General features: G+C 42.1%; 14 protein-coding genes, 2 long non-coding RNA genes and 4 other non-coding genes across 31 annotated transcripts; 10 read left to right on the top strand and 10 right to left on the bottom strand.

Moving 5' to 3' along the window:
• Nucleotides 1-13040: 13040 nt before the first annotated feature.
• Nucleotides 13041-14227, bottom strand: LOC119654618 (leucine-rich repeat-containing protein 57). Its single transcript, XM_038060091.1, has 2 exons — nucleotides 14080-14227; nucleotides 13041-14007 (listed from the first exon to the last, which is right to left on the bottom strand). The coding sequence occupies exon 2, from the start codon at nucleotides 13987-13989 to the stop codon at nucleotides 13273-13275; it is 717 nt and encodes a 238-aa protein (XP_037916019.1). The 5' UTR covers nucleotides 13990-14007; nucleotides 14080-14227; the 3' UTR covers nucleotides 13041-13272.
• Nucleotides 14228-14315: 88 nt separating this feature from the next.
• On the top strand, nucleotides 14316-22084 carry LOC119654617 (AP-3 complex subunit mu-2). The gene is made up of 6 exons (XM_038060090.1): nucleotides 14316-14566; nucleotides 14626-14713; nucleotides 14776-15101; nucleotides 15161-15320; nucleotides 21230-21682; nucleotides 21758-22084. The coding sequence occupies exons 1-6, from the start codon at nucleotides 14532-14534 to the stop codon at nucleotides 21941-21943; spliced, it is 1248 nt and encodes a 415-aa protein (XP_037916018.1). The 5' UTR covers nucleotides 14316-14531; the 3' UTR covers nucleotides 21944-22084.
• Nucleotides 22085-181033: 158949 nt separating this feature from the next.
• On the bottom strand, nucleotides 181034-187698 carry LOC119655897 (innexin inx2). The gene is made up of 2 exons (XM_038062048.1): nucleotides 186784-187698; nucleotides 181034-186696 (listed from the first exon to the last, which is right to left on the bottom strand). Exon 2 carries the CDS (start codon nucleotides 186682-186684, stop codon nucleotides 185605-185607), a length of 1080 nt encoding a protein of 359 aa, XP_037917976.1. The 5' UTR covers nucleotides 186685-186696; nucleotides 186784-187698; the 3' UTR covers nucleotides 181034-185604.
• Nucleotides 187699-217932: 30234 nt separating this feature from the next.
• Nucleotides 217933-218005, top strand: Trnav-aac. The gene has a single exon. It is a non-coding gene; the product is annotated as a tRNA-Val (tRNA).
• Nucleotides 218006-253013: 35008 nt separating this feature from the next.
• LOC119656150 lies at nucleotides 253014-253830 on the bottom strand. The gene is made up of 3 exons (XR_005250007.1): nucleotides 253512-253830; nucleotides 253261-253422; nucleotides 253014-253203 (listed from the first exon to the last, which is right to left on the bottom strand). It is a non-coding gene; the product is annotated as an uncharacterized LOC119656150 (long non-coding RNA).
• A 19176-nt stretch (nucleotides 253831-273006) lies between these two features.
• LOC119655642 (innexin inx7) lies at nucleotides 273007-290639 on the top strand. The gene is made up of 6 exons (XM_038061619.1): nucleotides 273007-273262; nucleotides 279321-279506; nucleotides 279607-279703; nucleotides 279819-279999; nucleotides 289570-290098; nucleotides 290213-290639. Exons 2-6 carry the CDS (start codon nucleotides 279367-279369, stop codon nucleotides 290535-290537), a joined length of 1272 nt encoding a protein of 423 aa, XP_037917547.1. The 5' UTR covers nucleotides 273007-273262; nucleotides 279321-279366; the 3' UTR covers nucleotides 290538-290639.
• A 67403-nt stretch (nucleotides 290640-358042) lies between these two features.
• On the top strand, nucleotides 358043-430004 carry LOC119654194 (innexin inx1). The gene is made up of 6 exons (XM_038059390.1): nucleotides 358043-358699; nucleotides 388796-389199; nucleotides 416039-416146; nucleotides 423191-423346; nucleotides 428322-428674; nucleotides 428729-430004. Exons 2-6 carry the CDS (start codon nucleotides 388951-388953, stop codon nucleotides 428949-428951), a joined length of 1089 nt encoding a protein of 362 aa, XP_037915318.1. The 5' UTR covers nucleotides 358043-358699; nucleotides 388796-388950; the 3' UTR covers nucleotides 428952-430004.
• LOC119654195 (serine/arginine-rich splicing factor 7-like) lies at nucleotides 398187-399229 on the bottom strand. The gene has a single exon (XM_038059392.1). The coding sequence runs from the start codon at nucleotides 399119-399121 to the stop codon at nucleotides 398444-398446; it is 678 nt and encodes a 225-aa protein (XP_037915320.1). The 5' UTR covers nucleotides 399122-399229; the 3' UTR covers nucleotides 398187-398443.
• A 10246-nt stretch (nucleotides 430005-440250) lies between the features above and the next one.
• LOC119653489 (malate dehydrogenase-like) lies at nucleotides 440251-440943 on the top strand. Its single transcript, XM_038058117.1, has one exon. The coding sequence runs from the start codon at nucleotides 440251-440253 to the stop codon at nucleotides 440941-440943; it is 693 nt and encodes a 230-aa protein (XP_037914045.1).
• An 8447-nt stretch (nucleotides 440944-449390) lies between these two features.
• Nucleotides 449391-948261, bottom strand: LOC119655183 (cytospin-A-like). Of its 7 annotated transcripts, XM_038060941.1 has the most exons (20): nucleotides 947789-948261; nucleotides 781685-781696; nucleotides 738560-738583; nucleotides 681148-681203; nucleotides 672790-673097; nucleotides 657334-657676; nucleotides 518562-519015; nucleotides 509947-510132; nucleotides 500747-500923; nucleotides 500468-500569; nucleotides 498972-499826; nucleotides 498757-498900; nucleotides 490023-490188; nucleotides 488798-489823; nucleotides 488429-488580; nucleotides 488160-488327; nucleotides 479985-480099; nucleotides 468695-468943; nucleotides 457022-457296; nucleotides 449391-450952 (listed from the first exon to the last, which is right to left on the bottom strand). In XM_038060941.1, exons 1-20 carry the CDS (start codon nucleotides 947804-947806, stop codon nucleotides 450863-450865), a joined length of 4920 nt encoding a protein of 1639 aa, XP_037916869.1. In that variant the 5' UTR covers nucleotides 947807-948261; the 3' UTR covers nucleotides 449391-450862. The 7 variants fall into 7 exon arrangements, with proteins under 7 accessions (XP_037916869.1, XP_037916868.1, XP_037916870.1 ...); XM_038060940.1 differs by lacking the exons at nucleotides 738560-738583; nucleotides 781685-781696; nucleotides 947789-948261 and adding an exon at nucleotides 701539-701898; XM_038060942.1 differs by lacking the exons at nucleotides 468695-468943; nucleotides 738560-738583; nucleotides 781685-781696; nucleotides 947789-948261 and adding an exon at nucleotides 701539-701898.
• On the bottom strand, nucleotides 680914-680985 carry Trnac-gca. The gene has a single exon. It is a non-coding gene; the product is annotated as a tRNA-Cys (tRNA).
• Nucleotides 771736-771808, top strand: Trnav-aac. Its single transcript has one exon. It is a non-coding gene; the product is annotated as a tRNA-Val (tRNA).
• Nucleotides 905926-907377, bottom strand: LOC119655184 (odorant receptor 7a-like). 3 transcript variants are annotated; one of them, XM_038060949.1, is made up of 4 exons: nucleotides 907274-907377; nucleotides 906607-906760; nucleotides 906180-906540; nucleotides 905926-906102 (listed from the first exon to the last, which is right to left on the bottom strand). In XM_038060949.1, exons 1-4 carry the CDS (start codon nucleotides 907341-907343, stop codon nucleotides 906052-906054), a joined length of 636 nt encoding a protein of 211 aa, XP_037916877.1. In that variant the 5' UTR covers nucleotides 907344-907377; the 3' UTR covers nucleotides 905926-906051. The 3 variants fall into 3 exon arrangements, with proteins under 3 accessions (XP_037916877.1, XP_037916875.1, XP_037916876.1); XM_038060947.1 differs by having other exon boundaries at nucleotides 906607-907377; XM_038060948.1 differs by having other exon boundaries at nucleotides 906006-906114; nucleotides 906607-907377.
• On the bottom strand, nucleotides 908535-908606 carry Trnam-cau. The gene has a single exon. It is a non-coding gene; the product is annotated as a tRNA-Met (tRNA).
• Nucleotides 948262-987170: 38909 nt separating the features above from the next.
• Nucleotides 987171-1024349, top strand: LOC119655575. 2 transcript variants are annotated; one of them, XM_038061507.1, is made up of 6 exons: nucleotides 987171-987367; nucleotides 1017163-1017632; nucleotides 1017720-1017805; nucleotides 1022721-1022804; nucleotides 1023170-1023420; nucleotides 1023659-1024349. In XM_038061507.1, exons 2-6 carry the CDS (start codon nucleotides 1017164-1017166, stop codon nucleotides 1023783-1023785), a joined length of 1017 nt encoding a protein of 338 aa, XP_037917435.1. In that variant the 5' UTR covers nucleotides 987171-987367; nucleotide 1017163; the 3' UTR covers nucleotides 1023786-1024349. The 2 variants fall into 2 exon arrangements, with proteins under 2 accessions (XP_037917435.1, XP_037917436.1); XM_038061508.1 differs by lacking the exon at nucleotides 1022721-1022804 and having other exon boundaries at nucleotides 1023659-1024344.
• A 3816-nt stretch (nucleotides 1024350-1028165) lies between these two features.
• Nucleotides 1028166-1030109, bottom strand: LOC119655547 (cell division control protein 6 homolog). Its single transcript, XM_038061466.1, has one exon. It carries the CDS (start codon nucleotides 1029864-1029866, stop codon nucleotides 1028262-1028264), a length of 1605 nt encoding a protein of 534 aa, XP_037917394.1. The 5' UTR covers nucleotides 1029867-1030109; the 3' UTR covers nucleotides 1028166-1028261.
• A 133-nt stretch (nucleotides 1030110-1030242) lies between these two features.
• Nucleotides 1030243-1036263, top strand: LOC119655549. The gene is made up of 2 exons (XM_038061468.1): nucleotides 1030243-1030531; nucleotides 1035930-1036263. The coding sequence occupies exons 1-2, from the start codon at nucleotides 1030317-1030319 to the stop codon at nucleotides 1036105-1036107; spliced, it is 393 nt and encodes a 130-aa protein (XP_037917396.1). The 5' UTR covers nucleotides 1030243-1030316; the 3' UTR covers nucleotides 1036108-1036263.
• On the bottom strand, nucleotides 1036191-1037168 carry LOC119655548 (protein twisted gastrulation-like). The gene has a single exon (XM_038061467.1). The coding sequence runs from the start codon at nucleotides 1036999-1037001 to the stop codon at nucleotides 1036279-1036281; it is 723 nt and encodes a 240-aa protein (XP_037917395.1). The 5' UTR covers nucleotides 1037002-1037168; the 3' UTR covers nucleotides 1036191-1036278.
• Nucleotides 1037169-1053836: 16668 nt separating this feature from the next.
• Nucleotides 1053837-1096162, top strand: LOC119655368 (band 7 protein AGAP004871-like). Of its 3 annotated transcripts, none has more exons than XM_038061230.1 (5): nucleotides 1053837-1054386; nucleotides 1095130-1095280; nucleotides 1095334-1095699; nucleotides 1095777-1095942; nucleotides 1096005-1096162. In XM_038061230.1, exons 1-5 carry the CDS (start codon nucleotides 1054281-1054283, stop codon nucleotides 1096113-1096115), a joined length of 900 nt encoding a protein of 299 aa, XP_037917158.1. In that variant the 5' UTR covers nucleotides 1053837-1054280; the 3' UTR covers nucleotides 1096116-1096162. The 3 variants fall into 3 exon arrangements, with proteins under 3 accessions (XP_037917158.1, XP_037917160.1, XP_037917159.1); XM_038061232.1 differs by lacking the exon at nucleotides 1053837-1054386 and adding an exon at nucleotides 1085401-1085678; XM_038061231.1 differs by lacking the exon at nucleotides 1053837-1054386 and adding an exon at nucleotides 1086245-1086576.
• A 54326-nt stretch (nucleotides 1096163-1150488) lies between these two features.
• Nucleotides 1150489-1151263, top strand: LOC119655086. The gene is made up of 2 exons (XR_005249874.1): nucleotides 1150489-1150885; nucleotides 1151059-1151263. It is a non-coding gene; the product is annotated as an uncharacterized LOC119655086 (long non-coding RNA).
• The last annotated feature ends 2170 nt before the right edge of the window (nucleotides 1151264-1153433 follow it).

Below are 1153433 nucleotides of genomic sequence, written 5' to 3'. Positions count from 1 at the left end.
TATTGTCACATAATACTATATAATGCTAGTTTCTAATAGGACAAATAATAATAATAATCGTTGGCGCAACAATCCATGTTGGATCAGGGCCTTGAAGTGTGTTAGAGCACTTCATTCAAGACCGTAACGGTGCACTAGGAGGCAATGTGGTCAGCATTGCGCTCGCCCGAGACTATTACCCTGATTTGACTCAGGTACTCATTCACAGCTGAGTCGACTGGTAACCGACGTCAAATCACGATACAAATTCCACTGCCACCAGTGAGATTTGAACCGCGACCTTGCATACGACAGCCTTGCGCTCTAACCACTCAGCTATCCGGACACAAATAGGACAAACCTCCACCCAAATATGTTTATATAAGAAATATACAAAACCTTTCATACCTGAAGCGTCTAGCTTCCGGTTTCTCGACTTGTTTGTCCTTCATGGGCAGGACCGCAGTTCCTTTATAGTGAAGAGTGGACATTCCTCAGTACTCCTTCTCTCATCGAGAGCTCTTATTGCAATTTCAACTGTCCATCTATACACAGGGGCTTTTAAATTTGGCAAACTCGATTTCCCGATGCTCCACTCACAGTTGCACTCCTCAACTCTTCTCTTTTGGAACCGTTAGCAACCGTGAACATGAGCCACATCTTCTTTCTTCAGAGCACGGTCTTTTCAAAGGACACGATATTTTTCGGGTTGACTATACTTGTAACACGAATTGCTTCTGCCCTACCCTTCTAAGTGCCCATAGGTTCAGCATTTAAAGTAGCGGAATGGAACTACTTTTTGTCGTATCCTGCAAATGATGCCCGCGATCTTACTTTCCCGCTATCAAGAATTTGGCCCGCTCCCTTCTCAAAAACGGTAATAATGGCCAGTTTTTGTCCTCTGAAGTTGCCAAATGTAACTCCCAGTTTGAATTAATTCACATCTCGGTTATCCCTTTTTATTGCTTCAACCACCTTCGTGTTCGCGAGACAAATCAAATCCCTTATTTCGAGGGTGCACACGAGTTCTAGGCTGGAAACTAGTGCCTTCATGTGTAGGAATTCCACAGGGGTCTGTTTTTGGGTCTTCCGCTAAGGAACTTGATGTATGTTGGCGTTTAACAGCTCCCAGTAGCTAAGCAAGCTGTTGTCGTGTTATGAAGTTGGAGTGATCATAACATCCAACCAATCCGACGAAGTAGAAATCTATGCGAACGAGACCATATGGAAGATCGAGTCTTGACTTAAGGACTTCGGGCTGGAGCTTGCCGAACACAAGACGGAATAGGTGCTCTTTACAAAGTGGCGGAAACAGAAAACTGTTGAAAGTTGCATCGGAGCGCATGTTGTTAGCTCTCAGCCATCGTTGAAATACCTGGGAGTAACATTCGACTCCAAGCTGAGCTTAAAACCCCACTTAAAGCTTACTGGGCAAAAAGCGGCGACCATCAGCAAGGGTGGCAAGGGTGCTCCCAAATATAGGCGGCCCGAAATATAGCCGACGATTATTTTATCGTGAGTCGTCAGGTCTGCCCTTTAATACGCGCCACCAGTGTGGGTGTTGGCGATAAAAACCGCAGAAAATAGCAGGCAGCTTCAAGTTGCTCAGGAAGCGAGCTTAAACAAGCAAAGTGAGCGTATGAGGTCATTGGCTGCATGGTAAACAGCATGGGACCAGGTGCAGAATAGCCGGTGGACACACAGGCTTATCCCGAACATAAATATCTGTCTCAATATAGATAGGACTTTTTCAAAAGGGATATTTATGGTAACGCCATCTTGATGTTGCTATAGGCGTTAGAAAGGTACATCTTTTTCTGCTTTTCAGTAGAAATTTCATGACATTTGGTTCACTGGCTGGATTCTGCTTCCCTGTTCCTATAACAACAGTCACGGTCTTAGGAGTTGGTGGCATCAAAACGGCGTACCAAAGCGCTAATTGGGCTTCTCGGAGCGGCCACTGATACCTACCTACCTACCTGGTTCACTGGAGGCAAAGTTATTGCGCCTAAAGTGAGAGTATGTTTGCGTTGTCGGTACAAAAATGTGCATTGAGCGAAGAGCCAATATTAAGTTTTGTTTTAAACTCGGTAAAACGTTTACCAAAACAAGTTCATGGTAATGATTGTCTATTCCGTGAAAAAGTTCATGAGTGGTATACGCGTTTTAAAAACGGTCGCGAAGACAACGATGACGACCCTCCTTTTGGTCAGGCGAAATTCGTGATTATGCCAGAGAACATCGAAAAAATGCGTTTTATGGAAAGGGAATAAGGAATGTCCAAAGATTCGATTCATCGCATTGTGACCCCCACGTACTCGAGGAGGGTGATCAGACCCAAGTCTGCAAGGGCTCTGAGAGCATATGCTCCAGGAGAAATCCTGGAGGATGTGTTCTCGGCCCGGTTATTTGCGGTTGGCCCCCTAGTGGGAGTTTCATGGTGGTTGTGGTTATGCCTACATCGCGGGCAGAGCTCCTCGGAGCTCAAGCGTGGAGTTGCGCTGTACAACTCGGGTGCTGTACCCCTTAGTTGCGGCAGAGGTGTTAAATAGGCCTCGCATCCACTGGTATGAATGCTGAGCCTGCACTCAGTATAAACCGGGACCGCTGTGCTTGCTTGGCGGGGGTTTGGTTGTGGTCCCAAAATCAATCCATGTCCGAAGAGGACCGTGGGATTATGCCTACACGGCAGGTACTTACGTCAAACCCCCAGGACTTTCATCGCATTGTGACTGGAAAATTGGGCTATCGGAAGGTTTGTTCTCACTTTGTGCCGCACAAACTCACTCAGTTAACCCGTTGGGGAGTTCCGTCCCCACGTACTCGAGGAGGGCGATCAGACCCGAGTCTGCAAGGAACTCATCTGAAGTGGCTCTGCCACGAAGCCTCACCGGAGGTTATCTGGTACCATGGGAACCGGGATGGCCCTCTGAGAGCATATGCTCCAGGGGAAATCCTGGAGGATGTGCTCTCGGCCCGGTTATTTGCGGTTGGCCCCCTAGTGGGAGTTTCATGGTGGTTGTGGTTATGCCTACATCGCGGGCAGAGCTCCTCGGAGTTCAAGCGTGGAGTTGCGCTGTACAACTCGGGTGCCGTACCCCTTAGTCGCGGCAGAGGTGTTAGATAGGCCTCGCATCCACTGGTATGAATGCTGAGCCTGCACTTAGTATAAACCAGCACCGCTGTGCTTGCATGGCGGGGCTCTGATTGTAGTCCCAAAATCAATCCGTGTCCGAAGAGGACCGTGGGATTAAGCCTTCACGGCAGGTTTTCACGTTAAACGCCCAGGACTTTCGCACAAACTCACTGACGACATCCGACATTGTAACGATATCGTTAAAGAGTCGAAAAAGGACGAAAACTTCTTTTACAACATTGTTACTGGTGACGAAACGTGATGTTTCCGATACGATCTGGAAACAAAGCCACAAAACGAGCCAGCAACAAAAAAATCGCGTTTTCAGAAGTCAAAAGTGAAAACAATGCTCATTTGTTTTTACGATTGAAAGGATATTGTTCATCGTGAGCTTGTTCCACCGGGCCATTATCTTGGTGTCTTGAGGCGGTTGTTGCATCGTATTCGTGGCATTCGGTCAGAATATCGTAAGGAAGGGAGTTGGCGTTTGTTGCACGATAATGCGCCGTCTCATTGATCGACGCTCATCACCAATTTTTTGAGCAAAAATCGCATTTTATCGGCCAATCATTCCTCGTATTCGCCTGATTTGACATCGGTCTTATATCTATCCCGAGAGCTTCATTTTCCGATGAAAGGCGTGCGTTATGCTGACATTCCGCCCATTCATAAGGCGTGTACCGACATCCTCCGAGCAATGCAGGTCAACGAAGTTGTTAAGTCGCGCAAATCAGTGTATCGGAGCGGAAGGAGACTATTTTGAATGCCGAAAAAACCATTTGTTTTCAAAAAAGAACTGGGGGGGGGGGGCTGACTGACGGTTTCGTCCAGGGTAGAGGCAACTCTTCAGACGCTGCCTCACCTCTGCCCTGGAAGCAGCGTGACCGAAAGTAACGACAGATGGAAATCGCTCCACTTAAATAAATTCGCAAACACGTAATGGGTATGAAATATCTTTAAGTGAAATCCGTTGTAAGTCCACACCTAAACCAGGACGAAACCGCCAGTCAGCTTTTTCATTCTTTGTTGAAAACTTGGGTTTAACTCAAAAACGAGGAGTCCGTGGACTACAAAAGAGGAAGTAAGTTGCTCCCCAAGTGGTCCGGTCCGTCACCAAGTGGGTGCGGACTCAGGACTCCCAGCATCCTCAACAAAAACCATTTGTTGTTCTTATTTTGGAAAATTCCTTTTACTTTGAGGCAGACTGTGTATATGGACTATGTGGAACCATGGCGAGACGAGTTGCGATCTGACTCAATTCTTAACCGGACACGGTGGGTACAGAAAATACCTCTATAGGTTTGGTCTCAACGAATCAGCCGATTGTCCTACGTGTGAAGATGCAACCCAAGCTGCAGAACACGTTTTCTTCGCCTGCCCAAGAATTAAAAGCTCAAGGAGAAACCTTGAAGCAGAACTAAATAGAAGTTCGACAGTGGAAAATATAGTAAGGTACGTGGTGCAATCAAATACAGCATGGGACGCGATAGTTGCAATAGTGGAACGGATCCACCAGCAGCTAAAAGAAGCAAAAGCGCAGCGGAGGCATAGAAGGGAAGCTACCGCAATTAACGCCACGTAAAGCGGTAGCAGCTCATTTAGAGTGAACAGCTAAAAACTGAAGAGCCCCTCGAAGCAACACCAGAACGGTGGTCCCACGGGGAGATTGTGGAGAAATTATGGGAGGTTTTAGTCGGTAAGAGTCCAGCATGCGTGTCCTAGATTCCTGATGCGTATCCATGATGGATTTCCCGCAGTCAAAAAAAAAAAAGATAGACAGACAGTAAACAGATTTTAATATGGTTTTGTTTTACTCAAAAACTTAAAGAAACATATACGGAGTCGAGTATGGGAACTAATCTGCGTAATTTCGCTAGACTATGGAGAATGCTAATAACAACTTGCACTTTACTCTCAGATATAGAAAGCGAAACGCGAAAGATAAGTAGCGCCTCATTCACATTCGTAAGTCATCTTATGAAAAAGGACTTGCATCTTTTAAGAATTCCTTATTCCTAATATTATATCATATCTAAGTTGCGACCTACTAAACAAATACAGAATTGACTTGTCACTTCATCACTTGCGTAAATTATAAGGTGCAGGACATATTCAAAATTCAATGAGCCGTACCACCACGGATCTCGTTCCGACTTGAGCCTGGCGCCTGGTCTTCATCGTCCCTGTAGGTAAAGGTCTTCCGCAACTCGTATCCTGGGTATTAGTATCTCCGCCTACAACTCTTAAGCGAAATCAGATGTGGTCAAATGTTGAATGGAAAAGATTCGGATACATCATAGTATCTGGAACATGTACTTTTGTAGTTCATCAAATTTCAGATGCTGACTATGAAGAATGTGTGTGTACAAGGTGGGCGTGTTAATGGCTATCTATTGCTTCTTAAATGTTTCCACTTGTTAACAGTTTTTCACCTCATATTTTATGGAGTGGTTTATTCAATGACATTTTCTGAAGGGATAATTGGGATATGACACGGAACTTCCTACGTATCTCAGTAGAGAAATCATAAACTTTCTAATTTTTGAGTTATGATACATCAACAACATGAAGGGCTTTGCTCCTTTCTCTTAAATTTTGAGAGGAGAAAATATTCTGTGCGTAATGGTTTTGATTATTAAGTCGGAAATTGGAACGTATCTGGTACAAAATTGTACTTCCTAATTAATGAAAAGCCGTTTATGTATGCATTCGTTAGTCCTAGGATACTTTATACATGTTCCTACCAAACCAAGATTTTCCAAGAAAAATTGTTTTCCTTTTCAAAATCGATCACGTTTTTAAATATACTCAAATTATTTCGAAGAATGCTACTTCATATTTTTGTTTATATTCTGACACCAATAAAGTCAGAAAATATCTCATCCTAAAAAAGATATCAAATTAATATTGAACCACGAAAGATGAAAATTTGACAATTTGACGCAATGGCATTATTTCTTCGATACCAATCACCGAGTAGGAGTCACAAAAAAAAAACAAAATTCGTAGAAAATTAGACAATCTAAAAATAATCTGAAATGAAAGATATTTTATTACGACACAACGGCCAATAAAATTTTATTGTGAACAATCAAAACAAACTTAATAAGATTATACATTGAATATTTCAAAAATATATTCTTATCCTTCCTCTAATTTCTGAATAGATTCGATTTAATTTTTGATAAAAATTTCATATTTTGGGTTATTTTGTCATTTTAAATGTTACCTGTCGTGTTCAATTAGATTCGGAAAGAGGAAGAATATATTGGATTAAAATCGTAAATGAATTCGGTAAAACACATGTTTTATGAGATTTTTATTAGATGATTTTTTATTTTGATTCAAGAATAGATACATCAAGACTGCACCTGCAAGATTGAATAAAATGTGTGGGGGTAAAAAAATTGAGAAAATTGGCAAAAAATTGGGGTTTTTGTTTGAAAATTTTGTATGCCAATATCTTCGATACTACGTCAAATTCGAGGCCAGGAATATGTGTGGCGGGGGGGAGATAGGTTGGTCCTTTGAGCGCTTCGATCTCTCACGTATTATTCTACAAAATTCACGTGTCTATACCGATACATCGATCCGCATCTGAACTTGAAAATGGTCACACAAACAAGGGGGATTCGTGCAAGCCTAACGGGATAAACCAATACGCGAGCTAAAACAAGTCGGAAAACCGGTAGCTTGACGCTTCAAGTATAAAAGATTTTGTGTTTTCCTAAGTGAGGAGCATAACGCAGTTCTTCATTGGCTGATGGCATTGACTCGAGATATTTAAATCGCTCAGTTCTGTCAGTGGTAGTGACCTGCCCAGAACTGAGCGATTTAAATATCTCGGGTTAATACTATCAGCCAATGGAGAATTGCGTAATGAAATTGCTTCATGCGTTAACGCGTGGTGTTCTTTGTGATCGACGTATTAGCGAATATCTTAAATGTAAAATTTACCACAATGTCGTCCGGCCTGTCACTCTCTATGGTTCTGAGTGTTGGCCGACCATAAAAGACAATGAACCGCGTCTTGCGGTAATGGACACGTAGATGTTGCGTTGGACTAGTGGCGTGACACGTTTTCATCACATCCGAAATGAGAATATCCACGATCGGTATGTGCTTCAACCGGTCGGGGAAAAACTGCAAGGGAGGCATGGTATGGTCACTTAATTCGCGCTAACGAGAATTCATTTGCCAAGATTGGTCTAAACATCGAAGTCGATGGTAAGCGACCAAAAGGCCGGCTGAAACAACGGTGGGTACCCTAGATGGGGTTGGAAAGCCTCGCAATTACACCCAGATCAGCCATTTGATAAAATAAAATGGCGAAATCGATCACGACGAGTCGACCCCGCTTGTGAGAAACGACGAGTGCCTGACAGTTCCGTGTCACATAGTTAAAAATTCTATTGGCCTCCCTTTTTTAGAAAGCGATTTAAATAAATCATTTGATGGAAAGCACTGTATTGATAATAGTCAACTTCATACGCTTCACACTTCAATTTAATATTATTAGCAAATGTCAAGAATCTTAACCTACAACAGATACAAAAAAGGGCTGCGTAGAACTAGATTCTTCATGAATGGAATTTTAATAGTTCACTCGAATGTCAATTATTCTCTATGTTGGTGCGAAAGAAGTCCTAGGATGAATTTAAGGGTTTTTCTAAGTCAACTTCTAAAATTTGGTAATATACTATTAGTAAGTTCATTTGAGCAGGTATCGGAATGGGACATATTTTGAGGCCTAGATTTCACCTAAGCGCACCACCCTGATTTTTTTCAGATTTTTGGGTTGGGTAATTTCCGAAAATGAGTTCTGTGTCACTTTGAGTGTGTACATTTTGACTCTTTACTCGCGCACTTTGTAATTCACGTCAAAACTAATATCAGATTCTACTAATTGAGACCTTTTATCTGATACCCCACATGACTATATTCCATGAAAAAAAAATTTTACATCCCCCCTTTACATAGATGTGTCCGGATGGATCAAGTGGTTAGAGAGCTAGGCTGTCGTACGTAAGGTCGCGGTTCAAATCTCACTGGTGGCAGTGGAATTTGTTTCGTGATTTGAAGTCGGGCACCAGTCGACTCAGCTGTGAATGAGTACCTGAGTCAAATCGCGGTAATAATCTCGGGCGGCCGCAATGCCGACCACATTGCCTCCCATAGTGTACTGTGGTGTACCGTTACGGTTTTGAATGAAGTGCTCTAACACACTTCAAGACCCTGATCTAATATGGATTGTCGCGCCAACGATTATTATTATTATTACTTTACATATATGGGGATCCCCTTTAAATTGCACGTAAATTTATGTCACTCACTGTATACGTGGGATTTCATAGTTTCTATATGTCCACCAAATTTAGTTCGGATCGGTTTAACTGTTTTGGAGAAAAGTGCGTGTGACATACAAACAGACAGACAGTGAATCGATTTTTTACACAAAACTTTAAAAATGATGCGTGGATGAACCCTGCAGTCCATCTACATCTTAGCTCATTTAGCCAAGAGAGTTGCCACTCGGTAAGTTTGCGTTGACTTTCTTCACGACAACCATCTGTCTTAAATGTTCGCCCGTACGTCTATTGATAGCTCTGCGTTTCTTAGCAAGAAGGGTCACGGGTGTGATCCCGCGATCACCACCATGTCCGGTTCTGAGACAGTGCGATTAGCAGACGCCACTCGCAAAGCTCCTCTTTTCTGCACTTGAGCAAGACACTTACGATGCACCTGCTTATCAAGAGCATCAGCCCATTCTCCCGCCGTAGAACAGGGCGGACTGCATTGCTCCCATAAGAAGACGTTTTGTGGTAGATATAGGGTCCCCAACATTTGTCATTAGCCTATTTAAGGCCGAAACTCCAACCGCAGCCTTGTTTACTGCTACTTTGATTTGCTTCAAGAAGCTCGTGTCGAGCATTAAACCACTGTTGATTCTATAATCAACTAGCCGATCGATATGGGATGCAGGGTCGGGATTCTCTTTTGGGTCAAGATGACTACTTCAGTTTTTTTCCAGTCCAAGGCTGAAACCATGATCAGTCATCCATTCGCTTACCAGTCGCAGCAATCTACCAAGTCTACTTGGGTCTGTTCAATAGTGCATCTGCCAACAAGTGCCCCCAAACGCGAATCTTCTGGCATGACTATCGTAGGAAGCGTTCCAGAGGTTCGGCCCTAGGATGGATCCCTGTGTTACTCTCGACGTTATCTCCAATCTCCTTTGCCCCTCCATCGTCTCATAGAGCAGAGTCTTTCAGATAATCTCTCAACATCCGCAAGAGATAGCTAGGCACGTAGAATTTTTTAATGTGCCTAGCATATCTGTCCATTTTACGGAATTGAAAGCATTACTGACCTCAAGCGTTATGAGAAGCACAATCCGTCGAGATCGGCGGCTGTATGCCTCGGCCCGATCATCAGCGTCCACGACCTCCACAGCAGCATCAACTGTGGATCTCCCTACTCTGAATCCGAACTGCATTGAAAATAAGCTCCCGCCAGCACGGATCGCTTTCCCGGCCGTGTCAAGCATACACAGCGATTAGGGTGCAGATCGCAGCTCAGGGTTTAATTTTCTTTTGTTGATTAGCGCGAGCCTTACCACCTTCCAGCTATAAGGAAATATGCCCTCCTTCAAGCAAGCCTTCTTGTATTTCGTGATGAGAATTGCTTTTTCGAACTGTTACATTGTGAAAGGAATAGTTCTGGAATAGGAATCTCAGTCGGTAGGCGCTGAGATTCCTGGAGAATAATGCCTGTACAATGCGGTACTTAGTATGCAGTGTTTCCGCAGACCCTGATTTTCCCAGTGAAAAGTTTATAGCCTAGTCCCCACAGGTGCTCATTTACCTAGTTGAGTTGGTTTTGCCAGCCGCGAGCTTTCCTTTATTTATCGCACTGGGGGGTCTCCTCTTTGTTGATGTTCACTCTGCTATTATGGCGCATGTCTCTTCGTGAGCGAATAAACGTTGTGCCAAAACCGCCGAGCTTATGGCACCCTTATCATAGGCTGGCAATTTCTGCGGTCCATCAGTACATAGAAAGCTAGTCACGGCTGGGGCCTTTTGGGGGAAGTGAAGCTTCATAGGCTGTCGTTATCAGGTCATCACCGAATTTTCGACAGTGCCAGCTTCAACGCTACCACCTCCATAAGATTCCGTTTCCCTCTGGATTCTGTCTGAGGTAAGCCCCATTCAACGGCCGTAGGATTAAAGTTATCACCCACTAGCATCCGCTCCTCGGTGCCCGAAACGTCGTCGGCCAGAGCATGAAGCTTGCGCCAAAAGTCCTTCATCGTGTCATTCGGCGTTAGGTAAACGCTAAAAAACGTTAGTTCTAAATATCGAATCCAGACAAACCCATCCTCTCGGTTTGGGCAAGTACAAGAAGTCGATCGCCGTCACGATCCCAGATGGCTGCGGTACCCGAGAAGTGGAAATACCATGAAGCCAGGTCCCTGTTCCGGTATTGCTCACTGACTACCATTGCTTCAGTTTTTACTTCAGCAGCGAACTGCGTTAGCAACTCATGAACGATTGCAGTCCGGTGGATATTAATTTTTAGGATTGTTGTCTTCCGGTCAGGTCCCTTGCAAGTTGCTGACGTGTGTCCATAGTCCAGACACCTGTAGGGCTGGTGGGGGTTATATGCATTCGTTCCCTGTAAACTACCCATCTAATTTGGATTTTACCGCTGTTAAGAAGTTTCCTCCCATATTGCTCGGGGACTTCCAGCGCAGCGATTTTTTGGTCTCAAGCATTCACAGAAGTGATATCTATCCGGGCATTGGTTACCTGTGAATATTCACGCTTTTTGGCCTTCTCTGTTTCGACGTTTGCTGTGAGGCAATCAACATCTCGGCTTTCTAGAGAACGCAAAGGCTCTGGACTAAAAACCAGACCCCCCCCCCCCCCAGTAGCCTCTTGACCGCTTCACAGAACATACTCTTGCTAGTCGTCTTCGGGCCTAGTTCGACGAGGACTCCGCTACCCTTCGTTTTCCGTTTGGAAGACACTTCTGCTCTATTGTCTTCGAATATCGCTGAGGACTTCCGCAAATGTCTTACCTTCCGTAGAGCTTATGAGCAAAGCCGACGGTCTAGTCCTTTTTCGTTTCCTAGTCTTTTCTGTTACTGATTTTCCATTTTCTAACATCCTTGTTTTTGGAAAGACGGGTCTCTGGCGGCGTAGCGTGTTCTTTCCTTTTGCCCTTCTTTGCCTTTTTTTGGGTCCTGGAAACTACTTCCAGGCGCGTCTTCTTCTTCCCCAGTTCGCTTTGCATTAGACTATCTGCGATCCGTTTGACGCTTAGTGTTCTTAGCGGAAAGTGTGGCTTTTTTGCCTTTCATGCGTTTTCCGCTGCTGTTCATGTTCGTTTGTAGAAGGAGATGCGGTCCAGTAGTTTCTCTAGTTCCATCAGTCCCTTTTTGACTCTTTTGCTGACGTCCTTTTGGAGGAACGTTTCCGACCACCTACGCTTCACCTCTATCGCCCAATTCCTGATGAGCTTTTTCTCTTCGGCTCTAGCTAGGACGGTCGACTTCACTTGCGTTCGATTCATGTCCGAAGCCACCTGGTCAGGTCTAGCGTATTGGAGTTGCCGTCCCCGCACCATCAGCCGTGTCACTTTGCAAGGCTTTATTTGGTCGTCCCGGGATCACATTAGGCGTTTCATCTCTCGTTGTCTCTTTTATTGGCCGTTGCGCTAAGCGATGCATTTTCATGCTGCGCAGTCAGCGCTTCCTCCTTCCTCGATATTTCGTAAATTTTTTGTGGTTTTTGTATCTTTGATCTCAATAGGAGTTTTACCAGCGTGACGTGTGCAAGGGAGCGGGCCGCAATAGTCAGGAACGGGTGGACCCTTGGAGGCAACGCCCCATCCCGCGAAGGCCTGACCTACGCTTAGCTGATCCCGGAACTCACGGACGGATGAGAGCTCGCTTGGAGCAACGCGGTCTAGTAGCACCGGTTAAATGCACACTACCCGATCAGGATTCCGAAGGGACTGGCCCCTGATACACGTCACAACTACAACCTTGGCTACGCTCACAGGATCTCATCGACGACGACAGAGAGCTGTCGATGGCTCCGAGGACTCGCAATGTTTCCCGACGTGTATCAGTCATTCACAGTTCGCTCTTCACCGAGAGCCTCTTTCAAGGGTACTACCTAGAAAGCAGATATACTAGTAAATAGAGGATCAGAACTAATTACTCGGCCCCCTCGGGAACATCACTTCCCTGTTAAAGATCGCTGACGACCCCTGAGACGCTTTAGCTGACGTAGTTGTTCACCGATATTTCATGAATTTGGTCGAAAATTACCTCTCGGAGAGAACATTTTGGCATGAGATGGATGATGACCCAAGAGAATGCATTCTCACAGTTGGGGTAGCACAGCGCTTGGTATTGGGTCCACTGTTGTGAAATGTCACGTATAATCCGTTTAAGAAGAGGCTACGGATGGCCTGGTTATAGTTGTTGCAGCAATACATCGGGAAGATGTGGGGGTCTATGCGATAGAAACAGTGAGAACTGTGAGGTTCTAGCTAAAACGAAGTGAGTTGATCTTGGCGCTTCATTAGTGAGTAACCTGCAGGACCACAATGTCTTTGCTCTTTCCCCATTTACCTCGTGAGATGCTGCGGTGGGCAGCAGTCATGCACACTGAAGCTATCCATTCCCCGGTCCATTGATAAGTTCCGAAAAGAACATTTTCGGTCGGAGTCGGTGTACCACGGCAATCTTATGTGTTCTGACCTAGCCTTTACACATCCACCTAAGGAGATAATGTGCAGTTTTGCCCATCTTCAGACTATTTGAACTTTGCCAATGTTTTTCATACCAATCGTAACGGTTGATAACTCCACTAGGTCTGCTGGGCCGAATTTTCCGAAGCATCAAAACTACTCAGTTCACTTTGATATTAATGCAAATTTATTAATCTTTTGGTGCGTTTTCTCGTAAAACAAATTACGAACTGAATACATAGAAATTTATTTAAATTACACAAGATCCATTGAAAGAATACGAACAACAAATCCTCGGCTATAAGCGCGATAATAAACAAAACACAGAAAGTAGCAATAATAGTCCTTAAACTAGTTCTCGTCCGCCCCAGCCTCCTAAGCAGTCTTGCTCGCAGTTAGAACATTTTCTTCCGCACTGCCGTGAAGCGCTCCATGTACACGTCGTACCCGTCCAAGTCGTTGAACTGCTTCGAGTTGAACAGGTTGCCGTCGACCAGCAAATTGCATATTTTCGATTCCTTGAGAATTCTAGGTGTAAACGCGCTGGCCTGTAGGCAATTCTCCTCCAGCCGCAGCGTCTTCAGCTTGGGACACTCAGCTATCTCCTCCGACAGCGACGATATCTGATTCTGGTTCAAATTCAGTTCGGTGACCTGCAAGTCCCCGACCTCGGACGGTACATTTGTGATTTTATTCCGCGATAAGTCCAGCACGTCCATGTGCTTCAGCCCGCACAGCATCGTGGGGAACTCGGCGAGTTGATTGTTCGACAGATTCACCTGCTTTAGGTTTTTTAAGTTCGCCAGCTCCCTGGGGATCTTGACGATTAAATTATTCATGGCGAGGATGACCTCCAACTTGACTAGGTCGCCCAGCACTGGCGGGAGTTCGACTAATCGATTTCCGCTCACATTCAGATGTTTTAGGAGCGTGAGCCGCCCGATTTCGTTGGGGAGTGTGACGAAGCGGTTCTCTGATATGTCGAGGGTTTTAAGCACGTTGGGAAAGGTCTTCAGTTGAGGCGGGAAGTCCTGCAGTCGCTGCAGCGAGATTTTCAGGACCCCAGTCTTCTGTGCCGTCTCGAAGTGTTGCTTCACCGCTTTGTTGCCCATCCCTGGACGAGGAGGATTCTTGAGAATGGGAAACATTGTTTCGTACTTTTAGTTGGCTCGAGGGGACAAAGGAAATTCCCAGAAACTTACTCTGAATTTGAAATGTGTACAAGGTTCCTATGAAGTAAAAATCACAGCTGATTATTGACTTTGTTTTGGTTTGGTGTGTCACTTGAGGGAAATGTCAAATGAGTTGTCAGTCTCTTCGGAATAGTATTGCCATATGCTGCTGAAGTTTCTTCTCGATGTTTTGAATGTTTCATGGATTAAAACCATTGCGGCCAAACCTTTTTCATTATTTGCTCTCATGAATGTAAGTATGGTAAACGGAAAATATCCTCGGATTAACGTGAATGAATAAATTCAAACTGGTTTCTTGCATTGCCAAAATATCGTAACTTTCTTTAAGTCCGCTTATACACCACAAACTTCCACCAGCTGTTCTTCTGTCAATACCAAGAAACGTCAAATCTGAAATCGTAAACATTCCACGACATACTTGCTCATAGTTTTGTGAAAGTTTTTCAATATTTTCGCGAAAAATGATACACAGTTTGTTTATAATTAATTCTAGTGGGTGAGTTTCAATAACTGCTTCGTCACATGCTCCAACTAATACAAAGTCCTCATTTTCAGCGACGTATTTCTAGAGAAACACTGGCGATCGGTGGTTTCTCGCTCTGTTTGTGATTACTTTCTGGACGCTCAACGAACTTCCCCAAATGTAAATTTCCTGGAACTTCCTCCATTTGTTCTGAATTTATTTAATTCTGTTGTTTGCACTAGGATGTCCCGCCAGTTATTGCCACGCCGCACTACTACCTTGTCACTATCCAACGCAGCGGCATCTCACTCGTTGCCGCCTGCAAACAGGAATTTCCTCCGCTTTTTGTGATTGAGTTCCTTCATCGCGTCGTGGACACCTTCGAGGACTATTTCTCCGAATGCACAGAGTCCATAATCAAAGAGAATTATGTCGTTGTTTATGAACTACTCGATGAAATGCTTGACAATGGCTTCCCGCTTGCGACTGAGAGTAACATTCTCAAGGAACTGATTAAGCCGCCGAATATTCTGAGGACCATAGCTAATACAGTCACTGGAAAATCGAAGTAAGATCTTAAGGAATATGTTCCAGGATCAGTTTTGTAATTATTTCCTCGTTCTGCAGTGTTAGCGGCATTCTGCCTTCTGGACAGTTGTCGGCTATTCCGTGGCGGCGAACGGGGGTGAAATACACGAACAATGAGGCGTATTTCGATGTCGTGGAGGAGGTGGACGCGATTATTGATAAGGCCGGAGCTACAGTATTTGCCGAAATTCAAGGCTACGTAAGTAACATTTTGTAGTATGTGTGGCCATTCATCCAAAATCGCTACTTGGAGAGGCTTTTGAGGCTTCACCTTCCTTCCCGTCATATCCTAGGGAATGCTTCATTTATAATTTACTTGGCCGGGATCGAACATGTTACCATGAGTAACGAATAGCCAAAATAAGATGCGTGGCCATTGTTTCTGTGATGGTTAGTTTGGTTAAATGTTAGCTGCCCCGTCGGGGCCCAGGATTCGAATTTCGGCTGCATAATGGATGAGTGTTTTGTGTTCGTTCTTGCACTTGCCACAGGAGACAAGAGGAAGCGGTTTCCAAGGCTGCGATTACCAAGGAGAAAACAAATGTTAGTGTCTGTTGCGAATGGGCAATGGCATATGCACGCAGCGGGGCCAGCCACGTGCTCTTGACATTCAAACCGAGGCGCTTCGGACAGAGAAGCGAATGTGGGCTACTCGGCCTTGGTCGACTAGCGGACGACGAAATGTACGCTTCCTTCCGTTGCCGTCTGCCTCCTGGAAAAAACTTTCAGCTTGTCTAAAGAGACAGTCTTGGATTTGCCACCGACGTCCAAACTGAACGCGTGCTCCCCAACCTCGAGGACCTTATAAGGATCCTCGTATGGTGACTGCAGAGGCTTTCTGGTGGCATCAGGCGTGTGGACCGCTAGATGTGGGTGACGAAGTGCCGAAGAAGGTTTCTATTTGGCAATGGCCTCCCGTAGCAGGCGCAACAACCCGTTATCTCCAAGCCCGTGTCTCTTACCGTGGGTCAGGTTGCCGGGAAGTCGTAGGTTCGTAGATCAACAGGGCTGGTACCAAATCCTTCACGGACAGCTGTACGGAGTCCAAGCGCAACGAAAGGCAAGACCCGCTAGCAGGATGGCTCGTCGTGCGCCATAATGGTTGCCTTAAACGTCCAACGTGCAATGTCGAAGTGTATGGTGTGGAAGCGCTTTATCGACTTCCTAGCATGCCTAGTGACTTTACACTTTTGGCATGCGATGTACGCTCTGGCCCAAGAATCCACGTCCTTGTTCATGGACGGCCACAAATATTTGCTGATTTGTTGTCCGAATGCCAGGGTACGCAAGACCGTGTGCAGAGCGAAACACTTCTTTATGGGAAAATGCTGGAATATATGGCCTAGGCATTAGATAGAGGAAGGTGAATCGAAGAAGAACTCTTTAAATTTGGAGTGCGTCATCCTCCTGGCCACATCGATTGCCGAAAAATCGACTGCGGTTGGGATGCTCATCTCGGAGATGCGATACAAAGCGTCAGTCACAAAGTTGTCTTTACCGGGCACATGTTGAATGTCTGATATAAACCGGCTGATCTTTGTCGGGCTTCTGGCTTAAGACGCTAGCTATAATGGAGTCAACCCCTAAGGCAAAAGTTAGAGGCGCATGGTCCGCAAACACGGTGTATGGCGTGCCTGCAAAGGAAAAGCGGAAGTACGTGATGCTCAGATACGCGGCTAGTAATTTACGATCGTAGACGCTGTTATTCCGTTCAACGGAATTCAATTATTTTGAGAAGAAACCCAGCGGTAGTTAGCTTAGGTTCACATTCTGGTGAAGAGCAGCGCCCACTGGGATCTCTGAGGGGTGCATCCTGCTGAGGGAATCTCAGTCAGCTGTGTACCATCTCTTGCTTGGTGGTTTCAAACGTTTGGGCTTGCTTTAGAAATTTGCATTTTTTAACGTCAAGAATCGGGCCAGGAGGCATTGAGAAATACACTCGAGATATGCCAACTGTTCGGACTTGGTGGAAAATGATCAGAATATTATTCGAATAGACGAAACAGAAGTCCAAGTTTTGTACTGCAGAGTGGATGAATCTCTGGAAGGTTTGCGCCGGATTGCACAGGCCGAAAGTCATCTGTGTAAATTCGAAGAGTCCGAAAGGTGTGCCCTGTGAGTTGTGGCTTAAGAATACACTCAAAGTCTTCTCTGCTTGATGTAAGAGGCGACTAAAAAGGATAGAAACTTTTGGGCTAGCAACCTGCAAATTCTTTGCGGTTTCTTACCAGGACAGAGGCAAATCGTCAGACGCTGCCTCACCTCTGCCCTGGGAGCAGCGTGACCGAAGCGGCTCGCAAATGTTGAATGTTCTTTTAATGAAGTGCTCTAACACACTTCAAGGCCCTGATCCAATATGGGTTGTTGCGCCAATGATTATTATTATTATTTCCGAGTTATCACAATCTCGGCAGATGCCGGATTTTACCTAATACTAGCACTAAGTGCCAAACATTTGGGCTCGGACGATGCTACCTGCTTAAAAACTAGAGGGGCGCTGGTGGTGGTGGCCGGTGGTAGGTCAGTAGGAGAATCCGTCGAGTACTCCCCGCAACATCGAGCACGTATGCAGAATGGTGTACTTCTGCATGGTTTGAACCAGACTGTGCGAAAGTCGCAGAACATCAAGGGAAGCCGTAAGGGATTTAGGTACAATACCTGTAGCTGACAATATTATGAGAACTACAACCACCCGCTCGAGACGCCCAATTGATTTCCCGAGCCAATGGCTCATAGTTTACCTTCTTCTCCACGTATTTCCGATCAATGTTGCAATTATGGGGGATAGCAACATCAATAATATAAACGAAGCGACCCGTCTTGTGAACTAACAGTACGTCAGGCTTGTTGTGTAGAGTATGGCGATCAGTCAGAACTTGCCAGTTCCAATACATGCTGTAAGCAGAACTATCAAGTACTGCTTGCGGCTCATATCGGCAAACCGTTCCCGTGATCAGCTCATGCTTGTATGCAAGGTTTTGATGGATAACCTTACATACAGCATTATGCCTGGTGATGTATTGCACCGGTGCCATAACAGTACAGCCAGAAATGAGATGGTCCAACACATTCTGTACTGGTCGTTCTCCACCCGTTCTTTCATGATGAGCTTTTTATAAGCTCGGGTGGCGACCACGCCGTCCTGAATGGCATACATGAACCCCTCCATCTCAGCAAAAAGCTCCCCAGCACACAGCCATCTGTTCGACAAATGCAAATCGACAAATGGACAATTTACGTGTTTACCGTGCATTGCCTTCGACTTTCATGCATCGATCCGCTCTTGGTCCGACTTCACTCCACTGAGAGGATTGAAAGATCGATCCTTCAAGTTAAGTGGAGCCAGTCCACAGTCTGCCTTACAGACAGCCGCATGCAAGGGACTCGCCTGCTCTTTGTTGTAAAAATAAGCGCGAAGCTAGTTGACTTGGCGATGATGTTGTGCCGCCACGTCAACCACGCCCCTACCTCCGATGTCACGAGGCAGGTTCATCCGCTCCACGGCAGAGTTTGGATGATGCATTCGGAATTTGGACATAGTTGTCCGTATCCGCCGCTGGACGTTTTCCAGATCGGTCTTCGTCCACGGCAATATTCCGAATGCATAAGCCAGTGAAGGGATAGCGAATACTTTCAACGCGCTTATTTTATTCTTCCCCGAGAGATGCGATTTCAGCACCAGCTTTACACGTCGCAGGAATTCGGACAGCAGAGTATCCTTCAGATCACCAACTCGAGCATGGGTTCCTTGCAGAATTCCTAGGTACTTGTAGAAGTCTGTCTCGGTCATAGCTTCGATGTGGAGGTCACCAATGCTATGTCCGGCATGCGGCTCGTGATGACCTTTGCGGATGGCTTGGATTCGATACTTGTCTAATCGAAACTCCATCCGAATATCACGGCTGTACATGTCTATTCTTCGCAACAGACTTCTAAGATGGTTGTCAGTACCAGCATACAGCTTGATGTCATCTAAGTACATCAAGTGTGTCAGTTCGTACTTAGCACGTAGGCCATACTTTATTGCAAAACCATGCCCTCTAGGATCATTCAGTAGCCATGAAAGGGGGTTCAGTGCAGATGCCCCTTCGTATTCGAATGGGCTTTGAAGTATTATCACCCTCAGATGTACGCACTGATAAGGTGGTATGCTACCCTTCCATGACTGTCGCCAAAAACTTTATTAGTTTCGGATCAATGCGATACAGATGTAGGATTTCGATTAGCCAGGTATGCGGAACGCTATCAAAAGCCTTGGCATAACCGATATAGCAATTTTGGCCTCTAGTTGCTTATCCTACAACTACCAAGTCGATAATGAGTTGCTCTTTGCAACCCCTTGATCCAACTCGGCAGCCTTTCTGCTCCTTGGACAGAATGTTGTTGGTCTCGAAGTGCGTATTGATCGTTCCACCAATAATGGACGTGATGAATTTGTAGAGGGTTGGTAAGCAAGTAATCGTTCTTGTGTCTGCCGGGTCCTGCGCCGTGTCCTTCTTAGGGATGAGGTAGGCAATCCCCGCAGTGAGGAAGGGTGGAAATTCCTCAGGCCGACTCATGACCTCATTTATACTACGTGCCAACCGACTGTGTACGCTGGTAAATTTCTTATATCAGAAATTCTGCATCCGATCCAGACCTGGGCCCCTCCACTTCTTCAAGCTGTTTATGGCTCGTCGAACTTCCTCTTCGGTGACATCCCCAAAATTCATGCCAAGCGTATTGGCATGGCGGGTGCCCTCGGCGGTGATCCACTCAGCATGCTGGGCGGATAACCCCAAAGTCCGCTCCAAAACTCTTTCGCTTCCGTCACCGAGAACTGTATTGTCTGGGCGCTCTGTTGGGATTCGTTGAGAGATCTGAAAAAGCTCCGCTGGTTCCTCGCGTATGTTACATTCTGGACACGTCTGGAATAATTTTCGACATACCGTCGTAACCCACTGCATATGACAGAAAGTTTCTGCTTTAGTGTGTCCAGAATTTCAACTACGGGAGTTTCACTGGGGATGGCATAGTTCCGGTAAACTCTCTGCATTTTATTTCTCATCCGTCTGCTGGCATTGCCAGTGCTGATCTGAATCAGTCTAGCAATGTCCTGCCGACGTTCTAGACGACTTATTCTTTGTGGATCTCTTTGGTCACTCAAACTAATAACACGAAAGCGAATCTTTTGACCATGCAATCTGGTAGCAGCAACTGCACCACAATACACAAGTGATTGTAGTTGCAGCAGCGACATATCAGCACACAGCCGAGATACAATCTCACCATTGATTTGAGATAGAATTCCCAGAGTTGCTGGAGATGTATAGAGCCTGGGAGTACCTGGTCTATGCAAAAGATCCATATCCGAGAATTCTATACACGCTCTTTGGAATTCGTCCCGAACCTCAGCTAGACGGCGACTACTGAAACTGTTCGTATTAAGAGCGGATGATTGAGAGGTTCATTTCTTCAGTCGATCTCATCCGCTGCCTACGCGAACCTGCTGAAATGGTCGCCACAGATTGTGGCGAAACAGCTACAGCAGGCGGAGCTGTGCTTCTGGTCGTCGTGGCGCCTAGACGTCGAACCGCCATGCTGTCCATTACGGGAGCCCGACCCAGTCACCCAGTCAGACGACTACCGCCGGTTATCCGTACCGGACCTCAAATTTCTCCTTCTTCTCATTGGATGGATTTGCATTTTATACCTAAGGGCCAGGTGTTGGGATAGCTTCCTCAGTGAGTAATCTGCAAGACTGCAAAGTTCCTGCACTTTCCTCACCTACCCCCTGAGGCGCTGCGGTGGCGTACAGACATTCAGACTGAAGCTATCCATTCCTCCTCCTTTCACAACCGGGCTTGGGACCGGCTACGGTTACGGTTATTATTATTATTATAGGTGGAGCGAGAATCTAAACTCTGCGCACTATTCCAAAAAGATGTACGATGTTAATGTAGTCAATGTAGGAGCATCCGAAGCGGAGACAGCCGGATGCATTCTAGGATTATTTTAGCTATTATCTTTGCGACGGCAGGAGCACGTAGATTACTAATAGAAGCCACATGACCGAATTTACTGTAACTTGTAACAGCATTCGATTATAATATTCCCATTTCTTTCCAGATCGACTGCTGCATCAAACTCTCCGGCATGCCAGACTTAACACTATCTTTCATGAATCCCCGCCTATTTGATGATGTATCCTTCCACCCTTGTGTCCGATTCAAACGCTGGGAATCGGAGCGAATCCTCTCCTTCATCCCTCCCGATGGCAATTTCCGCCTGATGTCCTACCACATCGGCACTCAGAGCGTGGTCGCCATACCAATCTACGTTCGCCACAATCTCTCATTCAAATCAGGCGAGCAAGGACGTCTCGACATCACAGTTGGACCTCGAACCACCCTCGGCCGAACCGTTGAGAACGTGAAACTAGAGATTTGTATGCCCAAGTGTGTCCTTAACTGCATCCTGATGCAGAACCAGGGCAAGTACACATTCGACCCGGTCACCAAAATTCTCCACTGGGATGTGGGACGCATTGATATTTCGAAATTGCCGAATATCCGGGGCACGGTAAGAAGTCGAAAGTTTCATTGCGGCTTTCTCTACACGTTATTCATCTCCTGTACTTTCTGTATTTTCCAATAGGTGTCAGTAGCGGCGGGTAGCAACACCATGGAAGCGAACCCCTCCATCAACGTGCAATTCAGCATTTCGCAGCTGGCTGTGTCCGGGCTGAAAGTGAACCGGTTGGACATGTATGGTGAGAAATTCAAACCATTTAAAGGGGTAAAGTATGTTACCAAGGCGGGAAAGTTCCAGATACGAATGTGAGACGACGAAAGATATTTAAAATCTACCACTTTCTGCTAGTTATAAGACGACATATACATTTCTATCGCTCTGCGTTGCATACTTAAGAATTTACATATGAAATATTATTTACAATATCGAATAAAAGTTGAACGTATGCCAGCTCTCAAATTTTTATCGCGCTCGCTTTCGAGCCTGTAATTTGACTATGTACTACTATTTAACAGGTTTTCAGTTGAAACAAGTTTATGGCTTGTTAACTTGTCCCGCGAATACTTGATCTTTTGCAGTTTCGCAGGCAAAGTACCGGCTCACGAGAACCAAGTGAGTGCGGACAGTTGAATTTTTTTGGGGCCAAGGTGACTGAGATCGTGATGCAGTCAGGTTTTTTTGAGCAGCAGTAAAAAGATAATGCACTAAAAGTGTTAAGAAAATGGAGTCTTGTTCAAGTGTGTATAGGAGGCATGCCTATGGGGATCTATTGCTTGGAGTTCTCGTAGTGGTGCCAACGAGATGAGGTTGAATGTTTTCTATAAAAAGATCGGGTTGATAAGATAAGAAAAATTTGACAAACTTTTGAGGAGATGTTATGCATGTTCTCTCTTATCTATCTATCTATAGAAACTGTATATCAGTTCTTTGGAGGAGTCAGGCCGGTGCACAAGGGGATGGTTTTGGCGGTTTAAACCCGAACCCCTTCTATCCATAGCAGATTGCTGCGCACCTACCCAGGGGAATACACATTATTTGATATTTGTTTTCAGGGCGAACGCCCCATTACCTTGAAGAACGCATTATCTTACTCCGTTTAAAAAAACCTCCTTTCCTCCAAGAATAGTATTATTATTATTCTGTTAAGGGCGAGTCGCACCGCGTCCTTGAAGAACTATTGTGCCCCTTTCACTGGTTATAGTGTACCTATTGATCATAGTATCTCAAGCAGGCCTATAACCGTTAGGAACTTTAGTATGTTACCTACTTCCAAATTTTTCAGCTTTGCATCTGGTATTAAGTGTTCTCCCAGATGCCTCGACCTGCTTTGCACAAGTGCCGGACACTGTCCCAGGACGTGTATAGAGGTTTCGTCATACTCCTCACAAAACCTGCAGGCAGTGTTCGTAGATATTCCCAGCTTCCCTAGGTGATAGTTCAGCCGAGAATGACCAAGGAGAATTCCCACTATGATTCGGAGGTTCCTTTTGGTGAGGTTTAAGCAATCCTTTGTCCGTGTGGGTTCGTATCCCCCAATAAGCACCCTGGACTCCTCCATTCCTTGTAGTAGCCCGCCCAGTATAGTTCCCTCAACCGTACCTCTTCATTTCTTAGATTCATAGCCATGAGACCGTTTCCGATTCCACAGAAGGGTTCTGGCCCTTGTAAAGGCGTCCCTGCTCCCTTCTTGACTAGTTCGTCCGCTGCCTCGTTGCCTTCCAGCCCAGCATGGCCTGGAATCCAAAGTATCCAGACCTTGTTGGACGAGCCGAGTGTATTCAGTCTCTCAAGGCATTTCCATACCAGTTTAGAGTTAACCTGGTTGGACCTAAGTGCCTTAATCGCTGCTCGGCTATCGGTGAGAATAACTATATTCTGCCCCCTATAGTTCCTTTGCAGATTAAAGGAGGCACATTTGTCTATGGCGTATATTTTCGCGTGGAATATGCTAGTGTACCTGCCCATTGGCAGTACATTATCCTTGGACCAATGACATCGACACCCGCTCCCTCTGCTGTGAGGGATCCGTCAGTGTACCAAGTAATCAGTTGCTGGTTTAAGCCGTATGTCGCAGCCACGCTCTCCCAGTTTGCCTTGTTACTTGTCCAAGAATAGTAAATTACCTTTCCATTATTAGTTGAGTGCTACTTCCCTCAATCCATGCATATTTGGCTATAAAAGAGTTTACTCACTCAACCAACTTTTGGCAGTTCATCGTGACTCTCTCAAATTCCACTAAAACTCCTGTTCGCGAAGTAAATGTAAATTCCCTACAAACAAAATACATTAAGGTGCTATAAAGTATCACCTCTTTGACGACATAGTCATCCTACGCGGACATGGATCCACTTTTTTCCGCCTCGAGTGATTTATTCCAACCATACCAAAAGCATATATAATTGACATGTCATCAATTAAATAGCAAAAGTATGACAAAAAGACCGGTTTCCACCTGAATTTGGGCGGATCATATTAAATATTTTGTCGGCTTAATAAAATTCATATGGAAATGTTTTATTCATGAGCAACTTTCTTGAGTTGTGTGAATGGTTCTGGATGCGATGGGCTAGTATAGTCACGTCTTGCTAGTTGTTGAGGTGTCTGCTGCCATAAATTCCATTTCTTTTTTGGGTGAACAATCTGGTTTTTCGGAGATAATGGCTATGAGATCAACCTGAAAATGCAATGGCACGTTGCTATCAAGTGTTGGTACAGGTTTTACACAATTTTTTTAAGCGATGCGAACGTGGTGAGTTTTAAAAAAAAATCATGAATTCATCATGGCAGGATGATGGCGTTAGAATTAAAAGCAGCCGTTTTTAGTGAGGATCATTCTTTCTATTTTGGGAAAAGAAGAATATGGTGATGCAAGTAGTAACGAAAACTAGTTTGCGATTATCGCTAAAGCTACCGCCAAGCTAGACCATACCAATTTTACCTAAATCCATAATAGATGTTTTGATTGGTTGGAAGGCAGAAATCTTAAAAAGAGGCTGGTGCACTCGGTTGCAATAGATTATGGGACTCACGCCCATTAAAACTACCCCCACCCTTCCATGCATTTCCCCGCAGGATCCCCGTGAAATATTAGGTTGGGGGAAAAAGAAATGTCGGATTTGTGATCGACATTTGACGCTTTATTTAACATACTTAGAATTACCCGATTTATCCCCTCCTTATTTGCAAAAAACTCAGACAGGCAGTTTTCACAAGCCACAACTTAGTAGCACCAAGAGCGTTTTGCATGGACCGGAAGAGATGGTAATCACTTGGTGCCAGGTCCGGATTATACCGTGGGTGCAATAGGACATCCCATCCGAGCTCCAGTAGCTTCTGGTGGGTCATCAAAAATGTGTGAGGTCGAGGGTTGTCCTGATGGAACACCACACCATTCCTATCGATCAATTCTGGTCGCTTCTGGTCAATCGCCTGCTTCAAACGGTCGAGTTGCTCACAGTAGAGGACCGAATTGAGGGTCTGGCCATAGTGGATGACTCCCTTCCAATCCCACCAAACACACACCAAAACCTTGCTGGCCGTTAATCCGGGTTTGGCGATGGTTTGGGCCGGCTTGCCGATCTTCTTAGTTACCATCCGCTTCAAAAATGGGTCGAATTCGTTCCGTTTCAGCAGTTTATCGCAGCGTTGATTCGGTTCAAGAGATTTTTGTGCGTCAACTCGTGTGGCAGCCAAATATTCAGCTTTTTTCGGAATCTAATCTTCTGCAAATGGTTCCAAACGGTTTTATGGTCCTTACCCAGTTCCTGGCCAATCGAGCGAATGCTCACATGCCGGCGACATCCACTACACCAGAACTAAATCGATCGAACCAACGCTGTGCTGTGCGAATCGTTGCAGTATTGGACCCATAAACTTCACAATTTTTTTCGGCCGCCTTCGTTGCATTTTTGCCTCTCAGGTAGTAAAAACGTAAAATATGACGAATTTCTTGCTTGGTGGACTCCATCTTTGACGCGCTATAACTTGAGACTGAAACGTACGATCACAACACTGTCAAAGAGACACTTGTAGCACAGATTGTCGTCTTCAAATCGCCGTATAGTATGACCCGATGTGATAAGTACGACACAAAATATGTTTAAGTATCGCCATCTATTGACAAAATACAACATTTCTTTTTCCCCAACCCAATATTAGTTTGCGAGAAGGGCTCTAGCTTACACCACCACATATAGGTCACACGTCCGATGCGCTTTTCGGGTTCGTTCTATTTCCTTGAGCTTCTTTTGGATTGTGTCTATTGCGGCGTTTACTACAATCCAATCTCTATAATGTTGTGGGGTGCAATGCCTGCATTGAGAGCACCTTTCAGTCTTCTCCTTCCATGAGCCTCGGAAAATCAAACATAATCTGCTACGGATTCTCAGGTGTAGAGACGCATTCGGGACAGTCGAGGAACTAGTATAATTCAAAGCAATTCAAATGCTAAAACCACCGTGTCATGTAAGGAAATGTGTAAGGCCATAATTCAGTTCTCCGTGCTTTCGCTCGACCCATCTCTTAAAACACGGGATCAGGGTACCACTTACAATACTTCTATCTTCTATATAGCAACTTTCGGAAGTTCGCTCGTCGGGAAAATTCGCCCTTCTTTCTGGTAGAAAGGGGCCTCATTCGCTACAAAATCCAAGAGAATTATTCCCGTGAGGACATACACTGCCTCTCCTGATGCTGTCCCATACGCACCTGTACATCATTAGTGCAATTATTCAGTATGTCGAAGTCATCTTCATTCGTTTCACAATATTTCCCAATGCTACGCTACGCTACCATCGTTGCGATAAGACAGGGGCGACTATAATTTAACCCTCCGATGCTAGGCATCATCCTTACTAGAGGCTAGCTAGCCTTTGCTGCCGTCTCTCGTGTATAGTCCAAGTGCCCATTGAAACTCAACTTGGCATTGATTCTGGATATCTATTGATGGATTTTGAAATGACCTCGACACCTGCAATTGATAATGAGAGCCGGTGAACTGTCGTAGCTTTTAGTATATCACCCTCTCCAGTATTTTCCCCGTAGTATCTTTAACACAAGGCAATATGAAGAGGGGCACGTTGGGGAGTTTTTCAGGCTACAATAGCAGAACCAACTTCTGCCTCTTCCACTGGGCAGGAAACACTCCTTCCACCATGTCCGGTTTAAATGTACTTTATAATCTGCTTGGACCTGATATTAACAGCCAACTTGAAGGTTTTATTTGGGATCTCGTTCAATCCCGAAGCTGTGTTATCCTCTGTATGTCCACAGACTTTTAATAGTTTCCCCTTGGTAACCCCGAGGATCGAGAAAACTGGGAACCGTTCACCGAGGTTTACTTTCTTCCTCTTTCGGTATTATTTTCACCAAGAAACGCGGGTAAGTTTTCGAGGTGATTTTCACCTGCGTATTTTATTCAATCAAACGTCTGTCATCATTATCATCATCAACGGCGCAACAACCGGTATCCAGGTCCATCAATTCTATCTCCCTAAAAGTTGCCTGGCGTCCTGGCCTACGCCATCGTTCCATCTCAGGCAGGGTCTGCTTCATCTTCTTTTTCTATCATAGATATCGCCCTTACAAACTCGCCAGGCTGGATTATCCTCATCTATACGGATCAAGTGACCCGCGCATCGCAATCTATTGAGCCGGATTTTATCTACAACCTGAGGGTCACAGTATCGCTCATAGATTTCGTCGTTATGTAGGCTACGGAATCGTCCATCCTCATGTAGGGGGCTGAAAATTCTTCAGAGGATTTTTCTCTCGAATGCGATCAAGAGTTCGCAATTCTTCTTGCTAAGAACCCAAGTCTTCGAGGAATACATGAGGACTGGCAAGATCATTGTCTTGTACAGTAATAGCTTTGACCCTATGGTGAGACGTTTCGAGCGGAACAGTTTTTGTAAGCTGAAATAGGCTCTGTTGGCTGACAACAACCGTGCGCGGATTTCATCATCGTAGCTGCTATCGGCTGTGATTTTCGACCCTAGATAGGAGAAATCATCAACGGTCTCAAAGGTGTAGTTCTCCGATCTTTATTCTTCCCGTTGGACCAGTGCCGTTTGATGTTATTCGTTGGTTGATTTTCGATGTTGACGTTGCCGCTATATATTTTGTCTTGCCTACATTAATGTGCAGCGCAAGATCTCGCGCCGCCACGTTAAAGAGGGCGTATGATAGGGCATTCCCATGTCGTATACCGTTGCAGTTTCATCATGACTATGCTATCATATGCGGCCTTAAGGTCGATGAAAAGATGGTGCAACTGATGTCCATATTCTAACAGTTTTTCCATTGCTTGCCGCAGAAAGAAAATCTGATCTGTTGCTGAATTGCCTGGAATGAAGCCTCTTTGCTATGGGCCAATGATGTTCTGAGCGTACGGGAATATCCGACTTAGCAAGATGGCGGAGAATATCTTATAGGTGGTACTGAGCAACGTGATACCTCTATAATTGCTGCACTGCGTGGTATCTCCTTTTTTATGTATTGGGCAGATAATGTCTCATTGCCAGTCGTCAGGCATTGATTCGCTGTCCCACAATTTGAATATAAGTTGATGGACCGCTTGGTGAAATTGATCGCCTCCATATTTAACCAAATCGGCTGTAATTCCATCGGCTCCTGGCGACCCATCATTTTTAAGCTGATGAATTGCATCGGTGGTGACAATATTTGTCTTCAGTTGGCGGGACCTCCAACTCGCCGATCTTCTGGCTGTTGAGCAGTTCATCAAAGTACTTAACTCATCGCTCCAATATGCTCATTCTGTCGGAAATCAGATTTCCCTCTTTGTCTCGGCAGGATGAGCATTGAGGTGTATAAGGTTTCATCCTGCTGACTTGCTGGTAAAACTTGCGCACCTGATGCGATTGCTCCCTGTACTTTTCGAGTTCACAGACCTGTTAGTTCTCCCAGGCTTCCTTTTCCAGTCGGTAAAGTCATTTCTCCGCTCGCCGAAGTTCGAAATAACTCTCCGCACATGCTCGCGTCTTTTGAGAATGTAACATTAATCTGTATGCAGCATTCTTCCGTTCCGTTGCTAGCTTTCATTCATCGTCGGACCAGTCGTTCCGACTCTTTGTGGCTGGGGCCAAGTAAGTTTGTGGCCGTATTTATGATAATGTTCTTCAGGTGATTGTGAAGATAATTTGTTGATGCTTCATCTTCAGGACCTCTGTTGACTGCAGTCTGGGTTGTAGATGCCTTCAGTGTTAAATCTCACCTGATTGTCAGAGGGGATTCTGGGTGATATTGTTATTCGAGCTCGGAGCACCATGCCCACGAGATAGTGATCCGAGTCTATATTGCCCCCCCCTATATGTTCCGACATTCATCAAGGCTGAAAGGTGGCGGCGTTCGATCAGAACGTGGTCAATTTGGTTGAAAGTGGTTCTGTCTGGAGAAGCCCACGTTTGTTTGTGGACCGCTTTCCACGCAAACCAGGTACTTCCAACAACCATTCCGTTTGATATTGCTAATTGAATAATCCACTGTCCGTTATCACCTGTATTTTTATGTAAGCTGTAGAAGTCTCCTCTGTAGGGGCGTGAACGTTAGTGAGGCTTGTATTTTTAAATTTGCCTCACAAATGCAGAGTGCATAGTCTTTCGCTTATATTTTCAAAGCCGAGAACAGCAGGTTTCATCTTTTGGCTGACTAAGAAATCTACTCAGAGCACATGGTTTACTGGATGGCCGCTATAATATATGGTGTAGTGGCTCTTCTCTAGGAAACCGGTCCTTGTCCATCGCATCTCTTGTAACGCTGTTACATCAGCCCTATATTGGGACAGGGTATCGGTTAGTTGCTCAGCAGCATTCGGTCTGTACAGGGAGCGCACCTTCCATGAGAAAATGCGTTCGTTAATCTGTTGTTGTTGCCAGGCTCGTCGTTGTAAGATCCATCCTGTCCGAGGCTCCTTTCGTGGCTTCGTCACATTGGTTTTCCGTGTAGAGTTGTCAGCCCTACCCAACCACCAACCTGGAGGACCAGTTGGTACAGTTTGTCCCGTTTTTAGGCGCGGGAGACTCGCCTTCATCCGTCTCCGTCTGCAGTTTTTCATAAAGAAAGAACTTCCAGCGATCACCACGTGGAGGTGGAGATAGGGTTTGGTAGTAGAGCTGTTGGTGTTGGTTCAGCAGGCGTTTTATGCTTTATGTTTTATGCTCCATCGTGGGTACCAATCTACGTTTCACCCTGGGACCTATACTACCCTTTGACCGGCGATGTGTTTATTTACTTGTACCACGCTTCAATCCTGAATGCTTCTTTAATATATGGTCGAATTTTGTCCGATGATACATCGTGTTGCTGCAAGGAAGCTGTTTCAAAATGATAGTGCCAGGAATTTGTAAGAATTGTTTTAAATTAAAGTCGCTGACTTAAACTATTGCCATTTCTTTGTCATAGAAAATTTCCTACTGTTTCGGCGATGGCTTTTTTGGTTTTCGAACGAATTTCGAAGACCAGACTCTATTGGTTTGTGTAACCTTTGATCATAGATCTGAAAAAACTTCCCATTGTGCCTGTCGTTTATCTTTCTGACATCTGAAGAAGCTTATGTCGAACAAAAGGGTGTGATTTGATTAATGTTTTTGGTTTCACCTAGAGCCGGATTACTTGGTTTGGTTTTGTCAGCTGTGACCTGTTATATTAAGGGCTCAAGCTTAGGCTTTGCAAGCTTCTAATACCAGTTCAAGGTGGTTCTTATGTTTCTCTAAGTCGAGTCTATGAACTCATGAAAGGCCTGGCCTGCCCTTGCGAGGTTAAAGGTGTAATAATGGCTGCTTTCTCGTGGTCCTTGGGGGCTACAGGTATCCATATGTATAGAAGCTTCAAGTCCAACGTGAAGAAAATTTTGCATCCGTAATGCAACGTCATAACGTTCAGTCGCCTGTAATCCCCACATATTTTTTAGATCCCACTTTTTTATATCGCATCGAAGTTGTATTTGCGTATGGGCTTCACAGAACCTTTGTGGTAATAAGTGACGAGCTCGGTCATAGTACAGTGGTCATTTTTGTGAGGATGTACATTATGTTGTTAGATCCATTTTCACGGGACCTTACAAAGAAACATAGGAAGAGCAAGGGGAACCGTTACCGTGACGTTCTCGTTCTTGTCTTCCTCTGTGCCTGCTTAAGTTTTGCGTGTTGCGAAATTCGAGAGAGAGTTATATGAAGATTTGGCGTTGATCTACGGACGCATCACTTCCATTGTCCTGTCCGCTTGCTTCGCGAGAGCTGCCACGTCTCCGGTCGTGTTCATTGCGAAAATGCTGTGATTTGTTCCAGCATTTATTCCAGGAGCAGGAGCTAGGTTGCCTGTTCAGTGAATTAGCCTTTCACGGTAATACGAATGTGCGATTCTTCATCACATATTGACTGATCTTGGCAAAGTTGCCAAAGAGACGATTCTTCGAATGCCGTGATTAGGTGTGTGTGCATGTGGTTCAGATGGGGGAGAGACAAAACCTCTGAGCACTCAGACCTTAGTGGGCCATTGTGCTCGATTCCCCTGTCTAACGGAATATCCCGAATTCGTTTATGTATCGTAGGATTTCCGTTAGTGGATGTGTGCTACCTTTTGCAGTCGCAGCACATCAGCACCAAAAATCTGATGCGTCCATACGCGGGGCACTCACATAGAAAATGTTGTGGATTCCGCTTCCTCATTACAGGATGGACACGTATCATCTTGGATAATTCCTATTCTGAACATATGTCCAGCTAGTGCCAGTCAGAATGCCCACAATACTTCTGCAAGTCTTCCTGCTTTTTGACAGGATAAATTTGTTCCCTATGAGACCATCGCACCTCAAAATCGGCCGTTGATTATCGTCCTGCGAATTAAGCCACCGATAAAACAGTGTGAGGAACGCACTGGCCCGCAGCGCATTAAATGGTAACGAATTCATGAGAAGAAAGAAGAAATGATCTCACTTACACGACTACCAACCATTACGAATGTGGAAGCATCGTGGAACCAAATGAAAGACACGATCCACAAAGGGACCTCTGCAACCTTCGCGGTCAACAACCCAGGTAAGCGGTACATCAGCCGAGATACTTGGCTTTGGAATGACGATGTTGAAATGAAGGTCCGTGAAAAGAAACGCCTCTACCACAAAACGATAAAACGATAAAACGTTGGCCAATTGGTAAATTTATAAGAATGCCAACCGGGAACCAAAGAAAGCGATCGCTGCCACCCGAGCGTCCCATTACAAAAATTTTTATCGAACACTACTGTTGCGTTAATGACAAGAAGCGTACTTTGCTTACCAACCGTCTAGCCACAACGGATAGGTAGCGAGAATACTTCGAGCAGATTTCAACTGAAGAATTAGCTCATCCTCCACTTCCACAATCATTGGGGACATTTTGGACCAGTTCCACCTCTCAGCACAACTGGTGCTCAGAGGTGGCGTTGACGGGGCGGCAAACCTGTCGGCCAAACCAAAACCAAGTGGACGAGGAGAATCTCCATAGGGGTTGCACCGAGAGACGCTGTACTCACTTTGACTTGCCGGCCGTGATGCAGTAGCCGAATGCTCTAAAGGCCTAATTAGGGTGATCAGAGCCGAGTCTGCACGGGGACTCATCTGAAGTGGCAAATTGGTCACGAAACCTTATCAGGAGTATACTGGTACCATGGGAACCGGGATAGCCGGTTGGGCCCCTAGTGGGAGTTTCATGGGGGTTGTGGTTATGCTCAAGCGGGAAGAGACCTTCGGGCCTCGGCGTAGTGTTGCGTTTCAACACGGGTGCCGTACTCCTTAGTTCGGTAGAGATTTAGGTAATTTTTGCATCCACCAATATGAATGCTAAGCCGTGCACTTGTTGCTTGTCTCAGCGGAGCTCTGATTGTGGACACAAAAGCAATCCGTGTCTTAAGAAGGCCGTGTGATTTAGTCGTCTAGACAGGTGCTCAAGTTAAACCCTCAAGGACTTAACTGTCAGCACAACTGAAGTTAAGGAGGCAATAAAACGAATGAATTCGGGGAAAGCAACAGGACCTAACGATATTGCATCTAACCTCTGGAAAGCGAAGAGCTGGGACCTACCACTTTAGCTCAGTTGATTCTTTATTCGGGTTATTCAGGAAGGTAGAACACCATCTGATTGGCAATAAAGTACCACAGTTCCAATATGGAAAAAAAGGTAGTCTAGCAGAATGTTCAAATTACCGTCCAATCTGGTTACTTCCCCATACCATAAAGATTTTTGAACGCGTTCTTGACAATCACATTCTCGAAATCGTTGAAATAACCGTGAATCAAGCCGGATTTTTCAAAAACTGTGGAACTACTGACGCAATACACGCTGCGCGGATACTCATGGAGAAATACCGTGAGAAGCATCGCCCTCTTTACATTGTAGTTGTGGACCTAGAAAAAGCGTTTGACCGTGTGCCAGACGAACTCATCTGGTATGCTTTTCGACAACACTTAATGCCAGAAGAACTCGCGCGGTTCAACTTCTCTACCACGATCCGAAAAGTAAAGTTCGAAGTATGGCGGGTGTATCAAAACCGCTTCTTGTCTCTGTTGGTGTTCATCAAGAAAGCGCCCTCTCACTGCTCCTCCTTGTTCTTGTAATGGACACCGTCACACGGGGCATCCAGCGCCATATACACTGCTTTATGCAGACGATGTTTTCCTAGCATCTGATAGGAAAAATGATCTCGAGCAACTTATCCAAAAATGGAATAATCGCTCCATGCAACACGGTCTCAGATTGAATCTAAACAAAACTGAATTGATCCCCATGAAACAGGCACAATCACTGTCAGCGGCAGTGATCTGGTCAGAACTAAGCGCTTTGAATACCTTGGGTCAACACTATCAGCCAATGGAGAAATGCATTATGAAATTACTTCACGCATTAACGCAACCTGGATGAAGTGGCGTTCCACAACTAGTGTTCTTTGTGATCGACGAATTAACGAATGTTTCAAATCTAAAATTTCCCGGAATGTCGTCCGTCCTGTCGCCCTCTATGGTTCTGAGTGTTGCCCAACTATAAAAGACAATGAACGGCGTCTTGTGGTAATGGAGACGAAGATGTTGCGTTGGACTAGTGGTGTGACACGTTTTGATCCCAGCCGAAATGAGGATATCCGCGATCGATATGGGGTTGCACCGATTGTCTTCGATGGTACGATCGCGTAATTCGTCCCTTAAAAAATATTGTGCAATATTTGTGTATTATTCTGTTTTCTTCTGGGCAGGGTGAGTAGTGTTCGTTGATAAGGTTGTCATAGGGTCAATATAAGGCCTGGGCGCAAAAAGTTTATTGATGAGGGGAAGTAGGTTATCCATATTTTTCAAGATTTTAATTTAATTTAAAAAATTTTTCATTCAAGACTTTTCTATCTCATCATTGAAGTTTATCCGGACGGTTTTCAACCCGGAACACAAACAATGCTATCAATTATCGGCCTCGTTTACCCATAAATTCTAGACCCTTTAATCTCGAAAAAGAAATGACAAAGTAACAACAACGAAACTCATTCCGTTTTTGTTTGATCAATACAAACATTAGAACAAATTCATGGTTCTGGTGGTCGGAATTGAAGACTAATTTCAAAATAACGAATGATATCTCTGGATTAAGGGGACATGGGCCCAAAATCTAATCATGGTTTAAATTCCTTGCTGCATTTCTAAAATAGAATTGTGTCAATAGAAACATTTATCCGAGTTCCTGACTCCTCCAACCATGTGGAGATATCAACAAAAGTGGTTTCAGTATCTGAGGCATTTTGAATTTGACGTCCCCTTCCAAGTGAGCTCCAGTTGTCTTTTCCAGCTGGCACCATCTTGGCTTTTCAACAGTGCTTAGAATTGCGGCATTTTTGAGGGTGTCTCCATGCTGTCGTCAATGCATAACACAAATGCTTTTCAAGATTAAATCTCCTAGTTCCCCTTAGTCAAGAATTTCTCTTCAGAATAACTGATGAAATGCTTGCTTAAGAAAATATTTGTTCAGTGCAGCGTGTCGCTTGTTGGCTCTGATGATTGAAGGTTTCATCAACGCATGGATCATATTAATGTGGTCGGTATCACTGTAAATGTAACTTTTCTAGCTTGCTGCGATCATAAAGATGATATGGCTGGATCCAGAATGGTCTGCTTCGAGTTAAAGTTGTGATCCATTTCAAAGGCGCTCTTAAAGAAGTTTTATTTGGATAGTCTGAGAATAGAGTTAGAGTTATCAGCACATCGGTCACTATCATCGATTAAAATGTCCATAGGATAGTAAGAGCTAATAACCACAGCATCAGCTAAAGCGAAAGAGGTGGACTCGCTTGACACCCTTGCGGACGTCTCAACACCCCTTACGTGATGATATAACTCCATGACGACTTGATCTTCGTCTTCGCACTTCCAGGGGCTTCAATTTCACCTGACTGCGGTTTCTCCGCTATCCGGTCATTAATACAATGTGGCGTGTCGTCTATTAACAAATTTATGAGCATTCCGCTGATATATGTTATCAACGGTTGGATGATTTCCATTCATTAGATGCATACCATATGTGGCTACCGGTGGAGCTTATCTTATTTGCTTGTTGCGACTGGAGTTCTACGAGTAGTCGCGGGACCTCAGGTCGCCACTTGATCTTGAAATTGAAAATATCAAAACAATTATTATTATTCTATTTTTATGTTGCGCGTGAGTGAGAGAAGAGACTGGGGCGGATGACCATGCTACACGGTAGATCGTTGATTTCCGGAATAAATTACACTTATGTAGCTTCTGTGGAGTGACGACAATCTGGCTAGGTTTTCAGTGAGGCAAAAAAACGTACTGATAGATGCTGCGAATGAGACGCTAGAATTAGCCTCTTGCGGCGTTTCAACTTTCATTGAAGTGGAAACTGATGTTTGTTGTAATTTACTCCGGTGATATCTGAGGTGAGCCCAGGCATAGTAAAGCTTCTTCAGTCTATCCATGTCATCATTACTAGGTCTTCATTGTGCTGCTCTAATTAATGCAAGTTAGCGTTTCTTTCATTATACTATCTATATAACATATAATACCTAAAGAATCAAAGAAGTAATGAACGGGAACCAGACGAACCTTCGACTGGCTTTCTATGTTTTCATCACTGAAATACGATGTGCGTACTGCTTTACTTTTTATGAGGTACTTTTTATGTAAAGCAAAACGTTATTTCTAAAATGGGTTTGTCCGTCTGCCTGTCTTTTTTCCGGAGGCGGAAATCTTGGAAAGACCCTGGCTCATATGTTACCACTCAAAATACGCCTCCGCCCCCAAATTCCCAAATTTCCCTTGTGATCATCATCATCAACGGTGCAACAATCGGTATCCGGTCTTAATAAGGAACTCCAGACATCCCGGTTTTGCGCCGAGGTCCACCAATTCGATATCCCTAAAAGCTGTCTGGCGTCCTGACCTACGCCATCGCTCCATCTTAGGCAGGGTCTGCCTCGTCTTCTTTTTCTACCATAGATATTGCCCTTATAGACTTTCCGGGTGGGATCATCCTCATCCATACGGATTAAGTAACCCGCCCATCGTAACCTATTGAGCCGGATTTTATAAACAACCGGACAGTCATGGTATCGCTGATAGATTTCGTCGTTATGTAGGCTACGGAATCGTCCATACTCATGTAGGGGGCCAAAAATTCTTCGAAGGATTCTTCTCTCGAACGCGGCCAGAAGTTCGGAATTCTTCTTGCTAAGAATTCAAGTCTCCCAGAAATACATGAGGACTAGCAAGATCATTGTCTTGTACAGTAAGAGCTTTGACCCTATGGTGGGACGTTTCGAGCGAAACAGTTTTTGTAAGCTGAAATAGGCTCTGTTGGCTGCCGACAACCGTGAGCAGATTTCCTCATCGTAGCTGTTATCGGTTGTGATTTTCGACCCTAGATAGGAGAAATTATCAACGGTCTCAAAGTTGTATTTTCCTATCCTTATTCTTCCTGTTTGACCAGTGCGGTTTGATGTTGTTGGTTGGTTGGTTTTCGATGCTGACGTTGCCACCATATGTTTTGTCTTGCTTCATTGATGTGCAGCCCAAGATCTCGCGCCGCCTGCTCGGCAGTTTGTACGTCTCGGGTCGTTCTTTCCATGATGTCGATATCGTCAGCATAGGCCAGTATGGCCCCTTGTTGTAGACCGTTGTTGATATCGAATGGTGTTGAGAGTGATCCTGCTGCTTTTATCTGGTCTCGCACATTGGTCAGGGTTAGCCTAGTCAGTCTTATTAATTTCGTCGGGATACCGAATTCTCTTATCGCCGTGTACAGTTTTACCCTGGCTATGCTGTCATAGGCAGCTTTAAAGTCGATGAAAAGATGGTGCAACTAATGTCCATATTTCAACAGTTATTCCATCGCTTGCCGTAGAGAAAATCTGATCTGTTGCTGATTTGCCTGGAGTGAAGCTTCTTTGGTATGGGCCAATGATGTGGGCGTATGGGGCTATCCGGCATAGCAAGATAGCGGAGAATATCTTATAGATGGTACTCAGCAACGTGATACCTCTATAATTGCTGCACTGTGTGATATCCCCCTTTTTATGTATGAGACAGATAATGCCTCTTTGCCAGTTGTCAGGCATTGATTCGCTGTCCCATACTTTGAGCATCAGTTGATGAACCACTTGGTGTTACTGGTCGCCTCCATATTTAACCAATTCGGCTGTAATTCCATCGATTCCTGGCGACTTATGATTTTTAAGCCGATGAATTGCACGGACTGTTTCTCCTAAACTTGGTGACGGCAGTATTTATCCGTCGTTTTCAGTTGGCGCGACCTCCAACTCGCCGATGTTCTGGTTGTTCAGTAGTTCGTCAAAGTACTCAACCCATCGTTCTAATATGCCATTCTGTGGGAAATCAGTTTTCCCTCTTTGTCTCGGCAGGATGAGCATCGATGTGTATAAGGCTTCATCCTGCTGACTTGTTGGTAAAACTTCCGCGCCTGGTGCGGTTGCTCTCTGTACTTTTCTAGTTCACAGACTTGTTGGTTCTCCCAGGCTTCTCTTTTCCGTCTGTGAAGTCGCTTCTCCGCTCAACGGAGTTCGTGATAAGTCTCTGCGCATGCCCGCGTTCTTTGAGAATGCAACATTACTCGGTATGCCGCATTCTGCCGTTCCGTTGCTAGCTTACATTCATCGTCAAACCAGCTGTTCCGACTCTTTTTCCGGCTGGGGTCAAGTATGTTTGTGGCCGTATTTATGATAACGTTCTTCAGGTGATTATGAAGATCATTTGTTGAAGCTTCATCTACAAGATCTCTATTGACTGCGGTTATTGCGGCATCCATTTCGCTCTTATAGGTATCGTACAGGGCTGTGTTGTGGATGGCTTCAGTTTTAACTGTCTCCTGATTGTCAGAGGGGATTCTGGGTGGTGTAGTAATTCGAGCTCGGAGCACCATGCCAACGAGATAGTGATCCGAGTCTATATTGGCCCCCCTATATGTTCTGACATTCATCAAGGCTGAGGGGTGGCGGAGTTGGATCAACACGTGGTCAATTTGGTTGAAAGTGGTCCCGGCTGGAGAGGCCCATGTATGTTTGTGGACCGCTTCCACAACAACCATTTCGTGTGACACTACTAATTGAATGATCCGGAGTCTGTTATGATTTGTATTTTTTCGTGTAAATTATGGGAGCCAACATATCGCCTGAATACGGGCTCCATCCCTACTTGGTTGTTAAAATCCCCAAGTATGAATTTGATATCATATCTGGGACAGGTTTCGGGGGTCCGTTCTACTTCCTCTTAGAAGGTATCCTTCTCCGACTCTGTAGTCTCCTGTGTAGGGGCGTGAACCTTAATGAGACTTATATTTCTAAACTAGCCTCGCAAGCGCAGAGTGCATAACCGTTCGCTTATGTTTTCAAAGCCGAAAACAACAGGTTTAATTTTTTGGCTGACTAAGAAACCTACTCCGAGCACATGGTTTACTGGATTGCCACTATAATATATGGTGTAGCGGCTCTTCTCCAGGAAACCGGTCACTGTCCAACGTATCTCATGTAAGGCTGTTACATCAGCCCTATATCGGGACAGGGTATCGGCTAGCTGCTCAGCAGCTTCGTCTCTGTACAGGGAGAGAAAATGCGCAAATCGTTATTCCTTTGTCGTTGCCGGGTTCGTCGTTGTGTTATCCGTCCAGTCCGAGGCTCCTGTTGTGGCTTTGTAATAAGTTGTTTTCCGTATAGGGTTGTCAGCCCTACCCAACCCCCAACCTGGAGGACCAGTTGGTACAGTTTGTCCAGTTTTTTTTTGGCGCCGGAGACTCGCCTTCATGCTTCTCCGTCTGCAGCTTTTCATTAAGAAAGAGCTCCCAGCGGTCACCACGTGGAGGTGGAGATAGGGTTTGGTAGTAGAACTGTTGGTGTTTGTTCAGCTGGCGTTTCCCAGGTTTTATGCTCCATCATGGGTACCAATCGACGTTTCGTCCTGGCATCTATACAACCCTTTGGCAGTATTAGTAGTCGAATATTCTTTACTGCAACCTTCAACCCTGACCGCCCCAAGATTTCCCCTCTCTTGGATTGGGGCTTAGGTCTGATTACCGCTGCTTGCCGCGGCTTCGATCCGGAAGACTTATGTCCGTCGCGAGCTTTCTTAAACGTCTCCTCTGGTTTCAGGCAGCCTTGCTTGTCCCTGCTTTTTGAGCGGGGACATTTGTTGGTTGTGTCCCTCGAAGTAAACCAATGTTGATCTTGATTTCACTGCTTCACTTTCTAACTTCTCCCTTCTTGGGTCGTTCACCTGGCTCTCAGCGTTATGCAGATGTGCCTCCGTCGATGACACTGCTTGCCGCCAGGAACACAGTAGTAGTTTAATGCTCAGCAGATAGCACTAGCTCGACAGCTCTGTCAACGAGTGCCAGGGTGCGAGGATCAGGAGCCCCAACCTCAAAAACGCTGTCAGTGCAAGCCGCCCCAGGAAAAAATTTCTAAATTGCAAAATTTTGTATTAGTTATGAATTTCTTTTAATAATAATTATAGAACCGCCGCAAGAGACGGCGACGATATTTTTTTTTAAATTCGCCGTTGGCGTTCTCGTGGTCGAGTTTTTATTTTTGGTCTGCGCTTCAAGCGTCCACTCGGGCGTGCATCGGTGGATTTTGCTGAAGTGTGTTTTTCTTTTGTCTTTCGTACGGGCATTTGGGGGTGCGGTCTGCTGTCGTCAAATTAGGGTCTGTTAAAATTAGGAACAGCGGCGTCTTCGACTCATCTCGCATCGTTTAACTTAGCTATTGTCATGTCTCTGGACAACAATGACGCGGCAGGCCCATCGGACCCTCAAGTGACCGCCCTCGTTGTGCGCGTCCGCTCCGGCGTACATCGGTGGATTTTGCTGAAGTGTGTTTTTCTTTTGTCTTTCGTACGGGCATTTGGTGATGCGGTCTGCCATCGTCAAATTAGGGTCTGTTCAAATTCGGTACAGCCGCGTCTTCGACTCATCTCGCATCGTTTAACTTAACTATTGTCATGTCTCTGGACAACAATGACGCGGCAGGCCCATCGGACCCTCAAGTGACCGCCCTCGTTGTGCGCGTCCATTCCAGATGTGTGGAATCACAGCGGACGCGACCAAATTCAACCACGCCATTGTAGGCCCTGATGAGGTGGCAGACATCGTCAAAACGGCCTCCTACAATGTACTAAAAATGGAGCTAATTAAGCGCCTGTTGGTAAGTGAGTCAGCTAAGCTGAATCACTTGCTGGCATGCTGACGTTGCTGACGTTGGAGGATCGGATTCCTGGCCAATTGCTTCGCGAATTGAGTTAATTGGGTGGGAGCAAGATTGACGACGACCTGATGAAGTCGCTCTGGCTGTGACGGCTTCCGGAGACCATCCAGGCGGTCCTCGCGTGCGTCTCCGGTTTTTTGGAGGCGCTGGCCGCTGCGGCTGATAAGGTGCATGAGGTGCACGCGTGTCCCACGATAGCGGCCGTTCAGCAGCCTTCAGAAGAAATAGGCGAGCTGAAGCGCGAGATGACCGCTCTTGTGGCCATCATGGCGGAAATGAGGGCGACGCTCGACGCTCAGCGTTCGGGCAGCTGGTCGCGAGCTCGCTCGTGGTATACCGTCCGAAAAGGGCGCCAGGACAGCCTACTGACCCAAGCATTTGTTGGTACCATCGTATATTCGGCGAAAAGGCTACCAGATGTACGCTCCCATGTAAATTCGTGTCTACTACAAAAAACTAAGTCCGCCTAATGATTTATGACGCTCTCAGCAGGGGCAGTTATCTTGTAGATACTGATGCGGAGGTTTCGGTTCTTCCCGTACCCCGCGACCACCGGCTATTCCCTCAACTTTTAAAACTTACAGCGGCAAATTCCTCGCGCATTAACACCTACGGTTACAGGTAAGTGGACGTGAGTCTTGGCTTGCGTAGGACGTTCCCGTGGCGATTCATCCTGGCGGATGTTAGCCAATCTTAATTCGTCAGGCAGAATCTCATCACACCCCAACAACAATCTTTCCGTACTTTTGGAGGACATTAGTGACTCGTGTTCAGGCACTTCTCCAAAGTTCAGCCAGATTACTACCGAATGTAATCTCTTTAAACCAGTGAAGCACAATGCACAGCACCATATTAACACCACTGGTTCCCCTATCTTCTCTACCTACTCTATCATCCCAGAAGCTGGCTATTGCACGGAAAGAATTCGAGCAAGTTATCCAACAGGGTATCTGCACACCTTCTGACAGCTGTTGGTCTTCTCCACTCCATGTGGTCCCTAAGCCAAACGGTGAATGGTGCCCCTGTGGAGCTTATAGAAGGCTAAACGCACAGACTGTTCCTGACTGATATCTCGTTCCACTCACCTACGACTTTGTGCATCATCTCGCAAACTGCCGCATCTTTTCGTCCTTAGATTTAACCAAGCCCCAATCAGCCCGACCCAGACAAGGTGCAAGCTTCCCGCATCCGAAAACTGTCAAGAATTTGCGGAGGTTCTTCGGCATGCTAACCTTCTTTTGTCGTTTCCTGCCCAATGCCGCCCAACACCAGTCCGTTTTGAACGCGTACGTGTCTGGCCCCAGAAAAAAAGACACGAGAGATTGTGTGGTCTAAAGAGGCTGTTCACACGTTTGACAAATCCCGGCAACAACTGGCTGATGCTACACTCTTGGCGTTTCCTCGACAAGATGCATCCCTAGTCGTTTTTGTTGATGCCTCTGACATCGCAGTAGGTGCTGCTCTTCACCAAAAGGTGAATCAAGTCCGGCAGCCGTTGAGCTTCTTCTCTAAACAGTTGAACCTCGCTCAACGGAACTACAGCGTCTGCGATCGAGAACTGCTCGCCGCGTACATAAGCATTAAATACTTCCGTTTCTCCTTAGAAGGCAGGCCGTTCACAGTGTTCACAGACCATGAGCCTCTTACCTACGATTTAAAACAAAAGCCCCACAAAGCGTACCCTCGTCAGCTTTGACACCTGAGCTTTATAAGCCAGTTCACGTCCGGCATACAGCACGTATCCGGCAAGGACAACATAGTTGCTGACGCTTTGTCACGTGTCTCCGAGGTAAACATCCCCGCCTCACTCGACTTCTCGGCTATCGCCAAGGCGCAGGAGGATGACGCAGTGCTTCGGAGCCTCAAATCTAACCCCAAATACAAATTTCGGGAGTTTCCCATCTTCGGCTCGAACCTCTCTCTCTGCTGCGAATACTCGGAAAAGGGACCTCGGCCATACATTCCGGCCACCTTTTGCAAGGAAGTGTTCCACGCGGTTCACGACTTAGCGCATCCAGGACGACAAATCGGCTAGTCACCGAGGACCACTTCTGGCCCTCCATAAGTAAGGACGTCAACTCCTGGGCCAGAGAGTGCATCGCATGCCAGAAGTGTAAGGTCACCAGGCGCACGCACGCACTACCAAGCGATTCCACACAATACACCTCGACATCGTAGGCCCTTTGCGAGAGTCGCACAGTTTCAAGTATTGCCTCACCATCATCGACAGATTTACGCGGTGGCCTGCGGCAATACCTCTGAAAGACATTACGGCGCAATCTTGTGCCGAAGCCCTCTGTTGAGAGTGGATCCCTCGCTTCGGTGTTTCTGCAGTGATTACCACTGCCCAGGGAATACAGTTTGAGTTCACCCTTTTTTCGGAGTTAGGCAAACTGCTGGGATTCAAACGCCAGCGGACTACGGCATACCACCCGCAATCCAATGGGATGCGTTGGTATCGGGCGCTGAAATTCGCCATTATGGCCCGCGATAATCCGTCCTAGACTCAAGTCTTGCCTCTGGTCCTACTTAGCCTTCGAACAACCCGCCGAGAGGAATTTGCTGCCAGCCCCGCGGAGCTGGTATACGGGGAGAACCCAAGGCTCCCAACTGACCCGGTCTTCGACAAGAGATCGGGTCTCACAGACTCTGGATTACTGCGTATGCTGAGAGACAACCTCCACCGCCTTAAACCCACACCTCCCACTCGACACACATCCGCACCTATCTGCGCTCCCAGGGAACTGGACGGATGCTGTCCGGAAGCCGCTGCAGGTTGTATATCAAAGCGTATCATGTTCTCGAGCGGGGAGAACATTTATTCCAGTTCGAGATCGGAGGACACAGAAGGGCTATCTCCTTGTCCAGGTTGAAGCCCGTTTGCGCCCCAAATCAACGTCGTGTTCGCTTCGCCGAATGATGGGAAACGCAGTTCCGGGTTCGGTCGCTGGAACCCCTAGGTTCCATCTGGGGGCGGAGTGATGTGGCGCAGCAGGGTTAGCAATATTCGAAATTTATTTTGAATGTTGTCAATTCGACAGACAGATGCCACCACCGGTGCTGTCCGTGGCGTAGTAGGCCTTGCCAACTGATTTGTATTGTAAAAATATTTGAATAGAGATAAAGTTGCGAATCGTCGACCGAGTCGGTCGCTTTAATTATAAACAGCTTACTGTTTACTTACGTTAGATTGCGGATAAGTCTAACTTAATTTTTTTTATATGGATTTCAAAAAATTAGAGCTGAAAGCTGAAAACTGCAAATGTTTGATTCGATTGGTTACTCCTGCAATGTGAAATAAAGCGTCAACATTCGAAATTTGCGAACTGCTGACAGTCAATTTGAAAATCATAGGAATCTGGCATTAACGACCACAAAAAGGTCAGGCTTGGGGGGGTTTGCATAACACCCTGGGTTGGGGGAGGTGCTTTTTGAATCCTCGGTGTAGATCAGCAGCGTTTTGTTAATAGTAGGGTCACCTCATACAGGGTGTGGCTGTCATCAACCTCTGAGAGAGAGAGAGATAGGTTGGATCCTAAAAGGCAGTATTCCGCATCAGTCTGTCCCCCAGATTACTGAGACTGGGTAAAATGACGAAGGCATAGCTTCAAGGGTGCTGATACAGTCGCGACCTGCCACAACATGATTTTGGGACGATTTAATTTCCTCATTTGTCATTCTGCGTGACCTAGGCAGGTTTCTTTTTTCAAATACAATTTAATGTTCCTCTACCGATAGATTTGGTTCTTAGCGTCAGGACCGCTTCCTATATCGCTGGCGTTTTAATTGCATCGACTGGTCATTCTTAGCGATTTGATTCCTGAGGAGCTCTTCCTTGGTCGAGATCGTTTAATAAATATACTGCCCACTGTGGAGTAATTAGCTGTTGGTAGTCTCTTCTGGAAGTTGGACGCCAGATTATCCCCTAAACGAAATTATTCTTTGATGGATAATAACCAACTTTACTCTTAGTCATCTTTAGCCTGGTTGCTAAATGCTCTGTGATGCTCACTGAGCTTATCAGCACTTCACTTCAAATAGGTAAGATATCAGCTAAACAGGGGCTCAATTTAAAGTGAGTGTTGGTCTATCTATCTGAATGACAAGTTAAAGGAATAAGCAAGGATCAGTAATCAATCAATTCAACTAAGTGAAGTAATACCTCTTATCAACACTTTCGACTCACCCTGTCCAGAATGCATTATTACCTATACTCCATGAAAAAGGAAGGACAAAACTACTTTGAAGATTTATTTCTTTTCAGATTATCCAACTCCACATACGCTGAAAACTTGTATTCTTCATCATCTCGTTTCAAGATCCAACATACGCGAGATTAATGATCTTTGGGACATCATGTCGTCGTGGTGATTTACCATCTCCAGATCTTGTATTGTGTAAAGTGGAGAAAAAGTAACGCAAACTAAAATCCACTTCAGCCGACCGATAGGTAACGAGGTTTCAAGAACCCAAACGCTCGGCAAAGGTAGAATGGAGTCAGGTACGTGTATGAAATTAATGATCTTACCTTACAGTAGCGGCATTTTTAAATACTTAACAAATTTGTAATAAATTGAGGGTGGAATGGCTGTTGTCGAGCGAGGGAAGGTTCATTTTGGACTAATTGAATAAATGGGTAGAGATAAATAGTTCGGATGACTCACTGATGAGGACACTAAAGGTGGGATAGACAAGCCAATGAGTAACGTTCCGAGAAATAAATGGTTTATGAGGTGATAGGATGGTGGTAGAACAGTTGTTCAGAGGCATTAACTGGAATGAATTAGCATTGAACGAACTAGTTCTGGCCATTCAAAATATGCAAATGCAATCTAGCTCCCCGAAATAAAGATTCATTTTTATGAACATAAATGCAAAAACCATATTTTACCATAATTAAGAATCGCTTAATGTTTTCTGGGTAGACACCACAATACGCCGGAAAGATGATCGCCTAATCAATTTGTGATTTATAACCAAGGCGTATAAAAAGCCTGCGCCACCCAGACGGAGAATGACTCCATCTTAGCCGAGGAGTTATATTCGAAATTTTAGAAAATTCCATAAAAGTTTTTATAACTTCTTAGAGAACTCGATGAATGTACCATCATCGGATACCCTTTTTAATGACAAGGCGTCCCGTGGCGCTTTTCGGCGGTTCTCATGAGTCTACGGAATTCAGTCTAAAAAATTTAAATGATGTGGTATTGGGAGAAGTTTAAGGTGAACTTGGAAGATATTTATTATATATACGCTACCATCTTACTATCTTAACACTAGAGGAGTAAAAGAAGGTACCACGTTATCAGTAAATAAGGGGCTTAATTTTCGAATGTAAAAAGCGGATCTAACACTCGCTTCGCTTCGTATCCGCGGCAAGTCTCTTTTTACCTTACGATTTTAACACAACATTTGTGACCAGCACCAGACAGGAGGTACTAGATATAACTCCAGGAAATACCCTAATGACCGGAATGGTCAGGAATTGGAGGCTGTCGGATGAACCCTCTATGTCTGATCACAGGATAATCAGATTCCACATTGAGGGTAACTCCGAAATAGAAAGAATAATAAGGAATCCCAGGAGAACGCATTGGGAATCCTACGCAACGCACTTGAGCAACAGCATTGCCCACCTTCAAGGGGGCGGTGACATCAGGAACGAACTGGAACTAGAAACAGTGGTGGATAACCTCAACACAGTCGTCATTGACGCATATGAGGCCAGCTGTCCGGCTAAGACAGTTATCAAGTGATGTACCATGGTGGAACAAGAACCTGGCCAGAATGAGAACAGAGACACGAAAACTTTTCAACCGGGGACTGGCAGAGGTACAAAAATGCACTGACTGCGTATAGCAACGCGATCAGGGAAGCGAAAGGGAATAGCTTCAGGGAATTCTGTGAAGGAATCGAACAGATCACAGAAGCAACCAGGCCGTACGAAGCTGTAGTCAAAGACGGGGGAATATCCTCTGTCTGTTTGAAAAAGGAAGATGGGACATTTACCGAGAATGAGGAAGACAGGGTATACCTGCTTTTGAGAACTCATTTCCCGGGGTCCTATCCCACTGTGGCAGGCAACAATGTTCTGCCTGTCACCCTAACAACGAATAAAAGGGGAAGGAAGGATAGCTTGAAACTAGCAAAGCAGGTATGCTCAGAAGCTAGGTTAAGATGGGCAGTGAGAGCCTTTAAACTACTGAAATAACCATTTCCCCAGCACTAATCCAGGGAGGCCTAGAAATCATCTTAGAGTCTCTTCTGAGGGTGGTAAGGGGGAGCATAACCCTGGGATATATACCAAGGGCATGGAGATAGGCAAAAGTGGTCTTTATTCCGAAAGCGGGAAAAATATCCTTTTTATCCTAAATCTTTCAGACCAATTTCCCTAACATCGGTCGTACTCAAAACGGTGGAGAAGGTCATAGAGAACTATATTAGAACTAATGTTCTAAAGCGTAATCCCCTACATCACTGTTAACACGCTTACCTGGCAGGACGGTCAATTGAAAGTGCTCTGTATCAGCTGACGGATGTACTACAAGATGCCATAGAAATAAAAGAAATAGCACTATATGAGTTTTTGGATATCGGAGGAGCATTCGACAACACATCGCACACAGAGATACAAGATGCCTTGAGCCGCAAAGGAGTGGGAAACACCCTGGCATGCCAGGGCCTGCTAGAAAGCAGGCAAATAGAAGTACCGATAGGTGCAAATTCTATCGTCATGAACATCACTCAAGGCTCTCCACAGGGTGGGGACTATCGCCGCTGATGTGGAGTATGGTAGTGGATGAACTCCTAGACGTGTTAACAAATACTGCAATACAAGTCCAGGGTTATGCGGACGCCATTGTTTGACTCTGTAGGGGCAAATATGAAGATACCCTATGTGATACTCGTAGAATCCAAGCTGGATTAAGGGTTACTAGTGCCTGGTGTAGGAAGGTGGGACTGCGGATCAACCCAGCCAAAACCACCATAGTATCATTCACTAGGAGGTGTAAGCTTGATCACCTGAGAGCCATAACATTACATGATATGGAGCTGAAACGAGAAAAGAGGTCAAATATTTGGGAATTACGCTGGACAAAAAATTACTCTGGAAGACACATGTCGAAAACACTTGTCGGAAAGCCACGAAGGCTCTGATGATTTCCAGATCCATAGCAGGAAAAAAATGGGGTTGCAGGCCAAAGATACTACTTTGGATATATACTGCAATAGTAAGGCCAATGATTACTTATGGAGCGGTAATCTGGGCAGAAAGAACGGAACTCAGCACACAAGCCAGAGAATTACATAAGCTCCAAAGGCTAGCTTGCGTATGTATCAGTGGGGCAATGAGGACATGCCCAACGGCATCCCTGGAGGTCCTTCTGGGGTTAACCCCTCTCCATCTGCACACACAGATGCAGGCAAGGAGGGCAATATTCAGGATGACCGGTAGTATGAGTGAGGCGGGGAGCTGCCTAAATCGAAGGAAGATTGATATTCTTTCTACGTGCTATCCCGAATTAATGATACCAAGTGATAACATGACAACGAGGTGTCACTTCGATAAGAAGTTTGAAACACGTTGGAGTAACAAGGCAAACTGGGAGAGCGTGGCTGCGACATACGGCTTAAACCAGGAACTGATTACTTGGTACACTGAAGGATCCCTCACAGCAGAGGGAGCGGGTGCCGGTATCATTGGTCCAAGGAAAATGTACTTTGAGCCAATGGGCAGGTACACTAGCATGTTCCAGGCGGAAATATACGCCATAGACAAATATGCCTCCTTTAATCTGCAAAGAAACTACAGGGGTCAGAACATAGCTATTCTCACCGATAGCCAAGCAGCGATCAAGGCACTTAGGCCCAAGCAGGTAACTCTAAACTGTGGTGGGAATGCCTTGAGAGACTGAATACACTCGGCTTGTCCAACAAGGTCTGGATATGTTGGGTTCCAGGCCATGCTGGGTTGGAAGGCAACGAGGCAGCGGGAGAACTAGCCAAGAAGGGAGCAGGGACGCCTTTTCACGGGTCAAAAACCTTCTGTGGAATCGGACAAGGTTTCATGGCTATAAATCTAAGAAATGAAGAGGAACGGTTGAGGGAACTGTCCTGGGTGGGCCTACCAGAGATGGAGCAGTCCAGGGTGCTTATTGGGGGATACGAACCCATACACTCGAAGGATTGCTTAAACCTCACCAAAAAGAATCTCCAAATCATAGTGGAAATTCTCACTGGTCATTGTCGGCTGAACTATCACCTAGAGAAGCTAGGGATATCTACGGACACTACCTGCAGGTGTTGTGAGGAGTATGACGAAACCTCTATACCCGTCCTGGGACAGTGTCCGGCACTTGTGCAAAGTAGGTCGAGGCATCTGGGAGAACACTTAATACCAGATGCGAAGCTAAAAGATCTGGAAGTAGGGAACATACTAAAGTTCCTAACGGTTATAGGCCTGCTTGAGATACTATGATCAATAGGTACACTATAACCAGTAAAAGGGGGACAATAGTTCTTTAAAGACGCGGTGCGACTTTCCCTTAACAGAATAATAATAATAATACGATTTTAAATTTTCTTCCAAAGTACAAGATACGTCATAACTGACTTACTAAGTTCCATCTGCAGAAATGTATGAATATATTCTTTAAATTCACATCTAGCCCCATACGCACCTGTATGTTCAAAAGTAGTCAAAAATGGCCATTTATGCATTCCACGTACTATCCAACGGTCCACTACACATGCCTACATATTTCAACAGGCATATTTGGTCATAAATTATCTACAAATGTGATATTAGTTGAAGCTTTGACCAACAAAAAGACAGACAGAATGCAAATGAGCCCGTTTAGATAGACAGGGATCAGTGAATCAGGTCTTTTCTGAATAAAATTGTAAATCCACAAAAAAAGGGGAAACCGCAAAATTTGCAATAATTCTTGAACGATAATTTTGCAATAATAGCACGGGGTTTTCCAAAGTACCCTTCAAAAAGTTAACTGTGATTTGATGGTTAAATATTTTGGGTTCCTCACGAAAGAGGTTCGTGACTCATTAATTGTTGTACCTTGACCAATAGTTGTAGTTAGGTGATCGCATTAACAATATGCCATGAGCAGGTGTGCCTTAGGAGTCGTACAATTTAAGATAAATTTGATGCTAGTTATATATGTAGATATATCTACTATGTATAAGAAAAAACTTACAGATTGCTGTTAAGAACTTTCGGCAAGATATGGTAAAAGAAACACTGGCGCTTGTATTTGTTTAATAAAGAACCGTGGATAGTCCCATTTAAATTATTTTCATGGTCGTCTCAAAGATTACGGCTAGTGCCTACACATAAGAATATAATATATGCCCAAGTGCCTTTGCATCTTACCATTGACTTAAACTTTAGCTACGCTATAGAGAACAAAAGCTTTAGTTGATTAGCCCATTGATATCAATGTGGGTTGAAAATAAACACTTTGATCTCAACAAGATCGGGAAATTTAACAGTTCTGAACAAGATAGGAGAACTATAAATGTTTTTGATATTCCTCTGGGAAAACGTTGATATGGAGGGGGAAAAGTTATGGAGTGTCAAATTGGGGGTATTTTGATGTTATTATGATGAATTTTGAATTTTCAACCTCACTCCGGAACGGCGAGATCGCTCTTTCCAACCTTGTTGAAATTTTGGGTTAGTCATCCATCCTCCTATTGTCAAAACATCTGAAGCACCAGTGAATCCGCGAAGCTTAGTAAGATTCCGTCCAAGGAGCGTAAGAGCCCATCCTTTTTTAAAAAGTCGGAAGGCTCCTGGACGGAATCTTCTAGGGAAACCCTGGAGCTGCTGGTTCAAACGCACTTTTCCGCCAGCGAGGAGGACTGTGAGTCAGAACCTTGCTTACAAATCTCCAGTTCCAGATGGCATAATGCCAGTCATTCTACAGATGCAGCAGGAAAGGGTTGTGCCGCGCCTTGTTGAGATTTACCGGAGCTGCATCTCTTTAGGACACGTAGCGCAGTCCTGGAGGCGCGCAAGAGTGGTTTTCATACCGAAAGCGGGCAGGCGCGGTCATGAGTCCTGGAGGACTTTCGACTAATCAGCCTGACCTCTTTCGTGCTGAAGACTCTAGAGCGCGTCCTGGACATTCACTTAAGGACGATTATGGAGAGAACGTCTTTCTCTAAATCCTAGAATCTACAGAAACCGCCCTCCACGAGGTAATTGGCACGGTTGTGCGGTCGCTGCAGTACAAGCATTATACCCTTTCTGCCTTCTTGGATATAGAGGGAGCTTTTGACAACGTCAGTACCAACGCCATCTAGGAAGCCTTGACCGGTATTGGACTGCAGGGGTATCTCACGCATTGGATTATATCCATGCTGAGTACCAGGATAATCTAGTCGGATCTGGGAGGCAACCACTTGACCAGAGCAGAGGCACGCCCCAGGGTGGTCCCATCTCACCGGTGCTCTGGTTAATAGTAATGGACAGAATTTTACGTACATTGGACAGCAGCGGGGTGAAGATGGTGGCGTATGCCGACGACTTGGTGATATTAGTATCAGGGATGTTTCTGTCGATTATGAGCGATATCATGGAAGGAGCATTGCGAAAGGTGTGCCTGTGGGCCGCAAGATGCGGATTCAGCACAAACCTAACCAAAAACGCGACTGATGCTATTCACCACCAAGACAAGGATACCTGAATTCCATCTACCACGGCTGAATGAACAAAGATTGGTTCTTTCTTCTAATGTAAAGTATCTGGATCTATCCTGGATCCGAAGCTAAATTGGAGGTTGAACATAGAACTGAGGGTTAAGAAGGTCTGTATAGCCTTCTATGCCTGTAAGAAAACCTTTGCAAAGAAATGGGGTCTCCGGCCGAGGATGGTTCTTTGGATGTACACCGCTGTGGTGCGTCCGATCCTAATGTATGGCTTTATTGTATGGTGGCAGGCTTTGAAGAAAAAATACAATAGAACGAAGCTTAATAGGATTCAAAAAACCGCGTGTGCGGGTGCTACTGGGGCTCTGCAGTCCTGCCCGGCAGATGCTCTAAATGTACTCCTGCATCTCCTCCGCCTAGACCTCCACATTAAATATGTTGTAGCGTGCAGTGCCGTCAGACTGCGTGAGTCCGGATGCTGGGCAGCGAAGTCTTACGGCCACAGCAACATCCTAGATGAAATACCTCAACAAATCTGGGCATCCCCCACGGACTATGTCACACACAAGCTGAACTTCACGAGAAACTTTGCTGTGGACCTTCCAACCAGGGCAAAGTGGAAAACCGGCGGCATGTTGCAAGACTATGACACAGTATTCTTTACGGACGGATCAAAGATGACCTATGCGGTCGGTGCGGGGGTTTTCTCGAATACACACGGTGTATCCAAGTCGTATGATCTCCCAGATTTCGCCAGTGTATTACAGGCGGAAGTACTGGCGACATTGGAAGTCCCACGCTTGAGGCTGAAGCGTGATTCGAGCCTCAAGCGTAACTTAGCCATTCTGACCGACAGCCAAGCGGGCATCAAGGCCTTTTACTCAATGACGACATCTTCCCGGCTGGTGGGGCAGTGCAGAGACGCGCTTTACCGTCTGGGCGGCACGCCCAAGATTACTCTCCTCTGGGTTGCCGAGCATAGGAACATAGAGGGGAATGAGCGGGCTGACAGATTGGCAGGCAAGGCTCTACTCTTGGCAGTCTCTCGACGAATAGAGTCGGTGTTCTACTGGCGGCTGTCGAGGGCCGAGTCTACTCGCACTTCCTAGCAGCCGCGGGCCTGATATGACGAAGGCTTACAAGCTGTGTCAAGTCAAGGAGAATTTAGCCCGCTTATAACATATCCCGATCACGAGAGCTCAGAGAGATTTCTAGCTGCAGGGTGGGAGAGCTGCTTTCCTTCGTGAATGCTACGGGCTGACTCTGAAGATCCGAGCTGGCTGGACTCTGCCTCCCTGCTTCCATAACAACAGTCACGGTCTTAGGAGTTTGTGGCATCAAAACGGCACACCAAAGCGCTAATTGGGCTCCTCGGAGCGGCCACTGATACCTACCTACCTACCCTACCTCAATCTTCTTCAATGTCCTGATTAATCATCTTCTATGTAACGCTGTGTTTGTCCATGTGTTGCATCGGGTCTATGATGGTGTAAGCAAAAATGAAATGGGCGTTTCTAATGCAGAACCACACAGTCTGTATCGATTGCTTTCTGTTTGTTCCTCCATATCTTAAAGTAAGGCTGCCTTTGCCTTCCGCTTATCCATCCGCTTCTCGTCCGGCTTATTCAGGGGAGTGAATGAAAGAGCTTCGTTTATCCCCTTCTGCAAAAATAAGCACATGAAAAACCCATTCTTAACTATGTCTTACCGAAAAGTTTGTTGATTCGCTGTCCCATACCTTGAGCACAAGTTGATGAACTACTTGGTGTAACTGGTCGCCTCCATATTTAACCAATTCGGCTGTAATTCCATCGGCTCCTGGCAACTTATGATATTTAAGCCGATGAATTGCACGGACTGTTTCTCCTATACTTGATGGTGGCAGTATTTGTCTGTCGTCTTCAGTTGGCGGGACCTCCAACATGCCGATATTCTGGTTGTTCAGTAGTTCATCAAATTACTCAACCCATCGCTCCAATATGTCCATTCTGTCGGAAATCAGATTTGCCTCTTTTTCTCGGCAGGATGAACATCGAGGTCTATAAGCTTCATCCTGTTGACATGTTGGTAAAATTTGCGCGCCTGGTGCGGTAAAAGGGATAGGAATTTATGGGCCAGTAACCTACAAATTTTGAAATTTTATTGATACCGAATCGTCAACAACGTCTCAGATAAACACTGTCCTCACGGCAACGAACTTTGGCTATCGAAGACGGACTATGATCTCTTTTGATCGTTGCAAGAGATGATGGGCGGACATGCTTGAACTCAGATACCGAGTGAAATCTCGAGAAGTTCAGCGTAGTATGCACTGTGACTAGAAAGAATTTGCTACTGCTTTGGTCAGACAAGTAGAATATGCCGCAAAAAGCATGAGCTCGCAAATCCCTGGATGCTCGACATTCGAAGGACCTTAATGGTCGACTTTTCATAAAGAACACGTCACCATGGTTCCTTTTATATGAAGTGGCTGGTCATTGCACTCTCGCTATCTGGATTAATGGGCTGAGCGGCGAAAGGGTTGATCAATTTGTCGACGGCGGCATCGCACCATGTTGCTCGATATATTAATAGTGCTAGATGCGCTTTCGCTGTTTTGTATAAAATCCGGAAATACAATTATCTCAACGTCAAACTCAAGTACAGACAGTGTTAGTGTCCCTTTTGTGTTACTATATAGGAGCAGCACATGGAAAGTGAACTCCACTGTTACACAGAAGCTCCAAGCCTTCATCAGCAGTTGTCTGTGTCGTATCGCCTGACACAATCTCCAACGAAGAACTTGGTCGTCGCACAGGTCTGACACTCGTACGGACGGAGTTCGGAAGACGAAAGTGGTAGTGGATAGGTCACACATTACCATAAGCAGGAGCGAAAATTGGAGTTCACTCTTCCAAGATGGCCGACGGATCGGTCGTCCCAAGGGAATTTGAAGAAATGCATGCGTCTCAGGAAATCGCGGGGGAACAGGATTTTCTCTGCAGCCCTGCGTACAATTTCTAACATTTTATTGATTGACATTTCTTTCTGAAGTGCACAAATCTATTGTTGGCGCAATAACCTAGTCAATAAATCCTTAGGTGATGTTCTCTTATATTGCTATGCGCATTAATGCAAATGTGAGCACCAGACCAATAAATGGACAGCATGTTTGTATTTATTGTTATCACAGAATTTGCAGTAGCTCCAGTGCGAATAGAGCTATGGAAATCGCTATTGTCAGTATCATCCCCTCCGTGGTGCCACCATTTATTTACATGATAATATTCACGGCCGTCCGACCTACATTTTATTCATATTATATTTTACTAATCTGGTGAGTTTTTCTAATCTCCTCCATTGACCTTTGCAGTGAACTAGATTTACTCATGTGTACAAGCTATTCATGTAGGCCCGAGTTAATGTTGCGAATATGCTTTATGTAACGCCTGGGCTGTCTGCAAATTGGTAATGGTTAAAAATGACATTTCCTTTTCAGAATAGTTCGGTGTCGTTAAAATATTCTATTCATAAATGAAATTTTCTGCTTTAGCTGAGAGATGCAATGCATAAATTCATGTCTATTGTATGGTCATGAGCTCTATCTGTTGCATTGCAAGCGAACTTTGATTTAAATGGACATTTGCTGCAAATTTCATGATCCAGGGACTTTGTCGCCTAGAAGGGGTTATTTTACAATGTTTGGCGCATTTTGTATGCAACTGAGGTAAGAAGGTGATAAATAATCAAGTTTCTAAACTAGTATACACGCAAGACGTTTGCTCCTATTATCTTCTATCTACGCTCAAAAAAGCTTCTCAGCACTGGGATTAAAATTGTCAATATGTAGTATGTTTTTGCATTCATTCACATAGCAAATTCTTACTTAAAGCCAGTACCATATTGGTTGTTTTAATACTTTAATAAATCACATTATTTTGAAGGTGTTGTGTTACACAAAATTTTATTAAAATCGGTTGACTGTTTGTCCGTTCAACACACTTTTCTCAAAAATTGTTACTCCTATATGAAACTTGGTGAGAACGTGGGATTTGTGACCCTCACGTATGCAGTAAGTTACATCGTTCTACGTTGACTTTAAATGCAAAAGGGGAGTTTAGTTGTGCGGGGGCTGGAAATTGATCGTTTCTTTCAAGGAGACATTCTCCGAAATTATTCAATCCAAAAATCTAAACAAGTTGGGAAACCGGAAGCTTGACGCTCCTGGTATAATAGGTTTTGTGTTTCTCTATGTGAGGAGCATTATGCTGTTCTCCATTGGCTGATAGTATTGACTCGAGATATTTAAATCGCTCAGTTCTGTCAATAGCAGTAACCTGCCCAGAGCAGAGCGATTTAAATAACCCGGGTCAATGCTATCAGCCAATGGAGAACTGCGTAATGAAATTGCTTCACGCATTAACGCAACCTGGAAGAAGTGGCATTCCACAACTGGTGTTCTTTGTGATCGACGTATCAGCGAACGTCTTAAATCTAAAATTTACCGCAATGTTGACCGTCTACCGCTCTCTATGCTTTTGAGTGTTGGCCGACTATAAAAGACAATGAACGGCGACGTGACACGTTTTGATCACATCCGAAATGAGGATATCCGTGATCGATATGGGGTTGAACCGATCGTTGATGGTATGGTCACGTAATTCGCGCTAACGCGAATTCACTTGCCAATATTGGTCTGAACATCGAAGTCAATGGTAAGCGCCCAAAAGGCCGGTCGAAACAATTGTGGCTTGATGCGCTGGGTGGGGATTTAAAAGCCTCGCGATTACATCCAGATCAGGCATTTGATAAAATAAAGCGGCGGAACCGATCACGACGAACGGACCCCACTTGCAAACGGGACAAAGGCCGAAAAAAAAGGAGAAGATGAGTGAGGAGCGATGAGTGCATGACAGCTCCGTGTCATATAGCTGAAAATTCCATTGCCCTCTACTTTTTACAAAGCGATGTAAATATATCATTTGATGGAAAGCCCTGTATTGATAATAGTCAACCTCATACACATCAAACTCTGAGTTTAATATTATTAACAAATGCGAAGAATTTAACCTACAACAGATACAAAAAAGGGCTGGGGAGAAGTAGAACGGAGTTTTAATATTTCATCCGAATGTCAATTCATCATCATCATCAACGGCGCAACAACCGGTATCCGGTCTAGGCCTGCCTTAATAAGGAACTCCAGACATCCCGGTTTTGCGCCGAGGTCCACCAATTCGATATGCCTAAAAGCTGTCTGGCGTCCTGACCTACGCCATCGCTCCATCTTAGGCAGGGTCTGCCTCGTCTACTTTTTCTACCATAGATATTGCCCTTATAGACTTTCCGGGTGAGATCATCCTCATCCATACGGATTAGGTGACCTGCCCACCGTAACCTATTGAGCCGGATTTTATCCACAATCGGACGGTCATGGTATCGCTCATAGATTTCGTCATTGTGTAGGCTACGGAATCATCCATCCTTATGTAGGGGGCCAAAAATTCTTCGGAGGATTCTTCTCTCGAACGCGGCCAAGAGTTCGCAATTTTTCTTGCTAAGAACCCAAGTTTCCGAGGAATACATGAGGACTGACAAGATCATAGTCTTGTACAGTAAGAGCTTTGACCCTATGGTGAGACGTTTCGAGCGGAACAGTCTTTGTAAGCTAAAATAGGTTCTGTTGGCTGCCAACAACCGTGCGCGGATGTCATCATCGTAGCTGTTATCGGTTGTGATTTTCGACCCTAGCTAGGAGAAATTGTCAACGGTCTCAAAGTTGTATTCTCCTATCCTTATTCTTCTTCGCGTTTGACCAGTGCGGTTTGATGTTGTTGGTTGATTCGTCTTCGGTGCTGACATTGCCACCATATATTTTGTCTTGCCTTCATTGAGCCCAAGATCTCGCGCCGCCTGCTCGATGTGGATGAAGGCAGTTTGTACGTCTCGGGTGGTTCTTCCCATGATGTCGATATCGTCAGCATAGGCCAGTAGTTGCGTGGACTTGAAGAGGATTGTGCCTCTTGCATTTACCTCAGCATCACGGATCACTTTCTCGAGGGCCAGGTTAAAGAGGACGCATGATAGCGCATCCCTTGTCGTAGACCGTTGTTGATGTCGAATAATCTTGAGAGTGATCCTGCTCCTTTTATCTGGCCTCGCACATTGGTCAGGGTCAGCCTAGTCAGTCTTATTAATTTCGTCGGGATACCGAATTGTCTCATGGCCGTGTACAGTTTTACCCTGGCTATGCTATCATAGGCGGCTTTAAAGTCGATGAACAGATGGTGCAACTGTTGCCCATATTCCAACAGTTTTTCCATCGCTTGCTGCGGAGAGAAAATCTGATCTGTTGCTGATTTGCCTGGAGTGAAGCCAATGATGTTCTGAGCGTATGGGGCTAGCAAGATAGCGGAGAATATCTTATAGATGGTACTCAGCAACGTGATACCTCTATAATTGCTGCACTGTGTGATATCTACCTTTTTATGTATGAGACAGATAATGCCTCGTTGCCAATCGTCAGGCATTGATTCGCTGTCCCATACTTTGAGCACAAGTAGATGAACCACTTGGTGTAACTGGTCGCCTCCATATTTAACCAATTCGGCTGTAATTCCATCGGCTCCAGGCGACTTATGATTTTTTAGCCGATGAATTGTACGGACTGTTTCTCCTAAACTTGGTGGTGGCAGTATTTGTCCGTCGTCTTCAATTGGCGGAACCTCCAACTCGCCGATGTTGTGGTTGTTCAGTAGCTCATCAAAGTACTCAACCCATCGCTCCAATATGCCCATTCTGTCGGAAATCAGAGTTCCCTCTTTGTCTTGGCAAGATGAGCATCGAGGTGTATAAGGCTTCATCCTGTTGACTTGTTAGTAAAACTTCCGCGCCTGATGCGGTTGCTCCCTGTACTTTTCTAGTTCACAGACTTGTTGGTTCTCCCAGGCTTCCTTTTTCCGTCTGTGAAGTCGCTTCTCCGCTCGACGGAGTTCGTGATAAGTGTCTGCGCGTACCCGCGTTCTTTGAGAATGCAACATTACTCGGTATGCGGCATTCTTCCGTGGCGTTGCTAGCTTACATTCATCGTCAAACCAGCCGTTGCGGCTGGGGCCAAGTATGTTTGTGGCCGTATTCATGATAACGTTCTTCAGGTGATTGTGAAGATCATTTGTTGATGCTTCATCTCTAGGTCCTCTGTTGATTGCGGTTATTGCAGCATCCATTTCCCTCTTATAGGTGTCGCGGGGGGTTGTGTTGTGGATGGCTTCAGTGTTCACTCTCATCTGATTGTCAGAGGGGATTCTAGGTGGTATTGTTATTCGAGCTCGGAACACCATGCCAACGAGATAGTGATCCGAGTCTATATTGGCCTCCCTATACGTTCTGACATTCATCAAGGCTGAGAGGTGGCGACGTTCGATCAACACGTGGTCAATTTGATTAAAAGTGGTTCCGTCTGGAGAGGCCCACGTATGTTTGTGGACCGCTTTCCGCGCAAACCAGGTACTTCCAACAACCATTTCGTGTGACCCTGTTAATTGAATAATCCGCAGTCCGTTATCATTTGTTTTTTCGTGTAAGCTATGGGAGCCAACGTATCGCCTGAATACTGGCTCCTTCCCTACTTAGCTGTTAAAATATCCCCAAGTATGATTTTAATATCATATCTGGGACAGGCTTCGAGGGTTCGTTCTACTGCCTCGTAGACGGTATCTTTCTCCGAGTCTCCAGTCTCCTCTGTAGGGGCGTGAACGTTAATGAGGCTTATATTTCTAAACTTGCCTCGTAAGCACAGAGTGAATATCCGTTCGCTTATGTTTTCAAAACCGATAACAGCGGGTTTCATTTTTTGGCTGACTAAGAAACCTACTCCGAGCACATGATTTACTGGATGACCGCTATAATATATGGTGTAGTGGCTCTTCGCCAGGAAACCGGTCCCTGTCCATCGCATCTCCTGTAACGCTTTTACATCAGCCCTATATTGGGACAGGGTATCGGCTAGCTGCTCATCAGCTTTATCTCTGTACAGGGAGCGCACGTTCCATGAGAAAATGCGCAAATCGTTAATTCGTTTTAAAGTCCATCCTGTCCGAGGCTCCTTTCGTGGCTCCGTTACATCGGTTTTCCATGTAGGGTTGTCAGCCCTACCCAACCCCCAACCTGGAGGACCAGTTGGTACAGTTTGTCCCGTTTTTAGGCGCAGGAGGCTCGCCTTCATCCTTCTCCGTCTGCAGCTTTTCGTTACGAAAGAGCTCCCAGCGGTCACCACGTGGAGGTGGAGATAGGGTTTGGTGTTGGTTCAGCAGGCATTTCCCAGGTTTTATGCTCCATCGTGGGTACCAATCCACGTTTCGACCTGGGACCTATACTACCCTTTGACCACCGAATGTCAATTATTCTCGTTAATTACGTCAGCATCTTATTTCTTTGGCTTAGGACGCGGTAAATTCGCACGAAATTGATAAGTTTTAACTGCTATAACTTTGACACTAATAGTCAGATTTTCATGAAACTTAGCATGCATGCTCGGTGTCTTCTAAGTCGGTGCAAAAATTTAGTACTCCTAAGATGAACTTAAGTGGAGTTTTTCAGTCAATTTCTAAAAGGTAGCAATATACTATTAGTGAGTTTATTTGAGCAGATATCGGAATGGGACATATTTTGAGACCTAGATTTCATCTAAACGCACCACCCTGATTTTTTTCGGATTTTTAGGTTGGGTAGTTTCCGAAAATGAGTCCTATCTTACCTTAAATGTGTACATTTTGATTCCTCACTCGCGCACTTTGCAATTCACGATAAAACTAATATCAGTTGCGGAAAGTACTAATCGATACCTTTAATTTGATACCCCACATGACTATATCCGGTGAAACATTTTTTTGAATCCCCTGCAATCTCTCCCCCCGCATGTGTTGGGAGCCCCCTTTAAACTCCACCTAAATTTATACCACTCCTTGTACGCGTGGGATTTCAGAGTCCCCATCTGTCCACTAAATTTAGTTTGGATAGGTTCAGCCGTTTTGGAGAATAGTGCGTGTGACAATCAAACAGACAGACAAACAGTGGATCGATTTTAATAAGGTTTTATTTTACACAAAACCTTAAAAAAGGTGAATATCTAGAATTAGGAGCAGAATGAACTTTTGGTTTTTAGAGGGTCCAAACATTTATAAGGTAAAGTTAGGGAGAAGGTAAACCTTATTAAAATTGATTCAATGTCTGTCTGTTTATCTGTCACACCCGATTTATTCGGAAACGGCTGAATCAATTGTAATTGGTGAGAAGGTGTCGTCTGTGGATCCCTTTACATGTATCAAACGACGCCATTTTGTGTTAAGTTTGAAGAGGGGTTTACCATACATGCGAAAGGGGCGTGTAATTTTTTTTTCATCGAATATGGTATGGCTCGATTAATACTTTTCGAAACTGATCTTATTTTTGATACTAGGTGAAATATAGGAAAGTCAGGGCTAAAAACGGAAGCAGGTCTCGTTCTCAAAACCTATCCAGCCGAAAAATCTGAAAAACTTTACAATGGTGCATCTATATGAAATCTAGGCCTCATACATACCATTCCGAAATCTGCTCAAATATAGTTAATAATAGTATATTACTATATTTTAGAAATTTACCTGATAGCCCCCTTTAATTTCGTCGTAGAAGTACAAGATTGGGCATTTCTATAAGGGATAATATAAGGCGTAACTTTGGGGTTTGAATTAAATCTAACTACTATTAGCGGAGTTATAAAAGGTCAAATTTTCGATTTCCCGAACTTTTCTGCGTGCCGCATTGCGCATCGGACTTGTTGTATATTGCGTCATATAAGTCCGTGTAATGAACTTCATTTGACAGTTCTCTCACTGCGGACGCACGCAGTCACTCCGCTGTTGTGTTTGGGGCTTAATGCGGCGGTGTCTTAGGTGTAACTTGATCCGGCTCCAACTTCTGAAACGTCCATCTCGAATGAGTACTAGCACGCTATTGATTCCAGGAAGTATCAGGACCTACGTTTGCGGTGCCTTTCCACAACTGCGGATTCTGGGGCTGTTCAATGACAGACGAGATGCTGGAAGTTTCTGCGGATGACATTCGGGATTTTTAGTGATTCCGCATTTGCTTCACGATAAGGAGGATATGCTTCCATTCTTGACCTGCTGCTTGCTGCTTTAGTTGGCGACGACTTTTGATGCTGAGGATACAGGGAATTCTGAATCCGCATCCACTTGATGACGGAGACTACTTGGGACGCGACTTACTTCCTCTCTTGGGTTAAACACAACAGTTTATCAAAAAAGTTGGTTGACGGCGAAATTGACGAAGTAAGTTGCTTTCGTCATCAAGTGGATGCGGACTAAGGACTCCTTGCATTCTCAACAAAAAATTCACTTTGGCCTAGTTTAGGTCTGAACATACAATGGATTTCGCTTCAATATAATTTGTACTCATGTTGTGTTTGTGATTATATGTAAATGGAGAGATTATCATTTGACGCTACTTTCGGTTACGCTGCTCCCAGGGCAGAGGTGAGGCAGCATCTGATGAGGTGAGGCAACGTCTGATGACTTGTCTCTGCCCTGGACAAAACCGTCAGCCAACTTTTTTGATAAAGTTGGGTGTTTAACTTTGTTTTCATTTTGCTTTCTTTTTCCTGCTAATCGCAAAATAGGTTATGATACCATTTCACACATATCTTACAACTATTAACAAAGTTATGTCAAAGGATCAACTTTGCAAAAAACTTTCATATCCAGCTTTCTAGTTTGTCGTTCTATCCTTGCGTTTGTCAACCATAGTTCATGAATCCGGCTATTTCGGCTTTTGCTTCTTTTGGAATAATTGTAGTTTCTTTTCTCTTATTTAAAGTCAGTAATGACGATATTCTAAGTTCAGTTTCTTTTCTCATTTCCAGACACTGTGATGTTTCATGGTGGGGACAATTGGCACAACATTCCCTGGAGTAGCTTTGCTACACTCAGCGTCCGTTAGTGGGAGATAAGAATCTAATCAACCCCATCGCTTCGGAAACACAGGTGAGTGTAATTGGAATACTTGTTTTTGGGATGTTTTTTTTTTGTGGATGGGATTTATATGACTATTTTGATCTAACTTCCTTTGACCAGGACGTCCACCCGTCTGTCGTTCAAATGCATTCTCTATAAGCCTCATTGGTGATGATGGCGATGGCGATGATTTGTGTGTTGTTGTTATTGTTGAACTGCTGATGATTTACAAAATTACTGAAGGCCTGCCTGGTGCTGATCAGAAAATCTTTTGGCACTGCAGGTTGTTGAACGGGAGCTTGACCGATTTTTAGGATGTCCTTTTTGGAGGCGGGCATTGTCACAACGGGTTCCCTTCGATATCGTCGGCTATCGCATAAACAGGTATGAGTCTATCGAAGGATACTGTGATATGATGGTATATCCGGCGACTTCAACTTGAAACAGTTTGTTTGTTCTTCTGATAACCCATATGGGCCCGGATCTTGAAGTGGTTTTTCGGACCGTCGATACAGATGAAGATATGGCTTGCCGTTGCTAGTTTCTTGAATGTGAAAACCTTTTGAAAAGACCTCGGTTTAAACTGCACTCCCTGGTCTGCGTTGATTCGAAATCCTATAATAAATCTGGAGGAATGTTCTGGCAACTGTGATGGCTTCTTGAACGTATCTGTATGATGGTGGTGGTAATGTCCCGTCTGTCGTAGTTACTATAATATCTTATGTCGAGGTATTGTTGATTGCGAAGAATTATTGGAACTGCGGGCCCAATTCGACTAGTCGGTTCTTACAGAAGGCCGAACACATCTTTGTGTTACCAATTTAATTAACGATGGCGTCTGTCTCCGCCTACGATAGGTGGTGAACGCTGCTGTTTCCCGAATGAATGAGGGATGTAAGGTTGGATTGTACCAGTATAACCACATCACGCGATACCTTGGTTCGAATTGGTTCAGTCGAAGCGATATGTTTCCTGTTGCAGTATTTTAAGTTTTTTCTTAGGAACTGGAATGGTGAAAACTTTGCGATATCAGTCATTACGTCCAACCCTAGCCGACCCCGCTTGTGAATGGGACAAAGGCTGAAGAAAAAGAAGAATCATTGGGTCCGACCCCCAACCCATGGTAATGCGTCCGCGAACACATTGTCAGACCATGATACGTTCTGGATATCGGTGGCAAATTGCCCGATGCAATCTAGGTAATGAAATGGATGTGACTACTATTTCTTTTTATGGAAGAGACTATTAGCGACTTGTGATCCATAGAGATGGTGAATCCTCTTACGTCAACTACGTGACGAATATGTTTTATCATTGGCTACATAGTCAATAATTCCGGATCGTACGCTCCTTATTTACGTTCCGGCGGATTAAGGGTCCTTCAGAAAAAACTCAGTAGCTCCCAATTATACTTGATCCATTGTTGAACAACTGCTTCAATCGCGAAGTCAGATGCATGACTCTAAGCAAGTGCAGAATTTCGGCTACCCAGCCTGTTTCATTGCTATTTTGGAGACTTCAACATCTTGAATTGTTTGGTGGATTTCATTTGATTTTGTCGGAGAGGATCTCGTTGAGCTGTGGTGTCTGTGCGGCTCTGGGCATTAACCTCCTGTACAAATTTAACATATTCAAGAATCCTCTGAGACTCTCTTGCTGACCAGAAATGTATTTGTTTGGATTTGCTGTTCCAACCTTTGGAACAAAGTGTAACTGAAAATGAAGCGAATAATATGTCACAGCACAGCAGAAGTAAAAGACTCGTTGTTTTCACGATATTTAGCGGCACTAATCGTCCGAGTTCTACAGCAACTGGTAGTTCCGGGGTTGTGACTATATGATGCTTATTTTGGTGACATGCCATTTTTCGGCCTCTATCCGGGTTAATTAATTTCAAAAACTCTAGCAGGATGTTATGATACAGAGTTCCTCTAGCAATTGTCCAATAGTCAGTGTCTTCTCTCCTTGGTAGGTAAGCTGAGTTGTTGAATCTGGAAGACAACCGTGTTGAAGATCTTAGTCTGCTAAGAAATGTATTTTGAGTGTGGCCTTAGAAACCTCCACTATTATATATAAATCTACAAAGGAAATTCCATCAAAGTTCAAGGTTGAGTGTACCATATATGGTGATTGGTGTTCCATCCGTTGTCGAAAGTTCCAATGGTATATTTTGAAATGACCTTGGCCTTTAGGGAGCGGATAAACGCAGACTTTAGCACCTGTGTTAACGTCGCGTTCTCCCAAGCCCAGCTACAAAGTTTCTTGCATTTGATGGCTTTGTAAATTAACCTCTAGTGTTACTAACATATAACCTGTGGACGTAGCTTTCGGAACTGAACTGTGTACGCTATCGTTCACGGAGTGAATTTCCTATTTGACGCATATCTCCAGTTTGAAGGCAAGGATATTATTTTGTCTGCTGTCGCTTCCGCGATGCAGCTAAGTGTGCAGCAGTTTTTAGTGGCTGGCTATTAAGTGTTGCGATAATCGGTTTCAGAGTAGATAGTAGGCGTCTTACTTATAGATTTGGCATCAGCGGCTTTGGAATTGCGGTACTGTCGAAACTTTACAGCCGGTGGAGAAACTGCGGTATTTCCTCCTGATTAGCATACCACTGCTTTATCAATTGTTCGCATAAGCGGTTACTTGAGCTATTTGTTCCTGACTCTGTAAAGATGTCGCGGACTTCGATGACATACCCTCATTCCAGCACTGCGATGATTTCTATATATTGCTGCGTAATTGTTGGTGGTCAAAGGATAGTATAGGTCCCGGGGCGAAACGTGGATTGGTACCCACGATGGAGCATAACACCTGGGAAATGCCTGCTGAACCAACACCAACAGCTCTATTACCAAACCCTATCTCCACCTCCACGTGGTGACCGCTGGGAGCTCTTTCTTGACGAAAAGCTGCAGACGGAGAAGGATGAAGGCGAGTCTCCCGCACCTAAAAACGGGACAAATTGTACCAACTGGTCCTCCAGGTTGGGGGTTGGGTAGGGCTGACAACCCTACACGGAAAACAACATGTTACGAAGCCACAACAGGAGCCTCGGATAGGACGGATTTTAAAACGACGGACCCGGCAACGACAAAGGAACAACGATTTGCGCATTTTCTCATGGAACGTGCGCTCCCTGTACAGAGATGAAGCTGATAAGCAGCTAACCGATACCCTGTCCCAATATATGTAACAGCGTTGCAAGAGATGCGATGGACAGGGACCGGTTTCCTGGAGAAGAGCCACTACACCATATATTATAGCGGTCATCCAGTAAACCATGTGCTCGGAGTAGGTTTCTTAGTCAGCCAAAAAATGAAACCTGCTGTTATCGGCTTTGAAAGCATAAGCGAACGGCTATGCACTCTGCGCTTGCGAGGCAAGTTTAGAAATATAAGCCTCATAAACGTTCACGCCCCAACAGAGGAGACTGCAGAGTCGGAGAAGGATAGCTTCTACGAGGCAGTAGAAAGAACCCTCGAAGCCTGTCCCAGATATGATATCAAAATCATACTTGGGGATTTTAACCGCCAAGTAGGGAAGGAGCCCGTATTCAGGCGATACGTTGGCTCCCATAGCTTACACGAAAAAACAAATGATAACGGACTGCGGACTATTCAATTAGCAGGTTCACACGAGATGGTTGTTGGAAGTACCTGGTTTGCGCGGAAAGCGGTCCACAAACATACGTGGGCCTCTCCAGACGGGACCACTTTCAACCAAATTGACCACGTGTTGATCGAACGCCGCCACCTCTCAGCCTTGATGAATGTCAGAACATATAGGGAGGCCAATATAGACTTGGATCACTATCTCGTTGGCATGGTGCTCCGAGCTCGAATAACAATACCACCTAGAATCCCCTCTGACAATCAGGTGAGAGTGAACACTGAAGCCATCCACAACACAACCCTCCGCGACACCTATAAGAGGGAAATGGATGCCGCAATAACCGCAGTCAACAGAGGACCTGGAGAGGAAGCATCAACTAATGATCTTCACAACCACCTGAAGAACGTTATCATGGATACGGCCACAAACATACTTGGCCCCAGCCGCAACGGCTGGTTTGACGATGAATGTAAGCTAGCAACGGAACGGAAGAATGCCGCATACCGAGTAATGTTGCATTCTCAAAGAACGCGGGCACGCGCAGAGACTTACCACGAACTCCGTCGAGCGGAGAAGCGACTTCACAGACAGAAAAAGGAAGCCTGGGAGAACCAACAAGTCTGTGAACTAGAAAAGTACAGGGAGCAACCGCACCAGGCGCGGAAGTTTTACCAACAAGTCAGCAGGATGAAGCCTTATACACCTCGATGCTCATCCTGCCGAGACAAAGAGGGAAATCTGATTTCCGACAGAATGGGCATATTAGAGCGATGGGTTGAGTACTTTGATGAGCTACTGAACAACCAGAACATCGGCGAGTTGGAGGTCCCGCCAACTGAAGACGATGGACAAATACTGCCACCACCAAGTTTAGGAGAAACAGTCCGTGCAATTCATCGGCTAAAAAATCATAAGTCGCCAGGAGCCGATGGAATTACAGCCGAATTGGTTAAATATGGAGGCGACCAGTTACACCAAGGGGCTCATCAACTTGTGCTCAAGGTATGGGACAGCGAATCAATGCCTGACGATTGGCAACGAGGCATAATCTGTCTCATACATAAAAAGGGAGATATCACACAGTGCAGCAATTATAGAGGTATCACGTTGCTGAGTACCATCTATAAGATATTCACCACTATCTTGCTAGGCCGGATAGCCCCATACGCCCAGAACATCATTGGCCCATACCAAAGAGGCTTCACTCCAGGCAAATCAGCAACAGATCAGATTTTCTCTCTGCGGCAGGCGATGGAAAAACTGTTGGAATATGGACAACAGTTGCACCATCTGTTCATCGACTTCAAAGCCGCCTATGATAGCATAGCCAGGGTAAAACTGTACACGGCCATGAGACAATTCGGTATCCCGACGAAATTAATAAGACTGACTAGGCTGACCCTGACCAATGTGCGAGGCCAGATAAAAGCAGCAGGATCACTCTCAAGACCATTCGACATGAACAACGGTCTACGACAAGGGGATGCGCTATCATGCGTCCTCTTTAACCTGGCCCTCGAGAAAGTGATCCGTGATGCTGAGGTGAACAACGGTCTACGACAAGGGGATGCGCTATCATGCGTCCTCTTTAACCTGGCCCTCGAGAAAGTGATCCGTGATGCTGAGGTGAATGCAAGAGGTACGACCCTGGCCTATGCTGACGATATCGACATCATGGGAAGAACCACCCGAGACGTACAAACTGCCTTCATCCAGATCGAGCAGGCGGCGCGAGATCTTGGGCTGCACATCAATGAAGACAAGACAAAATATATGGTGGCAACGTCAGCACCGAAGACGAATCAACCAACAACATCAAACCGCACTGGTCAAACACAAACACGAACAAGAATAAGGATAGGAGAATACAACTTTGAGACCGTTGAGAATTTCTCCTATCTAGGGTCGAAAATCACAACCGATAACAACTACGATGATGAAATCCGCGCACGGTTGTTGTCAGCCAACAGAGCCTATTTCAGCTTACAAAGACTGTTCCGCTCGAAACGTCTCACCATAGGGTCAAAGCTCTTACTGTACAAGACTATGATCTTGCCAGTCCTCATGTATTCCTCGGAAACTTGGGTTCTTAGCAAGAAAAATTGCGAACTCTTGGCCGCGTTCGAGAGAAGAACCCTCCAAAGAATTTTTGGCCCCCTACATGAGGACGGACGATTCCGTAGCCTACACAATGACGAAATCTATGAGCGATACCATGACCGTCTGGTTGTGGATAAAATCCGGCTCAATAGGTTACGGTGGGCGGGTCACTTAATCCGTATGGATGAAGATGATCCCACCCGGAAAGTCTATAAGGGCAATATCTATGGTAGGAAAAGAAGACGAGGCAGACCCTGCCTAAGATGGAGCGATGGCGTGGGCCAGGACGCCAGACAGCTTTTAGGGATATCGAATTGGTGGACCTCGGCGCAAAACCGGTATGTCTGGAGTTCCTTATTAAGGCAGGCCTAGACCGGATACCGGTTGTTGCGCCGTTGATGATGATGATGATGATGAATTGTTTTTTAGGATATGTGTTGTATAGCGATCACCTGCCTTTTAGTTTGAAATTTAGTCTGTTATTCTGAGGACACCTTCAACTTGCGCCGCAAATTTACACCGTCTTGCTGGAAGTGTCTAATTTAGATGACATTTACTCTCAAGTCCACTTGCTCCGGATCGAATTTTACCTTCCGGAGAATATCGGCGTATGTCATATCGCCTTTTATGGAAATCATTATCAATGTGGGCTGTAGTTTTCTACCACGTGTCGCTCGTGTTTTGCAGTAGTCCTCATCCATGCCTCCGTGGTTTCTTTTTGGGGGTTTCACCTCTTTACATTCATTGAAGTTGATGTCCTTGCTTTCACTATTTTAGCTATTCTCCTCATCCTTTTTGCGCTTTGTAAGGGTCGGAACGAATTGACTGCTTTCTCTTCAGTTTTCCCTCTGAGTGTGCAGCCTTGCTTCGACTTTTTGCATTTGTTTTTTTTTTTCGCCGAATTTTTTGTTTGTCCCTGACATTATCGTATAAAATCTGAATAAGTTTCACCATGCTTTTATTGTATTTATCTGTTATGAGTGAATGAAAAACACATGTAAAGCTTCCATTTTCATTCTTTTGACATAATCATTCGAAATTTGTTCGAACCGGTAAATTCGCGCTTCATTACGGTGATCGACATAAACTTAACAAATGACGCTTTACCTGTTTAACACTGTAATTTTCGACTGAATATTCTACGCTATATCTAGATACAATTGATGCCAAAAAAAATCGATTCCTCGGATCCCACATACAGGATGACCCCTTTAACTGACGAAATTACCTTAGTAATTTAAAGTTCTTAGCCAGAAGCTTTCTGGTATGATGAAAGGCATTATGCTTACATTTGTCGCCAATTTGCTGATGCCAGTTTTGGAGCCATTAGAACAAAACTTCCTTGCACACGATAGTTATTACGACTACCAATCTCTGATTCCCACGATTCCGTCAAGGCCACCGTCACCGCTAAAGTTATGATAGTTACTAGATCGAAATGACATTTTTTAACGTTTAACACGTACAGCGCCGTATGTATCAATCTGATACATATTTGGTTTACATGGGAGGCTAATACTTATTCAACATTATCTGTAAATTCCTCAACAGTATAGAGAAATAGAAAAGCACTCCTGGCCTGGGAGGGTGACCTACTCAAAAAAGGCTGGCCCTAAAGGGTAGACCTGTTTTTTGGCTTGGCGCTTTAGTTGTTAAACTCACTTTTACCACTTTAGTTTACATTACGAATATATTATTCCAATTTTCCCAATTCACCACAAACACTGGTCAAATGCTAGATAAAACCGCCTTAACTATAAAAAAAAGTCACATTCTGTGAAGCACCCAAGGGGCTTCTGGGAGAAAAAGCTTTGGTTTCCAGCGTCGAACCCACGTGTTCTTTGGAAATCCGAGACCTTGACTGTCTCAAAGAAAAGAACGAAGTAGAAGAGGCCATCAAGCGCGAATATCCGTAGGTAACCAATGTCCGGATTGGTATCACCTCTGCGAACTCCCGAGGCCAAAAACTCGCTGTGGTGGAATTTGCCGAGCAATCCGCGAGGAAGCTTCCAAACAGCGGGAAAATAAGAATTGGTTGGGTAGTGTGTAGGATACGAATCCGGGCCGCCCCAATCAAATGTTACAGATGTTTGCATTATGGGCACACATCTGCAAACTGTCGGGGACCTGACAGAAGGGCAACATGCCGTAAATGCGATTAGGCAGGCCATAGAGCGAACACCTGCAATGAAAAGGAAAGCTGCGTCCTATGCAGGGGTGTGGCGCGACTGATGAGAACGTTCCGCACACTGCGGGATCGGGCCGGTGTCCAGTTTTCAGAGCAGAACTGGAAAGAGCTAGGACACGGTCAACATGATTCGCACCCTACAAATCAATATGCACCGGAGTGCAACCGCTCGCGAGTTGCTCGCGCAATTAGCTGTGCAGACCAAAGCTGATTTAGTACTCATCAGTGAGCAGTACCAAAACAAGGGTTAAATTTCATGGCACCCTGATATATCAGGTACCGCTGCCATCTGGGTTCGGGACGGCGTCTTCCTTTAGGTTCTTGCCCAAGGCCGAGGGGACGACTTTGTCTGGATTCGGTGTTCAGGGATAACATTTTTTAGTGTCTATCTTACGCCGAATGAGACGATGCCGGACTTTCGTCGGAGGCTTGATGCTTTGGAGGACGCTTTCTTAAGCACGGATGGGCGGATCCTCGTCGGGGGTGACTTCAATGCTAGGGCACTTGAATGGGGCATGCCTCACACAGATTCCAGAGGGAAACAAATTTTGGAAATGGCGGTGAGAACAGGACTGGCTGTGAGGGAAGCATTCCAGACGTAACCCTCGCGTCGGAATCACTGGTGTCGCTGGTGGACGGGTGGCGAATTCTGGAAGACTTCTCGGCAAGTGATCACCAATACATTGCTTTCGGAATGGTGGACACAAACTCTCGGTGTGCGCCATCTCGGCGACCTTTCTGTGCATGGAACGTCGCGAGGGTGAACACCGGGAAGTTTGTCAAAAACTCTTTTAACAGATGGGTCCACGCTGGAGGGTATTTCTGGGGCCGGTGGCGCCGCAGCTGACACTCTCGTAAATTCAGTTATGAACCTGATAACGACGGTCTGCGGAGCCCTAATGAACAGGAGGGCATCGAGGCGTGGCGAACCTTCCATGTAGATCTCCAGAAGGAATGTCAGGCTCCGTCGCTTAACACAACGTCTAGGCGACCGGGAGGAGGCCTGTACCATAATGACAGATTACAATTCAGCCAAAAGGAGACTCCGCAGCGCAATAAACAAGAGCAAAGCTCGCTGCTGGCAAGATCTGGTCGATGAGGTGAATCCGTGGGGACTCGGTTACAAACTGGTAACCCGAAAAATCGAGGCTCCGCGGAAACCCTGTTCACTTAAGGCCGAGCAGATGGACCGCATTGTAAGGGCACTCTTCCCTGCGTACCCCGTATGGGATGATAGCGTCGGCGCGGAGAGGATTGTCCACTTTTCACTATAAAAGATTTGGAACAGGCAGTCCTCTCTATGAAAAGCAAGAAGGCGCCAGGACTCGATGGTATGCCAGCAGAGGTACACAAATTCGTATTCCAACACCGGCGAGACCTACTGCTCGGCGCATTCAACGCTTGCCTGAAAGAGGGCTTTTTCCTTGTTCGTTGGAAGGGGGCGAGACTTGCGCTGATCCATAAAGGGAAAGGCGACCCCGAATTGCCGTCTGCATACCGCCCGCTATGTATGCTTGACACTGTTGGGAAAGTGCTCGAAAAGCTCATCAGAAGTAAACTCGATGAAGCGATACTCGCTGCCGGAGATTTATCCCCCAGCAGTTTGGTTTTAGAGCAGGTAGATCCACAATTGATGCTGTCATGCAAGTCGTGGACACTGTTCGACGAGCTGACGCACGTAGCCGCCGAACTAGACGGGTGGTGCTCCTCGTAACACTTGACGTCAGAAACACCTTTAATTCCGTAAGATGTAAAGACATTCTAGGCACACTAGGCAATACTTTCGACGTGCCGAACTATCTCTTACGGATATTGAGGGACTATCTGAGGAACCGTTCCCTGCTCTATGAAACACTAGAAGAGGTCACGACGGGAGTAGCACAGGGATCCATCCTCTGGAACGCTATCTATGACAGTCTACTTAAACTCGACATGCCAGAAGAGTCGCGGCTGGTCGGCTATGCAGATGATGTCGCAGCGCTTGTTGCCGGACGCACTGTCGAAACGGCGCAAAGCAGAGCATATTGATGCGACGGGTAACCGGGTGGATGACTACTCATGGTTTCAACCTTGCATTGGAAAAAACCGAAGTAGTCATCCTGACTAAAAAGATAATTCCGATCCTGCGTCTCATATCGTTCGGCGAGTCGATGATCGAGTCAAAATCAGCGGTAAAGTACCTCGGGTTGACTCTTGACTCAAAAATGAGCTTTTCTGAGCAAATCAAAGCAGCAGCGAACAAGCCTACAGCTGGAGTTTCGGCGTTAAGTAGGCTAATGGCAAACATTGGGAGTCCTACGTCTAGCAGGCGACGTCTCCTGATGAGTTCAACCCAATGTGTTCTGCTCTACGGCGCAGAGGTATGGGCTGACGCTCTTAACATGGAGATATATTGTAAACGTCTCGCGCAAGTACAGAGACGGGGAGTTTTGCGGGTGACGTCTGCGTACCGCACTATCTCTGAACCGGCCGATGCGTGGCTGAATCGGAAGCATGGTGAGACTGACTATTTCCTTACCCAATTTTTAAGTGGGCATGGAAGTTTTCAGACGTACCTGCACAAGATTGGAAACGCGTGATCTCCGGATTGTGTGTTTTGCAATGGAGTTGTAAACGACGCCCACCACACTTTTTTTTCTTGTGGAAGGTGGGATGGGGTTCGTCAGCAGCTCTATTTAAACACAGAGGATCTCTCTTCAGACAACATTGTCGAAGAGATGCTGAGGAGTGCTGACAGGTGGAGCCGTGTTGCCCATTACGTTCGGGCTCTTCTCGTTGCTAAGAAGATAAGGCTCGACCGGTGGAGGAGCCGGATGACAGGGGGTTCCTTGAATTGAGAGTTCCCTTCCTCCTGTATCCTTCCGTTGGTGAAAGGAACTCCCTGATTTGAAGGCTCCGCGAGGCGGGGGAGTTCGGGGACTAGCCCGAAGTAATGTGACAACGGTTCCAGGCTAGCTTTCTGATGATGGGGAGGTGTTTAGTTGGTAGTCCGACGACACTTATCATAATCATATATCAAATGAACAAAATGGTGCGGATGCCAAGAAGTCACCGACACAAGTGGTAAAGGATTGGGTGGGGTGGTGGGAGGTCAGTTAGGAAATGCATGCTTAACTTAACGGGGAAAAAAAGTTGTTCATGCCTTCCTATAATCTCTGGACCCCAAAATACTCGCAACATCTGTTCAGATGAAGTTGCGAATAATATTTTACTATATTTTGTAAATTTATTGGGAATTCCTCTTAAGTTCACTCTACAATCGTGACGATACTGGTAAGTTCGGCGTAAGTCCTACTATTAGTAACAAAATTATAATTAGTCGAAGCTGACAGGTTCGGGTTCGCTTTCCCGGGCGATAGGGATCTGCTTTTGTTGCTTGAGATACGGGCAGTGAATGAGAAAAACACCCTCACATAAGAAGGCACTTCAGTAAATTTCTGGGGTTGTAATTATTACCACTTCGATTTGGAGCTTTGTTTAAACGGGTTTTAGAAACGTTATAGTCACTTCACGTCCTTGGAATAGCTAAAAAGAGAACACAAGTGAATCCGAACAATATCAGATAAAGATAAAACTATCTGAAATCTTCTGTTGTTTCCGGATTTAATACATACATTATTGTTCTTGAAACAACTTCTTCTCTCTGCAGCGTTTGTTCAATTTTTCTATTCTTTGCCGTTTTCACCCCGAAAAAATCATAGGCGTATCATTATTCAATTACCACGGCACAAACTCATCTTGAATCACTCATACGTTGTGCACTGCCAACACATGCACCAACAATTCATCTAACACAAAATTCGCTGAGGTCAAAAGCATCTCGAGTATTTAAAATAAATCTTCTCTGGAGGAGCACCTCCTATTTCAAATCAATTTATAATCATCACATCTGTAAACTCACTCCGCTCCGACATTCTGAATGCGAATTGAATAAAAGCAAAAGGTTAGGAGGCCATTAATTTAATCATAACTACGTGTTTGACACACATGTTGCTTTCCTTTGAATGGTGCCGCTCCAAACAAGTGTTAATAAATCGTACAAAAGATAGGCAAACGTAAATAAACCCCTCATTTCGATGAGTGGATAAATCCTTCTGGTTCTAGGTGAGTACTCAAATGAGCGATGAAATAGAGAAGGATGCCTATGGACCGGAGCTCATAGACGAAAACATTCCAAAAATACATGCTCGTGAGATGGAATTCTAATCTTTTTTGCTACTGCATGGCAGGTTAATGTGCCGAATCTTCGAGTTTGCTTCCAAGGTTTATGGCGAGCAAAGATGCCGTGGAAGCATCTTCTTCTCACAGATCGCCTCAACTTCTAATATGTAAAATCATCTACCGCCTCGTTGGCATGCATCACTGAATTTCAAGGTTAGTGAAAACATATTTCTGTGTTTGTTGCTGAGAATCTCATGAAACCACACCTGAGTTGCGTTCTATGAAGAATTTTGAGGAAGAACCTAAAACGGAAGACATTGAGGTTTATTACGGGCTGAAAACATCTTTTCAACATGGAATCAATCAAGAAACTAGACGAACTGATATTGTTCTTACGTCTTTTTTGAGATGACACACCATCGTGGAATGTCCAAGAAGGTATCCGCGATGATTACTAAACCTTTAACGTTCAGACACAGTCATTCGAGTTTTATAAAGAATTAACTTGTTTCATCGAATAATCATCACTTAATTTTACCTGACCGGATCGGGTAGGTTTCACGCTTGAACCTTCATCACACAAATCATTACCAACATATCACATTGCTGCCAGGTTTAGCATTTAGGCTCGGATCTTTGTCTAAAATCTGATCTGATCTGAAGTACGCACCCGGAATATATATAACAGGCATATGCTGGCGTTAGTCAATGGGGTATGAAAACCTGCTAAAATTACACATAGGATACACGAGGAGAGCCAGGAAAAAACAGTCGCTGCTGTCTGCTCTATTGGGCTACCTAATTACGCAAAGATTTGTTGCCGGCCATGGTGTAGGTACGCACACCATTTGAAGAAAATTCCAAGGAGTTTAGTGTGAAAAAAGGTACCGGTTAACTTTTTACAGCCAAGCCAAGTTACTCATATGGCCGAGAATGGAGTGAATGTGGTGGAGTGGAAACCAATGGTGGTCAGCGTTTTTATATACAGTCGACCTATTCAAGCCTAACAGGGTATAAAATCTTTAAGAAGAAGTCGGAGGAGAAGAAGAATAACTCGATTATGAGCGTTAAGAATAAGAAAGGTAAAATCTTAACCGGTGGCACTAACAAAGGTAACTCCAGCAGCAATGGTACATTCTTAAAAAAGTTGAGTGGTAGAGTTGCCGTTTTTGATTTTTAGGGCAAGTATGAGCTGGGGATATTTCCCATAAGGTAATAATGCCAGTGGAGATCCTATGCTCTAAAGATATCTTCCCAGCGGTAGTGCAATTTGCGAGTTAGCCTCTTAATTGCTGTGAATAACTCTGGTGGTCCAAGCTAGATTCGAATATTTCATGACAAATTGGGTTTTTTTAATATTTGCCATTATGACTTGGCCCCAACCGCAGAGCACTCAATCAGAATTTATCAACAACGATGGAACAGATATAATCGGTAGAATTATTTTATTGTCCACTCACAAGAAAAGGTGGTATTGCTCCTCCGAGGAGTCCGATTAGCGTTACGATGCGCCATTTTGATGTCACAAACTTCTAAGATCATGACTGCGAGACCAGACTTTGTCCACCAAGAGATTGCTAAGAGCAGAGTCCCGCCTGGACAGTCTGTCGGCCCTCTCAATCTCCTCTATGTTCCTAAGACCGGGAATCCAGATCAGGGTAATCTTGAGTGTGCCGCACATGCTTTTCAGTGCGTTTCTGCACTGCCTCACTAGCCTAGAAGATGTCGCCACTGATTCATTCCTTCAGAATGGCTATGTTACGTTTGGCTCTTGACGCTGGCGAGCGACCAGTCTCCTGGGGATCTCGTCTTATGGGATCACTTTGAGTTTTACGCCCTCGCAGCGGCCACTGATCTTAGCGACACAATAAGCCAAAGAATCTCTGGAGAATTGGTCCTCATATGGTGTTACGTGGAACCCATGGGGATAAATCCCCGGTTTCCCTTTACTGTCTAGGATTTGCTCAGTGACCATCTCCGATTGCCTGGCTACTGGTTCTCACTTCCTGCGCTAGTTTGTCGGTAGCGGAATTACCATCCATCAGCATTACACATAAGTGACTCCTGGTCATGTTGCGGTAGGGTTTCTCAGATCGTGCCTCGTCCGCGACCTGTTGCTGCTTATCTGTTTGCAGGGGTTGCTTAGCGTCTGAGTCCTTGCACCCTCAGCTCCACTTATGTGGCTGTTCGACCTCGTATTAAGATCAATTGCGTTGGAAGACGCTGGACTTCGCCTTCTACTCGTTTCCCAGGCGTTATAATATTCTTCGATAATCGCTTTGTATTCAGCGAGGTGCTGCTTATTCCGCTCGTCGATAGTACCGGCCTCTTTATTTTTCCCAATTTTGCTGAGAATATATCTAAACTTCTGATGCTGGGTCCTGAGCAGGACTCCAGTGGGTCTCCGCTTCTGTACTGGTTTCCGATGACCGACATTCTTTACAACCTTTGCTTTTGAGGGGATCTCGACGGTTTCGGGTTAGGAGTACTACGGCTGGTAGTCGCTACACCGAGTTTGACGACAGCGGGTTCCAAGCTGGAAACCCATATAGTCCGTCTACCGCCTCGCGAAGATTGTTTCCTGTGCGCCGCGAGGTAACCCGTTGGGGAGTTCCGTCCCCACGAACTCGAGGAGGGCGATCAGACCCGAGTCTGCAAGGGACTCATCTGTAGTGGCTCTGTCACGAAGCCTCACCGGAGGTCATCTGGTACCATGGGAACCGGGATGGCTCTCTGAGAGCATATGCTCCAGGAGAATTCCCGGAGGATGTGTTCTTGGTCCGGTTATTTGCGGTTGGCCCCCTAGTGGGAGTTTCATGGTGGTTGTGGTGATGCCTACATCGCGGGCAAAGCTCCTCGGAGCTCAAGCGTGGAGTTGCGCTGTTCAACTCGGGTGCCGTACCCCTTAGTTGCGGCAGAGGTGTTAGATAGGCCACGCATCCACTGGTATGGATGCTGAGCCTGTACTCAGTATAAACCAAGTCCGCTGTGCTTGCATGGCGGGGCTCTGATTGTGGTCCCAAAATCAATCCGTGTCCGAAGAGGCCCGTGGGATTATGCCTACACGGCAGGTACTGTACTGTGAGGGAAAGTATGCAACATTAACCTTAAGCATAATCGTTTCAATATTACAAACAAACATCTATTGAAAAATATTATTATGTCCTATCTGCCTGTCTCTTTTTTAAAGATGAAAATTTTCAAAGAATATTGGCTCAAACAAAACCAATGATCACCTCTTGACTAGTCCTCAATGCGCCATATTGAATATATTCTTTATACGACAATTGAATTTTTGATAAAGTTATCCTATGGGATCTAAAATAGCGCAATGCTGATCATATTGTCGCCTACCGTGTACTGTAGTGTATCGTTACGGTCTTGAATGAAGTGCTCTAACTTACTTCGAGGCCAATCCAATATGGATTGTTGCGCCAAAGATTATTATTATTATCCTCCATTCCTCGCCTTAAGGTTTACGAATTTTAGACACCAACACTAGATTCTGCGCTTTCATAATGTAGGAAATATTCCGTCTAACATTCACTCTCCGGACAACTCAGCGGACATATCCGATCCAGATTTTACCACATATTTTAGGGCTTTATTGGACATGCCTTTCAGGATCCAAGCCTTATTGTTCCCTATTTTGCTGCAAACTTCCAACAGTTGGTCTTTGATTACTTAGAGTGCTATTAGTGCATCAGGCGTGTCCGGATGAAATCAGCATTCTTTGTTTGCTGAGTGAGAGGGATGGATTCTGAATCTTTTCAACATAATTCTGTAGGCACTTCCTCGTGAGTTTATGTTGGCTTCTGAGTAAAATTGTTCAATCATAAAGCGGATAACTAATTTGTCGTTTCGTCAGCGGGTATCATCCCCGTGAAAGTTACGAGAAGCTAGAATGTAAATAATAAAAAAACTATGACATGAATGCGCACCAACCGTAAAATTAGTTGATCCGAGAAGGATCCACGCCTTGAAGTTACTGTCCTTTGGTATTCGTCCCCTTGTGTCGTGGACTAGGCTTTGAAGCCTCTCATCGAATGCTGATAATGTACATCTAGGCCTAGAGCTCTGTTTCCCTCAATTTTCCTGCAAGTCTTCACGAATCCCTTCCAGTTATTCCAGATGAATTAATTAATATTATCGCTTGAACAACTTGAAGTTTCCGAGCTCTTGATTGGAAATTACAGCCATTCCCCTGCCTCACGCTGCTCCCAGGGCAGAGGTGGGGCAGCCTCTGATCAGTTGAGTCTGTCCTGGATGAAACCTTCAGGAAGTTTTTTTAAAAAATTTGTGTGTTTACCCCAAAAAGAGGGGTAAGTAAGGGAAGTAAGGTTTTTCTCAAGTGGTCCCGTCCGTCATCAAGTGGATGCCGACTCAGGACTCCCTGCATCCTTACCAGAAAAGTTTCTCTTGCTTGCTTATCCGTCCTAAAACACGCGTTTTGAGAGTTTACGTTTTTAATACATGCGTGTGCTATCATCACTCAAGTGTTCAGCTTTCATAGAAGGACATTTTTTTGTCTCTATATGTGAATCTTGCAAATCCCAACCGTTTAGGTATTGCTTCGTGGGGTAGGTTTGCAGTTAGGTCCTTCTTTCTCGCCCTTTCAGCCCTGCTTCTGCTTGCCTGCTTTACATTCTCGGGGCTCATTTTTGTTTTCAATCCTTCATTCTGGTTTCTTCTTTCGTTCGCGACTTTCGGGCAGTGAATGTCTGTTGTCGATCATTTTCCCCACTGTATACAACATGCGGGGTGGATGATACAATCGTCTCGTCTTGTTTTTTCCCATTTGGCAGGAAACATTTTCTCTTTACGGATAGGTCGGGACTAATCTTTATGTCACCTTCAAACTATTGTAGGGAATGACAGCTGCAGTACCTAATTGGTAATTCGAAGTATCGCGCTCTGTGAGTTGGATCAATATTTGCCTTTTTGGTGGCTACCTCTCGATCTTCGTTACCGCGTTTCTCTTTGTGTATTTGATTAAGTCTTCATGCTAGAAAGTATTCAGCACGTAACGTTGTGGTTTCATTAATGTCTACCGGAGGGGAGTTTTCTTTTAGCCACAGTGGCTTTGCATGCCTCCGTGCCCCACTATATAATCTGGTTGATCTTTTCCTAATCTATGGTCGTACCATTCAGGAAAATATCTTCACTTCGAGCACTTCGTAAAACGTTCCCCCTCTCAAAAGCTCGATTCCCTCTTGACATATGATGGCTATGATGAAGATAGGCCTCTTCTAACATTCCTCTTGGATAACGTGGCATTTATGCACATCAGGTCCGCTATAGGCTCCATGCATCCTCATCGGAAAGTATATTTCGTCGCGAAATTCGTGGGTATTAGGTCTAGCTCCATGAATGCTTCGAGCGAAAAACGTCGCCTGAAATTCATTGACCAGTGATCTCACTCATGAGCCCATGCGCTGAAATCGCCTTCTATGAATTTTGGTTTTAAATGAATTCCTTTCGTTTTCGGTGTTTTATTACTTCTCGAAAGGCTGCGTATTCACAACATCAAAGTGCTTTTTGGCGTGTTGGGTCTCTGGTCAAAATTTGATGATAGCGGTCTGTTTCCCACCGTATGGTCTTCGTAGCGTTTTACGGCTGATTGCTGAGGTTGGATAGGGTCGAGCTCTCCAGGTTTTCGCGAATTTCCTCCTTTCAGTTGATATTGCCCATGAGCTTGCAGTCTATAGCGATCTCCTAATTGCGATAAAGGGCCTTCGAGGTACATCGCTGTATCTTACGACGTCTCTTCACTAGGGCAAGCACTTCCGGTCGCAATGGCTGCTGCTCGTATCTACAGAAGATAGAATTTCTTCCAAACTGTTCCATGCTTGCGACGTTTGACGTTGCAGTGGCTAAAATTCCCTCTACAGATGAGAAACGGTGTCGGTGTCGGTGTTATAGTAGCCACTTGGCCCTTAATCTTCCTCAAGTTGCTTCTCCTTTATTCATCCTTTATTATTCTCAGTACTCAACGTGCGGATACCTTTTTCATGTTGGTTTGTTGGTAATAAGCGAAATGTCTGAAGGTTACTGCTCCGCCAGTTGGGACCAGAGGTTAAATTTTTTGTATTGCCTCCTGTTTGGAACATCATTCATCTAGGGTGATCCTCGCGAAGTTCATTTTCTGTGAATGTCCTACGAAATGTAAATTCCTGGCACCAACGGAGAACCGTGGTGTAAGGAGTGCAAAATCGTCAAATGTTTCCACCAAGTCGGCGTAACTTTTTTAAGTTTTTCAAGCGGAAATACTTGTTGGTAGGTCTTACTTCACTTTTCTCTGCTTTCTTGCTCTCTCTCCGAACGCTAATATTTTATGTTTATCAGAGTAGGTAGTGGAGTGACAGGGATAATTTGATTCGGTAATATTGCGAGGCTATTCAAAGTCTTATTCTTTACCGTCGTTAGCTTGTATAGTGAAGGTATCTCCTTTGGTGATTCTGGTTACCGACAGTAAAATGTTTAGTGCTCTTGGACACGGGCCAGTTCCTCAATAATATGCCAATGGTATCTTAGTATGTATTTATCATGCATTGGTGGTTTCAGGTTGGCTCCGTTTCGAATTTGCCGCAACCAGCATTATGTGAAGCGATATCGAGCTAAACTGTCGGAAAACTTTGCTCTTCTGTAAATAAACATCACTTTCTTGGACGACCAGACATTTGAAATTTCTCCTTTCCGTTCATCAGACTATTCCCTCATGAGTCATGTCTAGTATCTCTTGTCTAGTGCTGGTCACGAATGCTGGAGAGTTTCCTACATTATACATTTCTACCTTTTTGGAAAGAATAAATTCAAGAAGGTACTCTTCAATTATTGTCGGTGCTTTTCCTGACTTTATGATGGGCGGTGGCATCGCAACCAAGGAGAAGTGGCAGTGCCTTCTTCTCGCAGTACTTCACCAGTCTAGCGACTAGCTCCGCTGGGATCCAGTGCCGTCTCCTGGGAAGTAGCTCGATGCCACGACCGCCTCTCGAGTTCTCTCTCCGGCTTCCACTAAAACATGGTCTCCGTTCGGGAATCCGGAGAACATATATATTTTAAATTATGTAATTATTATATATATTATATAATAATTATGTAAAAAGTGATGTAAGCTCTTAGCTTTTCGCAAGAGAAGTTCCAAATTACCTGCGAACTATCTTCTTGCAGACGACGAATTTGCCCCCGGTACACCCCGGGTTCTTGGGCCGGTACTATTCCAATGTTGTCTTTGGAGATTGCCTTTGCAATCATTGCAGATGCAGCTCTTGCTTGGTGGAGGTTTACCTGGACAATCTTAGTGCTGGCCATTGGATCCGTTAGTGTTCTTTTCCAGTGTCAGAGAATCACCCTCCTCCGCCAACATGGCGCTTTCGTGCATGTCGCTGTCTACTCTCTGCTCTTGAAAATCCATGCCTAGAGCGGGCACTTCTCCTTGTCACTGGGAAGTAGGTCTACTTCCCTGATTTACATTGGCCTTTCAGCTTCTGTGGCCTCCGAAATTCCTTCAGGGACGTTAGCAGGTTTTCCACCCGATGTCTTCTCTGAAGTATCTTTCCTTCGAACGAAATTTATCTGATATGGTAGTTTTGACGTTTGATTGTTTCCAGAGATCGGTCACTTAGCCCGATCGTGAGGAGTCTGCCTTTGCTCCCCACCTTGTTTACGAAAGCGACGACGACCAGGTTTGACTTTGGCTCGCCTATATAATTCAGCATTTTTACCGACTTTTTTGGTCTTCCAGTTGTAGGATAGGCCGGTGCAGTATCTCAGAATTCAGCGTTAGAATGCCTCACGTTTTGCCGTGGCATTATTGGAGCATGTGTTCCAAGTAGGTGCTTCATAGCAGATAACCGGTCTTATTAGATCCTCATAAAGGCTTAGTTTCGCTTTCGTGCTAAAACCTACTTTTTTGTAAAGAAGAGAGTAGAGCTACTAACTGCGCCACTTGCCTTGCTGATAGTGAGATCAAGGTGTGGGTTGAAGTTTAGGAGTCCATGAATTTTAACTCCTAAGTATTTGATCGTGGAAAATCTGCTCACTTTAATGTTTCCGATTCTCATTTTTAAGCGTTTAGCTTTTCTATGGATGCCTTTAGAACTTAGGTATCTGGATTTTCTCCTGAAATTGCGGATTTGCGTTTTTCCTTCTTTAATCTTAATTCCTCAACTCAGGCAGTACCTGCAGAGATCTGTCACGTAGTTCTCAACCGTTCTAGCCGCCCTGTTGGGGTGGAGGTCGAGACAAACATAAGCGTATCAACCAACTGAATCAGGTTTGCGCCGGCATCAGGGATCAGAACATTGTCCGTGAAGAAATTATATAGGGTTGGTCCTGAAATGGATCCTTGCGGTATTGGATTTATCAATATGGTTATTGAAGAAGAAGAAAGAAGAAAAATAAATTTTGGATAAGCTCTGGGTAGGTTTTTCATCACAAGATTTAGAATTTCATCAGGCCCGGCTGACCTTTTATCGTTAAGGTTTTTGGTTAAGTCAACGAGTTGAGATAAACTCAGAAAATATTGCGAATCCGTTGGTTTGACATAAGGAATCATGGTGGAGAAATTTGAAATTTTATTAGAATGCTTTTATTATTGAATCCACAATCGACGTTATAGCCGGGTTGCTTTGAGGCGGAGGGGTGTTGAACTGATTCTTGAAAGATCCGCAAGGACTTGTGCTTTTCTAATGTTGCTGCAGATGGATTGTCGGTTGTATTGGAATTCATCGACTTTTATGAGCTTTGTGTTTTTGCGTGCAGCCTTACTGATGAAATCAGTAACTAAGATAACAGCTTCGTTGATTACTCTGTCTGAAAAATTACTGTTAGTTGCGATTTTATTCAAGTTCAGCCTTGGTACTCTGTCTGAATTGAATTTATCCCAATCGATATGGGCGAATGATCTTGTGGTGGTCGTTACCCCCTTTTGTAGTTGGGAGGACCAGAAAAGTTTAAGTTGAACTTCAAAATAGTCAGACATACCTGGTAGAGTTTTGCAAGATATCACTTGAAAGTCCGGAGTAGTTCCTTCAGATAGCAGGAAGTAGTCAATTGTGGATTGACTACTGGGTTTTGTCGCTGAATTTGGCATGACCATGTCAACGTAGGCTGGTGAGGAAATGTCTTGGATCCATTTGAGTAGGGTTTTCCCATTTAAATTTACTGCCGTATCGCCCCAGAATGTGTGCCTCGAGTTGAAATTCCCACCGAAAATGAGTAACTTAGATTTTAGCTGGAGATTGCCCAAAAGTTTTAGGTCGTGACCCAGTTCGAGAATTGCATTTGAGGTAGACGGAAACTACCAAAGTCCGCCTACTATCAGTGGTTTCTTACTAGTGCCGTCGCCGCGGAAGAGGTGGGCAGTTTCTCGATGACGACTTCCTCAAAAAGATAGTCTTCCTTGACTAAAAGGGCAGCCCCAGTGTTGATGTCATTCTGGATAATGTTTTATCCGTTGAATTGGACATTGTGCATGCTCTTGAGAGGTATTTTTGAAACGCAGTAGTGCTTTCAGAGTATCAATTAACACTTGGGCAGTGGCACGTTGGGCGTGTGAAATCAGGGACGCTGAGTCTGAAGCAGCCAATTGACGCTGGTCATTGGTTTGGGCCAGTGCAAGGATTTCGAAAATTGGTTCTGGATTTGCGCATTCGGGAAGGGTTGTGGTGCAGTTCTAGTAAAATAGTCCCTAGCAGCTTGTGCGTATGATATGCTTGGTTGGGCAAAGCTTTGTTACATCTGTGTCACTGGCTGCTTGGCTCGCAGCCTCATTCGTTTTCTTCGATTTGCCAGCTTCCATTCTGGCAACCATTTCTTTGTGTGGCGAGTGTCCGGATAGCTAAGTGGTTAGAGTACAAGGCTGTTGTATGAAAGGTCGCGGCTCAAATCTCACTGGTGACAGTGGGATTTGTATCGTGATTTGACGTTAGGTACCAGTCGACTCAGCTGTGAGTGAGTATCTGAGTCAAATTACCACATTGCCTCCTACAGGGTACTGTAATCTTATACTGTACCGTTACGGTCTTGAATGAAGTGCTCTAAGACACTTCAAGGCCCTCATCCAATATGGATTGTTGCGCCAACGATTATTATTTCTTTGTATGTCGCACATCCGCGGTAGTTCGCGGGATGTCCGTTTTCACCGCAGTTACAATAGCCAGGTATTTCTGTTTTGAGTTTTGGCCAATTATTACGCAAATAGCCCTTAGTGCCCTTTACGCACCTGTGCACGATTGAACAGTTTGGAGCAATATGCCCATAGTTTTGGTAATAGAAATATTCGGCTTGTTCCATTGGGTTAATCTTCTCTAGTGTTACTTTCTGGTGAAAAATATACTACTTCACCTAGAACACCTCATTGAGTTCTTGAGTGGGCTCGAACGTGGCGATAAATAATCCTGATTTTGATTTCAACGGGAATGTTGGGTTTTCACTATGCATACAAACAACAACAACAAAATTTGGTACTGTTCGGAGCTGCAATTGGGGGTATTCTGATTAAGGCTCATCTTCTGGGTCGATTTTTCGGTGGAGACCGCGGATAATAAGGGACTGTGCTCCGCCTCCCCGACGGAGGAGTTGTTGTGGCATTGAACCCATTCACATTGATAATGCCGAATATCCTAAAATGATCCTTGATAGAATCAGCGAAGATTAGTGTCTTTTCGCCCTTGATATTTTTGAGGGACGCCTTCAATCCCTTCACTTTCAGGGAAATCGCGTACATTCAGCCTACGCCCAGCATCTTTTCTTTTTTTTTAGTACCGGTTTGGATAGGAGGTTTGGAATTTGAAGTTACCCGCGGGGTACTTAAAATTTTAACACAAACCTGTGTCCTGCTTTTTCTTTATCTGCGCCGATCGAAATTGAATTCGTTGTTGGCGTTGTCGGTGTTGTTATCGATGATGGCTTCAACAGGTATAGTGTCCATTATCATATTTCTCTCGCTGTCATTGTTCAAAGCCACTTCTGAGGCTATTGGTATTGCTTCTCACTGACTTCCCAGTTTATGTCTGCTTGGTTGGCTTCTAGCTGAGCGCTTGATTTGTTCCCTCTCTTCGTTTAGGGCTTGTAGCTCCTGCTGACCCTGCATCTGTTGCGCCATTCTTTGATCCTCAGTAGGTTCCTCTTTAGATCCTCAAACATCTAACGTCGAACCCGGACTGCTTTATACTTGCAGTTACCGTAACAATTTATTTTAGGTCAAAATCACCCACATTGGGCGCTATCTCTTTAAAGTGGGTTACTTAGCTAATATGGATTTTTATTTTGCCTCCTTTTGATACCAAATTTTAAACAATTATAGGTTAGTTTATTCGGTTAGTATTTTTTATTTTTTCTACGAAGGAATTGTTCATGCGAGTAAATTGCAAAAAATACCAGATTTTATGATAGTATCTATCACATCAAATTACTTTCAAATAGGTGCACTTTCCTTGGAAAGGATGGACTGGAATATAAAAAGTGCCACCTCCAGGGACCTCCCATGGTTCCATCTCATGGATTTCAGCATTAAAAAACAAAAGGTACCTTGCATTCTACTGAACTCCTGCAAATATCACAGCCTGCAGCAAATCTTTCGCAATGAATTATTAAATCTAAAATAAATAAAACTTCTAAGCGAAAACCGTTGCTATGCAAATTTAAATATGATCAACGTTGAATGTGGTGTGGTGGTGGTGTTGATGGCGTTCATTGGCGCTGGTCATCACGATCGCCGTAGAGAAGTTGAAGACAAGTTCGACTGCATTCCACTGGTTCAATCGTGCAAGAATCGAACTAACAATCGCCTCCAACTGCCGGACCAAGGCGTACTCCAGAATGAGTTTCACATACACGGGGTGAACAGAGAAGCTTAAGGTGAACCTTGCAGCGCTTGGTGAAGAAATGTTCCAAGTATTGAAGATATAAATACACATCAATAGGATGGAGGTTCGATCTTAAATTTGGTTGATATCAGGGCGGAGCTACTGTTTGTCGTTTCTGAAATGAAGTTCTCTCAGAGCAGTTTTCATAGGTGGACCCATAATACGGTTTAGTAAGACATGTTTGTATAATATCCTGACATAATTGAGGAGCAACATAAACAACTCCTATTATATGCGTTTGAGCCCACATTTATAACGTTGATGTCCTAGACCTCCTAAGTATTGGGTCTCAAAACAGGAATGCCTTCAAAACCATCATCGCACTGGTCCCAATAATATAATCAAGTCTAGTAGCTACCCTTTCTCGATTCTACCTCTGCCATTAACATAAAAACGGAAATTAATTGAGACATTATCCCAAGATTTAAAATATTCTAGGCTCGTCACAGTGATCGCTATTAAAAAGAAGTTCGACTACTCAGCAGCATTTTTCCTCTTCCATTTTCCACTGTGCCCTCCAGTTTGCTCTTGGGTGACAAACCTTTTCTTCCAAGTCAACCAAGAAGAATTCCTTCAACCACATTACTCCCTACACAATCCCGTAAAGAACTCAAGGAGTCACTGACCCCGTTTTCTTCAAATTCACTCCCATCTCCGTGTGAAGATGACGAAGAATCTCTGTGTACCTATTGGAATTCCGAATGGCAGTAGTGAGAGTGGATAGGGTCCAGGTTGATGCTGCAACATCGCATGATGCAGAGGGAAAAAACTGGTAAGAAATCTACTTGTATAATATATAATATGATTATGCTCAGTGAAGATTTTCGAGCTTTTCTTTGGCGTCTCGCTGAGGTTTTTTCTCGGTCGTCACCGTCTTTTAAATCATATGGTATGTGGTAGGTCCCTATAGCGTTGCTGGTTAGTGGTATGGTCAAATCAAACTGAATCCAGCTTAAATATGTGCGCGTGCATATATTGGAAGCGATGGAGAGAGGTTTTTTTGTGCTCCGACATTTGAGTGGAAGAAACCGGTCCTATGCTGCTTGAACGTGGTGAATTTTTCTTTAAACCTTTCGAGATAATGAGATAGATGAAGACTATGTCTACGTGTCTACGGTGAAGATAAAGTGGAGAAAATACAGTGCAGACGAAATGCTTTGTTTGGAGGTGGAACAGGGAGAAAGACTCTATCACCATTCATGAGTGGGGAAGTCGAACTTGTTTTTATTGATTTATTTTGAGTTGCATGGAACAAACCTCAGCATTCCATCTAGCAAATGGCCACACCTCTTGATTTCAATAGGATATGAACATTGATCGGTCATGATTTGGGTTACCTGTCAAAGGAAAGTTTAGGAAATTTTTGAAAGTCTCAAAACTGATTCTTGACCTCATTTTGATTCAACTTCCATATGTTCTTAACGAAATTTAAATTCACCAGAATATTAATTGATTTGGAAAAGATAAGGGCCATCGGAAAAGAAGGATCTACCTATGGTCTCTATGATTGTTTTAAGACTCAGTGTGTCAGTGGTATTCCTTTTCGAATCAAACTACTCAAGTGGGGCGGTAGTTGAGTGCATTTGCTGGTTCGTCCCCCTATGATACCAGATATCAAGGTAATTACGCTTTGCAATGTGAAGCATAGCACCGTCAAGCAATTATGCTTCTTGCCATCTTTATCCTGCACTCTTCCGTGGTTATGCTGTCAGGCTTGATTGGAAATTGAGTACAGAAATAAGAAAATTAAAGCAAGGTGGTGGTTGGACCCTCCTAATTGTGTTTGGACGAGCCGCTGACAACGCTGTTTCGGAGAAACAGTACTGCCTAATAACCAAAGGAACAGCTTCGGGACTTAAGGATCAAGCGTTAATGGAGTATGTATCGAAAACTTGACTATTGTTTCAATGAATGTGCTAAGCTTAGAGAGGGGGAACTTTTATAATAACATCAGCATCTCATTACTGTAAGAAATGAAGTGGCTCAGCAAAGAAATGAACAAATACAGATTAGTTTTTATTAACGAAAATTCATAAGGAAGTACCGGCTTTAGCGATTAGTACAAGAATCAAATAATTGTGAATTGACCTCTAACCCGTTGATGAATACAAATGTGCAATGCGCAGTGCGCAAAAATTGGGTGGGTGATTAGCTACTCAAGACAAACAGAGGGTAAAATAGACTCTCTTAAAGACAATTACCACGATCGGCTAGATAATCTAATTGACAGCCTGTCCTTCAACGGTATTGAGTTCGTACGTGAGAAGAGTAGGTAAATAGGTATCAGCAGCCGCCTCGAGAAGCTGTGGTGCGCCGTTTTGATGCCACAAACTCCTAAGACTGACTGTTGTTATGAGAGCAAGGAGGCAGAGTCCAGCTGGTTCAGATCTTCACAGCCCGCTCGAAGCATTCACGAATAAAAGCAGCTTTCTTACCCTGCAGCTAGAAATCTCTCTGAGGTCCCTAAAGAATGGTTTATCCAGTGTCCGTAGCCTGACTCTAAGTAAAGCCGCGCAATCCCTCCCTCGCTTCTCCGCAACTTTGGCAATGCGAATTGTAGGGTATGCCGAGCCTGGTGGCATGTCTACCTCCCCCCTTTGCAGACTGCCGTAATCTAGTATGCATTTGCACGTGTCTGCCACAGGAGCTCTCGTGATCGGGTTTTGTTACAAGCTGGTCAAATCCTCCTTGACTTGGTACAGGTAGTGAGCCTTCGCTATCTGAGGTCCGCGGCTGATAAGTAGTGCGAATTGATTCTACAATTGACAGTCGTCAGCGGGACACCGACTGTACCCGCCGAAGGACTGCCAAGAGCAGAGCTCGGCCTGGCCAATCCGTCAGCCCGCTCATTCCCTTCTATGTTCCTATGAACGTGAGCTCAGAAGTGGAAGGCGTTCTGATTGTTCAGCGCGTTTCTGCACTGCCCGCTGATTGGATCATGCCCTAGCCACTACCAGGCTTCTAATATCACCAGGACTTCCGCTTGGAATACACTGGCGAAACCTGGGAGATCATACCACTTGGATACAATGTGAGTAATCGAGAAAACCCCCGCACCGACTCTATAGACATTCTTTGATCCTTCGGTGGAGAATACTGTGTCATAGCCTTGCAACACGCTGCCGATCTTCCACTCTCCTGATTGGAAAGTTTCTGCAAAATTTCTCATGAAACTCAGTTTCCGTGTGGCATAGTCCGTGGGGAATGCCCAGATTTCCCGAGGTACGTCGTCTAGGATGTTACTATGGCCGTAGAGATTCACTGTGCAGCATCCGAAGTCACATAGTCTGACGGCACTGCACTCTACAACGTATTTAATATGGAGGTGTAGGGGGAGACGATGCAGGAGTAGACTGAGAGCATCTACCGGCCAGGACTGCAGAGCCCTGGAAGCACTTGCGTACGCGGTTTTTTCAATTCTATCAAACTTCTTTCTATTGCACTTTTTGCTTAAAGCCTGCTACCATACAATAGAGCCGTACGTTAGGATGGGATGCGCCACAGATCTATACAAACAAAGAAACATCCTCGGCCGGAGACCCCATTTCTTCATGGGTGGTTCTCTTTCAGTCATAAGAGTCTATTAAGGTCTTTTTAGCTCTCAGTTATATGTTCAATCTCCAATTTAGCTTTGGATCCATGGTTACACCCATATAGTTTACATTGAAGGAAGGAATCAATCTTTGCTCATTCAGCCGCATGAGATGTAATTCGGGTACTCTTGTCTTGGTGGTGAATAGCATCAGCTCCGTTTTAGTTGGATTTATGCCAAGTCCACACATATACACATCTTTCTCAATGCTCCTTCCATGATCTCATTAATAATGGAGGGAAACGTCCATGATACTAATCTCACTAAGTCGTCGGCATACGCCCAATATTCGTAGAATTTCGTCTATCACTTTTAGCCACAGCACTGGAGAGATGGCGTCAACCTGAGGCGTGCCTCTGTTCACAGCTTTGGTCAAGTAGCTGCTTCCCAGATCCGACTGGAATATCCTGGTTCCATGGATAGTATGGATAATGCGTAAGATTCCATTGCAGTATTGGTCAAGGCTTCCTCTATGGTGTTGGTAGCAACAAGCATTCAACAAGCTCCCTCTATATTCACTAGAGTATATGAGTATGCTTGTACTACAGTGACCGCTCAACTGTGCCAATTATCTCATGGAGAGCGGTTTCTGTGGATTTGCCTTTGAGGTAGGCACGCTAGAACTTAGAGGAAGGTATTCTCTCCATAATCGTCCTTAAGTGGATGCCCAGTACGCGCTCTAGAGCCTTCAACACGACAATGGTAGTGCTAATTGGTCGAAAATTCTTCGCGGACTCCTTGCCGCGCCTGCCCGCTTTCGGTATGAAAACCACTCGTGTGCATCTCCGAGACTGTGGTTTATCTACCGTGCCAATCTTACCAATTTGCGCACAGAGATTTTGTTCTTGATAACTTGATCAAACTACCTCCTGGGGCCTTTGGAGACCTCTGCGGAGAAATCTAAACTGAAAACTATCCGACAATAATCTAAGAACGATCTCTGGTCAGGCACTGTCCGGTTCTCCATCCTAAGAGTCCCATTGTTGGTTAATAAAGTGATATCAAGAACCTTCTCTTAACCGTCACAGTTTTCCGACTTGGGAAAATGGACGGTTGGTGAACTGCCTCTGTTACACACCAATAGATTTTCATTAACAATAAAATCAAAGAATGACTCACCTTTTTCGTTGATTTCCGAGCTCTTCCAAAGCGTAAGCCTTGCATTGGCGTTGCAGCCTATTAACAGGTTGACCTTCATTGTTGCAATGGTGGCTGCCAAAAGTTATAGTTCTTCTGGTGGAGCTGATCGGTCGTGAGTATCGTTACACGTTCTCTGCATTCGTCTGCTCCAGTTTGACCACGACTAGGTCGCTGAAACTCAAGTCCGGACACAGAAAAGCGTGCAGACTATTCCTCACTAGGATACATGTTCTAGATTTGTCCTGATCAGCGTGCAATAAATTATAATATTTGCTTTGGAGCCCTTTGATGGTTCGGTCGCCACCGATCCAGGGCTCCTATACTAGTGCGACGTTCATGTCTTCCACTAGGAGGAATAGCTCGTTGGCGGTGCGGATTGAATCCAGGTCGTAGTTCGGTTTTGCGGATCGGAACACTTTCACCTTTGCCTTCCTGACTCCGAACCGCAATTTATAGTATACCTTTTCTAGTGCCCCAGGCACTCTCTGTTTATACGGAGCAAGTTGGCTGTTCGTTTGACGTTTCTCCTCCTTGATAACTACCCAGTCGCCCATAGTAGTTCTGGGGTTTTGAAGGCGCAAGGATTGGGTGAGCTTGTCTCTATCCATGCAGATCTTCGGCAACTAGTTGCGAGCTACCGGTCTCCTGGGAATCTCGTTGTAGAAAATAAATTTGAGTTTTACGCCTTCCCAAAACTGAGAAAGTCCCTAGAGAATTGGTCCTCGCTAGTTATAACGTGGAATCAAACCAGGGGATGGATCCCATGTGTTGGCCTTTGACGTTAAGGAGATGCTCAATCATCATCTTCGACAGCCTGGCCTCAACGCTGGTCCATAGCTCTGGCGCTAGTGTGCCGTTAGCAGAATCGACATCTGCCAGCGCCACACGTAATTGACTCCTGGCCACGTCGCTGAAGGGTTTAACAGTTCGTGGCCGTTCGGCTGGATATTGTTGCTTACGCTTAGCGTCCGAGCTCTTGCCCACTCTGCTCCGCTTGTGTTTTGTTCGACTTCGTCCTGAGATCGATTGCGTTTGAGAGCGGTGGGTTTCGCCTGCCAGGCGTTTGCTATTATATTCTTCAACAATCGCCTGGAATTTAACTAGGTCTCTTCCGGCCTTTTTGGCTTTTGAGTAGTACTCCAATGGACCATCGCTTCTTAGCCCATTTCCGGTGACGGACGTTTTTGTTGGTCTTTGCTTTGCTCCCGTCGTCGACGGTTTCGGGTTAGGAGTACTATGTCTGGTAGTCGCTACACCCAGCTTGATGACTGTGGATTCCAACCTGAAAACCATTAGTCCCTCTGCCGCCTCGCTGCAGAAGGTTCCTGCGGTTGGTTTCAGTACAGCGGTGCTACGGCTGCCACGAATTGTATTGCTCTCGGCGACTACTGCCTCCTAGCTGGATGCTCGCAGCTCGTCCTCCAATGATGCGTCTGGTATCACCACCTCTTATACTATCGTCGGTCTTTTATATATTTGAGTGCATGTCTTGGTCCAACGAGTAGTCCGGGAAGAATGTCCATCCTGCCTAGCCCGGCCACCAGGGTAAGGGTCTTATTTGAAGCTGAAGGCGCCCAAGGTATTCTGAGTTCGCATACTAAAGATCAAGCTCCCCATTGGCCAGGCAGCCGTCGATGTATGCTGCTCCACCTTGGCTTGGGATCCTATTAGCTCTTTCTCCAGGGCAGGGAGGACTATCCCTGACTGGTGCTTTGGCTCTTCCCCGCCGGGTCTACTTGCCCCTAACGCATGATCAGCAGGCAAACAGATCCTCGTCCTTGAGCCTGAGGTGTTGGCAAATAGGTGGACTGTCGTGTTCACTGGAATTACCATCCAAATCTGCGTTCGTATTGTCGCTGATTCCTTTACATATTTCCTGCAGTAGTTCTTTGGTTACTGAAGTATCATGCACTCGTTAAATTGGATTATCGTTTGTCCCTTTTTTGTGGTGAGAAAGGCAGTAATGTCACTTAGAAGATGCAGGATTATTAAGAGTTGATTTACCTATTGGCGAACAGATTTGTATATATGTACATATTCCCTATTGGTATTAGCAAAAACGGAAGGAAATGAAAGTGCGCACCTGAACTGCGGAAATCTTCAGCTACAAATATCTAAAGATGTATATCGTTCCAATTTGAGCTTAAATGCCTTTAAAATATTTGTGTTTATACAAATTTTCCTGTTTGCCCAACAAAACGAACACACAACAATAAAATCAATTTCAATAAGGCCAATAAGGTAAGTGGTCGGCAAAAAGTGAAAGGCTCTCTAACCAAATACAATTTTTAAATAATGGCACCAGCCATTTAACACCTTCCCGAAAAGAAAAAGCATAAACTCTATTTTAGCAACGAAATGCTCTATGAAAATTTCGTAAATATATGCTAAATGTTTTCATCAATAACGGATGATGGCTCATTGAATGCAGGTCATACTGATAATTTTTGGCATCGGGCCATTTTTCAGATCAATAACGGTCGTAATGTTACAACTTTTCCCTGTCCAATTAGACCGATTTATTGGCCTTTGAAGTGCAAACGTAATTCTCCAAAATTTTCCAAAGTAGTTCGAATTTACCATTTCCTCGAATTTACCTATTAGCATTGAATTTTTATGGCTGTTGTCACGGGGCCGAAAACCTGTAACAAGCGCCTCGTCTTCTATCTTGTTGAGCCCCTTTCACAGCAGAAACTAGACCCTTTGCGTGTGCTTTCCTCTGAATACAAAATGCCTCCAATTTGCACTCAACATTTCAAAAGAGCTCGTGCACAGATAAACGTTTCAGATATTGTTAATATGTGTATTTTGTTTGTTCTTTTTCTTTCTTCCATCTTTCTTTTGTGAGGATCATCATTTCGTGACTGAAGACTTTTGATATAATGTACAAGATATGCATTGAGTGTATGCGTAGGTATGTGGAGTGTTGGATGAAGACAGGAGAAGAAATTCGTTTCACACGTTTATTTTAACAGCTCGTCATTTAGATGCGAACGAAGCATGATTTGGCATATTGGATGTGAGAACCACCTTAATTATATATGCCAAGTCATCCTGTGGGGATGGTGTTACCAATTTTAGATTATGGTGATCATTTGTTTGATATTCAACAGACTAAAGTTCTATTAATATTATTAACCAGTTGCGTGTCCAGCACCTAACGTATCACACACAAAAGAATTCCTTCATATATTTGCGATGAGAGGATTCATACTATCCAGCGACAGGCGTTCCGTATCCAGCACGCTGAGTGCCCAGTACGGCGCAGTCGAAACTCTTTATACTATCCAGCGGATAGCGTGTCAGACACAAAAGAATTCTTCCATTGGCTTCTACCGATGGCATGCTCCGTGCTGGATACGGGACGCCTCCTGCTCGATAGTATGAATGGAGCTTAAATCGTGTGAACCATTTTAGACTTTCCTAAAAGATGTTTCTTATTTCGTTTATAAATTTCGGACAATAACATAGAAGAATATGTGATTGTCCTTCGATTCGAATTCTATTGTGGCCTGATTAAGTGAAATATCCCAACTAAACCTGGGGTGGTGTGTGTCGGATGGGAGAGGGGACTCTTAGCATTCAGACTGTATGTGTGTGTATGTGGTGGGGGAGAAGCTGCAGCTTCTGAGCACTCAGGTCGTGTTAGCCCATTGTACTCGCCACCCCTGTCTAACGGAACATTCTGGATTCGTTAACGTATCGCAGGATTTCCGTTAGTGGATGTGATGCTTCCCGTCGCAACTGGAGAACATCGGCACCAAAATTTGATGCCTGATGCGTCCATAGGCAAAGTCCTCCTGCTTTTCGACAGGATAATCTTTGCGGTACGCATGTTCGGTTCTGGTAGGAAAAGTTTGGTATGTCGAGCAGCATTATGGGTCATTATGGGAAGCTTGTTCCCAGTTTTTGAAGATAGACTTAGCCAATGCTACTGATACTCCAATTGGTGTTTTCGGTCCCGGCATAGGGGAGATTGACCCCTCTTTCGCTAAAGCATCCGAGATTTCATTCCCCTCTACACCACAGTGACCAGGTACCTATGGTAGTTCCACCGTATTGAATCTAGAGATAGAGTTCAAACAGTTTCTGCATTCCTGAGATATTTTCGAGGTGATCAAAAGACTACTCAACTTCCTCAACGCCTGCCCTTCGACTGCTCGTCAGTCACCCAGTTTACTGCCCTTAGGATTGCATAAACTTCGGCTTGAAAAACCGTTGTATATTGTCCCAAAGGAAAAGCCCATTTTTTGTTTTTATTCGAGAGGTAGACTCCGGCTCCCGAACCCTGTTCTGTTTTTGAGCCATCGGTGTATATCCCGTGTATATCTCGCCACGCATTTCCCTGCGACTGCCCAGTTCTCTCTACGCTTTAGGGTAACTTCATATCTTCTACCAAACAGATGGGAGACGAGAATCGGAAGGCATTGTAAGTACTGGATTCAGTACTCCCAGTAACTTTTCCAATGCTCTGTGCCCCCACATCCATTGTTTCCCCGTAGATCTAATCGAATTAGTCTATGAGCTGCTCTCATTGCAGTGCTTTGAATAAATATATCGAGGGGCTGCAAATTTGCATTTAGAGCTGCGCCGAATGTCGTGCTCATGGCACCAGTGATACCCAGACACACAGTTCTTTGCAGGACGGCTAGTTTACGGTGAAAACCTTTTTGTCTCATCTTAACCCACCACACTAGGGATGCATAAACGAAGATCGGTCTCATGATAGCAACGTACATCCACATTAACACATGAGGCCTGATTCCCCACGTCGAGGCAAAGGTCCGTCTGCACTGTCCATAAGCTGTGAGAACTCGTTTCATCTTTACCTCTACATGTTTGTTCCAAAGAAGTTTTTTATTTAGAGTGGCTCCCATATATTTCACTTCTTCGGAAAGTTGAAGGGTTGTCCCCCTCATCTCAGGGAGACAAAGTCCATCCAGTTTTCTCTTTTTGTGAATAAAACCAAGGTGGTTTTATTTGGATTAACTGAAAGGCCATGTTTGAGGCACCAACTGTCTATCAAATCAATGGCACATTGTATATTTCCACACACCATTTCAAGATCCCGGTCAACAGCAAGCACAGACACGTCAGCAGCATAAGCTTGAGCGTGTATTGAAATTGCAGTTCGCATAGTAGTGAGTCGATCATAATGCTCCACAGAAGCGGCGAAAGCACACCTCCTTGGGGGCACCTCAGCGCACAGCAATCTCTGCGTTAGCATAGCATGTATCCACTTAATTGAAGTGTCCCACAGGATCATCAATTAGGTATACATTTTTCCCATGAGTTTGCCGGAATTCATTCCTTTTTTGACATTCAGTGGCAACTCGCCAAAGCAGTCTGCAGAATTCACTGCGTTTTTTGTCACCATACTTCTTATTATATTCACCATAAACTGGGCGCGCCAAAATCTATTGTATGTGGCTCTGTCTGTTACCTTCTCAATTGGATCCATCGGACAAATCCGGGGATATGACGCTAGAGTTCCTGGGGGCTTATTGGCTTTGGGAAGCAACATCAACTTTTACTTTTTTTACTGGGCGAAGAATATTCGTTTTTTTAGGCACGCGTCGAAGATGTTAGCGGAAAGGTTGGAGCTATCTTCACTGCCAGCTTCAAAGCTGTATCAGGGTTGCTACCCAAACCTGGGGCCTTATTGTTACTGATCCCCTGAACATATTTCGCGCAGCTCCACACCGATAACTGGAAGTATGATTTTGGTAGTGAGGAAACAGTGGTAACAATTTCTGCCAGAATGCGCGGAAAGGCACCTGGGCTGATCTTTAAAACCTTTTCATTACCGTCCAGTGAGCCACACCCTAAGGCTTTATATCTGCATTTAAGCGCAGCTGTTTCAAACAGTTCCTTCTGTTTTCGCGAATCTTGATAAGAGTATAAGCGGATTTTTATTGCGCAAACGCCTGGATGAGAATTATTAATTAAAGCTGAATCACGATGATAGCCCCCTCCACAGGAGAGCTCCTTATCTAGGATTTGGAATTCGTCTGAGAATTGATCCTCGTACATAATTGGATAGTGTCACTGGATCATTCCTGGATTCCACGCTCGAAGGGCTCGTCGGGTCAATTACTGCATACCACGGTCAGTTTGGTATCGTCTACTTTGACCTGTTTCCTTTCGCAATAAGTTGCGCTTGATCGATTGCTGGCGTATCAATATGTGTCTATTGGCTTAGTCAACAATAATACTTGAAGCAACTACTCCATTTATCAATAATTTTAACCTCCAAATCCTTACCAAAAATGAAACTGCCATATGACACCTATTCGATAATCAAATTCGGAAGGTGAGCCAGGTGCAGATATATTATGCCTGCTATCCACTGTTTCAATCTTATCGAACACACTTTCCCTTTTGAAAACTGTCAAGTTCCTTTACGGTTGTTCCGGATATACTCACTTGCGTATTATGACTGAGAGACCTCTAATGAATCTTCTGCAATAGTTCTCTTGCCATTCCCTTTTCTGTTTCTTCGCTTCTTGTTTTTATTATCATTTTTGGTTGCGGGCTTGGGCCCTACAAATAAGCTTCGAAAAGAACAATCTTAATTGACAGAAACAAATAAGCTTCGAAAAGAACAATCTTAATTGACAGAAACGGCATACCAGGGTAAAAGGCTGCAATCTGTAGCTAGCAGCCATTTTTTGTTGGCTAGCGAAGCGTGTTACCGCGGGGTAGATTCACTATTTGGCGAAGATCGTACTAATCCGCTAATCTAATGATCAAGTCTGCTGTCTCCAAGGCAGTTCAACGGAAGTTTGACGTCTATCTAAGAATAAACTATTCAAATATTTCCTTTTAAAGCATAAGTGGTATTTTGTTTATTTAATTAATTTGTTAATTTTGATTTGCGGTGTCCAGGCATCGAGGTCCACCAGTTCTATATTCCTAAAAGCTGTATGGCGTCCTGGCCTATGCCATCGTTCCATCTGAAGCAGGGTCTGCCATGTTTTCTTTTTCTACAATAGATATTGCCCTCACGGACTTTCCGAGCTGGATCATCCTCATCCATACGGCTTAAATGACCACTGCAACCTATTGAGCTGGATTTTATCTACAACTAGACGGTCATGGTATCACTCATCAATTTCGTTGTTTATAGGCTATGAAATCGTCCATCCTCTTGTAGGGGTCCACAAAATCTCCGGAGGATTCTTCTCTCGAACACGGCTAAGAGTTCGCAATTTTTCTTGCTAAGAACCCAGGTCTCCGAAGAATAGATGAGGACTGGCAAGATTAATAAAGAAATCCTCAATTTGACCCTCTGCTGAGACGTTTCGAGCGGAATAGTTTTTGTAAGGTGCAATACGCTCTGTTGGTTGCTAACCGTGTGCAGCCAAAAATCTCGTGCTTCCTGCTCGATTTGGATGGAAGTAGATTGCGCATTTCGGCAATATCGTCAACTTAGCCCAGTGGTTGGGTGGACTTGAAGAGGATGGTGCCACTCGCATTTGCATCAGTATCGCGGATCACTTCTTCCAGAGTTAGATTAAACAAGTCGGGAAACCGGAAGCTAGACGCTTCAGGTATGAAAGGTTTTGTGTATTTCTTTTATAAAGAGATTTGGGTGTGCATTTGTGCCATTAGCATGTGGCACGTAAAATATGCATATATTATGTGAAAATACCCACTTTCAAGTGATATTGACATTCATAGTCTTGAATTTGCAGAGGAGCGCAGATTTGACCTAGTATAACTTTGTTAGTAATGGTGCGATTTTCACCAAATTTGGCAGGATCATGATCTATCCTGTTGCCTACATTGCTGCAAAATTTTGTGATTCTAGGGTGAACTTAAGAGGGGCTTTCGTCAATTTTATAGTAATATACTATTATTAACTTTATTTGAACAGGTATCGATATGGAGGGTATTTCGGAGCCTAGGCACCATATAGTGGCAGCCCCCTGATTTTTTCTAGATTTTTCGGTCGTGTAGTTCCTGAGAATGGGTTCGTTAAAAAAATGACCACTTTCAACCCCCCGCACTCCCCACCTTTTCAGCAAAAGTCAAAACTAATACCAGCTTCAAAAAGTACTAACCGAGACCTTTAATTTGATATCCCACATGACTATATTTGATGGAAAAAAAATTTACACCCCCCTTTTGCATGTATGGGGACCCCCCCCTTAAATTCGTCGTAAGAGGATGTAACTCACTATATGCGTGAGCGTTCACAGTTCCCACCTTTCTACCAAATTTGGTGTCAATCGCTATAACCGTCTCCGAGAAAAATGCATGTGACGGACAGACAGACAGACAGACGGACAGACAGACAGACAGACAGACAGACAGACGGACAGACAGACAGACAGTAAACCGATTTTAATAAGGTTTTGTTTTACAAACAAAACCTTAAAAAGAGGTGTAATAAAGCATTCCCTTATTTTAGACGCTTTTAGACGGTGAATGCTCTCGGGAGTCATCCTGCTTTTTTTATCTGGCCTCGCACATTGCTCAGGGTCAGCTTAGTCAGCCTTATCAATTTTGGTCAGAATTCTTCCACGGCTGTGTACAGTTTCACTAGGTCTGTGCTATCATAGGCAGCCTTGTTGCCATATTCCAACAGTTTTTCCTTTGGTTGGCGCGGAGAGAAAGTCTGTTGCTTTTCCATGGGCCGATGATGTTTTGGGGCTGTGATTGTTCTCTGTACTTTTCGAGTTCTAAGACTTATTGTTTCTCCCTTTCCTATTTGTCAAGTCGCTTCTCCTCTCGATGAAGTTCTTGACAAGTCTTTGCGACTTGCCCGCGCTCTTTGAGAGTGCATATTGCCGTTGCAATCTTCCGTTCTGTTGCTAACTTACATTCATTGTTGAACCAGTCTTTCCGACTTTTTTTTGCGATTGAGCCCAAACATGCTTGTAGCCGTTCCAATGATAACGTCCTTCTGCTAGTTGTTAAGATGATTTGTTAACAGTTCACCCCCAGGACTTTAGATAGCTGCGGTTATTGTAGCATCCATTTCCCCCTCATAGGTCTTTTGGGGGGACTCTGTTATGAATGGGTTCAGTGGTCACGTTTTCCTGATTGCCAGAGGGGATTCTAAGTGGATTTGTTACTCGAGCTTTCAGCACTATGGCAACGAGATAACGATCCTGGACTATATTGTCCCCCCCATCAAAGCTGAGAGGTGACAACGTTCAATTAACACGTGGTTAATTTGAAAATTGGAAAAGTGTCCCAACTGCAGAAGCCCTTATATGTTTGTGGACCACTTTCCACGCAAACCAGGTACTTCTAACAACCATTTCGTGCGACACTGCCAGCATAATACACAGTCCATTGTCATGTGAATACAGGCTCCGTCCCTATTTCGGTGTTAAAATCTCCAAGCACGATTTTGATATCACACTCGGGACATGGTTCGAGGGTACGCTCTACTGCCTCGTAGGAGGTATCCTTCTTGGACTTTGGAGTCTCCTCTGTAGGAGCGTCGTGAACGTTAATGAGGCTTATATTTCGAAATTTACCTCGAAAGTGTAGAGTGCATAGCTGTTCGCTTAAGTTTTCAAAACCGATAACAGCAGGTTTAATTTTTTGGCTAGCCTAATTCGAGCATATGGTTTACCGGATGGCCACTATAATATGTGGTGTAGTGCTCTTCTCCAGGAAACCGTTTCCTGTCCAAAGCATCTCTTGTAACGCTGTTACATCAGCTCTATATTGGGACGGGGTATCGGATAGCTGCCTAGCAGCTTTTTTTCAGCACAGGGAGCGCAAGTTCAACGAGAAAGAGAGTCTTTGTAAAATCCGTCCAATCTGAGGCTCCTTCCGTTGCTCTGTTTTCCGTGTAAGGTTGTCAACCCTACCCATCGCTGAAGAACCATTTGTCCTGTTTCAGGCGTGCGAGACTCACCTTCATACTTCTAGGCTACAGTTTTTCATTAAAAATGCATTCCCAGGGATCACCACGTGGAGGTGAAGACAGAGTTTGGTAGTAAAGCTGTTGGTTCTGGTGCAACAGGTGTTTTCCAGGTTTTATGTTCCATCGTTGGTAGCAATCCACGTTCCGTCCTGGGGCCTACACGGCCCTATGACCGCCTTTACTACAGGCCTTACAATAGGCAGTCAATATTTGTCTGTAATTTCGGTACGTCCTCGGACTACCAACTAAACAGCTCCCCATCGTCAGAGAGCTAGCCTGGAACCGTTTGTCACATTACTTCAAGCTAGTCCCAGAACTTTCCCGCCTTGTGGAGCCTTCAAATCAGGGAATTCCTTTCACCAACGGGAGGAGACAGGAGGAAGGGAACTGCCAGTTCAAGCAATCCCCTGCCATCCGGCTCCTCCACCGGTCGAGCTCTATCTTCTTGGGCTGCTGACGAACCCCATCCCACCTTCCACCAGAGAAAAAGTGCGATGGGCGTCGTCCACAACTGCATTGCAAAACACACAATCCGGAGATCGCGCCTTTCCAATCATGTGCAGATAAGACTGAAAACCACCATGCCCACTTAAAAATTGGTAAGAAAATAGTCAGTCTCATCATGCTTCCTATTCAGTTACCGCCTATGTTGCCTATGAGACGAGCAGTCCATCTGCCTCTAGTTTCATTTTGCCAAAAGAGCTGCCAATCGTCTAAGGTGCGTTGCTGTTCTTCGCGAATAACAACCTTCCTTGGCTCGTCTGCCTTGCGCTTGTACATGGCTTGACACTCATTAGCAAGAAGGGCAACGGGGATCATTCCCGCGATCACCATCACGGCCGGTTCAGAGATAGTGCGGTATGCAGACGCCACCCGCAAAGCTCCCCGCTTTTGTACTTGTGTGAGACGTTTACGATATACGTCCTTGCCAAGAACATCAGCCCATACCTCTGCGCCCTAGAACAGGACAGACTGCCTTGAACTCATCAGGAGACGTCGCCTGCTAGACATAGGACCCCCAATGTTTGCCATCAGCCTACTTAACGCTGAAACTCCAGCTGCAGCTTTGTTCGCTGTTGCTTTGATTTGCTCAAAAAAGATCATCTTTGAGTCAAGAGTGAGCCCGAGGTACTTTACCGCTGGTTTTGACTCGATCATCGACTCACCGAACGATATGGGACGCACGGTCGGAATTCTCTTTTTAGTGAGGATGACCACTTCGGTTTTTTCCAGTGCAACGTTGAAACCATGAGTAGTCATCCATCCGCTTACCCGTCGCATCAATATGCCGAGTCTGTTTTGCCCTGGTCAACAGTGCGTCCAGCAACAAGCGCCGCGACATCATCTGCATAGCCGACCAGGGGCGACTCTTTTGGCATGTCGAGTTTCAGTAGACTATCATAGGTAGCGTTCCATCCGGCCCTAGGATGGATCCCTGTGCTACCCCCGACGTAACCTCCATCCTCCTCTGATTCTCTAGTGTTTCATAGAGCAAGGAGCGGTTCCTTAGATAGTCCTTCAATATCCGTAAGAGATAGTTCGGCTCGTTGAAAGTATTGTCTAGTGTGCCTAGAATGTCTTTCCATCTTACGAAATTAAATGCGTTTCTGACGCCAAACGTTACGAGGAACATCATTAGTCGCTCGTCGAACGGCATGCAGGACTTGTATGACCGCATCAACTGTGGATTTCCCTGCTCTAAAACCAAACTGACGGGGAGATAAATCTCCGGTAGCGCGTATCGCTTCAGGGAGTCTACTTCTGATGAGATTTTTGAGCACTTTTCCGGCAGAGTCAAGCATACATAGTGGGCGGTATGAAGACGGCAACTCGGGGTCGCCTTTCTCTTTGTGGATCAGTGCAACCCTCGCCAACTTCCAACGAGCAGAGAAAGTGCCCTCTTTCAGGCAAGCGTTAAATGCGCTGTGCAGTAGGTCTGGTCGGTGTTGGAATACCAGTTTATATACCTCTGCTGGAATACCATCGAGTCCTGGCGCCTTCCTGCTTTTCATAGAGAGGACTGCCTGTTCCAACACTTTTAGAGAGCAAAGTGGACACTCCCCGCGCCGACGTCATAATCCCATACGGGGTGCGCAGGGAATAGTACCCTTACAATGCGGTCCATCTGCTCGGCCTTAAGTGAACAGGGTTTCCGCAGAACCCCGTGTTTTCGGGTTACCAGTTTGTAACCGAGTCCCCGTGGGTCCCCATTCACCTCGCCGACGAGATCCTGCCAGCAGCGAGCTTTGCTCTTGTTTATTGTGCTGCGGATTCTCCTTTTGGCTGATTTGTACTCCCTCACTATGGTACATGCCTCTTCCTGGTTGCTTAGACGTTGTGTTAAGCGACGGAGCCTGTGACACTCCTTCCAGAGCTCTGCGATCTACCCTGTCCACCAATACATAGAAAGTTTGTCACATCTCGATTCTCTGCTGGGCACAGAGGCACCGCAGGCCGTCGTTATCAGGTTCATAACTGAATTTACGATAGTGTCGGCTGCAGCGGCTCCGCCCCCAGGAGTACTCTCCAGCGTAGCCCCACATGTTTCAAGAGTTTCGACAAACCTCCCGGTGTTCATTTTCGCCACGTTCCATGCACAGAAAGATCGCCAGGGTGGCGGCCACCGAGAGTTTGTGTCTACCACTTCGAAGACAATGAATCGCTTGTCGAGAAGTCTTCCAGAACTCGCCACCCGTCCACCAGTGATTCCGACGCGAAGGTTACATCTGGAATGCTTCCCTCGTAGCCCCGGCGTCGGAACGCTGGGGTGGATCCGGTGTTCAGAACTACCAATCTTGTTCTCGCCGCCATTTCCAGAATTCGTTTCCCTCTGGAGTCTGTGTGAGGCATGCCCTATTCAAGTGCCCTAGCATTGAAGTCACCCCCGACCAGGACCAGGAACGTTATTCCTTAACATCGATTCCAGACAAAGCCGTCCCTTTGGCCTTGGGGCCACCTAAGGAGGGTGTCGTCCCGAACACAGATGGCAGCGATACCTGATATGTCAGGGTCCATGAAACTGGGTCCTTATTTGGGTACTGCTTACTGATGAGTACTAAATCAGCTTTGTTCTCCGTAGGGAACTGCGCTAGCAACCCGGGAACGGTTGCACTCCGGTGCATATTGATTTGTAGGGTGCGAACCGTGTTGCGCATCCTAGCTCTTTCCAATTTTGCTCTGAAGACTGGACACCGCCCCGAGCCCGCAGTGTGCGCAACATTCTCATCAGTCACGTCTCGGTCCTTGCATAAGACGCAGCTTTCCTTTTCATTGCAGGTGTTCGTTTTATGGCTTGCCTGACCGCATTTATGGTATGTAGCCCTTCCGTCAGGTCCCCGGCAGGTTGCAGTCGTGTGCCCATAATCCAAACATCAGTAACATTTGGTTGGAGCGGCCTGGATTCGTATCCTACACACTATTGTTTCTTGACTTAACAGAGGTGAAGATGGAAGCAGTTGTGATCACGATTCAAAGGGAAAAGAAGGATCATTCCGTAATTGTGGAAGTTTAGTTCAAACTGTTCAAAGAGAGCTAGAAAAGCTCAAATAGATGGAATCATAAAGTCCGTCCGTCCTGTGGGATCGAAGGAGTTTTTATGGGGTGCGCATGGGACGCACGGGTTCTAGACCGGGTGCATTTCATAAGAGCTCGTGCCGGACGTGCCTTTCAGGGATATTTATACCTCCCTACCCCCCAAAATATAGCAGCAATAACTGTGACAATTTGAACTAACCAAGAAGTCGGCTTATATTGTATGTGGAGCTTATTAGCCATTACCTGTTATCAAAGTACTGACATCAATATATTGACTATATTTTGGCACTTAATTTTCATAGGAAAACTTCCAAATTTTCATTTCTATTCGCTCTCTTAAACTAACCGCTCAATTTCCCAATTTCACCCCGTCCTGCACTACTTTCTGATTTCACCTCCATAATACATCTTCTCCTAAGTCGTTCATCAAAGGTCTCCGATCTTTTCTTCAACCATTTACCACAACGAGATCCCTCCTTCATGCTGTTCGTGACAAGAAACCAAGCGACCAAAAGACGACAAAGATTACTTTCCAGGTTGTTGCCACAAAGAACTCAGGGAGTCATAAATTCAGAAGTGGTACGACTAAAAAATCTGCATCCTAACCTTCTTTCCACCGAAGGCATAAAACGGTCATATTAAGGGCTGCTTGGTTAAACACAAAAGACTTGCCGCACACCCTCGCTTCCTTCCTAAAACCCAGACGGAGTTTCCGAGAAGATGAAGCAATGAAGTGAAGAGGTTTTAGTGCATATTGAGGTGGACATAAATCGAGGGGACATGTTAAGCGGTGCATATCTAGCGTAACTCTAATAAGGTGACTTCAGGCTGAAATTTCGCAGTACATAGGGGTACCTTTGTATCGAGGTGCACTTATGAAGCATTACATTATGTAGTGCAATACATAATTCAAGCCTAGCCAATATCTTCGGAGGAGAGGATGGGAATCGGCTCTTCTTGGCACAGCCGGGAAACCTGTTCTGCTTCGGTTGTGCTTATTGTATGGACTGCGGATTTCTGTACGTGGACTTCTTCGCAAAGTCTGAGGATAATGGAGTTAAATAAAAAGTTCTTTTTTATGATTTCTGCAATCTTCGGTAGTGAGTAATGCTCCTCGATGCTGGAATCTATTACAGAGATGGAGTTAAAATTTCAAGGCGGAAGGATTTTGGGCTAAATCCGTACCTTACTTAGCTCTCAGCTTTAAAGCAGGTTGAGCGTTATTTATCCACTTCATTAGTTTAAATTTAAAAACAATCACAATTTCCCATATTACGTTTTAATGATAAGGAAAATTGACTCGTGGACAATAAATTATTAGGTGCCCTCAATTTATTTATGTTACAATTTTCACTTGAGAAGCAAACTGATAATGAGGAAACCAATTAATTAGCTTTATTGCTGTAGTTTCCTATTGTCTTCATTTTATCAAGTGCACAAATAGATAAGTAGGAGACCATAAATCACCTGAACGATATAAAAGTATCATTGCTTCATTATTTTAGCACTTGCGACGTGATTGTTCGAGTTGGAGAAAACGTTCTGGGTGATAATTAAAAGGAAGAATGCAATTGAGTTAGATACTCGTAGGTGCTTGATACCATGTTCGTTGTCGCGGTTTAATGATATTGACATTTTCATTGATATCTCTGAAGATGTTTCCCCTCAAAGGTACTTTCTTTGAAGTTTTTACAGATAACACTTCTCAAGGCTTCCACGCTCTCTCTGAAAACAGAGTATGCAATTGTTCACCCAAGTCCTTGAAAAATCTTCTCCTGAAATCCAACTCTGCGCCGCATATTTTAACGTGTAACACAGTAAGCTTACTTACCAGTTGAAGTCTTACGGTAAGAAAAGGTGAAGATCATCGTATAGTTAGTAAATTGAGAATGCCTTCTGCGTTTACCAAGATCATGACGAAGATCGAGCTCTGCTGGATGCTTTCCAATATGCTCGCTGATTTCTTTTTGCTTCCTTTCTCCATGATCGTCGCCTGCACCATTCGTTGCCTTTCTTTTTCCAAAGAAGTTTCGCTCCATTTGTTTGGTATTGGGAGTTCGAAGGCATCTTCATGTACGGGGTTAACATATCTATGTGTATTTAAATTCAAGTCTTGGAATACTGTCTAGGTTGACTATAGAGAAAACTTCAAAATTTGGATGAAGCAATCGATTCACTTTAGAAAGGATTTGGTATAAAAAATGTATGAGATATGTACTGTATCTATTTGGAAAACTTTGCTGATATGAAAAGATATTTACATTACAAAATGATTCACAATGTAGTAATAAAACAACAATTTAATTGAAAAGAGGTAGAATTTATGAAAATGGGTGACAATTTCGAAGATGAGAATGTCAAGTTTTTGGCCAAGAAGAATCTATTGATTATATAAGAGATGGGGCCGGAACCATTAATCACATTTTGTTGTGGCTGCATCCTTATATTTTTTTATGGGTGGAGTTGGAAATCTTAAAAGGACGTTGCTGCGTCAGATTCCAGCTGGGTGTGGAATTCTCACCCAGTAAAACCACCCCAATTCTCCGCTCGTATCCCCGCGGAGCAACCGTGAAGTATGTCTTCGAGAGGAGGGCTCTAGTTTACACCAGCACAACTAAGTCCAGGACCCGCCTCGCTTTCCGGACTCGATCCAGTTCCTGCAGCTTTTATTGTATCGCAATTACTGCCGCGTTTATCGCGCTCCAAGTTCAGCATTTCCTCTACGAAATTGTGGGGTCCGATAACTGCGTTTAGGGCATTGTTTAACCTTCCTTTTTCATTCGCGAATCTCAAATAATGGAACATAATATGCTCCGGGCCCTCGGGTGTAGCGGCGCATTCGGGGCAGTCTGGGGACTCATCTAGTTCAAAGCAGTGTAAGTACTTCCTTACCCGTAAGAAATTGCGTTAGGTGATAATTCAACTCTCCATGCTTCCACTCGACCCAGCTCTCAATGCTGCCATCTACTGCCCAGCTCCTTTCTAGTGGCTTTCCAAAAGCCCGCAATCGCCTCGGCTGAATACACCGGATACTGTCGTATAGGCACTGCGCACCCTCAGCGCGATTGGCCGGTATGCCGAACTCACCTTCTCCTGGTTCACTGTTTTATTTAGTGCGTACGCCTAGAAAGGAGCCGTGTATAGCAGCATGGATTTGACTAGTCTGCGATAAATAGCCGGCGACTAGATTTTGACTTTCCAATATTAGGCATCATCCTTGCTAGAGGTGAGCTAGCGTTTGCTGCCTTTTCATGTATATAATCCAGATGCCTCTTGAAGCTCAACTTGGCATTGATCATTACCCCCAGGTAGCTAATGATCGATTTTGAAATGACCTCGTAATTACCAACCCGGATTTTGGCTGTATTGTTTTTCGCGCTATTGGTAATAAGAACTGCCTCTGTCTTATCTTCCGCCAGATCCAGTTTCACCATTTGGAGCCACGCTTTGGTGACTTTAATGGTTTCACTTCCATACATTTCTTCTTCCTCGGAGTGTTCCACAACTACTACCACCGTCAGGTCGTCTGCAAAACCAATCAACATTGCTTGCTTTTATACGCGAAGACCGAGCATTCCGTCATACATAATGTTCCACAGCAGGGGCCCCAGGACGAAGCCTTCGGGAACACCTGCTGTCACAACATATTCTTTCGGCCCGTCGTCCGCTTCGTCCAAAGAAGTCTCCGACAGATAATTCTCGATTATCGAGCTATGTAACCAGGAAAAAACAGTTTAAACAAGGGTGCCCTTAATCCAATCCAGTTGGCCAAGTTAAAGGCATTCCTGACATCTAGGGTTATCACAACGCAGCACTTATCAGCTACCAATGTCTTCCAAGACATGTGCATTATAGTTGCTATTGCATCGACAGTGGACTGTACCCTGCGAAACCCAAACTGCCGCTCCGATAGACCACCAACTACTTCGACGAACGGAAGCAGCCTTTTGTATATCATCCTCTTCAATATCTTCCCCATAGTGTCTAAAAGACAGATAGGGTGACATGAAGCGGGTGAACCAGGTGGTTTTTGGGGCTTCGTTAGAAGGATCACCCTCTGCTTTTTCCACTGAACGGGAAACACTCCTTCCGCCATGCACGATTCAAATCTGGTTATGAATCATGCGGGTTTGATTTTAGCAGCCAAATTCAGGGCTTTGTTCGGAATCCCATCCAAACTCGGCTCCGAGTTCGGATGGGATTTGGATTTATTATCCCCAATTCGTCCACAAATGCCTGATAGTTCTTCCTCGGTCACTCCGAGGATTGTGAATTCGTCCTGTTGCACCGTTTGTTGAGGTTGACTTTTTTTCTGTCGGAGGAAAGGATTGCGATTATTTTGAACAAGAGTCGCGGGTATGTCACTTGGGTTGATTTTTGTTCAGGAATCTTTTTCCACTTTGGTTGCTCCCTCGACCGTTGCCTCCTCCGTTTCTAATATCGAAAAAGATGGCTTAGTGGTAACTGTGGGCGTAGTGTTCACTCGCCCGCCAGACCATCATTCTCGCCAACGAGGTACTGAGGTAGGTCAAATCGACGATTAAGCCTGGCCATCTGCCTCGAAAAATGGGCATGCACCAGCATTTGCTAGTAAAATGTCCAGCTCCGCGAAGGTTTCGAACAGGATTTTTTCTCCTGGTATTCATCACACGCCTTCCCCAGTCTAAGATTCACGCGTTGAAATCGCCCGCAATGATTTTGGGAATGTGGTCTCTAGAGTTTAACACAAAGCCGTCTAGGATCTCCTCATATTGCGTTAATTTTGCGTTGTTGCGTTGAATTTTGCCCTAACAAAACCGGCTCCCGGGAGCCATTGTTTCTTCAAATGGCTTGCCGTCCGCATGCAAAAATCGTCGCGTTTCCTGGTAAGTCTTTCATCCACATAGTACTACCGTAACTTCAGTAAGGTTCACATAATATCGGCACGTCCACATTCGACTCTCGAATGCTTTGCGACAGCAAGTCTCGAGCTGCCTTGCAGTGGTTGAGGTTAATTTGTATCAACCTCATTTAGCCCTACAATTCAGCTTTCTCCTGTATGCCGGCCATCTGCCACCACCTGTAACGTGCTGGTCGTTCACTCCCTTTTTTACTTTGCATAAAATGCATCGGGGGTTTCCAGTGCAGTCTTTGATAAGATGGCCCTTATTCCACACTTCCTGCACCTTTTTGACCAATCGTGCTCACTAGTACATCCTGCTGGAAAGTGATCGAAATCGAGACATCTGAAGCATCTCTTGAGAGATACTTGCTCCCTAAGTCGTCATACGATCCAGCCCACTTTTACCTTGCCCACGCTAATCAGTTTAATCCCTGATTCCATCGGCAAGCTAATCATAGCGGTCTGTGTATCTCCATGCGCCTTTTTCATTCTCTTTATCGCGCGTTCTTCTATTCCGCTAAGGTTGAATTGTTCCTTTGTAACTTTGTCTAGGTTCTTACACTCGATTACTATTTGTTGCTTTCGAGCTTTTACTTCAGCTTGATCACCAAATTATCCACCGTCTTCTCACTGGATTTGTTTAGCTCCAGCATCAGATCCGCCTTTTGCCCACACCTAATACGATCCACATAGCCGCCCAGGTCTGCCAATTCCAAATCGGCTTTGACTTCCCGAAGGATATCGGCTTAAGACATATCTTCTTTCTTGGAAATATTGATTATTTCCGGTCGAACCTCACCTTTGCCCATTGTTCGGTTTTACGGGCTGAAGACTCTTCCCCTTTCGTTAAACTTGGGGCCCTAGTCGAAGAACTTCCTTCGGCCCAGCTTTCTTCAATGAAGAGGCCTATTTTCTTGGCCATTTGCTGTGCACCAAGTGGTTGACTTTTTTCGTTCCTACTTTGTTTGCCCACAATTTCACCGACCTTATGTTGAGGAAGCGTCACCTGCGCCTCCCGCATAACGTTGCTATATGACATTCGGGCATTTTTTCTCTGCACCGTCCTAATATAGGACAACTTATTGCCACTTATCAGAGCCCTGATATTTTGGTAGATATTCTGCCTCTCCTTGATGAACTCACAGAGTTCATTTATGCATTCCTCCAGTGAAGCAAACTCTGTTGCAGTTTGCTGCCTTCCACGCTCCTCTTTTACAGCATCAGTAATTCAGCCAATGGGGGGAGGGGACGATCCAAGTTCCTCTCTGAGTCCCGCGATGAGTCTCGACTACCTAAGGGCAATGCTCCCCTTAGTGGTGACCTCCCAAATTTTGAGCTTTTGCGAAAAGGATTCGGTAGCATTAGATGCCAAAGTAGCTAAGTTTGCCATTACTGAGGCACTGCCGTCGCTGGATATCGACGGCCGGAAGCCCGCTTGCCCACTACCAAAAACTGCTGGTTCTGGGTTTCCGAAACCCTGCATCGTAAAAAAACTTCCTTTCTCGTCCTCCATATTTGGTTTGATTTCTGGTTGTCCTCCCCATAGCCAATTTTTATCCACGGGTGGGCGTTTGCTTCCCACCTACTCGGCCTGCGCATAAGCATGCCCATGCATGCACACCTCCTAATGCGTGCATGTGCATGCCCCCTTTTCCGCACGAAGGGACGCGTCTGATGGGAGATTTGGCGACAACCTGTGTATCCTAATGGCTGACATTCAAATATTGGTAAATATATAATAAATCTTCCTCTCCTATGTGGTCCAAACCCTGATAATTGAGCATGGTCTCTCTCTTTTATATCGTGCTCATCGTTTCGCGGCCGTCATCTTTCCTGCACCAGGTAGTGCTGAACAGCCTTGTGAAAAGAACTTTTCAGCTGTACATTTTCTTGATGCCACTGAGTGCCTGTCAATAGTGCTCGACTTTAAACAATCGTTCTCATCTCTCCTCTTGCATGTCAGTGTCATTCTTCTGAATAGTAGGTCAAAACATAACTGTTTTGGCTTTTCTAGTCCACCAAGCACCAAACTGACACCATGAGCCCGTTTCTTCATCGTTTTGCGTTAGCATTTACGAATCATCTAATCGTAATAATTATCAGCAAGTTTGCGGATACAGTATGTGACCGACTGAATGCAAATTAGCAGATAATCCGCAACTGGTAGTTTTGCAAAGGATTCACGGTGAATGCAAGCAAAGCTAGACCAGTTATGATCACTAGGAACGTCAGGTAGGGCAGTTACTCCTCTCAAGAAAGAGAATCGAGGAACAATATTAGCAATTCTGAAGATTGCCCTGATGATGTAGGACTGCGATAGATAAGGTGTGGGTACTTTCACGTCAATTAGTTCGCTGAATGTGCAAATCTACGCTTTTGGCTATCTCTTCTGATAGAGCAAGCATCCCCTCTCCCCTAACACTGTTAGCAATAGGTTATACTGATAAATACTTTCCCTGGTGTATCCGATTCGAAGGATCAACCTGTTTGGGAGGCCTCTGCTGTCGTAGTCCGAAGATTTAATCCGGCCTGATGTGTCCCTTTTGCTGGTTATAGTGTACCTATTATTCATAATATCTCAAGCAAGCCTATAACCGTTAGAAATTTTAGTATATTCTCTGCTTCCAGACCTTTCAACTTTCCATTTGGTATTAAGTGTCCTCCCAGATGCCTCGACCTACTTTGCACAAGTGCCTGACACTGTTCCAGAAGGTCTATAGGGGTTTCATCACACTCCGCACAGAACCTGCAGGCAGTGTCCGTAGATATCCTTAGCTTCCCTAGTGAGAAATCCCACTATAATTCGGGGGTTATTTTTGGTGAGGTTTAAGCAATCTTTTGTGCGCATGGGTTCGTATCCTCAAGTAACCACCCTAGACTGCTCCATTCCAAGTAGGCCCGCCCAGTATAGTTTCCTCAACCGTTCCTCTTCATTTTTTAATGCCATAGCCATGGAACCGCTTCCGATTTCACAGAAGGGTTCTGGCCTTGTGTAAAGGAGTCCCTGCTCCCTTCTTGGCTAGTTCGTCCGCTGCCTCGTTGCTTTCCATCCCAACATGGCCTGGAACCCGGAGTATCCAGACCGTTTTACACAAGCCGTGCGTATTCAGTCTCTCAAGGCATTCCCATATCAGTTTAGGGTTCACCTGGTTGGACCTAAATGCCTTAATCACTGCTTGGCTGTCGGTGAGAATAACAATGTTCTGCCCCTGTAGTTCCTTTCGACATTAAAAGAGGCACAACTGTCTATGACGTATATTTCCGCCTGGAATATGCTAGTGTACCTACCCATTGGCACCAAGTACATACAATGACACCGGCACCCGCTCCCTCTGCTGTGAGGGATCCGTCAGTGTATAAAGTAATCAGTTGCTGGTTTAAGCCGCTCTTCCAATTTGCCTTGCTACTCCAACGTGTTTCAAACTTCTTATCTAAGCGAAACGTCGTTGTCATGTTATCATATCAATCTTCCTTCGGTTTAGGCAGCTCCTCACTGGTACTCCCGGCTATCTTGAATATTGCCCTCCTTGCCTACATCTGTTAGTGCAGATGGAGAGGGGTTAATCCCAGAAGAACCTCCAGGGATGCCGTTGGGCATGGCCTCATTGCCCCACTGGTACACACGCAAGCCAATTTTTGGAGTTTGCATAACTCCCTGGCCTTTGTGCTGAGTTCAGTTCTTTCTGCCCAGATTATCGCCCCATAGGTAATCAGTGGCCTCACTATTGCAGTCTATATCCATAGTAGTATCTTCGGGCTGTAACCCCATTTTTTACTGCTATGGACCTATGGGTCATCAAAGCCCTCGTGGCTTTCGGACAAGTGTTTTCGACACGTGTCTTCCAGAGTGATTTTTGGTCTAGCATAATCCCCAAATATTTGACCTCTGTTTCTCGTTTCAACTCCATGTCATGTAACCTTATGTCTCTCAGGTGATCAAGCTTACGTCTTCTAGTGGATGATACTATGGTGGTTTTGGCTGGATTGATCCGCAGTTCCACCTTCCTACAGTCGGGACTCACATAGGGTATCTTCATATTTGCCTCTACAGATTAAAACAATGTCGTCCGCGTAACCCTGGGCCTGGAGTTGGCGATAGTACCCCGCCCTGTGGACAACTTTGAGTAGCATTCATGACAATAGAATTGGCACCTGTCGATACTTTTGCCTACTCTCTAGCATTTTGCCCATCCAGAAAGCTAGGGTGTTTCCCACTTCCTGGCAGCTCAGAGTCGAATGCTCCTTCGATATCCAAAAACGCATACAGTGCTATTTCTTTTATTTATATGGCATCTTGTAATACATCCGTCAGCTGATGCAGAGCAGTTTCAGTTGACCGTCCTGCCCGGTAAGCGTATTGACACTGATGTAAGGGATTACGCATTCGAACGTTAGTTCTACTATAGCTGTCTATGACCTTCTTCTCCACCGTTTTGAGTATGAACGATGTTAGGCAAATTGGTGTGAAAGATTTAGGGTGAAAGGGATCGTTTTTAACCGCTTTCGAAGTAAAGACCACTTTTGCCCGTCTCCATGCCCTTGATATATATCACAGTGCTATGCTACCCCTTGCCACCCTCAGAAGAGACTCTAAGATGCTTCCTAGGCGTCTCTGGATTAGTGCTGGGAAAATGCTATCTACTCCGGGTGATTTCATTGGTTTAAAAGTTCCCACTGCCCACCTTACCTTAGCTTCCAAGAATACCTCTTTCTCAAGTTTCCAGTTCTCTTTTCTTCCTCTTTTATTCGTTGTTGAGATGTCAGGCTTGCTGGGGTAGGACCCCAGGAATTAAGTTCTGAGAAGTAGATATAGGATATTCTCCCTTGGCTACAGCCTTGTAAAGCCTGGTTGCTTCTGTAGTTTATTCGATCCCTTCACAGAATTCGCTGAAGCTGTTCCGTTTGGCTTCTTTGATCGTGCGGTCAGCGCATTTTTGTACCTCTGCCAATCCCCGGTTTGTTTTGCTCGGTTGAAGAGTTTTCATACTTCTGTTCTTATTCTGGTTAAGTTCCTATTCCATCAGGGTGTAGTCCTTGATGATGCGTCAATGACGACTGTGTTGAAGCTTTTCACTACTGTTCCACTGTTTCTAGTTCCAATTCGTTTCTGATGTCGCCGCCCCCTTTACGGTGAGCCATGTTATTGCTCAGGTGTGTTGCACAGGAATCCTAATCTGTTCTCGTGGAATTTATTATTATTCTTTTTATTTCGGAGTTATCCTCAATGCCGAATCTTGATTATCATGTGATCAAACACAAATTGCTCATTAGGATATTTCCTAGAGTTATGTCTAGTATCTCTTGTCTACTGCTGGTTACAAATGATGATATATATTTCTAACTTATTTGCTAAGCATAAATTCAGGAAGGTACTCACTTCTTCGATTGATGTCGTTGCTTCCCCAGACTTCATGATGGGTGTTGGAATCGCAGCCGAGAAGAAGTGGTAACACCCTCTTCTCACAGTACTTCAGTTTAGGGACTGGTTCCGGTATGACTCGGTCGTCGTCTTCTGGGAAGTAGCCCGATACCACGACTGCCTCTCGAGTGTTCCCACCGGCTTGCAGTGAGCCACAAGGTCCTGGTCGGGAACTCTGAAAGACATATATAATTTAAATTACGTTTAAGAATTATGCATGATCTTGGTTTTTCGCAAGAGGAGTCCCAAATTATCTGCATGATTCCTCCTTGCAGACCACGAATCTGCCCCCGGTGCACCCAGGGCTGCTAAGCCAACATTATCTCAATGTTTTCCTTGGAACGTGCCCTCGCAATTACCGCAGATGCAGCTTTCGTATAGTGGGGGTTTATCTGGGCCATCTTAGTGCTGGCCATTGGCTCCGTTATTGTTTGGAACTCTTCTCTACTGTCGGAGTATCGCCCTTCTCCTTCCTTTTTTGTTCGTCGCTGTCCACCGTAAGCTCTAGAAGATTTGGCTCTAGGTAGTCCAGCTGCTATTCACTGGGCAGCAGGTCTACTTCCCTGGTTGGTCCAGTCCTTTCCGCCTCTATGGCTTCCGAGATCTTTTCGGGGACTTCGGTGTGTTTTCCATCCGGTGTCGGCTCCGAGGTGTTTTTCCTCAGCGGTTGATTGGGATTGGGATCAGTCATCTATCCCGATAGTGAGAAGTCTACCCTTGCCCTCCACCTTGCTTCTGAAGATTCTCCATAATCGCGTGTGGAGATCCTGATTTTGAACGATTAGGAGGTCCTTGAGATCTTCCGTCTCTATTGTTGCGGCTTTCAGGAAAAATACTGTCATCATATGTGCTCCATGTTGACAATTCGGCTCCTTCCTAGCCAAGCAATTTAGGAACTACGGTCCTAAGCCACTCTGCAGTGTCCTCCGTCGCGCAGTCCACCAGTATGTGACCGGTAAACACAAGTTTCGCAGTCCATCCCCTGCATATCTGCCTGGCGAAAAGGTCTTCGATAGTTTCCTGCTCCCCACGAGTGAGTATTTGCTCGGGAAACATTTTTGGCAGTATGGCCAGTCGAATGCCCTTGACCGCACTAGCATAGATAAAGGCGGGCTTCCTAGTTCCTGCCTTCACCCCTGACCTACCTGGGTTTTCTCCCCTCTTGGGTTCAAGTTTCGATTTTTTAGGAGCATACTCTTCATGCGGGCCAATTTCCGCTGTTGCCCGCTTTCTTGGCTTCGATAAAGATGGCCGGTCTGTCCTGAGCTTTCTTAAGGGTCTCTTCTGATTTCAGGCCTTCCTTCAGATAACGCAGGTACCATTTAGAACCTGTGCCAGGTTGAGCCTGTGTCGGCCTGACACACCGAGTTTTCGGGGATATAGTCATGTTAGTTGAGATGCGTCTAGCTATCCTAGCCGATAACTGACAAAAACAGTGACGACTTGATGCGTTGGTAGACAGTTCAAGACCCTCTGGACTCTACCCGAACGAAGTTCACGACCGTTCACGACCCCTCTAGTGAACGGGACAGAAAAGAAATGCAGTAAGCTTGGTAACCAAAGTGAGTGATAAAAGGGTTCTATCATGACATTTGCATCATAAAGCAAATTGGAGATCGAAAAGGTGTCAGTGAGGGTTGGGGGAAATAAAGCAAACTGAATCTATTTTACAATAAATTGTCCGTGTGAGATAACATTCAACTAAATGAATTCAATGCGAACAGAATGAGCCTCAATCTCTCCTACATATCAACATTCGAACACGTTGAACTCAAGAAGCACCACCATTGCCATCAATTCACCAAGTATTGGAACGGTGACAGACCCAGTGGTTTATCAGAGATTTCTTGTTTGAATATCGAATGCGGTTTCAACATTGTTGATTTCTGAATTGAGTTGACAGTTTCGAACAATTACTCCGGTAGACCCGTGTACACGTACATACAAAACTTACTGGAATATTGTAAGCTATTCCATTTAGAGATGAATTGAACAAAGAACGTTCGAAGACGAATAGGGTTTTATTTTGCGGTCTGAGCGAGCTGCTTGCTGCTGCTAAAGCTTGCATGTGGGCAAACTTGAAATTTCTTCTTTTGTAAGATGCCGATCATAAAGAAGAATCAAACGGGCAACGATCTTTGTGGTCTCGCGATGGATATTCTGATGTAAATATTTAACAATAGATGGATCTTCTTGGGAAGAATGATTCTATGAATTGATGTGATAAGGAGGTGGAAACATCAATCTCCTGGCTTCCGCCTTCATCTATTGAGGATGAACATAAAACAGTTCCAATTTTTAGAAACATTTCCTACTTTAACTCGTATTCAATCTTTATTACTATCTTTTCTCCTACTATAAAACTTTAGATATTTTTTCTTGCCGCATTCCTGGACTCCAACTTCATATTTACATTCAGACTAAACAAACACAAGATAAACAACAATCCTTCTAGACGATATGTTATAAATGTAAACGAACAAAAAAATTTGAATAATTCGTAGACATCTTTCTTTTTCGTGATTTATCTTTGTAACAAAGGTAGAAATGGCGGTGAGTAGCTCTGTAAGTATTATCTTACGCGGAACAGATAACACTTTATGACCCCTTTAACACGTTTACGATGTCTTTATTTATATAACTTTTTATCAAGGTATTCCAGAGAAGAGTATTCACTCTTAATGCAGCGTTGGGAGAATGTATTAAGGAGTCGATGATTTTGTTTTGAAAAGATATCTTTTCGGGGCCAAGGCTTCATTATGAATTTATAACGAATTTGTAGGAATAGAAGTTCACTAAGGTTTAAGGAGATATGTGGGAATGACCAGATAAGCAGATTGTGGGCGTACAGCGATAGCATATGGTGAGTATGCTACAATACTCGTCGGGTGCTACTGCCCCCATGTCACAAATATCTTCAAACCCGCATAGGTGGTAACAATTATTGAATCTCTTTCCTTTAACAATTAACTCTGAATGGATGTATCTTACAAATAAAAATATGTTCATATATACATTCGGGTTAGGATTACTTTAATACTCTGTTCGATATTACTGTCTGTGATGATCCAGAGCTGAAATCGAGATCACACAAAATGGCGCCCAACGTGGGGCCCTTAATTAGTTGTTTCGCGAAAGTGATACCATTGCCTAGTCCGACCCAAAAATTTCTGTTCATTTCAAAAACAATCGTTAAAATTTCAATTTGATCTAATTCTAATTAATCGAATTGTAGTCACTGCATGCAGTGCTAATTGGTATTGTTTCGCTTTTTTGTGACCTTACCAAGAAGATATGTCTACAATTAGGTTACGCCATCAAAACTGTGCATATATCTCGAAGCCAATACCCACATCCTAGTCCTAGCCCAATTTTCATTAGAAGTCGGGGTAATTATTCGACCATGACCATTCAGAATGAATTTCAATTCGATTAGAATACATTAGTCTAAAAAGTGCCCAAATGGCCATGCACGTAGAATAAGAGCCACCAAATTATACAATAGCAACTACAGAATAGACGACAGCAATGTAGTCTTGGAGCTGAATTCCCTCTATGAGATTCCGGAGGGCACCATCAAGAAGAAATAAATATACACACAAAAGTAATGTTTACATAATAGCCGGTTTTTATTTGCTGTTTCTACATGATGGTGTCTAGTCGTTTACGTTGGACAAAGTGTTAAATAAACAATGGAAATATCACAGACAGTCCAGTATCTGAAATTGAAGGGAGACGAGAAAATCTATGAAAAGATTATAATTTGAAATTTAAATGACGGCTCGTGTTATTGCTTGATTAAAATATGAACCTCAGAATAAGTAAATGTTTATATAAAAGGGGCTATTCAAAGATATGCATCCAGTCTGGATTGACTTATGCTAGACTCTCTTGATTTCTCTGGCACCTGGAATTTATTCATATAAGGGAATCATCAAAAAGGAATGATAATGATGTGTATGCGAAAGTACAAATAAAGTAACAAAATGCAGGGATCTTTTTTAACTGAAGCAACTTCTTAACTCCTGGCGTGTTTTCCGCGGAAATACCGAAAAAGATTACGTCGTGGGATTGACTAGCCTTACCTACTGTGCCTCTCTTATCTCTTCTGTCTCCCTCAGGCTACGTTGAATTGGCTTTATTATAGCTGCCTTCCATTAATCTCAAAATCAAATGAAATGGGAATCATCGCAATCCCGGGCTTAGACGCCGCGAAACTCCAAATCGAACGCAGCTCATGTGGTGAACTGCACTCCAGTTCTGCTGGCACCGTCTTTCCCAATGTCTTCTGTAGGTTTTCTTCCGCGTCCTCCATACTATACTTCTATGAGAGATTGCGTGCCTTCTCTGTCTCCAGAGTTTTATGGTGGGGATTAGTCTGTGGGACCATCGGCTCCTTTTTGGCCGTTCCCACTGTCATGATGAAAGGAAAAATCAAGTTCATCAGCCAGAATGTCGATTGGTATAGTTCCGGCTATTGCCTACCCCGCATCGTCTAAGCCGGTTCTGCAACCACTGCGTAAAAGTACGCCGACCCTCCCACACAAACGTTTTCGGTATTGCATCTGGAAAAACCTACATTTTTCAGCAATTGATGGCTTTAATGAATACAATCGCATCCGCGAGAGGTAATGCCTTCAACGCTCGTTGCACCAAAAAGTGTCCCGATGTGAATGCTTCGATGTCTTCGGATTATTAGATAATGGAACAAGAGGTCTTGAATTCAAGCAAGCCTCAATTTGGCAGAGCACCGTCGTAAATTTACACACACACTTAAGGTGCCGCTTTGCCGATTTTACTGCAGCTTCCCACAACCCTCCAAAATGTGGGGTTGCTACCGGAATGAACCGCCAAGTGATACCATCTTTCACGGAAGGAGCTGCAACCTTTTTTGTTGCCGAAGTTATAGCCTGCTGCATCTCCCCATCCATCTGATTCTTGGCTTCCACAAAGTTCCACTGTATATTTCCGAGCATAATCCTTTTCTTGCCGTAAATCGTTTGAATGCTGCCAGAAATGCTTCGGTTGACAAATCACTGACCAATTCGAGATGCACGGCCTTCGTTACCATGCAAATAAATACGCAGACGTATCCTTTCAATGTAGTCGTGGATCGCTTCTTTGACATTCTTGTTTTGAATGGGCCTGCTTAATCCATCCCACAATGTAAAAACAATTAACTTGGGGTTATTCCGACAGCAGCAAGATCGCCCATTAATTCCTGCCCGTGGTCTTTGGCGTATCTCACACAAGCAAGGCAAAGTTGCAATTCATTCCCTATAACTCGCTGGTCATTGATGATCCAATAGCGCATTTGTAAGTAACTGCGGACTGTCTGGATGCTCCCATGTAACGTGTTTTTTTGCGCTTCCCGTATTATCAGACAAGTAACGTGGTGTGCTCTCGGTAAGACAATCGGATGCTTATGATCCTCTGATATAACCGCATTTCGTAGCTTCCCTCTAACCCTCAAGAGACTCTGATGATCAGCAAACGGATACAGCTTCTGTAGACTTTTCTGTAGCGTATTTTTTTTGACTACGTCTTCGATGTCCTGGCCAAATTCAGCCTTCTGCACTAATCGAAGAATCTGCAGTCTAGTTCATTCATGCTCTCTTGAAGAAATAGTTCCTTTTCCTTTCGTTACAAACCCTAGAGCATATGCCGTCACCCTTACCAGCTTTCAAAATTACGAAAAGTGTTCTAGTATGTCGCACTTCTGAACCACTCTGGAAAAACACATCAAGTCTTGGGCCACCCCTTCGCCTGTGAGGCACCGAGGAGCGTTGCACCAAAGTGGGTGCACTGCGAGCTCCTTTATATACCCCCAAGACCAGGATTTATGGCTAATTATCCGAATCTTGGTTACCCGATTATCGACATAATTTTCTAGGCTCGTTGTATCCTTTTTTAGCCATGCTAAGACTGTCGTCGAGTCACACCAGCATTGTACTTTTGATATTTCCAATTGCATCGTCGTGGACAACATTTTCATCAATTCGGCTAATAGAAGAGGGCCGTTCAGCTCCAATCGTGGCAGAGTTATCTTTGCTTTCAGCGACTTCACTCAAGTCTTAGCACACAACAAGGTAACATTTACATCCCCACATATGTCCACTGTCTTAAGATAGACGACAGCATTGGTCCTTTAAGTACTGAACCAACATCGATTGTTCGGCTTCCAAGCGCCTCCATTGGTTCAGACGCTCCTCCGCTGGGGTGTCATCCCACTCAATTCCGGATTCCCATATTTTTTGCATTAAGATCTTCGTGCTGACGGTCATTGGAGCTGACCACTGCAATGGCTCGTATATTTCTGCAATATTCCACAGAAGTTGCCGTTTCGTCAATTTTTGGGATGGATCATATGCCACGGTCTTCGACTGGAAGTTGTCGGCCACTGGGTTCCAAAGAAGCCCCAGAGTGGCGATCGGTGCGTCTTGTACCATCTCTGGTAGTCCAACATTTTTGTATTCTATCGGAATCTCACTTAATAACACGGGATCATTAGTCGCCCATTTATGTAAGGTAAAACCGCCAGCTTTTAATAACTCCAACATTTCATGCACCAGATCAAGCGCTTTATCTTTCGTGTCTGCTCCGCTGAAGAGATTATCCACGTAAAAATCTGTTCGCAATCTTTCCGCTGCAATGGGGAACCTCTGTCCCTCATCCTTTGCTAATTGTAGTGATGTTCTATGTTATCGTCGTAACCAACTATCGTGGCTTCCCTAGTAACTCGAACGTTAAGGATATTATTTTGCATGATGTTCCACAATGTGGTTCCAAAAGAAATACATGTGAAGCATCCACAAGGACAATGTACTCTCTGGGTTCATCATTTGTGCTGCACCAAAGCTGTCAATAGTAGCCAGGAAGTAATCAAAATTTCCTTCTCAGGTTCCAATTGGCCGAATTGTGTCCATTTTGTACGTCAAGTGTAATCACTGCATAAGAATGCTTCCGGATATTGTGTTTTTAACCAAGCCAATAACCAGTTTGATGGTATCTGGCCGGGTGAATCTTTCAGTGAGTAATCTGTAATAGATTACAATCTCTAGTAATTTTCTCATGACGCCCGTGCCTTCGTGGACAAATAAACCCTTCGGACCTCAGAAAGAGGTCGGAGTATGTTGTTTGCTTGAAGCAGTACCTGTTGTTCTGCTGCTTACTGTTCTGTGGACTGCTCGTCTGGCTCGATAACACGCGTCCAAAGATCAGGCAATTTACTATTCCACCAGCAGTTAGGTGTTCTACTCTACTTCGAACCAATGGGTGATGCGTATTTCAAGAGGAAATCTGCGCCATAGATAGGTGTGCCTATTTTAACCTCCAAAGGAACAATGTATAGGCGGCAAAATGTTGCTATCCTAACCGACTATCAAGGCACCTAGGTCCAACTAGATGAACTCTAGATTGATATAGGAACGCCTTCATAAATTGAACAAGTTTGGCTTGTACAATAAAGTCTAGATACCTTGGGTTTCGTGCCATATTGGGTAAGAACGCAATGAGGCAAAGGTTGAACAGGTCAGGAACGGAGCAGAAATTTCGCTAAATGGATGAGAATCCTTTCGCGGTTGGGGGAAATAGTTACCAGGAATGGAACACTCCAGGATGCTTATGAGGAAAATGCCAAACGAAGGTACTCGCAAGATTGTTTGAATCTTATTAACAAGAACCGTAGGATCGTAGTGCGAATACTCAGCGGTCACTACAGGCTTACCTACACCGTCTGCAGATTTGGTGGGGAGAGTGATGAAACCTTCATTCCGGGACAATGTCAATGATTAGCGCATGCGTGTAGGCATAAGCTTTTATAAGCAGAGGTAGTGACTATGTCATCCTGAATGGAATATATATATCTCTTAGGCAGAACATAGTGGTTCCTAGCACACAGCCCCCTGTTCGAAAAATGGAGGTCGGTTGGCACAGACAATTCAGGCATTTATCGTGTATTGTCTTCGCCTTTTGTTCATCGATCCGTTCCTGGTCTGACTTTACTCCAAGGGTTGAAAGATCAATTTAAATTAAGTGGAGTCAACCGTTATCTGCCTTACAACAACCGCAAGCAAGGAATTTACTTGCCCCTTCTAGTAAGCGCTTCTCCACATTACAGGTTGTTTGAAGAGCTTCTCTGGCCAGCATCTCCCTTAATATTGAAGGAGATGTTATAATTGCTGTGTTTTTCCTGATTGAATCTAGTTCTCGATCCTGAAAAAATCTCTTGTGATCCTGTCCTCGTGGTTGGCACCGTACCACCATTGTTTTCCTTGTAGGTATGGGTTATGGATGTTCTAGGAAGCGATGTACTGGGTTTAGTCACCTCTTTTTATCTGATTTATCCTTTACCGAGACACTGCAGCCAAGGGTTATTGACAACCGGGAGGATGTTTCTCCACACTCAAAAGTCGAAGCTACTTTTAGTCTGAGCTTCGGGATCGGAAGTGTACAACTTCTTTCTTCCCTCATATTGCTTTATTATCCTGAACGATCCTCCCATGGCCATTTTTATTCACAGGTGCGATTTTTCCTTCCACCTACCTGACATGTACGTATTCATACGCATCCCCCAAGCATTTCACGATGGACGTGCTTGATGGGTGATTCTCTTCACAGGTCTGCTCGCCCGTCTTTCGATCTATATATCTGTCACAAACACTTTTCTCAGAGACAATAATATTTACGGACACAAAATTTGATGGGAAGTTTGGAACTGCATGCAGCGAGTGACACCGTTCTACGTTTAGCTTATATTCAAAAGGGAGTGTAATTCTTTTTACCGAAGATACCCATGTAGCTTTTCGAGTGGAACTTTTCAAAAAAGAGGTTGGGAAGAGATCATTTTCACAAACTACCCATTACAGCATAGAGCATCATAGAGCAAATCCTATTATTATTACCAAAGATAGAAGATATGTCAAAGTTGCCTGTTTTGCATAAACTGTACCCAAACTTATCATATCTATTATTTTCTATCCGTTCTGACCATGGCCACGACTTTTTAACGCTGTATGGATTGTGGATAGCTAAACTTCGTGATGCTTCCGTTCTGTGATATTTCATCCTTTTTAACATTAACGCACAAACAATGGCATAAGGCATAATAATTCATTAGTTTAGTTTTGTGGGGAGCTGCGGTTCCTAACATTTAGGCCTTTTGTTGGACCCATTGTATTTTCCCATAAAATCGTTTATTCAATGACATCTTCCAGAAGCAAAAAGTGCACAAATTCTTCGTTGAGGAAACCTTTCCGAGGTATCCGTGCCTGAGGTCTGAGGATACCGGGCAGTTGCGTTTGAAGTTCGGGGCTGTCTCCTCTTGTTCGTTACATTAGCTTCATATAACCGCGACCACGACCCCTTGGGGGTTGCTTAAGGGGCAATGTCCCGTTCAAGTGATTATCAGGGGTTTCTTATCCTCTTTATTAAAGAATATCATATATGCCACTCTAGAGGCCTAGAATTTCTCCATACAGATTTTCAACTGTCGACAGGAGTTCAAATTTTTCCCTTTCAGTCTAAACTGAACAGAGTTTGGACTAATACCAAATGCAGGCTCTGGTTCCACAATTGCGAACCAAACTTTTTGCAAGCCAGTCTATCAGCCTCTTCATTATCAGTGATGTTCTAGTGCCGTGGCCCCCAATTTAGAAATGTTTCGTTTAATCTGCCAAGTTGCATTAGCAACTGGTGGCCGCTCGACAGCAGCTGGTTCGATATATTGTTACTATTTAAGGCTGGTAACGCTGCGGGGCTGCCGGAGCAGAATCAAATGGCGCGACCCTGCAAATCTGGTTGCTTTTCCACGCACCGATAATATCAAGCCTTCGAAGAAAAGTAGAGGGCGACGTGGATTTAGGATAAGCAAGTTTCCGGTCGTCCTTAATTGGGCCGCCCCGACCCCATGCTGCAGCAAATGCTTCAACTTGCCTAAGAAAGATTTTTAAAGAAAATCCATGACTATCAAGAACATCAGTAGTAAGGGCTGAAGGCGTGGAAAGATGTCCTATAAGAAAAACATTGATTTGCTTGGCGTAGGGGGGAATTAACATTTGGAACAGAGATATAATATGAATTAGGGCTGATTCTAATTATGAAAAGTCCGACGATCATCAAATGCGAAGGAAAAGCAAATCAGGGAAGCAAAATTCGATAAGCCTATATAACAGATCATTAAAAATATGGTTAGAGGTAGAGGGTTCTGCATAATAGTACGACGGCCCAAAAATGCAAAAGCCGAAAGCAAAGGAACCTCACTCAAGAAATCTGGATAGTTGAGGAGAATAATTTAGCGAAGAAAATGTATCAAAGAAGAGCAACGGTTGGGAGGATTAACCTTGAGCCAAAGAAAAACTTGATCTATAAAAAGACTCACATTCAGAGTAGACCAAATTCGATCCGCTTTAAAACGGGTGATTTTATGTTAAAATCGAAGAAGGAGATTATTGAAATTATGACGAAGCAAGGTATTCCTGAGTCCTTAGAAAAACAACTCAGGCCTATCTGGAAGAATTGGCAATTGAGGCTTGATGAAAGCCTATGGGCAGAAGTAAAATTCCGCTGTTAGGTAAAGCTAGGCTGAGTGGTTTGCGACTTTGAGGGCCGATGATTATTGACGTTGTGTCAGATACCTTGAATTTGATCACGCGATAGTGGGTATGTTTTTGCATTTATAAATCCTCAAAGTATGAAAAAGAATCAGGGTAGGAGAAGAAGGTTATCGGTTATCTCCGGGTCGCACGTAACAGCATATGCCTAATTATTAGGAAGCTTCGAATTTAAGCGAAAATTCTGCTATGAGTTTTTCAGCGGAAGGGATCGAAGCTGGGTATTACTGTTTGAAAAGGAGTGGATAGGATATTACCCTGTATGCAACCTCCTCATACAATCGACTGAATTGGACAAGCACACTTGCTCCTTCTTGCTTATCGGGCATCATTGTCCAGGAAAATGTGCTCTGTTGGACACTCTTCATTTTGAACGCACTTTTTGCCATGACTAAATTTTAATATGCATTGTTTGTTGATCAATGTTGGTATAGTACTTTTACTGTCAATATCGCATCGACGTATGTCAGGTCCATTATAAACCTCAGGCAACTTCCCCAAAAAGTAAGTTTGTAAAAAGTTAGACAGAATACTTTTCCTGACATTCGTTGTTCGGTTGTCCTATACGAAAGCCCACACTTTGAAATTGACGGCTGTGGTTTGTGAGGTATATCCGCTAGCTCCATCAGTAGAGTTTTCAGCATCTCTTCATTACTACGCTGTGAGGTGCATGACATCTCGAGTTGTCCTTGCGGAACCGAGAATAAACATTCATATATAGCATTTCCACCTCTAGTTAACGACATTCAAATGAAATTAACAATTTTCTAAATCGAATTAACGACTTTTCACACCTAATGCACGTTTTTTCAAATGAAATGAACTTTTTTCCAAATCAAATTAGCGATTTTCTAAACACAATTAATATTTTTGCAAATTAAATTTACAAGATTAAATTATTTCAAAATCTCAGAGAGAAATATGCGTCAAAGGGACTATATTCTGTGTGTAAAACAGTTTCCCTTTTAGATTACTTAATAATTCGATCCTGTAAATTTGATTTGAAAAAAAAAAGGTAATTTAGCTTGGAAAATCGTTAATTTATTCTGGAGAAATGTTAATTTTATTTGGCAAATCGTGAATTTGATTTGAAAAGACATGAATTTGGTGTGAAAAGCCATTAATTTGAGTTGCAAAATTGCTAATTTAATTTGGAATGTCGTTAACTTGAGGTGGGGAACCTATAAATTACTTCTCGCCATTTGTTCTTCGGAAAGTCCTTGTGAATTGTTTAGATAGGAGAAGACGGCGATGGTAAAAATTAATCCTCGCTTTTTATGCCTGTATTGAATGAAGCTAATTCCGTACTTATGAGTTTAAGTTCAACCATATAATTAGCATGGGTTCCTTCATTTATCAATATGTAACTTAGGCAAAGAATGAAAATTCTTTGTCATCGGTGTGTGACTGAAATATGAACTGATATGAGATATGTGGATTTTCAACTTGACAGACTTTAACGAAAGTGTCACACTAGCTACAGCCATTTAATAACATACTTATTTTCACCGTATCGGCCTCCAATTTTTATTGATTCCGTACTAGTTGATGGGCCGTAATTTATTTAAATCTCTACTCAAATCATTGAATGCATTTATAAAAAATAAGCTATTTGGTGCTTAGAGCACTAAGCAGCTGAAATTCATGCAACTTAAACCAAGCCATGAAAAAATAATTACGAACTGAGCACAACTAAGTGCCTTTTTTCTTCCCTTTTATTGAATTTAACATTATTTGTGGCTTAAAACAAACATTTAATTACCGAAACATGAATTACGATCGAGAGTAGCGCCTACACCAAAACTCTTAATGCATCTTAGATTCCAGCACTTGAAAGATGTTGTACTGTCACATAAATATGAAATTAAGACTAAGCACTTGATACTTGAGTTTTTCCTACTTGAAAATATGGTAGCCAAGATGTTTCTGGAATGATTAACGTCGCTTAAGTAATTTCGTTATTGCTTTGATGTCTCAGGCACTGAAGTAATGGGAAAATCAACTGAAGGCCTGGATATCTACACATTCAATTTTCCTGTTTCCAGAAAAGTGATGAAGATACTATACTAACACACATGTACATGAGTAGCTATTGGACTAGTTCGATTTCATTGGTAACCAGGGTTTTTATAGACCATTTGAAATATTTGATGAAAAATCAGTTATTTGTAGATGTCAACGGGCATGAATTTTAGAACTACGCTAATGGCTTTGGTCTTATCTGCAAAAAGATCTCTGTCTTTGGAGTCTCCTGAAGCGAACGAATCTCTGTATCCTTGCATTGGATGTGCCACGCAGAATCTCGCAGTTGTGTATCATTGTTTTTGGAAGGCAACGAGCCAGCGGACGAACTAGTCAAGAAGGGAGCAGGGACGCCTTTACACGGGCCAGAACCTTTCTGTGAAATCGGAAACGGTTTCATGGCTATGAATCTAAGAGATGAAGAGGAACGGTTGAGGGAACTATACTGGGCGGGCTACTACCAGGAATGGAGCAGTCCAGGGTGCTTATTAGGGGATGCTTGAGATGCTTGAGATACTATGATGAATAGGTACACTATAACCAGTAAAAGGGGCACAATAGTTCTTCAAGGATACGGTGCGACTTTCCCTTAACAGAATAATAATAATCTTTGTTTTTTTTTGTTAAGTTTTTTTATTTTCCATAGTGTCTTACTTTCGAAAACATTATTAATTACATTCTAGCTTAAATATTTAGCTTAGCTAACTTAACTCTTTATTTCAATGGGTGCTATTACAATTGTTTGGCCTACCCGACCTTCTGTGTAATTATTACTTTACTTGTATTACTTTCAATACATTGATCTTGATCATTTTTGAGCTATACTGAATTATTTCAAAACTGCGCTTGCAATAAAAGCGCCAGAAGGCATTACTTACTTACTTAAAATAATTAAAACTAACTGAAGTCTAAACTTCATTTAACTTAATCTAACAATAAATACTTAACCTACTATTTACAATAGCACATTACATTACTTGTGCTTAGCTTCGGTGTACCCCTACCAGGCAGTGAGAATCATAGAGGGAAAGGGTGGCGGGTTTAACATAAGAGATTCGTTCACTATTTGGCAGGATCTTAGGAATTTGGCCAATGCGAAGCTGCTACCCTGTTGGTAGATGGTGGATGATTCTCCGTTCTTTCGAAGAACCGTTCCACCAAGTTGAGAACGAATTCTCGAAGAGGTTCTACTTTGGCGCGCCGATAAACTTCGGCGTTTCTTCCAACCTTCTTTGTCTTTCAGTTATAGGAAACACCAGTGCAGTGCCTTAAAACCCGGCGTTCAAATGCCTCACATTTGGACATGGTTCGGGTGGAGCAAGTGATTCACGTTGGCGCTCCATAGCAGATAATGGGTCTGATCAGGGTCAGAGTCAGTTTGGCCTTGGTGCTGAGTCCTACCTTCTTTCGAAGAGGAAAGTAGATCCTACTGAGTGCACCGCGTGTCTTACCGATAGCGAGCTCAAGATGTGGCTTGAACTTAAGGAGTTCGTGAAGTTTAACTCCTAAGTACTTTATGACCTGGGAATTGCTCACTATAATGTTTCCGATCTTCATTTCTAAGCGTTTAGCTTTTCTGTGGATCCCTCTAGAACCTAGATATCTAGATTTCCTCCGAAAGGTGCAGAATTGCGTTTTGGCCTCATTAATTTTAATGCCCCATTGCAGGTAATATTTGCAGAGGTCTTTCACATTCAATTTCAATTCTCGACCGCTTTGGCTGCCCTGCTGGGGTGGAGGCTCGAATAGAAGATGAGGGTATCATCGGCATATTGAACAAGGTCTGTGCCGGCCTTGGGAGTTGGGACGTCAGCCGTGAAGATATTGTAAAATGTGAGTCCAGAAATGGATCCTTGCGGTTCTTCCCATGTTACCGACAAGAGATTGGAGAATTCATTTCCCACGCTGACGTAGAAATACCCATCTTCGAAGAACTTTAGTGCAATTCTAATCATCGGAACTGGGAACCGAAGATCTATTAGTTTGTAGATTAGTCCGTTTACCCATACGGGGTCGAAGGCCTTTTCTATGTCTGATGCACATACTACGGTCGGTTTATTATTGACGTTAAGTCTTGCTACGACAGTGTCGTGAAGGTAGCTAAGTGCATGTTGAGTTCCCTGCTTGCTACGGAACCGAACTGATGATTGGGTATAATCTCTTTGAGATTGCAATATTGGACCAGCCCGATTGTCCACGCTCTCTCAAAGAGTTTGCCTAGATTGGACAATAATGATACCGGTCTAAAGTTGTTAGACTCACTAGAGCTGCCTTTTTTTCGGATCGCAATTATTTTAGCTACTTTCCAGGTGGTAGGAAAGTAGCCACTATTAAGTTATTAAATACTGCCAGCAAAAATTTTATCGAGACTCGGGGAAGTTGCCTAAAGACGTAATTAGGAATTTCATCAGGTCCGGCTGATTTTTTATCGTTTAGGTTTGAGGTCAAGGCGGTGAGTTGTGATAAACTCAGGAAATTTTGCTAATCCGTTGGTTTTACCGAGGAGTTCGTTTGGGAGAATGTCACTAGCTTGTTTGAATGCCTAGAGACGAAGTCGGCGATAGTTGTTTCAACCATCGACACTATTGCCGGATCTCTTTGAGGCGGATGGGTATTGAGCTCAGACTCCAATGATTCCGCAAGGACTTGCGCCTTTCTGGCGTCTCCGAAGATTGATTCCTTGTTCCTGGTAAGAACGAAATTACGGGACTTATTTTTCCCCGCTAGCCTATTTATATGTTGAAACATATCTGGCCCGGGCTTAATATCTGCCAGATTACGGATTAATTCTTTATTGCGGAATTGCGCCACCATTTGCCGGATAATTGTACTCAGGCAATTAATCCGGGAAAGCAATGCTTTGTATTCAGCATTGCCTTTATTTCCAAATTTATGGAAATTGCGCCAAATCTGTCTGACCTACATGCTGTACATGATGTCATGCGGGATTATGTTGTATACAAACTCATCGACTTTGATCAGCCTGGTCGATTTCTTTGTCCGACAGATTGCGATCTGTAGCGAGTTTTTTCAAGTTCAACATTGGTGGACTAGCGGGTCTTGTCGGGGAATCCGGCGAGACCACTTCAAGGTTGGCTGGCGTAAAAGGGTTGTGGATCCAGTCGTACAGGGTTTTCCCATTTACATTTCCTGCCTTATCGCCCCAGGAGTTGTACCGTGAGTTAAAGTCGCCACCGAAGATAAGATATTTTGCTTTTAACTGGAGATCGCCCAAGACCCTTAAGTCATGGCCCAGTTGCTCAATCCGGGAATTGCATTTGATATAAACGGAAACTACCAAATCCGCCTGTTATCGTTAGTTTTCACTATTGCCGCTGCAGCGGAACAGACTAGTAACTCATCGACTTCCTCAAAATGGTAGTTTTTAAGGTTTTGTGTGAAACAAAACCTTATTAGAATGGTGACGGTGTCTGTCTGTCCGTCTGTCCGTCTGTCTGTCTGTCTGTCTGTCTGTCTGTCTGTCTGTCTGTCTGTCTGTCTGTCTGTCACACCCGATTTATTCGGAAACGGCTAGACCGATTGTCACGAAAATTGGTGAGAGTATGTAATCTGGTGATCCCTTTACATGCAGTAAGTGGCGCCATCTTGCGTTAAGTTTAAGGGGGGCTCTCCGTACATGTGAATGGAGGGTGCAAATTTTTTTTTCACAGAATGTAGCCAAGTAGGGTATCAAATGAAAGGTCTCAATTAGTACTTTTCGAATCTGGTTCAATATTTGATATTAGATGAAACATAGGGGAGTAAGGGTTGAAAATATGACCCACAAAAAGTGTAACAGGTCTCGTTCTCAGAATCTATCCAACCGAAAAATCTGGAAAAAATCACAGTGGTGCACCTCTACGAAATCTAGGCCTCAAAATATATCCGGTTCCGATATCTGCACAAATAAAGTTAATAATAGTATATTTCCATATTTTAGAAATTTACCCGGCACCCCCCCTTATGTTCATCCCAGAAATACAAAATTTGGCATGAGTGTAACGAAGAATATAATGCACAGTTTGGTCAAGTTTGAAGAAAATCCAACTATTATTAACAAAGTTATTGGGGGTGAAACTTTACAATTTTTTGTGAATTTCGTGCACTCTACAACCCGCATGACGTCATCATCACATATCAATTCGTCAATACCACAACGAAATGAATTCTTCTGAATTGGGTCGCAGACAATTATTTTGTTTTAGTTTTTTAGTTATTTGTCAACCAGACATGTGTATATGTAGGTATATAATATATGCGTGCTAATGAACTTTGCGGCTAGTGCCTAATTCAGATAGATATAAGACGTAAATCGGAAATATGGGTACGATAAATTTAGATACGTGCATATATGTGTACAGCAGGTAATAGGCAGTTTGTTTGTTTAGGGTGAGCGTGATATCTATGGCTCTAATATGTACGTATGTCTCGTAGTTTGGAAAAATATGAAGGATTATGTTGGATTTGTAGCTATATACGGACAGGGAAATGTGCGTCTCTTACATAAGATGAACACAAAACCTTTATACCCGAAGCGCGAGCTTCCGGTATTCCGACTTGTTTTTTACTAGAAAGGCAGCGCCCGTGTTGCTGTTATGCCGAATAGTGCTGTATCTGGTGAAATTGACATTATGTCTATGGTTTAGATGAGTCTCCAAAACGCAAAATATGTCTGCTTTCAGAGTGTCAATCAACGCTTCAGGAGTGGCACGTTGGGCGTGTGATACCAGGGACGCGGAGTTAAATGTGACTATGTTTAACTCCATAGATTCATAATTAATTGGATGGCGGCAAACTGCCGCTGTTCGTTTGTCTGGGCGGAAGCAAGACTTTCGACCAGATTCTTGAAGGCCAGTTTGTTTGTATCTTTACTTTACAATTGGTTTGGATTTCTACCGACTTGATCTCTCCCTTTCCCCTGAAAGCTACTGCAGATAATTACATCGCAGGGTGAAGTTGATAATAATCAATTATTTCTCCTTCTATAAGTTCTGCAAGCTCCCTTATGAATTTAGATTATATTTAGACCTCCTCGAAACCTATCACTTCCACGCCAACTTGGTGAACTGACAATTGTAAAGTTATCAGGGAACCCGAATTCCTGAAAGCATGGGCACTATACACCACAGAGCATCTAGCACCGAGTTTTCTGATACCCCCGCTGTCACGATGTATTCTCTGGATCTACTCCGCGTGCATTAAAGAGAATTTTTTCCCGAAGGATAATTCCGGATCTGCCTTGTCAAGCATCTAGATACACCTACTTCAGTCAACGCAATTTGTTATGAAATGATGGAGTTGAATGCTTTCTTCACACATAGTGCTAACATATATGTATAGCAGCTCTAGGGGCAACTGATTATGACCATTTGGTAGTTCCACCACTATGTTTGTGGCTTCTATCATCAAGTGGGAACCCCTAAGCCTATACTGTTATTCGTACTAGATGTTGCTGTCTTAAATAACAAACAAAATCTTTCCAAAATCTTGTGTTCGGCAAGTAGATACAGTCATATGATGCTGTTTCTTCAGATGGCTTAATCGGTTCGGGTGACATTATGAACTTGTGATTTTTCGGCTGGTCATGGAATATACTTCGTTTTCAGCACATCTCGAAAGTGCAAGCTTCAAGGTGCTGTTGAAAACCCAGCAAAACCTGAAGTTTCCGCGGTGTTTGGAGGTATGGCACGCTCGTTGTAATGCGCGGTTGTTTGCTATCCGCAGTATATGTGATGAGAGAAGAAGTAGGCTGAGGCATATGAGTAGAGTAGTGGTAAATACTTTTCGCACTTAAGAATTGAATTGTTAAGTTAAATTGTTCCATTATATCCTGCTACTATAATACTTTCATCAAACGCCCATAACAATTTTCACCCTCTTTAGTCTCTTACAGACGTATCAACTTCAGAATTATGAGATTAACTAGTTTTGTTCTAACGCGGTTGAGTCCTACTTTTCGAAAAATATCACCCTGCACACGCTTGCCATTCTCGTTTGAAGTAGATGAACTTTGGACATCTTTCTTTTTCTTTAGAGTTGCCTTTCTCTACGCTCTCCATATTCTCTCTCACTGAATTTTCTTAACAGGCAGTGGAACATTTTGTTTTTTGTGACTGAGTACAGTTCCTCTTTTGCTTATTATGTTTTTCTTATGAGGTCAATGTGACTCATATTCCCTGTTTTCATTCTAGGCCAAATTATGCGCCAGGCAGACATCAGTTCCGTATGCATTGTTGGAGGTTCTTTCACCTCCTCCTCCTATCATTGCAACATCAAGTGAGATGAAAGTTGTTTGCACCTGGTTACTTCGTCTTGTATCTTCCGAAATTAAGCGTCGGAATAATGTTTCAAGTTCTGGGGTCGTAAAAGGCGATTAGAAGGAATAGAGATTTGTGGGCTAGAAACCTGGACATTTCGATTCTTCTTCTTACTGTTGAAACGTTATCGACGGCTCGAAAGGCCTTCTCAATTATGAACTTCAGTTATCGTATACAGATACGCTCGCTTTCTCCAATTTGAGCGAGAGTTCTAGTGTTACAAGCTGGACCTTCTGGAGTCAAGGGAGGTAAGGTGGAGAAATTTGGAGAGTACTCCTCCCTTTCTGCAACACTGTTTAACTAACTTTGGAAAGGTTGTCGGAAGCAAGCATGAATTCAGTCCAGAATGCGGAACGTCTCAATAGTCAGTGCTGCTCCCAAACGGTGGCTTCTGATCCAAATGAGAAGGAGGCGTTCTGTGTCAGTGAATAGTTCCTAAATGTAATATTGCGGTCGGTGATCTATATGGCAAAGTGGGCATCTCATTCGAGACAGAACCTGCCCCATGGTCGGTTGGATTTTAACTGATCGATATAATATGAACAATCAGATTCCGCACATAATCATAAATTTAGTATTGTCTTCTGGACGTGCGTAGCACGAGAGATGTTGACATTTTCCTCGACCGAGATCGTCGCCTGATGATGGCTTGTCCTTGCTTGTTTATTGCAACTGCTGCTTCCCGTACGGTGGGAGAGCTTTGACTTCCATGTTCAACAATTACCGCTTACGTGATCTGGCTAATGTTTGAGAGCGGCGCCCAAAGCGTCAGAAGATCTGGTTGACTGTGGAGTGTAGGATGCAATTCGATGAAACGCCGCACGCTTTAGCTTAGATATAGGGACAGATCTCGTGAAGTGCGTCGTAGTCACTATTGCACTGTTCAGGGGAACAGAATCTGAAGCAAATGGTAAAGATTTCAGAATCTTCTGGGTCCTTCGAAGTTTGCTGACATTTCCGCCTAGATCTTTTAGGTCGGGGTCAGCTTTGACCTTTTTCAGTATTTCCGCATAGGGCAAACTTCCATTTCTGGAGATCACAATTACTTCTGGGTGAATTCGTACTTTTGCCTTTTTCTTCACTTTTTTATTAACTACCTTGGCCCATCCACCGTTTTCATTCCCCTTGGACTTTGCCGATTCAATTGTCGGAGCTCGCACTTGGAGGACCTGCTTTCTCTTTTCAGTGCTTTTAGTTCCGTTTTTCGGAACTATTTGTATAACCTTTTTCCTCTTAGGCGCCTGCAGATTTCCTAGAGGATCCACATCTTTTTTCCGCACTCTCTTGTTTGTTGGCAGGTTGATTGAAATTCGATGAGGTGTCACTTGGGTCGCCTGTGACACCGTTGGGCAATTGATTTCGACTTGCCCTTGGAATTTCGTTCCTCGTGCTGCTATTTGTTGTAGTGCACTCTAATAGCTCTCACCATATTTTTTATGGCTTGGTGCACGTTGTGCTTATCCTTGTTGAACTCAGACAGCTCAACTGTTTTTGCACCAAGGTTTGTGAAGGGTAATTCCTCTGGATCAGGGCTCTGCTCTCCATGAGTCCTATTCGGATTACTACTTTTAAATAAATAGTCCTTCACATTTGGCCTTCTCTCCGTTTTATCTTTTTTGATATTTGGCATTGGCAGAAATCTCACAGTTGACGAACTTGTTTTGAATAGGTCCTTTTCCTGATCCTGGAGTACTTCCTGCTGTTGCTCCTCTTGAATATGTGCCGCCGGTGCTGTTGTTGTTTTTGTCGTCCAGCGATTTGCTTTCAATTCATAATCCTTCGATTTTGTTGCTGGTGTTCTTGGTAGAGTGATACTTCGCGTGGACACTTCCTTTTCCAAATCTATCTATCTGTAGCATTATATGCCACGGTGGCTAAGTTGTCCACTAACGAGGCACTGCGGTCGAGGGAATATCGACGATCGAGAGCCCACTTCCTCACTCACAAAAGTCGCCAGTATTGGCATTCCGTGCCTCTGCACTGTAAGTTTCCTCCTTTTCGCGTCTTTCGTGGTGGTTTTATGTTCTGGGTATCCTTCCCATAGCCATTTTGGTCCGCGCACCAGAGATGAGCAAACACTAGCCCATGCATAGTCAGAAAACAAAGGTGCAGTCATCAAGGCTCCGAAATAGCCTGCATACCAAAGTCTTCTAAAATATAGTTAATAATAGAATGTCAATAGATTTTTAAAATTTACTCCGAATTCCTCTTGAGGGCATTCTAGACTATTGAAATTTTGCACTAACATAGGCTCTAATATGGAGCAGTTTGGTGGAAATTGTGCTATTATTAACAAACTTACAGTAGGTCAAAGTTGTCTCTTTTGCGTCAAATTTTCACTCTCTAAGAAATCAAATGTCAGTACCACAGCGAATTGAATATCGTGTACGTTCAACGGATATACACTACGAACTATGTATAAATGAAACCATCGTCTACTCGAATATTATTACATGGAATATCAACAAAACCTCTCATACGTGACACACCGAGCTTCCGGTTTCCGAGAGGTATACATCGTACATTCAATACTGACAATCTTATTTATGAAAGAGATCGAAAAAAATATGATGGAGCTATCTTTCCCGGGACGGCGCTTAATAAATGAGTTCAAATTCCGGAGCGCCACACAATCGTTTCAGGAAAAAATCTTCGGCAGGTTATAGAATTATTTGTGGAAACTGTTCAATCAAATAACTCGGTCATGTCATAATTAAGTGAGTTTAAGTGCAAAACACCCATCGGATGATTTCTTACGATCACGGAAAAAATTTGCGGTTTCTAGACATACAGTCTCTCAAAGAGCATTCGACTTAGCCTACAATCTTCCGTATTGAACTTTGGTAAATTTAATGATGAGAATTGTAAATAATAGCAGGGCGGTAAACAGTATCGCTAATAATGACCGCGGTCGTTAGAATTATCTTGAAGAAAATTACGATCTCGCATGCAACCATCAGAACGTTTAATTTCAAATTTGATGCTTGTGAAATCACAGATCCTAGAGTAATTTCTGAGCACATAAAAAGGTCATAATCGATAGTTATGAATCTTGTGGCCATAGCACCAGAAAGAAACACTATCTGAATTACTTGGCATTTACACAATTGCGGAAAGGCGAAGATATACACACTTGTATTAGATATACCCATATATGAGCCTGATATAAAACTGCAGAGCTTCAGCAAAGGTTGGGTATCACTACAGAAGATACACACTCTATTGAAGCTCAGCTATGATTGACTTTTTTCTGAAATCTAAGATTGTCGAATGATGATCACAGATGATCATCTTAAATGAATTTAGCAGAGTCATCATCATTTGAAACATCCCTTCATATTTTGCCAGCTGGAGATTGAATTAAAATAGATTTCTGATTCTGAATGTAACGTGGGAAAGGTTTGTGCAGACATCAATCGAGCGGCTAAGTTTCGTAAAATATTTAGATTCAAACTGATTAGATCGTGGGTAATTGAAATCCCTGGCGTTCTTATATGTTCTTTCAACAGTATTACCATGTGATTTGGTACAAAATGAAACTTAGATACATAATCCGCCGATTAATTGGATACCGATCAGTGCAAAGTGTACCATCCAGCAAAGTATCTCATTAAAAAAATTGTTATTTGTTGCTCACAACTATCAATACCAATTATACTATGAACTGAATAACTACAAAGATTTATCGGTATTCAATGCAAATTTGAGGTGCACAATAACAACAATTGATTGCCTACTTAATCTGAACCGATTGTGTCCTGGACATAAGGGTGCACGTATGGCTTTTAGGTAACAGATTGGAAGTTAGAACTCACACAGATGGATCTACATATGGAACAGACCGTTGATGATGAGTATGATGTAAACACCGAGGTTTATTAGTTCTTCTAATAGAATGCGACATTGTGATATTATCGCACCAGTGCATTTTTCCAAATGCATAACAGTATACGCTTATGCCCATTTGCCCACTCGCAATATGTGGGCAATTGCATCTGTGCAAGTGCAGAATGCATCCGTTTCAATTGATGAAAAACTGCAAGTTTATCTTCACCGGAATGCTCATTGTTGCCTGTACCTGTTGTTCTGATATGAGCGGTAATAATGTCGACCTTGATTTGTATCGATAACTTTGAGTACAAAGTCGTGTTTTCAACTCTGGTTAGAACATTAATGTGCAATGAGGCAGAGGAAAATTTTTTCAATTGAATATGCTGCAGATAGTTATGAAGTGTATGAATGGAAAAATATAACCATTTGAGGAAGTATTGGAGAGATAAAATTGTGTAAGGGTCATAATTCCGAAAAAGTCATCAACCCCAAAGTCTTTATAAGGATTTAAAGTATAAACCCTCTCAAATTTGGCTAAGAGAGGAAACGAGTTCATGAGATTGGCTTTATTTATCTTTCACGCTTTGCTCTTATAACCCAAAGCTATTACATTGTCATAAACCTCTTCGTAGGCATAGCGTGTCAACAAATGTGCTTTCTCAGAACCTTGCGTTTTTCTTTTATAGTTCTGCACCATTTAGGTTTAGTAACCCATTCACCGGACTGAGATAGTTTTTTTTTGGGAGTAGGTTAGGTGAATGTGTTTACGCACAGAGTGTTGGACTCTCGCAACATTACTTTGCCGGACTACCAACTAAACACCTCCTTTGTCATCAGAGAACTAGCCTGGAACCGTTTGACACATTACTTCCGGCTAGCCCTCCCGCTCTCCCGGCTTTGGGAGTCTTCAAGTCAGGGAATTCCTTTCACCTTTCTTCAGGAAACGCCTTACCATCCGATCTCTCCGCCGGTCGAGTTCAATCTTCTTCGCAATAAGAAGAGTCCGAACATAATGCGCAATGCGATTCCAGCTGCTAACGCTCTTCAGCATCTCTCTGACAATTTTTTTTCTGGAGAGAGCTCCCCTGTGTCTGCATAAAGCTACAGACGAAAGCTGTCCCACCTCCCGTACAGAACACACAATCAGGAGATCGCGTCTTCCAAATCCTGTGCAGAGAAGACTGAAAACCTCCATGGCCGCAGGACCGACTGCGCTGCTCCCATAAGGAGACGCCATCTAGGAGATATAGGGCCCTCGACATTCGCCACTCGCAACTCAAGGCCAGCTGCAGCCCTGTCCGCTGCTGCTTTGATTTACTCGAAGAAACTCATCATCGAGTCGAGCATTAAACGAAAGTATTTAACCGCTGGTTTTGACTCTATAGTCAACTCGTCATGGGACGCAGGGTCAGGATTCTCCTTCTGGTCAAGATGACTACTTCGGTTTTTTCCAGTGCAAGGCGTCGCATCAATATGCCAAGTCTGATTTGCACCTGTTCAACACTGCGTCCGGCAACAAGTGCCGCAACATCGTCTGCATAACCGACCAGGCGCGACTCTCGAGTCTCAGCAGACTATCATAAGAAGCGTTCCAGAGGTCTGGCCCTAGAATGGATCCCTGTGCTACTCCCGACCTGATTTCCATCCTCTTTCGGCCCTCTAGCGTCTCATAGAGCAGGGAGCTAATCCTTCAATATCCACAAGAGATAGCTTGGCACGTGAAATGAGTTTTCTAATGTGCCTAGCATATCTGAACATCTTACGGAATTGAAGGCATTTCCGACATTAAGCGTTGCGAGGAGCACTATCTATCGAGATTGGCGGCTGTGTGCCTCCGCTCAATGAACCTCATGTACCACCTCCATAATAGCACCCCCTGTTCTGAACCGGAACTGCTTTGGGGATAAGTCCCCGGCAACGCGGATCGCTTCAGCGAGCCTACTCCTGATGAGCTTCTCGAGCACTTTCCCGGCCGTGTCAAACATACACAGCGGTCGGTATGCAGATGGGAGCTCCAGGTCTCCTTTACCCTTGCTGATCAGCGCGAGCCTGGCCACCTTCCAGCGGCAAGAAAAAATGTTCTCCGTCAAGCAAGCGTTGAACGCCTCAAGCAGCAATTCTGGCCGTTGGCGGAACACCAGTTTGTAAACTTCCGCGGGATGCCATTAAGATCTGGCGCCATCTTGTTTTTCATAGTGAGAACCGCTTCTTCGAGTTCTCTCATTGTGAAAAGGGGGCAATCCTCGACGCTTTCCACGCTATTGACATCAACTCGTACAGAATGTCTGGGGTACAATGCCCGCAAAATGTGGTCCATCTGGTTGGTACTTTGTATGCAGGGCTTCCGCAGAGCCCCGATTTTCCGGGTGATAAGCCAAGTCCTCACGGGTCCTAATCCACCTCGTTGATAAGGTTCTGCCAGCCGCGAGCTTTGCTTTTATTTATAACGCTGCGAAGTCCCCTTTTTGCTGATCTATACTGTGTCTTTATGGCACATGCCTCCTCGTTGGTGTGCAAACGTGCCAAACGGCGCAGCTTATGCCACTCCCTTCGTAGGTCGACAATTTCTGCCGTCCAGTAATATATAGAAGGCTTGTTGCGCCTGGGGCCCCTCCCAGGCATGGAAGCCTCACAAGTCGTCGTTATCATGTTCATCACTGAATTGACGACGGTGTCAGCTGCAACACTACTACCCCCCGGAGCGCCTTCCAGCGCGGCCATGTCTGCTCCAAGAGCTTCGACGAACTTCCCGATGTTCATCCTCGCGACATTCGACAGACAGGAGCGTCAGCGCGATGAACTGGTGATCACTTGCCGAGAAGTCTTTTAGGACTCGCCACCCGTCCACCGATGATGCCAGAGATTCCGACGCAAAAGTGATGTCAGGAATGCTTCCTTCACAGCCTGGGCGCCGAAACGTTGACGTGGATCCGGTATTTAAAACTACGAGCCCGGTTCTCGCCGCCATTTCTAGAATCCGTTTTCCTCTGAAGTCTGACTGAGACATGCCCCATTCAAGGGCCTGGCATTAACATCACCGCCTACCAGGATTCGCCCCTTCGTGCTCGAAACGGCGCCTTCCAGAGCATCAAGTCGGGGCCGAAAGTCCGGCATCGGCGTTAGGTAAACGTTAAAAAACGTTATCCCTAAACACCGAATCCAGACAAACCCGTTCCTTCGCCTTCGGCAAGAACGTCGAACGTCGTCCTGAACCTAGATGGCAGCGGTGCCCGATAAATCGAGATGCCATGAGGACGGGTCCTTGCTTTGGTATTGCTCGCTAATTAACATTTATTTTCACAGCGACGGAGACTTCCACCACGGCGAGCTTTTGCCCTTACGGAGGTGATACCTACCCGGGCATTGTTTACCTCTAGACATTCACGCTTTATTGCCCTCTCCACTTCGACTTTTTCTGTGAGGCAGTCAAGATTCCGGATTTCTAGAGAGCACATGAGTTCTAGTCTGTAAAAAAGAGCCTTCTCCTTCAATAACCCCTTGACCGCTTCGCAGAACGTACGATTGTTTGTCGTTTTTGAGCCCAGTTCGACGAGAACTCCGCCACTCCTCGTTTTCCGTATGGAAGACACCTCTGCTCCGTTATCTTCGGGTTTCATCCTGTAGCGGATTTCACTAAGGACTTCGGCAAATGACTTGCCTTCCGTTGGCTTAATGAGCAGACTCGACGGTCAAGTCCTTCTTCGTTTCCTCGTCTGGGCTTTTGGTTGGCAATCTCCTTGGCTTTTGACAGACGTATTTCTGGCGGTGTAGTCAATTGTTTCCTTTTTGCCTTTTTCGCCTTCTTTTTTTGGGCCCTGCAAACTACTTTGATAAAGTCTCCTTCAGGCGTCGTCCTCTTTCCGCTTTTTCCCCAGTTCGCCTTGCAGTGGGCTATCTGCAGTCCGTTTGACGCAAGCAGCATTTTCAGCGGGGAGTGCGGCTGTTTCTGCTCCCCAATCGTCTTCCGCTGCTCTCCACGTTCACCTATAGAAGGAGATGCGGCCCAATAGTTCCTCCAATTCCATCAACCTGTTTTAGACGCCTTTGCCGACGTTCCTCTGGAGGAACGTTGCCAACGCATACGCTTTACCACTGCTGTGCATTTTCTGATGAGCCTTTTCACTTCGGCTCTAGCTAGGATGGTCGATTGCACTTCCATTCGGTTTGTGTCCGGATTCATCTGCTCAGGACTAGCGATTCTGACTCAGCTTTCTTTCGGAACAGGGGCACTACAAGGTATTGGAGTTGCCATCTCCGCCCGTTTAGTCGCCCCACATGATAGGGGAGTATGTCAGCCCTCGCTGTCTCTTTCGCTGATCGCGGTGAATGACGCATTTTTGTGCTGCGCCCAAACGCACTCAGCTCTTCCTCCTTCCCTGTTATTTCGTCGATTTTTTTTTATTAATTTATGTATATTCTCCATGGAAAACTAACCAGCGCATCGTGTGCAAGGAAGCGAGCCGCAATAGTCAGGAACGGGTGTACCTTCGGGGACACAGCCTGACATACACTTAGTTGATCCTGGAATTGACGGACGAATCGGCGCTCGCTCGGGGCAACGCGGTCTATCAACACCGGTTTAATACACATTACCCGAGCAGCGTCCCGAAGGGGCTGGCTCCTGATACACGTTACTACTACCACCTTGGCATCTCGGGGACGTCACACTCCGTATCGTAAGCGACCCGTTAAAGGTCTTTCTTTTATGTTCTGACAGAAAAGTTTGGTGTGCCTAGCAGCATTAGGGCTTCGTCACCTTTCATTATGGGAAGCTTGTTCCCAGTTTTTGATAGCAGCACCAGCCAATGCTATTGACACCCCAATTGCTGGTTGCAGTCCGGGCATGGCAGAAGTTGAAGCCTATTTTGCTGAGGCATCCGAGATTTCATTTCCCTCTACACCAGAATGACCAGGTACCCAGAGTAATTCTACCATATTGAATCTAGAAACGAATTTTTAAGTGATCAAAGTACTACCCAACGCCCTCAATGCAGCTTGACTATCGCTACAGATTACAATGCCCTACAGCCGCTCGTCAATCATCCAGGTCGCCGTCCTTAAGATCGCATAAACTTCAACCTTAAAAGACCTTTATGTGTTGTCCCAAAGGAAAAACCCACTTCTCTTTTTTATTTGAAAGGTAGACTTCGGCTTCAGAATCCGAGAATCGGAAGGCATTGCGAAAACTATATTCAGTTCTCCCAATGACTCTCCCAGTGCTCTGTGTCCCCACGTCCATTGTTTCCCCATAGATCTACTCGAATTAGTCTACGAGTTGCTCTATTGCAGTCCTCTGAATAAACAAATCCAATGGCTGTAAATTGAGCAATATGTGGCGGAATGTTTGGACGGGGTACTTCTCGAGGATCTGACGCTCAACCAATCTCTCCAGACATTTCAGCAAAAATGATGTTAAGCTGATTTGCTTGAAGTTCTTTGGATTTGAATGGTCATCTTTCCCAGTCTTTGGCACGAAGACTACTTTCTCCTTCTGCCAAGAGAAAGGTACCTAGCCAAAGCAAGACATTTTCGAAAAAAACATTTCTCGGAATTTGCTCTAAATGCTCTAAACTCTGCAAGCACGATTTAGAAGTTGTCTGGTTGATTTCCTGAGTCTTTGCAGTTCTCGGTTCCACCATGGAATCGTTTTACCACGTTGACCTCGCTTCTTCAAAGCCCTCTAAAAGTGGGCGATTCAGAGTTTCCTATTGATTTTCTACCGCCGAAGGAGTCCTTATTCGCCTAGGGACCTCAACCACCAAGAAGTTCATTAAGCTTTGTCCAATCAGTTTTCCTAGGATTCCGTCTTTGTATTACAGGCTGTTCGCTTGCAATAGTCAGACTAAATTCTAAGTAACGGTGATCTGAGAATGAGATTTCATCTAGCACTCGCCAGTTTCTAATCAACTCTAACAACTTTGAAGCGCAGATTGTTAGGTCAATTACATCGCTTTTTCTTGGTTCCACGAATGGAGGGGCGCACCCTTCGTGCGCGGTCATGAAGCCAGCTGAAGTGATAAAATCAAACAGTTTCTCTCTTCTAGGATTGCATTTGCCACGTTTCTCCTCTTACCATTAAGCTGATATTGTAAGTTGACCGCAACAAGGTCCTGGGAACAAAATTGTCTCAGCATGGTTGTGTCTAACAATTTTGACATCAGAACGCAGGCCCTTGGTCTCAAGAATCTTTCATCGAAGAAGATCCTAGTCTCCATGACTGATCCAATACCACAGATTATGTTAAAACGAACCCATGGCTCTTGAACCATAAATTTATAAGGATTGTGCAGCTTCGCCAACTTTGTCGCAGGTGATAGGAAGAAGCTTTGGCACGCTGCAGGTTATGTTTGTAGCCATAAGTGCAGTCTAATATGAAAATCGCCGTTAACTGAACAGTCTGCTGCGTGCAGTGTGAATCTCATCGGGGTTACCAGCTTGTCCTCACCTTCCGCCGAAAGTTCCGCTTTCTTGCGTGCAATTTCCCTGGATATCGCCACACTTGGTGGTGTAGCAACGTCCATGTCCTCATTGCCAAGAAATTTCACCTCCTTTCGCAGTGCCTTCCATTGTCGTCGGCTAGAAGCCCTCCCAGGTTCACGGTGTCCGGGCTGTATGGATCTGTTTTCACACATCGGTGTTAGACCAGTTGCGTCCACATTACCAGCTTTCCTTTCTTCCATTTTTCCGAGCACAGGCGGAGGACAATGTTCTGACAGGCAAGCCTATAGTCTCTGTAGGCTACTCTAATATATGGCATAATGGTTTTTTCCCAGTAAATCGATCTCTGTCCAGCACATTTCCTACAACAGTGTGACTTCAGGCTCATATTGGAACAGGATATAGGTTATCTCCTGGGCAGTTTTCGCTCTGCATAGGATGAACAGCTTCCATAACAAAATGTGCAAATTCCTTTGTTTTTTTTTCGTTGCCGGGTTTGTCATTATGTAGTGAATCTAATTTGAAGTTCCTTATGTGGCTTCGCATTAATCCTATCCGAACCCCAACTTGGAGGACCAGTTGGTACAATTTGTCCCGCGGGAGAATCCCTTGCATTAATCTCCGACTGCAACTTTCCGTTAAGATTAGCGATGACCACGTGAAAGTGGAGAGAGTGTTTGGTAACAAAGATGTTAGTGTTGGCTTACCAGGCATTTTCCAGGTTTTGTACTCCACCGTGAGAAGTTCGTCCTGGAACCTATACTATCCTTTGACCTATATAAACGACATTGCAAATACGTTATCAACTAAAGTCTCTGTAGTACCCACCTCGGTGTCAGTGAGATCTGCTTTTGCATCGAAATCCACTTTCCTGTGACTTTCTTTTCTTGTTGAATATTACATGTCATCACTTATGCTTTGCGAATGTGTTTTCTAAGGTGTATAGCAAAATGAAGGCATCGGCAGTGTGAATGCAATCTATATTTTTGCAAAATTGCATGAACTTAAGGGGGGTTTTGCAGCCAATTACTAAAAATTATAGTAATATACTATTATTAACTTTGTTTGTACAGATATCAGTATGGAAGGTATTTCGGAGCTCAGGCACCATATAGTGGCAGCCTCCTGATGTTTTTCAGATTTTTCAGTTGGGTAGTTTTTGAGAATGGCCCTTTTAAAGGAATGATCACTTTCAACTCCCCCCTCCCCTATCCCCCACGTTTCCAACAAATCTCAAAGGTAACACCGGTTTTGAAAAGTACTAACCGAGACCTTTAATTTGATACCCCACATGACTATATTTGATGAAAAAAAATTTAGTTAGAAGTTTACACAAAACCTTAAAAACGAAGTGTTGATGTCGCAAGCACGGTCGAGATCCATGACCACAGGTTTAACGTTTCAAATAACAATTGTGATAGTAGTCTGGCGCCATGTTAGAGGATTACTATTAGGTTGTTGCAAATGAAATGTCGGATTTTTCAATGAAGTGAAGTTAGTTATGATTTTAATGTTTAAAACTGCCGCAAGGTGACTCTGGTGGTATGGGATAATTGAGTATAAATAGTCGTTCGTTCGGTCAAGGAGTCATTTCAGTTTCAATCGTCATTGAAGTTCCAAGTAAAACTCAAAGAAAAAAGCATGGAAGGGAGTCAAAAACGTCTACTTTTTCTATATGAATTTAAACTTGGTCACAACGCAGCGGAGGCAACCAGAAACATTTGCAGAGCATTTGGAGCTGACGCAGCAAACGAACGAACGACACAGCATGATAACGCCCGACCTCATGTTTCCAGAATGACGGTCCAAAAATTAAATGAATTACGATATGAGACTCTTCCTCATCCACCATATTCACCTGACCTCTCGCCAACCGACTACCACTTTTTTAAGCATTTGGATCACTTTTTGGCGGGGAAACAATTCAGCAATGAAGTAGCTGTCAAAAGTGCCTTTGAAGAATTTCTTAACTCTAGAAACCCAGACTTTTAGGAAACTGGAATAAATGCCCTTGTATCTCGTTGGGAGAAGTGCATTGAAGCTGCTGGTTCTTATTTTGACTAATAAAATTAATTTTCATAAAAGTTATAGTTTTTTAAAATTTTACTCAAATATCCGACATTTCATTTGGAACAACCTAATAAATGCAGAATAAGCCTTCTGAAATTTATAATAAGTGAAAACAAATACGCTCTAGGTATCACGCTAAATATTCATGGTTTGCCATTTGCGATGAAATTAAAACTATCAATTTGATAAGTGTCGATTAAATGGTTAAGTTTAGTAGTAAATTGAAGTAATTTTTGAAGTTCCTATCAGAATGAAGGTTACATTGTATTCAAACGACAGAGTCAATTTCCTGGAAAATTTAAACCTAAGCAATTTAGGAACCAGGGAAAAATTCGTTAATCAAGGTCGTGGAATGTTTTCTAATCTGATCATGCAAAATAGTAGATAAGACACAAAAAACTATTGCCAGTGGAATTAGTCCTATAATTATAACAATGAAATATAAAGAGATAATAATTATTAATACTGACTGATGTCTACATCTAAAAACGCTTGATTAGTAGATTAACGTGATTTGCTTGACATTAATATCAATATTCAACCCAATAGCGGTTATCTTGATGAATCAAGGAAAGATCGCGTGCGTGCGTAGATAAGGATAATTGGCGAAGTCATCAATAGTTTTGTTTCATTATGGGGAGATGTGAGAGAAAAAAACAACTAAATTTGTGAGTGACATGTGTAAAGAGATAATCTTAGACATTCAATCAAATGGCGAATGCCAAATTTAAATTTCAATTAATTTTCCACCGAATTAGTAGGGGAACGTACAATTTTCAATTAAAAAGCCGAATAATTTACGACCTTTCGACGCCATTAATTAACAACGAAAATAATATCAATTCAAACTATTTTATATTCATTTGGTGAAACGAATAAAAATCCCAAATTACCTTTCGTTGATAAACTTCCAAATTATCCTCCAATTTTTTCAGTTTAAACTTTCGAGAAAGAGAGCCAAAAAATTGTAATCCTATTGAAGATGATAAAGTCGTTATTGAGGATAAAAAAAGATATAACAATCTTTAACCACGATTCGTGTAGTCACTTTTGTTTAACTCTGTTTTAGCACGGTCATAAATTTTAAATACATTCAGTGACTTATGGACAGTAAAAAATGTTATTTATGTATGTCAACGTTTAAATACGTACTTTTCAAAAAGTTTTTGTTTAGTTTTCAAATTATGTAGCAGTAAGGAAGTTGAAAAATATCTTTATATTACCACTTTTGAGGTAAGTGGATGCCGACAATAGCGCATGTCAACTGGTCTTCGTAGAAATTATCAATCATTTTTAAATATTATATTTCTTCGATAAATGATCAAAGCGGAGGAACTTTTGGAACCACAAAAACCATGCGAAACTATAGAATTTTATAAAAATAAAACAAAGTTATCTAATGCATCACCAACAACGTATCTACTCGAAGCCAGAGTCATTATGTACGTACTGAAATAAGTTTTGTAGTTTCCTTCGATATTAGAGTTTGGTATCTAAATGAGCATCAAACAAGGCGGAAAAAATTGTACACCGAAAGCCTTAGATTCTTCCATTATAATCTATCACAACTAGCCTAAACAATGACGAAATCTATGAGCGATACCATGACCGTCCAATTGTGGATAAAATCCGGCTCAATAGGTTACGGTGGGCGGGTTACTTAATCCGTATGGATGAGGATGATCCCACTCGGAAAGTCTATAAGGGCAATATCTATGGTAGAAAAAGAAGACGAGGCAGACTCTGCCTAAGATGGAGCGATGGCGTAGGCCAGGACGCCAGACAGCTTTTAAGGATATCGAATTGGTGGACCTCGGCGCAAAACCGGTATGTCTAGAGTTCCTTATTAAGGCAGGTCTAGACCGGATACCGGTTGTTGCGCCGTTGATGATGATGAATTTATCACAACAATGGTTAGGTAAATCTAGTGTGACCTTCTATTCCTCTTTAGCAGTAGGAGCTTCCTGCCCAATTAGTGTTGTTCCCTTTTGATGCCAAAAGCTCCTGAGGCACTGACTGTTGTCATGGGGATAAGAATCCAGTCAGTGTAGGGAAGCAGAACCCAGTCAACTCAATCGCCATAAAAATGCCTGAGCATTTGCACCGATCCCACAGACCACTTTTGAACTGTCGGCGAAGATTACTGTGTCCTTACTTTGCAACACGTCGTCGGTCTCCACTCTGCTGTTTAGAAAGCCCAGAACAAAGTTTTCATCGAAGGTTGGCTTGTGTCGATACTACAGCGTATTTAATTTGGAAGCGTAGGAATACATTGAGAGCATCTACTGGGCAGGACTGCTCAGCGCTGGCCATCACATATGTGTTTGTGTGTATAAGGTAGAGCAGTTGGAGCATATCAGCACCAAAAATCTGATGTTTGATGCGTCCATACGCGGGACAATAACTTAGAAAATGTTCTGTGGATCCCACTACCTCATTATAGGATGGATACGTATCATCTTGAAGAATCCCTATTTTGAACATATGTCCAGGTAGCGAATTATGGTCAGTCAGAATGTCTACAATACTTCTGAAATCCTTCCTGCTTTTTGACAGGATAAACTTTACCCTATGTTTTTTTGGTTCTGACAGGAAAAGTTAGGGGTGTTTAACAACATTAAGGTTCTGCCACCTGTCATTATGGGAAGCTTGTTCAAAGTTTTTGATAGCAATGCTACTGACAGCCCAATTGTTGGTTCCAATTCAGGTACGGGGGAAATTTAACCCTTTTTTCCTAAAGCATTCCGTGTTGAATCTACAGAGTTCAATCGAATTTCACATTCATGAATGGTTTTTGAAGTGATAGAAGGGTAGCTCAGCGCTCTCAATGCAGCTTAACTATCGCTACAAAATTGCGTCCTTTATCCTTGGAAGCAAAGAGTGCAGAGCAGACTTACAGGACTTTCAACGCTGGTAAGTGTGTTGGTTTTCATTTAGTGTGTGCGACCCTAGAACCTTCTCACGAATGTCACGCTGAACCAGTCCCTCCAGACATTTCAGCGAAAATGAGAGCTGATTTGTCTCAAGTTCTTTGGATTTGAATGGTCATCTTTCCCAGGCTTAGGTATGAAGACTACCCTAGCCCTCTGAATAGTACTTCAATATATCCGAGGAGCTCTACCCATTGTGACATGACAAACCACCATAAAATAAAAATACGGACTGCCCTTCACATAAAAACAAAATTATCTTTGTCATCGAAGGGAGCTCCACGTTTGACGGCACCCTATGAGACAACTCCGGCAACTCCAACAATTTTCATAGAGTTGCTTCTCCATGGAAAGGAAGGAATGGAGAGCAATCTTGCAGGGCTCTTTGAGATAGTTATGTAGCCCAAAGCAAGATTCGCTAAAAAAGTTATTTCCTACAAGTCCCAATTGGCAAGTGGCTGCTCTGCGGAACCTAATTAGCGCTAAGATCCGTCTTTTTGATGCCACAAATTTCTAAGGGCATGAGTATTGTGGGAAGAGCAAGGGAGTAGACTTCAGAAACTTCAGTTCTTAAGAGTCAGCTCGAAGCACCATGCAACTACAGATATTTAGCTAGAGCTGGACAATCGTCAAGAAAGTGCCTGAGGGTTTCTCCCTTCTTTCGCAGCTTGGGCAATGCAACTTGTAGGGTATATCGAGTTTGCTGGCATGGTCTCCTATAAGTGAGACCCAATCGTCGTATACGGAGCGTGTGTGGTAAGCTGTCGTGCGTTCAGATAACTTAGCGCGTGTTAAGGGGGTCATCCCATGTGTCGGATCCGCGAAATCGATTTCTTTTTTTTTGGCATCAATTATATCTAGATATAGTGTAGAATATATGGGCAAAGTTATTTTTTGATATTCGAAGTCGTTCGGAAATTATAGTGTTAAACACGTGATAAGTCTTATGCTAGATTTATGTCGATCGTCGTAATAAAGCTCGTATTTATCGGTCCGAATGACTTTGCTAAAAGGACAAGAATTGAAGCCAAGGCCGTACATGTGTTTTTTCAAGAAGCCTAAGGTTTAAGGACTAGGTATAGCAGATTCATGGTCAGTTAAGATTTTATGGCTAACAATCGCATTCTACTTTTTAAATGCGTTTTTATCGAAACTGCATGTTAAAAATCGGCTGCCACCATAGCGCAAAATCTATCCAACGAAATTCTTTGAAATTTTCACGACTTATTCAGAACATATTTCTATGGTCCACAAACTAGGATAATTGCGATTCATTCAGTAGTTTTTTTTTATTAATTGAAGAAGCCTTGAAAAAACTCCAAAATTCAAAAAAAAAAGTTTAACAAGGCACCAAAAATTTAGTTTTAAATATTTTTTAATAATTCTAGTTTGCGGACTGTAGTTAAGTCTCTACGTTAAAATGCCGTTTCCTTTTTTTCTTTAAGATGATCGCAACTCCCTCTAGCGTGGCAGCAGAAAAGCACCTTTTTTTGGAGATGGGTGTGTAAATTACTCTGCATTTCAATAACGAACTGTGTGAGCGGGCTGGAAAAAATACTATGCACGCTCAAGATATTAGTAAATTTATGGTAAAAAATTCGTATTTGTATCTTGATCCAGTTCTTCACAAAAAATTTCCAAAAAGAGCCAAAAAAACCGCCTTCATACGGGATGACCCCCTTAAGTAGTGCGAGTAGATTCTACCCTTGATGGTCGTCATCGGGACGTCGCCAAGAATAGAGCCTCGCCTGGCCAGACCATCAGTCCGCTCATTCCTCTCTAAGTTTTTATCACCGGGATCTCAGAGGAAAGTGACTTTGTGCGTGCTTCTAGATTATTCGGTGTGTCCCTGGACTGCCTCATTAGCCTATAAAATGGCGTGAGTACGAAGCTTTAGTAGCCGCCTAGCTATGGGCCAAGATGAGTGTGTCACTCTTGGGGTTCAGATCATGTAATAGCCCCCGATAGGCTTCTAGTGTCGACAGTCGGAAGGCCTTGAATACATTGGCAAATCCTGGGAGACCGTACGACCCGGATGCACTGTTTGTATCTGAGAAAACGTCCGGTCCCACAGATTATCTTTGATTCGTCGGTGAAGAATATTGTGTTGTATAATACATTGTTGGTTCCCCATTTTGCTCTGGTTGGATTGCTTACAGGAAAGTTCCTCGCAAAGCTCGGTTTGCATGTGGTATATTCCGTTGAACCTGATTCTGCATATGTTACAAAATTCTTATTTTTCACGTAAGATAAGATCATAATAATTATTTCTCACTTTGCCAATAACTTTCTATAGTAAAATTCCCGCAACTATGAAATGAATTAACGTGGTTACTTTTACCAATAAATCAGGACACAGGCTCTCGGCCTTGTAGATCTTTCATCGTAGGAGACTCTAATCCTTTTAACCAACCCAATTCCACAGATTTTGTTACGTCTTGCTGCCAGCTGAAAGAACGAGAATTTGGCATGCTTCATGTTACTTTGATCAAGAATTTTTTACATACCTAAGAATTGCCGCATTTTGTGGTGCTGCAGTGCCCATATTCTGATCCATACAGGGATTCTTCTGTTCACGCACAGTATTCTTCTTTTTAGATTTAGCCTCTTCTTTGGTTCGCGTTAGAATAAATTTGAAGGCATGAACTGGCATCGAGCCAGTTGTATTCATCTCACTAGCTTCCTTTTCTTTCTCTTTTAAAAGTTTAGGTGAAGATTCTAACGGGTAGCATTTGACGTGTAGTTCACTCATCATAGCAAGTTCTCAGACGCGGGTTGTGCCAATGTCAATGCCCTTTCCTTCGCGTACAAATTCATTGTGGAGAAGTGCATTAATGGTGTAGTTTGTTTTATTTGCTATCCAAATAAAAATAATGATTGACTTCCAATTTCTGAAGGAAAAATATGGTGATTGTCCCTGAACCCCTTTAGACTCTTTTTATCTTTTAATTCTACATTGCCGGAGATAAATAACGTTCTATTCACCGAGTATGCGGATGATGTTCCCTGCTTTCCTTCAAGTTCCGAGTTCTAATAAATAATAACTGGTATTGCCCACTGAAGTCATTTTAAAGTAGTCTGATTTGTGCACCACAAATGGAGGAGTTCATGGCGGAAACCTTAATTATTAAACCTCAGCCTGGTCCAGACGCTACCACTTTTTTGGCACCCCTGCAGGTGGATAAATTGCGGCTCTCATATATTGCCATCCTTACAGAACATTCCCACGGCAACGATCAGAATCATTTATATTCCTATGAAGTAGAGAACAGCTTAATTGAGATTTTTCTTTTGGTGATTTGATCACCTCCTAATACATCGGCCCTAGTCCCTGTCAAAAGCAGTGCGGATCATTTGAAAGAATTTTCTACTGCGCTTCTCGCGCGTATTACTGCTGACTGAAAAGTGTACTCCATCCAAAGTGAGCATCACCGAGATGGCCAACTTGTCTCTATTTCCCATCGTCCAATTTCTCTGGACATTGTCACATCTGATGGTGTGTGTCCTCATTTTTTGTTTGCAAAACAAAACCTTAGTAAAATCGATTCAATGTCTGTCTGTCTGTCCGTCTGTCTGTCTGTCTGTCTGTCTGTCACACGCACCTTTCTCTGAAACGGCTATATTGATTGACACGAAATTTGGTGAGAAGGTGGGAACTATGAACGCCGCAGTCAGTAATTGGCCCGCTACTCTTCCTGTTTTTTATCAATGACCTCGCCTCCATCCTCATCTGTCCGTATTTGATTTACGCAGACGACCTTAAATTGTTTGCCTCTGTTTCGTCTCCGTTGGACTGTGCTCTCTTACAGTCCTGCTGTGTAGTCTGGTTCCCCTTCCGCATCCGTGACTGCCGCGCTCTTGAAGTTGTACAACGCAAATTCACCCAACATTGATTATCCGTCACGACACCGCACCCTCAATCTCCCCTCCCTACAGCAACGCCGTATCTGCCTTGATATGTGTACTCTTTTCAAACTCTGCAATTGCATGATGGACTGCTCCGCCAACTCGGATATTACTTTCCGTATCGCCTCGTCTTATAACACACGTAGTGTGGACATTTTTGATGTACCCTTCGCGGAGCTCCAGATTTAATTCCACTCTCCGATCCCGAGGTCCTACAATGCCCTATAGGTTGGGTCCTTTGACTCTATTTCCCTCTCAAGCTTTAAGAGTAAAATAAGCCATTCACTTGCTCCTACCTCTGAAGACAATATGTGATAAGGAATTTGTTTTCTGTGGGGGGGAGGGGGGAGTCCCCATATTTGTAAAAGGGTGGTGTAAAATTTTTTTTCACTGAATATAGTCATTTGGGGTATCAAATGAAAGGTATCGATTAGTACGAAGCCGGTCTCAGTTTTGAGATTTATTATAAAGGCGGGTAGTGGGAGGGGTGGAAAGTGATGATTTCTTTAACGAACCGATTCTCAGAAACTACCCAACCGAAAAGGTGCTGCTGAAGCTGCCTCTATATGGTGCCCAGGCCCCAAAATACTCTCCATATCGATATCCATTCAAATTAAGTTAATCATCATCATCATCAACGGCGCAACAATCGGTATCCGGTCTAGGCCTGCCTTAATAAGGAACTCCAGACATCCCGGTTTTGCGCCGAGGTCCACCAATTCGATATCCCTAAAAGCTGTCTGGCGTCCTGACCCACGCCATCGCTCCATCTTAGGCAGGGTCTGCCTCGTCTTCTTTTTCTACCATAGATATTGCCCTTATAGACTTTCCGGGCGGGATTATCCTCATCCATACGGATTAAGTGACCCGCCCACCGTAACCTATTGAGCCGGATTTTATCCACAACCGGACGGTCATGGTATCGCTCATAGATTTCGTCATTGTGTAGGCTACGGAATCGTCCATCCTCATGTAGGGGGCCAAAAATTCTTCGGAGGATTCTTCTCTCGAACGCGGCCAAGAGTTCGCAATTTTTCTTGCTAAGAACCCAAGTTTCCGAGGAATACATGAGGACTGGCAAGATCATAGTCTTGTACAGTAAGAGCTTTGACCCTATGGTGAGACGTTTCGAGCGGAACAGTCTTTGTAGACTGAAATAGGCTCTGTTGGCTGACAACAACCGTGCGCGGATTTCATCATCGTAGTTGTTATCGATTGTGATTTTTGACCCTAGATAGGAGAAATTGTCAACGGTCTCAAAGTTGTATTCTCCTATCCTTATTCTTGTTCGTGTTTGTGTTTGACCAGTGCGGTTTGATGTTGTTGGTTGATTCGTCTTTGGTGCTGACGTTGCCACCATATATTTTGTCTTGCCTTCATTGATGTGCAGCCCAAGATCTCGCGCCGCCTGCTCGATCTGGATGAAGGCAGTTTGTACATCTCGGGTCGTTCTTCCCATGATGTCGATATCGTCAGCATAGGCCAGTAGTTGGGTGGACTTGAAGAGGATCGTACCTCTTGCATTTACCTCAGCATCACGGATCACTTTCTCGAGGGCCAGGTTAAAGAGGACGCATGATAGCGCATCCCCTTGTCGTAGACCGTTGTTGATGTCGAATGGTCTAGAGAGTGATCCTGCTGCTTTTATCTGGCCTCGCACATTGGTCAGGGTCAGCCTAGTCAGTCTTATTAATTTCGTCGGGATACCGAATTCTCTCATGGCCGTGTACAGTTTTACCCTGGCTATGCTATCATAGGCGGCTTTAAAGTCGATGAATAGATGGTGCAACTGTTGTCCATATTCCAACAGTTTTTCCATCGCTTGCCGCAGAGAGAAAATCTGATCTGTTGCTGATTTGCCTGGAGTGAAGCCTCTTTGGTATGGGCCAATGATGTTCTGGGCGTATGGGGCTATCCGGCCTAGTAAGATAGTGGAGGAGACGGCAGAATATAGTCCACAGGAAGACTCGGCAGAATGAAACTTCAGCACCTAAGCACTGAAGTTTACTTCTGGCGAGCCTTCCGCTTGTGTTTTCTGGGTGATTTTCGTAAAAGTGCCGCAAAAGGGCCGATCGTATGCAAAAATCCAGTTGTACTCTCCTTTCTGGTTGCACTGTAAGCACTATGTGCAGGCTTTTCATTGAAATGGGGGGGGGGGGGGGGGGGATAACTCAAATTTTTCCGTGGGGTAACATGAATATGGTATGATTCGAACTTTGTGACATGGAGAGTTAATCTCCTTTGATTGCATATTTTTGCTTTGACAACAGTAGGAGAAGGTAGTGCCCAAGGGGATCAACTAACTTTATTTGATGTGGTTTTGCGACACCTTTTTGCCATTTCTTCCGAATTCATTTTTTACCACTTATTTTAGTTTGTATTCCAGGTACTGACAGTAGCTCAGTTCTCTCTAATAAGTCCGTAAAATTTACAGGGAATACTGGTATTAAACAGAGTAAACGTAAATTTGTTAAAAAATTCAAATCTACTGGCTCAATCGAAAAACGTCAGTTGTGCTTCTACCCTAACAGACAATTCAGTATTTCCCCGAATTTTAATTAAATTATCGGAAAACTGGTCATATTGTTCCGGTCTGTTATTCCACCAGAAGCGAATCCATAATTATAATACCTCTTCGTCTAAATTATCAGTTAATTGTCACTTTTGACTGTCGTCACTTTATAAACATTTACTTTTCATATTTACCTGGCAATTAATTTTGCTGACTGAGCTATAATAATATTTCAGTTAGTCATACTTGCGGCACAATAATAACACGCTACACACCTACATTTTAATTATGTCAGTGAAATCAAATAAACTAAAAGTTTTATCAATCTTGTGCTACTATTTAATGTGCAATCAAATCAATTAGGCGCTTGTAATTTTAATGAATGAAAATGATAGACGAGTTCAGGATGTTGGGGGAAATATTTTTTGCTATGAAATAAGTAAATGGCGCCTAAATTTAACCACGACCTATTTACTTTCCAGATAAATCTTAAGCACGCTAAAATCAATCTTCACGTTTCTTAGTTCATGGAGAAAGCGTTTCTAGGGTCTGTCTAAAGCCACCTGTCACCTGACTCCAAGCAACCTCATTTGGTCGATGGTTCGCACTTAGTACCTTCACGCCTTGAACCTGGTCACGTTCGATCCCCTGACGTTTTTCATTGATTTAACTAATTCAGAGCTAGCATGTGGTTAATTACTATCTGAATAACTGCTCAACTGCTGATGATTTCCATTCCACGCATGCCTATCTACAAATGTCCTAAAATAATGATTAAGTTGTCGATTTTCATTAGCAACTTGTCTATTAAAAGGTTAAACAAACCTAATAGGCCACTCTGTTTGCTGTAACACGCAAACGTGAAATTCTATAGTTCCAGAACCTCGCCTGACTCAATTGCCTGCAAATTTGCAGAATTTCGTTTTAATAATCTAAAAATATATTCAGGTTCATTAAAAAAAAGATACATAATATGTATCCAGTGGTGATGGATTTTAACATGTATTTTCTGGGAAGCAGGTTCCATTATTTTCGCAATAATAAGAAATTCGTGCTGTCGTGATTTGGATCTTCTCTGAAACATTTTGGGAAATCCGCAAAAAAATATTTGGTTATTTCAAAAATCGGTGACGCGAAAACCCGCATATTTATTAGTAACAATGTCTGAACGGGCCCGTACTATTTATCGCTGAATCATTGGATTTCCTCGCAGACTTTCACTTAGTCAGTTTTTGAGCTCCATTGTTCGCGTGACGCTCAGCAAAGGTTAATTTCGCTTATGATTGCGAATATTGCAATGGCCAGTGTTATATGTCAATGGCTGGAGTATCTTTATGTGATCTGAGATTCGTACGTGGCTTCGGTCAGAGATTGATTGCAAGTAATTTCTATTTTGCAGTCAGCCTCTGATTGGTTATCTTATGTTGGAAAGGTTTCCATTTTGAGGTCATCGGATCAATGGGTACATAGAAAGAAGTATGGTGTGTCCGCCTCCTCTGTCCTCTTGTATTCTATAATAGGTTGCTGCTATAATAAATGTGCTGAGTTAACTGATAGTTGCAAACTTGTAATAACGATCTTCAAACTTCAGTCGCTTTAGATCACCAATTAGGGAAAGCTGGAGAAAGCATGTGTAATTAACATTTTACACTGAATTGCAATCTACAACAGATTACTCAAAATTAGTAAAAAATTAACACTAATGGAAGGCGAATGTTTTTTTATCTTCAAAATGCTAACCTTTCTAACAAAGAAGTGTAAGATTTTTTTTTTGTAATGGTATTTTATCCTGTTCTATGTAAAACACTGAGTGCCAGCCTATAAGATTTGGTTGATCTTACTTTTTTTTCTACCCACTAAAACCACCTCCTCACTTTTAGGACAAATGCCCGGCATACCGGATGTCGGTTCACCTCGTTGCCCAGTGCTCCCATCCAGACAGGGGCTGGGTATATCAGGATAGATTCTACCGGCCCTGCGATAAGCAACTGGCAACTATATATATTAGTCATCATTCTTGCTCGAGGTGAACTAGCCTTCGCAGCCTTTTCTCACGCATAGTCCAAGCACCCCGTGAACCTCAACCTGTCATCGATCATTACCGCCTGGTATCTGATGATCGATTTTGAAACAATCTCGTGATTACCAACCTGAATTTACAGTATTGCATTTCCTGCGATTGGTAATAAGGAACGCCTTCACCTTTTCATCCGCCAGGCACGGTTTAACCATTTGTAATCGCACTTTGATGGCATGAATGGTTTCACATCAATAAAGTTCCACCAACTTGAAGTCGTTTGCAAAACTAATAAACTTTGCCTTCTCTGGTAAGTGGAAGCCACGCACTATATTATATATTATGCACCATGGCAGGGACTTTACTATGAAGCCTTGATGAACACTTTCTTTCATAATGTGTTCTTTCAGCCCGCCATCCATATCGTACCAAAGAAGTCTCACGGAGAGGCAACTCTTAATTATCCTAGCTAAGTGGCTAGATACACTCTGAATTAGGAGTATTTTTGATGGCTAACAACACCCCCACTCAGCACTTTCTGACGGTTGCTATCGAATCGACCGTAGAACTGGCTCGCGGAAGAAATACGGCGGCTCCGACATACTACTTGTAATTCCTCCATGGGCACCCCGGTGATCGAGACGATGTTCGGTTGTAGAATCGCACGCGTCAGTCATCTACTAATATAACTGGCTAATCCTTTTTCAGAACCACTCCCTTCGTGTCGTGACGTCGGCGATATTAGAAGGAGATATCGCCGTTGAAAACAAAACCTTATTAAAATCGGTTCACTGTCTCTTTGTCTGTCTGTCACATGTATTTTTCTCAGACATGTTTATACATATTGGCACGAAATTTGGTGAGAAGGTGGGAACTGTGACATTGCTGAAGGTTGAACTTGATAAAGGGGCCCATTGACGTAAAAGATGGGTGCACTTTTTTTTCACGTTATATGGCCATGTGCATCAAATGAAAGATCTCGATTAGTACTTTCTGAAGCAGATATTAGTTTTGACATTGATTGCAAAATGGAAGAGTGCGGGCGTCCGAAAGGAATCAATCCCTTCAAATAGTCGTTCTCAGAAACTACCCACCCAAAAAATGTGAGGAAAATTGTATTGGTCTATGTGTATGGTACCTAGGTCTCAAAATAGTCTCCATTCCGATACCTGCTCAAATCAAGTTACTAACAGTATATTATTATATTTGGGAAATTTAGATCCCTCCTATTAAAACCTATCCACTTAATAGGGAGCATCATACTGGAAAGTTTGGTGGAAATCCCACTATTATTACCAAAGTTATAGTAGGGCAAAGTTGGTGCTTTCGGGTCAAATTACTACTCCCCACGAGATGAAACGCTAGCACCACATCGAATTGAATGTCGGGTATATTCAACGCATAGACACTACGAATTATATATAAGTGGAACTATCGTGTAGCCAAATATTCTTACATAAAAAATCAACAAAACGTTTCATACTTGAAGCGCTGAGCTTCCAGTTTCCGATTGGGGTAGTGTTCACTCACATATCAGACCATCTCTGTCGCTAACGAAGTACCGAAGTAAATCAAATCGACGATCCAGCCTAACCCTCTGCCTTGAAGTTGAGCACACATCCTGCCGTGGTTAGTACAATGTGCAATTCCACAAAGATTTCAAGTAAGATTTAGCCCCTGGGGGTTGTCATTCGGCAATGATTTTAGAACTATGGTACCTCCGCGCCGCACCATCTTATTTGACGTGCATTAGTGATATTCCTAATGGTAGTTCAATGGGGAATCTAACCAAGTGCACACCTCAACATCTAATACCTATCAAGAATGATACCTTTTTCTGCATAGTTGATAGTTTCGGTTACTTCGGTTACTTTTTCAAAATATGAAATATCTCGTGATTCTCCGGCCAATGGTATTGGGTTCTGGTCCATTTAGCGGAATTTATGCTCCCTTGTCCGCTCCCAAGTCATTGATTCGGAGTATATTTTTCTGGGTACAGTGACTGCTGCGCCCGTACATTCTGCTATGAGGAACCCGACAGTGGTATACCGTAGGTCACCGCCACGCCCTTCCAGTCTGTTCTATTACTCGCTTGTCTTTCAAATTGCTTATCAAAATGAAACTTTATTGGCATGCTATTCGTTGGCATCAGTAATTTGATATACCGCGTATGTACTACTCGTATATATCTTTCTTCGATTTAGGCAACTTTTCGCCTCGCTGATACCCCGGGGCGTTCTGAAGATCGCCTCCTTTGCCTACATCTGTATATAGATAAAAACGAAAGGGAGCCAATTGCATAAGAACCTCCAGGGATACCCTTGGACATGTCCTCTTTGCCCCAATGCTGTTGTGCTGAGTTTGATTTGATCTACCCAAATCACTGTTCCCCTATATATTCAGAATAGTATTTTCGAAAGGCTTCCCCATTTCTTTGCTACTATGAATTTGCAAATCATCAAAGCCCTTGCAGAATTCCGAAATGCCTTCCCAAAATACGGTTTCCAGTGTATTGTCTAGTGTAATTCTCAAATATTTAACCTTAGTTTCTAGTTTAACTTCCATGCAATGTAGTTTAGTGGCTCTCAAGTGATTGATGTACTGTTCGGCTTTCTTGCATGATACTTCGATGTCATTTTTAGACAAATTTGTCCGTATCTCGCTGAAAAATTCCTTGGAGTAGGTGGTACCTATCCTATATGGTTTGCTTGTACTTTTTCTTGTTCGTATAGGGTTGTGTCCTTGTCCCTCATCAGCGATACCGCAACAAAAAACGGATTTATTTCCCGGATGATGGATAAAATGATAAAGAAAAGACAAACAAGATTATCGAGAAACAACTGCAAAAAGTAAAAGCAAAGCATATAGGATAGGTATCACCTACCCCAAGAAATTTTTGAACGAGATACGGACGAATTTGTCTAAAAATTACATCGAGGTAGTTGGCACCGGCAGGGAACATACGCTCAAGTCCCGGTTACCTGCAGAGAAAGACCAAAACGTACATCGGCCAGACAAAATGACTGGTTCATGCCCGAATCAGAGAGCACCTAAAGGAGGCAGAATTCGCCAAACGCTAGAATAGGCAACACAATATCATCCGTAGCGAAACACATAATAGAAGAAGGGCATGTAATGGACGAAATGAACACTGAAAGAGGTCAAGCAGGCAAAGCTTGATCCTTCTTAGATAGATCCATGTTCCGTTCATAGATCCTTCATAGATAGAGAAACGTAGTAAACCGTCTCTGCTCAACATTCATCTTTTTTACTCGCTTTCGGAATAAAGACAACCTCATTCCCGTGGTATATATTCCAAGACCCTGTTGCCCCTTACCACCCTTAAAAGAGGTACTAAAATGTTTTCCAGACCCCTCCATCCACTTCGAGGTTATTTCAGGTGTTTAAAGGTATCCACTTCGCTAACTCGAACTTCTGAGCATACCTCTTTTGCAATTTCCCTCCTTCGTTTTGTTACAGTTTTCAGGCAGAAACTCTGTCTGTTTGTGTGTCACACGCATTTTTCGCGAAAACGGTTATAGCGATTGACACCAAACTTTGGTGTGAGTGAGTTACACAATTCTACGCCGAATTTAAGGGGAGGGAGGATCCCATACATGCACAAGGGGGTGTCTTTTTCTCACCAAATATAATCATGTGGGGTATCAAATGAAATGTCTCGGTTAGAACTTTCCGAGGCCGGTCTTAGTTTTGATATTGGTTGAAAAGGTGGTGGGTGCGGAGAGTCGAAATTGATCATTTTTTTCACGAACTCATTCTCAGAAACTACCCAACCCAAAAATTTGAAAAAATCAAGATGCTGCCACAATATGGTGCCTAGGCGCCGGAATATTCTCCATATCGATATCTTTTCAAATAAAGTTAACAATATATTACTGTAATTTCTAGTAATTGGCTGGAAAACTCCCCTTAAGTTCATCAGCAATGTAAGCTATAACATAGACCATGATCTTACCAAGTTTGGTGAAAATCGCACTATTACTAACAAAGTTATAATAGGTCAAAGTTGTTGCTTCTGTGCAAATTCAAGACTTTGAATGTCAGCATCACGCGAGGGTGAACATTCTCACATAATATATGCATATATAACGTGCTAGGTACTAATAGGACAAATGTCAACTCAAATGTTTTTATAAAAGAAATACACAAAACTTTTTTTGCCTGGAGCGTTCAGCTTCCAGTTTCCCGAGTAGTGTATTATTAACTTTGGTACTCATTTAGGTCCATCGGACCATAGCCTGTCCAAACTACCAAACATAGCATCCCAGATTAGGAAGATATTTATTATTGCGGACTAGATCAGCAAGATATTGTTGTTTATATTAGGGACGCCTCATACAGGGTGTGTTTGCATTTGTTTGAACACAGTATTTGTGTTGAGTATAATGCTCTCCTATATAGAAAGGACGTGCAACTCCCTGCTAAATTCCCTCATCTCTATCCCTCGTCTCTTTATAGAGCACGCAGACCGCGTTTTCTCGCAACCTTTTGCAAAATGGTTCCTCCATTATGAATTCTGCACAAGTTTGACTCATCTTGGTTGCTTTTATAGACGCTAGTCTTCTCAGGCCGCAGGAAAACTGATTGTTTTCTGCCATAGGCCTTTCTTATGTCTTTTATAGTAGAGGGTTTATCCAGGTTCTCTATGAGAGTTGATTTGTTCAAATCTTTACACTTCACTATTGCCTGCGTTTCTGCTGTTCTGCAATCGCTTTGATTTTTGAGAAACAGGTCACGCTTCTGTGTACCTTCCTTTTTCTCTGGTCACCTTAGCCTCTTTATCTTCTAGCTGCGGAGAACCTTTAGCATAGTAAATGGAATTTTTCTTAGAAAGCACTATTGGGTCTGGCTGGCCTTTCTTTTTGCTAGTTTTCAGCTTTCGTTTATTATCAATTTTCCTTCAGGTTTTCTCTGGTCGTACTCCTCCGAACTACTCCCCTCTTGATCTCTTGGCAACGTTTTGTTCTCTCTTTCAGTATTATCTCGATATTTTTAAGGTTGTTTCGTGTTTTTTTGTGTCGTTGATTCTTGATAGTGTCAGATTTCGTTTCAATGGAGTGTTCTTTTTTTGGTAGTACCGCGGTGTGGTTACTAGTTTGGTGGTTTCTTTGGTAATTCCTGTGGTCCAGTGTGGTCAGTTAAATCACCTACATTGTCATTCAACACTTGAATCCCGATTAGCGAGTTTATAAAATATCCCTCATTTCTCTTAACTGCTTATCCGTTTCTGGATGTGCTGGTGCGTATCTGCTGTCGCAAAAGACGGTTACCATGACTTTGAGAGCAGACTGAGTTTGTTCAAACTTTTTTGGCTTCGGTGAAGTTCAGTGACCCAATTTCATTTTCTGAATTGTGGTGGGAGAAATCTCAGGAATCTGAAGCGCAGAGTCGCAAACCAGGATCCTCCGATCTTCAAGGAATATGCTGCCGTTTTCTTTAACACTCCTGTCTAAAACTGATGATACTTTCATCGGTAATTCTCTACATCATTTACGGACATGCTGAACATCTGCGTACTTGATGATGAATGTTACTAGTGAAACCTCTTCCGAGTTTAAAAGGTGTATCACAACGCTGATTTTGGCGGTAGCGACAGTGAGGAGCTCCATTTTGTGTAATTGGTACAATTGCTAGGATGGGACTGGCTAGTAAAGCGTTGCGAAAGTAATGCGGTAGAGATTTCGGTTAACATATCTCGCTTTCAATTTGATGGGAATCCTGCCTTTATTCTCTAAGGTATAAGAGGTCAAAATTGTAATTTTTGTGTAAATTAACTGCACACTAAGACAAAAGGCGCGCTGACATCTTCCTGGAAGGGTGGCGATCTTTAATCCCTAAACTCAATTCGATCCGCTTTCGTGGTTCGAACATACTTCTGACTGGAAGATGGACATCTTGAAAGGCACACCGGAGAATGTTTGTGGGCATTGGGTCTTATAAAAAGTGGTTTTTCCTCTGACGTAAGTTGTTTACCACGTCCCGAAACCGCTGGCTGACTCGAAAGCATGGAAGCGCATCGATGAGCGTTAGGAACTGAAGGCTCTTGGAGCGAACGTTCTGTACTTGAGTTCCAGTACCATGGTAAATCTCGTGACAAAAAGATATTTGATAGCGTGGTCAGGGAGGCAGAAGCTGCCGTAAGTAACAATGATTTCAGTACTGTAGACTCTATTAAGACAGAACTACCACCTGTAAGTCGTTCGATTGTTTGGTGAAAGGCGTTAATGGGAGTCATCTCATCAATGATGATATGCAGTTGAGGAGGCGGAAAGAGCACTTCATACACAAAGGACACCGGTCTAGAATATGACAATTAAAGGGATGCTCGCTGCCGTTAAAATCAGGATCAATTTCGAGAAAACTTTCGCAGGGTGAACAGAGAGGGTAAAAGTAATTCCCTTCGCAGGAGAGACATTCTGAATGAAGTAATAGCTGAGAATGACATGTAGCGAGACAAAATGTGACTTGCTGTATTGAGGAAAAATTTATGAAGGGTTTTGAATTCAAAGCGGAGTTCGACAGGGCTGTGTATTACCGTCGATATAGTCCTTTTAGTTTTCGGTGACGTCCTTCATGCTGCCTTGATGACAGACGTGGGAGGATGAACTGGCGATTTTTCAAACACCTCGGCTATGTGGATGTCATCTGGCTGCGCTTTCCCCGAGCCATGTACCTTGAACAAATGACCCCGGATTTGGAGAAATGGCAAACAGAATCGGACTGAAGATAATTATCAACAAAACCAAGGTTTTCTGTCTTATCTGACAGTTCATCGCATTCTTCTTATCTGCATTAACGTTTTACCTAAATGACGTCATTCCCGCTGATGGGTGGACCGAACTTGAGGCCATTTAACGCATGAATAGCGGCTTCGGTGCTTTGTCTAAAATCTGAAAATGTAGGCATCTCAACACCAAGATCAAGTTGTTCCGTACCAACGTTCTCTCTGTAGTTTTATATGCGAGCATGGGACCTGGAGCAATAACGAATGAAGAATTTCGTCGACGTACGGAGCATATACCGAAGGATATAGGATATAGTATCGCTCGTAATAAAGATATTGTCAATTTGCTATTGAGATTGGGGTCCAGCTACACAGAGATTGATGCTTTTCCAGACGGTCTTGAAATTTCTATGAAGGAACCAAAGACTACTAAAGCTTCATTTTTGTTGTCCTTTGGAAGGAAATAGTTCCAATCCGGGGTTTATTTGCAGGGTACTGCTGCTTGAGTTGCTTTGCCGTGGACATGCTTTGCAAGATATGTCTGGCATCCTAAGGTGAAGTCTCTGTCCAGCGAAGAATTTGCATGCTTTCCGACGGCGGAAAATGATATAAAAAAATGCACCAGATAATAATGCAATGAACCGCATACGTGTCTTGAGTAGTTCGGACTATGGTTTCTCCACTTGCTGAATCACACGTAATCTATACTAAAATTAGGTCGCTGGAGAAAGTATGCCCATTTAAGATTTAACACTGAATCAAAGTTGTGATTCTGAAAAATATCGACACGAGATGGCATTATACTTTGCACCACGTTTGCACATCACATGATGATAACAAGCCCCAAAAGTCATCTACAAAAACCATTATAGTAGTCTCCTTTAGGAAGGCGAGAATGAGAACGCCTTTGAATACCACGTTTCACAGGATAGAACACCACATTGGAAACTCCGATTCTAAAGTCCTAAAAGCATAGTATAGTTTGCGATCACATATGCGTTACCAAGTTTTCGGTGGCCTAATCATTCATGGTAGCAAAGCATTAAGATTTGAGTATCGCTTCGTCATTCATCATTCATTCATATCAGTTGTGGTGAAACTCCATCTTGGTTAAAATGAAAATGCTATCATTGCTTGAAGGTCGTCTAGCAGACTTTCCATCGGTTCGTTGCAGGCCACTAAAGATGACGCTTGTCAACATATCCATGGCAAAGTCCTTTGATTTCGGCTGTTTTTACAAATAATATTCTCATGGGTTTGCTGGGTATGTCTGCAGAGGCCGTCGTTTATAACTCAGCGTTGATCATTGTTTTCACTTTACACATATCTTTGGTTCCTCTCTGTTTAGATCTTTCTGTACAGTTTCGAATGACCATGGCGCTATCAGTAGTTCAGATAAATCTATTTTAGCATAATCTTTCATTGTGTTACTGACGCATGTACTAGCGTAAGTTGCGCAATTGGTGCTGATTCTTGTGAATGATAATTTTTGGAGACTTGATTTTAATCACTTTGTTCGCATCAAAGTTCAGGTCCTGTCTTCGGTGTACTAATTATGTTGATACAAGTTACACATCCCCTCCATTAAAAGTTTAAACTCGTGCACAATCATATTACTATCTTCTTATTTTGTTAAAGTTCTAAAGTGGACTGAGGGAAGTCCGGGTAGATTCAGTGGAACCATTCCTTTTGCCTAATCAAACATTCGAAAATGTTCACCTATGTTTACCTCTATAAGCAATCTTTTATGGTGAATTCAATTCGTATGTAAATAGTTCAAGAAGATAGAGGAATGCGTATCTATACCACTAGCCAGGTTTTGGGTAGAGTCCGCTTCTAGACTGAATCCTGGCACTAGTATTTAATGCTGTATCTTTCTACATATTATATTAGAATGGTTAGCATTAATTATATTTGCGACTTTATTACACAAAGCCAATTTATTGGCGATAATAAATGATGCACGATTACACGTGTAACAAACTTATTAACTGGGAGAAATACAGTTGGAAAATAGGCTTATCAATTTGAATCTCTGACCTGCAAAAGATTCTGTACTGAAAATACAAAGTCGCGTTCACTTTCCCAGTAAAGCTACTTTGAATTGTTAGCTGTTGCCTTATAGTATCTTATTATACTCCTCTGATTGAATTTCTCAACTCTGCTCCCATTAAAATTAATTGATAGCGCTTGACTCGTCATTCCGAGAGGGAAAACAACAATAAATTAAGTTACATCATAGATAACGCCATTATCTCTGGGACCATGTTTTCTTAGTTAAACTTGAAAAATGAACAATTGAAATGTCATCATCTTTTTATCAGTTATGTCGACTAAGATTGCGTGAAAATGCTGGAATTTTTCAAATGCACTCTGGACATGGCAACGATTTCTATTGGAAATAATATCTGAATCGGATGATTTATTCAGGCCACAAAGTTTAGACTAAAGATAGAGCTAATCCTTGAATTAAACAAGTCGAGTGTTGGTATTACCGCTATCATAATGTCCGTTTAACTAGACAAAAGAGGCTTCTGTATATCAAGATAAGTATGGCGGCGGGTATGGCGGTGCATCCCATGACTTTGAATAATGAAAATGTAATTAAAATCCTATTATGTTCCGTGGTTAGTAAGAGGTTTGATTTATTAGTGATTTTCCGTGGTTTCCTTGTGGCTTGTGGGAAAAACCTACACGATAATACGCAGTGCTGATAAAAATGACATAGAAATGTGTAAATTACACTGGCCAGCAATTTCTTCATTCATTTTCAATGTTTCTATTTTTTGAAGTTCCACCGGCTAAGACGATCTCCTTGCGGAATTCTGCCGTGTAGTCCCTGAATTTTCTGCAGGGTTCTTACTTACACTCTTATGAATGAGTGCTGGGAATCTTATATTCCCCCTAGTGGTTTGAAGAAGTGGTTGCTCGTTATGATAGCGAAGAAGGGTACCTGTCTTGAGTTCGACAATTGGAAGGATATTTATCGACTTCAAGGAACAGCTTGACAACTTAATCAACAAAGAGCAGACTTGTTTTTGCTCTGGGTCCTCCCATTCGGATCATTGTCGAATAGTGTGAGGATCACCATTCAGTTAAGGGAATCAATGGACTATGTCATTTTTCCCTAAACATCCCGACTACATCGATGATATCTTCTGTCATGTACATTGATCAAATGGCTCCAAATTTTAAAAAAGGAAGCAAACAGAATCGCACTTAGCAGAGCATCGAGGAGGGCGACTAGTTTATGTAACTAGGTAATATGATTTCTGCCGCCGACGGCGCCGAAACTGATGTCGTCCGATACGTTAATTGCACTAAATCCCCTTACGCGGTATATCCAAAATTCATAATTGCAATTACCCGTATGTCAACGCCAACATCAAGTTGGGAGTGTTTCTATATGGGACTGGATCACAAATTGAGAAAGGGCGATAAATCTATTCCGACCTACACCATGCAATGGATATAGGTATCCCAGAAAGGCGGAGTGGATCAATCTAGAACTACGTGGCGAAAAACAGTTGAGAAGAAGTGCAAGCGTCTCGGAAAATTATGGAGTGAGTTGAAACACATTGCCGAGAGCTGATAACTATGGGGCATCGGTGTGTTTGACGCGCTACCACCCACATGTTGGTTTATTGCAACCATATATTTAGATACAATATCTAATCATCGTTGATTTCATCGTTCATCGTTGATTGTGTGTGTATGCAATGGGAGAGCCAAAGGCTCTGAGCACTCAGACCGTAGTGGCTCATTGTTTGACGGAGCACTGACATAGAAAATGCTCTGCGGATTCTACTTCTTCATTACAGGATGGATATGTATCATTGTATAGAATCCTTATTCTGAACATATGCTCATCTGGCCTCAATGGTTCTGAAAGTCTTCCTGCTTTTCAACAAGATAAACTTTGCAGTATGTTTGTTAGTTTTTGACAGCATGTCTAACAGCATTAAGGCTCTACTATCTGTCAAGCTGAGAAGCTTGTTCCCAACTTTTGGTAGCAGCATGCAATGCTACTGATACTTCAATTATTTGCCCCGGTCGCAACATGGGGGAATTGAAACCCCTTTTTTCCTAACGAATCCAATATATCACTTCCCTCTATATTACAATGGCTAGGTACCCAGAGTAGTTCCACCGTATTGAATTTAGAAATAGAGGTCAACCAGTTTGTACATTATTGAAGGATTTTTGAGTTGATCCAAAGATTGCTCAACAGATCCAGCTTGACTATTGCTAAAGATTGCGAAGTAATCTTCCCCCCAGGATCGCATAAACTTCAGCATGAAAAAGTATATATATATTTTCATTTTTACCTTTATATTTTTGTAAAAAAGAAGCTTTTTAGCTGAAATAACTCCGAGATATTTCACTTCTTCATCATCATCAACGGCGTAACAACCGGTATCCGGTCTAAGCCTGCCTTAATAAGAAATTTCAGACATCCCGGCTTTGAGCCGAGGTCCACCAATTCGATATCCCTAAAAGGTGTCTGGCGTTCTGACCTACGCCATCGCTCCATCTCAGGCAAGGTCTGCCTCGTCTTCTTTTTCTACCAAAGATATAGATCATAGACTTTCCAGGCTGGATCATTCTCATCCATACGGATTAAGTGACCTGCCCACCATAACTTATTGAGGCGGATTTTATCCACAACCTGATGGTCATAGTATCGCTCATAGATTTCGTCGTTATGTAGACTACGGAATCGTCCATCCTTATGTAGGGGGCCAAAAGTAGGATTTTTCTCTCGAACGCGGCCAATAGTTCTCAATTTTTCTTACCAAGAACCCAGTCGCCGAGGAATACATGAAGACTGGCAAGATCATTGTCTTGTACAGTAAGAGCTTTAACCCTGTGGTGAGACGTTTCGAACGGAAATTGGCTCTATTGGCTGACAAAAACCGTGCGCAGATTTCATCGTTGTAGCTGTTATCGGTTGTGATTTTCGACCCTAGATAGGAGAATTATCAACGGTCTCAAAGTTGTAGTCTCTTATTTTTATTCTTCCCGTTTGACAGTCCGGTTTGATGTTGTTTGTTGGTTGGTTATTTGCGTTGATGTTGCCACCATATATTTTGCCTTGCCTTCATTGATGTGCAGCCCAAAATCTCGCGCTGTCTGCTCGATCTGGATGAAGGCAGTTTGTAAGTCTCGGGTGGTTCTTCCCATGATGTCGATATTGTCAGCATAGGCCAGTAGTTGGGTAGACGTAAAGAGGATCGTACTCCTCGCGTTTACCTCAGCATCACGGATCACTTTCTCGAGGGCCAGGTTAAAGAGGACGCATGATAGGGCATCCCCTTGTCGTAGACCGTTGTTGATGTCGAATGGTCTTCAGAGTTTATGTTTATGTTATCATAGGCGGCTATGAAGTCGTTGAAAAGATGGTGCAACTGATGGCTATATTCTAACAATTTTAATCTGTTGCTGATTTGCCTGGAGTGAAGAGTCTTTAGTATGGGCCAATGATGTTCTGGGCATATGGGGTTACCCTGCCTAGGAAGATAGCGGAGAATTTCTTGTAGATGGTACTCAACAACCTGATATCTCTATAATTGATGCACTGCGTGATGTCCTCCTTTTTATGTATGGGACAGATAATGTTTCGTTGTTGATCGTCAGCCGTTGATTTGCTGCCTTACACCAGCAGTTAGTCGCCTTCATATTTAACCAATTCGGCTGGAATTCCGCCGATGGATTGCAGTGATTGTTTCTTCCACACTTGATGCTGGCAGTATTTATCTATCGTCTTCAGTGGCAGTATTTATCTATCGTACTCAACCCGTCGCTCCAATATGCCCATTCTGTCGGAAATCAGATTTTCCTCTTTGTCTCGGCAGGGTGAACATCGAGGTGTATAAGGCTTCATCCTGCTGACTTGTTACTTTTTTAGTTCACAGACTTGTTGGTTCTCCCAGGCTTCCTTTTTCCGTCTGTGGAGTCGTTTTTCCACTCGACGGAGTTCGTGATAAGTCTCTGCGCGTACCGGCGTCCTCCGAGAGCGCAACATTACTTGGTATGCGGCATTCTTCCGTTCCGCTGCTAGCTTACATCCATCATCAAACCAGCCGTTCTGACTCCTTTTGCGGCTGGGGCCAAGTATATTTGTGGCCGTATCCATGATAACGTTCTTCAGGTGATTGTTCAGATCATTTGTTGATGCTTCATCTCCAGGTCCTCTGTTGACTCCGGTTATTGCGGTATCCATTTCCCTCTTATAAGTGTCGCGGAAGGCTGTATTATGGATGGCTTCAGTGTTAACTTTCACCTGATTGTCAAAGGGGATTGTAGACCGTGTGAATGAGTTAAGGAGTTGTTTGGAATAGTACCCCCATCTCTCCTGTGTTTCACTTTCGTCCCCCATGATTGCCCCATGTTTGCTTCAACGAAAGGTGGGTTTGGATTGATACCCACGCCTCGGGCTCTCCACTACTTTGTAAGCTTGCAATGTTGTCCTCTGTTTTTTTTTTCAATTTTTCATGAAAATATTTTCATTTCTTTTGCTTTAATATTTTATTAGCTGCTTGTCGGAGATTTTAGTAATTTTCTCTCGTAGTCCTTGTGTTTCGCTCTATATGTTGTTTATAAACCTCGTTTTTCTTGTCATGGGCTTTCTGGTATTCATCGTCTAACCAATCGTTCCTTCGGCGCCGGGATTCATATCCAACCATTTCTTCCGTTCTTTTTCTTTATAACGGGGGTTAGGTCATACCATGTATCATGACTGTACAGGCTTCCTTTTGAAATTCTGGAGAATCGGGCTTGATCGTTTCTGAGAATCGAGAGAGATCGAAGTTGCATCTTGCTTCTAGATTTAATCTTACATCGAGGACGCTAGATGACTATCTTTTGGGGATGAGAACATGGTCCATTGTGCTTGTTTAGGAAACGTGTCGACATTATAATTGAATTCCTACTATTTGTAAAGTCAAAAAGGCGTTGGCCCTTGTCATTAGATATATCATGGGGGTGGTTCCTGAATGTGGCTCCTTGCTCCCAATCCTGGCGTTGAAATCACCGGGCAGTATCTTGACGTCATTCGGAGGCAATGGATCGTAAAGTTTTTCCAAGCTGTCTTAAAATTCCTCATTGACTTCGACGTCTTTTTTTTTGAGTTGAGGCTTGTATGTTGATAATCTATATATTAAAAAAAATTTGCTTTGGCACGAAGGATACAAAATCTTTGTAGCTTCGAAGACAATGACATTTGCTTTAAAGTCTCTACCCACGAGGAAAGCGACTCCAAATTCATGTTTCCCTGACAGCTTCCCACTTGTGGAGATTATATGTCATCTCATGTCGATTAGTGGCAACTATTCTAATTTCTTTCTTGGATTGCTGGAATTAACATTCCAGGATCCAAGAGCGTAGTTATTCATTCGTTTGTACAATTGCTTCCGTGATATCAATCAGGCCCGAGGGTGTTCATCCTGTCTCTGTACGTGATGTTTAGTTTGTGGGTTCATGACTGGTTGTGAGCCTATCGCTCCGAACCCCCAACCCCGAGAACCAAGTCAATTGATTTGGGTCCCCTACTTTTTTCTCACTTCCCCGATCTCGTACGTTCCCTTAAACCCTTCCCTCCTTTCCCAAGGCTTGAGACCAAGTTACTATTCATATAGCAGCGCATTTTTGCAGAAGCTATATTTTGCTGGAGAGCAACAAGCCTGTAACTTTCTCTTAAAGATTTGATTTTTATGTTGAAGTTTTTTAATTTGGGAGCTAAGTTCCACATAAGTCTGTTGAGCGTTTCTTGAAGTTCATCATTTTCCGTTTTCTGAAGCGCTATTGCGATAGTTTAGCTCCCTTTGTCGTTAATGGGATGCTTTCTGAAATTCGAATTCTTATTGTGATCAACAATGTTAACTCTGAGACTCCCACAAAAGATCGGTCAAACGCAATAAAAGGTCCTTCCCAGAATCCGTGGGACAGACCCATCGAGGGGGTGGATTTTCCTGTACAACTTGTATGCTATCGGGAATAGTTATTTTCTTGTTTTGTTCCGCTTGTCTCTCTACAAGAGTGCCCGTTAGGTAGTCATTCATGCTTGCCGATTAAAAGGGGTTGAGGATGTTTACTTTGTGCAACTGAATTTATTCGCTCCGTTGAGTTTAGATACTTTAGATATTTCATAGTGCAAAATACTCGAGCCTAAAAGCATAATAACTCTACAGTCACGTAGCCTCTCCACTTTAGTGGCCTAGATAAGCCCATCTCCTTCCAGAAGTGCTAGCGCCGAGGTTAGCAACTGTGTCGACTGCTTATATTCTAGCTACATTTAAATCATAATCGACGAGTGCATTTCTTAATGCAATTATAGCTGATAAGAGCATTGCATGCTGCGAGTGCATTCCAAGGTTTTCATTCTAGAAAGATTGTAACAAGGACGCTCTAGATTCCATAATTAGCAGTCATTGCTGGGATCTCTTCGAGAATTAATTATTTCTTCTATAATTTTTGACTCATGAAGGTTTAAAGTCTGACTAAGCCATCCACCAAGATCTATGTTTCTTTGAAGGATCAAGAAATCTTTCTTCAACCTAGCTCAAACCCTTCCTCACTATTTTACCGTTTATCCATGAAACAAAAATGTCTGCAATCTAACAAAATATTCGGTGGAAATGCTATCATAATATTACCTCCAGCACGCTCTGTTTACTTACAAATCTCTTCCTTCTCATTATCAAATTTAGTTGTATAATCTCGAAACCGTAGGGCATAATCACGACAATAGCGAGTTTCCCAGCCATTAAATTGCTGGCTTAGTGGTTACTCGTTCTTTTATCATGCTTTTGGCGGAAGTAATTTTTGACAAAATTTACTTCTTTGTGCCAGTGGACTCCGCCAGTACACACAATATTTATTTGAATGGTTCCCAGTAATGACGAGTTCACTTGAATGACTTGGTAACAGTACATTGCTCATAACACAACATTACCACGCTGCCTTCCTGTGCTGTACTTTCTTTGATATGGTTCACGATGAAAAAGTTGTATCTTTCAGACAACTTACTCAAAAACAGATAAGAAGAAATGTTCAACTTGACCGCATAGATCAGTTGAAAAAAAAGTCCGTTACGGCAAGAAAGTAGATAAAGTGATGCAGTTGGGTCATGAATCATTTTCTTAATGTTGTTCATGCAAGAATCAGTAGAAATACTTCACAGAATAAATATTTCGATGATTCAAAAGCCAGAACTTTATCCGGTATTGGGAACGCACTGTAAGATTTGAGTGACCGTAGTCGACTTGGAAGTCTCTAATTTTGGAATTCCAATTCGATAAAATGAAACATGATTAACGCAAATTTGGATATTTGAATCGATAGAGATATGCGTAAACTGTAGACCATTATTCATTGAATCACACTCTGAATCACGGTTTAAGAATACACTCAAAGTACTTCCTACTTGTGGAAAAAGGCTACTAAAAGGAGTAGAATTTTGTGGGCCAGCTACTTGATTATATAGAAATTTTCCTCCTACAGAGGCCTCGGATAGGGACTGACCTCACGCCGAAGATTCTGGGATGTGTACGCTCCTCAGTAACAGTATCGAGGCCCTCAGAATATTCTCTTCCTACCTGTATATAAGCTAGACATTTTGGGGCTAAGCGAAATGAGATGGTGGAGCTCTGGAGAGTATTCCTCTCCCTCTTGCAGCGCTCCTGTACTCTGGAATGCCAAGTAGGAGGGAATCTGGTGTAGAACTGTTACTGACGCCTATCGCAAACTGCGCTCTCTTGATGTGGGAGCCGATTTCTGACAGACTGTTGACTGCGAGATTACGGTCCAGGTTAAGCAGCATCTCGATTTTACACTGCTGTGCATCAACGGAGCAGTTACACGCAGTTCAGAAGCGGTTTCTTGAAGGTTACATTGACTGACTGGCAATGAATGTCTAGTGAAACCCAACATATCGTTATCGGCAGTGGACTTCAGTGTTGTCTTTGAATGTGCGTAACAAAAGAGGTGTTGAAATCAGTCTCGATGGTTTGTCGCTCCTATCTATTCACAGGGAAACAAACCGTCGTCCCTCATCCCAATTCAATTGGACCGAAATGGCAAAAATTTCTTGTTGTGCAAGCAAAACCAACTTGGAACAACCACCAACAAAAGTATCTTTGTCTCTGGTGCGGATAAAGTGGCCGATCTCGATCCAAAAAGACGTTAAAAGGTATGACCTAACTGTGGAAATGTCGAAGCGGATAGATAAACATTAGGGGCTGTTTGTTGTTGGCTACGAGCGGGGTCAAGTGCGACGCACTGGAACTCCTTAGTCGTGAAAAAGTACGAGAAGTTCAACGTAATGTATAGGTAAGTAAGTAATTCCACCATTGCGCTAATATGGAAAGCATAAGCTGCCGCAAATAGCAACGTTTTCGCCACCGTTTCATCATCATATATTGGGCCACAAAAGCTGGACGCTTCGGGTATAGGAATTTTGTATTCTTCTTTCTTCGGACGGTTTTCTTTTTGCACAAAGCTAAAAATTCAAAATATTCCTAATATTTTTCCAAACTTTTGGATATACATATGTACATATTGAAGTCATAAATATCTTGCCTATCTTAAACAAACATTCGAACAACAAACGGCAGATGTGTTAAACCCGCCATTCACGTTCAGTTCGTCCGGTCGGTTACCCCGGAAGAGTCTACAATGCACCCGGACGTCAGTTGAACTAAATGCACCATCCATTTATCGGCATGTGGTAGCATTTATCAAAAATGTTCACCAGCGATAAAGATACTCATACAATTCTCGCTCACAACCTAAACAAACATGTTTGGCCGGTTGACCAAATCATTTTTCATTCGATAATCGGTGGTCTGAACCGTCAGAACTGACCGATCAACTTCATCCCATTCACTTTTTGGCCACGGGTCCAATGCGAACTCTTCAGGCATAACTGATAGGCCGGAGTGAACGTGGATGACGGGTTTTATGGGCGTGAACATGCAGGCATCCGGAGATATGCGTTATGGGCATGCTTGTGCAAAGATTGGGTAGGGGGGAGGGGAGATGGCTTCGATTTTGTGAGTGGTCAGCAGGCTTCCAGTCGTCGATATCAACGACCGCAGTGCCTCACTGGGAAACTTAGCGCGTGGATGGACAAGAACTAGCTCTATCGACGGACGCTTTCAGAAGAAATTCGATTCTGCGCAGATTCACGGAACCACCCAAACAAAGTAACATGCAACAGCCAACACTTATTAACAACAACTTTTTGCTTTCTGAATTCATCAAGAAGCCTCAGTATATTCACCAAAATATAAGGGCGATGATAAGTGAGCCAGGCGACGCAAGTGACCTTAGTTCAAAGCATAAGAGATGAGTAACCAGGGAAGAGGTTACAAGAACGGTTGAACGAATCAACAGGCTACGAAACCCCAAAGAGAAAAAAGGACTCAACTCTCAAAACAGTAGAGCACATAAGATGGACGGCTGAAGCTACCGGCGCAACTCACGTAGCCGTGGTTCCGGGAAAAGGGAGCACGGAGAAGGTGGTATCCTCAAAAATAAAAAATCCAAGGAAGATAAGACCGCAAATTATCATCACCTCCAATCGTGATGAAGGGTCATACGCTGACATTTTTAGGAGAGTGAAGGCAGACCTCGAACTCACCAATTTCAGAGAAAATGTTGGAAGATGCTGACGTTGGAGCTCAAGGAATCCAAGTTTTGTAACTGCGGACGAATTCTTGAGTTCAATTGTAAAGTCGTTAGGACATAAGGATATAGATGGCATCGCCACGAAGGGCGAGTTCGCGAGGCCATGGAAAAGCAATTCAAGGTTGTCGGACTACAAAAAGCAGCGGTGGAAAATACTAAGGAAGGTGGAACACAAATTGCCGCCATTAGCCTACCTCTAAAGGCGGCACTTAAACTGTTAGTAACAGAGAGAGTAAGAATAGGCTGTGTTATGTGTAATTAGGGAGTAGGTGGCACTGAGGCGATGTTTTCGATGCTTTGGTTTCGGTCACATTGCGAAGGCATGCATAAACCCAAATGCCAAGTCGAAGCAATACAGGAAATACGGAAAAGAAGGCCACATCTGTAAGGACTAGGGAGCTAATCAAAACTGCTTATTGCGCGAAAGAAAGGAGGATGCGAACGATCAGCATATTGAAGACAGGAGCAGTTGTCCGGAATACAGGAGGAATCGACAACAATTATTGTCAGGTGATGCAGGATTTACTCTCGCAAATCATTCACGAGGAAACAACGATGGGGCTATAATTAACGAGGTATTTCGAAATTACGTTTGTGACATTTGGGTGTAAGACGAAACTGGTCAAGCAGCGCTATGGGCTTGTTCTCTGCCTTCCAGAAAAGAATGGATTATGCGGAGGATGAATTCGTCAAACCAAAAGTGAAGGGAAGTCATATATATAGCTTTTATGCTTCATCCAGCGCTACGCTACGAGCAGATGCTGATCGTTTTGGTTCTGGAAGCAAGAAGACGCTGGACAAAACTCAAACCGAGAGCATGATCTCCCGAATGGGGGAGATGATTAACGAATGTGAGATGACTTATTCCCCCTGAAGCATTCGTGGAGCTAGACGTGGTAATTGCGAGTGTCGGGAACTCACACACTTTGAGTGGATCTAACATAGGTAAGCGCCGCTTTAACCAGTAGAGTCAAAAACGCATTGAATTCCGTCAACTAGAACCGAATGAAAAGGGCGTTTGTTAATATAGTTGTCCTTGGATATTTAGCGAATCTGATCGAAAATTATCTCTTGGGGGGACTCTCTGGTGCGAAATAGATAAAGCCCCAAAGAATACATCGGCGCAGCAGGGGTACCATAGGGCTTGGTACTGGGCGCTCCGGAATGTCGTGTATAATAGGTGCTTGCTCTTCTCGTCTCAGAAGTGGTTCCTATTGTCAGCCTTGCGAATGATCTGGCTGTTCTAGCAAAGCGGAAGCGGTTCGTAAAAGAAGAAGGAAGAATACTGTGAAAATGTAAATCGTTAGGCATACGGCGTTTCAAAGCCAACTATCAAATACCTGAGGTTGATGATTGACCCCAAACTGAGCTCTAGAAAATATCTGGCATGAGTCCGCGAAGGGTCGCGGGACCCCAAGGCTCATGGTATGGCTTGACCGAAGCATGGGGAGATCAATTTCCACATTAGCCAGTTCCCCCTGGAAGGTATTTCGGAGCCTATAGTGGCAGCCCCTTGTTTCTTTTTCAGAATTTTCGGTTGGGTAGTTTCTGAGAATGGGTCTGTTAAAGAAGTCATCACTTTCGCCCCTCCCACTACCCGCCTCTCCAACAAATGTGAAAACTAACACCATCATCGAAAAGTACTAATCAAGCCCTTCTGCATGTAGCCCCCCCCCCTTCCTTAAATTTGGCGTAAAAGGATGTAACTCACTGGATTCGTGAGCGTTCAGAGTGTTCATCTTTCCACCAATGGTGTCAATCGCTGCAACTGTCTCCGAGAAAAATGCGTATGACGGACAGACAGACAGACAGCAAACTGACCGCAGAAGAACTACCTTTTATGCGGCTTGGGACTAAAATAGTTGAGCTGTCCAAATTCATCAAGGACCTCCCAGCCCCAACAGTGTCACAGGCGATTCAATTGACACTAAAGCATAAGGTGATTCACCTTCGGTCAAGGAAGAGAGTATGAGAGAAAAGGAGGAAGCTTTGGGGAATCAACAGGCACCAAAAAGGAAAAAGCTGTCCTGACTAGTCAAACAAACGGAACTAAAAGTTCGGAAGGGCCCAGAGTAGGAATGTCGACTAGTGAAGCGAAACCGAAGGAAAATAAGAACGGTGGTTGGACTAAGGTCATGAACAAAAAAGGAAATAGAAAACCAAAGATGCTAATTCGCCCGGAGGCAATTGTAATCTCTAGCATAGTAAATCTAATGTATGCGGAGAAAAAGGTGAAATCTGACCCCGACCTAGAAGACCTAGGCGGAAATGTCAACAAAATCCGTAGGACCCAGAAAGGGGATCTAATGATTGAGCTGGACAAATCCTGCGTGGGAAAAACTGACGGCTTTCGTAACCAAGTTATAAATTCACTTAGGGAGAATGTCGCGGTTCGTTCCCAAAAAGATGAGATAGATAGATATAGTGCAAGGATCTCGATGACGTAACATCCAGAGGAGAGATCTGCACTGCCTTGAAGCAACAATTCAAGTTAGACGAATTCAGCGAAGAATCTATCGTGAGCCTAAGAAAAGCTTGTGACGGTATTCAAACGGCCACAATGCGACTGCCAGTGGAGTCAGCGCAGAATTTGTTGACCGTGGAAAAGGTTCGGATTGGATGGCTTATTTGCCGACTAAGGGAACAGATCTCAAATGCCTAATGTTTAGACACTTTGCGAAGACATACACTAGGCATGCAACGAAGGCGATGTAAATACTTATCGGAAAGGGGGATCTGGTTCAATTTTAGATCTGACTTTTGTCAACCCTGCGCTGGCACGTAATATGTTCTGACCACCAGGCAATCACCTTTGAACTAAGGGCATAGTCACAAGACAAGAGACCCGCATCCCAGAAGCCGAAATCCAAAAGAACTCCAGGATGGTCTGCAAAAGCAACGGATGAGCAAACATTCATGGAGGTGTGGTTAGACCTGCCTAGCAAAGCAGGCGCTTCCACCGATAGCATCTCTAAATCATGTGACGCGTCGATGCCTAGGAGGTGCTCATTCCTCACTAGAAGATCCAATTATTGGTGGAATAGTGACCTTACCAGCCTTCGATTGATTTGTCACAAAGCCAGGCAAACGGCTCAAAGGGCAATAGGTAAGATCGATCAAAGGAGCATGCCTATTGAGAAGCTCGCAAGAACCTCAAGCTCGCCATTCAGCGTAACGTTTTAAGGAGCTCTGTTCGGAAGGGGACATAAATCGGTGGGGTAGTGCCTATAAAATCGTGACAGGACGATTCAGAGGACAATCATCTCCGCAAATCACGTGCCCTGTTGAAAATAATCCTGGGGTTATTTCCCTGTCGGCTGTCGTACGGAAGGTCGCGGTTCGAATCTCACTGGTGGCAGCGGGATTTGTATCGTGATTTGAGGTCGGGTACTAGTCGACTCAGCTGTGAATGAGTACCTGAGTCAAATCAGGGTAATAATCTCTGGCGAGCGCAATGCTGACTACATTGCCTCCTATGGGCTACTCTATTCCTGTAGTGTACCGTTACGGTCTTGAATGAAGTGCTCTAACACACTTCAAGGCCCTGATCCAATACGGATTGTTGCGCCAACGATTATTATATAAGAGGGGGGTAGTGACATTTTCCAGCGGCCCTTGAATGTGACGCCGATTCCACCAGTCACCAGGTATGAGCTGCTGGAGATGTGCAGTCGTATAGGCAACAGCAAAACCCCAGGTCTGGACGGCATACCGAATAAGGTCCTCAAACCTACCGTCAAATGTAGACCGGATATGTTCGCTGAGCTGTTCGAAACGTTTCTGAGGGTATCTTTCCTGCACCATGGAAGCGGCAGAAGCTGGTGCTGCTGACTAAGACTGGCAAATCTCCAAGAGAACCGTCCTCCTATAGACCCATATGTCCTCTAGACACTATGGGAAAAATGTTTGAGCGGGTAATTTATACTAAATTACTCCCAGTCGTCGAGAGCCAAGGGGGCCTTTCAGATAGGCAGTGTGGGTTCCGTAAAGCCAGATCAACCATTAATGCCATCAAAATGATTACTGGCTTGGCTGAAAATGTAATTCACGGCTACTTGCAAGAGGGAGGCTCTGGTATAATACCGATAATGGACCCAACCATCCGGTTCCGGAGAAGGCCACGGTGGTGGGTTACGCCGACGATATAGTACTAGTTGTGGTCGCAAAGCATCTCGAGGATGCTAAGTTGCACTCAAGCGAAGCAATCAATGTTGTTAAGGCTTGGTTAGAGAGTGCTGGACTGGCACTCGCGGAGGAAAAAACGGAAGCAGTCCTCATCACTAAGCGCCGCAAGAGAAATTACGCGTGGATTAGAATCGGGAATCGTATCATCACTTCCAAGCCGAACGTCAAATACTTGGCGGTGATGATAGACGGAAAACTCAATTATAAGCAGCACATAGAGCATGCGTGCAAAAAAAACTTCCACCACTAATATGGCTCTGGCAAGGATAATGCCGAACGTAGGAGGACCGCGGCATACTTGCAGGTTGTTTGTAGCCAGGGTGGTGAGTTCTATCTTGTTGTATGCAGTTCCAGTTTGATGAAAAGTGCTGCATGGAATCGGGGGTGGTTTTAGTGGGTAAAAATCCCACACTCTGGCGTGCCCAGGCCAGACAGTAAACCGATTTTAATAAGGTTCTGTTTTACACAATTATATAACAGTGATAAACAGAGACCTTCACGGATTTATTGGGGACAGATTCACAGATTTGTCTAGTAATAGCCTGACGTTGATGGCTTCTATAAATCAAACCCGAGTTTTCTAAAAATAACACTATATTAGTGCTGCTGTTTTCAATTGTAATTTGGGCCTTTAGCTGGATACGAGATCCTTAACAGAAACGCTGTAAACCGGCTATATTTTGATGTGTAATCTACGTGAGTCAGTGCCGTGAAGTGGCTGTGAGATGCTTGTGACAGAAAGGTGCACAAAAAAGTCCTTTTCCTGCAAATGCCAATGTCACCTCTATGCTAACTCGATCTACTTGATTCGGGCCAGGTTCACATAATTTGGGTTAGGTATCTCGCAAGCATCAGAGCAGGGGAAATTTAAAGCAGAGTCAGATGTCTCTTATGGTTCTGTTGTGGTTCTAAAGTACTGAAAGCATGACACACGCAATTGCGTAAATGACCGATGAGGGATTAAAGCGTTAAAAAGATCAGCCAAACTAATAGACATAAATTACTTTCAAGAAACGAGGGTGATGTTAATTTCCTCCCTAAGTATCACTTTATATTCCAATTCCCAGCCGATAAATTTCTGAACGGTTTCTATTCTCACTTTCCACAAATTAATTTCGGATTTTCCCTTTTACTCAAGAAGAGGCATATTTGCAGAATAAATAATGTTAGTAAAGTTAGAAAGGAAAATTTCGACTTTTAATTTTATTACGTTATTAAACGCTCACTACACATTTTATTAAATTAATTTCCAAGCCAGAAAATAAGTTCCAGCCAAAACAAACCTGAAAAAAAATAGATTGAAATAAGGAACACTTTAGTTTTTCGTTCTTAATTACTTCTTTATTTTTCAATATATAAAATAATTCTCTTAATTGCTTTTTTGTATTCAGTTGTTTCATTTTTTATATTTTTTCTCCATCTTCATTCATTACTACATAAATATCATCAACGTCATCATTATCATTACTATCTATCAATAATATTATTTATCATCATGCCTTATCATATAATTCATATAAAAATAAGTAGAAATAATAATTTTAATTCCGAAAAGAAAAAAATTATAAAATTATTATTTTAAAATAAAAATGATGATCATTTATGCATAAATTCAAAATTTCTACAAAAAGAAAATTTGCGTGAAAGTGTAGAATTGGGTTTGTCTTTTGAATTTGCATGTATTGTTGTTGTGTTTTTTTTTTTGAATAGTTTTAATGCATATCATATACTTTGAATTTTGAAATTAAAAAAAAAAATTATCTAAATTCAATTTAAATATTCCGATTGAAGACTTTTTAGCTCTGAAAATCATCACTACGTATAAATTAATAAAAGGAAAAATAAAGTAGAATACTTTTTCCAAGTTTTATCTTCTTCATAAAAAATTCACTTCTCTAATATATGGCAGGCAATTATCATATCATAATATATATATATATTTAGTGCTATTTCCTATAAAATTTATGCATTAAAAGAAAATTTAATCTACTGAATTGAATTTCTAGACAAAAAAATAATCATGCTGTGCATCTTCTCAACATAATGGTTTACTACTGCAAAAAAAATGTTAATATTGTATTGATATTAATCTCAAAGCGGAAAATTATAACTGATAAAAACAGAAAACTATATATAAAATCTACCAGTAAAGTGGAACTGAACTTTTACCTATAAAATTATTAAATGGAATACGGAAAGTTTATTAATTGACGATATGTTTTGCTTCATTCTGTTGTTTCTTCTATTTATCATAAACTGTAATATATATATGCTAGGCTGTTCGTCTTTCGTTTTTTTTTTTATTATTTTGTCTTAGAACTGAGAAAAATATTGCTTATTGGACATACTACACTGTTTAGCTGCAACTATACCAACTGGAAGGGGTTAAAATCTCAAATCTGGCATACTTTGTGAGTTGATTCTTATTCATTTAGCAAAATTAGATTCGGATACAAATTGAAAAGACAGGTAATACGAATTTAAAAGGAATGGCTACTATTCAAATATATAATTTATATATATATTCTATAAAAAGAACACGTATTAGTGCTATACAACTTGTAGTCTCTTCTGTTTTTGATTGTTTCCTCGTTAGATCTTTTTTAAAGTGGAACAATAAGTTGAAAACAACTTATGATTCCTTTTGAAAAGTATCGCACAATAAAAAGATATAAAAATTCAATAAATATATATTATAAAATATATTCATCATGCTAAACAACGGAGAATGTTATTGTGTTTTTTCGTGTGTAATATGTGTGGTTTTTTATTGACACTGATAGTGCGCGAACTTTATAAAAATCTTGATAAAATCTTCTTAAGGAAAAAAGGCATAGTATTCGTTTTAACAGTAATAAGTCATTAAATTGTTTTAGATCCTGTTCCCTTCTAATTATATATACTTTTTTAAATGATATCCTTATTCGAATTTATGTGGAATTGTGTACGTGTTAGGTTAATTTTGCAGTGTAAATTCTAACTTTGTACAGTAATTGGCGAATTTTTTATAATTTTATTCCGTAATATAACATGTATGAGATTGAATAATTCGTTTCTAAATATTAAAGATCCGAAAGATAAAACATTTTATCAAAAAGTTTTGTTTTTATATTTTTAATTTGAGCAATTGTTCGAAATATTTATATAAATGCATTTTATTTAGTTTTAAATCTACAATAGGCATGTTTTGAAACATCATTTTTTACAATTTATAGTTGCATGTGTTTGTTGTGTGCGTATGCGATTTAATGACTCATTATGGTTGTAAGGAAAATTTATAAGTCTTAGAAGTTTTCACATTGTCTTTTATTGTCTTTTTACGCTTTAAATGCATTTTAAGGTTCTTGTTTTCATTATTTTGTGTATATTTGTAAAAAAAGGTTTTTAAAAATTGTATAGAAAAAAATAATTGCACTTCTTTCAAGTATAAAAATTCGTTACGTCATTTAATTGGAGTAGTTTCTGATAGTTCTTGAACCTAAGTAGAAAGAGAATTTTGGATGGGTCAATGAAAATATAGTCCTTCAAAACGTGAGTCCTCCAGGCATGAAATAAATGCAATTAGAAAACTAAAAACATTTAAAAAAATCCAGGAAAATATCTAAGCCCAGATTTAGCCAGGTATTACTCAAACGATCGGTTCAATAGAAAAAGATCGTTTCCTTGACTTTGTTCAATCTTTATATTGTTTTGTTCCCTTGCAAGGCAGTCAGTCAAGAATTCGGAAAATACAGGTAGCGCAAAGATGGGTATTCCCTTATGGGACCGGTTTATTTTTTTTTCGTTGCAATGGCGATGAGGGCTTGAAAAATGAATGAGAAAAGGCAGATGTAACTGTGTGTCGAATAACACACCCTTTGTCTGGCCGTGGAATTTCAGGGTCATAGATCTAAAATGGTTTGTCTGGTGAGGGTTCGGACATTCGAATGGCTCAGGAAAGAGAAGGGGACCAAGGCTCGTGAATGAGGGTTGAACAGAGAACGGCTCGGGAAGTGTTGGTGGCAAAGGGTATGTGTGAGGATCATTCTCGTTTTACAGAGGGGTCTCGTGTATTTGACTTGAATTTAGGTATTTCTAGATGAACATATCCAAATACTGAGAAAACATTTAACTGTTTAGTTTTGGACCCTGGAATCTGACAACTGTTGTTGTTTTTACAATCGAGCACTTGCTAACTTTTTATTTGATAAAACCACTAAATGCCTTCGTGTAATGGCAAACTTTTGAAATATGGCTTTCTCGAAACCATAAATTGGGCTATTACTATCAGTCATACTGATTATACGCCTAATTTTTCTTTTATTGTATTTTGAATTCATTCTCGTCAAATTGTGCAAAGTTCATTTATGAATTCATTGACGAGATATCGTAACAATTACACCATAAATCAAAAAATTTCAAATAATTTGAATTGAAAATGATCACAAAAGGTGGAGTGGCCAATTTTACGATATCCACTTGCAAACTTGCAGATTAAAGTGCGAGCCTCAGACGGAGCTGAATTGACGTTAAATCGCTCAGATATGCTAGGCAGGGATCCTACCAGAACGCGAAGGCCGAAAAAACACCGATGGCTTGGTCCGTTGGGTGACGATTTAAGAACCTCTCAATTCCAACCGAACCAAGCCTAGGGGAAGTTGGATTCCCGGGGTTCGAGGTTCTCTTGGGGATCAAGAAGCGTGAACTTTAACAAAATTAAATCAATTTTTAAAATAGGAGGGGGGGGGGATGATACGATTTTCACCCCGAGCATCGCATTTTCTTCCTACGACTCTACTTATCCCACCTAAGTTTTAAGAATTTCCAGAACGGATATAGAAGGTTCTCATGCGTATGTAAGTGCTAATGTCTAATTTTGAAGCCACTGAAAATTCCCTCTTTCTTAATGGGAACAAAAGTATTCCCTCCAATCTCCCGAAGAAATAATGCAAAACTTGTTGACATCGTCAGGTCGCCAAAAGATGTCTTTGTTGTGCACGGTTTAGGCTTTTTTTCGTTGTCTTACAAATGAAAGTAAACATATTTTTTTTTTCTTTTTAATTTGAAATTTTCCGCCGGTTCCTTCGTTTTGGCGTCACCTATATTTGATGGTATTCCCTAGTCCCCCGCCCTCTCCTATACCGATAAATACGAATATAATTCGAACCCTTCATTCGATTCCTGCAGCGATGAATGAGTACAGAAGGAAAATTCCTCGATTCTATTTCAACATTCGAAACCAGACAAGGGGCGAATGTGATGGTAAATCGTCCCTCAGGATATATCATTCGAAAAGGGCTTCCACGATACACCAAGTCTTTTGAAACTACCCCTATGAGCTCTCATTCAGAGTCACACTCAACAAAGCAGAAGAACCACTTATACATCTGCAAACATTATTTCTGGAAAGCTGGACGAAGCACATGAAAGAAATTCGAACCCCCATCGCTTTCCCTTAGCTGTCTATGTATGGCTACCCCGATTTCCTGGAATGTTCATGAATACTATACGAAAATTCGTTAACGCTAACAAGGCGAGTTGTAGTAGTGCAATTATCATCGTTATCATACCTTATCGATATGAAGGAAAAACAAGTTGACATTTTAAAGTTATCATCATCACTTTTAAGTCTATCAGATACACTTTGTTCTACCGCAAAAAGTGGTTTCTTTCTCTTTACTTTCATTTGTATCTAAAATCTAAAAGAAAAATCGCGCAGAAAGAAGAAGGAAAAGAAGATATGCATTATGAGAGGAATTAGACAGTTTTCTTCTCTTCGTTCTTTCTTAATTTTCTTTTTGTTTTATCACTATTACGCTTAATAGGATACCTACTACGTTTATATCGACATCATAAAAAAAACTCATAAAAAAAATTTAAAAAAAAAAGTTATTATCCTCCTAAAATCAGACCATATCTTTTCCTTCCAACTTTGCAACTAGATCTTTAATGACTTCCTTATAGATTAGCGGATCGATATTCTTAGCCAATTGGTATAATACAAACCAATCACCGATTTTGCATCGATTCGCGATATTTTCCACATCTTCTTGTTGTGAGATTCGGGAGCGAGCACGCAACAGCCACATACGAAGTTTAGGCCACATGAAAATAGCAAATCTATATCCAAGCGATAATCCAGACAGGATACTAAGGATGATGAACCAGAACCATAAAAACACATAGATTTTCTCGTTGACGATATTCAACGGCAGCACGCAGAGACCATCGAACTTCTGAATCGAACCAGATGGACCGTATTTACGGAATGTACATTTGGTGACCTTAGGAAACACCCGCGCCATCGGATCGATCCGTTCATCCGGTTCCATCTCGGTGAATTTCAATACGTCACTGCCGTACGTTGAGAATTCGCCGTCCAGGAAGAAATCCATGAAGTAGATTTGTCCCACGACGTTGATGAAATTCAGCACTTCGCAGATGAAGAATCGATAGGCGTAGAAATCATGTCGGTTGATATTTTCCGTAAAATAGTCGACAAGTATCTTTTTACGATCATTTTTGCATCCTTCATTCATGATCGGGCAATTCAGATCCAAAACGAGCATCTTAATCCTTCCGCCCTCCCAGGACTTCCAGAGGTAGCGTGGAACATAAAATAAGATGGCTTGGAAGAAAAGCACGAAACAGACCCACTGGTAGTATTTGTGGTATTTGACCTCATCTGTGCCCTCCACGTGACTACCAACCCCCGGCTGGACAACGTCACGTCCGGTTGTACCTGTCAGCCGATCGGGCACGGTGAATGTTGAGTAGATCCAGCAGTAAGTATCCATAACTCCCAGTGGGATTTCGTCGACAATGCAATCGATAGGGTCACCGATGTATTGCCGTGATGTGACCAGCAGCGAGAAGACAACCAGTATGATAACGGTTGCCTTGTAGTGCATCCGAAAGATATTGTTGTCGATACATACTTGATCGATCTTCAGGAGCCCCTTAACGGAGCCGAATACATCAAACATGTTGTCTGCTTTCTACACGTATCCAAGAACGAAACAACAAAAAACCAAAAAATTCTCAATTAGAACTCTATCACACGATATCCTTTTGTCTGGTACTACCTATACAACTCTGTTGTATCCTTAGAAACTTCTTCAATTACTTCGATCTCAAACCCAACTTGAACTCTTCACAGCACACTTTTCAACGGATCACTGGTTTAGATAATTCAACTAGTAACAGACGGGTTACTGGGATTGTTGTTGTTCCGGGGGTGCCGTATCTATATCGGACTTTCGGACGCACTTGGTCAAATTTTCATAGAATTTTGGTCAATCATTTCACGCCAATGACCTCAAAGAAATCCATAAACGCGATCCCGAATTGTGGTCGCCACGGAACGATCTTGTACGGGAGCGGATCTTAGAATTGGTTGGTCTCGCTAGAGCGCGGTACTAGAGAGACCTACGCGATTGCAACCGAGCCGATGCAATGTGTCGCACAGGTTTGTTGTAAATGAAGCTTGCCGTGAAATTTGTTATCGCGAACATAGAGAATATCTAGCATTTGCATCTACCGTGGTCCGCTATCTGCACAATCTCGCATCTAACACACTAACTACCCAGTCGTGACTATACTATCTTTTGTATTGTAACGAGTACTAGTGATAAATTTTCGTTTTTTGGAGTATTTCTATTATCAACTGCAATTTAGATTAGTACACTCCATGGGACAGAGCGCGAAGGCGACGCTGGTAGTATCTTGATTTTTTCGGGCTATTGTATGATGGGGTTTTGTTTTGTATGAGAATAGATAGCGCACTAATTCATCACAAATATTCACTCCAGCTCATAACTCCACTACTTCACTCCACGCACGCTCACATCACTTACCGGAGCGTTCGGTTCGGAAACAAATTCGTGACTACTTAATAGACGAATACACTAAGCAATTACCCCCATTGAGTATAGAGTATAAACGAGCGTAGCGTGGCTTCTTTTACAATATCCATACACAGTAGAAGAACATGAAGAGCAAGGCCTCAGAAATAACTCTGTACAAGCGGAGCCTCATCGGGCTCGAACGACCACAGATAAAACGAATAACTTCTCCGCATTCGAGCATGGAACGCTTGGAAATTTGATGATTTGATTCGAATGGAGGTGGTAACACAGACACATAGGAGAATTCAAATCTGCCACTGAAGTGGGTTGAGTATCTTCCGTGTCCATACAGCGTATCCGTATACGAAAAGTAAGAGCAGTAGCCGCACGACTACATTAACGCACATTTAAAACCTGTCCAGCGACTTTTCTTCTCAGGGCTTGCACAGTTCAGTAGCATCATTTTCAACCTCTATCCGCTTCGGATTTCCCCTTCAAAACGGGTTTCTGTAACTCCTCTGGTAAAGCAGTAGCACTTGGCTCATCTGGGTGTATGTGTGCACAGCCTGGTATAAGGTTCCCTCCTTGTGGTTCGGAAAAATTGTTCAATTTGATTTTTTTTTCCATTATGTATCCAAGGATAAATTTTTAAGGAATTTTCTAACCCCGGAGATATGACAGAATGTCGAATGTCCTTCTCGCCTTTGCTATTCTTTCAGAATTTACTTTTTAACCATCTTTCACGAATTAGAACTAAAAACCACCTGTTGACAAATTTTCTCAGATATGCATATGACGAACTTCTTCCTGCGTTTATAATCTACCGATACGCACTTATACCCTTATCCTTTAGGAGGACCCGAAAGTTGTATTGCAAAAATTTTATAGTATTTTCTTTCACATTTTTCTGTGATTTGACAGAAACTAAAGAACGCAATCAATCCAAACACCAAAATTTTGATTTGAAAGGTTCTGTAAGGCTTCTCCATAATAAATGTCTAAAAAAACTGCATCGCTGCACATATCCCGTCAGGTCCAATTAAATATGGTGTTTTGATTCTACGCCATTGACCCCTCGGAGGACTTGCATCAAAGCGTTCCTGCTTACATATCTGAAGATTTCGTAGCTAAATGGTGTCTTAGATTGGTGGTCTTAGATTTTTAAAAGTCCTTCCTTCCAAGTCTTCTCTCCTGTTTTTCAAATCTCGATATTGACATTTTTTGTTTGTTAATTAAAGGATGAGTTGCAGCAAACTTTCCGTTATACATTTCTCGTTTATCACTTGCTTAAAATATATTATTTTAAGAGAATTCCTAAAATGATGCGACGGGGACCTAGTTTCATAGTTGGAGATATCCTTTCGAAAATGACTTCCAGGTTATTGCCTTGGAAGCTGACCTACGAACTCTCATTGTGAACGAAACTGCATATAGAAGAAAAACGAGAAATTATGATGCTGGGTTTATAAGTTGATTCTTAAAATAAAGAAAGGAAGACTTAATTAATTCAATTCGAGAGGACTTCCTACTTGGATATCTAAATTATATGAAAAGGCTTCATTACAGTTTTTTTAATTCGTTTAGCAGTTATTGAGTACATCAGCGTTTAGAATTTAATTTGTAGGTGACTCCATTTTACTCTCTTTCGACTGTGAAAGATGTTTGTTTAGAAAATTACTACTAAGAAGTTTTCATCGGGTACCTCACACCTTGTCCTTGCATTCGGTTATTAGAAGAATAAAATTTTCGAATACTTTTTTTTGGTAATCCCAAATAAAATTACAAGTTATCTGCCCCACGTTGGGCGCTAAAGACAAATTCCAAATCATGCCCCACATTGGGCGCTGTTTTTGACAATCTTTTCATGACGTTAGGGATTAGGTTATTCATTGTTAAAATTGGCAGAAAGTTGAAATTTCTGGCGGTTACCTCTATGCTTAGTCTACTTACATATTACGAAACAGGACCAAAGTCTGTGGTGTTTAAAAACATGGCGAATGGGCCTTAGGCAAAAGTTTTCCAGCGCGGATACAAACAAGTCGCAATACCGGAAGCTGAGCGTTTCAGGAATAAAGGTTTTGTGTTCATCTTATATGAGAAGCTTCTACGCACATTTTGCCATCTGTATATAGTTAAAAATCCGACATATTCCTTCATATTTTTCCAAACTATAAGATATACGGACATATTACAGGCATAGACATAATTCTCACCATAGACAAACAAACTGGCTATTACCGAATACTGTACACATCCATGCATATATAAATTGATCGTACTTATATTTCCGGTTTACTTCATTGCACAAAAGTATACATATACACATATATAGTATGTGTATTGAATACCGATGGTTTAATGTACTAATATATCTATCTGGATTAACTACCCACAAACTTCATTAACTCGTATATGTAACTACATACACACATTTTTTTTTTTTTTTGTGCGTACACGGAGGTGGAAAATCTTAGAAAGACACGTCCGCCGCAGCTCCGCCGCCCGAACGGCGGAACTACAGCGGGCGCGTGTGGGATTCACACCCACTAAAAACCACCCCCGGTCTCTCCAGCCCCAGCCCCGCGGGACCACCATTGAGGTATTACTTCACGGGGTAGGTTTGCTCTTAGGCACTCATCCTTCTCCTATTTGCAGCTTTCCTCCTTCTTTGTTCTTTCAGCAACTCCTCTTGCATTTGGATGATTGCGGGACCAACCGCAAGCCACTTCTCCTCGGACTCCAGCATCTCAGTAACCAAGCTCTCCGGGGTCCCGCTCCTGCCCAGCACCTGGTTTAAGCTCCTTCTCTCCGTCGCAAATCGTGGGCAGTGAAACATCACATGCTCTGGATCCTCCGATATGCCATCGCATCTGGGACAGTTCGGAAAATCATCCAACCCAAAGCGGTGCAGATACTGCCTGTAGCAACCACCGTGTCCCGTGAGGAACTGGGTAATGTGGTAGTTGGTCTCCCCATGTTTTCACTCAAGCCACATCCTAATGTTGGGAATGAGCCTGTGCGTCCACCGACCTTTCGCAGACTCGCCCCATCTGCGTTGCCAGAGATCAAGCGACTCTGACTTTGCCGCATTTCTACGCTGGGCATGCCCCTCCATATGTCTTGCATTGTACAGGACACTCATTTCTTTGGCCAGAATGTCAACCGGGATCATGCCTGCCACCACCAATACTGCCTCATCTGATGTGGTTCTAAAAGCACTGCAAACCCTCAAAGCCATCCGCCGGTAAACCGAGTTCACCTGCTTCCGTCTCTGAGAGTTTGCAAGCGCCTCTGCCCACACAGGCGACGAGTAGAGCAGGATGGAGCGCACCACTCCGGCTAGCGCCAACCTCCGGCAATGTTTCGGCCCACCAATATTTGGCAACATTTTTGCAAGTGCCGTGGTGGCACTGGCTGCCTTTTGGTATGCATACTCTAGGTGTTCCCTAAAACTCAACCTGGTGTCAATTATTACCCCCAGGTATTTGATAGCCGGCTTTGATACAACCGTATGTCCACCGACCTCCACCTTTACAGTGTTATTTTTCCTGCGTTTCGTTATTAAGACCGCTTCCGTTTTCGCGTCCGCCAAGGTCAGCCCGGCCTTTTCTAGCCAGGACTTTACCGCTGTCACTGTTTCTGTTGCGTAAACTTCCACATCTTCTGGGTGTTTTGCTGCAACAACCACAGCTGGGTCATCAGCAAAGTCGACAATCGTAGTCCCCTCTGGGACGGGAAGAGCAAGCACCCCATTATACATGATATTCCACAACAGGGGACCAAGTAGCGATCCCTGTGGTACCCCGGCTGTGACAATGTACTCTTTGCGGCCCTCATCCGTCCCGTACCAGAGAGTCCTCTCTGAGAGGTAGTTTTCCACCAAATTCGCTAAGTATCCGGGGACACCTATGTCAGCCAACGCCCCTTTAATTCTATTCCAGTTGGCCGAGTTGAATGCGTTTTTGACATCCAACGCCACCACGGCACAGCAGCCGCCAGAAATCAGTGCACCTTTTGCCAGGCTTACCACCATGCCAATTGCGTCCACCGTAGAGTGGGCGCGTCGGAAACCAAACTGGTGTTCCGACAAACCATTGCTGGCTTCGACGATGGGCAGGAGTCTGTTGTAGATGACTCTCTCCATCATCTTCCCCATTGTATCCAACAGGCAGATAGGACGATACGATGCTGGGTTTCCAGGTGGTTTGCCAGGCTTCGGAAGCAACACCAACTTTTGCTTTTTCCACTGGGCAGGGAATATTCCTTCTTTTAGGCACGCCTCGAAGGTGTTGGCGAAAAGGTCGGGCCTAGTCTTCACTGCCAGTTTCAAAGCTCGGTTGGGGATGCCATCCAAACCTGGGGCCTTGTTGTCACCGAACCTACCACATATTTCTCGCAGCTCCTCCACAGTTACAGGCGGTATTACGCCGTCATTTAGCTGGACAAAAATGTGCCTTCGCCTATTTTCGTGGTGAGGGAACAGAGTGGTAACAATCTGTTTCAGGAGGCGCGGATAGGTCACCTGGGGTGATTTCCGCAGCGTTTTCATCACCACTCTGTAAGCCTCGCCCCAAGGGTTTATGTCGGCATGGTCGCACAGCTGTTTGAAGTAGTTCTTTTTGCTCCTCCGAATGGCTTCCTTTAGGCGGCCACACAATTGCTTGTGTGCCTCCTCTCGACCGTCGCCACCGGGTTTTCGCCTGAGCCTCTGGCAAAGCCTCCTTGCCCGAACGCATGCGGCTCGTAAACTTGCGATTTCGTTGTTCCACCAATAGTTGGGTTGCCTACTGGGGAGCAATCGCCTTCTGAGCATAGTAGCATCGCATGCTTCCGCCACCCATCGAGTGATCTGGGTGGCTTTCTCTCCAGCCGTACCATTCAGGGATATGTCGGATTTGAGCACCGCGGAAAACGTGTCCCCCTCGAAAGCTTTCACTGTCCAGCCAAGCATACCACCCGGCATTCTGCGAAAACTCTTTTTCGAGCTCGATCCGCCCTTGATCTCTATGCAGATTGCCTGGTGGTCGCTGTGAGTATAGTCCTCACTGACATGCCAAACGATTCTACTGGCTAAACTGGCGCTCACGTATGTCAGGTCCACTATAGACTCCAGGCCCCTTCCCCGGAAAGTGTACGAAGACCCAATATTCACCAGTACCACGTCCAGCTCCGCGAATGCTTCGAGGAGAATATGTCCCCTGACATTAGTTATCCGGCTGCCCCATTCAAGAGCCCACGCATTGAAATCGCCTCCTATTATGATCGGCCAACGTCCTCTTGCATCCAAAACAAGAGCAGCAAGCATCCGCTCATACTCGACGAGTGTATCGCTGGGTGGAGCATAGCAGCTGTAGATGTGGATGCCCTTCACCTTCGCTCTGATGAAGCCCTCCTCCGGGTGCTCCATTATTTCCTGGAAAGCTTGTTCTCCACAAGTCCACAGCGCTGCTTGGCCCGTTTGGTTTTTGACCCAAACGCTACCACCGCGGTTTCGGTATGGTTCACTTAGTATGGCCACATCGATGTTTTTCTCGCGGATGGTTTGCTTCGCACTGGTTGAGGTTGATTTGTATCAACCTCATCTGCGATTTGTGGTAAGGGCTCTCCTGTATTCCGGGCACCTGCTGCTGCCCGCAATGTGCCGATGGTCCACACCCTCCTTTCCTTTGCACAGTAGACAATTTGGGTCAGCTCCGCATTCCTTGCTGATATGGCCTTCCACTCCGCATCTCCTGCATTGCTTTGACCTGTCATTTGGGTTAGTGCATGACTTCGCAATGTGACCAAAGCCGAGGCATCTAAAGCACCGTTTTAACGCCACCTGTTCCCTAAGGCGACACATAACCGAGCCTATTCTCACTCTCCCTGCTGCTAACAGTTTGAGTGCGTTCTCCACTGGTAGGCTGATGATGGCGGTTTGTGTTCCCCCATAGGCAAGATCGAACTGTTTCTCTAAGGCTTCGCGAACCTCCTCCTTGGTCGTGATTTCATCTATAGCTTTGCAGATTATAGTGATCTCCGGCCTGCTAGCTCTTATATCGGCTTCCTGCCCTAAAGTCTTCCCTATTTGGCTTAAGAATTTGTCCGCGGTTACATCCTTGGATTTCTTAAGTTCCAACATAAGATCTCTCCCAAATTGGTGAGTTCGGCGTATGACCCTTCGCCTCGTTTGGAAATGAAAATCACCTCCGGTCTAATCTTCCTCCGATAATTTCTTTTCCGCGGTTCTACCTTCCTCCAAGCTTCCGCATCCGCCTTTGAAGGTTCGATCCCTTTTCTCGAGGTAGCCACTGCAGTATTTCCACTGGTAGCTTTAGACGAACTTTTCATGAACTCCGTCTTTTTGGGGTTGAGTCCTTTTTTCTTTTCGGGGTTTGCTGGCTTGTTGAGTCATTCAGCTTCTCGCGCATCCTCTTCCCCGGTTTCTCACCTTTTGTGTTTTGAACCGGCGTTACTTGAGTTGCCTGGTTCACTTTTCCAATCGGCGACTTCCCTACTCGTTCATCCTGAGCCTTGCCGTACGTCAAACTGATGCCTTATATTTTGGTGAATGTTCCTGCGCTCCTTTATAAACTCACACAGCTCCATGATCTTTTTACCGAGGGCAGTAAAGGCAGCTCCAGACTGATCATTGCCCAAAACATCGCTCACTGGAGCCAGTTCAAGTTCCTCCCGTACGCTTGTAACATTAGATGCCACAGTAGCCAAGGTTCCCACTATTGAGGCACTGCGGTCGTTGGATATCGACGGCCGAGAGCCCGCTTGGTCACTCCCAAAAACCGCCGGTACTGGGTTTCCGAAGCCCTGCACCGTAACTTCATTCTTCTTCTGCTCCTCCATGTTTGGTTTTATTTCTGGGTATCCTTCCCATAGCCAATTTTTATCCACGGGTAGGCGTTTACTTCCCACCTACCCGGCCTGCTCATAAACATGCCCATACACATCTCCGGATGCGTGCATGTACATGGCCATGACACATTCGCCGAGTATTCCCTTATCCGCACGAAGGGACTCGCCTGATGGGAGATTTGGCAACTCCGCACACATACACATACACACATATGTCTGTCTGGAGTAATTAATATTAATATACAAATGACCGAAAAACTTAAAAGAAAATGTTTCTTTGTGATGAATTGTATTGACGAATTGATCTGGGATGATGACGTCATACACTTTGTAGAATGCATGAAATTCACAACAAATGGCAAAGTTTCACCCTCTATAACTTTGTTACTAATGGTTGGATTTTCTTCAAACTTGACCATGTCCATGTCGTCCTTTATACAAATGCATTTTGTAGTTCTAGCATGAACTTAAGGAGTGTTTCCGGCTAAATTTCTAAAATATGCTAATGTACTATTATTAGCTTTATTCATGCAGATATCGGAACGGGATATAATTCGAGGTCTAGATTTCGTTTAGATGCACCACTGTGATTTTTTCAGATTTTTCCGTTGGATAGGTTCTGAGGACGAGACCTGTTATACTTTTTGTGGGTCATATTTTAAGCCCTCACTCCCCTATGTCTCACCCCAGTTTCGAATAGTACTAACCAAACTCTTTCATTTGATACCCCACATGACTACATTCGGTGAAAAAAAATTGCACCCTCCATTCACAAGTATGGGGAGTCCCCTTAAACTTGATACAAAATGGCGCCACTTGCTACATGTAAAGGGAAAATTAGACCACATACTCTCACAAATTTTCGTGACAATCGGTCTAGCCGTTTCCCAATAAATCGGGTGTGACTGACAGACAGATAGACAGACAGACATCGAATCGATTCTAATAAGGTTTTGTTTCACACAAAGCCTTAAAAACAAAAATGAAACAAATGAACACGAACGAAAACTGAATTCAAAAGATATATTATGAGGTTGGGTTAGATGAGCTTTTGTGCGCTATTCTTGCTCCTAAATCCTTTCCAATTAGGACACGCTCAAGCTTGTATTTTTCGACATTCTTCTCAATAAGTTTGCACCTCTTCTAACAAGATCGACCTTTAAAGTTAAATTAAAGCTACCGGCTTTGGTACCAACTTCTAAATACAAACTAAATACTCCCTGCTCTATATTAACTGTTTCAGATATAATTGCTGTAAATTTGGGAAGTAAGTGATTCGTTCGCCAAACATGCTGGGAAGGTGCAATCCCACCCTTCAATAATGCCCCAGACCATGGCATGGTAGAGGAGTTGATCGTGCCACCCATGTCCAGAATGAAGTTAAACGGAAGCAAATAGTGGAACTAATCAGATCCGTCGGCGAATTAAGGGACATAGTGAAATCCTTAGAATCTCAGCTTCGGACGGGGATACCTAATATGGCTGCTCCTAAACAATCCATATCCCAGCTATGGGCACCAGCTCGAATAGCGACTGACACCGTAAATATGGATTTGGTGGAGGAAAACTAACAATGATATTTGTCCTGACGAAGATCTCTTCAATTTCCTTATTCTGCATTCCCTTCCAAGAAACAAATCTACCTCTTCTAATTTGTCTGAACCACCAGCGGGTCATCATTTCTATAATAAAAGTTCTCACACGGATGGGCCTTAAAACATAATTAAAGAATGCTAAGGCGGGTAGGATCCTTATTTTTGCTGCATCCATTGAGCTACCTTCTTTGGAGGCTTCCACAGAAAAGTTGACTTTAAGGACATTCTCTCGGATCTTACTATGAAGCGCCCTTAATTGAAAGGCAAAGGATGACAAGACTCTCCAAAAGGGGAGTCCTTTACTCCCAATGAAGTCCCAATCGGGGTTGTTCATTGCCATTTTCGAGTTCCCTCAGGAGCTCAACGAGGTCCTCAACGTGAAGTTTCGAACTCAGCAAAGATCATTCTTCACGGAATCAAGAGCATTTATAATGTTCACTATTTGACCTCTCACAACTTCGATCGTACACTTGTGAGCGTCAAATGAACAAAAAGCCATTCTTTTCGCGAATGCTCAGGACCCACTGCAAAAAAACACCAATCTGCCGCCAGCTTTACCAAATCACGGGCAGACTTCGAAAAGTCTTCCTGAGACTGGAAAAGCAACATCCTTGCGAAGCACTTCTCCCAAGCCATTCCACACTCCATATGTGTAACCAAAGCTTCGTAGCCGAAGTTAATACATCAATCGTTTCTTTTAAATCCACATCATCATATTCCCTAGTAAGCAATCAACACAGTCTACTCTAACATCCACTTATCGCACCCAGGCTCACTGGCTCTTTCTCACCAATTAACTTCATCAAACCCAAAACAGTCTCAATGTCATTTGAGCAGAGTAAAACAAAAAGTCGACTGATGTACTTCTAAATGCGCTGAATCTAAGCTAAGTACTTCCCTCTTTGCTCCATACTAACTTTTTTCTAGATACAATTGCTTTAAATTTGAAAGTAAGTAATTCGTTTCGCGGCTCGAAGCGCACAGTAACGTTTGTCCCGATGAAAATCTTTTCAACTTCATTATTCAAAAAAGATTAGTATTCAAATTGAAATGCCTTTCAGGAAGCAAACCTGCCTCTTCCGATTCAACCCAACCACCAGCTATTGATCGTCACTTTTAAAAATTCTCATACGAAATAGTCTTAAAATGTAACTAAAGAATGTTAAGATGGGCAGCATCCCAATTTTTGCTGAATCCATTGAGCACCATGCTTCTTCAGTAATGAAGGCTTCCACAGGACTATTTTCCTTCCTTAAGAACCTTCTTTCGGATTTTACCATGGAGCATCCCCAATTGAAATTATACTCGAACGCTAATTTCGTGGCAAAGAAGAGTACAGTTTTCCACGGTGAGAATCCTGGGCTCCCTATGAAGTCCCAGTCGGGGTTGCTCATTGTAGCTTTTCAGTTCTGTCTCAACTAGATCTTCAATGTGAAGTGCAAAATCAGTCTTGACAGAGTCAAGAGCATTAATAATGTGCACTATTTTAAATCTCAGAATTGTTCGATTGTACATGTGCGATCATTAAATGTCCAGGACGCACCGCAAAAGCACCAATTTGTTGTTACTACATTTAACTGGGAGATGGCCCAATTTCTGTCAAACATTGTTTTTCGAAGTCATGTCCAAGGCGACCATGTCATGGCCAACCCGCAATTGTGGACGTTGGTCCCACCACACCACTCTGTCCCGGTTAGAACCGAGGGGTTTTGGCGAGAGAATCTGCGGCAGATTATTCGACCGTGATCAACTAGCTGACGTCAAAACGCAAGTGGCGGTCACCCTTCTTTCCAGTGCTGTCCGCTTTCTGAAAAAAAGGCTATCTAAGAAGATTATCTTGGGCTTGCTACCGACACCCAAACTAAATGCGTGCTCTCCACACTCGAGGACTTTATGGCGACTCTTGTATGGGGCTTACAGTGATCTCCGAGTGGCATCTGTCCTCACCAGGAAGTGAGTGCAGATTTTAAACTCCCTAGGGGGCAGCTTCAATTTGGGAGCGGCCACGCAAGCGGCCATAGCAAGCGTAACAATCCGGTGGCTCCAAGCCCGTATCTCATATCGAGGAGCAGGTCGCCGGAGTCTTAGGTTCTCCCCGTACACCAGGTCAGTTGAGCTGGCAGCAAACTCTTCGCAGATGGATGTACGGAGGTCAAACAGACTGAAAGACAAGAGCTGAGACCAGGACGGCTCGCCGCACAATTAAATTGAATTTCGCACATTTTAGTTTGTATAAATCTCTCACTTAAAGTTTCTCTAAAAACTGAACGTTATCCTCTCTCGTCTTCTTTACAATGGCTTCGAAAAGCAATTTTCACTATAAGAAGGGAAGCTGGCGAAGCGAAAATAATTGAAATGTCGCGACCGAAGCTAGGGTTTTTTGCGCTCAAACGCCACTAAATTTCTTCCTAGATTTGCGATCAGATCTGTTTCTGTTCGCTACTATCATATAACGCTTATCAAAATTTGAATCCGCTTTCAGCCCAAAATCAGGGTCAGTTTGCTGATATCAAACTTAAGGCTATTAGAGCACTTCATTCAAGACCGTAACGGTACACTACAGGATTTCAGTATCCTGTAAAAGGCAATGTGGTCAGCATTGCGCTCACCCGAGATTATTACCCCGATTTGACTCAGGTACTCATTCATTGCTGAATCGGCTATTATCCGACGTCAAATCAGGATACAAATCTCACTGCCACCAGTAAGATTTGAACCATGACCTTACGACAGGTAATAGCTAAACCCGCTGGTAACAGGCGGATTTTGATCTACTTCAAATGTAGTTCCCTAACTGAGCAGCTGGGCCAACTGGTAGTTTTGGGAAAAATCTAGTACCTTATGTTCGGTGTTGACTTCAACTCAAGGCACACATTCTATGGCGATACGATATGTAATCAGATTGGGAGACTCCATTTAAATGGATCCCCGACTTTTACGCGTCAACCGACCTGAAAGTGGTTTTGCTGGCATTCGAATACTCGATTTTGTAACATTGCACTGGCATGTCTTACAATTAGAGGGCAAAAAATAGGGGCGAAATGCCAAAGTACACCAACGAGTATATCTCAAATCTTTTTGAGAACCCGTTCTCAATCTTGTTGAGAGATTTTTCGAAGGGACTAGAAACCATATAAATTCCAAGAAAGTCGGGTTGGCCAGGCAATTGTAACAGTCACCTAATGAAATAAACTCCGAATCTCGCTACCGACTACCCTTTGGCAGTCGAGGAAGGAAAAACTGATTAAAAACCCAAATTTCTTTAGAGGAAATGAAATTGGTGGAAGGACAGTAGATGTGACAGTATAAAGATGGAGGGAACAGCTTTTTGAAAAATCGAGAAGAAACCAACCAAATCGACCAAAATTCCATGGGAAAATTTCATTATTTTTTAGATCCCTTGCCGTGGTTGTTGCTGCTATGCTCGTTTATCTATGCTCGTTTGCCATTGTGTTAGTTAGTTCAGAAATCTAGGTAAGTTTCTTCACACTTTTTTGACACCTGCTGAACCACCAAAAATTGCAACACGAGAAAAAATGAAAATAGAAAATGTGGTCGAAACCCAACTGTGAATCGTACGTACGTTGATAGCGCCTAAAACCCAACTTCAATTAGCCGCGGAATTCTTTTAGGCAATGCGAGGAAATGCATTTAGGCAGAGATAGACTTGATCCCTAGTTGTTTCGAGAACATGAACCTGCAATTGTTTGACACATTTTAAATTGTGTTAGGTCCATTAAGTTCAAGTGCACTCAAGCCGGTTTCAGGGAGCCTGGGTTACTTTCCCCAGTCAATTAATTGGAGATCGTCCCGTTGTAAAATCATTGTGGCTTAGCGGTAAGTCTCGCGCAACCCAAAACAAAGTTAGCTAGTCTTGACTCGATGAGTTTCTCGATCAGCAATCCGGCTACGTACAAAATATTGAGGAGGCCGTACGCAGAAGGCAACTCGGAATTTCCTCCTATACTTGTCGTGAACACGATTGGTAGCAAGCCCGGTTAGTCCCTAAATACACACTTCAATATTTCGCTGGTGGACCGTCTGATCCTAAGGCTCCTTCAGTCAATTACAAGACTACTTATTCGTCAATTTCCGGTACAATGAAAGACAATTCGTAGTATGCCTTTCCTCATCGATAGGATGGTCAGGAAATAGTTCTTGCACAAGTTGCTGCACGTTTACCGTTTCTACTATACCAAATGATCTTTGAGCTCCAATTTTTTTTAAAACCAAATTATATTCGAAGCCGCATGAGTGACTGACTATCTCCTGCCAGTAGTATGCTTTTTGCTTACTAGTTGAGTGAGCTCCCTCTTTACAGCCATGTATTCCACATATCTAAGGGTTATTTTGTCTTGATCTTTCGCGTGCTGAACAACTTGTCGAAGCCTGAGGCAATTAGTTCCATAACGAGATCTCCAATTGAACACTTTGGCTCGCTATGTTTGATTTATGCCTTTCTAGAAGCCTTCGGCTCCACACAGGACGATAGAGGAATATACTGGGGACCTGTGGCAGTGTAACATTCTAGTATTCTCAACCTGCTCTGGCGCAGTAAGGACCCTACAGTAAAGATCAGCAACGGAAATAGTGCTCCCGATATTTCAAACAATGAGGGTCGTCTCGGCTCCCATCTATAGGACTTGCATTTTTGCAGAGTCTGTTTGAGCCATACCGAACTCGAGAGCCCTGGCCTTGAAATTTCCTAGAAATAGGACTCATTCTTCGATGTTTTGGATCTCATCCCCCAAGGTGCTGACAGCAAGCAGCCGGAAGGTCATTCTATGTGAGGTAAATATTGGAAAATATTATTCCCGCTTAACGAACCCAGTGGAAATCACTTCTTTGACTCTGATTCCGCACTTGAAAGTTTACGGTCTCGAAAAATACCAGGAATATCAGGATGTTTAGCGGTTGGTAATAATGTCCGTCGTCATATTAACAGCATTAGTGCGGAACAACCTAAACTTGATATCGGTGTTAAGCAAACTGCATTTCCGGATTTAACATAACACAGACAAGCTGCTGGACTTTGTCTACTCCTTCGTCAGAACCTGTCCTGCGGTATCGCAGGAATTTCTGTGCAATTTTTGCACTCATTTTCAACCCTCTCAACACCGTTCTCTATCATGTGGTACCCAGTTTGGTCACATTTCTCCTGCCTTACAGTTTATGGCAGTCTCTCATTCTGTTTTCAGGTCTTTGCAGGATGTGCTCAATCCAATCCTGATTTGTTGCTCGTATTGGCCAGAAAATTTTGCCTCTTGAAGCATAGTGTTTTTGAAAAAGCAAAACGTTGACTGACGGTTTCGTCCAGGGCAGAGGCAACTCATCAGACGCTGCCTCATCTCTGCCCTGGGAGCAGCGTGACCGAAAGTAACGATAGATGGTAATTGCTCTACTTAAATATAATCGCAAACACATAGTGGGCACGAATTATATTTAAATGAAATCCGTCATCAGTCTAGACCTAAACCAGCCCGAAGTAAATAATATTTTTTGTTGAGGATGCTGGGAGTCCTGAGTCCGCACCCACTTAATGTAGGTTCGGTCCGTCACTAAGTGGGCGTGGACTCAGAACTCCCAGCATCCTCAACAAAAAAATAATGTTTTTGTTTATGATGGTCTTCTTAGACTGACAAGCAGCAGATATACGTATATATATATACTATGTATTCGTCAGGGAGTTGCGGTTGCGATCGAGATGATTGAGCTTCTTGAACTAAACCCCGGATTGGAAATACGATTGTCATAGAGGTTTTTTTTCGGTTTTGTGCTCTCCCAGTGAGACTGTGTGGATACTCCACAAAGGAGTGGGCAATGAGATATGCCATGCATTCTTTGTGAGCCGCTTTTCGCTATCATAGATTAGGATATCTTTCGAAAAAGTTGGGGTTGCATCTATCTTGGCAGAATTGTATGAGAGACGTATTCAATGATATAGTCATGGTGCCTGTGCTAATGAAAACTCTCTACCTAAAATTGGCCTTAAAATTTAAATCTATGAAAATAGTGAAGGCTTGATACGTTAGTTGGTGATTTAAGAACTTCTCGACTCCGCCCGAATCAAGCCTATAACGAAGAAAACTCGCGAGTTCTATCAAAATAAATAAAATCCTTGTACCAAACTGGAAAAAGGCTAAAGAGGAGAACCGCCCAGAATTATGTTCATGTCAATCAAATGGTTGAGTTGCAACTTGTCGATTTTCAGAGTTGAACTCCAATGTCTTGCTTGCTTGCTTTTTCCGACTAAGTAAAACCGCAGCAGAATTTTGGCAAAATTGGATATCCCTGACTGCTTAGCTCGGCTAATGAAGAATGATCTTTCGGAGAGACTCTTATGTTACATGGCAAATGAAGGATCGAGGTCCTCAGTCTTCTCGCTTTTAAAGAGGTACCGGAGATCGGTTTTGCAGATGACTTAGCAGCATGCCTGAAATATGGATCTATATACATTTGACACGAATTGTTGCAAGTTATCAATTTGGTATGACTTGCGGTTTCGTCCAGAGCAGAGGCAACTCATCAGACGCTGCATCACCTCCTCCGTGGACCACAGCCGTAAAAGCATATTGCTTTCCAACTGGTCCGGTGCGCCATTAAGTGGATTGCGGACTTAGGAATCACTCGATCCTTAAAGAAAATTTTATCAATTTGGGTCTGCTGAAGAATGCAGACGGTAAGGGTCATTCAATCGTATGGGGTTGGTGGCAACGGCGCAGCTTCAATAAATATTCAATATTCAAAAGCAACGATAAGGCAACTGAAGAAAAGGCTACTTCATCTATATATTGATTTCATGTATTGAGAAATAAATCGAGTGGAAGCAGGGAGAAGCCAAATACTCATTTTTTAAGGAACACGGAAAACATTTTATATCATTCTGTATTGCTTGAACTTTTCACTATCCCAAATGTATAACTACACCAGAGGACACCCGCGCAATGCAAGAGGAAGTGATGGAAAGGATGTGGCCCCCCTCTGTAGGACAACTCTACCAATAAGCTCACTAATGGTACGGAAACAGTCCCTTTCGGGTCGCCTGAACTTTTTAAAGAATAGCGACCATTTCTGGTTATTAGCGGGGCTAGGAAGCGGGGAGTTTTTCTTCCTCATGCATGTCCTTTTTACTTCCTTCCCCAAAAAGTGGGGTAGGCAAATCAAATTTCAGACTGATGGTATCAAAATGCCAAAACTTTTTAAGGGAGAGTGGCTGCTGCGATTTGTCAAAGGAGTTTGAAAGAGAGAAAGTCTTCAACTTTTTTCTTCATACCCTCCCTTCCCCCTGCGTAGGTAGCTGCATTTTGAGGCGCCATGACTATTTAAAGGAGGAGGCGGTGATGTGCCGTTTGTCTTTCTTCTACATATCCCCCCGTTATTCACTCCCTCATGGGGTAGGATTGACCATGACGATGTAAAAAATTCCTACTTTGAAGGGTCCTACTTTTTCAAGGAGGGGCGGGTTAATTATCACGAGATTTCATTTCGGTTGAAAAGTGGGGATCTCCATTTTCCCCTCCATGAACTTTTCACTCTCTCTTTGCCACCAACCTACATTAAAGAACAAAAGAGTCATTGACAAGTAAACTGTAGCAATCGTCGACTATAATCTATCTATCATAAACTATCTCAAGAAAAGCTCAAACGTTTCGGAATATATATAACAAATATCATGGAGCAGGTGGCTATTCTTCCCTGGTGGAAGATTATCTTTTTCGCAATCGTGGACGAACTATGAAGGCAATATTTTAGCGAGTCGTTCTAGCTAAGTTCATGAACAATAGACAAATTGACGAATAGAAATCTCGCGCCAGGAATATACATATGTATATAGCGCAGGGATCCCCTTAATAAAAGCTGTCGTTACAGTTGTCAATTCCTCTAACGAATGGTGTACCTATTTTCAGGTGATGAAGATAGTAGCAGACTGAAAACGTTTTTTTTTTAATGTAACCCTGACAAGGTGCAAATCTTTGTCCGTAAACTGAACTCAGATTCTCAAATGAACCGAAATGATGTTCGAAAAATACTCTAGTTACCTAAGGGACCATATATAGCTGATTCAAGACCTCACAAAATTGCTGTATTTTTTCAATTGCATCCGTTAAAGCTATCCAAGCAGAAAATAATGAAGTGTCGCTAATAAGCTCTATCCACTTGGACAGTGGCCTGCGGTCCAGGATCGGAAATCTAATATTTGGAAGGTTTTTACTATTGACCGCCGACATTTTTTTTAGCTCACATTAAACCAGCAGGACCTTTACTTTAAAAGACCTTCCTGCTTTCAAAGAGTGTTGCCAAATTTCACATACTTAGAAGGGTTACTACCTCAATAATTTCCTGCTTTTTCTGAGGATCATCCCGTTTTAACGAAGAGCTGTTATCATTCGTTCATTCTCCCTTCCTTGAATGATTCCGAAAATTTGTTGAATTTGAAAATTAATCTGGTCTCATATAAATATAGCTAAAGTGCGACCACATGTCAATTCAACTGATAACCCAGTCAACACCGCCAATCAAACTTTTCCACTGTGGCTAGCGCATGCACCACAAAAGCCAGAAATCTCTTCAACGCCATGAAACACATCCATCATAGCATGCGGCTTAGTTTTATGTTTCCGACCTTGTCGCAAAAGATCAAATTTCAACAAGACGTCCCGGGGGTTTCTCAGCATAAAAAAAGAACATGCATCTGAAATTTTAGCGCACCTCGATCTATTTTAAGATGACAACCTCTTCCATAGCAATTTTTATTTTTCTTCTCCTTCAATAAATTTGGATTGGGGGCGCTGCTCCCGGTAGACATGTTGATATTGTCCGCCACCCTTGTTGGCCTCACACAAAACTCGGCAGATTCAAGTGATTGATATCGTCGTTAATCATTGAAGTTTATAATAACTTGTTGATTCGTTAGTAAACAAATTGGACGTGATTCCAAGATTGAAATCCACACCAGGGGAAAGCTTATCAAGAAAACAAACGTAATCGTCACGCTGGAGAACAAGATAAGGAGTTGTGTATGGTAAAGTGCGTGGTAAGCGTATTCTGGATTCGTGCTCAATGAATAAGGGTTTGAAATTTGCCGATCATTGGCAAGTGACGATGGGCTATTTCTGGAAAAAAGTTAAACTTATCTGATATGAATTTTGGGAATGACTAGAAAATTTTTTGCGGAAATGACCACAAAATTTTCCGGATATGATGATTGCATGAATTTGGAGGTATAGTCGCTATCAGCTGCACATATGTATGCATGATAATTAAGCAGCTACAGCAGAATTTCATCATAATATTGAAGATGGGATGATCTTTTCTGGACTGTCATATTACCAATTGAGTTTCCTCAGAAAGTAGTTATAAGCCCTTAGGAGAACAGGACTCTCGATATTGAATCAATTGGATCCATCAATTCTCAGAAATTTTGCAGATACCTCAGCTCTAAATCTGCTTCTAACTTAATGTAATCCCAACCAGGGAGCTGCGCTCTTATGGAAAAAAAAGTATGGCACTGTCAAATAATTGGAAAAAGACTTGCCTTTTCTTCTCGCTAGTAATATTATATTTATTCACCATCCAAATACCAATATTTTGGGAATCAATTTTTCCCTTCGCCAGTGCTACAAGTGGTTCCCGACATATCGTATTTGCAAGGCTAATAAATATAGCGAACGAAAGTCTTCTAATTACATTACATTTAGACTGTCAAACAGTTTAGCAAGTCAAAGCTAGTCGTTTTAGATGAGAAAGGATTTGTTGATTTCTATATAAGAAACTTTAGAAGCACAATATGCATCTTTCTAGAAATTCTGTACCGTAAAAAACATTTCAACTACAGCCGTCATAATTCGTTGCTGGACGAAACTACTTGCAACTATATTTTTTGTTTATTTTGGATGGAAGGTATCCTTTTTCTAACGCAAAATATAAAGTCGGAAATAGTCTTCTCCCATGCGGCCTCTGGACGTCTCAAATTCTTAAACGAGGCTAGTGCAGTACCGCCCATAGGCCGGACAATTTTGGCCTCGAATAGAATTCACACTAATATCATGCTTGGCTCACGCTGCTCCCAAGACAGAGGCGAAGCCGCTCTCTCTCAATTGCTAACCACCTTCATCAACGCTTAACTTTGATAGTCCAAACATCTGCATCAAGTTTAGCGTTAATTGATGAATGGATGGATGCATTTCAAAATCAAGTTCAAATTCGTTTTTTTTTCCTTCAGTCTTTATCGCGTTTAACCCGGTGTCGGCTCGTCGTGATCGGTTTCGCCATTTAGCTTTATCGAATGCCTGATCTGGGTGCAATCTCGAGGCTTTTAAATCCCCATCCAGCGTATCAAACCACCTTTGTTTCGGCCGGCTTTTTGGTCACTTGTGTACTATCGATTTCGATAGTCAGCCCAATTTTGGTAAACGAATTCTCGTTATACAAATTATGTGACCATACCATCAAAAACGCTCCTCTCGCAGTTTTTCCACGATCGATGCAAACACATATTGATCGCGGATATTCTTATTTCGGATGTGTCCAAAACGTATTACGCCACCAGTCCAACGCAACATCTTCTCCTTTACCACAAGACGCCGTTCATTGTCTTTTATAGTCGGCCAACACAGGACGGACGACATTACGGTAAATTTTAGATTTGAGACATCCAAGCGTGAAGCAATTTCAGTTCGCAGTTCTCCATTGGCTGATAGCATTGACACGAGATATTTAACGTTCAGTTCTGGGCAGGTCACTGCCGCTGACATTGATTGTGCTCGTTTCACAGGAATCGGTCGTCAAAAACTCAGTTTTATTCAGATTCAATCTGAGATGATTTTTGATATTGGATGCTAGGGAAACATCATCTGCATAGCACGTTGGATGTCTCGTGTGACGGTGTCCACAACAAGAACCAAGAGGAGTGGAGAGAGGGCGCTACTTTGGCGATACATCGACCGCACTTCGGGCTTTACTTTTCGGATCGTGGTAGAACAATTGAACCCAGGGCACGAGTTCTTCTGGCACTAAGTGTTGGAGTAGAGCATAAAGATAAGATAGCAGAACCCACCTATTTTTACTGAGGGAAGGTACGCATGGTGGGGCGAGGGTAAACCTCAACGAGTGGCATTCTCATTTGACATTTCTGCAGCTGTTCCTGAGAAATAGCCTCTGCCCTAGTATCTTATCGGCTATTTAAATTGGTAGAAATAAGGATTAGGAATAAATTCATCATAATGCATTGCAATTAACGCACGTCCTTTTAAGTACTATGACATGGATTAATATATCTAATGTGATGAAAATCACTTTGGGAAAATTATGTGTGACGTCAATGTAAATTGTAGTAACGACAGGACACCCAAGCTGTATAACAGTTGGGAAAATATTTAGTTAGGATAAGGATCATAACTAGTGACGAGTCTACGTAAAGCGAAGAACGTAATAATTAGTGACAGTGGTGGAAGCGTAAGCTAAGATGATTAAATTCGAGGATTTGAAAATGGAGCAGCTGAAAAGGGAGCTTTTAGCGTTGCAGCTCCCTACGACGGGAACTAAAGCAGAACTGTAGAAGACACTTCGTGAAGTTTTTGAGTCGCGAGTTATTCATATTGCAAACTTTATCGAGTATGCAGCAACAGATAGCAGAAACTACCAAGCGATTGGGAGATTCCCCTGAAGAATCTCTAGAAAGAAAAGGGGGAACTGTAGTGTGTCAAGATGAAAAGCCTTTGTATCAGGAAGTGAGTATACAGAAGGAAGTGATACAGCGTGAGAACACCAAAGTTGAAAAACGGCAGAAGGAAGTTGACAAGTTGCAGTCCAGTCAGGATATTCAAAAATCACAAGAAGGGGTCAGTCAGGAGGTGACTAAAGAGGAGGAGCGAAACTGCCGAGAAGCAGTAGACCATTGTGAGGTCAGAAGTGAAGGTGTAAAATGGCAGAAGGAGGCCATGCGAGAAGGTACGAAATGGGAGGAAGAAATTTATAAGCAGTGAGCGTACCTGACAAGACAGTGAAAAGCCGGAGGAGACTATTCGAGAAGTGATACGTCGGCAGACGGAAAGTGTGAAGTGCGGCAAGGAATCTAGCAACAGTTTATAACTCACTTAGTGGCTTGAAGACAAAGGTTCGCCGAGTTGTAAAATTGATGAGCGTAACATTTATGTGCATTTTTAGCACAGCGAATGCCATGATTGGAGTTGAGGAAGATATGTAACACGAAATTATAAGAAGCGTCGCAGAAAGTGGAAGTGTGAAAGAGTTGTGGGATAATTACGACGAAAGCGAACTGATAAATTGAAGAAAATTGAGAAGCAAGGATGATACACGAGTGAGTATCGCAGAGTAATCCAGTAGTTTTTATTGTTTAAGTGCTACTGCAGAGAAAGAGCTGACTTTCGAGAAAGTATCCAAAGAAAGAAGAAAGAACCAAAGAGGAATGTTTTAACGGTCGGAATAGAATAGTAACTTAATATTCATTATCATCGAGTTTAATTTGACATTTCTTAAGTTGTTAGTCGGATTTGTCGTTTTTTCTGATTCCCGGTTGCTTTATATTTGGTAGACTGATGCGTTATTCTTACTATGAGGAGAAGAAGACAGCAAAGTGTTCCGCCACGTTTGGAAACTTCCTGCTTCGGACCACGATGAGAGCGCCATTCCCCCCAGAGGTAACCGTGCTAGTGTTTCTCCACCTTAAGACTACCTCGTGCATCAGTCCTAGATGGACGAGAGCCTAGTTTCTTCGGAAGTGGCAGTCCTCACTCTCCCTTACCCCATTATCCACGGCAGGTCCACATCTTCAATTAACTGTTTATAAACGATGATGCGCTCGATCTTAGAAAATCATTTTCATCTCCTAAGAACGTGTTCGCATATTGTTCAGTAGTAATGGACCTACGCCATCGCTCAACCTCAGGCAGGGTCTGCCTCGTCTTCTTTTTATACGATAGATATTGCCCTTATAGACTTTCCGGGCACCTGTTGAGCCGGATTTTATCTACAATCAGACGGTCATGGTATCGCTCATAGATTTCGTCGTTATGTATGATCTATTGCTGATTCGCCTGGAGTGAAGCCTCTCTGGTATGGACCAATAATGTTCTAAGCGTATGAAGCTATCCGGCCTAGCAAGATAGCGGAGAATGTCTTATAGATGGTACTCATCAGTGTGGTACCCCTGTAATTGCTGCACTACATGATTTCTCCCTTAATATAATAATGATAATGCGTCGTTGCCAGTCATCAGGCATTGATTCGCTGTCCCACACCTTGAGTTTTGCTGAGTATTAAAAAAATACAATGTGTATATACATATGTTGAAACAATCTCCTACCCCAAGGAGGGTTTTATTTGATATTATTGTTTTGGATACGTTCTACATTCTCAAATAGTTCGATGCATTCCATGTAGCAAAAGTTCTTTTTTTAATACGTAACATTTATTCTCCCTTCTTGATGGTAACAGCGAAAGTGCTGACCAGTTGCCCTAGAGAAGTAGGATGGGGTCCAGAATGTAAGGTACGGAAAGTATGATCCGTTTCTTAGGAACTAATCAGTGCGTTGACTTGTGTTCTACCTGCCCATTCGTTGCTGGACGGTAGGGCGTTATCATCGTTTCTTTATAGTAAACTTCTGTTTACGTCAATTCAATGCAGCTTTCCTAACTTTCCCGAGAGTTGAATGAATGTTAATGGAGGCGAAGTTATTATACATCTGGTCATTCCGCGTCAATTCCCTAATTTGACTATGTACCTTCTTTGTTGAGGAATAAATTTGCGTTTCTGGTGATTGAATACAATGCCTAATCATTTCCTGATAATTCCAAGGTCTTTGATAAGAAAATATTTGAACAGATCTTACTTTATAGTCACGACTCGATTATCATTTTTGACATATTTATGATGTCTTCAATTTAGATAGTGATGAACGCTCTTTGTTTCCCATTGTATTAGGTTGTTGCACATGAAATGGCCGAATTGGTACTACAATTTGAAACCACTGTATAGCTTAAAAAAATTTATTTAATTAATCAAAATAGGTGCCAGTCGATTCAAAACACTTCTTCCAGCGAGATACAAGAGCATGTATGCCAGTTTCATAGAAGTCCAATTTTTGGGTGTTGATAAACTCGCCGAAGGCAATTTTGATGGCTTCTTCATTTCTAAATTGTTTTTTCCCCAAAAAATGATCCAAATTTAAAAAAAAGTCAAGCGACGACGGCTTTACGGTTTCTTACCAGGGCAGAGGCAAATCGTCAGACGCTGCCTCACCTCTGCCCTGGGAGCAGCGTGAAGTTTGGGTGCAAGCCCTAGCGAGGGGTCCGTGGACCAGAAAAGAGGGAGTAAGTTGCTCTCCAATTGGTCCGGTCCTGCATTAAGTTGATGCGGACTTAGGACCCCCTTCATTCTCAAAACGAATGATCCAAATGCTTAAAAAGGGTAGTCGGTTGGCGAAAGGTCCTGTGAATATGGTGATGAAGTAGAGAGTCATAGTGCAATTCGTTCAACTTTTAAACCGTTGTTTTGGATACATGAGGTCGTGCATTGTCCTGAAGGACTATCACATCATCTCTGCTGACTAATCTCGGCCGAATACTCAATTTTTGGTGCATTTCCTCGAGTCGGGCACAGTATTTCTGTGCATTAATCGTTTTTCCAGGTGCCAAAAAAATAGTGACTAACTCCAGCTGTAGACCACCAAACAGTCACCATTACCTTCTTCGGATGGAGGTTCGTTTGCGGCATATCGTTCGGTGGTTCATCAGCACCTAGCCATTGTGCTGATCGGCGACGATTGTCGTATAATATCCATCACATGTCTCTATTCTGGGCCAAAAAGATCGCTTCTGTTGCGAAAGAGTAAAAAACTGCAAATTTCCATTCGAAGCGCCATGTTTTGTTCCGTGAGGGCATGCGGAACCCATTTATCGAGCTTTTTTACCTTTCCAAGTTGTTGCAAGTGCGGGGAAACTGTCGAATAGTATACACCCAATTTCTCTGCAATGTTTCTCGCAGACTGACGTGTGTCGGATTCGGCTAGCAAATGCAGCTCGTCGTTGTCAATCGATGGTCCTGGATGTCCACGTGGCTTACTTTGAAGGTTTACGTCGCCTGACCGGAATTTTTCGAATCACCGCCGTGTGGTTCGTTCGCTTACCGTATCAGCTCTAAATGCGCTGTTGATGTTCCGGGTCGACTTCGCTGCTTTATGACCGAGTTTGAACTCACACAGAAAAGGTATGCGTTCTTGGCTCTTTTCCATTCTTTTTCCTTTTTCTTTTTTATTCACTGTTATCACCACAATGGTCAAAACTGAAATGACTCCTTGATTAAATATTAATTATTTATACTTCGTTATCCGACACCAACAGCGCCAACTGGTGGTGGTTTGATACAGCAAAATCGCAACTAACTTGATTGCCAAATCGGCCAGTTCATGTGCAACAACCTAATATATAGGCTAGTATCTACATCTATTGGGACTTTGCCATTCCTAACCAACTTTCTGCTCAGTTGATTCTACACATTTCCCCGGACTGTAACCATGTAAAGGCGTTCAAAATGAAAAGACTGTATCGTATCCTTTAAGTTAACTTAGCATTTTTCGCAGATTCTTTACAGCTTTATTTGCTTAATTTGATTAATCAGAGATTAGGAAGTTCCTGTTAAAGTTTATCCTGCTCGATCAAGACATTTTTATGAAATAATGTAAAATCCATGCTGTTCTTTCGCTATAGGCTTATGTATCGCTGGATTTCCGTTAGTGGACGTGATGCTACCCTCTGCAATCTGACGTCTAATGCGTCCATTAGCGGGACACACGCATAGAAAATGTTACGTTGATTTCGCTTCATCATTACAGGAAAGGCACGCATCACGTTGGAGAATTCCTATTCTGAACATATACCCAGCTAGTGAATTATAGCCAGTCAGAATCCTCATAAAACATCTGCTTCTGCTTTTCGACAGAATAAACTTTGCGGTATGTTTGTTTGGTATTGAAAAGAAAAGTTTGGTGAAAACGCAGCATTAAACCTCAGCTAGCTGTCATTATGGCAAACTTGTTTCCAGCTTTTGATAGCAGCATCAGTCAATGCTACTGACACTCCAATTGCTGTTTCCAGTCCGGCCATGGGAGAAATTGAACCCTCTTTTACTAAAGCATCCGAGATTTCCTTCTACACCACAGTGACTGGGTGCCCACGGTACTTCTACCGCATTGAATCTAGAATCAGAGTTCAATCGAATTTAGAGTGTTTGCAGTTCTCGGTTCCACCATGGAACCGCTTTACCACGTTGGCCTCTGGAAATAGGGCAAGTCTCTTCAAATCACTCTAAAAAGGAGTCCATAGTCTCCTAAGGAACTCCACTCTGTTGCCAAGAAGTTCATCGTTTTTCTAGGATCCCGTCATTGTATTACAGGCTGCAATGGTCATGCTAAATTCTAAGTGATGGTGATCTGAGAGCGATCTAGCACTCGCCAGTCTCAAATAACCCCACCAACTTTGAAATGCAGATTGTTAGATCAATTACTTCACTTCTTCTTGGTCCCAGGAACGTATTATAACGAACCCGTGGCTCTTGTACCAGAATATATAAGGATAGTCCTGTAACTTTGCCAGCCTTGATGCCAATAGATAGGAGGTGATTAACTTTATGTTTGTAGACGTAAGTGTAGTCTAATATGAAAATCGCTGCTAAATGAAAAATTTGCTGTATTCAGTGTCGATCTCAATTACACCAGTTGCGTCCGTATCAGCAGCTTCCCTTTCTTCCACTTTTCTGGTAGAGGCAGAGGAGAAACTTCTGACAAGCAAGCCCTTCTCCTTTGCGGGCGAAGTTTCGTTCTGCCGAGTCTTCTTCTCCCGTTTTTTGGAAGAGTTAGGCAACAGTGTCACCGATAGACCGACCGTAGTCAGGTTTCTAGATCCTCTCTTTAAGGGAGTTGCTGTATTATCCTTTTTGGTTAACCGCGCCGTATACACCAGATGCAGGTTTTCGACTGAGGTAGAGAGTCTGTTTTCCACAGTTTTCTCCGTAGCGGAACATGAATTAGGTGATGCCTCCAAAATTCGGACCGTGGCCACGACTTGATTCCTCAAAGTCGCGGGTGGATTCGAAGCCTGTGACTTCTTACCAGTTAGGGAGTTACAATTCTTTGTTTCCACACCACAGGCTCCTCCACCACGGCAAGGTGGTGTCCGAGGGAGCGTGGTCCTGGTGTACTTCTTTAACAGATAGGGGCGGGGGTCGAAATTGCCTTCATTGGTGGTATTATTGCTGTCCTTTTCCGAATCTTAATCTGTCTGTGTATCTTTCCGTTTATTTGTCTGGCTGTTTTTTTTTTGTGTTTTTCTTTTTTAAGTTCATCCTAGAATCATGGGTCATGATTTAGAAAATCATTCTGGAAAGTTTGTTAAAAATCCCACTATTACTAACAATGTTACAGTAGGTTAAATGTGTGTCCTATGCGTGAAATTTCAGAACCCTATAAAAGAAAATATCTGTATCACTTTCAAGTGAATAGTAGGTCATACTCGATCAATATACCATCAGCCATGTAACAATAGAACCATAGTGCGCCCAAATATTTTTACATAAAAAATCCGCAAAATGAGTTTTTGTTTTTATTATTGAACTTGCACTGTTTTGTTTGGCAGAAGTTGATTCAGAGGTTTGGGTGGTGAGCAAAACCTCGCTCCATTTTCTAAACAGCCAAAAATAAATATCGAACAATAAGCAGAATTAATTAGTCTTTTTTTATGGATGGAGGTGGACATCTTAAAAGGACGCTGCTGTGGCAGGTTGCAACAGTGTGTGGGTTTCTTACCCACTAAAACCAGCCCTACTTCTCCGCCTATATACTCGCGGGACCACCGTGAAGTATTACTTCGCAAGGAAGGCTCTAGTTTACCACCAGCATAACTAAGTCACGCATCCGTCGCGCTTTCCGGGCTGGTTCATGTTCCTGCAGCTTTTCCTATGTCGCAGTTACTGTTGCGTTTATCGTACTCCAATTTGCCGTGGACATCAGCATCTCTTCCACGAAATTATTGGGTTCAATAACTGCGTTGAGGGCGCCATTTAACCTCCCTCTTTCATTCGTAAATCTCGGACAATGGAACATTGTTATGTTATGTCCATCCGGGCTCTCGAGTGTAGCGGCGCATTCGGGACAGTCTGGGGACTGATCCAATCCGAAGCGATGCAAGTAGTTTCTATATCCACCGTGACTCGTAAGGAATCAATATAGGGGATCAGGGGGTCCAGCGGCCTTTTTCGGATTTATCCTACCGCTGCTGCCATCTCCTGTACAGCTCCTTCCTAGTGGCCTTTTGGAAGCTCGCAGTCACTTTGACCGCATTCGTCCTCCTTCTCCGATAGAAGATCCAAAGGAGTCACCCCCGCGATGACACACACTGCCTCACCAAATATCGTTCTATATGCACTGCACACCCTCAGCGCGATTGGCCGGTATTCGGAACTTACCCTTCCAGGGTTCACTGTGTTATACAGTGCGCACGTCCATACATGACCCACGTAATAGGATGGATTTCACCGCCCCTGCCATAAGCAGCCGGCGACTAGATTTTGGCCCTCCAATATTAGGTATCATCCTTGCTAGAGATGAGCTTGCCTTTTCGCGCGCATAGTCCAGGTGCCGCTCGAAGCTCAATTTGGCATTGATCATTAGCCCCAGTTATCTAATGATTGATTTTGAAACGACTTCATGATTTTGACAGTGTTGTTTTTCCTGCGATTGATAATAAACAGCGCTTCCATCTTACCTTCCGCCGGGTCCAATTTCACCATTTATGTGTGAATGGTTTCGCATGCGTACAGTTCAGTGTTTTGCGACTACTACCACTGCCAGGTCGTCTGTAAAACCAATCAATGTTGCCTCTTTGGCACGCGAAGGCTAAGCACTCCGTCATACATTATGTTCTACAGCAGGGGCCCCAGTACAGAACCTTGGGGACATCTGCTGTCATAGCATATTCCTTCGGTCCGTCGTCCGTCTCGTACCAAAGACGTCTCTCCGAGAGGTAACTCTCGATTATCCGAGCTAAGTAACCATGGACACCTAGTTTAGCCAGAGTGCCCCATTGGCCGAGTTAAAGGTATTCCTGACATCAAACGTTCCGGGCCAGGTCTACGACCGTTGCAATGGCATCGACTTTTGACCCCGGTTTGAGAAACCTATGCTGTAGCTCGGATAGACCACCAACTAGCTCGACGAACGGAAGCAGCACGTCACCCTTTCCAACATGATGTTTGTTACTCGACTTCCCCTAGTCTAAGGCCCACGCGTTGAAATCGCCGGCAATGATTTTGGGGCTGTGGTGGACCTAGCAACCAACACCAAGCTGTCTAATATCTCCTCATATTGCGCTAGCGTTGCACTTGGAGGAGCATAACAGCTTTAGATATGAAGATAGTTCATTTTTGCCTTACAAAGTCGGCTCCTGGGAATGCCATTGTTTCTTGGATGGCTTGCCGTCATCATGCCCATATCGCCGCGTTTCCAGATGAGTCTTTCATCCATGTAGCACCAACGTAATTTCGGTAAGGTTCACATATTACCGCTACGTCCGTATCTTCTGAGAGATGTTTGCTCCCTAAAACGGCACACGACCCAACCTATTCTTAGCTTGTCCGCAGTAAGCAGTTTAATCCCTGATTCCACCCGCAAGCTAATAATAGCGGTTTGTGCACCTCCATATGCTTTTTTCATCCTTTTGATGGCACTTTCTTCTATTTCGCTAAGTTTGAATTGTTCCCTTAGCGCGGCACAGATATCCTCTCGTGATGTGCTTCGAGGTCTTTGCACTCGATTACTATCTGTTGCTTTCGAGCTTTCAGGTCCGCTTGCTCACCTAGCACCTTTTCCATCTCACCGCGAGAAGTATCCATTGTCTTCTCGCTAGAATTGTTTAGCTCCAGCATCAGATTTCCCTTTTGCGTACGCCTAATATGACTCACACTACCGCCTAAGTCTGTCAATTCCGGATCGGCTTTGACTTTCCGAAGGATATCGGCGTAGGGCATATCTCTTTTCTTGGAAATGATTATTACTAGAGACGCGCTTAATGGTAGATTTGGCAGCTCCACACAGAAGAATTAGTTAGTCTCGTTTTGGTGATAGTGATTTTATATTGCAGGATTTAATACCTGCCTTGACTTTTGCAAACTGGGTCACGTGAAGGCCCCTTATTTGGTTTTCAAAGTAACACATCTTCATTATTCATGTCGTTACAAAACTGAGATAGCAAACCATGAAGCAGAGCATTGAACCTTACTTCCAAACCCCCAATTTATAGCTAAAACATAATTTAAGCTTTTATTGGCCCATAAACCCAAAGCAGTCATTCAAATTATTTATTGTTCCACCCAAAACCAAATTTGCTATAATCCCAAAATAGGAAATGATTATTAGAACCAGAATTACCTGTTCATCCATCAATTTATCTTGTCTTATTAATTAAAATCATGACTTTTTCGATTCCACACCTCAGATAAGATGTATAACATCCGTAAAAACTGGGCAATAACTCTTCTAGATAATCAGGTGATGCACCGACAACTCACATATTTATATCATTAAACAGACAATATAGCTGCGAAATTCAGGATGACACCATATCTAGTACACAGAAGTAGATAAATCAGTGTAATAGATCAAACAATAGGATTTACCAGGGACGAAAAAAAAATTATAATCCCCATAAAAATTCCATTTGGCATAGCAAGCGCATATTATTTTTAGATTTTTTTCTTTACCACAGATTTCCTGTGATTTTTATCACGTTTACACCAAACTCTGGGCTGAGTTTCATAAGAGTGATAACAGCAAATATCATAATTTCAATGGTTTATCCACAAGTGAGGTTTATTAAGTCATGGCTAACGATAAGCGGAGAAGTTTTATGTGAATCAGATGTAGACCCTGCGTCAAAAATTTATATTTACGAGTATCTGTTTTTGCATGTACACACATTTATGACCCCATTGAAGTGACAAATTGTAGGTTTATGAATGCAGCCCAATATTAATTATTATACTAGGAAAATCTGAATCATGAATGATTGGGAATTTAGATGTAAGTTAAGTTTCTGGATAACTTTACCGCAGATACTGGGCGTTGGTCACATTTTCATAAATAATTTTATCATTGCATATCTGACTAGTGTTTATGCATCCAGGTGACTAGAATTGGCATTATCGAGAGGGAAAGAAGTTTCCTGAGCTGAGAAGTCTAATGTAATTTCTTCCAGCTTTTAGTAGATAACAAAAAATCAAATTATGCACCAACTTTATGAGCGTATCTATTAAATGATTTTTTGATTGATACAGTCTACAGATTTGTCAATATTAATTTTCTATACAAAGTTGGAGATCATATAGAGCAAATATTGGTCTAAACTCAAATTTATTTACAATAGATAACCAATATTCAAAAATATTTAACATTTCAATGCCACCACTTGCAATTGATGAAGATTATCTACTCAATGTGGGGTTCAATAGGGGAAAATATTCCTTCTCTCCGATCTGGCGTTTTGAATTCACATCTAATGCGTTTTAACTAAGTCAATAGATAATAAGAAACTTGAAAAACTCGCCGCATGAATTTATTTCCCGGCAAAGATCGAATTGAATTTAAATTAAGATGCCGAGAGCGGTTCAGCGGCATAGGTGCATTGGCTTTAAATTACTCTGAATGGCTACCAAAATTCAGACGCCAATCACCATAATGACATGAGCAGGCAGACCAGTTGAACAAGGGGAAACTTCACCTTTTCGCATTATAAATAAGTATTAGATTGACGAATCTTAAGCAGAGTGGAAAGACTAGTTGAGTTTATGGAAACTTTGGATTTCTTTATGGGAGTTGTACTATGTTCAAAAATATTCATTTATGGCGGTTAAAAAACGGTAAAGGAGTACCATCCAGTTTTCGTGGTGTAGTGGTTATCACATCCGCCTAACACGCGGAAGGTCCCCGGTTCGATCCCGGGCGAAAACATTATTTTGGAGTCATGAATGATATCTCTCTCAATTCGCTTAATAAGAAAGAAATCTCCAAAAACTGGAATACAAAATATTTTTTTGCTTTCAAGAGTGGTAACATAGGTATGGAAAAATCGGTGAAGTTAATCAAAATTTGCCTTGCAAATCAGTCTTTATCAAATTTAGGTTTAGGATTTAGAGTGCTTGACAAGTATTAAACTTAAGCTTAGTTAGAAATGGGACAGATTTGCCTGTACCTTCCGGTAGAAGCGAAATGAAGAAGAAAACATCGTGACAGAATATCGCCTCAACGGATTTGGCTTTACCCTGCATATACTTCTTAAGTTTGAATTAGATGCATCATCATGAAAGTCCTGGGGGTTTAACGTGAGTACTTGCCGTATAGGCATAACCCCACGGTCCTCTTCGGACACAGATTGATTTTGTGACCACAATCAGAGCCCCGCCATGCAAGCATAGCAGTCCTGGTTTATACTGAGTGCAGGCTCAGCATTCATACCAGCGGATGCGAGGCCTATCTAACACCTCTGCCGCAACTAAGGGGTACGGCACCCGAGTTGTACAGTGCAACTCCACGCTTGAGCTCCAAGGAGCTCTGCCCGCGATGTAGGCATAACCACAACCACCATGAAACTCCCACTAGGGGGCCAACCGCAAATAACCGGGCCGAGAACATATCCTCTAGGAGTTCTATCGGAGCATATGCTCTCAGAGGGCCGTCCCGGTTCCCATGATATCAGATAACCACCGGTGAGGCTTCGTGGCCGAAGCTACTTCAGATGAGTCCCTTGTAGACTCGGGTTTGATCGCCCTCCTCGAGTACGTGGGGACGGAGCTCCCCAAAGGGTTAACTGGAATCAGCCCGAAGCGGAGAACCGCAACGGAATCTTTCACCAGATAACTACCGCTCTGCGTACACCACAACACAACCAAGACTGGTGGCTAACCACCGCGGCCACTGGGCCATTCGCCCATCACACTGCAGGTGAAGTAGCGTCGAAGATGCATCATCAGCAGTATTGCACACAATTTCACCTGAATTGTATATTGTTGCTTACTAAAGCCGCCGAAAACTAAAAAAAACTCCGAAACTGGGGGCTGGTGCTTTAGTTTAGTTTGGTTTAGTATAGTGGGGGAACAGCAGCTTCAAGCACTCATCCCTTTATTAGGCCCATTATACTATCCCCGGAGATCACCTATTCAAAGGCCTGCCGCCTACGGCGTTGGCAGGCTCTAGCGAATCTGAGAACATTTTCTAGAGACAGAGAACGCGCAGACTATATTGAAGAAAATCCACTTCTTAAGGGACAACAAAAATGCCGCCCTAGCGGCCTCGGGTTCGTTCACAAAGATATCCGCCTGCCGGCAGAAGTTTAAATTTCTTGATTTGTCTGGGTGAATTCTTGCAATTTCCCACTTTAAAGTGCACTTGTCAGTAGATGGTCGGATGCCAAAAGCTGATTTTGGCTCGACCATTATGGGTCCCGAACCTTGGTGAGTCAGTCTGACAGCGATGTTTAAGTGCCTTGGCACTCATAACAGAAAAATTTCTTTCAGTAGGCCAAGTTTCAGCAGCACCTGATGGCAACTCCACACCAACTGGCTTGATATGTCGTTGCTGTTTAGTGCTGATTGTCAGAACAAATTGAATTGGGCGTCCCCTCCATTTTTGTCGAAAATCTTATTATGCTGCCAATGGAATGATATATATCTCCGCCTGGAATATGCTCGTTATTTTTCCGAGAAGTCGAGCCAGTTCCATAATCGATCCGTCTTCCACGACCGACCCAAAGATGAAAATTATTAAGTCTGTAATCCCAAAAGATTCTTGGCCATTTATCAATCATTCTTCTCTTTTGGTGATTACGACGAAGTATGTTTCTTCAAAGACGAATCTGGAAACCATATGATCGGCGAAAATTGGCAAGGAATTTCCAGAAGGACGCATGACCTTATGGTTAACCGCTTTTTCATGCGCAAATAGTATCAAGTCTATATGCGTCGTTAGCAGCTTTCTGTTTCACCTCCAAATGAATGGGGGTAGATTTAGGATAGCTTCGAGTGCCGCGGTCGGCGTACTACTCATTGCTTCAGTAAAACTTAGGCAACCGAACCTTTGAATCTGCGTCAACAGCTTGCTGCTGTTATCAAAGTTCAGTCTCGGCCACCAGACGATGCAAGCATGCATCAGAATGGGTTTTATTATTAATGCATACCTTTTTGGTGAAAGTCCCAGGTTTTAACTATCGCATCACGAGAGCAATTAGCTGGACTTTGCTATTGTTCCTGGATATGATGTTTCCACGTTAACTTGGAGTCGAAATATCGAAATACTTGACTGTTTGTATCAGCTGGATTTCCGCCCCCGCTAAGGTCGGTAGCGTGTAGCCTGGCCTGACGTTCCGTTATGAAGGCACCAATCCACAGTTGGTGCAAACATGCAGCGTTACATTCAAGTGGTCACATACTGTGTGCGCAAACTTTCTGAAAATTATTATAGCTAGATCGTCCGCAAATGCTTGTGTGAAGATCTTTGTGTTCTCAAGGAACCATAGCAAGGTATCCATAACTAGGAGCAATCACGGAGGAGCACGGTATATATTCTGACTATGTAGACCCACGGCATTCTTTCCCCCCATTACTAGATCAGGAATATTCATTCGGGCCTGCAGACTTCAATCTATGAAACGCTCTAAATGTCTATTTCACTTGTTCCGAAATGAAATTTTGGATGCTGCCTGGGAAGTGCACTTCGAGTAAATGGTTTGCTATTTCTTCATCGCTTTCTGTGTACCTTCCGCTCTGTAAACGTAAAAACCCCAGCTGCTGGCTACGTTCTATGACAAGCATCCGCTTTAACTTTAAGGGCGCCTCAAGGTAGTTAGTTTCTTCACAAAAGCGTCTCCATGATGATTCTTTAGCCGACCTTATGCTCCTCTTTATAGCTTTTCCAGTTTATTTGTACCTATTCCAGCCAGCAGCTAAATCAGACTTTAGAGCTCGGTTGAGGGGCACCCTTATCGTTCTTCTCTATTTCGCCAAATCCGAGTTCCGCCATGATGTTTAACTGTTCTTTAACAGCTGGTGCTTCAAGCATGAATAGTTCTATGAACTTTTTGTTGAAAAATATTTTAATGCACGTTGATTTTCAGGGCTCTAGAGAAAATATCCAGGCCTGAAGAAAGTGTCTATTTCGAACCACGACTAAGTTATAATCCCCTAGGATTATCCCCTTTTTCTCTTCCTCTCGTTGGACCTGCTTTACCAGAAAGTACTTTGGACGTGAAAATTTTGATATTGTAATCCATTTGCATTCTTAAAGTAAAAGGTCTGGACTGTTTTCCAAACAAAGTGTGCAGCAGATGATAAAACAAAATTATCCAAGTGTGATTAACATTAAGATAAGTTTCACGGACTTATTAACTTTAGAAAACATTAGTTGATGTCCAGTCGCGTTCTGGAAGAAAAGAGAATAATGGATGGAGTAATGGAGGAAGTATAGCTAGATATCACTGGCGGATTGCCATAAGCTCGTAGATCCGCGACTACTGTGAGAAGGATAAGCGGGGCAAAATCCAGCCGGTTCAGTGTGTAGTGTATGCTGAGTCTGCCGGCATGGGCAACTATAGGCCTTGCACAAACTGCCACAATCCTGTACATATTTGGCACGCCTTCGCTTTCGTGATCCGGTTTTGCTACAGGGGGATCAGATCTTTCTTGATTTAGCGTATGTGGTAAGATTTGACCAACTGAAGTCAGCGGCTGTTAAGTAGTACGGGAAGATTCCACCATCTACAGGCGCTATTAGGAGAGTGACTTTGAACATGCTCCTCGACTACTAAGCGCGTCCATGCACTGTCTCGCCAGACTGGGGGATGCTGTACTGAGTCAAAAGCTTTGAAGATGTGCTAATTTTCAGCCATCTACAGGCCTGCATAATCGCCAGTAACCTCACCTGGAATACACTAGTGAATTCTAGAAGACCGTGTGACTCCGACTCCGTGGACCACCTTCGATCCATCGCGTCGGCAAAGAATATTGTGTTATAACCTTGCCACACATCGCTGATCTTCCACACTGCTCTGGTAGGAAACCCCGCAGTAAAATTTATTTTGAAGCTCGACTTGCGTGTGGTGCAGTCCGTTAGAAATACCAAGGATTCCCGAGGTACTTCGTCCAAAGCGTTACTGTGGCCGTAGAGTTTCGCTATTCAACATCCGGACCCACAAGTCTGACAGCACTTGAGGTTCGAAAACATCCTATCTGATAAGATTGACGAAGATAAAAGAAGTCATTCTGGAAAATTTTACAATAGGATTCAATAGATTATGTCCTTTTTACAAAGAGCGCAAAAATACTCGAGCCATGAAGAGAAAACGCGAGGCTGGTGTAAAAATTGTACTAAAAATACGGGTAGAAAATTATGCGACTCTTCGCTATCTCCTTATTCTATTCAAATTTCTATTATAGTCCTCTGCAAGTCACTTCCTTATCCTTAGGCATGACAGTTCCATTTGTTTGTAACTTGCAGTATTTAGTGCATGAATTGATCTGCTAGAACTTTTCTAATAATAGAAGCTTTTCATTAATTTTTCCAGTATCGTAGTTTACATTATGGGCTATATTTGTGCAGAATTCTATACCTCCGGGATTCATCTCAGTTTACAGTCAATTGACAGAATAAAATAAAGTACCCATTTTCGGCAGAGGGGCAGGCGGATATTTTTATATCGATATATCATATGGAGACATCGTCGACTCCCAGTGGCTTAGATTAGGCTCTGGAATGCGTATATGCTCCTCGACAACGTTTCTAGAATGCCTGCTTTTTTTAACTCAAGCGAGAATCCTAGCGATACATGCAGATCATCCTGGGCTTAAACGAGCTAAGACGATGGAACTCTGAAGAGGTAATATGTTTTTGTACTCTCGAAAGCCAGCTAGTAGCAGACGCGAATATCGTATCAGATTATTGCTGATGGCTACCGCAAGGGGCGCTTTCTTGATCTAGGAGCCGAATTCTGGCAGGATTCCGACTCCAAGATTCCGGTTCAAGTTAAGGAGCATCACAATTGCACAATGCTATGCAGCATTAGTTCCGATATAGTGGAGAAGGGTGCTTTTCACAAGTAATTACACGCAGTTCAGAGAAAGCTTCCTAAAGGTGACATTGTGATTGTGGTGGGTGATCTGAGTGCCAAGTTGAACTATAACAAGTCCTCGCTCAGACATATGATGGGGAAGCATAGTCTTGGCGACCATAACGATAATGCAGCTTCCACTGCCTCGTCTTTGGGGGTACATTATTCGATAACAGAGCTTGCAATAAGATTAGTTGGGTTTCAATTGATGGACACCATACGAGCAGACTGCTTTTCCACTTTGCGATGAGCACTATATTTAGTAGTTGTCCACTGGATGTGAAAGGATGATCCAGCCAGGAAAGTCTATAAGGGCAATATCTATGGTAGAAAAAGAAGACGAGGCAGATCCTGCCTGAGATGGAACTATGGCGTAGGTCAAGACGCCAGATAGCTTTTAGGGATATCGAATTGGTGGACTTCGGTGCAAAACCGGGATGCCTGGAGTTTCTTAATAAAGGTTATTGCACCGTTGATGATGATGATGATGATAAGGTCGATCCTCACCGTAAATTAGTAATTCACGAAGGTCTCACATGGATACAGGCGGAAGAAGGGGCCGGTGGTTTCCGTTGTTGTGAACCCTTCACATTGCTACAACCTGGAGCAACAGTGTATTTCTAAGAAGCTCATTTCCATCCATAAGAAAAGGGTGAAGATGATCAAGTACAGACATTGGAAGCTGATGAAGTAAAACTTGGTGGAGGCAAATAATTCAAAAGTTATTATATATTTAGTTTATGATCAGAACTTAGTGGATCGGCCTGGGGACAAAACTTGATCAAAACAACTAAATAAGTCAAGTCATTCATGTTGCTGTGTAAAAACTTCTTATGAGATTTCGTCAACTCTAAAAAATTTCCGTCATATTTTTTTTATAAATAAAGTTTTTGGCCAATTTCACAATAAATTATGCAAAAACTCTTCAAATTCAAGACTGGGCGCATTAAGAAAGAAACATGTGTTTGTCTGCATAAATTTTCTACATTTACATCCACCTGAATGTAAGCGCTGTCCTCAACTGTACAACTTCTTGGAGCAACCACTATAAAAGACAGACAAAAAACGGCTGGTAGTAACCAGTGTAGTAAGAGTTTCCAAACCAAAGAATTTCAAGCTCTCAAGAGGAACGTATAAAACTGGTTAACTTCTTGTTGCTACCACTTCTGGCTTTATATCATCTCAAAGAACAAGGAACGACGAAGGAAAAATCTGAAACCTGTCTTGAGTGCCTCCTGTGTTACGATCAAATGAGAAATTGTTGGTGTTACTGTGCTGCTGGTGTTGGTGAAGTTACCGACTCGATGTCATTAATTTTGTTTTAGATTGTGATGTTAGGTCTTTGGTCTACGCGGGTTTTGGCGTTAGCTGCAGAAGAACGGAGTATTATGCATTGAGAGTAGCAAAAATGGTATCGTTGTTAAGGGGGTTGGCTGACTCTTGAGTGAAAAATTAGCATAGGCGCTTAAAAGATCGTAATGTCAAGATGCGAAGTTAATCAAGCTCTTAGCCAACTCACCAACATCAGCAGTTTAAGCAGTTAAAGGCGGAGGGTGGTATATTTTCTAATTCCTGGCAACCCCTGCTGATACCAGATTATATATAGTAAAAGCTCATTGGCTTTTTAATTTTTAGCAAATCAGCAATGGAGGCTGGGATACATAAAGCCGATTAACAATGATTTATGTACATACGTTCAAAGGAATCAAGTTTCAGAAGCAGGTGAAAACTGGTTCATAAAGCTACCTAAAGGAAACTGCAACGATTGTCTACTTCTCATTGTAAATGAAGAGGTCACATTGACAGGTGTATCATAATTATCATAAAAGACCTACAGAACCAGATTGACCAGTAATCTGGTCAGTGTACGATAAATGCAATCTAATCAGCGGCACCCGTTTTATAATTTTGAACAATTATTAATGTCGAAATTCTGCAGAAACTATACATGACTAAACCATGAAAGGAAGCTGCGTCACATCTGAAAAAATGATGGAGGAGGAAAAAAGTTAGTGTCCAAAATACTCAATAACTGGAATGCCTTCCACTTGTTACAAGAAGCATTGGAAACTGCTTCGAATAACTAATTCAGCATAAGTCGGGCCTCAAGAAAGGAATCTCTTGCAGCACTTAGTGGAATACCTTTAGGCAAAGCAGGAACGAAACATTCGAAAGTTCTATTCCAAGGTCTGTATTTGCAAATACAGGAATGATGTAAAGTTGACGTAAAGAAATGATACAAGCTCATCTCAGAGAAATTTATTCAAATCAAAGTTACCAAATGGCAAGTTTCACCTTAATCATAAAAACAGTCAGATTGTAGTAAAACCAAAATGAAAACGTTCAGCCAAGAAAGGCTGCATACTTGTGAGCGGAGAAACCCCCGTGCTTCCTTCCCCAGATTCCCGAGCCTGGCTAGCGGAAAGGCGTACTAGCGAGTGTTGACGTGTTCAGTTGAACTGCATTAGTTGCGGGTGGGCCTTCATGATCAGCTTCGCCGTATGTTTTTTTAAATTTTGGGATAGCTCTGTTCTCTTAGTTAATCTTAGTCAACTCGGCTCGCATGTTCTCTCAACACGTTTAAGACTGAATGTTTCTTCTTCTTCTATGGCGCGACTGGCCAAATCGGCCCTGGGCCTCCAGGGTAGATTTCCTCCTGCCATCTCGATTTTTCGATCCTCCAGTTGAAAAATTTCAGCAGCTTTTTACTAGCCTCATCTACTGAGTCCTCCTATCGTAAGCGTTGTTTTCCCACTGGGGGGCGTCCTTCGGGTATGCTAGCAGCTTTCTACTAGCCTCGTTCATTGAGCCCTCTTACCGTTTGCGTGACTTTCGTACTGGGGGGCGTCTTTCAGGTGTGCCTTTGAATACCCTGTTAGGTATTTCTTGCCCTGTGTAATACGTCAGCTGGAATACCATCGAATCCCTGGGCCTTGTTTAGTTTTTGGTCGCACATGGCTGCTTTCAACTCTTTAATAGAAAGAGGTTCAACCGGTGTATTGTTTATAACTTCCGGGTTCGTCAAAGCTGTACTTCTCGCTGGCACTTCCACTAGGGTGAACAGCTTCTTAAAATATTCCATATATCTTTTCATGGTAGCTTCGGAGTTACCTAGGATTGGTCATCCTTACAGAAACTTGTCTGTGGCTTATAGCCTTGTACGTTCAACTTGCTATCCCCCTATGCTCGTCATAAGTCTTTTGTTTTCTCCTTGTAGGTTGTTCTATCTATTTTGTTGTTTTTGTTGATTGCGTGACGGCATTCCTCATCGAACCAATCATTACGGGTGCGTTTGGTTTGCCGTTTTCTGCGGATGTTTTTATTTCGTCTTTTAACTTTGACCACGTTTCTTCGACGGCTAATTCGGCTAGCGATGTACTATTGAAGTAGTTGGATAGCTCTGTAGTGTATGCAGCCGTTATTCCCATGTTTCTAAATTTGTCACTGTCGAATTACTTAGACCTGCTCTCCTTCGCTTGATATGTTTTGCGAATGTCGTGATTGGGAAGCAGGTAGACCTTACCGTCTAGTTTTTATTGCTAACGAAATCAATAAAACGCTTGCTGTTTTCATTCGTGTTTTTATAGAGGCTGTGCCTTGGTTTCCAGCCTAACTTTGAATAGGTCATTTGCAAGACTTGAATACTTAGGAAGGTTTGAAATTGCTGTTGCTGCTGACTTGACCTGGATGACCATTGCTTACGTCGACAACGAGTTTAATTGACAATATTACTTCATAGGGGGAACACTAAAATTCAACTCCACTTCGATATTCCCCCATCATTTTACATTATTTTGTAGAATATGTGAGACTCTCTTTCATGGATTACTTTCTTCTCCAATATACACCATTTTCCTGCTTTTCTCCTTCCTCAGTTTAGTGTGGACGCAGCCGTTGGCCACACTCGCCACATTTTATAATTTGAATACTTCTCAGCTAATTCATCTGATAACATTTCTGTGATTAGTAGTCCCCGGGACGATGACACAACGTGTGCTTTGAGTCATTCTGAGTGTCACAAAAAGGGCTTTTGTTCCAATTAAACGATGGAAACTACACCGCAATGGTCTGATCTTTGGAATCATCTGGTATGTACACCTACGCTTCTGTGATTTTTCAATGCCGTGGTTTACCTTCCTGCAAGCCTTTCATCCCACTTACTGGAGTTGAATCTTATCTTCTCGACGATGTCTTTTCCGTTACCAAAAAGATGCTGGCAATCCTGAGTGCATTTCAAGGGTATTTGGTTGCCAGTGACCTCCTTTAAGCTAGCTTGCCTACTATTTGCATCTAGCAGGTGCGGCATATAACCATATCACGGTGATCTTTTGGGTTGTTTTGTTTCTCTCCTGGTCTAAAGATCGCTCGTTCGTCAAGCTTTCCCTAGATGGACCTAGCCAAGTGCGGTTGTTAGCTCGCGAACATGAGTCGAAGACAATTTTCTCTATGAAGCAATTCTTGGTCTACTCGTTTTTATTTTTTATATCTTAAATTTAACTTTCCGTTCGGTACGCTTTCGAAGGAAACATTATTTTTCAACAACCTTTTCTTCATTGATACATTCGCTCGCTGAATTATTATATATTATTCAATTTTCTTTTTATTTCCAGATTTTTCGACTAATTGGCTTCTCCTGCATTTGATGGTGAGTACATTTTGAGCTCTCGCTACCCTATGTTTGAATCACATTAAAGGTAAAGATCATTTCGGAGAGTACTGATTGATACTCATCATAAGGTCAACCCAAAGCAGACACAATATTGTATCTAGGTTTCGTCTCTCGTTCACAAAGGGGTCGGTTAATCGTGATCGGTTGCGCCAATTCACTCTGATTTGGTTGCAGTCACGAGACTTTAAAATCACTATCCAGCGTATCAAGCCACCGTTGTTTCAGCCGGCCTTTTGGTTGTTTCAAATCGAAGTCGATATTTACACCAGTGTTGGCAAATGAATTCTCGTTAACGTAAATTACGTAACCATGCCATCGAAGATGCCTCTCTCGCAATTTTTTCACGATCGGTCAACGCCGTATCGGTCGGGGATATTTTCATTTTGGATGTAATCAAGGTTTGTTACGGCACTAGTCCAGCACAACATCTTCGTCTCCATTACTGCGAGACGCAGTTCATTGTCTTTTATAGTCAGCCAACAATCAGAACAATAGAGTACATCATCATGCATGATGTTCCACAGTAATGGACCCACTGTGGAGTGACATCGTTCTTCTTGAATTTATCATCGATGTTATAACATCGCCCGTTCTTACAAATCGTTTTTATAATATTAGCAAAGTAGGAGGAGACATTAACTGTCACCAGAGAGCTCTGGCTGAGATAGCAGGGTCACTATCACACAAAATTTGCTGGTCCTACCCTTTTCGTGAGGTTTTTAACGCCCCCTGGGACAATCCATTATAGATTATCCACTCCATCATTTTCGCTATAATGTCTAGAAGACATAATGACCTATAGGACAATTGTTGACTTAGAGGTTTAGGCAGCAGTAGCTGCTTCCATGGTGCAGGAAATATCCCCTCAAACATGTGCGGCTTGAACAGTTTAGCGAACTTGCCCCTCTCTTGCTAGGAGAATAACCTTTGGATAATTTTCAACAGAAAAGTAGGGGGGGGGGGGGGTGGTCTGCGAGGATAAATAACTTCTGTACTGTCCCCTCACGTTTTGGTTTTTGACGTCCGGTTTGGCTGGTAGCCACTGTACGCAGTACGCCAGCACAGAGTTGAAAAAAGGCTGATCTAAAATCTCTCTGCTCCCCACGCATTAAGGGGTTAAGCCGCAAGGTTCACGTCAGGAACAAAATTGTCTAGTAAGTTTTCAAAATCAAGCCATGCAAGGTTTGGTGCAGCATAGCATGTAGCATAACATACACCGCTTATTTTTCTCCCACACAAAGCCACTCATGGCATATTGTGTGACTTGGCGACCACACGTCTATACCGCCGCTCCACTAGTCTAATCTATGACGCATACATCCCTGTCAGGGGTTCTGTAGAGTTCACTATTCATGCCAATTTCTATTTTGGATTCGAAAGTAATCTCCACAATCATATTCTGAACGACTCTGAAATGACTGAAATTTGTTGAAATAAACATTTTCTCATTGTAATTAAAACCTTCCTAAACTCCAGGTATTTGCCACTTCGTGCAACAAATCGGTTATCTCTTCCCTTCTTCCGTTCGTATAAAATTTCTCTCTCTTTTTACTCCTTGGCAGTATGTTCTTCCTCTGCGCACCATCCACATCGATTCGACCGATTAATGCCGCTGGTGCATGCCTTCTCGATGTGTTCAACCATTTGAAGCCCCTGCTTAATGAGGTCTGTCTCTTAGACGGCAGAGAATCCATCGAATTCGAGCTTTTCCTACAGCAACAACTCCTGCTGTCCCTCTACTATCGTACCGTCATAGTTTTATTTTCAGACTCAAGATAAATTTTTCTCCAAATTTCTCCAAGTGAAATTGTTCTTTCAAGGCAGTGCAGATTTCTTCTTTGAATGTCACTTCATCGAGATCCTTGCACTGTATGTAGGTCTTTATCGCAACATTCAATTTTTCCCTTTCTCGATTTTTTCAGCTCAAGGATGAAATCCTCTTTCTAGGTCCTTCCGTCTAGGTCTTTTAGGTCGGGATCAACTTTAGTACTCTAGCGCATGACAGGCTGCATTTCCTAGAGATGGTAATCGTCTTCATTTTTCTTCACTAGCCGACCTTGTCACTTTGGACACGTGGGTCTCCTCTTCCGAACTTTTGGTTCCATTTGTTGGAACGATCAAATTGCTATTTTTCCTTTTAAAGGTTTGCCCTCTTTGCCCCGTGCCTTTTTCTTTGAGCTTAGGTCAATGACCGTGCTTTCTGGTGTCATTTGAGTTGCCTGTGATACTGTTGGGACTGCAGCTTCCGGCTTTTACTTAGGACCTCTTTCTTCTTTTTCCGGCTTATTATAATCCAAATAGCCCTTACCATGCTTTTACTGGCCTGATGCAGGCTGTGCTTGTCCTTGATATGGAGCAATAGGGACGACTGGCTCCCGACTTTGTTACCTATCTAAGTTAGTGACTTGATATGATATCTATGCTATCTTCCAACGCAACAATGCTAACCAAAAGATAGTTCCCGAATGCGCAAAGGCACACTTAATAATGATTTATGAAGGGGAGACCAGAGTTCTTTTAATTCGATTAAAGTATTCAGATATGTGCAATTATTGTGCTTTGTTTATCTGGATTTGATTGAGGGATTTTGAATTTTTTACTATAAGGACCAAATTTATTTTTGCTATGGTGACTTTAGCTATATTTTTGATTGAGACTTAATATAAATATTGCATACCCCATATTAGGCGCCTAAAAATTCAAGTTTTAAAAAATGCTGAAACGGACTAACTTCAAAAACTCTCATATGTCAATCAATATCCATATATATATGGTTCCCATTCACCCCTTGGTGGGGTATAGCGCGCCAACTACACCTATGCGCCGTCGTTCGTAGTTACCTTAAATACCTTTCAGCTCTTCCAGCAGCCTCCTGAGACGCTTGCACTAGTTCTTTACGGTTCAGCGCCAAGTGCTCTTGGGGCGACCCACCCGCCGGCCATTTAGGGAGAGTGGATTCCACTACATGGCGTAACCAGCATTGCAATTGTCGCCCCTCCTTAATGTGTGCCACTTTTCTTCCGATCACATCGCGTACGAGTGCCAGGCTTGTGCGTCGCCAAATCCTTCTTTTGAAACAGTGTCAGGCCAGTACACTCCGATGATCCCACGCACTATTGACAAAAGTTTGGAACTTTTGAGTAACAGTGGAGTTCATTTTCCGTGAGCTACTCCCGTATAGCAACACAGAAAGAACACTAGCACAGAGCAGTCTCAATTGGATGTTCATGTTGAGAAAACCTCATTTCCTTTTTTCAGATAGGGCAGCGCAACCGAATCTAGCGTTATTAATACGTCGGGCAACATCCGGCTCGTTACGACTGTCGGCAGAATCATGCTTCCTAGATATACAAATTGATCGACGCCTTCGATGCTCTCCCCATTAATGCAGGGTGAGTCCAATGAACCGTCACGCTTGATTTTGTTGGTGTTTATCGTCAGTCCAAATATATTTGCCTCTCTTTCCAAATCCAGACCCACTTGGCCAAGGTCCATATGCTGATGAAAAACCAAACAGATGTCATCAGTGTAGTCGAGGTGTTTGAGGAAAGATGTCATCGTCCATTGTATTCTTTTTCGTCCTCCAGACAAAATGGGTCCTCCTCCTTGGAACCTTGACGGTCATCCTCTTCTTCCACTCTCTGGGAAAGGTTTCGGATTCCCAAGATTCCCGTACGAGTGAACGCAGCAAATCTGCAGGAATTGCAGGTGCAGCGATAAAAAACAAACAAACAAACAAAAACAGTCCTAATCCGGATATTACGGTGACTAGTCATTTCATCGACAAAAGAAGGAACCTCACCTGATGTGATACGATTAAGAACCATGGTGAAGTGTATTTTCCACCTCTTCATCACCGTGGATGAGACTTCGACCTTAACAAGACTATCAAAAGATTTGCGACCAAGCAAGCTCTTTCGTGATGTGGCATACATTTATGTAATCATTGCAATCTGCGGTATCTTCCGCTTCGCTGACCAGTAGGAAATTCTCTTTTGTCACAGCGCGCACTACGCTGAACTTCTCTGGGTTCGGCTCAGTATTAGAGTCCAAGCACGTCACGCGCGCCATAGCGGTCAGTAGAGCCTTCGACTCCTTCCTTTCAGCGACCCGCTCCCACAATTGCGCAGTAAGACGCCCCTTCGGAACGAAGCCGACAACCTGGGTAGCACCTGAGAAAAGGGCAAATTCTTTTCTTACGCACATGTAGAAGTGGCTGATGTGAATGTACGACGTCGTTCAACTGAGTTTTCGAACAATGTGCTACCAATGACGACGCAGTGAAAGTTGCAGAAATCCACGAAACTACCATCCGGTCGCCCAGACCGTGCTTCCTCACCACATGTCCGAGCAAGGTTTATTCAGATCCCACTTTGGCATTCAGATCATCCATCACGATACAATCTCATCTTTAGCTCGTAGATAGCATCCTTCAACGCTGTATCGGAGGTTGGTGCGTAGTATTGTGATGCTCCTTAACCTGGACCGGATTCTTGCAGTAAAGTCTTTTAGAAACCGCTCCCAAGTGAAGCTTGCTTACCTTGCGGTAGTCGTCAAAAAGAACCACCGACACGGGTTCGTGTATGGTTTGGAAGAGTGCAAAGCACATTGCCTAAAGAGGGAGAGGAGTATTCTTCAGAGTCCCACCATCTTACTTTCTTTAAGCCCAGAATGTCGAGCTTATATCTTTGGAATTTTCCCTCAAGTTAGAGAAAACGGGTATTCTGAGTACCATCATTGCCGTTGTCAAGAATTGTATGCACATTTCAGAAACCCATTCATGGTCGTTTTCTATAACGATACGTCTTCGGTGTAAGGTCAATCTCTGCCCGTGATGTGGCTGATGTTTCAAAGTTTTCAGGATGCTAGGCCACAAATTTCTATCCCTTTTATTCGCCTCTTACGACAAGCGGGAAAGACTTTGGGTATACTCTTTAGCCCTAACTCACAGGGCAAACGGGTAGCCGCTTGTAAATCTATTTTTGGTTTGTGGTGTCGCTTGGACCTCACGGAATAACGCCCTTAATCTCTACTTGAAAGGCGGTCTTTCTATATAAAACTGCTTGTGTCAACTTTCTCGAAAATTTTTGACTGTGCTGTTCTAATTTTAATCCCTTCGTGTGCCTCTTATTCTATTCGTCGGAACCTGTGTAGGAAATGCAAAGAAACAACATGTAGACCACACTTCTATCTCAAGAATCCTTATTAGCATGAACAAGCAGTTACTGGCTTCCAAGATGTCTACAGCTACTGCTTTACTTTCGTTGCCGCTCCGATAGTCTCCGATTGTTGTATATCGAGGTAAAAGTGAAAGTAATGCCACAATTTATGGTGGTCCACCCCCCGCCCTTCTCCCCCACGGTTCTGCAACGCAATCCGTCTCACAACGCGACCTTCTATTTCGTGTTTTCTTATCCTCTATCTGTTCCTTAATTAACAAACGGAAATGGTTAGTATTAATACCGGAGAATATCCTAAAATTTGTAGAAACGTTAGTACTTTTTGTCTAAAATTTGAGTGGTTTTGCAAGGAATAAAGGAAATAGCAATTAAGCAAAATGTTGAGATATTGGCTTTTTTGTTTTATATAGAATAAAGACTACTAGGAATTTTGGTAACACCACCAGGTTACTGGTGTCTCACATTTTTATAGTTTTATGATCTAGTTTTATGCATCTGTATAAGCATTTGGTGCCAGGAAACCTGTACGAATCTAAGGTAGAGGTCATAAAATCTAACAACTGCTAACTGCATTCAGCCAACCCCACCATAAAATGCAATAAAACCTCTCATTAGTCGCCACGTTTTAACAATTAAGTCAAAGTCTTTTACTCATCAATTTCTTTGTTCCTAATGACCCTACCGACTTGAAAACTTGAATCAGCTGCGGAAACCTGAACTATCTGCAGCTCAGTAGTTGCCAGACAAATTGTCCAATTAGTAAAATGAACAGAGGTGCCCACGTAGGTCATTATCACCTCGTTGTTTCGCTGCAAACGAGGCTAAATGAATCACCGGTGGGACACCACACCTAGACCAAATTATGCAAACGTGATTGGGAGCAAATAGTCCGTGCAATTTAAATGCCACAGAATGATATGGAGTCAGGTTTCCAAAGCCACGCAAATGACGTTAATAATGTAGAATTTCACACCTATCGTGTCGAATAGTGAAGCTTGGCATGTTTCGAAGTCTATCTACATATCACAGGTTGAATTACAGTCTAAATGTTATAGCTCGATTTGATCATTCTTTTTTCCTGGTTGTGGCAGAAACTTAAGCCTTGACAAGCTACTTTCCAGGAAAATACTTGAAATTGGCATTAGAAATGTGCCAAAAGCAGTGTGACTTTCACTATCTCATACAACAGGAGAAATCCAGGCTTACTTAATATCTTCACTCGACCTCCTCAGCACCACACAAATTCGCGACATGTATGAATTGTAAAAAACATCCATAGAGAGACCGCTCAAGTAGCGAGGAAAATACAAATCTTTTACAACATTCCCCACCTGCTTGGAGTCACATTTGCCAGACTTCTTATGAAAACCTCGCACTACTGATATCGAACCTTTCATTGGCATATTTCATAGTTTTATTTATCTTTTCATGCCCATGTGTTCCTCTGAAATGCAAAAAATCTTGCATGATCTCTAATTTCAGATTTTAATATTGAATTGATACATGGCGCACTTGCGCTAACATTCGAGTGCTACAGGTTGGTAGTATGTAACTAATGGGGTTTCTATGATTAAAGAAATAAGCAACAGAAAAATAGTATAATCGCGGAGTCTCTGGCTGATTGAATAGGTAAGATATTTTCTACAGATATAAAATAATAAATCCAGATGCTAATACTATTAAGAACTTTATAGATGTCTGGTAATATTTTTTTTATCGTATTAAGACTAACATGCATTTAAAGAGCTTTACCTGAGTGAGAAATGGCCCTTTCGTCGAAACCTAACCTTTTTTTTTGTGGGAGTAGGGTAGGTGAATGCGTTTACGCACAGAGTGTTGGACTCCCGCAACAGCACGCTGGCGGACTACCAACTAAACACCTCCCTGTCAACAGAGGACTAGCCTGGAACCGTTTGACACATTACTTCGGGCTAGCCCACTCGCTCTCCCGGCTTTGGGAGCCTTCAAGTCAGGGAATTCCTTTCACCAACGGGAGGGGAGGGGAGGAAGGGAGTTGTTGTTAGTTCAGGAAACCCCTTATCGTCCGATCGCAAAGCTCCTCGTCTCTGCACTTGAGCGAGGCGTTTACGATGCACTTCCTTGTCAAGGGCATCAGTCCATACCTCCGCACTATAGAGAAGAACCAACTGTGTTGCTCCCTAAAGGAGACGTCTCCTAGTTGATATAGGGCCCCCGACATTCGCCATTAGCCGACCCAAGGCCGCGATTCCAGCTACAGCCCTGTCCGCTGATGCTTTAATTTGCTCGAAAAAGCTCATCTTCGAGTCGAGCGTTAAACCAAGGTATTGAACCGCTGGTTTTGACTCTATAGCCAGCTAGCCCATCGATATGAGACGCAGGATCGGGATTCACCTTCGGGTTTTTCTAGCGCAAGGCTGAAATCGTGAAATCCCTTTACCCGTCGTATCGTCTGCTTTGCGCCTGTTCAACAGTGCATCCGGCAACAAGTGCCACAACGTCGTCTGCATAACCGATCAAGCGCGAATTTTCGGGCATATCTAGTCTCAGCAGACTATCATAAGAAGCGTTCCAGAGGCCTGGCCCTAGGATGGATCCCTGTGCTACTCCCGTCTTTCAGATAATCCCTCAATATCCGCAAGAGATAGTTTGGCACGTGAAAGAAGTTTTCTAGTGTGCCTCGCATATCTGTCCATCTTATGGAATTGAAGGCATTTCTGACATCAAGCGTTATGAGGAGCACTATCCGTCGAGATCGGGGGCTGTGTGCCTCGGCTCGATGAATCGCATCTACCACCTCCATAATAGCATCCACTGTAGATCTTCCAGTTCTGAACTCGAATTGCCTTGCGGATAAGTCCCCGGCAGCTCGGATCGCTTCAGCGAATCTACTCGTGATGAGCTTCTCGAGCACTTTTTCGGGCGTGTCAAGAATACACAGCAGTCGGTATACAAACGGGAGCTGCGGGTCTCCTTTACCCTTACTGATCAACGCGAGTCTGACCACTTTCAAGCGACAAGGAAAAATGCCCTCCTTCTTTGGTCTTCATTCCGAAAGCGGGTAAAAGGATCTTTTTCACCTTAAATCTTTCAGACCAATTTCCCTAACATCGTTCGTACTCAAAACGGTGGAAAAGGTCATAGACAACTATATTAGAACTAACGTTCTAAAGCGTAATCCCCTACATCAGAGTCAACACACTTACCGAGCAGGACGGTCAACTGAAACTTCTCTGTATCAGCTGACCGAGATACTACGGGATGCCATAGAAACAAAAGAAATTGCACTGTGCACGTTTTTGGATATCGAAGGAGCATTCGACAATACATGGCACACAGAGATACAAGATTCCTTGATCCGCAAGGGAATTGGAAACATCCTGGCATTCTGGATGGGCAAAATGCTAGAAAGCAGCAAATAGAAGTACTGACAGGTACAAATTCTATTGTCATGAACACTGCTCAAGGCTATCCACAGGGTGGGGGACTGTCGCCACTTATGTGGAGTATGGTAGTGGACGAACTCCTGGACGTGCTAACAAAAACTGGAATACAAGTCCAGGGTTACGCGGATGACGTTGTTTTAATCTGTAGGGGCAAATATGAAGATACCCTACGTGATAGAATCCAAACTGGACTAAGGTTTACTAATGCCGGAGGAGGGTGGGACTGCGGATCAACCTAGCCAAAACCACCATAGCACCATTCACTAGGAGACGTAAGCTTGATCACCTGAGAGCTATAACCTTACATGATATGGAGGTGAAACGAAAAACAGAGGTCAAATATTTGGGAATTACGCTAGACCAAAAATTACTCTGGAAGACACTTGTCGGAAGGGGCGCGAGGGCTCTGATGACTTGTAGATCCATAGCAGGGAAAAATGGAGTTGCAGCCCGAAGATACTATTTTGGATATATACTGCAATAGTAAGGCCAATGATTATCTATGGGGCGGTAATCTGGGCGGAAAGAACCAAAGTCAGTACACAAGCCAGGGAATTACATAAGCTCCAAAGGCTGGCTTGCGTGTGTATCAGTGGGCCAATGAGGACATGCCCAACGGCATCCTTGGAGGTCCTTCTGGGATTAACCCCTCTCCATTTGCACATACAGATGCAGGCAAGGAGGGCAATATTCAGGAAGGCCGATAGTATCAGTGAAGCGGGGAGCTGCCTAAACCGAAGGAAGATTGATATTCTTTCTAGTTGGTATCCCGAATTACTGATACCAAGGGATAACATGACTACGAGGTTTCACTTCGATAAGTAGTTTTAAACACGTTGGAGTAAAAAGGCAAACTGGGAGAGCGTGGCTGCGACGTACGGCTTAAACCAACAACTGATTACTTGGTACACTGGCGTATCCCTCACAGCAGAGGGAGCGACTGTCGGGGTCATTGGTCCAAGGAAAATGAACTTGGAGCCAACGGGTAAACACACGAACATATTCCAGGCGGAAATATACGCCATTGACAAATGTGCCTCCTTTGATCTGCAAAGGAACTACAGGGGGCAGAAGATAGCTACTCTCACCGATAGCTAAGCAGCGATCAAGGCACTTAGGTCCAACCAGGTAAACTCTAAGCTGGTGTGGGAATGCCTTTAGAGACTGAATACACTCGGTTCGTCCAACAAGGTCTGGATACTTTCCATTCCAGGCCATGCCGGGTTGGAGGGCAACGAGGCAGCGGACGAACTAGCCAAGAAGGGAGCAGGGACGCCTTTACACGGGCCAGAACCCTTCTGTGGAATCGGAAACGGTTTCATGGCTATGACTCTAAAAAATGAAGAGGAAAGGTTGAGGCAACTATACTGGGCGGGCCTACCATGGATGGAGCAGTCCAGGGTGCTTATTGGGGGATACGAATCCATGCGCACAAAGGATTGCTTGAAACTCACCAAAAAGAACCTCCGAATCATAGTGGGAATTCTCCCTGGTCATTCTCGGCTGAACTATCACCTAGGGAAGCTAAGGATATCTACGGACACTGCCTCCAGGTTTTGTGCGGAGTATGACGAAACCTCTATATACGTCCTGGGACAGTGTCCGGCACTTGTGCAAAGTAGGTCGAGACATCTGGGAGAGCACTTAATACCAGATGCAAAGCTGAAAGATCTGCAAGTAGGGAACATACTAAAGTTCCTGACGGCTATAGGCCTGCTTGAGATACTATGATCAATAGGTACACCATAACCAGTAAAAGGGGCACAATAGTTCTTTAAGGACGCGGTGCGACTTTTCCTTAACAGAATAATAATAATAGCCTAACCCTTGATTATTTTTTAAATACAGGTTGACTTTGTGACTGTAACACACCATGATTAGTGCTGAGTTTATACTGAATTAGTATATGCGAAATAAAAATTATACTAAACATTTCAAAAGTTGGAGTTCCAACCACCATGAGCTTTCCTCTCATGATAGCATGCCGATCCTCGTCCGTTAAATATCGGCTGAAATTCCACTCTTTATGGATCAAATGTCTTGTTCCCGTAACATGCGAATAACGAATAATCCTCTTAGCAAAAGGGTAACAATTTTGATCATTAAAGAACTTAAACAGAGTTAAACTGCCGAAATTGACGGTCTGCTCCCCATTCCAGCTTCTACAATTTTTTAAGAACTACTACTTGTACCTAGTTCAAATTCGTAGTAATACTAGTCGTCTTTCCCAACGAGTAGATTATGATAATTAGCCTACTCCACACTCTCGCAAATTAAAGAACGCCTTTATGTGAACATTGAAAGCCTTCAAAGCCGCAAAGCCGAACTATATTCGGTAAAACCAATCCTCTCGATCCTTTAACCTTGCCAAATCGTCGTCAAACATTCCTGTGAGGGGCAGTTAAAAACACTAGAAGCTCGACTCCATTTCAATATCACTCCCGTCATAATACATTGCTTTACAGAGGGGGAGAGAGCGCCATAAACTTCACTACACTTTCTCAGTGCGCAAACTTCTTCGCTTTTCTGCCTCCTTCAGTTTATTGCAAATGCACCTAATCAACCTATTGTTGACATTTCAAAATTCCTCCCACTCTACAGTCTTAATGCACCATCCCACTGTGAGGGTAGCTCTACTGTTAGAATAATTTCAACTGATTGTTGTGTATTTTGGTATGCTGTCATTTACGAAAATGACAGAGAAAATGGCTAGGACGTCAGGAGTTTTCACAAAACCCCGATTTCAGATTTCGCCCATTATTCGTTGCCTAAGTCAAAAGATCTTGACAGATATTGTAACATTTTCATCATATGAAAAGCATTTCCTGGATGAACCTCAGACATATGTAAATAAGAAAGGAAAAAATACAGTCAGCTAATTTTCTAACTTGATAATATCATAGGCATGTAAGGAGCTTACCCTAGTCTCTTAATCTTAGTCTCTGGTTTCATGTACACATAACATGCTTACTACTTGTAAGTTGCCTACTATATGTTGCTCCAAATCTACCGTCAGCTATTCGCCCTCTTCCTCATGATGCTTGATACCTCGCTTCCAAATTCCCCTGCTAGGTTAGAAGAGATACCAGACTCAGATAAAAGTGAAGTACAACCTCAGGACGACCAAGGCTGAAGCTCTAATTTTGAAAATGACACCAGACCAAAATTGTTCTCCCAAGAGAGATATATCATTTGGCGAGACATCTGAATCTTCACAAAGATGCTGCTATATTACTTAGATAAGTTTATTATCACCTGGAGTGTCTTTTTGTTGGCTCAGACATCGCTAGTGTTTGCCGCTTTCTCCCAGGCATAGTTCAGGTGTGCCTTGAACTTGATTTTTACGTCAGTTATCATCCCCAGATATTTGATAACACCGAAGTGATTCTCTGGCCACTAACATGAATAGTAACCGTATTTCTCTTCTTGCGGTTGGTAATCAAGACCGTCTCCGTCCTTTGTTTGGCAGGGTCAAGCTGAATCATCTCCAGCCTTGCTTTTATGTCACCAATGGTTTCGTTAGCGTAAACTTCCACGCCTTCTCTTCGCGACGAGAGCCGCGGCTAAATCATTTGCGAAATTGGATATGGTGGCTTTCTTTGGCATGGGAAGGACAAGGATCCCATTATACATCACGTTCCACACAGGAGAGGCCGCAACACTGACCCCTGTAATACTCCTGCTGTGATGGTACACTTCATCCGTGTCGTACGTATCATCCGTATCTACGAAAGGTAACTTTCGAGAACCTTAGTCAAGGAATAGGAATAGGAATACCCCTTTTAGCCAGTGAGCTTTTCATCCACTTCCAGCTAGCTACATTGAACGCATTTTTGACGTTCAACATCACCACGACATCGCCTTCTAGCCAACTTCAAAACAACGTCGACGGCGTCGATCGTTGAGTGCGCTTGTCGAAATCCAAATTCTCGCTCCGATAGTCCGTCCTTATATTGTATGATTGGGATTACCTCCCAGAGGTAATATACTTTTGGCTCGACTCATACAAAAGTATACCTAACTTTCAAAAAGGTTTGGTAGTGAATAGCGCCAAAAAGATCACTTTTTGCAAAACGTCTTGAGGATGTTAGACTGTACTTATATGCATGCCAACTCATCATCATCAACGGCGCAACAACCGGTATCCGGTCTAGGCCTGCCTTAATAAAGAACTCCAGACATCCCGGTTTTGCGCCGAGGTCCACCAATTCGATATCCCTAAAAGCTGTCTGGCGTCCTGACCTACGCCATCGCTCCATCTAAGGTAGGGTCTGTCTCGTCTTCTTTTTCTACTATAGATATTGTTCTTATAAACTTTCCGGGCTGGATCATTCTCATCCATACGGATTAAGTGGCCTGCCCACCGCAACCTATTGAGCCGGATTTTATCCACAACCTGACGGTTATGGTATCGCTGATTGATTTCGTCGTTATGTAGGCTACGGAATCGTCCATCCTCATGTAGGGGGCCAAAAATTCCTCAGAGGATTCTTCTCTCGAACGCGGCCAAGAGTTCGCAATTTTTCTTGCTAAGAGCGCAAGCCTCCGAGGAATACATGAGGACTGGCAAGATCATTGTCTCGTACAGTAAGAGCTTTGACCCTATGGTGAGACGTTTCGATATACAACCCAAGATTTCGCGCCGCCTGCTCGATCTGGTGAAGGCAGTTTGTACATCTCGGGTCGTTCTTCCTATGATGTCAATATCGCAAACGTAGGTCAGTAGATGGGTGGACTTAAAAAGTACACCTCGTATTTACCTCAGCATCACGGAGCACTTTCGCCAGGGCCAGGATAAAGAGGACACATGATAGGGCATCCCCTAGTCGTAGACCGTTGTTGATGTCGAACGGTCTTGAAAGTGACCCTGCTGCTTTTATCTGGCTTCGCATAATGGTCAGGGTCAGCCTAGTCAGTCTTGTCAATTTCGTCGAGATACCGAATTTTCTCATGACCGTGTACATTTTTACCCTGGCTATGCGATCATAGGCGGCATTAAAGTCGATGAATAGATGGTGCCACTGATGGCCATATTCCAACAGTTTTTCCATTGCTTGCCGCAGTGAAAAAATCTGATCTGTTCCTGATTTGCCTGGAGTGATGCTTCTTTCATATGGGCCAATAATGTTCTGAGCAGATGGGGTTATCCGGCCTAGCAAGATAGAGGAGGATATTTTATAGATGGTACTCAGCAACGTGATACCTCTATAATTGCTGCTCTGTGTGATATATCCCTTTTTATGTATGAGACAGATAATGCCTCGTTGCCAGTCGTCAGAAATTGATTCGCTGTCCCATTATTTTATTATTCTGTTATGGGAAGGTCGCACCGCGTCCTTAAAGAACTATTGTGGCCCTTTCACTGGTTATAGTGTACCTATTGATCATAGTATTTCAAGCAAGCCTATAACCGTATATTCCCTACTCTCGGATTTTTCAACTTTGCATCTGGTATTAAGTGTTCTCCCAGATCACTCGACCAACTTTGCACAAGTGCCGGACACTGTCCCAGGACGTGTATAGAGGTTTCGTCACACTCCTCACAAAACCTTCAGGCAGTGTCCGTAGATATCCCTAGCTTCCGTAGGTGATAGTTCAGCCGACAGTGACCACTGAGAATTCCCACTATGATTCGGAGGTTTTTTTTGTTGAGGTTTAAGCAATCCTTTGTGCGCATACCTTGAGCACAAGTTGATGAACCACTTGGTGCAATTGGTCGCCTCCATATTTAACTAATTCCGCTGTAATTCCATCGGCTCCTGGCGACTTATGATTTTTTAGCCGATGAATTGCACGGACTCTTTCTCCTATACTTGGTGGTGGCAGTATTTGTCCGTCGTCTTCAGTTGGCGCAACCTCCAACCGGCCGATGTTCTGATTGTTCAGTAGCTCATCAAAGTACTCAACCCATCGCTCTAATATGCTCATTCTGTCGGAAATCAGATTTCCCTCTTTATCTCGGCAGGATGAACATCGAGGTGTGTAAGACTTCATCCTGCTGACTTGTTGGTAAAACTTCCGCGCCTGGTGCGGCTGCTCCCTGTACTTTTGTAGTACACAGATTTGTTGGTTCTCCCAGGCTTCCTTTTTCCGTCTGTGAAGTCGCTTCTCCGCTCACCGGAGTTCGTGATAAGTCTCTGCGTGTGCTCGCATCCTTTGAGAATGCAACATTACTCGGTATGCGGCATTCTTCTGTTCCGTTGCTAGCTTACATTCATCGTCAAACCAGCCGTTCCGACTTCTTTTACGGCTCGGGCCAAGTATCTTTGTGGCCGTATCAATCATAACTTTCTTTAGGTGGTTGTGAAGATCTGTTAGCTGCGGTTATTGCGGCATGCATTTCCCTCTTATGGGTGTTGCGGAGGGCTGCGTTGTGGAAGGCTTTAGTATTCACTCTCACCTGATTGTCAGAGGGGAATTTACGTGGTGTCGTAATTCGAGCTCAGAGCACCATGCCAACGAGATACTGATCCGAGTCTATATTGGCCCCGCTATATGTTCTGACATTCATCAAGGCTGAGAGGTGGCGGCGTTCGATCAAGACGTGGTCAATTTGGTTGCAAGTGGTTCCGTGTGGAGAGGCCCACGTATGTGTGTGAACCGCTTTCCGTGCACACCAGGTACTTCCAACAATCATTTCGTGCGATACTGCTAATTGAATAATCCTCAGCCCGCTATTATTGGTATGTCTAGGTAAGCTATGGGAGCCGACGTATAGCCTGCATACGGGCTTCTTTCCTACTTGACTGTTGAAATCTCCAAGTGTGATTTTGATATGATACTTGAGACAGGCTTCGAGGGTCCGCTCAATTGCCTCGTAGAAGGTGTCCTTTTCCGCTTCTGCAGTCTCCTCTGTAGGGGCGTGGACGTTTATGAGGCTTATATTTCGTAATCATCTTTGTTGTTATCATCTTTGTTGCCGTTTTGGAAATAAAGGGATTTTTAAAGTGACCTTATAATTATGAAACGGACCTTTGAAGGGCTTGCTTGCATCATTTTCACCCCGGGTCCGGGTTTTTTCTTTACGCCGCAATGGGTCGGTCTTTTTTTTCTGAGTAAGATTCAGAGGATCTCCCACTTAAGAAAGGGGTTATTGCATGTAGGTTGGAATGCAACGTAAATCCATCCTTTTATCATGAAAAACTGAGTTGAATTGCGTATGTAGACAATCCATCTTGATGAAGGCGATTAAGAAATCAGAGAATTCAAGAAATTTAAAATTATGTTCTTTCTGGTATAATTGCCAAAGAGACAGTGAATATCTCTAGAACTCTTCAAACTAGTCCCATTATTTATTAGATTATTTCTAGCTGAGCTCAATGCATTACATCTGCAAATGTCTGCGATGTGAAGAGCAATCTGAATACACTTCATCATAGCCGCTGCGAGGATCATTGACAAAAATGTGTTTCATAGATTAACCAAATCGGAGGTCTCGCAGCATGGCCCCGTTTCAATTACTGGAAATCACGTCTTCCAACTCAGAACTGGCTTGAGGGAACCACCGACTACCATTCTAATGTCGAGTGTAGGCTGATGGTCTGGGCGAAGGGTCATTCATTCTGTCAAGATTCCTTCTTTTATTTCATCAGCCGCGGTGGTCTCCATGGTCTGGTAATCTCCGAGACGGTACTGAAAGTGGATGGGATATGTTTTATTTGGAAGCGTGTAAGGGCGTTAATGAATTCTCAAACACATTCAGGGAGACTTTGAATATCTTTCAAAATAGGAATGAGTTGCAGGCGGAAGTGGAAATTCGTTTCGTGTAGCCACTAATTGAATTCTCAATTAACTTCAAAACAAAAAAAATGTTGAGTCTGGTGGATGTCTTATGACCATTCCCACTACTCACGACTATTGAAATTTATGCACGCTGAATTGACGTCAGTAGTTTCCCAATGATACAAGAGCGGTTTAAGTAATGGTTTCTTAGTGTTAACATATCCCTTATTTGAACGACGTTTGCAGCTTGTTTAAAATCCATATGTCTTACTTTTTCCTCCATTTAGATTTATCTAGAAGATATTGTTTGAAATATACACATTATCTTATGAAATCTTTCAAGGGAAAGAGTGTGTACACCATTGCTAGTATGAAATGCTTTAAGCATTTCAAAAGAATCACAAGATATTACTCAGAAGCAATTTGTTGAAGCAATCATAGCATGTCAAATAAAAAAATTTAAACACTTGAGTATATAAACTGAATTTCAATATAATTTTTTTTCGACCCAATATCGACTAATGAATTCAGTTATCAGTAGATATCACGCTTCCCATGTAGGAAGTCAGTGCAGGTATCCAAAATATTTTGGCAGAACAATGAGCTATTATTAAGCAGTTGTATTCTAAACACCGATTATTTCCCCGTCAAATAAGTCTTTGTGTTTAATTATAAACTTGTTAGTTAGAAGTCACCCATATTGTCTTTTTGTCTTTTGCTGTGGACAATTCTGGGAAAGGTGATCAATTATAGGTTTTTCTTGGGCAAATTATAATATGGCGCAAATATCAACTTTTTAATGAGAGTGTAATTTGTTATTGTATGAGCTGGAAATACTAATTTTCTTATTGAATCCGCACAGTAAAATCGCATAACGTAAAGAATGGAACATGAAAAAATGGTCATAATAAAGTAATTCGTTTCCTGAATTTTGGAAGCATCCATCGATATTCACACGATAAACGAATCAAGCTCTTCATTTATTGTGACTTTTCATTTCTGGAAATCCTGGCTGCTTAGAACTTTCTGCTATTTGACTGTTTTTCTTGATTTTCAGGATGAATTTTTAACCCTATCCCCGGGGAGTCGGAGAGGAATTTATAGAGAGCGGGGAAGAAGTCCCTTCTCTTACAACTAGATGAAAACTTGTAGCGATGGACTCCCCCAACACCTCAAAAAGTAATGGCCCGTCAAAGCGGAGTTTTGTTAATACCATCATGGTAAAGTTAGCATTTTAATCCCTACTCCGTTGAGGAGAGGGGGTAGACACTGAATGCAATAACAAGGGGCAGGTCCTCCTTCTCCGCTCCCCACTGACTTCTTGCCCTACTCTACTTAATGAAATAGTAACGGATCCTTTCCTACAGAATGTGAGTACCACTAACCGTCCCACTGTCGAGATAGACACCGCCGAAGTTCCCATGGTAAGTGAAAAGGAGGTCCTCGAAGCTGCGGATAAAATTGTTGGAAATAAAGCACTTGGCTTGGATAACATCCCCAATAAAGCTCTCAAGGCAGCCGTCAAAATAGTTCCAAATATGTTTGCCGAGGCGTTCACCACATGCCTTAAGGAAGTAGCATTTCCAACACAATGGAAGAAGCAAAAATTAATACTGGTCCCCAAACCGAACAAACCTTTGGGTGAAGCTTTGTTCTACAGGCCGATATGCCTTCTAAATAATACTGGCAAACTATTCGAACGAGTAATCTATAACAGATTAATTCGGATTCCCGAAAAGGAAGGCGGTCTCTCCGAAAATCAGTTCGGTTTTTGAAAGAGGAGGTCTACAACGGATGCACTTGGCTTAGTAGCTAACGCAACTAAGACCGCACTTGACGAGGGCAAACGTTGTGCAGTGATTACACTTGATGTGAAGAATGCCTTCAATTCCGCTAGATGGAGCAAGATGCTTGAGTCCCTAATTAACTTAGGCGTGGCGAAGTACCTGGTGCGTATTGTTGCCGACTTCCTAATCGATAGGATTCTGTGCTGCGAATCAGATGAAGGAATGAAATTCTACCAAACGACATGCGGAGTTCCACAAGGGTCTGTCCTAGGGCGGCTCTTGTGGATTATTATGTATAACAGGGTACTGACCCTAGACCTTCCTACTGATGTGGCCTCCATTGGTTTCGCGGGCGATATTGGTGTGACGGTTGTTGCACGCCTTCTCGAGGAAGCCGTGCTCTATGCAAATGAAGCAGTCTATGAGATTAAATGCTGGTCTACAGCAGAGCATAAGACGGAAGTAGTACTTATTACCAAGCGGAGAAAGTGCACTTCCATGAAGATCAAAGTTGGAATGCAAACAATTCATTCCAACCCTGCACTTAAGTACTTAGGTGTAATGATTGAAAAGAGGCTAAATTTAAGATTGTATGTGGAGGGTGCAGCAACCAAGGCATATAACATCGGAGCGCTGGTTGCGAGAATGGTACCAAATATAGGTGGAATAAGGCCGAGCCGTCAACTCCTTATTTCGAAGATGGTCACTTCGATCCTACTGTATGCAGCCCCAGTATGGGCAGATGCACTGAAAAATATAGCAAATAAGAGAAAGATTGGAGCTGCGTATCGCATAAGTGTACTCCGAACAATATCCAGAGAAGCAGCTTGCTTGATAGCAGGAATGGTCGCGAATTTCAGCGGAGAATCTCCTGCCCGTCGGCGACAGTTCGCACGAACTGCAACTGTCGCGGAATGGCAAGAGAAGTTGGACGAGTCAGACAAATTCACAAAATCATAGGGGATATCTGGAGATGGATCGAGCGACCCCACGGTGAAGTAGCTTTCGACCTAACTCAATTCTTGGGCGGACACGGAAGCTATCGAGCATATCTGTATCGATTTGGGCGTGATGATTCGCCATATTGCCCAAAGTGCCCAAATATTGCAGAGGACGCAGAACACGTCTTTTTTCATTGCCCCAGATTCGAAGCCCATGGTGAAAGCAAAGGGGATATGGACTGAAGTCGAAGCCGATTGCAGCCATCGGAAAAAAGCTTAGGCAGGAAGAAGTCATCCGAAAGAATGAACGCGAGAGAAAGACGAATATTAACATGAGCGCAGAATAAATTCTGATCCAGCCCCGTGGCGTAATACCAAATGGGAGTCCTGCGGGGAGAGTGATAGGAGAAGGAGGTGGTTTTAGTGGATAAGTCCCACATAACCGTGTGGCAGGAGCCTGCGGTAACTTTTGACGTTTTCCACCTTCCATCGGCAAAAAAAAGATCCTCCTTCTCTAACGCCATTAAAAATTTGCGATGGCTATCCCTCTTCAAAAAGTTTTGGCGCCCCAAAGTTGGGCTATTTCCATATCAAAACGGTAGAGTTTAATGTCGAACCCCGTCCCCGCAGGTGGAAGAAGTGTATAAGGAAAAACCCAGCCTGTAAATATTTTTATTTTTTATTTTTAAATTAGGTACTAGCACTGAAGAATGAGGCACGTTGTCTCCGAAACGATCGTATGCGGGGGGGGGGGAAATAAAAATATTTACAGGATAAGGAAAAAAACCTAGTTCTCATTTTTCAACTTATATACCAACTGTAAAAAAAAAAAACATGGACACTAATTTCAACTATCGTTTTTGGCTAAGCGTGCCGTAGACACCGAGTGTAGGTTTTTCACTGAAGTGAAGAGCTTGTCTTCCACAGATTGTTCCGTGGGGGAACATGAATTAGGTGAGGTCTCCAAAGTTCGTGCCTCGGTCAGGCCCTGATTTGTCAAAATCGCGGGTGGATTCGAAGTCCATTATTTCCATCTTCATGGGTTTTTGGACACCCTTATGTAGTAGGAAATTACCACGAGGTCCCCCACCAGGACAAGGTGGTGTCCGAGAGGAGCAATGTCTGCGTTGTCAGCAAGAATAAACTCGAAGTAAGACAGAGAAATCAATATCCGCAATTCATCTAACTCTCTGAAACAAATTTTCAAAATGATCGGTATGTCTAGTATATCGCACACCCGAGACACAGGATTTGTCATTGTCTAATCTGGATAATCCACTTATTTGCCTGAAAATCGACGAAAGCTAATAACGAGCAAACCGTACTATGAACTATTTTCAGACCACTCGCCCGCTATGCAATGAAGGTAGGACACCACCAATCAAATCAACCAACTGGTTGAGTTTCTGAAAGTATATAGGCGCTTGTAATAATTATTAACTTTAATATTATATTTTATTAATCTCCGTGACGATCACTCATCACCTAAAGTTTTTTCTCTTTAGACATCGGAAAAACCAATTTATCCGATGTCACGACCAATGCAATTTTTAAAACCACTGGCTGCTGCAAATTAACACTTCTTTGAAAACCAGCAAAGTAGACAAAGCCCGGTTAAAATTGACCGTGAATGCACAGCTTTCTACTCCACGCCTAGTCGATCGCTCCATGAAGTCCCCAGAGATCAATAAAAAGAGGAGTTACAAAGCTCCTTACGAGCTTTATCGCCTGCTACATATACTGACTTTTCCCTGTGGAATGCAACAAGAAGGTTAAAGAGACCAGACGGCGGCTGGGCAAGAAGTGATGTCGACATAGTAGCGGCATTTGCAAAAGAAAACGTATACTTCCCGAAAACCAAAAAAAAACTGCAGGGCATGACCTCATCACGGGTAAAATGTTAAAGGAATTTGCAGGGATCGCAATCACCCACTTGCCTCGCATATTCAACGCAATTCTACGTCTCGTCTATTACGTCAAGACTTGGGACGTTTTTGAAGCTGGAATGGTCCCCTTCACGTCACCTGAATACAACATCCAAGCTAGAGTTCATCAGGGCATGTATACTCGCTTCAATATATATACTCTCATTGTAAGGATAACGCGACCTGCTACTTTTTCGCGGATCAAGCTGTTCAAGTACCATGGAGAAATCGACACGCAAACGGTCATTGGTAGTCACTCCTCCAGAATTGTCCTTTATTTGCTAACTAACATGTTGACTTTCCCTCTAATCTTTCGCGACTTTTCCACGAATGAGGTGAAAGTTTGCCGTCATAGTTAATGTAAGTCAACTCCAGCAGGTCTTTTGTTGCTTGACGCGCATAGGTTTGTTACAATTGGCGCCCAATGTGGGGCCGAAGCCGGAATTAAGATTAAATGTATCATACCCTTTGGATTAGGTTTCCGGGCGGAAAATTTTAAAATTACTTTATGACAAAGAAAAGCAAACAAAACAAAGTGTCCAAAGTGTACCATATTCGATAGTTATCTTTCCTTGTGCCGCATCGCCTATATTTATATTTCTGATTCCAAACCATTCATCATCATCATCAACGGCGCAACAACCGGTATCCGGTCTAGGCCTGCCTTAATAAGGAACTCCAGACAACCCGGTTTTGCGCCGAGCTCCACCAACTGAATATCCCTAAAAGCTGTTTGGCGTCCTGGCCTACGCTATCACTCCATCTCAGGCAGGATCTGCCTCGTCTTTTTTTTCTACCAAAGATATTGCCCTTATAGACTTTCCAGGCTGGATCATCTTCATCCATACGGATTAAGTGACCTGCCCACCGCAACCTGTTGAGTCGGATTTTATCCACAACCAGATGGTCGTGGTATCGCTCATTGATTTCGTCGTTATGTAGGCTACGGAATCGTCCATCTTCATGTAGAGGACCAACAATTCTTCGGAAATTCTTCTCTTGAACGCGGCCAAAAGTTCGCAATTTTCCTTGCTAAGAAACCAGGTTTCCTAGGAATACATAAGGACTGGCAAGATCATAATCTTGTACAGTAAGAGCTTTCACTCAATGTTGAGAAACAGTTTTTGTAAGCTGAAATGCTCTCTTGGCTGCGCGGATTTCATCATCACAGTTGTTATCGGTTGTGATTTTCGACTCTAGATAGAAGAAATTTTGAACGGTCTCAAAGTCGTAGTCTCCTATCTTTATTGTTTTCGTTGACCAATGCGATTCGATGTTATTCGTTATTTGGTTTTTGGCGCTGATGTTCCTATATGTACTTCGTGTTGCCTTCATTTATGTGCAGCCCGAGATCTCGCGGCGCCTGCTCGATCTGGATGAAGGTAGATTGTACATCTCGGGTTGTTCTTTCCATGATGTCGATATCGTCAGCGTAGGCCAGTAGTTGCGTGGACTTGAAGAGGATGTTGCCTCTCGCATTTACGTCTGCATCGCGAATCACTTTCTCCAGGGCCAAATTAAAGAGGACGCATGATAAGGCATCCCCTTGTCTTAGACCGTTCTTGATGTTGAAGGGTCCCGGGATTGATCCTGCTGCTTTTATTTGGTCTCGCACTTTGGCCAGAGTCAGCCTAGTCAGTCTTATCAAGTTTGTCGGGATATCGAATTCTCTCTTGGCCGTGTACAGTTTTACCTTGGCTATGCTGTCATAGGCGGCTTCAAATTCGATGGAAAGATGGTGCAACTGATGTCTATATTCCAACAGTTTTTCCATCGTTTGCCGCAGAGAGAAATTCTGATATGTTGCTGATTTGTCTGGAGTGAAGCCTCTTTAGTATGGGCCAGTTATGTTCTGGGCGTATGGGGCTATCCGGCCTAGCAAGACAGTGTAGAATATCTTATAGATGGTACTCAGCAACGTGATACTTCTATATAATTGCTGCATTGTGTGATATCTCCCTTTTTAAGGTTTTGTTTGTAAAACAAAACCTTATTAAAATCGGTTTACTGTCTGTCTGTCTGTCCGTCTGTCTGTCTGTCTGTCTGTCTGTCCGTCACACGCATTTTTCTCGGAAACGGCTATAGCGATTGACACCAAATTTGGTAGAAAGGTGGGAACTGTGAACGCTCACGCATATAGGAAGTTACATCCTCTTACGACGAATTTAAGGGGGGTCCCCATACATGCAAAAGGGGGGTGTACATTTTTTTTTATCAAATATAGTCATGTGGGGTATCAAATTAAAGGTCTCGATTAGTACTTTTCGAAGCCGGTATTAGTTTTGACTTTTGTTGAAAAGGTGGGGAGTGCGGGGGGTTGAAAGTGGTCATTTTTTTAACGAACCCATTCTCAGGAACTACCCAACCGAAGAATCTGGAAAAAATCAGGGGGCTGCCACTATATAGTGCCTAGGCTCCGAAATACCCTCCATATCGATACCTGTTCAAATAAAGTTAATAATAGTATATTACTATACTTTTTAGTAATTGACAGGAAAACCCCCCTTAAGTCCACCCTAGAATCACAATGCAGCAATGTAGGCTACAGTATAAATCATGATCCTGCCAAATTTGGTGAAAATCGCACTATTACTAACAAAGTTATACTAGGTCAAATCTGCGCTCCTCTGCAAATTCAAGACTATGAATGTCAATATCACTTGAAAGTGGCTATTTTCACATAATATATGCATATTTTACGTGCTACATGCTAATGGGACAAATGCAGACCCAAATCTCTTTATAAAAGAAATACACAAAACCTTTCATACCTGAAGCGTCTAGCTTCCGGTTTCTCGACTTGTTATGTATTGGGCAGATAATGCCTCATTGCTAGTCGTCAGGCATTGATTCGTTGCCTTACACCGTGAGCATCAGTTGATGAACCACTTGGTGTAGTTGGTCGCCTCCATATTTAACCAATTCGGCTGTAATTCCATCGGCCCTGGCGACTTATGGTTTTTTAGCCGATGAATTGCATGGACTGTTTCTTCTATGCTTGGTGGTGGCAGCATTTCTCCGTCGTCTTCAGTTGGCGGGACCTCCAACTCGCCGATATTTTGTTTGTTGAGCAGTTCATCAAAATACTCAACCCATCGCTCCAATATGCCCATTCTGTCGAAAATTAAATTTCTCTCTTTGTCTGCGCAGGATGAGCATCGAGGTGCATAAGGCTTCATCCTGCTGACTTGTTGGTAAATCTTCCGCATCTGATGCGGTTGCTCCCTGTACTTTTCGAGTTCACAAATCGGTTGGTTCTCCCAGGCTTCCCTTTTTTGTTTGTGAAGTCGCTTCTCCGCTCGCCGGAGTTCGTGATAAGTCTCTGCGCGTGCCCGCGATCTTTGAGAATGCAGCATTCTTCCGTTCCGTTGCCAGCTTACATTCATCGTCGAACCAGCCGTTCCAAGTTTTCTTGTGGATGGGACCAAGTATGGTTTTGGCCGGATCCACGACAACGTTCTTCAGGTGATTGTGAAGATTATTTGTTTGCTCCATATCCAGGACATATGTTGGCCGCGGTTATTGCGGGATCCATTTTCCCTGATAGGTGTTACGTAGGGCTGTGTTGTGAATGGCTTAAGTATTCACTCTCACCTGATTGTCAGAGGGGATTCTGGGTGGTGTTGTAGTTCGAGCCCGGAGGACTATGCCAACGAGATAGTGATCCGAGTCTATATTGCCCGCCTATATGTTCTGACATTCATCAAGGCTTAGTGATGACGGTGTTCAATCAACGCGTGGTCAAATTGGTTGAAAGTGGTCCCGTCTGGAGACGTTTGTAGACCGCTGTCCGCGCAAACCAGGTGTTTCCAACAACTATTTCGTGCGATACTGTGAACTTAATAATACGAAGTCCGCTATCATTACTATCCCTGTGTTAGCTATAGAAGCCAACCTATCGCCTGAATACGGGCTCCGTATTTCCAAACCATATAATCTAAGGTATTCAAGACTCAACAAATAAATAAATGTAAACATCTATAATAGTGACATTTTTCAATTAAAATATTCACGCTCTAAGCGGGTTGGAGTCAAGGATCGAGGTTTCAGTTGAGGCTACAGTAAAAGCGTTTAGTCTTTTGCACTTAGAAAGCATTTCTGGTGTAAAGGACTAACAGCGACAGTAAATGATAAATGAATTTTTATTTCTCCTTGGTTATGAATAAGTTTATTCTAAAATATCTTAGTGAATAAGAGTAATGTGTTCTGTATTGCATTTAGTAGTTTATTTCGATAAATTTGTTGCGGTTAGCAACAAACTCATCACAAAACATTTGTATCTTTTCCGGAATAGATCATTTACTGAGGAAATCATTCACGATTTCTTCGAAATCTTTCTTATTTGAATCACTTGCGTACATCGGACTCGAATTCTACTTCCTTCTTCAAATTGATTGCTTCAACTAAAACATGACTTAAATGAGTCATTTTATTTTCTTTGTATTATAATTCAAATTTACGTGACTCAGACAAGATGCGTTGATTAATAAACCGAGCTCAGACAGGTTGCATGGGGGTAAGCCTCACTGTATCATGAGAGCCTCTAGGCTTTATGTCATTCAACTTAAGCTTGAGCTGCAGATGCCTTAACTTAGCCACCGGTCTTGTGAATAAACTTTGGACTGCAAAAAGTCTTAGATTAAAAACAATCTATTATCTGTGCGTATCGCATCATTGTTTGAGGCTTTTGTAAACCATTATACATACGTACGCCATAAAAACAAGTTACTCTGGAATTACTAGAGCACGTGGTTGTTTGTTTCTGAATCTGGGTTGACTCGGTTTTATTAGTCAAAACGCTACTAAAGAATGGGAATCCAATCGCTCCACGACTTGAAGAATCAACTCAAGTGGTGTGAAGGTCTTATCAATCACTTGGCCTGAGACAGTGGAACACTTTCAATTTTGGCACTTGGCTAGAATCAAGAATGCGGTCCAGTTTCAGCCGGTAACAATTAGCCAAGTTCAAAATTTTGATTGTTCCCAATATGTGGTGTGTGGAGCTTTGTCACGGTGATACCGATCCGCGCTGCCGCACTGTATCTTTTGTGATATGATGACGACATACGAGTAATTCCGCCGCATACCTAGAATCTCTACAAACACAATACTTTTGATACGACGGAACAATATGATACCGCAAAACGACTGTATTACGACAAGATATTGAGAAGCATTTTGTAATAAACGACATGACTCTGTTGATTTATTGTCTGATATGGCCTGAGTGCATTAGCTGATTGCTCAAGGAATGGAGAATTGATATTGAGATGATTGTTCAAAGTGACCACAATAGAATCTTATCTGGGAATTTTATCACAGTTTCTTGTTCGATTTTGATATAGTGCGTTTGTATTACTTAGTCAATGTCGGCATGGGGAACACAATATCCGTTACGATCACAAAGCCGGCTTTCCATATCCCTAGGGTAAACACTAGCAACCAATCTTCCAATTTAGAAGATTCCAATACATCCTTTGGAGAACGCCTACCTCATGTACCTAAAAGGCAATTGTTAAGACTAAATCGCAGGGAATTTAATCGGTGCTCGGCCGGAAGTTTAGTTTAATAGCAGAACCCTAGGTAAACTGTTGGACATGAACTTTTCAGAAGTGTCATGAAGGTACCCCAAAAGGCAAGAAAGCGGGCTGAAGGGGGTTTCATCCGAGTTTTGAAAAAAGACGATAAATATATTAATAACCGTTGTACCACCCGGCGTAAGTACCACATGTGCATTTAGCGTAAAATGTTTCTTTCACTTTAATGTGAAAATGAGTTAATGAACACATTACTGTTTCGTGTTTTTGAAATTGTATATATATAGTATACGGTTGCCATTAACCTTTGTCGCGGTATACCGCGCCAACCAAACTTACTCACCATCACTCACGGTTACCTGAAATGCGCTTACCTCCCCCCATGACTTCTCGAGACATCCACACTTCTTCTCTACAGTTCTGCGCCAAGTACCCTTGGGGCGCCGCACTCATCGACCAGCTTGGGAGAGTGGATTTCACTGCATGGCATAGTCAGCAATGCAATGTTGCCCTCGTTAATGTGTGACCTATATGCTGCCATTTCCGCTTTCCGATCACATCGCTTATGGGTACCAAATCTGTGCACCGACCAAGTTCTTCGTTTGTAATATTGTCCGGCTACCGTACTTCGATGATACCCCCCAAACAAGTGTTCTTAAAGGCTTAGAATGCAGAACAGTCTCTACTTAGTCTTAGTGTTGAAATAACTAAATTTCCAGATTCTAGGTAAGGCAACAAGCAGCATCCAGTTCGGTGCCACCACCGGCAGAAACCCTCTTCCTATATAAATTGATCAACGCTTTCGATGCTCTACCCGTTAATTCAGACAGGAAGAATCAGACAGAAAACCTTGGTTTTTGTTGGTGTTTGTTCAACTTAACGTTCACCAAATCCAGAACCATTTGATCACAGTCCATGGTCCATGTCATCAGTGTAGCTGTCTTGTTTGAAGAAAATTGTCATAGTCGTTCAATTGACTATGACAACTTTCCTCCACATCCTCCACACAGGGCAGGATGAAAAACGAAAAATATCGGTGGCATGATGCATCCCTGACGGATTCCGCTTTGAACCTTGACCTCGGTGTAGTAAATGTAGTAAGGATTGCAATATACCAAGCTCCTATGATCTGATTTGGAAATAGAAGATTGGCTTCCTGGGGCAATCGAAGAGACTTAAGATATTTCCAAAACAAGTTCGTCAATATCGTCGTCAAATCTTTGTGATTCAAGCAAAGCAATTAATGTAATCAAAAATAACATAAATTCCACGTAAATCTTCCGCCTTTTCTAATTTTGAACTTGATGATATTTATCGCCACGTTAGCGTAGAAAGCAACTTCTAGCATCCTTATTGCATGAAAGATGCTGCAATGAGAAGAGTCATAATATCGCGAATTAATTCAATATATCAACCTCAACAGTGCTGTTCTAGATGTAAATCATCGAAAGGAAAAATTAATCCACCTTTGCAAAACAGATTTTAAGCGCGTTGATTAACAACTAGAACGCTAAGCCGGTTATAAAATGTAGCCAAATGGACTCCCGAATTTGAAATCTGTCGAACCGATAACCTCACTGAAGAATTCAATTCCGCCGTAGATCAAAAGAATACTCCCGCAGACAATTTTCAACAAAAATATGGTTGCTATTCACCTCTGATGAAGTATAGCGCATCAACCACACCTAGGTACTATCATAAACGGTCCACTGAAATGCGCTTCAACTCCTTCCATGACTTCCCAAGATGCCTGTACTCCTCCTTTACTGTTCTGCGTCAAGTGCTCTTGGGCCGACCTACTCGTCGGCCAACGTTGTAGGTAAGGTTCCAATTCATGGCGTGGTCAGCAAGGGAATTGTCGCCCCTCCTTAATATGTAACCTATCTACTGCCACCTCTGCCACGGTTAATTGACCTGTGCGCGGACCAAATTTTTTATTTGAAATAGTATCAGGCCAGCGTACTTTGATAATATTTCATAGACAAATGCTGACGAAGACTTGGAGCTTTTGAGTAGCAGTGAGCGCCACTTTTCATGGGCTACTTTCATACAGTAACACAGAAAGAACATTAGCACATAACTCTCTCAACTCGACCTTGGTGTTGAGATAACTGCATTTCCTGATTTTAGACAAGGCCGGGAAAGCGGATTGAGCACAGTTAATACGTCACGCAACCGGCGTCACCGTCGACAGACATGATGCTTCCTAGATATGTAAATTGATCGACACCTTTGATGCTCTATCCATCAACGTAAATAGGGAGAGTACGGTGATCCGTTAGACTGAGAACCTAGGTTTTATTTGTGTTTATCTTCAGTCCTCTTATTCCAAAACCAGAGCCATTTTACCAAGATCCGGGACCCAGTAAGAAAGCAAACATATGTTGCCAGTGTAGCTGAATTGTTCAAGAAAAGATGTCGTGGTGTATATAACTCGTCCACATCCTCCAGACAACGCGGCACAAAGAACGTCATGGATGACAAGAAGAAATAAAATCGGTGACAAGGTGCAACTCTAGTGGACTCCGCTTTGGACTTCAAATCCCTCTGACATGAGTTACAAGATATGTGGGCCATCATATGTCGATATTATCTACTAGCATCTCCGGAATCCCCTCTTTCCTACTCTTGCGTAGAGCTCGCCGGATACACTCCCTGTTCACTGAGTCAAAAGCTCGGATTCCTGGAGTGAAAGTAGTAGATCTGTAGAAACTGCATGTGCAGCAGTGAATAACTCGCTTCACTGGTTAAAAGTCGTGGTGAGATACCATCTTACTTCGTTTAGTCCCAGAATGTCCAGCTTATATCATTGGAATTCGTGCTTGATTTGGAGAAAACGTGCATTCTGGGAACCCTCGACTCCAATAGAACACTTGGATGATCCCAATTGTCAATTTTCTGAAATGATGTATAATTAATTCAGTCCGCGGAACTGCCAATTTTCAGATTCATTACCATATGCTTCAATGGACCGGTATTTTAGCTGACGCTACAGCTATTCTGGGGGCAATTGCCTTCTTCACAAAAAGATATTTCGGCAATTGGCGCCCAATGTGGGACTTACAATTAATATTTCATTTATTATCTCGGCGGACTTTGAAGCTAAACGCGGAATCCGCCAAAGTTGTCTGGAGAAAATTTTGACATTTGAATGGTTTCTCATCAAGTAATTACTCTGAATTATGTTAAAGGAAAGATATTCAAAATACGGATCGATGCACTTTTCACATTAATGGACGAAGCCTAGTTTCAACGAAGCCGACGAGGACATTAAACTAGATGTCCATCTAAATATTAAAGTTCATAAATTCGCTGATCGTTACTGTTACAAAACGCCTCCATGATATCATCATCTTATGTCTGCGTCTTGTCATTGTCATTGAGATTCTCTGACGGAAGTGGAAAAGGAAACGGCGACAACCTCATTGTAGGCTATATTATCCAATGAATTCACTATTTCAGGATAGACGGTGGGGTCACCCTACATGGCGCAGACCAGTGGAAGAAGATTGTCAGCTTGCCGAAAAGTGGAGGGAGTCAAATTATTGACAGAAACCACGGTTCGGTTCAGAACTGTGGTAGACGGTTGTAAGCTTCTCAGAAATTCGGGAGGGGGAGGGGCAGAAACCCTGCGCGATGGGGGTTAAACATAATTGACGTGTTAAGCCACATACAGGATGTTATGGCAACCATATATATATAGTTAAAAAAGCCCACGGACCCTCTTCCCGCCCAACCGGACCGAGGGGCGACCATCCTAAGGATGGGCTGAAGGCAACATCCAAAGGCCCGCATCGCAGCGATGATGCGTTTTAACACAAAGTGTGTGCGACCATGCGAAAATGTATTACTACATCCCGATTGTCACAAACACTTCAGCCAATGACGCGGAGGTTCTACACTACAGAGACATGGATCTTATATCGAAGACAGTGCGGATCAAGACTGAAACCCATTAGGTCAGATTGTTACCGAACAGGACTCTTCGGACTATAGCACAGGTTGCAAGGATAACCGCTTTTTGCATCTCCATGTATAGTCCAGCCCTAAGATTGAGCGTTTTCAGCGCTTTATGTAAGTTCTGGACTAATCCCGCCGCTGAAATTACTACTGGGACTACTTCGGTCTTTTGTAGTCTCCAGGTCTGCTTCATATCGTCTGCCAAGGGGCCGTAGTTCCGGATTTTTTCGTGCTGTTTTTCAACAGTGTTCCGGTCCAACGGTACGGCTACATCGATTATAAAGCACGCTCGTTCTTCCTTCAGAAGCAGAATTAGATCGGGTCTGTTATGATTAACGCTGTGGTCGGTGGCAATAGTGTGATCCCACAGTAGTTTGGCCCGATCATTTTCCAAGATTCTCTGCGAAGTATACTTATAGTAAGGGTGGTAGGTTGCCACTAACTTATACTTCAACGCAAGGTTTTGATGGAGAACCTTGCAGACGGAGTTACGACGATTGGTGTACTCGGTACCGCTCAACATCCTGCACGCAGATGTTATGTGCTGGATGGTCTTCTCTTCACAGTTGCATAACCTACAACTGGAGTTGGTGATTGAGGAGTCGTGAAGAATGTACCGTTTATAATTTTTTGTTGGGAGCGAAGCATCCTGAATTGAAGTTAGGAATGCTTCGGTCTCATAGAACAGTACACCATTTGTCAACCATTTTTTGGAGGCTTCGATGTCAATGCTTGACAACAACAAATGGGTGAATGGGTTTCTCTTTCCACATGTCGATCTTCTGTTGGACTGAAGTAACATTCGACATGGGATCCCATTCTCTGCTTCTCAAGTTCAAAGGAGACAATTTATTATCTGCCATGACGGTAGCCTGATGTATTTGGCTAGAGGATTGTTTCTCATAGAAAAACTCACGAAGAGAATGCACTTGATTGTAGTGCAACGTTTTTAAATCAAGTACCCCCCTTCCTCCCTGATGACGTGGGATAGTGATCCTCAATTTTTCGGCAGCTCTATTGTGCATGTTATTGTTTGCAAGAACTACCCTTACCCGTCTATTGACAGATTCTAAATCGGTATTACTCCACTGTATCACACCGAAAGTGTATAGAAGGACGGGAATGGCGAAGGTATTGATTGCCATGATCTTATTTTTCCCGTACAGCTCAGTTTTAAGGACAAGATCCAGACGCCGTTCAAATTCCCCCAGCAACTTAGATTTAATTATTGCCACAGCAGGTGTTGTTGCTTGCAATATGCCGAGGTATTTGTAGACGTCGTCCGAATCCATGCCCTCAATTCGGATGTTATTTTGGCTGTATCCTTCGTTGTCGGTGTGTTTTCCCCGAACAATCGTTTTTATGCGACATTTTTCCAAACCCAACTGCATGCTAATATCCCTGCTGAACTGGATGATGATGTTCAGCAAGGAGCGAAGTTGGTTCTCGTCTTTGGCATACAGTTTGATGTCGTCAATGTACATTAAATGGCTTAATGTACATTTCGACAATATGCCATGCTTGACTTGGAACCCGTATTTGCTTTCATGCAAAAGATGGGATAACGGATTCAAAGCCAAAAAAAACCACAGTGGGCTTAGAGAGTCGCCTTGGAAAATGCCACGCCTGATTGGTATCTCTCCTGATGTTTGTGAGGATACCGATAGCTTCGTGCTCCAATTTTTCATTATTGTCCTCAGAAGAAGAACGACATTCGGGTTGATTTTAGACAAGCGTAACACTTGTAGTAACCACGAATGTGATATGGAGTCAAAGGCTGATTTATAATCGATGTAGGCTGTCGAGATATTTCGTTTCTGATGGACAGCCTGCTTTACAGCTACCGTATCGATTATAAGCTGTTCTTTGCAGCCTCGGGAGCCTTTTGCGCATCCTTTTTGCTCCTCAGCTATCAATTTATGAACATCAAGATGTTTTGAGATGTTCGCGCACAGAACTGAAGTGAAAACCTTGTAGATGGTAGGAAGACAAGTAATTGGTCGACATTTTGAAGGGCAGGAGACACCCTGTTCCTTGGGGATGAGGAAAGTTATCCCCTTGGTGAAAAATGGTGGAACTAAATCAGGATCGGCAATCATCTGATTAAATTGATTTGCCAATATCCTGTGAGTGCTCTTGAACCGCTTCAGCCAGAAGTTGTGAATCTTGTCAACTCCTGGCGCCTTCCAGTTACCTAGCTTGTCAAGGGCTGCTTCAACGTCGACTTCAGTTACATCAAGCATGGTAATTTCGGGGAGGGCCTCGCATGAACGCATAAGGTGTGGGAGCCACGCTGCTTCTAAATTGCAACGGCTGGATTTGCTCCAAACACTTCTCCAGAAGTCTTCTGCCAGATCCAGATCGAGGTTGCTTTCCCGACTTGAGTTGGTGAGATTTTTGTAGAATCCCCGTTGGTTCTGGAAGAACAAAGTGTTGTCTGTCCTTCGCTGAAAGCTTTTTTGATACCTACGGATGCGATTGGAGCATACCGCAAGTTTCTGCTTCAGCACCTCGAGGATTTCTTCGATTGGCATATCATTGGACAGATGGTAGTTTCCAATGATGTTCGCAACGCATCTGTGCACTCTTGGTGATGGATTTCCAAGGAGTGCTTGCGTGACACGACCAATCTCCTTTCTCAATTTTTCGACTCTTTTGTTGAGTCGAAACACCCAGAACGGTAAAGTCCTTCTGCGCATACCTCTGTTATTCGCTCTAAGATGTTGATTATGGAGACTAATAACCGTGGCAGCTGCAACGTAGATCAGGCTGTGAACCTCTGTAGCAGTAATCTCGCTAGTCAAACGATCAGCCAAAATTCTGTCAACGGCAGCAATGATGTTAGTAGTTGCCGAAGTAAACTTCAGTTTTGGGATCTTTGGCCTAGCGTCTGGGAGAATCTCAGCATATTCTGTGAATGCAACCTGGAATGCGGTCAAAGCCTCATTCCAGTGACATTCCCAGTTACTAAGCTTCTCCTGACTACTGGATTCATGGAGTGCCTTACAGGTGGAGTACTTGGGTTACTCCTTTGACTAGTCCGGTAATTTGATGACTCCAGCCCGAGCTCAAGTGAAACCTCTTGGAAGATTTGTTGCCTAGTTGGTAAGGCAACTCGGTTGTTATTCACTATCACCCGGTACTGGTTGACGACGTTCTGTTCCGGAACATGACTTAGCTCCGGAAATCGGGTTATGAACGCGTCATGTAGTCGATGTCTGTCCCCTGATGGATTCCGTTCCAAATCCGTGACACGGTAATAGGCGCGGACGATAAATTCGTTAAGTTGGTTCGTCCAAACCATACGACGCCTAGGTCTCCCGTCCCTGGTGGTTGACGGTATAACCGCCAAAACATCCAAGGGCGAAGAGCCGCTCTGATGTTGGTGAACGACCCTTAACCGTGTTGGGTACTGTCTTCGTGTCCCTGGTGTCCCATTTAAAGAATTTAAACAAAAGTCCCCAATTTTATTCCCACGAGTAATGGGGACCCAGTCAGCCCTGCAACAGAGCCTCAATGTTGCAATGCCCCATGGTTACCTCCAAAGGTAGGGAAGGTATTTGGAGGGGAGCCGCTGAAATACAGTGTAACGTCACTGCAATTCATCCGATAGGCGCGTCGATCCCTGCACCCCGGATTACGGATTTGTTAAGGAGGTTTACTCCCCCTGAACGGGAAGAATCGGTAAGGGAGGACGAACACAAAGGGAAACGTTCTGCTTGTCCGCGGCTACTTATTTACAAAATTAACTTGCGATATTCGTAGCTGACCCGGTGGGTCATGTCATTATCCGCAACCCATGACACGCGCCTGGTCGCATGCAGCTCTGCGTTTGCAACTCAGGTGAGGATAAACCTGGTACGCCAGGTATATATATATATATGTATTTTTTCAAAATAATCTTGGTATGTTGTACTCGGAAAATCTCCATTAGAGAATGGGTAAACTAGAAAACATCATTTGAAACAAAAGGATTTCTCTCAGAAGGTGGATAATCCTCCAAATCTCAGAGAGAATTTTTTTAATTACACACTTCGATTTGTGCTTGTTGCAATCGGTTGGGTTGCCTAAGTCTAAAGATAACAGAAATCTTAGAAAGAGCAGCACCCACTGGTGTAACTGTCAAGCCAGTACTTGGGGCAGATCGGTGTTTCGGCCTTTTCATGGGTGGCAGCTTTAGAATTTTATATGCGCCAAAATTCTCTTCTCTGGCATCTAAATCATTAACCAGCGTACAAGTCCTTCTGCTCACTTGTATCATTCACGGAACTATTCATATTTTCAGGACTGAAAGATAATTTCCTGTTACTGATCCCCGGACTCTTCATCTGGTTATAATCAACAAATAGCTCAGAATAATTATTTCACGGCAAGCGGTAGGCAGTAATGTCCCTCAATCACACTTACAATGGATGACATGAGGAACACCACATAGAGTGTAAAAAGAATATGGAATTCTTTTTCTCTGAATTACATTCTATAGGTTATCCAGTGAAAATCCCTGAAAAATGGATGAAGCAGAAATGGTATATAGGAGGATTGGTAGTGGAAATCAAATAACCCTTAACTTATAAAATTTTCGTGATTTTTCGCCATGAGTTCAATAATTATGTCCTCAAGAGACCGTCAAGAAGATGATAAACATTCAATATAACCTGCAAGGTGGACCTTGATGACTGTAATTATTTATATTGATTGACGATAAACTCGATTGGCCTTTACTAGACTAATCATCATCTCCCCAGCAAAGAAGAAAGCGGAATTTTAGTTTGATATGGTAGTAGCGGTTGCAAATATTCTATTGAAGTTAATTTCGTCCCGTTCTACATTTTCAAAGATCATTAATCAAATAATTTTATCAATTTACTAATGGTCATCTATGACAGACTGATTTTATAGTCAAGAGAGTAAGGTGGACCCCATGTTTCTGTACCGATGTACCACGGATCTCAAGTATGTAAGGGAACTCTTCTCTGGCGAAAAGCCACAATCTAATAATGTCTGAATTTTAGAATGTACTAGTTTGTAAGGTTGCCTCTTTATGTTTTGCAAAAAGCCTGGTAAATCAACAGCAGGTCAGATTTGCTCTGCGTTAAAAGATGGGAATACTGCTGGAGTGTGGCCATTAGTTGCACTATCTTTTCATCGACATCAAGGTTGCCAATGACAGCATAGGCAGAGTAGAAATGTACATGTTCATGAGAGAATTCCCAATCAAATTGATAAGACTGACTGGGCCAGATAAAACAAGCAGCATCACACTCCGGGCGATTTACTATCAATAACGGTTTAAGATAAGGGGGTGCCCTATCACGCATCCTCTTTAATTTGGTCCTAGAAAAAATGATCCGCCATGGCGAGGTAAATCCGAAAGGCACCATCCTTTTCGAGTCCACCTAACTGCTGACCGATGCTAACAATATTGACATTATCATCATCATCAACGGCGCAGCAACCGGTGTCCCTTCTAGGCCTGCCTTAGTAAGGAACTCCAGACATCCCAGTTTTGGGCCCAGGTCCACCAATTCGATATCACTAAAAGCCGTCTGGGCGTCACTCCATCTTAGGCAGAGTCTGCCTCGTCTTCCTTTTCCACCAAAGATATTGCCCTTATATACTTGCCGGCCTGGATCATCCTCATCCATACGAATTAGGTGATCCACCCACCACAGCTTACTGAGCTGGATTTTACCCACAACTAGATGCTCGTGGTATCGCTCATAGATTTCGTCGTTATGTAGGCTACGAAATCGTATATCCTCCATCCTCTAAATTCTTCGAAGGATTTTTCTTTCAAATACGGCCCAAAGTTCGCAACTTTTCGTGTCCAGATCTCCGGGGAATACATATGAGCTGGCAAGATCATAGTATTATACAGTAAGAGCTTTGGCTCTATGGGGAGACGTTTCGAGCGAAACAATAAAACAGTTTTTGTAAGCTGAAATAGGTTCTGTTGGCTGCCAACATCCGTGGGCAGATTTCATCGTCATAGCTGTTATCGATTATGATTTTCGAATCAAGGTGGGAGAAGCCCCCAATTATTTCGGCCGGACTTACCCTCCTTCTCTGTTAGAGGCAGTGTGCCTTCTTCGCTAAAAGATCCAAGGGAATCATCTTCACGATGACACACACTGCCTCACCTGATAACGTCCCTCAGCACGATTCACCGGTATGTCGAACTTACCCTTCCCTGGTTCACTGTGTTATCCAGTGTGCACCGCCAGATAGGAGCCGCGTATAGCAGGATGGATTTTACCACCCCTCCGATAAGCCCTCGGTGACTAGATTTTGGTCCTCCAATATTAGGTATTATTCTTGCCAGAGATGGTGATGATGATCATTACCCTTAGGTATCTAATGATCGATTTTGAAACAATCTCGTGTTTACCAACCCAGATTTTAACAGTGTGGTTTTCTTGCGATTGGCAATAAGAACCGCCTCCGTCTTATCTTCCGCCACGTCCAATTTCACCATTTGTGGCCATGCTTTGATGGTGTGAATAGTTTCACAGGCACACAGTTCCACGTCCTCCAGGTGTTTCGCAACTACGAACACTTCCAAATCGTCTGAAAAACTAATCAATGTTACCTCCATTGGCACACGAAGGCCGTGCACTCCGCCATACATTATGCTCCACAGCGGAGGTCCCAGTACAGAACCCTGGGGAACACCTGCTGTCACAACATATCACTTGGGCCGTCGTTGAGACCGTTGCAATAGTATCAACCGTGGATTGTGCTTTGCAAAACCCATACTGCTGCTCCGATAGACCACCAACTAGCTCGACGAGCCTGTTGTATATCACCCTCTCCAACATCTTCACCATATTGGCTAGGGCGGTATGAAGAGGGTGTGACAGGTAGTTTCTGGGGCTTTGGTAGCAGACCCAACCTGTGCCTCTTCCACTGAGCGGGAAACATTCCTTCAACCATGCATGATTCAAATGCTCTTATGAACCATGCCTTGTTCAGAATCCCGGAGCCTTATTGTCCCTAATTCGTCCACAGATCTCCCATAGTTCCTCCTTGGTAACCTCTGCGATTAAGAAGACGTCCTGTTGAACCATTGGGTGAGGTCCACTTTCTTCTTGTTGTGGGAAAAGGATTGCAATTTTTTTCCACAAGAGTCGGAGGCACGTCATTTGGGGTGATTTTTGTCCACACCATCTTCTGCATTACGACCTTGTAAGCAGCGCCCCATGGGTTCATATTTGCTTCATGGCACAACTGCTTGTAGCAATTCTTTCCCGTATAGTCTTCTTAAGGCTACTTCGAAGATCGCGGTATTCCTTCTCCGACTGCCGATGTTCTGGCTTCCCTCAGTAATTTGGTTTTCTACTGTGATGGTTACTGTGACATTATGTGAGCAACAAATCGAGATATACAATCTACTTCCATCCAGATCGATCAGGCGGCCCGGAATATTGGGCTAGACGTTAATGAAGGCAAGACGAAGTACATAGTGGCAATGTCGTACCAAAAAGCAAAGAAGTAATAGCGTCAAATGACATTGATCAAAACAATAATGATAGGAGGCTACTTTGAGACCTTTGATAATCTCTCCTATCTAGGGTTGAAAATCACAACCTATAAAAGCTACGACAACGCAATTTCAACTCACAAAAACTGTCTCATTCGAAACGTCCCTTATGGTGGGACGTCAAACCTCTTACTAGATAAGTAAATGATCTTCCTAGTCCTCACATATTCCTCAGGAGTTTGAATTCTTAGCAAGAAAAATTACGAACTTTTGGTGGCGTTCGGGGCGTACCAATTCTTTCAAGAGAATAGACGACTCCGAAATTTATGAGCGATAGTACGACCGTCTGGCTGTGAATAAAATTTGGCTGAATAGGTTGTGGTGGGCAAGTTACTTAATCCGTATGAGAGTTAACCAGCCCGAGAAATCTATAAGGGCAATATCTACAATAGAAAAGAAAGGCGCGGAAGACTAAATGGATCGATAGCGTAGATCTGAATGCAAGACAGCTTTTTAGGATATCGAATTGGTGGACCTGAGCAGGGTTAGACCGGATACAAGCTATTGCGATGATGATGAAAAAGCCTGGATACTGGATTAAACCTTTTATAGATCGTCATCCCACCAGACTCCTGCTGATGCTCTTCTTAGTCCCAATAGAGTCCGATGAAACGTCTGTCTTCAAAATATACGCCAATTGTTGGACGCAAAATCAACGAAAGGTCCCTTCTTACGCCACTAATGCTTGACTTGCCTGTTTCTCGGTTTATTAAATTTTTCTGTTCAGCTGGATCGGAATTATCTAATTTTCAAATTTAGGCAATAATGCTGCGGAAAGGTTGATTAACAATCTATTCCTATGAATTCGTTTACTTTTCATGCAACAAAGCTTTCATTTCTCAACGAGGGAATGACTTACTGTAATTCATTAAAGTGGTTCATTTTCTACACATATAAAAGCCACCAAAGCCCTAAGAGAAACTAAGTATACTCGGTTAGTCCCTAGATAGTATCAATTGAAAATGTTACTTAGACCCACGTAAGGGCTTCAAAAGTTGTCCATATTGCCAGGCTCTTAAGAGAGGATGCGATTGACAGACGGGCGGTTTCGGTTACGCCATACTTGTAATGGCTGTCATTCAAAGAGTAGAGTTTGTCGTCTTTTATCGTTTTTAAAAATCTTTTCAATCGTCTATATTGTCATCAGATCCTGTGCAGAGTAAGTAGTTCTTTAGACTGACAATTAAATCTACAGGTTTTTTTTTTTTGTGCGTACACGGAGGTGGAAAATCTTAGAAAAACACGTCCGCCGCAGCTCCGCCGCCCGAACGGCGGAACTACAGCGGGCGCGTGTGGGATTCACACCCACTAAAAACCACCCCCGGTTTCTCCAGCCCCAGCCCCGCGGGACCACCATTCAAGTATTACTTCGCGGGGTAGGTTTGCTCTTAGGCACTCATCCTTCTCCTATTTGCAGCTTTCCTCCTTCTTTGTTCCTTCAGCAACTCCTCCTGCATTTGGATGATTGCGGAGCCAACCACAAGCCACTTCTCCTCGGACTCCAGCATTTCAGTAACCAAGCTCTCCGGGGTCCTGCTCCTGCCCAGCACCTGGTTTAAGCTCCTTCTCTCCATCGCAAATCGTGGGCAGTGAAACATCACATGCTCTGGATCCTCCGGTATGCCGCATCTGGGACAGTTCGGAGAATCATCCAATCCAAAGCGGTGCAGATACTGCCTGTAGCAACCATCGTGCCCCGTGAGGAACTGGGTAATGTGGTAGTTGGTCTCCCCATGTTTTCGCTCAAGCCACACCCTAATGTTGGGAATGAGCCTGTGCGTCCACCGACCTTTCGCAGACTCGTCCCATCTGCGTTGCCAGAGATCAAGCGACTCTGACCTTGCCGCATTTCTACGCTGTGCGTGCCCCCCATATGTCTTGCATTGTACAGGACACTCATTTCTTTGGCCAGAATGTCAACCGGGATCATGCCTGCCACCACCAATACTGCCTCATCTGATGTGGTTCTAAAAGCACTGCAAACCCTCAAAGCCATCCGCCGGTAAACCGAGTTCACCTGCTTCCGTCTCTGAGAGTTTGCAAGCGCCTCTGCCCACACAGGCGACGAGTAGAGCAGGATGGAGCGCACCACTCCGGCTAGCACCAACCTCCGGCAATGTTTCGGCCCACCAATATTTGGCAACATTTTTGCAAGTGCCGTGGTGGCACTGGCTACCTTTTGGCATGCATACTCTAGATGTTCCCTAAAACTCAATTTGGTGTCAATTATTACCCCCAGGTATTTGATAGCCGGCTTTGATACGACCGTATGTCCACCGACCTCCACTTTTACAGTGTTATTTTTCCTGCGTTTCGTTATTAAGACCGCTTCCGTTTTCGCGTCCGCCAAGGTCAGCCCGACCTTTTCTAGCAAGGACTTTACCGCTCTCACTGTTTCTGTTGCGTAAACCTCCACATCTTCTGGGTGTTTTGCTGCAACAACCACAGCTAGGTCATCAGCAGAGCCGACAATCGTAGTCCCCTCTGGGACGGGAAGAGCAAGCACCCCATTATACATGATATTCCACAACAGGGGACCAAGTACCGATCCCTGTGGTACCCCGGCTGTGACAACGTACTCTTTGGGGCCCTCATCCGTCCCGTGCCAGAGAGTCCTCTCTGAGAGGTAGTTTTCCACCAAATTCGCTAAGTATCCGGGGACACCTATGTCAGCCAACGCCCGTTTAATTCTATTCCAGTTGGCCGAGTTGAATGCGTTTTTGACATCCAACGCCACCACGGCACAGCAGCCGCCAGAAATCAGTGCACCTTTTGCCAGGTTTACCACCATGCCAATTGCGTCCACCGTAGAGTGGGTGCGTCGGAAACCAAACTGGCGTTCCGACAAACCATTGCTGGCTTCGACGATGGGCAGGAGTCTGTTGTAGATGACTCTCTCCATCATCTTCCCCATTGTATCCAACAGGCAGATAGGACGATAAGACGCTGGGTTTTCAGGTGGCTTGCCAGGCTTCGGAAGCAACACCAACTTTTGCTTTTTCCACTGGGCAGGGAATATTCCTTCTTTTAGGCACGCCTCGAAGGTGTTGGCGAAAAGTTTGGGCCTAGTCTTCACTGCCAGTTTCAAAGCTCGGTTGGGGATGCCATCCAAACCTGGGGCCTTGTTGTCACCGAACCTACCACATATTTCCCGCAGCTCCTCCACAGTTACAGGCGGTATTATGCCGTCATTTATAATAATAATCGTTGGCGCAACAATCCATATTGGATCAGGGCCTTGAAGTGTGTTAGAGCACTTCATTCAAGACCGTAACGGTACACTAGAAGGCAATGTGGTCAGCATTGCGCTCGCCCGAGATTATTACCCTGATTTGACTCAGGTACTCATTCACAGCTGAGTCGACTGGTGTCCGACGTCAAATCACGATGCAAATTCCACTGCCACCAGTGAGATTTGAACCGCGGCCTTCCGTATGACAGCCTAGTGCTCTAACCACTGAGCTATCCGGACACATGCCGTCATTTAGCTGGACAAAAATATGCCTTCCACTATTTTCGTTGTTGAGGGAACAGAGTGGTAACAATCTGTTTCAGGAGGCGCGGACAGGTCACCTGGGGTGATTTCCGCAGCCTTTTCATCACCACTCTGTAAGCCTCGCCCCCAAGGGTTTATGTCGGCATGGTCGCTCAGCTGTTTGAAGCAGTTCTTTTTGCTCCTCCGAATGGCTTCCTTTAGGCGGCCACGCAATTGCTTGTGTGCCTCCTCTCGACCGTCGCCACCGGGTTTTCCCCTGAGCCTCTGGCAAAGCCTCCTTGCCCGAAAACATGCGGCTCGCAAACTTGCGATTTCGTTGTTCCACCAGTAGTTGGGTTGCCTACTGGGGAGCAATCGCCTTCTGGGCATAGTAGCATCGCATGCTTCCGTCACCCATCGAGTGATCTGGGTGGCTTTCTCTCCAGCCGTACCATTCAGGGATATGTCGGATTTGAGCACCGCGGAAAACGTGTCCCCCTCGAAAGCTTTCACTGTCCAGCCAAGCATACCACTCGGCATTCTGCGAAAACTCTTTTTCGAGCTCGATCCGCCCTTGATCTCTATGCAGATTGCCTGGTGGTCGCTGTGAGTATAGTCCTCACTGACATGCCAAGCGATTCTACTGGCTAAAGTGGCACTCACGTATGTCAGGTCCACTATAGACCCCAGGCCCCTTCCCCGGAAAGTGTTCGAAGACCCAACATTCGCCAGTACCACGTCCAGCTCCGCGAATGCTTCGAGGAGAACACGTCCCCTCACATTAGTTATCCGGCTGCCCCATTCAAGAGCCCACGCATTGAAATCGCCTCCTATTATGATCGGCCAACGTCCTCTTGCATCCAAAACAAGAGCAGCAAGCATCCGCTCATACTCGACGAGTGTAGCGCTGGGTGGATCATAGCAGCTGTAGATGTGGATGCCCTTCACCTTCGCTCTGATGAAGCTCTCCTCCGGGTGCTCCATTATTTTCTCGAAGGCTTGTTCTCCACAAGTCCACAGCGCTGCTTGGCCCGTTTGGTCTTTGACCCAAACGCTACCACCGCGGTTTCGGTATGGTTCGCTTAGTATGGCCACATCGATGTTTTTCTCACGGATGGTTTGCACGAGTAGATCCTGCGCCGCCTCGCAGTGGTTGAGGTTGATTTGTATCAACATCATCTGCGATTTGTGCTAAGGGCTCTCCTGTATTCCGGGCACCTGCTGCTGCCCGCAATGTGCCGATGGTCCACACCCTCCTTTCCTTTGCACAGTAGACAATTTGGGTCAGCTCCGCAATCCTTGCTGATATGGTCTTCCACTCCGTGTCTCCTGCATTGTTTTGACCTGTCATTTCGGTTAGTGCATGACTTCGCAATGTGACCAAAGCCAAGGCATCAAAGCACCGTTTTTACGCCCCCTGTTCCCTAAGGCGACCCATAACTCAGCCTATTCTCACTCTCCCTGCTGCTAATAGTTTGAGTGCGTTCTCCACTGGTAGGCTGATGATGGCGGTTTGTGTTCCCCCATAGGCAAGATCGAACTGTTTCTCCAAGGCTTCGCGAACCTCCTCCTTCGTCGTGATTTCATCTATATCTTTGCAGATTATAGTGATTTCCGGCCTGCTAGCTCTTATGTCGGCTTCCTGCCCTAAAGTCTTCCCGATTTGGCTTAAGAATTTGTCCGCGGTTACATCCTTGGATTTCTTAAGTTCCAACATAAGATCTCCCTTCTGCAATCGTCTAATGCGGCTGACGTTGTCTCCCAAATTGGTGAGTTCGGGGTCTGCCTTCACTTTCCAAAATCTACAGGTTTAGATAAGTTTAAATTCGCATACTGTGGTAACTAACCATATTATTTTGCAAATATTGTCAACCGGCAGGGTACCTTATTGGGTTAGAGGCATTCCCAGTGCGACCAACTCTATATGCAGTATCTCGAATTAAAATCATTGTTTCGTCTTTTGCTTTCTTCAATTGGGTTACGCCAAGGATAAAGACCCGCGCAGACGCTGTCCTGTGAGTAGTGTAACTCTAAGAGGCAAGCTCTTGATTGTCCCTTTTTCACCCTCCCAATCTAGGTCGTATTCGCTATTGGTGCGGCCCGAGATTACATAGATACAGATTCAACATCTCTGCTCCCTGAATTTCATAAATGTGTTCATCCATCAACCAAATCACTGATACTCGACCGACATTTTTAGGTCAGAATCTTGAATGACACAAACCGTCAATACCTAGTCGATGTAGTAAGTCTTAATTTGATGTTGATGGGGCTTTCGATAACATATCGCATGCAGAAGTACGGAATGCCTAATCCGCAAGATAGTTGGGAATGGTCTGGCCTTCTGGATGACTAGGACGTTAGAAAGCAAGCAAGTAGAAGTACCAACAGTTACCAATTCTAAACCCTGGTTAAGTTTGTTTACAGAGTGAGGTACTACAATCACTACTGTAGGATATAGTAGTTGACGGAGTCCTAGGAGAACTAACAAATATTGGAATACAGGTTCAGGGTTAAGCTGACGATATTGTATTAACCTGTAGGGGTAGATATAAGGACATTCTACGTGATATAATCCAGACTAAGAACTACTAGTATCTAGTGTACTAGGAAGCGGAAGCTTGATCACTTGAGACTATACAGCATGGAGATTAAATGAGAAACCGAGGTCAAATACTTGGGAATTACATTAGACCAAAAACGACTCTATAAGACACATGTTGCGAACATATGTTGAAAAGGAAAATATTACGCTGGATATACATATACTGCAATAATAAGGCCAATGGTTATCTATAGGCCAGTAATTTAGACAGATAGAACCGAACTCGGCACAAAAGCTAAGCAGTTACAAAAACCTTAATGGTCTGTGTGTTTATTACTGGGGTAATGAGGACATGTCTAAAGATATCTTTCATTTCTTTTGAGATTGACTCCTCTAGTTTCTGATGATTGTATTATTTTTAAATAATAAAAACAGGTAGTATTCGTTTAGGGAGCTACCTATAGAATTTCCGGGGATATCAACGGGGCGGAGAGCTAGCTAAAGCTAGCTAAATCGAAAGAAGATTGGACTTCTTTCTAGGTGGTACCGAAAAACTACTAACTAGCATGACAATGAGATTGCAAAATTCTTTTAATGATTTCTTAATCCTCAACTCCCTCCCTCATGAGTCCTTCCTTTAGTGGGTTCATTGGATTATTGGACCGCTTTTGGTTACTCCTAAGTTTGCACACCAGCGTTTCTCAATTTTTTTAAATTACTCGTGCACCTATCCTTTGTAATCAGACCGGAGGTGTCATTTGGCGGAAGCAGTATGAGGTTTGACAGCTGTTTCACGTAGCTAAACAAAACTGCAGATAAAAAGCGGTATGAGAAGAAAAGTCAATTATCAAATGCAAAAATCTGGAACCAACACTTGTCACCGAACATATTTTCATTAGCGCAGATTTGATTGCACTTGTTACTTCCCTAGTTGCACTCTGTATGACTAACTCTAGATTGCGGAAACCCCATCAAACATGTTTCTGGAACTCTGACTTTTAATCAAATGCTCTTATCAATAAAACAACAAGTGTAATGCGAACATCTTTTATGATAACCGTGAGTACGAGAGAATAAATGGTTGTTATCATTGTTATCTAATTTTCCATAAATTTAGAGAAAAATTAACGTGTTTTGAGTTATTTCATGAACGTTGCTGATTTCAGTTATGCCTCAGAGTATGGCAGGTGAACTATGAGTTCTGCACAATATCTGTATTGCATAGTACGCGGCAGAATAATGTACTTAATACGAAGTTCGTCAAAATTGTGAATCTTGATTGAGTGTTCATTATGTGAAGAGATAAGCAAGGTTTCTAAAGACAAAAGTTTCACCGATTTTTGTTGGGAATAGTGATTAAGTGTGTGACAATAGAATTTTTTGTGTGTGACGAAATCAGTTTGAGGTGAGATACTAGATTGAAGTGTGCGGTAGTATCTAGACCATGGCTACGATGATATGGTCTTTAGTCGTACTTAGACAGTTAACCGAATCGAGGATTTTTGTCATCTCCAACATATTTTTTTCGAAAATTCAGTCCGTATTATGGTCAAAAGGTTACTCAAGCTTTTACCCAACAATCCTACAAAGAGTACAAGCAATTACTGCTGTTTATATAATGAAACATTGTTCTCATTTTGAGCTCCCTGTTAGGATGCTTTCAAATGATGTCCTATAACTCCTCTTCGTTTATTTAAAAACAATTTAAAAGATGAAATCAAATTAAATTCTCATCAATAAGAAATTAAGTGAGCAAATATACCAAAGGATATGAGCATAAAGTTTCCGGTGTCCATTCCTTTTGCTACTTGGAATTTGTGAGATCTCATAGACTCCACTTGTCTTAACTTTGTGGTTGTCACCTACGTTGTAAGCCTACGGGGACCATGCTGAAATTTGGGTTGATGGTCAATTGACCGAATGTGCGAATGGTAATGGAGAATGTATACTCTTTCAATACTGCCGCAATAATTTTCCTCCGGTAGCTTCATGTGAAACGGATTAGAACTTTTCAAACAGATCATTATGAAATTTGCTTTTCCGCCTTGTTATTGACAGTTTTGATTGGTTTCATTGTGGTTCTTATGCTAGCCACGGTTTGTAAATCATATCGCGACATAGATTTTTTCACAGTGGGCGTGCTCGCATTCGGAAGGGAAACAAAATGTTGACACTGAACCCACTTGGATCGATTTGTCTAAAAATATTGCTGCGCTCGTTTTCTTAATTTGGGGAGAAGTGCTGTGTCCTCCTTTGACAACTTTCGTGAAAACGCGTGGCGGTTTGAAAATTCTACTCTTTCGAAAGATTTAATTAAGTCGGGAAAGGGAACGAATGGGGAGAGTAGGCGAGGGAAAGGTAGTCATACCATCATGGTAAAAATTGACTGGTCAACCTAACCCTGGAGGTGAACGAGTGTGCATAGCAAAAGAATAATAGTCTCCCACCTCCAGCACCGTTGTAGAATTTTGGCGATCGACCCTCCTTAAAAAGTCATGGTGCCCCAAAAAGAGACTATTTTCACATCTTTCGTAAGGCGATTATCGTCACGTTTGAAGGGACGGATGGAGTGAACCTCATGTATACTCTCCTTACCCTCGCTCTCCCCGAGGATGGGGTTTGCAAATCAGATTTTACTTTGAACGATTCTGCACGTGTCATTTGACAAAACTTCATGTGTGCTTCAATGGATGCGTGAGTCCCCACCAAAACTTGAATATTAAACAAATACGAGAATTTCCGCTAACCTACTGCGAGCGACATTTAGAAATAACGACGCTCGACCGCGCGCGTGGAGCTGTGCAGCGATTAAGAAGGAAAATCTACGACGAATCGCATCCTCAATTAATAGTTCTCCTGCTTCAAATATGCAGTGAGGCGCGATCCTTGAGGTTCCCTTCCTACCTCGGTATCATCAAGCTATTCAGGATGGTATTTAGGACGTTGATCGAACTCATTTTGTTATTAGCAATGACGCCCACCGTGATATAAGCCTGGGAGGGAACCTCAAAGTTTGCACTTCATTGTACATACATCTGAGGTAGGAGAACCATCGTTCTATGGCTCCAGGGGTGTAGTCGAGCCAGGTTTAACTCGTATTGATTTTTCATTAGACTCGCTCTAAGTCCTGCCCTAGATTTTTTTCAGGTTCCGTATCGACCATCTGTTTTCTTAAATCATTCGTCAAGAATTAAAGTGTTCGAATAACCCCCACATTTCCGAGCCTGTTCTGGGATTAAATTGGACTGTTAGCAAGAATGGGAACTTCGGATTTTTGTAAAGACTTTTTGGTTTGAATGGGTGATGATTTCTCACATTTTGGCTTCCTGGCTAACATGAGTGTGTATTGCAATTGCAAGGAGGCTTACACCAGGTGTCTATCTGAGTTCGTGATAAGTCTCCGCGTATACCCGCGTTCTTTGAAAATGCAACATTACTCGATATTCGGCACCGTTCCGTAGCTAGCTTACATTCATCGTCAAACCAGCCCTTCCGACTTTTGTTACGGCTGGGACCAAATATCTTTGTGGTCGTATCAATGATAACGTTCTTCAGGTGATTGTGAAGATCATTTGTTGATGCTTCATCTCCAGGATCTCTGTTGACTGCAGTTATTGCGGTATCCATTTCCCTCTTATAGGTGTTGCGAGGGGTTGTGTTGTGGATGGCTTCAGTATTCACTCTCACGTGATTGTCAGAGGGGAGTGTAGGTGGTGCCGTAATTCGAGCTCGGAGCACTATAGTGATCCGAGTCTATATTGACCCCCCTATAGGTTCTGACATTCATCAAGGCTGAGAGGTGGCGGCGTTCAATCTACACGTGGTCAATTTGGTTGAAAGTGGTCCCGTCTGAAGAGGCCCACTTATGTTTATGGACCGCTTTCCGCGCAAACCAGGTACTTCCAACAACCATTTCGTGTGACACTGTTAATTGAATGATCCACAGTCCGTTATCATTTGTATTTTGGTGTAAGTTATGGGGGCCAGCATATCGCTTGAATACGGGTTCCCTCCCTACTTGGCTGTTAAAATCCCCAAGTATGATTTTGATATCATATCTGGGACAGGTTTTGAGGATTCGTTCTACTGCCTCGTAGAAGGCATCCTTCTCCGACTCTGCAGTCTCCTCTGTAGGGGCGTGAACGTTAATGCACATTCCGAGCACATGGTTTACTGGATGGCCACTAAAATATATGGTGTAGCGACTCTTCTACAGGAAACCAATCCCTCTCCAACGCATCTCCTGTAACGCTGTTACATCAGCCCTATATTGGTACAGGGTATCGGCTAGCTGCTCAGCAGCTTTATCTCTGTACAGGGACCGCACGTTCCATGAGAGAATGCGTTCGTTACAAATACTATATCACCAACGCTATAGTCACTAATCTTGCTCCTTTCAAGGCTATGGTGTCTTCTGTGAAATCAATGATTAAAACAGCGCGAAGGCGGTACGGTAATTTCAATCCATTTTGGTCCTTTGTTTTACTTTGTTTTGTTTTACTTCGCTTTTGTGTTTATACCTTCGCTCCTGCCTCCTTTAGGCACTAGATACAGATTATTCTAAGTCGCTCTCTGTCCCTCTACTTGGATGAATTCCTCATTGATAAAGTTGATACCAATATCTTGCCTGGTCCACATGGGCTTCCTAACCTCTTTCTATGGCTCCGTCCCTGTTTAAATACTTTTCAACAAAGGTATTGAAAAATGCTACTTTCCTCGCTATTGGAAAGAAGGCCTTATTATCCCTACTCTTAAAAGCCATGTCCTTATCCTAACTATGAACTACCGATCGTCTAAATGGTAGCGGGCTGCATTTCAATCCATTTTATGTTCCCGCCGCACGGCTGCCATGGGCGGGACGGGACTGGATTTTCTTGATTTCTAATGGTTCTACATTCGCTGGTTCCATAGGGCAACGTCATGAACGAATGATCTGGAATGTGGTCTCATGCTGTTGTCAGTAGCTTGAAGGGTACCCGCATCGTTCCAACTCTGAACTAGCTACTCGATGTCAGCCTCTCGGTCGTATGTCAAGAAGACGCCATGCTTCTAAGCCAGGCAATCGAAAATTTCCTTTAGCTCGAAAAGTTTTCAGTAAGGCCATACTTTTCATAATTGTTTCCCGAGTAGATATCATTAATGGCATGAATCGCACCAATAGTGTCGTATGCTTCAACGAGTCTACGGCTATTGATATATTCGCTTATATAGTCCTTGTATGATACATATTCATATTAAATGGTTGTTGATTGCTCCTCTTCCACCAGCTCAATATAGTCATAATGTTCCATTATTACATTGATATCCTCAGCTTTTCAGGCAGCTGGTTGCTTCTAACTATCCACTTTTCGTTAGTCTGGTTATCTTAGCATCAGTTGGTCGCTTGTTTGTTTTGCGAGGTAAAAACAACGCGTTCTTTCTTGTGGAAGGAAGAAGGAGTGAAGCCTTCTTTTCGTGGATTTAAATTCTGACGATAACGATTCTGAGATAACCAACAGTTCTGGGAACATTTCAATCAGTTCCGTGTCCCTCAGATGATATCTTCCACCACACATCGTGATTTACCATGAGAAAGAGCACGGCTGTGTGCATCCCAAGAACTATTCTCAACCGGAGACCACATTCCTTCATGAAAGTGCTCTTGCACGCGTAAAAAGCTATAAAAGTCTTCTTAACACTCAGTTTTTAATTTAGCCTCCAATTAAACTTAGGAAGCAAGGTTACATTCAGATACTTTACTGTAGGAATGAAGGTTTGCCCATCTAGCGGCGAGAGTTGGAATTTCGGTACCCTTGTCTTCGCCGTAAATACGCCACCATCTTCACCCTACTCTGTCCAGTGCCGTAGAATTTCATCCTTGTCTCTCAACTAGAACATTGAATTAGCCTATCACACTTCTAATCCTATTCTGATTAGAGGTTTTTGATGACTTTGTTACTCACGTAGTTGAATGTTCCCTTTATATCAAGGAAGACTACTAAAGTATGCTGATGGTAGCATAATACTTTCTCCACTGTGCTAACCATCTTGTGAATAACAATTTCTGTGTATTTGCCTTTGAGGTAAGCGTGCTGAGATCTGGAGAAAGGCTCTGTGATTCTCCTTACGTGGATATACTGGATAACCACCAAGTAAGATTCTGGCTCTGAGCCATCCTCGCTGACGAGAAAGTTCGTCCGGATTAGCAGCTCCAAGGTCTTATCAGAAGATTTCGTCCAGGAGTCCTCCGACTTTATAAGAAAAAGTGGACTCCTGTGGTCCTTGGTTAAAATTTTACTGAATTTCGCAGAATCGTCACTACTTTTGATGTTCTGATTATAATGCAGTCAGGACCGCCTCCAGGCTGTCCTAATGACCAACATCTCATAATGCCTTGTATGACTGTCATTTATGTCTGTAGCAGAGCCCTGATCTTTGGCTCTAGTTCGTCTAGCGTGCGGATGTTACTATTCGGAGCCCCAGTAAATTTGTTCCGATAATCAGATAATTCCTTCCAATCAACTCCCTTGGAGTCCCTAAAAGGGTAGAAAACCTCTACAACGGGGTTCAGACTGAGAAGTATCCACATGTGATTCGAGGAAGATTATCCATCAAAAACTATCCAGTTTTCCACCTTGAAAGTTCCATTATCAAATAGAAGGGTGATATCAAGGACCTCCTTCATATCGTCACAATTTTCTTTTCTATTTAGTGCATTGTTTCTCTTACACCCCGATAGGTTTGTTGGCGTGTAGATTCTTCCTGGTGGAGATACATGCTCTACGGCTGTTTCGATCAGTGTCTCTTGAATCATGGTATAAACTCTAGTATTTGCTTGCGTAGAGGAACTGTTAGTTGCGGAAAATCGCGGCGTTGGCAGGGTTCAAGTTATCGTGGAAGTGGCCTCCGTTTATATTACTTCCAACCTCACTCTGTAGTTCCTAGTACCGTAGTGGAAAATTATAGCTGTTCATTTAGTGTCCCTCCTGCATGATCATAACCCAGCCATCCAGGGGGATCTTGGGGTTTCTATGGCGCATGCAGATCTTTGGTAGCAAGATGCGAGCAACAAATCTCCTCCACAGTTTAACCTATTTCTTCTGCGAGTATAAAGCATCAGCATTATAAGTTATTTGCAACATCGTGCGCTGTTCGAACGTTAGGTGCCATTCTTTCTTCTTTTGCAGTAATGCACATTAGAGACGTCACTGGTCATAAGGGCACTGATGAGCGTTTCAATTTTTTTAATAATCAGCCTTACGCCGATGCAATTGAACCCGGAAGTAAGAATCTATTAAAATCCCTTCCTTTCAGTATCCATTATCGGAAAATGTGCAGAAACCTTATCTACGTTGCAGCTGTAATGACTAATTATCTTAGAAATTAGCTCCTAGTATGACATATAACTTTGATTAGCTTCAAACACTTTCACTTTATAATAACCTAACGGTAAACATATGTAATCATAACTTTTATCTTTTCAGTGTGCAACGATATAAAATTAATAACATCAGTGAAACATAATTCAAAATGTTATCAACGTTTGCATCCGTTCGGCCTTATATAAAGTTTCGCTACGACAACGTCCTCATTGATAACATTGCATTCAAATTGCATTATCGATGGACTTTCTCAATATTGATAGCGTGCACGATACTTGTTTCAGCAAGGTAGGTTGAAACTGCAAATCCTTTCCATTATATATCTTACGTATGTGTGTACATAACGTATTCCTTATGCAATCCATTTTTATTTTCTTTTGTGTTCCAGGCAGTACATTGGATCGCATATTGAATGCATTTCAGAAGGTGCAATTCCTACTCGGGTCATAAATACTTTCTGCTTTTTTACGCCAACGTATACAATTGTAAGTTGAGGGAGTACTTTTATGTTGTATTTTTTAGCCACAATTTCTAATTCCAAAATGGAAAAATCTATCCCAATCAATATTTACATAATGAATACAAGGAATTTCTAAACAGGTAAACCATCTGAATGAAACGGCTCTAAACGCTGGAGCTGTTCCACATCCCGGAATTGGGCCAGACACATTTGGCAAGGATTCAATCAAAAGGCACGCCTACTACCAATGGGTTCCATTTGTATTATTCGCGCAGGCAATTTGCTTCTACCTGCCTCATGCTCTATGGAAACACCTCGAAGGTAAGGGAACCAATGAATATATGTACATACGTAAATACTAACCAACGTAGCTATTTTTTCAATTGAGTATATGTTAACATTGATCATCAAATGCTTCTACTCGTCCTTTTGTCCTTGTTCATTAATTTATTGCTATTTCTTGAATTCACCACAAAAGAGTATTGTGTTAGTTGTGAATGCTTTGAAAATTTGCACATACAACTCTGGTCTTTAACAAAATGTTTTTTTTTTCAAATCTTGAATGCTCCTTTATACAATAGGAATATTTATTAAATGTTTGTATCATATTTCTCCTGGTCAACATTTCATAAGAACATCATAATTCAGCGTAAGGCACTTAAAAATTCTTGGTCCGGCACTTTTGAGATTTACCGTGCCTCCCGGGCATGGCATTTCAATTTAATTAATTTACATATTCAACTGAGTATCTATTAGTTGAGAATATAAACTGTAGATTGTTTAAGATTATTGACTCCACTCTCGTTTCTTCTAAATCTGATTCAGAAGCTATTCTTCTTTTTTGATGGTGATGCAGATATTTATATTTATAACGACCACTTCAGATTTTTATTCAAATATATGCATATATGGTCAAAATGAATCTATAAAAAAAAAAGATGAAAACGCCAAACTGTTTTCACTTAATTTTTTGATTGGTCCTGCCCACGGGGAATGAAAATTAAATGTCATGATGTGAATATATTATTTTAATGCAAACTAGAAATTTTTATACAATTTTAGAGAATCAAAGGCTTGCATTCATTTTCTAACATATCATATCTACTATCTTCTGCCAATCTATCTTGGATAAAATTTATATGTACATCAGAAATTTCTATCCTATTGACACAGTTTTTAAATTGTTAATATCTCGCGGAGAAAGTCCATATTCCATATTCATGAATCCATAGTAAAGTTATAGTAGAGTAGATTCAAAAATCACCAAGATAAGAGTAGGGGGGGGGGGGGACTTGCTAGCATAGAAACCCGTGGGGGATGCTAACATACTACTCCCATCTGTCAAATGTAAAACACTACATTGGAATTCAACAAGTTGGTAGGTTTCAAAAAAATTATTTTGGATATGGCCAGGAACTATTACACAGCATTTCGTTCAACGAGGTCTCGGAGGACGTTTTATGGGACGCATTGAATACGACACGAACTTTCGTAGTTGTGCTGTCCTCTCTAACCACAGCATGATGTGGCAAGTAGTATGAGTGTCTGCAAAAAATTTCTGCGGACGGGACCTCGCTCATATGTCCCAATTCCAGATATTCCTTTAGGAATGCATTGTACTGCGCTTTGAGCTCTGGATTCCGTTCGAGTTTTGTCTCTGTCTGGCGGAGGCGTATGACAGCGTCTTTCACTGACGGATGCAGCATGATCGAGGGGTTCATGTCAGGCTTAATCGGCAGTCTGACTATGTATCGGCCTGACGTTGGATCCCTCTTAGTAGTTCGGATGAACTGCCTCTCGCAGTCTGCTTCCTCTTGGATGAGGATTCGCTCTTGTGGTAACTCATCCTGTTCCCATAATTTTCGTATGTCAGCATCTAGCTGTTCGATGCTAACCATACTGATGGAAGGTTCTGCTTCTCGTGTTACTTGGTTGGCAGGCCCGGACAGGATCCAACCGATTTTGGTTTTTTGAGCCAAAACTTTGGTATGCTTTATCCGGATTACCAATAAATCGCCATAAACGTCAGCACCCAGGAGGACGTCGATCTTCCCCGGAATGTGATACGATGGGTCAGCTAAATCCTCCTGTCTCAATTCAGCTATCTTACATCTTGGGGACTGGGGAATCTTGTCCATTATATGTGTTACTACGACAAGAGATAAGTTGGAACATCTTGTCGACCATTTCTCTTTGCATTGAGCAGATATCGCTCCCTTGCTGCTCGTTGAATGACTCCCGATGCCGCTGATTGTCAGGTTTGTCGCTCGACGTGGTAGCCGTAAGAGTTGCGCCGCAGCTTCACTGATGAACGAACGCTGGGAACCTTGATCGACCAATGCACGCAAAAGGATGAATGTGGCTTGGCTGTCCTTTACTAGAATCCTTGCTGTAGCCAATAGAACAGCCGTAAAGTCGACGCCACTGTTGATAGCATTCAGCGATGAGACTTGTTGTTGTGGATTCGGCAAAGTTGAAGGTGGAGCTCTATTCGACGATGATTGGTGTAACATTGAGTTATGCTTTTTTCCACACAGTTTGCACCTTTTGCGTGATGGGCAGTTCCTGGCTGCATGAGCCTCATGCAAGCGATTGTAGCACAGCCGCAAAGATGCTACCAGCTCTCGTCGTTTGGCTATGTCCGAGTTAAGAAATGTGTCGCATTGGGAAATTTGATGATCGCCCTGGCATACTCGGCAGACGGCTCCCGTTGCTTGTGCTGAGTGTGCCCCTACTCTCACCGTCTTGCGTTGGGTAATCTGCACTGCTTCCAGTATTGTGAACCGTTGATGCAAGAAGGTCGTGAATTGTGGCAAAGATGGTATCTCGTTCGAAGAACCAATAAATTTCTGCCATTCACAATTACTTTCAGTGTCCAATTTTTGTTGTAGGATGTAAACCATGATTAAACCGACTAAATCTGCCCCTAATAATTCAGTATTGGCATGGAATTGCTCGGTCGTGTCCAATATGCGCTTAATACATATCGCACTAGCTGGAGTGCTCGTCGGTAAATTCCATATGCCCTTCATGTAGGCATTCCCGGTGGCCCTCTTGTTATCGTATCGTTCCTTCAGTAACTTCCATGCTGCCGCATAATTATTCTCTGTTAGAGTGAGGTGGCGGATCAATTGTTCTGCCTCGCCGTTGACCGACGCACGGAGATATTGAAGCTTCTACACACCTTTTAACTTGTTGTTGTCGTGCACCATGACCTTGAATAAGTCATAGAATGCTGCCCACTGAGTGTAGTCGCCGCCGTAGCTGGGTATTTTAATCCTTTCCAGCCTCACTACGTTTTCGCCTGCATCTGGAGCCTCTTGAACTGCTGGACGTTGACTCCTCTCCGCAGCTATGTAACTGGCAATGTTTTGACGGAATACCACCGAACATTCGCCCCAGGCATCCTCGACCTCCTCGTACTCTTTCATATACTGCGCAAGCAGTGCGGCATCTTGAGCCCTCACGGCCTTCACCCTGCCGTGCAAGGCTTCGCAGTTCGCCCATTCTCGCTTTAGCGTCTCCTCTCGAAATTGAAAATATTGTAGGTTGTATCTCGTCCCCGAATCCTTCTTGAAGTTCCGAATCAGACGAAGAACCTCCTCCAGATTGTGTCATTGTTCGCTGACTATGTTTGTTGTGGATGATGAACCTCTTTGCTCTGCCTGTCCCGGAGCCATTGTAGTATGCGGTAGTATCGACGAATAACTGAATGTGTAGGATATCTGAAACTATTGGCTCGACCAGATATCCGGCTCGAAGGACCATGTACAAACGGGCAGATAGCAATCCCTAAATTGCTATCTATATCAACAATTCTTAAATTGTTGATGACTGCCGGGATAGGTACAATAATCCTTAAATTATTGTACACCGAAAGAAGCAAGAAGAAAATACACTGCTTTCCGCTTTGCTTTGGCTTCTGGCGCTCTTCATTCTTATTCCTTTGTTTTATACAAAAAATCTTATAACTAAGCAATTTACAATTTGCATATTATGTATACATGACCTATTCATTCATTCTAGCAAAAGCGCATGTTCAGCATTTTTTTTGAACTGCTATTACGTTGCAATAATTAATATTGTAATTGATTTGTGCGAAGGTAGATCATGGTGTCGATGCACTTATTATTTAGCTTACTGCTTACATAGTTATTCTTGTGTGATTCGAACATATTGAGTAACATAAGTCTATTCAAATGGAAAGCGCATGGTTAAGCCTGGAGATAGAAAATTCAGGTTTGGCAGGGGATCAGATCGGTAACAAGATGTAGTATTAGTACTCATGGATCAGCAACTCAGTTGAGGACTTTGGTGAATTAAGAAAGTGTTCCATTGAATTCAATTTGCCGAAGTGCACCCTAGTTTCATGTACTAAAATCATGTAAGAAATTTTGAATTATCTGGACCAAAGGAAGCAAATGGCTTGTGTGATATCCTCCTGCTCCTGAATATATTCATCTATATTGAGTTCTTTTGTGGCTCTGTAAGTAATTGCAGAGAGAACGAGAATCTACGTTATGTTAACACCCTACCCCTAACACGAAAAATGTGTATTGCCAGAGAAAAGGAATTGAATCTAATGGAACGATGCAGACGGAGCTTGGCGAAAAGGACAAATATGAGGAGGTTGTAATAAGAGGTAATCATCATCTCCAAATGATCTGAAAGTTCATAAGTTGATATTCACGAAAGGTTGAAGACGGGTCAAGGACTTATCATCTGAGGAAAAATTTTAGCAGCACCAGACAGTCTTAGAAAGGGAACTCTACGTCAGACCTGAATCCAAGGATATGATTACTAAACCACCACCAAATTCTTAGTACAAAAAGAAAATATAAAAACTAGCAAAAACGCGATAATGAGCCAGTCGCTGGCGACTTTACTAGAGGCTTAGGGACACAGCTGGTAGTTACCATAAAAGGGTAGTGAGGGGGCTATGAAAAAAACTTTTTGAAAATACAGCTCCAGGTTTGGATGGCATTTTCAACAAAGCTTTGGGACCGGCACTGAAGACTACGCCCCATTCGGGAACACCTTTGGGGCGTGGAAGATATTCCTTATTGATGATGAAAAAAGGAGGAGGAAAGAGATGAAAAAAGCAAAAATCGGTTATCTAGGGTCGCCCCGCTCGATCTGAATGTTGTGTGAGAAAGAGTCTTTTAAAACGGACTGTTACTCATCTTCAGAAAGGACAATGACTTGTTCGAGCTGGAGTATGGGCATGAACGGCCTCGGCCTACTATACTTGCAATAAGTTTGTTGGCGAACATGGCAAAAAACACGGCGAATTCTGGCGGCTATTGTGTCATCTTGCCATTGGATGCCAAAAATCCTTTCAATTCCACCAACTTCAGCCGAATTGAAGGTGTATAAGCTGAAATGTCTGGTCTGGTATGTAACATATGAGGACATCGTAGAGTGCATCGACATAAGGGGAATGTAACGCATAATGGAGTAATTTTCTTTGTGATTTAATTTTTAATTTGTACCGTACGTGATGGCGAAAGTAATAGCGCTAAAGTCCTGGCTGGCCATGGCGCCCATACGCCACGCAATAAATCGGCAGGCTCTCCATCTATCTTCAGTTTGTTAGGGCGCTCGCTTGCTTGCTGAAGGTCAGCTCTCAATCCCTGATTTCAATCGTCTCAGACTATTGCCATTAACTCTTAGGACGAGGCCTCTTTCATCCCACTTCCATTTGAAAAAAAACACCCTGCATGTCGCGCCCTTGAGCCCATGTTTTAGATTTTCAATTTAGCTACCAGCTTTCCTCGACCGCGCACTCTCTTTCTAAGTTTGACGATGATCTTGATCGATTGTTCAAAAGGTTTCTTTCAGGGTTTTGGATCTGGACCAATGAACGGAAAATTTGAATTTTTTCAGTTATTGGCTTAAAGTCTATGACAAGGGGCCTAAATACCAAGCAATTTGATTTCTTAACCGCCAGAATGTTTATCGAAATTACGTGCAACAATTCTCGCTTTTGTGAACATTTCAAGATCAGATAGAATTTCCTTACTTTCGTGCCCGAGATTTTGTCTCTGGGGCTGGTGGCTATAGATTATTGCCAACAACAATTGGCAGCCCTTCGTTTATATATGAGGATACAAAACCTCCTGCTCGCTGTTATCATCGGTGGCGTTATCCAAAAAGTACCATGGAGAGGCAGCAATTCGATTTCGCCCGCCATTCAACGATTTACTCTAGTTGGATTTCCATCCTCAATAGAGTGGTTAACTGGTTTCACATTCTTAATGAATGCGACTAGCTTTCTTACGATTAATCTTAGGCCTGGAAATTGCTTGTCGAATTTCACTCACTATGAATTTGCTGCAAAGCCCAAATAACTCTCCCAAGGACGTAAAGGTACCAGTTAGAGGCTTGGATACCAATCCATGAATGCGATCAATTCCCTCTTAATTCTAGCAAAAAGCTACGTGGATTAGCTTTTTCGGGAGGTATGCTTGCCATAATGAACCTTCGCATCCTTTCTAGGGTCCTTTAGCAATAGATTTGCCAATTTTGTTAGTGCTTTTGGGATGAAGAAAGTTAGGCTTGTCGGTCGAATGCTTTTCTTGCCATTGCAGATGGTTTACCAAATTTGGGAACAAGTGCCATCTCCACGTTTGTACATATGGATTAATCCAAGATGGTATAAACTTTTAATATGCAGATCCAGGCCATCTTTTTCTCTAATAATAGAGCAGAAAGCATGTTATCTCGCTCAACAGATTTATGTGTATTCATCCACAGAGCGAGATAAATGTAAATTTAGCTCGTTCGAATGCCCCAATTTCAGATTCAAAAGCAAGTCCTTCCGTTAAGGACGATCTATTGCGGTTAACATTTCCTTCCAAATTTGTGAGTTCTGAGCCTACCTCCACTCTCCTAAGAATGACCCTTCTCCTGGTTTGGATATAATGGTAACCTACGGTAGTATTTCTTTTTTTCCATGTGCTATCTTTCTCCATACTATCCTCTTTCTGGGATCTACTCCTTTTCGTCGGAGTTGCGACTACGTGAGATTCGCTAACAGCTTCAGCCGCCCTCCTCACCGAATCCACTTTTTTGGGAGTTGGGCCCTTTTTCCGCTTCGGGGTTTGCTGCCTTTTTGATTTGTTCAACCGTTCATACAGTCTCTTTGCCGGTTTCTTCTCTCCTGGGTTTTAAATGAGCATCAATTGTGTTGGTGGCTTATTTTTCCGCCCAACATCTTCGCTCTTTCTTTATCCTGGCCCTTGCCGTATGTAAACCTGGTGCCTCTTATCATAGCCCTTACATTGTGCTGAATATTCCGCGCCTCGTTGCAGAGTTTCATGATTTTACTACCTCTTGCGATAAAGGTAACTTCCAATTAGTCGCTGCATTCCAGGTCACTCGGGTCGTTAGGCGTCATAGTATCCCGTTACACTCTCCTCCTTGGAAGTTCATCCGTTGGGATCTACGAGGAACCTCGCTCTTTTGAGTGTGTCCATCAATGGAACCAGCTCTACTCTCTCCCGTGCGCTTGTAACATTTGGTGCCACAAAACCCAAGGTCCCCACTACTAAGGCCGGTGGGATAGGTTCTGAGAACTTCACTTTTTGGACCACAGCTTTTGAGCCCTATTTCCCCTATTTTTGACACAATATCAGAAATGAGGTCATTTTGAAAAGTACTAATCGAGCCCACATGACCATATTCCTTCGCATGTATGAGGAGCCCCCTTCAAACTCAACACAGAATGGGGCCAGTCCTTCCATGTAAAGGGACACACAGATCACATGTTTTCACCAAATGGCAATCGGTTCAGCCGTTTTTGAGTAAATCGAGTGTAAAAGGCAGACAGACATTGAATTGATTTTAATAAGGTTTTGTTTTACACCAGACGGGGCGCCGAAGATGGCCAGGGGAAGGAAAAATAGCTACACTGGAGAATTGATAGTTTATAAGGCTTGATGAGCGCACCTCACTAACAGAAAGGATAATTGAGGATTCTACCTAAGCCATGAATGCAATTCAAGAAACCTATTACGTGAATCTTCTTAATTAGAAACGACGATGAGTGGACCCTACCCTTACTGCTTCCCCAGAACCTTGTTCTAACAAGAAAGCCATTTTCAACCTAAATCCGGAATAGAAGTTAAAATGATTCAACAACTACGCCGTGTGTTGTGTGACCTGTAAAGGTCGGACAAATTCGGCAGTCAGGGTTGCGCCAGTATAGTGGTAGCCCTTCGTATTCTACGGAGCATTAGCAGTTTTTTTGTTCAGTTATGCTTCGGAAATATGTTGCATTGTCACTGATAGCGAATAGGGAATAATCTGGAACATCATATAAACACCTATTATTTCAGATGGTCTGATTCGGACGGGTTCTTCTTATGTATGTATGAATGTGTAGTTCAAAGTCACGTAACATACCCCTAAAGCCCGCCTTCCAGATACAGATCGGTCTGTCAGTTACGCCTGAATAGTCCGCATTTGACCAACGCCTGTAATATGGGTGGGAAGCTCTGGCCTACCAGTTTCGACTCTTCATGTGGCCGAAGATCGAATGAAAAATGTTTCGGCCAACCGGCCAGGCATGTTTGTTAAGGCTGTAAGCGAGGATTTCTTGTTTGTTTAGGATATCCTCATAAATCTTCACATACAAAAATATCTCAAATTCTCGTCTCAAGGCCTTCCACGTTCAGAGTTGAACTAATAATGTTGCGTTTTTCCGGTACGTGGATGGTGTTTTCAGTTCAACTGGCGGTCGGGTGCGTTGTGAGCTCATTCGGCGCAACTGAAAGGCCGAACTGAACGTGGAACATGATGCTTGAAACAAAGTTCTCATAAATTTCCAGGACATTGAAGTTCGAGATTTTCTACATGAAATTGCTTCTCTCAATAATTGTCACAGTCACTTCTGGCAAAGGCAAAAAGCTCATCTTGCTCTACGCTGACGAATTTTCCTTTTTGCGGCAACGTGATATATTAGTTATATCTTCGAAGTGATGATGACTTTTGCAATTGGAAAATATCCATTTATAAGAAATTTTATTGTAGTTTCGGAAAATGGTATCAAATCTGGGATTAAATGATTGAAGGAGTGGGAAATTGCCTTAAGCTTTTTGACACTATTAACGAAAAACACTATAACTCTGTAAGAGTAAACGATAGACTGCCCATTCCATGGACCAATTTTCCTCAAAAACGTAGTATCACTCGACCATTAAAATTTCTTCCGTCGTAAACAGGACACCCTGTAGATTCCTAATAGCCCCCGAGGAAAAGGAAAAGAATGGGATCTGTCAGTATAGGGAAGTTCCCTGGCTGCATTGCTTGCGATTTTCAAAGTAGCTTGAACTTGACCTCCACTGTTCTGCGCCACGCAGATGAGGTTGTCATTGTGTAAATACGCGGAAGGCATACATAGGGTAAACCATATTAAGGGTAGGTCCAGGACTTCTTTTCTATAATATTGGAGATGTTTGGAGTTATATCTGTCCACAGAATGAGTTAGATGACTATGTAGCTCGTTCAAATGACAAAGTTCTGCACGCCAAGGGCCAGTCTATCAATTAAAGGCTATGATTGGGCATCAAGGGAAATGAAGTAAATTGCAAGCCAATGGTTTGCCAGTCTTTCAACGCTATTAATGTACTTGTCACCCCAGGCTTAACTGGCTATATTTTTATACCAATATTCGTTGCTTAAGTAGTTACCTTGCTTCACATCATCACGATTGGTAACATTTCCATTTTGAATTGTGTGTAGTACTGTCAAATTTAAAGCATATTATTTCATTCCTGTCATTGGTGTCCCCTCATTTCATTACTAAGTATCCTTTAGTTAGCTTGACTGCTCGTTCTTATTTCAATGCCTAGGATCAAGGATTTAATGATATTAACCCTTCAATTTTAGGTGGCACTATTCACGCACTTACCCGTGGCTTAAAAATGGTACAAATCTCAAAGTACATGCCAACGAGTGAGAAATTCGAAGTATGCGGTCGAAGCTTTCCAGCAAAGGACACCGTTGATAGCTCAGCTATAACAATCAAGACAACTTTCATTAATCGCCTTAAAGTTAACAAATATTGGGGATCATGGTTGATACTTTGCGAATTTCTGAACTTCCTCAACGTTCTTCTGCAAATTCGCTTCGCTGATCTGTTTCTGGCCGGACAGTTCCTTGGTCTGGGGCCGAAAGTGGTGCATGAGGATTGGAGTGGCATGGATGTGCTGGATATTGTTTTCCCAAAGGTGACGAAGTGCACATTTAGAAAATTCGGCCCTTCAGGGACTGTACAGGTGCACGATTCGTTGTGCATAATGGCCCTGAATGTGGTCAATGAGAAAATTTACACTTTCCTGTGGTTCTGGTTCATGTTTTTGTTGGCGGCCAGTACTTTGGCGTTGTTATGGCGATTGTTGACTCTTTTCTTGCATAGGTAGGTAAATATGGTTCGGCTTCCTTAAGCGAAGCCTGGATTTTTTCTACACGAAATGTCCAAATTTCGTAGGGTATTATTGGTCTAACAATGCTAATCACATGTGATTCACAGATCCTCTGCCTTCAATGACAAACTCTTTTCTTATGCTTGCGCTCGTCGCGTTGACCGTCAAGATATTGAAGTCGTAACACAAAACTGCTCTTACGCGAACTGGTTATTCCTGTACTATTTGGCCAAAAGTATGGATGATTACATTTTCCAACAGGTCTTGAAGCAACTGGCCGAAGAGTTCTGCAGGTGTGGTCGCCGAGAGAGGCAGGAAAATGATGCAAACCAGCAAACAGAACAGGACGAAGAAGGCGACTCATGGGAGAAACCAAAATCGATAGACAGTGTGGATAGTACTACTGCAGAACTGCTTTTTGGGAAGTCATAAAAAGATTATATAACATAGTCTGGACCCTTACTTAAAAATATATTTTTTTAGTCTATAAGGTGTGTCTCAATTACTTAATTATAAATATAACTTTGTATATTGTTTGCGTCTTTCATTAACATATGGCGAGACATATTATCATCAAGGAGACCTAGATCTGATCACTAACTTCATTCTCCAGATACCATAGCAGAATCGACCGATATTTTCATTTTGCATTGATTAAGTTGTACCTCACGTGGAAAAGCTACAATTGATTTATATCCATGTTCTAGGCATTGCGTCCAAGATCTTTCCATATTTTGTAAGACCAGCCTCGTTCTAACTTCATGAATTTTTCATAGATCGAATGCTTACTATTCTAAGGCAAATATCAGGCAGTACACGCGAATTACCAGAATAAATGAAAAACACCAGCAAAAACTCGTCGATTCCAAATGCTAATCACCAATTTGCACTGGAACGACCTGAATTAAGCCTTTCCCATTCATAATCGCAGCAAATGGGTAAAGTCAACCTGGCCCTGAGACATTGTACCGCGACGTTTACTGCTTGTCCGCTTCCAGCCAAGCAACATATTAAATTCACATGAATATGAGCTCGGTCTTAATTGAAAGGGTAATAAGTGGCTTTGTCGATTTCCAGGCACTTAACATAAGACGAGGAGTTAAATAGCAATCAATTGAGCATTTGCATGTCTAGGCTCTGGGCTACCAACGGGCACTTAGACGTAGATCAAAGCTGCTTAGAACAAAAGCTGCTCAGCACGGAGAAAACTATTTATAGGAACACATAACTCGTTTAATTGATGTTCCACGGGTAAGAACTAGTGGAATGCATGCACTATTAATGAGTTACATTTATTGATTAGAATTGAAGAAGGCTCATTTGAATGTAATATTCGATCAACCTTTGGTGTTAATTAAAACTCATATTTCTGAATTATAGGCGAGTTTCTCACAAGCTGTCTACTGGACTAATGTCATGCAAAAGTTAACATCTTATTTTCAATGATGTTTCATCTTAGGTTATTTATGATTATTTGCAAATTATCATTATTCAAAATTGAAATTTGCAATAAATATTGAGAAGTGATTGGAAGCCAACAAAATGAAAAAGCGAGTGTCAAAGTTAGCACATACACGTGTGCTTATAAGCTGAACTATAAAAGAAATCAGATGAAGATTTTCCTAAATAGTGCCAGGTATTTTAGAGAGGTTGAAGTCGTTAAACACAAAGAAAACGCGGTGCCTTGGATAAAGGCAATATACCATAATTATGTCTTATTAAGTAGTACAGAGCATTTAAGTTGAAAGATGGGTAGGTTCAAAACGTATCGCAGTCCGCAGGGGTTAGACGAAACCCAACTCCTACTTCCACTTTGCACGGGATTGCTCAAAAGCATCGCGTCGCGTAGTTGAATCAATCCTTAACTGTGAATCCTTCTGGTTCTATCCCTTTCTTGTTTCCTTTTGAAGTCTTCTTGCTCAACTATTTAAGTATTCCCTTATCCCCAGCATCATCATCATCAATGGCGCAACAACCGGTATCCGGTCTAGGCCTGCCATAATAAGGGAGACATCCAGACATCCCGGTTTTGCGCCGAGGTTCACCAATTCGATATCACTAAAAGCTAGGTGGTGTCCTGGCTTACGCCATCATTCCATCTCAGGCAGGGTCTGCCTCGTCTTCTTTTTCTACCATAGATATTGCCCTTATAGACTTTCCGGGCTGGAACATCCTCATTCATGCGGATTAAGTGACCTACCAACCGCAGCGTACTGAGCCGAATTTTATCCACAACCTGATGGTCATGTTATTGCTCACAGATTTTGCCATTATGTAGGCTACGGAATCGTCCATCTCAAGTAGGGGGCAAAAATTCTTCGGAGGATTTTTCTCGACTCTAGATAGGAGAAATTATCAACGGTTTCAAGGTTGTAGTCTCCTATCTTTATTCTTCCCGTTTGAACAGTGCGGTTTGATGTTGTTGGCTGATTGGTTTTTGGTGCTGACGTTGCCACTATTTGTCTTGCGTTCATTGATGTGCAGCCCAAGATCTCGCGCTGCCTGCTCGATCGGGATGAAGGCAGTTTGCACGTCTCGGGTGGTTCTTCCCATAATGTCGATATCGTCAGCATAGGCCAGTAGTTGGGTGGATTTAAAGAGGATTGTACCTCTTGCATTTACCTCAGCATCACGGATCACTTTCTCGAGTTCCAGGTTAAAGAGAACGCATGATAGGGCATCCCCTTGTCGTAGACCGTTGTTGATGTCGAATGGTCTTGAGAGTGATCCTGCTACTTTTATCTGGCCTCGCACATTGGTCAGGGTCAGCCTTGTCAGTCTTATCAATTTCGTCGGGATACCGAATTCTCTCATGGCCGGTTACAGTTTTACCCTGGATATGCTATCATAGGCGGCTTTAAAGTCGATGAAGAGATGGTGCAACTGATGGCCATGTTCCAACAGTTTTCCATCGCTTGCCGTAGAGAGAAAATCTGATCTGTTGCTGATTTGCCTGGAGTGAAGCCTCTTTGGTATGGGCCAATGATGTACTGGGCGTATGGGGCTATCCGGCCTAGCAAGATAGCGGAGAATATCTTATAGATGGTACTCAGCAACGTGATACCTCTATAATTGCTGCACTGTGTGATATTTCCCTTTTTATGTATGAAACAGATAATGCCTCTTTGACAGTCGTTGATTCGCTGTCCCACATCTTGAGTACAAGTTGATGAACCACTTGGTGTAATTGGTCGCCTCCATATTTAACCAATTCAGCTGTAATTCCATCGGCTCCTGGCGACTTATGATTTTTTAGCCGATGAATTGTACGGAATCCGAATTGCGTGTTCGACAATAATTCCTTAATCTTGATATGCCGTTCAAGGCTTTCAATACCAAAACCTCAAACATCTTGCTCAAATTATTGAACAAGTTGCAATAATTATGAATGGCAATGTCTGATAAATGCCTGAGGACCACGTTGGGAATGCCATCCATACCGGACGATATCTTATTGTTAACCCCTCTATGGAATATGGAAGTTAACTCCATTTACTCCACATATGAGACAAAGTAATCAAATAATGGGTATTAGGCTATATTTGAAATTGTGGACTGCTTGATCTAGAATTTCCGAAAGTACTTTGTATGTACTGATTCCACTGGGCCCATGTACTGATTCAAAGTGCTCCCCTATAAGTTGAAGTTACATCACGATGTAATTGCCTTGCGCATCAGCAGTTACAATATTCGTGTCTATGCCTGAGTCAATGAGGTGTATCTCGCTACCACCGCCATTGGGAGTTCACATTTCATGTATGCAATATTGGCGATAGATTTTGTTGACGCGAATGAGCAGTTTCATATGCTTCTATATTATTGCGAGGTTTAATCTTAGGAATGACTTGTTCAATTTTATCCAGTGTCAAGATCTCCAGCTTTAGAAGATACTGAAGTATTTCTTTGTTGCTCAAGTTCCTGTCACCTGGCGCAATTGTACCACCATTTTCCCTATCAAGAGGTAGGTATTCCTCTCGATATTCCCAAATAAACCTCTCTTAGAATTTCTTCAGCCTGTAGACGCCACTGTCCATCAGAAGGCGAACTCTTCGTCCATCAAACAGGACCACCAATTAAAGTTAAATATAATTCGCATTTATACTCTATCTGGTATTGCACACTATCTAAGATTTAAGAAATATCTCTTTGGGATTGTTTGTGGCGTTTAGCCACAAGGTATGCTTAGCATTCAAATCGTCGGCTATAATATAATAATTATTCAGTGTGTTCAGTTCGAGTATCGTAAACAGAGAATGGAATTCCTCCTTGAATTTGGCTCGATTGTTTCCCACTACATAGACTGACAGAATGTATAAATGTTCTCCCCTGGGCAGTGAAAATAGAATACAAGAGGCTTTCATATATTCAAAGGTTTCAAATTCAGGCCTATTAATGTGCCTGTTGCTGTTTGTTTGAATATTCTGTTATACTGTTTATTTTTGTGTTGTGTGCGTGTGGCGTATGCTGCATGTTTTCATACGTGGTTAATACTTTATTGAGGATGGTGTTCATCCCGCCACTTGCATCTTGTTGGGGCTTCTTAGCTCCCCCTTCTCTGACTGCAAGCGTGACCACCGGGATAATTGGTGCCGAAGGGACGCCATTGACACCTTCGTCCTTTGAGCCGATCTTGACGCCTGTTGCCTTGTCATCTTAACATTGCGGTATGCACGACATCCACAATACGAAGCCGGATGCCCTCCACTTCCGCACTTGACACAGAAGGGTTTTTCGTTGCCCTCTGCTTCAGTCAGCGGACATTCGGCCTACGGCCTTTCCCGCATTTTACATATCCCAAGGTCATTTGACACTTCACTGACGAGGCTATTTTTGCCCCTCAACAGGTGCTGAAAACGGCTAGCCTGGTAATTAAGTGACCTGATGTCAATCGGATGTTCTCATACTAAAACGAGGCACTGAGCGGAACTTGACCTCAGTTCCCGTCTCCCGGAGCGTTTTGAGCACCTCATCGGGCTCTTCCTCAGCATCCAAGCCTTTCCAATGGAAGGTTTGCACCTTTTCTTCCTTTGGCGTGTAGGCGAAGTGAGAATGGGTTTACTTGGTTACTCAACGTTGAGCGAAAAATTAATTGCCAGGAAAAATATGAGTTTGACATCTTACATTTTTTTCCGTCACCTACTCTGCTCTTCACCCCTGTAGCGAGGTCTGAACTGAGTGGAGAGCGCCGGTTCGAATGCCGCGAATCCTGCCGCGCCACAGACTCTCCCGGCCTCCGTCTTTTTGATAATAAAATTCGAAAGCCCGCGCTCCCATTAAGTAGAGTGCCTAAATCTCTACCACCTAATTCATGTATCATACATTAATGGGGGACACCCTTTCCCCTTTTTCTTTATTTCGGGTGCTACTTAAGGCCCCTGTCGGACTATTTTTTAAATTTTCAGTCCTACTTGTGTTATTCTTTTCATCTGTTGTCATTGTTTCTTCATTTTGATTTTTGTTTTTGAATTTTGTTGATACATAAAGCAAAAACTCACCCAGTTTTCCGTCTCTAGGGCTATCATTACCGCACTTGTCACTATTGCAACCAGCTTCATTAGCGCCTTCTAATGGGACATTTCCACCGTCACCGTTGTCACCCCCTCTCGTATCGCCAGTTTGATGGTTTTCTATGTCCTCCATATGGACAGATTTGCTGCAGAAGTATTCGAAGAAAGTTTCACTTTTTTTTTATCTTTGGAGACGGCGGGCCCGCCTCCCCAGCCATTAGCTGCTTCGTAAGCTTTCCATTTTCTCTATCAACATTGACATTTGATTGTTAAGATTTTCGGGTATCTTCGCCAGCTCGTCATTTCTTCTTTCAAGGTTAACTATCTTTACTTTGGCTCATTGAGGTCTGGATCCTCCTCGTTACGGACTCCACGATCGATCCGAGTGCGCCTAGGCCTTATGGTGGAGACCGGTCTAGATCGCCATCCGTTGTGACAACTTTGACCTATTATAACTGTGTTAGTAATAGTACGATTTCCACCAAACAGGATCATGCTCTATATTATAGCCTACATTGCTGGTGTTAGGTGCTGGGATGAACTTAAGGGGTGTTTGCAGCCAATTACTAAAAATTATAGAAATATACTATTATTAAGTTAAATTGAAGGGATATCGGTATGGAAGGTATTTCGGAGCCGAGTCACCATATAGTGGTAACCTCTTGATTTTTTCAGATTTTTCGGTTAGGCAATTTCTGAGAATGACCCCCTTAAATAAATGATGAATTTCAACCCCCCTGACTCCCCGCCTTTCCAACAAATGTCAAAACTAAGACCAGCTTCGGAAAGTACTAACCGAGACCTTTCATGTGATGCCTTGCATGACTATATTTGGTGAAAAAAAACCAAACCCGCTCCTTTTCCATGTATGTGGACCTCCCCTTAAATTTGACGTAAAAGGATGTAACTCATTGTATGCGTGGGCGTTCACAGTTCCCACCTTTCCACCAAATTTGGCATCAATCGCTATAATCGTCTTTATGAAAAATGTGTGTGACGGACAGACAGACAAACAAACAGACCGACGGACAGCCAGTAAACCGATTTTAATAAGGTTTTGTTTTACACATAACCTTAAAAATAGAGGAGGCGGTTGTTTTAAAACTCAGCTAAGCTTAGCAGGTGAGCCTTGTAAGCAATTTTCTCCAATAAAAGATTAGATTACAGATTCATAATTGTCTATGCCCATATCTGTTACTCAGCCTTTGTCTAAGGTTACTGCTTTCATCTACAGGTTCTAGCCTAAAAAGGCTTACCCACTATTCAACTGTCATGAGTGTAAATAATGCCAACTCTACACTTGATCTTAAAGTCAATTGAAGGAGTTTGGTTTCTTGTAAATCAATCACTGACTGTGCCAACTCAGATATGCGTAAATCAAGCAGAAAGCAATGCGAGGTCTGAGTTGGAAATCTGCAGCAATCTGTACCAATCCAGAGCAACTTGTCAATAAAAATCGATCGCAATTCATTGACGCGAACTGGGTCAATTACTACAGTCAATCTTGTGGCTTTTTAAAAATGATCACACGATTGGTACGGGTGCATGCTTGTTATGAGCCCATAGTAGTTACGTTTGCTATTCAACTTTCAGATACGTTGAAAATGATACTGAATCTTTAAAAATTATAGACTGGAAACCTCAATGGGAATTATCTGCAACAGAAATGCAGCTATGTATGTCAAATATTGAACCATTGGAAGCTGCGCAACGAAGACGCATAATTTATGATTTGTTGAAATCTTAATGTGATTAAAAGAGAATCTTTAGTGTTAATACCAATAACTCAATCAAAAGCATATCAAGAAAGATATAAATCGACTCAGAAAGGTATAAATATTTTCAACCATAAAGTTTTCGTGAATAGGTGCCTGAAAACTAATAAAATTAACCCAACTATTCGCTGAAATTCGCACCTTGAGCTATCTCTTTAACGACCCTCTCAGAGAAAACACACGACTTATCGCGATTAAGCAGAAATTTCTTTCCACGTAACTAGTCATCAATTAATTTGAACGCCCATTTGATGAGCCGAATCTAATCCGCAAAAAAGTATCTGAAAAACACTTCAGCCTCTCATCTGATTCGAACAAATATTTACGAATATTTACTTAATTTTTTCTATCCCGCCCATGTTTAATTTGACAAAATTCTTTTATATCTTTTGACTATATAACATCTGAATGTAAGCCAGTCATTAAAAGATTTGCCAAAAATTAACAAGCATTATCTGGACTGACTCCTGAAGATCACCGTCATCTTTCTGAGACATCGTTTCAGGCAACCGTAGATTTAAAGAGATACTGATGAGGTGTAATCGCTGGTCGGAGATTACGGGGAGAAACCTGTCTGCCGTGGACTTGATACTTGCTATTTACCATAAGAAGAGACTTAAATTTTGATCTGTGGCTGTTTTTTTGGAGAGTTGTTGCTGTACTTACTTACAAGTGGATTCATTGGAAGAAAGAGCCTGAGGAGACGAAGACAACTGAGGTGGATTGGTAGGCACATATGCACAGGTAGAAAATGGCAGAGATACATAAGTCAATGCACGTGGATGACCTCTGAGTGCGTTTGTAGAAGGAGGCATGATTTGGTGATTCTTAAACGTTCAGGTGTTGTAGTGTTTTGCTGTAACGTACGGGAGAATTGGGTATGAATGGGTAGTTTTATGGGAACCTTTCTGATAATGTACCATGAGAACTTCAAAAAGGACTTCACAAACGAGTCCTAATTGTGCATCATGAAAATTTTTTATTAAAACATGTTCATGTTATTTACTTTATGCTAAATTTACTTAACTCATTAATGATCGATTACGAAGAGATTTAATCATTTACTAACTGTAGACTTGAAGACGGCATTTGCACGTTGTTGCTCAAGCCTTTATTATTATGGCTTGTTGTACCTATTAACTATAGTATGTCAAGCAAATTAATAGCTGTTAGGAATTAAGTATATTCATTAGTTCCAAACCATTCCAATTTGCATTTGGTATTAAGTGTTCTCCCGGGTGCCTGGACATACAAGCGCCGGACACTGTCCCAGAACGTATATAGAGGTTTCAACACACTCTGCGTAGACCCTGCAGGCAGTCGCCGTAGATATGCCTAGTTACCCAGGTGATAGTTTAGTCGGCAGTAAACCAGTGAGAATTCCCACTATGGTCCTGAGGTTCTTCTTGATGAGGTTTAAACAGTCCTTTGTGCGCTTGGATTCGTATCCCCCAATAAGCACCCTGGACTACACCCTGCTCGCCCAGTATAGTTCCCTTAGCCATTCCTCTTCACTTTTTAATGTCATAGCCATGAACCTCTGGCTCGTTTAAACGCATCCCTTCTCCCTTATTGGCCAGTTCGTCTGCTGCCTCATTGCCTTCCAACTCAACATGTCCTGCAAACCAAAGTATCCAGACCTTATTGTTCGAGCCGAGGGAATTCCGTCTCTCAAGGAAGGTTGTCAGACTCGCGCTGATCGGTAAGGAATCTGGAATGATCTGGAAAAAGCCGAAGTAGTCATCTTGACTGAAAACAGAATCCCGACCCTGCATCCCATATCGATCGGCGAGTTGACTGTAGAGTTAAAACCAACGGTTAAATACCTTGCGTCAATGCTCGACTAGAAGATGAGCTTCTTCGAGCAAATCAATACAGCAGTGGAAATGGCTGCAGCTAGAGTCTCGGCCTTGAATCAGCTAATGGTAAATGTTGAGGGCCCTAGAGCAACGCAGTCGGTTCTGCTATATGGCGTGGAGGTATAGGCTAATGCCCTTAAAAAGGACGTGCATCGTAAGCGCCTTACTCAAGTATAGAGATGGGGAGCTTTGTGTGTGGCGTTTGCTTATCGCACTGTCACTGTCATTAATCTCCACTGCCCTCCATGCCAAGGAGCGTAAAGCTATGTACCGCCGTAAGGACGAAAACTTAAGAGGGGTGGTTGCCTGTGAAGAACGTCAGCGCACCCTTACCGAATGGCAACTCTTTCGGTAAGATGAGACAAGAGGCAGATGGGCGACTCATCGACAATTTAGATCCATGGCTGAACCGAACGCACGGTGATATTGATTACTTCCTTGCCCAATTTCTAAGCGGGCATGGCGGTTTTCAGTCTTTTCTGCACAAGATTGGGAAGGCGTGATCTTCTGATTGTGTGTTCTGCAATGGACTGACGGACGACGCTGAACACATCAGACACAGGGGAACTCTCCAGACAATATTTTCAAATATATGCTGAAGAGCGCTGTTACGCATTATGCTCGGGCTCTTCTTATTGCGAAGAAGATTGAACTCGACCGGCGGAGGAACCGGATAGCAAGAGGTTCCCTAAACTAACAACTACCTTCTTCCCCTCCCCTCCCGTTGGTGAAAGGGATTCTCTGACTTGAAGGCTCCCAAATCCGGGAGAGCGAAGTAAGATTCCAGGTTAGTTCTTTTATGTCAGGAAGGTGTTTAGTTGGTAATCCGAAGCGTACTGCTGCGGGAGTCCAACAGTCTCCAAAAAAAGGCGTTCCTATTCCAATTTAGAATTCTTCGGGTTGCACCGAAGTGCCTTGATCGCCGCTTGGCTATCAGTCAGAATAGCAATATTCTCCCCCTGTAGTTCCTTTGGAGATTAAAGCAAAAATATTCCGCTGGGAATATGCTAGTGTGCTTACGCATTGCCTCTCAAGTACATTATCTTTGAACCAATGACTCCGGGGCCCCGATTTCTTCGAGGAAGTTACCAAATTGGCACCTCTCTTGCAAATATTGGACCCTACGACGGATCGGTTTGATGTTCAAGCATATTTACTTGCAAAGAACGGAACTGGATCTGATCCTCTAACTAAGTCTTGAAGCATCCTCCTACTGTCGATCATTCCAATACAAAACCACTTACCACTTCCGTTGCCGTCATAGGTCTTCCTATGTCCAGATAGTTTTGCTGGAACCTCTCTGCAAGTGAGAATACTCCCAAAGCAGAGCAAATATTCATTTGCTATTCTGCATTTACTCGAATTTCAGGTTAGCATTTGGCTATACCCGTTCGATGCTTGTATCGCCATTTGTGCAGCAATTACGGTGATATCCCTTGCATTATTGCATCTCTTGTGTTTTTGTTATTTGTAGCTAATTTAGTTCCTAAGCGCCTAAGCAGGTAGGTAAGCTTGGTCGCTATAAGAGAGAAACAATAAAATCTGATGGGCTCTGGATTCAGTCTGTGGAGTTTACGAAAGATGGCAATCTTCTTATCCTAAAGTTTAGTCTAAAGTCACCAAAGGACCTAGTGTCCGTTGCTTGGTTCAAGCCAAAACAAGGCAATTTTAAAGGAAGTGCATGTGAGTCCCTCCTTCCTAACTGCAACTTCGAGAGTAGCCTATTATAGGGTATACTCAATCTAACGGCGGTGGGTGTGCCCTGTACGAAGGCCGGATCTTTCACAATTTAGTACACAGAGTGAGCATGCCCTACTGGAAGGATTGGCAAGTAGAGCCAGTAATTTCGCTTCTTGTCACAGACTGCGCCCGCCGGGGCAAAAAAAATGAACTGTCAACCAACTTTGAGGATGCCACCACTGACCCAACGGCTGTAATGGCGGGTCAGTCAGTCAAAATACGTATAGTTTACTTATAAGTTATAATATATCACACACCATCGCCTACAAACCCCCAGTACCTGCGGTATCCTTACTCAGGAAATGCTGGCATACCCTGGAAAACTGTTAGATTCCGATATGTTTAGTGTACCCGTGAAAAGTCACGCTCCAACCCCACAGTCCATTTTGGATTCGTAGGTTAGCAATACGATGCCATAACCTTGCAATACTTTCACTCCGCTCCAGTTAGGAATCCCGTAGCAGTTTTCCTGAAGCCACGCATACGTATTGCGTAGTCCACTACACCTGGCTAAGGTCTTCTTGCCAAGTTCCAAGATTTTGCTGTAGCCGTAGTGCCTCGCATATTTAGTATCCAAATTCACTGAACCTCGGTACACCGCATGATATTGTATTAACATGAAAGTTGAATGGACCCCGTGAATGGCGTTCGTTGGGCAAGACCGCATAGCTCTACTCAAAAACTGTTTTTTTTTGCATTGTGTTAATTATTATTCTCCCTCAACGGAGTAGATCACCACATAGCAGAACCACGGACCGAACGAGTCAATTTTTCAAGCGGTGAAAGTAATGCCAGTTTTTTTAATCCGCAATTCCATGTTCAGTTTTTAATTTAACATTGCATCGAAGGAACTAATGTTTCCGGGACACTGGGACTGCATAACCTTCAAACGAGATACTGGGCCACAGTCGCCTTCGTTTCTTGAAAAGTGTATATGAGTGGTTTCATCTGGAGGTTCTGTCCAGGAACATACCAACTTTTAAGAAAGGATGGGTTCCTACTTTCTTTCGCCTGTATCTTGCTAAAGTCGTAGGTGCTTTAAATATTTTCATTGCAATCTAACCAGAGCCGTCCGTTGACAGTGCTGATGACATTCTTGAATAACTTCCAAAGATCCTTGAATGGCAGCCAGTACTCATGTTTGTGGTAGACATTGAAGATCTCGCTCCTTACGTACTAAATGAGCTTTCTTCCAACTGAAGACGGAAAATAAGGTAATATATAGTAAATAATTTGCAGTTTTCTGTCGAACGGCGAAAACTTTTGAGGACAACCTCAAAGATTGCCAGGTAGACTCAGAGCGTTGGTGGAGTATGTCCTCAATCCCTTTATTTGATCTATTGGAGTTAAGTATGATTTCCAGAGTTGTGTCAGGGTATCCTGGCGGAACAGTGTTCTTAAGTTCCGTTTTGTCTTTTTATACCGTAACTTTTGGAGAATCTATCCAGGTTTTGGAGTCTCATCGTTCTGGCTCTATGAAGGTATGAGTTCAGAACCTTTTCAGTTTGGTGACATTCAGCTGCATAATATTTTTGCAACTGCATGACATTTTCGGGACGTGGATAATCGTGAATTCTCCACACCATACAGCCCAGTAGAATGATTTTTTTAGAGGTTACTTTGTTACTTAAAAAGTCAACTTCTGATTGACCCTATAGGTATTTGCATGAGTCAAGTTGATTACCCAAGATGAGGATCTTAATTCAACTTATCACAATCATCCTTAAGTTAGGAATCCGTCAATGTAACAAGGAAATATGAAAGGCCTCTGAAAATTGAACTGATAAAGCTTTGGGAGGTTTGGATAGGATGTCTTAGACCGAAAATTAGCTCAATAAATTCGATTATTAGAAATATGAATATCTAAAATTACGCTTTTTGCAGATTCAGGTTATCCTTATTGCGAGTATAGCCAATTTTCAGCTATGGTGAAGTTTCGGTGTCAATCAATAAATAAATTATTCTGGACACTTTACACTGAACGAATCACATCGGAATTTCATGGTTATACAATGCATAACTGATATCCTGGTTCTTCAAAAGTTCCATGAGAGAAATATTTAGAAGATATATACTATTTCCTCATTTCAGTTCACCTATCACCTTAAGAAGCGTGCCTTGAATTAAGCCATTATGTTATTTGGACTGGGATCAAGATTTTTCAAAATAAAGGCAATACTAGTCTGCCTTTAGAGAATCAATGAATATTTGAGAGTATGAGACCACAGAATTAAAGCTGACAACCTTTATCTCCATAAGCTCATAAGCAGTTTATGGTCGAATTTTGCGATGTCTGAGGCATCAACAAAAACGGCTAGGGGTGCATCTTGCAGAGGGAATGCCAAGAGTGTAGCGTCGGCCAATTGTTGACGGGATTTGTCAAACGCGCAGATAGCCTCTTCAGACCACACGATCTCTCGTGTGTCCTTAGTTTTGGGGCCAGACAAGTACGCGTTCAAAATGGACTGGTGATGGGCGGCCTTGGGCAGGAAACGACGGTAGAAGTTCAGCATGCCCAAGAACCTCCTCAACTCCCTCACTGTCTTTGGACGCGGGAAGCTTGTTATCGCTTGCACCTTGTCTGGGTCGGGATGTATTCCTTCAGGGGAAATGAAATGGCCGAGGAATCTCACTTGTTTGCACTTCTCAACGTTTAGGACTAAACCGGCCTCAAGGAGACGTTGAAAAATGCATTCGAGATGGGCTAAGTGCTCAGACTCAGTGGAAGAAGCGACCAAAACATCATCCAAATATACAAAACAGAACTCGAGGTTTCGCAGGACTGAGTGAATGAACCTTTGAAAGGTTTGCGCCGCATTGCACAATCCGAAAGTCATCCGGGTGAACTCGAAGAGTCCAAAGGGTGTGCATATTGCCGTCTTTGGAATGTCTTCAGGAGCTACTGGGATTTGGTGATAAGCCTTGGTTAAGTCCAAGGTCGAAAAGATGCGGCAATTCGCGAGGTGATGCGCAAAGTCGTGGATGAGTGGAATTGGATATCGATCAGGAACAGTCTGTGCATTTAGCCTTCTGTAATCCCCACATGGGCGCCATTCGCCGTTTGGCTTAGGGACCATATGCAGCGGGGAAGACCAATAGTTGTTTGAGGGCCTGCAGATATCCTGTTGAACGAGTTGTTCGAACTCTTTCCGTGCAATTGCCAGTTTCTGAGATGGTAGAGGACGCACCTTCGAGAAGATCGGGGAACCAGTAGTGATAATGTGGTGCTGCACATTGTGCTTCACTCGTTTGGAGAGACTACACTTGGTAGTAATCTGGCTGAACTTTTGGAGAAGTGCCCGAACACGAGAGTCGGTAATGTCTTCTAAAAGAACGGAAAGATTATTGCCTGGGTGAGATACCATATGTCCCGACGAATTAAGGTTGGTCGTGGAATCTATAAGAGACTTGTTTTGCAAGTCCACCAGCAATCCATAGTGACACAGGAAGTCTGCGCCTAGTATGGGGAAGCTGACATCCGCCAGGATGAAACGCCACGAAAACGTCCTACGCAAGCCAAGACTCACGTCCAGTTGCCTATACCCGTACGTGTTTATGCGGGAGGAATTTGCTGCCGCAAGTTTGAGCGGTTGTGGGAAAAGTTGATGTTGCCGAGGTACGGGAAGAACCGAAACCTCCGCACCAGTATCGATGAGGTAGCTGCGCCCCCTGAGGGGGTCGAAAATAGTTAGGCGACGTGGCGCTACGTTCTGGGTGGCCGTCGCCAAGACCCCCTGCGGACCTAGTTTTTTGCGGTAGGAGAGAATCTACACGGTAGCGTACATCTTGTCGCTTTATCCCCGAATCTGCGGTGGTACCAGCAAATCCCTCGGTCCGCGGACTGTCCTGACGACCTGCTACCTGATCGCCCTTTTCGGGCGGCAGACCGCGACCCCTTGAACATAGAACAAAAGTGCGATTAAAATCAAATTAATCATGCAATGTATACGACCGTATGTATGCTCTATTTTGAACACGCTCCCCTATCACTGTCACCAACACCGCCCTATTAACCTGCCCACAAGTATTTTCCTTTCCTCTTAAATCATGGTCTGATTTGCATATGAGAGATTTTGAAAAAAAAAAGTTCAATAGACGTTAAAGTGGACAATTTTCCCTGAAATTTAAATATTTTCAACTGAGCCGAGAGCAGACTTTAAAATTGTTTTGCTTGCACTATGGAGGGAGGTTGAGAAATTTATTTCAGAGTCAGTTTTGAAGAGCAATGGCCTTTTGTTAACCACGATTATAAGATCAGAAAATGCACTTTGGCCTCACAAGATGATTTATACGATTTCATGCGGGTACAAGTGAAATTTAATTGTAATTGCTTAAGGTTTGTAGAAGATAATTAAACTGAATGGTTTCCTGGTTTTTGTAATAAATCTATTTAATTCCTCCTATTTTACATTTCGATATGATATATATTTAAAATAACCCAATCAAATATTTAGAAAAAGGAACAAGTCTGGAAACCGGAAGCTGGACGCTTCAGGTATGAAAGCTTTTGTGTATTTCTTTTATAAAGGCATTTGAGTGTGTATTTGTCCCATTAGTAGGTAGCACGTAATATATTTTATATATTGTGTGATAATATGCACAGTCTTGAGTTTGCAACGAAACGGCAACTTTGACCTATTATAACCTTGTTAGTAATATAGCGATTTCCACCAAACTTGGTAAGATCATGCTCTATGCTGTTTGTTGCAATTCATTTTTTCCAGATTTTTCAGTTGGGTAGTTTCTGAGAATGGGTCCGTTTAAGAAATGATCACTTTCGACCCCCGCACTCCCCATCTTTCCCACAAATGTCAAAACTAAGACCGGCTTCGTAAAGTACTAGCCGAGACCTTTCATTTGATACTCCACATGACTATATTTGATGAAAAAAAATTCACACCTCCATTTGCATGTATGGGGACCCCCTCCCCCCCTTAAATTCGATGTAGAATTATGTAGCTGACTGTATGCGGGAGCATTCACAGTTCCTACCTTTCCAACAAATTTGATGTGCGTCGCTACAACTGTCTCCGAGACAAATGCGTGTGAACAGACAGTGACCCGTTTTTAATAATGTTTTGCTTTACACACAACCTTAAATACCGGTCGAGAACTAAATAACAAATCGGACCTGTGGATATACGAGATTATAGTAAAATTACGATGACTACCAGGCAGCCTAATACTATTTTTCTTTACCTCGAGAATATTTCAAGGTACATGCTACGCGGGTATAGTATCTATTATTCCCACCCTTTACCAAAGTTTGTCCTTATTCCTTCGGACTACTCCGGTGACGCCTAGAAAGTATATCCTTTTGCCCTTTTCTAATTCTTTTCCCACAATTTTGATCTTTTTTCAGATTCTATTTTCTTTTACCCCAAACTCCTATTCTTTATCTCATCTCATTGAGAATCCCTGGACGCACTCGACCTTTAACCTTTAACGGGTCGTTTACGATACGGAGTATGACATCCCAGAGGTGTCCGATTAAGTAGTTCTGACCCCCTAGCTGGAAGTATATCTGCGTCCTAGGTAGTAGTTTTGAGAAAGCCTCTCGGTGAAGAGCGAACTTTCGGGACCCTGGTCGGGTAGTGTGTATTGAACTGGAGCGCTGATTCATCCGTGAGTTCCGGGGTAGGGGCTGTGTTCTGAGGGTACACCCTTTCCTGACTATTGTGGCCCACTCCCTTACACACGATGCGATGGTGAATTTTCCATGGAGAATATACTTAAACCAACAAAAAAATCAAAGAAATAGCAGGGAAGGAGGAAGAGCTGAGTGGGTTTGGGGCAGCACAAAAATGAATTGATCATCGCAGCGATCATCGAAAGAAGCAGCGAGGGCTGACTTACCCAATGTAGGACACTCAAGTTGAGAGGAAGCCGTACCAACTGGCGCATCAAAAACTGGCTGATGGAACTAGAGGAACTGCTGGACCACATCTCCTTCTACTGACGAACGTGGAGAGCAGCAAAGAACAATTGCGAAAGCAGCCGCACCTCCTGCTGAAAACACTGCTAGCACCAAATGGATCGCAGATAGCCCACTGCAAAGCGAACTGGGGAATAAGTGGAAAGAGTACGATTTGCCCGCGGGAAACTTTATCAAAGTCGTTTCCAGGACCCAAAAAAAGGCGAAAAAGGACAAACGGAAACAACTGACTACGCTACCAGAGACCCGTATATCCAAAGACAAGAAGGCTGCAAACCAGTCCGTAGCAGAAAAGACGAGGAAACGAAGAAGGAGTAGACCGCCGGCTCTGCTCATTAAGCTAAAGGAAGGCAAAACATTTCCGGAAGTCCTTAGTGAAATCCGCTACAGGATTAAAACCGAAGACAACGGAGCAGAGATGTCTTCTATACGAAAATCGAAGGGTAGCGAAGTCCTCTTTCAACTGAGTCCGAAAACGACTATCAAGAGTACGTTCTGCGGAGCAGTCAAGGAATTGCTGGGAGAGAAGACTCTTGTTACTAGTCTAGAGCCTATATGCTGCTCTCTAGAAGTCTGAGATCTTAATTGCCTCACAGAAAAGATCGAAATGGAGGAGACGATAAAACGGGCTGACAAATCAGATCTACAACCGAGCCAGGCCCCCTTTCCGAAAGGTTTTTAAAGCACATTCGCTGGTGAGAACTATACCCAACTGCGCAAAAACTTCTAATAAATTACGAGAGATTGTTAATCTTTTTTTTTAAGGTTTTGTGTAAAACGAATTTAGTGGAAAGGTGGGAACTGTGAACGTTCCCGCATACAGCAAGTTACATCCTGTTACGTCAAATTTAAGGGGAGGTCCCCGTACACGCAAAAGGGGGGTGTAATTTTTTTTCGTCAAATATAGTCATGTGGGGCATCAAATGAAAGGTCTCGGTTAGTATTTTTCGAAACTGGTCTCAGTTTTGACAATTGTTGGAAGAGGCGGGGAGTTCGGGGGGTAAAAAGTGGTCATTTAATTAAAGGAGCCATTCACAGAAATTGCCCAACTGAAAAATCTGAAAAAAATTAAGAGGCTGCCATTATATGGTGACTAGGTTCCGAAATACCTTTCATACCGATATCCCTTCAAATAAAGTTAATAATAGTATATAACTGTAATTTTTAGTAATTGGCTGCACAACTCCCCTTAAATTCACTCTAGCACCACGAAATTTTTATTTTCGCTCACACAAAGCCACTTGTTGCCTAACTCACAGCTCGTCGCCGCAAACCCATGTCGCCACTCTAACAGTCGAATCTGTGACCTATATGACGTGACGGTTTCTATACGCTTCATTAATGATGGAATTTCCCTGTTAATTTCGTACGTAGTCTGCTCAAGTAAATTTTAAGTGACCCTGCAACAATTGAGACTTATTTGAACAAACCTCATTTTCTTATTGCAGTTAGTGCCTTCCAAAATTCCGGGCACACTCAAAAGAGGGGTGCAATGTTGTTTTCACCGAATATAGCCATATGGAGTACCAATTGAGAGGTCTTGAGGAGTACTTTTGAAAATTTCATAATTTTTATGTTTTGAAATTTACTGCAGTTCATCTGAAATCCATAAATTACAGTAAGATATGTAGGTTTTAATATGAAGAAGCATTTTGAAAAGTTTAGTGGAAATCCTATTGCTATTAACAAAGTTATATTAAGTCAAATTTTCTCTCTTTCGCGTCAAATTACTGCTCCCTAAGAGATATATCGAGTATATACACATACGGTACGAGATATATATAAATGGAACCATCGTATACCCAAACATTTTTACAAAATAACAAAGCAACAAAACCTTTTTGTACCTGAGGCTTCTGATGTCGGACCTACTTTTTTTATCGGAAACAATCCAGTATACTTCCTCATCTCAAGAATGCAAGTGAACTAAGTGGCATACTGCAAATGCTCCTAGAAGTTAACTCTCTTTTTGATTGCTTGGGACGCCTCGAGATTAACGTCCGTTTTATCCTCCGCTAGTACCACTCAAGCATTTCCAGCCATTCCTTTGTAGTGGTGCCCGTCTCGAATGTACTCAACTCAATAACCGAAACGCCGAATTATTATGATGATATCCGACAAAACTGGACCCAGCAAGGAATCCGGTGAGAAATTCGCAGGAACAATATACTTCCTTGCATATTACCAGTGCATTCCTTCTGTCAGATAGCTGTTAGTGTCCAGCTCCAACTGTAATTGAATGCATTTCCTACAGCCCTTGGGGTTAACAACAGTAAGCTTGGATATTCATTTGAAGCATCGCTACTCCTTTTGCTCAATGTAGAAGTTTCAGTCTATATCGTGTGTTTAACCACAATAGGGTGTTTTCTTACACGCCAACATCAAAATCTTAAAAGGAAGTACATCCATGAGGTAGCAAAAATTAGGCTCTATTTTTTCCTGAAACCACCACCAGCAATCAAACGCCCACCCATTCTTAGATCAATCAATTTGATGCTATTGCTTCCATAAAAACTCTTCGACAATCATAGAACTAGTCTTGATTTAATTCGTCAATAAGCTGTCTGGAAAACCCATTGCTTAGACAAAGGAGGTTTCCTTATATTTATTACAGTGGATTCCCTCACATATTAACTGTCTTTCTACTACTCTACGTTCATTATCGCACTCCAAGCTAATATGTAGATTTTTTTATCTATAATATTTTTAACGTAACCATTCCTACTTGTTGCGTTCAGGCATAATGGATATAATTATTGGTCACACGTACTTAAGGAAAGGTTTCCAAAGAAACGTACATAGAACGTGATGTGTTGTTCAATCACGACTTATCGTTCCTACTCACCCATATCTTTGGGCACACTCAACGGATCATTGACATTTATTCTGTTCAATCATTTTAATGAGAACGTTTCAGACGTGCATTTCTTACCTTTCAGGGGGAACTATAGGGGAAGATAGCCCAACAAAATCTGAAGTAAATTTGTTAGGTCAAGTGATCAACTGAATCGTTATTTTGGGTATGAGAACAAGTTGGAGGCAATATGATCCCATTTCGAAGGTGGGCCCTTTCTTCCTTAACTAATAACAAACACTGGTCATATAGTCGAAACCCAAACTCACAAGCAGATTGCTTAGTCCATCAAAAGATAGCAATGTGCAAGTAATCCTCATAAATCTTTTCCAATCGATAAACTCTTTGTTTGCCAGTTTAAAGATATTCCTCTAAGTATATGGACTTTGCTTCAAAAAGATAATTTACTAAGTCCACTTCAGCGTTGCATATACATATATAAATAGTAGAACTTAACAGTTAGCCTGGGGCTGAAAAGTGATTTAACTAATTCAACTACTCACGACTAGTGCATAAAAGGCTAAGTATTCTGTCCAGCGCTTGCTCAAATTGGAAGTTTGATTTTTTTCTGGGTTCGAATTATAGTCAGTTGATCTTGATCAAGTTTCCTTTGGAATTTCTGTTATTTATATTTGTTGTCGGGGCCAAAGTGTGGTATGACTTTATAGATACTATCGAATGGTTTATATTTAGAATTTAACAGTTGGTTGAAGATTTTGCGTTATTAACTTTATATGGTCTGAGAGCCAAAGCTGTATTGAAATCATTCATACTCTGCTGATTAATCTGTGGAAGGCACAAGTGGAGCCTATGCGGATTGGAGAAGATCAAACCATCATTCCTGCCTGTAGTGTTCTGTGTTTTTCCGCTCATGTAAAAGCCGAGAGTATACCTGGCTTGGAAGATATTTTTCCTATTTATTGGCTTAAAAGTATCTAATCTATAAAAATACGTATTTCGGGGACCAACTATCTCTTTCTTCAGTGTCTTATCTTCTGAAAAATTCTTTCACCATTCGGGTTTTTATGGCTATTCTTTTGATTATAATATCTCAATTAAGCTTCTATTCTTCTCTTAGTCCTTCCTAAAAGTTCCACCAAGGAGGAAAAATTGTTGCTCATGTCCCTGTTTAGCCTTTTTTCGGGGCAAATATTCGAGATGTCGAGACTCTCGTAGGAATCTAGTCTCGTAACGTCGTTCACTTCCTTTAAGATATTGGCGTTGACTAACGACAAATGGTGTCCCTGCTCTATTGTATGTCTGGATACCGCGGACCTTATATGCGGGTTATTCTTATTTTTAGCAGATTCGGCCTCCTTTAAGTGTTCTAACAACCTGGTGTGGACTAGCCGTTTTGTTTGTCGTACATTAATCTTGTCGCAGTCTGGGCAGGAAATCTTATAAAGGCCGCTTTTTTCTGTACACTCTTTTTTGTCCTTGGCTGATTATAACCGGGTCCTAAGTAGGTATCGTCTACTGGTCGAGGTGACCCAGAACCCACGTTTATGTAGCCGCCTTTTGATGTTCTCCGTCCGACTCGAGTAGGTTAATGTTATCCATTGCCTAGATTCTGTGTTCACCTCCTGGAAGAGTGTTAAAGTTGCTGTCTTGAGGCCTGGCGTAGTTTATTTTTGATCCAATTTTCGATGAGGTCCGTGTTGTATCCGTTTTTCTTGGCTGGTTCCAGGACGTAGTTCATTTCTTTATTTCTTCTCTCTTCATTGAACGCTGTTGTGACAATCCTGTAAATCATAAAGTTGTATGCCGGCATTTTATGGTGGAAATCGTAGTTTGAGGTGTACGTGATGGTTCGTTGTGTCTGGGTCGGTTTCCTGTAGAAGTCGAATTCAAAATCCCTTCTTTCTCGGACTATTTTTAAGTCTAGGAACGATATGACCCCTTCCTTTTCGATCTCCATGGTGAAATCGATGTTCCTGTGTGCCTGGTTGAGTTTCTTGAGGGCTTGTTCCTGCTTCTTCCCTTTTGATAATTGCTAATACATCAAAATCTCGCGAGTGCCCCAGCTTCCTCGAGTTCATTCTCCAGGTTCTCCATAAATACCTCGCATAGCAGCGGCGAGAGGGGGTTGCCATGATCCATTCCTAGAACAAGTGTAGAGCTTCCTTCCTCGGTACGCTTGGGTACAGCGCTTTTACGTCGAAGGATACTAATATTTCATCACTTTGTATCCCCCCGGCCTCGTCAGGTCTGGTAATGACTTCTCTGCTGCTTCCCACTGCTCATTTTCTATTTTTAGGCCTAACTTTTTGACTTCTTCCAAGAGCCACTTCGCAATATTTTGGGTCGGTGAATTCGTTGTTCTCTGACCTCGATGCCTTCTTTATATATTTTGGGGAGGCATTTGATTCTGGGCAGAGATTGGTTAGGCATTCTCAATTCGACTGTTTTGTTAATAATGGGTTAGCATTCAGCCAGAGCCCTTTCCGCTCTTTTAACGGAGTCTGGCAGAGGGTCCTTCCGGATGACGTGAAACTTACTTTTTTGTAATTTTTTGCGTACTAAGTCGTCGTATGCTCCCTTGTCCATGATGACCACCGCGTTTTCTTTGTCTGCTGGTAAGTAGAAAACCCTTTTCAATTCTTTAATGGTTTTGTGGTGGTTGGACGATGCCCTCTTCCTTGTGGTCATTCGCTTGGAGGGGGTCACTAGTCGCCTAATTTCTTCTCGGGTGCCGGCTTTTTCTTCTTGTGGTGTATATTTGATTCCTGCCTTTCCCCCTTTTTGTTTCCTCTTAACACTACGTTTTCTGGGATTCCTCCTGTTCTTAATTATCTCCTCCTTCCTTCCTGATAATAATTTTAAAAATTTCACATAAGACTTTATAGTGGTAAATTCAGTTTCAATTTAACTTTGTTAAAACAAGTCTATATTAAATTCTTTTTACTATATCTGTCTCTCTTTTTTCAATTATTGGAAAATGGAAATGTTTAAAGCCTACCGCAGGGCCCTGCCATCCGATTATCAAAGATTCACTGAACATATTTGCTTCCACTCTGCCTGCGGGACTGCTGTTAAGCATTACGTTGCGCAACTAGATAAGTCCTTAACTGCAGCTCTTTCATTTTTTCCTCCTTCTCCTTATTATCCAGTATTAATTCGCAAATATTTTCTGAGGTTAATCGGCTTTCTACGACAGCCTTCAATCTTCTTCTGTGAGCAGTAAACCTCGAACAATGGAATACGGCCTGCTGAAGGTATATAACCGCTGGTTTTGACTCCATAGTCAACTCGCCGATTGATATGGGACGCAGAGCCGAGATCCTCTTCCTCGGGGGCGGTCTTTCAGATAATCCTTCAATATACGTAAGAGATAGCTCCCTCCGGAGTATGGAAGCCTCACATGCGGCCGTTATTAAGTTCATCATTGAGTTTACGACAATGACAGCTGCAACGCTACCACCCCCGAAGCGCCCTCCAGCGCGACTCTGCCTATTTCAAACGCAGGAAGAACGTCGGGTGGGTACACGTCGGCAAGTAGCGTCAAACACTTCGAATACGATGTGCTGATGATCACTTCTAGGACGGAGGACGGTACCAGATATTCCGACGCAAAATTTATGTCATGGATATTTCCTTCGCAGCCTAGGTGCCGGAAAATTGACGTGGACCCGGTGTTTAAAACTAGCCTGAGTCCAGTTCTCGCCGCCAGGAACCGTTTCCCTCTGGAGTCTGGCTAAGGCGTGCCTCATCCCAGGGCCCTAGCATTGAAATCACCGCCTACCAAGATTTGGCCGTACCCGAAACGGCGTCCTACAGAGCGTTAAGCTAGTGGCGAAAGTCTAGCATTGTCTCATTCGGCATCAGGTTAACGCTAAAAAACATAATCCTTAAACACAGAATCCAGACAAAGCCATTTGCTTAGCCTTGGACAAGAACACGAAGTCGAATATCGTCCCGAACCCAGATGGCAACGGAACCCAATAAGTCGAGATTCCATAAACCGATTCGCTGATTAGCACTAGATCAACTTTGACCTTCGCAGGAAACCGCGCTGGCTGGTGAGCGGTTGCCCTCCATTGCATGTTAATTTGTAGGATGCGGATTATGTTAGTGGCGTGGCGTCTAGTGAGAGCGTTGCACAGAGCGCGAGTTTGGGGCGGGATCCAATCTTTAGGGTGAAACTAGAAAGTGCTAGTTAGTTCTGCCCTAAAGATTGGATCCCGCCCCGAACTCGCAGTGTGTGCAACGCTCTCGCTAGACGCGCCACGATCCTCGCAAGGAACGCAATTTTCCCGTTCATTGCATGTCTTTGCACTTTGGCCTTTTCTGTGAGAAGCCAAGATCTCAGATTTCGGAAAACACATAGGCTCTAAACTACAAAAGAGAGCCTTTTCTCCCAGTAACCCCTTGACCGCTTCATAGAAAGTACTCTTGCTAACCATCTTCTGGCTTAACTCGACGAAGACTCCGGCACCCTTCGTTTTCCATATGGAAAACACTTCTGCTCCATTGCCTTCGAGTTTCACCGTGTAGCGGATTTCGTCGGCATAATGAGCAGAGTCGACGGTCTAGCCCTTCTTTATTTCCTCGTCTTTTCCATTACTGGCTTTTGGTTTGTAGCCTCGTTGCCTTTGATCTCTGGCGGTGTAGCGAGCTTCTTTTTATCCTTCTTTGTCTTCTTTTTTAGGCCCTGCAAAATTCTTGAATAAATTTTTCTTCATTTATGTCTTCCTCTTTCCGCTTTTCCCCAGTTTGCTTTGCAGTAGACTATTTGGGATCCTTATGGTGCTTACAATGATCTCAGCAGGAACTGTGGCTGCTTTTGCGGTCCAGTAGTTCTTCCATTTACATCACGACGCCTTTGCCGACGTTCTTCTGGAGGAACGTTGCCGACTGCATACTCTTCACCACTGTCACACATCTTCTGATGAGCATTTCCTCTTCAACTTAGCTAAGACGATTGACTGCACTGCCACTCGGTTCATATCCGAATCCACTTGCTCAAGACTAACGATTTTGACTGGGCTTTTTTTCGGAACAGGGACCCTACAAGGTATTAGGGTTGTCGTCTCCTCACCGTCAATCGTGCTACTTTGTACGGCTGCCTCTTTATTTGAACGTCCCGGTGGCTCTTTCGCTGGTCTTTGCGGTAAGCAATGCACTTTTTTACCGCGCCCAAACGCAGTCTCCCTGCTATTTTTTCGATTTTTTTTTTGTTGGAATAGGAATTTTACCACCAATAACTGGTTTGACGAATGATGTCAGGCCTATAACACATTAGAAAATGCCCAAAAAACACACCAACATAACTTTCGATCAACCTAGAGAAATCATATGACGCAACACTTATTAAACCCCCCTTTATCGAAGAGATTTCTTTAAACAGTTTTGGACGATAAAAATTAAGTAATGCCCCGGGTAATACGTGCTGTATGCATCAGCAGAAGTGACGACAAAGACTCTGTCCTAAGTGTGATTCCAATAAGTTGCAGGAAGCAGGCAAACCCATCTCTAGGCTCTTTAATCTTCAAGCTTTTAAGAATGGTATCCGCTAGCTATCATTGGATACAAAGGAAACACTTACAAAGCTTCACACATAATTAGATTCGTTGACAATGTTAATATCATGGCATGGAGGTATCCCTCAAACTCAACAGGGTAGGCTAGAAGCGGGCCTGAGTCTAAACGAAGAGTGAACAAAATTCATGATTCAAATAAAAAAACAAGCACGATAAAACTGCAGAACGGCCACGAAATTTACTTCGGTAGGAACCTAGCCCGGATGATATTGAATAAGACAAGATCCAGCAGCGAATAATGATGGTCAGTAAGATTTATTTTTCATCATCAAAATAATAAATAGTAGCAGAGTTCACATGGAAATAAACTTCGAATGTTATCGTGACTAACTGATTTGGGTGATGACCAAGGACTACTTTGGTTGGTCAGAATCAGCGGAAAAATTGACCATAAAGGTCCATCCGCATCTAGTGAAGCTCTACCGAAGTGTCCCGTTGATACGCGCTTGTACACCACTGTGCTGGCCAGGCTTTGAAATGTGGGGGCCGGTGGTGTGTCTTTTTGGACACTTTAGCCCCCACGTGTCATTTACCAAAATTTCAACAAACAAGGAAATATACCACGCAACTATCGAAAAACACATCATCATCATCATCAACGGTGCAACAACCGGTATCCGGTCTAGGCCTGCCTTAATAAGGAACTCCAGACATCCCAGTTTTGCGCCGAGGTCCACCAATTCGATATCCCTAAAAGCTGTCTGGCGTCCTGACCCACGCCATCGCTCCATCTTAGGCAGGGTCTGCCTCGTCTTCTTTTTCTACCATAGATATTGCCCTTATAGACTTTGACTTTCCGGGTGGGATCATCCTCATCCATACGGATTAAGTGACCCGTCCACCGTAACCTATTGAGCCGGATTTTATCCACAACCGGACGGTCATGGTATCGCTCAAAGATTTCCTCATTGTGTAGGCTACGGAATCGTCCATCCTCATGTAGGGGGCCAAAAATTCTTCGGAGGATTCTTCTCTCGAACGCGGCCAAGAGTTCGCAATTTTTCTTGCTAAGAACCCAAGTTTCCGAGGAATACATGAAGACTGGCAAGATCATAGTCTTGTACAGTAAGAGCTTTGACCCTATGGTGAGACGTTTCGAGCGGAACAGTCTTGGTAAGCTGAAATAGGTTCTGTTGGCTGACAACCGTGCACGGATTTCATCATCGTAGTTGTTATCGGTTGTGATTTTCGACCCTAGATAGGAGAAATTGTGAACAGTCTCAAAGTTGTATTCTCCTATCCTTATTCTTGTTCGTGCTTGTCTTTGACCAGTGCGGTTTGATGTTGTTGGTTGATTCGTCTTCGGTGCTGACATTGCCACCATATATTTTGTCTTGCCTTCATTGATGTGCTCGCGCCGCCTGCTTGATCTGGATGAAGGCAGGCAAGGTTCTCCTCATGATGTCGATATCGTCAGCATAGGCCAGTAGTCGGGTGGACTTGAAGAGGATCGTACCTCTTGCATTTACCTCAGCATCACGGATCACTTTCCCGAGGGCCAGGTTAAAGAGGACGCATGATAGCGCATCCCCTTGTCGTAGACCGTTGTTGATGTCGAATGGTCTTGAGAGTGATCCTGCTGCTTTTATCTGGCCTCGCGCATTGGTCAGGGTCAGCCTAGTCAGTCTTATTAATTTCGTCGGGATACCGAATTCTCTCATGGCCGTGTACAGTTTTAACCCGGGTCTGCTATCATAGGCGGCTTTAAAGTCGATGAACAGATGGTGCAACTATTGTCCATATTCCAACAATTTTTCCATCCCTTGCCGCATGGAGAAAATCTGATCTGTTGCTGATGTGCCTGGAGTGAAGCCTCTTTGGTATGGGCCAATGATGTTCTGGGCGTATGGGGCTATCCGGCCTAGCAAGATAGTGGAGAATATCTTATAGATGGTACTCAGCAACGTGATACCTCTATAATTGCTGCACTGTGTGATATCTCCCTTTTTATGTATGAGACAGATAATGCCTCGTTGCCAATCGTCTGGCATTGATTCGCTGTCCCATACCTTGAGCACAAGTTGATGAACGACTCGGTGTAACTGGTCGCCTCCATATTTAACCAGTTCGGCTGTAATTCCATCGGCTCCTGGCGATTTATGATTTTTTAGCCGATGAATTGCACGGATTGTTTCTCCTAAACTTGGTGGTGGCAGTATTTGTCCGTCGTCTTCAGTTGGCGGGACCTCCAACTCGCCGATGTTCTGGTTGTTCAGTAGCTCATCAAAGTACTCAACCCATGGCTCTAATATGCCCATTCTGTCGGAAATCAGATTTCCCTCTTTGTCTCGGCAGGATGAGCATCGTGGTGTATAAGGCTTCGTCTTGCTGACTTCCGCGCCTGGTGCGGTTGCTCCCTGTACTTTTCTAGTTCATAGACTTGTTGGTTCTGCCAGGCTTCCTTTTTCCGTCTGTGAAGTCGCTTCTCCACTCGACGGAGTTCGTGATAAGTCTCTGCGCGTGCCCGCGTTCTTTGAGAATGCAACATTACTCGGTATGCGGCATTCTTCCGTTCCGTTGCTAGCTTACATTCATCGTCAAACCAACCGTTCCGACTCCGTTTGCGGCTGGGGCCAAGTATGCTTGTGGCCGTATCCGTGATAACGTTCTTCAGGTGATTGTGAAGATCATTTGTTGATGCTTCATCTCCAGGTCCTCTGTTGACTGCGGTTATTGCGGCATCCATTTCCCTCTTATAGGTGTCGCGGAGGGTTGTGTTGTGGATGGCTTCAGTGTTCACTCTCACCTGATTGTCAGAGGGGATTCTAGGTGGTATTGTTATTCGAGTTCGGAGCACCATGCCAACGAGATAGTGATCCGAGTCTATATTGGCCCCCCTATACGTTCTGACATTCATCAAGGCTGAGAAGTGGCGGCGTTCGATCAACACGTGGTCAATTTGGTTGAAAGTGGTCCCGTCTGGAGAGGCCCACGTATGTTTGTGGACCGCTTTCCGCGCAAACCAGGTACTTCCAACAACCATTTCGTGTGACCCTGCTAATTGAATAATCCGCAGTCCGTTATCATTTGTTTTTTCGTGTAAGCTATGGAAGCCAACGTATCGCCTGAATACGGGCTCCTTCCCTACTTGGCTGTTAAAATCCCCAAGTATGATTTTGATATCATATCTGGGACAGGCTTCGAGGGTTCGTTCTACTGCCTCGTAGAATGTATCCTTCTCCGACTCTGCAGTCTCCTCTGTAGGGGCGTGAACGTTTATGAGGCTTATATTTCTAAACTTGCCTCGCAAGCGCAGAGTGCATATCCGTTCACTTATGTTTTCACAGCCGGTAACAGCAGGTTTCATTTTTTGGCTGACTAAGAAACCTACTCCGAGCACATGGTTTACTGGATGACCGCTATAATATATGGTGTAGTGGCTCTTCTCCAGGAAACCGGTCCCTTTCCATCGCATCTCTTGCAACGCTGTTATATCAGCCCTATATTGGGACAGGGTATGGGCTAGCTGCTCGTCAGCTTCATCTCTGTACAGGAAGCGCACGTTCCATGAGAAAATGCGCAAATCGTTATTCCGTGTTCGTTGCCGGGTCCGTCGTTTTAAAATCCGTCCTGTCCGAGGCTCCTGTTGTGGCTTCGTAACAAGTTGTTTTCCGTGTAGGGTTGTCAGCCCTACCCAACCCCCAACCTGGAGGACCAGTTGGTACAATTTGTCCCGTTTTTAGGCGCGAAGCTAAACTGAAAATAATTGGAATAAAAACACCGGGTCGACCGCGCGACTCGAGAGGAGTCCGTGGATGGTTCCAGTAAGAAGATGTTAGAAGGACACACTTGTGGATGCGATCCAGACTAGAATGGGGTTCCCGCCCCATTGAAGAAAAGAAAAGACATTTTTCAACCTTGGACGGGAAACGTTGAACATCTAACTTTATAGGACCGTATTTCGAAAAGCTTATTGAAAATAATAACCTGCGATGACGACCCACGTTGGGCGCCATTTTTTATTAGTTGGCTAGACGCAAGAAATTGATTAGGAACTCAAGCAGAGTTAACATTTATCTACCACAACACATGAGCTATACCTTGTGACTCTTCCCTCTGTCAACTCGAATTGATTTTTTTGTTGAATCCCACTCTGGAGCCTTCCTTAAACTAAACGTTGCCCATAAAAACACCATATCTGCAAACTTTATTTCAAACAGTTTTTCTATCAAATGTTTTTTTTTAATTTGAAATCTGTTATAATTGACTTACTTGATATTGACGTTCTGAAAAGTGTCGATTAAGTCTTTCATGTGCTTTTAAATGAGATTCATTATAAAAATCGGTTGAACTCAAATAAAAGTAATTGTGCATTGCAGGGTATTGATCTCATTCCTAAAACACTCTATGTCTAAAGATTCATTGCTGGTGACTTTTTATGCTGCAAACGTGCAGAAGTTCTATGAATCTTGAAAGGAAACCCAAAAATAGCTTTATACGTTCTATTACATCTAAACAGCAAGCAGTTCCTCTAACATTCCCTGAAGCACCATAAATATACTTAGATCCGTCTCTACGTGCACTTTTTATGATGTTATGCATTTAGGTTGAGCGAACATGGAGAAAATAGCCCATAAAAGGTCCGCATTGAAGCTATAGATGTAAAAATACGCTGAGCTCGTTTATCGCTTCAAAGATTCAAGACCAATAGCCCAGAAGGTATTGAACTGACTTGGTTCGATCTTTGGCAGCATGGTCTCGGTCACGTCTCGAGACGATCTATTACAATGTTCTCGATGGGGCATTATTCTCTAAATTGTGTTCAATTTCAATCTTTCGGAATTCTCTGAAGTAGAACGTGATTTTCAATGGGTATAGATTGTGGAGAGAGCGTGATCGCAAATATGCCTCAGGTGATTCCTTACTGTGAATGAATAAACAGATTGCTAGGGCGATGGAAATCAGAGCATTGTTTCCTAGTTGTAAATATCTTCAAGGAAATGTACCTTTTGTTTTACGGCCAAACGTAGATTAATTCGTACAAACCTCGTTTAACAAATGATACCCAAGCATATTTGCGTTGTGCTTTGGTCAAGGAGCCTAATATGATATATTCAAATATTTGTTAAGCGTACTGCTGTTCTTACAAAACCTGCTGAATAGCCTAATTTCCACACATCAAGCTAAACTTTTGTGATTTGTTGCCATATTAATGTGCTTCCGCGGATTGTTGGCAACATTGCTTAAATCTGTCGCATCCCTTGAACTATACAATCATTGCATATCTAAATCCAAAGCATCCTTTTAACTTCACTTGTTCTTTAAAACAGCGCTCCGTGCTTCAACTAGTTTGGAAATTACCTCTACCAATCGACAGTTACTTTCGGTCTGTATCTGATCATAGGTTGGAAGTCTTTTATTGACAATCATCATTCTAGTTCTTGCCAAACCTTTATGAGTTTTTCCTTTTTCGAGGTTTTCTGTACAACAAAACATTATTAAAATCGGTTAATTGTCTGTCTGTCCATCCGTTTGTCCTTTTTCTTATGGAAGGTGGAAAGCTTCAAACCGTCCTGCCAAATGATTGAAAATGAATGAATGTGGGATTATAGGACCTCTCCTTCCACTCTTCCTGCAGGACTCCAATATAGCATTACATCGCAGAACTAGCTCAGAATTTATCCTGCACTTATACTCATGTTCGTATTTATCTCTGATTCCTTCCTTCGATTGACTCCTTCCTACCTTATCACCTTTTCGATTTGACCTCATATCCCCTTCGGCTTCAACATATGTTCTCTGGTGTTTTCATGTTTTAAGTGCTTCTCGAGTGCATCCCGGCCCTTTTGACTGCAAATCTCGAGCGTTGAAATAAACCGTGTCCTGCCACCTTTGCGGCGTTCGAGTACTTAGAACAATATGGTGAATCCGCATGTCCAAATCGATAGCAGTATACTCCGTTCGCTCAAAAGCTTTTACAACTTCAAATCTACTATGCCGTGGTGTCCCTGGATCATCTCCGGCGATCTTTTTCTGACTCGTTTCACTTCTTCTGCCACTCAACGATAGTTTCACTCCACGCTCACTGCTGCAAGCGGATAAAAGACTCTCCGAAAAAATAAGGTGGTTTGTGCGGAAAGCGGTCTACAAACATACTTGGGCCTTTCCAGACGGGACCACTTACAACCAAATTGACTACGTGTTGATCGAACGCCGCCACCTCTCAGACTTCATGAATGTCAGAGCATATAGGGGGCCAATATAGACTCGGATCACAATCTCTTTGGCATGATGCTCCGAGCTCGAATAACAACACCACCTAGAATCCCCTCTGACAATCAGTTGAGAGTTAACACTGAAGCCATCCACAACACAACCCTTCGCACCACCTATAAGAGGGAAATGGATGCTGTAATAACCACGCAGTCAACAGAGATCCTGTAGATGAAGCATCAACAAATGATCTTCACAATCACCTCAAGAACGTTATCATAAATATGGCCACAAGCATACTTGGCCCCAGCCGTAAAACGAGTCGGAACGGCTGGTTTGACGATGAATGTAAGCTAGCAATGGAGCGGAAGAATGCTGCATACCGAGTAATGTTGTATTTTCAAAGGATCTGGGCACGCGCGGAGACTTATCACGAACTCTGGCGAGCGAAGAAGTGATTTTACAGACGGAAGAAGAAAGCCTAGCAGAACTAACAGATCTGTGAACTCGAAAAGTACAGGGAGCAACCGCACCAGGCGCGGAACTTTTACCAACAAGTCAGCAGAATGAAGCCTAATAAACCTCGATGTTCATCCTGCCGAGATAAAGAGGGAGTTCTGATTTCCGACAGAATGGGCATATTAGAGCGATGGGTTGAGTATTGTTATACTGCTATGCTTTGCTGTATACTGTTCAATAACCAAAATATCGGCGAGTTAGAGGTCCCACCAACTCAAGACGACGGATAAATGCTACCACCACCCAGTACAGAGGAAACACTCCGTGCAATTCATCGGCTTAAAAATCATAAGTCGCCAGGAGCCGATGGAATTACAACCGAATTGGTTAAATATGAAGGCGACCAATTACACCAAGTGGTTCATCAGCTTGTGCTCAAGTTGTGGGACAGCGAATCAATGCCAGACGACTGGCAAAGAGGCATTATATGCCTCATACATAAAAAGGGAGATATCATACAGTACAGCAATTATAGAGGTATCACATTTCTGAGTACCATCTATAAAATATTCTCCACTATCTTGCTAGGCTGGATAGACCCATATGCCCAGAACATCATTGTCCCATACCAAAGAAACTTCACTCCAGGAAAACCAGCAAAAGATCAGATTTTCTCTCTGCGGCAAGCGATGGAAAGATTGTTGGAATATGGACATCAGTTGCACCATCTATTCATCGATTTTAAAGCCGTCTATGAAAGCATAGCCAGGGTAAAATTGCACACGACCATGAGAGAATTCGGTATCCCGACGAAATTGATAAGACCGACTAGGCTGACCCTGACCAATGTTCGAAGCCAGATAAAAGCAGCAGGATCACTCTTAAGACCTTTCGACATCAACAACGGTTTACGACAAGGGGATGCGCTATCATGCGTCCTCTTTAACCTGGCACTCGAGAAAGTGATCCGTGATGCTGAGGTAAATGCAAGAGGTACGATCCTCTTTAATTCCACCCAACTACTGGCCTATGCTGACGATATCGACATCATGGAAAGAACGACCCGAGACGTACAAACTGCCGAGCAGGCGACGCGAGATCTTGAAGGCAAGACAAAATATATGGTGGCAACGTCAGCACCGAAAACCAACCAATCAACAACATCAAACCGCACTGGTCAAACGGGAAAAATAAAGATAGGAGACTACAACTTGGAGACCGTTGATAATTTCTCCTATCTAGGTTCGAAAATCACAACCGATAACAGCTACGATGATGAAATCCGCGCACGGTTGTTGGCAGCCAACAGAACCTATTTCAGCTTACAAAAAATGTACCGCTCGAAGCGTCTCACCATAGGGTCAAAGCTCTTACTGTACAAAACTATGATCTTGTCAGTCCGCATGTGTCCCTCGGAGACTTGAGTTCTTAGCAAGAAAGATTGCGAACTCTTGGCCGCGTTCGAGAGAAGAATCCTCAGAAGAATTTTTGGCCCCCTATATGAGGATGGACGATTCCGTAACTTACATAACGACGAAATCTATAAGCGATACCATGACCATCCAGTTGTAGATAAAATCCAGCTCAATTGGTTACGGTGAGCGGGTTACTTAATCTGCATGGATGAGGATAATCCAGCCCGGAAAGTCTATAAGGGCAATATCTATGGTAGAGAAAGAAGACGAGGCAGACCCTGCCTGAGATGGAACCATGGCGTTGGTCAGGATGCCAGACAGCTTTGAGGGATATCGAATTGGTAGACCTCGGCGCAAAACCGGGATATCTGCAGTTCCTTATTAAGACAGGCCTTTACCGGATACCGGTTGTTGCACCGTTGATGATGATGATGGTAAAGATGTTCTCTTTGTCTCGACAGAATATCAATCCTGCTATCAAACAGACTGTTTCGTCTAATATCGTTCAATATGTAGTTCTTTTTTTTGCTATTGACTTTCTTTTCTAGTGCACCCATAAAGTAGCATAAAGCTGACCACCCTTGAAATAAGGAGTCGACGGTTCAGCCTTGGACTGTCTATATTTGGTGTCATGCCCGCCATTAGTGCTCCGGTATTAGATGCCTTATTTGCCGCGCACTTCACATATAATTTAAATTGTGGCTTCTGGTGGATCATCATCCATAAATACTTGAGCTCAGGTTAGAATTGTGTAGTCTGGCTTCCAACTTTAAGTTCAGTACACAACTGGGCTTAGTGATAAGTACTACCCCCATTTAATATCCTGCGAACGATCGGCTAATGTTCTCTAACCAGGACTTAATCTCCTATCAAAACTGCTTCATTCGTCTAAATTTCGACCTCTACGAGAAAGCGTTCAATAACCGTCATTCCAATGTCGCCAGCGAAACTAATAGAGACCACAACAGTAGGTAGATCTAGCGTCAATACTCCACTATAATATATATAATTTTTCACTAAGTTTATTTGCACGAACTCTGCATGTCGTTCGATATATTTCGGTCCTTGATCTGAATTGCAGTACAAAATCCCCTCGATTAAGACGACGACAATGATAGGCACCTGCTACTTCGGCCGCCTACTTTGAGTAGAGACATTCTGCACACCGTGTGTTATCATTGTACATCATTTATATCCTTCGAGTGCGGCCTAGCTATGCTAACCACCACGTTAACTGCTTCGGTCGTGGACCTCCCTTTCGAAATCCCAACCGATTTTCAGAAAGACCGCCTTCCTTTTCGGCAATCGGAAGTAATCTGTTATATATTATCCATTCGAATAATTTGCCAGAATTATTTAGAGGGTATATGGGGCTGTAGGACGGTGGTTCACCTAAAGGTTTCTTTGTGTGGGAAATGATCCTTCTTTAAGACATGCCATAAATGTCTTGGCACAAATATTTTGGGGCTGCTGCGTTAAGAGCTTTGTTGAGGATGCTATCCATGTAGCTGCTCGAATCCAAATCAGTTTCTGTTTCACTGACTAGCATTGAGGCAGGTCTTCCAGCATTTCCCAATTTCGAAGTTCAGAGTGTTAACTGGCTATCTTATAGCAATCTTCCGGCGCCAATTTACGCCTGTACAGTGAATGATTACATATTTAATTCTTAGAGCACATTTCCCTAGGTTCTACCCTACGGCGGAAGAGGGCAACACTCTGCCTGCCACTTCAACAACGACCAAAAAGAGAAAAAAGAAGAATTGAAAATTAACGGACGCGGTGTGTTCGGAAGCTAGGGTAAGATGGGTAATGGGAATCTCTAAACCACTGGATTAGATGGCATTTTCCTAACATTACTACACTAGGGACCATCCCTATGGCAACATAGCCCTGGGATATGTATCAAGAAGATGGAGGTGGGAAAATCCAAAAGCAGGTAAAAAAGATCCTTTGCCCTGATTTCTGTCTCTGCCCTGCATGGGCAGAATGTTAGAAAGTAGGCAAATAGACAGGTACAAATTCTATTATCATGACCACTAATTGAGGTTGTCCGCAGGGTGGGGTATTATCACCGCTAATGTTGAGTATGGTAGTGGATGAACTCCTAGGAGAGCTAACAAATACTAGAATACAAGTTTGTCATCTACACGAACAAATATACCCCGTGTGATAACAGCTATCCTTCATCAGGAAGCCCAAGGTTGATCATCTAGGAGCCATTAGGTTACATAGCATGGAGAAACGAGAAACATAGGTCAAGAATCTGGGAATTACTTAGGAAGGCAGGTGTAGGAAACATATGTTGAAAAGTTACAAGGGCCCTGATTACTTGCGGATTCGCAGCAGGAAAAAAATGGCGATGCTACGTTGGATAAACACTGCAAAAGCAAGTCTAATGATTACCTATGATGCGATAATCTGGGCGAAAAAACCTGAAGTCAGCCATAGACTTACACAAACTTCAAAGACTAGCTTGCGTGAATACCATTACGATTACAGGGGCGTGCCCAACTGCATCCCCATCCATCTTCAAATACAAATTTAGGCTGAAGAATACAGTCAAAGTCTGCCCTGCTTGCCGTCAAAGGCGACTAAAAGCGATACAACTTTGCACTGTTACCGAAACGTCGACAACGCCTCGGTAAGGACTTACCTCACGCCGAAGACCTTTGACTATCGAAACTCAACTATGATCGTTTTCTGGAATGTCCGCACGCTCCACGGTAACGGCAACGGGGATCCTCAAAATGCTCGCTTTTTCCAACTCCGGGGAGAATTGCTAAGATATAAGATATAAGAGACCTTATCTGATTCTGAACTTTAACGAAATAAGACGATGGGACTCTGGAGATTACTCTCGTCCCTCTTACGGCAATGTGCTTTGCACACTAGAAAATCAAGCGGTGACGGGTTGTTTCTTACAGTTACCGCAAAGCACGTTCTCTTGACCTAGAGGCCTATTTTTTACAGGATTCCGACTGAAATAACGCGGTTCAGGTTAAAGAGCATCAAAATTGTGCAGCCCTATGTACCAACGGAGATTTGAAATATACCATAAAAGGATGTTTTCTATGAGCAATTACACACAGTTCAGAAGAAGCTTCCTAAAGGTGACATTGTAATCGCGATGAGAACGTATTGCCCGGACATGTAATGGGGAAACACGATCTTTGCAACCGTAATTCATCACTGATGGCACATTGTTCGAAGAAGACAGTTTGCCATTAGGTCAGTTGAACTCCAACTGACCGGTATCGTAAGAGCAATCAAATTGATTCTCGATGTTCGTAACAAAGGAGCCGCTGACATCGGCCTCAAAGGAATCACCATTTGATTGTCGCTTACCTTCACTTGTGGGTTGCGTCCGCCACTCGCAGTGTTAGATAGCTGCGACTTCCCAAATTAAATATTGACCGCTTGTATGATATATCTACAGATTCTGTGGGATGAGTGACGAAACTACGACGCATATTCTAGGACAATGTCCGGCGCTTGTGCAAAATAGGTTTACTTGTGCGACTGGAGTTCTTTAGATAATATCGCTAACAAATCTGACATATATCGCCAGCCCCATTACTCTCTTTCAGAAAGTGTTAACCCTACTACTGTTAGCGACATTAGCGAATACAAGACTCAGACGAGAAAGAGCTTCAAGCAACACACGTCCGTTCATTTCTTAGCTACCCCATTTTTTAACCCATGAGTTAAAATGTCAAACTATTGTCTTAAGGGTATAGTAATTTGCACCATAGACTGGAACTCTTCTTTCGTAAGGGTTAATGCAGCACAGCATTTCTAGATGGATATACCACCCATTACGCTCTCGTGAAGCCACTCTCGAGGATCTTCGTTGTTCTTTCTATGGCTCGATTTCTCCAATCTCTCCATCTCCTTTCACATTGAATATGTGCTGCTGCCTGTGATATGCACGCTATTAATGTCATTGCAGGATGGGCAATCAGATTTTTCTCCTCAATCCTTATTAAGGTGACCTTTTCTCCTACATCTGCGGCACACTGCAGGCCTGCCGTGTACGCTTGTTCATTTCTTCATCCAAATTCCTTGTTCATTTCTGTTCCCAAATTCTTGGCATCTTTTAAAAGATGCTTGTTTTCGAGGACGGCAGACGATCCAACTAATTCGGATTTTGCTGACAGTGACATTTTTCTCGCCACTCATCATCATCATCATCAACGGCGCAACAACCGGTATCCGGTCTAGGCCTGCCTTAATAAGGAACTCCAGACATCCCGGTTTTGCGCCGAGGTCCATCAATTCGATATCCCTAAAAGCTGTCTGACGTCCTGACCTACGCCATCGCTCCATCTTAGCCAGGGTCTGCCTCGTCATCTTTTTCTACCATAGATATTGCCCTTATAGACTTTGACTTTCCGGGTGGGATCATCCTCATCCATACGGATTAAGTGACCCGCCCACCGTAACCTATTGAGCCGGATTTTATCCACAACCGGACGGTCATGGTATCGCTCATAGATTTCGTCATTGTGTAGGCTACGGAATCGTCCATCCTCATGTAGAGGGCCAAAAATTCTTCGGAGGATTCTTCTCTCGAACGCGGCCAAGAGTTCGCAATTTTTCTTGCTAAGAACCCAATTTTCGGAGGAATACATGAGGACTGGCAAGATCATAGTCTTGTACAGTAAGAGCTTTGACCCTATGGTGAGACGTATCGAGCGGAACAGTCTTTGTAAGCTGAAATAGGCTCTGTTGGCTGACAACAACCATGCGCGGATTTCATCATCGTAGTTGTTATCGGTTGTGATTTTCTACCCTAGATAGGAGAAATTGTCAACGGTCTCAAAGTTGTATTCTCCTATCCTTATGCTTCTTGGTGTTTGACCAATGCGGTTTGATGTTGTTGGTTGATTCGTCTTCGGTGCTGACGTTGCCACCATATATTTTGTCTTGCCTTCATTGGTGTGCAGCCCAAGATCTCGCGCCGCCTGCTCGATCTGGATGAAGGCAGTTTGTACGTCTCGGGTGGTTCTTCCCATGATGTCGATATCGTCAGCATAGGCCAGTAGTTGGGTGGACTTGAAGAGGATCGTAACTCTTGCATTTACCTCAGCATCACGGATCACTTTCTCGAGTGCCAGGTTAAAGAGGACGCATGATAGCGCATCCCCTTGTTGTAGACCGTTGTTAATGTCAAATGGTCTTGAGAGTGTTCCTGCTGCTTTTATCTGGCCGCACGTTGGTCAGGGTCAGCCTAGTCGCTCTTATTAATTTCGTCGGGATATCGAATTCTCTCATGGCCGTGTACAGTTTTACCCTGGCTATGCTATCATAGGCGGCTTTAAAGTCGATGAACAGATGGTGCAACTGTTGTTCATATTCCAACAGTTTTTCCATCGCTTGCCGCAGAGAGAAAATCTGATTCGTTGCTGATTTGCCTGGAGTGAAGCCTCTTTGGTACGGGCCAATGATGTTCTGGGCGTATGGGGCTATCCGGCCTAGCAAGATAGTGGAGAATATCTTATAGATGGTACTCAGCAACGTGATACCTCTATAATTGCTGCACTGTGTGATTTTCTCGCCACTGCAAGAGTTAAACTTATCGACGCAGTTTGTGTGCCGCCATACGTCTTTCCTAGCCTGCACATTGTATTCCTAGGTGGGACCGTAGAGCTTCTTTCTTACTTTGTGGAAGTGGAAGTGGAAGTGGAACCTTCAATTCACTTGCTGTCTTTCGCTGTAGTGATATAGTATTTCGTGCGACGGTTTGCTTATTTGCGGTGGAGGCCTTTTCTTCATCTTTGGCTTCTGGATACATTGATGATATTCCACTCCCCCATTAGACTCTTAATTTTTTATATAGTTCAGGAATTTCTCTTGTAGCCGCTGCTGCATATATAAGAGTGTAAGAACTACTCCCCGATAGGAATGCTCCAGACCTTTCCGCCCTTGATTTTGTGCTTTTAACCCCCCTTGTACGAGATATGCAACTCTAATGGCACACATCTGATCCTTATTAACATGTTAATGCCGAGGATTGACATATCCCAGAAGATCTTTGATCGTCGTACCCATGTTCGTAATGCTCTCGGACTCACTATTCACCAAGGGCCATTGGCCAATTCTGAATCGATCATCAGCTTTTGTTGTGGGAGATCATATTACCTTATCTACCTGTCTGACTGTCTGTTTGGCGTACGTGCTTTTCTCAGAAAAGGTTACACATTTTGACACAAAACTAAATAAGAAGATTTTATGGGAATCCTCCACATGTGGCGCTTAACATCTTTCTACGTTGAGTTGAAGAATGGTCCCCATACATGAAAAAGTGGGGTACAAGATTTTTTCTATACAATATTGTCATATTGGGTATCGAAAGGACTTGATTAATACTTTTGAAGGAGTTGACCTTGGTTCTAAAACGGACGCAGGAAGTGCGTACTATTCTGACATACTAAATGCAGGTACAGTACGATCTACGTACAAATGGAACCGAATATTTTTACATAGGAAATACACAAAACCTTTCGTGTCTGCAGTGCCGAGCTTCCGGTTTTCCACTTGTTCCTGATTTCATATAGAACTTTAGATCCGATATTGGATATAGATCTCCTGCCTGTCTTCATTTTTACTTCTTGCTTGAGTGATTTTCTTGTTGAGCACAAAAGCGTTTTTCAAATTTAGAATGCATGTAAAATGGGATCAGATATTGGAACGCCTTCAGGATAGTTCCTTATTTAAATATATTCTCATAAAACCCATTCATTCAAAAGGACAATGACGGCGCCATTGAAAGTATATAACTCTCTGATTTCAGATGGATAAAACCTCTCAACGTTTGCTATCTCCTCCAGCAATCTTTCGAGATGGGTTTGTATGTATGCACAGTTCGGCATTGTGCGGCGCACAAAAGCAACGCAAGGAAAGCTTTATGAATATAATTGGAAGACAATTCAATAAAAAAACCAAAAACGTACATTAGCAACTAAAAAGAATTCTTATGAATTAAATGCGAAACGTTTATCAGATGTGTTTGCATGATATGATTAATTTGTATTCAGCCACGGTCTGATGGTTTTTCGCTTTCTGAGAGATACGCGGCATGAATGAGAAAAGCGAATAATGGGGTTTCGCTTAATGCTCCTGATATCTGTAGACATATACCATACATAACTTTGTAATAAAATTCATTCATAAGAACTTTTAAAAATTCTGCATGCATTTGGATTTCATGTTTATGTGAAGTTGGAAACTTATGTACGTTGTCATTATCACAGTCAATTCTGGTGAGTAAAAGGAATCATGCGAATCTCAACATCCATTTTAAATGCTAAAAGTAGAGGCGAATTCTCTAGAATCTTGCAAACCAAGCAAATATTCCGTGAGAAATAAACCCTACTTGGCGTCAGACATTTTCTAATATTTATGCTTCTTTTGCCCTGTTGAGTTAGGGTTTAAAAATACGCTCAAAGTATTCACTGCTTGTCGCAAAAAGCGAATAAAAGTGCTAGAAATGGGTGGTGTACCAACCTCAAAATACGAATGTCACAACGCCTCAGATAGGATTTATGATTGGTTTCTGGAATGTGTATACACCCCTCAACAATAGTACCGAGGGCCTCCAAATTGCCGGTTACTCCAACAGCGCCAGAACTACGGGAACATAGTGCTCTAAGCTGAACATTGTGGCTCTAAGCGATGTAGGATTATGGGGCCCTGGAGAGTACCTCTCTCTCTCTTTCGCAATCCCGGTTTTGAGTTCCGGCGGTCGGTCCAAGTTAACTATTGTCAACGCTGCGCTACGCAGGACAGAACATGTCGGATGTTGGTTACCGGGCCCTCGAAGAAAGGTAGAGGACATCATCCGCATGCTGAACGAACAGAACCCGGGCATAGACTTTAGACACTGGAGGGTAAAGTCCATGAATGCCAGGTAGTACAAACCTACAAACGTGGAGGATTTCAACTTGGTATTCGAACTGGACTAGAAGAGTCTGAATGTGCTAAGGGGAAGTCACCATATGATGCTCCACTTTTTCCTAGATAAACTGAAATTCAGTCATATCAGGAAACTGTAGAGCATCATAGCCATTTTGAGAGCGAAGAACAGTGACGGCTTTCGACTCATACAATATAAAGCAAATAGCAGCATCTTTGGTGCGCTCTCCCACAATGGAGCTGCGCGCGGAGGATAGTGCATACAGTGGCGGAATCCACGTATGGGGGATCACACTGGTGAAGGGGCTACAGAGTGAATCCTACCTGTTAGTAATTTCTCCTACACCTTACAAGGAACACGCGAACGAATTGGAAACCAAAAATGTGAACGGAACTGACTTGATGCCAGTTCGAATCTATGCAAACCGGACACCGCAAACCAATCAAGTGGAAAACAAATGAATGTTCTACTAGATGAGATGAGATTTTTCATGGGAACTGCGGTACCTCCAAGTGCGGCTTTTCTCAGAGAAATCAAACCCGAGGGGATCTAGTCTCTGGCTATACGGTGTGGGGGAAACCTCACCACACGTGGACCGCGGCATACGTTTCTAGCTGTTTTCCATAACACACTTTAAACTAAGTTTATGTCGAGAAACATAAAGATTGGTCAGGTCAACTTGCAGCATGCCAAAGCCTCTTCTTATCTATTGGCAGCGAGACTGATAAAGCTGCAGGACTTTCCCTACATTTTTCTGGTGCAAGAACCCTGGGTTCGATTGAAGATAATCTGTGGCATTAGATCAGTAAAGGAGGCTAGAATATTCTACGATGAAAGATCCATAGGACCGAGAGTTTGTGTCCTGATGGCAAGACGGTTAGAGGCAACCATGCTGAGACAGTTCTGCTCCGAGGACTTAGTTGCGGTCATCGTACAATATCAGATAAATGGTGGGAGGAGAAACATCATAGTTGCCTCCGCTTATTTACCCTATGATTCTTTGTATCCTCCACCGACGCAAGATCTTAGGGATCTGGTGGCGTATGCAGAATCAAATAGTCTCGAACTCTTAATAGATTGCGATGCGAATGCTGAACATTTTTGTTGGGGCAGTAACAATTGCAATCCAAGAGCAGAGAAGCTATTTGATTTCATCACTTTAGCTGGTCTTAAGAATGCAAACGTAGAGTGCGCGACGAAGCGAAGTAATTGACCAAACAATCCATACCTCAAAAGTGTTAGAGTTGATTACATACCGGCGGGTGGTAGACGAAGTCCTAGAATTCAATCTGACTATTGCGGGCGAACAGTCTGCAGTACGAAGGCGGAACCCTAAGAAAACGGATTGGAAAGTCCAATGAACTTCTTGGCAATAAAGTATAGTTCCCTATGCGACTAAGGATTGCTTTGGTGCTGGAAGATGAATTGGAAACTCTGAACTGCACACTTTTAGAATGCGACGAAGAGGCTTGTCCTATTTCCCGAGGCCAAGTGGTAAAACGGTTCCCTGGTGGAAACCGGAACTGCAAAAACTCAGGAAATCAACTAGGCGACTTCTGAATCGGGCTTGCAAAAGTAATAAGAACGAAGACTGGTTAAATTTCAGGAACTCACGGCGTGAATATAAGAGGCTCGTTAGGTATTCAAAACCAGACTTCTTTAGAGCGTACTGTGAACAACGGGAAGGCGAAAGAGAGATTGTGCAAAGTTCTTAAAAGGGATGAGTCGGCCAAGTTGAACTCTCTTAGAAAACGCGACGGTACTTTCACGAGCTCCACTAGAATCAGTGCAGACCCTCCTGTACACCCGGGAGAACGAGTAATAGAAATGGTAAGGGGAGAGCTGGCGGTTCTTGCAACCCCTTCAACATGCAAGTGCTGCAAGGGAAACTGGAACAATGCGAAAGCGGTTCTCTTCTATGAAAAGCTGCCATACTGTCCTTTGAATATTTCAAAGCACCTGGCATGGATGGCATATATCCAGCAATGCTAAAGGGGGGTATGGAGCACTTAAAGCAACCTCTTAGAAATATTTTTCGAGGATGTCTTGCTCTGGGCTACGTGCCTTCCTCTTGACAAAAGGTTAAAGTATTCTTCATACCGAAAGATGACTATTCTAATAAAAAGAATTTCAGACAGATCAGCTTGACTTCATTCTTGATGAAAAGTTTGGAGAGACTGGCTGAGCGTCACATTCGTAGAAACGCACTTGCGTCGCATCCACTTAATGGAAACCAACATGATAACCATCGCGGAAAGTCCTGTGAGTCTGCTCAGATAAAGGATATAACTTTGAATGGTGAGTATGCGATGGGGATGTTTGCTGTACGCTGAGGTGAACACACATGTAGAGGTAAACGAGCTCTCACAGCTTATGGGCTGTGCAGACTGACCTTTGCCTCGACATGGGAACTCAGATCTCATGTGGTAATGTGGATATATGTTGCTATTACTAGGCCGATGTTCCTTTATACATCCGTAGTGTGGTGGGTTAAGGTGAGACAAAAAGGTTTTCACCGTAAACTAACCGCACTTCAAAGAACTCTGAGTCTGGGTATCATTGGTGGCATGAGCACAGAATGGGGAAGTTTACTGACGAATGCAACGGACAAGGGGGCGTTGTCTCTTGGAGGCATTTGCGCAATTAGATATCATATTGGCTAACGACGGTCAGGTCAATACTTACCAGAAAGGGGAGTCCTGTTCGGTTGTGGATCTGATCTTTGTTAGTCCTTCACTAGCTCGGAATATGTCCTGGAACGTCAGTGAACAGTACACCCACATAGATCACCAGCCAATAGTCTTAGACCTGAAGGGCAAGCTTCCAGCAATTGTGCACAGAGACGGATATTGACCCATGGGGAAGCGCCTATAGGGTTGTGATGGGGTGATTTAGAGGTCCGGCAGCTTCACAAATTACATATCCCGATCGCCTACTGAAAATGGTTCAGGGTTTGTTCCCTGAGGAGAGCACAAACGGTTACAAACATCTTTAGATGTGGCTGTAATAAACCCAGTAACGACAAAGAAGTACTGAAGATTTACGGTAGGCTGGACGACAACAAAGCGTCGGACCTTGACAGCATACCAAATAAAGATCTTAAGCTGGCCGTTAAGTCGAGACCAGATATATTCGTAGAGTTGTTTGAAGCACGCTTGGCGAAAGGTATCTTTCCCGAGATATGGAAAAGACGAAGGTTAGTGTTGTTGCCTAAACCTGGTAAGCCTCCTAGTGAACCATCTTCCTACAGACGTATATGTCTATTTGACACTATGGGGAAAATGTTGTAGCAAATGACCTACAATAGAGTGCTCGGTCTGTAGAGAGCCTAGGAGGCTTATCAGACCGACACTTCGGCTTCCGTACGACTAGATCAACATTCACGCCTTCAAACTGGCTTAGCTGAAAATGCGATACATGGAAAGGGTGACAATAGCAAGTATTGTTCTGTGATTGCCCTTGGCGTGCAAAATGCGTTCAACTCTGCCAGTTGGAACCTGATAAGGAGGTGACTATTGATGTACCCAATTACTTAACTGCGCTAGTCGACAACTATTTACCAGATAGAAGGCACTGGTACGACATCGACAATGGAACCAAAGATTACATTGTTTTCGCAAGTGTTCCAAAGGGCTCTGTTCTGGGACCACTATTATGGAACATCATGTATAATGATATCCTCAACGTCCCAGAAGCTAGCGAGGCCACAATAATTGGTTACGCCGATTACATAGAGGTGATTGTTGTTGAAAAAGATCTGGTGAATGTGGAATTATATTCATTCGAAGCAATCACTGCGGAGGATAAAACAGAGGCGGTGCTTATCACGAAGCGGCGTAAGGAAACTACTGCCCGTATCAGAATGGGAAAGCATATCATCACTTCGTCCGTACAGCTCAGTGGTTAGAGCACTAGGCTGTCGTACGGAAGGTCCCGGTTCAAATGTCACTGGTGGCAGTGGAATTTGCTTCGTGATTTGACGTCGGATACCAGTCGATTCAGCTGTGAATGAGTACCTGAGTCAAATCAGGGTACATAATAATCTCGGGCGAGCGCAATGCTGACCACATTGCCTCCTAGTGTACTGTTACGGTCTTGAATGAAGTGCTCTAACACACTTCAAGGCCCTGATCCAATATGGATTGTTGCGCCAACGATTATTATTATTATTATATCATCACTTCAAAAACAGCAGTTAAACATCTTGGAAGGGTGATAGATGCGCGGCTGAATTTCAAGCAGCACTTACAACCTGTTTGCACCAAGGCGACCAATAGCCTTGACAAGGATTATGCCAAATGTTGGGGGCCCGCGATGCACTCGTAGTCTGCTTATAGCTAGAGTGGTGAGCTCTATACTGCTCTATGCAGCGCCAATTTGGTCAACTGCATTGCACATCGACATGTGAAAACCGCCGAAAGAGAGGAATCGCTAACCAGGTGGCAACAACGCTGGGAACGGGCGAAAAAGGGTCGATGGACCCACAGATTCCTAGCATCAAGCTGTGGACGCAGAGAACGCATGGTGATATAAACTATCTCCTCATGCAGTTCCCGGGGGTTATATCTCTATAGGTTTAAACTGGACAGTTCACCCAATTGCCCGAGCTGCGACGGTATTCCAGAGGACCCGGAGCATGTTTTCTTCTATTGTCCTAGATTCGTTGAGGAAAGAAAGAGTCTAGAGGAGAGATTAATAGGAACAGTAGCACCGGAAAATATAATTGTGAAAAAATTTGCGCGCCGGGAGAACTGGAATGAAGTGAATGACAAGGTAGGATGAATCCAGTGCAGGTTGAGAGAGGTAGAGGAGCCCAGAAAGGGGCGGTTGCGGATGCAATCGATGGTTGAAGGGGGAGGCTAGAGGCATGTCCACCTCGCGACTAAATACTTTGGGATGGTTCCGCGGGGAAAAGGACAGGAGTAAGGGTGCGGTTTTATTGGGTAAAAATCCCACGCGCCGGAACATGCGTCTTTGGAAGATTTCCACCTCCGGAAAAAAAGACAGGCAGACGGCCAGACAGACATCGAATCGATTCTAATAAGGTTTTGTTTCACATGTTAGGATGGGTACTTCGGGGACACTCACGGTAGCATGTTCATAAGACTTGGAAGAAAACTTAGATTCCGGGTGGAAAATTTGACTTCGCATGTTGAGTTTTGCAGAAAACTTCTTCCCCCCCAACTGGCACTAACCTGGTACAATTCGCTGATGAAACGATTTTATCTTCCCTTTGAATATCCGTCCGCACAAAGGGAGAATTTTTCGAAGAAAACTAGCTACCTTAAACTCCCTATGAAGCCCATATGCTCAAAGCGAAGGTTTAGATTTTCTGATCCCATGAGGTTGGAAGTACCTGTTTTGCGCGGAAAGTGGTCCATAAACATACGTGGGCCTCTCCAGACGGGACCACTTTCAACCAAATTGCTGATTGAACGCCTCCACCTCTCAGCCTTGATGAATGTCAGAACATATAAGGGGGCCAATATAGGCAAGAATCACTATCTCGTTGGCATAGTGCTCTGAGCTCGAATTATGACACCACCTACAATCCCCTCTGACAATCAGGTGAGAGTGAATACTGAAGCCATTCACAATACAGCCCTCCGCAACACATATAAGGACGAAATGGATATAATACTAATCGCAGTCAACAGAGATCCTGGAGATGAAGCATCAACAAATGATCTTCGCAACCACCTGAAGAACGTTATCATTGATACGGCCATAAAGACACTTGGAGCCAAGCATAGAAGAAACAGTCTGTGCAACCCACCGGCTTAAGGGGATCATCCCGTGTGTCGGGTTGGAGAAATCGATTTTTTTTTTTGCATGAATTGTATCTATATATAGTGGAGAATATGTGGGCAAAGGGATTTTCCGATATTCCGAGTAATTCAGAAATTATAGTGTTAAACAGGTAAGGAGTTTGCAGCAGCGGCTAGAGTACTCGATGAGAAAGAGCGTCGAATCTTTTTTTACACGTTAGTTTTTTACCTGAGCCTTATAAATCCGAACACAGGTATAAATATAAAAAGATGGAAAACCAATCAATTGTCTAAACTTATTTGCTGTTTGGAATAAAAAGGATAATCCAGTCTAGAGTGAGCACTGAAAGGCCTTCAAGCTATACTCAGTTATAGTTTGTTGTAAGTATTGTGCTGTTTGTGTGTTCAGGGATTTTTCTAAATGGATCGTACGAAGGGAGATCGCTTTAACGTTCAACGTCATACTCGCACTAAAAAACGAGTATTCCATGGGAATCGATACTTATCACAGAAGAAAAAGGACTTCGCATCAACTTCAGCAAAGAAACTTTTAGCAAGCATGAACATGGATGTTCCAATTGCGACAAGTTTTGTATATTGTATATTGGATTTTGCTGGAGTTTGTTCCGGTATTTCTGCAAGTTTCTGCAAATAATAAAATATACGTGGTAGTAAAAAAGGAATGCGCAGGACATGTCGAGAAAAGAATGGGAACGCGGCTTAGAAATGCAAAGAAGTATCACAAAGGCATTGGTGAAAAAGGGGCTGGAAAACTTACTAATAAGGTTATTAACGACCTCACTACATTTTTTGGGCTAGCCATTTGTCGACACGCAAATTCAATAGAAGGAATGAAGAAAGAAATTTGGGCAACTTTCTTCCATAAATGTTCTACAGATGAAAATCCTCAGCATAAAAATTGTCCAGCAGGCGAGGACAGTTGGTGCAAATGGCGCAAAGCGGAAACTAAAGGAGAACTGGATAGTTTCCACCACGAGAAGGCACCTTTGACTGAAGAAGTTCAAACAGTCATCAAACCAATCTACGAAGATTTGTCATGAGATGATCTCTTGTACAGATGTTTAGGAGCAGAGACCTAGAATAACAATGAGTCGTTAAATGTATTGATTTGGACTTTCGCTCCTAAACACCCTCATTCTGGGGCCAAGGATGTAGAAATAGTCACTTTTCTGGCTGTAATTATTTTCAATGAAGGATTCAATGGCATTTTCAAAATCCTAGTGACAATGGGATGTCAAGTTGGTCACATATGTCAGGGTTATGCCGACCGCTCAAATGGAGCGCGAATTTGGCGGTCCGAACGACGATCGACTGACCTCTCTAAAAGAGCCAGAATTGAAACCAGAGAGCAACAATCGGCCTTACAAGACTTTTTTGAAGAAACGGAGGGTGCTCTCTATGGACCAGGTATAGCAGATTAATGGTGAGTGAAAATTTTACTGTTGATAATCACATTTAAATTTTCAAATGCGTATTTCTCAAAACTGCATCTTGAAAATGGGCTGCCACCATAGCTCAAAATCTATCTAACCAAATTTTTTGAAATTTTCACGACTTCTTTAAAACATATTTCTACGGTCCGCAAACTAGGATAATTGCAATCGGACGGGTAGTTTTTTTTTAATTCATAAAAAAAGCCGTAAAAAAACACCAAAATCCAAAAAATTAAGTTTAAAAGCCCACCAAAAATTTACCTTTTAATATTTTCTAATTATCCTAGTTTGCGGACCGTAGAATATTGTCCACATTAAAATGCCGTTTAGTTTTTTTTCTTCAGATGAACACAGCGCCCTCCAGCATGGCAGCAGAAAAACACCTTTTTTTGGAGATGGGTGCATAAATTGACATGAATTCCGAAAACTAGCTACGATATCAAGCTGAAAAATTTATCACATATACTAGAGATATCAATAAACATATGGTGAAAAAATCACGTTTCTATCTTTATCCAGTCCTCCAAAATAATTTTTCCAAAAAAGGCAAAAAAAAACGGCCTTCACACGGGATGACCCCCTTAAAAACTATAAGCCGCCAGGAGCCGATGGAATCACCCAGCGCAGCGATTACAAAGGTATCACATTGCTGAGTACCATCTAGATATTCTAGATATTCTCCTCTATCTTGCCAGGCCGGATAGCCTCATACGCCCAGAACCCATACCAAAGAAACTTCACTCCAGGCAAATCAGCAACAGATCAGATCTTTGCGGTAAGCGATGGAAAAATTGTTGGAATATGGACATCAGTTGCACCATTTTTTCATCGACTTTAAAGCCGCCTAAGGTCGAAATTCACAACCAATGACAGCTATTACGATGAAATCTGCGCACGGTTGTTGGCAGCCAACAGAGCCTATTTGAGCCTACAGAAACTTTCACTCGAAACATCTCACCATAGGGTCAAAGCTCTTATTGTACAAGACTATGATCTTGCCAGTCCTTATGTATTCCTCGGGGACTTCGGTTCTTAGCAAGAAAAACTGCAAACTCTTGTCCGCGTTCAAGTGAAGAATCCTCCGAAGAATTTTTGGCCCCCTACTTGAGGATAGACAATTCCGTACCCTACATAACGACGCTAGCCTGGAATCGTTTGTCACATTACTTCGGGCTAGTCCCCTAACTCTCCCGCCTTGCGGAGCCTTCAAATCAGGGAATTCCTTTCACCAAGGGAGAAGAGGAAGGGAACTCTCAGTTCAGGGAAACCCCTGCCATCCGGCTCCTCTACCGGTCGAGCTTTATCTTCTTAGCAACGGGAAGGGCCCGAAAGTAATGGGCAACACGGCTCCACCTGTCAGCACTCCTCCGCATCTCTTCGACAATGTTTTCTGGAGAGAGATCCCCTGTGTTTAAATTGAGCTACTGACGAACCCCATCCCACCTTCCAAAAGAAAAAAAAGTGTGGTGTGCGTCGTCCACAACTCCATTGCAAAACACACAATCCGGAAATCGCGCCTTTCCAATCTTGTGCAGGTAAGACTGAAAACTTCCATGCCCACTTAAAATTTGGGTAAGGAAATAGTCAGTCTCACCATGCTTCCGATTCAGCCACGCATCTAAGTTGCCGATGAGCCGTGCAGTCCATCTGCCCCTAGTTTGCGCTGCCGTTCTTCGCGAGCAACCACCTCCCTTGGCTCATCACTCTTGCGCTTGTATATGGCTTGACGCTCCTTAGCAAGAAGGACAACGGGGATCACTCTCGCGATCACCATCATGGTCGGTTCAGAGACAGTGCGGTACGCAGACGCCACCCGCAAAGCTCCCCGTCTTTGTACTTGCGCGAGACGTTTACGGTATACCTCCTTGTTTAGAGCGTCAGCCCATACCTCTGCGGCGTAGAGCAGGATAGACTGCGTTGGACTCATCAGGAGATGTCGCCGTAGGACCCTCAATGTTTGCCATTAGCCTAGTTAACGCCGAAACTCCAGCTGCAGCCTTGTTCGCTGCTGCTTTGATTTGCTCAAAAAAGTTCATCTTTCAGTCAAGAGTCAACCCGAGGTACTTTACCGCTGATTTTGACTCGATTATCGACTCGCCGCACGATATGGGATGCAGGTTCGGAATTCTCTTTTTAGTCAGGATGACTACTTCGGTTTTTTTCCAGTGCAGGGTTGAAACCATGAGTAGTCATCCATCCGCTTACGCGTCGCATCAATATGCCGAGTCTGCTCTGCGCCTGTTCGACAGTGCGTCCAGCAACAAGCGCTGCAACATCATCTGCATACCCGACCAGGCGTGACTCTGCTGGCATGTCGAGTTTAAGTAGTCCAGAGGTCAGGCCCTAGAATGGATCCCTGTGCTAGCCCCGACGTGACCTCCATCCTCATTTGACCCTCTAGTGTTTTATAGAGCAGAGAGCGGTTCTTCAGATAGTCCCTCCTGGCCGGTGTTGGAATACCAGTTTGTATACCTCTGCTGGAATACCATCGGGTCCTGGCGCCTTCTTGCTTTTCATAGAGAGTCTGTTCCAACTCTTTTATAGAGAAAAGTGGACAGTCCTCTGCGCTCTCCGCGCCGACGTCATCATCCCATACGGGGTGCGCAGGGAAGAGTGCTCTTCCAATGCGGTCCATCTGCTCGGCCTTAAGCGAACAGGGTTTGCGCAGTTTGTAACCGGGTCTGCACGGATTCTCATTCACCTCGTCGACAAGATTTTGCCAGCAGCGAGCTTTGTTCTTGTTTATTGTGCTGCGGAGTCTCCTTTTGGCTGATTTGTACTCCGTCATTATGGTACATGCCTCCTCCCGGCTCCTAGACGTTCCTTATTAAGGCCTAGACCGGATACCGGTTGTTGCGCCGTTGATGATGATCCCATGAGGAGTATATTGGGTTAAAAAAATTACGATCAAGATATAAGACATTTCTCGTTTCATGTATTTTCATGTATTATTTCTTCATATGCTGCTGCGTATTAATGGAGAGAAGGTTCAATCAATGTCAACTCATTAAAATTGAAATGCAACTGGAAAAAAGTTATGGTTTTTCAATTAAAATATACAAACCTTGCAATTATTTCATAGTTTCAAATGAAAAATCAAAAGCATTCACCCAACCGTCATTTAATTGAATTCGATCAACAAAGTAACTCCTGCTTACTCGGTTTCTTTTGGGGTCATTGTAACCAACTTGTCAAGCTGCTCACTCGGTATCACGAGCATTGAACAGCAACAACATCACTTCGAATTCATAAATCAGCTCAATAACATAAATGCAACTAGCCTCCGTGCTGAACACATATCAGACAACTTTTGATGTTGCAATAAAATAATTCTTAACAGGCTCAATTGATGCCTGTAAATCTGAACAAAAGCGAGAAAAGAAACCTAAACCGCTGTATCAAGCCTGCAATGCGAGCCACATTATACTGGGCGTAAGCGTCTAAATGAACCTAGCGCTTAGCCTTTTTGCTGGTACAGTCGTGCCTCCACACAATTCCAACTTGTGCCTCCAAGAAATAAATTAACAATAATGTCTCCAAGAACGTCTCGTTGCATCTCACAATTGAGTTTTCTGAGTAATTAACCAGCAGAGTCACATGCCCCTTTGATTGACTTCAAAAATTCTTAATGAAATATCCTCCGCTTCGCTCCTTGACAAATTGGTTTCGCACAACCTCTGATGAGTGCAATTATCTGCAGCTCGCGTTGATAATGCAAGCGAGTATGGAATTTGGATTCAAAAAGGATCTATTATGCTAAAAATATCTTTTGCTGCAAATTCAGTCGGTGCACATGGGAAATACGCAAATTCTGATGATTGCGGTTATTAAGTTTTCCAAGCATAACTGCAATATTCCAAGTCAGGCAAATTTCTTCCCCGCTTTATTGCAATTGCATAATAACTCGGGCATATGTAACTCTGTGCAAGTAGTCAAGTGGCTTGTTGATTGCAAAATTATGCAATCGATTTTCTAAGGTTTTATTAGTCCAAGCCCAGTTAGAACGATAAGTTATGCACATATCTTAGTAGCAGTGTAGGATGCAGCTTTTAATTTCACTTTCAACTAAACGTTCACTCTAATGAAATAATTATTCATTGGTCTCACGTGAGATTTGCAATCTTTAGATACTCGTACGTTTAAAATCTGAAGAGGATTTCAAACGTCATCTTCAAATTTGAAAAAGTTCAACATGACGTCTTGGCCTTCATCGTCAATCGCAGAAACGCTCAAGTGTTTTCAGCAAAACTAGGAATTATTTAATCACCGAACTCCATTATGCAAATAGCGATGAATACCTCAACGTCAGATTGAAGCATCCTCCACTCCAAGACGAGCTAGCAGGGTGCCGCGATGTAGATTGACCAAGTATTATTCCATTAAAGTGTTTACTAGTCTTAATCTGAACTACTTCCAATAATTCAACTGTCGAGATAGGACCACTATGGATCAGATGATAATGGAATAAGCAATTTACAGGGACAAGACGTCTTCAATAAAATTGCTCCAATTTTCATTTAGTGTCAATCAATCTACGATGAATGTACACTAGCGCGGATATGTGGATGTTAATTGTCTGTTGACCTACTACGTTCACTGAGTTTCAGTTTTTCCACGAATACGTAAATTGGATTGTAGTTATGTCCGGTTCTGGTTGAATGGGAACTACACACCACGTGCGTGTGAGCTGATGAATGCTGATGAGAACTAAGTAATACAAAGTATGATGCATGTTTGTAAATAAACACAATACAGAATTTTATGCAACTATTTCAAAACAAACCATAATTATCAAACTTATATTAGGTGTCACGAGAGCCTCTTGAATCCGAGCCAGTTCGCATCTATTCGACTAGATCCTAATTGTTTAGACGATGTTTTCCAGGTTATCTAATCGGTTCTTCCATTTCTCTGGAGTCTGAAGTTTTGTATTATAGCTATTCCGACGTTTACTGCAATATATTTCACCTCTGGCCACAGCATCTCCTCTACAAGGATGCTAGGTTGAAAGCGCTGTTCATTTTTTCTCTTCTCCATGAACTTCGAATAATGGAACATAATGGGTTCCAAGGTGTTGCAGAGCATTCGGGACAATTAGCAGACTCGTCCAATCAGAAGCGTTGCAAATACTTCCTATAACTACAGTGGCCCATAAGGAGCTGTGTCAGGTGGTAATTCAATTCTCCATGCTTTCGCTCGATCCATTACTTAATATAAGAATTCACCGCATGAGTTCCGCGAAGCGTCTCACCCGATGCTCTCCTATATTGCTATCACTGCACACCCTCAGCACCGGTACGCTGACCCTTCCCTCTTTCGGGTGCCAGAGGCCACTCACACTTAATGCTGTCTAGCAGCGGAGACAGGCACAAACACGAACACAAAACCCCACCCACAACCATCGTGCCGAGAAACCGATCATAATCCCCTATCGTTAAACAACGATTTTGAGAGAACCCAATCCACGTAATCACCAACTTTTCTTCCGCGAAGTCCAAGTTAACCGCTTGTAACCATAATTTGATGACGTGAAAGGTTTCACTTCCAGTTTCACGTCAATAGGGCCTTTGCAACCAATGTTGCCCCTCTGCTGGGCCATCGTATATGTTGCCATCCAGCAAAGACATTCGGTGTCACAATGTACCCGTTCGTTCCGTCGTCCACCTCATATTAGAGAAGCCTATCCAATAGGTAAGTCTGAATTAACAAAGCCAAGTGGCTCGGGACACCTAACTTAAGCAAAGCGTCCTTTATAGCGGAATTAAAGGGATTTCTCATTCAAACGACGCCAGCGTACAGCACTTACCAAAGGACGTCGCTTCCCAACCCATCTCGACGCCCACTGCTATCACCCGCAGAAAGGGCTGGCCAAAATCCATCCTGCCATTCATCGCACAAGCTCGATGAAGGGGAGAGCCGACAGACCATGAACAACGCAAATGTACTTGTGAATCACGTTAGATTGGCCTCAGCAACCATTTTTTATATTCAATGGTATGTAGGTAGGTAACCCACTCTGAGGAGCCCAATTAGCGCTGTGGTCCGCCGTTTTGATGCCACAAACTCTTAAGATCATGACTGCTGTGATAAGAGCAAAGAGGCAGAGTCCAGCCGACTCAGATCTTTAAAGCTAGTCCGTAATTATCGCAAAGGAAAGCAGGTCTTCCACCCTGGAGCTAGATAGCCCTCTGATGATCTCACAGAATGGTTAACCTAATGTCTGTAGTCAAGCTCTAGTTAGAGTTGGCCAATTATAAAGGAAACGCCTGAGGGTTTCTCCTTCTTCTCCGCAGCTTCGGTAATCCGAATTATAGGGTGTGTGGAGTCCTATAGCCCTATAGGCCAGTGTCCTGCGCAGACCGCCGTAATCTTGTATGCAGTTGCACGCGTTTGGAATAAGACCTCTCCCGATCAGCTTTTGTTATAGACAGGGCAAATTATCGTTGACTTGGCAAGATAGTCTTCGCCAGTTGAGGTCGGAGGCTGCTAAGTAATGCGAATAGATTCCACCTTTGACAATCGCCAGCGAAGTACAAACTATGATCAACGAAATACTGCCAAAAGCAAAGCCCCGCCTGGCCAGTCCGTCAGTTCGCTCATTCTCCTCTATGTTCCTATAACGGGGAATCCAGAGAAGGGGGACCTTAACGATGCCACCCAGATTGTTCAGTGCGTTTCTGCACTGTCCCAAGGTCTTGATGACTGCTTGGCTGTAGACCAGAATGGCTATGTTCGACTTGGACTTCGGATCATACTCCAGCCATCGTCAGGCTTCCCCTATTGCCAGTACTTACACTTGAAATACACTGGCGAATCCTGTGAGGCCGTACGACTCGGATATACTATGTGTATCCAAAAAAAACTTACGCGCAGCCTCCACACTCATTGATGCGTCGTTAAGAAATACTGTCTCATGGCCCTGCGACACGCCGCGGATCTTCCACTCCGCCTTGGTTAGAAAGTCCACATTAAAATTCCTCGTGAAGTGTACCTGGTGTAGTCCGTGGGAAATGCCCAGTGTTCCCAACGTACTTCATCTTGGATGTTACTATGGTCGTAGGGCTTCGCTGTACAGCATCCGGGCCCATATAGCAGCACTGCACCCTACAATGTATTTAATGATCCGCGGTAGCACCTACCAATGCAGCTTCGTTCTATTGCACTTTTTGCCCAGCGCCTGCCGAAGACCCCATTTCTCTGCAAAGGTCCTCTTGCAGGCATAGAAGGAATCCAGCAATTCTATGTTTTAATCTGTAATTTAGGTTCGAATCCACATCCAGATACTTTACATTGGAGGAAAGCTACATTTAGCTACGGGAAATGGAATGCGGGGACCCTTGTCTTGGTGGTGAATAGCATCAGTTCTGTTTTGGTTGGATTATGCCGAATGCGCATCTTACGGCCTGCAACCACACTTTTCTCAACGCTCCTTCTATAAAACCGCTCGTGCGCATCTCCAAGACTATAATACAGTCTAAAGACATACGGCTCCGGTGAATCTCCACAAACTACACAACCCATCCTTCCTGCTTCTGTAGCATGACTAGCATAATGCTGGCGGAGCTTCTCCGCATGCTGTTTATAGCCCAGCGCAATTGGGACTGCATACTCTCCAAGCAAGGCTGTGACTGACAATCTTCTTCGTTAGCAGGGAAGTGTGTCTGAACCAGCAGCTCAAGAGTTTCACCAAAACTTTCCGACTTGTTAAAAAACGATGGGCCCCAGTGCTCCTTAGACACAATCTTACTGAACCGCTCAGAATCGCTGATGCTGTCAACGTTCTGACAATAGTCCAACCAGAACCCCTTCTTGGTAGTCTTAATGGCCGACTTGTATTTATTCTCCTAGTATGGCTGCCAATATTTTTGTCTGTAGCAGATGTTAAAAATTTCCTTGGTCAGCTTTTTGAGAGTCGACAGGTCTTCATTCCACCACGGTGGCAGTATCTTCTTGCTATATTAAGCAGGGCACCATCCTTTAGGCGGCTTCGAATGACTTTTCCACAGCCCCGATTCTTGCCTCCAGTTCGTCCCTGGTTCCAATCGTACTATGTAATTTGTACACCGGAGATTTTCTTCTTGATAACTTGACTAAACTTCCCCCTGGGATCTCTGAAAACTTTGGAGATCTCTGCGGCGAGATCTAGACTGAAAAGTATCCAACTGTGATCTGAGAAGTATCTTTGGTCAGAGACTCTCTAGTTCGCCGCCTTAAGAATCCCACTGTCGGTTAGTAGGGTGATATCACAGACCTCTTCCCAACCATCACAGTTCTCCTAACATGGAAAATGGAATGTCGGTATTCTACCCCTGTTACACACCGATAGATTTGTGTTAATAATAAAATCAAAGAATGACTCACCTCTTTCGTTGATTTCCATTTGCAATTTTTGGTGGAACTTATCGGTCCTGAGCCATCTAAGCCGAGCTATACACGTTCTTCACTTCCGGCTGCTCCAGCTTGATCACAACTAGGTCACTGAACCACCAACCAACCAGTCCAGACACAGAAAAGCATGTAGGTTCTTTCTGTGGAGGATTCATGTTCCAGGTCCGTCTTGATCAGTGTCTCTTGTGTTGTGAAATAAATTATAATACTTGCTTTGGAGCCCTTTGATGGTTCGGACGCCTTCTTTAGCAACCAAATGCGAGCGACTGGTCTCCCAGGAATCTAGTCGTAAGGAATGACTTGGAGCTTCGCACCCTTCCAGGCGTCACTGATCTTAGTAACCCACTAGCAGGGAGACTCCCTGGAGAATAGGCCCTCGCATACTATAAAGTTGAACCCATGGAGAGGAATTGGAGCAGGACATAAATCGCGTGTGTTCACCTTTGTCGTCCGTCCTCAATGACTATCTCCGGCAGCCAGGCCTTAACACTAGTCCACATCTCTGGCGCTAGTTTACCGCTAGCGAAATTACTTTCCGCAACTCCACGCCTGCTAGTTAATGAGGTCCTCAACGCTCATCAACAGTACCGGCCTCCTTATTCTTTGCAATCTTGCTTATAATATGCATCTTCAGGTACTGACTCTTAAGCAGGATTCCAGTAGACCTCCTCCTCCCTCTGGGAGGTCTCTGCGGTTGGCTTTCACCGGCTATACTGCCTTTGGCGGTTGCTATCTCCTGGTTGGATCCCAGTAGCTTGGCCCCCGATGATGCGCATCATATTTTTTTATTGTCTATTTTGTGAATTGTTTTTTTTTGAGTCCATGTCTTGGTCTCACGCGTAATCTATGAGGCATGTTCACCAGGGCTAACGCAGCCACCAGGATATGGGTCTTATTTGAAACCGAAGGGCTCCATACATAGTTGCTGATATATATTTTGCGAAGCACTGCACCATAGCAAATTGCACTTTTTGTCTATACTCGCACATCCTCGAATACTTTCCATTCAAACATCTCTTTCATTATTACGAGATTAAGCACGAAAGCATAAAAACCTCACAATTCCTCTATAGACCGTGGTTGATTCTCCTCTGAACCGTAGGTCTACGACCGAGGAAAGAAGAAAAAAAGATGTAGAAAGCAAAAAAGCTAGAAATCGCAAATAGTAAAAGAGCATTTCTAGCATCGAACATTACGGCGGATACTATCCGTCGAAATAAACAGCTGTACATTTCAGTATGGTGAACTGCATCCATGACAGCAGCCACTATTGATGTTTTGTGACCTAATATTGAACTGCCATAGGAATAAGTTTTCGGCAGTACGGTTAGTGTGTTAAGCACCACCATAGCAACCACAGTGTATAGTGTTCTTCTTTGCCTTTGTTGGCGAATGGTCAAACATCAGTTTTTGCATCTCTGCCCGGATCCTGTCGGGTCCTGGTGTCTTGATATTTTTCATAGAGATATACCGTCGACTACTGCGAACGTGATTTATTGAATTTCAGAATTTGCATATTTCAATTTCGCAACGGTTCCCTCAGCCGCTCTTCATTTTTTTAGCGATTAACCCCCCGAAAGAGAGATACTTCCGCCTGGAATATACTAATTTCCTTACCCATTGGTTCAAAGTACGTTTGCACTGGACCAATTACCTCAACGCCCACTTAATCTGCCTTGAGGGATCCGTCAGTGTCAGTTATTATCACGCTCTGCCAGTTTGCCCTGTTACTCAAAGATGTTTCTTGTCCAATTGAAATCTCGTGTCATGTTATAGTATTGATATCAATAATTCGAGATACTACCTAGAAAAATTATTAAATTATCAATTTTCCCCCGATTTAGACAGCTCCCCGCCTCACTAAACTCCCGAACATTCTGAAGATCGTCCTTCTAGCGTGTATCTCCTGTTTCTGTATGTGAATATGGAGGCGAGCTAATCGCATAACCTCCAGGGATGCCTTCGGGCATGTCCTCATTGCCTTACTGATATTCGCAAAAACCAGACTTTGTAATTTGCGCAGCACCCTGACTATTATTACTGTTTTCCTACCTAGGCCCTATCGGGTTTATTAGCGTCATAGTTGTTGAAGTGGTACAATGTATAAGGAGTTTTCTTAAGAGGCTTTCTTTATACAAATCGCTATTAGACATACTTCAGGTTTCGCATCTGGACAATTTCAAGAATATCTGCTGATAATGCTTTCCTGAGCGTGTTTACACATATTACATATTTCACTGAATTTGTACATGCTTACATGTGTCTCCAGAAAACCATTACGTATTTTTCCTGCGTCATAACCCTCACTGTTTCAAGTGTGTACATTCTCAGAAGCGCCTTCCTTTTTCAATCGGGACTCCTGTGTATATATGTATAAGGATTCTCTCTGCTATGAATTCACATTTTTGCGCCCACCCTCCAATGCTTTTGAACTTCAGGGACATCTTCCTTCAATGAATTTTATTATAGACTATGCATCTGTTTCCGTATTCAATTCCACATTCAAGCCTTTCATTATGTCCCTGTTGCGTATCTGGAAGAAGTGCGCCTTTGGTAGTGGATCTCTTTCCATTCAATTAGAGTCTAGTCAGAAATGACGTCGTAAATAAACCAAAGGAGGAGAACATCTTGTGTGCAATATGCTTGAATATGGTGAATATGAATGAATGTAAGGAAATTAAGGGTGGTTCCTTTGCCCTGTAATTTCAAGTGGCTCCATACATACATCGTGTCTACATAAATAAATACGAAGCCTTCACTTCCTTGCTCTGTTTACATCTTCCGCATCTGCCTGTCAATATGAATGCATCCTTAAGCACTTGAGAGCGTGATCTCTAATTAAAGAAAATCTCTTAACCCCGAAGATGGGATGGATAATTTTATGAATGAATGTTCCGGTGTTTGTATAGTGTTGTTTGTTCTTTAGATGGCATTATTGTGGACTATCTAAGTGAGCAATTTGAATACGTGGAGGCAAACTTTTATTCGATTCCCATGCTTCACGTATGTATCGAAATCCCACTACATTCAGGTGTACACATATTTCGAATTAAAAAAAATACAAAAATTTATCCTCATGCTAAATTAGAAACTCAAATTTAGAGTTTACTGCATTATTAACGACAAAGTACTTGCAGTTTCATTTATTGATCAAGAAATTTTTGATCCTGGAGCATCTAACAATCTCGCCTCTACTTAAAAGGGAAAAATATATAGAGAGTCCTGAAAGGCATCAAAGAAACTTCGAAAATTTGACCACCACTCTGGATCGTCACATGTTGACTACGTCAATCCCGTATTTTTTTTAGATAATAATGTTTGGAATTTAGATCCCCTACACCTTCATTTTAATCACCTTCGTGAAAGCTTCCAGATGTAGCAACAGGTTGATTACCATATCTGGTTTGTGCGACACAAAAGAGTTATTTTGGAGAAACAATGTAAAATGTCACGTACTACGTATATTGAGGTAAAATCTCGAACGAATCCAAAGCGACAGGGTATGCCGATCACATTGTTCTATGCTACCATAGCTAGGACATGCAGACCCGGACTAAGGCATCTTTCCTCAAATATCGCGTTATGCTATCGATCAATTATCATCGGGTCATGGACCTTGGCTGAATGGTTCTGAATTTAGACAATGTGGTAGAAAGGGTCAGACTGAACATGAATACCAAAGAAATCAAGGTATCCAATCTGACATTCCAGACAGCACATTCTTGCTATTTGCATTAATGAGTAGCGTATAAAGGACGTCAAACAGCGTATCTAGCTAGTGATTGTACGTCTGACCGTGTCAGCACCAGATCTGCCGTTCCTACTTTGTCTAAAATCTGAAAATAAGATTTCTCGACACCAACATCAAGTAGAGGTAAAAGTCGTATTGAATTGGTCACACTTTCAATAAAGGTAGTAGCTGGCAGTGCCATGCAGTGAAAACCTCTAGCCCAGGATGGTCGACGGGTGGGCTGAAACACATTGCCATAAACCGATAAAAAATTATGCATAAGCCCCCTTGTATATGCTCTTAATAGCAGTTTTTTTGTATATATCCTGATCATTTCTTCGTAGAATATGGGACATCCACCCAGTTTCTTTTTAGTTTTGTTATTTATTTCTTATTTTATTTTAAATGAGACTATGATTTTTGTTTTTATTACCTGTAATGACAATAAAGGATTGTCGATGATCAAAGATGACCTTTTGGCCTGAGTGGCCGAAGACGACCAAGAAGGGAGGGCTCTGTCAAGCCTCTATGCCAGGCTCGGGGACGTAAGGCAATCCTTTGAACATTTCGCTTTCTCACGCATCATAATACCAAAATCCACGTGCCCTTTCCGGTAAGTGGATCCACACCTGAAAAATAAACTAAACACGGAGATTCACTCGAACCTAACAAAATAAACAATACGCGGTATTTTCGTGGTCAATTTCGCTATCTTTTTAGGTTTTTGGGATAGCCCTTGGTCGTCTCCGACCACTCTGGATGTCTTTTGACCATCGATAATCCTTTATTGTCATTAAATATCATCACACTTAATGTTGGGCAAGTGACAAGCCTACAGCAGAGAAATAGCGGAATATTGAACGGAAACATCTACGACGGGGAGAATTCGAACCCGGACAATAGGATCCAGAGGCGAACGCTAAACCAGTTCTACCTTCGCGCCAACGAGCAACGATTACTAATTCTTTTTCAAATAAGAATCGATTATAGAGGAAAAAGCAAGGCTTCAGAGACCTGGAGACGATTCCAAGAAATGCGCGAGTGACATTTGATCGGTCAATATCCGGTAAACTATGGCGCCCCAGTATTGAGAAACTTATTGCACAGGTATGTGCAGAAATGAAGAAGAAAACGTCGATATTATAGAGAGTCAAATTCTAATTGAAACCTCCACGAAGCTACGTCTGGTACTAGTCACCGTTGAGGGCATGACCATTTAGAAGTTAAGAACAACGATGTTCACTGGTTATAACACTTCATTTATTTCATAAAAACAATGGCACTGACAACTTCAACAAAGGATGAATTTCATAGAAACTTTGTATAGGATTCTTTTCCCTTTTTCCAACAACACAACTGGTGCTAGTTATTTTTATTATTTTTTTAACATCTTGTATCTTCCGGTTCTCATTTTTTTCTCATTCCGAAATATGATATTTCTCGTCACCTACTCTGCTCTTCACTCCTGTAGCGAGGTCTAAACTGAGTGGAGAGCGCCGGTGACGTCATCTGTCCGCTGGTATTCGCAACATTCGAAATAAATTTCGAATGCCGCGAATCCTGCCGCGCGACAACCATCTTCGGAGATTATAACCCGAAATAAATATAGCCGAGGTATGTGACGCCAACATGTCCGTGTCATCCTATCTAGCGAGAAAATTTTGCACAATGACAGGATATAAGGCGAATGATGTAAATTGTATCTTAAGGTGAATGCCAGCCCTGGATATCTATGGATATATGAAGGGCAACAAAATTCCGAAATTGGAGAGAATTTCAAAAATAACTTTCTAGCTGGTTTTTAAATTAAAATTCCATATGATGAAGCCCTTGTTTACTTTCCCATCTCATCATCGTCAACGGCGCAACAACCAGTATCCGGTCGAAGCCTGCCTTAATAAGGAACTCCAGACATCCCGGTTTTGCGGCGAGATCCACCGATTCGATATCCCTAAGGGCTGTCTGGCGTCCTGACCTACGCTATCCCTCCATCTCAGGCAGGGTCTGGATCGTCTTCTTTTTCTACCATGGATATAGGCTTTCCGGGCTGGATCATCCTCATCCATACTGATTAAGAGATGGCGGATGACCTTATGGAAACGAAGAGAAGAAGAGAAGTTTCCTCAGTTTGAGTTTGTGTGACGACTGGAAGGAGGTCGTTGATATTACCCTACTAACTGTCAATGGGACTTCCAGGGTCATGAGCTCGAGAGATCATGCTCGAATCACGGCCGGATACCTTTCAATATGAGAGAAATCAGCAGCTGGAGATAATTTTCAAAGACAGACTTGCCGGTACTCCCAATGGTAACATTGAGAGAGATGAACTGAAGTCGCGGCTTATACCCTGCGAAAAGACATTGTGTAAGAGATTCGATTTTCATCTGCTAATCGCAGCTCACCCTAAAATTAATAGACAAGAAGTAGCTATCCCAAAACTACATTTTTTGTTTTGAACGTATATATATATTTCGGGAGTGTCATACTCCCGTCTTCAGTTCAGAGCTACTAAGAACAATTGGGATTATTAGATTCTTTTCTACTTTTTCACTAATTACTTACTTTTAAACTAATTACCTGCTAATTAGCGTGGCAAGTCTAATTTGTTTCGAGGGAATTTACCTAAATCCGTGTTTGATAATCGCGTCGTTCAGTTTGCATGATGCAAGAGCTCAAAATGTTCCCGTTGAATGGTATGTGCGCTACAACTAAGATCTTATGCATGACTTTTGTTTCCGGATACTACTTGCCGATTCCTTGATGTGCTCATTGAATCTAGTCATTATCAGGCGTTTAATCTGTCCCACCTATATACATATGTGTAATAACAAAAATAAAATAAATCGCTGCACGTTATTTGGTAGATTATCGCTACCAAAGGATCCTTTACGCTTTCCAGTAAATTCCGCCAAGTGGACGATCGACTTGAACCTACAACTTTTATCCAATTCCATCTTTTGTTCAAAAGTCGGAGGGCTCCTGGTCGAAGTCTTCGGACGATTCCCCGGAACTCCTAGTTTAGACGGTTATACATCTCCAGGCGTGAGAATATGGAATTATTAATCACCGCGGGTAAAGTCTGCTGGGCTATAAATGGCTCCTCTGCATAGAAGCCTCCGGACCCAGACGACATAGTGCCAGTCAGGCTCCAGAAAATCAAGAAGTGTTGAGTCCTGATTGTAGAGATTTAGCGGAGCTGTATTTCATGCAGATATGTACCGCACTCCTGAACGTGCGCGCTTCCGCGACCTTCACCAGCTTCACCATTTTCGTGTTGAAGTCCTGGTGATTACCATTTGTGGTGATCAACTTTCTCAAAATCTCAGCACGCTGCCACAAAAGCAAATTAACAGGCATCGCCCTTCACGAGGTGATTAGCACTATAAGGAACACACTTTAGCTACCTTCCTGGATAAAGAGGCAGCATCCGGCGACGTGAGTACCAAAGCCATTATGAACACTCTAACCAAAATAGGATTGTAGGGTTATCTTACGTAATGAATAGTATCCATTTCAAGAACCAGGATGATCAGAGCTATGTGTAGAGGTATGCCCATAGTGACTTCATCTCTTTGGTACTCTGGTTGATAGTAAAGGGTGAAATTCTGTGTATAAGGGACGACTAAACGAAAGCAATAGGCACTTTCGTCGATTCTAAGTTAAATTGATGGCTAAACATAGAACCGAGTATTAAGAAATCCTTTTCGCTTGCAAGAAAGGTGAGGAAATGGGTTTTCCGATCCGTCCCATCCTGAGCTAAAGCACTTTTGTGTAGTTCCGGCTCTGAATGGGAAAGCAATGGGACCATACTTAATGGGATTCAAAGAACCGCATGTGCAGGTACTATTGAGGCTGTGCGGTCCTACCCGTAAACACCTCTTCCCCTTGGACACTCATATTAAATGCCCTATATCACAGAGTGCTACAGGGAAATAAAACGCTGCGGCCATAGTAACATCCCAAGCAAGTACCACGGGAACGGGATACGCCACACGCTAGCCGAGCTTCCAAAAAAGGCATAGTGGAAAGACGGCTTGGTTATGACACAATATTCTTTACTGATAAATCAAAGATGTTCTGTCTTTCAGGATCCTTCTATTCTAAGCGCAGGTTCTGACGATACTATAGACCTGTCGCTTGCTAGGGCGCGCACTAGGCAAAATATAGTCCCTTCGAACAACAGCCAAGCCACCATTAAGCTCCTGTACACAGCAGCTGAAAACTTTGGTCAGCTAGCTCAAAGTCACCCTCCTCTGGCTTCTCGGTCGTAGGAATATAGAGGCGACTGACCAGGAAGATATTCGATTTCAACAGTACCTCGGTGGACGCAGTCTGCGTCCTACTGGCGACTGTGAAAGAGCCTTCTTCTTTTCTTCCTTTCCGTTAGCTTTTATCCCATGGCGACTGTGAAAGGGCGATTCCACCTTTCACACTACTTTACAAGCGGTAGCTTCAGATCGCGATGGTTTACCACTTACGGTAAATCAACGAAAATCTTTCCTTCTTACAACATGATTATAGCGGCTTGTATGACGCTTTGGTATTTAAGGACTCGTCATATCCTACAGCTCGCATTGTCAAAGTTTGGGATAGAAGGGAGAAACTCTCAGGCACTTTCTAGCTTGGGCCAGACAATTCTGTGGGGACGTCAAATATATTTGGTTGCAGGGCGGGGAGGTTGCTATTCACCATAGCTGCGCTCCTTGGAATGACCATTGATACTCTACTGCTTAAGTTTTGAGTCCAGCCGATATCCCCTGCCAAACCCCCTACCATATTATTTTGAACATTATTTTGCTCTCTGAAATTAACACCAACCGATCTTATATTAACAATCACCTTTCTGACAATAAAACGAGAGTAGGGAATTTATGTATATTAAGGGAGTGTCGTAGATTTAGTATTTTCGGTGTCGGATCCGCATTCACATTTAATGGGCTCGAAAAATAGTTTTCACCTAGAAAAGTTGTGCTGAATATTGTGAATCAACTAAGCCTGATCTTGGGATATTTTTCTGGTTGACAACGGCATCCAATATAAATAATTTGATTAGTCCATATCATTTACATATGTATCTGCAATATAAAACTTGCATACCATACTGGATAGAGTCATAATGGTCTGAAACATGACTACAATTTTCAGATGTCCACGAAATCTGGAAATTGCGCTAATTCCCGTCTAGACTGCACTTACTCTAATGAACGAATTAAAACATCTGATCGCTTCTACGCGATACACACATAAACGAAGAAAATCTGCAAAAGGACGAGTACGTATGTGTATACACACCTGTGAATGAAAATATTCAAATCGATACCACAGTGTGGACTTTTATCATTTCGCATGTTGGTTCCTGTAAATCAATGGTTTCCCGAAGTTAACCTAATTCAATTCTGTGATGAAATTCGAACACGCAATTGCCCACCCTTCGCCAATGCACACGTTCATATACAGATATGTCCATATGAAGGACGCATTCAGAAAACATACCCTAAAGAATTTTTGCAACCCTATTTTATCCTTGATTCGAGACATCATATCCAGGACAGCACAAATGACGTCGCAAGCCGTTATTACGTCGCGTCAAAACAATAGTACCGGCTTTTCAGTATGAGTCCTTGCACCTCTACCTACTCCTCCCTTCAAGCACGTACACCTTTCATGTCCTTGTAGCCTTTATAGCTGCACTTCCGAGAAACACTCCACGGACGATGACGCTTGTCGGGAAAAAGGAATACTAAATCCAACCAAAACATTTCATCAGAAATGTACAACTACATGGAAAAGATAGTATGCAGCCAGGGAAACGACGCCAGGGGCCATGATGGCGTGAAATATCCAAACATCCAAGCCAACCCATCCACAATCCCAATTCCATCAGCTGTCCTTCCAGGCCATCACTGGAAATTGTAGACGTGTGCTGTGTTCGAAGCAGACCTGGATGCTATGGCGGAGAAGAATGGTCCCAGCATATTCCAGTGAAGGAAAGTACGTGCCATACGCGACTTCTTGCATGTGCCCAAGAAAGGTGATTTGGAGATAGTGTGCGTGGTAAGGAGACACGTAGCCATGATGGTCGGATACAGTGCAGGCATATGGAGGATGGACAAATTACGGTAGAGTTCCGAGAAAATTATGATTTAGGATGATTAATTTGGAGGAGTTGTTGAGATCATAAACTAAAGAAAAGATTTCAAGGAAGTGTGATTGACTTGATGGGATTAGTTTTTATCTTAGCATGGAAAGGAAGATAAGGATAATTCGTACTTATGCTGATGCTTTGTAGGGCTCAAAATTTGTCTCTTCCTTTTTTTCATTTTCTTCCTCCTTTTTATATATTGGCTGGTAAGACAAAAGATATAACTTGCATAGTTAATTGGAACTAGTTGCAGTTTGGTTTTGAATTACCGAGAATTCTGAAGCAGGTTTAGAACTGGACTTAAATATTTTGGTTTCTGCTTTTTTTCAGAATGTTTACCGTTCAAAGGATACTTGGATGTGTTCCTGTATACATATAATTTTCATTCACGTTAGGATGTGAATGGAGTAACAAATCAGGATCGCTCCACTAGATCAGAGAAATGTAGAAATGTGTTCCAATTTAGGCACTTTTTCCAAAAATACTGAAGTCAGGCTTGTTACAATTGATTAGCGCAGGATTGACACAAGATTTGAAAACCAATTTATATCTAATTTTAAAAAGTGAGAGATATCTCTGATATGGTTCTATGAACTCATCTAAAGTTACCGTTCTACTTTCCAATGTTTACTGTTCTAAGTTGATTCGAATTTAAGCTAAAACCAATCTAACTAGTTCGACTCCATATTTTCGTCGATATCCCCAATTTACATGAGCCAACTGTAATCAGATATGGGTTGCCAGTCAAAACCAGTTTAAATTTTTCCATAGCAGCTTGAATTTCATTCTGAATTACATCAGCCAACAAGGTTTAAAACCTTTTCAACAGACCTCCGCCACGCTGGCCTACCAGACCTAATGCACGCCACATGTACAAATCCAGAGTCGAATTCCTTAAAGAGACGGACCTCCTCAGGCGTCAAAGAAAGCAATTTAGCTTAGTAAGGTGTAGTCAGTATCGGAAAGCCAAATCTAGAAAGCAGCTTAAGATACTCTCGAACCATAGTCTGCACGCGGTGAATACCGCTCAAACTCAAGCGACAGGCTTGATGTTAAGTGAACGGTTTGAAGTAGGGGAAAAAGGGGTCAATTCAAATGACCACGGAGAATTGACGCTTGACTGTATTGGTTACTAACATTTCGAACCACGAAGAGAGGCAAGAGACCAGACTGCGTCAGGGAAGGGATGAAAGCTAACTAGTGTGCGTAGATTGCCTGGTATTGGTGCTTCGGCCTCACCACTGCTTTTACCATGGCTGCACCCAACAATCACCAGCGAAACCGAGAAAAAAACAAGTTTAGTCGGCACACGCTTCCAAGTTCCAGCGTTTTACTATGGTGTAGTAGTTGTATTCTGCTGTCATACAGAACGCGCAAACCAAGTAGTACTACTTAGTGTACTACAAATTCGAAACAGGCGGGATATCGTGATTTCTCCACTATCCTTTTCAATTGTTCTGGTTTACGTACTGGGACTACGTTCTATCCGTTACTCAGATTTCCAACTGGTAACTGATCTTCAGTAATATACTCATAGTGTGCAGAAAAAAATGCTAATCTAATAATTCTGAACAATATTTGCTAAAATGATCGCCGTGATCAGATTGGGCCCTCAATGTCGGCTAGTGAATGAGTGCAATTGAGTGAGAGTGGGTCGGCTGAAACCCCTCGTGTGAAATGACGTTCAGTTGTGGCGGCGAAACAGCTGTAAAAATGTGCAAATAAGCAATTTTGCAAATTGAAGTAAAAGTTACAACTCGGTGACGTCAAACGGAAGTTCTTCATTTATCATTCATAATTTGCGACCACGAGTTTCGGACAAGTGTTGAGAATTGTTTGGGAGTTGAAATAGTGAATGAAGTTACAGACGGGTCGCCAGACATAATTACAATCCAGATTACGTCGATTTAAGCATATAGTGATGCGGGAAGTAGTGAATTGAATGCGCTTTGCCTAGTGTGTAAGTACATCAATTGTATTATCTTTTGAATGCATTGCAGATAGTCTGTTTAGGGATTTGCAAAAGGCACGCAAATTATCTAACGACTAAGCTGAAATCTAGAAGAATCGATGCTCGCTTTGAAGAAACGCTTAATAGTAGTTCTTAGGTCTTCATATCAATGTAATTTAATGCTCACTTAGATGCCAGCTTTATAGGCACAAGGGCAAACCTACGATCCGAAGAATGAGCAAGAATACTGACATTCCAGCATGTTGTAGGCATCCCACATTGGGCGCCCTTTTCGATATCAGTGTTTCAACAGATTGTATTCGTTAGATTTCATTAATATCAGCGTTAGAAATAGATTAATGAGTTTCGTGTTCAGCATCTCTCCATCATCTCCAGATCATTGCTCCATGGCATGTATAATATGTACTCCGCAATGAAATGACACAACCAAGATCTTGACTCTTAACTCCACATTCTCTGCACGCAACTTTCCACTTGAAACTCAAATAACTCGGAGGCACGCGATTCCTCGTCCTCCACCCGTGATCCCCCGCATATCTTTCATTCATAGCATTAGTAGCGCCTGAAACCTTGAACCACCCAGTGACTAATAAATCTTTGATCGCTTTACAACCAACCGGCCAACTGCCCACTTCTATGCGCTCTCCTGCTCCACACCGCCATTAATTCCGACCATTGATTTGACCTTAGCTTCGACCCAATATAAGTTGCCAATTGTTTAATCACCTTTGGTTCTCGTACTAACTGATGCAAGGGGCGCATTACGTACATATCTGTTTGCAGATGAGGAAATATGATACGGATATAGATCACAGTTGGATGATTAGTGTCTGCGGTTACGACAGCTGGTTTACGAAGAATTTTCCAGACTTAGAAAACTGTTTAACACATTATTGTTGGCTACTGTACATAACTTATTAGCGTGTTCTTGGAAGACGGTATGCTGCTGAAATTTCATTTTTTTATACAATACTTGGAAGATCGGAGGGAAGCACATGGATAGTCGGGAAGAAAATAATAACAAGATGTTGACTTGCCTTGATTTTTAAGTGCTGACTAACGCCTTTCTAAAAATAATCTTACTGTAGTCCAATTCAAAAGAAGCAGAATCACATTGAACCGTTTTTAAACCTTGAACCGCCGAAGGGAGCCCGACGGAACCTAACGACCCCAATAGCTACTGTAGTGACCCACATAGGGAGAAGTAATCATTAAATGAGGTAACCAAAGCTACCCAAATTAGCCCACTAACTCTAAAATACTACTTCACAGAAGCGGCCCTCTTGCATACCATTTTCTAAACCAGTTCATTAAGGATTAGCTCTCAATTGTTGCCATTGCTCCATCAAATCATTGAACGAGAAGCATCTACATTTCGGGAGCCAGATCTCATCTCGCCAAATCTGTCAGATTTTAAAGCTCACTCACAAGAAGAGCATCTGACTTCCGAAATATCGATAGATGTACCTATGTGAGGAATAAATGGAAAATGCCCGATGAGTGACGATTTTGTCTAGGGAATGTGGTTTCCAGGCGTTGGTGGTTCCTTTAAATGCAATCGTAAAAACAAAACCGGTCCCAATCAAAATCAGGGTGAAAACCTCAATCCTTGTTCGAACCTCTTAAATCCAAAACCGAGCCACCAAAAAGCTCTAAAAACTGCAAGACAAATCGGTCCAAATTTATCGTGGTGAGCCTTTCTTTAAACGATATTCAAAAGACCATCACCAGCTGATTAATATTAACAGTGATAGTCACAATCTGTAAAATTTCTGAAGTCTCCTTCTGATGTCACCTTTAGATCTGCCCTGATCCTGATGAGATGGAAAAAGTTGGTAATCTATCGAAACAAGACACAAAAGATACGGCGGATGTCTTAATACTTATCATTTACGTTACCATATAATTCGAGATGAGTAACTGCGGCTCGAGCTCTGGTATTTCATTATCAATTATGATTCACTGCCGAAGACGGTGAAATCAAATGGTTCTGAGTATTTTTACATATTCCAAATAATGACAGATAACAAGAGTCATCTATAGCTTCACTCCTCTATTCATTCTGTGGCAGATTTTAAAGCTTTTATTAAAATCGATTCGATATCTGCGTGTTTCGTCTGTTTCTTTTATAAAAGTGGAGAGCTTTCGAAAACCTATTAAAACCACCTCTCCCCGTCCACTGTCTCCCTTCGGAACTATCTACTGAAATTACATCTTGGGCGGGTTACAGCCCTCCCAACTTCCTCCTCCTAAGGCGCGAATTGTCTCCTCCGCCCCTTTGTAGGTGCTCTACTGTTCAAACCTTCTCCTGAATACAATTCACGGTGCCATTTGATGTATTCCATATTCCTTATGATACGAGCATTTGTAGAATGAGCGTCCCCCATCGTCAAGTCCTGCTCGTACAACTAGTTCAAGTTATTCCCTCTCGGTATCAAATCTCAGGCACACAAAGAGTATATGCTCCTCTGTCTTCATATTTAGTTAGTCATTCCAGACAATAGGGGTAATGCTCATGTCTAAAATGATGGAAATATAAACTATATCCGGTCGGAAGTGTCAAATGATACTGAGCATTCCCATGGCTTCGTATATCCAAAACTAGATATATGAAATCAGTCTGCGTGTACACCTCCCCCCAAAATCACCACCTCCCTGAGAGCCCCTCGGCACTTTAGTCACTGTGTACCTTCCAATCGTACAATACTCATATCTCCTCAATTAAAAGTGTCAATAAGTACCATCCCCGCAACCACGACTGCTTCATAGTCTGACTTTGTTCGGAATATGCTCAAATGATATACTGCCGATAGTTTCTTCCTGTACATCTTAATATTAAGTGCTGTCATCCCCACTAGTGCTGCGCATAAAATAGATGTATGCAATATCACTAGGAGCAACCTCTTCGGCAGTTTCACCCTCCTTCGTTAGATATTATGCCGGTTAGCGCATTTACAATTTTCGCTGCTTTCTCGCTCGGATAAGTCAAGTGGTCCTTAAAAGCTAACAGATGATCCAACATAGCTTGGACTCTACTAAACGATGCCTCAAACAAAACCTTAAAACTTCCTTCAACTTACGATTACGAACTAATGCAGTCTCACATTTGTTTCATGCTAACTCGACCCATGTAATACCAACCACACCCTGATCAGTCTGACTGAGGTTTTGCATGTCCAAACGATATCCCAAGATGCCACTACAATAGTGGTATCATCCGCGCAGCCAATAAGTGTAGCTTGTAGCGGTAATTTTTGTCTGTTCCACGTTATCGTACATCACATTGCAAAGTAATGGGCCTGGTACTTATCCTTGGGGCACTCCACCGAATAACAAATATTCAACTAAGCTTACGGCAGTCCATTCACGAAATAGGCCGCAATGATTTACTGATTTTCCTCATATCGGGAGTGATTATAGCACAGTAGTTTCTTGTACCGCTCTGTTGCTTCAATTGCTTCCTTAACCAGACTAATCCCAGGGTTGATGGTATCCATTGTTGACCAAGCAGCATGAAAACTAGCCTGATACTTCGACATGCTTTCTGTTGTCTCTATAATTAAGAACAACTTTCCACATATAATACGCTTCCGGAGCTTTCCCTTACCATCTAGGAAAAAAATGAGGCGTTACGAAGATGCCTTACCTGTGTCAGTATTCGGTACAAACATCAACATCTACTTTTTTGCTCTGACTTAGGAAAATGCCTCTTTCAAGCAGTTGTCAAAGGATCTTCAGAGTGCCTTATTGGCTCCTAGTTTTGCGCAGGCAATGGTGTAAACTCGTCTTCTTTCGCAGCTGGAACGTTCTCTGAAAACAGAGTGGTCACTATCTTGCATAATAACGTTGGGTGCTTAGTCTTCGCGGCTCTGCTCCCTTTGGCTTAGTCATTACAGTTCCTTGCATTCCCTTCATCTGCATACTAAGCTTATCCTATACCATGCCACAGTGGTCCAAGAAATCGTATGTGGTCCCACACGTTTCTGTGGTGCTGATGATGTCATTACTGTACACATCAGCATTTTCACCAGCCAGCCACGCAAAATTGGTTGTCCTAGTTTCCTTCGGCACGGAAAAGGCAAGGACCATTGTACATCACTTTCTACAAAGAAGGAACCCAGTACTGAGCGCTGTGGGACGCGTGACGATGACGGCATACTCTTTAGGTGCCTCATTCGTATCGTTTCAAAGGGTTCTTTGGACAGGTGACTTTCGATTAGCAATCCATTCCCAGTGGATTTACGCCATAATATTTGCTTAATGACTTCATGAACCTTCATTATCATATCTATGGTATCTCTCATAGAAAATCCTTTGCGAAAACGTAGTGGTAGTTCCGTTAAGCTATCCCTATATTCTGTAATAGAGAAAGATCTTTTATACATGATCCTCTCCTCCTTCGGAGGTAAAATAAGTCTCTGCCCCTTCAAACGAGCGGAAACCTTATTTTGCCATGAAATGATAAACCAAGTCCGACTAACATCAAGTTTTCCGACTCTCTTGAGAGCCAAATTTTCCCGTCGTACTGGAAATTTGATTTTTTTCTAAATTGGAAGATTTGCATTCCATCTTCATTCTACCATGAACAACTGGAACGTAAACCCATTTGATCTTTAGTGGGCCAACAGCTCACTTTCCAAATTGTTACATACGATCGACAAGATGCCTTGTGAACTGAACTCCACTTTGTTTATTATTGCCTGCTCAATGATGTGAATGGTCATGTAGCGCGCATGACCATCGCATAGTAGCAGTTTTATCGGGTAAATCTTTCTTTTCACGTGCTTGATCCGCATTGCGCTCTCCCATTCACCCTTTTGAAATAGCAGTAAAAATAATTTCAAGATATGTTTCGGCCGATATTCAACGTTATTGTACGCCTTTTTCTATGTGTACTATGAGAGAAGGTACCACCTCACCACTAGTGTCAATGCGTGCCAATACCATAGATCCTTGCAGATCCTAGGAAAGCTTGCTGAAAGATGTTTCACTTCCCTGACTTCTCCATTTGGACCCTGGCATGGAGAAGAAAATCACACACACACTGACAAACTGATCTTATCTTTTCCGTGGGAAGGAGGTTGGTATACACAACAATTGCACCAATGATATTAGCAAATCTCTTATTCCGTTAATCGAAGTATAAGCCTTCGAGTGTTACTCCTATTTGGTTCGTATATTATTCTGATGATGATGATGATATTATTCTCAGAAGTATTAGCAGCTTTTGCTCTCAATTACCCCATGCTCATATTTACTCCAGTTTATTCTATAGTTCATTATCATTAACGGCGCAACAACCGGTATCCGGTCTAGATCTGCCTTAGTAACTCCAGACATCCCGGTTTAGCCTCGAGATCCACCAATTCGATATCTCTAAAAGCTGTCTGCCATACTAACCTACACCATCGCCGCTTCTCAGGCAGGGTCCGCCACGTCTTCTTTTTCTACCATAGATATTGGTCCTTATAGACCCTCATCTATACGGATTAAGTGACCCGCTCACCGCAACCTGTTGAGCCAGATTTTATTCACAACCAGACGGTCGTGGTATCGCTCATAGATTTCAGCGTTATGTAGGCTACGGAATCGTCCATCCTCATGTAGTGGGGCCAAAAATTCTTCGGAGGATATACAGCAATACATAAGGACTGGCAGATCATTGTCTTGTACAGTAAGAGCTTTGACACTATGGTGAGACGATTCGAGCGAAACAGTTTTTGTAAGCTGAAACAGGCTCTGTTGGCAGCCAATAATCGTGCGCAGATTTCTTCGTCATAGCTGTTATTGGCCAGGGTCAGGTTAAAGAGGACATATGATAAGGCATCCCCTTCTCTTGGACCGTGGTTGATGTTAAATGGTCTCGAGAGTTATCCTGTTGCTTTTATCTGGTCTCGTACACTGGTCAGGGTCGGCCTTATCAGTCTTACCAATTTTGACGGGATGCCGAATTTTCCAGTTTTACTCTGGCTATGCTATATAGGTTGCCTGGCAACTTATATAATAATTTTTAAGCCGATGAATTGTTCGGACCGTTGCTTCCATGCTTAGTAGTGGCAGCATTTGTCTGTCGTCTTAAGTTTGCCGCACCTCCAACTCACCGATATTTTGGTTGTTGAACAGTTCATCACAATACTCAACCCATCGCTCCAAGAAGCCCATTCTGTCGGAAATCAGATTTCCGTCTTTGTCTCGGCAGGATGACTATCAAGGTGTACAAGGCTTCATCCTTCTGAGTTGTTGGTAAAACTTGCGCGCTTGATACGGTTGCTCCCCGAGTTCATAGACTTGTTGATTCTCCGAGGCTTGCTTTTTCTGTCTGTGAAGTCACTTCTCCGCTCGCCGGAACTCGTGATTAGTAAGTCTCCGCGTGTGCCTGCGTCCTTTGAGAATGCAACATTACTCGGTATGCAGCATTCTTCCGTTCCATTGGTAGCTTACATTCATAGTCCAATCAACCGTTCCGGCTTTTCTTCCGGCTGAGGCCAAGTATGTCTGTGGCCGTATCAATGATAACGCCCCTCAAGTGGTTATGAATATCATTTGTTGATTCTTCTTCTCTAGGACATCTGTTAGCTGCAGTTATTCCCCATCATATTTATTACGGAGGGCTCTGTTGTGAATGGCTTCAGTATTCACTCTCGCCTGATTGTCAGAGGGGATTGTAGGCGGCGTTGTAACTCCAACTCGGAGCATTATGCCAACGAGATAGTGATCCAAGTCTACGTTGGCTACCCTATATGTTTTAACTTTCATCAAGGCTGAGAGGTGGCAGTGTTCAATCAACACGTGATCAATTTGAGTGAAAGTGGTCCGGTCTGGAGAGGCCCGTATATGTTTGTGGATCACTTTTCGCGCAAACTAGGTATTTCCTACAACAATTTCGTGTGGCACCGCTAACTAAATAATCCGCAGCCCGATAGTTGCCAACGGTTAACCGGACTTTTTGGAGAAATTTGCACCGGTTTGAATCCAACCAAACATACAACAAAACCTTTTGTTCGTGCAAAGTTAATTTCAAAGCGGGTACAGGTACTTCACCTTGCCTTCGAGCTGAACACTGCCGTTTTACATTTTCATGCAGAATACATACTTGTCTTCATCGAAAAGGTAGACAAAAGCGTGGCTTCTGCCTGTTTCGGAAATAACTTTAGAAGTCCTGACTGGAGAAACTTTAACAGAACGGAGATAATTATATAATTTCAAAGGAACCGCTTGAATTTTACCGCGAGTCTGGTCTTTCCTTCCTGCGACCCTGTCAGTAACTATCCCTTGTAGACATCCTGCAAAACCTTTAGTATGGAGATGAAAATACCTCAAGCTATCCAACCTTCTTTGTTTCTCTGTGGGAAATCATGGAGTATTCAAGCATCCAGTTTACCAGCAAAACTGTAGACATGCATTTCAATTCAATCCTGGCTCCTCTTTGTATCTTTGTCATCAATCAGTTATAATTAATCATCATCTTCTACCGACAATGGCCACCCTATCTTAAGATATCGTTCTCGACCAAGGAAGTAAGCAGACCTTGTTGACATGATAGTTAGTTTACTACTTCCGCGTTTTGCTGTGTTGAGACCGAAATTAAACTTTTATAACAAGCGATACCCCCGGCTCGGACTTAAGATTTCCGCGATTCCCAAACAGAAATCAAGCAATGCCTATTTACGGGTAAACATGAAAGCTGATACCATGTTCACATTCACTTTCGTCAACATCCAACAAAATTGCGATAATTTTTTTTGCTTATATGTACAAATATTTCACTTCAATCAAAATCTAACTTATTCTATTCGAGCTAATATATGGTTGCCATAAAGACCTTCGCTCCATAGTCCACGGTTTCACGCAAGTGTTACAGTCAGGTTTTTTCTAAATTACAAAAATAAAACGCAATAGCGAAATTTGTTAATAAACAGTAAAGCATCGAGCCTATCTTGGAACCTCAGGACTATTTTTTCAATGAGATTGGAAACATCGCCTACGTATATTATTCCTTCGAATTACGCTTGAAAGCTTCTTCAAATTGTGATCATTCTTTCTTGGAAGCTGGTACTTCATAATAACTTATAAATTTTCGATGAAATTTACATCAGGATAATGTCATTTTCCTCCTTCTAATCACACTAGAGTCAGTTTCGTTGTTTCGAGTTATTTTGTTCTTGCAGGGACCAATCAGGCTTTAATATTTTTATCTACACCAAAATTAACGTTTATAATTTTTGAGAATTTTAACCAAACATTTAAAATCGCCCTCTACGTAGCACCTCCAGATATTCATTTTTACAAGGCCTTTGGTCTACTTCAAGGGGGCTTGAGCTCGTAATCTCTGATCATATCGACGGTAGCATCAACTCCCTTCTTGATAAATTCGACCTTGGCTTCTCGCAGGTATAGAATGATATGTTTTCTGAACCGCTGTACCGCTCTTCTGATTGTAAATTGATTCGGTAATGACGTCTTAATTAGTCAGTACTACGATAGCGTTAAAAAAAGAGATACGAATATCCTTGAATCTACTATTAAAAAACGCGTCAGACTGTAACCTAAATTGGGTAAATTTGGTCCTGTAAGTCAGTACATGACACTGGTTAATCATTAGGCAATTGGCATTGTCCCCTTCATTCCACCCATAAGTTCCCTATGCGTTTCATCGTGCCACAGTGCTTCCTGAGGCGCCCCACTTCGTTCCCTATCTGGCGTCCCAGCGATAGTTGATCACCACAGATCGCTTTGTTAACGTTGAAGTCCCTAACAGCACCCCACCATCTGCATTTTTAAAACCTAACTGGATGATAAGATTTTGGATTCCGAGTTTTGGGTAGGGCAAAAATGGATGGTATCTGGGGCGTTATTAATTCTGCCTTCCATACCAAACCCATCTTTTCCTCTTCCTCTCCTCGTTACGGCTGTATTACCTTACGCATCTTTCCACTGAATGCAAGCCAATCTAATATTTTCTGTGCACAACCTCTGTTTTAGTCACTCCCACGACCTCCTGTATAAGGAATTTTTCCACAGATTATTGCAGTTTTCCCTTATCTCTTTTCCATTATTTCCGGTAGCTCTTATCACCTGGCCTAACGATCCCAGCCCTCCCCCTCCCCGAAAAAACCCATTCACCCTTCTCTCAACCTCATTGGAAATTCATTACTCTTGATTTTGTTCTTTCCTCCTTACGCCGCCCTCCTTCATCTTCTAAGTAGCTACGGTTCAATGTCGGTCCTTGGACTCTTAAAATCTTCGTCTGCATCCTTCTCGTTCTATTCTCAAAGGTAGTCATTTTCCTAACCTGTGGAAAGAAGAGGCTCTCATTATCCCTATACACTAAAGTGGTGATCATAAATTCTTTTTGTTCGGAAAAATTTTGACGGATATGGGTATAACTGGCTGACCGCCCCCATTGGCCACGTTCTACCTAGAAAGCAACACAGCTTTGTGAAATCTCCAGCTTCGTGGTCAAATGTCTCTTCAGAAAGTACACATTATCTATATGGATTTCTCTATGGTCCTTAACTCCATTAATAGCACGATAACTTTATCCAAATTCTCCACAGTTAATATTTCCCTATCATTCATTACAAGGTTCCCTTACTACCTCTCTAACCTATATTGCATCTGTCAATGGTTGGATATCCCGTTCCTTTTCCCCCAGTAGTGGCCCAAATGGATCCATTCTGAGTCCACGAAGTTCCACTCTTGTTACTGTTTTTTGCTTGCATTACACCAATGAACGACGCCAGACAGCTTTTAGGGATATTGAATTGCTGGACCTCGGCGCAAAACCGGGATGTCTGGGGTTCCTTATTAAGGCCGGCCGAGACCAGATACCGGTTGTTGGCCGTTGATGATGATGATGATTACGCCAATGAACTATTTTCCTCCATAGCTTCGCCAATAGGCTGTGAATCCCTTCCTAGTTCGATGGATTGGATCTTGCTCACTAATTCTCTATAAACGTGATGGCCCTTAACCCTCGCAAATGCCATCCGTTTTACTACTCTCTCAAAACTTTTCCCACTCTACTTTCCTAGTCTCTTGGCTGCCACTCTTCATCATTCCGGACTATCACACAAGAGTTCCGCTTTGATAGACTAGATCTAAAATAAATTTCTGTTTTTTAGAGAGATATTGTCTTCAGTCTCTTCATAAAGATCTTAGTCGCACCCGAGAAGAACGCATCGTTCCTGTTACAACTGTGACTATTATAATGAAAAAAAATACAAAGTTTATTTTTTAAATGCCGAATAGAAATCTTTTTTTTAATCCTCATATACCGGAATTTCGAAGACCAGTTGTCCTCTTGCTCAATGAGTTTTTGTCTGAACTGCTTATGGTTCAGGTTGTCCTTAAATACCTAAATCCAGACGTTAGTTGCTAGTTAATTTTATTACCTGTTTCCTAACTCACTGTTAATTCTTTTTGCCTCCCGTATCTTGTGAATGATGAAACTCTCTAATGTGTCCAATTTGCGGAAGTCATTATACTCCTTAATTACCTTCAGATTATCCTTGGTTATTACATGTTTCTCCTCGATGATGTGTCTGGCTATCAACGATTTGAGGGCATGTATTGGTCTGCTTTTTGCTTTCGCCAAATTTATTTCCCTTATATGTTCGTTGAACCTCGTTGTTATCTTCTAGTTTGCGCTATATATGATTTTTCACAATCGGTGCAGGATATCTGATAGATTCCGCTTTTCTCGCTGTCTTCCTTAGGGTCCTTGACGCTTCCTAATCGTGTCTTCCGTTGATGTAGTCTGCTGGTAGATATCACTTCGATGTCGCGTTTCCTTAGAATGTTTTTCATCGCGTAGCTAATTTGGGAATGGGTGATAGGAATTCCACGTGTTTAGATAGTCCCCTTTGTGTAAAAAATGTCGTCAGGTTATTGCTTTCCACTTTCGTCATTTTTTTTACTGATTATTCCATCTATGGTCTTCCTGCTGAACTCGTTCTTTTCCTTTTCTCATTGTTTAAACGTTCCTCTGATAAAGACGTAGTTAGCATAGCGTTGTACGGTGCCATTTTTTGTAAAAAGAAGTGATATGATGATTATGGGATTATATCCTACCAACATCACAATACTGAGGACAAATGGTCCTCGAAATATCGATATATGAGGATTAAAAAAATTCAATATTCGGCATTTAAAAAATAAAATTTGTCTTTTTTTCTTCATTATAAAATAAGCCGAAAAAACGACACACACAACTCAAAAAATAATAATGAAGTTACATTATAAAGTGGCTTTAATCGACCACGCTCGCCAACAAATCCTCTGATTCCAACTTAATGTCCTTCAACTTACCGATAACCCTAACCAATTTTTTTCTAGAGTATCCTCGCCCTCCTAGATACCTGGTGTACACAGTGGAGATTAGCCAGAACTTACTACATCCTTGGTTATGGGTTTAGGGGAAACCATACATTTTTAGGGTTTATTAGTCTATTGAAATCAAACTGCAATTATAGATGTGTTTTCAACGACTGTGCTATTTTCCACTACAAACTAGAAGAAGGGTTTCGAATCACTTGGAATAACTTTGCTTTCATAACCCTCCTTATCGAGAATAACTGTTGCATTGCGTTTATCAGCTTTCGTATTATTAATGAAAGTATTTTTCCCCAAACCCTTCAATGATTTGGTTAACATCACACTCTAAAATCTCTTGCAAAATTATCTGGGATCTTTTCAAGACGCGAACTACTTTAAAGATACGACAATGTCTCTCCATTTCTACTATATAACAAACCAAACGATTTTGAAGCATCCAACTCATTTTTTACTCGTGAGTTCCCGCAAATTTCCATTACTACTTATTCACATGAAACCAGTCCAAGGACTGATACCATTGTATTCAACCCAATATCTCCACTTATAATTAGTTCTCGTCACCGCAACCCATCAGATCTAAATAATACCCGCTTCGAAATAATGAACAAAACCACGAAAAGTACCACACTTGGCAATTTATATATAAGAAAGAAGCAAAGCACCTTTTTCTCCACACTTGATTTATTTTCTTAGTAATTTAATCTGTCGATTTGATTAACATTTACTAGGAACGGTATCTGGCGGAAAAGATAATAACATTTACTACCATCGAACAACCTCCATACCGCAGTCGATCTAATGTTGCTCCGCGTTTTTATTTGTGTATATTTGAATGTAGGAGACAAATATAAACTATCCAGAAAACGGTCTCGTGCACTTTATAGGTGCAATGAAGACGACGACTGTTGTTTTGGAAGCTTGTTTGTAAATATGGGAGGACAGACAGACAGAAGACTTGAAACACAGTAACATTTTGTGCATACTTAGAAGATATACAATATTTACAGCTGAGAAGAATAATAAATTACAAAACTTTTATTAGTAATTTTAGTAGTGATTACAGCTGTTACAGCTGCGTATACTTTCCTGATAATCATGAGGAAAGGCGGAATGGAAATAATTCGAAGAAGAGATAGGTGACCCTTGAGAACAACAACAATGTTTTGACACATGTCGCTTCAGACGATGCCACGTACATCATTACAAAGCATTGAAGTTTACAAGCAACCATACCCTATCGCCTCTCTCAATATTTCCCCACGTAATTTCACTTAGCATGGTAAACTGTCTCCAGGTATAACCAAAAGGTAGACTATGATGCCACTTAATAGAGGTAAAGAAGATGGAAATTTGTAAATTACTTGACCAAAATCGAGTTATATACATACACATATTCTAAGTAGTATAGACCTTTGATACTCTAAACTCTCCAAATCTTAAGTTCATACTTTTTAAAAGATTATGGCCCTATATTGGGATTTTCTAATATTCCCAGATTTGGTCACCCTATTGCTATTTTCAATATTTATCTGCTGTAACAGTCCTGTTCTGTGTTCTTAACAAGAATACGACCCGGTGTACTTCATATCTTGAGCACAGACTACTAGGTACCTGAGTTGATTAATTTAAATCATTTGATTTAAATTCAAATCATTTGATTTAAATCAATGATTTATATCAACTGATTTTTTATAAAAAATGATGATTTAAATCAAATTTCATTTTTTTCATTGAACGGAAATTCGTAGAGAAGAAGGTGAACTATGAGACCATGGCTCGGGAAAGCAAAGAAATTTGGCGTCTCGGAAAAGTGGTTCTAGTTCCCATAATATTTTCAGCTACAGACACTGTACTAAAATCCTACACGCCTTCCCTTGATATCTTCTCATTCAGTCTGGTTCAAACCATGCAGAAGGACACCATTCTGCATACCTGTTCGATGTTGCGGGGTGTTCTCGACGGATTCTCCCATTAACTTACCATCGGCAATTACAAATGAATAAGAAATTCAATCAACAAGAACTATTTACTAAAACAGGAACCCCAATTTGGCCGCAAATTCACTATCTGGCCTGCTCCGAAGATTGGACCAGAAAAGTAATAGAAAGTCACTCTCCAATTGGTCCGATCTCCCATCAAATGAATGGCGGATTCAAAGCTTGCTCAATTCCAAACGAAATGAAAAAAAATCGAGGAAATCCAATACGATATTCCACCTCAATTAACATTCATACTTTGCGACAGCAAAGATATTACTTTGAAAATGTTTTATAATCTGGACGAGATACTCTCGCATCTCTTTAATATCCAAATCATTGTCAATATACCTTCTTCATTCTCATTATCAGTTTTTAAGTCCAATCGCATTCTTGTCATATCTGATGCGTTATTCGTAATTAAATTTACAAGTCTACATTTCTACTCATTTCTGCATTTTTCTATTAAATTATCAACTCCATGAGGTTTTCCAGATATGCCGATGCTTTCCAATAAATACACTTCGCCAAATTCAGTAGTAACGCAGCTGAAAATGATAGGATCAATGTGAACATTTGACCACACATCAAATGGCAAATCAACTGTGTGATCTTCTCTTTCATCAAGTAATCTCTTCCCCAGATCAAATTATAATTGTGGGTGATACCCAATCACAGCTAAGCTGCTGGTAATTGCATCTATAACTTTCGCAATTTGCCTATCCAACTGTTACTTGAGCTCATATGAAATTCTTACAACACATGTTGACAATGGTGTTGAGGTTTGCACTTTTTTCGGGGGGAAGTCTCCTTCAGATGTCAATTCCTCCTTTCGTTTTTTTCCAAGTTCGCTCTGCAATGGGCTGTCAACGATCCGTTTGGTACTCATAGGGTTCTCGTCGGGAAGCGCAGTTGTTTCTGCTTCCTGCGGAGTTTCTCTTACTTTACATGTCCGCCTATAGTATGAAATCCTGTCCAGGAGTTCCTCTAGTTCCATTAGCCCGTTTTTAACTCCCTTGTCGAAGTTTTTCTAGGGGAACGTCGCAGATCGCATGTGCATCCTCTTTCCTTTTCAGCTTGCGCCAGAGTAGTCGGCAGTTTTCCTACTCGGCTTATATTCGAAACCATTTGATTAGTTTCAGCAGTTTCCACTGTGCCTCTTTCCATTATGGTCTGGGTTCCTGACTCCGTTGCAGGTGCCGCATCACTTTGCGAGTCCTTCTCTCCGTCTGCGCGTCCCGATGTCACGTCGGGTATTTCAGCCCTTGTTGCGCCAGCTCGCTCTCCACTTCCAGTATCTCCTCGTTTCATTTGTTTTTATTCTCCATCGCATCGTGTGCAAGGGAGCGAGCCGCAATAGTCAGGAACGGGTATTCCCTCGGGGACAAAGCCCCTACACCAGTTCCCCGAGACCTAACCTACGATTAGCTGATCCCAGAACTCACGGACGGATCAGCGCTCGCTCGAGGCAACGCGGTCTACTAATACCGGTTCAATGCAGACTACCCGACCAGGGTCCCGAAGGGGCTGGCTCCTGGGCTGATCCTGACACTTTTTTCAGGGGTAGTGAATACGTTAAAATATTTTCTACTGAGCTGGTACTCGGTCTTAATTCTATAGCATTTGTTGCAGTTGCAAGTACGTCGACCTCATAGTTTCCAGTTGATTCATCTTCATTCATCCATTAACGACAACTTTGAGGGAATCTCAGGATTTTTACTTTGCCATTTTAGGTCGGCGTTCCATGCAACGCGTTCGCGGCGGAATAGAAAAATTATTGGAGTTCCCCGTGAATAGTTCCTAGCACTCGTTGATGTCGGAAATGATATACTCTTAATTAGGGGTTTTATTCAAAATTTCCCTTGATAGCTTTTCCGCTCTGCTGCGAAAGCATAGGATAGAACATCGACCTAACTGTTGCTAGTGCAAAAAATAGAAGCTTTTTAAGGTTTTGTGTGAAACAAAACCTTATTAGAATCGAGACGGTGTCTGTCTGTCCGTCTGTCCGTCTGTCTGTCTGTCTGCCTGTCTGTCTGTCTGTCACACCCGATTTATTCGCAAACGACTAGACCGATTGTCACGAAAATTGGTGAGAGTATGTAATCTGGTGATCCCTTTACATGCAGTAAGTGGCGCCATCTTGTGTTAAGTTTAAGGGGGGCTCCCCATACATGTGAATGGAGGGTGCAAATTTTTTTTTCACAGAATGTAGCCATGTAGGGTATCAAATGAAAGGTCTCAATTAGTACTTTTCGAACCTGGTTCAATATTTGATATTAGATGAAACATAGGGGAGTGAGGGTTCAAAATATGACCCCCAAAAAGTGTAACAGGTCTCGTTCTCAGAACCTATCCAACCGAAAAATCTGAAAAAAATCACAGTGATGCATCTCTATGAAATCTAGGCCTCAAAATATATCCGGTTCCGATATCTGCACAAATAAAGTTAATAATAGTATATTTCCACATTTTAGAAATTTACCCGGCACCCCCCTTATGTTCATCCTAGAAGTACAAAATTTGGCATGCGTGTAATGAAGAACATAATGCACAGTTTGGTCAAGTTTGAAGAAAATGCAACAATTATTAACAAAGTTATAGGGGGTGAAACTTTACCATTTTTTGTGAATTTCGTGCACTCTACAACCTGCATCATCATCACATATCAATTCGTCAATACCACAACGAAATGAGTTCTTATGAATTGGGTCGCCGAGAATTATTTTGTTTTAGTTTTTTAGTTATTTGTCAGCCAGACATGTGTGTATGTAGGTATATAATAGATGCGTGCTAATGAACTTTGCGGGTAGTGCCTAATTCAAATAGATATAAGAAGTTAATCGGAAATATGGGTACGATCAATTTATATACGTGTATATATGTGTACAGTATTCGGTAATAGGCAGTTTGTTTGTTTAGGGTGAGCGTGATATGTATGGCTGTAATATGTACGTATGTCTCGTAGTTTGGAAAAATATGAAGGATTATGTTGGATTTGTAGCTATATACGGACAGAAAAATGTGCGTTGAAGTTTTTCACATAAGATGAACACAAAACCTTTATACCCGAAGCGCGAGCTTCCGGTATTCCGACTTGTTTGACACTAGCTTTCTAGCTAACAGTCAGTAAAGTCAATATCCACCATTTATAGTTTAATTAGGACAAATTTATAATCAATACAAATAAATAAAACAAAATTATAATTCATTTTATTCAAAAAAAGAAAAACAAAACTGCCAAAAACAAAAAAAGTCCTTAATCAAATGCTAAAAATACTGTGTTATTGACTGCAGACCAGACAACATTGAATCAGCTTCTAGTTTAAAATCTGCACGTTTTCAACTATTAGGACCAGCCCTTTATATACATAGCTGCTGATTTTCAACCTTCCGATGATCAGCACTAGGGTTATGATTTTTTTTTACATTCAACCATAAACTCAACATCAAACCGCATTGGTCAAAAGGAAAGAGACCGTTGAGACTGTTGATAATTTCTCCTATCTAGGGTCGAAAATCACAACCGATAGCAGCTACGACAATGAAATCCACGCACGGTTGTTTGCAGCCAACTGAGCCTATTTCAACTTACAAAAACTGTTTCGCTCGAAACGTCTCACCATAGGGTCAAAGCTCTTACTGTCCAAGACTATGATCTTGCCAGCCCTCATGTAGTTATTCCTCGGAGACTTGGGGTCTTAGCAAGAAAAATTGCGAACTCTTGGCCGCGTTCGAAATAAGAATTCTCCGAAGAATTTTTGGCCCCCTACATGAGGATGGACGATTCCGTAGCCTACACAACGACGAAGTCTATAAGGGCAATATCTATGGTAGAAAAAGAAGACAAGGCAGACCCTGCCTGAGATGGAACGATGGCGTAGGTCAGGACGTCAGACAGCTTTTGGGGATATCGAATTAATGAGCCTCGGCGCAAAACCGAGATGTATGGAGTTCCTTATTAAAGCAGACCGAGACTAGATATCGGTTGTTGCACGTTGATGATAATGATGATGATGATGTGTCATCAACAACCATACTGATACTGATCCATGTGTTGTATTCATCCGACAAGGCTTTCACAAGAATAAAAATGACGTTAGCTGACTCTGTATCACAAACCAAAACATCAAACTCCATAGTCCTTTTAGAGTTTGTGAGACAAATCACCTAATATTTTCTATTTTTGATTTTCTTTTCATCAAAATACAAACAATGCTCTTTTTCAGTGACAAGTTCTCTTAGTCCGTTCTTCATTTTCCTGTATCCTTCATAACTTGAGGCCAGATCGCTAATTGTGAAGGTGTGGGAACCACTATCTTCTTTTCACTTAAGTTTTTTGGAACTTTCGATGCTTTTCTTATCGAAACACCCAATTTTGATACCAACAGAGGTGCCGATTTTGTAGAATTATACTTTCGCTTCATCGGAGTCTACTCATCTGCATTAGCGTAATCAGTACTCCTGTTATGATCTCCAGTACTATCATTTGTGAAGTATTGTTCTTGCTTAAGTGACCTGGATTTCTCTGCTCATTTTGAATGATGAAGTGTTTTCACTCACATCGCGTTTTTAGTGGTGTAACCTACCTATTTAAAGGCATTTTGCACATAACTTCATCCACATATTTTGCCATCTCTGGAATCATGGGTCGGCGCTTCTTAGTTGTTTTCGAATATCAAATAAGTAATAACAGATTTATAAAATACATTAATACAATTTGATATCAACAATGTCGTTTCCTAGCTGCAAATCCAACAAAAAGTTGTTAAATTTTTTTAGTACTCACAACCTACAAACATAAAAATAAAAGGACATTCTTTGTTATGAAAAACCCTTGGAAAGCATATAATATTTTGGCCGGGAAATTTTTTTGACAATGTACAAAAATTGCATCAGAAATGTAATAAGTAGACAAAAGTTCATCAACTGCGAGCTCAGAAAATTCAAAATTTAGAAAAAGTTTCAAAAAATCACAGCGCTAATGATAATGAACTATTTACATTTCTTCCTTCTTTCATTATTCGATTTTGATAATTTCAATTTTGTAATCATCTAAAACCTTTTTTCATGATGACAGTTCCATAAAATCCATGAAGACCTAAAGTTATCTTAGCCCTTTGTCACAATCTTAGCGAAGAGCAGAAACCAAAGTACAAATCTTATGCTGGCCAAATTTGACGCCTCACTTTAACCGTAGCAGCTCTAATTAGTGAAGGAATACAAAATATCGTCGACCATTTTGAGCGAATACAACACATGAATTGTCAATGATCATCTGCAGTCTTCGCCATCAGTCACAATGCAGATAAAGTCAGCTAATCAGAGTTCTATATGCATTAACTGTGAGGCATCAGATCATCCAGCAAGCCATCAACCGGAACATCCATAGTTCTGCTCAGGTGATAACATCCCCTAGATCCATCAATCGTACCATCATCAATTGAATATAAATTCGGCCAACCATTTCCTTTACCCACGTAGACCAAAATATTCCACTACAGAAGCACAAACCATCGTTGGCGCTCAATTAAAGATAAATTTCATTATGCGCAAAACTCGCCCATACGAATTCCAGCTGCTTCTTACCATTAAAACACATATAGTGATTTCGCGTGAAACCAAGGTTCATTTCAGGTGCAAAATCACGTTTTCCAATTTTTTAGTTTAACGGAATACCAGACCTAAACTTCATGTCCAACATTTGCGAAGTGCACTTCCTTCAATTTTTTTCCTTATATTAACAAGTGACTGACCACTGAAGCTAAGTAGCTTATCCCGTCCCCACTTTCAAGGAAATTAATTTACTAAGCCTCAATCAGAGCCCTTATAACTGTTTAATCATTCCAGGCTAGAACAAGTCTACTTAAAAAAAAGTCAGAGTCACCTGCAATTGGCTAAAGTGGTGGTGATTTTATCGTCTACACCGAAGCTTCCCACGACAAAACAAGACTTAAATTTTCTTTTTTTTCTTCAGCCTTTGCTCCGTTCACAAGTGGATTCGGCTCGTCGTGATCGTTTTCGCCATTTTTCTCTACCGAATCTCTGATATGGGTGCAATCTCGAGGCTTTTAAATCACTATCGAGCGTATCAAACCACCGTTGTTTCGGCCGATCTTTTGGTCCCTTACCTTCGACTTCGATGTTCAGACCAATCTTGGCAAGTGAATTCTCGTTAGCGCGAATTGCATGACCATACCATCGAAGCCGCCTCTCACAATTTTTCCACGATCGTTGTAGCCCTATAACGATCGCGGATATCCTGATTTCGGATGTGATCAAAACTTGTCACGCGGCTAGTCCAACGCAACATCTTCGTCTCCATTACCGCAAGACACCGTTCATTGTATTTTATAGTCAACCAACACTCAGAACCATAAAGAGCGACAGGACGGACGGCATTGCGGTAAATTTTCGATTTGAGACATTCATTGATACGTCGATCACAAAGAACACCAGTTGTGGAGCGCCACTTCATCAAGGTTGTTTTTAATGCGTGAAGCAATTGGCTGATAGCGTTGACCCGAGGTATTTAAATCGCTCAGTTCTGGGCAGGTCACTGCCGCTGACTAGTGATTGTGCCTGTTTCATGAGGATCGGTCGTCAAAAATTCAGTTTTGTTTAGATACAATCTGAGACCATGTTGCATGAGGCGATCATTCCATTTTTGAACAAGTTGCTCGAGATCAAATGAAGAGACTTAAATATGAAACAAAATCATCTGCTGTTGTAGCGGCATATTAAAAAACGACGAGCTTTCTTCGAAGTTCAATCATAGCTTTGCATAAGCCATTGATTATTACCGATTTAATTAAAGCTATAGCAGGGGTTATTTTTGTATACATGACTCGTGGTCACTCTTATATATTGCATCTAGACAGTGTCTTGCTCATTATTGCATTTACCCCTACTCTATTTCTGATGACAAATATAAACGTCCATGACGCAGTCAGGATTCGAAGGACACGGGATCAAGAAGGTCGATAAGCAACTTTCCCCATTTTAAGCGCTAATACTTTGTAACTATTTCCAATGTGACCATTTATACAAAGTGTTAACAGACGCATCAGCGGAGCTTAAACTTCCATAATAAATTCTTATCATCAGATACATGTATGTAATTACTCGTAAATTCGAATTGGAATGCAATTCTTGCCTACGCCAGTTATGGTCACTTGCATAATTGATGATCTTAATTGAGCAATTAAAAAGGTAATTGAGAATTAAACTCTGTGTTCCCAATGAAGCTCCCATTCTCACGTAATGCGCCGCAAGATATTAGTGCGTGCACATATAGATATGGGCGCCTTCATGCAATAAATGAGTATCACATTACTGATTTTTAAACTGAAAATCCCCAACCGCCAATTGAAAAAGGATACCACAAACAACCTAAAGTTACTCGAAAAAAACAAATCTTAGCACTTTCGACGTGAAGAAAGTCTATCGTCTACACTTAAAGAATGAAGAAAAAGGATAATCTGTAAGTGATACACAAGGCACGGGCACTTGAAGGGCTACACGAGTCCTTCTTAAAAGATCTCTCTTACAAATGGGAAAAAATACTATCGCATGAATAACACGGCCTGGAATTTCTTGAAAATAAGGGACCCTGAAATTAGCTCTTGTGTTACATAAAAGAATTTATGTTCGGGAAAAATTCTCAAGTGGCACGCAGACATTTTTGTCGGTTTGTCTCCCTGTTGAATTTTTGTCGCCAGTCAACTGATACATTCAATTTTACTCAATTTAAAGGCTATGGACGTGTATGTCGGAACGTATAGGCAGAAACCAAAACATCAGATACCCTCGTCAGACACTGTAGGTCAAGAGATGTCAAGCTGATAATACTCCAGTAAAATTAAACCACATTTGAGTTTTTCGTTTGAAATATGAGTGTGTTTGCGGTATGCAACTGGCATGTTATGATGCTTTTACTTATAATCTTAAAATATTGATAAACGACAATTATTGTGAAATGTTGAAGGAAAAATATCAGGGTCACATTGAAATGCAATGAGTGGTTAATATTTCTTTTTTGTCCATTATTTTTAAGCGTGCTTTGTTTGCCTTCACTGATATGAAATTATATAAGCAATGCATTGAATTTGCTGTTGCACACTAAGTACAGCGAGTTTTATAGTACCACGTACTTTTTCAGCAAAATAATGTAATACATGCCAACCTCACCTAATTGGCATACATAGACGCTGTCTAGCATAGAAAGTTATACAGGCTTTCTTAACCCGCAGTTCTGTTGTCAATGTTCAATTTAGCTTCGGATCCAGGATTACACCCAGATAATTTACAGTAGAGAACCAATCTTTGTTCATTCAGCTGTGGAAGGTGGAATTCGGGTACCCTTGCCTTAGTGGTGAATAGCATCAGTTCGGTTTGGCTCGATTTATGTCGAGTCCACATCTTGCGGCACACGGGCTCATTTTTCCCAACGTTCCTTCCACGATGTCACTCATAATGGAGCGAAATATCCCTAACACCAATACGACCAAGTCATCGACATACGCCGCCACCTTCGTAAAATTGCGTTCACCACTATCAACCAGAACACCGGAGGGATGGCGTCATCTTGGGACGTGGCTCTGCTCACCGCTCTGATCAAATGGCTGTCTTCCAGATCCGAAAGGATTATCCTGGTTCCTGATAGGCGTGTTGGGACTTGGAGAAAGGCATTCTCTCCATATTCGTCTTTAACAAGAAAGCGGTGAGGCTGATTGGTCGAAAGTCTGCTTCGGTATGAAAACCACTTTTGCTGGTGCATTCATTTCATTGTTGTAACTGCCGAAATCCGCGCTGCATCCGATACCATAATGTAACTTTCTACATTTTCCACTGTTAGATAAGGACCGAACTCAGCCACGATGTTTCTCCTTGATCTTTTAAACCTTAGCCACGTATTCCGCATCTTCGGTTGTACCTTCAATCCTCCCAATCAGATGGTTTATCTAAACAGAATCTGTACGAAGTACGGTAAGTATCTCTACACACCATATCTACTGAAAACCCAAATCAAATTATAATTCCTCTCGCCTTCGCTTCGCGTAGTCCACATACTCATGTTTGGGATAAGCCTGTATGTCCGCCGACCATTCTTCGCCTGGTCCCATGCTCTTTGCCACAGCCCGCTAGTTTTCTCAGTTTGTTTACTTACTTCCGCTTGTTAATTCTCATGCAGGCGACTCAACTCATCGACTAGGATATCTACCGGGATCATCTCCGCAATAACATTTGTTGCTCCATACGATATGGTGCGGCAGGTGCAGTATAATTGGAATGCGCTGAAGTTGTCTACGATCTCCTAAGATGTTTAGTACTGAGGTCCACAATGATACCGCATATAAGAAAACTTAGCTGACGACTCATGATAGATTTGGTAGCATCCTTGCTAATATTGAACTGAAGGTAGCTACTTTCTGCCCAATAAGCTTTGAATGTTAAATTACTCCAAAGTATTTCATTCGTAGCTGAGATCGAATACTAAATTTATCGATGGAAACTTGAACTATGCCAGCTCATCACAAGATGCTATCATATATTATATTCCATATAAAAGGACTGAAAGCAAATCCCTGTGAAACCTCTAACATTATATTGTACAGCTTGCGCTGTCAAAAGTAATCAAAGGATATATTCGATATACAGTTTAATTACATTCAATATAAAGTTTAGGGTTTGCATTGAGATGAACGCTTCGATGATGCGTTTCCATCTCGCTACACCGAGCAGTGTACGTAGTCCATTGAGTCCTCCCATCTGTTTCGAGGTCTTTATATGATCGCGTACCTTCTGTCTTAGCTATGAGTATGAGGTTAGACAATTAAGTAATGAAACTGATTCCATAAAATTCCAAAGTAGTCCCCTTGGGCAGCTATACAGCGATTTCAGCGCGTTTTCCACTCTTCGTAACATTGCTGGAACACTTCGACTGGGATGTCCGCGAGTACCCTCGTCACGGCCGCTTGGGTGTAAGTAATTGACTGAAAATGGATTCCGTTGACCACCGATTTTGTTCTAGGGAACAAAAAAAGCCACAGGGTGACATATGGGGCGAATAAGGTGGGTGTTGCAACACGGTGATCTCTTTAGAGGCTAAATACTGGAACATGCTGAGGGCGATATGGCACGGCGCGTTGTCGTAATGAAAAATCCAGTTACGAGCGATGTTTGGGCGCACCCTGTAGGTAATAATCATCGTTTTCACCTTCCACTTGCTCATGCCATTTTTTTTTCGGGCGGCGGGCGTGCGTAGACAACCATTGTGAGCTTTGGCGTTTGGTTTCCGGGTCATGTTGGAAAAAAACAGCTCTCATCGCCCGCAATAACTCAATGAAGCAGCGTGGGATCGTTTTCCACTTGTTCCAAACAGTCTTCTGCGACAGTCATTCGATGCTGCTTTTGCTCCTCAGAAACAACAACTTTTTCATCTCGAAATCGCCTGTTAAAATTTGTCTGTTTTTGGTTCATACCCAGTTCCGTGGGCAACATTCGAACTGCTAATCGCCGATCTTCACGGATTAGGGCGCGCACACGCTGCGCATTCGCGTCAGTCCATACCTCGACTGGTCTCCCACCCCGCCCCCCGTCTTCTATGCTTTCACGCCCCTCCCTACACTCTTGATGCCATCGAAACACCTGGGCACGACAAAGAGCACTATCACCATGCACTTTTACAATTTTAGCGTACGTTTCCGAAGCTGTTTCGCCGAATCTGGCGCTCTATATGGCTTGCCAAATGAGACTTTTGAATCTTAATATGGATGACAACTTCTGTTCATCGAATAATAGATAAAATTCATTTTTTTATCTCATTCGCCTGTTTTTCCTGTGTACATTTTTATTTTTCAGAATTGGCAGTACGAGGTCAAGTGTTTGATAGGAGATACGATATGCCTGTTGGCTTCGTCTATTTCGTCGTCGTTGTTAGCGAGAGTTGCACCTAAGTACATAAAGCTTGTTCGAAGTTGCAATCATTTAATGTTGCGTTTTGTTTGATTTTCGTCTTTCTTCTGGTTTGTGTCATGGTTTTGATCTTCCCTTGCCTTCCCTTCCCTTCGCTCCGCTTCGTCAAGTTTCACCAGCACTATATTCCCAGCACTTCCCCTGTATCTGTTTCGCTGGGAATAAATGATCAATCGTTGGTATTCCAGTAGTAGTTGTACAGGTATTCTATCCACACCCTGCGCCTTATTGTCTCTCACCGTTTCTAGTGGATAATTGACTTCTTCGAATGTAGGTTGTGGGGCAGGTGCATGTATGATCTTTGCTCCTTCGATAAGCTTAGATGGGATTGTGTAATTAAGTAACTCCTCGAAATATTGGGCCCATCGATACTTTGTCTGCTAAATATCTTCAATAAGATTCCCCGCTTTATCCCCTCAAATTATGATTCTGAACTAGAGTTCCGAAACAAAAAATTCTTCCTGTCATTCTTTTCGTCCTAATCGGATCTTAAATTATGCCTGTTAAAGTTATCGTTCCCGTTTTTTTTCATCTATGGCCCGCTAGCCCTGTTCGTCAAACCGCTCATTTCATTTGCGTCGTGCTTAGTGTAGGATGGTTCCCTCTGCAACAATTTTGATTGTGTCCTTCAACTGACTCTACTCAATTCTATCAGCCCTCTGGTGTCGGCTCAGCATCTGCTGGATTTGTTTTACATACACATATTTCAAGTTCATTTCTTCGTTCTGGAACTTTAAACTCAACGCTAGAGTTACCTTCATTATTTGGTTTCCGACATCGACAGCCTGCTCTGGCGAGATAGTGGCCGCTGCCACAATTTGCCGCAATTTGAACGCAATTCAAGGATGCTAGATACAGCTCGTTTCTCATTGAGGAGGTCGGCCTTCAACCAGATTGATCATGGTTGAAGGCCGACCCGTTTTGTTAAACTCACACTATCTCGTGGGTGCCGCGGTGAAAAAGAAAGAAGTCGAGATTGCAATGGCAGTATGAGAATGCTCAATGCAACCGTATTCTATAAACCTCCAATTTTGTTAGTTAAATCGTGAAAAATCTGCTCCTCAGAAATTCCATGGTGGATCAGCTCTTTTCCGATCTTTACGCTGAAGCCACCAAGTGCTATTTTCACGTCGTTCAGGGTCCGAGGATCAAATGCTGGCAAAAAGCGACTACAGAATTAATTTTTTGCTGAGCATATACGTTAACTAGCCAAACTTTTAAAAATTCATTTTTCACTAGAAGTGGACTTTTTCGTTGGTTGTGACAAAAGCTTCTCGTGTTCCAGACTTCTTTTTCGCTTTTGGAAATAGTATGCGCTCGAAAGTCAAATATCTCGCTGCCTAATAATGTTTGCTAAAACGCTAGGGCATCCATCATATACTTTTTAACCTACCCGAAGAGTGCTCTAAGAGCACTAGTTTTAAACAAGAAGCCAACATCCTAAGTTCCAAACTCATTGTCCATTTTCCAATCTTGTAATCATCATTGTATTTCCAATCCGATCCGGGACTTCAGGTTTCAAGGCAGTAGTATACTGTAAACAGGTTGTCGGTCTGCTACAAACTCCCAATCTAAAAGACCAATCAGCTCAGCTATGCTTCATGGCGCAAAAACTCATCACTGGTCGTATTTCGTTTGGTACCTGGGGTACCAACATGGAGGTGAGAATAGGATCTGGTAGTAGATTTGCAGTTAAATCAGGGTGAATTACGCATGTATTTTATGAGGATTGCTATGCCAAATCTGCAAACCTTCCTGGGACTCATATACATAACTCTTAACACAAGGTACATGGTGCCGTTTCAATTGCCAGTTTTAACGCCTTCTTAGAAATTCGATCAATACCGGGCTAGGTTATCTCGAACTCTTTTCACTGCATCCACAACTGTTTGGTAGCTGGAGGAATTTCTTTTGCACTTATTATGACCGTTGGCAAGATAGTTGCTTGATGTTGAGAAAACAATGTCGTAACTATCTCCCACAGCAATGTAGAATACGCGGTAGGAGGGACATTTTTCCTTTCATATTCAATTTTCAACTTGTATGTGTCCCTATATGCGCCACAATCTACATCCTCACAGAGTCGCATGAAGCAATTCTTTTTAATTTTTACGACGCTTCATCGTATTGTATATTGTATAGTCGGGGTTGCACTTATGGGAGCATGCGCGCCTTGGTATATTTGCTGGGACAACTGAGCCGTTGTAGTAAACGCTGGATTCTACAGTAATATCTTGAGGAATATATCTTTATTAAATGATTTTGATTACAGAGCTGTTTGTGGTCTCTTCAGGTCAGAATTGATTGCTCTGAATTGCTTATCAAAACGCGTATACTATTCGTTGACATGCTAATATAGGTTATTGATCAGCAAGTCACTTATGAAAGTATGATGAAACCTTCCTTCCTGTTTGGTCGTCTTTAGATAATCTATCTAACATTTGACAAAACTTTGATATTGTCATACTTGCCGTGGCATAATATCTTTTAATACAGTAGTCATCGATTTTAACATTCAGAAAGTTGCATTCGCATGCTGCATTGGTTGTTGCAAAACTTGATTTCCGCAAGCCAACACCGCAACCTTTCCATCTACGTCCACTTTCAAAGAGCTTGGATGGAGATTCTTGCACTTCTCGTAGACAATAGTACCAATGGGTTAGTGGTTAGAGTGCTAAGCTGCCGCAAAGGAAACCTTTTGCATGAATGGGGACCCTCCTTAAATACGACGCTCTGTACGTGAGCGCTCACAGTTCCCACTTTGGTGTCAAGAGTTATAATCGTTTCCGAAAAACATGCGCGTGACAGACAAAGAGACAGTAAACCGACTTTAATAAGGTTTTGTTTTTTAAAAAACCAAAAAGAAAAGACCAAATTTTCCTGGAATGCCGAATAAGAATTTTTACTTCCCATAATTTTGAGTTTTAGTCTGACCTGCTTATGGACCAGCTTGTCCTTTAAATATCTAAATCTAATCTGTTTCCTAGATCGCTGTTAATCATCACGTATCTTGTGGGTAATGAAACTTTAGAATGCATCTAATTTATGGAAGTCATTAAACTCCTTAATTATCTAGTAGATTCCGCTTTTCTCGCTGTCATCCTTGACGGTTCCTAATCGTTTCTTCAGTTGATGTGGTCAGCCAGTAGATCCTTAGGAGGTTTTTGATCTGGTAGTTGACTTGGGAATGGATGACAGGAACCCGACGTTTTTTGGATGGGCTTGCTTGTGTGAAAAGTGTCGTCAGGTTATTTTTTTCCCTTTTTGTCAATTTTTTACGGATTATTCCTCTAATCGTCTTCTTGCTGAAACCGTTCTTCGCCGCAGTTTCGATAACGTGGCGTCTCGCGTTATTCAAGCGTTCCTCTGATAATGGTGTGGTTGGCATACGATGGAGCATTGCGTTGTACGCTGTGATGTTTTTGTGAGAAGGTATGGTATGATATTGATGCTATCGTTGGCTGCGTGAATGTTAGTTCCCGTATATGTCAAATTCGATTTTTGCTGTTTTCAGGCTGTTTTCCTTTTTCAAATGCAAAAATATGTCCCAGAATCTTGGCAATATTCCAAGTTATTCTATACATTCCTCTATTCCGTAAAGATGTTTCTGCTAAGTGGTGATAGCGGATTACTCATGTTGACGCTTTGAAGTAACGATTCTTGAACATGAATAAGCGTTCACTCATACATAGGGTAGCTAACTTCCTATATTATCGTACTTTCCTTCTTCCATTCTTACGATGACTCGTTGATTTTAATTAGCTTTTCCTTTAAATATACCAGTGCTTCCTTTATTGGTATGCTAGGGGAAAAGGCTCTTCTGTCGAATGATACCACGCCTTCCTCATCCCAAAGTGTTTCCATATTTCGAAGTTTCTCAATAAGTTCTCGTCTGTTCCTTACGGTTCGTTTTCCCGTTGATACTCCTAGTTCGTTGAATCTTTGCAATAGCCATCGTGCTATTTTCTATGTTGATGAGTTTGTCGCCGCTATGATCTCAGTTATCTCATTGCCTGGTTTATGCGCTTTTGTTATCCTGAGTATTGCTGAGTTCTCTATTACGTTTGAGCATTCCTTGTGCGTCTTCTCAATTCGTTTTATCGAGACCGGTATTGAGTTTGCCCTTAATCCACGGAAGTTCCCATTTTCTAGTTTTTCCGTGACTGCTTCGTCGTAATCCTTTCTGTTCATAATCACTAGATACTCTCGTTTATTTAATATATTTACAGCTATTGTGAAGGCGGAACATCTGGTACTACCTGTTATATAATAACAATTGCGATCCTTGGTTTCCATGGGGTTGTTTTTGGAGTATTTTGGTAGATGGTATTGTTTTCGCCATTTTCGACATAGCTTTGAACTATCGGTGGGGTTAGTGCAATACTTCGTCATGTGTCCGTAACCGATGTATGCATGGTATTTGTTTGTGTAACCTGGTCAGGCTCCAACCGAATCGAACTTCACCTGCGGAGAGCGCTTTCCATTATACATCCACGTTCTTTTGTAGGTCGTTGTGCCCAATCTTTTTCCTGGTCTTAAATGAAGTGCTATAACACACTTCAAGGTCCTGATCCGATATGGATTGTTTCACCAACGATTATTATACTATATTCCAATAACATTGTCACAAAGCTTCTTCAGCATAAAATCCACCCTAGCTCTGCGTACAATATCAATACTGGACCTGCCCTCTTTCTTCCAATTCCTTCTTCTTGGCGGTTTCATTTCACAATTTACAACTCTGCTTCGCCTTGGTTGTTTGTAAATTTCACTGGAATCTAACTTGAACCCCTTTGGCTCTCGGGGCCCCCAACCCCAACATCGGTCAATTCTTTGCTAGCAGATCTTTTTTTTTGGGCCTGTTGATGTAAAGTGGGATAGTCAATGGCTTCATTGAAAGGCTTCTGTGGTTCTAGTTTTGACTGTAATGGTAACTTCAGAGAGTTTGCCTCAACCAGATCTTTGCTGGAGAGTATCAATGAGTGAGTTACTCCCTTCGTCGTTGTTTTCTTTGGCAGTGTTCAAAAACCTTTGTCATGTTGATTCCTAGCAGCGAATTCTGATGATCCACGCTTGATTTGTTATGGTGCAATGCACATTATTTCTCTGGTTGACGTGTTCCATTAGCTGTATAAGCAGTCTCCCAATTGGGAAAACTCCTCGATTTTGTCGCGCCTGTATTGGATATGTCATCGTATTTGAAGTGGATTGCTCCGTCTTTTCACGCGGTTTCTATTTCAGCTTTATTAGTGGCATTTATTTTGTTGAAGCTTTCTATTATTCGGTATTACGCGTTCTTGGTGGAAACCTTGTTGCTATAGTGCTTTTTTTAACGAGTCTCCCTAGTGTGCCACCCACAGCTTCTCTAAAAACATTTACTGGTCGAACATATTCTGGCTACCACTATGATTTAGGACGCGGCTAGGTGGGACTCTATTTTAACTAACAAAGCTTGTAAAATGAACAGAGAGGAAATCATCAGCGCAAATCCATCTCAGCCGGAAACTGATCTAATTATCTAATATAGGCAGATACATTTCGGCGTAATTCGGCTTGACAGTCTCATAATCCTTTATGCGTCACAGGGTTAGATTAAACCGCGTAATATATGCTTGAATATTTTGATAGGCTTTGGACTTCATATCGAGGCATTTAATGCAATATCCAATGAATTGATTGTCGGAGACGAATTTTCTTTCGCTATTTCGGATCTTTTTTTTTAGTAAATCAAATAAATGAAACTTGAATATTTCCCATGAAGATAATTTCGTAATGCATTTGTCGTTTTTTTCTACAGGTGATGATTACTACGAGTAAAGTGGACTTATCGCCACATAAAATCATATCAACAAGAACAGTGATCAATTGCAGCACACATAACGCGTGCTGATTTCAACATAAACTTGTAAAAATACATTGGCTTGCTGAGGCCAGCATCTAGCCTCCTTCACCATGTATAAGTTACTCGGAGGGCTTAAGAACTATTTCAAGTGGCAGGATATACAAACAGACAATGCTGTATTTCGCCTGCATAATATATTCACGACTGTTCTGCTGCTAACATGCAGTTTGATCATCACAGCAACACAATATGTCGGACAACCAATTAGTTGCATTGTTAGCGGCATTCCAACACATGTGGTGAACACATTCTGCTGGATCTCCAGCACATTCACAATGCCGGATGCGTTCAGGAGACAGGTGAGTTGACTAGCGATAAGATGAATAAAACTTATGGAGACGCCAGGGTACATTCCTGGAATGGATCATTACAAGCATATTAATGTCTTTATAAAGTAATAAGTGACTTCAGAGCGACTTGATGACCTCAGAGAACGTGGGAAATGTGCAATTTCAGTTTCAATATTGGAAGCGAAACGCAATATTAATAACTATAATATACACCTAATATCACATCACTCTTAAAAACTTATCCTAACCACTCACTCTTGTAGATGAATTCATTTTCATTTCGCTGCTTTTATAAAGTTACTCTATTTTATTCACTCATTTTCCCAGCTTTAAAAGTGAATCTCTTTTCCGGAAAGATAAAGCCAATGAGGGTATGAATAACTAATTATTTCTCACAACTGAAAAAGCAAAGCTAGAATGCTAAAAGCAAGAATAATACCAAACTTCACGTTTCTCGCTCTGCTGCATTTCTAGATTATTTTCCCTGTCATTAGTAAATTTTTAAACAAATATTAGCCGAACACATGGTCAACTAGCTAGAAGTGAATGAGACTAAGTATCTTCAAAATACAAGTTGATATCTTGCTATTTAATATCATTTTCCAAAGAATGGTTTTCGTCACGCATGGTGTCGGAGCCATTCGAATTAATTAGATCATATTAAGTCAAAGAAGACATGCTTTTCTGGTCAATTATGTACAAACAAATTTTACTTAAACTTTAAGATACAAGTAACCACATTTCATTAAGATAATTATGTGTATATAGCAACAAATATTTGACGTAGCTCATTATTTGAAATACTATCTCCAAAATTAAGCCTAATAAGTCCATATGGTTCTTGAAAGTTTTTTTTTATTTCTCATGTGAAATTGAGTCTAGAAATTAGTCAGTGTTAGCTACACTTACCTAATTTATATTATGGGCCTGTCTAGGAATCTCTAGCCACTTAGCTGAATTGTTAGTGGAAAGGTAACTATCTAACTCTAACTAAGGCCATTCTAGCCCAAACTATACTTTCATATGTGTGGGAAATTTTCTTGTGGCCACACGACTAGACTTTCCTAGATAGTATTTTGGCCCAGTTGTTTTCCACTGCACGATTTTCTGAACTCAAAACTCACCCCTAACTTTCCCAACTAGAATTATTATACTTACCCACTTCTCCAGTTGTAACCTATGGATGGAACCACGTATGTATAGTTTTCAAGTCACTGTAACTTAACATTTTAGCCATACCCCAGGGGGATTACGTCAGCTTTCTCAAATTGCTGTATGAAACAGTTTAATTTGTTTTTTTTATGACGTCTTTCACGTCACTTTGAAGGTGCTTGAATGCGTCTTCATATTTGACACTACTGGGTCTCTCTCAGGATCGATGGTGAATGAAAGCATGACTTCCACAATGCATCAACTTCGCTAATACAACAGAAAGTGGTATAACAGCATTGCATTGTGCGTTGGTGGATAATTGGATTGATTGTCTCTCTCCCTCTCTATGACAGTGCCAGTTGTATATCGGGTGGCAGCAACTAAAAGAGCTAGTATAACATCACCATAACATAATAATTAACGTTAACTTATTTTTTTTTAACTTATTGTAAGTAACCAATTTAAGTTTAGTAGACTGATCTGCTCCTTCATTATTCTACGCCACGTAGGGCCCAGGGTAACCTTCCCGCCGGCTTTTCAAGAATCCTGAATTTCTTCTCATGACATAATAACTCATTTTCTTAATGGCTGACCTACCCACTGCCAAAACATCCACGAAAATCGGGTCCGCACTCTGGCGAAGTTCTTCGTTATTGTCTTAGGCCAGAATACCCCAAGATGCAGAGATAAGCTGATGGTAGTTCGAAGCGTGCTTACAGTAACAGTGGCTGTCACTTTCCGTATACTATCCAATTTAGCACCACAGATCTATTGGTGTTGAAATAATCTTCATTTCCGGGTTGGATAAAACCCCAAGTGCGGATTCAACGCTATTAATGCATCGAATGACATCAAATTCAATACCACCATCTACCATAATACGTGTTTTTTGCGGCCTGCTGTTGCCACAATTTATCCAGGTGGCTTGTTAAATTTGGGAAGCAAAACCAAATTTTGCTTTTTACACTGAATATTACTTCTTTTGGGCACGCTTCGAATGTGTTGGCGAGAAGGTCAAGCCAAAAGTTTGCCTTCCGCTATTTTTGTGGTGCAGAAATAAACCGATAAAAATATCTTTCAGGCGGCGCGGAATGAACGTCTGGGCTGATCTTCCCAGCCTTTTCACTACTACTCTGTAGGCCTCACCCCAAGGGTTTATATCGGCGTGGTGACACAGCTGTTTGAAGTAGCTCTTGTTACTCCTCCTAATGCCTTCTTTTAAGCGGCCACGCAGGCGTCCAAGTATCTCCTCTCTTCCGTCGCTACCGGGCTTTCATCTGAGCCACTGGTAAAGCCTCCTTTCTTGGAAACATGCGGCTCGCGAACTTGTGATTTCCTTGTTCCAAAAGTAGTTGGTGCCTTTTGGACATAGAAGCATCGCAAGCTTCTCTCATTCATCAGGTAATTTTTCACTTTTTCTCTGGCTGTACCATTGAGGGATATGTCGGGCTTGAGCGCCGCGGAAAACGTATCCCTCTCCAAAGCCTTCGCCGTTGAGCCGAGCAAACCACGTGACATTCTGCATTCTTTTTCGAGTTCGATTCGTCCACCATAGACCCCCGGCTCCCTCCCCTAAAAGAGTATGAACCCCCAACATTCCCGAGTACCTTTTGAGAACGCCCACTCGCATTCGTTGTCTGGCTACCCCATTCAAAATCCCACGCATTAAATCACTTGCTATGATTACCGACCATGCATGCAAAATCAGAGCGCTCAACATCAACATACTCGGCAAGTATAACGCTAGGTGGATCATAGTAGCTGAACTCCTTTCACCTTAGCTCTGATGAACCCTTCCTTCGGGTGTTCCATTATTTCCTAGAAGGCTTGTCCTCCGCATTTCTATAGCGCTGTTTGGCTGATTTGATTTTCGGGCCAATTATGGCCACATCGATGTTTTTCTCGTGGATGGTCTATGAAAATATGTCCTGCGCCGCCTAGCAGTGGTTGAGGTTCATTTGTATCAACCGCATATGCGATTTGTGTTGAGAATTATTCCAAATTCCGGGCGCATACTGCTGCCTACAATGTCCTACAATGGTCCACACCCGCCTTCCCTGTGCACTATTATCTGTGAAGATATTAATAAGATCACCGCAAACGAAAAGTTTCGCAAACCCTTCGAGAAGCAATTTGATCTTATCGAATATACAAAAGTCTGCGGTGTCAACGCTGAGGAAAGCCTACGGGAGAACACAAACCACCATCATCAGCCTACCAGTGGAGGCAGCACTTCAAACTGTTAGCAGCAGGGAGAATAAGAATGGGCTGGGTTATATGTCGGTTTATTGAGCAGTTGGCACTGAATCAATGGATCGCTGTCCTTTTTTAATGAAAATACGATAAATTGAATGCTGAATGCTTGCCCGTCGGGTGAAGTCTACATCAATTTGTGTATGTTCCACTATGCCAGATAGGTGGAGCTGACAGCTAAATTGTTAGTACTGAAGAAGCAAAACGAAACTCTCTTCTTGTTTTATTTATGCTGGTCTTATAGCCCGAGCGCTTCCGTCATGTCTTGTAAAATGATTCATTGTTAAATTTAACTTTGTAGTCTCCTTCCTTGATATCATTGGTAGGTAACCCGTCAAAATGATTTCCTTTCCTTTCTTAATTGGTTTGAAAGCTGCCACAAATCGCTTAAGTGCTTTCAATACTGTTTGGTGTCCAAACATTAATCGAATGTGTGAATGTGTCTGCTGAAGAATAATCTAAGCTGATCCCTCTTGCTTGAAAATCTTAGATATACGACGAGTCTGAAATGCGCTACCAACTCTTAACGCTGGTTAATTAGTTTCCTTCAATATTGGGTTTTATGCCAGTTAGTGCAGCTACAACCTTCCCTGTTTTCTTGTTTGCGGAACTGAAACGTTCCTTGAAAGTTAAATGGTCATCCAACTATCCGGCTGGGAATCTACCACGCACTCTCCTGTAGGAAATTTTAAAACTTTCTTCAACTTACATCTATTAATTAACTAACAGCCTCCGTCTTCTATTTCGATAGCTATTGTTGGCCAACCTGACCTATGCCTCAAATACCCAAATATCTTCCTATAACCGCGATGTTCTAATCAATGAAATAATCCCTGTTGATTTTCTGTAAGGATAATATCTATGGTAGAAAAAGAAGACGAGTTAGACCCTGCTTGAAGTGGAACGGTGGCGTAGGCCAGGACGCCAGACAGCTTTTAGAGATATCAAATTGGTGGATCTCGGTGCAAAACTGGTATGTCTCGAGTTCCTTATTAAGGCAGACCTAGACCGAATGCCCGTTGTTACGCCGTTGATGATGAACTACTTTTTCCACTGACTTGCCGTCTACTAATTAAGTATTAAAAATGAAAATAAACCACTTCGTTCTGTTTTCAAGGCCGCCTTCCAGTCCGAGTGCTTTGTTCCCTACTAACTCGCACAGGTAATAGTAAACTTGTCTTGTACCACAGCTGAAATATTATCTGAGAGATGTCAAATCGCAATAGTACATCTTCCTTTGCTGTCAAAACGGAGTCCCTACTACGAAAAAAAACTGCGCATAAGCATTGTGCCCAGATCAAACTTTGCTTGCCCAATCAATATGCTGACTGTCTCTCCGGTCATCTGCCTATCGACCTGCAAAACTATTCGTCTATTTATCCATCTGTTTGTCTGCCACAACCAATTTATTTGAAAACAGTTATACCTATTGACCCCAAATATTTTGCAACTATAAACCCCTACCCATGCATTGAATGGCATCATTCTATGTTAAGTTTACAAGAAGGAACGTAATCTCCCCACCCATGCAAACAGGATGCAATAAACTTTTCACCGAATATAGTCATGTGGAAATGCCATCTGAAACGTCTCGATTTGTACTTTATAGTTTAGGTCAAAATTTTGATATTGATAGTAAAGATAAGGATGGGGAGGAACACAAAAAATCATATAGTCAGGGCCCATTATTAGAGGATACCTAACCGGAAAACCTGGAAAAAATCACCACAATGCCCCTGCATAAAATCTGTTGCTCAAAATACCGCCAACGTCGGGGGACGGTTTACAGTTTCGTTTAGAGCAGAGGCAACTTGTAAGAAGCTACCTCTCTGGTTCGCAGATGTTAACGCTCTTCTTTTACACACTTTTACACACTTTCGTAAAACAAAACATCTAACGCTTCGGTCACGCTGATCTCAAGGCAGGGGTGAGGCTGCATCTGAAAAGTTGCTTCTGCCCTGGACGAAACCGTAAGCTTCGTTCCTATTTTTTTAACTTTGAGTGCTAAGCTGAAAACAAGGGGTCTGTGGACCAAAAAAGGCGGGATTAAGTTACTCTCCGTTTCGTCTGGCCCAACATCGAGTGGATGCGGACTTAAGCCCCCCAAAAGGGTCAAACAAAAAATTGACCAAATAAAGTTAATGATAGTAATTTACTACATTTTCTAAATACAATGGGAACCGTCTCTGAATTGGTCTTAGAAATATAAATTTCATTATAAGCTAAAACACATTTTTTGTGGTTTTCAACCAAAACCTTAAAAAATTGGGATTGACAAATCAAATGCATTTTGCCAGAATAACAACATCCAACCGAAAATATTAAATCAAGCAGGAAACTTTAGTTTAACCGAACTTGGCTCTCTGGATCAAAGAACGAAGAAGATCAAGAAAACCGACGCATTGATGAGGCATCATGCGGCCATTACAAACGGCACCCAACTTACAGCGATTTGTTCTGAATACAGTCGTTTGATTACTCCATTCCCCATACTCATTACCCCGTATGTGAAAACAGAAGAATAAAGAATTAGTACAGCTAAATAAAGCATCATCTGTATCTGCAGTTAGGTTCGACCTAAGGCTTTCATCGACTAATCTCGACTTCTTCTGAATATAATATGTATCATGGTGTCGGAAAGAGTGGTAACAAAATGGCACATTAGGGCCGCTAACTCCTGGACAACTGAATCGACTTTACCGCGATTTTAACAGTAGTTTTTCGGCGTATGTGGAAACTTTTCGACTCATCAAAGTCAAGGAGAATTTAGCCTGCTTACAAAATAGCACAATCACGAGAGCTCCTGTGCCAGACGCGTACAAATGCATTCAAGATTACGGCGGTCTGCATGGGGGACTGGCCCATAGGGGCCGCCAGGCTTGGCATACCCTACAAATCGCATTGCCGAAGCTGCGTAGAAGAAATCGAAACCTTCATGCACTTTCCCTGCGATTGCCCAGCTCTAGGTAGTCAGGCTGCGGACACTGGGTGCAGGGTGGGAGAGCTGCTTTCCTTGGTGAATGCTACGGGCTGGCTCTGAAGATCCGAGCCAGCTAGACTCTGCCTCCCTGCTCCCATAACAGCAGTCACGGTCTTAGGAGTTTGTGACATCAAAACGGCGCACCATAGCGTTAATTGGGCTCCTCGAAGCGGCCATTGATACCTACCCCTATCCCGATAAAAAAATTAGCAGGAGGAGCAAAAAAAGGAGACTAGTAAAAAAGGAATGCAAAGTGGGATTCGGGACCAAATGCAATTTAGATCCATGAAACCAGTATAAGTATGGAGGAGAGAGCAGAGTTTGGGGAAGATAATTTTGACCATCCTCAAATATATACATCCAACCCTACAAAGTTAAGAGCAAGATGACAGAAGGCAAATTCGTCCCTTGGCGTATTGCTTGAATTGCAAAGTACATAAATTTTTGAGGAAAATTAATATCATATGATCGATGATGATAAAGAATTCATTGATTTGATGATGATGAGAAATTCTTTGGAACACGACTAACGTGTGTGTGGGGGAGAAGCTACAGCTTCTGAGCACTCAGGCCGTGTTGGCCCATTGTACTCGCCTCCCCCGTCTAACGGAATATTCCGGATTCGTTAACGTATCGCAGGATTTCCGTTAGGGGATGTGATGCTACCCGTCGCAATTGGAGAACATCGGCACCCAAGATCTGATGCCTGATGCGTCCATAGGCAGGGCATTCATATAGGAAATGCACCGTGGATTCCGCTTCCTCATTACAGGAAGGACACGTATCATCTTCGATAATTCCTATTCTGAACATATACCCAGCTAGTGAATTATATCAGAATGCCCACAATACACCTGCAAGTCCTTCTGCTTTTCGACGGGCTAAACTTTGCGGTACGTATGTTCGGTTCTGACAGGAAAAGTTTGGTGTGTCGAGCAGCATTTAGGCTCTGCCACCTGTCATTATGGGAAACTTGTTCCCAGTTTTTGAAAACAGATTTAGCCAATGCTACTGATATTCCAAATGCTGGCTCCGGTCCCGGCATAGGGGAGATTGACCCCTCTTTCGCTAAAGCGTCCGAGATTTCCCTCTATGCCACAGTGACCAGATACCCAGAGTAGTTCCACCGTATTGAATCTAGACATAGAGTTCAAACGATTTCTGCATTTCTGAACGATTTTCGAGGTGACAAAGGACAATGCTCAATGCCCTCAATGCAGCTTGACTGTCAATGCAGATTGCGATGCGCCTGCCCTTCAACCGCTTGTCAATCACCCAGTTTGCCACCCTTAGGATCACATAAACTTCGGCTTGAAAAACCGTTGCATATTGTCCCAAAAGAAAAGCCTACTTCTCGTTTTTATTCGAGAGGTAGACTTCGGCTCCAGAACCCTCTTCTGTTTTTGAGCCATCGAACGACTAACGTTATCTCATTTCCTTTTATCCGCCATGTTATGTGTTCGAGCTCTGCTGGACTTTTACATCCCTGATTACAGGCGGCGTCACGACACTTCGGGAGAGAATCGTTGCACCTATCCTTGTAAAAGAAAGATTGATTTTCCCCATATTTTTCAACTATTCAGATTCATTAAGCCTCATCGATATTTAGTCTTGATTTTGAAATCTTAAGCCCAACTAGTGCAATATTCATCTTTCTCTGTAACAGCACATAATGAAAAGCTCTCAGTGAACCGAAACAGATTTCACCTTGAATGAACTCCCCTTGTATTACTTTACGCAGACACCACGAAGAATCTAGAAAGTATTCAATCCAGATACATTATAAAACCTTCACTTCTGCCTTCATTGCTCCCGACTTCCACCTTCACCACTCACACAATATCGACCCCAGGGAACCAGTCACTCGATTGGGTCTTTGAACCGTGGAACACGTTTGCACAGCCAAGAACCTCGACGTTCCATGAACATCAGGTTCAAGAGAAAGGTTCGAAATTAATAATAATTAGATACAGACAGCAGTCGAATAAAAAAGATAGACATGCTTTTGATAGATGGATGGACACAGCTGAGCCGGTGGCAATCAAACCAATAAATTCCACATGTCTCCCGTCCGGTTGTCGACAACCGCGGACTTTCTTGGTTTATTCCAAATTCAACTGCTACAATAAGTTGCCTTTATATCCGTACTGTATCTTAGTATCTTGCCATTGTGACGACTCTATATAAGTACTCGGCTGGCAATTATTCTTCGTACCAACTTCGATTATGCGGACAGTTGGAGGTTTCGTGGCATGATTATAAATTGGAATTGAAAAGGCAACTTGACTTGTACGGATGGGTCTACGTCAGCCCATTTTGTAGAGGGACAAAAATTCAGCTGCAGATGTATCGATACAGATACAATCCTTGACCGATGCCCGCCTTCTTCAGCGAACGTGTATTATGAACACATATTTGAAGAATATAATTGCAGACATTCTATTGGAGTGTCACTTGTAATTGCAGTGGCAATATCAAATCATTGCTCTTTAATTCAAGTACTCCAGGCCTAGAGCGAAAATTTGAGATTGCTTCGGAAACCAAATTGCAGCTGTCAACAATCCATGACACTCAGATACCTATTATGCACTCGAAAAATAATAACGTGTTCTATTTAGTTTATGGACTTTTATTGGACTACAAATTTCTATTACAGTTGAAAAGTGAATTAAAGAAGGTATAATTCGAATTTGAAGTATATTCTCTGCTGAAAGATTACTTTTAACTTAAATAAGATTGATTTAGAGGCAAATACATATATCTGTTGTTGTATAATAATAAATTTAATCAAATAATGGGTATACCACAACCTGCCATAAACTCATGTAAATTGCCCCTACTTTTTTTCGCAAAACATAACTACATAGCTTATTCAGGACTACGGCGACGCCTCTTAGATTCCTGATCACGGGACCCACGACTTCTTGCGCTGTCAACACTCTGAGATCGAGAGTAGCTTCTTCCGCGATGGCTTGGAGATTTCGATCGTTGCTGACTTGGTGATCTGTGACGCTTTCCTGAACCTTTTGATCCTGACCTAGACCTGTCACGTCCATTACTTGGCGTACGTCTAGGGGCTGATCTTTCACGCCGATAACTAGGCGATCGGTCACGTCGTCTTCTTGGCGACCGACTGCGGCGAGGACTTGGTGGTGATCGTCGATCCCTGGAATAGCCACGGTCGCGTCGGTTCACTCTGCGATCTCGACACTCACGAGCGAAATGGCCACGTTGGTTGCATTCATAACACTTGCTATCAGATTTCGGTCCTCTACCACGGCGTGAGCGTTCTGACGAAAGCTCTACTCGTACTCGCCTTCCACAGATATCACGGCCGTCCAAATCGCGAACGGCATCAGCTGCATCACGCTCATCCTCGTACTCCACAAACGCAAATCCAGGAGGGTTACGGGCTAACCAAACATCCATTACGCGTCCATACTTTCTACAGGCGTCTTCGACTTCATCCTTGCGAGCATCCCTGGCTAAATCACCGATAAAAACCTTACGATTGCTCGGTTCACGAGACATTTTATACGAAGACATATTCAATTCCTTTTCCGTGATAGTAAGTAAAATTAAACAAAAGATAACTTCACTCTTGAGTTGATCCCACTGCCTACTACTTGAGTTTTAGTAGGATACTGAAGTAAAATAAAACTTATGGATATTTTTATACATCTAATTTTAGAAGTTGTAAAAATTAAGGAGACACCTAAACCTTAAAAGTCGAACCAGGTAAAAGTATCAAACTTCCCATTAGGAAAAAAGTAATTATCCCCAAGACTAGTTGAATGGGTTCTACTCTTTATGTTTCTTAGATACTTTTTAGGATTCCTAAAATTTCTTTTTAATTAATCAACTATTCCCAAAAAATATACCTAAAACTTCTTTAGCTGAGGTAAGTAAGAATCTTAATGTAAAAAATTCATCTCCCCAAAAAAGCAGTGAATTTGGTTTCTTAATGACAGAAAGGACAGTTCCCTAATTATTTAATTATTCAGTTTTCGGACCCTTTAAATAGACTCCTTTTCTCATTCAGGAGATTTTTAAAATATATACAAATGTACATATGTTTATCTAAATGTCGTATGTTGTCGCAGTACTCCAGCACCGAATTTTATTTTCAGTTATCAGATAGGGAAGGCATTAAACCTCTGAACTTTTTTTTTCGCGGCTAGGCTACGCTACCGAACTACTCTACTTAATATTCATATCTGGTTCCACGTCTTTTTCCTGTGAAACAACTGCTCCTGCGCCTTTGTCATACGCTACCATTTAGAGTAAAGTTTCCTTTCATTTCCTTGTTTGATTACCACCGGAAACAACACTTTTGTGTCACCCAGGATTTCAAATTTGGTAATGTCAGTTGCCTTCTTAGACCTCTCTAACCAGTGTGGGTCTTTGCGCTATAAGCTGAGGAGAGTTTCCGTCCGAGCTTTTCATGGATATTTACCCTAATCTACATGTTTAATGATAATGTTCTTTCGTCAACTGTATTTTTTCTTTTTCCTATGGATCAAGAGACAAGATATTTGGACTATGTTTCATCCTCTTTTTATTCTCTGACTCCAAAGAACAAAGGTCGAAACTTCGGTTTCCTTTTTATCTTCTAAATATTTTTATGTCTCACTGCAAGACGGGGAGCACCTCATCAAATACTTCACCCAAAGTTATCTGCATGAAACATTCTTCGTTGGTTTTTGGTCTTCATTTTTTTCATGTATAAAGCTGAACATCTGCTCTGCCAATCTGCAGCATCCACTACAAGTACCCCTACAATCTTGTGCCCATATTCCTGTAGGAACACCGCGCACTTTACGTCCACCCCGCTTTATGGGTTCATTCCAGCAATTTCTTTTGGGCAAAAGCAGGGAGACTACTTCAGCGTTTGCTGTTGCTTCCCCTAACCTTAACAACTCCTTTACGAAATTGCGGGCGTAACGGCAATCGGGAAATTCGTTCAATCTGAAGGGATGCGAGTAATTTCTGTACACTACATGCTCGAAGAGGACGAACTATTCCGTCGCTGCCGCCGTCTCCTGCATAGTTCATCCTAGACGCCCTCCTTCTCTGGTCTTATCCGCTAGAAGATCCAGAAGGATCATTTCCACGATGGCAATCACGTGATGAACATCCTCAGTGCAATTGGCCGGTATGCCGAACTCAGTCTCGCTCAGTTCACAGCATTGTCCACTGCACGCAACCAGATTTGGGCGGCGTATCGAAGGATGGATTCCACCATTTTTGTGATAATCAACCTGTGGCTATACCCCTGACATTATAAGATAAATATATATAAGGAAATACTACTTCGTCTCACGCATAGTGTTAACGCCTTTTAGAGCTCAGCTAGTCAAAAATCATCACACTCAGGTGTCTAATGAACGATGAGGATGCTCCATAAGAACATCAGTGCCAAAACTGGTTTAAAAATTCAGGCTTGCTCATTTTTATATCAAAGATTCTCCTTGATCAGGCCCACCATACACTATCCAATAGGCTGCGGAAATATTGAATGTTACTCTACATAAGCCTTTAGTGACCCGTCTTATGATTGAATTGGAGTTTGGATGGGATGTCAGACTCCCAGTTGTTTCACTGTCTTCACAACTTATTGACAATAAAACAGTTAATCGACTGAGCGTCAGCCTCTCGTCCTCGTTGTTCTGGATGTGAGTCCCGCTTGATTATGGATACTTGCACTCGTCATTGCACTGTCTCGTTCCATCTGTTTTTCTTTAGCATTTGTCCCGTTCAGAAACGAGATCAGCTCGTCTTAATCGGTCGCGCTATTTTGCTTAATCATATGCCTGATCTAAATCACCTCCTTCCACTCTCCACGCGGGGCTACTCTAAAACATTACGACGTTATGACCCCCTCCTTTCTTTCGGAATCCATCCCGCCTAAGCTGTTCGTGAAAATTTCCTAAAACTTTTTTGCCTTCAAATTTCTCCGGTTCACAGTTAACCTGGGGCAACCAAACACAATATGCTCCACATTTTCAGCCATATTAATGTATCTTGGGTAGCATCGTGAATCGTTGTATCCATATAGGTATGCATGGACAAGCTCTATGTCCGCTGGAATCTATGTTCGAATGTCCAGAGTGATGTGGTATGTCAAACGACCAGTTTGTGACTCATCCCATTTCTTTTGCCATTCTGCGACAGAATCCCGCGGTGCCAGCTGCCGTCAAAATGCGCTAGACACCCTTATTGCATACGTTTTATCGTGGAGTCGCCGGCTTTCATTCGCTGGGATGTTTATGGGGAGCACTCCTGCTAATACGAATGCTGGTTCTCCTGATGTTCTTCGGTAAGCAGACATGTCCGGAGTGCACTTAGCCGATACCCCACTCTAAGTTTCTTACAGTTTAGTTTCTTCTCTAGTACAGTTGATCGTAGTCTTGAAAGAAGAAGAGGTCGACTTTGTATCCGCACACCAATCTTCAGCGAGATCGTTACAGCGATGGAAGACGCTTAGGCTACTCCATATTCAATGTGTTTCTGGAAGCTAAGTCTTCTGCCAATCATCATTACCATGTAAATCTCGATCTCCCCTAGCGGCTTCATATACCTGTTTTGGGTAGTGTCAAGAGGTCTGCTTATCACCTACAGAGTATTATATGTATGCGTCCACCTTGAAGTGAAAGGAGACATACAAATTTCATTATCTGGAGTTACACTCCATTCAATATGCCGGCAAGACCTTGCTCGGTTTTTCGCCAACTGTTGTTGTTTATACAAATAGCTCCCGTCAGAGCGTCAGGTTCTTTATATAAACAACTAGCATTCAAAAAAATTGTTACTCAATTTGATACGTGATGTTTCACAGGGGGATCCAAATATAGGTCCACAATGGACACCTACTCTCAAATGACTTCCATCTGATACCAGAGGAAGCTCTCTATGGGGTAACTACTCCAATTCCGGTTGGCCAAATTAAGGGTATTCTTGACATAAGGCATCACCACCACCCAGCGCTCGCTAAAACTTATCTCATCCCGGCCCATATCAAGGACCATTGCTATCGGATCGACTCTAAAAAAGGTTGCTGCTCCGATAGATCACTTGCTAACTCGACGAACGGGAACACTTTTAATATATCACTCTTTACGGCATTTTCTCCATGGTTTCTCAGAGACAGATAGCGCGATATGAAGAAAGTACGAGGTCCCAAGCAACATTTGACCTCGATAGCAAGACCAACTTTTACCTCTTCCATTGAGCGCAAAACACTCACTCTACCATTCTCGATTCAAATGTTCTTATGGTATGTGCTACTCAGGCATGGTTCTAACAGCCAACTTAAGAGCCCAATCCAATATCGCAGATCTCCAATAGTTCCCCCTCGGCAACCTCGGGAAACCATTAGTTTTGTTGAACCATTAATTCTAGTCTGTCCCCCCTCCGCCACGAAAAGGAGTCGTAAATGTAATTAATGAGACGACTTTATTTCCTATTCCGGATTATTGGGAATTATTTTTTTATTTCGGAACGCAGATGCCGAGAAAGTGGACCAAGACCCATCGCTATTGAGAATAGAGATTCTCCAGGAGAAACAGTTAAAACACTGTGATTTGCTAGGTTAACTTTTTTTTAAGATCCAGACCTTCCATGTCTGAGTAAAATACTAGAAGATGCGGGAAACTCCGCTTACACAGCGTTCGAAAATCGAAGAAAATATAGTACGCCTCAGATCTCGAAGGTGGCTTGAATAGAATATGTTAATTGGAGGAAAGTGCACACTAATCCAGACGCTCATCCTATCTCCTGTCTCCTTATCCTTGCTTACAAGTTATCGTTTACTCTACAGAGCCCCCTCGAAGCAAATGAGGACCTATAATCCCACTAGTGAAAAATATCGGATACAGTGTTGAGAAAACTCCGAAGTGGCATGGAAACATGTAAAAAATTTTGTTCCCCGATATCCTCCCAAACAAACCTCCTGAAATAGCTGGCACTGGCACTTCGGCCCTGGGAGCAGCGTGGCCGGGTAACTTTCCCCTTTTTTTCGCTGGGAAATTGGTACGATTATGAATAAGCGACATCCAAATAGGCCTAAACTGGCCGAAGCAGTGAGAATTTTGTTTGGAATGATTGAGACACGCGTGAGTTCGCATCCAGTTATTGACCGAATACACCAGTTGGAAGGAAATGTTTCATTATAATGACCACAACTGGGGCTTGCCCTAAATGTAGCCATCAACCACTTTCTTCGACCAAAATTTAGTTTTTTTTTCATCAGGCAATTTGTGAGTGCTTTGCCTCCTGTTTATACCCGAAGGGAAGCTTCCAAATACTTGGAAAAATGAAATGCTGACAACGAAATAACAATCGTGAAATTGACATGCCTTAGTTTCTGCTGTCAAAATTCTGGGGAGTAGACCTAACGATGGTGACTGGAATGCCCTAAAAAAACCATCAGTTACTTTCTTTGCCCAATCAAAAAAGTCCCGTACACCTAGATTGTTGGAGACAGTTTCTTCCCGATTGATGGGCTTGAACAAAGGACTCTAGCTCGATACCCAGCTGACACCTAGAAATTAATTAAATTAAATTATGACATTTTAATTTAAAAAAAACTCGAACTCTCCTCCAAGTTCGTGATATCCAGATGCTTCCACAATTTCCTTGCCAGGACAGGAGTGTGACAGCGTCTGATGAATTACTTCTGCTCTGAAAACTTGAGTGTCTAACTCAAAACGAGTAAATTGCTTCCCAAATGTTCCGGTCGGCCATCAAGAAAATGCGGACTCTGGACTCCCTGCATCATCAACAAAAAAAAAAATTGATAGCAAACTACGGTTCATAAATTTTATTGGTTAGATCCTGCTACTCAGTTGCCTCACGAAAACTATAACAATCATATCAGCGGAGGGGCACACCACCAACCACCTTGGGAAATAAATAAATAATAATAATAAAGAAATAAGAAATGGCTAATTTGGTATTTACCAGTCTTTTTTATTATCCCATTAAAAAATTTAACAAATCAGTATTCTATTGAAAACACCAAAATTAATAAACCAAAAATAATCCTTCCATTTTAGTCCCAGTCTCCATCATCTGGAGTGACACCGGCATATCCTGAAGTGGTAGATCGTCTAGTGCCCTGTTCACAATTCCAGTCATCACATTTTTGTTCCTTCCTTTCTAGTTGTGTTCGGCTAATAACTTCATTGGTTGCCCTCGCATCCTTCTCTAAATATCCACGATCAGTTCTACTCCCGGGGTCTCTGGTACCCATCGAATCTGCTTCACGTCTTCGATTGCCCCCTTCCTCAGAACGGGGGGGAGGATATTTTTCTTTGGGCAAGTTTTCTTCTGTATCCCAATCACCGGCATCCGGAGTGACACCGGCATATCCTGAAGTGGTAGATCGTCTAGTGTCCTGTTCACGATTCCAGTCATCACATTTTTGTTCCTTCCTTTCTAGTTGTGTTCGGCTAATAACTTCATTGGTTGCCCTCGCATCCTTCTCTAAATATCCACGATCAGTTCTACTCCCGGGGTCTCTGGTACCCATCGAATCTGCTTCACGTCTTCGATTGCCCCCTTCCTCAGGACGGGGGGAAGGATATTTTTTTTTGGGCAAGTTTTCTTCTGTATCCCAATCACCGGCATCCGGAGTGACACCGGCATATCCTGAAGTGGTAGATCGTCTAGTGTCCTGTTCACAATTCCAGTCATCACATTTTTGTTCCTTCCTTTCTAGTTGTGTTCGGCTAATAACTTCATTGGTTGCCCTTGCATCCTTCTCTAAATATCCACGATCAGTTCTACTCCCGGGGTCTCTGGTACCCATCGAATCTACTTCACGTCTTCGATTGCCCCCTTCCTCAGAACGGGGGGAAGGATATTTTTCTTTGGGCAAGTTTTCTTCTGTATCCCAATCACCGTCATCCGGCGTTGTGCCACGTATCTTGGAAATTGTATTCGTACAAGGCATCGTATCATTCCAATCTTGACTACTAGAAGCAAATCTATCTTTGGTTGAGGCGGACTTGGGCGCTGATGAGGAGACATCCCAATCACCATTATCTGATGTTAAAACAATACCTTCGCTCTTACGTTTGAAAGATGTCGTTTCCGTAACGTCACAATCCCAGTCCCCTTCATCAGGTGTCGTACCTCTCCGAGATGAATTCGAATCTCGTCGTCGATAATCAGAACGAACCAGCTTTGGCGATGATCGCAGTTCAAATGGTGTGAATTGTGCTTTTTCATCCTTATTATCCCAATCGCCCTCGCCACGATCATAGTTCTTATCCGCTCTTTTATCGTTATTTGGCTTGCTAGGAACTGCTGCCGTATCATAACAATCCCAGTCTCCATCATCTGGTGTTGTACCCCGACAAGATGAATCTGCTGGGCGCATGACAGATTTTACACTTGTTGTAGGTTCTTCTACGTCCCAGTCACCATCGTCAGGTGTTATCCCCTGATTTTTCATAGCAGGAGCTGGACTTCTTGACCTGTCAACTCCTTGGATGCCGTAGTCGTCTTCCCGTTCGTTGCTTGTATTTCGACTGCCTAAGTATTTAGAAGATGATGCAAATTTACCTCGATTTCCAGATCTATCATAGAAAGTGGCCCCTCTTCCCCTCCGTAGATAACCAGTTGCGTCCTTGCTAATTTCTCCCCAGCTTCTGCTTCCTTGATAGTTATGAGCAGGACCTGGACTCCACGATAACTCATTAACTTGTATTTTATCATCCCAATTTCTGCTTCCAGATCTACCTCCCCGGTATTTACTGGTAGTAGGACCTGAACTCCATGATGGGTTATTTCTTCGTCCATCCATGTAACTGGATCGTAGCGACGGAGGTTCATATCTATCACCATCTATCAATGGCAAAGGATATCCCTTCCTTGCATTCTCGTCAAAAGCTGATAGAGATGAGGACGAGTATTTATTTCTTGGAGAAGGCTTTCTCTCGGAGTATGAATTATCTCTCCGATCTTCACATCTAGGAAGACGCGGATCTCTTTTGGAATAATCCAAACCAGCAGCGGGGCTGCATTCTTTATGATGGCCCGTTTTGCGTGTCCAGTTCCTAGTTACTTGGCAATCCCAATCACCATCATCAGGAGTTGTACCACGGTTATTTGAAGTCATTTGATGTAAAGGCCGCCTACTACGCTGTTCATCATTTCTTCGTGGTTCGTTGTAATTAGGACGTCGCATCTCCGACGGAGGTTCATATCTATCACCATCCATCAATGGCAAAGGATATCCCTTCCTTGCATTCTCGTCAAAAGCTGATAGAGATGAGGACGAGTATTTATTTCTTGGAGAAGGCCTTCTCTCGGAGTATGAATTATCTCTCCGATCTTCACATCTAGGAAGACGCGGATCTCTTTTGGAATAATCCACATCAGCAGCGGGGCTGCATTCTTTATGATGGCCCGTTTTGCGTGTCCAGTTCCTTAGGCTTCGATCATTTAAACCGACTCTACGGTTCCTAGTCACTTGGCAATCCCAATCACCATCATCAGGAGTTGTACCACGGTTATTTGAAGTCATTTGATGTAAAGGCCGCCTACTACGCTGTTCATCATTTCTTCGCGGTTCGTTGTAATTAGGACGTCGCATCTCCGACGGAGGTTCATATCTATCACCATCCATCAATGGCAAAGGATATCCCTTCCTTGCATTCTCGTCAAAAGCTGATAGAGATGAGGACGAGTATTTATTTCTTGGAGAAGGCCTTCTCTCGGAGTATGAATTATCTCTCCGATCTTCACATCTAGGAAGACGCGGATCTCTTTTGGAATAATCCAAACCAGCAGCGGGGCTGCTTTCTTTATGATAAGATGAACTCCATTCTTTTTTAGCAGGACCAGAAACTCTCCTAGGGTCGTGCCAACTAGAAGGACCTGAATCGACACTTCTGGCCAATGATGAGCTTCTCTTTGGTTCTGGTGATTTCGATGCGAACGATTGTCTCCCCCTTGGCTCTGGTGATTTCGGTTGTTTAGATTGATGTTTGGAGTAGCTCTCTACGGAGCAGCTGGAAGAGTTCTTACGCTTTCTAGTATCACCCTTCGTGGTAAATAATTCTACGTGCAAAGGACGCCCGCAGAGTGGCACTCCATGCATATCTCGAACAAGGTCAGATGCGTCTACTGGATTTTCGTATTCAACCAGTGCATACTTGGGGGGATTTGGCGCAATCCAAATATTACGAATAGCTCCGTAAGTCCGGCAAATAGCTTGAAGGTCTTTCTCATCCACATCTTCAGAAAGGTCACTTATATAGACTTTTGACAAATTGTTAATTTCGGAAGACATTTCTCACTTTAAGTTAGTTGATAGTTGTTCAAAAATGATTTTGGACTGAAATAAACACGAAAGGATCCACTATTTATATTCCTGACATGTAGGTTCAATGGCACTTGTACCCTTCATGGATAACGATGTTCCTAAATGGTACATTCCTCGGTCTGGATGTTTTAATTAGAGCAAGAAGTTTTAGAATTATTGAGCACTTCCAATCCTTCTTTTTGGTAAAGAAGAAATAATTAGTCTGATATTATAATTTCACTACCTGGATGAGGCTAGACGAGCTAATCCACTGGGGAAAACCAAATTGACAGTACCTGATGTAATGAACTGCACATGGTTAACTAATATTTTTTGTTCTAGTGAGGTTTATTTCTGGTTCCCGTTGATTTCAGTTATATTTTTCGGAAACGAAAACTCATATTTGAAAGTTGTTGGAGCCCAACAAAATTGAAATCCATCCCAGTGCTGCAAATTTGATTATAACTGATACACTGTAAAAGGGTCATTTAAATATAGACAAACATTTTAAATGGGCAATCCTATAAGATACTGATTTAGCCAACGTGTTGACTTGAATAGTACAAGAGGGTTTTCGGAGGTAGTTTCAAATGTAAGTCAGAAATAAGGGGCAAATTTTTTGGAGAATGCATAATTTCAGCCTTAGATGGGGAAGTTCGAATTCTGACTTTAAAATGGTGATTTTGACATTTACCCCTGTTGTCAGTACGTTTTTTAACCGGCCCTCCTTCTCATTTCTGAAACTGTATCTAAATTCAGTATTAACATCGATGGTAATGACGAACACCATCTGTTTGAAAAACAAAAAAAATAGCCTCATACTTTCAACGGTTGAAGTTGAGGCGTTATAATTCCGATTTAATTTCCTATATTGTCAGGCAATAAGAAAATCGACACTATAATACATTCGGTCCGGAAGGCGATTCCGTGATAAAAATCGAAGAGTGGTGGGTGGTATACCTCAAGTGGAAGAGGTTATCAATGATTTCTTTTGACTTTACGGAAGCATTTCTACCCACGGAGCTAGGATGGCGAAAAACTCTTTATTTCTTTCAAATACGTATTTCAGTAGAGACTTCCTACTTTCTTCAGTAGAACTGGAATAGAATACGTCATTTGGAGGAACCCCTACCACGTCTGGAACCCCAGACGCTGGCTCCTTCATTAATCATCATTGACCTACCTTTCGAATCCCTCTAATCTTTATCCTTCTGTACCAAATAACTATAGAGAAACAAATGTTGAACGGCTGAGGGAGGGAAGATTAGATCAAAAGTCAACATTTACCAAACAATCTGTTAAAATGAGTATATGGTGCGATCAGTCAAACTGGGGTGGAATGGTCACTCGAATATATATGGTTGGCATTCATCCCTTGGTGGGGTGTAGAGTGTTAACCAAACCTACGCGCCATTGTCCGCCGTTACCTGAAATGTCTTTCAACTCCTCCACAACCTCCCAAAACGCACTCCTACTATTTTGCACCAAATGCCCTAGAGGCGACCCTCTCGTCGGCCAACTAGAGAGAGAAGACAACACTGCATGGCGTAACCGCAATGCAATTGCCGCTCCTCCTGCAATTGCAGTCTACCCACTGCCAGTTCGATCTTTAAATCGCATCGCATACGAGTGCCAAGCCTGTGCGCCCAACTAATTCTTCGTTTGAGATAGTATCAGGACAGCGTACTCCGATGAAACGACGCAGATAGGTATTGACCAAACCCTGGAGCTTTTGGGTTACAGTGAAGTTGAACCATGATCCATCTTGATCTTGATTTTCAGAGCTGAGATAACTGCATTTCCAGATTTCAGACAGAGCAGCGAAAGCGGATCTAGCGTGATTAATGCACCGGCCAACATCCAGTTCGTTGCGAACATTTCCAGAAACCACGTTTCCTAGACATATAAATTGATTGACGCCTTCGTTGCTCTGCCTATTAATGCAGACGGGGAGAAGATCCGTCAAACTGACAACCTTGATTTTGTTCGCCTTTTTCTTCCCCCAATTCTACTTTCCTCGATCTCGCATAGGTCCATGATGAGAGAGCAAACAGATGTCATGAGCGTAGTCGAGGTGTTTGAAGAAAGATGGCATACACATAGTCCATTGAATTTCTCCACGTCCTCCGGACAGGGCGGAATGAAGAACGTCACCGATAACAAAAATAAAGAATATCAGTGACAGGGTGCAACCCTGGAATCATATGTCGCTCTGATAATAGCTATTAATTTCTCCGGAATGCCCATCCTGTGTAGAGCACTCCAGATACACTTCCTGTTCACGCTAAGGTTTCTCGAAGTCTATAAGGAACACGTGAAGAGAAGATCTAAACTTCGCGCATTGTTCCAAAATGATCCGTTGAATGTTAATTGGTTAGTCAATGCAGGAGGATCAGGAGCGGAAACCAGCCTGCTCTCTGTCAATCAAGCTTTCGAGATGTTCTTTGATGCATTCCAGGGCAACGGAAAGGAGCTCGTAGATGCCGCTCCAAGTATCACACCCCTGACAGGTCCCCTTCCTTGGTACCTTGATGATCATCCCTTTCTCCACTCTCTTTGAAAGGTCACGGATTCAAGATTTCCGTACGAGTGGAAGCAGCAAATCTGCCGATAAATAACTCTGCAGGGAGACCGTCAAGCCTAGCGGTTTTACTTCGTTTGAGTACATTGGTGGCCAAAATGATTTCTCTTCTGCTTGGAGGAACAATCCGTATCCGCATGTTACGTTGATACGGTAAACAAAAATGGGGAAGTCTTGTTTCCACATATTCAGTAGCTCATCATCAGGGATGAGAAGTCGACCGTTAATGTCCCTCACTGGACCATCGAAAAACTTGCGACCACGTGCAAGCTATTTCATGGTAGAGTATACGCTTCTGAAATCATTGTGCTCTGCAGCATCTTCCGCTTTACTGACCAACGCAAAACAAATTCCTTTTTGTCACGACACACACTACGCCGAACTTCCCGGGATTTCGCTCAGTATCGGATCTTAAGACGTCCCGACGTCCTGTGTAGTATATCTACCGTTCGATCAGCAAGATAGCTATCCCACTGTCTGCTGAGCCATAAAAGTGCCCGATGTTGTCATAGCTCCCCAACCCTGCGAGAAGTAGCAGACGCAACACGCAAGCGACCGTAAGCGACCATCAGATGGTGATCCCTTTCTAGGCCGATGTCAGTCCCTCTCCTGTTGCGCATATCCAGGAGACGACTCTTAAATCTTCTGCTGATCGCGAAATGGTAAATCAGATTGCTCATACGGCGTCGTTTAGTTGAAACCCAACTGACCTTTTGGCAGGTTCTGTGGTCGAACAATATGCCACCAATGATGAGGCGGTGGAAGTTGCAGAAATCCACAAACCTCCCACCATCACCGTTCCGGTCGCCAAAACCCTTCACATGTCCGAACAAGGTGTTATCAGATTCCACCTTAGCATTCAGATCACCCATGGAAAAAGCGAGCATTCTGAAGATCCTCGCTACCGTTGTTTAGGATCGTTTGCACACCTCAGAAACCAATCGTAGTCCGTTTTCAATAGTCAAAGCTCGTAGCCGTGAGGTCGATCTCTATCCGGGGCGTTGTTGAAGTTTTGCAATAAAGTTTTTAAAATTTGCAGGTTGTTACCCCACAAATTTCTATCCTTTTTAGTCGCCTCTTATGATAAGCATGGAAGATTTTGAGTATCTTCCTAAGCCTCAACTAATGATTTCGATCTGAATTTTAATTGCCTTCATACTCAAATTATCCAGCTCCAGTCCGGCCCTGTTTCATCTAAATCTTTTTTCCAGCTTCAACTAAAACTCTCCCCAATATCTTTTGATAGTGAACTTTATTCCCGACTCAGGTTCTTGAAGAAAAGTTGATATTTTGGGTAATAAGCAGTCTTTTGGGTTTGCTGCATCACATTATGATAAAATTAATATTAATTTACCAATAACTAGATAAACACATCAGATAGATACTCAAAATCAAAATTATGGAGAAGGTGTTTACCAAGGAATCAAGTAGTAAGTGAAATTTAGGAAGAGTCAGGGGTGTTGACAGGAGTCTTGAAGGTTTGAAGTAGAGACTTAAGGACAGGGTTCCGCAGCTAAGCACACACTATATCCTCATTCAGATAATCCAAAAAGACTTTCTCATTAAATCAACCAACAGTGGCGTGTTTGGCACCAACCGGGAAATTCTAATCTGAGGAATCCTTAAAGAAAGAAAGTAGGTTCTTTTGTAGAAAATTTTAAATTACGATAATACGTCTTCATATACGGCCTTCATTTTCAGATCCTTACCTTTCAGTCTCCTTTCAGAATAAATAGACTAATGCTTACAGGAAGTGGTAGTGTGGAGGCACCATCAGGGTAGCGTAACTCACCACCAAGCGAAAGTTACCCGCCTGAGTGGGTCGTATACCTGTTGGTAGCAGGTTGACAGCCACAAGGCCGGCAGAAAAACCAGAGAAGATTAGTCTGCGGTGATACGGAGAAAAAAGTAGAATGGCGATTTCATAATTTTTTTAATTGGAAATATTAATATTGATATTTTGGGAAATTGGAATGATTGTTATAAAAACTTAAAATATTTTCAATTTTAATCTTCTTAATTAAAATGTAAAAGAATTAACTTGAACAATGGGGGTTATGAAAAGTGAAAGGATTGATATGAATAGTGCTGTGTTATTGTACCAAACTAAGTAGCACCACAATTGGTGACCCGGGTCGACAAAACCAATCCAACGGTACAGATTCCAGATACTACAAATCTGGTCCTCAGTCCTTCAGAAGCGACCACAGTTCCAGAAATTAATGTGATTCCAATCGTTGCTGAAGCTACATTGAACTAAAAAGCAGCACCAGTTTCAACATGAAGCCCCTTGTCCTCAAACACGCCGCTCCAGCTTCAAGTTCAGGCAATTTTGTCCACTACACTACCACTACACCACAGTCAGCGTGCTTACACTATTCTTTCGGCAGATTCCAACGTGCAGTGAAAATTCAAGAAAATCCCGAAGTTGAAATATAAAAATAAACCGAACTGCGCTTTCGCGAATCCAACATAGGTCCAGAATTCTCAGAAGCTGTAGCCTCGAAAATTCGACAAAAAAGACAATGAACAGCAATAGCGGTGCTCTGCAGCAGCAGGCGGGTAACCTTCACTAGCCAGTGGCTTCCCAACGGATCCAATTAACAAGCTGCATCACAGCTCGAATCTGATTAAGCCAATGCCAGCAGTTGCTAAAATTCCACCCAACTGCACAAGTACATTACCATTGCCATCAATAAAATCGCAGTCTGGGCAAGTACAATCGCAGCAGCGTCCACAACATCTTATCTGGTTGCGCAATTTTTTGCCTCACACATCGCCCAAACCAGGGAATACAGTTCGTGTCCTCCCTGTTCTCAGAGTTGGACAAACTCGTGGGCTTCAACCGCCACCGGACGACTCCGTACCACCTGCAATTCAATAGGATGCTGGAACACTGGTATAAGACACTGAAGGCCGCTATAATGACACACACTGACTCTTCGTGGTCGCAACTCCTGCCTTTCGTTTTACTTGGCCTACTTACAGTAGTTAATGAGTTACTGAACAACCAGAACATCGGCGAGTTGTGAACCACCCTATCATGCGTCCTCATTAACCTGGCCCTGGAAAAAGTGATCCGTGATGCTGAGGTAAATGCAAGAGGTACGATCCTCTTTAAGTCCACCCAACTACTGGCCTAGGCTGACGAAATCGACATCATTGGAAGAACGACCCGAAACGTACAAACTGCCTTCAGTCAGATCAAGCAGGCGTTGATTGGCGCGTGATCTTGGGCTGCACATCAATCAGAGTAAGACAAAATATATGGTAGCAACGTCAGCACCGAAAACCAACCAACCAACAACATCAAAGCGCACTGATCAAGCGGGAAGAATAAAGATAGGAGACTACAACTTTGAGATCGTTGATAATTTCTCCTATCTAGAGTCGAAAATCACAACCAATAACAAGTACGACGATGAAATCCGCGCACGGTTGTTGGCAGCCAGCAGAGCCCATTTCAGCTTACAAGAATGAAACGTCTCACCATAGGGTCAAAGCTCTTACTGTACAAGACCATGATCTTGCCAGTCCTCATGTATTCCTCGGAAACTTGGGTTCTTAGCAAGAAGAATTGCGAACTCTTGGCCTACATGAGGATGGACATCCGTAGCCTACATAACGACGAAATCGGCTCAATAGGTTACGGTGGCCGAGTCACTTAATCCGTATGGATGAGGATGATCCCACCCGGAAAGTCTATAAGGGCAATGTCTATGAGAAGAAGAAGACGAGGCAGAGCCTGCCTAAGATGGAGCGATGGCGTAGGTCAGGACGCCAGACAGCTTTTAGGGATATCGAATTGGTGGACCTCGGCGCAAAACCGGAATGTCTGGAGTTCCTTATTAAGGCAGGCCTAGACCGGATACCGGTTGTTGCGCCATTGATGATGTTGATGACTTACAGCCCATCGTGAAGAGTTTGTCGCCAGTTCCACCAAGCTAGTATATGGGGAGAATTTGAGGCGCCCCAGTGATCCTGTGTTCGGTGCCAGGTCAGCCCTTTCCACCACTGGCCTTTTGCGTTTACTCCGGGACACTGTAACAAGATTAAAATCACCCCCGCCATTCTTCAACGAGAGCTAACACCGCCAACGGCCTGGATGTCTCGACACACGTCTTGGTTCGCGTGGATGCTTCCCGGAAGTCCTTGCAACCACCATATGAGGTGTTGGACAGAGGGGAGCACTGCTTTAGGCTTAATGTTGAGGACAGACCCAAGCACGTCTCCGTGTCCAGGCTTAAGCCTTTTGTCTCCGGAGCTGAGGTTTCGGGGAAAAAGGAGTGCACGACGCGTGAGATTCGATCTGCGTCCCTAAAGTTGGCAAGCCAGGAGTCGCGTTTTGTCGCTGGAGCCCAGTATCAGCTGGTGATGAAGTACTGTGGAAGCGCCACCAGGGTAGCGTAACTCACCATGAAGCGCCCACCAGTTGGTAGCAGTAACAGCCACGAGGTCGGCAAAACAACCAAACTAAGTAGCACCACAGTGGTATCGTATCCTTTTTTTTCTGAAAGCCATTGTTAGTCACAATCTCCATATGTAGAATACCTTACGTTCTGATTTTAATCGAATTACATTAAATCGCGAGGATAATTTAGCGTATCTTCCTACATTCGTTTTCAAATGAAGATTTATCTTAATGAACGTTTCCTACCTCAACACGCTTCCATGAGCTACAATCCCAGTCTAAAAATTACAAAGAAAGAATTTGCACAACAAAAGGTTCCAGCCTTGAATGTGAATTCCCACCAACACGATAGCCATTGTGATAATTTACGAGATGACCCAGAGAGACACCGAGAAACAGCAAATATTATTCATATTATTTTTAGAGGAAATCACAGTGAATCACTTTGGCCATACTAAATATAGTCGGAACGTTCCCATTTTAGGCTCCCATGCTAAGTGACTAAAGTCAACAAGTGGTCAGTCGTCTGCCTATTTATTTTCGATGCGATACCCAAGCACCCATGTAAGTTCTGAATTACAATATGGAAATTAATAACGCACAATTTGACTCAGCCACTGCTGACTCTTCCACATTCATCACGATCGAAGCGAAAGATGTTATTGACCGAATCAAACCGTCTTCCTTCCATAACGAGCAATTGATCTCAATCGATCCATCTTCAATTATGAAAAATCTATTTTATATGAACGTGCAGATCGCAATCAAACCAATTTTTCCAGCGGTACTAAATCTGACCTGCAGATTTGACTCTAATAATAGAGGAATTTTGATTGGAACTCTGTTCTGAGCTTGTGTAACAGATTTTTGCCTAGACAACTTCTTTCACGGGCCAGGATCTAACCCACGTAAATTTTGTATCTAATTTAGACACCAAACTATTGCGAATTAGTTGCAATTTAGATGGTTACACGTGCTATGAACTTCTTTTGAAACTCCTATCAACCGATCGCCGTTTCAAGGGGTCCATGAGATGCTGAACTGAATCTAGCAATTGAATTCATTTTGTAGGATTAAATGCAATCAAAAGATCGTTGTTCATTAGGGGAACTTAAAAAGATTCTTTGTTAATATCTTTTTTTACTTTTTTACTTGCAGGTTGGAAAGGAGGTAGCTCATCCAGGTGTCCATAATGACTTTGACGATGAAGACGCCAAGAAATATTACACGTACTACCAGTGGGTTTGTTTCGTGCTGTTCTTCCAGGTAAGAGATTATTACAAAGGTTGCAATATAATAGATACATGTGCAGATACATGCAAAATTAGCTGAATGTTAGACTTTCACTTCAGTCAACTAACCAAAGGTGATTGTCAGTACTAATGGCTCTTTTGATAGATGGATGAAAATCCCAACGCGAAATGCGAAATACAAAAAATTGAATGCAACTACCTCCGGCTATCATATTTCTACTGGAAACAGTGAAGTAATATATCCTTTTTTTGCAAGAGAAACTTAATTAGGGTTTAGGTAATTATCTGGTCAAAATCTACCTCTGTGTACTCTTATGGAGAGTTAAAAGTAACTAATTACGACATGCCGCATGCCTGGTTAAAAATGGTTAAGCTGAAGAACTGTATACGCAGAAGACAAAGTAGCTGCCAGGATCTGTGATGTTAATTACTGTTCTGGCTAACTGGCAGAATTTATACCGGTATACATATGTATGTATCTTTTGAGCGATTAGATACATTGACCTTGTGCGTCGACAATTTTACCTCCAGCATTGCACTCCTTCCTGGAATGTCTGCTCATATTTTTTACTGGATAGGATCCTCTAATAACATTATATGGGTAAAACCGAATAATCTATTGTTTATGTTACCACCGAGAGTCTAGGAGTCCTTAATTAGTACTCTTTCTCCTTCCTTCCTTCCTATATCCCATGCCATCACTGCAAGATACTTGAAAATCCTTAAAGGATAGTATACCAGTTTTTCTTTTCTTTCTCACTGATGACCCCTGCGATCGCAGCCTAATATACTCCTCTTGTAAGTTTTTGACATTGAAAGGTTTACAGAAAATGCACTTCCATGAGAGAGTCTAAATTAACTTGACTCTGGAATGTGTGATAATGCCATCCAATTTTTGAAGAAAGTTCAACCTGATCGTTTCAAGACTATTTACAGTCTTAAAGTGTTTTTCTTGCCTCAATGTTAATCACGGCATGCTCCATCTCTGGAAATTATTACTCATCTACGCTAGGAATCTACCAACTTTATACTAGGAACCTCATTGATTCATTCATTCTCATTGTTTCCTAGTTCACTACAGTTCTTAATTCCAGCAGAGAATTTTTTCACCGAATTTACCCCTGCTAACTGCCCATGCTTCTTCAAAGTACTTCGTCTAGTACGCTCTTTCCTCTAGCGCTTCCGACAGAAGCGATGGGCGTAGAATTACTCCGAACAGAATGCAGTAGCACCCCATTATACGTGCACACAGCAATAATTTTTATGATACCCCTACTGAGATCCTACCCATTCCGTACCAGGGAATCATCTTCAAGAGATAGTTTGCAACTGAACTTGACAGAAGCACCTATTTGGGCCAATGCTTCTCTAATTCGACTGGCCGCCTGGAGAGTTGAATGCACTTTGGATGATCTACCGCGTCTTTTGACAGGTTCATCATCGTGCTAATTGCATGAACAGTGAAGTGGGCGCTCCGAAACGGCGCCATTTTGGATAATGGGTAGCTAGCCCCAGTGGGCCTATTGTGTTTGAGAAGTTACTTGAATTTTTTCTTCTTTCACTGAACAGGGAATATTCTGTTTCTTTGGTACGCATGGGAGATATTGACGTGATCTTTACTGCAACTTCAAACTGGGTTAGAAATGACATCCAAACATGGAGCCTCCTTCTCGGTGATCTGCGCACAATTTACCTTTAGTGACAAGAGGTTTGGTCGATTGTAGCATTTTTTTGCTTTTTTCCCTTTGTGGTATGGAAATAGAGTGGCAACGCTGTCATTAGTCCTCAGGGCCATTTCATCATAACCTCGCCCCAAGAGTTAATGTCAGGGGATGCACAGCTATTTGAAGTAGTTTTGGTATGTTTTCTCAGCAGCTTTGCAACCGTATTTTCCTCTGAGCCAATGGCCCCAAAAGCATGCGGCTCGCATCGTTCCGCTTTTATTGTTCCACTACTATGTAATTATACTAGATAGATTACGCCTTTTGGACATAGTGACATCGTATGCATCTATAACTCACTAGGTAATCTAAGTGACCTTTTCAATGATCGCCCTGCTCCGGCTACAACTTTGAGACCGTTGATAATTTCTCCTATCTAGGGTCGAAAATCACAACCGATAACGATGATGAAATCCGCGCACGGTTGTTGGCAGCCAACAAAGCCTATTTCAGCTTACAAAAACTGTTCCGCTCGAAACGTCTCACCATAGGGTTAACGCTCTTACTGTACAAGAAAATGATCTTGCCAGTCCTCATGTATTCCACGGAAACTTGGGTTTTTAGCAAGAAAAATTGCGAACTCCTGGCCGCGTTTCAAAGAAAAATCCTTCGAAGAATTTTTGGCCCCCTATATGAGAATGGACGATTCCGTAACCTACATAACGACGAAATCTATGAGCGATACCATGACCGTCAAGTTGTGGACAAAATCCGGCTCAATAGGTGGGCGGATCACTTACTCCGTATGGATGAGGATGATCCAGCCGGAAAGTCCATAAGGGCAATATCTATGGTAGAAAAAGAAGACGAGGCAGACCCTGCCTGAAATGGAGCGATGGCTTGGGTCAGGTATCGAATTAGTGCCCATAAATAAGCAACTTGTTCACGATGATCAGCTGGGAATTCCTCACCAAGAGCCAGTACATCTGTCTGTATCTGGTATTCAGCTGGTTATTCTTTCTTATAATATGTTTCTTACAGCTGAGCTTAACATTGAGTGTCTTACCTAAATGTTTCACCCCACTGTCTCAACAATGTGGTCCGCAAAGGTTGCTATTTTGGCTTCTTGACAGCAAGATTTATACCATTGATATACAAAAGAAACAGCGTTGAGCTCAAGACACTGCCCTGCGGTACACCAGCTGTATTTTTTTCCAATTCAGAGTAAGCTCCTCCGTATTTTACCTGAATAGGCGCTCGGATACATACAATTTTAAGATATTTCAAAAATTTTCCTGGAAGGTCCCTATGCAATTTATACAACAGATCTTGGTACCACGCTTTATCAAACGCCTGGACGACATCGAGAAAAATGGCTGAGCACACTTGTTTTTTTTCTTTTGCGTTTTCTATCGGATTCATGATCCTGTGCACCTGTTCGATTGCAAAACACATTTCGTGGAGCCCGAATTCATGAGGTGGTATTAGGCTTCGATGCACAATAATTTGCTTCAGTCTCTTAAGGAGAATCCTTTCAAATAGCTTGGCTGTAGTAGGAAGTAACGATATTAGTCGTTATGATTCGACTCTACTTGGCTCCTGCCCTAGTTTGGGGACTATTATAATTTCGGCCCCCTTCCATTGTCGAGAGATGTATTTTAATCTGAAAGCTGCATTAGTTATTTGTAATAATTTGATTAGCTATTCGATGGCAATTCTTTCAATATTCTCCTTGTAATAAGTTCATAGCGAGGAGCTTTTTTGGGAGGCACTTTGTTTTCAGCTCCTTTAGTTGTCAAGTTGTATATCTAAAGGCTGGATACTCGCGAGGAGATTTGCCTTATCGTGTGCAGAACGAACCCATTTTGCTTTTTCCTCTTTAATGGGTGGGATTAGTGTCTGGGTCTTTTTAGATCTTTCGCAGTCTTCCACAGTGAGTAAGCTGTGTCTTTTTGTGTGTTGTTAGATTTCAGACATATTTGCTGAAGGACTCGTTTTTATGTTTGTTCATTTTTTCCTTTCGCTTGTTTGTCAGAAAGTTTGGAGTTTTTTTCCTTTCCGTTGTGCGGTTTATTGCCATAGTTTACGGGCTCTGCTCCATTATATATCACACTACACAGCATAGGGCCCGATACCGAGCCTTCCAGTACCCCTGCAGTGAGGATGTAGTTTCTGGGTCTCTCCGAGATATAACTGTTAATCAAACTCACCAAGTATCCATTGACTTCTATCTGACGGCGCTTTTGCACAAGTTCACCATTGTATTTATTGCGTACATGATGGAGTGGGCCCCTAAAATCTATAATGGACTTCTCTTGAACACTCTCCTGTACTCCTACTGCTACCTGCAAGGCGACTAATATTTTCATCCAAATATGTGAGATTTCCACTCTTCTGAGAATGTCACGTACAATCCTTTATTTCGTTTAGGGATGATGATCACCTGCTTCCGTATCTATCTCCCAGTGATTTCAACCATTATCCTTGCCTGTTCCACTTTCTTAATGGTTGAACGTTTTACCCTTGGAAGTTTGCTGTCCTAATAAAAAAAAACAGTTGCCAAAAAACTCTTTGTATAAATGAGAGTGGTTAAGGTAGGAAAAATATACACAACGGATATAGAAAAGGAACAAAGAGGGTCAATTCGGAAGCAAACTAACTGCTAACAGTGCACCTTGGCTAGTAGATTAGATATAGCATTTTATTTGCTTGATTAACCTTAATAAATGCTCCGGTATACAGTTGCTATCTTTCGTCAGGCTAACATACCATTTCCAGAGAGTAGGCTGGTTTCCGCTCCTCCTGATTGACCACATCCACAGCGTTCGGATCAGTTTCAAAAAGTGCGCGGACCTTACATCTTCGCTTCACCTACTGTTCGATTTCAAGAAAGCTTTCAACAGCGTGAACAAGGAACGTATCTGGCATGTTCTACGTACAGAGTCCAAAGCGGAGTCTGATCCCCGATATTATTCCTTCTTGTTGTCGATGACGCTGTTCATGCAGCCTTGTCCGGAGGATATAGATGAATTCAATGGACGATGACATCTTTCCTCAAATACCTCAACTATGCTGATGACATCTGTTTGCTTCCTCACCGGGTCATGGACCTTGGTGAAATGTTTATAGGAGTAGCACATGGAAAGTGATCACCACTGTCACTTGAAAGCTCCAAACCTTCGTTAACACCTGGTACTATGTATTTCAAACGAAGATTTTGGTCGGCACACAGATCTGTCATCCGTCCGCAATGTGTTCGGTTGCAGTGGACACATTAAGGAGGGACAACAATTTCATTGTTGAAGGAAGGGATGTTACACTGCAATAGGTGTTATACTGACAGAATGGTCGATGAATAATACTATTTTCCTTTCATTCCTCGGGTGAACATTAAGCTATTCAGTTGAAGCACAATCCCTTCTAATTATATGCGACCAATAAAGTTTTTTTTAAATGTAAATGGAGCTGTCAATCTTTCTTGTGCCATTGGGAGATCTAAACATTAAAATACACTAAAAATGTAAAAAAAACGAACATCATATCGATGATTCTCTTACGCCAACACAATATCCAAGCGATATCAATTGGGGTCCACAGAACTTAAAAAGAAAAACCCTTATTTCGGAGGTTTTTCTGTCCAAAGCAGAATGTATGTTTCAATCACAGAGAAGGCTAGCTCATATTATGACTTATATCAGGGGAAACATCAATACCCCTGAGTTCCTAATATGATTAACTCGCGGGTGTAATCCTACTTAAAAATCTGTAGCCAACTGAGCACTATTCTTCCACTTTGGTAATTACCACAAAGTATCTTTCTTCAAAGACAGATCTGGAAGTGATATATTCCACGATCATCAAAGTCACTTCATGCTTGCCCAGGGGTTACCAGATGGGCACATAGGTCGTACGATTGGTCGCCTTTCCACAAGGCATATTTAGACAGCCTTTTATGCTATTTTTTGGCCTGAACACCAAAAGCAATGAAAAACGAGCAAAAGGCCAACCAAAACAATGATAACCTGACCTAACTGAGCCGGCTTCGCTACCGAACGACACAATGGCTAAAGAAGAAGAATCGTACCTGTAATACTAACGTAAGCGAGTCTCTGGATTTGACCTATCAGCTTTCTAAAGTTAGTAAAATTCAGCCTCGGCGACCACATGCCTGCATTCTTAAAAATAGCTTTTGTTTTGAAGTTTCACATCCCGGTCCTGGATTATTAGGGTATCGTTCCTAAAATGGTGTTTTCATTAATTTAAAGTCGAGTTGCACTCACTCAAAATATTTGACTATGCACTGGTTAGATTTCAAAATGTGAAGTTTGTAGCAGCCCTGCTTACCATTCATAGTGAACGTAACGAGTGGAGTCTTTTTAGCGCTCAATGAATAGTCCACAAATGTTTGCCCAAAAACCTCGGAAACCAGTATGGGTCTTCTTCCACTGATTAACGACGGATTAACTTCATGCCTTTTGCGGGCCACAAAACATTACGAACGAGGCATAGATGAAGGGAGTCGTGATATCTGTGAATACGGCGAAAAAGTATTTCTTTTCGGATCTTAACCTTTCAATTTTTGCTGTTACCGCGTGGAGTACCTTGATTGAATATCCTTTCTTCGAGGCATGCTGAGTTCAATGAAGCGACCCTTTGGGAATGGATGCATTGCTCATAAGTCGATCAACATAGAGATCATTCCAATCATTTTGAGGGAAAACAAAGTGGGTTTCCCAAGTTTTTTGAACAAATGTTCCCCTGATGTTCTGCCAGGTTAATTGAATATAAGCCTGAAGTAAGCCAATTTTATATTAGAGGGAATTCGGTTCTACCTTGGAGCCAAGTTAGATTACTGACCAAAGTATCTGTCCATGTAAATGACGAAGTCTCCTCCCTCCTGTGCATTTTTGCATAGAGTAAACCTCGATTTTATGTTTATGTTTTATGTTTTACCATATCAGAAACCTTAACTGATATTGATAATTTTAAAGAAGATAAAGTTCGTAGCTTTCTCCGAATTCCTCCATCCATTTTGTCTCCGTACAGGAATAGCAATCCAACACTGCGATCGAACTTAGCTTATTTCCAAAAATGACTTTCGAAGACTCGGATCATAACAGGCCTAATTTGGAATGCTTTTTCCTATTTCAGCGCGTCCTATTGAGGTTTTCCTGTGATTCTTCATGCCACGAAAATCGATAGCGTTTTGACTTTTATTCATCGCAGCCTATTCGACCTTTGGAGTTAGTTTTATTCCTTCTTGAGCCTGATCATTGCTGTTCAATCTGCTCGTTAAATATAAAATATTCCCTGCAAAGTTATAATTTTAGAATGAAAATTACACAACATTCTGCTTGCACTTCGTAATACTAAAAACCATTTTTCTTCCTTTTCAGGCAATCGCATGCTACACCCCAAAATATCTCTGGGACATGTTCGAAGGCGGCCTTCTTCGGACAATCGTGATGGGACTGAATTTGGCAATTTGCCCAGAAGAGGAGAAATGCGCCAAGAAGAGCAATCTTTTAGATTATCTACTCAAGCACATTAAGGTAATTACCATACAATTCGAGTAAATAAAAGCGATTCAAAGCGGAGATTAAACAGATAGCGGATGGACCCAACGAACACTCCAGAGTTGTATAATCCACGCACAGCTGAAAGTTTTCAAACGGGTCCTCTTATTCAATGAGTACCAAAGACATCAGATCAGTATCTTTTCTGTACTGCATATGGTTACCATATGTTTTGATTGCAGATAAATATGTAATCCTATTTTCGGTGTAGACTGACTTTATTAAGACAAACCGCAATAGATTGGCCACAAAGATACAGATACTTCGGGCAGACGATTTTGATTAAATTGAAGAGCTCCAAATTGAATGAGATTCGCTGGTGTGGAGAATAAACAAAAAATTTGATTGGAACACAGAACATGATTTTGTGGTTTTGCAGATCTAAAATGAGTTTTCGGAGCCCCTGAATATAAATAATCAATTCTCATCGCGCTCTTAATTCATAAAGTCTGCGGGGGTATCCTATGTCAACGACGGAACTTATGACCAGTTGAAAGTCAAGTTTAAGTAGGTCGGGATGATAACGCATATGACAATAAAGTGATCTTGGAAGTGTTAGCAATATAACAATAAGAGGAGAGGGAGAAATTGAGATATCATTATGAAGTCCACTCGGTATGGAGAAAGGAAGTAGTGTTCCCAGAATGAAGTATAACTGGAGCACTTCGTAATGTTTTACGCATTATAGTGCCGTGTTGACGATGGAGGTAGTCCGGTAATTGGCTGACTTTCCTGGTCCATACTTGACCGGTAACTTCCTCATATGAGAACAGTTCTAGTGTAGTTCTCTGAATGCGTTCTACTATTCTAGTTAGTCTAGGAAATTAATTTGCTATTCAAAATGACATCTAAAAATATTTAGAAAATTTTATATGTCGGCAAATATAATTTTGGATTATTTCAAAAATGAATCTTTGTGTTACCACATGAAAGGTGTTTAACCTTTTATAGAGCATGAAGCTCACTGCCTTTTAAGTAGATAATCGCATTGGAACCTTTGCTTTTCCGGTATGGTGGGTGGCAGGATGGGGATGTAAAAACCTCGAGATTGCACCCAGATCAGACATTCGATAGAGCTAAACCGATCATGACGTGCCGACCCCGCTTGTGAACCGGACAAAGGCTGAAAAAAAGAAGTGTAAATAATAATTTGAATCCGCAGCAAAGCAGTGATCCTACTCTTATTAAACACCTAATTTCAACTACCAAATCCATTTTTACGGAACTCATTGGAAGCCGGCTGGCTAATTTTTTTCACTATATGGCCAATGGGTCCAATAGCTCCGCAAATGACTTTTATTAGCCATGGAGTCAGTGGCCACAACTTAGAGGGAGCCTATGGCTGAATGAATCTCTGCTATTCTCTAACTCACTGCTGTTCTGCTCCGATTTCCGTAATGTTATTAATTGGAAATTTCATAGCAAGGGTAGCGTATTCCTAACTATACCAGGTGTTGAACCAGGGGTACAAGATTGACTAATGCTTACAGGCTAGACCACCACAGACCTATTATTTAAGAAGTTGTCAATTGAAGCAGTTTCTATTGAGAACTAGTGCTCCTTACAATTTTATAAGGATCGTGATTAAGCAATGAAACTAAAGAGTACATGACAGTTTGTTACGCTATCTTAAGCTGATGAATGGTACAATATTGTATTATCAGGAATCTATTCTTTAATAAAGAAATTCACGGCACTGTGCTAGCCACCTAGAAGGTCCGCAGCAACCCCAATCTTTTCTATATTATAGTTTAAGCAGTAGTGTCCCGTTAAAAGCCCCTCAACTAAATATTGCTAGAAAAAAACTATAAACTTCATTTATATATTCCAGACCTGGACGCAAGAAGACTCTATACAGGAGATTCAGCTCCCCCCATACCTTGAGCACAAGTTGATGAACCACTTGGTGTAAGTGGTCGCCTCCATATCTAACTAATTCGGCTGTAATTCCATCAGCTCTTGTCGACCTATAATTTTTAAGTCGATGAATTGCATAAACTGTTTTTCCTCTACTTGGTGGTGGCAGTATTTGTCCGTCGTCTTCAGTTGGCGGGACCTCCAACTCACCGATGTTGTGGTTATTCAGAAGCTCATCAAAGTACTCAACTCATCGCTCCAATATGCCCATTCTGTCAGAAATCAGATTTCTCTCTTTTTCTCGGCAGGATGAGCATCGAGGTGTGTAAGGCTTCATCCTCCTGACTTCTTGGTTCTCCCAGGCTTCCTTTTTCCGTCTGTGAAGTCGTTTCTCCGCTCGACGGAGTTCGTGACAAGTCTCGCGTGCCCGCGTTCTTTGAAAATGCAACATTACTCGGTTGCTAGCTTATATTCATCGTCAAACCAGCGGTTCTGACTCCTTTTGCGGCTGGGGCCTAGTATCTTTGTGGTCGTATCAATGATAAAGTTCTTCAGGTGGTTGTGAAGATCATTTGTTGATGCTTCATCTCCAGGATCTCTGTTGACTGCAGTTATTGCGGCATCCATTTCCCTCTTATAGGTGTTGCGGGGGGTTGTGTTGTGGATGGCTTCAGTATTCACTCTCACGTGATTGTCAGAGGGGATTGTAGGTGGTGTCGTAATTCGAGATCGAAGCACCATGCCAATGAGATAGTGGTCCGAGTCTATATTGGCCCCCCTATATGTTCTCACTTTCATCAAAGCTGAGAGCTGGCGGCGTTCAATCAGCATGTGGTCAATTTGGTTGAAAGTGGTCCCGTCTGGAGAGGCCCACGTATGTTTACGGCCGCTTTTTCGCGCAAACCAGGTGCTTTCAACAACCATTTCATGCGATACTGCTCACTGAATAATCCGCAGTCCATTATTATTGGTATTCCTATGTAAGCTGTGGGAGCCAACGTATCGCCTGAATACGGGCTCCGTCCCTATTTAACTGTTGAAATCTCCAAGTATGATTTTGATATCATACTTGGGACAGGCTTCGAGGGGCGTGAACGTTTATGAGACTTATATTTCTAAATTTGCCTCGCAAACGCAGAGCGCATAGCCTTTCGCTTATATTTTCAAAGCCGGTAACAGCAGGTTTCATTTTTTGGCTTACTGAAAAACCTACTTCGACCACATGGTTTACTAGATGGCCGCCTATAATATATGGTGTAGCGGCTCTTCTCCAGGAAACCGGCCCCTGTCCATCGCATCTCTTGCAACGCTGTTACATCAGCCTTATATTGGGACAGGGTATCGGGCAGCTGCTCAGCAGCGTTCGGTCTGTACAGGGAGCGCACTTTCCATGAGAAAATGTGCAAATTGTTAATCCATTCTCGTTGCCGAGTTCGTCATTGTAAAATCCATCCTGTCCGAGGCTCCTTCCGTGGCTCTGTAACATCGGTTAATCGTGTAAGGTTGTCAGCCCTACCCAACCTCCAACCTGGAGGACCAGTTGGTACATTTGGTCTTGTTTTTAGACGCGGGAGACTCGCTTTCATCCTTCTCCGTTTGCAGTTTTTCATAAAAAAAGAACTGCCAGCGATCACCACGTGGTGGTGGGGATAAAGTTTGTTAGAGAGCTGTGGGTGTTGGTTCAGCAGCCGTTTCCCAGGTTTTATGCTCCATCGTGGGTACCAATCTACGTTTCGCCCTGGAACTTATAGTCCCTTTGACCGCTAGGCACATTGCAGAACATTTATGGAAAGGACATCAAATACAACGAAAGCAAAGGTTAAAATCTTCCCTTTTTGCTTGAACCTAAGCCTTCTTCTTCTTCTTCTGCTTCTTCAGCCTGTGTTCGGTTCAGAAGTCGGCTCGTTTTGATTTTTTAGTTCTGCTGTTTGGCTCTGTCAAAGGTCTCATCTGGATGCAGTCGCGAGACTCTCAACTCACCATCCCAGCGTATGAAGCCACTGTTGTTTCGGCGGGCCTTTTGGTCGGTTCCCATTAACGTCGTTCATATAAAGATACCAATTAGTACCATCTTGTCACATTTTTCGCTGGCATAATTTTTTCGCTTAATTCCCAGATCTAAAAAAAGTCAAGCGACGACGGCTTTACGGTTTCTTACCAGGGCAGAGGCAAATCGTCAGACGCTCCCTCACCTCTGCCCTGGGAGCAGCGTGACCGTAGCGGCTCGCAGATGTTGAATGCTCCTTTATATAATTCGTAGAACACGACATGCCTACGAATTATATTGAGCGCAAATCCGCCTTATTGGCTTGGCCAGAGCTGAAATATTCGTTTTGAGAATGATGGGGTCCTAAGTCCGCATCAACTTAATGCAGGACCGGACCAAATGGGGAGCAACTTACTCCCTCTTTCCTGGTCCACGGACCCCTTGTAGGATATGCTACCCCTTTCTCTTCTATTTGCGTTCTTTGCCAGTGGATTGACCCGCACTTGGACAATATACAGTAAGATCGAGCTAACCAGGGCTTAATGCCATAAATTACTCCATTGACGTCAATATCGAATTTGAGGAGTCGTAAAACAATTGTCAATCCACTGTGTCAATCAAAGGCAGCCACGCCAGTGAGGAGACCTAACGTCAATACTACGTTATACATAATTAACCATAAGAGCGTGCCTAGGACGAATCCTTGTGGGATGTCGCATGTTGTTCGATATCATGTCATTCCTTCATTTAAATCTAACTTTGGTACTCTGGCTTTGGGCGTTATTTAGCAAACTGTCGTGTTTTCTCGACCTTGGATCCTTAAGCCTCAGTTATCAGTAAGCTGCAACCTATGAGGATCTCACCCTTCCTTGACATTTAATAGTTTTGTCATCAAAATTCCTGCTCGCTTCTCTTGTCAAGCGAGGAAAATGTCTCTAAATATACGAACAAATTAGTAGTATTAGTATATTTGCAGCCAGTTGGACCTCTTAGACATCAAGGCTAACCTAATAATTTATGTGAACTAAACTGTTTAAATTTCCCAAATTTTGGAATTGTTAATCTAAACATCATTTGTCATTCATAAATCCTTTCGCTTCCTTCCAGCGCCATAAATTATATGCCATTCGTTATTGGGTCTGCGAAGCACTCTGCCTAGTCAACATAATCGTTCAACTCTATTTGATGAATAAATTCTTCGACGGAGAATTCATGTCCTATGGATTGCGAGTGATGGGCCTCTCAGACGTGCCGCAGGACGATCGAGTCGATCCTATGATCTACATCTTCCCAAGAGTCACCAAATGTATCTTCCACAAATATGGTGCGTCCGGATCCATACAGAAGCACGACTCCCTCTGTATCCTGCCATTGAATATTGTCAACGAGAAGACATACGTTTTTATCTGGTTCTGGTTCATCATTTTGGCGATACTTTTGATTGGATTATTGATTTATCGGTAAGTTTTGGTATATAGCTGTATTTTCGGATTAATGTTAACTCCTTTTTGCAGAGCAATGATCATCTTCCTACCGAAAATTCGTCCACGTGTCCTGAACGCTCGGAACCGCATGGTGCCACGGGAAATCTGCCAAGCATTATCCAACAAATTGGATATCGGTGATTGGTGGCTCATTTATATGTTGGGTCATAATCTGGACCCTATCATTTACAAGGATGTTCTCGCGGAGCTGGCGAAACAGGTGGAGCCTCGACGAACAAAATCTGTATCCTAATGCCTACGCAATTCTCAGAATGTTCTGAATATTGTGGACTAGACTGTAGACGAAAACAACGATGACATCAGTAGTAACGTGTTGAAATTATTAACGAGAATTACGAATTTTTGCACGAGTGTCTACCCATTCCAAGTTTAGGATTTTATGTTTTTTATTAAAAATGAAAATCGTAGTTAGACAATTATTGTAATAAATTTGAAAACAATTGGACATTTTAAATGAGAGAGTTCGGCTGCGACTCTGTGATTGTATATGATGAGGAGGACGATGGTTACGAGTTTTGATTGTTTATAATGAAAGGACTATTTAGGCTGTTCTCCGTTCTCGCAAGGAACACCGAGCTTAGCATTCCCTATTTACAGATAAATCCTCAAGAACTGAATTTACATTTCATTTTGATAATAATTTTCATTCATTATTAGTCTGAGAACTCTATTCATGAGAATAGTTCAATAGTTCATAACGCAATCTAAATACTCCCTAGAATAGAATCTAGACCTCACCGAAATGACGGATAACAGTCTAAGTAAATCCTCGACAAAGAATATTTAGCTCATATGAAATATTTATAAGTGAAAGAGTCAATTTCCGCCATCACAACTCTGGCAAAAATCGATTTTTTCGCCGAAATTCTGGAAAATAATTTAGAGAGGCTTTTTCTTACCGAAGAGCCCCCATTGCATGCTCTACAATATGCTACTGATACTGCTACTACTTTTACATCTACTCTAATTATATAATACTAAAAGACAGGAAAGAATGAACCTCGTGGATCCGCCAGGAGCCACTCTTCAAGAAAAAGTGTTATTAGTTTTTACAAATGAATTAAATTAAGCAACTTTTGTAGTTTCACTGTTCGACTAAGACATTATTTTATGGTAGTGCTAAGATGAATGGATTATGATCGAGAAAACAAATCTTGGATATGAAATTTTTAGTTTTCTTTTTATCACGCTGAGCACGGGAGCGAGCTGTAAAAGGAATCAAAACTGTGTTGCTGATTTTGAGTCTCAATTAAATAAATATACATATATATTTTTATACATTGGATTTCCTGTGTTTCTATCTTTTTCACGCAATTTTTCTTTTTCTTAATCATCATCATCAACGGCGCAACAACCGGTATCCGGTCTAGGCCTGCCTTAATAAGGAACTCCAGACATCCCGGTTTTGCGCCGAGGTCCACCAATTAGATATCCCTAAAAGCTGTCTTCTTCTACCATAGATATTGCCCTTATAGACTTTCCGGGTGGGATCATCCTCATCCATACGGATTAAGTGACCCGCCCACCGTAACCTATTGAGCCGGATTTTATCCACAACTTGACGGTCATGGTATCGCTCATAGATTTCGTCGTTATGTAGGCTACGGAATCGTCCATCCCCATGTAGGGAGCCAAAAATTCTTCGGAGGATTCTTCTCTCAAACGCGGCCAAAAGTTCGGGATTTTTCTTGCTAAGAACCCAAGTCTCCGAGGAATACATGAGGACTGGTAAGATCATAGTCTTGTACAGTAAGAGCTTTGACCCTATGGTGAGACGTTTCGAGCGGAACAGTTTTTGTAAACTGAAATAGGCTCTGTTGGCTGACAACAACCGTGCGCGGATTTCATCATCGCAGCTATTATCGGTTGTGATTTTCGACTCTAGATAGATAGATAATAATAAACTGAAAATGTCTAAAACAGTGAAAATGTCGGTCTTAGAAGTGACCTTATCTAGGTCCCCGCACCGAATGGATTTCATGATTTTGAACACTCTCTCCAAAATTATTTTTAATTGGTTGCGGTCATTCGGACTGAGCTAGTAACGGGCGAGCCCTCACACCGTAGACTGAACTAAGGAGCACTTCTTTTTAAGTTTCTTAGCAAAATTAAACAAGGGCAAGACAAAACATAATAATATAGAAAGTCATTCGCTAGGATATTTACTAATAAAGCTGGCAACATACTTTCAATTATACTGTGCTATCCATTTGATCTGAGAAGGTATCAACTTTGATAATTTCTTTGCACAAAAAAGCCGACCTCTTCCTTTCTTTGTATGACCGAGGTGGATTTGCTTCTCTTCTTTGTGGCAACAAGCAGGAACTTAGCTATGTACAGTTACTCAAAAAAGTATCCGGACAATGGTTAATTTAGAATTGTAATGCGAAAAACATAGATTTGTAAAATAGTAATATAATTTCGTTTTCCACGATAATAATATTTTATAGCAACACTTTGGAATGAGCGAAAAAAAATCATCATTTCGTTTTAGTACAGTTGTTTTTCTGAGAATGTATGTATACATGCTTGTTATGAAAGTCAAAAAAGTATCCGGACAGCGATGAATTCTTGGAAAATGCACAATATTGCAACTGAGTTGTCTTTTGATTTAACATGGTGATTAAACATTGATTAGTAGCGCATTTAATTCTTCTGTGTATACACACGTTTAATAAAGATGGGTCGGAAAACGCGGGAGATTAGTAGTGATGTTAGAAAAGTTATTATTGATCTTTTCAAGGACAATAAACCGATACGAGCGATCGCGGAAATCGTGAAAGTGAATAAATCGACGGTTCATGAAATAATTACACGCTTTAAAAAAACGAGTTTCATCGATATGAAAGGGCGATCAGGCCGTCCACGAAAGTTTAATGACTGAGAAGAAAGATGGATCGTGCGGAAAATGAAAATAAACCCCAAACTAAGTGCAGTTAAGTTGAGAGCTCAGGCGGAAAAGAGGTTTGGTAAAGTTACAAGTGTCGAAACAATTAGAAATATTCTTCGAAAGAATAATTTCCACGGTAGAGTTCCCAGAAAAAGCCCTATATAAGTAAGCAAAATCGGCAAAAAAGGCTACGGTTTGCTATTGCACATATAAATAGGTCTTACGATTTTTGGAAAACCGTTATATTTGCCGACGAAAGCAAATATAACATATTTGGATCAGATGGAAGTAATTTTGTATGGCGGCAGCCAAATACGGAGCTGAATTTGAAAAATTTAAAGTGCACGGTGAAACATGGCGGTGGTTCTCAGTTGGTATGGGGCTGTATGTCAGCAGCGGGAGTTGGCAATTTAAAGTTTATAAATGGGAAATATGACAAATATCAGCATCTCACAGTCCTTAAGGAAAATTTACTTCAAAGCGCAAGGAAAATGCAAATGGAGCATTTTTGTTATTATGAGGACAATGATCCCAAACATAACTCCTACGTTTGTAGACTTTGGCGGCTGTACAATTGCCCAAAAGCGATAGATACTCCGGCGCAAAGTCCGGATCTAAATCCAATAGAGCATTTGTGGGAATATTTGAAAAGAAAAATTCAAAACTGCGAAATTTCAAGTCTAATTACACTTAGAAAAGCTTTGAAGGAAGAGTGGGCGACGATCAGTCCACAATTTTGTGAGAAACTTGTCAAATCGATGCCTAGTCGACTAAGGGAAGTAATAAAAAATCGAGGAGGTCCAACAAGATATTAAATTTTACATTAAAGGGGTAAGTTTCCTTCAAACGCTTTCTGTCCGGATACTTTTTTGACTTTATTTTTTGTAGCGTTCTTAACAACGGAGCTATTTTTTTTTTAAAGCGGAAACTGAGAAATTTTTTTTTTTTGGAAATTTATTATAAACCAATCAAAGATAAATATAACAAATAATCATTAAGCAAATGTGCCACAATTGTTTATATTTCTTTGAAAATATCTATACAACGGTCATGTCCGGATACTTTTTTGAGTAACTGTATATGTGCACTTAACTTTCTCCGCATATTGTATCCACCCACTTCTAAAAAGTTTTGCAATTCACCTGGTACTTGCTAGTCTTCCAACGGCAATTGGAATGGATTTCTATGAATGGATCTATATGAGTGGAAAAATATCAAATATCTTTTCGATGTCACCTGTCAGCACTACTTTGTGCAGCCGTCTCAGTAAGATTTCAACGATGTTTTTGATGATAGTCGGTCCAACCATTAACAGTTCATTTAACGAGTGTCCAGCTGATGGCTAATGTGATGCGTCAAACACTTCACGCTTCGTGGTGGTACTACTTGCTTTAGTGACTTCATGGTAGGGCAGATAATATAATGGACGCGTATGTAGTTCGGATGGTAGTACTTCCTCCATATGTTCCAACCCCAAATACTCCTGCAAGAAAGCATTATACTGTAGCTTTAACTCCGGAGTCGTTTCCAATCTTCTTTTAGTTTGTTGCCATCTGAGAATCGTATGCTGATGATGTTAACATTTTCGTTGGACAAATATCAGGTTTGAATGGAAGACGGACAACGTATCTGCCAGTGTCTGGTGACCATCGCGTGGTGAGCCTGTAATGATTTTCGCATTCTTCTTGCTCGGGTGTTAGTTCTTGAGAAAAAACCGTTTCCTCTACTTCCCAAAACCTTTTCAAACTGTCGTCTAGTTCCTGCACGCCAACTAAACTGTAGTGACTCTGATTAGGATTAGCAGTGTTTACTGGACCAGAAATCAACCATCCCAAACGTGTATTTTGGCCGACCATTTTATACCCAGGAATTGTTCAAATGGCTGGAAGAACCAATTCCCCAAAAACTTCTGATCCTAGCAAGATGTCAATTTTTCCAGGTCTGTGGTAATTGACATCGGAAAGTTCCTTCATATCGAATTGCATTGGTTTATTCACCTCGCATTGCGGCAATTCTCCAGCAATTTTTGCTTGCCGTTTCAGCAGCGTTTAAGTGATGGACATGAACCCACCATGTGATTAGCGCTGAGACAATTAAAACACAAGTTATGTGTTTTTATTACTTCCTTCGATTCGATGGCTTCAAGTTAGGTGAATGCGTTTACGCACAGTGTTGGACTCCCACAGCAACACGCTGTCGGACTACCAACTAAACACCTCCCTGTCATCAGAAAACTAGCCTTGAACCGTTTGACACATTACTTCGGGCTAGCCCTCCTGCTCTCCCGGCTTTTGGAGCTTTCAAGTCAGGGAATTTCTTTCACCAACGGAAGGGGAGGGTTGTCAGTGCAGGGAACCCCTTACCGTCTGATCCCTCCGCCGGTTGAGTTCAATCTTCTTTGCAATAAGAAGAGCCCGAACATAATGCGCAATACGATTCTAGCTGCCAGCGCTCTTCAGCATCTTTTGACAATGTTGTCTGGAGAGAGCTCCCCTGTGTTTGCATAAAGCTGCTGACGAAAGGTGTGTTTAGCGTCGTCCGCCACTCCATTGCAGAACACACAATCAGGAGATCGCGCCTCCCCAAACCTGTGCAGGTAAGACTAAAAACCTCCATACCCACTTCGAACTTGTGTAAGGAAGTAATCAATCTCACCGTGCGTTCGGTTCAACACGGGTCTAATTTGTCGATGAGTCGCGCAGTCCATCTGCGCCTTGGCTCATTTTGCCAAAAAAGTTGCCACTCGGTAAGGGTGCGTTGACTTTCTTCATAGGCAACCACCTCTCTTAATTTCTCGCCCTTACGGCGGTAGATAGCTTTGCGCTCCTTGGCAAGGAGGGCAACGGGGATCACTCCCGCGAACTGTACTAGCAACTGGTGAGCGGTTGCATTCTGGTGCATGTTAATTTGCACCATGGCGTTCGCACCCTAGCCCTCTCCAATTCCGCCCTGAAGATCGAATACCGTCCCGAGCTCGCAGTGTGTGCAACGCTCTCACCAGGTGCGCCACGATCCCTGCAGAGAACGCAACTCTCGCTTACATTGCAAGTTTTCGCTTGATGACCCACCTGGCCGCATCTCCTGTCCCGTCCCTTGCAAGCTGCTAATGTGTGTCCATAATCCAGACGCCTGTAGCACTTGGTGGGGACTATCCGCATTCGCACCCTGCATACTACCCATCCAATTTTGATTCTCCCGCTGCTAAGGAGTTTCCTTGCATATTGCTCGGGAACTTCCACCACGACGAGCTTTTGGCCTCGACCATTAACAGAGGTGATACCAACCCGGGCATTGGTTACCTCTAGACATTCACGCTTTATCGCCTCCTCTACTTCGACCTTTTCTGTGAAGCAGTCAAGATCCCGAGTTTCTAGAGACTGGAAACAAAAGCCTTCTCCACCAATAACCCCTTGACCGCTTCGCAGAACGTACTCTTGTTAGTCTTCTTTGAGCCCAGTTCGACGAGAACTCCGCCACTCCTCGTTTTCCGTATGGAACACAACTCTGTTCCATTGTCTTCGGGTTTCATCCTGTAGCGGATTTCACTAAGGGCTTCCGCAAATGTCTTGCCTTCCGCCGGCTTGATGAGCAAAGCCGACGGCCTAGCCCTTCTTCGTTTTCTCGTCTTTTCAGCCCCTGGCTTTTGGTTGGCAGCCTTCTTGTCTTTGGACAGACGTGTCTCTGGCGGCATAGTCAGTTGTTTCTTTTTTTTCTTCTTTGCCTTCTTTTTTTGGGCCCTGAAAACTACTTCGATAAAGTCTCCTTCAGGCAAGTCGTCCTCTTTCCGCTTTTTCCCCAGTTCGCTTTACAGTGGGCTATCTGCGGTCCGTTTGACGCAAGCAGCGTTCTCAGCGGGGAGTGCGGCTTTTTCTGCTCTCCAATCGTCTTCCGCTGCTCTCCACGTTCGCCTATAAAAGGAGATGCGGTCCAATAGTTCCTCCAGTTCCATCAGCTCGTTTTTGACGCCTTTCCTGGTGTTCCTCTGGAGGAACGTTGCCGACCGCATACGCTTCACCACTGCTGCGCATTTCCTGATGAGCCGTTCCTCTTCGGCTCTAGCTAGGACGGTCGAGTGCACTTCCACTCGGCGATTCTGACTGAGCTTTCTTCCGAAACCGGGACACTACAAGGTGTTGGAGTTGCCATCTCCGCACAGTCAGTCGCGCCACTTGATAAGGCTTCCTCTTTATTTGGGCGCCCCGGTTACACATCGGGTATGTCAACCCTCGCTGCGCAAACGCACTTAGCTCTTCCCCCTTCCCTGTTGTTTGGTCGATTTTTTTATTAATTTCTACTTATTCTCCATGAAAAACAATAGCTTCGTGATGCATTTGCTGTTACGCGTTTATCATCGAATCATTCACGTAATAAATTCCAAATGGCATTGTAATTAGCATCCGTGATATTCAAATGCTTAATTAATTGCTCTGCCTCGCCACCTATTGATTCACGTAAATATTGCATTTTTTGAACGGAACTTAATCGATTGTTACGGTTCACGAAAGTTTCAAACAAATCGTGAAACGCTGCCCAATTAGTGTATCCTCCGTCAAATTTAGGAATCTTGACCCTTCCCAAATTGATTGCTAGATCTTCCACTGCTGATGAAGATGTCCTAAGAACAGGGGTCTCTGTTGTAACATCACCGCTAAAATTCCTACCTGCGTCTTGAAGTGCACCATATATTCTCATATAGTGCTTCTGCCGACTCATAGTCTTGGATGTAGTCACCTTGCAAATTCTTGTCGTGACTTACGCTGTCCAATGTTTTATGATGCAGCTGTTCACACAGAGTCCACTTTCCCTATAGTGTCTGTGCCTTGAACTCAAAATACTCCTTGTTGTATCTTGATTTGGCATCCTTTTTGAAGTTCAGTATGAAACGGTGAACCTTGTCGAGGTTGAACTTCTGTTTATCGATTTCACCCTTACCACTTAAACATGATTTACCGTCTGAAGGCATGCTGCGACTTAGACCTCTAAAACATTTCCTGACGACAATTCAGGATTTCGACCGATGATCCGGCTCGAAGGACCTAAATCCCTATATTGAGGCAAAGGTCCGTCTACACAACCCATAAGCTGTGAGAGCTCATTTCAACCATGCACCTTGGGACCTCTTTCCTAAAGTGCAGCAGTACATTTAACATTTTCTCTAGCTTGTATACTCATACGGGTGGCCCTGAGTCTCATCTGGGTTTTACCCCGTACCGTCACTGCTCTTAGACCAAATTAAAAGAAGATCGTTATCTAGCAGATAGTCCTTTATTATTTTTTTCTATTATGTACAACCATATTTGTACAATCTGCAGTGGGTTAAAAGCTAACTAGGGAATGTCTTAGAACACCCGGCTGTTAAGCACACGAGGTTCATTGGACGAAAGCGCAGCAACTACCTTCGTCTGAAGGCCAACCGGAGTTGCTACGCCTTTCCTAAAATAGAGTCTTCGGCATGAAGTCAGCAAAACTCTATCCTAAAGAAACCTGTTCAGCGTAGGAATTAAAACAGGCCACTTTTCCTATCCTCAATCCGACTTTTATTGGAATTTTGTGTTTGCTGGAATCGACAAAAATGCAGAATTGCCGATTCTGCCGTAGCAATAAAAAAAACTCAATTCATCAATATGCATACAAAAATGTATACACAAACAACAGCTATTACTCGTAGGACATGGTGAGAAATGGTGGGCGTGGTTTAGGTGGGCGTGCGAGTACTCGGTGCGAAGCAGCATGAGAAATTCACTCGCTGCCTATGCTGGCTCGCTTTGAGATTGTACTACTGCTACGTACCAAAAGTGTCTGAACCTTTTAGCATGGACCTTTCATATCATAACAACCAGATATTTCACTCGTCATCTCTGAAAGGTAAAGACCATCCACTTTCCTCTTATTTGTGAATAATACCACTGGGATTTTTCTGGATTTCCTGAGAGTCCATACCTGCGACACCAACTGTCAAGGAAATCAACGGCGCGTTGCATATTTCTATACACCGCCAGCACAGCCATCTCATCAGCATGGTTGCTGGTGGCAGACAGGCTAGTGGTTTCTAGCCTCGAATCTACTGCCGTCAACTTGGGTGTAGCGAGTAGCAGACGTAGTACTACCAACCCGAAACCTCCGACGTCGGGATACCTTCAAAAATAAAGACTGACAAGAACGTAAGTCACCAGAGACCTGCTAGGAAGCAATGGCCCACTGGTGTCCTGCTCAAGAGCCAGTACCGGAAGGCCATCCATATTCTCAGCAAGATTGCTAAGAATAAGGAGGGCGGTACTGTCGCGGGATCAAAAAGACCTCACTAAATACCAGCCGATTGTTGATGAATACATTAGCAAACGCCTGGCTGACGAGCAGAAGACGAAGCCCACCGCCCTCAAATGCAACCGATCTCAAGACGAGGTTGAACAATATCGCAAGCGGAGCAGAGTCGGCAAGAGCTCGGATTCTAAGCAACATCACGAGAAACGCAAGCAGTAACAGCCAGCCGACGGGCCACGAACTGCGAAATCCTTCACCGGCGTGGGCAGGAGCCACTTACGTGTGGCGCTCACGGAGTGTAATTTCGTTAGCGTCAAACTGGTGTCTACCAGTGTTCAGGCCAGGGTGTCGGAAATTGTCATTGGGCGTCTTCTGGACGCCAAAGGCAAACACATGGGATTCATCCCCTGTTTTGATTCATCTCAGGTGGTCCGTGTATTTTCTTAGTTCGTAAAACTCAAAGTTATCTCCTACGACAAGATTCCCAGGAGACCGGTCCCTCACATCTGGTTGCCGAAGATTCGCATGGATAAGGACAAGCTTATCCAATCCCCACGCCTTCAAAACCCCAAAATTCCCAGGGACGCCTGGGTTGTTATCAAGGAGGAGGAACCCCAGACAAACAGCTACTCTTTTCTACTCCTTACAAACGGAGAGTGCCAAGAGGGACTGGAAAAAGTCGACTATAAAATGCGGTCACAGTCAGGATCGCAAAGGTGAAAATGTTCCGCTCTGCAAAACTGGCCAACGTCCTAGATCTAATCGATGCCGCCAATAAGCTGTTGAAGGAGATAGGATCAACGGTCCGACGAGGACTGACAAACCCCCCACGCAAGCAGATCATGCCGAGGGTAACGCAGATAAATCTGCAACACTCGAAGTGCCCCTCGCCTGATCTACTTGCCTTCCTGCTAGAGGAAGTCTACATCGTCGGAGGCGACCGAACCATCAAAGGTCTCCAAAGCAAATATTGTCATTTATTCCACAGCACAGGAGACGCTGATCCGCCAGAAGAGCTGCAATATTTGACAAGCACCATAGCAACAAAGAAGGCCAACCTGTTGACAGGCTGCGAGGCCAATGCAAGGCATACGCTTTGGAGCAGCTCGGAAATCAACGAAAGAGGTGAGTCATTCTTGATTTTATTCTTAATACAAACCCATCGGTGTGTAAAAGGGGCAGTACAGCAACCTTCCATTTCCCCAACTTGGAGAACTGTGACGGTTGGGAGGAGGTCCTTGATAACTTAGGGTGGAGAATCGGAGAGTGTCTGACCAGAGATCCTTCTCAGATCACAGTTGGATACCTTTTAGTCTAGATCCCGCCCTTCAGAGATCCAAAGAGGATCGACTGGAGAAAGTTTGGTCAAGTAATTAAGAACAAACTTTCCGATGCGTAAATTGGCAAAACTGGCACGACAGACGAACTGGAGTCAAAGGTCGGGGCTCTGGGAAAGGCATTCGATATCGCCTTTAAAGTCTCTTGCACTGCTAAATACAGCAAGTGGAATGTTCAGCCTCAAGAAGCTGACCAAAGAGATCTTCAACATCTGCTACAGGCATAAATATTGGCATCCATACAAGGACTGACTGTCTTAGCCAACCGTCTGCTTCGAGATCCTTCACTTTCTCTCTTTTTAAAAATCCTCTGTGACTAACGCATAAGTGAAAAATTCTTTGCTTAGGCTATCACACACTCAGCACAGACATTACAAGTGCAAAAGTGGTGGGTATTGAGAAAAATCTCGAAGAAAAGACAGAATGATCAATTAAAACGAATTTAAAATAGGTTCAAGTTGGGATTAAGGGATCGCGGGAAAGAATGGCAGAAAGAGTAGGGAATGCTACGCGGGAGGAAAACCAGAAAACACCGCGTCCAATCAAATGAATTTTCCCAAGGCCTAAGCACCAGAGAATGAAGAAACAAGGGAATTTGCATGCCATGAAACCGGTAGTACTATACACTTTAAGAAGTAATCTAGAATTTTTCAAATCTTTTAGAGTCTGAAAAGCTATATAAGCAGAACTGTTCCCTAAAAGATTCGTTTCTCGAAAACAAAGTATACAAGGGGAATTAATTGTATTAGCAGTGCACTGTGTAGTGACCGCGGCTTCGCGATGCGAGCGGAATTGTCGCCTCTTTTTGAATTAATTTGCTCAAATAATGCATTTCATAATGTGCAATCACCCTTATGTTAGCCGCAGATTGCACATTATTGAATGCATTTGGACGAATTAATCTTGACAGAGAGGAATGATTTGCTGCATCCGTAGGCGCACTCGCATGTTCCTGCAAGACGAACTCAACAGAGTTCAAGGCGAGCGTAGCATGAGGACCGGTTCTTGGTGGAACAGCTGGACTGGCCGGTGAGATAGGGAAAATGTTTGGATTGGTACCGGAGGCAGCCGTGAAGACGGGAGGTAACGATCGAGGAATTTTCGCTGGAGCATCTGGTGGTATCAGTACCACCCCTGTTCTGACACTTGAAGCCGATCTTTCCCACATCGACATAGCCAAGAGTGTAAAGGGATACGTTGGAGCAGAGCAAGTTGCTGATCCTCAACAAAAAAAAGTTGCTAATTGTTTTAAAGGCGCCGATGGAGTTGTTATCACAGCGGGCGTGCCACCTAAAACTGGAAGCACTCGAGATGATTTGTTCAACACCAATGCTGGTATCGTTCGCGATTTGACTTCTGCCATTGCGGACAATTGTCCAAAGGCTTTAATTGCGATTATTACAACTCCTGTGAACTTGTGTGTACCAACTGCCGCAGAAGTTCTGAAATCCAAAGGAAAGTACTATCCGCTTCGTTTCTTCGGTGTTTCAACTTTGGATATTGTCCTTGCTCGAAAATTCATTTCTGATTCATGTAAAGTTGGTGTGAATACCGTTGATATTCCGGTTATCGGTGGACATTCTGGTGTTACAAATATTCCGGTGGTATCACAATGCAAACCAAAAGTGTCGTTTTCGCAGCCCGGTCTTGAGAAAATCACAGTGCGCATCCAAGAAGCTGGCAAAGAAGGTGTGAAAGCTAAGGCTGGAACGAGAAGAGGGCTAAAGCGATTTTGATCTGTGTCCGTTCCGCGGAACAGGAAGTGATTTAAGAGATTTTGGTTAAGAGTTTGGTAGTGCAGGAAGCCTGGTTCATTGCTAACCGTACGGAACGCGACGCATCGAAAACCAACCCTAGAAGCCACCACGAACTCTCAAAGGGCTTTTGAAAGGATAATTCGGTCGAGTTTTGGTATCTCGAAGAAAATGAATGAAATTCGTATTTTAATGTTCTAAATATTTTTAATCCTCAAACAGAATCAGGACCACCATAAATACACACCACGCCGAGCTCGGAGTGAATCAACGTGTAAGTGTTAATTTTAATCAGTGGATCTAATTTCTTTTCGTTTTTTCATCTTTTTCTTTGATTTAATTTAAATTTTTCTTTTCGTTTATATATCATATATTATTACTTTTCAATTTTCTTTTATTTTTATACTTATTTTTTTCTGTTTGGAGTGGGTGAATATATCATTAATTGTGAATAATTTTTTTTTTATTTGAGGACTTCGAGGATTAGGGACATCCTCTGAAATAATGGCCTGAGAATGTCAAGAAAGGTAGGGAACTCCAGGGGCCACGACTCAATCATGATCTGAGGCAGAAGAAACCATGATCGTGCATCTTCCCTCTCGATCGCGACACTCGGGTCCGGAGACTTACGGCTCCACGCGAGTTATGTATACGCCAAATACATATGATATTAAAAACTTGCTGAGTCAATTAGACCGGCATGTGTCGGAAACGTAGCAGACGTACAAAGGTCAGAATGCAATACTACACCTGGCTAAGGTGCAGACATTGCATCAGCATTAATTTTGAATATAAGCCAAGTATGCATAGCTCTCCTCGAGTATTCCGATTCTTGTTATCCAGCCGTCATTATGTCAATTTGTGAATAATTAATTAATAAATTTTTTTGGAACTTTGTACAAAAGTGTTTTAATGTTGTGAACGTGGAAGTTCTTTCTTATTTTTCATTGCTCGGTGATGCGAATACAAATCTGGCGCAGTCGGTAAACGCGATTAGTCGAAAATACCGTGAAGGATAGTTCGGCGAAATAAAATCGTACATAATTAATAATTAAAAAAAGTATAGTTTTGGTAAAGCCGGGAAGGTACACCAATATACTCTGCTACAAAAAAACGGAAATGTCGGGAAGATAATTACCGGTTAATAATTAAATCCTGTTTGGGCAAACCACAGGAAGCCAAAAGGTTTTGAAACGGTGGGTGAGGCTGCCCATCGACCCAAATAAATAAAATAAAATAAAATAAAATAAAAACAGTGAAATAGAAACTGTGACTGAGGAGACTGTGAAAGAAGTGATAAAATGATAAATGAAAAGAACAGACAATTAAAACTGCGAAACTGGTAAACAGGAAAGATCAAGGTACGATCTAGACAAATAAGGTAAATAAGGTAGAGTCAACTCACAAGTTAGAAAAAGTGGAGACGGAAAATAGAAAGCAAAAGAGGGGGAGTGCCTTCAATACGAGGAGACAAATAGAAAGTTACATAATGGAGGACACTATTCGACAATTACAGTCGCAGTTACAAGAGAAGGAACATCAGCTGCAACAATTAGCGGCTGCTCTTCAACAAATGTCGACAAATCAGTCAATGACAGAAAAAGGGGAGAAAATTTTAAAGGAAATTCGTTTCATGAATAACTTTACTGGCAGTGGAGATATAACCATCAATAGCTTCATTAGCAGCATGGAGTACTACCTAAGTAGAATCACAGAAGAGGAGTTGCAGAAAACAGCAGTGAGGACGATCTTCTACGAAAAGATCCAGGGCGATGCGAAGAATGTAATTATCAACATACCTGAACCGGATAATTGGCAATTAATCAAGCAGCAGTTGAAGTTACGGTATAGGCCGGACGTAGAGCCTTCGAAGCTATTATAGAAGAATCAACAGATTGCGGGTCAACACCGTAAGTGAATTAGCGGAAGAAGTGCAAAAAATAAAATATAAATCCGAGGAATTAAAAATGTATTATAGGGAAGATTTAGGTATAGATTTGACAAATGTAAATTCATTACTCACTAATACAGCAAAAGATATTAGTCAAGAAATTCCATTGGATAAAATTTATGACGAAAGCGACATAGATAAAATTATTAGCATAATGTGAATGAGAAGGTTTGAAGATGAATGCATCAGACCACAATACAGGAGATATAAAAACTGTAATAATCACAAAGAAAACAAAATTCAGTTCAGTTCAAATAATTACAACCAAAATGATGGGAAAAGATACTATAACTCTAGACAATACGAACCAGACATCAATGACAATGACCGACATAGGTACTATAATAACGACATTTCAAACGATAACGGACGACAGAAACATTTCAATACCAACAATTCTAATGTTTTCCCAGGGCAAAGTCAAAATTCTAATCCTCAAAACTACAATCGGTCAGGTCAAAGTAAATGAAGTAATAATTCAGGGCAGAAACAAAACTGGAAACCATGGGGACGACCACTTCCAGAACCCATGGATAATGAAAATGTAGAAGATAATCAGAATAACAGAAAAAATGAAAACTATAAAAAAAATCAAAACAATATCAAAAACAAAATAGGTCAAATAATTCAGAAGTAAATAACACCGAAAATCAATTTTTTTTCTAAATCAGCCTCGGAAAAACTACCTATCATAGAAATAACAATAAACCAAAACAAATCCGTGGCTTTAATCGATACAGGAGCATCGCTTAGTATAATTGATGATCGAGTCATGACCTTTAAGAAAATTAAAATTGAACCCTTTAACTTTTCTACCATCACTGGTAAGAACACTATCGAATATGAGGTACACACTCCTGCTCCTAAAGAGTTTTGTCTACCACCATCTAAACCTAAAGCTATGATAAAATGGAAAGTCGGTAGACTACAAAATAGAAGATATCAATTTATAATAAGTGTCGATCTACTCAATAATCTCGATACAATGATTGATTTAGAGAAAAATATTATCGTTCTTAATGGATATACAATTAAATTTATCAATAACCCCTACTTATTTCACCAAGTGAATACGTTGGAAAAAGTTAATAAAGATTATATTAATAGATTAAAGTTAAATCATTTAAACGAAGAAGAACATAAGGAAATAATAAAATTAATTAAGCAATTTGAAAATATATTTTTTAAGGAAGGAGATAGGCTTACAAGCACTCCTACCATTCAACACGAGATCAAAATATTAAACGATGGTCAAATAAATTCTAAATTGTATCGGTACCCTCCAAAACACGAAATGGAAGTAAGGAGACAAATAAAAGAAGGAATCATACGCAAAAGTAGTTCCAGATTTGCCTCTCCTCTTATAATTGTCCCAAGGAAATCCGATAATTCTGGTGAAAAAAAGTTTCGCCTTGTAGTAGATTACAGGAAGCTCAATGAGGTGACGGTCGATGATAAATTCCCGCTACCAAACATCGACTCCATCCTAGATAAACTGGGCAGAGCTCAGTATTTTTCGACAATAGATCTCGCCAAGACAGGCACAAAACAGCCTTTGTAACGCCCCACGGGTTATATGAGTTTGTACGGATGCCGTTTGGCTTAAAGAATGCCCCTGCGACATTCCAAAGGTTAATGAACAACATCCTCAGATACCATATTAACCGGATCTGTGTGGTGTACTTAGACGACATCCTTATTTTCAGCACCTCATTGAAAGAGCATATAAAATCACTAACTGAGATTTTCAAAACGTTGCAATCGCATCAGTTAAAAATACAAATTGATAAGTGCAACTTTATGCATAAAGAAACATCGTTTTTGGGCCATGTGATAACCAAAGACGGTTTGAAGCCAAACCCTAATAAAATAAAAATTATACAGTCATTGGAACTACCAAGAACTGAGAAGCAAATTAAAAGCTTCCTTGGATTAACTGGGTACTACCGTAAATTCGTGAAGGATTACGCGAAAGTAGCCCAACCAATGACCAAATACCTTAAAAAGGATCAAAAAATAAATGTGAACGATCCAAACTACATCGAAGCCTTTAAGAAACTAAAAACACTTATTAGTTCTCACCCTGTATTGAAATGTCCAGATTTCAATAAACCTTTCCAACTAACTACGGATGCTTCTATCGCGGTTCTATCGCAGAACGGGCATCCAGTCTGTTTCGTTTCAAGAACATTAAACTCCCATGAAAGAAATTACTCCGCTACAGACAAAGAGTTCTTAGCGATCATGTGGTCTGTAAATTATTACCGCCCATACCTGTATGGTAATACATTTACTATTTATACAGATCACCAACCGATTAAGTTTCTTCACGCTAAATATAATGCAAAGGACTTATCACCTCGTCACCAAAGATGGTTACTAAAATTGGGAGAATATTCGTTCAATATCGAGTACCTTAAAGTGAAAGAAAATAAGGTGGCAGATTTTTTAAGCAGAACAAAACAAGTTGAACAGGAAGATACAAAGTTAAATAGAACTGAAAACAAAACCAACTCATTTTCAGATCTAGGAATATTATTCAATGCAGAAGGAAAAGACAGTGTTACTGGAGCAACCATACACTCTCATTCTCACAAATATAACATTGTGCAGCAGAAGATAAGACAGATGTATTCCAATGATAAGCAAGTGAAATTTGTAAGATGCTCATATAGAACACGGAAGCGGTAAAACAACTGGCTTTATATCACGTAAAAGAAAGTTTACATTCAGGCATTAGGAAACATTCAACAATGTCAAAAATAAAATCTACTACTACTACAATGTGAAGTTTGTCAAATGGTAAAATATGTCAAACTCAAATTTGAAAAATCTGAAACACCAGAAGGAATAAACCAAATCATTAACATTGACATTTTCACTATTATGAAAAACGATTTTCTCACTACCATAGACAGGTTTTCGAAATTCGGGTCAGTGTATTACTTACCCGACAAAACTCACATTACCATCATAGAAGTTCTGGAAGAACACTCCACTAAAATAGGGAAACCTATGAAAATAATCGGTGGAAACGAATTTAATACAATTCATGTTCCTAAAAGCAGAAGTTGTTATACACATAAGAAGACCAAATAGCCACACTGGAAGTGCGGATCTGAAACGTTTTCACAATACAATAGCCGAAACGTTCAGAACAATACTCCTGAGTAAAGACAGCAAGAACCCCAAACAGATAATCCAAAAAGCCATTAGGAACTACAATGACCGTTATCATTCAACGATCAAATGCACCTCAAACGACGTACAAAATCGTAGAGTTGATTTTAATAAGATCAGGCAGAATTTAGAAAAAACAAAAGATACATATTTGGAGAAACTAAATAAAGACCGGGAAGACTACACAGAAACCAGAACCACAGGTTTTATCAAAAATGATAAAGCAGTTAGACACAAAGAACAATCCAAATTCAGAAAAGCCAAATTAAAACAGATACACCCAACAAATATTAAAAGGAAGTGTATATTAGCCGATCAAATCGACAGCAGTGAAAGCTCGATTCCAGATGAACAACTATCAAATGCGGAGAAAAACCGTAAGAGAGGGACCAAAAAAGAAAGTCCTCATATCAAAATGTAATCTCAATATAAAAAGGAGCGATTTATCCACTTTATTAGGAACTGAATGGTTAAATGACCAAATTATAAACTTGTATATCAACCTCCTGGTTTCTGACTGTGTACTTCGCTCTAAGTACACAGTCAGAAAATTTGCCTAAACTCTATGGGATGAATACGTTCTTCACATTATGCTTACAAAAAACAGGATACGAAGCCATTCGTAGATGGACCCGTAAAACCAACATACGCTTACGAAATCATAGTAATTCCAGTGCATATAAATCAGGTTCATTGGTGCATGGCAATAATAAATATTCCAGGAAAGACAATAAAATACTACGACCCTATGGGAAAACCAAACCCAGAAATGTTAGACCTATTGGAAAATTATCTTAAAGAGGAATCATTAGATAAACTAGGTAAACCCCTAGATACCTCAACATGGACTAAAGAAACCATCATAGACGGTCCACACCAAACGAATGGGTATGACTGTGGTGTATTCAGTTGCACATTTGCAGAACGAATCACTCGAAGGAAAGAACCCGATTTTACACAAGGTGACATTCCTAGAATTCGGAAGAAAATGATATTAGAAATTCTTGACGGAAAACTATACTCATAATTACTAATATTTAGCATATTCTACCTTCAGGTTTCTTTTTAATATAGATTCTAAAGTACATTAATCATCCTTCACAGATAATAACCTTAACATGTCTACTATTATTATCAACATTTACCCAACCAACATTAGCAACACTAATGGTGCAGCCAATTACGAATAACAATGGGTATACTATCATTAAAATGGGAACAACTGAAGTAATTCAGGATACTAAAACAATACTACCCACAATTAGTTTACTGGAACTCAGACAGACAGTGGAAGCAATAGAAAATAATATTGAGAAATTAGCATTAAAAACGATCTGATAATAATCAAAGAATTAGAAAACATCCATGCAAAATTAATAGCAATAGAACCGAGTAATATATCCAAAAGAGGATTATTCAATATCGTCGGGTCAGCAGAGAAATGGCTCTTTGGCACGATGAATGACGATGATAGGAAAAAAATATCAGAACACATCAAAATTCTTGAAAAGAATGAGAAATCTGCAATTAGTAGTATAAATAAACAGATAGAAATCAACTCCCAAATAACTGATAGTATTACTAACCTGAAAAATATAGTAAAAACAGATAGGAATCAAATAACTAGGACATACGAGGAAGTTTCAGCTAATGAAAAAAGAATGATCCTCCAACAGTTAAGGCTTGACCAATTATATAGGTTACAAATGTTAAAGGAAAAGTTAAACCAAATTATGGACAGTATAGCCCTGGCCAGGCATGGCATCGTTCACCCTAGCTTACTTACCGAAACCGAAGCAACAATGACAAAACTAAACTTCTATCGACTAAAATACGTACGGACTGGACTTTTAAGACAGAATAAGGACATACTTACAATAGCCATCAAAATTCCCACCAATTATAAATTTGGAGACCTTAAATTAATTACACCTATACCTTCAAAAGACCATTTAGAAATTTGCCTAGAAGATCAATTGATGGTGGAAATCAACCAAACAAAATTTAACTATACAAATGACATACAATACGAAAATGAACTTAAACCAATAAATAACTGTATAACTGAAAACAATTGTGAACTTAAAGAAAATAAAATACCGGAAATTAAGAAAATAGACGATAGTACAATAATATTAAAAAATATGGAAAATCAGAACATTGAAAATTTTTGTGATGATAGAAAGCTCTTACTAAATGGAAACTATTTAATAACTATAAATAATTGTTCAATTAAAATATTGAACACAACATTCGGTAACAGTAATATTAAATTCATTGAAAATTTTTTTTACATGGAAGACAAAAATTATACTTTTCCAAATAAAATAAAGTTTAGTAATATTACATCGAAATATATAGAAAATTTGGATCGCATTAAAATGATAAAATTTTACAGAAACGTTAGTTATGTTTCCGATTCAATCATCATAATCATACTTACCTTCATGGGCATTACGGTGATTATCCTTTTTCGAAGAAATAAGAAAAGTAACGAACTGATATTGTCAATAAAACAGGATAATCAAAATTTTTGTAAATCAGACAGAATTCAGGAGAATTCTCATTTTGAGGGGGAAGAAGTTATGTATACGCCAAATACATATGATATTAAAAACTTGCTGAGTCAATTAGACCGGCATGTGTTGGAAACGTAGCAGACGTACAAAGGTCAGAATGCAATACTACACCTGACTAAGGTGCAGACATTGCATCAGCATTAATTTTGAATATAAGCCAAGTATGCATAGCTCTCCTCGAGTATTCCGATTCTTGTTATCCAGCCGTCATTATGTCAATTTGTGAATAATTAATAAATTTTCTTGAAACTTTGTACAAAAGTGTTTTAATGTTGTGAACGTGGAAGTTCTTTCTTATTTTTCATTGCTCGGTAATGCAAATACAAATCTCGCGCGCATCGGTATAGATACGTTAATTTTGTATTAATGACACGTGAGGGATCAAAGCGTTCAATGGACCCCCCACATTTCCGAGCCTGGCTAGCACAGAGGCGTGCAAGAACGTGTTGACCGAGCACTTTGTTGGAGCTTTAGTCTTTGCGGGCGGACCTTCACGGTCAATTTCACCAACTTTTTAGGTTTCTGGGATAGCTCTCCCCTTTAGGTCGTTCTCGGCCACTTAGGATGATCGTCTGGTCCGCCTATTCCCTTAAGTTCATTACAACTGTAGTGTAACTAAAGAACATGACAATCTGAAACGCTGGGCTCCCGCTTCCTGGCCTCTTCTTTATTTGATCAGCGGATACATTCGCAAAATCTCCAAATAAAACACTAGAGAATTTGAATATATTACTTTTATTCCAATTGACGGCATTCCTTCGGTTATTAGCTTCGCCAATGTTCCATATTTCATTCTTCATTTCAGCTTATTAAATATTATTGACAATACACTTGAAAATGTTAACTACTTGTATATGTATTATGCAAAAAATACTAAAATAGTTCTCATTTCTTCATATCTACGATAACGCTCTATCAAAACTCCTTAGGCTAACTCTAAGAAACTAGAGAAGAAAAGCAGCGAAAGATAAAATAAAAATCCAATTTAATGTTACAACAATACCACAATATTTTATTTAATTTCTTCTTCAAATTCCATTGAGGATTTCAATTAAACATAAGAGATATTCGCGGAGTTCAGTAGCTGCCGAATATGCATAAGGACCATATCGTGTCCTTGGCGCTCATATCTCGTAAAATATATATTTGTAAATCTGCTTCCATTGCATGTAAGTAAAGTCTCTGAATAACACAACAAGAAATTATCTTTTTCTCTACTACTTATCTAAAAATACGCTTTTATCTTCAATCAAGAAAATCTTCAAGTTCGTGTAGGAAGTACGACGTGGGAGTAGAGGGAGAAAAAGGAAGATTACATTCGATAACACTTTACTTTACCTAATTTAAAATATTATTATACTTAACAGTCTTATATATTTGGGGTGTTTCATTTCTAAATGTATAATGCGTTAGGCGTTTATGTGTATGTTCATATTCAGAGAATATTATTGCGTAATTAGTTGCTGAAGAAGCACATTCAAGTGGACATGATAAAGGCTTGATATCCGAACTGGAGTAAAGATTTTGGATGTGTGGTTTAGTAGTTTCATTTGCGTTTCCCTAACTATATTCTGACACCCGAAAGGGTGGATGCTGGCATTCAACTGCGCCCAAGCATCAGGAGAACGTTAAATGTGATATTCGAATGACTTAAATATGTGATGATTTCGAAGCATTTGAAACGGAAATTACAGAAATTATTTACAAGAAGAGCAGAAGTGACCGAAATGAATCTATCGAAATTCTTAAAATGTGACTAGATATCAAAGAATTTCAATCTTACTTCATGTTTCGTTGCAAAAGTCAGTTCAGAATTAGTATCTAGATACTCTCCTTACTCCTTCCGTATTCTTCACAAAATCTTATGGTGTCTACGCTTTCAGACAACTTTTACAGTTCAGCTTGGTAGCAATTTATCGTAATAGGTTGTGTTTATTATGGAGCGAAACAGCCAATAAACAGAACAATAAATAATTTTTTGTTTTTTTTTTCGATTAACATATACATAATTGTTACTGAGACGCATAACCTAAAATACAATGAATATTCATAATTTTCTTTGCTATGGAGAATATCATATCATTTTGAATTAAGTTTCATTTCGAATATTTGAGGGGACACAGAAACGATGAACAATGAAAAGAAATATGTTGTGATAACTAAACACTAAATACAATACTACATGAAAACATTATGCCTCAAAATGCTTATAAATTGCAGTCACATAGGCCATCACTTGCGTCCAGTCTGGTCGTTCTTGTTGGCACATATCGTTGATATTCTGGAAGAATGAAAAAAATAAGGGATTTCGTGAGAAAAGTTGAGAGTCTCAAAGAAAGAACCCAAAAACGAGAAACATTCTTTTAATTTACTATAGAGAAAAGCCATCCCTTGTACTAAACTACCTTAATCCGATGTGGATCTTTACCGACCAATAAGATTCATTACCTGAAGCTTGAACTATCTCAATTAATTGGAAAGTTTCTGACAATTTCAAATTTTCAACATGATTTAAGGTTCCCCCCGATATCAGAAGAATCCCTAAACCACTATGTTGAGTTTCTCGATTCTAATGACTAATTAGTTTTATTAACTTGGAAGCCCTGAGTTCCTAAAGCAATCTGAGATTGGAGTCCTGACTTTTTGCGTTGCTTTAAACCCTTTTGAGCTAAACTCCACTACATATCATCAACGGCGCAACAACCGGTACCCCGTCTAGGCCTGCCTTAATAAGGAACTCCAGACATCCCGGTTTTGCGTCGAGGTCCACCAATTCGATATCCCTCAAAGCTGTCTGGCGCCCTGACTCACGCCATCGCTCCATCTCAGGCAGGGTCTGCCCCGTCTTCACTTTCTACCGTAGATATTGCCCTTATAGACTTTCCGGGCTGGATCATGCTCATCCATACGGATTAACTGACCCGCCCACCGTAACCTATTGAGCCGGATTTGATCCACAACCTGACGGTCATGGTATCGATTATAGATTCGTCGCTATGTAGACTGCGGAATCGTCCATCCTCATGTAGGGAGCCAAAAATTCTTCGAAGGATTTTTATCTCAAACGCGGCCAAGAGTTCGCAATTTTTTTTACTAAGAACCCAAGTCTCCGAGGAATACATGAGGACTGGCAAGATCATAGTCGTGTACAGTAAGAGCTTTGACCCTATGGTGAGACGTTTCGAGCGCAACAGTTTTTGTAAGCTGAAATAGGCTCTGTTGGCTGCCAACAATCGTGCGCGGATTTCATCGTCGTAGCTGTTAGCGGTTGTGATTTTCGAACCTAGATAGGACAAATTATCAACGGTCTCAGAGTTGTAGTCTCCTATCTTTATTCTTCCCGTTTGACCAGTGCGGTTTCATGTTGTTGGTTGGTTGGTATTCGGTACTGACGTTGCCAGCATATACTTTGTCTTGCCTTTATTGATCTGCAGTCCAAGGTCTCGCGCCAATTGCCGCCTACGTCTCGGGTGGTTCTTCCCATGATGTCGATATCGTCAGCATAGGCCAGTAGTTGGATGGACTTAAAAAGGATCGTACCCCTCGCATTTACCTCAGCATCACGGAACACTTTCTTCAGAGCCAGGTTAAAGAGGACGCATAATAAGGCATCCCCTTGTCGTAGATCGTTGTTGATGTCGAATGATCTTGAAAGTGATCCTGCTGTATCATGGCCGTGTACAGTTTTACCCTGGCTATGCCGTCTATGATAGGCTTTAAAGTCGATGAATAGATGGTGCAACCGGTGTCCATATTCCAACAGTTTTTCCATCGCTTGTGGCAGAGACAAAATCTGATTTGTTGCTGATTTGCCTGGAGTGAAGCTTCTTTGGTATGAGCCAATGATGTTCTGGACGTCTGGGACTATCCGACCTAGCAAGATAGCGGAGAATATCTTCACTCTGTGATATCTCCCTTTTTATCTATGAGAGACAGATAATGCCTCGTTGCCAATCGTCAGGCATTGATTCGCTGTCCCATACCTTGAGCACAAGTTGATGAACCACTTAGTGTACCTGGTCGCCTCCATATTTAACCAATTCCATCGGCTCCTGGCGACTTATGGTTTTTTAGCCGATGAATTGCATGGACTGTTTCTCCTATACTTGGTGGTGGCAGTATTTGTCCGTCGTCTTCAGTTCGTCCGTCGTCCAACTCTCCCATATTTTGGTTGTTGAGAAGTTCAGCAAAGTACACAACCCATTGCTCCAATACTCCCATTCTGTCGGGAATCAGATTTCCCTCTTTGTCTCGGCAGGATGAGCATCGAGGTGTATAAGGCTTCATTCTACTGACTTGTAGGTAAAACTTCCGCGCCTGGTGCGATTGCTCCCTGTACTTTTCGAGTTCACAGACTTGTCGGTTGTCCCAGGCTTCCTTCTTCCGTCTGTGAATTCGCTTCTCCGCTCGACGGAGCTCTTGGTAGGTCTCTGCCCGTGTCCGCGTTCTTTGAGAATACAGTATTACTCAGTATGCAGCATTCTTCCGTTCCGTTGTTAGCTTACATTCATCGTCGAATCAGCCGTTCCGACTTTCCTTGCGGCTGGGGCCAAGTTTGTTTGTGGCCGTATCAATGATAACGTTCTTCGGGTGGTTGTGAAGATCATTTGTTGATGTTTCATTTCCAGGACATCTGTTAGCTGCGGTTATTGCGACATCCATTTCCCCCTTATAGATGTTACGGAGGGCTGTTTTGTGAATAGCTTCAGTATTCACTCTCACCTGATTGCCAGAGGGGATTGTAGGTGGTGTCGTAATTCGAGCGCGGAGCACTACGCCAACGATAGTGATCCGAGTCTATATTGGCCCCCCATATGTTCTGACATTCAAGGCTGAGAGGTGGCGGCGTTTAATCAACATGTGGTCCATTTGGTTGAAAGTGGTCCCGTCTAGAGAGGCCCACGTATGTTTGTGGACCGCTTTCCGCGCAAACCAGGTACTTCCAACAGCCATTTCGTGTGACACTGCTAATTGAATAATCCGCAGTCCGTTATTATTGGTATCTCTATGTAAGCTATGGGAGCCGACGTATCACCTAAATACGGGCTCCGTCCCTACTTGAGTGTTGAAATCTCCAAGTATGATTTTGATATCATACTTCGGACAGGCTTCGAGGGATCGTTCTACTGCCTCGTAGCAGGTATCCTTCTCCGACTCTGCAGTCTTCTCTGTAGGGACGTGAACGTTAATGAGGCTTATATTTCTAACTTTGTCTCGCAAGCGCAGAGTGCATAGCCGTTCGCTTATGTTTTCAAGCCGATAAGAGCAGGTTTCATTTTTTGACTGACTAAGAAACCTATTCTGAGCACATGGTTTACTGGATGGCCGCTACAATATATGGTGTAGTGACTCTTCTCCAGGAAACCGGTTCCTGTCCAACGCATCTACTGTAACGCTGTTACATCAGCCCTATATTGGAACAGAGTATCGGCTAGCTGCTTGGCAGCGCTATTTCTGTCCAGGGAGCGCATGGTCCATGAGATTGCGCAAATCGTTATTCCTATGTCGTTGCCGGATTCGTCGTTGCATTATCCGTCCAGTCCTAGGCTCCTGTTGTAGATTCGTAACATCGGTTTTCCGTGTAGGGTTGTTAGTCCTACCCACTCCCAAACCTGGAGGACCAGTTGGTACAATTTGTCCCGTTTTTTGGCGCGGGAGACTCGCCTTCACGAGTAGTGGAGGTGGAGATAAATTTTAGTAGTATAGCTGTTGGTGTTGGTTCAGCAGGCGTTTCCCAGGTTTTATGCTCCTTTGTGGGTATCAATCCACAGTTCGCCCTGGGACATATACTACCCTTTGACCTTCTTGGGTGATTTAATTTTCGTTTGTCCTTGGGCGCAATGGTGATCAAAGTTCCAAATTATGACTCTGTTACGTTTCAAAAATTCTTTTAGGATAAATGTATTAATTTAAATATGCACTCACAGCAGATAGCAGACTCTTCCCGGAGGTTCTAATCCTAATAGTTAAATATGGAGCAATTCATGGGATGCGCGATCCCCGTATAAAGCGCGAACTACAAAATAGCTAGCCGACACCATTATCACATATAATGGTCACACCACCGCACTGCAGGAGGTGCGCGAGAGAGTGACTTCAACATCTATAACAGTTGCCAAACGCCAGGACCTCTGAACAGGTTTTTTAGTCAAAGGTCGTTGCGGTGGGGTCAGTTCCTAACCGAGGCGTTGTTGACGTTTCGATAGCAATCGAGTTTGAAAATTTGTAGGTTGCTACCCCACAAATTTCTATCCTTTTCATTCGCCTCTGACAACAAGCAGGGAACGCTTTAAGTGTATTGTTAAGCCCAACTCTCAGGGCGAATAGCCACAAGAATACCTGAATATGCGATACAGGTTATAAATCAAACAAATTGCCTTAGGGCAGCAGCAACCTTTCGAATACAGCTAGAAATTGTACCACATTTTCATGACCGTCTACGATGATATAGCCAGGATAAAACTTTTTTTTCATGAAAGAAATCAATATACCAACAAAATTGATTTTAGTAACTAGGGTGAACACGACAAATGTATGTGTGTGTAATGTGACAAATTGAAGATTACTGCCGGGAGAATTTAAAATTCGCAGCAGATCGTGACAGGGGAGGGGAGATGCACTATCGTGTGTCCCCCTGAACCTGTCATTCGAAAAAGTCATCCAAGACTCGGAAGTGAGCATTCCTCATGTTCACCAGCCTCATTGAGTCCACCCATATCCATCCCATCGATGAACGTGGAAGTTTTCATCCAGATTGATGGATTGATTGATTGAACAGGACTCTAACAGACAAGTTATATCCAAAAATCTCCACGACTCGCACGATTTATTTAAAGAACACTTAGAAGTAGCCATTTCATTCAATACGAAGGAGGTCGCCGCAGATTGCATGAAAAACGCGAAAACGTACTCCGAGTCAAATTTAAGTCAATGCCAGAAAGAGTTTGTCAATCTACTTTGAATTACAATCAATATTAACTAAAATTAACTTGAGCATTCGAATATCCAGTGATATATAAACTTCAATTGATCATACGAGGTCTGATAGAAAAGTTCAAAGACGTTAACGTTGACACTGGTTCCTCGCTCATTTTTTAGCGGGACCCTTGCTGAGTAATCTCCATTTTGTTTTGTTGCTCTAACCTTCTCCAGTCCGATTGTTCAGCTGCTTTAGTGAAGTCTGTTTTTGGTGTTCCGCGATTTTTGTCATGAACGTGAAGGAGGAGTAACGGGTCTGTGTGGAATTTGCGTTAAATTGGGCAAATTATTCGTTTGGTGATGAAATGATGAGTCGTTCACGGCATCACGAGTGGTTTAAACTGTTCAAGGAAGGAAGCTCTTCAGTCTCAATTGACGACTTTCATGTGGCCAAAGTGATTACCCCCGTACGTTCCAATTGTCGTTTGACGATTGGAGAGATCTCATTTGGGTCATGTCAGGAGATTTTGACCCAAAAATTAGAGCTGTGAAGGGCTGTAGCCAAGTTCATTCTAAGACTGATGATAAAGGATCAAAGAACGCATCGCTTGGAGGTTTGTCAGAAGCTTTTGGAAATGGCCAATGCTAATGGAAATTTCTTGAAAACCATAATTACATCTGACGTGTCTTGGGTTTATGACTACGACGTGGAAACCAAGGGAAGTTGGAGTGGAAGTCAAAAAATTCATCAAGACCAAAAAAACTCGCCATATGAGATCAACCGTTAAAGTGATGCTCACTGGGTGGCATCCATCGTGAATTCCGCCGACAAGGTGAGAGAATCAATTGTTGATACCTTTAAACCCTGAGAATTTTACGGCAAAAGATTCGTCGGAAGAGGCCAGAATTGTGGTCAACAGGCGTGTGGTTTTTTCACCACGACAACGCGCCTCCTTGTCACCGCGTTCCGAATTCGCGAATTTTTTGCCAAAAACTCGTTGACAACTCGTCCCCATCTCCCTATTCTCCTGACCTGGCTCCGTGTGACTTCTGGATGTTCCCAAAACGCAAGTACCCAATGAAAGGGCAGCGATTTCAGACGAGGAGATCAAGGAAAAACGCTGGAACAGCTGAACAGCATCCATGAAGCAGAGTTTTCCAGATGCAAGGAATAATGGAAACACCGGTGCGAGAAGTGTATTTGCTCCCAATTGTAAATATTTGTAATAAAGAGTTATTGAGAAAGTTCTAAAAGTTTTTGGTCAGACCTCGTATATATAGGGCTCAGTTATTAAAGAAAAAAGGACTTCTTCTTTCCTCTCTTACAACAAGTAGAGATTATGTACTACAAAATAAACATTCAACATTTAGCCGCAGTTAAACATATTTATGTTAAATTAAAATGTATCTGCTTAGTAATATCGATACTCACCAGTGTCGTTGGTATGCCAACAGATTCAGCTGCCGAAAAAGCTATCGAAAAATTACGTCGTTTATTATTTGGTCCTAGCGTATCGTAAGGCACTCGATCGGGTAAATATGAGTGCAAAATTGCACAAAATGCCAAACCATCATTCCACGATGAACTGAAATTCGTTATGTCGATATTCCGATAGCCCACGGTTTTGTTTTGACACCATTTCAGTAGGGCGTTACGTTTTGAACCTCCGTTTTTGACGAGGGCGTTGAGTGGGTCTTTTCGTTCGCCTAGAAAATATAAAAATAATTTTAAAAATATTTGCATACAATTGAGGGACAATAAATATATATTTTTTAATATTATAAGCATGACTTTGGAATAAGTCAGGTCTTTGATGCCACACTATCTAGTTAGAATAGCTACACCATTCTTGAGCCAACAAAACAATTTATTGCGACTCTACCACAATATATGATCTAGGCAGGTTGCAGACGAATAACATTTTTAGGAGAGAGTAACTCGCCGGGAAAACATGAATTGTTTGTATTGCAATCTTATCAGGCAAAGTAACAACAACAAAAGCTTTATTATTGGATGACATGATATACTGTCATTTAAGGTCTCTTACGAAAATTGTCTTAATGAAATCGAAGGAAAAAAAAAAAGGATAAGACGGCATAGTTTTAACAGAATTAAATTTGATTTGGTTGTCCAGAGCCGAAACACTAGTAAGACGAAATCTCTACTCTATAATCAATCCACTGGTACCAGATAAAAAAAATGGATACCCTTATACAGAGTAACCTCACGAAATCCGACCACAGTTGGCTTTTATGGGACAATGAATGATTCGAAAAGCAGACTGGAGCAGAACAATGAGTACTCGCCTTAATCTGAGTCTAACCCTAACAAGTGCGTGTGACAAACAGATATTGAACCGATTTTAATACGGTTTTGCTTTGCAAACAAAACCTTAAAAATTATGAAGGAATTGTCAAGTAGTGTAGAGTAAATAAAGGTGGTCACATGATAGTAAGGATCGTAGTGCGATACCGTGATTTGGTACAAGGCTAGCACAAATCCTGTGAACCGTCTCCTGTACATTGACAGTTCTATTGTCGAATCCTTCCCCGACCTTCACGCGGTAACCACTGGGTGATTTGCCATCAAAATATTATAGCAGACGGAGAAGATGACGACCTTAAAACGGAAGAAAGTATCTAGTCCGACCCTCCTGACAGGGGGTTGATCGAAACGCTGACAACGCTTTCTCGGAGAATATCAATGTGGCCAGGAACCCAGGATGCAGCCTCGGATTGGACGGATCAAACGGCAACGACTTCGGCAATGTAAAATGGACTACTCTTTTGGCGCTTCGAATGTAAATGATTGCGGACGTTACACAGTATTTGCCAGCGACAAAGAGCGAAGAAGCAGAGAATTCGGTGTTGCCTTTGTCATAAGCAAGGCAGGCAGCTGGCAATAGATTTCAAACCGATTAATGAACGAATCTGCTTAACTCGCTTCAAGATGAAGTTTCTCAATGTGTGGTATACCAACTGCCATTAAGGACCAAAATTTTGCATTTCGGTGGCAATGCGATATTTAAGAAATTCGAATCAATTCGCAAGTGGATAAATCGGTATAACGAGACGAAAATGATCGACGATCTACCTCGACGTTCAAGATGATCAATTACTGAAGCCCAGAACAGCGAGATCCACCAAATATTCGAGCAGAATCCGACAGTAGCGTTGTGTCGAACTCAACGCTTGCTAGAGCGAAAAGGAATCTCAGTTAGAATAATAACAATAAAACGAAAACCGATTGCCTCCGGTTGGGGATATCGCAATACAGAGATGAAACCTTTTTTCACCGAGAGTCACATAGAAAAACGTTTACCAAGTTCAAGTTTTGCAAATACGGATATTTCGGGGACTACTTGTTCCCATCACATGTCTCAAGACTGGTTACCGCTAATGAAGGGAACAAGTGGTTCCCGAAATATCGGTATTTGCAAGCTTAATAAATATCACTAACGAATAGAAAAAGCAAGTTTTAATTATTTCAAATAACTTAATCGCTAGAAACATCGCGAGATTACACTTAGGTTATCAGAAGTGTTGACTGAAGTCTACTCATCAATGGTTTGGCACAGATCCGAGCGAATGTATTCTTCCAGAGGATAACGACCCGAAACACCGCAAATATCATCGCAAGGTTGGGGTGGCTCGCACATTCACCAGATATGAATCCGATTGAAAACGTGTGAGCTGCCATGAAGCTTAACCTTCGTCAAAAAAGGGTTATAAGTATTAAGCAGCCTGCCAGCGACACTGCCCGAAAAATTAGTTAATAGTATGCCAAAACGGTGTCTGGCCTTACATGAGAACGGTGACGATTGGAATTCAATGAGGTCTATCTGGAAATAATTAACAAGAAAAACGAAGCTTACCGACTACTAATGGAAAGCCGAACCCAAGCCAAAAAAGACAAGTATCATGAACTAAGGTGATACGCTAAGAAGATCTGTAGGCGAGAACGACGAACGAGAACCACCCTCTGTAGAGATCAGAATGGCAATATCATCAGCAAGGCGACTCAAAAAAAAGCAAGATGGGTTTACTATTAGGTTGTTGCACATGAAATGGCCGATTTGGCAATCAAGTGAAGTTAGTTGCGATTTTGCTATATCAAACCCCCACCAGTTGTGATAACATTGAATAAAAAGGAAAAAAATATGGAAAAGAGCCAAGAACGTATACTTCTTCTGTATGAGTTCAAACTCGATCATAAAGCAGCCGAGGCGACCAAGAACATTCACAGCGCATTTGAAGCTGATTCGGTAAGCGAACGAAACACACGGCAGTGGTTCGAAAAATTGCGGTCAGTCGACGTAAACCTTCAAAGTGAGCCACGTGGACATCCAGGACCATCGATTGACAACGACGAGTTGCGTTTGCTAATCAAATCCGACACACGCCGGTCTGTGAGAAACATTGCAGAAAAACTGGGCATATAATATTCGACAGTTTTCCGGCACTTGCAACAACTTGGGAAGGTGAAAAAGCTCGGCAAATGGGTTCCGAATGTCCTTACGGAGCAAAACATGGCGCTCGAATGGAAATTTGCAATTCTTTACTCACCCGCAACAGAAGCGATCCCTTTTTCCACAGAATAGTGACATGTGATGAAAAGTGGATATTATACGACAATGGTCGCCGATCACCACAATGGCTAGATGCTGATGAGCCACCGAAGCATATGCCGAAATCGAGTCTCAATCCAAAGAAGGTAATGGTGAGTGTTTGGTGGTCTACAGCTGGAGTTATCCACTATTCTTGTTTAGCATCTGGAGAAACGATAAATGCACAGAAATACTGTAACCAACTCGAGGAGATGCACCAAAAATTGAGTATTCAACGGCCGAGATTAGCGAACAGAGATGGTGTGATACTCCTTCACGACAATGCACGACCTCATGATTCCAGAACAAGGGTTCAAAAGTTGAACGAATTGCAGTATGAGACTGCGTCATCCATCATATTCACCGGACCTTTCGCCAACCGACTATCACTTTTTTAAACATTTGGATCATTTTTTGACGGAACAACAATTTAGGAATGAAGAGGCCATCAAAATTGCCTTCGACCAATTTATCAACACCCGAAAATTGAACTTCTACGAAACTGGCATACATGCTCTTGAATCTCGCTGGGAGAAGTGTTTTGAATCGACTGGCACCCATTTTGATTTTTGTAAGTTTTACAGTCGTTTCAAATTTTAGCACCAATTCGGCCATTTCATGTGCAACAACCTAATATTTTCAAGACCTCCGGAACCCAACGACGACACATTTTCATCCCTTATCAAAAATATTGAAATCTTTTTGTAAAATTGAGGAGATAGATAACTATGGTGGCCCATTGATGGCTACCAAGATGGTTCATGAACCGAAGAGAGAGCGCTGACAATAATTAGCATACGAATCCAAATTGGAGATGACTAAAGATCGCTACAACAGAGAAAAAGGGAGAGAAAAGAAAAATCAGGTGCGTAGGACGTATGACAACGCCGAATGAATAAGAAAACAGGCCTGCAGAAAGAACTGCATCCAAACTTCACTTGACATCGCACTAATATAATTCCGGAAAAGGAGACCTTGGGAAGGATGGTGGACGCAATGGTCTGGATTTATAATTAGCAAAGATTGCAAGCGCAATGCTGACCACATTGCCTTTCAGAGTGTACTGTGGTGTACCGTTACGGTCTTGAATGAAGTGCTCTAACACACTTCAAGGCCTTGATCCAATATGGATTGTTGCGCCAACGATTATTATTAAAGATTGCCCAGAAAAAAGACTCTCCACATATAAATCGACAATACTAACTATTAGCAGAAGTGTCAACAGCGGCACCCAACTTCCCGAGCTGACCACAAGTAAGTTTGTTTAGCTTCAGTAGAAGGTAGCGATGGGTAGGTGATGTATGTAATATTATCATCTTAAAGTATGATATTACATTACCATCACCGATCCACGATCCAAGCATTACAACATCACGAAGCATTATGGCATTACCAAGCATCATCTTATTATCTAGCATCATCGCATTATCAAGCGTCATCACATTACCTAGCATCGCCGCATTACTAAGCATCGTCCCATCGCCTAGCATCATCGCATTACCAAGTCATCGCATTACAGAAGTGATGTTGTAATATAGCAGCAATATATTGTAGTACAAGTCGCAACGGCAGTTATCGATGGCTACGCCGAGTATCAGGCTGGCTTTTGGCCTGCTTTAAGTTGGCTCCGGACTAGTTTTGAGTTAGTATCGGGCTGAATTTTGGACTGCTTTCGGACTGGCTTTAGGCTTACTTTAGGTTGGCTTCGGGCTGGCGTTTGGAACAGTTTCGGGCTGGCTTTGGGTTTGCTTTAAGTTGCCTTCGGGCTGACTTATTTTGGATGCTTTGGGTTTGCTGTTGGTTACTTCGGGCTGTTTTGAATTGGCTTTTAGACTGTTTTTGTGTTGGCTTTGGTTTGCTTTAGGTTGGCTTCGAGCTGGCTACTGGCTGGCTTTTGAACTGGTTTCGGGATGGCTTTGGGCTAGAAAATGATTTCGGGTGCATGTGCATATAAGGATGCAGATTCTTGGCTTTAAATTATAGATCGTAATGTTACGGATTAGAATAAACGTCGGCTTTGCTATTACAAGCAGCCGAGGATTATCGAGTGCTGATATCAACTATCAGTTGCGAATCTGTTCCCTCGGCGAGCTTTAATGTGAAAAGGTGACTTTGCTTTTAAGTGTGATGGGCAAACTTTAATTATGCCAAGTAAAGGTAACATCTAAGGAAAGTAATGTTGTTTATCGTAAAACGCGACTAGAGTGGATGGAAATTTTTAGGTTAGCAATCTGCAATTTTCGGAACTGCTACCGAAATATTACCAACGCGTCGTATAAGAATTGGCCTTACGGCTGCGACCATCGGCTATCGAAAACGGCTGATTTTTTTCTCGAATGCTACTTACTATCTCCAAGTCTAGTGACAATTCCAACGATATAAGCTGGCCCTAAACGAAGTACGCTGTTGGAAATCTGGGGAGTTCTCCTCTCCATCCTGTATTCTAAAAAGGCAAGTGGCAGCAAACGCGACTCCGGTGTCGGATTGTTACTGCCGGCTACCAGCAGGCGAGCACTCTTAATCTGGAAGCTGGTTTCTGATAGGATACTAACTGCATGATTCCGGTCCAGATCACGGAGTATCGCAATTGAACAGTGCTATGCACCGACAAAGGTTTCCGATATAGAATTCAGAAGAGGCTTTTTAAAGGTGATATTATGATCGTGATGAGTTATCTGAATGCCACGATGGGGTCTAACAACACCTTGCTCGACCATGTGATGGGAAAATATAACCGTGATGATCGTGAAGATAATCGTGGTACGTTTGTGGATTTCTACAGCTTTCACCACCATCATTGCTAGCACATTGTTTGAGCACAGAGCATACCATAAGCTCAGTTGCGTTTCAACTGACCGACACCATACGAGCAGTCAGATTGACCACTTTGTAATTAGCAGCAGATTTAGGAGCTATGTTCTGTAACAAGAGAGGCGCTGAAATTGGCCTCGAAAGGGATCAGCATGTAATGGTCACTTGCCTTCACTTGAGTGTTGTGTCCAGCGCTTCTTGCAAGGTTGGATAGCTGTGACCCACCAAAGTCAACATAGACCACTGTCGTTCGACAATGGGAGAACTATCATAGAATACTCTTTTTCTCTAAAGCGAGAATTCTAAAGATATAGCGGCTGAATAGTAGATCCGAAAGAAGAAGGATACGGCCACTTTGGAAAGAACTCCTCCCTCTAATGCAACACTGTGGTTCTGATAAGTCTTGCGATAATAAAATATAAAATAGCTCATATATAATAATTCAAATTTTCATGAACGCTAACTCCTGTCTTTTTTGTAGCTTATAGTAAACAGTGGTAGGAATAACACAGTTTTTAGCTGAATAGAGTCTACGAGGAGTGATCATCAAAATCTTTCAGCATTATCTTTCTTTATCTTTCAAACAAGTAAACATAATGTGATAAATTCAATCAAACATTAATTGAAAGTCAAATAAATAGCAGATACTGAAAGGGTGGATCATATGGATTTAATATTATGGCATCTTGACATGATATTACCAATAAAAATCAACGGGAAATATCACCAATTAAACGATTTGCTACCAAAACGTAGTGGAATTATTCGTAACGGGCAGCCCTTGAATATTATAGTTAGATTTCAGTTCTGAGCTCATGCAACAATCTAAGAGGTTTCGACATCGACAATATTTCAACTGATTAGATAGTTCACTATAAATTACAAATACAGTTCTGTAAGTACACGAATTTAGTAAGAAAGCCCGACGCATCAACTCAGTCAACAAATACCGACAATATTTGAATCTTTCCAAAATTTCTCGTAAAAGTGATTTTAATAGTCTTATGAAAAATAATAATAAATAATAATACTCCACCGTAGTTGGTCGCAAACCCGGTTTTGAAAGGAGGAGGGATAGATAGTTTCATTCTGAATGGCTGCACGACACTGCAGAGTCTCAGGGGCAGGTAAGGAAAGTACAGGAACTTCAGTCTTACAGGTTACTCACTGAGAAAGCTGTCACCACATCTGGCAGTTGGGCATAAAATGCAAATCCATCTAATGGGAAGACGGAAATTTTTGAGGTCCAGTACAGATAACCGGCGTGAGTCTTGATAACTGAGTAGGGCTCCCGTAATGGATGGCATTACCTCGAAACCGCTAATCATGAACCAATTCGACGACTAGGCGCCGCGATGAGCAGGAGCATTGCTCCGCCTGCTGTAGCTGCTTCGCCAGAATCTGTGCCGAACAGCAGCGGATGAAGTAGACTAAGAATACTACTCCTATAGTAGGAAATAACAACGGCGGTGGCATCAATAACACCACGCCGCACTGCCGGCAACAGTTTCACTACTCGCCGAGGCACGCTTATTCATAATCCAGCTGAGGCTTCCGCTGCGGAATTCCAAAAAGCATGTATAGAATTTTTGGAAATGGATCTTTTGTATAAACCAAGTATTCCCAGGCTCTATGCATCTCCAGCAATTCCGAAAATTATATCTCAAATCAATGATGAAATTGCGCCTCGATTGTGTGCTGATATGCCGCTCCTGTAACTACAACTACTTGTGTATTGTGGTGCAGTTGCTGCTACCAAGTCGCACGACCAGAAGGTTCGCTTTTGTGTTATTTTAGACGGAAGAGACCCACCATGAACAATTCGTTTGGGACGTAAACGCAACTCATTAAGACAGGACATTGCTAAGCTGACTCAAATCAGCATAGGTAATGCTAGCAAACGGATAAAAATAAAGTACAGAAGGTTCACCGGAACTATGTCATCCCCAGGAGAATACGCACAGTTGAATTTCTGGACACACACCAAAAAATTACTGTCAAATGCAGTTGATTCCGACGATACGGCGGAAGTCACGCCAGAGGTGTTCAGAATGCAACATTCATGAGAAACCAGCAAAGCTTTTTCAGATCAACAAACCCCAACAGAGCGTCCAAACAGTGCAATTTTCGATAATGTAAACAAAAGAATATTGGAGTGGATTTTAGGAGTTAGACGCTCAGCATGCTTGATGATTATCCCTAAGAAGGATATGGTGAAGCCACGGGGAATTAAACTACGAGCTAGCGCAGTTCTTTAGTGGGCATTCAGGTTATCGGGCTTATCTACATCGAAGGAAACAAGAAAGGGAAAGAACCAAAATGAGCCGCAGTTAAGAACTGATCCAGTCCCGCAATACAATCCTCTATAGCAGCTCCATAGGGAGAGTGGAAAGAGAAGGGGGTGGTTTTAGTGAGTAAGAATCTCACATAACTGGATGGCTACAGGTTTCGAACCTTTCCAAATTCCAACGATGAAAAAAAAGACATTGAACTAATTTTAATATTTTTAATTATTTTCTTTTACAAAAATAAACTGAAAAAAAGCCAATAGGACCAGGCCCACGAGCTAACGACGACAGTTAATTCCCAGGAAGCATCAGACATTATTATGAATCAAAAGATAGTAACGTTCTCTAGAAAAAGTGATCAAAGTGCCTCGTTCTTTCGAGAGGACTAAATTTTAGTAAAATCTTCTTTTTCTTCAGCCTTTGCCACGTTCATAAGTGGGGTCGGCTCATCGTGATCGGTTTCGCCACTTGGCTCTATCGAATGCTTGATCTGGGTGCAATCTCACGTCTTTTAAATCCCCATCCAACGTATCAAGCCACCGTTGTTTCGGCCTGCCTTTTGGTCGTTTTCAATCGACTTCGATGTTCAGACCAATCTTGGCAGGTGAATTCTCGTTAGCACGACGCTTCTTCCGCAATTTTTCCAAGATCGATGCAACCCCATAACGATCGCGGATGTCCTCATTTCGGATGAAAGTCCTGGGGGTTTAGCGTGAGTACCTGCCGTGTAGGCATAATCCCACGGTCCTCTTCGGACACGGATTGATTTTGGGACCACAATCAGAGCCCCTCCATGCAAGCACAGCGGTCCTGGTTTATACTGAGTGCAGGCTCAGCATTCATACCAGTGGGTGTGAGGCCTATCTAACACCTCTGCCGTAACTAAGGGGTACGATCCCCGAGTTGTACAGCGCAACTCCACGCTTGAGCTCCGAGGAGCTCTGCCCGCGATCTAGGCATAACCACAACCACCATGAAACTCCCCCTAGCGGGCCAACCGCAAATAACTGGACCGAGAACACATCCCTCAGGAATTCTCTTGGAGCATATGCTCTCAGAGGGCCATCCCGATTCCCATGGTACCAGATAACCTCCGGTGAGGTTTTGTGGCAAGAGCCACTTCAGATGTCCCTTGCAGACTCGGGTCTGATCGCCCTCCTCGAGTACGTGGGGACGACACCTTCAGTTCGTTGATACGACGATCATAAAGAACATCAGTTGTGGAAGGTCACTTCATCCAGGTTGCGATAATGCGTGAAGCAATTTCATAGCGCAGTCCTCCATTGGCTGATAGCGTTGACCCAAGGTATTTAAATCGCTCAGTTCTGGGCAGATCACTGCCGCTGGCAGTCCTCGAAATCATTTTTGCTATCAGATGCTAAGAAAACATCATCTGCATAAAGCAGTATGTAGGACGCTGGACGTTGTATACTCCGTGTGACGGTGTCCATAACAAGAACAAAGAGGAGTGGTGAGAGGGCGCATCCTTGATGAATACCAACAAAGACACGAAACGGTTTTGATACACCCGCCATACTTCGAACTTTACTTTTCAGATCGTGGTAGAGCAACGCACGAGTTCTTCTGGCACTAAGTGTTGTCGTAAAGCATACCAGATGAGTTCGTGTGGCACACGGTCAAAAGCTTTCTCTAGGTCCAGAAATGGAATGTAAAGAGGGCGATGCTTCTCACGGTGTTTCTCCATGAGTAATCGCGCAAAGTGTATTGCGTCAGTAGTTCCGCAGTTTTTGACAAATCCGGCTTGATTCACGTCAAAAATGCGTTCAAAAATATTCATGGTATAGGAAAGTAACCGGATCGGACGGTAATTTGAACATTCTGCTGGACTACCTTTCTTTTACCATATTGGAAAAGTGGTACTTTCTTGCTAGTCAGATTGTGTTCTTCCTTCCTGAATAACCCGATTAAAGAACTCACTGAGCCACAGTGTTGGGTCCCAGCTCTTCGCTTTCCAGAGCTCAGATACGATGCCGTCAGATCCTGTGGCTTTCACCGATTTCAATCGTTTAATTGCCACCTCGACTTCAGTTGCGCTGACATCCTGAGTGTCCAGTTTATCGTAAAGATTTTTGTAATAGTTCGCTCGAGTAACAACGACTGTTTTCTTTGATTCCCGGTTGGCATTCTTATAAATTTGCCAATTAACAAGCGTTTTATCGTCGAGAAATTTGGTAGAGGCGTTTCTTTTCACGGACCTTCATTTCAGCATCATCATTCCAAAGCCAAGTATCTCATTCGATGTACCGCTTACCCGACTTGGTGACCCCGAGGGTTTGCAGAGGCCGCTTTGTGGATCGTGTCTTTCATTTGTTTCCACGATTCTTCCACATTCGTAATGGTCGGTAATCGTGTGAGTGAGATCGTTTCTTCTTTCTTCTCGCTAAATTGCCACCATTTAATGCGCCGCCAGCCAGTGCGTTCCTCACGCTGTTTTATCGGTGACTTAATTCACAGGACGGCAATCAATGGCCGATGTTGAGGTGCGATGGTCTCATAGATATCGGCGTCTTATGAGAATATAGTCGATTTGCGTTTTACTATTCCCACTATAAAATATCTATGTATAACGTTTTAATTTGCTCAAGCGTCTAAATAAATTCTTTAGATATTTTGTAACCTTTGAGTGTGAATGAGAAGATTTCAATAAAGTCACTGCTCTAAGTTGACATTCGTTATCTTTTGGAAGTAGATATTGGCAAGCGATAAATCGAAATGCATGTCTGCTCTTGAGAATGAGATCAAACCAATAAAATACGAGAGAGGCGTTTTGTCCCATGAACAATTCGGACTTGGAGTCAATGGAAAACGGCCAAAAGGGCAGTCGGAACAAGGATGTCTTAATACGATAGATGGTGATCTGAGAGCCTCTTAACTACATCCAGATCCATCAAAATAACGCAATCGATGAAGATGAAACGATCTCGCTTCTAAGCATTGATTGAAGGAGAAGGATCAGGGATATATCAAAGTTTCTTGCTGATATCGATATTTGTTAGTTAAATTTAGATAAATATGACTTTTTATTTGCTGATAATTCTCCACCATATTAGTGGATTTCTTTTAACTCTTCAAATCTTTAATGTTTTCTCATAAAATAATACTAATATCGCATATGCGTAATCTCTGGTAGCGGTCTTTTTTCTTATGTGGAAATATACACCCAAGAGGTAATTATCAAACCAATAAGACCCCATCGCATGAGTGAAAGAAACTACTTTTGGGAGTAAAAACACTGAAAATCAACAGACAATTGTGCTCAAAAATCAAGATACTTAACATATCACGTGAAACAAAAAATAACAACACCAACAAAAGTTAATCTAAACTAAACACAATTAACGTTAAGAAAGAAAGTTTAAAATCAAAGAAATAACATACTTAAATCTCCATAGCTATTTCGGCGGATAAAATCCATGGATTTCTGGGCTAGAATGGATGTCACACAATTTTGAGGCTCATCACTCATTGCCGTCTTATAGTTTCTTCCAATGTTGTTGGCATTGTTGCTATTGTTGCAATTGTTGTTGTTGTTATAATTCGTTGTAGTCATTGAACTGTTGTAGTTGCTACTAATTTTATTGTTGTTGTCTAGTATAATTGTCGTCATCTTATTATTTTTATCGATATCTGCATCTCTCATATAATTATTGGTTCGTTTGTTTATGTTTCGTTTTATTTTTGTGTATTTTTTTCATTTATTTTTGTTTTATTTATTTAGAGCGATTTTTAGGGTAGTTTGTATTTTTCGTTTGAGTTTTTTTTTTTTGGTTCAGAAAAATGCGAGCAAACAGCATTTGTACATGAAAGAGACGAAATGGACGAAAAAAAGCAAATTGAGCAAATGAGCAAGAATGAATATATGTATAAAGATATTTTATACAAAATACAATAAATAACAACGAAATATTGAAAATTGCCAACTGTTACAGTAACATGGATCGGGGATATTAGCTAGGTGGGTAGTTGTGAGTTTGAAACAGTTCTAGTATGATTTGTTTAAAATACATCAAAAGGTACAATGAACAAAATTATACAGAAACCACCTACGAATGATTTGTACAGCTTCGCTAGGACAACATTTCAATGGGAGATGAATTTGGTAGAGTTTGGGACTGTACACTTCAATTAAAATGGCTGAATTAACAAATATAAGTGCATATTATTTTTAATGTGTATTATTAAAAATATTAAGTACTTAAAACCCAGAGTTCAAAAATATACCACTGTGCTCTAAATGATACTATTGCATATTATATTATTTTATGTTGAAAAGTGTTCCTGCGACACTTGACTCCGGTTAAAAGTATACATATTAATGGTGTGAAGAACACAATGTCCATTAGATTATGTTGGCGATAGTATGGTTGGATCTTAATGATTAATGACGAATGTGGATATAATGAGCAACTACAAGTTGTACAAGGTCAAGCGGCTATCTCACAGATTTTTACAAAGCACAATCTTCTAGAAGCAACCAGATAATTGGATACTAGCCGATCAAATCACTCACAGGACAAAGGCCAAATGCTAGCAATTGAAAAACAGGGACAGCAAGGTCTGTATTAATATTAAATCAATGTGAAATTTCCAGTAGAATATTTCCAATTATATATATGTCCACAATCCTCGGCTAGGACGCTTCTGAACGAATGAAGGGTCTAAGGTCACTGAAATGAAAGCCTTACACAAAAAGCTATATACGTCATCCGCGCTACAAAATGTTGGAGTCAGCTGTTCCTCACTGCCATCAAGTATATGTGTACCCAGTGCCAACTCACATCCACAATTCTCGCCATATTTATCTAGGTTTCAGTCATCAAGGCCAGATCACAATGACCCTCGCCGCTCATTATAATTCATACTCACGTTGCACTTATGAATCAATATAATCGGAAAAAATACCACCTGTAGCCGCTTCCAGTCACGATACTCTTCATAGAAGAGGTGAAGCAACACCTAAAGAGTTGCTACCGCTTTTGCGACAAAACCGCTGTTTGTTGTGATTGTCATCTGAACCGGGAACAGTGGAAAAACCGCAAAAATTGGGCTAATAGGCATGCTAAAGTGGTTTTTCTTGTGGTGCCAATCAACCGCCTAAGACACGTTGGAGAAACTGGGCTATTTTCCTCTGTTTCGTCCCCAATGGATTGCGCTCTGCAGGCAAACCTGGATACTTTGGTCCATTGGTGCACAGTGAATAAGTTGGCTCTTAATGCCAGCAAATGCCACTTGATATGTTACTCGTTTAAAACCTCTCCCGCCCCTGTTTTCTACTCTCTTGGTAGTTGCGTTCTGTCCTATCTGAACTCTATCCTCGACCTGAGCGCAACCTTCGACGATAAACTTCGTTTAGACTGCCACTGTTTCGATATGACCAACCGTGCTCTCAAAATGCCAAGTTTCATACTGCGTTCTTGTACTGATTTCACCTCGACCCAACCCTTCATAATGCTTTTTAACTTCCTCGTGAGAAGTACCCTTGAGTATTGTTTTGTGTTTGGTCCCCCTTCTTTAATTGTGATTGTCTTGCCCTAGAGAAGATACAGTGCAAATTCACCCACTCGCTCTTCTTCAAGATGAACCTCCCCCGTGTTGACTATCCCGCCCGGCACCGTACCTTTCGTCTCCCTTACCTCCAACAACGTAGAATCTTTCTCGATCTTTGCACCATCTTTAAACTCCCTACCAGCTTAGTGGACTGCTCCGCCTCTACTGATGTTGTTGTTCGTAGCGTGTCATACAACACCCCCTGATATTTTCCGTGTGCCCTTCGCGGAGCTATTCCCATTCCCCGATCCCGAAACTATGTCGGAGTTATAATGCAATACAGCTCGGTCCCGTGGGCTCCTTTTCGTACTTTAGTTCTAAGTGTAAACTACGCTCTTTGCTTTCTGCTCCTTCTATTGTCCGTTTAATAAGCAAAATCAAAATAATATGAATGGCAACTTTAAATCACTAATCATCCGGAGTGAGTCTTTGTAGCATTCGAATGGAGTCATCAAATCTAACTCTCACTTGAGAAAAGTTGGGGCAATGTGGACTCGGAAAACATATCAAAGGCACCGAAGCGGGCAAGGCGGTTTTCACTGTAGATAGCAGGTAACAAGTCGGGAAACCGGAAGCTTGACGCTTCAGGTATAAAAAGTTTTGTGTTTCCCTATGTGAGGAGCATAACGTAGTTCTCCATTGGCTTATAGCATTGATCCGAGATATTGAAATCGCTCAGTTCACCATTGCCAGAACTGAGCGATTTAAATATCTCGAAGGGCAGGTTACTGCCATTGTCAGAACTCAGCCATTTAAATATCTCGAGTCAATGCTATGCTATGCTATTTCACGTATTAATGCATCCTGGATGAAGTGGCATTCCCCAACTGGTGTTCTTTGTGATCGACGTATCAGCGCACGCCCCAAATCTAAAATTTACTGCAATGTCGTTCGTCTGCCGCTCTCTATAGTTCTGAGTGTTGACCGACTATAAAGATCAATGAATGGCGTCTCGCGGTAATGGGGACGAAGATGTTGCATTGCACTGGTGATGTGACACGTTTTGATTACGTCTGAAATGAGAATATCCGCGATCGATATGGTTTTACACCGATCGTGGAAAAACTGCAAGAGAGGCGTTTTCGATGGTGTGGTCACGTAATTCACGCTAACGAGAATTCATCGACCAGTATTGGTCAGAACATCGAAAGCAATGGTAAGCAACCAAAAAGCCGGTCAAAACAATGGTGGCTTGATCCGCTGAATGGGGACTTAAAAGTCTCGAGATTACATCCTGATCAGGCATTTGATAAAATAAAATGACGAAACCGATCACCACGTGCCGACCCCGCTTGTGAACTGAAGGCTGAAGAAAAAGAAAAAGATGTGAGGAGCGACGAGTCCGTGTAATATAGCTAAAAATTCCATTGCTCTCAATTTTCTAGAAAGCGATTTAAATAAATCATTTGATGGAAAGCCCTGTGTTGATAATGGTCAACCTCATAAGCTTCACACTCTGAGTTTAATATTATTAGCAAATGCCAACAATTTAACCAACATCAAATATAAAAAAGGGCTAGGAAGAATTAGATTCTTCTTGAATGGAATTTTTAATATTTCACTCGAATTTCAATTATTCTCGTTAATTATGACGTCAGCATCTTATTTGTATGGCTTAGAATGCTGTTAATTAGCACGAAATTGATAAGTTTGAACTGCTATAACTTTCCCACTAATAGTTGGATTTTCATGAAACCTGGCATGTGTATGCACGAGGCTCTATGTTGGTGCAAAATTTAGTACACTTAGGATGAACTTAAGGAGAGTTAACATGACAATATATGGAATATTATGGAAACTACAACCACCCGCTCGAGACGCCAAATTTCTTTGATTTCCCGAGCCAATACCTAACAGTTCACCAACTTTTCCACGTATTTCCGTTCAGTGTTGCTATTAGTCCGCTGCAAAACCATGCCATCTAACATCATTCAGTAGCCATGCAAAACCAAAGGGGACTCAACGAATCCCCCTAGAAGATGCCTCTCCGTATATGAATAGGTTTTGAGGTATTGGCACCCTCAGATGAACGAACTGCTATAGTGGTATGCCACCCTTCCATGACTGTCGCCAAAAACTTTATTAATTTGGAATCAATGCGATACAGACGTAGGACATCGATTAGCCAGGTGTTGCGATACGTTGTCGAAAGCCTTGGCGTAATCGATATAGCAACTAAACAGGTTTATTTGACCTCTAATTGCTGGTCCTACAACAACCAAGTCGATAATGAGTTGCTCTTTGCAACCTTTTTAGCCGACTCGGCAGCCCGTCCGCTCCTCAAACCGAATGTGGCTGGTCTCGAGCTGCGCGTTGACCCTTCCACAAATAATAGATGCTGCGAACTTGTAGAGGGTTGGTAAATAATCGGTCTTGTGTCTGCGGGGTTCTGTACCGTGTGCGTCTTAGCGATAAGGTATTTAATCCCCGCAGTGAGGAAGGGTGGAAATTCCTCCGGCCGACTCATGATCTGATTTATGCTGTGTGCCAACCGACCATGTATACAGGTGATCTTTTTGCACCAGAAGTTCTGCACCCGATCCAGACCTAGGCCCCCAGTTCTTCAAGCTGTGTATGGCTCGTCGATAACATCCGTAAAATTTATTCTCGGCATAGTAGCATGACGGGTGCCTTCGGCGGTGAACTACTCAGCATGCTCAGCATGTTGGGCGGGTAACCCCTCCAGCCCTCCCCAATATTCTTTCGCTTCTGACACCGAAAGCTGTACTGTCTTGACGCTCTGTTGGCATTCGTTGAGTGACCTGAAAAGCTCCAGTGGTTACTGGAGTGACTTTCGCCATACCGTCATATACGACTGTATATGACAGAACATTTTTGCTTTACTGTGTCCAGAATTTCAATTGCGAGTGTTTCACTGGGGATGGCAGCAAGGGGCGGTAATATGTTATACCCGCCTCCGCCGTTATTTCGTAGTAGTAATTTTGACGACGTGCTGTCCATTACGGGAGCTCGACCCAGTCACCAAGTCAGACGACTCCCGCCGGTTATACGTACCGGAGATCAAATTTCCCCTTCTCATTTTTGGGTTTGCATTTTATATCTAACTGCCAGGTATTTTTATTATTATATTCATTATAAAGTTGGTGTTTTTTTACTGAAAACGCAATTAAATATATTCTGTTCAAAGGAATATTTCAAACTTTTGATTGTCACGACTATGTATCAACTGCTATCACTTCGTTGCAATTTATTTCAAAACAAGTAATCTATTCAGAACTGTTATTATATAGGATACTTAAACTCCTTCCTTATATCGAGAAAATAAAAGGAGGAATCCTTTGAATTATCAAAAAAAAAAAAAAAAAACCGGAGGACACTACCTACTTCTAACTAATAAATCAATTGATTTTCACTCTAACAAATTTTGCATGCTCCTTCCGTCACTTGAACTGTTTTGTATTAGGAATACTGCTCAAGATTGGCTGCCATCAATTAATTGTGCTGTTAGCATTTACTACAATTTCAAATCTTGAAGAGCAAAACATGGTGTTTTTTCTATTCCCCCAAGGACGCCTTTTGTTTATTACTTGCACAACCAAATCCGTAAATAAAGCAAAGATTTGGGAGGTTTGCAGTCAGTTACTAAAAATTATAGTAATAGATTATTTTTAATTTTATTTGAATAGATATCGGTATGGAGGTATTTCGGAGTCTAAGCACCATGTAGTGGCAGCCTCTTGATTTTTTTTTCAGATTTTTCGGTTGGGTAGTTTCTGAGAATGGGCCTGTGAAAGACGTGATCAATTTCTAAGCACCCCTGCCCCCCCTGCTTTCCAAGAAATGTCAAAACTAAGACCGGCTTCGGAAAGTACTAACAGAAATCTTTCATTTGATACCCAACATGATTATATTTGGTGAAAAAAAAATTCCACCCTCTTAAATTGGACAAAGAATGATGTAACTCCCTGTATGCGTGCGTGTTCACAATTCCCATGTTTCCACCAAATTTGGTGTCACTATAACCATTTCCGAGAAAATTGCGTGTGACAGACAAACAGTAAACTGATTTTAATAAGGTTTTGTTTAAGCAGCATAAAAAGAAAAACAGACAAAAAGAAAGTCCAATTTCTAAGGAGAAGATTCAGAAGAAATCATCTCCCAGATAACCCAAGCTTCTTCAAAATGAAATACATGATATATCAGCAAAAATAAATAAACTAAATTAATTCACAATTACATTAACACTAAAATTCCTCATTGGTCCAATCAGACTCCTTTACATATCACTTTATATAGTACAAATCGACAAAACAGCAGAGACGCTGTTATTGTAAATCGCATAAGAGAAGAGAACCAAGCTGGAAGGGAACGATTTATGAAAAATATTTAGAGGTTGTACCCTGTAACATGGTCTCGACACAGAAATGAGTAGAGCTTCATTTGGCACTGCTAAGTATGCTTTCAAAAGCGAAATCGCGAAAATTCACACAATTGAATGAAGGAATTTAAACTCATGTCAACGGAAGCAAAAAACTGAGGCTCATAGAGCGGTATTTCTATTGTCTCCAAAGAAGAGAACATGGAAACCCTAACGGGAGTACTAAAACTACCACCTAGAGAAAATCGGGATGCAAGGCTCCAGTACTTGCATCCAGCATGAAGAGCGGAGATACTACATATAAAACAATTGGGCTTCCGCAAACTGCGAACGGAGATATCTTTTAAAGATCTTCCTAAATGAAGGAATAAATTCTTATCCAGCCCGCAACTTAGTACCATACCGGAGTCCCGCAGAGAAAGTTGAAGGAAGAGTGGGTATTACATAACCGTCCGGCATGACGAAAAGACAGACATTGAGCCGATTTTAATAAAGTTTTTTTTTACCAGAAGGGATGGGAAAAAGTAAATTCTTCGTAAATGGAACTTTAATATTTCACTCGAATATCAATTATTCGTGTCAGCATCTTACTTCCTGGGTTTAAGATGCAGTAAATGGGTTTCGATTGGGTAGTTGCCGAGAATGAGTTCTGTTTCAATTTAAATGTGCACATTTCGACCCTTTACTCGAGCATTTTGCAATTTACGTCAAAACTAAAATTTACTTGTGAAAGTACTAATTGATACCTTTCATTTGATTCCCCACACATACATTAGCTGAACAAATTTACAATCCCTTTTTCACGTATGACAAGTCCCCCTTTAAACTCCACATAAATTTATGTCGCTCACTGTATGCATGGGATTTCAAAGTTCCCATATGTCTACTAAATTTGATTTGAATCATTGTAGCCATTTTAGAGTGCGTGTAACAGACAGACAGTGAATTAATTTTTCATAAGGTTTCGTTTTATACAAGGTTTTGTTTTATACAAAACCCTAAAAAAAGGAAGAGGTGCTCAAGGAAATGAAAAAGGAGAATTGTATATAAAATTTCCAAATTTTATGTTACTAAAGAGAGGACAAGAAGAATTGATGGGGATCGATAGTAGTTTGCCGGATGCGGTCGAGATGGTTGACTGCCAGCCTCTCGATACCGTTATCCTGGGCTCGAATCTCGGTCGTCTAGGCTTATCACTGGTACAACATTAAGTGTGATGGCAATGAAACTGAAACATAGCATCAATGAAAACTGAGACTGCGTGGATACCCTATACTCCTGAGTGGAAGTGGAGACATATTATAATTCCAGTTATGTGTTCGAACTATAATAGCTTCAATTCCCGAAGTTCGAGAACGCCTTCAACATTTGCTGAATTATTTTATGGTATGGTACGGCTTCCTGGATGCCATAAAATGCAAACGTAGTCTGATTGTATGATAGATTTTGTAACGTCCAGAGGTTCATTTAATAACTGGAAGAAACTTCTCCACAATAACGAAATCATCACAGTGAAAGTTAAGTTAAGACGTCCTGGATGCGATTGTGATCTTGTGACCAAACATAACAACTACCAGTAATGGCCAATGAACAAGCTCAAAAATCTAAAGAATAAAATAGCGAAACGCAACCAGCATACCAACTAGGAGTAGTCGAAGTTTAGAGAATTTTTTTTTTGGCCAATGGTTAAACAAAAATAACAGATTGAAGAGGGTTTCCCTTTATTGGTTAAAGCTACTTGTTAGAAATCACAAATGGTGTATTTCGGGGACCAGCTATTCCTTTCATTAGTGTGCCACTATTGCAATATAATCACAAATACTGTATTTCATCTCTTTAAGGGGGTCGTCTGGTTACAAACCCGAATTTTGAGCGTATTTTTCAGGATGGATTGCAAATAAGTAAACAAAACATTGAGACATTCTTCTTGAAATTGAATAGAAAAAACTTTTTTTTTGTTTTTTTGAATTGTGATCTTGAAGTGAACTTAACTGCGCCAAGGTAGAAAAATGATATCCGAGTTTTTGGCAGGTTTCCTCAATGATATTTTTTAATTATTATATCCTTCGCTATGCGTAGACACGAGCTTTTTGGAAAAAGTCGAAAATTCTCAAAATTGCGGATGTTAGAACAAAAAAGTCGTTTTTCACCACTTTTTTTTCAACTAAAAAGGGCTAAAAGGGACATATCTTGAGGCCTAGATTTAATATAAGTGCACCATCCTGATTTTTTTCGAATTTTTGGGTTCGGTAGTTTCCGAAAATAAGTCCTGTCTCACTTTAAGTGTACACATTTTGACTCCTTACTCGCGCACTTTACAATTTACCTCAAAACGCCAGATTCGGAAAGTAATAATCGAGACCTTTCATTTGATACCCCACATGACTATATTCAAAGAAAAAAAAAATATTTACATCCCCCCTTGGCATGGAAATTTCGTTCGGATCGGTTTACCTATTTTAGAGAAAAGTATGTGTGGCAGACAGACAAACAGTTTTACACAAAATTTTAAAAAAATAAACAAACTTCCAAAACGCTAACGTTTGCAGCTACTGTATTTTGAGACGAAAAGGGTATACTATTCGTAGATTTCATGGAATTGGGAACTAGGAGTAATGCAATTTTTTGTTATGAGGCTTTACAATGTTTGCGAAAAACTATTCAATACAAAGTCGATAACCATAACCTCGGCGTTTCAGATATGGAAGATTTTGTGTATTTTTTCTGCAAAAATATTTGCGTGCCCGGTGGTTCCATTTGTACAGAGCTTTTAATGTATGTGCATTGAGTATGTCTAACTATTGATTTCAAAATGACACTGACTATCTTTCAACGGGCTGTAATTTTATTAATATTAGGATTTCTATCAAATTTTCCAGTATAGTGTTCCATATTATAGCCTTTAATTACAGCATAGTTCCAACCTTTCCACCATTTCGTACTAACAGATACAGTCGTTTCTGAGAAAAACGCATCTAAGAGACAAACATTGAACCGATTTTAATAAAATTTTGTTTTCTAGAAAACCGGAAAAAGAGGGGTACAAACTTGTGGATTCGTTCTTATTATTGATGAGAGCTAATGCAACCCAGCGATTCTTTGAGCAATTTCAATGGGAATCTCTTGATCACACCTTGAATTTTCCCGACCTAGGGCGGAATGACTTCCATTTTTTTTCCTAAACGGAAAAGGCGGCTAGGATGACAGCATTTCGAAAGCGACGATGTACTTCAACTCCAATTCATTTGCGACATCTTATCGAGAGGACATTACCAATTTTGTCCCAAAGTAATACCACAAGCGCCGAGATTATAATGTGAAAAAATAACCGCAAGTGTACATAATTTATATCAATTAAATTCCATGTTCGCTTAACTTTCACACATGTTAGAGTTTAGTAGCTCTGGTCATATGATCCATCATTGATGGAAGATAACTATTAAACAAGAAATCGAAGAAAATACATCAAAACCTAAAAGGATGAAAATGCCAGAGGCTTCAACTAGATCTTAAACTTAAGGTACTTCAATTAACAGGTAAATTCGAGACATAAGATTTCAAACGTTGAAAGAAATGGGAAGACTTATGGAATCAATAAGCCCACCCGAGCTGTAACTTGAAGACCGAGGTACAGAGTTCACATGATTAGAAAACTATTCCAACAGGCCAAGGGAAAAAATAGGTCTGCAGATCCATTGAAAGAACAATAAAGAGAGCAAAGATATTGCTAAACTAAAATTGAAAGTGGAATAATCTAAAGTCATCTTTTAAAATTACCAATACTTCGGTTCTTTCATTTCAGATCTACCACCTGCGGTTGCACGATATTGACCAATTCCAGCTTGTCAACTTTAACGCATCAAAGAATGATTGGGACAGCTGATTGTACAATATATTTACAGTAAAAGCAAAGCTACACACAAAAACTATTTGAATGAAGCAAATGTTTGCTAGAACTATAGGGGCGACTACTGCAATCCTCTATTTCATCCTACATTTTTTTAAATCTTTAAATTGTTAAATTCATACAACAAGAAGCCAACAACGATGACCAATTTTCCAAAAAAAAAAACAAGAAAGCTCATGGTATCCCGTAGAATCTCCCGACAAATACTTTCATATAAATACAGGACAGAGAAGAAAAGCAAATTCAACGAAACACTTCTATAAACGCCGATTTAGGCAATGCAATTGGACCTTCAAAAACCCTTACTAAGGGTGACCAGAAAGGCAACATATATAACACCAAAACTGTTAAGTTTTTCCACAAAAACCAAACGAAAAGTTAAGAATACAAAACACTGAAACTACTGACCAACCAAGTGCAATAGGAGATAACATAAAAATGAATCAAAAAAAAATTACAATTACAACCAATATAATTATTATTACAATTTCACGCAGATATCTTCAATTATTTCATGTCTTAGAGTCTCTAAAAAACAATAAAGTAGGAATCAAATCAGGGGGTGTACCTCCTTCTTGTTTATATTTTTTTTAAATTTTCATTTTCAATTGATTATATTTTCAATGTGAAATTGAATATTGTGTGAATGCAGTAAAGATATTAGAAAGTGAAAGATAAATTAGTTTTGTCAGAGGAGCAAGATAAAGACAACAATGACAATTTTTAATTTGGTGATGAGAGTCCCCGAATTTCCATGAGTTAGTATGGAATATTTGCATTTAGTTTGGAAAAATAGAGTCAGTGAGAGAGAAAAAATAATTGATCGATGAAAAGTAAATTGAGAAGATACAATTTGGATTTGAGAAAGTACTCACCTGTGATTATTTGTTTTTGTCCTCCGTTTATGTTGATATTTGAACCGGTTGTTGTTTGTTGCTGTTCACGTAAAGGACTTTTAGCTTGTAGACCGGTTACGATTGGAGTGTGCAGCTATAACGAATTGAAAGAAATGTTCAGCAGAGAAGATAGGATTGAAATGAAATAGATTAAATGATCAGTAAAAGAGTTTTCGCACATTAAAATTCTAAGCCTTCATATTTGAATTGAAAGTCGAACCAAATCCATTGAATGAGAGGCACTGAACACATACATATTATTCCAAAATTGATGAAGTGATAAGTTATCAGATAAACTGGAAACTTAAAAACGAAAAAGCAAGTGAATATCGATAGGTTCCCAGGTGCTGGAATACGTTAGTCACGGCTCAGAAGTGTCTGAGCTTCAGATTTTTTTATGTCAACTAACCCAGTCTTTAATTAAATCCATTCTATATTAGCCTAAATTAGCCTAAATAATATTGTATTAAAACCATTCTGAATTTCCCAACATCTCTGCTTATCTCTACTTTGATATTCTCTTATAGTAGCCCAAATGAAGCAGCTTCCATAGTTCTAAATTCACTAAATGTACCAAGTACTTGTAAAGATCAAATATTACTGGAGAGGTCAAGACTAACTGCAGTTGAACATTGTCAATCTCGAATGTATAACTGTACCCTGCACAACATATTTGGTGAAAAGTGATCCCCAGACTCTAAAGATACAATCACAAAGGATACCGCCAACACGCAGCTAGTTACCGGTATGTTAGCCAGTTCAGGAAGGCGGCCGCATGAAGTTCTTACCATTTCTGCTCCAAAAATCATACGACCTCAGTTAAGGAAAAAGTAGATTCAATTCATTTCCACCTAAAAAAAGATCAAACGTAGCATTAGAGTGCCCCTCCACTTAACATCTGATTGTTTAACATTTGATCCACTCCTTAATATATTTTTCCTTGGAGTAGCAAACTCTTTCTAAACCAAAAAAATTTCGCCAAAATAATTGACATGTTGATATATTCTCATATTTAATTAAGAACAAGTCGGGAAATCGGAAGCTGGGCGCTTCAGCTATGAAAGGTTTTGTTTGCTTCTTCTGGAGTATATTTGAATGCAGAACTGTCCCATTTGTACGTAGCCCGTTATGTATATTCATTTGGCATGTCATGTCATGTCATCACTTTGGTGTGATATTGATATTTAGTTGCAGTGAATTTTCATGGTAAAGTCAATTTTCAGCCATTGTAACTTTGTTAGTTATAGTGTGATTGAGCCGATATCGATATGGAGAGTATTTTGAGGCCTGGACACTATACAGAGGCAGCTTCATGATTTTTTTCAGATTTTTCGATTGGGTAGTTTCTGAGAATGGGTCCGTTGAAGAAATCATCACTTTCCACCCCTCCCACTCCCCACCTTTCTAACAAATTTCAAAACTAAGATCGGCTCTCAACGTAGAAGGACATGACTCACTGCATGTCTTAGCGTTCATAGTTCCCACCTTCTCACCAAATTTTGTGTCAATCGATATAGCCCTTTCTGGGAAAAGTTCGTGTGACAGATAGACAGACGGATATCATTCTGGCTAACGAAGGATATGTAAACACCTTTCAGAAAGGGGGGTCTGCCTCAATCGTAGCCCTAACTTTTATCAGCCCTGCACTGGTACATGGTATGTCCTGGTGCGTCAGCAAGGACTACACCAGGCAATCTTCTTTGGGTTACGGATTGAGTCACCGGGCAGAAGATCATCATGCCCGAAACCGAGAAAGATGTCAGGCTGATCCGCTAAAGCTCTGAATGAGCAGACCTTCATAGAGGTGTGGTTAGACCAATCTAATAAAGCAGGCGCATCTAAGAAAAGAGCTGCCCATGTGGCCCAATGCATCGCCAAAGCATGTGACGCGTCCATGGCTAGGAGGTGCTCATTCCCCAGTAGAAGACAAAACTACTGGTGGAATATTGAACTGGCCAGCCTTCGATCAGCCTGTCACCGAGCCAGAAGAGCGGCTCAGAGAGCGGTAGGCAGAATTGACCAAGGGCAAAAAGAGCGCGCCAATAAGGAAGCCCGCAAAACCCTCAAGTTTGCCATCCAACGGAGTAAGAGGTAAAGCTTTAAGATGCTCTGTTCGGAAGCGGACGTAAACCCGTGGGGGAGCACCTATAAAATCGTGATGGGGCGATTCAGAGGCCGGTCATCTCCGCAGATCACGTGCCCTTCACTCTTGTTAAAAATTATTCAGGGGTTATTCCTCCAGCAAGAAGAGGGCATAGACAGCTTTCAGCGACCTCTGAACGACACGGCAATATCGCCAGTCACCAGTGACGAGCTACTCTAGATCTGCACTATGATAGGAGATAACAAAGCTCCGGGTCGTTTCGAATAAGGCCCTTAAACTTGCCGTGAAATCCACACCGGACATGTTTGCTGAGTTGTTCGAAGCGTGCATGTCTGAGGGGATATTTCCTGCATCATGGAAACGAGAGAAGCTGGTGCTACTGCCTAAGGCTAGCAAACCTCTAGGGGGCGAAATGCTAGAGCGAGTAATCTATAATAGATTACTCCCGGTTGTTGAGAACCAGATGCAATCCACGAAAAAGGTACTAGCAAATATTGCGTGGTGATGACCCTGGATGTGAGAAATGCATTCAATTCGGCTAATTGGAACCTAATACGGGAATCTCTGGAGAAGATTGGTATGACACCGATAACGGACCCCAGGAGTACATTGTCTCCGCGGGTGTCCCACAGAGCTCCGTACTGGGCCCACTGCCGTGGAACAGCGATGTACTTAATCTTCCCCTTCCGGAGGAAACCACGGTGGTGGGGTGCCCCGACGGTATAGCGCTGGTTGTGGTCGCAAAGCACCTCGAAGATGCTGAATTATACTCATGCGAAGCGATCAGTGATGTTAAGGGTTGGCTAGAGAGTTCTGGTCTGACACTTGCGGAGAAAAAAAAACGGAAGCGGTCCTCATCACCAAGCGCCGTAAAAGAAATTTTGCCCCTATTCAAATTGGGAACCATATCATCACTTCTAAGCCTGCCATCAAATACTTGAGAGTGAACTGAGTTCAGTCTATAGAAGAGCAGCCCTAAGGGTGTGCTCGGCATTCAGGACTGTCGCAGATGAGATGACGAATATTCATAATGCGAAGTCTATCTCTCCTTTATCGCAGACGAAGAACGCCGAAAGGGAGAGATCTCTAAATAGATGGCAAGAACGTTGGGAACGCTCGGAAAAGGGTCGGTGGGCACACAGGCTCATCCCTACCATCAAGGAGTGGTTGGAGAGACGGCATGGTGAGATTAATTATAATCTTACTCAGTTTCTCACGGGGCATGCAGGATATCGCCAGTACCTCTTTAGGTTTAAACTAGATACCTCACCCGATTGTACAAACTGCCCTAGGTTTGTGGAGGATAGGAAGAACCTAGAGGAGACTGAGAGTGAAATTATGCGGTGTTTCCAACGATTAATTAATTGAAGTAATAAAAACTTGTTGTTGCCCACACCAACGAAAAAGAAACAACAAGTTTTTATTACTTCAACTAGAGGAGACTCTAGGAGAGGTGCTCGTACCAGAGAATCTGATGTGAAGAATGTTAGCATGTCAGGAAGACTGGGATGCGATCAACTCCATGGTCGTATCTATCCAGAGCAAGCGAAAGGTAGAGGAGACTAGAAAAGCGCGGTTACGTACGCCGCGTAGAGACGAAAGCGGACCAAGCTAAAATGAGCTGACTCCGCCCCGTGATGTAATATCGTACGATGTTTCCACGGGGCTTGGGGGAGTCGGGGATGGTTTTAGTGGGTAAGAATACCACACGCTGGCGTGTCCAGGCCAATGTCTTTTGAAGATTTCCACCTCCTCAAAAAAAAACCGATTTTAATAAGGTTTTGTTTGCAAAAAATCATTGACGGAGAACAGAGCTTTGAAAAGAAACTTCTTACTCTTTGTAGTATCCAGGCCCGTTCTTCCTCCTACCCGTTATTTCAGAACCTTCTAGTTCTCTTTACTCCCTCTGATCGCCCCACGAAGTCCACCAACCAAATAGTAGCATCTCACTCTGACAAGCCAGGAAGAGGACCCATTCCTCTATAATAACCGAAGCAGAGCGACAGTTTTTCCTTACTCGATCGCACGATCCGTCCCGTTATATTAGTCTGGCGGCTTGAGAATTGAGTTTCGATATATAATAATAATAATCGTTGGCGCAACAATCCATATTGGATCAAAGCCTTGAAGTCATCATTCAAGACCGTAACGGTACATTACAAGATTGTAGTACTCTATAGGAGGCAATGTGATCAGCATTACGCTCGCCCGAGATTATTATCCTGATTTGACTTAGCTACTCATTCACAGCTGAGTCGACTGGTATCCGACATCAAATCACGATACAAATCTCACTGCCACCAGTGAGATTCGAACCGCGACCCTCCGTACGACAGCCTTGCGCTCTAAACACGCAGCTATTCGGACACCTTATGTATACCTTCTGCAACTATTGTTAATTGCGACCATTATAGGTACGGAACCTAATACGAGGATAGCTGACCCAAGTTGCAATAAAGTTATATCTGGCTGTGTGCACAGACATAAATGCATATAGCTGCTGTTAGCTACTACACATTCAAAAGGTTATTGGAGAAGCCTATGAGTATGAATCCCCTAAATGGGGAATCACCAAGCGTACCGATGAGCGTTTTTCCCGTACGTTAGGGGTCCACAAGCTGTAAACTGAAATAACATATCCTTTATCCTTTAAAGTATCCAACGGCCATTCTGAATGTATCTCCGTCTGCACAAGCTGCGCTAATATAGACAGATACAGGTGCGGGAGAAACTCCGGTCGGGATTGAATAAATGAACCTTTTCGAACTTCATTTTCATCGTCATTTTCATACTTTCACAACACAATTGCCTTCTTTGATGGAGCTGCTTACTTTGGCAGCAGATCGAATGGTGGACATAATCAATTTGGTGGAAATCAAATTCGTGAGGCATGCCCGTAGATCATTTCATAGATAAGATGAAAACACTCGCCTGTAGCACTTGTACCAGAGAAATGTAGAAATGTTGAGGCAAAACATTCCTTTGCTAAAATAGTTATCGTTCCGATGCTTGTAGTTCTTCTAAATAAAAATAAAACTAGGTAGCTTGCTCCTACTACAATATATTTTAATAGTTAGTAAATACGTATTTCGAAAGCTAGTTACTCTAGAGTAAGGTGCGGGAGAAACTCTACTCTAGAGTAAGTAGCTTTCGAAATACGTATTTACAAACTATTAAAATATATTGTAGTAGGAGCAAGCTACCTAGTTTTATTTTTATTCCTTTGCTACTTACGTAGTAGCTTGCCAAGTGGTATAGGCAATATTACCATACTATGCTATGCTGGATTGAGCTTACCCTAAGGGACTAATTCCGAGCCCAGTTACCAGAGCCTTCAGGACATTCAAATATAAATTCAAAGGTTTCGGAATATGTCTGAGAAGGACTCCAGCATATATTGGAGCACTTGGCTCTCATAAAAATGAATTAGATAAAATGCGTGGCGAGGGTTACCTCCGCGCATTCAGTGAACCTTAGTTCCCACTTGGCACTGTAGATGACTTTCGTCGCCTAACACCTCATTACTATAAATTTTGGGCAAAGACTGGTCGCCCCCGATTTGCAATTACCGGATTATCTCAGCGGCACCTAGCAGAATTGGACTCAGTATTAAGCGGAAATAGACCCGAAATTCCTATGAAACATAGTGTGAAAGAGTCAGTACACAGTCGCGAGAACTGTACACCTGTGTCGTATATTTTTGGTTTGCAAGAGCTGGACACTCACCATCCTCAAACCACAGTGTAAATGTTAATGAACTCATCAAATTGAGCTACTGAATTTCCAAAAGGGACAGAGGATACCACCGATCGGCCTTTCATCATCATCATCATCAACGGCGCAACAACCAGTATCCGGTCTAGGCCTGCCTTAATAAGGAACTCTAGACATCACGGTTTTGCGCCAAGGTCCACCAATTCGACATCCCTAAAAGCTGTCTGGCGTCCTGACCTACGCCATCGCTCCATCTTAGGCAGGGTTTGCCTCGTCTTCTTTTTCTACCATAGATATTGCCCTTATAGAATTTCCGGGTGGGATCACTCTCATCCATACGGATTAAGTGACCCGCCTACCGTAACCTATTGAGCCGGATTTCGTCATTGTGTGGGCTACGGAATCGTCCATCCTCATGTAGGGGGCCAAAAATTCTTCGGAGGATTCTTCTCTCGAACGCGGCCAATAGTTCACAATTCTTCTTGCTAAGAACCCAAGTCCCCGAAGAATACATGAGGACTGGCAAGATCATAGTCTTGTACAGTAAGAGCTTTGACCCTATGGTGAGACGTTTCGAGCGGAACAGTTCATCGGCCTTTGCCCCACCATAACATTATACCGAAACGTGCCGATTCTTGGAAATTTGACTTACCGGTCGTAACTCCACCGCCTATCATTTCGAGGAAATTGACGTTGTCTGCTCTAACGCAATTGTATGTAAGACCTCAACAATGTGAAACTGCTGGACACGATGTAGTAAGGCTGACAAAGCAAAAACAAACCGCTTGACCCTTCGCTTGGACCAGGCTCGAAAACAACATGCTTTCTCAGTTGTGGTCCACGGAACCCTCGTGTTTGGGCAAGCACCCAGGGAGCAAATACCACCGTGTAACCATTTCGGTCATGCTGCTCTCTGGGCAGAGGTGAGGCAGCTTCTGATGAGTTGCCTCTGCCCTGGACGAAACCGCAAGTCATATCATTAACTGTTGTTCGTAAAAATACTAGTTAAAAGATAAAGGTTGGAAGTTACAGGGAGGGAACAAAAAGAATTTATCAAAAGTGTTACTATAGCCAATGATCAGAATGAGATACGTATGTGAATCCACCCGCATGCACGATGAAAGCGACAACCACATACTGCAAAGTGATGTATACAATTTCCTCATTTTCATCAGGAATTTTTTTTCCAGCCCAGTCATCAGAAATGGCAACATTGATACCAACAAGACCAGATGGGTTTCTGCAGAGACAGTTCAGCGCAAACCAAAACTTTGATACGGAATAATTTTGTGAAACCACCATCGAAATCCGTACATTTCGTACATACTATACTGAAGCTCCATCAAAGTGCTAAGTTTCCACGTTCTTGCACACCTCTGCACTAGCTAGGCCCCAGAATATGGGGAGAGGTTCCCTCCCTTCGGTAACATCCTCCGGCCATTATTTTGGAGGATGTCCCTAAATGTTCAACTTCTTTACTTAATTCTGCAAAACTCTCGGATAGCCAAGAAGCCATCCCAACTTGTGCAGAAACACTTCCGCCCACGGTGCTTGTTAACGAAAAAACAACAATCGAGTTGCTCCCCGTCGCAGAGAATTAGATAATAAAAACAAACAAAAGAGATCGCGAGAATTCGATCTTCTTCGTTTGGAGTCAGAAAACAAAGAGAGGATGAATCGTTGAGGACGGGACGGGACAGCATGTAGCCGGTTGCATTCGTATTCCGTCAAGGATTCATCTGACCCGTCACTTAATTCCTACGAAGAAGGAATAGTTTATTTTTCAAAATCGAAAACAAAGAGATGGCCGTTACACATAAAGGTAGGGAAGGACACTCCTCAGAAGCTCGGACGGCAATACCTTTCAACATATAACCGCAAAGGCCCGTAGATCCAGAGACTTCTGGAAGGCAATCACCTACGAGACGTTAAGTCTAAAAGCTAAACACAACAAACGACTAGCTTATGTGGTATTCTACCAAGGATAGGGCAGGAAACTCTACTTTACAAGGTAAGAAATAAATTGAGGCTTAGGAACACTTGCTTTCGGGGAAAAGACGTGAAACCTAAAATTAGAAATGTGAAGGCAAGTGTGCGTGGAGCCTATCCGACACCACAAAACGATGTTGTGAACCGGAATTGGCTATCGATTGATTTCTATTATGATGCTGCTTGAAGGAACCCCGGTGTGCCAAAATCCGATTTGTTTCCCGCGTTATTGAGCGGACTGTTAGCTAAATCTCCTCTTTTTTTGTGCACACTTTCCGCTCTATAGAAAAAAAGCTGCTGATTTGAATGCGATAATCACAAACAAGATTCTCCTTAAGTACACTTACCTGATTATCAGACCAGTCCCCAATCGAATTGCTTTTATTATTTGTTCCATTCTGAGTAGTTGTGATATTTCCGCCAACTAGTCCAGTAGTGCCATTCAAACTTTCAGATGTGACACTATTCAAGCTAGATGAAGAGCTGCAACGTGAACCTGTTCCAGCTGTTTTGGTCTAAAAAAAAAAACAAGAATTAATGATTTCACTCAACATTCAAGATACAAACGTTATTTGCAAGAAAATAACTTGGGCTGTTGACCAAATTCAGAACCTACCTGTCTATTAACATTCTCTATACTTTCAATCAACGACTTAACGGACAACCTAGAATCCTGTCGTGATATTCCACCACCGACTTTCTGTCGTCTTGCAGCCATCTCCTGTTGGACGGTATTCAGAAGAGATGTTTGGGCGTCCGTTGAAAGCTCTGAAAATTCAAATTAGAACGTTTTTAAGCCCCTTTAAAATACACCCACAAAATACCGAAGCAACATAAAAAACATATATGTATAACACAAGGCATGAAAGGACGTTGACTAACGCAGCGCAGGACAGCAAAAATACAGTTTAAGCAACGTGAAAAAATGACGCAAATAACAGCTGACACACATATTAGGCCTAAGCACATCGAAAGGGAAACTTACGATTCTCCGCTGGTTGAAATCTTTTACGTGCATTCGGAGAACGGTCCGAATATCTGTACTGAAGGCCCGAATGCCTAGATAGGACCATTGTGGCTGTACTAACCATTTCATCCTTGTTCGGATTGGATACCGGACATGATGCGCGTTCAATAGGATCAAGTCTTCTTACATTTACGGCTGTATCTGTTGCGCTTCTTCGCAATATGGATTCATCAATATCCTCAACAGATTTTTCGATAATTTTCAACTCATCTATGTTTGCATAGATAGCACTATCGTCGTACTTTTCTTTTCGTTTTGCAGGCTCTGGCCGTTGCAAAATAGGTTCAACTTCCGTATTGATTTTTGAGACAATAGATGGTGGCTCTTCGGGAGCACTTACTTCAGCTTTCTCAGGGTTAGATTCCAAAACAAATTCATTTGTTGTCTTGTCAAGAATATAAACCACTTTTTGAGCGCTTTTTGCCTTCAAATCATTAGAACTGTTGCTTCGCGGCAATGGTTGCGGTTTCTTTTGATATGTTTTCTCTGAATCGGCACCGGGTGAATCGGGCTCTTCCAGCAAATTTTCAGTGGATTTATGCTTCCTTAAGTGGAATTTAGAGTGGTTTTTTGCTTTGTGTATACCATCGATATCATTCAGTAACAAATCATCAATGCTCCTTGTTGTGAAAACAGGTTTTACATCCTCTTTATTTTCAGCAGAAAGGTCCTGTGAACTTTGAGTGAAACCAAAGCCTGACCCATACAAATGATCATTCAGCAGCCGAGCCTTTGTTGGTGGTGCTGTTCTCGGCAGTGGCGGCAATTTATCCAGACTTTCCTGTGATGCCGCATCCTGATCTAATTCGTCATTGCTGGTACTCCGTCCGAATTCCCGGCTCGATCCGAACGTGCTAATTTGTCGTCGAAACTTGGCAACTTGCTTGGAGAACTCATCCAAATGCAAGCTGCTACTACTGTTAATCAAACTATCTACAGAGTTACCCACAGAAGAAGGATCATCTGGTTGCATGCTTTTAATTTCTGCACAACGAACGTGAGGCAAATTTGGGGTGAAGTTTTAACACATTTGGTGATAGGGAGAAAGTTACACGGTAGTAGTACATTGGTGGTGGTGATCGTGGTTGTTGGTAGTTACGGTGCGTTACAGAAGATATATAGATATTCATTCTCGTTTGTTTCATGCAATTGGATTAGTAAAAGCATTTTCAGGGATACTTACGTTTGTTAAGCTTGTCAATTTGTTGTTCTAGGGCACGGATTTTCTCTCGCTGGGTCTTATTGTCCATGACGAGTTGTTCACGAGCCGATTGAGCCTCTGTTTTGAAATCATTCGCAACACGAACGGTCATTAGTAGATCAGATTGGAATTGTTCCCATTCCTCAGCCTGAAAATTTATAGATTTATTAGCTATAAAGGGTTCATTGTGTTTTGGTGAGACTTATATAATAATCATATTTGCTAAAACTCTATACGTTTCGAAATAGCTACAGAAATCATGGAACAAGATGGAACGGAAAGAGCAGCTAGAGTGACTATTATTGCGGCATAGAGCTCATAGAAGAGAAGTTTCACGGAACAAGCTGATCAGATTGGGAGATTCAAGAAACCTTAGGCATAGGACGTCGGGCGAGATGGATATTCGGAATCCGTGCTGAGTTGAGAGCAGGGAATATCCGACTTTTCGTCGTTGAATTAGTGGCCCTCCCGGGCAGTAAGTAGTAGGCGCATTCGAACAATGACTGCGGAGACATCAATCGCATAATCAGTTAGTCTGAACTGTTTCACATCTTCAAGCATTTCAGGAAGCTCAAACCCGTGCGACCGGCCAGCCTAAATTTTCCTGCTCTCGTCTTGAAACCTCCTATATAATGTCTCTCCGCTACTTGGCACTTTCCATCAGTCAATTTAAAACCTCACTTCATACAATTCTGCAATATACTGAATGCTGTAGTTCTAAGATATAAGACGGATTCCTTCTGCAATTTTCAAACCTTGCAAACGATCTTCGCCTGCCGATTCACCATTTGCTGTCTACTTGCCCCCCGGCCGTTTTTTGTTTCTATAGATTTGGAGCTTCCTTTCTGGCTTCTCTGTGCTGTTTCGCACTTTTTGTGTCTTTTTCATCTCCCTGAATGGCCCATCCGTTCCATTTTATACCTATAGTTTGTATTGTCACCTTCTGCCGATTGGTTGCTTCTTGGGTTTTCATCCTATTATTCTACAATTTACTTCATATAAAAATCCTCTGAAGCTTTCTTTTGCCGTTATGGGTTTTCCTCTCTCATCTTAATTTTGAGAGCGAAGAACAAGGATGGTTTTCGACTTACACATTATAGAGTAAATTGCAGTATCTTCGAATCGCTCTCCTACAATGGAGCTGCGCGGGGAGGATATATACAGGGGCGGAACCCCCCATGGGAATTCGCACTGGTGAAGGGACTACAGAATGAATTCTACCTGCTAGTAACTTGCAAGGAACAGTAAGGGAAGCCAAAGACGTTAACGGAACTGATTTGATGCCAGTTCGAGTGATCAAATCTATACAAACCGGACACCGCGAATCAGTCAAGGTGCTAAGTGGAAAACAGACGAATGCTCTGCGGGATGAGATGAGACTTTTCATGAATGAGGACATGGGAATTGCGGTGCCTCCAAGTGCGGCTTTTCTCAGAGAAATCAAACACGACGGGATCGAGTCTTTGGCGGTACGGTCTGAGGAAACTCCGTCATACGCGACTGCCGCATACGCTTCTAACTGTTTTCCATAACACATTAGACTAAGTTGATGTCGAAAAACATAAAAATTGGTCAAACCAACCTGCAGCATGCCAAAACCTCCTCTTATCTGTTGGCAGCGAGGCTGACAAAGCTGCAGGACTTCCCTCACATTTTTCAGGTGCAAGAGCCATGGGTTCGATTTAACATAATCTGTGACATTGGATCAGTAAAGGAAGCTAGGATCTTCTACGATGAAAGATCCACAAGATCGAGAGCTTGCCTCCTGATGTCGAGATGGTTAGAGGCAACCATGGTGAGAGAGTTTTGTTCACAGGAGCTACGGTCATCGTACAATATCAGATAAATGCCGAGAGGAAAAACATCATAGTTGCCTCCGCTTATTTACCCTATGATTCTTTGTATCCTCCACCGACGCAAGAGCTTAGGGATCTGGTGGCGTATGCAGAATCAAGTGGTCTCGAACTCTTAATAGGTTGCGATGCGAATGCTCAACATATTTGTTGGGACAGTAACAAATACAATCCAAGAAAAGAGAAGCTATTTGATTTCATCACTTCAGCTGATCTTATAACTGCAAACCTAGGGTGCGAAAAAAAGCGAAGTAATTAACCTAATAATCTGTACCTCAAAACTGTTAGAGTTGATTACACAGTGGCGGGTGCTAGACAAGGTCTCACTGTCAGATCACCGATACCTAGAATTCAATCTGACTATTGCGGGCGAACAGTTTGCAGTTCAAAATCGGAACCCTAGGAAAACGGATTGCACAAAGTTCAATAAACTTCTTGGCAATAAAGTACAGTTCTCTAGGCGACTAAGGACTCCTTTGGCACTGAAAGATGAATTGAAAACTCTGAACTGCACACTTTTAGAGTGCTATTAAGAGGCTTGTCCTATTTCCCGTGGCCAAAGCGGTAAAACGGTTCCTTGATGGAACCGGGAATTGCACAAACCCAGGAAATCAACCAGGCGACTTCTGAACCGTACTTGCAAAAGTAATAAGAACGAAAACTGGTTAAATTTTAGGAGCTCATAGCGTGAATATAAGAGACTCGTTAGGTATTCGAAACGGGACGCCTTTAAAGCGTACTATGAGGAACTGGAAGGCGACTTCAAGGCTGTACAGAGTCCTCAAAAGGGATGAGTCGGCCAAGCTGGACTCTCTAAACAAACCGGAAAGTACTTTCACGAGCTCCAGACTGGATTCAGTACAGACCCTCATCAGTACACTACCCGGGAGAACGGGTGAGAGAAGTGACAAGGGGAGAGTTGATGGTTCTTGCAACCCATTCGACACGCAAATGCTGCTAGAGGAACTGGAACACTACGAAAACGGTTGTTACCTATGAAAATGTGAGAACTGCCATACTGGCCTTTGAACATTTCAAAGCACCTGGCATGGATGGCAATGCTAAAGGAGGGTGTGGACCACTTAGAACAACATCTAAGAAATATTTTTCGAGAATGACTTGTTCTAGGCTACGTGCTTTCCACTTGGCAAAAGGTTAAGGCCGTCTTCATAGCGAAACCTGAGAAAGATGACTATTCTAATCCAAAGAACTTCAGACAGATCAGCTTAGCTTCATTCCTGCTGATAGGTTTGGAGAGACTGGTGGAGCGCCACATTCGTGGAAATGTACTTAGGTCACACCCACTTAATGAAAATCAACATGCTTACCAACGTGGAAGAGGATGCAACTTCGAATGGTGAGTACGCGATGGGGGGTGGTTCGTGGACATTGAAGGGGCTTTTGACTATGTGCCTTTTCAAAAACTTTGTGATGCCGGCAGAGCACATGGTGTTGATGATGTTGATGATGGATCCATGCTATGCTAACGCAGAGATTGCTGTGCGCTGAGGTAGGTGTCGATCGCTATCTAACAGCAGAAGCAACGAAAGGCTGTCCCCAAGGAGGTGTGCTTTCGCCAATTCTGTGGAGTATGCTGATCGACTCACTGCTATGCGAACTGCAAAATTTGCCAATACACGCTCAAGCTTATGCTGATGACGTGGCCGTGCTTGCTGTTGATCGGGAATGGATGATGTGTAGAAATATACAACGTGCCGTTGATTTGATAGACAGTTGGTGCCTCAGACATGGCCTTTCAGTTAATCCAAATAAAACCACAATGGTACTATTCACAAAAAGGAGAAAACTGGATGGACTTTGTCTCCCTGAGATGAAGGGTACTACCCTTCAACTCTCCGAAGAAGTGAAATATCTGGGAGTCACTATAGATAAAAAACTTCTTTGGAACAAACATGTAGAGGCAGACGGACCTTTGCCTCGACATGGGGACTCAGGTCTCATTTGATAATGTAGATATACGTTACTGTCATTAGGCCGATGTTCGTTTATGCATCCGTACTGTGGTGGGTTGAGGTGAGACAAAAAGGTTTTCACCCTAAGCTAGCCACACTGCAAAGAACTGTGTGTCTGGGTATCACTGGTGCCATGAGCACGACATCCGGCGCAGCTCTGAATGCACTACTCAATTTGCAGGCCCTTGATATATTTATTGAAAGCACTGCAATGAGAGCAGCTCATAGGCTAATTCGATTAGATCTATGGGGAAACAAGGGATGTGGGGGGCACAGAGCATTGGAAGAGTTGCTGGGACTACTCAATCCAGTTCTTACAATGCCTTCTGATCCCCATGCATCTGTTTAGTAGAAGGTATGAAGCTACCCTGAAACGTAGAGAGACCTGGGAAGTCCCAGATGAACGCGTAGCGGGATATACGGAAGTTTTCTACACCGATGGCTCACAAACATAACAGGGTTCGGGAGCCGGGGTCTATCTCTCGAATAAACCGAGAAGTGGGCTTTTCCTTTGGAACAATATGCAACGGTTTTTCAAGTCTAAGTTTACGCGATCCTAAGGGCGGTTGAAGGGCACGCACATCCCAATCTGCAGTGATAGCCAAGCTGCATTGAGGGCGTTGAGTAGTCCTTTGATCACCTCGAAAATCATTCAGGAATGCAGAAACCGTTTGAACTCTATCTCTGGATTCAATACGGTGGAACTACTCTGGGTACCTGGTCACTGTGGCGTAGAGGGAAATGAAATCTCGGATGCTTTAGCGAAAGAGGGGTCAATCTTCCCTATGCCGGAACAGGAATCAGCAATTGGAGTATCAGTAGCATTGGCTAAGTCTGTCTTCAAAAACTGGGAAAAAACTTCCCACAATGATAGGTGGCAGAGCCTAAATGCTGCTCGACACACCAAACTTTTCCTACCAGAACCGAACATGCGTACCGCAAAGTTTATCCTGTTCAAAAGCAGGAGTATTGTGGGCATTCTGACAGGCCATAATTCACTAGCTGGGCATATGCTCAGAATAGGAATTATTCAAGATGATACGTGTCCCTCCTGTGATGAGGAAGCGAAACCCACGGAGCATTTTATATAAATGCTCCACCTATGGACGCATCAGACATCAGATCTTTGGTGCCGACGTTCTCCAGTCACGGCGGGTAATATCACATTCACTAACAGAAATCCTGCCATACGTTAACGAATTCGGAATATTCCGTTAGATTGGGGTGGCGAGTACAATGGTCCAATATGGCCTGAGTGCTCTGAAGCTGTAGCGTCTCCTCCATCACACACACACATCCACATAAAACAATTAGTCTAAGTAGCCAAGATTTGTAAAGCATCGATGGGAAAAGGACCATCTCCTTGGGTTCTGCACAGTGAAAGGTAGGAAGGTTAAGGAAATGGGAATGGAAAATCAACTCTGCGCATACTCCAACCACACCGTTTCTATCTGGATGATTTATTGGGATGCTCGCAGGTTTTTACAATTGTGAAGACACTTTCCAAAGGTAGTGAGTGTACAGATTCCTTTTTGGAGAAAGCTTTCCCAAGATATCTTAGTCTTAGTTCTGAGGAAACTGAGCAGCAGCTCATCTTTTTACTCATATGACGGTCGAAAATACCAACCGTTTTTCTACAAACGATAGTTTAAAGAGTAGTGCCTCTTTAAAAACCTCACTAGAATTTTCCATGCCCTTCTCCTTAAGAGACATTGAAAATATCGCTGTAAGTTTCAATCATCTTCACATGACAACATGACTTCGAATTCCTCCATTCCTTGCGAGTTTGCCCTTCAGAACAGACAGAACAGTGGAAGAGCGGATAGCCAAAAGCCGACTCTAGTTCTACCACTTTGAAATCAAACTCCAGGTGAAAGTATCTGCCAGTCAAGCATTGTTTCACATTGGAAACGCGTCGCTTAATCGACAATATTTAAAATATATTTCATGGCAGTTCTATACTAACTAGCTTAATGTGATACTCCAGTGTGATTTTTCCAACAGACTCGCTTTTCGGAAACAATTCTAAGTCAGATCCTCCTTCCGTGATAGATACATCAGTGATGATTATTATATAACTCATCCATAGGTGTCGTGTTCGCTCTTCTTTTTTGTGACTACACCAAAGCATGTCTTTTCAAGGGAAAGTCTGAAAATCATTTACCAAACAGAAATCAAAATCATTTGATATTTTTGTAGAGATTTCCAAGCAAAGTTTACCGCCTTTTAATCAATGGTTTCAGTCCTATAAGCACCAATAGTAATTGGTTTCAAGTGATAATTTCCAGTGCTGAGGACGGAGTAATTTTCATTGCTCCAGACAACCGAATCTTCGAGCTACTATAGAGGAAACACCTCAACATATAGTATAGCAAGTGGCAAACAATTGTCCTTCCAACTTGATAAGTAGCATATGGAGAGTGAAGATAATCGTCACTAATTGTGTTTAAAATTGTCTTTAAATAGAATGGTTTTATCTTCGAAATGGAGGTGACGTACAATTCAAATCTGTTCCAACAGTCGGGTAGCATTATCAGCAATAGACAGCAACGACATATTAAGTCAGTTGGTGTGGAGTTCTCATCAGGGGCTGCTGAAACTTGGCCGACTGAACCAAACTTTTCTGTTATGAATGATAGGACACTTAAACATCACTGATAATGAGGAAGATGGCGGACTGCCTCGCCAAGGATCTGGACCCACAATGGTGAAGTCAAGACCAGCTTTTGGCACCGATCACTGTCAAGTCCACTTTGAAGGGAGAAATTGCAAGAATTCGCACAGCCGAACGGAGAAATTTGATTTTCTGCCGACAGATGAAAATCTTTATGAACGAACCCGGGGCCGGCATTTTTGTTGTTCATTAAGTCGAATATGAAAACCCTAGTAGGATTTTTAAAGGGACACTGCTCCTTAAACTATCACATGGAAAAATAGGACTGGTGATCACTCATATGCAGTCAATGCGAGGAGAAGGAAGAGATGACCCTGCACTTCGTATGCAGCTGACCGGCCTCCTCATATCTCAGACGAAGGTATCTTGATAAGGTTTTCTTCAACGAAGAGTCTACACATTCTCTATCTGTGGACAATGTTCTTAGATCCGCGAAAGCCTGCGAACGCCGTAGGCGAGTGACCGTTGAATAGGCCAGCTCCGGGGATAGTATAATGGGCCTAACAAAAGTCGGAGTGTCTGGAGCTGCGGCTTCCCCCAACTAAACTAAACTAACTGACTAAGATGTGAATGATCGGAAATCACTGCAAGGCGGCGTGCAAATTTCTATCGCAAATCTTCGCGAGAAAAAGAGCGATGGAACTATAATGAAACGAAAAGATAGTTTTTTGATTAGAAACAACCTTATTGTATTCATTTGAAGATATCGATATTTCGGGAGCCACAGGCTGCAAACAAATACCACAGGGTTGTGCCTAATCAAAAAACAATCTTTTCTTTTCATTTCATTCAAACACAGGACAACCAAAAAGTTCAACGTTACAAACCACACAGATGTAACTACAATTAGTAAATCAAATCGCAAGGAGGAGGAGGAGCCCCACTGATGAAAGGAGATACATAAAATATCAAAGCTTTAAAACGGACAATGAAAACTAGGCATGCCATATTCGCGATTACCTCCCCTATTCGGTAGAAAAGGCCGAAATTGATACTGCTATTCAAGCGTGATAAGTCCCCAGGAGACCCAGTATCATATCACCCACCTGTCTGTTGGACATATTTGGAAATATGATGAAGCTCATCGTTAAAAACGGCCATAATCTGCCCGAGAAACAATATGGATTTCGAAGTGGCCGGAAATTGAAAACAAAATAAAAATACGTTGATTCCATTAGGAAGTGAGGCTGATGGGAATTATCATTCGATGAAAACTCCCAAGTATGCAACGGACGCAGAGACTATATCGCCAGAAGGCAGATATCGCAAGGCAGATCTACTATTTCAGAATGTGTTATATAATGGAGTTTAGGTGCCTCCCGTCGTTCCAGAAAATGCCACGATTCTTTTAGAGATGGTTTACCATGGATGTTATCGAAAAATATACAGGAGATGGATCTACGCTACGGAGATAGTAATACAGCGAAGGAAGGTCTGACTTTGGCAGAGGAAAAAACGCAAGCGATCACGAATCGCAGAAAGAAGAACACTACCAAGATTGATGGTAACGGTGGTAATCTCGTTCGCGAATTGGTGATCAATGCTACTGCGACACTTGCATGAATGTTACTAAAAACCCCGTATGCAGAGACGCTGAAAAGCTTACGGCTTTATATTTGATGATACTGATAATTTAGGAGGATAGGAATAGGAAAACATCAGGTGAATCTACATTGGTTCCAGCAAACATGATCCCAATCGGCAACCAGCACATTACAAATAACATACAATCGTGTAATCACTGGCAGCTTAAATAAGGCAAGATCCTTGAGGGTTGGTAGATGCACACATACCTCATAAAACGCAGAGGCTATTAATGCCTGTACTGCTTTGCATTAAAAGATTCTCCGAATCAAAAGGGATACAGAATGCAGTGTTGACTGAATGGGTTGCTTTGCATAGATAAGAAATGCTGGTGGTACTGATAATAGTAAATGCAAGGAGATGGATAAGAACTCTGGACCGTGGCTTTAGTTCTCATAATACTTCAGTTGCAGGTATTGTATCGCTTTCGGCTTTCCTAGATTTTGTTGCTGTCCCGTACAACTTGATTCAAACTACTCCATCAAAATCCCATTTTCTAGGAAGTAGGATCATCCGAACTTGATTGTATGGCACTTACTGCCTGCAGCTGCTAAATTTTCATATTAGCGGAGATGGTGATAACTCAAAGAAAAAAGAGAACGAAGTCCTTGTTAAAAAAAATTAACACTTACATCTTGTTTGCGCATCTTCATCTCGTCTTGAAGTCTTTCTTCCTTTTCTGCTAGCAATCTTTCAGCATCGCCTAAATGTCTTTGGGCTTCTGATAGTAAACTTTCTAGCTGTGCCTTATCCTCTAAGTGACATTTGCATTGTACCTAAAAATGAGAGAGGAGAATATTATAGATATTTTAACCAAGCGAATCCTGTCTGCTACGATAACACCTACCTGCAATTCATTAGCTGTATCCTGCAATTGTTGATACTCAGCATTGAGTTTGAGTTTCTCTTCCTTCAGTGTTTCATATTTATACTCTAAATCGGAAAGTGCACATTTGGCATTATTCCGGGCGACCTTACATTCCTCATTAACTGCAGCAAGTTGATCACGAAGTTTTTGAATTTCACACTGACTCTTCGACAGTTGTTCTTGCATAGTAGCTACTTGTCCTTCCAAAAGATCCTTTTCTTTCCTGGCCACATCCAACAATTCACCCAAATCGGTTTTATCACCCATTGCTCGATCTTGTTCCAATTCATCGATCTTCGCCCGAGCATTCTCCAATAAAGTCGATAATCTGCTGATTTCAATCTGTTTCTCAGATGATTCTTCTTTGGCTTGAATAAGCTGCGATTCCAGCTGTTTACGATCGGCATTCGTTGCATCGACCGTTGAATCCAATAAACTAATTCTCTCTCGTAAACGTCCATTTTCAACCGTAGACTTTTCTAAAGCTTGTCGCAATTCGTTTAGTTCTGAATTGAGTTCTTCCTGTTTGATGAGAAGACTTTCACGCTCCTCCTGAGCGTTTTTTAGAAGGTCTAGGAGCTTCTGTTCTCTTTCCGTGGAACCAACTTCTTGTTGATTTGATTCTCGTAGCAGAAGTTCTTGTAGCGTCCCGATTTGGTTGCGGGAATCCTCTAGCTTCTCCGTTTGTCGGCATAGTGATTGGAAAAGGACATCCTTCTCTTCGGCAAGACGTTCATTGTCGGACTGAATTTCACTGAGTTGGGTTTGAAGATCGGCAAGTTCTTGAAGTGTGGCTTGTAGTTCTTCGTTTGTTGAGTAGTGGGTCTCTTCCATCTGAAAGGGGGGATAGAGTGCATGAAAAGATTATACAAGATTTGGACCATACTTTTCGCAATTTAATTATTATTTGAGACATTTTGGCGAAGAATCTATTTTACTAGAGTATCAGAAATTTTGAAAGCTGTTTTGATTGAAAATGTCATTTTCAAATGAGCAATAATAGCTTCGAAAACGATACGATTGCGATCTGGCTTTTCATCCCTTAAAAAATTGTATCTTTCAGAGGTTAAAATACAAAGATAATAATAATGCAAACGGTTTCTAACTTCGAAAGAAAAACGAAGTTTTATCGTCAAATGTGGATCAAAAGTGTATTGATTTTGTTTTGTCCCTTCTTCTGATGTTTGGTGGAGTTACCTCAGCATATCATGATGCCAATAGAATTCGTTTAAACTTCGGGAGAAAAGTGAGAAAATAAAACATAAAAACCGAGCCTTGACTCGATTTTTCATCACAAATTGACAAATCCGTTATATCCAAAAAGCATTCAAGGAATCTTAAATAGAACCCCATTGGAAATAGGAAATACTGGTCTTCGTTCTAATAGATACTTCCAAATAAAATTTGTCCCCGAAAGTTTCCATATTAGCTCATTTGAATTGAACATATCCTCCTTAATCCATCTCGTGGCTTACCTGAATAATTTTATCTTGTAAACAAGCTACAGATACTTCGCTACTTGATGAATGCTTATCCCAGTCGGGTGTAACACAAGGTGTGCCATCAGCTTCATGATTCTGTAATAAAAGTAATAAAATGGAAATCGATTATCATCAAGCATTAATGTCGATTTAACAGTTGTTAAATGCATTAACGTCCGCAGCAGGAGGCATTAGTAAAGTTCCTTCCCAATACTGTTTAAATGCGCTTTGATTGAATATCTACTTAATGTCTAGATACTTCTCAGTACTTACATTTGGTAGAGCAATCGATGCCGGGGCTGAACTATGTAAACGTTGCGAATCCTGAATGATTTGATGTTTCTCCGCATCGGATAGTGGTGAATTGACGACATCGCGTAATCGATTCCGTAACGTCTCATTTTCCTCGGATAACTTCTGTATTTCGTTGTTACTTCTCTCTTGAATACTCTGTGGAAAATACAATGGAACAGAAATGTGGAAATGAATACGGAGTGCATTATGGAAAATTTGTTTTTATTTTTTTTTTGTGTATGGCAGAGATATACGATACGCTTCGATGTGTACATTTGCTATCTCTTGTTTGCGTTTAATTGATTGAAATTTAATCCCAAGAGTTGATAAAGCGGAAAGACGTAGTTTGTAGGAAAAAATATTGAAAAAATGTCATTTCTGATAAAGCTATTTCTGTAGATGCCTGAGCACATATTTGTCTTCCAAAGTCAATAGCAAAATGACGACTTTACTGCAGAAACTATCAAAATTCCCCAGATGATTGTTGCGCTCCATTCACTACAATAAAATTAAATTGCACACCCCAAATAGGCAGATGTTAGCTAGTAAAGATATCAAAAAAAGTGCAGCATTGCCGGCGGAGCATAGCAACGAGTGCATCCACCGCCGATGCACTGAGCCACCGACAACACATCTGGCGGTCTAGCACGAGGCCGACGCGGAGCAGTACCTCCTTCTTGCCGCAACCCCCGACGACGACGCAAGCTAAAGTTTCACTATCAGCTTCTCCAAATTTACGATGGTACTAGCAAATTGTCGGGCCCGCTGAGAATCCAGCCAGAAAGCAGACTTCGACCTGGACTACGATCAAGATCTACCTCCTCAAATAAGCGTTCGGGTAGTCGCTCCCCGGGGCCCTCAGCGGACCCGACAATTTGTTGGTACCACTGTAAATTTGAAGAGTAAAGCAACTAAATGTTCCAGCGAATGCACTTTCCAAAAAAATAAAAAACTAAACTAAAACTAAAAAAAACTAAACCCACAACCTCGTTGAAGTCGTCAAGGTAAATTTCCACCTGCGCAAACGACACTCTTTCCATTGTTTTTGAGGACATTCCCGACATCGGTATTCGCACACTTCTCCCAAAATACTGCAATATCACTACTGAAAGTAGCTTCTCCCAGGCTATGAAGCACGATGTGCAGCACCACATTAACACTACTGGCTCCCCTATCTTTTCAAAGGTGCGTTCCCTATCCCCCCAAAAGCTGGCTGACACAGGGTATATGTAGACTTTCCATCATTTCCGCATTACTTGGAAAACTGCTGTGGTTTCTAGACCTTGGAGCCATCCAAGACGTACCACCGAATCCCTGTAGCTCGCGAAGACATAACGAAAACGGCTATTTACACACCTCTAGGAATCTTCCCGTTCACCAGGACGACATTTGGCTCGTGTAATGCAGCGCAGACATTATAGAGATTCATCCACCTCTATCCTACGAAACTTGGACTTCTGTTTCGTATACATGGATGATGTGTTAGTCGCGTCTTTCTCCAAATCCGAGCCCAAGGCCGTTGATCAAAAACGTTTTTGTCTGGTCCAAAAAAAAAAAGAGTCGCGAGTTTGCATGGGCTACAGATGCCACCCAGGCGTTTGAAACCATCAAACAACCGTTGGTTGATGCAACACTTCCGGCATTTCCTCGATGAGATGCACCCTAAGCCGTTTTCGTTGATGCCTCAGACACAGCGGTATGCACTGCTTTTTACCAAGGGGTGAACCAAACCTGGCAACCGTTGAATTTCTTTTCTAAGCAACTAAACTCAGCTCACCGCAACTACAGCGCCTACGACCGCAAGCTACTCGCCACGTACTCGTCCCCTAAATACTTCCGTTCTCCCTTGAGGGCAGGCGATTCACTGTGTTCATGGACTACAAGCCCCTTATATTCATGCTTAAACGAAAGCCCGATAAAGCATCTTCTCGCCAACCTCGGCAACTGAGCTTCATCAGCCAGTTTAATTCTGACATGCAACACGTGTCTGGAAAAGACAAAGTCGAGTTCAGGTTCAAGGAGCTTCCCAACTTCGACTCAAACTGATAAGTAACAGTTTGCGAGACTTAGGAAAAGGCCATTTATTCTGGCTGAATTTCGCAAGGAAATATTCGCAAGGAAGAGGAACGGTTGAGGGAACTATACTGAGCGGGTCTACCAGGGATGGAGCAGTCCAGGGTGCTTATTGGGGGATACGAACCCATGCACACAAAGGATTGCCTAAACCTCACCAAAACCTCCGAATCATAGTGGGAATTTTCACTGGTCACTATCGGCTAAACTATCACCTAGGGAAGCTATGGATATCTATCGACACTGCCTGCATATTTTCTGAGGAGTGTGACGAAACCTCTATACACCTCCTGGGACAGTGTCCGGCACTTGTGCAAAGTAGATCGAGGCATCTAAGAGAACACTTAATACCAGATGCAAAGTTGAAAGGCCTGGAAGTAGGGAATATACTAACATTTCTAATAGTTATAGGCTTGCTTGAAATACTATGATCAATAGGTACACTATAACCAGTAAAACGGGCACAATAGTTCTTTAAGGACCCGGTGCGCGTTTCTCTTAACAAAATAATAGTAACTCCACTTTCCCGACAAACGACACTGGAGGTTGACACCCCCCGGGACCTAGAGACATACTCGCAGGTCCTCATTAGGGTTGACGCTCTTCGGAAGCCGGTGCACCCACCATATGAGGACCCCTTTAAAGTCCTGGAGCCAAAATAGGTCTTCTTGTCGAGACTTCGCCGAACCGGGAGATGGTCCAAAAACGCGTTCGGGGAGCGTCGAGTTCGGCCGGCAAAACCATTGGCGTAGTCACGTCCCTGGTTCCATTACCGACAATGGGTCGCAGCGAGCGCATCCACCTCAGATGCACTAAATCGACACCGACACATTTGGCGGTATAGCACGAGGCCAGCGCAGAGCCGACGACAATGCAAGCTAAACTTTCGGTCGTTTAGTAATACATGGAATTTTATCTCGACACGCCTTTTAAACACACTTAATGCTACGCTCTAATCGGCGCTACCTGCGGATCACAAAGCCTTACCCACGAGCAAATATTGACTACCGAGCAAAAGAAGACCTAAAGCAAGTCGCTTTCGCGCAAACCACTTTGGATTGTACTACAAAGAATCGTCCGAGGCATCTATGGCTAAAAGTAGACCGAAACAGCAGCATTTTCACAGCGCTCACTATCTTTATGATGAATTAATGTTGTCATTCAAGACGTATCCATCGGCTTCGATAGCCTCGATTGTAAATGAAAACTTAGCCGTTTTCTTCGTTGCCACTTAGGTTGACGAGTTGACCAACTGGTAGAACTCACTGGAACATCTGTTTCAGCATTATTAAAAATTAATCTTTTTTGGTTTTCTAACTATAATCAAGCTGGACAAAATGACATGCATAACAGATGAAATATAATAAAAGCTATGCTACAGAGCAAGGACATATAGAACAGAGTGACACATTACACTCCAAGCATTCTTAAGGCCAAAAAGAAGGCGATCGATAGGAGAGACCACAGGGTAACTGAGTCTCCCTGAACCACGGGGTTGAAATCCTACACTGAATAGGACTGGTCAGAGGTAATGTGGGTTAGTGTCCTAGACGCAATAGGGCGTAGTCTGTTTAAGACAAGAGTCCATTACTTTGTGCGTATAGGCATTTCATCTTCAGGGGAAATACATAATTATGACCCCCTATAACTTCGTTAACCATAGTTGGATTTTTGTAAAACTTTCCACAATTATGTACCACATTTGTGCTTATGATGGTACTGAATTTTGCATTTCTAGAGTAAACTTAAAAGGGGTTTCCAGGTAAATTTATAAAATACGGTAATATGTATTTATTAACTTTATTTGAGCAGATATCGGCATGAGATGAATTTTAAGGCCTGGATAGGTACTGAGAGCGAGACCTCTTAAACTTTTCGGGGCATATATTTCGAGTCCTCACGCGCGCATGCTTCACCCAGTATGTGAAATAACATCAGTTGCGAAAAGTACTAATTGTAAAAGTAGTAATATGTAAACGATTCACAGACCACATGTTATTACTAAATTTCGGGACAATTGGTTCAGCCGTTTCCGAATAGATCAGGTGTGACAAAAAAAGAGATACAGTTACTCAAAAAAGTATCCGGACAATGGTTAATTTAGAATTGTAATGCGAAAAACATAGATTTGTAAAATAGTAACATAATTTCGTTTTCCACAATAATAATATTTTATAGCAACACTTTCGAATGAGCGAAAAAAAATCATCATTTCGTTTTAGTACAGTTGTTTTTCTGAGAATTTATGTATACATGCTTGTTATGAAAGTCAAAAAAGTATCCGGACAGCGATGAATTCCTGGAAAATGCACAATATTGCAACTGAGTTGTCTTTTGATTTAACATGGTGATTAAACATTGATTAGTAGCGCATTTAATTCTTCTGTGTATACACACGTTTAATAAAGATGGGTCAGAAAACGCGGGAGATTAGTAGTGATGTTAGAAAAGTTATTATTGATATTTTCAAGGACAATAAACCGATACGAGCGATCGCGGAAATCGTGAAAGTGAATAAATCGACGGTTCATGAAATAATTACACGCTTTAAAAAAACGGGTTTCATCGATAAGAAAGGGCAATCAGGCCGTCCACGAAAGTTTAATGACCGAGAAGAAAGATGGATCGTGCGGAAAATGAAAATAAACCCCAAACTAAGTGCAGTTAAGTTGAGAGCTCAGGCGGAAAAGAGGTTTGGTAAAGTTACAAGTGTCGAAACAATTAGAAATATTCTTCGAAAGAATAATTTCCACGGTAGAGTTCCCAGAAAAAAGCCCTATATAAGTAAGCAAAATCGGCAAAAAAGGCTACGGTTTGCTATTGCACATATAAATAGGTCTTACGATTTTTGGAAAACCGTTATATTTGCCGACGAAAGCAAATATAACATATTTGGATCAGATGGAAGTAATTTTGTACGGCGGCAGCCAAATACGGAGCTGAATTTGAAAAATTTAAAGTGCACGGTGAAACATGACGGTGGTTCTCAGTTGGTATGGGGCTGTATGTTAGCAGCGGGAGTTGGCAATTTAAAGTTTATAAATGGGAAATATGACAAATATCAGCATCTCACAGTCCTTAAGGAAAACTTACTTCAAAGCGCAAGGAAAATGCAAATGGAGCATTTTTGTTATTATGAGGACAATGATCCCAAACATAACTCCTACGTTTGTAGACTTTGGCGGCTGTACAATTGCCCAAAAGTGATAGATACTCCGGCGCAAAGTCCGGATCTAAATCCAATAGAGCATTTGTGGGAACATTTGAAAAGAAAAATTCAAAATTGCGAAATTTCAAGTCTAATTACACTTAGAAAAGCTTTGAAGGAAGAGTGGGCGACGATCAGTCCACAATTTTGTGAGAAACTTGTCAAATCGATGCCTAGTCGACTAAGGGAAGTAATAAAAAATCGAGGAGGTCCAACAAGATATTAAATTTTACATTAAAGGGGTAAGTTTCCTTCAAACGCTTTCTGTCCGGATACTTTTTTGACTTTATTTTTTGTAGCGTTCTTAACAACGGAGCTATTTTTTTTTTAAAGCGGAAACTGAGAAATTTTTTTTTTTGGAAATTTATTATAAACCAATCAAAGATAAATATAACAAATAATCATTAAGCAAATGTGCCACAATTGTTTATATTTCTTTGAAAATATCTATACAACGGTCATGTCCGGATACTTTTTTGAGTAACTGTATATAATGTTGCAAGGCAATCTACTTTGAGATATGTGTGAAGCCACAGTTCAGAGAACCATCATGCCCGAAACCGAGAAAAATGTCAGGCTTCATAGACTCGCGGTTAGACCAACCTAATAAAGCAGGTTTATCTACGGAAAGAGCTGTTCATGTGACCCAATGCATCGCCAAAACATGTGACGTTCATGCCTAGGAGGTGCTCACTCCTGAGTAGAAGACCAAACTACTGGTGGAATGGTGAACTAGCCAGCCTTCGATCAGCCTGTCAATGACCCAGAAAAGTGGTTCAGAGGCCGGTAGGTAGAATCGATCAAGTGCGCCTATAAGGAAAGTCGGAAAACCCTGTAGCTCGGCGTCCAGCGAAATAAGAAAAAAATCTTTAAGGAGCTTTGCTCAGAAGCGGACGTACACCTCTGAGAGGGTGCCTAAAGAATCGTGATGGAACGATTCAGAGGCCGTTCTTCCCCGTTCCCTAGCCTCTTGCTCATCCAGAGGTTATTCCTCCTGCAACGGGAGGGCACCGGCACATTCCAGCGACTTCTGAATGTGACGGCAATTCCGCCAAACATTAGAGACGCGCTGCTGGATAACAGAGTTCCGGGCTTGGACGGAGTACCTAATAAGGCCCTTACGCTTGCCCTAAAATACAGACCGGACATGTTCATTGAGTTGCTCGTAGCTTGTATGTTCGAGGGGATATTTCCAACGACATGAAAGTGGCAGAAGTTGGTACTGCCCCCTATGTCTGGCAAACCTCCAGGTGAACCATCCTCATACAGACTCACATATCTCCTGGATACTGTGAAAATGTTAGGGGTGATTATCTATAATTGAGAGCCAAAGAGGCCTTTCAGATCAGCAACAAGTGTTCCGTAAAACCAGATCAACCATTGGTGCCATCAAATTGGTTACTCTTGTCCGGGTAGCTGAGTGGTTAGAGCACTAGGCTACCGTACGGAAGGTCGCGGTTCAAATCTCACTGGTGACAGTGGAATTTGTATCGTGATTTGCCGTCGGATACCAGTCGACTCAGCTGTAAATGAGTACCTGAGTCAAATCAGGGTAATAATCTCGGGCGAGCGCAATGCTGACCACATTGCCTCCTACAGTCTACTCTAGTGTACCGTTACGGTCTTGAATGAAGTGCTCTAACACACTTCAAGGCCTAGATCTAATATGGATTATTGCGCCAACGATTATTATTATTATATATAAATTGGTTACTGGTTTAGCCGAAGATGCAGTTCACGGAAAGGATAACGCCCACAAATATTGCGTGGTGGTAACCCTCGATGCGAAAAAATGCATTCAATTAGGCAATTGCAATATAATACGGAAATGCCTGGCGAAGATTGGTATTCCCGCCTATCTCACTGCTGTCATCGATAGTTAATTAGCTGAAATGAGGCACTGGTATGACATCGATGCCGGACTCCAGGAGTACATTATTTCCTCGGCTATCCCACTGCCGTAGAACATCATGTTCAACGATGTATTTAATTTTCTACTTCCGGAGGAAGCCACGGTGTTGGGTTACGCCAACGACATAGAACTCTTTATTGAGTTATATTTCGGCGAAACAATCAGTGCTCTTAAAGATTGGCTAGAAAACGGAAGCGGTCCTCATTACCAACCACCGTAAAAGAAAATATGCCTGTATTCAAATTGGGGATTATATCATTACTTCTAAGTCAGTCATCAAATACTTGGGAGTGATAAACGCAAAGCTCAGTTACAAGCAACATGTACAGTATGTTTGCGACAAAGCATTTGCTGCAAATGCGGCCTTGGCAAGGATGATGCCGAACGTGGGAGGGCCAAGGCATACTTCTAGGCTGTTTATAGCCAGGGTAGTGAGTTCGATCTTACTCTCTGCAGCCTCAGTTTGGGAAAAGGCATTGCAAATCCCAGCTAATACTCACAAACCGACTACAGGAAGACAGCCATAAGGGTGTGTTATGACTTTGGGACTGTCTCAGATGATGCTGCGTTCGTTATCTCGGGAATGATGCCGACTGACATCTTGGCAAATGAGATGGCGAACATATACAATGCGAAGGCAATCTCTACCGTATCGCAGACGAACAACACTGAGAGGGAGAGATCTGTAAATAGATGATATAGTAGAGATAGAGCGGTAGACTCACAGACTCATCCTTGCCCTCAAGGAGTGGTTGGAGAGACGACACGGTGAGACCAACTGTACTCTTACTCAGTTTCACACGGGGCATAGAGGATGGTAACAGCACTTGCACAGTTTTAAACTGGAAACCTCACCCGATTATCTAAACTACAATGGAGTCCCACAGGACTCAGAGCATGTATTCTTCCACTGTCCAAGAAGAAAGTAGTGGAAGAAAGTAGGAAATTAGAGGAAGGTCTAGGAGAAGTGCTGGTACCAGAAAATCGGGTGTCGACAATGGTAGCACGTCAAGAGGATCAGGATGTGATCAACTCCATGATCACATATATCCAAAACAAACTGAGAAAGGAAGAGGAGAGGAGAAGGAGAAAAGCGCAGTTACGTACGCCGCATAGAGAAGAAAGGTGACCAAGCTAGAGTGAGCTGACTCCGACCCGTGATGTAATACCTGATGATGGTTCCGCGGAGCAAGGGCGAGTCGGGAGTGGTTTTAGTGAGTAAATATCCCACATACTGACGTGTCCAGGCCAGTGTCTTTTGAAGATTTCCACCTCCTCCAAAAAAAAAGACAGGCAGACAGACGAGCAGACAGACATTCAGTATATTCTAATAAGGTTTTGTTTCACACATTTCTTCTAGGAATATCTACATGTAAAATAATGCAAAAGAATTATTCCCGAAGTTACGATAAGAAACTCGTAAAAATGTGAAAGTTGATCATGTCAGATAAAGTAATAGATATGGTTTGATTATTTTGATGATTAGATGATGGACTTTTCGGTTTTTTTCTTAAATACAATCGCATTGAATTCAAAGCGTACTGTACACGTAACGAACTTGAGAAAAAACCCGATTAGGGGAGAAAAGGCATTATCAAATCAGTAATTATTAGAAATACACTCATACGTATAACATCTTATGAAGTCATTCTACTGCGAAGCTAATCTGCTGATTATATATTACATCAATTAATCTTAAACTGCATTTACGTTAACAACTGGTTATAAATTGCTCGATTTTATAACAAACATACGCTGATTGGAATCGATTTGTGCACTTGGCTAGATGCACGTATGGATTTGAATAAAAATCTGAAACGGTGGAAAGTACTGTGCGAGCTGGTACAGATTCAAAGCATTCAATAGTGGCGTATCTGGAATATTGCACGGTAATACATCGATGTAGCTGGTAGTGAATGTACAGACGGGCGAGTTGGGAAAACAAGAGGAGACGTACTTCAAAACTTACATACGAATGCCACTTACCTGAAATTTAGCGATTTCATTACGCAGTTGTACAACTTCCGCTTGATATGAAGACAACTCGATTATTCGTGCTTCAAGGGCCATCTTTTCACGTGTTAAACGCTCCAAATGGCTCTGCAGCTCTTGCATCATTGACTGCTGCTGTTGTTGGAGTTGTTGCTGTTGTTGCTGCTGCTGTCTGGTAGCCTGCAAGGATATAACGTATATAAATTAGTTTTCAGTATTTCAGTAATTGTTGCGGAAAAGTTATTTTATTAGGAGGCATTTAAATTATAAATGGATATTCTATCGTTTTCTTCAAATCCATTATTGAACCAAATCTTGATACCTTCATGAAGTCCAAAAATTTCGCCCCAAAGATTATATGCTGCGCCTTTAATATTTACACGAAGATATTCGTCATTCTTGTTTGTTGCATTTATCTCATACCGAATAAATCTATGCCCATATTTCGTATTAAGCGGGCGCCTTGGAAGCACGGAAGGGGAAGTTCTAGTTCGAAATACGGAAAGGAGAGTTCTAGTTAGACAAAACGTTAACAACAGAGCCCCCGAATGTGACTTAACCAGATTTTCGTGGTACAGAAACTTTGAAAATAGATGCCAGAACGGGACTTATTGTCCTAAACATCGGTAGCACTTCTGCATCCCAGCGCCGACCTTTGCTACGAAGTTCTTAGTCTCAACGGTGTAACTATGTAGAGTATTGGAAGATTTCATGACCAGTGATCCGTAATACATTTTTTCTGAGGCGAAAAACGCCTTCTCCTAGAAACTATCTCAAACATCGACAGCGGCAGAAGCTCCGCTAAGAATTCAACAGATGAAAAGTACGCTACTGGCAGGAGCTAGTCCATGCGCCAAGTTGATTACCAAAAACTCGATATTCATCGCCCTTTTCCTTGTAAGCGGTCAAAATGGAAGAAATCGAGCAGGTAATCTTTCCTGCTAACCCTATCCCAGCGATGTTGTCGATGAGAGGGGTGTTCTGAGGAATGCCCACTATTCACTGTAAAAGAACTAGAAGTAAAAAATACACCGGGCCCGGATGGTATAAGTGTAACTTGCTACTGAGCGCGTCTAACGCATGATTGACAGCGGATGTTTTTCCCTCCCGTTGAAAGGCTGCGAAGTTCGTGCTGATAGGCGAAGAGAAAGGCGATCTCATGTCCCCCCCCTTAACGTTCCCCTCAGGGAGAAACTAATTGAGAGGCTCACCAAGTTAAAACTAATTGACGGAGTATATGATGCGGGGGATTTCTCAGCAAAACAATATGGTTCTAGAGCATGGATATCCACAATTGATGCGATTGAGGAAACGTTCCAAGTGATGAGGTATACAGTGGCCACTGTCGTTGAGTAGTAGTCCTCGTGAGGATAGATGTTAGAGAAGCCTTTAATCCTGCGAGGCGGTGCAACATGGTCTAATCACCGGAAAATTATTTCCATATTCTATGCTACCTTTTGCGGATATTTGGATATTTAGGGACTAAGAAACAGTGTAGAATAAGGGTGACATCGAGAGCGGCTGGGCCCTTAGGAATGCATCATTCGATAAACTGCTACGACACGAGATGCTCGATGAATCGCATCTGGTTGGATACGCGGATAATGTTGCGGCGACAGGTACCGGTCAAACAAGCTCAACGCACATTGGTAATTGTGATGCAGTGAGTCAGCGTGAACATGGATTCTACCTAGTTGTGGTCATCCTGACCAAGGAGAGGATTTTCACAATCCATCCTATTCAGGTTGGTGAAATCCTGGTCTTGGCGGGGTGAGAATGAGTTTCTTCGAGCAAATTCGGAATTCCACAAACAAAGCAACAGCTAGAATATGGCCAATTTCGAATGTCCTTTATCCGATTCTGAAGTAGAGGGGGGGATATATCGCAATGAAACCGCGCGGAGCTTTGTGAATTGCGTCAGCCTTCGTACTCTGTTAGAACCAGCACTAATGGTGATAGCAGTAGTTATGCCGATTGCTCTCCAAGTTACAAAGTGGAGGTCTGTAAACCTTAAAAAAGGCGAGGGAAATAAGGGAACCGTCGTATATGAAGAAAGACCCCCGGGGCACGTAGGACAGATTGGTACGTTACGCTGGGCGCATTCCTAAGGCGGAAAAGCGGACAGGAGAGAGCCGGCAGAGTAGCTGAAGTTCTCTGAACCACGTGGAGTGGATTAGTGTCCTAGACACAGCAGGGGGTATTTTAGCCGGTAGTCTGAGACAGGAGTTCGACACTTTGTGTGTAATTGCATTCCGCTTCCCTACCAAAAAAAACTTTTTGTCTACCTTGCGGTAGTAATCCCCGAGAGCAATTTTGAGATAAAGTTTTTAGTGAAACGGTTTCACAGCGGGATACATATGTTTTAAGGTAAATCTAATTCAGCAATTTTTCGTGATATGAGTAGTTAAATAGGCAACTCGTTCTCAACACCACACCATATTGTTCCATTGTTGTAAATATTCTTACAGCCCTACCTGACTTCAGTAAGTAAGATCTGCAAGTCCATTACTCAATGTATCGCTATTAGATCTCCAGCCGGTCCAATTAATCACACAATTCCTTATAACAACGATCCCTTGAGGCTGCATTTTCCACAATCGTGAGTCAGATGAAGTTTTCAGCGATGACGCCAGTTAGTTATGCTATTGGTGTACGGTAAGGAAACTTGCTTGCTGAACCGCCTTTGAAACAGATGTTATTAACTTGACTACAAGGCAGAAGTTATTTTCAATATACTGGATTAACCATTATCTCCATAGTTAACTGACAATGTTCCCGCTAAAGAGTAGATATCCAATTGTAAAAAGAAAAATTTACACCATAATGTACAGGAAGGAATTGGGCTGCAACAAGATGCTTTTATCAAGCAAGCAGCCAAATTTTGAAAACGATTATACAAATTAACGGAACATTTCTAAGGGTTTGCTTAACACAGACTTTTTGGCTTCGACCTTCGGTTGCCACGCTTATTGTCAATCCAAACTTAAGCAATATTATCAGCAACACTGTTCACAAACTCATCAAAGGCTATAATCTTTGAAAGCAAATAATGCACAAAGATAACAATAACGTTTGACGAGAAGATGTCCGAAGAGGTCCCAATGCAAAACACAACACCGAAGGAACGATATTTCACGCATCCATAGCAAGTGACTCTTAAAAAGACCCCCAAATTTTTGGTGGGAACTCTGACAGTAAGGAGTACCCACAACACTTGAAGCAGGTCAGGCTAGTAAACGCTATCAGTGAATTCAGAACCAATTTGGATACGAACAACTACATGAACAATATAAAGAGACCTGAAAAAATTGCTCGTTGCTATTACATAAAATAAAAGCGAAATTTAAGTAGCTGCATAAAAATGCCGACTCATACCTCTAGGCTGGCTCATATAAAAAAGTAATGTCAAAAAACAAAAGCAAACAATCTCTATCGAAAACAAGTTTGCATTTCAAAGAACGAACACAGTTAAAAATACTACAATATAGCGGAGTACTGACACCACATCTCCCTCCTAGCGTGATCACCATTGGTTTCTTTGATGTTACTGTACTGACAGTTGCTTCACGAGCTGCAGATAAAGTCTGATAAGTCCACGCGATATTCTCGTTTTATTCTATGGTAGTTCCATATCACCGTCTCTTCAGGGTCTGTGATAGTTTTCCATATCCTTTGAAAAAGGCAAGCAGTAAAGCAACTTTAACAAGGTTTTGTTTACAGTGAATGAAGATAGGTGAAAGCAAAACATGCAATCGTGGATAAAAATTTTAAATGGGAGGAGAGGACTTCGGAAACCTAGTACGGGCTGTTTTTGAAAATCAGCGAAAGGGGAAAAATGGTCTGGAAAAATTAGCTGCTGTGACACCTAATGCTACAAGAAATAATAGTATGGAGTGGATGCGAGATTCACAACGGATCCATTTCGAAAGAGTTCCAACGTTGAAAGGTTACCAATCTCGGCAGTCGAAATTCTTCATGATATCTGCTTTCACGTGAGGAATGCATAAATGAGCTGTGTGACTTCATCACGAAGCGGCTAAATATCCAAGTAGATGAGAAAGCGAAAACGAGAACCAAGGGCGGTATTAACAGCTTTTTAGGGGCCTACCAAACTGCCAAGAAGAACAAAAAAACTGGACCACGAAATTGGTAATTTTTTTATTACAGTCCCAGGACGACAAAAGTGGAAAAATCAAAAAATCAGAAATTCGGCCATTTTCCAGCAGCATGTAGCAGCTATCATGGTAAGTCGGAAAAGTGCAGGACATACAAAGAATAAGGCCATCTTACCGAGAATTGATCACCTGAGATCTACGGCAAATGTTGTATAAGTGAAGGGTGTAGATGACCGGCACGTCGCAGGTTTAAGGAAGTATTTGGCATATAAAGGGAAGCTGAACCGCATATTTAAATGAAGTCAATACAAATCAATCTCAACTACTTCGAGGCAGCTAAGAGCCTGCTCCCGAGACTGTACATATGGCGGCACTATCCAAACCATACAAAAATGATGGTAGCGTTACTTAATCGAAGGATACTTCGAGAAATGCTGGGATACGGGCGTGTAAAAGGAAAGCTATGCAGGAAACATGACATGCTTTGGAAAAATCAACGATATCCATACAGCTGCTACGCTTCCCCAAACTTAACAATAGGACGATGTGAAAAGTGCTAGACAGTTTAGCGTTGGGCGCTAGAGATCACAGCTCTAAAATAATTAATATCATTTTAATGCGCAGACTTTGGGATAAACGGCCAAGCAACAAACGCCAGGGGATAAATTCCATTTGAATCCTTTGCGGAACCGTTCTACTAGGTAACGTTAGATGTAAGACTACCTTCCTAGGCAGGGTGTTAGGTTCAATTGTCAACCTGATAGACCTCAGCACCTCGATGGTAAGAGGGATGATCAGGCGCGGGAGCGAGCACTACCACATTAACTATAAGACTATCTTTTCAGAAATTGGAATGGGTGAAAGCGGCAACCAAAGGCGCACTATAAGCCAGAAAAATTAGACTGATTAGTTAGTCTACTGAGGCCTGTGAGGAGGAGATAGTCATGATGTGAATTTCAATGGAAAAGGGTGGTCAGCTGCGTCAACGTGTAACTGAGGCCACTACAACGTCCCAACAGCGTTTACACCCCAACAAGAAATTAAACTATTAGTGGAACAGGAAATCTCGACATTGAAATTATCTTGCTTGCATGTGAAGCCAAAAAGCTAGGAGAAACCGAAACACAATGAGCTGATGGAAGAATATGCGAGATTATCTATTCGAAGAAACAAACCAGTTTGCTATGAATAGCTCTGCAATGAGGTTAATGCTAACCTAGTGGCACAGTCTACAAAGTAGTAACTCAAGAAAACTATATACAGGAAATTCAACTAGTTCCGTGTGTGGATGCGAGCGCATGGCTGCGAGCAATAGCCATTGTGAGAAGCTTCACATCTCAGTGGGAATCAACAGCAGAGCTTCGTTAAAAATTTTTCTTCTTTTGCTTCAGCCTTTGTCGGTTCGACATGATCGATTTCGCCGTTTGGTCCTATCAAAAGTCTGATTTGGATGCAATCGCAGGCTGTCAAATCCTCATCCAGCGTATCAAGACACCATTGTTTCGGCCGGCCTTTTGGTCGATTACCATCGACTTTGACGTTTAGACCAATCTTGATGAACAAATTCTCGTTAGCGCGAATTACGTGACCATACCTTCGAAGATGCTTCTCTCACAATTTGTTCACGATCGGCGGATCCCCCATATCGATTGTGGATATCCTTACTTCGGATGTGATCAAAACGTGTCACGCCACTAGTTCAACGCAACATCTTCGTCCCCATCACCAGAAGACGCCGTTTATTGTCTTTTATAGTCAGCCAACACTCAGAACCAGAAAGAGTGACAGGGCGGACAACATTGCGGTAAATTTCAGATTTGAGAAGTTCGTTGATATATCGATCACAAAGAACACCAATTGTGGAACGCTGGTAGCATTGACGCGGAAAATTTAAATCGCTCAGTACTGGATAGGTCACTGCCCCTAACAGTGATTGTGGCTGTTTCATGGGGATTGGTCGTCAAAAATTCAATTTTATTTAGATTCAATCTGAGGCCGTGTTGCATGAGGCGATCATTCCATTTTTGGACAAGTTTCTCGAGATCACTTTTGCTATTAGACACTAGGAAAATATCAGCTGTATAAAGCAGTGTATAGGGCGCGGGACGTTGGATGCCCCGTGCGAAGAAAACAAAGAGGAGTAGTGAGATGGCGCTGGTTTTGATACACCCGCTACACATCGAACTTTACATTTTGGATAGTAGTAGAGCAACTGAACCCAGCCCACGAGTTCTTCTGGCACTAAGTGTTGTCGATGGAGATGAGTTCCTGTGCCCCTTTGCCGCTGGATTTGCTCCTCCTGTATATAATTCTTGTTCATAGTGAATGGAGAGTGGATATCTTCTCGAACCCTAAGGTTACTAAGGAAGAACTACGAAGAACCTGAGGAAGTTTTGAGATAACAAAGCTTCAAAGCCGGACGAGATTCCAAACAAAGTTCTCAAGTTAGTTGCTATGACCAGACCATTGTTGGAAAGAATGTTTCACGACCAGTGAGAGAGGCAAAAGATGTTTCTGTCAGTGTAGGTTCAAAAAACAACTGTGCCTCTTACATATCACTCTAAACGTCGTTTCGACCTATGGGAAAGGTGTTAGAGAAAGTCGTACGCAACAAACTGCTCCAGTTCATAGTGTTAGTGGGTGATTTATCAAAACGACAGTAAGAGTTTCAAGGAGCCTTTATCGTGCCCGTCGTGGATCTGACTCGGGAAGTGATGACCGTTGTTAAGTACTGATCGATGGTGATGATAGATTTCAGGAATGGTTTTAATTCGACCAGCTTGGACTAAGATAGGAGCAATTTGACTAAACTGAGTATCCCACGACGAATTGAGAATTATCTCTCGGAAAAACTTCTTTGAGACGAGACTGGTAATGAGCGGAAAAATACAGCAGGTGTTCCTCAAGGTTCCGTATTTTGACCCGTGGAACGTTATGTAAAGTGGAGTGCTTGAAATTCGCGTGTCAGAGAAGGCAAGGTTGGTAAATTTTCTAGATGGCCTGGGATTGGATGTATTTGTGAAGTTTTCTGAGGACGTGGCATTATATACAAGGGATACTATGCATGCCATTAAATCACGTATATAAATGGTAAAATTGGACCTGACGGGCGAAAAGATAGAGGCGGCCCCTATTTCCAAACGCTGGCAACAAAATGCTGCCAATACCCTGGTTGTTGTTCACCAGGTATTCTCAAAGCGATATATGTGGATGATTGTCGATACCCAGCTGAGCAGCAAAGGATTGTCACTCCCTAGCAAGAGTGATGCCTGTTATGGAGGGGGCAGCAAAAGGGTTGTGGTGTTCATTCTATCTGTGGTCTAGGTAATCTTCAGACCGCAGACAGTGCCTTAAAGGCGATAATTTATCGAGTTCAGAAATCATGGAGTTCCGTATTTACATGCACTTTATAATCGGAGTAGAGAAGGGCAGGTACCATAAAGCTAGAGTAGACATGCTAAAAGGTGCAAGCTACAGATAAAACTTCGGGAATTAATGTCGTGGAAGAAGCAAAATAATTAGAGTAAGAATGTTGGGAAGAATAAAAGATGAGAAGAATATGTAAGTATCAGTATCAGACGATCGATTGATGTTTGTTTTGTGGTAGTTATAATGGAGAGAGAGTTGATTTTGAAATAAATATTTAAAGAACAGGCAAATGATGCAGAAGTACCGGAGACAATTAGATTTAAGAAAGGCATTAAAGGCACCCTCTTCGCTAGAATCTTCGGTAGCGGCTGAATGTCTCTGTAGAATTTAGAAGAGCAAGAAACGTGACTATGGTGCCGAGAACTAAGATAAATGTCTTTCTGGAATAACATGAAAAAATGAGGACATGCATTCAAAAATACCACAGAAATGGAATTGATGCCAACGCTCGCTCCTATAGTGGGAAAGATCATGTGAACAGTGTATACCTCCAAAGGGCCACAGACGCATAAACGACGTAATCTGAAGAAATGTATTGTTGGTACCAAGAGAGACGACGAAACCGAACTTTGCCTTGAAAAACAATTCTGTAAGGTCCTGCTAAAATAATTAACCAAAATTCATGAAAAAGGAAAGGTTGTTGAAGTCCTATTTGTAATATACGAGTTTTCGCAAATATGCGTAAAAAAATATCGACTAAGGAGAGTCCTTCTCATAACTATTTTGATTTGTTCATCTATGCAGACTTAGATAAATTGAAGAAGTGGGGCAAACCGCACTCAGGCTTCATATATTGGACTCATTCATACAATTTTCTTCCGGTGGGGGTCGGGATTCGATATAATCGATGTGTGAAAGTCCCATCATTATAAGTAGTGAAAACAGTCCAAGAATAGATGTCTCAACATTTATGTAACACTGCTATTATCAATAGTCAACCTCTCTTGAAGGATTTTTTTTTTGAAGGATTCTATTAATCTGAATCATGGAATTTGGATCCTCGACACTATTCTTAACATAGAAAACATGGAAATAAAATATAAATAAATAAATCCAGTTACTCACCTCCTTTTGACCATCAAACGTAACAGCCGCTGATAAATCTCCTAAATCCCTTTTCTCGTTCGTCGCAAGATTATTATAGTCGACAACATCACGGTGATCAATTAAATTATTATTGGCAATAACATTTTGTTGAATGATAGGCATTTGAGATGATTGTAGTGAAGTCTTCTTTTTCGGCTTGGAATTTGTTATTAACAATCCGCTCGTTGGTATTTCACCTCCACCAACAGGAAGGCTGTCAGCTAATCGTTCTCGTGATCCACCACGACTGCTCAATTTATCTTTGGAATTCTTTAATCCTTGATCGACTAGTTTATCCTTGGAGCCAAAATGTTTAGCTGATTTGGAAGATTTCAGACCTACAGCATCGAGACTTGATACTGATGCTGATTGTTTGATCTGACCTGATTGCTGTTGATGTCCGGAATTTTTGGATCCCGAAGGACCTTGTCCTCTGCGAAAGAATGATTTTAATTTGATCATTTTGATGGTTCTTGTGTATATAGGGTGACCAAAAAAAAATCGCGGATTATTCTGGAGATGATTTTTGGGTTCTCTTGTCGGAGATTTATGGTTTTGTAGTTATCACACAATCACTAGTTGGGAAATGTTTTTTTTTTCTTGCAGAAATTCACAAAAACTAATACTATTTGTTACAAATCATGATCAACACTTTTCGAGTTTTTTGTTTTCTAAATATCATAAGTTCCATATCACAGTCATTTATATATCATGTAAAGCACTTGCGTTATGATATCCTTGGACAATTTAAATCTGTAAATGAATGATGATTAGTTACTGGAAAATTGGTTGTTTTATGAAGCATTTGGCCTCGCCCGTAATCCTTGATCTCTATAAAACTTATACAACTGGCGTTCTGAAAAAGTTACTAGAGGCTACCGTCCTTATTCTTCCGGCCCGCCCGCCTGCCTCGCCGAACTTGGATGATTTCAATAACTATACGCTATTTTATCAAAATGTAAGGGCTCTAAGGACCAAGCTGTCGAATTTCAAACTGTCTGCCTTAGCATTTCAACATCATGCCATCTGCATTTCTGAAACTTGGCTGGATGACACGATTTTAGATTCTGAGCCCCTCGGAGGTTACTCTGTCTTTTGTTGTGACAGAGACTGCGCTGCGCTCGGCAAGACAATTTGCATAGGTGCCCTAATAGCTGTTAAGTCCCCTCTCCGTGCCGAAATCATCTTTTCCTCCTCCTCCTCCTCCTACGATTGTGTTACCATACATGTCCTTCTGCCAAACGTATGTCCCTTTATCATATCGTGTGTATATTTTCCCTGCCTAAGCCCGCCTTCTCTGTACAAGGATTTCTTCGACAGATTATCAGAGACCCTAATCGTTTTGTTTCCCTCACTTCCTATGCTATCCTGGCCTTCCCTCCCTCCTCAATAACTCGACCCACTCTTCCCTTCCTCTATCCACTTTCATGTACACCTGTGGCGCCCTCCAGTTTAACCTTTCTAGAAACCACTTAGATCGCACTCTTGACCTTGTCCTCTCTAACCTTCCTGTGTGTTGTGTTTCCCAATTCCCCTTGACGCCCATCATCCTGCTCTCGAGTTCGATGTTCAGATACCCTGACTCCACTCTCCTGTCGCTCGCAAGCCTACCTGGCGTCAATCAACTGGGTCCCCCTTCTCTCTCAATTTACGTGTAACCAAGCACTCAACACTTTCTATACCATTTTATCTGATCTTCTTCCTTGTTACGTTCCCTCCTCTCCTAAGTGCTTACGCTCTTACCCCGTCTGGTTCACCACTGAAATTCACAAAAAACTACATCAAAAACAGACTGCGAGAAAGAAGTTCCTGTCTTCTAGAAACGTTGCTGACTTAGTTTTTTTTCAAATCCCTTCGTTCCTCGGTCAAATCCTTTATATGTAAGTCCAGAAACGAATATTTGTCCAGCGTGGAAGACTCACTAAAGCGCGGAAACCTGAAACCTTTCTAGTCCCACATTCATAACTCCCGCTGCCCTGCCCAGTTATCCCCTCCGTCCATTAAATTCTCTGGCTTCTCAGCTAACTCCCTCCAACTATCTTGTGATTTACTCTGCCGCTACTTTTCGTCAGTCTATGTTCCCCCTCCTTCCTGCGAACCTCTCCCGATGTAGCCTGCCCCACATCGTCCCCCATTCTCCCTTCTTACCTATATCCTTGTCAAATACCTCATTGGCAAACTTGATGCCAATGCCGTACCTGGCTGCGATGGTCTTCCAAACCTCTTTTTGCTCAAAACTGGTAAGTCCATCTCCCTTCCCCTATCTCTTATTTTCAACAAAATCCTCGAAGAGAATCATTTTCTCGGCTTTTGGAAAAAGGCTCTCATTATCCCCATTCACAAAAGTGGCGATCGTTCGCTTGCCGAGTGTTACCGTCCCATTTCCCTCCTCCCCTCCTGTTCCAAAATCCTGGAAAGATATGTCAGCGACTGTTTGTCCGCCCACTTTGGCCAACACATAGTGAAAGAGCAACACGGCTTCGTTAAACGTAGGTCCATTGCTTCCAACCTGCTTGACTTTACCAACTTTGTCGCCAAATGTCTAAATTCACGGCAAGAAGTGCATACCATTTACACTGATTTCGCGAAAGCCTTTGACAATGTAAATCACAAGATACTTCTATCCAAACTCTCGTCCCTAAACGTTCCCATTGCACTTGTTTATGGCTTGCCGCTTACCTTTTCAACCGATCCTGCCGCGTCTCTTTTGACGGCTGTACTTCCCGCTCCTTCTCCCCCCCTTCTGGCGTCCCACAGGGATCTATTCTGGATGCTTTGTTATTTTTATTTTTTATTAACGACCTTCCTCCCCTCCTTACTTGTCCCTGTTTGCTCTATGCAGACGACCTTAAACTGTTTTCCGCTATATCGTCGCCTATGGACTGTGTTTCCCTTCAATCTAACCTGGACACTTTGGTTCGTTGGTGCTCGACTAATGGTTTAGCGCTAAACGTCAGAAAGTGTGACTCTATGTGCTACTCCCTAAAATCCTCACCCACTTCTTTCTCCTACTTTCTTAACGGACATTCCTTATCATGCTTAAATTCCACTCAAGACCTCGGGGTCACTTTCGACAATAAGCTCCGCTTTGACACCCACTGCCTCGATGTCATCAATCGAGCAGCAAAATTGTCGAGCTTTATAGTTCGCTCTTCCTCTGATTTTGACTCCAACCCTCCATAGCTCTCTTCAATTCCCTCGTGAGGAATACCGTCGACTATTGCTCCGTGATCTGGTCACCCTCCCGTAACTGTGGTTGTCTTGCCCTTGAAAATGTGCAAAGTAAATTCACCCGTTCCCTCTTCTTTAAGAAAAGCTTCCCTCGTGTGGATTACCCATCCCGCCTCCGCTTTCTGAGCCTTCCTTTCCTTCAACAGCGTAGATCCTATCTGGATCTATGCACATTCTTTGAACTTTCCTCGGGTCTGATGGACTGCTCCGCCGCTAACGAGGTCATCTGCGGTCCTGCGTCTTATAACACACGGAGCGCAGACATTTTCAACATGCCCTTCGCAGAGCTCGAAGTCTACTTTCATTCCCCGATTCCTAGGCTTTGCCGAAATTATAATGCAGAACAGCTTGGTCCTTTTACCTTCCTTACTTTTAGTAGTTTTAAACGTAGGATAAGTTTTTTGCTTTCTCCTCCTCCTGAGGACAATAATTAATTGGAATTTACTCTGTTTGTTATCCGTTAAATTAAATAAATAAATAAATTATGTGCTAATAATTTCCCGCTTCTACTATATTCAATTGTCCACCTAAGTGCCAACTCCCACGTCAGCATTATATGACCTCCTGATTGCACTCTCATCGTATGAGAAATTAATACTTTTGCTGAAGAACACAACACGATCTTGACGGTATCGGTTTTCATCTTGCACAGTACCTATTTTAACCTTTAGTTCCCCGACGCTCACACAAAACACCAAGCCGCGTTAGAATCGACACGCCAAGTGTTTTGCAGGAAATTTGGTCAAGGACTTATTGGAGAGCTCACGCTAATTATGATGATTGTCTTCCATACGGTTACAGATTCTAGGGCAGCATCTTAAAAGAGATTTGCCGCCATGCTCTGGAAAGATCTGATACCTTGCAGCCATAGCAATTGACAAAGTACGAGTAGAAACAGTAATTCTGCAAACCTACTTTGTAATTAGTACCTTGCGGTAACCCGAACAAGAAACTATAACCACTCAATTGCTCGTACCGAGGAGCACAACCAGAGGCGGGATCATTAATGCTTACTCAAGTTCAATTCGCCTAGATTTTGTCCACGCTAAGACCCAAGTAGACAACAAGACGCTAACGAAAGAAAATCAGGTGAGAATTTTCAACTCGGTAGCAATATGAAATCTGTTTGTGGACTCAATTTTCAACGCTATGAAATCTAATACAATTGGACAGGTTCTGTGTTAGCTTCGCGCTACCTACTTGCTTGTATCTGAAACGAACCGCTGACTGGTGTGCTGGCTTTGTGAGTCAAACTTGATGCAGATAAAGTAACAGTGACTAAACGCGTTCACCCAAATGTATCAAAGTACATTCGTCAACACCTTGGACTCCATAGCGATTACATGCTAATCTCATATGTGTAACGAGTTCGTAGTTAAGAAGAGTTCATAGAAGTGAATGAGGTGATAGCTGTGGATAGAGAGTGGAATGACAAGGTGTCTGATTTCTTTTCTTTCAGAACGGAATAGGAGACAGGGGGTCGAAATTCTTTGAGAAATTATTGAAAAGATCAATTAAGGCTGCATGAGGTACGGAAACGTTTTAAAAAGCCACAATTGTTACACACATGGCGCAACATTTCCCACCACATGTCGCCGTGAAAGGAACGCGCGTTTCATGCACAAAGTCCAATGAACTTGTCCCCGGTTCTTTGTTCCTTGATCCTTGGCGGCCGATAACCATATCCTGAATATTCATCCATGTCATTATTCATATTGCGAAGGTACGAATGCAACAATAGTTAAATTGCCCTTGATAAACGTTCCATTCGTACACATTTGTACACACAAACATACATGGTACACAGTCACTTCTTTAACGTCGTTTACTTCAATAAGGAAAAACGAAAGGGAATGCAATCAATAATTGCATGCATACTCGCAATATTCACTCCCTTGAGAGTGTTTATATGATAGATGCGATTTAGAAAAGACCCGACCACAAAATATTCCGTCTACGGTTTTGCCTTCACCTTTGGGAGAATTTAACATATGTTTGCATTTTTTTTATTTCTGAGCCTAGAACACTTAATCCAGGAGGGAAGGAGCCAAAACTGTTGCCAGTTACCTTTGCGTGTCTACGGTAACATGCGATCTGCAAAAACATTTGAAATGTTTGTAAATGCATAATAGAGCGTTCTGCAAAGAAGTGGTTCGAAACTATGGAAGCGTATTCTTTGAATAAAGTAGATGCATATTGCATGTTTTGCCTTGTCTGCATAATGTAAGCCGCCGAAAGATACTGCACTCTCTAGTGCATCTTAAAGGCAGTCAGTCATTCATGCATCCTACAACAGCTTATGATGCGGGCATTAGAAAAGTGAAAACAAACTCCGTGATTCGGGAACCAGTTGTTCCCTTCCTCAGTGTGAAGGAAACAAATACTACGGAGGGGAACAACTGAATCCCGAAATAGGGTATTTGTTTAAATAGAGAAAATTGTGCCAAAAGGAATTGTTTCTTTCTTTCCAGCCACTAGGACCGTTTTAGATTGCCGCAATAGTATCAAAGACAATCTAAATGATACCTAATCGCCCTGCCACGAACTTCAATCAAATAAAAGACTGTATGAAAAAGAGGAGGATCCTGTATATAACTAACAGGAACCTAAGAGAAAAAATGCATTTTGCTCGTTCCCAGAAACGGAACTAAAGTTCAGAAGGTGGAAAGCAAGTGAAATGGAAATGATATCTACATCGGATCCTTTTCGCTCAAAACTTGGAAGGTCACCATTGAAGGCAACATTACCCCTAGGCAATCGAGATACGTCTCGAGACTCGGAAAAGAACTTGCAGAGCCCCCGGACTAACATAAGTATCGATGCTGTAGAAGACAATCGTGGAAGTCAGCAAACTCCAACAGCGTCTGCGACTTCAATAAGGAGAGGTGAAATATCCACCAAAATATCAGGGCTCTGATACGTGACATTAAGTTGTCATACATTACGGCGGTAGAGGAAAACGCCCAAACGTCATGTAGCAAAGTCACAATAGGGTGGATGAGGACGCGGACAAACAGTATAGGGATGGAATAAGTGAAACCCTCGGTGTCCAACAAGTAGCCAAAAAAACCTATTCGCCGAAGAAAGCTGCGCCGGCAGTTTCGGATAGTTCTTCGATTATGACCCCAACTTTGAAAAAAGGGGAAGAGCCTACAGCTCGCAAACCCAAAGAATGGACAAAGATTAGCAGCAAGAAGCGACAGAACTAGAAAAAGAAGATTCGTCCGGAAGTAATGATTATTTCCAAGAAAGAAGATATATCCTACGACGATATCTTTCGCGAAGTCAAAGCCGATCCGGAATTGACAGACCTGGCTGGCAGTGTGAGCTGTATCAGGCGTACGCAAAAGGGGAATCTGAAGCTGGAACTAAACATATCTAACGAGAAGACAATGGATAGTTTTCGCGGTAGAAAAGGTGCTAGGGGAGCAAGTAGACGTGAAAGCTCGAAAGCAACAGATAGTAATCGAGTGCAAAGACCTAAACGAGGTCACATTACGAGAGGATATCTGTGCTGCGCTAAGGGAACAATTCAACCTTAGCAAAATAGAAGAAAGTGCCATCAAAAGGATGAAGAATGCATATGGAGGTACACAGACCACTATTATTAGTTTGAAGGTGGAATCAGGGATAAGACTGATTAACTCGACAAGGTGAGAACGGGTTGGGGCATGTACCGACTTAGGAAGCAAATATCTCTCAAGAGATGCTTCAGATGCCTCGAGTTCGGTCACTTTGCAGCAGCATGTACTAGTGAGCATGATATATCGAGAAGGTGCAGGAAGTGTGGAGAAGAGGGCCACCTTTTCAAAGACTACACGGGAGATCCACGATGTATGTTGTGTAGAAGCAAAAAGGAAGTGGACGACCCGTATGTTGCAGGTGGTGGCAGCTGCCCGGTATTTAGGTCGAAGGTGAATCATAAGGCTAAATGCGGATGATACAAATCGACCTCAACCATTGCGAAGCAACTCAAGGCTTGCTCTCACAAACCATTTGAGAGTCGAATGTGGACGTGGCTCAAAGCCTCATCGGGAAGCGCTGCGACATGATCACGTGGAAGGCAAACCATTCAAGAAATAATGGCATTCCCAGGAGCCGGATTTGCACGGGCGAAAGTCAGCGACATCAATATCTACAGCTATTACGCTCCTCCTAGGGCACCATTAGGGCAATATGAGGAGATACTAGACGCTAGACACCACAGCCCCAAAATCATTGCCAGAGATTTCAATGCGTGGGCTTTAGACTGGGGATGTCGAATAACGAACATCAGGAGCCAAATGTTACCTGAATCCTTCGCGGAGTTGGACATCGTACTAGCCAAATTTGGATGAGTATCCACCTTCCGAGGCAGATGCCTAGGTTCAATCGTGGATCTGACTTACCTCAGTACCTCGTTGGCGAGAGGGACCATCTAGCGGGTGAAGGAACACTACACCCGTGACCATCAGGCCATCTTTCTCGACATCAGGAACGGGAGAGGCGATACTCGAGTGAGCAACAAGAGTGGAAAAATAAAGAGTTGGATGGTCCACTGGAGCTTTCGAGGGAGAGACATTACTGGCGGCTTAAGAAGAAGGTTGCAACCCGAAGGGAACGCACTAGAGAAAGTGAGCCAGTTATGTCAGCGGCAAATAGAGACATGCGACTCTACAATGCCGCGACGCAAGTTCCATGGTAAAAAAATTACTAGTGGAACCAAAAAATGTCACTGTTGAAAGCATCGTGTCTGCGAGCGAGAAGGCTTCGCCAAAGGGTCAGAGGGAAGCCAGAACATCGGTAACCGGAGAAGGAGTACCGCGATTTTCGGTGAAGCCTTAAAAAGAGGGGAAAGTAAGCGGAATTGCTACAAGCAGTTGTGCCTTGCGGCGCTGCTATAACAATATAAATAACGAGGCTAAGTAAAACCCTATAATAAATATTAGTTTGGGGTTTTCTCACGCAATGAATAGTATATGAAGAAAAAATGGCGGATAATTGTGACAAGTTTGGGAGCATTCGACTAACCAAAAAAGTTGCTGACAGCAAAGAAATGCACAAAGATTGACCCGTTTTCTCAATCCTATGATTAATTGCTGATGAAATTGTAAAGAAACGTCAGTGGGAGTTTATACGGATAACGTGGTGAAATTAGACTTGTGATTGACCCTCTTCACCATCGCTGATGGCGAATAGTTTGGTTGAGGTGAGCGGGTTGTGAGCTGCCGCCTCAGTGGAAATCGAATTAAAACGGCCTACTACTGTCCATCATTACAACCAGAGTACTGGAAATTCGTAAGTACAAATTTGATGAGCGCAGTGCACGGATTCCCCAAAAGATATCCCTTTACATACCACGCAATTGTCGTCAGTTAGTTTTTAAGGTTCTGTGTAAAACAAAACCTTATTAAAATCGATTTACTGCTTGTCTGTCTGTCCGTCCGTCCGTCTGTCTGTCTGATTGTCTGTCATCACACGCATTTTCTCGGATACGGTTGTAGCGATTCACACCAAATTTGGTGGAAAGGTGGGAACTGCGAACGCTCACGCATACAGTCTGTTACATCCTTTTATGATGAATTTAGGGAGGAGTCCCCATACATGCAAAAGGGATGTCTAAATTTGTTTCTCACCAAATATAGTCATGTGGGATATCAAATGAAAGAACTTGATCCCTTTTCGAAGCCAATCTTACTTTTGACATTTGGGTTAAAGGCGGGGAGTACGGGAGTTAGAAGTGATCATCTATTTACCGGGCCTATTCTCAGAAACTACCCAACCGAAAAGTCTGAAAAAAATCAAGAGGCTGCCACTACATGATGCCTAGGCTCCGAAATACCCTCCATACCGATATCCTTTCAAATAAAGTTAATAATAGTATGTTACTATAATTTTTAGTAATTGGTTGCAAAACCACCCTTAAGTGCACCCTAGCACCACGAAATAGTAATGTAGGCTATAATCGCAGTATTACTAACAAAGTCAAATGGCAGGCATTTTCCCTTCGCCTTCTCATTGCTAGAACGAAAACCTATGTCGATCTCTACCACGTTAAGTGTACCGGCAGCTCAGAAGGCTGAGCTTAAGTCAGTCTCATTAGCCATGTCCTATGTTAGCCGTTTCTGTTTCCTTGGGAAGACTTCAGAGGCATCTAAACCTCTTCACTCAGAATTCAAGCCCGCAGAAATAGTGTTTGCTAAATGATTGCTATCAAAAATTGGATATCAGCATCAAAAGTTCTGGGCCATGTGTTTGTACCATCACGGATATATATACTTGCCGAAGGATAGCTACATCTTAACTTTACAATTGGAATTCAACGAATTTTCCGTTGTTTTTCCCTAATTCAAAGCAACCCCCCGTAGTATTGCAAAGACGTTCACTGTTCCACCGCTTGGTAACTCTGCTAAAGATACTGACCGAGAAACTTTCCAGTGATTTGGAGGTTTCACAACTACGACAACCACAAACCCGTCACCACCACCTATTCTATCATGCAAAAAAGGGCGTAAATCGTACTAGTCCTCAGTAAGAGCGATCCTAAAATGTTGTCTTGAGAAATTTCCTACACACCAGCTTTGAAGACGGTTTCTCCTCGAAACGATAGTTTACTTTGATCTCCTTCTCTATAGAAGGCATGCTTTATTGTGAAAAGCTTCCATCTGACGTAGCAAAAAATGGCTTATGAAATACATATTAACTTTATGAGAGTAAGTTTCAATGTATAATAGAAAACGCATACCCATTACAATTAGAAGGAGTGCTATATCACTGGAGTCAAAAAAGCACCACTGCAGTCGTACATAACAATTAGTTAAAAGGCTCTGTCGGACAATACCAACACGTTACCAACCGGTTTTTTCAATAAAATATCTTTTTCATATTCTCATTTGATTATTTCTGTAAACAACCATGACAGGATATTTTTTGTCGTAACTTTGGTGGTCTATCATACAACACTTCTCGTTGCATTGTATCCCCGTTTAGGTATTACTCCGCTTGCATACAACATATGGCATAAATGCATTCTGCTGATAATACTCGCATTGCTCACGTGCATGCACTTAAAGGTAAAGGTGAATGCAAGCGTAATTATAAATATAGTACAGCCACATGCATATACTATGTGCCTTTATTCGAACGGGGACCAATGGAAGACAACGCCGTCTGGCAACTCTTGTTATCTAGTGGACTTAAACTGAATTATGGGAAAAACACCCCGGACCTCGCTTGCAACGGAGGAGATTAGACGTGAAATTATGAATATGGCCTACAATAAATTGAGGGTATTAGTACGATGAAAATAAAGTGGAAACTAAACAAGAGACGAAGTAACTTGTATCTAGTCTTCCGTCAAGGACATCAGGAATTAAGTTAATATAAGTTACTCATGTTTATTAGGGGATTTGGGAGGCTATTTCATGAAACAAAATTGAATGCATTTATGTATAAAAGACAACTCAGATAGATGAAAGTAATTCAAACTTATCTGAAAACAGCAGATACATACGTAGAGATTCTATAATTTCCGCAAGCAATATTCAAACACTTTCTTCATCCGAGCTCAACTGCTAGGTATCACATAAGATTGCAAACTCCACGATAAAGAAAGTCATCAGTCGCATGATGATGATCACAGATAACTTTCACAGGAAAAAGGAACTACATTTTTTAAAATCGAATGACTTCGTTGACTTTCTACCAATGGACGAATTAACTTTTGCAGTCGCTGTATTTCAGAAACAAATTGTTTCCTTGATCAGCACCAAATGCAATCGCATGAAAGTTTACGTGCCTCCTCATTTGACCTAGAAAACATTCATTACCAGAAAATGGCCTCATCAACAATAATTAAAATGGCAAAGCTTTTTTATTATGGTTTTACTGATGATAAGAAAACATTGAAGGTAAGGGTGTAGAACTCTGGCGGACACCTGACTCAGGGATGTACTGATCGGAGACGTAATTGAAGTGAGGGGCACTTACTGAAAGAATATTCTGATTGATAATGGAAGTCGAAGGTAAATGAGAGAATGGAGCTTAGGAGAAAATGTGCCCTGATCTGAGGTGGTCAAAGTAGATCGTAAGTAAGCGTGTGCGAATCTTAGCGACTATCTGTAAAACTAGGTACCCAGTGGGTGACAATGCTCTGAATCAGGTCATCTTTTGGTAAATTTGCCTGAGGAGATGAGAGTGAAAGTAGCCAAACGGAAGTAAGGATTGTTTGGATGTCAGTAGACAGGATGTAGTTAAGTTGTCGTTAATAAAGAAGTTTTATTTTGAAGGCTAGTGTGGCATGGTAATTCCTGCATTTGACATCATTTTAGGTAGTGGAATCGAAACTATCCGTATGGGGGATGACCCCCAAAATTTTCAAGGAGGTACTCAAGTGAGGCATTTGAGGAAATTATTTGTTCATCGAGATGGGGAGACCTGATAGCTTCGCCGCAATTTTCGAGTCAATAGTTGACCAGGTGCCAAGTAGTTGTCCAATAGTCTGGGTAGAGAATGGTGGAATTGCTCAGTTTGATTAATGTGAAGAAAGCCCACCCATATCATGGGAGCAATGGGTATACTTTTAGGAGTTTGTGACTCAGAAAGATACGAATATATCAAAAAAGGAGATATTTTCTAGACACTTAAGTTCGGTTCATGTTTACCGAGCAACATTTATTTTGAGTAATAGTTAGATGTGGCTGATCCATCGCCAATGGCTATTTCTGCTACTTCTAGTGGTGGAAATAGGCACAATTGTAGAATTGTGACTAATATGCATTTTTTTTAATTTGCAAATCCTTTCGGGAACACAAAGAAAGAGAAGTACGAAATAAAAAAACTTTACTAGCGACGGAAACGTGGTTTGCAATGGCTATTTCTGTTGCTTCTAGTGAAGGAAATAAGCACGATTGTAGACTTCGCTTCGGTGACTAATACGCGTTTTTTTTTAGTTTGCTAATCCTTCCGAGGACAACACTGAACACAGGGGAAAAGAAATGCGAAATAAAAAAACTTTACTGTCCGGAAACGGAGTTTACAATTGTCTTCGCTGATCATGTCAAAAAGCCGACAATTTGGCTGGCATTTCATACCAAAAAACCTGGTTACTAGTATGACGGAACTTAATTTGACAGAGGAGCATAATCATTGCAGAGGGTGCGTACATGTAAGACCATTGGGGAGTAAGAGATTTAGCTTTTAGGATAGCAATTCACATTTCTGAGAATTGGCATGACCTAAGTGGTGGATACTGGCGGACTAGGCTTAGTTTCTGCGAAAATGAACACGGTTAGAAGGATTAAGCTTAGTTTTTCTGCACAGTGGTATCCCAGAATTGTTGAGTTAATGCTGACACACACCAATTTAATAAACAATTCTTGATGCCATGTCAGGTTTTTATGATTGATAGAATCCTGAATCTGCATCGATACAAATTGGAGATAAAACATCTTCTGAATTTTTTGGTCGTATATCCCTTGTTTTGAGCAAACTGCAACAGTTTAAAAACTCTTGCTACAACCCCGTCACGTTGACCAAAAGCATCGAAGATATTTTCCTTCCAATCGATCAGATCCGTCATTAATTGGAAGAGGACTCACAACCACCCCAATCATCACAAAGCAAATGACTATTGCTAGGTTAACTTAGAGTCAAATTAAATGGTTTAACTTTTGATTTAGTTGGTCAGAAGATACAACTAACACTCAACTACGGCAGCCTTGCCTCCAAGTTAGAGATAAGTCACTGTCTAGGTTCCGTTTAGTCACATTTTCCAAAGTTGGTACAAGGAGCAAATGAGATCGTTTCTAATCCATGAATAACAAAAACTTGCAGCGAAAAAGTTTAAAATAATTGGACTTTGGAAATTAGACATCAGGAGTAACAGCGGAATTCCTGACGAAGGAGACCCGAGGAAGAGTCTAGGCTCCTCGGAAAGTCTTGAAGTAAGCTCAACACATTGGGAGAAACCAATGATTATGATACGCATGTGTGATTAACCTAGACCATAAGTTGTTTTTTGTCAGTTTGATGCCGACAGACGTAGACTTGTAGACTTGATACAATTTTGTTGGAAATTACCGACGACTACGACTAAGTTGGTTTGTGAAACAAATTATTTGTTAGGCGCAGATTTACGCCAATGAACCAATTTGGACAATTTGGATTTTTGCTGAAGTTGGTATAGATGGTGATGCCCTCTTTCTTGGAGACATAATGGCGTTGAATCTTACAAAGCGGCAGAAATGATAGTGGCAGTTTCCGCACTGTAACATTTCAGAATTAGAAATTACTTTGATACTGAGAACAGTAAAACATCAAGCTAAAAGGCTGCAGTCATTAAAATCAATAAAAATTAGAGGTGGTTGTTCCGAGAACTCCGAAATTTTAAAGCAAATGTTGGAGCAAAGCCTGTCGCCCAGGATTGATTTTTTTAATAAATTGACTTTACCCTCTTCTCTCCTCTTGTGACCCTCAGAAAATTACATCACTCCTTTTTGCCCCTATGAGAGCCGTTACGATCGATTCATTGTAAAAAGGCAACATTATAACCTTTGCGATTCTAAATGTAACCAAAATTGAAAAAGGACAAGAAAGTTGACATAAAGATGGATGTATGGAAAAACCCATAGGACCTAATTTGTTTTACCCTTCCAGGTGAGAGTCAATTTTTTATCTGAAAATTTATGTCTTATAGTGATTTAAGTAGTTTTTAGAATAAAACTGATAGAGGAGAGTAGAATAAACACGAATAATACATCTTTTGTGGCCACACACTTAATTATGTGATGAAGATGACAGTCGTTCGTGGAGAGACTAATCATTGTCAAGTATACGGGTCCTTCAAAAGTCGGAGAGGGGTAGGATTCTTTCCTATTGTGCACAACGCTAAATGAATCTGGTCCAGTTACTAGCAGCATCAAGCTTGTAAAAGATAAAAAAGCAAGACACTCATTCAGGTAATCCTGTGATATAGCAAAGAGGTGTGGACAAAAATTCAATCCGCTAAGCATGTTTGATTCCACGATTCTTCAGGCGAATTTTAAAGCCCGTGAGAGAGGCTAGCCGATGGTAAACCAAATACACTATTCCTGTGACTAGTTTATTTGCAACCGCTTAAGCTATACCCTTAAAAGTTGATCCCTATAAACCCGTAGTGGCGTACTTGTATTTCCATTCCTTTACTACAATTTACTAATTCTGGTAAGCACACCCGATGATGGACCAGCGAGAAAAAAACCATTCGGTTAGAAAACTAACAACTATGGCGTTTAAGACAAGAAATGGCTAGGACTCTCTGTTACTGAACTTAAAACTGTATGAATCCAGTCCAGTTACTAAAAGTATCGAGTAAAACTATGGGACAAGCAAGTTATGAAAGTTTGAATAGCAAGTTTCACTCGAAATTAACCTTAACTTCGGACGATGCAAAAGAAAAAGAATAATGCTATTAAACCAAACTATCTACAAGACTCTGATTTGGAATATAGCAGCAAGGCATAGACGCAAATTCAGACAGCAGCATAACCAATCAATGCATTTGAGTGGCGATTCTTCAGGCGAAATTCAAGGCCAGTGGGGGAAGATGGACGATGGTGAACCAGATACAACAGGCAATTACACTTTCGATATGATGAGTTGGAAGACTCCACCAGTAAGGAGTCCATAAAGACCGAGTGGATGAGTTGAAAGTTTCCAGATCTACTAGAAGGCAAAATAGAATGGAGACAGCAACTTGGAAAACTTCGAAACAAATGGGAGAACTCTACTGACAACGCGAGTTACACATTGTTCGGTTTTCGAAATCGGGACCGGGACCGGTTTTCGAAATCGGAAAACGACATCATATGGGACCGCCCCAGAAGAATAAAAGATGAGCTCCTAGGTTTGCTTTATGAAAAATGGTGCTCCCTTTGATTTTCTATCAAATGAGAGCCAAAAATCGAAACGCCGGGCTTTTTTTAAGATCTAAGTTACCTCTATGAATTTGAATCAATGAACAGAGTTGTAAATGGAAAGCTGCTTTTAAAGATATGAATGGAAACCTAGACAAGGACCAAGCAATCTTTGAGTTTTGGGATACTTTTTAATTGAAGTCGCTGATCAAAATCGACATATATAATATGGGTGGAAGGTATGAAATTTTTATGTGTCTTCTTTTAAAAACTGCCGTAATTTCCTAAGGCTCACTAACAGGAAAACATTTGTCGTTTTTCCTTGAAAGGAAAAGGCTCCCGCCATTATTTGTAACCATCATAAAGTATTGATTCATTGTTATATGATAAATAACGGTAAGAGTGTGGCTTTGTTATGAACCTGCAGCGCTGGACTCCGTTAAAAATCAGCCACAAACGAGGGCAGGGACATCGCTGACTGTCAAATATAGCATATGGTGACTGTACAATTTCACCTGTTTGCAAATACTTTTTCACAGAAATGGTGGGCAAAAGTCAAAACGTGAATGTTCTTTCGATCAGTTCAGTACGGCAGGCTTATTTTAAATGGCGCCCAATGTAGTAGAAGAATTCTAGTCCTTCATAATCATCACAGTTGGTTTGAAATCTTATTTGAACTAATTCGTCGCTACTGTCCCCTAAAAGAAAGTGACATCAAAAACCACGGGGGTGTCTAAGTCTGCAGAGCCCGAAGCAAATACTGCTTTGTTTCTAGAAAAGTGATGTTAATCTCGTATAAGTCAAAGACACCAAAAATGATGCTGACGCCCAACGTGGATCCTAAATGCAAACTTTTTATGATACAGATGAGACCTGTTCTCCGCTGCGGAATTTGGTGATACATTTAAGTACAGATATCATCCTCGACATTCTACCGTGAACTGGATTGCATGTTGGACTCTGGATCCCACCTTGGTTGTACCCTACCGCTCTGATTGTCAAAAGCGCACTTCCATCACAATTCACCCATATACACCATATTTTCAGCTGTGATCCTCATATCTAAGTTAATTGTTTTTTTTATATGTGGATGTGGACTTAGGATCCTCTATGTCCAAAACAATAACCCAGCTTTTGACGGGTTATCTTGAATATAATTCGGAAACTTGTCTTGTTCTTACGATTATATGAAGGAACGTTTTTCCACCTGTTGCCAATTTCGGTCATGCTGCTCCCAGGGCAGAGGTGAGGCAACGTCTGAAGAGTTGCCTCTGCCCTGGACAAAATCGTTAGTCCTCGTTTTAAGTTAATTGGATTATGATATTTGCTGTCCCAAAAGGTGGGTTGATGGTTAAGGGTAGCTTAGGTATCGGGGCAAAATTTGTGGCCGAATATAAACCTGAGATAAACACCTACAGCGCTACTACTACTATACTTAACCCTATGTTCAACCTTTGTTAGTACCCGCTTGGAGCTTTCACGAGTTGCAGGTGAGCAAAGGTAAAAAGCAGTTTGTTTATGCCTCAGAAAAATAATTGAACTAGCCCGCCAGGTTGGCGGTTTCGGAACGATGGGCCTACAACCGGTCTTCCAGGAAAAATTCAACAGAATGGAGATTTCAGACTGGATTGATACGAATACCAACAACTGGCTACCTTCTTGGTTTCTGGAATGCTAGATGACCTTCCAGAATGTATGCTGTTGAAAGCGTCCTTCAGCAGTCATATCTGCAAATCATGAGACCTGCGTTACACTTTAGATACGAAGCGTAAACCCTCACGCAAACGTGAAAACCGATGACGAATCAGATACCAACACAAACTGTACGAAATATTGGATCGACAAGAAGTTTCCACGGTTATCAAGATACAAAAGTTACGATGGGCTGTGCTGGCTAAATTCGAACTCAAGAATTAGAGGACCCGATCGAATGATCAATAAGAGAGCAAATGATATCGAATGGATTCGAACGAATTCGAACAACTAAAGCAGATTTAAAGCAAAGCGGATAGCCATACTGATATTTTTTCAATGCAGTTGTTGACATCTGATGAACCAGAATCCATTGAGTAATTTGATCGAAAACTTGTTAGCTTTTACGAAATTTTGCCTGGAATTATTTGCATTTGTGTCTGATCAACATTTTAGATATTGAAGTTAGACCACCTGCTTTCCCAATTAAAGTCCAATTAATAAGACCGTTTGTTTTTATTAATTCGGACCAGTTTTCCCATTATCAAACAGAATCCATGTGGCGTGCCGGTGCTACTCTAAAGAACAAGAAAATTGCCATATAAGCAACAAAGCTTCCAATTCTTTGACTATTTCCAGCATTAGATTGGGTTGATAGGAATCTGAATTATTAAACCGCATTAACAAATGTTATTTATTATCCTCATTAACTAATTTCCAATCAACCTTATTTGTTTAAGGCATGAAATATGATACTTTTCAGAATGGCTATGAGGGTAATTCACATGAAATTCACTGGCTCCATTGTACACACCCAATAACTCTGAAGCATATTCCATTTTCGGTATCTTTTCATCTCGTTTTCAAGCTCATTAAAATCTCATAAACAAGAAATTGCCTCAAGCCTATGCCAAATAAAAACATGCATATCTTATGTAATTCACCGCAACCAACCAAACAAATTGTCCATAAACAACAAAAATGTTTACTATATTGTCAACTTAATCGATTGCCAAGAACTTCAGCTACTCTTTGAATGCAGCACTAGATGCCGACCCCCAACCTATAGTATGTTAAAAACAAGAGAGATACGTACTATAAAATTCATTCTTAAGAAAATTTATTGGCTTAGAATGCGATTTATCTGAAAATGTAAATTTTCTAGATTTCTACATAAATGACTATTTAAGCTTGGCTAATAGGAATTATAGGACGTGCGGGTATCTGTTCAGATAGATGCAGCAATCTATGGAGTCACGACTGTAGGATGCGCACGTCAATCTGAAGATTATTATCTAAGAGGTTGGAGATAATGGGGAGATTGAATATTTACTAATAAAAATGTCAATGTCATTGATTTTTACTGTTAAAATATTCAGTAAATTAAATGTTATCGGAATGAGGAAAGAGGTTTGCACATATGAATGCAGATTGTCGAAAACTAGAGAAACATGGGAGTTGCAAAAATGTTTTGATGTGATATCACTGATTATTTGGTTCTGATTTATTTTATTGTGGCTATCATCTGTTCAAGCTCGCCTGAAAGCGAATTGGACTGGTATGCAGACATTTTGTGAGCTAAAATGCCACGATTATCGATATAACTTTGGAAATGTCAATCGCATTTGTGATAAACGTTTCCGTTTCGAAAGATACTATCGCAAAATGTTTCCTTTACAGAATTCACTTTTAAGCAAATTCGCGAAAAAAGTCATGTTCAGATGTCTACCAGTGGAAAAAAGTGTGTCTTTTGATTAGTCATATGTGAAGCAAAGACAACCCAAACAGTTTCATTATTACTAAGATAAATGATAAGACTTACCGCCAAAGGAACAGTCATTAAGTTTTTCAGAAATCTCCATTCACAACTGGAACAGATTAGTTTATGTAGACTAAGAAGCTCTCTCTATCCACACACGCTTCTAGAGTGGAGTGGGTATTGAGATACAATACCGGACGGAAGTGCAGAGGATCATGACTGACAGGTTTTCTTCAACTCAGGGACAAAATCGTCATAAAAAATACACAAGCACATATAGAGTACTCTGAATTTTAAGTAAGAGAAAGTCAACCTGCTGGTAAAAGAATAAGGTTGACGGTAACCAAGGAAATGCTCCTCAAAAAGAGAGAATTCTAAAGAATGGTAGAACTACTTTCTATCACATTTGCGTGAAATTTCCAGGTGAAGCCTGTTAAAACGGTTATGGCGTCCGAATTAAAAGCGTCTATGAGGTAAAACGAGATAATGACCTTGATTTCATTGGTAGCGGTCAGATAAATGCAGCTGCGATCCACGTCTGCCGAGTGTGGCCAGAAGAGAACTTCTCGTGGTAGTTCCGGGGGTTGCTCTGAGACCCTACACATCGGCTAACAGCATTTCGACATAAGGCTATTGGGACTGTCGGCGTGTGGTGCGAAGACTATATGGTTATGGCTTCATGTAGTACAATAAACACAAGTCACCGCAGTAGTAGAAACATACTGGACCATGAACGCGATTTTAACTGAGAGAGCTCGGATTGGCAATCTATTCTTGCAGGGGGGTTGCGCAAGGTGCACATGTAATTCTTTGCAGGTACTTGATTTTTGCATTGAGCATTAAAGTTGAAACTTGGGCTGAGGGTAAAACTTGGATAAGGCAACTGTGTAACCACCAATATGGGCGCGTTATCAAAACATGCCTTGAAGGCCAACAGGATGGTGGAGCAACTTGTCGTTGGATGGCATAAGCAGTCGGAACTCGGTGTGAGCTTCTTAACCCAGTGAACTTTGAACGAACGATTACGCTGGATTAAGAATCTATCTATGCCGAATGCATACCTGGTACCCAGTTTAATAATTTGCTAAATATTTTTCCAAGCAGGTCTTAATTTTAACATTGGAAGTGGGAAACTAAAAAGTGCGCACTTGAATCAAGAGAACATTTTCAAAAACTAACCAAATGGAAAATGTGAAAAATATCATAATGATACATGACAGTTAGCCCTCAAAATACTCCCATTTCAATATTTTTGCAAATAGAGTTAATAATAGTATACTGGGAGATTTGAATAGCTCGGATCAATGCTATCAGCCAACGATGAACTACATTATGAAATTGCTTCACGAAACAAAGTAACTTGGATGAAATGCGTCCCACAACTGGCGTTCATGGTGGTCCGCCCTGCCGTTCTCTATGGTTCTGAGTGTTGGCTGACTAGTAAAAGACAATGAACGGTTTCTCGCGGTTCTAGAGATAAAGATGTTGCGTTTAACCACGCCATGATCACGTCTGAAATGAAAACATCCGCGATCGATATGGATTTTCACCAATTGTAGAGAAATTGATAGAGAGACATTTTTAATGATATCAACATATAGTTCACGCTGACGAGAATCCATTAGCTAAGATTGGTATAAACATCGAAGTCGATAGAAAACAACCAAGAAGCCCACTGGCCAACAATGGCTTGGTGATGAGATCAGGCCTATGACCGAGCAAATGGCTAATCTGGGCGAACAACGTTCTCAACCGCACCGTGTACTCAAAGCCTGTCGAATTTTATTTAGATTTAGGTGTAACTAGAAGCAGTCCAGCCGACATTGTGAATTATCTGCGTTGCCTTCTTGTCTCGGCCATTTACCAATTTTCTCTCTCCGACGTCAGTATAATAGGGATGTGGGCACATCCATATTATACTGACGTCGGAAAAAATGAAACAAAGTCAATATCGACAATTTAACAATATAAGATTATTTTTTATCCCTCGGCGCCATATTATACTGTTATGTTGAACTTCAGGGGTTTACCTCTTTACACAAATTCATGACACTTTTTATATGCACTTGATTTCATTTCGAGAAAACTACGTGTGACAGGCAGAGAACTCAATGAATACCTTGAAAGGTGAAGCAGTGTGTAAAAAGATTAGTCCGACCACGGTTCATAGAGAATAGCGTGCTAATCCGGAGGAATTACCTTTAACACAATTTGGAGCAAAGATAGCTGAGATTATTCTGGACGTGTACCAAGTCTAAAAAACATGGTGAGAGTCCTTTATGACATGTCGCTAGAGAAGAAGCCAAAATCTATTACCCCAACAATCTCACAGATAACACTGCTATCGATCTAAGGTCAGGCAAAAAAAAACGCGGGAAAAACGGTGGGATCCTCCAAAAAATCAGCAGGCTCCTAAAAGTAAAAGAGGCTTCAGGCTTCTAAGAAACACAACTAAACATTCATGAGAAAAACAACAGCATCACCAAGGGCGAGTGTTAGCAAACGAAGCCCTAGGTAAAGGATAACAGTGGACGGACGAAAAACATAAAAATACGAAGAAGAAATCAAAGGTCCAGAAGTAATTCTCACCTTCAAGAAGGCATGCCAAAGTACTAAAACAGGTCAATGTTGATCGCGACCTAGCAAACCTAGGCGGAAATGTTAGCAACATCCGAAGAACACAGAGGGGGTTATAGTGTTCTAGCTAAAAAGATTCAATGTGCGCATAGCTGATAACTTTCGCACCCAACTTACGAAGTCACTTCGGAAGAATGCCGCAATATACACCCAAAAACCTGGGATTTATATATTATATATGCAATGCAAGCATTTCCATCAAGTGACATCCTGATGGAAAATCTGCATTGCCTTTAAGGAACAATTTAAGTTGGAGAAACTTGGAAAAAAATCCATTGTGGTTTGAGAGAAACCTAATAACACCACACACGAATAGAGGCAGCATAAGCGTTGTTGGCATAAAAAAAGTTTGAATTGGGTAGGCTCCCATCGTTTAAGGCATTTTTGAGCATTTCAGAAAGTGTGGAGGAAAAAGAAGTCAAGCAGTGCACTAAGGACCCCAAATGTGCATTGCCCTAAAGAAAGGTGGTTGCAGATGCATCCTCGAGTGAGCAAGTAGAAAGACTAACACAAGAGGATGCAGTTTATAAGAAGCTTTTGCGCGGAGGTGATGTTAAAACCTATTGGAGATGTGATCTTGGTTAAGTTGTAGACTTGACTCTCATCAGCACTGCATTGAGGCATAACGTGTCTTGACATATAATTTACTAGCCAATATTTTTTTAATTATGGAAGTTGCTGCGCCCAGAGGAACTTTAACAGCTCTGAGCCGACCTTATCCCCATCCAACTGCTTCATTTCTCGAAGCTCGTTCAGCAAGTGAGCAAGGGTGGCCTTCACTCACTGATAGCCAGCGTATGAGTTGCCCCTTTGATCGATGGTCTCCTCGTCGAGACTGAAAAGTGCGTGGTTAAAGTACCTAGTGTCAATTGTGACGCTCAGGAGCGCGAATTTCGCTGTTATGGACATCCAGAGAACAACTCCTAAATCTACTGCTGTTCGTCATATATTCGTTTTGATTACATGTTTATTGAGTCAATCAGTCGAAACCCGACCGGTGGCCAGTACTATGTTCGAGCAGAGGCTCCCCGGGTAATGGCTGCAGAAATCTGTATATCTTTCAACGTGATTATTATCTTCAATAAGATTATGTCTTTCCATCACATTTTCAATCAAGGTGCTATCACCAAAGGTTGCCGATCAGTCCCTCTCCAAATCGCTATTTATGCTTCGATAGTAAATTTCAAACTTTACAAGTAACTCATAATTTTCTATTCCTTTCAGTCGCCTCTTACAGCAACCAGGAAACACTTTGAATCTATTATTAAACCCCAGCCCAGTGGGCAAGTAAACAGCGAATGATGTCCGTTTGATCCAACGTCACTAACTTTGATCGCAGTTTTCGAGATAGTTTACAAAAATTGAGAAAACGGTTGCCCAAAGTATCTGTTGTAATTACAACTGTATTCATGATAACCAATGCCTTGCGGATTATGGATTGATTGGTATTGTCATTGTGTCCAAAGGTTGCTGAAAGTGACGTCTTCAGGCACAATCTTTTGGATAACCTAGGACTTGCACTTATGATTCTTCCTCACGAGTTTAACTAGTTGAAGTTATTTTAAATGTTGGTAGTCAGACTTGTCCGCCACAATCCTCTTAAGTATGTCAAAAAAGGCTATATGCACATATTCGGCGAGTTCAAATTCAATCTTCTCATCGACCAGGATTCAGAGAAACTCGATATTTTTCTACCCGTTCTGGCATTTCTGGATTGACGTTAGTTTCTTTGCTAAAAACTATAATATTTGTGACCAAGTGCTTCGTCCTTGGCTGGGCAGAAACTGGAGCTGAATTTCTAAATAAAAGTTGATGCCACCAGTGCTGACTATCCTTATCTTCAATGATCGGTCAATCAGGAATGGTGCCGGATAGGGAAGGAGTCCCAAAGTTGCGGGCAGTATCGCACACGCATATAAATCGCCGTGATGTTCGATCACGAGTTTCGAGACGTTTTTAGTTTTTTTTGAAGCGCAGGTGCTAACATTTGTTGTGGTTTCAGTTGTTTTCGGGGTTTTTCAAGCTTAAGAGAAACCAGTTTTGCGAAAAAAGATAATGAAGTGTAACCGCTTCAAGGATCCTGCCAATTTTCCCGAATAAACTGAGACAATATGGTGCACGCCCATGTCGACGGACATTTCTACGGAGATGTATTGCCCAGTTCCCAGATGTGAGTCTACTGGATACAATTTAATCAATTATAGGAAATTCCATTGTAAAAAAGTTAGAAGAAAGCCAATGAATAATGCATTTTAAATCATAAGTTTGATAACAAAAGTACTTTATATGGAAATTAAACTGCGCTGAACGGCGAATACCAGCAGAATTTTGTAGGTAGTGCTACTCATCGAGCCTGGCTCACACACATACCCACCGACGCAACTCGATATCGCTACCTACGCTACGCCAATCTAGCGTGCATGCCCAACGATAAGTACTATATATTCCAAGCATAAAATACATCCGATAATATAAAACGACAGTTTGAAACGTTGATCTGACGCACGGTATTAAATGACAAATAATGGCGAGATCAACCACACAAACGATTCAATGGTGATCTTGAAATCGATTTGACGCGCTTCATCAGTTCTCCAGCCATTCGACGACATTCATGCATGCATTCATGAATGCTGTTTCCACCAGCATCAATTTTACACTGTGCTAGCCCCCAGAATACGGCTCATAGCCACCATATAATGCAACCTCCCCTACGTATCCTCACTGTGTTGATTTTCAGGCTGATATTGTTTAGTATTGTTGCTAGCCTGAGGCGACACATATTGAATTTTGTATGCAGGCATTTCAGCATGAATGCGAACTTGGGCCCAATGTGTAGAATTTTAATAAGTTGAATAATCTGACTCTACGGGAAGCGTCTGTATGAATTTTGAACGGCACATCGGATATACGTAAGAAGTGATCAGAAGCATTAGCCACTGGTCATTGTTTGCCTCAGATAACTTAGTCATTCAGCTCAAGTCTGCCTAAAAGCCTCGTTTCCATTTATGGTTGTTTTGGATCATAACATGATGGAAGTTGCGTGAATGGATCCATATGTTAATGGAAAACGGAGATCACTAATGCACTTTGGGAGAGACCGGGTATAGTAGACAAGCTGCACCCTTTATAGCTTAGCGTGTACCTCAAGACGTTCCCAGCAAAATTCGATCACGTACTTTGCACTTTTGAAAATGTAGTACAAATCCAAATGACAGTTGGCATCCTACAGGCATTAGCCCTGATGCTAGTACTAAATTCCATTACAAGTGGTCACGTAGATTGTTTTCAAAAAAAGCACGTGACCCGTCGTCAATCTGCAGCTTTCTCAATCATTTAAATTTTAGATGAGCTTGGATAGCGTAAATACTCTAGTTAACTTTCTATCGGAAATAGCAAATCAATCCTTCTGTCGTTGACTCGCTGGAAACTGCTTTAAACTGTTTCCTGTCTCAATCTATCAATTTGATATATTCATCGGCAATCTTTTCTGCAACAAAACACATCCAACGGTACGAGAAAATGGTTTCTCATACTTACAGTCCTCCGCAACAAAGGATACCCTCCACTCTCTCCACTGATCCAAGCATCCAGAAATCGGACAAACATTTAAATCTTCAACGCCACAAGCAAACAATCAATTCTTTGTATTTCACTTAAAATTGTAGCTCCATCCAAGGTTCCAATTCAAAAGTACAATTGACCACAAAATGTAACAGACAAACGGACAGCGGCCAGATATAAAGATACCCAAAGATATCAGGCCCGGAATCTTCCCGTCCGCATCCATGATCATAAGCGAGTGCTTAGTGAAATGGTCAAGTGGTCATACTGCATCTCGAATTGCATTCAACTGCAAGAAAAGATAAAATGAGCTTAGCTGGAAGATTTCTTTTTTCCCCAGTCACAAAAGTAAGATACGAGTATATCCATACTTTTCCTTACGTATATTTTGTGAGATAGTTTTTCGCGTGTGAAGAGGGCAAAAACGAATGGGAAATTTATGTTTCCTTTGGACGTTGGTATATCGCGGGGCGAGCTACCGCGCAAGTTGTAAACATTGCTGGGTGAATAGATAAATATGGAACTCTATATCCGAGCAACAATCTGAAGCTTAGACATGCATAGTTGCATATAGTTAGCCCATGAGGACTAGATCTAGTTTGTTTCATGACTTAGGACTAGCGATGATATCTTATTAATGGTCGACGAGATATGTATGGGTGGGTAGAAAGACGTTACCTTTCAAATTCAAGACTGGAAGAGTGTTTTGAAAACTGCTTGACTCGAGAGTAACGATTCAGATAGGCTACTTACTGAAATTGACCACCCGAGTTGCGGGTTTATCGCTGATGAATTTTTTAGCGCCGGAGGTAGCATTTTGGGGATGATTTTCAGGATGCACACATGTTTTATGAAAAATTTGATTCCGGAAAAAAGAATCTTTTTATAGAGATCCAATAATACTCAAAAATTATTTTCAAATGAATCATAGATATCGATTTTCAAATCTGAAAAATTTCCATTGATTCAGAACGTGACCGTGCATTCTAAACAAGATGCATTGTATCAATATTCATTATGGACATGGTTTCCTGTGCGTGACTAACTCTAGACATAAATTTCTAGTTCTATATTTACGCATGTTTGCAACGCTTTAATATTAGAGTTTTGAGATTTCAAGGAATTTCTATTTCAGGAGAAAGTTTCATTCTTCTCGAAATATGAATGATCAGCTGCTTTGCACACGGGCATATCCAAGCAACTCTTGAACTCCTCCCAAATTTCAATCTACCGTCAACGCTTCAACTTGTGCAATTTTGAACTGTAAGGCTTATTTCTCTTTCACGGTTTTCTAGATGGAGAGTGCAATCATTACCCGCAAGGCACCAAGGCTTCAACAAGGGTGAATAGGATTCGTTTCAAATGGTGTCAGCCTCGCGGCCAGTTTCATATAGAAATTATGCAAACAATCTTATTTGTTAGAGAATGTCTATTCCGGATGGAGAGAGTTTGGAGGTGAGGTGAAACATCTCACATCTCCGCTCTTTTCTCCCTTCTGCCCTCTCTATCAGACCTGATGCCGGGCCATGGGTTTGAAGCTTCTAAGTTGTTCTAGATCTTTTGAAAAAATGAAAACATCGAAGGAAAAGACCCAATACTGATTTTTTAAATAGTTTTAACAGATGGAAGTGGATACTCTATACACCATTAAGCCAGACTGGGACTTATTTTCCACTTTTCAGACCTCAATACCTCCTGGATTATTTTTGCAGGTGTTACGTTGGCCTCCAGATAGCTCTAAACTTCCTTTACGAATCCTAGTCAAGGGAATATTGAGTGGTGCAAATTCTCAGTTATGGAAAGAGATTCAGGTCTGTTGAGAGTTTCATCAAATCAATATTTTCTGCAAGTGGCTACCATATTGTCTAACATTCAGCCCGCTTGCTAAGGAGTCCTAGCTCATCTATATATAGCGAAGAGGACTTAAGACAGTGGCTTTCTTGTGAGAAATGACGAGGGACATTGAGAGAAAATCCAGTCCTTGGATGAACATTTTGCAAGCTTCTTTGTATCCTTCAGCTTTTTGTTCTACGTCCATTCCAGGACGGCTCTTTGTGATCATATATTTATATGCTCGACTCAAATTAATGCTACAGTGCCTCGTTGGAAATGTATTCCACAATAGGGAGCATTTTTCCTCCGGGTAGTTAACAACAAAGGCGACAAGATAACTCAGAATATCGGTAGTCCGCAGAAAATTCTTAATTTGGTTCCATTTGCTCAATCCATCCTGCATTTGCAAAACAATAAGATCGATTCAAGAAGATCAGACTGCCAATCTAGACATCTGTAGGCCATCAGCTACTCAGACTAGTCATTACCCGTTTAAGCACTTTCTCTATAATGCGTAAAAGCTGTATAAATCGAGCAAAGAAAGGCTTATCTAAACACTTACCCCCCTTCCCTTCTGGTTTCTTCCGGATAGTACGAATTTAAGGTCAAGACATACTCCTTGCCAACGAATCCTTTATTTCCACAATTTCTGCATTGAGCACGTGTAAGGATTGATACAGAGAAAAGCTGGGCCTACCACTGCCAAAATATCTGCATAATTTTCTTAAAGTCTCTATGCAGGGCCTTCGAGAAAACTCTGTGACAAGAGGGAATTCCTCCATTTCCTCCCATCAGACCTGAGTTGTAATTCTCTTGGGAAAACGAGCCGAAAAGTAGACGGACTACGCGGCTCAACGAAAACTTAATTTCTTAGCCAGCTTTTAAGCAGGCATGGAAGTTTCCAACCTTCCTTGCAAAAGAACGGTAGGGTACAGTCCTCAAAAATGATATGGGGGACGGCACACATTTTCTTGTGGAAAGTGGGATACGATTTACCCGCAACTGGATGCAGATGTACGGGAGGGACAACATTGTCAGAGAGATGCTGAAGAGCACTGACGAATGTCTGAGAAGCGAACTGATGGAAGAATATCTTTGAACTAATAACTTCTCATCCTCCTTTCCTCTAGTGCTGAAAGGAATTCCCAGACTTTAAGGGTCCTGAAGGGCTAACCAGAAGTAATATGTCAAAACAGTCAGGCTAGTTCTCTGACGAGGAAGTGTTTAATTGTTAGATCAAGGACTTAGCATTGTAAGAGTCAATCAGTGCGTAAATGCATCTGTTCACCCTCAGCCAATTTTGTAATATCTTACCGTTCAACGCGTAAACAACATTTGAATATGAAGAGGCTAACCGTACAATGAGTGCTGCCCTTCTGCACCCCGGATTAGGAAAAGAAACGTGTATGTATAACTTTGTTCTGGCATAACTGACAGGAGTTTTTGGCCTACGATTGGCGTGCCACCTCCGCATTCTCAAACTTGATCCCTAGCTTTTTGGCCCCATTTTGCATGCTACTGACATTCAATGCCTTAGAATTTGCACTAAAGCGAAAACTTTGGGGTGGGGTGTATTTCGGAGCTTAGACATACAGTGGCAGCGCCCTGATTTTATTCACATTTGTGTGTTGAAAAAGTGTAAGTAATGACCATCTTTCATCCCCCTTCCTCCTTTCTTATAAATTAGGTGTCAAAACTATTTGGAAAGGACTAATCGAGCCCTTTCATTTGATACCCCACATAACTATATTTGGTGAAAAAAAAAATTGCAACTCCCTTTTGCATGTATGGGACCGCCACCCCAGAGATTTCGATTGGAAAGATGGAAGAAAGCTAAGGTCCCAGCATTAAGGCTACAGGAGGCCGTTGATGTACCTATTCAAACCTTGTCTTGCCTGTTCTGCTCGTAAACTTTTTTTGAATTCAATGACATCTCCTAGACAGAGAAAAGGACCCTTCCGAGGTATTCCTGCCTTAAATTTGAGAAAGCCGCAAAATTATTGTACATAAAAAATGCAGAATTGCCTATTTTTCTTCCTGACATTAGATTTGGGTCAGGGAAGCCCCGCAGGGTAGAGGCGCTGCGGCAGCCAAGCGACTAAGCCAAAAAACGACCAATTCTTGAAAGTGCGCATGCCCAAGAAAAAAGTGGTCCGTGAACTAAACAGAGGAAACAAGTTGCTCCTTAAATTAGCGCGGCCTAGGACAGCTCATTCTTAAACAAAATTTTGTTGAGTTCATAATTTAAGAGATCGTGCTTCATTAAAAGGAGTCTTTCATGTCCCTTTATTGTAGAGCCAGACCTTCAGAAAATCTTCATTACTAAGAACGTTCCAAGCACCCTGCTGCCCTGTAATTAGTAATGTACGTTCATTACAACTCACACCAGCATTTTTCTGCTCAGTGAACCAAGTGTAAGAGATCTAGAAGACACAAGGTAGGAGGGCTAATTTAACAGTTCCACATCATCTTTCGTTTTAACGCTATTACACTATTTGTCTGACGGATCCGCTTCGAAAAGTGCGATCTTGCGAGTTTTGCCACCAGGAAAAAGGTTTTTTTTCTCTGGAGTTTTTGGGTCTGCTTTTCTCCCGAAACATTTCTAAATTATGTCTCCCATCTCCCGCCCGTGGAGATTACTATATCCGTAATCGGAAAAGGCTAGCAGATCTGTATCCGCCTGGCAACCAATTGTTCTCCCCCGGTAGTTTTAATGAAGTGTGTTTTTGTAATTCTATTTATTTACCCACAAGAGATCCCCAAACAGCAACATGGCCGTAGCATTAGTTGCCTTTCGTTTTATCTCCAAATTGCAAAGGAAGTATATAGATCCTACGTAGTTCGCATAATTTCATTAATGCATAAGCAACCTGGAATTTTTACTTCTGGTGTTGGGGGTCATTCAATACCTAACAAAGTGGTCTAGAAAAAAAATTGGTTGATAGGACAAGTTCGGTACCTTAGGCTGCCTTTGCAGGGATTAGCTCTGACGAAGTGATAAGTGTACTATATAATGATGTATTGTTCTTCGTCTCAAAAAGTCTATTTAACGCCGGAAATTCCACTTAAAAACCCAACATTATTTAAATACGTTTCAATGATCTGTTTTTCTAGTTGCTGAAGGCACTACGAAAATTGTATCAACTGAAAAACTTGCAGAAGTAGATGTAATAGTTCACAAGCGACCAATTAGAATTTCGATTCCATCAGCCGCAATTAGAAAGGATGACAGCATGACCCTGCAGCTGAAAAGGCCCTAGCTAATCTAGATCTTCACCAATGTCGAAGTCCTAGATCCTTACTAATGACAAAGCATAAAAGAAGTGTATTCCAAAAAAGTTTGTGTATCAGCGAGTATAATCTAAGGCCAAGGACGTTAAAGAGAAGCCATAGTTCTTCTGCACGACAATCCACGTCTGTTACTCTCACTCAACTAATCTAAGAAACTATCCACAAAATAAATTAAAAGATATCACCTCATTGTCGCTACAATCTAATTTGGCTACCATCTAATTTTTACTGGTTTTGCTGCAGTGAAGTGGGCATCAATGGGCAACAAGTTCTAAAATAACGAGAATGTGTGTGAAAATAGTTTGAGTAACCTAATCAAACTTCCTTTATAGCAGGTATACAAATGCTAATTAACCGCTCGGACAAATGCATCCAATTCAGTGGAAATTACACCGAGAAGTGAAAAAAGTTTCACTTTGTAAAAATAGATATCTTTTTTTCTACTCCATTCTGACTTTTTTGTGATTACTGAGGGAACCTTATATATGTCCTTACAATTTCTAATTATATTCCCATGTAAGGAAGGTGGTATTATATCTAATGTACATTGTTCCGATGTAGCGTCATGCAATGGTTATGTACTGATTTAAATCAAATTCCGTCCCCTAATTGGTACGATCTTTCAAATTAACCACGAAACCAATTGCAAAATTATGTTTATTACAATGCAACATTGCGAAAACCATCAGTTTAACGACATCATACTGGTTTTAATCTTCCCAAAGACTTGTTCCATAAAGATAAATAAAAAATCCTAAAAAAATTAAACATTAAAATCCCATTAAGAAACCTATAAAGCGACTGACTATCTCACCAGGTTAATTGAAGAAACCTTTATCGTCGAACGAACCTCACAACATAAACACAGAATGCAAAATGTTTTCATTTCCAAACTCTTTCTCAGTTAAATGCCGCTTTTTTGCAATAATCGCATTTTTTTATTAAACATCTTTTTCGATATTTTAACCGAAGATTTCTCAATTTGACTTCATTAGGAAATATTATCTGAACTGTGTGAATGCATGTTCCCATGCAAGAATGACAAAGATTTATTCATATCTGTATCTGTAGACGTATATGCATTATTGAATAGATGGCTAGATTCAGATAGGTTGATTAATGCAAGGTCTAGCTATAAATTTTGATAGATTCATTTTACGCGTTTTTATCTACGGATACATATTTACTGTGTTACCTTTAAGAGAAGATTTTGAGAACTTCCGTGCGAAGAATGCTCATTAGTTTTATTCGGTTTTCGGTTTGCAGGAATTGCATGGTTACAATAGTGGGAAACGCAAATGATACATATTCATTTTAATTAATTGAATCGTGGATGAATGAAGTGCATGAGTTATACTTCTTCATTGTTATAATTTTCAAAAAGGTAAAGTGGATCACTTGAGGGCATTTGCCCTTTGAAGAGAGTTAACATTTTGGAGATTTCTTTTATTTTGAAGGCTAGATTGTGAGTTTCCAAACAAACAAATTTCCAGCTCTGCAATTTACAACACTTCCCAGCGGTCATTTCAGTCCTCTAATCAAATTGGAACGGGAGTCACCATAAAATCTATTTTCATGGGAAAAATCTTGCTGCAATTCTCGAGCACTATAATCACATCTTTAACCCATTGGAATCACCCGTCTAAGTCGTCGTCTTGTCTTGGCTGCATGATTTAATTTATGCGATACGTCTAGGAGATTCAAACAAGTTTCATGCATTTATTTGCACGTAATAGAGATAAATATGTGCGCGTGAAACCTGAACAGCAAAAAGAAAAAAATATAGAAGGGAACTTTACGACCGTGTGATATGATTATCCAACCTTAATGGCTGTGCCCAATCAGAGTTTTTTCCCGAGATTATCGCTGTCGAGGGAATATACATGCAGCCAAGAATGTCGTTTCTGTTTCACCTGTTTGGAATTGGAATTTACATTTTGAAATCTCGGTTAATTATCGACTTTGCGATGACTTTCTCTAATTCTTCTTGAAGATTTGTAGCAATCATTATAGTAGATAAAGATTAGTAAGGAGAAATACTGTCCGAATACCTTATGTCGCTTATGGACCAATAATTGTTTTAAATTAATTTATGCAGATTTTTTGTAAAAAAAAAAACTTCGATATTTCATCTCTATGCTCCAATTTAATTTATCAACGGGCTATTGCATGGGTTAAACTAATTTTCATAGCAAACCATTAATATTAATTGAGAAATTCGATTTTGGGAAATAGATGAACTTTGGTATTAGGCAAATACGGAATCAAATTATGCAAATATAAGAGACGTCGAAATGTCGAACCGAAGAATAATTTCCAACAACTAACAACCTCATAAACATCCCTTATAGATTGTTTCTTCACAATGTAGATTCGTAGTCCTTGATTTTTAATAAATATTCGAGACGGCCCCTATGAAGTCTACTAAAAGAACTTTCTTCCATTACTTAGAGGATGCGAGGCGGATGTCATGACGGACAAATGTATGTGACACCGATCCTATACAGACACCGATCGTCTATGGAAGATATGACCACAAAAAAAGACGAGTTCAAAAAACCTGATCCACAGAGTCTCGTTACAATTCAAACAGTTCGTAAACGCGTAGAAACATCGGAGCTTAGTTCCTTTGCTTCCCTAGGAAATCTAAGGGATATTGCTGAGAAATGCGGAGCCTCTATTATACCTATACTTCTGACCAGGTAATCTATCCAAAAAGCAAGTGAGGAAAAGCGATTCAGCTGGTAGGATCAAAAAACATGTCCCGTAGCTAACTGAAATAGCTGGATGGCCTTAGTTATATCTAAGAAAAAGTCTATTTCATGAAAATTAAAACTAAGCCGTGCTTCGTAGCAAGAGGGGAAAGAATGACAAAAAGAAAGAGTAAAAAATAAAAATTTCCCAACGAGAAGGTCCAAGCGACTAAAGGTTACTTCGATGCATGCATAAAAACGGAGCGAATTGTTTTGATATTCCTCTCATCGTCATCGCCGTCGAGGCTCTACAACCCATTTCGGGCTTTGGCTTTCAGAATATCCAATTTTCCAACCATAGACCATGACTTCCCTTTTGAAATTCCGAGCAATGATGCTTCGTCAACAAAGTCGGCCCAGCGCTTTCGGGATTTTCTTACCGGCCTTCGTTCTTTAGTTCTCCCTTCAAGTACCCTTTAAGGCATCAGAGTGCGGTTCATGCGTTGAACGTGGCCAGCCTATTGCGGCTTCCGAAATTTGATTATTTCGGAGACCTCATGCTTAGCAAATATTTGATACAACTCATGGTTCTATCTAATTTGCCATTAGTCGTCCTCTAGTTTAAACCCTATTCTCGCAGGTATTAACCAGCTTTTGGGAAGTTTGTGTTAGGGTCCATGTGTCGATTTATGTACTCGGAGCTTTGATTTCCTGTTATGCAAAAAAGACAATGCAAAAACAAATTCCTCTCTATTTGAACTCCATTTTCAGACATTTTGAAAATCGACTTCTAACATATGAATTTCCATGCTAATATGGTCGTGATTGGTCGCGAAAATCAGACGTATATATGGGTGGTAGCCACTCATTGGAGGACGAAAAGGGCGGAGGGCCTAACAGGGGCACAGCATTTCTGTCGCTTGATTTGCGAATGAATGATTTACTTGAGTTCATATGAGAGCGGCAGAATATCCTCCAAAACATCACTGCATTGATAAAAGCTATTAAACCGCCTTATACAATATGTTCAAATTTCAAATTGCAACCCGATAAATTTTAAAAACCAAGTGCTGGACAAAGATCAAATCGTAATTACATTATATTCCATACATCGTTCTAGTTTGAGTCAGTCCACCGACTTGAATTGTAACACTTATCAGTTGGAAGAAGAAGAGCACTATCTACGGAAACAGTTTTGCATGCAGAAAAATTAATTTGGTATCTCTGAAAACTGATGAGACTATTCCTATGGAGCTTTCTCACATCCTTAGAGAAGGGATGTTCCTGGGGAAGCCACCAGTTTAGTGGAGTTCTTCTAAACCCTTTAAAACGTGACAAATATCTGCGATGTCGATATACTTTACGCTCTAGGTAAAGCATTCCGAGAAGGGAGGAGGATCATTTTTAAAAAGTATTAATCAAGCCACACCACAAGACCATATTCTGTCAAAAAAAAATTTGCATCACCCTTTCGCATGTATGAAGAGCTCCCCCCCCCCCCCCCCTCCAACATTACTGCAAACCTTCTAGTTTGTAAGAGAGGTGGAATATTAACTTTAACTATAGACTAATAGTAGGAAACGTTGGCCAAAACAGACAATGCGGAGTCAAGTGCAAAGAAACTATATATAGTAGATTCAACTCCCAGCGCATTTTTCGAAATTTTATGGGGAGAAAAATCATTGCGCATCTTCGCTCGCGACGATCATTGCGCGCGAAAAATTCCGCGCATAAGGTCCGATATTAGTGACTTGTATGTAATGCAGTGCATTGATGTGGTGCCCCATGTGATTGCAGGTATGTGGTACTGCACAGCTGTTTATGGCTTGTCACATGAAATGGCGAAACACACACAAGAAAAATATCTAAGTATCATCGACACATTGTCAAACCAATACATTAATCACAAGGTTCAAAGATACACAATGATATTCCGTGCCCCTTTGCTGCTGAATTCGCTCCTCCTGTATACAGTCTTCTTGGCCAAGAATGAACCACTGGAGAGTGCCGACCGAAAAAGATTTTTTTTTCTATCATAGCTGGATATTCTTTGATGTGAAACTCAAGATGGAAATTTTAAAGCCTTTCAGGAACCCTAGGAGAATCGACAGAAAAAAATTCTGAAGATCTTTAGATCTAGAAAAAGAAGTAATTCTAGTCTAGACCCTCCAAGAAAATTGAATTCAAAGGGTGAAGACTTTAGAGAAAGCTACGAACGACAAGACGTCCTGTCCAAAAAAATATAGCAATAGAACACTATCTTTGTGGTGGAATTTACATGACTCTGCTCTCAGAAAACTAACTAAACAGATCGTCAATATCTACAACAAGCAGAAACTGATGCCGAATATGAAGACTTTGGAGGCTGCATTTGACTCAATCATGTTCCACAATCCAGGAGGCGAGTACGAGCTGGTTTTATTTCGAATGTTGGAAAGTGCTGTCATGACCTATAAATTTCGCTTGTCGCCTTGTACTAAAAACTTCGAAACGCGTCCTTAAGTGAGCGTAAACTAACCTCTTCCTGGAAGGAAAAGAAAGAGTGTGCAATTTGTTATTTAATTGACGGGAAAAATTTTGATCCCAAGTACAGGCAGAGTAAGACACTGCAATCTAAGAGAGCTAGGGTCACAAGGCGACACAAAAATTCTAGGATGGAAGAGAAAGGAACCCAACTGAAACATTAGCCGAGTCTCTCTGTTGTGAGACATAATGAATATCTGGGCGCAGGCTGCGTGCCATTGTAGTGCATGCTTTGTTTGCAGATGGTGAGACAGACCATCCAAATTAAGAGCCAACTACCAACTCAGAAGTATATTAATTGTTCAGCTAAGTTTCAGTGGCATTTGGACCATTTTTTTGTTGAGGATGCAGGGAGTCCTGAATCCGTATCCATTTGGTGACGGACTGCTTCAATATAATTCGCATTCATGTCGTGTTTGCGATTATATGGAAATAGAACGATTACCACCTGTCGCCACTGCCTGAACGAAACCGTCAGTCAACCTTTTTTTAAAAAACTTGGATCATGTCGAGAATAAGGCAGCAAGGAAAAAGTTATGCTGAGCAAGGATGATGCTACTCATGTTAGTATACGCGGGACCTGTTTTGCCAAAGCATTGCCTCGTGCCGTGCAACCGACAAGAGTGGGATCTAATCCGCAAAGCAGAATAGCCCGCATACATCTTTCAGCAATTAAGCACAATATCTTAAATCCGTTCGATAAGATTGAGCTTCTAAAAAATCAATTGGAAGAAGTTGTAAAGCAAGGAAGTAACTACAGGGGTCAGGAAAAAGCCACTAGACCGATACACTAAATCCAATATATTGAAAAGTGTGTCAAGCGAAAATACGGAGCAGTAATTACTACTCAACACAACTGCTTATGGGAGATAGTGATTATGACAGGAGAAACAACGCTTTGGATTGAATAAATCTCCCGAAAGTTCTAAATGAACTGGTAAACCTGACGATCCAGACCATCTAATAATCGATTGTGCGAGCTTCACAGACAAAAGGGAGCTCAAGGATGTGGAAAAAAGGCAACATAATTTAATCAAGGTAATGAGGGAATTAGGGAGAATTTGGGTAGTGGTAAAGGAAACAAAAGTAGCGATACATGAAAAGTACGTGTCTTGAAAAATAAGGCTTAGAGCGCACCTGGATACGCTGATCTAAACCACAACCCTCTCCGCAAACCAGAACTTTACAATGGACTCACAAGCACAGGGATAAGCGAAAATCAGCCTTCACGTTGATAAATTTAGTGTCGATACACTAAAGTGCTGGCGAGCAGTCTTTCATGGGCGTTCCTTGCTCTGAGGTTCAACGAGTCCTTTGAATACTCTGATTATTACGCATGAAAATAGTATTCAATGAAAACTCGTACGTATATTATTTCCATCCATTTTAGCTAACAGTTAAACTGCCGAAATTTTTATTGCTATTCTTGATGGCAAAGATGCCTTTATACTTTTGATTCACAATTAACTACTTTTATAATCAAAATTCTCATTTGAGTGCTTTATGTTAAATTGGACAAGGACCAGCTTCTTTAAAAAGATTTTTCAAGTAAATTCCACATTCTCATAATGATTTCCACTGGCTTTATCAATCAGGCGCAATATTTGTATAACAAAAGATCGGAATGCTTTGAAGATGCAAAAATAAAAACCTGAACCCAATATTTCTGGTTCCAAAGTAAATTCAGCTTTCCTTTGTTCAAATTGTTTATTCATTCCACGAAGTGTGGGTCATTATTGTCATTATCTTATATTTCAGAAAAGGTCAAGACCATCTCCGCCACATTCGGTAACGTGCTAACGCCACCTCCCTGCAATCTCATATCAACACCATATCAATATTAATTCATCTCCCTCATCTCTGATAAATTTCATAAAAGTCCATCAAAATCAAGAAAGATTACAACAAAATTTATTACTTCACCATATGCTTTTCATGCGTGCCGTCATTTTTGTTGTATATTAATTTTTTTATTTATTTTATTTTATTTAGGCTTGAGAAACATCAAAACTTATCAAAATTCCGTGCAAGTTCTTCTCATTTTCATTGCGGAGACCGAAAATAAGCTAATTTGAATTTCTTCCAAAAATGTCAACCGAGGCGGCTGTTCGATGAGTGGATTAGATGCGAATTTATTTTACGTGTGTTTGGGGCTAATGAATTATTCAAATTTAGTCAGATACGTCTTCTTTTTGGTTGGGAATTTTATTAGACGACACTTTCGATTTCAATCGGGTTTGATACAATTTCCAGATTTCGGTCGATTTGCATTAAATGTAGATACTAGAAGAGGTAACGGTAAGTACAGTAATTGTGTTTGAGATTGCATAACCAAGGACGCACTACTTCTTCTCGATAGTGTTTTGGAATGGCCCACTGCTCCCGTTGCAGGAAAAACAAGTCGGGAAACCGTAAGCTTTTGGTTTCCCTATGTGAGAAGCATAACGTAGTTCTCCATTGGCTTATAGCATTGACCCGAGATATTGAAATCGGGGGTTTTTTAGTAAATTTCTAAAAAATAATAATATACTATTAGTAAGTTTATTTGAGCAGATATCGGAATGGGACATATTTTGAGGCCTAGATTTCATCTAGGCGCACCACCCTGATTTTTTTCCGATTTTTAGGTTGGGTAGTTTCCGAAAATGAGTCCTGTCTCACTTCAAGTGCGTACATTTTGACTCCTTACTCACGCACTTTGCAATTTATGTCAAAACTAATGCCAGTTTCGGAAAGTACAAATTGAGACCTTTCATTTGATACCCTACACAACTATATCCGGTGAAAAAATTTTTGAATCCTCCCTTTGCATGTATGGGGAGCCCCCCTTTAAACTCTACCTAAATTTATGCCACTCGCTGTATGCGTGGGATTTCATAGCTCCCATCTGTCCACCAAATTTCGTTCGGATCGATTTAGCCGTTTTAGAGAAAAGAGAAGGCAGACATTGAATCGATTTTAATAAGGTTTTGTTTTACACGAAACCTTAAAAAGGAAAAAAATTTTAAATCTTGATTTTTGAACTGAGTATTTTACCCGTTAAATTTAGTTACTTTATTTCATACAAAATTTTAAGGTGCAACTTGAAATCTGGAAGTTCCAAAACGAACGCCGAATCCTTTGGTCATATCATTTATAGACCCCTACTTCAATCTTTTGTAGAGCACAAACAACCCTGTCTGTAGGCAAAAAATCCGGACCAGGAGTAAAAATTGGGCGGGGCCGAAAAATTTCATAATCGTTCTAAAATCTACTTCTCTTCCTTTTATTCCGGGCCCAGGGGGACTTACCTTCCTTCCTCACCCTCTCAAAAGCCGTGACCATAGGGCATCAATACAGTCCCCTCTTATTGTTATCTTTTCCACTATTCCATTTTCTTTGAGACTGTGCTTTAGTTTCACTACCATAACATTAAATGATGTGCCTACAGCAGCCGGAGAACCTCAAAAATAAGCGCAAACCTGAATGACGCAACCAGGGTTCGAACTCAGGGCACGAGATCGGGAGGCTTATATTCATAGAGCTCGGCCACATCATCAACTAAATATAACCGTACCATTTGCTATCTTCTATAATTTTTCCTTTTTTTCGCCAAACCTTCCGATAAGGTAGTTCAAGCCTTTCTCGACCATCCACTTCCAAATCCGTATCTTATGATCATAACTTGCATTCGCTCAGGCATAAAACTCCCATTGTTCCCTCGACAGCCATCATAACTCTAAAATAGCTTCATTATTTGTACACCCATAAAAGAACTTCACTTATAACCCGTCTCCTATATCTACGCTCAACAAATAGTTACAAAACCTGTCCCGAGTAAGGTAACCGGACGACTCATTCAATTTCACCTCATTCTTTGTCCTGAATCCCAAGCTTGCTAGCAATTCTTGCAAACAGAATCCAATTACATCCGATGTTAATGTCCACCTCCGTCCATATGAAGACCACGTACGAGTTTACCATCGTGGACGAGCATGTTATTTCCATTTGCCGCCTACTTATTAACGCCCTCGTCTTTCAGGGGCTTGCACGCGTGAAAAAAAGAATGGCTTTTTAATTAATCGAGATAATTCCGCTGTGTGGATTAATTTTCTGGTGGACATTCTGTGCAACGCATTCCTCTGTTGTCCGCGCACTATCGTAATTGTAATTGAATCAACATACGCGGTTGTCCCCTCGAGTTCCAGTATTAATTGCGAATGATTGATGGATGGGTTAAATGATTTGGTGGGAGTGGTTGTCCTGGCATTGCAGTAACTAATACGCAACTCACTGTCATGGAAAAAAGTAAGATAATGCCGTTACGGCAACAATTGAAATGCTAGCCGCCAGCTGTGAAAATAGCAAACAGATAGTGGCAATATGTTAATATCAAAAGAGAATTGAGATATTAGATACATATCGAAATGGAGGCAGTCATATCCATTTCAGATAGCCCCACTAACTTTCAATGTTCATCCTCATAAAAGCATAATCTTTGGAGATGTAAATCATTCCTAAACCTACGTAGTCGAAAATATGACCCCGTCGAAGACTTAAAGCTACAAGCATGTGCACCTTTGCAGATACTCCTTACGTATAAATGCATATATTAACCTACCCAAAACGTAGGTAGGTGTAAATAGGTCGCAACCCTATATGGTAAAAACGAACCCCAATTGAGTACCTCATCCAAGAGGCTCCTCCAACGTCGCATTTTAACTCTTACTTTACTGCAAGCAACCTCAAAGATGAAACGGAAGTGCCAATCCAAGATTTTTCCTTCTTGGTGGCTGTGAAATTTGCAATCTTTTACGCTTTTCCCATGGTACGTACACAGGCTGAGTACATCTTCAAAGCGGATCACTTTCATATGGTTACCCTTAGCAGAAATTTAATACTTTCTCACTCGACATATGCCCACAACAAGTTGGGATTATACTTTTTTTGCGGATTCAGTTTTTTGCGACAGATTTTTTGTGTGATGCGAAAGTGGGCCCATCAACATTGCAATTTTCTCTGCATTTCAAGCAGAATGTTATGTGGAACTGAAATGGCAAATGGGCGGAAAAAATGTTAAATTGCAAGTACATGTCTCCGTGGAACTATTGTCGGGGGGTTTTCCAGCGTTATGGACAGAACTATGCCAATATAAAGTACTTATAGAGTCTGCTGGCTTGATATTTGCAAAAATGACCTCCTGAAACGGATATCATTCTCACAAGAAATTCTGTGTCACACTGTCTGGTTTTTCTTATTTAAAGCAAATTTTATTATTGCTAGCTTCCCGAAACAATGTCCTTCCTTCGTGTCATCTCATGCATTAAGGATGAAAAAAATATAATTAGGAATAATTATTCATAGCTAGCTGGATTCTTTTAGTAGAAAGATTTCACGTCGAGTAGACTACATATATTTTGAATCTTACCACAAACACATCCTCCTCCTCCTCCTCCTCTGGTATCCAAATAAGGATACAAGTGCTGCTCAGACAGGCAATGAGATATTACCATAATGAGGAAACTTAGTAATGTAGATCTCCTGGGGAATTGAAGGAGAAATTTGAAGCTAAATAATAATCAAACCCTACGCAAAAGTTTAACTACCCTGCTGAGGCCTACGAAGTGGGTAACAGGGAATAAACTGTAGCCGCAAACGATTAATTTTGGGTACCAAGAGACCATCTATTTCGAGTACCCTTATCTAACTAAAAAAAGCAATTCTGCCGAGATCATCCTTATTTCTAAGATGAAACAAAAGTCATGGCAGTCAATAACAGATACACACAAAAAACGAAAGTTCCTCTTTGATCATGACAATGCAAACCTGAATGAGGCAGCTTATTGATGCGGAATATGAATCGAGCAATCTATCTAATTGGCACCCCTCAGCGGACCAGTCCAACTACGCTCTCTCAGTCATTAGGAGTAGGAGAGGTCCGGTAGTGTCACCTCCATTTGGCTTCAGAAAAAAACTAGCTCCCGGGCAAACCAAAACCCTTGGGTTGCACCAACGCTGACGGAAAAGGTTCGTTAGAGACATCTGCGACTATTCCAACTCATCAGCTCAAACGACAGCAAATGAGATTCGACCGGGAATGGTTAAATTTTCATTTGCAGCCAACGCAATCGAAATCCATGGATAGGCCTCGCATGGCGACACCAATCCATGAGGTTATAAGCGGTATGCAGAGTTTATAAGCAAACTCCTACCTATAAAGACTGCCTTATCGCATGAGTTAAGGTCAGGTTGGTGGATGTATATCGCAAGGTGTTGCAGCTTGGCACTTGTTCCACAAGTGCTCTTTGCGGCTTCCAGAGGAAGAACACGACGTTGAAGTTCTAGAAGAACATGATGTCGAGAGGAAGTTCAACACCACCAGCTGCCTAACTGCGAGCTGCATTCCTGAATCGAATATTAAGAAGGTTAAGGTTATAAATGGGCTATCGGCACGTCTACAAGCTTACAAGTGTCGGCTCACAAAGCAATTGAAGGGAAGGTGCAGTCCACAGCACCTTCATCTAAAGTATAGATGAACTACAATATCTCGTAAATAAATTTGCAGCATTGTACAGGAGTCACTGTACTATCTTAGGATCAATTAACAATCAAATCACACGGATATATCTCATCTAACAACTATGGGTTGTTGCGGGGTTTAGACTTCAACGTGATCTATTGTTTGCCAACGAAGTGTTAAGTCTCGATTCTCCGGGCCATCCTAGTTATATTCGTGGCACCACAAGTTTCAAGTTAAGCATGAAAAGTCAGTAAAGAGATAAGAAGATCTTAGGTGCCCTATTTAGTTCCCTAAGACAACGACGGGACTGCAGGATACGATATTAACGCCCACCATATTTGTAGAGCAAGTTGTAAAATTTACTCAGGGGGATCCACACTACTAATATAATTAGGAGCTGCAAGTGAACTACAGTCCTCCAATAACGAACCCTTTTTTTTTCAAAACAGCTCCGCGCGATATCAAGACATTATTGTGGTATCTCCTGCCACAGCGACCCCTGTCAGAGGGTGACAACTATCAAGTGATATCACACTTTTGGATCACATGCGCAATGATTTCGTACTGGCCAATAAACTGACGTATAAATTGATGCTGAGCACCCAAATATCGACTGTAGATGGCCATTACCAGTATGAGGGTCTCTTTCGAAGAGATTTTTCCCGTTAAGTATGGCAAAGAAAGGTAAAACACGTTGGTGAACCTCGGATTTGGCAAAACAGAGAACAATGACAATGGAATCAGTGTAAAGAGGCTGGGGAAGCTCTGAAGAAAAAAATAATGTCGATTAAACGGTAATCATAGAGACACTTTTAGAAACAGTCTAACGTACTCGAGGTAACCTTCAAGTTCATACCGATCCGTGTCAAAAGTAACCAACAGCGATAAACTATTTATATATAGCGCGTGCGTAGCGCGTAGCGCGACGTAGCAAAAGTAATTATTTAAAAGTTTGCGGTTACAGTAAGTCGGTGAGATTGAACTTCGCTGGCAGCAGGTAGGTGTCTGGACAGAGTCACAACTTCGATTGCTTAAGTATTACTGTACCGATGGGAAATACGCCAACACGGCACTCGAAGCTATCCTTAATCTACCCCCATTCATTTAGAGGTGAAATATGTGACGTGCTCGTGACATCTATGAGGTAACCTCAGGTGGCTTCGATGCTTACTGATCATATGACTTCCAGAATTGTCCTTGAAAACACATGCTCGGAAACGTCAAAATAGAAGAATGATCGACAAAAGGCCACGAATCCTTTAGAATTATGGGCATAATAATTTCCACTAGTTTTGGCAAACACTATTATGAGGACGGCCAGGACTCCAGGTGGAGTCATACGCCTTTTAATTAGGAGCAAAAGAATAAACAGCAAAACTGACGGTGTTGCACAATTCGACCTGCCCCAACATTTCCGATATTGAAGTAGTGTTATCAGCACTGAATTTCATCACCAAATCAAACCAGTTGAATATGACAGTGCAGTAACTTTGTCAACACTGAATTCCATCACCAAATTAGATCAGTTAATATAAAACTGCCACCAGTTGCCGCTGAAACCGCATCGACTGAGGTAAAAGTTTCCAATGTGGATACTGGGACACTCCAATATCGATAATGATGAGGAGGCTTATAAGCTAGCTCGCCAAAAGTCTGGCTGACAAGTGGTGAAACTTTGATCTATACGCTGTCAAGTTCGCTCTGAAAAAATTGGGTTGCTAAAGTTTCTCGCAGCGGAATGGAAAAATGTGTTTTCTTGCCGACATACGAAAATGGTTGCAGTAGAAGCGAAGGCCTCCGGAGCGACATTTTCATTGTGCGTTAAGAAGGGGAGACGAAGACCCTAGTAGAACTTTCAAAAGGTTACTATTCCGTAACCTACCCTATAGAGGAAATCGCAGTCGGTGACGGCAATGTGAGGAAAAAAAGGAGAAGGCCCTGCTTTTCATATGTAGGTGCTACGCTTCCTCTGATCTATGATACTTTGCTGCTGGGAGAACCTGTGAACGTAGGAGGTGTTTTCAGAGGAGCTACGGCTTCGCCAGTCTTTGTGTCTAACCCAAACAAAGCAAGCTGAATGCTGCACTGAACTCAGCTGAAATTATCGAAAAGACGGCATGAATTTCGCTCGAAACGAACATTCTTCGTTTTTAATTATGCCACCGGTCTTCAAAATCAGTAAGGAATTAGAATGGTTTGCTTCTATAAAGACCCCACCCCTAGACGATGCAAAGATCGAGTCTTCAATCTTCCAATATCGTTGTGATCGCCTTTCTGATTGACTTGTTGATATAGACTTATGACTTGCACAAAGTGGAGGAGGCTGACAGACTGGCTCGCCTAAGGTCCGGATCCACAATGGTGGGGCCAGAACCAGCTCTTGGAATCCGACCTTCTACTGTCAAGTATTCACGCAGCCGAGCGGAGAAATTTGGACTCTTGCCGGCAGGCGAAAATCCTATCCTAGAGCGGCATTTTTGTTGTCCCTTAAGAATTGGGACATGGAAAACCTAGTAGGGCTTTTAACGGGACACTGCTCCTTGAACTACCATATGGAAACTGATGCACAGTCCTATCGAAAATCAAAGAGGAAAAATAAAATAACAATATGCAAAGGAGACACAATGCACAACCGAGTAAACAGGATACGTTCAACAGAACGTTCAGACAATGCAGCCATTGGCAATGGATACGGGAAAAGTATTGAGTTGGACTTTTGGGGGATGCAGGGTAGATTGGAGCTGAAAACACCAGCCATGCTACTATTCCATTTAGATTTTGGGGAGGAAGTTCGACGAGCCATATACAGCTCAAATTGGAAAGGTTTCTGGTACAAAACCGGTCTACACAATCAGTGCTTTAAAACATAAGTCATCACTTAACTGAAAGAATTTACTTTTTTTCTCACAACAGGGATTCTGAGCGACATGGTACAGACACTAGACTCACTTGCTTAATACATATCAAACTTTGTTTGAAGAGCAGAAGGACAGAGCCGTATCCAGGGGTTGCAAAGTTCTCCAAAGTTTTAGGATAAGCAGAAAAGACGCTGAATCGATTTTCCAAAGCTTATAGCAGCATCCTCATACAGGACTAATCGACATCTAAAGTCGGGGTTGCATCAACGCTATTCTTATTGAGTTTCTGGTAAGTCAAAGTAGAAACTCTCGTCAATGTTCTAGCTAAGGGAGTGACACCCCAGATTTTATCCGTATATAAACAGATATTGTCAAAGGAAATTTATAAAGTTAACCTTCAATGATGCTAAGGGCATAGGCTCGGAATTAAAAATAATAATTGCGAACCGACACATCTCATACATAGACGACATTAATTGATATGATCAGTTGGTTTTGTTTTAAATAAGAATATAATACACGTTATTCGCAAAAATTATCAAGAGGACCATGCGGGATATAAGGCATCTGAACTATAACGGGCAGATACTTATCAGTATCTAGGAATTCGCCAAGCAATCAGCCCAAGCTCAAGTTAGTGACTTAAAAGCTGCTCTGCGGTGCCAATTTCTGTCAGTTGAACCTGGTACTCATACCAAATCTCTCGAGAAAGGATAAAATAAAAAATAGGATTTCTAAAAATGCCAACCTTTCCCAGTTGATGCGACAAGATCATTTTGATTGCTAAAAGATGAGAATACCCAACTGGGTTTCAATGAGAACCTCCTCGGAACAATGATAACCCTAATTTCGATAAAACCGACAGTGAATCTTTCATAAAACTCTAAACTCAAGGCATTTGAGCGATGGTAAGATACCATGCCATGTTAAAAGCTCCTCTGACGAAAACTTCTGATTACCTGAGTACGGATTAGGCGTAGATGACTCAGAAAATAATGTGATTACATACGGGAATACCCTGAACACTAAAGCCTCCGCTGAGAGTGTTTCAATAATTGTAATCGCTCAACAATAGAAAAATCACCTCGTTGGGTGAACAACCGAAATCGTAAGCAAATTATCAGAGAACCATGGTGAGTTTTATGCCATAATCAAACATATTTTTTCCCTGGAGTAAGTTACCGTTCTTGCCACAATTAATTGTCACATGACAAAAATATGACAGGGGAATGTGAAGCCCTGACGAGACTTAAAGAAAATAGACAAAACATACCCCATGATGACGACAAGATTACTATCTAGACACCAGAAAACAGGCTCATCTCGAATTGCTGTGAAACCGAATAATAAGGACGCTTCCTCCAAAATGATAAAAAGCGAAAATAGTGAGACGTCCATTTAATATGGAGGAAGGCAAAAGACATAGCCTAGTAGAAGTGTTCAACGTCCATTCGTACCAAGGAACAGGAACTCAATAAAAAATTAAAGCAGATTGGCATCGTACTGTTGGATTAAGGGGTGTAGTGCCAAAATCAATTATGAGAGCAGAGGATATATTGACTTTATGCTATGCAGATCCAAATCCTATTCAAACGAAGGCAATGTTAGGAGTTAAGGATCAGTCAAGACAGAGTATTGTCGATGATGATTATATAGCAATTATTAGCTGACTTTAAAATTTGCAGACATTCTTGAAGAAACTAAGCATATTCTGTTGGTTCATTTATGAAACATGATGCTATTGTCAATAATATCCTTTTTTTCCTGACTCGTTTGTAATGAGATTGTGCTTCAATTTCGTTATCATCAACATTGTAGTTAACCACTCCCACTCAAACCCACTCCCCCAAAACTGCAACTGAAAAGTCTACGGCTACAGAAGTACAAATATTTATAACTGGAAGCAGCAGAAGTTCGAGTAGATAACATTCAACCACCTCGGCCGTTAGACCGTCAATTGGCCATCAACAATATCATGATTATTGCTAGACACAACAAGATCTAAAGATAGTTCGTGAAAATGGTGAAAATTTGTTTAAATCCAGGACCTAATTCTAATCTTGCTACCCACCTTAAAAGTGCATCAACTTCAAAAATCTTCCTGTATTAACAAAAAATAACTAGCAAAAGTGATCCCTAAATTACCCCGACAACTCTCTCTTCATTGAATCAATCAGAACAATAGATTGATGATCGAAATAATTTATTTCTCCCCAGACACGAATCATCTTTCGATATTCAATTGTAATTTAAATTTATAATTTAAACAAACTGTCAAGGCACTAGGCCAATGTATCTTTTCTTGAATGTTCTTCCATGCGTGAATAATCTGCACGTCTGGGAGTCATATGTATGCACGTTTTGCTGGAACTGTACAATAAATTCTGTTTCCATTCAATATGTTTGATAATAACAATAATTAATAATGACGATTGTATATTTATGATGGATTGTTGGCATTTTGTATGATTTGTAACGAACGGAATTGGCAATGCTAGTTTTTGCGATATACAAATAGGGAGCTGATGATTGGAGTGGAAGTGCACGGTTTTGGAGCCGACTTAAGGGGTTAGATTGTACATGTTTTGTCGTTACATTATCTAATAGGAATTAGTCTAATGAAGAAAGGGTCAGGAGTTAAGATATTGATGACAGATAATTGTTTTTGATCACAGATTTTTAGCTTCGAGTTTGTAGTTCTCGTTTAGTAGTCGGTAAACATAGATAAACCAGCGGCAACAGTTAACTTAGCTTCTTTTTGATGGCTTTGGCATTACAGCCTGATACGGGCCTTGGTTTTCTTTGCCAAGTAATAAGACTCTGATAACACTTCTTTACTTTCCCATTAGTTCTATAAAGATTATGAACTGCATACGGTTACGAGAGTGCCGAGATTCCTGGAATAATTGATAAACCACAGACAAGACTTCTTCGATGGACCAAAGACCATATTTGGGTTAAGGACAGCAAGCTGAAAAGTACCTCAGAACCAGGCTGAAGCAGCCCATGTGGACAAACAAAATTCCAGACAACTTAGCAAAACTACTGACCAAAAGCCCTGGAATGCTATTGTAGGAGTGAATAAAGCAGAGAGTTAAAACCAATGGGTTGACCATATTTTCTTTTCAAGATTCCTCTGTAAATAGCGGGCCATACGCAATCACTGCATACAGCACAGTTAACGAAAGTTTTCCTCAACGGGTAAAAATCTCAACCTTAATTTCTTTCAACTTTGAGTTAAGTCACCACACAACAAAATTGTCGTCCCTTCCGGATCAAAAAAGTTAAAATAATTACATTTGTTTGTGGAAATGTACAACAATGGGAAAGGGGTTTGTATTCTATTTGGTTGGTTGGTTGTTTACACAATTATAGATATATGACCTGCAGCTCCAGTTTGAATGAACGCTTATCTAAAAATGTTCGATTGCATACCATCTACTACCGAATATAATTTAACTTTCACTGGTAATTCTGGCCTAATGTATCCGAAGTCACAAGAAGTAAGGAAGGCAGTTGTGACATTTTTAAGAAGCATTAACAATCTACGCTGCATTCATATCAATATCAACGGTGATTGCCGCTCTGTCGCATAATACTTACCGGTGTTCAGTTAACACTCGATATATATAGTATTACTCTGTTGTCTATCTCCAGATTTTGAAATATAAGAATTCAAAAACTAAAGTTATAGATGAGAAAGTTTCTGCATCGAATTTAGGTGAGGTTTAGAAACTGGAAAAAACCGCAGTTCCAAGCACTCAGGACTTTATTAGGCCCATTATACAATCGCCTATTTAACGGCTTCCTGTTGAGTTATGCGAGTCGGAGAATATCTTCCATAGACAGAAAGTATGTAGTGCTTTTTTTGGATTTTTGAATGAGATCAGAGGATGAGGCCAGCTTATGTACATTCTACACTCTGCTCCTTTTCTTCCCATTGGCTACTTATAGCCTAGACTACTACCCAGATTTCCTAACTAGGGTTCTCATGTCCTCCTTAAAAGACAAATGTCACTTCAGTACAAACAATTTCGTCTGAGGGATGTATTAAAAATTTCTCCATTTGGCTGGGTGAAACCATAAAACTTCACCTTTCAGAGCAGAGTTGACAATAGATGGCTTAATGCAAAATGGAATGCATTATGGAATTGAAGACTGCCGGAAAGGGTTCAAATGGTGTGACCCCGCAGTTTTTGTTGCAAATACACTTCTGTTGCCAATAAAATTCACCACAAATATGTTCGTAATTTTTCCGAGGGGTTGGGCAAATTCCCGGTCAAGACTATTCCACGGAGACTATTATGATGTTAATCCTAAAAGGCTTATGGCCATTAGTTGATCTTTGTTCTTATTAGGTGATTACGATAGAGTAAGTCTCGACAAAGACATATCTGCGGACCATCTGATCAGCAAACATTAGAGAAACCACAGATTTCCAGATAGACGATTAATCGTGGGATCCGTTGCCATTCAACGCACCAACGGTAACAACCCTATATGCGTCATTGGTTCCTTTCTTTCCAATAATACCATTGCAGTAATCAGTTCTAAACCTGCAGGATTTCTAGTATTGTTCATGGATATGTTTCCGCATATAATTTCGACTCCAAGTGCACTTCAAAATACTTGACTATGTGTACCATCTGGACTTCCACCCCTATAAAGTGGGCACTGTGTAGTTGACTCGCCTAACCTTGCTATTAGACATGAAAATTCAACTTTTCCTAGCTTTCACTGTGAGTCTATAAGCATACCAATTTTAAGGAAACTTTATTGTTTTTTTTCAATTCTTTTTGTTCGAAATACTAATGTAGCTATCAGTCCGAATGCTTTTGGACTAGATATCACTACGACTCATAAGTCTTTACCATAAAAATTACTGACCCGGGTGCCATTCAGACAGATGAATTATCAGTTTCCTTCCCATCAAAGAAATTAGTGAATGGTTCGAATTCTTGAAACTAGCACTTTTAGATGTGTCAACCGAGCCATCGTTCTTAGGGATTAACACAGTCTACTGATTTATAGTGACATTCTTGGTGTTCTTTGCAGTGGGATGCAAATATCCTATGGCTCTTCGACCTGGTTCTATTGACTCAAAAAATACCCGACACTTTCCTTATTGCTAATCATCACAATTAAGTTTTACTTCCTCTGGAAGATTTGAGGTGAGGTGGAAACCCCCGCATCTAACCGATTTCTGAAGCAAAATTAAGGATAAAATCCGTCGTGGATTTTCCTCCACGATCGCGGCACACCGATCTTAAGTTTTCCCGGATTGACGGGTCGAGGTCGAGTGGATTTGTAAGTCTATTTTTTTGTTCCCCATTTAAATTTTTGCTCGTTCTGCACAGCGTTTTGCGTCAGAATAGGGACTGGCATATCAGCGGCAAAAGTTTACGGCTAGAGCGGAATGGAATGGATTAAGTAATTTTTTTAGGTTGATGTCAAATAATTCAAAGAAAATAAAAGGATGACGCATCCTATTAAATCAAGATTAACTTTCACTTTTAGGGGACAAATGGTTGTTCTTTTTTTTCCACACCACAGTAAACTAATCTTTAGTTTTCTAGATGATTGGAAATCCCTAATGAAAATTATTCTATTTTTCCTATACCAGTCCTGCTGGAATTCCATTCATTTGCAGGATCTTTCCTTTCCGCGACACTCTCCTCGTTTTTCACAGCAGATATTTCCTAGTCCGTTCCTAACCACAATCCTATTATAATCCTTCAATATTCTGATGACCTCATAATTTACGCCTCCATAGAGGACATAACATGCGGGTAAGCCCATCTGGATTAACAGCTGATTGAGCTTTACTGTTATGTTTCCAAGCGGAAACTCATCTTCAATTCACAAAAATGCCAAATGATTGTGGCCCGCGAGAACAGAATGAGGACAATTCCGAAAATGACTTCTGATGCCAAGAACCTGTCCTTCAACATTAATACAATTCACATTCCCACCGTTAAACAAGTTCTATATCTAACCGCCACCATCGCCTTCAAGCAAAATGTCGAGTTTCTAGGCGGCTCGGAATTTCATTGTATAAACGCGGTTTAGATACGAGGTAAATAACTGGCGCATGTGCCGATTACACATAAATGGTTTTCTTGTGTATATTTCCCCATTCCATGTACCACATAGCCATAGAAGCCCATAGAAGATATGCAAGTGATTGAAGAACATCGAACAGGAGCAATGCTTTTCTTCCACCATACAAATTCAAGAAATGCGCCGGGAGACGAATCTCCTGTATGTAGTTTTTTTGTCTCTAAATTATCGAAAATCTTTAATGTCAACAAGGCACTAAATCGTGTAAACGGCGCCATCAAATCACTATATTCTATACGTCGGTTTAATAAACCCAATCCACAAAAGGTCAACCTTTTGCTACTACAAACAGGTAACTACACTTTTGATCACGTTCGTACCCATCTGATGCATGCATGTCTTTCCTAGGCAAATGGAGGAATGGAGGAAAAAAAACCATCCACTCCTACACCGGCATATTTAAAAACAATAATTTTATGAAGAACACATCCAACCAAATATTCTACGATTCTTTCGAAGCGACGGAAATCGATGCTGTGATGGTCAAATACGTGGTAAAAATCCTTGAAAGATGTCAGCCACACCTTACCTGTCGATTGAGATTGATGAAGAAAATTTTCTCCATAAGGATCGATTCCAGCAAGTCCTTATTCCCACTCTCAGCAAGTCGTCCCAACCGCTGCCCATGCTGTTCCTAGCCCCCTTCCCCTCCCTTTATCACATCTCACTCCTTCTTCTTACTCAACCAGCCAATTAGTGGCCTGGCAGACCAAATCTTTGGTTTAGTTGAAACCGGTGTGATACAGTATTAGCGACCACCTACAAAATACATAGGAGTCGGCATTGTCAGATTTAGTGGTGAGACTGGCAGTAATAGTTGTTTTTAGAAGGACTTGTGCAGGAATTTGTGCTTTTTTCTTAAGAATTTTGACGAGAATATGAAGAGAAGAACTTCGTTACGTGCCACATTGTATTTCCTTCTAATCCCAACAATGACATGGTTTGCGGTACAGATATTACATTACAACAAGGACCACCATACACAATACCATTTTCAGCCAACATAGTAGTGAAGAAACATGCGTAATCTGAAAGAAAGTATACGAGCACATCTTTTTGATGTAGAATACCAATAAGTAAATGTACCTATACCCCATCTCGGGATACACCTGATTTGCCTAGCTCTCAAATGAATGTGCGTCTATCTGCCTGTCTGTTCACCTCTTTGTTTAACATGCACATTTCTTTCCGAATGGTTGAAATTGAATTGGATTGAAAATTGGATGAGCTCCTGAAAAATATGATATCTAATATGGAGTGAATAGCGGTCAAACACTGAAGAAGTGAGGCAGGACTCCTTCTGAAAAACTGTGACCTTATATGAAATCTGGGCATCAAGGTACGTTTCGTTTCGGTATAAAATAATAAAATGAACTTTCATATCTGAGTTAAGCTGCCTCGTACAAAGTAGAAAGGTTCCGTCTACTTCTTCTGTGGAAAGGCAACTTGTGCGCAAGTTGTTCAAAATTTTCAATTTTCAATTTTTCCAATTTTCTAATCTGAATCCTTTTGTCAAACGCAGAAATTGGGATAACACTCGTGAGTCATCCATGTGCTCCTCATGCTTTTGGTTTATGGATTTGTTAGTCGATGAGAATTAAACAGTTAATTCGAGTCATCATCTAGATTATTTACAGGACTCCTGGAATGCTCTTCCCACAATTAATGGTTGAACCACATTCCCGGCTTGACACATTTTTATGTGATAATGAGAGCAATAAAGATACGTCCTTGATAGCTCTCGCACATCACGCAAGGGACAGAGCCATTATTTTTTTTTGCCATAAAAATGACTTCTAGCCATCGGATGCTATGGCTACGTAGGAAGGATTCCAAGTGATTCTGAAGTCAAGGTTTCTAAGACTATGCCGTTAATTGGAAACAGAAGACTTGAGGATATTAAAAGAATAAGATCGACCCGGATGCGAAGTGAAAGTCTCGCAGAGCAAATACTCGTCCATACCTGGAGCGTTCTCCCCCACCAATAAATATAGTGTATATTTTTGAGGTATAAATTCACTTTCGCTCCGCATAAGAATCAATCACTTTCAGCTTGAATTCCATTAAAAATGTTCCCTTCAAACGTATCTAATTAATTGCCTTATCCTATCCGTTTTCTCTCTCAAAGAAAGGAAAATTAAATACAACATAGAACCCTTAAGATAAATTACTAAGCTCACAAAACAAAAGTCTAAAAATCAACTGCCAACCGCAAGTGAAAACACTCTGCAAAATGAAATATTTGTCAGATTAGTACGTTTTATTTATGCTTAGCCATCTCTCATCGCCGACATTGATGTAAAATTCAATTTTTCTTAGCCTCCACCAAGCACTGGAGTGGATCTGAACTCATGTGTGCCCTCGGTTAATTCGTACTAGCACAAGAATATCAGAATATAAGAAGAGAAACGAGATCTCATTCTTAAGATATATCACATTTTCTTTATGATACTGGAAACAAGCGTGCAGTTTGCGCAGCATCCAGTGAAGGAGAAATCCATGAACTAAGCAATATATTCCTTTATCTTAATATGCATAAAGTACTGAACCCTCTTGAATCAAATGTATCTGCGCTTTTTTTGCGAAAGCAGCGAAAAATAAAGATGAAGAGAGAAAAACGAATTTAAAGTGCACTCTGCGTGCAAGCATTTTCTTGAGATAGTTTTTTTGTGATATGATTTTTATTGGAATTTTTTTTATTAAAGTTCTTGGGTGATACCAATGCAAATAGAAATAGATATTAATTTTGACTATATTACAAGCGATATCATAGACAATGGAAACAAGAATTATTGGACCAATCTGGTTCGGAAAGAGAGATGTGGAAGATGACACCTTGGAGCTTTCTGACTTCTTTCACTACCGTCAGCAAGAAGGAAGGAAGGGTAAAGAACCCGAAAAGTAGCAGAAGGTCTCTAGGAGAAAAAAACCTCTAAAAACAAAGAAGTGGTATCCCCCTATAACGGAAGAGAGAAGAGATAGTATAGCAGAAGTGTGCCCTATTTCTTTGGTTACTCCAAAAAAAGGTTAATCCAAAAAGGTTAAATTCGAATTCCTGCAACAAATGGAAACGATGGTACAAAAAACTGCTTCAGGTAAAGAACTGAAACCCAAGCCAGTAGAACTACTCTCTCTTTGTTAGAAAGAAAATAGAAAGCACTGTAAGAGAGGCCCTGAATAACCCTCTCGAGGAAATCAATATTCAACTGCCAGATGAAGAAATGCTATTGGTGTCCCGATCTAGGACATCTAGGGAACCAATGTGACAAAGGAAGGTGCGAGGCTAATCAATGTTTATGTGGTGATGTAGAGCGTAAGTCCACTTATCAAATGGGAGGGTCCCAGAGAGAGGGAATGACTCTCTCCCAGTGAAAGCATTGACGAGTTTCAGCAACAACTTGACCTCATTGAGGACAAAGCGGCAGAATTGAGTTTACTCGGCGTATATAAGAAAAAAACATGTAGCAAATATGACAGTAGGACGGGGGTTAATTATAGCTAACACAAATGCCACGATAATTTTCAGAAAACCTAGATATCTGGGAGTCAGAAGATATTATTACCAGTCATCACCAGTACATAGCTTTTTATTCTTTCTATTCACTCTTACAATCGTCGTAATCTACGAATGAAAAGACGGCACCCTAGAAAATGAAATACTGATACTTCCAAGATAGAATTCTCACAAGCTGAAATGAATAAAAACCATAATTCATTCAAGATAAATGTCAGCAATGGGACACTCATTGGTGAAAATAGACAATGACCCGTCAAGGATAGCAAACGTCGATGATGATTTTATATTTTGTTGAACGATTTCAGAGAGTCCTCAATCCGCCATCCACTTGATGACGGAGAAGACTCTCCGGCTTAGGCCTAAATTTGCTAGGTGGTTTTGTCATGAATGTAATTCAAACTTATGCCGTGCCATGAACTGTATATAAGACGTCAAACAAAGCAGGTGAGGCAGCGTCTGATAAGTTGTCTCTGCCCTGGTCGAAATCGCAAATTGTCTATTTTTGTAAGGATTCTATATTGGTGGGCGTCAGAAATCGTGCAATTCGATTAGCTCCCTAGATAGTAGCCCTCGAAGATTAGGCATCACTTGCAAATACCTTAAAGCAATTTCACCGCTGTGTTGATTTATGATGAACTGAGACGTACATTGTTACCTCCCTTTTCCCTTAATACGAACCGCGAAGAAAAGAACCAGACACGAGATTTGCTATGCCTAAAAGAAGGCCTAGCCCTCGACTATTACGGTGTATCTAAAAAAGTTATAAAGTTACTAAGAACTGAACGATCACGGGTGTCCCTGAATATATAATATATTGAGTTTCTTTCAGATAAACATTTTTTTAGAGATGCGAACAATGCAACAGCTGACCTTACTTAGTAAAGTGAAAACGCTAGGGAAGAGCATGTACAACGTGGAAATCACTTCTCGAAACAAGTAGGCATAAGTTTGGCAAGCTATCCCAGCTAGAGCTGTATAAGACTAGACTGGATACTATATTCCGATTTACAATCAAGAAAATCTAAATTGTCCTTATGGTGGCAGGAGCTGCCTGTATGGAATTGCTAACATCTCTCATCAGACGCGTCCTTTCGTGCAGTTAGGATAAGACTCCGCGAATTTGTTATGAGTACGAACCAGAATGCATCCGGAGATGTGGGTTTATAGACATGCTTATGTGCGAACCGGATGGATGGCAGTGAAACGCCTAGTCATGGACGAAAATTGGCTATAAGAAGGATATTCAGAAATAGAATCAAACATGGGAGAAAAGATAAGTACAATGCTCAACGGGACATCGGTAATGAATTAAAAGAGGACAAAAAGCGCCCGAGCATCGATGCTTAACGGTGGCCTCAGTAGTGAAGGCTTTGGCGCATGAGAAGGGGGATCAGATTCTTCGGTGATCACCTCCGTATACAAATGCCTCCTTAAGGAGCGATAGTATAACGTAGGAAATGGAAGGGAGGTAATTCTGACGTCAACCGCCCGAGCAACATGCCACCAATTGAGAGGTGAATTTATCGCAGTGGATAGTAAAATCATCGAGCTCTGTAAATTTATTAAACAACGCCGGAATATACACCACAATATAAGGGCCCATCGGGTTAGTGTCTGACAAGTCCCGAGACAAGAAAGAAGCAAAAGTGAGAAGGTGTGCTAGATGACATAAGTGACGCACATTCAACATTGAAAACTAAGAAGGAGGCGTATATCAAAAGCTACAAAACAGATCAACTTCCAAGAAACTGAAACAAATGAAGAAAGATGACGCGAACGAAAAGGAGAGACATGCCATCATAGGCCGGCACGCTCATCAAAGAGAAATCGGATCCCAAACTCATCAATTTGGGGGAAAATTTTAGGCGCATTGAATGGTCCCAGAAAGGAGAACTCATATTCGAGCTCCAGAAATCCAGTCAAATAGTTTTTAAAGCAAATTGAAAACTCCTTAACACAACAGGTAGATACAAGGACTGGCAGAAGAGAAGTTACTATAGAGTGCAAGGACACGAAAGAGAAGAAGAAGTTCGACCTGATTGGACTCCATCTGACTCTGCCAGCAATAAAACCGCTACGAAATGTCTACGGTCGAATACAAACCGCTATCATCAGCTTACTAGTGGGGGCAACGGGGAAAGTAAAAACAAACTGAGTTATGTGCCTGCTTAAAGAACAGGTGATCCTAATGTGACGCTTCAGATATAATCAATTCGATTGTATTCATAAGACTGAAAGTGAAAGTAATTCATATAGGCAGCTTCTATGCGGCACCTGGTACTGTACTTGCCAAATATGAGTAAAAGCTAATCGCCCTGGTGCAAGCAAGAGGCCGTGGACCGAAAATCATGACAGTGGTTTTCAACGCAGCCGAACAATGAATGTGAAGGATCGTGTTCCACTGAAAACATTTCTGGAGCTTGAAATAATACACGCATGTTGGGACCTCAAACACATTTGTGGTATGTATGTATCCCAGTTTAGCCAAGAGTGTCGCTTGGCATGTTAGTGAGTAGCTCACAGTAGCCGAGGGACAATTTGCATAGACATATATCCCTAAACGATAGGGCCTTGAAAAACCACCAAACTACTGGTAAAACTACGAAATCACAACGGTACGAGCTGCATATTTTTACGTAAGGGGACTAACAAAGCAGAACAAAAAAAGCAGAAAAAACCTGGAGTAAGTATAGAGATAATTGCAAGACTACCTAAAATAAGCTATTTGAGGAAGCGAAGAGCTGTGGGAAGATCCCAAAATACAAATAGGGTGATAATGAAAAGGCTGTGAGAAGATAGATCATGTAAGTCACGCCGCGTTGCCAAGAAATTGTTGCCGCTATACCTCCTCACTATCGAAACAGCGGAGGGCTACTGATAATATAATTACACCAGGATGGAATTTCATGGATAGTAGAGTGGTCTTTTTCCCTCCCCGGAAGAGGCTATCATCTTCAACCTTGCATATGACATGCATATGACTGGCGTTGTTATAGCAGAGTACCCAAAGGATACAGCTACGCGACGGATACAGTGAGAACTGAAACGTTCTGGCTGGATAGGATTGGGTTGAGTTTGGCGTCAAACTAAATTTTAAGTATAGTACCAAAGGCAGAGTGTCGCCAAACGTTGCCACACCAAAACATAGTCAACAATTGCTCAAAACTGGTGCAATCTCTTCTTCCATAAACCTCACCTCTGTAGGTGGGAAGGCCTATAAATTTACAGAGGTGAAAGGAGGTGAATATAGTATCGACTTGGTACTGGAGCAGAGTTGACGGTAGCGGGCTTGATCATCCTCGACATTCCCGCACGGAAAATGAGTTGCAGTTTCAAAACCTATGGATAGGTGCGCAGAGAGTTGGAATACCGCATGATCAGAGTTGCATGAATGCTGGCAACGCAGATGGAACGAGTTCTCGAAGGATGGACAGAAGCAACGAACACTTTCTACACCGCCACTCAGCTGACTGAGCTGAATCAAACGTGTCCTTTTCAAGTTTTTACGCCCCTGTGCATGAACAAAATAAAGCTAAACCATTTGTACCACAAATTGTACGTACGTGGTGCTGTACTTTTGCTGTGATTTTGCAATATTGAACTGTGTATGACTCCACGTTTATCCTGCCATGGTAAATTTCCAATGCACATTTAGGTACCATTCATAGTTTCCGAATTTGGAAAGCCTTAGAACTGCAACATGTGTAAGTAGTTTTAAGACTCTACTAAAACAAATGCAAGTTTCTATGATGTTTCCCGCTGGTAATTATATCTTGAAAATTTACAGCAGATTCGGAAAATTCATATTAATATTTGTGAATCGAACCACTGTAACCTGCTCAATCTTGCTGGATACTTGACCCCTCCTAATGGTTGGTCTAATCGAACAACAAACACCGGAAAACTGGCCCTACCTGAAATTTTCGAGTAGATGCGTTAAAATATGTCGCTAACTACCTATAGAGAAGTGACTACTCTTAAAAGGAAAATATAAAATTTGATTCTTGGCTTACTAAGGTAAATAGCCTGGAACCCAAAGTATCCAGACCTTGTTGGACGAGCCGAGTGTATTCAGTCTCTCAAGGCATTTCCATACCAGTTTAGAGTTCACCTGGTTGGACCTAAGTGCCTTGATCGCTGCTTGGCTATCGGTGAGAATAACTATGTTCTGCCCCCTATAGTTCCTTTGCAGATTAAAGGAGGCACATTTGTCTATGGCGTATATTTTCGGCTGGAATATGCTAGTGTACCTGCCCATTGGCTCAAAGTACATTTTCCATGGACCAATGACACCGGCACCCGCTCCCTCTGCTGTGAGGCATCCGTCAGTGTACCAAATAATCAGTTGCTGGTTTAAGCTTACTAAGGTAAATGTGTGTCCCGGCTCCCAAATGTCAGTATCGTCAAGTACAAACGGTCCACAACTGCTTATGATTTGGTGCTTGGGACTAACCTTGCTAAAAGTTTCATCGAAAAAAAAAATACCTCAGAGAAAACATCCCAATCAGGAAAATTAGCATTTCCAGCACAGTACGTAAGAAAGACAGGTTAATTTATAGTGGATGCATGAAGCCCACCTTAATCTAGTTTTGGCGAGTCTATACACTTGAAATCAAACACAGCGTCCCTTGGCACTGTCAGGAAAAGGCTGCGAGTAACCTGTATATATTAAGCCCAAAGGTATTGTGATGTAGCTAGAAAACGGCCTCCGGTATTCTCTGGCAGTGAAAGGGCGTAACCGTCATTACCAATCAGTCAAAGAGCCACTAGCCTTTTCCCAAATGTCCATGAACTACGAAGATTTTATTTAGTTTGAAAAAAGGAGCAAATTTTGGAAATCACAATCACTCCCTAAGCTACACACAAACTTCAGGACAAATACCACACTGCATGACTGTACCAGCTGCATCACATGCAAAGCAGATACCATACTCCTTCGAAGATAAGACGAAATAAAATCCGAGAAAATGAAAACCCATTTTGCCAATAAGTGGGAAATTATTAGCAATAAAATGAGCCAGAGAACATCGGGTCCAGAAAATAAAAAAAAATGAGTTTCCAAAGCAGATTTCACCACTGCTAAGACGATGTAACGAGTGGATGCAACTCACAGATGCATGTGCAACTGATGCTGATGATAATTTGGTGGTCGCGACGATGAGGATGCGCCAAGATGATGAAGTGCTTTATGAAATCGTTCAGGGAATCTCCAGAAAGTGCATGCGGAGCCAATTTTACGATCGTTACAATGTCGCATTCGTTGTTTGCCAAGGAATATATGAAATCCAGAGGGCGGCTAGTTGGAGCGGTTGTTTTCTTGGGCGGATTATTATATTGTTTGTTCAGATTGCAAGATGCTAGATAAGATGGAAGTAAATTATGGGGAATGATGAAGAAGGACGGTTGGGTGGCTTAGATTGAAAGGACGTTCAATTTGTTAAATGTTGCTTATTAGAGTTTACGATCTTAGTTGCGGTGCTCAGTTTGTAATTCGACAAATTCATGGAATTCATGGAACAGTAGCCCAGCAGCTAACAAAGGAGTTGAGATTAAGGTTCCAAAGACCAAAATTAATCAAAAAAATTACTAGATAAAATCGAAAACCGCAAAATAACACTTCCAAGTGAGAATTCTATACGTAATCAAGCGTCAAAGAAACATGCCTAATTGCAAATGTTACTTTTCTACTGCTTTTAATTGCCCGCGGCATTTTTCAGCTCATCCATCAAATACCCCGCTGTATACACCTAAGAGCATCTTAATCAGGAACAATAAAAAGTAAAAATAAAAAGATTTAATTGAGTCTCGCAAAAACCGTCCAATCTCAACAAATTGGCGACTTCATACATTAAATCTTCCTTCAAGTGTATTTCTTACCATCATTTTCTTTCTTAGATGCAAAAGATCACTGACCTGAGAAGTCTACAGTCTAATCTATCTTTTCCTCCATATTCGGCGAACAGAGGGAATTATAACATCGCAATTAAGATGCATGTATCTATTTTGCATAGTACATGCGAAGTTTCGAAATAATCAAAATGTGAATGATCGACTTAAGGAGAGGATTAAGATTAAACAAAACCTGGAATGTTGGTTGAGTGCAGATAGAGATTTCTGTGGAATTAGGGGTCAATGGTGGGTTTCTATGTACTATGGAGATACACTGGAGTTAATTGGAATCAAAAAATTTCCAAAAAAAGAGGATGATAAGTGTGATATGTGGTATGCTCCATGTTGTCGGTCATAGAATAGCTTACTCAAATGGGTAATCAGGAAATCCTCTTTGTGATGATTTATGAAAATCACAAGTTATAATTACGACGTGTATTCAAATGTAGACCAGCCTTCGACTACTACAAGCTAAGAATGCTCGATAAGTTAATGGGTTTTGTATTTGATCCATTAAATTATTTCCTGAAACGTGCATTCGGGCAGGTTCCTGACGCTCGAACGCTTTTCCAAATCTGAGGATGTCCCCCAAACATCTGCAGATTCCTCGTTCAAGAAAATTTATCCAAGCTGTATTCGCATGAAGTCTAAGGGAACGGACGACTGTATATTAAACACAGCAATATCCCCTCCTGTTCCTTACGATAAAAGGATAGAGCGCAGACCAACCACTCAGCGAACTACAGAAACTTGACTACAGAGCAATAAAAAATCAAAACGTTCTAGCGGCCTCAAGTTCTTTTCTAAAGATTTTCGGCTGCAGACATGATTTCAAATTCCTTCACTCAACTAAGTCAATCTTTGCGATTTGTCCCTTCAGGGCAGATTTAGCATTGCATGGTATATCACCAAGAGTCGGCTATAGCCCACCACTGTCAACTAGACAGCTGACTAGCCCATATGCCTCGACACCTACATAAATAGCGTCTCGCTCAGTGGACCGAGTGCAAGCAGCAACTGGTGGTAGTTCTACGACAACTAGTTTCATATGTTTTTGTTATTTAGTCCTGATATTAGCATTCGGATGGGGCGACACCCCCAATTTTGTCGCAACTAATAAAATGACATACGTCTCCGCTCGGAGTATGGTCGCTATTTTTCGAATGAGTGAACAAGTTATTCTTGAGATTGATAATCTTTTCATAAAGGACCAGTGGAGCTTATTGTTACGCTCATTCTTTCCTTTTGGTAATTACTGCAGAGTGTCTTCTCAACCACAAAAGTGGAAGCAGTAGTTTCTCATGATGTTTTGCTGAAATTTCCAAGTGGACTTAATTAATGACAACTATACCACCTATACGTGTCGTCAGCTCCTTTCCGTTTCAACTCTACATACAATGAAACTTCTGTGGTGAAAGTCCTCCATTTTTATCATGGCAGCCCTTCAGCATCATATCAATCTGCAAAGTTTCTGATATTTTTGCTGGTATATGGACGAATGCAGGCTATTTAGTAGTAACCACCTATTTTCCATTAAAGGACCTGCTCAAGTACAGTGTGCAGAAGAAGTATCTAATGAGTCCTTATTCACGGACCAGAAATAAATTTGCATGAAAATCGGAACCCACGTAGCACAAATTGGGCGCTATAAGCGAATTCTGACAATTGAGATGAGCCGCATGATGGACAAATCGAGGTGGCCACAGATGATCAGGTAGAGTCACCACCTTGTGTGAAAATAGTTGTAGGCTGACAAAGACACGCCTGCACACAAAGTGTAACTCATGGAACTTTAATCTAACAAACTAACACCAGAAAAAACGCCGACTATCCAATAGTGCAAAGAAGATGAGGCAGACAAGGAACGATACTCAACATAACAGAGCTATCCGCGGGCGAAGACGGAATCGAAGAATCTGTGAATAAATAGAAACAATTCCCGAAGGAGGAGAGAGAGGTTACCAGCTGAAGCGCCAGCAGATTCCATTCAGATAAGAGCCCCGAGCATTCACAAAAAGTAGACAGGAAACTCTAGAAATCTAAGTTAGGATGGCCTTTCTAGCCGGGACGATATCAAACCCTGGATAAATATCGTAGGCCTTGCCAAAGTACTTAGAGAACTTGTCAAGAACAACACGGGGAGAGCCCCTCCCTCCTCCCCCTGGATCACAACAAATATGCCTACCATTTTTGATGTCGCAGCTTGATAGCGCAACAAACAACAAAGAAACGGCTATTCTGACGAACGTGGCAGGCACCATTAATAAAACCTTTGGATCGAGGATATCATTCGTCACTATATGTAAACTTATAAAATAGTTGCTGGAAGGCAAGCTGGCTCAACCACATCTGCGTGGTATGTCTCTGAACGCCGCCATATCCAAAGGGTGTTCACAAAGGGAGTGCCATTATCTTTATTATGAAACGTTGTAGTGGACGAACTGCCGGTCTGACTGGACGAAATGGGGTATCATGCCGAAGTGTATACTAAATGTCGCTAGCATACTCATATCGGGAAAATTCCTCTAAGCTCAGGGAGTGTGGACGGCAGATGTCACGATAAACCTTAACAAAACTAGTCCGCTGGTGTTAACCAAAAAGAGAAACGAGAATGAACTGAAATTTTCGATCCTTTTCGGAAACAGCTTCAGTGAAGAATGAAATCTAAGGATGTGAAGTTAAATTAGAAGAAAAGATTCCACGTACGTAATAAACAAAGGCAAGCGGACACTTTTCGCTACAAAAGGACCGTATATAAGCCAAGGAGATAATAACCACACGTAACATATTGGATATTCGAGGTTGAGGAGAAGCCGCCGTCCACCGATGGAACATTAGTATGAGATCCAAAGATAAAGCAGATGCAAGTTATCTCTGCCTCATAGATGCATGAAGAGTACACCAACTTCTGCCTGGGAGACGATTCTGCAATTTTAATCTTTAGATCTCATAATAAGAGGAAAGATTAAGTCTGATGTATACAGTCAATCACAAACCTAATCCTGGAGGTGGGTATGACTGCGCCACTGAAATATTGCTTCGATTTCAAAGTCAATATCCCGATATTCACGGAACACCGAAGCATTGGTATGATATACATATGGATCTAACACAGAATTGGGGCTAAGATATATGGAGTGAATTTGATGGACATATCATAACTCCTAGGTCAACAAACCAGCACTTTTCGAACAGATGTATATTCACTATTACAGTCAGGTAGCAAGGTATCACCTCAAAGCTAATGCATAGAAATAACAGCAAAACCTCAACTCTACTAACTTTATGGCTAACCTTAAAATGGACAGCTTGGCTTAACAATATTATGGCAATGAGAAGGCGAGAGATAAACCTCTTTTGTGGGGTCAGATCTTGCACTTAGCACCAACAAACCTACAAACCTACAAACCATTCAAGACTAGGAGCTCAAGCAATTACTGCATCAATGGCAGACATTGGTAGAATGCAGGCGAAGCAACTGGACGGTGTAAGATTGACGACGGGTTAAAACAGCCGAAGCCCTGAAACTAAGTAGATATAAAATGAGGACACTGATAGAATCTAATAGCCAGTCACTGTATTCAGTGGAAACATCAAAACAAGATGGGGATCTATAATGAAGATCCAATAGTCTTTGCAATGAAGATGACGGAAAATGTTCCCACGTCATATTGGATTGCCTTCATGGTAGAAACCTGCCTCCTAAGGAATAACAAATCTTGAAGGACGGGATCTGGTTCACCTAGTAGATTATTACCTTAAGGCGGGTGGTCTAAAAGCGGCCTGACTGAAAAGATATTCCTCCTTTTCGCCATCGCTTTCCTTAGACCTGACACTTTCTAATCGTTAATTACCACCTACGCTCTTTATCTAGTAGGATCCGCTTCAAATTGAAACTTGCCTCAAGCGATTTAGTCTCCCCACAAAAGCACCTCCATGATGATAAATTAAATAAATTTTTGATTTTCTGGGCCTCCTCAGTTGACTCGGTCTTCGCAGTTCGATCGAAGCTTTACCAAATCCGAGTAACACTCTGGTGTTCTCATCTGAGTTCTGATAATCGATTTTATATTTTCCAGGGATCATAAATCGGATACTTGGTGCTACTCTGTACATCGCTCTCCATTTTTTGTGAATTTCGGAATAGAGCGGCGAGAAGTGGTTCGAAATCATGCACCTGTGGTCTTAGATTGTAAATTCTAGCGTGTTATTGTTGGAACTTTTCCAATCGAAACGATTGATGGGCGATAAGATCACAACCACCATTGTATCCATCCCTTAGCCACTTTATTTAATTTGGCCATTGTGGCATTGTCATCATATACATAGATCGCTAACCAGGATAGTCTGCGGATCTTTTGATGTTATCATACGGGAACCGAGGCTTACACGTCTATTGGCATACAATAAATCAGCGCCAACATTCTATGATTCTTGGATGAGGTATATGAAAGTTTCATATCACAACTGAGTTCTACAGCGACCGCCCCAGCATGATGCTGCTGAATGCTGTGGGCTGAGTATTGACTTTTGTGACCTTAAAGGCCAATGACTGTAAGGTGACGATCTCAACTCCATAGAAGAACTAACAAGTCGCTTGTTCCTGAAACTCCTTCATATCTATTTCAGAAACTACAAATGGTGTTGATATTGTTGTAGCTACTAAATTGTATAACAACCTCAACGCCATACTACTCCTCCTTTGGTAGCCCGTTAAAGCTTGGTAAACGATTTCAGAGTTACTTTGGACTTACTGTCATATCGTTAACGGAGGAGCAATTCAACCTGAGCCAGTGTACGCCTACCTGAACTTGAACTTCACGTGCTACAATGATGCACTTTTCGCAAAGGGGGTTTCCCTCACGCACAATCGTAACCAAATAGATTTGACTATGAATGAAAATTTAGACTTTCTCGGCCGAGTCCTCTCTACTCCCATTCGAGTTGGTGAAATCACTTATAGCCACAGATAAGTCAGAGGATTTTGCACTCAGCCTTAGCACAACCTTTGGTTGGTTTTTTATCCGGCGGTTTTTGCCATGTGTAAATTTCTGGGTTAAGCAGGTTACGCCGATTGAAAGCTCATGTTAACAGTACAGACAAAAGGCCGTATTTTGGCTGGACCTCTAAGAACTCAATTTTAGTTGACTTGGTTCCCAATTGAATTATGAGGAACATGAGTTTAATCCCTAATTCTCCACCCATGAGCCCAGGTTTACTCCAAGTTCAGGGTTCATTCGTCAGAAAACAAGGTCGTTTTGCTATTGTGATTCCTAGAATATGATATTTGGCAGTTATGGCTTTATTTTTAGAGGAGAAAGTAAGTCGACCTCACCAGCGCATCTTTTTGGCAAGTGAATATCGGTTGAATGTGTGGGGAGAGATGAGACACCTGGTACTCAGGGTTTACCATTCACATCTGCATTGTACTCGTTCTCCCACGAAGTAATAAACCAAATCTATCGAAAAGTATACAACTAGAAAAGGGAAACATAGAGCTTTCAAACGAAAAAAATATTTAAAATGGCCGCCGCTAGCAGCTATACAGGCCCGAAGTCTGTGAGACCATGTATCGATCGCTTCATGCACGGTATGAAGCGGCAGTTTTCGAACTGCACGCACGATGCTGGACTTCAAACTCTCCAAATCGGTGTAAGTTCGATCGCAGGCAGTCTCCTCTAACTTAGCCCAAATGCTGTATGAAGTCAGGAACATGCGCCGCTAACCACTGCTGAATTATCTTGGCTTTGTGAGCGGGGACCGAGTCCTGCTGGAAGTTCCATGGCTTTCCAGCGAATAGAAGTTCACTCAATGGTTTTGACGCCGGCCTCGCGGAAATGAATATCAGTTACTCCGTGATATGAAACGTCCCACCATACCATGACAGAAGTCGGATAAGGCAGCTTTCTTAACAAACTATGAATCTTATTCGGCGTATTCCCACATTGATGCAACGTAATAATCGCGCTTCTTTTTTCGTAGTTACCGAAATTCATCGTATTGTCGGTCACGCGATACTGACCTTCGGAACCTGAAAGTCTGACGGAAGTGCGGTATGGTTAGATACTCTCCGTGCGCAGTGTTACCAGTTTCGGCGGCCTAACATTTCTCGCTATACGCATCGACTGACAGAACTTATGGCTACACTATGTAGATTTAGGTTTCCGCGTAAATTCACCGGGGTTTCTCCTCGCGAGAACTACATAACGGCCAAGAATACCGCATCTCTTTAGGTTTGTAGGAAACTTGAGAATCTTTTAAAAGAATAAATTTTAGTGTAACAATTATATATTCAATCTCCAAGATATAAAATAGTACTCCACCTCACAAATTAACAAACCACTTATCTGCAGCTATTTGATCTAACAATCGGCCTCAATTCGAAAAACTTAGAAGCGATACTATTGCTATAGATTGAGTTGAAGGTCAAGTACGCGCAGAGCCTAGCCTGGAACAATGTTGGGAAACTATTGTATCCGACACCCCAAAACGGCTATCTTCTACTGGTTTATTAGTTGGAACCAAACGAATTTCAAGCCATAAACCTACGAACTGTTGGACCTCACGTTGGGCGCCATCCTTCACGCGCGCGGTTATACCGTTACTTTTTTTCATTTTTCAGGTTTAACTCGCGTGCTGATCTCTCGCTAGACTCGCGCGAATCCCCATGTTTGTTGAACTTTTAGATTCCGGCACAAACTCCTCACCCTATATTCATGAGCCGAACAAGCACGTGTCGACGGTACACTTCACTGGAGCTTCAATATTTGCGAATCTAAAAACCTAAAAAATGACACTACCGTAAAGGTCCGATCAATTCCCCTTTTTCTAAGTTTTTTTTTTGAATAATTTTCCCCTCTTAGTCGTCTCCGGTCAGTCAGGTTGGTCGTTTGACCATTGAAAAACCCATCATGAAATGAAATAATCTCATGGATAAGAGTAAAAGGCTGGTATATAGGATTTACTTAAAGGACCGAGCAGATGAGAAGATACTCTGATCCCAAATCACTTCCCAAAAAATTACGATAATTCGACCTTAGTAGTCGTGTAGTCAAAAGTTGAAGTTGCTCGACTTTACACATCACCGAGTCGGAAAAGACTAGATTGAAAGGATAAGTAGGTCCGACCAAGCCTCATCTGTCATACAAAGTAGTGGCTTGAATTCGGTGGTATTTTCAAAAAGTATTGTTGCTCGACTTTCTTGATCAGTGGGCAGTATCTTCACAGAGCAATCAACAACCTTAGGAATGAATTGAAAACCAGATTGGCGACAGTAGAGTGGAAGTTAAGATAATAAAGATGTTTAAATATAATTAAAACTGATCTCAACTATTATAATTATTTTTCAATTTCCCATTTTTTGCACATGCTTGAAGTGAAATACCAATTGCCAGGTGTTAGGAAGTCCAAGTATTCCAGATTTATATAATTTGGTCTTTTAAGTGCACCATGTTCGATCGCAAGAAAAACAGATTGTCACTTCGCTTTTTACCCACCGCTACTCGATAAAATAAGCTCCCAGCCAGTAAGCATAAATTTCCGACTCAACCGCTTCATTACTCACTTGCTGTCTTTCTAGTAAACTATCAAAAAATTGACATTCGACAATGTCGATTTCATTTGAAAATCAAACAATAAGAAACTCTACAAAAATTTGATAAAGGTAAAGGTTACATTACACAACAATGGACACCGACAGCCCGTGATAAATTATCCCCCGCCAACGCCGTACGAGTGCTGCAATCTTAGCCATCATACCATATCGAATTTCTTTGAAGTACATTTCGTTGCAGTTGTAAAATTGTTGCCTTGTCATGTTTCAACGTTGTTGTGTCCATTATTATTCAAAATCTTAGAGTTCACGAAATATTCCAAGAAGCCAAAAAGACGACGCTTGAACAGTGAAACTGGTCACTTCCCAAAAAAACTGAAAAGGTAACGGCTAAGTACATGACTGTTTTTCGATCCCATTTCGATATCTGAGAATACTTTGTATCTATTTTGGAACAATGCCTTCAACGCACCACTCTTACTCAATTGTGAAATAATTTCAATTTCAAGAAGAAACTGAGTCACATACTGGCTCGATGGTGATCATGTAGCCAAAAGTATTCGCTGCTGCACAGGACCAGATCCGGTCTAGGAGACACAGCGTTCCAAGTCTGATCACCGCACTTGGACTTGGGACAAAATGAGGGCGTGCAGTCATGTTCTTTAAGAATAGAATCACGCAATCAAGATACTTTAGTTTAGTCTAGGCTACTTTTAAGAAAATCGTTACAAGCTGTTTATTTTAGTTCTTATCAGATCAGAAGCACAAGAAAGTATGCCTACATGCTCTTGGTATCCACGTTTAGCAGTGCTAAGGCACAAGAAGCCAAGATCCACAATCGATCCAGGCATACCACACAACATATCGCACCATAAATGGTCTGGCTGCGACAAGACCGGTCGGTACTCCAAGAAGAAAACCTTTAACAAAACTTTTGAAGGCAACAAGCACAAGAAAAATGAAACTGGTCCCGGTCAATTGATTGCACATAAGATTGTCGTCTATAAAAAGGGGGACCTTCGTACAAAGTGAAAACTTTGGTCGATAATGGCTGATTCGGCTTAAGATTCAATACACACTTGGTTCAGAGACGTTAAGAAATCGACAAGTGCATGCACTGAGTTCGGTATAATAACGTTAAGAAACATTCGATTGGAACGCAATGACTGTACAGATTTAGATGCATAAAATAGATTTTCTACCTGAATGCATCGCAACAGAGAGCGAGGTCGAGGTCTAGGGTCTTCAAGGTATACGGCACGGTTGCCAGGAATGTATTTGAAGGGATATTGTTAGGCCTGTAGTGTAATTATTGTTCGTTACGATTATCTCGGATAATGTTCGTTGAAAATGCTTTCAATAGCAAAGATACATGCATTGTGGTGTCTGCTGAGCTCAAGGTGAACCATTTTCAGAACACCCCATGTGATACAATGTTGCTAATTGGAAAGTAGTAGTAAAATTTATTGAATGTTAAAAAGAATATACGAGCATCGTGTGATAATGTTGTACTTGGAGAGAATACATGACACCAACGAAGGTATTCATTTGGTGTGAGGTTTGCTCGCCTACGCTGCATATGCATTCCTTTCCGCTTTTCTGAACAAGCCCTATCTTATCTATTTACTGGTTTTTCTAAAAATCGTAAGGATTAGAGAATTCGAATTCTTAAGGACGCGGGCAAGTTGTGAAGCACAAGGGTGTAAGTGTCCCTTTTCAATGTTATGGTTGAGATTCAGATGGACACTGATTACCTTATATATGCACATCCTTCAAATACTGTCACTCCACGAAAGATACTTATAAATGATCTTTATCAGAAAATGCGTGGTACTAACTCAACATTTTCTAGATGTTTTTTAGCCTCAGGCGATATCATCTCGCCGATGGAACTGCGAGGTTAAGAACATTAAGATGTGGCCAAGGACGGTTAACTCTGGGTACCAGCAAAACCATCCAATTTCAAGTGGTCTTGCCTTGGCAAAAAGATATTGCCAGGATCTACATGTTTTTGCCATCAACTTTAGCTTCCAGATGATGACCTGACCCAAATACTTAGAAAGGAGGGCGCATTGAAGCAAAACTTGGTTTTGGTCATATGTAGAAGTGCGAACAAGGCGAAATAGAAATCAAAAGGCAGGATATTGCTATAAAACGCAAAAATATTGATGAAGCTACGACGAAGGAAGACATACGCGAGGCCTTAGAAAACAAATTCGGGGCAATTGTAAACAAAGGACTCAAGAAGGCGTATGGAGGCATGCAAGCGGCAAACAGCAGGCTCTGAATGTCTGCTTTGTAACAGGAAGAAACGGCTCGACCGTCGGCATGCCAATATTTGGAAGAACCTTGAACGCAATGAAGAAATGAAGTTGATACAAATGAGCACAAGCAGCGCAGGACCTACTCTCATAGCCTATCCATGAGAAGAAATTCGAAACGGCCATAGTTAGCGAGCCTTATTGCGGAGCAATCCCAGTAATAACAGATTTCCGGGAAATGAAATTAATCGAGGCAAAATAGCTGTCGTTTAAACTTATAGCTGTTATGCTACAGTAAACACAACGGTGGCACAATATGAGGTAATGCTAGGTGGCTAGTGCCGATAGTCGGTCACTTTAACCCATGGGTCATGAATTGAGTCAGTCGAACTATAAACATTACAGGTCGTGTTCTATTTAAGTTTTTTCGCCGGACTAGATCTGATGTTTCGGAACGCTGGGAATGCATACACCTTCTGAGAAACCTGCTCGAACTCAATGGTCGATCTGACTTCTTAGTGAACACTATACTGACACCGACCACAAGGCAATTTTCCTTCAGATCGCAAATGGGTTGAATATGTTCCTGTGAAAGACAACTGGAATTTCGGGTTGGTCTGTAGAAGTATTCAAAGGGAATGCGTCAGGCCAGGATCTCTAGACGCTTAGCGGAAGCATACGACGCTATCATACCCCTACCACTCTAACCAATAGACACTGAAACTATTGGTGGAACTATGAGGTCACGAGTTGCGACTTTCAGAGAAAAGGATTATACTAGCTGAAGAAAGACCAGACTTTAAAGAAAATCAGGAGCTAATGTGCACCTTGGGAGATTTGCCGGAGAATTAAGGATAATAATGTTCCCGGCTCACAAACTCGCTATTTACACCGGGCCTGCTAGCTGGAAATGAATCAAGAGCTTATTGGCTAAAACAGGCGTCCCTAGTTATTTGGTTAAGCTTATCAGGAATTATCTCTCCAAAAACATACTTTGGTACGTTGCGGATGAGGGATTTATAAGAGTGGCACGTAGCAATAGTACTACCCCGAAGCGAGTCAGCATAGAGAGCGAATGAATCTCCTATGCTGCTTCACTCTGAGCACTCGCACGCCCACCAGTTCCTACCATGCACTTCAAGTATGGCCTTTTTTTTCTCTATAAATTTTTATGCACTTTATGCATATTGATGAATTACGTTTTTTTTATTGCCAACGGAAGATTGAGGTCTGAACTTTCCGTATTCAATTGCAGAATTGGCAATTACGAATTTTTGCCGATTCTAGCAAACACAAAATTAAAATAAAAGTCGAATCGATGATAGGTTACGGTATAGTTGGCTCCAAGCCAAGCCGAGGACCGGTGACCAAAAAAGCTTGATATTTGGATGACATTCCCAACGCAATGTTGAGATCAGCATTGAAAAAAGCAGGAATTACTAAAAAAAACTTAGCAAACCACCAGAAGATCTGCATAGTGAGGCAATGGGCAAATGTTGGAAAGTGTCATCTACAGCATCAGGTAAGTAAAAACCACAGTAGCTTCTTTTAGTGTCCGGAAAGGTTTCATCATCAAAATGGATTTCCATGGGCCCATACGACCAATCTGGACCATATTATCAAATTACTGGGAATCATGATCCATGCTGGGTTGAGCTGCAAGTTGCAGCTAGAACATGTCTGCCACTGCAGCGATTGAATAAATGATACCGAATGTCGGCAGACTAAATACAGCCTAAGCCGAGGAGTTGCAGTTATAAGTTATTTCTGGATGTGTTTTGCCTGCCGACATTCGGTATTCTTCAACAACAAAAGGCGAGGCAGCGTTGATTGCAAGAGATCGACTTACTTTTGTGGAAATTGTATTTATCGCACAAGAGAAAATGGAAAAATGGATCAGTAATGAGCGTAGAGCAAAAAAGTTGCGATTGGGATGGACTCGTGTAATTACTGGCGTTAAAATAGAACGAGTCCTAAAAATATATATTGGTTTAAACTCATCCCTAATATTAGGGAGCACACCAGAAGATCTAGAACACGTATTTCGGATTTGAGATTTTGAGGAAACAGTATAAGGCAAATAAAAATACTCAAGTCCGAGGAAAATAGTTATCTCTGAAATTATAAAAATTCAAGACTATCTTTTAAAGGAGGCAAAACGGAGGAAGCCCAAAGAGTGCAAATCAGAAGGACTAATGACAGGCATACCCTACGAAGTAATGGTTCTGTCGAGTTAGGTTGAAGAGGCAAGGCAAGGTATCCGAGCTGATGGTGCCCCTAGGCGTTCAATCTCTAGCGGACGTATCTTTCTAGGATTTTTACACTTCCGCGCGAAAAATAAAATTATTCTCCCTCTACATATGCTTCATACAGCAATATACAGCTCATTACTCCTGCTATACTGGAGCATACAGTACTATACTTCAGATAATTTGGAACATTTCGAAAGGAGTTTCTTAGATTGATAAGTGATCTACTGATTTATTCGTTGCTATGTTGCGGTCAACTACAAGACCCAAGTCTGTAAAAGCCTAAAGAAACCTCAAGTTTGTTATGTAGCGAAGTAAGAGAGACAATTGAAAGGACTCTTCTCAGGGATGGGTATAGTTTTCCAAAGGCTCCCTCGAGGATTGCGATAAAGTCACCAAGAAGGCATATGAGGGATCTCCTATACTGATTTTGTCAAGATTATGGGGATGATTGAGTTATCATGGCAGCAGGGATTGTGAGTGTCATAAGAGACTTGGTGAAGGGTAGTAGTACCTAGAGTAATCAGCGAAGACCTACTGTAAACTTAGTAATGCATTCAAACTCCGGGCAAAACCAAGGCCGGAAACATTTGCCAACTTTGAGTATGATGGATTTTCGAGAACAGTGACACAAGCCTATCATGATACCCAAAGCTGGTAAACCTTCAAAGAATTCATTTCTTTAGGTCTGATACGTAAGGAATACCGACAAAGATAGTATTCTTTATAATTAGAAAGCTTAATTCTGCGGAGCAAAAAAAGAAAACAGTTCTCATCATTACATTGCATTGCAGCATTGAAAGAGAAATAAAATTGCGCAATAATATGTTAGCCAATATGTGAAAGTGATAATTTCAGTGGCTGTTGCAATAGTGTGGCCATTTGGCATTATCCTTCCAAAAGGGGGGCAAAGCTGCATACTATATCTTCAAGTGCAGGCGAAGTTAATTTCGCTCTCAGAAGGCAGTATTTAACTGGAAAGTCTCCGTAGAATACTTTATTTTTCAGGCCTGTGAAACGTAGGCGGAGAGGAAATGAGTCTCCACAGGGTCAGAATTTAATAAAAGAACCGGAAAAAAACAGAAAACGAAATAACTGGAGCTAAAGAGATAACAGAGAGACCCACACAATTTTTACCATGAAACCGGGAATTCTCTTAACGGTCCTGGATCTGACTACCATGGATATAGAAAAACCGCAAAGGCTAATTCATCGCTAGCAAGGATGACGCCTAATATCGGAGGACCAAATCATAGTCGCAGATTGCTATCATAGGGATGCTGAAATCTATTCTACTATATACGGTTCCTATCTCGCCGGAAGCAATAGACAATATCCGGAGACTAAATCGCGGTCAATCGCGAAGAGGGTGTACAGCACGTATAGAACAACATGGAAGCAGGTAGTGTACGCCATTGCAGGAATGATCGGATTTCGAATGTTGTTACCCCGGTGCGCCACATCACTCCGACCCCAGATGAAACCTAGAGGTTTCAGCAACCGAACTCAGAACTGCGTTCCCCATCATACGACGAAGCGAACGTGACGTTAATTTGGGGCGTAAACGGGCTTTAGTCTGGATAAGGAGGCAGCATTTTTATGTCCCCCGATCTCGACCTGGAAGAAATGCTCTCCCCGCTCGAGAACACGATACGGGCCTTCACATGGAGACTGCAACGGCTTCCGGACAGCATCCGTCCAGACCAGGACATGCGTGTACGTGTCCGGCCCCTTGGGTGCGTAGGCAGATGCGGACGAGTGTCGTGTGGGAGGTGTGGCTTTAATGCGGCTGAGATTGTCTCTCAGCAGGCGTAGCAATCCCGAGTCTGCGAGACCCGATCTCTTGTCGAAGACCGGACCACTTAGGAGCCTTGGGTTCTCCCCGTATATCAGCTCCGCGGGGCTGACAGCAAATTCCTCTCGGCGAGTTGTTCGCAGGCCCACTGGGACGGGAGGCAAGACCTGAGTCCAGGACGGATAATCGCGAGCCATAATGGCGGCTTTCAGCGTCCGGTGCCAACGTTCTGGCATTCAATTGGATTATGGGTGGTAAGCCGTAGTTCGCTGGTGTTTGAATCCCAGGAGTTTGCCTAACTCCGAGAAAAGGGTGGACTCAAATTACATTTCCTGGTCAGTGATCATCACCGCAGGGACGAAAAAGCGAGGGATCCACTCTCGACAGAGGGCTTCGGCACAAGATTTCGCCGTAATGTCCTTCAGAGATATTGTCTCAGGCCACGGTAATCTTGTCGATGATTGTAAGGCAATATTTGTGACCGTGCGAGTCTCGTAAAGGGCCTACGATGTCGAGGTGTATGGTGTGGAACCACTTGGTGGTGCGGGGAAATAAGCCTATTTCTTCTCTTACATGCCTGGTGATCGACCTTACACTTTTGGCATGCGATGCACTCTCTGGCCCAGGAGTTGATGTCCTTATTCAAGGAGAGCCAGAAGTATTTCTCGGTGACTAACCGATTTGACGTCCTGATGCCTGCATGCGCGTGGAACACTTCCTTGCCAAAGGTGGCAGGAATATATGGCCGGGGTCCCTTTTCCGAGTATTCGCAGGAGAGAGAGAGAGGTTCGAACCGAAGATGGGCAACTCCCGAAATTTATATTTGGGGTTGGATTTGAGGTTCTGAAGTACTGCGTCGTCTACCTGCGCTTTGGCGATAGCCGAGAAGTCGAGTGAGGCGGGGATGTTAACCCCGGAGACACTTGCCAAAGCGTCAGCAACTATGTTGTCCTTGCCGGACACATGCTGTATGTCGGACGTGAACTGACTTATAAAGCTCAGGTTCCGAAGCTGACGAGGGGACGCTTGTCTGGGTCGGGCTGTATTCCGTCAGGGGAAATGAAGTGGCCGAGGAATCTCACCTGTGTCTGGAGGAACTTGCATTTCTCAACGTTTAGGACTAAACCGGCCTCAAGGAGGCGTTGAAAAATCCACTCGAGATGGGCTAAGTGCTCAGACTGAGGAAGAAGCGACCAAAACATCATCCAAATATACGAAACAGAAATCGAGGTTTCACAGGACCGAATGGATGAACGCATTGCACAACCCGAAAGTCATCCGTGTGAACTCGAAGAGTCCAAAGGGTGTGCATATTGCCGTCTTTGGAATGTCTTCTGGATCTACAGGGAATTGGTGATAGGCCTTGGTTCAATCCAAGGTCGAAAAGATGCGGCAGTTTGCAAGATGATGTGCAAAGTCGTGGATGAGCGGAATAGGATATCGGTCTGGAACAGTTTGTGCGTTTAACCTTCGCCATTCGCCGTTTGACTTAGGGACCATATGGAGCTATCTGAAGGTCTGCAGATACCTCAAAAAACGCGAAACATTTTTTGTTCAAATGTCTCTTGGGGATGAAAGAAGGAAGTTGAACGTAGTCATCGGATCTCATAATCTCGTGGAGAAGACGCTCAGTTCGGAATCAACTTAGAGAGCAGCAGATGCAATTATCGCTGACAATACAACGGACGCGCGGTTAAACTGCATTGCTGTATATCAAACCTTTTCATAATATGTCTGGGGGATACGAGCGGAGGAGTTCGCGTGGTTTTGGTGGATGAAAATTCCATACACAGCTGCAACCTAATGCAGCAGCATCTTTCTAAGATTTCCAGCACCATCCATAAAAAAAATCATGTTTATCTAGTACCACATGACCACTGCCTAGACGCTTCCGTAGAAGTGTAAATACGATAAACCAGAGTGAAATTTAGACTGACCATTGCTGCAAAAACAATTCAAATTTACTTACACATATTCTCTATAAATTATTTTTCCAACAAGGTGTAAACAAAATCAGCAAAAATCATCACACGCCATCGACATATCCAAATCGTAATTCATTACTTTCTATGAGGGTAAGCACCCAAAGCTAATAAAAATTTAGTAGCTCCTAGTCGAGCGAATAAACAAACAAACAAATGAGAACATTATTTAGCTAAGTACATGTGTATGTACACATCACAAATTTGAAAGTATTTACGCTAATGAGCGGGAGAAAGCAGTTGCAGAAGTTTAACTAGTCTTGGAAGTACTTGACGCTTAGCCTGGGGGACAAGGATACTAAGTACGTCATTCTGGTTAAAAGGTTTTCCACTGATTACTCAAGTCCTTGAGGGAGTTAGTAGTGAAAGTTCCGTAAAAAATATCATTATGTTAATTAAATTAGTTCAGCCGTTTAATAACTGAATCCCCACTTCAACCATATATGCGCATACATTAATATTTTTAGCCTTTCCCAAAGTTTTTACCCACAATTTGATGGATGGCTTGTGTGTACGAATCCACTTATTTTTACAGACAGAAATTGTCTATTCTTTACAAGCTGCTGGAAAGCACGTTGTAACCAGCTAAACTGGCTACTAATTGAGATTAGAGAAAATGAAGTAAAAATCCGCCACACCCATTCTCTGCTTCGACTACAAAATGATAATAGGCTTGTTTGGCTGTTGATTAGTTGGTTTAGCATAAATTTCCATCTATCCGTACTTGCGTCCGCTGAAAAGTCAGGCACTAGGTCGTTAAACACTGCTTTGTACAACTCACAACGTACGAGATTACAAGGCAGAGGGTACCTCACGTCTCTCTCAAATGGGTTTTGATTTATAGAACTAGCCGTGTCTGGCAGGTATGCTAATTAGGATTCAGCCAATTTGAACTGTAGATGGAAGAAAGTATGTTGGTATTTTTGTAAAAGATAATCAGGAAATCTTTCAGCTAATTTTGTGCTACTTTAATTTGAAGAGCATATTTTTTTCTGAAGCTATAAATCTCTGCCTATCAAAAAACAATGACTCACTGTTGTTTGCGGAAAAAATGAACCGAATCAGCTTCCTGGTCGCAGCTCGTATGTGAGCTACTTCTAGGTTTATGTACTTTTAACTGGGCAACCCAATTTCACGAAGATTTACATTCACTCCCGTCATGTTTACGCCATTATTTTCAAACAGATACTAGCACTTCGCATCACTAAACTAGATTTTTTTCTGTTTTATTGCGGAGCATGTACAGTCATACACTTTTTTATATCGTCTGTGCGGAATTTCAAAGAACACATCGTCATAAAGTCGCTGTAAAAATCTATCTTCAACTTTCAACAATAGCCTTAAGTAACAACAGTTATATGAATTGCATTGTACAACACATGATAAATGGAAAAGTGTTCCATGGTAGCCCCTTCAGTCCATTCATGATGCTGCTGATACTCTGGAGGTAAAAAAGGCTTCCAATTATCCGCTTCCATCTGGGATACTCGCACAGTATCATCATCATCATCATTTCTGTATCTAAGTATCTTTTCAGCCTGAGAATTTCAATACAAGTAGCCCCAGCCGATATTGAATGCCGGTACCTAATGCCTTCTATTCTTCACGTCGATTGATCTCTTAAACTTTTATTACAGTTCATGATCAATTCGAAACAGTCTTAATTTCATAATAACAATATAGAGCGCGAACAGAAGGAGCAGCGTCCAAGGCGCCGGGGAAAGCAGGGAGGAGCTAAACTACGGTACCCACCATCATAACCATTACGAAAATTGCAAGTTTCAGTAGCGGCCCATAAAATTAGATACAGTAACCATTCTGAATAGGTACTTCAGTAATGGCTGGCGAAACTCGTGGAAACAGTTGCAACTATCAAGAAAAAGCTATGGATATGCAAAAATAGTATTTTATTGAGAAAGCTAGTGAGCGGAATGTTGTTCAGTAAGTGCTTCTGTGTAATATGGTACCCACTTAACGTAAGAGGATACTGCACTTTTTTTTGTTTGCATATGATTACAGTAAATTTGAATATTCTTTAACGGCACGAATTGAGCAAGTATGTCAGCATGTGCAGCCTTCAGTTTCGGGTTATCCGTAAGATACTTGACTGCAACTCGAGAAGCGTTATGAAAATATATCTTTTCGCGTTGGTGATTAGTTTGAGCATCTCTCAGATATTCACCGACACATTGGAACTATGACAAAATTATCTAAGCCATTTCGATGGGGTTTATGAAATATAGAAGCAAAGACACCACGTATCGACAATCGTGACTAGAAATTTTGTAAAGTGCAGCGACGGATTCCTTGTTGTTACTATGAAAATGGGATTTTTAGATAAAATAAATTTATTCAATGGGATTTCTGTGATTTGTAATGGAATTCAATACAAAAGATGAAATATTTGTCCATTATAATGAGAAAAATTCACTTTCAGAAAAATGAATGGTATTTCATGGGATTTTCTGCTGGGAAGGCCAAAGGGTTATTGCCGTGATGGATGCACCTTTTACTCTTTCAACATTCCTTCGCTTTCAATCAACATTTTAAATAAACATTCAAATTCAGATCCATAAAAAATACGGTATAAAGAGAGGTTCAAAAAACCTTACACAATTTTGCTTGGCTCTAGGATTTCCCCACTGGATTTGTTTGATTCAAAGAGGGTCCAAATTTGGATAGCTCAATAGTTGGATTGCTAAACTTTCCAAGCAGAAGACGGCGGATCAAATACCACAGGCTAGAAATTGAATTTAATTACTCAATTATGAATAAGACCCCGAGTCAAATCAGGATAATAACCTTTAAGACCGATTTAAAATTGAACTGTTTCGCCTTCAATTAATTCAAGAGTTCAATATTTAAAGTTTCAGCTGATATTCAATCACCATCTAGGATGCACGTGAGTATAGAACCTGCGTGTCAGTTTGCAAGACAGGCCGTATTCCAAGACATAGTTCAGGTCAAAACTGCTTACGCTTAACTTCATAGGTTCCAAAGAGCAACTAATTATCTACCGGACCCAAAAGTAATCTTACTATTCCTCCTAAACTTTGTAGGATCAAACGTAAGGTACAATCTCCTCTCAGCTAACTACACCATCGGGCTGGCGATTGCGATTCTCAAGCATCCGAAATCAAGCTAATTATAACAGAAATCGAAAATCCAACGAATAAATCACCAGAAACAAATAGGAGCTGGGGAGCCAAAAGCGGGTTTTTCGACTCGAAATTGATTTAGCTCATTCATTAGTAGGTGAGACCATTTACTCCAATCCTGTACGGACATTTTACGATGCATTCGAATGCGGTAAATTTACACGAAAAATGCAACTTTAAATTCATATAGTTTTCTTAAAAGTATCATGATTTGCACCAAACTTTCTAAAATTGTATCCTATACATTATGGTTTGTATTTCCACAATGTAGTGTTAGGTTGGAGTCAGATTCAAAATAGTCGAAGGTTCATCCCAAATAAAGCAGATCTCACAAGGTGAAACCAAATTTGATTTTATGATCCAATACGTCAACCCAGAAATCTCACCGTGCGTCATGTTAATTGCATGCCATCCTCCAGTAGCCAATAAACATAAATCAGTAAAAAAGCAAATACGGGCAACATTTGCAGAGTATGTTGAGTCCGAGTTAAAATTTCTTCACAAAAGCAAACACATGAAAGTCATTGCACTTTGTACAGGATGTCCGTACTACTAGCGAAGAACAAGTAACAGACGCCATAATATGATCGTTCTTGCTGGAACAATCGCTCGAAAATATCTGCATAGTGCTGCCTCAAGCTAAACAGACATCGATAAGCTGGCGATGCATCAATTCGAAAGAAAATTGTTAGTCGCAGTTGAAATTCGTAACCGTTCCCGATCCCAATGCAATCCAATCAATAATAGGAGAAAGCATTCCAGTTCGCGTAATCGTAAATTATGTTTTTTCCGTTCACATTTTGAAAAGCACAGCCATGGAAACTCATCATCGAGGATGTCAGATAGCCAAAAATTGACGTCGATTTGTTGCACCATTTTGACCTTATAGTGAATATGCGAAGAAGGAAGTGAGCAAGACGAATTTATCCTGCATTGCGAAACTGACCGATATTGCAATTTTTGGGGTGACGACTTTGAAATCGAGTGATCAATATGTAAGGAATTCAACCACATCACGATTCCGTCTGACATGACTAGAGTTATGTCACTACCTAATACCTCTGTCGTACATAAGGAGCACGGCCCCGAGTTACAACGCGCAATTCTACTCGTTGAATACCGCAAAGAACTCCGCCTGCGACATGAGCGTAATCACAACCACCATCATCATCATCATCAACGGCGCAACAACCGGTATCCGGTCTAGGCCTGCCTTAATAAGGAACTCCAGACATCCCGGTTTTGCGCCGAAGTCCACCAATTCGATATCCCTAAAAGCTGTCTGGCGTCCTGGCCCACGCCATCGCTCCATCTTAGGCAGGGTCTGCCTCGTCTTCTTTTCCTACCATAGATATTGCCCTTATAGACTTTCCGGGTGGGATCATCTTCATCCATACGGATTAAGTGACCCGCCCACCGTAACCTATTGAGCCGGATTTTATCCACAACCGGACGGTCATGGTATCGCTCATAGATTTCGTCATTGTGTAGGCTACGGAATCGTCCATCCTCATGTAGGGGGCCACAAATTCTTCGGAGGATTCTTCTCTCGAACGCGGCCAAGAGTTCGCAATTTTTCTTGCTAAGAACCCAAGTTTCCGAGGAATACATGAGGACTGGCAAGATCATAGTCTTGTACAGTAAGAGCTTTCACCCTATGGTGAGATGTTTCGAGCGGAACAGTCTTTGTAAGCTGAAATAGGCTCTGTTGGCTGACAACAACCGTGCGCGGATTTCATCATCGTAGTTGTTATCGGTTGTGATAGATAGGAGAAATTGTCAACGGTCTCAAAGTTGTATTCTCCTATCCTTATTCTTCTTCGTGTTTGTGTTTGACCAGTGCGGTTTGATGTTGTTGGTTGATTCGTCTTCGGTGCTGACGTTGCCACCATATATTTTGTCTTGCCTTCATTGATGTGCAGCCCAAGATCTCGCGCCGCCTGCTCGATCTGGATGAAGGCAGTTTGTACGTCTCGGGTGGTTCTTCCCATGATGTCGATATCGTCAGCATAGGCCAGTAGTTGGGTGGACTTGAAGAGGATCGTACCTCTTGCATTCACCTCAGCATCACGGATCATTTTCTCGAGGGCCAAGTTAAAGAGGACGCATGATAGCGCATCCCCTTGTCGTAGATCGTTGTTGATGTCGAATGGTCTTGAGAGTGATCCTGCTGCTTTTATCTGGCCTCGCACATTGGTCAGGGTCAGCCTAGTCAGTCTTATTAATTTCGTCGGGATACCGAATTCTCTCATGGCCGTGTACAGCTTTACCCTGGCTATGCTATCATAGGCGGCTTTAAAGTCGATGAACAGATGGTGCAACTGCTGTCCATATTCCAACAGTTTTTCCATCGCCTGCCGCAGAGAGAAAATCTGATCTGTTGCTGATTTGCCTGGAGTGAAGCCTCTTTGGTATGGGCCAATGATGTTCTGGGCGTATGGGGCTATCCGGCCTAGCAGATAGTGGAGAATATCTTATAGATGGTACTCAGCAACGTGATACCTCTATAATTGCTGCACTGTGTGATATCTCCCTTTTTATGTATGAGGCAGATTATACCTCGTTGCCAATCGTCAGGCATTGATTCGCTGTCCCATACCTTGAGCACAAGTTGATGAACCACTTGGTGTAACTGGTCGCCTCCATATTTAACCAATTCGGCTGTAATTCCATCGGCTCCTGGCGACTTACGATTTTTTAGCCGATGAATTGCACGGACTGTTTCTCCTAAACTTGGTGGTGGCAGTATTTGTCCGTCGTCTTCAGTTGGCGGGACCTCCAACTCGCCGATGTTCTGGTTGTTCAGTAGCTCATCAAAGTACTCAACCCATCGCTCTAATATGCCCATTCTGTCGGAAATCAGATTTCCCTCTTAGTCTCGGCAGGATGAGCATCGAGGTGTATAAGGCTTCATCCTGCTGACTTGTTGGTAAAACTTCCGCGCCTGGTGCGGTTGCTCCCTGTACTTTTCTAGTTCACAGACTTGTTGGTTCTCCCAGGCTTCCTTTTTCCGTCTGTGAAGTCGCTTCTCCGCTCGACGGAGTTCGTGATAAGTCTCTGCGCGTGCCCGCGTTCTTTGAGAATGCAACATTACTCAGTATGCGGCATTCTTCCGTTCCGTTGCAAGCTTACATTCATCGTCAAACCAGCCGTTCCGACTCCTTTTGCGGCTGGGGCCAAGTATATTTGTGGCCGTATCCATGATAACGTTCTTCAGGTGGTTGTGAGGGTCATTAGTTGATGCTTCATCTCCAGGTCCTCTATTGACTGCGGTTATTGCGGCATCCATTTCCCTCTTATAGGTGTCGCGGAGGGTTGAGTTGTGGATGGCTTCAGTGTTCACTCTCACCTGATTGTCAGAGGGGATTCTAGGTGGTATTGTTATTCGAGCTCGGAGCACCATGCCAACGAGATAGTGATCCGAGTCTATATTGGCCCCCCTATATGTTCTGACATTCACCAAGGCTGAGAGGTGGCGGCGTTCGATCAACACGTGGTCAATTTGGTTGAAAGTGGTCCCGTCTGGAGAGGCCCACGTATGTTTGTGGACCGCTTTCCGCGCAAACCAGGTACTTCCAACAACCATTTCGTGTGACCCTGCTAATTGAATAGTCCGCAGTCCGTTATCATTTGTTTTTTCGTGTAAGCTATGGGAGCCAACGTATCGCCTGAATACGGGCTCCTTCCCTACTTGGCTGTTAAAATCCCCAAGTATGATTTTGATATCATATCTGGGACAGGCTTCGAGAGTTCGTTCTACTGCCTCGTAGAAGGTATCCTTCTCCGACTCTGCAGTCTCCTCTGTAGGGGCGTGAACGTTTATGAGGCTTATATTTCTAAACTTGCCTCGCAAGCGCAGAGTGCATAGCCGTTCGCTTATGCTTTCAAAGCCGATAACAGCAGGTTTCATTTTTTGGCTGACTAAAAAACCTACTCCGAGCACATGGTTTACTGGATGACCGCTATAATATATGGTGTAGTGGCTCTTCTCCAGGAAACCGGTCCCTGTCCATCGCATCTCTTGCAACGCTGTTACATCAGCCCTATATTGGGACAGGGTATCGGCTAGCTGCTCAGCAGCTTCATCTCTGTACAGGGAGCGCACGTTCCATGAGAAAATGCGCAAATCGTTGTTCCTTTGTCGTTGCCGGGTCCGTCGTTTTAAAATCCGTCCTATCCGAGGCTCCTGTTGTGGCTTCGTAACAGGTTGTTTTCCGTGTAGGGTTGTAAGCCCTACCCAACCCCCAACCTGGAGGACCAGTTGGACAACCACCATAAAACTCCCAAATGAGGGAAAATCAACCAACAAATCACTTCGTCCAGGAATTCTCTTGCAGCATATGCTATCAGAAGACCATCCCAGTTCCCATAATACCAGATAACCTCCGGTGAGATGTCATCGTAAAAGCAATTTCAGATGAGTTCTATGAAGCATCTGATCTGATCGTCCTCGTCTAGTACGTGCGGACGCTTAATTGAAGTCAGCTCAGTGTAAAGAACGATAATCCTGCCACCGCTCTGGATACAATGGAATGCATAAGGCACCATAGGTCCACTTTGCCATTCGCCCATTATACTGCAAAGGAAGCAGCATCGAAAAACTCCCTACGTCGTCGAAAGGTACCATAGAAGCAATAAATCGCTTCACTGCGAGCAAGGCACCAGCTAACATCAAAGATACCGTTCAATACATGAATTCCCATGTCGTCTGGAGCATGCTAGACAAACATCGAGGACATGCAATCAGTCCTCGGAATCTGCCCCATACAGAAGACAACCCTGCGTGGAAGCAAGGTTCCGCGAGAATAGAAAATAATTCAAGCTATCATGACCAGTGCAGTAATGGAGATAGTTGTGCCTCTCGATCTCGTTAGTGCCGATTCGAATCCCGGTCGTATTGTCTGTTTAGATTTCGTGCTGTCCCACTGCTGCAAGCATATCACTTGCACAGCACTAGGTATGATGATAATGAAACTGAAGCACAGTGTAATTGAAACTTGAAACTGCGTGGATGCCCTATACTCCACAACCTATACTCCAAGAAGAAATACATGACCAACCAGAAGAAAGCCCATGTCAAACTCAAAGTCCACCATAGAGCTCCATTCATTTGAGGTGCTCATATATGACTCAACCTTTATTACGTACACATTTCCCATTTAATACTACCGTTCAACGACATTTTAGCCGTCTCATTACTTCCCACAAGATCACTTTGCAACAAAGCTACGATCTTGTACGCCAGATTTCGTCCACATCAAAAGGGGAAACTCATAAGAATACCTGCATGGTATCCATAGAAACTGTTTGAGGTAGAAGAAGGCACGTTAACAGAGCAACTCGCTGACAGACATAAATTAGGTTCCTATCCCATATAATTAATGTTTATCCACTTAATATTCCGTTCGTGACGGTTTTCTCCATCGAAATTTAGACTCATGTGTCCGACAACGCCTTAAAGATGCACATGTACCCTTGTGCTCAAGCTCAAATCGACTATTCCCGGCAACAAAAACGAAGAGATCATCTTCCTATGCAACGCATTTTAAAACCAAACTAAGCTCACTGTGCTTCAGTAGATGAAAATTTTGCCAGCCTGGCATCTCACACTACAAGTGATTTGGCATTTCTGTCAGAGCCACTCCAGATGCATTTAAGGCTAATAACATCGAAGAATTAAAATTGAGAAAGCCATCTGCACACCTTAAATAAGATGAGAGAATAAGTAAAAAGATCAATCCGACCAAGTTCGATTCTAAATTTAATCAGGAAGAAGCACAACGTACTCAAAGAGAGGGAATACGATTTAGGAACTGTTGTAATCCTTTAAAATGTGTCTCCAAGTAGAGTCAAAATCTGTTGCCCCGACAGTTTTACGAGCATCTAACGAAACTGCCACCAATTGACAAGCAAACACCAAAGCAAGCGCAAAAAAGCCTGTTGAACTCTCCCAGAAACTGAGCGTTCAGAAAGCTAACCAGGGTCTCAAATGAAAGCGGCATGAATGGACCCAAGCAAAAAAAGTGGAGATTCAAATTCGCCCATAGCGGTTGTCATCTTCAGCCAGGAAAACTCCTGGTATTCGAACACATTGTAAAGAATCAATACTAATGTTCACCTCCAAAACATAGGCCGAGATGGTACAAGGAACCGGAGAATTGGAAAAACGACGCGTTAATCCTACTGAGAGAGAATACGCCGGGTGGTGAACAAAAAACAGAAGATCTACATAGAATGCAATGTCCTAGATGAAGCCACGTTCAAAGGAAGACTTTCACTGCCTTAAAGGAACAATTCACGTTTCAGGGACTCCAAAGGCATCCATTGGGAGTCTCATATGGTGGTACTCACTGACTGATCTTTTCGATACAGAAAATGCGGGACAAATTGCCAGAGGATGCAACAGAGACTCTAAATTCACACTGTGTAAGAAAAACGGAGAATGGTCGGAAATTAGGAAGGCATTAACTTTACTAAGAAAGTAAGGTCAATCCTACTCATCAGGATCCTCAGGATTACTACGGATTTACTCACGCAGATCGTTTATAAACCAAAGAAGGAAATTGCCATGACAAACAGAAATTGCAAAAACATTGGCACAATGTACACACAATATATACACGATTGGTTGAGCTAACTACCCATCAGAATGTCGGCTTTTGACTTTGAATAGGCAAAGATTAGCGCTAGGTCTCTTCAAATTTGACATTGTCAAAATTTGAGAACAGTCTTGGCAGCAGTGAGCAATGATTAAACTCAATAACCCAACGGAGAGAATTTTCCACATCACACAATCATGTATTGTGAAAGCATGCGAAACGGCAATGTCAACGACATGCACATTCCTCACCAGGAAAGTCGAGACGACTCAGACGACATACATCCCTGAAATTCACGTGCCCTAATCTCTTGCTGCAAATTATCCAAGAATAATTTCCTTAGCAAAAGCACTGACCATCTGTAGAGGTTACCAGAGGTGACCCGTTTGAAGTTTGCATTACAATAGGAGATAATAAACCTCCGAACCTAGACGGCATACCGTTTGCGAGAACTGCACAGCCATGCATGTCAGAAGAAATCTTTCCTGCATTATAGTAACGACAAAAGTTGGTGTTAGTACCTTAAGTTGATAACAGAAGTGTCAGTAAAGGCAAGAACCGCACGAGGAAGTATTGGGTCGTAGTGATGCTAAGGAATGCATTTAATCCGGTAAATGAAGGGGCTGCTCTTGCCGCTATTCAGAGGAAAAAAAACTTAGTATGCCACTGATAACAGAGGCAAGGAATACGAAGTTTACGAAGAGGCTTTGCAGAGTAACATGTACAATAATGACCACGGTAGTGGGTTTCGCTAGAGATATACCATTGGATTTAGTTCAAGGCATCTCAGAGAAAATGAATGATATTCATAGATACTAACACTGGTGAAGAGAAAAAGGGAAGCTGACCTTATGGCCAACATGACCTTCACATTGGCTTTCAACTAGCTGAAAGTGATGGTAGACACTATGCAACATCCAGTGTGGGCATGGCTCTGGCAAGGATAATGTCAAACGTAGGAGATCTGGGATATAGGTGGAAGTTGTTCATAGTCAGTGCAATAAACCCGCGATATTTGTTGAAACAATACTACAAACCATATGTAATATACAAAACGTGAACGTAATTTACAAAAGACAGCAAGTGTACCTTCTGTCTGGTATTATGCAGTGTTTACATGGGAAGAATAAGTCAGTTAACATCTTGGTAGATGAAGTGATCAACATATAGAAAGCCCAACTTCTCACCATTGCATCTGAATACTACTGAAAAGGTGAAATCTATTGCTGACTAACAAAAGCGATGAGAACGTTCGAAAAAGAGACAGTGGGCCTGAATGCTCATCCTAGCAGCCTCGGAGGACGCATTGTTCTGCTGATCAAAATTTAAGGGCTCTTATTTATTTTTATAACTCTCCGCTTTCTCCTCTACTAAGAGCCCTGCAGATAACGGAAAAATACAACTGATAACTGAGATTGAAGTAACCCGTGTTACTTGCAACTGTTGTCAATGTTAAATCTTGAAACCAATATATTATATAACTTTTTGTAGTTGTTCAAGCGGAAGTATTTCCAATCGGAAAGTTTCCCGATGTTTCTATCAGAAATAGGAGAAACTGTTTATAATTTTGTAACGAAGAACGTGTAGAACACCTTTCAGTATCAATAAATCGGAATTCCTAAAAGTACGAAGCCCTTCATGAGAAGATGGCTCGGCTCCAACATACCACAATTGCTACCAATTTTGTTCTGCTTGCTATAAATAGAATAAAGTGACTAGCTAAGGTTCCGGTGATGTGATTCCCGGAGTAATTTTTCCTTTGTTTCTTATAGTAGAAATCGAAAGGTACCTAACCTTTAGAAACCATTACAGAGTATCTCCTTTCTAACTCTGAGGATGCAGAGTCGTCTTGCATTATTTCTCATAAACCCGCTTTGTCCATGGTCAAAACTATTAGAAATGTGGGTTTCTCTTCTTAAGGAACAACTAGAGCTTAAGTCATTCTACAAAGATTTTTAGCTGCGAGCATGAATTTAAATTTTTCCATTCAACGGCATGAATGACATCACTTTTTAAGAAGGACCAAGGGCGGATGGTTTCACACCAAAAGCTGCTGATCCCACCATTATGAAGGTAGATCCCTCCCAAGCCAATCTATTAGCCTCTTCCTTATCAGAGATGTTCCATGGCACTTCCAACTTTGGTCAATCGACCAAGTTTAAACAACAGCTGATGGCAGGTCCTCGATTAATATGGCGTTGCTGATAACAACGAGAGACAGAAAAAGATTTAAATGGTGAGACCAGGTTAAACTTTCTGCCGCTTGGAATATCGTAATTTTTTCGAGAGGACAGGCTAGTTCCATAATTAAGCCAGGTCTCCACCCCATCTTGCAATAATTTTTCTCTTTTCGTAATTTCAACAGAGCATATCTCTTCTTTGAAGAATTCGAAAATATTAGCACTGGAAGCATCTGATGTTTACCCAGGGATTTATAAAAGGACGTGTAGCCGCAGGATTTCAAGCTACCAATTAAACCAAGCCTACAATCATCGTTAAGTGCTTCCTATTACATCTTCAAGCGAACGAGAGGTCTTCATTCATCGACGTACCATGGACTGAGCAGTTCTCATTCGTTCAGTAATGCTTGATGCATTTTAACATTCTTTCCCACATGAAAATCTACTTCTTGGGTAACTTCCTAAGGATGACAGATGCTTACGAATTCGTAGTGACAGCACTTTCTTTAACTGCATAATATAAAAATGGCAGCACTTTCTACTTTCATGAAAGCCTTTTGATTTGCCGTCGATTGTTTTTTAACATCTGTGACCGTTTTTGACAGTCTCGCATTTTCAGTACAGAAATCGGAATAAATATCTCAAAAATACCTCTAGGCTTTTTCCTTTTTCGAAAATTGACCAACACGTATTCCATGACAGAAGGTAGATTTTCTAGATCGAATTGTAGTTACGATTAAAGGTCCTTTCAGCTTCCAGTGAATTTGAATTAAAACCAATTATTCTGGACCAAAGGCTCACAAAGACGTGAACAAGCGACCTAGAGAGTCCATGTATGAAGGGAGTTCCGCTCAAATTCAAATGCGCCTCTCAATATAGGTCCTAATTAGATAAATACCATGATATGTTCTCGTTTATCTTTTTAATTCCATATCTAATTGATCACATCCGATACTTATCTTTCTCTAATAAACCAAACTTGTATTTTAACCTATCGAAGACTTTCTAATATCTCCCATAATGAATCTATTGCAGCGGCGATCACATCAGATTTTTGTCGGTCATCATCCTCAAAACAATAAGAAAATTAATCCAAAGCAAGAATTTTGCCTTTTCGAGTCAGTCATGATGTGATTACTCAACATCGATTACATTGTCTGATCAAATGGTTACTTTCGATTGTTCTCCGGTTTCCGTTCGATCCATTGATCATGTTAAATCCAAAAACCTTCAGATTGATACAAATGACGGCAACTTTTCATGATCACAACACTTGAAAGCGAAGTAAGAAAAAAATAAACATCTAACCAGAAAACTATGTAAACAGCCGACTAGATTTCAATTTTTCACACTTTAGTGAAAGAGGAGAGCAATTAGTGTTATAAATAAACAATTCTACCTTGAAATTGTGTTTCCATTTGAACTTATCGGTCAGCGAGGCTCGGTTATTTATCGCTCCAACAATACACATGTCCGTACTAATCATTGCTAAAAGTACAATCAAGTACGAATTTTCCATACATCTTCCACCTCGCCTTGATAGTTTTCGTCTCGGCTCTTCATTATTTACACCAGGTGTATCTAATGGTTATCGAAGATGTTTTCACTCAACTCCGTGTGGTGCTAATAAGAAAATAAATTGAACAAGTTTCACCGGAATAATGCGTCTTCTGCGAGTGGATATCATTTTAGTGTAGGAATTGCATAAGGAGATGAGCGAATGGATTCCTCTCGTGTGCCCAGTACTTGCATGTCGGTGTGGTTTTTGCGGTTTTTTAACACCACAATCATCTCTGATAGTTATGCATCTTTCTATCATAGTTCGTGTTATTAGAGTGGTATTTCAACGTGCATAATAAAATGAAGGTTGTATCTGGTAGACCGCCCCGATGCTCGTCAATCTTGGCGAGATACGAGTATCTGTTCATGTTGAAGTGATCATCATCTTTCAAACCGTGATATTATTTATATGAGTTTCTCTCAGAAAGTTATGCACTATATGTCTGGATCCGTCTACGAGATGCACTAGATGAAATGTGTTTTTATCTTACTTGAATTTCTCCAGCAAGACTATATTGAGCTAATGAAGGTGTGATCATTAAAAGGAGTTTTTATGTAGTAGTTGATAATCGTAGATTTCGAAGCGGATTTGAGTACGTTTGATCAGAAAAGAAATGTATCTTAGTATCCCATCCGCTTTTAGACTGTTGGGATATATAAAACTATATATGTATAACCAAAAATCTGGTGTTCGCAAGAAAAAGATGGACTCTTTCGAGTGGCGGACAAGTCTGCAGCAGAAGCTTCGGCCTTAAGACGGTTCATGACAAATGTTAGGGGCCCTAACTCCAGCAAAACACACCTTTTCATGAGTTCGTTGCAGTTCATTTTTCATTACGGCCTGAAGGTTCGGGCTGATTTCTTAGCGAGAGCTGTATCACAAATGCAGAGACGGGTGGCTTGTGCCTACCGTACCATCTCAGAGTCAACTGTGATGATAATCGCGGGAATGATCCTCGTCGCTCTTTTTGCCATGAATCGTAAGAGGAAGGAAAAAAAAAGAGAATTCGTGAGAAATTCAAGGCTGACATATACTGACTGTTTGACAGCTGTCTTTGGAAAACGAGACCAGAGGCAGATAGTCCACGTTTGAACTGAAAACATGGTGAGATTATTTCCGTACCCAACTCCTCAACAGGGATAAAGGTTTTCAACGATACTTGCACAAGAAGCATAAGCCACGGTCTTCTGATTGTGTATTCTGCAATGGAGTGCTGGACGGCACTAATCACTGCTTCTTTCTTTGCGAAAGGTGTCACAGTTTGTTGCCTCTTAAAACTTTTGTTTCTCGCTCCATCCCCTAGCAAGGATATATTCTGATGTATTTCGAGATGAGCCCTTTCCTGCAGAAACCCCACAATAGTGGTTACCCAAATAGAAGCATGGTTTACGTTAGCGGGAATAATGGCTAACACAACTAAATTCACTAAATTCACTTTTCCGACCTGGTTCTGACCTCACCATCCAATAATAAGAATCAAGATCTAAAAAATAGAAAAGTGGCTACCATTTTGCATAAGAACAAGGAAAGCTATGAAAACTAACCCAAGGCTAGCGACATTTTACGCACACCTTTAATGAATAAATCCCGTAAAACGTGCATGGAGTCTTAGCAATCAGCGACGAAATTGACCTCTCAACGCTTGTGGCACAACCTGGAAAATCATGGAGCCTACTCAGCACAACGTCGACGCCTTAAACACCAATAACGAGGCAGAATAGTGAGATCCGTCTCCAATAACCCTCTCATTACAGTACAGGATTCAATGGAAAAACTCAAAGGGGGCATCAGAAACATAAAAAAAATTTAGAAGCAGGAACAAGCCACGACTGCGTAACAACTCTCCAAAACCAGACACAGATAACTCAGTATGTGCTACTATCATTTCAATTTCGACAAGCAATATTCGTGAGTTTTAACAAGCAAGAAATTGTAACCAACAATAGCCAGAAAAGTGACTTCGTTGTCGGCCAAAAAGTAGTCTGACTGGTTAAGAGACTTATTATGGTCGATGATATCAGTTTCTTTCCAAGGCGGGAAATTTAACCCCATATTGTCTATACTCGCCGCGATCAATTCAACTTATGGACAAAAACCACTCACTGCGAATTTGAGCCTTCCCAAGGATTTTCGTTGGCTCTTCGCAATAGAAGACGTACCCATTCTGATCAACGGAGCGGATTTGATATCCCGATACAAAACAACTCATTGGCCTGAGACACAATCAATTAACTCTCAAGTGCAAAGAACAATTAGCAAAGATCACTGTCAAAAGCATATCTACGATAAATAAAAACACCACTCCGATGCCGTTTACGCAACTGTCACAGGAATTCGAGGAATTCAAATTCTGGAAATAAAACTTCATCCTCAAACTTCGCTCCCTCGGGGGGACCAATTTTTAGAAATGTACCTCATAGGTAGTAGCCAAACAGCACTCAAAAGCCTTTCCAAAAGATGCGTTGAATGCAGAGAGTTACAAAAAGTATCGCGGCATAAGTCATATGGCATGCATTTCTTGACAGATTAATTAAAATTAACCATCACCACACATGCCTCAAGCCTTGTCACAGCTGCAGCCCTTGGAGAAACCAAAATAACCCTCACCACACATGCCTCAGATCTTGTTACAGGTGGTGTCCTTGGACGAACCATTTGATGAAATTGGCAACCGGTAGAGATTTACCCAAAAGCCAGATGCCAGAAATTGCAAAATTGGGCCAGGAAAAGTACAACCTCATCTTACGGCCAATACAATGCGTGGCTCGTAATACGCAGGCGATTCATGCTATGCATATAACCGAAGAAGGGGGAATCTGAATCGTGATTTATACGATGAATGGAAAGTTGGACAGTTCAGTACAAAATATTGAATAGAGAGTTTAAGTACAAAACAACTAGCACTGCTCAAAAAGGTCCTAAACTATGTCATAAGGAAACTAACTCTTGATCAAGATAAGGCGTCATTATTATGTCGAGGGCTAAGTAAGCACAAACTGTAAACGCCAAGTAACAAGTGTCCTCGATTTTAATTAGCTTTTGAAAAGCAAAACTAAGCCCCTAAAAGATCGGTTATTTGCCCTTACAAACATAACCAAAGATTTGACAAACATTCGTGAAAGTAAATCTAAATGCAAACAATAAAGAAATAAGCTAAATTTCGATATTGGCAACCGTGAATTTGGTGAGATGGCAATACTAAAGTCATCAATTGAAAATCTCAGGTTCCCTACCGATCCAATCTGGGACCAATCCCATTTGTAATATAAGAGGTTGACATAAAACTCCAGTTGACGGCATTCCCTGCGAGCAAAGTCTTACCTAATTCCGAAAAAAAATCCGACCCCAGGCAAAAACCACTTCTGCACACTGCCGCGAAAAAAGCGCCTCTGGTACTCGAACTTAAAACGAATCCTCCGAGACTGCTACAGTTAAGGCTAGATCAAAGCGGCGGCTGTCTTCTGACGGTTCCAATCCATCTCACGTCAATAAACCGGGCTCAACCCTCAACAGTCGCTTCTTTAGCGGAAAATTATAGTTGAGCATCAAAGTTCTAAGCGAATAACTTATACTCCGTGGATCTCTGTTCACACTACTGATTAGGACCGTGGAGTCTGCTTTTTCTCTATAGATTATCTTGCCTTTGCCTTTGACAAATGTGGGTTTGCCAAATTCTTGTGAAAAATTTTATCGACATGACGATATATCCTGGCTTTGATTTTTACTCTGTATTGGGCCAATAAGCAGCCAAAAAAGGGGCTGTCAGATTGTTTTCCACATAGATACTAAGTTCGCAAAAGATTTGAACTTACGCCCTGATTACGAATAATTATAACTGTCTAAAATGAGAAATGAGGTAGGCTTACCAAAGATATAAATATTGAAAATCTGGTCCCATTAAAAAAAAAAACAAAGAATGGGTGAGATTCTTAGCGTTTAACCTAGCTTCCTGGTATTGGCGTTCGGCAATCGGAGAGGGTATTTAAGCCGCAAGGTGGTACAATGATATATCAAAGGTACTATGATCTATAAAAGAAATTTGTAGCGTGACTTGGCGTCGGATACCAGTGGACTCGGCTATAATCACAGGCGAGCGCAATGCTGACCTCATTGACTCCTACAGGATACTGTGATCTTATGGGCTTGAATGAAGTGCTCTAGCAATGATTGGATCATGCGCCAACGATTCTTTTTATTAAAGGATAGCCTTGGAAAATTCACCCAATACACACATATCAAACTTTTGACATAAAGACCTAGTTATTTTGGGCCGAGTTGCATGGATTTTGTATGGACCAACGTTGGCTTTTCAAAACATCACAATTTATGTCAATAAATAACAGTGAATTACCATGGAACTCTCTATAAATATTGTCTTATTTTACGTGATAAGTAATTTGTAATTGAGAAAATTTAATCAATATTTCAATTAATATTACGTTATGAATGACCTATTGAATCAAACTTGCAATATCAGCAATAAAAATAGAAAGATTTTATAAAAACAATATAATTGAATGGCGCCAGACACTTGCTTATCAGTGAAGGCAGTGATTGAATGCATTGAGATTTTGCTATTGAATTAATTGAATATTGTTAAACCATAGAAACGTGCTGGATTTAAACCAAAAAGATAAAGTGTATATTGTCAACCAATTGCTAGATTTGCATGAGATGGGCGATCTTTTTTAGTTCTTCAATATCTTCGTCGGTTCCCAAATGAAATGTAGGTCTACTACATATCCTATTTTCCAAAGTGTCAATGAATCCTTAAAATTTCCATACCACAGGGAGAAAGTTGGAGTATGTAACTATTAATGGTATCCTTTTTGGAAGATCAGAAGCAGAACTTCACTTTGGCCAATGATGCGGAAAATTATACTTAGAATAGAATAGAAGGCTATTCTCCTAAAAATTTCTTGTAAACAATTTAATTGCTTTCTGTTAGTGTCAAAACTGATGAATTTGCAGTAATTACATAAGCTCGCATCACATCCTCTTTGAAAAACCTAGACTCAATTTCTGGTGAAAAATATTGGAAATATCTCCAGCAAAAAACCTGGTCCGAACCTTTGAACTTTTCATATCCTCCTGACTTTTTTACGTGGATTGCATGTCCTGATCTGCACCTGGTACCCCTATACGTACGTGCGGAATGATTGCAGTTCACACAAATATTCATTATTAGAGTATCCTAGTCAAAACTAACGCGAAACAGATACTATGTACTTATTAAAAATAATTCAATTCAATTTTGTTTAAAGATATGAGGGGGGCCTGGCTCAGAAATCTGTCTGCTATCAAATAGACGGCATTCAGCTCCATACAGTTCTCTGAAGACAGAAGCGTGTGAAGATGGCAAAGAGGATTTAGACTACTGCTCAATAAGGCTTACAGATTTAATGGAACTTTGAATACCACTTCACAGCTTTTTTCCTGAAACCTCAGAAGGTTTGAGCATGCATAGCATCTCAGAAAGATCACTGTCCTCAAAAGATCGTATTTCTAAATCGGAATAGTACAGTAGAATTGTAGGCAAATTGGTTATTCACGCGAAAGTTGTTTAGTCGCTGGGTTTTGTGTTACAGACTACCTAAAACATATGCTCCAATGTCCTAAATGCGTGACATTTAGGCACCTAGGCACCAACACGTTTCAGTTCTTGACATACGTGGCTACGTGAATACCTCTACTAAGACATTTTTCGCACATGATGCATACAAGATACAGTTGTTTTCGAAAAAGTGCGTTTGAAAGTGCAGCAAAAAGGAGCCACTTACGGGAAACTCTTCTAAGATCTGTACTAATAACGAAAATTGCAAAAGATAAAGATCAGGAAAGCTCAATAAATACCTTGTAAGGCTTGGGGGTTTAAAAAGAAAAATTCGGCAAAGATTTGTGGAGAACAGAGCCCTTGTTCCGGAGACTATGGAAGACTTTATACAAAGATCCAAAATAGTCGAGATATATCCGAGTTTATGAAAGATAAAAACAGCGTACAACAGGCGATGAAAACATATTGAGAGCCATCATAACAGATCCCAGGAGGAAAAATTTCGAAAGAACGGTCGAAATCAAGCAAAACTTGACCGGGGTGTCAAAAACTTACGGCCACACAAAAGGTTGCGGAAAAAAGAGGGGGGGGGGGGATTAGCGGCACTTAAAAAAAAAATACTGGCAGTTACGACAAACGAAAAGTTCGGGAGGGAGAGTAGATGCCCAAGATGCGAGCAACGGGTAACAAAGCAACATCTTAGACAAAATATAAGGTTAGATTATGACCCTCACACAATTTCCATATCCATCAATGGCAATATTTCATCGCGAAAATATTGAGCAAGATCAAAGTCTTCAAAAATCTTAATTTAGAAAACCAGAAAACAGAATTGTTAACAGAATCTGAAGAACCAGAAACGGACCCCCATATTGAAAAGCTGCAGTGGGCACAAGCCTGATAACTATCGAAATTTAGGTAAAAACTGACAGTCTCAAAATCCCGAAGGGACTGAACAAAAACATGAGATAAAGCAATGCAAAGATTTCAAAGAGACGTCAGTCAAAGAAAAAAATACAATTCACGTTGAAAGAACATGAAGGACAAGCCACTGCCAGTATGTATAATTGCATTAGAATGGCCACAATCCAACTACTAGTGGAGGCAGCGTAACGGTTGTTCATAGAAACACTTACCAGTCCGATCGCTGCAAAAGGTGTGGCAAGAAATATCCAAGATCCCAAATGAATATTGTTTGAAGTGCAGAGAGACAGAATAACAGATATATTACGGAAAGTGGCACATTTAAAGAGACGATAATGACAGTGACATATTACTGGCAGTAAGACAAACTAGTGGCCAACAAAAGTGATGTAAACACCTATCAGAGGATTGCAGCTACAGTCATCGCAATGGAGGCAGCCAAAGACCTACAAGCCCAAAGCCAAAGTCACCTACACGACGAGAACTCGTCATATCACGCAATGCATCGCCGAAGCATACAACGCTTCCATGATAAGAGGACGCACTTTCGTTATTAAAGAATCCAACTACTGATGGAATACTAAACTGCCTAACTTCCATTTCGACTTGTGCCCGAACTAGACAAGCGGGTTTTAGAGCGATAGGAAAGGCCAACCAAGGTGAAAAGGAGCAGACGTCTAAAGAAGAAGCTTGCAAAAGACTCAAGCTCACTATCGAGCAATACAAGAGGCGGGCTTAAACTCTGTAAATACTCCACCAAGAGAGAAACACTAATAGCTTCCGAAGATCTCTTAATTCAAAGGCAGCTCCCGAAATCATTAGAGACGATCTGCTGGAAATCTGTGGTAGAATCGTACACAACAATGCTCTGCGCATGGTCCGTGACACTAAGGAGGCTAAGGGAGGAACTAAGATAAGTCAACAGAAGTATGGGATGCAGGCCCCCTTCCTTTGAGAGCTCTCACAAGAATGAAGAAATGAATCGACTTGCAATAGCAATTTATCATGGACCAATGTGACTCTACTAATACTTGTTTAATTAACAGTTTACAAAAAAGAAAGAGATTTTTCTTATTAGAAAATTGTTCTTTGGCATTGTTACCACACTTCCTCAGGTCAATACTTCACGTTTGTCCCCAAGCCAACAAAGTTTATGTCCTTCGAAAACGAATAAATTAGTTTTAGTTCGGGACTGCGACGATCTTCAAACACTGAGCGGCTGCAGATATCAAGATACTGAGAAGACACTTTTCTTCCTTTCGCATTAAGCAGGCACGACCGCTGATCAACATTCGTGTAGAGAAACTTCAAAATGATTTTGCACTTCCGCAACCATCGTTTGCATATGCTCCAACTTAATATTTCGTCAGTACACTAGAATTGATGTCTCCGCATGTGTGAAATACGCATTCACCTCTCCACTAGTCGCAGCTTTTTCATTCGTATTTTCTTTTGAGATTGTCTCTTCGTTCCACTTTCTTGATTTATCGTCATCAGTATCCGATCTTATTTAAAACCTCCGTGTTACTCTATTCCACGTTTCCCCAAAAGACCAAAAACAGCCTTTTTCGACGGCAGATTCTTGTCGTCCGGCCCGGAATGGCTGTCACTGTTGCTGGAAGCGCCTATTTGTTTTCCACCATAATTAATGCAGGTGGTTAAAAATAATAATCTCGTGTAAAAATGCATTTTCATTCACCTCAACCACACCAGCCGTTAGGCCTGCACTCCGAAATATATGAACCATGAAGATGCATTACTTTTTTAAGATTGTCTTTGGACGAAGGAAGGACTGCATCTGCCGTAAAGACGGGAACACTACAGCTGCTAAAGTTGCTCGGTTAAAAAGCATTTAGGGAGTGTTTATGGTGGACTCTAGTTTGGATCAGGCCGAATGTAACGCACATAAAATGAATGCAGTCTACAGAAAAGCGTGTTTCGCTCTTAGGGACTCCATCACGGATAATGCAGCATTGATTATCAGACAGTACCCTTAGTCTTAGTCTTTGTCAAAACAAGAAATTTAGAGGAAGCTCTAAGTGAAATCCAAGTACCAGAAAATGCAAAGAATACTAGCTCACCTGGAGGACTGGTGCGCAGTCAACTTTATGATCAAGTCAATTCTCTGGGAAAAGCGAAGGGACAGAAAAAATAACCCGGGTGGGGTATATAGCCTCGTCCCTGAATGTAAGTCCCACAAAGCAGGGGGAGTCAGCGACGATTTTAGTAGGTAAAAATTCTACACACTTATTCAGACCAGCGTTTTTTCAAGAGTTCCACCTTCTTTTAAAAATATATGTATTGGCCGAAAACAAACAGGTAGATGGGAGGTAATATCTGACAGTGAAAAGGGGAAGCAGCTGGTGATTTTTGTAGATAAAAATCCCACACATTATTGTCTTCACGATAGCGCTCATGTAAAAAGTGAGATAGCGGGATGCAAGATTTTGCGGCTACCGTAACATAGAAATCTATCGACGGGCGAAAATCAACCCTCTTCAAGAACAGGGTAACATATCAGAATTAACCACGATTTTGAGAGAAGAGCAAAATGAAAAATCACGATAGTTGTCCGTTGATCCTAGCACAGCTATCGTGATTGTTCCAAGAATGCCACCAAGTAGGTTTCTCCATAGCTACAGGGGGGAATGCAATTGAATTGAAATATAAGCTTCTTGGAAGGTGAGGTGAGAGTTGGAGGATATGGCCTAGTAACTGACTGTCCTCCACAAAGGCATCTGTAACAAAGACATGATACTAATAAAAGAATGCGCATGCAAATAAATGCCAGTAACCCGAGGCTTCAAACCAATTTCATTGTTATTCAACTCTCAAGTTTCTTATCTTTAAGTTGGTATATGCCATTCCAATCAATATCAGCACAATAAAAGATAATTATTAGCTATTCTCTAAATAGCACTTGAACGAAACAATATCTCATCAAGATTATGATCACTTATTCGTAGCTCATATTCAAGTAAAAACATCAGGACTCCTTAGCATGCTGTATATAAATTTCGGCCCGGAGGTACCAGAGACTCCAGCAGCAGAATGAAGGAGACTTCATAGGCAATCGATTTAATTAATAATCCGAAATATTTGATTGGAATAAGCTCCAATCAAACTAAGTCCAACTGCAATCAAAGTATAAAAAAAATGGTCGGAATCTTTAAAATCTTTAAACCACATTGAAATCTTGTGCAGGTATGCTGGTAATATCTATAACACTAAACTTAACACATGGCTACGTTGAATCTGACCACCTAGTGACCTTGCCTTTGTTTCATATTTATTTATAGGTACTGGTTTTGGTTTAAGATATCGTGTATAATGACAAAAGGTGGTTTGGATTTTCCAATATGTAATGTGTTTTTATTGATATTCTTAAGAAATTGTGGTGATGTGTGGTGGAACAAAATGCATTTCTATATAAAAATGGAATTATATGGTTTCGTAAAAACAAGGGAGCACTGCTCTCAAGAATTTCAAAAATAAAGAAAAAATAAAAGGTGAAATGTCTACAATTCCTGCAAGCAGGGTCGTAGGACGAAAAATCGTGTCCAGCGTTCTAGCCAATTACAAAAAATTATAGTAATATACTATTAACTTTATTTGAACAGATACGGTATGGAAGGTATTTTGGAATCCAGGTACCATATAGTGGCAGCCTCCTGACTTTTTTCAAATTTTTCGGTTTGGTAGTTTCTGAGAATGCCCCCTTAAAGAAATGATCACTTTCAACCACCCGCACTCCCCACCTTTCCGAGAAATGTCAAAACTAAGACCGACTTCGAAAAGTACTAACTAACTATATTTGATGGAAAAAATTTTACACCCCCCTTTTGCATGTATGGGGACCCCCCCACCCCTATGAGAAGGATACCCGGAAATGAAATGAAATGGGAAAACCAAGCGGAGGAGCTGTGTCAGAGTCCAGACGAATCATCGTTTGCCCTACTCGGAGGTAAAATAGTAGAGTTGTCTTAATTTATTAAGGACAAACACAACATGCACCAGGCCATCAAAAACATGGTCCGTACCATTCATGTACTATACAATGGTGCCAAGGAACAAAAAAATGCCTCGAAGCGTCACTCAGGCAACACAAGTGACACCCCCTCAAAATCCAAAGGGCGGTAAGCTTGAAAAGAGGAGTAGAGAGGGCGCGGACGATTCTTTCGGATCCTTACAGGACGCGAAAAGGCAAAATGGTCTCTCACCGGCAAAAGGGAAGTCCAACAAAGTTACCAAAATCGTGGAAACTGCGGCGCCGGAACCAATCAACCCAAGGGAGGCAAAGCCTCAAAAAGGAACCAAGGAAGCATGGACCAAGGTTGGCGGAAGGAAAAATACGACACAGAAAAGATTACGGCCCGAATTAATCATCATCTCGAAAAAAGGAGATATGACTTACGCCGATATCTTCAGGAAGGTCAAATTCGATGCTGCGTCAGCCGAATCAGACGCTCCCAAAAAGGAGATATGATGCTGGAAGTGAAGAAGTCTCCGGGCAAAACGGTGTAAAATTTCCTCGGCAAGGTGGAGAAGCCCTTAGGAGAAGAAGCACAAGTACGGGCCAGAAAGCAGGAGATTGTCATACAATGTAAGGACATTGACGAAATCACGACCAAGGAGAATATCCGCGACGCCTTAGAAAAGCAGTTCGGACCACTTGGTTTGCAAGATTCCGCAATCAGGGGACTGAGGAAGGCATACGGAGGCACGCAAACGGTAATCATGAGCTTACCAGCTGAAGCAGCATTTAAACTGTCGGCGGCTGGAAAAGGAAAAATAGGTTTGGTCGTTTACCGACTCAGGGAGCAGGTGTCCCTCAAGCGCTGCTTGAGATGCTTGGAATTTGGCCACATAGCGGGGAAATGCACCGGTGACCGTGACAGGTCAAAAAATTGCAGAAAATGCGGGGGAGACGATCATAGTGCAAGGCTGAGCCAGAAAGGAGGAGTTTGGAAGATTCGCTGAAAACCAACCTAAGCCCGCAGAACATCGTTGTGGAAATGTTGAAGTCGGAGGTGTGCGGTGAACTCCGCAATCAAAAGAATACAGGAGGAACTTGCGGAGGGCGCAAGGAGGACGCAAAGAACAGAAGGCTTGGTCGTTTAAAACGCAGTCCACCCTGCGAAGTAATGCTTTACGGCGGTTCCGCGGGGAAGGAAAAAGGAGAAACTGGGGGTGGAATCCCACACGCTGCTGCAACCTTGTAAGATTTCCACCTCCATCCATAAAAAAAAAGACAGACAAACAGACAGTAAACCGATTTTAATAAGGTTTTGTGTTTATACAAAACCTTAAAAAGACTACAAATTAGGGAATAAGATGTTGCCATGGGATAGGATACTTCATGCTTCACAAAATAGTGAACAGGAGAAGGGGAAATCTGTGCATGTGCTTCAAGAAATTAGGAAAGATTTTCATAAAACTAACTTTGCACAGACAATGGTCTTCCTTAATTTTATACTAAACCACCTTACTGTAAAACACCGAAATAATTTCACCATAAAATTTTGCGTTAAACCATGACATTGACTTGTACCAAGCAGCACAAAAAACACAATGAGAAAACATGAAATCAGATACTCAGATATACACAGATAGTAGCCATCGAACCTTTAGCATGCACTCTGAAAGTCACTATCATTGTTCATTTTTGCCGCTGTAGCTACTTCCTCATTCGGAACAAAACAAAACTTAATGCTACTGCTTCCAACAGCCCGGAAAACACCTGAAAAATTCCATAATTACCAGGCCTCCGACATGACGTGATATGACGTCAAAATTAATTTCCAAAGAAAATATGAGACATACGGAGCACAAACATGTGGATACAGATAAGTACGAATATTATGACTAATGCCCTTTTGTGCAAAATCGAATTAACATTTGTTAGACCAGATATTGGGGCGAAAATACCAGTTGCTAGTAATTATTTCAACTTTTTTCTAACTCTTTTTTTTTTGTTTTATTTTCATTGGCCATTTTAGTAAGCTAATTACTCATTTAAGCTGAGAAATGGATGATGGAGTCGATTTTCAACAAGATATCTAGATGTAAACAACTCAAGTGAGCATATGACCGTGAAGGTCATGAAAAGCTTGAGACGTTGCTTTTCTACAATAATTATCGTAATATTTTTGAGATTACTACACGTAAGCCACTTGAAGCTAACAAGATCACGTTAAGAGTCCAGAAAGTGAATGTGAATATTGGTAGCATTTTTTCACGTTGAGAGAACTCCAAAAATGTTGGTTAATCTGAGGAATTTGGTCGAGATATGATTATACAATTTTACTAGCACCATAAATAGTCCACTGGTCTCTTAGGAATAATTGGATATAGCTACACGATAATCTGTTTTCTCTTGAGGGGAACCAGCTTTCGCTTAATTTGAGAAACCGAATTCCGATCTAATGGTTACATGCAACAAATGAAGAGACTGTCTAAAGGATCCACCCTCGATCGTAACTGAAGACAGAAGCAGTCCTTACTGGGTAGAAGTATTAATGAACACGATCGTTGTTTGGTCAACCCTGAAACATCATGGTCATCACATATGACGGACAACGTGGGCTCCTAAAACGATGAGGTTTCGCAACTTCGGAAATAGTATATTCCGGCTCGAAACTTCATTTTATCATCTTGTCGACTAGAGGTGACATGAACCAGGATCCATGCGCATTCGATTCATCTTCTTAACTTTTTAACACCTTCTCTTATACCTTTTGAACTAGGTCAAGGCTAGGTCTCACATGTAGTTGATTCATCTTCCAAACTTTTCAAGACGTTCTTTATCGCCCCTGTAAAGTCGAGTTCCTGTCTCATTCATTACCCCGCCAGGGTGAAGTATCGTTACTCACGAGACCGTTCGATTGAGCCGGTCCTCCTGTTCCTAAAAGCTGGACATTAATCACAAAGCATCCCAATAACCTGTCTCGAACCAACCAAATTGTCTCAGTCCTGAACGAACGGACAGTTAATTTTTAAAAAATAAATGCTTTCCACAAATTGACGGAATCTAGGACCCAAAAAAACAGTGAGCAATTAGTCTGATCCCTCTTCAAATAAATGCGGACTTAGCACTCCCTAAATTTTTTACAAACTGTAAAGTTTCGTCCTGCCTTCAACTGTGTTTTCGCTCGAAAAAGTCCTCCGAAGTTTATTCAAACAACCCAGCATGATTGTTCAAGTTCAAGTTTATGCAATATCCCAATGCCTTCATAATATACATCTCCCCGGATGAGATATTACGGAGTGAAGCTGCTCGATATTTGGGCGGCTATATTTTCCATTTCATCTTCTGCAGAAATCATCATCATCGTCATCAACGGCGCAACAACCGGTATCCGGTCTAGGCCTGCCTTAATAAGGAACTCCAGACATCCCGGTTTTGCGCCGAGGTCCACCAATTCGATATCCCTAAAAGCTGTCTGGCGTCCTGACCCATGCCATCGCTCCATCTTAGGCAGGGTCTGCCTCGTCTTCTTTTTCTACCATAGATATTGCCCTTATAGACTTTCCGAGTGGGATCACCCGCCCACCGTAACCTATTGAGCCGGATTTTATCCACAACCGGACGGTCATGGTATTGCTCATAGATTTCGTCACTGTGTAGGCTACGGAATCGTCCATCCTCATGGAGGGGGCCAAAAATTCTTCTTGCTAAGAACCCAAGTTTCCGAGGAATACATGAGGACTGGCAAGATCATAGTCTTGTACAGTAAGAGCTTTGACCCTATGGTGAGACGTTTCGAGCGGAACAGTTTTTGTAAGCTGAAATACGCTCTGTTGGCTGACAACAACCGTGCGCGGATTTCATCATCGTAGTTGTTATCGGTTGTGATTTTCGACCCTAGATAGGAGAAATTATCAACGGTCTCAAAGTTGTATTCTCCTATCCTTATTCTTCTTCGTGTTTGTGTTTGACCAGTGCGGTTTGATGTTGTTGGTTGATTCGTCTTCGGTACTGACGTTGCCACCATATATTTTGTCTTGCCTTCATTGATGTGCAGCCCAAGATCTCGCCCTGATTGCCGCCTGCTCGATCTGGATGAAGGCAGTTTGTACGTCTCGGGTGGTTCTTCCCATGATGTCGATATCGACAGCATAAGCCAGTAGTTTGGTGGACTTAAAAGAGGAAAGTACCTCTTGCATTTACCTCAGCATCACGGATCACTTTCTCGAGGGCCAGGTTAAAGAGGACGCATGATAGCGCATCCCCTTGTCGTAGACCGTTGTTGATGTCGAATGGTCTTGAGAGTCATCCTGCTGCTTTTATCTGGCCTCGTACATTGGTCAGGGTCAGCTTAATCAGTCTTATTAATTTCGTCGGGATATCGAATTCTCTCATGGCCGTGTATAGTTTTACCCTGGCTATGCTATCATAGGCGGCTTTAAGGTCGATGAACAGATAGTGCAACTGTTGTCCATATTCCAACAGTTTTTCCATGGCTTGCCGCACAGAGAAAATCTGATCTGTCGCTGATTTGCCTGCAGTGAAGCCTCTTTGGTATGGGCCAATGATGTTCTGGGCATATGGGGCTATCCGACCTAGCAAGATAGCTGAAAACGTCTTATAGATGGTACTCTGCAATGTGATACCTCTATAATTGCTGCACTGTGTGATATCTCCCTTTTTGTGTATGAGACTACAGAAATGTCCCTCTATAATCCCTTTTTTGAAATTTCTATTCCGGAAATCCTAGGAAATTCGAGGCCTGGGGTAATAACTTTGTTTTCCACCCCTTCTCGTCAAGCCTGTTCTCATATACTTCCTCCTCCTAGAGAAGTCCAATGCCGAAAAGGAAAGAAATAAAGGGGGGGTAATTAACATATCCTTTCGGTTTCACCCAGGACATAGACAACTCATCTCAGCCCTAGGAGCAAGGTGACCGAAGTGGTTAGTAACCTAAGCCGGTCTATCATTAAGTGGATTCCTAAACAAAATTAAGCGCGCATGACATTCTAGCGAAACTGCACAAATCATCCACTCTTAGAATCCGAAGCTTATTGGACAAGAAGACATCTTGCTGGTAGAATACCTCTTATACCAAGTGGACACTTTTGCCGTTCCACTTTGAGCAGGAAGCTTGAACTGTTGTTGCAGCATAAGTACATGCATGGGACGAACCCTCAGACTGCAACTGAAAGCAATACGAATCCGTGGGCAGCGAGAGCTTAGGGGACTATAGATCAGCACTGCGAACTTGATTCAGACATTAAAATTCAAATGCAAATTTTTAAGGCCCGATCCGAAAGAAGTACCATAAGGAGATTCAAAGAATGATGAGGCGATTTAATCACTAGAAAGTAGAACTCAATAAGGCACTGCGATGGAGATGACTTCCAAATACGCAGGTCAACCTCCACTATCAGGGGCTGATTCAAAAGCAGGAAACTTTAGAGGTTGGCTGCAGTACGAAACTAAATCTCACTTCACATAGAGATGTTGGGAGAGAAAAAACGCTAACAGTAGAGGCTGCTTGTGTTGCGGTGAGATTTAGGAAAATTCACTGCACCTAATACCTTCAAACCATAATATGGACACTATTCGCAACGTACAAATTGTCCTAAAAGATTTATGAAAAAGAGAGGTCGTCCTCTCTGAAAGTCCATTCCCCGCACACAGGCCTGCTTTTCAACACCGTCGTATTGAAGCTATCCAATGCGTCCAAAATGCCTTTACTGGACTGACCTTACATTTCCATTTGAAGCAATCTTAGGAAAAACTATGCTAGAACTCCTCTAATGCTATTCAAAGATAAAAATATCAGAGTTCTACCTCCTGCGAACAAATACTGTCATTTGCTTCCACGGTAAAGTATTTTGGTGTGACCCGGGATGCGAATTTAAATTGGAGACTGATAATAAAACTTCGCGTTAAGAAAGTCAACATAACTTACTACGTTTGCAACAATTCCTTTACAAAAAAATAGAGGTTCGGTCCAGAAATGGTTCTAGTGATGTGCACAGTAGTTCTTCCTATTCTAACCTATGATTCTGATGTTTGTATGGCAGTGTTTTCCAAGTAAAGATATTGGAGATTTAGGAAGCTGTCTGTGTATTAAATGTGACACGACCCCTAAGTGAACTACATCTAGCTACTCTGAGGTTCAAAGTCGGCGCTGAGGTCCCTGAACTGTTGAGTTAACGAAGCAGGAACAGAACAATCTACGTCATCATCATCATCAACGGCGCAACAACTGGTATCCGGTCTAGGCCTGCCTTAATAAGGAACTCCAGACATCCCGGTTTTGCGCCGAGGTCCACCAATTCGATATCCCTAAAAGCTGTCTGGCGTCCTGGCCCACGCCATCGCTCCATCTTAGGCAGGGTCTGCCTCGTCTTCTTTTTCTACCATAGATATTGCCCTTATAGACTTTCCGGGTGGGATCATCTTCATCCATACAGATTAAGTGACCCGCCCACCGTAACCTAATCAGCCGGATTTTATCCACAACCGGACGGTCATGGTATCGCTCATAGATTTCGTCATTGTGTAGGCTACGGAATCGTCCATCCTCAGGTGGGGGGCAAAAAATTCTTCAGAGGATTCTTCTCTCGAACGCGGCCAAGAGTTCGCAATTTTTCTTGCTAAGAACCCAAGTTTCCGAGGAATACATGAGAACTGGCAAGATCATAGTCTTGTACAGTAAGAGCTTTGACCCTATGGAGAGACGTTTCGAGCGGAACAGTCTTTGTAAGTTGAAATAGGCTCTGTTGGCTGACAACAACCGTGCGCGGATTTCATCATCGTATCTGTTATCGGTTGTGATTTTCGACCCTAGATAGGAGAAATTGTCAACGGTCTCAAAGTTGTATTCTCCTATCCTTATTCTTCTTCGTGTTTGTGTTTGACCAGTGCGGTTTGATGTTGTTGGTTGATTCGTCTTCGGTGCTGACGTTGCCACCATGTATTTTGTCTTGCCTTCATTGATGTGTAGTCCAAGATCTCGCGCCGCCTGCTCGATCTGGATGAAGGCAGTTTGTACGTCTCGCGTGGTTCTTCCCATGATGTCGATATCGTCAGCATAGACCAGTAGTTGGGTGACAATCTACGTGGTTCCCTCAAAATCTCTCTCTCTCTTCTGGGTTCCCGTACAAAGGAACATAGAGGAAATAAGTTTTGCGCCGAAGTAGCCAGAAGGAGATGTAGCGTGCGTGTGGTTAAGTTTAAAGTCTACTTTTCAGCTGGTGAACCCAGACAATGTACGACCAATACCTGCGCTAAGTTGTGGAGGAGTTGGCAAGACAGGTAAACCGTTTTATTCTGCGGTTTTAAAGAAATCTTTTAAAGAAGGGGAATTTTCCATGAACTCCAATGTCAGCTAAGATTCTGAATCTCGTCAAATTTTCCCTTTTGAAAAAGCCATGGTCTTCCGAGGGATAGCTTCGATGAACGACCATTTCTATCAATCCGCCGTAACTCTAGCTCAGATTGGATTGCTTTCAGCCATTGCCATTACAATTTGTATCTCATCTTCGCAAATAGCAAATGGCGGTTCACCGTCCATGTTCTACTGACACAAAGCGGCAGAAGCCATAAATTCGGAAGCTAAATCCTGAAAAACATACAATTGACCGCGTGGTGTATATGAGCTTCCTGGAACTTTTGATTCGATTCTCCACAGTTCCCGGGCTGGCTCCTACTTACTAAGTAGTAGTTTGACGTATATTCTTTATAGGTTTTGATGAAAGAAAATAAGAGGATAATTATGAAACAAGAGATACAATATAGGAAAACTTTATTATAATGCAGCACTCCCTCTCAACAATAAAGACTGTAAAGTTTTTCAGCCATGGACGCCTTCTTAAAATTTTGTGTTAAATAAAACCTAATTAAAATGCCTTTAACATAGGTATATCACTTATTAACATGAAATCTGGCGGGCTTATTGATAGCTACGAATCCCCATAAACGAGATTAAGGGTGTAAATCTGTGGGAAATTTGAAAAGCAACAAGACTTATTTTGACATTGGTTGCCAAGAAGGGGTCTAGAAATACAAACCTAGAATAAATCAGAACTCATTTGCAGCAACGACCTAACCATTAAATCCGAAAACAAATCGTGATGACCTTATAAGAAATATAGGCCCCAAAATACATCCTGCTCCTATGTCGATTTTAATAAAATGAATAATAGTATATATAATAACAACACTTTAGAAATTAAATAGAAAACCCTCCTCAACACCATCCTCGCAGTATAAAATATTGCAACATTACAAACCGATGTTAGAAAGTTTGCCGGAAACCATACTATTATAAACAAAAATCGAAAGAATTTGAATTTATCGATGAATTGATACCAGCATTGGAACTTGCGTTTTCGCCCAAATTTCATAAAATTTACGAACCGCCTTAATTAATACGACGTACTTAGCTACTAAATATAGTTGGAGATAATGTTATCAAAATTCATCTAATTTTAGACCGAACGTATATTTTCTATCTTTGCAATACGTCCGTAATCACTCTTTACTCTGTCCCACCCTGTTTTTAGTTGAGCTCCCAGCTTTCTTCACATTTGAAATGTTGCATAATTATTTCCATAATTCAGAAAGAACCCCACACTCCTTTCAAGGAAAACTGTACCGCTTTGAATAGAAAACATGACCAAAAGTAACATGCTCCCTATGTGCTCACCGAATTTTGATTCCTACAAATAAGTTCTACATATTTTTCATAATTTTTCTATTATACAATTTTCATATCCACCCACGCTCCATAGATAACAGATATAAAACTTGCTTTGATCACATGACCCAATCACCTCAGAAAATTTAATCTCACTTTATGAATTCGTATCGTAGATAAGACGTAAACAAATAAAACTTTAAAACTTGAAATTTCCCCGTTCAAATGACACAGTTAGCTCCATGTTGATTGTATCTAAGTAAACAGAGTCCAATAATAATTGTGTAAATAAATGAATGATCATCAACATCATAGGAGCAATCGTTTTTCGTTCTCAAATGCACCAACAAATTGTGCCATCCGCACCTTAAGTAAACATCAAATTTACTGTACACTCGTGGCGAGGTGAATTTGAACGGGTTTTCTGGGATTTCGAAGAGGTTTTCGGTGGTGTAATTGAATGAAATCATTGAGATAGTAAGAAAAGATTCCGACACATTCTCAAGGAAAAAGTGAGGGGTCTCAGACTCATTGAAGATGGTCCTGAACTTTTTTCGTCATATTATTAGATGTACATATGTCTTTTGTTCACTCCTTTGTGGAAAACAGCCTCTTTTTTAATACTTTTCCGCTCCATTTTCCAAGAAGGTATCTTTGAGTTAATTTTCATCACAAGTAAGATTGTGGAAGCAAAACACCCACCGTAGTGAGGCAGACATAAAGCCAGACACAAGCATCCATGGCGTGACTAGGATTTGAATCTGGGGCACGAAATCGAGCGGCTTACGCTCAAATTGGCATCGTCCTAATGGAGCAGGATTATTGTTGGATCGATTAAGCTTTTACTATTCAACTGATCCTCAATGTTTCATACCATGTCTGCATCCAGAATTTAGTCACTCTAACACGGGAATCTAGCTTGCTTAGCAGCAACATTCATTTTTAAGGTTTCTCGGAGTCGGTTGTAGCGATTGGCACCAAATTTGGTAGAAAGGTGGGAACTGTAAACGCTCACGCATATAGTGAGTTACATCCTTTTACGTAAAATTTAAGGGGGGTCCTCATACATGCAAAACGGGGGTGTAAATTCTTTTTCATCAAATATAGTCATGTGGAGTATCAAATTAAAGGTCTCGGTTAGTACTTTTCGAAGCCGGTCTTAGTTTTGGCATTTGTTCAAAAGATGGGGAGTGCGGAGGGTTGAAAGTGATCATTTCTTTAACGAATCCATTCTCGGAAACTACTCAACCGAAAAATCTGAAAAAAATCAGGGGGCTGCCACTATATGATGCCTAGGCTCCGAAATACCCTCCATACCGATACCTGTTCAAATAAAGTTAATAACAGTACATTACTATAATTTTTAGTAATTGACAGGAAGACCCCCCTTAAATTCACCCTAGAATCACACAATTTTGCACCAATGTAGGCTACGGCGTAGTGCATGATCCTACCAAATTTGGTGAAAATCCCACTATTACTAACAAAGTTATACTAGGTCAAAACTGTCGCTCCTCAGCAAATTCAAGACTATGAATGTCACTATCACTTCATTTTCACATAATATATGCATATTTTACATGCTACATGCCAATGCACACTCAAATCTCTTTATGAAAGAAATACACAAACCTTTCACACCAGAAGCGTCTAGCTTCCGGTTTTCCGACTTGTTCAACAACAAAATTGATAATATCTTTTATGTGCACAACTACCACTTGCCTTGGATAACCACCATCAGCCTACATAAGGAAAATAAATTATTGAAGCTAAATCTAAAAACATTAATAAATTCGCATTTAAGTTAAGATACATTTTTTGAGAAGCTCCAATGGCACGAGTTAAGGGCAATCGGTGGGAAACACTGAAAAAATACGATGAGTAATGCCGATAGGAGTGCCGTATCGATGTCGATAATGTTATCATTATCGAAGGTGTTTGGTCTTACGAAATTACACTAAAATGGATAAATTTTCAAACTTGATTACGTAAAATGACTAAACCTTATTTCAGATGTCACTGATTAAATACCAATGATACCTAGTTGAAGATTTCATAAGATCGGTATCTATTCTGGAAAGATCGATGACTATTTCTTCAGAATAGTCTTTTGTTTAGAATTTTGCAATGAGCCTGAATTCGTTGTAAGTTAACCTAGTTCTTTACAATATCTTGCATACATGCCAAATTGATACCGAATCAATCTTAAAGTGATGTTTATTGAATCTTGAAAGACACCCTCGAACTAAAGTCAGAAGGATATTAACCTCGGGCGGACCACACTGTAATTTCCTTATTTCATTATAATAAATGCAATCCCTCTCGAGTGTTGGCCGACTATAAAAGAAAATTAACGGTGCCTCGCAGTAATGGAGACGAAGATGTTGCGTTTGACTAATGGCGCAACAGATCATAATTACATCCAAAATGAGAATATCCGCAATCTATATGGGGTTGCACCGATGGTGGCAAAAAGAAGAGAAAGGCGTCTTCAATGGTAAGGTCACGTGATTCACGCTGACGAGAATTCACTTTTCAAAATTCACGACCAAAATGTTGTGTGTTGTGGCTTGATACGCTGGATGATAATTTGACAGCCTCGTGCGCGTTTGATAGAGCAAAATGGCGCAAAGGATCATGAAGAGTCGACCGTGCTTCTGAATGTGACAAAGACTAAAGAAAAAGAATATTATGATGAATGCAGAATTATGGCCGATTGAACGATTTTAAGATTCCGTTCACTTGCGGATTGCATTTTACTTTTTGAAACTTCGATATGAAAATCAGCTCGAAAAATACAATTGTGTCGGAATGCTGCCTTATTATTGCTTGGGTACGTGGAAGCAAGCTTTCAAATCGAAGGTGAAAAAGTGAGATTCTAGGTGGGATAGAATTATTACTACGTATTACGTATGACTACCTGATACTAAGAACCTGACATAACATCTGAAAACACTATGAGAACATAACACATACTGGTACTTGCAGCACATGAAAGGATACGAGGCGGCAGAATTCATGAAAAATTGATCGATCTCTTTAACTGACCGCCGGACTTTTTGAATATAAATGTTATTCTTCTAGTAAACTGACGAAAAGGAAACATAAAGGCATGTCAGGAATACCAAATAATAAGTTCTTTTAAACAAAAGTGGCCAAAAAAGGTTGTTTCGTTAATCGTGGTTCTGCACTCATAATCCGTATTATTTGTTGAGCGAAACTGCTATGAACATTAAACCAAGTTACGATGAATCAACCTCATACCTTCATAAAAGTTAGAACAAAAAACTGTCAATAAGGAGACAGAGCTAGTTTGAACCAAATTCTCTTTCCGCCTCTTTCACATCAGGTCTTTGTTCAACTTCCCACCGATAACCTCACTATCATCGAATACCGACATTAAAGTGTCCTGGACATCATTCAGAAAAAAATTTTTCGGATCTGTTTTGTTGCGCTGATTTTTTTTCAGAAATTTACTCTGATATTGGTAGAAGAGACATAGGATAGCATAGCAGGCAGTAGATAGGTCCCATAACTCCATACATGATACAATGGAATCAATTATCTTAGGATGGGCGATGAATGAGAAATCCAGGAAACACGTAGATGAATTTTGAGCTTCTAGGATGCCCTGGAAGAAATATATTGTCAAAAACCCACAACAAAGATGCAGTAGGAGTGCCTTAAAATTGGGATTGGTGTTAGTCATCGATATCAGCAACAACTGCGATTAAGCCAGCTCCATGAACCCAAGAATAGCCTCTTCCCTAATCAATTCGAATCCCGTTGCCTTAAACATTTCTGAATAAAAATGAGGAATGTGAAACTAAAGATTAGAATATGTTGCAACGTAGAACCCGTTTCCTTATGAATCTAAACTAGAAAAAGGACGTGGAAACTAGCCTCCTCTTTGTCAGAAGCAACTAGTGAGAATAGATATTTTGTGCATTATGGAAAGTTGGTCGTTGATGTGATGCTATATGTATTTAGGATAAGACTACATTTTTTGGTCATGAGTTTCGAAATGAGATCGTACATCCCGAAAATAAGAGTTAGCAGATGGTTCCTCAGGATGATGAGATTTTGGAGAATATTTCTCACTCTCATGCGGAAGCGGATTTTTGTATGCTGACAAACTTGGCGATGAAGCCCACCCAGTGTTAGCTTAAAGCTAATAGTATCCACGAAGTTTGTCTGGTAGGAATCTATTGGCATTTTTGTACCACAGAGTTTTGCTTACTTGTCCTAAACAGTTTGAGCAACGTTCTTCAGTACCAAAGCAAAACAATTCTCCTTTGGCAATTTGCACATCGGACTCGGAAGGAACGATTGCCACTTCACAGGCGACAATTTTTGCTTATGAGTTCGCAATTATTCGCTGGGGTAATGAACTCTTACGCCTAGTGGAGGTAAAACAATCTTGCCGCATATACAATAAAGATTTTGAAACTTTCTGGAAAACAACGCTCTAGTTTATTATTTGGGATAATGAGGGATCCTAAACCCATATCCACTTGATGTTGGACCGGACCAAATGGAGAGCAACTTACTTTCATGTTTTTTGGTCCACGGACTCCTCGTTTGGGGCATAACACACAAGCATTAAAAAATAGGGACTAACGATTTCGTCCAGGGCATTTGGTCCGATCTAACATCAAGTGGATGTGGACTTGATGAATTGCCTCTGCCCTGGATGAAGCCCTAGTCCCTATTTTTGAACTTTCTAGTTGTTTATTTTTCGCACCAAACTCTCCAATAGTGTGCGATTACGAGCAACTTAACAAGTCATAACTATGCTACGTGATTTTCGATCGTATAATACTCGGTGGAGTTCCACATTTCCAGGATGAAACACCAAAACCGACATTATATATGAACTTCTTTTTCGTGAGGCCCAAAAGATTGAAGATTTTAGAATGACCTCGGATCTAATTGAGGTTGTCCACCAAGAGGGTACAAAAAGGAAGTTGGCCGAAGTAGCATCTACACGATGTGAAAACTGACCTCCATTTTCATCAGAAAACTATTTTCTCGGATTATGCCTCACCCTTCCCAAGACTATGGATTTGAAGCCGGCATCCGAATAACCGCAGCCGTACCAGCTGATATGACACATCCAATTCCAATTTTAAATCCTATCATTGTTAGAAGGAAATGCTAGACCAAATTCCTTCTAGGATAGCTGAATATCCTGGCTGACTTGAAGACACAAATTCAGAGACGCATTCTACAAGCCCAAGCGTCTCAGGAGAAAGGTTAAAATTTGTGACCCCGATTATGTGAATTCCCGGATTCGAAATAATATTATATTTTGTGAAAGCCCAAATTGCTGGAAGATGGACCTGCATACTAAAAATTTCTATTCTAAGGGCCTTAAAATATATCCAACGTAATTTGTCTCTTGGCTTGTGATTTAGGGTTGAACCAAAGAATACCAGACAGGGTGGGAGTTTTAGCGGTGCGCATCATGAGGATTCACAGATGGAAAAAGGAAGCCTGGAAGAACTATCAAGTCTGTCAATTCGAATAGTGGAGCAACCGCACCAGATTCAGAAGTTTTACCTACAAGTCAACAAGGTGAGCACCTCGATGATCATCCTGCCGCAACACAGAGGAAAATCCAATTTCCGGCCGAATGAGCAGTTTAGAGCTGGGTTAAGTTGGGTTGAGTATTTTAAAGAACAACAACAACCATAATATCGCCGAGTTGGAGGTTCATCAACTTATGCTCAAAGTTTTGGATACCGAATCAATGCCTGATGACTGGCAAAGAGGCATTACCTATCCCATACATAAAAAATAAGATTTCACGTAGTGCAGCAATTATAGAAGTATCACATTGCTGAGTACTATCTGTAAGATACTCTTCTTGGTCGACCGGATAGTTCCATCCGGCCAGAACATAATCGGCCCATCCCAAAGAGGCTTCACTTCTCATAAATTTGCCACAGATATAGTTGAAATATGGCCATCAGTTGCACTATTTTTTCATAAACTTCAAAGCCGCCTATCTTAGCATCATCAGGATCAAACTGTACACGACCGCGTTAAAATTCGATATCCCGACGGAATTGATAAGTGATTAAGCCAATCCTGAACAATGTGCGAGGCCAGATAAAAGCAGCAGGATCACTCTCGAGGCCATTCGACATTAACAAGGATATAAGACAAGCAGACGCCCTATCGTGCATCCTTTGTCATCTAGTCTTGAAAAAAGTGGTCCGTGACGCTAGGGTAAATGCAAGAGGCACCATCCTCTTTAACTCTACCGAACTACTAGCCTATACTGATGATATCGACATCATGGGAAGAGCAACTAGAGATATAAATCTGCTGCATATTAATAAAAATAGCACTGGTCAAATGATTACAATAAAGTCGAAAATCACAACCGGTAACAGTTACGACAATGAAATCTACACACGGTTGTTGGCAACCAATAGAGCCTATTTCAGCTCCGCTCGAAACGTCTCATCAGAGGGTGAAAGTTGTTACTGTACAAGACAATGATCTTGCCAGTCCTCATGTATTCTTCGAAGACTTGGGTTCTTAGCACCAAAAACTGCGAATTCTCAGCAGCGTTCGTGAGAAGAAGAATCCTCCGAAGAAGGTTTAGCCCCTTACAAAAGAATGGATGATTCCGTAGCCTATATAACGACGAAATTAATGAGCTACACCATAACCGTCTCCTTATGGATAAAATCCGACTGAATAGGTTGCAGTGGACGGGTCATTTAGTCCGAATGGGTGAGGGATATCGAATTGGTGATCCTCGGCGCAAAACCAGGATATCTGGAGTTCCATATTAAGGCAAACCTAGACTGGATACCGGTTGTTACCCCGTTGATGAGGATCCTTGATAGTATGTTAAAGACCAAATGAAAAATAATTTCTCCAGGGGAAATACCGTCCCAAACCTAATGTTGACATTACAATCTATAAGATTTCGGACATACCTAGAGCAATGGTATCGCTACAAGTAGTTTTTGTAGCCACGGGAGTAAACTCTATAGGCATATTGTCGCCCGCGAAAACCGGTACTCTTCCATATGATCAGGGTGCCAAGAACTACGAGTTAGCTCCTCTATGTTTTGAATAGGGGGTGTTGTAGTTGATGTCCAAGTATAGAGGTTAAAATAGACTTCGCTTCCAACAGTAATATTGGAAGGACCTACACCCTCTGATGAACTGCCATCTCCGTAGACTCTTCCGTTTTGGGATATCTATTCAGTGGGTGGAGGTAAAGCTAGCAAAGCAGCGCCGATTTATTATGAATTTCATAGCCAACAGATATGTATTTGATGTAATGACATTAAGGGACCAATATGTCAAGACACCTCCCACACTCCCAAACTAGTTAACATAGTCGCACGCAAGTATGCACCGAAGAACATTTTTGGAAGGAACTACAGTTCCGATCTCGTGGTTGACACTGGCTGTTCTTTTCTCTCTAGGAATTTATTCCTAGATATAAACGTCGATTACTCGTGGATGTTAGTTTTTGCCGCGATGATGTAGGTTTATGACTTGCACAGCGTACTCGAGGAGGGCGATCAAACCCGAGTCTGCAAGGGACTCATCTGAAGTGGCTCTGCCACGAAGCCTCACCGGAAGTTATCTGGTACCATGGGAAGCGGGATAGCCCTCTGAGAGCATATGCTCCAGGAGGATTCCTGGAGGATGTGTTCTCGGCCCTGTTATTTGTGGTTGGCCCCCTAGTGGGAGTTTCATGGTGGTTGTGGTTATGCCTACATCGCGGGCAGGGCTCCTCGGAGCTTAAGCGTGGAGTTACGCTGTACAACTCGGGTGCCGTACCCCTTAGTTGCGGCAAAGGTGTTAGAGAGGCCTCGCATCCACTGGTATGAATGCTCACTCAGTATAAACCAGTACCGCTGTGCTAGTCATGGCAGGGCTCTGATTGTGATCCCAAAATCAATCCGTGTCCGAAGAGGGCCGTGGGATTATGCCTACACGACACGTACTCATGTTAAACCCCCAGGAATTTCATCACTTGCACAACGACGTTTTCATCATTGTATCTTACAGGGGTTAAATAGTTCCCAGATTCACATCAGAGACAAAAAAGTCAATAAGTCCGGAAATAGTAACAACATAGCATCATTTCCGACTGTACCTTATACAAACCTTTCACACCCTACAAAATTGTATCTTCTTCTCAATTTCGTACTAGATACCGTACACCTCGTTAAAGTAAACACAGTGTCCCCACAATTGTTTGCTTATTCACTGAGTGAATGATCTTTTATGAAGACGGTTGCATTTGATCGTGGGACATGTTATACTCACCGCTCGTATTACTATCAAACAAACCCGCGCCCAGATTGGAACGTGTACAGGAAAACGGCTTAATTTCATTTCCATCAATGTGACCTACAAATGTCGATTTATCTTCTAGCCATTCGCCTCACAATGAAAACACAGCAAGCAGGCATTCCATAAACATTTTACTATTTTCTAGCATTCAGCATGATATACTCCATGGAATCTCTATTTTTTTTTGTACCATCAGAAGTGGTGATCTACATAAAGCTCTTCACATAGCATCTTTGTATGTTTGTATAAAAGTGAATGCAATTTGTTTCTTCTCATTTGAAGCGGAGCAACATGGAAGGATGACTGAATCTGTGGCTTTTCTGGTGTTTTTCACCACTAGACAGCCGCAGAGAGTTAGACGTTATCTACTGAGGAAATTGCTGTTTTATTGAGCCCATCTTCGAAAACATGCTTTCACGTTTCTTTTTCAATATTGCCACCAATGTGCACTACTTATCTATGAAAAGCGTGTATTGGATGTGATTGATAGCTTACAATTCCCCAGATATGTCGTTTTTTTTTTGAATTTTCAAACTATGGGGAGCCAATTTTTTTTAAATTCCACACGCGACCGTTGATGTTGGAGACAGCAAACGAGAGCTGATCTATTCAAAATGCAAAGCAGAGTAAAGTTGAGGAGACAATTGATTTCGGTCACGTTTTTCTTTAATTTCAGATGACTGCTGAATGGACAGGCTTTTTTCTTGCTTTACATAACTGATATGAATAGTAACAATTGAGCCGGGTTCCCTGTCTGCCTCTCGACAGGTCCGTGTCAGAAATATTTACGTAACGAATGCTCAAGTAGATATCTCTTTCCCAGCTAGATACAAGATACACTCGGCAAATACATACTTTTCTAGCAAGCCAGGAAAGCAGGGGATTATCTGAAACTTAATAAGACTCTCCAATTTGATCCCAATTGACATGCTCGTGTAGTTTGTGATTACCTCAAACAAACTGGTTAATTGAAGATTTGATGCTGACAACAATTGCCCCCAAGATTAGACAATCATTTCGCAATCTTCGGCTCAAGTACGTACTATTGAAGCCAAGAATCTCACACTATTCAAATAGACATCTGGGCGAAATCCCGGCTTGCCTCTGGCGATACCTTGTCTCAAAAAACAGGTTTGTCATTAAAAACGAATGTCCAATGAATAGACAGTCCCAAGCTACAGCAACATGACACTGTCACATTCCTAAAACACAATTCAAAAAATTTTCTAAATAGTTTCTTCGAACGTTTCGTTTAGACACTTGTCAGCCTCCACTTAAGACATCTAAGTGACAAACAACACTGGAAACCGAGCTGACCGGAACCGACAGCACATGGACAAATCCCGAAAGGTCTAAGTCAGCGCTAGACACTTTTATCTGAGACTTCTGACTACCGGAATTCCAACAATTACACATACGTGTGTATTTCGCTGTTCGCATTTACTAAATCTGCCTTTAATTAGGTCTTAATCTTGGAGGGAATTCGAATTTGGATTAGAGGGATACTCAGAAGTTGGACGTGCAGGCAATTAGCAGTGGCAATGCCGGCACTTATAATGTATCTTTCACTATGAGGAGTTGATTGGGAGACAACGTGACTGAATAGATAGGAGCATAAGGTGGGTAGCTACGGGGTGGATTTCCATGTTTCCCGAAGCCGAGCAGATAATATCGTGACCGAGTCATATATTTGTCTGTGTCAGCTGCAAAGTTTTAATTGCTCCAATGTCGATCCCCATAAGGGTGGTCCCATAAATATTCATGTTACAGCAAAGATGGATTCAATAAAATGAATGACTCACGCACTCCTGCTTGCTTTGGAGATCAAGCCTTTTGCTTCGAAGGAATGCTATCTGCAACTTCCCACTCTTCTCGGAGTTATTTTTTCGAATTCATGGTGGCGTCTGAATACCCTGCGTGTCAGTCTGTCCCAAGCTCAAGCCCAAGCGTATTCTCCAGCACAATAATTCGATTAATTTTTCTCGAATGTCTCAGCAGAATTTTCCCTAGACGTACATCAACAAGCCATTAGCCATTACATTCGCTACTATGTAAGGCGGCCGGGAAAACGTGGCGTAGGTACAGGGATTAGAGTCGTTACGACTTAAGTACACAATTACACGATAGATTGGAACAATAGAGACCTCCTCTCAAGAGTTCACCATAGGAAAGACTTCCAGCTCGAAACTGAGCTATTTCACATATTTCATTTATCTTGGAGAGGTACAGCCAGCATCCGTCCCTCACGCCCGGTATTTCTGCAATAGCGGATACGTAAAATTTATGTTCTGCTCGGTGACATTAATTTAATGAGAATTTACAGCTGGATAATGAGTTGGAATTGTCTCAAGATTTCCACACGGGAGATGGAGAAATGTAAAGTAATTTTATTGACTTGCTTTCATCTGTGGAATGAGTTCAATGCAGGTCGTAAATTTTCACGGAGTATATGGGCTAGAGTTCCTTTTGAAGTGTGTGCCTGTGGGAGATGTGATTTGCGAGGAAGGCATTTGAGTTGCCAGGGTAAGACCTTTTATGAATCATGTTCGGGCCGGGACATCAATAAAAATTTGCTGAATAGAAAACAAAAATTGAACAAAAAGGAATATCCCGTCCCGACGAAATTTGTGTTTTGAGGGAGTTTGCAGTTAATATCAAACCTTGGCATGAACGCTTCAGTGCCTTTCTTTGTGCCTTTATGATTTTTGTACATCCCTTCAAATGTAAGGGCGTAAAGTGCAAAGGTTCCATATGACATGTTTGCCTTGAAACTGATTTGAAAAGCCCTCCGAAGATAAAATACGTAAAAGTCTGCACTTGATGTAGAATAATGTCCTGTCTAGCGAAACGATATGATAATTGCGTGGTTCACCTGTCCTGTCTCGGAGAGCATTGTTTTCTAAGCCAGTGATACTTCTAGAATGCATTCTAAGCTCTAATTTTATTAATCGGCAAACTAATCAATTAATTTTTTAATCGATTAAATTAATCCAGATTAAAAAGTTAATCGAGATTAGTTTTTCCCTTGAAATAGTAATCCCAATACTCGGGGTTTTATTTAACTCCTTGTTCTATTCCTATCCCAGTAGGATAAACACAAACATTTATGACCGTAGCCGGAACTAAAACCTGGAGTATGAGGTTGAGAAATGGAGATCGACCTCAGCCACTACACTATCAAAGAAGTTTGATTAATCACGATTAATTTAATCAATTAATCATGGTTAAAAATTGACGACTAAAATAATGGCGATTAACTTATATAAAACATCTATCGGTAATCAATCAACCCAGACAAATTGCAAATCACGATTAACTTGAGATGTGCCTGGTGTATTAATAAAGGAACTCTATACTATGTGTTTACTGTTGTTCTGAGTTTATATCTAAGGTGAAACCTCATAATTCTAAACTCGTAGAAGATAAGACATTATTTTCAATGATACGAAAGGCTATCCGCTGACTCCCCGCGTGAGCTAACCAGTAGAGTTGCTTGGCAAGTTAGTTTGGATTATACCCACAGTGACCACTAGGCAACCTACATGGAAACCAAGGGCGAATCTAAATCGAAAAAGTGCTCTCGTAGAATGCCGGGTGAATTGTGTAGGTGGACAATGGAAGCTTTTGAGGAGGACAAGCGACATATCCTTGGAATATACGGCCAACGAAAAGTCACCTAAACCACACAATGGGTGACGGAAGCATGGGATGGCACTATGCCCAGAAGCCGAATCATCTCCAATAGGTAATCCAACTCTTGATAGAACAACGAAATCGCAACTTTACGACCCGCATGTTTCCGGGAAAGGAGGCTTCACCAGAAACTGAGCCCAGTAGCGACGGTCGAAAGGAAAGACCTAGACAGCTGAGGGGCTGCTTAAAAGAGGTCATTCGGATGAGCAAAAAGAACTGCTTCAAACAATTGTACGACCGTGCCTATATAAACCCTGGGGATAGGGCTTCAGAATGATAATGAAAAAGTAGAAAACCACCTCTGGTTACTTGAGCGCACATTCTGAAAAAGATTATAGCCAACGCCCAAGTTTGAATGGCACCCCATCCAATCATTTCGCTAGCAACTTCGCCTAAAGGAAGGAATATTCCCTGCTTACTTAAAAAAACCAAAGGTGGTGCTGCTTCACCAACGCAATAAGCCACCTGGAAATCCAGTATCAGAGTCATCTACAACAGACTGCGACACATCGTCGAAAGCAGTAATGGGTTGTCGGAGCGCCCAATATGAGTTGCATTAAGGCCGCACCACAATGGATGCAATAAGCATGGTGGTCAGTCTGGCAAAAGATATAAAAAAATTCATTTAACTCTACCAATTGAAACCGAATTAAAGGGGTGTTCCCAGACATACATGTTTCATGTTTCAATCACTTCATAGAGGCTGGATGAGGCCCTCAAAGAGCACGTCGTCACAGCGGCGGTTCCACAGGGTCCCGCGCTTTACTATGGAATGTCATGAATAATGGGATTCCTATTTTGCTGTCCAAAACGAGGCTACGATTATCAGTATTGCGGATGATTGTAGCTGTTACGGCAAGATATCCATAGGTTGTGGAGGTCTACACAACGAAGACACTAAGAGCGGTAAAGTGCTGGCTAGAAAGGGCCGTGCTAACTTTAGCGGCTAACAAAACGAAAGCAATCTTAATAATGAACCTTACAAACCCGAACACTGTGAATATGGAAATCGGGGGACATACGGCCGTATCAAAGCCGACTATCAAATGCCAAGTTGAGCTTTAGGGGACACTTAGAGTATGCAAAAGGCAGCCACTACCACCGCTTCATTGCAAAAATGTTGGCGAATGTCATCGGGCCGAAACACTGTTGGAGATTGCTTCTAGCCGGAGTGGTACAATTCATTCTCCTTCACACATAACCTGTGTGGGCGAAGGCACTTGCAAGTTCTCAGAGAAGAAAATAGGTGAATTCGGTTTTCCAACTGATGGCATGGAGGATTTGTAGCATTTTTTGATCCATACAGTTCTGGTGGCGAGCATGAACCCAATCGCCATTCCGGCGATAGAAATGAGTACCATGCGAGACGTATGGAGGAAGGTCAGAGTCGTATGATCTTTGGCAATGAAGATAGGGCGAGTCTTCGAAGGGTCGCTGGATGAACAGACATGACTTCAGCGAAAGCACGGATAGACCAACTACCACATTACCGAGCTTCTTACGGGGCACGCATTACTGCTTCGCTTTGGGTTGGATGCTTCTCCGAATTGTCCTGGATGCGGCGGGATACCAGAGGATACAGCGCATGTGATGTTCCACTGCCTGGAAATCTGAGCTAAGGGCTGGGCAGGAACGTGTGCCCAGAGAATATAGTTGTAAAGATGCTGTAAACGATAGTCCCGCAGGACTGGTGCTGAAGAGAGGAGAGGAGGTGATCTCTAATGGATACGAATCCCACACAAGCTCACTCTAACTCCCACGTTCTCGCGGCTGAATTCCCTGTACGGACAAAAAAAATCGCGTGATAAGTTCAGGGCGGTCCTATTGCTAGCTTCAAGGATGTCAGATTTAGAATTAACGCCATTTAGGCCTCTTCCTAGCATGACATCGAGTAGTGCCGTCCTCATGATATTACTCTTAGGTCGGTAGAACACAGATTTGCGAGGTAGTCTTGTTAGTGTAAAAGATTCAAAAATTGTCCTATCTCTTCCTATTTCTAGCATGCCACTGTGAAAGACCCTTCTTACTTATTTGATTCAGTGAGCTATAAGACTGCCGCAAGTAAAGTAACATCCAACGCAAATTTACAGCGCTAATTGGAGAGTATTACCTCACATAGTCAGTGTATTAAGTGGAATAAAACGTGGAGTAATGCACATGCGACGGTGATGGAAAAGGCGTTACTTTAAGAGGATGAAGAAGACGTATGGGAATAGACAGACCGCTATTATTAGCTTGTCGGTGGAATCAGCAGTTAAACTGACTACCACGGACAAGTTTAGAATAGATGTGCCGATTTAGGAATTTAGGGAGCAAGTATCTTTCAAGAGACGCTACAGATGCGACGATTTCGGCCACCTAGCAACAGGGAGCACATATCAACATGATAGATCGAGAAGCAGTTCAAGATCCGTTCCTTCGAGAGTCGAATGTGGAACTGCCGGGAATCTGCGAACCTTATCGAAATTACGCTAGTGCTACGTAGGGAAAAGACACATGTGGAAATACGACGATATGGGCATGCAGAAGACATACAAAGAACAATGGCATTACTGGGAGCCGGTGAAAGTCAATGGCATCCATATCTACTCTCTTCTAGTGCAACAAGAGCATCTGAGGATATGCTAGACAGCTTGGTTTTGGACAATAGGCCATAGCCCTGAAATTATCACCAGTGCGCATGGCCATTTGAGTGGAGAATCCGAATGACGAAGACAAGGCGACAAATCCTACTTGAAAGCTTCATGGAGTTGAATATTGTACTAGTCACTGTTGAATACGTGCCCACCTTCTGAGGCGGAGGGTTAGACTCGATCGTCCCTCTGACTTACCTTAGTATCTCGATGGTAAAAGGGATGTTCTGGCAGGTGAGTGAACTGTATTGCTAGATCGAATGCTAGTTACATACCTTATATGCTCCGCATAAAACCTGGTTTTCGAGGTTTTGATTGATCCCCAAACAGGATGAGCCTAAAATAGATTGACTTTGAGACAGACTTCAATTTTAACAATATCGCTGAGGCGCCTCCATCTGTTATACATTGCTACCCCAGTGATTCGTCGCAGGGGTTATTACCTACGGTCTAGAAAATACGGGCGAACACGAAATCGACTTGTTGAGGAAACATGCCAGTTATAAAACGCGAAACTCACATCGCGATTCATTGTCACGATGACTTACTACTGGACCGAAGGTTTAATCCAGCAACACGGACGCTCAATAGCCCTTTTGGGAAGTCTCTTTAATCCCGTTTATTTGCAGTTGACCCCGATGAAAGATTTGTATGACGAACCATCTACATCGATCTGAGAACTGCAGTTTACCGAGGATATGCGATGCATGGACGAATACAGAGTACCCAGTATATTGAAAGGTTGACCCTAAGGAAAACAACTTGTAGGAGTATCACGCTTGACTATCCGACTGCAGGATGTGATAATACGATGGCCGAGATGGTTGCGGCGTCGGTTTCTTTATCTAGACGTGGTGCCTCAGGTTTTAATACCGGCTATAGATATGAATGTTTGTGATTGTCCAAAGGAGGTACTATTATGGGACTACTAAAAGTCTAGGTGCGGGAACTAGCAACAATCTGCAATAAGGCCAATTGACTCTCGACTAATCAGTAACAAAAATTAAACCATACCGCAGCCAGTATAAGATTTAGGAACTATGTCAGCTGGCTCACTTTTTCGAGCGGCGTACTCTTCGGGTCATGACCTCCTTCTAAAGCCGCCAGCAAAATCAGTACCACGAAAACCCAAGTGGTTTTTCTGCACACTCGGCTGTCGCCTCCGCCGTTTCTGATGTCGACGAGGAACTACGAAAGATTTATGGACGAATTGGGGATAATAAAGGATAGCATGGTATTTCGAACAAAGCTCTGAAGTTAGCGCAAAAATCAGCTCCGCATGGCTCATAAGTACATCGGAATCGTGCATGGTCGAAGGAGTGTTTCTTGCCCAGTAAAAAAAAGGCAGAAGTTGGTTCCACTACTGAAGCCCCAAAAACCACCGAGCGTACCATCTTCATATCGCCCTATTTGTCTTTTAGACACTGTGAGGAAAACGTTGAAGAGGGTGGTATACAACACGCTGCGTCCGTTCGTCGAGCTAGCGGATGGTCTATCGGAGTGGCAGTATGGGTTTCGCAGCGTGCGATCCACTGTTCATGCGATTGTAGACCTGGCTCGGAGGCATCGGCCGGCGGTAAGTGCTGCGCGCGCGGTGACACAAGATGTCGAGACTCGGCCAACTGGTGTTGGATTAAGGGCATCCTAGCTAAACTGGATATCCTTGGTTACTTGGCTTGAATAAGCGAGAGTTACCTCACGGAGAGATTTCTTCGGTACGAAATGGACGATGGTCCGAAGGAATATGTTGTGACAGCAAGTGCTCCCCAAGGCTCCTATTGTGGCCTCTACTATGGAACATAATGTATGATGAAGTGCTCGGCTTTCGCGTGCTAAAGGAGGCAACGTTGATTGGTTTTGCACACGGTCTGGTGGTGGTAGAAGTTGCGAAACATCCGCAGGACATGGAACTGTATGGAAGTAAAACTAATGATGCCATCAAAGCATAGCTCCAGATGGTGAAGCTGGACCTGGCGGAAGATAAGACGGAAGCATTAATCACATATATTTTATAAGCGGCTCTTGTCTGAGCGTGGGTACTAGATAACACAGCGAACCACCGAAGGGTGATTTTGCTATACCGGCCAATCGCGCTGAGAGTGTGCAATGCATATACAAAAGTATTCGGTCATAGATCGTTGCGGGATTGCTTTGGATCAACTAAGAATGAGGCACACTGTCTCTACCGGCGAAGAAGGGCTAATCCAGCTGAAGTGAATGCGGGCTTCCGCGAGCTGTACAGGAGATAACAGCAACGGTGGGATAATTCTGAAAAAAGGCGCTGCACCCATACACTGGTCCCGTGTATTAAGAGATGGATTGAGCGAAAGCACCGAGAATTGAATTACCACCTAACACAGTTCTTTACGGGACACGGTGGAGGCAAGAAGTACTTGCATCACTTCGGATTGGATGAGCCCCCAGACTGTCTCAAATGCACCACTACACCCGAGGACCCGTTGTATATTGTGTTGCATTGTCGCGATTGAAAGAGGGAGATTAAACGACGCCCTTAAGGCAGTTACCTGACCCCATAATTGGAGTGCGATAAATGTAATTGCAACTACGATAAAGGAAACCCTGCAGGCACCTCACGGTGGTCCCGCAGGAATATAGGCGGATAAGTGAGGGTGGTTCTATTGAGTGAGAAAACCACAACCTAACCAAGATTTGAACTTAGAGCACGAAAGGTTGATTTTCCTTCAAATCGACCTCAGGCATACCATATGAGATCCTTTGAGATCGGATTGAAAATTGCTACAATTGTCATGGATTTCAACTGAATATCTGACCGATCCTAAGCTGTGGGATGCGCATAATTAATGAAGCATTTGCGCCAATCTAGAAGGAGGTCAACGTTTGTTGGCCATCCTTATGATGCAAGCATGACATTCTCAAAATTCGATATCGTCCCAATTTGGGAGACATAAAGCGTAACGTGTTCCGTCATATATAAAGGATATGCGGAACTTATAGGTAATTTTGACGGCCGCGTATGCTTACGGGCCTTGTCCCGTCTTTCAGGCAAAAGACGGATTCCGTTCTGATTAATTCAAGGACTTATATTTCCAATTTAAATAGTTTTGGACAACTTGGGCAACGGTCATTCATCGCCATATTACAGAATAACTTTGTTGTGTCGATTCTCTCATGCAGTTCGTTTTTCAGACAGATTTCCCTTAAATGCAGTAGTTATTGCCATAGTCGCGACTTGTTTGTATTTTCATTAGATTTCAACAGCCCAAAATACACGATTTCTTTCAAAGAGTCCAAAATGAAACTCCAGAAGCTTCTATTCTTCTTTTGCGACCTCTAGGATTTTTAGGTCTTGTCCAAAACCATGGGGTTTGAAGGGTCTTAAAAGAGCAACTAATTTTTCCTTAAAGGACTTTATTAAAAATTTTCCACAATTGACTCAAAGTTTTTGATGATTCATATCTCTCGAGAAGTAGGCTTACATATAACACTTCACCCTGAAATTGGACGATCTGAAATGCAGAAATTATCGCAAAAAACATCTACATACCAAATTCCTCAAATGGCTGATATAATATTCTCACCCATGATAAGAAAATAACCAACAATCCCAAGCTTTTTTTCATTTAAGTTTTCCATCTGATCATTTCCCAAAATAGCCCCCACAATCAGTACCAGCTTTTATCTAACTATGAACACTAACAATAAAATATGATATCTTCAAAGAAAACAATTAAAACTCTTTCCTATAAATATCGAGGCCAAATGCTTTATAAAAACATTTTTTTAATAAAAATTAGTTGAATCCAAAGATCGCGATAATGTTGCTGATAAAATCCAAAGAACTATATATTTTCAATGGACGCCAGCAACACACAACCAAGGATGTCTGTTAGCTTCAAACTAACCAAGTATAGATAAGTATGCCTGCATTAGATACACGTTTTATCTACAGTCCATATTTATCTTTCATTGACGAAGCAGAAAATTTAATCTACCTTATAAAAATTGTTCAAATAAATTTCAAGAACATAACAAACAAACCACTACACCGACAGCTTTCGCACTGAAACGTAGGTAATCCAGGGATGCACTGGTTGCTCAGTAAGTTCACTTGGTACGGGCGCAGGGAAGATCACTAGGTACCAAGGCCTTAAATTTGGTACAGCCTCCAGTGCCGCATTAATATTGAAATTTTGTTCAACAAAACATAAAAAATACGTGAAGGTGTTATCTAGTAAACATCCGTAGACTTTTATCGTTTTCTGGGGTTGTTTTTATCTCAGAACCACGATTTCTGTTGCTGTTGCTGTATTCCGCGGATTTCGCTGTTCGCGTAAGATGAGACAGCATTAAGAGGAGGAAAGCAGAAATAAACCTCGGAGATAAGGAAAATCAACACACGCGGAATTTATGTATTATAACTAAAGGTAATTCAATATTTTCCACCACTATTTCCCGATCTCCCGCCGCTGCGGGTTGCTGAACACACTAAGGCACTTGGTATGTATCTTTCAGATATATCTTTTGTAGCACTCAGCACTAGAAATTTTTTCACTGGCTTTTTAGCGACAATTTTCACATAAACTCAATAATTTTATATGCTCTCGAGAGACGTTGGAAACCGCAATTAACACTTCCAAACAAATAACTCCCGAAAAGTCCATACAAAACCAAGAAAAGAGGCCGAAACTATCCTAAAACTGCCACTGCACCAACTGGAAATCCTCAAAAAAAAATCACTTTGACATTTCCAAGATGAATTTGTTGAGAGAGAGACGCAATCGTGTCAAGTTAATCCGGAAAGAACCAAACAAGAGAAAAAAACATACAAGCGGTCGCGCAATTATACGAAGTATAACAACAAGAAACACACTGACCCGACCTTCTACACCGGGCGAAACTACAAACTCAACTGGTGGTAGTACGACCACATTGGGAAATATCTAAAATGGTCCGTTAAACTCACCAAGTACAATCTTCAATGAAATTGAAACGAACTAGCATGAATTGGAACGAAACTCGTTTTCAGTTTCGTTCATTTTCCCCTGAATGTGGCTCTGTATTGATACCGGCATTCAGAGCGACTGCACAGCAGTCATATGACGCCGACTTGACAGCTGTGCAGTTGGTTTGAATTGTTTGGTGTCCAACTGTCATCAGATTAATTCACGAAAAAATCCTTCGAAGTGCAGGATAAAGTGTTGGAAGCAGTCACCACCATTAGAGGGATCAAAATTACCTCTAATGAGCTCGTGAGCGTCTACAAATGAATATGCAACAAAAACACCGGCATCAAGGTTATGTTTGTGTTTACATTCTCCAATGTCGCGCCACCATCACTGCCAGCAGTGAAAATATCTTAACGAAACGTAATGTTGATATCGTCGCCACTAGACCATATGGGAATTTTGAATTGGAATTTGTTACTTTATTACTGCTGAGCGGGGAGAGTGAAATAAATGGCATCGGTAGATAAAATGAGGCCGAGTAGTTTGGTATCTTCGAAAATGGTGTGAGTTGCAAACATTTTGAGAAACTAAACTACAATTCACAGTAAAATGACTATATGATGTTCCAAGCATTCAATTCTGATAAGCTAATATTACCAACCAGGCTCATATAGCAAAGGTTGGAAAAAAGATGTGCATCACCTGTTTAGATTAACTAAGTTCCTAAAACACTGAATGAGTAAATTCTCGGATCAAAAGGGATCTGACCCAAACTTCTAGCTAATTACCAAAAACTACATAGAAGCAAAATATTCGCGGAAACCACTCTCTAAGTAATACTGTGAGTCCACATGCAGTTCAGAAACTAAAAGGCGGTCCATATTGATACTTTGAATGTCCACCCTCAATAAATTCACCTCTTTTACTATCAACAATAATATTGAAATTATGTTAAACTTATTGTAAAATGCCAATCAAAATGATCTATTTTCCATTATTAAAATCAGCCAAAAGAAAAGGATTTTTTTTAAATATTTACGGTTCTTCCAAATATAAATTACCACATCGAACAACCCATTAATTGACGAAAAGATTCCAATCTCCATGAAATGGAATTACTATATATCTGATGTGAAAAATTCTTTTTTTTACATTACATCGCTAATGTAGAGCGTCGCCAGGATGCTCATTATCTACAACTATCTAAATTGATCCACCAAAAATTGTAAAGGCGGTCAAAGGGTAGTAACGCGAAACGTAGATTGGTACCCACCTGAGAAACGCCTGCTGAACCAACACCCACAGCTCTACTACCAAACCTTATCTCCACTTCCACGTGGTGATCGCTGGGAGTTCTTTCTTAATGAAAAACTGCAGACAGAGAAGGATGAAGGCGAGGCTCCCGCGCCAAAAAACGGGACAAATTGTACCAACTGGTCCTCCAGGTTGCGGGTTGGGTAGGGCTGACAAGCCTACACGGAAAACCGAAACTACGAAGCCACGGAAGGAGCCTCGGACAGGATGGATTTTAAAACGACGAACCCGGCAACGACAACGGAATAACAATTTGCGCATTTTCTCATGGACCGTGCGCTCCATGTACAGAGATGGAACTGCCAAGCAGCTAGCCGATGCCCTGTCCCAATATAAGGCTGATGTAACAGCGTTGGAAGAGATAAGTGGAAGAACCACTACGCCATATATTATAGCGGCCATCCAGTAAACCATGTGCTCGGAGTAGGTTTCTTAGTCAGCCGCAAAATGAAACCTGCTGTTATCCGTTTTGAAAATAGAGGAAACTGTAGAGTCGAAGAAGGATATCTTCTATGAGGCAGTTAAGCGAACTCTCGAAGCCTGTCCCAAGTATGATATCAAAACCATACTTGCAAACTTCAACAGCCAAGTTGGGGCGGAGCCCGTATTCAGGCGATACGTTGGCTCCCATAGCTTACATCAAAATACAAATGATAACGGACTACGGATTATTCAATTAGCAGTGTCACATGAAATGTTGGAAGTACCAGATTTGGGCGGAAAGCGGTCCACAAACATACGTGGACCTCTCCAGACAGGACCGTTTTCAACCACATTGACCACGTGCTGATCAAACGCCGCCACCTCTCAGACTGAATATAAGAACATATAGGGGACCCAAGATAGATTCGGATCACTATCTCGTTGGCAGCCGGGCTTCGAGCTCGAATTACAACACCACCTACAATCCCCTCTGACAATTAGGTCACAGTGAATAACCGCAGCTAACAGATGTCCTGGAGATGAAGCGTCAACAAATGATCTTCACAATCACCTGAAGAACGTTATCATTGATACGGCCACAAACATACTTGGCCCCAGAAACAAGAAAAGTGAGAACGGCTGGTTCGACCAGGAATCTAAGTTAGCAACGGTACGGAACAATGCTGCATACTGAGTAAGATTGTATCCTCAAAGAACGCGGGCACGGGCAGAGACTTATCATGAACTCCGTCGAGCGGAGAAGCGACTTCACAGACGGAAAAAAGAAGCCTGGGAGAAGCGACAGGCCAGGCACGCAAGTTTTACCAACAAGTCAGCAGGATGAAGCCCAATAAACCTCGATGCTCCTCCTTTCGCGACAAAGAGGGAAATCTGATTTTCGACAAAATGGTCATATTGGAGCGATGGGTTGAGTATTTTGATGAACTGCTCAACAACCAAAATATCGGCGAGTTGGAGTCCCACCAACTGAAGACGACGGACAAACACTGCCACCACCAAGCATAGAAGAAACAATCTAGAGAATCCACCGGTTTAACAACCATAAATCACCAGGAGCCGATTGGTTAAATATGGAAACCACCAATTACTCAACTGATGATGAAAGTATGGAACAGCGAATCAATGCCTGACGAAGCGTTTACGGCACGAATCTTGAGCGCATTCGCTATATCGGAAGACACAAAAAATCAACAGCTGCTAGTCGGTCTTGAGCTTAGGGATCAGGAGCCGTCTCAATCAACTCGCGCGATATGTTGGAAAGCCACAGATCGAGTGAATGAATATTGCCTGAAGGCTTTGTGACTTATCGACTGTAGGCCATTCTAAACATTATTTGTCCCATACATAAAAAGGGAAATATGACGCAGTGTAGAAATTATAGAGGTATCACGTTGCTGAGTACCATCTATAAGTTATTCTCCGCTGTCTTGCTAGGATGGATAGCCCCATACGCACACAACATCATTAAACCATCAGTTGCACCGTTTTTTCATCGACTTTAAAGCCGCCTACGACAGCATAGCCACAGTAAAAGTGTACATGGCCATGAGAGAATTCGATATCCCGACGAAATCGATAAGACTGACCCTGACCAATGTGCGAGGTCAGAAAAAAGCAGTAGGATCACTCTCAAGACCATTCAACATCAACCATGGTCTAAGACAAGGGGATCCCCTATCATGCGCCCTCTTAAACCTGGCCCTCGAGAAAGTAATTCGTGATGCAGATGTTAATGCAAGAGGCACCATCCTATTCAAGTCCACCCAACTACTGACCTACGCTAACGCTATTGACATGAGAAGAACGATCTGAGACCTACAAACTGCCTTCATCCAGATTGAGCAGACGGAGCGAGATCTTAGGCTGCCCAATGAAGGCAAGATGAAATATATGGTGGCAACGTCAGCCCCAAAAACCAAAGAACGAACAACATCAAATCGCACTGGTTAAACAAAAAGAATAAATATAGGAGACTACAAGTTTGAGACCTTTGATAATTTCTCCTATCTAGAGTCGAAAATCACAAGCAATAACAACTACGGTGATAAAATCCGCGCACGGTTGTTGGGAGCCAAGAGAGCCTATTTCAGCTTATAAAAACTGTTTCGATCGAAATGCCTCACCATAAAGTCAAAGCTCTTACTGTACAAGACTACGATCTTGTCAGAAGAATCCTCCGAAGAATTTTTGGCCCCCTACATGACGATGGACGATTCCGTAGCCTACATAACGACGAAATCTATGAGCGATATCATGACCGTCAGATTGTGAAAAAAATCCGGCTAAACAAGTTGCGGTGGGCGGATCACCTAATCCGTATGGATGAGGATGATCTAGCCCGGAAAGCGTATAAGGGCAATATCTATGGTAGAAAAAAAAGACGAGGCAAACCCTGCCTGAGATGGAGCAATGGCGTAGTTCAGGACGCCAGACAGCTTTTAGCGCTAAAGAATTGGTGGACCTTGGCGCAAAACCGGGATGTCTGGAGTTCTCTATTAAGGCAGACCTAGACCGCAAACGGGTTGTTGCGCCGTTGATGATGATGAAAAATTGTAGAATTTTATTCAGTATCCGCAGTAAAATCCTAGAGCAAGCTGGCACAGCTTGAAAATTGCAAATCTTTAAATTAAACGAAGATATCCAAACGTGTGATTTTCCGTTATGCAGGTAAAAGAGACTTAGAAACCCTTTAAATCACAAAGTAAGGCATTGGTTAACACCGCAAGTTCCTGAATCTTACCAAGGACCAGTTATAAATATTGTTAAAAACACTATGGTCAACGAAAATTTGAATGATCGAACATTGGACAGGAAATAATAGTGATATTGAAGCAAGCTTCCCTTATCAAAACCTTAGACAGATTCGTACGTGATTTAAAATGACCGCCAAACGCTGAAGCCTGCCCTTTTTCGAAGCATTAATCCAAAAGAAGTCCTGGTTTCCTGATTCCAGCTCCCCCAACTTTCCTCGAACTCCACAGCGCAACTGAGGATCCCCAACAGCATCCTCCATAAAAAGGCCGAAGATAAGAAAGCAAGGCAGCCATTAGGGCAAATTCAATTATAATAAAAATAATCGTTGGCGCAACAATCCATATTGGATCAGGGCCTTGAAGTGTGTTAGAGCACTTCATTCAAGACCGTAACGGTACACTACAGAACACTGTAGGAGGCAATGTGGTCAGCATTGCGCTCGCCCGAGATTATTACCCTGATTTGACTCAGGTACTCATTCACAGCTGAGTCGACTGGTATCCGACGTCAAGTCACGATACAAATCCCACTGCCACCAGCGAGATTTGAACCGCGGCCTTCCGTATGACAACCCAGTGCTCTAACCACTGAGCTATCCGGATTTTCAAATTCAATTACGGACACTTATTTGGGGCAAAAGCACAACAGGATTCCAAATTTTCAAAAAATCACCCTCGTGATAAAGAAGTCATGCAAATAATAATACCACAAAAGGACTTTGGAAGACCTTCAAAGCTGCAATCTTGATCCGCCCTACTAGATTAAATTTCTGATCGAGTATTATCTGACTTCTGCGGGAGCCAGCATTGATGAATTAAAATTAGAACTATCTAAAACTATTAACATATAACATATCTCTAATGTAAACTCGATCAGGCTCAACCGAAAGATAATTATCCCCAACGATCGCAGCTCAACCCTCAGCCTAAAACGGAGCCAAGCATTATGGATCAGATAGCCATTTACTAACAAAATAGACCGCGAGACCTTACCGCGTTCGCCTCTTACGAATCTGAGAACCTCTTCCTGAGGCGAAAAGTGCGCAGATTCTTCATCGAAGATTACCTTTCCAAGGTGTGTTTATCTAAGGTCTGATGAAGCCGAGCAGCACTGCCCCAACTTTTCCATAACATAACGACGTTCACTTCCTTCAAAATATTGGCGTTGTCCAACGACAAAAGGCGTCCCTGCTCTATTATATGCCTGGCAACCGCGGACTTTATGTGTAGGTTATTCACGTTTTTAGCGGATTTGGCCTTCTTTATGTGTTCTAACACCCTGGTGTGGACTACCCGTTTTGTTTGCCCTACATAAATCTTGTCACAGTCTGGGCAAGAAATCTTATAAATGCCACTTTTTTCAGTACACTCTTTCTTGTCCTTAACTGATTGTAACCGAGTCTTAAGTAGATATCGTCTGAACTGAGAATGCCTAACCCATCTCTGCCTAAAATCAAATGCCTCCCCAAAATACATAAAGAAGGCAACGAGCTCAGAGAGATAATAGCAGGAATGAATTTACCGGCCCAAAATATTGGGAAGTGGCTCTCGGAAGAAGTCAAAAGGTTAGGTCTTAAAATAGGAAAACGGGCAGTGGGAAACGGCAGAGAAGTCATTGCCAAACTCAACGAGGCCGAGGGAATACAAAGTGATGAAATACTAGTATCCTTCGACTAGTATTCTTCCGAATGGAGGAAGAAAGCTGAACTGTATAAGAAACTGGCCTTCACATACATGAGTGAATCCTAGTTTACATTCAGGAATACATTTTATAAAACAACCTCCGTGGCAGCAATGGACAGCCTCCTCTCACCGCTGCTATGCGGGGTATTTATGGAGAAGCTGGAGAACGAACTCGAGGAGGCTGGGGCACTCCCGGGAGTCTGGATCAGACACGTGGACGAAATATTAGCAATCATCAAACGGGAACAAGCAGGGACAATCCTCGAGAAACTCAACCGGGCACACAGGAATATCGGGTTCACCATCGAGATCAAAAAGGAAGGGGAGATACCGTTCCTAGACTTCCAAGGAGCGTGAGCTTATTATCTGTGATAAAGCGAAAAAGATTCCGAGCGTGAACGTACAAAATCATGATAGTCTGCACAGTCATGCCGCTAAATTCCGTGTAATACGCACCGTCGAAGGAGTAAAAAAGCGCCAGGTAATGGACACCAGGAAAACCGGAATCAGGGAAGATAAGGAGGTATTGTCTTACTATCATTCTGTTAAGGGAAAGTTGCACCGCATCCTTAAGGAACTATTGTGCCCCCTTTGCTGATTATAGTGTACGTATTGATCATAGTATCTCGAGCAGGCCTATAACTGTCAGGCACTTTAGTATATTCCCTACTTCCAGATCTTTCAACTTTGCATTTGGTATTAAGTGTTCTCCCAGATGCCTCGACCTAAGGGGAAGGCAAAGGCAAATTTTTGTCCAGCTAAATGACGGCATAATACCGCCTGTAACTGTGGAGGAGCTGCGGGAAATATGTGGTAGGTTCGGTGACAACAAGGCCCCAGGTTTGGATGGCATCCCCAACCGAGCTTTGAAACTGGCAGTGAAGACTAGGCCCGAACTTTTCGCCAACACCTTCGAGGCGTGCCTAAAAGAAGAAATATTCCCTGCCCAGTGGAAAAAGCAAAAGTTGATGTTGCTTCCGAAGCCTGGCAAGCCACCTGGAAACCCAGCGTCTTATCGTCCTATCTGCCTGTTGGATACAATGGGGAAGATGATGGAGAGAGTCATCTACAACAGACTCCTGCCCATCGTGGAAGCCAGCAATGGTTTGTCGGAACGCCAGTTTGGTTTCCGACACGCCCACTCTACGGTGGACGCAATTGGCATGGTGGTAAACCTGGCAAAAGGTGCACTGATTTCTGGCGGCTGCTGTGCCGTGGTGGCGTTGGATGTCAAAAACGCATTCAACTCGGCCAACTGGAATAGAATTAAACGGGCGTTGGCTGACATAGGTGTCCCCGGATACTTAGCGAATTTGGTGGAAAACTACCTCTCAGAGAGGACTCTCTGGTACGGGACGGATGAGGGTCCCAAAGAGTACATTGTCATAGCCGGGGTACCACAGGGATCGGTACTTGGTCCCCTGTTGTGGAATATCATGTATAATCGGGTGCTTGCTCTTCCCGTCCCAGAGGGGACTACGATTGTCGGCTTTGCTGATGACCTAGCTGTGGTTGTTGCAGCAAAACACCCAGAAGATGTGGAGGTTTGCGCAACGGAAACAGTGAGAGCGGTAGAAAAGGCCGGGCTGACCTTGGCGGACGCGAAAACGGAAGCAGTCTTAATAACGAAACGCAGGAAAAATAACACTGTAAAAGTGGAGGTCGGTGGACATACGGTCGTATCAAAGCCGGCTATCAAATACCTGGGGGTAATAATTGACACCAAATTGAGTTTTAGGGAACACCTAGAGTATGCATGCCAAAAGGCAGCCAGTGCCACCACGGCACTTGCAAAAATGTTGCCAAATATTGGTGGGCCGAAACATTGCCGGAGGTTGGTGCTAGCCGGAGTGGTGCGCTCCATCCTGCTCTACTCGTCGCCTGTGTGGGCAGAGGCGCTTGCAAACTCTCACAGACGGAAGCAGATGAACTCGGCTTTGAGGGTTTGCAGTGCTTTTAGAACCACATCAGATGCGGCAGTATTGGTGGTGGCAGGCATGATCCCGGTTGACATTCTGGCCAAAGAAATGAGTGTCCTGTACAATGCAAGACATATGGAGGGGCATGCACAGCGTAGAAATGCGGCAAGGTCAGAGTCGCTTGATCTCTGACAACGCAGATGGGACGGGTCGCACACACACAGGCTCATTCCCAACATTAGGGTGTAGCTTGAGCGAAAACATGGGGAGACCAACTACCACATTACCCAGTTCCTCACGGGGCACGGTGGTTGCTACAGGCAGTATCTGCACCGCTTTGGGTTGGATGATTCTCCGAACTGTCCCAGATGCGATGGCATACCGGAGGATCCAGAGCATGTGATGTTTCACTGCCCACGATTTGCAATGGAGGGAAGGAGCTTAAACCAGGTGTTGGGCAGGAGCGGGACTCCGGAGAGGTTGGTTACTGAGATGTTGGAGTCCGAGGAGAAGTGGCTTGCGGTTGGCTCCGCAATCATCCAAATGCAGGAGGAGTTGCTGAAGAAACAAAGAAGGAGGAAAGCTGCAAATAGGAGAAGGATGAGTGCCAAAGAGCAAACCTACCCCGCGAAGTAATACCTCACTGGTGGTCCCGCGGGGCTGGGACTGGAGAGACCGGGGGTGGTTTTTAGTGGGTGTGAATCCCACATGCGCTGTAGTTCCGCCGTTCGGGCGGCGGAGCACAAAACCTGCAAGCAGTGTCCGTAGATATCACTGGCATCGTGCGACTGACAACTTCATCCTGTTTTGGATGACGAATTTAAAAAACTTCAACCGAAAATGCAGTTGACTTTTTGCTCTCTGTCAGAAACACGGTACCTGGCCAAATGCCTCGACATCTGGAAAAAAGGCATGAGAAGCGGACAAAGTCCATGTTGGTCCATGCAGTGTGTTGATATGTAGAAGACTACACATCGAAAAAGAGCTCTCTAACTAGAATCCTTGGGGGGCGGAAAATTTCCCACTGCCAAAGAACGTTTCAAACAAACGCTAACGAAATCGTTGCTAACCTACATATGCTCTCACATCTCATGGGATGCCGGATCCCTTGTACTTTTTTGCAGCCTTTCAACTTTTTATAGGTTAATAAGATACAGCAGGGAGTGCGATAATTACGAGCGACACACTATTTCTTTACTAAGTGTTCGTAACAGCACAGATACAAGAAGAACCTGGAAGTCATCGAAAATTATACCCTGTCGCGATTCGTCTGCAGATACTGATCCGTGAGCAAAAGCAATCAAAGATGCGGATAGTGTGTCATTAGAGAGCACGAAGAAATGACGGAATGAATGCACAGACTGGAAAATACTGAAGACATCAAATCATCTGAAAGTTAAGATACTTAGGCCCTTGCAACTAGATGTCTGCAAACACTACCCACGTTACATATGCCGTTCCGTGTGTTTGTATCTTTACGGGGTTAACTTGGTGTTATGACTTTCAAACCGCAATAATGTAGGTGCAGGTTGTACCTGAAGACGACGACGATGATGGGAAGAAGACAATTACTCGAAACTAGGTCGCCGGCTTACAACGATGTCTTCTCATGTTGTTTTGAGGGAACTTCATGTTGTGATGCTGTTTGCAGCCATGTGAGCGGAGGCACACACATATGACGACGATGATGAGGATAATAGTGGCTGCCGTGATGATGAAGATGATTACGATGACTTGAACTAATTCTTCAGATTCTTTTATGTCTTTATGTATTCCTCCTCAATACCCGTGACATTTTAAATTGAACTAAAACACGAATGAGGAGGTTGCCGGTGAAAGATGCAGGTACGGAAAAAGTTGAATCGTTCAGAACATCGAATTAGCAGAAAATATGGTCTTGAAAGGTTTAAAGAAGGGTCACAGACGATTTGTGACTTGGTCATGGGATAATCTATTTGGGTCTAGCTGAAGAGAATAGCTCAGCATAGCCTGATTGCGGTAAACTGCGGAAGCTTTGATCACTCGAAGTTTGTTTAGTTTGGTCTTCAAAGCCGACAGCAGTTATTTCCTAATATTTCACTAGAAATCAAAAATTATTACCCACTGGAATCTCTTTCGGTGAAATTATTGATGCCGGTACCAGATTGAGGGATTATACCCCAAATTATTTCTGCGAGGTATTGAAAATGTCAGAAAAGAATTTCGAAGTTCGAGACAATCTTAAGTTGAATAGTACTTTCTTTTTCTGAGTTACATCTTCGCCTCTTCCTTAGGTACTAAATATATATAATATAGGACTTGGACAACAAAACTTCGGTAGCACCATTTCTACTCGTTCTTAGAACTATGAAGTTTACATAGTTTAGTACAGTTTGCTAAGACTCTTCTGAAAAAAAAATACCTTCAAAGACGACGATTAAGATCCTTAACAATGTCTCCCATTAAGGCCTCCTTAATTTGATCCTTCATATTGACGAACAAGTTGCAGCTCAAACGAAAAGCTTGCCGATGTATGTTCCGAAATACCAAAAATCATCTCCATTTTTTCGGAAATTTCCGAAAAGAATCCTTACGCGACTTTACAAATAAAAATTCTGGACACTTACCTTGAAAATATCTTGGAAGGGTTGTCAATACTTCTCCGAGCTGGCCGTTGTCGCTCCTCTACAAGTGACCCAGTGATAGAGTTGGGTATAGAGTTAACCAAAGGAGCTGATACAGCATCTGTGTTGTTTTTATTGGCAACCTTTGGACTGTTGTTATTCAAAGGAATCGGTGCTGTTATTACTGGTTTACTTGGAGCAGCTGCAGATGATGATTGTGATACTTTCTTTGCGGCACTGTGTAAATCAGGGAAACTTTTTGGTTTCTTCAGGATTTTACTGCTGAATATCCCGCCACGATTATTGCGGGATTTTCCTGATAGGCTTTTGGTGTCTTCGTCACGTCCTGGAATACAGAAGAAGTATTTATTTTAAATAAATGATTCGAGGACTTATTTATTTATTTATTCAAATGTACAATATACAGAGAAAATTCAATAGAATATTGTACATAAAAAAATACACTGCGGAAACCAAGTCCTTTTTTAAACGTGTCATGAGATGAAGTCAAGGGACCAAGCTACAAACGGTTGTATTGTCAGTCTGCTTTGCATGGGGAAGTGAAAGTAGCATAAGAACTACACGAAAGGCACCTCAAAAACGTTTAAAATGCAAAGGTCATATCAGGGCTGAATTTCTTAAGATAAACAACTGCTCATCAGGCCGTTGCATGGTTTTAATAAAAGAGCGAGTAAACTTTATCTAAGCTAATTCAATTGTTTGGCAATCAAAATAATGGCAATGGCCACTACACGGAAGCATACACAAGAATATTCTGGACGAAACTATTGTACGGTTTGACTGAAAATTGAACGTCCTTGAACTGTTGTGAAGTGCAGACGATGATTAAACTATTTGAACGAGTATTATACAATAGGCTACTCGCTGTTGCGGAAAAGGAAGAGGCCTATCCGACAAGCAATTCGGGTTTCGAAAGGAGAGATCAACCGGTGATGCAATCAACATGATCACTGGCCTGGCCTGGGAGATCAATTCGTGGTTGAAAAAGTCCGGCCTATCACTTGCTGAACATAAAGCGGAACTAGTGCTAATCAGCAAAAGAAGGAAGGACACAACCGTGAAAATTGAAGTTGGTAAAAAAACAATTTACTCCCAGCAGTGGCTTAAATACTTGGGAGTAATGATTGACGAGAGGCTCAATTTTAAAAAACACTTTGAGTGCACAGCAACTAAAGCGTCTTCTATCGCTGTAACGATCTCGAGGATACTACCGAACATTGGTGGACCAAGACAAAGTCGACGTTGTCTTATTTCAAGGGTAGTTAGAGTTCCGTGCTACTCTCCGCAGCTCCAGTTTGGGCAATTGGTCTGGAAAACAAATCAAACTGCGGAAAACTAGGAATGGCGTATCGACTAAGTACACTCCGGGTATCCAGTGCTTATCGCACAATATCTCTACGATAAAATGGATGCAATCGGGAAGTCTAGCGTACTTCAACGACAATTAGCATGGTGGGAATCCATCATCGATCATTCCACACATTGAAAGACGGATTGAAAGGAGCCAAGGGGGAACTGAGGTACGAGCTAACGCAGTTTTTAAATGGATATCGAGGCTGTCGGGATTATCTACATCGATTTGGACACGACGAGTCACCATGCTGCCCAGGATGTGGTAACGTAGCTGAGAATGCCGAGCATGTTGTATTTGAGTGCCCTAGGTTTACAGCGCACCCAACTAGGCTGGAGGTGATCGCAGACATGCGCTTAACACCTGAAAATATAGTGGAGTTTATGTTGGAGTCAACGAAGGCTTGGAATTAAGTTGTAATTGAGCTGAAAGATTCATCAACAGCTAAGGGAAGAAGAACTGCGAAGAAAACAAGAAAGGGGAAGAACAATAATAAGCCGCAGTTAAGAACAGACCCAGCCCCGCGATGTAATGCTTTTAGCAGTCCCATGGAGAGAATGGAAGAAGAAGGACCACCTCCTTCCCTCTTTTAGTGAGTAGGAGACAGACAGACAAACACAAAACTTTAACTAGCACGTAACTAAACCGTTAATTTTACCACTCAAAAAAATTTTAAATCATAAGGAATGTAATATCCACACCATGTAAACATAATACTACATTCTACAATGAAATCAGTTATGGGTTTAAGTTTCAGCATTTTCATCTAATAGGCCTGGAAAGCATACCGTATGATAAAGCGTTTCCCGATATGATGAAGAGATGGGCGGAGATTACCTTTGGCTTAGGATTTATGAGCATTCGGCCCCTACTTGTTGACCAGATGTTTCAGGCTTTGTAGATAATTCTTCTAAAGCGATAGAGAATAATTAGTCCGACTGATCATTTTCAAAGCGGCAGAGCAATTACAACAAGCTTGTCATAGGTGATACGTTTTACTAGCACAGAATCTATCAAGATTTAATTGACTTTCAATAGACACCCAACTTAGAACCAAACGAATCAACTATAGTTCCAGTCGATTTAAGAGTAGCCTTGTGGATAAGTATAACAAGTGCAGTATCATCACTTGATGGCATCTTTTTGTTTGCACGCTGTATTCATTCCTACTTGTAGGGTGGGAGAACTTCGCTTTCCGGTCACGACCCACCTATCATTCGGCAGCGGCGGAGCTGTCTTACTAATCGGACGGCATATATCTTGGAAGTATGCTGGAAAATAGTAGTAACTATTGGGCCCCCGTTAAAAATGCTTCTTCCGCCGGTGCTTTTCAAGTTGTTGTCTACGTACTGAAAGAACGTCACATGACCTAGTTTGTTACGGAAATGAGGAAGAGAATCGGGAACCGCAGGGAATTGAGACCTCTAGTGTTCTCTGCAAGCGCAGGGTAGGCTTGAACTTCGTTACTGGGACAAATTCCACAAAGTGCAGCATGGAGTGGGTCGTGATAAAGGGTATTCATCAATTAATTGACCAGGGAAGTAGAAACTGATGAAAATCGTGGTGATTTCGGTAGCCAATATTCTATCTAGTGGTCAAAGGGTAGTATAGGTCCCGGGGCGAAACGTGGATTGGTACCCACGATGGAGCATAAAACCTGGGAAATGCCTGCTGAACCAACACCAACAGCTCTACTACCAAACCCTATCTCCACCTCCACGTGGTGACCGCTGGGAGCTCTTTCTTGACGAAAAGCTGCAGACGGAGAAGGATGAAGGCGAGTCTCCCGCGCCTAAAAACGGGACAAATTGTACCAACTGGTCCTCCAGGTTGGGGGTTGGGTAGGGCTGACAACCCTACACGGAAAACAACCGTTACGAAGCCACAACAGGAGCCTCGGATAGGACGGATATTAAAACGACGGACCCGGCAACGACAAAGGAACAACGATTTGCGCATTTTCTCATGGAACGTGCGCTCCCTGTACAGAGATGAAGCTGATAAGCAGCTAGCCGATACCCTGTCCCAATACAGGGCTGATGTAACTGCGTTGCAAGAGATGCGATGGACAGGGACCGGTTTCCTGGAGAAGAGCCACTACACCATATATTATAGCGGCCATCCAGTAAACCATGTGCTCGGAGTAGGTTTCTTAGTCAGCCAAAAAATGAAACCTGCTGTTATCGGCTTTGAAAGTATAAGCGAACGGCTATGCACTCTGCGCTTGCGAGGCAAGTTTAGAAATATAAGCCTCATAAACGTTCACGCCCCTACAGAGGAGACTGCAGAGTCGGAGAAGGATACCTTCTACGAGGCAGTAGAAAGAACCCTCGAAGCCTGTCCCAGATATGATATCAAAATCATACTTGGGGATTTTAACAGCCAAGTAGGGAAGGAGCCCGTATTCAGGCGATACGTTGGCTCCCATAGCTTACACGAAAAAACAAATGATAACGGACTGCGGACTATTCAATTAGCAGGGTCACACGAAATGGTTGTTGGAAGTACCTGGTTTGCGCGGAAAGCGGTCCACAAACATACGTGGGCCTCTCCAGACGGGACCACTTTCAACCAAATTGACCACGTGTTGATCGAACGCCGCCACCTCTCAGCCTTGATGAATGTCAGAACATATAGGGGGGCCAATATAGACTCGGATCACTATCTCGTTGGCATGGTGCTCCGAGCTCGAATAACAATACCACCTAGAATCCCCTCTGACAATCAGGTGAGAGTGAACACTGAAGCCATCCACAACACAGCCCTCCGCGACACCTATAAGAGGGAAATGGATGCCGCAATAACCGCAGTCAATAGAGGACCTGGAGATGAAGCATCAACTAATGATCTTCACAACCACCTGAAGAACGTTATCATGGATACGGCCACAAATATACTTGGCCCCAGCCGCAAAAGGAGTCGGAACGGCTGGTTTGACGATGAATGTAAGCTAGCAACGGAACGGAAGAATGCCGCATACCGAGTAATGTTGCATTCTCAAAGAACGCGGGCACGCGCAGAAACTTATCACGAACTCCGTCGAGCGGAGAAGCGACTTCACAGACGGAAAAAGGAAGCCTGGGAGAACCAACAAGTCCGTGAACTAGAAAAGTACAGGGAGCAACCGCACCAGGCGCGGAAGTTTTACCAACAAGTCAGCAGGATGAAGCCTTATACACCTCGATGCTCATCCTGCCGAGACAAAGAGGGAAATCTGATTTCCGACAGAATGGGGATATTAGAGCGATGGGTTGAGTACTTTGATGAGCTACTGAACAACCAGAACATCGGCGAGTTGGAGGTCCCGCCAACTGAAGACGACGGACAAATACTGCCACCACCAAGTTTAGGAGAAACAGTCCGTGCAATTCATCGGCTAAAAAATCATAAGTCGCCAGGAGCCGATGGAATTACAGCCGAATTGGTTAAATATGGAGGCGACCAGTTACACCAAGTGGTTCATCAACTTGTGCTCAAGGTATGGGACAGCGAATCAATGCCTGACGATTGGCAACGAGGCATAATCTGTCTCATACATAAAAAGGGAGATATCACACAGTGCAGCAATTATAGAGGTATCACGTTGCTGAGTACCATCTATAAGATATTCTCCACTATCTTGCTAGGCCGGATAGCCCCATACGCCCAGAACATCATTGGCCCATACCAAAGAGGCTTCACTCCAGGCAAATCAGCAACAGATCAGATTTTCTCTCTGCGGCAGGCGATGGAAAAACTGTTGGAATATGGACAACAGTTGCACCATCTGTTCATCGACTTTAAAGCCGCCTATGATAGCATAGCCAGGGTAAAACTGTACACGGCCATGAGGGAATTCGGTATCCCGACGAAATTAATAAGACTGACTAGGCTGACCCTGACCAATGTGCGAGGCCAGATAAAAGCAGCAGGATCACTCTCAAGACCATTCGACATCAACAACGGTCTACGACAAGGGGATGCGCTATCATGCGTCCTCTTTAACCTGGCCCTCGAGAAGGTGATCCGTGATGCTGAAGTGAATGCAAGAGGTACGATCCTCTTCAAGTCCACCCAACTACTGGCCTATGCTGACGATATCGACATCATGGGAAGAACCACCCGAGACGTTCAAACTGCCTTCATCCAGATCGAGCAGGCGGCGCGAGATCTTGGGCTGCACATCAATGAAGGCAAGACAAAATACATGGTGGCAACGTCAGCACCGAAGACGAATCAACCAACAACATCAAACCGCACTGGTCAAACACAAGCACGAACAAGAATAAGGATAGGAGAATACAACTTTGAGACCGTTGACAATTTCTCCTATCTAGGGTCGAAAATCACAACCGATAACAACTACGATGATGAAATCCGCGCACGGTTGTTGTCAGCCAACAGAGCCTACTTCAGCTTACAAAGACTGTTCCGCTCGAAACGTCTCACCATAGGGTCAAAGCTCTTACTGTACAAGACTATGATCTTGCCAGTCCTCATGTATTCCTCGGAAACTTGGGTTCTTAGCAAGAAAAATTGCGAACTCTTGGCCGCGTTCGAGAGAAGAATCCTCCGAAGAATTTTTGGCCCCCTACATGAAGATGGACGATTCCGTAGCCTACACAATGACGAAATCTATGAGCGATACCATGACCGTCCGGTTGTGGATAAAATCCGGCTCAATAGGTTACGGTGGGCGGGTCACTTAATCCGTATGGATGAAGATGATCCCACCCGGAAAGTCTATAAGGGCAATATCTATGGTAGGAAAAGAAGACGAGGCAGACCCTGCCTAAGATGGAGCGATGGCGTGGGCCAGGACGCCAGACAGCTTTTAGGGATATCGAATTGGTGGACCTCGGCGCAAAACCGGGATGTCTGGAGTTCCTTATTAAGGCAGGCCTAGACCGGATACCGGTTGTTGCGCCGTTGATGATGATGATGAATATTCTACCATGGAAGAACTTCAAGAACCCAAAGACTTTCGGCAGCCTGATGATGAGAAGTTTATAAGGTGGAAGGAGTATTTCACCTCGAATGAAAATGGCTGGTGGTGTAAAATGCGGATACGCTCTTCTAAATAGAAGGAAAATCACCTCGATTCTCAAAGTATCCCCACGAAATAAAACCGCCGACTTTAGCGCTTTCCCTGTAGAATTGTTCCTTGCACAACCCCATCGATTTCTACTCTCCCAAAACCTATTGCAGAACACCTCGAAAGCTTCGTCGATATAGATTATGTGCACTCCGAATCTTCCTAGGTTAATTGGCTTTTCATCCACCTTGAGATAGCTTTCGATAAAGCCACTACGCAATGCATCTAGAATGCTCTACGCAGGAGGAAGAAATTCAGCTCAGATCAATATAAGATGACATCAAATGTCGCGAATTCCATCGAACTAAAATCATCCATGGGTTTGAAATGCAAACGAGGACGCGGACTATACATTTTCATTATCGATGACGTCTTTCATGCTATCTTGGACGGAGGACTGTGAGAGTTTGAATGGGCCATGGTATCTTAACTGACACAAAGCAGCAGACTGGTCATTCTACAAACTACTCTGCGGATGTGGGCATAATGAAGACTAAAGGGGAAGCTTCCTGCCAAACGTGACACCAAGATCATCATATGAGGAAGAAACTGATAAAGGCTGCCCATCCAAGCAGCAAATGGTTGCAGGTTGCAGGATATGGAGAATATTTTGAGGCCTGGACACTGCATAGAAACAGCTTCATGGTTTCTTTTTTCAGATTTTTTGGTTGGATAGTTTCTGGGAATGGGTCCATTAAAGCAATCATCACTTTCGACCCCCTGTACTCTCCGCCTTTCCACCAAATGTCAAGACTAAAATTGACTTCGAAAAGTTATCAAGACTTTTCATTTGATAGCCCACATGAATATATTCCATGAAAAAAAATTCATAATAGTACTATTGAAGGAGATTCTATTTACTGTGTCACTTAGGTAGGAAGGAACAAACGCTAGGAAGCCAACGTTTTGAAGAGGAGGATATTGTCAACGGAATTAGAAGCTTTGGAGAAGTCATTGTAGATTATGTGCACACCGTTTCTGTTATTCGAGGACTTAGGGGTAAAATTGGTAAACTCCAATAAGTTAGTTACGGTCGAGTCCTTCCTTTGAAACCCATGCTGCTAATTCGAAACAAATGCATCTTAAGAATTGTGGAAGTAGTGATATGAGGCGGTAGTTTTCAACTAATAAGGCTTCGCTTTTCTTTTGTAAGGGGATGTTACGAGCCTCTTTCCTCTCCAAATACCTTCAGATAAACTTTTGTTAGAAACGAATGGAAGGGGTATGTTCTTGTTATAACTTTTTAAAAAGAGATCATCAGGGCCACCACTGTCATTGATATTAACAACTGACGATGACGCGATTTAAAGGAAAAATAGGAGAGGCATATGGCACGACGCTAAATTAGGAGAGTGAGAAACGCAACCATCAAATTTTAAGTTGGCAAGCAATTCAAACATGAGACCAGAAAGAGTTAAATTTCCGTTCCCATAGAGAGCCTTCAAAGTTTGATAGATATTTGGAATAAGCATTCCTGATTGAGGTTATTAATTTCATTTTAGCAGATATCGCAATAGGATATATTTCGAGGCTAAGATTTCGTACCATCATGCATTTTTTTATATTTTTCGGTTTGATAGGTTCTGAGAACGAGACTTGCTACACTTTGCAGCGCATACATTTTAAGCCCTCACTCCCCTATGTTTCATTCATTATTAGAAATAGAATCAGTTTCGAAAACTAGTCGAACCCTTTCATTTGATACCCCACTTGACTATATTCTCTAAAAAAAAAATTGTACACCTCCCTTTTGCATGTATGGGGAACCCCCTTAACCCCAGTTCACAGACCAGACCTCACCAAATTTCGTAGCAATAGCTTCAGCCATTTCAGAATAAATCGGGTGTGATAGACAAACAAACAGACATTGAATCGATTATAATTTGTATAACACCGGAAGAAACAATACCGGCGAACTGAAATTGGCGAACGAAGAAAATTCCTTCTAAAAGAGTTTTACAATTCCAAGATTACCAATCAAGCTCACGGCGGAGTGTCTGCGTATGCGAACCCCAAACATCAATGAACGTGAATTTGGAAGTGGACTTAATTACAGAAGGAAGCAATTTCCATAAGTTTGATGAACAAATTAGGAAATAGGTCGATATGTTGGAGGACGAAAACAGACGTTTCATTCATCAACTAACGAGGGATGCATAGAGATAATTAGAGCTCTCTATAAATTGACGGAGATTGAATGGCGCGACGAGAAGGCTAAAGAAGCGATTCGGAGGAATAAATCCTCGCAGATAACTCCCAGATTAAACGCTTCCCTGGTAAGGAGAAAGAATATCCCGAATGGAGACGCCTCGAACTCAAGACGCCAGCAAGAAATGGCAAAAAGTCGCGAATGGAGAATGCAAATGTTACAAACCTGAAACGGGTGGACGATAGAGAAGTAGTTTGGGCAAAAGTTACCAAGAAATGGCGAAGAAGAGCAAAGTTCGAAATTGGGAAAGCAGTAACCTTAGACACGGCAACTTCGCGAAAAGCGTACGGCAAACTGCAACACTTGTCCTTCTCCAGAAAGCGCGTAGAAACTTTTAGAAGTAGGAAAAATAAAAAGTTGGGTTGTCTGTCGCAGACGAGAATTACATAGTATTGTCTGGCATTTGGACACTTTGCCAGACATTGTAAAAAAGAGGAAGATCGTTCCAAGCTGGAGATGCGGAGGTGAAGGCCATATAGCGATCATGTATGTTCTGTGGAAAAGAGAAGGCAAAAGACGTTAGCCACATAGCTGGCAGTAATAAATGTCCGGTGTCCGGAAGGCCTTGAATACAACGAAATCAACGTGAAGATAACGCAGAAAAACCTCAATCACTGCGAGGTGGCTAGTATCTCCTGGCACAAACTGTAGTAGACGAGAGAGCGGACGTGGTTCTAATCAGCGATCCGTACAAAATACCAGATAATAATGCGCGCATTTCTGACAAGACCAAACAGGCCACTATGTGGGCATGCGGGGAGCAAACGTTTCTAGAAATCGAAGAGCGATTAGAGGTTTTCGTCTGGGCTAAAATGAACGGCATCAACTTTTAGAAGAATTCCAGAAAATGGTAGACAATGTGGCGACAACCACAAACACTAGAAGTCCAATAGTTATCGATGGTGACTTCAATGCATGCTAACGTCAGAGGTCGAAGGTTACAGGAAGCGTTTGCGTCTTTGGAATTAGGAATTACAAATAACGGTGAAGCAAACCCGTATCGTAAAGCTGGTATGGATTCAATCATTGACATTACCTTCGCCAGCTTTTTTCGCTTCTGTCTAAGATGATGGTGGGTTAGTGAAGAATTCACCCACAGTGATAATCAGGCGGTGATGTTTGAAATCAAAGAGCATAGAATGGCGCAGAATATCAAACTGACAGGTCCAAAATTGAAGGATAGCCTCTTTGATAAAGACGCGTTTGACATGCTGATGAACTCCAGCAGTAAGAACCAAGGATCAGCAGTAAAGTTCACCAAACAGCTAATTCAGTCTGTTGCCAACGCATGCGATACTGCAACGCCGAGAAGAGTTCCCTCCCAGCAGAAGAGGCTCACCGTGCTACTGATGGAGTGAGTGGAAGTGCCTGCAAGCCAGAAGAAGTGTCAAAGTTCAAGAAGAGCGTTAGACTTCCAGGAGCTCTTCTCCACATTGAAACAATTGGGACATGATTTGCAGAAAGCGTTTGCAACGAAGCTGACGTAAACCCCTGGGGCGCAGCCTATAGAAAGGTGATTTCTAAAATAAAGGGGAAGAAGCAAATAACAACAAGTAACTTGTCCGACAATGCTGACATCGATAGTGAAGACATTGTTCTCGCAAAGATTGAACACAGTCATCGAAATAATCGGCGCAACTGGTTTAGGGGCCATACTGCGTATCACCGAAGATGAATTGCTCCAGGTATGAAAAAAAAAATAAAGGACAAGAAAACACCGGGGCCTGATGATATTCCCAATAGAACAGTGAAAGCGGCCGCCCACGCGAGACCAGACATGCTTATACAAACAATGCAAAAATGCCTCCGCGAAGGGATATTCCCTAAAAAATGGAAACAGCAGCGTTTGGTTTTGCTATCAAAAGGAAACAAACAACCTGGCGATCCGCCAGGTTGTTTGTTTCGCCGAATATGCCTTATAGATACGATGGGGAAAATACTGGAGAGAAAAAGAATAAGAATGATTGCCCGAGACAGCTGAAAATGATAGGCCACTTTCTGATATGCAGTTTGGATTCAAGAAAGATCAGTTCACCGTCGAGGCAATAAAGTTGATGGTAGACACCGCTGCCACTGCCAAAGAAGGTGAGAGACGGCCATGGGGGTCAAAAGAGTACTGCACAGTGGAACGTGAAGGATGCTTTCAACTCAATAAACTGATCGGTCATCAAAACATCTCTCATCTGAATGCATACTCCACGCTACCTGAGAAACATAGTGTCTAACTATAATACTTTACAGACAGGGTGCTAAGGCACGAGAGCGACAAGACTACCGTGTCTCAATTGAAGTCCCTCAGGGGTCAGCACTGGGAACGTCATGTATGATGGGAGTCTTCCGGCTGCATTGCTGGGATTGTAGTTGCAAAGCGCATTCACGAGATTGAACCCAACGAAGCGATCTGGAAAATCAAGAGTTGCCTGGAAACTGCCGGACTAGTGCTCGCGGATCACAAAACAGAAGTCGTATTGATAACGGTGTTAGTTATAGCCAGGTTGTTGCCGATAGGCATCTTGGCTGAAGAGATGTCACGAATTTACATCAGGAGAACGACAACCCAAGACGCTGTGAAATTGATCAAGAACGAGGAAAGGGCATCATCAATGGTCAGATGGCAGACACAGTAAGATAATAATAATCGTTGACGCAACAATCCAATTGGATCAAGGGCTTGAAGTGTGTTAGAGCACTTCATTCAAGACCCTAATGGTACACTACAGGATTACAGGACCCTATAGGAGGCAATGTGGTCATTATTGCGCCCGCCTGAGATTATTACGCTGATTTAACTCAGGTACTCATTCACAGTTGGTCCATTGACACCAGTGAGATTTGAATCGCGACCTTCTGTATGACAGCCTTGTGCTCAAGCCACTGAACTATCCGGACCCGTTGGGATAGCTCAACGAAAAGCCGAAGGACGCATAAGCTCATTCCGACCGTCCGCAAGTGGGTTAATCGTCGCCACGGAGCCTGTAGTTACCAGTTAACGCTGTTTCTATCTGGTCATGGTGGGTACCACAAACATCTACACAGGTTTGAGCATGACCACTCGCCAGCATGCCCAACCTGCCCAGGCAAGCATCCAATATTTTATTGCAGTCGCTTCGCAGTGTGGAGGGCCAACATTCCAAGCCTGCATCTTCTGATGGAGCGCATCCTTCAGTCGGAAGACAAAAGGCAGGAATTAATCTCATTCGTAACTAATGTGCAAACAGAGCTCCGTATAGCGGACAGGAAAAGGCGAGTGGACAGCCATACAGGAATACTAGCATAATTACTAACCAGCCCCGTGAAATAATATCTAATGACAGCTCCGCGGGGTGAGCGTTTACGTCCGCGAATCGTGCATATCAGCGGTTTCTGCTGATATCTTTGGAAGATCTCACGTCCTGCTTGGCAAAAATAACATTATCGAACTTGCGTGTTTTATTTTCCGAGTGTGTGTAGGTTTTAAAGGACTACGCTTGTTGGAGCTAGTTTGAATAAGTACAATGAATGCCTGAATTAGAAGGAATGTATGTGAGATTCTCATTCACAAAAAAAAAACATCTCTCCAGTCCCACTCCTTTGAAACTACTACTTAGCTATTGCTTCGAGAATGGGCTGGTCGCGGGGAATCCATAATTCGACCCCTTTGAACTGTTGCCGAAAACACTGCAGTGGAACCATATATGCCCTGATTTTTGCTTCTTTTGTATTTTTATCGCCGTAGCACATGCAACGTAATGGATCGCACCATTCTTGGCAGAAGCAACTTTCGGCTTTGCTTCGGTAAACCAACATTACACATGATTGACATAAAGGTCATTAAGTCAGCAGGCTTGAACCAAAATATTATCGAACGCTTGGCAGGACTAACATTGAATTCATTAAGACCAAAGCACGAAAAGGAAGTCAACTTTGGAATCACAGAAGAATTGAACTCTGTAGATAAGTGATATATGAAAGTGACCAGAAGAAAGGATCCTGCAAAGCGCGGATTTATTGGTATGGCATCGTTAAAAGTTCGGCACAGCGAAGAAGGGGACCTGATCTGGACCGTGTCAATTAACACCTGTGTCCGTCCTAAATCGCAGAACCATCCACAAAACAGCTAGTACCTGGTCGTTTTTGAAGGCGGCCAGTTCTGTTACGGATTCACCATCCACCAATAAATACAATAAGAAACGTGCGACAAATCAACTAAATAACAATGGGGGTGAATTTGCTAATGAAGAAGATAGACAAATTTTTAGGATGGCTAGAATTATGCAGAGATTGATAGCGCCGTGTACATTTCATCGAAATGATGATAGTGCGCTAGAAAATCGGAAAAATACTGAAATGGCCTGACCTATAAAGTATCCAAACTCAGAAGCAGATTTGCAGGAAGCTGTAGAAATAGAGCTGATGATCACCGAATTTTACCTACACAACAGAACTTGCAAATTGTTTGTAGAGGAAGCAAGTCCATATGAGCTATAAATAGGTGAAGGTGCTATGCCTATTTTCCAGATCTGAACAGGAAAAAGATTCATAAAAAAGTTGTTAAGGGATATCTTTTGCAGTCCGTATCTATTCTGTTGCTAAAAGATCCAGAGATCCAGAGTATTAAAAAAAGACACCACGCAGAGGTGCAACCTTTTATCTCAACCGGCGATGGATAAGTTAATGTACCCAATACTGGGGAAGCCGGACCTTCAGATTACTCAAAATCGAAGACAGAGCACGTCGGAAATTTAGTTGATCCGTTAACGTAGGAGCTCCAGAAAATGCTGACACAGGCTCATTTAGCACAGTAGCGCCGTTTTAAAGCCACAGATTTGTCACGCATGATGCAATGTATTAACTGAAAACATATAAGAGACATTCCTCTAGTTCTAGTTCTAAAAGTTTCGGGATATTATTCCTAAAAACAACTTTCTCATTCTTTGGATCTTCTTAGCGCAATGAAGCAGATAAGAGTTCCGTCGTTTACTCCATAGTTGCGACAGTGCATGTTGTGGGATAATTCCATTTCTGCGTAAAGCCTACAATGAGCCAACCACATACCCTACATTATATACGTTTTCCAGTGGCTATATGATGACAATCTCTTCCTCGATGTGGCACAGGTGGCTAGCCTTTGTGACTAGATATTCAATGCAGTGAGAAAATAGGTGGAATTTCCACTATTTATGGAATTCATTCAGAGCCTACCTATAGCATCACCATTTTGTAGGTTTTCGTCAATGCAGGCCACTACTTGAGCGAAATATCAATAAGAATGGGACGTACTTTACCTTTATACATCTAAAGAACCATCTCTGATTGCAACCCCCCTTTTCTATTGAAAGTGGTTTCGCAGGTGCAGTAAGCTTTCTTGGTCCGCAATTCATTGTTTTGTTCACAGCTAAGTTGACTATCCAGCATTACCCCAAGAAACCATTGGTAGACAGTATCAATTTCTGCTCGTTCAATTGAGGTAGACATTTTGGTTTTTATAGTGAGCAGCATTTTGTCCGTTAGCAATAAGGTTACAGGTTGCAATCCACGAGCATATCGCATCCTACCGTCCAGAGGCTGGAACCTTTTCACTACAAAGGGGGCAGACCATGTAGGTCGTTTGTGGAGTTTGGATTTCGATTCGGCTTTGGAATAAACGGGACTCATATTTGTCTTCAGGACTATTGAACGAAATTGAGTCGAACACAGCCTCCACAGATCCTATTTAGTCAAGGGACTATTGTCCGCCATCGCCTCTGCAACGTGTTAAGGCCAGGGAGACTTGTGTAACGAGATACTATTGGTAGCTCATTTCATCGTTTTCCGTAAGAACTGATGTAAAAACCTACAACCGTGCTAATCACGGTGCTGGACTATGGACTCTGTACTACAGAAGAAATACCTTTCACTAGAAGTTTCAACATCTCACTAGGTAATTTGTCAAAGTTCCGTCCGATCTCCTCAGAAGGATTGCAGATCTACTTTCAGTAGACAGAATCTTGCTGTGACACTAATGTTTTCAATGAATTGGCAGAGGTCCAACCAGGAGCTCCCCTTAGTAGTTCTGATGGTTTCCTTACAGATTTTAAGGTTGTAGCAGACATTGAAGATCTCCATCGTCAATTTTCTCAGATCAAATAAATCTTGGATCCTCCACGGTATTAGAGTATTCTTTCTGCATTTCTTGAGACAACAGCCCCCATAAGCAGAGTAACCTCGGTTTGAATGTGACCAACTTTGCCAATATGGTTGCCGGATGCTGCAGTGTGGTAGAAATCTAGATAGATTTTGTTTTCAGCTCTGAAGGATAATCTTTCATGTAGATTCCATCACTTAAATGTTGAAAAAGCCATCTAAATTATTCAAATCGCTTCCCTCTCCTTAACAAAGTGTAACCAAGAGTAAAGACAGATATATGGACCTCAATAGTGGGGACATAATAATGCGACTGCAAAGCTATTTCATCTATTTTAATGAAATATCGAGGCCAAGTGTTTGTTTTGAATTTGAACATAAAATATGTAAATAAAGTTTTTTTTTCGAATGTATATATGCATTTTTCCAATCCGAAAGTGTTTGGCAATCCAATTTTTTAATTATATGTTTTTTAATCTTAAATCACATATATATATATCACAGTTTAGAGGAAAACAAAGTGTTCTAGATAATCGTTTAAGCTTTAAATTAATATCAAATTTGTCCAGGTAAAAGTATCTTATTTTGGCTTTCAGAACCTCATCACATAAGTATTGCTTCCAATCCATCAACATCAATCATAATGCAACTCTAGAATTACAAAAAATAACAAAAATTTGAGACCAAATAATTTCTACTTACTTCCTGGCGGTGGTGAAGCAGGCGGAGGTGGTGGGGCTTCCTTGGGAGCAGTGATTTTCTTATTTGATTTCACGCGAATTGATCCAGTTTCGATGGGTTTCTGTCGTGTTAGAAACCTACGAAACGGCGTATTATGTTTTGGCGTTGAAGTCACTGGAGTCGATCCTGCGATTGGAGGATTTGACGGAGGACTTTCTGGCGATACCGATGAAATCGAAGGGATTCGACGTTGTCGAAGAAGAGAGACTTCACTGTTTAGCTGCGCGGATGTGAGAGACGACTTACGTGCGATGGATACATCATTTAGTCTGGAAGAGAAATTGTTAGATATATAAATCTTTGAAGTATGGGATTTTATGTTAAAAACTAATATTAGTTATAATGGATAAGCAGAATTTATGTATGGTTGTTATTGATCACATATGCTTTCTTACAATGTGGACTACCCAAAAAACCTATACTCCCCTAACGACTTGGTTTATGTGCTTCTAGGGTGGCCCGCTTATAAGGCATCCTAATATAGTGAATTCCAGTATGCCACCCATAAAACTTCCCGTCTCGGGTGGCGTCCTCTGCTAGATTGACTACGGCGTTGTAGCATCCGCCGTTGATCGGCTGACGCGAAAACCGATTGTTGTGTGAACATGCCTCCTGCTTCCCCTACAATTAGAAGCAGCTTGTTGCATGGTATCTATTCTTCGCAATAAAACTGGGCACTTTATTTGCGGGGCCCTGCTTCGTTTCAACTTAGCCATTACCGCTCTCCCCACAGGTTGATGTCGGCCTCTCCGCAGAGTTCTTCAAAGAAATGCCGTTCACTTTTACGGATCGCCTTCTGCAGCTATCTTCGACTAGTTTTTTACCTAGCATTTCTCTGTGTAATTTCCTGCTCATTGGTGCGTTGGTAATTTCTTCTCGCTTGCAAGCATATGGCACGCAGTCGTCTGATTTCGTCATTCCACCACGGTTTCGGTAATTTGGGTCATCTGTGAGCGTTATTTCTGCGTCTTGACATAGAGGCATCACAGACTGCGACCATGTTTCTGACAATTTGACAATTTGCTCAGATTTTTCACTTGCTGTACTTGTACTACCCTTAAATACCTCAGTGAACATTTCCGCGTCAAACATCCTTGAACTCCACTGCTTCGTCCAGCATGACTTTATGTGTTTCGAATACTCTATTCTGCTGTTCTCCATTACCCAGCAGTATAGCTTGATGGTCGCTATGCGTGTAGTGTTCACTAAGACTCCAGGTAATGTCCCTCATCAACGCACTGCTTACGAAGTTGATATTTACCACCGAACCTATCCTTCTTTTCCGGAAGGTATAGGTACTTCCAATATTAGCAAGAACAAGGACAGGCGAAGAAAAAGCTTCCAGCAGTATAAGCAGCCTGTTGTTAGAAACCTTGCTTCTCCACTCGGTAGACCATGAGTTGAAGTCTCCCGCGAAGACAATAGGGGATCGTACACTTCCGTCTAACGCCAGTTCATGTAACATTCGCTCATTATCCTCGCTTGTTGCACTTGACGGAGCGCAGCAACTGTAGAAATGAATACCGTTAATTTTAGCTCTTACGAACCAATTACCAGACGTTGGGATTATTTCTTCGAACGGGTATCGTCCTGTCGACCAAATTGCGCTCTTTCCACTTTGTCGGTATCCCATACCGCGTTATCTTTTCCTCTGTATGGTTCGCTAATAATCGCAACGTCCACATCGAGCTCCTGGACTGGCTGGCTTAAAATATCATGTGCGGCCTCACAATGGTTGAGATTTATCTGAATAAATCTCATTTACTCTCTGCTTTCAGTTCACTCCTAGACAACGGGGATTTCCTGCTTCCTGCGTCGTGACCCTCATCATCAAAGCCTGCATCTTTACACAACATGCGTTCAGGGTCTTTCCCACAATTTCGTGGCAGGTGTTCTTTTTCGCCACACCGCCTTCACTGACCAGACCTATCGTCTTGCTTGTGCAAGATCTGGCTATGCGACCGTACTCCAGGCATTTAAAACACATAGCGGGCTTTGCCAATTTCTAGCAACTTGTTTGCCCAAACAGCTGACAAGCTGATGATTCCCGTTTGCTTTCCGCAAGATTTTCTTTTGCGTCAACATTCCCGTCTGAAATTTGAAATTGCCGCACCAATTCTCTCCAAATGTCCTCTTTCGCCGTAATCTCGTCAAGATTCCTGCACTCCACAGTTATCTGTAGGTTAACTGCCTCACCGTAACTTCCTCACCTAAGGATCTACCAACCAAGTTCTGGTAATTGAGCGTCCTTTCATCCTACGTTTTCCGAAGCTCCAGAAGTAGTAGTAGCTTAGCGTCGGATCTGCCTTGACCTTCCGCAGAATTTCAGCGTAAGAGAGATCACCTCTGCTTTCAATAACACTTGCATCAGGACGGGCTTCCTTCTTTTGATCTGCTTCCTTGGCTTCACAGTTGTCCAAACATTTGCTCCCATTTCATTCATGATTTGAGGTCCAAACGTTGCACTCCCTCCGTTATTGGTTCTCCACATAGTAGCAGAGGGAGAATGTTGGTGTGAATCAATCTCAAATTGATGCGGTATTGAGTAACCGCGATTCCCGGTTTCGGACGAAACAACGAAACCAGATCTAGCCCTGTTGATGTGTCGGCATCAATCTTTCGGAAGAATGCGATGACCTAGCAGACTGAAAATATTAGTTCTGTTAATTTTTCTGCTTAGTTTGACTACACTATTCTTTCAGTCCGGAACCACTCAATGAGAAGGATTTGCACTAAAAAATCTCGTGAATTAACATAATACCTCCATGCGGTGCGTAAAGTTTCGGTAGCTTGTTGTTAATTCGATACTCAAAGTGCATGTTATCCAGTGCTGTCTTAACTACTTCCTTTGCAATAACGGAGAGCGCGCAAATCACCTTCTGCTTTCGAGGCTTTTTGAATAAATTTCAGATATTGCAAAGAAAAATTCTGGAGACGACCTTGAAACCCTGCGGCCTTACCTCGCTCAAGTGCATCGATCGTCCAGATAATTTCACTTCTGTTTGCAAATGCAATCTGTATCCGCATGTTACAGTGATTAGCAATTTCATCCACGAATGATGAAGCCCCTAGGATTGCTATGCATTTGAAAAATCGTAAAGAAGCGCTCCTACTCCATGCTCATGGCCGAATTTTGATTTCGCTAGAGAAAAGACCACTTTTAACGACGGCATAATGGTTATCAATATTATTTCGGGTACTATTCAAGATATCTGTTGTCCAGTTAGATAGGTATTTTACTCACTGGCGACCGACAGCTGGAAGCGACCCGTGTTGAAGGCGAATGACCAACAAGTGATAATCTGTCAGCGCCTCTCTTGTTGTTCACATGCAGAAAACAATTCTAATTCTACTGCTGATCGTAAGCTGGGCAACTCAATTGATCCAACTGACTTTGCAGCAGACTCTATGCACCTATAATATACTATCAATGACGAAGTGGTAGATTTTGCAGAGAGAGATCGAATGCGACAATTATCACGTTTAAAGTACTTCCTTGCGGGAGCAGATCTGATGAGAGAAAGGCTATAATATACACTTACAACACGGGGTGTTACATCCCTGAGGTGCCTGAGCACCTGCGTCCTAGGTAGTAGCCTTCAAAAAGCGAACCACGAATGGGCGGTACACGTCGGGACACGCTGGGAGTCCCCGGAGCCGTCGACAGTAATCCGTCGACGTCGATAAGGTGATGTGAACCTAGCTCTGCCAAGGTGGTAGTTATGACGTGTATCAGGGGCTAGTAGACCGCGTGACGTGAACTGGTGCTAGTAGACCGCGCTGCACCGAGCGAGTTCCGTGAGTTCCGGAATCAACTAGGCGTAGGTCAGGCCTCAGCGAACTGGGGTAGGGGTTGTGTCTCCGAGGGTACGCCCGGTCCTGACTATTGTGGACTGCTCCCTTGCACATGATGGGCCGGTAAAATTTCCATGTGGAATAAGTCTAATTACATATAAAAAATTCCACGAAATAACAGGAAAGGAGAAAGAACTGACTGCCTTTGGACGCAGCACAAAAATGCTTCGTTCACCGCAGCGACCAGCGAAAAAGGCAGGGAGGGCTGAAATATCCGATGTGACACCGGCACGCCCAAACAAAGAGGAAGCCTTACCAAGCAACGCAGGCTCGGATATGGCAACTTCAATACCCCGTAGCGTCCCTTTTCCGGAAAAAAGACCAGTCAGAATCGCTAGTCCTAAGAAAGTGGATTCGGATACGAACCGAGTAAAAATACAGTTGACCGTCCTAGCTAGAACCGACGATGAAAAACTCATTGTGCGGCAGTGGTGAAGCGTATGTGATCGGTAACGTTCCTCCAGAGGAACGTCAGCAAAGGGCGAAAAACGGGCTGGCATAACTGGAGGCACTATTGGACCGCATCTCCTACAGGCGAACGCAGAAAGCAGCGGAAGACACTTGGAAAGCAGAAACAGTCGCACTTCCCGCTGAAAACACTGCTAGTGCCAAACGGATCGCAGATAGCCTACTGCAAAGTGAACTGGGAGAAAAGCGGAAAGCGTGAAGGAGACTTTATCTGAGTAGTTTTTAAGGCTCAAAAAGAGAAAGCAAAGAAGGATAAAAGGAAACAACTGGCTACGCCGCCAAAGGCTCGTTTGTCCAAACACAAGGAGGCTACAAACCAAAAGCCAGTAACAGAAAATACGAGGAAACGAAGGACTAGATCGTCGACTCTGCTCATTAAGCCGACAGAAGGCAAGACATTTGCAGAAGTCCTTAGTGAAAGTCACTACAGGATAAAGCCCGAAGATAAAGGAGCAGAAGTGTCTTTCATATGGAAAACCAAGGTTGGCGGAATCCTCGGCGAACTAGGCCGAAGACGACTAGCAAAAATACGTCCTGCGAAGCGGTCAAGGGATTATTGGAAGAGAAGGCTCTCGTTACTAGTCTAGAGTCTATGTGTCCGCTAGAAATCCGAGATTCTGACTGTCTCACAGAAAAGGGCGAAGTGGATGGGGCCATAAAGCCTGAATGTCCAGAGGTAACCAATGCCCGGATAGGTATTACCTCTGTAAATGCTTGAGACCAAAAATTCGCTGTGGTCTAAGTCCCCCAGCAATATGCAAAGAAATTCCTTAGCAGCGGTAAAATCAAAATTGTACAGGTTGTATGTAGAGTACAAATGCTACAGCTGTCTGGACTATGGACATAACATACTTCAGCAACTTATAGAAGGCAGCATCAGGTAGGTCACCAAGCAAAGACTTGCAATGAAACCGAAAGTTGTGTTTCCTGCAGGGATCGTGGCGCGTCTAATGAGAGCGTCCCAGACCCCTCGGGTTCGTAGTGGTGCCCAATCTTTAGGGCGGAACTAAAAAGGGCTAGGGTGCAAATAGCATGATCCGCATTCTACAAATCAACATACACCGGAGTGCAACCGCTCACCGGCTGATAGCACCGTTCGCTGCAGAGGTAAAGGTTGATCTAATATTAATCAGCGGACAATACCGGAACAGGTACCCGGAAAGAAATGGGTTTATTTGGATTGTGTCTGTAGGGATAACATTTTTTAGCGTTTACCTGATGCCGAAAGAGATGTCGAATTTTCGGCGCAGACTTGATGCTCTGTAGGACGCTGTTTCGGGCACGGAGGGGTGAATCCTGGTAGGCGCTGATTTAATGCTAGCGCCCTTGAATGGAGCATGCCTCAGCCAGACTCCAGAGGGAAACGGATCCTAGAAATGGTGGCGAGAACTGGGCCTATAGTTTCTAAAACCGGATCCACACCAACGTTTCGGTGCCCAGGCTACGAAGGAAGCATCTCTGACATTATTTTTGCTGCGGTATTGGGGTAGAAGCATTGCAGCTGACACTGTCGTAAATTCGGTGATGAACCTAATAACAACAGCATACGAGGCTTCCGTGCCCCGAAACGACCCCAGCCGTGACATGCATTCTAAATACTGGTGGATGGCAGAAATTGCCGACCTTCGAAGGAAGTGTCATAAGCTCTGACGTTTGGCACAATGTTAACATGCCAGCAAGAAGGTATCCGACATAAAGGCAGAGTATAGATCAGCAAGGTAGCTAGACTCGCACTGATCAGCAAAGGAAAAGGAGTATGCTTGACACGGCCGGGAAAGTTCTCGAAAAGCCCATCAGGAGTAGGCTTGCTGAAGCGATTCGCGCTGCTGGGGACTTATCCCCAAGGCAGTTTGGGCTCAAAACAGGCAGATCCACGATCAATGCTGTTATAGAGGTCGTGGGTGCGGTCCATCGAGCCAAGGCACAAAGCCGCCGATCTCGACGGATAGTGCTCCCCATAACGCTTGATGTCATTCCACATGCCAAGCTATATCTTGCGGATATTGAGGGATTGCTCTATGACACGTTAAAGGGCCAGAGTAGAATAGAGATCATATTGGGAGTAGCCCAGAGATCCATCTTAATTCCAGACCTCTGGAAGGTTTCCTACGATAATCTGCTGAGACTCGACATGCCAGAAGAGTCGCACCGCGTCGGTTATCCAGGCGACTTTGCGATAATTGTTGCCGAAGGCAATGTTGAACAAGCGCAAAATAGACTTGACGTATTGATGAGACGGGTAAGCGGATGGATGACTACTCCTGGTTTCAGTCTTGCGCTGGAAAAAACCGAACTATTCATCTTGACCAGGAAGAGAATCCCGACCCTACAGAGGCTATAGAGTCAAAACCAGCGGTTTAATATCTTGGTTGAGCGCTTAACTCGAAGATGAGCTTCTTCGAGTAAACCAAAGCAACAGCGAACAAAGCGGCAGCTGGAGTCCAAGCCTTGAGTCAGCTAATGGCGGATGCTGGGGCCCTATATCTACTAGAAGAAGTCTTCTTATGGGAGCAATGCAGTCCATTCTTTATGGCTTTATGGCGCGAAAGTATGGTCTGATGTCCTTGACAACAAGGTGCATAATAAGCGCCTTGCTCAAGTGCAGAGACGGGGAGCTTTGAGAGTGGCGTCTGCTTATCGCACTATCTCAGAATCGGCCGTCGTGATGATCGCGAGAGTGATATCTAGACATTTCGGGCAAAACACATTGTAAAATCCAATCATTTATATGAAGACTTTTGGGTTGGGGTAACCGTTTCTAAGAAAAGTGCATCTGACAGACAGACGGACAGACAGTCAACCAATTTTAATAAGGTTTTGTTTTACACAAAAAGAAGCAAGCGATTCGACCTAGAGCCTACTTCGTTGGCATGAAAATCAAATGGGAAAAGCCTGATGATTCGGTAAAGCATGTTTCCAATCGATTTCATTTCCAATTATAATATGATCATTTCGATTTATTGACTCGGGAGACAAAATGGATAATTGAATCACGAACAATCTAACTTTGTTCTGAAGCACCCATTCATAGTAAGGCTCATTTGTACAGAAGTACACCTGACATATTGGCTGAGAATAGCTTCAAATTGTTTGGGGAAACTCAGTGAATGCCCTGAAAGGATTGTTACAATCCCTGAAAAGGACTTGCAGATTTTTTACAAAGAACTACCATCCAAACTACACTATCTTCCATTTGTTTTTGTGGAAAACGAGATACCCCATTTAGTTGACAATACGAAATAATAATCAACTGGATAAACCTCCCAATGAGTGGCAAATGGTGTCAGTTTCAGGATGCTGACTTCACTATTGCCTCACGCGCCCCAGAAAGAAAGAAATTTTAAATCCCACTTTCCCGCTAGACAACAATCTAAAAGAAAGGGACCAGCTATTCGACTTCAATTTAGTTTCAACCTTTTCAGGTACCATCGAAGTTAGCGCTCATATTTATTTCTTTGCAGAATTGTTGAATTGTGAAAAACAAATTGCATTTTGAAGAATTTTTTAGACGTTTTCCCTCCAATGATACTTCGAGCCCTCCTTTTTCTTTACGATTTGTATATTCTATTTCTGTGAATCATATTTATCAGATATTTATAATAAAACCATGCATGCTACTGAGTTTGATTGTACCACAGTAAAATATCAAAATATCAGATAACAAAATGTAAGATAGTACTATCTCCCGGAGATGCAGGATCGACATCTTTTAACAAAATTAATCAAATATCTAAAATTAACAAAAAATGGGACTTGATAGTCAGGGGACACCCGGGTTTGAACCGGGGACCTCTCGATCTGCAGTCGAATGCTCTACCACTGAGCTATATCCCCACGTGGAAGTTGCCTTCGTAGAACTTCTCAAGAACCTGCACCACCCACATGTATCTCAAGCGTATGTATCTTTTCTAAGTTATTCAACCGAATTAGTACAGATACGGTTTGAGTATGCGCTAAGAGTTGATAAGCTTTCGTTTTATCATAGTACAAACTTACCTCTTCGTATTTGCTTTGCCTGGAACTGAAACATTTCGACCAGTCGCTTGCGTTCGCTAGAAATAAAAAGAAAGAAATATTAGTGAGTGCTCAGCAGCCGTTGGGTATAAACATTTAAAAAGCTCTGGAAAGTAAGATTTGAAGTTACATGAATTGGAATACAGATGGTGCTACGAAAGCTGAGAAATAAGAAATATATTTACATCTTGCGACAATAAAATGCTTATCGAATAAATGTGAATAAGTATGGCAAGATATGTATCTAAATATGAATCACAGAGCGAATCGAAGAAACTGTTTCCCTTTTGATGGAGTTCGTTTCAACTTAATCTTCTGAAAACCTATAGCCACGAAGGTTACAGATTCCGCCTACTATTTTACAATTATTTAAAGGTTTTTGCTTCCATTATCCGCTATTGATTAAGATAAATCCCCACTAGCAATGCAGCATTTTGGTTACAATAGCATTATTTTCTACACGTTTTCTGGCGCATGAGAAGAAAAGATAAATCACTAGGACCAGTTCGAATTATAATTTAGTTTTTGTATAAAGAGAGGAACATTATTCATCATACCTGACACGGGAAATCAATCAAGTTAGAGGAACACTAAGTTCGCTTTTCGATTTTTTTTTGAAACTGCTATATGTGGGTAAAAGAAAAGTCACAGATTAAGAAGAAGCGACAATTCCACTGCGCGCTATACCAAATAGAGTACGACACCATATCGATCAAATACTTAGACGTTTTGATTAGAAAGCTACGTTATTCAGTGGAATCTACTTTCCCAGAAAGGCGACGAAACGATCCTAGAAACATGAGATGCAAAACAGTAGAAAAGGAGTATAGGCATATCAGGAAGTCCTGGTCCTTTCGCTAAGACACCGGTCCATAGGCCAAGACAGGCAGCGCGTAGATATGCTTGACGTATTGTGAATAAACTGTGGAGCAGTCAATAGTAGCCATACAATTCTCAATTATGAATTACGAAAGAATAACGATCAATATTGCTTCCTCCCTCCCTGCGTTTAGTTGAATTTCTGGGGCTGAGGAAATAATGAATGCCACCACTCGTATTATTGTTATTTCATGTAATGTGAGACGCCCAGGCTTCGTAACTCATGAGAACCAAGCACAAAATATTGTTTTGCCCTGTGTGGATGCGAAAAAAATCCACGGGAAAGATCAATTCATTGATGTTGGGGGACTGTCGACATTCAACTACCAACCCTCAAATATAATTTGCGTTGCCTTCTGTGATTTCTTTTTCTATGGTGCAAGAGTCTGACGTCAGTCCTTGGTTCCACTCTTTTCGGTCGACCAACTGCGTTTCCAATTTGAAGAAACGAATGCTCCATTTGTTTCAAGGCTTTCCAGATAATTCTCTGCCTTCTATCATGCCTTGAGCTGACATCTGGAAAAGACTTTACACTGCTTACCTACTTGAACTTCCATCTTAGGCAGTGCAGCTCGAAATCATTGATCCAGTGATCAGATAAATATTCAAGTTCGAAATCGCTGTTACCAGCAAGTTGGAACTCGACTCTCAACTGTTCTAATGAAAAGACTGAGAGCCCCAGCAATGACACGATTGCCTAAAGCCGCACGAAAAGTTTCATTGCAGGATTACCCTAATAAATTTCTTATACACACCTGAGGTTAACTAAATAAATTGATAGATCTCCTTTGATGAAATTGTCTCATTATTTAGGCTTAATTCCGTTAGGTAGTGAAATAGTTTAGATCAGGTTTTTTTCCTTTTTTCTCGGTCACAGGACATATCCGAATGGAGTCGAAAGGATCTCAGATTAAAGTTTAGCGTATGTAGCCATCATGGTTCCAGTCTTACTTTGGATGCTTCCCTATCAACAGGAATATTTAGAGTTTTCATCAACCTGGATTATGACTATACACGGATATCCTTATTTCGAGCATGTAATGTGTTCATTACTCCAAGGCGGCGTTCATAGTCTTTGGTAGCTAGCCAGCACTCGGAACAAAAAAAGGGGATAAGACGAATGACAATGCGGCAGATTTTGTATTTGAGGCGTTCGTTAATACTTCGATCGCAAAGGACGCCAGCTATGAAGCGCAATTTCATCCAGGCTGCGCAGATACGTCACACAATTTCCTGGTGTAGTTTACCATTGTCTGAGAGTACTGATCCACTGATTAACTCGTTCGCTCAGGAGATCACTGCCGCTGATAGTGAGCTTCAGAGGTATAATAGACACCTTTGTTGAGTGTCATTGAATTACTACCTACGCCTTTTTAATAGCCCGATGATTTGGTGGCAATGGGATTTGTATCGTGATTTGACGTCGGATACCAGTCGACTCTCGAGTCTAATAATTTCGAGTGCGCGCAATGCTGACCACATTGCCTCCTACAGTGTACTACTGTAGTGTACCGTTACGGTTTTGAATGAAGTGCTCTAACACACTTCAAGGCCATGATCCAATATATATTGTTGCACCAACGATTATTATTATTATAGGGGAGATGCGGCTCAAACCCCTTTAAGTTCGATGCACTTTTCTAGCTTTCGTAGGGTTTCTTCCACCGGAATATTAGGAAATAGTGCCTTTACATCGTATGAGACGTTTGCAGTGTATGTGGTGAAGAGATTGAAGCAATGACAACAAAATCTTCGTCCAATACGATGTAAAGACACTATTTCCTAGCATCCCGATGAGAGAAGCCCTACGAAAGCTAGAAGAATGGATCGAACAGTAAGATAGTACTCCGGACGGTAAAAGAAAGGCCAAACTATATACCAAACTAGCGGCGATATGTCTCTCAGAAAATTATTTTAATTTTAGAGATAAATTTTATAAGACGACCAAACGTATAGCGATGGGTAACCCATTATCCCCAATATTAAATGAAATTGTCATGGCAGGCCTAGAAAAGAAAATGGAACGACGGATAACCAAATCTAGTGTTTAGTTACGCTATGTTGATGACGTTCTGGCCATTGTAAGCAAGATATACTTGACCAAAGCAACAGGTGGCAGCCTAACATAAAATTCACGATTGAAGAGGAATCGAACGGTGGTTTTCCCTTCCTCGACATCAAAATATAAAAGAGAAATAACGGCTTCGATTTTGAAATACATAGGAGGCCATCGAGTACACAACGTACCATCGTCTAACCTCTCATCCCAGCATAAAGTGGCCGCCTCCGAGGCTTTTGTCTATACCTCTTACTAAAGAAAGGTTTGAAAAACAAAAGTCATACCATATATTGTGGATATAGCCACAAAAAATGGGTTTCGGCCAACTCTAATCCAAAGCTTAATTAGGAAGATAAGGTACGAAGGAACGAAATTGCCTAACAACTTTGTTTGAACAAGAGGAGGGGAAGATGGACACACAACAAGCCAGCATAACATACTCAACGGAAATGTTGCCAGCTTTGCGACGAATTTTGGCCAAAGAAGGCATCGAAGCAGTAGGATCAAGCAGGATTCACACGCTCAAAACGTAATTATGCAATGAAAAAGACCCGAAGAAGGAAGAGGAAAACAGCGGCATTTACAGGATGCCTTGCGAAGATTGCCCTTGCACATACGTAGGGCAAACCATAGGGCTAGTGAACACTCGGGACCACACAACATGACCACGGTGCTGAAAGAGGTCAAGCGCAACAAATTGGACCCTTACGAGAGTTTTGTCATTGGAAAAGAGTCTTAGAAGCGCCGGTCGAATACACGCAAGGGGAATGAAAACGGTGGATGGACCAAGGTAGGTAATAAAAAGGCGAAGAAGAAAGCAAAAGTACGAATGTGTGGGCGAAAATAAACGGGGTATATGCGCGCAGCTGTTACGCCCCACCACGTCTGACACTGTTCGAATTCGAGGAAATACTTGACAGTCTTGTTCTCAACCCAAAGGGTCTTAATCTAAGAGTGATTGCTGGTGACTTCAATGCTTGGGCCCGTGAGTGGGGTAGCAGAGAGACAAATGCAAGAGGCCGCAGTCTACTAGACGTTTTTGCACAGTTGGATATAATTGTGGCCAACGAGGGTTATGTAAACACTTTTCAGAAAGAGGGTCTGCCTTAATCGTAAATCTAACTTTTGTCGGCCCTGCACTGGCACGTGGAATGTCCTGGTTGACTACACCCATAGCGATCACCTGGCAATCTTCTTTGGGTGGAGTCATCGAACAGAAGACCATCATGCCCGAAACCGAAAAAGATGGGGAAAGATGGGGAAAATACTAGAGCGAGTAATCTATAATAGATTACTCCCGGTTGTTGAGAGCCAGGGAGGCCTCTCACAACGACAGTATGGGTTCCCTAAAGCCAGAACAATCATTGATGCCATCAAAATTGTTACTGCCTTGGCCGAAGATGCAATCCACGGAAAGGGCAGTACTAGCAAAGATTGCGGGGTGGTGACCTTGGATGTGAGAAATGTATTCAATTCGGCCAATTGGAACCTGACAGGGGAATCTCTGGCGAAGATTGGTATTCTCGCTTATCTTGCAGCTATTGTCAACAGCTATTTACAAGAACTGGAGCTTTGGTATGACGCTGATAACGGACTCTAGGAGTCCGTTGTCTCTGCGGGTACCCCACAGTGTTCCGTACTGGGTCCACTGCTGTGAAACGTCATGTACAACGATGTGCTAAATCTCCCTCTTCCGGAGAAAGCCAGGGTGGTGGGATATGCCGACGATATAGCGCTGGTTGTGGTCCCAAAGCATCTCGAAGATGCTGAGTTATACTCATGCGAAGCGATCGGTGCTGTTAAAGGTTGGCTAGAGAGTTCTGGTTTGACACTTGTGGAGGAAAAAACGGAAGCGGTCTTCATCACCAATACCGTAAAAGAAATTATGCCCGTATTCAAATTGGGAATCATATCATCACTTCTAAGCCTACCATTAAATACTTGAGAGTGATGATAGACGGGAAGCCCAGCTATAAGCAGCACGTACAGTATGTTTATTACAAAGTATCCACCGCAAATGTTGCCCTTGTAAGGATGATGCCGAGCGTGAGAGGGCCACGGCATGCTTCCAGGTTGCTTATATCTAGGGTAGTGAGTTCGATCCTGCTCTATGCAGCTCCAGTTTGAGGAAAGGCATTGCAGGTCACATTTAACGCTAACGAACTGAGTGCAGTCTACAGAAGAACAGCCCTAAGGGTGTGGTCGGCATTCAGGACTGTCTCAAATAATGCAGCATTTGTCAACTCTGCAATGATGCCTATTGACATCTTGGCAGATGAGATGACGAATATATACAATGCGAAGTCTATCTCTCCTTTATCGCAGACGAAGAACGCCGAAAGGGAGAGATCTCTAAATAGATGGCAAAAGCGCTGGGAACGCTCGGGAAAGAGTCGGTGGACATACAGGCTCATTCCTGCCATCAAGGAGTGGTTGGAGAGACGGCACGGTGAGATTACTTATAATTTTTGCCCAGTTTCTAACGGGGCATGGAGGATATCGCCAGTATCTGTTCAGGTTTAAACTAGATACCTCAACTGCAATAGAGTCCCAGAGGACCCAGAGCACATATTATTCAACTGCCCGAGATTTGTGGAAGAAAGAAAGAATCTAGAAGAGATTCTAGGAGAGGTGCTCGCACCAGAAAAACTGGTGCGAAGAATGCTAGTATATCAGGAAGACTGGGTTGCAATCAATTCCATGGTCAAACTGTGAAAGGCAGAGGAGACTAGAAAAGCGCGGTTACGTACGCCGCGTAGAGACGAAAGGTGATCAAGCTAGAGTGAGCTGACTCCGCCTTGTGATGTAATACCTTATGGTGGTTCCACAAGGTGGTTTTAGTGGTTAAGAATGCCACACGCTTAAAAAGCCACTACACGGGTATATTCAGAAAATGTTTTCCCTGGCTTCTGTTAAAGCTTGGGAGTAGCTTTATACACATAGTTACCACAATAAGTATGCGTCTTGAATGACGCTGGGCAGTAGACTATATAGAACTAATAAACCAGAGGTTTTCCTGACTACTGGTGCTGCCAAAGCTTACGTAAAGGGAGTTAGAGAACAAGCAGGCTGCTAATTTCTCTAACGACTTGGGACCATTGTACTGTATGCAGATGTCAAATCCGCTGTATCTTCTTCGAAGTTGTCAATGTAATGTAGAATCTTAGAAATAAATTTCCAGAATTATAAAGCAGGCATTGCCCTTATCCGTCGATCGACCATTCAGTCATTTATATTTACTGACACCAAGCACTTGGTATACTGCAGTTGCACGATGGTATACGTACTTTACGTTGAGTAAAACAACAACAGTAGGGGCACCCCCCAAAAATCTACCATCAACAATGCAAAAAATCGAAAACCTGATCATAGCTGACTGATTGATGATTGATTGATAATGAGACTTATAATGAGATATTTGGTTGAGGTCATAGGTATTTCATGTGACAGCATTTAAAGGATTGATACCAACGGACTTCACACGGATCCTTTTTCATATTTGCCATTTACAACTTTAACCAATGAGTAGAAGAAAAGGCAATTTGGCATTTTAAGGGTAACTTTTGAGATGATCCTGGCTAATCATTGGAAATGTCAATCATGTTTTGGTTCATAGCCGCAGATGAGACTGAGATTCATTAATCTGATCCAGAGACCAAAAAAATTATCACCGACATTGAGATTAAAAGGATTCAAGCTCGATGGAGAGGTTATGACTTTACTTTTTTGGACTGACCAGAGGATCATCATATTCAATTACGTAAGCAAGGAAGCCTCTATAAACCACTGCTACTGCACATAGGAGATAAGAACATTGTATTGAGCCATCAAGAAGAAAAGATAGGAAAAGCAGGGAACTAGCATGCGCTTTTGCCAGAACAATGCCGCCGAATAGAAAGCCCGACTTACGATAGTACCATTCGCCTATCGGGTTTTGAAGTGCTTGAGCATCCACCTAATTTTCCAAATCTGGCCCATAGTACGAGCCAGCCGTTTCTTAGCCTTCAAAAAAAGAAGAAACTCTTTGAGAGAAACGAACAGCCAATTCTTAAAATTTCACTCAAAACCTTCCAATAATATTGAAGGGAACAGGTTTGATGCATTAACATGTTTTTCCTATTAACTTATCACGATTCAGATTTATAATGTAAACAAGGGGAGCATAGATGATTATCGCTGTTTTATGTGTTTCCGTGATATGTTTCTGGATTGACGACACAGCGATGAATTTCAAAGTAGCTGCTTGGTATTCATTAACTTAGAAAAAAACCCATTAAATTCACAGACCGCTAGGAGGTTTTCTTAACATGAAAGCTTCAATCAAAGCACCAAATCAGCACCGTTATACCTTTCTGAAAACCAAAACTCTTCGAATGTTTTCACTATCATAAAACACCTGAACAACCAAACACTCGTACAAGAAAACAAGCAAATCTTAAAGATGCGAAAAAAAACATCATCATCTCCCCAAGAAGACAATGTCAAAACGGATTAGAGGCTAATTATGCGAAATGTCTGAAAATCGCTTAATCACTATCAGTCTTGCTGGTGAATATGATGAGTGTCTTCTTCCTCAAGCAATATTTTGAGCAGGGGCTGCCAAAGAAGTAAAAGCCACTCATTTACTTACCACCTGGAAGCAACAACTTACTCTCATCTCAATGTAAACATTTTGTGCAATTTCTTCTTTTTGTATCTTGTTCACCGACCGCTACTTGATTACTGTTTATAAGAAACGTTAGTAGTAGATGGACCGAAGATAGTGGAATTTAACCCTTCAAGTTAAGGTGAAGAGAAATTCAGGAATAGGTCTTGGATCATTAATCTTTTGGCTAGAATTTTTACGAAAAAAAAACCTCAAAACGATTCAAACTAGGACTTGAAAAGATATTCATTAATTTTGGTAAAGAAAAATATATCGTTGTATTCGAAGAGTGTAAAAATTGAGCAAATTAACAAGGAAGGACTAGTTAAGAGAAATTACGCTATAACAAGGACCCCAACCCGCCACTAGCAGCTAATAGGTTGATGCTGATGAAAGTGCTCACAAGATACCGGAAAATATCTTGACGACCTTTTTGAAGGATGTTTCGTAGATACAGAGCGTCCAGCAAATAATGATGATGGGGGCAGTTTCAATTTTATAACAGTTATGAAACGAGTGACCAGTGGACTAAATTCCCTCAGTCTCGGGTTAAACCAATCACCTACTCCTCGACTGCATTTTATTTGGCCACGGTTGCAATTTAAGCACTTACTCAAGTGATTTAATGCGCCTTTCCCAAGCACTTTAGTTGCCTCTCAAGTTCAAGCATGACGGGCTCAAGCACGCTCAATTACATTTCGCCCAGGTGTTTGGAGAGGTGGCGGCCGGCGGCTACCTTTGGGGCCACCTTTTTGGCTTATTACCACGATAAACGTGCCTCTTCGTGCTGCCGCCGTAGCTGCCGGTCACTTTCCTTTTCTGCTTGTTAAGATTGTTTTTTTCTCACCAACATGACCAACTTACCACTCGTACATGACCATTGATCATCTCAAACAATTTTCCGCGATCTTTTTTTCGCGCTCACAAGAAAGAGATTCCATTTGTTGGGTTGCTCAAGAAGATGAGGAACAGGTAGTTGGTGGCAACCGTGGCGCTCTGGTAAGCAGAAATTATTGGTTAGTATCGTTGCGGTCGTTGCATTTTTGGGGCAATAGAATTCTGACATAATTTCCTTCGGTAGTAAGTAATTTAGTTTTTGTTTGCCTGTAATGTATGTAATCATCGGATGAGGAGATTCACCTGGCCAGAAAAATAACGCGTTACTTTAGAGAAGTTGAGAAGAAACAGAAGGTTACACACTTTAAATACGCACAACCCAATTGCACTTAATTTGAGGTGGCAACCGACGAAGCAATAGCTATCCATTCCTACCTTGGAAATTGGCACCTATTCAACATTTCTCCCTCGATTTTTGTGTCCCGGAAAACATGCAAATCACCACTAACATATAAACGAGTTCTATTTAATGCAAGAACTCAATATGTCATCACCGCCGTCGTAAAATAGCTCGCCGTTCATTGACCGGCCAACCGTAGGAAGAAAGTATTATGCATGGCAGAGTGTGAATTTCACATGCACCTATTCCGAGCACGTACTTTCCAATGTGAGCTGAACTTCCTGATAATTACGGTTCGCCCCAAAATAGCTGCCACCGTGTTGTCTCATTGATGGCTACCGCATAGGTAATCCGAAATATCACAGTGCGAACCGTTGACCACAAACAATGGATTTATGCGTGTAACGACTCTTGTGAACATTGTCGTTTGCAGTACGGCGAGGAAGATTGCTATTCATAGTGGAACCTTGCACAACAGTGTCAAGACGGTGCTTTTTTTCTTTGTCGTTAAAAAAAATTTAAGGAGAAGTAGGTAAAATTCGAAACTATGTTCATGTCATGAACTCTCTCTCTCAGTCCAAGAAAACCAGAGAAAACCAGAAAAAGGCGAAGTTTCAAACAGTTAGCCCACAATACATCTATTGGACTTATCTCTTGAGATACTCAAAGGGTATCCTATATGAGCTACCTAGAGGTTCTTCGGAATCTAAGGAACCCTTCTAAATGCGGAAAGCGTGCGAACTCCTTGTTGAAAAGGAGACTTCCTAATTATTCTCGTCTTAATTTTGAAGATGGTCGACAGTCAAATACAAAATATAGGACCTCTCATCGTCTTCTTTAGATAACCTGCGGATAGCCTAGCCCACATCACCCCGGTGGTTGAAATGTAGTATGTATCCCAACATGGTGGGCCGTGTGGCACGGTACACTGTGATGAAACTCTCCGAAATGCACAGCTCTGCTACCAAACCTTATTTAGTTTAGTTTAGTAAGAGAGCCGCAGTTCCAACCACTCAGGCCATTTGTTAGGCCCAATGTACTATCCCCGGGCACGCGCGGAGACTTACCACGAACTCCGTCGAGCGGAGAAGCGACTTCACAGACGGAAAAAGCAACCCTGGGAGAACCAACAAGTCTGTGAACTCGAAAAGTGCAAGGAGCAACCGCATCAAACGCGGAAGTCTTACCAACAAGTCAGCAAGATAAAGCCTTATGCACCTCGATCCTTATCCTGCCGAGACAAAGAGGGAAATCCGATTTCCGACAGAATAGGCATATTGGAGCTATGGGTTGAGTACTTTGATGAACTACTGAACAATCAGAACATCGGCGAGTTGGAGGTCCTGCCAACTGAAAACGACGGACAAATACTGCCACTACCAAGTTTAGGAGAAAGAGTCCGTGCAATTCATCGCCTTGAAAATCATAAGTCGCCAGGAGCAGATGGAATTATACCAAGTGATTCATCAGCTTGTATCTAAGGTGTGGGACAGCGAATCAATGCCTGGCGACTGGCAAAGAGGCATTATCTGTCCCACACATAAAAAGGGAGATTTTACACAATGCAGCAATTATAAAGGTATCACACCATCTAAAAGATATTCTCCGCTATCTTGCTAGGTCGGATAGCCCCATGCGCTCACAACATCATTGGCCCATACCAAAGAGGCTTCACTCCGGGCAAATCAGTAACAGATCAGAATTTCTCTCTACGGCAAGCGATGGAAAAACTGCTAGAATATGGACATCGGTTGCCCCATCTTTTCATCGACTTTAAAGCCGCCTATGATAGCATAGCCAGGGTAAAACTGTACACGGCAATGGGAGAATTCGGTATCCTAACGAAATTGATAAGACTGACTAGACTAACCTTCACAAATGCGCGAGGCCAGATAAAAGCAGCAGGATCACTCTCAAGACCATTCGACATCAACAACGGTCTAAGACAAGGGGATGCCCTAGCATGGGTCCTATTTAACTTGGCCCTCGAGAAAGTGATCCGTGACGCTGAGGTAAATGCGAGGGGTACGATCCCCTCTAGGTCCACCCAACTACTGGCCTATACTGACGATATCGACATCATGGGAAGAACGACCCGACACGTACAAACTGCCTTCATCCAGATCAAAGAAGCGGCGCGAAATCTTGGGCTGCACATAAATGAAGGCAAGACAAAATATATGGTGGTAAACCGCACTGGTCAAACGGGAAGAATAAAAATAGGAGACGGTTGATAATTACTCCTATCTAGGGTGGAAAATCACAAATAGTAACAGCTACTATGATGAAATCCGTGCACGGTTGTTGGCAGCCAACAGAGCGTATTTCAGCTTACAAAAACTATTCCGCTCGAAACGTCTCACCATAGGGTCAAAGCTCATGTATTCCGATTGCAATTTTTCTTGCTAAGACTTGGGTTCTTAGCAAGAAAAATTGCCAACTCTTGGCCGCGATCAAGAAAAGAATCCTCCGAAGAATTTTTGGCCCCCTACATGAGGATGGACGATTTCGGAGCCTACATAAGGACGAAATCTATGTGCGATACCATGACCGTCAGGTTGTGGATATGTTTGTGGCCGTATTTATGATAACGTTCTTCAGGTGATTGTGAAAACCATTTGTTGATGCTTCATCTCCATGATCTCTGCTAACTGCGGTTATTGCGGCATCCATTTTTCTCTTATAGCTGTCGCGGAGGGCTGTGTTGTGAATAGCTTCAGCATTCAGTCTCATCTGATTGTCGGAGGGGATTGTAGGTGGTGTCGTAATTCGAGCTCGGAGCACTATGCCAACGAGATAGTGATCCAAGTCCATATTGGTCCTCCTATATGTTCTGATCTTCATCAAGGCTGAGAGGTGGCAGCGTTCAACCAGCACGTGGTCAATTTGATTGATAGTGGTCCCGTCAGGAGAGGCCCACGTATTATTATTCTGTTAAGGGAAAGTCGCACCGCGTCCTTGAAGAACTATTGTGCCCCTTTTACTGGTTACAGTGTACCTGTTGATCATAGTATCTCAAGCAGGCCTGTAACTGTTAGGAACTTTAGTATGTTCCCCACTTCCAGATATTTAAGCTTTGCATCTGGTATTAAGTGTTCTCCCAGATGTATCGACCTACTTTGCACAAGTGCGGGACACTGTCCCAGGACGTGCATGGAGGTTTCGTCCTCTTCCTCACAAAACCTGCAGGCAGTGTCCGTAGATATCCCTACCTTCCCTAGGTGGTAGTTCAGCCGACAATGAGCAGTGAGAATTCCCACTATGATTCGGAGGTTCTTTTTGGTGAGGTTTAAGCAATCCTTAGTACGCATGGGTTCGTATCCCCCAATAAGCACTCTGGACTGCTCCATCCCTGGTAGAGGCCCACGTATGTTTGTGGATCGCTTTCCACGCAAACCAGGTTCTTCCAACAACCATTTCGTGCGATACTGCTAACTGAATAATCCGCAGCCCGTTATCATTGGTATCCCTATGTAAGGTATGCTAGCCAACGTATAGCCTGAATACAGGCTCCGTCCCTATTGACTGTTAAAATCCCCAAGTATGATTATGATATCATATCTGTGACAGACTTCGGGGGTTCGTTCTACTGCCTCGAACCTGCCTACAAGGTATCCTTCTCCGACTCTGCAGTCTCCTCTGTAGAAGCGTAAACGTTAATGAGGCTTATATTTCTAAATTTTCCTCGCAAGCGCAGAGTGCATATCCGTTCGCTTATATTTTCAAAGCCGATAACAGCAGGTTTCATTTTTTGGCTGACTAAGAAACCTACTCCGAGCACATGGTTTACTGGATGGTCGCTGTAATATATGGTGTAGCAGCTCTTCTCTAGGAAACCGGACTCTGTCCATCGTATCTCTTGCAACGCTGTTACATCAGCCTTATATTGAGGCAGAGTGTCGGCTAGCTACTCAGCAACATTCGGTCTGTACAGGGAGCGCATATTCCATGAGGAAATGCGCAAATCGTTTATCCGTTGTCGTTGCCGGGTCCGTCGGTTTGAAATCCATCCTGTCCGAGGCTCCTTCCGTGGCTTCATAATATCGGTTTTCAGTGTAGGGTTGTCAGTCCAACCTAACCATACCAACCTGGAGGACCAGTTGGTATATTCTGTCCTGTTTTTAGGCGCGGGAGACTCACCTGCATCCTTCTCCGTTAGAAGTTTTTCATAAAGGAAGAATTCCCAGCGATCACCACGTGGAGGTGGAGATAGGGTTTGATAGTAGAGCTGTTGGTGTTGGTTCAACAGGTGTTTCCCAGGTTTTATGCTCCATCGTGGGTACTAACCCACGTTTCGCCCTGGGTCCTATACTAACCTTTGACCGTTCAACACATGCAGTGGGCAATTTAGCAATTTATGCTAGTGGATGTGTCCTGTTCATAGAATTGTCAAAATTAGATGCACTACTCGGAAACGTTGGAAAGGTATAAACTTTTGGAAAAAAGGCCTAGGATCTAGAAACATTAGATTAAAGGGAATAAAAGGAATACTTGTACAGTGCAAAGCGGTTTCATGGGTTATACTAACATCTAGCCATGCCTAGAAAATGGGTGCTTGCCAGATAGGATAGGTAATTATGTGCTGCTAATGGAACTATAATATTCTATAACATAATAACAAATAGCGAGAAGATGTGTATAACTTTCATCGTGGTAACTTCATAGAAGTTATACGGAGGAGCAAAATGTTTCAAGGAATTCGATGAGAAAATGGATATGAAATCTTATCACTAACTAAAAGAAAATGGGCCCTTTAGTCCAACCGGCCAAGGAAAGCTAGTTCATAGACCGCTCATGACCAACAGCGAGATTAGAAGGCCCGAGATGACAATCATATTCGTCATTTTTATCTGACGTCCAACAAACATATTTTATCGGAAGATGATTTGGAAAATGATGCAGACCTTTTTCCAAGCCAAAAAAGTGTCAGGCTTAAAACGTGAAATACTGGCTCAGTTCTGCTATATATTTATATGGAGTAACTCTCGCCTGTTTGACTGGCTGATTAGGTCGGATTCCTGCATTAATAAAATTAACGAGGTCCACTGTAGTAGGTTCGTGAAGACAACGGATGAAATGTATAGAGAAAATTAATCTCTTCATTATCTGCTTCAATTTCGAAATCCCAACGACGGGAGCAAGCAGAGTATCATACTGTCCTTTGTTGCACCGAAAATTCGACATGTGTCCCTGCACTACGCGGAAATGATTGAACAGCGAAATGCAGACCAGAACCACTTTATACAGACCGGTATAACCCACTCATTTTGAAAAAAAATCATTTTTGAGTCGTCCAGCTTGAGTCTAAATCTGGTAGTTTTCGCCCAATATAATTCGTATTCATGTCATATCTGCGAATTAAGTCCTCGAAGCTACTTTCAGTCGCGCTGGTCTCGGAGCAGAAGTAAGGGAGCGTCTATTGAGCTACCTCTGCCCTGGACGAACCCGTCAGCCATCTCTGCTTTTACAGTCCCAGCTGTTATTAGGAAGCGTGTACGAATTGACATTACCAGAGCAGAAGTGGTGGCATATACAACATCACACGGTATTGTGAGGTTCAGGCTGTTGTCTATTGTAGCGCAGTTGCGGCTGCCAGACTATACGCCTTCGTGGTATTAGTCAAAGTGAAGTGAAGAGGGTTCGCTGAAACTACGCCATCTTATTGAAGCGTCTGTTGTTGAAATTTTGAATCAACTCAAGTAGAAACTCCGTACCGCGATAAAAGTATCTTCAGACATGCTAAGAATACAACATACGTTAAGCACCAGCCAAACTTGATCAAATCACCAAATAAATATCAGCAGAGTCACAGAAATGTAGTTTCCGGTAAAGAAAGCGAAAGAATATTAGAGTGTGCATACAGTATAAATGAGTTCATCAATTGGCCAGAGGAATTTTGTATACTTCCTCAACTCCCATATACGGTATATGAAGATCCTGCAGGTTTAACGAGAGTATCTGCCGTGTAAGCATAATCCCACGGCCGTCTTCGGGCGGGGGTTGATTTGGGAACAACAAACACAGCCCTGCCATAAGCAGCAGTGCGATAGTGATTTACAATCAATGTTCATACAAGCGGATCTATGTCATAATTAAGGATATGAGTCTGGATACTCTGGGTTCCAGGTCATATTTTGTTAGAAGGCAATGAGATAGTGGACGAGCTAGCCAGGAAAGGGGAAGCGACGCCGCTATACGGGCCGGATCCATTCTGTGCCGTCGAAAATGGGTTCATGGCCACGACATTAGAAGAGGAAACTTTACTGTGCGAATTTACCAGGAATTTAATAGTCTAGAGTGCTCATGAGAGGATTATTATTATTCTGTTAAGGGAAAGTCGCACCGCGTCCTTGAAGAACTACTGTGCCCCTTTTACTGGTTATAGTGTACCAATTGATCATAGTATCTCAAGCAGGCCTGTAACCGTTAGGAACTTTAGTATGTTCCCCACTTCCAGAAGTTTTAGCTTTGCATCTGGTATTAAGTGTTCTCCCAGATGTATCGACCTACTTTGCACAAGTGCCGGACACTGTCCCAGGACGTGCATAGAGGTTTCGTCCTCCTCCTCACAGAACCTGCAGGCAGTGTCCGTAGATATCCCTAGCTTCCCTAGGTGGTAGTTCAGCCGACAATGACCAGTGAGAATTCCCACTATGATTCGAAGGTTCTTTTTGGTGAGGTTTAAGCAATCCTTTGTGCGCATGGGTTCGTATCCCCCAATTAGCACCCTGGACTGCTCCATCCCTGGTAGGCCCGCCCAATATAGTTCCCTCAACCGTTTCTCTTCGTTTCTTAGATTCATAGCCATGAAACCGTTTCCGATTCCACAGAAGGGTTCTGGCCCGTGCAAAGGCATCCCTGCTCCCTTCTTGGCTAGTTCATCCGCTGCGTCATTGCCTTCCAGCCCAGCATGCCCTGGAACCCAAAGTATCCAGACCTTGTTGGACGAGCCGAGTGTATTCAGTCTCTCAAGGCATTCCCATACCAGTTTAGAGTTCACCTGGTTGGACCCAAGTGCCTTGATCGCTGCTTGGCTATCGGTGAGAATAGCTATGTTCTGCCCCCTGTAGTTCCTTTGCAGGTTAAAGGAGGCACATTTGTCTATGGCGTAAATTTCCGCCTGGAATATGCTAGTGTACCTGCCCATTGGCTCAAAGTACATTTTCCTTGGACCAATGACACCGGCACCCGCTCTCTCTGCTGTGAGGGATCCGTCAGTGTACCAAGTAATCAGTTGCTGGTTTAAGCCGTATGTCGCAGCCACGCTCTCCCAGTTTGCCTTGTTACTCCAACGTGTTTCAAACTTCTTATCGAAGTGAAACCTCGTTATCATGTTGTCCCTCGGTATCAGTAATTCGGGATACCGCCTAGAAAGGATATCAATCTACGAACCGAAGCGCTGATCACTGCAGGCTAAACCTAAAGAAGTGAGAGATATCAACGGACACTGTCTGCAGTTTCTGTGAGTAGAGTGATGAAAGCTCCTCATCTCTGAGAAAGTGTCCGACATTTGAGCCGGGGGAGCATACTTAATACTAGACACCAGATCAAAACACTTGGCAGCACGGAAAATAATAAAGCTCCTCTCGGTTATAGGTTCAAAGGACATACTATAGTTTATAACTATACTAATTAATGGTTATATTAAAAGAACGCAATAGTTCTCCTAAGATGCAGTGCAACATCCCTTCACGGTATTATTTTCTGAGTTGTCACAATATCGAAATATGCCGGATTTAACGTATGGTAATACTACCACTAAGTGACAAGCATTTAGACTCGGATGATCCTACCTACTTAAAAAAGAAAGGGACGCTGATGATGTGGCCGGTGGTAGGTTAGGGAGGGAATCTGTCGGAAACTCCCCACAATATCGAACACGTGTGCAGAATCGTATATTTCTGCATGATTCGAACAAGACGGTGAGGGCGCTAGGACATCAAGGAAAGCCGTGAGAGATTAAGGTACAATACCTGCAGCTAACAATATTATGGTAACTACAAGCACCCGCTCGAGACGCCAAATTTCTTTGATTTCCCGAGCCAGTGGCTCATAGTTCACCTTCCTCTTCACGTATTTCCGTTAGATGTTGCTATCATGGGGGATAGCAATATCAATAATATACGCAGAGCAACCCGTCTTGTCACCTAACAGTACGTCAGGCTTGTTTTGCGGTATGCGTCGATCAGTTGGAACCTGACGGTCCCAATACATAAAGCACTGTTCGCGATTTGCACCGGTACAATTACAGTGCAGCCAGAAATTAGATGACCCAACGTCGCTAACACCGAGCCACATATTCTACACTGGTCGTTCTCCACACACTCTTTCATTATGACCTTTTTATAAGCTCAGGTGGTAACCATGCCGTTCTGAAAGGCACAGATAAATCTCTCCGTCTCAGCAAGGAGCTTGCTAGCATACAGCTATCTGTTCACCAAATGCAAATCCACAAATGACTGCCTAAGACATGTTTGCCATACATTGTTTTCGACTTCCATTCATCGATCCGCTCCTGAGCTGACTTCACCCCAGTCACAGGATTGAAAGATCGATCCTTCAAGTTAAGTGGAGGCAACCCACAGTCTGCATTACAGACAGCCGCATGCAAGTGACTCGCCTGCTTTTTGCTGTAAAAATAAGTGCGCAGCGAGTCGACTTGGCGATGATGTTGTACCGCCACGTCAATCACGCCCCTACTCCTGATGCCACGAGGCAGGTTCATTCGGAATTTGGATATGGTTGTCCGTATCCGCTGCTGGGCGTTTTCCAGATCGGTTTTCGTCCACGGCAATATTCCAAATTCATAAGCCAGTGAAAGGATAGCGAATACATTCGATACGCTTATCTTATTCTTCCCCGAGAGATACGGTTTAAGTACCAGCTTTACACGTCGCAGGAATTCGGACGGCGTAGCATCCTTCAGATCACCAACTCGAACGTGGGTTCCTTGCGGAATTCCTAGGTACCTGTATTATTATGGTACGGTAGCTCGAGATCAATAAAATTTTGTTCGAGGAGCAGAAAGACTGGAGAGCTGGGCTGCAAAAGACATAGATTCGAAGGTAAAATTTCTGACAAAAGTCATACTAATTGGGTGGTATGCTACTATATACCACCCAATTAGTATGTGCGTTCATCTAAGGTTAACAATACTCAAATTCAATCAGTAAACAAAGAGGCACTTTCCAACTTCATTGAGTTCCTTTTTGTTGGTATAGTGCTAAGCCCCCACAATTAAATATGGCCTACATACGCCGACACACTTGGTATACTAATATAAATGGCGTCGAGCTGTATTCTGCTACTGATGGCCCCTTTAGAAGTCTGTTCCGCACCATTCTATTATATGGTTAGCTGCGATATTTGGATGGAATTTTGTCGAATTGAAAGCATCTGTTGGGTTTGTAATAATTCGGAAATAATGAAAAAAACAAAATCACCGTCAAGCAGGAACGCGACAATTCGACTTTTTCAACAATATATGCTGAATCATTGTTGATTTTTACTGTAATAGCAAATAAATAAGAAAAAGATAAATATGTCAAAAAGTAGAACCAATTAACTTCCCACATGAATCCTAAAACAAGTTAATGTTATCTCGAAACATTGGATTTGTCACATTTCAAATACAATTTCCGATAAGAAACCTCATCTAAATGCATTCCCATAACACACAAGTCCCTTGAAACCCGTGGGAATATCTGCTAGATTCCGACTCATCCACTTACATAATACCTTCCAATTAAAATGCTAAATCAAACACGATACAAAAAATCTCGGCTTCAATCAAGTCTCATTAGCGCCCCAGGAACGAAGTAGAGATGCAACCAGTCGACCCAGATAAACCTGTCAGTCAATCAGGCATAGCTAGTCAGGTCTCGCGGCATTCATTCATTTGATCAGACCTGGGAGTCCACTGAGTGGCCAGAGAACATAATCTTTTTACACATTTGGGAACCTCACGTTTCAGTGAAAGTCTATTCGATTACCGTTTTCTCACCTGTTCGTGGTCATAGCAGAGGAAAATGATACTGCGGTTGATGATGACGAAGGAAAGTCATTAAGATAATGGGATTCGTGCTGCAATCATGCAGAATGTGTAGGATCGTGCTAATGATTCGCTATCGATCGATCTTGATGGCGATTGGATGTTTGGAAGGAGTAAGGCTCTTGTGAACCTATAACGTAGAAAACCTAAATTTAGTGAAAAGCAATGCATGTTAGGCGGAAAATCCTTGACGACTGCTAGAAAGCAAGTGACCCATAGAGCGTATAAATGAGATATATTGAAAGCTGGGCAGTTCAGGTAGATTTCTCCATGCATAGCTTGAAAACTACCTAAAATCCAGAGCCGTTTGCTACCCTACTGACCACCAAGCAATTTACACACTCACTCATGACCTACAGAGGGCAATCAAAACAAATGACCACGAAGAAAAGATACCATTCGATTAGTGATGATCGAAAGCCCGCATCTCGCAATCACGCTAGGTTATTTAGCATATCCGTTAATGATACAAAGTCCCCGCATGTAGTACGCTTTGCAGAACTAACCATATAAACCACAGTTTCGCTGCAGGCTATACGCGTTACGGTTATTTGCATTAAGAGGAAAACTAGAAAGATAAAGATGCAACAGTTCGTCTTAGCGCCATCACGTCCAAACGTCGGTTAGGCCAGGTAACACACAAGGCACGCTTGTCGGGCCTTCATTGCTTAAAGTGGCACACATGAAACTAGGAGGAGGCGCACAGGTATCTTTTGCTTGTACAACGTGTGGTTGTTGCCAATTAAGTTAATCGGAAAACATTACTTTTTTCTTATTGTAGTTTTGCCAATCGAACAGGTGAGAAGATTGATTGTTAATTTATGATTAGGAGTGCTGATTCAGAGGTTGTGGCCGCAATCTGCATGCAGATAGCTGCCTTCCAATTGCCCCGATTGTTGATAATTTTGGGTTGCAATTGATTAACTCAAAATTTATTGAAATTAAAGATTTGTAGTGGTAGATCCAATTAACGGTAGAACTTCTGAGGAAAAAGGAGAACACTGAATAGAAGGCCAGTGGGACTTCAATTACCAGAACAAAAAGCTGTTTATCTTAAGGCAGAGAATAGTGAAACAGAGATCGAACACAAAGCCAGGCAACATTTCTTTGAAACAAGACCCTGCATTTGTGGTGTTCTCCCCTGCCGCTAGTAACCAAAACAACAAAATTATAAAAAATGTCCCATGAGACTATCAATTTCACCCCATAATCAACCACAACACACCTACGCTCGGTGCATTATTTGCGGGGTACAAATACCCATAAACGCGATACAAAACTAATCGGTCACTCATGAAATATAATAAGATTACGTACGAGTACAGGTGCCCAGTATCTATTGCCGATGAAATTGTGACTAATAAAGCAAAATTTCGAGGAGTTATCGGTTTTATCAGCAGTCTAGCAGCTAGGTCTGGGTATACCCGCGCTCAAACCCCCGCTTTTTAAAAATACGCAGTAAATTCTGCTTATTCATAAATCTACTCAATGTTTAGACGAACCTCCTCCGATTCTGGATGCGTATCTGATGCTGCTCCATCCGCATTCTCAGATACTTCTTCCTCGCCGAAGCTGTAGGTGTCTGTCTGTCGGGCGAAGATCTTACGGATTTTATCACTGATATTAAACATTTTCTACAACATTTGAATAAGTGATTGTTAATTTTCACTGCAACCGTTGGTCTTTGCAATCAGAATCGTATCTGAACCCGATAGTGAAATTTCGATCCGATCCGCACTTTTAGATACACAATTAATAGACTGACAAATTGACAAAGGCTCTCCGGTCTTACGAAAACAGAGGAGAATTTCCCGATATTGTGCGTGCACTCCCGGGTATCTATCGAACATGAAATGCCGATATATTTCGTTTTGATGGAGAGTGCAAAGTCTTATCGCAAAAAGAATTTTTCACAGATATGATAAAAAAGTATTTTTCATATCTTATTTGTACTCAACATTAAAAGCATGATTTCTGCTCTATTGCGTTGTTTTGCTTATTACAGTTTCAGAGCTCGCGTTGTTTTCTAAGGAATATGCCTGAGATGTGAGGTAAGATATTTGAGATGTCAAGGTTAGAACGTAAATGATAAGCGTCAGGTGGTTATTCCACACATGATTCCATTGACATATTCGCTATAATCGGCGAGTACTAATGTCCGTATCTCGGGGGTTTCTCTCCAATCAAGATGAAGATAAAGATCTTGATAGTCTTTGAATAATTACTAATTGGTACTTAAGATTAATTCATATTTTGTTTTATCTCCAATTGTTGATGGGCTGATCAAGTTTTAGCTGGAATTTCAAGACTTTCAATGCCACCAAAGAAGACCATCGAACTGTGCTCTCATCAACCTAAACAATTCGCCAAAGATGACTTTGGTAAAGGTTGAATTTTAACCTCATTCCCAGGATGGGCAGGAGATGGAGGGAAGGGAGGGAACATTCTCTTTTTTATAACCGATGAAAACTCGCAGGGGCCATGTCCGCTTAAAAAGAAATGGAGCCTCAATTTAGTTTTTCCAACAGTGTCATGGTAAAGTTTGAATTTCGAACTCCTCTTCAGAAAGGAGGAGAGTATGTACGAGGGAGAAGGTCCCCTGTCTCCAACTCCACTTAAGAATTAGCGGCAAAATTCGAACACTTCAAAATAATGTGCAGAAATAGCAGCAGAAAGTGGTCTCTCTCCAACCTCGTTGAAAAATCGTGGCGGTCATTGCAGTATACGAAATTGTGACCCTCTCAAAGGGACTTTTTTTGATATCATAATTATGATATGATTTTCCAACTCCCTGCCGGATGCGAATTGAGTGGAGAATATATACCCTCTATTCAAAAGTGTTACGGCGCCCCAAAGGGGGCTATTTCTGGCAATTATCGTCACGATTTGAGAAGGGGTTGAAAAGCGATGCCACCTCCACTTGGAAATGTCATAACGGAGTTGTTTATCGGTGTTATCTCCTTGTATACCCTACCTACCTGTTCCCGTTGAAAATTCAAACTGTATCATAATGATGTAAAAAACCTTTAACCCTTTAACGGGGGGGGAGTGACCCTTTCTAGTTTTCATCCGGTTTGAAGAAACAGGACGTCTCTTTAGAAAATTGATCCTTTACCTAAACCTGGATGTCGACTAGTAGAATTCATCCAAGGATTTGCCATTGTAGTAACTACTTCGAGCTGTTTATTATCCTAACCATTCATTCAGCTTTCTCTCTCAACTCCAGTGGAGACATTAAGACCGTTTATAAACAAGTCGAGAAACCGGAAGCTGATGATATGAAAGACTTTGTGTATTCCTTTTATAAATACATTTGCGTGTGCATTTGTCCCATTAGAACCTACCACGTAATATATGCATATATTATGTGAGAATATCCACTTCCGGGTGATATTGACATTCAAAATCTTGAATTGCCAAAGAAGTGACAACTTTGACCTATTATAACTTTGTTAGTAGTAGTGCGATTTCCACCAAACTTGGTAGAATCAAGCTTTGTAGTATAGCCTATATTGCTTCGTGACTATATTTAGTGAAACTCCCCTTAAGTTCGACGTGAAAAGATGTATGCGTGAGTGTTCACAGTTCCCACCTTTCCACCAAATTTGGTGTCAATCGTTGCTACAGTCTCCGAGAAAAAAATGCTTGTGACGGACAGACAGAGATACAGTAAACCGATTTTAATAAGGTTTTGTTTTATACACGCACGCACGGTCGTGCGTCTCTGAACCGGCCGTGATGGTGATTGCCGGAGTGATTCCTTATGTCCTTTCTGCTAAGGAGTCTAAAGCGTAAAGTGTATCCAAGGGAGGTGGTTACTCGTCAAGAACGGCAACGTACACTAAATGAGTGGCAACTCTCTTGACAACTTAGAAAGCACGCTGAGACTCACTATTTCCTTACCCAACTCCTAAGTGGTCATGGATGTTTTCAATCTTATCTGTTCAAGATTGGCAAGGCGTGGTCTCCAGATTGTTTGTTGGGCAACAGGATTGTGGATGATGCCAATGACAACTATTTTACTTGTGGAAAGTGAAACGGGATTCTTCAACAACTTTATTTAAGGGGGTCATCCCGTGTGTCGGATTCGCGGAATCGATTTTTTTTTGGCATCAATTGTATCAAGATATAGTGTAAAATATATAGGCAAAGTGATTTTTTGATATTCGGAGTCGTTCGGAAATTATAGTGTTAAACACCTGAATGACGTTCGAATGACTTCGCTAAAAGGATAAAAATTGAAGTCAAGGCTGTACATGTGTTTCTACAAGAAACCTAAGGTTTATGGATTAGGTATAGCAGATTAATGGTCAGTTAAGGTTTTATGGCTAAAAATCGCATTCACCATAGCCCAAAATCCAACGAAATTCTTTGAAATTTTCAGGACTTATTCAGAACATATTTCTACGGTCCGCAAACTAGGATAATTGCGATTCGTGTAGTAGTTTTTTTTTATTCATTGAAGAAGCCGTAAAAAACACCAAAATTCACAAAAAAAGTTTAACAAGGCACCAAAAATTTAGCTTTCAATATTTTTTAATAATCCTAGTTTGCGGACTATAGTTAAGTCTGTAAAATGCCGTTTACATTTTTTCTTTAAGATGATCACAGTGCCCTCTAGCGTGACAGCAGAAAAACACCTTTTTTTGGAGATGGGTGCATAAATTGTCCTGTATGTCAATAACCAACTATGTGATCGGGGTGGAAAAATTACTATGAATGGTCAAGATATTAATGAATCTATGGTGAAAAATGTGTACCGTTAGCCAGGGCCTCACAAAAAATTTCGAAAAAAACCCAAAAAAAAACGGCCTCCACACGGGATGACCCGCTTAAACACAGAGACTCCCTTTCTAGAGAACATTGTCGAGGAATTGTTGACGAGCGCTGATAGGTGGAGCCGTGTTCCACATTACGTTCGGGTTCTTCTCGTTGTAAAAAACATAGAGCTCGGCCACTGGAGATGCCTTGAACTAACAATCCACTTCCTCCTCTCCCCTCCCGTTGATGAAAATAAATTTCTGATTTGAAGGCTCCTCAATGCATGAATGCCCGTTGTCAAGCCCGAAGAAATATGACAAACAATCAATTACAGGATATGGGGATCGACGGTTTTGGCCACACTTTTTAGGCCCTGTTCTCATGGGCACATAGCCAGAGCGCGAAAAGCAGGATAGAAGCTCTTTGTGTTACAAGGGTGGCAAGGTCAACAATGGGGATCGGAATAATACTGTGATCTGTAAAAATGTTGGCATGCGAAACAAAGATGTGACTAGCGTTGCTGATTCGGTGCTGGTGGGCCACTATAGAGTCAAAACCAGCGGTTAAATAATACCTTGGTTTAATGCTCGACTCGAAGATGAGCTTCTTCGAGCAAATCAAGGCAGCTGGGGACAGGGCTGCAGCTGGAGTCTAGGCCTTTAATCGGCTAATGCGAATGTTGGGGCTCTATATCTAGTAGGAGACGTCTCCTTATGGAAGAAACGCAGTCGGTTCTGTTCTATGGGGCGGAGGTACGTCGATGTGGTGATGTGAGCCTAGTTCTGCCAAGGTGGTAGTTGTGGCGTATATCAGGAGCCAGCCTATCTTACGCCAAATGAGACGATGCCCGAATTTCGACGGAGGCTCGATGCTTTGGAGGGCGCTATCTCAGGCACAGATGGGCTGATCCTGGTCGGGCGTGACTTCAATGCTAGGGCACTTGAATGGGGCATGCCTTACACAGATCCCAGAGGGAAACGAATTCTGGAAATGGCGGCGAGAAAAGGACTGGCAGTTCTAAACACCGGATCCACCCCAACGTCCCGCAGCCCGGGCTTTGGGGAAGCATTCCAGACGTAACCTTCATGTCGGGATCACTGGTGTCCCTGGTGGACGGGTAGCAAGTTCTGAAAGACTTTTGGACAAGCGACCATCAATATAGAACTTTCGAAGTGGTGGACACAAACTCTCGGTGTACGCCCCCCCCCCCGCCGATCTTTCTGTCCATGGAACGTCGCGAAAGTGAACACCGGGAGGTTTGCCGAAACTCTTGGAACAGCTGAGGCCGCGCTGGAGGGTATTCCTGGGGCGGTAGCGCTGCAGCCAACACTGTCGTAAATTCAGTTATGAACCTGATAATGGCGGCCTGCGGAGCCTTCATGCCCAGAAGGGCCCAGTAGAAATCGCAGAGCTCCGGCGGGAATGCCACAGTTTCTCCCTCCCTTAAGGCCGACCAGATGGACCGCATAGCAAGGGCACTATTCCCTGCGCACCCCGTATGTGATGATGACATCGGTGCGGAGAGCGCAAAGGGCTGCCCACTTTTCCTTATAAAAGAATTGGAACAAGTAGTCCCCTCTATGAAAAGCAAGAAGGCGGCAGGACCCGATGGTATTCCAGCAGAGGTATACAAACTGGCACTCCAATACCGCCGAGACCTACTGCTCGGCGCATTCAACACTTGCCTGAAAGAGAGCACGGGTGGTGCCCCTCGAAATGCTTGACGTCAGAAACTCCTTTAGTTCCGTAAAATGGAAAGACTTTCTAGGCAAACTAGACAATACTTTTCACGTGCCGCTCCCTGCTCTATGAAACACTAGAGGGTCACAAGAGGATGGAGGTCGCGTCGGGGGTAGCACAGGGATCCATCCTAGGGCCGGCTCCTGAAACGCTATGATAGTCTACTTAAACTCGACATGCCAGAACAGTCGCGTCTGGTCGGCTATGCAGATCATCTCGCGGCGCTTGTTGCTGGACCCACTGTCGTACAGGTGCAAATCAGACTCGGAATATTGATGCGACAGTTAAGCCTATAGATGACTACTCATGGTTTCAACCTTGCACTGGAAAAAAACCGAAGTAGTCATCCTGACTAAAAAGAGAACTCCGACCCTGCGTCCCATATCTTTCGGCGAGTTGATAATCAAGTCAAAACCAGCGGTAAAGTACCTCGGGTTGACTCTTGACTCAAAGATGAGCTTTTTTGAGTAAATCAAAGCAACAGCGAACAAGGCTGCAGCTGGAGTTTCGGCGCTAAGTAGGCTAATGGCAAACATTGGGGATCCTACGCCCAGCGGGAGACGTCTCCTCATGAGTTTAACGCAGGCTGTCCTACTCTACGGCGCAGAGGTATGGGCTGACGCTCTTGGTAAGGAGGCATATCGTGTTGCCCTTTACGTTCGGGTTCGGGCAATGGAGTGGGGGCTGACGGTGGACACATCTTTTTCTCTTGCAAAAGGTGGGACGGCTTTTGCCAGCAGCTTTACGCAGATACAGGGAAGCTCTTTCCAAACAACATTGTCAGAGAGATGCTGCTCCAGCTGGCAGCTGGGGTCGTGTTGCGCATTATGTTAGGGCTCTTCTTATTGCGAAGAAGATTGAACAAGACCGACGAAGAAACCGGATGACAAGGTGCTCCCTAAACTAACAACTCGAATAAATTTTTAAGTTCGACATCTCACAAACCCACCAAGACTCGATTCCTATGCAATGATAATGAATTTCTGTGCGAATCTACAACGTCTACAACTTTTTGCCGCCTACCCTCTGTTCTCGTTATCTTAATGTAAATCTCTTACTACTTTCTTGTTAACCGTTCAAACAGCCCTTTCACCAAACCGTTGTTGTCGACTAGTTATTGCCGCTTGTCCAGGCAAAGATAATTTTCGCACGCAATGTAGAAACTGCATCTTCAATTGTTCCAATGATAGCAACAGCAGGATAACAATATGAATAGCTAAAGAAAGAAATAGAATTTTTATGAAGTGGGGGAGTTTGGAACTTCAAAGTGACATCGAAGGAAAAATGTTATACGAACAATTTAAAGAATGAAATCTATAAGATGAAAATACAGAAGTTACAAATTTTAGGAAAAAGCAATTTAAAAAAATGCTATGCTGCAGTTAATTCGGTGAACTCTGCAATTTAAAAGCCCAATGACCAAACTGTCGAACGGCAGAGCTCACTTCATTTGACATACATTCCGAATCATTATAACACGTCCAAGGTAGAAAGCATATTCCACCATGATAGGGCTATGTAGTTCCCACGGAACACGTGTGGCTCCGATTTCTAACTACTCTTGAAATCTATTCGAAACCAACAAACCAAATCTGATTACTTTCCACGGATAGTCAGAAACATCCAGCATATTACCACCACCTCTGGTTACACTAAATTTACAATCCAATTCATATTTGATTCACCGTTTGTATTCAAGTAGGCTTTTCATCATTTTCACTGGCCCAACCTGCACAATGTGCATATTGTTTGCTCATTCACATTTCTAGAAATCATATCCATAAAAAACGCATTCATTCCAGCATTTATCCATTTGCTTCCGTGCTCCTGAAATACCAAAATTTCTCAATGGGGCTTGCACCATTCAAAAGCAAGCGCACACCTGATTCAATGCTTCTTAAAGGTCCACCTGATGTGAATGATGCTAACGATCATGACGGTGGTGATGATGATGGTATTGCTATCTTGCATGGTGAGGCGAGTGATGAAGGAAAGAACCGAAAAAAAGAATCAAATTCCAAAGAAATTCCTTCCATTTATTTCCTCTGCTCGTTGTGTGATTGATCCATATTACGGAAATCGTGTTCGTCGGTAAAAAAAGAGATAATCGAGTGAAGCATGTGAAATCTGTAGAAATGCAGCTCAATAAAGAGCCAGAGCAATAACAACGAGATCAGTTAATCCGCTCGGGATACGCATGATGAATAGATATTAGCTATTAGCGAATGTAGATATTTTGTTAATCTCTGCGGGAACGGCTTAGTCAGTCAGTGACTGGCAAGATAGTGCTGCACTGAGACTGAAATTTCGCACTCAGAATCACAATTTAGACGAGATAATCGCAGCATGATATTGTCTATTTTATATAAAACCCTGAGAAATTGAACTTCGTCAATAGCGATCCTAACACTACCAGACATAAAGCCGTTCAAAGCTACCCGACAGTGGAAGATGCGGCTTCCTTTAAGCGGTGGTCCCAAAAAGACCTTTCGTGCCAGGAAAGTATTCGTCTTATTCTTAGTGTGCAGACCATTTATTTGAAAGCTGTCTCTTTACTTGGTTGGAGCCATCACTCGTATTCAATTCGGCTCTTTTGAAATTTACTGCATGGCATTGCCGTAAAAAGGGGAGAAGCTCTACATGTTCGAATTTACATATGACGTCCCTCACGGTTTATCGCAAAACTTCAAGTAAACTGAAAATGCATGCAATAGTCCTCCTCGACAAGACCATTGTCATGCACATGTTATAATGGTCGTGAGGTGCCTTATGGCAAAGACATTCATCTTTCTTAACCTTGCGTTTTGTTTACGGATTTCATGTGATGCATAAACGGCTATTACGGAGGCAAAGAACTAGGAGTTGTGGAGATTTACGGTGGCGAGCAAGAATGCAAAGTACACTTCCATGAAATTAAATAGAAATATTTGAAACAGAGTCCTGACCACAAAAAGGAGCTTCTTTCCAAGAACTTACCCTCGGATTGAAGGGCGAAGCTGCATTCAAATTTACCTCCCATGGGCTACACAGTCTCAGTGTTCAAAGAAATAAGCGTACAATCAAAATAGTCACGCATCGATAGACATCTCATTCGACTGCATTTTATAAGCCATCGTTGACTGTACGTCCATTCGGATCAGTGTTACATCAGGAGGCATTGCACTGGTTACCACCAGAGCTACCTTGACCGCGACCACGACACGTATACCGCCACTGCATGCATTATTTCCACGTAACACAAAATCAACTGAAAACATATTCAAACCGATATCTAAAAAGAACACCAAAGAAGTCATGGAAGCAACTGGGAAGTGCAAGAAACACCCATCGACTTACAACTGTAGCATATTGGGGTAGTCCCTGCAGACCGTCGCACTATATATGGGGCAAATATCTGTCCAAGGTGATACCGTTCACAGAACCGTTCTGTCTTACTTCAAAGCCCCAGTCGAGACAGTCACGGATTTAAAAGTATCTTTTATAGCCCCATCGTGGCCTGTCCATCTTCTTCCAAAGTTTTTCGTTTTTTGTTTTCACTCGCTCGAATGTCGCTCATTGCACCTACAGTAGTGTTGCATGGCATGTCCTCGGCATACAAACAAACATAAAATGTCGTGAACGTGCCCCAAGCGATTTTATTTATAGAAGCGTTACTCGGCGCACTAACTTGCCCAATCTTCCTTTTCTAGTGCTGCTACTGGCGAGGAATGTTCTCGGTCACAAACGAAAATAAAAACGAGTTACGAGGTCTTCTGCAAGAGCCAAAGCAGGGACGCTGCCAATACTGTTCTTGCATTAAAATTCCATGGGGACGAAATGAATCTAGAGTGTGCATATGGGAATGCTGCGCGATGTGAAGAATTGATGAAAACAAGAAGAAATAATGAGGACGTTTGAAAAGACATGAAGCAAGAATAGAATGGAGCAGTTTGGAGTCATATGGGTGGCTTCGGGGATCCATATTCAAGCCATACATTTATAATCGATGGAAAAGCAATTTTAGATTGAGAAAGGGAGAACTATTTTTAATCAAGCCACAATTCTATGTAGCATGCAGTTTTCCAGGCATTATTGAGGCTTCCGTAGTGCAACACTATTTACGTCTTGGCATCAGGGCTGATTTTAGGAACTTCCAATATCTATTTCTAGATCCCGTGCATACACATGGGTCTGATAGGTAAATTTTAAAAAATATTTTCCATTTTAATGAAGTCTGTTAGGAACCAAACAAAGGCCACAGAGGAATCAATCAACTTTTTCTATTTTTGATCCTTGATCAAGCTTGAAGTTATCTGATCGATTGTGCCTACAGCCACCCAGTTAGTTAATAGCGAACACATATGACCCTGAATATCACCTGGTGGGTGACTTCGTCAGGATAGGCTAAGGATAAAGTCTCTATTTTTACCCTTAATCCCACTTGATGAAGGTTCGAGTTCGAAAGAATGAGTCTTGGGTCGGATACGAGGAGAGGACAAGAAGTTGGTTTACGCTAGGTCAGCATCATTAGTAGTGATAAGACAATTACCATATGCATTTATCTCCAAAGGCTGAGTGTGAACTAAAATCTCAGACCACGTACGTATTACCAGAAGTAATCGGTTGAAATCTAACTGGTTCATGTTGCTCTTACCAACGTAGACCAGGGAGATGTCATCGCCATATATGTGTATCCATCAGATTCTGTCTAGGAGTAAAGCGAATGAAAGTGCCGCTAAGCCGTCCTCTTTGGTCCATACGTAAGGAAAGCAGTTAGCACGAATTGAGTGACCATACCAACGGAGACATCTTTCTCGCAATTTTTCCACGATCGGTGTCACGCCACTGGTCAAACGCAACATCTTCGTCTCCATTACCGTAAGACGCCGTTCATTGTCTTTTATAGTCGGCCAACACTCAGAACCATATAATGTAAGACTTAATTCAAGCTAGCTTACTTTTGAATTGTTATTTAAGTTACTTTTTCGTGGAGTCCGTATCGAGAAGGATCCAAACCTCAAAAGAGTCAAAGTAAGAATAGCAGATCTTGAAAGAAGAAAAGGCGACCTATCGAAGATCCTAAAAATCAAATATCAATATTGATAAAGAAAAATGGAAAGCTTACGGAGCAGCTAATGACTGGGAGGCGGGACCGCTGCACCGTCTCCAAAAGTGGCCAGGAGAAAAGTGAAACTTTCTTCGAATACTTCTGTAGCCAGGCAGCAATTTAAAAAATGTTCCGACCAGGGCCACAAATGGTACCCGAAGTAAAGAAAAGGGGGAAAGGATGCCTCCCATTAATGTATATGAATTAGGTGGCAGAGATTTACCCACTCTATTTAATGGGAGCGCGAAACTCTCGCATTTTATTATCAAAAAGATAGGGGCCGAGAGAGTCCAAATCAAATATAAAAAAAATAGCGGATTACAAGAAAGCACGGGAGGTTCTCGAGCGAGTGGAGGCACCTCACTTCGTCTACACCCCAAAGGAAGAGAAAGTGAAAACCTTCCTTCTGAAAGGCTTGGATGCGGAGGAAGATCCCGATCAGGTGCTCAAAATGCTCCGGGAGACGGGAACTGAGATCAAGTTCCTCTAAATGTCACGCTTTAGTACGAGGAGATACGTTTTGGAAAACGAGTTCTGCCGTACTTCCTCGTACAGATAAGCCCGGTGAGCCGGGGAAGTGATCTGATTCGCATCAGGTCGCTTCATTACCAGGCAATTGGTTTTAAGTACCTGCCGAAGATGACAGGGCTATGGTCAGTCTGCAGTGAACTGTCAAACGACCTTGAGATGTGTAAAGTGCGGAAAAGGCCATGCCACCCGAATGTTTGCTGACTGAAGCAGAGGACAAGGAAAAAACCTTCTGTGTCAACTGCGGAAGAGGAGGGCATCCCGCTTCGTACCGTGGATGTCCTGCATATCGCAATATTAAGGTGACAAGGCAGCAGGCGCCAAGATCGGCCCAAAAGACGAAGGTGCCAGCGGCGTTGAAGACTACCGTCCCTTCGGCACCAATTGTCCCGGGGATCCCGTTTGCAGAAGTATTCCGATAAGGGGAGGTAAGAAGCCCCAAAAAGATATAAATGTACCAGTGGATAGCCTCCGGATCATCGCGATTAATGTGAATTCCATCGTAGGAATCCATCGAAGAGCGAAGCCCCTTAATTTCATTGCCAGACAACAGCCTGACATTGTCTTGATTTCGGAAACCCTTCTCAGGCCAAAGCATTTGATAACATTCAATTCGTGAGGAACGATAGACGAAATTTCGATGAGGCAGATGGTACCGGAATACCTGTGAGTCGCCATTATCGTTTCAGGCATATTAATAGGCCTGAATTTGAAACCTTTGAATGTATGGAAATCTCTTGTATTCTGTTTTCACTGGCTAAAGGAGGGAATTTATACATTCTGTCAGTCTATGCAGTGGGAAATAATTGAGCCAAGTTCAAGGAAGAATTCCATCCTCTATTTACGATACTTGAACTGAACAGGCTGCATAATTATTATATTATAGCCGGCGATTTGAATGCTAAGCATACTTCGTGGTTAAACCCCAGAAACAATCCCAGAGCAGTATTCCTCAAATCAAAGTATAAATGCGAATTATACGGGTCAGATAGTCCAACCTGGCCCAGGGCAAATTCCTATCTAGATTTGTGCATTGCTGACGCACGCCTGAACTTTAATTTTAAGAATCCTCAACGGAAACTACAAACTCTTCCTTACGATAGCGACCATAACGCTATTCTTATTGAGGTTCTGTTTGATGGACGAAGAATTCGCTTTCTGCTGATGGACAAGAGAGGTTTATTCGGGGATATCGAGAGGAATGACCACCTCTTGATGGGGAAAACGATAGTACAATTGCGCCAGGTGACAGGAATTAGAGCATCGAGGAAATACTTCAGTATCTTCTCAAGCTGGAGAACTTGACACTGGATACAATTGAACAAGTCGTCCCTATGATTAACCCCCGTCAATAATATATTGAAGGATAATGAATTACAGCCATAAAACGGTTTAAAAAAGTGAGAAGGCTCCCAATGGCGGGAGAAGTTAAATGGCATTTCACCAAGTGATTCAGATGCGATGTTTACAAGGATAAATATGTTATTCCGAAAGAAGTCACGTGTAACTGTGCGGAGAATCCTGTGCCATCGGTGGTAGCCAGATACAACACCTTATTGTATACACACGAATAGCGTAACTGCTGATGCGCAACGCAATTACATCGTGATGGATGATACTCTGAAATTCGAAATTGAACACTTTGAATTGGTGCATCGGCCCAGAACCGACTTAGAGCCAACGCGACTTTCGGAAATCATAGCACGAGATGTCCTCAATTTCAAATATACCCTCAACCACACTACAGTTCTCCAGTTTAGCTCTGCGTTGCAGGCTGATCTTATACGGAGTGATAATCTGCTTGATTACTTTACCTCATGGGTGGAGTTAACTTCCATATTTAGAAGGGTAAACAATAAGAGATCATCCGGTATGGATGGCATTCCGAACGTGGTCCTCAGGCATTTACCAGACATTGCCATTCGTAATTATTGCATCCAGTTCAATAATTTTTTGAACAATTCGTTCTCTCCAGGACAATGGAAGAAAGCCCTAGTGTTCCAGATCCTAAAGATAGGGAAGGATTCATCTAGTCCTAAGAGCCAGTTTGCCGCACAAATCAGCACGGTGTTTGAAGTTTTAGTATTGAAAGTCTTGAACGGGCATATCAAGAGGAATTGATTATTGTCGAATTCGAAATTCGAATTTCGATAAACATTCGACAATAAATGCAATGACGAAGTTAACGTCTGATATTTGCTGAAGGATTAACAATGGTTTGTGCGCTTGCTTTACTGACATGGAGAAGGCCTTTGATACCATCTGATTGGATGAGCTGATTTTCTGGCTCCTGAAGGGCGAGCTTCCGAACCACCATGTAGCGCTGATGTGTATACTACGCTGTATGACAAGTGCTTTGTCATCACGGACGGAAGCCTCAATACTAGTAGAGAATTCCATGTTCTGAGCAGATTACAGCAAGGAACAGTGACTGCGCCTACACTTTTCACAGTATTTACCGGCGAATTACTCAACTTGTTCGAGTTTAATAAATTTCCTAAAAGGTCGTTGGTTGCCTCTGCTGACGATCTGATAGGCTGCCCGGCACACAAGAAAGTAACTGAGGTGCAAGTTGAACTTCAGAAGATGTTCGATGACATTAAGTTCTGCTGGCGGATGAAAATCAATGGGCAAAAGTGTGAAACGATTCTGTTTCTAAATCCCTTGGCGCACGCCAGTAGGAACTTAAAAAAGAATTGGAGAGATTTCCACATTGTCGCGAACGAGGATAGTTCTGAGCGCATTCCTCATAAGAAGTGATACCTGCCTTAGATACCTGCGTGTGTGTCTTGACGAGCGTCTCCAATTTAACGAGCACGTTGAACTGGCGCTACAAAGCGCTTGCTTCTTCGTCTCTTGTCTCTTCGAAAACTCTTTTATGCTCTACATCTTAGCCAGAAGGTTAAGATTATTAGCTATCTTATTTTGGTTAGACTGGTGCTCACCTACGGGTGTCCTATCTATTTTAATTTGAGTGCTAGCCAAGTGGAGAAAATAAGGATCTTTGAAAGGAAATATCTGCGTGCTGCATGGGGCTAAATAGCACTGCTTCGCCAAACTATGAGCATTATGTATAAGCTGCTGCTGTGCCCAGACTCACACAGTTATCATCAGATTAATTCGGAATCATATAGTGCGATCTGTTTCGCATGGCGAGAACCCTTGGGTTTCGTAGCAGTTCTACCCAAATGATGGGTATTTCGAGAGGACTCTCACGACAGGCTTCATTCCTCCTCGGCGTGTATCTTGACAGGAATGGTCTAGTTCTTGATTCTGGCGGTGATCCGGTTATGTATAATATATATAGGTGGGCCACGGAGAAAAGGAGAGAATACTTCCCGAACTTGACTGTGAGGGACCCTTATTACTTGTTCTTCCTCCTTCCTTCCTTTCTTCCTCCTTGTTATTGTAAAAAAATATAAAAAGTGTCTTTTTTCAAGCGATTAAACATTTATTATTACTTTCATATTTTTTTATTTGCCACTAAGGCAGAGAGAATTCTATCGGCTTTTTTTGTTCATTTCCCTACAACTTATTGTAAAATTAGATTTTTGTTTCTTGCTGTTTCTTTTCTCTCTATCTGTAAACCGTTATCAAAAAATTTTGAGAGCCCACAGTGGCCATTGAATTTATTTTTTTTAGTTTAAAAGATTGTTTTTTTGCTCAAATTTCCAATCTATATACTATTGTTACCTATTTCTTAAAATGCACTTGCAACATATAGCAATGCGATTAGTGAAAGAAAGCGGAATAACTGCAGCCAAATCTGTGCAGGGATTGAACAAACCCCAGAGAGATCTAAGCTATACAGGGTTTAACTAAGGGCAGAGCAATATTCTCTCTCTGTCTGGAAAAAGAAGATGAGAAATTTATTGAACATGAGGGCAGAATGCACCTATTTCTCAAAACTCATTTCCCGGCCTCCTATCCCATGGTGGAGGACAGTAACATTTTGTCTGATTCCCAAATAACTGACAGAGAGAGAAAAAAGGATAACCAGAAAATAGCGAAAGCTGAGAAGTGAGTGTAAGATGGGCTGTGGAAACATTTAAACCACTAAAATCACCCGAAGCCGACGGCATTTTTCGGCCAAATTTGCCTGACATCCTTCGTATTGAAAGCAGCGACGAAATCCCAGAACAATTGCATTAGAACTAATTTTTTAACAAGTAACCCTTTACATCCATGCCTGCACGGTATACAGAAGTTAGAAAAATCAACTAAAACCGGCACGCATCGGTTAGTGGATACATTGCCCGGTGCAATACATTTAAAAGAAATGATTCTGTAACACTGCTGGATTTCGACGGTCTTTTGACAACACAGCCATATCCGTAAGAGGGCCAGGAAACCAATGATTTCCTCAGATGAAGACACGACGGCAATACAAGGTTGTCGACAGGATGCGGTTCTATCACCACAAATGTGGAAAAGCTATTCAATAAAGGAATAAATGTGCAGGACTACAATGATGATACGACCCCAGATACATTATTGTTGTGGGTCAAGAGCCAAGAGCTCCTGGGGCGTCCCACCAGTCTGCCATCTTGGGAGAGTGGATTTCACTGCATCATTGGCCAACAATGGAATTGTCACCCCTCCTTTATCTGTGACCTATTCAATGTGATTTCCGACCACTGGTCGTACGCCGACTAAGTTCCTTGTTCGAAATAGTATCAGGCCAGCTTATTGTAATGGCACATGGCATGGAAAAGAGAAACAGAGATGGTCGTGAAACTTGCGGGAGTATGCATGTCAGGGAGCTACCTGACATGCAGAGGGAAGTTTTATAAAGGAACCACAGGGATGACAATAGGAAACCGTTTTGAGTGACGTATGCATGGATCAGATTGAGAATGACGGTATGTAAATGCCCTATTCACATTGTCTATGAAGACAAAGTGGAGGAGATCCTGGAAGTCCTGAATAAGGTACATCGGAAGCTCAGATGTACAATGGAGGTAGAAGTCAATAGGGTACTCCCGTTTCTTGATTTAAGGATCATTAGAGAGGAGAAGGGCATCTATTTTGATATCTACAGAAAGCCTACATATACGCAGCGAACGATACCGGATAATTCGAATCACTCCCATCCACATAAGATAGCTAAGAGGGCTAAACATCGATATTGTGCTATCGAGTAGGATTTACTAGCTGAAAAGCAAGCTCAGATCCCCCAAGGAGCGCAAAATAAAAGATAAATCCAGTGGGATATATGAAGTGATATGGCCAGATTTTGAGAAATGCTACATAGGAGAAACAAAAAAGATTGGTTTGGGTATGCCGGGGAGAGCACGAGACAAAAGGGGAAACGACCAGGAAAAAGAATAAGAAGAAGACAACGCTGAAATCAATAATCCCACGGTACATGATTGAAAAGAGACATAGCATCACATGTGACAACATAGAAGTCATCAGGGAATGCGGGAACTGGAGGAAGTTAGACGCGAAACAGAGCTTGGCGATCCTAAGGGAACAACGACACGGGCAACGTGCAATCAAAGTTTCTGAGAGAGGTGGCAAGGGTGACAACGGGCAGCATTAGTGTCTCCAGGATCTCTAATTACGTAATCTATTAGCAGAATAAGAATTAATATCTTAGTTGATCAGGTACTAAAAAAAGGCACAACTTGCGACCGAAATACGTACTACTAATAAATAATTTATTCCGCTTCAGGAAATAATCAATTGTCTTTTATTTTATTTAGATGATTTTTACTCTCCATTACTTTTCAATAACTATATTACACATCCTGCATTTTCGCGTACGTTACCTTATTTATTCAAATCGGAAATTTGTAATTTATTACTTGTAGCCGGCCGGAATCCTGCAAATTCTTGCTTTTGCTGATCCTGACCTTCAAATTCAAAGTCAGCGGGAACAAAAGCAAAAATTACATAATTTTTTCCGCATTGCCAAATGCCTTTACGCTTACATGCAACAATATGTAGCCTGGGCAAGCAGAGAGATCAACGTTCATTTTGCAACATTTGGGGGGTTGTTATCAAATGCAAATTGAAATTTTTTAAATCGAAATGCTTTTTGGGAATTTTAACCAATTAAAATAAATAACATCAATAATCGGCGGTCAAAGGATAGTATAGGTCCCAGGGCGAAACGTGGATTGGTACCCACGATAGAGCATAAAACCTGCGAAACGCCTGCTGAACCAACACCAACAGTCCTACTACCAAACACTATCTCCACTTCCAAGTGGTAATCGCTGGGAGTTCTTTCTTTATGAAAAGGATGAAGGTGAGTTTCTTGCCCCTAAAAACGGGACAAAATATACCAACTGGTCCTCCAGGCTGTGGGTTGGGTAGGGCTGACAACCTTACACGGAAAACCGATGTTACGAAGCCACGAAAGGAACCTCGGACAGGATACAACGACAAACACGACAACGGATTAACGATTTGCGCATTTTCTCATGGAACATGCGCTCCCTATACAGACTGAATACTGCAGAACAGCTAGCCGATACCCTGTCCTAATAAAAGGCTGATGTAACAGCATTGCAAAAGATGCGATGGTTAGGGACCGGTTTCCTGGAGAAGAGCCACTACACCATATATTATAGCGGCCATCCAGTAAACCATGTGCGCGGACTACGATTCTCAGTCAGCCAAAAAATTAAACTTGCTGTTATCGGCTTTGAAAATGTAAGCGAAAGGCTACGCTCTCTGCGCTTGCGAGGCAAGTTAGAAATATAACCCTCATAAACGTTCACGCCCCTACAGCGGAGACTGCAGACTCGCAGAAGGATACCTTCTACGAGGCAGTTGAGCGGACCCTCGAAACCTGTCCCAAGTATGATATCAAAATCATACTTGGAAATTGGAAATTGGAAATTGGAAGTACCTGGTTTGCGCGGAAAGCGGTCCACAAACATATGTGGACCTCTCCAGACGGGACCACTTTCAACCAAATTGATTGTGTTGATTGAACGCCGCCACCTCTCAGCCTTGATGAATGTCAGAACATACAGGCGGGCCAATACAGACTCGGATCACTATCTCGTTGGCATGGTGCTCCAAACTCGAACAACAACACCACCCAGCATCTCCTCTAACAATCAGCTACACTGAAGCCATCCACAACACAGCCCTCCACGAAACCTATAAGGAAATGGATGCCGCAATAACTGCAGTAAACAGAGGACTTGAAGATGCAGCATCCACAAATGATCTTCTCAACCACCTGAATAACATTATCATTGATACGGCCACAAAGATACTTGGCCCCAGCCGCAAAAAAAGTCGGAGCGGCTGGTTTGACGATGAATGTAAGCTAGCTACGGAACGGAAGAATGTCACATACCGAGCATTGTCGTATTCTCAAAGAACGCGGGCACGCGCAGAGACTTATCACGAACTCCGAGCGGAAAAACGACTTCACAGACGGAAAAAGGAAGCCTGGGAGAACCAACAAGTCTGTGAACTAGAAAAGCACAAGGAGTAACCGCACCAAGCGCGGAAGTTTTACCAACAAGTCAGCAGGATGAAGCCTTATACAGCGTAATGCTCATACTGACGAGACAAAGAGGGAAATCTGATTTCCGACAGAATGGGCATGTTGGAGCGATGGGTTTATTTTGAAGAACTGCTCAACAACCAGAATATGGGCGAGTTGGAGGTCCCGTCAACTGAAGACGACGGAAAAATACTGCCACCACCAAGTATAGGAGAAACAGTCCGCGCAATTCATCGGCTTAAAAATCATAAATCGCCAGGAACCGAAGGAATTACAGCCCAATTAGTTAAATATGGAGGCGACCAGTTACACCAAGTGGTTCATCAGCTTGTGCTCAAGGTATGGGACAGCGAATCAATGCCTGACGACTGGCAACGAGGCATTATCTGTCTTATACATAAAAAGGGAGATATCACACAGTGCAGCAATTATAGAGGTATCACGTTGCTGAGTACCATCTATAAGATATTCTCCTCTATCTTGCTACGGATAGCCCCATACGCCCAGAACATCATTGGCCCATACCAAAGAGGCTTCACTCCAGGCAAATCAGCAACAGACCAGATTTTCTCTCTGCGGCAGTGAGTTCTTGAAGGTTTAACGTGAGCACCTGTCTCGAAAACTTAATCCCACGGTCTTCATAAGATTGATTTTGTGACCACATTCAGAGCCCCGCTGAGACAAGCAGCAACGGTACCAGTCTATACCAAGTGCATGGCTTAGCATTCATATTGGTGGATGCAAGACCTACCTAAATCTCTACCGAACTAAGGAGTACGGTACCCGTGTTGAAACGCAACACCACGCCGAGGCCCGAAGGTGTCTTCTCGCTTGAGCATAACCAACAACCCCCATGAAACTCCCACTAGGGGATCAACCGCAAACAACCGAGCTGTACTCACATACAACAGAAGTTCACCCGAAGTATGAGAGTCCAGGGGCTATCCCGGTTCCCATAGTATCAGTATACCCCTGGTGAGGTTTCGTGAGCAATTTGCCACTTCAGATGAGTCCCCGGGCAGACTCGGGTCTGATCGCCCTGATTAGGCCTTTGGAGCATTCGCCTACTGCATCACGGCCGACAAGCTCAAGTAAGTACAGCGTCTCCCGGTGCCACCACTATGGAGGTTCTCCTCGCTCACTTGATTTTGGTTTGGTCGACAAGGTTGCCGACCCGTCTTCCTCACCGCCACCTCTCTGCGGCAAACGATGGAAAAACTGGTGGAATATTGACAACAGTTTCACCATCTATTCATCGATTTTAAAGCCGTCAGGGTAAAATTGTACACGGCCATGAAAGAATTCGGTATCCCGACGAAACTGATAAGACTGGCTAGGCTGACCCTGACCAATGTGCGAGGCCAGATAAAAGGAGCAGGATCACTCTCAAGAACATTCGATATCAACAACGGTCTAAGACAAGGAGATACCCTATCATGTGTCCTCTTTAACTTGGCCCTCGAGAAAGTGATCCGTGATGCTGAGGTAAATGCAAGAGGTACGATCCTCTTTAAGTCCACCCAACTACTGGCCTATGCTGACGATATCGACATCATGGGAAGAACCACCCGAGACGTACAAACTACCTTCAGCCAGATCGAGCAGGCGGCCATTGGGGCGAGATCTTGGGCTGCACATCAATGAAGGCAAGACAAAGTATATGGTGGCAACGTCAGCGCCAAAAACCAACCAACTAGCAACATCAAACCGCACTGGTCAAACGGGAAGAATAAGAATTGGAGAATACAACTTTGAGACCGTTGATAATTTCTCCTATCTAGGGTCGAAAATCACAAACGATAACAGCTACGATGATGAAATCCGCGCACGGTTGTTGTCAGCCAACAGAGCCTGTTTCAGCTTACAAAAACTGTTCTGCTCGAAACGTCTCACCGTACTCTTACTGTACAAGGCTATGATCTTGCTAGTCTTTATGTATTCCTCGGAGACTTGGTTTCTTAGCAAGAAGAATTGCGAACTCCGAGAGAAGAATCCTCCGAAGAATTTTTGGCCCCCTACATAAGGATGGACGATTCCGTAGCCTACATAACGACGAAATCTATGAGTGATACCATGACCGTCAGCCGGCTCAATAGGTTGCGGTGGGCGGGTCACTTAATCCGTGTGGATGAGGATGATCCAGCCCGGAGGGTCTATAAGGGCAATATCTATGGTAGAAAAAGAAGACGAGGCAGACCCTGCCTAAGATGGAGCGATGGCGTAGCTCAGGACGCCAGACAGCTTTTAGGGATATCGAATTGGTGGATCTCGGTGGAAAACCGGGATGTGTGGAGTTCCTTATTAAGGCAGGCCTAGACCGGATACCGGCTGATGAAGAAAATTAATAATTTTTAATGCTAAATATAAATAAATATTAAATATAAATATTAATTTTTGAATATAAATTAGGCAATTGAAAGGAATATATTGGGAAACCTAAGGAGAGTTAGAACGGAAAAAATAGAAGCTATCGCACATTATTAAATGCATTCTCTTGTCAGATTGTCCATGAAAAGGGACGAATGAAATACTGCACATATCATAAATCCGTGGACACTACAGAAGGTGACAGATACCATCAATCGAAGAAATGTCTCTACTCACGCAGAAATGATCCGAGATTTTTCAGTATCAACAACTAACCACCGTGGCATAGATAGAAACAAAATTAACCATCAACAAAATACAATTTTAATATCGCCTAAAGATATTTCCTAACCCCATTCAAACCATCAGAGTTATTGTTTTCAAAGTCAATGCACATGTGCATGACTAGCTTGGAACGTTACGATCAATCGATCTCATAGTACAGTAAGTTGATTAGAAGACCACCTACATGAAATAAAACACATTTAGTATCTCGAATGCATGCATGCAGGCTTGCGCTCATAATGACTAGTTTTTGATTCATTCCGCTTTCAAATTTTTATAGTGGTACTCCATTTACCATAGCCAAGACGAGGAGCATGCAAAACCATATGAGAACAATGCTGCAATCAACAATAAAACCTATCGTTAGAATGATCCCGTTACGAATGCATACAACATCATCGCTGAAAAAGATGAAATGAAGACTAAGAACTAAGTTCCTCCATCATTTGTTACTATTATACGACCGAACCGTGAATTTCATACATAAAAGTTAGAATATTCATTCATTAATTCAAGAATTTTATAACCGACTTTCCTGTGCTTGTCTACTTGGCTGGAGGAGTTCAATAATTATCGACTGACACTTGGTGATAAATTCAGATGTTAAATATCACTTGCTGTAAATGCTGTTTTTCATACAGAAATGAATACTCTGGTGATCCAAACTGCGGTCTAAAAGTATCAAATCCGTGATCAATAATCAAATACTATCATTATATAAAGAGTAGAAATATACAAGGAATGTACCCAAGAAATCGAAATATTCTGAAAAACTTACAGAAGGTTGATTGGAGGTGTTGGGCCTAATTGTCAGAATATTAACGAAGCATGAGGTTTGACAAATGGCAATGAAAGATACAACCGAACTAGACCTAGAACCAGTTCATCGATGTCAAAATATCTTTTATCAACGGCTACTACTTTCTTTTCTTAATTTTTTTTGGACATGATGGTAGTAAGACTGTCCGGTTTAAACTGAACACCAAAGAATTATTCCGATACTAACTACATCATAGCCTCCCCTAACCGATACACTTACTACCTTCATCAGGAAGGATGCCCTGAACTAAACGACATAATCATCATATGCATATTATCATGAAGATCATCTCAAAGTCATGGTTTTATGAGAAAGATACACCAAATAAAAAAGAAGTAGCGACAAGATGTTATTACGGTAATGGAACTTGTTTCCCAGCGACATGATCACCACAAGATAATATTGCACCGGGCCATAGTGCACGATCGTTATTACGCAACATTCTCTCAGAGATGATGATCATTACCATCTTCTTCATTGATCTTTGCAATGTGCAAGCGAGTTGATGTTTGCAATCTTCCCCGTGGCATCTTGGAACCAGCACTGCAGCAATATTGCCGGATGATCACGGCGATCATAACATGTCATTTGACGGTAAAGACTCCAATCATCTTTAGTATAACCCAACGAATGGTTAGCGAAGAAACACCAATGACTTCTCAACGTCTCAACGACTGGCATCTTTATTTAGATCTGCTTGCATCTTCGCTGCAAGAAAAAAACCTCATATGCTAATGATTACTGACATCTTCATGCAAGTTCGGTGACCTGAAAGGATCATATGAATGATGATTGCATTTTAATTGCTGGATTTTTTCGTTAGATGCATCAGCATCAGCACTACCAGCTTTAGAAATAGTCCCGAGAACAGCAGTGACCATCTGCGTAGAAGATTCCCAGCAAGTCTGCTGTTGCTGGTGCACGCAATGCTGCAATGGTCAAGATGACACAGATATTTCGATTGCATGCTTCCGCGAAAAACATGCATGATCGCTGTTGCAGTCAAACAAGACAACTACTCAATTCTCTCAATTGCATTTGAAATGTTGACAGTTTTATTGAAGTCATGTTGGCATGTTTTTCACGCATCTTACAAACAGGCATCGAGGGGTTATGGACAGTAAGATTGGAGCTAATAGTGGTTGTTTGCGAGGCAAGCAATGAGGTCAATTAGATACGAAACTGCATGGCTTTGATGGTAGCGTAGATATGTTTATGGGGTAATTATTAGTTTTAATCAGATCATACTTGAAGATAATATTTCTATAAATATCTTCCTGGTGTATCTTTGGCAGATGTCTAAGCGGCAGCTTTCAGGAACTCATTCTTAACAGGATATTAATTTATAACCAGTGAAACTGCCTCTCCGGGGAGATTTCATATTTAACCCAATCAGGACTTTGTTGTCTGAAACGGTTTTTACCTATGCCTGCCCTCTCTTAAGAGAAATTTAGCACGACGTTTAGAAACGTCCTTGGCACTAGCTCAAAGTAAGATGCAACGCTCATATGAACAAATTATTCATAACGCCATTGTGATATGATCGTTACCACGAAGTGATAAACAAAAGGGTCAGCTCTTCTATAATTACATAAGGCGCCGTATGATCAGCTTCCTTTATCCTTGATAAAATCATCTGCAATTTCAATGAAGTTTAAGTAGGCATCGGTTCTCGCGATAATATTGGAGATGTTAAGCAAATTCAAAGCCTAGTTGGCAAAGGCTAAGAGGAAAGAGCCACTATAATCTAAATGGTTGACAAAAGATATATACTAGTGGCCAAAAAGAACGTACAGTGGAAATGATTTCCCTTTTTCCCTATTCGTACATACGAATGAAAAGGAGGACGCACAAAGGTTTTGTTTACCAGATGCATAAATATCAAAGCGCCCTCCATTCATTGATCGCCGTAGCCATTCATACATAGATGCCTGTAGTAGTCTGTCAGTTGTTTGTTATTGTTTTGACATCTGTCAAAAATAAATGAGACACACCGTTTGAAGTTTCATACGCAATATAATTTTTAATCGCTTTGAAAATCTCAAATCCACCACCAGAAAATGTGGTTCTGCGGGGATCTTTAAGAACCTTCTTTCATTTGAAAAAAAGTGCTGCTAAAAATTATCGTTTGTTGATGGAGACCGAAAAAGTTTGAAGATGCCGAACTGCAAGCACTGCTCAATGTAGGTGAAACTCAAACTAAAAAACATACCAGGCATGAACGAGTAATTTTTTAGCATGAAACCCCCCCGCCTTCCCCCCAGGTCAGCATTGGCCTACTGCGAGCATAGCAAACAACAAAAGCCGCTATTCAAGAACAAGCAAAAGTACGTTTGAGATCAGCATATCAGACGTCAGGAAGGAGACAGGCTTCAAAAGCTCAAATGTTAAATGGTACCTGCGTTATCGGAAGGAAGGCCTGAAACTAACAGAAGTCCTTAAGAAGGCTCAATACAGACCTAACCCTTCATTATAGGAGCCTAGAAAGCGAGGAGCAGCGGAGATTAGCGCACATGAGGGGGATGTTCCCAAAAAACTTAAATTCGAACCCAGGACAGGAGAAATCCCTTCTATTTCAGGGATGAAGGTAATGGTGAGGAGGCCTACGATTCGCTATGCTAGTGCAATCAAGCTACGTTTCCGAAGCAAACACTCATTCGTGAGAAGTAGGGAATTATCGAAGACCTTGTCGTCAGGTAGATGTTCAAAGAAGGAGGTGCGGAGCTTGTGTTCACGGGAATACACTTTCGACCGGAGCTAAATGGCGAAACCGATCACGACGAGCCGACCCCGCTTGTGAACGGAATAAAGGCTGAAGAAAAAGAAGAATATAGAGCCCTTAACTTGTCAAGCTGGAAAGGAGCAGAACTGTCGACATGTGTTGGGAATAATCTAGCAGTGACACAGATTGCTCAACATGATGATCTACATACGTTATTATGGAGGATCTTCAGAAGCAAGGTGGAGGGCAAAGGTAAACTCCTCGTGATCGGGGTAGACAACCGATTCTTGGGAGGCAAATAAACGTCAAAATTTTCATATCAACTATCGATTTGGCTCGTATATAGGGAGAAGCCGAAGAAAAATACTTCAGAGGATACATCGCGGGGAAACCTACCAAAATCTTTCAAAGAATCTCGGAGGACATGGAGGTTGAAAAGACAGGATCAAGCAGGCAAGTAGACTTGCTGTCCAGTGAAGAGGAGAAGCTGGGCGACTTAGATCTTGATCTTCTAGGGCTTAAGCTGGACAGCAACATGCAGGAAAGTGCCATGTTGGAGGAGGAATGTGATAATCCGACAGTGGTGAAGAACCCCAAGCACAACAAATGGTCAGCATTAAGGCAAACATTCACTATACAAGAACTGCATCGACAGTGATTGCAAGAGCGGGCAATCTCCAAATATAACATTGGAATAGTGCTGGCTCAAGAGCCCCGGATATACCGGGAGTTGATTCGTAGTTTGAATGCAGATAATTTGGGACTCCTCTTGCGAAAAATCAAGACCTTCATTATTCTTAAACGTCATTTAAAATATATATGTCCTTTGGAGTTCCCGACCGGAAACCTTGTCGCAGTCCAAGTTTCACTGGAAGCCGGGGCGAGAATTCGGGAGGCAGTCGTGACATCAGGTTACTTCCCATGAGACTGGTGAAGTTCTGTAAAAGGAAGGCGTTACCACTTCTCTTCGGTTGCGATGCCAATGGCCATCACGAAATCTGGGGAAACAGCAACACTAATCAAAGGAGTGAGTACCTTTCTGAATTTATTCTTGGCAATAAGTTAGAAATATACAACACTCCAACATTCGTGACTAGCACTAGACAATAGCTACTAGACATACTCTGATGAACGGGCTGGCCACGAATTGGAGGATGCCGGATGAGATTTGACACTGACGTACGTGGTTCATCTACAAAGGAACGGAGATATCAGAAGTGAAATGAACTGGGAGCAGTGGTTGAAGATCTTAAGAAAGTCATCAATGATGCATATGAGACCAGCTGTTCGGCTAAGACAGTTAAGACATCAAGGGATGCACCCTGGAGGAAAGGGAATCTAGCCAGAATGAGAATAGAAGTGCGAAAACTCTTCAACCGGGCAAAAGAGACTGGCTGAGGTACAAAAATGCACTGACTGCGTATAGCAACGCGATCGGGGAAGCAAAACAGTACAGCTTCAGGGAATTCTGTGAAAGGATAAAACAAACCACAGAAGCAACCAAACTATAGAAGGCTAAATTTAAAGACAGGGCAATATCTTCTGTTTATCTAAAGAAGGAAGATGGGGCATTTACCGCGAAAGTATATTTGCTGCTCAGAACTCATTTCACGGGGTCCACGGCGGAAACCACTGAAGGCATCCGGAGTAGATGCCATCTTTCCAATACTAGTCCAGAGGCCCAAAAATTATCTTGGAATCTAAGGCAGGTATAACCTTGAGATGTATATCAAGGACATGGAGGCGAGTAATAGTGGTCTTCATTCCGAAAGCGAGCAAAAAGGATCCTTTTCACTCTAAATCTTTCAGACCAATTTACCTAATATCATTCGTACTCAAAACGGTGGAGAATGTCACAGTGAACTTTTAATCCGCAATCACCTATATCAGTTTCAACCCGCTTACCGGCCAGGACGGTCGATTGAAACTGCTGACCCATGTATTAAATGCTGTAAAAATGTGTGCGTTTTGGACATGTTTTGTTTTGTTTTTAAAATCATTTTTATTTTTAAGAAATAGGTAACAATAGTATATAGATTGGAAAAATGAACAATAAAAAAACAATCTTTTAAAATAACAAAAATAACTTAAATCTAATGGCCACTGTGGGCTCTCAAAATTTTTGAATAACGATTTACAGACAGAGAAGAGAAACAGTAAGAAATGAAAATCTAATTTTACAATAAGTTGTCGGGAAATGGTCAAAAACCCGACAGAATTCACTTGGCCTTAGTGGCAAATAAAAAAATATAAAAGTAATAATAAAAGTAATAAAAAATACTTTTAACTTAAATTATTGTTCTTAAAACTATCATAATTATATATTTTATATTACACACTTTTTCTTTTTTTTACAATAACATCCATACAAAAAAAACAAAGAATAATAACGTATGTATTTATAAGTTACAACTGGAGACAAAATCAGCACCCGTTCAATGTGTACATATTTACAAAGCCCCACCAAGAAACAAATGGCAGAACTGAGCACGGCCACCGCTAACCGGCATCCCGCAGCCACCAGTACCAAGATTTCTCTTTTTCATCCCGCTTAATGTCAATTGCTCTCGCTCTGGAGTATCTCCAGTCGAATCCCGGAGCCCCCACTGTCAAATTCGGGAGGTATTCTATCCTTTTGTCCGTGGCCCGTCTATGTATATGATACATAACCGGATCACCGGCAGAATCAAGAATTAGACCATTCCTGTCAAGATACACGAACGCTTCGGGAGGAATGAAGCCTGTCGTGAGAGTTTTCTCGAAATACCCATCATTTGGGTAGAACGGCTGCGAAACCCAAGGGTTCTCACCATGCGAAGCAGATCGCACTATATGATTCCGAATCAATCTGACGATAACTGTGTCAATTCTTGGCACAGCAGCAGCTGCATACATCACTTCATTAGTTACATAGTGCTCATAGTTTGACGAAGAAGTCCTATTAAGCCCCGTGCAAGCACGCAGACATTTCCTTTCAAAGATCCTTATTTTCTCCATTTGGCTAGCACTCAAATTAAACCAGATAGCACACCCGTAGGTGAGCACTGGTCTAACCAAAGTAAGATAGCAAATAATCTTAACCTTCCGGCTAAGATGTGGAGCATAAAAGAGTCTTCGGAGAGACATGAATGCCTTGCGAGCGCTCTCTAGCGCGACTTTAACGTGCTCGTTAAATTGGAGACGCTCATCAAGACGCACACCCAGGTATCTAACGCACTTCTTATGAGGAATGCGCTCAGAACTATCCTCGTTCGCGACAATGTGGAAATCTCTCCAATTCCTTTTCAAGTTCCTACTGGCATACGCCAAGGAATTTCGAAACAGAATCGTTTCACACTTTTGCGCCTTGATTTTCATCCGCCAACTGTTCGTGAAGAACTTAATATCATTGAACATCTTCTGAAGTTCAACTTGCACCTCAGTTACCTTCTTGTGCGCCGTGTAGGCTATCAGATCGTCAGCAAAGGCAACCAACGACCTTTTAGGAGATTTATTAAAATCGAAAGAATTGAGCAATTCGCCGGCAAATACCGCAAAAAGTGTAGGCGCAGTCACTGTCCCTTGCTGTAATCCATTCAGAACATGAAATTATCTGTTAGTAGTGAGATTTCCGTCCGTAATGACAAAGCACTTTCCATACAGCATACTACATATCATCGCTACGAGATGACTGGGAAACTCATTCTTCAGGAGCCTGAAAATCAGTCCATCCAACCAGACGGTATCAAAGGCTTTCTCCATGTCTATAAGGCAAGCGCCTACGCACTCACCATTGTTAATCCGCCAGCAAATATCAGACGTTACCTTCGTTATTGCATGTATTGTCGAATGTCCAGATCGAAATCCGAATTGCGCGTTCGGCAATAATTCCTTCTTCTTGATATGCCCGTTCAAGGCTTTCAATACCAAAACCTCAAACACCTTGCTGATGTTAGGCAGCAAACTGATTGGGCGGTAGCTTTGAGGGTTGGATGAATCCTTCCCTCTCTTTAAAATCGGGAATACTCGGGCTTTCTTCCATTGTCCTGGAAAGAAGGAATTGTTCAATAAATTATTGAACAAAATGCAATAATTACGAATGGCAATGTCTGGTAAATGCCTGAGGACCACGTTGGGAATGCCATCCATACCGGATGATCTCTTATTGTTTACTTTTCTGAATATGGAAGTTAACTCAACACATGAGACAAAGTAATCAAGCAGATTATCACTCGGTATGAGATCAACCTGCAACGCAGAGCTAAATTGGAGAACTGTGGTGCCGTTCAGGCTATATTTGAAATTGTGGACATCTCGTTCTACAATTTCCGAAAGTCGCGTTGGCTCTAAGTCCGTTCTGGGCCGATGCACCGATTCAAAGTGCTCCCCTATAAGTTCAAGTTTCAGAGCATCATCCATCACAATGTAATTGCCTTGCGCATCAGCAGTTACACTATTCGTGTCTATACCAGAGTCAATAAGGTGTTGCATCTCGCTGCCACCGACTTTAATTCTCGGCACAGTTATTCGTGACTTCTTCCGGAATAACGTATTTATCTTAGTAAACATGGAATCTGGATCGCTTGGTGAAATACCCTTTAACTTCTCCCGCCACTGGGAGTTCACTTCATTTACGTAATGTTGACGGATAAGATCCCGCGCGATCTTTAGAAGTGATTTGAACTCAACCAATATGGGATGATGATAGTCCCCATATCTCCGATAGATTTTGTTGACGCGAGTGAGCAGAAGGCTTTTCACTTTTTTCAACCGTTTTATGGCTGCAGTTTCATATCCTTCCATATTATTGCGAGGTTTAATTTTAGGGACAACTTGTTCAATTGTTTCCAGCGTCAAGTTCTCCAGCTTGAGAAGATACTGAAGTATTTCCTCGTTGCTCAAGTTCCTGTCACCTGGTGCAATTGTACTATCGTTTTCCCCATCAAGAGGTGGGCATTCCTCTCGATATCCCCGAATAAACCTCTCTTGGAATTTCTTCCAATTTGTTTGTTTAAAGTTCAGCCTGTGGACGCCACTGTCCATCGGCAGAAGGCGAACTCTTCGTCCATCAAACAGAACTTCAATAAGAATAGCGTTATGATCGCTATCGTAAGGAAGAGTCTGTAGTTTCCGTTGAGGATTCCTAAAATTAAAGTTCAAGCGCGCGTCAGCAATGCACAAATCCAGATAGGAATTTGCCCTGGGCCAGGTTGGACTCTCTGACCCATATAATTCGCATTTATACTCTATCTGGTATTGCTCTATCCAAGATTTGAGGAATACCCCTCTGGGATTGTTTGTGGCGTTTAGCCACGAGGTATGCTTAGCATTCAAGTCGCCAGCTATAATATAGTAATTATGTAGCCTATTCAGTTCGAGTATCGTAAACAGAGAATGGAATTCCTCCCTGAACTTGGCTCGGTTGTTTCCCACTGCATAGACTGACAGAATGTATTATATAAATTCCCTCCTCTAGGCAGTGAAAAAAGAATACATGAGACTTCGATACACTCAAAGGTTTCAAATTCAGGCCTATTAATATGCCTGAAACGATATTGGCGACCCACAAGTATTCCGGTACCACCTCCCCCATCACAATTTCGTCTATCGTTCCTCACGAATTCAAAATCCTTGAATGTTATCGAATGCCTCGGACTGAGGTGGGTTTCTGAAATCAAGACTATGTCAGGCTGTTGTCTGGCAGCGAAATCAAGGAGCTCCGCTCTTCGATGGATTCCTACGATGGAATTCACATTAATCGCGATGATCCGGAGACCATCCAGTGGTACCGCTGTGACTGCAGACCTAGCAGCGGACATGCTGTTTGTGTAAATATTCTGTTATACTATTTATTTTTGTATTGTGTACGTGTAGCGTATGCTGCATGTTTTCACACATGGTTAGTATTTTATTGAGGATAGTGCTCATCCCGCCACTTGCATCTTGTTGGGGCTTCTTAGCTCCCCCTTGTCGAACTACTTCTGCAAATGGGATCCCCGAGACGATTGGTGCCGAAGGGACGGTACCATCCAACGCCGCTGACACCTTCGTTCTTTGGGCCGATCTCGGTGCTTGCTGCCTTGTGACCTTAACATTGCGGTATGCAGGACATCCACGGTACGAAGCCGGATGCCCTCCGCTTCCGCAGTTAACACAGAAAGTTTTTTCCTTGCCATCTGCTTCAGTCAGCGAACATTCAGCTGCGGTATGGTCTTTCCCGCACTTTACACATCGTAAGGTCATTTGACAGTTCACTGCCGAGTGACCATAGCGCTGGCATCTTCGACACTGGACTATTTCGCCCCTTAGCAGGCGCTCAAAACGAATGGCCTGGTAATTAAGCGACCTGATGCCGATCAGATCGCTTCCCCGGCTCTCCGGGCTTATCTGCACGAGGAAGTGCGGCAGGATTTGCTTTTTCAAAACGGACCTCCTCGTACTAAACCGTGATACTGAGAGGAACTTAACCTCAGTTCCCGTCTCCCGGAGCATTTTGAGCACCTCATCGGGCTCTTCCTCCGCATCCAAGCCTTTCAGAAGGAAGGTTTGCACCTTCTCTTCCTTTGGAGTGTAGGTGAAGTGAGCAGCCTTCACTCGCTCGAGGACCTCCCGTGCTTTTTTGTAGTCTGCAATTTTATTGCATTTGACTTGGGCTCTCTCGGCCCCCGTCTTTTTAATAACAAAATTTGAGAGCCCCGCGCTCCTATTAAGTAGAGTGGCTAAATCTCTACCACCTAATTTATAAACATTAATGGGGGGCACCCTTTCCCCCTTTTCTTTATTTCGGGTGCTAATAGTATCCCCAGTCGGACCATTTTTTAAATTTTCACTCGTACTTTCATTATTTTTTAAATTTTCACTCATACTTGCATTATTTTTAACATTATTTAACATTTTTTCTTGAGTTTTGTTTTTTTTCTTTAATTTTTTGGAAACATAGACCAAAAACTCACCCAATTTTCCATCTTCACTATTGCAACTTGCCTGGTTAGCATCCTCTTCTGGGACATTTCCATCCGCCGAGCCAAAAAAAAACGAATTTTTTCTCAACACTTTTTAAGGAAAAGTAACTTAGATAATAACTCAACAGTAAATTAGTTTCAATTAAGTTTTAAATTATATATTATTAATTAAGTAATATAAATATCTTTTTATATTCTTGATATAAGTTAATTTAATTTCAATTTTAAATTATTTTTATTAATAATATCAATTTGTAGACACGTCCGTTCTCTACAAATGTCAGCCTACTATTTCTCGTTTTGGACATGATTCGATAACACATTGCATACACAGATACAAGGAGCCTTGGTCCGTAAGGTAATGGGAAACATCCTGGCTTTTAGGATATGCAGAATGTTAGAAAGTAGGCAAATACAAGTACTGACAGTCATGAATACTTCTCAAGGTTATCCACAGAGTGGAATAATATCACCGCTTATATAGAAAGTGGTAATGGATGAACTCTTAGGAAAACTAACAAATACTGGAATGTAAGTCTAGACTTAAGCTAATGATATTGTTTTAATCTGAAGGGGCAAATATGAGGATACCCTACGCGATAGATTCTAAACTGGACTAAGAGTTACTAAAGCATTCTGCAGGAAGACGGATTTGCGGACCAGTTCAGCCAGTTACAATTGTACCATTCACCAGAAAGCGTAAGCTTGAGCACCTAAAAGCCATTAGGTTTCATACATGGAGGTGAAACAAAAAACAAAGGTCAAGGTCTAGACTAAAAATTACTTTGGAAGAAGCATGTAAGAAACACTTGTCGAAAAGTTACGAGATCTCTAATGACCTGCAGATCCATAGCAGGGAAGAAATGGGGATGCACCCCCGAGATACTACTAAGGCCTATGATTACCTATGGGGCGATAATGTGAGCAGAAAGAACGGAACTCAACACAAAAGCCGGGAAGTTACCCAATTTTCAAAAACTAGCTTCCATATGCATTAGTGGGGCAACGAGGACAATCCCAACGGTATCTGCGGAGGTCCTTCTGGGATTACCCCCTCTCTATCACGGAATGGTCGGGAGTATCAGTGATTCGAAGGAAAATCGATATTCTTTCTAGGCGATATCCCGGAATACTAACAACAAGAGATAACATGACAACGAGGATTCATTTCGATAAAAATATGAAACATGTTGGAGTAACAGGACAAACTGGGAGAGGGTGGCTGCGGCATAGGGCTTAAACCAGCAACTGACGGATCCCTTACGGCAGAGGGAGCGAGCGCAGGGGTCATTGGTCCAAGCAAAACATACTTTGAACCAATGGGCAAGCACACTAGTATGTTGCAGGCGACAGGTGCATCTATCGACCACCAAAAGAAAGTATAGGGGGCAGAGTATCGCTATTCTGACCGATAGCCAAGCGGCGATCAAGGTACTTAGGTCCAACCAGGTGAACTACAACTGAATCCCTTCAGAAACTTTGCGTGCCAGAACATGTAGGGTTAGAAGGCAACAGGGCAGCGGACGAACAGGCCCAATTTCTCTACTCGCAGTTATTCTAGGCCATTCCGATTCGATTGTGCTTTCAGTATCTCTCGACCGCTGATACTTTTGCAGCAATCTTACAATTTTCGAGTGGAGAAAAAGGCATCCTTCGTGCGACATCCGAATACCTCACATTTACGTTGGCCAACAGATTGATAGAAAGATCATTTCCTTCAGCCTAAATGAGCACAAGGACGATCCCAAGCCTGCTTGGGAGAGAAGAAGGAAAGATTCACTATGAGCCATGACACCTAAGTGTCCCAGAGAGCACTCGTTCTCTCTGCATCAGGGAACAAAGTATTGAAGGCGTTGAACAATTTCTATATTAGGAAGGCTTTCTTTTCGCAGATTCGCATCGAGATTAATGTGACTGGACATACTCTCTCTATAAAAAGCACCGGTAATTGATTAAAAAACATATAAATTCAAATTCATTCATCGAAATTTATTTGATGTCCTTCAAAATTGTCCCCATTTTTTGCAGTACAATTATGGTAACGGGTAACTGAACCTTCCATACACTGCGTAGGCCGAGGAAGGTATAGCATTCAATTCACGCTGCGAATTCTGTATGATGTCCTCAATTGACTCAAAACGGGTTCCACGGAGTGGTAATTTCAATTTGGGAAAGAGAAAAAAGTCGCAAGGAGTTCGATCAGGTGAATAGGGCGGGTGGTCGATGCTATCAACTGAGTTTTTGACTTTTTATTCGTTGACAATCGTTGCTCTGTGAGATGGCGCACTATGGTCATGCAAAATTCACAAATTATCGTTCCACAAATCTGATCTCTTGCGTCGGACATTTTTACGCAAACGCTTCAAAAAATTCAAATAACATTTCCTGCTCACTGTTTGCCCTTCTGGAGGAAATTCTGAGTGCACCACACCACGGTAATAAAAAAACAGTGAGCAACACCTTGATTTTCGAGCGGTTTTTTCGGCTTGGGCTCGTCTACGAAGCCGATTGTTGACTCGTTAAGCCAAGTCTCAGGAAGTCTAGCCCACGGAAAATCATGTTTCCGGGGGTGCTCTTTTTGCAAAAAATTGAGTTCTTTAGGAACCGATCTTGCAGCGACGCGTCTCATACCCAAAACGTCGGTTAAAAGTCCATAAACGATTATTTTATTAATGCTCAGCTCACGACTAAACTGACGATTTTCAAGAGCTAATTTCTTTATTTATTTGAGGCCAACTAATACTTGGGTTCTTAGCAAGAAAAAATGCGAACTCTTGGCCCCGTTCGAGAGAAGAGTCCTTCGAAGAATTTTTGGCCCCCTACATGGGGATGGACGATTCCGTAGCCTACATAACGACGAAATCCATGAGCGATACCATGACCGTCAGGTTGTGGATAAAATCCGGCTCAATAGGTTGCGGTGGACGGGTTACTTAATCTGTATGATCCAGCCCGAAAAGTCTATAAGGGCAATATCTATATTAGAAAAAGAGGCAGACCCTGCGAATTGGTGGACCTAGGCTCGTAGGATTCCCCCGACAAGAGAATCTGGCCTCGGGTACACTGTTTGAATTGAACGAAAGCAACTCCTTATCCTACCATTAAAATAATTAATGAATTTCGGGATGTATTAGTCTTGCTGGATTGAGACAGCGATTCAAGCGGTAGAACTGACTGAGACACACAGTCCACTGAGTGGTGCTCCATGTGACCCTAGACGTAAGAAACGCATTCAATTCAAAAGATGCGCGATCACTATCACCTTTCGATTGAAGGTTATGAAGGTCCTCCGATGCCATAATTGAGGCCATGCTGCAAACCGAGGACACGTGAAGCTGAGTAGCACGTTACACTCAAGATACAATTAAAGCGAAAAGGAGGGATTAGAAAGATTGCAGGGTAGCTGAGACTCCTTGAAATAGGGGGTTTTGCTCCTACATTGAATAGGCCCAGCCTGAGATAATATATCAAATCGTTCCCGGTTAGAGCCCTATACGCACCAGGGGGGTATTATAGCCAGTAGTCCGTCTGAGACAGGAGTCCTGTCAAAAAAACAACCAAACAGTAGAATAAACCCTTAAGGAATTCTATTCTTTGGTATGCAGAATTTAGGGTACTCTTCTTCTTCCTTTTCTACTTTATCATTCATAACTTTTGTTTCATCAGTGCATGCCACATGTAGTGGAATAGGCACGAATAAATGTAGAAATGTAAACTGCTTACCCTCACCCTCAAGGAGCAAATTTTTAGCTATACGATCACTCTGTCATCTATTTCTGTTTGTTTTTCCTCTCCGGCATTTGCGTTACAATGAAGTAGTTTCCCTCCAGCAAATAACAGCAACTCTAAAAAATCTAACAATAATAACAATGGACTAGAAATCGTAGATGCTTCTTCTTTGTATTATATTGAATTGGTTTCACTGACGCAGAAATGCCACGTAAAGTGCTGGAACAAATTAGTGTCTCCACACTTTGGTACCAATCGCCATGAAGATTATCATAGAAAGCCTAAGAATATGACAAGCAATTTTATAGCGTAGTGGCCTGAATTGCGGGAACACTGTACTTCACGAGCGAAACAATCAGGTAATTGCAATGAAGATGTTGCGGAAGAAATGAGGGAAACTAAGGCTGAGAATGAAACAAACGAAAACGAGGAGACTGAGTAAAAGCAATGAATGCCAAAAGGGAAATTTCTCATTTCCATTCTATTGTTTTAGATTGTGATTTCCATCGCAACTCTCTTCAATTTCCCTCTGGAGATGATTTCTTAATAATTTTCTTAGAAGCCAAGCGCAAACCACCAGATTTCCCGCAAATAAGTCACTGAAACTCGTAGCTCAATGTAGGTCAGTCGAATTAAACGTGATTATTTATTACTAGAAATGCTTCTTGAAAACAAGTTCTAATAGAAATTTTATGACCCCCAACCAAATTGCATGGCACTCACGTAAGCTCATTCCCAGCAAACAGGAATACCTGCTAGAACCGACCAATCCTCTTAGCATTGCAACTAATAGATAATTGCACTATTTTATCCCCAATCTTCTCGCACAGAAGAACATGATTCAATTCATTCGAGTGAGTCTCTCCTCTTCCGGCTTTATTATGCAGATTATCCCTGTCTGAATGAGAAATGAAATATGTGCCACTTGTGTGCCTGTACGTTCTACGAACATTATTCCGCAGTTCTACCATTCAGCCTCGCGCACAGCATCCCCAGCTCTTCAGTGTCGCATCTAACGAAACCAGTTTCTTTGGAGAACGAGAAATATCTTCATCTTAATTCCACATACATTTATATTAATTACACTTGCAAGATTGTCCAGAACCAAGAATGTAGCAAATTGCCGTTAGAATGCTTTTTTCCTCTCTTTATCTGCAAAAGAATGCAAAAAGACCAACATTCAGATACAGTTCAAAGGAATACAAACTATTTCGTTTGTCTGTCTTGGCCCAAGATCGGTATGTAAGATTGGGGTATATCCAGCCCGGCGATCGGCCTTGACAGCATAATGACATGTATGATCACGACCAGCGGTAATCAGATCAGTGCACATGATCATCTACATCCATTTGGGATGATGCTATTGAATTAAGGAGAAAGAGATAAAAAGGAAGAACGCTAATATACTAATTTTCAAGCCATCTTCAAAGAGCTGGAATTGACTGGGATCGTGCCCTGGAGCGGCTAGGCAAGCTGGCAAAAAAGCCGATCTTCTGGGTAATCTTCAGTAGTGATCTTCTGGGACAGCTCGTGGACCAGGCGCACAGCCAAGCCGGTTATTCTGTTCGTTCTACTAATCATATGCATGGAGAGAGAAACAATTTTACTGTTAATCGGAGTCATTTGTAGATAAATCAAAAATGCCAGTTATGATGGCTTCGTGTGCTACCTAGGGAAGGCCAGGTTTAGGGAAATGTATGAATTCCTTAGGTTGTTGGTGCTTATGATGTATTGGCGTACGTCGTTTTTCAGCATATTTTGTTATGAATTGATTTCCTCAATCAGTGGTAACTAACTAAGAGTTCTACTACTTTTCACTGATGAATTGTTATATGAACAGTGGATAAGAAATTCTGCACAGTTCAGGCAAGCTATTTCCATATACATATGTTCTTTGAAGTTGCGATGGCTTATTGGAATTTTGAGTTCTTTGTCCACATATAGGGTCTTAAATACAGTCAAAAAGTCAGCTAAAAAGAATCGCCTTTGGAAAGCATATTCAATCAAAAGTGCTCGGTGATATCGAACAATCTAAGAACCTTATTGTATTGAGACTGTTGAGTTACTCACCTCAGATGGCCGATGATATGATCCCTAAAAGTAATAAAGATTCATCAATGCGTATATTTAAATGTTAATAAAATAATTATAATAATTATTATATTACAGAATAAAACATGCTATTTTGAAAATTTGGTCAAAGGGTAGTATAGGTCCCAGGACGAAACGTGGATTGGTACCCACGATGGCGCATAAAACCTGGGAAATGTCTGATGAACCAACATCAACAGCTCTACTACCAAACCCTATCTCCACCTCCACGTGGTGACCGCTGGGAGCTCTTTCATAACAAAAAGCTGCAGACGGATAAGGATGAAGGCGAGTCTCCCGCGCCTAAAAACGGGACAAACTGCACCAACTGGTCCCCCAGGTTGGGGATTGGGTAGGGCTGACAACCCTACACGGAAAACCGATGTTACGAAGCCACGAAAGGAACCTCGGACAGGATGGACTTTACAACAACGAACCCGGCAACGACAACGGATTAACTATTTGCGCATTTTCCCATCGGACGTGCGCTCCCTGTACAGAGATAAAGCTGATGAGCAGCTAGCCGATACCCTGTCCCAATATAGCGTTACAAGAGATGCGATGGATAGGGACCGGTTTCCTGGAGAAGAGCCGCTACACCATATATTATAGCGATCATCCAGTAAACCACGTGCTCGGAGCAGGATTCTTAGTCAGCCAAAAAATGAAACCTGTTGTTATCGGCTTTGAAAACATAAGCGAACGGCTATGCACTCGGCACTTGCGAGGCAAGTTTAGAAATATAAACCTCATTAACGTTCACGCCCCTAGAGAGTTCTACGAAGCAGTAGAACGAACCCTAGAAGCCTATCCCAGATATGATGTCAAAATCATATTTGCGGATTTTAACAGACAATAGGGAAGGAGCTCATAGTCAGGCGATACGTTGGCTCCCATAGCTTACATCAAAATACAAATGACAACGGTTCTGCGGATTATTCAATTAGCAGTGTCAAACTAAATGGTTGTTCGAAGTACCTGGTTTGTGGGGAAAGCGGTCCATAAACATACGTGGCCCTCTCCAGACGGGACCACTTTCAACCAAATTGACCACGTGTTGATCGAACGCCGCCACCTCTCAGCCTTGATGAATGTCAGAACATATAGGGGGGCCAACATAGACTCGGATCACTATCTCGTTGGCATGGTGCTCCGAGCTCGAATAACAATACCACCTAGAATCCCCTCTGACAATCAGGCGAGAGTGAACACTGAAGCCATCCATAACACAGTCCTCCGCGAACCTATAAGAGGGAAATGAATGCCGCAATAACCGCAGTCAACAGAGGACCTGGAGATGAAGCATCAACAAATGATCTTCACAATCACCTGAAGAACGTTATCATGGATACGGCCACAAACATACTTGGCCCCAGCCGCAAAAGGAGTCGGAACGGCTGGTTTGACGATGAATGTAAGCTAGCAACGGAACGGAAGAATGCCGCATTACGAGTAATGTTGCATTCTCAAAGAACGCGGGCACGCGCGGAGACTTATCACGAACTCCGTCGAGAGGAGAAGCGATTTCACAGACGGAAAAAGGAAGCCTGGGAGAACCAACAAGTCTGTGAACTAGAAAATTACAGGGAGCAACCGCACCAGGCGCGGAAGTTTTACTAACAAGTCAGCAGGATGAAGCCTTATGCACCTCGGTGCTCATCCTGCCCAGACAAAGAGGGAAATCTGATTTCCGACAGAATAGGCATATTGGAGCGATGGGTTGAGTACTTTGATGAGCTACTGAACAACCAGAACATCGGCGAGTTGGAGGTCCCGCCAACTGAAGACGACGGACAAATACCGCCACCACCAAGTATAGGAGAAACAGTCCGCGCAATTCATCGGCTTAAAAATCATAAATCGACAGGAACCGAAGGAATTACAGCCGAATTAGTTAAATATGGAGGCAACCAGTTACACCAAGTGGTTCATCAACTTGTGTTGAAGGCATTGCCGCCTATGATAGCATAGCCAGGGTAAAACTGTACACGGCGATGAGAGAATTCGGTATCCTGACGAAATTAATAAGACTGACTAGGCTGACCCTGACCAATGTGCGAAGCCAGATAAAAGCAGCAGCATCACTCTCAAGACCATTCGACATCAACAACGGTCTATTCCTCGGAAACTTGGGTTCTTAGCAAGAAAAATTGCGAACTCTTGGCCGCGTTCGAGAGAAGAATCCTCCGAAGAATTTTTGGCCCCCTACATGAGGATGGACAATTCCGTAGCCTACATAACGACGAAATCTATGAGCGATACCATGACCGTCCGGTTGTGGATAAAATCCGGTTCAATAGGTTACGGTGGGCGGGTCACTTAATCCGTATGGATGAGGATGATCCCACCCGGAAAGTCTATAAGGGCAATATGTATGGTAGAAAAAGAAGACGAGGCAGACCCTGCCTAAGATGGAGCGATGGAGCTTTTAGGGATATCGATTTGGTGGACCTCGGCGTAAAACCAGGATGTCTGGAGCTCCTTATTAAGGCAGGCCTAGACCGGATACCGGTTGTTGCGCCGTTGATGATGATGATGATGATGATTTTGAAAATTTTTAACTTAACTTCAAGATTCAGCAAATTTACGACGTGTGGGCAGCAACACCATTTTATTTGAAAATGTCGGGATACTAGGCATCGCCCTACACCTACACACCAGAATGGTTAGAACTGAAACAAGGAGCCAAAGCTTCCGAAAATTTTAAAAGCCTGCTACAAATAGCAGGTTCCTTCTAGCATAAGCTCGCTTCAGTCTTAGAAGCACGATGATAACGCGCCGAAGCAGTGTAGGAATCTGAGGGTGAGTAATCTCTATATTTTGAATTATTTCGACCAATGTCATCATTTAGATTCTAGTCCCCACGGCTTTGCGACATAGGCAACATTTTCTTTGCCTTGTCCAGGGACAATCTGACGAGAGAATGCATTTGATAATATGTAATATTCCTTCGTTTTCTCCTCTCCTAACCCCCTTTAGCTTTCCCAATTTACTACTTTCAATTCACCAATTTCTATCCCTATGTGGCGGCGCATCGGAGGCCCGGACTCGGGATCGCTGGAGATGTTGTCCGCCGCGGCTGACAAACTGCACGAGGTGTACACGCGTCCCGTGGTCGCGGGAGTTCCCCGAGACACAACTCGGGAAATCGACGAACTGAAGTCGATGGTGACGACATTGGCCGACGCGATCACCAAGCTCACTGCGATGGTAGGTACCTTGCGTTCGGGAGGTAGTGTTCGATCGCAATCACGGTCGAGGTCTGCTTCCCGAAGGGGGCGTTCGGGTAGTCGTACGCCGAGACCCTCATCGGCCTCGACGGCTTCTTGATACCACCGGAAATATAGAGCTTAAGTGATTAAATGTACCAACGGATGCACGTTTAACGTAGTAAAAAACTAGGCTCGCTGGGTGCCTCGGCGACGGCTACCCGAAGCGCAGTACCACGTCGCCTTACAATTTACGACTCCCTAACGGGCGCTGAGGTGTCGGTTCTCCCTATACCCCGTCCGAACACCCTTATTCCGCAAAACCTGCGTTTAGCGGCCGCGAACTCATTCCCCAACAGCATCTATGAGACGTGAGGTGGACGTGAGTCTCGGACTCCGCCGAACGTTTTCGTGGCGTTTCATTTTAGCGGACATCAGCATCCTCATATTAGGCGCAGACTTCCTGTGTCACTATGGGCTGCCGGTTAACTTGCAGAACAGAACATTGATAGACCCCGCAACCCTATTGCAGACGTCAGGAAAGATTTCTACCTGCCGAGATAACACTCTCTCGATAATTTTCGAGGACGTTGCCGACCATCACATTCGCGCACTCCACCGAAAGTTTCGCAACATCACTACGGAAAGTAGTTTCTCCAAACCGGTGGAACACGTTGTGCAGCACCATATTAATACCACAGACTATCCAATCTTCTCAAAGGTGCGTCCTCTTTCACCCAAGAAGCTTGCTGTTGCGAAGAGAGAGTTTGAAAATTTGATGAAAGAAAGTATCTGCAGACCATCAACAGTCTTCCACTCGGCTTCACATGGAGATTATAGGCGTCGGAATGCTGAAACAGTTCCAGACCGATATCCCATACCACTCATCCTTGATTTCGTGCACTCATTAACGAATTGTCGTGTTTTTACGACTTTGGATCTAGCCAAAAGAGTACCACCAAATTCCTGTAGCTCCCGAAGACATTCCGAAGACAGCTATTTGCACACCTCTCGGACTCTTCGAGTTCACTAGGATTATTTTCGGCTTGTGCAATGTTGCGCAGACTTTCCGGAGGTTCATACATTCTGTTTTACGATACTTAAATTTTTGTTTCGTATACATGAATGGTGTTTTGGTCGCTTCTGCTTCCGAATTTGAGCACTTAGAACATCTCGGGTGCATTGTTCAACGTCTCCATGAGGTCGGACTTGTCTTAAACCTTGAAAAATGCAGACGTAGTTACCCCTGACGGTATCCAACCTGACCCAGACAAGGTTGAGGCGATTAAGAGTTTTCCACTACCAACCATGGTAAAATATTTGCGAGCGGACTTTCGCGTTCAATTTTGCCATCTTTTTAGGTTTTTAGGATAGCTTTCACCTATTGGTTGCCTCCGGAAACTTAAGATGGTCTTTTGATCAACGCAATCGCAGTTTGTCATTACAAAATCTAAGTAGACCCCTAATGATAGGTTGATGCCTGTTTTAGCACCAAAAAAACACTGGTCAAATCTCTAATACAGGCCAGGATAACAACAGCAAATTTCAGAAGAACAAGAAATCCCTTGTTTCCATAACTACTACTAGAAAGAATTTGAGCAAATGCCTGCAGGTATCAGACCACACAACCTAAGACTACGCCTGGTAGATTGGTAAAATTTTGAGACGAGAAAAATGCGGCTTGCCGACTTCTTAATCAATGGAATTCTGTGCTACGATTCAGATGGAAGAGCGAAATAATATAGAGCAAGCAGCGTGCCACAAGGGTTCTTCCTTATTCTACGCTAGGTATCCTTAATGGTGTGGTCAGCTATAACGACGGATCAAGGCAATGACTTTTCCGTTCTGATGTATTTCTCGGCGACTTGGGTTCTTAGCAAGAAAAATTTGAAACTCCTAGCCGCTTTCGCGAAAAGAAGCCTTCGAAGAACTCTTGCCCCTCTAAAGGAGGATGAAGCATTCCATGATCGCGAATAAAATCTCGCTCAATAGGCTACGGTGGGCAACTCACCGAATACACATGGATGATGATCCAACCCGGGGTGTCTACAGAGGCCGCAGATAAAGCTATAGGCTAGGACACCAGACAGCTACTACGGAGTTGGTTACTAAGGCAAACCTAGACCAGACACCGGTTGTTGAACCGTTGATGATGAAAAATCGAGAGCGATCCATAATGGGTCACAACGCTTTTAAGTCATTTTATTTGTTGGCCTGTGAGGACGTTAGTGGGGCTATAACGCATCTGCTGAAAAATTTTCGGTAGTAAACCTGAAAGTGGACTGCTTGAGCATCATTCCTCGCCATCATAGGGATCGTGCCCTTAAACAATTGATAAGATGTTCCAGCTTATACGATTCTAAACTCTCCCCTGCATTCCTCCCACATGGTCACACCATGCAGCCTTTCAATTCAGAAAAAAGCCACATTTCTTGTTATCGAATTCTGAAACATCCAACACCTAACCCCAACCTGTCTATATAAAAAAGCCGGTGCAATTCTTCCAAACCGCTTTAAAGTGTCGGAAACATAAATGATTCTTCTGATCACCATTTTTTATGATGTTTCACTACTGGATATAATCATAAATCAATAGTGCTAAAGTTAAATAAAAGAATAAAAGATACTATCATTTGGAAATTCCAAAAACGTCATCAACACAGTAGCATCCGCACGAATCTATGAGACTAAGATAGGAAAGTCGAATTTCAGGTGGTTTAATAAATCCTAAATCGTTGGGATACATTCTACCTGGGGAAGTAGGATAGTATGTGTTCTATGGGAAAAAGGAACAAACCAGAACCCGTTTATTGGTTAGACGATGCTTTCACTAAAAACCATTTAGAAATGCCGATGATATTGCGCTTAAAATTGATTGGCTTTTGAACACAATTGACCCGTCTCTGACCCCTAAGTGGCGCATAGCATATCAACTACGCCAACTCTCCAGTTGTGTCAGTTTCTAGCAATGCGTTTCATCTCCTTCCAGAATTCCTCTACATTCCTCTTTTACTGTTGCAGTTCCCCCGAAAATCAACTCCTTTGGATAATCTTCCATAGAAGTTGCAAAATGAATAATGCATTTCGGCCTCATGTCCCTCATGTCTCATTAAATTATCTGGAGCTGACTCAACATCGTTTACATAAAGGGTCATGTATAATTCAAGTTCCCATCGAATTTCAAAACACATCCGGCTCCGTTCTCCGATCGAAAACAGACAACATTGGCACCAATTCTTCGATCGGGTTATCGACATTTCCAAAATGTTTTGCTTTCATTTAACAAACAAATGTGTCTCCAATTCGGATTGGACACACTATCTTCAACAAAGCATTTATTATCCCAACTGATCTATTCGTCTGATCAATGCTGGAAGAAGAGATCGTTCAAGATCATCGAATAATTTGAAATTCTATTCTTTTTCAAATTCTACTCAGTATGCGATCCCCACATGTGAAGATCAATAGCTAAAAACAAACAAACGATCACGTGGCCGATTAGCATATTATAAACGTTCTACAAACCATCAATCAGATACTTGACAAAAGATACTTACGAAGTAACAATCCATCGCAAGATCTTCTGACACTAATTTACCAGCTCAGAATACTGATCAGTGCAATTGATACATTTCTAAATTTATTTCGCTGCCGAGAGACACTTCAACATTTTAGTTACATTGCGTAGGAAAAAACAATCATTACCATCTAATGCTGATGTTATTGTTTCAATTAAGATGTGTATATTTGCTGGGAGGAGATATCGTCAGAACTTGCGGCTAAGTTTAGGATGATAAATGAATAAGAGAAAAATATGAATAGCTCGAATAAGGAAGTGCGAAGTGAATGATTAATCTGTTGCTGCTATTATAGGTGACAGACAGCCTGGCACGAGCTTCCCAGTACTTCTAATGACGAGATACTTGAGGTGATCGATACAAGGTTAATTGTTTCGTGATTTAATCAGATGGCACGCATTTGTTTATGCATTGTCTGCTGTGTTATTACCAGTGAAAAGGCAGATCAGGATCTCCTTTTGAAAACTTGATTATAATATTTGAATATCATTTGGAAATATGCTTATAAGCACATTCTACATATTGACGAGAATTGGTTCCGGTTTCACGAATATTTTCGCTGTAGAATGTTTGCTGAATTGCACAAATTTTAAGACGGTGACATAACTCTTTAATAATAATGAACATAACATAATAGCATTAAACCATTTAAAGTGGTGAATGGGTTTACGCGCTAAGTGCTGAACTCACGCAGCGGAAAACCGTCAGATTACCAACTAAGCACCTTCCCGTCATGTGTCACCTTTGACACATTACTAGCCCTCACGCTTTCCTTGCACCAGCAGAATAAGCGAAGAAAAAGGGAATCGTTAGTTCAAGGAAACCTCTACCATCCGGTTCATCCACCGGTCGAGCTCAATTTTCTTCGCAACAAGAAGAACTCGAACGTAATCTGTCAGTGCTCCACGGCATCACTCTGACGATGTCGTCCGGGGCATATGTCTAACTAAAGTTGTTGACGAATCATATTCTAACTTCCAACATAGAAAACAACATACTGTTGGGGGATGGTGCTTTCGGTTCAACGACATTCCAAAGTTGGCGATGAGCCGCACCTCTGCCTCTTGACTAGTTTTACCATAAGAGTTGCTACTCATTTGATGTAGGTCGACATTCATCGCCAGCATATATATGGCTCTACATCCCTTAGCAAAGAGGGGGAGATCACTCCCATAATCATCATCGCGGGTGGTTCTGAGACCGTACGGTAGGCGAACATCACCCGTAAAGCTGCCATCTATGTTCTTGCGCACATGTATCTTCAACCTAAGCTGGTGAAAGCTACCCGAATTCGTATTCTACACGGTCACCAACTTATTCTGAGTTTTCCGATTTTCTACTACAGAGAGGTGCTAGTCCCGAAAATTCCCAGAGTTAACACCAATGCAGACATTGGTTACTTCTGAGAATTCAAACTCTGGTCCCCAAGGGTTGGTATGAAACGCGAGTGTGTGAAAAAAATTTATAAATCTTACGAAGTTGTTAAACTTCACGATTGGGTAAGGCTTTCAAAATTGTACAGAAAATGAAGTGAAGCGATCTATTTGTCCACCATTCATTGTTACTCCAAAAATATTTCATAAGAGACTGAAGAAACAGTTTTTGGCAGGATGTACAAAGAAAGAAGAGTCACTTCCAATTTCCTTTCAGTTAGTAAAGTTACTGGGTTTTGCTGGGTTTACCTCGAAGTTTATTGCATTCGTATTAAGGTGGGCTTGCGTAAACGAGCACTGGCTTTCCAGCTTCTACCCAGTTTGTCGTTTATGACCCTTTTCGATCACCTTCCCCACTGTATTCAAAAGATAGACAGGATATGTTGTGTAGTTTTCAGATGGCTTATTGAGTTTGGGAAACAATACCAACTTTTATCTTTCTCTCTGGACCGGGAAAATTCTTTCTTTCGACATACCGATGTTCGTGAATAGGTCAGGCTTCTTCTTCACTGTTTGTGTCCTCGCTAAAGCGGCACTCACATATGTTATGATATTAATACTGTCAACGAAAATTGCATTGCGTCTTAGAAGAACTATTGTGCCTCTTTTACTGGTTACAGTATACCTATCAACTATAGCATGACAAGCGAATCTTTAACCAACAGGAATTTGAATATATTCCCTATTTACAAGTAATTCAACTTGGCATCAGGTATTAAGTGTTTTCCTAGGTGTATGAACCTACTTTACACAAGCGTCGGACACTGTTTCGTCACTCTCCGCACAGAATCTGCAGGCATTGTCCGTAGATAGCCCGGCTTCCTCAGGTGGTAGTTTAGTCGGCAATAACTAGTGAGTTTTTCTACTAGAATTCAGAGTCTCTCCTTGATGAGCAACCTGGACTGCTAACGTTTCTGATAGGTTCGCCCAGTATAGTTCCCTCAATCGTTCCTCTCCATTTTTCAATATTGTAGCCATGAACCCATTTCCGATTACACAGAATGGCCAGGTTGTCCGCTGCCTCATTATGTTCTAACCCAATTTAGCTTGGAGCCTAGAGTATCCAAACTTTATCATGCGATTTGATCGTTTTCACGTATGTTAGGTTGACTAAACCTTCAGACCTTCACCCTCGAAATTTTACAAGTTCCCATGTCACACTCCGCGAATGCTTCGAGCAGAAAACCTCACTATTATTTACGGCCTACACCTTCTTACAACCAATACTATAGCCGCCTACATCTCTTTATCTTCGGTAAGTGTAGCGCCTGGTGCTTGTACATATGGTTGTTCTTCACCTTTGCTCTTATGAATCTCGTTGAGGTTACCTTATATAAACCTCGTTTGCGATTTGCGCTGAATTTTCTCCCGTATCCCAGCAACTGTCGCTGCCTGCAACGTGCCGACGGATTTTGTCCTGATTATATCACACACGCGATGTTTTGTATAAGGAAGCAAATACCACCTTGTGGAAGGCAGCATCTGTTGAGTTGTCCCTGCCCTGGACGAAGTAAGCAAGTCATACATTTAAAAGATTAATTTATGAGTGATCATTTGAATTTTCTTTTCCCAAACTTATTGAGAAAATCCTCTTACCCTTAAACTTCCCCCGAAACCCTAAAATCCGTTTAAGTATTTTCAATTCTTATACAACAATTCGAAAATGATCATTGACCTTTTTCTGTTGCTTTCACATAAACCCTATCATGCTGCAAATAAAAAAAATGAATTCTAGCGCTTGTTTGTTTGGGTGTATGTCGGTACGATGAAGGAAGGACGAATAGGTGCTTTGGTCGATTTGAATTGGTGGTTGAGGAAACACTGCTGATGGCGGGTGAGAGATACGATGTCGTTCTGAGAAAATTTCTTTATTCAAGAACTTGGTTCTTGTTTGTTGCTGCAGTAGAATATTCCACGTGAGTTCTAAGTTAGAAAATTCGAAACCAAAACGGGCATCCTCCAATATTATGGCCTGAAGATGCCAAGGTAGGATGGGCATCCCAAAGGCGGCGCCTCATAAATATTTAAGGCAGAATAAGCATTCATTGAGGATGAGATCCATCGTGGATCTTCTCTTTGGTATCTCTTGTTTTCAGGTACCGGTACGGATTCATGAATGAAATGTTCAAAAGAACCCTCCACACTCCCAAGAATGAGTAGCCTAGAGTCGTGCAAATGCGCGTTGACGAGGTATTTCAGCCAAGCTTCAGTACTTCCAGGCAGATCTTCACGGTCAACTTCGTCCACTTTTTAACGGGGTCATCCCATGTGAAAGCTTTTTTTCTGTTTTTATTTTTTTGTGAAAAATTGAATAAAAATACAAATATGAATTTTTTACCATATATTTATTAATATCTTGAGCATGCGTAATAATTTGTTTAGCCCGATATCAAAGTTCATTATGAAGTACAGAACAACAAATACACCCATCTCCACGTTAGGGGATACTTTACCTGTTTAACACTGTAATTTCCGAACGACTCTGAATATTGAAAAATCCACTTGCCCAAATATTCGACACTATATCTAGATACAATTCATGCCAAAAATTCCTCTTACCCGACACACGCGATGACCCCCTTTAGTTTTTGGAATAGCTCGACTCCGGCCAAACACGACCACCTCCCAACCAAGGCAGGCATTAAAGCTGACACATAAGTAAGGCCATTTGCACTTCCCTCTCTCAGTTTGTGTCTCACCGTTGACCATAAGTTCTCCAAAGCCTTACGAATCTCTTCCATCGTATTGACCTGGTAATTTCAATATCTTCTTCCTGTCCTTTATTTTATTCAGGACCTTGTCCCTGGTAGCATACGTCAGGCCTCCTTCCTAAGACCATTTAATGCAGCTACCAATCTCGCTTAAATAGGTGAATTATGAATCCTACTCTTCTAAGAATATCAGCGTATCTTTTTGCTATATCTCTATTTTTAGATGTAAAATGTTCCTTCCCTTCGCATCCTCCTTGTAGGGCTCACTCCTTTTCTCAGGCACTGTGTTTTTTGTTCATTTAATTCGATCGACAGTTTCCCCCTTTTGGTTCCCTCCCGCGAAACTCCCTCTACTAACGGGAACAATTTCAATTGTGGAAGCTTCTGTCGTATGGAGAGCAAGACGAAGGATAGAACTTCCTCTGAACGCTTGTAAAATTTTACGTAAATTTAAACTTAAGTTTCCTGATCTGTGATTGCTTGGGCCCTCTTTTGCATTAAGTTGAAACCGAGCCAGTTATTTTTGCATTATATGATTTCCTTTACAACAATCAACTTGGTGGAGACTAAGGCTAGTTGGAATTCACCCTTATCAATTGGCTGGTTTACTTTTGCCTATGGAGAATCTAACGCATCATTTTTACACATGTAAGACTTCAATTGGCAACCTTAATTAGGCTCTTTATGTCAGCGCTGCTGAAAAGAAAACTCAAATCGGCTCCATTTCATGAGGCCAAAATATTATCCATTGGTAAGCCACTGACTCTGGAAAACACCAGGCTTTCAGGCAAATTGCAATCCTTGGTATGTCCTCAGGCTGAGAAAAAGGGATGCTCCTAGGCATCTAAACCCACAGATAAACCAAAACGACAGTAGTGTGTCAACGATCTGTACTCGCCAATAAAATCAGGCCAACTTTGTGTAGAACAGTCTCCACACCACCGACAGATAAGTAGGGGAAAGAACTGATAGGCTACAAATTTTCTGAAATGATTTTAGGAAATGCCGAGAAAAAACGGACTGCGCACAAAGTATTCATTAAAGTGTCTGAAAGTCAATAGGGGATGTAAGGAGATTTTTTGACCTTCTCATTCTTTCCCTTAGAGCAAGAATGATTTTCCTTATTGAGCTTTAATAAGCGTTATTCAATACGCCAAGTAATTAATGGTTTAAAAGCAAACTACGGGGTTTGTTGAATAAACTCCTTGAAAATGAGGGATAGGTAAACCCTAGTAGTGTTGCTGACAGAAGAAATCGGAATAGTGGTCTGAGCAATTTGGAAGAGTCCTACACTTTATATACAACTGTCCGATTTCCCAAGACCTCATGCAAATGTATTTGAGATAATTCTTTTTCAACGAGGAGAAATAGCATTCCTTGCCATGGGATGTGCCAGAACTTTCGAGTGTCATAAGCAGGAAGTTATTTGTATAGATCTTTCAAGTGATAGTACAATGGCTAATTCTAAATAACCTGATCTATCCTAAATCGGCAGGTAGGTGAGGCGTATCGACGTAAACTTTCGGTACAACTGAATCCTGGTTCCTTGAAAGAATTTCGCCTTAGTGGAATGTAAGGCATCTACAGAACCTATTTGTTGTTATTGTTTTTTCCCCTCCATTTTTCAACGGGACTGCGTTTCACTTTCATTATAATCACATTTAACTCTTTGCAAAGGATAAGCTCAAAGCAGCGAGACAAACGCAAGGCGAACGCAGACATTCATGGCGACTAGGATTCGAATCCAGAGCAACAAGATTGACAGACTAACGCGCTATCCCTTCAAACCCCCATCCCCTCAACCATAATATCTACAAATTAAATGTGAAAGAAATGTACGTATTATAGTAAAATTCGCCGTGTACGTTGCTTCTACTGTATGTCAAATATTATGTTGAAAATCTCACTTTTGATAGGAATAATTTCTTGTAAGCAATCAAATCCTTCCATTGTATTTTCTAAAGCTTGATAAACATTTATTAAATCAGTTGAATTGTTCAATATTAAAAAATGCTTCTCAGGAGAGTAAGGAACACCATAAATTAAGCATATGCATCAGGAGAATTCCTGGACCATACGATCTCGGCTGAAGATGACTAGGTAATTCGTGTAATATTACAAATGTGATATCACCCTCAAGTATGATTTCACATTACCATCACCGAGCACAAGCCAAACATTACAACATCCCCTGACATTATCGAATCACCTAACATTACAGCATTAAAAAAGTGATGTTGTAATATAACATCAGCTAACATTACCACTTAGTGTAATACAATTCACGGCGGCACCGAGTATCAGGCTTTCTTTAGGTTGGCTTTGGGCTGGATTAAGACTGACTTTGGGCTAGAATGGATATATAATATGCAGCTTCTTGACTTTAAATAATTGATTTGTAATCTCATGGTTTGGAATGAGTGCCGACTGCTTATTAATGTGTGCATGGCGTTGGTCTACGCAATATTTCCTAGCACCAGCCGCTGAGTTAATTATCGAGTGCTGATAGCCAAGTAAGGAAGTAAATAAACCTGCCACCAACAATTACCTGCTCTAAGATGCAGAACGGGGCAAATCGTTCTGAAACTCGTCAATATATTCATGTTTGATCTAAACATTCCTTTGCAGTTACATCCTGCATTCCCGTGAGGATAAGATTACACTCCATTGCTCGATCGCATATTCTTGAGCGAACGGAAGGCGAGCTTGGTGGTGGTCCTGTCAATTTTAAATCATTTGCAGGCCTGTGGACTGTCAAGTCCCATTCAAATAGTTGTCTTCTTACAATCCACCGATTGATATTGACCAATCTCCCTAAATTTTTGTGAGTGTTGTGCCAGTTGAGCTGCATTCAGATGACGATTTCTCAATCATGTGACAACATAACTGCTGCATTGTGTGATATCTCCCTTTTTATGTATGAGACAGATAATTCCTAGTTGCCAATCGTCAGGCATTGATTCACTCTCCCATATCTTGAGCACAAGTTGATGAACTACTTGATGTAACTGGTCGCCTCCATATTTAACTAATTCAGCTGTAATTCCATCGGCTCCTGGCGACTTATGATTTTTTAGCCGATGAATTGCACGGACTGTTTCCCCTATACTTGGTGGTGGCAGTACTGGTCCGTCGTATTCAGTTGGTGGGACCTCCAAATCGCCGATGTTCTGGTTGCTCAGTAGCTCATCAAAGTACTCAACCCATCGCTCCAATATGCCCATTCTGTCGGCAATCAGATTTCCCTCTTTGTCTCGGCCGGTTGAGAATCGAGCTGTATAAGACTTCATCCTGCTGACTTGTTGGTAAAATTTCCGCGCCTGGTGCGGTCGCTCCCTGTACTTTTCGAGTTCACAGACTTGTTGGTTCTCCCAGGCTTCCTTTTTCCGTCTGTGAAGTCGCTTCTCCGCTCGACGAAGTTCGTGATAAGTCTCTGCGCGTGCCCGCGTTCCTTAAGAATGCAACATTACTCGGTACGCGGCATTCTTCCGTTCCGTTGCTAGCTTACATTCATCGTCAAAGCAGCCGTTCCGACTTTTTTTGCGGCTGGGGCCGAGTATGTTTGCGGCCGTATCACTGATAACGTTCTTCAGGTGGTTGTGAAGATCATTTGTTGATGCTTCATCTCCAGGTTCTCTGCTGACTGCGGTTATTGTGGCATCCATTTCCCTCTTATAGGTGTCGCGGAGGGCTGTATTGTAGATGGCTTCAGTGTAAACTCTCACCTGATTGTCAGAGGGGATTCTGGGTAGTGCTGTTATTCGAGCTCGGAGCACCATGCCAATGAGATAGTCATCCGACTCTATATTGGCCCCCCTATATGTTCTGACATTCATCAAGGCTGAGAGGTGGCGGCGTTCGATCAACACGTGGTCAATTTGGTTGAAAGTGGTCCCGTCTGGAGAGGCCAATGTATGTTTGTGGACCGCTTTCCGCGCAAACCAGGTACTTTTAACAATCATTTCGTGTGACACTGCTAGTTGAATAATCCGCAGTCCGTTATCATTTGTATTTTGGTGTAAGCTATGGAAGCCAACGTATCGCCTGAATACAAGCTTCTTCCCTACTTGGCTGTTAAAATCCCCAAGTATGATTTTGATATCATATCTGGGACAGGGTTGGGGGGTTCGTTCTACTGCCTCGTAGAAGGTATCCTTCTCCAACTCTGCAGTCTCTTCTGTAGGGGCGTGAAGGTTTATGAGGGTTATATTTCTAAACTTGCCTCGCGAGCGCAGAGTGTATAGCCTTTCGCTTATATTTTTAAAGCCGATAACAGCAGGTTTCATTTTTTGGCTGACTAAAAAACCTACTCCGAGCACATGGTTTACTGGATGGCCACTATAATATATGGTGTAGTGGCTCTTCTCCAGGAAACCGGTCCATGTCCAACGCATCTCCTGTAACGCTGTTATATCAGCCCTATATTGGGACAGGGTATCGGCTAGCTGCTTAGCAGCTTCATCTCGTCGTTGTGTAATCCGTCCAGTCCGAGGCTCCTGTTATGGCTTCGTAACAAGTTTTTTTCCGTGTAGGGTTGTCAGCCCTACCCAACCCCCAACCTGGAGGACCAGTTGGTACACTTTGTCCCGTTTTTAGGCGCCTTCATCCTTCTCCGTCTGCAGTTTTTCGTTGAGAAAGAGCTCCCAGCGGTCACCACGTGGAGGTGGAGATAGGATTTGGTAGTAGAGCTGTTGGTGTTGGTTCAGCAGGCATTTCCCAGATTTTATGCTCCATCGTGTGTACCAATCCACGTTTCGCCCTGGGACCTATATTACCCTTTGATCCTGATACGACCTCAAAATCGGATGATTCATTTTTTGTCTCGGTTTTTTTGACAAGTTTCACCTTCTGTGTATAATCTTCTTGGCTTTATCCATACAGAAGGCAAAGTAGGCTTCTTGGGTATATACCATAAAAACTAGCGAAGTATGGTATAAAAGTTTGGTGGATATGCGATGCAGAAAATTCACCTCCTTTGTACGGACAAATGTATAGCGGCAAATTTATGGAGGACCACGAAGTAAATCAAGATGAAAAAGTGGAAAAAGATTTAGCCACACATATAAAGGATCCGGAAGAAATATCTGGATGGATAATTTCTTTACCAGCTTTCCAGTATAGCGAAGCATTTATTGTTACAGATAAAATAAATTATATTTCAGTGGAGATGACAAAAGCTGTTATACAATTATCTCAGATGAAACAGTTTGCGAAATTACTCGGTATTACAATCAAATGAACATTGGGGTCGATAAAATGGATCAGATGTTGGGACGTTACATACGAGGTACCCGGGCACCCCGGGTATTGAACAAGGGATTATTCAACTTTAGGTGTTAACTTTATTAATTTTTTTTTTTTGCATAGTTAAATACCACAATGTAAACCAATGGACGTCAATTAACTCAAATAACGAGGATCTGGAAGCATTTGATAATTTTCCGTCGAACACGTAAGATATGTTAAAAATAGCATGCAAGTGGGTACCCGAGTACCCGAGTATTGACATAAAGGATAAACCAGTACCGCGGTGTTAGTCATGGCGGAACTTTGATTATTGTCTCCAAATGAATCCGTGTCCGCAGGAAATTGTGGAATTATGCCTACAGAGCAGCCAGCAGCAGCACAAAGAAGGGCAGAGTTTTGTGGAGGTGGAATTTTCAGACCCGATTATTAATAATCCGCTTTATGGGAGCTTTGTGCAGGCTATGTTTCATATTTCAAAAGACAGCAGAGGATTCTTCTAATAATATAAATGTCTCCATTTCCAAATTTCAGTCCTTTCATGGGCCATTTCATTTAGTATCAGATCGATAAAGTTACATGAAATGAAAGTTTTCGCTTGCGTTTAATCAACACTTCAGCTTTCCAAGTTCTCTATCGCTTTGCAGTTTCGCAGTACAGCTCCATATCAAGTTACTCACTGGACTGCATCGTAAAAGGGATGTTTATAGCACTTTAGATTAATCAGGAGATCAAAGGTACACCAGGTTTCATTAGTTATTTCTTTTAATTTGAATAGATATTTGCATACTTCATTTCTAGAAACAAGTTAGAAGGAATGTTGGAATGGGTCGCACGTCGTCTGTCGTTTTTCAACATCTTAATCGCGATTTGCTTTCTACATAGAGAACCGCCATCTAAAATGTTGGTGAAAGCATTTTGTCTGTAGAATCTTAAGCTTGTGTGAAGTTTCCAAATGGAGTAATGCTAATGACTTAGACTATAAAATAGAGATAATGACTTATTATCCTTAATTTGGAAGGAGATTCTCATCTCTATTTTCTATTGTATTTTAATGTCAATACTAATTCAAGGTATGTCTTGATGTTCGCGTCATGACTGAATAAACGAGTTACCCAACAGCTGAACTATTTTCTGAACAAAAAACTGAATCCAACCTGATTCCCATACTATGTATTCAACATTCTCTTATGCAATCTCATCACATGTAACCTTAAGATAAAAACCGAAGAAAAAGCATAACAAATCAAACACGATCCATTGCCATTGATCCCTTGTTTCGATTATTATTTATTACTGCATAATAACAAAACCAAATGCGAAATAAGTCATGCGCAGTGTGTATGCAAGTTGGCGCGTTTAGCGTGGGATGCATTTGTACGTATGAAAATGATGAATTACCTGCAGAGATAGAAAGACTGAAATAAGGTGGGAACTGTCACGACCCAACAGAATCAATAAGATATGCGAAAAACTATTGCAATCGCATGCATTACAGCGGGGCTGCGATACTGAGGAAACATGAAAGGTTAAGATGTGAAAACCAGTAAAAACGCTTCGTCTTACACGTACAATTGATGACAGAGTTATTAATGAATTGCTGTCAATAAGTATTATTGAGATGATCGGGTGAAATGATATTAAAGTTCGATACAATGAAGTGTATGTTACGTGATGAATCGGCTATTGTTAATATATCAGAGATACTGTGTCATTACAAAACTTCTTTTTTGTTCGAAAGAAAGATTTAAGGTAGAATTTCATTCAATTGAAACGGTTACAGTTAAAATCCCACTAAATTGTATCTAATAATTCCTTTCAAAATTAAAAACGAGCTAGAAGGCACTGATGCATAGGAGCCAAAAACAAAAACCAGAAGGGCAACTGTCACTTTGCAGCAAGTGACGCTATCCGATGACAAATGTGTTACTGAAAACTAATCATATAACGAAAAGAGACTGCGTCCGTGCGATGTACACTAACGACTCTTGAAGTTACCTCCAGATACCGTTAAAGCAAGGCGTAACAATGACAACCAGTAGTTCAAGGAAGACGTATGACACGTCGCTTATCGGTCCCCAAAGAAGAGGTTTATATTTCAGGTTAAAGTTGCATAAGCAGACAGGTCTTTATACAACCAATTCCTGCTGGTTACTGAAAACTGGTAGAGAAGAAGACCCTGGTGCTTACATTCAACAGGGCGGCCTTCTTCTCCGGCAATTTCAAAATATAAAACTACTTTTAAACAAAAAGTTTCGAAGTAAAGGGAACCATGGGAGTCCTAAATAATCAGTACCAGAAAACCACTTATGCAAACGCCTGAAAACCAGTAGAAAACACGACCTACTGGAGCCAAGTGCCCTCTTCAGATGAGGAGGATTGCATTCTCGCGATCCTTTTTGTTCGTTCTTTTTATTTATTTAATACTCTGCGACGGGGAACAAATTGATTGTTGTTTCTTCGTTAACAAGCACCGTTTGCGGAAGTTTTTCTGCACACATATAAAACACAAATGCTGAGGTTGGAATGGCATTTTGGTCATCCGAGAATTTTACGGGAGTTGATTAAAGGAACAGTTTTCACTTTATTTTCCAGGTTTAGCTCGCGAGCTGATTTTTTTCGTTAGACTGTCGCGAATTCCTTTGTTCGTTATCTCATTTTTAGATCCGGTGCGGCACACGCATCGTTATAGACATGTTAATTTTGTACCAATGACAACGTGAGGGATCAAATCGCTCAAAGGAAGGCAGGAGGCACAAAAAATAGTTATCATTCTGATGCGTGTAGTTCTTCTAAATAAAAATAAAACTAGGTAGCTTTCTCCTACTACAATATATTTTAATAGTTAGTAAATACGTATTTCTACTACTCTCTTCCTCAGTACTTAAGTACTGAAGAAGAGAGTAAGTAGCTCTCGAAATTAAAATATATTGCAGTAGGAGAAAGAGAGCTAGTTTTATTTTTATCTATATTTCACAGTTTAACAGTTGAGGGCGGACAATCAGTCACTGACGTACCTTTCCAAGCTTCTAGAACAGGACGAGAGAAGTGAAATAGAACGGCAATTCTCAGCAAGAGTGTGATCGCCACTTTTCTCAATGGGGATGATGGCAGTTTCTTTTCTCAGGCTAAGGAAAATAATTCTCTTCGGGATTTGTTGTTACAAAAAAGGAGAGGGGAAAGGGAATGGACCAATCAAAAAGAGTTTAAAAAGTCCGTCGTGACCAGAGTCGATATTGGCATCACGGTTGCCACTGATGTACTTGGCAAAGAAGGGGATACAGAGGAGAATGGCAGGAGACACGAGGCAGACTGGAAATAGTTGTGGTAGAAAAGAATAGGGAGGAGTGGGAGCCAAACCAAAGGAAAAGTAGCGGCAGAGCATATCGCAAAATAATTGGGAGGGAGTCAACACAGAAGCCAGAGAGTGGTCAGAAGTGTTTGAGATTTTCGCGCTTCAATGAGGCTTCAACACTGGCCAGATATTCTCTGCTAAACTTATGTATTAGCGATTTGACCGAGAAACGCCGTTTTTAAAAAAAAAAATGAAGTTACCATAGGTCCCAGAAGATAGGAACTTCACCGTGAACTAGACTGTATAAAAAAACAGAGGAAAAGGAGGCGTAACTAGGAAGAAGATCTAATAGAATGATATAGAAGGTGTTGAGTGCTTCGTCGCACGTTATTGGAGAGAGGAGGGGGGACGCAAATTCCACTGCAATGGAAGATGAACCGCGACCTTCCCTACGACAGCCTTGTGGTATAACCACTCAGCTTTCCGGACAGGATGGCCTTTACAATAACGAACTCGGCAACAACAACGCGATAACGATTTACGCATTTTATCATGGAATGTGCCCTCCCTGTACAGACCGAATGCTGCTTAGCAGCTAGCCGATACTCTATCTTAATATACAGCGCATATAAAAGTATTCCAAGAAATCCGCCGGAAAGGGAGCGATTTTCTGGAGAAGAACTACAGTCAACCATATGGGAGTAGGTTTCTTAGTCAGCCAAAAAATGAAACCCCATGTTATCGGCTTTGAGAATATATACGAGGCAGTTGAGCGGACCATCGAGGCCTGCTCCAAGAGTGATATCAAAATCATACTTGCAGATCTTAACAGTCAAATAGGGGCGGAGGCCGTATTCAGGCGAAATGTTGGCTCTCATAACATATATAAAGATACCAGTGATAACGGCGGATTATTCAGTTAGCAGTATCAAACGTTGGAACTACCTGTTTGGAAGTACCCGTTTCGCGCAGAAAGCGGTCCACATCCACACATGGGCTTCTCCGGACGGGACCGCTTTCAACCAAATTGACCAAGTGCTGATTGAATGCCAAAACCTCTCAACTTTTATGAACGTCAGAACATATAGGAGGCTAATATAGACTCGGATAACAAACTCGTTCGCCTGGTGCTCCGAGCTCGAATAACACCACCGCCTACAATCCTCTTTGACAACAAGGTGGAAGTGATTGAGGTGAAGCCATTCACAAGAAAACCCTCCGTAACACATATAAGGGTAAAATGGATGCCGTGATAACCGCAGCTAACAGATGTCCTGGAGATGAAGCGTTAACAAATAATCTACACAACCACCTGAAGATCATTATCATTCATGCGGCCACAAACATCCATGACCCCAGACGGAAAAAATGCCGGAACTGCTGATTCGACGACGGATGTAAGCTTGCAACGGAACGGAAGAATGCTGCATACCGGCCAATGCTGAAATCTCACATATCACGAAGTGACCCCACAGACGGGATAAGGAAGACTGAGAGGACCAACAAGTCTGTGAATTCGATAAGCCCAGGGGGCAATCGCACCAGGTGCGCAAGTATTACCAACAAGTCAGCAAGATGAAGCCTTACACCTCGATACTCTCCTAGACAAAGAGGGAAATTTGATTTCCGACAGAATTCATATATTGGAGCGATGGGTTGAGTACTTTAATGAACTACTCAACATTCAAGATATCGGCGAGCTAGAGGTCCCGCCAATAATGGAAGAAACAGGAATAGTTTGTGCAATTCACGGGCTTAAAAACCATAAGTCACCAAAAGCCGATGGAATCACAATCGAATTGGTTAAATATGGAGGCGATCAATTACACCAAGCGCTTCATCAACTGATGCTCAAGTTCTGGGACAGCGAATCAACGCCTGACGACTGGCAAAGAGGCAATATGTGTCGCATATACAAAACGGGAGATAACACCCACTGCAACAATTATAGAGCTATCACATTGCTGAGTACCATCTATCAGATAATCTCCGCTATCTTGCTAGGCCGGATAACCCCATACGCTCAGAACATCATTGGCCCATACCAAAGAGGCTTCACTCCAAGCAAATCAACAACAGATCAGACTTTCTCTCTGCGGCAAGCCATGGAAAAACTGTTGGAATATGGACATCAGTGGCCCCATCTCTTCATCGACTTTAAAGCCGCCTATGATAGCTTAGCCAGGGTAAAACTTTACACGGCCATGAGAGAATTCGGTATCCCGACGAAATTAATAAGACTGACTAGGCTGACCCTGACCAATGTGCGAGGCCAGATAAAAGCAGTATGATTGCTCTCAAGACCATTCGACATCAACAACGGTCTACGGCAAGGGGATGCCCTATCATGCGTCCTCTTTAACCTGGCCCTGGAAAAAGTGGTCCGTGATGGCGGAATGAATGCGAGGGATACGATCCTCTTTAATTCCACCCACCTAATGACCCACGCTGTCGATATCGACATCATTGGAAGAACGACTCGAAACGTACAAACTACCTTCATCCAGATCGAGCAAGCGGCGCGAGATCTTGGGCAACACATCAATGAAAACAAAACAAAATATATGGTGGCAACGTCAGCATCAAAAATCAACCGACCAACAACATGAGACCGCACTAGTCAAATGGGTAGAATAAAGATAGGAGGCTACAACTTTGAGGCCGTTGATCATTTCTCCTATCTAGAATCAAAAATCACAACCGATAACAGCTAAGACATTGAAATCCGCGCACGGTTACTGGTTGGGAACAGAGACTATTTCAGCTTACAAAAACTGTTTCGCTTGAAACGTCATACCATAGGGTCAAAGCTTTTACTGTACAAGACATGATCTTGCCAATCCTTATGTATACCTTGGAGAATTGGGTTCTTAGCAATGAAAATCGCGAATTCTTACCCATGTTCGAGAGAAGAATCCTTCGAAGAATTTTTGCCCCTTACATGAGGGTGGACGATTCCGTAGCCTACATAACGACGAAATCTATGAGCGATACCATGACCGTCTGGTTGTGGATAAAATCCGGGTCAATAGGTTACGGTGGGCGGGTCACTTAATCCGTATAGATGAGGATGACCCAGCCCGGAAAGTCTGTAAGGGCAATAACTATGGTAGAAAAAGAAGACGAGGCAGACGCTGCCTGAGATGGAGCGATGGCGAAGGCCAGGACGTCAGGCAGCTTTCAGCGATATCGAATTGATTAACCTCCTTATTATGTACCTTATTAAGGTAGGCCTACACCGGATACCTGTTGCTGCGCCCTTGATGATGATAGGTTCCACCCAGTTGCCACTTTCAGTTGCAACAGGCAAGACCCAAGACGTTTAATGACGTAACGAATAGGAATGAAAAAAAACCTGGCAACCTTTCCAAACTGGTTAACATGGGGATTGTGCCACTTTGAATGCCTCCTTTGATGAGCTTCCTATAGGGACTGATGGAACTGATCTTTCCTGGAAATTTTCTAGCTAGGATAAGCTCGGCTGTAATGATTGAGAGATTTTAACTGTAAGCGGTCCTTTTGACGCCCTAATCTCAGACTCATTAAATACCTTTCTTTGGGCCCTGCTGTAACTCTCCAGTTGTTCTTTCTATCTTTTTATTTCTTGGATTTCATATCTCTTCAACTGTTATCACTTTTGTAGACCATAAAGGAAAGAAAAATATTGGCCATCAGATAAACTTTGGTAAAAGGTTCGTTAAAAACAAACAGAATTCGAAAAAGATTTATGCAAAAACTATAGGCATTAGGTTTTCGTTAGGAAGTAAAAGGCTACTCACATAATCGGTCCGATTCCCCATTTTAGCCCAAATGACTCATTCTTTTCCATTTAAATTATTTCTCTTATCAAGACAAACATACTTTCAGACAAAATTAGGCAAATGAACGTATAACAATATTTACCAATTAGAGCAGCCAAAAGTATCTCCCAATCTCAAATTTCTATCTGATTGAGAAGCTCGTATTTCTGTCACCCAATTCTGCATCACACTCCGAATTCCTTGTCTGACTCTCGGTTAAGCGATGAAGAACAGAATGGCAGCCTCAGCAAGAAAAAAAAGAAAAGCAGAAACAAAAACTGAGATTCAAACAATTTCAATTCATTAAATCGTTTTAATATTGTTGATTAGCTTCAATTAGCTGAGATTGAGTTATCGACATTCTTTCGTGTTAAGATGGTCCCAATTCGTTGCTGTTGACTGAGAAGAAAGTCTACATGTTAAGTGGTTTCCTTGTGCTTTGATGGCTTTTAAGTCCAATCAAAAGTATGATAATGAACGCTGAAATGTAGATAAAGATATTGTCGCTGAGTTAAGATTTTGCAATCGAATTTGACTTCTAAATGTGCCCCCCCCCTGCTCTGTAAGCATTTCAAATACCCATGAATGTCTTCAGCAACTAAATGTACTTACCTTACGCCCCCATGAGATATAGTGCTAATAACGCAAGATCTAATGTATTCCTATTTGCATACTATTCAAAATATTGAATAATTCAGCATAAATTACTGTTTGCCATGCTTCCTTGCTTCCTCCCTCCGTGCAAATTCTATGCCACTTACTTCAGCTAACTTCCAAGCAATTAGATGCAAATTGGCTGTCTAAATAAGTGTGCGACCTAAAACTCCGCAAAAGGACAAGCATAGCTGCTAGCTTGCCAGCTTGCTTGCTTGTTTGCTGTTTACCTGTCTACCTGACGTACCTCCATGTAGGAGTTTGACACCTTCAACCAGCGAAAATTAATACTTGAAGCGTTTCAAACGTGTCGTTTGAAAAGTGTTTCTCGTGTAATTTTTATTAATAAAACATTTCATTGCGGATATTATGTGTGGGCGCATCTTCTTCCATTTTGCAATTTGCAGTTCTCCCAAAGACAACGGCCACATGGTAGTGGTAGTGGATGCAATTTATCCGGCACTTTAATTTGCATCAAGTGCATGGTGTCTACAATGGGAGTTTGTTTTTCATTGCGCACATTTTCGCATTATGCAGAAAACAACCGGGAATGGGAAAAGTGCTTTTAGTTAGTAAATGGTGTTTGGGATGCAGCCCGGGGAACGTTTAAAGTCATCCAAAGTACAGGAAATTGGAGGCCAGCAAGTCCAGAAGACGCTCAGCTTCCCCCAACGAATTGAGGAATCGTCTATTTAGATGCCTTGAGTATGCTGCTTCCAATAGGAACCAGCATCAGCGTATCTTATTATGTCTTTACTCACTAACAGAACTTTCCACCTCACCGCCAAATTAAGCTTCTATAAGATACATTAGGAACTGAAAACTCATTATATTTACCTTTCCTTCCTCTCATTGAGTTGAAGGCTAGGAATATCCAAACGAACATTATCCCGAACAATTTAACACCAAGTTCCTCTACTTTTATGCTGCAAGGACATGTTCATAGCAGGGTCTGAATGTAGCATGGGAAAAATCTGGGAAACCTGATTTATACTTTTCTTTCCGTTATTTCATGCTGGGAATAGAACATTGAATCGGAATAGGAGGAAGCAGAAAGTACGGAAAAATAACATTTTACGGCTCTTGGAAACATTGACATTGTCATCATCATCATCGTTTCCCATCTGAAACAGGATGAAAATATAAACTTGTGCTTTTAGAGAAAGGTCAAGACTATCTTTCTCTCTGTAAAAGGTAGAGTAATTAAAATAATCATAGAAGTGCTTTTGAATCGTAAATAAATATAACTACTATCATTCCGAGATGGAAGTTGCAGCAGAAAATATTTTTCCTAAGCCTCGAAAATTATCTTTAAGGGGAAGGACACGTGTACGTTTGTGTTTGGACGACTAATTGCTATGACCCTGAGGGTAAAAAAAGCTCTGACTGGATACATCGTAGAAAACCTTGAGGATTAAGATACAGGCAAGACCGGAGAGCAGATTTGGTTCAAGGATCTTTGTATGGTTTTCAAGCTATCATGGCAGTTATTAAGTTCTCCTGCATTCAAATTTAAAACTTCAGGTGGTTTGAGAATTAACTGTTTCTCGATATATTGCCTACTTCTCTCACATAAAAACGACCACTTTAATATTCAACGAAATAAAGGTTCCTTCTGCCTGAAGGATCTGAATACATTGATATCTGCGGCAGCTTCTCTGACCCTGACCAGCACAATAACAAGTTCCCTTTTGGCACAGCGTACATTATATTGACCTTCTCGGGATTTTGGACGGTATAGTAGTTGAGTATGTCACGCTCGTCATCGTTCATTGCATTAATTAATCCACTTTGATGATTCTATTAGCAGTCATACCTTGTGATGATCTTTTGGAACATGGCTGATGACATGCCTAGCACCCGAGAAAAGGGCAACTTTAATGGCGGTCCAATGCTTATCCGTTTTCTCAGGCGGGTTTTCAAAATCTTTGTCACTGCCGAGTGACAGCTGGATCATATGAGCGGTCGAAATTGAACTTAGGGGTCGCCCTGCGAGATGCCCTGTAAGCGACCATTAGATGGTGATCCCTTTCGAGGCCGATGTCAGCGCCTTTCTTGTTACGTACATCCGATTCTAATGCTGATCGGATTGTAGTCAATTCGATTGCTTGTACGGTGTAAGTCATTTGAAACCGAACTGACCATAAGGTCAGCTCGAATAATCTACCACCAATAATGAGCGGAGGGGACCCGCAAAAGTCCACAAATCTCCCACCATTGTCGTTGTGGTCGCCAAGAGCGCGTTTCACCATCACATGCCCGAGAAAATTATTGTCAGAGCCCACTTTGGTATTCAGATCCTTATCCAAAACTTTGTTAACGTTTCAGTGGCAGTAAAGTTTCGAAATTTGCAGGTAACAAAGTGGCACATTATGGCTTAAGGACAGAAAACAAAAATGTTCAGCTCCCAGAGGACTAACATCTCAACACCGACTTTGAAAAATGACAATCATCACAGGCACCTCCCAGAAAACGTCTCCAAAAAATATCCATCTTCTTTCTTAAAAAACCGGGAAATGGCATTGGAACTAAAACCCATCTCCTGAAGAACAAAGCAAACCTCTTCCGCTACATTTTTTCCGTCGAAGGATGCCACCAATCATTCATGGCCCGTACTCCGACCAGAACATCACTTAGGAACTGAAGATCCAAGGGCCTTCGTCCCCTACCTACTAATACCCTAGTCACCGTCGTCGGAAGACTCAGAGCAAGAGCAAACAAGGACTCTTCTTTGAAAACTCAGATACGAGGAAGGACGGTCACCGGTGTCACCGCAGTCACTATGTTTGATTGGTATATATGGCTCACGAGCAGTGGTCACCACCGGAGGAGCCGCAGAATTTAACTTCATTTATCACTGGGAAGAAAGTGAACCCTGGTGAAGCACCTCCAAAACCCACGACCAATCTCTGGCTGGGATGCTGTTAAAGGCACCTTATTTATGTCACAATGAAACCTGAAGAGTGTTCCATCTTATATCTTATGCATGTAGCAGGGGATAGTACGGCAATTCTCTGCTATCCTACTTCAAGGATTTGCTGGCAAGAGATCTTTAATGTCACCTTATTTACCGACAACGGGATCTTCAGGTTGAAAAATTTGGGAGTGTCCAACCAGAGAACTTTTTCAGAACACGACTGAACGCTCTTCGATCTGAACCTTTAAGTAAAGATTCCCAAACCTTTTAAGGATCCAAAGGGAACTCAATGAAATGAGTCTGGTCAGATTATCAGAACTGAACTTTTCAACACTTATTAGTAGCATTTGCATTGCAGACAAACTGGAGTTAAAAGTTAGGACTTTAGAGAAGGCAATGGAAGTCACCTCTAAGGTTTCGTGTCCTGTTCCTGTAAAACGTAACAAAAAAGGGCGCTACCATAGTTTTGGGGCGAAGGCCTATCTAATCTCACAAAGACAACAAGCGTCGTCTTTAACATCTGCCACAGGCATAAATACTAGTAAACCATACAAAGATTTGCTGCAAGTTTACCATCTGCACAGCACTAAGTGTGATGATAATGAGTTTGAAACACATTCTTGCTGAAAATTAAGCCTATGGGTATGCCCTGTACTCCACAAAGGCGGGAATAGAAGACACAAACCACTTTAACAAACTACAGATCATTTCGAAACAATGTGCGAAGTTTAGATCTCGGTATTATCTGCTCTTCGCTGGTTTCGAGAAAACTTTGAACCGCATCAACAAGGAATATAGCTGGAATACTTTTCTAGGCGGGGCATCCTAAAACAGCTAATAGTTATTATACGAAATATAAGCGATGTAGGTATGATGGTCAAAATGTCATGTGGTGGGTGCATCGAGGCAAAATGCTGAGTTCACTAGGGTTATTAGTCTAACCGGACATCCCATTCTTCATGTCTGCACTAATGGGAAGAGCATTAAGGCGTTGATCATTTTTTATTTCCAGCAAGCCAGAGGCGGCGGAGGAGTCGCTGTTTTGTTTATAACCTGAAAATGAAGCTATCTCAGCACTCACATCAAGTTAAGGCTACTCCGTGTTAATGTTCGTTTTATATCATTGTATGAGAATTGGTTATGGAAAATTATCGTCACTATTACTCAAAAGCACCAAATCTTGCATAGTGCTATCAGGGTACTTTTACAATTCCGAATGAAGTTCATCAGCTTACGGGCTAAATATCCGTAAACGAGATAAGGCGGAAGTGGCAGTGTATTGGTCACATATTGCGATAGGTTGGTAAATCCAATAATGGCTATATTATGCAATGTAATTCACAAGTTCGCGAAGGGGGAAAGAGGGAGTTGAAGCAAATTTTAAAAAACGCCAATAGCGAGTGGGTGTCGCTAACACGCTACGTCTGAAAAACATCGTCTGGTGAGAATTTCCAGCTACTAGCTCGGAAATCATGCAGTGCCCATCGCCAGAAAACCTTAGAAAGGATTTCTCGTAAGAAACAGTCAGCTGAACCATAAACAACTTCTCACTATATGAATCTATTGGCCCAAATTGAAAAGCTGCATGCTTCTGCGAGACAGGGTTGCTCCGTGGCTGCGGAGGTCTATCGGAATTCTGTTGCATTCGGACATAACATGCAGACAAACCTATCAGTACGCGAAGAGCTTTAGGTCGATCAGTTTTAATTCCTTTGTAATGAAAACACCAGGATGCATCCTTGACGACTCTCTTCAACTAGAGAGAGATGAAGCTATGGATATTGCTCTTCACGAGATAAGTGTTATAATTGGACAAACATTATACCACAAGCGATACACCTAAGATGCCTTCTTGCACTTACAACATTCAACAATGTCAGTTCCAAAGGCGTTCAGGAAGCGCTAACCAGAATAGGGTTGGAAGCATGTCTTACGCATCGGATATCAATGCTAGGAATCAGGATAATCCTAGCATATCTAGGAGGTAACCACTTAGAAGGATTGTGAGTAGAGGTACATCACTCTACGACATCCTGGCTAATAATTATGAATGAAATCTTAAGCAAATTCAACGTAGTTAGAATGAAGGTAGGTAGCGTACGCCAACGATGGGATTATATTCCCATTGGTGCAGTTTCCCACAGTTGGAATTTTGGAAATATTTTGGAATGGAATTTTGCAAATATACAACCGACTTATCCTCACCAATGATTCTGTTGGTGTGATATGGTGAAAAGGGAATACAAAAAAGCCAAGCTTAACAGGATCCAACAAACCAGGCACTATTAGCAATATATTCCTGCACCGCCTTCCACTCGATTGCCTCGGCGAATATATTGTGTCATGCAGTGCTGTCAAACTGCAGATGTTAGGATAATGGAGCGAGGCTTCATGGCCATAATAATACTTTAGATCTGTCGTTAAAAAGATTTCGACCACCTTCAGATTACGCTTCATGTAGGCTTAACTTCAAAAGAAATTTTGCTATGGGATTCCTAACCAGCGCGCAATGGAATACCGAAGATTTGCTGCAAGGCTATCTCATCGTATTTTTGAATGACGGATCAAAAATGAATCTGGAGTTTGAGCCGGAACTTCCTCTGAAAAACATATTTGAACCGTTCAGAATTCTATGGCATGCTGAAAGAAATACAGCTACATTCAAGCCATAATCAAAGCTTTACAGCCTACCGTGGCATCTTTCAAACTACAGGGACAAACAGAACACTCTGGACGATTCGCTCAGAGTCCCTCCCCTCTGAATTCCCGGAATATAAGGGAGACGCGTAGGCCGACAAGCTGACAAGAAATCCAACTTTTGAATGCCCGGGCGGACACACTTTCTGTCTCACTGAGTGTTGTAAGGAGCACACATTCACCAGCGTTCGTAACGTTCGAAAAGTTTCTCATTTTGTATGGTTCTCCCTACCTTTAACGTATAGACAACCATACCCCAATAATTTTCTAATAAGCAAGAAGATTATACCAAATTCAAATATAAACATTCTTGCGGAATAAGTAACCGCAAATTCAAATTCATACTAGACATTGAATTCTTCAATCATCCATCCTCTTAACGACACCTGATTTCAGGAACGTCAAATTATTGCTTATTGAAGAATCTGTAAGATCTACAGTACTCCTGGTAGAGCTACATGATATTATAGAAGTGTACTACTCCTTTTTAAAGGTGTATAAAACAAAACCTTATTAAAATCGGTTTACTGTCCGTCTGTCTGTCACACATATTATCTCATAAATGATTACTCCAATTGATATGAAATTTGATAAAAAGTTGGGATCTGTGAATCCCATTGTATGCAATGAATAATATAGTTTGAATTTAAGGGGAGATCCCCATACATGCAAAAGGGAAATGTACATTTTTTTCCCACCGTGTATAGTCATATCGGATATAAGAGCCGGAAGGGGGAAGAATGCGGGGGTTCGAAAGAGGTTAATTACTTTAAGGACCTATTCTCAGAAACTCCCCAACCCAAACATCAGAAAAAGAATATGGTGGTCCATGCACATGGTATATAGGCCCCAAAATACTCTTCAAGCCGATCATGTTAAAATTGAGTTAGTAATAGTTTATTACCGTATTCACTATAAGTATATTTTTTAGAAGTTTCTTGCGAATCTCCATAAGTTTACACTAGAATCATGCAGTAATAAAGGATATACTAAAGAGAACGATATTACCAAGTTTGGTGAAACTCGGACTGTTACTAACAGAGTTATAAGTGGCCAAAGTTGTCACTTTTACACAAATTTATTGCATTCTAAGATAAAGCACAGATAGGGCAAATCCTTACTAAATGCTTATATAAGCCATTCACAAAACCTTTCATACCTGACGCGTTTAGCTTCCGGTTTCCCGATTTGTTCATGCCTAACTGCACCGAAAAAGAGATCATTTCCTTTTAATTCTCTGAACGAACTGAAAAACTTGGCGAGAGGGGTTGAGAGTAGTAGAACTGAGTTTTGAGAGACAAATTTCTCTCTTTCTCTCTCTCTCTTCAGGAGAATAATATAAACGATTAGAATTTTTCAAAGTAACACCCTTCCACGTATGCTGCCAACGAAATTTTATGTTATCATACGCCTCCTGGAGCACCTGGACAGGAATGCTGTTTTGCTCCCTTGTCATGGCCTATTAAACCGCCCATACCGAGCCGTGATGATCCCCCATTAGCAACGATTTTATCGTCGAGAATAGGAAAAAGTTTGGCGGGGTCACTACATTGTTTAAAAAATTGACATCCTCATCCACGTGATAAAGAAAATCCTGCTAGATCACTTTTCGGTTGACCTTTTGCTCCTCTAAAAACACGTCATTCTGATACTCACCCTACGATCAATGTTTAGCAAATTTTTGTCGGTTTCTTTGATCCAATGGCGTCCAGAGCAATCGTCGTTTTCCACTATTTCACTATCATCTCGGAATAGCTTGTCACTAAAAAACACCCGATTTCGCAGCATCACTGTAGGTGTCCCTAATCATGATGTCAGTCCCTTTGGCCGTTCTACCAAATATGATCCTGCATTGCCGCTTCAGTAAACGGTTCATGATTCTACGTCACGAGGCGTTCCGAAAGGGATTCACAATATAACGGCCGAGAGCCGACGATTCCTTACTCTTTTTTTCGCTTTCTATCACGGAGTATCATCCCACAAATATTTTCCATTATATCACATCTAAACCAATATATCTCTTTACGTTAGATGAAAAAAATTCCCCTGCGAGAAATATCATCATATTACTTACCTATACCGGCTATTAAAAAATGACTGTAATGCGAACAAAATCAACCGCATTCAGGGCTTCTGTTCATTTGAAAATGTCTACAGGTTAGACACGATTGCAACTTGCAAACCCAGAACAGAATATCAAGGGGCTTTATGACTTCCAGATACCGCATTGGAAGGGCATGCCCTGTCATAAGCGCTGAAGTGAAGGCGTTAGCGCTAAATGAATCAAGGGATCCGGATGTAAAGCAACTGAGGATTTCTGGAAATGAAAAAAAAAATAATAGATCGGATTACCATGGACCTAGTTTTACAATGATACAAGATTACATGGAATTCACCTCAATACCATCCGGTCTAGGCCTGCCATAATAAGGAACTCCAGGCAATTCGATATCCCTAGGCAGGGTCTGCCTCGTCTGCTTTTTCTACCATAGATATTGGCCTTATAGACTTTCCGGGCTGTATCATCCTCATCCATACGGATTAAGTGACCCGCCCATCGCAACCTATTGAGCCGGATGTTAGATGACATAGATTTCGTCGTTATAGAGGCTGAGGAAGCGTTCATCCTCATTTAGGCGGCAAAAATTCTTCGGAGAATTCTTTTCGCGAACACGACCAAGAGTTTGCAATTTTTCTTGCTAAGAACCCAAGTCTCCGAGGGCTGACAAAACCATTGTCTTGTACAGTAAAAGCTTTGATGTTTTGAACGAAACAATTTTTCTAAGCTGAATAGGCTCTGTTGGCTACCAACAGCCGTGCGCGGATTTCATCGTCGTAGCTGTTATCGGTTATTAATTCACCTACCCCACTTTAACTCCTACCAGAAGCGAAGAATTTTGCGAAACAACGTTACACTTTACCTCAAGAAGCAGGACATGAAGACTCTAGCACGACGGCAAACGGGGTGAGGAAGAAAAGGCGACGAACCTGCATTTTATATAAAACTGCTCGAATTTTCCAGGCATAATATGAAGATGCGTTGATAGTATTCTCTTGAACAAAGAATTTTCACAATCTCTGATTTTATCTGTGATCTGTCCGATAATATACAACTCCGCAATTAACATGGAAACACGCAAGCCTCAATCTTTGGTTGATATTATTCTAATGCGAGATTAATGTAGCAAATCTAGCTAAGCATTGGATGCCTCTATTGAAATCAAGTTTGTCATGTATCCAGACTCTACGCAGTCACATTCGATAGCGCCAAAACTAGCGCCGAGTGCGTAAAATACTTTGAAAGAGAAAACTTAAGAGCATTTTACTTACAATCGCTAGGATTTCGGCCGGTAGATAGAGACGTTCTTACGAAGATTTGCTAATATAAATCTAATATTGAGGAACATAATATACACAATTCCTGCTAGTCACCTCATGCGTTACCACTCACCGTCTACTAGCATTAATCCGGTTTTTGGTTCCATGAGTGATTTTTTCGTGTGACTATACCTGAACCACAATGCTGCTACGTTATGCTATAATTTAATTGAATAAATTTAAATTTAATGAGGCCATTTTCAAATCTGAGTTATTCGAGTTGCATAGAGTATCACAGCGTTTTCGTGGTGTAGTGGTTATCACATCCGCCTAACACGCGGAAGGTCCCCGGTTCGATCCCGGGCGAAAACATTATTTTGAATGGCGGTAGAATCAAATGGACCTTTGCTTACCACCAAAACTACTTCCAGTATGAATAAAAGAAGCTTAAAAACGACATTTCATTAGATACAGGAAAGTTGTAAGTCACCTGATAGCGTTAGTTTGGAGGGAAATCTAATGTGGCGCTGGAAGTCTCTTCTTAGATGCTACCGACATAGACCCTCTGACGGGCTCCTTCAGTCTTTTGCCAGTGCATGAGAATCAACGGAGTTCTTTGTAAATTTATAGGCAATCCTGACTGCATCCACTTGATGACAGACCAGACCAATGGGAAGACACTGTCTCCCACGTTTTTGATTCAAGGACACCCCCTTTTCTCATAGCATTTCTATAACAAACGTGGGGTAACAATTTCCTCTAGGGAAGACAGTGTCTCTACAGTTGGTCGGGTCAGTCATCAAATAGATGCGGACCTGCCATTCAATCCTAAAAAAATAACTCTCGCTTCAGCTGCCTTAGATCTGAATGAGGCAATTTCCGGCCCGAATATAATTCACACCCAAGAGGGTGACCACTTCCATCACGCGAAAGTCACCGTCTGATGAGTTGCCCCTACACTGGATGAAACTGTTAGCTCCCATTTTTGATAGGTATTTATTTTTTTCATTTATTTAGTAGAGAGCTGCAGAATCAAAACCCGGCTATCCGTAATAACCAAGAAGTTTCAACTTCGGCATTTACAATTGCGGGACTGCCCGGAACCCAGAAGAAAAAACCCAGACTCTTAACAAAAAACAAGAATACAGAAATCAAGTCAAATCAGCATCGTTACCAGGCAGCCCACATCATTTACAAATGTTTTCACAACGCTCATATTTCTTCCTTTGATAGCATAGGGACGAAATCCCAACTACTGACTCTTGAGAATACAGCAAAGCACCCATGTAGAAAACCGAACGAAAAGAGAGGCGATTTTTGGAAGTCAAGAAAGACAGGAGGAGTTGTTCGTTGTTATCTATTCTCCATAGTTGAACAACCTGCATACTTTGAAATCTGACGGGAAATCGGATAAAAAATCCCCGGATTTCAAACTTCAGTGTAAGATATAGGGGCAAAATAAAGCAGACTTTGGCTCTCTTGGATTGGAGGTTAACGGAAGGCTAACTACTCATGTCATAAAAAACTTTAGGAGTTTCGAGCCATTCCTCTTGAGCGAAAGTTCTTCAATGGGTAGCTGATTAATTGACAGGCGTCAAATTAGGACAATGAGAAAAGAGACAAGGACGAATTTTATGACAACCTCGAATGGGCATACGACGAATTGCCCTCAGACCACATAAAATTGGTGCTGGATGATTTGAACGTTCGACGCGAGAAGAGGGGCAGAAGTCCGACAAAAAGGCACAATCTCCATGAAACTAATAATGACAACGTTTTGCAGTTGGTCCACTTTGCTAGCAGCAAAAATTTAATTTAAACAGACGTGGGCCTTGCTTGATGGTTGCACCCAAACCAACCAAATTCATCACGTCCTAATTGAAAACAAGTCGAAAGCTATAAGCTCGGCGCTTCAGATACGGAAGATCTTGTGTATTTCTTAGATAAACCCCAATCCCACTTTACCTTCTTAATAATAGTGCGATTTCCATGCTCTATATTACAGCCAATATTACTGCAAATTTTCATTCTACTAGAATACACTTTTTCAGATTTTTCGATTGAGCAGTTTCTGAGAATGGGTCCGTGAAAGAAATTGTCACCCTTAAGTCCCCGCACTCCCGCTTTTGCATTCAATGTCAGAAATTTGGAAGGTACTACTGGATACCTTTCATTTGATACCACGCATGACTATATTCGGTGCATGTATGGGAACCCCTTCCCCTTTGGAAAGTACTACTGGATACCCTTGCTTTTGATACTCCAGATGCCTATATTCGGTGCATGTATGGCAACCCCCTTAAACTTAAAGTAAAGCGATATCATCCACTTAAAACAGGGAGTTTACACTTCCTACCTTCGTGCCAAATTTCGAATCAATAGGAATACCCGTTTCTAAAAATTGGCTAATAACATTTTACCGATTTTAATAAGACTTTGTTACGGAAAACATCAAAAAGTCCCCCGACTAGCATATTCGACGTCAACACCTGCCTCGTCTTCTTTTTCTACCATAGATATTGCCCTTATAGACTTTGCGGGTGGGATCGTCCTCATCCATACGGATTAAGTGACCCGCCCACCGTAACCCATTTAGCCGGATTTTATCCACAACCAGACGGTCATGGTATCGCTCATAGATTTCGTCATTGTGTAGGCTACGGAATCGTCCATCCTCATGTAGGGGGCCAAAAATTCTTTGGAGGATTCTTCTCTCGAACGCGGCCAAGAGGTTGCAATTTTTATTGCTAAGAACCTAACTCTCCGAGGAATACATAAGGACTGGCAAGATCATCTTGTACAATAAGAGCTTTGACCCTATGGTGAGACATTTCGAGCGGAACAGTTTTTGTAAGCTAAAATAGGCTCTGTTGGCTGACAACAACCGTGCGCGTATTTCATCATCCTAGCTGTCGGCTCGATCTAGATGAAGACAGTTTGTACGTCTCGGGTGGTTCTTCCCATGATGTTGATATTGTCAGCTTAGGCCAGTAATTGGATGGAAAAGGATCGTACCTCTTGTATTTACCTCAGCATCACGGATCACTTTCTCGAGGGCCAGGTTAAAGAGGACGCATGATAGAGCATCCCCTTGTCGTAGACCGTTGTTGATGTCGAATGGTCTTGGACCAAAAGTATTACATGTCGTTTATATAAAAAGGGAGATAAATTCCGCTGGGGCAGAGGCGTTTTACCGCTGCATTTGTTATATAAAATTCTGATGAAAATTATTGAAAAAGGACCAGGAATGCGGAAAAGGTCAGCAAAACAGGTACTTATGAAATATCGATTTGTGGACTTGGACATACTCTTTAAAATAATGCCCGACAACACAGAATTCCATGTCAAGTTTCAAGCAGGATTGATACAGAGCTTCAGAAGAAACTCAAGTTTGAAGCAAGGAGGCAGTCCCGCTCTCACTCTATTCAATATAACTCTGCAGTATGTCAACACAGCTTATAACATACGCGGGTGATATTAGCACCATGGGACACTCAGTACCAGAAGTCAAAGCAATTTTTCCAAACCTGAAGTCTGAGATAAAAATTTAATGAGAAAACACGCCATGAAAATAACATACTACGAAAATAGGCATATGCCCCATCTCAGGAAGCCACTTTATGAAATTCATACATTTATGACAGCATAAAAGACACAGTTCATTGTCTTGCAAAGGCGCCGAAAAATCTAAAAAGGCCTAGACAATCCGCCTTAAAAGAGGAAGATATTGGGTTCATCCTACAAAGACTAGGCCAGATCTGTTCGAGAAGCACCCAAAATGCACATTTCAACTTCTAGATACGCAAGCACTTACACGCCTAACCCCAGTCCAACAGTTGGTCATTACCCAATACATCGTCCAAAACTGAACAAGCTGACAGATATTAAAACAAATTTGTCTCCTGACTAAGAGCTTTTTACAGACGATTTCCGTTAATGGATATGATGCTACCCCCCGCAACTGTCAACCAAAGTAGTTTCATCAGAATTCAAACGAGTTCTACATTTCCTTCAAAGGACAGCTCAACACCCTCAAGCCTGCTTGGTTATTGCGGCAGATTGCAACACTCTTGTCCTTGTCAGCCTCAAAGATCATTGTATATTGTTCAAAAGGAAAAACCCACTTCCCGTGTTTGACATTTCTTATTTTTGTCACGGACGCAATAGGCCAATGATAACGAGATTAGCACAGGAGGCCTGAGTCGCTAGGTCAACGCGAAAGCTCACCTACATAACCCATAGGCTGCGGAAGCTCATCTTATTTTTACCTTTATTTATTTGTTTCAGAGAAACTTCTTTCCTTATCCCTCTTTCAAGAGTTGAAGGGCTATTCCCCTCATCTTTGGAAATATTACGGTTGTGGTTTTATTTTTGTTTGCTGAAAGCCTGAGGTTGAAGTGCCAACTTTCAAGTAAATAAACGGCGCGTTGCATATTTCTGTGCATCCTTCCGTTTCTGTCAACAGCCAGCGCCACGTCATCCGCTAAGCTTTCGCGTGTGTTGACAAATTTTGCTATTCACATAGGGGTGAGTCGAACAACATACTCCACAAAAGTAGCTAGTATGATCTAAATGCTCAGAGCCTACGACTCTCCCTCCACTCCACACACCTTCTTGGAAGCAGCCTTTCGTTGTTTCTACCGTCAGGTAGCGATTCACACCTGCCTCAGCGAACAGCAACCAAGATTAACAAAAGTATCATCAAAACAATGCTGTCTGGCAGCATCGAAAGGTTCTTGGAAAGGCGTATAGCCAAAAGTCAAAATTGGGTCCTTTATCGTGGAAACCAAGGAATAGAAAAACAAGAACCGCGCTGGTAAGCAAGTTGGTTTTCATTTAGTGGGTATGACCTTAGTTAGTTAGTTTAGTTAACTGGGGGGAGCCGCAGCTCCGAGCACTCAGGCCATTATTAGGCCCATTGTACTATCCCCGTAAGTTGCCTATTCAATGGCTTCGCGCCTACGGTGTTCGCAGGCTTTAGCGAATCTGAGAACATTCTCTAGAGGCAGAGAGTGTGCAGATTCTTCATTGAAGAAAACCTTGCCAAGGTGTCTTCGTCTGAGATCTGAAGATGCCGGGCAGCTGCATAAAAAGTGCAGGGCTGTCTTCTCCTCCTCCTCACATTGGCTGCACACAGCCGAAACCACTACCCCAATCTTTTCCATATGGTATTATAGTTTAAGGGGCAGTGTCCCGTCAAAAGCCCTACTAGGGTTTTCATGTCCCACTTCTTAAGGGACAACAAAAATGCCGCTCTAGTGGCCCTAGGCTCCTTCACAAGGATATGCACTTGCCGGCAAGAGTCCAAATTTCTCCACTGGAATATGGAATATTCTCCAAGAACACACCTGCACCCGATCCATCCTCCGTGACTGACCCGTCGGTGAAGATTATTAGGTCTGTAATCTGAAAAGACTCATGGCCACTTGTCGACCATTCTTCTCTTTCGGTGATTACGACAGTGTATGTCTTTTCAAAGACGAATCTGGAAACCATATGATCGGTCGGCATCAGGGCTACCGGATGTTTTTCAAGGAATTTCCAGATAGACGCATGCCCGTTGGATTGGCCGCATTCCCACGCCCCAATGGTATCGAGCCTATATGCGTCGTTGGCTGCTTTCCGTTTCACCTCCAAGTGAATCGGGGGTAAATTTAGGATAGCTTCAAGTGCCGCGGTCGGCGTAGTACTCATTGCTCCAGTAATACTTAGGCAACCAAGTCTATGAATCTGCGTGAGCAGCTTCCTGCTGTTAGCAAAGTTCAGTCTTGGCCACCAGACGATGCATGCATACATCAAAATGGGTTTTATTATGGATGTATACTTCATACTAGAAGTTTTATATTACTAGAAGTTTATATATTGAAAGTCCCCAGGTCTTACCTATCGCATTCCTACAGCACCAGAGCAATCTGCAGGATTTCTGATATTATTCCTGGGTATGATGCTTCCACGTTAACTTGGAGTCGAAATGTACTCCTAAGTACTTGACTGTTTGTGCCAGCTGGATTTCCGCCCCTGCTAAGGTGTGTAGCGTATAGCTGCCCCACCTGACATTCCTAGTGAACATAACTAGTCCAGTCTTCCTAGCGTTCACCGTGAGTCCATTGCAGAGGCACCAGCTGTGGATTACATGCAGAGTTGCATTCAAGCGGTCACATACTGTGTCCGCAAACTTGCCGGTAATTATTACGGCTAGGTCGTCCGCAAATGCTTGCGCGAAGACTTTTTTGTCCTCCAGGAGCCACAGCAGGGTATCCATCACCAAGAGCCATAACAGAGGAGAGAGAACCCCTCCCTGTAGGCAGCCCCTGAGACATCCTGCTTCAATAGACTTCTGGCCGACCGATATGTGGATTTTTCTCCACTCTAGCATGTGAAGGATCCAACTGATTAGCAGCGGTTCGATTCCATGCTGTCTTGCCGCATCATGCCGCAAATGGGGCATAATTGAAGGCACCTTCGATGTCCATGAATGCGCCTAAACCGTATTCTTTATCGGACATCGCCTTTTCAATTTTTGCCGTAAGTTCATGGAGTGCTGTCTCCGTGGATTTGCCTTTCTGGTAGGCGTGTTGCCTATGCTGAAATGGCCATTTAGGAATGTGTGTATCCCTTATGAACCAATCTACTAATCTTTCTAGTCCTTTTAGCAGAAAGGACGTTAGGCTGATCGGTCGAAAGCTTTTTGCGTCTGTGTAGGTGGGTTTTCCTGGTTTGGGAATGAACAACACCTTCACATCCCGCCATTTAATTGGAATATAAGCGTGTACTAGGCATGCACGATATTTATTCCGAATGTGTAGACCCAGGGCATCCATTCCTTCTATTACTAGCGCAGGGATGATGCCATCCGGACCTGCAGACTTGTATCTATGGAACGAGTTAAATGCCCATTTCACTCGCTCCAGTGATACTATTTTGCATGCCAGATTCCATTCTCTCGGTTGAGGCCTGTCTGCACCTGTTGGCCTCGAGATTAGATTTTGGATGCTGCCTGGGAAGTGTACTTCAAGCAAATGATTTGCCGTTTCTTCATCGCTTTCTGTGTACTTCCCATTCTGTAAACGTAAATAACCCAGTTTCTGTAATAGTATGAATGAATGAAGGCAATTGCGAAAGTAGGGTTCACAGGATCTGTTAATAATCTCCCGCTCAATTCAATCACCAGGTGGATGATGTACTTACAAGAAAGATTGCACTGACTCAAGTCTGCAGTTTGTGAAATTATTATCCGGTTTTCTAAAACTCGTGCTTAACCAATTAATCCCATTTGAGGGTCTTGCACAGCCTTGTAGTCTTTCTTTCGCCTTAAAGTACGTTCTAAAGAGTTCTGGTTTCGAAGGTCTTACAAGTTTTGTATTCAAATTCGCATGTCTTGTAGTTTTAACATCTTCATTCACGATTCGAAGGTCGTCGATCCAAATTTTTTTCACTTCTCTGATAATAGAGCAAACCCTTTCAAGGCACTCGAAAAGTGTGCACTTCAGAGATTCCAATTAAGCTTCTAACGTCAAAAGTGTCGTTTTTCGCTTATGCAATGTACCAAGAAGTACACCCAAAATCCGCCTAATCAGTTTTCCTAGGATTTAATCTTTATATTAGTGCTCACTGTTCACATGAAATAGCCGGACTGAGTTCTAAGTAACCATGACCTAACAGTGAGACTTCGTCTAGTTCCCGGTTGTCTAATCAATCCTAACATATTTGAAATGTATATTGTCAGGTCAGTTACTTCACTTCTCTTTAGACCGACGTATGTTAGGGCATATCCCATGTTCACAGTCATGAGATCAGTTGAAGTGATGAAATCAAATAGTTTCTCTCCCCTAGGACTGCGTGTGCTACTTCCCCAACAAAAATTTGCACCGTCTACAGCCTACTCAAAGTTCAAAACCACTTGACTTCGCATACGTTACTATATCCGTTAGCTCTTCCATTTGCGGAGGACACAGAGAATCATCAAATAGGTACACCGAAGCTATAACGTTTTTCCTCTTACCATTAACCTGGCGTTGTGAGACGATTTTGGGTGCAGAATTTTCTCAGCATGGTTACTTGTAACCATGGGATTGATATGAGGACCCAATTTAATAGCCCCCTTTACTGATTCATTACGACAGATTTTGTTAAACCGAACCCATGGCTCTTTTACCAGAAAAATATAACTTTGTCAGTCTTACCGCTAACAGAAAGGAAAAGAGTTGGCATCTTGAAAATAATTTGATCTACCTTTGATGGATGCATGCATTGTCTTGTGGCCGAGACTGAACATTGGTAATAGCAGGAAGCTGCTGATGCAAATTCAAAGGCTCAGATTCCTAAGTATTACCGAAACAATGAATACTGTGCCGACCGCGGCACTCGAAGTTATCCTAAATATATCTCCCATTCATTTGAAGGTGAAATGGAAAGTAGCTAACGACGAATATAGGCTTGATACCACTAACACGTTGAAAGGTGGTTCATTATACGATCATGCGTCTGTCTGCAAATTCTTCGGTAACCATCAGGTGGGGCTCTCATGTCCGTCGACCATATGGTTTCCAGATTCTTCTTTGATATACTCCATTATAAGCACCAAAAGAGAAGAATGGCCGCTAAATGGTCTTTTGGGATTACCGACTTAATAATCTCCACCGAAGGATAAGCCATGGAACACAGATTGGGCGCAGGGCTGTTCTCACGAAATTCGATTATGAAACTGGTCCGACCTCTGGGAAAGATGATGACCATATTCCAGGCGGAGATATTTGCCATTTCATTGGCAGAAGGAAACTGTCCAAACTGGCTCACCAGATTTGGCATCCGGCCATCCACTATCAATCCAACTCTGAAGGGTGAAATTACAAGAATTCATGCAGCCGAATGGAGAAATTCGAATTTCTGCTGCCAGGCGAAAATCTTTGTGAAAGAACCCGGGGTCACGGAGTAGTGGCCTCAGCATATGCAACCAATAGGAGGAGGAGAAAGAGACGGCCTTGGGCTTTATATGCAACTGCCCAGGCTCCTCAAAACTCAGACGAACATGCCTTGGTAAAGTTGTCTCGAATGAAAAATTTGCGCATTCTGTTTCTGGAGAATGTTCTCAGATTCGGGAAAGCCTGCGAATGACGCAAGCTAGAGGCCATGGAATAGGAGATCTCCGGGGATAGTACAATGAACCTAACAAAAGCCTGACTTAGAGCTGCGGCTCCCCCCACTAAATGAAAGTAACTAACCTTTGATGAGAAACCCCAACCCTACACTAACCTAATAGTTTATTTCGTCCAGTATAGGTTTCACCGGGGTTATCAGCTTGCTCCCACTTTTCGTCGACAGCTACGCTTCTTTCGGTCTGATTTATTATCACACCTGATGTTACAGCAATGTCCATCTCCTCATTCGTGAGGAGATTTCCCTTCTCTTGCAATACCTGCCTCCTGAACCTTCCCAGGTTCACGGTGTTCGATTTTCATGGATAGGTCTTCACAGACCGGTATTAGACTAGATTTGTCCACACCATCAAGACAAGGTGCTGACAAGCAAGACTCAGCCTGTAAACCTCCTCCTTTAGTCGCAGTTGTTTTGTTCTCCTGTCCCATCCTCTTCTATTTTCTGGAAGATTTTTAGGCAATAATGCCGCCGACAGATTGTGGGTTACTGTGCCGCGCGTTAGGCGCGCCGTTGAACTGATGTATATGGTCTCCCAAATTTTCCCGTGACTTCTTTTCGCATGGAGAGTACAAATCCTCCTCCAAGCTTCCATATTCATATTTGGATGCTATTAGTGGATTAGCGAGCTACTACAGGCTACCGCCCCACGTCAAGGTGGTGCCCGAGGGGAGCCACAAATCTTTACGTCTTATACGCAGTTCTCTTAAAAGGCACTTTCCGGACTTCTGAAAATCCTAATCCTAAAGAGCCACACTTCAGTACTAAGCGATAAATTTTCCTAAACTATAGATCTGTGGCTGTGGTCGAGAAGAGTCGACTCCAATAGACTTAATTGCCTCATGACGCTTTATTGTTTATTACAAGTTCCAGCTCAAGAGTAGAAAATGTAAGGGATATTCACTAGATAATTGCGTGTGGATGAATTCCATTCCACCCATAAAGGCTAACCAAAATATGCGGTTATTTGACGTTAACTGCCCGCAAACTGCTTGTGTCAGTTCCACTATGAGCGCTTATTTAGGAGGAACTAAGTTTTTGATGTTGTATCTTTCAATATTATAAAATTCCAAAAATGTACGACCGATTGCTTACCGCTGTGAATCTCTGAAACGGAAGAAAAAATGAATTTATTAGACCAATTTGGAAAGGTTCAATACATAATAACTTAAAATTAAGCACCAGTAGATTAGTCTCATATGATATTCCTCGACCAGCGATAAAAGGCAATAGAAAACTAGCAAAAACCCTCCCGAGATTTGCAATGTAATTCCCATTTGAAATCCACATTGGATTTCAGTCCCATACTATCCATCTCCTCAGCATTTCGCTCCTTAACATCTATATGGAAGTAATCACCCTGATCCGTGACCATTTCGAAGAATTCCCCCTCATACAAATCAATGTTCATCTTGTCATCACCTGTTTGTTTGTAGAATTGTTCAGCAAACATCATTGTCCCCCGGCAACATCACCGCCAACAGGCAGCCCGTACCGTCGAGATTTATTATTTAATTCAACTGACAACAACAAGTGAGACACTTCAAACCACTTTTTCAATCACACACCTGTATTCCATCCAATTCACGTCTATCGAAAGACATATCCATAACTCAGAGACAGGCATCTTACTGAGATGTTAGACGACATATATGACTTGACGAAAAGCAACAAAAGACAGGAAAAACGCAGAAGAAATCCTAGAGCGATCCAAGAAGGAAATGATCAAGAACTTGGATGACCCTTCTATTCACTCACTTCTATTGGCAATCGAGACGGCCATGTGCCTGGTCGTGGCGATGAAATGGTGATACCAATGATGATGGTACTTGATCTTGTTGATATTTCTCGCAGAAAAAATGCTAGTAGTCATGATTGTTTGTCTGTTTGTTGGCTAGGCTGCGGATGAAGGTGCATGAGGATTAGCAAAGCGTGAAACGATATGGACCTTCATCTTTCCCTCTTTTTTCTTTATGCTGAAAATGAAAGTTACTTATGTGATGGCCAAACGAAGTTTTCCTAGAAAATCCAGGGAAACAAGCAGATTTGATTGGAGATAGAAAAAGATTGCCAGGAAATGATCGCATAAGTAGTCGGCAATATTGCATTTTATGCCGCATCATGTTCCAGATGACATCCAAGAAGTTCAAGACAAGATCGATAAAAAGTCCTCCATGACCGTAAGTAGCTCTGTGAGGTTTGCGGGATCATCATATCTATAGATTGTGTTCGTATGCTTCCAAGATCGCACAGTTGGCCTTAGTTTATCCACACAAGACCTCTCTTGGACATTCATCGCCCGGTGTTGATAGCAGCCGTTTCGAATTGGTCTAGAATGTTGTTACATGGTCGGCAAGTCTAATTCGCTCGAGAATAGTCTGCAGTTGAGTCTGGCTTTGTGTCTCGAGCTAGTGATCCGTGACTTTCTCACGGAAGATTGAATTTCGTAAACGGGAAAGAAAACTGAGTATCTGATATTGTGTTTATCTTGGCATCAACACTGATCGTGATCTTGATTTTGATCCAATATAATTTGAACTTGGTTATCGGCTTACAATTTGATTCAGAGTTAAATGATGTTATTTCGAACGGACAACTCGTGGATAGAATACAGTATGTCATGTTTCAATAGCCGGTGAGGGATTATGTATCTAGATTAGGCCCCGTTCAAATTCCGACCAGTGCTTCCAAGTTTAAAATTAACTTTTCGTAGCTTCAAATAACGACAATTCATTCGTTTGCATTTAGTTCAGGAAGAGTTGTTTTCAATTTGTCATCTTCAGTTTCATATGTAAGGGGGATCCACCTTATATTCGATGCAAAATCATGATGCGTGTGTCTGATATGCCTACCAAAGTTTCATCATAATAGGTGCAGCGAAATCGGAATAAAATCGTCTAGGAAACCGGCAAGCGTCCGACGTCGTTGACTGCTCCTAAAAACAGAATAAAAAGCCAATATTCCAATCCCGAGGGCCAATGCAGGGCTTTCAAGAGGCATCCCCTCTTTCAGAAAGACATATTGTTGTACACAAACGACCAGGTGACATTGCAGAATTTGCTGGCGAAGTTTGCATTGGATGAGTTGTTTACCATCTGAGAGGTACTCCAAACGCTTGCTTGTTTACTGTAAATAGATGATAACAGGATTAAGAATGCTCAAAACAGAGTCGATAGATCTACATGTTGATCCCTGCCTGTGGGTTTAAACCTCAGCATTTTCTCCTACTAGTCGTGGCAAGCAGAACGTATGAAAAAGCGTTTCACGATGTTTCTTTTGTCTCTGGCTTCGATAAGGTACAGCCTACTGATCTCAAACCTTACCTCGGCATCTCTCAACCAGAAGATGAGCAGATATGACTACTGGCTTCGGATTTACGAACATGCGGTACCCGCATGTTGGCCAGATATTTCAGGCCTCTCAGGCCTTCCAAAGACGATAGTTAGTCCGGATGGTCATTTTCAAAACCGCAGAGCAATCACAACTAGCTCGTCGTTGGTGATACGTTTTCCTTGCACAGAATCAATCAAAATTCAATTCAGTTTGAATAGACACCCAACTTAGGACCAACCGAGTCAACTATATTTTCAGTCGATTTAAGAGTTGCCTTGTGGATAAGTATAACAAGTGCGGTATCATCACTTGATGACATCTTTTTGCTGCTGTATTCATTCCTACTCGCAAGGCCGGAGAACTTTGATTTCCACGCATGACCCACCTGTCCTTCGGCAGCGGAAGAGCTGTCTTACTAATCGGACGGTATATATCTTGGAAATATGCTGGAAAATAATTGTAACTACTAGGCCGCCATTAAAGGCCACTTTTCAAGTTGTTATCTACATACTGAAAAATCGCCACATGAACTAGTTTGTTGCGGAAATAAGGAAGCGAATCGGAAGTCGCAGGAAACTGAGACCTCTAGTAATCGCTGCGAGCGTAGGGCAAGCACGGCGCGCTTGACCTTCGATACCACCAAGTACAGCATGGAGTGGGTCGTGATAAAGGGTATTCACCAATTTGCTGGCCAGGGAAGCAGAAAAGAGAAGAAAATAGTGTTGATTTCGGTAGCCAATATTCCACAATGGAAGAATTTCAAGGTGGAAGACTTCCGGCGGCCCGATGATAAACGGCTTATAAGGTGGAAGGAGTATTTCACCTCGCTTCTCAACTGCATAGCATCCGATGAAGTTTGTAGTAACCGCGGCTTCGTGACGGGAGCGGGATTTTCGCCTTTTTCGGGATTAATTTAATCAAATAATGCATTCTATAATGTGCAATTCCCTTAAATTTTGCCGTATATTGCATATTATTGACTGCGTTCGGGCGAATTGATTATGACAGAGGGGAATGATATCCCGCTTCCGTCAACACTGCTGCGCATGCTGGTCGCAATATTAACTCGAGAAGTTCAAGGCCAAATGTAGCGAGACCGGCTGATCGAAAGACGACTAATGGGCAGAGGAACGTGTTGGAAGCGAGTTGACAGGTTCGTTCTTTGTACGACAAACTTTGGGGAAGGATTTTGAACCGCGGTGGGTTAAAATCAATTGGAGGATTGCTTTCGGTTTTCCGCGATTTTCCGTTTTCAATCAAGGAAATTTTATTTAAAAAGATTGTAGCCTGGAGGACTTTTTCATAGTTAACTGTTTTGTGAAGTTTTCTCTGATTTTTGGTGGTTTTCATAGCTTGACAACTTTCAAAATTAGCAACCGAGTGTATCGAAAACAAAAACAAAATTTTTGTCTGTGTCGCGTAGAGTGATGATTTTCTTTCCTGCGTTAGTTTCGCTTGAAATTGTGTGACATCGATGGAAACACTCATAGTTTGGGAAGAGTTTTCGATTCGTACTAGAGGAGACGCTATGCTAGTTTCGACTCCAAGTGTTTTTGTTGATTTTCTTTTCAATTTTTGTGAATTGATGTATAATACGATTCCGAAGAAATACTGTGCGCAAAGGAATGTTGCCTGGACTGTATCATTGGCTGGTTATAGTTAATGTATTCAATACCGTGCTCCCTTAATAATTTGAGAATCTTACCGCTCGGTCCGGTAATCGATCTGCCCGCGAGTAGCGTGTGCATGAAGAGAATTTCCAGATATTATAAATTTTTAATTTAATAAATTTCCATTTTTATTAATAGCAATAAACATGCACTTCAACACGCAGAGCTCTGGGTGGAACCGAAAGTTTTGTTTTAATTTTATTAATTATTATTCATATTTATTTTCCAAATAATGGCCGGAAGATGTCACGGAAAGGGAGGGAACCTTAAGGGTTACGTCAATGAAGCAGAGGAAACAATGATTAAAGCTGTGATCCGGTGTAGATTTCTCTCGCTCGATCGCGGCACTCGGGCCCGAAGATCCACGGTGCCAAGCATCCGGTCGAGCCATTTTCTTTTATTTTCCAGGTTTAGCTCACGTTCTGGTTTATCTCGTTAAGCCGTCGTGAATTCCCTCGTTCGTTGGGTTATTTTTAGATCTGGTGTAGACGCATCGGTATAGGCACGTTGATTTTATAAAAGTGACACGTGAGGGATCAAAGTGTTCAAAGGACTCCCCACATTCCCGAGCCTGGCTAGCAGAGAGCTGTGCAAGAACGTGTCAGCTGAGCACTTTGATAGTGTTTCATTATTTGCGGGCAGACCTTCATGGTCACTTAGCCAATTTCGTTTAGGTTTTGAGACAGCTCTTCCCACCCAGGATGGTTGCTTGCCCATTCTAATCGACGAGAGTTGCTTATAAGTTCTTCGCTACATGAAACGGCTAGTGGTGTAAAATGCGGATACGGACCGCTCCTTCTCCATTCTCAAAGCATCCTAGCGAAATAAAACAACCGGCTTTGCGATTTCCCTGCAGAGTTGTTTCTTGCTTAACCCCTTCGATTTCTACTCTCCCGAAACCTATTATAGAACACATCGGAAACTTCATCGTTATAGATTAGGTGCGCTCCGAATCTTCCTATGCTGAATACAACATGAATCTTACAGCTTTTCTGCTGAGTCGGATTTACTTTATAGGAATTGTCAGAAATTGAAAATTTTTATGATGACTATTAAACACTGAATCTTCTATGAGCAAGCCTGCCGGGCCGTTTCTGATTCAGATGTAACTGAACCCATGTTGAAGTAGTCTGACATTTCAACTTTGACAAAGACGAATCTGACTCCAACAAAAATTGTTTCGGGGTGCAACAAATCGACCGACTCAAGAACTAATCTTAAAAGTATGATACCAGAAGCAACAATGGACATTATCGGTAACGGAAGAACTTGTATCAACTTCGACAAGCTTTTCTTTTCTAAGAATTTTTCAAATGGAGGAGTAAAGTCTTCATAATAATAATGTATTATAATATCGCCCGTGCTGGACAGTGGATTCACAGGTAAATTATCAAAATTAAAAAAAGTAAAGCGATCTACCTGAAGATATCGCTTGGAGAATAACAACAAATCTTTTGTTGACTTCTTCATCAAATCCAGCGAATTCGGCTGTAGCTTTGGGATCAATGCACGTTCGTGCCATATTTCCATTGTCAGAAGTTCAATGTTCAAAGCACTGCCCACTAGATGTAAGGCATTTGGCCAGTCTTTTTCATAGTTTGAAGCCCTTCTAAAACTCTCCAACATTGATATCGTTGAGTTGACGTGTTTCGACCGCCTCCAAATTATGAAAACGCTTACATTTTAGATATTCCTTAACGAATAAAAAAAATTCGCGTGAAGCTAGAACTGACGAATACTGAGGATGGGAATTGACAGACCACTTCTAAGAGGCCAAATAGCGGTCCATTTATAACGCCGTGCGTGGGGGGCATTACCGTGATGAAAAGAAAAGAATCGCCTGATCGCCAGAGATCCGAGTTTTTCTTCCACACAACCAATCCAGTCTGACCAGGGGGAGCGAATTCACCCAATCGACAATTCCATGAACATCAGAAAAGACGATGACCATGGTCTCCACGTTCGACTTCGCTTGTTTGCTCTTTTTGTCTGGTTTGATGCTTACTTTGTTTCTAGCTTATACTCGTAACACTAACTCTCATCACCAGTAACCACTTTGAAGAGTAGTTTGCACCACTTTGAGCCTCTTTTTTCAAGTTCTGTATCTGACCTAATCGATTGGTTTTTTGATCCTGGTTGAGAAGGCGTGGACAAAATTTGCATTTGCAAATACTCAGGCACCAGCTCAGACTCATGCCTGTCTCTTCTGGCTTAGATCTTCAGGACCCATGAGCTTCGAGGTTCCCTGCCGTCCTTGCTATTCTCAGGTCATAAAAATGGGAGATGCCCTTGTAATTTTTTGCGTGCACCCTGCAGGAATTAGAGAGGTGAAGGGAAAGAAAGTGTAATCCGTTATGGATCTTTCCTCTCGAACACGGAACTCGGGTCCCGAGTTCAATGACTCCACGTGAGTTGTTGAGGGTAAATTTTTTAATTTTCAGTTTTAACATCGCATGTATTTTCCGATAGGTTCCCGCGATTTTCTGCTTTCTACACTTTAGGTCCCGGTAGGGTCCCACAAATCGATTAAAGAACCCGGCAGGACCTTATGTGTCACACCAAGTCATTACAAGGTACTTTACATGAGTCTAAGTCTCAACTAAGATCAAAGAGCAGTAGCAATTTGTCAGTCATTTATAAATGATTCTGAAAACTCTCATGAGCAAAAGACTAAGTTCAAGCCAATATTTCCATCAGTAATATATTCTCCAGAACATCTCAATACAATTTTAGAGTAAAACCACTTCGTCTATAATCAGATGCACCGGCTTTCGCTTTCCGCATCTCTAAACGATACTCACACTTAATAACATGGCATAAGATACGGCAACTATCTAATATGTTTTCTGTCCAAACTCGGTAATAAAGTGGACACATTATGGCACAGACATTTTTTAACAAGAATTTATAGGTGGCGGCTAGCGGTCCACAGGGCACATAAGCACTTGCTGTTAGCCATTCTATTATTGCGATCAAATTATGCTAGAAATCTTAATCGAGTTTGTCTGAGCTCCACCGCGACTGTTTGTCTCCGACGAAAAGATACTCCCAGGGCTGCAAATTAATGCACAGCATGAATATTGGCTACTTTCAGAGATCTAATTGCGTTGAATCAAGGTGGTATCGTATCTGAGATTGTGTTAATAAATTGATTGGATTTTTAATGGTAGGTTCGGTGGATGCTGACCACGGAAATAAGTTGTGGCTTATTTGAGAGCAGGTCTTTTATCTGATATCTAATCTATAAATAAGGTACGAAAATTAATTGAACAGTCAAGCAGTTGAGAAAGAAAAACACTTAAAAGCTTCACAAAAATTCTCTTTCGCGCGGAACGTACTATTAACGCATTGCAGACCTCAGCAACAATGTTTGGTCAAGCAAAATTTAGTGTCGATTAAAACTGCGTTTTACGGACTATTTTGACATGAAAACGGAGCTCTCCACAGCAGTTTCCGCGAAATGCATGCATATCGATGGATAACAATCGACTGAAAGGCATTCAACTTGGCTCAATCGACGATGAGTTGGGATCTTGGGCACCTATCGAAGATTATATCACACATAATTGATATTCATAACAAACAAGCAACGTATTTTGAAGTCAATGCCCATTGAGAAGTCCACCGACTCGCCAATATTAATGACAAACGGCGGCCGGAGGACCACAAATGGTGCTTAGGTGCAAAACACAATGTTTTGTTTGTAGCACGGAAATTTGATATTTAGTTTATTATGGGAAGATGTTTTGCTGAAGGAGCTAATTCTGAGCAATCAAATAGTCGGAGCACAGTCGGGATCTTCCAGTGGAAGGTGCTTTGCAGTAAAGAAAACAGCTAAAAAAAGTTAAAAAGATGCGCCAATAATGGAAAGTGATCAACGACCAAATTTATCTTTGTCAATTTTTGGCAATGGTTCGAGGGAACTAATAGATAACCTTTTTTGGTAATCCTGGTCTTTTAATCTATTGATGATATAATTACGTAAAATCAATGAATGATGATTTCTTAGGAATGAGTCCTGAATCGGCACTTCCTAATAGCAGACTGGACTGCGTGGAGGGAAAATGTACAAGATCCACACTTTACACATATATACATTATATTGTTTTTGTCGCCTAATTCTAGATCCGCGTTTCCTTACCTTTCACTCCTTCGTTATCTACCCAATGTCAGAAAATACTAATCAAGAAGCTTAATAGAATTCAAAGAACCGCACGTGCGGTTGCTACTGGAGCTCTGCAGTCCTGCCCGGCAGATGCTCTCAATGTACTCATGCATCTTCTCCCCCTAGACCTCCACATCAAATATGTTGCAGCGTGCAGTGCCGTCAGACTACGTGAGTCCGGATGCTGGGCAGCGAAATCCTACGGCCACAGAAACAGCCTAGATGAAATACCTCCGGAAATCTGGGGATCCCCACGGACTATGTTACACGCAAGCTGAACTTCACGAGAAACTTTGCTGTGGACCTTCCAAACAGGGCAAAGTGGAAGACCGGAAGGATACAGTATTTTTTACAGACGGATCAAAGATGGCCTATGGAGTCGGCGCGGGGTTTTCTCGAATACACATGGTATATTCAAGTCGTATAGTCTCCTAGGTTTCGCCAATGTATTCCAGGCGGAAGTACTGGCGATATTGGAAGTAACATAGCCATTCTGACCGACAGCCAAGCGGCCATCAAGACCTTGTACTCAACGACGACATCTTCCCGGCTGGTGGGGCAGTCCAGAGACGCGCTCAACTATCTGGGCGGCACGCTCAAGGTCACTTTCCTCTGGTTTCCCGGACATAGGAACATAGAGGGGAATGAGCAGGTTGACGGATTGGCCAGGCAAGGCTCTGCTCTTGGCAGTCCCTCGGCGAATACAGGCGGTGTTCCACTGGCGACTATCGGGGGCCGAGTCTGCTCGCACTACCTAGCAGCCGCGGGCCTGAGATGGTGAATGCTTACAAGCTGTGCCAAGTCAAGGAGAATTCGGCCCGCTTATAACATAGCCCGATCACTAGAGCTCCTGTGCCAGACGCGTGCAAATACATTCAAGATTACGTCGGTCTGCACGGGGCACTGGCCCACAGCGGACCACGCCGCTAGGCTCGGCATACCCTACAACTCACATTGCCGAAGCTATGGGGAAGGAAAGGAAACCCTCATGAACTTTCTCTGCGATTGCCCAGCTCTGGCAGTCAGGTCGTGGACATTGGATAAACCATTCTTTGGGGACCTCAGAGAGATTTCTAGCTGCAGGGTGGGAGAGCTGTTTTCTTTCGTGAATGCTACAGGCTGGCTCTGAGGATCCGAGCCGGCTGGACTCTGCCTCCCTGCTCCCATAACAACAGTCACGGTCTTAGGAGTTTGTGCATCAAAATGGCGCACCAAAGCGCTAATTGGGCTCCTCCGAGCGGCCACTGATACCTACCTACCTGCCCTACTGATCAAGAACTTTCATTGATACTTTACATAGTGGAATTCGGAGAAAAAAATAATTTTCGTTCACGTTAAACCTAGCATAAAATCATTCCATTCATTGTATCCGAGGAATTTCGTAGGTTTTAGTTATCTTTTAAAATTAATTTTGTGAATGAAATATATTTCCGCATAAAATGCTTGTGAATACAAACGGACAGACCGTTCCAAGGCTTGGAACCTCAATATTGACCACCTTCAGGAGATCATGCAGATGACCAAGAAGTACGAAAAGCAACAACTACTATGCAGGACCCCGTAAAGAACATTGTAACATGCAGCAACGATGAACAAAGTGACGATTTACTAGGTAAAATAGAAAAGATAGGGAACTCTCTCAAATAGGTGGGAAATATCCTAAATGTACCCTTATTGCGAAACATAACGTCCCTCGGTACATCAAGGTATATATATAGTTACCATTTACCCCCTTGGTGGAATATAGCGGGTTAACCATATCTACGCGCCATCGTTCGCCGTTACCTGAAATACACTTTAGCTCCCCACACGACTTCCCCAGACGCCTGCATCGCGTAGCCAACAATGCACTTATCCCCCCTTCTTAATGTGTAACCTATCCAATGCCACTTCCGATCACAGTACATATGAGTCCCTGGTTTGTTGGCCGACGTAGTTCTTCGTTTGAGATAGTGCCAGGCCAGCGAACTCCGATAATACGACGCAAAGAAGTTCACTTTCCATGTGCTATATGACAACACGTGGGTCATTAAATCTTGAGCCTAACTAACAAACACGCATTTTTTTTGGCAAAATTCGACTTTATTCATCAAGATTCAGATTCAGCAAGATAGGTATGGGAGCAATTCGAATCATAAATCGTGCGAATTGTTTTCATCTATTTGTGAATGAGCGCATTATCCTGGTGAAACAGCGGCTTTTTCCTTGCCATGTGAGGCCTTTTCTACTTAATTGCGTCAATCAATCGATCCCATAATTCAATAAAGTAGTCACTGTTCTGTCTGGCCCTCCTGAAGAAAGTCGAAAAGCAAAATTCCATGGAGTGTCTCGAACAGAGGTCACAACCTTGCCTGCTGACTGTTGTGTCTGACGCTTTGGCCGGCTTTCGCCCTTTCGTCTCTGTTCACCTAACGCAATTTAAGAGTATAATTATAAATCCTCTTGTTTTTGCTCCACTGTGAGTAAATGCGGCACGTACTTGGAATATAATTTTCATGTACAATTTTGGACACAGCGTCCTTTGATATCTTCATCGTACATATGTCCTCCAACCTTGTTCTACGATCGAACATAACGATTTTTAGGACTCTCTGGACGTTTTCAGGCGCAGCCAACTCAATCGGACAACCTGCGTCTTCAGTAGATGTTCGACCACGTTCAAAGTTCGCATACTAGCGCCGTCCAAAGAAGCTTGATGCAACGCTTTCTTGATATACAAATTGATCGACGCTTTCGATGCTCTTCATTGAATTCCTCCACGTCCTTAGGACAACCCAGCATGAAAACGTCACCGATAACAAGAAGGAATAATATCGGTGACAAAATGCAACCCTAACGAATTCCGCTTTGAATTTCAAAATCCTTTGAGATTCTACCCCAGTGCAGCACGTGATATTTTGCGTCATCATTTATCATTCCGATAACGGCTCCAGATGCGTCCCAGGATTATTTTAACTATTATCTGTACGATGGCAGGGGGCACGTAGATCCCCCTCCAACTGCCACACTCAAAGCGGGTCCCCGTCTTTGATGGCAGAAATACACACCTCTGAAATCATTGCATTCTGCGGAATCTTCCACTTCCCTGACCATACTCTCTTGTCACGGCGTAGACTATGCTGAATTTCTCGGGATTTCGCTCGGTATTGGAGTTCGAGCGCATCACGCTCGCCATCACTCGCAGGGGTCAAAGAAGCTGTCAACCCCTTCCAGATCTTATGACGTCCCTTCAGGATGTGGCCGGCGACCTGTGTAGCACCCGAGAAAAGTGCGCTGTCGACCGACAGTTCGATCATACAAGCGGTCGATATTTAATTTAGAGAGTTGCAGAACCCAGCCTTGCGAAAAGTGGCGGTTACAACACGCATCCAAGCGAAATTGGCCATCAGCACATGATCTCTTTCACGGCCAATGTCGGTGCCTTTTTTTCACACACATCCAGCAGAAAATTCCAAATTTTACTTCTGATTGGAAAGTGGTCGAACCGATTGCCCGTATGATGCCAGTCAGTTGAAACCCAACTGAGCTTATGGTTCTGTGCTCGAACAATGTACTACCAGTGACGAAGCGGTGGAAGTCGCAGAAATCCACAAAACTATTACCACAACTGTCACGGTTGTCAAGATTGTGTTTCCCCATCACATGTCCGTAGATTGTGATGCTCCTTAACGTGGATCGGAATTTTGCATTTTGAAGTCTTTCAGAGACCGGCTCCCAGGTCAAGAGAGCGCGCCTTGCCGGAGTCATCAGAAGCAACCCGACAACGAATTCGCGTCTACTACCAACCATGTGGTTTCAAAATACAAAAGCATATTGCCATTAGCGTGACAAGAAGGAGAGGAATACTCTCCAGAGTCCGCCGATCCTAATTCGCTTAGGCCCAGCATATCGTTGAAATTCTCGTTCGAGTTGGAAAAAATAAGCATTCTGAGGACCCTTGCTACTATTGTCAAGGAGCGTGCACATATTCCAGAAACCAATTATAGGCCGTTTTCCATAGCCAAAGTTCATCGTGTGCGATCAGTTCCTATCCGAGGTATTGTTGACGTTTCGGTAGCAATAAAGTTTCAAAATTTGCAATTTGCTAGCACACAAACTTCTATCCTTTTTAGCTACCTCTTATGGCAAGCAGGAAAGACTGTGAGTGAATTCTTAAGCCCAGATTCATCATCAAGGTAGCCATCCCTAAACTCAAGACATCCTGTGAAAGGCTTTAGGCTAGCTGGGATCAACGTGCATATTTGAAAAGAATATGACAAAGGTCCAGTACGGATCGGGAAACAACATGGTAGATTTATCAGGGCGCGCAGAAAGCAGAAAAAAACGAATATTGGTTATAAACAGTAACAGTGCAAGAGTAAACAATATTCGCATGAACATTTCCGATTAGCGACCGACGTAATTCCACGGCAAATAGAATATAGAGCGGTATTTGATATCATCTTCTTTTTCTTCAGCCTTTGACAAGTTCACAAGCGCGGTCAGCACGTCGTTATCGGTTCCCCCATTTTGTTTTATCAAAAGCTTGATCAGGATGTAATTGAGAGGTTTTCAAATCCCCATCTAGCGTATCAAGCCACCGTTGTTTCGGCCAGCCTTTTGGACGATTAGCATCGACTTCGATGTTCAGACCAATCTTGGTGCATGCTCGTCGAATCACATGACCATACCATCCAAAATCCCTTTCTGGCAATTTTTTCACGATCGGTGCAACCCGAAAGGGATGCTGGCCACGTACTCGCAAGTTTTCATTATCTCGATTTAGTTAAGTTTTCTTTCTCACATCGTTTGCCCTAAGAAATTGTGAGCATTTGCACTCGCAAGTCTTCTTTAATGATTTGTATAACACTATTAAGCAGAATAGTAAAAACTTTTTTCAAAGCCGTAATCCATCCTTTTATTGCGGAACAGCGGGTTGATCCCGATTATGAAACAGACGTACTGTTCAATTCAGCGAAATGTCATCAAGGCTGCGCTTGAAGAAGTACTGCGAGGTGAGAAGATGGCTTGAAGGTCTCTAAACACCTACCTTTGTGTGGACGGAAATAAGCGGTATCCGACTACTGCGCTTAACCCAGTCTTATATTGTCGGATTTTGAGGGTAGGCGTGACAAGCTGATCTTCAAGGCAAGCATTCAGAAATTGGACCTACGGGCATAACTAGAGGCCACTGCGGCGCAATCGGTTTCAAATTCGAAGGGCAGAATATAGGGGAGTAAAACTGCATGCCCAAAACCCAAATGGATGTGAGGTTGGATTGACAAAGTGATGGGTGAGCAGACCTTCCTGGAGGTGGGGTTTAACCAGTCCAGCATACCAAAGAACCTCCACAGAGCCAGCTTTCAACATATACATTGTATTAACATGGATTGCAACTTTATATTGCCAAGAAGATGCTTATCACCTAGCAGAAAACCAAACTGCTGGTGAAATAGTGAACTGGCTAACCTTCCAATCCACCAAACCGGGCAGCTCAGAGGACACAGGCTATAACCAAATAGGAGGAAGAAGAGTAGGCATATACTTAAATCCTTCAAAACTTCGATTAGATATCAAGCGGAGCAATACAGAACCCTGTAAGGAATTCTGTTCAGAAGTCTACATAAATCTCAGGGAGAGTGTCAAGATCATTTCCACTAATCTGTTCGCTGCGAAGACTACATTGGACATTTAACTAAGGAATGCTTGCGATGAAGTGGGCGCTCAAGAAGAGCCTGTTGATCCGTGCAACCAAGTGGTCACGCAAAAAGCGTGGGCCGATAAATTATAATTCCCCTCAGTTTCTGATCGAATAGGGCAGGTACCGAAAGCACCCGTACAAACGCATTACCGATAGATAGCAATATCTTGGTAACCGATTCGAACCTTACATGTCACAATACCGCATCCGAAAGGCCCATGGGTCAGCTATCCAAGGCAGTTGACTTTATTTCTTTGCCTTGTCAACAAGTGTGTTTGCACCGTGTTGAAAATGCAAAGTTTTGTGCCTGTAAAACGTCATGTTCAGAAAGTGTGGCTTTTTTGGTTCGTATGTGTCAAAAGTCGTTTCAGCGTTTCAAAGATGGTAGGTTCAGTGTAGAAGACATAAACCATAGATGGTTGAAGAAGATCGAACATGCGAAAAAATGCAAGCAGTATTGGATGTAGGCTCCTGTCAATCGAAATAGCAGCTTGCTGGGGCATTGGGGATCGATCGAAAGCCATGGAAAAGTTTCAGGAGGAAAGGAAATGATTGCCACATTGTCTGAGAGAGCCATTGGAAACGTCTGCAAGTCTGCGAATTGCTTCTTGATAGAAATGAAAGAAAGCAATTCTCTCATCCGATTTTAACAGGTGACCAAAGGTGGATCTATCACGACATTCCGAAACGTAAAAAATCATGAGTTTCACGAGGCTAGCCATTATCATTCCAGACAAAGAGCAACATTTACGGTAGAAAACATTGTTATGCGTCTGGTGGGAGTGATCCACGACGAAGTCTTGAAATGGTCAACCGGACGCTGCAAGAAAAACGGCGAGGAGGACAGACATGACAAGGTCACTTTTCAGAACAAAAATGCAAGGTCACATGTCGCAAAAGCGGTCTAGGAAACACTTCGAATACTCGCCTGGAAGGTACTACCCTACCTGTCGTATCCCCTCCCCCTTGATTTGCTAACCAGCGTTTCGACTCTACATTGCGAGTATAGGAATGCCGAAAAATGGTCAAACACAAGCACGAACAAGAATAAGGATAGGGGAATACAACTTTGAGACCGTTGAGAATTTCTCCTATCTAGGGTCCAAAATCACAACCGATAACAACTACGATGATGAAATCCGCGCACGGTTATTGTCAGCCAACAGAGCCTACTTCAGCTTACAAAGACTGTTCCGCTCGAAACGTCTCACCATAGGGTCAAAGCTCTTACTGTACAAGACTATGATCTTGCCAGTCCTCATGTATTCCTCGGAAACTTGGGTTCTTAGCAAGAAAAATTGCGAACTCTTGGCCGCGTTCGAGAGAAGAATCCTCCGAAGAATTTTTGACCCCCTACATGAGGATGGACGATTCCGTAGCCTACACAATGACGAAATCTATGAGCGATACCATGACCGTCCGGTTGTGGATAAAATCCGGCTCAATAGGTTACGGTGGGCGGGTCACTTAATCCGTATGGATGAAGATGATCCCACCCGGAAAGTCTATAAGGGCAATATCTATGGTAGGAAAAGAAGACGAGGCAGACCCTGCCTAGGATGGAGCGATGGCGTGGGCCAGGACGCCAGACAGCTTTTAGGGATATCGAATTGGTGGACCTCGGGGAAAACCGGGATGTCTGGAGTTCCTTATTAAGGCAGGCCTAGACCGGATACCGGTTGTTGCGCCGTTGATGATGTTGATGATGAAAAATGGGTATCTCACTGGATCGCCAGCCAAGATGATGAGTTCCTCCGACACGGAATCCGTATGCTACCAGTAAGATGCGTTCGAATTTTACTATAATGTTATGTGAGAATTGCACGAAAAAGGAAGTGGTTTCAGTGGGGAAAAATTGGACACATTGACGTGACTAGGCCAGTATCTTCTAAGAATCCTTCATTAAAAAAAGTATAAAAAGTTTTTGACTTGCAAAGAACTTGTAATTGTCAATGTGTTACGTCCAACTGACACCGTGTGGATAACCCTCCAAGCACTACTCATTAGGACCTTAAATTCCAAAATGCTTCGTTGGGGCATCTTTGCACTACCTTTAGTTCCTCGCAATGAATTCATTACATAAGTAAGTTTCTTTGCAGAGACGACATTTACTATCATCAAAACACCGTTGAAATACCTTCACCTCTTTTATCTTCTACAATTTATTTAAAAATTCAATTGGCACACATTCATCCATATATCACATGGTTAATGGCGCCAAAATCCCACATTTAGCACCCAATCAGAAAACAAAGGCCCAACATTTCGAAAGACAACAGCAAAAAACTTGGAACATAAATTTTTGAGTAATTTAAGTCCACAAACCAGTTTACATGCGTAAAGAAGTGTTAAAAACAGTTTGAGATAGGAGACCAGACAGAGTATCTGCAGTAAAAATGAGGTGGATAAACAAGCATTAGTGGGTTATCGATGAACTTAGACAGCCGTGGTTAAGTGATACATGTTGACCAGGGTCGTTGTCACTTCAGAGCTGCAGATATAGAATCTTCGTCGTAAAAGCTAGCAACAAATGAGCACTGCCACGACGTAAAACTGTACCGAACCTCCAGAAAAAGCAGCCCTTCGTCATCCCCGTAGCATTAATGTCATCCAATCCATCTTCGAAAACAATTTACGCCATTCACCGGAGGTCTTTTTTCATCGTCAAGCTCCATATCACCACCAGCTGAATTTTCATCTCACTCTGGAAATGTGGCGCGTAGACGTGATATGATTTCATAAGTACGCATTCATTATCTTGATTCAGTTTCCACGAAGATACAACATTGGTCATGACAGGATTTCAAAATTAATTATATATTCTGTTTCCATTTCGATCGATATAAATTATCAGGTCAGAAGAGCAGATTGCCGACGGACAAGATTCCCAGATTTCGTTTTTGCAGTTTCGGATCACGGTGGCTACTGCAACTCACTTGAATTCCGTCTTTAAATTATTACCGATTAAATATCGACGAAATATCGCCAATGTCGCAATGTTGTCTGTGCGGAATTCATAAATAATAAGAATATGGGTAAAAATGTTGATAGGATCTGTGGTGTATTGTAGATATCTGGACTGTGTCTTGTGGGAGATGTAGGTGAAATGGTGCCGTTCAGAGGGGCTTGATTTGAAGCCAACTTGATGTTGGACTTCCCAAGCTATAAACAATTCAATTCGAGCTAGCAACGGTCGAGATTCTTCACATCTTTTCTGATCTGAGGAGACAGAAAATTTTTCAGCCCCTAGCAAAACAGACGGACTTCCCTCAAGCTTTAACTCTGATTCAACAGAACAAATTTTGTGTGATATCTGACAGATCCTCAATAGTTACCAAGGAATATTTACTAAGTTCTCCCCTACTAAATTCCCAACATACCCTCCAATATCTTGGCCAACTATCGACAAGGCATAAAATAAATATTTTTGCGCAACATACTCCTCAATAAAGTATTCGAGTGCAGTACGTGCACTTGCCTTATGGTAATGTGCCCACCAGAACTGCAGCATGGCTTCCTATGAGCGTTGCACACTATCAGTTTATGCCTCCCAGGTGAGCCACTTCTATGTAAACGATGCAACTTGCAGAAAAACTTAACGACAAATTAATGAGAAAATCAATTTTCTTGACTTTTTGTTAACCATCATCATCGTCATGATTGTCGTTGATCCCATCGAGGTTTGTCGTTGTTTTTTGTGCTGTTGTCGCTCTTTCGTCTTCTTGTCATGGCCATCATGTTTGTTGTGAATTATTGACTGGTTACTATATGATTTTATGATGCATGGGCAACTGGTTAATGGGAAAATTTGTATTTGGAATGTATCTTTATTGTGGGTAAAAGATAAATTCAGTTGGCATGGTGGAGGACTCAATTCGTTGGATGAGGTAACTGGGACTTTTGACTTTTTTGAAGTGATATTTAGCCTCAGAGAAGCTGCTGGTAGCTGGTTCCCGAAATGCGGTATTTAAGATATAAAAAAAACTTTGAGAGAAGCAGAGAGAGAGAGAGTTTATTTTAATTTGTTTTCCTAAATTTCTTACAATAAGCCCCATTTCCTTTACTGAAACGCAGTCAGTCAATTAGCCCTGGGCTAGCAGAAAAAATAAGTTAGAGACTGTTCAGGGCGTGGTAATGATCAGCAGTTATAGGCGGAGAAGTTGCTGCCATTTCCGGTCCTATTTGCCATGGAGGAGACGAGGGAATGAAAAGCGTGAAAGAGGCAGCGAAAGAATTCGAAGATCTTACTTTAAAGCTTGTTATTCAGTAGGCGCAAATACTCCACCCTCAATAAGCAGACATATGCAGGTATATTTGCCGCCTGCAGATTCATCTCCCTCCCCGCAAAATGCATGAATATTTTCTATTCAGAAACATCGGAATGATATAGATCACTCCCCTTTGCTAGCGCAGTTCCATTTTGGAATTCAATTTAGAACTAAGCCCCCGCGATTTCTTTAGAAATTGTGCCCAGTGGGAGGCACCCCAAATTCAAGTTTTAATTTTGAATATTGAACTTTGAGTGTGCTCTTGCCTGACATAAAGGTACCATTATAAAAAGAGAAGATTCTCGAGCGAAGTCAACGCTCGTATTCGTTCCTGACATGTCAAAGGACGAACACGTCATGTTGAATCTAGGACTAGGAAATATTTTCATTTATATCGAACCTACTGAGATATCCGTTAGCAACTGAGAAATAAGACGAAATAAAAGAGGATCATTGATAACTTCGAACTGACCGACGAGTCGAGCTCAAAAATTTGAAAGTGGGAGATGCTGATTCCACACCAACTCGGATCAAGCAATGGTTGCCATAGACATTAAGAACAAGAAATCCAAGAAAGTCCTTAAAGGCACCGCTGAGCTGAGGAACCGAGAGAACAAGGAGTAAAGTCAGATTTTCCATCGCAAAAACAGCTTGGTATCGTTGCAAGCCCTGCGATAGAGCTCCAAAGCAACAGGAAAACTAGCTTGTTGCTCTCGACAAGGGCTGTCAATGGCAGTGACAGCGATAACAAAGCATATCGCCATAAACATTAAAAATATGAAGACATGTCAAATTTCAACTGATTGATGTTTACCAATGTGCTATGGCGTCAAAAATCGCAACATTTTGACAGACACGATTTCGAACTACCGATGAGTGTTTGATATTGCAGAGGTCTATACAACAATCATAGAAGCAAAGTTCTTCCTTTACTAATTTAGAGTGAACGACTTTCCCCATATGTACGAGTTTATAAAAGAAGCAATCATTCATCCCCAGCTTCCCCACGCTAGCTGTACCGCATATTCCAACGCGCCTTCAAATGACGTCCATAGTCAAACATAGAATCATCACCGAAGAACCTTTTGCAAATAATCTCAGAAACTGGCAGGCGCAGGTCAAACTAAACTTGAGGTTCAGGCTATGCTTGATTCGAGGATTCTCTCCTCTTCCAGTAGTCTATCAGTTTTGGCAATTAGAAAATGCTTAACGCGAGCATAATACCAGATCGCTAGTCAAGCACCCCTGATGCAAGGCCACTTTCCAAAGCTAAAAGCAAAACAAACGGCTGTTCCAAAGGCTGGAAAGGATAACGCCTCCGTTGTTAATGAGCTACATATCCTCATAGTACTTGAGAATCAAGTAAAATAACTTCATTACCAAGTGCGCTCTGAGCAAGTCACAAGCGATTAATCCAGGCCGTTCGCGGGTACTCCTAGTCGGAAACAATACAGTGGAATCCAACACAGTCATTTGAGTCCTATCCGCGCAACTTCGGCACAATGGGTGGCGACAAGGCGTTTTTTTTTTGTCACATCGAGGTAGAGAAGAACGATGTTAAGCGCTCCATTGATTTTCGAAAAATCAAGGATGGTCCACAACGACGAAGAGAAAGTGAGAAAGTATACTCGCACAATGCGCAAGGGAATCGCAAAATAGCAGACACTCAATTGGCTTTCGTCAACAAGTCCGGATGATTTTCACAGCTATGCCACTCAGAAACAGTAAAGCAATCACAAACATTCTTTTCTTTTCACCAATTGGAATTACTCGTACGACATGCCAAAAAGTATAACGAGCGATCAGGTAGATAGTTTGAGATAGCTTTATTCAATGCGCCGGTCAACTTAATCATCATCATCATCAACGGCGCAACAACCGGTATCCGGTCTAGGCCAGCCTTAATAAGGAACTCCAGACATCCCGGTTTTGCGTCGAGGTCCACCAATTCGATATCCCTAAAAGCTGTCTGGCGTCCTGACCAACGCCATCGCTCCATCTTAGGCAGGGTCTGCCTCGTCTTCTTTTCCTACCATAGATATTGCCCTTATAGACTTTACGGGTGGGATCATCCTCATCCTCATCCTCAACTTAATCGGGCCCAAAAAATAATCTAACACAACAGCCTACGACCTACAGACATTCAAATGGGATAATAGAGTGTTGGTACTCCTCCCGTGGCCTACAGAGAAATCTTGAAAGCTTGCTCGCTGAAATGTTTAGACTTTTGGACCGGGCAATATTCAGAAACATCACAGCCATTCATCGTGCAGTTTCGGGATTTGTGAATCAAATCAACTAAGACACGAGGCTCCAGGTACCCTAGTATTGGAGCTTGCAAACTCATCACAGAATCACAATTTGTTAAAAATCGACACTAAGCGAGAAAAATGTCCGGATATTGACTATCCAACCCATATATATTAAGGAAGAAATCAAAGCAAGGAAAGTCCACACTATCTCCAATGCCAAACTGTAGATCATGGATCAGCAAGAGCAACCTTATCGTTGTGCTACTTGACACGCCCTAAGGAAAAGCCGGGTGATCAAAGGGTAGTATAGGTCCTAGGGCGAAACGTGGATTGGTACCCACGATGGACCAGCCAAAAAATGAAATCTGCTTTTATCGACTCTGAAAACATAACAGAAAGGCTATGCACTCTGCGTTTGCGAGGCAAATTGACCGTTCACGCTCATACAGAGAAGTCTGAAGAGTTGGAGAAGGACACTTTCTATGAGGCAGTTGAACCGACCCTCGAACCCTGTCCCAAGTATCATATCAAAATCATATTTGGAGATTTCAACAGTCAAGCAGGGACGGAGCCTGTATTCAGATGAGACGTCGGCTCTCATAGCTTATATAATGTTATCAATGATAATGGACTGAGTTTGCGCGAAAGGCGGATTGGATGCCTCCACCTCTCAGCCTTGAAGAATGACAGAACATTTAGGGGGCCAATATAGACTCGGATCTCGAGCGGAGAAGCGACTTCACAGGCGGAAAAAGGAAGCCTGGGAGAACCAACTTGGATGAAGCCTTATACACCTCGATGCTAATTCTGCCGAGAGAAAGGCAAATCTGATTTCCGACAGAATGGGCATATTCGAGCGATGGGTTGAGTATTTTTATGAACTGCTCAACAACCAAAATATCGGCTAGTTGGAGGTAACGCCAACTGAAAACGACGGATAGATGCTGCCACCACCAAACATGGAAGAAATAGTCCGTGCAATCCGCCGGTTTAAAAATAAGCCACCAGGAGCCACTGGAATTACAGCCAAGTTGGCTAAATATGGAAGCCACCAAAAACAGCAAGCAGTTCATCAACTGATGCTCAAGGTGTGGGGCAGCGAACCAATGCCTAGCAACGAGGCCCCAGATACCTGTCCCATTCGTAAAAAGGGGGAAATCATGCAGTGCAGGAGTTGTAGAGGTGGGATAGCCCCATACGCCCAGAACACCAAAGAGGCTTCATATCAGGTAAATCAGCCATAGATCAAATTTTCTCTCTGCGACAAGTGATGGAAAAACTGTTGGAATATGACCATCAGTTGCACCATATTTGCACCGACTTCAATTCTGCTTGTACTGCATAGCCACGGTGAAACTGTATACGGCCATGAGAAATCACCATCGGATGGGTTCTTAGCAGGAAAAACTGCAAACTCTTGGCCGCGATCGAGAGAAAGATCCTCCGAAAAATGTTTGGTCCCCTACATGAGGATGGAAAATTCCGTAGCCTAAATAACCACTAAATCTATAAGCGACACCACGACCGTCTGTCTGGTTGTGGATAAAATCCGGCTCAACCGGTGGCGGTGGATGGGTCACCTAATCCGCATGAATGAGGATGATCCAGAAAGTCTATAAGAGCAATATCTATTGTAGAAAAAATGATGGAGCAGATCCTGCCTGAGATAGAGTGATGGCGTAGGTCAGGACCCCAGACAGCTTTTAGGGATATCGAATTGATGGATCTCGCCGCAAAGCCAGGTTGTCTGGAGTTCCTTACTAAGGCAGGCCTAGACCGAATATCGGTTGTTGCACCGTTGATAATGATGAAGATAAAGCCGTAAAAGTTTCTTAACATTTTCGTTACTTTTAATAACGTTGGTTGAAATTGGTTTCAACATAACACTCGATATGATGACTCGAGAAGCTCAACGAAGACCTGGAAGGCTTTCATCTGAACTAAGGTTACGGTTGAAAAAAGCGAAGAATTTGATACAAATGAACGACCCCGTTTTGAAGTAGAAAAAATATTGTAGGAGGAGAGACATACAAGACTTACACAAATTAGCCCATCAGTCAGCGAACGGTCCATATTTTGCAGAAATGTAATTTTCCTGAAAATGCTTAGGTGACCCGCAATGCATCAACAATGTTCCCTTCTGAGATACCAGTTCAATTCGAGACGTTGGCTCTTCCAATTAGGAAACTCTATACAAAATACAAGAGTCCAGGAGTCGTAGGTATAATACAAGAGTCCACGAGTCCGGGAACACCACAACTACACCGAGTCACTGTTGGTCGTACGTGAAAGAAAGCCAGGACATCCAGGGGCACCACAACCACCATGAGTTCTAAGTTACTCGCACTCGTGTTCGCATACCGGAGTACGCCTGGACTATGATCAACCCCGATATGGACGCTCTTCCCATATTCCTCCTAAACCGATGCAATTACCCATTCGATTTAGGTAGGCAATCTATTTAATTTTGAAGCCGAACTGATTGTGCCGCTCAACGACAAGTCCGACTTGCTGATATTCATGTTATCAACAACTTATTATACTAGGTTTGGGTAATCTAACTGACAGTTGAATTATCCAAGTCCTGTCAAATCCAATCAAACTTCCCCATTTAAATCAAGCCAATTTTGCTATGTAGAAACATTAGATCACACGTTAGAAGTTTTAACAGACTGTACCTAGCTGTTGTTAAACAATGGGTGGGTCACAGGACAATAGACACTATATCACGACCGGCAAACGATTATGAAAGTAGTCTTTACCGGTACCACAACAGCGAGTTCATTTGGTTACCTGATTTTGAATTAAATCCGGATACTCACGGCTATGATTTTGCAGTCAGTTCTACCTGCCTTGAAGGGAATGAGTTTGGCAGGTTGCCTCCTTGTGCAAATAGGGTTCCCTTCATTTAGGGCAATATTAGGTGGAGCAGTATATAGCCATCCTGACAGTAATTCTTACGGATCCTCTAGTGTGACTACAAATTTTCGGAAAGCCACTGGGGAAAAATTGTATAGTGGATAATATGCTGGGCTAATAAACTGGTGTAATGTATTACAAAATGGGAGTGTTCCCAAGCAAAAAGAAAGAAACTATATCTGAAAGATTAAAACCTTGTTGTTTCTTTTTCGTTGGTGTGAATATATATTCTTGCAAATACCGATATTTCGGGAACCACTTGTTCCCTTCATCAGTGTTAACAAGTTTGCTCATGTGTAGGCATTAAGGTCGTATTTATTATAAATTCTTATTTATTATAAACACAACCTTAATGCCTACACATGAGCAAACGTGTTAGCACTGACGAAGGGAACAAGTGGTTCCCGAAATATCGGTATTTGCAAGAATAAATATTCACACCAACGAAAAAGAAACAAGAAGTTTTTATAATTTCAGATAACTAATCGTTGGAAACACCGCATAATTTCACTCAGAAGAAACTATAGTGCATAGCGATTGCAGAGCTGAATCCCGACTACCCTGAACACGCTGCTATACCCAAGGACTCGGTTCCGTAATGGTAAATTATCAGAAATTAATAAAGGACAAATGAAGTTTGCGATTGAATCCGAAAAGTAGACCATCTACTCGAGGACATATTATTATTTAATCCCCATAAGCACATAAAGTATAGCTGCAAAATTGGGTAACGCTCGGGAAGCAGAAGGGATGAGAAATGCTGCATAAATTGCCGTGACGTGAGGTGGCACCCCTCATTGTTATGTTAGGAATTGGAACTAACAATCTGAGTCCTGAACAACTAATCTGTATCAAAGAAATTTAACTTCCAACGTTGCTTTATTGTAGAAAAACTCTGAAAATAGGCAATCCCTGATTTTTTTGAGACGAAAATATCAACTCCGAACGACACCCTATAAGACCGCGGTGTGCTCAGTTTTGGATTGATGTTCACACTATTCACAATTAAAAGCAATAGTCCACAATTCGGAAGTCGCAAGTTCATACCTTTAATAGAAGCCCACAAAACGTGCGGCATAGAACCATAACTACCATGAAAATTCAAGAAAGGGTTTCACCTCAAATAACCTAAGGACTCAGAAGATATCTTTCGAGTAGCGAACTTCCCTCCTCTACTTCTCCCTATTACTCATTAGTTTGGCACACTTTAAACGAATCCCTAGCAAATGACAGTCTGCAAAAGTGAATGATCATATTCTCATATTCCATCTAAGATATGCTAATACGTTCACTCCATTGTTGATACTCATATGCCTGCAGTAGTAACTCCTTCAGTTCCACACATGACTCAAGCTCACTACCAAGTCAATCTTATCCCATCTCGACAAATTCCCGATTGATTCCACTTTCTTCTCAACTCTAAGCCGGTTGCAAGAGAAATTCAAAGATAATTACTTTTAATTACAACTTCTGCAATAACAATTATCTCAACAGTTGCAGTCCATTCATCCCAGCATTTAATTACAACTCAAATGAAACAAATGCCAGTTAATTAACTGGAATTAAGTGAAATTAAGTAAAATGGAAATTGACAACATCTATCCACATTTTCAAACAATTTCAGCGAAACTCAGGAGAGAATTAATTAACCGCCAGACAGATATATGTATGTCCATGAAGTCAGCTAGCATCGCTGATCCATTCTAATCGTACAATGTTTCCTCTGTATGAGCATCAATAGAAAACTATTGGATTCAAATTGAAAAGAAAAGATACAAGATACGAGTGTGGAGTACTTTCAGATACATTATTTAAAATGCAATAAGCAATAAATAAACAAAAAAAAACGTCAGTCGGGGAAATTCTTCTTGTCTCCGATGTATCTTTCACTTTTCATCTTAAGGAATCGTGCAAAAGACAGCGAGAAAGGCAATAACTTGCTTGGGTTCAACAAAAGATATGTTGCTTTGGTGTCATCTTCGTATCTTTTACTATTTTTTCTCGTATTCTTTCATTCAATTGATTACAATTGCTTTCACAATTTATGATCGGCACACTGTCATTGCGACGTTGCTTTGAGGTGTACAATATTGGCCCGTCGAAACGGTTAAATGATTTGGTATAGATTAATTTTGATGATATTCGTTGTTAATAAAATTATTTTGAGTACCACTTTAAATTTACTTACTCAAAAGCAGATTGGAAAAGTTGTCATTGTTTCAAATACAAAAGCCTCGAAAATTTCGAAAACAAATTTAGGCTTATGTTGAGGAAACGGGGCAAACCGGGTTTTGCGCCAGTCTAAATGCAAAGAAAGTGCAGATTCTTCATTCAAAAAGGTGCTGCCGTGGTATCTTAGTCCTACTAAGAAAAGTAAGGTGGTTTCCGCCCTTCTGCAAATTGACTGCCTAAAACCTAAACTACTAGGTGGTAGTTTAAGGAAGGGAAGAGCCCCCTGTTGAAGGGTATTTCATGAAGTCCTTCCTCTCAAAAATTCAGGACGATGTGGCTTTTTGGATCTCCCAAGTCGAAGTAGCCTTTAATATTAAGGAAATCGTACAAGATCAGACCAAATGTAACTGCATGTCCAGAAATTCAGAGAAGGAATTTTAGTCCTTAATTGTCTCTGCTGTAAATGAACCAACCCAACAGAATTAAAACTACATTGCAGTGATTTTACGTGACAACAACGAAGCTTAACCCCAATCGAGAGGTTTCCACAGGAAAGTAGCATATTTTTGCTACCATGATCGCTACCAAGAAGAGGTCAGTAATAGCACACCTGCAAATGGGTTGCCAAGGAGTCGTCTTCGAGTAAGTAAGAGAGCTAGTTGCACATAAATGGCGTAACTATCTAGACTGAATCTACACAATTTTTCATACAAGTCGCATGGTCGCAACACCTCCCCAACATTAAATTTGGCTATGGAACTTATAATCAACTACCGGTTGCACTTGAAGGAGTTACGGAACGGGCTATGACTTTTCGAGTTCAACATAATGGCGCCCGAACTACACACCGATAAATCTAGATAGATACCACGCTTTGGAGCCACGAGTATTTTTCGATTTTATGCATCAAAGTCCTAGAATGGATACCAAGAACCCCTCAGAACTGTCTTTGATAGACTTCGAGACCGCGACCTGTCCATCAACCATCGAAATGCATTTTGGGCGGCGATTCTGTTGAATATATTGGAGATTGAGCTATCAAGAACAGATCCAACCCACTCTCAGTAGAACTTAATACAAATTTGATGTTCAAAGAGTTACGTACCCTCGATGAACTCAGACGATTCCAGGATATCATCAATATTTATTGGCAGTAACTGATTTACTCTATCAATACCGAAGTTGCCGTTGTTATTGTTTGTTCACTCACCAAATCTCGCTCTTACAATCTTACTGCCATTGGCTTTTATTAAATGACTTGGACCGCTATATTTGTGTTGTTCCTAAGATCGAGCGATGGCGTAGGCCAGGACGCCAGACAGCTTTTAGGGATATCGAATTGGTGGACCTCGGCGCAAAACCGGGATGTCTGGAGTTCTTTATTAAGGCAGACCTAGACCGGATACCGATTGTTGCGCCGTTGATGATGATGATTGTTGACGACAGTTCTCCAGTTTGAGGCAATGTCGTTTAAAGTTCTATCCCAGTAGACCTTCAGAAAACAGGATGGATAACTCCCCCTTCCTAAATAGTCATGGTAGAGCGCTGGCACTTCTCTCCGAAAGCAGCCACCATAGGGCAATAATGCAAACTCCGTTGAGATGTTTCTAACAGTTCTGGTGGATTTACGCAACAATCCCAAAGAAGACCTACGATTAGGTATAAGTGACTGTTGCGAAGAGCCTAATTAGCGCAGTTTTCATAGCACAAACCCCTGACACAGTGAAGGACAAGAAAAGTAGAATCTAGCCAGCTTGAATTTTTAAGACCAAATGGTAGCGCTTATCTAGAATAATGGTTCCTCACTCTATAATCAGACATCTTTTTAAGGTCTCCCAAAGAATTGTTTACCTAATCTCCGTAGCCTGTGTCTGCCTGGAACAAAACAAGCGCAAAGGAAGAGCGTGAGGGTTGTGGCGGAGCGATGCCGGACGTACTGAGAGCGCGCAATGTGCCACGAGGCCGATTAGAGAGGGCTGGACTACTTTAGACAGACGTGTGAAGTAGTCCATGCTTTTTGATGAATTGACATGTAGAGCTTTAGAAAACATTGAATTGCAACAACTGCATGTGCTGACATTTTAACAGGTTAACAAGCCAAAACTGAAAAGTCTTCTTTGAAAAGTCGGACCCATCGGCTCGCTCAGCGTCACTTAAGTATGAATTGCTGCCTATAAAGGCATATAAAGACATTTTCACATTTAACGCAGCTTGTGGCAGCGTCGCATCACGTAGCATAAGTACGGTCGTACCTTTAGAACTGAATTGATTTAATTGAAAAAGAAAATTTAAAAATTGTTTTTCCTTTAAAGAACAAGTAAACTAAAATATTTTAACTAAAGGGTCGTTTATAACGAGGAGGGACTAGGCTCTGGACACCTGTGTAAACGCTCCTCTCCGAACATGGGCCGCCAGATTTTCAACTTTAAGCACCAAATCAAGCAAACAGATTTGACCCCAACTGCTCATTACCATCCATGAGTTCTCGTTCATAAAGATTTCCATTTATGATTGCCTACCCCTGCTAGGTTAAACAAAGTAAAAAGACTGCTCTATGATCCTAACAGTCCCTTAAAACAAAAAACGCGTGGTTTGCCTACAAAATCCTGATTTGGCCAAACCACAGAACTGATTTTGATAGCCCGTTCTTTCACAAAAGTAGGCTGTTTCTCTGTTATTTTCGGAGATTGACAGTTTTTTCCCTCCGGTCGACTGTGAAACTTTGCTACCCACAATATCGAAAATTTAGGAAGAAAACGAACTCACTTGATGGAACCCTAAAGAGAACTCTTCTTGTTCATGCAGCAATATGTAATTGTGCCTTGGTAATCCTTCCAGGAGTCAACGAAAGTATCTGAGGATATAAGCTTGTATTTACAGGATTATGACTGCCGCACTGCAATCCAAATTGAGCCAAGTAACGATTGTACAACAAGATGCACACAACGGATAATTTCAGTCCGATCTTGACAAAATAGTGATTGTGTCAATGGATAATCTGGTTTGACAGCACCTCATTACATTAGATTGTTGACAATTTTAAACCAATATGCCTTAACGCATATTTACAGAAGCACCGTTTGGACAAGTATGGTAAGATTGCTACGGGGAAGGATAAAGGAGAACCGGGAAACGAAATTGTCAAAAATTGGGGGCAGATTTTCAACATAGTGTTCATAAGTTCATAAAAACTCGTAACGAAGATATTGAACGTATATGATCAAAAGCTACCATTTTCTCTGCCAATAGGGAATTCCTAAACCACAAGAACGAGAACTTCAACGCATACAGTCAAATGGCTCCCATATGGTAGCATCCAAAATTAAGGAAACAGCATTTTGGAAAAGTTTGGACTTGCTCAACTACATCCAGCAACTTTGGAACTCACCTTCAAACAGAAATAAGAGGAAAAATCGAGTTCACAGGGGTAATCAGAGTTCAATTTTTAGCAGACAATCATATCAATGTAAACAGATCTTATTCTCAAACATGTGGTAGAACATCTGCCCTTCCAGGAAATGCTTTCTATAATAATATTTGTGGACCTAAATGAACGTGGAACTGAGACATTTTGATTGACAAACCCCAGGAAACTGAATATTTGACGGTTGAATGATAATATGGGCTTCTGACAACTGCTGAACTTAATGATACCAAACTCACGCAATAATAGAGAATACACCTGGGAAAAATTCCCACCAAATAACTGTCGGACAATGCCTTGTGATTCACAGGAGAGAGTGAATCACTGCGCCACCAAATAACAGCTCTTTTTTGGCTACGGAAAGAAACATGAAATGAAAGTTAAAGATATTGGGCAGCTCTAATCCGTGGAGATCGGTTTCTCCCACTGACAGCCCCCTCTCTAATCCAGACAGTGTTCTTCATTGGGAGGACGATACGAATTTTAAAAATCCTTTACAAAAAGACAACTCAGCCATAACAGGCACTATTTCAATCAAAAACGAATTAATCAAGCTCTGTAAATGAGGAAAAGTGCTAGGGAATATGGGTTGCCTTACGAAAAAATCCACAGAAAGAAATTGGTTGCAAATCCTAATTTCTGACAACAGTTACAATTAGAGCCGCAAATGCGTTTTAGATACGCTGCAAACGACTCAAAAATTTCGAAAAGTTTGCCCAATATTGATGCCGAAAATGCTGACTACCTGAATCCAAGCACAAACAAAACTTAATTGCAGCTCAAATAAACGTCCAGAAGTCACGAATATAAAATTAGAAGAGAATAAGTCCTGTGTTGATTTTCTTCGAAATATCTGTTCATAGTTATATGTCATCATCACCAATGGGGTACCAATTTGATATCCCTACATGCTGGCTGGCATCTTGGCCTAAGCCATCGACCCATCTCAGACGCGTTTGCCACGCCTTTTTTTTCTACCGTAGATATTTTTACTTTATTTGTAAACTTTCCGGGCCGGATCATCCTCACACAAGACAACCTATTGAGACGGTCCTGGTATCACCCATAAATTTCGTCGGCATCGTCCATGTATAACTTGATAAATCTAAAAAACGCAGCCGTACATAAACATCCCCACATATGCATGCAGACTGTGTGAAGAAATATCGATAAAAAGCTATTTTAGATGCCTCAATTTTGAATACATACTACACTTACTATAAGTCCGAGCTACATCTAGGATGGAAGACAACAATAAAAACCTTGTTATTGCAACAGTTAAGAATGCCTCAAGGCGGCGTTATCTAATTTTGTATGACGTACCTTTGGGGAGCTTCTTCCAAGAAAATCGGTTTTACTTGCACGAAGAGATGAATCCTCTTTTGTAAGGCTTCCGTTACAGAACGCAAAACTTCAAGAGCTTTGGGTCCTGGTCATATGAAGCACAGAAACCACTAGCGATGAGATGTAGCTGTAAATGTCCGCTAATTTTATGATTCTAAGTGCTTACCGATTATCAAAAACAATGAACGCCACCTCGCAGTGATGGAGACAGATATATTGCATGGAACCAGCGTTGTGAGAGGCCGCAATCAGCTTGGAAATGGAAACATCCGCGATAGTTTCGGGATCGGGCAACGATCGTGAAGAAATTGCGAGAGAGTTCTTCGATGGTACGATCGAAACGACCAAAAGGTCGACCGAAACAAGGAGCAATTGATACGGTAGATGGTGATTTGACGGCCTTGCGACTCCACCCAGATCAGGGCTATGATTTACCAAAATGGCTAAATTGCTGCTTCCGAACGAGGCAAAGGCTAAAGAAGAAAAAGAAGTATGCAAGCTGTTCTACCATGATCCCTTAAATATTGATTTAATCAATACAAAATGATCCGAACCCGTGGATCTCCTTCCTGAATTCAAAAATCAATTTAGAAATTGTCTTTATAACGCATGTGCATTCAATATGATCATTCAATGACAAATCATAGTACAATATCTATCTACACCAAATATTATACCATGACATGCGTGGATTAACTCAAATCTAAGTATCATCCACGCACGTATCTCAAGACATCTCGTCTAATTCTTCCTTCAGATGACTAAAGATCAATGATCGACAGTCCACAGCACAAGATCTATCGGTGTTTGCAATGTTCATAGCTAGATGATAATCTAACATCGATGCTACAGATAATGGCTCTTTTCTAATTCAAATGCATTTCCAGCCTGTTGTTTTCGGTAATTTATTTGTTTGTTTTCCTTGTCTAGTTTAAATTTAATCTGATCTTTCAGTAAACATAGATGACGGGAGAATCGCGATGAGTTTTAGAAGAATGGAAGACATGAAAGCAATGAAGAAAGAATGAAAGCAATGAGAAATTAAGGGGGAATCTGTAATTTATGGGTTTTATGCCTCTGATTATCGCTTGTTTTGAATAATTAATGGTAATTATGTATCTATAACACGTGAATACTCATACATACAAAGTTCTATATGTTGTCTATGTTGCCTATTAACACCTTTGGGCCCGGTATCTTGTTTTACAGTAGATACATATTTATCAAGAAATAAATTCAAATATTTGCCCACCTTCTACAATTAAATAAATTTAAAATGAATTATTATGGAGAAAATGTAGACTTTCCATAAAGATTGTTGTCAAGCAAGCTCTTTCTCAAAGAAACTCCGATATTGTCTTTGGAATTCTAATTAGGATTTTTTATTGACACCTTTGAATTGCTATAAGAAATCCAGGAGGTACTTAACGTAAAGGGCCAAGACTGTCCATGAGATAGTACATTCTAACATATTCAAAAGTACGGATCAAGTGGAGTAATGCAACTGCCAAAACACGGGAGACATATCCCGAAATTGCTCAATTGATGCAGCTTTGTGCTGAGATGCTTGGTCTTTCCTTGGTTTCATACGGGTAGCTTGGCACTGTGTTACGTCAGTGATTTTTTTTGGCCCGCATCCGGAGTTTGAAGATTCAAATTTGATACTTCGGCTTTTCTGTCAGTGCGAGTTGGCGGAGTAATTGTTGCTGGGGGATAAAATCGCCCAAGCGCAATTGTTCGTGGGTTGGAGTGGGGGTAAAACATTGGAATTCCAGAGGTTATGTTTTTGTCCAAACGTGTGGAAAATTTGTGATGGTGCCCTTGAGCATTCTGGGGGAGACAGCTATCTGAAAAAAGTGGATAGATTCCAAAATGGGAGTTTTTCTTGCGCACTGTGGGGATTAGGCTGATGTGCTTGTGACTTCGGATGGAGAAAGGCATCGAGATTGATATGGAAAAGTACCGTCTGTGAAATTTTCTAAACAAGATCAGTTTGTTCCTTTGAGGAACCACGGTTCTGACGACCCTTTAGCAAAAGAGTGTTGTGATGGCTAGATATGTTTGCCCTGTTGCTGGGGATTGTACTTCAAGATTGATGATAATAAAAAAACTATTAATGAGACGTCTGGGAGATGTGCATTGGGGGGTGATGGCAATGGTCTGGAAAATTCAATACTAACTATCGAGAATATTGTGCTTGACAACAGAGGTGAATATAAATATATCGCAACAAATCCAGCGGGTGAATATGGAATATGGAATACTGATGCTGCATCGGACACAACATTCTTCCGCGTTAAAGGAAAACTTGCGCCCTTGTCGCCCTTTCTAGGAATCTGTGCGGAAGTTATCATTCTCTACGCTATCATCTTGATTTACGAGAAAAGACGCAATAAAACCGAACTTGATAAAACCAATACTGATACGAATACCAGGCAGTAAGTATTTTCCCAACTCGTAATTAACTTTATAACCAAAAGAGTAATCTCCTCAACCTCTCTCGGGAAGCATCAGTCCTCCCATATATTTAGGGTTCCGCCATTATGCTTCAAGCAGCAGGTGGCGAACAATTAGAATGAGATGAGCCGACACAGGGCCACCTTGTTATCGGGCCCCACTCGTAGCGTGGGTGGTGAATCAATTCGGGGCTTACCCTTCCTAATCATTTCTTCTGCGCGTTAATTTTTTTTATTTAGTTTCCTCCCTTGGTAGGCTGTTTATCTTCCTTGTGAACAAATTATTTTCGGTGGTATCAACTCGCTTCTAGACTTCACGTCTCTAGTAGGGTAGCGTACCCCGGGTAGGTTTAGGAGTCTATCAATTGAATCGAGGCAATTGAGAAAATCTGCGTCCTGACAGGGAGATATTATTGTTGAATCAAGAAGCCTGGCCCTCACTTCGCCGAACTGTTAGCTTTCGGAGTAGCTCCAGCACTTGCCTTTTGATTTAAAATATTATTCCGCGCAGTCGGTGTTCATGACTGGCAAACCTAACAGGGGAGTTTGGCTGGTTAACAGCCTTGGTGACCAAATTTCTGCTCTTTCGGTGACTTATCCAAAATGTAAGAGTATAGATATCAATCAACACACTTCGTTCTTAGTCAGAAAAAAATTGTAAATTTGCGGAAGTTGTTACGGGGTACCTGCTGGCCTATTACACTGCTGCGGTCGTATCTGCCTGGATTCTGAGCATCTGCCTGATAAAGTGAAACTGTTATCGTCTTCTCAACTGCAAAAGCGAATACTAAAATCCATAAAATCCTTCCCCACACTAATTAAAGCATCGTCCACGCTTCAACCCACAACTTATTAAGTGGCTTATAAATTTATAAATCGAATAATGCAAAATATAAGGGCTTTTTAGATTAATCAATCAATCAATAAACTTACAGTAGCAGTATATTAGCCTTAGGAAGGCCTTTAATTATGTATGGGTGAACGGACTTATCTTTAGATTAATCGAAAACAAGTATCCCATATCGATGATCAGACAGGCAACAAAATTCTTCGGAGATAGGCACTCCTTTAACTGGAATGACAACACGAAAATCCTCTATAGGTAATATGACATATGCCGATATTTTCCAGAGGAACAAATCGGACCCGGTGCTGATAAGCCCGGGAGAAGAGTCCGTCGAATGGGATTCTCCCCAAAGGCAGATTTAATATTTGAGCTGAAGAAATCTTCTGGCAAGGCAGCCCGAAATTTCCTCGGACGAGGACACTTAGTCTGTTAGTAGGCCACAATCATCAGGAAATTTTCTCCAGATTGAAAATGGGCCATATAACGGAAAGGGTCCCCGGGGGTTGTATTCGTACAGACGCTATAGCAAAACCACGATCTCGAAGGCGCAGCTTCAGAACAAGTAACTTAAATAACTGCATGTTCTACCAAAGGGCGGTGAAACTCTTTGTAGAACGGCAAGATCGTACAATTGCAGGCTGCATGCTTTTACATAAGTAAGAATACTCTGCTAACCAGCCAAAAGAAGATAGCGCTCTCTCTAACATGAAGGATGCTCGCATCTTTGAAGCAGGCTTAAGTACACACCAACAATTCCCACTTGCTTCAGAGAACTCTGCGTGAAGTGTTAGACTAATGCCAGGCAACCTTCCTATAGAATCATCATCATCAACGGCGCAACAACCAGTATCCGGTCTAGGCCTGCCTTAATAAAGAACTCCAGACATCCCGGTTTTGCGCCGAGCATATGATGCCTAGACTTCAAAATACCCTCCAACCCAGTACCTGGTTAAATGAAGTTAATATTGTTATATTATTAGAATAGTAATAAGGCCATGGTATAGACTATGACACTGATAAGTCTGGTTGAAATCCTACTTTTACTAATTAAGTTATATATTTCTTTTTCATCCCGCTTTTAGTTTTTCGCTCGAAAAATATCCGATAAACTTTACAAAATAGTACAAAGTTTAGTTTAGTTTACTGGGGGAGCCGCAGTTCCGAGCACTCATGCTATTGTTAGGCTCATTGTACTATTCCCCTAAATCGCCTATTCAATGGCTTCCCGTCTACGGTGTTCGTAGGCTTTAGCGAATCTGAGAACATTCTCCAAAGGCAGAGAATGTGCAGATCCTTCATTGAAGAAAATCTTCCCAGGGTTTCTTCGTCTGAGGAGACCGGGCAGCTGCATAAAATGTGCAGGGCCATCTCCTCCTCCTCACTTTGGCTGCACATAACCAAAACCACTACTTCAATCTTTTCCATATGGTAGTTTAAGGAGCAGTGTCCTGTTAAAAGCCGTTAGGGTTTTCATGTCCCACTTCTTAAGGGACAACAAAAATGCCGCTCTAGTGACTCTAGGCTCTTTCACAAGGATTTTCGCCTGCCAGCAAGTGTTCAAATTTCTCCACTCGGCTGCGTGAGTCCTTGCAATTTCACCGTTCAGAGTAGACTTGACAGTATATGGTCGGATTCCAAGAGCTGGTTCTGGCTCCATCATTGTGGATCCAGACCCTCGGCGAGTCAGTCTGTAAGTCTCTTCATTACCAGCGATATTAGAGTGCCCCGGCACCCACATCAGGAATGTTTCGTTCAGTCGGCCAAGTTTCAGCAGTACCTGATGACAACTCCACACCAACTGGGTTGATATGTCGTTGCTGTTTCGTGCTGATAATGCCGCCCGAAACAAAAATATGGTCGTCATTTTTCTGAGGGGTCGGGCCAGATCCATAATCGGATTCCCGGAGAAGACCCGTAAGTCTATAATCTGAAAAGACTCATGGCCATTTGTCGACCATTCTTCTCTTTCGGTGATTACGACAGTGTATGGCTTTTCAAAGATGCAAACTTGCCGGTAATTATTACGGCTAAGTCATCCGCAAATGCTTGCGCGAAGACTTTTTTGTCTTCCAGGAGTCACAGTAGGGTATCAATTACCAAGAGCCATAACAGCGAAGAGAGAACCCCTCCCTGTGGGCAGCCCTTAAGATATCTTGCTTCAATAGACACTGGCCGATCAATATGTGAATTTTTGATTAGCAGCGATTCAATTCCATGCTGTCTTGCTGCATCATCAATTTCCACGAATGAGGCATAATTGAAGACACCTTCGATGTCCATGAATGCACCTAGGGAATATTCTTTTCCGGGCATTGCCTTTTCATTTTTTTCCGTAAGTTCATGGAGCGCTGTTTCCGTGAATTTGTCTTTCTGGTAGGCGTGCTGCTTATGGTGAAGTGGCCACTTAGGAATCTGTGTATCCCTTATGAACTGATCTACTAGTCTTTCTAGTCCTTTTAGTAGAAAACACGTTAGACTAATCGGTCGGAAGCTTTCTGCGTCCCTGTAGGTGGGTTTCCCTGCTTTAGGAATGAATAACACCTTCACATCACGTCAGTTAATTGGAATATAAGCGTGTACTAGACATGCGCGATATATATTCCGAATATGTAGACCCAAGGCATCCATTCCCTCTATTACTAGCGCAGGACATGAAGACTTGTAGCTATGGAACGAGTTAAATGCCCATTTTACTCGGTCTAGTGATACTATTTTGCATGCCAGATTCCAGTTTCTCGGTTGAGGGCTGTATGCACCTGTTGGCCCCGAGATTAGGTTTTGTATGCTGCCTGGGGAGCACACTGGAAGCAAATGGATTGCCGTTTCTTCATCGCTTTCTGGGTACCTCCCGTTCTGTAAACATAAATAACCCAGTTTCTGACTACGTTCTTTAACCAGAATCCACTTCAGCTTTGAGGTTGCCTCAAGAGAGTTAGTCTCTTCGCAAAAGCATCTCCATGATGATCGTTTAGCCGATCTTATGCTCTTCTTTAGAGCCTTCTGTGCCTCTTTATAGCGATTCCAGCTAGCGTCTAATCACGCTTCAGAGCACGATTGAGGAGCATACTTGTCGTTCTCCTTTGTTTTACCAAATCCGAGTTCCACCATGGTGTTTTACCCTTCTTTGGCATCTTGAGTGAATAGCTTTCTTCGAAAGCTTCTCTCATGCTAGTTGTGTTCATCTGGGTTGTCTTCTCAATTCTAGCTATGGATTTGATGCGCTTCCCAGGGATCGTGACTCAATCTGTCACCCAATCTGTCTTCTGCGGATTCCGAAATATAGTGGGTGGAGGTGGATACATGCCCATTACGGAACCAATGCGTCTGTGATCCGAGAGTGTCATATCGTTTGATAGTCTCCACTCTCCGACCAGAGCCGCGATGCCAGGAGATGCCACCGTGATGTCGATGACCTCTCGCTTGACCATATTGAGAAAGTGCGTTTATTACCCACATTAAGGATCTGGAAATCGGTTCCTACTAGCTACTCCAGTAGTCTCGATCCTGTTGCATTGAAGTTGGAAATTCCCCAGCATATATGATGAGCGTTGGTATCACATCCTGCTATTACCCCCATGCCTATACTTTTGGCATATTAGATAGCTCTGATGAATGTTCCACTGGGAAATGCTTCTGCGCCATAAGGGAAATATGCAGAGCACCAAAATATCTCTTTATCTCCCTGCTAAATTTTTATTATTAGTTTAGCCGATGTGGTATCGCCATCACATGGGTCATTTACATACCAAGTTAGTCTAGAAGTTTTTGAGACTACCATACAGGAGCGGGATCGATCACTTCTATTGGCATACAACAGGTTAGGATGTTGGAAATTTAGGCCTTGACTACCCCACCAACAAGCCACGGTTCTTGTATGAGGTATATAAATGTCATACAGCTATTGATCCGACAACTGAAAGTGCAGTCGCCGCTTTACAATGCTGCAAACTTTTTTGGGAAATGTGGCACTTCATCTAGGTTTCAGATGAAGATGCCGAGGGCTGCACGTCCCCATCAATGGTTAAGAGGAGCTGACACTTGTAACGTAACGGTCCTTAGCCCGTAGTAGAGCCGGCAGGCCGATTTTTCCCGACCCTTCTTAACATCGGGTTCGGGACGCCGATAGTGAGAAAAGTTGCCGGCCTATCGGCTCTGTTTCCTATTTTGCTGCACACCAAGTTGTTCCAGAACCCCAGCACCATTCCGCTCTTCTTCTGGAAGCAAGAGGAAGCACTTTTTTAATGATTGTAGCTCAGAGATCCTTTTCAAGATTAGTCGCGCACCCTCCCACACATCGTTGAGGAAGGAGCAGTACTGCCTGAGCGACTCGTTTGTGTTTTCGTCACAAGTACACGAGTACATTCCTAGCTGCCAGTAGAGGAAAAAGTAGAAGTTGCTTACAGTGGTCAAACGCTTAACTTCAAATTTCTAACTTGCTCACTTGGCCTTTGAAAATCTTTTAGAACATAGTGAGCCCTCTGTATTTTAAGATGGCTTCTATAATATACATAGTTACAACCATTTCTTGTAGAATATCTACAAAAATAGACGAAAATGCTTTAAAACTGAAGAAAAAATGTTGTGAATTTATACTCCATAGTATCTTTGTGCCTTACAGCTCTTCAACTCAAGCTTGCACACATACTAAAAACTGTTTGCTCTCCATAATTTCATCATCAACCCAACCGGATAAAAACATAAACATAACATTGAAAAGATTTATCTTTTACCCGTACACAATCTGCAAACGTAAAAAAAAAACCTATCTAAGAAGATTATGATCATGACGGACAAGATCAACGATCTTCACAAGGGATGCGATTAGCAACATGCCGACGGATAAGATCACAGCAACTTGTTATACCTTTACCTGATGCTCGCTCTTCTCGGCCTTTTCCTTTGGCCATTTCTATTTTTCTCGCTATTTAGTTAACTTCTTGTTATATTTGCACATGATCAAGTTAATTTGATTTCCTGCTCTATCAAGAACGTGGCTTAGTGGAGATCGTTTACAATGTTACAGCATCTTATGTAATCCAATCTACAGTGAAATGTTGAGAAAGAGTTGTTCTACCTGCCTATAAAGGAGGAAGATTAGATATACCTGTGTAAGATACGTGGATGTGTATTCAGATATTATACAGTTACGTAACTTTTATCATATATTAAAGTGAGCAACGGCTGAGGTCTTCTGTCTTGAAGGTTCGCTGGCAAACACCGGACACAAACTTGTTCACATGAAGTCTTTAATTGGCAACGATTATCTATATGCGTTCTGATTGGGAATGAGTGATAATCGCGATAAATTGGAGAAAATTATGCAGATTAGCTATCAACGACCGGAATGATAATCGAGCTGAAAAAATATTTTGCTACTGAAGGGGCGTTCAACCTATGTAAATCGGAACTCGCTTGCTGGTGATAACTCCTTGCGGTTATACTGCAGTGGGAAGTACTGACCTTTCGGAAGACCTCCCCCGTTCTTTTTTGTGCAGGATCCCTTTTATAGTGCGATGAGATCCAAAACAATCCGCTGTGGAATGAAACAAAACGAGCTTCGCAACATATCTTGTCGCCAACATAATTCACTGATCAGATTACTCTCATATTTTATCCAGTTTCGTGTATGATCTATTTAGCCGACCCCTCGCCAGGCACCCCACAGAGTTCGCCGTGCAGTCCTGTGCTGTTCAATAATCCGACTAATAAAGAAAATCACGAAATCTAGTTAATACCAGGCGGCGACAAGAATAAATTCCAAAATGTGTCCGTTCGCTCCACAGAATGCCATTTTACATTCCTGCCATTCAGTTGGGTCCCAGCATTCGTACGTGTAATTTTAATTTTCAGCATTTTATCTAGTTTATTGTGCAAAAATTAATTGGCAAAACAATTCAACATATTCGTCCGGTTTTCGGTTTGCCAAAGGCAAAAACAAAAGTGCCGAAGGGAAGGAAGGAATGGTCTTGGGAAAATACCTCGAATAGGATAAGAGGAATTGTTAAATGGAGCTGAACTGTGAGCAGAATGAAAACTGATGTTGAATCGTGTTTTAATTGCACTTTTTCAACGATAAATAATGTTGACTGAATTGTTCTCATATAAGGCGCATGGTGTTTAATTAATTAGCAACATGTTGAGGAGGAATGCATGGTGCATAGTTGGAATTCAAGTGTTCGAAGGGATGGTTAGATGAGAAAAAGGATCACGCAAGTTTGTAATGTTTCTATGAGTCTACACAAGGCAAGAGCACAGTCTACACTTCAAAATTTTCTAAGAAGAATGGTTGAATCAAAGTAGGACGAATCACCAAAAATGGGGCCTAGAAAGTAGCACAAATAGACTATGCAGACTATGATCCCACTGACACAATTTCTACTCCTCTTCCGGGCCAAATTTCGTCTTAACTTAAAGACCCTTAACCCATTTAATTAATTGATTTTCCATATCTTCACCCCAAACAACCTACGAATCTCAAGTATCATTTCCTCGTAGACCTCTTTCCAATTTCGTGACTAGATAATTTCCCATATTATGTGCAATAAAGTATTGTCGATAGTTCTGACACTAACCTCGACTTTCTCATGTCGTGGCCGTAATGGGTCAATCGCCTACTTGCATTCAATCGACCTGCACACCTAACGGACCACTGGTTGTGGCTGCAATTCCATATCGGGCCAATCTTAATTTCTCTCGTCTTGGATAAAAATTAAAATACCGCTAAATAGGTGTGAAATACAATAAAATTCCGGGCAATTTAAGATTATAATTTGGTCACGAATTCGTACAGAGTTCATATAAATTTTATTGGTATTGAAATTGACGGTGTTCGATTGAAGATCGGCTGAGAATGAGAGAAATGTGGATAATGGGGGTTACCAATTTCAAATGAAATGGTTTAGAAAAAGAGGACATGTTCTGGGAAGCTGCTCTAAAGATATCTGGTACATAAGAAATGATGTCAGGTCCTGGGGTTTGGTTCAACAGCAATGCTATCCACTTGTGCTTTTGCAAAGACCATGATCGCAATCATCCGGCAGGTGACTCAAACTATATATACCGCCCTCTTTTTGAGGTTTTGGGGGCATAGTTGAGGGAAGTCCCACTTGATTGTAAAAATGAGGTGTACCATTTTTTCACTGTACATATCGCAAGGGGAATTAACTACGCAATGATTAGTACTTTTTGAAATAGACCTTCCTTTTGTTACGAGCAAATATTAGTAGGTTGTCAGAGAGCAGTAAAGCAAGCGACCACCAAACTACAAAAAAAGAAAAAAATTCTTGCATAAATCTAAAAGCCAAAAAATACAAATCTAGCTTCGTACTGTGTGGAGTTTCCAAATCGCTCATCAGGCGCGTCCCTTCGCATGAATGAACTCTGTGAGTTCATCAAGGAGAAGCGAAATATCCACCGAAACACCAAGACTGTGAAGGAGAAAAACGACCAATATCATGGAGCAGGACCACAGACTGCATCCCACGGTCTTCTGAAGATACGGATTGACCTTGTGGCCACAATCTGAGCCCCACTGAGGTAACCACAACCCCCATGAAACTTTGACTAGAGGGCCTACAACCGAGCTGAATGCACATGAACCAGGAGTTCTCCTTAGACATGGTGCTAGTAGATGCCATACCAGCAAACCATAGTGAGTACAGCGTTTCCCGGTACCACCACATGGAGGTTCTTCTCGACCATTCGGTTTTGGTTTGGGCGACAGGGTTGATATCCTGTCTTCCTTATCGCTCCCTCAACATAAGGAAGGTAGATAAGAAGGCGGGCAAACGAAGTAGCGATGGAATAAGTGAACACCTAGGTTCCCAGCAAGGGGCCAACAAGAAGAAAGCCTCTTCGAAGAAAGCTGAGCCGACGGAAATTCCGGATAGTTCTTCAATTACGGACCCAACTTTAACAAAAGGGAAAGAATCAACAGGTCGTAAACTCGAGCAATAGATAAAGCGGGAAAAAGCGGTATAAGGAGAAAAGGAAGATTCGTCTGGAAATAATCATTATTTCGCAAAAAGGGAGATATGTCTTACGCCGATAATCTTCAGAAAGTCAAAGTTGATTCGGAATTGTTAGTCCTGGCAGATAGTGTGAGTCGTATGCCCACCAGGCATACGCAAAAAAGAGATCTGCTTTGGAGCTAAACAAAAACGACGAAAAAAGAACGAATAGTTTCCGCGGCCAGGTGGGCAAACAAAAGTGAAAGCTCGAAAGCAAGAGATAGTAATTGAGTGCAAAGACCTATACGAGGTCATATCACGAGTGGATATCTGTGTTGCGCTAGGGGAACAATTCGACTTTGGCGAAATAGAGGAGAGTGCGATAAAGAAGATGAAAAAGGCATATGGAGGTACACAAACCACTTTCATTAGCTTGCCGATAGAATCAAGGGATAAAGTGATTACCGCGGGCAAGGTAAGAATAGGTTGGGTCGTGTGTCGACATAGGAAGCAAGTATCTCTCAGGAGATGCTTCACATTCCTCTATCTCTAGGGCTCTATTGAGAAAGCTAAAAGAGATCTCGGAGGCTGCATTCTGTCAAGGATACTATCTATTCTTGTCATCGATGGCGTTCTCCTCTTTGGCGAGGGAAGAATTCATATTTTCTCTAAAATCTCGACTATGCGAACGAAAGGTCATTCGACGTTCCCCCCAAAAGATATCGACGGACGTACTGTCAACACGTTGAATCTTATTATACCCGGTGAAGTTGAAAGTCGGATAAAACAATGACCGTTTCTAAAAACCTGTAGACAGGAACTACACCTCCTAAAGAAAAAAAAATCAATCAATATTCCTTAAGCGCAGTTAGATCATAGGGTTTGCCGGTCTTCTCGCAGAATTATTCCTCTTCAACGAGAGAAATGATTCGAACCAACCCGATGAAAGCCTTTTTTTGCTGTTTTATCCGGCAAATTATGTGCAACGCGGCCTTCAATTTGAGTGATATGCCATTTTTAGAAGACATTTAAAAAAAAAACAATCAGAGATCCGCACCAGTCTGGTTCTCGTGGAATTGCCAGATAATTTTTCATCAGAATTGTCAGTGGCCATCAAACAGGAGCGATATATTCTAAAAGAATAATCAGTAACGATTAGTACACTACCTTCCAAGGTAACTAAAAATGGCTATCCCTCCGATATGCTGCTTGCACCTGGCAGACACACTTAACGCCCTGCAAGTGATAAACTCAGAGCAGCGAGACTGACACAAGATGACCCATGGCGACTTGGATTCGAAACCAGAGGAGCAAGATGGATGAGGGGTTGACGCTCTACCCCAAACACTGCGCGGTCAATCGCACTCTGATGATCTCTGATTCAATAATCGCCATAATACCAGATTTCTGCGTTTCTTCTACCCACCCTCTCCAAGCTGATGACATCGATGAAGAAAAACAAATAGAAGACTGCCCTCTCTTTGCCGTAGAGAGAGTAGAGCAAGTTTATCTGAAATTTGGGAAAGATTCACGAGGATAGGCTGGTTGAAACTTTTTAAGAGGGCCCATCTAAATATCTCCAATCATAACAATGATGCATTATTCTTAACAATATTTGCACATTCCTCAGAGACGCACAAAGAAACTACACAAACATTGGGTAAGATTCGATAGTTTGCGTCCTTTTCGCGTAGAATCCAAAAATGGAGTCTATTGGCTTGGGAAGCTAGATATATCTCAGGTGAGCCCAGTAACCAGCAAATAACGCCTACTGAATAAGGGAACTACGACTTTGGCCATTAGCTGACAAATCGCAAATATTCTAGCTGCAGGTTGCTCGAAGAATGTAATTTTCGTATCTATCATGGTACCAAGATATTTCAAGGCCGGCTTCTATAAGACTATGATTTCACCAATCTGAATAGAGACGAAGAAGAAATCTTAAGATCGGTATCACGGATAGATCCCTGAATACCCCCGGTGTTACCCTCATTCTACGCTGTTTTTTATGGAGCAGGTCGCAGACTTTCAAACAGACCCAAAATACCCGCAAAAGGTAGCCAGGAATATGGAAACACCTTTACCTTTGCTTATCAGTACGAAGCGCGCAACCTTCTAGCGACAGTCAAATATGCGTTGAACATTTCAGTACCTCACTAGAATATCATTCGTTCTCGGCACTTTTTTGTCTTTCATGGATAGTATACATTTTCAGGACGCCCACTGTCATCAAAAAGTCAGCTCAAATAGGGTGAACAGGGAAAAATGCCAACACGATTTCTTCCATTTTCACTGCTTCCGTAGAACAGGTTGATCGGTGAGCACCAACTTATACTCAAAGTTCCATAGGTCTCTGTTAATACCATTGACTACGTACTGCCAGCATAGTGCTTTTTGCGTGTTAATTCCTTTGCTGAGTTCCAATATTTCGTTGTACTGTGCAAAACTAAGGGTTGATTTTGGCCTCTTGCGCGCTGTGCAATCAGGCGGAATATGAGGCAATTTCTTCGTAGATTTTCAATCTCAGCCCTCCATCCCTGACGGAGTCTCCTGTGAGCAGATAAAGCTTATTGTTCAGTTCATTAACGATTCAATTGCAATTCAACTATCCGCGCCCAGGCTCGTTTAACCCTTTTGAAAGAGCTTCTGCAAATGGACAAGGTAGATTTTCCCGATGCTCCACCTGGAAGGCAACTCTTCTTTGAAGAGCTGACCCTGCTCAGAACTGGAATTACAAACCACGTCTTACTTTATGCAAATCGCGATCCTTCCTAAGAACACACTATTTTTTCGACGCGCTTTGTGCCCAGGTTTTCCACACTTGTAACACAAAGTGCTTCTTCAATGTGCCCATAGGGCAAGCAGTCTGGAGCAAAAAGTTGTAACTTCCACATTGAGGTTGCTCACATATGGGTAACCTCTTTTATCCCTTCCACCACTTCATTTTTGCTGACGAGACAGTCCCACTCCCTTTTTTCGAGAATGTACATGAGTTCTAGGCTGGAGCTGCTGTCGTGCTTTAAACGTTCTGAACTGTCTTGCAGAATGTATCCTTTTTGTCAGCTTCCACCCATATTTGACATCTACCCCAGCGTTTTCTGGTTTACCGTTGGTGCGAATTTCTCGAAGAATTTTCGTGAAAAATCTCCCTTCACTGCACTTCATGAGAAAGGCCTCTGGCTGTGATTCATCTCCTCTCTTTTTCTTTGGCGCTGATATTAACGTCATAGTTGGCCTCGACTTTGCTTCAGTGGAGTCACTGTCGTCGATATCCAACTTACGTTGTTGTGAGTGCATTTTCACCTTTTCTTCAATGCTGCTTTATACATTTGGCCTCCACTTCGCGGGATTCTTTATATTATATTTTAATTAAATTATACCAGCCTACACTCTGATCGAAAAATATTTGCTGAGCAATACAGTCTCGCGGCTAACTTTATTTCGAGCACACTAAAATAGGTCAAGGGCTTGCTAAGCCTGCCAGTACTACGGACCTCATTTACGCCCTATTCACTGGAACATTGAAAGCAGGAAGTATTTATCATTAACTTAACGTCAAAGGACACTAGTGTAAAATGTAGAAAACAACACCGGATGCACCTCTACGGCTCACATGTCTGCAGTCAATCTAGACTGATTATCATAATCCAACACTTAATAACAAATTATTACTGCTATTATTGCTATTAATCCCAAATACTCATTCATTTTAATTCATTGAGAAGCAATTATCAACTCCTACTCGCAAGAAAAGTGTGTCTGTCTCGGGCAAAGCCATACAAGGTGTTTATGACATGGGGCTCACATGTTGAATATTTGCATATTTTCTTGGTTTACTCAACTCCTTACGACTGAGCTGAAATCAACACCCAACGAAAAAACTATGGAAATTCTAGTTATCTACTGTCGTTCGAGATACCTTGCCTCAGGCGCAATTTCCATTCATTATTCTTGTAATACACACTTTCAAATTACAACCAATTCCATTATTTCAATTTTATAATCTGATAATTTATAAACGACACAGAAATTCACAGAAATAGAAATATTTATTTCTACGTGATTGGCTTTCTTGTCTGTTTTAAGAGTAACAAAAGATTTAGGTGTAGGTTGAAGTATCTCAGGTTGGAACAGAAAACATAATGTTAATTTCGGAGGAATTAGTACAATATCGCATTGTCTTTTGTTGGCTAGTTTTCTGCGTGTGTTTTTTGCATTGTTCGGTACAATGGCTTCAGAGCTGCCGGTGGTTTGTTGTGGGATTTCTTAAGGTTTCCGCGAGATCTGAAGGAGAACAATAGCCGGAAGCATGGTGCTACATATATTATGTTTGTCCGCTCATATGTTCCTGGAGGTAATTGATAACTAATCGTTTAAGATACTAAATTTCCACATTAAGATGTTGAAGGCTCATTTTTCTTTTGTGTTATAATCACGTGTATCCACTTGATTTCATATACACAAATAGACGTTAGGATCCCATAAGCATTTCGAAATCAGTAAATTATGAAAGATAAGAAGTTTTGGGACCTTTGTACCAGTGGTATTTCTTTTCATGCTTAGAACACCTTGATCCCATGTCACCAACAAATAAAACCCTCCAACCCTCCCACTATATCTTTACCGACAACGAACTGATCCATACGCACATAGTACATCAGATACAGAAAATTTATCTCTAACAGACACACTCTTTCCTCTGATTAAATCTACTTTAAAAAACACCTAATTAACGCCACTTATCCTTATGACCCCATTGTTCTGCAATGTCCCTATCCCACTACTTCCTTCTTCCCTAATCTCTGAAATGCGACATACAAACTTATTAGCAACGAAAGAGCTCAAGAAAGCATAATACCCTAAGAATCTTTACATATTATTAGAAGCACAATGTATGTCACCAGGCAGACGGTTATTCAATAGCTTTAAAAATACTTAAGGCATGAGAGTGTAGCAGAAAGAAAGGGTTCGTTTTTCCTCAAGTTGTCCTTAGGTCTTCTGTTCAACAAGATTATGAAGAAAGTCTTCCGCATTTTTATGCGCCCAGACAGAAGCGGGGAACATTATAAAAACTAAGCAATGTTCCAGTGAATTCAAGTAGTTTCTTAAGATGCTGTCCTTACGTATGCGAAAGGGAAGGAATTATTATGGAAGTCTCTAATGTGCAGTTTTTTTTTTCAAGTGAGCGGATGCTGCATGTCATGCATATTTTTGAAACAATTTATACAAGAGATTATGCATAATTCAAGGAGAGATTTCTTGTGTTCTGCATTAAGAGAGAGTTTGAATTTGTAAGGACTCAAATGTTTGTTATTGTCTGCCTTATCCTATTCATCAAACATCCACTGCTGTACTGGAATATCTGAGATGATTCATGCGTTTATATAAAGAACACACCCAAGAAATGTCCTTATGGATGCATCCTTAAAGGATATTTACCCTTTTACGCTTACACATTTAAATAAGCGACCGTCGAGTTGACTGTTCCCCACTATATATAGATAGTATAGATTAAGTCTCCTATCCACTTTCGTCCAATAAGAGGCATGCACTTGAATGCCAGACTATCACACGTCTTAGAGCTAAACTGGACAGAAAAATGGTGGAGGGGTACGTCAATACCCCAAAGCACTCCCCTTATTTCTCACCAAAGTGAAAATTGCAGAGAGATGCGAAAGTGAACGGAAGAGAAAGCTCCTCAAGAAATACAAAGGGAGCAGAAACCGAGGACAGTACCTTGACCTTATATTAATCAAATCGACAACTTCGCAGTAAATCAGTCCTTTTAGTCCTATGCGAAGCACTCCTGAACAACAGACTGAAGTTTGCCAGCCGAGCTCGACCGACAAAAAGAAGGACCGCAAAAGCGAACGCCATCAAGGGAAATGTTACTGACAAGGAACATCAAAAATACAGCAAGAGCAGGGAGATAATCAAGGAGCTAAGAAAAAAGCCCGACAAAACCCCTAGTGTATTGCATCTGTCGGGCTCTTAGCATTATTGGGAAACAAGTCGGGAAACCAAAAACTAGATGCTTCAGGTACGAAAGGTTTTGTCTTTCTTTTATAAAGAAATTTGAGTGTGCGTTTATTCCTTTAATACGTAGCACGTAATATATGCATATATTTTGCGAAAATATCTACTTTTAAGTCATATTGATATTCAAAGTCTTGAATTTACACAGAAGCGACAGCTTTAACCTATTATAACTTTGTTAGCAATAGTGCGATTCCCACGAAATGGTAGGTAGGGGTAAAAGAACACCAGGATGGTCTGCAAAAGCGATGGATGAGCAAACATTCATGGAGATGTGGCTAGACCTGCCTAACAAAGCATGCACCTCCACGGATAGAACTCTCCATGTCACACAAAGCATCTTAAAAGCAGGTGACGCGTCGAAGCCTAGGAGATGCTCATTCCCTACTAGAAAACCCAATTATTGGTGGAGTAGTGAACTTGCCAGCCTTCGATCGATTTACCACAGAGCCAGACGAACGGCTCAGAGTGCAATAGGTAGAACCTCAATCGCGATCCTTGGGGTAGCGCCTATAAAATCGTGACAGGACGATTCAGAGGCCGATCATCTCCATAGAATATGTGTCATATGCTCTTGTTGAAAATAATCCAGGGGTTATTTCCCAAGCAAGAGGAGGAGGGGGGGGGGGGGGGCACTGACACCTTCCAGCGCCTCCTGAATGTGACGCAATTCCACTAGTCACCAGGGACGAGCTGCTGGAGATCTGCAGCCGAATAGGCGACAGCAAAGCCCCGGGTCTTGACGGCATACCAAATAAGGCCCTCAAACTTGCCGTCAAATGTAGACCGGATATGTTTGCGGAGCTGTTTGAAACGTGCATGTCCGAAAGTATCTTTCCTGCATCATGGAAACGCCAGAAGCTGATGCTGCTGCCTAAGGACCCCTATGTCTTCTAGACACTATGGAGAAAATGTTGGAGCGGGTAATTTATAATAGATTACTCCCAGTAGTCGAAACTCAAGGGGGCCTTCCAGATGGGTCCCGTAAAGCCAGATCAACCATTGATGTCATTAAGGGGATCATCCCGTGTGTCGGATTCGCGGAATCAAATTTTTTTTTGGTATCAATTGCATCTAGATATAGTGTAGAATATATAGACAAAGTAATTTTTTGATATTCGGAGTCGTTCGGAAATTATAGTGTTAAACATGTGATAAGTCACATGCCAGATTTATGTCGATCGCCATAATAAAGCTCGTATTTATCGATCCGAATGACTGAAAGGACAAGAATTGAAGCCAAGGCCGTACATGTGTTTCTTCAAGAAACCTAAGGTTTATGGACTAGATATAGCAGTTAAGTCTGCATGTTAAAATGCCGTTTACTTTTTTCCTTTAAGATGACCACAGCGCCATCTAGCGTGGCAGCAGAAAAAAACACCTTTTTTGGAGGTGGGTGTATAAATTGCCCTGTATTTCAATAACCAACTATGTGATCGGGCTGGAAAAATTACTATGCACGCTCAAAATATTAATAAATCTATGGTGAGAAATTCATATCTGTATCTTTATCCAGTTCTTCACAAAAAAATTCTAAAAAAAGCCAAAAAACCGGCCTTCGCACGGGATGACCCCCTTAAATGGTTACTGGCTTGGCAGAAAATGCAATTCACGGAAGGGGTTACATCAGCAAATATTATGTGGTGGTAACCCTGGATGTGAGGAATCTTATACGGAAGTCTCTGGCGACGATTGGTGTTCCCTCCTACCTCGTCGCTATTATCGATAGCTACTTGCAAGAGCGGACGCTCTGGTATACTACCGATGATGGACCCAAGGAGTACATTGTCTCCGCGGGTGTCCCGCAGGGTTCTGTACTGAACCCACTGCTGTGGAACATGTATAATGAAAGGAAAACTCAATTTTAAGCAACAAATTGAGCATACTTGCGAAAAAGCATCCACCACGAGTATGACTTTGGCAAGGATGATACCGAATGTAGGAGGACTGCGGCATACTTGCAGGCTGCTCATAGTCAGGGTGGTGAGTTCTATCTTGCTGCATGCAGTCCCAATTTGGGGAAAAGCGTTGCATGTTTTAGGCAATGCACATAAACTGAGTACGCTCTACAGAAGAACAACCTTAAGGGTCTGTTTTGCCTTCGGAACCGTCTCAGATGATGCAGCGTTCGATCATCTCGAGAATGATACAGATTGACATCCTGGCAACCGAGATGATGAACATTTATAACACCAGATCCATCTTTCCCTTTTCGCAGGTTAAAAAAGTCGAAAGGGAGAGATCCATAAGCAGATGGCAACAGCCATGGGACCGTTCAGAAAAGGATCGTTCATTTACAGGTTGACCCCTTCCATCGGAAAGTGGCTGGAGAGGAAACATGGGCAGCTCAACTATAGTCTCACCCAGTTTCTCACCGGCAATGGAGGATACCGTCAGTACCTGCACAGGTTGAAATTGGACACCTCACCTAATTGTCCAAACTACGATCAGGTCTCAGAGGACCCAGCGCAGGTATTCTTCCAATGTCTTAGGTTCATAGAAGAAAGGAGGAACCTAAAGGAAACTCTAGGTGAAGTGCATTCACGGGAAAATTTTGTCCGGAGAATAGTAGTTTGCCAGAGGATTAGAATTTGATCAATTCTATGATCGCAGTAATCCAGGATAAACTGCGAAAAGCAGAAGAAGTGAGGAGGGCGCGGTTATCAACCCCGCGGGAAGATGGAAGGAGACCTAGCTGCTGTCCCGTGATGAAATACCTAAAGGTGATCCCACGGGGTAGGAAGGGAATCGGGTGTGGTTTTAGTGGGTGAAAATTCTATCTCCATAGTAAAGTAAGATAGTAAACCGATTTTAATAAGGTTTTGTTTTACACAAAATCTTAAAAAAGGGTTACAAGGATAGGATGTAGACAAATTAGACAATGGAGCTTACAGAAAGCTTAGGACCGATCCTCTACCACAACTAGTTATACAGGTGGGCAGAATTATCATGAAATGCCAACCAATTTCACGACACTACAGACTGAAAGTTTCATCCCCTGTATTACCTAGGATCAAAGGGAACCCAACTTCGATAAACCATTCAAGGATATGAGGGAAATCGTTTTCGCGGAAACTTCACCAACGCAGCAAAAAATCAAATGGTTAGTGAAGGAATTTGAAAATATGGAAAAATAATCTAAAGCTAGATCAGCAAAGAATTCAACGGAGGTCTTCCAGGTTCTGATTGGGGAACTCGAAGAAGACAATGGCTAAGTGTCCTTTTACGTCCACGGTACGATAGGATATTTACTGGGAACGTGGAGAATAGTGTGCACCGACTTCTTAGAGCGAATTTCCCAGGATACTATTCCCTGGTGAAGCGTAGTACCATTTTGTCTGACATCCTAACAAAAGACAGATGAAGGGAGAAGGCTTCTAAATAGCTCAAGAGTTATACTCGGAAGCTAAATTAAGACAGTCCGTGCGAGTTTTTTCAACACTACTCTCAAAGGACCTAACAGTCATTTTAAGTCCTTCCTGAGGGTGGTAAGAGGCAAAGAACCCTTGGGCACTTGAACGCGGGTAAAAGTGGCTCTCATTCTGAAAGAGAGCAGAACAGATCTAAATCTTTCAGGCTTGTCTGATATTCGTTGCACTGACAAGAGTAAAAAAGTTCGTGAACTACTTTTGTTTTTCTTCAGCCTTTGTCCCGTTTACAAGCGGGGTCGGCTCGTCGTGATCGGCATCGCCATTTGGCTCTATCGAATGCCTGATCTGGATGCAATCTCGAGGCTTTCAAATCCCCATCTAGCGTATCAAGCCACCGTTGTTTAGGTCTGTCTTTTGATCGTTTACCATCGACTTCGATGTTGAGACCAATCTTGGTAAGTGAATTCTCGTTTGCACGAATTGCGTGACCATACCATCGAAGACGCCTCTCTCGCAACTTTTGAACGATCGGTGCAACCCCATAACGATCGCGGATATCCTCATTTCGGATGAAATCTAAACGTGTGACGCCACTAGTCCAACATAACATCTTCGTCTCCATTACCGCAAGACGCGGTTCATTGTCTTTTATAGTCGGCCAACACTCAGAACCATAGAGAGCGACTGGACGAATGACATTGCGGTAAATTTTAGATTTGAGACGTTCGTTGATACGTCGATCACAAAGAACACCAGTTGTGGAACGCCACTGATTTGGGCGAAAAGCAGAAACTGCTCTGGATTTATGGACAGATGCACCCTACGTGATGCAATAGATGCTAAAGAAGTAGCTTTCTAGCAATACCTTGGGCAACATATCGCATGCGGAAGTGGAGCCTTATTCGTAAAGGATTCAGAAACACCGTGGTTTTCTGAATGGGCATGATAGAAAATAGACAAGTGTAAAGGAGTTAGCTAATGCTGGAGTTGATATGTTTCGCTGCTCGTTGTACTTCTTTTCGCTACATGATTGGAGGCATGGTTGTTCCTCAGAGATCTATTGTTACCATCTAGAATGTTTTTCAGAATTATGTAGTTTTGTTTCTAAAGTGGAGGCAAATCAGCTTCGACATTCTGCTTGCTTCCTATGTTCGCATTATATTACCATTACACATGGATTTTGTAATGGGCATGGATCTACCTCCGCTCACTCAATTTCGGAATCCGCGAAGACGTTCTCAGATTCGCTAAAGCCTACGCCATGGAATAGGCGATTTACGGGGATAGTACAATGAGCCTGAGTGCTCGGAGCTGCTGAACTAGAATAAACTAACCATTACACAATAAAACCTTTTTGGTTGAGTAAGCCGTATTACGCTATCTCTCAATATCACAATCTGTGCTTCTCGGACGACCCCCCTACTACTACTTCAGACAAATGCTTCAAAGACGGAGTTATAGAGAATAGATAAAACGTCACCGGAGATTTTAATGTCAGAGGTATGTGCAATGGTGACTCCATCAACACACATTTTCCTTTGCAGTGTGTGTTTCACTTTCCTGAACAACGAACCACTCCCCGTCCTCAAACGAACAGCCGTACTCTTAGTTGACTTTAAGCTATTATACTTAGTGGTGCTACATAGCAATTCAGAATATTTTGGCGACAAAATTGTCAGCTCTGTCTTTTGATCATATGGGAAAGGATCAGTTTAAAAGGTTTGATGTCATTCAATTTTCAAACTAGCGCCAACCTTTTCCTTGACAGCTGCTTGGACAAACCTTTTAAACTTTTCTTCTCTATATACATACATGCACTGATCAATGTATTTTCAAAGCTGATAAATTCAATAGTGAGGGCTTGACTTGACTGCTTTGTCAAAGTTGTCGGTGTCTTTATTTATTTAATGACGACAATACACAGAAAGCAAATTCCTTATTACATATTGTCCTCAGAGGGAGGAACAAGTGAATGGCTTATTTTACGCTTAAAGCTAGAGAGAGAAATAGAGTCAAAGGATTCAAGGTGTAGGACATTGTAGGACCGGCAAAGCCTCAGGATTAGAGAGCGGAAGTAAATTTCGAGCTCCGTGAATGCTACATCAAAAATGTCTGCACTACGTGTGTTATGAGACGAAGTGATACAGAAAGTAATATCCGAATTGGCGGAGCAATCCATCAGACAATTGCAGAGTTTGAAAAGAGTACACATATCAAGGGAGATACGGCGTTGCTGTAGGGAGGGGAGATTGAGAGTGCGGAGTCGTGATGGATAATCAACCCGTGGAAGGTTCTTTTTGTAAAAAAGGGTCCGGGTGAATTTGCGTTCTACAGCTTCAAGAGCGCGGCAGTCACGGATGCGGAAGGGAGACCAGACTACACAGCAATATTCAAGGATGTTTCTGACCAGGGAATTGAAGAGTGTTAAGGAGGGCTGGATTGAGGTAAATTCGGAGGAGGAACGTAGGATAAAACCAGCCTTCCTTACAATTGCTTCTTTTTACAGAAGACACACATCCACCACTTCTTCTTCTTCTGTTTCTCAGCAGATTCCGAAAGCTACCAAAAAAAGTCTTAGCCATTTCCAATGATAGAATGGACTTCTCCTTCCCAAAGGCATACCAGCAAGCATGAACATCAGACATTCTAGTTTGGATCATCAAGTCTATGCTACGCCTGACAATTTTCAACCTGCACACAAGGTCCCATTCAAGATAAAAAGGTGATCTGATCAGACAGCAAACCGCAGTCTTTGTGAGTCTACCAGGCTCAAACGACCGTTAAATTAAAGAGATTAACAGGATATCGCTGGAAAAAAAGTGCACAGTTTCCTTCAGGTTATACCTAAACGAAACAAAAAAAAACTTTTTTTTAAATTTAACACCTTCATCGAGCTGTAGTAATTTGTTAGGAAAATCGAGTCATTAATAGCTGCGCTACTTAGGAGAAATCTTAGAAAAATTATTAGGTCACATCGTAATATGTAAACTTTACATTAGGCCTCCTCTGAGTTCAGCAAGACCATTCTGGCAGCCAGAGAAATCATCAGATGCAAAGTGCAGAGGCATCATTTCCATATCCATTCAAGCTAACCCTTGTCCTAATAATGCCTATCTACAAGCCTACAGTAAATATGACTTAGTTTTGAACGGAATGAAAGTTGATAAACATCCACACATTTACTCAAATTTTAATCTAGTTAAGGCTTATGAAGACGCTAACACCAATCTCAAAACAGAAATACCAAAAGACTGTGCCAAGCAACCAAAAAAGTTGAAGAACGAGCTCTACCTGATAGTTGTGGCAGACGCGTTGTTATCCCCAACATTCCAAGCTGCATAGTCTTCTCGCAGCCAATTACGTGAGCATTTCTTCAAAGATGCCGAAATTCCCCTTTGTCAGCCCATGTCGACCGGGGTTGTCCTCACTTCGGACATGATCACAGCGTATTAGGACATCATTATCTCCTTTATCGCGGAGCGGCGTTCATTGTCTTCGATTAGAAAAGCGAGGGGGTCCTTAAAAGAGAAAAGTTAAAAAAGATTGTACACTAAATAACGTTTAGTCAGTTCTGGGTCTTGGAAACTTCTGATGACAGCTCGGCTTATATTATGATGTAGCGCTTCTTGAGAAGTAAATCTTACACAATCGGTTCCCTGAATTTTTATAGTCTATGATGGGAAAAGGAACCATACACGAGAGGGGACATCTTGCTGAAATGATTGAATATCTGATTGGCAAGAAAATCAACCAAACGCTAGGTTGGTTTGACTCATAATTTGATAAAGCCAAACTATCTTCATTACGGTATACGTGAGGATTTCCCCCATCGAAATGGATTTCAATGTAGTCATCCCTAGCGGGCGATTCCCCAAACCATATCTTCGTTTCCTAATTTGCTTGTTATGATACATTGCTCCAAATATCAGATGAACTTCCACAACCTCTTTGAATCATTCCGCGCTTTTATCACTAGATTGACTCTATCAAGGCCCTCTGTGTTCGACAGACCCAATGATAATTAACCAGAGAAACATGAAATTAACATCAGGCCGGTTGACTTTCTACATCTTTATCGGCCATTTCATATCAATATGTACATCGTGTGATTGTGCTATCGCTTAATATAATTTCTCAGCACTTCGATTAATTAATGTAATATTGTATACGTAGAAGAAGAAAGATCGCGCCAGAGGTGATCTTATCTTGACTTTCAACATGGAAATTCATTAATACAATTTCCCCCCTGATCGTTTTGTTGATATGTAGTTGGTGATGATGATGTTGAGGTTGCCGGTACTATTAGTGCTACCCGAGCTATCAAAGCTATCACCTGCGAGCGCTTTCTATCAATTAAAAACATCAGGTGCCCTCCCTTTCAGAGTTACGCTCAAGCATCACGATTCATTGGAATTAGCGTTCAGCTCTTGCGCTAATTAATGCTAATCCAAAATGTTAAGACATATTAGCCTCAGGGTTATTGTTACAAGCGATTAACGGTTACTGTAGATAGTGAGCGGTTTAACTGATTTAAGTGGAGGTGATGCTACTTTACTGTAGACATGTTTCACTTTTGAACTTGGAAATGCAAGTTTTGTCTTAATTAGATACGAGAAAGGAAAAAAAGCAGAGTATTGAGAAGACTGTTAACCCATCCGGAAAGTGAAACAATACTTCCATAGGACGCATCAGGAATAACAGCAGGACTGGAGGACTGTGATTGGAAAGGTTTCCCGAAATTCAAGCAAGTCATTCGCCATTTGTTAGAAACCGTGGTCGAGGGTTGGATACCTCCAAAACTCTCTTCAGCATATTCTTTCGAAAAATTTACATTTCACCAAGTGCAAGTGACCCAAAAACTGAAGAATTTTGAACAGACACAGCGGAGAGGCTTCGCTGCATGAATTATGGACCAGTGGGAAATGGATACTGAGAGCAAATCATCATTTCCATCTTGACAGCTCTGTTAATTGTCGAAATGATCGACTTTTGGGGGCTAAGAAATAGTTAGGAAACAAATCCATCCCCAGCCTGTCAATATTTGGTGGAAATTCTCAGCTTGAGGTATTATTGGACCATTTCTCTTTGAGAATACAGCTGATCAGGCAATAATGAGTCCAGTTTTTATTCACAAAGTGTAAGATATGAATGAACAAAAGGAGTATGACTTGTAACCATCAAAAGTGGTGACCGTAATTTAAATGTCCTTCTGTTGTCCTTCAACTCAGTTCTTTCTAAGCTCTCTGTCACTACAACAAGCTTTCTTTCTTATTTTGCTTTTGGAAGTCCCCCCAAATTAGGTCGTTCTCCGACGATTTTCTTCTCGATCTAACATTTTTGCTTTCTCTCTTAAAAAGTCCATGCTTGGTTCCAGGATTATTTCAGGAAAGAAGCCCACTGTTGTAGCCTGGCAACCAGGCTGAAGATCTCAGGTGAAACTAAACCTACCTAGGGTATTCAGAGTCCACACAATCAAAACCGATCTCCCTCTTGATTACGCGGTTTTTGGCATATGGTGTTCTATCTTGGCCCTGGCTTCGCAGCCTTTTGTAGTCCTCGGAAGACAGTTTTGGAGTTGGTATATCAATTTATCCATCCACCAGTTCCACTTGCTCCGAAAATATGACCACCAGAAATGGAATCTCGTGAACTAGGAGCTAGGATCTACTCTCTTCTGTGACATTTCAAACATTTGGTTTAATAGCAGATCATTTTAGATGCTGATAATATTATCCTTTATTTCACCCTGGTGAGCAACTCGTCGGAAGTACCCATCACCACTAATAGTATTGTTATATTTGAATTTGAGCTTAACTATCGAGTTTCTTGTCTCATACGGAGTGTATCATTGCGGAATTGTAGAGAAGAGAGCTAATTCACTACAAAAATGAGGCCCAACGTAGAATCAGACTGACTATTTTCCATGTACACGTGGTTTCCTCTTCAAACAGTTAACTTCTTTCCTATCACCCAATGTTCCTTTGCTTCATTCCGCTCCTACTCTGTAGATTTTCATTTCCTTTCCTTTAATAGAGCATCAAGGGTAGTTTGTCATTTGTTTGTTCTTCCTGATTTGATTTTAAGTCTCATGGGTGATTATCGAAGGGTATTGCCATCCAAGCTTCTGAACAGTGTCTTTCCCCTCGCTTTCCTAGTCACACAACTTGAAGTCGATATGGACGAATCACTTGTGGAATACGGAGGCAGCTCCGAGCTATGGTTTGTTGTGTGTATTAGTATAATCCGACCTTACATCACTCACCGATTCCAAGAAATTGTTCTCACACAGACCCTATCCCACCAAGTAGCAAACGCCACCGTTTAGCTGGTAATACAGAGGTATGTTTTGCCATTTCTCAAAACCGATTGCAGGTTGAAATAATTGTCAGCGATCAAAGTGCCTCGTCTTGTGATTATACCAGTCGGAACCTTTGCATCTAGATTGGAGTACGTTCATCTGGATCCTATCGTTATTGTAAAGGGTGCCTAATAATGGTAGACCGTTTCTTACGTTGGCCGGAAGTAGCACTAATGCCCGAACAAGAAGCCGACCCTGTTGTATCTCCAGTTCCGGCATACCACTTCAGATCACCTCAGATCAAGGGAGACAGTTTGAATCGAGGTTGTTTCACCAACTCAAATAATGGTATGGTCGAGCATTTTCGCCACCAACTCAAAGCAGTCTTTCCCGAGAGAGATATCTGAAACATCTGCCAAACTCCCACATTACAACCTGAAGTGGCAAACTCAACGAAATCTGGCAGACAGGTTAGATTTCCTGATCGTTATCAGGCAGATATTCAATAGTTCAACCATAACCGCACCTCCGATTCACAGCTAACGTCACGACACTGAATCATTGTAGTTTCCTTGCACTGTATAAAGATGCGAGAGTGAGCTCCTGGTTAACATAGGAAGCATGTGTCATTCAACGTCACTAAGGATTTTCATGTAGCGTCTAGTAGCAGACGGAATTCCTTCCTCTGTGTGTTGTTCTAATTCTAGATTTTCAACATCCCGAAGAACCAGTTGAAGGCTCTCCCTAATATCCTGTCATATATGACATTCCTGTTCGCTATTTAATTCGCTCATCTCTTCCAATTTCCCAATGGTCACAACCACGATTTGTACCATACTCGCGACAATCATCCAAAAGTTAATCGATTCGAGAGTCGTTTCACAATAGTGCAATTTCCCATTATTTTTTAATATGAAGCTTAAAGGAACAAGCTCCAAACCAACCCTTTAAGTTGCAAATAAAATGCCTGATCAACGAAATTGTAGATTCCACTTAAGTTCCATTTTCTTATTGCGGACTGGCACGGAAAATTCACCTGTAGAGGCTGATTTCCGACCCCTCGAAAAACGACGACTGCATACCAGGCAAAAATATACGCAAATTTATTGGCAACAGAAGAATATCTGCGGTAAAAATGACAAAGCTGCACTATTCGAACCTGTTCCGCCAGTTAAGCAGCGTTATCACCACTAAATAACAAGGTCGTATCAAGCCCAATAATCTGGAGCTGTCAACAGTTCGGGGGTAGCTATATGTAGTCAATGTAAAGAAAAGATGAGGTTGGGCCAGCATTCGGTATGCAACTGCACGGTATCTTTAGACCTTTTACGAAGATAGCTCCGACAAGTTTTCTGTAACGACGAATCTGGGAATCTTTCAGGCCTTCTCAGATGTGTAACTGTGAACACTCCAACACAACGGTATCGAGGCTTTCCAAAATGACAGTCAAAGATAATTCAGGAATGTAGGCTGCGGCTAAGCGCATCCGTAAGGCAGACCTCAATATCCTGGGAACCGGCATCTAACAGAACATTGACTGCGAGATCCTGCCCCAAATAAAGAACATCTCATTAGTGCAGTATTACGCACGATCGGAGACGAAAGGGGGAGGATATTGTGAATTGCGATGGAGAAAAGCGTTCTTGGAGAACAAATATCGGGAAGTGCAGCAAACTAGTAGCTGTTCAATAGAAAGTTGCTAGTTAAAGCTTAGCTCTGATATTCCTTTTATTTAGATAGTTATGACTTGGAAAATGGTAAACAGCCATCTTAGATATTCTTTATTATAACCCAGGCTGAAATGAATCAGCCAAGTGTTGTCTTTTTGATCATCTTAGTATTATATGCTACCAGATAAGTATCATGTTCCTTTGTTACAGGTTGCTCTGCATGGGGGAAAGGAGACGGATCACCATATGTTCTTTTCGATTCCGGTTGAACGTATCTCCTGAGCTGCTTTGTGGGCTATTATTTGCGCAAGTTGCTAATAAAAGGATACCAATAAATTAGAATGTATAGAATAATAAAATGGAAGGTATTCCTTGACATATGATAATAGTAACTCCGCGATGGCCGGTTCCAAGTTCGGTTGTGAAAGGAGGGATGGACAGCTGAATGGTCCGAATGGTTGTAGTCCATCGCAGCGTCTCATGGGATAGGTTAGGAAAGTGCAGGAACCTTGTAACCTAGCAGATTACTCACTGAGGAAGATATCACCACACTTGGTAGTTAGGAATAAAATTTGATAACTTCATGACTGAGCTGGGCTTCCGAAATGGACAACATGACGTCGAAACCGGTGATTATGGGACGTTTCGACATCCAGGCACTACGATGACCAGGAGTATGGTTTCGTTTGCTGCCGCTGTTTCGTCACAATCTGTGGCGACTACTTCAGCAGGTTCCCGTAGGGAGCGGAGGACTAAGGATATCAACATCTTTCTCATCCGCTCCTTCTACGAGATAACGGCGGGGGCAGGTACATCAGTTGTATCAGAAATTTGTTAAGCTTTTCTGGCAATATCCGCACGTGTGCAACAGGTCACAAACCAGTGCCGCTTTATTTCCTGCGAACACAATCACATCCGGCACCAGAGGTGCCGGTTTCAACAACACCACGATGTACTGCGGCAACAGTTTTCATACTCGTCGAAACACTCTTCTTCACCGTCCCGCTAAAATCTTCGCTGAGGTTCGGGATGCATTCCAAAGATCGTGTATAGAATTCTCGAAAATGGATCCTTGACATAGACCAGGTATTCCCAGACTAAGCATCACCAACAACTCCGAAAATTCCACCTCAAATCAATGATAAAATTTCGTCTCGACGGTGTGTGTTGGTACTACAACCACAATCACTCGTGTATTGTGGTGCAGTTGCGGCTGTCATATTGACAATGCCAGCAGACGTGTGAAGAACAAAGTGCGGAGGGTTTACCGAAACCATGTTATTACCAGTGAGACACCCGTAGTTCAAATTGTGAAGCAGAAAGTTTCTGTCGTATGTAGTCGGTTGCGACGGTATGGCAAAAGTTACTCCAGACGTGTTCAGACTGCAACGTGCACGAGGAACCAGCGAAATTTTTTCAGATCTCTCAACGAATAACATCAGAGGATACAGACAGTACAGTTTTCGGTAACAGAAGAAAAGGAGTAATGGGGTGGAATTTGGTGGTTACCCGATCAGAATGCTGAATGGATCACCGGCATGCATTTTGCGTATGTTACCGAAGAGGAGGTTTGACGGACCATAAATAGCATAGTTCGAAGAATTAGAAGGGCCCTGGTCTGGATCAGGTATAGTATTTCTGATATAAGAAATTTACCAGTATAATGGTTGATTGGGAGATAGCAGAAATCAGGTCATTAGTCGGTCTGGGGAATTTCCACTCTTCCCCACTGCGAGAATTACCCACCTTGTCTCTAAAAAGGAGACGGCGCAGAACCCCCCTAGATCAAGACCAATTATTTGTTTACCAACCCTCTACAAGTTCACAACGTCTATTATTAAAGGAAGGGTCAATGCATACCAGCAAGATTTTGCCCGTGGACCAGAAAGGCTGCCGAAATAGATAAAGGGAATGGAAATAGCAACTCATTATCGACTCGGTAGTTGTAGAACAGGCGACTAGAGATCAAAGAAATCTCTCTAGTTGCTACATCGATTACGTCAAGACCTTTGACGGCGTCCCGCACACATAGCTAATAGATATCCAATGCCTATAACGCATTGATCCCAAATTAAAGATTGGGCAACTGTCATAGAAGCGTAATATGCCAGCTTGTCAGTCCCGTTCATCTGGAGGTACTAACATCTCAGAGGCCATCTGCACACGGAAGGATATCGTCCAGGGCGATTCATTGAGTCCTCTTTGATTTTCTATGGCGCTGAACCCCCTTTCATGGTTACTGAATGGTGCTAGAGGGCATGCTTTTGCAATCAAATATGGTCAACGTGGTGCGAACTGGCACACTTGATGTACTTAGATGACATCAAATTGTATGCTGATACCGATGGCCCACCTTAGGAGTCAGTTGCGAATAGCACACTTGTTTGGCCGTGATATAGGAACGGAATTTGGATTAAATAAGTGTCTAATCTAAGTCATTCGCAAACGTCATCACGAGCCGCATATTATACATAGCATTGGTGACCTTCACACCCATGATATCACCGATTGAGACTTCTAAAGGTACCTAGGAATTCTGCAAGGAACCCACATTCTCGGTGATCTGAATGATGCTCTGATGTCCGAATTCCTTCGATGTGTGAAACTGGTACTCTCCAGAAAGAATCAATTAAGCGCACCTAACATATTCGCTATCACTTCACTGACATATGCATTTGGAATATTACTGTAGACGAAGACCAATTTGGAAAACGTTCAGCGGTGGATACGAACTACTAGTCAAAATTCCGAAAACCTCATCCACTCTGCCGTGAAGCAAATGAACTTGCTTCGTGACATCGGAGCCAGGGCATGGTTAATTTTGCGGCATGACATCACCGCTTAATTTTACGGAAAAGAGCCCTTTCATGCGGCTGTTTATAAGGCAGATTGCGGGCTGATTTTTCAACCCCCTGAGTGGTATGAAGTCAGAGCAGGAGCGGATCGTTGAATGGAAGTCGGAGGCAATGCAAGGTGAACACGTGAATTATCTCTGGCAGCCATTTGGCATTTGTCGAAAAGATAATTAACTGTGTGCAGTCTGAACTTTTTAAAAATACGCAGAAATCGAACTACGTATCCCGATTATTCATATTTCCGGCTAATTCGTACAAACGTTCCGATCTTCACAGTTAATTTTCTTTATTTTGTATTCCCGATAATTTGAACCAAACCGTCATTCCCTTGACTATACGTATTGTCGGAATTCTACTATATATTATTCTCGCCAGTACACTTTGATCGGTACACAGCACCAGCGGCAATATCAATATTATTTTCCACTATTTAACTCGATCATCTCTTCCAATTTCCTAATGGTCACAACCACGATTTGTACCATAATCGCGACAACCATCCAAAAGATACAACTAGCAGATAAGGCCTATCATCTACAGGTGAATCAATTGTAAGATCTTTGAACCGTTTCTCTTACGGGCGAATATTTTCCACATCTAAAAACTGCTACCAACTGAAACCAGACAAGACTTCCAAATGCAACATAACAATTAAGACGAGTAGGCACGATAAGCAAGGTACCCTCCACACCAGCGGAATGCCATCGCTAATTAATTTTGCTTCCAGCCTGTTCTCCTATGGGCCCAAGAACTGCATGCATGGTGGCGGAAGTAATTAAATGGCGCTTGGAATTTTCAAAATTACTTTTTTTGTCAACCTCCATTCCTGCCTATTTCAAATTGTACGCTTGCTTGTGTTTATAGCTGCCTTTTTCAACGATGTCTCTTAATCAAATGTCTGTCGCTGAGATGCTCTGGAATTTAGGGAGCCATAATGTGTAATGTAGCGTGTATTATCCGACGATCAGATAAACGTGATTTGAATATCAGATGAGATCAAAAAAGATGAACGGACATCGTGGAAGATGGCAGTGGGAATTTATTTTATTAGTTGGCTAAAGGCTTTCAAAGCGGGGGCTGTTGAGTGATAAGGTAAAAAGTTTTAATTTAGGATGTCATAACTTTTTTATAATTTTTATCTTAATTGCTGTGTTGATATCTTCAGAGGAAGAAATCTTTGTTAAAAAAAAATTAGGCGTGGGCTAACAGCAAGATTGAAAAATAAAAATGTAGGTCCTGCTGTTGAATTGGAACTGCTTCCTCTGGGACTAGTTTTGATATTATTACTCACAGAATCCATTTGGCTTCATATTTTACCTCATATATGTTATCTAATTCAACACAATTCTAGGACGAAACAATGAATTCCATGTTCCAATCTAATTTATACTTCATAAATCTTATTGCGACAAATTGCTGTCATCGTTATTGCCCATTGCATGTCCGGCAAAATAAATTCAAAACAATTACAAATCACAATCAAAACTACAAACTATTACCTCCATTGTTTTCAAATTTTTCTCGTGATCATTTAATTTATTCCCCTGTGTGATCCAAAAATGGACAGGGAGCTCTGCACAGAGCCCGCATAGGGTTTCTGAATAAATATTCATTAAATTTATCTTACAGCGTACCAAATGTAGAAAAAGAGCACGAATTACAATTCTGTATCTTTATTTGAGCATAAATCTATACTCGCGGGATATCTTATAAAATACATGGAGTCACCGTGAAGTCATGAATCGTTGCCTCTTTTTTCTTGTTTTCTAATTTATCTGGCAATAGAAAAATCTACACCATAAATTGGCAATTTGTCCTCGAGATTTTTGTAAAAGTTGTCAACTGAATAGATGCTGGTTGTCGCGGTTGGGAGCCTAATTGTGTAATAGGTGTAATGGGACAGCAACGTCCCCTGCAACTATGCCACACTTTCGGGCTCTCTGCATCCAGCGTGGATAGTTTGAATTCGTGATTAACACAATAAATAAAATTCTTGAGAATCAATGAACACATACTCCCAAGTATCTCGGCTAATTCCATAATTACAATTGCAAACTAATTCTGTGCAAAAGCAGCAGAAGATATAACAAAATGTGGCTGAGGAGCGTGAACAGAAACAATGAGCCATGTGCATAGTAAACAACCAACCAAGTAATCAACACAATTATTGGAAATTATGTAATTTGTTACTTCCTTGCAAGGTTTCCATTTGTTGTAATTGAGAAGCGAGAAATCTGAGCATTCAATGTTTACAGAGTGCCCGCTGTTTTTCAATGATTCTTCACGGGCCGTGGGGAGATTAAAGTATTATTAATATTAACTGAGTTAAGATGAGATCACGGTATGGCCAAAAAACCGAAGAAACAATATCCATACTTTAATGCGCTTCTTGGTGCGGCTTTCGCAAGATTGCAGTCAACTTTCCATATCAATTGAAAGTGTCGTTTCAGGTATCTGGAGATAGTTTTACAACTTCAAGCGCCCTCATCCTTATTTTTAGCCCCTGAGTCTTACACATGATTTGAATTCTGCATTTTTAGATAATAACTGAAAACAGTTTTAGTATCGAACAAACCACGGGCAGATGACGAAATAGGATAGGTCGTTGACAAAAAGTATGAATAATTGAGGGTCCAGTACAGAGCCCTGAGGAACTCCAGAAAAGGGAGAGCAAAAACGAGATGTACAACTGTGCGCCAGGTGAAGATTGATGAGCAAAAGTTGAGTCGAGCGCTTTTAACGTATATTGTAATTGACTAACTCAAAGGCGCAAGAGGAGCACCAGGTGTAGTAGTAATGCACAGTCAATCGATCATTGACGAATCTCTCAAGAATTTTGATCGAAAAGAGGAGTAATGACGATAGTCTCCAGCAGGAGAAAAATTTCCGCCTTCGCAAATAGAAACAACAGACCCTTTAATCGAAAGGATTGAAAGATGCCGTATAGTTTACCAATATTGGCGGAAGGATTTGTGGACGCACAGGAACCAGGATATTTGTTGCATGTGACAAGGTACGGAGGAAAGTTGCAGGAATTGTGAATATGATCCCACAATAATTTTAAACCGGATAGGCTTTATTTATCTTTCGGCCCTGTGAGTTGGATCTTAAGAATAAGTTTTCCCTGTTTGTCGTAAAAGTTGACTACAAGGGGTAGAAGTTTATGGACTAGCAGTATGTAAATTTGGAAACTTTATTTCTACCAAAACCTCAACGACACTTCGGATAGGGACTGACCTTGTGCGAAAAGACCATTGGCCTTCTAACTGTAAATTGATTAATTATAACATCTTGTAGAAACCTAAATAAGAGGGAAGTTGCAGTTACCCAAATCGGAATTTGACCACCATGAACTTGTAAGCCTTTCTATTATATCTTCTCGCTGTTTCTGCCTCCCTAAGATCTGGTGAATCTTGTGGTCACCAATCTTTTTGTTTGTCCGACGTAAACTTTTGGACATTCAGGGCAAGATACCTTGAATATCCCGCTCATTTCCGATATCTTTTTAGGGTCCTTCTCACAAGACAAGTTTGTTTTGAGTTGGAATGGCTTGGTGGATCCAGTGACAAAAATATCAAATTTTTGGAAGATTCGGCTTAGTTTATGTGGGGAGTACGTTATACTTATATGCTTTTGTAGTATTTGTTGCGAGTATATTGTAGTTAAGTTCTTTCTTTTAATTTTTAGAACTTTCTTTTTTATCATGGATTCTATCGTCCTATTATCATAGCCGTTCTTATTGATGTACCTTTTCTCCTGACAAAAGTTTTCTGGTGAGAGCGGGGTAGTCAAGAGTCGATGGATCATTGTCCCGAAGGTGGTCTTCTTTTGCTGGTAATTGTGGATCGAAGTGCTAGGTATAGTTCGTTGGGTGCTAACACTTTAGCAACCTCGTATCTGATTTCCTCTCTCACCTCACTCGCCATAAATTTAATAGCTCCTTTTACATCAATCACTACATTTTCCGCCCGAAAGTTCGGTTTTATGGAATAATTCCTATCTTTATTCAGCAGTTGCATTTCTTCTTCCGTAAACATCGTTGACGACTTGTTGATCACGTAATTCGGAATTTCACTCACAGTTGTTTTTTTTATCTAAATCTGGGATTGAAGGACACTATCGCGCGGAAGTGTTGATACCTTCGGTTCACTTAACTCATGAGGAAGAATTCCATCGGTGGAGGTGGCTAATCTGGACAGAAACTGCTGTTTTTTTTAAGAATTGTAGGGTCCTAAATCCGCATCCACTTGATGTCAGACCGGACCAAATGGGAAGCAACTTATTCCCTCTTCGTTTTTGGTCCACGGACCTCTCGTTTAGGGCTTAGCAGCCAAACTTTAAAAATATTAGACGATGACGGCTTTACGGTTTCTTACCAGAGCGCCCTCCATTTGGTCCGGTCCGACATCAAGGGGATGCGGACTTAGGACCCTACAATCCTTAAAAAAAATATGTTTCGCTCTGGCCAAGCTTTAGTCAAATATTGGCGGATTTACGTTCAATATAATTTGTAGTCATGTTGTATTCTGCGAATTATATAAAGGAGCACTTATTATCTGCGAATCGCTTTGGTTACGCTGCTCCCAGGGCAGAGATGAGGCAGCGTCTGACGATTTGCCTCTGCCCTGGTAAGAAACCGTAAAGCCATCATTGCCTAATAGAAACTGCTAATTAGGCGGGCAGGTAGAGTATGGTAATAAGCCGACGAATATTCATACATATATGCTGACGATGTTTCTCAAACGTCACTGAAGAAAGGGGAACATTGGCTGCTTTTTCCGGTAGTTCGAAGCGCGCACATAGACTATGTCAAAAGGATCGTTCAGGGATACCTGAGACTGAGGTAAAAATACAGCCGTTCTGGGATATCTTTCGCCGCCTTCAGAGCAATTCTTGATATTTCTAGGCGATAAAAGGTATTGCGGCATTGGATTTTGTTCGGAGATGGGTGGGAGTCGTAGCCTCAAGTACTCAGGACTTTTTTAGGCCCATTGCTATCCACTAAAAATATCACACTTTTAATGTAGGGCCATTTCAACCTCTTCTTCACATTGCTGTACCTCCACCGAACCCGTCATAGTTAGTCTTCAGGTCTTCCCTGACGCAGTGCTGAGAAGGAGGCAACAAATTACAATCTTAAATAGTCACATACTGTAAGGGAAGCAGAAACCGCTGCTAGGCCGCCACAAAAGAGATTCCGGCGGTAAGAGAAGTGAAAGAGCAATGATTTCGTTATCGTATACCGTATCAAGAAACAGCTTACAGTTTTCGATGTAACCGTGAGGGACATTGACTCCTCATCCACCATGATGAGCAGCTGAAAAGCCGGAAAAGAACACTTCGGTGAATTTCTATTTCTCCTGGTTGATATAGCGAATTACCGTAGTATAAGAATACGAATTGTTCCTCCAAACAGAAATGAAATTATCTGTATCATCAATGTAATTAAACGGAGTAAAGTTACTGCGCTTGATGGCCTCTCTGCTCACCTTTTCAGTCAAACCTCTGACAATCTCTGCAAAGGTGCTACTTCCTCTCATTTGCAAATCTGGAGAATCTAAGGTTATTCCCAGTGAGTGGAAGAAGAAAATGATTCTTAACATTACGAAGGACACCCGCGCGTGTTTCCTGTTGTTCCGAAAATATAAGCAAAAATAATTTTGGAACGATATCGAATGTCAGAGGAATTGAATTTGAAGTCAATTTCACAATTTCAAATCAAGAGCTTCGTCGTCGTACGGGCGACAAATCCATTGCTCGCTATGCCATGCAATAGAGCCTACTATCGCAAGGTGGGCGACGAGTAGATAGCCCCAGAAACACATTGCGCAGAGCGGAGGAGGAGCACAGGACTGGAGGGAACTAAAGCACATTTTACCAAACTGTACCGATGACATTTAAGTGCGAGTGACGCGTTCTGCTCCATTTAGGTGTCAGTAGTTATTATATAAGAAGAGAGAAATGAAATAGGATGTTAGCTTTCTCCGAGTTGCAGGTATCGCGAGATTGCTTAGGGCTCACAGGATTCTTCATATGTCATTCATGGAGGGGGGAGTAGCTTATGGTCTAACACTGATTCCACGAAGTAGCTCAAAGCCTTGAAATGAGCCACCTAGATTTCCAGAAAACAAAAGCTTTCTTTTTTGTGTTATTTGGAATCTCTTTCGTAAACCAAGATAAGAGCGTGGGCCTACCTACCTACCTAAGGAGGAAAAATATCTGGCTGAATACAAGGTGTCTTGGGATGTTACAATGGTACAATCTGATATTTCGTCGATAGGTACAACAAAGTGGTCCCCATATACGTACCGAATATAGGGGTAGGGTAGCAAATGAAAGATCTCAATTAGTACTTTTCGAAGCATATATTAGAGTTTCAATAGAAAGGAGTACGGGGTTAATTGCTTTAATAACTCATTCTCAGAAACTATCCAACTGAAAAATTTAAAAAAATTATGGCAGTACGTGCACGGGTATCTAGGCGTCAAAATACATTACTATATCTGGTCAAATACAGTTAATAATATTATATTATTACGAATTAAAAATTTAGGGCGAATCTGTTTCAAATTCATCGTAGGTCAGTTAAATACATCACAGTGGAAAGTTTGGTGGAAATACTACTACTATTAACAAAATTTGGCGCCAAATTACTACTTCCTAAGAGAAAAAATATCAGTATCACATTGAATTGGATGTCGGGGACATTCAACGTACCCAAATATTCTTACATAAAAAACCAACAAACCCTCTCATACCTGATGCGTTGAACTTAAGGTTTCGGACTTGTTTTTTCGCTTTTGAGGACCAAATTTGAAAATAACTACCGAACACGAAACGATATATTAATCTTACCCTTCAGATACTTTAGCATTTTCGCTATTCGGTCATTGGCTAATCATACTTTGTAGTATCGTGTCATGTCTATTATAACATATGGGCAGCAAGCTTAGAAATAAAACAAAAGCGACTGAATTTTCTGGCAAATTTATTTTATCTCCTTCATAATAATATTCATCTGAAGCAACACACGTCAAAATGATGGTTTTAACCTTTTTCATCGCATTCTGTTTTTTTTTCGGCTTCAGCTCGTCTTCCAAGCTCCATTCAGACAGTAGTTGACTTGTCTGCATGTCGAACTCGTAGACCCAGGTCTTATCATAAGTAATTACGCATTTCATGAAGGTCGGGTCATTATTCGCTTCAGAAATCATGTCCTCTGCAGGTTGGGACTCGCCAAATGTCCATCATAGTGTGCTGTTACTCTAAGTTGGGAGGAAGACGGGACAGCAACTTGTCGACCGAACCAAAATAAGGTGGCCGAGGAGAACCTCCAAGTGGTGGAGGAAACACTGTACTCACTTCAACTTACTGGCCGTGATGCAGTAGGCGAATGTACTTAGAACGATCAGACCCGAATCTGCGTCAATTCTGAAGTGGCTTCGGCCACGAAAGCTCACCTAAGGTATACTACCATAAGAATCGTGATAATCCTCTGAGTTCATATGTTTCAGGAGAATTCTTTGAAATGGCACATCATGTCTGTACGGAATTTTATCTAAACATACAGGGGAAGCGCATTCTTGTGGACCCCAAACTTCCAAAAATCATGTTGACGTTTTGTGAAGCAAGGACCTTGATAACGCAGTAAGGTCCAATAATGTTCAAATAACTTACAGACGAAGTGAACACTAGTGTTCATTTTAGCTGTAGCTCTCACAAGGATCTTGGCAAAGTTTGTAGAAACGTTTGACAAAAGGAAATACGGATGAGAAAAGCAAGGGAAGGCGTCGCCAGAAGTCCTAAGTTTCAAATTTACCAACTGTTTGAATTGAACTCGTCCTGACGATAAGGCCCATAATCCCTTCTCCTCAAAAAGTCTAAGGAGTATCTAGGGCCTCCCAAACTTTTTGCCATACGTACGTGCCCCAACGACTTCTAAGGAGTCCAGTTACGAATTCAAGATAGCTGCTCAACTAGTGGTTAGAAACATTTTCCTCAGTGAACTGCCACTTTTCTACGAGGAAAAAACGCATAATATTTCACTAAGTTAATAATTTCAACGCTACTAGATTGGATTGACTTTTTCATCATCATCAACGGCGCAACAAACGGTATTCGGTCTAGGGCTTTCCGGTGTTACGCCGAGGTCCACCAATCCGATATCCCTAAAAGCTGTTCGGCGTCCTGGCCTACGCCATCGTTCCATCTGAGGCAGGGTCTGCCACGTTTTTTATAGATAGATAGAAATTGCCATTATAGACTATGTATGGATTAATGAAGCGAAATCTCTTCCTTTCTCTCCACGTTAATGAAGGAAGATCTACAATTCGATTGAACGTAACATTTTCCAATGTCTGGCTTGTCGACAGCCACGTTTCAACTGAAGAGAAATTGGAGACTTAAACGTCTAGTTTAGAAAAAGGAAGGCGACAAGAAAACCACAGAAAACTACATTCTTGTTGACTAGTCTAACGATAATGGTAAGCCGAGTATTGATTCTGCAAGCAACAGGAAGAAAGCACTGGATTAGAGCAAATTGCAATATCAGAACGCCGATTTCTACAAAGAGATTTGGCATCTTCAAGAAAGCATCTGCACGAACAGCCCACTTTCATCCCGATCAAGCAACGTATCCTTCTTTTATAAATAACCAAACTGCAGGTCATTACACCATTCCACAAGCTAAGATCATTTGAAACCGCTCCAAATTCTTCACAGTTAGTGACTCGACTCTCAAATACTCCAACCCGGACGACCATATAAAATAACTGTTACAAGAACTCTTCCATAAAACATGTTTCATACATGAGTAAATCATTGATAGAGGATACCGAAGGCACCATTTAAATCGAAGCCCACTTACTTGTGAGTCCATGCCTAACTAGTTTCCACAACTGAATACATATCAACGTATGCATCATTTGCAAATAAATTCTAACGCACAATCGACAACTGTTTGTTTCGCTTGCATTGTTGATTCGACTTTGCATGCAACATAGATGCTGGACCCAAGATCTATCGCCAGCTTCAGGATGCATAGGCGAAATGCCTCCATTATCTTTTACAGATACGAAAGAGGCCTCCTTTCTTTTCAATTTTCCGTGGAAAGGTAAGAGCATGACAGAAAACCACATGCTCGTATCCACCAAATTACAGATTGGAATCTTTCATCTCTATTTGGAGATCGTACTTGGTTGCGAAATTGGAGATTGGGTGGAAGACGTGGAAGTCAGGTGGAAATTAGTGTCACCATCAGCCGCGCTTCTAACGTGACCATAGTTGATTTTAGTCTTCAGAGAACTGCTCCGACTCCAGACTTTTGTTGCCATAGTGTTCGTTGGATTCGTCCTAGAGTTCCTTCGGCTCAATTTGGACTCATAGCTTCAATTGAAATACAAGATTACAAATCTCCGAAGTGGCAACTCACACCAAACATAGTGAACTCATGCCAAAGAGTCAAGAAAACCGCAAGGCACACAGCCTCCGCTGCTTTCAATGCATATCCTCTGTGTCTAACGAGATGATGATCATGATAATGACGACTTTCATATTAGGCGCAAGCGACCCGGTAAATTGACAATATGCGAATGGACCAGGCGATTCAGCTACACCGCGTAAATGCGTGAAGGAATTCCATGTATTCACACTGTGCTCTATGTTGCCCATACAATTCCACATTGTCGGCCCTCACTTCTATCATTATCTCTATTATATGCATGGTAGCTTTCGAAACAAGACAATATTCAAACGAGTTCAAGATCCAGTTCTCGGCCCTCATAGTTCTGCACAAACTATTCAATTTTCTGTGATTATGCAATCTACGAGGCCGTGCATCGCAGCAAATCCACTCAGCCTCAGGTGAATTCTTGGCTAATCTAGTCTGTTTTTGAGATCATAAAACCAGGAAGAGATATTCTAGGGTCATAAAAATGATTTAATAGTATTACCGCTGTCATGGCGGAACTCTGCGGACGACAGACATGCAATATCAGTTTGGTACTATGAGTTTACGATGAAGGAGCACTAGTGGCTTCTGTCTATATTTAGGGCTGAGACGAATGGCTGCCGCCACGAGATCGAGCTATAAAAATGAATAATGGAAATGTTTTACAGTTTGAAAGCTTAAGCCTGAGTGCGTATATGTTGGCCCTTTGCATGCTGTACAGAACCAAACGTCACAAAGATCGAATATTCACAAAAAAAAAAACAAAATAGGATAAATTTAGTGTAGATGCGGTATTTCACATCCGTAATTCAAAAGTAAGAAAGTGATACCAAAAGGGTAGGTAAGTTGTGACTATGAAACTTCGTACAAGCAAAGCGAGAGAGCTGATTCCGTTCAAACCAATGTAACAGCTTAATCAGTTACGCAAGGAGGCTTTCCCATCGCAAGGAGAAACCAGATAAAGACTTAATTCAAACAAATAATAGATAGGAATAGGCTCTGCGAATGAATGTGAAGTTAGTGTTTCCTATTCCCTCCTTAGTGGAGTATAGTTGATCGACACAGTCAAGCTTCAGTTCCACTATCAACATAACACAGTACGCTGTGCAAGTCATAAGCTCACAGCAGCGAGAGAAACACAAGATGAACACAGACACCCATGACGATTCGAACCCACAGCAGCGAGATTGAGAGGATGATGCTGTACCTCCTCAACCATCGCGCCTTATTGACCAAAAATTTCAAATTCTTGACTGGTGTTCATACTCTAACTCGGATATAGTTCTTCATCTTTTCAGCAACTCCAACAAGCTAGATATAGCTAGCCGCGGAGACATCGACATGGAGTCAGTTTTCCAATCTATCGTCGGCGGGGTAACCATCACAGAATTGCATAAGGAGATCCAGCTCTATGCATTTCAGAAGAGTAACACTAAAAGAAAAAAAATGCCAACAGACAATACAGGACCAAGAAAAGTTAGTGGAGATAACAAAACGAATATTGCACTGCAAAACACTGCTTTTACGGCGTAGTAAGAACTACGTGAGCAGAGGTTGTCTAAATAAGGAAAGGGGATGTTTCGAATGTCAGGATCAGTGACATCACATTCCAACCAAGTCTCTAAAGCTAATAAGCGCAAACAAATAAGACTGAGGACACACTAAGCTCATGCGGTCCAACCATATCATCAGACAACAAGTCATACAAAGCAGTGAACATATTTAGACACAACATAACAATGGTGTTTGATGGGGGTAGCGAAATGTACATATCTCAGAGCAAATTTCGAGATATTACTGGGAGCATCTGCGCTGCAAAGGAGTTACTTCTCACAACTTTAGGGAGATCAACCATAGACGTGGAGATGTAGGGGTTCATCTGCGCTTTTGACATTGACGTTCTTCCTGGGCCACGGCTTGCTAATCGGAGGAATAATATTCGTATCAGACGACGCAAAGGTACGAATGAGGCATTGCAAGGCTATCCTGGTCAAAACTGAATCAGAAGAAATGTCAGATGATTCCGGATAGAATACGATCTTAAATATCGATGTACAAGATCCCTAAAATGATAGTGACAACGTACATACAAGAAGCAGAACTGAAGAAAGGCAGAAGATAACGCACCAACTAGAAACAGAGAGTTAGGAATGAACATTTTGTAACCCGCAACGTACCATTATTCCAGGAACAACGTAGATTTTCGGCAACACAACAAAACATATCATGCAGAATCCCCCCTTAAGTCCAACGTGGAATAATTTAATGCACCGCATGTGTGGAAGTTCAGTTTCAAACTTTCTACCGAATGCTGTGACGATAGGTGTAACCATTTCTGAGGAAATGGCGTGTGACAGACAGATAGAGGAGTGAGATCTCCAATTAGGTACAATCCCAGGTGGCAAATAGGGGCATACCTATTGATGTGTAAATATGTGTTTATACACTTTTTCCAGACTGTGCATGAGCTATTGTTTACTCATCTCTGGTGCATAGATCAAAATGGCTATGGGAAGGACACCCAGAACATAAAACCATCATAGAAGGCGAGAGAAAAGATAACCTTACGATGCAAGTGTTCGAAACGTCAACGCTGGCGGCTTTTGGGGGTGAACAAACGGGTCATCGATATCCCTAGATGCTAGACAACTTGGTCACCATGGCATCTAATGCTACAAGTCTAAAACACATTCGGAGATGGCAGTGTTCAAACGTAATACCACCTTACCGAGGACCGCAGTAACAAAAACAAAGAAAGATGAGTTAAGAGCAGATCGCTGGACTATAAAAACAGCAAGCACAAAAGAGGCGACAGGAAGAGGTACTCCAGGACAAATATAAAAACTCACTCAGGAGAAGCTTGTCAACTCTGAGATCTCCGCCATTGCCAAAGACCGTAAAAAGTACAAGAAAGTACAAGGGGAGCCCATACAAGTCAAAAGTGAAGGAGCGTATAAAAGGAGTAATCTCGTCAGATCTCATAGACCCACAGAGCCCTGATTCGGAGGAATTACAAGAAATAATTCCAAGGAGAAGCCGAAACCTGCTGTCCCAACAGTGTCGCAGATCACTCAAGTGACCCCTAATTGTACGACCCAAAGAATATGAGCGTAAATCATGACAGAATCCGAAAAACGCAAAAAGGAGATCTTATGTTCAAGCTGAAAAGATCTAGTGTTTAGTTTGCGAAAAACCTATGGTAGTACTCAAACGACCACAGTATGATTATCAGTGGAGGCAGCGCAAAAAGTTATTGGCAACCGGAGAGGTTCGAAATGGATGGATAATCTGCCATTTGCGAGAACTGCTTTAGATGCCTCTTGTTTTGATACCACGCGATCAATGCAATGAGAAAATAAGTTTTGTTCAAATAAATCTCAATCATTGCAGAGTCGCTCAGGATTTACTTGAACAGACCACCTACGAATCTAAGATGGAAATTGCCATTATAAATGAAAGTTATAGAAACATTCGCGGTGGCGTATGGGCTACAGATTTGTCTGGTGATATGGGCATGCAATCAACAAGCCATAGTATATACTAGCAGGCAGCCAGTGCCTTTCTGTGGGCGAGAATAGGTGGTGTATATGTTTGCAGCTACTAAGCCCCACCAACTTTGATATTGTCTGAATTCGAGGAAATGCTTAATAATCTTGCTCTTGACGCTTGATCGCCGGTGATTTCAACACTTGCGGCCTTGAGTTGGGTAGCAGGGAAGCAAATGCAAGAGGGCGTGATCTATTAGAGGCTTTTGTGCAGTTGGATATATGTCGTTCTGGCCAATCGAAGTGAAGGGAGTTGTCTACCTCAATCGTGGACCACCGCGCGCGGCATGTTTTGGTGCATCAGCGAGGACTACACTCATAGCGATCACTGGCCAATCCTCTTTGATCCGTGGGGGAAGCCACAGGGCAGAAAACCACCATGCCGGAAGCCGAGAAAGATGTCAGGTGGTTTACAAAAGCTGTGGATGAGCAGATCTTCATAAAGGTGTAATTAGACCAACCTAATAGAGTAGACGCCTCTACAGAAAGAACTCTCCATGTGACACAATGCATTGCCAAAGCATGACGCGACCATGCCTAGGGGATGCATTACGAATTCTTATAGGTTGCTTTTAGTCTATATAATTCACACACAATTCATTTTACAGATTCGTAAGTTTGGTGTTTAAGAGGCTGATCGCTGACGGAACTGTCTTATCATGTTTGAATGTTCTCATCCTTACAACTAAGTCGGAATCGTAAACCAGAAGGAGTACAACTTGCTGGCTACGTATGTAGAGTATTTAGCCGTCGTTGTGCGTGGGAGGATCCAACCAGCGAAAAAGAAGATTCACGAGTCCGCTGCCTACATGAATGAGCTAGCTACAGTGTTTTCTAGGATATACAGGGTACTTTCGAAAATTCATTCCACAGAACTCGATAATCGCTAGACCCGTGCCGAATTGTCCCTTAGCAAGAAATAGCATTCACAAAACAATGTTAGGAATATACCATGTGTCAAGCAGGGTAAGGGGTTGCATTAAAGCAGAACTTAGGAGATGAGAAACTGCATCAGTCGTAAAGCAGTTGACAAACTACGATTTTGAAATCCTAGCAGCAATCCTTAAAAAAAAACGTATTTGTTGTCATACAATCATCTTGAAAATAGTTACAAACGGTAAGTAGTTCATGCAAATTATGAATGAAAAAGACATCTGTCTTTGGGTTGCCTTGCTGTTGGAAAGGTCCCGGTGTGCTCTGGAGGGCACCTGTTTGCATCATATACCAAAATGCAAGAAATCATAACTTAATCTAAGTGCTGTACATGCGGGAAGGCCATAGCATATTTATTGAGTGAGCCCAGAGAGCACAACGGGATAAGTCAAAAGTTAGATGATTCATAGGAGTGGTTGAAAAGAAGCCGGAGACTGAGTTTAGATCCTCCCCTCACGACGTACACTATTCAGAACGCGCGCGAAAGGAGTAGAATCCACCTAATAGTGATAAAAGGGGCACGAACATTTAAGAAGTGACAAGATTGAGCGTTAGTTTCAGAATATGGAAGAACAAATTCAGACGGTTATAAAGAATTGCTTCGAAAATATCCAGGCGGAGAATAAACAAGAAAGGTAAAGGATTGTTAACGCCATTGGGTAATGCGACGAGACATGAACCACATCGGCCACTTAGGAGCAATATCCATTATGAAAAAGAGCTATTGTCATCTATTCACCGTGATCGATGTTTTCACAAAATTTATGTGACTATGACCATTTGACCCCGTGAGGGGTCGGTTGGTTAAATGTTAGCCTCTCGAGTTTGTAGTCCCGCGGTCGAATCTCGCTTAGTATTGGATGTATGAGTTTGTCTTTTGGATTGTCTAGCTGCTCGGACTACACAAAGCAATGAAAAGAAGACATACAAATCCCAACAGATTTTTTCGGTAGCCCAATGAGAATTATCCCACGAGGATTTGTAGAGTATTGTAAAAAATGGTGAATGGAGCCTGTGATGATAATTACTGGAGTGGTACAAAGAAATGGCCTGATGGAACGAATACATGGCACTATCATACCTATGCTGAACAAACTGCCCATATGCCAGCTGTTAGAATAGTATAAATGCGTCGAAAATATCCAACAAACACTGGACAGTACCATGGACAGAAGCATCTGAACCACGTTCAAGTTGCTTTAGGACGAAAAGGAAGCCAAAAAAGACTTGGGGTTGGGGAAGACAAGTGAACAAAAAATGGTCACCGCATTCACTCAAAATCGGCTTAAATTATGGACAAAATCAAAGATGCCTTGATAGCTTTCCAAAATATAAATAAGAATCTAGAAATGAGTCAGCCCACTTAGTTCGGACCTGAATTGGAAGTACGCACGTCATTTTAATTTTTTTTTTTTGAAAAAGAAATGTAGTTCCAGCACTTAGGCCTTTACTAGGCTTACCGCACTATCCCCATTAGGTAATCGAAAACATCTATGATCTTGGCCGAGCATTCGAGACCGAGACACGAAGTTGATATCTTGATCACCTCGGCCATCGCATTGTCACACCCATTACTTAAATCTATATGGAGCAACAAAAACATTGCAGATATTACTTAGTGGAGAAAGTAGAAAAGCATACGTGAAAAGTCAGTATGTAACATCGAGGAAGATGCTAGAAACCAGAACGGGCGAATGTAGGAGTCCGCAGTCGAAAATCTAGGAAAATGTAGGCATCGCCATGTCCTGGGAATATGCACTACTATAAAATTTCCCCCTTTTCAGACCATGGGGAAATATGTTTATTTAAAATTGTCTACATCGTTCGGGTGCTTACAAACAATAAACAAGAAAAATTGGATGGAGAATTGTAATATAGTAGAGCAAGTTTGCATTATTTTCCAAGGAGTTTTTGAAGTACGGTGCTACCATTTAATAAAGAATGTTCTGCTTCATTATACACAAAAGACGTGACAGACCCAGCCTTAAATTAAAGGATAGCGTAGACCAGGACGCTTGATGATGATGACGTCTGATTACGTCTGACTGAATTCATGGATCCCATTTTACATATATATTGTTATCGGCTTTATTCTGGTAAGTACCAAGATGTGGCCTAGACTTTACTTTTTTTTTCAAAATTTTCGATAGGACGCCATTTTTAGTGTCGACAAATTTATATCCCCTCTATTATATGTACGAAAAGCGCCTCTTATACTAAATGCAAAATGCTTTTTACTGCTTGGGTCGCACGATTGTTCCAATATATTGATTGAAATTCTGTGCCAACAGATGTAACAATAAGGATACAAAAAGAACCGCAACGGTTTTTCTTCTTTGTTTCAGTCGGTATAGCCATCTCTGAGAAAAGTGCTATGTCAGGCAGACAGGCGTGTTAAAAAAACAGAAAATTGTAATACAATATAAAGAGATATTGATGAAATACACCCGCGGGGTGCTAGAAAAACAGTTCTGACCACTCTGTTTGCAAGAGTCCGCAATCAGGCAACCATAAGCTTACCGGCTGAAACAACATTAAAACTGCTGGCGGCTGGTAAACTCAAAATAAGTTGGGTTGTTTACCGATTCAGAGAGCAGGTGTCCCTCAAGCCTTGATGCCTTAAATTTGGCCATATAACAGCGAAGTGCACCGTTGATTACGATGGGTCAAAAAGGTGCAGAAAATTTGAAGGAGAAGGCCATATATTCAACGAGTTGAAAGATGACGCTCAATGTATGCTTTACAATTGGAACAGAGCGTCGACTGGTGGCAGGTCGCAGGCAGCAGCAGATGGCCTGTATTTAGGAACACTTTGGATACAATGAAGAAATGAGGTTGATACAAATTAACTTCAATCCGTCCGAGGCGGCACGAGACCTACTCTCGCTGACCATCTATGAGAAGGGAGTCGGAGTGGACATAATCAGCGAGCCTTATCACAGCAATAAGGGTGGTGCCTTATACGGATGTAACCGACAAGGCAATACGGGAGTGTGGAAATCACGCCATCCGAGACATCATATAATTTTCGGAAATTGAATTCATCAGGACAAAAATAGCTGGTATTCACATATACAGCCGCTAGGCTATACTAAGTGGGACGATCACACAATACGAGGAAGCGCCAGATATGCTAGTTTCGGATGCAAGAAGTCAAAACTTGGATTGGGGCAAATGAACTTCGAACACCAGGCACCGCATTTCGCTCGAGACTGTTGCGGAGCTAGATTTAAAGCTTGTAAACACCGGAAACATAGTCACTTCGCACTTAGGCTCAATAGTCGATTTGATATAGCGACCACTCGGCAATTTTCTTCCCGATGGAAAATCGGCTATGTAGCGAGGTGCGTTCCGGCGGAAAACCTTTGAAAGGGATGCATTCACAGAGACGCTATTGGAAAGCTATGATACCGATGGAACGATTTCAGAAAAGATAGCACAGGTGATGAGACTCATAATGATCTGGGATCTGCCATGCTGACACGGCGAATCCTCACCAATAGACGGTCAAACTATTGGCGGAACATAGATATGCCGCAATGGTGGATTGCATAAAACAGGGAGGCTTAAGCAGACTATACGGGCAAGCGATTGCTTCAAGGAATTTTGGGCGGAGTCAGACCAAAACACCTGGGAAACAGCGTACAGGTTTGTTATGAAGAAGATAAGAGGGCCAAGGCACAACTGACCTACCCACATATTCTTCTCGATATATTGATGGCGCTCTGTCAGGAAGTGTCTGCACCGATTCAGGATGGATGATTCTTCGTTTCGCCCTGAATCTGGTTGCATCCCTGAGGACTCAGAGCATGCCATGTTCTACTGTCCACGATTTTACTCAAAGAGAAAGAGCCTGGAAGACTCACGGAACATCTGCATAAGCTCTCTCGAAGGGCTGAAGTAAAAGGCAAACTAGCGAAACTTAGAAAAACGGAGCGCACAAGGAGGGAGCAAAGAACGGAGGGCCCGGTCACTTAAAGCGCAGTTCTCTTGCAAAGTTATGCTTGCAGCAGTTCTGCGGGGAGGAAAAAGGACAAGGTGGATGAGAATACCACACAGTGCTGCAACCTGGCACAGTGGTGTCTTTAGTAAATCTGGTAACAATGAGGTGCTGCGAGAACAGATAAGATTGCAAGAAATGAGAGTGAAGAGAAGAGCAAGTAGTCCGCTTACGTCGAAAGCAGCGTTCAAATCATGGTGGTATATATGTAAGGCCAAACTTGGTTGACTGACTCACAGACTCAGAGAAGAAATGGCCTTCAAACAAAGTTTTATGCTAAAAACGTCTACGCAGTCACACCAACGCACCATAATTTTCAGTTTCTGGCAATTGATTTCTGTACCCTCTGGAACTCCACTAATCTACTGTTCTGTGCCATGTAGCTCCAGAGTGTGGCCCACTCGTTGGTCATACTGGGCAGGTTCCTTGGTGCAGCACAACTCCCCTTCTCAATATGTGACCTATTCACTGCCACTACCCCTTTTGATCAACACATCCACAGGTAGCGAATGTGGTACCATAGCGGAGGTATACATTTGTAACCGCAATAAATCAAAATAGAGGAAACCAACCAGTCAAAGAATGTAAAGCACTTCTCAATCCTATAAGGAAAAAGAGGATGTTGATGGGATGCATATCGCAGATAGCACTAATGCCTCGCAGTTAGGAGAGCTTTAAAGCTAATGCAGAAATGAAGTTGTCGTAAATGACCGCGCGAAAGATGAAAAGAAAAATGGGGGTGGTTTCAGGGGTGTGAATCACACTTCCTTTTATAATCTGGCGTATATTTTGTTATCCACAAAATTTTCGAGGAAAATAAATTTGGGGAAAATAAGAAAGCGTAGATAAATAAGGAGACAAGCTTCCACACCACTACGAGTTTAATTAATTCATATATTTCGATCCTTGAACAATCTTTGTAATTAATTTTCCTATAATAATTTTCGGGCACTATTCATATTGCTAAAAAAAATATTACGATTAAAACTCTCACATGGTCCCTATCTGTTCTTGCTTGAAATAGTTCCCACTTTAACAATAGCATCACACTCTTTGTCACCTCAGATGATTCTTCTACTTAGGTTTTCGTAAATGATGTTTCTCTTTAGATTCCATACATGAGCACCCGTTCATGAGATTCTTTTAGAAGGCGGTCGTCCCGTTATCATCAATTTAAGATCACAATGGATACAGTACTGCATGGTCATCCCCAAAATGCCTTTTACAAGGCGAAAAGTATATTCCACTTCTTCGAGGAAGACAGCTCGTGCGCAAGGGGAGTTTAGCGTTCTTTTGCATCAAGATTCCAATATGAGAATCAGGAAGAAATTCAATTACCAGCACTTTCTCCCTTGGTAGATTTTTGCAGATAGGACTGGTGGAATGTGTTATTTTGGATTCTTTCCTGTCGGTAGTATTTTATAAAAGTTTCACATGTTTTTCTTCTTCCTTTCTTGATAAAATTGAGCCAGTTAGTGGTATTTGGTTGAGGAGAAAGTTTGGGATTCTAAGAAAGCTTCTAATAATGTTCTTCCAGTAAATAAAAACCGAATAACATCCCTAATGGAATTCAGTGGAATCAATAGAAATATCAGTTTTCGCAGCCCCAGACAGAGAAGGTTGAATAACCTGCTCGACATCACAAAAAAACCCCAACAATTATCGTAGTAAAGCAAGGACAATATATAAAGCCTTTAAGATAGCAGGAAGGGTTGAGCTGACTTGACTACTTGAATTATGGGCAAGTAATTTCCATTTAAGGATACGTAATAAAAGGATGTAATTACAACGCGTACTTCAAATATTGTTTCTGCAACAGTTCGATTTCTTCATAAATTCAGGACCTAGACAGCAAGCAGTCCAAGATATTATAAACAAATTAAAAATTATTCCCTAATCGGACCAATCAATCGATAAAGCTTCACATATCGCAAGACAACATTTTTTCCCATTCAAAAAACAAACCCCTCACATATTGTTAGTCTTTGCTCGAATTCTCATGGATTTCTTCAAATGTAACCTTTCTCATGTTACCCTGATTTATGCATAAAAGGGTTCTAATCTCCTTTATTCATTGTCTGATTTCTTATTTCATCGGGATTGCCTTTTAATTTCCAATTTAGATACGAGACCTAAAGAAGAAATGAATGAATGTAGTAACATAAGCATCTTTTCATTTAGATGCCATATGCAGCTAAATCAGAATTTAACACAATTCATGCTTCAACCGGAGAAACAGCCGAAAAAAAAACTAAGATACAATTTGAGGCATAAAGATGGGATAGAAACAAAAGTGGAGATATTTTTCTTTTCTCTGCGGAAGATATGTTTTGATTGGGGGTTTCATCCAATAGCATGGGTAGTTCTAGAGTTCTCATCAGGTGCTACATCCCGCTGGTACTGCCACTTCAAGTAGGAAGTATTAAATTCGCTGACCATCGAGGTGAAGTTTTTGAAATTAGAAAATTAAACTGTTAACACTTGGAATCATCAGAGAAAGTTTACAGAAGGGGGTTTTCCATGAGAAGACCGAAAAGTGATTAATTTAATTTTGGAACTAATGATCACATTGTTGTAGACCTTTTATACTTTCTTTTTGTGCCATACTGTATTTTTTTTCATTTCCTCTTCACGCATATCCGATTGTCGGAACCCTCAAATGATAAGGTCGATTATTTGGGTTGCTCTTCTTAATTGCTTCTGCTTCCTTCTGATCTAACAACATTATTTACAAGATTGAAAATGAAGAGGATGAGACTGCACAATGCAGGTAGGCAATATTCTAATTTACTGCTTTCACGGTTTAATTCTATGGAGAAATTATGCTGGGAAAACCCCCAATTTTTTTAATGTAGCTTCACATCCAAGGTGTTATTATGTTATCTACCTATTCGAAACAAGGTGCAGGAATCTCCGGGATTTGAAAAAAGAAAATGTTATCAATTGCTGATTCATAAGGATTCTTCAAAGTAAGCTTGGAGTAGATATAGCAACAGCTGTCCACTTTGAGACGATCAAAGGAGGTACCGAACTTTCTATAAATTATAAAAAGGCCATTATTAGCAAGAGTGCTGAGTTGGATGCATTCAGACTTACATGGATTCCAAATTTTAATCCTTTTAATCGACTTAGCTGCAATGCCTTCCTGAACTGTGGAGGGAGCTCCTCAGCTAGGTTAAAAATGATATATGGTAGTTTTGATGTGCTGAATCGTAACTACTACATTTAAACTGCATGGCCGTCTGTGATCATTTTTTTTGGAAAGATACTGAAAAGCATAGAAGAGGCGGCATAATTCACAACTGAACTGATAGCATTTCTGGAAACTCTAAGAACCCCCAAGTATGACCAGACGAGGAACCTTTAATTGTATTATAATCAGGTGCTCAACTTTTTGGGTTCCAAGCGAATGCCATATATGGAGAGACTGAAAGAGAAGTACGTTTCTTTGCAAAAGTTAGTGTTTTACATGGAAAGTTCGATTATAACTTAAGCTTTGCTCACTCCCTCAAAAGCATACGATTGTCGTTTCTTTTCGGTATCCTCTCTTCGTCATCAACGACGCAAGAACCAGTATCCGGTCTAGGCCTACTTAATAAAGAATTCCAGACAACCCGGTTTTGCGCCGAGGTCCACCAATTCGATATCCCTAAAAACTGTCTGGCATCCTGACCTACGTCATCGCTCCATCTCAAACCTGCCTCGTCTTCTTTTTCTACCCTGGATCGTCCTCATCCATAGGGATTAAGTGACCCGCTCAACCCAACCTGTTGAGCCGGGTTTTATCCACAGCCTGACGGCCGTGGTATCATTGACAGATTTCGTCGTTATGTAGGTTACCGAATCGTCCACCCTCATGTAGAGGGCCGAAAATTCTTTGGAGGATTCTTCTCTCGAACGCGGCCAAGAATTTCCAGTCTTTTTTGCCAAGAACCCAGATTTCCGAGGAATACATAAGGCAAGATCATAGTCTTGTACAGTAAAAGCTTTGACACTATGATGGGACTTTTCGAGCGAAACAGTTTTTGTAAGTTGATATAGTCTCTGTTGGCAGCCAATAACCGTGCGCGGATGTCAAAGTTATAGTTTTAGTCTCCTATCTTTATCGTTTGACCAGTGCGATTCGATGTTGTTCGTTCTGTGGTTTTTGGCGCTGGCGTTGCGATCATCGACTTCGTCCTACCCTTATTAATGTGCAGCCCAAGATCTCGCGCCCATCGCCGCCTGCAGTAGTTCGCTGGACTTGAAGAGGATGTTACCTCTTCCATTGATATCTACATCGCGAATTATCGGGATACCGAATTCTCTCATGGCCGTGTACAGTTTCACCCTGGCTGTGCTGTCATAAGCGGGTTTAAAGTCGATGACAAAGTGGTGCAACTGTTGTCCATATTTCAACAGTTCTTCCATCGCTTGCCGCATAGAGAAATAATTCCGTGCTACCCAAAAGAACAACTTTTGGAACAATAAGAAAGGGTTAATGCAGATATAAACTCGCAAAAAGATACGGAAACTTGAAGTAGTAAACATTGAGTGTCAATCATTTATTGGTTAAAATGGGGCGAAGACAGCTTACGGTTTCGTACCAGGGCAGAGGCAACTCATCACATGCTGTCTCACCACTTCTCTAAGAGCAACGTGACCGATGCGTTTAGGTCAGCTACGTTTTGTTTTTAGTATAGAGTAGACGTGGGAATAAGTTGCTGTCCGTTTGGTTGGGTCCAACATCAAGGGGACGCGAAGTTAGGACTCCTCAATCCCTGAATAAAAATTTAATAAAATAATAAAAATTTAAGTTGCATTGCTTCAGGTTGAGTGGATTTAATGACTGTGTTGAATGCATTACTGTACCTAATGATCCGGAGCGTAGAATGGTTTACCTTCCGAGAATCGTGGCGGAAAAGAAAGGTCGAGGAATACAAGGAACACAAAAATCCGCCCACAGTTCGAACGAAAGTTTGGCCGGAGCTAGCCAATTTTTCCTTAGGTATTGAGGTTGAATATAATTTGCACCCTTGTCGTATTTTGCGAATTATTAAAAGTAGCGTATAACATCTGCGAGCCATTTCAGTCACGCTGCTCCCAGGGCAGAGGTGAGGCAGCGTCTGATAAGTTCCCTCTATCGACCCTGGTAGGGATCTGTAGCCACTTTCGTCCCTCTTTTACTTTTCGAACTGTGGGTGTTAAACTCAGAAAGAGGAGTCCATGAACCATAAAGAGTGGGAACAACTTGCTCTCCATTTGGTTCAGTCCGGCATCAAGTGGATGCGGACTTGGCACTATCCAATTCCTAAAGAAAAAGGTATTGACTTTTTTTTAGATTTTGACTGTCCATATAATAACTAGATATCTTCTGCAGTAGTATTCCAATCAGTCTGCTGTAAGTACATGAGATGACATAAATAGAGGCACTTTCTACACTTCGATCGTATTTTGGAATCACATACTAGCGTCTGCTACAGTCGAAAAGCGTCAAGCATTTTCGTTAATGCTTTCCACTTTTTTCAAGGTGGTACCATCAACCGAAAACTACTTCATTGGGAGGGTTCTATGGCTTTAATGTATTACAAGGGTGTATAGCCAACACCATTTGGGGACAGAAACGAGATTGCCACACCTCCCGAATGTACTCAAAGGAACAGTTTCAGTATCTATCAGAATGCCTTTCCATCGCCAGAATAAAGCTTCGAGAATAGAACTGCAAAACCAAAACTTTTGACGATATTACCAACTTTTAAGGCATTGTGTAGATAGTGAATAAAAGCAGTACCTGTTTCATTTTGAATTTAATGGATAATAAAATGATCTTAGATACAATTGTACAGCGAAAGGCCAAAAGCATGTGCCGTTTCATTGGACCAAGTTCGAGGTTGAGCGAAGCATACAAGCGGTCGGGCAATATTTACCGAAATATTATATAATGTGCGTGGTGTACTTAAGAGATCCTCATCTCGATAGCTGAAAATTGAAGGATACTTTTCAACTAAAAATTCAACAACTGAATAAACTTTCATTCTTAGCCAACTTACTATAGCCTTCGAAGTTGGTTTCCGAAATAGGGATCAATAAAAATAAATATATAAATAAAATCTACAGCAAGAAAGGAAAGTTTTCTTCAACCTTTTCCATATTCATTCCAAAAACGGACTACTTCGGTTGTTTAGCTTTTCTGTAGTTATAAAAAATATGTAAGGAACCATAGAAACTTGCTCTTGACTGCATTATAATACTGCTATTATGATACATCATCAAAGGAACTGCCAGTTCTCTTCATTAGAGATACTTTCCTTCTAAATGGAAGGCGCCGTGAGATCAAGCGATCTGAGGTTCATAATCTCTGTACTTGCTGCTATGCCCCACGATCACAGAGTACTAAGAACTACAGACAATTATGCAATTATGCAATTGGCGTCTTAACAAGGTTGTTATAAAAAAAGTGAAGCGATGGCGGGGGATCCTGCATTAAGTTGATGCGGACTTAGGACCCCATCATTCCTAAAACGAAGGTTGTTATATGTAATTGCTGCCCTGGAAGACATGTAGCTATGACACCGTTTCAATTAAGTTCGCGCCCTTGTCCGATCCTAGCAGAATCACTAGATAAATGTTTTCCTAAAGCTACTGAAGCCCCTTCTATTACATACAGAGGCACATCAAGAATCCAAAAAAGACGAGTGGACCATAAGAGAGGAAGTAAGTTGCTTCCCAAGTGGTCCAGTCCGTCGTCTCAAGTGGGTGCGGACTCAGGACTCCCAGCATCCTCAAAAAAAAGCATCCTCATTTCGGCCTGGTTTAGATCTAAACTTACGAAAGATTTCACTTCAATATAATTCGAACCAGCACCAGCCAAAAAATGAAACCTGCTGTAATCGGCTTTGAAAATATAAACGAAAGGCTATGCACTCTGCGTTTGCGATGCACGTTTAGAAATATAAGCCCCTACAGAGGAGACTGCAGAGTTGGAGAAGGATACTTTCAACAAGGCAGTTGAGCGGACCCTCGATGCCTGTCCCAAGTATGATATCAAAGTCATACCCGTATTCAGGCAATAAGTTGGCTCCCATAGCTTACATAGGGATACCAATGATAACGAACTGCGGATTATTTAGTTAGCAGTAGAACGCAGGCACGCGCAAAGATTTATCAGGAACTCGTCGAGCAGAGAAGCAACTTAACATACGGAAGAAGGAAGCCTGGGAGAACCAACAAGTCTGTGAACTAGAAAAGTAGAGGGAGCAACCACACCAGGCGCGGAAGTTTTACCAATAAGTCAGCAGAATGAACCATTATACACTTGGATGCTCATCCTGCCGAGACAAAGAGGAAATCTGATCCGACAGAATGGACATATTGGAGCGATGGATTGAGTATTTTGAGGAATTGCTCAACAACCAAAATATTGGCGAGCTGGAGGTCCCGCCAACTGAAGACGACGGACAAATGCTACCAACACCAAGCATAGAAGAAACAGTTCGTGCAATTCATCGACTTAAAAACCATAAGTCGCCAGGAGCCGATTGAAATACAATCCAACTGGTTAAATAAGGAGGCGAACAATTACATCAAGTGGTTCATCAACTGCTGCTCAAAGTAGGGGACAGCGAATCAATGCCTCACTCCAGGCAAATCAGAAACAGATCAGATTTCCTCTCTGCGGCATTGACTTTAAAGCCGTGCGAGGCAGATAAAAGCAGCAGGAGCACTCTCGAGGCCATTCAACATCAACCACGGTCTAAGACATGGGGATGCCCTATCATGCGTCCTCTTCAACCTGGTCCTGGAGAAAGTGATTCGCGATGCCGATGTAAATGCAAGAGGCACTCCCCTTTTCAAGTCCACCCAACTATTGGCCTACGCTCACGATGTCGACATCATGGAAAGAATAACCCGAGATGTACAGTCTACCTTCAACTAGATCGAGCAGGCGGCGATGGGCGCGAGATCTTGGGCTGCACATTAATGAAGGCAAGACGAAGTACATGGTGACACCGTCGGCGCCAAAACGAAAAGCGAAAAAACGAACAACATCAAACCACACTGGTCAAACGAAACCAATAAATATAGGAGACTTCAACTTTGAGATCGTTGAAAATTTCTCCTATCCAGGGTCGAAAATCACAACCGATAACAGCTATGACGATGAAATCGGCGTACGGTTATTGTCAGCCTACAGAGCGTATTTCAGCCTATAAAAACTGTTTCGCTCACCATAGAGTCAAAGCTCTTACTGTACAAGACTATGATTTTGCCAGTCCTTATGTATTCTTCGGAAACCTGGGCTCTTCGCAAGAAAAATTGCGAACTCTTGGGCGCGTTCGAGAGAAGAATCCTCCGAAAAATTTTTGGCTCCCTACATGAGGATGGACGATTCCGTAGCCTGAGCCACTTAATCATGTATTCCTCGGTGACTTGGGTTCTTAGCAAAAAAAACTGCGAACTCTTGGCCGTGTTCGAGAGAAGAATCCTGCCAAGAATTTTTGGCTCGCTACATGGAGATAGAAATGTCCGGATAGCTGAGTGGTTAGAGCACAAGGCTATCGTACGGAAGGTCGCGATTCAAATCTCACTGGTGGCAGTGGGATTTGTATCGTGATTTGACGTCGGATACCAGTCGACTCAGCTGTGAATGAGTACCTGAGTCAAATCAGGGTAATAGTATCGGGCGAGCGCAATGCTGACCACATTGCCTCCTACAATATACTGTAGTGTACCGTTTCGGTCTTGAATGAAGTGCTCTAACACACTTCAAGGCCCTGATCCAATATGGATTGTTGCGCCAACGATTATTATTATTATTGTATGGAGATAGACGATTCCGAAGCCTACATAACAACGAAATCTATTAGAGATACCATGACCGTCTGGTTGTGGATAAAATCCGGCTCAACAGGTTGCGGTGGGCGGGTCACTTAATCCCTATGGATGAGGATGATCCTGTCCGGAAAGTCTATAAGGGCATATGATAGAAAAAGAAGACGAGACAGACCCTGCCTGAGATAGAGCGATGGCGTAGGTCAGGACGCCAGACAGCTTTTAGGGATATCGAATTGGTGGACCTCGGCGAAAAATCGGGGTGTCCGGAGTTCCTTATTAAGGCACGCCTAGACCGAATACCGGTTGTTGCGCCGTTGATGATGATGATAATTCGCACTCATGTCATTTTTGCGACTATACTTACATAAATGGAGCGATTACCACTTGTCGCCACTTTCGGTCATGCTGCTCCCAGGGCAGAGGCGAAGCAGCGTCTGATGAATTGCCTCTGACCTGGACGAAAACTTTTTTTCAAGGATACAAAGTTGCTTTCATGTTAATAAAAAGATACATCCCAGTCAAATGTTTGTTCATCGGCCCGTCAAAACTAAATTCCTTAGCAGAGGATAAATCCCGCGTTTTGAATTGTCCTTAACTTTCCAGCTCTAACCCGAATCAAAACTACTCGAAATATCCACCTTGAAGCACATCCAGACACTAATAAAAATATCAAATTGTTCTGTAAATCGCAACATACCTTCAAAACCATTAAATTGTTATTGTTTCAACCATGTCTGTCCTTGCTGAAGGCGAAACAAAAGATTTCACTTCTTCCCTGGGTATATTGTTAATTGTTGATCGTTTAGGCCAATGTATGTCAACCGGCACGAATTTATTGACATTTTTATGGTATTTATGTGAACAGGTTGTCTTTTAATTTGATCGTATTGGGATGTTTGGAGATGTCACGGTCACACTGAGGATAGATTGTCTTTTCGGTCCAGAATGGGAACAGTATACCAGTGGGAAGTTTTGCGTGGTGGAAAAATCAAAGAACTGTTCTGGTTAGCGCTTATATTATACTTAATCAGATCTGTTATAAAGATGTTTCCTAACGTCATTCGTGGCAGAAATAGGCAAATGTTTGCTGGTATTCGCAATAAAATTTAGGAACTTTGTGAATCTGGAAGTTACGGGGAAGTCCATCCTCGAAGTAAAATAAGTCAGTACATTTAGAGGGCAACTCAAAGTTTTTGGTTTTTCTACAAATCATCGTCTCAGACCAGCAGATATATAACACTTTATTATCTAGGCCTTAGCAACTTGGATACTAAATTTTTATTTGTTAAGGAAACAATGCAAATTAAAAACTAGTCTTTCACGGAAATGGATAAAAAAGCCAACCTGCTTTCCATGGCAATGTTTCATTTCATCAAGTTTCTGAGTCTTCCAACCATCCCGGCTGAAACGTATAATTTGGGCTCTCACAAAATAGTTCTTTCACGTACACAAAAAAAGGAGAAATAGTCACATTTCGAGACAACATTGCAACGACAAGAGTATTGTCTTCCCGTCTACGGCATGGTTGTGGATTGTTGGTGGATACCTGACCGTGGAAAATGGAGAAAATATTCTTTTTCACAATATAAACATAGCCGAGGTATAGAAACGATTTACCAACCTCAAACCAAAACCATACACACAACGGAAAGGTTCATTCGCATCGCGTATTTTAAATTGCTTTGTTTGCAAATTTTTAACGAGATACATGCAACAACGGACAATTGAAAAGTCTCTGGGCTGCGAATCTACGAGTATTGCAAAAATCAAGGCGACATGTAAGCAACCGAGGACTAGGTGGAATTTACGTGAATTTACGTACGTACAGAACTCCTGCAAATTCTCTCATGCAAAAGTCCTTTCTTCGTTTCGTGTGCGGTGAAAGATACATGACGGGACGGTATTCCAACGTTTGGGATTCTCTTCTTTTTTTTTTTGTCGTCTCCGTTTGTCTACTATTGAGAAAATGTCTGGCAATTCGATTGTTGTGGGCTCTCATGCATTAAGTTGGATTTTACTATTTCAGCTTCAAATGGAGTTCTATCAAGAAATTCAATTAAAATGACTTTAATTGAGGATGTATTGTTGCTGAATGAGGCGTTGCGAGAGGTGCATAGAAGTGTTATTAGAGGAGCGGATATTAGCCGCTGTTGACTCAAAAAACCTTCAGAGCTGTTTTGTTTTCTCTTTCGTTATAAACAACAAACCTAGTGACTTTAATATTACAATCTATTGTATGATATGTATACCTGCTTAATAGATAGTAGGCAGGCAGATCTTACATCTTTTACATATACAGGGCAACGGATCCTCTTTAACTGCAATGTCAGTCGAGAAGACCAAATATTGAAGAGATGGTACTTTGTAAATTTTCCCCAAATAGTTGTAGATGGATGGGATCCTTTCTGCTGGTATTGATGTGTGATTTCATACCAGCAGCTTCGCTAGGAATGAACTTTTCCATCTAAAATTCTTTTCTCGCAGTGTCAAATGTAGGTAGACTGACCACTGATTGGTGTAACCATTTTTGCTGCTATCCTAGTATAGTTTTTCGAAGAGACAGACAGAATCACTTGGTTTCACTCTGACACTTCAACACAGATTTAATACACAGCCTTTTTTCCCAGTACGCCATTACCTTTTAGCAACTCTTATACAGGGTGCGGCGCGGGAACTTCATTATATGAAAGGATCATCATCAATGGCGCAACAACCGGTATCCGGTCTAGGCCTGGCTTAATAAGGAACTCCAGACATACCGGTTTTGTGCCGAGATCCACCAATTCGATATCTCTAAAAGCTATCTGGCGTCTTGACCTACGCCATCGCTCCATCTCAGGCAGGGTCCGCTTCGTCTTTTTTTTCTACCATAGATATTGCCCTTATAGGGCTTCCGGGCTGGATCATCCTGATCCATACGGTTTAGGTGACCCGCCCACTGCAACCTGTTGAGCTGGATTTTATCAACAACCGGACGGTCATGGTATCTCTCAAAGATTCCGTCGTTATGTAGACTACGGAATCGTCCATCCTCATGTAGGGGGTCAAAAAATTCTCCGAAGATTCTTCTCTCGAACGCGCATTTGCTAAAAATCCAGGTCCCCGAGAAATACATAAGGACTAGCAAGATCATAGTCTTGCACAGTAAAAGCTTCATTTCATCGTCATAGCCGTAATCGGTTGTATTTTCGACCCTAGATAGGAGAAATTTTCAAGGGTTTCAAAGTTGTAGTCTCCTATCTTTATTGTTTCCATTTAACCAAGGCGATTCAATGTTGTTCGTTCTTTGGTTTTTCTGACCATAATGTACATCGTCTTGCCTTCATTAATCTGCAGCCCGAGATCAGCAGTTTTTCCATAGCTTGCCGCAGAGAGAAAATCTGATCTGTTGCTGATTTACCTGGAGTGAAGCCTCTTTGGTATAGGCCAGTGATGTTGGGGCTATCCGGCCTAGAAAGATAGCGGAGAATATCTTATAGATGGTACTCAGCAACGTGATACCTCTATAATTACTGCATTGCGTGATATCCCCCTTTTTATGTATGGGAAATATAATGCATCGTTGCAATCGTCAGGCATTGGTTCGCTGTCCCACACCTTGAGCATCAGTTGATGAACTGCTTGGTTGGTCGCCTTCATATCCAATCAATTCGGCTGCAATTCAATCGACCCCTGGTAATTTATGATTTTTAAGCCGATGAATTGCACAGACTGTTTCTCCTATACTTGGTGGTGGCAGCTTTTGTCCGCCGTCTTCAGTTGGCGGGCCCTCCAATTCGCCGATATTTTGGTTTTTGAGCCACCCAATATGCACATTCTATCAGGAGTCAAATTTCCCTCTTTGTCTCGGCAGGATGAGCACCAAGGTGTATAAGGCTTCATCCTGCTGACTTGTTGGTAAAACTTCGGCGCCTAATGCGGTTACTCCCTGTATTTTTCAAGTTCGCAGACCTGTTGGTTCTCCCAGGCTTCCTTTTTTCGTTCCGATCGAGGAAGTTCGTGATAAGTCTCTGCGAGCCCGCATTCTTTGAGAATGCAACATTACTTGGTATGCAACAGTCTTCCGTTCCGTTGCTAACTTACATTCATCGCCAAACCAGCCGTTCCGACTTTTCTTGCGGCTGGGGCCAAGTATGTTTGTGGCGTGTGATAACGCTCTTCAGGTGGTTGTGAAGAGTATTTGTTGATGCTTCATCTCTAGGACATCTGTTAGCTGCTAAATACGGGGTCCGTCCCTACTTGACTGTTGAAATCTCCAAGTATGATTTTGGTATCATACTTGGGGCAGGCTTCAAGGGCCCGCTCAACTGCCTCGGAGAGGGTATCCTTCCCCGACACTGCAGCCTCCTCTGTAGGGGCGTGAACGTTGATGAGGCTTATATTTCTAAACTTGCCTCGCAAGCGCAGAGTGCATAGCCGTTCGCTTATGTTTTCAAAGCCGATAACAGCAGGTTTCATTTTTTCGCTGACTAAGAAACCTACTCCGAGCACATGGTTTACTGAATGGCCGCTATAATGTATGGTGTAGTGGCTGTTCTCTAGGGAACCGGTCCCTGTCCAGCGCATTTCTTGCAGCGGTGTTACAGTAGCCTTATATTGGAACAGGGTATCGGCTAGCTGCTCAACAGCATTCGGTCTGTACAGGGAGCGAACGTTCCTTGAGAAAATGCGAAAATCGTGATTCCGTTGGCGTTGCCGCGTTCGTCGTTTTAAAGTCCATTCTGTCCGAGGCTTCTTCTGTGGCTTCGTAACAGCGGTTTTCCGTGTGGGGCTTTTAGCCCTACCCAATTCCCAACCTGGAGGACCAGTTAATACAATTTGTCTCGTTTTTAGACTCGGAAAAGATCATAAAACAAACAAACAATTTTTATTTTAATTTTTCTATTTTGACATTTAAAGTGTTTTTGAATTACTTTTTTAAAATGATAACTTAAAAATGATCTCCGTCCTGATCAATATATTGAGAGAGTCGAAATCGAAAGTTTTGTTCCACTTTGTTCAGGGTGTCCGGGTCGATGTTGGCAATAGTAGCACAAATATTGATCTTAAGGATACCCAAGGTCATCGGACGATTAGTATACAGTATACACGGACGATTAGTATACATCACCAACCATCACCAAATCAATAGCCATTCAAAATAACCCCACAAAGAAATAAAACGTTCAGGAAAATGTTTACGCAAGAGAGCCATTGATTTCGTGCCGTGTGAGCTGTGACGCCGTCTTGTTGGAATCATACATCCTTCAGATTCATTTCTTCTTCTTTGAGAAGGAAAAAGTAAACTTGCCCCAACGGGCAAAGCCGAGACTTCTCTGTAAGAAGTAGGTACCTTGGGCTGTCAAGTAGTTCATCTATACTGTGTAAACGACCTGGTGTCATTTGCAACTCCTATGATTTCTGTTAATATAGTTTTCCCCTTGTTTGCTTGCTACCAGATCCAATTTTCTTTCCCCTCCTCCTCCTTTCTCCTCCATCCAAAACCAGCATCCATATACAGAGTTATCTGCTCGTATTAGGTGAATTTCCTTGTCCAGATAAGAGTCAATTACCCAAAACTAGAAACCTGTATGGTGGAGGAGATGAATAAAGAGATTACATTGTCCGGGTCAAGCGTGCTCTCGGCCGTCGATATCCGATGAAAGCACTGTCCCAGTAGTGGGAACAGAAAAATTGAACCCTTAGGATGCCACCAAACAATCAAGACGGATGAAGATACTAATGAAAGTCGATAGCATGTCAACTGCAGTTTCTATATCAGCAGGGATGAAAGAATCCAATAACCGGAACACCGAACACTGGATGAACGTCAATAAAAATAAGAAAAAAAGGAACTTACGCTTGAGGAAAGCCGATAGAAGGATAGAGACCGCGATTCAGTATTTAGGTGAAGATAGGTTAGGTCGTGTGCAGGCTTAGAAACCAAATATTTCTGAAGAGAAATTTCAGATGCCTCGAGTTTAGCTACTTCACAGCAGCTGTTATGATGAAGTCAAATAAAAAGTGTCGAAAGCACGAAGAGGCATTTTTTCAAGGACTTCACCAGGGAGCCACCGAGGCAGAGGGCATAACGATGTGAACGTTTGACATGTCGTTGGAGGTTGATACAAACATAAATTTGTGGTGGCTCAGGGCCCGCTTTTGCAGACTATTTGACAGTCAAAATTTGACGATAATTTGCGATCCGTCTCGAAAATATGGCAGCACTACGGCTGGTATACGAAACAAGCCATTCAGAGAGCCCTTACATTTTTGGAAGCTGATTTTATAACCAACGGCATCTCCATAAAAAATTACTATGCACCTCCTAGTGAAATAACGGCACAACACGAGGAGATATTCAACAATGTGATATTGGGCGCTACAGGCCACAGGTCTAAAATTGCCGTTGTGCACGTGGACCGTGGAATAGGGTAGTTGGATGAATCCTACTTGAAGCATTTGCGGCTTCATGTATGTCAGTATATTATCGACGAGGCTACTGACGAGAAAGGCGAATGAACACTATTCTCACCACAGTGATCAACAGATGGTTACAAAATTTGGAGGTTAAGAAAGCGAAAATGAAAAACGGTGAGGGGTGGCCCGCAGGTAAACAGCGACGAAGAGTCCAGAATAGATGTCTTAATACGCCACTGAGGCTTGCGGCGCTATAGGAATCCAACTTATTGGTAGGACCAGGAAATTGACACATTGAGGTTGTCCGGTCTTCGAGCAGAAATACTTCGATAAAGAGCAAGAAAGGAATCGGATCAATGAGACCTGGAGCAAACATGTCGGGATTTTGGAATACCAAGAGGAAAGCAGATAGCGAACACGAATCTGACGGGCACAAGAAAGTAATTACGAAGGCTAAAACCGCCCAAATGACCTGTTCATGTATTTTATTCATAAAAACCACTACTTACCACTACCCTGCACCAGCAAAAGGAGAGTGAAGATTAAATCCTAGTGGAATACGATATCTTCTGGATAACATAAATTGCTAAGGAAGAACTATGGGAGGTCTGTGGACGTATTGAGGACAATAAGGCTCGGGGATTGGGTCGAATTGGTTTGTTGTCAAAACCGTTTCCAATAAGTTAACTAATACTTATGATTTATGTACCGAGACAATAAAAAACATCCGACGTCTTCTCTCCTTATCACCAGGCCCTATGGGAAAGACATTGCAAAAGGTAAGTTATTCTCATTCATTGGCGAAGGCGGTGGTTTTCAGAGCGCAAATATTTGCAGCTGCGAGCCCACTCTACGGTCAATTCGATACTAGGAAGTGTAAATTTGTCATAGGATACAATGTCGCCTAGAAGTCTTGCGGAGCGATGAAACTCAACCTTAAACTGCTTTTAATTTAGTCAAGTGAACTGAGTTAATGTCACTTTGGTAAAATTGTCTGTTCCTGGCTACACAACTCGGATAATTGACAGTTACTCATCGGACAATTCATCCAATTGGGACCTCTATTATGGATATAATATATGATGATGATTTAACAACCTTCCTATTCTGGATTTTGCAGAGGCCGTAGTTGTAGCCGTGAAGTACACCAAATCCGAAAAGTGTTATGTAAGTGAAACCATTTACATCATTTAATGTTTACAATAAGCCAAACTGGACCTCTCGGAGGAACAGATGGAAATAAACCGGAGGAAAAACGCGCTATCAATATCCGACTTCGTGATAATGTGATAAGTGATTAAGCAGCTGCGGGAAGTCCATGCCACGTTGAATACCGACGTTTGGATCAGGCCCAGGAAAGGATGACATATGGTAAGCATATTTGGTACGAATGATGCCTAACACCTGTAGTGACCGCGGTTTCGCGACGGGAGCGAAATATCACTCGCCTCTTTCTGAATTAATTTGCTCAAATAATGCATTTCATAATGTGCAATTATCCTAATGTTCGCCGCAGATTGGACATTATTGAATGCATTCGGGCGAATTAACCTTGGCAGAGGCGAATGAATTGCCGCATCCGCAGGCGCATGCGCATGTTGCTGCAACATGAACGCAAGTGAGTTCAAGGCAACGTAGCGACGAGGGAAGCAGTTCTGGGCTGGAAGAGGTGAGAAGTCGAAGGCCGAGTTTTCTGATTTTTGGCGGGGGGATTGGGTGACAGATTTTGCTCGATATGTCTGAGAAGTTTGGAAATGGATTTTTATAGCATCTTAAGTGATAGTTAGGTGGTGCTTGTTGTGGTGAGGAGAGGAGAGTTTGGAGATTGAGGAGAAGAGGAGCTGAAGCAGCGCCTGTCAGGACTCGGAAAGAGATCTTTTTGGACATCGGCAGAGACAGGAAGGTTATCCCAGCGGGCGTGCCACGTAAACCAGGAAGAACTCAAGTGATTGGTTCAACACCAATGCTGGTATCGCTCCCGATTTGGCTTCGGGCATTGTGGACAATTGTGTATTATAAACCTTATAAACGCGTGTGTATCAATTGCCGCAGAAGTGCTAAAATCCAAAGGAAAGGACTAACCTCGTCGTCTCTTCGGTGTTTCAATTTTGGATATTGTCCTTGCTCAAAGGTTCAAGGGCCTCAGATCCATGTAAAGTGGATGTGAATACCGTTGTTATTCCGGTGATCGATAGATATTTTGGAGTTACAATTGTTCCAGTGATATCACAATGTAAACCAAAAGTATCATTTTCGCAGCCCGATCTAGAAAATTCCCGCGCGCAGACTATGTAGAAGCAACCGACCCCTAAAAGGTTTTTTTTTATTCAAAACAACAAATGAAATAGTAAAGCGGAAAATTTTATTTTGTAAATTTAACTTGTAATGTTCTGAATATTTTCTTTTTAGCGCAGAATCAGCATCAATTAGCTACACGCCACACCGAGCTCGGGGTGTTTGCATGTGTAAGTTTTTAAAATTTCTTTTGATTGGAGTTCATTTTTCTTCTAGTTTTTTTTGTTTTAAATAGTTCTACTTTGTTTGATTATAATTAATTTTCTTTCTTTCCATTATTTTATATTATTATTTACAGTTTTTCTTTTATTTTTATATATATATTTTTTTTTGATGAATTTTGAATAATTTTTGATTGATCTGAGGACTTCCTCCACCTCTCTTCTTCCTTGATTCCGCAAAACCTGTAAGGGACATCCTCTAAAGGACGAAACGGCCTGAGGATGTCAAGGAAGGGTGGGAAACTCAGGGGCCGCGCCTCATTCAAGATTTGAGGCAGAAGAGGCAATAATCGGGACTGTGATCCGTCGTGGATCTCCCCCCCCTTCCTCATCGCGGCACTCGGGTCCGAAGACTAACGGCTCCGCGCGCGCGGTCGAGCCGTTTTTCTTATTTTTCAATTTTAGCTCGCATTCTGGTTGTTATTTGTTAGGCCGTCATGAATTCCTTGTGTTATCTGTTTTGAAATTCGGTGCGGACCCACGCATCGGTATAGACACGTTGATTTTGTATTAATGACAAGTGAGGGATCAAAGAGCTCAAAAGAATTCTCCAAGCATCAGGATATAGTAGAATAGTGTATCAATTTCTAAGTTCCATTGCGGAAAGGAGGGTTAGAGGAGCTTCGTGAATGCAGGTATCCGATTCTGACTGGACCACAATACAAATTGTAGGAATTAAAACCTGGCCGCAAAGTGAAGCACATGACCAACATTGATGGCTTTATCTAATGCATAGCCTCGATCAGGAGGAAAATAGCGATAATGAGTAGATAGTGGCAAACCGAATTATTTTTCAAAGGAAATGCTCATTGTTTGTGAAAGTTGCAAAACAGAGGAACTGTTTACAAGCGAATGGCAGGGACTCCCAAATAGAAGAGCCAAAGTTGGATTGATCACATGCGGAAAATATGGGACTAAACGAAATGAACCGACTGGAAAATCTCTCATCAACTGGCAAATATCCCGCATAGTTTTCGAGCCAACAAAGCAGTGCCGGTAGGTATATAACCTAGAATGACCGAGTAAAATTGATTTTACAACAAGAAGAATGTTCATCAGTGTTTTGCAGGATGCCTTCCCAGATGCTATTTCTAGACGAAATAAAACCTTTTGACTGGAGGGAATTTCTGGTTCATTGAGATGACTATTTACAGTAGATATGAAATTCCTGCTAGAAGGTGACCTAAACTTTCGCGATTACAATAAGTTGCAGATTCATTGGAAAAGCATCAAATAGAATAGACGCAGACAATGTCAAAAGGTCAAAGATTGTTTTATTTACGTTCAATGTTTTACAGTTCAGCGTTTAAAATACTAGGCACATTAACTTCACAGAACACTATCTCCTACCATTCTACGATAACAGAAGTTCGAATTGCAACCCTTTGAGACCTAGAGATTGTCTACTTGATAAAAATTCTCAAAAATTAGCCTCTTTCATTGCTATTGGAAAAAATGATCCTTTTCATCATCTGACGTTTGGCATTCTGTTAAAAGTGCTACTCCGAATCCTGTCCACGTCCATGTAACTTCTGATATATATATGATAACTCTTCCTGAATATGGAGTAGTTCATTAGAAGCAATCAAATGGCAACGTGGTAGCAGGACTCTCTAAACTGCTATTTAAGAAACATAAATCCTTCGAGAATTGGAGATAATTGCATGAAGAGGATTTATACCATCCCTGCGATTGTTAACTGCGACTAACTACTCGACTCTTACTCAAGGGGACAGTCGTTAACAAGCTAGCTGACGATGCGATGGATGAATTAGTAAGACATGAGCCTGTGTTCGTACTCTGCCTACGTCATGGATATTCCTGTTCGTATTTGAGTTTTTCTCGTTCCTATAAGGCTCTCATTTGAATAGCGTTGAGTGTAAGGCCAGGGAGCAAAGGACTGTATGTATGTCCTAATCTCCACAAAAGGATGAAGACGAGACATAATAAAAGAATGGAAATAATGAATTACTCTGAATAGGTTAAGAGACTTCTAACTCGAAAATAGATTATCGATTTAGGAGCTCGAAAAATGGACCTTTACTTAGAAATAACGATAACTACTTTCCAACTATGTTAAACATCAATCAGTAATCAGAAAAAAGCTCAATATACGAGTATTTGCCGATGATTCACCTGGAATGCGGCATTAACACTGAATAATATTGAACTGTCAGCTTTGCCAAGAATAGCATCATATCAAACTCGGACAGATCCAAGTTCATGAATCGAGTCACTTTTCTCAAAACCACAACGGCAACCTCAGACGACGTTTATAACATATCTTCACATTGCCAGGAACACAGTGTTCTTTCTAAGATGCCGCAAAGAACTCACCACATCCAACAGCATACATGATGCCTTCATCTATGTAAACTATACCAAAGGGTACATTCAACCGCAATGAAATCGATTCAATTCAAAGGCGGAAAACGTACTTGATACGGTGTTAAATGCACATTGCATAATTACCACATACATCCATGTAGATACCAAGTACCTCCACTTTGTAGTAAGGACCAAGAAAAGTGACTGACTCGACAAGTGACCGAGTGAGTCACTCTGTGTCGAAGCCATTCAAACGAGATCAATTACTTAACACGTTCATGCTGGAATAGAGCCTTCCGCAGTGAATCTCGTGGGGATTAGCATGCGCGATAAGCTAATCCGTAATACGACTCACCTGACTGAAGACCCTGTGCAAAAGAAATTACCGCTGAAGTTCTACAGTTAGAGAGATGAAGACGTCTCGGGATATACTCTGACATTGGATATCTCTACCTCCACTCCACAGAGGAGTACTTAGAAGAGATTGTTTGTTTTCATAAGGTCGACTGGCATAGATTGCAGAATCTATTGAAGAGTAGGTACAGTCCTCTGAATCATGCATTTTCAACACATACATCACATCACTATAGCCTCTCAAATGGATATAATTCCTGAGGGTCGAACTCCAAGTAATCTACAAGAAAATGCTTTCAAACTTCTCCACTTTCCTCTATAAAGCCACGCCGTTCCGCGCTACTCTTTTTGAAGTATTCCGTGCCTTGACCTTCGTGTTGTCAAGATAGTTCTGAGATCAGTATAGTGTTTCAAATGCATTGTTGATGCAGAAGTGGAGGTTGCACTGCAGCCATGCGTTTGGCTTAGGTTTCAGTCTAACCACAAAGTGAAGAGAAAGAATCAAATGCAACGTGTTCAGTCTGCAGACAGACAACCATCCAATAAATATTTCAAGAAAGTCTGGCCACTAGGCCACTATTAATTACATCATGATACATTCGATGTATCAGTTTCGCAGGGTGTTGATGCATTGTTTTAGTTGAAGTCTCAGACAAGGATTCTGTGGTTTATGCGGCATCGACGTGTCGATTGAAATTAGTCGCAACAAAATGGTGGGGTTTGCTGGTTTGGCCTTGGCCGCAACTGAAGGTTTAAGTAGAATTGGATCTTGTGTTACCTGGAAATGTGTGTCAATTTGCTTCTGAATTAGTTAATGTACAATTATTACAGGAAGTTCCTTTTAGACTGATTCACTCCAGCTAGAATGATCGGCTTCCTTTGCATTGCAAATTGCCGACTCACTTATTCCACTGAGCTCCAGTCCGACTAAGCTGCAATGGTAAGCATTCAAGCCAATTTTTCCAGCTGAATCATCTCATTCCAAACAATTAAATTAATTTGTCCCACGAAGTCAACGAGAACAGTCAATAGGGCGACAACAATTGGCGGCAGCAATTCAACAATTATTTATTTTCCAATAACAATTTTTCGTAAACGCAATCAACAAAATAATTTGGCACCCACCAAGTTATCGACGAGTGCCATCGGGTGCAAGTACAAAACTTATGAAGACTCTCTCTTTCAATTGAATTCGATACTTCGGTGACTTTATTCGAAGGATTCCAAGATGATTTATGTATCTTAGTCTGCGAGCTAAATTGGTAGCAGATTTATTGTGGATTTTCAAGAGCTCTTATGGGAATCAACGACAATGGATGAGCAATGAGCTTTGCAGAGACTAATTTAAAGTATGACTTCAGACGTAGTGATGTGATGGCGTAACCGTGGAGACGAAGGAAACTCCTTAGGGGCGACGATTATCGAGGTCGCAAGAAGAAAGCTGGGAGTGGAACAAAATGCATGGCTTGCACGTGCCTCGAATTTCATGCTTTTAATTGCTCTTCAATTGAATGCACTTTCAATGAAGATTGATGCTAGTAACGGAATGATATTGCGGTAAGAATAAACTTTTATTGACAATCGTGGAATTGTCGTCTTTGAAATTCATTTGGACATTGAGGATGAGAATTTTTCCTTGAGTCTTTTATGAGTGCTGGAAGATCTAACGCTTTTGAATCCATTGAGGACTACCTCTGAAAATATATCCCCGGCATTCAGGTACACAGTCGATTCTTATAGAAATGATGAAAACTTCCAAAAAACTAACGAATGGAGATTTCGGAGTAGAAACAGATAGCGTCCTATGGACATACTACGTATGTCAACCTCGCAAGTCCGTTAATCCTTATCAAGTCGTCCATGCTACTATCGATTGTTTTCAGCCGAAAGGATAGTTTCTAAATGCGATGTAACCCGGACTAAAGATCTGGTATTACCTGGTCTGATTACTAGAAACCCACATCTACAATGTTTGATACTTCAAAACCGTTTCGCTTCTATAAAATCAAACAAATACCAAAAGCAAGACCTCAATTCAAAAGGCTTTTTAAAAAAAAAAAAATTTTAAATAAAAATCAAAAGTCCTCTGAAGTCCTTTACTTTTCGAAACTAGCTGCAAACCAAAATCTGCTTGGGATACCTAAAGAATTGCTGAAAGAAGTGAATATCGGTTCAACCGGCGCTTGTCGGAGGAAGTCAAAACGGAGATTGACAGATAAGTTCTCATTGTAATTGGTTACCCTAAGAGAAACAAGCAATGGCATCTTAATGATTTTGAATAAAAACCTGGTTAAAATATAGCCCCAGGTAAGGTGATCAAAAAATATTTTATATGAAAATCTGTTTGCCCTGTTATCGGAAGCGCATAAAGAAACCTCATCAAAGAGACACAATATCCACCAAAACAACCGAGCTTCAATAAAAGGTATTAAGTTGTGCTATACTAGGCACTAAAGGAGCAAAACGCTCTTACACCATACGGCAAAGTCACATAGAAACGCAGGTTACCTTCAAAAGATAATGTAGGGGAGAAAAATGGCATACGAAGCACGAATAGTACCATGGGATTCCAGGAAACTACAAAGAAGAAAAAGCCTCTTCATACACAAAATTTGGTCATTTCTCGATTGCGACCTTCATCACTTGCAAAAGTGAAAAAATGCAACAACTGGAACTCTGAGCAATGGGTAAGGGAGGAAAAGATGAACAGAAAATATTTTTTTTTTCGAAGAATGATATGTCCTTAGCCGGCATCCTTGAAAGAAGAAATCGGTATTGACAGATTTGGGTCATTATGTGATCGTCAGAGGGGAACAGAAAGGGCAGCAAATATCTCTAAGAAATACAAGAGATGCTTTAATTTTGGTCATTTTGTAACACCTAGCACTAGTTAGCAATATAGGTTGAAAAGGTACAGGGAGTGCGAGGAAGGATTGCTGAAGAGGCGTGGATACATATGATATTGCGCAAGGATAAAGTGAGTGTGGACAACTGACCCGTTCTAAATAGTAGCAGACGTCCGGCAGAAAAATTAGAGTCATACAAACCAATTTGAAAGCATGCAAGACAGCTTGGGGATTAAGTTCACAAACCGAAAGTCCAATCCAGACATGGTGGTAATCTGCGAACCATCCTGAAACTACAGTAGCGTTACTTGGGCGAGAAATAGTGATGTTGATATGTATGAAACAAGTCATTCAGGAAACAATGGTGTTCCCTATAGCTGCAACTTGTAGTAAGAAAAGCGAGTAGTGAACACTATTGTCCAAATCCTAATCAAAGCCTTTCTGAAGTTGAACACTGTCGTAGCCAACGTTCGATGTGTACCGACCTTCCGAAGTGGAGGGTTAGACTCAATCCTCGGCCTGAAGAACCCAGTACCTCGTTGTGAGCGGGATAATTTGACGGGTGAGTGAGCACTATACGCACAGCGGCCATTAGCAAAAGGAGGGTGAACCTGAACTAATATTCAAAACGAAATGAGAAGCCTTCGTGATTCCTGAGGAGGAACTACGTCGGGCGGAATTCTAAGCAAAGTTTTCAAGTTGGCTGCTAAGTCCAAGCCCGAGTGGTCCATAAACACATTTGAATCGTGCATATGGAAGAAGTGGGTCCCGCCGAGTGAAAGAGGCAGAAGCTGGTCTTTTAGATACAGTAAGGAAAATTTTGGGGAGAGAGATATATCGCAGGCTGCCCCGTTCATCCAACTACTGGGTGGTTCATCGAAACAAAAGTATGGATTTTATTGCGCCTGTTCGACGGTCGATGCGATAATAATATTTGTGGATGTTATGCGGAAGGCAATGGCCGTTGGTAAATGCTGTGCGATGGTGCCGCCAGATGTGAGGAATGCCTTTATGCCTGTTGATCTGACGGCACTACCCAGGTATCGGCAAACCGAAATATTATTAGTTCAACTCTCGAAAGCGTGGAAGACATTAACAGGCAAGTTTGAGATAATTTGGTGCGTGAGCATTTATCGAAAATGTTCATTAGCGATAAAGATGCTCATAAAATGTTCACTCACAGCCTAAACAAACATGAAATACTCGCTAACATCCAAAAAAAACACGTCTGGCCGATAGGTCTAATCAAAGCATCAAATGCATCCCATCTACGGTATGGCCGTCAGTCAAGTGTGGCGTAACTGACAGGAATGGCCAAGCAGTAATATGGCAAGGAAATAAACTGTCACTAAGGTACTATGAACCGATTCAAAATTATCTGGAACCTAATCGAGTCCCCAGCACGTTCGTGGGTTTGCAATAAATTGATCTTTATTATAAGCGACTAGAACACTGGAATTATGGAACTGGACGCACAATGAAATGCAAGTAAGCAGCTTTTCATTTTTCCACTGCCTATAAGACCACTGACAAGGGCTCATTTCAATTTAAAATTGAATCGCTTTCATTATGACAGTGGTGGAGAATATATTTCAATATAATAATCAAATCACTTCGCAGAGAAAAAAAATTGAATTCAAATTTGCCATCAGATACACACTTCAGCAATCTGGATGAAGTGGCGTTCCACAATTGCTATTCTTTGTATCAACGAACGTCTCAAACTTACAATTTGCAATGCATCCCGCCTATAATCTTTGGTTCTGAGCGACGGCCGACTATAAAAGACAATGAAGGTCGTCTTCCGGTAATGTAGACGAAGATGTTGCGTTGGATTAGTGGCGTGACACGTTTTGATCACATCCGAAATGAGGATATTCGTGATCGATATGGGGTTGCACTGATCGTCGAAAAACTGGGAGAAAGACGCTAACGAGAATTAACTAACAACGATAACTTCATACTGTGGATGTTGATTGATAACTACATCCAAATCATGCTCATGCATTCACCGAGGAAAATGGCGCAACCAATCAAGAGAAGCCGACCTCGCTTTTGGACGGGATGGTTTATGAAAACAAAGATACACGTTCCAGCAAAAGAGAGCTGCAGAACGTATGAACAGAAGGATCATCGAAATGGCTAGGTATCTGATTCTCAACTGCAAACCCAGAACAACAGTTGGTTTGAATAGAGTCTGTGCACTTACGATAGCGTGTCTAATTAATCATTATGCCGACGCCTGCATGAGATGCAAGAATCCATGTCTCGCTGATATATGACAATTCTGTAACCCGATGAAGATTTCGGGTATTTGAATGAACATTCAAAAACAACTCGCAGGACAGTTTTTGTAACACAAGCGAACATCTTACGTTTGAAAGCCTTAGGAAAGATTCAAAAGTGTGGAAAATGGGTTCCGCATGAATTGAACGAAAGAAAACAAGAAAAACCAACCACTTGGCAAATTCTTCCCAAAAGGCACGAAAGAAAGCGTTTTTTCCATCGAATCGCGACGGGGGATGAAAAATAGATTTATTTCGAGAATCATCATCATCAACTACGCAACAACCGGTATCCGGTCTAGGCCTGTCTTAATAAGGAACTCCAGACATCCCGGTTTTGCGCCGAGGTCCACCAATTCAATATCCCTAAATCTGCTTAGTGTCCTACCTACGCCATCGTTCCATCTCAGACAGGGTCTGCCTCGTCTTTTTTTTCTACCATAGATATTATCCTTACAGACCTTTCGAGCTGGATCATCCTTATCCATACGGATTAAGTTATCCGCCCACCGTAACTTATTGAGCCCGATTTTGTCTATCCGCAACCTCACGGTCATGGTATCGCTCATGGATTTCGTCGTTATGCAGGCTACGGAAACGTCCATCCTCATGTAGGGCGGATTCGAACGCGGCCAAGAGTTCTTGCTAAGCGCCCAAGTCTCCGAGGAATACATGAGGACTGGCAAGATCATTGTCTTATACAGTAAGAACTTTGCCCCTATGGTGAGAATCCTGGACGCAAATGTGTCGCACCCGGTGAACCATCAATATCGACTGTAAGGCCAAATTGCTTTGTAAAGTAAGATAATTTTCTTTGCATAAAATCAACGCTACCAACAGCAAATGATCAATTTGAATCACGTATTGCTTGAAAAGCGACCAGAATGAAACAGCAGGCACGAAAGAGTAACTTTTCAGCACGATGATGCCCCAGCACACACATCAAAACCAGTCAGGGACACCATTGCTGCACTTCGCTGGGATGTCCTACCCCACCCATCCTTCTCACCAGACTTGAAACCTTTTGACTTCCACTTGTTTGCACTAATGAGACAAGCGCTTGCTAGACAACACATCAGTTCTTACGAAAAGGTCAAAAAAAGGCTCGATTCAGGATTCATTTCAAAAGACCAACGTTTCTACTGGCAAGCCATCCAGGAAGATCGCAAAACTGTGTAGCTAGCGATGGCCAATACTTTGAATGAAATTAATTTAAGCATTTTTTTAAATATACGTGCTTTTCAACTTAGATAAGGACGGTTTGATATTTAGACACCTGGTGCAACTAGTAGGAACTCTCACGTACGTGGAGACGACAAACGGGCCAGATTAGAGTGCATCAATCGATTTTTTTTTTGCACATTCTAAAAAAACAAATCGAAATAACGAAAAAAACCTTGAACCGGGTGATGCGATACATAAAAAAAATCGATTTAGATTTTGGGTTGTAGACAGGGCAAATCGAAACCATTGACATTTTAAGCGGATGCAAACTTCGATACTGAGACAATTGGAAAATCGAATTGGGGATTCCTTGTGCAAATCTTTTAGGAATATTATTCTCTCACGAGGATCAGTCATAATATCTCGATGAAGTGGATGGAGCTCGGAGTTCAGGAGCGGAGAAAGTGAGAATATAGTTTATTTGTTATTGTCAACCATCAGTTATTAACGATAAGAGAATTACGATCTTGAGGCTTTAAGTCACTCGAAATGTTCAATCGGAATCTTAAGCAATAAACTCCTTCACAAACTTATCCGAATGAGCAATCTGTCCCAATTAGTAAGGCGAATAAACTAGGCGCCCGGTAAAGTTTAACAAGTGATAAGCCCTAACAAACAAAAAATAAAAAAGTCGGCGGATTAAAGTTCACCGAAAGGGTATACCTCCCGGGACCAGCTGTCAAAGAACCTCTGTGTAATTGATCCTATGCAAATATGCGAATCACTCAATGGGCTTGCCGCATCGTAAGCTCATATAATGCCCACCATCATTATCAATGTGGACTTCCTGTTCATTACAGTAAGTTAATTCCTAGCTACATACAACACAGTATCAATTGCACAGCTAATCGATACAGCGATTGGTATCAAATAACGGGGTTGCTCGAAGTCAGCGCTGCAGTCTTCAGTGAGTTTTCCTTCCTCCTTTTATTGCATGAATGTGAATGATCATATGCATATGTGCACATCTATATATACAAGTGTAAGTAGGCCTTTCAAAAGATTTCAGATAACACAACTATTCAATCAGAAGCCAAGGGCCAGAGGCCGTCTTTTGTGACTGACTGATTACCACACAATATCATTCGTCCGGCTGAGCTAATGGCTTCAGTGGTTGTTGGTTTCAGTGAAGAATGAGGAAGAAAGAATATCAAATGGTTTGGTTGAAAGTGCGGTTTTATTTAATTTTATATAATACCATAAGTGAAGAAACATTGACTACACAAAAATGAGTATTTATCTTTGGAGAGAGATCCAAACTTCGTATCTTTACTATACAAATTATCAAAGGAAAAGGTTTTCTAGATAAAAGGAATGAATACTTTCGTGGCCACTAGCTAGATTCAATCAAATATCTTTCATCTAGTTCAGAGCACAGTCTCACTATTCCATGTATCTTTAGTTCTGAACAACACTCCCATCACATCTTTTCGCCCAGAGTATAAACATCTTTTAGATGCACTAAATAAATGTTAATTTATGTTCAATGTTCAATTCTTTTCTTATTTTGATATGCGCTGATAACCACATTTGGTGATATTGATTTCCTGGCAAGAGGCGGAGATATTTCTGAAGCCACACAATTAACATCAACCGAGCAACGGATGTCGGTCAACAAATTTGGGTTTCAGATAGAGCCCGGAAAGGAGGTACTTAACCAACATGACTTTTGACCAAAGAAAGTCATGTAGCCGCGACTGAGATTGGTTAGTTGATGATAGCTGGGAGCTTTTTGCATAATTTATTTGTGGCGTTCTGTTGTGATAGGAACAATGATCCCAATGGGCTGTCGAGATAAAGGTTTATTGACGTATTTATATGGAAATAGCACTATAAAATGTTTATTGGAGATTGTAGGGCAAAGTTCATGATATAAGATAAAAGATACAAGAGTTCAATTTGAGTAAATATTTGGATCTACCAATTGACAGTAAATTGATTTAAAACCATACCTAGATTTATAGCGCTAGAGATTTCGAAAAAGAAACTTAGTCTTTGGGCCATACCCTTTTCCATCATTAGCCATGTGAGAGCTAATCAAAGCAAAATATTCTTTGGAATATGTTCAGAAACCTTTCTAAATTTCATTTGGGTGAGACCACCTTCAACGACTACAGGACGAAAGTGCAGTGTTCGAAAAATGTAAATGTAAGTATCTATTAGTATTTTTCAAGCAGTGCAGGGGGGGTCAAGCAGTGCAGTGCACTGCAGGGTAGACTGACGCGGAACATAGCTCCCTGAGGCCAACTCTCTCTCTCTCTCTGAGGATAAGTCGTCTCTCCTCTAGGGTGATGTGTAACTTTTCAGTAGCCACTAAGACTGTTATAGCCACACCCTGTACGAGGTAATCGTACTATTAACAAAACGCTACGGATCTAGACTGGGGAGTCGAAAAACGCCTCCCCCAATCCAGGGTGCCATGCGAACCGTGCCCATTGGATAGTTTGCAGTCGGGAGTAACTGACTGTATTCGAACGGAGCCTCACTGATACCTGGTCGCCTCAGTGAATAAGTTAGACCTTACCGTGCTACGGGCGGCTATGGCACAGCTGACCTCCTAAGCCCCATACTCGTGGGAAACCAATGAGTACCAGCAATAAAAAAAAACACGAAAAACAATCAAGTAGAGCCCGTACCCCACACAAACTGGTTAATCAGGCGGAGGCACATCTCCGAAATACTGAGAGCCAGATGATTACACCCAAGAAGGGAGAAGTTTGAACGTCAAGCAGTGGATCCAAGGTAAACATTGGTATACTGCGTGGACAACAATCAACAAACGCCACTGCTCAAAAAGTAGGGACCAGCAAAAGCACATCTGAGATAAATATATCAGACGTCAAGAAGGAGACAAATTTTAGTGGCGCAGGTGTTAAATGGTACCTGCGCTATCTGAAGGAAGGCCTGAAACCAGAAGAGGCCCCTAAGAAGGCTCAGGATAGTCCTAAGCCATCTATACCGGAGCCGAGAAAGCGAGAAGCAGCAGAGATTAGCCCGCATGAATTTATATAAATTACTAAGAATAAAATTCAAACCTGAACCCAAGGGGGAGAAAACCCGGGCAGGTCACTCGTGAGGAGCAGGGAACCATTGAGGTCCTTGTCGTCAGGCAGATGTGCAAGGGATGGAATTCGAACTTCACCGGAACACGCTTTCGACCAGGTCTTATACTGTTGGGCTGCGCGACGGAAGACACTGTAGAGTGGATTAGGACTATAGTTCCTAAATTGCCAGGCTGGGAAGGGGCAGAACTGTCAACATGTGTTGGGGATGATATACCAGGAGCACATGATGACAGTTTTTCTCCCAAAAGCCGCAACAGTAGAAACGGAAGATCTTATGAGCCTCCTAATCGCTCAGAATGAGGATCTCCATACGCGACTATGGAGAGTGTTCAGAACAAGAACAAACGTTGGAGTCGCTATATCAACTATTGATTTGGCAACATACCCGTGTATGCGCACAGAGAAAAGCCGAGGAAAGACACCTCGAAGGAGACACCGGGTGAAAAGCATACCGAAGTCCCCGAAGAAGTTTCGAAAGACATAGAGGCAGGAAGCGCCATGTCGGTGGAGGAGGGCGATACTCCGACAGTGGAGAAGAGCTCCAAACAATAATGGAGCCAATGGCCAGCACTAAGATAGCCCAGATAAACCTCCACCATTCGAAAGTTGCATTTGCGGAATTGCAAGGGTAAGTTCCAAGGAGAACATTGGAATAATGCTGGCTCAGGAGCCCTGGGTGTACCGGGGGCACATTTGCGGCTGCAAGGAGGAAGCATACAGGTAATTTGGGACTCCTCTTGTGAAAAACCAATAGCTTGCATAATTCTTAAACGTAATTTAAAATACATATGTCTTTCAGAGTTCCTGACCGGGGACCTTATGGCTATTCAAGTCTCATTGGAAGCCGGGAGGAGTCATGGCATCGGAATACTTCCCAGGAGACGAAATCCGGGCTTCACCGGAACAAGTCGCAAAACTTGTGAAGTATTGTGAGAAGAGAACGTTACCAGTTCTCCTCGGCTGCGACACCAACGGCCATCACGAAGTCTGGGGAGGCAGCGACACCAATCGAAAAGGTAGTACCTTCTTGAATTTATTCTTAGCAATAAGTTAGAAATATATGCTCAGAGACCTTTCTAAATTTCAGTACAATTGAATTTATTCTTACCAATAAGTTAGAGAACACTCCAACAAATGTTGGAGCACCAGCACTAGACAGGAGGTGGTCAAAGGGTAGTATAGGTCCCAGGGCGAAACGTGGATTGGTGCGCCTGCTGAACAATCAACAGCTCTACTAATAAAATCTATCTCCATCTCCACGAGGTGATCGCTGGCAGCTCTTTCTTTATGAAAAACTGCAGACGGAGAAGGGTGAAGACGAGTCTCCCGCACCTAAAAACGGAACAAAATGTCCCAACTGGTCCCCCAGGTGCGGGGTTGGGTAGGGCTGACAACCCTACATGGAAAACCGACGTTACGAAGCCACGAAAAGAGCCTCGGACAGAATGGATTTTACAACGACGAACCCGGCAACGACAACGGATTAACGATTTGCGCATTTTCTCATGGAACGTGCGCTCCCTGCACAGAACGAATTCTGCTGAGTAGGTAGCCGGTACTCTGTCCCAATATAAAGCTGACGTAACAGCGTTGCTTTGAGATGCGATGGACAGGGACCAGTTTCCTGGAGAAGTGCCACTACACCATATATTATAGCGGCCATCCAGTAAACCATGTGCTATGCACTCTGGGTTTGCGAGGCAAATTTAGAAATATAAGCGTCATAAACGTTCACGCCCCTACAGAGGAGCGAAGCAGTTGAGCAGACCCTCGAAGTCTCTCTCAAGTATGATATCAAAATCATACTTGGAGATTTCAACAGCCAAGTAGGGACATACATAATGATAACGGACTGCGGATTATTCAGTTAGTAGTATCGCACAAAATGGTTGTTGGAAGAACCTGGTTTGCGCGGAAAGCGGTCTACAAACATACGTCGGCCTCTCCAGACGGGACCACTTTCAACCAAATTGACAACGTGCTGGCCAAACGCCACCACTTCTCAGCCTTGATGAATGTAAGAACTTATAGGGGGCTAATATAGACTAATATAGACAAACATACTTGGCCCCAGCCGTAAGAAAAGTCGGAACGGCTGATTTGACAATGAATGTATGCCAGCAATGGAGCGGAAGAATGCCGCATACCGAGTAATGTTGCATTCTCAAAGAACGCGGGCACGCGCAGAGACTTATCACGAACTCCATCGAGCGGAGAAGCGACTTCACAGACGGAAAAAGGAACCCTGGGAAAACCAACAAGTCTGTGAACTAGAAAAGTACAGGGAGCAACCGCACCAGGCGCGGAAGTTTTATCAACAAGTCAGCAGGATAAAGCCTTATACACCACGATGCTCATCCTGCCGAGACAAAGAGGGAAATCTGATTTCCGACAGAATGGGCATATTGGAGCGATGGGTTCAGTATTTTGTGAACATCGGCGAGTTGGAGGTTCCGCCAACTGAAGGCGACGGACAATTACTGCCACAACCAAGTATAGAAGAAACAGTCCGTGCAATTCATCGGCAGTAAAAATCATAAGTCGCCAGGAGCCGATGGATTTACAGCCGAATTGGTTAAATATGAAGGTAACCAATTACACCAAGTGGTTCAGCATCTTGTGCTCAAGGTGTGGAACAGCGAATCAATGCCTCACGACTGGCAAAGAGGCATTATATGTCTCATACATCTTGCTAGGCTTCACTCCAGGCAAATCAGCAACAGATCAGATTTCCTCTCTGCAGCAAGCGATGAAAAACTGTTGGAATATGAACATCAGTGGCACCATCTCTTCATCGACTATGATAGCATAGCCAGGGTAAAACTGTACACGGCCAAGAGAGAATTCGGTATCTCGACGAAATTGAAAAGATTGACTAGGCTGACCCTGACCAATGTGCGAGGCCAGATAAAAGCAGCAGGATCACTCTCGAGACCATTCGATATGAACATCGGTCTATGACAAGGGGATGCCCTATCATGCGCCCTCTTTAACCTGGCCCTGGAGAAAGTGATCCGCGATGCTGATGAAAATGCAAGAAGCACCATCCTCTTTAAGTCTACCCAACTACTACCCTACGCTGACCATATTGACCTCATGGGAAGAACAACCCGAGTCTACCTGTAGCTAGATCAAGCAGGCGGCGATGGGCGCGAGATCTTGGGTTGCACATGAATAAAAGCAAGACGAAGTACATGGTGGCAAAAATGAAAGAACGAACAACATCGAACCGCACTGGTCAAACGAAAACAGATAGGAGACTACAACTTTGAGACCGTTGAAAATTTCTCTTATTTGGGGTCGAAAATCACAACCGATAACAGCTATGACGATAAAATTCGCACGTAATGTCTCACCATAGAGTCAAAAAGCTCTTACTGTACAAGACTGTGATCTTACCAGTCCTTATATATTCCTTGGAGACTTGGGTTCTTAGCAAAATATAGCAAACTCTTGACCGCGTTCGAGAGGAGAATCCTACGAGGAATTTTTGGTCCCCTACATGAGGATGGACGATTTTGTAGCCTACATAACGACGAAATGTATGAGCGATACCATGACCGTCATGTCGATAAAATCCGGCTCAATAGGTTGCGGTGGGCGGGTTTCTTAATCCGTATGGTTGAGGATGATACAGCCCGGAAAGTCTATAAGGGCAATATCTATGGTAGAAAAAGAAGACGAGGCAGACCCTGCTTGAGATGGAGTGGTGGCGTAGGTCTGGACGCTAGATATGTAGCTTTTAGGGTTATCATCGGAGTATCTAGGCAGACCTAGACCGGATACCGGTTGTTGCGCCGTTGATGATGATGATGAAATTACAAAATTAGAAAAGGGAGAAGTCAAACTAAATTTCCAAGGGAAGAATCCTTATATGGGTATGAATACCCATGGCCTCGATGCCTTTTCGAACTTAAATTGAATGCAGGTAGAAACAAAACGGTAATATTCCCGTACGCTCAGTTTTGAAGCCTTTGTTTTAGAAGAGAAAATGCGTTTTTGCGGTTTTCAGAAATGTATTTCAACTCCTTTTTGAAAACTTCGAGGAGACGACACAACTTTTCTACTGTTTTATGGCAAACCTTTCTAGGACAATCTATTCATCGGTTATCTGCCACTGCACTTTGGTTAGAGATATTGCGAACTTTATTTAAAATATCAACCTCAATTTACTAAATTAGACACAATCAATGATAAGAGAAAAGCTGAAGCTGAACCGAAACCTTCCATTTGATCCGCTAGCTCACAAAAAGCAAACATTCAGAGTGAGCATTCTGAGCTCAATTCCAATTTTGAATTGGGTAAAAACCGAATAGTAAGAGAATAGCCTCCCGTAAAATTCCCATTGTCCAGCTCTTAATCTCTGAATAAGATCTGAAGGCCTCCATTTGCCCAGAAAGATAAATTAAAGAAAAGAAGAAAACGTCGAGACGAACTTGTACGATATCCTTCAGGGCTTGCGTAAACAAATGAAAAAAATCCCGGGGTTAAACGTTATCCTGGCAAGGACAGTAGACTTTCACGTTATATTGCTCCTCACGAATATTTGTAAGAGAGGCAAGTTTGGAACTTTGATGGAGCACGATTAGTAAAGAAAAGTTCAAGAGCCTGGTAGACCATTTTGCTACCAACTGACAATTCTCTGCAAAGTGTAACCCCATCTCTACTGCAAAGAATTATCTGCTGATTTCCTCTTACAAAAAAAAAAACAACGACCTCTTCCTACGAGCAGATACCCAGACAATTGTATAAAGTTAATGAAATCCGAGGTTATCCTTCAAAGCCAATCAATATCTCAAAATGTTATTATCTTTTCAAATGTCTCCTTCAATTTCAGCTCCATCAAAATGACATCATCAGCAATATAATTTAGGCCGAAAATTCTGTTCAGTCGCTACTCCTGTTGATTTGCTTTTCACTCAGAATAGCAATTGTCTATTTGTAAATTACATTTTTATCCTTGTCACGAAGCAACCTTCACATGCACCCTCATGCTCTTCAAAAAAATACATCATCAAAATGTTAAAAGCAAGAAAAAAACCATGCAATGAAGCCGACGTCCTGTCTTTGTGGGGCTTTGTAATTTTGCTCTAAAAAAGAAGGAAATTCCAAAGGAAAACTGTGGTGAAACCTGGTCTCCTCTGGTATTTGAGTGTTTGACAAAGGATAATTAGTTTCAAGCACGGAAAAAGGACCGAAACACTTGAAAAGTATAAATCGCGATCTTTAGACTGAGTTCACATAAAGTGGCTTTGTGGAGGATTTTTCCTGTATCCTTTTTATCTTCGGAGTCCTACTGCTGTGCCGTGAAGTTGACAAATGCAATGTAAGTTCCATGAATAATCAAAATTACCTACAAAACCCTAATTTCATACGATGAATCAGCAGCACCAGAAATTTCTTCTATTCCATTTCACCTCAACCCCATTTGGTATTTCCTTACCCCCTAAAGGCTATTTATTCGTACACCACAACGCACTGAGTTCGCTCTTCATACAGTTCCTTTTCTCTCCTTTTCATCCTCTTGTCCTTATGTTTTTATTGTAGGAAATTCGAAAATTTTTTTGTTCGACATTGTTACTTTTTATCCTTGAGTGTCGGTTGCATGATGACGGCGATGATTCAGACAGAATAGAAGCACCCAGGAAAATGGAAATCCTTCTCTACCCTCAGGGTATTTTCGGGCGAAAGCAATGCGAAGGAGAAGGATTTCAGGCGACACGGCTGTGTTGGCAGTATGAGGGTAGTTGCGCGTAAAATTCACCACCGGACGGTAGTATTTCCGGGGGGTGAATCAAGTTATAGTTGCAGGATGCATTCACCTTTCTTTTTGTAAGGAGGAAACTTCAAGATTGGAAAATTTAACTAGATTTTGTCGACTTCCAAAAAAGGCCTCTCCACCCCATGAAATCGATTTTGCATGGTCTGACGAGTATAGGGTTGGGGATGCTCGCCGAAATATTTAGGGTGACGTGATGCAATACACAAATGTATTTTGCTCTACTCGTTACGGATAGTAAAGCATCCCCAGGGGGCAGGTCCTTTCGTGCGTTCGATCAATACAGCAGCTTCCCCCTATGCAAGCGATAGAGAGATGTGGCGACAGGACCCTTTGGAGTTCAGCATAAGTAAAAGCAAACATTGGGGGGCTAACAATTTGTGAACGCATTTCAGACATTTTGGCTAATGAAAGGATTAAACTGAATTTGTAGATAAATTGAAAAACTCACTTTGTGTCTGTTGAATACAATATGTTGCTAATAACTCCAAAGTCCGCAGGCATGGATTGTTGATTTAAAGAGATGCAATCACTTTGAAGTTCAAGGATCGAAAATTTATGGTATTTGAAATGCACTAGGGGGAGAGTAAATTCACTAAAGACAAACAAAATGCACTAAATAGGGGAAGTATCTTATTTTTACGACACACAATTGAAAATCACTTTCCAAAAGACATCATTAACATATTCTCCCGAAGATGCTATGTTTTCTCTTAGGATCGGGTTAAAGGACTGGCTGAAACCTTTCGTAATCGGACACCATCGAAATTTAACTATATGTGGATTTTCAATTTAAATATTCCACCACAGAACACCCAACACCATCAATTCTTCCTCGAACTGCTTAAATTCAATCACTTGAATCAATTCACTGAATCATTCAAGAACTCTAATTAATCGATTTAAAATGATTCTGCAAAATATTGGCGCGCCAAAACATCACAATTTAATCTTTGCCAGACACAAAACACAAAACTGGTTCCTTAAGCATAAGCGAAAACGATAAAAGATAAATGTATCTGCGAGATATTTTGATTCTTGAGGTTCAACAATTTTTCCCTCTCCGTATGGTTACGATAACATAACACCGGTCTATGCTATTGTCAGTGGATTCCGAAACGCGAACGTCCGACTTCCAAACGCATTGAATTCACGAACTCTACTGAACTAGAAGCAGCTGTACTATTCCCAAAGCATGTGGCATTTTGCTATCGCTGAAGTATCTGAACAGGAACCAGCGAATGCAGAATGGAATGGTAGGCACACATTGGTGTATGTTGGAATGGAATACCATCACAGAGACCGGCTTCCTCTTGAGTCTTTCGAAGCACAAAACGCTCTTGAATTCTCCCTGAATTTGACTTATTTGACAAAACGACCGGCAGATACGAGTATCTATCAACACCAGCAGTGCACAATATGATGTAATTGGTTAAATTGTTGGTGAATTCACTGGTGAATGGCTTTTTTAGACGCATTGCAGTTTGCAGCATGTTTTTGTTTACACTGCATTTTAGGAGCGCTCTTTTCTCTTAGAACTTTCTCCAGGAAGACTTTAAGAGAGTATCTTTTTTGCTTGAAAAGTATCTGTTCTAAAGAGTTATAGAAAAAATGTACCGGTCTCATTGTTGATTTATTTCTGGTTAGGTACTCGTTTGACTAGTTTTTGTACTGTTGATTTTTCTGCACGAAGATGAGCTACACACTTGCTTGGTTCGCACCATCATCGAAAAGATTGAAGACAGGATTGAGACCAGTTAAGATTACCATGGAGGAAGAATAAAGACGTCAGCGCTACAGAGTTCGATCATATTTTGCAGATACACACCGGTTAAGAGAATGCAATGTGGTGCTCGATTTTGAAAGTATCTTTTGTGATTCCTCTCTGTTTATGTTGCACTTGGTGGAGAGTAAACAAACTTACGCTCAGACAAGTTGTGCACATGCTTGGCAACATACCAGCAAGATAACTTGTAAAATGTGAAAAGTAGTCGTTGTGGAAACCCACCTGGATTGTAAGCTTGCAATAGTTGCAGGGTTGTATTTGGGAGATTTGTTTTCCGTAGAAATAATGACTTCTGAAGTTTTCGTTCTTGTGGCCAATTTTTGTTTCGAGACTCGGTTCTATGTATATGGGCCAATTGACAATTAAGTCGCACTGAACTTATCGTAGTCGAGCTATTTTCTATCTGAGAATATCGATTGTATAGGGATACCGGTCGATATTTGGAGTTTTGTGCCATTCTGGTGCAAGTTTAGATTCATCAGGCCTAGAACACATGAACCCCTTTTGAAGAACTCAATCGACCTCCCCGAACTCATTAACAAAGACCAGAACGTGTCGAGCACTGCAGGGGAGCCATAACAAGATCTTGGTGGAACTGACCGATCCGAATTCGCTCCTTCTTCGGTCGATAACTTACCCTTTTAGTTGACAATATTATAGTCACCATATCAGAAATGGGGTATTTATATCAAGAAACTACCGAGAGATACGGAGTTATCTCCGAGAAAGTGTTTCCTCCACGACAGCAAACTAAACTCTAGTGGAACCAAAATATTGAGATGTTCAGGCCGTCCTGTTTTCGAATGAGTGGGTTATGCCACAAGATAAAGAGGATCGAATGCCAGCAACTGAAAAACCAGTACTGGGATTCGTGAAGTGACCTTTAGCGGGCGGGAGGAATAAGCGTCAAGTAGTCTATTCATAGCTTGGTTAAAAACAATGGCTGTTTCTCCCCAACAGAACAATGATAGACCCCAGCTACTAGGTTAATTTTCGAGAACGAACCATAGGGGAAACTTTTTGTTCCGAGATTGTATAGGTTATGAAGACCAGGGCCATTGAAATAATTAACAGAATTCCATCGGAAATTTGATACGATTCCGAAAGTTTGCTTTCGCGCCCTCTATTTTCCGTTTGGTCACCTGGTACTTTAATGTTACCTGCGATTGCCACCCTAAATCACAGGAAAAACGTTCAGTCCGTCGTGGGGTATGGGTTCCGCGGGAGCTAAGAGGAAGTAGAGCAAGGTTACTTGAGGGAGCGATGCCGCTTCTACCACAGAATGTTCGCCGTGTACCCCACCAAAAAACGCGGTGACACGATCGTCCGAGGACGGGGCGAAGAACCCGAATGTCTCCTAAACCATTGGTTTATTGGACTGGACTGTATTGGACTGGTCCGAAACTACGGCTATAACTTTCACAGACCTAGCACCACAGCCTATCATAGTCAACAAAACCTAAGTTTTCGGTTCTGAGCCCGTTGTACCTTGTAGTTGTTGTAGTATAATAATACCAAACGGCTATCAAACGGATCTTCGACGTGGCAATGGTGACAACGTACAAAAAACAAGGTTAACCCTTCGCTTATGACACCAGTATTGGTGGCAAATAATACGCAACCATCACCTTTATCACTATTCTCACGAGTCGCAATATCGTGATACTTGCCTTTGCGCGGATGTCACAGTCCTGGGTCAACGGGTCTCCCAGTGATACCATGACCGTCCGGTTGTGGATAAAATCCGGCTAATAGGTTACGGTGGGCGGGTCACTTAATCTGTATGGATGAGGATGATCCGAAATCTATAAGTCTATAAGGGCAATACCTATGGTAGAAAAAGAAGACGAGGCAGACCCTGCCTAAGATGGAGCGATGGCGTAGGTCAGGATGCCAGACAGCGTTTAGGGATATCGAATTGGTGGACCTCAGTGCAAAACCGGGATGTCTGGAGTTCCTTATTAAGGCAGGCCTAGACGGGATGCCGGTTGTTGCGCCGTTGATGATGATGATATCAACGGCGATTTATGCCAAAGTGTACTTCGCTGTCTGCACTGTTGATGGACATGCATGAGAAGAAGCGTGTGATCTGCTGCTTCGAAAAATCGGTTTCGGCCTCCGACGTTCTGAAAAAGAGTCTGTATTTGGCTCTTATCTTGCATAGTCTCAATTTCTCCAAGTTTATCTCCATTCACTGTGACGCAAATCAATATGGCACGGGAAAACAAAGGAGGATGAAGTTTCTGTAGCGAACATGTCGAGGAAGCTGACTCAAGTTCTGCGAAACAACACTGTCGGGAGTGTTTGGCAGTGGTGGGGCAGTGCGCAAACGCCGAGTGCACATAGAAAGAGCAACTTAGCTTGAGGGATTCTCGCTCATCATAGCAAATAAGCAAGTCGGGAAACCGGAAGCTAGACGCTTCAGGTATGAAAGGTTTTGTGTATTTCTTTTATAAAGAGATTTGGGTGTGCATTTGTCCCATTAGCATGTAGCACGTAAAATATGCATATATTATGTGAAAATAGCCACTTTCAAGTGATATTGACATTCATAGTCTCGAATTTGCAAAGAAGCGACAGCTTTGATTTTGTTACTGTATTACTTTGTTAGTAATAGTGCGATTTTCACCAAATTTGGCAGGATCATGCTCTATGCTGTAGCCTATATTGTTGCAAAATTTTGTGATTCCAGGGTGAACTTAAGGGGGTTTTCCTGTCAATTACTAAAAATTATAGTAATGTACTATTATTATCTTTATTTGAATAGGTATCGGTATGGAGGGTATTTCGGAGCCTAGGCACCATATAGTGACAGTCCTCTGATTTTTTTCAGATTTTTCGGTAGAGTAGTTTCTGAAAATGGGTTCGTTAAAAAAATGACCATTTTCAACCCCCCGCACCCCCCACGTTTTCAACAAATGTTAAAACTAAGACTGGCTTCGAAAAGTACTAATCGAGACCTTTAATTTGATACCCCACATGACTATATTTGATGAAAAAAAAATTTACACTCTCCTTTTGCATGTATCGGGACCCCCCCTTAAATTCGACGTAAAAGGATGTAACTCACTATATGCGTGAGCGTTCACAGTACCCACCTTTCTACCAAATTTGGTGCCAATCGCTACAACCGTCTCCGAGAAAAATGCGTGTGACGGACAGACAGACAGACAGACAGACAGACGGACAGACAGACAGACAGTAAACCGATTTTAATAAGATTTTGTTTTACAAACAAAACCTTAAAAAGGCTCACAACGTATTGCACCAGATTCTCTGTCTCGCATGTATTAATAATAATCGTTGGCGCAACAATCCAATTGGATCAGGGCCTTGACGTGTGTTAGAGCACTTCATTCAAGACCGTAACGGTACACTACAGGATTATAGTACCTTGTAGGAGGCAATGTGGTCAGTATTGCGCTCGCCCGAGATTATTACCTTGATTTGACTCAGGTACTCATTCACAGCTGAGTCGACTGGTATCCGACTTCAAATCATGACACAAATCCCACTGCCACCAGTGAGACTTGAACTACGACCTTCCGTAAGATAGCCTTGTGCTCTAATCACTCAGCTATCCGGACATCGCATGTATTGCTTTGGAGAAAGACCTGTAGACCTAGATTTCAATTCTCCATATTTTCGATCTCTGAATTATTTGCAATTGACCAAGTGCATTAGGGAGAATTCTGACGAATTCCCTGATTTGCCAATATGAGATGGATTGATATATAACCGAGTCAATGATCTTTCAGGAGCCGACGGCACGGATGGCCGCCCGTCCCCAAGCCCATCCTCTAAGCGCACACGAAAGGATTGGGAAAGCCTGGTGTAAACTACAGTTGAATTTTGGGCGAAAATGGTTTTGTAAGTCCGCAACTATGGAACGTGCAAGTTGTGGATCGTGTTTTGGCCATCGGCCAATTACATAAGTCATTAAGTTCAAAGACCTTTTTATGCTCCATAAGACTTAGGATTATCCACTTGTAGTCCTTGCAATTTGCAACTATGCGAAGTTGATGAGACCGGACCTAAGATCTTTCTTGGAGAGTACAAAAAAAGGATGGCTAACATCTCGAAGAAGTGCACCCGTTTTAAGTAAACATTGTAGAGGTACTTGCTCCTTCTGACGCAAGGAAAACCATGAAGTAAAAATGAAGCCGAATAGACTGGCATATACAAGGCAGAACCTAGTTGACAACGAACTCCCTTTATTTCAGAACTAAGTTGGTTCGCACCTATCAGTTGGTGCCAGCCTGCCTCGTGCAAAACTAACATGAAAGGATAATATCTCTGGGTGGAGGATCAGTTGAGACAGATTCGTGATTAGTAGCTGAACACAAATTCTCATAAGGACCTGTCCAAATAATAGTGGGAATCATCTCCAATCCAATCAAATAGAAGGCGCAAGTGGAGATTGCGTCTTTTAACGGGAGTCCATAAGATAATAATAATAGTAACAACAAAGCTAACAGGGACGTAATTACAATGACACAACTGACACACACCAGGAGCGGGAACCTATGTAACTCACTCGATCATAAACCTGCCACCATTTTCCTGTAAAAATCTTGAAAATGGCATAATATAGATGGATTAACTCCTGGACCATATCATAAGCCGGCAAAATTACTGAAAGTTTGACGAAGTGAAGGGGGAAAACCCCAGACCATTGTAGATGGAACAGGTAACCAATGAAAGGTCAGGAGGGCAAAACAATGTAAATCTATGCCAATAATGCAGCAAGAGCAACTCCGCGAGATAAAAATTAAGAAACTACAGCATAAGTTACAAAACGATCATTGTGATCCAATCATGGCAAAGTTATAGTTAACTGGTAAGACAACATTTGCACAAAACAAAAAGTCAGAATCATAGGTCGTTTACATCAAGTTAAACCATCAGGGGCCCTGTTGGGGCCCTAGTTTTCGAGAGACAAAGACCAGAGAACAGTTCCAATCTAAGCCGATGTTGACGTTTTACGAGCAGAGAATATTTGGAGTGTATGCATAAAACCAGCTAAATGGATAGTGGATGGACATTTATTAAATATATCTTATGTTTCCTGGGATTTGTAGAAGAAATTACACTAAGTACTGCTTGCCTATCACGCGACTTAAAGGGATAGAAATTTCGATATTTCTTTTTGGTACTGGAGCTTTATCGGCAACGTCGTTCGAATAATCGTGAGGCAAGCTGGGTTTGTCAATAAGTGCATAACTAATGACACAAAACACGCTGCGCGAATACTCATGAAGGAAAATTGTGTAAAGTATTGTTGAACATGGCATTCCTTCATCTAGAGAAGGCGTTTGGCCGTGTACTATTCAAACCTATTTGCATTACTTTGCGACAACACCTAGTGCCAGGGGAACCTGCTCGCTAGGTTAAATTTCTCTACCGCAACTCGAAGAGAGTTCGAAATATCACAGAAATATAAAAAACGCTTTGTATCTCTGCGTGGGTTCATCAAGGAAGTTATCTCTCGCTGTTCCTCTTTGTTCTTGCAACGGACACTGTCACATCGGGAATTCGAAGTCCAACACCCTACAGATACAGATGATGGTTTCCTAGAGTCTCATAAAAAAAGTTGGTCTCACGAAACTTGTCCAAAAGTGAAATGATCACCACATGAACCACGGTCTGAGACTTAACCGATCCAAATGAAACCTATAGCAGTGTCATTCGCGCTGTCGCCCTCTTTGGTTCTGAGTTTTGGCCATCTGTCAAAATCAAACGGCGCCTCGCGTTAATGGAGATAAAGATGTTGCATTGGATCCGTGGCATGGCACGACATGATCACATCCGGAATGAAGACACCGACGATCGATATGAGGTTGCACCGATCGTGGAAAACTTGCGAGAGGCGTCTTCGATGGTATATACCGCAAATTACGTCTATATAGACGTAATTTGCGCTGAGGAACCTCACTTACTAAGAGCATAGAAGATCAGGTTGATTACCGAGAAACATGGTGCAATTGATCGAGATAAGTCGATTCCGATACTGAAGGGAACAAAAACTGAAAAAAGGAGTCTCTTATACAATAAATCAGAAGTTTGTAGATCGTGTAGAGTGGATGCACGACACAACAATTCCCAGACCCAAAACCTCGGTGGAAAACGCGGATACTTCACGAATTCGCTCGACTCAAAGGAACCGGGGCGAAGATTTCGAAAGACCTATAGTGACCCTAATTCGGCAAGGGTTCTCCACCCTGCGTTGAGTTCTTTTGCGGCATATAAAACGTTAGTTTAATCTTCGGCTGCCTCCTTCTGCCAAATATAGTATTTCGATCTTTTTACTCGACTCTAAACATTTTTCCCCGAATTGCACTTTACGAGAGCACTTGCTACCTTTGCTACTATGGCGACAACTCTGTATATATTTCACCCAAAGACGATCATATTGGGATGATTTCAATTACGTGTAATATGGCGGAAATTTTGGCACGAGACTGAAAAGGAATATTTTTGAAATAGACTCTCGTCAGCAAATATAGGAATTCTCGTGGAGTTAGATATGGAATTTGAAGTCAGTTTTGGTTGAAAATTTTGGTTTTGGTAGTGAACAAGGGCGAAAGTCACTAGGTGATTTCTAGTTTCGAAGCATTTTGGATTCTTTTAAAACGTTTTTATGGATTGTGTGGGAAAAAGTTGGAACTCCGAATCTCCACGCAGGTAGCGACTAATACCGTTCGTGGCTTAAGGGCTCCTTTACACGTGCAAAGAAAGGGAGGAGGGTAATTTTTGTTACCGTTTATGTTTGTGGAAAACTGGGGATGTCTTACCGGGCGACAATCTAGCATTCTTCACCGACAGATCAAAAGAAGCCTGCGGGATTATTCTTGAATACTTACCTTCCTTTAAATAGGTACTGAAGATGCTGGAACATAGTCATTCTGACCAACAGCCAAGCTGGAACTAAGATCTTGGTGACACCCTCGAGGCATGTAGGGCACAGAGACACGGTGGACATTGCGCGAGACATGCTAAGTATTCTTCTTCGGGATTCCTAATCACAAAAATATAAAGGGAGAATGAGTAGGCCGACAGACCGCCCAAAGGGGGGTCTGCTCTTGACAGTCGTTTGGTAGGTGTAGTGCGCGCTTTACTGGCCACTGTGAAAGGTGGAATCTAATCACACTACTTGACAGCCGCTGACTCTAGATTGCGAAGTTTCACCAACTGCGTTAAATCAAACAGGATTTCACTCTTCCACAATAATGTTTTTCTGTGTAAGGTTTCAGAGGGATAACGTAATGGCTTTTGATTGGAACTCAAAATTTAATGGCTCTTTTATTCTTATTAATGTTTAATTGAACAAACTATCACTTAACTTTTGCATAGTTTACAAAGAAAACTGACAACAACAATGTATTCTAAGGTTTAATCCTACTTGTGAATTCCTAATGACATCCATCTTATTCATGTCATCTGCATCATGAATATGACCAAAGTATAAGACAACTTGAATATCTAAAAAAAAAACTAAACTGAATTAAACATTCCACGGAGCACAAATGAACCGTTTTTCAAATCACAGTATTTCCAACCTTCAACAATGTAATCAAATTAATCGGTGCTAACTTTCCAACTAAGATGACCTTGTCCTGTACTGTGACTGTCATGAAAAGGAATAACGTTCTTTTAAATCGTAGCGACTGGTCCAACCAATTGCAAGAGTACAAACACGTCGTGAACTTTTCTGATTTCTCCATGAATTTGTCACCATAATAGCAACTCGGCAAAATTTGGAATACCAGCGCGATGCAAAGGGAGAGTGACATGATGATTTGTGGGGTTGAAAGGTTCATTATGAAAACCGGAACCAAAGCAATGCTAATGGTCAAAGCACTTAGCAAAAATTGACAGATGATTGTTTTCGAAATAATACTGGCTAATTGGTCGAAGACGCTGAGAATTAAAATAAGGAAACATTTTTTGACTTATTTTTGGATCCGTTTTGATTACATATATTACCTCATCAGCGTTCCGTGTGTTTTAATGCAATCCACTAGTTCTTCGCAGTTCCCTTCTGCAGTTTGATTGGAATTACACCCAATATCCTTGAAACGGTCTGCCAAAATGTCGAAATGCCCACAAAGTGCCAACAAATAGAGTGGCGGGAAAGCATCTGTAGAAATATTCCGGTTCACAGTGTGCAAGCCAATGAAAAATTGATACGTTAAAACACTCCAGTAAACAAAGCCACTAGAGTTCCAATCAAATGGTATCCACATTGGTAGCAGCAAAGACCTTTGAGCTGATAGGAGTGTGGAAAGGACAAACAGAAGGACGAATAAATTGAAACAGCAAACAAAACACAACATTAATCGATCCGCCGCTAATATCATTTCAGCAATTCGGGCATTATCCTTTGTAGAGAACTTCGGATGCATCTCCAAGGCATCTATTGCATCTTGAAATGTTTGCAACTTTTCCATTACAGAAAGAAGAACAATAACTTTCACATTAACTGCCATGAATGACAAAAAATCATGTGCGGCTTGAAATAATTCGTGGATCGTTTGCGATTCGTATATGAAATAAACCACATACGAAATTGGTGTAACAACATAGTGTGAAAAATTTATAAGAAATGAATACAAGAAATACAAGGTCCTGTAAGAGTTGGGAGGATGCAGACCCAAAATCTTACAGCACAACCACCAGTAACGAAAACTGCGGGAAGTTTTTAAATTAATCAGAGTAAACATCTTATTCAGAACTAATATGCCGGACTGAAAAATAAAGTCGTTTCCTATCTTGATGGAAATTTCAAACTTTGGAAAAGTAATGCGTCATTGGAAACTATTAAAATGGACGACATATGTATACCTGCAAGAAATTCTACAATTCTCATTGATTCGGAGACATGGATCCTCGGCACGTTGATAATTGCAACGATTATGAACATTGCATTCACTTTACTCTCGGCATAGTCTCCGAATCGTACAAGGCAGAATACGCAATAATCACCTCCTGATGAATAAAATCTTACCTGGGCTTATTTATGATTTATGCAATTGCTGTGCAATGACTAAGCTCAAATGTCCTTTCTTGTATTCATCCCCTCTTTGTTCTTATCTTCAAGGCCGCATACGAGTGGGCCTTCATAAATTATAAATGTTTAGCCCCCTTCCCTAAGTCTGCTGACTTTCGCGGTGCAGGACTGCGTTGTACAATCGACTTCAGCAACATCATTGCGAAAAGAAGTTTCATTTCCCAAGTTTCGATTTTATCTTTCGGAATCATTCGGGTTCCAATGAACAAGGCTGCATGACATTGCGTTAATTAAGTGCAGGCTGCATAGAAACTATCATTTACTACTGTGTTATGTCTGTTTCCTTTTTCGTATACGGGGTGAAGCCTATGGTGTTTTACGTAGGCACCTGTCGTGAGACTTAAATCCTACTTTGTGACCACAATCAGAGCCCCGCTGAGACAAGCAACAACGGTACCAGTATATGCCAAGTGCATGGCTTAGCATTCATACTGGTGGATGCAAGAATTACCTAAATCTCCACCGAACTATGGAGTACGGCGTTCTGTACGCCATTTGGGCACAGAAACGAATAAAAACTAAAATAAAATTAATTCATTAAAATCCAGAGCTCTTAAGTTTACGGCTCCTTGTTGTGAATTTTAGATTGGAGACCTGAATAAATTAGGGATATTCTAAGGATCCGCACTTCACACTGTTCAAAGGTGTGTATGCAATACATACTCTATTGTTTGATAACAACTTATCGCCATTTCCAAATATTATCAAGAGTACTTAATTAAAAAATTAAAAAAACACAATATTCAGCATTAATTAAATATGAATTAACCATAAAACAATTATTATACAAATCCATATAGAGAATTAAGATTTTTGAAAATTTTTTCCTTCAAATAAAAAAGGATAGCAGAGCGTGGTTTCGATCCACGGACCTCTGGGTTATGGGCCCAGCACGCTTCCACTGCGCCACTCTGCTCCATGATGACCGTTATTCTATGCACACATACAAGCCCAGGCATGAACTTTGAGCAAAAAGTACATGATTAGCCAAGCTGCCGCAGCTTAAGATATTCAATAAAAGATGGCGGCACGTGCATAAATCACCCAAATGACGTCACGGGACGGTCGTTATTTTTTAAGTAGGAAACAGCGAAATAAAATTTAAATTGGAGATAATCTTTACAGTGTTTGGATAAAATGCTGCTTAGGTGTATCTTTTAGTTGAATAAAAAGAAATTACGAAGAAACGCTACAGATTGTCTGAATGCACTCAACTTGTGTACAAAGAGTAGTGACATATCGACGAATGTTGGGAGTTAATGTACATATTATCCAAAGCATCGGGAATTATGTGATACGAGGATGGAATTCGAGGATTTCAGTACGTCAATTTGGATACACCAAACACCACGACACTCAGTCAATCTTCTGAATCTTTTGTGAAATTCCTAGAAAATAATGAAAAAAAGACAAAATTTTATTCTTTAATGCCGAATAAGGATTTATTAATGCCTTTACAACGGTATTTCGAGAACCAGTTGTCCTCTTCCTCTGTGAGTTTTTGTCTGAACTGCTTATGGGCCAGCTTGTCCTTAAATATCTAAACCTTAATTGCTATTCAATTTTATTACCTAATTAATCCAAAAAGCCAACTGTTAACGTTTCCTAAATCACTGTTCATCCTTTTTTCCTTCCGTATCTTGTGGATGATGAAACTCTCTAATGCGTCCAATTTGCGGAAGTCAATAACCTCCTTAATTGCCCTTAGGTTATCCTTCGTTATTGTGTGTTTCTCCTCGATGATGTGTTTAGCTACGAATGACTTGAAGGCATGTGTTGGTTTGCTTTTTGCTTTCGTCAGATTTGCTTCTCTTATATGTTCGTTGAACCTCGTTGTTCTTAATCTTCTAGTTTGCCCTATATTCCGCTTTTCTCGCTATCTTCCTTGGATCCTTGACGCTTCCTACACCGTGACTTCAGTCAACGTCGTCTGCTGGTAGATATCACTTCGATGTCACGTTTCCTTAGGATGTTTTTCATCTGATAGCCAATTTGGGAATGGATGATAGGAACTCGATGTTTTTTATATGGCCCCGCTTGTGTAAAAAATGTCGTCAGGTTATTCCTTTCCATTTTCGTCATTTTTTACTGATTATCCCTTTTATGGTATTCCTGTTGAACCCGTTCTTTTCCGCAGTTTCAATGATGTGGCGTTTCTCATTGTTTCAACGTCCCTCTGATAAAGGCGTGGTTAGCATGCGATGGAGCATTGCGTTGTACAGTATCATTTTTTGTAAGGAGTGTTGTCATGTTGCTGGGATGGTTCTCTGCACGGATGTTGGTTTTCGGTAAAAGTCGAATTCGATTTTTCCTATGTTGTTGATGATGAGTCTAAGAAGAGTAGTTGGTGGCTGTATTCGACTTCCATTATGAATGTAATACTCTTGTGAACCGTATTCAATTTGTTGCGTATGGTTTCAAGCTGACTCCGTTTCCCAATTGAAAAAATGTCATCAACGTATCTGATCCAGAATCTTGGTAAAATACCAAGTTCTTCTATACGTTCCTCTATTCGCTCCATAAAGACGTCGCGGATAAATAGCGGATTACTCATGTTGACGCCCCGTATTGTTTTGAAGTATCGATTCCTGAACATGAAATAACTTTCACTTATACAAAGGGTAACTAACTTCATATATTGTCGTACTTTCCTTCTCCATTCCCACGATGATTCGTTGATATTAATTAGTTTTTCCGCTAAATATGCCAGTGCTTCCTTTACTGGTATACTAGGGAAGAGGGCTTTAATGTCAAATGAAACCATACCTTTCTCATTCGAAAGTGTTTTCCTGTCTCTTAGTTTGTCAATGAGTTCTGTTCCTTATAGTTAGTTCATTTTCCAGTTGATACCCCTAGTTCGTTGAATCTTTGCAATTGTCATCGTGATATCTTCTGCGTTGGAGAATTTGTCGCCACTATGATTTCACGCATCTCATTATCTAATTAATGTATCTTTGGAAGACATCTGATCCGAGGGAGAGACGGATTTGTTGTCCTGAGCACTGCTGGGTTCTCTATTACGTTTGAGCATTCTTTTTACGGAGTCTGGTAGTGGGTTTGTTCTTAATTTGTGGAAATTTCCGTTTTCCAGCTTTTCCATGACCGATTTGTCATAATCACTTCTGTTACCTTTGTCGGCTTGGAGATTTGCTCTTCAATTCTTTCACGATTCTTTCTTCCATGCTCCTTCCCTTCCTTTTTACTGGTTTTTCTATCATTCTCGCTATTGGTTTTCATATCTCCTCCTTCTCTCTTTCGTATTTTATGGCAGTTTCAATGGCGGTGATGATCGCTTCCCTTAGAATTTTATTGCTGCGGATCGCATAGTTGAGCCCATTATTAAGAAGCTGTAGTTGTACTCCTGAAAATGTCCCTGAAGATTTGTTGACGACAATTCGGGATGCTTTCTACTTTGGCCTTGATTTCTGGTGGCTTTTTGCATCTTAAAAGCTTCAGTTATTTGGTCAGGATCACTCGTTTTTTCCGCTTTTCACATTCGAAGGCCTGCTGGACTTTTTCGATAGTGTCCTCTATAGTTCCTATCTGTCCTGAAGATTCTTTATCTGTTAGGAGGTGAATACCATACGCTTTTAGCGTAAAGTTAGAAAATTTTTTATAAAAACTATTGATGCTGTTCCTTAGAAGAAGTTTTTCTAGAATTATTTTTTGGCGATTAGACCCGGATAGTTGCTGGTTTACGTTGGGTTGGTGACTTTTTCGAGTAATGTAGTATTTAACGTAAAAAATGTTTCATATCGGCTTCGTGAGCCAGCTGTTTTGATATCAACAAGTAAATTCTACTGAAAATAAAAAAAAAATTGCTCTACTTTTAGACATTTCAGGAAATTTTTCTGCGATAATAAGATGGAACTCTGGCTGGCTTTAAAATATTTATATCTATCTCCAATTGAGCTTCACTGGCTTTACTGACAACACTAACAAGTAAGAGAGTTGGGAAGTTATGGGAACTACAACCACCCGATCGAGACGCCAAATTTCTTTGATTTCCGAAACCAATGATTCATAGTTCACTTGCTTCTCCACGCATCTCCGTTTAATTGCTATTATGGGAGATAGCAAGATCAATAATATACGCGTGGCGACCCGTCTTGTCAACTAACAGCACGTGAGGTTTGTTGTGTGGAATGTGCCGATCAGTCAGAACTTGCCGGGCTCTGTATTGTAAGCAGAACTACCAAGTACTGCTTGCGGCTTCGGTAAACCGGACATGTTCCTGTGAGCAGCCTATACTTGTATGCAAGGTTTTGATGGATCACCTTACATACAACATTATGCCTGATGATGTATTGCACCGGTGCAATACCAGTGCAGCCAGGAATGAGATGGTCCAACGTCTTTAACGCCGAACCACGCATTCTGCACTAGCCGTTCTCCACCCGCTTTTTCATTATGAGCTAAGCTCGAGTAGCGACCACGCCATCCTGAATGGCACACACGAATCCCTCCGTCTCAGGAAAGAGTTCCCCAGCACACAGCCATCTGGCTGCCAAAGACAATTCACATGTTTACCGTGCATTACCTTCGAGTTGGTCCAACTTCACCCCACTCAAAAGATTGAAAGATCGATCTTTCAAGTTAAGTGGTGTCAGTCCACAGTCTGCCTTACAGACAGCCGCATGCAAGGGATTCGCCTGCTCTTTACTGTAAAAATAAGCGCGTAGCAAGTCGACTTGGCGATGATGTTGTGTCGTCACGTCAACCACGCCCCTACCTCCAATGCCACGACGCATTCGGAATTTGGACATAGTTGCCCGTATCCATCGCTGGACGTTTTCCAGATCGGTCTTCGTCCACGGCAATATTCCGGACGCATAAGCCAGTGAGGGAATAGCGAATATATTCAATGCACTAATTTTATTCTTCCCCGGGAGATACGATTTCAGTACCAGCTTTACACGTCGCAGGAATTTGGACAGCAGAGATGATGACCAGCAGATGACCAACTCGAATATAGGTTCCTTGCAGAATTCCTAGGCATGTCCTGTCTTGGTCATATCTTCAATGTGAAGATCTTCAATGCTATGTCCGGCATGCGGCTCGTGATGACCTTTGCGGATGGCTTTGGCACTTGGCTATTCCAAATTCCATCCGAATATCACGGCTGAACTTCTCTACTATTCGCAACAGACTTCTAAGGTGGTCGTCACTATCAGCATACAGCTTGATGCCATCTAAGTACATTAAGGCCATATTTTATTGCAAAACCATGCCCTCTAGCATCATTACCAGTAGTCATGAAAGGGGGTTTAGTGCCATGCAAACCCAAAGGGGACTCAACGAATCCCCTCCGTATATGGATGGGCTCTGAAATATTAATACCCTCAGATGTACGCACTGATAAGGTATGCCACCCTTCCATGACTGTTGCCAAAAACTTGATTAGCCAGGTATGCGGGACGCTATCGAAAGCCTTTGCGTAATCGACATAGCAACTAGAGGTTTCTTTGGCATCTAATTGCTAGACCTACAACTAGCTTGAGGGAGGGTGGAAATTCCCCCGGGCGACCTGATTTATGCTGTGTGCCAACTGACCATGTATACTGGTTTTTGTATCAGAAGTTCTGCACCCAATCTAGACCTAGGCCCCTCCAGTTATTCGAGCTGTTTATGGCTCATCGAACTTCCTCTTCGGAATCCGGAACATCCGGAAAATTCATGCCAGACGTTGTGGCATGGCGGATGTCTCGGCGGTGATCCACTCAGTTTGCTCAGCATACTGGGCGGGTAACCCCCGAAGTCCACCCCAGTATTCTTTCGCTTCCGTTACCGAAAACTCTACTGTTTGGACGCTCTGTTGGAATTCGTTGAGAGATCGGAAAAAGATCCGCTGGTTCCTCGCGTATATTGCATTCTGTACTGGAGTGTCTTTTGCCGACTGCAAACGACAGAAAGTTTCTCCTTTAGTGTCCAGAACGACGGGTTGGCATAGTTCCTGTACACTCTCTGCACTTTATTCTTCACCCGTCTGCTGGCGTTGGCAGAGCTGAATTGAGTCAGCCTAACAATGTTTTGAGCTAGTGAGTCACGCCGACGTTCCAGACGAATTTTCCATGAAGGATCCCTTCAGTCACTCAAACCAATATCGCGAAAACGAATCTTCTGACCGTGCTATTTGGCAGTCGTAACTGCACCACAATACACAAGTGATTGTAGTTGCAGCAGCAACATATCAGTACACTGTCGAGGTGCAATCTCATCATGGATTTTAGATAGAATTCTCGGAGTTGCTGGAGAGCATAGAGCCTGGGAATACCTGGTACCGCCTCTGCCTCCATCGAGTCTTGATGACTAGTTTCCGCGATGACCTCAAGTCGAATCCGCCCCCTGATGATAGCCGGGATTGCTTCGCTGCAAGTAATAAAGCGGTACTGGTCTGCGACTCGCTGCACAGTCACGTGCGCGAATTGCGGGAAACGCTCGATGTTATACCCGCCCCCGCCGTTATTTCGTAGTAGGAGCGTATGATGAAGAGGGTCATTTCCTCAGTCCACTTCATCCGCTGCCTACGCGAACCTGCTGAAGTGGTCGCCACAGATTGTGGCAAAACAGCTACCGCAAGCCGTCGTGGTGCCAAGACGTCGAACCGCCCCACTACTAGCATTTGCGGCGTCGTGCTGTCCATTACGGGAGCCCGACCGAATCACCAAGTCAGACGACTCACGCCATTTATCCATACCAACCCCCGTGACGTAGAGATATTTATTGCTGCACCTGCAGTTATTGCAGATCTGGTGCTTCCGCTCGTACGAAAAGAGAGACCTTTCCCAGAGAGTGGAAGGAGGGGATCATCGTTTAGATTCTAAAGAAGGGAACCCGTTGTGAGTGTGACAATTGGGGGGTGTCCGGATGGCTCAAGTGGTGAGAGCGCTGGGCTGCCGTAGCAGAAGGTCATGGTTCAAACCTCACTGGTAGCAGAGGGATTTGTTATCGTGACTGGATGTCGGATACCTCCTCAGCTGACTCAGCTGTGAATGAGTACCTGAGTCAAATCAGGGTAATGATCTTGAAAAAACCCAATGCTGACCACATTGCATACTGCAATATATTGCACGTTACAATTAATTCATCCAATATGAATTGTTGCGCCAACGATTATTTTTAGTATCGAAGCGAAAAGCAAACTCACAAGACTTTCCACGCTGGTGAACATGTTGGCTTACATTTAGTGGGTGCAACCTTAGCGCCTTCTCGCGAATGTGACGCTCAACCAGTCTCTCTAGACATTTGAACAAAGATGATGTTAAGCCGAATTGCTTTAATTTTTTTTTTGGATTTGAATAGTCATCTTTCCCAGGCTTAGGTATGAAGACTATCCTAACCTTCTGCCGAGAGGTGGGCAAATAGCCTAGAGCAAGACTTCCTTGAAAAATATTTCTTATAAGTTGCTTTATGTGCTCTCCTCCTTTAGCGTCACTGCGATCCAATTCCCCTGGCAGACTTTCGTGTTGAAAGGTTTGCAGAAACCGCTAATTCTCTCCCTCCCAAATGTTCTCCCGAATGATGTACTTCCAAGACAGCCTGTATAGTCTCAACTCTGGAGTTCGTGAAAGTTCCATCCGGTTTCTAACAAAGTCCAACTTCCCCAATACATCCTTTTTAAGGACTGTGCATAGCTTGGAGGTCTCCCTTTCTCCTTCCCGTTTCTCACAGTATGCTCTAAAGGAGTCTCGTTTCGCACATCTGACGAGCCTCTTATATTCACACTGTGAGTTTCGGAAGTTTAACGAGTCTTAATTCATTTTTATCACCTTTACAAGCACGATTCATTCATTCTTCTTGATTTCCTGAATTTTTGCAGTCATCAATTCCACCATGCAACCATTTTGCTGGTTTGATCTCGGGAAATAGAATAAGCCTCTTCCAGCACTTTCAAATTGTGCAATTCGGAGTTTCCAATTGATCTTCTATCGCCTAGGAAGCGTGCCTAGCGTTCGACAGTCTCTAATGAATTCGAACAGCTTTTTAGGTCAACTACTACACTTCTTGTTGGCGCCACGAACGTAGGGACGTACCCTACGTTCGCTGTCATCAGACCAGCTGAACTAATAAAATTAAACAGGTCCTCTCCTCGAGGATTGTATTGGCTAATGCACCAAAAAATATGCTGAGCATTCGTATCGCAACCTATTAAAAGTTGAAGGCCACTTACTTGGTTTTGCATGCACTACCAGATCCCTTAGTTCTTGTATTGGCGGAGGACACAAAGAATCATAGGGCAAGTAAGCAGAGGCAACTATGACTTTTCTCCTCTTGATATTAACCTGGTATTGTAAGTTGACCGCAACCAACCGCATATGTGTAGTCTAATGTGAAAATCGTCACTAACTGAAGAGTCTACGGCGTGCAGTATGGATCTCACCGATTTCCCTGGATATCGCAACACTTGGTGGTGTAACAACCCCCCTGGCCTCATTCCCAAGAAACTTCGCCTTCTTTCACCGCACCTTCCGCACTCCGACTGGGAGCTTTTCTAGGTTCACGGTGTCCGGGCTGCATGGATATATTTTCACATACCGGTATTAGACTAATTGCCTCCACATCACCATCTTCACTTTCTTCCGCTTTTCCTAGTAGAGGCGGAAGCAAAGGTTTTGAAAGGCAAGTCCTTTGCGGCTGAAGTTTCCTTCTGGCAAGCTTCTGGCAGAATTAGGCAACAGTATCATCAACCGGCCGATCGTAATCAGATTTCCAGTTCCTTTTGTCAAGGAACTTGCTGTACTCCGTTGCTGGCTAACCGCGTCATAGAGACAAGGTGCAGGCTTTCCACTGAAGTACAGTGCGTGTCTCCTACAGATTTCTCAATGAGGAACATGAATATAGTGAGGTCTCAAAATTCGTGCCTCGTTCGCAACCTGATTTCTGAAAGTCGCAGGCGATTTCGAAGTCTGCGACTCCTTACCACTTGGAGAGTTACAATCCATTGCTTCCATCTCCATGTGTTTTGGACATGCCTTAGTGTAGTAGTAAACTACTACAGGCACCCCACCACTGCAAGGTGGTGTCCGAGAGGGAGCAATGTAACCTGTAAAGAAAGTATCTGGCAAGTCGATATCATTGACATGAACTCTGTCAGTCCTATTATGAACGATCGTCAGAAAGCCTGTCTTCTTCAAATTTTCCCCTAGAAAGCACTGGCATGAGTCGATCATTCTAAATTTGGATAAGGCTAGTTCAAGATCAACTGTATTATGAGTTGTGGGGAAATATGGTATGAACTGTCGAAGGTAGTGTGTAGAACGCTGGGTGCTAGATACCCTGTGTGAGGACGTTTATGGCGATAACGAGAAAAGAAGTGGGGACGAAAAGCTGTTTATTTGGTGAACATGTATGAAGACGCGGGCGAATTTTGATGGGTTCATCTGGACCAGTGCATATCAGCCGAACTTGTCTGACCTGCAATCAAACGCTTTTTCTAAATCAAGAAAGAGAGATCAAGAGATTGTGGATAAGGTTATTTTTCCACACGACGTTGTTAGTCTAATTTTGTAGTGCTTATCTCCTCCCCATCCACTTTGACACTCGGCTTTTGATGGAAATAAGGTAGTTTCCTTTACTGAAGCGTTGATAAAAATGCTGGATAATAAAACCGAAAATTTTAACAGATATTATTCATTTCCCAATAATTCGCATCAGAAAAATTTCGAACATTTGAATCGCACCTAGCCATGGGCTCTATTCAATTACCCAAGTTACAAAATTCACGATTATTTGGTTTCTAAAGTTTGTTTATGAGTGATAAATCACAACGAAATTTTCAACATGATTATGATGACAGAACGACTATCTTTGTATTGCCTTATAAAGATAACATGTCACGTAAAACATTGGTAGATATGCAGCCATACATTGTATATTAGGTCTGTAGTTGCTCAACATTGAATTGTTTTATCTTCATAATGATTGTCAATATATCAGATACACCTTAATTAAAAACCATACTAAATGGTCACAAATTAAAACTCCGAAGCTCAGCATTTTACAGTTCTACGATTCTTAGCAAAATCTATGAGAAAAACTGGACCCAATACTGAATCTATTCTTGGCACGCTGCATAAATTAATAATATTACTCTGAATACTACGTATCAACCACGATTGAATTGATAATAAGTTTGCCTTTCTTATTGATTTGGCCTTTCGCATTACTCTTTTAAAAAAAAATTATTAAGAAAGATAGAAGTTGACTTATCTGGAATTCATTGAGTTTGATCTACGGTAATATTATTGATATCATGTATTTTGCATGTGAGCTACGATTCGCTAAACGGTTTATCTTTTGTCCCAGATATCTAATCTTTGACAATGATGTGACGGCAAGGTGATAGTAGGGCATGATTTGGCAAAGATATTGAAATTGAAAGATTGATTTCGTAAGGATTTGGTTGCAACAGTTGTAGAGTCGAATTTCATTTTATACTGGCGCGAAAAAAAAATTCAAACTAGAGATGCAGTATAGTAAAATAAATATCTTATACTTTTTAAAGAAAGAATTCATCTAAATTAAGAAAAAAATAAAAGATTTATAATGACACAAATAAAATTGTAATCTTCTGAGATCTCTTCTGTTTCAGATATTCTTTCCTCTCTATCTCCTTTTACTGCCCCGAACCTAAGGATGACACTTGCTTACTTAAAGAACTGAGTAGTCACCATGGACGTACTAGTCTAATGAATTCATTCAATTATGCCTTGTCATATTTAAACGTTATAGCTTGAAATCAAAACGATTCTCAATCTAAGTTGCAGCTGTTACGGTATCTCTACAATACTTTTTTTCCACTGGGGAAATCGCTCTAGTTAGGCTTACTTTTTTCGTTCGAGACTCTGATAACTATGCTTCCCTGACCTTCTCCTGAAAAAGTGATCCAGATGCGTAAAAAAGTGGTAGTCGATTGGCGAAAGATCCGATGAATATGGTGGATGAGGCAGAGTCTTATACTGCAATTCGTTCAACTTTTGAACCGTTGTTCTGGAAACATGAGGTCGTGCATTATCGTGAAGTAGTATCACACCATTTCTGTTGACCAATCTCGGCCGTTGAATACTCAATTTTTGGTGCATTTCCTCGAGTTGGGCACATTATTTCTGCGAATTTATCGTTTCTCCAGGTAGCAAAAAAGAATAGTGGATAACTCCAGCTGTAGACCACCATACAGTCACCATTACCTTCTTCGGATTGAGGCTCGATTTCGGCATATGCTTCGTTGGCTCATCAGCATCTAGCGATTGTGCTGATTGGCGACGATTGTCGTATAATATCCACTTTTCATCACATGTCACTATTCTGTGGAAAAAGGGATCGCTTCTGCTGCGAGAGAGCAAAGAACTACAAAATTCCATTCGAAGCGCCATGTTTTGCTCCGTAAGCTCAGCTTCACTAGATTGCCAAAACGGCCATTTCATATGCAACAACCTTATACTTTGCTTGTAATTAAATATGTTAGCCTTTTTTTGTAGCTTTCAATTACATTTCATTGCACTCACTCCTGAAGTAAAGTTTTATTTTCTCGAACGATGAATTCAAATCTTTAAATTCTCCACACAACTTATACTTCCAGGAGCGAACGAAGCGTTTTTGACTATCAAGACTGTTGGTGCGTGGTAATAGCTACACTCTGTGCGAGGTGGCACAACTATTAATAAAATGCTACGGATTTAGATTGGGGAGCCGAAAAATACCTCTCCGAATCTAGTGTACCCTGCGAACCGTACCTACTGCATACTTTGCAGTTCGGGGTAACTGACTGTACTCGAACCGAGCCTCACTCATACTTGTTCGGTTCAGTGAGTAAATCAGATCTTACCTTGCTACGGAGGGCTATAGCACAACAGACCACCTAAGTCCCATACTCGAGGGAACCAAATAACAAGAAGAAAAATAACAATAAACAGACGGTACTCCGTACCACATACAAACTGATCCTTTAGGCGGAGGCATATCTCCACAATACTGAGAGTCAGGCGACCACGCCCAAAAGTGAGAGCCTGGAGAATCAAGTAATGGAATCAAGGTGAACATTGCCCACATCCTTAACAAGGCTCAAGACGGACTTAAGCCTTCAACATCGGAGCCAAGCGGGGAATACTCTCATAAAAATTTAAACCCTAACCCAAGAGGGGGTCCGTCGGTCAGGGGTGAAAACATAAGCCAGGAGGTTTGCCGTTTGCTATGCTATTGCAGTCAAGGGCATTCGATTGACCATAATGTCGAAAACATTTCAGGAGCAAACACTCACTCGTAACAACCAGGAAATTTTGAAAGATCTTGTCGTCAGGCAGATGTACAAGAGATAAAGTGCGAACGTCGTGTTCACTAGCATACGCTTTCGACCATATATTGGTGGGCTGCGCAGCGGGGGACACTGAAGACTGGCTTAATCCCCAAAATTGCCAGGCTGGAAAAGAGCAAAATTGACGACATATGCTGGAGATGATATACCACTAGTACACATGATGAAGTGTACCTTGGTAAAGGCGCTAGACCCGAAAGATTTTATGGGTCTCCTAATTGCTCAATTTGATGATTTTTATATGCAATTATAGAGACTTCAGAAGCAAGGTGAAGAGCAAAAGCAGGCTCCCCACGATCAAACCCTGAAGGCAATGAAACGACAAAACTGCAATATCAACTATACATTGACAACATGCCTGCGCATCGGGTGGAAAACCTATGGAAGTAACAGCACCCCTCCCTCTTCTTTTCGGTTGCGATGCCAACGACGAAGTCTGAGAAGCCAGTGACACTATTCAAAGAGATGAGTACCTTTTTGAATTTATTCTTAGCAATAAGGTAGAAATATATAATAGAGAGAACACTCCGACATACGCACTAGACATAGCTCTAGGGAATATTATGATGAACGGGCTGATCAAGAACTGGAGGTCATAGAATAATCAGATTCGACATTGAGGGCAACTTCGAAATAAAAAGAATAGTAAGGAGTCCCAAAGGAACAAATTAGGACTTCTATGCAAGGTACCTGAGCAATAACATGTCTCATGTAAAAAGATTCGGTTATATTACTGGAACTGGAAACAGTGATGGAAAGTCGTCATTGACGCATATGAGGACAGTTCTTCGGCTAAGATAGTTAGTAAGGGATGAATCTCGGTGGAACAGAATGAGAACATAGGTCCGAAAATTCTGCAACCGTGCATAATAAACCAGGGACCGGCGTATAGCAACGCAATCAGGAAAGCAAAATGGAACAGCTTCAGGGAATTCAATGAAGACTGTACACGGCTATAGCCAAAGACAGAAACAGAGAGAACTCACTCAGCTCGGGAGATAGGGTAAGGTGGGCAATGGGAACCTTTAAGCCATTTAAATCACTTGAAGTAAATGGCATTTTCTCAGCACTACTCCAGGGGGGCCTAGAAATTATCTTATGGTCTCTCATAAAAAGGGCAGCATGGAGGCGGATAAAAGTCTATTCTGAAAGCACTCTAAATCTTTCAGACCAATTTGCCTAACATCGTTCGAACTCGAAATGGTGAAGAATGCCACAGACAATTATCATATATTAGAACTAACGCTTAGGGGGTAAAACCGTCAATTGAAACTACCCTGTATCCGTTGACGAGTGTGTTACGAGACGCCATATAAACAAAGAAAATAGCACAATGTGCGTTTTGAACATCGATGAGATGCCTTCATCCGCAAGCGAGTGAGAAGTGCTGTCCCCACTTATAAGGAGTATGGTAGTAGATGGATTCCTAGTCCAGAGTTGTGATGACGACATTGTTTTACTTCCCTACGGAAGGATATTTGATAGAATCCAAACTCGACTAAGAATTACTAGTGCCTTGTGCAGAAAAGCGGGGCTGTGCATCAATCCAGCTAAAGCTACCATAGTAAACTTCACTAGGAAGTGTAAGCTTGATCACCTGAGAGCTATTAGGTTACATAGCATGGAGGGAACTACTGGGATACTACTTTGGTCTATGATTACCTATAGAGTGGTAACTTGATCAGAAAAAAACTGAACTCAGCACAACAACCAGCGACTGGCTTAAGTGTGTATCAATGGGACAATGGCGACATATCCAATGGCATTCCTGGAGGTCCTTCTGTTCTGGAATTTGCTCCTCTTCATCTGAACATAGAGATGCAGGCAATGAAGGCGATCTTCAGAATGTCCGAGGAGCTGTCTAAATGGAAAGAAAATTGATATTCTTTCTGGGCGACATTCCGAATTGCTGATACCAAAAGATAACATCACAACGAAGCTTCACTTCTATAAGAAGTTGGAAACACATTGGAGTAAAAGGAAACCTGGAGAGCATGGTACACTGCCGAGTCCCTGACAGCAGACGAGCGGCGTCCAAATCATTGCTCTAAGATTGCTTGAATCAATGGGTAAGCACACTAATATATTCCAGGTGAAAATATACGGACAGACGTACCTCCTTCAATTTCCAAAGGAACTATAAGGGGAAAACATTGCTAATCTGATCATCGGCTCAAGCGCTTAGGTCCAACCAGATGAACTCCAAGCTGATATGATAATGCTTTGAGAGGCTGAACACGACGCACAATAAGGTCTGGATACTCCGGGTTCCAGGCCATGTTGGGTTGGAAAGCAACGAGGCAGCGGGCGAACAATCCAGAAAGAGCCGAGCCACCTCTACATGGACCAAAACCCTTCTGTCGAATCGAAAACGGGTCCTATGAGATTCAAGAATAAAGAGGAACGATTGAGGGCACTATAGAGAGTAGTCAAGGCTGTTCATTGGGGAATACGAATCCGAGGAATCGTTGACCACTGCCGACTAAACTATTACCCAGCTATGGATATCTATGGGCAATGCCTGAGTTTTGCGCGGAGTTTGACTAAACCCCCATGCACGTTCTGGGACAGTGTCCAGCACTTCTGTAAAGTATTCACCTCCACGTGGTGATCGCTGGGAGTTTCTTTCTTAATGAAAAATTGCAGACGGAGAAGAATGGAGGTGAGTCTTCGCGACTAAAAACGAGACAAATGGTACCAACTAGTCCTCCAGGTTGGGGGTTGGGTAAGGCGGACAACCTTACACGGGAAACTGACATTAGCCACAGAAGGATCCTCGGACAAGATAGACTTTACAAGGACGAACCCGCCAACGACAACGGAATAACGATTTGCGCCTTTTTTCATGGAAAGTGCACTCAGCAGCTAGCCGATACCCTTTCCCAATATAAGGATGATTTAAAAGCGTTGCAAGAGATGCGCTGGACAGGGACCGATTTCCTGGAGAAGAGCCACGATATATTATAGTGGCCATCCAGTAAACCATGTGCTTGGAGTAGGTTTCTAGGCCAAAAGTGAAACCTGCTGTTATCGACTTTGAAAATATAAGCGCACGGCTATGCACTCTGCGTTTGCGAGGCAAATCTAGAAATACATGTCTCATGAACGTTCACATCTCTACAGAGTCGGAGAAGTATGGATACCTTCTTGTCGCAAGTATAATATCAAAATCATGCTTGGAAATTTTAACAGTTAGGTAGGGACGGAACCACATTCAGGTGATACATCGGCTCCCATAACTTACATGAGGATACCAATGATAACGGATTATTCAGTCAGCAGTATTGCACGAAATGGTTCTTGGAAGTACTGGTTTGCGCGGAAAGCGGTCCACAAACATACGTAAGCCCCTCCAGACCGGACCGCTTCCAACCAAATTGACCACGTGCTGATTGAACGCCGCCACCTCTCAGCCTTGATGAATGCCAGAACATAAAGGGGGGCCTATATAAACTTGGATCACTATCTCGTCGGCATAGTGCTCCGGGCAAAAATTACAACACCGCCTACAATCCCTTCTGACAATCAGGTAAGAGTTAATACTGAAGCCATTCACAACACAGCCCGCCGTAACACCTATAGGAGGAAAAGAATGCCGCAATAACCGCAGCTAACAGATGTCCTGGAGATGAAGCATCAACAAATGATCTTCACAACCACCTGAATAGCGTTATCATTGACACGCCCATAAACACACTTGGCCCCAGCCACGAGAAAAGTCGGACCGGTTGGTTCCACGATGAATCTAAACTAGCAACGGAATGGGAGAACGTTGCATACCGAGTAATGTTGCATTCTCAAAGAACGCGAAGAAAGGAAGCACCAGGCGCGGAAGTTCTACTAACAAATCTCGATGTTCATCCTGCCGAGACAAAGAAGGAAATCTAATCTCCGACAAAATGGGCATATTGGAGTGATGCGCTAAATATTTTCAAGCTGTTATTCAACAACCAGATTATCGGCGAGTTGGGGGTCCCGCCAACTGAAGACGACAGAGAAACAGTCCGTGCAATTCATCCGATTAAAACCAATGGAAGCGACTAACTACACCAAGCGGTTCATCAACTTATACTCAAAGTATGGGACAGCGAATTAATGTCTGACAACTGACAACGAGGCATTATCTGACCCATACATAAAAAGGGGGATATCACGCAGTGCAGCATTTATAAAGGTATCACGTTGCTGAGTACCACTTATAAGATATTCTTCGCTATCTTGCTAGGCCGGATAGCCCCATATGCCCAGAACATCATTGGCGCATACCAAAGAGTCTTCACAAGCAAATCAGCAACAGACCAGATTTTCTCTCTACGGCAAGTGATGAAAAGACTGTTGGAATATGACCATCAGTTGCACCATCTTTTCGTCGACTTTAAAGGCGCCTATGACAGCAAAGCCAGGGTATCCCGACGAAATTGATAAAACTGGCTAGACTGACCCTGACCAATGTGCGAGGCCAAATAAAAGCAGAAGGATCAATCTCGAGGCTATTCTACATCAACAGAGGTCTAAGACAAGGGGACGTCCTATCATGGGTCTTCTTTAAGCTGGCTGTGGAGAAAGTGATTCGCGATGTAGATGTCAATGCAAGAGACACCATCCTCTTCATGTCCACCCAACGACTGGCCTACTCTGACGATATTGATATTATGGGAAGAACAACCCGAGATGCTGCACATTAATAAAGCCAAGACGAAGTACATGGTGGCAACGTCAGCACCAAAGAACAAAGAACCAACAACATCGAACCGCACTGGTCAAATGAGAACAATTAAGATAAAAGACTACAACTTTGAAACCGTTGAAAATTTATCCTATCTAGGGTTGAAAATCACAACCGATAACAGCTATGACGATGAAATCCGCGCATGGTTGTTGGCAGTCAACAGAGCATATTTCAGCTTATAAAAATTGTTTCGCTCGAAACGTCTCACCATGGGGTCAAAGCTCTTACTGTACAAGACAATGATCTTGGCAGTCCTGATGTGGGTTCTGGAGACCTGGGTTCTTAGCAAGAAAAATTGCGAACTCTTGGCCGCGTTCGAGAAAAAAATCCTCCGAAGAATTGTTGGCCCCCTACATAAGGATGGACGATTCCGTAGCCTACAAAACGAACAAATCTATGAACGATACCATGACGGAATGGTTGTGGATAAAATCCGACACAACAGGTTGCGATGGGCGGGTCACCTAATCCGTATTGATGTGGATGATCCAGGCAGGAAGATCTATAAGGGCAATATCTATACAAGATACCGGTTGTTGGTCCGTTGATAATGACAATCATAAGGTTGTCTTCAGGAAGCCTCTCCGGAACTGCGTGCAGTTACTTATATGGAGAGCCAAGATCCTGCAATTCATAAGAGCGCATCTTGCTTGTTATAGGCTTTCCAAAGTACGAAAACTTAGTGCCGTAAGAAGAACAGGAGTACCCTCCAGAGTCCCATCATTTCACTTTGTTAAGTTGGAGAAAACGAGCATTCTATCCAATCATAAACCGTTTACGGTAGCCAAAGATTGTAGCCGTGAGGTCATCCCTGTTCTTCTGTTCCTTTTGGTGGCTTGTTACGACAGGCAGGGTATTCTATTCCTAAACTCCAATTCACAGGACGAAATTTTAGTAGATAAACATATGTGATGGAAAACTCAGGCCCTCCGCGTAGTAGACGGGGGGTCATTGCACTACACACTGATCAGTGTGATGAAAGAAGAGGCATGGGAGGATTAATTAACACATATTCAGTTTCTCGCGGATTTAAATCTAAGACCATTCTCTAAATTGCGATGGAGTTCCAAAAAGGCCACACGATATAAGTTCCAGAGCACCTACAACACGTAGCATAACTGCATAATTATTGCAATTTCAAATAAATTCAATCAATATTGGTGCCACATAAGAGATATTCTATAATATCTCTTCACTCGCAGGAAGTTATATCGCAATCGTAGATTATATCTTCAAAATACAACACCATATTTATGAAGACATGCCTCCACAAACTGAGAAATTAATAGAAAATGTCTAATGATCTTTGAAGTTGCAGATGCCAGTCAAAGCATGACTCCTTCATCGGTAAATTGCAATTACCCACGCAACATCCATGTCACGGAAAGACATGTTGCATGAAAGTGAAACCTGGTCCCGTTCCCGGTAAAATGCAATGCAACGATGTAACCGTCAACTATCCAAATCTATTTACTGAACTAAAAACCGCCGAAAGCTGAACCACCCACATAAGCATGTTTACGAATACATGTCACTCACCGATCGCAATAGAAAGGAGCCCATTCTTGGGCGATAGGTGATCACTTCATCCTCTAACGTGCTGCTGGTGCTGCTGCGGTTCCGTACCGCCCGTGGACCAGAAGAGACATCATTAGTCTTCAGACACGACTTAGGCTCACTTTTCAATGGCCCCTCGACGCATTTGCACGGCTATGCAATTGCTCATTGAACGTGCGCCGCCACATCTAAGTAAATATGACCGCCTACCAGCGTATTAACTTCAAGCGCCCTTAGGCCATTCATTTCTTGCAATAATTTCACAGCATCGGTCACTGGATGCAATGGGTTTGCAGAAGTTACGTTGGGACCACTTCAATACAGTCATTATCCACTCGGAGCTACAAACACTGGGAAGTATCATTTGATTTTTGAAGTGGACAGATTGGGCTCTGAGGCTAGATAGGTGTTTGGTATGACGAAATTGGTGCAAGCCCACTTGTATTTGGGAGTCTGACGACCCGAGCTGTGAGTGAAATTGATGCTACAGATGCAAAGACAACACCTCAGAAGCTTTGAACTGAGCCACATATACCCATACTGAGGGACCCGGATCAGTTACCATCTAAAAACGTGACCCTCTCAAATTAGGAGGTTTTATAAAAAGGAAATAAAAGAGCAAGTGGAACCTTCTCTGGAGTTTTGCTGGAGGCACTACAGTTTCATTATTCGTTTGGCTCTAAGTCAACTGCATCGCTGGTAACTCCTCTTCCAGCGCAAATTCAATACTAGTTGCAGAGGTGTCTACATAATGGTACTGTGCATCCCTCGCAAATAATTCAATGGCGCAATGCTGTCTGCTTCAGCTGCCTTGCTGCCTGAGAGGTTCAAGACAGTTCAACTATCCGCCAAGCACCCGGAGTATCAGTCACGTCGACTTGTAGGTGGCATTGCGTTGGATCCCGCCACAACTTTAATTAATGCTGCCCAGGTAATTGGCCTCAAATGATTTATCGTGAAAATTATCCGTTTTTAGAAGAGGAACATTTGTTACCATACCGCGATTGTCCGATGACCCATTGACCACCTCTGGGGAAATATATTTATGGGTAACATTTTGTAGATATGAAACCGCAATTCCAAATGAGGGAATTCTCTGGTAATCCACCGCAGAGTCAAGAAGTGAGTGGTATATTAGCGGGTTAGAAGCGCTGCGTAACCAGATAATAACTGGGCCAACAGGTACAATTGAAATGAATTGAAACAGACTCAATTTATGTTTGGTAGACCGGTGCCGGCAATTACCCAAACGATAAGATCAATTTATGTGAAAACTGAGCGGGCCTACATGATCCGAGCCAGCAGACCATGTGGCGAGCGATTTGAAACTGCGATATGGACTCATGGATCTGGACTCGCTATTAAAGGAACTATTGCATAGATGGGCGAATATTAGATATTTTCATGCATGGGTTGCTTTGAGATCAAAAGGCACGCTTGTGGCTAGCGCCGTGGTAGGGCGAAAGTGAAGGAGACACGAAGAAGTGAAAATAGTCTTGAAATAGGATTCAGACCAGGAAATGTGTCACGTTTCAATTTCGGAAAGTTACCACCACCATCATGAAGAAGCGTAAGTCTAGAATACGGTCCAATTTCAACAACTGAGCCAGCACAAATTGTTCCTCATCAAATGCTAATTCAATTTTCGAAAGTTTTCATCGGATAAATTAAGCTAATCGACAAATATTGGTGATCAAAGACAGTAGAAAGTGGTGTCGAAAGCGGTTCTCGAACGAATTCTAGCAACAACACAAACTTCAATTAGAAAACCATCCACCTGCCAAGTACAGTAACCATTTACGGTCAATCCGACATTCCTAATGATGTCTCCGCGACAGATTACAAGCAATCATAGCGCCTTAAATGCCAACCTACTTACTGACCCACTGTAACCTATAAAACGCGAAATTAACAATAAAACCCGATGACCGAATCATTCTGAAGGTTAACAGCAAATTCACCAATAATCCGATCTCAATTATCATCGACATCATCGAGTTAAGCTTTAATTAATTCGCGGGTGCGCACGAATGATTTGCCACAGTGAATGATGCTGGGATATTGTGGACCCATGACCAGTAGTGCTAGTTGGCATTGGTACACACAGTAGCTCCTACGGACTGGCACCTACCACACACGCCCTGAGACTCCTCCATCGTCGGACCCACCTTGCAGTCAAGCGTCTTACCAGCTGTCTGAGATGTCCATTAAATCGAGGATAATTGACCATTCGCGTCCGACAAACCAACAACACCAGCAGCCGCCAACAACCTAACAACATCTCGTAAAAATTAATTCGCATCAACGTTGAGTGCTTGGCGCGTTTGGTCTCTGAGACGTTCAGTGTCGAGCCAACATCTGAAGTATGGAATGAATGTTTCTGGAGCATATTTGAGGTGTTTGATGGAAGTTTACAATCTGTTACAAAATAGAATGAGGGATTATTTGAAATTGACATGCCCTCTGCAGAGCTTTAGAACAGAGAAGCTTTTCGATTATAGACCATCGAAGACTGGAGGGCCCCATTACGAGCTCACAATTTACGAAAAAAGTACGACCCAAACGGTTACTAATTGAATCCAAGCTTATCAGTCACACTAATAACCAGGTGACGCCACCCAAGAAGGGAGAAGCTGATAAGTTAAGCAAGGGAACCAAACCCAAACCTTCAACAAGGATCACAACAATTAAACATCCTTGATCGGAAAGAAAGAAGCATGAGGCTGGAATATGAGACATTAGGAAGAAAACAAGCCGCAGTGATGCAGGAGCCAAGTGGTATCTGCGCTTCCTAAAGGAGCTTAGAATTAGAATTGGGATTTGAGGGCCAAGCAGTGCACTGCAGGATAGACTGACGCGGAACATAGCTTCCTGAGGCCAACTTATCTCTCTCTGAGGATGAGGTGTCTCTCCTCTGGGGCGGTGCGTGGCTTTTCTGGGGGCAAGCCTCTCGTCTACCAAGTCCGTTAGTAAGTGGTGATAGCCACACTCTGTACGAGGTGACTCTACTATTAACAAAACGCTACGGATCTAGACTGAGGAGTTGAAAAACATCTCCCCCAATCCAGGGTGTTATGCCGACTGGATAGTTTGTAGTCGTAGTTGTAGTCCTCACTGATACCGGGTCGCCTCAGTGAGTAAGTTAGACCTTACCGTGCTACAGGGAGCTATGGCACGGCAGACCTCCTACCCCCATACTCGTGGGAATCAAATGAGTACAAGCAACAAAGAAAAGAAAACGAAAACCAACAAAGCGGTCAGAGGTGAAGGCAGGACTCATGAAGCCCGCCATTAGCTATGCTAGTGCGGTCAAGGGCATTCGACTGGCCATACTGCCAAAAATGTTTCCCGAGCAAATACTCACTCGTGAGAAGCAGGAAACCATTGAGGACCTTGTCATCAGCCAGATGTGCAAGGGATGGACTTCGAAACTTGTGTTCACCGGGATACGCTTTCGACAAGGCCTTATACTGGTGGACTGGGCGACAGAGGACACTGCACAGTGGATTACAACCATAGTTCCTAGATTGCTATGCTGGGAAGGGGTGGAACTGTCAACATGTGCTGGGGATGATATACCAGGAGCCCACACGGTGACAGTTTTTCTGTCAAAAGCCGCAACAATAGAAGACCTTATGCGGCTCCTAATCGCCCAGAATGAAGATCTCCATACCCGACTATGGAGAGTCTTCAGAAGCAAGGTGGAGGGCAAGGGTAAACTCCTCACGATCGGGGGAGATGACCGATCCCTGGAGGCAATCAAACGTCGGAGTTGAAATATCAACTTCCGATTTGGCAACAAACCCGTGGATGTGCACAGGGAAAAGCCGAGGAAAGATACCTCGGAGGAGACACCGGGTGAAAAGCATACCGAGGTCCCCGAAGAAGTCTCGAAAACCATAGAGGTGGGAAGGACTGGATCAACCAGGCGATACTCCGACAGTGGAGAAGAACTCCAAACAATAACGGAGCCAATGGCCAGCACTAAGATAGCCCAGATAAACCTCCACCATGCGAAAGCTGCATCTTCTCTCTCAAATTGCAAGGAGAACATTGGAATAGTGCTGGCTCAGGAGCCCTGGGTGTACCGGGGGCAGATTCGCCGTCTGCAAGGAGGAAGCATGCAGGTAATTTGGGACCCCTCTTGTGAAAAACGAAGAGCTTGAATAATTCTTAAACGTAATTTAAAATACATATGTCTTTCAGAGTTCTTAACCGGGGACCTTGTGGCTCATCCAAGCACTAGAGAGGAGCACTAGAGAGCCAGTCGTGGCATCGGGATACTTCCCAGGAGACGAAATCCGGGCTCCACCGGAACAAGTCGCAAAATTGGCAAAGAATTGTGAGGCAACGCCCTTGTCAACGCCAACGCCCACCACGAAGTCTGGGTAAGTAGCGCCACCAATCGTAGAGCTGAATACCTTCTTGAATTTATTTTTAGCAATAAGTTAGAAATATATAACTTAGCGAACACTCCAACATTTGTGACTAGCACTAGACAGGAGGTAGGAATAGGAAATACTCTAATGAACGGAATGGTCAGAAATTGGAGGGTGTCGGATGAACCCTCTATGTCTGATCACAGGATAATCAGATTCGAATGCTTCTCGGCCTTATGGCTAAGATCAAAGTGTAGTTGAGCTGACAGGAAAGTTTTGGGGGTTTAACGTGAGTACCTACCGTGTAGGCATAATTCCACGGTCCTCTTCGAACACGGATTGATGTTGGGACCACAATCAAAGCCCCGCTATGAAAGCACAGCGGTCCTGGTTTATACTGAGTGCAGGCTCAGCATTCATACCAGTGGATGCGAGGCTTATCTAACACCTCTGCCGCAACTAAGGGGTACGGCACCTGAGTTGTACAGCGCAACTCCACGCTTGAGCACCGAGGAGCTCTGCCCGCGATGTAGGCATAACCACAACCACCATGAGATTCCCACTAGGGGGCCAACCGCAAATAACCGGGCCGAGAACACATCCTCCAGGAATTCTCCTGGAGCATATGCTCTCAGAGGCTCATCCCGGTTTCCATAGTACCAGATAACCTCCGGTGAGGCTTCGTGGCCAAAGCCACTTCAGATGAGTCCTTTGCAGACTCAGGTCTGATCGCCCTCCTCAAGTACGTGAGGACGAGTTGTGCTGACAGTTAAGCCCTTGAGTGTTTAACGTAGGTACCTGTCGTGGAGACTTAATCCCATGGTCTTCTTAAGACACGGATTGATTTTGTGACCACAATCAGAGCCCCGCTGAGACAAGCAACAACCGTACCAGTCTGTACCAAGTGCATAGCTTAGCATTCGTACTGGTGGATGCAAGAATTACCTAAATCTCTACCGAACTATGGAGTGCGGCACCCGTGTTGATACGCAACACCACGTCGAGGCCCGAAGGTCTCTTCTCGCTTGAACATAACCACAACCACCATGAAACTCCCACTAGGGGGGCCAACCGCAAATAACGGAGCTGTCCTCACATACAACAGGAGTTCACCCGAAGTATGTGAGTCCAGGGGCTTTCCCGGTTCCCATGGTACCAGTATACCCCTGGTAAGGTTTCGTGACCAATTTGCCACTTCAGATGAGTCCCCGTGCAGACTCGGGTCTGATCGCCCTGATTAGGCCTTTGGAGCATTCGCCTACTGAATCACGGCCGGCAAACCAAAGTAATTACAGCGTCTCCCGGTGCCACCACTATGGAGGTTCTCCTCGACCACTTGGTTTTGGTTTGGCCGATAGGGTTGCCGCCCCATCTTCCTCGCCGCCACCTCTGAGCACCAGTTGCGCGGACAGGTGGAACTGCTCCAAATGTCGACAATGATTGTGGAAGTGGAGGATGAGCAAATTCTACAGTTCAAATCCGTTCGCCATCTATCCTTTGCGGCTCGACGGTTGGTAAGCAAAGTCAACATCATTAACGCAACAGAAGTGTTCGATATCCTGTGTACGTTCGTTACGGATTTTAGCAAGTCGATACAGATCTCTCTCGCCATCCTGAGTGTCCAGTTTATCGTAAAGATTCTTGTAACGGTTCGCTCGGGTAACAGCGACTGCTTTCTTTGCTTCCCGGTTGGCATTCTTCTAAATTTGCCAATTGGCCGGTATTGTATCGTCGAGAAATTTATGGTAGAGGCGTTTCTTTTCACGGACCTTCATTTCAACATCATCATTCCAAAGCCAAGTATCTCGGTTGATGTACCACTTACCGGGCTTGGTGACCCCGAGTGTTGCAGAGGCCGTTTTGTGGATCGTGTCTTTCATTTGGTTCCATGATTCTTCCACATTCGTAATGGTCGGCAATCGGATAAGTGAAATCGTTTCTTCTTTCTTCTCACCAAATCGCCACCATTTAATGCGTCGCGGGCTAGTGCGTTCCCCACACTGTTTTATCGGTGGCTTAATGCGTAGGACAGCAATCAACGGCCAATGTTGAGGTGCGATGGTCTCATAGGGAACGACTTTGCAATCAGTGACAGTGGTTAAATGTTGGTGTCTTATGAGAATATAGTCGATTTACGTTTTACTGTTCCCAATATAAAATGTAGGAAAATGAGATAATCGTTTAATGAATCATGTATTAGTACAAGGTCATGGGTGTCCGCAAAATCGATTATACGATCGCCAACCTCATGCGGCCTATTCCGATAGCAGATTGCTATATATTAAAGCAATGCACTGGTTAACGATCCTTAATTTACTTCTAGGAATATAAAGTTTCGAAGAAGTATACAAAGAGCAGGATAATAGAAAGTTTGGCGCAAATCGTGATATGATCAACAAAATTATAGTACCAGAAATATCCTGTGAATTGCAACCTAGTACTTCGAGGATTGGATCTTAGGATCTACTTGATGTCGGAGCGGAACGAGGTAGCGTCTGACTAGTTGCCCCTTTTTATTTTCGAAGCTTGGGTGCTAAGCTCAAAACGAGGAGTCCGTGGACGAAAATAAGAGGGAGTAAGTTGTTTTCCATTTGGTTCGGTCCGACATCAAGGGGATGCGGACTTAGGATCCCTCAATTCTCAAACAAAATATCTCAGCTCTGATCAAGATTTGGCCCAGAATATTGACTTATTTACGCTCAATATAATTCCCAGTCATGTCGTGTTTTGCGAATTATCTAATGGAGCGTTTAACATTTACGAACCGCTTCGGCCACGTTATTCTCAGGGCAAAGATGAGGCAATCTCTGCCCTCTGGTACGAAACCGCAAACTCATCTTGGCTTTTTATTTCATAGTATGTCAGCTTCATCGCAACATATTTTCAATGAGAGCCTATTGCAAGCTGTGAACTATTGGACAATCACTATAGAGGCTCGGTCAATGCAATAAATGGAAAGAATTTTGTAAAATTCCGAAATACCTGCTTCATAGTTTCTTACATAAACAAACTACAAGGCCGTTCATAACTGAAACACTAAGCTTCCAGTTTCCGATTTGTTTAATTTAATGATAGAAGACATAGACGGTACCGCATTATCTACTTCGGGTTTTCTTTTATGAACAACAAAATTCTAAGCAAGTGTTTTCCATTGTGGCAGAACATCAGCATTAGCTGCCTTTCGAGGTTGAGTTTCCTTTCCGGCAATCTAACATTTTACAAATGTTTAAGTACTCTAGATGTTCTACTTTCCAGTTTCAATTAACGAATAGTCTACTGGCTCCAAATATGTCTATGGAACGATTCTAATCATTGAAAAAAACATTCTATAATGTGGTCCCTCTGGAGGTATAAACATTAGAAACATTCTCATTCTGGAAAATATGAATATTGAATTGAGTTCTTCTAATATTTTAGATACAATCGAGTTCTTCTTAGATCTGCATATGTTAAACCAACGAAAGATTCAACTCATAAATAAAGCAACACCGACACGAATAGCAGATTCTGCAAGGAAATTTGCCGGAAGGCACCATGCAGGGCCTTTTTGCTCACTCTTTTTTTGGTTGAATACTCCAAAACCTATTATTAGGTCACCAACTCTGCACTTAATAATCGTGTATCTTTCTGTGACAGAGTATATGAAGAAAACTTCTGAGGCACACCCGTGAACAATTTTGTCTCCCTGCAAGCTGGCTGATCCCTAGTTTAATCGAAGATAGTCTAGTTTTTTCATGATACCCATACCATGCCGCGCTTACAAGCGGTCATGCCACATTTTTTGTTATTACTCTTCATCACCGACAAACTCAGATACAAGTATCTACAGAAATGCTGACAGAAGGTGCTAAAATTCGCTGACGAGAGACTTTTCCCAGTGTTGTTTGCGTTCCGTGTCCACTGCCAGCAAAAAATGCATAGTCGGTCAACTGGTTGCAAACGCATAGGTGCGAAACAGTTAGTTATGTAACTAGAAACCGCATACTCAGTGGGCGATTTGGAGACAATCTTAAGACATGCCAAATGCATTAAAAGACTTGCGCGTCATCTTGACTTTGTTGCTGGTGTTCGTCGGCTCCCTATAAATCTTCTGAACTAGAAATGTGCGCATAGATGCTCCTGGTTAGCTCAGGAGATGAAAACTAGAAAATATTGCAACGCAATGCGGAACAGGTATGACGCACGAACTGCCTTGTGCACTCAAATCTGCCGGTCCACTGTGCACCAATATATCAGATTGCAGATACTTGGATGGATTAAGATGATCCCAATTGCCCGCTCGTTCTCCACCCTCCTTCACTACTCCTGATGAACTTTTCAGAAATTTTTATGTGACACAAACTTGTCTACATCTCATCTCTAGTTTTTGCGCACCACGAAGATTTGCTTTCAATGAGCGCAAGACTGTTTGCTGTTTGTCGTGGTTTCCGCGACATTTAAAAATGTCATTTTGGTTAGTACCACAGGCCTCGACTGAGGTGGAGAATTCATTGAAGTCGCTGAGTAATGTGCACCTCACGCGTCGGGAAGATCTCATGTTTCCACTGAGAATGGCTTTTTGTAGTTTTCATTCTTCGCTATTATGGGCCACATAATAACTTCTGCGGCTGCGAAATAATTCAATATGATTGCGGATATATCGTGGTGAATAAATTATTGATTTGTAATCTCTGCAACCACAAAAGTTAAGATAGATTCTTTTAGCGGTTACACGAACGAAAAGAGTTTTACAGCTTTCTTTGAAGAAAATATAGAGGTCTGTACCGATATTAGTTTAAGTCAAGTCCGGACCTCACAGCAACGCAATGAAAAGCGGAAAACAAGGGCGCCTTAGAGATCATAAAATGATAATGAACATGGGTGTGATGCGTATTATCCATCTGGTTATTTTGAATTTGAAAATCCCAAAATGGAGTCCGTAAAGGAAAGTACAGAAACTGTTTGGAGACGGAAACAGGCCGGGAATAAATCACTCAAGAAGTTTATAAATATCAGAGCCGCCAACGTGTAAGTTTCGTAGTAAAAGGGAAGCAAATTTCTCATGTTGTCTGGAGTCACTGCAAATTTTCCGGAGTGATCTAAATATAAACGCATCCAGTACACATCAGACGGAGCGGTAACGACTCATTACAGCATTGGATACGCTTCTAAGTATTAATCCTGTCGTCTTTTCCTTATTATTTTCATTTCAACGTATGTCTAGATCTACACATAGACAACAAGGCTTTAATACAGATATCTGCCGGGTAGAAGAATAGCTATTTTTAGAGCGCAAATGAAGTTGGTTGACGACCTCTAAAAAACTGCAAAAATTGCTTCTCAATTTCTTAGATATTTCATTTACAAAATGGCCCACATCACTAGCCCATTCTTTGTCTATCTTTTTAAACACTGTCTTCTAGATGTCCAGTTTAAAAATGCGCGGAACTCTCCAACCCCCAAATCAACCATCTAAACGTTTTGGTTTTTATAAAAAAGATAACCGCTACATGTTTGACCCCAAAGTACAGCAAAAAAAATCAGGTAACGATACCAAGCCGAACATTAGGGTGCCCCGAAGATCACAACTGACAAAAAATAAACATCGAAAGGTAAAACCCAACAACAGTACGTCTGAGACGTTAAAGCGGACATCAGTAGCATAGAAATCAATCATTCAAGCAACTACGCTATTTAAAAGAAAGCCTGAGTCGGAGGAAATTTTCAAGAACGCTCAGAGTAGATCTGAGCCTTCGTCAGCAGAAGCGAAGAAGAGGGAAGTAATGAATATCTGGCCACAAGGAGGAAACGCTATCAAGAAATCAAGCATGAACCTAAGAGGGAAGCCTTGGGTAGAGACTTGATGTTAGCTACCCTTCCCAAACATATGCCAACTAAAACTAATATCTAACGCTGGAGCACTGGCATCTAAGCAAGTAAGCATCTACGACGGGATTCCCAGGATATCAATCACTCGCATCTGGTTAACGAAGATCCACATGGATAAGGACAAGCTCCTCCAATCCCTGCACCTTCAAAGCCCCCGAGTTCCCATGGACGACTGGATAGTTATCAAGGAGGAGGAACCCCAGACGAACAGCCAACCTTTCCTGGTCCGTATAGAGAGAAGAGTGCCTGGAGGCACTGGAAAAGGTGGACTATAAAGTGCGGTTCGGAGTCAGGAATGTAAAAGCGAAAGTGTTCCGCTCTGCAAAACCAGACGACGACCTGGATCCAATCGACATCGCCAATGAGGAGATGAGGATCGACTATCCGACGGGGACTGGCGAACAGATCATGCCGAGGGTAATGCAGATAAGTCTGTAGTACTCGAAGCGAAATAATCTGCTAATCGGAGACGACCGCACCATCAAACGGCTCCAAAGCAAATATTATATTTTATTCAGATACAGAAAACATATATCCTCGTGCTTTTCTGCGTGGTCAAAGTAGAGCAAGCGAGGGCAGAGAACATGCATATTTCCTCTGCTTATATGGCTCATGACCGATTAGCTCCGCTAGAAGATCTGCAATATTTGACGACCACCATAGTAACAAAGGGAGCCAACCTGCGCCAGTTCAAGTTATACGCTTTAGGGCAGCTCGGAAATCAACGAAAAAATGAATGATTCTTTAATTATATTAATAATAAAAGTCTTTCGGTGTGTAACAGGGGCAATACACTAACCTTTCATTTTCCCATCTCGGAGAACTGTGACGGTTGCGAGAAGGTCCTTGATATCATCCTACTAACCGACTATGGGATTTTCAGGGTGGAGAACTGAAGAGTGTCTCACCAGAGATACTTCTCAGATCATAGTTAGATACATTTCAATCTAGATTTCGCTGCAGAGGTCTCTAAATCTTTCAGGGACCCCAGGGGGATCGAGGATTATCAGGAACAAACACTCCGGCGCGCAAATTGGCACGACAGACGAACTGAAGCCAAAGGTTGGGGCTCTACAAAATGCATTCGATATCGCCTTTAAAGTCTCGTGCCTTCCTAAATACAGCAAAAAGATACTGCCAAGGTGCTGAACAGGGAGACCTTCAACATCTGCTGCGGGCATAAATATTGGCAGCCATATAAGAACTGCCTGAGGAAGTACAAGTCGGCCATCAAGACTGGCAAGAGGCGGTCTTGGTTGGACTATTGTCAGAACATTGAAACCAACAGCGAATTTACAAGGCTCAATAAGATTCTGTCTAAGGGAGAAAGACTCCTGGACGGAATCTTGTGGTGAATCCTTGGAACTGCTGGTTCAGACCCACTTTTCCGCCAGCGAGGATTGTGACTTAAACCCTTGCTTGGAGGGTATGCAGTCGTGCGAGACCATCAAATCGGTAATTACCGAGGATAGGATCGACTCGGCTATAAATAGCTTCTTCGCGTATAACTCTCAGGATCCAGATGGCATAATGCCAATCATGCTACACAAGCAGGAAATGGTTCTGCCGTGGCTTGTTGGGATTTACAAGAACTGTATCTCTTTGGAATACGTACCACAATATTGGACACGCGCACGACTGGTTTTCATACCGAAAGCGAACAGGTGCAGCCATGATTCCGCGAAGGACTTTCGACCAATCAGCCTCACCTCTTCCGTGTTGAAGACCCCAGAGCGCGTCCTGGTCATCCACTTAAGGACGATTATGGAGAGAACGAATTTCTCCCAGCATGCCTACCTCAAAGGCAAATCCACAGAAACCGCTCTGCACGAGGTAATTGGCACGGATGGGCGGTCATTGCAGTACAAGCAGTATACCCTAGTGGCATTCTTGAATATAGAGGGAGCACTCAACAATGTTAATACCAACGCCATCAAGGAAGCCGTGACCAGTATTGGATTGTAGGGATATCTTGCACATTGGATAATATCGATCCTAGGAACCAGGATATTCCAGCCGAATTTGGGAACCAGCCACTTGACCAGAGCTGTCAACAGAGGCCCGCCCAAGGGTGGCGCCACCTCTTCCGTGCTCTGGTTAATAGTGTTGGAAATTTCGCGAAAATTGGACAGGAGCGGGGTAGAGGTAATGCCGTATGCCGAGGACTTGGTAATATTAATGTCAGGAATGTGAAAGGTGTGCCTATGAGCCGCAAGATGCGGACTTGACATAAAGTGAACCAAAACGGAACTGATGCTAATCGCCACCAAGGCAAGGGAAGCGGAATTTCACCTACCGCGACTGAATGAACACAAATTGATCCTTTCCCCCAATGTAAAGTATCTGAGTGTAATCCAGGATCCAAAATTAAATTGGAAATTGAACAAAGAACTGCGACTTACGAGGGCCTTCCATGCCTGCCACCTTTGCCAAGGATGATTCTATGGATGTACACAGTTGTGAAGCGTCCCATCCTAACATATGGCGCCGTGTTGCAAGGCTATGACACAGTCTGCGGATCAAAGATGGTCTGTGGAGTTGGCGCGGGGGTTTTCTCGAATACACACAGTGTATCCGAGTCTTATGGTCTGTCAGGTTCCGCCAATGTCTTCAAGTACTGGCGACACCGGAAGCCTGTCGAGGCACGATCCGAGTCCCAAAAGTAACATAGCGATTCTGACCCCCATCCAAGAGGGTATTAAGGCCTTGTACTCAACGACGACATTCTCCAGGCTGATGGGGTAATGCAAAAGCATTCTGAACAGTCTGGGCGGCACGCTCAAGGTCATCCTCCTCTGGGTTCCTGGTCATAGGAACATAGAGAGGAATGAACGGGCTTATGGATTGGCCAGGCAGGACTCTGCCCTTGACAGTCCTTCGCTGGGTACAGCCTGTGCTCCGCTTGCGACTGTCAAAGGACCGGAGATGTGAAGGCTCACCACCAACGTCAAACCAAGGAGGATTTGGCCCGCTTATAGCAAAACCCGATCGCGAGAGCTCCTGTGCCAGGCGCGTGCAAATGCCTACAAGATTACGGTAGGCTGCCCGGGGCACTGGCCCATAGGGGATCATGCCGCCAACTCCAACATACCCTAAAATTCACATTGCCGAAGTTGCGGAAAAGAGAGGAACACCCTCAGGCACTTCCTTTGCAATTGCCCGGCTCTAGCTAAAGTCAGCTGAAGGGTGGGAGAGCTGCTTTCCTTCGTGAATGCTACGAACTGACTTTGAAGATATGAGCCGGCCGGACACTACATCCTCGCTCTCATAACAGCAATCACAGTCTTAGGAATTTGTGGCATCAAAACAGCGCACCACAGCGATAATTAGGCTCCTCGGAGCGACAACTGATACCTACCTACCTACTGGAGAAATGTGTGATGGAGAATACAAAGGAATGGTTCAGGACCGCAGTCCCTGAATTGCTAGGCTGAAAGGAAGTCCACACGTAGTTGTGGTGGGTTTTGGAAACAAAATGGAGAGAAAAAAATTGCTCACGATCTAGGTGGATGACCAGTTGCAGAAGGGAATACACCAGCGTACGCGCTTAGGAATAAATATGTAAAGATTATTGCTGAGGACACATCAGGTATAAAGTGTGTGGAGATAGTTTGGGATACCTCTTCCAAAGAATAAGAACTTACATCATCCTAAAATCTAATTTAAAGTGTATACATCTTTCAGAATTCCTGGAGCGCCAAGAACACTACAATGTAATCGAGACATTGAATTTCTTTCCAGGTGGCAACATTCGGATTCCACAGCACAAATCTATAGACTGATGAAGAATCGAGAGAGGAAAACTCTACTAATATACTTCCGATTGACTGCAATGCCAATTTACAGAATGAAGTTTGGGGAAGTAGAGGTGCCAACCGAAGAGGTGACCGACAGACATTTGAAGACTTCAACCGGACAAGGCAAACCGTGGACTGATCAAGATATAAAAACGTACTTCGAAATAGATTGTCTCAAGCCCATTTGAGAGAGACCGAGTCATTACGGTCTGAATGACCGTGTAACACTTAGGCGCCTAAGGAAATATGTGGAGTAAACTCCACAAGAAATAATGGCATCTACTATTAAGTTAAAAATCAGTTTCACCTTGAGGTAGTGACTTCCCTGTGGGCTCGTTAGTTTACAATTCACTCAAAGTATTCCCTGGTTACCCTGAAAGTCGACTAGAAGGTATTAGGATGTGTAGGGTAGCAGCCTGAAAATCTCGAAACTTCTTTAAGTTTCTATCGGTTACGACCTTTTGCTTTGGATAGCGGTTTATTATTGGCTTCTTGAATGTGCAAGCGCTCATTGAAGACGATATCGAGGCTAACTTTGTTCAGATTCAGCAATACAGACTGGACATTCCGGAGTTAATCGAGATAAGACGAGACTCTGTGAAGTACATTTCTCCTTCTTTCGGCACTGTGTTATTGTACCGCATCCGGTAATCGCGTCTTCATTTCCTAGCAACCAATACCAGACAGAATATTAACCGCTAGATTCCGATCCAGAATGAGGAAGGACCTCAACAGTACAATGTTACACGTTCTACGAGCAACTTAATGCAGTCCAGGAGAGACTTTCTAAAAACTACATTGCGACAAATATGATGGATAATTTGAATGCCAAAGCTGGTTCCAATAACCACTGTGGGATTGTAATGTCAATAGGAAAAGGTTAATGGCTTTGTGGTTTCTGCCGCTTCATTTTTAGCGGCACATTATCCGAGCACAAAGTCTACCGTAAGATCAGTTGGGTTTGAACTAATCTGCAAGGCCCTTTCTACAAGATCAGCTGTATCATAACAAACAGTAGATTGAGAAATTCTCTTCTGGTTGTATGAAACAAGAAAATCTCTGACGTTTGCCACCGGCCTATCCGGATTGGCCACAATTAATGGTTGTTCAAATTCACTTGCGGATTGTCTCCACATCTGCTCGCAGGGTTGAGGAACGTCAACCCGCGAACTCAACATAGTCCGCTTTCAGGATTAAGCTGTCGTTCGGTACTCCGAAAAGTATCTTGATCGGACGGCTGACATCATGAGCAGTTCGCTGGAATGAATGACTACCACAACTTGAAAGCACAATGACGAACATCGGGTATTAAAGGCTTTTATTGCCGCTATTAGTGGAAACAAATGTGATGTGTTTGAGCTCAAGTATCGGCAGATCTCGGAAAGGGTAGCGTTAGTCAGGGACGAAAATAATGATTGTGGTACCATATCCGACATGACCAAAATCTTTCGATGCCCCGATCAAGAGCGTCATATACGATAATAAGCAGCTTAGCCGTGGAAGCTGCACATTTTGTGGGTGAATTGGCTAGCCACCGTAACTTGCGGATCACTCCTCCAAACTAAAGTGAAATCATCTCAGCCCTCAATGCACTCAAGCTGGGATTGAGGGTCTCCTTGCAAAACTGTTTCTCGTAGCCCTTACAGTCTCTGTAGAACTGCTTCTACCACTTATGTGTAAATACTGGTATACCTTTCCAAATAAATGGAAGAAAGAGATGGTTGTCAGCAGCACTAAAAAGGGTAGTTGCTTTGAGTGCCGCAATTGGTGTGACATTTGCAAGCTCCTTGCCATCGCAAAAACAATTGCTAAAATTATTTTTAAAAACTTGATCGACAGATGCTTAACGACCTCCTACACCGACCACATCAACACCCTTCGGATCATGTTGGAACAGTGTACGGAGTTCAAATTTCAACTGTCTTTCAACGATTTCGGCTTTCAATAGCGCGTTCCGAAAAAACTGGAGCTATTATCAAAGCGACATATAACAGCACACGATGTGACGTGCTGCATGGGGGTAAAACTTCAGAGGAGGGGAGTCCGTCAGAGTTGTATTTTATCACCGATATTGTTTCTTCTTGTTTTCGATGAACTTCTTCATGCTGCCTTGTCCAGGAGACGTAGAGAAGTTCGATAGATTGTGAGATCTTGTTTTAGACACCTCGACTACCCTGATATCTGTTTGTTCTATCAATGGATCGTGGACCTTGGTCAAATGGCTCTGAATTTGGAAAGAGGCAAGTGTAGTTGGGTTGAAAGTAAACAGCAACAAAACCGAGGTTTTTAGTCTGACGGGTAACCGCACTCTCAAATGGGTCCATCAATTTGTACGTGTGGAAAGTGTGGTTACTGTCAACGATATCGAGTATGCCCAGAATGCTGGCTTTCTCTAATTTAAGCGAGAATTCCTACGATATAAGCTGCACATTGCCTAAGCGAAGTAAGATGGTGAGACTCTGCAGAGTACTCCTTTTCTTCTCGGAAAACCAAGCGGTAGCAAACGTGAATCCGGTGTCGGGGTATTTCTAACGGTTGCCACGTTCTATTGTCCGGGGAGTCGGTTTCTGACAGGACTCCGGTCCAGATTGAGAAACATCACAATTGTATAACGCTATGACGAGTACAGAGCTTGCCAGAAGGTCATTTGAGTTTCAATTGCCTGACACCACAACAAACAGTCAGACTAATCACTTTTTCGATTAGCAGTAAATTCAGCAGTTAGCTTCTGAACATGCATAACAAGAGAGGAACTGACATCGACTTCGAAAGGGATCACTATCTAACGGTCGCTTAATTTCGCTTGCGTATCGTGCTCCCCACTTTTCGCAGGGTTAAGCAGCTGCGATCCCTGGGCACTACCTTGCTGATCAGACAAGAGATGCACTGAGTAACCGGCCTAAGAATATTGGTAAGAAGTGGGTCGCCATCAAAAATGGTCTTTTCTCGGGTGGTCCGCAGGTCGGCGGCGTGACGTGCTTGAACTCCGATACCGTTTGAAATCGCGGGAAATCCAACGTAGTGTCTGAGCTGACAAAAGGGAATTCGTTATTACGCTAGTCAGAGAAGTGGAAGTTGCCGCAGAACGCAATGATTTCAGAAAAGTATGCTGCATCACGAAAGAACTTACACGTGGTCATACATTTTTCAATGGTCTGAGAAGAAGGTCGACATTTGAAGTTATTTACCTCTGCACCTGCAATTACTGCTGATCTGTAACTTCCGTTACAATCTTGGGAATTCGCGACCTTTCCTAGAGAATAAAAGAAGGGAATGATGATTAAAATTCCAAAAAGGCACACCCGTTTTGAATGTGACAATTGGAGGGATATCTGCGTTTTATCTGACTTCGCAACGCATCAAAGAACACCTCGAAAAATTGATCGACACCGAGCAGACGTGGAGGTATTTAATGGACTATTACATCTTTCCTCAAACATCTTGACTACGCCAATGACCTCTGTTTGCTATTTCGCCCGCTTGGCCCTGGCCTTGGCCAAATGGCTCCGGATTTGGAAGGAGAAGTGAGTAGGTTTGGACTGAAGACAAATAAAAACAAAACCAAGATTCTCAGTCTCACGACTCCAGGGTACTTTCTCTATCTGCATTAATGGGCAGAATATCGAAGGCATCGGTCAATTTGTATATCTAGAAAGTGTTGTTTCTGCCAGCGCTCGAACCGAACTGGATATTTCCCGAGTTTGAGATTCTGTATTTCTAGATGGGAATAGCAGATGGAAAGTATGAAGAACTTGTTTGGCGCACAAGCCTGTCACTCGTTTCATTCGTTCATCGTTCATTCTGTAGTGTGTTTAGTTAGCGTTACCACCACGGTCGATCCTCAAATCCTTTTCTGAATAAGAATATGCAGGATCGAAAGCGGAATAATGATTTGCGCATTTTCTCATGGAACGTGCACTCCCTGTATAAACCGAATGCTTCTCAACCCGATACCCTGTCCCAATATAGCTCTGAAGTAACAGCGTTGCAAGAGATGCGTTGGAGAGGGGTCAGTTTCCTTGAGAAAAGCCACTTCATCATACATATAGCGGCCATCCAGTAAGCCAAATGTAGGAGTAGGTTTCCTAGTCAATCAAAAAAAGAAACCTGCTGTTATCGGCTTTGAAAACATAAGCGGAAGGCTATACACTCTGCATTCGTAAGGCAAATTTAGAAATTAACGTTCACGGCTCTACAGATGAGACTGCAGAGTCTTCTACGAGGCAGTAGAACGAACCCTCGAAGCTTATCCCATGTATAGTATCAAAATCATACTTAGAGATTTTAACAGTCAAGTAGGAACGGAGCCCGTATTCAGGCGATACGTAACATACACATGGGTCTCTCCAGACGGGACCACTTTCAACTAAATTTTGCGCAGATTTCATCGTCATAGCTGCTATCGGTTTTGATTTTCGATCCTCAATAGGAGAAATTATCAACAGTCTCAAAGTTGTAGTCTCCTATCTTTATTGTTTTCGTTTGGCCAGTGCGATTCGATGTTGTTGGTTCTCTCAGCCTTGATGATTGTCAGAACATATAGAGGGACCAATATACTCGGATCACTATCTCGTTGATATCTCGGGCTCGAATTATAACACCGTCTAGAACCGCTCTGACATTCAGGTGAGAGTCAAAGCTGGAACCATCTACATGAACTCGAGAAGTATAGTAATAACTTCATCCACATCGAGCAAGCGGCGCGAGATCTTGGACTGCAAAAATCACAACCGGTAACAGCTATGACGATGAAATCCGCGCACGGTTGTTGACTGCAACCGAGCCTATTTAGTCTACAAAAACTGTTTCGTTCGAAACGTCTTACCATTGGGTTAAAGCTCTTACTGTGCAAAACAATGATCTTGCCAGTCCTAATGTATTCCTCGGCCGCGTTGGAGAGAAAAATCCTCCGAAGAATGTTTGGTCCCCTACATGAGGATGGATGATTCCGTAGTCTCTTATGAGCCATCCCCCGACCGTCTGGTTGTAGATAAAATTCGGCTCAACAGGGTCGGTGAGCGGGTCACCTAATAGGTATGGGTGAAGGTGATCCAAACCGAGAGTCTATAAGTCTATCTATAATAGAAAAAGAAGAAGTGGCAGAACATGCCTCAGATGGAGCGAAGACGTAGGGCAGACAGCTTTTAAGGATATCAAATTGGTGGACCTCGGCGCAAAACCCGGATGTCTACAGTTCCTTACTAAGGCAGGCCTAGACCAGATACCAGCTGTTGCACCGTTGATGGTAATGATAATGAAGATGTGAGCGTGAAAGCGTGTCGAGCCATATTCTGCTGGTAAAATCAAGAGAACGTTGTCCGTCATGATTAATATTTCCATCAAACCTGTGGTTGCCTGTTATCCCCCGATGTATAATCTCTTTAGCGACTTGGCTGGTTAAGTCTCCAAGCAATATTTTAAAATCATGTTGAGGCAGCGAACCATAAAGCAGCTCTAGGTAGTTCTAAAAACTATCCTTCATTAGACCATGAGCGTTGATGAGCTACACCTTGAAATTTTGGTCTCTATTCGGAACCCATACAATTATTCGTTGATGTATCAGAATTCTATAGATTCAAATTAGTATCAACTATTTATAAATGTGACCCTAGGCTCCTGGTTTCCCGAAAGTTTCCCCTCTCCTGAAGATTGGATTCACTACCAAGGAGCTTCGTCGCCAGAATTCCAAGGATATTTAATTTCTAGTTTTCCACCGGTTGTAATAGGGCTTGTATTGCCACTTGTCTGCACAGGGATCGAAGTTCCCATGGAATTATCCGGGTTTCTTTGGCAAGATCATTGTCGTTTCGTCTATCTAATCCGAGGTCTTGTATTACGTTTCTAAACAGATGTTTTTTTGATGAGTTGTTGGCTCGTTGACCGACCTCTTAACCTGGAGGAACAGATCAATGTTTGTTGACCTCCTTAATAAAGTAGTGAGATCAAATAGGATCCAGCAGGATGAAGTTATTCCAGCTATGCTAAGCGTCAGCTATCATTTCCCTAATATCTGCAAATTTCACTGAGGATAGTATTAAATACAGACTGGCAGACCTGAACGGGCAAAATTCGCCACTTATTTAGTTTACCATTATGAGAGAGATATTGTTCACCTCGTGCTAATTGCTAGCGGGATTACATATTGGGAGTGCAATTTTCCAGTCGGAAGTTCGTCACAGCACGAAAAGGAGGATTCTGGGCTGCAGAAGCAATGCGTGGAAACGTCGGCACTACGACATTTCAAACCATAACATATTCAGTGTCAATAATTTCTGTTTCTGCTTCGCTCGAAACATCTCAGGGTCAAAGCTCTTACTGTACAAGGCAATGATCTTGCCAGTCCTCATGTATTCCTCGGAGACTTGGGTTCTTAGCAAAAAGAATTGCGAACTCTTGGCCGCATTCGAGAGAAGAATCCTCTGAAGAATTGTTGGCCCCCTACATGAGGATGGACGATTTCGTAGCCTACATAACGACGAAATCTATGAGCAATACCATGACCGTAAAATTGTGGCTAAAATCCGGCTCAATAGGTTACGGTGGGCGGGTCACTTAATCCGTATGGATGAGGATGATCCAGATGGGAAAGTCTATAAGGGCAATATCTATGGTAGGAAAAGAAGACGAGGCAGACCCTGCCTGAGATAGAGCGATGACGTAGGTCAGATTGGTGGACCTCGGCACAAAACTGGGATGCCTGGAGTTCCTTATTAAGGCAGGCCTAGACCGGATAACGATTGTTGCGCCGTTGATGATGATGAATAATTTCTTAGTTAGAACCCACATCTCTCTAATTTCTTATGATATTTCTAACGTCCTTTATCAGTTTGTGAAAGTTGACGGACCTCTCCCTTAAAGCCCATTTAAAAATTGCCACGGTCATCCCGGAGGAATGGTGCGTATTTCACCAAGGTGATGGCCACAGGGGGAAGAAGATAAAAAGAGAAGAGAAAACGAAAAAAGGAGGATGACCCCCACTATTGTTCAACGCTGTTGGAAGGCGGAGTGACCACTGCGATTTTTCAAACTGGTTTGAAACAGAGAATCTTCCGCTTGGAAGCGCTGATCGACAAGGAGCTCATAAGTGGTGGGGTATCGACCGAAAGGTTTACAAAGCGGCGAAACGCAAAGAACTAGTCCAAAGGGGTTGTTTCGAAACAGGCTACTTTCAGATGGCCGCTGGACGTAATACTGTAAAATCAAACGAAAAACAATTGAGTGTCATGCGACCACCTATTGGGTGCATGAGATGAGGATACCATTGGCTTTTCCTCAATATTGTGAATATTTGATTGTAAGATTCCATTTTAATGTATGAATGGAAATCCTATAGGAAACGGCGATCCATAACACTTAGTCAGTCCACTGGGGAAGAAAAGTCTATTCTTTACACATCAGAACTGACCCAATTTCTTCCAATTCTGAGCAAAATGCTAGTAAAAAAGTGAAGGTACTTACGTTGCCTGCCGCACTCATGGTTATCCAAAAATCTGTTCGTTACTAATATAATCCCAAATGGTAATCCAATCATGCGATACTCCGTTTCGTTTTCGGTAGTTATCATTCACAAGACACAAGTTTGCACCAATTCCACTTGCACAAAAAATGACCTTCCCCGCAATTGCACAAAAACAATTGAAACTCTGCAAGCGCGACCTTGCCACTAGCCAAGAAACGGTCAAACACAGAAACACTGACTCAGATCTAGTTTTTAATGCACTTATTGTCCGTAGACACAAAACAAACGAAAAAAAATATTTTTGGGAACACAATAGGCGAATTAGTGACGAGGCGGTCTTAAGCCGCAGAGGAAACAAAACTCACAAACGCAACACTACACGCAGGTGGAAATTCGACTAATTAATTGAGTGATTTGAACGGGCGCAAAGGAAAATTCACATTTGTCGTTAGTAATTAGGTTGCATTCCCGAATCCCGCAAAGCTGGGACGGAGGCGGCGTCACCGTTTGTTTACAACTGCACTTTGCAAATTGCCGGCTGGAATGCTTTGTAATAATTACACGAAAATAATCAGCAAAACTTTCCCGTGAAATTGCGACAGCTTCGTTGCACTATAAATTACGATTCGATGCATTTTAATTACCGGAAAACTTCCCATAGATGCGGAGTTTTCATATTTTCCTAGATCGCGTCACAATGACGCTACTAAATTGTTGCGATGAAAAGTGCGCGCCAATAAGTTTAATTTGAAGGAACACCGCGCGGACCAAGTACAATCCTCGACCAGCTTTACCGAAATTTGGAATTAAACTGGTGTCGCCGGCAGCGCATAATAACAATCAGCGGAGCCAGCTCCATGCTCGGCTGGTGATGTTGCTTGAGTTTCGCTTGTTGCAGAATTCGAGTTGCATAACTTTGGGACTACGCCAGCAGCCCATGATTTACCGTTCGCTGATCAGCGTTCGTTCCTTATCCCCAACATTTACCTGGGCTAAGAAAGCATTCAAGTCGCGTGCTCATCCGTTTGGGGCCATTAAATCTTGTTTGGGTTCGATATGAGACTCATGTTGCCAGTAGCATATGCATCTGTTCGGTTTTGATAAGGAAGCTTGATCTCTCAGCAGTGTCCATGCTGTTTGGTTCGAATATCAACTAAGTATAATACGATCAAGTTTAGAAATGGTTTGAATATTTGGCGAAAGAAACTTGAAAAGAACCATATTTTTAAATGTTGCAAAGTACTATCAGGTTGGGGACTCCGCTTAGCAACATCGTAGCTGGTTTCCGCATACCATAAACACACTTATTAGGGAATTCCCCAAATTTGAATGTCGAACTATGGTTATAAAAGTAATCACAGGCGTACCTCAACTTATCACGTTAATTGGTTCCATGAAAATACAGGGTGCGGCAGCATAACTTCCTTTTTTCAAAACTCAATAAAAACTATTGTATGCATCGGAAAATATTTATTTATTTTTTATAATGTACGTACATGTCTAAAGTTTTTATTTACATTGTTTTGAAGATCAAATCTGTTTGGAGACGTCCCCCATTCTCCATACATTGCGTAAACCGATTTCTAGCGTTTGTCATGACTTTTGTTAGCATAGCAGGTGTTATGTTGGCAATTTCTTCTTGGATGTTGGTCTTCAAATCTTGTAGGCTTCTTGGACGGTTCACATAAACACGGGATTTCAAAAAACCCCATAGAAAAAAATCACAAGGGGACAGATCGGGAGAGCGTGCCGGCCATTCCAAATCGCCTCTAATTGAGATAAGGTGCTCTGGAAAGTGTTCCCTCAAAACAGCCATCGATGCTCCTGAAGTGTGTGCTGTTGCACCGTTTTGTTGGAACCAAGTGTCCCCCAAATCCAAATTTTCTAGCCGTTGGAAAAAAAAATTCTGTAGCATGTTTACATACCGGTCCGAATTCACTGTCACTGTAACCTCATTTTCCTCAAACAACCAGGGACCAATAATTTTAGCTGAGGAAATTGCACACCACACTGTGACTTTGGGTGAATGCAAAGGCTTTTGATGCAATTCTCGAGGGTTGGTGTCAGCCCAGTAGCGCATGTTTTGTTTGTTAACCGACCCACACAAATGAAAATGGGCTTCATCGCTAAAAAAAACAATAGCACCCTCGGGAACGACATCAAGAAGAAGCTCACACGCGTTCATCCGAGAATTGAAGTCACGTTCTGAAAGTTCCTGCACTATCGTCATCTTACAGGTATGAAAATGAAGATCGTCACGGAGAATTCTTCTCACAGAACGATCGGATAGTCCAAGGGTAGACGCGTGTTTGCGCGCAGAATGCCGTGGCGATCGCAACATTGACGCTCTCACTGCTTGAATGTTCTCAGGTGATCTAACGGGCCGAGGGACTCCAGTTCTTTCTTTCGCCGCACTTGCAGTTTGTCTGAATGTAGTGACCCATGTAATAATTTATTTGCGGTCTGGGACGGGAGCCAACGGGGCTAAATTAAAGCGATTCCGAAATGCACACTGTCTTGCAATAACCGAACATCCGCTTGAAAAGTAAAGCTCAACGGCAAAGGCACGCTCCTCACTATTCCAACGCATCATGGCGACTGAACTGTGTCGGGACAAAACTTTACAGTATCCCCTCTTGAACGAGACCACTAGCGCTCCGCTATGACATCCACTAACTGAGTGGTGCGCATTTTAAAAAAGGAAGTTATGCTGCCGCACCCTGTACGTTATAAGTCGAAAATGTGATAAGTCGAAGCGTAAGAAGTGCACGTTTGTATGCATAGGGTAAAGAAGAGTAGAATTCTTTTCGTTAATTGTCCGTTGTTGTTTATGAAGTACCAAAACTAACATTTCGCATAAAGCACCTATTAAGAATCAATTCACAATACATACAAAAATGTAAACGTTTTTAGTTTATACTATCAAAATAAAGAGGATTTATTAGAAAATATTATAAAAGTACACATGATTACCGCTGTTAATCATTTGGAGAAAAATCCACATATCGGTCGGCCAGAAGTCTATTGAAGCAGGATGTTCCAGGGGCTGCCCACAGGGAGGGGTTCTCTCTCCACTTTTATGGCTCTTGGTAATTGATACCCTGTTGTGGCTCCTGGAGGACAAAAAAGTCTTCGCGCAAGCATTTGCGGACGACCTAGCCGTAATAATTACCGGCAAGTTTGCGGACACAGTATGTGACCGTCTGAATGCAACTCTGCATGCAATCCACAGCTGGTGCCTGCACAATGGAATCACGGTGAACGCTAGGAAGACTGGACTAGTTATATTCACTAGAAACGTCAGGTGGAGCAGCTATACGCTACCCACCTTAGCAGGGGCGGAAATCCAACGGACACAAACAGTCAAGTACTTAGGAGTACATTTGGACTCCAAGTTAACCTGGAAGCATCATATCCAGGAACAATATCAGAAATCCTGCATTTTGCTTTGGTGCTGTAGGAATGCGATAGGTAATACCTGAGGACTTTCACCCAAACGGATATACTGGATGTATACATCCATAATAAAACCTATTTTGATTCATGCATGCATCGTCTGGTAGCCAAGACTGAACTTTGCTAACAGCAGGAAGCTGCTAACGCAGATTTGGCTGCCTAAGTATTACTGGAGCAAAGAGTACTACCCCGACTGCGGCACTTGAAGCTATCCTAAATTTATCCCCCATTCACTTGGAGGTGAAACGGAAAGCAGCCAACGACGAATATAGACTCGACACCATTGGGGCGGCCAATCACCCGGTCATGCGTCTGTACACTGTCATAATCACAGAAAGAGAAAAATGGTCGACAAGTGGCCATGAGTCTTTTCAGATTACAGACCTAATAATCTTCACCGACCGGTTAGTCATGGAAGCTGGATCGGGCGCAGGGGTGTTCTCGGAGAATCCGATTACCCCTCGGAAAAATGACGACCATATTCCAGGCGGAGATATATGCCATTTCATTGGCAGCAGAAGAATGTCTGCGACAAAAATGGAGGGGTCGCACCATTCGAATCAGTTCCGACAGTCGGCCAGCATTATCAGCACTAAATGGCAACAACATATTAAGCCAGTTGGTGTGGAGTTGTCATCAGGTGCTGCTGAAACTTGGCCGACTGAGCGGAACATTCCTGATGTGGGTGCCGGGGCACTCTAACATCGCCGGTAATAAGGAGGCTGGCAGACTGGCTCGCCGAGGGTCTGGATCCACAATGGTGGGGCCAGAACCAGCTCCTGGAATCCGACCATCTACTGTAAAGTCTAATCTGAAGGGTGAAATTGCAAGGATTCAAGCAATCGAGTGGAGAAATTTGGACTCTTGCCGGCAAGCGAAAATCCTTGTGAAAGAGTCTAGAGCGGCATTTCTGTTGTCCCTTAAGAACTGGGACATGAAAACCCTAGTAGGGCTTTTAACGGGACACTGCTCCTTAAACTACCATATGGAAAAGATTGGGGTAGTGGTTTCGGCTATGTGCAGCCAATGTGAGGAGGAAGAGGAGACGGCCCTGCACTTTTTATGCAGCTGCCCGGCATCCTCAGATCTCAGACGAAGACACCTTGGCAAGGTTTTCTTCAATGAAGAATCTGCACACTCTCCGCCTCAGATTTGCTAAAGCATCCAAACACCGTAGGCGGGAAGCCATTGAATAGGCAACTTACGGGGATAGTACAATGGGCCTAACATTGACCTCAGTACTCGGAGCTGCGAATCCCCCCAGTAAACTAAACTAACCAACTAACACATGATTATAAAAGTACACATGTACAATTCCCGATAACATTCAACACTTCTACTTATTGAAAAGGACACCGTCTGTCTTCTTCCATTGTCTCAATCATCCTCCATATACTCCAACGCCTTCTCAATGTGTTCTAAAAATTTGGAAATTTTTTTGGTTGGAAACTCTTTTTCTCCCTCGTCTAAATGTTGTTGTACCAATTCTGTGTCATCTGTTACAATATTCAACAATTCTTCGTTGGAAAGTGGCACTGCAGGAGAATTAATTACGTGAAATATATCCCCTTCATCGATTTCGTCAAAGCCTATTGTTTTCGCAATATCTTCTTTGTTGATTTCAGAATCGTTGTCGATATCAATGCCAGAAGGAGACTCAACTGCTTCTGGCCAGATTTTACCCCAGGCTATGCTCATTGTGCCATTAGCTACCTCTTTCCAAGCTTTGATATTTCAGCCTTGAGAATATCAAGATTTTCCCAGATTTCTTTAATTGATAATTGCCTATCTTTATCCAATGCTATTATATCGTCTAAATGTTCCACCAACTGCAAGCCTGAAAGTTCGACGCAGATAGTATGCTTTAAAAGTAGCAATTACACCTTGGTCCGCCTTCATCAATAATACTTTTAAGCATGTCGGGTCCAAAGAACTTCAGACAGATCAGCTTGACTTTATTCTTGCTGAAAGGTTTGGAGAGACTGGTGGAGCGTCACATTCGTGGAAACGCACTTAGGTCACACCCATTTAGTGAAAACCAACATGCTTACCAACGTGGAAAGTTCTGTGAGTCTGCTCTTCATTCTTTGGTCACAAAGATAGAGGATGCAACTTTGAATGGTGAGGACGCGATGGGGGTGTTCGTGGACATTGAAGGGGCTTTTGACTGTGTGCCTTTTCAAAAACTTTGTGATGTCGCCAGAGCGCATGGTATTGATGATGCTTTAATTAGGTGGATCCATGATATGCTACTTGACTGCAGAAGCAACGAAGGGCTGCCCCCAAGGAGGTGTGCTTTCGTCACTTCTGTGGGGAATGCTGATCGACTCACTTCTACTTTTTCTTCAGCCTTTGTCCCGTTCAAAAGCGGGGTCGGCTCGTCGTGATCGGCTTCGCCATTTGGCTCTATCGAATGCCTGATCTGGGTGCAATCTCGAGGCTTTCAAATCCCCATCCAGCGTATCAAGCCACCGTTGCTTAGGTCTGCCTTTTGGTCGTTTACCATCGACTTCGATGTTCAGACCAATCTTTGCAAGTGAATTCTCGACTCACTACTATGCGAAATGCAATATTTGCCAATACACGCTCAAGCTTATGCTGATGATGTGGCTGTGCTTGCTGTTGATCGGGATCTTGGAACGGTGTGGAGGAATATACAACGTGTCGTTGATTTGATAGACAGCTGGTGCCTCAGACATTGTCTGTCAGTTAATCAAAATAAAACCACAATGGTTTTATTCACAAAAAGGAGAAAACTGGATGGACTTTGCCTCCCTGAGATGAGGGGTACTACCCTTCAACTCTCCGAAGAAGTGAAATATCTGGGAGTCACTTTAGATAAAAAACTTCTTTGGAACAAACATGTAGAGGTAAAGATGAAACGAGCTGTGGCGGAATGAAAATTTATCCAGTCTCAGGAAGCTGACGAGGGAAGTCTTCAACATTTGCTACAGGCACAAATACTGGCAGCCAAATACGGACTGCCTGAAGACGTACAAATTGGGCACCAAGATTGCCAGGAAGTGGTTTTGGTTGGACTATGGCCAGAACATTGAAAGTACCCGCGAAACTTCAAGACTCAATAAGATAGTAAGATAAGGAACGTAGGAGCCCATTCTTTCATAAAAAGTCACAGGGCTCCTGGATGGAATTTTGTACTGAGACCGATGAGCTGCTAGTTCAGACGCGCTTTCCCGTCATCGAGGAAGACTGTGAGTCATAACTTTGCTTTGGGGGTATGCAGTCCTAGTCGCGGCCAGTCGGTAATTACTGATGATCAAATTCGCTATAAACAGCTTCTCCCCATATAAATTTCTGGGCCCAGATGGCATAATGCCAGTCATGATACAGAAACAGCAAGAGAGGGTGGTACCGTAGCTTGTCGAGGTTTACCACAGCTGTATTTTTTGGGATACGTACTACACTCTTGGAGACCCGCATGTGTGGTTTTCATACCGGAAGCAGGGAGGCGCTTAAGGATGATTATGGAGAGATCTCAACACGCATACTTCAATGGCAAATCCACAGAAACCACTCTTTACGAAGTAATTAGCACGATTGAGTGGTCGCCATAGTGTAAGTAATATACTCTGGCTGCCTGTCTGGATATAGAGGGACCATTCAACAATATTAGTACTAACGACATCAAGGAAGCTTTAACCAGAATTGGATTGGAGGGGGATCTTATTCATTGGATAATATCTGTACTAAGAACTAGGATAATCCAATCTGATCTGGGAGGTAACCACAGTGCGCAGAGGTACGTCCCATCTCTCCGGTGCTCTGGTTGAAGGTGATGGATGAAATTCTACGCATCTCGGACAGGAGTGGGGTGGAGGTGCTGGCGTATATGATATTGGTGTCAGGGATGTTTCTCTCGGTTGTGAGTGACATCATGGAAGAAGCGTTGGAGAAGGTGTGCCGGTGAACTGTAAAATGTGGACTCTGCACAAATCCAACTAAGGGTACTCGAATTCCACGACCAAATGAGCAAGGGTTGGTTCTCTCCTCCAACGTCTGGGTGTGATTCTTGATCCTAAGTTAAATTGTAGACTGAACATAGAATTGAGGGTTAAGAAGTGTATTGTGTGGTGGCAGGTGCGGCGTAAAAACTACAATAGAACGAAGCTTAGCAGGGTTCAAGGAATCGCGTGTGCAGATGCTGCCGGGGATCTGCAGTCCTGCCCGGCAGATGCTTTCAATGTACTCCTACATCTACTCCCCCTTGATTACGTGGGTCCGGATGTTGGACAGGCCCTAGTAATATCCTAGACCAAGTGTCTTCGCAACTCCCAAAGGACTATGCCACACGCAAGCCGAGTTTCGCGGGGAACTTTGCTTTGGACTTTTCAACCAGGGCAAGTGTACCGGCGATATGTTGCAAGGTTATGACACGGTATCTTTCACCGGCGGATCAAAAATGGTCTGTAGAATCGGTATAGGAGTTTTCTTAGATACACACTGCGTAAGCCAGTCGTACGGTCTCCTAGGAATCGCCAGTGGATTCCAAACGAAAGGACTGGCGATGATGGAAGTCTATCGATCGCCATGGTATAATCCGACCCCCAGGCGTAACATAGTCATTCTGACCTACAGCCAAGCCAAGGAGTATTTGAGCCACCTATAAAAAACCCGATCGCAAGAGTTCTTGTGTGACTGAATGCGATCTCCAAAAGAATATCTTTAAGGGTGTGTTGTGCCTTCAGGACCGTCTCAGATGATGCAGTATTCGTCATCTCGGGAATGATGCCGATTGACATCCTGACGTACGAAGACGTCAGGACGGAAGGAAGAGATCCATAAGCAGATGGCAACAGCGATGGGACTAGTCAAGTTGATCCCTTCCCTCAGGGAGTGACTGGAGCCCAGTTTCTCACAGGTCACACTAGGTGAAGTGATATCACTGGCAAATTTTGTCCAGAGAACAGAGGATTGGGATGCGAAGCAATCCAGGATAAACTGCGAACAGCGGAAGAAGTCAGCTAGGCACGGTTACGAGCCCCGGTTGGATTTGTTAGATAGGAATTTGTCAGATTTGGGGCTTACTATAATCCTGCTAAATCGAAGCCGAGAGTGCCGTTTCGATATTATTACCCTGGTGATGCATGCTGTATCATCTTTGACGGTCCTGTAAGCAGAATAACCTTCTAGAGTTGTTCTCTTGTGGACCGCAGTAAAATTTTGTGTATTGCATATACTACCAACTGTATTAATCAAGATCAAGCTGACCGCTCTGTCTAGAAGCAACATAAATTTATATCGCAGGCTTCTATGTTCGGTATTATCCCTGCCAGAATTACACTCGCGCTTGATCACTCATCGTGAGATTACTGCAGCTTTTGCTTAACATCCAGGGATTTGATGATCTATTTCGAAGTTATGATTTGATTCCCACTTTTAATGCCAGTATACCTGAAGACATATAGCACTGACTGAAGTTGGTTTGAATTTATCTCATTTTATTATTGAATTTGACGATTATTTAAGTTCTGCTTATTTGTGACTTTCGGTTCCTCTTTCGCTTCAACCCATTTCTGGGGCTCATAAAAGCTTCTTCTTTAGGTTCCTGTGGCTTTCCTGGACATGACTGAATCCAATCCCTTGGACTGTATGCAGATATCATGCTTTTTAGTAGGCACTGTGGTATTCCCCCAAATTAGTTTCAGTATCAGTACGACCAATCTTGATCTGTTCAATTTACATATGGAGTTCCCCTTCTGAGTTCTTAGAATCTTTTAGGTCGATTTTAACCTAAACCTTTTCAATCTTTCCGAGAACGAAAAAATGCCCTCATTAGAGACAATGATTACCTCTTGGCGTATCACATCTTTCCTTCTTCTCTGCCTTTTCCTTTTTGACCTGAGTACACATACTGTAATGATTTCCTTCCTAGAATATATCTCTGCTTTTGATGCATTCTTTTATTAGCTTCTAAGAAGATGGTAGTGCGATTGGGATCCGTAATTTTGTCAAATTCCTAGTTCCAGCCTTACTTTGAAATTTCTTCTTCTTTCTTCCTCTTACTTATCCGCCTTAATCTTCTGGCATACATTCACACCCTTTGCAATATTCAGAAAGCCCTTCTGAACTCTTTGCACAGGAAAATTTCAGAAATGAAAAGCTCAGCCTCGTCCTTGCACCAATGTGATGAGTGTCACAATCATTTTTATCAACGAATGCTTCCTCCTCTTCTTTTTCTTTTGTTATGGGTACTTTTGGCAAGATCGAACTTTTTTCGGAAGATTATCTCTAAATCATTTGTAGCATTAGATGCGTCGGTGAGGTGTCAGATAGTATGACCTTAGAGAGCTACCAGTTGACACGAAATTTTGTGGTGATGTTGCAACTATGAACCGTCATGTGTGTGGTAAACGAAATTATTTTATGTTAAATTTATGGAAGCTCTCAAAAAACGCAAAAGGGAGGTATTAATTGCTATTTTGAGAATTTGTAATTTCTATAATATTGTCAGCTTCAGGTATGCTACCCAAATTCCTCAGTGCTTACTGTGCTTCAAACCATGCAGAAGAACACCATTCCGCATATGTGGTCGATGTTGCGGGGAGTTCTTGGCGGGTTCTCCCACTAACCATCCACCGGCCACCACCACCAGGCTTGGCACTTAGTGCTAGTATGAAGTAAAATCCGGCATCTCCCGAGATTGTGACAACTCGGTAATAATAGTCGTTGGCGCAACAATCTAATTGGATCCGGACTTTGAAGTGTGTTAGAGCACTTCATAAGCACTCATAATGCGCACTACAGAATGACAGTGCCCTGTAGGAGGCAATGTGGTCAGCATTGCGCTCGCATTCAGGTATTCATTCACAGCTGAGTCGACTGGTATCCGACGTCAAGCCACGATACAAATCCCATTGCTACCAGTGAGATTTGAACCGCGATCTTTCGTTTGCCAACCTAGTACTCTAGCCACTAAGCTATCCGGATACTAGGGGTGAAAAGGAGGTTGTGAATAACCATAGATATAAAACTATCTACAAACGTACCGCCGAAGTACCCCCATACCTCTGTTTTCTGGCCCCGTTTCACTAGCTAGTCCCTGCACGTTTTGGGGTGATATGCTTGGGGAAGGTAAATCCGCGACAGATTACATTCTCGCCTGATACTACTTACTGGACCGTTCCATACCTGGTATGCCCGACCCAGTATAGTTCCCTCAACTGCTCCTTTTCATTTTTTAATGTCATAGCCATGAAACCGTTTCCGATTCCACAATAGGGTTCTGGTCCAGTTTGTCTGCTGCCTTCCAACCCAGTCTGACCTGAAACCCAGAATATCCAGACCTTGTTGGACGAGCCAAGCGTATTCAGTCTCTCAAGGCGTTCCCATATCAGTTCAGAGTTCACATGGTTGGACCTAAGTGCCTTGATCGCTACTTGGCTGTCATTGAGAATAGTAATGTTCTGCCCCTGTAGTCCCTTTCGAGATTAAAGGAGGCACATCTATCTATGGCGTATATTTCCGCCTGGAATATACTAGTGTACATACCCATTGGCTCCAAGTACATTTTTCTTGGACCAATGGCACCGGAACCCGCTCCCTCTGCTGTGAGGGATCCGTCAGTGTACCAAGTAATTAGTTGCTAGTTTAAGCCGTATGTCGCAGCCACGCTCTCCTAGTTTGCCTTGTTACTCCAACTTGTTTCAAACTTCTTATCGAAGTGAAACCTCGTTGTCATGTTACCCCTTGGTATCAGTAATCAGTAATCAATTTTCATTCGCTTTAGGCAGCTCTCCGCCTCACTGATGCTCCCGCCATTCAGAAGATTGTCCTCCTTGCCTGCATCTGTATGTGCAGATGGAAAGGGGTTAATCCCAGAAGAACCTCCAGGGCTGCCGTTGGGCATGTCCTCATTGCCCCACTGCTACACACGCAAGCCAATCTTTGGAGTTTGTGTAATTCCTTGGCTTGTGTGCTGAGTTTGGTTCTTTCTGCCTCATCATTGGCCTTATTATTGCAGTATATATCCATACATATGTCTCGGCATTTCTCGCTCTACTAAATTGGAGGCGCCGTCGGCTGGGCCTAAGAAAGTCAATTCATCTACTCCCCTTGGAATTGCTTCTATACTGGTATTTTTATCAGTGTTAGCGGGACTTTTGTTGGCGAGGATGTATGCGATGTAGACATCATATCGGATTCCATTTCAGCAATAGTCTCCTTTAAACCTTCGTGCAGGAAGCTCTCTGCTTGGGCATTTTCATTCTTTCACGAAGACATGTAACCCTTATTACTACTCTTATTTGCAATGGTGACCACGCTGTAAGCTGAATTGATTTATTTCCAAATGGCTATTGACCTTGACTTCAGACAATGTTTACTGAGATGACGGCTGACGCTGGTATTCCTAGTATCTAGTTATTCGGAGGGGAGACCTGTAGATCACCTCTGAGCCGCAGAAAGAAAATTACAATTTTGTTTAGGAGTTGGGGGAGTCCTAAGCCCGCAACCCATTTGATCGCGGATTGGCTCAATTGGGAAGCATACTAACTTCTACGGTAGTAGACCATAGACGTCTTAGTCTTGGGCTAGCAGCCAAGATGCAAATATTAGACTAGCGGTTTTGTCATAATTTTTGCATTTTTGGTACGTGTTCAAGACAGGGGAGTCCGTAGTTCACAACCGTGGAAGTAATTTACTTCCCAACTGGTGGACCTAGGATTCCCCCCAATTTCTAAACAAAATTTAGTCTAGCCTCGGACGGCTTTAGGCCTGAATTTTTATTTGACGGTTTCGTCCTGAATATAATTCATATATATTCCGTGTTTTTGAATTTATATAAAGCAGCAAATACTACCTTGTAGCAACTTGGGTTACGCTGCTCCCAGGTCAGAGGCGAGGCAGCGTTTGATGAGTTACCTGTGCCCTGGACGAAACCGCAAGTCTAATGACCTATTACTTTTTGTATTTTCTGATGATATCGAGCTTTGCAGTATGTAGCGTGCCATTAGAACGGCCGACCATTTTCTAACGGATTGGCATGACTCAGGTGACTAGTCCATTGCATTGATGCCATGTTTCTCACTCCATCCATGCTGGATGAATCGCATCCCTTCTTTATACCGGACATTAGCCTGGCCACGATCTATATTGGATGCACTAATATTTTTTATTTCTGTTTCTTGAAGTTTACTCTTAGTACTTAGTACTTATATTTACAATATCTATGGCCAACGTGCAAACCATATTTGGACAGAATTTCCAGGCAGGACTAACTATCAGCGGATTATAGTTTAAAAACAATTTGATGATCAGCCTCTCCAGCCTTTGCAGGTCGCTTCTTAGGGCCACTTACCCCTTTGTTGGCAAATGCCCTTGTCAAGTCAAGTTACTTCGTTGTCTTTCCGGCCGTCCTTTTCGGACATTTCAGCTGCCTGATCAGGAAGTATGTCCCATATAATTTGTAGATTGGCACTCCCCCCTTTTCATCCCTTAATAGCTATGACGTCTGACAATCTTTTCAGGTTGTTGTATAGCTCTTCCCTAGTTGACACAACTGACTTGGATAATTAATTAATTTTGAGCAGTTAATTGGCGAATAAATTTGTATCGAACTTAGAGGACTTTTGTGACAAGCAAGGAGTATTGATAATGGATTTCAAATCTGCAGCTTACAAAGACAAGCAGCCTTTTGTTGAGTTAATATATATGTAGAAGTTAAGACCAGAACATTAATTGGACTTTCACTTCCTTTGCTTCCTAAACGCATCCATTGAATTTTTCCCGGTTAGTAAGTGCGCCTTCTTTTCTTCTTCCCCAATTGACAGTGTAGTCAATTGTATAATATCTTTTCTTGGTATTTCTTCGGTTGTGTGTACCGTTTTTTCGGCTTATTTCATAAAGAAAAACAAGTCGGAATACCGGAAGCTCGCGCTTCGGGTATAAAGGTTTTGTGTTCATCTTATGTAAGAAATTTCAACGCACATTTTTCTATCCGTATATACAAACCCAAGATATTCCTTCATATTTTTCCAAACTACGAGACATACGTACATATTACAGCCATAGATATTACGCTCACCCTAAACAAACAAACTGCCTATTTCCGAATACCGTACACATATATGCCCGTATATAAATTGATCGTACCCATATTTCCGATTTACTTCTTATATCTATCTGAATAGGCACTACCCACAAAGTTCATTAGCACGCATATACTATATACCTACATACACAGTTGATATTCATATACAAATGACTAAGAAACTAAAACAAAATAATTCTTTGGGACCCCATTCATAAGAACTCATTTGGTTGTGGTATTGACGAATTGATATGTGATCATGACATCATGCAGGTTGAAGAGTGCACGAAATTCACAAGAAATGGTAAAGTTTTACCCCTTATAACTTTGTTAATAATAGTTGGATTTTCTTCACACTTGACTAGCTTGTGCATTATGTTCTTCATTATACGGATGCCAAATTTTGTACTTCTGGAATGAACATAAGGGGGGTTGCCGGGTAAATTTCTAAAATGTGGAAATATACTATTATTAACTTTATTTGTGCAGATATCGGAACCGGATATATTTTGAGGCCTAGATTTCATAGAGATGCACTATTGAGATTTTTTTCAGATTTTTCGGTTGGATAGGTTCTGAGAACGAGACCTGTTACACTTTTTGGGGGTCATATTTTGAGCCCTCACTCCCCTATGTTTCACCCAATATCAAATATTGAACCAGTTTCGAAAAGTACTAATTGAGACCTTTCATTTGATACCCCACATGGCCACATTTTATGAAAAAAAATTTTGCACCCTCCTTTCACATGTATGGGGAGCCCCCCCTTAAACTTAACACAAAATGGCGTCAGTTGCTGCATATAAAGGGAACGGCAAATTACATACTCCTACCAATTTTCGTGACAATCGGTTCAGCCGTTTCCGAATAAATCGGGTGTGACAGACAGACAGACAGACAGACAGACAGACAGACAGACAGACGGACAGACAGACATCGAATCGATTCTAATAAGGTTTTGTTTCACACAAAACCTTAAAAAAAAAGATAAATTTTATTTTTTAATGCCGAGTAGTGAGTTTTTATTCCTCATATACTGGTATTTCGAGGACCAGTTGTCCTTATTAGCACTAACAAGACAAAAACTCACTGAGGAAGAGGAGGAATAAAAAAATTAAAATTAAAAAATACAATTTGGCTTTTTTTTCATTATCTTTTCTTAGGCTGATAGCATATTTGCACATATATACTTTTTCTTTTCTCTTTAATTAAGGGCAGGCTTAGTACTCTCATATATTGTTCATAATTGTTGTGCTAATTCGACTTTGGGTGATAACTGATTGTTTCTCTATTGGTCATTTGATCATAGATTCTTTTTATAATTAAAACATGATCTTTTCATTAGCATTAAATGTTTACCTGTTCAAGCTAGAATGCAATGCAATTCCACATTTTTGACTTCATTAGATATTTTCTACTTCCTTTCTAAAAGTTCACTCAATTTCTTATTTTCATTCATTGTTTGTTACAAAAATTAGATGCTTGACTATAATAAGTTAGGAGAGTTTCATTCAAATAAAGAAAGTTTTAAAATGCCCTCGTAAAAGTGGAAATTCATATGTGCATATTTTATCTATATTTGCTGATCTGTGGTCAAATAAAAACTGCTATCTCACGGTTAGCTTCAAAAGGTTTTTACTCCTTAAAGGAGACAAGAGCGCAATAGAATAAAGCATCCAAAACAAAGCAAAAGAAGAGCCAGTTTTATTTGAGAGGTATTCCCAAGTATCTGATGGGGAAATATGATGTTAATGGCCATAAAGACAACAATGGAATATTCCAGTACATACATACAGTATTTCTACCTTATTTGCAGGGCAGAAAGCGTAGGGTTAGTTGAATTTCGTCTAACCGGCAGCAACCGTCGTCTATATTGCGATCAGCTCTAGCCTTGCTAGTACGAAAGCTTCCTTATTTTTTACAAAAATCAAGTTGTAGGAGTAAAGCTGTCAGGCTCAACAGTCCTTCCGTGTAACCGCCAAGTCGTAGATGAGCGCTATGGAATTGTGTCCTGGAATGGTCTGAGCATTCAGACGTCTGTAGTCACCGCAAGGTCTCCATTGGCCATTGGGTTTGGGGACCATGTGAAGTGTCGAAAACCAACAACCGTCTGAAGGTCTGCAAATACCCTGCTTAAGAAGTTGTTCGAATTCGAATTCCGCGTAACTGCAAGCTTCTGCGGCGGTAATGAAGGCAGCTTAAACAAAAATGGGGAGCTAGTAGTGTTGATGTGGTGCTGAACATGATGCCTAACGGGCTTAGAGGGACCACGCTACGTTGGTCGGCAACGTCTTCAAAAACGATGGAAAGAGTGCTGGGTGAGCAGGATGAGATTTTTCCAGATGACCTAAGAAGTTATGGGGTCAATGAGGGATCTATTATGTATATTCACTAGCAAACCACAGTGGTGCAGGAAATCCGCGCCTAAGATTGGTATACTGATGTTTGCGATTATGAAGCGCCAAGAAAACGTTCGCCGAAGTCCTAAACTCAAGTCTATTTGCCTGTGTCTGTTAGGCGATGAGGTGCTGCAGTTCGGGTAGCAGTAGCCAGAACTTTTGGGTGCAGCTTTGTATTGTTAGGACGCTTCTGTGGCTTCTTTTATCCCTCCACAAAATTCCCTGACACTTTTTCGTTTTGCATCCCTGATGGCGTTGCTATACGCTATCAATGTTCTTTGGTACCTTTGCTAGTCTGTTTTACCTAATTGAAGAGTTTTCGCACTTCCGTGCTGATTCTGGCTGATTCAAGCTCCATTTTGCTCCTGATGGCTCCGATTATCTGCAGATGAGACATGTTGTCACTCAGGTGTATTATGTAGGAGTCCTAGCCTGTTCTCTTGGGATTCCTTATTGTTCTGTTTACTTCCCAGTTGCTCTCAATGTCGAATCTGATTATTTTGCGATCGGGCATAAGGGGCTCATCCGACACCCTCCTATTCTTTACCAAGTCGCTTCTCATAGTATTCCTACAGTTATGTTTAGTACTTCTTGCCTATTCTGGTCACGAATGATGGTGTGTTCCCTACATTATGTATTTCTAAATTATTACTGATGATGAATTTCAGAAAGTACTCTCCTTTTTGATTGATGTCGCTACTTCATTAGATCTCATGGTGGGCGTTGGCATCACAGCCGAGGACAAGTAGTAACGCTTTCCCCGCGCAGAATTTCGTCAGTATTACCACTAATTCTAGTGATATCCGGCTGTCGTTTCCTGATTCTGATGCTACGGCAACTTCTCGAGTTCATTCTCGGTTTCTAATGAGACTTGGACAGCCACGAAGTCTCCAGGTAGAAACTCTGAAAGACATATATATTTTAAATTTTTTATAGGCTTGTCGCTTGTATCTTTTCTTCAATGTCGGAGTATTACCACCCTTTTTCGACATGGCACTTCCTTGCGTTTTGTTGTCCGAACTGAGTCCAACAAGATCCAACAAGTTCTTTCGTAGGTAGCAGGTCCACTTTTCTGCTTGATCTTCCCCTTTCAGCCTGTATGAACCTCGGAGACCTGATGTGTCCTCCGAAGTATCTTTCCTCCGTTTCTCCCTGTGCACATGTACAGGTATGTTACCAAATCTATAATTGATGAGGCATGTGTGGAGATTTTGGGAGATGAAAAGGCACAGGATCTTCCATGTTTCAATCGCTGTGATGTATGTTCCTGATATATCATCCCCAGCACATGCTGAAAGTTCCGCTCCTTTGCATTCTTGCAATTTTGGAACTAAAGTCCTAACTCAGCCGCCATGTCCTTCATCGTGAAGTTTACGAGTATAAAACCTAGCCGAAAGCGTATACCTCTGAACACGAACTCCGTATTTCATTTCTTACGCATCTCCATTATGATGGCGTCCTCAATTATTTCGTGCTCCCCACGAATAAGTATTTGCTCTGGAAATACGTTCGGCAGTATGGTCAGTCGAACGCTCTTTACCACATTAGCGTAGCTGTTTGGGTTTCTTAGGAGCATTTCCTTTTTGCGGGCTGATATCCGCTGCTTTCCGCTTTTTTCGCTTTGATGCTGAAGGCTTAGGCCTGTTCTCAGCCTTCTGTCTTCTCTAATTTAAGGCAGATACCATTTAGCACCTACTGAGAATTATCTTCTTCCTTACTTCTGATATGCTGACTTCAGACGCACTCTTGCTCGTTCCCTTCTTTTGGATCATTGTTGGTTGTGGTCGTTGCAGTAAGCCAATGTTGACTATGGCTCAACTACTTGACTTCTTAGCTTCTGCTTTCTTGGGTGTGGTCACCTGCCTCTCAGTGTTGCGGAGATGTGCCCGCTTGTTTGTTCTTCGTTTTTTTTTAAATTATCTTTTTTATAACAGGTGTATTTATTTGAATTCCACGCCGTGAAAGGCTGAAGAAAAAGAAGAGCATGGGGGTTAGTTGGTCCATCGTGCCATACCCCCCGTAATAAGGTAAGGTCAAGCTTATTCAGTGAGGCGACCAGGCTTCAGTGAGGCTCCGTTCGAATACAGTTACCCCTGATTGCAAACTTTCCCCTTGGACTCCTCAGGCCTCAGGCCTCCTCACCTCATATAGGGAGTGGCTATTACCGCCCATTAACTGTCTTGCCAAGCGAGAGTTTTAGTGCCTGGAGGGCCACATATCAACCCCAGAGAGAGGTAGGTTGGCTGTTCTCTGCATCAGTCCATCCTGCAGTCCACTTCTTGACCCCGTATTTTGAATTACAGCCACCTATTTTTTTTTAAATTTATTTCATTTGTTTATAGAAATCGAGAGGCAATGAAAAATCGATATGAGCCAAATTTTCATTTTAAAATTGTACCAAAAATTTGTAAAAGAAAATCATCTGCAGATGCTTACCACCAATAAATCTCTGACAGGTTTCACTCACAGTATTTCTACTCTAATTCTCATTGACGCAGTTTCATCTCATCAAATATTGTTCCTCTTTCACAAACTGTGCGATCATTAAGATTAGGAGGTTACTCATTCCAGCGAATGCTTTTAAAAGTAAAAACACTGTCAATAACTCAGAAGAATATCTTCTTTTTTTTGGCGCAATTATCTGCTCAATGCCGTAAGTGAAATCGTTTGAAGAAACTAAATACCTAATTTAAAAAAGATTAAGTGCACGCATCAGTCTTCCTACCCACAGAGTCGGCCGACGAGATATCGGTTTCAACCTAAACTTTTGGGAGTTACCGTGAAACTGACGGAAATGAAATTTGTTCCAGATAAATAAAGACAACAGCAAAAGTAACGTAATTACGGTTTTGAAAAAAAATTAACTTCAGAATTTTTTCACCTAGTCTAGTTAGTCAGCCTCTAGTGACCATCTTTGCAGTTGCAAGCGGCAAACTGAGTTGGTCTGAAGACTAATTTCTTTTAGGTACGAACACGGTAGTTGGAATCGCTTCAATCAGGTTAGCTCGCAATCAAGTATGCAGGGGGTAATTGAACTAATGTAAAAATGCTGTTTTGCCGAACCAGCTTCAAGTCTTATTCTTCGGGCTGGTCATGTACTTGCTTCACCCATTTTCGTTCAATTTGTACCGTTAGTAGTAGGCTAGTTGAAGACTTGATTAGGTGAGCACAGTGTTGGGGAATTGAATTGACGCAATCACGAGAATATTGTAAACAAACGGTTGACTGAAAAATAAACGGATTGTGCTCATATGATCAGTTTGAAAGCAAACCCTTTTGAAGAATGCTGTGTTGAGCAAGGCGGTGCTTGCCTATCAAACAATTCTAATTCTTTAATGTTTGGTAACCAGTGATGCACCTTTCCACCGAATACGCCAATAAGCCTCCACGTCCAACCGTACTGCACTCAATCGAATCCCCAATACTGTATTTCATTCCATTACCACCAAGACTCCTCTGCATTGTGGAGTGAATGCTCCTGAACTTGTGTCTTACTTTTGAGGTCTCGGCAGCGTGTAATTTTCAATGTCATTTGCTATGTCTTGTGGCAGGTTTATTTCTTTCATTTTTCCATTATCCACTGAATCCGCTGGTGGACCTGACTCGCACGTTAGCCCCAAGCTACACACTACATATTTACGCAAATTATTACTTTTGACCGGTATTTGGGTTGTGTCACTTTTCCCACTGTCGCATTATCCGGCCGCGGAAGCGAATAATTTTTTAGCTCTTCTTTTCCCACACTGGCAAAAACAATGCAGATGAGGCGCTGACCATAACCTGTTGCTGTTTACGTTCTTGCCTTGTATGTCGCTAACAATCAAAACGCTAAACAGAAAACTTTCTTGAAATTTGTTGTTTTCATTTTTACTCAATTCACTTCAAGCAGGAGGTTTCTCGCTTAAGTCTTTCGTTTTTTTAAGTATTGCGTTCATCAATTCTTGCAATTCCTGTGGTTTCGAAGATGGGTTACTTCTTATTTGTCAACAGCAGAAGGAAAAGTGAATTTGAAGTCATTACTCCAACTTGGCTCGAAAATATTTGGTTTTACGGTGCTAGGCATTTTGGGGTCATAAATGTACAAGAATCGAAAACGAAACGCAGCCAAAAAGCAAGGTGCAAAGTCCGTGCTATTTTTTATGTGTTCAGCATTGGTTCGTAGAAAGTTTTCTGATGACGGTGATGTGATACGTTCTTATTTTTTGTGGCTCGTTCTTCATTCGATTTAGTTTGGCTGGTTACCTGCTTGATGTTTTTAATGGCGGTGAATTGATGATTATTATCGACATTGTGTTGATTAGATCTTGGTGCTTGCAGGTTTTTTTTCCCCTGGTAATTGCTAAATGATGGGTTGTTTTGAGCGTGGGTCTAGAAGCTTTTGATGACTTCTGCATGATTGTTGGGATATTTTTAATATGATATTATGTAATGTCGCGGGAGAAAGTGACGTTCTGAGAAAGTATTTTTAAAGGTTCTTTTTGTCATGGTCAATGATTATGATGGTAATAATACAATGGACGTTTGGTGCATTAGAGGAGAAACGAAATCGAAAATAGTAATTATGATGGGGACGAAAGCTATTGGATATATTGTTGGAGAAAGAGAAAGCCAATTGGGATAAATTCACCAGGATGATGTACGGGCAAATTCACTAAAGTAGTCAGACAAAAACGTCAGGAACGTGAAAAATAAATTTGTATATAGTGAAAGTAATTTTTCGATGGATAGATAAATTTTCTCTGATTTTTAATGATTGAATCCGGCACACCAATTTTAAGCTTTTTATTTTAAACTCTCGTTGGGTATCAAACTTACTGAAACACAAAATTTGATAAACAGCTCAATAATAATATGCTCAGTATATATGGTTTTTCCCCAAATTCTTCCACTGATACGAGATCTCGCAGTTCTCTGTTTTTGTTGATAGCTTATAAAACCTTTGAAAATTAAGATTCCGCCCACTCAGGTGCAGATAAAGACTTACGAACGGGGAACAAAGAGGTTAATGCCTAGATAGACACACTAAGAATTCGCCTCGAAAATTTGGCTCCAAATTGTGACTGAGTTTTAGTGGCATACCATCTGCTGCCACATATCTTCTTATCGGCGTCATTTCCAGGCGAAAATTCTCTTGGAGAAGGTTGAATCAATCAAATCATACTTTTTTTCTTTCTTTTTTCAACTTGGTATCCTTTTACGTAGCTCTCAAGAATTCCGTGATATGTACGGATCCAATCCCCACCAGGCTTCAAAGCCTGTGAACGTTTGTGCATAACGTGTCTGGGGCAGAGATATCTAAAACAATCGCCCCACTTTTTCGAACTAGATTAGAATAATGACAAGCAAACGCATATGAACGGAGCATTTGGATTGAGTTGCACTTTGAGTTAGTTCCAAATTCCAGACGGTAGTGTCGACTCAATAAAGAACTTCCAAAAACATATGACACACGATAACCAAGTGGCCGAGGAGAACCCTCATAGTGGTGGCACTGGGAAACGCTGTGTTCAAATGTCTATTAGGTCGATCAGACCCAAATTTCCACGGAAGTAACAGTAGTAACCTTACCAGGTTTATACTGGCACCATAGGAACCGGGATAGCCCTCTGAATTTACATGTTCCACTATGTTCTCATGTGCTTTCAGCTCGGCTGGTGCGGTTGGCCCCGTAGTGGGAATTCGATGGAGTTTGTGGTTACGTTCAAGCGAATAGAGATCGTTGGGCGTCAATCGTGGTGTTGCGTTTCTACACTGGTGCCGTACTCGAAAATTTGGTACAGATTTAGGTAGGTCAAGCATTCACCAGTATGAATAAACTGAGCCATGCACTCAGTATATACTGGTACCCTTGTGTCTCACTGAGGTTCTGATTGTGGTCACAAAATTCATCCATGTCTTAAGAACACTGTGGGATTAAGTCAACTCGACAGGTACTCATGTGTAAGAAGGAATATTCCCTGCCCAGTGGAAAAAGCAAAAGTTGGTGTTGCTTCCGAAGCCTGGCAAGCAACCTGGAAACCCAGCGTCGTATCGTCCAATCTGCCTGTTGGATACAATGGGGAAGATGATGGAGAGTGTCATCTACAACAGACTCCTGCCCATCGTCGAAGCCAGCAATGGTTTGTCGGAACGCCAGTTTGGTTTCCGACGCACCCACTCTATGGTGGACGCAATTAGCATGGTGGTAAACCGGGCAAAAGGTGCACTGATTTCTGGCGGCTGCTGTGCCGTGGTGGCGTTGGATGTTAAAAAGGCATTCAACTCGGCCTGGAATAGAATTAAACGGGCGTTGGCTGACATAGGTGTCCCCGGATACTTAGCGAATTTGGTGGAAAACTACCTCTCAGAGAGGACTCTCTGGTACGGGACGGATGAGGGCCCCAAAGAGTACATTGTCACAGCCGGGGTACCACAGGGATCGGTACTTGGTCCCCTGTTGTGGAATATCATGTATAATGGGGTGCTTGCTCTTCCCGTGCCAGAGGGGACTACGATTGTCGGCTTTGCTGATGACCTAGCTGTGGTTGTTGCAGCAAAACACCCAGAAGATGAGGAGGTTTACGCAACGGAAACAGTGAGAGCGGTAAAGTCCTGGCTAGAAAAGGCCGGGCTGACCTTGGCGGACGCGAAAACGGAAGCGGTCTTGATAACGAAACGCAGGAAAAATATAATAATACTGTAAAAGAGGAGGTCGGTGGACATACGGTCGTATCAAAGCCGGCTATCAAATACCTGGGGGTAATAATTGATACGAAATTGAGTTTTAGGGAGCACCTAGAGTATGCATGCCAAAAGGCAGGCAGTGCCACCAGGGCACTTGCAAAAATGTTGCCAAATATTGGTGGGCCGAAACATTGCCGGAGGTTGGTGCTAGCCGGAGTGGTGCGCGCCATCCTGCTCTACTCGTCGCCTGTGTGGGCAGAGGCGCTTGCAAACTCTCAGAGACGGAAGCAGGTGAACTCGGTTTACCGGCGGATGGCTTTGAGGGTTTGCAGTGCTTTTAGAACCACATCAGATGAGGCAGTATTGGTGGTGGCAGGCATGATCCCGGTTGACATTCTGGCCAAAGAAATGAGTGTCCTGTACAATGCAAGACATATGGAGGGGCATGCACAGCGTAGAAATGCGGCAAGGTCAGAGTCGCTTGATCTCTGGCAACGCAGATGGGACGAGTCTGCGAAAGGTCGGTGGACGCACAGGCTCATTCCCAACATTAGGGTGTGGCTTGAGCGAAAACATGGGGATACCAACTACCACATTACCCAGTTCCTCACGGGACACGGTGGTTGCTACAGGCAGTATCTGCACCGCTTTGGGTTGGATGATTTTCCGAACTGTCCCAGATGCGATGGCATACCGGAGGATCCAGAGCATGTGATGTTTCACTGTCCACGATTTGCGATGGAGAGAAGGAGCTTAAACCAGGAGCGGGACCCCGGAGAGCTTGGTTACTGAGATGCTGGAGTCCGAGGAGAAGTGGCTTGCGGTTGGCTCCGCAATCATCCAAATGCAGGAGGAGTTGCTGAAAGAACAAAGAAGGAGGAAAGCTGCAAATAGGAGAAGGATGAGTGCCTAAGAGCAAACCTACCCCGCGAAGTAATACCTCAATGGTGGTCCCGCGGGGCTGGGGCCGGAGAGACCGGGGGTGGTTTTTAGTGGGTGTGAATCCCACACGCGCCCGCTGTTGTTCCACCGTGCGGGCGGCGGAACTGCGGCGGACGTGTCTTTCTAAGATTTTCCACCTCCGTGTACGCACAAAAAAAAAACAGAAAGGTACTCATGTGTATCCACGAAGGTTATAACTGTCTATAGTGCGGTGGTGTTCTGAGGTAGCGAGGATTTAGACAGGGAAGCAACCCTGTCAGCTGAATCAACGCGAAGTCCCGAGGAGAATCTCCACATAGTGAGACGTTACGTGATTAGGCCCAAGTTTGCACGGGGTGTTATTTGAAGTGGTTTCGTCAACGAAGCCTCACCAGAGGCTATCTGGTACAACGCAAACCGAGAATATTCCTGGGGCATGCTTTCTAAGCCCAGCTATTTGTGTTATGCTCCATAGTGGAAGTTTCATAGGGATTGTGGTTACGCCCATATTGCGGAAAAATATCTTGGGCCTCAAGATAAGAGTTGCGCTCTACAACGAATGCCTTAATTCGGTACAGAATTTGGGTAGGTCTTGCATCCACTAGTATGTATGCTGAGCCAAGCACTCAGTGTAGACTGGTACTTTTGGGCTTCTCATAGCGAGGGCTCAGATTGTGGTCACAAAATCAATTCGTGTCTTAGGAAGACCGAGGAGTTAGGCCTAAATAGGGGTACTCACGCAAACCACCCGGACGTAACTTTTCTCTAGTTATATAGTCAGATTTTGCACAAGCAAACTGCGAAAAAGGGCTCCTGGCAACGAATTGCTAGAAAGACAAGAAGCGGAAATGCTAGCAGATCCAAATGCATTCTGTTTCCACAACAAGGCACTATTGGGATCGAAAGAGAGTATGCTCCGAAAATTGCCTCTGAAAAGATAGAAGAAGTGACAAACCATCTGGTGAATCACCCTTGTACCACCGCATTCGTTTACTGGACAGTGTGGGAGAGCTGCTGGAGCGCATTATTTCAATAAGTTCCTCCCATTTGTAAAGGGAGTAAGAGGTATTTCAGGAAACGTTTGCCCTTTCGCATCAACGGGCCGTGCTATGAACATAGTGGGGTCAGAGGAAGGAATCACAAGTATGAAGAAGTAGGACGGTACCAAAATTTGATACAGTTAAAACCCTCGATGTGCGGAATGTTTTCAACTCTGCCTAACGATAGTGTGTTATAAGATCTCTCAACTAGTTAAATGTGGTAACGCAAGTTCAGCTAATAATCAGGGACTATTTCGTGAATAGAGAGCTTCTCTATATTGATACCCGACGGCGTGCCTCAAGGATCGGTAATAACCCCAGCTCTCTGGAACGTTGGTTCGACCTTGCACTGAAGATCAAAGCCCGCCAACAAGCTCCCGTTATTGGTTACGTTGACGAAATTACAACTGTAGTTGACAAAACAAATATCTGGAGGATATTGTTATATTGTCGTCGCGATTTGAAAGAAGTTTTAGAGGTTCATGCGGGCCAGCAAGTGATGTGGTATGTGGAATGTCTCGATGTTATGCTGGATCATCGAATAAATTTGGGGGAAAAATTAACTTGCTAAAGTGAGATTGCAGGAAAAGTTATAGATGCTGATGCCCAATATTAGAGGCTTCAGACCACCGTTGACTTGAATGAATTTGATTTGCTCAGTATGTTTAATGTCCAGACTTTCTTTCCCTTCACTTGGGGTCCCTGTCATATGTGTCATGTGTCATATATGATCCTTTCCCCCTCCTGCGTCGGTCAATCTGATCAAGAAGAGAGTACATGAAATATTTGAAGCATCTCCTCGGAGATGAAAGACAAATTACCCAATGTGGGTTCTTCTCACGTTCAGCAGCTTGTACGGCGCCTTTGCTCTTAGTCATATGATGTATTGTCTATGTACCATTGTATCTTTGATACCGCTAGTAGGCACAGTTTAGACTGTCCATTAAAGAGGTGTCCGTTTCTGCCGTGGATGTAAATTTATCTAGGATGGAAGTCTGATACTTTGGACCACACACTAAGGACGCTTTGAATTCCAACATTAGATCCCTTTTCTGAGTTTTCGAGAATTTTGTCATTACAAGTTTTGGATGTCTGCGTAAGGTATACCCATGTTTGAGATGACAATCACACCATCGCGACTCGCCCACCTCTGTTAGCTGCCATGATTTTCTTTCTCCTTTTCTCGTATCCCTCCTTTCTTCTGCAAATCATTAGGAATGCGATACGGTGCCACAGATATTAACTGCGTTAGAATCGAGAGAGCTGCTCCAAGCCTTTCGCTCGATTGTCCCTCTACTTTCTGCAATTTATTGTTGATCCTTTTGATGATTCAGCTTCTGTTTTCAAGTACAGTATAGATTGTATTGGAGAAACTTGGGCAGCTTATTAATTTTAGCTTTGTTAGACTAAGGGGTGTAACTCAGCTCCTTATCGGAATTCTGCGCTATAGTCATTTTCTACCGTTTAATAGTCTCTATCCGTGTTCTGCATGACTCTCCTGTGCTTCATCTCTCTCCTCTATATGAGACACTTGAAGTATCTCTTCAAAGAGGTCCGCCTTTTACAAATTATTTACAAATTATCTGAATTGTCTGTAGTTACTGGAACCAGTCGTTTCATCCAACAGGGTGTAAAAGTATTTCTCCCATTTACTATACTAGTATCGTAAATGAGTACTAAATCGCGGTTATTTTTAAAAGTATTTGTTAGTTCTTTATTGTTGACGTACATTGAATCATTCCTATTGGCGGAGATTTTCTTTTGGGTAACGCGTGTACTACGTTGTCATCTCTTAATCACGTACAGAGATCATTGAAAACATCATTGTAGTCACAGTTTATGACAACCACCATATATTTGTATACCTCTCAAAGAATCGGTGGTGATTTTCGAGGTCAAGGTATCAAAAGTTTCATGAACATATAACTTTTCAACACAATAGAAATGAAGTGCATGCACTAGACGCCAACACCCCGGTCTGTCATAGAAACTGTCTCGCATTTATCAGAGTCGTGGCCAGGATGATTCCTCCTCGCTCATTGGCTCGTAGCAGAAGAATTACTAACCCGTCGTTTACAAAGCCATCTGTTTTCTTTACAGATACTTTACGTAATAATATGGCAGAGCGTCCAATATATCAACTTCTTCTTCTTTTCAAACTTTGCCCTGTACGAAAGCGGGGTTGCCTCCTCCTGAGTGAGTTCTCATTAGCACGAATTACATGTCCATATCAAAGAAGACGGTCGGTGCAAACCCGTATCGATCTCGGATGTCGTCATTGTGGATGTGATCATGGTATGTTTCGTCACTGGTTCAACGCAGCATCTTCGTCTCCTTTACTGCGAGGTGCCGTTTATTACCTTTTAAAATCGGTCAACATGCAGAACCATAGAAGGCGACAGGCCCGGCGACGCTGCGTAAATTTTGGACTTAAGATGTTCGTAGACGCATGAAACACAAAGAATGTCAATTATGGAACACACTTCATCTATGTTGTGTCTATCCTTGGAAAAATTTCAATTCATCATGGGATTGATAGATATTTAAATTCGCCAGTTTTTGGCAGGTCACTGCCACTGAAGGTGATAGTGCCTGTTCAGATTCAAATCTCAGATCGTACCATATGAAGCGATTATTCCACTTTTGGGCAATTTGCTGGAGACTAGCTTGGTAAGGGAAATATTATCCGCATGGGGTAGTGTATAGGGCGTATATAAAAACAAAGAAGAGTGGTAAGAGGGTTTTTCATTGATGAATACCGATAGAGACACGAAGGTTTTGATATACTCACCACACTTCGATCATTACTGGCAGTAGATCAATTTAACCCAGCGCAGAAGATCCTATCGTTGCCCAAAGTATATCAGATTAGTTAATGTGGCACATGGTCAAATACCTTCTTTAGATCTAGAAATACAATGTGGAGAGGGTGATCTTAGATACGAACCCAAATACAAACAAAAAAAGGGATAAATAGTCGACAAAATACACATACCTGCAAATAAATAAAGTTCTAGTAAAGTAAAAGGGAATGGTTTGAAAACTTTTTATTTCAAGTATGATACTTCTCGCTCAAACGCTCTACTCCATTCTGTTTAATAGCAAGTACTTTCTTTGGTTCCGGTTGGCATTTTTGTGAATTCCCCAAATGGCCAGTGTTTTATCGACGAGAAACTTATAATAGAGGCTTTTGTTCTCACTGACCGACATTCGGACATCGTCATTCCAATGCCAAGATTCTTGGTTGATAAACCGCTTACCAGCCCCAAGGGTCCCTCACGTTGATCTATCGCTGGCGGTTAATTGGCGATGGTCTCATGGGGAACGGCTTTACAGTCAGTGACGGTCATAAAATACCGGCCGGTTATGAGGACACGCTCACCTCTCTGATTGCGTGCTCCAAACTCCCTTTCCCTCATGGCACCTCGCGCCATCTACCCATTCACCCACAGACCATTATGATCGTCCACAATGACAATATAGTCGTCGGGCGGCGCGTTACAGGTCTATGTGTCAATAAGTTTTTGGAAGGCATTTCTTTTGGCATACGCTTGATCTGCCTGTGGTGCGTATGCGGTGAAGAAATGAATCGTCCGATCCGTTGATATAATAGTGGGTTTTATCAGTCGGTCATTAAATCGCTCCCTCGCTGGCAATGCAAACATCTTATTGAGATTGCGGAGATATTTAAAATACAGAACTTTATAGTCATTTTTAACTCGTTCGCGTTCTATGTCCCAGCTTTCGATAGCATACCATCCAGTTTGTTGTAGAGGGTAAATATCAATGTGCTTCCTTCGAAGGGTGTTCCTCCGCCTTTATAATGAGGGTACCGATATTTAGTGGCCAGGCACTGATTTGTTTACTTCGGACTAATTTATTTGCGTCCTTACGCCGTCCTTGCGTAAAGCACTGTTGTTCATTTTTCGGCAGAACTAGGATCTGTCCTGCTTGTCGACTGAAGTGAATGCCCTAGCATTCCTCCGAGGCTTTCCATTCATTGCGATTATTTTTTTTAACGACATCGAATATGTTTTCTTTGTCATCAAGAGAGGTCAGGTGAGGTTTAATAAAGTGGAGAAACTGCCACTATAATTTATTTATCTTTTTCTCTGATCCAAGCATTTTATTTTTATTTTAGTAAGGATAGTACGCGCAGAGACTTATCAAGAACTCCGTCGACCGGAGAAGTGACTTCACAGACGGAAAAAGGAAGTTTGGGAGAACCAACGAGTCTGTGAACTAGAAAAATACAGGGAGCAACCACACCAGGCGCGCAAGTTTTACCAACAAGTCAGCAGGACGAAGCCTTATACACCACGATGCTCATCCTGCCAAGACAAAGAGTGAAATCTGATTTCCGTCAGAATGGGCATATCGAAGCGATGGGTTGAGTACTTTGATGAGCTACTGAACAACCAGAACATCGGCGAGTTGGAGGTCTCGTCAACTGAACACGACGGACAATTACTGCCACCACTAAGTATTGGAGAAACAGTCTGTGCAATTCATTGGCTAAAAAACCATAAGTCGCCAGGAGCTTATGGAATTACAGCCAAATTGGTTAAATATAGAGGCGACCAGTTACACCAAGTGGTTCATCAACTTGTACTCAAGATATGGGACAGCGAATCAATGCCTGACGATTGGCAACGAGGCATTATCTGTCTCATACATAAAAAGGGAGATATCACACAGTGCAGCAATTATAGAGGTATCACGTTGCTGAGTACCATCTATAAGATATTCTCCTCTATCTTGCTAGGCCGGATAGCCCTATACGCCCAGAACATCATTGGCCCATACCAAAGAGGCTTCACTCCAGGCAAATCGACAACACATCAGATTTTGTCTGTGCGGCAAACGATGAAAAAACTGTTGGAATATGGACACCAGTTTCACCATCTCTTCATCGACTTTAAAGCCGCCTATGACAGCATAGCCAGTGCAAAACTGTACAAGGCCATGAGAGAATTCGGTATCCTGACGAAACTAATAAGACTAACTAAGCTGACCCTGACCAATGTGCGAGGCCAGATAGAAGCAGCAGGATTATTCGCAAGACCATTCGACATCAACAACGGTCTACTACAATGGGATGCCCTATCATGCGTCCTCTTTAACCTGGCCCTCGAGGAAGTGATCCGTGATGCCAAGGTAAATGCAAGAGGTACGATCCTCTTTTAGTTCACCCAACTACTGGCCTATGCTGATGACATTGACATCATGGGAAGAACGACTCGAGAAGTACAAACTGCCTTCATCCAGATCGAGCAGGGAGCCATTGGCGCGAGATCAGCATCAAAAACCAACCAACCAACAACATCAAACCGCATTGGTCAAACGGGAAGAATAAAAATAGGAGAATATAACTTCAACACCGTTGATAATTTCTCCTATCTAGGGTCACAATCGATAACAGCTACGATGATAAAATCCGTGCACGGTTGTTGTCAGCCAACAGAGGCTATTTCAGCTTACAAAAACGTTCCGCTCGAAATGTTTCACCATAGGGTCAAAGCTCTTACTGTACAAGACAATGATCTTGCCAGTCCTCATGTATTCCTCCGAGGCTTAGGTTCTTAGGAACAAGAATTGCGAACTCTTGGCCGCGTTCGAGAGAAGAATCCTCCGAAGAATTTTTGGCCCCTACATGGGGATGGACGTTTCCGTAGTCTACATAATGACAAAATCTATGAGCGATACTATGACCGTCAGGTTGTGGATGAAATCCAGCTCAACAGGTTACGGTGGGCGGGTCATTTAATCAGTATGGATGAGGATGATCCAGCCCGGAAAGTCTATAAGGGCAATATCTATGGTAGAAAAAGAAGACGAGGCAGACCCTGCCTGAGATGGAGCGATAACGTAGGTCAGGACGCCAGACAGCTTTTAGGGATATCGAATTGGTGGACCTGGAACCTGAAAACCTGGATATCAGGAGCTCTTTATTAAGGCAGGCCTAGACCGGATACCGGTTGTTGCGCCGTTGATGATGATGATGATGAAGGGTAGTACAAAGTACTTTGTTTCAAACCTTCTTCTTTCATCTGAACTCGGCAAGCTAAGTAAATAAAATGGCAGAATTATACTATACCACCTAACACCAGGGAATTTGAGGGAAATTAGAGGTAATTTATTGTTGCTAAATGCTAACCCACTCTGGCAACACGGAACTATCTTATGTTTTATTACCAAAAATATTTCTCTCTATTCCCATTTGGACTATGTAGCAAGTGATACATCCTGAGGTGACCACTCTTTAGTTTCAAATAGCTATTTGCAAAGAAATTGAAATTAATCTCTCGTAGAACCTCTTCTCAACTTATTCTTCTTCTATTTTCTGGGCTGACATCTTTCCAACTCAAGTATAGAGACTTCGCTTCAAAGGAAAAAATATTTTGTGTCACTGCTGATCATCCAAAAATCACACTAATACAAAATTCAACCATTTCCTCTATCGTACCTATGGATTTTAATGGTATCCTGGAGGACAAATAGGTCGCTTATTCATAAGTGCAAAGCAGATCTTAACTCTTTATCTAGGGAATGCATGAGCTCAAACTGTACAATTGAAAATGATCTTTGTAGACGTCAGTTCCCTTAGGCTTATTCACCAATCGTTCAATCGTCTTTTTGATGAATCATATAGCTGAAACAACCCTTGCGTAACCATCAGTTGTTTTATTAATTAGTTCAGTCTATCACATTAATGAAAATTCATAATCCTAATTTGTAGGGACTTATTTGCTCTGAAAATTATAAATGATCTAAAAGCAAGGAAATAATGCATTACAAATGGTTAGTCCCAGATCTGCTCCAAAGTATCAATTTCTTACAAATATTCTATTAACCTCTTTTTACCATGACGTTAAACATTTCGGTCTTAATCTCGAACACATGAAGTTGATAATGAGCAGGTACTCAATGATTGTGTAAAATAATTTCCCTACCAATGTTTATAGAAAGCTCTGAAATATTCCACTCTTCATTATTAAGAATTACAGAGACTTTGTAAACTAATGATTTTGATTATTAACCAAAACAACGCCGGAAACCAGTTAACAAAATAATCCTCTGTAATGATTAACACAGTTACACGTAGAGCAATGGAAACATATTATAAGCAATTCTTCAAATTAACATCAAATTTTCATTTAGTCTGCCCAATAACTAACTATAGTTGTTCACTTCTGGAGAGGTTGAAAACTGAACATGCATATGCCCTGCGCTGCTAGAAATCATCTTTAAAATTAGATTGTATGTCTTATTTCTGGGACAAAAATAAAGATTTAATTTTTCAAAAAATGCCACTCAACACAGTTAAAATGAAAACGATGTTAATTCTATTTAGCATATTTTCCTCAATGGCACGTTTTTGCAAGAAGTTGAAATCTGTCAAAGTAACATCATCATTGATGTCATGTAGCTGGAGAGATTCTCCATATAAATCACATCTTCGGACACTATTCCTCTTCTGCAATGATGCTAAGTCACAATACCTTTACTAAATACCTTTCTTGTAAGATAAATCCATATTAAAACGTCACAGGCGAAGGGTAAATTTAATTCAATCATGTCTAATGTCTATTGAAATATAATTGACTTTAAGTATTCACGTAAAAGTGCACTTATCTCCATCAAGTATATGCTTCATTTAATTTCTTAGAAGAAGTGCAAAGACGGGATTCGAGATGGAGAGTAGAAAAAAACAACATGTGAACAGACAATACGGGCATGAACAACAGAGTAGCCAAGCAACATCATAAAATTACAATCAAAGCAGAAAACTTTCACCTACAACAAACTGACTCAAAAAAAATAAAAAAAAAAAATAAATGAAAGAATGTGTAGATACTTTTAAACTATGCATGCTATAGTTATAACACATCAATTTCGGGAATTCAAACCTTTCTGATTCATCTTATCTCAACGTCAGCATCTTTTAACGGATTGAGTGCGTTGTATGCGCAAATGTAGAGCTATAATGCTGATTTTTACAGATATTATAAATAGAAATCTTATGGGTTGCGGATTTTCACGGATGAATGGTGGAAATGCAATTATTTTAACTGGTATCAGAGCAGTAGAAAATTGCAATTAGAATTATTTAAAATGAAATTCAAAACATCGGATGTGGAAAGTTTTATTTATGCATTTTATCAGTTAAATGAAAATGTGAAGAGTTCCGGATTTTATGGTTTTTTTGGTTAGGGAGGAAGGAAAATGTGAAATAAAGACTTAAGCGAGTAACTTGTGAATTTTAACTGCATTATTTTCCCTCGTGTTTTAAAGTGGTCATTCATCTGAGACTAAGGTTCTTGCATTTGTTTCCTTCTAAGTAGGATTTTTTCTCATATTTTGCTTATTGCTCTATCTGAATTTGCACAATGGTGGGCCTTAAAATTCGAACATCCCGCGGGATTGCATTGTCATCTGATAGTTTTTTTCCTCTACTATTATTAAGATATGATTTATGATATTTGTTCCCTGCTTCGGCATTGCATAACTTAATAGGGAATTCACTTGCTAAGAAAGTAAAAAGGAAAAGGACGAAAAGAAGGTCTGATGCAAGCGAATTTTACTATATTCAACTACAAATGGAGAATGGGAATACTGTCCTAATTGGATGCGGGAAAACCCCGGGGAAATAGATTCTGATGGTCTTTCATGGGCGTAACGAAAATTCATATGAAACGTTACTATAAAAATTTAATTTAACTAATTCAACTAATGCAATCCAGGTTAAGTATTTCTAGGAAATCTTCAGAGAATCCTGAGCAGAAATGGAAGATTAAAATAGTCAAGAGAAATGGACCTTATGATTAATTGTTGCATGCACATCTACATCTACGTGTTTATATTTTATTTACGTTGACCCTTCCATACGCGGTAGTAAGATTAGCTTCTAAAGGTCGAACTGTTTTGCAATATTAGAAGAACCAGGGACGGCTCCGCTGGAAAATCGTCGACAGCGAAGTCGCTGCAAACGCAAGTATTCACTTTTTCGGTCGTATTTCTACTAGTATTCGTCGCGACCTGCAGACCGACAAATTTCAAAACTGTCCTGGATGTTTATTCGTTGCCTTTGCCTAACGAATCCCTCTTTGGGTAACAAACGTGGCCAACATTTAAAAAAATTCCGCCACAAATGGCTCCCAACCCGCTTAAAAGAAGAGGAAGGAAGGGTCACCATAGTTTGAATGGCCGTGCAATATCGCGTGTGAGGCTATAGGTAAGGAAAATTCCATCGAGGTTAATATTAGTTACATATGTACTTTTTTTATATGTGGAGGTGACAATCTTGAAAAGATGCTGTTGTGTCAGGTCGCAGCCGTTCCCTCCGGGCATAAAGCCGCCAAGAAAATCCCTTCCTCGAAAGCTCCAGTTGACCACCTAGCTATCCTGGCTTTTCCACTTTTGTTGCTCATTTGACTGTCGCCTCTCTCGTCTCTGATGTCGAAAAAGATGGCCTGGTGGTCACTGTGGGTGTAGTGTTCACTCGCCACCAGACCATCCTTCTAGTCAACGAGGCACTGAGGTAAATCAGATCAACGATTGAGGCTAGCCCCTGCTTCGGAAGGTAGGCACGCTTCCAACATTGGCTAGTACGATATCCTGATCCCTTGTGTTCATCACTCGACTTCCCCACTCTAAAGTCCACGCATTAAAATGATTGGTAATGATTTTGTGACTGTGGTCTCTAGCGGCTAACGCGTGACTTTGTCACTTGACGCTTGGGCGTTTTTCTCCTCCATCATCCTAATATGCGACAACTTAGTGCCACGTTTCAGAGCTGTGACATTTTTGTGGATATTTCGACTCTCTTTGATGAACTCATAGAGTTTATTTGTACGTTCCCCCAGTGAAAAAAACGCTGTTGCAGTTTGCTGTCTTATACGCTTGTCTCTTACAGCATCGGTAATTATGTCAATTCGGGGACCAACCAAGTTCCTTTCCGAGTCCTGCGTCGAATCTCGACTGTCAAGGGTAATGTTGCCCTCATTGGTGACCTGCCAAGTTTTGAGCTCTTGCGAAAAGGATCTGATATATATCTCTTTTCCAGTCCACTAAGATCTCTTCTGACATCAGATGCTAAAGTAGCCAAATTTCCCATTACTGAGGCACTGCGGTCGCTGGATATCAACGCCGCGTGGTCGCTAACCCACTCCCAAAAAACCACCAGCACTGGATTTCCGAAGCCCTGTAGCGTAATAAACTTCCTTACCCGCTCCTTCATATTTGCTTTGATTTCTGGGCCTCTGGGCGTTTGCTCCCCACCTACCTGGCCTGTGCATATCCATGTCCATAACGCATCCACTGAGCGTTCCCTTATTCGCACGAAGGGGCGCGCCTGATTTTAGATTTGGTAACTACACACAGGAGTCCAGCTGGAAATGGAAAAATGGAAAAATTTAGTGCGAAAATGGTGCTTACGGTTTCCAATATGCAGTGTAACGCATCAAAAGACACTTTCGACGCAGACGAAAAAGAGGCTCTCTATGAGCAACTCAATGCGGGCCAAGGGGAGGAGAGCTTCGACGCACCAAGACTCAATACAATCTGCTTTCGTAATTCCTACATTGGAAGAAGTATCTTTCTTACCGGAAGGCAGACATCTTGATCAGCTCGCTAGAAAATAATGATTAGCATTTGGTGGTATAATATCCGGTAGATTGCAAATCGACAATCGAAGAGAACTGAAGGTTCTCATTGCCGGTGTGTAATGCGCTTGACCTCCAATACTAAAGCAGATCTTAGGAAGTACCGTGCTAAAAGGAAGTTAAGCACGAAATCAGAAGCTACCAGAAATAATAATGATTTATGTAAGTACCGTATATCACATCTCAGAAGAAATCACCTGAAAAATTGTATCCCCTTTGCTGTCGTTAAGATCCGTTGACCGCATCATCACCTTGCGGGCCGTTGTGCTTGATCTTCGTCAACTTCGAGAAAGTATTCTACATGGTCGACAGGTACATTTCGGAGAAATTAAAGCTATTATCAAAGTGATACATGATGTCCTCAAATGTCGCGTGCAGCATCCAAGTACAATTTTGAAGGAATTTAGAGTCCGAAGTGGTATTTGCCAGGGTTCCCAACCATTGCTGATAGTAGTTCTTCTCGTGAAAGTTCTTCATCTTGCCTTGTTCACGCCGAGTCGAACTAAAAATGTACATCAACAAAACTAAGGTTCTCAGTCTGACTGATCATCACATTCTTCTTATTTGCATTAACGAACAAAACATTGATTTCATCTATCGATTTTTCTAGGTCCCGGACAGGACATTTATTCGAAAGCTTCAAGCGTTTATCCAGTCATGTCTGGGTCGTGGTTACTCTGGAATGAAATAATAAAAAAAAAGAGCTTTCACGGCGTATGGGCTAGATATTTGCAGAAGTGTTGATCACAAGACAGAAGTGGCAATGCATGGGGAGAACTCTATTGCGGATTATATTATGCAATGGAACCTACTACCTCAAAATGACCGGCAAGTGGGTGGCCCCAGCTCCTCGAAAGATAGGCGGGGGAGTTAGTTTACGTTCTGGCTAGAGTGGCTAGCCTTATCAGCTGCGCTAGGATCTATGCTTAGTCGCTTCCAATTATACTGTTCGCATTCCGTTGAGCAAATTTGAAGTTCATACACCAAAGTCGTGTCTTCCACATAAGGTCTGATCAGCTCTTGGGAGCAACAGTGTTCCTAGTCAATGCTTACCCAAAAAAAGTGTCGGTGTTGAAGTGAAGTTAACTGTATCATCTTAATAATCAATTACCTAAAAGTCTCATATTGCCAGAGGGTTTCGAAAGAAAAAATGGTCTTAAAACCGATCACTCAACAGCTTACGAGCTCCCCCGTTTTCTGGGTCGGAAAATTTTCTACATTGTAGCTTTGAGAGCGTTAGTGCCCTATACCCACAGCAGAATTATTTTTGAAAACTAAAAGGTAATAACTAAAATATATTCATTCTATCAAGGTTCTTAAAGCTAAAGCTAAAGTTTTGGTTCTAAATTTGACCCTGTAATTGCTTTGCAGTCCAATTCTAAACGGTAATGTCACAATAAGGGACTATATGTGAGTTTCCGCACCAATAGATTATGGAACTAAATGTATCAAACTAATTTTATTTAGTTGGACTCCTACTCAATAATTGTAGACTAAAATGGAATGAAACTTATGCTCAAGGTGTGGAACAGCGAATTAATTCATGAAAATTCCGGGTCATTATCTGCCCCATACATAAGAAGGAATATATCACGCAGTGCAGCAACTATAGAGGTATCACGTTGCTGAGTATCATCTATACGATATTCTCCGCAATTTTGCTAGGTAGGATAGCCCCATACGTCCATAACATTATCGGCCCATACGAAAGAGGCTCTCTCTGGGGTAAGCGATGGAAAAACTTTTGGAATATAGACATCAGTTGCACCATTTTGCATCGACTTTAAAGCCGCCTATGATAGCATGGTACACGGCTACGAGAAATTCTATATCCCGACAAAATTGATAAGACTGACTGGTCTGATCCTGACCAATGTGCAAGGTTAGATAAAAGCAGCAGGATCATTCTGAAGACCATTTGACATCAACATCGGTCTGAGGCAAGCGGATGCCCTATCATGCGTTCTCTTTAACCTGGCCCTGGAGAAAGTGATTTGCGATGCAGATGTCAATGCAAGAGGCATCATCCTCTTCAAGCCCACTCAATTACTGGCCTATGCTGACCATTTTGATATCATGGGAAAAACAACCTGAGATGTACAGTCTACCTTAATCCAGATCAACCAAGGGACGCGAGATCTTTGGCTGCACATTAATGAAGGCAGGATGAAATATATGATGGCAGCGTCAGCACGAAAAACCAACCAACCAACAACATCAAACCGCACTGCTTAAACGGGAAGAATAAAGATAGGACATTACAACTTTGAGACAGCTGTTAACTTCTCCTATCTAGGGCCGAAAATAACAACCGATAACAGCTACGATGATGGAATCCGCGCACGGTTCTTGTCAGCCGACAGAGCTTTTTTCAGCTAACAAAAACTGTTCCCTCTCTTACTGTACAAGACAATGATCTTGCCAGTCCTCCAGCAATATCTATGGTAGAAAAAGAAGACAAGGCAGACCCTGTCTGAGATGGAACGATAGCGTAGGTCAGGATGCCAGACAGCTTTTAGGGATAACGAATTGGTGGACCTCGGCGCCGAACCGGAATATCTGGAGTTCTTTATTAAGGTAGGCCTAGACCAGATACCGTCTGTTGCGCCGTTGATGATGATGATGATTATATGATTGAAAACCAAAAAGAAATGCTCTTTCCACTTCTTGAGTTGCTTATCACCGTGATTGAGAGGCCATTATAGTCTGCACGTTCCTTCGTGAAGCGGTATATGGTAGCCAAATCGTAGCTATTTCCGGTAACTTCTGCTTCCATCATCACCGCAAAGGTAAAATTCCTTTTACCACGTGCCCTGTACTATCCGTACTACGAGTATATCACAGTAATAGAGTTCCTGTGCGTCAGGCATTCTGTACAACTTTCGCAATCAGATTTGGAATTTGAAATATTGGGGTCGTCTCCACTTAAATTTTAAATTCCCAGGTACGATCAACAAGAGTTTAAGTCAGAAACTATTAACCGAGGTTCCTCTCTTTGCGATATGTAAGATAGAATTATCAAACTGCAACCAGGGTCTATGCCCATCGATTCCCTCCTAAGAACGAAAGAAAATGGAAGTATTCCAATTAATTGCAAGGGAATCCGTTTCCATTAAACATAAACGTAAAAAAAGGCACCCCCAATGTGTTCCAGAGACTCACATTTATAGGTTCTTCTCCAAGTTAAAAAACATACAAATACTGATCTAAAGTTCCGTGTACCTTACACGCTGGTGGAAGGTGTAGATCTGGTTCATCTCCTGAAGAAATTTCAAATACTAAACACCACTACTCAATCCCGCTAGAATGGCGACCGCTACTCATCCTTGAGCTTCGTTAGTCGCTATCCAGTTTGGATAGCCGAGTCAATATTTCAGTCCAATTTAAATTTCATTTTTCCAGAGGGATATTATTCTGTCTTTTCGCCCCGTAAATCTAGCGCCGTAGCCCGTGAAATCCTTAATGAAGAGTGGCAATGGATTCAAACTATAATATAAACTTTGACTGATGTGATTCTAATTCGTATATGGTAAGATGAGTCCGAATGAAATGAAGCTTCAAACGAAAGACTTAAGCGAGTAACTTGAACATTATGACTAACACCAGTTGTATTTTAAAATTAATTGATGAAATATATTCATTATTGCGAAATTCGGTGTAGCCTATTACATTTTTCGTTGTTTTCAAGCTGTCTATTATCAAATTCTCCATTAAATTGTCCAATTTGACAACATCTGCAAATATAGCAATGCAATACCAGCTGCAAACCTCATCGATAACTTTCAAAGCAATTGTAGATATCGTAACGATTACCTGCCGCCGGCATATCGCCAAACAACCTGTCCAATCCAATGAATACACCCGGAGAAATGAAAATAGAAGAAATATAGTAAATTCCACAAGAGAATAGATGACTCTAGAGAAAAATGAAGTCTTCAACGATAAGCTCAACGAGTGTATCTACTATCTTTGAGATTCGCCACTATTCCATACAACCATATGCGTATGCACAATGCACTCAAACTATATTATTGTGTGCTGATATGAAGAAGAAAATTTTCTTTAGCAAATATTCGGGCTGTCGATGTTGTCTCCACTTTGCTAGCGGAGACTTATAGTATGTGGAAATGGTAAAGAAGTGGGTCATCATATATAAAGGCAAGTTCAAGGCGATTGCCGTTTCAGATGTTAAGAAATTTTTTAAGCATTCAGTTCGTTTCGATCGTTCGCAGTGGTGATTGTGAAAGTTTGTGAAATTTTTTTCGTTAATACGTTGAAACATCAAAGAAGTGAATTCGAAGCTTACCTAAAAGCTTCCGATAACTATCTTCGTTAAACACAACGAAGGATATTTTAAAGGATATACGGAAAATCCGAAAATCAACAGGTGAGAATATAGAAAATTGAAGCTAATAACCTGCTCGAATTGGGATTACTTTCTGCCATTTCTCTTGGAAGTTATCCCCCGTGGAAACTGGTAATGGATTTTCAAAAAATTGAAATCGTGCTTAACTGAGTGAAGTGTATATTACAAGACTAGTGAAAAGATTCAACAAACAGCTAAACATGAAATGTATATATAACAAGTGGAAATAGTGAAGATGAGATGAATTATTTAAAGAACGTTGGATGGTGAAGATCGAAAAACTTGCCATAGCTTTGCAATGGGAGAAATTATAAATTCAATGATGTGAATTATCTTTTTTCTCGTCTTGCATAGATTATTAAACAGATACAGTACGATGAATCTTAACGGTTATTATGTTATTAAGATTAATCGGCTGCATTGGCATGAACACAATCATAATAACTATATTCACTATGAGTTTGTTGTTTTATAATAGAATTGAGCACTATTAACGGTCGATCTAGTAATCTTGTTTGCAATCTTGGTAATATCTAAAATGTCAAGTTGGATTTTCATGTATCTGTATTTGGCTGGGTGGATTGACTTATGCGAAGTGGAAGATTGAAGATAAGGACAGTGGTGACAACTAAATTGAGAGGAAGTGCCATTTTTCATCCAGAACTCATCTTGATATTTAAAATCACTTGAGACCCAGATCTAACATTCTGAAAATTAGCTAGAAATATGTTCGAAGACGTGATGATATTATGAACAAAAAAATGACTAACTAGTCCACTGTGGTTTTTTTTTTTTAATGTAATTTCATTGGAGAGAAATGTAGAACACAGAACAGAAAGCTGATTAGGTGGCAGATTTATGTCGATGCAAATTGCAGATTAAGTTGATGAGATCAAGAATAAGAGACCATCACGGAACCGATAAATTTTTATGATAGCTTGTTCTACATGTGGTATTGTGATATTATACGAAAAGATACAAATCATTGAGGTCATTTTTAAATAGATATAAAATACAGCCTATTTTTAAAACGTGCAAAAATCGCATTTTCACACTAAGCTGTTCCACTTATGCTTTATCCGGAGTATTTGAATTGATATACATATTTAAAAATGTTCTACATTTTCATATAGTTAGCAAGAAAATTTTAGAGTATCTTAAAAGGTGTGGCTTAGTATTTTGAGGAAATATTGATTCAATTTCAGCCCTCTTTCCTATGAGGTAATACTAATTTTGATGCAGATTTTCTGAAGATACTCCAACTGAGTTAATAACAACAATTTGCATCGATATGAGCTATTTACCCAGTCAGACTCCGACAAATTGCATCTGCGTAATCTAATTACATTTTATATTACATGAAAAGACTTCATTGTTTATAAGTGTGTCAGGGTTTCAATGTCTCAATGCGGAAGGATGGAATTTTTTGAAACGCAGTCTGCTTCGAAAAATTGAATTTTCTAGCCATATTTCGTAATCTTTTCTATTGTACTCATATATAATTGATACAGAAGTGCTTAAGTCATTTTACGCTCACTTAGCCTGCCGTCTACATGTTTATCTATTTGGTAACAATGCCGTTGACTGACAAAATTACTATAATTTTCACGAAAGAAATTATAAATGTCTGTCTTTGATACCAAAAGAAAATATTGAAAACATTATTTCATGGACTAGAGCAAAGTACTTTAGTTGAAAAAGAAAGTGCCGAACTAAAAGATTCAAGCGAGTAACCCGAAATTTTTGTATGAAGATATTATCTTTTGAGTGCAGTGATTGGCAAAGATCTATTTTTAATTACGATCAGAAATCAAAATTCTACTGCATAAGTCTCCTTTTATCTGATTGTGTGGGCTATGTGGTTAGAGAGTCGGTCTCTTGATCCACATGGTTGACTGCACCGAGGATAGAAACCAGGTTTCAGTCATTGAAGCTTGTATGTGCTTTCAAATTTAGCCCACTGCTATGCGTTTCCACTCACGTAGTGTTAGTCAAGAAAACTATTAAGCAATTGGATAAAGAGGAATAACAGCAAAGAAAAAAATGAATCCATGTGTGCTTAGTAAACTGTCAGTTTACAAAGGATTATCTTTTAGTTTTACTGACCACTCATTTAGTAAAACAGGTGTTCTAGTTAAGTATATCGCAGACGCTGTTCACTCAATCAGCATTTCCAGATCTTTATCGGTTTCACTTCCTCAAATACACTCCCTTGAGAAATGCGTGGTCTCGAAGAAATTTTTTCGGGAGGATTTTCTCGAGTAGTGACAATTTCATGAATACTCAATGAAGGCATTGTTTTTTCCTGAATAAGAATCTCATTTCAATTTTCGCATAAATCGTATTTCGGGAATTAGTTGTTTACATTCTTCGGTACGAAGTCTGGTTACATAGGTCAACTATCTCATCTCATCGCGTCCTCATGAATATCATCCTCATCAATGACGCAGCAACCGGTATCCGGTCTAGGCCTGCCTTAATAAGGAACTCCAGACATCCCGGTTTTGCGCCGAGGTCCACCAATTCGATATCCCTCAAAGCTGTCCGGCGTTCTGACCTACGCCATCGCTCCATCTCAGGCAGGGTCTGAATCGTCTTCTTTTTCTACCATAGGTATTGCCCTTATAAACTTTCCAAGCTGGATCATCCTCATCCATACGGATTAAGTGACCCGCCCACAGTAACCTATTGAGCCGGATTTTGCTCATAAGCGGACGGTCACGGTATCGGTCATAGATTTCGTCGTTATGTAGGCTACGGAATCGTCCATCCTTATGTAGGGAGCCAAAAATTCCTCGAAAGATTTTTCTCTCGAACGCGGCCAAGAGTTCACAATTCTTCTTGCTAAGAACCCAAGTCTCCGAGGAATACATGAGGAGTGGCAAGATCATTGTCTTGTACAGAAAGAGCTTTGACCCTATGGTGAGACGTTTCGGGCGGAACAGTTTTTGTAAGCTGAAATAGGCTCTGTTGGCTGCCAACAACCGTGTGCGGATTTCATCATCGTAGCTGTTATCAGTTGTGATTTTCGACTCTAGATAGGAGAAGTTATCAACCGTCTCAAAGTTGTAGTTTCCTATCTTTATTTTCCCCGTTTGACCAGTGCGGTTTGATGTTGTTGGGTGGTTGGTTTTCGGTGCTGATATTGCCCTCATATATTTTGTCTTGCTTTCATTGATGTGCAGCCCCAAGATCTCGCACCAATCGCCGCCTGCTCGATCTGGATGAACGCAGTTCGTACATCTCGGGTCGTTCTTCTCATGATGCCGATATCTTCAGCATAGGCCAGTAGTTGGGTGAACTTGAAGAGGATCGCGCCTCTTGTATTTACCTCAGCATCACGGATCACTTTTTCGAGGGCCAGGTTAAAGAGGACGCATGATAGGGATTCCCCTTGTCGTAGACCGTTGTTGATATCGAATGGTCTTGATAGTGATCCTGCTACTTTTATCTGTGCTTGCACATTGGTCAGGGTCAGCCTAGTCAGTCTTATCAATTTCGTCGGGATACCGAATTCTCTCATGGCTCTGTGCAGTTTCACCCGGGCTATGCTACCATAGGCGGCTTTAAAGTCGATGAAGAGATGGTGCAACTGATGTCCATATTCCGCCAGTTTTTCCATCGCTAGCCGCAGAGAGAAAATCTGACCTGTTGCTGATTTGCCTGGAGTGAAGCCTCTTTGGTATAGGCCAATGATATTCTGGGCGCATGGGGCTATGTGGTCTAGCAAGATAGCGAAGAATATCTTATAGACGGTATTCAGCAACGTGATAGAGACAGATAATGCCTGTTTGCCAATCGTCAGGCATTGATTCGCTGTCCCATACCTTGAGCACAAGTTGATGAACCACTTGGTGTAATTGGTCGCCTCCATATTTAACCAATTCGGCTGTAATTCCATCGGCTCCTGGCGACATATGATTTTTAAGCCGATGATGGCGGCATGTCTCCCGATAGGCTAGTGCATTCTGCAGACCGCCGTAATGTTGTACGTATTTTCAATCGTCTCCTCGATTTGACACGCGGATTAGCCTTTGCACTCTGAACTCAGTGGCTGCTAAATAGTGGGACCAGGTTCCGCTCCTGATAGTCGCTAGCGGAACATAGAATGCACCCAACGAGAAACTGCCACGAGCAGGGGTTCATCTAGCCAGTTCATGAGCCTGCTTATTCCCCTCTATGTTCATATAACTGCGAACTCAAAAGATGGTGACATAGAGACATAGAGAATGCCACCACAGAGAGCGAAGCCGTCGAATTTCCAATTGGAATACACTGGAAAGCTCAGAATGAAGTTCCTCTTGAAGCGTTGTCGGTTGGGAATCCCCAAAGTTCGCGAGTTCGTTTAGGATATTATTAGGTACGCAACTAAGTGCTCCCTGTTTTTTTTATGAAGATGTAACTTTATTGTGGAAAAATGGTTGCACATTAATCATTTAAGATATTCTCTATCGCTAGCTACAACTTTTTGTATCTTTTGGGTGGAGTTCGAATGCCATTCGGTAAAAGTGTCCATGTTTTGGGGTTATCTACGAATAAAGCTATTTTTTTATGTTCTCATATGAGTGGAACTGATGATCAGCCAGACCATGTGCCACCGAACGGTCCATGTAATGATCGGATGGTGCAATATTTGGGGAATATTACGGATGGAATAGGATTTCCCAAATGAGCGTTTTTTTTTGTAGGATTGAACGGTTTCACCAAGTAGAGGCTGAGCATTGCAATGCTGTAGAATCACTTTTTCGTGCCTCTATCGTATTCTGGCTCTTTTTTAGGGAAATACTAGGTTCAATTGGTTCAGTTGATGATGGTACTTTTCACCAGTAATGGTTTCGTTCGAATTCAATAGTTCATAATAAATAACATCGACGCGGTCCTTCCAAATACGAGCGCCACTTACGCAGCGTGAATATTCGGTCGAGCCAATGACGTAAAAGCGAAATTGTTTTCTTTGGGTTGGTGTAATGAATCCATTTTCTATCACCCGTTAGGATGCGATCAAGAAAACTCTCCTTTTTTGGTGTGGGAACAGTTTTTCAAAAATGACGTCTAACCTTTTTTGGCTTCAAATCATTAGGAATCCAAGTTCCTTGCTTTTGAATATTTCCCAATGCATGCGATGTTTGGATATGAGAGTATCTCTAATGTCGAAACGAGATCTTCTTGCATTTCTTATGGATCCTCATCGAACAATGCCTTCAATTCAGCGTCGTCGAAAGTTTTCGGCCTTCCTTGACGTCGAGAGTCGTCAACATCGAAATCACCACTTTAAAGTGACGACGAAATCAGTTTCGGCACATTGTTTCACTTACATGAGTATCTCTGTTAACTTTTCAGAGCTCTCTATGTGCTTTATGTGGCATTTTCTTTTAATGAAATAAGAAAACCAACGCTTCCCGCAAATAACGATTATTTAGCATAAAATCAGACATTTTCATGCAACCATGACTCCAAAGCAAAATCACTATTGTGTTGAAACAGGTTGTTTACCATAAGTGCAAACTTGGTTCCCGACGTTTTGAATATGTCAAAATTTACCACCGCTTACTGCTAGAGCGATCTTTTTACAAACAGCGGGAACTTAGTTCCGCCCTTAATACTGTAGTCGTACTGCTTCGTTGACCAACATCTGGACTTGTCTAGTTTGACAGTACTGTACGTTACAGCGTATTTAACGAAGAGATCAAAGAGCAAGAGGTGCAGGAGTACTTAGAAGGCATCTGATAGACAGGAGCGCAGAGCCCCAGGAGCACCTTTACATGCAGTACTTTCAATTTTATTGAGCTTTATTCTATTGTACTTCTGGCTCAGAGCCTGCCACCATATAATTGAACCATACGTTAGGGTAGAATGAACTATGACTGTATACAGAGAACCATCCGTCGGCCGGGAACCCATTTCCTTACAAAGATTTTCTTGCAAAGGCAGAGAGCTATACAGGTGCTCTCCACCCCCAGATGTAGAATCCAGGACCACACCCAAGTATTTGGAGGAAAGTGTCAATCTTTGCCTATTTCGTCGCGGGAGGTTGAATTTGGGTATCCTTGGCTTGGTGGTGAATAGCATCAATTTCGTTTCGTCTAACCAGATTCATGCTGCACATCTTGCACCCCACAAGCACATATTTCCAATGCGCCCCTCATAATTTCTCTCAGGAAGAAATCCCTGAGACGAACATCACCAAGTCGCCGGTTTATGCCACCACCTTTACCTCGCACCTGTCTAACAGGGGAGAATTTCGTCCATTACTATGAACCAGAGCACCGGAGAGGTGGTGTCATCCTGAGCATACCTCTGCTTACAGCTCAAGAGGATACCTCCTAGATTAGATTGGATTATCTTGGTGGGGATAGCCCTCTAATCCTATTCTGATCAGAGCTCCTTGCTGGGTATGGTCTAACATTGTTGAATGCTTGTAGTGTAGTGACCGCTCAACCGTGCTTATTACCAGGCGAATAGCGGTTTCTGTGGATTTGCCTTTCAGGTAGGCATGCGAAGAGCAAGAAAAGAGCATTCTCTCCATAGTCGTCCTCAAGTGGATATCCAGGATATGATTTAGGGTCTTCAACCCGAAAAAGTGAGGTAAGTGCCGAAAAGTTCTCCGTGGACTCAAGGCTGCGCCCGCTCAATTTCGTCACGAGAACGACTAGCCCAAATCTCCAAGAGTGTGGCACGCATCCGAAAGAAACGCAGCTCCGGCCAATCTCTGCAAGCTACGGCCTAACCCTTTCTGCTGTTTCTGTAGCACGACTTTTCCACATCTCATTTTCATAAAGCATTTTTCATGGGATTTTACATTCAATTGAGGGGAGGTCAGTTTTGTATTTCATGGGAATAAACTTTCTGCGAACCAGTCGTTGGCCTATTTCACAGGCTCTAGATGAAAGGATCTGTAGGCCCACTATTGTTTTGCGACATGAGAAACGCTCAATACTCGCTCTTCCGTTGATTGCTTGGCATTACTCATAGTAGTTTAGTAGTAGATCTACCGGCGTTAAACTCCTTAACCACAAATTTGTTGTTACCCTTCTTTTGAAAGAGGCTACGAGGCAGAATTATAAACTGCGTTAACAACAACTTTGCGTAGACTTTTAAAATTCGTTATTTTTACGCCAGTCGCGCCTTCTTACGTTTTAGAACAATTCTTTGCAAAGTCATCAACACCATCTTTTATTATCCAATAAAGAAAGTTGCCTCCATCGTCACAGGCGGTCACTTGCCAAGGTTAATAAACTGAAAGCATCTAGATAAACATATGACTAACTGACAAATATTCCAAAGTTATTTGGCCTTTTATTGTGTAACGTGTATGATTTGGATGTTGAATACTTCAATTCACTTTCACGAGAAAGCGGATGTAATTTGTATACAAGGCGGTCACTGATTCATTCACACATTGCATCAATTGCTGGATATGTTTGTAATAAAATGTCGCTAGGGCTTTCTCAATCGGTGGTTACGTGTTTTCATTGTTTTCTGCAAATAAAGGTAGACAGTGGTTGACACCTGTGGCTACACATGTAAGAAGTTGAACACGTCGATGGTGATTGTGCATTTGGGGATATAATTTCCTTTTTTTGTCAATGAAGTGAAGCCCATTCAAAGCATCTTTTACTTTTCGCCAAATAAAGCGTATTTTGATGAAGAACAACATTTGTTTCCTTTGCTGTTGATAGTTGAATGTTTTCGAAATATTCATGCAAATTTTAAGAAATGCAATTTTACTTAAAAGAATCTGCAACTTTCAATTTTTCTTTTTATGTCCCAACCACAAGTTAACCTTGAAAGAAAATAGATTGTAATCTGTAGTTGAAATCATGTGTGTTTTCTGTCCCATTTTTATTCAATCGTATTCTATCAGAAGTGGTCCAAGTGAACTCTCGCATGCTTCGTGCCTAGTGTTCGGAGGAAAATATTTACTTAACTTCCGCAATCAAATATTTGCTTTCTCACTCATCACAACATCAAATAGCGCAAACAAATAAACTAGATCAGTTAATTTTTATTCGTACAAATCATCCTCATGTTTGAGGATGGACGTCAATTATCAAGAGAAGTATCATCATAATCTTACTCAAAACCACATTGAATAAATATCTTCACCTACTTTCTGTTGGTTAGAGCGGAAGTTAAATCACTGCATGACTGTTACCACTACCTTAAAGCATGGGCATAATTTCGAGCACACGCTTTTCTAGGCTGTGTGGCTCTTGCCTGATACATATTATATTCTTTACTCTACACCCAGTTGCACTTAACCTGACCTAATTACCTGTATAAGAAGTGACGGTGTAAGAGAGACATTCATTTATGCATTAATGGTAACAAGAAGTGGAAGTGAATATACGGCGCCGAGTCTGTCGTCGCGTTTAGTTTACATCATATTTGTATTTGGCAGATAATGTGAGGTGGATTTTCAAGTGGTACTTGAAAATCTACCTCACATTGGAAGAATTTATTATAGACTTTGGGTACATCTTTGAGATTAGAAGACCAACAGAAAGTCATAATTATCAGATAAATTTCATTTATAGACCATGAGAAAAAGGGTTAGCTTATTTTACTGTTCGTAAACCACTTTTCATTCAATTACACACACGTTAACTCCCATCATAAATTTCCCGACGGTTCCCGGCCACATGTATTTCATTCTTGTAATTCTTAACCAGCGGAGTCATATTTTAATTAGCTTTAACATTTTTTACATGCATTACATGCATTTTACCTTCTGTCGATTAAAAAGATATTGGTTTGCCCACTTTTATAGCAATTTATGTTTTAACTAGGCAAGCAATAACTTTTCAAAAATTCATCAATCATAAGATAATTGATGCTTTTAACTTTTTAGTGCCTCGAGATTTAAAGATTCTTGCTAGAAATAGTTAGAATTTGAAGTCATATCGAGTACATAGTGTTGTTTTTATATATTTGGCACACAGTAAGCCAACCTACATTTTCTTGTTAGAAGAAAATGAATTTATTTGCTTACAAAAGATTTCGAAAGTTTTGTGAAGTCTAATTCAGTGAGTTTTCTATTATAAACCGTATTTATTTGTCAAAATCTGTTTCATTTCCGTCAAATTTCTCTTCTTGATTTTTGGGAAACTTCATTCATAAAATTAAAGTCAAACTTGCTTCATAGTAAAGCTTGGTTGCAAAAGAAGAAACTATTTTCTATCTTTGGCTAAGCAAAAGCTAAAATCAAGGTAAACACATTTCAAAATAAACAAAAAAACACTCATCATAACCATCTTCACCATTTCTTTTTGATTCGATGATTTCAGAAGCGTAGAAACTGGTTCAAAGCTAATCAACTGAATAATCTGAAACGCACGTGATTGCTTTCATGGAAATGTTTAAAAATTTCTTTCAGTTATGATTATACCAGTCTTTTATGATACGGGTACTACTGGTTAGGAAGCTATAGAAACACCATCCAACTGAACCGACGTAGTAAGTTATTGCAGAGTTTTTGCCGTTTACGACAAATTATTACCGGTACCTCATAATAACGGCAAAATGTTTTGATTTGAATACTTCACACATGAGTCTTTCACATTTTTACACCTTTTCCGATATCTATGAACAGATGGTAGAATTCATTTTGATGGAAAAGTGACTTATAGAAAACCACACATAAAGGTCAGTTAAAGAGAAATGCAAACAAGAAAGAGCAGATCATCGAGTTTGGAAAGTTTACGAATTATCAGATGTGTGTTCTCGTGTTTACAGATAGTTAGTTTTTAGGTCATGCATTCCAGAACAGATGCAAATTATATTGACCTGATAAATAATGTATTTTCAAGATAGTTAAGCTCAGACGGTGCAGTATCATTTCTAACGGATAAAAATTCGGAAATCAGTTTTGAATTTAATTAGATTTCCGTTGCATATTTTCTATATAAAATTAAAATTTTAAACTCACTATAAATTTGAGAATGTCTTCATCATATTTTTTTGTCGTTCAATGAAAAAAAAATCATTGCAAGGGTCATTAACCTGACCGACGCCAACAAAAATATTTCAAAACGAAAGACTTAAGCGAGAAACCCGAATTTATCATTTCTTCAATTACAATGTCTCGAGGGTATTTAACTCAACTTCGTTGGTTGTTTCGATGCAAATGAAACTAGAAAGTAAAAGTACGGATAACATTCAGCAATAATCGATCCTTTTCACTACCATACGTTCCTGCCGTGCAAATTCACTCAACATGCTTTTACTCCCATACCTTACACTACAACGCACGCTAAATTACATCCGTGCATGCATGACCATCGCAAATAAAAAGAATGAATTTCATGGAAATATCTGTCAAATTGTACATACTCGTACATTATAAATTTCTTATTAAAACTGTGCAAAAAATAAAACTAAACGCAACTTAAGTTCGAATAATAGAAAAGAAAATGAAATCTAATAAACAATAGAGACAATTATTGCAAGAAGTGTGCACTGTTGCGCTACAATAAAATAGAAAGTTACCTTACAAGATGGTTATTAATTACAAAACGCTATTGCTGGTCATTTCATTTATTTTGAGACTGAAATGAAATGAAAATCAGAGCAAAAGAGATTCAATTGGATCTTAGGTCAATTAAATTGTTTCGGAGAAATTGATAAAAATAGATGAAGAAAAAAAGAAGGCAGGAAAGTTTGCTTTGGTTGAAAAGGAAGTCGGAGAAAAAAACATTTTTAGATATTGATCTTCTTGTTGGATCGCATTTATTTTTGATAATGAAATGTGGGTTTTTTTTGGAATATTTTCAGTCTGCATGTGAAAGAAAGGCAAAGAAAGTTCAAGGTGAATGTACGATTTTTATTTATTTATTTTCGCCGAATGGTATCGAAGTGAAGGAAATGTTGTAGCTAATCAGAAAAGTTAGCGGAAGGGAATGGTACTCAAGGTGTTTACTCAGCAAAACTACATGCTGGGAGTAAAAAAGTTTACTGCATTCTGATACTATATCGATCGCTCCAATAACCAAAGAAATTTTAGAATGTTTCCTATTTCTAGGTATTTTAGCCCTGTATCTGTTGCTGTGAGCTATTCTCCCGTTTGTGCTCTTGTCCATTATCCCAGAGTTTGTATGAGAGTTCTATCCTGCAGAGTTTGCAGATAATATTCTCCAATATCTCTAGTTTTTCCAGGTCGTAGTTTTGGCTGTTTTGCTTGTAAAAATTCCATTAAGGTTCTGAAGACCTTCTCGACAAGGTTATAACAATTCTGCGCGCATTTTGATTTATATTCCGCATAAGTTCACCCATATAGTTATTCCCTGCCGTGGGCATGAACTCGCTCTCGTTTCAACCAGCCTTGTTGACATGAGTGCCTTGTTGTTAATTAGGATGAAAATGTTCTGCCACCCTCCCTATAGTTTTATAAGAGGTTGAAGTAAACGTATCTATCCATAGCGTATATTCCCGCTGAAATATACTGGTCTTCTACCCATTGTTTTCAAGTACCTTTTTTTATCAATGACCTCTGACCCCGCTTCCTGTACTTCGAGATTCCCGTCGGCATACTAGCAGTCAGTGGCTGGTTTAAGCAATAGGTCACTTCTATACCCTTTCAGTCAGTTTGCTGCTGAATTACGTTTCATTTCTTTTTTATTAAAATAAAATCTCATGGTCATGGTATCTATATTTATCAATAATCCAGGATGCCGCCCAGAAAGAACGTCAATCTTCTTTCGATTTAGGCAGCTCTCTATCTCGTTGATCTCCCGTATATTTTGGAGATTGCTCTCTTTGCCTGCATCTTCACGTAGAGATGAAGAAGATTTAATCCCAGAAGTATCTCCAGTGATTGCAATGAGAATGTTCTGATACGACAAGACCTATTTAATATGGATGTTTAGCTCTGGCCAAAAATAAGACAGCTTCATTGGGCTCTATCTTTTGTTTTCACCTCTGGTGTAGTTGTGCTTAGAAGCCGCCTTGCATCAATTAATCCTGTTTATGACATAAACTGGATGATGAGTACTGGCTGTAAAGACAATGAACAGCATCTCACCGCAGTAGAGACAAAGATGTTGCGTTGGACCAGTGGCGTAACACGCTATGATCACATCCGAAATGAGGATATTCGCGATCGATATGGGGTTACACCGGTCGTGAAAAAATTGCAAGCGGGGCATCTACGATGGTTTAGTCCCGTCATTCGCGCTAACGAGAATTCACTCGCCAAAATTGGTCTGAATATAAAAGTCGATGGGAAACAACCAAAAGGCCGGATGAAGCAACAATGGCTTGATACATTGGATGGTGATTTGAAAGCCCCGCGCTTGCATCCAGATTAGGCCTTTGACATAACGAAATGGCGGAAACGAGCAAGACAAACCGACCCCGCTTCTGAATTGGACAAAGGCGTTTCGTTTTAATTGAGGATTGGCATGGTATCTGCGTGTGTTTTTCATAATTGTTGTCTCAATACGATCTTAGGTGAGCGTTGATAGTTCAACTATTAGAGGCTTGATTATCATAGTTTCTGTGATTTTACTATCAACGTCTATTAGCCGCCCTGTGATTTTTGTATAAAAGATGCACTTCGAGTATCGCATAAGAACGTAAATTAGTCGTTGGTGCTTATAAATAGTCCTCGATAACCGTGACTGAGGTAACTATCCCCAATTCAAAAAGAACTTAGGTGATTTCAAAGTGTAATCAGCTGGAAGTTGCTTCCAGATGAGACTCTGAAGGCATGTTCCTATTAACGATTTGAAACTCCCGGCGCAAATATCGTTCTGCAGAGGCTTCATTGAATTATCTTTTATATATGCACAATAAAAAGGCATTGATATCGATTTCAATGGATAATTGCAATAGTTGAGTTAGTTAACATAAAAATGTTCTTATCTTTGATGACAATCTAACTGTCTGTGACGTCCTAAAATGGTGCCATGTGACCTGGGTGAATATGGAAATGTGGAAGTAGATCGTGCAAAGCATGGATTCAAGGATTCTAGTACTTGCTGGCGCCACTACTTTTCATGAAGCAGTCAATAGTCCCAATGATGATGGTGTTCCCCTAAAACTGATTCCCGTTGTACCAAGTACTTCAAAAATGATGGGAAAATATTAATTTTCTCTGGAGATGATCGTCAAACTTCTGGAAAAGATGAGTACATACCTTGCATGTTCACAGTAATTTGAGGATATTTCCGGGGTCAGGAATTGGTAGGAAAGGAGCAAACTGGTTTCCATTCTGAATCCTCCTGCATGATTACGTAAGCCTCTTAATTTCAATTGGTTTTGAGAAAGATCTCAACAGTGGCAACAAAGCAGAATGCTCCTTCTCTCATAATTAGTGGTAATGTAGAGAAAAATAGCCTCTTGTTTGTCAAAATGTTTTAAAAGGGGTGATCATGCTTGCATCTAGCAGTCAAAAATAAGTGAGTTATTTTCACAGATGCATTGCCTTGGGAAGAATATAATACCGTGTATGGGTGGTCAATGCCACATTATACCCAAAGCTTATTAAAGACGAAGAACTGAAAATGTATAACGTTTTTGGATGTAAGTAACAGTACGTCCTCAGTAAATGCTTTGATTGGTTTTATGTCTCGAAAATTTGTGGTGAAATTGACGGCCGAATGGTGTTCACATTGGAGGTCGCAGTGTTTACTTGGGGGTCTGCAAATTTTTCAATGTTGGCCATGTGGTCCTTGGTCTATTTTAGTTGAATAGAACTATATTCGCCACCAGGACCAACACAGAGATTGTGAATAACCGATGTCATTGATCGACCCGATTCGATCACGTGACATGATGACAGCTGTCACTATGCCTACTATGTACTCTAATTGTCTAAAAGGGTTAGTACACTAGACTTATTAAAGGCCTGAGTGCTGGAACTACGGTTCCTTTTTTTTTTTAAAAGAAAATACCTACTGTATTGTAGCAATTCCCTTATGCTGTCCAAATATAAAACAGACTACGATTAGTCGCGCTGGTGAAAATCAAACCCTACATACACTAGTTGCGATGTAAACCAATTTCGGCATTCTTAAGTTTATGCCATCCATGACACAGTTGATCATCAATCGGGTCGACTGTAGAAGTAGTTTTTTAGAAATGATAGGTGGTCGGTTTAAGACCAATTAGTTATCCATGAAAACCAATTGCTTAACTATAATGACATGGTAGGTATTAGTTACTAATGGTTGGTTGGTATGTTATACCTTCCGATAGAGATCAGGAAGCATCTAGTTGCCGTTCCACAATCTCATACCGCCGAATTAGTTGAACAATATTTACGAAAAAGTAGAAGGTGAACCGAATGGAGGTCAGATTTGTCTTTGGTAGGGAGTTGGCCAACCGTTTCATGCTCAATCTGCAGTACACCTTCATATTCCTTCCTCTAAATGACTCCGAGGTTTTCAGGACACATGTGTATTTCAACTCCCAAAGATCACCGGCCGTAAACTGGCCTCAGGTAGTGCTTGCTTTATGGTCTTGCTTGCTTTTGGTCCGCTATTAGACTGGATTGTTGCTGAAAAGGCTGCTTCACTAAAGTAGGCAAATATGCTATACACATTTGCTTCCACAAACCAACCCAAACGACAATAGACTTAATCAGTTTAAATCCTACTAGCTTTCAATAGGGAGTCAATGGGCGTGAAGACAGTTTCTGCATAAAAGGGTACATGGAGGCGGCATGAGATGCTTCTAGGTGACCAAAAGTTCTGTAAACTGTTAGTGAAGGAATGTATCATGTGACCTCAAAACTTTCCCCCAACTAGCATAGGTATATACCGTTGATTCGATTCCATAATAAGGTGCAATGACAGAAAGCCTGCACTTCTATCTCCATTACTTTATCAATTTGCCCTGATGAAAATTTTAAGAACCTGTTTGGAGAAAAGAATTCAATTGCAATTGCATGTAACTCTCTTGATGATAAATCTTGGATAATGCTGTGACCTTAAGTCGGCTCCAACATTATGTTTTGGAATTTCACTGCATTGGTAGTTTCTGCGAAGGACAATCTATCATACTATAGCTAATCAAAAATGAAAAATAGTTTCAAATCAGACAGGTACAAGTAAATAAGGAAGGAATATCATTAATGAAAATAGAAATGGGCCAAGTACGGAGCCCTGAGGGACTCCCGATGAGGAAAAAAGAACTGCTGGAGGAGACCCTACTCACTCTACCACCTAAATAAGACCTCAAACAGGGGAGAACAGATATACGGGCCGAACCTCTTGAAGAGCAGGGTATGGTCAACGAGGTCGAATGGGCAAGAGAAGATAGTGTAAATCGCGTGCAGGTTTTTCCTTCCATTCAGGAAGAAAGATAGCGACACTCCAATAACCTAGTTACAGCTAAGCGCCCGCTTTGAAACCCATGCTACTCCTTCGCTGTAAAATGTCGGAAGCAATATGATGGGTAGTCTTAACATACTTTTTGAGAAGTTATACTTAGAGCAAAGACGTAATATATTCCGGTAATTTTCAGCCAATGAAGCGCTAACTTTTTGGGGCCAGAGATATGTATTCCTTTTTCTTGCCTAGAACGGTATCTTCAAATAAATACGCTTTTTACATTTTTCTTAAGAGACGATTTAGAAGACCGTTAGGACCACATCAACTATGAAAGAGAGAATGGAAGAGGAATTGGTTGAAAAAATTTCGAATTTATCGGAAGAGGGATTTGGTGATGGAAATATTTTCCTTGGTCAACAGAGAGATATTAATGCTTGATCTAGAAAATTTAATCCAATCTATACTGAAGAAAACACAACAGTATCAATCTGATTTTGATCCCATTACTTTCCGATTTGCCCAACAGGTGTATCTTCCGGTTAGTCTTGCTGGTATAAACTCTCTAGCGGATTCGTTAGCTTTTTGGCCAATCTTGGCAATGAAAAGTGCCTCCAAGCATGCGATACTCTATTAACTACCCAAGTCTAGAACCATCGAGATAATCTGGTTCAAATCAATGTTGAATAATTCCCATATCAGCGGACAGGTCAGGGGCCTAGACATGTTGATCTGAAAAGGAAATAGCATGGGAGAGAACCGACATTATAAGGGAGCGGTGAGTCTATTGTAGGCAACGTTATGCAGTGTTGAATCGGCTATTTCCATATGGTCCTGGACCTTTGAAACGCGATTCTTATAACAGAAAAAAGGGGGGGGGGGAAGTGTAAGCTTCTCTGGATAACGCATTGTTGTGGTTGGCGAATTTGCATTAACAGCAACCATATACAAGATTACAATAATCGTCCCATGTATTTATTAACAGCTATGGTTATGAAGATATTTATTTTCTAAAATCAATAGATTGATTTCCGCATACCCAATGCCAAACAATAATTTGTAATCCACCATTGCCCGTGATCTATTCAATTATTGGTTAGTCTTATTTCGCTCTGGAAAGAATTGATTAATTCTACCTAAAATGGAAAATTGAAACTCAATCGGTTTTCTCTGCTTGAAGTTTAGCAGTAATACAATATCAGTGACTCACTAACTCGTTTCTAGGCAGACGTAATTCATAAAATTTGAGAAGGTAATCTTCAAAATGATATTGTTACTCTGTTCAATTAAAATATTTAATCATACGGATTGCCTGTTAAGTTAATCTATTTGTTGGAATATAAGCCATTTTAGCTACCCCCATCCCCTGGCTGCTCAGTATTTTGGTCTTTACGGCAGTTTTTTCAACTTGCTATGAAAGAGATGTAAGATCTCAAATATTCTTATTTATTCTCGTTCAAATTTTCTTACTTAATATCAAATCTGCAGTAGCCAAACCTATGCACTCATTAAGTATCTAACCATTTGTATCTAAACAGTGCTTCAGTTTGAGGATATATTTCGACCTAAATGAGAACTTGATTCAATTTTTGCTTCCGCATCACCATTTCCCCATTTAGGAAATTAGGTCATAAACCCATCGTTCTACCACTAAATCAGGCATCCATTCCATTTCTTGCTCTCGATTCACCTGATCCCTTAAGAGTTTTCCACACTTTGCTTTAAAAAAGCATCGAATCTCAGTAACCAGCACCTGCCGGTTATATTCCGCCAACAGTATACTTCTCTTCGTCTAAGGCTGTCCAATTATCGCCGTCAGCTATAAGTTGGCTTATTTAGTAAATTGAGTTTACCACGTTCTTGTTATTGGTTACCCGTTTAGAGATCGATCTCATAGTGATCTTAACCATCTAATGGTGAGGAGATTAAGAACATACTGCTAAAGAAGATAAAGTGCGAGTTATAGCTAACTCTTAATTAGATTTAACACCATATGTTTGATGCCATCTTTCTGTTCTGAAATTGATAGCCTTAGAACTCCCTGAAAATTATTTCAACGTAAAATACTGAATGGACGAATTTTCCGCTAGTTATCTGTTATATCCAAAATTGTTATTTTTTTTTGCTTTAACAAAAATTATTTAATGCATTGTCCTATTCAAAAAGGACAAACATCTTGGATACGGGTGCTCTCACCTATATTTTAATAATTTTTACTTGGCTTTCCAAACTATTTTCTATCTTTCGCAACATTTTTTCTAAAGACACAATTTCTTGGGTTTATAGCAGTTATCGCTGAGTTGCAAGAATCCCGGAAGCACATTGTACATTTGCAATAAGCAACAAACAAACCGTTAATTCATGATCATTTTCCGGAATAAAAAATGCACGCACATATACGTTATTGCTATAAATAATAATGATATAATTAGTTTTTCTCACACGATGCGAGATGGTAATACAAACGTAGATTAATGTACGATGCATGGGTTTTCTTGTGAGTCATCCTAGAAACGAAATAGTATCTTAAGATGCTCCTGCATTTTTTCATTTAAGTGCTTCTAACTTCTTCGTTTCGTTCCTTCGCTGCAGAAAGTGAAGAGTAGATAACTTCCATGTGAGTACGTAAATGCTCATATAGGTGTTGTGTGGTCTTGTTTTTCTGTAGTAAATTGTGGATAATGAGGGTGCATTATGTTATTTTATTATAAATAATGTAAACATGGACTAAATCCGTACATAATCAGTCATTAGGAATGAACAGGAGAAGTCAGAAAATTTTCCAGGTCTCAGTATCTGGTCATAAATAAGAAAGAAGTATCTTAGATTACCAGATCTGTTCTTTATGCATGTTAGATCTGTTCTTTATGCACGTTTTTTGCTGACACTAATATTCTTAAATAAAAATATTTTCCTTTAATTAATCAATTGCTTTTCTTTGCAGGTAAATAATTTGGCTTTTTGTCGTTAAAAACTGTGTGAGTAAAAATTATTGAAAAGTGACAGCTAAGACCAAATGTGTGGAATTCCGGCCTAATAGGAATGCTATTAGCGGAACGGTGTCAAGCAATTAGAAATCTTAGCTAAATATTTTATAAGCGCAGCTCTAGAAAAGTGCAGATCATCTAGGCCAGAAGTCGCTTCAGAAAGAGTGCATGGCCTTTGCTAGTCCTGGACCCTAGGTCCAGTTTATTAAAGTTCTTTGCCGTTTTGCCCTAGAACTATCAAGTACCCTATGACAGAAAATAGTCACTCTTCATAGTAGCTCATCAAAGAGTAATCAAATTGCTATGAAAAGAATCTCACCGGAATTTCCACAACGAATGGAAATTGTATTGTCCTATTGTATTTTCACTGCCAAAATTAGCTCTTATAAGTTAGATTCAATAGGGATATGGCAGAAAACATTACTTTTTGCTCAAGTTAACTTTTGGAAAGTCAATTTTATGTTGATCAATGACATTCAAAAATACCACAAGGTTTGGTAAAAAATTAATCGTAAAACGAAATTTTAATTGCGCTTTACTCGCTTAAGTTTTTTGTTTATGATCCCTTGCAAATCTTTCAACAGAATTGATGTAAAACTGATAGTTGAAATTTTAATTTGAGCCAATTTTGCTCTGCGCTGATATGGACTTAGTTGACGTTAGTTGTCGCTTCAATTGCTGGTCCGATCTTTGCGCTTTAAAGCGTAAGTTGAAAGAACGGAAGGTCATTAAAGAATGGAAGGTCAAAAGGGCATTGGGCTGAGAGAAAGTTGGGAGTCATCCCAGTACGTTACAATAACTAACTATCGAATAGTTGCAAAACCTAAAAAGTTTTACAATTTGCTGAGGTCGAGTTTCAAGGTAAGCCTTGGATATCCTTGGATAAAATAGTTACCAATTTCCTTTCAAACGGGGCTTAATTATCGCTTTATCAGTGGATGGATCTTGAAGAAAATGAACCATGATAGCTCTTATGAACCAGTTTCTTTCAATCCTCTTTCAAAACAATTAGGTAGCTTAGCACTAGTTTTTGTTGATACACTGGTTGCGAGAGACAATTCTATACGTCAAGCTTCATTTCAATCGAACGGTGATGGGTCTTTATCACCTTAAAGTAGGAAGCAGCTGATAGACGCCTCCATTTTTCTGCTTTCTGTATTTTCTACTGATCTAGTCTAGTCTCTCCTTTTGAATTAACCAGCCAGCTGTAATTAATACTCTAAATCGCATATACTAGTTCTTGAGGTCAGCGTAGCGATGGACTTAATTACAGCGTCATGACGATTGCCTAAAATCACATTAAATATCAACTTCGAATAGGCTGATCACTTTACTTTACGTTAGAACCACGCTAGGCACATTTTGCCGCTTTCTGTTTCGTGCCTTTTTTGGACGGTGGAGCTAAATTTTTCTAACAGAAATCCTTCTTTGGGTCTTTTGGAATTTGATGACTACTGAAGAAATGTACAACATCTAAAGAAAGAAATCAAAAAGTCGTGTAGAGAGTAGAAAATAAACTCAATGTGAATCTTGAAAAAAAGGTCGAAAAGATATGGCAATGAAAACGAATGAAAATATAACCACATCACTAAAGCAGTCCAATGCCCCACCAAAGCTGGGAGCTGGTTTCAGACATGATATTGACTTTGAGATTCAAATCTAAAATTATTTCCGTCTAATCACGACAAATTGAATACAATCAAAATCCTCTTAGAGGCAATATTGTGATCATGCTGGGTGATCTGAATCTCAAGGTCGGCTCTGATAATAAGCCCTTGAAATGTGATATGGGCAAACGGAGTATTGAGGTTCATAACGATGGTATTCTCGATGTACAAAACAAGAAGCGCGCTGATATTAGCCTCGAAAGGGATCGTAACTTTCTAGTGAGAATCGTTATTTGCGACTTCCGTTCGCGCCTACTCTCGCCTCTCAAGTTAAACCTGGACCTATGATTGATCCGGATGTCATCGGATAATGAGAGCAATATCTTGCTGGTTTGACAGCAATTGTTTTTAACATTTCTTCAGAGAGCATAGATTAACGCTGGGCCGCCTTTTTTCTGAATTAGTCAAGTTATCGGGCATGCCTCAAATGAAAGTGACACCACCTAGCCCACTGTGAAAAAGTGGAAAATGGTCAACAAGCGCAAGGAATTGAGAGCTCTGACGATTTTTGCAAGTGCAAACAACGTCCTTTTCCTTCTAAATGACCACCACCAGGTTGAAAGATAAAAGGTTCTGTCATACAGAATACTGATTTTTGCTGGTCAAAAAAGGGCCGACAAAGCAGTTCCTGTTGGGGAGTGATTGGGTAGATAAGCGAAAAAACCGTAGGCTTGGAGTCGCAGTTTATAATCGATCTAAGTGAGGGCGTCGCGCCGAAAATTCCAAATAATGAAAATCCTGTGCACTTTAGACCTGGATTATTCAGTTTTATGTGGAATTTAATAAAAATGCAACGGGAACTTATGCTAGATTCAAGAGGCTTACAAAAAACTTTGGTATGACGCGTACGAGGGTTCTTAAGTGCAGTAACTGTAGTAGCTGAATAATTGAGTTTTAGTAAAACTTCAGTTTATTTTCCCTTCGTGATGCAAAAGTTAAATATGAGAAAAGTGTTGGCCAAACGGGATCACAAGGTACAGCATGAACCAATATGCAGTGAAATGCTTGTAATCCGCTAGGTTTTGATCAAAACTCCAATGTTTCCGCAATTGCTCCCTACAGTCGTAGCGTCTTTGACTTTTTCGTGTTGCTGAAAAGAGAAGTGAAATGACAGCATTACGGTTCAGACCGCTTCCTTCCTGAAGGGCGTTTCGGTTGCGGATTTCAGAGGGTCTATGATGCATAGAAATCCGCTGGCAGCGGTGTATTGACTCACAAGGGTGCCACTTTGAAGAATATTACGTTATTTTAATAAAACTGTCAATAAATTCCTCCTTCTGAGATCAATCCTAATACTTTTAAAATATACATACTGGGAATTTTACTTTTCTTAGCTTGTTACCGTAATGTGTGGATATAGGTTGTCTCTCCGAATAGGGCAGAAACCAATTCAGTTAATTAAATTCAAGCGGGATATGAAATTTCTGGGAATCTGAGGATGGAGTGGAGTGGAAGGAGCGGATGACCACCGAGATCTTGAAGAGGGGCACCCACCTTGAGTGCGAGCAGCGAGTTCAAATTCTCACTTCATTTGCTCATCATCTCATGTGTGCATCATATCATCTTGGTACTCTGCTTTACGACAACAATGCCTTACGGGCCAGATACTAGTGGATAAGTTGATTAGCGGGCAAACGAGCATTGAATAGGTCACATCTTTAAAAAGCTCAATTGTAGGTTATGCTATACAATTGAATCACTGTCCTAGAATAGCCAACGGGTGTGTTGCCCTAGAATTGTCTGAATGAGAACAGTGGAGGATAAGTACAAGCTTTTTAAGATGTGAAGTGTGTCGCCAGAAACCGAAGACCATAGCTTTTAGGTGCGGTTGTCGAGCTATATATAATAGTTCGAGCAAGATGCCTTTGCAGATACCTTCTCAATTTTTGCTTCCTGCCGGATTTTCATGACTAAATTGGCCATCATGCTATCTAGCACTTTCATTGGCATAATATAAATCAGAAGTTTAAACAATATATATTTACCATCAATAAATCTGAGGTTCTTGAATGGGACATATAAATATCTTGAAGCCATTGAAATGAAAGTTGATTAAGGTGAAATGTTGCATCTCATTTACACCATAGAAGGGGAGTAAGGACTTCAATACCATAAGGGGGTTGCGAAAAACTTAGAATCTGTCAGCAGGATCTACATATATCTTCCAGTTAGGGCTGTTAAGATTGTCCTGAGCACTAGAAGCTTGGTGCTCAGGACCATCAATACCAATCCCCGGACTCAGTCAGAGGAAGCACTCCCTAAATTATTATAGCTCAGCCTTTCAAAAGTTAGTAGTATCATTTGACGGTATATGCCTGTTGACTTGACGTTCATCTTCAGACCTTGTAATGGTGCATTTATTGTAATGACAATAATTGGCGTGACAGTTAGATCTAGGGCTTGAAGTATAGCCCGAGGGGAAGGTGTCTTTATACAAAATGCATCCACTGGCTTCACCAGCCTTGATTGAGGCTGAAAATTAGTCATTGCCAGGTATCCTTTACTGTGGAGTTCTTTGTTGAGCTGGAGTCATAAGGAATGCAATTTGTCCGTGAAAGACTGAGTTTCATTGCCATACGTGGCATTAATGTGTGGGGAATTTGATTCTGAGCTCCAGTTCTCCATCCACGACCTTATTTGTTGAATTGCTTAGAGTTAATCACCAGGATGAGTATTTTGAGTTTTTGTTACGTTTCTGAGATTTCAATAATGGGTTGGGGGTCTAGGTGTCGAGCGAATGGTCGAAAAGGGGAGGAATCTTCTGAAAAATTTTAGACGCTCGTATGTCCGTTAATATTGAGGATTTCGAGAAAAGGAGGCTAATACGTGATTGTATAGAGGAGAATCAGCCCTTGAAATGATATATAAGTTGGGGGTTTAAGTACCAGGAAAGTGGCCAAACAGTGGAGGAATCCTTTGAAAAACTTTACACGATTGTATTTCCGTTCACGTTTAGGGGATGGAGGGTCAGTCTTTCAATTTCGCAAACTCTACGAACCCTAATCGTAGTGGGCGTCTGTGTTCATCTATTGTTTGTCTCACTGCTGTGAGCTTATCACTTGCACAGCGTTAAATGATAGGGAAACTGAAGCACAATATGACTGTGTTTATGTCCTATGTTCCACTAAGGAGTAATCAGGAAACACTACGAAAATCGCTCCGGACAAAATTCCATTTCGCCTAGACAACGCTAAGAGTTCACAGTTCACGATCGAATCTTAACTTTTGCAATCTGTCGGGACAAGATGGTTGAATCAAATCTTTTCTGAATCCATCCCCACTTGAAGCACTAAATTCATTTTCTTTGAATGTAAAATAATAATATGTAGTATATAGTACTTTCAATATATTCAAGCATTTGAATCTACAACGATGAATGCTTAGAAATATTCCGCATTATAGATGATTCTCTAAACCGCGCCGCCTTGACTTTACCTTTTCTCTTTCTCATCCAATCAAACTAAATTAGATACTTTTGCATGTAACCACAGAGACTACGAAAGCTTTCTCAGAATTGAAAACATGAAAAACAAATTCACACCGATCGGAATGAGGTCAATTCTGAGTATCTGAATCAAAAGTTCAAATAGTGGCGCCCCACAAGATATTATTGGAAAGCTACTGACTAGCCTAATTACTTTCACAAATAATTCATAACTCTGTTACGACTCAGGCAAAAGAGAAACCTTAAATAAACATGTCACGCAAATCCGTTAATAGCACGCTAAGGTGCAGTTGAAATACTTTACCGTCGCCAGCGCATTGTTGTGCAGAAGCGATGGTAATCCATAAAGATACAAGAATGGCGGGTTCCATTCTCTCTAACAGGCATGCCGTCTCGTGGAAGATAGTCGTCATCGACATTACTGTCGTCATTATTGGAGGACCTAGATACTCGTATATTGTTAAATTGCAACCACTTTGCGATAGAAGAGGAAGTCAATTAACTCTTTGATGGACACGCATTCATAGAGATGGGCAGTAAACGAAGGATCCGCTATAAAACGATATTTAGTTTCTTACAGACCAAAGTAAAGATACTTTGAAAAATGGTTTAGAATTATCAGAAAACCCGTTGTTCTAAGGTTATTACGCTGATTGTATGATAGTCGACGATACTTGGCAGTATAAAATCCGTGTTGCACTGAAAGAGAAAAGGGTTAATATCTTCCAACATAAATTCCAACCGACATTATTAGCCCCGCTAACATGTGAAAATATCGAACACTAATTAACATCAGAATAAAACTAAATAGTTCAGTAAGTAGCTAATTTCATGTCTAACTTAATTTGGAATGTTCGTGTTTAGGTCAGAAGCCTGAATTCCTCATTAGCACGCACTTGAACCTACGCCACGAATAACAACTGTTATTGTAACAGAACAATTCTCACCTGGAGGAGGCGTACCATCAGGTCTCAATGGATAGTGCAATGAATAGCATTGGAAGAATCTTTTGTCTCAAGTTCAAGCTATCCAGTTTCAGTTGCACGCGGCTAAATAGACTCCAAGATAGATATCCATATGAAAGTATCTAGAGTATCTGAAAAGTAGTGACTGAAAGCTTCTCATTGATTATCTGTGCATAGATACACTCACGACGAGGCTAGCAAACGTGTGACTTGTGATAGTACGACATACTTTCACGCCAATTGAATCACTTCGAACGGAATGTGTTTTGTACTGTTTCTGAAAATATCTTTCGTTATGGATATGCATACGTGTAGCTATACAGATTGGATAAAAGAAGGAAAGCTCTGCGGACTGGTAAAAGTCTTTCGATTTATTTATTTCTTTCGCATGTAACATTTTTTAGAGTGTCAACGGAGTGACAATAAAACGCGCCGATATTTATTCGAAGGGATAGTTGGGTATGGAGTGAATTTCATGTGAATGAGAAACTTTAGACAGTCTGAAGAGGTTTTTCATTTGCGACATAAAGTATATTTCACACCTTTTTTTGAAAGAAAGATACTCTTTCGAGGTGAAAATGGGGAAAAAGGTGACTAATTTAAAACACATTCAATTGGTTGCGTCATGGATGTTGGTAGTCGTCTTTGTGGTTGTCCTGCTACCAAGCCTATGTCAAAGATAAGAGGGTGAAGCACATTCACATTAGATAGCAAGTACATATCCTGATCGGAGAATTTGCATATCTAAACATAGTACCAATCTGACAGCGGAATTAGTGTTCAATTTTGTTTCTTCGCTGGCATATATCAACTATCCACCTTATTCTGTAAGAAACCCGACCTATGTTTAAAATTTTCTTGGTTACCTTGGACTCTATCTTTTTATTTAACTTCGTATTTTTGGGAGAGATTAGTCTACGGGATATCGCCAGGGGAACTTTTCAACGAAGACGCTTTTGTTTGCGCCATATTTTTCCGATTTTGCGCTGGTGATAGTCGGGCCCACTAAATATTGGGCTGCTCCGATAGTTTTCCATGAAATTGATACAGTCTTTACTTTTGCGGCCTCCCAGCAGAGTAAATAAATTGATAAGTTGAAAAGCTGACTACCGGGGAAAATGTTGTAATCGATACACTCTATTTGAGCACATTAAGGTAGGACAAGCCTTAAGCTTAAACGGTTCCTTTTGCGTTGAGCTTGGTTTTAAGCTTTCACTTCGTATTAAGTATTATTTTATCCAATAACAGCAATAACAGACTAAATGTGTCCCAGGCAGGTTGCCACGAGAAAGCTTCCTTCATTGGTTGCTGTTTTTCCGTTTTGCCTCTTCGCGTAGGCCAGAGCCTCTTTGGTACTCGTGCTGCCGTTCAAGACCAGTTATTCCCTGGCATAGATCCGCTTGTGCAGATTGACTTGCAGAGAGCATTAACATTGAATCCCGGAAACCTGAAAAATGGCGAACATTGACTGTGTAATTCTACTCTTCTCACTTTCTGTTGGTAACTTCAATCTGCAATTTTTATTTCCAAACTGTGAGTTACACTGGACCGACTACCTCTTATCTGGAGTAATGGTGGAATGTTGGCATCACAACACTACTCTATTCTCCTCTATAATTGGCAAGCACTAGTCAGCAGCAATTGATGCATTTATCCGCCACAAGGCTGACGGTGGATACTTCCCCGCAAACTTTTTGCTGAAGTTCAATACGGTAGGGCCACAGTAGTACAGTAGTAGTAATCATGCCAAAATATAGAGAGGCACTAGCTAAGGAGTGTCTGCAGTTACGTCTTGGTGGTTTAACGTGAGTAACCGCCATGTCGGTCTAACTTCACGTTCTTCCTAATACATGGATTGATTGATCAATGGTGCCAATTTATACTGAGTGCGGGCTCAGTATTTACACTGACCGTTGCAAAACCTACCTAAAGTTGCTACCGAACTAAGGGGTATGGCACCCGAGTTGCACAGCGCAACTTCGCGCATGAGGCCTAAAGGACTCTGTCTGTGATGTGGAGATAACCACAACCGGAAACCACAAATAATCGGGCCGAGAACACATGCTCCAGGAATTCTCCTGAGACATATGAACTTGGAGGGCTATTTCGGGTTCCAGATAACGTCTAATGAGGCGTCGTCGAAGAGGACGTTTCAGGTGAGGCCTCGTACAGCACTCGCGTACTACATCGCGGCCTACAAGTCAATGTGAATGAAAATCTTAACGCCACCTCAGTGTACTAGGAATGGTTGCATAAAAAGCTAGCGAAACTTGAGTTGCTCACTAGTCAAGCGGTAGGATGCGAGCTCATACCTCCCTTTTGAAGCCGACCTTGAAGCATACAGTTTGCACACCAGAGTCCAGTATCGATCTGAACTACTGACAACTAATACAGCATCAAAAACAGACACAAAATAATTTAATTGAGTTCCAGGAAAGAGTCAGAAAATCGTAGAGTTTCCCGAGTTTTACACTATTTATTATAGGTTGAGTTCGTCGAAACCTTGCGGATAGGCCTATTACCGATAACTGAAGAATCCTTAAAGAGACGCTTGTCATTTTCCCGGTATGCCCTTCTGCAGATCCTCGATGTTATCTGAAGGTATTGAATTCTGCGTAGGACATAGGATTCCTTGGAGAGCGAAAACTGGAGCTCAGCATCGTAGTCGTTATTCGAATTGCGACGATGCTAGACATCAGTATGAGAATTACTTGGAACAACATCGTCTCTTTCATTATGCAGCTCACTTCTTCAAAGCATGTGCACATTTTCCCACCAAGTATCATACTTCCTTGCACTGCCTATGTATCGACACTTTCTAAACACTTTCTAAGCACATGAAAGTGGCTAAAAAGGCGGAGACGAAAAAGGCGTTCCTTACCAAAGACAAGGAAAAAGGGAACCCAAAGCATCATTTGTGGCATGTAGCACCAGTGTCCCAAACATGATGGCCCTTTACCACTGATTAGATACGTAAATAATTTATTCTATCAGCGCAAAATATCATTCGCCATGGCTCTTTTATTTTCAGAAGTCACTGTCTGTCCCTGTGTTGGTCTTCTTATTGTCTAAACCTCATGAGTTTGGTTATCAGGAAGTATTTCTGTGAAGGAACTACTTTCAAGATAGAAAGACACTCCATCCAAGAAGTTAATGAACATATGTCCCGTATGGGTCCTCTTTTTGAATGTGTGTTGAGGATACGGCACGGGAGTCTGCTTTATGCTTGTCAACATGCTGCTTTTTTATGTACCTTTCTTTATGTCACACGATTTCTACCAATACAGGCACCATCGGGTTGTAGAGGTAGTCCAGCACGCTTTGGTCTACAGGAATAGGAGGGCATATCTTAACCACTATAAAGTGATGTTATTTGCAGTTCCCAGGTGGTGGGAATTTTCATCCTGGGCCTGGATTTTCTTTCTACGGCCCTATTTGGGGTGACAATAATATTTTCCGATATCTCACTTGCCACCTCTCTCAAAAGCTTTGATTGCACTTTGCGCGTTCAATCTGTTTCCTTCTGGATTCCATAGGATCATCAAGTTCTCCTACGCGTTCAACTTCCCACTGTTTCCGCATTCTTGATGACATCCACATTGCCCCAAGTGATGATGTATCTTTCCCCTATGATGTGCCGTACTATCATGGATTTCAGCTTTGCGTTCTTCTTGTTCTTTTCCCTGGCCGTTTTCGCTTCTCTCTCGTGCTCGCTCCATTAGTCTTTTCGCTTGCCCTACATATCTTTTCTTGCAATTTTGACACATATATATCTCACTGGATTTGTGTTTTAATTTGCGGTCCTTGGCGGATCCGAGCTTGCTTTTTAGTTAGTGAATCCTATTCGATGGCACCATGTCAATGGTCAACCCTTTCATTGTTTTTTAAACTTCAACGAACCCGCAGAGTGAGTGACCCCCATTCTTGTTTTCCCTTCCAAGTTGTTAACGAGCGATGTCAGTGCCCGTATTGCTTGCCGTTTCATCTGTTTCCTTCATGAAAGTTGATTGGAAGTCGTTCTTCCTTTTCTTTCATAAATCTTCTAGCACTGAAGGGCACGATGGACAATCTGTGGATCATTGCTTGGAAAGGGGCCATTTTATGTTAATGGAAGTAATTCAAATTTTCTAGAATCGTTTGCTGTGTCTGTGTGTAAGCTTTCAATAGATAAAAGAGATCCCACTTTCTCCTCTAATGATTCTTAAATCTAGAAATGGGATTTCTACATTGTCCTCTATCTCCATTTTGAAGTTTAGGTTCCGCTATACTTTATTCAGGACCGTCAACATCTCCTCCACTTTGTCTTCATGGAAAACGGTGAAAATGTCATCTACATACCTTCTCCAGATTTTTTGGAGCAGGCCCTTGGAATGTAGATCATTCTCAATCTTGTCCATGAATATGTCACTCAAAAAACAGGACAGGGATTCCCCATTGCCACCCCACTGGTTCCTTTGTAGCACTTCCCTCTAAATGTCAAGTAGTCCTCTGCCAGGCATATCCCCACGAGTTTGATGAGCATCCCAATTTCTCTTTTCCATGCCAAGGATGATGGGTTTTTACTTAGTATACCCTTCTCCAGATTAAGAACCGCCTCCTTTACCGGGTTGCTTGGAAACAAGACCTCCAACTCAAATTACACTAGACGTTCATCCTGTGCCGTGAATTCCGCATCCTTTAGTTCCCTGATGCGGTCCTCTCTACTGCTGATGGTTGTTCCAGCAGGCGGCCCTTCTAGTACTTTAAACCTACTAACCGGCCACTTGGCGATATTTTGTGTGGGCGAGTTTGTACTGTTATAATTTCCCAGAATTGGTTAGCAGGTTTGTGGATTTTAGTTAGACCCTTTATTCTTGGCAGTACGGGGTTGGGCATCCTAAGTTTGGCTGGATTCTCTAATATGTAGTGAAGGAGGAGTTGCAGAAAGTCATTCTTGAAACACATAGTTTGTCTACAAACCAGAACCAAAAAGTAGATTTGTGGTCTCTGCAGAATAAAGGAAAAAGCCTTTTCACACTTTAAAAAACCTTCTACAAACGCAGGTTTTTTTGGCTCAAAATCTATAAAAAATCATAGACTGTGGTTTAATTCTTGGTGAAGTACTTGGGTTACCTTTGTGGTAAGTCCAGTTTTTTCATGGATCCATGCATTGAACTCAAGGAGTTGGACTCGATTAATACGTCTTGATATATATGTTTCACTGCCACATTCCATTCCATAAAACGATAAACGAATGTATGAGAAAATCGGTGGCCTATGGATTTACTTCTTCTTTAGGGGATGTAGGGATATATTTCGTAGTAAGAGGGGAGAGCTAATTGCAGAGCAAATGCTTCTCACCTAAAAAGGTGTCGGGTACCAAATTTGGATCTTAAACATAAATTACAAAAAGATGAAAAACCAAAACAAAATGAGGTTTAAGATAATATTGCTTAAATAGTCAAGATTTCAAAAAAACACTAAACTCAATTATCCCTTTCCAGAATGCACACACCGAAAACCACAGGTTGGGCATTATTCGCCCTGTTATTCAGCAACACCCTCCTTCTTACCTATGCCTACCCGCAATCAGTGAAACAAGCGAGCCCGTACCAAGTGCAACAACGAAACTATGACGAAGAACAACAACAAATCCAAGAAATTCAACAACAAATCCAGGAACAACAACAGCAACAACAACAATATCGATCACCAGTTTATCAACCCCATCAAGCAAACACAAGGAAATTCGTAGCAAAACCCAATGCCCTGAAAAAAGTCGCCCTTGATGACATCGACGATGATCTTCAGAGCAATCAGATCTCTGAGACAACAGGATTCTCATGGTCCAACTTGTTGGCAACATTCTTGCAAGTGTTCTTCAATAACGGAGGAAATTCACCAACGAAGTCCGATGATTTGGATGGTAGCGCTGGATTTGGACAATCACCATGGGCTAATGTTATCTCAGTTGGTAAGTTAGGATGTCCCATCCTGCCAGTCCTTTAGCAAATAAGAAGAAGGTTGTACACTTGATGATAATTGTTGCTAACTCCTTTAGGCTTGAAAATCATCACCACATTGTTGGGCGGTGGAGCACCAAATGATGGAATAGATAAAGTTGATAACGGAGGATCGCCACTACAGGTACATTCACAGTTTTCTTTAAATTGTAGCAAAACTAACCACTGTCGAGTTTAACCCCTCGTATATGAGTCTTACCTGCTTCATTTGCTTTTCTAGAACTATCTTTTAGCTAATTTAATATAGAACTTAGAATTAGATATATTCGTATTTATTATGGTTGCCCAATTGCCATTTTATTTTTCGAGTTTGTTGAGTTCAGATCAGTTTTTAACATGTTTTTAACAGAGTATGTTGTACGAATCTCGTGGCCCCGTTAATAATGAAAATGAGACCTAAATAACATTTTGAAGGAATATCGCTGCCAGAAGATAAATAAGTATTTTTAATCGCAGATGAAAGGGTATGATCGTATTCAGTGCTTTTGAAAGATAAATATTTTCGGAAATGGGAAATCCGATAATTGAGCTACGATGCGCTCACAAGGGTTTGATGGTTGATTGTTCGGAACAGAAGAGATAATCTATTAAAAAAATCAATGCTAGTCAATGGGAGTAAACTGTATGTCACAACGTAAAATTTTTTCAATCAGAAAAGAGAGGATTCAATTTATTACCAAACGTTGCCTGTATTTTAAACCACGGTGTCCGAATTTTATCCTTGATTTAGTATAGGTAGTGCTCATATGCCTTACCGCAGCTAGTGCGATACAAATTGCGCTATCCAGCGATAGTCAACAGAGTAACCTCTTCTCTCCAGCTAATCGTTTTGCACAGTTCCTTATATGTTGCTGTCTCTGGAAACCTAGAAGAGAGGGACTTTGAACAAACTATTCATAACTTCCAGTTCGTCCCTGCACTATCTCCCCAGGTTGGTTAAACCTTACATATCGCCAGTATTTCCGTATGGAAGACGCTGACATAACCTGGAGGATTGTATAATTTGAATATTTTGTGTGCATCCGTGAAAATTATCACTCGGACTGCACAGCCCAGTTTTAATCCACCAGTAAAAATTACGATGTCATAACCATGCAACACATCATTATGATTGTAAGGATCCTACATTCAGAGAATGATAATACATGATATAATATCTTTGATAGGTAGGTGTAGTGGAAGGAGATGGAAGAATATGTTGAGAGCGCCAATTGGGAAAGATTGCATAGCTACAATAGTGCTCATACTGGCAGTTCTTCGTGTTATTTTAAGCTTATTGCTACCGTGGAGAACCTTAGTGAGAATTGAATGAACTATTGTCTAATACCAATGTCACCACGTCGTTGGCATTGGCTTTTACTCCGCTGCTGGAATCATGAGTATGAATTAAATGATCCTGGTTTTTAGCGTGGGTACTACCTAATGTGTGAAGCGCCTCCAATGCCTCTCGAGTGGCTTTTGTATTAGCACGTTAATCGTTCTATGTCCATTGAAGACAGCTAAGCTGCATTACTTGTATAATAATATAATATCCACTCAGTCTTATTAATAACTTCCTGAATAGCAGTCTTCATAAATTTATTTTGAAGTCGTGTTGAAAGTTGGCAGCAAGTAATCTTTTTACAATCGCTCTAAATGGACGTCTATGATACACCCAAGTGTTTTTAACGCAAAAGGAGCAAGACTGATTGGCTTTAAGTCATTCCTAAGTATGATATAAACTATCCGTAACGCATCGAGATGTGTAGTAGGTGTCTATGTGCACAACTCCTGTAGATCCTCATAAAAAACAACTCAATCCTGTTCCTTTTCCATTATATCTGGGCCATGAGATTTATGTATAAGGTAAGAAGCTGTTTATCTTTAACACATTAGGTGAAGACGACTTTAGAGTTTCTTGCCAATATTTTTGAAGTTTTGGGTGCTAAGACCTAAACGAGGGGACGGTGGACCAAAAATAGAGGAAATAAGTTGCTTCCCATTTGGTCCAGTCCGACATCAAGTGAATGCGGACTTAAGACCTCTCTATCCTTAAACAAAATGTGTTCAGCTCTGGCCAAGCTTTAGCCCAAACTATAGGCGAATTTACGCTCAATATAACTCGCAGTCATGTCATGTTCTGCGAATTCTATAAAGGAGCATTCAACATCTGCGAACTGCTTCGGTCACGCTGCTCCCAGGGCATTGGTGAGGCAGCGTCTGATAATTTGCCTCTACCAGGGTAGAGGTGAGGCAGCATCTGATTTACTTCTGCCTTAGTAAGAAACCGTAAAGCCGTCTTGGCTTAATATTTTTGAAGTTTTCGGTACTAAGTCCTAAACGTGGGCCAACAAAAAAAAGGAATAACTTGCTTCCCATTTGGTCCGGTCCGACATCAAGTGTATGTGGACGTAGGAGCCCTCTATCCTTAAACAAAATATGTTTATCTCTTGTTAATTCTTTCCTTTGAGGGAATCGATTCAATACTTCCTGACGATCGGAACTGCATAACCTCTAAACAGGGTTCTTGCCAACAGTCGTCCTTGTTTGTGGGCGACTCTATCTAAACTAGTAGCTGTAGAATCCCGACAGAAAGCCATAATTTTTTTTAAAAAAAATCAGGTTCTTATGTTCTTTTATCAATACCATGATGAGTCGCTGATACTCTCAATACTTTGCCAATAATTCAGCTAGGACAGTATCTCCATGGCTCTGATGGCAATCTTGTACAACTTCAGCAGTTTTTATAGGGTTGCTGGAGTTTATGCTTATAACAGATATCAACTTCCTGTGCTTTGACAGATCTTTATTCTACCATAGTAGTAATAGCTTTTTGCCACGTCTTATCAAACCCGAAATTCTAAAGATGACTTCTGTCGCCCTCTTTTAAGGTTCAATTGTTCGCTTCAGTTTGTATGCAGTGTGAATCCTATTAATAGAAGTTTTGGAAAATTTAGAACTATTATAATAAACTAATTTAACTTTCTCAAGCCAGTTTTCCTAGGTTCTCTGGATGGTTTGGAAAACTCTACGAAAAGGTTCAGATTATAAGGGTGTAGTTAGAAATAAATATCTGGTCTGAAATTAAGAGTGTCTCTAATTTCTTTATCCTGTTAGTCCTATTGTCGGTAAATAAGGGGATATTGAGGACTTCTTGCTAGTTCAACTTCAAAAATAGAAAATTGTCGTATTGCCCAAGTTATACACCAATAGACTAGTACTCAAAATAAAATTGAAAAGGGACTCATCAATGTGCGTTTTGATTTGCCATCGCTGCCTTCCAACAGACTAGCATTCCTCTTTGAAATAAGGGAAACTTAATGCGATATAATCCATTTAAGTCAAAAAACACAAAAATCGTCGACTTCAGTTGAAAAACGGTCAAATCGCCGTAACCTAGATTGTCGTCGTCTGGGATCAGCTTAAGCTTTACGCTCTCCTTGTCGCATGAGTTAGAAAATCGCAGAAACGCTGGTCTTTTCATATTGCGGGGATGTACCACGGCCAACTAGAACGCATCAAAATATAGTTCTAGTTCTAGTATAGGCTTTTGAAAAGGGTTCCACTAGACTTTTGAGGTTCCCCATCGCGGTATCTGGAGTTTTTTCACAGAACTAACTAATCTCACTACATCCAGTTTGATGACAGTGATGGTCAAGCTGGAAACCGACAATCCATTATCGCTTCTCACTGTTGGAAGTCCCCACAGTTGGTTGGCACAATGGTGCTGCGCCTGGTTCCCGTTGTACAGTGATCGATGTCTCCTTTCTTCTCATTGGTCCCACAGATTTTCGGGAAAAAGAAGTGCACTTTAGCTAGGCGAGCCACTACGGCGAAAATTATAAATGAAACTGAAGCTACTTGTAATATTAAGAGCCTGCATCCCCAGCATCAAGTTCGCCCTTGATCATGCAGCCTATGGTACATGTTGTTCCGCTGTAGCTCGAGATCTTTTCGACACCTATTGCAGTCCAAGGAGGACAGCCTGCAGCTACTGTATCAGTTTATGCATCTGTCATTTTCACTTGCTTCTAAAATATCACTAGCTAGATGAACTTACTTCGCGAGAAGTCGCGAGAAGGGCTTGTCTATTACCCTTCGCCAACATTTCAAGTATTTCGCTCAAGCTGCAGATCGGTGCACGATGGTGAACAATTGTCGGATTAATATAGTTGAGTTTAAATTTTGAGGTCGAAGGGCCGCATAGACACTTAGATACCTAATTGCTTGGCTGATATCCAATGAACGATTGTGGAATTTTAAAGAAAAGTCCTAATTCCTTTGCATCATTCCAATCCTTCCCTTAGAGTATTTTACTATCCTTTCCCTAATAGTGTATCAAAGGAAAATTGACATATGGGACTTCAAGCTTTGTAGGTGATTACCTCTCGAGAAGTTTCTAAAGCCTTTTTTCTTCTTCGGTTTAATGGGGTCGATACGATTAAACTATTGATGGAATATGGAGACACTTGACTAGTTTTAGGCCTTTTTCTGTCATGAATGGTTCGCCGTATTTGGTTTTCTGATTTAAAATGGCGAAGATATAATTATCTCGATCCTTTTTCTTCCTAGTTGCATTCCATTACACAGCCCCGCCCAACACACTCTTCCCTCTTGGCAACTTGAACCTGTAGCTGAGGGCGCTACCAGAATTCTAAATGAGGATATTCGCGTTTGATATAGAACTGATATCACCTATCGTGGAGAGGTGCTGTCATGCCATTCGAGCTAATGATTGGCCTGAACATTCAAGGGGATGGAAAATGACCCATAGGCTTCCAAAATAAAACCGGCTTCACACACTAGATGATGATTCGATGGTCCTTTTTTGAGGTCGATTTATAGATGATATGGACGTCATTCCAAAGTGAAAAGCGTTTGGAATCTGGCTCCACTAATTCAAATAAAATGGCAAAATTAGACATCTTAAAATTTTGTATGTAGTAATTTGGTTAACTTATTATTCAGCTGACATTCTTTTCTTTTCTTTTAATTTATTACCATCATTATGATTTTATTTCTGGCAATGGTGTATTTTCTTTATTCTCGCTTTGCTACAGGGTATCTTAGCCGCCGTCCTATCATCCCTCCTTGGAACTAAAGACCCGGAACAAGTCAATTCAATGGCTAAACAAGCTGGCGAGGTAACGTACTGTTTAACTATGAGGCAAATCGTTTTCAAGCTTGTTTTTTCATTACTCAGAAAAGACCCTTCATTGATTAATGAAATGCACAGCTTCCCGCACCTTAGGAAACGAGGTTTTTGTAAATACATATCTAGATTTTGCTTTTAGAGTGTAATTTTAGTTTTGCAAACTAACCTAATGAAATTTTCACGGATAGTCTAGTGTATATATGTACGCTTTCAAGCTTCCGCCACTATTTGCGGGGTTGTTCCATTCAGCAAAAGATTTGGTGGATTTTTCGCTATAATGACAAAAGAGTTATCTGATTTATCGATTTTTCTTCTCCCCACAAATCTGACTCAATCATCATTGACCTGATGCAGTTCATCAATATCGTCATGAATTTACTGGAAGCACTGAAGACATCGTTCTCCCATCGTTCACTGGCCGCCCGTTCGATTGGAAAACGTGACTCAGTTAGCGATGCCGCCGTAGCTGGAATCTCCATGTTGAAGAGCTACATCAGGACCTACCGGAGCTCCGAAGATAAGTGCATGCAAAAGTATCTGTGCGATGCAAATACAGAGTGCATTTCGGAAATTGGAGGAACAAGCATATTCTGCCAGTTGGGAACGTAAGTTGAAGTTGTAATTTATATTAGGAAGTTCGGTTGGGTTACATACATGAGATCAGGAAATTACGAAAGGATAATGTTGCAGTTATCTGAGAAAAGGAAATTGATGGTCACCTCAGAAATATTCTTCAGTCAATCGAACTTCCAAATGTAACCATCGCTTCTCTCTTGTACTTTTACATCCACCTCACAAAAGAAGATAATATTATACAATAATTACTGCAAAACTATCTTTTAGATACGCCACAAGTTTCATCCTAGAACATCAGACCGGAACAAGATTCGACAACTTGTATGATGCAGGACGACGTGGACGATCTGGTGAAAATTGCCGACAAATCTATTTGGAGTGCAACGAAGTGTAGATACTTTCCTGACTGATCCTTAAATTAGACATTGTTCCAACAATATCTGAACGAATTATTTTATAATAATTTGCAATTATCTATAAGTTTCTCTAGACCACCTTGAACTGTAGCTTGTTATTTTTGTCGCTTGCATAGTTAGGTAGCCGAACAGTTATTTATCTTTCGTAGTACTACTTATTTATTTCTTGGCTTATGATTGTGGGTGAAAGCTACATTTCTTAATCCTTAATATCTTTTCGGCATCCTATTTGTACTTGAAATAGCTGAAATTTGAATAAGGACACACATTTCTTACGCACTTTACTTACAACTCTTGACTTACCTGAATCTTACTAGAGACTATGGACGAGGAACGACATACTCACGTGATCTACTTCAGTTGCTTTTGTGTATCTTTTCAAATTTCGCTTCTAAGGAGAAATTTTCGGAAACTGTGTTCTATTAGTTGTCTGTTAATGCATGCAGTGAGTTAGTATTTCTGTTCTTATGATTGCATAATTTTTTATGTACCTTCGCAGTCGATACTGACAAATTATTACTTGTAATAATTTATCGTAATTTATTTATTTTATTTATTCTTCATAAAATATATTATTTATGTAAATTATTATTGTTTTATATGTATAGATATAAAAACATAAATAATATAATGAATGATTTTACGAAAAAGTTTTTTAATATTCACGCCTAGTGTCATCGTTGCCAGTTCGATGAAATGAGAAGCGTACAGTCCTCCTCGACTATTCTGCGCTATGTGATTCAAGGGCGATCCATTCGTGGGCTACTCTGAGACAGTGGATATCACTATATAGCATAGCCAGTAATGGGGCCGTCGCCCTTTCTGGCACTTCTACCCTCTAATCAACATCGAGATTTTCTCAGGTCAGATGGCCGGCTTGAGGCAGCTATTAACAAGGACTTGGAGCCTTTCAGTAACATTCACGTCCTGCGCCTTGATTACCATCCAATAGTCCATGGGGATCTTAATATTTTGAAGGCCTTTTCTTATCTATGCAGGTCTTCGAAAACCGAATGCGAGCAATAGGTCTCCTGGAAATTTCAGTTTTGTATTTTCCAGGCTATATGACAGTAACTCATTCTCTATAGATACGCCTGACTGTAGCCCCTCTCCTTCTTTTATCGTCGTCGGTTCTATAGAACTCGGATCCATATTTTGATTGCACAATTCGGGGAAAATGTTCAGGCTGAATAAGTCTGCCACCAGGGTAAGGGGCATACTTGAAATCAAAGGTGCCCAAGATATTGAAAGTTTGGACATCAAGTTTCCCTTGACCATGGAGCCGTCTGCGTAAATTATTTCATCTTGGCCCGGCCCTATTAGCACTTTTTACCGTGCGAGGAGGAAAATCCTTCGGCTGTTGCTCCAGTTCACCCTTTCCCAATTCGCTTCCTGCTAAAACAACATCATCAAACAAACAGATGCTGTTAGCCTACCCCGCCTGTCCAAGGGGAGATAATGCAAGGACTTGCCCAATTAAATAAACTTACACCGAGGCATAATCAGACCAGGGGCCTCCGAAGATATGGCTGATAAAATGTTTCTGGCGCGGATAAAGCTATCGGTTAGGCCCCATAAGAGTTTTACAAGACCTCGCTCGCAGCAGATGAAAGCCCTGTTGATAAATGCTAACGGAGATGTGATTCTCTGGGCCTCCTTTACCGTGAAAAAAAACGACGGACAAGGTTGCAGCACGCGTTTCAGCCCTAAGTCAGCTAATGGGAAATATAGGCCCTACTTTCAGCAGGTGCCGCTTTCTCACAAGCGCAATCCGCTCCTTTTTTTCTAGCAGCAGAGACGGTAAGCTTCGCGAGTGACGTCTTACTATAGTGCTGGCTCGGATCACCTTGATAGTGCTCGTAGAGTGACCGCTTGCAAAGAATCAGAAGATCATCTATATGGACAATGACATTGAATGAGTGGCAATTTTTTTTGGGAAAACGAGTTGGGAGTCGGATGCATTGGTTGGCTCATCGGAAATTTAGGTGTATCGCTGGACCGAAGTCATGGACTATTACCTTACTCAATTTCTAAGGGAGTATCAAGTTTCAGCCGTTAAGACCCGACCTCTAGGTTGTGTGTTCTACGATGGGGTGGTGGAGAATGTCGATTATACCCTTTTTTCTTGTGGGGATGCGATTCATTACTAACCTCAGGCAAGCAATGGGTACTTTCCTCGGACAACATTATTACAGAAATACTACGGAGCGTTGACAAATGAGATTGAGCTCGACCAGTGGAAAGACCGAACGGCAGAGGCTTCTTCGAACTAATAATTTCGGTTACTCCTCTCCCCTACCCATCGACAGAGAACTAGCCTGAACATTTCTTCGGGCTAGTCCCCGAGCTCTCCCGCCTTGCAGAGCCTTCAAATCACGAACTTCCTTTCACCAACAGAGCGGAAGAGTAGGAGGTGAACTGTTAGTTCAAGAAACCCCTAGCATTCGGCGGCCTCTTCACCAGTCGAGCTCTATCTTCTTTGCAACGAGAAGAACCCGAACCTAATACGTAACGCGGCTCCACCTGCCAGCGCTCCTCAGCATCCTGTCGACAATGTTGTCTGGAGAGATATTTCCTGTGTTTAAGTAGAGCTGCTGATGAATCCCAATCCTTAAGAAAAAAGGCGTAATGAGCGTCGTCCACAACTCCATTGCAAAACAACTCTAGCTGCAGCCTTGTCCGTTGTTGCCTTGATTTGCAGCAAAAAAGCTCACCTTTACCATTGTTTTTGACTCGATTATCGGCTCGCCGAACGATATGGGACGCAGGGTTGAAATTATCTTTTTAGTCAGGACGACTACTTCGATTTTTTTCAGTGCAAGGTTGAAACCATGAACAGTCATCCATTCGCTTACCCGTCACATCGACATGCCAAGTCTACTTTGCACCTGTTCGACAGTGCCTTTAGCAACAATCGCCGCGACATCATCTGCATAACTGACTAGGCGCAATTCTTCTGACATGTCGAGGCTAAGCAGACTATCATAAGCAGTGTTTCAGAGGTCCGGCCCTAGAACGGTTCCCTGCGCTACCAACGATGTGACCTCCATCCTCTTCTGACATTCTACGGTCTCATTGAGCAGGGGGCGGTTTTTTAGATAATCCTTCCTCCCTTCCTTTTTAAGCACTTTCCCGGCAGTGTCAAGCGTACAAAGTGGTCGGTATAAAGACAGTAACTCAGGGTTGCCTTTCCCTGTGCTGATCAGCGCAATCCTCGCCATCTTCCAACGAGAAGGAAAAACGCCCTCTTTCGGGCAAGCGTTGAATGTTCCAAGGGCTTTCTTGTTTTTCATAGAGAGAACTGCCCTTCCCAACTCTTTTATAGAGAATAGTATGCAGTCATCGGCGTTCTCCACGCTGCCATCATGACCCCGTATGGGGTGCGTATGGAATATTGCTCATACAATGCGGTCCATCTGCTCGGCCTTAAGCGAACAGGGTTCCCGCAGAGCCCCAATTTTCCGGGTTACCAGTTTGTAACCGACTCCCCACGGGTTTACAATCCCCTCGTCGACCAGGTCCTGCCAGCAGTGAGCGAGAAGTCATCCAGAACAGCGCGTATGTTACGTCGGGAATGCTTCCCTTGCAGTCTGCGCGCCAAAGTGCCCTGGATTGGTCACCCTTCTCTGTGTCCAAACTATCGTCCTCGAGAACACCAAATCTGCATCTAAAATCCGGCAACGACTCACTCGGTGCTAAAGACCGAATCCAGACAAAGCCGACTACTTGGTCTTGGTGAGAGCCGTCCCGAACCCAGATAGCAGTGGTACATGATTTGTCGGGGTGCCATAAAGCTGGGTCCTTATTTTGGTACTGTTCACTGATGAGCACTAGATCAGCTTTTTCTGGAAGCGAATTGTGCTAGGAACTCGTCAGCGGTGGCACTCCGGTGCATATTTATCTGTAGCATGCGAGTCATCTTGACCGCGTCCTAGCTCTTTCCAGGTACGCTCTGGAAGCTGGACACTGCCCCGCGCCCGCAGTTTTTGGTCTCGGGAGTTTGCAGAGGTGATACCAATCCGAACATTCGCGCTTAATGGCCTCTTCTACTTCGTTCTTTTCTGTGAGGCAGTGAAGGTCTCTGATTTCCAGTGAGAACGTGTTTTCCAGGCTTGAAACCAAAACTTTCTCTACTAGTAGCTCCTTGACTGCTTGACAGAACCCCGGCACCCCAGCACTCAGTGTGTACAATGTAATGGGGTTCACTATTTTGGGAGGACCATCGAATGGGTTGTTTTAGAAATAATAGTTGTTTCGAAACTGCTGTTTATTAAATGAGCACAGTATTCCTCCCGTTCTTTGCTAGTCTTTCCTGAAAAATTTCTCTTTCCAAAGGTTTTGAATAATAAAACGTAAAATTTCTTTAAATGAAAACAATTTATTTTAAAAATCTGAGTCAGTCTCATCCTCAAAATAAAACACATCGTGGTCAACTTAAAACAACTTAAAATCTATCATCTCTTCAGGCATAATGTGTCCTGTAGAATCGCAGCAATCAGCTGTTTGTCCTTGAGCGCCGCAGTGACCTCCCCCTGGTCCCATTGCAGCACAATCTTGCTAAGTCGTGGCTCCTTCTTGCCGATCACCCGAACGATGCCTCGAGTCTCGACCAGTGAGCAGAGTCCAACGAACTCTGCCTGATCCACAGCCATCAGGTTCCGTTTCGAGCACACTCGCTTGAATACGTCATGCAATCGTCCTATTGTGATGTCCTTGTTCTTGTCGTTCTCTAGAATCAGCAGCAGACAACAGATCAGGATCTTCTGTTGGAGCGGGAACGTGTCTTCGATGTCGTTGCTGAGTGTTTGCGATGCTCCGTAGACATTGTTCAACACGGAGACGACTAATTGCATGGGGACCGCACCCTGCGTAGTTTGGTTCTGCTTTTTTGGGGGGCTACCGTCTATGCCTAACTCGGTTAGATCTACTTTGGACTTTGGCTTCTTCTGCTGCTGCTCAGCTAACTCGACGACACGCCGGCCGATGTCCAGTGCTCGCCGGACGTCTCCACTTACAGCCGCCACTTTCGCGGAAAGCAGTTGCAACGTTCCTGGGGAGAAGACGTTCAGAACCCCAGCGGCTTCGAGTCGGGATTTGAAAATTGTTATCAATTGCTCCCTGGAGTACGGGGAGAAATGCATCAACTTTGGCTTGAGATCACATTTGGCATTCAATCGGGTCAGTGTCCTGTCTGTCAAGTCCAACTGGTTAGCAATCGAAACCAGAACTAATTTGCTGTTGGGTTTCGCAGGCCACTCGAAAATTGTGTACAGGATCGACTGTTTCCTACCGGCAAGTTGGTCCACTTCATCCAGTATCATCAGAAGCATCTTGTGCTTCCCGGAAAGGTACTTTTCTATAGCGCGCAAGGAGTCTTTCTCCGTTTTTCCATCGAGTTTCAGCCGCAATTCGGTGCAGATTTTCTTGTAGATGCTGCCCACCGTCGAGACCCCGGTGCAGTTGATATAGACTTTCGTGAAGTTGGAGCTGATTTCTTCGGAGCGGAGGATGTGCGTTAGGCAGGCGGTTTTGCCAGTGCCTGGCTGGCCGGAAACGTAGAGGCTCCCCGATGTACCACTTTCAAGGTGGCTAAGAAAGAAGCTCCTTAGCTCTTGGATTTCAGCTTCTCGTCCAGGGAGATCGTCGGTCTCTGCCCCATTTAAGACTTTTCTTGCGTTGCCGTATCGTGAGAGGGATGACTTTCTCGGCGATTTAGAACGTTCCTCCTTGTCTGGTTGGTCGTCAATTCGCAAATTTCTAATCAAGCTCGATGGACTGAAAAGTGCGGGATCTGATTTGGGTTGCTTTGGCGGAGAACTAGTTTCTGTATCGCTTTCGTCGGTGTGTCCATTGCAGGCTAACTTTGAGGCTCTTTTGTTATTCCGTTTGGGCGTCTTGAGACCGTTTTCAGTATTAATTACTTCGTCATTAATTGATTTCGAGGTACCATTCACGTTTCGCGTAGACGCGTCATCAATTTCGCCATTGATTTCACTAAGAACGTCTTTAGTGCTGGTTTTATGCCGAGAACTGGCCGCCCTCCGGGTAATCAATGGCATAGTTGACGAATAATCCGAAATCGCTTTTATTTTAATTCAAAACCAAGAAAACTTAGCGACACACACTCAGCACAACCAACGAGCATTTGCAAACAAAAGGCGCGAAAGTTGACCAGACGGTTTTGACAATCACTTATAGCGGCACTCAAACTGTGTGATGAATAAATTGCCGTGAGATTATGTACGCTTTAACCAATAAATTTTACAATGAGTGAGAGCATTTATTTCTTAATTATCTAATTATAAATTTCCTGAATATTTTAATCATTTAAAACCATTTTTATTAAATTTAATTAAGTTAGACACCACAGTGATAATAAGTTCACATATAGATGCCCCAGCTTGTACTGAAATTGGAAAAATCAATCTGTCATTTTGGAATTCCACAGCTGTTTTACTTGACGTTTCAGTTTGTTTATAAATTTTGAAAGCAAACTTTTCGTCTTGAAAATGTCTGAAATTCTAAATAACAGTGACGAGTGGTCTATTCCGTGTTTTCCTGAAAATGAGGACTTCGAACCAACGCCCGAAGAGCTGGAGAGTATGTACGTTGGCTTGGACAATGGTAACATCCCCGAATTGCAATGGAAATGTCCTGGGCGTCGAGCTCAGTCCCCAGTGGTAAAGGATGAGCCAAAAGCTCCTGAAAATGTCGAGGCCGAACCGTAAGTTGACAAAATAAATATTTTCGGTCGCAGATGGGTTTCCCACGTTGAAATGGATCCTTTGTATTGTTCCTTCCTAATCCTTGATATCAGCTTGCGGCGCGGCAGAAGGCCATAGGCGAGTCATCTCTTCTGTTTAGATGAAGATGATCCAGCCTAGATAGACCTTCCCTTATGACGCGAACCTGCATGGGACTCATCTGAAATTGGTTTTGCCACGAGAACTCACCGGGCGTTATCTGGCACCAAGGTTACCGGGTTGGCCCTTTGAGAGCATATGCTCCAGGAGAATTCCTGGAGGATATGCTCTCGTCACGGTTATTTACGGTTGGCCGCCTTGTGGGACTTTCATGGTTGTTGTGATATTGCCAATATTGCAAGGAGGTTTCCTTGTGGGCTCAAATCTGGAGTTGCGCTGTACAAGTTGTGCGCCGTACTCCTTAGTTCCCAGGGGTCGTCAGTGACCTTTAACGGGTCACTTACGATATGGGGAGTGGCATCCTTGAGGTGACCAAGTGGGTAGTTCGGACCCTCAGCTGCCAGTATACCTGCGTCCTAGGTAGAAGCCTTGAGAAAGCCTCTCGGTGAACAGCAAACCGCGAATGACCGGTACACGTCGGGACACACTGAGAGTCCCAGGAACCGTCTACAGCTCTCTGTCGACTTCGATGGGATGATGTGAGCCTAGCTCTGCCAAGGTGGTAGTTGTGACCTGTATCAGGAGCTCTTTCGGGACTTTGTGTGGATTGAACCGATGTTAGAAGATCGCGTCGCCTCGAGCGAGAACTGATCCGTCCGTGAGTTCCGGGATTAGTTAAGCGTAGGTCAGGTCTTAGGGAACTGGGGTAGGGGTTTTGTCCCCAAGGATACACTCGTTCCTGACTATTGCGACTCGCTCCTTTCCACACGATGCGCTTGTGATTTTTTCATGGAAAATAAATCTGAACAAAAAAAATCGTCGAAATAGTAGGGAAAGAGGAAAGGCTGACTGCGTGTGGGCGCAGCACAAAAATGCGTTGCTCGCCACAGCGATTAGCGAAAGAGGCAACGAGGGCTGACATACCCGATGTGATACTGGTACGCCCAAATAAAGAGGAAGCCATACCAAGTAGCACGACTGACGGTGCGGAGACGGCAATTCCAATACCCTGCAGTGCCCCTGTTCCAAGAAACGCCCAATCAGAATCGCTAGCCCTGAGCAGGTGGATTCGGACACGAACCGAGTAGAGCAGACGAACGTCCTAGCTAGAGCTGAAGAGGAAATGCGCGGCAGTGGTGAACTGTATGCGGTCGGCAACGTTCTTCCAGAGGAACGTCAGCAAAGGCGTCAAAAATAGGCTGATGGAACTGGAGGAACTACTGGAGCGCATCTCCTTCTATAGGCCGTGGAGAGCAGCGGAAGACACTTGGAAAGCAGAACCAGCCACAATTCCCGCTGAGAACACTGCCAGCGCCAAACGGACCGGAGATAACCCACTGCAAAGTGAATTGGGTAAAAAGAAGGAAGAGGACGACGTACCTGAAGGAGACTATCAAAGTAGTTTCCAGGGCCCAAAAAAGCAGGCAAAGAAGGATAAAAGGAAACAACTGACTACGCCGCCCGCCGAGCTCCGTCTGTCCAAAGACAAAGAGGCTGCAAACCAAAAGCCAGTAGCAGAAAAGGCGAGAAAAGCAAGAAGCAGTAAACCGTTGGCACTGCTACTTAAACCGACGGAAGGCAAGACATTTGCGGAAATCCTTAATGAAATTCGCTACAGGATGAATCCCGAAAACAACGGAGCAAAGGTGTCTTCCATATGGAAAACTAAATGTAGCGGAGTCTTCTTCGAATTGGGCTCGAAGACGACTAGCAAGAGTACGTTCTGCGAAGTGGTCAATGGGTTATTTGGGGAGAAGGTTCTTGTTTCTAGTCTCGACCCTATGTGCTCTCTACCGAGGTCTTGACTGCCTTACAGAAAAAATCGAAGTGGAGGAGGCCGTAAAGCGTGAATACCCAGAAGTAACCAATGCCCGGATAGGTATCATCAATATGCGAGGAAACTCTTTAGCAGCGGGAAAATCAAAATTGGGTGGGTAGTATGCAGGTTACGAATGCGGGTAATCCCCATCAAGGGCTACAGATGTCTGGATTACGGACACACGTCAGCAGATTGCAAGGGACCGGATAGGAGGAGAGCATGCCGGAGATGCGGCCAGGTATGTCACCAAGCAAAGACCCGCAATGAAAGCGAAAATTGCGTTCTATGTAGGGATCGTAGTGCGTTTGGTGAGAGCGTCGAACAGTAGCTTGGGATGGTGTCCAAATTTTAGTGCAGAACTGGGAAGGGTTAGGGGGCCAATAGCATTGTCCGCATTCTACAAATTAATATGCACCGGAGTGCAACCGCTCACTAGCGGCTAGGGAGCGATACTGAAACAAGGACTCGGTTTCATGGCATCTCGATTTATCGGGTAGCGCTGCCATCTGGGTTCGGGACGGCGTTCGACTTCGTGTTCTTGCTCAAGGCTGAGGTAATGGCTTTGTCTGGATTCGATGTTTAGGGATAACGTTTTTTAGCGTTTACCTGACGCCGAATGAGATGATGCCAGACTTTTGGCGTCGGGTTGATGCTCTGGAGAACACCGTTTCAGGCACAGAGGGGCCAATCCTGGTAAACGGTGATTTTAATGCTAAGGCCCTTGAATGGGGCATGCCTCAGCCAGACACGAGAGGGAAACGCATTCTGGAAATGGCAGTGAGAACCGGGCTAGTAGTTTTAAAAACCAGATCCATGCCAAGGTCTCGGCGCCTAGGCGCAATCTCAGGCATCATCGGTGGGCGGATGGTGAGTTTTGGAAGACTTCTCGGCAAGTGATGACTGGTACATCGTGTTCGAAGTGGTTGACGCTACTTGCCACCGTGCACCAATCCGGCGCTCCCCCTGCGTGTGGAATGTCCCGAGGGTGAACATCGAGAAGTTCGTCGAAGCTCTTGGAACAGACAGAGCCGCGCTGGAGGGCGCTTCGGGGGGTGGCAGCGTTGCAGCTGACACTGTCCTAAAATTACTGATGAACCTGATAACGACAGCGTGTGAGGTTTCCATGCACCGGAGTGATCCCAGCCGTGAAAAGCCTTCTATATACTGGTGGACGGCAGAAATTGCCGACCTACGGAGGGAGTGTCACAAGCTCTGCCCTTTTGCACAACACTTACACGCCAACGAGAAGGCATGCGCCCCAAAGACAGAGTATAGATTAGCAAAAAGGAAACTCGGCAGCGCGATAAATTAAAGCAAAGTTCGCGGCTGGCAGAACCTGGTTAACGAGGTGAATGAGGACCCGTGGAGACTTGGCTATAGGTTTGTCACCTGGAAAATCGGGGCTCTGCGGAAGCCCTGCATATTGAGTTTTCACCAGATGGATCGCATTGTACAGGCGTTATTTCCCAGGCATCCCGTACGGGTTGATGTCAACGGCGCGGAAGGATCGAGGATTGCTCCCTTTTCACAATGAAAGAGCCCGAAAAACCGCTTCTCACCAAGAAAAAAAAAAGAAGACGCCAGGTCCTGATGGTATCCCGGTATTTACAAGTATTTACAAACCGGTGTTCCCCCAATGGCCAGACTTGATGCTCGGGGCGTTCAACGCTTGCTTGGAAGAGGACATTTTTCCTTGTCACTGGAGGGTAGCGAGACTCGCCCCTGCTGATCACTGTGTGTGACCGCTGTGTATCCTTGAAAGTGCTCGAAAAGTTCATCAGGAGTGGATTTGCTGAAGCGATCTGAAAGATCGCTCCCTGCTCTATGAGATGCTAGAGGGCTAGAGGAGGATGGAAATCACGTCGGAAGTAGCACAGGGATCCATCCTAAGGCCGGACCTCTGGAACGCTTTCTACGATAGTCTGCTGAGACTCGATATGCCCGAGGAGTCGCGCCTGGTCTCTATGGCGCGGAGGTATGGGCTGATGCCCTTATCAAGGAGGTGCATCGTAAGCGCCTTTTTCAAGTGCAGAAGCGGGAAGCTTTACGAGTGACGTCCGCTTATCGCACTGTCTCCGAACCGGCCCTGATGGTGATCGTGGGAGTGATCCCCGTTGCCCTCCTTACCAAGGAGCGCAAAGCTATCTAAGGGCGTGAAGAATGTCAACGCACACTTACCGAGTGGCAACTCTCTTGGCAAAATGAGCCAAGGGGCAGGTGGACTGCGCCGTTCATCGACAATTTAGACCCGTGGCTGAACCGAACGCAGGGGGAGATACATGATTGTGTTTTCTGCAATGGAGTGGCGGGTGACGCTGAACACACCTTTTTCTCTTCCGAGAGGTGGGACGGCTTTCGTCAGCAGCTTTACGCAACCACAGAGGAGCCCTCTACAGGCAACATTGTCAAAGAGGTGCTGAAGAGCGCTGGTAGCTGGAATCGTGTTGCGCATTATGTTCGGGCTCTTCTTATTGCGAAGAAGATTGAACTCAACCGGCCGAGGGACCGGATGGTAAGGAGCTCCCTGAACTAAAAACTCCCTTCCTCCCCTCTCCTCCCGTTGGTAAAAAGGATTCTCTGATTTGAAGGCTCCCAAAGCCGGGAGAGTGGGAGGGTTAGCCCGAAGTAATGTGTCAAACGGTTCCAGGCTAATTCTTTGATGACAGGGAGGTGTTTGGTTGGTAGTCCGACAGCGTACTGTTGTGGGAGTCCAACACTCTGTACGTAAACGCATTCACCTACCCTACTCAAAAAAGGAATGAAGGATAAAGAAATTAGAAGAATGGAACCTAAGCTAGAAAAGAGGTCCTTTTTCATTGTTGGGGAAAAAAAGGTGTCAAGCACTTCCCTTTTTCTAAACTCAACAGCTATTTTGGCAATTTCTCTGAAATAACACTTGTCATGTCACTAGGTGCCCCTTTTGATGAAAGATTCCGGGCATGGTTGTGGCTTTGTGATTTTATTCCTCCCCTCCTCCTCCCCTTTTATCAACGACAATTTAAACGGCTTACACTAACCAGCAATCAAGTCACTGATCAGTAAAATGTGTAAGTTGGAAATATCTTAAAACCTTTGAGAATCATATTCGATTCTTATAATTAAAATGATTCTATTCATAGTCCTAAGGGGTCCATAGAAGTTGCGTCAGTATTGCTTACAAATCTGAGGATGATCTGAACTAAGGCCACGAAAATGGTGGTCAGCTCTTTTTCCAGAATTGTTTGTAATAAATCTGTAAGGGGAATACACTCTTCCCTTAACTGCGACTACATCTGTGTTTTAGTCAGTTTTTTTAAGGGAGGAACCGTTCTACCACTAGAAGTCGTACAGAACAATTTAGATAACCACAAACATCTATGATCCTTGTATAGAACACCTTTTCTGCTAGGACGGAAAACCAAAGAAATATGTAAAAACTTTTCTTTATCAACATTTTCCAGTGTCGCCGCTAAAACTGATTTCGATTTCATGGACGATGTCGCTCTACCAACAATGCGTGTTCGCTCGCAAAACACTGGACTAAAAGGATCAGCGAAAAAGAAAACAGCCAACTTTGCTGGAGTTATGGATGCATTGAAGAAACAACTTTCACAGAACAAAGAGGCTTCGAATTCATAGCATCGATTGTTTATTGTTCGAGAGAGCCCTGGATAGCATAAAGGAATTAGTTGGGAACACCACCAAGGAACGAAAAAGAAGGATAACGTTTGAATGTTTATTGTATTAAGCGAAGTTTATTATTCAATAACATAATATAAATATAGATTAAAGTTACAATTGTGTTTCCGTTTAATCTTTCTCCTCGGACTCCGCATCAAGTGGCATTTGGTCATATATTGCTTCCTCGTCGTCCTCTCCCAAGTAATCGTAATCCTCGTCAGGATCTAATCCTTCGAATAATGGACAATTCGAGCAACGACTTTCAAATATTGCAATGCTTGGGCATCCAGAGCATTCGCAGCAACCATCCTGGAACCATATACTCACCTCAGCACCCATAGATTCACAGATCTTTTTACACTTAGCCTCGGACGCGCAATCTTCCAAAAAAACGAGGCTGCAATTAATCATACCACCAATGATCAGCTTCTGTTGATGTTTGTACCACTGATTAAGATGATCTTCTTTGGTGATCATTTGATTCACATTTACAGGAAATTCAAAGACGAGCCAACTATCTGCCGGATCAGGATCCGTCAAAAGTGCTTTGAAGAGTTCAGGACTTCCGCTGAGACTCGACTCGTGGAAAACTTTAGTTGCATTTTGTGGTTCTTTGGTGTTGTCACACATGCCCACACAATCACAGCATTCTGCGTAGAAAGTGTCCAGACAGCGTAGGCAGGACGGACAACAGGTGCAGCTGGTTATGCTGCAATCGCAGCTCCGTATTAGCATGCATTTCGTTACAATCGACGCACAAACTAGTTCATTACAAGCGTTACTCAGATTTGTGATGCTGATAATTTTGAAAATGGCATAAAGTAGAAATATTGCTTGCCACAAGGAAGCCATTGTAAGACTGTTACAAAAGAGGGCGAGGTTCTCCAAGTTACGGGAGCTGCTTTAAACTGCCATTAATAAATATGCTCTTCCTGGAAACCAGTTAATCATTTTGCAGGTAGATCGTTACGAATAGATCAGGAACGTACGAAACCAAACTTTTAACAAGAATCTATATTCATTTACTAGTTCGACGGAACTTTTAAAGGGAGATAATCTTAAGAATGAAGAGAGGGAAGCTACTTCTTAAGGAAGACATCTAGAAATAAAACTTTTTATCTTCCTTCATTATCATTTAGTTGATCATAGAAGCTATTTAGTCCCCTGTTTTAAACGTTTAATTATCCTGGTAATGAGGAACTAATTGATTTCGCTTCGACCTCTGCCTATAAGTATTGACCATTTTGCAGGTAGAATTTTCATTGGGGTTGATACTTCTCATCGTATTTTATCCAGAGTTGATTGAGCTTATTAAACTTTATAAATAAATCCAAATATTCAGGTTTTTCATGGTGATGATAATAAAAGTTTCTGAAGACTGAGACAGGCGTAAAACTTTGCTGCTGTCGTAACTCTTGTGCCTGCATGTCGTCCTACCTTTCAATATTATTCTGTGATTTTGCAATAAATCCTGGCTCTCATCACTTTTTCTGTTGAATTGTTTCGGTCTCTAATATTCTGAATAATTTAGATTAAGCTAATTAATTCCCCAATTCGCTGAATGAGAAAAAAATTGCTATTTATTATTTGCTATCTAGGAGTTGCCAAGAAAAGCCAACATTTTGAAAGGATGGGTTATGAAAACGCCGAGCGGTCCAACAATCGATGAATTGCTTGAGGTGCTAATCTTTCGGGTCCCACAAATGGTGTTTGGGGATCCCTTTCTAGCAAGTTAATTCGTCCTTTAATTGTCCAGTATATGGGCTTCGTCATCCATTTCAATGTTGTCTCCTTGAAAGCGAAGCACCATTTGGGTGATGTATTATTATTATTCTGTTAAGGGAAAGTCGCACCGCGTCCTTAAAGAACTATTGTGCCCCTTCTACTGGTTATAGTGGACCTATTGATGATAGTATCTCAAGCAGCTAGCTTCCCTAGGTGATAGTTCAGCCGACAATGACCAGTGAGAATTCCCACTATGATTCGGAGGCTCTTTTCGGTGAGGTTTAAGCAATTCTTTGTGTGTATGGGTTCGTATCCCCCAATAAGCACCCTGGACTGCTCCATCCCTGGTAGGCTCGCCCTGTATAGTTCCCTCAACCGTTCCCCTTCTTTTCGTAGATTCATAGTAATGAAACCGTTTCCGCTTCCACAGAATGGTTCTGGCCCATGTAAAGGCGTCCCTGCTCCCTTCTTGGCTAGTTCGTCCGCTGCCTCGTTGCCTTCCAACGCAGCATGGCCTGGAACCCAAAGCGTCCAGACCTTGTTGGACGAGCGGAGTGTATTCAGTCTCTCAAGGCATTCCCACACCAGTTTAGAGTTCACCTGGTTGGACCTAAGTGCCTTGATCGCTGCTTGGCTATCGGTGAGAATAGCTATGTTCTGCCCCTTGTAGTTCCTTCGCAGATTACCTGCCCATTGGCTCAAAGTACATTTTTCTTGGATGATGACCGGCACCCGCTCCCTCTGCTGTGAGGGATCCGACAGTGTACCAAGTAAACAGTTGCTGGTTTAAGCTGTATATCGCAGCCACGCTCTCCCAGTTTGCCTTGTTACCAAAAAGTGTTTCAAACTTCTTATCGAATTTAAACCTCGTTGTCATGTTATCCCTTGGTATCAGTAATTCGGGATACTGCCTAGAAAGAATATCAATCTTCCTTCGATTTAGGCAGCTCCCCGCCTCATTGATACTACCTGCCATCCTGAATATTGCCCTCCTTGCCAGCATCTGTAGATGGAGAGGGGTTAATCCCAGAAAAACCTCCAGCCTGCCGTTGGGCATGCCCTCATTGCCCCACTGATACAGCCTGATACAGCCTTTTGAGCTTATGTAATTCCCTGGCTTGTGTGCTGAGTTCGGTTCTTTCTGCCCAGATTACCGCTCCATAGGTAATCATTGGCCTTACTATTGCAGTTTTATATCCAAATTAGTATCTTCGGGCTGCAACCCCTTTTTTTTCTGCTATGGATCCACAAGCCATCAGAGCCCTCGTAGCTTTCCGACAAGTGTTTCGGACATGTGGCCTCCAGAGTAATTTTTGGTCTAGCGTAATTCCCAAATATTTGACCTCTGTTTCTTGTTTCACCTCCATATCATGTAATGTTATGGCTCTCAGGTGATCAAGCTTACGCCTTCTAGTGAATGGTACTATGGTGGTTTTGGCTGGGTTGATCCGCAGTCCCACCTTCCTGCACCAGGCACTAGTAACCCTTAGTCCAGTTTGGATTCTATCACATAAAGTATCTTCGTATTTGCCCTTACAGATTAAAACAATGTCGTCCGCGTAACCCTGGACTTGTATTCCAGTATTTGTTAACACGTCCATGAGTTCATCCACTACCATACTCCACATCAGCGGCGATAGTACCCCACCCTGTAGACAGCCTTAAATAGTCTTCATGACAATAGAATTTGATTTCTAGCATTTTGCCCATGCAGAATGCCGGGGTGTTTCCCACTCCCTTGCGGCTCAGGGCATCTTGTATCTCTGTGTGCGATGTGTTGTCGAATGCTCCTTCGATATCTAAAAACGCGCACAGTGCAATTTCTTTTGTTTCTATGGCATCCCGTAGTACCTCTGTCAGCTGATAAAGAGCAGTTTCAGTTGACCGTCCTGCCCGGTAAGCGTGGTGACAGTGATATAGAGGATTACGCTTTAGAACTTTAGTTCTAATATAGTTGTCTATGACCTTTTTCACCATTTTGATACGAACAATGTTAGGCAAATTGGTCTGAAAGTTTTAGGATGAAAAGGATCCTGGTTGACGTACGAACGCTACCGATCGTCAGGATTGAGTGATTTTATAAAGATCGTATGCCGTTGTGCCTTGTGTGTGCTGAGCATTTCTCCCTAGATCGTGAGGAATGCCCAGAGTTCCCGAGGTACTTCGTCCAAGATGTTACTATGGCCATTGGGCTTCGCTGTCCAACATCCGATCTCACGTAGTGTTACAGCATTTCGCGCTACAGCATATTTAATGTGGATGAGGAGGAGGAGGTGCAGCAGTGCATTGAGAGCACCTGCCATTTAGGACTACAGAGTCCGGTTCCATCTGCACACGTGATTTTTTAAATCTTATTAAGATTCGTTCTACTGTATTTCTTGCTCAGGTGGGACGTACCACAACTGTGTACACCCAAAAAACAATCCTCGGCCGAAACCCCATAACTTTGGAAAGGTCCTCTTGCAGGCATAGAAAGCTATAAAAGCTTTCTTAACTGTCAGTTCTATGTTTAATCTCTCATTTAGCCTCGGATCCAGGATTACACCCAGATACTTTACATTGGAGGAAAGAACCAATCTTTGTTCATTTGTCTAGCCGCAGAAGGTGGTACTCCTTTCAGTTGCGTTTTGGTTGAATTTATGCCAAGTTCGCATCTTGCAATTCACACACCACCTTCGCCAACGTGCACTACATAATTTCAGTCATAACGGAAAGGATCATCTCTGACACCAATATGACCAAGTCGTCGGAGTGATGGTGCCACTCTGGGACTTCTGTCTGCTCACAGCTCTGGTTAAGTGGTTGCGATTAGGTTGCATTATCCTGGTTCCTGGTATGGATACCATCCAATACGTAAGCAAGCAAAGCCCTTTCTCACTGTTTCTGAAGGAGGACTGGTATTGCACCATCTGAAATTTTTTCGGAGTAGTGTAGGTGAATTTGTTTACGCACAGAATGTTGGACTCCCGTAACAGTACGTTGTCGGAAACACCTCCCAGTCATCAGATAACAAGCCTGAAACCGTTGGACATATTGCTATGGTCTAGCCTTCCCGCTCTTCCGGTTTTGGAAGCCTTCAAGTCAGGAAATCCCTTTCACCAACGGGAGGAGAGGGGAGGAAGGGAGTTATTAGTTCAGGGAACTCCTTACCATCTGTCGTTGCGTTGGTCGACTTCAATCTTCTTCGCAATAAGAAGAGCTCGAACACAATGCGCAACACGATCCAGCTGTCAGCGCTCTTCTGCATCTCTCTGACAATGTGTTTGCCTAAAGCTGCTGACGAAAGCCATCCCACCACTCGCAAGAAAAAAAAATGTGTTCAGCGTCGTCCATCATTCCATTGCAGAACACACAATCAGAAGATCGCGTCTTTCCGATCCTGTACAGGCAAGACTGAAAACCTCCATGCCCGCTTAGAATTTGGGTAAGGAAGTAATCAATCTCATCGTGCGTTCGGTTCAGCCACGGGTCTAAATTGTCGATGAGCCGCGCAGTCCATCTGTCACTTGGCTCATTATGCCAAGAGAGTTGGCACTCGATAAGGGTGCGTTGACGTTCTCGACGCGTAACCACCTCTCTTAAGTTCTCGCCCTTACGGCGGTAGATAGCTTTACGCCACCCGCGATCACCATCACGGCCAGTTCGGAGACAGTGCGCCTTGCTCAAGTGCAGACGATATTCGCAAAGCTCCCCGCCTCTGCACTTGAGCAAGGCGTTTACTATGAACCTCCTTGTCAAGGGCATCAGCCCATACCTCTATAGACCAGAACCGATTGCGTCGCTCCCATAAAGAAACGTCTCCTAGTAGATATAGGGCCCCCAACATTCACCATTAGCCGAATCAAAGCCGCGACTCCAGCTGCAGCCCTGTCCGCTGCTGCTTTGATTTGCTCGAAGAAGCTCATCTTCGAGTCGGGCATTAAACCAAGGCATTTAATCGCTGGTTTTGACTCTATAGTCAACTCGCCGATCGATATGGGACGCAGAGTCGGGATTCTCCTTCTGGTCAAGATTACTACTTCGATTTTTTCCAGCGCGAGGCTGAAACCGTGGCCTGAAATCCGTTTACCCATCGCATCTATATGCAAAACCTGCTTTATTCCTATTCAACAGTGGTCCGGCAACAAGTGCCGCAATGTCATCTGTATAACCGACCAGGTGCGACTCTTCGATCATATCAAGTTTCAGCAGGTTATCGTAGGAAGCATTCCAGAGGTCCAGCCCTCGGATGGATCCGTGTGCTACTTCCCACGTGATTTCCATCCTTCTCTGGCCCTCTCATAGAGCAGGGAGCATGCCATCTGGAATAAGTGGGGCTCTTAATAACAGTCATCCTCGTCGGCGATGAAGTGCGAAGGACAGCTTTCTAGCAGTTTTAATATCCGACTGGAGACCCATATTTCCGATCTTCGGCTTAGTGAACAATTTCTCTGGATTGCCACAATTTAAGATGTTTGCGTTCAGTATCCAGACCACCAGTTTGTGGACTTTGGCCTCCATCCTGACTTTATTATGTCGCAGGATGACACCATCCTACGGGGTAACGGTTGGTATCGTGGTCGCAAGTATTTTGGGCGCTATGCTCAATTTGGAATTGGTGCTAATTGAGCCTGAAGCACCGCTTTGATTGAAGATTTGACAGCAGTAGCTCTCGCTTATCGGATTAGGGCTTTCTCGTCTGGTAATATGGCAGCTGGTTACTCCATAAACTCATGGGACTTCTCATGAAGTACCTGAGTAATGGCACGTCTATAAAATCTATTGTTGACAGGTCCTTCGTTAAATTTTTTGAAATCCGTTTCGAGGTTCCTCATGCTGTGTCGAATGTTTGCTCATTAGGTGATGGTTGGGTTTATCAACCTTGTTTAGTGATCGAATTATTGTGATTCATTGTAGGTATTGTTCCGGTATCATGGATCTGGGGTGAAAATTGTGTGGAACAACTGGGCGCGTGGTGAAAATTGTGCGAGTCCTTTATTATTTTTTTCTTTCATTGAGATTTCCGTTACATTATTTGATTAGGGAGTGATGTATCATTGATGCCATTCAGAAATTTTGTGTGACTGATCGCATCAAAAACCAAAAACTTGCTTCAACATGGCTGAGACAACAGGGGTGAATTGAAACGACTGGTTTCCTGCTAGGTTGGGATTGCGAATCTTCTTTCTACTTGAGTTTGTCAGGGGGTGAGTCTTCGATAAAAGGTTTGTCAAAGTAACATTATTTTGCAGTCGCTAGCGTATTATTGTCGAATTTTACCAATATTCACTTTATGTTGAGCAGGGTTGGAGGAGACCCCACCATTGATATAAGGTGTGAGATTGTAGCTGCTCTGCTTCTAAGGTGGTATCATTCGCCGCCGTAATTGTATCTTACTAAGATGGCGTTTAGAGATAGGCTTTTATTGCATACACGGCAGACCCAAGCAAGGAGGGGAGTAGTTGCGCCGAACTAAGGTGCTTTCTTTTTGCATGGTAAACGGATGACCTAGGATAGATATACATATTTGGTTTTCTTGCGACTTATTAGCAACTACTTGACCATTGTGGAACGAGTATCTCCGGTGCAAAGAAGCGACTACCTGCAGGAGCGCTATCTATTATCGACTCCTTTTTGGTCTTCTTCATATGTCGAGCGTTTCGCATTGCCTGAAATGCTTTTGAGACTAAAAGAACTCCCAGAGAGGTAATTCTGTAAATCGGAGTCATCTTTAGGGCATTGCAGGTGTAGTTCCCCAAACTAGGGCTGTGTAGATTAGTGTGGAACTTACCACTCTGGCTATACCCAGCGTATGACTGCGTTGAGAGCTCTTGACATTTGGCATTATCCTCGTTAGGGTGCCTTAGTACAAGCATGTTTTTGATGGTTAACATTGTGCCTATTATCACTCCAAGATATTTAATAGCTGGATTTGAGATAAAGTGGCTCCTTTATTTTAAGTGCGTAAATGTTTTCTTACAAGACTATATTTGAGTACTGTACAGGGACCTATCGAATACATTTCACACATCATTAGTAATCACTACACATTACTTGCTCACACTATCCATTCGGTGTATTGTATTTTTTATCAAACTAGTAAGAAGTTGCTGTCAGCGGTTGATTTGACTCTCTCTTAGATTTTTAACCATTTTGGCTACTCGTCTCAGTATTCTCTCAATAGTATTCAATATGCAAGTAGGTTTTTTAAGATGATGGTTCGCCAGGAGGTTTATTAGCTTTTGGCATTTCTACGAGGCAGGGAAGCTTCCATCGATCAAGCAGGCGGATTTTAAAGCCAGCTTCAGAGATTTATTGGGTAAGCGGTTGAGAGTTGGTGATTTTTATCTAAATGTAATTTCGCGTTGTTTCTAGCGATTAAATTATTTGAAATAATTAAGACTTGCTTTTTTCTATTCGCTAGTGATATTTATTATGGTTGCAAATACCGACATTTCGGGAACCGCTTGCTGCCTTCATCAGTGCTAACAAGTCTTGGTGATTTATTCTCCGCAAATTTCCATAAAACTTGCGGATATTAATGATTCATCTATAAAAGTACTTGGAGGCAGTCACTTATTGACCCTCCTAGGAAAATAGCCCCTGAATTATTCTCAAGCACATGGGTGTCATGTGATTTGTGAAGATACAAGACCTTTGAATCCTGGCATTGCAATTCCGAAGATGTTTCCATTCCTGCATACAGTTGTCTAAAGTAGTTTCTCTTACTTCGCTTTACAGCTCACTTAAGGTATCCTCCCTCTAGATACCTTTTTTCATCCCTTGCATTTGTCGGTAATACCTTTCCATTATATGGTTCAAGCGTTGAAACTATTGATCATTGTTGGCTTTGGCTTATTGTTTCCGTCTTTTTGTATCGGAGACCAAGTTGCTCTGCAAATCTTCATTAATGTAAAGTTTGGAGAAGCAAACCAACTATAAAAGTATAAGACTTGTGGTTTCGTTCAGGGCACAGACAACTTATTAGACACTGCCTCACCTCTGTCCTAGGAGCAATGTGACCGAAGTGGCTACAACGTGGTATTTGCTCCTCTATATAAGTTCAAAAACACGACATGAACGCGAATTATATTCTGGGCAAAACTACCGAGTAAAAATTCAGGGCTGAAGCCGGCCAAGGTTAGATTAAATTTTTTCTAGAATTAAATTTTGTTTAGCAATTGAGGACTCCCTCTGCTATGGATGCAACCGCAAGCCCAATTTTTGCAGCTTTGATGCTTGCTCAAGATTGAGGGGTATGTGAACCACAACCGCGGATGTAAGTTGCTTCTCAACTGGTTCGGTCCGCCATCAAGTGGGTGGCGGACTTAGGACTCCCTCAATTCCTAAACAAAATTTATAGAAGTATGCTTTGCCTGCTTCCACCCAAAACAATGTTAGTTTTGGGTTCCAACAAGTATCCGTGTATAGCTTAGTTGCACTCTGCAGCAGGTGCTATTTTTCTGCCCATGCACAGTATGTGCCTAGTGTTTTTGGCAATGTCTTCTCTTTCTTTCTTTCTCTGAACTGCACTAGTCAGATTGAACAATCGAATTTGCATATGCAAAACTTCCGTAGATCGATCACCTGAAGTATTTACAATGGAGATTTTTTTTAACTAGGAGTCCATATGCTGTAAGCAGTGCAGATACCTGCCCTGGGTGTGACTCCATCTAAGCCTTTGTACTGGGTAAAGATCTTTTCTTGTAATGTCGCAAAGCGGTAGTTTCCCTAGGTAAATTTTGTATTTGATTTCCCCTGGCCTTCACCCCAGCACTTACTTACTTCTCAACTCTAATATAAAATCTTGTTTTTAATTCCTCCGGAGCTTGCCGACATTTCCCTTGCATTTGTCAGAGAGGGGTAAATTTTTGGTTTTTATTCAGTCCATGCACGATACACTGCTCAAGTAGTAAATGACAATCGAATCAGGCCGAATTCTTTTCTTTTTCTTAGTTTAGTTTACTGGGGGGAGCCGCAGCTCCGAGCACTCAGGGATTGTACTATCCCCGTAAATGGCCTATTCCTGCCTACGGTGTTTGCAGGCTTTAGCGAATCTGGGAACATTCTCCAGAGGCAGAGAGTGTGCAGATTCTTCATTGAAGAAAACCTTGCATAAAAAAGTGCAGGGCCGTCTTTTCCTTCTGCTCACATTGGCGGCACATAGCCGAAACCACTACCCCAATCTTTTCCATATGGTAGTTTAAGCAGCAGTGTCCCATCAAAAGCCCTACTAGGGTTTTCATGTCCCACTTCTTAAGGGACAACAAAAATGCCGCTCTAGTGGCCCTAGGCTCTTTCACAAGGATTTTCGCCTGTCGGCAATAGTTCAAATTTCTCCATTTGGCTGCGTGAATCTTTGCAATTTCACCGTTCAGAGAAGACTTGACAGTAGATGGTCGGATTCCAAGAGCTGGTTCTGGCCCCACCCATTGTGGATTCAGACCCTCGGCTAGCCAGTCTGTCAGCCTCCTCATTACCAGCAATGTTGGAGTGCCCCGGCACCTATATCAGGAATGTTTCGTTCAGTCGGTCAAGTTTTAGCAGCACCTGATGACAACTCCACACCAACTGGCTTGATATGTCGTTCCTATTTAGTGCTGATAATGGCGACCGGCTGTCGGAACAGATTCGAATGGTGTGACCCCTCCATTTTTGTTGCAGACATTCCTCTGCTGCCAATGAAATGGCATATATCTCCGCCTGGAATATGGTCATAATTTTTCCGAGGGGTCGGGTCAGTTCTATAATTGGATTCTCCGAGAACACCTCTGCGCCCGATCCTCCATGACTGACCCGTTGGTGAAGATTATTAAGTCTGTAATCTGAAAAGACTCATGGCCATTTGTCGACCATTCTTCTTTTTCATTGATTACGACAGTGTATCTGGAAACTATATGATCGGTCGGCGTCAGGGCTACCGGATTTTTGTCAATGAATTTCCAGATAGAATGGAGGGTAAATTTAGGATAGCTTCAAGTGCCGAAGTCGGCGTAGTACTCATTGGCCCAGTAATACTTAGGCAACCAAGTCTCTGAATCTGTGTTAGCAAAGTTCAGTCTTGGCCACCAGACGATGCATGCATGGTGTATATCCGTTTGGGTGAAAGTCCCCAGGTCTTACCTATCGCACTCCTACAACACCAGAGCAATCTGCAAGATTTCTGATATTGTTCCTGGATATGATGCTTCACGGTAACTTGGAGTCGAAATGTACTCCTAAGTACTTGACTAACTCTACCAGCAATTCAGAAAGTGACTCGACAGTGTAGAACGGGTGATGCCAAATAAGTACCTGTCAAGTAACCTTCAAGAGGCCATGCGGAGTAGCAAAAGGAATTTTTTCAAATCGCTGACATATGTCCCATGGCCATACATTTTTGATAACCGTATTTATTTGAACGATTTCGATCAAATAGCCGTGAATCAAGCCGGGTTTGTTAAGAATTGCGAAACTACTGACGCGATACACGACGCGCGGTTATTCATGGGGAAAAAACGATAAGGAACATCGCCCTCTTTACGTTACATTTCCGAATTTGGAGAAAGTTTTTGGCCGTGTGACACATGAACTAATGTGGTATGCTCAACGACAACACCTAGCACCGGAAGAACTCGTCCGCTGGGTTAAATTGCTCTACCACGATCCGAAAGTAAATTTCGAAGTATGGCGGGTGTATCAAAACCGCTTCGTCTCTCTTTCGGTGTTCATCAAGGAAGCGCCCTCTTACCATTTTTCTTTGATCTTGTTATGGACATTGTCACACGGGATATCCAACGTCCAGCGCAAATGCATTATGCAAATGATGTTTTCTTCATAGCAAAAATAATCTCGAGCACCTTGTCCAAAAATGAAATGATCGCCACATGCAACACGGTCTCAGATTGAATCAAAACTGAATTTTTGACAACCGATCCCCATAAAATAGTCCTCTATAGTTCTGAGTGTTGGTCGACTATAGAGGGCATCTTGCGATGATGGAGACGAAGATGTTGTGTTATGGCGTAATATGACTTGATCACATCCAAAATGAGGATATCTGCGATAGATATGGGGTTGCACCGATCCTGAAACAATTGTGAGAGTGGCATCTTCGATGGTATCGAATGAACCAATGTAGTCGGTTGTAGGAGGAATGATCCCGGTCAATTTACTTGCACTCATTAGCTGTATATCAGAAAGCGGATGGATTTATCTGCAAGCAGCGGTTTAAATAAGGAACGGTTCATGAGGATATAAGTTACCATTTCACACTGTTCTAAGCCATAGACAGTACCTGAATTGCATAATTTTCCTAATTGCCTTACATGTAATAGTAGTGTTCTAAATTGAGGTAAAAGGAGACGGTTTAAAGAGCAAGGAAAGTTCTAAGAGCTCAAATCATGAGCGTCTGCTGGTCAGCTTACTTGACGAAGTAATAATTAAATAATTGTCCCGTCGGAGTAGGGCAAAGGAGACAGTGGTTGTTTGTTTTTAGAAGGTACTATGCTACTACTCTTGCTTGGGTGTCGAAAGAATAAAGAATTTTTAGTTCCCTCCATTTCCCTTTTTGCCAGGTATTGGTAAATAGCAAGTGTCATTATTGCTCCTAAAACTCGTAATATGTCCCTTCAGGTGTAGGTATTCAATCTTGAGATCATTACACATGTTTCTAGTGTATATTCACTTTAGGTTTCTAATCAAATATTTCGCCTGGTGACTATCAAATGCTAACGTAGACGTAACTATCTATAAAAAGAATTCCTTTGAACTATTTTGCCATACATAAAAAAAAGATAATCAATTTGATTATCACCCATTTATTGGTTAGTTTGTGTTTCTAGACTCATTTTACAATAAAGTTTCAGTTTCCTTCCTCCACAAATAAACATGAAATCCATTGTTTATATTTCCTCAACAATTCACTGTGTTAATCAGTCGATCTATTTATAAACCTTCTGAAGATACAAAATGTCTAGTCGTTTAGATAAAGTTTATGATTCATTATGAATTATGAGGAGTTCAAGAAAAGATCGCTATGATCGGGGAATGAATCGTTTTATTGTAATAAAATGAATATTAAATCTCAATCAATTTTTTAAATAGATTCGCGAAAATATTAATGATTTGCAATTAGAATTGTTGAGAGAAATACCAGGGAGGGAGTAAATAATTAGAGATGATAATGGAATGAATCATTTGAACTTCTCCCAGGCTATTATGACTCATATGGGGGTGTTAACAATGTGCTTAGTACTGACATATCTTGAAATCTAATTATGTTTTCAATACTTTTTCCGATAACACTGTTTCGTTCATTAAAGTTTTCTACACTGACAATAATCAATATTCTCCCGCCAACAGACAAATTGGTTAAAGATACATTTTTACTTTTTTGAAGGTGCTTATTGATGTAAAAATAACTTTGTAGATTTACAAATTAAGAATAAGAGAAGCCAGATTATACGTAATTTCAGAGCTAGTGTAAACCACGTGAGGATTCTAACATTTTAAGCACTGACCGCAGAAAAAGCTCACATTGGCCGCACATGGTCTGTATTGAAAACTTAGAAGGGTTCTTCTGGTACCGCTTTGATTATTTTGTGTGCGTGTCGCTTCTTTACACGGGAGATTACCATCAATTTGGAGATAAATCCTAAATTTTTTAAATATACACTATAGTCCAGGATTATTTATTCACTATAAATATTTTTTGACTGCGTACTGCGGAGACCTATCGTTGTAAGTGATAAAGTATCTGATTGTTTTTTATAACGATCTTTTATTTTCTTCTGAAATCAAATCTTACAAACTAGTCGCGAATAGCATTCTTTATATTGTGGACGCTACCTTAAAAAATTAGTTATCCTGTTAAGGTGTCCCAGGTGCCTCAAACTACTTTGCACAGGTGTTGGACACTGCCCCAGACGTTTCAACACACTCCGTATAGAACCTGCATGCAGTGTCCGCAGATATCCCTAGCTTGCCTAGGTGATAGCTAGTCGCCGGTAATTAGTAAGAATTCCCACTATTATTCGGAGGTTTTTCTTGATGAGTTTTAAACAGCCCATTGTGCGCTTGGGTTCGTATCGCCCAATACGCACCCCAGATTGCTCCACTCCTGGTAGATTCGCCCAGTATTGTTTCCTCAGGCGGTCCTCTTCATTTTTTAATTTCATAGCCATGGGCCAGTTGCTGATTCCATAGAAGGGTTCTGGCCCATGTAAAGTCGTCTCTGGTCCCTTCTTGGCTAGTTCGTCCGCTGCCTCATTGACTTCCAAACCTACATGGCCTGAAATCCAGAGTATCCAGAGTAATTAAACGAGCCGAACGTATTCAGTCTCTCAAGGCCTCCTTGCGTTCAGATTATTCGTTTTGAGTGTAAAGTGTCACCTGGTTACACATGTAACTACACCATGGCTTCAATTATGGTGTCAGCCAACACTTGATCTCCTTTGAGGCCCAGGCATTTACACTCGCACTTTTTATAGACGACAAAAGTGTGGTAGGCATAATAGAACATCCTCTTGCATTTCAAATGGTCGGACAAACATGATGTGACGGAGCGAACAACTTTTGAATTTTTGGCAGCGAAAATTGGTTGCCGTGTCGGTTGGATTTCGAGAAGTCAGGCAGGAGGTCGGAGGTCATGCCTCCCAATTCAATCAAATAATTTAAATTAAGTTAAATAAATAAAAATTAAGATAAATAATATTTAAAACTAATAAAATAAGTGTTTAATTACAATTGGTGACTCCGAAACACATAATTTTCTAATTCTGGATAAAATAGAATCAGATAAAAACCATCTGATAAAAATAAAAGGAAAACACTTTCTCATTAATCTTTTCCTTTTGTTCGACTTTTGTTTTATTTCGTTTCAATTTAAAAACAAAATTGCTTAAATCGCTTACTCAACAACTTCATTCGAGAGAAAATCAACTGCGTGTCTCCGGTCTTTGCACGCTGAAAGTGGGAATCGTGATATTCCACTGAGCAACAGCGAATCTGCAGCACTACAATCGCCTAAGTCAATTGAAAATACTCTCACTGGGCGAGCCACCTTCGCCATTGTCCAATTCGGGTTAATAAGGCCCCGAAACGACAGACTTGAAGCAGGAAGCAACATCCTTAGATCGAGACTTAAGTTTCGGTAACGCCTTCAGCCACAAGAAGAGAAAGCTAAAGAAAATCGGCGCAGGACCACTTTATTCTCCTCCGCTCTTTCGTTTCTTTGAATCTCCAATCCTGTACGCATGTCCTAATTAGGACGGACACTCCACGGAAGCCGCTACAATGGCCTTATGAAGGCCTTTTCGAAGTTCTCGGGCGAAGCTGGCATCATTTTAGCTTCAACTTTGGGGGCACGGTCAAGCAGGCCTTTTTGGCTTGAATTAAGCCTGTCGTCCAGCCAGAAAACGCGACCAGAGCGAAAGACGTGCGACGCGTCCGTTTTGACTTGTGGTAGCCGGGTTTGGTTTCAAATGGGGATGGAGTGTTGTGGCGGAGCGAACAGCTTGTGTGTTGTATGCACGCAAGTGCGAATCGCCTTAGCCATAACATCGAATAAAATTTTTGACAGTGAAAATTGTTTTTCGGTGTCAATTTCAATTCGAGAAGTCAACCGGGAGGAGAGAGGTGTCTCCTCTCAATTCAATCAAATAATTTCGGTTAAGTTAAATAAATAAAAATAATTAATATTTAAAAGTATTAGAATAAGTGTTTTAATAACAATGATTTCCGATTTTTCTGTATGTAAGACCGAAAGCATTCATGCCAGCTGGGTAAGGTAATGATGGTCCTCCCTGTGGCTTCAGTTGAATTATGGTTGTGAGCCTCTTATAAGTCATACAGTCCATGCAGTCTTCGATTCGTTCCCTCAAAATTACTACTATACCCTGAGAGTACGTGGTATTTCTTCATAAAGGGCCGTTTCTTTGGTTTTCTCGTCCAACCTTGTGGTTACCTACCTGGCACGGGGAGCACCGTGGGACTATATATATATTTCAAAAGAAGCTACACCCCGTAAGCCGATAGGCGGGAAGAAAGTGTAGCCTCGGTAATGCGGAGGACACTGGAAATTCAAATTCTGTAGGCAAATCCATATCCAGAAGAAAAGTTGTCTGGACCTGAAAGGCGAAAAAGGGCCATACAGCGATCGTCGAAAAGGGGAACCTATTAAATCATGTAGGCGTTTCTTTCTGTCGCCAAAGACCTGGAATGATGGTTTCAAAATTTACTTTGAATGACCGAGTATGCGTGAATGTCACAAAGGTCAGACACTTGGGGAAATTTACAAAAAGTATTAGTCCTTTCTCTGTTGAGAATGCCTGTGATGCTAAAAAATGACCCGGTAGAAAAGCTGAGCGATGAACAATGCAATATGGATCTAGATAAACGTTCAGCATAGTAACGGTGCGCTAGCGATAATCAACCGGTTAATTGAAGCTGAGGGTCCGAATATAGACCGAATATAGAGTCTTCGTTGGAGCATGTGAGGATAGCTGGATTCAGGAACATAGAAAGTAGGTTGATGTATGGTGTGTCTTCTAGCAAGTTCAGTCATCGAAATTAGAACAAATCCACGTTGGGACGTTAAAGGCATGCACACAAGACCTGGAAAAGAAACCCTTTATTAGAAACAGTCTTACATATTTTTTTTTAGGGTAGGAAGCTGGAATGCATTTACGGGCAAAGTGCCAGACTTCTGTCTTGGAAAGGCTACCGATCAAAACACTCTGTAGAGTGTCCAGGACTCTAACCGGGAACCGTTTGACACATCACCTCGCAGAATTAAAGGCGTTTCTTATGTTCCCAGTCATAAGGAGCACCACTTGCCGACAGTAGCGACTGTGTGCCTCAGCCAGTTTAATAGCGTGGACCACTTCCACCATTTTGTGTTAGTGAGTAGTCTCACGCAGCACCTATTGGGTCAGTCAGTGTTGGCTTTATAAGTTTGTCCAACATACTGAGAGGACGCTGACCGCACCTCAGGGTGGTCTTTACCCTTGCTTATCAGCACAATCGTCGCAACCTTCCAGCGGGAGAGAAAAACACCCGTTGTCAAACATACGTTGAATGTGCTGAGTTTCGGTTGTATTTACATACAAGTTTAAACATTTCATTGGGAATACTATCCGGTACTGGTGCTTCTTTGTTCTTCATGGGTAAGATCGCCTTTGCAGTGAAGAGTGACAATCCCTAAGTTCTCATTCTCTCATCGACAACGTTAACGCAGATGGGATTGGCAGAAAAAGGCGCCTGCATGATTTTTTCTACTTTCACTGCTTTCATGGATCAAAGTGATCGATGGGCACAATTTTTTTGGTAACCAGCTTATACCTGAGGCCCCATGGCTTATTAACTTTTGTCAGCAGCGTGTTTTCTGCTTGTTGATTTCGTGGCGGAGTTCCTTTTTCCTTCTCTTATATTCTGCGATTCCAAAGGTCATCCCATCTTGTCTGCACGCTGGGCAATCCGCCGAAGTAGAATATAAGCTCCCAGAAGGGTTTACTGTCTTCCATAATGCCGCAAATCTTCTGGTATGTTTCAAATTTCATCAATGCCCTAAAATATTCTTGCAATATCACTCATTTTTTTGGCATTTTTCCTCCTAGCTTATGATCCGTTTTCAGATCACCGTACATACATGAGTATCCAAATACTTTGTGGCACAACTCTAAGCTGAACGTAAAGGAACTTATTTTTTCCGCATTTCTGATCATTGGCCTTCTGTTTGCAATGATTTGACTATTTCCTCCTGATTTCGTCCAATTAAGATAAATCGAGCAGGAGGTAAATTACATTAAAGATCCGCGATCTTGATTTGTTTGTTATTTTTGCTATTGCTTCACGTAATAGATAGATATCCCGATTTGTGTACATAGATATTCCTTATCTAGACCAATGCGTGGATTCTTTGAAATAAATATATACTTTCGCTGGTACTTTTTTATTCCACACAGATAAAGCTTGTCATTCCTGGTCAGTACTTACTCACGAAGAATACATGGCGGCACGTTACGTACTTTTCTTTCATATCTTTAAGCAAGATCAGCCGCGAATACTGCGACTGTGAAAATAATTCCTAAAGTCAGTTTTCCGTTGTATTTCAAGTGACGATAACGCTTTCGGTCTAGAAGGAGTGTGGGCCTAAAAAAAACACAATTCGGGAATTTATCTACAACAAAATATAAATACGTTATAAGAAAAAGCTTAATCGCGTTCTGATTATTTTTGTTATCTGGCCATTATAGGTATTTAATGTTTCGGTAGGAGATGATCGGTTGTTCAATCATGTTATTGGTGCGCCGGTGATACAGAACAGATCCATTTTTAATTTATCCCATACTTTCGATGTGATTTATGCGAAAATTTAGAGACGAATAATAGCAGTGTGTTGGGAGATCAAAAGAGTTGTTTCGGTGGAAGGTACACATGAATGACTGATGACTATGTCAAGGAATAGTGAGCAATATGGACCGCAGTCGTCCCACAGTGATGAGGAAGCTCCTTATGTTCCTGCACAACGAACCTATCAAGGATTAGCTACATGTAAGTGCAACATGCTTGTTATTTGCGTACTAGTTTGTTACAAGGTGGTTATTGGGCTCAATAGGGACATTCGCCGAAGAATTGAGTGAAGGAAGCGCTTTAACAATTTTTGGATACGAATACCTAAATCCCCTAATTGAAAGTTGATGATCACTTTGGGAATCAACTCTTTAGGATAGTGCAAATATTTTCTAGTTTGTGACTCATAAAGAAAGTCTTATGATAATTTAGTACAATACATGTACCGCTTTGATTATCTGTAGTGATAAATATATCACCATTGCAACAATCGAACCCATTTTATCGTTATATTATGAACAATTTGAGTGACATTACCTTTGCTGATAAGATACTATTTATATGTGGGTATTACGTGCGGGATGAAATAAGGTCTGAATTCAATAGGTTCAATAAAATCATTAATGTTAGAATGATTCATTAAAGATTTCAGGAATTCTCATAATGAAGTGATCAAACTAGGGGTAGGGAGTTTGAAAACTGATGTGAGTAACATACACAATTTATATATATTTATATGACTTAGGGGATTTTTTCCATCATAGTATTCACAAGGTTGGATTTTCTTTGTTCGGTTAGATTTTGCCTATCTGAATAATCATAAAAATTGTGGGGACTGTGAACGCTCACTTATACAGTGAGTTACATCGTTCTACATAGAATTTAAGGGGGGGGGGTATTCATAGATGCAAAGGGGGGGGGGGGCGGTGTAATTTTTTTTACCGAATATTACGCTATAATATAGAGCATGATCGTGTCAAGTTTGGTAGAAATCCCACAATGTTTAACAAAGTTGTAATAAATTGAAGTTGCCGCTTCAGTGCAAATTTGAAGACTTTGTCAGTAATTGTGAATATTCGGACATAATATATGCATATACATTACGTGCTAGGTACTAATGGGACAAATGTCTGCTCAAATATTTTTATAGAAATACACAAAGCCTTTCATACCTGAAGTGTTCAGCTTCTTCGATGGTATGGATTGTGATTGCTCTGAACACGAAAGTCGATGGGAAATGATCAGTTTCTATATACCAAATATATTCACATTTCCCGCTCAAGCCTGTCGATTTGGATCGTGCCTGTTAATGTTTTTTAAATTTTATTTTGTTCTGAAGGACCTGAAAATTCAGCTTCAGTTCTATAAGCTTTGCAATCAGCTGTGGCCTACTGACATTTGACAACATTCTCGCAAGTGCCGGGGTCATATGGACTTTTAACCGTCTCTTCCCAAAGACATCTGAAATGGGCTTTGAGATGACAGTATGTCCACCGGATTATTCTTCCCTAGTATGCATTTTTCTGCGGGTAGTGACAGTGGCTGCTTTCACCTTTTACTCCTTTGCTAAAATAGCCATTTCTAGCCAGAATTCTACCACTCTCGCTGCCTCTCCGTCCTACAAAACTCCGCATTATACGAATGTTTTGTTATTATCATTACACTGATTAGTCGACAACTGTGCTTTCTTTATGGAAGAAACTACATTATACATAATTCCATTATACAGTGCAGTAATTCTGCTGTAAGGATATCTTCTCTAGATCCATGGTCCGTCTCCTACAAGACAGCCATTCAGATCGCGAGTACGTAGGCCTATTTATTGGTGTTAATGCGCTTTCCATTGGTTTTCAATTTTTTATAACCAGTGTTAACAGGGAACTACACTTACCAGATTTACCTACACTTTTACCAGGTTTAGAGCTATATTTAATGTGTCCACTGTGAAGCGAGTATGCCGAAATAGAGACTATTGCTTGTAAAGGCCATTGACGTTTTTACCGATTAGTCCTGCTGTTGTTGATACTTTCTACCACCTTCCCCATTGTGCCGAGTAGTTAAATAGGGCGATGTGACGCTGGGTCTCCTTGCGACTTAATAGGTCTTAGAATTAGTACCCATCTCTACTTTTCCCACTGCGCGGGAATAGCCTTACTTTCAAGCATACCTCGAATATTTCCGCGAAGAACTCGGTCAAGTCTTCCCTGTCACCTTTAAAATTTTGCCGGAAACGCCATTCAAAATTGGGATTATTGCTACTACCAATCCTTCTATAGATCTAGATTCCAGACTACGACGGAAGATATCGCGCTTTTTGCTCTGAGCTGTCGTTTGCTTTCTACAGATTTCTTTAGAAAGATCTAGGCAGAAGTGTTCTGGCGATCTTTGCCTTTGCAGTCCTTTTTCAGACAGATTTGCAAGTGATTATAACCATTCGTTTCGTTTAATACTACCTAATCTCATGCGAAAGCATCGCATTGTGGTAACATTGAGTCCTAGAGGATCTCTTTTAGTGGGTATAACTACCCTATGGACATCTAACGAGCAGAGTTCAAACTTTGGCAGATACTTAAAACCGCTCTACGTCTTCACTTGTTTTCATCAAGGAAGCGTCTGTTTCTTAGTTCTTGCAACGATAGTCGCCATGCTGAACATTTAACTCATTCACTTACGCTGTTCGGCAAATTTGGTGATCGTCGTTAACGAACTGATGTCGAGCAACTTGTCCAAACTTGGAATGGAATGAATGATTATGGTCTATGGCCTGAAGAAAATAAAGTTTCTGATGATCATCGATATTGGGAATGATACAATCACTGGCGTAGACGGGGATCGGTCTAAAGTTGACTATTTTAAGTATCTAAGGTATCGGGCATCGGGAATAGTGAACTGCGAATATCATATTTGTCGTCTCCCAGCAGCTTGGCCAAAGTAGTGCTTAACTATAGTTTCGGGTGCTGGATGGCTACCCCAGAGAACAAACGCGCCTCGTGGCTATAGACACGAAGATGTGCGCATTTGTGACATACCTCATTATAACCACCTCCTAGATGAGATAAAGCGTCTTCATGACAACGGTTCAAACAATTTTATGTTCTTCCTCAGAGAGTATTGCGGCTCTTTGTATCGATTCAATTCGATTAATGGAACTGGTCCTTAAAGCACGGCTCTAGTACCAACATTTCCTTTCTTTGGCATACCGAGATAATAGTTACCTTCAAAAACTACCCTTATGCCAGTAGTGACGATTTGTTGGGTCAATTCTGGCAAGGAATCTGATGTTCTTCCCAAGGGTTGCGGCTCGGGCTACCAATCCCACTATGCACATGAGCCAGTCGATAGATATTGGAAAATGGAGCGGCAGGAAATGGTTTTATCTGTGTGCTTCTAGTTTGAAAGTGCTGTACCAGACGATGCTGCTGGGATGATATCTTACCTGGCTGTATTAACGAAAATAATAAACATGGTATGCAGTAAGTTCTGAGCCTTCTACTATCTGCATCTAACGTCTTATCATATCCTTGCTGGGCAATTTAAACACCTCTCATTTGAGTAGTTTTCCATCTTTCAGAACCGGCGGTGAAAGGCAAGGCTGCCCTAACAAATTTCCGTGTAGTCCTGGATTCATGGTTGACAAAAGGAACCTTTAGCTAGTCATCTGATATTAAAATCATTTCTGTTTGCCACTCTGTTCTTGATCGCTTTGGTAGAGTGGACGGCCTCAATATCCACTAAGATTTGCGATCTGGTCAGGTCTAATGATAAGGGTGGTGTTTAAACACTTTTAGAGCAGCATTGCTCCTTGAGTTTTCATGCTCCTTGCAACAGTCCAGGCTTAGTTTATTCATCACCATCAACGGCGCAACAACCGGTATCCGGTCTAGGCCTGCCTCAACACAGAACTCCAGACATCCTAGTTTTGCGCCGAGGTCCATCAATTCGATATCCCTAAAAGCTGTTTGGCGTCCTGACCTACGCCATCGCTCCGTCTCAGGCAGGGTCTGTCTTGTCTTCTTTTTCTACCACAGATGTTGCCCTTATAGACTATCCGGGCTGGATTATCCTCATCCATACGGATTAAGTGACCCTCCCACCGTAACCTATTGAGCCGGATTTTAACAACAACCGGACGGTCATGGTATCGCTCATAGATTTCGTCGTTATGTAGTCTACGGAATCGTTCATCCTCCTGTAGGGGGCCAAAAATCCAAAAAAATGAGTGTGTTCAATTTTGTATAGAAAGTTCTTATCCAGAACAATAAGAACATAGGCACCACTCAAGGCAATTCACCAATCAGCTGGACCATGGAAGCGGCCGAAACTTTTGAAGCTAGCCAAAAAGGTACTGGAACAATGCACGGATACTTCAAACTCTAAGCACCTTTGGCTATCCCCGGGAACACGTCTAACTTCGCGGATGGTGGAATCCCCTAACAGTGGATCAATTATAGCTGCGAACAACAAGGGAGCTCATCACCCATACGGGTCACAAGCCGTTGGCTTTCAACTTCAATAAAAGGAACCAACGTCTATAACTCACGCACATTTTCTCGCATTTATCCTTTTGTGCATTATCGCGTTTTGAAAAGTTGGAAACAATTATTGATTCCTCGGTTCGTTGACAAAGAGCTCGAAATGATACAGTAATTTCAAATTCTGAGTACTAGTTTCAAAATGGAAGGTGTAATTTATCTCCTAGCATTATTTAACTCAAAATGGCTCATCTATTCATCGACTACCTTCATGAGGGTACCCGCCCTCGATAATGATCCTAGAAATCAGTCAAGTCACCGCTTAACAACCTGCAGGGGTAAAGCTAACGAAATCTGGAAGACGGGGCGAATTTCATGGTTGTTGCCATGCAAAACTCTAGCAAATTTGTAATTTGTCTGAGTATTATATCGAGTGAAACATGAAATCTGCTGGTATCGGCTTTGAAAATATAAGCGAAAAGCTATGCACTCCGCGTTTGCGAGGCAAGTTTAGAAATGTAAGCCCCATTAACGTTCACGCCCCTACAGAGGAGACTGCAGAGTCGGAGAAGGATTCCTTCTACGAGGCAGTTGAGCAGACCCTCGAAGCCTGTCCCAAGTATGATATCAAAATCATACTTGGAGAATTCAACAGTCAAGTAGAGACGGAGCCCGTATTCAGGCGATACCTTGGCCCCCATAGCTTACATAGGGATACCAATGATAACGGACTGCGGATTATTCAGTTAGCAGTATCGCACGAAATGGTTGTTGGAAGTACCTGGTTTGCACGGAAAGCAGTCCACAAACATACGTGGGCCTCTCCAGACGGGACCATTTTCAACCAAATTGACCACGTGCTGATTGAACGCCGCCACCTATCAGCCTTGATGAATGTCAGAACATATAGGGGGGCCAATATAGACTCGGACCACTATCTCGTTGGCATAGTATTCCGAGCCCGAATTATGATACCATCCTCTGACAATCAGGTGGGAGTGAATACCGAAGCCATTCACAACACAGCGCTCCGTAACACCTGTAAGGGCGAAATAGATGCCTCAATAACCGCAGTCATCCGAGATCTTGGAGATGAAGCATCAATAAATGATCTTCACAACCACCTGAAGAACGGTTTCATTGATACGGCCACAAAGATACTTGGTCCCAGCCGCAAAAGGAGTCGGAACGGCTGGTTTAACGATGAATGTAAGCTAGCTACGGAACGGAAGAATGCTGCATACCGAGTATTTTTGCATTCTCAAAGAACGCGGGCACGTGCAGAGATTTTCTGTGCAGGAAATTGCGTATATCAATGAAAGAATGATTTCGTAAAATTGTTATTGAACTGTTGTTGGTTTGGTGAGCACTTGTTAAAGCGTCCTCTTTCGTTTGCTGATTAAGCTGCCGGTGATCGAGTCGGTGCAACCATTCACTCACAGGTCCAAAAATGTAGTCCATTGATGAAGTTGAGAGTATTTTCGACTTTGGTTTTTCGGACGATAGTGTAGTTGTCTTCCACATACCTCTTCTCAAACCTTGGAATCAGACTGGCCGAAGATAGTTTTATTTCCAGGTATTCCATGAAGATCTCACTAATGAATGGAGAGAGGGCGCTTCCCATTAGGGTTCCTTTTAATTGTTAATAATATTCACTCCTGAAAGCAAGGTAGCTTTGCTCCATACAGATATATACTATATTGATGAAGGGGGAGGATGGGTTCATAAATCTTACAACTCACAAGAAATTGGGTTCGACCTTCCATACAAGGAACCAGCGCTTATAACTCATGCAGGCAATCGAGCAAACTCAAAATTATGCAGAACAGCAAATTTTAGGTTGCGAGTAGTTAAACAATTCTTCTTCTTTTTTTAACCTTTATCTCGACCTCAATCGAAGTCGGCTTGTCGTGATCGGTTGCCCCATTTTTTTCTCTGTAAAACACCTGATCTAGAGGCATTCACGAGGCTTGCAAATCCCCATCCACCGTATCAAGCTACCGTTGTTTCGGCCGGGCTTCTGGTTGTTTACCATTGATTTCGATGCTCAGACCAATTTTGGCTAGTGAATTCTCCTTAGGCTTAGCGCATCGAAAACGCCACTCTCACAATATTGTCACGATTGATGTAACCCCATATCGATCGCGGATATCCTCATTTCGGATGTGATCAACACGTTTTACGTCATTAGCAATATCTTCCTCTCCATTACTGCAGTACGCCGTTCATTGTCTTCTATAGTCGGCTAACACTCAGAACCATAAAGGGCTACAGGACGGATGACTCAAAAATACATGCGCGATGGAAGGTCACATCGGAGAGAATTTGATTTTGGACCAAGATCAGGATACCTTCGTGATGGTATGCGCACTCGATAACAAACTTAGAAATCAGTTAAGTTTCCATTCAACAACCTGCATTGGCAAAGCTAACGAATTCTGGAAGACGGGTTGAATTGCTAGATTGTAACTACGCAGAACTAGTAGTAAATTTGTAATTGGTCTGCACAGCCAACTCGAACTCGAAGTATATGGTCGAGGAGTTGCAGTTCAGGCAAGTAAAAAGGAGTGGATTCGGATTTGAAAGAAGTTGTCCACCAAGAAAGTAGGTGAAAAGAAAGATTTGAGTGAGCATCTCATCGACTGGCATTTCATCATCATCACCAACAGCGTAGCAATCGGTATCCGGTCTAGGCCTGCCTTAGTAAGGGACTCTTGACGCCCCGGGTTTTGCGCCGAAGTCCACTATTTCGACTGGCATTTACTGACGTTTAGTTAGTTGCTGAACACTCTGGAGTATTGTGTCAGAGGAACAACGAAAGGAAGGGTTTGCGTAGGTTAGGATAGAGGAATGGAGAGAACTGTACTATCAAGCGCTCACCACCATAGTGCGTTCATTCATATAATACCTCTCTGCGATACCTGCCTCGATTCTTCGTTCAATAGGACCTTACCAAGCTATCTTCGTCTAAGTCAAAAGAATTCGCATAGTTGCTGGGGAAACTCACCACCATCTTCTCCTTATTCTGACATTGCGTGAAGTTAACCCTGCCCACCAACTTAATAAAGCGTTAGTAGCCCTTCATGCCCTTTTTCGACGATTAAGGCTTACCAACCAGGGATCAATTTACCAAATCCGGCGAAGTAAATTTTAGGAAACTCCTCGCCCTCTCCCAAAGAAGCCCTCAAGACGGATGATATGATGTTAGCAATTGGCTCTGATTCTATTATTGCATCTATCGATTTTAAGTAGCTGTTAGTGGCGTTTCCACACCCACTGAGTCTTAAGCGCCATTCGGAGCCAAAAGCGTCTAAGGTATCCCGACTGCCCTACCAGGAACAAAGTGTTGCTATCGTACAAGGGGGCAAATATTGATCTTCTGCTTCAAGAAATGTGTGTCAATAGGGATCGTACACGTTTGTCAGCTGGGTTGTGAGCAGTTAATGGATGGACTGGTTTACTATATAGATGGGATCCGCCTCTGTACTAGCATATGTATATATTATTTTATTTGTAGATAGCTAGCTATAAATATAACGATGTATAACCGCTTAACGTCTTGTTTGGGTGGAATCATGCGCTAAATCCTATCCTTATATAATATAATAATTTAGCGATAGTTCACGAAGTTCAGGAGCGTATTCTCGGCATGGAATTCTCCAGGAAGTAATAAAGTCTTCTACTCACCTTCCGTATTGTACTTTCGGCCTCTGGCAACTAATGACGCGTTCATTGCTCATTGTGTTGCTCACTGGTTCCAGTGATGTTTAAATATAGGCTCAAAACATTCCCGCTGAATATAATTTCATTCATGGAGGCGTAATTTTAATTGCACGTGTAATGTATGTATATGTGATAAAAATAGTCGTTCAAACAAACATTCTGCTGACCTGAAATCGTAAAATGTATCATCACCGACATATCGGATATTGGATTTTGCCTTGCACTGGAAATGGGTGCACAATTGAAATGGATTCAGAACAGCACCTTTATGGACACTGCAGCCATTCATTGTGTACATAAAGTTCTTATTCGAATATTCGAATGATAAACAAGCCAAGTTGGTTGCTAATTTCAAGGGAAATTTTATTTTCTGATTGCCGGTTTGAGGGTTATATGGAAGGAAGGGGACATATCCGTCAAAGTTCTGAGAATTTATCGAGATAGAAAGCGGAGATGGTAAAAAACGGCAAACTTTATCAGAGACAGCTTCTTATCACATTTCTGCGCATAAGTTCCAGGCAGTCAGTTTTTCATTGAATAAGCTTTTATCGGCACAACTAACTGAAATGCGGACTGATAAATCATGACTGAAATAAACAAGAACCCGCGAAGGATAAACAAGAACATTTAGTTCCCTCAGAACGTTATGTAAAATAAAGCTCAAAAGCATAGTAAACATTCGCTCAACATGTACACATCTATCTAGCATAAAACTTAAATACGAGTATATCTTTCGTCAACTATAGATACATATCTTAACTTTTCTCTTCCTTTGAGCTTCGTCGAAAAATCCCCTTTACAACTTTTTTTACGTTAATGCCGGGTGGAACTGTTTGTTTAACTGGAAACTCTCGCTTTGGGAAATGTATCTGATGCGGTGGGATTAATTGATTCAATTGAAATTTTATTATATTACATCTATAAGACAGATGTACAAACGCGCGTACGTAAATCACATTTGTATACGAAAACATGTCTAGGGATACCATGGATATACACTTTTTCCACCATATTGCAACTCAATACAATAATAATAACAATAAATGTTTGTTATTGGAATCTAGATTTCGATGAGAGGCGTAAACATTATGGAAGATATACACAATAATTCATTATGGAGGTAAAATCCGAGCTAATTTTCAAATATTTCGTTTAAAAATCAAACAAGAAATTCGTAATGTGTAATAAATTATTTTAGGTGGAAAATTATGTGGGTTTGTTAATTGCAAACAATCAGCACACATTTGAATGCTAATGGAAAATATCGACCTTATAGACTTATACTCATACGCTTGCTTAATGATTGAAATGTTGCTGCTAAGGAGCCAAATTAAACAATTTAGATAGAATGAAATTGTTTGTTGCCTGTTTAATGGCAAGGAATTTAGGCCTTTGTGGGCTCGACAGTAAACTTTCATGAAAGGAACACGTAAAATGCTTGCATAATTATATGAGCGAATAGCAAGGGTTTATGCGAAGCAAAATGATAAAACTATCCGAATGTTTTATTTATCGGCCTTGTAGAAAGTAATTTTATTTAACGGTAATAAAAATTCAAAGAACAATTCTGTTTTTTAGTGGAATTTGTGGATTTTATTTTTGGCGCCCAATGTGGGAATTTTCAATATAACATTGTGGAATGTGGTGCGGAACTACATATGTTTCTTAACCCACCCTTAACACTGGGATACATACCAAGAGCATGCAGAAAAGTGGTCTTCATTCCGAAAGCGGGTAAAAAGGATCCTTTTCACCTTAAATCTTTCAGACCAATTTCAAGACCGTTCGTAGTCAAAACAGTGGAGAAGGTCAAAGACAACTATATTAGAACTAACGTTCTGAAGCGTAATCCCCTACATCACTGTCAACACGCTTACCGGGCAGGACGGTCAGAGGTACTACGGGATGCCATAGAAACAAAAAAAAAATGCACTGTGCGCGTTTTTGGATACCGAAGGAGCATTCGACAACACATCGCACACAGAGATACAAGATGTCCTGAGCTGCAAGGGAGTGGGAAACACCCTGCCATTCTGGATGCGCAAAATGCTAGAAAGTAGGCAAATAGAAGTCTGACAGGTATAAATTTTATTGTCATGAACACCACTGAAGGCTGTCTACAGGGTGGGGTACTATCACCGCTGATGTGGAGTATGGTAGTGGATGAACTCCTGGACGTGTTAACAAATACTGGAATACAAGTCCAGGGTTACGCGGACGACATTTTTCTAATTTGTAGGGGCAAATATGAAGATACCCTATGTAATAGAATCCAAACTGGACTAAGGGTTACTAGTGCCTGGTGCAGGAAGGTGTGACTGCGGATCAACCCAGCCAAAACCACCATAGTATCATTCACTAGGAGGCGTAAACTTGATCACCTGAGAGCCATAAGATTACATGATATGGAGGTGAAATGAGAAACAGAGGTCAAATATTTGGGAATTACGCTAGACCAAAAATTACTCTGGAAAACACATGTCGGAAACACTTGTCGGAAAGACACGAGGGCTCTGATGACTTGCAGATACATAGCAGGAAAAAAATGGGGTTGCAGCCCGAAGATACTACTTTGGATATATACTGCAATAGTAAGGCCAATTATTACCCATGGAGCGGTAATCTGGGCAGAAAGAACGGAACTCAGCACACAAGCCAGGGAGCAATGAGCAATGAGGACATGCCCAACGGCATCCCTGGAGGTCCTTATGGGATTAACCTCTCTCCATCTGCCCACACAGATGCAGGCAAGGAGGGCAATATTCAGGATGGCCGGTAGTATGAGTGAGGCGGGGAACTGCCTAAATCGAAGGAAGATTAATATTCTTTCTAGGCGGTATCCCGAATTACTAATACTAAGGGATAACATGACAACGAGGTTTCACTTCGATAAGAAGTTTGAAACACGTTGGAGTAACAAGGCAACCTGGGAGAGCACGGCTGCGACATACGGCTAAAATCAGCAACTGATTACTTGGTACATTGACGGATCCCTCACAGCAGAGGAAGCGGGTGCCGGTGTCATTGGTCCAAGGAAAATGTACTTTGAGCCAATGGGCAGGTACACTAGCATATTCCAGGTGAAAATATACGCCATACGCAAATGTGCTTCCTTTAATCTGCAAAGAAACTACAGGGGGCAGAACATAACTATTCTCACAGATAGCCAAGCAGCGATCAAGGCACTCAGATGGTTGTTAGAGGCGCTGAAACTGCTTCGGTGTTGTTTACTTTTAGAGACTATCAAGCGGTATTACCATGCGGGCAAGTTCTATGTTATTAATTGTGGCTAATGTTGGTGTCTTCTATTTTCTCACTTACCTCAACTTAGCCTACTTCAGCAACTAATGGACTGCATTCATTGCTTTTCGACCACCTTCGATGTTATTTCTGAAGTCAGCATGAGTTTCATGATATCCTTCTGTCATAATTGCCTACCGGTCAGTTCCTTGCATTCATAGTTTTTCAGTTCTCTTTAGGTTTCAGCATCTTATTAATCAATCAATTGCAAGATCGAAAGATCCGCGACCGCTGTTATTGTATCTACCGAAGAAACCACTTACTGAAACTCTGACAGATTTCTTTCCGTTTTTGTGGGTAGGGTAGGTGAATGCGTTTACTCCCAGTGAATATGCAACGGCACGTCATCGGATTAACAACTAAATACTTCCCGACCATCAGAGAACTAGCCTCGCACCGTTTGACAGATTACCGCGACTAGCTCTCCTTCTCTTCCGGGTTTAGGGAGCCTTCAATTTCTTTTGACTAACGGGAGGAAGGATGCTGTTAGTTTAAGAAACCCCTTGCTATCCTACTTCCTCCATCAAGCTCAATCTTTTCAAGGGGAACCTGATCGTAATACGCAACATGACTCCATCTGTCATCTCTCTAACAACATTGTCCGAAAAGAACTCTCCTGTAACTGCATATAGTTGGCGACAATTCGTATTCCAACTTCCATAAGAGAAGAAGGTGTGATGGGCGTTGTTGACTTCTCCATTGTAGAACATATAGTCAGATGATCATGCCCCACAATTTTTCCAGATAAGACTGAAAACCTCCATGAACACTTGGCAGATTGGTAAGGAAATAACCAATCTTACCATACTTCCGATTCAATCACGGATCTAGCCATGCAGGGCGTCTGTCTATTGACTTATTTTGCCAAGAGATATCCCACTCAGTTGGTGTATGTGGCTGCTCTTCACGGAAGGCAACGGCGGTCTATCCCGCGATCACCATCACAACCGATTTAAAGGCAGTGCGGTAGGTAGACGCTATCTGCAAAGTTTCCCGTCTTGTTCGAAGAAACTCTTATTCGAGTCAAGCGTTAACTTAAGGTGCATTACTGTTGGTGTTGACTCTATAGTTAACTTGTCAATCGATATGGCACGCAGGGACGGGATTCCAGCATTCCAAAGTAATCTGACCCTCTAGCGTCTCATAGAGCCGGGAGCGGTCTCTCCCCAATAGCCCCAAGATATAACTCGGCACGTGGATTGAATTTACTAATGTGTCTGGAATATCAGTCGATTTTAGGGAATTGAAAGCATTTCTTAAATCACAAGTTACGACGAGCACCACCTATGAGGGGCGTTCATCCTGCTCTAAAACCGAACTGCCTTGGGGATAAGTATCTCCTTCTTGAGAAGCTGGTGTGCGGATGGCAGGTGTCTCCTTTTACTTTGTTGATCAGCGCGAGCCTTGGCACATTGTCACGGGAAAGCAAATTGCCCTTCTTCGGCTGTCTGAGAGATTACTGTAATGAACTGGAACGGTCTACTCTATGATACCCTAGTAAAACCAGTTTCTCTTTTTTCACAGACCAAGAAATATTTCTTTTATCGTACATAAATAAAAAGAGCTACAGAGTCAAAAGATCCTGGATTTACTAGACGGTTTTCGAATTTTGTCTCAAATTCCACCTAATGCCGAAACCTTGTTGTCCCCAAAACGTCAATAGATATAGAACAATGGATAAGTTGTGCGGTGGTTTTCACTGAAGTATTTTGCTCATATTAACCCTGCTGGCATAGCTCGTGGATTTGTATTTGTTTCCAGACATAGTTTCCTGTGACATTTTAGGTTGTTCCTTCATACAGCCGATTAAAGACTGCTTCAGTGATTCCGATATTTCTACTTCAACTATTGCTGTTTCGGAGAACATCTTCTCCATGGTAAATTATTTCTTCTTGGAGGCAAGACAACCCTACCGCCTCAATTTCGAGGTTCTGCTACCAATTAGCAAATGCAGTCTTGGCTTGATAACATTCTACGCATCGCCGCGATAAAAGTTCAGTCTTCTCCATCACTGTTTTTTCAAGATTCTCCTGCCCCTGGTGTCCACAAACCGGCTACTCCACTCCATGACGTACACGTTTAAATATATGGTTGTCATAAAACTCTATGAAGGACACGGCATGTCGATCACACCGACGTGCTACCTCCGTTGGTTGTTGGCAATATGCTTAAGTCTTTTCCTTGATTTTCGACAAACTTACAATCCTCCTCCACTAAAACGATTGCCATTTAGCGTTAGGCCGATTCAATCATTGAATGCCTTTAGATAGTACATTCTATTGCATCTGGTATCCAACAATTGAGCTCTCGGCTTTTCTGTGTGACCTATCCACTGCCACTTTTACTGACTTTTAATCAACATGTCTGCTAGCAATTGATCCGACCTTCGATGAAGTTCCTCATCTGTAATTGCTTCAGGCAAAGGTTCTCGGATGACACGACTCAGAGTTAATTTAATGAGAGCTTGACTCTTTTGAGTTACACTGATTGTGTTCAGATAACTGTATTTCCTGGCAGATTAAGCTAATGCGTTGCGTGATATCAAGTTTAGTGCAATATTACCGTCATACTTCCTAGGTGTGCAAATTCATTGTTACCTTTGATATTCTTCCAATTCAGAGTAATTACTTCACAAAACCAGAGTAATCACTCCAGGGAGGTGTGGTCTCCACTTCTTCACGGAGGAAACCTGTCAACCCTATGACCTACATTCCTTGGAATGTACATCTAGTTGTCCTCTTTTCTTTTTTTTTGTTTTTAGATTATGGTTTTAAAAATTGAATTCTGAAAATCTTTCCTATTTTATTATTTTTCCTTTCTATATCGTCCTCAGTGTTACGTAAAATATAAGTTTTCGCTATTTCTGATATGTGTGTAGTGTTTTTGTTCTTCGGTGGCGCTACAACATAAATCGTCCCTTGGGGTCCCGGATGCATCGTCAACAATTATTTCGATCCAAAAATCGCGTCCTCCAGCTGGAAAATCTTAGAATTGAGTCCTGTCAACGTTTCTTTGGCTTGCCTTTTGACCGGCCTTTGGCTCTGCCTTTCAGCATTCGTTTTGGAATTTTTTCCTCGTGCATTCGTACGTTGTGGTCAGCCCATTGTAATTTCCGGATTTTTACCAGTGTCGATGCTACTGGGCTGTCAAATAATTCATACAATTCATGATTGTATCTGATTTGCCAGGCATCTTTTTCCTTTACGGTTTCAAAAATCTTTCGAAGAACTTTTCTCGAAGATGTCGATCTGCTTTTTCGACATTTGCGTCAAGGTCCACACGTCACATCTGTACAGTAGCACGGGACGCATTAATATCTTGTAGATGCGTAGTGGTTAGAGCACAAGGCTGTGGTACGGAAAGTCGCGGTTCAAATCTCACTGGTGGCAGTGGAATTTGTATCATGATTTGACGTCGGATACCAGTCGACTCAGCTGTGAGTGAGTATCTGTGTCAAATCAGGGTAATAATTTCGGGCGAGCGCAATGCTGATCGTATTGCCTTCCATAGGGTATTATAACCCTGTAGTGTATCGTTACGGTCTTGAATGAAGTGCTCTAACACGCTTCAAGGACTTGATCCAATTGGCTTGTTCAGTCAACGATTATTATTACTTAGACCTTTGCACATGGGAATCATCTTTTTTCTATGTAGTCATTGAAATAATACAACTTGTTGTTTCTTTTTCGTTGGTGTGGGTATTTATTCTTGCAAATACCGATATTTCGGGAACCACTTGTTCCCTTCATCAGTGCAAACAAGTTTGCTCATCTATAGACATTATGTTCTATTTATACTACTCTATACTATGATATTATAATTACGACTAAAAACTTATATCTAGGTCCTGAAAAAGAAAATAAATATTTAATTTAACTACCTAATAGCTAATGTATCTTAAAACTTATATCTAGGTCCTGAAAAAGAATATTTAATTCACTTCCTAATAGCTAATTTAGGTGATGCATAATTTTAAAAACAAACTGTTGTAAGTATATATGGGCGGTTTAGAATGTAAGAAAATAAGTTGAATAAAGCACTAACGGTGGAAATACTGGCTTTAACTATATTCCCTTCCAACCCTCTTCAAAGTAATATTACTTCCTACAACCATTGAAAGTAATATTATTATCCTCAAGCGTGGTCTAGATACTGGAGCGGTACAAAGACCAGCTTCCAACAGTTGGTCCATCGAGCCTGTAATTGTAAATAGCGGTTGTATCATATAACCCTAGTACAATTTCGCTTCCTTAGAAACACCAGATTCCTTTATTATCCCAGTTTTAAAGTCTCATAATAATCGAAGTCTAATCAACTCATTATAAAACATGACCGAAACCATCCTGAAAGACTACACGAAGATCTCCAAGCAACTGGACTTTCGTAAGGAATTATAGGTAGGATAGAGCATCGTGGAAGCCTGAAGAGTACCTGGTTGGGAAACTGGGAGGGCTAGAAGCCTTAAAGACAATCATCGCAAACTACTTGGTCTGCTTAAAGCGATAGCCAGTACTGCGATGTATAAGAGGAAGTGGAGGGAAAGTTTTGCCCCAAACTTAAGAACATGATCGCAAACGATCAAGCCCAGGAACGAAGGAGGAGCTTCCGCTATGGATCCGCGGGGGAACGCCGATAATCGGGGAGCAGTGGAGGGATCTCATCAAGCATTCGCAGAGGAATGTCCCCCACATATCCTCCCTGATGATCTGCCAAAACAAATTCCCAGCTTCTCTGGAATCAGCAACGAATAGTGTCAATTTTTAGAGCTGTTTAAAGCTGTGATAGGCAATAACCCATCGATTGGCAGCATCTAAAAGCTGCAACACCTACTGGGGTATCTGAAAGGGGAAGGGAAGGAAGTCGTAGCACACCTGTAGCTATGCAGCGGCAACTGCGAATTGTAAAGCGGCCTGTGAATACATGAACACAATCCTCGACGTGAAAAAACTTGGCTACAAATCTTTTAACAATGTAATAGAGATGTACAACACGATACGGAACTGCTTGGCTGGGTTGAGCAAATTGGGGTATACGTTCTCTTACTGGGATCCTATGATAATTCGAATAATAATGCGGAGTTTCGATAGCGACATGCTTTGCGGTTTTGAAGAATATAAACGAAAGGTAGCCATGGAAAACACCTGATGTTTTCTTGTGAAGAATTCAGGAAACTGGCGGCTAAGGAAAGAAACGGCTTCGTAAGACAGTCCAAAATATGCGGGAATTGTCTATAACACAGCGATACACGGAAGTGCAAGAGGAAAGTACAGTGTTTGGAGTGAAATATAGGACATCATATCATGTTACACCTTAAAAAGATAGTAAGTGCAAACTCAACCTGCCAGTCCATGGGAAAATCAGGCGGGACATGCGTACTACTAGCAACTGCTCTTGTAAGAGCAACAAGCCAAATTGGCAAGCCTTTAGTTCGAAGGGCACTGGTTGGCCCTGGATCCCAGACGTAGTTCATCGTCTTCTATCTATCTAACATATTCACGGCAGAATTCCATTCTGTGCTACAACAATTCTTCGATTCGGAGACCGCTACAGACGAGGAGCATGGTCCGACGTGAATTGGACGGGAGGTATGCGGTCATATCATTCAAGGACGATTCAAAGTTAGTGCCGCTAGGAAATTCGAGAAACAGGGCATTAATATGATTTGAAAATCTGGAAAGACAACTGGAAAAGAATGGAGAATTGCGAATAGGATATCACAAGGCAATGCAAGCATACATAGATATGGGCCATATGGAACGGGTAAAGGCACTTATCGGAAAGAATAAAGATGTATATTACCTCCCAAATCACCCTGTCATCAAAACGGAGAGCACGACAAGCAAGATACGACCAGTTTATGGCGCGTCAGCAGCCCCAACGAGCGGTTCGAGTTTGAATGATTTATTGCATACTGGGTCTAAGCTGCAAGACAATCAAAATCTAGCCGTGTCATAGGAACTTCCAACGGGTACTATACAGGCCAAGCACGAACAAGCATATGTGCAGACAACAGTATAGTTTGGGGAAACTTCAACGACCTTCTTTGCGGTTAGAAAGCTAATTCAATTAGCAAAGGACACAGGACATAAGTTCCCCATTGCTGCAGAAAGATTTTTACGTGGACAATCTTCTATCTAGAGTTGAGACGATGGATGAAGTAAGGGATTTGGTCGATCAGATGATGAAGCTGTTAAAGGCTGGAGGATTTACCCTACGTCAATGGGCTGGAAATTATGCCGACTTACTGAAGCATATTCCAGCAGTCTATCGGTACTAGTCCTTAAATTAATTCTCTTTCCCCTTTTCGAGACATTTACGGTAGCCTTTAGTTATTCGGACCGAAGCTACTAAATCCTGCTTCTTTCACAACCGGGCTTATGTCGGCTACGACGGAGTCTTTCTTACTTTATTACTTTTTCTAACATCATCATTATATAGATTTAATCCTTTTGTTCTTTTCCTATTATTAAGTCTAATTTTCATTCAACTCATTTCGTTTCTTTTTGGGTTATCCACTTCCTCTTTGAGTTGGAGTTGCTTTAGATTATTTATTAGCGGTTACTGCCACCATGCAGTAGACTTGTGGAATATCCGGCTTTTTAAGAGGGCATGACGATCCTTACCTGCTTCGTTTTAATAAGAAGACTGTAATTGTAAAAAGATCTATATTAGTCTTGATTGGATGTGAAATTCGAAGCATGCTGTGGAGCCCATAGTCATTTCTCAATAAACGCGGAAGCGGAAAGAAGTGCCAAATGAGGATATATTCTTTTGAGGGTCATCCTCATTTGATCGCGTCATTCAGAATAGTGATTTATTCTGTACTTTCTGTTAATGATATAAGAGGAACTGATGCAATAAAACTGTTTTGAATGCGAACACGGTTAAATTAGATTTAGATTAACTGGGCCCAAATTGAGTGCCATGGTTTTATAGGAACTTTTATGCTCAACCAGTTTCCCCCTATAGTTAACTTATCGGTTTAACATATTTCTCCGCCATGTCTTTTCTTTGGATTTTTTTAAAAAATCCCTTTATTATTAATTCGGATTTCAATGGAGTTATTTTTAAAGCATCCACCGCACGTGCAAATGAGGAAATTGTACTGCACTCTCCATTCTTGATGCTATTGATTTATTACCGAGCAATGTAGGTGTACTTGCGTCAAATATGAAATGACTCCATTACAATTTGCCAGTATTTTGGTTGTTGATGGAATCACGCAGGTTTCCCGAGTCTGCATATCCAATTCAGAAATCGGTTTATGTATCTTATCCCCGATTCCCCATCCCCTGGCTTCCTCCTTCCTATCATAAACTGTTGATCAAAGTGTATTTATTTTTAAATACTTTTCAATCCAGGCCTGTACATTTTTCCGAAAATTCACTTCAAATCATTTTTGAATCCTCCATAACCAGCGTGAGGGTACAATGTTTATGTTATTTTATATCTAATGTTTTTCCTCGGATTTCTAAAATTAACTTGAACAATGTGTGTTTTATTTTTTGTTATTTTTTCTTATTATTCATTCCGTCGTTCACGGACGTACAAACGTACATTGTACAGAACAGTAGCAACAATTTCCAATAGTGTATATTGGCTTAAAAATACATACATTGAAACCGTCGTTTCCAAAGGGGAAGTTGTCGTGAATTTTAACATTTTAATATAAACACACGACATTTTGATGTGTTTTAGGTCGGTGTTAGTTGCGAATTTGTGCAGTTTGCGAATAGATTGCAATTTTTGGAAAAACTTTTTCCCCAATCTTACGGGTGGAGTAGTTCTGAATGTTTTCCGATTATTATTGTGCAAAGGTGTGCAACAATTGGTAGTTTGTATGAGTGCATATGTGAATGTTAAACAGTAGTTCAATTCAAAAAGAATAAGATGACAAACGTGCGCTGAAAAAGACTAACGAAAATTGATTTTGCCCTCACTTTCGAAACTAATTTACCGCCTTTTCAAGAACAAATGGCAGAAAATGGAATTTATAGGAGAAGATACAAAATTCGTGGTGAGTTGTGAATCCTTTTTTTGTGTTTGTAGAATATGGAGTCTTTTGGTAATACTCTAGAATATTTTGCTCAGAAATGATTAAAAGTTATCCAAATATCCTCTTGAGCACTTTCTCTTAAGACCGGGTGTTGCTACAGTGCTACTATCAGTACCTTTAATGAGCTGAGTCTGCGATACTCAACATCAGTGATTGACTAAATATTGTAAATGGGATAAGATATCTAAGATGCCGTTAATTCCTAACTTTTTTCTCAACTTTTGCCTTAATCAAAGTAGATTGTGCAACACCGGAAGTCAACACCTCGGGTCGGGTGCTGCCTTTCAAACAATTTTTCAAGGGAAGTTTAAAACAAGTTCTTTGATTAGTCCTTTTCGTTGAGCATAGACATACATATAAACCTTATGACCGTTAATAATACTAATACCAAATAAAAAACTTTCGAGAATTAGATTCATAAGTCCACGACAATTTTCCACTATTCTGTTATCACATCTCGTGCAGGAAGCAAGTTATTCAGACCTCATCTGCAAAGCTTTTAAGCATTAAGGATAATCGTGAAGCTTTGGGCAAAGTAGCCATTGTTAGCCCAGATAAACTCAAATGAAAGGGCAAGATGTTCACCGTTGGGCAGTGTTATCCCCACATACTTGAGGAGAGTGATCAGCCCTGCATCTGCAAGTGTGTCGTCTGAAACGGTTTTCGCTGCGAACTGCCATCGGAGGTTTTTTGTTGCCACAGAGTGGAAGGTGTGTTTTCAGCCAAATTGTTGGCGGTTCGCCTCTGTGTGGGGGTCTCATGGTGGTTGCTGTTATGCCTTTATCGCGGGCAAAACTTCTTATTGGATCAATGAGTGGAGTTGCGCCTAACAACTCGTGGGCCGCAGCTTAATTCTGGCAGATATGTTAAATTGGCCTCGTATCCACAGGCATGAATGGTGAGCCTCAGTATAAACTAGTACTGTTACGCTACTCAAAATCAATCAGGGTCGGGAGAGCGATTATGCTCACATGACAGTTGGTCACGCTAAATGGTTAGAACCTTCATGTAGAAGATCCTATCATCAAGATTTTCTTGGAAATGATTCTTCGAAGTAAAGCGACAAACCCTCTAAAGATGATTGCAGAAATTGAATGCAAATATATGATATATCGCCGTTGCCGTTGAGGCTCTACAGTCCACTTCGGTCACTCTACGGTCCACTTGGTTTCCTGCTATTTACATACTATTTTTTCTGGTCCTTTGTCCTCTGATGTGATCCTTTCGAATTACTTGAATTTTCTCCGTTGGTCGTTTTGTGCGTCACTCTTTTGGTATTTCTTGCGAGGCGTATTGGATTGTGCTTTCGTAGGTTTTCGGGATTTTTGCTCCGTAATCTAGCCTAACGCCTACATAAAGGGAGGTTTATCCTGATACTGCCTCGGAGGGCCTTGTTTCCAACCTTGTTCCTAAAGTTGTACTCAGTGAGCCAACAATTGCTGTGGCGTATTCTGTGGTGGCAGATGAGTTTTCTGTCAATATCCTAAAAACTGCCGAAGTTTTTACCACTAATCTTATCAGGGAATTGTCCCCCACCTTCGAATAGCCCAGCGCTCTAACCACTTGAATCATCTAGACACCAGCTCTAAACTTGGTTCTCCAAAATTTAGTGGACCAGACTCCTAATAATAAAGCGAAAGTCCCGCTCTTGTATGATCTCGCAACCCAGAGGAAAAGTTATTCGGTCCTAGTTGAAAGAATTAAAATTCCAGAAACTGTTCCTCCTCCTTAAACTCACTGCAGCTACATCATGGTATTCAGAACGCGTTCCTTTCTGTACAGGCCAGTTGGAGGAGCGGGAAAGACCTCTTCAAGGATCCTGTTCGTGCTGCTAGGCTGGTCCGGGATGACCGTTTGACCTCCCTGGGTTTCAGAGCCTTTATAACTTTCAGATGTGTCTACAGATATGGGGTGATCAAAAACATCCCCCTCTGCTACGACATGCAGACATTGTAAATACGGAATCCTCGATAAAAATTGTTAATATTGAGAGGCTAACTCGTAAATGTCGTGAGTTGGGTGGTAATAGAATGCCTTCGACCACTGAGAGGGTAACCTTACTGAGGAACGACTTACCTGATCATATCTTTTCTGCCTACACGAAAGTGGAGGTTTCCTACTTCGAACTAACAACTAACAATGTCTTAAGTGTAGTAGACCGGGCCACATCAACAAATTTTGCAAGGCGCGTACCTCCAGATATCTTAATTATGCCGCAGAAAATTGCTTAGGAAAATGTCAGGTCAAAAAATACCTATCGTGTGCGGAGTTTTCTCACAACGCTAGGAATAGGAGATGCCCTAAATGGGTAGATTATGTCAAAAATGTAGAAATTGCTTCGATTAGAAACATAGAAGCTGCTCGTGAGTCAGACAATTATTATACCCCACTGCAAAGTTCGGATAGCCATGATAGTTATTTCCCCTCTTTTCTCAATAAAGGAAACTCCAGTACAAAAAGTACCACTCTGAACATTAATAGGGTCGCCAGAGGCTTAGCCAAGTTTAGTAATGTTGTAAAGAAGAGAAGTCCGGGCTTGCCCCAGCTGAAGGCCCGAGCAGCAACACTTCCTAATGTTTTCAACTCAACGGCCTCTGTCTCCTGAGAGGGCTTGAGAATCCTTTGTGCATTTTAGTAACGAAGTACCAGAGAGAAATTGGCAAATTATTATGAATGTTCAATGAAACTGTTATAAGATTAGGCGATCAGGAGCTTAAGAGTAAGGTCTCTGACATCATGAAGACAGTTAAAACTTGGAAAATGATCACTTAATTTCTCTTGGTAGCATTGGCGAAAATACTTCAGTATAATATTCAAAGTCTAAGGTCAAATAAATCAAACATAGAATATTATGTTAATAGCAACAATTTCTTGCCCTGCATGAACTTATACTATTAACCATCCTCTCCTCTCAAAGCCTCTTTCGGATTTTAATCTAATAGAAAAGTTTAGGGAAGACAACTATGGTGGGGTCATTGGTGCTCCGCAAGCCCATTCGTTTCCGCCAAGTCAACTATGTTTCAGATTATGATATTGTCATAGCTGAAAAATTCAACCTTGCTTTTAATTTCTTGATCGTGTCAGTCTATCTCCCTCTCAGTATCTCCAACAGGGAGTTCAATACGGCCTTTGGTAGGCTCCTCACCTTTTATGAGAAATAGAACAATGTACTCATCACTGGTTCGTGTCAATAATTTCATTGGTAAATACAAAGTCCTGCCTGCTAATTGCCATGCGTATTCAGCAGGACGTCTGCACGTCGGTACGTCTGCTTGCATCAATAATATTCTTTTGCACATTTCGATAGCAAAAGGTGAAGGTCAGCAGGTGTTGGCTATGGTGCTAGATGTGAAGAATGCCTATGACAAGGTTGATCGCTTAGCGCCATAATGTCACGTTTCTGCTTTCCGGGTGAAATTGTTTTATGGGGGTCAAGGATAATGTCCAGCCGGCGCCTACAACTACGGCTGGACAGCGTTCAAGTTGGAAATGGCATTCCCCAAGGATGCGTCTTAATTCCAATGTTGTTTGATGTCTATAAAACATCCAATATGTGGACGACTTCATCATTTCGGTCACTGGAGACCATTGGTTTTCGACTTCCAAATGTTTGCAAAGGCAGGTAAATGCGTTTGTTGATGAGCCCCGAAGATTGGGTCTACCAATCAACATAACCAAATCCCAATCTATATCATTATGAGAAGCAGGCAACACCCCTCCTCTTCAAAATTAATAATCTTAACCTTGGCCATGTCAAATCCATCACGATAACGAGAACGTGTTCGATCAAAGACCACTTGAACTCCATTATTCCTAAAATGCTAAAGGCGGGCAGGTGGATTAATTTTTCAACTGGTTTTTCTGGAGGTCTCACACCCCATAAGGTCATCAATCTCTATAGATCTGTGGTAAGGTCCATTATATTTTTGCCCTACGTTCACTATGAATTCACCAAAATACTTTGAAAACAAACTGAACTTAATAGCTGCTTGTATTCTGAGAAGATGCTTGGGGCTGACCCGAACCATCCCATTGCACCAGATTTTGTTGTTAACCCAGAAATCGCTTCTCTGTTTCAGAAGGTCCCTCCTGGCAGCCAAAGAGTTCCTTAAAGTAAAGTAAAGAAATCCCAAAAACCATTTTGTGGTTCAAAACCCGGATGCTGGAAGTGGTCTCTCCACGATCAATAAGTCGTTCCGGAGCTTATTCGACACTATAATTCCCAATGTTATTCCCGCAACCTCTAATAAGATTCGTATGATTTGGGGGGTAGAGTCCAGGTGTCGACTGAGTATGGCAGGTCGGTGGAGGAACTCGAATCAAGGGGTTTTCTTGTCCTAGCGTCTGATACTGCGTTCATGCGTGGTGGGTCTGACCGTGTGGTGGTAAGTCCGGATATGACACAGGTTTCGCGTTTTTCCTTGGGTGTCAGTTCGGTTTTAGCGGCTGAACTTTTGGCGTGCTTCAGGCCATCAAGGCGACTTTCAAGATGGGTTAAGAGAAAGTTGCTATCATTACTGACTCTCTCCATGCTTGTAAATTACTCAAACAAACTATAAATCGCATCGCCAGTCGTTGTGTTGGTATTCATACTAATTTGCCGTTTTAATATTTGTTAAGGTTTTACAGGCAATAATCTATCTCTCTAATTTTCGGAGTGCAATTTGTGGATTCAAATTTTACGAACCGGATTATAGATGGTCTTCCTGTTTAATGAGTTCTGGTAAGATTTCATCAATACTCGGTGCTTTATAGTTTTTCTGATTCTTCATTCTCCAGCGCTAGAGGATTAATGTCTTGTTCGCCAACAAATCTTGATTCGCGTGGTTGAATTGTCGGTGGAAGGTTAAGTTAATTTCTAAAATAGGACGTCCATCGCTCTCGCATTCTTTTGTCTTCACCAATAATCGCCCGATCTTTCCTTTTACAGAGTGTTGCACATGATTAGAAGCTGCACCTTAGGCTAGTCACTGTTCTCCAGGGTCGTTTTAAGGTTTCGGGTGAAAAAAAAACCTTATTAGAATCGATTCGATGTCTGTCTGTCACATCCGAATTATTCGAAAACGGCTATGCTGATTGTCACGAAATTTGGTGAGAACTAGTGGTCTGTGAATCCCTTTACGTATAGCTAGTGGCGCCATTTTGTGATGAGCTTAAGGGGGGGGGGCGAAAGGACCTCCCAGAATTTCTTTTCACAGAATATAGTCATGTGGGATATCAAATGAAAGGGTTCTACTAGTACTTTTCGAAAATTTGATGTCTAGTGGAAAGTCGGCGAGTGAGGCTTCAACATATGACCCTCAAAAGTGTGACAGGTCTCATTCTCAAAATTTATCCAATCAAAAAATCTGAAAAAAAATCACAGTGACATATGTAAACGTAATCCAGGCCTTCAAATACATCCCGTTCCGAAATCTGCACAAATAAAATTACAATAGTGTATTTTAGACATTTCGCTGGAAACCCCCCTGAAGATTACGTTAGAAGTATAAAATTTGACAGAAGCATAAAGGATAGCATAAAGCATGGCTTGGGAAGTTTGAGAGCAATATAACTGTTATATGCAATGTTTGTTTCTTTAGGGTCAGTATCATATCTATCTCTGTAATATGCACTTATATCTTGTAAACTGAAAATGAAGCAATATTTGGTGTGGTGTTTAGCCATATTTGAATGGAAACATGTGCAGAAAGTTTCTTACATAAGATGCACATAAAACCTTCATATCCGAAGCACCAACTTCCGGTATTCCGACTTGTTTGTATCTTTAGTAGGTTAATTTCTTCACATTTGCTAATAATATTGAACTCTCCGTGTGAAGCGTATATGCTTGATTATTACCAATACAGTGCTTTCCATTAAACTAATTGTGTAAATGGCTTTCTAAAAAATGGAGCGCAATGGAAGTTTTAACTATGTACACACGGAACTGTTATGCACTGATCGCTCCTCATATAGTGAATCACAAAACGTTTTATGCTTGACGCGTTTAGCTTCCGGTTTCCCGACTTGTTTTAGTTTTGTAACGAATAATAAACAAAATACACTCCAGTTACTCATTGCCATCAGGAGGAGGAGAAAGCAGAACCCATAACTTATGCTTAAAACTACTTAAAGATGAGAAGTTTGAAGGATCGAGTTGTTGAGCGTTATAACTTCGACTCTAGGAATCGGGCAATGGAAGTAGAGTACGAGCTCCGCGAAGGGCACGTTGAAAATATCTGCGTTGCGTGTATTATAATTATATATATATTTTTCGCAGAAACTTTATCGTGATCAGTCTAATAATGGGTTCCAAACAGGCAACTATTTGGAATCATTGTATTTGCAGTAAATCAATTATATGTAGTCATTTTCCACATGTAGCAGATATAGAAGTGGAGCCTAGATTTCATGCTAGCATAAAGTTATGGACATTTTGAATCCTTTCTCCCATACGTTTGAACAATAATTACGCTATGAGAAAGTTTCACATTTCCCTTTTGCATGTATAGAAAATTTTCTCTCCTGAGTCCTTTTGCTAAATTTCGAGAAAATATGCGGACGGGCAGGCAGCCAGATAGACGGGCAACCGTAGTAGATAGATTTGAATCTAAATCATATTCTACAAAACTTTAAACTCAAGACGAAATATAATTAGGTACACGCACTCCTGTTATCCTTAAAGTTTAAGACGAAGGACGAGCTTATCTAAAAAAATAAAACTGATAAAAAAAAATAGTTTTTCTTATAAAACCATAATTGATAGAATCGGTGCCCAGGAGTGAAGGGTAAGAAAATCCAGCAAAATTATTATGCTTGGCGTTACCCTAAGCACGAAGAAAATTTATAAAGCAAATTATTGATGACAATGAACAGGATAAGGTGAGTCAGTAAATTCTCCGTCTTCTGCGAGAAAGGCGAACACAACAAATGTCAGTCAATCTTTTTGCGAATTATGGTGGAAATTCTTTCCATATTTTCCAGCTTACGATAATGGTTTCTTCGATTTAATATAGCCTTTTCCTTTAAAGCTTAAATTTAATCAGTGTTTAAATATTTTCTATTAAATCAATATCCAGAGGATGTTTTCTGTATCTAGATATTGTTTGTTGTTTTTCTCTAGTCTACATTTTACTAGAGCTTGTTCTGTACAGCGAATAATCTTCTGGGATATCTGAATAATTTATTTTTCTATAATTGCATTATTTTCTCCCCAAGCAGCCAGCCCAAGAAAGCATTAACGAACTTTCTCCGAAAAGTTCTTGTTTGAATGCATTCACTAATATAATCCCCGGAAGATTTTTTGCCTTAGAGTATCGTATTAAGATTTGAACGCTTAAGGACCATGAATATTCTCATTTTCTTTCTATGACAAAGGAAATTTTTCTCAGTCAAGTATATTTGAATCCTTTTAACTTTCTGTTCGCAATTGCATCAATTTAGTAATTTCTAATGGCATTGCCCTTCTACAGATACTTTGAAGCCTACTCTTTTATCTTGTGCTTGCATCAACTCTATTTAATCAATTTCAACAACAATCGTCCTATCCCTAGCAGAAAAACAACCCACAATTTGGAAGAAATTTTCATAAATTTTACGATTCTCTTTGGATCAGGTCTTGATAATGGCAAAGCATTTTATAACATCAAGATATTTTCAGGAATCACAACATTTTTTTTTTAATTATTTCTTAATAGATATATTATTGAAAAAATCCCAAAAAAAATGTTGAACGTGGAATTTGTTACCCTCGACACAAGTTCGAATAATTATCTACCAAACAGAGCAGTTAAGCTATTAAATGCTTATTTATTAGGACATAACAATTTCGAATTGTTTTCAAGGATTTATGATTTCACGGCAATAAATTTTTCGATTGGTTTGAGGAAGATTTGGTTCTGAACCATGGGTAAAACTGGTAAAGTAAATGTATCTATAAGCAAATCATGCTAAAGTATCTTTTTGAGTGTGAAAAATAAACGAAACGAAACGTTTTTATATCCTCATAGCAGCTTCCATTGATATAGTTGGAATGACTGCAGATTTTTAATACTGTCGTACATATTTATGATCCTTCCTATTGTTATAGAGAAGATTTGTATATAAATTTTCCTCCTCGCCATGCACTTTTGCTATACATTTTCAAGAGACAGATAAGTTCAATGAGTAATGCGTAAAAGAAAAAAATAATTCAAACATTATAGAAAGACAACTAATTGTGATTGCAGCATGCATCCTTTGCACAGTTTATTGGATATGTGGTTTGTGAGTGAAGAGATTTAGATTTCAAACTTCATAGAAAATGATAGTGATGCAATTGCAATTAATATGACATAATGTGAGAAATTTATATACGGGGTCTTACCAAATTGAACTTACTCAATTATCATAAGTGCTCCAGGAGTATTCTAATTTTATCCATTTGAGTGGCGAAAATCGAACTATAATTTCATTGTAATATGAATTGAATTATGAACGCTAAGAAAATATGCAAAGTTTCAACTTTAGGCAGCGATAAAAACCAACAGATCAACAAAACTTTTTTTTCTTCAGCCTTTGTCCCGTTCACAAGCGGGGTCGGCTCGTCGTGATCGGCTTCACCATTTGGCTCTATCGAATGCCTGATCTGGGTGCAACCTCGAGGCTTTTAAATCCCCATCTAGCGTATCAAGCCACCGTTGTTTAGGTCTGCCTTTGGGTCGTTTACCATCAACTTCGATGTTCAGACCAATCTTGGCAAGTGAATTCTCGTTTGCACGAATTGCGTGACCATACCATCGAAGACGCCTCTCTCGCAACTTTTCCACGATTGGTGCAACCCCATAACGATCGCGGATATCCTCATTTCGGATGTGATCTAAACGTGTGACGCCACTAGTCCAACGTAGCATCTTCGTCTCCATTACCGCAAGACGCCGTTTATTGTCTTTTATAGTCGGCCAACACTCAGAACCATAGATAGCGACTGGACGGACGACATTGCGGTAAATCTTAGATTTGAGACGTTCGTTGATACGTCGATCACAAAGAACACCAGTTGTGGAGCACCACTTCATCCAGGTTGCGTTAATGCGTGAAGCAATTTCATAACGCAGTTCTCCATTGGCTGATAGCGTTGACCCGAGGTTTGTTGGTAAAACTTCCGTGCCTGGTGCCCTGTATTTTTCGAGTTCACAGACTTGTTGGTTCTCTCCGTCTGTTAAGTCACTTCTTCGCTCGACGGAGTTCGTGATAAGTCTCCGCGCGTGCCAGCGTTCTTTGAGAATGCAACATTACTGTTCTGTTTCATTGCTAGTTTCCTTTCATCGTCAAACCAGCCTTTCCGACTTTTCTTGTATCAATGATAACGTTCTTCAGGCGGTTGTAAAGATCATTTCTTGATGCTTCATCTCCAGGACATCTGTTGACTGCGGTTATTGCGGCATCTATTCCCCTTTATAGGTGTTACTTTCCCCTGATTGTCAGAAGGAATTCTGGGTGGTATAGTAATTCGAGCTCACAGCACTATGCCAACTAGATTGTGATCCGAGTCTATATATATATATTTATTCTTTTATTCATCAAGGCTGAGTGGCCAATTTAGTTGAAAGTGGTCCCGTCTGGAGAAGCCCATGTATGTTTGTGGACCGCTTTCGGCGCAAACCATGTACTTCCAACAACCGTTTCGTGCGATATTGCTAACTGAATAATCCGCAGTTCGTTATCGTTGGTATCCATATGTTAGCTATTGGAGCCCACGTATCGCCCTCCCTACTTGACTGTTGAAATCTCCAAGTATGATTTTGATATCATTCTTGGGACAGGCTTCGAGGGTCTGCTCAATTGCCTGGAAGAAGGTACCCTTCTCCGACTCTGCAGTCACCTCTGTAGGGGCGTGAACATTTGTCAGGCTTATCGCAGTGTGCATAGCTTATCACTTATATTTTTAAAGCCGATAACAGCAGGTTTTAATTTTTTTGGCACATGGTTTACTGGATGGCCGCTATAATGTATGGTATAGTGACTCTTTTCTAGGAAACGGGTCCCTGTCCACAGCATCTCTTGTAACGTTGTTGTCAAGTTTTTAGTCGCGGGAGACTTCGCCTTCATCCTTCTCTGCCTGGAGTTTTTCATTAAGAAAGAACTCCCAGCGATCACCACGTGGAGGTGGAGATAGGCATTGGTAGTAGAGCAGGTAGTGTTGGTTCAGCAGGGGTTTCCCAGGTTTTATGCTCCATCGTGGGTACCAATCCACGTTTCGCTCTAGGACCTATACTAGCCTTTGACCGCATAGTCTAATTGACGACTTAGATGAAGTAATAATTCTAAAATTTGAATTTTAACGATTATATTATTTTTGAACGAACTTGAATTATTCGGCTAAGTCGTAACCAGTGTAAGATACATGCCACCACTGAAAACTACCTTTTTAACTTTGCTTTCATGTAACTTTTCCGATTCTCACAACACTTTTTGGTATTGGGTGTATTTTAATGCGAACCCAACGCTGCATGGTATTAGGCCACGTGAAATTTTTGTACATGACGTGAGTGGAATCTGAATTGAATAGGTTGAAGAAGAAGGAGGTTGTTCCATGGTATGGTTTTGTATATAAAGTGAGTGGGACCGAAGTGCCCAAAAGAATCTATCCAGATTCCTAAGCCTGGTTAGCATAGAGACATGCACTTTTACACTATTTTGCAAATCTTCTTCAAAGAGAAAGTCAGGGTAGGGGCTAGGCTATTTTTAGTTGATGTCAGGAAAAGGGCAAGACGAGCCTGCACTTCATATGCAACTCCCCACCGACTTAGACCTCAGGAGAAAATACCTAGGTATTGGCTTCCCTAAATGAGACATCCTCTGTTTTTCAAAAGTGTCGTAGGCAAGTAGTGGTCTGAATAGGTATTCGCAGGATAGTGCAGTGAATCTAATAGACGAGGCCTGAATGCTCCAAGCTACGACGTTCTTTCAACTGAGCTTGATTTATGCTGGTGTATATCTCTAAATGAGTTATCGGATGGCGGTAACAGTGAATAGGTTACACACTAAGAAAGGTAGGAAAATCGTTAGTCTAGTAAGTTGATTATCCTTGAGTTTTATGGCGCAGAAAGACTGGGGAGTGCAAATTAGGAAAGTTTTAAAAAGCAAATTAAAACATATAAGCTGGGATGGATAGAGTTCTCAGCGCGTTTAGCATGCCCCTTGCTGCTGTGGGGTTTGCTTAAACCTCATTTGTGACAGCTTGAATATGCTTTTAAATGCTGAATACAGAGGATTTGGTTTCAGTGCCGCATTTGAGTGAATCTAGCTTAAAAGTTTTTAAATTGATTCGAGGAAGCAAAGTGCACTGGTTCCTTTGAATTCTACACCAATTGCAACCAGTGAACTGCAAATATAATCCCTTAATGTATATATTATCATTAAACTACGCTCCTCTCTCTATTTATAGATACAATCCAAACTTTTCCGACATTTATTGACACATTTATTTTCATCTTTAATTTAAGAACTATTCCGTGGTCCGAAATAAACATTGTTTTCACAATATGCTCCAATTGAACATATACCAGCGTGAAGAAATCCAAAGCAAAAATGAAAAGATAAAAAAAGTCTGATCCGATCAGGGAGAGGGGAAAAATATCAAAAAGAAAACTTTTATCATTCTCATTCTCGTAAAGAACGTGATGTTCTATCCGAGAAAGCCAAAGAGGTGGCCACGGCTCCGCAATATTCACAGCATCATCTCATCATCACGGGAAAACGATTTCCATCCTCAATCATAGCCTCATTTCGTTTGTGTGTATATAGAAATATCACTCGTTCAGGTGAAAACATTGGTTCTCGCACGTAATAATTTTCCATTAATTTCCCTTTGGGGGTGGCTTCTGTTTATAACGTGCCAATGGTGGTAATATTGTGTAAAGAAAAGTAAATATTTTTTGTATCGCTGATGGGTGGCAATTATCGAAGCTATTGTGGCGGTACGTATTTTTGAGTATTTATTGCTGTTTTGTTTAAAATTTGTGTTACCAGGATGTTTGTGAATGAAAACGGCAGGATTAATGGTGTTTTTATTCGTCCAGACAGTCTTTGTTTTCTTATACTCACCAGATCGAATCACTGACAGCCTTGTTTTTCATGAAACTATGGTGAAATCAGGTTAAAATGAAAATCTGCATATTTGAAAAAGATAAAACGACTCGGGTTTAACCCCCAACCCAAAGCTCCTGAATCGTACGGCAACTCCAACGTGCAAATTAAATCTACTTAAATCAGTGTTCATTTCCAGCTTCTCAAATCCAAGATGTAACTAAACAGCACGTATGAGCATCCTCTGATTTTGATTACTATAGACTTTGAGCATTTCCTAAGAATATGCTTGGAAATTATCTCGTCTTCGCGCACAAATAGTGGGTGGATTGGAAATAGATTAATTGCTCCGAATAAAGTACCACCTATCTGTATCTTTCTTTCCTGGAGTGGAGAAAAATAAATGCCAAGAGCCTTTTTCCAGTTGAGTAGGAGCGCGTTTACGCATTCGAGCGCTAACTATTGAATTTTATGGAAATTACTTCAATTGAAGATTTTTTTGCCAAAGGCCGTTAATAAATAAAAAAGTTTCTTCGAGGCGCCAAATGTGTTCAAAGTAGTTAAGTGCGGAATTATGAATATTTTCTAGTGATAAAATTTTAATATTTGAAAGAAATTTTCCCGATTTAATTGACTTAATTGAAAAAGATAAGGCGGAGGAGATGGCTCATAATTTAGTCTCGTGATCTTATAATTCAGTCCCGTGATCTTATCAATAAATGATATCTGAAATAATGGAGTTCGAATGCCATAAAACAACATCAGGACGATACGAGTGCATTATCCAGAGTAAGAAAAAGTTAAAAGTTTTATTGAATTAAATTTACTTTCTTGCCTTATTTTTTTATTAATGTAATAAATTCTTTGAGTGATTTATGGTTACACTGTGACGATTCTGATAAAGCTGTAATGCGTGGAAGGGGCCAGATGGAAAGAATCTTGAGTGAAATTTAATTTTATATTTGATAGTAAAAGTAAGGAATGATAAATGGACTATACATATTTTGTTGACAGTGGGAATGTGATTTTTGGCTCGTGGCCCTAATGAAAATGTTTAAATATTTAGTGTAAAACATTTCTGGATTTATTCCTCGTGTCGCTTCTGATTTCTGATCTTTCCTTATGTGAGTTTCTAAACACAATTTTTAATGTTTTGTGTAAAAATTGGCCTGGGTATGCCAGATTGTGGGATTTTTACCCACTAAAATTGTTCCCAACTCCCCCCTACCCCGTGGAACCACCTTTAGGTATTACATCACGGGGCGGAGTTAGCTTACTTTAGCTAGGTCTTTTTCCGTCTTCCAGCGGGGTTCGTAACCGCGCCTTCCTCACTTCTTCTGCTTTTCGCAGTCTTCCTGGCAAGCTACCATTCTTCGGACAAAATTTTCCGGTGATAGCACTCCACCTAGACTTTCCTCTAGGGTTCCCCTTTCTTCCACAAACCTAGGACATTGGAAGAATACGTGCGCTGGGTCCTCTGGGACCCTGTCGCAGTTTGAATAAATAGGTGAGGTGTCCAATTTAAACCTGTACAGAAATGACGGTATCCTTCATGGCCGGTGAGAAACTGGGTGAGATTATAATTGATCTCCCCATGCTTTCTCTCCAGCCACTTCCCGATGAAATGGATCAACCTGTAAGTCCAACGACCCTTTTCTGACTGGTCCCATCGCTGTTGCCATCTGCTTATGGATATCTCCCTTTCGGTTTTTCTAACCTGCGATAAGGGAGAGATGGACCTGGTGTTATAAATGTTCATCATTTCGGTTGCCGTCAATTGGCATCATTCCTGGGATGACGAACGCTGCATCGTCTGAGACGGTCCTGAAGGCAGAACCCACCCTTAAGGCTGTTCTTCTGTAAACCGCACTCAGCTTATATGCATTGCCTAAAATTTGCAGCGCGTTTCCACTCACCGGCGTGGCGCTTAGTGATGAGGACCGCTTCCGTCTTTTCCTCAGCGAGTGCCAGTCCAACACTCTCTAACCAAGCCTTAACAGCACTGATTGCTTCGCTTGAGTACAACTCAGCATCCTCGAGATTAGAGTGAAATTATGCGGTGTTTCCAACGATTAATTAATTGAAGTAATAAAAACTTGTTGTTTCTTTTCCGTTGGTGTGGGTATTTTATTCTTGTTTGTACTGATGAAGGGAACAAGTGGTTCCCGAAATATCGGTTTTTGCAAGAATAAAATACCCACACCAACGGAAAAGAAACAACAAGTTTTTATTACTTCAATCCTCGAGATGCTTTGCGATCACAACCAGTGCTATATCATCGGCGTAACCCACCACCGTGGCCTCCTCCGGAACCGGAAGCTTAAGTACATCATTATACATGATGTTCCAGAGTAGTGGGTCCAGTACAGAGCCCTGTGGGATACCCGCGGAGACAACATACTCCTTGGGTCCATCGATATTACACCAGAGTGTTCGCTAGTGCAAGTAGCTATCGATAATAGCGGCGAGGTAGGTGGGAACACCAATCCTCGCCAGAGACTTTCGAATAAGGTTCCAATTGGCGGAGTTGTATGCATTGCTCACATCTAGGGTCACCACCACAGAATATTGGTTGGTACAACCCCTTCCGTGAATTGCATTTTCGGCCAAGCCAGTAACAATTTTGATAGCATCAATGGTTGATCTGGGTTTACGGAACGCATGCTGCCTATCTGAAAGGCCCCCTTGGTTTTCAACGACTGGGAGTAATCTATTATAAATAATCCGCTCCAACATTTCCCCATAGTAGAAGACATATGGGTCTATAGGAGGGGGGTTCCCCTGGCGGTTTGCCAGCCTTAGGCAGCAGTACCAGCTTCCGCCGCTTCCATGGTGCAGGAAAGATACCCTCGGACATGCACGTTTCGAACAGCTCCGGGAACATATCCGGTCTACATTTGACGGCAAGTTTGAGGGCCTTATTCGGTATGTCCGTCTGTCTGCCTGTCTGTCTGTTTGTCACACGCATTTTTCTCGGAGACGGTTGTGGCGATTGACACCAAAGTTGGTGCAATGGTGGGAACTGTGAATGCTCATGCATACCGTGTGTTTCCTAATTCTAGGTCAAATCTAAGGGGGGTCCCCATTCATGCAAAAGGGGGGTGCACATTTTTTTCAAAAAATATATTCATGTGGGGTATCAGTCTTGGCCAGTACTTTCCAAAGCCGGTCTTAGTTTTGACATTTATTGGAATGGTGGGAAGTGAGGGGGGTTGAAAATGATCATTTCTTTAACAGGGCCATTCTCAGAAACTACTCAACCTAAAAATCTGAAAAAATCAATGGGAGAAATGCACATTCAAATGTTTAAAAGTAAAAAACATGTAAAAGAAATACGCAAAACCTTTCATAGGTGGAGCGTCCAGCTTCCCATTTCCCGACTTGTTTCTCTTACGATTCTTTCCTCTTTCTTTCTTATCCTTAACCTCCTCAAGACCATCTTTTCGTTGATTTTGATTTAGGGTATACATGATAGGGAGAAAGGTTACTACTTCAATGCTCCGAAATAGTTCAGGGCTTTTAATTCTGGTGCTTATGAATATTGATAGCTGGAATAGACCTAACATTCTTATTGACCAATTTGCTTCCCAATATGAATCCACGTGAAAGGTGCTAAAGGCAACTCACTTTTTACTGATAGCGTGATTAATTCGATTGAGCGCCCTTCTAGCTTGCGAGGCGCTTCTAGCTTGCGATGCACTTGTCAGTTTGCTATGAATTTAGTTCCATTACCGTGAGTAATATTATGGGGCTAGTATTTCCAAGGGGGACCTCCTTTTTTCGATTTTAGCACTGAACCGCGGAGCACTATGCACTCATCATTAGAGAGTGGGGCTTCGGATGACGACCGCAGGCAACTTTAAGGGCCGTCTTTTAGTTCATCGTTTTACTTGATCTTGTTGCCGCAATTCTATGAAAAATGAAACCGTCTGTGCTATCTCAACCATAGAATTTTTTTACAATCTATGCTTGGAAATTTTCCAGCACATAGTGCATTGGAAAACGAAGAAATATCAGCTAAATTGCTCCTTGTAGTACAGTACAAGATGACTGATCGGATCAAAAGGAGGTCGCGAGTAGTCACTTCTCCTCGTTTGGCGGAGGCACTCCGAGGCAAAGTGAGGGTGAAACAGCATGGACGGAATAGGGACATCTTCAGCCAACTGTCACCGTATTCTATCAATGTTTCATATCACTCATCGCATCATCCCGACAAACTAGACAGAATATGAAACTTTCGAAATAATTTAACAAAGAGATTCCCGTTTCATACCAAGTTAAAGAAGGACACCCTTCAGAAGCTCGGAAGACCATCACTTTCAATTCAAAGTGGCAAAGGATCAGATATCCAGAGTTTTCTGGGAGGCAAGTGCAAAGACGAACACAGAAACGGCAAATCCATGAGGTACACTTTAAGAAAAGACTTAGATAAGGTAGGGTAGGAAAAAAGGATTCCTAATCCGCTTGCTTTCGGGTAAAAGGTGTGTAACTCAAAGTTTGAAAAGTGATGCCAAGTGCACGTGGGTTCTAGCTAGAAACAAAGTCGTGAAACTAATGCATCTCAATCCGACATAACAAAAAAAGTTGGTAGTTGGAATAGACTACCTTCCACAAGTTCGTTTATTTGGTAATCAAACAAACGCTTTGTCCCACGTTGGGCGCTATTTGTTTCAACTTGGAAAATTCGCAATGACTAAAAGATCATCCGAATTGTCCACTGTTTTCTGATCAAGAGCTATTTAGAGCCAAAGATCCATGATTCAGCGTGTGAGCAAGCGGATACCATCTGTACAATCGAAGTGATTACCAGTCGTCAGTTCAGCAATGTTCCATGGCACTCCTTACTTAGACTTATCTGACGATTCGTATACATCGATTTTGCAACAATCTCATGATAATCAACCCTGATATTGACAATGCTGTTTTTCTTATGGTCTGCTTCCATTTTTTTGTCGGTTAGATCCCACTCTATGATTCGAAATTATGATATGTTTGCTTGAATACTTTCACTTCCATAAAGTCCCACATTCTTTGATTACTTCCCAACTGAAATCAGACAGTTAACTGTAATACGAGCTTACGTTGCCGTAGATACACTGAGAAGACAAAGCATTTTATCATACATAATGCTCCTCAGCAGGGATAGTAATACGGACTCTTGGGGGACATCTGCTTTCACAGTATACTCTTTTATACCAAGAGTGACAGAGGTACTCAACTTAGCCAAGGTTTTCAGGTACTGTGGTATCCAATGTCGGAGACTGAATGTAAACCTCTACTTCAGGACATATCTAACATTGATTGTATGATGTCCAACTCCGCATAGGTTTCGATTAGAATTTGGGCTTCGAAGTCCCCAGTTCTATATACCAAACACCTGCTACCCTGCCTCCACAACGAGCATCGTGGATATCCGGTATAGTTTTTCATGACTTTCCTCTCCGAACTTTCTGAACCTGCAGGTTGGTGCTGGGGAATGGAACTGCAATCACGGCATTTGAAACATCCTTTCAAAAATACTATACTTGTTCCCATTGTCTGCATGTGGCCCAATTTGTCGGCTGTGATAACCAATTTTACTGCTGCTTTTACTGTCGAACTCATAATAGCGTCCGTATCTCCAAATTCCTTTCTCGTTGCTTTATCGCACTTTGCACCTCTATGATCAGATTCCTTTTCTAATGCGAAACGTGGATTGGAATCCACGATGGAGCTTGAGGGGGGGGGGGGGATGTTATGCAGTGTAGCAATTACAGAGATATTACGTTGCTGAGTATACCTTGTTAGGATGGCCCCATATGCCCAGAACATCATCGGCTCATATCAGGGAGGGTTCACTCCAGGCAAATCAATAACATACCAGATTTTCTCTGTGCGGCACGCGATGAAAAACTGTTGGAATATGGTTATCAATTGCAGCATCTTTTTGTCGACTTCAAGGCCGATCAAATTGGGAAGACTGATTAGGCTGACTCTTACCATTGTATGAGGCAAGATGAAGGCATCAGGATCACTTTTGAGATCATTCATCTTCAATGCCGGTCGAAAACAAGGAGATGCTCTATCGTGCATCTTCTTTAATCTGGTCTTGGAAAAAGTGATCAGAAGGTCCTTTCAACTATTGACCTTTGTTGACGATGTTGGCATTGTATGAAGAACAAATAGAGATGTACAGCCTACCTTCCTACAGACTGAGCAGACGGTGGGAGATCTTGGGCTGCAAATTAATGAAGGCACACAGTATATGGTGGGACTAAGGTTCAAAATTACAACCGACGTGGGTTATTAGCAAGAAAAAATACGAACTCTTGACTGCTTAACTCTAGTTAACAGAAATTGATTGGTCCACGTGAAAGTGCAATAAACTATTTTCAGGAAAATAGCCATACACAATTTGTTCGTAACGTGAAGCTTCTTTGATGAAACCGGTATTTCTTGCACAAAAATTGGTGACGTAGGCATCGTGAGTTGGATTTCAATATGGAGGAAACAAAAAAACAAACAATTTTCCTTTTTTTTCTTATTGAGCATTAGTTCTTTCCACAATCTTCAGAAGTTAAGCCATAATAGAAGTTTTTGGAGCGCTTCTTAAAGGCGGAGAATGTGCAGGTTCTTCATTGTGACGAACCCTGTTAACATGCGCAACTGTATATGAAATAAAGGATTGCTCTTCTTTCCAAACATTGACAACCGATACCACCATCTAGATTTTTCAAAGTGACAGTTGGTGAGAAGGCTCCACCTTCCACTTTATGTAACTGTGAGCGCAAGCTTTCAGCATCTTCCCGACAATATTTTACAGGGTTATCACATATATTTCCATCTGTAATTGGTAGATGGAAGTTCTTCATTCAAAATTATATTAGGCCAGCGTACCCAGATGATATACCACAGATAAGTATTGCCGAAGCCTTGGAGCTTTTGAGTAACAGTCGTAGTCACACTCCATTTTCTGCTATTAGTTCCTTTCATCTTTTCAAAAGGGCACTCAGATACACTCCCTGTTCACGCTGTCCAAAGCCTTTTTGAAATCGATGAAGAGCAGATGAAGAGGAGATCTAAGTTCCGCGAACTGTTCTAAAATGATCCTCAGGATATAAATGTTCCTCTGTCGATCAAGCTTGCAAGATGGTCCTTTATACGTTCCAGGATTACTTTAGCTGTTATCTTTGCGATGGCAGGGAATACGCAGATTCCCTGCCAATTGACGCACTCAAGAATGCATTTTATAGGAGCTTTAACTATCATCTCTTACTTCCATTTTCTGGGAAAGATATCGCGTTTCCAGGATTTCTCTATAAGTGAAAATAGAGCCGCAGGAGCAGCGATGAATAGCTCTGCTGGGAGGCCGTCAAGTCCATTGAGTGCAATAATGACCAAGATGATTTCACTTCTGTTTTGAGGCGCAGTCGGTATCCGCATGGTATGATTAGCCATTTCACCCATCAGAGGGGGCTTCTACCTTTTCAGCTCGCAGTTATCATGAATGAACTGTCGACCGTTATGTGATGTGGTTTATGGTTCTGAAATTGCCGCTATCTGCGGCATTTTATATTTCCCTGGTTGCGCAATATTACATTTTCTTTTGTCATGATGCACACTGACTGCCCGGGATTTTTCATGGTACCGCAGCTCGAGTGCGTGCGTAGCTAGTGAGAAAAGAGCATTTTCAATACTAGTCCAATATTCTCACAAGGATTATTCAAACCATTTGCTGTCCAATGAGAAAGATAGCTCCCCCATTGTTGGATTGTTAACTAGCTTGACCAAACCAAGAGCTATCAACTACAAGATGCTTGAAACCAGAGTAATCACTAGACGTTCGTCTCCCTGAGAATTTTTAAACTCTAAAGAGACAAGGACGAGGTTAATGGTGCATATAACATCTTGGAGAGGTTCAAGGAGCATATAACATCCTGAACAGTCTGTGCCCTTGAGCATTTATACATTTCTCTTATGAACCGATTACCTGCCTAATATTTACGTTCCTAAATTTTCCTTTTATTGGCTCTGCAGTGCGAAACTGGTTCTTGGTGTCCAGATGTCTTCGTTTTCATTCTCGTCGGCCAAGTGATTACTCCTATTTGATCATGATAAGTGCGTCGCTTGAGAGATCAACTGGGAATTCATTGGTTCTACATGGAGTGCCCACTGAAGCTTACGAAAGTTGATTTTGATTACAGCGGACAGGGCTGCAGCTGGATTCGCGGCCTTAAGTCAGCTTATGGCGAATGTCCCTATATCTGCTAGGAGACATCCCCTTATGGGAGCAATGAAGTCGGTTTTGTTCTATGTCGCGGAGGTATGCACTGATGCCTTTGACAAGGAGGGGCAACGTAAGCGCTTTGCTCAAGTGCAGGGGCGGGGAGTTTTGTGAGTGGCGTCTGCTTATCGCATCGTCTCCGAACCGGCTGTGATGATGATCGCGGGAGTGATCCCCGTTGTCCTCCTTGCCAAGGAGCGCAAAACTATCTACCGCCGTAAGGGCGAGAACTTAAGAGAGGTGGTTGCCCGTGAAGAACGTCAACGCACCCTCACCGAGTGGCAACTTTCTTGGCAAAATGAGCCAAGGGGCAGATGGACCGCGCCGCTCATCGACAATTTAGACCCGTGGCAACGGTGAGATTGATTTCTTCCTTACTCGACTTCTAAGCGGGCATGGAGGTTTTCAGTCTTACCTGCACAGGATTGCGAAGGCGCGATCTCCTGATTGCGTGTTCTGCAATGGAGTGGCGGACGATGCTGAACACACCTTTATCTCTTGCGATAGGCGGGACGGCTTTGGTCAGCAGCTTTATGCAGACACAGGGGAGATCTCTCCAGATAACATTGTCAGAGAGATGCTGAAGAGCGCTGGCAGCTGGAATCGCATTGTGCATTATGTTCTGGCTCTTCTTATTTCGAAGAATATTGATCTCAACCGGTAAGGGGTTCCACAAGTCTCTTCCTCCCCCCTCCTTCCTGTGGGTGAAAGGAATTGCCTGATTTGAAGGCTCCCGGAAGAGCGGGAGAGCTAGCCCGAAGTAATGTGTCAAACGGTTCCAGGCTAGTTGGCTGATAACAGGGAGAGGGTAATTTTATATTTTTCGAAGTGGCGTTGCTTAGTTGAATTTTTTCCTTGCCTTTGTAGTGCAAATAAACACCCCTTTCCTATTCTGCCAGGTTATCTGATTAATTTGGGAAATTTAGTTTGTTGCAAAGTGGGGTTCATCACACATCCATAAATTATGAATTTGCCTTTCATACCTTGAAATAAGATTTACCACCAGGTAGCATTTTTCAAACGAAACGTTAAACTAAAATATAAATGACATAACAATTTTGTTTTCCTTATCATTTCAGCCGAAGATGAGAACATGGGATGCATTGAGGTCCTTGCGACCCTGGTTTCAATTATAGTCATGGTCATTACTTTCCCAATTTCAATATTCATCTGCTTCAAAGTAGTATCGGAATTTGAACGAGCAGTCATATTTCGTATGGGACGCCTAAGGTTTGCCAGTCTATCATGGAAATTATCCTCAATTAATGACCATTTGCTTTCAGGAGTGGCGGTGCACGAGGTCCCGGAGTATTCTTTGTCTTGCCTTGTGTCGACGACTACTGCAAAGTAGATTTACGAACAGTGTCTTTTGATGTCCCTCCACAAGAAGTCTTATCCAAGGACTCAGTTACAGTCTCTGTCGATGCAGTTGTCTATTATCGTATTAGTGATCCTTTGAAGGCGGTGATTCAAGTTGCTAATTATAGTCACTCTACTAGATTGTTAGCAGCGACCACTCTACGAAATGTTTTAGGTACAAGGAATCTGTCAGAGCTGCTTACTGAGAGGGAAGCGATCTCTCATACTATGCAAGTTTCACTAGATGAGGCAACAGATCCGTGGGGAGTGAAAGTTGAACGTGTTGAAATGTAAGATTTATTGCATAACATTTGTTATCTTTCGACTTTGATGTAAATGTTTATTTGTCGCGTTTGCTCATTTGTAGAAAGGACGTGTCACTTCCAACTGCGCTTCAGCGTGCAATGGCTGCTGAAGCTGAAGCAGCTCGAGAAGCTCGAGCCAAGGTAATCGCCGCTGAAGGTGAAATGAAGTCTGCGCGTGCTTTGAAAGAGGCTTCCGAAGTTATCTCCGAAAGTCCATCGGCGTTGCAGGTAAAATCTTTCGAGAATAATTTATATTAATTGTATTGACGATGATTGTTTTGAATTTTCAGTTGCGGTATCTTCAAACACTCAACAGTATTTCGGCAGAGAAAAATTCTACAATTATTTTCCCATTGCCAATGGAACTTCTTTCGCCATTCCTGAACAAAGCTCAAAAGTAAATGTGTTTTTTGAGCAAGGGTCCAAAATAAATAAAAGTTATATTAGATAAAAGTTTTATCATTGTTGCTGCGAATTTCATAGGAAACTTTACTAGAAATTTCCATCATATCTTCAACTTTATCTGAAGAATTTTGTTTTGGGATCTGTGATACTTTGCATTGAAGTTGATACCGATAACAGTTCGCCCTGCCAAAAATACCCCCTTCCACCAACACGTATGGAGTTGAAGAAAGGTACAGGTTGTTCCGAATATATCGGTTTATGGGAACTAGAATAAAAAATTAGTAGGAAATAGGAAATCAAATTGTGTCGTTATTTACATTTAATTTAAGGGCTAGGAACACGGTTGACGTACATTTAGTTAGGCTGATCTAAGATTTTCTGCGTATAGTCCACAATGATTTTCATAGTCTTAGGGTTAGTCACATTTTCCATAAAACTTTTTTAATTTACGTCACAGAGGAGTACGAATATATGTTGAATAGAAGGCAGTTTATCCACTGGTTGGCAGGAAACTCATTTATTCCACAATCTCCAATGCATTTCGTTACAAGTGTTGTTCAGTGTCCTCGACATTTTTCTGGGGCGCTGCAGTCCGATGTCTACCGTTGGCATTTGAAAGTCTTCATCTTTACTCTTCTTAGTCATTGAATTGCATCCCTGAGCTAGATATGGCCTTGATTTTTGTATAGGCACGTGCTCATAGTAATTTTGTAAGTGGTGTCCTGTGGGTTTGGATACGCTCCTGAATGCAGTTTCCGATAGAATTTCCAAAAAGAGGCAAGGACTATTTGCGGTTTCCTTCAGGGCAGATGCTACTCAATAACCTCAGCTCTTCCCTGGGAGCAGCGTGATTGAAGTGGTTTGCAGATGTTATACGAACGTAAATCTGTAGGGGACGTTATGGTCAATGCCATCGTAAGCCGAAAATAAGTGATTAACAGTTGATATACCTCAATTTGCAGCACTGTTTCTGTACCCTAGTACTGCCCAAAAATATCAATAGTATAATGTTTTAATTTTCGATACTGTCAGATTTATGGCTAATTTCCATTAAAGTTAAATGCATTCTCTTGCGGTCCTCATTTCCGCATGATTATCATGTATTAATTCACTATCCCCATAGGACTATTTAGAAGTATTATTTCACGGGAAGGGACCTGGCCACTGTTTTATTCGATGTTGCTATAAATTCATTACACATTCTAGTATGCAATATGCCATTTCAGGGTGCTGGCCAATGGCCCCGCTCATACCCGAGTCACATATAGTAAAATGGTCCACATTACCCTGCTAACAAATAGCTTGCTTCGATCTTCCGATGTTAGGCGTGATATTTGAAAGTCAAAAAGCTAGCCTTTGTTACCATTTCATACCCACAATCTGACCGCCTCTTAAACCCTGCTCCGGAAAAGATCATTAGCCTAACTATTTATGTTTTGAAGCAACCTTTGTTGGCATTGTTTTTTACTATCGCCTTCGCCTTCTCCTCTGTTTGTCAAGTTCAATTTGACCATTCACAGTCCTTTCATTTTATGGCCGCACACTATAGTCAAACACTTTATAACACATCATGTTCCATAAAAGGGATCATCATTCTGCGGAATCTCCAAAAATTTCTAACTGGGCTGGATATTAGATTGAATCCTGGTTGAGCGACCCAAAATGGGATTTTGCTAGTAAAATCGACTTCTGCATTTTCCATTGGGTAGGAAATATCACGTATGATTCAAAAGGGGCAGTGAACAAACTGGGTTTAATTTTAACAGACTAAGTACTGTTTGAAACTCCGTCCAATTGCGGAGTTCTGTTGGCATGGCAGCAGCCATGTTCACAAATCTCTCTCACATAGTAACTTTTTAGTGGTAGCAGTTATCGAGAAAACTTTGTGTTCCATTAATGACTGAAGTCCATGCTTGTCTTGCTGTGGAAGGGTTGCTATTAGTTTTATTAACAGTCGCGGGTATGTCGCGGGTACCATGTTCATTGCAGCTTTACAGTTTTTTGGAGCATTTTTTATCATCATTAACAGCGCAACAACCGGTATCCGGTCTAGGCCTGGCTTAATAAGGAACTTCAGACATACAGATTTTGCGCCGTGGTCCACCAATTCGATATCCCTAAAAGCTGTCTGGCGTCCTGGCCTACGCCATCGCCCCGTCTCAGGCAGGGTCCGCCTCGTCTTCTTTATCTACCATAGATATTGGCCTTATAGATTTTCCGGGCTGGATCATCCTCATCCATAAGGATTAAGTGACCCGCCCACCGTAACCAATATAGCCGGATTTTATCCACAACCTGATAGTCATGGTATCGCTCATAGATTTCGTCGTTATGTAGACTACGGAATCGTCCATCCTTATGTAGGGGGCCAAAAATTCCTCGGAGGATTCTTCTCTCGAACGCGGGCAATAGTTTGAAATTTTTCTTGCTAAGAACCCAAGTCTCCCAGGAATACAGGAGGACTGGACTGGTAGTCTTGTGCAATAAAAGCTTTGACCCTTTGGTGAGACGTTTCGAGCGGAACAGTTTTTGTAAGCTGAAATAGGCTCTGTTGCTGACAACAACTGTGCGCGGATTTCATCATCGTAGCTGTTATCGGTTGTGATTTTCGACCCTAGATAGGAGCAATTTTCAATGGTCTCAAAGTTGTAGTCTCCTATCTTCATTGTTTTCGTTTGACCGCTGCGATGCGATGTTCGTCCTTTTGGTTTGGTTTTGGTGTTGACATTGCCACCAGATATTTTGTCTTCATCATCATCATCAACGGCGCAACAACCGGTATCCGGTCTAGGCCTGCCTTAATAAGGAACTCCAGACATCCCGGTTTTGCGCCGAGGTCCACCAATTCGATATACCTAAAAGGTGTCTGGCGTCCTGACCTACGCCATCGCTCCATCTTAGGCAGGGTCTGCCTCGTACAGTAAGAGCTTTGACCCTATGGTGAGACTTTTCGAGCGGAACAGTCTTTGTAAGCTGAAATAGGCTCTGTTGGCTGACAACAACCGTGCGCGGATTTCATCATCGTAGTTGTTATCGGTTGTGATTTTCGACCCTAGATAGGAGAAATTGTCAACGGTCTCAAAGTTGTATTCTCCTATCCTTTTGATATTTTGTCTTGACTTCATTAATGTGCAGCCCAAGATCTCCCACCGTCTGCTCAGTCTGTAGGAAGGTAGGCTGTACATCTCGGGTTGTTCTTCTCATGATGTCAATATCGTCAGTGTAGGCCAGTATTTGGGTGGACTTGAAGAGGATGATGCTTCTCGAATTTACATGGGCATCGCGAATCACTTTCTCGTATTCGTGTACAGTTTTACCCTCGCTATGCAATAATAGGCGGCTTTAAAGTCGATGAAAAGATGGTGCAACTGAAGTCCATATTCCATCAGCTTTTCCATCGCTTGCCGCACAGAGAAATCTGATCTGTTGCTGATGTGCCTAGAGTGAAGCCTCTTTGGTATGGAACAATGATGTTCTGGACGGATGGGGTTATCCGGCCTAGCAAGATAGTGGAGAATATCTTATAGATGGTACTCTGCAACGTGCTGCCTCTATAATTGCTGCACTGGTGATGTCCCTCTTTTTATGCATGAGACATATAATGCCTCTTGCCAGTCGTCAAGCATTGATTCACTGTCCCACACCTTGAGCACAAGTTGATGAACCACTTGGTGTAATTGCTAGTCATGTGGCCTATCAAATTAAAGGTCTCGGTTAGTTCTTTTCGAAGCCGGTCTTAGTTTTGCCATTTGTTGGAAAGGTGGGGAGTGCGAGGGGTTGAAAGTAATCATTTTTTTAACGGACCCATTCTCAGAAACTACCCAACCGAAAAATCTGCAAAAAATCAAGGGGCTGCCACTATATTGCGCCTAGGCTCCGAAATACCCTTTGTGCCGACACCTGTTAAGATAAAGTTAATAATAGTACATTACTATAATTTTTGGTAACTGAGAGGGAAACCCCCCTTAAGTTCACCATAGAATCACGAAATTTTGCAGCAATATAGGCTATAGCATAGAGCATGACCTTGCCAAACTTGGTGAAAATCACACTATTACCAACAAAGTTATACTAGGTCAAAACGGTCGCTTCTGTGCAAATTCAAGCCTTAGAATGTCAATATCACTTGAAAGTGGATATTTTCACATAATATATGCATATATTACGTGCTACATACTAACGGGACAAATGCACACTCAAATCTCGTCATAAAAGAGATACGCAAAACCTTTCATACCTGAAGCGTCTAGCTTCCGGTTTCATCTGTTTCATTTGTGAAGTCAGTTCTCCGCTCGCCCGAGTTCGTGATAGGTCTCTGCGCATACCCGCGTCCTTTGAGAGTGCAGCATTACTCGGTAGGCAGCATCCGTTCCGTTCTGTTCCAAGCTTACATTCATTGTTAAACCAGCCATTACCATTCCTTTTGTGGCTGGGGACAAATGCGTTTGTGGCCGAATTTATGATAACGGGGGAAAAATATGTTTGTGGCCGTATTTATGATAACGTTCTTCAGGTCATTTTGAAGATCATTTCTCGATCTTTTGACTGCGGTTATTGCGGCATCCATTTCCCTCTTATAGGTGTTGCGGAGGGCTGTGTTGTGGATAGCTTCAGTGTTAACTCTCACCGGATTGGGCGTTGTTGTTATTCGAGCTCAGAGCACCATGTCAACGAGACAGTGATCTGAGTCAATATTGGCCCCCCTATATGATGACATTGATCAAGGCTGAGAGGTGGTGGCGTTCCATCAACACGTGGTCAATTTGGTTGAAAGTGGTCCCGTCTAGAGAGGTCCATATTTGTTTGTGGACCGGTTTCCGCACAAACCAGGTACTTCCAACATCCATTTCGTGCGACACAGCTAATTGAATGATCCGCAGTTCGTTGTCATTTGAATTTTCGTGTAAGCTATGGGAGCCAACTGTTAAACTGGCTGTTAAAATCCCGAAGTATGATTTTGATATCATATCTGGGACAGCTTTCGAGGGTTCATTCTACCGCCTCGTAGAAGGTATCCTTCTCCAACTCTGCAGTCTCTTCTGTATGGGCGTGAATGTTAATGAGGTTTATATTTCTAAACTTGCCTTGCACGCACAGAGTGCATAGCCGTTCTCTTATGTTTTCAAAGCCGATAACAGCAGCTTTCATTTTTTGGCTGACTAAGAAACCTACTCCGAGCACATGGTTTACTGGATGGCCGCTATAGTATGTGGTGTAGCGACTCTTCTCCAGGAAACCGGTCTCTGTCCAACACATCTCCTGTAACGCTGTTACATCAGCCCTATATTGGGACATGGTATCGGCTAGCTGCTCATCAGCTTCATCTCTGTACAGGGAGCGCACGTTTCATGAGCAAATGCGCAAATCGTTATTCCTTTGTCGTTGCCGGGTTCGTCGTTGTATAATCCGTCCAGTCCGAGGCTCCTGTTGTGGCTTACGTTTCGATCACATTGCTCCCAAGACAAAGGTCAGGCAGCGTCTGATGAGTTGCCTCTGCCCTAGTAAGAAACCGTAACGGTCTTCGTTTTTCTTTTAAGTAGTCGAAACATTTAAGGAAGGATGCCATAGTCCCTTCAACTCCACCTCGTCCTCCGTACAAGTCAGTACAGACAACGTCGCTAATAACAAGAAGAAATAATATCGATGACAAGAGGCACCCCTGGCGAACTTCACTTTGTATCTCAAAATTCTCTGAGATTTTGCCTTTACCTACAGCACAAGACATTCTGTGCTATTATATGTCACTCTGATAATGGCAATTAAATTTTTAGGAATGCCCCTCTTGCGTGGAAGACGCCAGATACACTTCTTGGTCACACTGTCGATAGATTTTTTGAAATGCAGAGCAGTTGCAGCAAAAATCTAATTCCTGCGCCCTATTCCAAAATGATTCGTAGGGAGTTGATATGGCCAATGCACTCTGTTGATCAAACTTTCGAGATGTTCTTTGATGCATTCTAGAATTATTTTATTTATTATCTTTGTGACAGGGAACATGCAAATATCCCTTCAACTGTCACACTCAACACGGGTACTCTTCTTTGGAGTCTTAATTGTCATTGCATTCCTTAACCCTTGGGAAAGATCTCGGACTCCTAAGTTTTCCATGCGAGTGAAAGTGATTTGTGGAAAATCTACAGAAACGCGGAGAGACCTTTGAGCCTAGTGGCTTTACTCCGGTTCAGTGCATTGACGGCCGAAATGGTTTTTCTTCTGCTTGGAAGAACAGTCCGTATCCGCATGTAATGGTGACTAATCATTTCATCATAAGAGCTGGTTTCGCACCGGTCGTGATACCGTTAAAAATCGTAATGAAGTGTTCCTTCCACATCTGTAGCTGCTTATCATCGTGGATGACATATCGTCATTTAACTTCTATCGTTTCGTTATGTCTTATACACTTCTGCAATCATTGCGTGCAGCAGTATCATCCGCTTCTAAGACTGGTGCAAAAAAATAATTTACTTTTGCCACGGCCCTTCCGTTCATCTCTCGTTCAGCTCTCCTAATGTCGAGTGACAGCAAACGGTAAATGCGGTCGATGTTGGACCTAGGGGGTCGCGACTGTCTACTTTCCAGCCCTGCCAGAAGTGGCGGATGCAGTACGCAAGACAACGTAAGCGACCATCAGATGGTGATCCGACGTCAGCGATCCACAAACTTCTCACCATTGAGCAAGGTGTCTTCAGAGCCCACCTTTCATAATCCAATTACCCATAACGATAACAATGCCACAAGAAATTATCATTTTCCACTATATCGGATGATTCTGTTGATGCATAGCACTGTAGAACATTAACGCTCCCTTATTTGGACCGGAATCTTCCAGCCCATCAGAAACCGGCTCCCAAACCAAGAGAGCGCGCCTTCCGGTTGCCATTAGAAACAACCCGACATCGGATTCGCATCTGCAACCACTCGGCTTTCCAGAGTAAGGAGCACATCACCGCAAGAGAAAAAAGAGTATTCTCCAGAATCCTATCGTCTTACTTCGTTAGGCCCAGAATATGCAGCTTATATCGTTGGATTTCTCACTCGTGTTGGACAAGGTGAGCATTCAGGCGACCCTCAATACTGTTGTTGAGGAGTGAGCGTACATTCCAGAAACCATTCATAGTCCGTTTTCGATAGCCAAAGATCTTTGGGCTGAGGTCAGTCCCTATCCGAGAAGTTGACGTTTTAGTAGCAGTAATGTTTCGAAATTTGCAGGCTGCTGTCCTACAAAAATGCCCATCCCAGAGTGAAAAATACGATTATTATGCGCATATGGCAAAATAAATAACTCACTGACTCAAAGGAGCAATTTATCTTTTTTTTTTTTTAAATATAATAATAATAAAGACAGTCAGTACAAACAAGCCCTCTCTCTTCAATATCAATTTAAAATTTAAAAGTAAATAAAAGTTCCTTCCTTTGCAGATTAAGCAGTATTCATGAACGGTCGACCTTCTGGAGAGAAGTAAATTGGGAAGTAAATTATCAATGAAAATGGTGGATGATAGAAACCATCACTCCCCAAAGTCTCAAAGTCTAATGGCCTGCAATATTTAGTTGTCTATATCTCTGACACACAGAGAGAGAATATCATGCCTTACGATAAATACAAAGCTGACTAATTTGAGACCTTGCCAAACATCGTTATCCAGCAAGTAACAAACACAGACTTCACAAATCAAAAGAGATCCCCCTGCGGTTAATTATACATTGAGTGAAGCCGTACTCACCAAAACTCATTTCACCGTCGAAATTACATCCTTACTGTCAAAAAAACAAAAAAAAAATCCCTTATAGCCGTCATTTTTCTTCTTCTTACCAGCCATTTATCATCCAAATGTATGCTTCCATTAACAGCCCGCGTCAAACATTTTGCAATACTTGCACACGTCCATAAAACATTTGTCAAGATTGCAACAGGTATTCTATCAAACTCCCAGGGATCCTTTCAACTCATACTCCAACCAGAGATTTATGGTTGTATCATTCTTTTTCCTCTCATCTTTGGGGTTTTGCTTGAAATTGTTGAAACTTAATCATTTTCTCGCCTCTAGCCTTTCAGCTAGATATTTTCATTGTTCGTCGCCACATCCTGGCATGAAGTGGAAAAATAATACAAAAAAAAGATAAAAAAACCTTATGGTATCTGTCCTGTTGAGGGAGAGGAGATTTAATCGCGGAAGGATAACAGATTTTGTCTGACTCCAAGGCGGCGTATTTATCATGCAAATGAATGAGGTTAATGATTTTTACTTGCCAGGCTTCGCTATGTAAATGAGGATTTGAAGGGTTAAGTGGTTTAGATGAAAAGAATTATATGTCGGGGGTGGATTTGAATAAAGAGATTATTTTTATGGAAAATTCTAACGAGGAAGGAATAATTATAAGGTTTCTGCTCTTCTGTTTTTTTTTGTGTACCAAGATTTTTCATAGCTGAAGATAATGTAAACAAAAACAAATTGAAGATGCATGACAGTAAGTCCTTAGGACGACGTGATCTTTCATGGCGCAGGATATTATGGAGTCAGTATCTCATTATGTGATTTTGGGCAGTTTTAAAGCTATCAATTTTTACATTTTCCGTTTTAGGTCCAAACATTGTACTCAAAAATTAATTTGATCCTTAACTCGACAATATTCATTCGTTGTTTAATGCAGATTCTGTCCATAATCTTTGAACATGGGGAATAGTTTTCCAATCCTTAAGAAGTAGTATATGGTGCGGTATAGCTCGCCCACCTACGATTTTCCAAGAAGTTTGCACTCCTCCTATACTATCCTACGTCACATAGGTCTAAACCGATTCGCTCCCCGGCCATCCTGGTGCAGTTGAATCCCTGTCATAACCTGTAATGGTATTGTGACGTTTTCTCAATATGTGGTTTATATATTGACTTTTTTATTTCCTTTCTATCTGTCATTCTGGGCCTCTCACCAATAAACTTCTGCATTTGAAGAAGAAAGCCTGCAGCTTTTGGGTAACAGGGGCCGTCGATTCTCGTATACTATTCCCATATAGTAGCAGAGAGAGAACATTAGTGCGAAACAGTTTTGACTTGTCGTTGATGTTGGGGTAGCTGCATTTCCTGGTTTTGGTACATTCCAAACAATACTTTATTTCCTAAAGTGAAATATCCGGTCTTGATCCTTGGTTGACGTAGTTCGAACCATCTTACATTTCTCTATAGGAAATCGAGATCATCTCTTGAATTTTCTCGGTTTTATTCACCTCCGTTTCTTTATCTGGACTCGTGTGAGTTTAAAGGAATGGAGATTCGATTGCACTCATCCACGTTGAATAATTGGTGCATTGTCAACGTAGGTGCTTTGACACAGCCATATTACTCTGGCATTGAAGTTCCTGTTGATAGTCACAACTAATAAATATTTGTTTTTACTGAAAACTTTTTTTTTCACTCCAGATTTGGCCGCTTTGTTTGAGTCCGTCCGTTTTTAAAGTTTTCCAAAGCCTTTTTTAGGTTCAATGAATGTTTCCATTTTAGGTAATTCAGCTTCAGTAAAGGATAATCCATAACTACTCTTCCTTCTCTATGGTGTTATAATATGAGCTGGGTCCTTGGCTCCGTAGCTATCAGTTAGGGGAAACATGATGCTAACTAGTAATGAAACCCCACGTTAAAATGTGACTATAGTGCGTGACTATAGACGGGAACCGATCTCCAGTTTCAACCAGGTTTGTATCAGTAAAAAGGGTGTTCTGCCAGGATCAAACTATTTTTCCCAGTAAAACCATTTGATTCGATTGTGATGATGCCATCATCAGATGAGCTCAATGACGGAGAAGGTGAGTCTTGTTGGGGCACAGTTTTTAATGGAAGCAGGATTTACTGAATTTTGCTAGGATTAGAGTTTTACCCACGGACAACCAAACCGCTCGCTTACAGACCACATATTGTGGGGGGGGGGATTGCATCGTCGAGTGGCGCCTATGGTATAAGCAGGGGGAGGATGAGAGCTCGTACGAAACTCTTAGGAGGCATTGGTCCTTCCTAACAATGTGTGAGTTGGAATAACACTGAAAACAATCATTAAGCTGTCATCGTTTGACGATGCTTTCACTAACTTCCAGAGGAGTAACATTGAGTTACATACCAGAAAAGCCTTAGAATAATCTGGGGGAGGCCCAGGTTGTTTGGGAGTTTTCCTGTCGGTGTTCCTAAAGCAAATGTAAAGAAATTTCAAATTCACAAGCGACGGGTGTTTGCGAGCTTGGGACTGCTACAAGTATTACAACGGAAGACTCCCCAATTTAAGGGATGTGCAGTCCACAATACTTTTATTTAAAACATAGACACTACCGTGTAAATCTTACAAATTAGTAGCATTGAGAAGCAACCACATCACTAAAATACTATCGGTGAACTTCGGAGCTTTCGGAAGAGTAAAACCACAAGGACATTTCTCAAAGGAACCCCTGAAGGCTAATAAGGCAGGAATCGATATACAGACTCAGAAACAAAGGGAGGCGGAACAGCCGCAGGTGATCTTCCAGTTAAAGAGGATTTTAGTCAAATAGCGTAGCCAGTACCTAGGGTGCCTTGTTTTAGTTTTTTAACAAGATTTTATTCTTCCCTTGTTTCAGTGCTTTTTAGGCTTTTGAGAGAAGCAAAACTTTATTAAAATTGGTTTATTATTTTGTAGAGGTTGAAAGTAGTGAAAGCCGCGGTATCGGACTTTTACCCGCTAAAATTATTGTTCCCTCCTCCTCTTTTTTTCGCAACCGCTTTAATTTTCGGAACTTTTGTTGAAAACAGCCTTTGGTGCCACAAACTGCATTCCATACTTCTTGGGATTCCAACGTTTGTGTAATGGTCATTTCCACTTGTAAGCCGCTCTTCAGAGAATTACAAGTCGTTTCCTTGCACTACTAAATCTTGGGGATGCAAGCAGTAGATGTTACGATGTAAATAGCAACGGTACTTATCATGTCCGGTCGGGAATTGAGTCGTAGTTGCGCATAATCCAAGGCTACCATACACTGATTGTTTGTGTTTTTATGCTCCCGTTGTAATGTGATGGTCATTCCGTGCCTTCGAGTTGTACTATCTTCGCATCTCCTTAACTAAAATCTTACTAGGCACTTACTAGGCACCGTTCACGCAATTATTACATTACCATCACTTAACGCACTCAGGCGATGCACTGCAGACAGCTTCCTCCTATTTAAGGTTTTCATCCAATCTGGTGTTGCGTACCGCAGAATGGATGAGCGTACCTTGGGGGATTTCCCGGTGGTTTGAATCCTCCAATTTCGGGCGTCAAACTAGTTAGCACAACCCGAAAATTTCCCTCTTCTCTCGTTCGCGTAGGTTAATTATTCCTTGAAGGTTAATCGATGATTCAGCATAACATCGCAATATTTGATGAGCGGCTAGGGTTAACGCTGGCGTCATAGAGGAGCTTTCTATACATGAAATAATCCGAAATAACGCGTTAACCACACTGCGACATCTAGGCGCCATCGTACCCGGTCCACTGAAATGTGCTGGAGCCCTTTTCTGCTCTTTTCGAACCGTCTATTTTCCTTTTCTACTGTTGTCTTAAGTGCTTCGGAGGTGACGCACTTGTCAGTGTGGCCAGCAATGGAATTTTCGCCCTTCCTTAATGTCCGATCTATCCACTTCATCTTCAGCCCTTTAATCAACATATCCACTGGTAACTAGCTTGTATGCAAACTCGGGTTATCGTTCAAAATTTTCTCAGGCCAATGTACAAAGATGATACGTCTAAGACAAGTATTCACGAAGGTTTGGAGGTTTCGAGTAACAGCAGGGGTCACTCTCCATGTCACCTATAAAGCAACACAGAAAGAACACTGTCGTAAAACAGTCTCAACTTCATCTTAAGATAACTGCATTTCCAGATTTTAGACAAGGCGGCGAAAAAAATTCTAGCGTTGTTAATGCATCGGATTGCAGAGAGCCATGGCGGGCCCCATTGTGAATCTGGGTTTTTTTCGGGGCTTATTTCCAAAGCTACTTGCCTCCTTTTCCAAAAACCAGAGTCGGTTAGAGGGAAAGCAGATGTCAGTGTTTGAGGAAAGATGTTATCGTTCATTGAACTTCTTCACTTCCTCCGGACAAAGCAGAATGAAGAACGTCACCGATAATAAGAAGAAATAATATCGGTGACAGAATGCACGCCTGACGGACTCCGCTTTCGACCTTAAAATTCATTGAGATTTTACCTTGGTGCCGCACGTGACATTTTGCGCCATCATATATCGCTTTGATAATAGCTATCAGTTTCTCTGGAATGCCTACGTAGAGCACTCCAGATACACTTCCTGGTCACACTATCGAAAACTTTCTCGAAATCGATAAAGCGAATATCTAAACTCCGCGTACTATTCCAAAATGATCCGTAGAGTGCTGATGTGGTCAATGCAGGAGAATATGAAATGGAGACGCGCCTGCTGTCTTCCGACCAAGCTTCCGAGATGTTCTTATGTCCAATATTATTTTAACTATATTATCTTTACGACTGCACGCAGGTATCCCTCCAATTCTCACACCTAATACCGGAATCATCTCCCTTTTCCACTCTTTGGGAAAGGTTGGGAATCGTGTTGAAGTGTTCCTTCCATCTCTTCAGTTGCTCATTCTAGGTGACGAGTGGGCCGTTATCATCCCTCACAGGAATACAAATTCATTCGTGGTGCGATATACACTTCTGAAATCAATCCAATCGGCGGCATTTTCCACTTTCCTTATCAGTGACATAAAAAAATCCCCTTTAATCAAGACGTAAACTGCATTGAATTTCCCAGTTTCTTCCGTTCATCGATTTGCTCCCACATCTCTGCAGTTAGGCACCTTATGACACTTCTTCGGAACGTAGGCATGAACTACGTATTTCTTATAGCTGCCCAATGGTCACCCATATTCTTCGGCGAATAACTTAGGGCATCAGCCGATCAGCAACAAAGCTCTCTCAAGGCAGTCGCTAAATCTACTGGTAATCGCAAAGTGCGAAGGGAGGCAAGGGTAGAGAAATTTGGTTCCAGGGAAAACAGATATCGATGAACGGTAAAGTTTATGAGTGCCAAGTCCCAAAGCCAAAATCCATAAACCTTCCACCATTATGATTAAGGTCGGCAAGACTGTATTTTCTCATCATATGTCCCAGCAAAGTGTTGTCAGAGCCCAACTTGCCATTTAGATCACCCATCACGATCACAATGTCATTTTTTGAATGAATTACGTGTAATTGCTCGTAGAAAGCATCCTTTTCCACTATATCGGCAGTATTCGTTGGTGCATAGCACTGTCCAATTGTTACGCTGCTTTAACTTGGATGGGAATCTGCCAGTTAAAATCATTTTGGAAACCCGCTTCCATGTCAAGAGAGCGCGCCTTGAGGTAGTACGAAAACAGATTGAGGCAAGAGAAAAAGGAGTACTCTTCGGAGCCCCACCATCTTACCTCATTTAGGCTCAGAATGACAGGCTCATGTCGTTCAAGCTGGAGAATGTTAGGATTTTGGGCAACCTCGACACCGCTGTTGAAAAGTGTGCGCACATTCCAGAAACTAACCGTAGTCCGTTTTCCATAGCCTCCGTCCCTTGTTGTTGTTGACGTTTTGGTAGCAGAAAGTTTTAAAATTTGCAGGTTGCTGGTCCACCAACTTCTATCTCTTTAATCGCCATTTTCAACAAGCAGGGAAGACTTTTGGTGTATTCTTTAGCACCAACTCACATGGCTGAACGTTACGGTAACGTAGTATTTCTTAATGTGTACTGGTACCTTGTACATGAAGTTGCTTCCTTTGCTTGATTGGCCACTACGCTTATTTTTTATTTTTGAACATCAGGCGCGAAAATCGTACTGTTATATAGTAATATCCTCGCTTTCTCTACAATTGGGTGCTTTCCCGTACTTTTGAGTAATCAAATGGGACGATACAATGATGGCTCAGTAGGTAGTTTACCACTCTTTGGCGACGGCAACAAAATCTTATTCCATTGAATCGAGAATAAGCCCCCCTCCAAACAGTTGTTAAAAGTAAAAATAAATCAAAGCGCTCTTGCTTTAATTGCTGCCTTTAAAGCCACTTTCGGCATTTCCTCCAGCCCGTGTGTTGTTTTAACCCCTTTGCGTGACGCTTCATCCACATTGTATCACGGCCTTGAAGTGTGTTAGAGCACTTCATTTAAGACCGTAACGGTACACTACAGTATACTGTAGGAGGCAATGTGGTCGGCATTGCGCCTGCCCGAGATTATTACCCTGATTTGACTCAGGTACTCATTCACAGGTGAGTCGACTGGTATCCGACGTCAAATCACGATACAAATCCCACTGCCACCAGTGAAATTTGAACCACGACCTTCCGTACGATAATCTTGTGCTCTAACCACTCAGCTATCCGGGCACCTTTCCTTTCTATAGCAGTGATTTATTTGCTTTGTGTGGTAATAGAGCGGTCACTATTATTCGTAGTGGGACTGGGCACTCGGCGAGTTGAAGTTGGTCTCTTCGGACAGGCCCTTAAATTTCGCTCTCAATAATTGCCTTCCGTGACTCTCTGCGGAGAGCTCTGACTCTTGTCCTTCTGTGTACGGTTGTTTTCACGTCACTCGGATGTGGGTAATTTTTTCTCACTTGTAGACTATTTTGTATGAAACCGCCTGGTTTCCTCATTCTACCAGGATGGCAGCAACCCGTGGGCATTATTTCTGCACCTTGGCATAGAGATTTCCGCCATACCTATTGGCGTTAAACTTTCCTTAAATGTCTCAGGGAACATTTCCCCGTCAAATATCTTTGAATTCCACTGCTTTGTTTCACATGATCTTATGTGTCTCAGATACCCTACTATCCTGTAATAGACTACAGAGTATAGTATGGCAGTCCTTATGTGTGCAGTGTCCATTAATTTGCCAGGTAATTTTCCGACTTGTTTATGAATTGTACTACAAAAATTTCTTCCCCTACTTTAGTGAAATTAGAGATCCAGGAAGTCGATCAGTTTTAACCAGTAGTAATCAGCACCTTTTCAATCTAGCACTTAGTTCAAGTTTCTATATCTCCAGCCACTTACTGATTTCAGAACGGAGCAGCTCAAAGCGGTTCAATGCCGATGAAAAAACCAATACAATAAGAGATCCTGTGTAAGGAGGGGCATAGATGAAATGTCATCATTGTTAAAATTGTCCAAAATGAAAATCTGCATCTTTCATCATTATCATCATCAACGGCGCAACAACCGGTATCCTGTCTAGGCCTGGCTTAATAAGGAACTCCAGACATCCCGGTTTTGCGCCGAGGTCCACCAATTCAATATCCCTAAAAGCTCTCTGGCTTCCTGGCCTATGCCATCGCTCCATCTTTGGCAGGGTATATTGCCCTTATAGACTTTCCGGGTGGGATCATCCTCATCCATACGGATTAAGTGACCCGCCCACCGAAACCTATTGAGCCGGATTTTATCCACAACCAGACGCTCATGGTATCGCTCATAGGTTTCGTCGTTATGTAAGCTACGGAATCGTCTATCCTCATATAGGTGGCCGAAAATTCTTCTGAGGATTCTTTTCTCGAACGCGGCCAAGAGTTCGCAATTTTTCTTGCTAAGAACCCAAGTTTCCGAGGAATACATGAGGACTGGCAAGATCATTATCTTGTACAGTAAGAGCTTTGACCCTATGGTGAGACGTTTAGGCTTTGTTGGCTGACAACAACCGTGCGCGGATTTCATTATCGTAGCTGTTATCGGTTGTGATTTTCGACCCTAGATAGGAGAAATTATCAACGGTCTCAAAGTTGTATTCTTCTATCTTTATTCTTCCCGTTTGACCAGTGCGGTTTGATGTTGTTGGTTGGTTGATTTTCGGTGCTGACGTTGCCACCATATATTTTGTCTTGCCTTCATTGATGTGCAGCCTAAGATCTCGCGCCAATCACCGATCTGGATCTGGATGAAGGCAGTTTGTACGTGTCGGGTGGTTCTTCCCATAATGTCGATATCGTCAGCATAGGCCAGTAGTTGGGTGGACTTAAAGAGTATCGTACCTCTTGCATTTAGATCCGCATCACGGATCACTTTCTTGAAGGCCAGGTTAAAGAGGACGCATGATAGGGCATCCCCTTGTTGATGTCGAATGGTCTTCAGAGTGATCCTGCTGCTTTTATCTGTCCTCGCACATTGGTCAGGGTCAGCCTAGTCAGACTTATTAATTTCGTCGGGATACCGAATTCTCTCATGGCCGTGTACAGTTTTACCCTGGCTATTCTATCATATGCTGCTTTAAAGTCGATGAATAGATGGTGCAACTGTTGTCCATATTCCAACAGTTTTCCATCGCTTGCCGCAGAGAGAAATTCTGGTCTGCTGCTGATTTGCCTGGAGTGAAGCCTCTTTGGTGTGGGCTATGCATCTTTGTGTCAACTTCCAGCAGCTTAAATCCTTCCGTATTGATATATAGCTTCCTGGGATGGTTCATAGGACCTTGCTGTTTTTCTATTCGAACTCATGGGGTATTGCCTCCGCACTGGTGCATGCCTTTCAGGACGAAAATATGATCCTGAACTTAGAGACTCTGCTTCATGTATCACAATGAGTTTTTCAGATGATAAGCTTAACGCGTGATATCCACTTTAGTACTTTATTCTTAACCGCTACGCTATACTATTTGGTAAGGCAGTCCAATCACCTAGAATTATTACCCTGTGTGCGCTTAGCTGGTTCGGAAGTTTTTTGACATTTGTTCTCTAATTCAAATACTTTTAGGACTGCGATTTTTCACTGAGACTGCCTAGTGCTCTAATATCTAATACTACGAGAGGTTAATGTTCTTAGCCGTCAGGACATAATTCCTTTGGCTTAGAAGGATCAAAGTGATAATCTTTATGTTCTTTGATGACTAGATAATTACATTTATCTTCATCTTGGAATTTACCTTTTCTAACCTTACTGACTCCTCCATATTAACCAAGAATATTTACCGGTAAAATTAGCACTCCCAATGAAGCTTTTTCCAATCGACTTAGTTCTCCGATAAATGCTTCCCTCCTCTAAATTACTATTTCCACTTTGTCAATGAGAATTTATTCTACATTTGTAGCAAATTTATACTTTGGAATCAATTGGTCCGAACAGTTCTACTTATGAATCAGCACAAATCTTCCTCGGCATAAACAAAACCGTCCAGAATACTAAGCATATGGAGTCTCCTATAAAGATATATCAACCCCAATAGAATTCCCATCACGTTTGAACTGTTCGACGTGTTCGTTACGTGTATGTATAGTCTATCAAGCCTAAGTCGTCACCGTTTCTAGATCATACTGACAACCAAAAAGGATATCAGCCTAGAGAGCGTAAGAATCTTCTCGCTTGATGGAGAATTATTACGCCTTTGGATTGAATGAAAGATTTGTGTTTGTGGGAAGTGGAGGAAGACCTCTTACTACACATTCCATCACTTAAAATACCATGACTTGCTGTTGTACACGAGAAGCAATAAATTACAGTTTGCTCTCTAGGTAGGACTTTCAAGGATTTAACAGAGCAAAGCTGCTTCTACCGTATTTAATGATGGTGTCAGTACTGCCTTAAAAGCCATATAAGATTACCATTTCTTCGTAATGGAATTTATGTCTTGGGATTTGGGTATCATTAGGAGAATAATAGGAATTTTAAAGAATCAGGAGTAGTGCAAGGAGCGATCCTTATAATTTTTTTGAATTGGAATCATGTGATGTGTGCGCTTGGGATTAAAGTCGCGCATACTTTCGAGATATACCAAAGTGGCTGGCAACAGAGTTTAAGAGAATATTTCGGGAAAATTTAGGTAACATTGCATTTAGTGAAGTGTTTTCTGTACCAAGGATTGATTAAAAATTAGATTAGGATTAAAACCGACAAGAAAGAGTTGGATGAGGTTTCATTGAAACATTGTTGTGATCAAAAGTAAACATTGACAAGGACCTCTCAAAATTCAGGAAACTAGATTAATTGGTCATTCCTCCTCAGAAAGTTAAACTAGATTTAGGAACAGGTAGAGTAGGGATGTTTTAATGCCAAAAGAAGGGATAATTTCGGAAATAGTTTTGAAAATAAGTTAAGCCGGATATTCTAATTATCAATATATTCAAAACAGAAACTTATGTCTGAACAATGGGTATAAAAGTTGGATTGGAAGTGCATTTGGAAACATTCACCAACGAAATTCCACGGCAGTTTAAACTATCAGTTGAAGACAAAATGGAAACGACCTCAGGAGAACTAATGTCATCTCGCAACGAAATTTACAGAATTGAGAACCTTTCACCGATAACTCCTACATTAGACACTGAGGAGTATCCTTTCGGACCTTCATCGTGCTTCGAGCCCAGTTTTATCAGCGCAACTCAAGAGACTATACCTATCGACCAGTGTGTGGTAGTTTTGCAGGAATATGAGAATTGCGAGATTCAATTCCCATATTTGGGGTTATACTATTTGTGGTTCTTGGTGTCAGTTGAAGACAAATTGGAAACGGCTTCAGAAGGACCAATGTCATCTCGAAATGAAATCTACAGAATTGAGAACCTTTCACCGATAACTCCTATATTAGAGGAGTATCCTTCGGGACCATCTTCGGGTTTCGAACTCAGTTTCATCAACTCAAGCCAAGGGATTATACCTATTGACCAGTGTGTGGTAGTTTTGCAGGAATATGAGAATTGTGATATTCAATTCCCATATTTGGGGTTATACTTTATGGCGCAAGGTGGTAATCCGTTTTTGGTGTCAGATAAAGCACCCAGTAAGATCGCTGAAGAGAGTATTTTTTCGCAAGTGATAAATGCATCTAACACCATTGTGCATACATCGCCATTAATATCATATGTTTCTGCGAGTCCGAATGATTGGTCTAGTGGCTCTATACAAGGACATGCACCAGCTTCCTGTGGTTATGAGAAGAATGGAACTCATATTCCGTTCTCTTATCTGGAATTGCATGGTTCACAACTATACAATAACTATGGGATTTATTTCTATGAAGACGAAGAGTTAATCTGTTCACCTCAGGTCGGATTTTTCCCGGTTGAAAGTGAACTATCCGACCTCGACGACATACGACCTGATTCGACTGAGTTGCATTCTCGGACTTCTGCTCCTACAAAAATTTGTTCAGAGATTGTGGACATGGGAAACGTGGACGATTTAATTTCGCAGCAACCTACAGCGCGATGGTACCTTTCCCCAACTGTGGAAACTCGCGAGGGTGCCGCCACCTCGATTGATCATGACAAAGTCTATGAAGTGATTAACTTTTCATCGGTTTCATCTGTACCCAGCCCTAGCGTCTGTTGTTATGTATCGCTTTCTGGCACGGTTCCAAGTCGTGAGGAATACCAATTACCATTGTCCTGGCGTCCCCTTGATTACTATCAAACGTTGCGTCCTTCAGATTCCCCGCCAGGCGAGGTAATTATGCCAATTAGAGAATTTATAATTGCGTCTGGTTCCCTATCATGGAAAGATGGTAATCTGATCCGAGGACGTGAAACCCCACCAGCTAGAGGACCCAAAACACCGCCGGGTTCACCTCCAAGCGAAACAAATAAAACAACTACACCAATAACTTCCCCAAGCGAATTGTGTGAAGAACCATTTCTGGATTCTTCTGAATGGAGTGGATCGGGCAGAATCCGGACTCGTGCATTGAATAATTCCGACGCAGAGCCGTCGCAAGGAGAGTATAGGCAGCCATATGAACCTTTTGTGCAATCAAAAGCAAAACTAATTCCTTATCAGTCAGGACCACGGTATCCACTAAGATACCGTTCAATTTTCCAGAGACGTATTAATGCTGAAGGACTGGAGTATTCGGCAACACCGCTGACAGGAAGAACTTGCAATCGGCTTAATTGTATTCGCAAACGAATTGACTTTGACATGGAGGAACACTAGTTCAAAATAAGTATTTATTGATGTTGATAATATGAGATGAAAATAATGGCGATTTTTAAAACAAAGAAAATAAAGGATTAAAGGATAATTCAAATTAAATTTTGTGGAATGTTTTTTTTTGTAATTCTCTTAATGAAGTCATAGATTTTGTGGCTTGGGCTTCATGAATTTGGCTTTTTATGAAATGTTGATCCAATACTTGACTAGCGTCTTTGGAGAGAACCAAAATGGTCGTTCCCTTATACATGATTGCCATTGAATCCCAGGTAGAGTGGGGGATTAGGAACGATGCTTCCCGTGGGTCCTATGACCCTATGAAGACTCTCAGCCAACTGTATACAGAAACACTGTAGGAATGTGGACATTTTTGTCTGCACAATCCCCAACATCTTTAGATATCGGACGCAAGGGAGTGAAACCTTTAGGGAAAGTAGGAATAAGCTGACTCTTCGGTCCGAAATACAACCAACACTGGGGTGTCAAAAGGGGATTGCATCATTGAAAATTCCATAAGAAAGAATCTGTTAATACGGAAGACTATGTACATAAGTCAATGTTGATACAACTTGATTAACTTTTAGTTCTAGTTTCAACAACAATATTTTTATTTTTGGTTATTACATTTAAGTATTTTTCTAAATGTTATTAAAAATCAATTGAGTCGGCAAGGTCTACTTCACACGATTACGATTGCACCGTCTGACGTAGTCCCGCTCTTTCAATTGGTCTTGCCGAGAGGCTACTCGGTTGGGGTTGATTGGCGGATGGCAAAACACACGCTTCGTTCTAGTGTCGCCTGCTTCCTGGAAAAAGGCTTCAGTCTGTCCAAAGAGGGCTGTCACCGACGTCCAGACTGAATGAGTGCTTCCCACGCTCAAGGGGCTTATGGGGCCCTGTTAGAAGGTCTGCATATTCCCAGCTTAAGTAGTTATCGAGATTCTGGGGTGGTAGAGGTCGAACTTCGAGAAGATTGTGGAACCAGTGGTGACGATGTCGTGCTGGAGACTACATTCGGTGGCAATGTTGCGATATTTTTGGAGGAGTGCGTGAATTCGTGGATCGACACGTTTCTAGGAGTTCCGCATGGACCTTGTCGCCACATAACTGCTTCACTTCCCGAAGCAGCTGGCTGGGTGCCAACCGTTAAATCTGTCAAGAAATAATTCTGCTTGACTGTCTCATTTATCGGCAGACGCCTGATGAGCTGATTATACAGCCGGACGCAGGGGCACTCCCTCAGTCTGTCGACGACGAGTGCGACGGATTTCTCGTTCAGACCGATTAATGCGTCGTTGAATTTAATGGGGTCCGTCGTGACGCCCGCCAGGGCAAATTGCGTCTCCAACTTTAGAAGCCTCGGCTTCGGGTTCCACCGCCAAAACGGTGGCGCCTTAACCGAAACAGCGGTCATGGTGACAGAAGGCTTCGCGAGAACAACCTGCAGAAGAGCTGAGCGGAGACCAGAGCGGAACTTGCACGCAGGATTTGCGCTTTTATTGTGTCATTTTACTTCTAAAAATTTAGATATATGAGTAAATATTGTTGAAATGAAGTTGACAGGCCATCTTTTTTCTTGTTCCTTTTCTTTCTTGACTGACGACGAGGTTAATGTCAACGGCGGATTGCATCTTGTGTTTTATCAACAAGTATTAGGGTACTTCCAGCAAATAATCTTGATAAGTTTTACCAGTCGAACTAAGATTATCGTCCCGGACGCCGGGTAGGACAAAGTATAACAGACGTTGTGCACCCTATCTTCGAAAGAATGCAAGAGGCATCATTCGAATGCATAGAGAATAGAACCGTGGAATTGAATTCAGAGAAAACGAACATCACTGAAAGGTGAAGTTCATGAATGTCAAAGAGGATAAAGATGTGGCAAATTCAGGTTGGCGTTTGAATTTAATCAAAATCGAACAGAGGTGACCACGAACAGTCATCAAGTGACGCTTACTTTTACTCGGACAAATTGAAATTCATGCATATCTGGAAATTGGGGGCGTTATTTTTGGAGAATCAAAGAAGTTAACAAATGGCAACATTTTAAATGGGCTTTTCGCAATGCAGCAATTCCATTTCTTAGAATTTTCCCCAAGACCGAGGGAAGCTTGAAACCTTAACATAAGCGATTTGATTCGAAAGTGTTACAAAAATAACTGAGAGTCATGGATACCGGGGAAAATGCAGAGTTACTCTACTATCCTTTGAAAATTGCGAAGAACTTTGGTGGCATTCATCCAGCAGAGCCAAAGGTCAAACCTTATGGGGGTATTCACTTCGTAGACCTTCGCATCACATTTCACATTAATTCACAGTAATTAAATTCCCTTTGCAAGGTTTCGTGAACTTCCTCCTTTATAGTAATTTTATTGTTGTAGTTGCATTCAGTGATATATGGGGTTATCAGAGATCCTTGTATAGGATATGATCGAAACGTTGAATGCTCTGTTCATTAATTCGAGGAGGAAGAATGAGGACGTTGGTTTCTATATCGTCAGCGCAACTCTACTTGCCTCTGCTCTAAACTTAGAGTCATTTGACCCACCACGACTCGGTGTAGCAGAGATCAAACAAATGGCGTCAGTGTAGTCAAGGTATTTGAGTAAAAATGCCATCGTCTATTGGGGCCTTCCATTTCTTCCATTAACACAGTATAATTTCGGTGACAAAACCTCTCGCCGATATTGACGGTGACGGTGTTTCGCTATCACATATTTAAATATTATCACAGTCTCAGATTTCCCATCACGGTCGCAATGCCACCATGAGAATGCTTTTTAAGGTTTTGTTGAAAACGGTCTGTCTGTCACACGCAGTTTGCTTACAGGCGGTTGTGTCGATTGTAAAGCGCCGAGCTTCCAGTTTCTCAGCTTGTTCTAGACTACGTTGAGTTGTCTCTTGTATTATTGAACTCCTTTGACGGGTACTGCTGTAATATTGAAATGCTCCTCATTTTGGCCTTCGAGTTCATAAGAGTGTGCTTTGTGCAAGTTCTTACCATTAATTCGGATTGGATTGTCTCCGGTGGCCTTTTCTGGGTGTAGAGGAGTACTTCTCAGAGACTCCAGCTAAAGAAGCGAGGATTCTGGGGAGGAGCAATCAGTTGACAATAACGAAAGTTCCCAGCTAGAAAATCTGTTTGTTATTTAGGGACTTCCAAGTTAAGTTCCAATCACTACCATAGAATACTACTAACGATTTTGGTAAAATGAATTTTTGACGTATGCTTTAAGCAAACTAGAAAACATGTTGAGCTTAGGTTGCGTAGTTAGTTAAAGCACGTTGTTTGTTATGCTATCCAGGAAGCTTTCACTAATGTAGACTTCTGTAATAGCATCTCGCCCCTCTTTAAACAGTCGGTGTTCCTGTGAATATTTTACAACACTATTTGAGGTCATAACTGCCCTCTGAGCATGCTACTTGAAAGCATAGTTCTTTAAAATATTTCCTCGTGCTTAAGTGAATATTCAGCATAAGGTATCTGCGAACTTTTTTATGAGCTTGCTATTTTTCTTCCTGATTAGTCCTACTATCTGCTTTTTGGATTACTCCTTTACCTGGGTGGCAGACCGATCGAAATTTACTCTTTCACCAAGTAATAAGAAAGAGTAAATTTCGATTTTTGCTAAGGAATGAGCATCTGTTTAGCATTGAGACGTGATTTACTTTCGTAATATATTTGTATATCTTCGTCAACCACATCTACGCGCCGTCGTTAGCGGTTACGTGAAATGCCCGTCAGCTCCCCCCACGACTTCCCGAGAGGCTCGCACTCATCCTCAACCTCACCAAGGGTATACTGGTACCATGGGAACCGGGATAACCCCTGGACTCTCATACTTCGGGTGAACTCCCGTTGTATGGGAGTACAGCTCAGTTATTTGCGGTTGGCTCCCTAGTGGGAGCTTCATGGGGGTTGTGGTTATGCTCAAGCGAGAATAGACCTTCGGGCCTCGGCGTGGTGTTGCGTTTCAACACGGGTGCCGTACTCCTTAGTTCGGCAGAGATTTAGGAGGTCTTGCATCTACCAGTATGAATGCTAAGCCATACACTTGGTATATACTGGTACCGTTGCTGCTTGTCACAGCGGGGGGAGCGTTGAGCCCAGCGGCTTTACTCCGTTTAAGTGCATTGATGGCTGAAATGATTTTTCGGCTACTTGGGTTACGCATGTTATGGTGATTAGCTATTTCATCTACTAGAGGAGGGACCTCACCGGATGTGATAGGTTAAGAATCAGAGTAAAGTGTTTTTTCCGCCTCTTTGGTTATTCATCATCGGGGATGGAAATTCGACCCTTGACGTCTTTCAAAGGACCATCAAAAGATTTGCGACTGCATGCGAGCTCTTTCGTAATGCAGTATACATTTCTGAAATCATAGCGATTTGCGGCATCTTTCGCTTTCCTCTCTTGACACGGCGTACACTACACTGAACTCAAGATTTCGCTTGGTATCGGAGTTCGAGCGCATCACGTCCGCGATCGCTCACAGCGGTCAGTAGACCTTCCAATTGCTTCTGTTCATCGAACTGTTTTCACGATTTAATGGTGGGCCAATGCACATCGATATTCTCAGGCATACTAAGTAATGGTATTTCTACACGATCAGCAAGATGGCTCTCCCACTGTCGAAAATTACGGTGCCAATCAAAACCTATCTCCCAACCAACCGGCCGTTGACCAGTTGTCCTCCTCCGAACCGGTCCCCATGCCACTACGCCTTGAACTCTGTTGATCTCCGAGAGTTCATGTTGCAGCAATATGCGCGTGCGCTTACGGGTGCGGCAAATCAGATGGATTATACAGGCGGTCGAATTTGAATTTAGGGTTTGGCAGCTCAACAACCCTGGAAGTGGCAGACGGAACAAGCAAGCGAATGTAAGTAAGCATCAGATGGTGGCCGATGTCAGTGCCATTTTTGTTACGTACATTCTACTGCCGCACGCAAAGTGGTCGATTTGATTGGTCGTAGTTGTCAGTTGAAACCTATCTGAGGCGTTGTCAACTTTTCGATAGAAATAAAGTTTCAAAATTTTCAGGTTTGCTAGCCCAAAAATTTCTATCCCTTTTACTTAATCTTACGACAAGCAGGGGCCACTTTCTCCTCTGGATTTGATTTGACATATGTTCTTGTATTGAATGCAGACCTAATTTTTGGGCTATGAATTACGGCACTTTCTTTACGAGAGCCTTTAATTTGCTTGCGAAGCCATGAATTGTGCTTACACCTTATTCTTTTAACACAGATATAAGTTTCATTTTTATGAGTTTTTCGAATTCTCCTAACTACATCTTTAAGGTCTGAATCAACTTCATCTTTTTAAGGTTTTGTGTAATGACTATGAATGTCAATATCACCCGAAAGTGGATACTCTCACATAATAGAGAGAACAACAAGGGCGATTTAATACTGTTTAAAACTGAGATCTATATCGATTCAATTAGTCCTACCCTCCTTCGTAGAATGGTTCTAGAACTAAGAATATATTGCTTTTAGGTTAGGTTATTTTAGCCTAGCACTTTTCTATGAATGGCAATGACTTTCAGGAGCAGATGTTCTGAAAAATGTTTTCACCATTTAAATTGACTTTAAATATGTTTGGGAAAAGTTTGGAATACATAGATTTGCGGGTGGTATATTTTTAACCGTAACAGATAACTATTGGAATAAATAAAACTTATCATATTGTAAACAATAGGCCAATACTGACGATAATAGAGAATTTTGACGTAAATTTTAATAATCGCATCTAAATTTAGGTTACAGAATCAGTTTAGATAACATTGTTAGATGAAGTATCACGTGATAAGACCTCACAAAAATATTGATGAAATATTTGACAGTATTTGATCTCTGAATTGGTCTCAAGCAGGCGATAAACTATTAATTTTTGTATTTTTTTGGCAAAGTTTAGCTATTGAGTATTATCAGTGATAACCATCCTCTTCTGATAGCTAAATTACAATAATTATATCAAATTTAAAGGTGCAATGCCCGAGGTGTTCTGAGTTCGAATCCTAGTTGAAAATGGATGTTTGTGTTCCTCCTCTGCTTTAGGTTTATCACGTTCGCAATATTCCGATCTGAACTACCCTCTCATTGAAAATGAAGTAAAGCAAAAGATAACTAGAAAGAAGAAACAGGAACGAAGGAAGATATGTATGGGGTATTAACTCACCATTCATAATTCCTTCTGACTTCTAAAATATTTTAGCTTAATATCTAGCACTACGAAATGAGAAAAAATTACAGTTAAAAGGATCAAGACCATCCGCTGCCTAGTGTATAGCATAGTAGCAGTAATGGGGTTGATGTTCTGCCTTGCTGTGACTCCTGAGAATTGTTACATTTGGTAGGCCTATACTAGATTTCTGAACACTGAACACTTTTGAGTAACAGTAATCTTATTTCTGTGCTATTCTTTAATATTATACCAATATGAAAGAAGTTTTAGGGCGAAGGAATAATGTGATGATATTACTGAATTTATTACACTCATCTGTTTTCTACACCCCCAATAAAATTTTTTTTTGAGCGAAGTATATGGTTCCAAGTGAGAACAGGTAGCTGCAAAAGTACACATTCTTTCAGATGCTCCTTTCACTTCTTCAGAGGGCTATAAAACGATAAATTTCATTTTGATTTTCAGGAAGTCGATCGACTAAAGAATTATATAGTTTGGAATGTGGTTTGTATGCACATGTGTTGCTCCTTCTGAACAGTTATGCAGGTAACTGAAGGCCGGAGGAAAGAAGCCTCTTTGCAATGACGCCCAGGAACGCTTTTCCCTAAGGTAGTGTAATTCAAATGAAGCTCCTGGTAGAAGGTTGCCATCAAGGTTTGGAAGAAACTCAGATAGGAAAGAAGTTATGCATGAAAAGCAGGATTTGACCGACTCAACACACTGAATAGTATTTTGTGATGAATAATGTTTACTTATTAGCAGAGCATCAATGTACGGTCAAAGGCTAGTATAGGCCCCAGAAAACGCCTGCTGAACCAACACCAAAGCCTCTGCCACCAAATCCTATCTCCACCTCCACGTGGTGATCGCTGGGAGTCCTTTCTTCATGAAAAACTGCAGACGGAGAAGGATGATGCGAGTCTTCCGCGCCTAAAAACGGGGCAAAATGTACCAACTGGTCCTCCAGGTTGGGGGTTGGGTAGGGCACGGAAAACCGATGTTACGAAGCCACGGAAGGAGCCTCGGACAGGATGGATTTCAAAACGACAAACCCGACAACGACAACAGATTAACGATTTGCGCACAGAGCTGCTGAGCGGCTAGCCGATACCTTGACCCAATGCAGAGCTGATGTAACAGCGTTGCAGGAGATTTGATGGACAGGGACCGGTTTCCTGGAGAAGAGCCGCTACACCATATATTATAGCGGCCATCCAGTAAACCATGTACTCGGAGTACGTTAGTCTTAGTCAGCCAAAAAATGAAACCTGCTGTTCTCGGCTTTGAAAATATAAACGAACGGCTATGCACTCAGCGTTTGCGAGATAAGTTTATAAATATAAGCCTCATAAACATTCACGCCCCTACAGAGGATACCATCTACGAGGCAATTGAGCGGACCCTCAAGGCCTGTCCCAAGTATGACATCAAAATCATTTCGACAGTCAACTAGGAACGGAGCTCGTATTGAGGCGATAGTTGGCTCCCATAGCTTACATAGGGATATCAATGATAACGGACTGCGGATTATTCAGTTAGCAGTATCGCAGGAAATGGTTTGCGCGGAAACCGGTCCACAAATATACGTGGGCCTCTCCAGACGGGACCACTTTCAACCAAATTGACCCCGTTCGAGAGAAGAATCCTCCGAAGAATCTTTGGCCCCCTACATGAGGATGGACGATTCCGTAGCCTACATAACGGCGAAATCTATGAGCGATACCATGACCCTGAGGTTGTGGATAGAATTCGGCTCAATAGGTTACGGTGGGCGGGTCAATTAATCTCTATAAGTCTATAAGGGCAATATCTATGGTAGAAAAAGAAGGCGAGGCAGACCCTGTCTGAGATGGAGCGTTGGCGTAGGTCAGGATGCCAGACAGCTTTTAGAGATATCGAATTGGTGGACGTCGGCGCAAAACCGGGATGTCTTGAGTTCCTTGGCTTAGACCGGATACCGGTTGTTGCGCCGTTGATGATGATGATCAATATACCGAAGCGGCTGAAAGATGACAGCAAAATAGAATGTAGAGAAGATAAAATAGGTTTTATGTCACCAATATAGAATAAGCACGGCTACGTGAAGGAAAAAGGGAGGTCGTTCATATTCGCAAAAAAAAATAAAAGAATTGACACCCCCATACTGAGGAATTGCAGAGCGAAAAGAACGAACAGAATGTGATACCTCTGAAAGATAGATTATATTAGATTAGAAAGTTACATGGTCGAACCAAACGGCTGAAGTATTAGAAGACTTTGTTGCTCTTTTGTTAAGAAATTAAACCATGGCAAATGATATTATCGAGGCTTATTTCCAATCTTCGCCGCATCATCCGTTTCGAGAAAGCGTGTATCTGGAGTGCTCTACGTAGGAGGGGCATTCCGGAGAAACTAATAGCTATCATCAGAGCGACATATGATGGCGTAACATGTCACGTGCTGCGCCGAGGTAAAATCTCGGAGAATTTTAAAGTCGAAAGCGGAGTCCATTAGGGTAGGATCCTGTCACCGGTATTATTTCTTCTTGTTATCGGTGGCGTTCTTCATGCTGCCTTGTCTGGAGGATGTGGAGGAATTCAATGGACGATGACATCTTTTCTTAAACACTTCGATTACGCTGATGGCATCTGCTTGCTCTCTTACCGGATCATCGACCTTGGCCAAATGGTTCTGGATTTGAGAAAAGAAGGAAGTAGATTTAGACTGAAGATGAACACCAACAAAACCAAGGTTCTCAGTCTGGCGGCCAGAGCGTCGAAAACATCGATTACTTTGTATATCCAGGAAGCGTGGTTTCTTCCGACAGTGGCATCGAACTGGATAGCGCCCGACACATTAAGAGCGCTAGATTCGCTTTGGCTGCCCTGTCTAAAATTTGAAAATGCAATTATTTCAACACTAGGATCAAGAAGACATAGTTTTGTGGTAGTGTTCTTTCTGTGTTGCTTTATGGGAGTAGCACATGGAAAGTGAATTCCACTGAAAATCTCCAAGTTTTCGTCAATAGTTGCCTGATCGGTGCCTAGTACTCGTATGCACTGCGATCGGAAGAGGAAGGTGGCATGCAGTGGAATCTACTTTCTCAAGAAGGCCGACGGGTGGGTCGCCCCAAGGGCACTTATCGCAAAACTATAGAGGATGAGTGCGAGCCTCTCGGGAAGTCGTGGCAGTATTAGCTAACCGAGAACGACGGCGCGTAAGTGTGGTTGACGCGCTATACCCTACCAAGGGGTGAATGGAAACTATATATACCAAGCTTTCAAGCGGAACAATTTATAATGATAAAAATTTAAATTAAAAGCAATCTCCTAGCTATTTGCTATGATATAATAATAACGTTGGCGCCACAATCCAATTGGATCAGGGTCTTGAAGTGTGTGAGAGTACTTCATTTCAGAATGTAGCAGTACACTACAGGATTACAATATGCACCCTATGAGATGCAATGTGGTCAGCATTGCGCTCGCCCGAGATTATTACCTTGATTTGACTCAGGCACTCATTGACTGCTGAATCGACTGGCATCCGACGTCAAATCACGGTGCAAATTCCACTGCCACCATTGAGATTGGAACCATTCCCTTCCGTACGATAGCCTTGTGCTCTAACCATTCAGCTATCCGGGCACCTATTTGCCGAACGAGCGAATATTCTTACTCATACTTTACTGCTTATGGCCATGGCAGGCTGTTGAAAATCTAATCGTTGTTGGTCTCGAGTAAAACGACGAAAACCTTTTACATTGGGTTCTAACTAGGGAGGTCTTAAAATATCATAAAAAGCTAACTGAAAGTGCACCATATCCAATAATGCGAATGCCAAATATGAATTTGATAATAATGGTGTTATATTTGCACTTTGATTTGAATATACTCTGTGATGAAGTGGTGACTGATTATTTAAAGAAGAGGATTTTTTGTTTTTGGAGTGTCTGAATCGACAAAAATTGATGGAATTGATCGATGGTCCTCTCCTTCTTGTGGAACATCCCGGGAGAGGGAGGGAATTTAACCTACCACGCCGCACCTGGACAAAGAATGATAACTTAGGGCGGTGTAGTGCGTTCCACTTTCACAGCTAACGATGGGTATATTCGATGTCTGACTTTTGACAGTCATTTGTCAGTGGTAGTATTAATGCGTATTTTTGCGAAAGGCTTTAATTATTCGCCGCCAAGATTGTATGATTTATGTACTAACCGAGACCATTGGCGAATTTAAGGGTAATATTCGCTCCTATATGAGCTAACGATGTACCACAGCTTTCTATTTCAATTTTAAATCCGATCCTGTCTGGTGTTTCTAACGATTAAATTATTTGAAATAATACAGCATAGATCGACATTTCGGGAACCGCTTGTGTCCTTCACCACTGCGACACGTGTAGCGAAAACCAATCCTACCTCAGCTTTCCTCAACTAGAACTGAATGTCTTGGGTGATTCGAATTTGGACCATTAGATTGAAGACAAGCTTGAGCGTATTCAGCATACAAGTTCAAAGACACATCCTGTAAGCCCATTTGACGCAGAAGGAAGGTTACAATCTGCGACCCTAAAACGTAAAATTCAGTTTGGAAATGCAATAAGAACTTTGCAACAGCTGAAATGTCGGAAGAGGGGGGTCAGCCTATTACGAGGTGGTGGACATGGATGGAAGAAATTTGGGTATGTTCTGGTCTCTTGGTACCTCATTTGGAGTTAAGTCATTAGGTAGAGTGAGAGTGCCAAGGTTCCACCTCATGATATCTAAAGTTAAATTGGTTCTTCTATATTGAGTTTTGTTTTTCCGGTGATTTGAAGACGAACATTTTGAGGCATAAACACAACACAGGCGTTTTGTTGAATATATTGTTGAAATTATACTTCGTACATTTCTGACATTCCAAAAGTGAAGATATCAGCATTTTTCATTTTTTTCCGTATTTCTTCGACGAAGGAATCTTATATTGCAGCGAGAAAATCATGGTCTGAGGTGAAAGTTATGCGGAAAACGTGGCCGGGGTGAAAATGGTACTTGACAGGGGAAAAAATTATACGGGCCTGTCTATTATACCCCTTTTCTCTGAAATCTCTATTCCAATCCTGAGGGAAAACACCCCTTTTTACAATTCTCTCGCATTGCAGTTTTTACCATCCAAAACTTTCGATTACACTCTTGCCTCATCAAAATAAAAGTGACTATTCTTATATAAAATTGAAAAATAATTCTTCATTATTCTGCTTCGTTTATTTTAATCCTTAATATAAAAATGAGTATTCTTGTTGTCCTTTGAGTTATAAAGCTAAGCCTTTGTCATTTTTTGATGTGGGATAGTTCCATAGCCGTAACCTGGAGTACCCTACAGCCAAGGATAGACATTATCGATGATCGTCAAGCCTTTGTTCAAAACATCAACTACTTTGTGTCCAACGTCCGACTGCAAACGGAAAATTATCCTGTCAGTATAATTGCGTAATAGTGAGAAATTTTGGAATACTTACGATCTTGTGTAGAACATCTCCAGCGGTTCCAGCTTCAGCAAGATATGGCTGGGCAACAACCAACAGGAACACTGCAACAAGAAGGATGGCGAAGGTGAATTTCATTTTTTTGTCCTTTTAGGTACTTTCGGTTGCAGTACGAAACAATCGAAGACTGAATCTTAGTAGACGCGAATTGTGCCTTAAATACCAGGGGACATAAAATTAGTAAACTTATGTGTTTTGATTACTTTTAACACGTATTGTCTTCTTATCTTTATCTATTTTGAATATGTGGTTTATAATGAAAAAAAAGATAGGAGTGCGTGCCAGAATTAATTTGATTTCGCGATTATTCTTCGTAATCATGTGACGGGTCCGACTGAACTGGAAGTAGATAAACATAGACAAAGATGGTGTATAAATAATACTAGGCGGGTTGAAAAGATGGCGTATATGTTAAGTATATCTCTGATATGGAAGGATAACAGATGGACAATAAGAAAATAGTTTCATATTGAGAATTAATGAGAATCTCTAAGAAAGTGGATATGAAAATAGAAGATTAATTTTCGGAGTTTTTGAATTTTTCTCACGGTTTTGTTTTTTTTAAACCACCTCTCGCTAAGCTACGACCGAGGTTTCCCCATCCCGCAGCTTTCTTTTTATATTTAAGTTTCGTTTTTATTTGGAGAAAACCATGTGGTCCACCCCAACGCTTTAATTGGCTTCGTTGAGGAATTGGCTGTTCCTCAGTAGCTTATATCTTTTGGTATTCTTTACGTTAGCAATTCGCTTGAATTCAATCTTTTCAGGCGTTTCATTATATTAGCGATATCAGTCAATCTTCGTTATTTTCATGTGCTCGTTGGCGGTGGCTATGTTTAATTGCGTGGTTTTAGATGACCTCGCTAACGAACTGCACTTTCAGGTCGCTATGCAGATCCTCATTACGAAAGAACCAGCGAGAGTCTACTAAGCTCCTAAGCTTTCGGAACGTTTGTATGGCCTTCAGGGTTGTTTTTCCACACAGCCCCAGAGCTGGCTGCTATAGTTCACATGGGCCTCAGGATCTGCTTATAAATTAGCAGCTTGTTGTCAATAGTCAGCTGGCATTCAGCTCGCCCTTCTTTCTTAGGATGTGTCTTTTTCAGCTAAGCTTAGAATCAAATATCATACCTAAATATTTGACCACACTCACTTGTGGCACATCTGGTCTGTTTATGACGACTGCAGCTGGATTCCACTTTCAATGTGTTGCGTAAAACAAAACCTTATTAAAGTCGGTTTACTAACTGTTTGTTTGCCTGTATGTCCGTCTGTCTCTCTGTCTATATTACTATAATTTTTAGTAATTGACTGCAAACCTTAAGTTCATCCTAGAATCATAAAATTTTGCCGCAATGTAGGCGATAATATAAAGTATGATCTTCCTGGTGGAAATCGCACTATTACTAACAAAATTATAATAGGTCAAAGTTGTCGCTTCTGTGCAAATTCCAGCCATTGAATGTTGGTATCCCGCGAAAGTGGATATTTTCACATAATATATGCATGTATTACGTGCTAGGTACTAATGGGACAAATTTCCACTCAATCGTTTTTATAAAAGAAATACACAAAACCTTTCACACCTGAAGCGTGCAGCTTCTGGTTTCCCGACTTGTTTGTTTGTGAAGTTAATGTACGTTGATTTGCTTTACTTTAATTTTATTTTCCATTCTTTCGTCCATTCTACAATGTTGTCAATAGCTGTTTGTAACTTTATTTTTGCTTTTCCGTAGCTTCATTTTGAAACTCTGCTCTGATACATATGATTTTAGAATATAAAAAAAAATTTTCAGGGAGGTCCCTATCTTCTTATCAAACGCCTGGGCAACATCGAGAAAATGGCTGAGCACAGCTGCTTTTTCTTATTGACTTTTCTATCGGACTTGTGATCCTGTACATCTGTTTGGATTGTGGAATGCTTTTCGCGAAAACCGAATTAGTGAGATGGTATTTATTTGGTATATTTATTTTAATTTTTGATCTGTCCACTTTTCTGACTTGGGTTAAGTTTGTAGACGCTTGTGTATCTAGAGGCTGGAGGGTACTTTCTAGATGCTTTGCGAAGAGAGCTGTCCTTTCCTTTCCACGTTTTCCTTTTGTTGTCTGGGTCTTTTTATTTATTTATTTATTTAATGGACAATAAACAGAATAAACTCCGATTAATGATTGCTCCCAGGAGGAGGAGAAAACAATAATCTTTTCCTATGCTTAATATTACTTAAAGAAGAGAAGTTAAAAGGACTGAACTGTTTTGCGTTGTAACTTCGGCAAAGCTTAAGAATCGGGAGGGGGTCGTTGATAAATAAATAATAGCCAAATAAAGGATATTCACATCAAGTTTGCTAATGAGGTACTTGACAAGATTATCTCTCTCCTTATTGAAGGGGAAGGTAGGCAATGCGGGACAGGCTACATCCACTAGCGGGAGGGAAGAGGAGGAAGGAGAGGGAATATAGACTGAGGAAATATAGCCGTATAGTAAATCACAAGATAGTTAGGGGAGTTAGCTGAAGTGCCGGAGAATTTGATGGGCCAGGAGGGATAGCTAGGCAGGACAGCGGAAGTTGTGGATGTAGGATGAGAAAGGCTTGAGATTTCCGTGATTTAGTGAGTCTTCAAAACTGGTCAGATATTCGATTCTGGACTAACGTATTAAGGATTTAACTCAAGTACGCAGAATTTTGGAAAAAAAACTAAGTCAGCATAGGTTCGAGAAGACAGGAACTTCCTGCTCGGAGTGTGTTTTTAACGAAGTTTTTTGTGGACTTCGATGGTGAACCAGACAGGGTAAGAGCGTAAGCACTTTGAAGTGGATGGGATGTAATAGGGAAGAAGATCAGATAAAATGGTAAGAAAGAGTTGAGTGCTTGGTCACAGGTTAATGGAGAGAGGAGAGGAACCCGATTGATTGCCAGGGCTGGGTTCACACGTTCGAAGTTCGTCTTACGAAAGTTAAACTTGGTAGGTTTGCACCCGACAGAGGAGTGGAGTCGGGATATTTGAGCATTGAACTCGAGAGCAGGATGATGAGTGTTAGGGGCAACGTAAGGAGGGGAGGGGGGGGCATGAGGAGATTGAGAAAAGCAACACACAGGAAGGTTAAAGAGGACAAAATCAAGAGTGCGATCTAAGTTTTTTCTGGAAAGGTTAAACTTTAGGGCGACACACTTGTACATGAAGATGTTGAAGAAATCTTCGTACAGAGAAAGGGGATGAGGCAGGGAAAATATACGTTTGCCGGAATAACTCGTGTGGTGCCAGAAACTCGTATGGTAACAGAAATTTTTTGCGGCCTTCCACAGAAGGTAGCTTGTGTCTTTTTGAGCTGCAAAATTTGAGATATATATCTGTTAAAGGACTCGTTTCTATATTTGTTAAGTATGGGCTTTATCTCTTGTCTTGTCTTGTCAGAAAATTTAGGGTTCTTTCCTTTCCGTTGTACAATTACTTCGTTAGCAGTTGCAAAACAGACAATATATTTTTCATTCAGTCCGGGATGAGCGTGAGTGTTTATCCAAGCCGCCTGCTTTAACTTCATGCGTTTTGAATACTGCCTACTTTGTTTGTCTATTAGTTAGTCTGGGAAGGTAGTTTTTCTCGTCCCTCTTTCGCTGACCAGGATCATAATAGGCGAGTGATCGGACATTCGTCTGAGATACCCTTGCTTGCGAAGAAATCAATAACATCGGATGTTTTTGTTACGTCAGTAGGCCAGTACGTAGGCTTACCGCAGGAGTGGAAATTGCACTTCTGTGCTCTTTTTGCTTCAAACCCCCACCTCCAGAATTCATTTCAATTCATTTTGCGTTCAAGTCTTTTCCTAAAATGAAGTTCCTCCTGTGGCTTGCCGGCCAGAAGTGTTGCATGGTATAATCAAAAGCTACGGATATTAGTGCTCGTGGGTCTATCTTCTCAGTATTAAGAAAGACTTCCAACTCTTGTAGGTGTTGTTGCAGTCCATTTGCGTTCCATGCTATTATTTTCAAGACTTTTGTCATTTGGTTTTCTAGTTATATTTTTGTCTCCTTACGTTATACTGCTCAAGTTTGTCAAAAAGTTGTTTGTTCGTCAAGTATTCTATTTAAAGTGTCAGGTCTATCTAAAATAGTTTTCAGTATTTGATTACCATCGTTATATTTTTGGTGAGCGCACTGCCTTACCACTTTCAAGTATTCTATTTTTTTCGGATCTAGCAACAGACGTTGGGCTGATTTTCCATGGCTCAATTTGTCGTTTTTCGAGAACAGTCAAGTATGACGGCTGCAGACCTTTACGTCTTAGTTTCTGTAATTCTTTCTTTAAGTAGCACTTAAAAGCCTCGGTAATTGGTTGGGTGTTGGCCTTTACAATTTACACATTTTGCCGGGGAAGTTCTGTTGTTTGGACATTTGGATGCTTCACCATCCACCAGCACATTTCACATCTTTTGCACGGAGGTATTGGGTTGCTGACTATTCTCAGTGCTTCTATTTTGACTTTCAAATTAAGGATAGCTCCTAAGTTGTGAATTTTGTTTTGGTCTTCACTATTGCCGAACGTAAGCATCCTTGCTTCTGCTTTTTCATTGAAATTTTTTTCTTTTTTCAATCTATTCTTAGATGCTTGTCATCTTTTTTGCACGTTGTGTTGAGAAGCCTGTTGTTTTTGTCTTTAAACGTGTACCATTGGATCCAATTATTGAGTACTCCTTTATCATGGCTGCCGATAGGAGGCTTTTAATTTTCTGGTTCTTATCGATTCCGTTACTACTTACCAGCGGAGGAAGTTTCACTTTTAATTTCGTTAGATTTTTCGCTTTATCACTTCTCGTGGTTCCAAGATACAGTCAGTTTCTCTGGCCAATTCTTCTCCATCAGTGTGGTATCCCTTTGGTCCATTTACACTAGGGCTGCGGCACTTTACTGGGAGTAAACTAGGCTGAGTTATTTTCTTGAGGATTTCCTGCTGTAGTTCTTTCATTTGCAAACCAAACTGTAATAAGAGTTTCTCTAGCTTGTTGAGTTTTTTCGCACAGTTCCTCTTTTTTCATTTCCCACGGTCTTTTTGCTACAATACTAGATGGTGTCATAGTTTTCCTTCCTTCGGTGTCAGTGGAATTTTTGTTGTTATTTGGGTTACGTTTTTGATCGATGGTGATGATCATGTAACCCTCGAACTCCTGCTAAAAGGTTCGATCAAATGTAATAAATGGTCTCCCCTAGAATCCGTTGGAACGACCTCCTGAGAGGGTGGATTTTTCAGTACAACTGGTCCGCCGCCTGGGATATATATTCCATTGTTTTATTCCATTGCATATGAGTGAGTGCAATTTCTGCCTCTTGTCAAGTTCAGCTGCTTCAGAATTAGAGTGTGTACGGGACGCTGCTCACGTTTGTACACCACACGACGATTGTCTATTGGTTATCCAGGACTACCACTTGGACATGTGAGTCGACTTGATCTAGACGTGGACAAGGATCATGAAGGGCCCTTGTCGAGATAAAGGCGATCAGGAACTTTACCTTGTGCATCTGAACCCATTCAACCTCTCTGAACCCTTTTATGTTAAAATTTTCCTTTTGCTCTATCATATGTATAGGAGGAAATAAAAAATAGTTTTATTCCTACGTCCAACTTCACAAACCATACTATATAGATCATCCTTTAGCATTGCTTCAAAAATCCTTCATAGGACTTCCCTATCAACGATACACTAAATTCTTTGTTTAAGGAGTCATGTTACTCTTTTTTTCTATTTCTTTTTTTCATGGAAGTACTTAGTCATTTCGTCGGTGTTTGTTAAAGAGAGACTCAAAGAGAGTTGAGTCAAACGGTAATATACGAGTAACTCACAGAATTGCATAGGAGAGAATACGAGTATTTTGGGACCTTATTTTTTTCTTCTTTTTCTGTTTTCTTCATGTTCGATTACTTATGTATTTCAGATCCTCCCTGGTGGAATCCCAATGCATCACAAATGATTTTTTCCCTTCAAAGTCCGATTAATGAGCCTCTTTCAGTTCTATTGTTTTGTCAAATCTGACGTTTCTGCTGTTTTTTTTCTTCTGAGCATTGGAAGGGCAATTTTCCTCAAAACTTTTTCCATTTTATAATGGTACTGATCATTTTGGTTGTTTTCTTAATTCATGCAATCTTGCAGGATAGCATTTCGGGTTTTCGGGTGCCCATATACGTTACGAAATGTATGATATCATTTAATATCTGCCACTCTTTTCGAGGGTGGGCGATCGTGTCATGGAATGTTGTTGAGATACTTTACTTCGCTTAGGTAAAGCTCTTGACCATTTTGCACGAAAAACCCTAGGAACTAAATATGCAAGGGGTGTTGCAGGATGCATGGCCAAAACTCGGCGGTGTATAGGTATTAAAAAGTATAAAAAGTAAATTTATTGTCTGGATCGAGAATGGGAGGTAAGGCGTTTTTTTCGCAATGATTTTTTATTAGCAAGTGCATCGTATATCGTGGAAGCAGCATCCCCATTTTTGGTAAACCCACCTTGGTTGTTTCTCATTGCAGTGCAAGCCCAGGGTTTGCATCAAAATACGCAGTGGCCTGGGGCAGTTTTTTGAAGCTTCTGTGCCATTCTGAAATTATTCTACTGAAGTGGTTAGGAGGTATTGCCAACCAGATAGTGTTCTACCTTCCGCATTTTGGGGTGGACAATGAAATTTGATTTTTTCTATGACTTAAGATTCAGATATGATAAAGTATGTACGTCAAGAGTGTGGGAAATAGGGCGGGGCTGGGTTTAAATGATTAATACATCGAAGGACACTTGTTGTTATTTAGTGCCAACTTGTTAACAAAGTCCAAGCAGGTTAAAGGGCGAAGCTACAAAGGAAAGGAACTTAAGGTTAAACAAGTAGGAAAGGTGACGAGAGAAAGAAGGTGGCTGATGAAAAATATAATTACTAGTAGCTCCAGAATAGATTCTCATGGTACACTAGGGGCAGGTGAAATGGAACGGGACATGTGAGATAGGAGTTGTACTATTATATTTAATGGTTGACAGGGAAGGGTTATTTGGGGTGAGTTTCGAAAGAAGCATCGTGTGATAAACAGTCTTAAAGGTCTCAGAGAAATTCATGTAGATAATGTGCGTTTCCCGCCGAGACTTTAAATATTTAGGCGCGAAGTGTGTAGAGTTGGGAAATCAACCTACCAGATTGGTAGCAGCGGGCAGACCATGAACAAAACTGAGAAAAGTAGCGCGGCGTCCTGAAGGATTACCGTTTTTTTTTACTAGCTATTATATACTTATTGAATACAGTACATCGTTCTATTCTATAACTGATAGGAATTTCGTTATGTTCCATACTTCCAAATTTTTCAACTTAGCAGCTGGTAGTATATACTTTCCCAGGCGTCTCGACCTACTTTGTGCAAGTACGGGACATTCCCCCAGAACATGCATGAAGGTTTGCCCGCTCTCCTTATTGAATATACACGCATAGCGGCGGCCCTGCTTCATTTCTGGTCAGTTCGTGCGCTGCATATTCCCAATATGGCTTGGAACTCAGAGTATCCAGACTTGTTCAGTCTACTAAGACATTCCCATACCAGTTTGGAATTCTCCTGTTTAGATCTAGGTGCCTTAATAGCCACTTCGCTGTCGTTAGAATAGCAATGTTCTGTCCCTTATATTTCTTTTCTAGGTTGAAGGCGGTACATCAACCTATGGATTATATTTCAGTCTGGAATATAGTAGTGTGCTTACTCATTAGTTCGAAGTACGTTTTTCTTGAATCTATGATCTCGGGGAGGAATGCGTCAGTGCACCTAGTAATCAGCTGCTAGTTTAAGCTGAATGTCACTGCCCCACTCTCCATGTTTGTCCTGTTGCCCCTATGTGTTTCACACTTCTTATTGAAATTAAACCTCGTTGTCCACATTATCCCTTGGTATCTGTAATTTAGGATACTGCCGCGAAGAAATATCAGCTTTCCTTCAGTTTACGCAGCCCTCCATCTAGCTGGTACTTCTGGACTGCATCTGTATGTGCAAATGAAGTCGAAGTCAATCCAAGAAGGATCTCTAGGAATGCCGTTCGAGATGCTCTCTTTGTCGCACGGATATACGCAAGCGGGGGATTGACCGGCAGGATGACATCAGAACGCGTTGAAATTTCCGCTTGCCACTGGGGTTAGTGGGTTATTCTTTTCCGCAGTTAGTTGTCAGTAATTTTAGTGAGCGGAGGGTTTATATTTTTTTGCCGCGAAGGGGTTGACGTTGGAGTTGAAGTGGGACATAGGAAGGAGCATATGGAAATTGCGAAAAGCCAAAGAGAAGTAGGTTGGAGAGGAGAGATTGAAGAGCAGCAAAGGTGTTTGGAGAAAGAGAGGGATGAAAACAGTTCTTGGGAAAGTGTAAAGGTTAAGTTGAACTAACTTCACAAGCGAGAAATATCCGAAAGCTAGACAGAGTAGGCTTCTAAAAAATTTCGAATAGAGAGTAATTGTATTGAGTTCTTGGATTTTGTTGTTTGTTGTGTTTGTTTTTAGATTTCAATTGAGTGACGACTTTGATCTGATTGTCAACAGTTATCTAAATACAAAATACTACATAATTAAACATCAAGAAGTCTTTCTTTCTTTAATTCATTAAAAATCACTTCATATCCATCTTCCACAATTTACCAATGACTTAAGTTTATTTTCGCGGCATGCAAACCTCATTATATAAACATTGAGCTCGCCTCCATAGGAGTTTCAACGGCTTTCAGTAATTGCCCAATTAGAAGGAATATAACATACTTAATAATTCAAATTGTTTACCACACACAAAGCCCGACAATGTTCAACATTGTTCAATCGTGTGACCATATCCTAAGCGCCATTTTATTACACCTATAAAAATGAGGATCTTCGTGTAAAAGAAAACTTCCTGTCGGTGTAGAAGTCCTTTCCGGGGCAGGCAAGCAATACAGAGTAAACAATCTGCTGTAACTTGTTGTTCCTCTCTGTTTTGCACAGAAGTGGGAGTAATTGGGTTACCATTGAATTGCAGGATGGTGAGCGAAAATTTGATTTTCTTTTGCTGATTGTTTTATGGAAAGTATCCAGCTGCAATTGGTGTCTCTTTGTGAATAAATTATCCTTCAGAGAGAGTCTTACGGTTACATGTTTTCATTATCAATAGAGAAAATTTTCTTCTCAAATCGATGTACTTTTTCGTAGTTGGATACATTTGCAGGATAGTTCTATGGTTTACACGGTAACACACTACACTCTACTTGCTTTGTGTACTTTGTTGACAATATCCTCTTAAAGCAGGCTCTTATTGTATATAGGCAGATGATACTGCTACATGAAGGAGTCCTTAAGGATTTATACTACACGCTTAGCCAAGGTAGCGTCTTACTTTTCGACTTCACGGCAGAGGTTAGTCCATACGAATAGGGTGAAGACCTTCCGCGGTAAAGTGTGGTGAAAATAAACTTTCAATTCGTTCTTGTGAATAGTATAAGAGCGGGCATCTCTTTTGCACTTTCGGGAGTAATAATGGAAACTGGCAATAGTGCCTTACTACACACTATATATACCTAAAATTCGTCTGCATAATCTTTTCATTCGTAATATCACTCCACCTCTCATCAACCCGTCCCAGCTTATTCATTTTTCACCCCCATATTCTCTATGAACACCCACTCCCACATAATACCATAGTAACAAAACATCCTTGCGCCCACCGGCTTTCGAGTGTTTATAACACTTTATGTGGATCCTCCTCGAATTGTTTATAATCATTATCGTCATGCTGTCGTTTCGAGGCTAAATTGGAATAAAATTACCCTCGTGAGCCAAATGAGGGAGCACAAATGTCCAATAAAATTATCAGAATCTTCAAGGAGGTGGTCAAGATAAATGGGAGGGATTGTTTGTTGGAATTTTGAATGTTGGTCAATGGAAGAGGGAAGGGAGCGATAATTAAACGAATACGACAGTTTGAGTTATTGTTGTGGCATATGGTCTGGTTGTATAGGCTAAGGTTCGTTTGGGTAGATTGGGGACCAGTATCAGCCAGATAATCAGGATAGAATTTAATACATTAAATTGTTTCCGTTTTTCTTTTATGTTTGTTTTCGGAACCTAAATAAAAAGTTCTCCTAATCATTTAAGAATTTCTTTGTTTAAATTGTTTGAAACTGCTTCATATACAAAGAAATTTGCAGCTTTTGGAACAAGTTAGAGTAACCGAAATAAAAGATATGCCTCCTGGCAATTCAAGAAGGCATATAGAGGTGTGAATTCGCTGTTAAATTATTTTATTTTATGTAAATTTGGATAAAATATATATTTGTAAGAATTGCAATATACTTAGTGCCTTGACAGGACCATCAAAACACTGCAAACTATTGGATGCTTGTCTTATTCGTGGTAACTTTTACTTTTCTTACGAATGCAATCATCATCATCGTTAACGGCACAACAACCAGTATCCGGTGTAGGCCTGCCTTAGTAAGGAACTCCAGACACTTCGGACATCCCTAGCAGCTGTTTGGCATCCTGACCTACACCATTGCTCCATCTCGGGCAGGGTCTGCCTCGTCTTTTTTTTAAAATATAGATATTGCCCTTATAGGCTTTCTGCGCTGGAACATCCACATCCATACGGGTTAGGTGTCTCGCCAACCGCAACCTGTTGAGCCGAATTTTATCCATAACTAGGCGGCTGTGCTATTGCTCATCGATTTTGTCGTTATATAGAGTACAAAATCTTCCGTCCTCTTGTAGGAAGCCAAAAGTTCTTCGGAGGATTCTTCTCTCGAACGCGGCGAGTTCGCAGTTTTTTTGCTAAGAACCCAAGTTTCCGAGGAATATATGAGGACTGGCAAGATTATAGTCTTATATAGTAAAAGCTTTGACCCTATGGTGAGACGTTTCGATGGAAACAGTTTTTGTAGGCCGAAATAGGCTCTGCTGGCTGACAACAATCGTGCGCGGATTTCATCACCATAGCTGTTATCGGTTGTGATTTTCGACCCTAGATAGGAGAAATTTTCAACGGTCTCAAAGTTGAAGTCTACTATCTTTATTGTTTTCTTTTGATCAGTGCGATTCGATGTTGTTTGTTCTTTAGATTTTGGTTTTGGCGCTGACGTTGCCACCATGCATTTCGTTTTGCCTTCATTAATTTGCAGCCTGAGATCTCGCGCCGCCTGCTTGATCTGGATGAAGGTAGCCTGTACATCTCAGGTTGTTTTTCCCATAATGTCAATACCGTCAACGTAGGCCAGTAGTTGGGTGGACATGAAGGGGATGGTGCCTCAGGTCGTCAGGCATTGATTTACTGTTCCACATATTGAGCATCAGTTGATGAACCACTTGGTAGTTGGTCGCCGCCATATTTAACCAATTCGGCTGTAATTCCATCGGCTCCTGGCGACTTATGGTTTTTAAGCCGATGGCTTCCACGGACTGTTTCTTCTATGCTTGATGGTGGCAGCATTTGTCCGTCGTCTTCAGTTGGTGGGACTTCAAACTCGCCGATATTTGGGTTTTTGAGTAGTTCATCAAAATTATCAACCTAATCCTCCAATATGCCCATTCTGTCGAAAATCAGATTTCCCTCTTTGTCTCGGCAGGATGAGCATCGAGGTGTGTAAGGCTTCATCCTGCTGACTTGTTGGTAAAAATTGAAGTCTCATCTGTAGGCTTATATTTCCAAATATAATATATGCTGTAGTGGCTCTTCTCCAGGAAACTGGTACCTGTTCAACGCATCTCTTGCAACGCTGTTAAATCTGCTTTATATTGGGAGAGGGTAGCGCCTAGCTGCTGAGCAGGATTCGATCTGTACAGGGATCGCACCTTCCATGGGAAGATGTGCAAATCGTTATTCCGTTGTCGTTGTCGGGTTCGTCATTGTAATGTCCATCCTGTTTTCCAAGAAGGCCTGTCAACCCTATCAAACCCTCCGTGTGGAGGACCAGGTGGCACAATTTGTCGCGTTTTTAGCCGCGGGGGACTCAATTTCTCATTAAGAAAGTACTCCCAGCGATCACCACGACGAGGTAGAGATAGGATTTGGTAGTAAAGCTGCTGGTGTTGTTGGTTCAGTTGGCGTTTCCCAGATTTTTTGCTCCACCATGGGTACCAATCCACGCATTGCTTTGGACCTGCCACGACCTACGATGCACTGCACTTTTCTTATATTTTCACGGTCCTCCCTTTTTAAGAGAAGAACTCTGAGCGACCTGTTTCACCATAGCCAAAACTTCATTGGGGCATATAGCCGTAGATAAATCAGAGTCAGGTTCTCGGAAGGAAGATCATGAAGCGCATCAGGATTAGCATATGATAATCAGGTGCCAGCAGGGGATACTGTTTGACAGATAAGGAGAATTCAGATGGAACTTCCTATGGAAAAGCGAACTTTTGCTAGTGGGTGGACCTGATGGTTTATAACCAGAGTGTGTGTCATCTATCAGACCTACTAATTCAACATATACATGAAGCAATTGATGATTGTGGGTATGGCTTGATATGATGCCAACTTCAGAAAAATACAATATTCCGATGTTGTAGACATCGGGAACGTATGAAATGCATTTGAGCCAGAGGGTTGCCCCCCGAGTGGCTGACTTTCCTGTAGAACTGCCATATTTTGTATTTAAAAACGCTGACCTATGAGATCCATTCCAAACTAAAGGAACCGTATGGAAATTAACTTATGAGGACTTTCACACCACAGTATCTTCTTGGGAAGCCGTCCTTAATAGTTGACTATTGTATCCTCCCAGTATCCCATATTTTTTGATTCGACGCTATCTTCTTGTGGGGGGTTACGGGGAGGCAGAGAAGACTTGCTTGCAACAAAACAGTGGGTTTTGATTCAGAAGTTGTAATCCCAAGTTGGAATTAAAAGTTAAAAGTTGAGGCTGGAATCAGAAGTTACAATAGTTTTAGCTACCTTTAAAGGGACCAGTAATGACGAGTTAATCATTGGCCCTTGAACTACTGTGCCTGAAAGGGCAAGAAGTATCTTGATCACCCTCTGTATATCTTCGAAACAACTGACAACTGAAGGTGATCAACAGAACTCACAGCCTCTTATGTTTATCGATCCACCACCATATTTCCGTGATTACCCCGGTCTTGTACCGTCCTTTTGGGATGTGTCCGATGAACTTCACGCGTGTCAGAAACAAAGGCACTTCTGATAGTAATCCAATGTTTAGCAATATTTTCGGAAGATTGTTTAGATTTTGTATCGGTTGCGCAGGAAGAGAGGGGCCTGAACCCAACAGATCCTTTAGCTTTCAGGTTCAGAGTGACTAGCCTATGTATATATCTAGAATTCTCGTACAAGTTGAAGAAAGTGTGTATTCTGGATGTCCTAAATATCGTTGTCAAGGGTCATGCGCACATTCCACAAACCAACTCTCATAGATGACTCACTCCATCATTTTTCCCTCCCTCTAACAGGCTTATCGAGCGATATGATGCTGGATCCCCTGGGCTTGGAATCCAACACCAACTTTTACTTTCTCCACTGAGCAGGAAATATCCCTTCTTTTAGGTACGCCTTGAAAGTATTAGCTAAAATGCCAGATCTAGTCACTGCCACTTTCAAAGCTCTGTTAGAGATTCCATCCTGGCGTCTTGTTGTTGTCGATCCTACCATCTATTTCTCGCGGTTCCTCTGCAGTTACTAGAATTATTATGCGCTCATTGAGCTGCAATACCGTTTGCCTTCCGCTGCTTCCGTGGCCAGGAAGCAGTGCGGCAATAATCTCTTTCAGAAGGCGTGGGCAAGTCACCTGAAGTAATCTTTGTAGTCACTTCATTACTATCCCGTACGCCTGACTATAAAAATTTATATCGACGTGGTCGTGCAGTTGCTTGAAACAGTTGTTTTTACTTCTCCGATTGGATTTTTAAGCGACCTCTCAGTTGTCTGTGTGTCCCCTCATGACCGTCACTACTGAGTTTAACCTAAGCCCCTGGTAAAGTCCTCTTTGGTAAGACACATGTGGCTAGCGCACTTGCGATTTCGTTGTTCCGTCAGTAGGTAGGTTGAGTACTGAGGAGCACTCGCTTTCTGGGCATAGTAGCATCACATGTTTCCGTCACCTATCCGGTGACTAGGGTGACTTTATCTCTGGCTGTACCTTTCAAGTATATGTCGGGCTTAGGTGTTACGGAAAAGTGCGCAATACCTCTGGCCGATATTTCCCTTTGCCGTGAATGGAACGATACAATTCACCACTATTTCTTTTCCAGCATTCGAAGGCCAAGACGTTGATTTTACCGGCGATCAATTTTGGATTTTATCCGCTTGAGTCGAGAGCAAGTTTGTCAAACTTGTAAAATTCAGATATTGTGGGCCTTGGTGGAGCGTGCTAGCTATTCACATTTGTGTGTACGCTTATCCTCGCCCATATCAAGCCCCTAGTTAATTAGGTTTTGCTTAGGAATTTGAAGGCTCTACTAGGTGGTCGAATCTGTGCCGTCAAGATTGATGCATGGTTAATTTATAAGGGTAATTTCCAGGACAGATTCTTAAGTGATCTTTGTAAGGAACTCTGAGTGTGTTAGATTATTTCGATACACTTGATTCTTTTATTGAGCCTTCCCAAGTTCCGGGCATTTGTCACTTTGTCCAATATGGCTGTTATCCCGCTCCTCCATGCAATTTTGCATTTTTGGTCATCAGTAATAAATAAATATAAATGAAGCCACGGATAAGTGGCTCTCAATGAAGCACCAAAAACATAATGTAGATCAACATTTTCAAAATAGATTTCGCTATGTCTACGGGCTTCGCGAATTCGGCCATGTATACTTCAACTAAGAACTGATAAATTACGCAATGTCTACCTATAAACAAATCATGACATATTGATAACAACTGATGAGCCGACATCCACACGATAGTTGTGATAAAGGAAAGCATTCAAATCAGAAATAGGAATTGTTGTGATTGGATCAGGTTTACGCTAATACTATCTGCCAATACAAGTAATTCAGCTGACGAAAGTATTATGATAAGATTAGTCCGGATTGAATGGTTTTATATCTGATTTCGAGGAATAATACATGTCACTATAATTGTCCATTAATAGGCGTCATAGTGCCTGAATTGTTATCGTCTATGACCGTTTAAGACATGCAACCAATGGGCGAGTGTTATGTTTGTAAATAGATTAAGCAGTTTTTGCTGGAGCAGCCGAACTTCGGTTGTTTTGGTTAAATAATGTTACTCAATTGTTCGTACTTGCAAAAGATAAGACTTGCAACTGAAATTTCTGTGAATGTCGGATATCACGTTAGCAAATCAGATATTCCACTTGCAGAATGTTGATAACTTCTGGTGAATTCATTACGAGTTGTAAAACAATATGCTAAAACAATATGAGTTTTGTGAATTCGTGAGTAGGGTGGGTGCTACTAATGAGAATGATTAAAGAACAGTAAGAGAGGCATGCGGTACGACTCTCTGATATGGCGATTATCTGTTATGAGACTTAATAGACGTAACCGACTCAAGCTTCGGTTTCAGAAAAGGTATTACTGCAAACTTTCCACATATTTGGGACAGCAATGCGCCGGTGAATTCCCAAGACAACTTTTAAGTTGGCTGTTAGAATTAAGAATTAAATTTTAGTGACCTATTATCAATTTTGAATCTCAAGCATTTTGGAAAGAGTGTGCTTCACCCAATTCCTACTCAAATATCCGTAAAACTTTACCATTTTCAGGGTTTTGTGGAAAAAACTTCAACTACCTTTCCCTTCATCCATCGGTTGTGTTTATAACTACGCGGTTCTCGCCTCTTCTGCGTCACTCATTGAATCGACTTCACCATGCGGTTAACTGAATTCCAGTTTTACTGGCACTCAAACCTTTGAAATAATAAAAAACTTGTTTTTTATTTTTCGCTGGTGTGGATATTTATTCTTGCAAATTCCGATATTTCGGGAGCCACTTGTTCCCTTCATCAGTGCTAACAACCACTTGCTCCCTTCATGAGTGTTAACAAGTCCTTGTTAGCACTGATGAAGGGAACAAGTGGTTCCCGAAATATCGGTTTTTGCAAGAATAAATATCTACACTAGCGAAAAAGAAAAAACAAGTTTTTTATTATTTCAAACAATTAATCGCTGGAAACACCGCATAATTACACTCAGACGTAAACCTATTCAAAACCGGTGTTTCCACTCCCACCGTCCTTCTCAATTTTTCCTCCGGAGGCGTTCTTTCATCGGTGCATCTAGAGCATTGGCGTACAATATGTTCTAGGTCCACCAGAATATTTCCACACCTAGGACAGGTTGATAAACTGGCTAGTTTAAACCTATGCAGATATCGGCAATATCGGCTATGTGACTTAAGAATGCGTGCCTTCTGTGATGGGAGCTTGATGGTGGGAATCAATCGGTGGTTCCATCGACCGTTTTCCACCCATTTCCATCGTCGTAGCTTCCTTCTCAAAGATCGTTCCTTTGTGGTCCACCGTAAATATACTTCATGTCATAGTCCAGAATGTCGATTAGCTCCATATCGACTATTGCGAGTGCGGTATCATCTGAGGCGGCTTGGAAACCATAGTGTGTTCTGAACCACGGTTCTCTGTGAATTGCACTAATTTTTTAGGCATGTGTTAGGCCGTGGAGTTCTGCAAACTGGTGCTGTGTAGAGCAGTGTAAAGCTTCGCACTCCAGCTACAACAACCATATACTGCGAATGCTGTCTAAGGTTCAGCGTTTCTCATTCTAATGTGAATAGCCGATTTCTTTTCAGGCATCCTTCTATAGCAGTGATTGCTTTGGATGGACAAAAGTCAACATTCGCAAAATATTATACATCTCAAACCCCATTATGTCATCAGTGTAACCTACTACCATGACTTACCTAGCAACTAGAGTGTTAAGGACATCATTCCACAATAATTATCCCACAAAGCCTTGTGGGGCACCTACGGGGACAATGTACTTCTTACGTCTATCACCTGTGTGGTGTTAGTCTTCTTTCTGTTAGATAGCTATCTTCGCCAGAGGCCTTATTAGTATCTAATTCGCCAAATTGAATGTATTTTGCGCATCAAAGTTGATCACTGCGCAATCCTTGGTGGTAATAACCTTTCCACGTACTGAATGTTACTCTAGCTCTAGTATATCGCCCATAGTGTACAATACATATAGTTGTAGGTATGAGTCTGTACGAGGATGGTTCAAACGGAGGCTTATCCACTGTAGGCAAAAGCACAGGATAATCGGATTTCTATATCTCGGGAAAGATTCCATACACCAAGACTGTCTCTCATAAGCCAACAAATGCATATGTTCCGTCTCAACTTAACGGCGAGGTTATGGTGTTTGTTTGATATACCGTCTCCATTATGCTGCAAGTCTTCAGCGATTGTTTCCTCCTCTCTCTGGGAATAAATAACACGCTTGAAGGTCTTCAGTGGCTGTTGCCACGACATGGAATGTATCGCCACGCAATTTGTAATATACGGAGTTCTCTAACCTTTGAATCTTCCCATTAAAACCCTATAGGTTTTTTATGGGTCTATATCCACCATCGCACAGACTTGCTTGAGGTAATCTGTTTGCTACGCTGAATAGTTAGCTTGAGGATTATTCGAGTTTCCTCCACTCCCTCACCTTCTGATCAGCCCTACCAACTGCTCTCGTCCTAATCCGAGTCGACGAAATTCCGACTAGAGATCAAACAGTTGACCGCTCCACAAGCAGTTGGACCTTTTACTGAGGAAAGTATAACGTCCCGGTATGCGTTTTCTACGATTGAATGCCCTTACTTGCCAATTGCTTTCGCATAACATTCGCCCCCCGTATTCCTCATTCTTTGACTTTGAGGCCTTCAACCGTTTCTTCCCTTCACGTCGAAGACGATTTCCTGGTGATCGGTACGGGTGTAGTGTTCAATTACGTTCTAGAACAATAGATGACTAGCAAATTCAGCTCTATAGCGAGTTTTATAAAAGATAACGCGCTCTTCCATTCGTCAGACTTTCTGGTCTCCAAGTTTTCTCATTTGAGACCAGTCTGCCCAGCATATCCTCGAAATTGATCAATATGAGGTTTGGAGAGGTGCATCAATTTTATATGTATACGCCATCTATTTTCCCCATGCGAGGCGTGGTACAGATTACCCGGCACATTTCTGAATGACCCACAACGCTGCGACAGTTGCCAAATCGGGTACCCATATGTTGCTGCCAAAGTCTTTGCGAGTTTCGGTTCTTGTAGCATTTGAACCAGCTACAGTGATTGAGACTGATTTGATTTTTAGCAGTATGCCTAGTATCCAGGCCTTCTTTTCTATAGCACAGGAGGTACTTGCGGCTTTTGAAATTTTCTCTTCACCTGAACCGATCAGATCGATCGAAAAGACACACGCTTTAGGCGATATGCCTAGCAGATAGTGTCACTTTTCCATTGCATAACAGGTACTTGGCCCCCGCCACATTCCTCCATCTGTATCGGTGAGATCAACAAATAGATAAAAATAACAGACATTTGGAGTAACGCTTTAACAGGAACTGCTTTCTAAGGCGACAGACCACTCAATCAATATTGACTTTTGGAACGTCCAGGAGCTTGTGCGTTGTTTCTACTGGTATTTGGATGGACATCATATATTTAATCCTCTTCAGGTTGGCTGTAGAGGCCTTTTATAAATCTTGCAGTTGAGAATGCCCTGCTTAAACAGAAAAGTCTCCGTCTTAAAAGTGACTCAGATGGTCCTTGCACTGGATAGAGATTGTATATTTTTTAACTTCACGGTGCGCCTTTCGAGTAAATTTTTCACTTCTCTGCGGAAGCCTTCAGCTTCACTCTTGTTGAACCATTCCAACTCCAGTATGAAATCCCCTTTAAAGTCTTTCTACATTCTGCTTATATTCCTCCATCCGCCCAATCTTTAAAAAGGGGGTTAAGTTTCGTCTTTTTTAGTAAGTCTGGGTAGGATATACTGGGTTTAATTACAATATAATCGCGTCCGGGTGCACATTCATTTCCTCGATTCGTTCGATTGGATGTCGGCTGACTTTCAGGGTTTGATGATTGTCAAATGAACACCCTAGTTGGCTGAAGTCTACCATGAGGGTAGAGCTATCCCAAAAATTGAAAAAATGATTAAATTGAAAATGAAAGTGCTCTGGAAAATACTGAAGATAGATAGCTTCAGTCTGAATGGCTGTATGCCACCGCAGTGCTTCAGGGGGTAGGTAAGGAAACTGCAGTATTGCAGAGTAGCATTCGGGTGTAGTTGCAGTTGTTAGATTGGTCGATCAGAAAATTTGCATTATTGGTTTGACTGATTGAAGAGATCCACCATGGAAAATTCGTCCAGAACATCGACGTTACTCATCAAATCTGCCAGTGCTGATGCCGGCTGACGAGTGAAAGATAAATTGTAGAGGGTTTACCGGAATTATGCCATCCCTAGTGAAGCATCCGTAGTTGAAATTTTGGACACACTAAAGAAGAAACATTCTGTCGTATGCGGTCGGTTGTGATTGTATGGCGAAAGTAACTCGTCATGTGTCTAGAATGCAACGTACGCAAGGAACTAAATCACTCAACGAATCTCAACAGAGAGTTCAGACAGTGCAGGGCAATAATATTGGGGGTTAGCCGCGTCAGTGGATTGCCGCTGAAAGTACCCGCACGCCATTATGCCGGGCATACATTTTGTGGAGGTGCAGAATTTCTAGTATAAAAAGTTCACCAGTATACACGGTCGACTGGCACATAGCGTAAATCAGATCATTTGCCGACCTGAGCAATTTCCGCACTTCTTCACTGCGGGGATTATCTACCTTATTACTAAGAAGGAGACGATGCAGGACCCCGCAGACACCAGACCGATTACTTACTAACCATCCCTCTGCGAATTTATAACGTTCGTTATTAATGTAAGGGTCAATACGCACCTCGAGACTAATAACAGTGCGAGGAGCAGAAGGGTTGATGAGTCGGGTCAAGGGGTTGCAAAGAGCAACTCATTATCGATTTGGTAGCTGTAGGACAAGAATCTAGAGGCCAAACAACCTTATTTAGTTGATATATCGATTATAGTACGCCAAGGTTTTTGACATCTGGCAAATCAATCCGATATCTGTAATGCATTGATCAAAAACTAACAAAGTTTTAGCGGGCAGTCATGGAAGAGTGGCATACCACCGTATCAATATATTCATCTGAGGGTACCATCACCTCAGAGCCCATCCGTCTATAAAGGGGCATCTTTTAGGGGAATTCGTTGTGTCCTTTTTGGTTCTATGTGACTCCCTTTCATGGCTATTGAATTACGCTAGAGGGCATAGTTTCGCAATAAGGTATGGCCCACTTGTTAAGTGGGAGCTCAGACACTTAGTTGACCTGGTGGCCTAGCATCACTGCCAAGTAGACTCGGTACGCGTTTATTTTTATGGCAGAGAACAGCCGAGTCCCTTGCATTGGGCTGTTTAAAGCAGAGTGTGGGGTGACTCCACTTCATTCCACTGAGTGGAGCGTATCGGAATGGAATTCGAAAGTAAGACACGGTAAACATATGAATTGCCTTTGGCAGTCATTTCTCGACCTACATCTGGTGAATAGATGGCTGAGTGCTGGGGAGCTCTTTGTTGGGAGAGAGGGATTTATGTGTGCGTGGTGGCCAACAACATACAACGAGAATGAGTGGAAAAGAAGACGAACTGTGAGCCACTTGCTGCGAAAATTAAAGAAATTTGGTGTTTCGAGAAAGTGGTTGCAGTTCCTATAATATTGTCAGCTGCAGGTATTTACCTCAACCGCTTATGGTTTTTCTTGGTGTTTTGGGACTATCACACAGTCTGTTTCAAACCATACTTAAATAATTCGAAAATGGTGAAATATAAGCCACCAGGTTAAAGGCAGATGGGTTATTTTATTTTTAAGATTGAGCTAGAGGAAAGCCTCTCCCTTTAATGATCGTAATGGATACACAACACTACTGAATATCAAAAAAATATAATTGATCAGTAATAATACCCTTTCTGGAAACATAAATCCATTCATATTTCTTTAGCAACGTCAATAGAAATCGGGCCACCGGATGGTAAGTCGGTTCCTTCGTCTAAAAGGTCATGCGTGAGAGATAGGCGGGGACTGGTCTGCAAATACTGGGGCAGTGTTTGATTTGCCCAGTCCACTCAGTTTACGTGGGGTATGATCCGTGTCAAATATGTGAAGTAGGTGTCGGTAGAACATGCAACTACTTCATGCAAGGTCGTACAGAACTCTTGGGCCCATCCGGATATTGCAATAACCTCAATCATGTAAATTAATGTAAGCCTAGAAGATAAATGTACATTTCGTTTTTAATTGACACTTGCAGCATCAAGGCATACGCGGCAAAAGCGGCTATTGCAAGTATTACTCGTATATATGTAGATAACGACTGATCCACGCCTGGTGGTCTCAAGACCAGGCTGGATGCCCTCCGATTGTCGCTGAATTCACAAATGGTAAACTATCCCCGCTACCACTTGAGTGGAAGCAATTGCGGTTTTATTTCGACACTGGTATGATTTGTCGAACCAATCAAATACATTTATAGGCTACAAAAAACATAACAACTGTGAGACAAAAATCTAATGTCCACTACTATTGGCAATTCTTCACTTCTTCAAAAATGCTCCTCGTTCAAAGCTGTAAGGAACTCTTAACAATATCAGCTATTCTCAGCAGTAATTGCATACAGATCATTTCCCATCTGCCCGAAACAAACGCTCGAAATACATTTACAAATACGTAGCATAATCAGGTTTATGACTGAACCATGGGACGAATGGTGAAAACAATAACAAACAAAGTTAATGATAATTTTGAAATATTCGGAAGCTTCGCTTCTATATTGCACGTGGACACATTTAAATGGTTTTAGGGTTTTGGGAAAGTTAAGGCGGTTTTGTGATTAAAATTTCTAAAAGATAGAATGATCATTTGCCATTAATATTTTATAGCAGTGTTTGTTTTGGGTGTATTATTATGTCGGGATGGGAAGAAGGAAAGAGGATCTTGGAGAGAAGCTAAATTTAAGGAAAAGGAAACGATACGACTATTTCTTTATTAGATGCATTTCCAGGTATTAGGTTAGGTGTCAACACGACCGTTAAAGCTGTAGTTTTAGGATTTTTCTTGGATTTTTTCTCTTCTGTGGTAGAGTGACCTCCATTACCTCACAGTTTAGTATAGTAATTATTAGAAGAAACCTCCTAATCGGTGAGCTTTTCGCGGATGTATTATAGTAAGTATTAATCTGATGCCAGATTCACGCTAACTTCCGGCAGGTCCGCCGCAGGAAGACGAAAAGTGCTTCTCAGAGTGCTACTATCTTTTCTCGCTTATCCCCAGAATTTCGTGGCTATATCGCTGAAGCGAGTATGTTGGAGAGCTACGATATCGTCATCGAGGAAAGTTCGCATTGAGACACCACAAGTGAGATTCTAGCCGGGGCAAGGAGATCCAGAGACTCTCAAATAGCACGGTCATTGCACCGTCAATTTGATTAACTTAGTGTCTTTTTGATTATTTGCGTACGAGGGGGACAATGTGTCGCAAAAGCTTATTGGTGCGATAGGTATTTTTCCAAGTTTATCTTAATAATATTTAGTACACGTGCCAGTCGCGGTAGTGACCATAAATATGCGGATGGAGTTTTTTTATTTGTCTAAGATTTTTATATATCAACCGATTGAGCCTCTTTGTTGGTGATGATAATACCTGGGTTTTTACTTTAATTTAACTTTAACGCGTTTAAAAAAGAATGGAAAATTTGGATGATGTTTTCAGTATAAATTACTGAGAATGCATTAACATAATATATGCAAACTATTCTTATCTAATCTAATCAGTTTCGGGGAACAAAACATTTGCATGTGCTTGACAAAAGTAAGCTTGTTCTGCTAAATTATCGAATGCGTCTAGACAATATCTCAATGCAAAATTAATTAAAACATTAAAAGCGGTTTCGTTGGTCCTCAAAATAGTATATAAACTTGGGATTATTTTTGGGAAATCAGTTTTAGTTTATCCGGGAATCGAGAGAATATCTCAAAATGAAATACGTCGAACTTATCCTTCTCGTCGTTTTGGTTATCATCGTTATTGCTGGACCAACTGATGCTAGTTTCTCGTCCATCATGAAGAAGATCGTAAGTTTTATGAGTACTCATTATTGTTTTGTGTCATGGATAAGAGTATATATAAATCAATATTTTTTGTTTTTGCGAAAAATATTCTCTCAGTTGAAACCGCTTTTTATAGAATTACTGTAGAGGTCATTAGTTTTGAACAATGTTCATTTCCAACATTTTTTTCTTTCTAGGAGGTTATTGGAGGGGAAGTTGCCAACATGGGTGATAAGGTTTTTTGTTAACGCTGTGCGAGACATCTTGGCTTAATTTCGATTCAGAACTTAAAAACTCCCAATCAGATCATGGTTAACATATGAATTCAACTAATAGTTACAATTTAAAAGGCTTTTTAAAGGTTCTCAACAACATGTTAATAAAATTGAAGTGGTATAAAAATTGTATTTTTTTTCAAGAGTATTCACTGTTACATATGTCATTATTCCGAAGAGGAACAAATAGTAGACATATCCCGAAGGCTTTGCAAAGCGGACTATGGTGTTGTTTGCTTACCCTCAGAAGGATAGGGTTAGGTTCTATTACCAAACTTACATATATGAATACTTCTGTAACGGGTGGGATGATGTCTTGCTCAACAGGCCAGTTGTCGGCAACATTCACAATTTTGTTCGGGGTATGCTTCCTCTAGCCACTTTCGTTTATGCAGTCTGAAAGGAAAGTATGTGAGCATATAAAGCCTTATCAGAGGAATAAGCTTCGCGAAAATTTCCGGCCCGCCCACCTGCCTCGCCGAACTGACAACTTTATACTGTTTTATCAAAATGTGAGGGGTCTAAGGACCAAGCTGTCGGATTTCAAACTGTCTGCCTTAGCAGTCCAACATCACGTCAATAGCATTTCTGAAACCTGGCTGCATGACAGGATTGTAGATTCCGAGCTACTCGAAGGTTACTTTGTCTTTCGTTTTGACAGAGACTGCGCTGCGCTTGGCAAGACAACCGGCGAAGATGCCGTAATAGCTGTTAAGTCCCCTCTCTGTGCCGAAATCATCTTTTCCTCCTCTTCCTCCACCTACGATTCTGTTACAATACGAGTCATTCCGCCATTTATGTGTATATTTTTCGTGCCTCAGCCTGCCTTCTCTGTACGAGGATTTCTTCATCAGATTATCATAGGTCCTAATCGTTTTGCTCCCATCACTTGCTTTCATCCTCTGTGGCGACTTTAATCTTCTCATGTTCTCCTAGCGCATTACTCCTGGCCTTCCCTCCCTCCCTTGTAGCTCCACTCATCCTTCGCTTCCTCTATCCACTTTCATGTACACCTGTGCTGCCCTCCAGTTTAACCTTTCTGGAAAAAACTTAGATCGCACTATTGACCTTGTCCTTCTGTACGTTGCCTTTCCTAATCCTCTTGACGCCCACCATCCTGCTCACGAGTTCGATGCTCAGTTATTCCGAGTCAACTCCCCTGTCGCGCGCAAGCGTATCAACTTCAACTTTCGGCGAATTTCGAAGATCTGAGCTCAGCACTGGCGGCAATCAACTGGGTTCCAGTCCTCTCCATTAACGTGTGACCAAGCACTCAACACCTTCTATACCATTTTATTTGAACTTCTTCCTTGTTACGTCCCCTCCTCTCCTAAGTGCTTATGTTCTTACCCTGTCTGGTTCATTACTGAAGTCCACAAAAAACTTCGTCAAAAACACATTGCGAGGAAGAAGTTCCTGTCTTCTAGAACCTATGCTGACTTGGTTTTTTTCAAATCGCTGCGTTCCCCGGTCAAATCCTTAATACGCAAGTCCAGAAATAAATATGTGGCCAGTGTTGAAGGCTCACTAAAGTGCGAAAACCTCAAACCTTTCTGGTCCCACATTCGCAACTCCCGCTGCCCTGCCCAGCTATCTACTCCGACCATTAAATTATCTTGCTCTTCAGCTAACTCCCTCCTACTATCGTGTGAGTTACTCTGCCGTTACTTTTCCTCAGTCTATGTTCCCCCTCCTTCCTCCGAAGCCCTCCCGCCAAAGGATGTAGCCTGTCCTGCATCGCCTACCTGCTCAAAACTAGTAAGTCCATCTCCTTTCTCCTATCTCTTATTTGCAACAAAAGCCTGGAAGAGAATCATTTTCCTGGCTTGTGGAAACAGGCTCTCATCATTCCCATTCTCCCCATTCAGTAGCTTGTACGCTTGACGAGAATTACCGTCCCATTTCCCTCCTCTCCTCATATTCCAAAATCTTGGAAAGATATGTCAGCGACTGGCTTTTCGCGCAATTTGGCCACCACATAGTGAAAGAGCAATAAGGTTTTGTTAAGCGTAAGTCTACTGCCTCCAACCTGCTTGACTTTACCAACTTTGTCGCCAAATGTCTAAAATCCCAGCAAGAAGTACATACCGTTTACACTGACTTGGCTAAAGTTTTCGATACTGTAAATCACAAGATACTTTTATCCAAACTCTCGTCTCTAAGCGTTCCCATACCACTTGTATTATGGCTTGCCTCATACCTTTCCCACCGATCCTGTCGCGTCACTTTTGCCGGTTGCACTTCCCGCTTATTCTCCCCATCGTTTGGCGTCCGACAGGGGGCCCTTTGTTATTTTT

This window comes from Hermetia illucens, chromosome 4, assembly GCF_905115235.1.
Source record: "Hermetia illucens chromosome 4, iHerIll2.2.curated.20191125, whole genome shotgun sequence".
Lineage (NCBI taxonomy): Eukaryota > Metazoa > Arthropoda > Insecta > Diptera > Stratiomyidae > Hermetia > Hermetia illucens.
This window is presented reverse-complemented; position numbering and strand designations above follow the sequence as displayed.

Bases quoted from the DNA above. Each gene is read 5' to 3' on its own strand.
- LOC119655184 (XM_038060947.1), bottom strand. From the start codon at position 907,343: ATGTTTACTCTGATTAATTTAAAAACTTCCCGCAGTTTTCGTTACTGG. The intron at 906,541-906,606 runs GTAATATATGTA...TTTAATTCTCAG, and splicing joins ACACACGGAACGCTGATGAG to CGTCTTCGACCAATTAGCCA. The intron at 906,103-906,179 runs GTTGGAAATACT...TTTTTTTTTTAG, and splicing joins ATTTGATTACATTGTTGAAG to ATATTCAAGTTGTCTTATAC.
- LOC119655547 (XM_038061466.1), bottom strand. From the start codon at position 1,029,866: ATGCCATTGATTACCCGGAGGGCGGCCAGTTCTCGGCATAAAACCAGC.
- LOC119654195 (XM_038059392.1), bottom strand. From the start codon at position 399,121: ATGTCTTCGTATAAAATGTCTCGTGAACCGAGCAATCGTAAGGTTTTT.
- LOC119654617 (XM_038060090.1), top strand. From the start codon at position 14,532: ATGATACACAGTTTGTTTATAATTAATTCTAGTGG. The intron at 15,321-21,229 runs GTAAGTAACATT...ATTTCTTTCCAG, and splicing joins TTGCCGAAATTCAAGGCTAC to ATCGACTGCTGCATCAAACT. The intron at 21,683-21,757 runs GTAAGAAGTCGA...ATTTTCCAATAG, and splicing joins TGCCGAATATCCGGGGCACG to GTGTCAGTAGCGGCGGGTAG.
- LOC119655642 (XM_038061619.1), top strand. From the start codon at position 279,367: ATGTTATCAACGTTTGCATCCGTTCGGCCTTATATAAAGTTTCGCTAC. The intron at 279,704-279,818 runs GTAAGTTGAGGG...ATTTCTAAACAG, and splicing joins TTACGCCAACGTATACAATT to GTAAACCATCTGAATGAAAC. The intron at 280,000-289,569 runs GTAAGGGAACCA...CTTCAATTTTAG, and splicing joins TCTATGGAAACACCTCGAAG to GTGGCACTATTCACGCACTT.
- LOC119654618 (XM_038060091.1), bottom strand. From the start codon at position 13,989: ATGGGCAACAAAGCGGTGAAGCAACACTTCGAGACGGCACAGAAGACT.
- LOC119655183 (XM_038060940.1), bottom strand. From the start codon at position 701,667: ATGTTTAATATCAGTGATAAAATCCGTAAGATCTTCGCCCGACAGACA. The intron at 510,133-518,561 runs GTGAGTAACTGG...ATATCCTTGCAG, and splicing joins CGTTTGATGGTCAAAAGGAG to GCTACCAGACAGCAGCAGCA. The intron at 480,100-488,159 runs GTAAGTGTACTT...AATTCGTTATAG, and splicing joins GGGACTGGTCTGATAATCAG to CTGCACACTCCAATCGTAAC.
- LOC119655549 (XM_038061468.1), top strand. From the start codon at position 1,030,317: ATGTCTGAAATTCTAAATAACAGTGACGAGTGGTCTATTCCGTGTTTT. The intron at 1,030,532-1,035,929 runs GTAAGTTGACAA...AACATTTTCCAG, and splicing joins GAAAATGTCGAGGCCGAACC to TGTCGCCGCTAAAACTGATT.
- LOC119654194 (XM_038059390.1), top strand. From the start codon at position 388,951: ATGTATAAGTTACTCGGAGGGCTTAAGAACTATTTCAAGTGGCAGGAT. The intron at 389,200-416,038 runs GTGAGTTGACTA...TTTTACTTGCAG, and splicing joins CGGATGCGTTCAGGAGACAG to GTTGGAAAGGAGGTAGCTCA. The intron at 423,347-428,321 runs GTAATTACCATA...GCTTCCTTCCAG, and splicing joins ATCTACTCAAGCACATTAAG to CGCCATAAATTATATGCCAT.
- LOC119655897 (XM_038062048.1), bottom strand. From the start codon at position 186,684: ATGTTTGATGTATTCGGCTCCGTTAAGGGGCTCCTGAAGATCGATCAA.
- LOC119653489 (XM_038058117.1), top strand. From the start codon at position 440,251: ATGTTTGGATTGGTACCGGAGGCAGCCGTGAAGACGGGAGGTAACGAT.
- LOC119655575 (XM_038061507.1), top strand. From the start codon at position 1,017,164: ATGCACACACCGAAAACCACAGGTTGGGCATTATTCGCCCTGTTATTC. The intron at 1,017,806-1,022,720 runs GTACATTCACAG...GCTTTGCTACAG, and splicing joins ACGGAGGATCGCCACTACAG to GGTATCTTAGCCGCCGTCCT. The intron at 1,023,421-1,023,658 runs GTAAGTTGAAGT...ACTATCTTTTAG, and splicing joins ATATTCTGCCAGTTGGGAAC to ATACGCCACAAGTTTCATCC.
- LOC119655368 (XM_038061230.1), top strand. From the start codon at position 1,054,281: ATGACTATGTCAAGGAATAGTGAGCAATATGGACCGCAGTCGTCCCAC. The intron at 1,054,387-1,095,129 runs GTAAGTGCAACA...TTATCATTTCAG, and splicing joins CTATCAAGGATTAGCTACAT to CCGAAGATGAGAACATGGGA. The intron at 1,095,943-1,096,004 runs GTAAAATCTTTC...TTGAATTTTCAG, and splicing joins AAAGTCCATCGGCGTTGCAG to TTGCGGTATCTTCAAACACT.
- LOC119655548 (XM_038061467.1), bottom strand. From the start codon at position 1,037,001: ATGGCTTCCTTGTGGCAAGCAATATTTCTACTTTATGCCATTTTCAAA.